Raw genomic sequence first — 1,153,433 nt, 5'->3', positions numbered from 1 at the left:
TGGAGAACAATTACCTGTGAATGTGGGCAATATGCCCAGACCAGAGAGACCACTTTCTGAAATGAGAATAACAATATTTCTATGAGTTCAAGGATTCTTCATTAAACAGTCATCCTAGTTGGATTGATTTACTAAAAAGTAGAAGCCAATGAGTTACAGAGTTACTTAAATGATAGCTGCACAAAATATTTTCGGTTACCATTTAATTACGATTACACTCAACTTAAAAGGGATCCTTCTCATAGATACATTTTTTTTCTCTAATGACTCATTTGCTAATACACATCGTTCCAGTCTAAATAGAGTGGACATATAAATTATAATCTAAACAAAAAATTTTTGCTAATAATTATGCAAGACAATAGGTATAAATTATCCTGGGAAAACCACACTATATGGTATTGTTATGGACATAACTGAAATAATGTATAGGGTTAACAAAATGGGAAAAGGTGAAGTTACTATTGATGCCTTCCCATTTTCCTTTCTTTGTACTTTTCACTGCTTCTGATGCCTTATCTTTTATTGTGCTTCAGGCTCTCTTGATACCCCACCCATGGGGTGTCTTGATGCTATCTCTAGGTACTGTTGTGCACACCAATATTATTCCCTTTTCAGGTGAAAGCTGCTGTTCTCCTCAATGCTTATATTAAGTTTAAATCATGGGCAAGGACTTCATGTCTAAAACACCAAAAGCAATGGCAACAAAAGCCAAAATTGACAAATGGGATCTAATTAAACTCAAGAGCTTCTGCACAGCAAAAGAAACTACCATCAGAGTGAACAGGCAACCTACAAAATGGGAGAAAATTTTCGCAACCTACTCATCTGACAAAGGGCTAATATCCAGAATCTACAATGAACTCCAACAAATTTACAAGAAAAAAACAAACAACCCCATCAAAAAGTGGGCGAAGGACATGAACAGACACTTCTCAAAAGAAGACATTTATGCAGCCAAAAAACACATGAAAAAATGCTCACCATCACTGGCCATCAGAGAAATGCAAATCAAAACCACAATGAGATACCATCTCACACCAGTTAGAATGGCAATCATTAAAAAGTCAGGAAACAACAGGTGCTGGAGAGGATGTGGAGAAATAGGAACACTTTTACACTGTTGATGGGACTGTAAACTAGTTCAACCCTTGTGGAAGTCAGTGTGGCGATTCCTCAGGGATCTAGAACTAGAAATTCCATTCGACCCAGCCATCCCATTACTGGGTATATACCCAAAGGACTATAAATCATGCTGCTATAAAGACACATGCACACGTATGTTTATTGCAGCATTATTCACAATAGCAAAGACTTGGAACCAACCCAAATGTCCAACAATGATAGACTGGATTAAGAAAATGTGGCACATATACACCATGGAATATTATGCAGCCATAAAAAATGATGAGTTCATGTCCTTTGTAGGGACATGGATGAAATTGGAAATCATCATTCTCAGTAAACTATCTCAAGAACAAAAAACCAAACACCGCATATTCTCACTCATAGGTGGGAATTGAACAATGAGAACACATGGACACAGGAAGGGGAACATCACACTCTGGGGACTGTTGTGGGGTGGGGGGAGGGGGGAGGGATAGCATTGGGAGATATACCTAATGCTAGATGACGAGTTGGTGGGTGCAGCGCACCAGCATGGCACATGTATACATATGTAACTTACCTGCACATTGCGCACATGTACCATAAAACCTAAAGTAGAATAATAATAATAATAATAATAAAAGAAAAAAAAAATAAAAAATAAAATAAAATAATGACAAATGTGTCTTAAAAACAAGTAAAAGACTGCCCTTTGGTAATTGTATCACCAAAAAAAAAAAAAAAAAAAAAAAGAATAATACAAAATGAAAGGCAAGAAATTAAATAATACATTTTACAAATATTTTCATGGGGAACTATTGAAAATTTATTGAAAACAACATGTTTTCCAAGAATTTAGAATGGATAAGTTGTTCCACCTGCAGCTTTCTGATTGAGTAGCTGGATGCTGTGATCTTTCACTCAGTTACCCCCCTTCATCCTGGTTGATTTCCAGCTTTCAATAAAGCTTTTCACCTGACACAGGAAAAAAAAAAAAAAAAAAAAAAAAAAAAAAAAAAGTTTAAATCATAACTTGGTGCAGAGTACAAGAACATTTTTAATGTCAAACAGTTCTGTTTGAGCTTCATTCCCCCACTCTTTAGCTGTGTAGCTTTGGACAAGTTACATAACCACTCTGTTCCTTATTTTTGTGTAAATTTCTGGCTAATGCCATCTATTGAGGAGCTTAAAGGAGTATGTTCAGTTAGAATGGGATGAGCTCTGCTAGACACCCAACTCAAAGAGCTGTGGACTTCAGAATGTATTCTCTACCCGTTATATGAGGTTAAGCCAAAGATAGGACATTTTATCTCCCAAGCCAAAGTGTTATTTTGTCACACAACAATGATCCTTCTTTTCCTTTTGCTCCTTTACTTGAAGTCACTTGTAGTCCTCCATGATTTGAGATATAGATAGAGGAAAGATTGTATGCTTGTAATTCTTTCATTTTAAGAATTAATATTTGGCTTTACTATGATCACCCTGTACCAAGATGTTGAGTTGAATGTTTCAAAATGCTGAGATGCCAGGCACAGTGCCTCATGCCTGTAATCCCAGCACTTTGGGAGGCTGAGGCAGGTGAATCGCTTGAGGTCAGGAGTTTTAAACCAGCCTGGCCACATGGTGAAACCCCATCTCTACTGAAAATGCAAACATTAACCGGGCTTGGAGGCTTGCTCCTGTAGACCCAGGCGCTTGAGAGGCTAAGGCAGGAGAATCGCTTGAACCTGGGAGATGGAGGTTGCAGTGAGCTGAGATTGCACCATTGCACTCCAGCCTGGATGACAAAGTGAGGCTCTGTCTCTAACAAAACAAAAACAAACAAACAAAAACCAAAATGCTGAAACTCACCAGAAGACAGGACAGGGTCTCCTAAGGTATTCTCTAACAAGGTAAGTAATTGGATTATGATGGAAAGATGAGGAAGGTATTATTCTCTTTCTTAAATAATTATTTAGAATGTTTACTTGGGAGCTTTCTTTTCATTTCTTTGCTCCCATTGCCCCCAAAGTCATTAACACATTAGTAAAATCTATGGTGTTGTGATTTCTGTTAAATTATAGGACCCAAGGAACTACTGTTACTAAAAATATGATCTTGACACCAAAATTATGCCTGATTTTAAAAAGTTCTCTGAAGAATTAAATGAAATAATTACCAATATCAGCTATATAAGTTGATTAATCGTAAGTTTTCTTCTAACAATATTTTTTCATATCCTGTCTGAGTTAGCATTTCAAAAGAGAGATACTGTGAAATAATCTAACAAGACTTTATAGTACTTAATGGGGCATTTCAGAGGGCCTGACAGAACTTTGGGAAGACACATTTGGGCCCTCAGAGATACTTTCGGGTCCAGGGAGGAAAAATTGCCTTTTTCCTACCAAATCATTTATTATGAAAAAATTTCAGACATGCAGAAAAGTTGAAAAGATTGTATGGTGAACACCCATAGTCCCACTACCTAAATTCTACAGTTAATATTTGCTATATTTGCTTAATCACACATCTTTTCATCTATCCTCACCTCTATCAATTTATCTTGGCTTCTGAATGCATTTCAGGAATTGCCTTTTAGGAGCCTCTTTATATCTCAAAGACATTTTCTTTCTCTGCTCAAGGGTAAAGCTAACTGTTATGGTTTGGCTGTGTCCCCACTCAAATCTCAACTTGAATTGTATCTCCCAGAATTATGTGTTGTGGGAGGGATCCAAGGGGAGGTAACTGAAGCATGGGAACTGGTTTTTCCCATGCTAGTCTCATGATAGTGAATAAGTCTCACAAGATTTGATGGGTTTATCGGGGGTTACTGTTTTTGCTTCTCTCTCATTTTCTCTTGCTGCCACCATGTAAGTACATTTTGCCTCCCACCATGATTCTGAGGTGTCCTCAGCTATGTGGAACTGTAAGTCCTATTAAACCTCTTTTTCTTCCTAGGCTTGGGTATGTCTTTAGGCAGCATGAAAACAAACTAATACAGTAAATTGGTACCAGTAGAGTGGGGGATTGCTGAAAAGATACCCCGAAATGTAAAAGTGACTTTAGAACTGGGTAACAGGCAGAAATTGGAACAGTTTGGAGGCCTCAGAAGAAGACAGGAAAATGTGGGAAAGTTTGGAACCTCCTAAGGACTTGTTGAATGGCTTTGAAAAAAATGCTGATAGTGAGATGAACAATAAGGTCCAGGCTGAGATGGTCTCAGATGGAGATAAGGAACTTATTGGGAACTGGAGCAAAGGTGACTCTTGTTATGTTTAAGCAATGAGACTGGTGGCATTTTGCCCCTGCCCTATAGATTTATGGAACTTTGAACTTGAGAGAGATGATTTAAGGTATCTGGTGGAAGACATTTCTAAGCAGCAAAACATTCAAAAGGTGACTTTGGTGCTGTTAAAAGCATTCAGTTTTAAAAGGGAAACAGAGCATAAAAGTTCAGAAAATTTGCAGCCTGATGATGAAGTAGAAAAGAAAAAGCCCATTTTTTGAGAAGAAATTCAAGCTGGCAGCAGAAATTTGCATAAGTAGCAAGGAGCCTAATGTTAAATCCCAAGACCATGGGGAAAATGTTTCCAGGCCATATCAGAGACCTTCACAGAAGCCCCTCCCATCACAGACCCGGAGGCCTAGGAGGAAAATCTGTTTTCATGGGCAGGGCCCTGGGTCCCTGTGCTGTGCACGGTCTGGGAACCTGGTGCCCTGTGTCACAGCCACTCCAGCCATGGCTGAAAGGGGCCAATGTACAGCTCAGACTGTGGCTTCAGAGGGTGGAAGCCCCAAGCCTTGGCAGCTTCCATGTGGTATTGAGCCTGCAGGTGTACAGAAGTCAAGGATTGAGGTTTGGGAACCTCTGCCTAGATTTCAGAAGACGTATGGAAATGCCTGGATTCCCAGACAAAAGTTTGCTACAGGGGCAGCGCCTTTATGGAGAACCTCTGCTAGGGCAGTGCAGAAAGGAAATGTGGGGTCAGAGCCCCCACACAGAGTCCCTACTGGGGCACTGCCTAGTGGAGCTGTGAGAAGAGGGCCACAGTCCTCCAGATCCCAGAATGGTAGATCCACTGGGAGCTTGCACCGTGTGCCTGGAAAAGCCACAGACACTCAATGCCAGCCCGTGAAAGCAGCCAGGAGGGAGGCTGTACCCTACAAAGCCACAGGGGCAGAGCTGCCCAAGACTGTGGGAACCCGTCTTTTATAGCAGCGTGACCTGGATGTGAGACCTGGAGTCAAAGGATATCATTTTGGAGCTGTAAAATTTGACTGCCTCACTGGATTTCGGACTGGCGTGGGCCCTGTAACCCCTTTGTTTTGGCCAAGTTTTCCCATTTGGAATGGCTGTATTTACCCAATACCTGTACCCCCATTGTATCTAGGAAGTAACTAGATTGCTTTCAATTTTACAGGCTCATAGGAGGAATGAACTTGCCTTGTCTCAGATAAAACTTTGGATTGTGGACTTTTGGGTTAATGCTGAAAGAGTTAAGACTTTGGGGGACTGTGGGGAATGCATGATTGGTTTTAAAATGTGAGGACATAAGATTTGGAGGGGCAGGGGTGGAATGATATGGTTTGACTGTGTCCTCACCCAAATCTTGACTTGAATTTTATCTCCCAGAATTATCACGTGTTGTGGGAAGGACCCAGGGGGAGGTAACTGAATTGTGGGAGCCCGTCTTTGCCGTACTATTCTTGTGATAGTGAGTAAGTCTCATGAGATCTGATGGGTTTATCAGGGGTTTCTGCTTTTGCTTCTCTCTTATTTCTCTTGCTGCCACCATATAGGAAGTGCCTTTTGCCTCCCACTATGTTCCTGAGGCCTCCTCAGCCATGTGGAACTGTAAGTCCAATTAAAGCTCTTTTTCTTCCCAGTCTCAGATATGTCTTTATCAGCGGTGTGAAAACAGACTAATACACTAACCTATAACAGTTTTAAACAAAATAGAAAAAAACCTATAAGCAGATTTTTAACTGAGTTTCCATATGTCAGAATCTGCTGTTTGAGGGTACTTTTCTAGTTTGTTAGAAATCTAACTTCCAGTTGTCAACACTACAACAGGAATTTGTTCCTAAGATGAATAACTTGATTATTTCATGGGACTGAAAATAGAGAGCTTTCCTCACTTGTTCTTTTTCTTTGCTCCTTGAATATTTTTGCATATCCTTATCATCCATAGACAGCTGTGGCAATGCACAGGGTGAAGAAGTAGAGAAACCTAAATATACATAACTATTTGCTTCTGTCATTAAGTTGATGTGATAGCAGAGAGAGTATAGTTTTGTGACTGCAAGAATTCTTCCATTATTTCTAACTCTAAGCCACTGAAAGCTTATGAAAAGAAAGCTTGACAAAGGCCACATTCTGCAACCAACACTCACTGAGTATGGATAAATCTATGGCGGGAATGAAAAAGAGAGATAAGCAACCAATTACTACTGTATTACCAAGGATATGAAATTGGCTCTAGTTAAGGTGTAAAACTGCTGTTAAAAATATGTGCATATGTCAAAAATTTAAAGGAAAGTTGTTGAAATAATGAACAAATGAAGTAAAGTAAAAAAAAAAAATTGCTTCGCAGAAGACCTTTGAAGCAATATATTTGACCCAATGAAATCAATGCTAGAGCAAATTACTTAAACTTGAAAGCAAAAGGGGAAGGAAAAGGAAATAAAAGGAAGAAAAGACCCTCTAAGAAATTGTCTTAACCTCTATGGCAGAATTTTTGAAAAACTTGTCCTTTACAAGTAAAAGAAAACAAACTGAACCTCCATTTCCCCATACCTCCTGTCTTTTATTTTGTTTTCTATCTTTGGTGAAGGAACATTTTTAAAAAAAAAACTTCTTTATGTTGCAGACAAATACATTTGTAAACTACAGTGAGAATAAATAACAAGAAAAATGAAATACATAAAGTTTAATAGCTCCTATTTTTTATTAAGCAGGTATTAAATTGCTCTGTTAAATAGCTCTGAAGATTTAGAAACCCATCCACTCAGTTCCTCTACTTGTGTAGACCAATAGCAAACAGTCATGGACAACAGCGTGGAGAGTGCTGACTTAGATAAGGTGTCATTGCGTTTTGAAGGTTAATACTCAAAAAAAAAAAAAGAGAAACAAATATGAACAAATCTTTTGTTTTGAATGACTTATAACCCTTCTATTTTCAACTCCTAAATAGTCAACTGGTCATTACCAGTTTCTCTATCATAAGTCAGTAAGTGTTTAATTTAACTATAAGGGTAAATTTACATTTTATAAAAAGCCAACATTTTCAATAAAGCAAACTAACCATATCTGTAAGAGAGTGTCTATTAGCAAACTCACTGATCATGATACAGAATTATAATCTAAAAAATGGTTGCCCTTCACGGAACTATAAAAAGTACCATAATCAATGAATTTGTTAATTGACATTCTCTTACAGATATGCTTGGTTTGATTTTTCTTAATATGTAGTCCATTAGAAAAAGACAAATGGAAGATTTATTACCTCTCTTCTTCTCCCCTCCCTGCTCTACTCTATTACTTGTCAAACTTTATCTAGTATCCCATCTTTCAGACTTCAACTGCCACATATACACCATGCCTTTGATAAAATACCAAAGCAGTTGAGAACACTCATAATATTTTCACTAGTACTTGACAGAAATAAATCTCTTTATTGTTCTTAAAAGACAGTTATCAAAAAGATAAAGTGCAAATACTTTCAAAGCAATGTTAACTTATCTCTAATTCTGCAAAACTTATCTTCACACCACAAATGTTAAAACAGACAGAAACTCCATCACTTCAAAAACAGCCAAATTAAAAATTTAGCTTTTGAGCTCAGAGCTTAGTCTTCACACCCACCAGATTCACAGTGCCCAATAAAATTTCATACTTTCATTTCTGATAAAGTTGTTTCAATAATGTGTGTTATCTTTTTACATCTTGAACATATGATTTATTGTATTTAACTGGCTATGTAATAAGATTTTTTATGAAGATCAATCAGTGTATCACTAGGCCAATCAGTATCATAAAAAGGTAAAGAGTGAAAATGTTAAAACCTGAATTGCCAGTTAAAACAGTTGAGCAGTGAAATGGTGGGAGAAACAGCTGCTGTATTTATTATAGTTTATGATAGTTTTTGGATGATATCATAAACATTTCATAAATATTACACATTCTCACCTTACTTCTTCTTGAAATATAAAAAACAATGTTTCTTTTCCAATCATTGTACCTCTGTGTGTTTAGTGGGCCTTGCTGGAGGGAGGACTGTTTTTAGCAGAAACTCATTAAATTGTAGACATTTCGGGAATTGTGTGTAGTAGCAAAGAAAAACCCTGGAGCAGCTATACCCAGCAAGAAGGAAAAGTAGCAGAGAAAATTCCTAGGAATAAGATATTGACCAGCCAGAAGTCAGTGGACACTGTAATCTTTGTGTGCTCAAGGAACAATGTCGTTGAAATAGTCTGACATAGATCCAGAAAGTGGCTTACCTATTTATTTTGTTTATTATTTGTTTCTCCCTACCAGGTGTAAAAATCTATGAAAACATGGGGTTTTGTCCTTTTTAATTCACCACCAAATACCCAGTGTTTGGCACATAGTATTTGTTCAATAAATATTTGTTGAATGAATGAATGGATGCCTTGTCCTTCTGAATGACTGTGTTGGGAAACATCCCTTCCACACCAGGAACTACTTATGAGGCTGCTTTGTAACACTGGGAATGAAGGCAATTTGACTATGGGAACTTAAACATTCTCAGTAAACCAAAAATATCTTTTCAGTCAGTAGAGATCACCAAAAAGGATATAGATAACCAATGGATCCATTTGAATGAAGGCAATTTGACTATGGGAACTTAAACATTCTCAGTAAACCAAAAATATCTTTTCAGTCAGTAGAGATCACCAAAAAGGATATAGATAACCAATGGATCCATTTGACTGTAACTGTATCTGAAGGGGAACTTTCTAGCTAAAAAACACTCCAGATTTTTGTTGTTGTTGTTCTTTGTTTTGTTTTTGTAAGCAAACCCACCTCTCACTTTACCAGGATGAAATGAATAATGAAAGCACATCAACATATTCTTGAGAGAACACAGGGACTGGGGCACAACGGGTTGCATGCAGTGTGGGGTTATTTAGGGTCAAGATGGCTCTAGAGCAAGCAGACAACGTGTGAGAATTTGGAGATGTAGCTAAAGCATTTTAGGACAGTAATAGTGATATCAGGCAGGATCTGAAGGTTTCATATGGTTACACGGAGATTTTGGCAGTCTGATATTCTTTAGTGACGGCAATTTCTGATTACAATTAGCAGCAAATAATTCTGGAAATGAAAAGTAAGTAAAAAATAATCTGGGCATCCACTGTATACCCTTTGTTTGCCAGCAGTTTGACAAAAGTTCCTTAATTGTTCTCAACTTTATTAACTTTTGCCTTAATTCTCTACCCTCCTCAAATCTTGATCAATTATGGCATTGTGTTATGGGTATAAGCTGATTATTAGACATGAGGTTCTTCTAGTTGAGATTTGGCCGTCTTAACCTATTTTGTCATCTGCCCAACCTCTAATAGCAGAACAAAATGGTACAAAAAAGTAAGCATAATCTAACAATCTAGATTCTGAATTAGGCAGAAATATAATGGAGTGCATCAATGAATAAGATATATTTAATAAGGACAGGTTGGAATTAGACTAAAATTAACATAATTTTTAGTGATAGTGCAGATTTAAAATATGAACACCTATTTGGGTACAAATATGGATGCCATAACTTTACTCTGAGCTTAGGTATTTTTTCTGATTAATTATTTTATGTTTAATATTAAGTATAATAAGTCTCTAAAATTCTATATATCTCTATATAGACTCTGTATAAGCTAATCTATATCTCTATAAACTGACTTCAAACCATTTTCAGAACATACACACAGACACACACAGAACCAATAAATACTACCTCTCCAAAAAATGAGTAGACTCAATCAAATTAACAAAATTTCATTCACATACTAAATTCCCAGTATTTAGTAAGGCATGTGATTACAAATATTAATCCAAATTCATCCAGGATTATAAGTGAGGTTAAAAAAAAAGAGCTACTTTAAAATAGTCTTTCCATTAAAGAATATTGAGTGTCTTAATTTATTAAATTATTTGGTTACATATCTGAATTTAATTATAGTTTTTTTATACAGGTCTATATTTAACTTTAATTTAGGTATTTTGGTATGTTTGTCCTTGTTGTTTAAATGATTAATTTCTCATATTTTCTCTTTGTTTTTGTATATGGAAGACATTCACTTTTTGCATAAAAGTCTTGTTCCCAATCATTTTGCAGATATTTTCCATAAAGTCTAATCATTTTTAATATATTCTCTTAGGATTTTTTTTGTAAACAGTCTTATTATGTACAAAACATAATAAATTTGACTTCTTTCTTTTTTTGAAGTAAATGAAAGGGTAGACTTTAATCTATCTTTACAGGACACTGAGAGATATGAAATTCCATATAGAAATAAGAAACCTATTCAAAGGCAAGCTTCATACAGTATGTACAATTTGGAACTATTCAAGTATCGTTTCAGCATAAAAAGTGGTACAATAACAAACCCCATTTAAAAAGAGTTCTTAGTAGAGAAACAGTAAAACAAACTTACACCAAACATAGTACACAACTTTTTGCCTCAGTTACATGATCTAAAAGTTAAAGGTCCCAGCAGTCCCATCCTGAACTTGAAAGGTACAGCCTTCAGAGGTAGTTTCTGGCACAGAAACTGATCTTGCTCTTCCTCTACAGAAAAATACTTCTCAATTAAGCTTAACAAAGCCTTACACACAGACTCATTTTCATGGTTTTGTAGAGCTTCAATTTTTTTCTAAGCCTCCACATTCTTTACTCATACTGGGTTTCTCAGTTTCACCTAGTTTCTCAGCAGCCTGAAAGATATTTGAGATGGCATCCAGGATAACCAGAATAATCTTGGTATCTCTTGCTGTTAAGAGGTTCATCAGTGGCTTTATTATGCCATAATGAACGGGGTATACAATCTGTTCAACTGTTCCACTGCTGAAATAGTTGGTCACAGCCCATACAGATTCCTTTTTTGTCTTAAAATCTGCCTTAGAGAGAACATTAACGAAGAATGGAACTAATCCATGATTCACAACTTGCTCTATCTGATCCTGGTGGCCAGCTGTGATATTTGACTGTTAGTTTTGGGGTTGATTTAGCAGGCTAGGAAAGACGGTGAGTGCTCCTGCGTCGATCGCAACCTGAGTCTGTTCATCTGTACCAGTGACAATATTCCCAATGGCTGTTAGTGCTGGAGTCACAAATGGCAATTCGGAAGCTCCTAGAGACTTCACAGGGTGGGGCAAAACTCCCGTTTTCACGACCATGTCAATTCGTTCATTTGGACCACCAGAAAGGTAAGGAATAACCTAGCAGATATCTGCTAATATTTCTGGATCATCATGATGCAGGAATCAAACTAACGCAGGAAAAATTTGCTCAACAGAATCTAAAGGAGGTGTGAGTATTCTTGCGGCAAAGGTTTGAAAGTGTCCACATAAGATTACTTAAGTAATCGCATGCTAAAGATGACATATCGGGAACTGCAAGAAGAGCCAACAGTGGGTCAACTGCACCGCAGTTGATAACCAAGTCTCGGAAAATGGAACCATCACCTGCAATGTTTCCTAGAGCCCATACAGCTTGTTCACTGATGTGAGCATGGGGAGATGCCAACAGAGAAATGAATGCTGTGGTGGCACCTCCCTCTACCACAGCCTTGGTCTGTTCTGATGCCCCAGAAGCAATGTTAGTGAGTGCCCAAACAGATTCAAACTGAATGGGACTACAATCAGTTCTTCCCAAGAAGGACAGAAATGTTGGAATCAAACCAGCCTGGATTATGTTGTCTATGGGGGGCTGGTTTTCTCTAGAAGGTAGTTTCCTGGTAGCTTGAGTAGCTTACAGCTGACTTTCCACATTGTTGTTATTTATACCTTTGACAATGTCATCAACAGACCAATTTACAGTATCCTGGTTGTTGCAGTTCTTCTGCAGTGGAGAAGTAGCATCATCAGGAAATGAGCTTACATTTCTCCTTCTTAGCTTTCCTCAGCTCCACATTGACTTCTATTCTGCGATGCCTCATTTCTGTACTGTCTTTTTCTTTGTTCCTGAATCTGTTAAGTCGGGTGGCTGGTGTATTAGCATTCTCATTGGTGCGCATGGATATGAGACAAAGGGAGAAAGCTGCACAGGGGGCCCAGGTTTCCATGGGAGGCAGCAGAGGCCTCAGCAGCTGAGGGGTGGCTGAACTCAAACGTCCACCTCAGTGCAGCACTAAGACCGCGTCAAATCTGACTTATAGCTGATGCTAAATCACTTTCCCTTGCCTCACGGTTTTTGAGTTGTGAGCATGTGATTTAGCCATGGCTGAGTGTGAGCCCCTGCCTGCGACTTTAAATCTTGTGGAAGTGAAACCAACAGACAGGCCAGGGAGAGAGATTGTTTGCTGGAGCTGTAGAGCAGTTGAGAGCCTGGTGGTATAATGATGAGTGCTTGATGAAGCTGTGGGCCTCTTCAACAGATCATGGTTAGAAAAGGATCTGAGCTTTCTCCTTTTTTAAATTTCCTTCCAAATACAGTTCTCCAGCTTTCTAGTTGATTCTGTAAACTCTCCAATATCCTTCTAATTAATTCTTTTTCTGTGTGAATTAACTGCATTTAGTTTCAGTTGTCTACAACAAAGAATCCTGACAGGGTAGAGAGTAGGGTGGAGAATGGTGATGCAATAAAATAAAAATTTAGAAAACAATAATTACATTTGGGGGAGCAAATAATTTTTGGATTAGCTAAGTAGAGGAAATGGATGAGAATGACTGATCAGGAAAGATAAGAGAGGGCTTTAAATTAATAATCTCAGATTTAAAAAACAGCCTATGGGCTTTATAAGCATTTGATGATTTTTTTTTAAATAAAAGTATGAGTTGACAAAGCTAGTCTTAAAAGACTGTAAAAATGAAACTTTTTTAAACTTTAATTTCAGTGCAAATTGAGAATGACTTGATAGGGATCAAACACCTGCTTTGGATCCTGCAGGGCTCCCTGAACTGAGCATGCCAGCAGACTGGAAACCTACCACTGCTAGTGTTTGTGACCTCCCACTTCCACCTTTTAAGTGTGTGGAGTGGAAGAGATGAGAGAAAGAGAAGATTTTTCTGGAAAAAGGTACCTGTGTGTTATCTGTCACCTTCCATGAGGGAATTACATGGAATGTGTCCTGGGAACTGCAGTCAAAGGTCCTAGCAGAGAAAATTTAAAAAACAAAACAAAACACAAAAGTGCTTTTCAAAGTAAAAGTGAGTTGAAACAAAACTGTACTGTGCATTCATTACATCCAGAAATAGGAACTCTTCTATCAGCCCTGTGACGTGCTTTGTTTATCTCTAATTACCTTTTCTTCCAGTACTGTGCCTCAAGTTGTCAGTCAGAATAGCCAGGACTGGGGAAGAAGGAGAATGAGGAATAGAGGAGCAAAAAAGCTCTCACCCTTATTGCAGGCACAAGCTTTATGAGTTCCCTATTTGGGACATGGGGATAAAATAAGGAAAGTGAAGGTGTGTAAATTGTGGTGGACTATATTGAGACTGTTTGTGATCAAAAGGGCCTAGACAATTGAGAGGATCTGCCTGAAACTTGTGGCAGATGTAGCCAAGGAATTAGTTCAAGAGCTTGTTTGAAGTTGAATGGAAGAAAGAATAAAGCTGTTTTCTGCTTTTATCCTACTGAGTCCAGCTGATTCAATAAAATATTTACATATTGTTGTGTGAAGGGGAAAGAGTCCAGTATGAGGAGACATGGAAAACAAGAAGGTCAGTTAGGATATAATAACAGCTAGCAAGGAATGAGTTTTAAAAACCCTAAAGCTTGTGATGAAATAGAAAGAAAAAGGACAGATGTGAGAGAGATATAAAGGACAATTTTCGGTGGGGGATGATGGCTAACTGGATTGAGTAAGAAGATAGAAGATTAAAAGATTAGTTTGAGGTTTCAAGCCTGGAATATTGGTGACACCATTTAAAAAAAATAGAGTAATCAAAGTGATCTTAATGTTGGGAAAATAAAGGGATAAATGAGGAAAAAATGAATGTGCTTTGGGAAGTAACAATAAATAAAGAGAAAAATTCAAAGGTCCTTGGGTCTCAGAAACAAAATAGGAGCAGGTAGGATTTCATGGAAGATTGTGAAATAGTGAAGACGGGAAATAGTTTACCACAGAATGTATATTATCTCCAAAATGCTCACTCCTGAATAATAACAATCATCACAATTTATATCATTGGTGCTTGGGGGAATACTAATAAAATTATTGAGGGCTTACTATGTGCCAGGCACCATGGGAGTGCACTAAATGTACCATCTCATTTAATTTAGGACAGCACTCTTTAGTCTGTAGTACTATTATACTTATTTTATAGAAAAGGAATAGGAGACAGTGAGTTTAGGGAACTTACTGAAGTCAGTTATTTATTATCAATTAAAGATTCTGGTACTGATTATGTCCCAAGGGAACCATCAGATATGGAAATGATCAATTTCCAAAAGAAATAAGCAGATAAGATTATACATGGACATAAAGATGGAACAGAGAAACTTGGGACTACTAGTGGGGTTGGGGGGGCGAGGGTAGAAAACCTACCTGACGGTTACTATGCTCTTGGGACTACTAGTGGGGTTGGGGGGGCGAAGGTAGAAAACCTACCTGACAGTTACTATGATCACTACCTAAATGAGAGAATCATTCATACACTGAACTCAGGAACATGTAATTTACTCATGAAACAAACCTGCACATGTACTCCCTGAACCTAAGATAAAAGTTGAATTTGAAACTTGCCTCTTAATTTCTTGTTTTTAATAATAATAATATATTGTGGTTTTGGCTCCCATATCCTGATTTCGCATGCAACTATTTTCTCTGAAACTTATCTTCCAATCTCCTTTTCTTAAAAAAAATACAAGCTTTTAAATTTAGAATAGTTTTAAGTTTACAGAATTATCGTGAAGATAGTACAGAGAGCTCCTGTAGACCCCACACCTGCTTTCCTCTATTATTAACGTCATACATTTGTATATTAGGCTTGTTACAATTAATGAGCCAATATTGGTATATTATTTGCATCTAAAGTTTGTACATTATTCACATTTTTCTAGATTTTTCCTCTAATGTGATTTTTCTGTTCAGGATCCCACCCAGGGTACTGTGTTACATTTAGTTGTCACAGCTTCATGGAGCTTCTATGTTATGACAATTTCTTAGACATTCTTTGTTTTTTATCATCTTGATAGTTCTGAGGAATACTGGACTGGCCAGTTATTTTGTAGAATGTTTCTCAATTTGGATTTGTTTGATATGTATCTCATTATTAGACTGGGATTATGAGTTCTTAGTGAGGAAGACCACAAAGATTAGGGGCCATTCTCATCACATCATATCAAGGGTACATTCCATCTACATGACTTATCTCTGTTTACATTGACCTTGATTACCTGGCTGAGATCGTGTTTGTTAGGAATATACACTGCAAAGTTACTTTTTAATTTATTCCTTTTCATATTATATGCTTTGGAAGAAAGCCAGTGCATGCAACCCACGCTAAAAGCAGTGGGGAGTTATGCTCCCCCTCCTTGAAAGCAGAGTATCTACAAACATTATTTGGAATTCTTCTGCATGAGAAATTTGTCTATACACCTCCGTTTATTTATTTGTTCAACTATTTGTTATATCAGCATGGACTAATGGTATTGTTTATATTTTGGATGATAATTTATTTATTTTATTGCTCAAATTGTTCCAGGTTTGGTCATTGGGAGCTTTTTCAGTTGGTTCTTGTATCTCTTTGGCTTACCACTGTCATTTTTGTCTGTGAGTACTTTCTTATTTTTCTGGCTTTGGTCTCATCTTGAATACTTTTTTTTGCCATAGTCTTAGAATCAACAATTTATCTAAGGAGCCCTGGTTCCTTTTATTGGATAAAGCAATTAGAAAGCAATATCTGGACACTAGATGTGTTCCTTGCTTTCTGTGTGTCATTGCTTCTGTACCCTCTCAATGAATAGAACAAGGAGATGTATGTGTATGTACTAACCCATGTATATGCCCATATCTATAATGTTTTCTATGTGTAATCATCTATAGCTATATTAATTAAGCATGAGTTTGTACTGATATCTCCAACTTTAATCTAGTACCACGTTGATCATTTTAGCCTCCTTTCTTGCTTATCTTATTTCTTATTTCTTTCTACTCTAACCATAAGAAATCTGATTCTCACCATTCACCATTCATAAATTTAATTTTTCAATTCCAGTATACATGAATAGTGGTTCAATAATTGTTAACCCATACCCTTGGGGAAAAAAACCTTTATCCAGTAGAGTATATACAGTGCTTATGAACATTTCATTTTGCCTTTAGTCTAAAATAACCCACTCATTTCCAAAGTTACTTAGATCAACATCTTACTCTCTCACTCCCTTCAGTGGGGTTTCACACATTTGTAATAAATTTTGCTGTCTTTGCCATATTCTGCATTTCATTCTGACATCTGCCAACTTCCTGAATGATTGTTTTTAAAATTGCTTACATTATAGTTCACTTTTTGTGCTGTAGAGCTCTATGGGTTTTGCTTATTGTCATGTATTAACCATTACAGTACTAAAAACAATGGCTTCACAGCCCTAAAACTTCCTCTATGCTCCACCTAATCAACCATCCCCAGTATCTTTTTTAATATCAGTCACTTCAGTTATTTGAAAAAAGCTCAAAAGTTACAATTTGTCTTTGTGTGTGTGTGTATTCCACATGCACACATATGTACGCTACTGAATGCCAGATATTTTAATAGGCCCTGGCATGCAGAAAGGATCAAGAAAGGTAGTTTTCTATCTTCATGAAGCTTACATACTAGTGGAGAAAATTGCTTTTGTGGCATGTATTATACATAGAACAGATATATACCATATTATGATTTTATGTTATGAGGAAAACATGATTTAACCTCTATAAGGTACATAGAATAATCCCAGGTATATAGTTGGGACATGAATGTCATCTACCTTCACCACTCAAGTTGCTTATTTATTGAACTTGGATTTATTAGCACCCTCTACATGGGAGTGGAATGTGTCTCAGCAAGAATCATGGGTTATGTTTTCCCATTTATCCCAATACTGGGTATAATACATTCATTTCACAAGGATGTGTCCAGTACCAGAATTATTCCAGGTTTTGTAACAATGTTAATCCCAGTATTATTAGAGTGAAGAATATGTAAATAATATGGAAGGAAGCAGTTGTAAAGTTAGATTGGAGGCAAATTGTGATGGCCTTTACTCCCTTACTGAGTTGTGAATTACACTCAACTACACATGACGCAGTTGGAATGCAAAGATGATCAAGATCCAATTCTTGACCTTAAAATCATGGAATCAAGCATGCACATAAATTATCACTCCTTGAAGCAAGTTGTGAAAGAGATGGAGGGATGTGTAATGGGGGTAGTACTGAACCTAGGATAAGTATGGAATCAGGCAGACTTAAGTTTCCATACCAGGACACTGGTGTTATAGTGTGAACTGCTTTTTAAAAGCCCAGTCCCTATGGTGTGTTTGATTGCAGATAGTCCTGCCAAGTTTGGGGGTAGGAAAACATGTTGTGCACAAGGGCAGCTTTAAACTGTTACTGGAATTTATACATTAGAACATTTTATCCTTTTAATTCATCTTCTTGAAATGTTTATAAAATTTATAATTTTATAGTTTTTATACAAGTAAATATAGTTTTTACTTATATAGTTCTTATATTTTTAAAATATAAAACACTATAAAATAATTATACCCACAGAAAGTTCTAGATAGTATGTTTAAAGGCACTTGTATACATCATTCAAGTTTAACAACTTGTGTTATTTACTACATTTGTCCAAGTTAAAAATAACATTAAAATCTTCAGTGTACCCATATGTTTTTATTCACTCCTCCCTCCCCAGATATAATCATATGATCATCATCCTGAGTCTGGTGCTTATCATTCTCTCACATGCTTTTATAGTCTTCTGTCATAGATATTTATATATACAGAATATATAGAATTGTACTGAAAATTATTGTTCTAAAAATAGCATACTGTAGGTCTCTTTCTACCTTATTCCTATGTTGTTTTTGAGATCTATTCATGCTGCTAATTGTTAAGTAAATGTTAATTATGTAATTCATTTCCCTATTTGCTAGATGCATAGTTGGTTTATAGATACATAAACGGTTTTCTTTTTTTCGAGAAAGAATACTGTGGCAAATCATTTTGTGCACATTTTTCTGTGCTCATGTGCAGAAATTTTTCTAGACTATATACCTAGGAGTGGAATTTTCTGAGTTTTAGGCTATGCACATCTTCAAGTTTCCTGCATATCATCAAATTGCTTTTCAAAATGGTTGTTCTGATTTACAATCCCACTGGTAGTGCATAGACATTCCTTTTGTTAGACAGTTTTGCCAAGATCTAAAGATTTTGACAACATATATGTGAAATCTTATCAATTTGTAATTTTCTGATTAGTGAGTAACGTATCTTTTCATGATTTTCTTGGCCATTTGAGTTCTAGTCTGTGAATTGCCCACTGAGATCCTTTATCCACTCCTCTGTTGGATTGATCATCTTTTAAAAATAGGCTCATAAAATGTCTTTAGGTATTCTGGATTTGAATCCTTTGCAATTTATGGTTATTGCAAATATTTCCTTGAGTTTTTTTTTACATTTGCTCTTTTTTGTAAAGAGTATTTTCATATTAATGTAATATTTAAATATAATAACCTTTTACTCTGAGTCTTATACTTTATCTTGATAAAGAAATTATTTTCTTCATTAGTGTCAAAAACAATTCACCAATTTATCTGTATTTTTTCTTCTTCATTGTTTTTGGTCCACTTTTCCCTTAAACCACTGATTTATTTTTATATAGCATGAGACAGAAATCTAGTATTTTGTCTATGTGGATAAATAATTCCTCAGATGAATTTCTTGAATGTTTCAGTCTTTCTCACAGATTTATGTAAAAACTATTATGTATATATGTTTCCATATATATGTAGGTCTACAGTCTCTATTCCGTTTTATTGCTTTTTTTTCCATTCATGAGCCAATAACATGTTGTTTTAATGACTCGGACATTATAGTGAATCTTGATATGAAGTAGAAAAGTAGCTACATTATCCTATTTTTTTCTTCAAAATTGTCTTGATTAATCTTGGTACCTTTATTTTTCATTTAAATTTCAGGATTAGACTGTCAAATTCCACGTACACTTTTGTTAGGATTTTATTGTTATTGTGTTCATTTTGGTGATTTATTTATGAATATTGACATTTTTCATAGCCAGTCTTTCCATCCACAAATATGCTACATTTACTTAAATCTTTTACATCCCCTAATTATGTTTCACAATTTCTTTATAAAACTCTTGTGCAATATTTGTAAAATTCATTCCTAAGTCCTATATAAATTTGTTGCTATTATAAATGGAATCATTCTCTCCATTATGCTTATCTATTTGTATATCTCTGATGTATAGGCATGCTATTGATTTTTATGTTATTTATGTATACATACAGTAAACTAGTTGAGCTCTGTTATTAGTTCTAATAATTTTTCCATGGGTAATCTTGAATTTTCTATGCAGACAATTATATCTCCTGTGGAAAATGGCAATTTTGCTTATTTCTTTTCAATTTTTATAATTTCATTTTTTAAAAAATTTTACTACATTGGCTAGAACTTTAAAAAATCACAGATTTTCAAATTTTATAATTATGGTTATAATAGAATAGTCCAAAAGTTTTAGTAAAATTAGTCTATAATATTATCTAGATATAATGTGTTTCAGGGGTAGAAATTATTTTTTAATGGTATTTTGTTTATTTAGTTTTAAATTTAACTGTTTTATTTCTTCTTGAATCAGGTTTTGTAATTTATTTTTTCCAGAACTTATTTCATGTTTTTCATTTCATGACAATTCATTGTTTAAACATTGATTTCTATTTCCATAATGTATCCCCATTGTCACTTCTGATATTGCTTATTGTGCCTTTTTGCTTTATTAATACTTGTGGAGATTTGTTATTTCTTAAAATTTTCTCTAAGAAACCACCTTGTTAATATTATTTCTTTATCATTAATATGATTTTTATATTGGTTCATGTTTTTCTTCTACTTTATGTATAGTTTTTTTAGTTATTGAAAATGAGTACTTAAATTTATACTTTCTGACAGTAGGTCTTTTAGCAGTTATACTAAAACTGAGAACAATGAAGTTAAATATTCCAAGTTTAGAGGGAATGTATTTGTCAATTTACAGTTTTTTGTAAGCTAAATTATATTTCCAAATGAGGGTAAAATGTAGACAATATCAGGTATGCAAAGGCTGATAGAACTTAGAGCCACAAACTCTCAACAAGGATATAATTAGTAAGGAAGTAAACCCATTGAAAAACCATGAGTATAAGAATAATGCTATAATTCAGAAATTGACTTTTTAAAAATTCAGTAAGTTTAATTATATATTGACATTAGGAAAACTTTTCATACTTACTGCTAATATGTTTAAAGTTGATTATATTTTTCTAATCTTTTAAATTTCTTTCTGTAGCTACAGTTCTTGCTTCATTTCTCGTTGATTTTGTTTTTCAATTAAAAAATGATGTTAATTTTTATCCCTCTTTGAGTGTTCTAGAATAGATATTTTAATGGCGGGACTATAATTAATCTAGAATGAATGAATATTCTGATAGTTAATTTGTTTGACTTTCTTTCTTTTCACTAACTTTATAAAATGTATTTTCCTTTGCAGATTTATTTTCGCTTAGAGGATTTTTGTTTCTCTACCTTTTTGTTTCTCTACCTTTTTGTTTCTCCCCTTTGTTTTCCCTATCTTTTGACTTTTATTTCACCTTATTTGGGCTTCAGGACCGCCAGTTCAGAATTAGGCTCTATAATGGTGGTTGGTGGTCCTGTCTTCTGATAGTATTTAAAATGGTACGGCTGTGTTTCTGCGTGGCAGGGGCCATAGCTCCCTGTAAGCCACTGTGACTTCACCATTGCTTACTACTTGGTGGGTTTTTGTTCACAGAGATGTTTTGGGTTCACAGAGATGTTTTGGGTTCACAGAGATGCTTAGCTTATCTTCAAATCAGCTATGTGCTTTTGGTTTTCTCTTTTTGTGCTTTATCTATTACCATTATATATTTCAAACACGTGGTTTAAAACTATGAATTTATTATGTCTTGTTGACTATAAGTTTTTGTATATCTTTAGTAGAATATACTAAGCATAACTTCAACTTTTCTTCACAAGTTAGGTAATTTGTGTTTGAAAATTAATTATTGTATCATGCAATAGCACAGTTGTATTCTCAAAACATTTTTTAAGTAATTCCCCTTTCTGCTAAATAACCTCTAGTCAAATCACTAAAAGCTGCTTATTTTACTTCCTATGTATTTTTCAAATTTGTACTCTCCTCTCTGTAGCTACAGTTTCTGCCTAATTCAGACTGTCATGAGATTCCTAATTTGTCTCCCTATCTTCAGGTCTGCCTCCAAAATATATATCCCATAGGCTCCTTCAGATCTGATCATTTTATGTCTCCTCTCCCCCAGGTGGAGGTCTACCTTCCTGCTGAGGCACCCAAGGCTTACACGGCCTGATCTGTGCCCATCTCTAGTCTTCCAAATCACCTCGGTTCCCCACATGCCTCATGCACTTCCTTCTGTCCATAATTCTGGTCACTCTTTCATTTTCCTGAACAATCCTACGTATCTTTCAGAATTGATCTCAGGTATTCTTCATTAAACTCCCAGACTGGGCTAGTTTTAAACTTTGCTCAGTTTTGGGCACCAATGTTTGAGTTACAAAAAAAGTTGCAAAGATAGTACAGAGAATTCCTGTAAAATCTCCACCCAATTTTAGTTTCCTTAATGTGATCATCTTACATTACTGATATATTTGTCAAAACTAAGAAACTAACATTAACATTGATACATTACTATGAACTCAACTCCATTTTTTTTCCAGTTTTCAGCAGTTTATCTGTTGATGTCTTCCTGTTCCAGAATCCAATCCAGGATACTACATTGCCGTCCTCCTGTTCCAGAATCCAATCCAGGATACCACAATGCATTTAGTTGTTATTTTTCTCAGTTTCCTCTGATCTGTGACAATTTATCAGCTTTTCATTGTTTTTCTTATTCTGTTTTGTAACCCAGCAACTAAGTGACCTAAAGTAAAATAGGTGAGAAAATAGACAATAAATTATTCTGGTTTTGGTAGCTTTTCAGCATTCTCATTTTGCTATTTGCCCTTTATTTTCTAACTGCTACTAAAAATCACTGCTTTGCACTGCACACAAATGATCTGGCTACCAGCCCCAGCAACTTTACCTCTGGGCTTTATGTTAGCTACGTATCTGGCTCATAGGCCTTTTCCATTTCTTCTGGGCCCACGGTAATTTCCTGGATGAATTTAATTAAAATTAAATTAATTAAATTAATTAAAATTAAAATAATTAAAAGGTTTATGCCTTTTAATTAAATAATTATTAATAAAGTAAATAAGTTTAGAGGTTACAGAACTGAGAATCTAAAACATTTCAGAGGCACCATTCGACATAACATCAAGTGAAAAGATGGGATTCCAAAATTTCACGGAGGTCTAGCAGTGTAAATGCTGTAGATTTCATGTCCACAAGATGAGAAGACAGCAGACCCCTTTCAGTATTTAGTACCATCAGCTCCTTGCTGGCCATAGGATGGAATAACAATGCTAGGGAGTGTCACTTTGTACAAGACAAACTTCTCTTAGGAGTTAACGCTAATATATGGGCTATGACCTTAGATCAAGCAGCAGTGAGAATGTGCCCCAGTGGGGTGCATATGACACTAGGACCAATAATTCACTACTGGATTTGAGGGAACAGCATAAAGTAGGCAAGAGAAAGAATTTTGAAAATATCTGTGTGCAGTTCTGTAGTTTTAGGCTTAGATTGTTCACTCATCTAAATACTATCTCCAAGCCCTGTAAACGATAACTTTGTCCTAATAGACACACTTTTAGACAAAGAATCTCTAGTTTGGATGTATAACTTTTATTCCCTTAAAGTCTTCAATGATACTTAAGCCTGCCCTAAAAACAATGAATAAAAAAATTACTTGGTCTAACTGGATACAAAAAGTAATTTTATAAATTTACTAACAATATTCCAACAGACTTTTCACATTATCCCCTTTATAACCCTTTGATAAAAATACAATTTAGATAAATCACAGCTTTGGAAGTACCTGCAGCTGAGAAATACAATAACAAAGATTATAGGGTTTTTCATGAATGTCATCCCCAAAGAGGTACAGCCAAATTATTTATAACCTATGGGGGGAAATAAAACTCAAGGTTGCATTTATATGTAATTTTATTGTCCTGAGGCCAGGCTTACTACAGAGAAACAAAGGTTTTTGCTCAAGATAGATGGTGGCCTTTTGGACAATACCTGTTAGCACAGTGATTGGTACAGTTACACCACCCTAATGATTATATAATTACATGCACACAAGTTAAAAGCCAAATCTGGAAACCTTGCACACCAACACCAGACACATAATTCACTACTAGCTCTGAAGGACAATCATTTGATTCCGTCTTTTTTCCTTGTAAATGTAAATGGCAGTCAAACCCCCTATACCTTAATGACTAGTATAGAGCTTTTCACAGAGGAAGTAGATTATCAAAAGATACTTCTTGGTGAAATATATGACGGTGAATCTAATTAACAAAGTGATTTTTATGCAACATTCCTATGTCTTCCCAGACTTGAAGAATTATCCAACCCTGAGACTGAACCTGACAAATCTGAGCAAAAAAATGTTTATGCTTCATGAAACTACAGTGAACTTTTAGTAGTCAAATGAGTTTTCAGCTTTTGTTTTGGGGATAGGGAAATATCCTTTTAGGTGAGCCAATGGTACCAAGTTCATTCTTTTCCATTCCAACAAAAACTATCCCAACCCAGTCTCCTGTTAACTCTCACTGGACAGCTACAAATTGCTTCTTTGTTGAGGTCCTAGCCTCAGGTCTTTCCTTTACCTTAGAGCAGGGGTGTCCAATCTTTTGGCTTCCCTGGGCCACATTGGAAGAAGAATTGTCCTGGGCCACACATAAAAATGCTAACACTAACAATAGCTAATGAGCTTAAAAAAAAAAAAAAAAAAAAAAACAAGCAAGAAATAGCAAAAAAATCTCATAATGTTTTAAGAAAGTTTAAGAATTTGTTTTGGGCCACATTTGAAGCTCTCCTGGGCCGCATGTGGCCCATGGGCCACAGGTTGGACAACCTTGCCTTAGAGAATATTATCTCCTTAGCTCTCTTTAAGCATAGCTCAGATCATTTGAGAACTGCATGAGGAAAATTTTTAACAGATTTATTGAGGTATAATTGATATACAACACAGTGCACATATTTAAAGTGTACAATTTGGTGAGTTTTGATCTGCAAATTCTTCACCACAGTTGATAGTGAACATCACCACTACCTCTTGACAGCTTCTTTCTGCCCCTTTGTAATCTAGTCCTCTAACCCTTCCCACCTCATTCCACCCTACTCATGTCCCCAGCCAGCCACTTACCTGATTTCTGTCACTATAGATTAGTTTGCATTTCATAAGTTCTATGTAAGTGGAATCAAATGTATGTACTCTCTTTTTCTGGCTTCTTTCACTCAACATAATTATTTCAAGATTCATCCAATAGCTTCTTTTGTACAGGTTAGTGGTATTCCATTCTATGAATATACCTCAGTTATTTATCCATTGGCTTGCTGATGGATAACATATAAATGTTATGGACATTTGAAATATTTTGAGTTTTGGCTTATATTAATGTAGCTACTCTAAATGAGGTACAAGTCTTTCTGTGGACGTATTCTTTCATTTCTCTTAGGTAAATACAGGGGCTGAAATAGCTAGGTCATGGGATATGTGTATATTTAACTATTTTTAGAAATTTCCCAACTGTTTTCAAAAGTGGTTATGCCATTTTATATACCCATCAGCAATGTGTGAGAGTTCTAGTGACTCCACAGCCTTATCATCACTTTGCATGGTGAGAATTTTTAATTTAAAAAATTCTGGCTGAACACAATGACTCACTCCTATAATCCTAGCACTTTGGGAGGCTGAGATGGGAGGATCACTTGAGGCCAGAAGTTCGAGACCAGCTTGGGCAAGATAGTGAGACCCTTTTACTACAAAAAATAAAAAATAAAAAATCAGCTGGATGCAGTGATGTGTGATATAGTCCTGGCTACTTGAGAGGCTAAGGCAGGAGGATTTCTTGAGCCCAGGAAGTTGAGGCTGACTAATTCCATTGAGTATACATTCATGTCCTTATTTACCATCTCAATATCTTGTCTGGTGGACTGTCTATTCAAATCTTCTCCCTGTTTTTTGTAAATTTTTATTCTTTATATATTCAGGATATACATCTTTTATTAGATGTATTTGTAAATATTTATAAATATTTCCTTCCAGTTTGTGGCTGGTTTTTTAATACCCTTGGCAGCATCTTTTGAAGAGCAGAAATACATAATTTTGATGACGTTTGAATATCAAGTTTTTATTTGATGGATCATGCTTTTGGTGGTGTATCTGTATCTGTTAATATTTTTCTATCTCTAAATCAAAAAAATTTCTAATGTGTTTTTCTGTAGAAGTTTTGCACTTTTAAGCTTTTTATTGTAATAAAAAGATACAACATGTGATCTACCCTATTAATGCATTTTTAAGTGTACAGTACATTGTTGTTAACTATATGTGTATTGTGGTACAACAGTTCTCTAGTACTATTCTGAGTGGGTAAAACTCTATACCTATTGAACATGAACTCCCCATCCGTTCTCAGCCTGGAAGCCTCAATTCTACTCCTATGAGTTTGACTACTTTAGATACCTCATATGGGTAGAATTATTCAGTATCATTTGTCCTTCTGTGACTGGCTTGTTTCACTTAGCATATCTTCAAGTTTAATCCATGTTGTTGCATTTGACAGGTTTTCCTTCCTTTATAAGGCTAAACAGTATTCCATTGTATGCATATACCACATTTTCTTTATTCTTCAATGGACATGTAGGTTGTTTTCACCTCTTGGCTATTGTGACTAATGCTGCAATGAACATGGAAGAGCAAATATCTCTCCAAGATTCTGTTTCAAATTCTTTTGGAGAAATACTCAGGAGTTGAATTGCTAGGTCACATACATAGTAGTTATATTTATATAATATAATATATTTAATTTTTTTGAGGAACGTACATACTGTTTTCCACAGTGGCTGAACCATTTTATTTTTCCATCAACTGTGTAAAATAGTTTCAGTTTCTCCACATCTACACCACTTGTTTTGTTTTTGCTTTTGATCATGGCCATCCTAATATGTTTGATTTGATATCTCATAGTAGTTTTGAATTGCATTTCCCTGATGATTAGAAGTAAGAATCTTCTCATATACCCATTGGCCATTTTGATGTCTTCTTTGGAGAAATATCTGTTGAAGTTCCTTGCTCATTTTTCAGTTGGGTTATTTGGAGTTTTTGCTATTGAGTTGTAGGAGTTGCTGGTGTACTTTGCATATTAATCACTTACCAGACATATTGATTTGGAAACATTTTCTCTAGTTTTATAGGTTGCCTTTTACTCTGTTGTTTCCTTTGCTATACATAAGCTTTTAAATTTATATAGTCCTACTTGGCTATTTTTATATTTTTTGCCTGTGCTCTTGGTGTCATATCCAGGAAATTATTGCCAAGATCAATGTTATAAAGCTTACTCCTATGATTTCTTCTAGGAATTTTAGAGTTTCACATCTTATTTAAGTCTTTAAGCCATTTTGAATTATGTGCCTGGTGTGATATAAAGGTCCAATTTAATTCTTTGCATGTGGATATCCCATTTGTCCAGCACAATTTGTTAGAGATCATCCTTCCCCCACTGTATAGTCTTGGCACCCTTGTCAAAAATTAGTAGACCCTATATGCATGAATTTATTTCTGAACTCTATTCTGTTTCATTGGTCTATGTGTCCATTTTTATGCCAGTACGATCCTATTTTGATTACTGTAGGTTTGCATTATGTTTTGAAGTCAAGAAGTATGATGCCTCCATCTTTGTATTTTTTCCTCAACATTGTTTGGTTACTTGGGGTCCTTTGTGGTTACATCTAAATTTTAAGTTTGTTTTTTCACATGATCTGGGATGCAAAAGCCTCTTACCTGATTTCTGGATTTACCATAAAGGGAATTGGTCCACGTATTGTTGAGTCAATGTCTCTGTGGGGAAAGAGAAATAGTCAGGGGCTTCCTATTCCACTGTCTTGCTGATGTTATTGTTTTAAGTTTTCGCATTTATTCCTACAACCCATGAGTTAGTTTTTAAACAATGCAATTAGATACACAGGGAAGTTGTTGTTGTTGTTATTCTTTATCTTCATATTTTTAGTCAATTGTTTAAGAGATTATCAATTGTCCACTGAAAACAGCATTTAAAAAATCACTATTTGTGTAAGAGATTATCCTTTCTCTACTGAATTGCTGTTGTATTTTTTTGCTAAACTTAAGTATGGGTCTATTTATGTACTCTTTGTTCCACTGATCGATTAGTATGTCTTACTACAGTATGACACTCTCTTGATTACTATAGTTTTATGATATTTATTGAAGTCAAGGAATATAAATTCCATAGATTTGTTATTTTTTGTCAAAGGAGTATTGGCTTTCCTAGGCCTTTTGTATTTACATATGAATTTTAATGCTGGTATGTCAGTGTCTACTTTGATTGGGATTATGATGACTCTGTAGATCAATTTTGATGAGTTGACATCTCATTACTATTGTGCCTTTGAACTGTTAACACAGTGTAGCTTTTCACTTATTCAAGTCATCTTTGATTTCTCTTAAGAATTCAGTGCCCATTTTTGGCACATATTTTGTCAGATTTATTCCTAAGTATTTCATATTTATTATATTATTGTAAATTTTAAAAATAATTAATTTCTTACTGTTCCTTGCTAATATGTAGAAACACAATTGATTTGTGTTTATGATCTTATATCTTACAATTTTTTCAGCTGACTTATTAGTTCTAGGAGCTTTATTTTTGTAGATTCAATAGAATTTTTTACACAGTTTTTAAAATAATGTCTTTGGTTTTGGTATCAGAAGAATACTGTCCTCATAGAAAGTTTGGAAATATTCTTTCCTCTTCAAATTTATGGAAGAGTTTTTGTAGAATAGATATTATTCCAATCACAAATTAGAATTCCCCATAAAGCCAAATAGATCTGAAGTCTTCTGTGTAGGAAAGTTTTAAACTACAAATTCAATCATAGATAATAAGTACTCATGTTATCTGTTTCTTCTTTTGTGATCTTTTGTAGTTTGTGTCCTTAAATGAGTTTTTCTATTTTCTATTTCATCTAACATTGGATATTTTACCTTGTACAGTGACGGATATTTTGTGTTCCCATAGATATTCTTGAGCTCTCTTCTGGAATTCAGTTAGGTTACTTGAAGTTTGATCCTTTTGAATCTGGTCTTTATGCTTCTTTTGGGGCTATAGCATTGTTTAGCACTAATTTTGCTCAATCTGTGATACAAAACTCTTCTACAACTCTCTCTGATGTTCTATGAATTATTGAGATTTCTAGTATGACTGCTATAAGCAGAAAATCTTCTTGACCTTGTTTGAGTTGTGGTTATTTTTCCATTTATTCCTTTCAAATGGCTATTTTTCCAGGCCTAAATAATTTTTTTACACAATTGTGCTCATTACTACTTAGCTTACAATGCAATAGCAACTTCTGCAGATCTCTGAAGCATGCATATATTCTGTCTCTCCCTCTTTCAATGAATCTCTTTTTTCTCCAGTGCTCAGCCCCAGGAACTCTAGCCACCTTGACCTTCCTGGGCTCCTAGCTCTATCTCTGCAACTCAGAGACATTGCTGGTACCTGGGTTCCCCTCCCTTGCACTGTAGCTGGAAATCTCTCTCCAAACAGTAAAGTTACCATTGTTGGAGTTGTCTTGTTTATTTTCTATCTCTTTGTGGCTTCTGTTCTATGTTGCCTGATGTACCAAATATTTAAAACTATTCTTTCTTGTGTTTTGTCCAATTCTTTGTTTCAGGCAAGAGGTTACATCTAGGCCCTGTTACTCCATCCTTTCCAGAAGCAGAAATCAGCACAAGAATTTCTAATAATATATTTGTTCTGTAACTACTTATATGCATTTTGTAAGTGAACTTCCATAAAGAAGTGTGGACATAAGAACCACTATTTTAATTGAGGTGGAAGTTGGGCTCTATATACTCTCTCCCTTGACACATACTCTTCTCATTTTTATAAACCTTGAGGCTTCTTTGTGTGATTTTTAAGCTTGTAATTAGGTCTGATTCAATAATCTGATGTGATAAAGCAAAATTCTCCATATTGTAGCTCTAGCATGTTTTTCCAAACTTCTTTTTCATTGTTTCCCTTTCTAAGCCTTATATTTCTGCCAATAAAACTACATTATGTTCATTGTATTATTAAGTTCTACCCTTTCGTGTGTCTGTATGCTTTTCTATTGTTCCCTGCACTTGAAATATTTTCTACCATTTCCACATGGCAAAATATTGCAACACCAAGCTCAAAGAGCGCTTCCTAACCAAATCTTCCATAAAAATGCTTGTTTAAATAATTTCTACTGTTGGAATTTCATAGTATCAGTCCATATTTTCTTATCCTACTTTGTATTTTATATGGCATCTGAGTGCAATTGTGAATCATCACTCTTTATGTCTAATATCTGTAATATTTGTCATGTAGGTAGTTAATACCAAATATATTTGAATGAATAAATATACTTTAATGTATAAGGTGGTTATATAATGTCTTTTTCTTTTTCTATGCACAATATTAGCTAACACTTATATAGCACTCACTGCATGTCAGATATAATTATAAATGTTTTATCTGTATTTACTTATCAAAATAGCCTTGTGATGCAGAAATTAATATATTGATTTTGTAAATGGCAAATGTTAAGTAACTTCACCAAGTTACTTTAAGTAATGTTGCTGGGATTGGAACCAAGGCAGTCTAATTCTAGAGGCTATTCTATTAATCTCTGTGCTAAGTGCCTCTTAGATAAAAAATTAACACTTAATTTCCTATAGTATTAATCATTTGTTATTTTATGTATGCTTATCTTTTTTTACATATAGTTATTAAGCTGTTTGTGGACAGAACCACATTGTATACTTTTAGATCCCTTCCAATCCATTCTGGACTGCAGCATAATTAATTGAACATAGAGATATTCAGTTTAAAAACTTTTTTATTTATTTATTTTATTTATTTATTTATTTATTTTTTAATTATACTTTAAGTTTTAGGGTACATGTGCACAACGTGCAGGTTTGTTACATATGTATACATGTGCCATGTTGGTGTGCTGCACCCATTAACTCGTCATTTAGCATTAGGTATATCTCCTAAAGCTATCCCTCCCCCAGCCGCCCACCCCACAACAGGCCCCAGTATGTGATGTTCCCCTTCCTGTGTCCATGTGTTCACATTGTACAATTCCCACCTATGAGTGAGAACATGCGGTGTTTGGTTTTTTGTCCTTGTGATAGTTTGCTGAGAATGATGGTTTCCAGCTTCATCCATGTCCCTACAAAGGACATGAACTCATCCTTTTTTATGGCTGCATAGTATTCCGTGGTGTATATGTGCCACATTTTCTTAATCCAGTCTATCATTGATGGACATTTGGGTTGGTTCCAAGTCTTTGCTATTGTGAATAGTGCCGCAATAAACATACATGTGCATGTGTCTTTATAGCAGCATGATTTATAATCCTTTGGGTATATATCCAGTAATGGGATGGCTGGGTCAAATGGTATTTCTAGTTCTAGATCCCTGAGGAATCGCCACACTGACTTCTACAATGGTTGAAGTAGTTTACAGTCCCACCAACAGTGTAAAAGTGTTCCTATTTCTCCACATCCTCTCCAGCACCTGTTGTTTCCTGACTTTTTAATGATTGCCATTCTAACTGGTGTGAGATGGTATCTCATTGTGGTTTTGGTCTGCATTTCTCTGATGGCCAGTGATGATGAGCATTTTTTCATGTGTCTTTTGGCTGCATAAATGTCTTCTTTTGAGAAGCGTCCGTTCATATCCTTTGCCCACTTGTTGATGGGGTTGTTTTTTCTTGTAAATTTGTTTGAGTTCATTGTAGATTCTTGATATTAACCCTTTGTCAGATGAGAAGATTGCGAAAATTTTCTCCCATTGTGTAGGTTGTCTGTTCACTCTGATGGTAATTTCTTTTCCTGTGCAGAAGCTCTTTAGTTTAATTAGATCCCATTTGTCAATTTTGGCTTTCGTTGCCATTGCTTTTGGTGTTTTAGACATGAAGTCCTTGCCCATGCCTATGTCCTGAATGGTATTGCCTAGGTTTTCTTCTGGGGTTTTTATGGTTTTAGGTCTAACATTTAAGTCTTTAATCCATCTTGAATTAATTTTTGTATAAGGTGTAAGGCAGGGATCTAGTTTCAGCTTTCTACATATGGCTAGCCAGTTTTCCCAGCACCATTTATTAAATAGGGAATCCTTTCCCCATTGCTTGTTTTTGCCAGGTTTGTCAAAGATCAGATGGTTGTAGATATGTGGCATTATTTCTGAGGGCTGTGCTCTGTTCCATTGGTCTATATCTCTGTTTTGGTACCAGTACCATGCTGTTTTGGTTACTGTAGCCTTGTAGTATAGTTTGAAGTCAGGTAGCGTGATGCCTCCAGCTTTGTTCTTTTGGCTTAGAATTCTCTTGGCAATGTGGGCTCTTTTTTGGTTCCACATGAACTTTAAAGTAGTTTTTTCCAATTGTGTGAAGAAAGTCATTGTTAGCTTGATGGGGATGGCATTGAATCTATAAATTACCTTGGCCATTATGGCCATTTTCACGATATTGATTCTTCCTACCCATGAGCATGGAATGTTCTTCCATTTGTTTGTATCCTCTTTTATTTCATTGAGCAGTAGTTTGTCAAAAACTTTTTTATTCATTAATAATCCTTCCTCTAATCATTTACTAATAACTTCTTATCCACTTATAAAAGTAATGCAGAATTACTTATAATAGCACACATATATACAACTGCTTTCCCCAACAAAAGTATAAAACAATATGTAGTAAATATTGTTGAGTTTGCCTAGACTTTATTTTCTCCTCTTAACTTCCTAATGGCATCGCTGTTTCAGTTCCTGGAATTATCTATTCCCCATTATATCCACACTAGAGAGATTAAATCAGGTTACTGTAACCACAAGTCAGTCATGGGACCCAAGCTTTTGCAACTTCATTTCCCTCTGACCAGACTGTCCTTGTTCCTAGATTATTGTTGTGATTCCTATTTTCAAGGCTGTAGAGTTGCCTTGGTTCCTGCCTCCCACCAAGCTTTGTTCTCTGAATCCTCGATATTTCTGATGATTTTGCTTTTTGTGCAAATTAGCCAATTTGCACAAAATTGGAACAATTGTGCAAACAATTATGCAGTTGTGCAAACAATTGTGCAAAAAATTGTGCAAACAATTGTTTGCACAAAATTGGAACAAACAATTATAACTGACCTACAAGGATACAAGGGCAGAAATTAGAGGAGGCAGTAATGACATACTTCTTAATCTCAGAAAACCTAGACTGGAACAAATTAGGCAAAATTACAAAACATAAAAAAACTTAGCTTTGAATTTTCTGAACACCAACATAAAAAACCCAAAGTTTCGTAACTCTTTAAATTATAGGAAAGGGGATCAGATAAAATCATTGGGAGAGACCTCCTCCTTTTTTGCTTAGAACATTGAGTAAAACATGAAATATCAGAATTTGTGTGTAGACACTGAGCAATATAATGGCAGTACCTTCAGTAGCAGGTTCATCAAACTACTGCAGAGCGTTTCTTCGTAGAACCATTTATTAGATCAGCCCTCAATAAATACTGAGGAAATAAGGCTAAATCAAGTGCTGTGAAGAAGACATTTCTACAATTGATTGATTTCCAATTACAGCATAAACCTGAGGAAAGCATGACAGACTTCCATGTGTCAGAACTGACAGGTTTATCTCTGAAGTGCACACCTCAGGGAGAGAAAAACCTGAAAAAAAAAGATTTTAAATATATTACGTTGTGAAATTATAGTGAAATATTAAAATTAGGTGCCTTTTCCCATTTTCCATAACATAATACTAAATATAATTACTTCTATATTACTTTAAAGTAACTACAAATATTTTATTGATGCATATAGATTTATGAGGATGTTTAGGGAGAAGCCATCTCAGTTAAACAGGAAAGAGTTCTTAATCTTTAAAATCTTAATTATAATCAGAAGGAAGCAAAAATCTTTAAGCTACTTACCATTTTGTAAACTCTTATAACTTAATTTGTGAAGTTCTCTATTTCTACTTTATATCATTTTAAAAAGAAGTCTAATTAGAGATTTTTATCTAAAACACCTTAGACAAGAATTCCCAAATGAGACACAAACAGAAAACTAAGCAGGAAGGTAAACTCTCATTGTAATAAGGAAACAAAATAAAAAGTATGCAAAAGTGTCAGTGAGACCACAACAGGCTTCTACAATTACAGTCAGGAGGGAGATGGTGGCTTATGTATTGTCTCCTTTTTTAAACAAATGAGAAGGGGAATAAAATGCAGAATAATCAAAATGGTTGACACACAGCTCTTTAAAAATAAGTTTCCAATTTGCACAACTGAAGAAATAACATTTTCTCTAAAGGCACATGAGGAAATACAAGTAATGAAGCCGTAGGCAAAATAAAATAGAAAATGTGAATGAAACAAAATGGCTTGTGTTTGGAGTATTGAAATCAACTAGGCTGATTTAATAACTCATTTGGGGGAAAGCCAAATGGAATTGGAAAACAACAGAACTATTTCAAAAATTTGCCCACTTTTTAAAAGAAAGCAAGGAAGAACTATGAATTCTACCTAAATATTTATTACTAACCAATTTTGAAAAGTAATAAAATGAGATGACAGAAGGAAAGTGTACTGCTGCTAATAAAGAGAAAACTAAAAAATGGTAATGACTGGAGACAATTATTTATTCCAGTTTTAAACATGTCTTATGCTCATGATCATATGTCATCATATGATCACACATGGCCTTCAAAGCCTAAAATATTTGCTATCTGGCCCTTTATAGAAAAAGTTTAGACTGGCAGTTAGCATTTGAATTATCTGCCCTTTAGTTATTTCATCCATGTGAGAAATGGAATAAAATCCATTAGAAGAAATTATTGTAAAGTACTTGACAATATTGGCATCTAATACACATTTGTCATGACAATGAGCAGCTTAGTAGTAGAAAAATGTCTTTTCAATTGGTTTGTTGCTGAAGGAATGTAGATACCTCTTGTTTTATAGTTTAAGTTCCAAAGTTTAATATAGAGTAATAGTATTTTATTCCTCTCCTTTCTCAGTGATCTCAGGAGCATTTCCAAGTATTAACTAAGCCTCATGGCAAATATCATCCCCCTTTTACAAATACAAAAATTATAGCAGTGAGAATTTAAATTGGTTATTTAGGAGGATGTGGTAAAATGATAGAGGAACTGGAAATAAAATTATCCTCATGAGTCGGTGCATTACTTCTTTGATTATTCTCCAGCTCTAGCACACAGACAAAATACTTTTATTCTCCAGCTCTAGCACACAGATAAAATAATTTTAGAATTGTTTCCATTTATTTTTCCTTCTCCCATGATAAGGGTGGAAAGAATATTTACTGGGAAAGTTGTGACTGTTTCACCCATTACAATCAATAAAACTAATCTATGAAAGAAAACGTGACCAACAATTCATTCATTCTTAATCTTCCCTAAAATGTGTGAGTCTAGTTAGGACCAATTTTTTTTAAAAAACGTAGTTTTTGAGGAAATTGAAATGACCTGAAACAGAATACAGAAAGATTTTAACAAATCTTGAAATGTGGTAAAACTTCTCTTTCATTTCTTACTGAAATGTCAGGACCCTGGTTGAACCAAAGAAAACATTTATGTATATTGGGTTGTGGGGCAAGGAGAAAGGATTTCATAATTTTTATTTCATTCTATAAGAGTAGAGTGAGGCCACCAAATCACTAGGATGAAAGAAGGAAGAGCCTGGAGGATTATGTTTCTTCTTGAGCCTGAAGCACATTATCGTTCAAAATCTGCAATTCTGCTCCTTTGTCAAAGCACAGTTCAGAGGCTGAGCCCAGCATAAAGTGTTCTGCTTTAGAAGGCTTATTATACCTTCCTCTATGCTCCCTTAAAATTCTGTTGAACCTCTATCTCAGTGGTTCACAGAGTCTGGTCCCTGGATCAACAACATCAGCATCACTTGAAAACTTGCTAGAAATGCAAATTTTCAAACAGCCACTTGTCCACCCCACAGTCCGCTGAGTCAGAAACTCAGGGGATGGAGTCAATAATCTGTTAGCAAGTCCTTCAAGTGATTCTAATGCCCACTAAAGTTTGAGAACCATGGCTACCACAATTTGTATTTCATCTTGTATTTTGTTATAGTTTGCATTTTACTCCAAGGGTTCTCCAGGACTGCAAGTGTGTCTTATTTATTTTTTAGAATGAATAAGACATTCTAAAAATGGAATGATTCGATTTTTAGAATCCTGCATTCCTCATATTGCTAAGACCATGGAGTTCATAGTATTTTGCACTCAGTAGTAACTCAGTGAATGCTGTTAAACTGATATCACACTTGAATTTGTCCTCTTTGTTAGTATATAATATTAATAGTATTTGTGAAATATATACCATTTGATAATTTTCCTAGTATTTGAGAAAATAATGTTCTATATTTTCTCTTGATCATATGAATCCTCAGAAAGTAATGCAATTTTTCACAGTCTGGTTTTCCTTGTACAATCCAGAGAAGGTTCCTCTATGATTCTGCCATGTGCTGCTTATCTTGGTGAAAGTGTAATGATTAAGAATACAAACTCTGAAACCAGACTAACAGGAATTGTATCCCAGCTCTGTCACTTTTTCTCTGGGCTTGTTCAAGTTACTTAACCTTTTTATGCCTGAGTTTCTGTCTGAAAAATAAGGTATAATGTCCACTTTGTTAAGTTACTATGAATTTTAAAAATAAACTTAAAAATAAACAATAAAAAACTTGTCAAATAATTAGTAAATATTTGCTGTTATGTATTAGTTTTATTATTATTAACTTGAAGAAAGAACACATGGAAATTTATTACTGTGAATAATCATAATGAGCTCAACTAGTTATTCTAAAAGTAGCACGTAATTTCTATACTGTGAAAGAACATAATGTTTCTATACTAGGAAAAATATATCTGGACAAGTGTTTATTTTCCAAATTGTCCAATTGAGAAAATTACTTCTTTCTAAAAAAAACTGAGTTGTTACAAATATCCTTATAAAGAGACAGCATGCAACCAGAGGAAGAACAGTAATCTTGGAATCAGAAGGATTGAGTTAGAGCCCTACTTCTATTCTGATCATGGTTAGTTTTTTATTTTAGGTGGTAAATACAAGGTACAAGTTACTTAGCAAAACTGAACTTCAATTTTCCACCTCTGTAAAAATAAAAGCAATAATACCTTATAAACCAGTTAATCTCATAGTTGTTATAAGAAACAAAAAATAATTACCATGAAAATGCATCATAAAATATAAAGTGCAGCATAAATTATAAGGTGTCTTGTGGCTTTTATTATTATTATAAAATTGAACTACTCTGCTACTCATTATTTGTTAATGTGTTCTCTTGTGTTACATGGACATTGTAACATTGTCTTGTGTTACATGGACATTGTGTAACATGGACATTGTTGGTGGTGCAAGTTGAGAGCAAGTGGAGTAGTGTTCTTCATGATGTAGTCACATCCCTTAAGAACTATGTTCAGAATTTTGAAACATTTCACATTGGCTAATAAAACACTATTGGGCACAAATAACTTCTGCTCTGACAGCTGACCCTGCTTGGATTTAAATTGGTGTCCATAAGGCATAAGACATTGCAGTATATCATGCAGGGCCATCAGATGCTTTGCCTTTGAAGACAAATGTATTTTCTAGCCTACTATCACTACAGTTCTAGTTAATCAGTTCCCTGGTGCTTCTCTTTATGACTCCAGGCTGTTCAGTAGTTCTGTGGTAAAACTACATTCTAACAGGGCCTTTGATTTTATTTGAAGTTTTCATGATTTTGCTTCAGTTTTCTATGTCTTAATATTTATGAGTGGTGCCCCAAACTTGACGGTAGTTTTAGAATCAACCTAGAAATCTCCTACTATCTCTGATCTGGCTGGTTTTCTAAATGAAATCCTTCCCTTTGATTACTTTTGAAGTTAAATTAACAGAATATAATACACACATCTCAGATTTGGAGATTCTTTTGCTCTGTAAATGTAGAACCAGCCTGAGCTTCCATGAAGCATGGGGCCCATTTCTCCCTCCCTACATGAGGCAGCAGTATTCCTGCAGTGGAGTGTGGGCCAGCCACAGAGCTGTCTGTTTTGGGTGAGAAAAAAGGGATTCTGCCCTTAAGTCATTTCAGTTGTAGCTGTAGGACAGGCATTTTCCAGGGACTTCAGTTACATTGTGGTCTGGAGATGAAGGACAATGTCTATCTGAACTGAAAGTCATGAACCCTGGAAGAGGAGTATGATGAAAAGAGGATCACTTTCTTGCCTGCCAAGGATATGGGGCTGCTGCAGCCCCCTTCCCACTCTCTGTGGAGACCTCAGCTCATCTGACTATGAGTTCCCCCCAGTAATGCCTATCAGGACAGGTGCTTCTGCTCCTCTTTTGGGTAGCTGAGGGCAAGCTGGCTTTTACTCATAAACATCACTTACTAGACTGGAGATCAAACCACACCACCAAATAAAAAAACCTGCTGACAGAGGGCGTAGTGATAAGGAAGGAGATAAGCTCCCTGAGACCTCCATACTCCCAGCCCTGAAGAAGAGAATGAATCTGCTCATATTCTGAATACATTGCTACTACAATTAACATTTGAGAAAGCCACTACACAAAAGCTATCTATAACCAAGGAACTTATACAGAGCCTTGACCCCCGAAAGAACCTGTAATCAAAGCAAAACAATCATACACAACATACATTACAGTCACACCCTCAAGGGGAGAAAAGAATCCCATCAAAATGAAAGTAAAATAAAAAATAAGAAGTAACAGCTTATTCAGATGAGAAGGAATCAGTGCAAGAATTCCAGCATCAGAAAAAAATAGTGTTTTGATACTCCCAAAGAATCACATTCGCTCTCTAGAATTGATATTAACCAAACTGAAAATTTTGAAATGACAGATAATTCAAAATATGAATTGTAAGGAATCTCAGTGAGATCCAAGAGAAAGTTGAAAACTAACACAAATAAGAAAAATAATTCAGAATATAAATGAAAGATTTACTAAGGGATACACTGAAAACAAATCTTCTGGAAATAAACTATTTATTATTTATTTATTGAAGGAATTGCAAAATATAGTTGACAGATACTAGACTGAGCAGAAGAAAAATTTCAGAGCTTGAAGATGAGTACTTTCAATTAACTCAGTCAGATGACAATAAAGAAAAAAGAAGTTAAAACTAAACAAAGGATTCAGGAAATAGGGCATTATGTAAAGCAACCAAACCTATGAATTATAGATATTCTGAGGGAGAAGAAGAAAAAGTAAAAAGCTTGGAAAACATATTTAACAGAATAATTCAGGAAAGCTTCCCTGGTCTAGCTAAAGAATTGGACATTCAGATAAATAAGCTCAGAAAATGCCTGGGAGGTACTCTGCAAGATGAACCTCATCGAAGCATATAGTCATGAGACTATCCAAAGTCAATGTGAAAGTAAAAATCATAAAAGCAGCAAGAGAGACACATTTAATTACTTATAAAGGAAATCTTGTCAGATTAACAGCAGACTTCTCAGCAGAAACCTTATAAACTGGAAGAGAGTGGGGGCCTATTTTTATCTTTCTTAAAGAAAAAAATATACGTCAGCCATGAATTTTATATTCTGCTAAACCAAGCTTCATAAATGATGGAGAAATGAACTCTTTCCCAGACAAGCAAACACTGAGGAAATTCATCACCACTAGACTTGTCCTCCAAGAAATGCTCAAAGGCGTTCTAAACATGAAAATGAAAGAATGATACTAGCAATCATAAAAGTACATGAAAGAACAAGGTTCACAGATCCCAAAAAGCAATTACAAAATTAAGAGTACAAAAGAAGTAGGTAGCAATTCATATTACGACAGGAACAAAACCTCGTATATCAATATTAACCTTCAATGTAAATGGTCTAAATGCTCCACTTAAAAGACAAAGAATTGCAAATTGGATTGAAAAAAAAGAGATCCAACCCCATACTGCGTACAGTAAACCCACCTAACAGGTAAAGACATCCACAGACTCAGAGTATAGGTGTGAAAAAAGTTATACCAGAGAAATGGAAACTAAAAATAAGCAGTAATAGCTATCCTAATATCAGATAAAACAGATTTTAAATTAAAAAACTGTTAAAAAAAGACAAGGTCATTATATGATAAAGAGTTCTAGTCATCAAGAACATACATAACAATCCTGAATATATATGCACCCAATACCAGAACACCAAGATTCATAAAACAAATACTACAATCTCACAAAAGCAGATAGAAAGCAATACAATAATAGTGGGAGACTTCAACACTCCACTGGCAATATTAGATAAATCACTGAGAGAGAAAATTGACAAAGAAACTCTGACTGAAATTGGACTCTAGACAAAATAAACCTAATAGACTATTACAGATCATTTTACCCAACAATTGCAGAATATACATTTTTCTAATCTACTCATGAAACATTATCCAAAATAGGCCATACACTTGGCCATAAAGCATCTTAATACATTAAGAAAATTCAAAGTCATATTGCATATCTTCTTAGACTACAATAGAATAAAATTAAAAATTAATATTGAGGAACTCTTAAAACTATACAAATACATAGAAACTTAACAACCTGCTCTTGAATGATCTTTAGATAAATGATGAAATTAAGGCAGAAATTAAAACAAAATGAAACAAATGAAAATAGGGCGACAACACACCAACACTTCTGGGATACAGCAAAAGCAGTGCTAAGAGGAAAGTTTATAGCATTAAATGCTTACATGAAAAAGATCTCAAACAACCTAATGCTGCACCTCAATGAACTAGAAAAACAAGAATAAACCAAACAGAAAGCTAGCACAAGCAAAGAAATAACAAAGATTAGATCAGAGCAAAATTATATTGAGAATAAAAAATGATACAAAGGATCAATGAAACAAAAGTTTGTTCTTTGAAAAGATGAGTAAAATTTGTAGACCTCTAGTTGGATTACCAAGAAAAAAAAGGAAGAAGATTTAAATAAGCACAGTAAGAAATAATAAAGGCGAGATTACCACTGATACCACAGAAATACAAAAGATTATCACAGACTACTATGAGCATCTCTATGTGCAGAAACTAGAAAAGCCAGAAAAAAACGATGAATTCCTGGAAAAATACTACCTCCCAAGATTAAACCATGAAGAAATTCTTAACAGACCAATAATGAGTAATGACATTGAATCAGTAATAAAAATCTCTCAATTAAAAAAAGCCCAGGGCCAAATGGATTCACAGCCACATTTTACCAGATGTACAAAGACTGGTGCCAATTTTGCTGGAGTTGTTCCAGAAAATTGAGGAAGAGGGATTCCTCCCTTATTCTATAAAACCAGTATTACCCTGATATTAAAATAAAGCAAGGGGACGACAAAAAAGAAAATTACAGGCCAATATATCTGATAACATAGACGCAAAAATCCTCAACCAAATACTAGCAAACCAAATCCAACAGCACATCAAATAGATAATTCACCATAATCAGGTGTGTTTTATCCTAGGGATGCAATGACAGTTCAGCATACACAAATCAATAAATGTGATTCATTACGTAAGTGGAAGTAAAACAAAAACCATGTGATCATCTCAATAGATGCAGGGAAAACATTTGAGAAAATTCAACATCTCTTCATGATAAAAACCTTCAACAAAGTGGGCATCAAAGGAACTGATGCCTTTTATTATTATCTGAAAATAATAAAAGTCATGTATGACAAACCCACAGCCAGAATCATATTAAATGGGGAAAAGCAGAAAACATTTCTCCTAAGAACTGGAACAAGACAAGGATGCCAATTTCACCATTCCTATTCAATATAGTACTAGAAGTCCTAGCCAGAGAAATCATTCAAGATAAAGAAAAAAAAAAAAAGGCATCTAAACTAAGAAAGAGGAAATCAAATTATTTCTGTGCACTAGTAAGATAATCTTATACCTAGAAAATTTTAAAGACTCTGTCAGAGGACACCCAGATTTGATAAATGATTTTAGTAAAGTTTTAGGATACAAAGTCAAGGTACAAAAATCAGTAGCATTTCTATACACCAATAAGGTGAAAGCTGTGAACTAAACTAAGAACTCAATACCATTCACAATAGCCACACAAAATAATAAAATACCTAGGAATACGTTTAACCAAGGAGGTGAAAGATCTCTACAAGTGGAACTACAAAACAATAATAAAGAAGTCATAGATGACACAAATGAAAAAAAATCTCATGCTCATGAATTGGAAGAATCAATATCGTTAAAATGACAATACTGCCCATGACAATATACAGATTCAATGCAATTCCTATTAAATTACTAACAATTTTTCACAGAGTTAGACAAAAGCAATCCCAAAATTCATGTGAAATCAAAACAGAGCCTGAATAGCCATGGAAACCCTAAGCAAAAAGAACAAAGCTGCAGGTGTCACATTACCTGACTTCAAATTATACTACAAGGCTATAATAATCAAAATAGCATGGTACTGGTACAAAAGTAGACACATAGATCAATGAAATAAAATATATACCCTAGAAATAAATCCACATACCTACAACCAAGTGATATTTAACAAAGTTGGTAAAAATATATTCTAGAGAAAGGACAACCTATTCAATAAATGGTGCTGGAAAAATTGGATAGCCATATGCAGAAGAATGAAACTGGACCTCTGTCTCTCACTATATACATAATTAACTAAGATGAATTAAAGATTTAAATGTAAGACCTGAAACTATAAAAATTCTGGAAGAAATTCTAGAAAAACCTCTTCTGAACATTGGCCTGTGCAAAGAATTTATGACTAAGACCTCAAAAGCAAATGCACCAAAAACAAAAAAAGACAAATGGTACTTAATTAAGCTAAAAAGCTTCTGCACAACAAAAGAAACTATCAACACAGTAAACAGACAACTTACAGAATGGGAGAAGATATTTGCAATGTGTGTTATCTGACAAAGGGCTAATATGCAGAATCTATAGGGAACTCAAACAACTCAACACCAACAAAAAGAACTGCAAATAACCCCATTAAAAAGTGGGCAAATAACGTGAACAAACACTTCTCAAAAGAAGACATACAAGAAGCCCAAAAACATATGGAAAAATGTTCAACATCAGTAATCATAAGAGAAATGCACATTTAAATCACAATGAAATGCCATCTCAAACCAATCAGAATGGCTTTTATTAAAAAGTCAAAAAACAACCAATGCTGGTGAGGATGTGAAGAAAAGGGAATGCTTATACACTGCTAATGGCAGTGTAAATTAGTACAACCTCTTGGAAGACAGTACAAAAATTTCTCAAAAAATTAAAACTAAAACTGCCATTTGAACCAGCAACCCCACTTCTGGGTATATAACCAAAGGAAAAGAAATCTTTATATCAAAAGTACAACTGCATTGTATGTTTATCACAGCACTATTCTCAAAAGCAAAGACACAGAATCCACCTAGGTGTACATCAATGGATGATTGGATAAAGAAATGATGGTATATATACATTATGTAATACTACTGAGTCATAAAAAAGAATGAAATCATGTATTTTGCAGCAACACAGATGGAGCTGGAAGCCATTATTTTATGTGAGATAACTCAGAAACAGAAATCAAATACTCATTTATAAGTGGGAGATAAGAAATGGGTACACGTGTACATACAGAGGGGAATGACAGACACTGGAGACTCCAAAGGGGGAGGGCAGAAGCAGAGTAAGGGTTGAAAAATTATCTGTTGGGGGCCGGGCGCGGTGGGTCACGCCTGTAATCCCAGCACTTTGGGAGGCCGAGTCGGGTGGTTCACGAGGTCAGGAGATGGAAACCATCCTGGCTAACACGGTGAAACCCCGTCTCTACTAAAAATACAAAAAAAAATTAGCCAGGCATGGTGGCGGGTGCCTGTAGTCCCAGCTACTCAGGAGGCTGAGGCTGGAGAATGGCGTGAACCTGGGAGGCGGACCTTGCAGTGGGCCGAGATCGCGCCACTGCACTCCAAGCCTGGGCGACAAAGCGAGACTCTGTCTCAAAGAAAAATTATCTATTGGGTACACTGTTTACTAATTAAGTGATGGGTACACCAAAAGCCCATACCTCACCACTACACAGTATATCTATATAACAAACCTGCCTATGTACCCCCTGAATCTTTTTTTTTTTTTTTAAGGAATGACTCTAAGTTTTTTGGTGTGAGCCATAGGAACGATGATAGTACCATTTCTTGAGAAGGAGAATAGTCATGAGGAGGATGTCTGAGGAGAGAATAAATAATTAATTTTGGTTATAATACATATGAGTTGGCTATTATATATAGAACATGTGCAACTAATGCAACTGTTATTTTATTTACAGAAATCTATAGTTCAGGAGAGAAATCATTGCTTAGTATACAAATATTGAGTTTTCATTGAACACATATACTTAAGCCATGGGACTGGGTACTACAGAGATGGAGACAAGGATAGGGAGGGAGGAAGGGGAGAGAGACAGAAAGATGTACCTGGGTGAAGGGCTTAGATGCAGCAGCAAAGTCATTGAAGGAACAAGGAAAGGAGCCAGGGTATAAAGAGAGTATTTGGATTTACACAGGATAAGGGACAGTGTGTTTTATTAGAATGGGAGAGAAAGGAGAACATTTACATATACATGCAGAGAGGCCAGCAGGCAGATTAGGCTGTGAGAAGATTATCTTTAACTGAGAGGGAGGAGGGGGCGTGGATATTGGCAGTTTGAATTGAGAGAAGTTCTGAAATAACATTTTGGTTTGTGAGAAAACCAAATTACTTGACACATGCTGAGAATTGACTTGAGATTTGTGTTAAAAATATTAGATAAACTCAGTCAGGAGGGTTGAGTGCTTTCCTTCTGCCATTCTCTGATGCTCAGATGCAGGTATGGATTAGTCAGACAGTTGGATTTAGCCTGAACTCACATTCTGTCAAGTGGTTATCATAGAGAAAGAAGAACAAGAAAGTGGGGGGGATATGAAAAAAGAGTGATTAGCAATTATAGGGAACATTCTACTTTATTGTGTAATGTAAAAATGTATGATGTCAGTCAATATTCCTACACAGCACAATTTATAATATACCCAAAGTGTCTCATCAGTGCATAATCATTTTTGATGGGTATCAAAGTCAACAGCCTCATTTTTTTCTAGTAGAACTCTTCCCACCTTCAAACATGTAGAGTATACTACAATAAGTTGAGATTGCTTTTTCTGTGCTTACTTCAATAAACATTTATGGACTATCTTACTAGGTACCAGGGGCCTTTTCTCTACAATCAGTTTAACCAGTGACTTTTAAAACTGATTGTTCTTGATCAGGACAAAGTGTTTTTTCTTCAGTGCAGAATTTGGCCCTGTGAAAAATCCAGAAGTCATGCATTGAGTGGAAGCCATTGAGGAAAATGCTGTTACTGTCTTGGAAAAGAAAACTGCCGCATTAGACCCACTAGTGTTCTTTTTGGGTTGGTAGGTGGCCCTGCCTCTGTTTTTCCTTCTCAGGTGCAATGAATACTGTTCTGTGGTTGCTGCAGGAAAGCAAATTATACTAGAAGAAATAAAATCCTTAGCAATAGACAAAGAGATTCACATTCCCAGCAATTGATGATAGGATAATGTGTGGCTGACTTCATAACATGGCTGCAGTCAGACAGAATGTGCCAACTGTTATGAAATAAAATGTAATGAGCCAACTACAAAAATAGGTTTGAACACCACAATGTAAGGAAAACAGGAGGCTGAGAAGGGAAAGTGGCAGGGCCATTGGAAAGCCACACATTCGAGCTTTCGTTAGACTTGGCTGAGGATGGGGATGTGTTTGATCGTAGTAGTATGAACTATTTAAGGATAATTTAAGTCGACTCAGGTTTATTTAGGTGCTTTTTTTCCTTTGTGTACTAGCCTGCCATTATGAATAAGGATTCTAATATTTTAGAGGGTCTTTTGCTTTCATAACCAAAATTACTAACTCTTTTAGGCCACTAAGAAAACATTTAACTAATTAGCGTTGTTGAGGTGAAGCAAAACAGCCTTGAATGTCTATTGACCAAAAAGATACAGGGCTTTAGCTCCCTCTAAAAGTGGTCAGAGATGTGGACAATCATCGTATTTGCTTCAGTATTCCATTTGGCTAATGGTACAGCATGATATTTCACGGCCTGAAGGTAGGAGGAAAAGTTTCCACATAAAGAAGGCAATAAACAGCTAAGGAACTAGGAAGCTCTCCTTAATCTCCCTCTGGTAAACCAAGTAAGGTGGATTGTAAAAGCCTGACTTGAAGCCACACCGTTTTGAATGTAGAGACAAGGCTCAAATGTTCTTAATTCACTCCCAGGGAGCACTCAATCCAGCTGACTGTAACATAAGGAATTTAATAAAATAAAAGCAAGTTATCTAGTCAAACCTCCTGCTGCTTTTTTTATAACATCAAAATGAAAATAGGTTTAATTTGTTGTTGTAATAAAATTCATTACAACATCCAAACATGTTTCATGCTGTTCCCCCCTTGGATATTGTATTGCTGCTGATAGTATGAATTGGAAGGGGGTAAAATTGTTCACTTGTTGAATGCAAATTAATTCATGGCACCGAGGTATCGTTCACCAAACCTCACAGGTGGCAATTTATAAAATAGTCATTTCAAAATGGAACCATAATGGCTAGGGTGAGTTTTTTTTTTAATTTTAATTTATTTAATAAGGAGCATTTTATTTTTGTTTAATAAAGAGCTCACTAGACAACTTTATATGAAATCTTATTATAAGTCCAACATAAGGAGCTGTTTATCCATGCTCTCACTCTAAGTGCAAAAGGTTAGATTCCTAATTATCAGATAATTACAATATATGATGCTTTTCTGCTGCTATGTGGGCTTACCTAGGATGATAAAAGTGTATCCACTGCGCATGAGGCTGATAAATGAGACAAAGTGAGCGCAAAAGCAACTGAAGCTTAAAGAACACGGTGGATAACAGAAGAGGGGCAGATAAAAAGAGTTATGAGAGTTCAGATGAGTGAATTCAAGCTGTTCCTTAGCTCTATTAGTGTTACATTATCCCTTTTAGAGAATTTAATTTTTGCTACTTCCTACATGTACTTCCTACATGGTGTATATTTCTCATCTCTCATTTGCTTTTTTGAAGATTGTAATTAGCGAGGTTTCATTAAAAATAAGTGAAGAAGTAGAATTAATTCAGGCAATTAGGCTGGCTCATTGGGGCTGTGCTAAAGATAACGAACAAGCTGATACTTGTAGAAAACATAAGGGAAACATATATGCAGAATAGGGAGTGATTTGTACATGCTGTCTTCTAAACTTCCCAAATGATGACAGAGCAGGGGTCGGCTAAAAAATGTTAAGCATGAATAAGGTACTGACATGCTGACAGAAAATTACTTTTAGTACATAATAAAAACCATCTGTCAAGAAAGAGAAGATTTAGAAGACTGAGAAAATGGGTGGGACATCTGCATAGATAGATGAATAAGTCACATTGTGTGTCTATAGAATGACATTGATGATTGTTACTTTATGTATTAGCTGATGTCCAATTGAGGAAAGAGCAACCTCAAAATAAAACAGAGATACAGACTACAGCCAGCTTAGCATTCTGTGAGGTGAGTTCTTAACTTCTCTAGTCACTTGTCTAGGCATCCTGGGGAGACATTTGTTTGAACTTGCCACATTGTAGGGTGTGTGTGTGTGTGTGTATGTGTGTGTGTGTATATGGTGGGAGATGGAATGTGGGCATCTCTCCTTCAAACCAATGAGTAAAATGAAAAGATCATCTGTCTGCCGGCTTCCTCTCCCTCCTTATATCCCTCTATTTTGTGTTGTGGTGGTGTTCTCTCGGTAAATAGAAATGTAGGACACTGATTTCAGAGGAGACTTCCTTTGTCTTTACTTCGATTCTTAAGTAGTCTTGGGATAAAATCATCAATTATTTACCCTAAACAAGGCTTTTGAAAGTCAAAGCTCACACAGAATTTTAGGATTTGGATTAACAGAGGAAGAAATGACCGCAGAGTTGATTTGATGAGGAGAGTAGAATAGTGTCTGTCAGCAAAGACAAAATGTAGCCAAGTTATCAGGAACCCGTAGAGTACAGATGGTCTCTGACTTACCGTGGTTTGACTTAGGATTTTTTAACTTTACAGTGGGTTTATTGGAATGTAACTCCATCAAAAGTCAAGGACCTCCTTAGGACTTGTAATGGGGTTATTGTTTCTACTGAATGTTATTTCATTCACATCCATAAAATTGAAAAAATAGTAAGTCAAACCATCCTAAATAGAGGATGGTTTGCTCTGTTACCAGGATAAGGTGCATTTTCAACTTACAGTATTTTTTATTTACAATGGACTTATTGGGACGAAACCCCATTGTAAATCAAGGAGCACTTATGCTTTGAATATGAAATAGAAATAATAGGTCTTTCTAACTGAACCTCTGAGTACTGCTATTCAACTGTAAGCCATCAGCACACTGTCAGAAGGAATTGCAAGCACAGTAGCCTTATCAGCTATGTGGGAACATTTACTCAGTAGCTCGTAATCTAATAATAATAATAATAATACCATATATATCTATGGAAATTTAAAATATAAACCAATCTTTCACATATATTATTTTATTATTTTGAACTATATAGTAAATTTATATGGTAGGAAAACTACAGCCACTATCCCCTGGTTACAACTCATAATCTGTATGAAACAATATCAGCCCATATTATATTGGACATCAATAACTAATTTATTGTCTTTGTGAATATATCTGTAGCACTGTATTTTGTAGGATTAGGAATGCCACATACTATTCTGAAAACCAAAGATTGAAGACAGCAATTAAATCACACAGGAAAACAAAGCAATTAGAAAGAGAGCTAAAATTAGAACTCAAAACTCTTAACTCTTATTCTGATGTTTACAAGAAAGATGGTTTCCAATAATTATACAATGTAGAATTATGAGCTTCTGTGTATACATGGTAGACTCTGACCATTTTCTTCTCAATTCAATATTTAACTACACATTAGCGTAAGACACAAGTTAAAATTATCATTAACTTCCCAGTCAGTGTGTACATTCTTGTTTATAACTTTAAACTATTTCATTCTAAAAGAATAAAAAAGACCAGAGGCAGCAGCAAGATTTAACTGGACATATTTTTAGGTAAATGATGCATTCTATTTCAACATTTTTTGTTTTGTAATCAAAACTCCGTATCAGCACTTAAAATATAAGGGTATTAGATGAATGGTATAGAACAGATAAATTATCCTCAGGTGCCCTTTCTGGCATCATAAATGAGTCATTTTAGAAAGAACTTTTTATATCAAAGCTTTTACAAAGAGCTAGTTCAGGAAAACATTTGGTATTTATAATAACTAGTATTTCTAAAACTGCAAAGCCCACGTTATATTAAAAAAAATTCTCACTTCTCAGAAATTTGAAGAACCCCTAGAATGCTAAATGCAAAGCTATTTTAAATAGTGCAACAGACCAGCAGTGAGAAAAAGCTGTAGCATGTTTCAGGAGATAGGAGTGATTACAAGCTCTGGGCCTATCACTGTCTAGTTGTATAACCTTGAGCAGGAAATGATGTCTCTAAACCTCAACTTCTTCATCTGAAATAAAAAGGAGTAGGCTAGATAACGTGTAAACACCATTTCAACTTTAATAATCTCTGGCCATAAAACCTATATTTTATGGTATTACTTGGCAGATCAGAATCCTATAAAGTAATTTGATTCCCTCAGCAGCCTGTGGATATAAATAAGTTTATTTTAGCATTTCTGCTCACATTTCACTGAGCATTGTTTCTTTTACCCTTTCACAACAGACTTCAGTCCTCTGAAAAGTTCACCTTTGTATTTCTGGATGTTGCTAAGATGTCTTACATATGCCTGTGAATAAATCTCAGCCTGCTGAAGCTCTTCAAGCTTTGCTGTTGCTCTGATAGCCAATTGCCACCCTGTCCAGTTACTGTCTCCTGCAATTCCTAACCTGGAGACCCACGAGGGGCAAAAATCATCCTGTGTTTCTTGTAGGTGGGGTGTCACTGCATTAGAACTAGTTTAGAAACATCTTTTCCTCAGGAGGCTTTGGACTCACCCCTTGGGGCCTGAGCTGTGAAGGCATCTTCATTTTCCTGTGTCTGTCTTTTACGGCCACAGAATCCATGCATAAATATTCCTCACTGGCTCCTTTTCCTCTTACACAAATCAATGTATGTAGATTCCTGAGAGGTTGCTGACCCCACAAAAGCAATCTGAATTTGGACCAAGTCAAGGCCTTCTCTGGTAGTTGTGCCTATTGGTGGGAACTAATATTTTAAAACAGTGGTTACACCCCCTGCAACAAATTCTCTTCAGTCCTCCTAATAAAAGGGAGAAGCATCTAACATGAAGAAGCCTGCACTCAGATTAGAAGTGTCTTGTTTTGGAGTCATGTGGATTTTCCTTGTTTTAGGGTCATGTTAATGAAAGAGGTTCTTTCATTTAAGATTTACTGTTAGGACACCCTAAATTTTATAATCATTATCTGTGGTATGGGGTTGCTGCCAGCAAGTAGGTGCTTATAAATTGACTTCAATTTCAAAAAAGAGAATGTAAGCTTCTATAGCAGTCAGTAAGGTGCTGTGGAAAGACTGAAATTTTCAGTCAGACATGTGGGATCAAATCTTGTCTGCACCACTACTGTAGAGAAAATTATTTATAGCTTGACCCTCCATTTTCTCGCCCATCAAATGGAGATAATAATGCATAACTTGTAGAGCTTCTTTGAAAACCAAATGAGTCAACGCATGTAAAGTGCTCAGTACAGTAAGCTTTAACAAATGTGATATATTTGAAGGGACTCTCTCAACGGTTGGTGATATGGTTTGGCTCTGTGTCCCCAGTGAAATCTCATCTCAAATTATAATCAATGCATGTCAAGGAAGGGACCTGGTGGGAAGTGATTGGATCATGGGGGTGGTTTCCCCTACAGTATTCTCGTGATAGGAGCGAGTTCTCATGAGATTTGATGGTTTTATAAGTGTTTGACAGTTCCTCCTTCACACTCACACTCTCTCTTGCATGCCACCATGTAATTTGTGCCTGCCTCCCCTTCTGCCATGATCACAAGTTTTCTGAGGCCTCCCCAGCCATGCGGAATTGTGAGTCACTTAAACCTCTTTTCTTTATAAATTACCCTGTCTTTGGCAGTGTTTTATAGGAGTGTGAAAATGGACTAATACGGTTTTTTTATTATTATTATTACTCCCTTGGTATACAGTATCTAGATGATCTAAATGTATTATGTGACTTAGACAAAGTAAATTCACCTCTGTGGTCCTTAGTTTCCTCAATGGGAAAATAGGAAGATCAGCACCAGTGATTTCTAAAGTTTCCTTGAGCTCTAAAATGAATTATTTTACAATTTAAATGTTTAATTCATTTATTTAATGATATTGCTTTTCTCTTTGATACCTGTCAAATTCACATTACAACTATTATCACACTTCATTTATTTTCTAATAAATTTCTGACAACATGAATGAAACCTACAAGGATCCTATTGAGTTTTGTATTTAAGTCTACATAATTCTAAGTGGGATCTGAAGATATAAAATATTTGATTGTGGTTGCCACACATAAATGAGTCAACATATGAAGTTTCCAGGTGCTACTCATTTTTGTTGGAAGGTGATAATTAGCTTTATTATGTCTTTCTGGCAACACACTATATGTTGTTTCCTCACATAGTTTCATCCCTCTATGTATCCAGAAATCAACTGAAGCTAGAATCAGTCATTTTCTATATGTGCCAGTTGGGTTTAGTTGTGTCTGAAGAGTTTAATTTTGAACATAAAAAGTGACAAAATAGCTTTGACAGCACTAGTTTGGCATACATTTTTGTGGAATAGAACCACAACTCAGTCCCCTTGAAAATCTGTATTTGTTGCAAAACTAACTAATGCTATTATTTTCCATTTCACTTGAAAAATGTTGAGCAAAATAAATTCCATCATGATATTTCATTGTATATGCATAAACAATGTGGGGATACTTTATCCTTTTTCTTTTCTAAACAAAATATTTAATTTCTGTCTTGGACAATTGTTATCATCTTGCTCTTCTCTTTTGAAAACCTGTCCATTATACCCTTGTGGGTTATGTTCTATCTAGAGTTAATAATTTAAAATAATTTTTCTGCTTAACATTTTCTTCTGATCTCATGGTTGAAAGGCAACAATTTGAATTTTTCTGTTCAAAAAACAAGACTCATGGACTTCCCTTAAAAATAATACTTTTCATCGTTAGTACCATCTTTACAAATCTTTAGCTACTTACACTTATGTAAAACCACAGAAACCAGAGTGTGGGGAATTGGTAATTTGCACTATTTTTAATTATTATCATGTTTGTTGTATTAACTGTTTATAGTCCGTATTAATAAAAATGAATGGAGTGGCAGTAACAAATCCAATGAATCTCTAACTGTAGAGACATGGTATTTTGGCCACAAAATTATCATCTTTATGCATTTCCAATGGACACTTCTCACTTGAATATTCTCCTTTTTTATTATTGTTGTTTTTCTACCATGAGATGGTTTCTTAGTACAAGTATCTGCCACATGGTTTCTAGTGTTTTCATGTATATAGTGACAATAGAAATCATGATCATGACCTGTGCCAATATTCTTATTGCGACTTCCAAATATCTCTATCATATTGCTTATACAAGTTATACACTGATTCTACATTTGCTTTTTACCATCTACATGCAAGAGATTATTGCTTTAAACAATATTTTTTTTCTACTTTTGTTGGTAAAAATTAGAGAAATCAGAAAGTGGAAAAAATAAATATCACCCATAGCTTTATGTCTGTAATGTAGCCACTATTAATATTCACTCTTGAGCAATGTGACTTGTTGGCTTTTGTATAATTAGTGTGGTGCTTCCTTCTCTTATTTTGAAAGTAAACTGCTTAAGGCATTATATATGCCCTTTGGCATTCCTGAAAAACAAATTTTTGATAAGCAAGAATTAACTTTAGTCTAAATTTCATGTGAGAATCTAAGACTGAATAACACTGATTGGAATTTAAAATGATTGACAATATAACAGAATTTTATCTTCTAGAAATCATGTAAAAGGAAAAGTATTATAATATATATAAAGTTTGAAACAGATGAAAATATCCTGGCATTTGAGAGCCATTCAAATCCCAGAAGTTATAACTCTTTCAAGGATGCATGTTGAATTATTCAAACGAAAAAAATATCCTGCTCCACAACCCAAATATCATATATTCCCTTCCTGTGTCCTGAAGTGCTAAAAAATGCTCTTGTTAACATAAATTTTCTTTGCTATCTCCCAAAACTTTATGACCTTTTCCATCCCTGACCTAATTATACAAGACAAATAGAAGTTATTTTGACTGAAGGTTTACTTATCTCCTAGTAGTGAATGAAGAGGGTGGATAATCATAAATGTAAGAATTGAGGATAAAAAGTATGTAAAGGAAACAAATTAGGGAGTATTTATCTGCTTTACAAAAGTGGTCATTAAAAATTATTTAAACAAGTCTTCCCTTATTTTCTTTTAAAAAGTATGGTTGAATTTAATCACAAAAATTTTAAAAGCTAATATATAAGATGAGGTATATTGGATTTGGAATTATAGTGCAATTCATTTATAATCCATCTGGTAAGTTGAGTTAGGTTTTATTCAAGAAATAAGTATTGAGTTTATCACTCACACTTTTAAGCAATTACACTTGCTCTGTTTTGGGGGGCATTATTTAATACTAATGATATCAACATTACTGACAAGGAGCTGGGGTGTTTTTGAGTAAGACTTGTTTTAACAATTATTTTCTGATGGTGTGGTATTAAACACTGAATCAACAACCACAAAGATGCCAAATTGATATTATTTTTCAGAAGATATCTCACAGCTCAAGAAATTATCTAGAAAAATAACAGTGTCTAATACATGTAGAGAAAATAATGTTATTTTATATTCTGCTTGTGATTATCTGAGTTTGGGGATTAGAAAGAAAAGTTAATGATAGTCCTTGTAAGGAATCTCTTTTGAAATTTTATCTGTCTTGGAAAAGATAGAATAAACCATATTAATATTTAAATTGCAAGCATATTTTGACTCAAAATGTGTTTAGGAACTAAAGATAATTTTATACTACTTCAAAAGACCCTGGTTGCAAGAATGTTCTCATTTATTAAATCTGTCTGTTGAAGTCATTGATAAAGTTGTTGAACCAACGGGTCTTAGGAGGAAATACATCAAAAACCAATAACCATTTCAACTGCTACTTCTGAGGTAACAATACTGGATTGAGAAACTGGTTGAGTAACCAACTATACTTTGATGTACAGTCCTGTATTGCTTAACAACAGGGATACATTCTGAAAAATGCACCGTTAGGCTATTTTGTCATTGTGTGAACATTATAGTACAGCCTACTACACATCCAGGCTAGATAGTATACCTTGTTGCTCCTAGGCTACAAACCAGTACAGAAAGTTACTCTACTGAATACTGTGGACAACTATAACACAATGGCAAGTATTTATATATGTAAACATAGCTAAACGTAGAAAAGGTACAATAAAAATACTGTTATAGGCCGAGCGCAGTGGCTCACGCCTGTAATCCCAGCACTTTGGGAGGCCGAGGCGGGTGGATCACGAAGTCAGGAGATAGAGACCATCTTGGCTAACATGATAAAACCCTGCCTCTACTAAAAATACAAAAATTAGCCGGACGTGGTGGTGGGCACCTATAGTCCCAGCTACTCGGGAGGCTAAGGCAAGAGAATGGTGTGAGCCTGGGAGGCGGAGCTTGCAGTGAGCCGAGACTGTGCCACTGCACTCCGGCCTGGGTGAGCGAGACTCCGTCTCAAAAAAAAAAAAAACAAATAAAAAAACAAAACTATTATAAAGGGTTAAAAAATGGCATACCTATGTAGGGCACTTACCAGGAGCTTACAGGACTGGAAATTGCTCTGGGTGAGTCATTGAGTGGTGACTGAATGAGGGCCTAGGGCATTGCCATGTACTACTGTAGACTTGATAAACACTGTACACTTAGGCTACACTAAATTTGCAAAAATTATTTTTCTTTCTTCAATAATAAATTAACCTTGGCTTACTGTAACTTTTTAACTTTAGAAATTTTTATTTTTTTAACTTTTTGACTCTTTTATAATAACATATTAAAACAAACATATTGTACAGCTCTACAAAAGTGTTTTCTTTCTTTGATCCTTATACTATAAGCTTTTTTCTACTTGTAAAATTTGTATCTTATCTTTTTTTTTTTTTACTTTTAAAACTTTTATGTTAAAACTAAGACATAAACACACACATTAACCCAGGCCTACCTAGGGTCAGTATCATCAATTTCACTGTCTTCCACCTTTACATCCTGTGTCACTGGATGGTCTTTGGGAGAAATAACATACATGGAGCTGTCATCTCCTATCATAACAATGCCTTCTTTTGGAATAGAAGGACCTTCCTGAGACTGTTTTACAGTTAACTATTTTTTAATAAGTAAAATGAGTACATTCTAAAATAAGATAAAAATACGGCATAATAAATGCATAAACCAGTAACATAGTAATTTATTATTGAGTATTATGTACTGTACATAATTATATGTGTGTTACTTTTCTTTGACTGGCAGTGTAGTAGGTTTGTTTATGCCAGCATCCCCACAAACACATGAGTAACGCATTGTGCTAGGACTTTATGATGTCCATGATATCACTAGGCAATAGGAACTTTTCAGCTCCGTTTTAATCTCCTGGAACCACTGTTATATATGTGGTCTGTTGTTGACTAAAACATGCTTATACAGTGCATGACTGTACAAGAGTTCTGAGGGATTGTTACAAAAGTTGTCTGCCTTTAGCATTACATTTATTCCATTATGGTGATATCTCATAAAATATCTACAATTTACCCTTTAACAACACGAATTTGTGCTGCAAGAGTCGACTTATATGTGGATTTTTTCCATCTCTGCCACCCCTGAGACAGCAAGACAAACCCCTCCTCTTCCTCTTCCTCCTCAACCTACTCAAAATGAAGATGATGAGGATGAAGATCTTTATGATGATACACTGCCAGTTAACAAACAGTAAATATATTTTCACTCTCTTATAACATTTTATCTTTTCTTTTTTCTTTTCTTACTGATTCAAAGTCACCACATGGGGATACACGCATTCACCAGTCACTATTCCTGCAATTGGTGACATTTTTCGTTGGAGGAAATGGCCACTACAGATATCTCACTTCATTTAAAAAATATAAAAATTTTCAAAGCGTCTTATAGGCCAAAGAGCTGAATAAGATCCTCACTCAAATACTCAAGAATTTCTCTGAGGAAAACTCAGGGGAGGAAACAGCTTTGAAGATTTTCCCACTAGCCACAGTAAGCAACAAACACTAAAGTCATAGAGCTTTAGCGCTGAGAATGTCAACATCTGCATGAAAAGTGGCTCCTCTGGCCAGCAGGAGGGAAGACATCGTCTGTGGGAGCCACTCCAAAGCACGTAGAACTCTGGGGTCTAGGGGCCGATGGGTCAGCATAGGGCTGCTAAGCACGGTATGATCTCCGGTTAAGGGGGAGCAGAATATGGGGTGGGGTGAAAAGTGTCAGACCAACAGCTGCAACAGACCCAGAACTGTGGCACCCAACATGCCCAGCAGGGCCAGGTCTTACATAGGTACCTGACGTACCCTGCCATGCTATGAAGGCCAAGACGCACTGCCTATAGTACCCTAAACTTCTGGCTCCAGTGCTATAAGTGGTGGGGCCAGAAGTCTGCAAAGAAGCGAGTTTTGTCCAGCTTATTTGCCACGTAGACTTCAGTCCAGAGTTTCAACATTAGCAACATGGTCAAGATCATGATTATCCTCTGCCACAGGAGAGGTGAGTCAAAATGACTTCTGAACCAGAAGAGTATCCGTAAAATATTGGCCACTAGTTTCACTAGACACAAGCAGGTGGAAAAGCCATTGTCATTTTGAGTACTCCCTGCAGTGTACTGCAGGATACATGGGAGCACTCCTCTAAAGACCATGGCTGCAGTTGACTCCAGGAAACCAGCAGGTTCAAGGGCACCAGAAGCCAACCCAGCCCACACACCTGTGCTGCCCTGCTGGATGCCTAAGGTCCACCTGGCAGAAGCCCCTCCATTCTCATGGGTTCCTGCAACTACACACCACAGCCACCTCCCCATTGTTGCAGCTATTCTGTACAATTCTCTACCAACAGGACCCAACACCATCTCCTCCCACTGGGCCAGTGCACTCTGCTCGTCTGTCAGTCCTTTCATGCCAGGGACCTTTATGATTTTCCTAACACTTTCTTTTCTCTAGCTTACTTTATTGTAAGAATACAGTATGTAATACATATAATGTACCTAATATGTTTTAAATGACTTTATATCATCAATAAGCGTTTGAGTCAATGGTAGGCTATTAGCAGTTAAGTTTACAGGGAGTCAAAAGTTATACATGGATTTTCAGCTGCACAGGGGTAGGCAGCCCTAATCCTTGCTTTGTTTAAATGTCAGCTGTATATTTTCTCTTTGGATTAGAAAGGTGAGTCCTTGCACCAAGCATACGAAATTGACATCACATCTGCTCTAAGTCACATTGTTCCCACAGAGAGTGTTCTCAGACTCATTAGCACCTTCTATCCTGGGACCAGGGAATGAGAGAAGGTGAAAGGGAGTTATGCTGAGGGAGCAAAGATTGAGAAATTGCTGTGGTACAATTTCTGTCTTTTCCTTTTTATACACATACCAAGTAAATGGACATCCACTGTGAAAACATGCCTTAATTTGAACCCCATAGATTGACTATGAAGAACTAAACCAGACAATGAATTATTGAAATTGGCCATAAGTCATTCTGCAACAGCCAAGTGCCCTATAGGGCAAAGTCAAATAAGACATATTTGCCCTTAGATAGCTTAGTTCTACAAAGAAAAATAATCAACTACTATGGCACAACACTGTATAAGTGCCATGATATATAGGTCTCTGAGAACCATAGATGAATTATATACTTGGTTGATGAGGAAAGTCTTCTGGAGGAAGGTAACACTGGTAAGGGAATGAATATGGTTTAGGTAGATTATAAAGAACGGAAGGATGGACTTTTCAAAAATGACATAAGAGCATGTGCCAGGGCCATGGTTCATGAATATGACACTTGGAATTATAAATATTACATCAAAGCAGGAACTCTAACAAGTGACTGTGGAAGAGTGGTGGAACTGACACTGAGAAAGATAGTCCCAGAACCAGACCCTGGAGGGGTCTCGTTATAGATGAAGATTCTCAATTTTATCCTGAAAGTTATATAGGGAGATACTGAAATCCTATTTAGACCACCATGATTAAAGATATAATCTATTTTCTATAGTAAAGTAATAGACATTTCTAGGAAATTACACTTTGCCTTAAATATGAAAAAGTATCCTAAGCTAGGAGACATATTTTATCTTTGTAAGTAATAAAACCTGTAAATTAAAAGAGCAGACTGCTACTTTTGAAACTCTTGTTCAGAAGCGATTAAGAGAACATTGGTTTTATAAATATTTTGTACATATTTTTATGTAATTGAGTTGCTTCGTTGCATTACTTTTTATTAGTTCATTTTGTTGAAAATAACAATATCACACTTCAAATGCAAACACACAAAACACTATATGCTATAAATATTTAAAATATCAGAATTTGCAAACATTCCATAATGTGCATACAGATTGTTGTGAATTTATACACATACACACACCACAAATACATATACATGATATTAAATCCTTTCTTTCTTAAGCATTTGTTAATTTTTCCCTAACTTGTGCTGGCCTATAGTTTAGTTGAATTCTTAGTAATTTATCCAGTTGCACTTGATAAATGATTCATGAAATTACTCACATTTTTTATCATTTCAACACAGAAGTGCAATATTGCCCTAGCTTAATTTACTGTGTCTAGTAACTTTGAGTAGAACAATAACTACTGGCTAACAAATATTTTAGGCTGCTTTCCATTTCTGTGTAACCTGTTCTGCCTTTGAATTGTCATTATATAAGAGATATATATTACACTAATCTGAGCCAAGAAAATGGGAAAAACCTGTAATAAAAATGTGATGAGACCAGGTGTGGTGGCTCACGCCTGTAATCCCAACACTTTGGGAGGCTGAGCCGAGTGGATCACTTGAGGTCAGGAGTTCAAGACCAGGCTGACCAACATAGTGAAACCCCGTCTCTACTAAAAATACAAAAATTAGCTGGGCATGGTGGTGCATACCTGTAATCCCAGCTACTTGGGAGGCTGAGTCAGGACAATCGGTTGAACCTGGGAGGTGGAGGTTGCGGTGAGCCAAGATGATGCCACTGCATTCCAGACTGGGCAACAGAACGAGACTCTGTCTCAAAAAAAAAAAAAAAAAAGAAAAGAATGTGATGAGTTTGCAAAGTTTGGCTATTTGGAAAGTTCTTTCATCCAGTGTTTTATAAAGCTATTTAGTTTATTATTCTAATGTATTTTAAGTATAAATAATAGCTTACATTATTGAGTACCTGTGTTTGAATCATTGCTGTATCACTTACTAGCTGTATTTAAACTTGGGCAAATTTCTTAACATCTCTGTATCTTAATTCCAGGATCTGTAAAAGAGATAATTAGACCAATATTTTCACAGGTTTTGTGAAGATAATATGAATTCATGCATGTAAAAATATTTTAAACAATCATTGGCAGGTAATTAGCACTTAGCATTTATTAGCTTTTGTTATTTTACATTGCAGTTAAGTAACTAGGTTCCTCTATCTTGTAGGCGTTAGCAAAGACACTTGAATCTGACTCTAAATTCATGTACATGTGTGTATTAGTCCGTTCTTACACTGCTGTTAAAAAATACCTGAGACTGGGTAATTTATAAAGAAAAGAGGTTTAATTGGCTTATGGTTCTGTGGACTGTACAGGAGGCATGACTGGTGAGGTCTCATGAAACTTAAATCATGAGGGAAGGTGAAGGGGGAGCGGCACATCTTATATGGCCAAAGCAGGAAGAAGGGGTTGGGGAGGTGCTGCACACTTAAGAAAAAAAACAACAGATCTCCTGAAAACTGTATCATGAGAGCAGCACTAGGGGGATGGTGCTAAACCATTAGAAATCACCCTATGAGCCAATCACCTCCCACCAGGCCCCACTTCCAGCATTGGGGATTACAGTTCAACATGAGATTTGGGTGAGGACACAGACCCAAACCATATCAGTGTGATAGATTTTTCTTCAAGCTGTAATATTATCATCCTTTCCCTTTGCTTCACTAGTTTTGTATAGCCTACTGAACCTACAAGGATTAGCACAATCTTTTGTCTTCTGCTAAGTTTTGTCTGAACACATCAGCCCACAAAGCAGCTTCTTTGTTAATATCTTTTTGACATATCTTCTTTACTAGATGATATTAAAATCAGAGATTTTTAGCTTACCCAGACCCTTGCAAAGTGTGTGCTTGGTTAAAAATTCTCTCTCTCTCTCTTCCTCATCATTCTATGAATGATAAATTAGATTACCTGGATCACAGAACCATTGAGTGAATTATTATGCAAGTTATCTAACTCGTTCTACGGTGTCAACTTTGTCAGCCATAACTCACCCATCCTTCACTTGGCATATTCAGTCACTGTTTTTATTCAGGTTTTTGTTGTTGTTTAGAATCTTTAGGTGCCTGTGCCTCTAAGGTTATATTGAAAGAATTACTGAAATAACATAATTTCTTAAAGTGCTACAAATGATATGCACCAGCCTTTTCCTAAATCATCTACTTGTTCTAGAAAAATTCAAATTTGATTGGCATGATTTTCTTCTCTAGGAAAAAAGCAGCTTTTAACTATGGAAAGCAAAATCTTCATTTACTGGGTATCATTACAGAACTATGGCCTAGAACAGAAGCTTCCTAAAATTCCAAGAAAGCTTAATTGGTTGTTATAACCTATAATGATTTATTTCATGATCAGATGAGATGAGAGAATTGGATCTTTTCTGATATTCAATCAAAGTTGTTTACTTTCTGTTTTTCTTTAATTTAGCCTTTTGATAAGGAAAGATTTATATATCCAGAGATCAAAATATTCAAACAAAATCCAATGTTTTAATATATTAGTGAAATTTTAGTAGAGGTTTAGTGTTTCAAAGAAACAATCTTGCTGAGTATAATCAGATGATTCTTTTATTTTCCATTTATGAGGTATAAAAAGTCAGATTACTTAGGAGAAATGAAAGAAAAGAATGAAATTCGTCTTTCAGACAAACTTGTAGAATCTAGTTACTTCTATGAATAGTTTCTGACCTTCCAGACAGTGAATTATCAAAAGAACACAGACAGTTTGGAATGCTCTTTCCTCATAGAATGTACTAGCAGTCATGTGGAGGGAGGTCATCTGTCTTTGGTAAAAGAAACTCCATTGTCAACTTCATCATGGTAGGATTCACTCAGAAGGCCAGGATTCATAAAGGAGAAAGCAATAATTCAAGAGTTTTGGTGGGTTTTATCTACTCTAATTAGAAGGGATTTTTTTTTACACAACTGTGGTGCATAAGAAAAAAAATCGATTATCTCCTGCTCCATCTTGTCTTATTTTTGTACCTCTCGTGGCAATTTCCCACTCTCTGTCTCAATTTCACACCTTTTCCTAAAAGCAGAGTGCCTTTTTATGATCGTTACTTATGTACTCATCTATCTTCCTAACTAGATTATGAGTTCCTGGAGGGCAGGACCAACATCTTACCACACTTTATATATATCACAGCTTTAGGCTCAGAGAATTGCACATAGGTTATTAATGGATGTTTGCTGAATTGAAAACAAAATAAACCCAGAATTTTTTTTCCTATACAGAAAGAGCTAAATAATTTTATTTTATAGCATATTTTTAAAAGTTCTTGCCACCACCTCTTCTTTAATAATTCTTCTAGATGTGTGTGTATAGAAGGCCCAAAAAGGTGTGTGTGGGTGGGGAAAATTTGGGGGCAAAAGTATTTCTGGTTCAACAGGCCTGTTTTGGATTTTCTCATTACCTCCATGTTAAGTATCACTGAAATATTTTCCTGAGGATCAGGATATTTATGTTCTTTATATAACCTAAATTCTGACTTGGAGTTTACAAATGAACTACCCATGGAAAAGTATTTTGATTTAATCAGGCTTCCATTTCCTAATCTGTAAATGGGGCTGCTGGATGAGTTAACACCAGGCACTTTCAAGCTCCAAGATTCTGTGAATCTATCATGTTTGATCAATTATTCAGCATTGTCTCTTTCTTTTTTCCCTTTCTCTCTTCTCTCCTTCCTTTTGATGCCAGAAACTGCTCTTGGAAGAAAACATACAACATCTCTGTCTTTGGAGAGCTTACATTATATTGATGGTACATGGAAGCAAAATAAGCCTCAGGTTACTTAATGGCAGGTGAGTAGGTCAGTGCAATATGAACAGGGTAGAGCATGGTCTGTTTCGGTCAATAATTATGTGTTTGAAGGGAATAAAATGGACTGTTATTAAGCTCCTGCTTGATTTGCAGAAAAACTGCCAACAAATTTTCAATATGACTAAGAGACCTGAGACACAGCCAGAGACTCTTATTTTTTTTTTTTTTTTACCAATTTTCTGAACTGAGCAGCTCTCCTTTTTGAAAAAGGAAGCTTAAGAAAATGCAGTTATAATAACAGCAAAAGTATGTATAGTACTGTGAAACTTGTTCCAGTCTGTCTTCAATAAGTTAATTTATTACATATCTAGGGAAACAAATAAAAAAACTTCGGGGAGACTATTGAATCCTGACTCTATACTTGCACTAATTCCTGGTATCATAGAAGATCACTGAATTCTACCAGTAAGAAGGAGAGATTTTTGTGGGCAGGAGTGACATGAAAGTGTCACTAAGGCTAAGTGTCACTTAGGCTAAGTAAGCCTAAGGACAGAATCAACAGGACAACAGGACAGAATCAACAGGACATTATTACAGGAACTGTAATAATCCGTTCGTGATTAATACAACGACATAGGTGTGCAGGAGCCAGCTTATATCTACTCATGGAGCCGATTGTGGGCATCTTTTTCCAACTCCATGGTTTAGTGACTTTACGTTGGTGGTTTGAACTTGGACATACTTGAAGTGCTTATAGAAATCAGCAAGTGCTACAAATCATGACCTTCCCTTCCCAGAACGCTGTTATTAATAATTTGCCAGCACAACACTGTGAATGAATATCATTGGCAAATAGCAAATCGCTACACTATCTCCCTTTATTTTTTTAATATGAGCTATTATATTGGGAAGGTAAAGTGGATATTATTTGAATATTTCCAAAGGACAAATAATTATGGTTAATTGGGAGATATAAACTAGAAATTGTGTGTGCTTATGGAGAGGAAGAGTATGTGCCAAAGGATAATTAGATCTTATTAAGTAGTGGCATTTTTGAAGTAGAATAAGTTAATTAAGGAAATGCCATCATAATCACACTGAAAGTATATATAGTACTGTGAAAATTGTTCCAGTCTGTCTTCAGTGAGTTGTGTGTATGTATATGTGTGTGTTTGTGCACACATATGTGTATGTAAGTGTACATGTGTTGAGAAGCCAAGTAAAAAATAATATGAAATTGGCTTTTCTAGAATGGAAGGAAAAATAATATAATAGACAAAGTAGGGTGACCCTTCATGTTCAAAGTGATGCCTCAGTGACTATGATATAGCTCTTTCTTCTTGCCATAGCTGATTAATTCTAGGCTAGACATGAGAGCCATGTATGGATAATCAGATTTGCTGTCACTGGGATTTGAATTTGAACAGAGTCATCTGAAAGATGGAGGTCATAAGATCTGTGTAATGTTTCTGGAGGGTAATAGTCAATACAATCTTAGCCACACTGAATTTACTCCACCCCTAGCAAAAAGAGGGATCACATTTTTAGCTTAGCCTTACTCATCTGAACCATCAGCCTAGAGATGCATCTTTCAAAGAAACTAGGACTTACATCATGTCTGCTCCTAACTGAAAAGTAGAGTGAAGAGTTGTCTGAACCCTGGTAATAAAAATAGGGAGGAAATGGATGGATGGAAAGTACGGAATAAATCCAGTCTAGTATTATTTTCTCCTATAGTTTTCAAATTCTTTCTTTTATATCAGATTAATGACTTTCTGATTTTTTAATATTATACGTCTTGGGTCACCTTTTGATCTAGTTTTGCTTCAACTAACCCAACAAATTGCTACACTCATCATGGTTAGCTGTCTAAAAGCTGTTGAATTCCAAACCTCCGTGTATTCACCTGTAGCAAAGAATTAAGCCTGATCTCAAATCATACTCTGCTCTTTATGACTGGGTACTCTTGAAATACCCATCTAAAATTTTCATTTTTAGAGATAAGAAAATTTAAATCCATGAAACTTCTTCAGAGTGTAGCACTTACTCTCTACTCTAATTTTGCATTTCACCAATTGGGGAAATTTTGGGGATATAAGTGGCAGGATTGGGCAAATTATTAGATTTGTACAGCAAGAAAGGCATAGTGAGAACCTTTCAGAGCAGTTTGAAGGGTTGGGATTCTCTAAATCCTATGAATGCTCCTAGATATCTTTATTTCAATTACCAGAATTTTCCCAATTTCCTATTGGTATCATATCTTTCATGTAAAATAATTTGTGGGTTGTGAATTTAACTGATATTGTAGTTAAGCCACTGATGGAATCAATATCTGCATTTGACTTTAAGCAGCTTTAGCTCTATGGCTAAAAGAGATAGGAGATTTGTTTGTTTGTTTCTAGCATGGTTAACATGCAGTACCCAAGTATCAATCTGAGCCTTGAGGTAAGATTTTTAAGACTTGCTTTTAGCATGCTCTCACTTTAAATTACTTGATGCCATTGGATGTAGCAAAGATACTACTGTGGCTGAGAAATTTTTCATCCATTGTTTTTTCTCTGGTAACCACAGTCAATAAATTGATTGGCTAATTTGCTGCATTGTACCATGGGCTAGTATTCTCCCATCCTGGAAAAATGAGAGAGTATCTCAATGTTTTTTGCTTCACCCCAACCTAAGAAAAATTCAAGAAAGTTAACTTTCTCTGAGGATCTGTGGCCCTTGCCCTGCTCCTAGTATCTACTTCTATATGTGTTTAGGTGTTACGGTTGCAAACGATAGACACACTGTGGTAGTACCTTCTGATCCTAAGTTCCTACAGATTGACCATCATTACATGGCTATGTGGCATATAATGTGGACCCAGTAATATGTATTTTCATTCCTTTACAACCTGTTGACAATGTAGCAACATGGCATTGGAGGCATAATGCAAAATTATACATAGAGCTTAGGCATTAGATCCAGGTGAGATGGCTTGATAATAATTTTAGCATCATAAAAGGTCATTTTTACGTAATTTCAGGGCCATAAATTGATGGTGTTAGAAGCCTGTAAGTCCCTTCTTGTAGCTTCCTGTGACCTTTCAGAATCTGAGGCCTAAGTAGAATATCTTCTCCACCATCCTGAGAATATTATCCTTGACAAATTGAAGAGTCTTGAAAAGAACCACTCATCCCAAATCTTCTACCTTTGTATCTCTTAGTATTCCCTCTTGATAATACATCTTCTGTATTTTTTATAATAAATTGTAACTTCTATAAGAATGCTATGCCAGAATTGTTTTTCTCCCAATCTCTATCTGGCCAACTCTTCTAAAGGACTGATACAGAAACTTTGATTCACATGATTTAAAAAATAGAGTGTTTTTTGGAAGGAAAATGGCATCGTTTACAATCAAATAGCTGGACAACCAGGTCTCAGGAAGAGGAGAAAATACAACCTAGACAATGAGAAAATTTGTTGGTTAATGTGGCTGCTATAGCAGCACATTAGCATTGATTTTATCCAGCACTTCAAAACTTTCCCCTAGAAATTTGCTTCTTTCTATATCTCCTTTGTGTATCATGTCTCATTCTAAAGTTGACTTCTTTTGTCGTATCATAGGATAACATTCATAAGCTCCTAAAACTACATTCTTCCTTATTCAGAAAGAGAAAGAGAGAGAAAGAGAGAAATTTCTGCCTTAATCATTGAATAAAAGTCCTGAGATTTACTGTAACTGAACTAATTTAGCACTTGTTCATTCATAGAATGTCAAATACTAACTAGCTGACATAGGCATTAGTATGCTGGTAAGTGTTTAAAATAATATCTCAAAAAAGTAAGCATGTATATGTACACAAGTTTACTATAAATTTTACTGATGTATATAATCAATAGTAATGTATTTTATACTTTAACATTGCTAAAAGAGTAGATTTTAAGTTTTTCACCACAAATAAATGGTAAGTATGTGAAGTAATATATATGTTAATTAAACTTGATTTAGTCATTCTAAAATGTACACATACTGCAGAACATCATGTTATATGCCATAAATATATACAATATTTGTCAATTAAAACAACTAATAAAAACAAAGTCTTCCAAAAATACAAAAATTTTTATTGATGTAAAATATATTTAGCTCTCAATTTACAAAATAATAGAATATACTATACTTTCACTGTAAATTCCATATGACCAATTAATTCCCACAGAATACATTTGCTAAACTTTTTTTTTTCTTTTTTGAGATGGAGTCCTGCTCTGTTGCCCAGGCTGGAGTGCCATGGTGTGATCTCAGCTTGCTACAATCTCCGCCTCCCACATTCAAGAGATTCTCCTGCCTCAGCCTCCCGAATAGCTGAGACTACAGGCATACACCACCACACCCAGCTAATTTTTTACATTTTTTAGTGGAGACAGGGTTTCACCATGTTGGCCAGGCTGTTCTCAAAATCCTGGCCTCAGGTGATCCGCCCACCTTGGCCTCTCAAAGATGGTTGTAATTAAACTATGATTTGAAAATATCCTAATTGTTGGGAAATCTCATTGATTCTTTCATTGGTAATGTGAGAGAATTATTTGCTCATTTGGACAATAATTTTTAAATAACAGAAAGATATATTTTGTTTGGGTACCAATACAATGTCACTGACTCCAGAGTTAGGAAAAGATGTGCAGTAGCATACCTTTATACAGTATTTTCTTCTGTTTTCACTGTCAAAGTAAATGTAAATAATTTCAAGATCATAAGTACTATGGAATTTAGTAAAATATTTTAAAGGTATGAATTAATATATTTTTGCTTTAATATATTTTAGTTATAAGTTCATATAATTATTTTAATAATGGCTGTGTTTAGTAACTGACTTGCCAATTTTCAAGAAATTTAGCAATTGGCTCTCATGAGCTGGTATGAGCTAGCTCTAGTACACTGTAGGCTGAGGTGCAGATTATGTCCTCACCCCAAACTCAGAAACTGTGGCATGGGGGTGGATTATGCTGTTGACTTTAGCAAATTAAGACAAATCTTGAACCAGTGGTCAGATAATATCATCCAAACCACATGAATGGAACACTGAGATACTGCTAAGAAGGGGAAAACTGATGCTGGGGTGGCAAGCAAAAAAGGGGAACATCACACACCGGGGTCTGTTGTTGGGGGGGGAGAGCAGGGAGGGATAGCATTAGGAGATATACCTAATGTAAATGTCGAGTTAATGGGTGCAGCACACCAACATGGCACATGTATACATATGTAACAAACCTGCATGTTGTGTACATGTACCCTAGAACTTAAAGTATAATAATATATATATATATATGAAACACACACACACACACACACACAAATGTTTACCACCAACAGGAGCCCAGGCATTCCTAGGGACTGTTGCAGCAGGAACTTGGGAGCCTTTGCTAAAGTGCTGCATTGGCATAACTCAGCTTGCGTCTGTGTGTGTGTGTGTGTGTGTGTGTGTGTGTGTGTAGAGAGAGAGAGAGAGAGAGACAGAGATAGAGAAAGAGAGAAAGGGAGAGAGAGAGAGATTTATTGTAAGGAGTTGTCTCAAAAAAAAAAAGGAGTTGTCTCACATCATTATAGAGACTGAGAAGTCCAGACTCATGAGAGTCAATGGTACTGTTCCAAATGAAGTCTGAGTCTGAAGGCAAGAGGAGACCAATGTCTCAGTTTGACGACAGTCAGGCAGCAGGAGATTATTTCTTACTCAGCCTTTTATTCTATTCTATTTAGGTCTTCAAAACATGGGATGAGGCCCACTACATTGGGGAGGGCAATCTGCTTTACTGTCCACCCATTTAAATGTTAATTCCATCCAGACATACCTAAAAATGATGTTTAAAAAATATTTGGGCATCACGTGACCCAGTCAAGTTGACACATAAAATTAACTATCACATGAAGGTTGTGTGACTCTGCTCAACTTTATAGTTCCTGGGAGAAAAATATGATTGACAACATCAGAGTTAATGGGCAAAAGCTGGAAGTATTCCCCTCAAGAACTGGAGCAAGACAGGATGCCTTCTCTCACCACTTCTATTCAACATAGTACTAGAAGTCCTTGCCAGAGCAATCGGGCAAGAGGAGGAAATATAAGGCATCCAATAGGAAAGAAGAAGGCAAACTATCTCTCTTCACTGACAATATGATTCGATACCTAGAAAACCCTAAAGACTCCACCAAAAGGCTCCTGGAACTAATAAACAAGTTCAGTAAAATTTCAGGATACAAAATTAGTGTAAAACTATCAGTAGCATTTCTATACACCAATAACGTTCAAGCTGAGAGCCAAATCAAGAATGCAATCCCATTTACAATAGCTGCAGAAAAAATAAAATACCTAGGAGTACCTCTAACCAAGGAGACGAAAGATCTCTACAAGGAGAACTACAAATTACTGTTTAAAGAAATCATAGATGACACAAACAAATGGAAAAGCATTCCATGCTCATGGGTTGAAAGAATTAATATCATTAAAATGGCCATACTGCTCAAAGCAATCTACAGACTCAATGCTATTCCTATCAAGCCCAGCAATGTTATCTTTCACAGAAATAGAAAAACTATTCTAAATTCATATGGAACCAAAAAAGAGCCTGAACAGCTAGAGCTTTCCTAACAAAAGGAACAAAGATGGGGGCATCACATTATCTGACTTCAAACTATGCTATAACACGTAATCAAAACAGCATGGTACTGGTACAAAAACAAAGTCACATAGACAAATGGAACAGAATAGAGAACCCAGAAATAAAGCCACACAGCTACAGTCATCTGATTTTCAACAAACTTGACAAAAACAAGCAATGGAGAAAGGACTCCCTATTGAATAAATGATGTTAGGATAGCTGGCTAGCCATATGCAGAAGAATTAAACTGAACCACTATCTCTCACTATATACAAAATTTAACTGAAGATGGATTAAATATTTAAATGTAAGATCTCGAATTATAAGAATCCTAGAAGAAAAGCTATGAAATACTATTCTGGACATCAGTCTTGGGAAAGAATTTATGATTAACCCCTCAAAAGCAATTGCAACAAAAACAAAAAACTTGACAAGTGGGACCTCATAAACTCAATAGGCTTTGCACAACAAAACCATCAAGAGAGGAAAGAGACAACCTATATAATGGGAGAAAATATTTGCAAACTAGGCATGTGACAAAGGTCTACTATAGAGAATCTAAAAGGAACTTAATTGAAGAAGCAAAAAGCAAATAACTGCATTAAAAATTAGGCAAAAGACATGAACAGATACTTCTCAAGAGACAGACAAGTGGCCAAGAAGCATATGAAAAAATGTTCAACATCACTAATCATTGGAGAAATGCAAATCAAAACCACAGTGAGATACAGTCTCATACAAGTCAGAATGGCTATTAATAAAAAGTCAAAAAATAACAGATGCTCGTGAGGCTGCAGAGAAAAGGGAACATGATACACTGTTGGTGGGAATGTTAATTAGTGCAGCCACTGTGGAAAACTGGAGATTTTTTCAAGAATCTACAGCAGAACTATGATTTCACCCAGCAATCACATTACTGGGCATATACCCAATGGAAAATAAATTCTTCTACCAAGAAGACACATGTACTAAAATATTCATCACAGTACTATTCACAATAGTAAAGATGTGGAATCAACCTAGCCTCCATCAGTGGCAAACTGAATAAAGAAAATGTGGTACATATATACCATGGAATACCACACAGCCATAAAAAAGAATGAAATCATATCCTTTGCAGCAACATGGAGCAATAATGGAAGCCATTATTCTAAGCAAATTAGTACAGGAACAGAAAACCAAATACCTCGTGTTCTCACTTATTATAAGTGGGAGCTAAACATTGGATACTCGTGGACATAAAAATGGCAACAGACACTGGGGACTATCAGAGGCAGTAGGAAGGAAGGAAGGCAAGAGTTGAAAAACTATAACTGTTAGGTACCATGCTCACTACCTGGGTGATGAGAGCAATCCTATCTCAAACCTTAGCAGCACTCAATATGCCCAGGTAACAAACCTGCAAATACATACCCTGAATCTAAAATAAAAGTTGAAATTACATAAACAACAAAATAATATGGTCGGTCCAGCTTAGAACACTAGGAGTCAACATTCTCTTAAAATTGCTAGATGCAACTGAAGTAGGCCAAAATAGTTCTAATCCATATTTGGTATAATATAATTATCTCATTTTAATTCAAATAATTGATAATATATTTCCAAATTTAAACAAAATCTAAAAGAATTGTATTTTTAGAAGTCAAATAATAACTGCATCATGGGTAGGAATTTAAGGGACTATTTATCACTTTTGCTCTTAGATTTACAAAGTTGTCCAAAAAAGAAAGAGGAAAAAAGTGGATAAAGCAATCTGACTTCTTGTGTATGTGTATTAATTGGCTTAGGTTTGACTACAGCTAACAAAAAAACCCATACAACAATGGTTTTAATAAGAATGATAAGTCTATTTCTTTCTTTAAATTTAAATTTTTTTATTATTATACTTTAAGTTCTGAGATACATGTGCAGATCATGCAGGTTTGTTACATAGGTATACACATGCCATGGTGGTTTGCTGCACCCATCAACCTGTCATCTACATTAGGTATTTCTTCTAATGCTATCCCCCGACAGGCCCCAGTGTGTGATGTTCCCCTCCCTGTGTCCATGTGTTCTCATCGTTCAGCTCCCACTTATGAATGAGAACATGCAGTGTTTGGTTTTCTGTTTTTGTGTTAGTGTGCTGAGAATGATAAATGGTGTTGGAAAAACTGGCTAGCCATATGCAGAAAACTGAAACTCGACCCCTTCCTTATACTTTATACAAAAATTAACTCAAGATGGATTAAAGACTTAAATGTAAGACCTAAAACCGTAAAAACCCTAGAAGAAAACCTACGCAATACCATTCAGAACATAGACATGGGCAAAGACTTCATGACAATATTTTTATCAAGAGTATGGAATAAGTTAGTTGAAGGATGTTATGATGCTACACAGTGTCAGAAAACCACATTACTTTTCTCTTTTCCCTCTATAAAGACTAGGGTTCCCAATATGAACACATGGCAGGAAATGAATGCTTCAGTTCTAACATTGTAGCCTCATTCCAGCCAGTTGAAAGGGCATGTTCTAGAAATTTTATACTTTTTTTCTGTTTACACTCCATTGCCAGGACTCATAGGTCTACTTCCATATTGCTACAAGGTAGGCTGAGAACTGTGGCTTCTGTTCTGGGACACCATGGTCCAACTACATATTAGTGGGAAATCTGTGAATTTGGAATAAGGGCAAATATTAAGAGAAAAGTATCCATTTCTGAAATGCCACAGTTTTCCACTGGCTTCTTTTTAAAGAAAACCGATTTGCCTAGTATTAAAAATAGTCTTACTGGCCGGGCACGGGGGCTCACACCTGTAATCCCAGCACTTTGAAAGGCCGAGGCGGGTGGATCACTTGAGGTCAGGAGTCATCAGCCTGGCCAACATGGTGAAACTCCATCTCTACTAAAAATACAAAAATCCAAAAATTAGCCTGGCGTGGTGGCGCACGCCTGTATTCCCAGCTACTCGGGTGGCTGAGGCATGAGAATCGCTTGAGCCTGGAAGGCAAGGTTGCGGCTAGCCGAGATTGGGCCACTGCTCTCCAGCCTGGGTGACAGAGAGAGACTCCATCACAAATATTATATATATATACACACACACACATACATACACACATACACACACATATATATGTATATATAATATATGTATAGTCTTACTGTCAAGAGTCTGTAAGAGCCTGGCCCTTGAAAATATTTGTTGATACAATGGTTCTTCACTTAAAAAAATTTTTAAGGTTCAAACTACTAGCAGTTTTAAAAAATACCTGGGGTTTAAAATTTTTAAGTAAGTATATTTATTTTAAAAGAAAATTGTATTTTACACTAATGAATGGAAAACCCATAATCACTTCCCATAATAGAGAGTAATCCCACACATGAATATAATGTAAGCAGTCCTGGGTTTCTGGCTTGTTCAGATGCCAATTTTATTCTATAGAGTTTGGAAAATTCCTTTTTTTGCTTTGTGTGGCTTTAATTCAATTCTCTTATTTTTCTTTCTCATCATCTTTCTTTTCTTCACTTTTTCAATGTTACTCAATTGTTTTCAATTTATCTATTAAATATTTAACATTTTTAGTAATAATACTCTTTATTTTTTGTGTATTAAAAATAGAAAATATTAAGCCATCTCTGAACCCATCACACAACTAACAACTCAGTGTTACCAATAACTTTATTCTTGTCCTGTGTCCCTCACATCCCATTGCTCTGCCACTCCCCCAGAGCAATCTCTATACTGAATTTTCCGTTTATCCTCCCTTGAATGTTTCCGATACATAAGTCCTCACTTAACTTTGTTGGGGTAGGTTCTTTGAAACTACAACTTCAAACAAAGTGATGTATAGTGAAACCAATTTTATCTAGGCTAATTTACCTAAACAAGTCAAGTTACATGACATATTTCTGGTCGCAAAAACATCACCAAACTTCTTTAATAAAGACCCCAAACACTTCTAATATTAAACATTGAAATAAATGAATGTGAGCTCTACATACATTTAAGAAAGATTAATAAGAAGTAAGATAATCATTTATCCAATTTTTGGTGGATAAGTGAGTGATGATGGTCATAGTGATGGTGGGTTAAATCAAGAAATAAATGTTTGCAAGGAATAATTTTAAGGAGTACCTCCTACAACCGTGTAGTTCAAACAGATACAATAATGAATATCGGAGGCTCGCTGAGCACTTTTGTACCACATCATTTATTGTCATGCATTTGTATTTTTATTGTACATCTTGCAGATTTTTATTTTACAATAACTTGTATTAATTTATTCATTCGTTTCCCAACCAGCTTATTTTAGTTCAGGGTCAAGGATGGCCAGAGCCTATTCCATAAGCTCAGGGCATAGGATGGAAACCAACCCTTAATGGGGATGCCAATCCCTTGCAGGGGGCACATGTACACACACATACCCCTACTCATTTATATTGGGACAATTTGGACGTGCCAAGTCATCTAACCGTGCACATCTTTAGGATGTGGGAGAAAACTGGTGTACACAAGAAAACCTATGCAGACGTGGAGAAAATTTGCAAACTCCTCATGGTGGCCCTGCCAGGAGTGGAATTTTTTTTCTCATCAAGTTTAAAAGTAACCAACATTGAACAAAACAAAGGTATTTGAGAAACTGCTACAATTTCATTACATACTCAAGTATCCCTAAACAATATATTATTTAATTTTTTTGTTTTTAGTTTTCTTGTTATCTAGTGTAATATATTTACACCCAACTTATTGTTTGTATTTCCTGGCCAACCGATTAAGTTTCCTCTGAAAACTTGAAAAAAAAATCCAGTAATATGCTAGCACATTTGTATCATTGAAAAAAACATATAAGGGCTACAGTCAAAAGAAGCACAATATTTTTAAGTTGAGATTCTACAGCAATTCACATTTTCTTAAAGATTCTTCAAAGATGTCTGATAATGTTATATATAAATATTTCAACATAAGCTGTCAATGTGAGCCAGATTTAGTGATTTATTTCACTATTTATTCAATCATAAAATAAAGTAAATAGGCATTATTTTCACTTGTTTCACTATTATCTATTTTTATATAATTTAACAATTTGAAACCATATTTTAATCTAACATTATCTTCATATAATTTTGTAAACAAAATGGACATTATTAAAGATACAAAATACTGGAACACACTGGGGGAAAATCCACGAGTGAAAGAATCTGTAGTATATGTTAGACAGAAAGGAAACCTCTCTTTGAGAGTGGATACATGTTCATTCATTCATTTGTTAATTATGTAATTGTTATGCTAGACATTCTAATGTCTAATGATATGCTAGACATTCTAATCTGTGTGTGTGGGATGACCAAATACACACATGAGTTTCTAGAATTTTAATAATAGAGTCTAAATAGTTTAGCCACCAAAGAAATATTTGCTTATAAACTGTAATTAGGGCTGGGAAGAAAATGAGCAGATAGCCATATCAGTTGGAAAATGACCAGTAAAATGGAAGATAGAAATAAATTTCCATAAGAGGCAAAAGGAAAAATTTATAGAGAAGATTGTAACAGGCTGATAGAATTTTCAAAGATTTTGGCTAAAGATTAGCTTAGAAAGGAAATTTAAGTGTAGGAGAAACATAAGAAAAATCACAGGCATCCAAAAATGTGGGATTTGTTCAGAGAGTATCGTGCAATTCTGTTTGTTGAACACTTAAACAGTATTGACTCTGCACCAAATACTGGCCTAAATATTTATCTTAGCTCATTTACTCTTTACAGTCACTATTTCAGGGAGATTCTATTATTTTTCCCATATTCAGATGAGGAAATTGAGGCATGGAGAAGACAAGAAACTTGCTTAAATTTACAGAACCCAAAAAGGATCACTATGAACCCTGACTGGATAGATAGTGAATAAAGCACTGAGGAAGTAATCTGAGATTCTAGTTTCCTCATCTGCAGTGTATATTTAGGGTAAAATGAAATAGAAGGCCAAGTTTGCAATTCTTTGCATAAGAGTATGAGTATTAATTATTGATCCTTTCTGCAGTGGGAGATGGGCTCCAAAGGGAGTAATAAACATTAGTGTTTGGCAATGTTTGGTGATGTTTGTTAGACATATATTTTGGGACTGGCATAGGCTTTGGTTCACATTGTTTTTAATCCTCACAATACAATGATATGAAACAGAGTTTCTCTGAATTCTATTCATTCTGAGAACAGTATGACTAATTGTGAGGCTTCCATAATAAGCAAAATAAAGAACTGAAATGTAGAGTTCATTCTTCTCTTTCCTTTAACAATCTACAGCCCTGGGGGCAGTGCCCAGCTCAGAAGGAAAGTTCACAGCCTTAAAATGGTTAATCATATACTTGTGTTGAGAAATGTTTTGAAATAAGTATTTCTCTGAAATTCAATCTTCTCTAAGATTGCCTTGATCCGAATTCTAAAGTACAACAGATTGAAGCATAATCAGACAAATCTTCATTTATTTCTAGTTTGCTCACATGATTAACTTACATGTACAAGTTTCAGTAACTTTATTGCCGAGGAAAAGGAAGCTCAGTGTTTCCAGAGATTCCCAAGCTTTTCGTTTCATTGGGCCTTAGTCATGTTTTCAAAATGTTATAAGACTGAAAGGAATACTTTAGAGTTTCATTTATTAAGCAATAAAGTCTAAACTTTATAAATGCTTATGTCCTAACAATTTGTTAGATGTTTAGGGAAAATAATACATGTAAGTTACAAAAATAATGTGACATTTAATTTTTAGATAAGCACAATTACTTACTAGTGATATGTATGTATCTAGTGAATACTGCACAACTTCTCAGATATTAGATCCAGACTAGACACAGCCGGGACCCCCATTTTATCTGTTCTACATTGTGTTTTTTTACTGCTTACTTGCTTATCATTGTAGTAATCACTGAAAACAAAACTTTGCAAAGATATGCCATTGAAAGGAATGTAGTATAAACCACTGTTAAAACTGAACTACTTCAACCTACTAGTTTGCAGCATCTGACAGATGTTAAGTATCATTGTGTTTCCCTTAAAACTTTAAAATATTCCATGGTTCTGGGTGAATTTTGTGGTTTTAACCCAGGACACAATTGCACAGGTAGTGAAACATCAGTATATATGATTCAGCACATTTTAAGAATTTGACCTGAACACATTTCACTTTGCATCCAAACATACTGGATTCAAAACACATATTCCAACCCTAATGTTTTTATTTCAGATAGATTATCCCATAGATGCATTATGTTGTTCGGGGGGACTAAAAGTATGGATTCAAATCAAGTTTCAAATTCTTGTTTCACTATTTATTAGCTAGAAGTTTGTCTCTGAGCAAGTTACCTAAGACCTTTGAGCCTAGTTCCTTCATATATAATGTGGAAATAATAATAATAAGCACATCTCATAGTAGTTGTCAGAATTATAGTAAATATTATACTTTGAGTACCCAATACAGTATTTGGCACCTTGGGGCTACAGTGAATGTTATTTTCCTTCTTATTTTCTCTACAAAGAGAGATTTTCTCATGAAGTTAACCAAGTTTCTATTTCAAATAACACATATTTAAAATGAGAAATCTTTCTGTAAATACCATGAGGGCAATGATTCATAAATTAGCAAAATGGAAACTAACACATATGAGATCAGATGTTTAATTTTGGAGGATTTATGCCATGGCAAACATTAACAATGTCTTCCCTGATGGTAGTTTGTATTTCTGTGGGATCGGTGGTGATATCCCCTTTATCATTTTTTATTGCGTCTATTTGATTCTTCCCTCTTTTCTTAATGAGTCTTGCTAGCAGTCTATCAATTTTGTTGATCTTATCAAAAAACCAGCTCCCGGATTCATTATTTTTTGAAAGGTTTTTTGTGTCTCTATTTCCTTCAGTTCTGCTCTGATCTTAGTTATTTCTTGCCTTCTGCTAGCTTTTAAATGTGTTTGCTCTTGCTTCTCTAGTTATTTTAATTGTGATGTTAGGGTGTCAATTTTAGATCTTTCCTGCTTTCTCTTGTGGGCATTTAGGGCTATAATTTTCCCTCTACACACTGCTTTAAATGTGTCCCAGATATTCTGGTATTTTGTGTCTGTGTTCTCATTGGATTCAAAGAACATCTTTAACACCTCTACGCAAATAAACTAGAAAATCTAGAATAAATGGATAAATTCCTGGACACATACACTCTCCTAAGACTAAACCAGAAAGATGTCGAATCCCTGAATAGACCAATAACAGGCTCTGAAATTGAGGCAATAATTAATAGACTACCAACCAAAAATTCCAGGACCAGACGGATTCACAGCCAAATTCTACCAGAGGTACAAGGAGGAGCTGGTACCATTCCTTCTGAAACTATTCCAATCAACAGAAAAAGAGGGAATCCTCCCTAACGCATTTTATGAGGCCAGCATCATCCTGATACCAAAGCCTGTCAGAGACACAACAAAAAAAGAATTTTAGACCAATATCTCTGATGAACATTGATGCAAAAATTCTCAATAAAATACTGGCAAACCAAATCCAGCAGCACATCAAAAAGTTTATCCACCATGATCAAGTGGGCTTCATCCCTGGGATGCAAGGCTGGTTCAACATACACAAATCAATAAACATAATCCATCATATAATCAGAACCAAAGACAAAAACCACATGATTATCTCAATAGATGCAGAAAAGGCCTTTGACAAAATTCAACAACCCTTCATGCTAAAAATTCTCAATAAATTAGGTATTGATGGGATGTATCTCAAAATAAAAAGAGCTATTTATGACAAACCAACAGCCAATATCATACTGAATGGGCAAAAACTGGAAGCATGCCCTTTGAAAACGGGCACAAGACAGGGATGCCCTCTCTCACCACTCCTATTCAACATAGTGTTGGAAGTTCTGGCCAGGGCACTCAGGCAGGAGAAAGAAATAAAGGGCATTCAATTAGGAAAAGAGGAAGTCAAATTGTCCCTGTTTGCTGTCCCTGTTTGCAGATAACATGATTGTATATCTAGAAAACCCCATCATCTCAGCCCAAAATCTCCTTAAGCTGATAAGCAACTTCAGCAAAGCCTCGGGATACAAAATCAATGTGCAAAAATCAAAAGCATTCCTATACACCAATAACAGACAAACAAAGAGCCAAATCATGAGTGACCTCCCATTCACAATTGTTTCAAAGACAATAAAATACCTAGAAATCCAACTTACAAGGGAAGTGAAGGACCTCTTCAAGAACTGCAAACCACTGCTCAACAAAATAAAAGAGGACACAAACAAATGGAAGAACATTCCATGCTCATGGATAGGAAGAATCAATATCATGAAAATGGCCATACTGCCCAAGGTAATTTATACATTCAATGCCATCCCCATCAAGCTAACAATAACTTCCTTCACAGAATTGGAAAAAACTACTTTAAAGTTCATGTGGAACCAAAAAAGAGCCCGCATTGCCAAGACAATTCTAAACCAAAAGAACAAAGCTAGAGGCATCACGCTACCTGACTTCAAACTATACCACAAGGCTACAGTAATCAAAATAGCATGGTACTGGTACCAAAACAGAGATATAGACCAATGGAACAGAACAGAGCCCTCAGAAATAATACCACACATCTACAACTATCTGATCTTTGACAAACCTGAGAAAAACAAGCAATGGGGAAAGGATTCCCTATTTAATAAATGGTGCTGGGAAAACTGGCTAGCCATATGTAGAAAGCTGAAACTGAATCCTTCCTTATACCTTATACAAAAATTAATTCAAGATGGATTAAAGACTTAAATGTTAGACCAAAAACCATAAAAACCCTAGAAGAAAATCTAGGCAATACCATTCAGGACATAGGCATGGGCAAGGACTTCATGACTAAAACACCAAAAGCAATGGCAACAAAAGCCAAAATTGACAAATGGGATCTAATTAAACTAAAGAGCTTCTGCACAGCAAAAGAAACTACCATCAGAGTGAACACGCAACCTACAGAATGGGAGAAAATTTTTGCAATCTACCCATCTGACAAAGGGCTAATATCCAGAATCTACAAAGAACTTAAACAAATTTACAAGAAAAAATCAAACAACCCCATCAAAAAGTGAGCAAAGGATATGAACAGACACTTCTCAAAAGAAGACATTTATGCAGCCAACAGACTCATGAAAAAATGCTTATCATCACTGGCCATCAGAGAAATGCAAATCAAAACCACAATGAGATACCATCTCACACCAGTCAGAATGGTGATCATTAAAAAGTCAGGAAACAACAGGTGCTGGAGAGGATGTGGAGAAATAGGAACACTTTTACACTGTTGGTGGGACTGTAAACTAGTTCAACCATTGTGGAAGACAGTGTGGCAATTCCTCAAAGATCTAGAACTAGAAATACCATTTGACCCAGCCATCCCATTACTGGGTATATACCCAAAGGATTATAAATCATGCTGCTATAAAGACACATGCACACATATGTTTATTGCAGCACTATTCACAATAGCAAAGACTTGGAACCAACCCAAATGTCCATCAATGATAGACTGGATTAAGAAAATGTGGCACATATACACCATGGAATACTATGCAGCCATAAAAAAGGATGAGTTCATGTCCTTTGTAGGGACATGGATGAAGCTGGAAACCATCCTTCTCAGCAAACTATCGCAAGGACAGAAAACCAAACACCGCATGTTCTCACTCATAGGTGGGAACTGAACAATGAGAACACATGGACACAGGAAGGGGAACATCACACACCAGGGCCTGTTGTGGGGTGGGAGGAGGGCGGATGGATAGTATTAGGAGATATACCTAATGCTAAATGACGAGTTAATGGGTGCAGCACACCAACATGGCACATGTATACATATGTAACAAACCTGCACATTGAGCACATGTACCCTAGAACTTAAAGTATAATAATTAAAAAAAAAAAATCTCTTCCCTAATAACGGGTATGTCAGTGGCAAGTAAGAAGCGAAAGGCCGAGAAGCAAGAAGTCAAGCAAAAGGCGGCTAGATTTAGACGGTAGGAACAGATGTACCCTATATCAAAAGATGTTCCATATGTTCCCCTCAAAAAATTTATAGGAAAAATTATTTTTTAGGTTTTTTTTTCCAATTTTTGAGAGTACTATTGTTCAGAATTGTCATTAAGATCAAGAATTCCTAACGCATTTTTTTTTATGTATATGTTATGTGTGATTGTGTGGCTGACGAAACCATCGAACTAGTGGATTTCACTACCCATTCTACTCATCTTTCTGCAGATCTGACATAGGTAGTTGGGAAAATTATTTCTGGAGAAGAATCTCATTCATTCAAAATTCCTTAGAGCTATATGAGATCATTAATAAAGATTTTCTCAATTAACTGCTAAATCAGTAATTAAGGCAAAGAGATCTACCACAAATAAAAGGATTAAAAATTCAGTCACATCTAGGAATGATGGATATTCATCACACACCGTCTTTAACTGTAAACTATGACTCTCCCTACCAATTAAACATAACAAAAAGAAGAAAAGTTAGATGGTTTTCAACTGGTCAAACTGCCAAGACAGTAATGAGATTGTATGGTATAGCATAACACTTTTAAAAAAAAAGTATACATGTTTTAAAACACAATTTTAAAATAGCTTGAAATATATTTGAGCTAAGTTAAAACTGATCAGGGACATTTATTTGCAGGACCACATAAAATTACAGTAATGGAAAGGCAGCATGATATACTAATAGTTACAGCTACACCCTACACTTGCATAGAGCAGCATATATGCCAGACCATGTTTTAATTATTAAATATAATGTAAAAATGCTAAAAGTAGAGTACAATAACCTAGTAAATTCCTTTATATTTAAATTTATTAAGATAAAAACAGAATTTTAAAAACCTGGATATGTTCATTTTAGTTTAACAGGATATGTAAAGTCTCACAAAAATTGAAAAAGCCTATAACCAAACACCTTTCCCTCTTTTACTAGATGGCAACCTTTTCTTTAACATTTTTAAATGTTGGCCAAAGCTCCTGTTATTAGCCCTGTGATGAGTGTGTTTGGGCAGTCTAGAAAAGACAGTACTAGTTCTACAGGGCAGTGTTACAATTTTTCTTAAATTTTTTTCCTTGCCCATGACTAATTACATTTAGACCTTTTGTAAATTAAGAATTTCAAGTTTCATGCTAATTTACATGACTGATAGCAGCCTTTACTCAAAGAGTAGCTTCTGTTTATATCTTTATCAAATGCTGCTCTATCTAGTCAGCTTTTTCATGATTGCAAATCTGAAGGAGTATTTTTTTCTGTCCTAGAAAGAATGACTACAAATCTGAAGAAGTATTTTGTGTGTGTGTCAATGCAAAAATTGCACTGGACAAAGTTAAATAAGGAAGCAAGACTTTATTCAAGGCCGTTACAATAGGGGAGCAAGACCATAATACAATCTGAACTCATCTTTGCTGAAACAAGGGGTGAGAAAGTTTTAAGCACTGTAGTAAGAGGGAAAACGTAGGCCATTTGTATTGGCTCATTGGCTTTACCCAAAGGACAAGTAAACCTTCTTTTATCATTGTGACAGGAGGTAATTTTACAATTTGGAGCAAGCCACCCACTCAGGAAGTTAAGCTCCAATGTTCTTACAGAGACCTGGAGGTAACACTTTATCTTCCTTGATAATTACATATCAAAGGGATGGCTCCTGGATACTTGAGAAAGACAATCCTGAGTTGTGAAACTGGTAAGAGGCTTTTAGAAAGATTTACATCTCAAAGGGGCAGATAAAGGATTTACAATTAAAGTTTTCTGAAGTAAATGCTCTAAGGAAAGGGAGGTCAAGGGACCTAGCTAGAGTCAAGAAAGAGTCTGTCTAAAGCTTAATCAAGCTGGAAGGAACTTGAAGACCATCTTGATCACAAGTATTAACAGAAATTCAGTTGCGAAAACTGATGAGAACCGTATAATAATGGCAAATGGTTGGGATGCAGAAGTTATCCCAGTGTTTAATCTTACCAGAGTTTATTATGATTATGATGATGTGCTCATTAGGTGCATTTAAGAAATCACCATGAACCCCATTCATAAGGTGAAAGTGTATTGTGTCCATGTACACGTGAGTCAGACCTCTCATTGATTCTCACCCCTCCCACAGAAATGTGTGAGAAAATCATGGAACATTTTTAAATTGCATGTGTTTTCATAATCTTTGTTAATCTGACACAAAATGGACCATATTTATACTTTGAATCCTTATAGCCCATCATTTTCATGGTGGACTGTTATGATGTACAGTGGGCCTCTATAACATCCGTTATCAGGCTTTTGGTTAATTCTGTAAATTATCACTGGAGTATAATAGAATTAACCTAGAATTTAAGGTGGGAAAAATAAGGTGAAATTGTGGGTAGATTTATACCTTTGTCAAGACGACTTTTGTAATTTAGAATGTTCCAAAGGTAGAATTGATTGGGTTGGGAGGTAGAGAACTCTCTGTTAATCAGAGCATTCGAACTGAAACTTCATATAAGACATAATCAAAAGAATCAATAAATTGGTTGAAAAAACAGTATTATTGACCTCTAAGGCCCTCTTTTTAACTTTACAGTATTTAGATTTGCCATCTGTCCAGCCAAAGTTATTACCACTTTCTTATTCAATTATTATTACTTGAATGCTAGTTATAATTCACTTGAATTCCCACATTTTTGTTTCATAGATTTAGTTAGAATATTAAATGAAGTATTATGCCTTGAATGTATTTGTTCTAAACATATGCAAAACAGAAACAAAAGTCTTCTAGCTCTCTATTTGCCCAAATTAAAATGCAGTTGAAAAGTCATAATTAGTAGGTAATGTAAAGCAATAGAAACTTTGAAGGCCCTTAGCTTCCTGAAGAAAATTTTCATAACTGAAATTATCACTGGTTTGTGTATACAAAGTTTTTCCCAATAATTTGGCAGTAGTTAGTATTTTAAAATCCTATCTAAGGGATTTGTGTTGAATTTTTAATATATTCTTTTTTATTGATAATTTGGCTGAATATAAATTATAGTAAAATATTCTGAAAAAGTTAAAAAATTCAGTCAATTGTCTGGTACATTGTCTTTCTAATGAAAAGGACCCTGGAGTTTCCAAACATTCATTTTCCCATACCATTTTATTGCATAAAGACTCCTTCCAAAGATTGTAAAGGAATGGGTCTTTTTTGTTCTTTTCATTATTTCAAGAGTAGAATTTCCACTTCCTTTACTAGCCATTTTTGGCAGATAATAATCATTTGGCATATTTTTATGATGCTTTGTATCACTTACTGTAGACATAAGCATTTCCCCTTGAGAAGCTTTCTAAAGAGAGCATTTGACAACTACTTAAAAAATGATTGGATGATATTCTCAACATTTATCCATTACCCATTTTACATTTTGCTTAACAAAGAAATGCGTCGAAGATGGACTTACAGTTCAAAAGAAACTCCAGGAGAAACAATTACTTTGGCACAAAAACTATATTTCACTTCTTGAATTAATTGATTTGGGAATCAGCAAACTGGAACTATAATTTTAAGTCCTAAGACATAATGCACATGCATTACACAGAGAATCTTGCCCTGAAGCTTGTAGTTAATGAAATAAACTATTGAAAAAAATGTAGCTTTGGAAAATGTTTTAAATGTAGTATTGTGTTCCAATTCTTTTTTGGTAAACTTGTTAATCTGTTAGGTTGAGGAAAATGTGATTGATTTCAAAAGTGTCACTCTGATAGAATAAAGCCACCTCAGAAAAGAAGAGATTGTTAAGGGCAAACAGGTACCAAAGCACTAGCTGATTCTACATGCAGAGTATTTGTATCATATATGAACTTGTAAGGAATTCCCACATAACCTAACTAAATATATTTTGTGATTTGTAGTACTGAACAAATATTTGTTCCTGCTACTTGTTTTTATTAAATATTGTAAACTCGTGACCCATAGGCTGCATTTAATAAGTTTTGTTCAGTCTGCATATTTTTGTTTTTCTTTGTTCTTTTTCTGAATTTTAAAATGTGTTAACATTTAAAAATTATATTTATTTAAATATCCAGATGTCTGGTATATCTTGAAAAATTGAAACTCCAATTGTGTCGGGCCCCCTGCCCCACATGGCATTCATATACCCATTTATTTATGTATCCATCTTTTCAATTAGTGAATAAATGTTTATTGAAAACTAATTATGTGCCGAGCACTGATGTAGGAATTGGAAATATAGAAGGTCCCTGCTCTCATGAAGCTCCTGTATTAGATAGAGAGGGATTGCACTTTTCCAGTTCATTACAAATAGCATCTCTCTTTAATTATGTGTTTTCTTGGCTTAAAATTTTAATTCCTAGTCTATATACTTGGAATGAAAGATGACATAAAGTTAACTCTAAAGGAATTTTTTAAATTAATGCTTTTATTTTGCCTTGAGAACTTTTTAAGATTAAAATCTGATACCTTAAATTGTATGAGTAAAATTATAATTTAAAAACTGGCAAAGAATGTAAATACTTATCATGTTTAACTAAAATGTCAGTTAACTATAGTCAGCTCTGATTTTTTTCTCATTTTCTGTTTATCAAACATTTATAGAGCATTAATTATGCACTATAAAATATTTTAGGTATGAAATTACATACATGATAAGGCATGACTCCTCTTAATATGAAATAAATTTAACACAATGTGATAGACTGTAATAGAGTTTACATACAAAGTATCATCAGAATATTTAAAAAAGAAAGCCAAATTTTTCTTGGGAATTCAAGGAAGGTCTCACAGAAAAAGGGACATTTGGGTCTTTCTTAAAGAAGATGACAAAAACAAAAAGTAGTCATTTTCTAGGAATATAAGACCCAAGAAACAGAATGTACAAACCATGAAAGCACAAGGTGTCATAATATAGAAAACTGATAGTCCTAAAATTTATTTAGTAAATGGTTCTGGTTTACTTTTCAACAAATCTTTCTCTGGATCTGTTAATACTGTGTTACTGAATGGTTGGGCTGTCAATCTCCTCTGCCGACATCAGCTTAGCGTAAGTGTACTTGTCAAAAAGAAAGGCTTTTGGTTTCATCTGAGACCTACTGAAACAGAACGCATTTGCATTTTTTGAAAGAGTTCTCTTTGATATTTACAACAATAGGCTGGTATAATATATTTTCCCGTAGAATTAACAAGGAAACAAAAAGTGTTCTACAAAAATAGTAGGGTTTCTTTTCCCCCTGTGGGTTTGCAACCAGAAAACAAGGGTTGTGAAAACAACCCCAAGAGCCGAAATGGGAAAGGAACACACTCATATCAGCATTGTGGTCATTGGACACATAGATGGGGCAAGTCCACCACTACTGGCCATCTGATCCACAAATGAGGAGGCATCGACAAAAGAACCATTGAAAAATTTGAGAAGGAGGCTGCTGAGATGGGAGTGGGCTCGTTCAAGTATGCCTGGGTCTTGGATAAACTGAAAGCTGAGTGTGAACATGGTATCACCATTGATATATCTCCCTGCCAAAATTTGAGACCAGCAAGTACTACATGACTATCATTGATTCCCGAGGACACAGACACTTTATCAAAAACATGATTATAGGGACATCTCAGGATGACCTTGCTGTCCTGATTGTTGCTGCTGGTGCTGGTGAATTTGAAGCTGGTATCTCCAAGAATGGGCAGACCCATGAGCATGCCCTTCTGGCTTACACACTGGGTGGGAAACAACTAATTGTTGATGTTAACAAAATGGATCCCACTGAGCCACCCTACAGCCAGAAGAAATACAAATAAATCATTAAAGAAGTCAGCACTTTCATTAAGAAAATTAACCACAGCCCCTGACACAGTAGCATTTGTGCCAGTTTCTGTTTGGAATGGTGACAACATGCTGGAGCCAAGTGCTAACATGCCTTGGTTCAAGGGATGGAAAGTCACTTGTAAAGATGTCAATGCCAGTGGAACCAAGCTGCTTGAGGCTCTGGACTGCATCCTACCACCGGCTTGTCCAACTGACAAGCCCTTGTCCCTGCCTCTCTAGGATGTCTACAAAATTGGTGGTGTTGCTACTCTGCCTATTGGTGGAGTGGGGACTGGTGTTCTCAAACCTGGTATGGTGATCACCTTTGCTCCAGTCAATGTTACAACTGAAGTAAAGTCTGTTGAAATGCACCATGAAGCTTTGAGTGACTCTCTTCTTCAGAACAATGTGGCCTTCAATGTCAAGAATGTGTCTGTCAAAAATGTTCATTGTGGCAATGTTGCTGGTGACAACAAAAATGATCCACCAATGGTAACAACTGGCTTCACTGCTCAGGTGATTATCCTGAAGCATCCAGTCCAAATCAGTGCTGGCTATTCCCCTCTACTGGATTGCCACACAGCTCACATTGCATGCAAATTTGCTGAGCTGAAGGAAAAGATTGATTGCCATTCAGGTAAGAAGCTGAAAGACGGCCCTAAATTCTTGAAGTCTGGTGATGTTGCCATCAGTTGATATGGTTCTTGGCAAGCCCATGTGTGTTGAGAGCTTCTCAGACTATCCTCCTTTGGGTTGCTTTGCTGTTCATGATATGAGATGGAGAATTGCCATGGATGTCATCAAAGCAGTGGACAAGAAGGCTGCTGGAGCTGGAAAGGTCACCAAGTCTGCCCAGGAAGTTCAGAAGGCTAAATGAATGTTATCCCTAATACCTGCCACCCCAGTCTTAATCAGTGGTAGAAGAATGGTCTCAGAATGGTTTGTTTCAATTGGCCATTTAAGTTTAATAGTAAAAGACTGGTTAATGATAACAATGCCTCATAAAACCTTCAGAAGGAAAGAAGAATGTTTTGTGGACCACTTTTTTTTTTTTTTTGGCAAGTGGCAGTTTTAAGTTATTAGTTTTTAAAATCTGTACTACCTTTTTTTTTTTGAGACAGAATCTCACTCTGTTGCCCAGGTTGGAGTGCAGTGGTGTGACCTCGACTCACTGCAACCTCTGCCTCCTGGGTTCCAGTGAATCTCCTGCCTCAGCCTCCCTAGTAGCTGGGACTACAGGCGCTTGCCACCGTGCCCGGCTAATTTATTTATTTTTTATTTTTTTGTGTTTTTAGTATAGACAGGGTTTTCCCATGTTGGCCAGGCTGGTCTCCAAATCCTGACCTCAGGTGATCCACCAGCCTCAGCCTCCCAAAGTACTGGGATTACAGGTGTGAGCTGCCTCGTCCAGCCTAAAATCAGTACTTTTTTTTTTTTTTTTTGAGATAGATTCTCGCTCCAGCGCCCAGACTGGAGGGCAGTGGTGCGATCTCTGCTCACTGCAAGCTCACCTCCTGGGTTCACGCCATTCTTCTGCCTCAGCCTCCCGAGTAGCTGGGACTACAGGCGCCTGCCACCATGCCCAGCTAATTTTTTTGTATTTTTAGTAGAGACGGGGTTTCACTAAAATCAGTACTTTTTAATGGAAACAACTTGACCAAAAATCGGTCACAGAATTTTTAGACCCATTAAAACAAAGTTTAGTGAGAAAAAAAATAGTAGAAACCTCAACTTATAAGTAATTGCTTATTGTAAACTATACACAATCGATTCCTAATTTATCAAAAAGTGTGTGGCCAGTTTTTAAGTCTACTGTTTGGAACTCAGAATTTCCCACAGAAATTGCTTTATACACAGTGATCAATTCATAACCCATCAGAGAAATATCCATATCCTTCAATCAGGTACCAAAAGAATCCATTTGCCACACCCCTTTAAGGGCAATGATTTAGAGTTTTGACTTGGTCTTGCAAAAGGACCCTGAAGCAAGATCTTAGCTTGCCATTCTGTTCTGCATTTCAGTTAAAACACAAGGTAAATGGGATAGGAAGGTGTCTGAAGATACATTGGAAAGAAATGAGAGAAATGCAATCAAAGGGGATAAGAAATGGCAGAAAAGGAAAATGTTTTTGGAGGAGTTACATGAACTGAATAAGGACACTTCAGGTTATAGCAGCCTCTATCTCATCCATTGTTTTTGGTTTTTGATGGTTCAGAATTTTTGGGACAGGAGAGATGGTGCTCTGAAGCTGTCCAATTTGGTAGCCACCAGACACATGTGGTTATTTAAATTTGAATTATTAAAATTAAATGCAACTAAAATTTATTTCCTCAGTTGCACTAGTCACATTTCAACTACTCAATGTTACGTTTGCTTTGTGACTACCATATTGGACAGCAGAGATACAGAACATTTTCATCACTATAGAAGATGTATTAGGTAAAGAAGCCAACGGTAAGTATTTTGGGCTTAGTGGGCCATGATCTGTGTCTCATATTCCCCTTTTTTCCACAACCTTTACAAATGTTAAAAACATTATTAGTTCATGAATTGTACAATAAAAAATTAGAGGCTGGACATCATTGGTTAAACCCTGCTCTGGAACATCTCATCCTTTTCCTCTAATGAAGAGCAGGTTAGGAGGTCAGAGGTACGTTCATGATTACAGAGGTTTTCTTGGTCCTAAAATGGGTACTTATGCCTCACGTTGAAATTTCAGCAAGAATAGGGGCATGATCCTTTCTACCTCTGATAAGAACTGTGATTGGTCTATAGATTTCCTCTACCATGCCCTGGTGAGCAGGGCTGTATTTTTAATCTCAGTGCTCATGGATGGTGTTACCTGAGAAAATGTATTACAATGTGATTACTTTGGAAGCATTAGTCTTTTTGTCCATGGCATTTTCAGATGAATAAATTACTAAAAATACATATTGATGAAAGATTCACATGCTCTGTTATAATATCATTATAATTAATCTAAAAAGACATTCTGTAATGTAACGAAGTGGAACATCTTATAGGGTATTTATGCTCATTTAAAAAATATTTTATATTTATAGTGAGAGTTTAAATTTATGTGTATATTTTGCATCATAAAAATGTGATCATTTGCTACTATTCTTCTATTACTAAAGTTCTAAATATTTTATATTTCTCCTTTAGCTATCACCACTGGTAATAGTAAATATGAAGTTTCTAATCTTAATTTTGCTTTAAAAACAGAAAAGAAAAATTTAGAAAAATTATCTAAAATATGCATTCAGTTCAACAAGATTTGTTAAATATTAGCTATGTGGCAAACACTATGCTAATAAGTAGTATAGTATTATAGTATATTAGTTTGGAACATAAAATAATTCAACTGCGATTTGACTTATCTCAATAACACATGATGTGTTTGTAAAGTGTTTAAGCACTGTTGGGTGTTTGTCATTCACTGCATAGTTTATTCCTCACAAAAATCTCATGGAGAAGACACTATTATTACACTCATTTTAGAAATGAGGCACATTTGCTTACTTCTGCCAGGATCATCTTTTCTACCACTATATGATCCAGAAAAATGCAATAATATATGTGAAAACATCAACCAGTGCCTAGTTCATGATAAAAACTCAAGTATTAAAACTCAAAGCAGTATGACAGTAGAATATAGTAGTTAGGACTATAGGCTCTGGAATCAGACTGTGGTTTCAAATGCACTCCAATGCCAAAACCAGACAGTGACATTATAAAAGAGGAAAACTACAGACCAGTATCCCATGAATACAGTGCAACTATCCTCAGCAAAATATTAGCGGATTAAATAAAAGTAATTATACACTATGACCAAGTGGGAATTATCCTAGGTATGCAAGACTGGTTCAACATTTGAAAATTAATTAATGTAATTCGTCACATTAACAGGTTAAAGAAGAAAAATCACATAATCATAACAATAGATGTAGAAAAAGTATTTGAAAAAATTGAACACTCATTTATGGTAAAAACTCTACAAACTAGAAATATTGGTGGACTTCCTCAATTTGCTAAAAACATTTACAAAAAAACCTATGGCTAGCATCACACTTAACAGTGACAAACTAGAAGCTTTCTTTCTAAGATTAGGAGTAAAGCAAGAACATATCCTCTCACTACTCATATTCCATATTGTACTGGAAGTCCCAGCTAATGCAATAAAATAACAAAAAGAAAGCAAAGAAAAAAGGAAGTAAAAAGTGCACAAATTGGGAAGGAAAAAATAAAATTATCTCTATTCACAGATATCATTATTTACATAGAAAATCCCAAAGAATCAACAAACAAGCCTTAGAACTTATAAGTGATTATAGCAGATTTGCAGGATACAAGGTGATATGGTTTAGCTGTGTCCCACCAAATCTCACCTTGAATTTTATCTCCCAGAATTCCCATGTGTTGTGGGAGGGACCCAGGGGGAGGTAACTGAATCATGGGAGCCAGTCTTTCCCATGTTATTCCTGTGATAGTGAATAAGTCTCACAAGATCTCATGGGTTTATCAGGGGTTTCTTCTTTGGCTTATCTCTCATTTTCTCTTGCTGCCACCATATAAGAAGTGCCTTTCACCTCTCGCCATGATTCTGAGGCCTCCCCAGCAAGGTGGAACTGTAAGTCCAATTAAATCTCCTTTGGTTAACATACAAAAGTCAGTTGCTTTCCTATATACAAGCAGTGAACAACTGCATTTGAAATACAAAACACAAAGTCATTTATATGAAAATTAAAAATCACACAAAATATTTTTTCCAAAAATGAAATACTTAGGTATGAATTTATCAAAAACATAGAAAACTGCCTGAGAAAAATTATAAAACTGATAAAAAATCAGACGATTTAAATAAATGAAAATATTCCCTATTAATGTGTAGAAAGATTCAATATTCTTAAGATGTCAGTTCTTCCTACCTTAGTCTACAGAGTCAATGCAATCCCAATCAAAATCTTAGAAAATTATTTTGTGGATATTGACAAACTGATTTGAAAGTTGAAACAGAAATGCAAAAGACAAGGAATAACCAAAACAATAACAAAGAGAAATATTTGGAGGATTGATTCTGCCTGACTTCAAGACTTACTATAATGGTATAGTAAGTAATAGAGACAATGTGATATTGGTGAAATAGACAAATAGGTGAATAGCACAGAATAGAGAAACTAGATATAGACCCAGTTAATACAAATGAGGTCAACTGATCCTTGACAAAGGAGCAAACACAATTTCATGCAAAAATCATAGTCTTTAAAAAAAGGTAGTCTATTCACACACAAAAACTGAACATAGACTCAAACCTTATGTTTTTAGCAAAAATTAACTAAAAACAGATAATAGATCTAAGTGTAAAACAAACAAACTCTAAAGCTGCTAGTAGATAATATGGAAGAAAATCTAGGTGATCTTGTGTTTAGTGATGACTTTTTAGATACAAACCAAAAAGATAATCAAAAAAATACAAAAATGATAAGTTGGGCTTCATTAAAATTGAAGGCTTCTGATCTGCAAAATATACTGTTAAGAAAATTAAAAGATACAAACTTGGAGAAAAACCTTTACAAAACAAATATCTGATAAAGTACTCATATCCAAAATAGACAAAGAATGCTTAAAACTCAACAATAAGAAAACAAGCTGTCCAATTAAAAAAAACAGGCAAATTATGAGAACAGACAACTCAACAAAGAAGATATACAGATGGCAAATAGGGTGACATGATGCTCAATATCATACTTAATCTGGGAATTGCGAATGAAAACAGCAATAAGATACCACTACACACCTACTAGAATAACTACAATCCAGTACCCTGACAGCAACAAATGCTAATGAGCATGTGGGGCAACAGGAACTCTCATTGTTTGTGGGAATTTAATATGGCATAGCCACTTTGGAAGACAATCTGGCAGATTTTTTCCCCCTAAAATGAAGCTAAGCGTTGTCTTACCACACGGTCTAGCTATTGCATTTGTTGCGGGTTAATTTGTGTCTCCCCAGAAAGGTATGTTGAAGTCCTAAGTACCTTAGAAATAAGATCTTTACTGAGGTTACCAAGTTAAAATGAGGTCATTTGGGTCAGCCCTAATTCAACATAACTAATGTCCTCATAAAAATGGAAAGTTTGTACACAGACACAGACATGCACAAGGGAAAGACTATGTGATGACACGGGGGAGAACTCCATGTAAAATGAAGGCAGAGATTAGCATCTGCAAGCCAAGGAACACTAAAGATTGCTGATAATTCTCTAGACACTATTAGATAAGCATGATTATGGCCATAAGAAAAAACCCATGCTGCTGACATCTTGACTTCAGACTCCTACCCTCCACAACTGTGACACAATACATTTCTATTGCTTTAAGCCTCTCAGTTTGTAATATTTTGTTATGGCAGCCATAGAAAACTAATACAGAACTCCTGGGTACATACCTTAGCAGCTTTATTCATAATTGCCACAACTTAAAAACAAGCAAAATGCCCTTCCATTGGTAAAAGAACAATGCAATGGAGTATTATTCAATGATTTTTAAAAATGGATATCCAGCCATGAAAAGACATGGAAGCACCTTAAATGCATATTACTTAGTGAGAGAAGCCAGTCTGAAAAGACTAAATATTGTATGATTCCAACTATATTATATTCTGAAAAAAGCAAAACTATAGAGACAGTAAAATGATCACTGGTTTCTAGGGATTTGGCAGGAAGGACGAACACGTGAAGCACAGGTAAATTTTAAGACAGTGAAACTATTCTGTGTAATACATTAATAGCAGATACATGATATTATGCATGTATTAAATCCCAGGCAACTGTACAACTCAAAAGTAAACCCGAATGTAAACTAAATGTTTTAGTTAATAATCATGTATCATCAACTGTAACAAATGTAACACACTATTGTAAGATCTTAATAAGAGGCAAAGCTATGTGCAGGGGAGAAAGGAGATGTAACAAGAGGGTATAATGTCACTTTCTGTACTTTCTGTTCAATTTTCTGTAAACCTTAAACTGCTCTAAAAAAAGTATTTTAGTTTTAAATTTTTATTTTGTTTTAAATTGATGCATAGTTGTACATATTTACGGGGTACTGTGTGAAGTTTCAATCATGTATGCATGGCATAGTAATCAAATCAGGGTAGTTAAAAAAAACTGAAGTCTACTAATTAAAGTAAAATGTAATCCAGCATTTACTAGCTGTGTGTCCTTGAATGATTTGTCTTTCTGGTAACTTGGTTTTCTCCTCTGTAAAAAGGGACTAATAACAGAACAACAACCTTATAGAGTTGTGAGAATCAAATGCAATAATACAGATAAAACACTTAGCACAATGCCTTGTATTTATAAGTACTCAAGCGTGTTTTAAAGAGAAGGAAGAATTTTATAGGTCACATACTAGCATCTATTTTTAAAGTGGAAGTTTTTGAAATAGCTAGACACTGGCCAATTAGTACTTTAATATATAGTATAAAGTCTAATTTCATTACATTTCACACTGGGCTTGTTTGTGACTGGTACATAGTGTTGAAACAGTCATCCAAAATTAGAGAATTTACTCTTGGTAATGTGCATTTTCTCAAACAAGGTTTAAATGATCTTATACAGCTCCTAACATTATGCAGCAGATGTGAACAATGTACCAGGTGGAGTTATTATGACAGGCAACTATGAATGCAACTTAAATGCCTTATCTTCAGTGCTCTATTAAAACAATCCTGTTTGGACAAACAGAAGTTTAGAATCATATTAGGGTACATATAAGATCTTTAGGGACATATAATAATGACTTATATATTCTTATTTTATTAGAAATCTTGTCTTTACTAGCAGGTGAGGTTGGAAATCAGCATTCTGTTGTCTAATTCAATTTTCAAAGCTGGCAACATAGAGCTCATAGGCTGGTAGTGGTATTTGTAAATTAAGGATCACTTTAATCTTCACTGACAGAGATTTATGAAACATTGTTTTAAATTTGTGCTTCATGTGGTAAAGCTAATTGAGTCTATTTATAGACAAAACCAAATTGAGGAAACCCATAGATGACTTTGGCCACAGAAGGGTATAAATGATCTTTAACTAAATTTTGTCAGTACTATATGTTGAGCTATTTAGATAAAACATGTTTTTGACATTTATTGCAAAATAATACTTTTTTCTAGACTCCTGCATTCAGTGCAGTTGAGTATAAAATGAATCATTAAGGGAATTCTCTTGACGTGAATTGCGTTATCTGAGGATGTGAACATCTGAATGTTTTTTCTAAGTAAATTATTGTGAAAAGGTATCCAAAACTATTATGATGAATTTAAGGTACGCCAAAACATTACACGACCCACATGCATAATTGCTAGGCAAATTTACTGCCATTACTTAGGATTTTTATGTATATTCATTCCCATGGGTGTAATCGCACATAGAGTCAAGGTATGTAAATCATTCTGATGGTGGTGCCTGCTTATAGAAATAGAACAGGTCTCACAGAGCATGAGGCTTTCTGGTGGACACCCTGCCACCAGCACTGGCATTGTTATTATTATTCCCCTGTAGAAAAACAAGAAGGCCATCCATTATGAACAAAGCTCTGCAGTAGGAAGAAAAATATATGTGTTGTTAGACTCCAAGGAACATAACATTTAATGAGCAAAAGAGGCTAATGTGTATATGTGTATAAACATGAAAACACAGACAATCAGCCACAGGATTAAATAGCAGGAGGTATGAAAGATGAAGCATGGGTAAAATTTTTTTTTTAAAACAAACAACACTAACTGTATCCAGAAAAATTATTTGATAATATTAGCAATACAATTAGTGTGACACTCAAATTTTTATATATATGTATATATGTGTGTGTATATACATATACATAGCAAATGCCATTTATACAATTTCAATTGAATAATTTAAATATGAATTATTTTGGCTACTGCTAACTGGGGAGGGGATAATAGACCTTTGATATCAGTTCTTTCATTTCTCAAAAATGTTACTCTAGATAAACCTAAACTAAAACACTGTAATATGTATTTATGTTATTTACATTGAACTATAGTGACCCTGACATGCATAGTAGATAGCCTTCCCTCCTAGCTAACATAATTTAAGTGACATGCCATGTCTCTATGTCAAGATACCACCAGCAGAGATGTTAGAAAAAAAAGATGTAATTAATTCAATGACTAATTATTTTTTCAGCTCTGATGAAAGTTATCCTTCCATGGCTCATCTTAGTTCACTTATATTATCTTTATTACTTGTACATGTGTACTATTTCCTCCATGTTTTTCCCTTTTTTTTTTTTTTTTTTTGTGACAGAGTCTCGCTCAGTCACCCAGGCTGCAGTGCAGTGGCTCTGTCTTCGCTCACTGCAAGCTCTGCCTCCTGGGTTCACGCCATTCTCCTGCCTCAGCCTCCCGAGTAGCTGGGACTACAGGCGCTTGCCACCACGCCCAGCTAATTTTTTTGTATTTTTTTTAGTAGAGACGGGGTTTCACCGTGTTAGCCAGGACAGTTGCGATCTCCTGACCTCGTGATCTGCCCGCCTCGGCCTCCCAAAGTGCTGGGATTACAGGCGTGAAACACCGCGCCCGGCCTTTCCTTATTTTTTGTGTTCTTTCTTAACATGCTTTGAACTTCTTTTCTAACTCGTGTTAGATTAGTGATCATTTCCTAATCTAACTTTTAATTTCCTGCACTGGTTTGATGAAATGGACTGAATTTTTTAGTAGTTACCTTTGCATTCCTTTAATCCTCAGTTTAAAAAATACATGGAGTGGACGAATGAATTAGGAAACAAAACCCAGTGATCTATTGCCTGCAAGAAACATACTTCACCTATAAAGACACACATAGACTGAAAATAAAGGCATGAGAAAAGATATTCCATGCAAACAAAACCAAAAAAACAGCAGTAGTAGTTACATTTTTATCAGAGAAAACACATTTCAAGAAAGAAACTATAAGAAGCAACAGAGAAGGTCATTATATAATGATAAAAGGGCCAACTCAGCAGCAGATACAATAATTTTAAATATATACACCTAACACTTGAGCAACTAGATATATAAAGCAAATATTATTAGAGCTAAAGAGAGAGAGAGATTCCAATACCAAAATAGCTGGTAACTTCAACTTCCCACTTTCAGCATTTGACAGCTCTTCCAGGCAGAAAATAAAAAAATGAAACATCAGACTTAATCTGCACTATAGAACAAGTGGACTTAGTAGATATCTATAGAGTGTTTCACCCAATGGCTGCAGAATACTCATTCTTTTCCTCAGTACATGGGTCATTACCAAGGATAGACCATATGTTTGGTCACAAAACAAATCTTAAAAAATTCAAAAAAGTTGAAATAATATCAAGCATCTTCTCTGACCATGATGGAATAAAACTAGATGCCAATAACAAGAGGAATTTTGGAAACTATACAAACAAATGGAAATTAAACAATATGCTGCTGAATGACTAATGGGTCAATGAAGAAATTTAGAAAGAAATTAAAAAATTTCTTCAAGCAAATGATAATGAAAACACAATATAGTAAACCCTATGGGATACAGGAAAAGCAGTACTAAGTGGGAAGTTTATAGCTGTAAGTGCCTACATCAAAAAACAAGAACAACTTTAGATAAACCGCATAATGACACATCTTAAAGAACTAAAAAAGCAAGAGGAAACCAAACCCAAAATTAGTAGGAGAAGAGAAATAATAATGATTAAAGCAGAAATATATAAATTTGAAGTGAATAAAACAGTACAAAATATCAATGAAACAGAAAGTTTTTTTTTGGAAAGGGTAATAAAATTGACGAAACCTTAGGCAGACTAAGAAAAAAAGGGAAAAAAACTCAAATAAATAAAATCAGAGATAAAAACTGAGACATTACAACCATTACCACAGAAATTTAGAGGATCCTTAGTGGCTACTGTATGCTAATAAATTGAAAAATCTAGAAAAAAATGGATAATTTCTTGACACATACAATCTACCAAGATTGAATCATGAAGAAATCCAAAATCTGAACAGACCAATAACAAGTAATGAGATTGAAACTATAATATAAAAAGTCTCCCAGAGAAAGAGCAAGAAAAACCCAGCACCTGATGGCTTCACTGCTGAGTTCTACCAAACTTTAAAAGATGAACTAGTATCAATCCTACTCAAACTCTAAAAATAAACGAGCAGGGAATACTTCCAAACTAATTCTTCAAGGCCAGCATTATCCTGATACTAAAACCAGAGAAAGGTACATTTAAAAAATGAAAAACTACAGGCCAATATCACTGATGAATATTGATGTAAAAATCCTCAACAAAGTATTAGCAAACCAAACTCAACAACACATTAAAGAGATCAGTCATTATGACCAAGTGGAATTTATTATAGGGATGCAAAGATCTTTCAACATATGCAGATCAAATCAGTGTGATGCATTATATCAACAGAATGAAGGAAAAAATCATATGATCATTTCAATTGATGCCAAAAAGCATTTCATAAAATTTAATATCCCTTCATAATAAAAAACTCTTATAAAACTGTCCATAGAAGGAACATACCTCAACGTAATAAAATCCATATACAACAGAGCCACAACTAGTATCATACTGAATGGGGAAAAACTGAAAGCCTTTCCTCTAAGATCAGGAACATGACATAGATGTACAATTTCAAACTGTTATTCAACATAGTACTGGAAGTCCTAGCTAGAGCAATCAGACAAGAGAAAAAAATAAAAGGCATCCAAATTGGAAAGAAAGAAGTCAAATTGTCCTTGTTTGCAAATGTTATGGTCTTATATTTGAAAAAACTTAAAGACTCCACCAAAGAACTATTTGAACTGATAAATAAATTCAGTAAATCAATAAATTTTCAGGATACAAAATCAACTTACAAAAATCAGTAGCATTTCTATCACCAACAGTAAACAATCTGAAAAAGAAATCAAGAAAGTAATTCCATTTACAATAGCTACACATAAAATAATATATCTAGAATTAAATTTAACCAAAGAAGTGAAAGATTTCTACAATAAAAACTATAAAACATTGATAAAAGAAATGGAAATATATTTCATGTTCATGGGTGGGAAGAATCAATATTGTTAAAGCATCCAGATTTAATACAATCCCCATCAAAATACCAATGACATTCTTCACAGAAATAGAAAAAAGAAGTCCTAAAATTTATATTGAATCACAAAAGTCCCAGAATACCCAAAGCTATCCTGATCAAAAGGAACAAAACTGGAGGAATCACATTTCTGCTTTAAATTATACCACAGAGCTATAGTAACCCAAACAGCAATGGTATTGGCATAAAAACAGATAACAGATCAGTGGAACAGAATGGAGAACACAGTGGTAAATCCATACATCTTCAGTGAACTCTTTTTTGAGAAAGGTGCCAAGAAAATACTTTGAGAGAAAGAACAGTCTCTTTAATAAACGGTGCTGTAAAACCTGGGTATTCATATGGAAAAGAATGAATCTCTATGATATATCTCTTGCAATATACAAAAATCAAATCAAAATTGATTAAAGTCTTAAAGCTAACACCTCAAACTATAAAGCTACTACAAGAAAACATTGGGGAAACTCTTCAGGACATTGGTCTGGGCAAAGATTTTTTGGTTAATACCCCATAAGCACAGGCAACCAAAGGAAAAATGGACAAATGGGGTCACATCAAGTTAAAGAGTTTCTGTGTAGCAAGGAAACAAACAACAAAGTGAAGAGACAACACAAAGAATGGGAGAAAATATTTGCAAATGACTTGTCTTACAAGGAATTAATAACCAGAATATATAAGTAGCTCGAAAAACTCTATAGGAGAAAATCTAATCATCCAATGAAAGCATGAGCAAAATATCTGAATAGATATTTCTCAAAAGATGACATACAAATGGCAAACAGTCGTAAGAAAAGATGCTCAACATCACTGATCATCAGAGAAATACAAATCAAAACTACAATGAGATGTCATCTCACCCTAGTTAAAATGGCTTTCATCCAAATGTCAGGCAACAACAAATGCTGGTGAGGATGTCAAGGAAAGGGAACTCTTGTATACTGTTGATGAGAATGTAAGTTAATACAACTATTATGGAGAACAGTTTGGAGGATCCTCCAAAAAACTAATAATAGAGCTCCTATAGGATCCAGCAATCCCACTCCTAGATATGTGCCCAAAATAAAGGAAATCAGTATATCAAAGAGATATATGCACTTTCATGTTTATTGCAGCATTATTCACAATAGCCATGCTTTGGAAGAAACCTAAGTGTTCATCAACAGATAAATAGATCAATAAAATTGTGCATATTCATAATGGAGTTAATGGAGTACTACTATTCAGCGATTAAAAAAGAATGAGATCCAGTCATTTCAACAACATGAATGGAAGTGGAGATCACTGTGTTAATTGAAATAAGCCAGGCAAAGAAAGACAAAATTTGCGTATTCTCACTTATTTGTGAGAGTGAAAAATTAAAACGATTGAACTCAGGACGTTAGAGAGTAGAATAATGGTTACCAGTAGTGGAGGAGTCAGAGGCAAGTGGGGATGGTTAATGAGTGGCAAGTGGAGATGGTTAATGGTTACTAACAAATAGAATGAATGCATAAGAACCAATATTTCTAGCACAACAGGGTGACTATAGTAAAAAATAATTTAATTGTACATTATAACCACAGTAAAAGGGTATAATTGAATTGTTTGTAACACAAAATATAAATTCTTGAGGTGATGAACACCCCATTTACCCTGATGTGATTATTACACATTCCATGCCTATATCAAAATATCTCAAGTAATCCATAAATATATATACCTATGATGTACCCACAAAAATTAAAAATGAAATTAAAAAAATAAAAATAATATTTTCTCTCCAAGTCTACATAAGATTTATCTACTATATCATTATTCATCTCCCCAGAAAGATGAGAATTTAGGTATACTTAAACTTTTCACCAAGCCTTTCCATTTTCCTTATCATTTGTTTTAAAATATTAGTTCTAACTTTCCTTAGCATAACATAATCAGATGTTAATTACATATCCCAGCAAATAATATTTTTACCTTTTTTTGCATTTCATTCTTGGCTTCTAGGACCTCTTTTCTTCTGACTTAAGTTTTTCCTTTTGTATCTCTTTGAGCAAACCTCTGTAATTCCTGAACTCTTCTTAACATTTGAGCATCCAGAAATGTCTTCGTTTCACCATTTCTCTTTAAAGTAGCTTAGTTAGATATGGAACTCTAGGTTGACATCCTTTTCTCTCAGCACTTTGAAAATAACTCATTGTGTTCTCACATCTATTTTAGCTCATGTCATTCTAGTGATTGCTCCTTTGTAGTTAATCTGGCCCATCTTTTAGGTTATTTTAAAGGTATTTTTTTTATCCCTGATACACTGAAATTTTAGCATGGCATATTTCTGTGTGTATTTATTATTGTTCATCCTTTTTAACACTCTGTTTTCACTTTCAGTCTGAGGAATCATTACTTTGTTAGTCCTGGAAATTTTCAGTCATCAACTTTTCAAATTTTGCTGCACCATCATTTTTCTTATTCTTTTCTTCTGAAACTTTTATTAGATGATCTTTCTATCCTTCAAGTTTTTAATAAACTGGTTCGTATTTTTCATCATTTTATCTCTCTGACCTGAATTCAGGCTGAATTGAACAGTATTATTATTCAATTATTTAATGGTTGATTTAATGGTTGATGACCATTAAACCAAATCCTGTTAACCAGCTATGGCCACCATCCCCCACTTTCTGAATGCTTTACTGCTAACTGCTTCCTGAGTTATTTTCAGAGCCTGGATCAGGCTGAATCTAGAATTTCATATAAAATGTTTCATTTGTTTAGCTTTCTTCCCTTGAGGATTCTGATAGACCGAACTCTTGGTTCAGGGTCTTCAGGGAGAACTCTAATTAAGACAAGCACTATTTTCTGATTAATTCTCTTTATTATTATATCCACTTTAGATTATATTTCATCTTTTGGGTTGTTATTTTATGAACTCACACACACATACAGACACATATGCACACACACATGCATTTCAGAATTTCCAATTGGTTCTTCTTTCTTTGGCAATTAGCAGAATTTATCGAATAAATAAGAAGTCCCAGACTCCAAGTGGCTCCAGGATAGACTAATTCATTCACTTACGAATACAGAAGCATCAGTGATGTAAAGCAGAAATGTGAGCCAATTTCTAAAAAAGGCATCAGTAGGGGAAAGGTATACTGGAAATTTACTTGTCCAGGAGACCACACTAGGCCAGATCATGGACTCTCTGGTTTCATTTTTAGGAATATTTTTTGTAAATTTTATTTTTTAAAATTATACTGTAAAATTTACCTTTTTGGTGTGAAGTTCTCTGAATTTTGACACATACATAGGTTTGTGTAATGAACACTGCAAACAGGATTTAAAAGCTTACCACCATATAAGTCTCTTTACCCTCCTCCCTATATGTTAGAGTTGGCATGCATTATATCTCCTTATGTTGAAAAGCCCAGTGGACAATGGTATAATTTTTGCACCCAATCATCAAATATACCATACAGGACCAATGGGAGAAGAATCTATTTATTTTCTCAGATGGAAACCAACCTGTGAAAATGCTGAGATGGTGGTAGTAGATAGGGGCTGGAAGGCAGTGATTTGCTATGTTGTAGTGCTACAACTGTAAAACGTAGATCCCAGATATTGATCACATAAGGGGAGTGGCTTTGTGTCCCTAACTATGAATGTTGAGATGGCAGAGCAGAGTTGGAGGCTCAGTTTGTAATACACAATATATTTGTGATTGTGCTGCTGATCATGTGGCAGGTGAGATTAGTGGTTCCCCTTTTACAGTTTATAAGCTACGTAACTTATGGACTTGTTCCCTGTCTCTGAGGGCTCTGCTGGGTCTCTCTTCACTATCCCAGAAGGCAGTGGGCAATACCAGCACTACGTAACTCCTATTGTCCTATCTCTGTAAGCTTTATCAGTTACATGTTTCAGGTCAGGTGTATATGCTTTTGTTTTTAAACCATCTTTTGTTTAGTATTACCTATTGATACTTACTGATATCCCTATACTCATCAAGCTGTTACAGAAATTTTTTTTGCTTCAATAATATTTCCTCCTATCATGTTGTCAAAGCTTATATTAATAGTTGTTTTGAAAGGCTCATTTGAAAATTTTCTTTACCTTTTTTCATTTGTAAATATAGTTGAGAATTACCATAGAAACTGGTAAGACAAACAATTTTCACATATGTGAGAAATTGTGACTTTAGTTATTGTACTTTTTTTTTCACTTTGTCCCCTCCATCCATTGTCTGATCTTCTCTGTGTCCTGGAAAACTGACCCCTAGAAACTCTTTGCCTTCTGCTTGATTTCAACCAGTCATAGGCACAGAAAGGACAACAGAAAGAGAGAGAGAGAAAGATTATGTTATTCATCCCCTCTGCTCTTTCCTGCCTTGTGCAGTTCTGGAAGTGGCTACACAGCATGTATTGCGAAGCTTCCCTTCAATCTCCAGCTCTCGACAGGCTCTGTAATTATCTTCACATCTCCGCCTTGTCTTGCCCCATTGATTTTAAGGGTAGGCTGAGGAAACAGGTGCAGAAAATGGGATTCCTTCATTTAATGAAGGCAACTGGATTCCTCTTCACCATGGGAGATGGGAGACAGGTAATCTTTGGCATGCCATGACACTCATTTTCATTGGTTGGAGTGTGAGATGACGGTGTGCTGATAGACTGCAGGCTGTTTCTTGTGTCCTGGGAATGCTACTTCTGATTTTCCTAGACAGCATACACAAAGAAAAACATAAGGTAAACTCTTTCAACTCCCAACTCAAGACATTATAGATAATCATAAAGTCTTTTGAGAGGCCTTAAAGGAATTCCCCAGACTCATGTAGCAATAGGGAAGATATGGTTAAGAATCAAGTGCAAAGCCTGATTGTCTGAGTTGATAAGTTGCAAAAACTGTTAAATATACAAACTCTCCAAGTCTATTATACTAATAAAAAGGCAACACTGGGCAAAAAGAGGGATGAAAATATGAAGCTGATCGTTTTGAACACCAAATCTCTGTGAACTTTCCTTGCTAGTAAAAGCAGCCTCTTTTAGATATGATGATAGTGGAAGATGCTACTGTGGATTGAGTTCCCTGATGTTAGGGAATAATGGGCTTAATACTTATAAGATACAGAGATGGTGATTTCTGAAATATGCATGTTTAGCTCTCCTGTTTGATTGGTAAAAAAGCCAGATAGGCCCTGTAGAATGCCTGTATATTATTAATCCAGTGGTGAATACAATTATAACTGTAGTCTGTTTCGGTATCTTTCTTGTATCAAATCAACTCAGCTTCTAACAGCTTTATGGAACTATTGTCTTAGGAAAAATTTCCTGTTTCATACCAGTCAGCAGAGACAATCAGAGGTACTTTGCCTTTGACTAATAGGATTAAATTTATGCTTTCATTTTCTCGACTCCAGGATAAGAAAGCTCTTGATCTTGGCCATAATATAAACATAACACTCTATGGGGACTGTGACCGTCCTATAGAACCTCACTATGGTCCATTGCATGTATAACATTATGCTAATTAGATTTGGTGACCAGTAATGTTCAAGTATCTAAATGTCTCATCAAGGAACATCTAAGCCAGAGGATGGAGGATACAATTTTAGAGACAGCTGCATGATGATATTTCCAAGGATTGAGTGGTCTCAGAAATGTCAGGGTAACTTCTCTTATGTGAGAAAGAGGTTGCTGTACTTTGTACTGCTCCACATAAAAAATTTGCAATAATTAGTGGACTTCTTTGAGTACTAAAGTCAACATATTTCAAATTTAGAAATGCTGTTTCAACCTATTTGCTGACCAAACTGCAGATTTTAAAGGAGAATCAGAAGAGAAGGATCTGTAATAGGTCAAGGTTTCAGGACAAACTTTCTTGACCCAGTAGATCCAATCATACTTAAAGGATAGAAAGAGATGCTACATAGAACCTCTCCTTCATGACAAAGAGAGAACAAGAGTACAAACTCCTAGGATTTTGGAGGAAGTTTTTTCCTGTGCATTGCATTCTGTGGCTGATGAGAAACATAACAATAGATCTCACACCAGAACTAAAACACTATATTTCCTGGTCAAAAATAATGTCTTCCTGTTTGTTTGGATGATCTCTAGATATTCCAGTGTTTGACAGAATAATATCTCCGATGCTTAAACTGTGTTGGGCTGTATCTACAGTTGGATAGGTAACTTTTCTGTGTATCAGAGGCTCTTGGCTAGAGACCCCTCAAGGGCTACACTGTTGGATAAATCAATTTATGCTCTAAATCTCACAAGGAGAAGCTACAGTTTTGACATCCTTTTTATCTCCTTTTCTGGAAAGTTCTGAGCTGGCTCCTTGTATGCTCTGTATCATATGTATTAAGCAGTCTTTTGTCAATTGCAAGAAATCCCCATTCCCACCTCCCAGTATTAAAAAAAAAATTTTAACAGAAAATAAGATGGAAACATCATCAATGTCATAATATTTGGCTTTTTGATCTAAAAGTCATAATTATACAACCTTATAAGAAGGAGATTTCTTTAAAAGTCTATCTAGGAACTTTGTCAAATTACTTTGTACCCTTAGGGGTTAAATTATTTTTAGGGGGTACAGTTGTCACACAGTCCATGAGATTTAGGTCTTTTCTCTTTTCCAAGTACAATTCTATTTACATGAGGCGTGTAGCACCCTAGCAACACTATCCTGCCTTGCACTAGCCTGCACAGTTTCAGAAGGTGGTTAAGGGTGAAGTAAAAAAGGCATAATGTCTCCCATTAGGATTATTAAAGTGTAACTCTAATCCCTCCAGTGGAATCTGTTCACTCCCAGTAAACTCCCTCCAAGACTATTAATAATAATAAAAGAATGTTATATTTGGTCTTTGGTTCATGGTAGAGTCATCACAAGAGGTATGTATCAAATTAGTAAACTGTAATTTAAATGCTTAACATTGATTGACTACACTGCCCCCAGAAGATGACTTTTTAAACTCCCCTGGATATGCTATTGCTCTAGTGCCTTGGTTCTTTTCCTGAAGCTTAGGGTGGGTTTTGAGACCATATGTCTAGCTTTCTGTACCAAATTGCAAAATAAATGAGAACAAATGAGCAAATAACGTAGGCCAGGCACAGTGGCCCGTGTCTGTAACCCCAGCATCTTGGGAGGCCTAGTTGGGAGGATTGCCTGAGGCCAGGAGTTCAGACTGGGCAACATAGTGAGACCCTGCCTCTAAAAACAAACAAACAAAAATAGCCGGGCATAGAGGCCTGTGCCTGTATTCCTAGCTATTCTGGAGGCAGAAGTGGTGGAAGGATTACTTGAGCTCAGGAATTTAAGGTTACCATGAGCTATGATTGGGTCACTGTACTCCTTTACTCCAGCCAGGGTGATAGAGTGAGACCCTGTCTCTACACAAAAGAAACAACCTCCCCTCCCCCCGAAAAAAGCAAAAACCTAGCAGCACACACAGCAAACCTGTTGTATAAACACAGCAAATGTTTATAATGAGAAACTTACTGAAATAAGAGGACTAGTATATTTGTGGCACTCTGGAAAAGCCCACAGGAATCTAACAAGGCTAGATGTCATTTTCTGAGAGAGGGTCTCTGGCTGAAAAAGCACCATGGCATGACTTGAATTGAATTGTAGACCAAATAATGTAGTCATAGCTGTATAATGTAACATAACTTAGGCCATCAGTACTGATCTGTTTATTTTTTGGCTAGGAGAGCACAAGTCCCTCTTCTGTGACGAAGAATTGGGGCCCATGCCTTTCCCTTATAGACGTGTGACAAAAAAAGCCACTGCCTTCCAGCCCTGATCCACCACTAGCACAGCATCCTCACAGAATTAAATATCTTTTGTATTTGGCTGTATCTCTTTTCTGTGGAGGAATCTGAGTTTTCAGTTCGTTCTGCCCTGTAAGCAGTCCACACCTTCTCAGAAAGACCACTTGGAGGGGATCAGCTATAGAAACAATTAACTCTTCTTACCTCTCACGCAGAATTGCTGAAGAGGCCAGGCATGGTGGCTCATGCCCATAATCCGAGCTATTTGGAAGGCTGAGGTGGGCAGATTGCTTGAGCCCAGGAGTTTGAGACCAGCCTGAGCAACATAGTGAGACCTCATCTCTTTTTAAAACATAAAATTAAAAAAAAAGAAACTATAGAATTGCTGAAGAGATATAATGAGAAATGATTCTGTGATTTGAAAGAAACAATAAAACAACTTTTGGAGATGACATGTTTACATGGTAGATGATCCCTTTGTAAAAAAAAAAAGATAGTATTGAGAATGCGTAAGTTTGTATATTGATGGTTCAGCAGCAATGATAGGAAGGTGTAAAAGCTTTACACAATAAGTTCAATTTGAAAACTCTAAAATTGAAGTAGTACATTTTTCTATTCACAGACACTCTTTTATATGTAAAGGTTTGCCTGGAGTTCTGGAATCCATGATAAAAATGTTGTCAAAATGATACATCTATTAAAATTCAAGTCTCTACACTCCAATTCTATTTTTAGTTTTATTTAAAGCAATGGGAGCAGAACACAACATTCCACTGTTTTATACTGAAGTATGCTGATTGTAAAAAGAAGGAAATTTGTCAAGAGTTTGTAAATTAAAAGTATTATGTAAGGAAGTCACTATATGCAGTCCATGCTTAAGAATTAGGGGGTTATGGTTGACCTCCATAAAGGCAGAGTATATACATAAATTATCTAAATTTATCTACATGGACTATTCTCTTTAATTATTCAATCATTTTCTTATTAGTATGGATTCAGGTTACTTACTTTACACTTTGAGTAAGTATCCATAATAGTTTATGGGTAGCTCAAATGGGTCCATCTTAGCTATGGAGAGCTCTTTTATTTGGCTCTTTTGTGTCATTGACATACTCTCATTATTGTATTTTCTCCTTTCTTCTCTTTCTCCTTACATCCCTTCCTCTTTCCTCCCCTCATTCATGCACCTTCTTACTTTCTGGCATTACAGTATCTTCTAGGCTTATGTTTTATATTTCCTGCCCCAATTCTAGAATCAGCTTTGCTCTAAGAAGCCCTGGTTCATTTTATTGGAGAATGGCATTAGAAACCTAGGTCTGAGCACTAGGTGTGCTCACTGCTACTGGAATGTCCTTGTTTCTAAGACCTGTCAATTGTCAGAGCAAGGAAATATATATGCGTATACTAACCCATGTATTTATATATAACTATTTCTATCTGTACCTATATTAAGCAAAATATGAGTTTATCCTGAGGTCTCTAGCTCTGTTATATTACTCTGTGGATGATTTTACTGTTCTCCCCTTGCTTCCATTCCAACATTAAGAAACCTGGCTTCCTACCATCAGGCAGCCATGGACTTTACTGTTCAAGTGCAGTACAGATTTATAATGGTTGCAGAATGTTAAACTGTACCCCAGTGGAGAGAAACAATGTTATCGTCTGTAGCATAGTGTTTATGTACTGTCCCTTTTGATTTTAGTCTTACAATTTCTGCTCACTTCCAAAATTACTTAGGTGAGCCTCATTTTCACCAAGCTTCTTCTGAGATTGCTTCATATACTTGTGATACAGTTATGTTATTTTGTCCCCATCTGTATTTTGGCTTAGGATCTTTCAACCTCCTAAATGATTTACTTTTATTTTTTATTTTTATTTTTTTAGAGACAAGGTTTGCTCTGTTGCCCAGGGTAGAGTGCAGTGGCACAATCATAGCCCATGTTATGTAGCCTTGAACTCCTGGGCTCCAGCAATTCTGCACCTCAGCCTCCCAAGTAGCTAGAACTACAGGCACGTGTCACCACATCCAGATAATTTAATTTAATTTAATTTTTTTTTTAAGAGAAGAGGTCTTACTATATACCCAGGCTAGTGTCAAACCCTGGCATCTAGTGATCTTCCTGCCTTGGTCTCTCAAAGTGCTGGAAGTACAGGCACAAGCCATCATGTCCAGCCCCCTAAAAGATTTTTAAAATTTGCATCTATTAGGGTCCACTCTGTATGCTGTGAAGTTCTATGATTTTGACAAATATATAATGTCATGTATCTGCTATTACAGCACCACACAGAAGAGTTTCACCACCCTATAAAATTCCTTGATTTAGCCCTCCCCCTCCCTCCAAACTCTTGCAACCACTGATCTGTTTACTATCTCTATTGTTTTGCCTGTTTTTAAGGATATCATGTAAATATAATTATAGAGTATCTAGCCTTTTCAGACTGACTTCTTTCACTAGAAGTATAAATTTAAGATTCAGCCTTGTTATTCACATGGCTTGATAGATTATTTTTAGTTATTAAATAATATTCCATTATATAGATATACTACACTTTGTTTATCCATTCACCTATTAAATAACATTTTGGCCGCTCATCATTTTTGGCAACTGTGAATGAAAGCTGCTATTAACCTGGAGTGCAGATTTTTAAGTGGAAGTGTTTTCAGATCAGTTGGGTAAATAATGAGGAACATGACTGCTGGATTGTATGGTGAATATGTTTGGTATTGTAAGAAACTGCTAAATGGTCTTCCAATGTGGTCATATCATTTGCATTTCCACCAACAATGGCTGAGAGTTCTTGTTGTTCTGTATCTCCTCCAGCAATTGCTATTGTCAATTTTTAGACAGTAGTTATTCTAGTACTTGTGTAGTGATATCTCATTGTTTTATTTTACATTTCTCTAATAACAAATAAGGTTGAATATCATCCCATTTGCATATTTGCCATTTGTAGATTTTCTTTGATGAGGTGTCTGTTTAAACTCTTGCCTGCTTTTTGTTTTTTCTTATTGTTGAGTTTTAAATATTTATATATTTTGTATAAAAGTCCTTTATCAGATATATTTTGCAAATATTTTTGTGTAAAGTCTGTGTCTAAGTTTTTTTTTCTTTTCTTTTTTCTTTTTCACATATGAATATCTAAAGGTTCTGTAGCAGGATGAGCCACAGACAAAACCCCTCAGACAACAAGATAGTGAAGGGAGTGGCTTTAATCAGTTGGGAGCATCGGCAGTCTAGCGTCTTAAAATCCAAGCTTGTCAGGTGCATAATAGATGTAGTTTATCTAATCTACAGTTCCAACACCATTTCTTGAAAAGACTATCCTTTTTCCATTGAACTGCCTTCGCACCTTTGTCAAAATCAGTTTATATATGTATATGGTTTTATTTCTAGACCTTCTCTTCTGTCCCACTGATTTATGTGTCTGCTCTTTCTCCAATAACATGCTGTCTTGATTACTGTAGCTTTGTAATAAGTATTGAAATTAGGTAGTATAAGTTTTTCAACTTTGTTCTTCAGTATTGTGTTGGCCATTTTAGATCCTTTGCTTCTTTGTATAAATTTTAAATAAGTTTGTCAATATCTACAGAATAGCCTACCAGAATTTTGATTAGGATTGAGGTCAAGTTAGGAAAAACTGATATCTTAATAATTTTGAGTCTTCTAACCCATAAGCACAGAATATCTTTATACCAAAGTACTTCAATTTTGGGATGCTATTGTAAATGATATTGCTTTTTAAATTTCAAATGCCAATTGTCCAATGCCAGTGTAAAGTAAAGCAATTGACTTCTGTATGTTGACCTTGTATCATGTGAATTTGCTATTTCTTGCTTATTACTTAAAGGAGGCTGTTGTAGATTCTTTGGGAATTGTTACATTGAAAATCATGCCATCTTTAAATAAAGATGGTTTTTGTTACTTCATTTCCAAACTGTATAACTTTTATTTCATTTTGTTGCCATATTCCACAAACTAGGATTAGTCGCCTCCAGCAATTCCTCAAAATTATCAGTATATGGCTCCAGGGGCTTTGGTTCCAGGTAAGCAGGTCTATCCTGTATGTCTTTAGGTACAATGTCTTTTCATATTTTGGGGTTTGGTTTGTCTAGTGATGTATAGTTCTATGATGAATACAAAAACAGTCACTGATTTTCAGTTCTGTTTATGTGATGAATCACATTTATTGATTTGCATATGTTGAACCAACCTTGCATCATGGGGATAAAGCCTACTTGATGGTGGTGGATTAGTTTTTTGATGTGCTGCTGGATTCAGTTTGCTAGTATTTTGCTGAGGATTTTTCATCTATGCTTATCAAGAATATTGGCCTGACATTTTCTTTTTTTGTTGTTATCTCTGCCAGCTTTTTCTTGTTAAGGTTGGGGGTGATGACTTCTAATCTCTTTACATGTCAGAGCTGAAACTGGAAGTCTCTTAAAATATTTAATCTGAAAAACCTCTAAAGGAATATAAATACATTTGAATTATCACACAATTTTGTAATATATATCAGTGAAAGACAAGGAAGAACTATTAATATTGAAGAATAATCAAACTCTAAAGTATAATGATAAGAGATGGAACTAACCAAAATCATGTTAATGGAGAAAAAGAAGTGTTCATTCACAGCTAAATAAAACAAAAAATATTCTGCAATTTTCTGTCATGTGCAGAAAAAAGTTTCTTATCATGGTAACTACCAAGAATTTGAAGATGTGTTATTAAGATATCTTGATCAGAAATTGTGTGTAGACATTACAAATTTTTAAAAATTATCATCATGAAAACAAACTCAAGTTTCTCATTAAATTTGTTTTCAAATTTCCTTTGGAAGTTTTGTAAGTTATTTATAAGTTATATAAATTATAAAAGAAGTTATTTATAAGTTATAGAAATTATAAGTTTTTTATAAGTTATATAAATTATAAAAGTTGTTTATAAGTTCTATAAATACACAAGTAAATGTGCCCATTAATTATTAATAATTTATTTTTGTTAGAACATGTAATTAATTTTTACACCAAATTCCCTCTGACTATTTCAAAACTCATCCCAATTTGTCCATTATGTAGTATAGGTATCATGATTTTCTCAGTGTGCCGTGAAGAAAAACTTTCTGTGAAAGACTGCTGTATTATGAAGTATCAGGGGAAGAAAACAGTGGTCATTATTTATTATAGAATGTTGGACAGACACAAAAGTTCATAACCTCTTGGCATTCTGAAAAATGTCTTTCTGCCAGACAGACCAACATCAAGAAATACCTTTTTTCAGGGGTCAGTGAAAGAGCTCAAAAGTGTTAAAACAGAGAAGTCAGAGTATGATGTTTTTTTTTTTTAAATTATTTATTAAATCTGGGGTAGGAAAAATATGGGTTTGTATTCCTGAGGAAACACTCATCTTTAGTCTCAGAGCTCATATGTCTCCCTTCCCACATTTTAATTTTGGTTGCTTGATATTGAGGACTAGGAAGGAAAGCAAAGCTTCTGGCTGAAGTCAGCAGTGTTGACATCGTGAGATACTGAGTAACAGTGAAGCTATTTCCTGGAGCAGGAGATCCTTTGTAATGTAAAAAGCTGGGTGTCCCCTTTTCACTCCTTAGCTAGCTCATGAACATGTCAAATGGCGTAGGACTGCATTCCCTCCACCAGCAGGTCAAGCTCTGCCGCAAAAGCACTTCTCTTCATGGAGTAGCAATGAAGGACCAGAGAATCCTTGTGTTGTGGTCTTGGATTGCTAGTCAACCTTATGAGAGCTAACCCTGTGCGTTGTTCCTAGTGTGTGGCACTGTGTATCCCGTTCCTTTTCTTAACCACAGCTGCACTGGTGAGGTTAACTGAGAAGGTTCTATTGGAAGGTCTGATTTCCTATTTCTCTCTTTCCACTTGGATTCCTGATGTAGTAAACAACTCTGTGGATGATTCTTCCCGCATTAAAAAAAAAAAGTTACTCTGATGATTAGCCTCTCATTGAAATAAGCAACCATATTTAGAATCCTAGAAAGCTTTGATGATACATTGGAGAATGTAAGAGATGACAAGGTACTCTGATGAGAGGTATTTAAATGTGGAATATTCCTTGGTCTGAGATAATTTAGTAGAAGGAGCCTTGATGACCAATTCTTTATAGGTTTGACATGATTAATAATTTAACTACATTTTTCCTGGGAAAATAAAATACTTGATTGATTTAGCCTTCGGAAATGTCTCTCTCATAAAGTCCTTATTTGAAGTTCACTCAAAGCCTTCACTATAATTCTCATCTTGTATCTTCGGTGGACTGTACCCTGAAAGAGCATAGGTTCGGGAATCTCAAAAATTACAACTTTGAATGACTTAAATCTTTTTCTCCCAGCCATTAATGGATACATCTACCTATGGTCTAGTTTTCTGTTATAGCTTACTCTGGACTGTTTGAATATAATGTATACATAAAGTCTCTGCATTTTGTAAGGAGCTTTGAGTAACTATCTCTCTTCAAGTTGACCTTTGACTGTGTATTCCTGATTTACAAGTTGTATATTAGCATGAGTTTATGCAGGATATGTTAACCTTCTAAAACAGGTTCTCCAGTTTCTTCCCTAATTAGAGTCTATTCTTGTTATCAGGTAATATTATGTTGAATTACACAAACAAACAAAGAGTAAGCAAGTTTTTAGCAAAATAAGTCCTTTATTGCTACAAAGTTCTTCGGAAAATCTACCACAGATATTTGCAGAAAAACAAGTAAAACCTGAAAAAAAGGACCAATAATATCAACTGACATGCATAAATCTACTGAAAACACAGAACCTTTCACTACAAAATGAAAGCCAGAATTTTGTGGTTTAGGATTGGCTCTTACATGCCGTGAAAACTCATGTAGGAGGTTGGCTTATCTTACTACAGCAGCTTTGAGTAGGAAGAATTAGCCAAAAGTGAATCAAAAAGGGCAATGTGCTGTGGATGAAAGGGCCCTTAACTTTTTTTGCTAAACTCACCAAGGGGTCTATGATGTTCCAAAAGCAATCTTTGCCTCAGCCCTGGCATTTCTCTTCTTGGCTGCCCAGAAGGAGGTTGTGCTTCCCCCTAGTGGAGGAACCTCTAACATACCTGCAGTCATCCAGTCCCAAAGCTCTAGGCAGCAATGGACCACTATTCCATGTAAGTATGTATGTATGTGTTTATTTATCCATCTATCTTTAATAACTGAAAGACTTGAAACAAGATTTCCGTGCTCATTTTGAGATGAATTAAAGACATGGTACTTGAAATTTATTTCGTTTAAAAATGTCAAGTTCATTAAAATATGAGGGCCAGTGGTGAGCAGCAGGTCTACATAACTATTGAAAACCTCTATCCTTTTCAGTGTTAATGAGAGTATGGGCTTTTAAAACAACAGCAGGTAAACTAGCTTAAATGGCTAGAAACAAGGATTAGAGTCTCAAAAATGCTTTGTTTGACACTGTGATATTTCTAATTGTTCTATTTATTGTGCTATACATTAGCCAGATTATTTGAGTGGGCTTGTTAGTGACAGGCTTATGCACAAGCACACAGTGTATGAAGCTGTTAGCATTGCACAGATCATCCACATGCAGCAAACACTGCAGGAGGTATTCACACATTGCTTTCCAGCTTTAATTGGAATTTTATATTAAGAGTTCCCTGTGAAGGAAATATTTAGTCTCAATTGGACAGACAACAGAAAACCACAGTAATGCAATTTTTATCCTTACTGTCAATTCAGCTCAAATGTATCTATTTATTTGTTTATTCCACAATGTTGCTATAAAATTAAAAATAATCTTTAAGATACTGAATTTAATTTTATATGATGCATGTATTCATATATAAATATGTGTGTGCATATATATACATATTATAAATTAAACTTAATATAACGGAAGTAATGTAAAAGTGGAAATGGATGAATTTTTAGATACATGGTATTGAGAATATTGGTTCCAGGAAAATTCAAAGTAAAATCTCACGTCATACCACATACTCAAATAATTTCCAGATAAAGAGCTAACTGTAAAATTTTAAATCATAAAATGCCGGAAAAAATTTAGAAGCAGAAAGTAATGGAAAAATTTTAGTCCTAAATTGATAGGTTTTACAATGTAAATTTAAGAATTTCTGTACAATACAAAAATAATAAGTAATATTAATTATGTAATAAGTTAAAGAAATAGTTTTAATAAATATGTAAAGAGTTAATCTTAATATATTAATAGTCTTCATAAATGAATAAGAAATAAGCAAAGGACTTAAGCAGACTAATTACAAAAGAAGAAATTGAAATTATCAAGAAATGGAAAATTATTTAATTTCATTTATAATAAAAGAAATAATTGAATATTATCACTTTTTTACTCATATTGGTAAATATTTGAAATGTTCTTACAAGATATTGAATTTTACTTTCTTCATGTTAACATCTAACATTTATATGTGCTCAATATATGCTAGGAACTATTCTAAGCACTTTGCATATATTCAATTTAATTCTCTTAATAAACCTATGAGAATGGTATCATTATTATTACCTTTTTACAGATAGAAAAAGTGAGGCACTAAGAGATTAAATATTTTCCAGGATCACAAAGGTAACAAGTGGTGAAGCTGGTACCAGAACTTGGACAGTTTCTCTTTTGCTTTTGAGCTCTCAACCTCTCTACTACCTGCTCCTCAACTCTTAGCAAGAGTGAGGTGAGAGAGATATCACATGTGCTCATCAGAGCATATTTTGACACACCATGTCTGAAAAACAATTTATATACAAACACAGACATGCATACATCACAGTCCAATAGAACTTTAACTACATAACACAACGAAAGCCTAAATATTAAGTATTGAAAATCAGAGCACGCAGTTTTACATACAATATGATATCTATATAAAGTTAGTCATGGATAACAGGGTAAAAATTTTTAAGTGATTTTTTAAAGCACACTTTCTATGTTTTAGAATTTTCCTAGCATGACTAACATAACCTTTTTTGCTCAAAATCTCTGTGAAATCCTATTTAAATGTTAAAATACAAAGTAGTAATACATGGGCTTCTTAAACATTTAGAGGGATTAGAGGCAAACGATCTACTGGGTATAAAGGGGAGCTATCTCTTTAATAGTTATCTTTTGCTTAAATGCCCATTTAGATAGGATGAAAATAACAAAAGCCTTAAACTCATGTCAGTTACATTTGACTCACTAATTCAACAAATAGTGAGTGTGGGCATTCCATATGGACCAAACATTCTTCTAAGAATACTGGAGAGGACAAAAATATACTGAGTTTCTCTTCTTGTGGCATTTTTATTCCAGTATGGAGACACAAACAATAAACAAATATATGATAAATAAAGAAGAATAAAACAGGTGACTCGAAATTGATGGGTAATGCTGTTTTCTATAGGTTAGTTGGAAAAAGATATTCACATTAAGTGATGTCTATGCAGACAGAAAAAAGTAAGAGAAGAAATCTAGGGAAAAGCATTCCTCACAGAGGGAAGAGTAAGAATGGATCCCTGGGGTGAGCATATGCTTGATTTGCTGGGAAACAGCAAGGTGGCCATATGGCACAAGCAAAGTTAAAGGGGAATGGAAAGGAGATTGGAGACAAATGCAGTCTGTGCGGGGCTCTATAGGTCATTATGAGTACTTTGCATTGCTCTTTAAAGGAGTGTAGGCTTTGACAAGAGAAGTGATGTGATCTGACTTAATTACAAAAATTCATTCTGGATGTTGGATGGAGAAGAGATTCTGGAAGGCAAGGATGGAAGCAAGGCAACCAGTGATTTCACATGTGAGGTAATTGGAATTTCACCTAGGTTCACAGCAAGGGAGCGTGTGATTTGGGATAGATTGTGCAGGTAGACCTAGCAGAATTTCCTGATGGATTGAATGTTGGATATGAGAGAAAAAAAGAAGTCTAAAATGACTCTAAGAGGAAAAAAGCAAAGTTAACCTCACTTAAATGATACAATACCAGTTCTTGCTCTCCCACATCACAGTCCTATTCCTCTCCATGGTGTCTGAGGCAGCACCTCTGTGATTCCCTGATGTCCTGAGTGATTCTTTTGACCAATCTGTAAGTCTCTTTTTTTTTTTGAGACAGAGTCTCTCTCTGTCACCCAGGCTGGAGAGCAGTGGTGTGGTGGGATCTCGGCTCACTGCAAGCTCTGCCTCCCAGGTTCCTGCCTTTCTCCTGCCTCAGCCTCCCGAGTAGCTGGGACTGCAGGCGCCCGCCACCACGCCTGGCTAATTTTTTGTATTTTTAGTAGAGACGGGGTTTCACCGTGTTAGCCAGGATGGTCTCGATCTCCTGACCTCGTGAACCACCCGCCTCGGCCTCCCAAAGTGCTGGGATTACAGGCATGAGCCACTGCACCCGGCCTGTAAGTCTCTTAAGGAATGATATTGTTCTACTATCATTTCCACCTCTAGCAGCTGGTACACTTCCTTACATGTAGTAGGTACTCAACATAATATTTTTTGAATGAATATGTTATTTACTTACCTGATTAATTAAATGAATAGTTTTTGGGTTTTGTATGTAATTCATTATGACAGTTTACTCTCTTTTCCAGAGTAGACTCAAATTACCTAAGTTAAATGTATTACTGTGATTAAAAAGGTTTATTTCATTCTATATTGTTTAGTTTTTCAATTTATTTTCTTAAATTACATATACTAACCAATATATATTTGTTAAATTGGTCTCTAGATCTTTTGGCAAAAGTCCCAGAATCACAAGCTCAGTCAAAATCAAAATAATAAATCAATTCAGAGAGGTATGAAACCTGTTCAATGGTGATGACTAAGTGTTATATATTCTGAGTGCTGGGGACTTCATAAATATTTCCGGTGACTTTATTTTGAAACCCGAGGTGTCTTTTTAACTTAAAAAAAAAACATCCAGGAGAACTTCCAAATCTTTCTTTTTAAATAAGTAGATCCGCCCATTCTCTATTCTTCCATTCTTATATCTAGGTCATCCGAACCTCAAACACAGATTTCTGTGACTTTCTTCTGGTTGATATCTCATCAGCTGCCAGGCTCCTTTTCCTTCTTCCTAACACCTTACTTACTGATTAGTCTTCCTAACCCTCAGGATTCATTGTCATTCCTCCTAGAAAGAATATAACATAGCTCCCTTTAGCCAAAGGACACTGCTCAGTTTCCTCATCCTGTTTGTTGGGTGCCTTCCATTCTGACCAGTATTTATGGAATGTATCCCTGGGTAAGACATTTCGCTACATCACCTTGCCTCTCTTCTGTGACTACATTGCTCATACTCCTCTGCTCTAGCTAGAGAACCTTCTTGTTGTTTCCCTTCCTCTCTGTTATTGCAATTATCTGCATGATTCTAATTTCCTGTCTACTGACATCTTCACTTGATGAGCAAATTAGAAATTCCTTTTTGCCAATCTGAGAGCTGCATAACCTTTCAGACTGTATTAGAGAATCACCTGCTGCAAACCACCAGCTATCTCAAGCTATCGCCTATGAAGCTCTTTCCTTTGAAGTAATGCTGTATTACATTCATTTCAAACCTTTTAAAAATAAATTGTAAAGTTCTTAGAATTTTCATATGTGTTTTATATTTCCAAATAAGCAGTAAGTCCTGGAGAAAAATAAGACACATATCTTGTTTTCTTTTTATCCCTAATTTTTCACAGTTACTATGCATAGTTTAGTATGCTGAGACTCGTTAATAAGCACATATTAATTTGATTAGATTTAAGAAGTATCACAGAGGATGTTAAACATTTTATATCAAATTCCATGTTATGCCTGGGAGCAGGCTTGTGACTTATAAGATTGAGTATTGTCAGCCACTACATATCCATTCACCCTTATGACCTCAGTGTCTTTTTTTATTGAGCTTCCTGACACTGATTTAATCTTAGCCTGCAACCTAAATAATTAAGAACCAAACTTTATAAACTAAATAAAAGTGAATTTATGATATACATTGTCCATTCATGACATCTACTGCAATACTTTGCAGAGTCAGTATAGCATGGTAATGAGAAAACAGACTTTGGAGTCAGTTGAACTGGAAGTAAAATACCAGATTCATATTCTAGGAACAGGCAACATCATTCCTCTACTTCTCTCTTTTTTTTCTACACAATAGTACAAATAATTATTTTGACTATTTTATAGGGTTGTAATAAGCCATGCATATAAGGCATGTAAAACAGTGCTTGACACTCAGTGGGTTCTCAATAAGTTTTAGAAATTACTATTGCTCCCATTATCATCTTTATTTTTGTTATTAAGGTACATTAATTCAAATATTATATTTTAATAATATCATTCATGTTAAAAATGGTTCTCAACCCATAAGTAAGAGAGAAAAAATTAAGGGTTATGGGCCTCCAAAGAAATAGCTATCAAAAAGCTTTCATATTTTCTTACTTTCTAAAATAGAGCCACCTTAGTCTTCAAAATTATTTGTGAAATAAAGTAGAATAGAAGCCACTAATTCATCTGTCAACAATGGGATATAGAAGTTTATTAAAAATAAACCAAAGAATTACAGAATACAAGTATTAAATTTTAGAAAAGATAGAAATTGAGGGTTATTTAAAGATAACTAGCCTCACATTTTAAAAAATAAAATCTTGAGGACAACATCTCCTGTACCAAAATACTATAATTAATAAATCAAATGACAAAAATGGTAGCTATTTTATGATAAACACTGTCTAAGAAAATAAACAGAAGAGAATAAACATTTCTGCCAAGTAACATAAGAATATTTTATTAACTTGGAAAACATACAATATATCCAGTGAAAACTCTGACATTGAGCACACAAATTTATGTCACATCCTGCTGAAATACCACTAAAATGATAGAAATGGGATTTTTAAAAAAGGTGTAAGGCACATAGACAAAGAGTTGGGAGCAGAGAAGGGGTATGTAAAAAAATCTTGTTAGTTGGAAAACAGATGGACAAGTGCTTCAGCAGACTGAAGAAAGCTGGATTTTAAAGCAGCTCTTGAGAAGACACCTGACTCGCAAAAAAAATTTTCCCAAAGACTCACCAGAGGTTTTGGTGGCACATGTTACCTCTGATAATAGAGATGAAGGAGGGGCTAAAACCAAAATGATTGGTTGAAACACTCTTTAAGAAACAATTACGTACCCAAGCTCCCTTCTCCCATTCCACCTAACTTGGTCACTACTGTTCTCTCATACTAGCAAAAAAGAGTGATTTACTTTTCTTAAATGGTAAAACTGAGGTACTGACAATTTCTGCATAATTCAGATGAGATCTCTAGTTTTCTTCCTCTACTCCAGTCTCTAGCACTGGCAGCCAGGCTTATACCTCCCAGGCAGAGATGGGTGACTATTCTATGCAGAGGTAACAGTCAGAGGGAAAGTGCCCCTACAAACTGACCAAAATGGGTTACCATACAGAAAATTCCATGGTCAATAAAAAAAAGGCCCCAATCAGCTTTCTAGTGCTTCAAAGTTAAATCAACAATAACAACAGCTCTAAGGAAGTAAATTTATGGATGTAAAAAATCTCTCCCCCAATTACTATTACGTGCGTAATCCATGAATTATATGTAATTGTACATTATCTAGAAAGTCTGTGAATAACACCCTGATGTTTAAAAGAAGAATTATTCAAAGATCAGAAATAGCTCTTGGAAATTTAAAATATGCAATAAAAAACTAAAAACCTCAATAAAAGAATTGCAAGATAAAAATGGAAGAAATCTCCCAGACAGTAAAACAGTTTCTAAAACAGAGAAGAGAAATAGAAGAGAAAATATAAAGAAATTAGAAGGCTATTCCAGGAAGTCCACCATCTAAAAAATAAGAGTTCTAGAAAGAAAGAAAAGTAAATGGAGGAAAAGAAATCATTGAAAAAATTGATTTGAGTAAATTTTCTAGAACAGGGATATGAGATTCCAGAATTTTCTATCAATTCCCTGAGTGGATGAAAATAACTGACCAAGCACATCGCTGATATATTTCAGAACATCAAAGAAAATGAGAAGATTCTGAAACAAAAATCAGTGTGATACAAAGTATCTCATATTAGAATGACATGGTATGTCTTAGAAACATTGTTAGAAGCTAGAAATACTGGAGAATGGCCTCAAAATTCTAAGGAAAATAGTGACTCAGGACACTCCTGAGGGATGTGCTCCACAAAAAAGAGAGTAAAACCAAGAAAGAGAAAGACAAGTGATTCATAAACCTGGGACTCAACCCAAGGGAAAAGGGGAGAAAATTTCCTGGATGATGGTGGAGGGAAATCTCAGATTAGTTTCCCTCAAAGCAGAGCCTGCAACAAGGACTTGGGTATGGTTTATGTGGGAGATAATCCCAGCAGACAGGAATGAAGGAAAGGGTGAGTGAGAAAAAGAAAGAGGAAAAGTAAATATAAGAATACCTTTACTGGGGGAAGACATTATTGAAAATGGCGGATAGGAGACAGCACTAACTTGTAGTTCTCACTTGGAGCGACACAGCAGTGTGTGGAGACCCAGATTGTGAACTTATTTTCAAGAACTACTGCAGGAACATATCAGGACAGCTGAGAGAATCCACAGACCCTTTGAAGGAGGTGGGTTGCTACTGCAGGCTCCATGGGACAGCCAAGGAACTGTGAGTCTGCCTGCTTTCTCACCTGGGAGGCTTCTAGCCTGGGGTTCTCAGCTCTGCTCACCGGCTGCCTGGAAATAAACTCAGTGCTGTTGCAGGGACACAGTGAGAGTGAGACTGGCCTTTTGGACTGCAGGCTGTGTGGGAGCTGGCTGAGGCTTGTGGCTTCCACTTTCCCCCACTTCCCTGGCAATCTGTGTGACACAGCAGGGATGGCCATAATCCTTCTGGGAATATAACTCCATTGGCTTGGGAACCACATGCTGGACCCCCACAGCACCCACAGCCAGCCTCACCCAAGGAGAGTCTGAGCTGAGAAACAACTAACCCTGCCTCCACCCGATGGTCTTTCTCTACCCACCCTGGTAGCTGAAGACAAAGGTCATAGTCTCTTAGGAGCACTATGGCCCTGCCCACCACCTGAGAAACCTGAATACTTATCCAAAGTCAATGTTGGGCAAGTTCGTATCCTCCCTGTACAATCACAGATGATGTGCTCTTGAAAGTGCCACCTCCTAGATGGAGGCCAACCAACACAAAACCAGGGCACTTAACAAAAACACAACCAAGGATCTTCACAGAGTCCACTTCACTCCCTTGCTGCCTCCACCAGAGCAGGTGCTGGTATCCATGGCTGAGAGACCTGAAGATGGATCACATCACAGAACTTTTGCGGACACTCCCCAGTACCAGCCTGGAGCCTGGTAATTCCGCTGGGTGGCTAGATCCAGAAGAGAAATAACAATCACTGCAGTTTGGCTCTCAGGAAGCCCCATTCCTAGGGGAAAGGGAAGAGCATCATATAAAGGGAGAACCCCTGTGGGACAAAAGTATCTGGGCAGCAGCCTTGAGTCTCAGATCTTCCCTTTGACATAGTCTACCCAAATGAGAAGAAACCAGAAAAACAATTCTGGTAATATGACAAAACGAGGCTCTTTAACGCCCCCAGAAGATCACAGTAGCTCACCAACAATGAATCCAACCAAGAAGAAATTTCTGAATTTCCAGAACAAGAATTCAGAAGGTTGATTGTTAACCAATTAAAGAGGCACCAGAGAGAGGTGAAGTCCAACTTAAAGAAATCAAAAACATGATACAGGATATGAATGGAAAAATCTCTAGTGAAATAGATAGCATCAATTAAAAAAATAACAATTTCAGGAAATCAAGGACACACTTAGAGAAATTAAAAACGCCCTGGAAAATCTCAGCAATAGAATCAAACAAGTAGAAGAAATCACTTCGGAGCTTGAAGATAAGGCTTTTGAATTAACCCAATCCATCAAAGACAAAGAGAAAAGAATTTTAAAAACATGAACAAAGACTCCAAGAAGTTTGCAATTATGTTAAATGATCAAACCTAAGAATAATTGGTGTTCCTGAGGAAGAAGAGAAATCTACAAGTTTGGAAAATATACTTGAGGGAATAATCGAGGAAACTTCCTTGGCCTTGCTAGAGATCTAGACATTCAAATACAAGAAGCTCAAAGAACACCTAGGAAATACATCTCAAAAAGATAATTGCCTCGGCACATAGTCATCAGGTTATCTAAAGTCAAGAGGAAGGAAATAATCTTAAGAGCTGTGAGGCAAAAGCATCAGGCAAGCTATAAAGGAAAACCTATCTGATTAACAGCAGATTTATCAGCAGAAACCCTACAAGCTAGAAGGGATTGGGGCCCGATCTTCAGCCTCCTTAAAACAATTATCAGCCAAGAATTTTTATCCAGTGAAACTAAGTTTCATAAATAATGGAAAGATACAGTCTTTTTATGACAAACAAATGCTGAGAGAATTTGCCACTACCAAGCCAGCACTACAAAAACTGCTAAAGGGAGCTCTAAATCTTGAAACAAATCCTCACAGTACACCAAAATAGAATCTCTTTAAAGCATATATTTTATAGGACCTATAAAATAAAAATACAATGAAAAAAGGAATTCAGGCAACAAATAGCACAATGAATAGAATAGTACCTCACATATCAATACTGACATTGAATGTAAATGGACTAAATGCTCCATTTAAAAGATACAGAATGGCAGAATGATTCAGAACTCATCAACCAAGTATCTGCTGTCTTCAAAAGAGTCACCTGACACATAAGGACTCACATAAACTTAAGGTAAAGGGGTGGAAAAATGTATCCCATGCAAATGGACAGTCAAAATGAGCAGGCATAGCTATTCTTATATCAGAACAAACAAACTTTAAAGCAACAGCAGTTAAAAAAGTCAAAGAGGGACATTATATAATGATAAAGGGACTAGTCCAACAGGAAAATGTCATCACCCTAATTATATATGCATCTAACACTGGAGCTCCCAAATTTATACAATAACTACTACTAGACCTAAGAAATAAGATAGATGGCAACACAATAATAGTGGGGGACTTCAATACTCTGTAGACAGCACTAAACAGTCATCAAGACAGAAAGTCAACAAAGAAACAAGACAGAAAGTCAACAAAGAAACAAACTATACCCTAGAATAAATGGACTTAACAGATATTTGCAAAACATTCTACTCAACAACTGCAGAATATACATTTTATTCATCAGCATATGTAACATTCTCCAAGATAGACCATATGATAGACCACAAAACAAGTCTCAACAAATTTAAGAATATCGAAATTATATCAAGTACTCTCTCAGACCAGAGTGGAATAAAGTTGGAAATCAACTCCAAAAGGAACCCTCAAAATCATATAAATACATGGAAATTAAATAATCTGCTTCTGAATGATTGTTGGGTAAACAATGAAATCAAGATGGAAATTAAAAACTTCTTTGAACTGAACAATAATAGTGACACAACCTATCAAAACCTCTGGGATACAGCAAAAGCAGTGCTAAGAGGAAAGTTCATAGTCTTAAATACATCAAAAAGTCTGAAAGAGCACAAACAGACAATCTCAAGTCACACCTGAAGGAACTAGAGGAATAAGAACAAACCAAATCCAAACCCAGCAGAAGAGAAGAAACAACCAAGATCAGAGCAGAACTAAATGAAGTTGAAACAAAAAAAATTCAAAAGATAAATGAAACGATAAACCTGTTCTTTGAAAAGATAAAATCGTTAGACCATTAGCAAGATGGACCAAAAAGACAGAAGATCCAAATAAGCTCAATTACAAATGAAATGGGAGATATTACAACCCATACCACAGAATTGCAAAAGATAATTCAAGGCTACTATGAACACCTTTATGCACATAACCTAGAAAACCAAGAGGGGGGTGGATAAATTTCTGGAAATATACAACCTTCCTAGATTGAGCCAACAGGAATCAGAAACTCCAAACAGACCAATAACAAGCAGCAAGATTGAAATGGTAATTAGAAAGTTACCAAAAAAAAAAAGTTCAGGACCAGAAGGATTCACAGCTGACATCTATTAGACATTCAAAAAGAATTGGTACCAATGTTATTGATACTATTCCAAAAGATAGAGAAAGAGGGAATTCTCCCTAAATCATTCTATGAAGCCAGTATCACCCTAATAGCAAAGCCAGGAAAGGACATAACAAAAAAAAAAAACCACCACCACCACCACCACCAACAACAAAAAACAAGTATACACCAATATCCCTGATGAACATAGATGCAAAAATCCTCAATAAAATACTAGCTGACCGAATCCAACAGCATATCAAAAAGATAATCCACCATAATCAAGTAGGTTTCATACCAGGGATGCAGGGATGGTTTAACATCAGCAAGTCAATAAATGTAATACACCATATAAACAGCATTAAAAACAAAAATCACATGATCACCTCAATAGACACAGAAAAAAGCATTTGACAAAATCCAGCATCCCTTTGTGATTAAAACCCTCAGCAAAATCAGCGTAGAAGGGACATAACTTAAGGCAATAAAGGCCATCTATGACAATCCCACAGCCAACATTATACTGAATGGAGAAAAAGTTGAAAGCATTTCCCCTGAAAACTGGAACAAGACAAGTATGCCCACTTTCACCACTTCTATTCGACATAGTATCAGAAGTCCTAGCCAGAGCAATCAGACAAGAGAAAGAAATAAAGGGCATTTGAATTGGTAATGAGGAAGTCAAAATGTTGCCATTTGCTAATGACATGACTGTATATCTAGAAAACCCTAAAGACTCATCCAAAAAGCTCCTAGAGCTGGTAAATGAATTCAGCAAAGTTTCAGGATACAAAATTAATGTACACAAATCAGTAGCTCTGCTATAAGCCAACAGCGACCAAGCTGAGACTCAAATCAAGAACTCAACCCTTTTTACAGTAGCTGCAAAAAGTGAAAATAGAAATCAAATACTTAGAAATATACTTAAACAAGGATGTGAAAGACATCTACAAGAAAAAACACAAAACACTGCTGAAAGAAATCATAGATGACACAAACAAATGGAAACACATCCTATGCTCATGGATGGGTAGCATCAATATTGTGAAAATTATCATACTGCCAAAAGCAATCTACAAATTCAATGCAATTCCCACCAAAATACCACCATCATTCTTCACAGAACTAGAAAAAACGATACTAAAATTCATATGGAACTAAAAAAGAGCCTACATTGCCAAAGCAAGACTAAGCAAAATTTAAAAAAAAAAAGCAAACAACAACAACAAATATGGAGGCATTACATCACCTGACTTCAAACTATGCTATAAAGCATAGTCACCAAAACAACATGGTACTGGTATAAAAATAGGCATATAGACCAATGGAACAGAATAGAGAATCCAGAAATAAAGCCAAATACAGTCAACTGATCTTTGACAAAGCAAATAAAAACATTAACTCGGGAAAAGACACCCTATTCAACAAATGGTTCTGGGATAATTGGCAAGTCACATGTAGAAGAATGAAACTGGATCTTCATCTCTCACCCTGTATGAAAACCGACTTAAGGTGGATCAAAGACTTAAGTCTAAGTCCTGAAAGCATAAAAATTCTAGAAGATAACATTGGAAAAACCCTTTTAGACATTAGCTTAGGCAAAGACTTTACGATCAAGAACCCGAAAGCAAATGCAACAAATACCTAAAGATAAATAGGTGGGACTTAATTAAACTGAAATGCTTCTGCACAGCAAAATAAATAATTAGCAGAGTAAACAGGCATTCCTCAGAGTGGGAGAAAATCTTCACAATCTATACATCCAACAAAGGACTAATACTCAGAATCTACAAGGAACTCAAACAAATCAGGAAGAAAAAAACAATCTCATCAAAATTGGGCCGAGGACACAACTACACCATTCTCAAAAAAAGATATACAAGTGGCCAACAAACATGAAAAAATGCTCAACATCACTAATTATCAGGGAAATGCAAATCAAAACCACAATGCAATACCACCTTATTCCTGTGAGAATGGCCATAATTTAAAAATTAAAAAAAAAAAAAGATGTTGGCATGGATGTGATGAAAAGGAAACACTTTTTTTTTCTTTGAGACAGAGTCTCGCTCTGTTGCCTGGCTGGAGTGCAGTGGCACAATCTCAGCTCACTGCAACCTCTGCCTCCCTGGTTCAAGTGATTCTCCTGCCTCAGCCTCCTGAGTAGCTGGGATTACAGGCATGGGTCACCACACTCAGCTAATTTTTGTATTATTTGTAGAGATGGGGTTTCACCATGTTGGCCAGGATGGTCTCGATGCCCTGACCTCATGATCCACCAGCCTTGGCCTCCTAAAGTGTTGGGATTACCAGTGTGAAAAGGGAACACTTTTACACTAATGGTGGGAATACAAACAACCACCATAGAAAACAGTGTGGAGATTCTTTAAAGAGCTAAAGATCATTTGATCCAGCAATCCCACTCCTGGGTATCTACCCAGAGGAAAAGTCATTATATGAAAAAAATACTGGCTTGTGCATGTTTATAGCAACACAATTTGCAATTGCAAAAATATGGAACCAGCCCAAATGCCCACCAATCAACAAGTGGATAAAGAAAATGTGGTATATATATTTACCATGGAGTACAGCTCAGCCATAAAAAGGAACAAAATAATGTCATTCACATCAACCTGGATAGAATTGGAGACCATCACTCCAAGTGAAGTAACTCAGGAATGGAAAACCAAATATTGTATGTTCTCACTCATAAGTGAGAACTATGCTATGAGGACACAAAAGCATAAGAATGATACAGTGGACTCTGGGGACTCAGGGGAAAGGGTGGGAAGGGGTTGTGGGTTAAAAGACTACACATTGGGCACAGTGTTTACTGCTCAGGTTATGGGTGCACCAAAATCTCAGAAATCACCACTAAATAACTTATTCAGGTAACCAAACACCACCTGTTCCCCAAAAACCTATTGAAATAAATAAAAAAAAATTTAAAAAGAATACCTCTATTAGTCTCACATTGTAAGCAAATGTGGTTCAATTACAGAGGACCTCTGTGAGGAGCATCTGTAATAACCCCAAGAATTGTTTCCTTGTAAGAGAGGAGGCTGAAATATTAATCCAGTGGCCACCTTCCCCATTGTTCAGTATTAACACTGAATTGTTAGCTCTTCCTTACTTCTGGGCCTCATTCTGGAGTAAGGTGAAGCAGAGAGTAGAAAGCCCTATCAAGAGAACTTGAGGTGGGATGATGGCGTTAGTCTGAGATCTCAGGGCACATTCTACCCCAGAGACAGCTGAAATCAGAGATGTGAGAGAGTATGAGGTGAGACAGCAAGGGTAGCTGCTATAGGCCCATAGGTTCAGGCCCACCAAGCTGCCATCTGTGACAGAAGCAAATCATAATTCTTCAAAACAGTACTTCAAATTGAAATGGTTGGACTGTCTTGACTTTTTAACATAATAAGTGAAGTCACACACAACTGAGGGGAAAGTGCGGGCATGAATTAGTGATAAGTAAATAGAATACTAAGTAATAAGGAAAAAAGAAAATTATTAACTGAGGAAAAAATTTATTAAGCAATAATGAGAAATTGTCATAGTTTCTTAATTAGTGAATATCACTTACGAGGCAATAATGATATACATTTTGAATACTGAGCTAAAAAATTATGATACACTGAGAATGCAATTAGGGGTGGAGGGTGAAAGAGTGAGGTGTCAATAGACAATGACTAAAAATTTTAGAGGTTAGAAGTAACAACATAAATATATCATTTAGAAATGTTGAATACATCAGGAATATTTTCATGTTTCTGCATGGTCAAGGCTTTCTGAACAATGGAAATTGACATGTGATAAAGATAACATCCTTTTTTTACCTGACCTCTCCGTTTGCTCTTTACACCCTAACCACTTGTCTGCTTCATTGTGAAGCCATCTGCTCCCATTCAAAGGGTAACAGGGTAACAAAACCTTTCTTGTCTCCCCCAGAGCCTAATGCTTATATTTGAGAGTAGAGATCTTTTCCTGCACCTGCTAAAAAGGCATGCTCTTGTGCTCTCTCTCTCTTTCTGGAGAAGAGGAGGAACAAACGTGACAGCTCCTATATAATATCCCGTTTTCATAATTTCAGGGGTCCTCTACTGTAACACAGATATCCCGGATGTGCAAGTGACATTCTCCACCTTCTTTTCACCTAGTGTGTGAATAATGGGGTGTGAAGAAAGAAAGCAAAATATTCTGTAAGTAAGTAATAGGTTTGCCTCTGATGCAGAAAACTAATGTTTACTGTTATAATAAAATAAATACATATAGATATATAAAAGGTTATCAGAATTATATATTGAAGTATCACCTAAAATGATTGAATTTGGTTGTTTCAAGATTGGGAAACAGAGATGAAGTAATTCAGAAAATGGTTTCTTATGATAAGCCTTACATATCTATTTGACTCTGGAGACTATGTACCTGTGTAACTTTGATAAAAATAAACACTAATTTAAATGTTTAAATGACTACCAATAAACTCCATTATCACAAAAGAAAAGTAGCTCTTTAGCATTATCTAGCCAACCTTGCAATTTGCAGTAGTGTAATATTTCTGTATTACAGTTTGATTTTACTTTTACTGAACTGTTTGCTATACTCTTACTAAAAAAGTATTAGCCTACATTATGCACTTGTTGCTTCACAAATGAATTCAAGAGCTATATGGTTAAAGGAGCTGGGCTCACATTGTAATTATTTAAGTTTGGCCACAAATGGCCTTCAAAGAATGCCTTGGGATTTTTTCATTTTCTCTGGGTCAATACCTTTCCTCTCCAGGACCTTTTGCTATAAATGTAATTGCAGTTTATCAAGGCAGTTAGTCATACACAAAAGATTTCTGAGATGCCAGTTTGAGAAGGTCTGCACAGTAGTTTTCCAGCTGCTATCAGCCATATAACTTGGTGACACAAAGGTTTTATCCTTGTCCCACATTTTTTCTCCTTAACCTTGAACAGTATTTCTTTGTGTATTACAGTTATCTCAATAGCTTTTGTGGAAAGATAGATGAAAATGGTCTACGAAGCTGTTAATATATTTTGATATTAACATGAAATTTGCCATTTCAAAGATGGAGAATGCTAAACAAGAATGAGTAATGTAAATTTCCAAAATTTGTTGCATTAGATCCGAACTTATTACCCATACAAAATCTATTGTTTCTTGCATAAATGCTATTTTTTTCTGTAATAAAGATATCTGATAGACTATTTTGGAGATTTTGAAGGCTAAAGTTTTGGAAAGTTCCCTTTAGTGATAGATTATTATCTTCCTAATTTAATAATATTTTATTTTATTTTTCAACAAATTTAGTTGACTTTTATTTGAAATTCATGAATTGGTGCAGGCTCCATTCTACAAAATAGAATGAGAGTTCCCACTGGGCAATGGCAGAACAGTGGGTTCTGTAAGGTGGGAACAGGGAAGAAGAACAACAGAAAGAAAAAGCTGTCCTGGTGCAGTGGCTCACGCCTGTAATCCTAGCACTTTGGGAGGCCGAAGTGGGTGGATTGCCGGAGCTCAGGAGTGAGACCAGCCCGGGCAACACGGTGAAACCCCATCTCTATGAAAATACAAAAAATTAGCCAGACGTGGCGGCATGTGCCTGTAGTCCCAGCCACTTGGGAGGCTGAGGCAGAGAATTGTTTGAATCTGGGAGGTGGAGGTTGCAGTGAGCCCAGATGGCGCCACTGCACTCCAGCCTGGGCAACAGAGCAAGATGCCTTCTCCACACACACAAAAAAAATAAATAAATAAATAAAACTGACTTGTTAACATCAGGTCAGGTTACTTCAGGTTAGTTTTTAGTAAGAACTAAAGCAGAGGAATCTTCCATATTATGCTGACTCATGTCGACCGGAATATCCTGTTTTCAAAGAAAAATTGGTATTTTGGGGGTCTATCTGCTTTTCCAGTTTGATTATGTGGCATTAAGCCTGAGTGACTCCATATCAATTTGGTTTGATCTGCTGGGGTCCAGTTCAGGAGCTCAGACTAGAACAATTGCTTCTCAGGATTTTTGTTTAACAATCATTATATGAACTTACTAATTTATCTGCTATTGTAAATGTTCTAATTTTTTTTTTCCAGCTTGTCATTTGCCTTTCTAGTTCTGTTTTTCCTATCTTCCCTACATTAACAGCAGAGTTGGCTCTTTTCTATTGTTTTTATTTTTATGTTTTTCTCTTTTTATGTATTTCTTTATTTTATTGCTCCCTGACTGGGCTGGGCACTCACAGGCCACCTTGTAGTTAAGAAACCAGGATCCGTGAGAGAAGAAAGGTTGCCCAGGTCCCTACCTCAAGAAAGTGTGGGAGACAGAATGGAAACCCAGTCCCATGTAGGGAAGAGCCTGCAAGGGTCTTTCTCAGGCCAGCTGCCTAGGCCAGAGACAGTCCAGAAGAGGCCTGAGAAGTGAAGAGGAGGAGGGTTCAAGGGGCTGTTAAAATTCACAAGGGCCATGGAAGAGCAAGCCAACGGAGGACTACTGCCCACTCCTGCTGCCGGGCAGCTCTGTTCTCATACCTTCTTCTGGCATTGGCAATGGGACATCCAGAACCTCCCCTCACTGAATAGATCCCTCACAGTGACCATGGTACCCTGGACTGTGGGACTTTGCCTTCCAGGAGCGCACAGGTTGTTGGAAAATCCTATAGCCCTCTTCAGTTTAGACTGTCATTTTAGGAAGGTAAGTGGCAATGGGTGTGCGGAAACTGCAGTTGTAGGCCCCAAAGAAGTCTACTGATGAACGCTGGAGGCTTTTGGCATCAGAGCCTGAAGCACTGATGTAGTCTGGTGTTGGACTTCAGGCTGTGGCCGGGGCATGAGAACCAGGAGCCCATCTCCACCCCCACCCCACTACCAATCCTTGCATCAGACAAATGGGGAGAACAGATAGACTACATGCTCATTTCCATGTCAGTTACATGCTCAACAGTCACATGCTCAATTTCTAAATGTGTCGGCTGTTTCCTAACTTCCCAGATTGATAAGGTGATGCAGAGGATGAAACATGTGACAAGCTATATTAGTCAGGGTTCTGTTAGAGGGACAGAACTATATATATACAGGAGTTTGGCCGGGCATGGTGGTCACACCTATAATCCCAGCATTTTGGGAGGCCAAGGCGGGCAGATCACCTGAGGTCAGAAACCCCGTCTCTACTAAAAATACAAAATTATCCAGCTGTGGTGGCTCATGCCTGTAATCCCAGCTACTCAGGAGGCTGAGACTTGCTTGAACCCAGGAGGCAGAAGTTGTGGTGAGCTGAGATCGTGCCATTGCACTCCAGCCTGGGCAACAAGAGTGAAACTCAGTCTCAAAAAAAAAAAAAAAAAAAAAGCCTGTGCGCAGTAATCCCAGCACTTTGGGAGGCTGAGGTGGGTGGATCATGAGGTCAGGAGTTCAAAACCAGCCTGGCAAACATGGTGAAACCCCGACTCTACTAAAAAAAAAAAATACAAAAATTAGCTGCGCGTGATGGAGTGCACCTGTAATCCTAGCTACTTGGGAGGCTTAGGCAGGTGAATCGCTTGAATCCGGGAGGCGCAGGTTGCAGTGAACTGACATTGCACCACTGCACTCCAGCCTGGGCGACAGAGTGAGACTCCCCCTCAAAAAAAAAAAAAAAAAAGGTGGGGAGTTTATTAAGTATTAACTTACACAATCACAAGGTCCCACAATAGGCTCTCTGCAACCTGAGGAGCAAAGAAAGCCAGTCCAAGTCCAAACTGAAAACTTGGAGTCTGATGTTCAAAGGCAGGAAGCATCCAGCACAGGAGAAACATGTAGGCTGGATAGCTAGGCCCGTCTCTCCTTTTCACATTTTCTGCCTGCTTTATATTTGCTGGCAGCTGATTAGATTGAGCCCACCAGATTAAGGGTGGATCTGCCTTCCCCAGCCCACTGACTCAAATGTTAATCTCTTTTGGCAACACCCTCACAGACACACCTAGAATCAATTCTTTGTGTCCTTCAGTCCAGTTGTTGACACTCAGTATTAACCACCAGGCAAGCACTTCTGTGGACAAGCAGCACTGCACTTGGCTTCTGGTTTTAGACTGTGCTGGGCCATTTGTCTCCCTAGTTTCATCTCTAACTTACACCACATACTCATTCAGTAACCCCAAAGGTGTAGTATCCCAAAATGAGAGGGGTGTTTATTTCTGGGACCATAAGGGATCACTGTCCGCCTTCCCTCCTTGAGTGAATCACCTCTGTGCTGGCGTGCCCCCTTCCTCCGTCCTCCTTCTTTCTTTCTTCCAGCATGGCTGGGCAAATGTTGGAGTGGGGAGAAACACTATGTGCTAGACCCTGTGAACTCTTAGACAGAAGACATGAATTTCTTTCTTTCGAAGGCAGGAAGCATCCAGCATGGGAGAAAGATGTAGGCTGGGTAGGAATTTTACTGTGGAGTTTGCTACTAGGCCCCTGCAAGGTGAGTTGCAAGGAGGGGATTGTTTCAGGAAAATGCCTAGGGACAGGTGCAGGTTCAGCTTCCATAAAGAACCCCATTTGGCTGGACACAGGGAAAAGAAGGCTGGATAAAGCTGGAGATGCAAGGTCGGATCAGGGAGCAGCACAAAAGCCAGGCTGGGGGAAGTCATCACTATGCACAGAGAAGAGAAGAATCCGTTATGGGGACCCAGAAATGGCCAGAATAGAACTGACTGTGGTTTACTGATTACAAAATAATACATTTCTACGAAACAGTCCTCATCCTGCCAAGCCCCTCTCTCTAGCAGACTTTGTACATTGTAAACGCGCCATGTTTATTTGGTTAATAAACAGAAGGACACACGAATCCTTTTTTCTCCCATCTAAGAAAAACCCCAAAGTCTGGTGCACCCTGACTTTGAAGTTGTCCATTCTGACAACTTCATTTCCCTGGAAAGTGTGTCTGGAGGCCCTTCCGCTATAAAGTATACAAATCTTGATATTCCTCTTCAATTTTCATAATGTGAACGCTACAGATGAGCGCAGGACACAGACGTAGGTGATTTCCACGGGTTTGCCTTGCAGCTCCCCCAGAGGTGCAGATCCTGCAGCTGGTGCTCCGGGGCCTCCCGAGCCCGTTGGGTTAGAGAGGAAGAGAAGGAAAATGCTCCTAGCGCTTAGCAGGGCCCTGCACAACGGCTGCGCAGCGGCCAGGAAAGCGGCCGAGAGGCGGGATGCGGCCAAAGCTGCTGGGGCGGTGGCGGAGTGGACTGCTTTCAGGTCCCCGCGCACCCCACCCGGGCGCCTTCCCTGGCTGCCAGACCCACAATGGCTGCAGCTTTGCGGTGACAGGGCGTGGCCTAGGTCCCCACAGGGGCCTGCCCTATGCTGGGAGCAGGCCAGGTGCCCTGGGAGGAACTTGAGGCCCAGCACTGACAGCTTCTAGCTGTGGGAAGAGCTGGTGGCAAGCGGGACCTGGAAGCAGCGCTGAGCCCAAGGGCGGAAAGAGACGTTTGCGTAAGGCTGGACTGGCACACTGGCTACCATCTCCAGGTCAAGGTGGTGGTGGCCGGGGCATTCGGGCCTGGGACACCAGCGTGCCCTCAGAGGAGAGCTTGGCCCCAAGCCTCCTCTGATTCCCAGGATAAGTTGCCCACATTGCTCTGAACCCCTGGGAAGCTGTGCTGGCAGGAGTAGTCAGGGGCCAGCACCCCGGGCTGGCTGGGGAGTGGGATCGGGGCCTGCGCCCAGGCCGCCTCCACACTGGGGCTTCCCTGGCTTCTCTTTGGTATCCGAGCTCTCTGGTTCTGAAACCAAACCTGGATTCATGGCTTGGGAATCTGTGTTTTCTGACCAGTTCTTCTATGACAGTAATATCAGGATAAGCGTCCCTTTCGAAGGCCGCAATTAGAATGTGTTTAGATATTTGTCAAATTCAGTCCTTCTGCTCCTCTGGCCTTGCTCAGGTGTGTCAAACCATGACCTGAGCTCACTGTCCACTGGGCGCCTCAGTGGAAATCAATATTTTAAATATTTGCCTGGCATGGTGGCTCACGTGTATAATTCCAGCACTTTGGGAGACCAAGGCAGGTGGATCACCTGAGGTCGGGAGTTCGAGACCAGCCTGGTTCAACATGGTGAAACCCCGTCTCTACTAAAAATACAAAAATTAGCCTGGCGTGGTGGTGGGCGGCTGTAATCCCAGCTACTGGGGAGGCTGAAGCAGGAGAATAGCTTGAACCTGGGAGGTAGAGGTTGCAGTGAGTCGAGATAGCACCACTGCACTCCAGCCTGAGCAACACAGTGAAACTCCTGTCAAAAAAAAAAAAAAAACTTTTATAACTTATACTTTTTTTGTTTTTTTTTTTGAGACGGAGTCTCGCTCTGTTGCCCAGGCTGGAGTGCAGTGGCGTGGTGTGATCTCCACTCACTGCAAGCTCCGCCTCCTGGGTTCACACCATTCTCTTTCCTCAGCCTTCCAAGTAGTTGGGACTACCGGCATCCGCCGCCACGCCCAGCTAATTTTCTGTATTTTTACTAGAGATGGGTTTTCACCATGTTAGTCAGGATGGTCTCGATCTCCTGAACTCATGATCCGCCCACCTCGGCCTCCCAAAGTGCTGGGATTACAGGCGTGAGCCACCGTGCCCGGCCACTTATACTGCTTTTTTAGTAGCTTAGTTGCCATTAAAATTCTGGTAGTTTATTTTAAAATACAAGGTCATTACTACTATTACCAGTTGAGGGTAGTTGTCCAGATTCTTGGCATTTTAAGCAAAGAATTGGAAAAAATGCACAAGCAAGGCAGCCAAGGCAAAGATTTCTTTTAAATGAGCCTACACTCCACAAGATGGGAGCCAGCTCCAGCAAGAGGCTCAGGAGCGCTCGCTACAGAATTTTCTGGGGTTTATATATACCCTCTAGAGGTTTCTCATTGGTTCCCTCTAGTGGTCCGTGACCAGTCTGATTGTTGAAGACTAGGCCTGCAACCAGTCGGCTTGGTTGCTGGAGGGCACCAATCAGAGGTACTTTCATTTTCCAGCTGCCAGGCAGCAACTGTCACGCACAAAAAGGAGGGGTTGAAAAGGGAGTAGCTCCTGATATCCAGTCAGCATGAGTCAGCCTTAGGTTTCCTCCAGACCCTATTTGCCTGCCTCATTACAACTATGTATTTGCCAGATGGAGAAGGGAAATAATTGTTGCGGGGGGCGGGGGCGGGGGTAGGGGGAGAGCGTGAGTAAGGTAACATAACTTCTAAAAATAAACTTTTTATTTTGGGAATAATTTAAGATTTACAGAATTGCATGGATAATATAGTGGGCTGCTACATAGCCTTCATCTAGTTTCAGTTTCCTCTGTTGTTATAAACTTAGATTACCATGTACATTTGTCAACACTGAGAAACCAGCATTGGTATATTACTATCAGTAAATACTTCACTTTATTTGGATTTTACTGGTTTTTCCATTAACGTTCTTTTTCTCTTCTGAGACCCAATCTGGGCTATCACATTCCATTTAGTCAACACATCTCCTTAGTCTCCTCTGATGTGTGACAGTTTTTCAGCCTTTCCTTGTATGTACTGACCTTTTCACTTTTGAGGGTTGCTGGTCATTTTGTAGAATGTGCTTCAATTTGGGTTTATCTGACATATTCCTCATGATTAGATAGGGTTACGGGCTTTTGGAAAGAATACTACAGAGATGATGTGCCTTTTTCATCACTTCATACTGAGGGTACATGGAATCCACATGACATCATTGGTCAGGTTAACCTTGGCCACTTGGCTAAGGTAGTGTTTTCCAGCTTTTTTCACTGTAAAGTTACTATGTTTTCCTTTCCTGATTCTTTTCTTTGAAGTCAATTACTAAATCTGCCACACTTAATGGGAGTGGCGATGGGGGACTTAAGATTCACCTTTGGAGGGAAGAGTATCCACATATATATATGTGTGTCTGTGTGTGTGTGTATGTGTGTGTGTGTGTGTGTGTGTGTGTTGGAATTCTCTTATAAGGAAACTTTGTTTCTTTTCTCTATTTATTCAATCAATACAGACTTATGCATATTTGTTTTAGACTTCAGATTATACTCTAACACTACATTATTTATTTTATTTTCCAGCTTTGGACATTAGGAGCTCTTTCAGGTTGGTGTCTGTGTCCTTCTGAGATTGCTTTATGAGTTTTTTTAGTGCTTTTTAATTTCTGATACTTCAAGATACTTCAGACTCATCTTGAATTTTCCCTGTTCATTCCTAAATCAACCAAGAAGCTCTGATTCTTTTAAATGGAGAATTGTATTAAAAACCAAGATCTGGGCACTGGATGTAAGGTGTTTTTCTAAACATGTGAAGTCTGTGCATATGTGGTTGGTTGAGTGAAAAGTTCCAGTAGAGGAGATAGAAATAAGAAAGGAGAATGATATAGCTGGAACACAAATAATTGGTGGGGATTAATAGCACAAATAATCAGGTAGTCATCACGTCCATATTTGTGTTATTTACAGGAAGAAAGAGAGAAAAAAATAGAGTCATATAGTTTAAACTTTAATTGATGTCAAAAATGAAAATGCATGTCATCTCTCTCTCTCTCTCTCTTTTTTTTTTTTTGAAACAGAGTTTCGCTCTGTCACCCAGGCTGGAGTGCCATGATGCAATCTTGGCTCACTGCAACTGCCTCCTCCTGGGTTCAAGCGATTCTCCTGCCTCAGCCTCCTGAGTAGCGGGGACTGCAAACTCCTGCCACCATGCCCAGCTAATTTTTTTTGTTGTCGTTGTTATTTTTAGTAGAGACGGGATTTCACCGTGTTAGCCAGGATGGTCTCGATCTCCTGACCTTGTGATCCTCCCGCCTCAGCCTCCCAAAGTGCTGGGATTACAGGCATGAGCCACCACACCTGGCCCTCATCCCTCTTTTTAAATAGGAGGTGAAGTTACCATCCAAAACCAGTGGTATTAAATGTGGGGTTGAAGGCTTGACTTGATTAGAAACACTTTGGAAGTTGCTGAATGAACTGAAGAGAATCATTAGAGATGAGTAAAATTAGACTGCATAGCAGGGAAGGGAAGGTCCAGTTGAAATTAGAAAAGCTAGTAGTGGTCAAGTTAGTTTCTTGTTTCTCCAGGAATGCTCCGTAGAATGAAAGAAAAAGGATGAAAAGGTGAAGTTATTTGCCCCAGTAATTGTGTGATTTTGGTAAAAATCGCTAATAAATATTTGCAAACAAAGTGAAATATTTTCCAACACAGAATTTTTAAAAATCTCCACTGTTACATCTTCAGAAATTTTGTGACCTATTTAACATCATTTGGTGGCTTGAAATTAGTCATGGTGGGAGTTTTATACCACAGACACTGGAAACACAACAAAGCAGGGCTCCCATTTCCCTGAGAGACAGTTGTTGAAAAGCTATCAAAACACCACTGCTCCTTCTCGCTCACCTTACTTTTAGAGAAGGATGTATTAAATTTTTTTTTTTATCATTTTTTCCAACACAGACTATGAAGGAACAGCAAATGGGTACTTTAATGAAACAAATGGCCAATACACATTCTTTGATTTAATGTTCCCTTCAGGTGCATGTGGACAAACTTGTAAGTCAGCTTGAAAGTAGTTGTGCTTGGAAGATCAGATGGAACAAGCTTTTGGTGGAAAAGGAAGGAAAATGCAAGATTCTGGAGAGACCACACTTCTGTAGCTCCCCAGTCAAAGGTCATAGTCCTGGGCCTCTGGCAGACATGTGGGGTAAAGATAGGTCTAAGCAGCAGTGGGAAGCAGTTGTATGTACACATGGCAAGAATCACATGTGCACTTGATAAGTCACAGCCCAAGTGTGCCAGCAACAATGTGAAGTCCCTTAAACTGCAGCTCCTCACACAAAATTCCGTGTGTGACAGGAGCACTTCCCTCGTAGAAGGGATGACATCATGTGTTCTTTGAAGGTATGTCATAAGGCTGAAGGGACAGCTGACTTGGGAATAGAGATGACTTCATAGGCACATGACGTAAGAAGCTGCAGAGAGCTCCACAGTCAGAAAGGCCCCATGCTTGGCTTGGCTTGGCTTAATTCTTTACCATTGCCATCTTGAAATTCTTAATTTGTCTTTGAACTTGTTATTTTTAAAATTTTTAACTTCTATTTTTTCTTTTTAATTTTTTTAATTTTAAATTTTGTAGGTAGATAGTAGGTATATGAATTTATGGGATATATGGGATATTTTGATACAGGCATACAATGTGTAATAATCACATCAGGGTAAATGGGGTATCCATCACCTTAAGCCTTTAGTCTTTGCATTACAAACAATCCAATTACACTCTTTTAATTATTTTAAAATGTACAATTAAATTATTATTGACTGTAGTCACGCTGCTGTACTATCAAATACTAGAATTCATTGTAACTATTTTTTGTACCCACTAACCATCCCCACTTCCCTCCCATCCTCTTCTATCCTTCCAAGCTTTTGGTAACCATAATTTCTACTCCTTATCTCCGTGAGTTCAACTGTTTTAATTTTTAGTTCCCACAAATAAGTTAGAACGTGTGATGTTTGTCTTTCTGCTCCTGGCTTATTTCACTTAACATAATGACCTCCAGTTCCATACATGTTGTTGCTAATGACAGGATCTCATTCTTTTTTATGGCTGAATAGTACTCTATTGTATATATGTGCCACATTTTCTTTGTCCATTCTTCTCTTAATGGACACTTACGTTGCTTCCAAATCTTGGGTATTGTGAATAGTGCTGCAATAAACATGGGAGTGCAGATATCTGTTTGATACCCTGACTTCCTTTTTTTGGGGTGTATACCTAGTAGTGGGATTGCTGGATCCTACAGTATCCTTATTTTTAGTTTTCTGAAGAACCTCCAAACTATTCTCCATAGTGGAATTTTAATTTTTAAAATTTTCCACAAGACACTGATGCGTAAATTTATGATTTTTACAAGAAGAACTATGGAGCAATAAAGCATATGTATAAGCAAAGGAAATACAAGATATATAGCATGTTCAGCATTCCTTGTGTCTTAATTTGCCTGTAGTATTTACTATGCCTGGTAAGTACAGAATTCCAGTGGAGAAACAATGTGTGGGGGCTCAGTGAGACTAAAAGGGAATACGAGGCAAGCATGTTACATCTACAATTGAGTAAGCAGGGTTGATACAATTGAGTAAGCAAGGTTGCTAAGAGGCCACACATTCTGTCTGCACAAGTTTGAAACTTGTTTCAAACACAGATAAAAAGCAATGGCGTTCTATTATAATGTAAATGGACAGATGGCCAAGGGACTCCATCATACCCTTTTTTACTTTTGCTATTCCCATGTATATAACCAACCACTTTTAGAGGGGAGGCACTTCATAACTAGCCCTTCCACACGTATGTAACTTTTGAGATAGGAGAATGTAAGGAGAATAATTAGCATCCTGACTTTTTACTTACATAAGAAACAGTGGCCTGGATAAATGTATGTTACAGAGTACCAAGACAGAACAGACCTTTACATGATACAACTTCACTCTTCCTTGACATGAAAATGCAATTTGGACATTTCTATGTACATTTTTCACCCATTATTTGGTGAAAACCCAGCTAATCCTATTGATTCTCAGGTCCCCTTTCCAGATACTTATAGGCAATGTAGAATATAATAAAAATTTCTCAATAATATTGATTTATAGTATGTATTATTTAACTAGTATTCATTCAAATAACAATTTATCAAAATTTAATATTAATTCAATTTAATTCCATGTACTACGCTTTATTTGATATTTATGTTAAAGTAATATTTATATTACAATTAAACATTAGTTATATGTACTTAATACTTATTTTTAATTCAGGATGCCTGGTTGGGTGTTATGTATGTCTTTGATGAGAATATATTCTAGGTAAAGCTAAACCTTAAACCTTATCTCCTTATTTCCAAAATCATGAGTGCAAATCAACATATTATTAAAAGGTTTATGAATCAAGTTGATCCCTTAATTTTAGAATTTAAATATTTTCAAACTAAAAAATAACAGAGTGTACTCCCAAGTTTAATTTCTCATTAATAAAGAACTAAAACTGCTGATGGATATAAAAACAAATTTACATCCATCAGTTAGCAATCGTCCCGCAAGTAATATATTTGGTAAAACTTCAACAAAACTGTTCTAAATGTGAAATGGAAATAGTTTTGTTATAGGTTCATATATTTCAGCTCTAATCCCAATATCTCAGAATCTAAACTTATTTGGAAATAGGGTTTTTGAAGATGTAATTAGTTAGGTTTGGATGAGGGTATACTAGTAAGATGTGCTCCTAATTCAATACGACCACTATTCTTACAAAAAACGGGACGATTTGGACACAGAAAAGCACATAGGGAAAGTGCCATGTGAAGATAGACAGAGATTGGGGATGCTAAAGATTGCCAGCCTACCACCAGAAGCCCTCAGAAGGAACCAATCCTTCTGACTTCTTGATCTCACACTTCTAGTCCTCAGAACTGTAAAATAATGCATATCTGTTGTGTAAACCACTCAGTTTGTAGTATTTTTGTTACAATAGCTCTAGCAAATACATATAGCCTTTTATAAAATTATATTTTAGAAGGTATATGGTTTTCCTCAGTTAAATGTAGAAAAACTTTATTTTCATACATAAAATTAGGTTTGAGGCTATTAGTGAAATAAATACATCTCTAATTTCCACAGTCTTTTTTAGTGATACCAAAAACCAAAACTGCCAAGCAAAATTCTTTGTAGTTCAGCTTTTCTGAGGGTCCTCCCTGTCTTCCTACTCATTACTCTTTTGTAACCTGTTCTGATCTTTATTTCGCTATCTTAATTTCAGGTGCCTAGTACTACATTGTATTCTTAATTTAAAAAGAAATCACAACGTAAACCCTCACTTTGTCAACAAATTTTACAAAAGCATATATTAGAATGGATGTTCAATTGTGTTTCCTCTCTTAAAATTTAGGACTTAAAAAATATTTTTACCTCTTTGCGGAAAGGAAAACTTTGTTCCCACTTAATGTAGATTCAGTTGTGCTAGAGAAGTTAATAAAAAAAGAAAACTAGATATCAGGATATTGTAAGACCCTGAAATCACACCTACGCTATCTGCAACTCTGAAATATGAGGTTAGAGATAATGATATAAGTATTGTTTTTCCAGCGTGTTATAAATCATTCTACAAAGAGTAGTCATATGTGGTAATAAAATGAATACTTTATAGTGAAAATTGTATATTTTTTTGTTCTCAATATATGATTTACGTCTTTTTAAATCTCTTTTGCATACATGCCCTTCTAGAATATCCAAAATCATTTCTTATTATCAGAGTGTTTTAGTATAAGGTACGATCTGTTATTAGCTTGTATCTTTGAGCAGAGACAAATTAAAAAATATCCTAAACTCTAAAGGGATACTTCATTCTTAATATTGTTAAGTAAAATGCTACCATAGCTATGAAAATCTTCATATTATTTTCAAATTAAAGTAACCAATTTTATTCTCAGAGACTTAATATAGTTACTAGAAATTAAATTATTTCAAATACTTACATGTATTTTAGGGTAAATATTATGTAGAAACTTATCTGCAAAGAGTACTTTGTAATTTTTCACAGTGCCTGATTTACAACAGCTGAAACAGCTGAGAAGCAAAGATAAAGCAGAATCACTAAAGGCAGCTAGGAAAAACAAACACTACACAGGAAGAATGAAAGATAAGAATTGTAGCAGAGCTATTGTCAAAAACTGCACAATTCAGAAAAGCAATGAAGTGACATCTTTAAAGTATCAAAAAAAGTAATCCTAAAAAATTATTCACAGTGAAAATATCTTTCAAGAGTAAAGTCTAAATGAAGATTTGTTTTTCAGAAAAAAAACCAACAGGTAAGTGCATTTATTGCCAATGGACCAATGCTGCAAGGTGTATGATCAAGGAAGTTTTTCAGGCGAAAGGATTATGAGACCAGATACAAACTTGAATTTACCACAAAAATAAAGAGCTCTAGAAATGGTAAAAATGAATATAAACATTTTCCCTAATTTTCAGTATCTCTAAACTATAAATAAATATTTAAAACAAAAATAATAGTGTATTGTGATATTTATAGGTAAAATAAAATGCATAATAATAGTACAATGAATTTGAGGTAAGAATTGGAAGGATACAGTTGTAAAGTTCTAACATTATTCATATTAAAAGATAGATTGTGATAAAACCAAGATATAAATTGTAAACCTTAATGCAACTGTTTTAACAATGAAGTATTATTAATAAGACAGTAGTAAAAATAAAATGGTATTATAACAAACATTCAATTAATACAAAAGCAGGCAGTAAAAAGAAAAAAGTGAATAAAGAATATACAAAACAAGTACAGAAGAACAAAGAATATAATAGATTTTAACCCTGCCATATTAATAATTATATTAAATGTGAATGATCTAAAAATCAATAAAAATACAGAGATTGTCATAATGTGTTAAAAAAGCAAGACCTAACTATAGTCTGTCTATAAAAACCACATTTTATTTTATTTTATTTTATTTTATTTTTTGTTTTTGAGATGAAGTCTCTCTGTGTCCCCCAGGCTGGAGTGCAGTGATATGATCTCAGTTCACTGCAACTTCTGCCTCCTGGTTCAAGTGATTCTCCTGCCTCAGCCTCTTGAGTAGCTGGGATTACAGGCACCCACCACCACGCCCAGCTAATTTTTGTATTTTTAGTAGAGATGGGGTTTCACCATGTTGGCCAGGCTGGTCTCGAACTCCTGACCTCAAGTGATCTGCTGGCCTCGGCTTCCCAGAGTGCTGAGATTACAGGTGAGTGCCACTGCATGTGGCCTAAAAGCCACGTTTTAAATATAAATATATTGCTAGGTTAAAAATCATAAGTATGCACAAAGACAATGGTAGCTTTTCCCTATATTCTTGTCTTTCAATATTTCATTCCAACATTTTCTATATATTAATAAGATAGAAAATAAGAGGAACAAATTAAGTTATGGAAAAAAACTTCTTCTAAACCTAATTAGCATACAGAGAATGCCTACATTCTTAATAGCTGTAAGATGTTTTAGTGTGTGGTCTCTTACACAGTTGTCCCACTCCAACCCCACTGCAAGACACTTCTGGAAAGAAAACACAGACCTAGAAAACCTACAGAAAAGAGATAAAGAAATAAACAATGAGGCATAAGGTCTAAAATCTCTGCCAGAAAAACTAAGTCCACTCTTTTCTAAAAATACGAAAATAATGTCCAGGTAAGACAGAGCATGAGCCACAGAAAAGATATTTAAGAGTTTCACAATTTAAAGAATCAGAATTTAAAACACATAGCTTCTTTGGAGGAGAAAGAAACCATAAAGAAGGCACCTCTGGCCAATGGGATAGTGAATTAAATGAAAGAGGACATTTGTGAATCCCACAAGACAAAAGGGGAACACAAAACTAGATAATTCACAATCCCATTGCCTATCATAAAAGCAAACAAACAAAACCATTGAAGTTTTTGAGTTTTGAAATACTGTGAGACAGGAATATCATTAAATTAAAAATCTTGTAAAACACTGTAATACCCCACATAAAAAAAATAGACAAGAGAAGATTAACAGATTCAAAATGAGCTTTTGAAAGAAATCTGAAAACAAAATTCAACACATATTAACTGAGGAAATTTTCCCTCAGACTAATAACCATGAAGCAGAAGAAAACTCCAAGTCAAAACTATAAATGGAATGTGATAGTCTCACAAGTAAGTGAAGATTTGAAAAAATAATCTAAATTAGAAATTCAAAATCTGAGGCTAGACATGGAAAAAACCAGTAAAAGTTAAAAGAAAGTTGATTGAATTCAAAAAAGAAATGGAATTAAAAGACAAAATTAACATAGAAATGAAGAATGGATTTTAAGATGCCCATGAGAGAATTGATTTAAAAAAATTAAATAAGGAGCACTGAAGAAAAACAGAAAAATAATTAAGAGAATAAAAATGACTGAAGAAGTGAATATGATACAAAGATAGAAAGAGAAGGAATAATATGTGTATTATTGCAATCCCTGAACAAAACAAAGAATGAAAAGCAAAACTTTAGGACGTTAGACATTAGAAAATAACTATTAACAAAAACATTGGAAAATAATATCTGAAATTATAATCACAGAAAACTTCCCAGACATTTAATAAAAAGTTTGAACCTAAAAATTGGAAGACCCCACTGGGTACTTGGGAAAATACAGTTTATGAGAAAATTTAGTTTAGCATTAACCCAGACTGATAAACTTTAAGACATATTCTAATAACCATTAGGTTTCAGAGTTAAAAGAAAAATTCTCATGACCTCATGGGCTAAATAAACAAACATATAACTAGCAACGACAGATATATTGGACTGACATTGGTCTTTTGATAATCCAATTTTAAAGCAGTACTTTAAAAAAATGCTCAATGAGAAAAAATAGTGTAAATTAAGTATTTGATATTCAGCCAAACTGTACCTCCAGAACCAAGCAAGACTACAGGAAAACAGATAATAACAAACAAGAACTTAGGTATATTTGTATGCAGTAACCTTCTTGGGTAATCTATTAGAAGATGAACTTTATATTTTTAATAACATCATTTAAAAGAAGCCTGGGACCATTTTCGGAAAATTCTTTTTAATTCAAACATTCCAAGCATATTGAACTAATGGAAAATTTAATTTCCTGAGAAGTGTATGCACCAATATTGGTGGATGTACTCGAGAAAAATAATTAACACAATATTCCCAATAGGGTTTTTTCTTTATTTGGGAAACATTAATAAATTAATAAATTTATTCTGGGGATTAAGGGGACTTGAAACCTCGAAAGGGAAATTCACCAAGAATCTTGAAAATTATTCAAGTATAAATGAGTATGGAGGGGAAAATTATGAGACACAAAACACCTGTCCTCAACGGGTAAAACTAATCAGATAAGAAGTTTAAAAATTTACTATTTGGAAAACAATAACTTGGCATCAAATCAGTGTGGCTAAAGGATTAACCAAGGAGATCTCTATAAAACAAACAAAAACTCTTAAACAGAAATAGTACTTCTTGAAAAACAAAACTACAATATTCAGACCAAATTTGATTTGTACCTCCTCCAAGCTTGAAGATTTGTAAAGAAAGCTGGTGCCTTATGTCATCCCAGATTTGCAACCAGGCAGCACCATGAAAACATGCTGACTTAGTAGTTAAAACTTCTTCTCCATCAAATGATGGCAGTAATTCCACACCCTGAAAATACAAAGGCACAAGGAGTATTATCTTTATTAATTTGCAGATATTAATCTGCAAATCATTTGATTGTGAATCAGACTTTTCTGAGTTTCCAGAATGCTTTCAGGTTCAATTCTGTTGTTCAACTAGGGGAATTTTTCACTTTTTAGTATCTGGTTAATTTCTAATCTTTGTTCTTTCCCCCTGGAAAAAAAATGCAGTTTATTGAAAATTAGAGCCAATTATGTTATTGCATTTTTTAAAAATATATCTAAGAGACCTTGGAATTATTATAAATTTTTTTGTCCCTTAACCTGGAAACATTTTTGATTAGCCTATGAGGTGGTGATGCTTTTCCTATAACTGAATACATTTCTGTTTGTTTACATATTTTAAAAATTCAGTTAGATCCCTGTCTATCCCCACTTGTATATTTAGCATTGGTATTACTTCATTGAGGAGGAACAATTTATGTGTTCCCTGACTTGGTAGCTTGCCATACCTTAGGGAACCCTCTCAATATTTTTTTCCTATGTCTGTGTCTGAAGTTGAAAATCCCAAGCAATTTTATGTCCTTACACACTGCTAACTATCCACCTCTGCCCAACACAATGACATCTGTATTGTCCCATATCTCTGGTTTTACTTCAAAGACACTTCTATAACCAGGATATATGGGACAAGTGGCTTGAATAGGGCAGAGAACAATATTGAGTATCTAAGAGTCAGATGTTGTGATGGACATTTTAAACCTGCCATCTAATTTCATCTTATTATTTCACGGAAGAGAACATTGTGTCTCAAAGAGGTTAGGTAAGCTTTCCAAGACAAATTCAAGCTTATCTTAATCCAAAGCCAAGTAGTGCAAGAACGTGGTATGAGAAAAAGCAAGAAAATTCTGAATGCTCTTTTAAATGATTTTTAAATCTGGTTAACCCAGCCTTTCCTATTCTTGTGATCTTTGACATTAGAGACTTTGAGAGAGTGTTGAGGGTGGTGGGTAACTAGGTATAGAATTATTAGTTCCATTTGGAAGATTGCAAAATAACAAAACTACTAATTACAAAGTGAGAAAGGAAAAGAGTCTTTGTGAACACTCATCTTTCCTTCAGAAATATAGTATCCTAACCACATTGAGTTTTTCCTTCCTAACCATCTCTAAAAACTATTATCTGAACTAAAAATCTCAGCACTAATCTAGTTAAAATGTGTATTTGTCTTGTTTTACCAGAAAAGCTCTTTGAAGGCAGCAGTCTTGATATATACAGTCATGCACCATATAGCAACGTTTTAATCAACGACAAACTGCGTATCTGACAGTGGTCCCATAAGATTATATTATGTTTTTACTATACATTTTCCATGTTTAGATATGTTTAGACACACAGATACTTACCATTGTGTTTTAATTGCCTACAGTATTCACTAGAATATGCTGTACAGGTTTGTAGCCTAGGAGCAATAGGCTATAGCATATATCCAAGGCGTGTAGTAGGCTATACCATCTAGGTTTTGGGAAGTACACTCTATGATACCTGTGTAATAATGAAATTGCCTAAGGATACATTTCCCAGAACCTATACATGTTGTTAAGTGACACATGACTGTATATTTCTTTAGTATGCTCCAATTCCCAAATGGAGGTTAATCTCACAGAATTGAGTTTTGTTGAACCAACCTGTCCCAGGTTTCAACCCTTGTTGTGATTTTCCTCACCTTCTATTTTCTCTGTTGTGAGCTGTAGCAACATTTTATAGAGTTGTTATTTTACTGAGCTGTTTCTCTGGAAGCAGTTGTAATGTCTGTGGGGATAATGTACCACTTTCCTTTTTACAGGAGCACTGAGAAATCCGGAGAAGCTTTTGGAAGGTATTGACACCGCTCAAAAGGAAACATTTTAAAATGAAAACTAGACACTTCACAATTAAAATTCTTTATGATATGACTCTGTTTTGTCATGAACCTTGAGGTTTCTGAGATGTTACCCATCTCATTCATGTATGTCTGTACCTACTTATATGTCTATCTGAATACTGCAGAAACACAAGGCATTTGGGTAGAGAAAAGCATTCTATATTGATGCTCACAACCACATCAACAGTAACATTGTTACATTGGTCCCTCACACCTAGACATATAGGCAACATGATGAGTTCTAATGAAAACTTTCCAGGTAAGTGGTTAAGTTTCACTGGTAGAGATGATAACAGAAACAACAATGGATTTATCAGCTGTCACTCTTCCCTTCTGAAAGATGGGATAGATAGGATCCTGGATTGCACGCACTCTTTTTGATATGTAAATACACCTTTCCAAGGAACAAGTAAGCCCTAGTGTCTATGGCTTTTATGACCTAAACATATCCCCAGGGTTTGGGCTTCATCATTTTGAAATGTAAATTCCTAGGAAGACAGTCTTCTTGACATCTTGATTGCTTAACCTAAGGGCCTAATCTAGGCTGTAACCAATTGTTCCTGTAGGAGAGAGAAGAGAAGTTTTATCATACTCTTGGATCAGCATGATTAACTCCACAAATGACTGCAGATCGAATCCTCATAATATGTGGATAGTTAAATGTTTCTAGGGGAAGGGAAAGCAAACATTTTTATGTTGTATACATTTATGTGTCTCAGGTGGCTCAAAATTTTTACAGGAGAAATCTAGGGAACTTTTATTTCCCCACACGCTCTCACCATCCTCACAATATTATCACTCAGGGCTGCCCTTCATATACAGCATGTTTGACCAATGGGACTATTCTCTGGACATTTTATATGTTTCAGGAATTTTCACTCCAACTTTGCTTATGATATTTCCTCTATCCAGAATATCCTTCTCAGTTCCATGGGTCCTAATCCTACCAGATACTTCAACACACAACTCAAATACTTTCTCTTCAATGGATTATGCCAGATTATTCAGCTGGATACCTTCTCTTCCTTCTTTGAAATATCATCTCATAGTCTGGTCCTCTTTTATGGTATTTAATTATATTCTATTTTGGATTATTACTATTTAGATATTAGGTACTTTCCCTGATAGATTTTATACTGACTTGAAGCCAGGTTTATGATTCTGATTTAAGGTAGTATTGAATATTATATATATATTTTCCAGATGAAGATGTCTCATTTATTTATTCATTTTTTCCCATGGCCTAGCATGTTTGTCCTTAACATCATAGGAACCTGATCTTTCTACTGGAAGGTAAGTTGTTTCATTTGGGAAGACATGTTAATTTAGGTAACAAATTCTTACTTTATCACAGGCTAGGAGCTACACTTCATAGAAGTAAGTACATAGCATCTGCATTCATAGAATGGTGGCTATGACCACCATCATGCATGTACTTCTAATAATATTTCTTATGTCAAAATCTTCTTGAAGCCATTTTAGAAACTTATTTATGTCCCATACTTAATACAATGCAAGTATATTAATTGATATGATATTAATATACTTAATATAATTACTGACATACTGAATTATATAGTTCCATGAATATTGCATGAATAAATAAAGTTTGGCTTATTGCTATTATTACCTTATGAATCACTTGTAACAACATTATCAATCATTTTTAGGGGAACTAAACATTTGGTGAATTCCAATTAAGTGTTAAGATTATAACAAGAGTAAGGATCTGAAAATAATTATTTGTATTATTTTGATTCTTAGCTGTTAATTTTGAATATTGCTAAAGTTAGTAGGCTGGTATTAATATCCAATATTCAATTTTATCATAGAATATAGGCTGAGCTTCAACTTCAAACTTTCATATCCTTAATAGAAACTTTTAATTTGGTGTGACTTTTGAGGGAGAATTAGTACTGTCTTGTTGGTATCTGCATTTGGCACTCCCCTCTAATTCTGTTCTACCTTATTGCAATTACACTCTTCAAGTGTTGGATTATAGACTATCCAGAAAATACAAGACTGGATTTCTAATCATGAGGCAATGAAAGAACAATACTTTTTAGCAAAATCATGAGGAGAATGAAAAAGTGAATGCAAGGCCTGATCATTTGGGGGTTGTGAACATCATTGCTTTATACCATCCAACTAAATGTGTGGTATTAGGCAAACTGTTTTCCTTTTAGAACTTCCATAAAGAAAATTTCAAAGTTCAACTCCATGATTGTTTTGGAGATTTTTGGAAAAGACTTTGATCCCCTTTTAATTATAGGGCTAAAAATGTGTTAATGAGATCAATAAGAGTTCAAAAATTTGAGCTAAGGTTAATTATACCATAAAACATGATTATATTTCTTTTGAAATAAGTGAATTTGAAAATTATAGAACAATGCCTACAAAATTGTTTTATGATATGCCAAAACCATCAAATGTTTTAAAAAATAAATGGCTGCAATTACTTCATGAGTTCTAAAAGATTCAATTATATTAATGATAATACTTATTTTTAATAGAAATAAAAATTATTCCTACTGCAGATTATCCATGGTTATAAAGTTTAAGGAAAAGTTACACATATTTCTGACTAATTTGAAAAATTCAACACCTCTATGTACTTATGAGAGGCATATTTCATTTATATAAATAAATCTTATGACTTTATTTCATTTCTTTTCATTCCTTTGTTGGTTTATGCATCAGCAATTGCAATGGTAGAGCAACAATACTAAGCACTACATGTCTACCTGTTGGAAGATAAGGTCTTTTGTGATTTGCTGCTTTGAATAGGCTGGATTATATTGTTATTTTGTATTATATTCAAGAGGAAAGAGTGTTTGAAAGTCTTCTGTTGTGTGTAGAGCTCAAGATACTGCAATAATCTTAGACGGAACTTTTTTATATTGAGACTTTCAAATACTTGCATACATATCCTATCTTTTAATTTTAGAAATCCTCTTGGAGACAATGTGACTATTCATTATCTAATAAATATTTACTTTAGATTATGAGTAAGCTATCTTCTTTTGTGCTTACAAAAAATAAATACAACAACAGCAGAAACTTTTCTTTTTACTCCTCCTCGTCTTCCTCCTCCTCTTTCCTCTTTTGGTGCATTACAGTCTACCCAGATTCCTTGAAATGGAAAGCCTTGATGGATTCCCCTGAAGTGTTTCCCTCCAGACTATGTTTTGTAGAAAGTCTGAGGAGACCAAACCTAGCTATTTCTATGGAGGAGTATTCATAGCTGACAGATGGCAATATTAGTTTGTGCACAGTCTTCCTATCCTATGACTTTTGTCTTGACATGCTTTTAGAATTTTCTCTCTCCTCTCCATTTCAACTTCATTTATTCTAGGTTGTTTCTCATTCCCTCTAACGGGATTACCACAAGCCATTCTTAATTTATTTCTCTGAACCTATGATTCTTTTCATTTACCCCATCCTTTATAATTTACCATTCTTAAATAGTTGATCCATTTACATATTATTTGTTCATTGTTTATTCATTTGTTTAATCATTCACTATCTTTTCATACATCAAACTTTTGTCAAATATCTTCTATATGCCATAAATTCTGGTAGAGAGCTGAAATTATAACCCAGTTGCCATTTTCACGAGGTTTAGTAATTCATTTTTCTACTCAAATCTTAAGTTGCTCCCATTTATCCTAATTTCTCAAGTCAATTTGACTGCTTATATTTCAATAAAGGCTCTCCACATTATAGCCCTTGGGTCTACCAACTCATTCAGTTATTATATTTATTAGATATGTGTTTACTAAACACTGATGACATTTAAAGTATTGCTTTCTGATATTCTCTTTCAATATCATTCAAAATGTGTTTTTTACAGTTGCCAAATAAAATACAGAATGCCCAGTTAGTTTGAATTTCAAGATAAACAACAAATAAATTTTTAGTATAAGAGTGTTTATAAAATGTTTGGGACATATTTATATTCAAAAATTGTTTGTTAATAAAATTTAACTGGGAAGTCTGTATTTTCATTTTTTAAATCTGGCAGGGAACATTTTGGAACTTTGCTTCTTTCTATGAAGTTGTGCGATTCACTCAGAATTTCTTGGTAATAATACAATATTCTTAGCACTTTATATATCTTAACTCAAGTAATCCTCAAACATATCCAATGCTGTAAGAATAGTATTATCTTACTTTAAACATGTGTGTTGAGATGCAGATATCAAGGAACTTGCCCACTCACCAAGCTAGTAAGTGTCAGTACTGGGTACAAGACAATGACTTCGTATCCAGTGTTTTAACCATTACATATGATAGCTTCTGTGGAGCAGTATACCTTTTACAGATGCCTAAGATTGCTCCAGAAAATAGTACTTGATAGTCACACTTCATATGGCACTTCCATAGATATGAACTCTTAGGAATGTAAGCACATTTTAAAAGTACTGACATATTCATTTTGCCCTGTTATTCATAGACCCTGAGTGCATGGACACCAAAAATATTATTAGGCCCCCTCTTTTCTGTTGCCTGACTGCTCTGGAAAGAAATCAGTATTCCACAAAGCTGGCCTGTAAGCTGCAGACTGGCTTGTTCCAATGACCACTCTCCAGACTTCGAGATATTGAAGCATGTACTCATTCTGTGTCCTGCAGTTACACCTTCTGAGACCTACTGAAAGAAAGTCCATCCTTCTTTCCCATGTAAAATCAAACTAAGTCTGCAGATCAGTCCACCCCTCTGTATTTTTGACATGTGCCAGGTTATTCTGCAATGATCAGAGATTGTTCCCTTACCTCTCTCATTTGGCTAAGGATCCTTTCTCTTCTTTTCCACTGGAGTCCTTGAACTAAGCATTACTAAAGCTTATTGTACTTAACCAATCTCTGCGCATCTGTGTCTCCAGAAAAGGTGTTATTGGCTGACTTATGTCCCCAACAAATGGATATTGAAGTCCTTACCCCCTAGAAATATAGAGTATAGTCATATTTGGATATAAAGTCTTTTAGGAGGTGTTTAAGGTTAAAATGAGGTCTAGGGTGGACGGTTATTTAATATGATAGAGGTGCCCTTATCAGAAGCGAAAATTTGTTCATGCAGAGAAATAGCAGACATGCACTCACAGAGAGATAAGCAAGTGAATACTTAGTGAGAAGGGAGTCATCTGCAAGCCAGTGAGAGGGGCCTGAGAAGAAATCAAACCTGCTGAACCCTTGATCTCAAATTTTTAGCCTCCAAAACTGTAAGAAAATAAATGTCTGTTGTTTGAACCACCCAGTCTGTGGTATTTTGTTTTGGCAACCCTAGCAAACTAATACATGAGGCTCATTTGTTTAGGAGAAAAAAATCTGATTCTGACTCTACCTCCGAAAACAGACATGAAACTAATGCAAACTAATATTCCCATGAACATGTCATTTTCCTTTGAACCCATAAAGTTCAAAGTATTCAAATTTTAGCTGTCCTCCACTACCACAGATATTGCTCTTGCTGGCTATTACCCATGCCACTAGTTTACTATTTTTTGAGCCCCTGTTATGCGCTAAGTGATGAGCTAGTGATTTTCATATGATATCTCAACTAATCCTCATGACAACTCAGGGACTTAGATATTATGACAGATGATGCTTGCAGTCAAGACACAAAAGCATAAGAACCATTATTCATTGTTGTTTCATGGGTAGAACATTGCCATTCAATTCCCTTTCAGGTTACGTAAAGTCAGGCTTAGTATCTTAATTCACCCACAACCTGAGAACATGATTGGTCCTTCATACATGCTGCTGAGTGATTACTTGATTGAATTGGGAGAGGAAGCTAGAAGGGGTAGAAATCCACTATCTTCTTGACAATGCATCTGCCCACATCATACTTCCTGTGGACTCTGTGCTATCTTGATAGAGAAGTTGCACCATCCATGCACTCAAATATATGATATCAGAATAATCATTTAGCTCATTTAAACTTGACTCAGGAGAGAGCTTTTTTCCTCCGTTTGTATAAATTTAAGGGGCACACGTGTGGTTTTGTTATGCTGATATATTGCATAGTGATGACGTTTAGACTTTTAGTATAACCATCACCCAATAATGTATATTGTACCTATTAAGTTATTTCTCATCCTTCACCCACCCCCCAACCCCTCACCATTCCAAGTCTTCAAAGTCTATTATTCCAAACCCTATGTCCATGTGTACACATCATTTAGCTCCTACTTATAAATTATCACTTATAAGTGAGAACATGTGGTATTTGCCTTTCTGTTTCTGAGTTTTCACTTAAGATAATGGCCTCTAATTCCATCCATGTTTCTGCAGAATATATGATTTTATTTCATTCTTTTCCATGGCTGAATGGTATTCCATTGTGTGTGTGTGTGTGTGTGTGTGTGTGTGTATACATATATATATACACACACCTGATATATATATATATATATACACCTATATATATATACCTGATATATATATACCTGATATATATACCTGATATATATATACCTGATATATATATACCTGATATATATATACCTGATATATATATGCATGATATATATATGAGATATATATATATATATACACACACACCTGATCATCTGTTGATCCAGTTAGGATACTAAGATCTGGAACAAGACAAGGATGCCCATGTGGATCTGGGTATTTACCCAAAGAAAAATAAATCATTATATTAAAAACATAACTGCACTCATAGCAAAAAGGTTTTTGAAGTTTTGATCTAAAATTCCATATCCATGTGTGAGAAGTTTGGGTAGTAGAAAGAACATTTGGCAGGAGGCCATATAATCTGGTTTATAGTACTGGTCCTATTCTGTAATAAAAGGAGCAATGTAGTGTTTTCAATCGGAATAGTCAGAGTTATAATAAGGGCAATCATTGGAAGCTTTACTTGCTTCATAGGACTGCTGAAAGAACCAGTAAAGCAATAGGGATCTGCTTTGAAACATTTGCTTCCTGAAACCTAGAACAATGTAGGCTCTCTTCCTTTGCTCCTTTCCAAATTTTACTGTTTTTCCCATTCCTTCCACAACCTTGGAGTGATTGCTGGATTAGGCGGCAGACTAGACCGATTGACAATTCTCTGTTTTATTGCATATACTAGACAATATTTTATTTTTTATTATGGTAAGAACACATGAGATAAACAATCTTAACAAATTTCTAAGTGTACAATACCTTACTGTTGACTATAGGTACAATGTTGTACAACAGTTCTATAGAGCTTATTAATCTTTTAAAAAATTTATAATGAATGAAATTGATTGGCTCCCAGTTCTGAAGGCTGGGAAGTCCCAATACAAAGGTACCAGCATCTGGCAAAGGCCTTCTTCTGCATCATTCCAGGGCAGAAAACAAGAGGACAATAGAGATAGCAAGAGGGGACTGAACTTGCCCTTTTATAATGCACATATCCCACTCATAAGGGTGGAGTTCTTATGGCCTAATCACCTCCTAAAGGTCCTACCTCTTAATACTTTTACAAACGAAATTAAATTTCAACATGAGTTTTGGAGGGGACAAATATGCAAACCATAGCAATGTATAATCAGCATGGAAATAAATTTCTAGTAAATTATAAGAAGCAGTCCATTGAGACCTGAAAATAATTCCTTCCTAGGAATAAAGGAAGACCAAGAAAAAAACATATTCTGCATCTACTACATATAGAATAAACAGAAAATTACCCAAGATATCACTTTGGGGTGGGGAGCAATCTGTCTCCTCAATTATTTATCCTTTGAATTATGAACAATGCAATTACACTCTTTAAGTCCCTTTTAAATATACAATTATCATTGACTATAGTCACCCTGCTGATAGGTGAGAGGATATCTCATTGTAGTTTTGATTTGCATTTTGCCGATGATCAATGATCTTGAGCATGTTGTCTTATCCCTGTTTGCCATTTTATGTCTTCTTTTGAGAAATGTCTATTATCCATTTAAAAATTGGATTATTAGCTTTTTCCTGTAGAGTTGTTCGAGCTCTTTATATATTCTGGTTATTAATCCCTTGTCAGATTGGTGGTTTGCAAATATTTTCTTCTATTCTGTAGGTTGTCTCTTCACTTTGTTGTTTCCTTTGCTTTTCAAATTGATGTCATTCCATTTTCCCATTTGTCCTTTTTTTTTTTTTTTTTTTGAGACAGAGCCTCACTCTGTGGGCCAGGCTGGAGTGCAATGGCACCATCGCAGCTCACTGCAACCTCTGTCTCCCAGGTTCAAGTGATTCTCCTGTTTCAGCCTCCTGAGTAGCTGGGATTACAGGCACATGCCACCATGTCCAGTCCAGCTAATTTTTTGTATTTTTAGTAGAGACTAGGTTTTGCCATGTTGGCCAGGCTGGTCTTGAACTTTTGACCTCAGGTAATACCCCCACCTCGGCCTCCCAAAGTGCTGGGATTACAGGCATGAGCCACCCCACTTGGCCACATTTGTCCATTTTTGCTTTGGTTGTCTATGCTTGTAGAATATTACTCAAGAAATTTTTACTCAGATCAATGTCCTGGAGATTTTCCCCAATGTTTTCTTTTAGTAGTTACGTAGCTTGAGTCCTTAGATTTACTTCTTTAATTCATTTTGATTTGATTTTTGTGTATGGCAAGAGATAGGGGTCTAGATTTATTCTTCTGCATATGAATATCCAATTTTCCCAGCCCCATTTATTGAAGAGATTGTCTTTTCCCCAGTGTATGTTCTTGGCACTTTTGTCAAAAATTAATTCAGTGTATGTGTGTGGATTTGTTTCTGGGTTCTCCATTCTGTTCCATTGGTTTGTGTGTCTCTTTTTATCCCTGTACCATGCTGTAGAATAATTTGAAATCAGTTAATCTGATTCCTCCAGTTTTGTTCTTTTTGCTTAGGGTAGCTTTGTTTATTCTGGGACCTTTGTGGATGCATATAAATTTTAGATTTTTTTTTTCTGTTTCTGTGATGAATGTCTTTGGTATTTTGATGGGAATTGCATTGAATCTGTAGATTTCTTTGTGTAGTATGGATGTTTTAACAATACTGATTCTTCTAATACATAAACATGGAATATCCATTTTTTGGTGTCATCTTCAATTTCCTGCATAAATATTTTATAGTTTTCATTGTAGAGATCTTTTACTTCTTCGTTTAATTTCTAATATTTAATTTTATATGTGAATATCTTAACAAGATTACTTTTTAAATTTGTTTTTCACATTGTTCACTATTGGTATATAGAAATGCCATTGATTTTTGTATGTTAATTTTGTATCCTGCAACTTTACAGAATTTATCAGTTCTAATAGTTTTTTGTTGGAGTCTTTAATTTTTTCCAAATATAAAATCATATCATCTGCAAACAAGAATAATTTGACATCTTCCTTTGCAATTTTGATGTCCTTTATCTCTTTCTCTTGTCTGGTTGCTCTAGCTAGAGCTTCCAGTACCATGTTTAATAACAGTGGTGACAGTGGGCATTCTTGTCTTGTTCCATATCATAGAGGAATGGCTTTCAGTCCACCACCACTACGATTGCACTGAGTCAGACATGAAGCCAGCATAGCACTGGGTCTCATTCAAGGCCTGCTGTAACCACTCCTGGCTACTGCCTATGTTCACTCAAGGTCCTGGGGCTCTACAATCAGCAGGTGGCAAAGCCAGCCAGGTCTGTGTCCTTCCTTTCAGGATGGTAAGGTGCCCCAGGCTCCAGCTGGGTTCGGAGGTGCTGTCCAGGAGTCAAGGACTAGAGTCAAGAATGTTAGAAGTCTACCTGGTGTTCTATTGTATTAGGCTGAGCTGGCACTTAAACCACAAGATTCAGTCCTCACTCTTGCCTTCCATTTCTAAAGGCAGAGAGCCTCATCCTGTAGCTACCGCCACCCTAGGCCATGAGGAATACTGCCAGACTACCAGTCAATGTTTCCTTAAGGCCCGTAGGCTCTTAAGTTAGCTTGTGGTGAATTCTTTCTGACCTGGGACTCACCTTTTAGGGCAGTGGGCTCCCCTCTGGCCCAGGGCAGGTACAGAAATGCCATCCAAAAATCAAGTCCTAGAGTTGAGGACCTGAAGAGCCTGCTTGGTTCTCTGCCCCACTGTGGTCATGCTCTTACCTATGGAACAAGACAAACTCTCCTTTAACTTTTCCTCTCTTTATCTCAAGCACAAGGAGTTTTGCCCCATAACCACCAGAGATGGTAATGTGCTGAGTCTCACCTGAAGCCAGCAAGTCTCAGAGGCTCACCCCAGGCCCTTGATATAGTACCTGGGTATCAATGCTGATATTCGGGGCCCAGTGGCTCTTTAGTTAGCAGGTGATGAATGTTTTCAGGACTGGGTCCTTTCCTTCAAGGCCGTGGATTCCCTTCTGGCCAGGGTGTGTCTAGAAATGTCGAGCTAGGGCCTGGAATGGGGGCCTCACGACTCTAACCCTATGCTGCTGTGACTGAGCTGGTATCCAACATACAAGGCCAAGTCCTCCCAACTCTTCCCTCTCCTCTCTTCATGCAGAAGGAAGGGATCTCTTTTGGAGCTGTGGGCTGTGCTGCCTGAGGTTAGAGGAGGGGTGATGCCAGCACTTCCTTGGCTGCCCAAGCTTTTGTCTCAGTATGTTGTCTTCCCGCTCTGTCTAATGTGAATGGGCCTAGTTCAACACCAGGACTTGCCTAAGAGTTGCAGTCCTTATAGCCTAGACTACCTTTCCAATTTACTTGGAGATTCAGAGTACTGTAGCCCATGGTGGTGAGGTTTGCAAGCTCTCAAGTTTTGACCACTGGGATCCTTGATTCCCCTCTGGCTAGGGCTGTCCTTTGCTCCCCCTGTGAGTGGACATTAGCTAATTTGGTTTGGTTTTTCTTTCTGCTTTAACAGGACAGCACTGAGTTCAATGCCTTACAATTGCTGTGCTCTCCCTCCCCAAGCACCCAGAGATGCCCTCTGCACCAAGCCGCCACTGCCAGAGTAGGGGTGGGGTGGCAATGGCTATTCAGGATTGTTTTTTCTATCTATCCCAGTGCCTCTTTCAGTGAATATAAAGTTAAAACCAGGTACTATGAATGCTCACCTGATTTTTGGTTCTTATGAAGGTGTTTTTTTCTATGTAGATATTTGTTAACTTGGTGTCCTTGCTGGGGGAATGATTGGTAGAGTCTTCTATTCTGCCATCTTGCGTCACTTCTTATTTATCTTTCTTGACTGAAACTTTATGCCCATTGATGAGTAACTCATCATTTTCCCCTCCTTCCAGCCCCTAGTAACCAACATTCCACTCTAATTCTAAAGAGTAGAATTAGTCTTTCTAATTCTAAAGAGTGGAATACTTAAATTCTAACAACTTAAATATTTTAGATACCTCATATAAGTGGGATCATGCAGTATTTGTCTTCCTGTGACTGGCTTACTAAACTTAGCATAACGTCCTTAAGGAAATAACCTAAATGTTTATTGATAGAAAAATATATAAAGAAAACATAATTTATACATACAATAGTATATTATTTAACCTTTAAAAAAGAAGGAAATTCTGCAACATGCATCAACATGGACGATATTTTATTTTAAATAGAACCTTTAAGTTTTCTATTGAAAATAGTGAATAAAAGGGCTTTTTTCATATTCTAAAGTCACTCTATTTTGGTGGCAGCTGTTATATCTTGGAATTTGTTGTCAGGATTTAACTGTTTTTCTAACAGCAAGGCATAGTGATGCTGGAATAATAGCTAATGATTATTGAACAAGTATGTACCGGGCACTAAGCTGAGGCTTTTATATACATTTTAATTGCTTAATTCTGACATCAGTAGTATGAGGTAGATACCATTCTAAATATGAGAAAATGGAAAATTCACAGGCTAAGAAACTTGCCAAAAGTTGTTTAACTACTAGCTGTCGAGCCAGGATTTGAACACTGGCAGTCTGACTCTGTGCCCTTACACATGGCTTTATTTTGGAGAAATAGAAGTTTGCCAGAAAATAAAAGTAATAAAGCATCCCAGGCAGAAAAGAGAATGTGAAAAACAATAAAATGCATTTAAAGCATGTGTTCTCCCACTTCATGTACATTATTATACCCTCAGCATCCGGCATGCTGCTTGGCACAAAGTAGGTATTTAATAAATACTTACAAATTTAATAAATGAAAAGCAGAGACTTTTCATTTATTAAATGCCCAGGAGGCCATAAGGAAACCAATATATACAGAACTTAGAACATGACTGGAAAAATATAAAGAAGTCAGTATGCAATATTAAATGAATAAAGATTTCTGGATAAAATATTATATAAAGCAAGCTCATTCATTCATTTATTTATTCATACGTTCTTTAAAAATTTATTGACCATTTGCCTTATACAAAATATTTAAGAATCAGAGATATATAAATAATGGAGCTAGACTCTGCATTAGAAGCATAGACCTTAAATATTTTAAGCAAGTCCTTTGAAGAATAAAGTCACAGAAATTATTGCATTTACTGACAGCATTTATAAAAATAAAAGCTATTAAGCTGTTACTTAGATAATAAAATAAAACAATTATCTCTGTTGACATACATCAACATTAAAAATTAAGGAAATTTTAGCATTTTTTTACACCAATAAAATTACCATTATTTATTATGATATTTGCATGCCAGAAATCATTATCTTTTTAATAACATAGGTAAATAGAATTCAGTATCATTTGGTGAGAAAGTGACATACATGCATAGAAATCAATAGAAAAGTTGTTTTTTGGTTGGTCAGTGACACTTCCTTGCCATGATATGAGCACTGATGAGATTGAAGTGTATGTACATTAGAAAGGAAACACAGCAATAAACAAGTAGCAATATTTTGTGTATATGCAAAAGCAACATAAAATTTTATGTTAAGGGCTAGATATTGAGTAGAAAGCTATCCATCCTTGGCAAAAATACAAATTTAAGAAAGCAACAAAGTGGAATAAAATAAAGAGGAACTTATATTAATAAAAAGTGAAAGTGAATTTTATTGCCACATGAATTCTTTGTTTTACTGATTATTCCTGTGTTCTGCATAACATTCAATAAATCATCACTGGCACTTTTCTAGCATTTAAACTTATATTAATCAATGTAATACTTGCAAGCAGTATTTATTGTTAGTGAGAAAATTGTGGGATTACTGAGAAATTGTGGAATTAACAATTTAATGAGTGAGAAATTGTGGGATCAACCCTTTGAAAAGGAATGGAAGAAAGCAGAAATGGAGAAGAAGAAGTCAGCTATGACACAGGTCCAATGACAGTGTCTGCTGACCCCAAGGAGTGCTCAGGAGCTAGAATGGCCCTAAGAGTCATCTGTTCCAAGTTTGGTTGAGATGGCCAAGCCCATCTTCAGCATCAGTTGTTCATTAAATGTGAGCTGCCTGGAAAGCTGCTTTACTTTGGGGGAAATGGCTTTCTGCATCTGAAACAATTCCTGAAGAGGCTGACAGCCAAAGGCAGTCTGACAACAGCACTTCCAGCAGCCAGGGCAAGAAGTTTCTCACTGAAGGGGCCACACATCCATTCCTACCATAGTCGCCTATCAAATAACAGAAAGAACACTTTAGAAAAAGGAGTAGTCTCCTTCTCCACCTTTCTGTATTACTAGTGCTGCTACCCTTTGCTAATCTTATTCTATGGTTTCTGTTTTGATATTTTCTAGTGGTTAGTCCTTAAGCACTAGATTACATACCTTTACCTATATTTCTTCAGTATTTCTTCAGTCATAATCAGGTTCCATGCTTGTAAGCATGGGTTTATGTTGGAGGAATGAAAGTTTACCAGAAAATCAAAATCATAAAACATTATAGGAAAAAGAGAGAGGATGAATGCTACGGTTTGGTTCTATGTCCCCACCCAAATCTCATCTTGTAGCTCCCATAACTCCAACGTATTGTGGGAGGGACCCAGTGGGAGATGAGTGAATCATGAGGGTCTTTCCCATGTTTGTCTTGTGATAGTGAATAGGTCTCACGAGATCTGATGGCTTTATAAGGCAGAGTTTCCCTGCACAAGCTCTCTCTTTGCCTGCCATCATCCATGTAAGATGTGACTTGCTCCTCCTTGCCTTCCACCATGATGTGAGGCTTCCCCAGCCATGTGGAACTATGAGTTCTCCATTAAACCTGTTTCCTTTGTAAATTGCCCAGTCTCCGGTATGTCTTTATCAGCAGTGTGAAAATGGGCTAATACCGTAAACAACGAGATGCATTTTAAGCATCAGTTTTCCCCTTCTTTTATGTGCATTATTGCATCCTCAGTGCTTGAATACTGCCTGGTGCAGAGATGGTATTTAATAAACATTTATTGACTTCTTCTGTGAAAGATGAGGATTTGGCTTACTTTTCTTACCCCTGCTCTCAAATATTTATAGCTTAATTATTATTTTTAAGTTGTCTATTGATCTCTTCTCTTATTCAAATGCTATGTTTATACCATTTTTTAAAAATTGTATGTGCTCTCAACTGCTAACAGCATCACTTGCCTCCTGACTCATACAATAAAGACTCTCATGACTTTCCTTTACCTTTTCCTGCTTTCTGCTTCCCAGCATCTATCTTCTATAGCTTTACTTTTATATTGTTAAATTTATTGACATTTATGTTCTGTTTCTGAAACCACAACCATGCTTTTCCTCCCTTGCATCTCAGGATCAAATGTGATAATGGCTACAAACTATTCAAATAAACGAAACTTTTGAAACCACTGGTTTAAGACTACCATCTCAGGGGTTCTAACAGCTAAATATCATCTGCTGAGTTGTCAGCTGAGGACTGTGGCCTGGACTTACCCTGCAGTTTTGTTTTATTTGGCATAGGTAATATTTTATACATTTGAGTCAGTGTTTAAAAGCTAGATGATTTTAGGTTTACTCTTAAAGAGCAAGTGAACAGTATTTATCTTGTTTCTTCATTGTCAAATAATGTGCTACAATTAGATTTCTTTTCTATAGGAACAATGTCACCATACTTGGGTTGCTCCTAGGAAGAACATTTCTAGCATCTTTGTACCCTTTGTGTCATAATGCTAGCATGTAAAGTTCCCTTTGTCCTAGAATTTTCTCCCCCTGGAGGTCTTCTATTTCCTGCTCCAGTCTGGATTAGATACTCTCCAGGTCTGCTGCATTTGAGGATGCTCCTTTTTTTTCTGGAACTCCTGCTATTCCAAGCCTGTATCTCCTGGAATGTTCTTTTATCTGCCTCTTTTCATTCACATTTTCTGTCCACACTTTCTTTCCTATACTTTAAAATATATTATTGCTTTTTCATTCTAGTAATATTATTATAAATCCCTAAGAATGCTTTGACATTCCCTAGTTGATACTTTTGTCAAGAATCCTAGCTTTATTTGACCTCTCTGATCATATCAGAGGTTTCTCTTCCGCTTCCTGAGTGATCTGTTTTTCTCTGATGTTAAATTTTCTATTTTCTTGTTTTGGTCATTATTCTCTTTCATGATTTGATGCTTCTCTTATACCCAATGATCCTTGGTTGTCTTTAAAGATGATTAGGTGACGGGGTGAGTAGGTGCTTTGGGGTGTTCTTTGCTATTATGTAAATGAGTGTGTTTTCTTTTAGGTCTCTGCCTTAATTGATATTCTGACTAGGAGCTCTCTATGGAATGATGCTTGAGAGTGCCAGTGCATGATTTTTATTCCTTAGTGGGAGAGTTTGGTGGATGTAGTCTAATTGCTGTCAGCATCAGGATTCACTTCTTTCTAGTAAGTCTTATTTATTTATTTATGTACTGGCTGAAAATCTAACAACTACGTATTCCCTAGACTCCACAGCAGACATGATTTTGGGAGTAAAGTAGGTTCTGTGCATTAGATACAATTGTATCAGATTTGTAAAGTAGGAGAGAGAAAAAACCATCTTCCTACTGTCTTATGGCTCTTTTCTGCTGGCAATAAAGGTGTTAGAGATGTATCTGCAGGAATGTTTCAATCTCCAATCTCCAGCTTTCTGTTTGTCAGAGTGTAGGCAGGCATTCTTTACTGAGTCCTGTTTTTTGACCTGTGAGTTCATGAGCTCAATAGTTTTCATAGTTCTGCTTGTTACAGAAGTAGCAATTGCTCTTGTGGATCAGTTCTGCACTGCTCTGGAAATCATTTCTGAAAGCCAATTGTAGATCCTGCTGCTCCATCACTTCCATTGATTTTACAATCACCTAATTCCCTTTATTTAATCTTGAGCTGCTTTAAAAAAAAACCAGAGTTGTTTTTGTTTCAGTACTGACATCAGACAGACAGAATGAGCAGGTAGGGAACTGGAAATCAGGCTACAGAAATTATCAGGAAAACATCTGCAGTAGTTTTCCTTATAATTTCTTTAGAGAGGAGCCATTTACAATTGGTATAAGGCTTGGATAAATGCCTGATGCCTATGTCTGAGTTGTGATGGGGGAAGAATGGAGGGACATCTGCTCCAGTTGTTCTGTACACATGTCTTTGGTTGATTTTGCTGTTTTCAAACCTATAGCTCACTCCTATCCTCCATTACACCTGCTGCTTTTAGGTTTCCATGAACAGATTGGGCAACTTTGGCCTTATAGTTCTTATACGGTGTATTCTCTCTCTCCTGTTTTTATCGAGAAATGCTCCAATTATCCTTCCGTCTTCCAGAAATTTGTTGAACTTCTTGACATACTAGTGACACTCCACAAGTATATCCTGATGGTTATGTCTATTCTTTCATTTCATTAGAATGTATGGAGACAGATGCTTTTTTCCAGTCTAGATCTTTAGCCAGGGTCTTACTTGAATTGCTTGGTCTTCAGAAGCAGAAGCTGAAGAAGAAATGCTGTCTGTCATAAAAGTGATATATCTGGCCATTTAATATGTTAAAGGCTTATCTAAATTTTAACAATTGTGAAGTTTTTAAAAGCAATCTTTTTAAAGCTTATACCTTTTTTCTCCTTAGAGGAAAAGTATTTTAAACTCTTGAATGTTTTATTCCTGGCAGACAAGCAAACATCATCATTTTCTATTTAAACCTACACATCAAAATTGGACAAATGTAAGGGTTTTTTAGTTAGAAGAAAACTTGCATGCAAATCTTGATGTTGCCACTTATAACTTTGGAAGGTGAAGCAAATTACTCCCTCTGAGCTTCAGTTTTTAAAACATTTTTAAATGTGGGTATGAATATTTACTATGCAATAGTCAAGTAAGAATTAAATATTATGAGGTAGACAAATGAAGATGACTACTATAGTGCCTACTATACAATACTTGTTCATTTTTTTTTAAATGCTCTCCTTTGGATAACTAGAAAATTTTCTAAAAGTTACTTCCTTAATGTTGCTTCATGCACATAAAGATGTCTGTGAAGCATAGGGAAATCAAGTACCAAGAAAAATCTGCTAAAAACATGGAGAGTGAAGTTTACTGTTTTGCCCCAAGAAGGCATCATGGTAATATATACAGAAGATAAAATGGTTTAATATCTTCAGATTGTGATAGATAATAGAGACAATGGATTAAAAGTTCTAAGATGCATTGTAAACCTCATCTGAAATTTTTAAAAAGAAAATTGTAATCACGCTAATAAAGTATACTGAATCTCAAAGAGATCTCTAGCTTATCTTCTAATTCATTATCCTGAGCATTGATTGAATTCTTGTAGCTTCTGAAAGCTGTATAAAATCCATAATTTTGGAGATATAATTGAGGAAAGGATGGTATAAACAAATATCTAACATAAAAGATCTATGTGGCCTTCTTTTATAATATTACTCTGAGTTTTCTTTAAAAAGTATTTTAAAAATATTTCTCTTTGGGAAAAGTGGCACTGAAAGTCATCATCAGCATATGGTGATTATAATGACTAAAAGATAAGTTTTTTTCTTCACCATGACCTAGCTATCTAAATAAAATATTAGTTTCCCATATTATTAAGCTTAATGTCTTTAGGCATAATGAAATGTTCAGCCACAAACAAATAGACCTCTACTCTCTGATTGCAACTTAAATGAGCCAATGAAAATGAAGTCCCTACTCCCAAGGTAACAACCTAGTAAGAGGTGAACCAAGAAAGAATATGACCTGGTTTTAATGGTTAGGAGAACTGGTACAAACACTTATTGGATCTCTGATCAGGAAATACTGCTTCTGAGATCACTGCTTTTCTTAAAATGTGATATTTAAGGTATGAATGAACTCCTTTGACTTCTCCCTTAAGTACACAAACAATGTGAGCAGGGCAATATGGGTAGATCATGAGCTACAGACCATTGATAAAAGATAAGGCCAAAGCAGGAATACCTGAGCCCTGAGGAGATTGTACAAGTTTCCAGAGAGACAGAGAGAAAAAATTTCCTTTAAAAGATCAAGAATTAGCACAGACTTTTTAGCAGTACTGAAAGCTAGAAGGCTGTTCTGAAAATGCACAGTGAAAATGATTTCCAATCTAGAATTCTATACTATCAATCAAATGTAAACATAAAAATAAACATTTTCAGACACACAAGATGTGGTAAAAAACTCACATGCATCCTTTTCTAGGAAACTACTGTAGCATATGCTCCCCCAAAACAGAGTAAACCAATGAAAGAGAATATATGGGATCCAGGAAATGGAAGCTCTAGTACAAGGGAAAGGTAAAGAGAATTCCTAGGATGACGGCAAAGGAGAATATGAGGAAGATAACTAGAGTGCAACTTGACCAGGCTTTGCAAGTAAGAGGTGTCTGGAAGAGATGTCTCTGTGAAGATGGAATTGTTAGGATTCCTGATGTGTTGGGATATATTGAATAAAGATTTATATAACTGAGATTTTTTTAGGGATGAAGAATAATAATTACATAAAAATTAAGCCAATAAAATAATATTTTTTGTAGGAAAGGAAAAGTATATATAGTATACTACATGGATCAGTCATAAATATCATTTACTTAATTATAATAAATAAATATCTGCCCAAAGACCAACCTGTCATATTCTGATTTCTTAGTACATCAAAATTTTTACTACTAATGGTTTGTAAATGTTGAGCATATTTCTGTCAGCTATTTATAATATAATATGTGCATAAGTAATTACTCACCAATTATTATTCTTCTTAAAGAAAGGATCTCACTCTGTTGCCCAAGTTGAAGTGCGGTGGCACAATTATAGCTCTTGAAACTCCTGGGCTCAAGGGATCTCCCCACCTCAGCTTCCTGAGTGGCTAGAACTATGGGCTTGCACTACCACACCCAGTTAATTTAAGATTTTTTTTAAGAGACTGGATCTCACTGTCTTGTCCAGGTTGGTCTAGAACTGCTGGCCTCCAGTGACTATCTCACCTTGGCCTCCTAAAATGCTGGCATTACCAGCCTGAGCCATTATAGCTGGCCGATTATTTCTTATTTTCTAAGCATTATTTTAGAGAGAGAAAGTCAATGACCAAATTTTTGAGGATCTATGTTACATATTTAAGATGGAAATAATAAATATCTATATATAATGAATAATTGATGGTAATTAAAAATACATTTTAAGTGGATACTCATAAATACAACAATGCATGTTTTTATTATATACTTTGATGAAAATGATTTTTCTTTGAAAAGAGTCAATGCACTTCCATTTTGCCTGTCAATAAGATATTGTCATTCACTATAACAGAGAGAATAAACAATTGCAAATAATTTTCATGAAGATACTAATTAAAAGAGAAAATGCCATAATGGGATGCTGTATCGAGTACTGCATTAAAGGATAGCAATCATAAATATTTGTGACTGGTGGATGGAGGTAATGGGGATATACTCCTAAAGTAATACAATGCTACTACTATAATATAATAAAGTTATTTTTCCTTTTTTTTTTTTTGAAACGTAGTCTTGCTCTGTTGCCCAAGCTGGAGTGCAGTGGTGCAGTCGGCTCACTGCAACCTCCGGCTCCTGGGTTCAAGCAATTCTCCTCTCAGCCCCCCGAGTAGCTGGGACTACAGGTGCATGCCACCATGCCCAGCTAATTTTTTTTGTATTTTTAGGAGAGATGGGGTTTCACCATGTTGGCCAGGCTGGTCTCGAACTCTTGACCTCTGCCTGCCTTAGCCTCCCAAAGTGCTGGGATTACAGGTGTGAGCCACTGCGCCCAGCCTTTTCCTTATGTTTTCTAATCAGATCTCTTTTTGTTACCTAATTTTAAAAATGTAGTGAATTAAAGCAACACTAAAAAAAAAAAAAAGGTGAACTTAGAGGGTCAGAATAGTATAATCCAGTTATAAATCTAAGTGGTTTGACCATTTTCATTATAGGCAAAAGACTATTGGTTAACTTTCTAAAAACAAAACCATTTCTTTCATTTTTGAAATATAAAATGCTATATTAAGCCTTTTCTCAAGCAACTATTAAGAGAGCACTTACTGGAGAATGTACAAAAACTCCATTTTTGAGTAATTATATACCTAATACAACTTGAACTAAAGCATGTAAGAAAAATGTGTGCGTTTTTCTTCATTTAAGGACTCATCTATGGTAAAAATGTATGACTTTTTTTCAAAACAAAAGCAGTGGGAACATGGGAGAAGCATGCCTTATTTATTGCTGAAATATGTATTTTCAGTGGTTACACTCTTAAGGAAATCCTAAAGCTGTAATGCATTTGGTGTTTTTTTTTTCCCTGTGACACAATAAGAATAAAATGGCAGCTCAGCATGAGACAACTATTATATACAACATCAGATATATTTCAGGTATTTGGAAGCTGGAAATTTTCTCTACCATGGGTTGTGGTTTTAGCTTTATAACTGCCTTGCAGTGTGAAATTGGACAAGTCATTTAACCCTTCTTAATTTTCTTCCACCAAATCGTAAATGGCAATTATAAAATTCCGTAGTGTTTTATCTATGCATATACTTTGCTATTCTATACAGAAATATCCCTGCTTATGGTACTTCCTTCAGGTCTGTCTAAAATGCTCAGTGAGTGACCTATAATCCAGCTCTCCACTTAGTGAATGTTACTCTTACCTGTGGAGTCCCTTATTAACAATGTACTGACTCTGCCCTTCAAGCTGCCTGATATTTACACTCAAACACAACTACCCTGTCTATGCTTTCCTCTTGTCAGTGTGGTCTGTAGGTGCCACATATAAGACACTTTTAGCAACTATGTCAATCAGATCAAGTGATTCTTTTGTGGACTTTTAACCTGAAGCAGAAATATAAGTTTTCTCACATTTGCCACATTTAGGACAATCCTCTTTGATTTACCACTCGGCAGGTGAGTGGCAACACATTATGGTCCTTTTGCCTTCCATTAATATTTCTAAGACTTTTTTGTATTTTTTTAAATTCCATATTTTATTTTAGATATAGGGGGTACATGTCTAGGTTTGTTACGTGGGTGTATTGTGTGATGCTGAAGTTTGATGTATGGATTCTGTCACCCAGGTAGTAAGCATGGTACTCAACAGGGAGATTTTCAATGCCTTGCTTCAACAAGCCCCCCTGCATAGTCTGCAGTGTCTGTTGTTCCCATGTTATGTCCATCAGTGCTCAATGTTTAGCTCATATGTATAAGTGAGAACATGAGATATTTGGGTTTCTGTTTCTGAATTAATTCACTTAGGACAATAGCCTCCAGCTTCATCCATTTTGCTGCAAAGAATATGATATCCTTTTTTATGGCTGTGTAATATTCTATGGTGTATATATACAATCATGATGGCCTATATGTATATTAAGAATTAAATAATAATATATATGCATAGTAAAATTATTTATGGTAGAATCATAATTTTCTAAATGAATAAGTAACTCTAATTCATGAAAAAGTTGTCATGGCTTGATTTCCTGCAAAGTCATAGGTAGATCCTGAGTTATTACTGAAGCTAATATTATTTTACACTTATATAGCAGGTTGTAATATGCTCACCATTTTGCAAAACATTGGGAATGAAATTTGACCTATCAAGAAATCAAAGTATGACAGTTTGATATGTGTGTTTCTTTCTTGAGGTCTTTCAGAGGTTGCATGTATGTCAGGTAATTATCTTTTATATAGCAAAGTAAAGATTGCTTTATAAAAGCTTTTAAGTTTCTGGAAACACGAGGAAATTTTGGTTTATGTGTAAGACTCATTGTCTTGTCCTTAATGCCAAATTTTCATAATTTTACTCAAGTAGGAAATACCAGACATGGCTCTGGAATAGGAACATACAGCCTTGTGTTAGCAATATCCTTTTTAGAAAATGCAGTTGGCGTATGTAGCACCCCCAGAAAGAAAGAAACGTTGTGAAGATGCTCTATTCTGTTCCTGACCACTCTGAGTATCAGACTGTTTTAAGGATTTAGATTTTTGCCAGAGCCAAATATCCAGATATAGCTATAGTAGGCTGGATTTTCTATCTTGGGGATTTAATAGCAGAATAAAAATAGTAATTGGGGGCCGGGTGCGATGGCTCACGCCTGTAATCCCAGGACTTTGGGAGGTTAAGGTGGGCGGATCACGAGGTCAGGAGAAATAGACCATCCTAGCTAACACAGTGGAGCCCCGTCTCTACTAAAAATACAAAAAATTAACCGGGCGTGGTGGCGGGCGCCTGTAGTCCCAGCTACTCGGGAGGCTGAGGCAGAAGAATGGCGTGAACCCAGGAGGCGGAGCTTGCAGTGAGCCAAGATTGCGCCACTGCACTCCAGCCTGGGCGACAGAGCGAGACTCCATCTCAAAAAAAAAAAAAAAAAAAAAAAAGTAATTGGGAATGAGCATGTATTTAGGAATAAAACTATAAATTTTTTAGTATTCATTGATACATATGTAAACATATATAAAATCTATGAATATAATGGAATGATTTCTGACATCAATACCTAGTTATCTTCTTATCTTTCAAATATGGTACTTCCAGGGCAGTAAACTCATTTTGTATTTAGATGGCACATCTTGCATTATTCTGTTCTCTTCATTCCACTTATATGTATCCCATGTCATTTTTTGTACTACATTTTGATACTTGGATAGTCATTATTTGTATATTAGTTGCCCCAAATTTTCAATCTTTACATCAACAAGTACTCAAAGTTGAGTCTAATACTGTAGCTTAGGTAAGTTCTGCAGTGATTTTGCTTCTTGCTAATATGCTCTACAAAATGCTGGCTCCCTGGTTTGTCTATTAATCCCAGCACTGACTTCTGTCTGTCAGGCTCTGGAACTTTCATTTGATCTTGAATGTATGCTCTTGTGTTGGCTTTTGATACATAGATGTGAACAGGAAGACCCTTTTCTTGGGAAGAATCCCTTTTGCGTTGGAATTTTAGCTGAGGAATAGATGCAAAGGGCCATATTTCTTCCTAAATAATAATATTAAAAATGACCAATATTTTCTGCTTATCATACTACTTACTGTTTATCAAGTGTTCATTTCTCACCTGGGTTTAGGCACTGGTAAGAATAGTAAAAATTCTGGTCCAAAAAATGTAATAAACATTTCTTAAATTCCATTTGGGTACTAAACACTATTCTGGGTCTTCCAACTTTTATTATCTTCCAGTCCTCAAAACAAACCTGGCTGATAGATAGTACTGTTATCTGTAAGATTAATAAACTACTTCTCAGACAGACAATGTGAACTTCCCAAGGTCATTCAGCTGGTAAATGGCTGCATTCAGGTGTCTTGACTGCCACTTCAATGATTCATAATCGATATGGTCTGGCTGTGTCCCCACCCAAATCTCGTCTTGAATTGTAGCTCCGGTAATTCTCAAATGTCGTGGGAGGGACCCAGTGGGAGGTAATTCAGTCATGGGGGTGGGTCTTTCCCATGCTGTTCTTGTGATGGTGAATAAGTCTCATGAGATCTGACGGTTTTATAAAGGGAAGTTCCCTTGTACATGGTCTCTTGCCCACTGCCATGTAAGATGTGACTCTGCTCCTCTTTTGCCTTCCATCACGATTAGGCCTCCCCAGCAATGTGAAAATGTGAGTCAGTTAAACCTCTTTCCTTTACAAATTACCCAGTCTTGGGTATGACTTTATTAGCAGTGTCAGAGCAGACAAATACAATCATTTTGCAAAATTTGAGACCTTTTAAAATGGCACAGAATAGGGCTCATCTCAATGAATATTCTATGTGCACTTAAAAAGAATGTAAAATTTGCAGGGTAAGTTGGGTGTTGTAACCTATACATAAAAATTATGTTAAAGTGGTTGATAGTGTTTTTCAGATTATGAATTTAATTTTATTATAATATCAGTTGCTGAGAGAGGGGTGGTAAAATTACTATGATTGTGGAATTATTTATTTCTCCCTTGAGTTTTATCTCTTCTTTTGATTTCATGTATTTTGAAGCTCTGTTATTAGGCACATACATATTTATGATCATTATGTCTTCCTGATGAATTGACCTGACCATTGTTATGAAATGTGCCGCTTTACTGCTGGTAATAGTCTATTTTTTCTGATATTTGTATAACCACACAAGCTTTCTTACCCTTCCTGTTTGCTTATTTACCTTCAGCCTAGTTGTATTTTTATACTAAAATGTGTCTCTTCTAGCTAATATATACTTGGGTTTTGCTCTTTTTTCAACCCATTTTTGATAATATCTTTCTTAAAATTGGCATATTTAGTTTGTTAACAATTAATTATTGCTGAAAGGATTGACTTTGGGCTTCTGTACCAGTTTTTTATTTGGTTCTGTTTGTCCCATCTGTTTTTGTTCCTTTGTTTTTTTCCTGCCATCTCTTGGATTACTCTAGTAATTTTTGCATATGATTTTAATGTAACTATTGACTTATTAGCTATATCTCTTGCACTCTTTTTTTGTGGGTTTTTTCTGCAAATTACCATAAGCACCTACTTAGAAACAGTATTTGCCACTTAATGTAATGGGCAATAAACTTGCAACTATATAGATCTGATTCTTCTTCCTGTAACCCTCTGTGCTAGGCTGTCATATTTATTACATTTACCTACATTTTACAACCTCACAGAATGATGCTATAATATTTTCTTTAAAATGTCCTGTGGATTTTAATGAAATTAAAAGGAAATATAGCTTTTTATATTTGGCTCCCCACTCTTTATAAAAACATTTTTAAGGCTTTTTATTTCTTCCTAAAGATCCAGGTTTTTATATGGTATATCTTTAGCCTATGGAACCCCCTTTATCATTTATTTTTATTTTTCCCTACTCATATACTCATATTTCTTATTTTTATTGTTTCTGGGCCGTTGGGTTTAAGTGTATAGTTTTTCTGTAAACAACAGACATCTGCATTTACTTTTTAATCTAATTTGAGACTTTAAAAAATAATTTCAGCTTTTATTTTAGATTCAGGTGGTACATGTACAGGTTTGTTACATGGGTATAGTATGTGATTCTGAAATTTGGGGTATGAATGGTCCCTTCACCCAAGTAGTGAGCATAATATCCAATAGGTAGATTTCCAGCCCTTCCCCTCCTCTGGTAGTCCTCAGTGTCTATTGTTCTCATCTTTATGTTCATGTGTACCCAATGGCTAGCTATCACTTATAAGTGAGAACATGCAATATTTGTTTTTTTTGTTTGTTTGTTTCTCCACTAGCATAATAGCCTCCAGCTGCATCCATATTGCTGCAAAGGACATGATTTTATTCCTTGTTATGGGTGTATAGTATTTCTTAGTGTTCTATGTACCACATATTTAAAATCCAATGGCCTGTTGATGGGCACCTAGGTTGCTTCCATGTCTTTGCTATTGTGAATGATGCTGCAATAAACATGAGTATCTATTGTCTTTTGGTAGAATGATTTACTTTTTATATACCCAGTAATGGGATTGCTGGGTCAATTGGTAGTTCTTTTTTAAGTTCTTTGAGAAATTTCCAAATTGCTTTCCACATCATTTGTTATAGTAGTGAATTTCTGTTGACAATGAATTCTCTTAGTTTTACTTTTAGAATAAAATATTTTTACTTTCATTCTTAAAGAATATTTTCACTGAGTATAGAATTTTTTATTGTTTTTTTTTTAGTTTCAGTACTTCAAATAATACTTTTCCACTATTTTTTGGACTTAGCCATTTCTGATGAAGAGTTATTGGCCATTCAGGTTGTTGTTCCCTTATCATTTTTCTCTGACTTCTTTCATGATTTTATCACTCAGAAATCTGACTGTGATGTGTTTAGGAATTGTTCTCTTCATATTTACTCTGCTTGGGGTTCACTGAGCTTCTTGAATATGCACATTTATTTTTAGCCAAATATGGGAAAGTTTTAGTCACTATTTGTTCAAATATTTTTGTGCTTTAAAAAATTACTTCTTCTGGAACTGCAATTATGTACGTTAGCACTTTTGCTTTTGTCCAAAAGTTCTCTGAGTTACTATTCACCTTTTATCTATCTTTTTTTGTTCTGTCTAGGTATTAGGTAACTTGTATTGATCCATTTTAAGGCTCATTTATTTTTCTGTCATCTCCATTCTGTTTTTAAGTAAATTCAATTTAAGAAATCTCAGATATTGTCCTTTTCAGTTCTAAAATTTGCATTTGGGGTTTAAAAATCACTTTTTAATTCTTCTCCAAGATTTTTTTTAAACAATTTCTTGTTGTGATACTATTTTTATTGAGAATAATTATAATAATTCTTTTAAAATCCTTTTGTGATAATTTTACTACTTGGTTTTTCTTGTGATATGTCTCAGTTGATTGTATTTTCTCTTGATCTGGGCTTGACATTTCTGATTCTTCATGTGTCAAGTAATTTAGAATTGTGTCTGGGGCATTGTGATTGTATAGAGACTGAATTTGGCTGTATTTCTCTGAAGTATGTTGATTAATTGGTTGGAGTCAAATGGTAAACTCTGCCTCTTAACTGGCAGCTCAGATCTCGGTTCAGTTTTTTCATCTTTAACCTGTACTGCTCTGAGTTTGCCTAGTGCATTTGTAGTTTCAGGGGTCAAATACATGGACAGGGTTTCTGAGGAGAATTTGGGGCTCAAATCTGTGCCTTTTCATTTCCCAGATTCCTCCCCTATTTATGAATATCTGTAATTTACCTGAACTTTTCTCTGATTTTCTAGGATAGAAAGACTATGGATTTTTCTGTTGAAATTTTAGCAAATTTTATGTTTCCAACTTCAGTTTGCCCATAGGGGAAAAGCCTTAAAAACTGAAAATGTACTCCATTCTAGTCCCTTTTGGCCCTGTAGAATCTTAGCCTTACTGGAAGCCTTATTTTGCATTATTGTCTAAACTGTCGTGGGCTTTAAAAAATATTTTAATATCATAACTTAGAGTTTCACAATATCATAATTTCATCTGATATTCAAATACAAACTATTTCATGATAATTAAATCTTTCCAAAGATTCCTTTAGACACTTTCCCAAATTGAATTTTTGTAAATTATACTCAAATACTGATAGAGTGATTTCACAAGTACCAAAATAGAATATTTTTTCATTTTGGGCATTTAAATTAACTAAATGTATTATCACACTCTATTAGAATGCTAAACATTATGAAGCAAGCTTAAAGTTTATAAAGCAGCTTTTTCAGCATTCAAAAGCTTCAATGGGAATTTTGTTTCTGTGAAGACCAAAGATTTGTGATCTATGTTGGTGGTGATCATAGAAGAAAAATCAAGGGAATAAATTATTGTGTCAAAATTACCTGTATAGGCAGTGTTTTTGATGTCATAGAGCAATCTTGGCTTCCCTTTCTTATTATAATGGTATCAGATTCTCATTGTTAAAGAATTCCTCATCCCAAGCTACTCTATTACTTTGGAATTTGTAGAAAGGTCAGTGAGTCTCAGGAGTTGTGATTACTTTTTCTAGCTGACATTTATTGATCTCATTACCTTCATGCTCATATTTCAAAAAAATTTTTTTCATTCTGTTACCATTTCAAAGATGACAGAAATGCTGCAGTGCTCACTGTATTAGAACTGTATGTAATTAAAATTTGTACTCTGTGTTTCATCACAATCTCACTGTCAGAACCATAGCATGTGTTGTTTATAAATTAGATTGTTATAATTAGAACACACAATGTGCATAAAAGAAGGCTGAATTTATATGCTAACATATATTTTATGTCTTTTCATGAAAATGAATGTTGTAGAATCTTTGGGAATAAAACATTTTACTAGTACTGAATGGCTCACTTGACTCTCGCCATTGCCAGTGCTTTGTCTTAAATGATTGCTTTTGCAAAATCATTTCTAAAAAAGATTCTAGAGACAAGGAATATTAAAGAGATGTGAATAAAGATGATTAAGTAAACTATACATAACCATGTTTTAATTTTCCTAAGACTGGGCCATAATTAGATAGGTTTATTATAAATATATAGATTTATAATATATATAATACTTTCAAATATTTAAACTCACAGTTCTAGCCCAATTTTACTTGTCTACATTTAAAAGAAAAACTTTAAAAGGATGGTGAAATAGTTTTTAAAAAGGTTTATTTGCATGAGGTAGATTTAGGAACAGTTTTTCTTTTGTCTGTTTAGCCACAATTGTACATACTGAATTCCTTCTTCCTATTTGCCAAGAGACCATCCAACCAGAAAGATTTAAAAATTCTGTCTATGAAAGTCAAGAATAGGCACAGGACATTCAGCTGTCATGATGAATCAGAAAACTAATCTATGAACCATTTTCTGGAGGTTATTTTAGATGGATTAATTTACAGAGCACCCTAATTTACAGAGGCTAATAAATTATAGTTGATAGTTATGATCAAAACCATTATTAGATAGGTATGCCATTGTTTATGTATACATCTTAGTCCTTTGGGCCGTAGATTTGGCCCCTATTAATTCACTCTGAGGATTATAAATTTCTTTATTCTCATTTCTAATTTGAGAGATAAAATTCAGAGAAGCATGGTTTGCCTCTCACTGGTGGTTCATCGGTTTTAAGGACCTACTGATACTCTGTAACCTAAAGTTTGTTCATATTTCTGATAAATTTGCAATCTCTTTCTTTACTTGTATTTATTTAAAGATTACTGACACATGACATTCATCAGTCTCAGGCAAACACTAACCTCACTGCCAAACACAAAGACATAATCATTTTTGACTTCCGCATTAGGCTCAAAAAAATTCTGGATTGAAATATTCACTAACCATAATAGAATATGCTAATTCCAAGAAATAAGTGTATTCATGTGCCATTTTATAAGGTCAGCCTAATATTCCTGAAGAAAACATCCCCATGTTCTTTCTTATAAAATGACTTCTTCTTATTTTTAATGACAAGCGTGTTTTATGATATGTGGATAATATATGTGAAGTTCAGAGATTCTCTGTGTAATTAATGAATTAATCTAGGTGGGAGATAAACTAGTTTTAAAAAGAAAATGAGTCTATTTTAATAACACTCATGTCTTCAGATATTGGTCAGAGACCAGAACTGTCTTTGTCAACCCAAGACATTTTTTTTTTCAATAGGCATTATTATGGATAAAGCGGATTATTTGAAATCAAATCAACAAATTTACTGACTAGTACCATAGATTAGGTACCATGCTGGCTGTAGTAGAAAATATGAAGATGCTGACACCAAGTACTGGGCTAGTCATTTATAGATATTATTTTATTTTTTCCCAACAATGTTGAAGGGGGCATTAGTTCCATTTTATAGCTGATGATATAGGCTGATGGTTAAGAAATAGTAGAGAAATTATTAGATGCCAGCAATGCCAAAATGCAAAGCCCTTTGGTTTATGGTAGCATCTTCATATTTCTTTGATCATATGTATACTCTGAGTGAATTATGAAAACTATGCTCCCCCTCATGCACGTTTAAGTTGAAACCCAAATTTTTTTCATCACAAATAAGTTATTATAAATAATGCACTTTTGACATATTGCAAATATTGGCATTTAAAAATTGATCTCCAGATCACTCACTTAAAAATATCCAATTGCATCTAAATATCACAATGATTTGATGCTCTTCATCATTTATTTTTTAGAAAGTACACACACATATTATTTATGTCATAGAAGTGAATGGCTGTTAAAATTTGTGTCAGCTGGGGTTCTCCAGAAAAACAGCACCAACGGGATATACAGAGAGATATGTAAGAGCAGATTTATTACCGGGGTTGGCTCATATGGTTACAGAAGTCCCACAACCTTCTGTCTGCAAGCTGGAGAACCAGGAAAGCAGAGAAAGCAGAGGGAGTAATTTGGTCTGAGGAGAATGTGGTTGAGGTTGGTGATGGTGTTAGAGCTGGTCTGAGTCCAAAACTCTGAGAACCAGGAGCACTGAAGTCCAAGGGCAAGAGAAAAATAGATGTCTCAGATCAGGCAGAGTGATCAAATTTGCACTCTTTCTGCCTTTTTGTTTGTACACAAGCCCTTAATAAATTGAACGATGCCTGCTCACATGGGCTAGTGTGATCTTCTTTACTCATCCTACTAGTTCAAATACTGATCCCCTGTGGGAACATCCTTACAGACACACCCAGAAATAATGTTTACCCAGAGCTATATGAGAATTCCTTACCCCAGTCAAGTTGGCCCATGAAATTAACCATCACATAGTTACATGGTCAATAGAAATAATCTTTGGTTATACCCTTTGGTCAATAGAAACAATCCTTGCCTCTGCAATTTTTCTGTCCACTCAGTTAATATTAATACTTCTACCATTTATGCTGGTTTTTATTTGGCAAACTTTTATATATTCTTATATTTTTAACATTCATGCAGAATTTTGTTTTACATATATCTCTTCTAGGCAGAATATATTTTTAAATTTTTTAAATTTTTAATTTTTGTTGGTATATAGTAGAGATATATATTTATGAGTGCATATATTTATAGAATACATGAGATATTTGATACAGGCATTCAATGTGCAATAATCATATCAGGGTAAATGGGGTATCCATCACCTCAGGCATTTAACCTTTATGCTACAAACAATCCAATTATACTCCTTTAGTTATTTGAAAATGTACAATAAATTATTGTTTACTGTAGCCACCCTGTTATGTTATCGAATACCAAATCTTATTCATTCTATCTAGCTATATTTTTGTGCCCATTAACCATCCCCATTTCCCTCTCCACCATTACCCTTCACAGCCTTAGGTAACTTCATTCTGTTCTCTGTTACCATGAATTCAATTGTTTTAATTTTTAGCTTCCACAAATAAGTGATAACATTCTATGTTTGTCTTTCTGTGCCTGGCTTATTACACTTAACATAATGACCTCCAATTCCATCCATGTTTTGCAAATGACAGAATCTCATTCTTTTTGATGGCTTCATTGTAAATATGTACCACATTTTCTTTATTCATTCATCTGTTGATGGACACTTAGGTTACTTTGAAATCTTCACTATTATGAATAATGTTGCAGTACACATGAGAGTGAAGATATCTCTTCGATATACTGATTTCCTTTCTTTGGGGATATACCTAGCAGTGAGATGTCTGGATTATATGGTAGCTCTATTTTAATTTTTTTGAGGATCCTCCAAACTGTTCTCCCTAGTGGTTGTATTAATTTACATTACAATGTTTGAACCAACAGTGTACAAGGGTTCACTTTTCTCCACATGCTCTCCAGCATTTTTTATTGCTTGCTTTTTGGATATAAGGCATTTTAATTGGGGTGAGATGGTATCTTATTGTAGTTTTAATTTGCATTTTTCTAGTGATCAACGATGCAGAGCACATTTTCCTATGGCTGTTTGGCATTTTTATATCGTTTTTAAAGAAATATCTGTTCAAATATTTTGTCCCTTTTTAATCAGATTTTTAGATCTTTTTCCTGTAAGGTTGTTTGAACTCATATATCCTGGTTATTAATCTGTTGTCAGATGGATAGTTTGCAAATATTTTCTCCCACTCTGTGGGTTGTTGCATCACTTTGCTGACTGTTTCCTTTGCAGTGCAGAAGTTTTTAAAATTGATGTGATCCTATTTGTCAATTTTTGCGTTGGTTGCCTGTACCCATGGGGTATTACTCAACAAATCTTTGCCCAGTCCCATATAATGGAGAGGTTCCTTAATGTTTTCTTTTAGTAGTTTCATAGCTTGAGGTCTTATATTTAGGTCTTTAATTCATTTTGATTTGATTTTTGTATATGTTGAGAGACAGGGGTCTAGTTTCATTCTTCTGCATATGGATATCCAGTTTTTCCAGCACCATTTATTGAAGAGACTGTCATTTCCCCAGTGTATGTTCTTGGCACCTTTGTCAAAAATGAGTTAACTGTAGATGATGGATTTGTTTCTGAGTTCTCTTTTCTGTTCCACTGGAACAGAAAACTACTTCTAGATGAATATTGGCGCAAAAATCCTCAACAAAGTATTTGCAAACCAAATTCAAAAATAAAATAAAAGATCATTGGAAGAGAAAAGAGAACCCAAAAACAAATCCATACATCTACAGTTAACATTAACCATTCTGTTGGATAATACCATGCTGTTTTCATGTTAATACCATGCTGTTTTGGTTACTATAGCTATATAGAATAATTTGAGGTCAGGTAATGTGATTCCTCCAGTTTTGATTTTTTGTTTTGCTTTGCTTTTGCCCAAGATAGCTTTGACTATTCTGGGTCTTTTGTGGTTCCACGTAAATTTTAGGATTGTTTTTTGTATTCTGTGAAGAATGTAATTGGTATTTTAATAGGGATTGCATTGAATTTGTAGATTGCTTTGGATAGTATGGGCATTTTAACAAGATTGATTATTTTAATCCATGAACATGGTGTCCTGTTCAATTTCTTTTATCAATGTTTTATAGTTTTCATTGTAGAGATTTTTCACTTCTTTAGTTAATTCCCAGTTATTGTATTTTATTTGTAGCTATTGTAAATGGGATTACTTTCCTGATTTCTTTTTCAGATTGTTTGTTGTTGGCTACAGACATGCTACTGATTTGTGTATGTTGATTGTGTATCCTGCAACTTTACTGAATTAGTTTATTCTCATAGATTTTTGGTGGAGACTTTAGGTTTTTCCAAATATAAGACTATATCATCTGCAAACAAGGATAATTTTATGTCTTCCTTTTCAGTTTGGATACCCTTTATTTCTTTCTTTTGTCTGATTGCTCTAGCTAGGACTTCGAGAACTATGTTGAATAACAGTGGTGAAAGTGGGCATCCTTGTCATGTTCCAGATCTTAGAGGAGAGGCTTTCAGTTTTTCCCTATTCAGTATGATACTAGCCGTGGGTCTGTTGTATATGGATTTTATTGTGTTAGGGTATGTTTCTTCTATAGCCAATTTTTTAAGAGTTTTTATCCTGAAGGGATGTTGGATTTTATCAAATGATTTTTCAGCATCAATTGAAATGATCATATGGTTTTTGTCCTTCTTTCTGTTGATATGATGTATCACATTGATTGATTTACATATGTTGAACCATCTTTGCATCCTAGTATAAATTCCACTTGGTTATGGTGAATGATTTTTCTTTTTTTTTTTTTTTTTGAGACAGAGTCTTGCTCTGTCACCCAGGTTGGAGTGCAGTGGTGCGATCTCAGCTCACTGCAAGCTCTGCCTCCCGGGTTCACGCCATCCTCCTGCCTCAGCCTCCAGAGTAGCTGGGAATACAGACGCATGCCACCACACCAGGCTAATTTTTTGTATTTTTAGTAGAGGCAGGGTTTCACCGTGTTAGCCAGGACGGTCTCTATCTCCTGACCTGGTGATCCATCCCCCTCGGCCTCCCAAAGTGCTGGGATTACAGGCGTGAGCCACCGCGCCCGGCCGCATGATCTTTTTAATGTATTTTTGAATTTGGTTTGCAAATATTTTGTTGAGGATTTTTGTGCCAATATTCATCTAGAAGTAGTTTTTTTGTTCAATGTTCTTCCTTTGGTTTTGATATCAGGGTAATACTGGACTCATTAAGTGAGTTTTGAAGTATTCCCTCCTCCTTTCTTTTATAAATGCTTGGTAAAATTTGTCAGTGAAGCCATCAGGTCCTGGGCTTTTATTTCCTGTGAGACTTTTTATTATGGGTTTGATCTTGTTATTGGTCCATTCAGTTTTTGGATTTCTTCGTGGTTCAATCTTTGTATGTGTTTATGCCTAGGAAATTATCCATTTCTTCTAGGTTTTCCAATTTATTGCAATATAGTTGCTCATAGAAGCCTCTAGTGATCCTTTGAATTTCTGCAGTATCAGTTGTATTATATCTCCTTTTTCATCTCTGATTTTATTTATTGTAATCTTCTGTCTTTTTTTAGTCTGCCTAAAAGTTTGTCCATTTTGTTTAATTTTCAAAAAAAACTTTGTTTCATCAATCTTTTGTACTGTTTTCTTCATTTCAAATTCATTTATTTCTACTCTGATTTTTATTATTTCTTCTACTAATTTTTGGTCTGGATTGCTTTTGCTTTTCTAGTTCTTTAAGGTGCATGGTTAGGTTGTTTATTTGAAGTTATTTTTCTTTTCTCATGTAGGTATTTGTAGCTATAAACTTTCCTCTTACTACTGCTTTTACTGTATCTCATAGGTTTTGGTATGTTGTGTTTCCAATATCATTGGTTTTAAGAAAATTTTCAACTTTTTTCTTAATTTCTTCATTGCCCCATGGGTCATTCAGGAACATATTGTTTAACTTCCATTTGTTTTTATAATTTCCAAAATCCTTTTGTTATTGTTTTCAGGTTTTATTCCATTGCAGTCAGAGAAGATACTGGATGTAATTTCATTTTTTTTTTGAATTTTTTAAGACTTACTTTGTGGCCTGACATATGGTCTATCCTTGAGAATGATCCATGTACTGAGGAAAGCATGTGTACTCTGCAGACATTGACGAAATGTTCTGTAAATATCTATTAGGTCCATTTGGCCTATAGTACAGACTAAGTCTGATGTTTCCTTGTTTATTCTCTGTCTGGATGATCTGTCTAATGCTGAAAATCAAGTGTTGAAGTTTCCAGCTATTATTGTATCGAGATCTATGTCCCTCTTTAGCTCTTAACAATATTTGCTTTATATATCTGGGTGTTCTAGTGTTGAGTGCATATATATATTTACAATTGCTATATCTTCTTGCTGAATTGATTCCTTTATCATTATATAATGACTTTCTTTGTCTCTTCTTATAGTGTTTTTAATCTATTTTGTCTGATATTAAGTATAGCTACTACTGCTGTTTTTTTTTTTTTGGTTTCTCTTGGCATGGAACATCTTTTTTTTTTTTTCTTTTATTATTATTATTATTATTATTATTATTATTATACTTTAGGTTTTATGGTACATGTGCGCAATGTGCAGGTAAGTTACATATGTATACAGGAACATCTTTTTCCATTCCATTATTTTCTGTCTCCGTGTGTCTTTATAGGTGAAGTGTATTTCTTTTAGTAAACGAATTGTTGGGTCTTGTGTTTGTGTCCATTCATTCATTCTATGACTTTTGATTGGAGAGTTTAGTCCATTTACATTCAATATTGTTATTGATAAGTAACGACTTACTCTTGCCATTTTGTTATTTGTTTTTTGGTTGCTTTGTGGTCTGCTTTCCCTTCTTTCATTCCTTCCTGTCTTTCTTTCAGTAAAGGTGATCTTCTCTGGTTGTGTGTTTTAATTTTTTCCTTTTTTTTTGCATCTGTTGTTTGATTTTTTATTTGAAGTTACCACGGGGTTTGCAAATAATATAAGCCATTATTTTATACTGATGACAACAAATTATTGCATGAACAAATAAACAAACTAAAAAACAAGCAAAGATACAACTAATAAAAACTCTACACTTTAACTTGGTCCCGCTGCTTTTTTAAAAAACTCTTTATTGTTTGTATTTATATTTTACTATACTGACTATGTGTTGAAGAATTGCTGTAGTTATTTTTTTGATAGGTTCATATTTTGGTATTTTTACTCAAGATATAAGTAGTTTACACACTACAATTACTGTGTTATAATATTCTGTGTTTTACTGTGTACTTACTATTACCAGTGAGTTTTATATGTTTAGATGGTTACTTATTGTTCATCAATGTCCTTTTTTTTCAGATTGAAGAACTCCCTTTTGCATTTCTTGTAGGACAGGTCTGGTGCTGATAATGGCCCTCAGCTTTTGTTTGGAAAAGACCTTATTTTTCTTTTACATTTCAAGGATATTTTTGCTGGATGTGCTATTCTAGGATAACAATTTTTATTCTTCAGTACTTTAAATATGTCGTGCCTCCCTCTCTCTCTTCTGGCCTGTGAGACTTCTACTGAAAAGCCTGGCCAGCCATATTAGAGCTCCATTGTAAGTTATTTGTTTCTTTTTTCTTGCTGCTTTTAGAATCCTTTCTTTATCCTTGGGAGTTTGATTGTTAAACGTCTTGACGTAGTCTTCTTTAGTTTAAATCTGCTTGTTGTTCTATAATCTTCTTGTACTTGAATGTTATATCTTTCTCTGGGTTTGGGAAGTTTTTTTGTTGTCCCTTTGAATAAAATTTTTTTTTTATCTCTCTCTCTTTCTCTGTCTGCTCTTTAAGACTAATAACTCGCTGGGCGCGGTGGCTCACGCCTGTAATCCCAGCACTTTGGGAGGCCAAGGTGGGCAGATCACGAGGTCAGGAGATCAAGACCATCCTCGCTAACACGGTGAAACCCCGTCTCTACTAAAAATACAAAAAAAAAAAAAAAAAAATTAGCCAGGCGTGGTGGCATGTGTCTGTATTCCCAGCTACTCGGGAGGCTGAGGCAGGAGGATGGCGTGAACCCGGAAGGCGGAGCTTGCAGTGAGCCGAGATCGCGCCACTGCACTCCAGCCTGGGTGACAGAGCGAGACTCCGTCTGAAAAAACAAACAAACAAACAAAAAAAACTAATAACTCTTGTATTTATGCTTCATTTTTTTAATCCTTTTTTCTTTTGTATTTCTTCTGGCTGTATATTTTCAAATAACCTGTGTTCAAGCTCACTGATTCTTTATTCTGCTTTATTAATTCTGCTGTTAAGAGATTCTGATGCATTCCTCAATATGTAAATTACACTTTTCAACTTCAGAATTTCTGCTTGATTCTTCTAAATTATTTCAATCTTGTTGTTCAATTTATCTAATAGCAATCTGAATTCCTTTTCTGTGTTATCTTGAATTTCTTCGAGTTTCCTTAAAACAGCTATTTCGAATTCTCTGTCTGAAAAGTCACAAATCTGTTTCTCCAGGAGGTTACTGGTGCCTTATTTAGTTCATTTGGTAAGGCCATATTTTTCTTTTGAGTATTCATTAGTGTCTGGGCATCGAAGAGTTAAGTATTTATTGTAGTCTTTGCAGTCTGGGCTTGTTTGTAACTATTCTTCATGTCAAGACTTTCCAGGTATTCCAAGAAACCGGGGTGTTGTGACCTAAGTTTTTTGTCATTGCAGCCATATTTGCATGAGGGAGCACCCTAACCGCAGTAATGCTGTGGTTCTTTTAGACTCATAGAGGTACCACCTTGGTTGTCTTGGATAAGATGTGGAAGAATTCTCTGGATTACCAGGCAGAGAGTATTGCTTTCTTTTCTTACTTTCTCCCAAACAAATGGAGTCTCTCTCTGTGCTGAGCTGCCTGGAGCTGTGGGAGGGGTGACACAAGCACACCTGTGGCCACCACCACTGGGAGTGTGCTGGATCAGATCTGAAGCCAACACAGCACTGTGTCTTATCCAAAGCCTGTGGTAATCACTGCCTGGTGACCACTTATGTTCACTCAAGGTACTGGGTCTCTACAGTCAACAGGTGGTGAAGCCCAGCCAGGCTTGTGTCCTTCCTTTCAGGGCAGAGAGTTCCCCCAGCCCTGGACAGGTCTAGAGGTGCCATCTTGGAGCTAGTGCCTGGGGTTGGAAACCTTAGGGATCTACCTGATGCTCTAATCTACTGTGGCTCAGCTGGCATAAAAACCTCAAGATAAAGTTCTTCTGACTCTTCCCTCCCATTTCCACAAGCAGAGGAGTCTCTCCCCATGGCCACCATCACCCAAGGCCTGTGGCAAGAACTGCCCAGCTATCACTGATGTTCACTCTTCAGTCAGCTTTTAGTGAATGCTTCTCTGCCTGGGACTTTCCCTTCAGGGAAGTGTGCTCCCCTCTGACCCAGGGAAGGTCCAAAAATGCCATGCAAGAGCCAAGACCTGGAAATGGGGACCCCAAGAACCTGTGTGATGCCTTACACCACTGTGGCTGCACTGGGTACCTAAGCTGCAAGGCAAAGTCCCCTTTACTCTTCCCTCTGTTTTTCTCAAGCAGAAGGAGTCTCTCCACATATCCACCACAGCTGGGATTGTCCTGGGTCATATCTGAAGCTAGCACATCTCTAAGTCTCATCCAAGGCCCATGGTGAGTATTGCCCGACTACCACTGCTGATTATTTAGAGTCGAAAGGCTCTTCAGTCATCAGGTAATTAATCCTGCCAGGACTGGATCCTTCCCTTCAAGGCAGAGGGTTCCCTTCTGACCCAGGGTGTGTCTAGAAATGTTTTCCAGGAGCAAGGGCCTGGAATGGGAGCCTTAGAACTCTGCCTGGCACCCTCTTCTACTGTGGCTGAGCTGGTGTCCAAGTTGCAAGACAAAGTCCCCTTTACTGTCCCCTCCCCTTTCCTCAAGCAGATGGAAGGAGTCTCTCTCAGAGCTGTGAGCTACTTCCCTGGAGTTAGGAGAAGGGTGATGCAAGCACTTCTTTGGCCACCCCAGTTGGTGTTTCACAGGGTCATGTACCTCCCAAGTCCACTGGCTCCAAGTCCAGCAAAGTACCAGGACTTTCCCGGGAATTGCAGTCTTTGTGGCCTAGACTGCCTCTCAAGTTTATTTGGGACTCAAGAGCACTTTCGCTGTGGTGGCAAGGCTTGCTAGAAGTGAGGTTCCTATTGCTGAGATGGGTGATTCCCCTCTGGCTAGGCTGTTCTAAATGCTCCCTCTGTGGGCATCAGCTGAGTTGTCTGGTGTTGCTTTCCACCCTGACAGGGCAGCACTAACTTCCAAGGCAAAGTCCCGTAATCACTACACTCTTCCTCCCCTAAGTGCACAGATTCTCTCTCTATACCACATGGCTGCTGCCAGGGGATGGGGGAGGGGTAGCATCGGCAATTCAAGACAGTCTTTGCTATCTTCTTCAGTGCTTCTTTCAGTGATACGAAGCTAAAACCAGGTACTGTGATTAATCACCTGATTTTCGATTCTCATAAAGGTACTTTTTTCTGTAGGTAGTTGTTCAATTTGGTGTTCCTGTGGGGAGAATGACTGGTGGAATCTTCAATCTAGACATCTTGCTCCACCTCCTCCTCCTATTCCTTTAAACTTTAAACCAAATCAGGCAAATCAATTTTTAAGTAAATTTAAATGAATCATATACATTGATATAACAGATTCCTGTTGTACTAGTTTTCAATCACTGAGTAACAAATTACTGCACACGTAATGGCTTAAAACAATACCAATTTACGATCTCACTATTATGTAGTTATAAGGTCAGGAATGGAGTGACTGAATTCTCTGTTCACTGTCGAGCTGGCTGTGTTTTCATTTGAAGATCAGGGTACTCCTCCAAACTCATTCACATTGTTGGCAGAGTTCAGTTCCTTAATGGGTATCTGCTAAGGTGTCACTCTCGTCTCTTTAAGGGTCCTCTAGGTCCCTTGCCACATGGCCCTCTTCCTCTTCAAAGACAGCAATGCGGAACTTCCTGCATATCAAATACCCATTCTCAAATTTGAAACTCTTCTTTATGAACAGAGCTCACCTACCTAGGTTAAGCCCACTGAGGATAATCTGCCCTTATTAAGGTCAGCTGTGCCAGTTATCATAACCTAATCATGGAAGAGACTATTCCATCACTTGCACAAAGCCTGCCCACCATCAATGGAGGAGTTTATACAGAGGTGCACACTGAAAGGCGGGAATAATGGGATTCCCATTATTCAGAGGTGCACACTGAAAGGTGGGAATAATCTTAGAATTATGCCTAGAACAGTTGTCTTTACTTTTGTAATCTTACTTTACAATTTATTTGGGCCTCTTAATTTTTTTCTAAAGAAGTTTTACTTTATTAAAAACCTTTATGCTATGAAGATAGTTTGAACAGTGGTCAAGAGTATGATAATCAAGGGCATAATTTTAGAGCCATTATTTAGACCTAAATCATAGCTCTTACTACTTATGTGAAATGGGGCAAGTTATTTAACCACTCTTGCCTCAGTGTCTCATCTGTAAATGAGAATAGTACTACCTGCTCCATAGGGCTGTTTTGATGATTAAGTGAATTAATATGCACAAGACACACATGATACAGTCCAAAGGAATAACAGTTATTAAGTGTTAGTATTAACAGTTATTAGTACTTATCTTTCACAGTTACTTGGAAGATATGAATTCTGTTTTGTAATCTACCAGATTTCAGTTATACATTGAAGCTATGTTTATCTAGCTACCCATACATGCATTTGCTATTATGGATGTCCTAGTCTTTATTAATATTCTATTGCATTAATATTAACATTTTTAAAATAGAATTAATATTAATGTTGATATTCTATTTTATATCATGGCTCTATGACAGAAAAATTGAAGAAAGTGGAGGTGCCTGCCAAGTTATCTATACAGAAAGGAGAGGCAAAGGGAATACAAACTCCTGAGATGAGAGATGACTAGATGTGTCCTGAGCAATAGCAAATTTGTCAGTGTGGCTGGAAGTGAACAAGGAGGGAGTGGTAAGAGATGAGATCAGAGAGAGAGATCTTATTTGTCTAGATCATGTAGGGTCTTGTCCATTGGCTTTCACTCAGAGGAAGCTAGAAAGCCATTGAAGGTTTTAAAGCAAACATGACATAATCTGTATTTTGTTTTAAAAAGAAAACTATCATTACTGTATCACACTACATTGAAACAAAGGTAACAGAAGCAGCCCAGATAGTTGAAGTGGATCATGACAGTAGCTTAGACTAGAGTAGTAGGTATGGGGGTAGTTAGAATTAGATTATCTTGAACTATTAGATTCTGGATATTTGAAGAACAAGTTGAGAGTATTTATAGTTAGTTGTATATAGTTATGAGGAAAAGCAAGAATTAAGTTATGCCTATAAATGTTTTGATCTCAGAAATTAGAAAAAAATAGAATTACCATTTACTGATATATAGGACTATGAGACAGAAAGATATGGAAGAGATCAAGAGTCAGTTTTAAACATGTTGCCTCTTAGTTGCTTAGCTGCAGATGTTAAGAAAACAATTTGAACATACTCATTTAGAGTTCACAAGTCAGGTTTGGCTTGGAGATCCAAGTTAGCAATTTTTCAGGAGATTGACAGTATTTGTAGTTATGAGTTTACATGAGATCTCTTAGGGAGTGAACATAGATAAAGAGGACATGAGTACAGGAAAAGAGTCCTAAGGCATATCAATGTTGCAGATAATGAAGGAAGAGAGAAAGAAAGGGGACAAATGCAGGAGTTATGCCTCTGAGTAGACAATAAGTGGATGGTATCCAGTGAATAGTGCATGATATCCAGTAAACTCAGGAACATCTGAGTTTAGATAGGAGAATTAACAGTTCATTCATTCCAACAGGGGAGAATACAGAATACAGTATTTGTGTATAGAAATTTTGCCCAGTGGTATAATACAGCCAGAGAAAACATTCTAGAGTAAAATGTTGTCCTTTTAGGTATAGTACTTAGGAGAATAATTACTATTAGACTCTGATTCCTTAATCTGGAATTGGAAGGAAATACAGAGAGAAATAAAGTTCTGCACTTTGAGGGGAGGGGGCTCAGTGGTGGTAAGAGACTAAGGGGGAGGGTCCATGGAAAGAAGGGAGGGTAAGTGCTGTACCCCTGTCAAAAAATAGGAAGGCTGGGTGCATATGTCTTGTTTAGATGATACTTTAAAACTTAAACACCTTAAATATTTTCCCTATAAAAATTAATATCCAAAATGGTTTCAACATTATTATATTGCCTAACATTGTCATCTCAAACACATTTTTTATGAAAAAATATCTCATGTATTTCAAATTTTTCATAGAAATCAGTAATAATATGCAATATTCTATGATGAATTCAAAATCCATTTTGATGGATTGAATAAAGGTATGTGAGGAAAATAGAAAAGTGAAATAAATAGGCTAAATTATGTAAATATGAAGTTAGATTAGAAATTGTTAATTTTATTATTAAATACAATGGGTTATTGTGGATGAATCTACCCCATTTTTACTCCTAGATAAGAGAAATATAGTTTCCTGGGGACTATGTATGTCTTCAGAATATATCATACTCAAGTTAAAATGAAATGATTGGCACTCCACATCAAACATAAATATTTATAATTATTTTTTATTGACAAAAGTACAAATAATTTACTGATGATCCTGTGAGAGATTTTTGTGTGGACAGAAATATCTGAACATATTCCACTAAAGAGACTAAATAATCTCACACAAGACTCATCCAACTTAACAAGCTGTGCAATTTTAAAAGACTCTACCTGAATATAGTAAATGTTATGTGTTTGGAATTCTGCCTTTGTGGATATTCACTCCACCTGAACCCAAATCATGCACCATTATATAATGAAGAGAATTTTCAAAGGAAAAAAATAGAAATGGTTGATAATTTATGAAAAGAGGTGTTATTTGAATAAAGTGTTATCATTCTGGGGTTAATGTTTTGGCAAAAATTAAGAATATCATTGTATTCTTTGTTGAAGAGAGTATAGAGAAAAAGACTATCATTCAGTCCCGGGTAGAGTTTAAATTGACAGAATTTTTGAAAAGCAATGTGGCAATATTTATTAAAATTTTAAGTGTGTCATTGATTCAGTTCTAGGAATTTGTACAAACAAAACACTCGCAAATGTGCAAAGATGAGTGTTCATGTATATTTAGTGAAGGACATTGGAAATAGCACAAATGTTCATTAATAGGATTCATTAAATAAATTAGCATATGTCCAACTACCTCTACATAATAGTTTTAAAAGTTATTATTATTTTTTAAAAAGTACAACATATGCAGTTATGTTTTTTGTTTAAGAAACAAAGGGACAGTGGTAAACAACAGAGGGTCAATGGCGGGAGCAGTCCCTGCCTTGGATTCAGGCAATATGGGCAAGAAAAGTGATACAGAATTTCAACACATAATTAAACCAACTAAAGGTCAGTCTGCTTTTTATTATGATGGTAAGCTGGCAATTTAAACAATGTTGGTTATGAAATACTTCTCTCCACTGGGGTAGGTTGTTCCCATAACACTTGGGAATAGAATGGGGAAGAGAGAGAAAGAGAGAGATGAGATTGGAACAGAGGGTGGGAGAGAGTTTAGGAGAGGAGGAAAAGGGAGGAGGGAGAGAGAGTATGAACAAGTAGTAAGTTAGGGATGGCCCCATGTGTTTCAAATGTGAAATTATAATAGAAAATATTGTTATATTTTGAATTTTTATGTGTTATGATACAGGATTTGGCCAACAGTAACCCATGGTCCCATTCTGGACAGCTGCTTGTTTTTGTAAATAGTTTAATTAAAATGCAGCAGCACTCATTCTTTTATGCATTGTCTAGGGCTGCTTTCACCCTGCAACAGAATTCAGTAGTTGCAATAAAGACCGTATGCAGAGGAACAAAACTGGACCCTTGCTTTCACCACATACAAACATTAACTTAAGAAGGATTAAAGATGTAAATGTAAGACCTCAAACTACAAGAATCCTAGAAGAACACCTAGTAAACATCATTCTGGACATCAGCCTGGGAAATAATTTATGACTAAGTCCTCAAAAGCAATTGTAATAAAAATTGAAACTGAAAAATGAAACCTAATTAAACTCAAGAGCTTCGGCACAGCAAAAGAAACTATTAACAGAGTAAAAATATACCCTACAGACTGAGAGAAAATATTCACAAACTGTGCATCCAACAAAGGACCAATATCCAGAGTCTGCAAAGAACTTAAGCAATTGAAGAAGCAAAAAAAAAATAATAATCCCATTAAAAATTGGGCAATAGACATGAACAAACCCTTCTCAAAAGAAGACTGGCAAGTGGTCAATAAACATAAAAAAATGCCCAACATCACTAATCATCAGAGAAGTGTATTTCAGAATCACAGTGAGATACCATCTCACACCAGTCAGAATGACTATTATCAAAAAGTCAAAAAACAACAGGTGCTGGCCAGGCTAAGGAGAAAAGGGAATGCTTATACACTGTTGGAGGGAATGTAAATTAGTTCCACTACTGTGGAAAGCAGTTTGGAGACTTCTCAAAGAACTTACAACAGAATTACTCTCTGACCCAGCAATCCCGTTACTGGGTATATATACAAAAGAAAATAAATTATTCTACTAAAATGAGACATGCACTCGTACATTCATCACGGCACTTTCACAATAGTAAAGACATGGAATCAACCTAGGTGCCCATCGTTGGTGGATTGAATGAAGAAAATCTGGTACATATACACCATGAATTACTAAGTAGCCATAAAAAAAGAACAAAATTATGTCCTTTGCAGTAACATAGATGTAGCTGGAGGTCCTTATCCTAAGCAAATTAACGCAGGAACAGAAAACCAAATACTGTGCCTTTTCACTTATAAGTGGGAGCTAAACATTGAGTACTTATATACATAAATATGGCAACAATAGACACTCAGGGCTTCTAGAATTGGAGGGAGGGAGGGGTTGAGTACTATGCTCACTACCTGAGTGATGGATCATTTTACCCCAACCCTCAGCATCACACAATATACCTACGTAACAAACCTGCACATGTATCCCTGAATCTAAAACAAAAGTTGAGAATGCAATTATCCATTCATCTGTTTATGGATATTTGGGTTGTTTCTACATCTTGGCTGTTGTGAATATTGATGGGGCTTCAGATGTCTCTTTAAAATCATGATTTCAATTCTTTTGGATGGATATTCAGAAGTGGGATTGCTAGATCATATGGCAGTGGTAATTCTACTAATTTTTTTGAGAAAACTCCATATATTGTGTTTTCTTTTAATTTCACATTGAAATGTTTGTTGACTACTGTGATAGAAAACCAAGGCTGTCAGAGTATAAGGTAATAGAAGATTGTTGTTTGGTAGCATATTCTCAGAGAAAAGCAAGTTCTCATAATTTTGCCAAATGTGCTCTGGGGTTAGGTCTGTCCAATCCTGATGTGCTTCACCCATTGAACAATTCATTTCATTATTCAATCATGTAAATGGAACATTAAAAAACTGGTCACTTTTTTTTCCTTTTAAAATTATTGTCCTCCTCTGATTCATTTATTTTACAATTAACTATTGAACACTTAGCATGCAGGAGGACCCTTTTTCTAACCACAGAGGAATAGTAAACTAGACAAAAATCTTCATCCGCAGAGGAGCTTATGTTCCACACCTGTAGTGCTCATGTCTTCAAATTTTACAACTACTAATTTAAAAGTTTTGCTAGGGGATTCTGAAGAAAATGACAGCCTGAGTGTTTATCAACTCTTCAACTCCCAATCATTTGTCTGTCTAAAGAGATAGCACATATTCTCTGCCACTCTTAGAGGTGATTAACCCTTGTGTATTTGTGATTTCCTTGCTTGAGAAAAGTCATGCTAACCTGCTTGTGCAGAGTCCTGGGAAGGTCGACTCTAGACCTTCAGGACTTGCAGGAAAGTTGAAAGCTGAAAGACTACTGCCTCATAAGCTTGGTAAGTCCTAGGCAGATCCTCATAAGCTTGGTAAGTCCTAGGCAGATCCTCAGTAGTTGATTCCTGGTCAGCAGTTTTGTTTTATAAAAATTTTGAATATTGTTTCAAAATATGTACACCAGTAAAAGACGTATGTAGAAACATGAGACAAGAATAGTAACATCAGAGGTAAATTAGATAGTTTTTCTAATGCAGCAAGTGCATATATGTAAAATATCACCTCAAAGAACACGTGTAAAGAAAGAAACTGGAAGGCCCAGGCAGGAGGATCGCTTCGGGCCACGAGTTTGAGACCAGCCTGAGAAACATAGCAAGACCTTCTCTTTACAAAAATTTTAAAAATTAGCTGAGTCTGTTGGTGCATACCCGTAGTCCCAGATACTCAGAAAGCTGGGTTGGGAGGATTGCTTGAGCCCAGGAGTTTGAGGCTGCAGTGAGCTAAGATCACGCCACTGTATGCCAGCGTGGGAGACAAAACAAGACTCTGTCCCCACCGCCCCCTCCAAAAAAAAGAAAGAAAAAGAAAAAGAAATCAACTAACAGATTCAAGGTGTCATTGAGAGGAACTATGTATGGAGTAGTCAGGCATATTTATGACTTGAGAAGGTATATTGGAAAAGTAATTAAATTTGAATGAGATTTTGGGAGAGCAATTTAATAAAGAATTGTGTTTAGCTGAACAGAACCTTAAAATGAGAACAATTTAATAGAGTTAAACTAAATTTCAAGATAAAAGTTTACATATTTTATGCAAGTACCTCAAACCTGGACAAAGTTGTAATGTCAGGAATTAGCCACAGACATTTCTACTTTGATTAAAATTTAAGGTACTTTCAACACACTTGCTTCACTCTTAATATTTGATTCAAATTATGTTTTTCATAATTTTATATAATGCCAAATCAACTAAAGCAGATTTTACTCTTATAAATCATGTACACATATGTATAATAATGAGACTGCATGGAGTCCAAATAAAAATTACATTTTGTTATGCACTCACAAAATAAGGAGGTTTGATCACTGTTTTGGAAATGTCCACCAAATAACACAATTTTCTCTGGGGACTTTAGAAATAGGCCAATCTAATGAAAAAGAAAAGACACATTGAAATGCAGAACATGTTCTTCTTGAAAAGATTGATGTATTAAATATTTATGCAAACATATTAAATTGGCAAGTGTATGAAAACATTATTACATATTCATCACCTTCACATTTCATCTTTTTGAGAACTTCTTTCATATAAAACTAAAATGGAAGACTATAAGTTTTCCAAAGCCACAGTTTTCAAATTAATAACATTAGATAGTTTTTCTTCAGAGTTTATATTAATTCACATAAATAACAAAATTAATGTTGGAACTGGAAAAGGCTAATAATTTATTCTAAATAGAAGCACTAAAGTGCTGTTTCATCATTAGCCTTTCTTCCTGAAACTTGAACTGGAGCTTCCTTTTATGAAAGATGCTCCCTTAGAGTGAATATTCACTTTGAAAAATAAATGAGCTCTTTTAGGTCACGGAGTTATTTACCAAACAACTGGCTTTGTAACAACTCCAAATGTCATAAGAGAATTAATGCATTTCCAAATTTCTAACTTCTCCCAGAGTGTAATAAATCTTTGTTGACTCTAAAATTTTATGATCTTTGGAAAGTGTCATTCAAATTAAAATTTAAATTGATTATCTCTCATTAAAGTCAGAAAGTTGAAATGATTTTATATATGCTCTAAAAGCACTCACGTTCAATATAATCTGATTTGTTATAGTGATATTGTGTTCTGCATTCAAAGCTTTTTCTACTTCCCTTTCCTGCTAAATTATTTCCCCATTTCTTTCATCTTTTTCTTACCTCATTATTTATTTGATTGAAACATACTCATCACTATTTTATTCTTTTATCTTCCTATCTTTTCACCCCTCTGACCATTTTTCACCAGCTTGTCTTCCTTTTCCGCTTGCACCAATCTCCTTTTGTTCACCCTTGTTGATATTTTTTAATTTTATAATACTTTAGTTTTAATTTTTGTGGGTACATAGTATGTGTACATATTTATGAGGTACATGAGATGTTTTGATACAGGCATGCAATGAGTAATAATCACATCAGGGTAAATGGGGTATTCATCTCCTAAAGCGTTTATCCTCTGTGTTACAAACAATGTAATTATACTCTTTTATTTATTTTTAAATGCACAATTAAATTATTATTGACTGTAGTCATCCTGTTGTGCTATCAAATACTAGGCCTTATTCATTCATTCTGGTTTTTTGTACCCATTAACCATCCCCACTTCCCCCTCAGCCCTCCACTACCCTTTCCAGCCTCTGATAACTATCCTTCAGTCATTTACAACAACATGGAGGAAACTGGAGGTCATTATGTTAAGTGAAATTAGCCAGGCACAAAAAGACAAACCTCTTTGATGTTTTAAAGATTGTTGTGTTAATTATTTTATCTCACTTTGAGTCCTCATGATCTCTGTTTTAATAGTTTGTTCACATTAACAACCCTGGGATGGGGTAGCAAGTTCTTGGTGTTTACTCTACTTAATTTAACTTGGCTATTCCTATCTTACAGCCTGGTAAGAAAAATCCATATCATGACACGGAAGAGATGAAGGAAGGAGAGAAAACAAAAGGTCAGAGATGTAGCCCTACATAGCTGATTTTAAAAGGAACTTAAAATTTTACTTTGGCTAAAATTGACCTCTCCTGTAATTTAATCCAAACCTTTATTGCTTGTGTGTGGCCAAGTTCAGCAGTCTTTGGAGTCTCACTTCTCTAATTATCCAAATGCATTTGTTGAAGCCCCATCCCCTGCCTCCTCCAAATCCCTTAATAGGTTTGATTCTGCTCACTGCTCATTGCTGTTTTCATGGTGCCGCTGAATTCCGCTCTCCTCTGTTTCTAGCCTTCTCAACATCGCTTTCTCCTCTCATCCCTGGCATGAAACACAGATGCTGGTTATTCAATCTCTAAAGCACTGTTCTTTTAAGAATAAACTTTTACTGAAGAATGGGGGATAAAAGATGGAGCGATAGCTCCGAACAGCACAGCGAGAAAATGTACAAGTAAAACTAAGTTATTTAGTTTAGGGCTTCTTGGTCAGATCCTCCTTAGTCCTGCTTGCCAATTTGTGCTAGATTATTTTTTTCCTGGTGACTGTTTCCCACACCTCTCCTCCCCATTCAGGGACCCCAAAGCATGTTCTTCAGTGACCAGGAAAATATTTTATATTCTTAATACTTCATTATGGAGAATAACTTATTTCATTTTGTATAACCATTGTGTGTTAGTTTCCCATGGCTGCCTTAACAACTTACTACAAACTGGGTGGCTTAAAGCAACAGAAATTTATTTTTCTCAGTTTTGGAGGCCAGAAATCTGAAATCAAGGTGTCAGCAAGACCATGCTTTTTTCAGAGGCTCTAGAGAAGATTCATTTTTCTGCCTCCCTCCAGCTTCTTGTGGCTCCAGGCGTTCTTTGATTCTCCTTGGCTTGTGGCTGCATCACTGATTTCCGCTTCCGTGTTCATGTGGCTCTTCCGCATGTCTTCTCCTTTCTCTTACAAGGACACTTCGTTGCATTCAGGGCCCAACTCAGGTAATTCAGGATGATCTCATGCCAAGACCCCTAATCTAATTACATCTACAAAGATCCCTTATCCAAGTAAGGTCACCTTCACGGGTTCTGGGAATTAGGATTTAGGCATATCTTTAGGGGAGCCATCATTCAATGCACGACATAGTCTAAACAGACTCCAGTTTTCTCAGCTTTAACAGAGACAATCAATCAAATAATTTTTCTCATTTAATTTAAAAATAAAAACAGTATTTCTGTCTCTCAGAATAAGTCTGCAGCCCAGTTCTTAGAGCAAATTACAGTTAGATTTAAAAGAATGCTTTTCTTCTCATTTTAAAGATTTCTCTTTAAAAATTGTTAAAATGACCTAACATTTTAAAAGACGGAAAAATAATTGTAATATCAAAAACTTAACACAACTACATATTTATACAAATGCCTTTATAATCTTTGTGTATATGTGTGTATATATACATGTGAATGTATAAATACATACTTGTAATCATGATGTACTTAACTGCAGATTGTGTTTAATCTTAGCATATTAAATAAGTTTTTTCAATGTTTTAACGTATGTTTTAATTTACCACTTTTTAATTTTTTAATCTTAATGATTTAAGAAAGTATTAGTTATGGTAGAAAATACAAATAAACTAAAAGAAAAATGAATCACCTGAAATTCTTTTAAAAAAGAAAACCAATCTGGAGACACATACATCTGTTTTTTTTGTTTCGGTTTGTTTTTTGAGACGGAGTCTCACTCTGTGGCCAGCCTGGAGTGCAGTGGAGCGATCTCAGCCCACTGCAAGCTCCACCTCCTGGGTTCAAGTGATTCTCTTGCTTCAGCCTCTTGAGTAGCTGGTATTACAGGCATGCGCCCCCACACCCAGCTAATTTTTGTATTTTTAGTAGAGATGGGGTTTCACCATGTTGGCCAGGATGGTCTCAATCTCCTGCCCTTGTGATCCACCTGCCTCGGCCTCCCAAAGTACTGGGATTACAGGTGTGAGCCACTGCACCCAGCCTCTGTATTTTTTAATTTAATTATATCTTCATGTTTGTATGAATCTATATCTGTAGCTGTATCTACATTTATTTAGTTTTGGCTATAACCCCATCTCAGGAACTAGTTGACTAAAAAATAAACTTCTATTGTTTTTGAATTATTACATATTTTGTGGTCTTTTAAAAAGTACTGCAACCTCTTCTATGAATGAATACACTTGTTTTTATAAGTTTTGAAACGTATTGTTAAATGACATTTCTCAAAGCCTAAGCATGGATGATAATCCTTACTGCTTCTTAACCAAGATTATAATGACAATCTTAGAATCAAATGTTATCAATTTCAATATTTATTAGAGAATGTCTGACAACACTTTCTAGAGATTCTCTTATTTTATCATGTTGCCAATTTTCCTAAAAAGTGTTAAGTGAGGTTGTTAAGGCTACAATGGATGCAAATAATGTTAATGCTATAATGAATGCAAAATTATTAATTTAAGCATTCTTCCATCATTAAACCTTGTATATATTTCTAATTTTTTATTGTTATGTTTATACATATTGATTTCTCTGCAGCTAAATTATTCTGTTACATAAATTTCCCAGAAATGTGGGTATTCAGAGAAATTGTGGAAATAAATCTAGTCTTCATACAGATTGCAGTTTGCCTTTTATAAGGGTTATATGAAGACAGTTTCATCAGAGTATAAGAGTAAACCGGTTTTACCCCAAGTTCATTATCATTGTTGTATTTTGATATTAACATCAGTATTTTTAATATAAAAGTAATAGAATTCTACCATAAGATTAATTTAATTGCATTGCTTCTGTCTCAAAATTGAAGTTTATGTAAGTTCCTAAATAGCTTTAAACTCATTTAATGTAATTTATTTTTGTCTACTTATTTTTTGGAGGCTTAATTTGAATAAATTGTGTTTTTATTGCAGATAGATCATCCCTCTAGTGATCTTTATCTATTTAAATTTCCTATGGTTTGTTTTTACTCAATTTAGTAGTCTATAAGGAATTTAGATTGATAGAAGGTCAATTTCCACAGATTGCTAATTAATAATCTTTATTTATTAGTAGTCCTTCTCTGTTACTTTATGTTGCCTATGTCTAAAAAATTTTCTATAGTTTTGTTCAGGCATTTTCATTATGTTCTATTTATCGTCACACTTATTTTTGTTCTAACAGCATGCTGTTTTGATTATCACTGTTTTAAAATGTGACTTGATATCTGGCAGAGTTGGCAGCCCCACCTCACAGTTATGCTATTAAACATTTAAAAAATAATATTTCTCTTTTTTGAGTTTTAAAAAGTTTTGTGAATTGGCAAGAAAATAATTAAGGACTATTTTAATGGGTAGTGTGCCAACCCCATAGAGCAACTTACGTGAGAGTACCTTTAAAATATATTAGTTAATAGTCAATATTTGTATTATAGAAGAATCAGAAAATATCCAAGGAGTATTTTCATACTAAAACAGGTGTTTTTAAATGGGAATTAAGAAATATGTGATTATTTATTGGTTAAGATAAAATGAAAATTAATATTACTGTACTATATTAGGGGTTTTTTTTGTTTTTAAATTCAAATATACAGGTATTTTGTAGGAATTTTGGCTTACTTGAAATATCACCGGCTGTCAGGCTGTCATCCCTGAAAATTGTATGGGTTTTATATTCTGCCATTCTTTTAACATGGGAGTCTAGCAACCTACAACAATAGATAAAATATCTTACAAAGCTCAGGAGTTAAAGGGAAATGTTCTATATTGCAAGAAGTCAGGAAATACAGCTTTGTTTTGGAGGAATGGAACTACATTTATATCTGGAAGTTAATTAGATATTGTGACTTATAACCAATATGATCTAATTCATAATGAAAGAATTTTGCAAAAAAAAAAGATTCAAATTTTCATTAGGATGTTTTTGTGTTGGCGATTTGCCTGTGTAGTTGATTTGCATGAAGCATGATTAATGATAACTAAGGAAATAGTTTCACCAGGTAGAAGAAGATGAAAAATTATCCTCATAAAATAACATTTCACAGGGTAAGCATTTCAACATTAAAAAATGATTCATTGTGATTTTGTGACATTAAACAACTATGTGAACTCGTAATAAGATTAACTTATTAGCCAGTGTTTATTAGTTTGATTTGTTTACCCCAGGCTTGAGTTTTCTAGGACAAAGGCTTAACGTTCCACTTCTTTCTAGAAACGGCACAAGGTCATGAGGCAAATTACCAGTTCAAGACAATTTGACAAGACAAATGCAAACATTACAAATCAGTTCATCTATGAGTAATTGAAGATGTGAAACTAAACAGAGTAAAAATTCATGTTATGTTGTTATTAAATTGCTAGATTACAATCTCAGTTTCTTTACTTTGAAAGGGTGAATCCTTTTGAGAAAATCAAATCCATTTTAAAACTCACACATGTTTTATGTGGCTGACAGCATATATGTTTTTATAAGTCTCCCATATAGTATAAAATATAAAAGCCTTGGGTCATGTGATATGAATAGTTAATATATGAGCTTATATTTAGAATACAAAAGATAGTATAATAAATGCTATTAACTCAAAATAATATTGCTAAAATTATATAACTTATATATTGAACTAATGTATTATAAAGCTCATTTATTTCAACTTTGGTTCTTGACACATGTACAGTGGTTTAATACAGCCTTTATTTTGGCTGAGTGGCTATGGATTTTTTATAATTATAAGAAGAGAACTGTGGCATATTCAGTATTTTTACTTGTAATAAGGGTGGGCTTTATGGGCATGCCACCAATGTGGTTGCCCAGGAATCCACACTCTGAAGAGACCCACACTTTAATGTTCTGCTATTGCTTTCTTGAAATTCTTAATAATATTTGAATAAAAAAACCCTCCTTTTCATTTTGCATTGGGCTCCTAAAATTGTATAGCTCATCCTGTCTGTAACCAAATACTATTTCCGAGACCCTCTTGTGTTACAATTCCCTTTAAGCAAAAGACTACAGTCCTCTGATATTTGGGGGTTTTTCTTCATGTTTTTTTTTATGTATACTTTCTTTTCCCTAAAGTTCAAAAAGAGAAATCATTTAGGGGAATACTGGCATGTGTGAATTGTTTTATTTTTCTGATCACATGACTTTTGGTTTTAGGCTACAACTCTTGCACTTTTCTTCCTCTTATAAAATGTATTAATAAGATAATGTTGTAAATGCTGTTGCAACTGCAAGCTGCATTACGTGACCTCATATTTTCTTCCAATGACAAAAAAGTATAAATAACATAGTAAGTACTTTTATCCCCTTCACCTGGATTCAGTGATTATTAACATTTACACCATTTGCTTTGTCTCTCTCTGTATATATTCTCTCCTGTTCTCTCTCTCTCACACACATAGACACATTTTTCTTCTTGTTCATTTGAAAGTAAATTACAAGTATTTTGACATTTCACTCCAAAATATTTCAGCTTGCATCTCCTAAGAAAATTCTCCTGCATGACCTCAGTGCCATCCAAAATATTTATAATTGACAAAATATACCTAATATTATTTCAATTCAAATTTCTCCAATTGTCCCCAAATATTTTTTATTGATTTAAAAAACTTCTAGGATCCAACCCAGAATTATGCATTACCTTTGGTTCACATGTCTCTAATTTAATAAAAAATATCTATACTTGTGATTTTTCCTGAAGAGGATGTTAAGCTTGATGAAGGTAGATGTATTTTCTTTTTCTCCAATGTGGTGTGTGGAATTGAGGGAAAGACAAAAAAGAAAATTTTCTGTCTGCTCGTCTTAAGAACCTATAAGCCTTGTATTATCTTCAAGGTAATAAGAACAGATTGTATAATAGCCCCAGTGTACTGAAATTTATTTTAAATGTGAGAAGTATATTCAATTAGGTTTTATTTTAAAATAAGTGTGGCATCTGGAAATCAGAAATGGTAAATTTGGAATATACACTTTGTCTTTAAATGAATGGTTCCTTCCCTTAAATATGACATGGGAAGGGTCCAGGAAAAGTAGAAGAGGGTCCAAGCCGCAGTGAATGACACCGCCATCCTTCCAGACTTCACTGGGATTCTCTGAGCCAGCAGACACGGTGGTGACCACATTGCTTGGCATTTGCTGGGAGCTGGGCCCTCTTCTTCATGGTTTTGTCAAGCTGGCACCATAACTTTGCAAACGGTGAAATGAGAACGCGTAAGTACTGTGTAAACAGCAGGGACTCCTGTTTTTCTTTCTGTCATCTGAAGTCTTTCTCTACCTCCTGCGCTTATGGAATTCTTCTTTGAGGAGAGGGAGGCGTGTGGAATGGGATTGGGTGCTCTGCTATTGGAGATTTATAGATAGGTCTTATTTGCTTGGTTGTGAATCCATGAATTATTTTGGAAAGGCAGTGTCTCTCTCTTGATGACTCAGAGAAACATCAGTCAGGATCAATGGCTTCTCGATGGTGTAGCCTTAATGAATCCAAATCATTGAACTGAAACTTCTTTTTAAATTTCAAGGCATATAAACTCATGAAATCAGTTTTGTTTCTTATCATTTGCCGTGCGTTCTCAGCTATCACTGTACAACTTTACTGTCTGACTTAACTGATATGCTTTTGCAAAAGAAGTAATTGAAACTAAGTCTGAGGAAACCTCATCCTAAATTCTTTTCTTGACTTTGATTAAATCATCATCCCTGTCTTTGTTACTTGATTTGCTAGGAGGCAGTACTAAAAACATTGCACCTTTTGCTTAGGGACCTCAGGACTCTGCAGTCACTCTCACTCCACTTTTTAACCCTGTTGGGTTCATTTCAGGAGTACACATCACTATCTTAAGGATTTTTAAATTGCTGCTAAAAAATGCCTTCTCTTTTTCTCGGTCCCTCCCTCTCTCCCTTCTTTTTTTCTCTCCTTCCTTCCTTTTTTAGTTCCATTTGGAACCTAAACTGAGTTAGACATTAGGCAATTGCAAAACATTGTTTTTTCTTATTTCAAAGTTTTAAACCTCTGTTTAGTTAAATATTAGGGTAAAACAGAACAGATCTATCAAAAATGAAAAATGGTCACTATGAAGAAAGAGTGCAATCAGTAAGCCAATAAGGCAGCCTAGAGTGAAAGAATTTAGAACTGTTAGGGAAAAACAAAAACTAGATTAAAATATGTAGTTTCTGAAGACTTTCTCAAAAAAGTATTTTGTTCAATTAAGTTATTTTAAAATTTTCGTAGCTTTTCATAGTCACACTGTCATGATTATTTTAATGAAGGACAGAAACACAATGTATTATAGTCTCTTTTATAGATACATCTGACAAAACTTTTAAAACACTGAACTGTTTTGGTTTCCAGTGCTGTGTAGTCCAGGTCAAGAATGGCAGTGGCTGGGTCCTGGATTTCTGGCTTGCTGGCTTGGTCCCAGCTACAGCTGAGGAGATCTATGTCCAGTAGTACCCCGGGGAAGAGGGCTCAGCTTACATGTGGAAGGGCCTCACCTATTTGTTGCCCTTTCCTGGGGGAAAGTGAGCATGCTTAATACTTTCCTGAAGCAGCCCTGTGAAGAACACTGAGATCCAGGAACATTACCAACCCTATCTCTGCATCAGATCTAGGCTGTTTCCCTGGTGAGACTGTAACCAAATTCTATTCCGTAAACCTTATATGAATCTGCTTCTGATTGGCTGTAAAGGGGATCTCATTGATTTGGACCACTACTTTCTATATGGGCTAGAAAAGTGTATGGGACCTTGTGCCCATTTTCTTTACTTGTATCAAGTGGTAACCAGTATACAGATGGTCCCCCACTTAGGATGATTTGACTTAAAATCTTTTTACTTTCAAATGTATAATATTATGAAAGTGATACCATTAAGTAGAAACTGTGCTTTGAACATTCATACACTTATTCTGGTCTTTGTTTTCAGAACAGTATTCAGTAAATTACATGATATAGCCAACACTTTATTATAAAATAGGCATCATATTAGATGATTTTGCCCAACTCTAGGCTAATGAAAGTGTTCCGAGCACATGTAAGGTAGGCCAGACTAGGCTATAATGTCTGGTAAGTCAGGTGTGTTACATGCATTTTTGACTTGCAATATTTTCAATTTAGGATGAGTTTCTCAGGCCATAACCCCATTGTAAGTTAAGTAGTATCTGTACTGATCTTCCATCTCTTTGCTTGTGGCAAGAGATGGCATAAATAAATACATAAACTTATATTGGTCATGAGGAAATAAAACAAAACAAACACCAGAGAAACAGGTAGTGGGACATGAACACTCTATTCTCAACTTGAATGACTCGAAGCATATTGTTAAGATTCCCTAGGCCCTAGTTATTTTATCTTTAAAATGGGGTTAATTTTTAGAATATACTTTAAAAACTGATTTGTAACATATGTTAAGTAAATGAGTAAATCATGTCATGAATAATATTTACCCCCAGACTCCACTTTTATTCCCCTTCCTTTACTTCCCACTAAAGGAAATCACTAATCTGACTTCTAACACCATATATTAGTTTTTACATTTTTGAAATTTATATTAATGGAATTGTACATCATATACTTCTTTGTGCCTGGTTTCTTTTGTTCAATTTGATTTCCATGAAATTCATTCATTTTCTTTTGTGTAGTGGTTACTTGCTTTTATTGTTATCTAACATTTTACTATATGAATATACCACAGTTTCTATCCATGCTATGTTTGAGGAACATTTGTATTGTTTTCATTTTGAGGTTTCTATGAATACTTCTTCAATAAACATTCTTATATGTGTATTTTGGTGATCACCTGCATGCACACATGGCATGGAATTGCTGGGTCATAGGGTATGCGAGTATTCAGCTCTAGGAGATGTTGTCAACAGTTTTCTGGAATACTTGCACTAGTCTCAGTACACGCTATACGAAAGTTTAAATTATTTTTCATCCTTGCCAACACTTAGTGCTGTTAGTCTCTTTAATTGTAGCCATTCTGTTGGATAGATCTTGCTATCTCATTGACTCTTCAGTGTACCTCTCAAAGAGTTTTTATACACAACACACACACACCCAAGATAAACATATAGAGCATTGACAGCATTCAAGAACACTCTCTTATATCTTCCTAGTCAGTATACCCCTATCTCTTCCTAGTCAATATACCCCACCCAAGAAATAACAGCTATCCCAACTTCCATCAACATAAATTATTTTTGTCTGTTCTTGAATTGTATGTAAATGAAATGACAGTTTGTAGCCATTTGTGTCTCAATTCTTTTGCTTATTTTTATGTCTATGATATTAATATGTGTTGAGATGAATATTGCAAGCAAGTTTTATTTTATATTGCTGTGTGATATTCCCTTGATTGATACATTACATTTTATTTTTCCCCTCTTTTGATCAAGGACACTGCATTGTTCCAAATTTTGTCTATTAGGAATAAAGCAGCTATAAATATTCCTATGTGTGCCTTTAGTGGGTATAAACACTCATTTATGTTTACTGTTTTTCTAGGAAAAGGATTGCTGTTCATGGAATAGATAATATAAGTTTAGCTTTACTAGATATTGCCAAGCAGTTTCTCAAATGAGTTTTTCCAACTTAAGTATTTTTTCTATAACAGCAATTAATTTATTGAGAAAAGAGGACTAGGAAGATTTCAGTTTATTTTTGACATTTTATTCTTAATTTTATTTTATTTAAATTGACAAAATTATATATGCTTATTGTGTACAACATAATATTTTGAAATAGAAATACATTATGGAATGCTAAAATGAGCTAATTAATATATGCATTACCTCAGTTATCATTTTTGTGGTGAGAATATTTAAAACCCATTCTCAGCATTTGTCAATATTTGAAATTATATCCTTATGTCATATTATATAAAAAAAATCAGATTAGTAAATGTAAGACCCCCAAAACTATAATATAAAACTACCAGAAGAAAACATAAGGGAAAAGCTCTATGGCACTGATCTGGGGAATGATTTTTGTGGCTATAACCCCCAAAGCACAGGCAACAAGTAAATGGGCAAATGGGATTACATTAAACTAAAATGCTTCTGAACAGCGAAGGAAATTATTAAAAAGTAAAGAGACAACCTATGAAATGAGAGAAAATATTTGCAAACCATATGTCTGATAAAAACTTAATATCCAAAATATATGAGGAATTCAACTTAATAGGAAAAACCCCGAATAACTTGATTAAAAATTGGCAAAGTATTTGAATAGACATTTCTCAAAAGAAGACATACAAATAATCAACAGGTAGATTAAAAAAAAGGCTTTACCTTACTAATCATCAGGGAAATGCAAATTAAAACCACCATGAGATATCACCTACACCTATTAGAATGACTACTAACAAAAAAGGCATAAGATAACAAGTGTTGGGGAGGATGTGAAGAAAAGGTACACTGTTGGCAGGAATGGAAATTAGTACAGCCACTATAGAAAATGGCATGGAGATTCCTCAAAGAATTAAAAATAGAGCTACCATATGGTGCAGCAATCCCAGTCCTGGGTACATACATGCAAAGGCAATAAAATCAGTATGTTAAAGAGATAACTGCACTCACATGTTTATTGCATTATTCACAATAGCCAAGAAATTGAATCAACTTAAGTGTCTGTCAGTGGATGAATGGATAAAGAAAATGTGTTATACACACACAGTGGAATATTATTCAGCCATAATAAAGAAGGAAATTCTGTCACTTGTGACAACATGGATAAATCTGGAAGACATTATATTAAGGGAAATAAGCTAGGCACAGAAGGACAAATACCACATGATGTCACTTACATGTGGAATCTAAAAATGTTGATCTCATAAAAGTAGAGAGTAGAATAGCGGTGACCAGAGGCTGGAGTGGTAGTGGTTGTGGGCAGTTGGTGAGATGTTGGTCAAAGGATACAGAGTTTTAGATAGGAGGACTAACTTCAAGAGATCTATCATATGGCATGTTTTTCCAATTTAAACTCCCACCAGCAATGTGAGATAATTCCAGATCCTGGTCATCATTTTGTACTTTGGTTTTTTTAGTTTTAATCCTTCTGAAGGGTGGGTTGAGATTTGTCATTGCTTTTTAAATTTGCATTTCTCTGATGAAAAAATATATTGAGCATCTTTTCTTATGCTTCATATTAAGAGTTTCAATATCCTCTTTTGTGAAGTGCCTTTGAAGTTCTTTTCTTTTTTAATGTTTTTCTTTATTATTGATTTGTAGGAGTTCTTTATATTTATATTCAAGATATAAGTTCTTTATATTCAAGGCATAAATTCTTTATTGTATCTCTATATTGTCTGTATGTTTTCCCAGTGCAGTTTGCTTTTTCATTTGTGATCAAAAGAAAAACCACAGTATATAAAAAAAATACTCTGTTAGTTACCAGTATTTAAATATTAGGAGGATTTATAGAAAAATCTGGATTTTTAATTTCTTTTAAAGTAGTAGGAGGATCCTGCAACATTTTGCTTCAGATCTCACATACCTTAGGCTGTATGGTGGCTGCTCCCATGAGATGCGTACTATGGTCCCTGTTGCTTCCTACACCAGCCTACTTCACAGGTTCATAATACTAGCCCAGTTCTGCTGGTGCCTAGTGTGAGAGCCTGATCTAAGGTCTCCCTTTTTTAAATTTATGAGCTGTACCTACCAGAGTTTTTTGCCTGACAGGTTCAATAGTTTAAGGGACAACGAAGGTCCCTTTTGGATGATACATACTTAAGAATGCCAAATCTCTGACTACCAAGTAATAAAAACTTTAATGTAATTGAATACATAGTTTTTACAATAATCCATTTTTCAAGTGGCAGAATATAAAGCATCATATCTGGGAGGAGAAGTTGAGACTTTAAATAGAGAAAATGAGAATTTAATAATAGTGGAATTAGCTTAAATAGAGTTTAAATAGAATCAGTGGAATTTGATTAGATGTTTCACAGGATGCAGATGTAAAAAGGCAAAAATATCATAACCTAAATTTCAGAATTTGTCCCATATATGTGTGTTCATATATATCCATATATGTATATATATACACATATATATCCCCATATTGCTTTAGGTGTTGGAACTGTAGAAGTGGACATAATAGAGAAGTTCTCTGCTTTCACAGACTTGTAATTCAAAAATAATAAATCAGTACATAAATGTACAAACAAATATTAAAATATACAGTAGTTTAAGCTGCTAAACAAGTTTTTATAGTAATCAAGACAGTATGATATTTGTGAAAGAATAGACAAATAGATTAATTGAACTGAATACAGCCCAGAAATAGCTCACACAAATGCAGTCAATTGATCTTGGACAAAAGAGGAAAGGCAATTTAATGGAGAAAGTATAGTCTTTTCAACAAATGGTACTGGATCAACATGAAAAAAATTGAAAAAGAATCTAGACACAGACTTTCCACATTATAAAATTTAACTCAAAAAGGTTAATAGACTTTGCCCTTTACTTTTAAAGGCAAACCCATAAGACCGTAGAAGAAAATATAGAGAAAGATCTAGTTGGCCTTGGGTCTGGTAATGACTTTTTAAATAGAGCACTGAAAACATGATTCAGGAAAGAAAAAATTGGTAAATTGAACTCAAATTAAAAATACCTGCTCTGCAAAAGATGCAGTTGAAAGAATGAAAAGAACAACCATGGACGTGGAGAAAATAATTGCAAAACATATCTGATAAAGGATTGGTATCTAAAATATAAGAACTCTTAAAAGTTAGCAACAGTGAAACAAACAACTTAATTAAAAATGGGCAAATGACATGAACAGATAATTAAGCAAAAAAGATATATAGATGGCAAATAAGCATATTGAGATGTTCAACATCATAAGTCATTAGGAAATTGTGAATTAAAATAACAGTGCAATGCTATTACATATCCATTTAAATTGTCAAAATCCAAAACATTGACAACAATAAATGTTGATAAGCACATGGAACAAAAGGAACTCTTATCCACTATTGGTGGGATTGAAATATGGCACAGCCACATTGGGAGACAATTTGGCAATATTTTACAAAACTAAACCTAAGATTCAGCAATTGCATTTCTTAGCATTTAGCCAAATAAGTTGAAAACTATGTCCACACAAAAACTAGCATATGAATGTTTTATAGCAGCTTTATTCATAATTGCCATAACTTCAAAGTGACCAAAATATTAATCAGTAGATAAATAGATAAACTGTGGTGCATTAGTTTCTTAGGGATGCTGTAACAAAGTATCACTAATTGGGTGCCTTAAACAACAGAAATTAGTTGTAACACAATTCTGGAGGCTAGAAGTCTGAAATCAAGGTATTGGCAGGGTTGGTTCTTCTGAAGGATAATTTGTTCCTTGTCTCTTTCCTAACATCTGATGGTTTGCTAGCAATCTTCTGGCATTCTTTGGTTCATGGCATTGGCTTATGGCGTAAGGACTACAATCTTCACATGACATTCTCCTTGTGCCTCTGTCTCTGCATTCAAATCCTTCCCAAACCTTTTTTCTTTCTTTTTTTTTTTTTTTTTTTTTTTTTTTTTTTTTGTATAATGACAACAGTCATTTTGGACTAGGGTCCACCCCAATGACATCGCTTCAACTTGATCATCTGCAAAAACCATATTTCCAAATAAGGTAGCATTCACAGGTGATAAGGACTTAGCCATTTTAGGTGGGGGGTGCAGCATTCAACCCCTAACATAGTAGAATATTATTCATTAACAAAAATTAAGTAGATAATCAAGCCACTAAAAAGATATGGAAGAAACTTAAATGTCTGTTGCTGAATGAAAGAGGCCAGTCTGACAGAGCTAACTATCGTATGATTCCACCTACACAACATTCTTGAGCAGGTAAAATTAAGGAAAGAGTAAAAAGATCAGTGGTTGTCAAGGATTCAGAGGGAGACAAGGAAGGATGAACAGATGGAGCACAGGGAATATTAGTGCTGTGAAACTATTCTGTATGATACTGTAATGGTTAATACGTGTTGTTATACATTTGTCAAAACCTGTAGACTCTACAATACGAAGAGTGAATCCTAATGTAAACCATGAACTTTTGTTCATAATATTATATCAACATTGGGTCTTCAATTGTAACAATGTACTACATAAATGCAAGATGTTAATAATAGAAAAACCTGTCTGCTGGGGCAGTAAGGAGATATATAGGATCTCTCTGTACTTTCTGTTCAATTTTTCTGCAAACCTAAAACTACTCTAAAAAATAAAGTTATTAACTTATTTAACAACAACAACAAAAAAGTTCCAGGTTCTAAGTAGCTCCATTAGCTTCATTGGTCAGAAGGAAGGGCCTCTCTGAAGAGACAACCTTTATATCTGACCTGAAGGACAAGAAGATGTTTCCCTTGTGACGTGCACATAGGAGGATTTCTAGTAAAAAGAAGAGCTGGAAAAGAGACTCTGCAGTGAAAAGCTGCATGTGCCTGAGGAACACTATGAGGAGCAGAGGGATTTCCCAGGGGAAGGCAGAAGAAGGAGGCAGGCAGGGACCTGATCAAACAGGACTTTTAAAACAGATTATAGTTTGGATTTTATTCTGAGTGTGATATGAAATCATTAGATGGCTAAATAGGGATGTACTAGGATATAATATATTAAAATAAATATCACTATGGCCTTTGGATATAAAGAATAAATTGTGTACGGGGGCAACACTGGAGGCAGGAAGACTGGTTAGGAAGATATTACAATGGCCCAAGCAGGAGATAATACTGGTTTGGACTAAGGTGGAGGCAGGGGATATAGAGTTGTGGGGTGTATTTCAGATATGTTGATAAAGGTAATAGAAGAGAGGACTTCTCACTGTGTCAATCATCTATGACACAGCTATGAATCTGGAAATACATGGAAATATCAACTTGGTTACAGGCTGAAGTCCATGCCCTTTGCCATTCAAATCCTCTTCCATGGAATGAGGACTCATCGGATAAAATATTGTTTTAAATAAATGGACCTTGTGAAATTGCACGTGATATTTGCTTTTCATAATGTTTGCTGTAATAGAATTTTACTCATATCTAAAACTCATTTAGCATAGACGTGTTTCCAATTTTCTTTCACTTTTCACTGAAAATTTTTTATTACTGGAGTTGGAAAGAAAGTATCTCTTTTAGTAGAGAGAAAAGTTAATACAACTGAGCAACTTGATATCTTTAGCAACTATGTAAATAAATATACACATCTTTCTTTTCTTTCTTTTATTTACATTTGGTGAGCCACATCTAAAATATATGCTAGCAAAAATGGGGAGATGTGAAATATGATGACACCACACTGATAGATATCAGTCACAATCTAGCAAGGAAAAGAAGGAAGTTGCTTTCATTTTCTGTTTGTTTTTAGAATTATTCTTAAAACTAGATAAATGTGATAGATGTGCCAACTTTTTGCCTCAATATTTTAAGATGAATGGCAAAAATTAGAAAGAAAAGGACAACCTAATGTTTAAAATATGGCAAATGAACAAATTCTGTATTATCCATTTCTAAAGGAAAAATTCTTTGAAATTTAAAAATTTTTAAGAAATTCAGCAAAATTACCGTAGTCTTTGAAACATTACTATAAAAAGTAGATTATTTTGTTTCCTCTGGGAAAAACTCAAATAGACACAGTGTAATGGTTTAATGAAAAGAATGTCAGGATAGCTAACAAGTACTTTGAATAAGATATAAAACAGAATAGTGTATTTGAATTTTATATTTTGATTACTCTTATCCATCCTTTCATTTTATAAAAATATGGCTGATTCATAAAGATAATTAAGCAGTATTAGGAAGTATATTTGCTCAATGAAGAAGACATAGTACCCTTGGGCTGTTATTTACAGAAATGACATCATTCATCTTTCTAATCCATTCTAAGTTGCTTATGCCTTGATCCTCAATGCTGTTTGCTACCTACATTTATTTATCCAGAGTAAAATAGTAGCTATCAACTGAGCCACACTATCTTCTTTAAAAATTCCACTTTATTCATTTTTTGGTCAATATTTCACCTATTTTTGAAGTTTTACTATTTGCAAATACATTGTTTTCTTTGTATAAAATATATCTAATGTCTATACATGAGTAATATTACTTGTTCTCAGCTTCAGGAAACACTTTACAGCTGTAAGTTGAATAAACACTGTGTTGTTAAACACACCATTGATGTGGTGTTAAATACATCAATAGAAAGGAAAAGATGGATCTGTTGCATCTACTGCCACTGCTCTATAAATTTATTTTTATTTCAAAAGTTCTTACCAACAATTTATTTAAAATAAACAATTCCTAAAAGATTTACATTGCACTATCCCAGTTTCAGTAATTTTTATTCTGAAGGTTTGCAAGGAATTGGCATTTTTACCTTATATACTCAGAAGCTTTTCAAACACTTTAAAAGACTATATAAAACCTTTAAAATGAGAAGTACATCTATGTATTTTTTAAATAAAATATTAAGGATATTAAGCCATTGTAATGATGTAAACAAAAAGTCAAGCTTTTATTGGGTAGTTACAAAAGTTATAATTAGATTCTTTTTTGCTCCTTTTTTGCTTAAGAATTTTATGAGTTGCCTGAATAGGAAAAATTAAATTAACAGTTTTTTTTTTCTTTTAACCTGTTTCTGCTTTTGTGTCAATGTCAACCGGGATGCGAATGGGGCATTGTGGGAGACAGGAGAGGACAATACTGGGGAGAATACTCAGCGCATTGGCGGTAACCTTTCAATTCCAGCGCTGAAGCAACAGACTGAGAGGAGGTGAACCTTTACCTTCTCCCAGGCACAGACAAGGCGAGGTGAGGCAGAGATGGATTTCAGAACCCCATTAAGCAACCGCGGGGTGGAGGAGAGTGCAGGGTGTCTCCAAACCCTGGGAGGGCTATCTTCTCCTTTCAGAGCACATTTCTGCATAGGTCTTTTTATTCTCAGTGCAGCTCGCTCCCTGGTGGCTTAAATTACGGTAAACGAAATAACGTCCGTTAAAAACCACTTCTGAGGGGGGTGATTGTTGGGGATTTTGAAAGCACAGAGGTCTTATGCAGACCAAAAATATGTGCCTGTGCCTCATTAAAGATACACAAAGGCTTGTAAGTGAATCTTCATAACTCTGGGTATGTGCATGTATATGCACATATACGTATGCATGTCTCGTTTCTATACCTTATATAAGTTTTCTGCCCAAAACTTTCCTCGTCCGTGCGTTCCCTACCGTGGCGCATCTAATCTGTCTGCCCTATTTGTGGCTGCACAGCTCATTCTTGCAGCCGACTGGGGAGCTGTTGCTTCTGCCAACGCCGCCGTCAGCCAGAGGGCTGAAGAAAAGCTGAAGGCCAGCAGGCAACGAAAGAGTAAAGAAAACGCTCTCCTCCTGCCCATCTCCTCCACCACGGCCTCCTCAGTCCTCCCAGGTGACTCCCAAACACAGTAGAAAGTTGGCTCAGAGATAGGGCAGAAGAACCTGGGGGCTGGGCGGCTGAGGCCGGGAGGCGGGAGAGGCGGGTCCCGCAGCCCCGAGAGCCCCCCGCGGCCGCCGCGGCAGCTGTCACCTCCTGGCCTCACCCCACAGCACACCTGAGCCTCCTGGGCAGCCCCGAGCCCACAGCTCCCAGCAGCGGCGCTAACTGCCCCCCTCAAGCACAGGTCGCCGCGTCCCCAACTCCCTGTCCTCACCCCGGCCCGCCCGTCGCCTCCTCCGCCCTCTCCCGACTGCAGCGGGGACAGCACTTTGGCGCTCCCAAGAACTCCCCGCCACTCTCCCTACAAAGGCAGCGGCGGCGGCGGCGGCTGCTGCTGGATCCCGGCACTGCAGCCCGCAGCCCAGGACGCCCCCGGCCGGACGATGGGTACCCGCGCCTGAGCATCCCCCCGGCTGGCGCCAGGCGCGAAGGCAGGGGGCGGGAGGAAAGGGGCGGGGGAATTCCTGATTCCCTGGCGGACCCTGGAAGTTGTCCTTAAATAAATATATCGCTGGCCCGCGGTTGAGCAGCCACCTCGTCAGAGCAGCATGTGGACTGGCTCGCCGGGTCCCCTCCGTGCTCTGTGCTGTCGCCGCCGCCGCCTCTGTCAGAGCAGCAGCTGTCGGCAGCAGGAGCCCCGCACGGGGCGCGGAGCAGGGACGCGCTGCCGCCGCCTTCCCCTGCGTCCTGCTGGCCGCGTCTTCTCGGGAGGTGGTAGTCGCTGTTGCCGCTGAGAAACCCGCCCGCTTTCCACGGCTGGTTGCCTGGTGAGGAGTTGAGACTCGCGCCTCAGCCCGGACCCACATGGCTTGTTACCTGGTCATCAGTTCGAGACATCTCAGCAATGGGCACTACCGGGGCATTAAAGGAGTCTTCAGGGGACCCCTCTGCAAGAACGGATCTCCCTCTCCGGTAATGTGCGCACGCACACACATACATGCACAAACGCTCCAACTCAACACAAACAAAAAGATATTGAGAGATAGTATCCTGATACAATGAGTAGGTGGTGGACATCTAAAACGTAAACCTTATCCATAGGTATGGAGATACATCGTGTCCATTTATACAATTTATTGACAGACTGTGACACAGAGAGGGGTGTGTATTTACATGTGTATTTTCAATCCAGTCAGTAGGATCTATAGTGCTACGGATGTAAATACTTACTGAATGCAGTTAACTGCAGGGCTCTGAAGGTAGCTCCTCTGTGCTATGTCAACTTGTGAATCTGCTGATTTGGGCAGTGTAGAAAGTTTGAGTGGTACGTTATAATGTGCTTTTGTGAAGTCATCAGTTGAGATTAGTTTAATAATGCTACTGTGACTTTATGAGAAAAACTCAAAGATTTTCCCTCAAATCATTGGCAAAAGGAAAGGTATAGGTAGTGAAAACCTGATTATATCTAATGCTCAACTATGCACATTCTTTAGGGGGAAGTAAAATAATTCTTTATGGAAATCTGAGTTGGATAATTTATTGTATAATATACAAATATATTAACATGCAATTAGCGTGATTACTTTTTAACTTAGTATTCAATTTAGTTACTATTCAATTTATTCACATTCTTTTTATAAAATAATTTCATCCAGATAATATGAGTTAAATACATTATTAATTCACTTCTTGGTACATTCTATTATGTTTTAAGGCTCCAAATGTGTTTCAAGAAAATGTGTGTGAATGTGTATGTGTGTGTAATTTATATATATATATATATTATATATATATATATTAGTTTTGGGCTACTAATGACTAAGTATCCAAACTTAAAGACCAACTTTTGAGGTTTCACATAAAAAACAGTATTTAAGTCTGTATGATATCAAGAGGGAAAACTGAAATTGCCCAATTTTAATTTTCTTATGTTTGATATTTTCCATCATGGTTTAATGCTTCATTAGCATGAATTATTCAAAACTGCAACATGTTATAAAAACCTTTGATTATTAATAAATGGTATATGTAATTTACATGAGACATCTAAGATCAGAAAGTACAGGTGCCCAGAGATATCACTAGGATTCCTCATGACAAACTATTCCTTCACATGCTTTTATGTACTATAAAAAGTGGGTTGTTGCAACTGCTCCCCCCAACAACTGTATACAGTACTGAGTCAGAACTGTTATATGGAAAATACTGTTTGTATAAGTACTTAACAATTAAACTCACAGGGTTAGCAGGCACTTGCAGAATTCTAGTTGAATAAAGCCCACATTCAGTCCCTCTAAGTAGCAGGTCTGAATCTTTCCCATTTCTAAAGATTCTCAGAATTGGAGTTCCTGCAGTCTCAGCAAACCACTTTAATGTTTAACAACTCACAGTGCCAGGAGAATCTTTCTTACAGTCAACTTAAATCCTTTAAATTCTTCTTTAAGTCCATTTCATCTAGAAAACAAACAATGTTCTGCCTTTCTCATAGGTGTTATTTTTCAATGCTTTGGTAATCTCCGTGCCTGTCTCGCTTGCCCTCCTTTTGGTTATGGAAAACTAAATTGGGTAGTGCATTGTACTGTTTGTGCCTTAAGACTTCTCAGTATAAAGGGAGAATTGCTTCATAATCTTACATGGTTTAGTTGTATTCAAGTTGGTTAGACTATGGTGTTCATCTTCCCAAATCTGTAGGGCTTGCAGAAGAATTTCTGTTACATGGTCAAAAAGTGTCCTTTCTATCCCACTTTGGTCAGTCATCTCCCAAGAGCCTGACTGACACTATAGAGACTGGATGTGTGAATGTGGATGGGAGAAGACAGCCCATTGACCACATGGCTGTGCTGGTTGACCAGGGTTCACCAGGTACTCCCCACTCTCAGGGCACTATTTTTATTCACTGCTGGGCTGGTTTTTACTAAAGTACAAATTAATTTACTTTGTTATCTAGGATCTATACTTTGACTCACTGGAAGGTTCGCTCCAATATTTATTTACACATTTGGATGTACTTAAATTACATATGCATCATTTAAAAATATCTAAATTAAATGGTATATGTACTTTCTCAACACTATTTGGTTTACTTGGTCTTCTTTTACATTTTATTATGGAATTTGCATGGCTTTTTCAATATTTGAATGGTTTCTCATGTGAGCTGGTCACTGTGTGAAAATTTGTGTTTATTCATTCTCTGTCATTGGCTGGTGGTTGAGATGAGTCTTCCAATGAGTTGAGGTCCTCTTCCCATTACATAACACTTAGCCTTTCTCCCTAAGGTGAAATGGATCACTACCTTCCGGACCTTAGACCCTTACACACTTGAAAACTTTCCTGATCTAGATAAATGTGTGTTTGCCTTCCTTATTAATTAATTGCAAAATATGAAACTGTAAACTGAGGTTATAGATCTTTTTTTAATTCAGCAGTACACATTCCCCAGTTATTTTCAGGTTGACATAACTTTATTGATTTTTTTCCTTTAGTATAAATGTTAAACTCAGAGATCCATAAAATATATTCATCTATTTAAAAAAAAACATAGCTACTCCGACATTTTTTTTTCAAATTTAGTGCCAGGAATGACCTAAAATTGACCTCTACATCAATGACTTTAATTATTTCCACTCACTGAAACTCAGTTTATTTAGTATAGAGATATTCTTAGTTGACTTAACTAACTTTCACTAAGATTTCCAATACTTCAACTTTGGTCTTTGCCCTTTTTATCCAAGTGTCTCTCCTATTACTTTTGCTCCACATTTTTCTGTTTTATTAGAACAGTTTGCATGTAGAACATGGTCTTAATATTCAATAAAACAATTATTGGTTAAGACTACTTTCTACCTCTGCTACAAGAAGGAGAAAGCTACAATCCCTTTTTGACATAATAAGGATTTCTTCTTTTGTAGTTCTGATATTATGGATATCTGATATCTGGATATTATGGATAAAACATTTCACTTTCCTATAGACATAATTCTTCAATTATATAGATAAAGTAGTTGTGTACATTTATGTTCAAATCACATGTCTGTAAAATCTGAACATGCAATATTAAGCTAAAAGTAAAAAAGAATGATTATATTTATTTCAAAGGATTTCATTTAGAAAACATGTTGAATCATTATATGGAATTGTTGTAATAAATTCTTAATGAGTTATTCGAGAAATAAAGCATTTTACCCCCAAACAATTTTTGCAGATCAGTAAACTGAAAATCCCAGAGTGAAATTCAGCTTCTATCTTCAAAGTGAAAACATGGTAATGTCTTTTATCTATTGCATCTCTCTTCTTTTTAGAGACTGTGTGTGAAAAAATAGCACACTGCTTTTTAAACCTAATTAAAATGTGAATAATTGAGTGGAGATAGTTTATACTACTTTAAATCCAGGTATATATTAAAGAAAGTAAAAGAAAAGAAAAATGAGAGAGGATTTTATGGTGCTTAATGATAAAGGTCTCTATTTTTAGAAATTGTGCCTTTTCTAAACTCTACCACAATTTATACCTATCCCCGACTCAATCTAAACTCTAAAATAATATGACTACATGATGACTTTAAAAATCATTATGAGATACACATATATACATTATAGATAGAAAAATAGATAGATAGATACACATTGCTATCTGTGCTCAAACCAAAGAAATTTTTTATATATTATATTATACAGTCTTCTACCATCAAATATATTAATGGTAAACTTTGTTTTAATAATTGGGAGCACTTAGGGGACCCAGCAAGCCAGTCCACATGGGCTGCTCTGAAAAGGTGGCTGCTAAATTTAATAATTAAATTTAATAACTTAATCAATAATTAAGCTATTCATTGAGAACATAGTCTATAGATGAATTCAGTGTTTATGAACTTCTAAGTTCTATCACCATGTTTGAATTCAATAAAACAAATATCTTCTATGTAACAAGAAAAATATATTTGACTTGATTTTTAGTTATGTAATCTAAAATAGCATCTCAAGTTTATATTCGAATGTAGTGTGGTTAATAGTGAGACTATCATTCGGGATACCTGTTGATTACATGCTAATAATAATGGTAGATATATATTTTATCTGTGGTACATATTTAGCTTATTATTACTCTTTTGAAGTTTAGATAAGGTTATATTTCTTAAGAAGTGCTTATTCCTGGGGGCACCATAGTTAGACATCCTGGAATATCTTTTTCTGGGAATGCCTATTGTCTTAATGCGTTGGGTATAAACGAAATTTTGGGGATTGTCATCAAAGTAAAAAATCAGGGTTGCTGGATGTTTTATGTTATCTCATCTTAAGTTATATAGCTGATTAAATTGGCTAATAGGAGGGTGTGGAATATAAATAAACAAGCATTTTAAATGGACCAAAAATCTTCTACAAAATTCCCTTGATAAATTACAAATGTATACCTATAAATGAAAGAAGTTCTAGAAGAGATGAACTACCTTGAAGGTGCATCCATCCAGAGAACTTCTTAAATGAGGAAATGAGTGCAGTTAAACCCTTGTCCTTTTTTTTCTAATGCCTATAATATCTGATTGTGTATATTTTCATTGTGCCTAATAAATACACATAAAAGACATTCAAAATTACTGTTAAAGTGATGCACTTTTCAAGTGCTATATATAATTATGAAGACATGCCCTCCTGTAGAGAAGTCACCTGCATCCTCTTCTTGAATTCATGAATACATAATACTGCCTTTCATGTTGGAACTTTCAGATGTTTTCAATAAAGATGACTTAGTTACAATTCTTGTAATACATGTTCTCTTTTTTATGTCAAGTATCATATAAAGCAACCTCCTTTCTTCTCATTGCCTTTACAACCATTTCTTCTTTCCCCTAACTGATTTCAAAAACTTTGTAGTTAGCACCTATGCTAGTTGGTACTTTCCAGAACCTAAACAAATTTGTGTTTATTTGACTTCAGAAAGTTTCCATAGTAAGAAGACTTAAATAGGTATTTGAGCGCTATAATTTTGGCTTTTATTAGATTACACTACATTTATTTTGTAATTAAAATTAGAGGGCTCATATACCTTGATTAGTTTCTTTTAGATATATGACTAAGATGAACTCTCTATTTTAGGTTTCTGCTCCATAATTTGGAACTAAAATAAAAATGAAACATTTTGGTATCATGGGTAGGCTAAATGTGCATGGCATTTAACATAGAACTTAACTATTTGTGACTTAAAAGAAAACATAATGTTAGTTGTAACTGTGAAATTTTTGCTGTATAAAGCGTATGCACTAAAATACATATTTTTATGTGTTAAGTAATAACAGAGCTTGAAATGCCAGTTGGTTTTAGGCTGTGTTGGAAGCAGAGAGCAAGAAGAATAATACATATTTCAAATAACTATCAAGTGCCTTTCAGTGTGAAGTTGATTTTTTCAAAATACACATTGTCATAATTCTTTGGTATATATGAACATATTTTGTATAAAATATTTTGAATAAAAACTGAAATAAAAATGCTACTTTGCTTGAAAATGCCTTTGGGTTATAACAAATGTAGTTTTTCATAAAAATTCAAGTAGCCCTTATAAAATGACAGCTGAAAAAGCCTTTCGTAGATTGATTTTACAAATCAGGTTTACTTAGAGAATAAGATCTGGAGAGAGAAATTAAATATTTGATATGTTTTCAAGAAAAAGTGTAGTTATAGTGATAATAGCGATATACCAATTCCCAAGTTACATAGTCTGTCTTGTTTTGGAAGTACTTACTAAACTTGGAAGGAAATTCTGGAAAAATAAATTACTTTCTACCTTAGACAGCATTTTCAGTTGTAGCTAAGACACTCTAAACTTAATTGAAGATAAAAAATACAAAAGAGTATTATGGTGTTTAAATTGGTGAAGGACCTGTAATCCCAGCACTTTGGGAGGCTGAGGTGTGAGGATCCCTTGAAGCTAGAGCTTGAAGCCAGCTATTCTAGTCCAGGTTGGGCAACAAAGCAAGACCCCATTTCTATAAAAGAAAAAAATTAGCTGGGCTCGGTGGCTCATGCCTATAGTCGTAGTCACTTGGAAGGCTGAGGAAGGAGGATAACTTGAGCCCAGGAGCTGGAGGCTGCAGTGAACCATAAAAAGGCCACTTCACTGCAGCCCCCAGGCAACAAAGGGGAACCTTGTCTCAAAAATAAATAAATAAACCAGAAAAGGGGGTTTTGATTTGCTTTTTAAAATATTCACTAATGATATTAATTTTCCTGAGATGACACTGAGATAACATGTATTCAACTAATCTCTTAGTTCATTCAAATTTGATATCTAAATTCTAAACATATACTTCTGAAGAACTGATAATACATTTTTCTCTTCACGGAAGAGGATAACCATATAGTTGAATCATTTTCTTTTCTTCTTTGGCTGGGAGGAAGAGACAAATCTGTGGCTTAGCAAGGGGATAGGAATTGATGTTGGCCTTAAAAGCAACATGATATACCCATCTCTGCTCATCTCCTATTCCTAGTCCTGCTCTTATTCTATTTCCAATGACTCTCGTTATTTTTACATTTATATTTTGCTGTTTTAACGTATAAAGTTTCTTTCAGATGACTTAGATCTGTTGTGAAAACAAGTTGGGTTGTAAATCAATAATAAAATATTGAATATCCAAATTAAGGATGCTACTCAGGATTTTGTACTGGACAGCAATGAGAATGATTCATAGAGATTATTCAGTTTGTTCATTTCTAGCAAGTATAATTAGGACTGCCAGTTTTCTTTTTTCTTTGACAATTGGCAATTTCCTTTTGGCAAATTTTATTTCACTTTTGTGTGGGTGTAAGAGGCAGAATATAGCTTATTTTGAAATGGATATTGCCAGTTTTTTCTTTTCTTAAACAATCTTCTTCCTCTCTATTCTTCTTGCCATCAATCCTTATTCATTTCATTCACATAATTATCAAGTTTTTCAATATCTTTTTTGGTTCACACATAAATGTTGGCATATACTTCTAACTCCAGAGATACTAGCCCTCGCAAATGGTAAGAACTACTCTATTCTGTACGCTCTTTCACCCAACCTTACAAGTTTCTCCCCTGTTCACCATCCACACATAACTTTCATCTTTAGTTTAGAATTTACAGCTTTCCCCATATCTCCATTCAGAACCCACCTACCAGTGTTCTTCCCCTGCCCTTCTTCCCACAGCTATTACTCAGCACTTCACTTGTCCTGTGTACTTCTCAGCACCAGACGAATACAGTCAGCTTCCCCTCTTTCCACTCACATATGTCCCTTTCAGTTCTTTATTTTGCTGTGAATAATTATGTTCTCTAACGTCTTCCTTGGCAAGCAAAGGCTATATGCATTTTCTTTTTGTGAATGAAATAAATGCCATATTCTAAACAAAAATGGCCATGGGGCCTCTTTTTTTAAATGACAGGGAGGATAGAGGCATGCCTTAAATTAGACTTGTCCTATTCATTTGCTTCATCTGATATGACAGGAAGAGGCATGGAGGTGGCCATATTAGTTGCATTCCCATTATCTAAAAATGTTCAAAATCCTTGAATAATATTTTAAGGTAGGTGCATGATCCAGCCTTCACCTACATTTTCAGCTTTCACTGTGTATTAGTCCACACGATTCTACTATTGTCCACTTACATTGAAGAGTTCTTGACTACGACATGTTCACAGACCTTTCTGCCATTGCAGACGCTGTTCTCTCTGCCCAAAAAATTTTTTACCCTTCATCTGTTGGGCCATATCTTGTATATTCTTACAGACTTAACTAAGGAGTTCAGTCCTGCATTTCCTTTCACAGGTCAAGTGCATCTCATAGCCTGCCATTACATCCATCAATTGCCATCACATCCATTGAAATCCTTGGGGTAAGTCTGCTGTCATCCTTATGTCTACAAAGCTTCTGCTTTATTTTATTCAATAAATGTCTGTATAATGAATGAATGGATGTGTGAATAAAAATGAATGATGAACAATATATTATTAGATTCTTCATCATTCAGGACAGTCCCACTGATACATTTGACAATAGTGTAGCTGGTATGAGGAATATTGGAAATTTCCATCTAGTCATTGACTTTAATGTTTATCTTATGATTTAAAAATCACTTAAACTTATTGAATTACTGTGAATACCTCTTACGCAATTTCACTGCAAGAAGCCTCCAGAAAATTCGGGCTAGCTCTACAGTTTAGCTGTATATTTATATTGAAATTAGTGAAATTTAAGGAAATCTTAAGTATATATTTAGGCATTAAGAACATTAACTCACAAATATTCGGCCAGGCGCAGTGGCTCACGCCTTTAATCCTAGCACTTTGGGAGGTCCAGGTGGGCAGATTGCCTGGGCTCAGGAGTTTGAGATCAACCTGGGCAAGATGGCGAAACCCATCTCTACTAAAAATACAAAAAGTTAGCTGGGCATGGTGGCATGAGCCTGTAATTCCAGCTACTCAGGAGGCTGAGGCCGGAGAATCGCTTGAAACTGGGAGGCAGAAGTTGCAGTGAGCTGAGATAGCACCACTGCACTCCAGCCTGGGTGACAGAGTGAGACTCTGTCTCAGAAAACAAACAAACAAAACTTACAAATATTGATTTTTATGTGTTCAGTTTCTATGATATATTATACCTAAATGTATTTCTCTCTTTGGGTATTACTTTTGGCCACTGATAGCGGGACAAAATTACATGAGGATCAAAAATGAAGGCCCTGGAGTTAAACCGCCTATTTTCGAATTCTAGTTTTGCCATTGACTAGTAATTTTATAACTTCTCTTAACTTCAGTTTTAACTTCTTCACAGTGGGAAACAATGGTTCCTAATATGGTGTTTTGAGCCTAGTGCTTGACATTCATTGAGTATTCAGTAAACATTAACAATGATTATTACTCAGATTGTGTGTGTTGAATATGTGTGCATGCATATATACACCTGATGTTGTAGTGGGAGAAAACTTCCAACAAGTTTTATCAAACTCCAATTGGGATAATTTTCCTTGTCTTAGTTAATTTAATGATTTCAATAGAAAATAAATAGATTTCAATGGAAATGTAATTAGTATAAATATGTTCCCTTTTGTCCTGGTGGTAGGTCCACAAAGATGATTTTTCTATAGAGAATTTTTTCCCCAGTTAGAATTTTTTAGAATGCAGACTATTCTACTGATGGATTAAGTGGTCACTGTTTTCATGGCAATGTTTATCACTTTAAGATCTACCAAGATCATTTGGTCAATTGCTTTAGGTATAATTTAGTGTCTCCTATCAATCCAAATTGCAGAGTGCTTTATTCTATGTAGCATTTCAGAACATCTTTTGCTGAAGGCCACAAGAAACTGAAGACTGGTGTATATAAGTTGATGTAATTCGTACATGAGTTAGTTAAGCCATATTTTTTCATTGGTGGCATATTTAACAGCTTCTGATAAATGAGTTACAAGTTAGGAATTTGATCATTTCTTTTCTATTTAGGAGTTTATAGGAGGTACATAAGAAGAAGGAAAAATAGTGTTTTAAAATCTTTTTCTTTTTTTTGAAAGAGAGACAATAATTCCCTGACCAACGACAACTGCAGCCTTTGAGATAGCAACATCCTGGAAAAGCCACAGGGTGGTTGTTGCAGAATTGTTAAGAATCTCCAATTGCCTGAATTTATCAGTCCCATACTTTTCAGCAGGGTTTTGTTAGCAATTGTCCCTTCTCGGATCAGTTAGGATGGGACCACAGTATGTAAGAGAAGCTTGGTCTTCTTCTAAATAATAAATTTTATCTAAAATATTTAGTCATCTAGGGTAGACATACAGAAAGAAAGTAATACTCTTAGGAGTGAAGAGAATCTGTTTATTTATGTGGTCAGTTTCTTAATCCAAATAGACTTTTTATCAGTTGTTAATAGATAGTTAAATTCTTTGCCTTATTTATAGAATATAAACATTGGAAAGACCCTTAGCAATCTAGGTTCATTTACCAATCTATATTTTAAATATATCACTATGGTAGGCAGATTAATGATATCCCCAAAGATGTTTATATTTGAGTCCCCAAAACCTACAAATCCAATATCTTACATGACAAAAGAGACTTTCCAGTTATGATTGAATTAAAGAGGATGAGATGATTATCCTGGATCATACAGCGGGGTCCAACTTAATCACAAGGGTCATAATCCTGGATCACACAGTGGGGTCCAACTTAATCACAAGGGTCATAAGAGGGAGGCATGAATGTCAGAGAGAAAGCTTTGAGGGTGCTATGCTTCTAGGTCTGAAGTTAGAGGAAGAAGCCACAAGCCAGGGAATGCAAGTGACTTCTTGAATCTGGAAAGGGCAAGTAAATGGATTCTCCCATAGGGGCTCAAGAAAAATCACAGCCTTACTAACATGTTGATTTGTGCCCAGTGGAGCTTCTGACCTAGAGGGCTATAAGATAATAAATTGATATTGCATTAAGCCAGTAAGTCTGTTAATTCAACCTCACTCAACCTTAACATGGATGAATATTTCCAATGGTGTGGGAGCTCTCTGCTTATCAAGGTGATTTCTTCTCCTGTGAGATGAATGAATTAATGCCAGTCTCCTGTCTCTGCCCAAATGTCCCTTCCTCCTTCTTTCTTTTACTCACTGGACTTCAGTGTGCCTTTTTGAAGCAAGAGTGTAGGGAAACAAGAAGAGCTCTCTGTTCAACATAATATCCCTTTAAATATTCAGAGACAGCTGGTAAATTTCATTGTTAAGACATAAAAAGGACTGAAACATTTGTGAGAACAAAGAACATCCTATGCAATGTATATCACTTGCATTATTTCCTTATAAATTGAAATTTATGCAATTCGAAATGCTTTACTACACATTTTAATGTAGTGCAGGTTTGAAATATAATATACTGATGGTTCTTATATTCTTGATAAGGTTGTAAACCCAGTACAACACTATCATATATTAAGAAAAATACTGTTCACATTTTTAAATATTGCCTACTTTACCCAGATGTTTCCCTGTCATACCATCTACATCCTGTATCCAGAGGGTAAACAGAAAAATCAAATCATTTTAAAGGGATATTTTAAGGCTTTCTGTTTTGGTTTTTTTACTCTTCTGCTTACAGATTTGTGAATTCCTAGGGAAAAAAGCATTAGTTTTAAATAAAATGTGATGTATGAATTGAAGTAATAGCTATAATGTCATAAAATAAAACAATTCTATTCTAGACATAGTGGCATATAAATGGAAAGTTATTTTTAACTTTTGTATTAAAGAATAAAATAATATATAAATTATCACTAATCATATGTGTACAGCTTTTTGATGCCACGAATGTAAACAGAGAACAGTACAGGCCCTGGAAGCTTTATTTTAAAAATTAATATTAAAAGGAATTTTAGTAAAGAACACACATATTTGCAGCTCAATTGACAGCAAACTATTGAAATAAAGCCCTCATTTCTGGGTGCGGATAGGTAACTGGACAACGTCTCTGTTGCTTCACTTTTCTGTTTCACTTTGACTGGGCAAAGCAAACTTACTAACCACTTGAAACAATTAAATAAGAGAATACTGATTAGGCACAAATGAATGGATTTATGCTAATAAAACATATATATTATATGAAGAGTGACATCTGTGAAGGATTTCATTATCTTTTCCTTAATATTACATGTCGATTTTCAAAGATCTGATCATCATGTAGATTTAGAACTGCTTTGCAGGTGGTTAGGAATGGCCCTCTGTTGAGTTTTCATTACTTGAGAGGAGATGTGAATTATGTATTTAATAGCAAGACAGCAATAAATGATTAAAGGAAAGAAACCTGTAGCTTGGACTTCTCACAAAAATGAAATTTATGTGCAAATAATATGTAAGCTTTATTACAAAAGTTGTTATACTTCCAGAAGCATGCATGAAGATAAAATACAAATTTTTATCACTATGGAAACAGGTCTATTGCCAAGAAGATTGTAGATAAAACCCAAACAATGCTGATTTAAATGAATTTAAATAGATTTAAAGAATTGATCATGTATTTTAAACCACATTTAATGTTCTTCTTTCAATATTCATGTGCTACATACTATACATTTAGGAAGTGTGTATGATATCCCTGGGAGAAGCCTTGGTGACCACCACTGATGATTTGCTTTCCTGTCATCATTGAAAGAAGATTTGTGAAATTGTGTTACAAAAAAACAATAAATCTTTATGTGTTTCTTCCAACAGTAGGTCACTTTACTGTGGATTTGTTGTTGTTTTTATATATCACACTCTGTTTAAATCTCTATGATCATCAGGATGCATTCCACCCCTGAAGTGACAGAGCAAATCAGTCTTCCACAGGGAATAGAGAAGGTGAGAAAGCACAGTTAAAGAGAAATGATAATTGGCCTAAAATATGCATAAGGAGTGGACTTGGGTGGATTTATGTAGTACATAAGCATCCCTAAGTCTGAAGGTCTTAGAAGTAGACCAAATACATAGTAACTGGAATACAACATGTGATCTGATTGTATGACAAATTTGGGTACATGAAGTTCTAAATTCTTCATTAAGTCATGAATATTAAGCTAGCCCTAGGATTTAATTTCTGATCTTGATGAGTGCTGTGTTTCATGAGGCAAGGAAAGAACTGCAAACTCAAAATTTCTTACTCCCCTGTTTGGAAACAACTGACAAATACTTGACTAGTGTATTTCAGGTGGTGGTTGTTTTATTTTTAAAGCTATGATATCTTTGGTTCAAAGGAAATTCTAGGAGCCAGGCAAAATAGACATAAGCAGAACTACTTTATTTAAAGGTGGGAGGAAGATCTTGAATGGTGAAAGGTTCTTCCTTTTCCTCTGTATCTGGCCAGGAAAGGTGCTTTTTGGCATAAGCCCAGAATACTTTGATCTGAATAACACTTAGATGGACCATGAAGGGGAAGCAGCTGCTCTTTCTAAAACATGGTTAAAATTCATACATCTTACCTGAAGTAATTAAATTAGCTATCTGATACACTGCCAATTAATTCCATCTCTAAGTGTTGATTATATATTAGTTTCATTCTGTTTGCAGTTTTTATGAAAAATGTTAAAGTGACTTTGGGAGCTCAGCCCTCAGGAACTCCTGAGTGGGTAAATTCAAGAAAGCACAAGAAATTTTCCCCTGAGCTAAGTGCTCAAGTAGGAAGGGAGGCCCACTTTAAAGAGTAAAGCAGGAATTAGCAGTATGTGTAGCAGAAACCAGGATACAGAACTATCATCTGGAAGAAGCCAAAGAGTTCTAGAATTAAAAACAAAAATATTTCAACTGGGGAGTCAAAGTCATTCATTCATTCGTTCTGTCAGTCAGTAAATCAATCATATATTCAACAAGTATTTTTTAAGAGTATATTGTCTGTCAGACACCTGCTGGCCACGTAGCAAAACTGAAAGATAAATCACATTGTGGGAAGAGCAGATATGTTTTCCATAAACCAAATAATCCTGGGAAGTAACACTACTTCGATAAATGACTGTATTAGGTCATTTTTGTATTGCTATAAAGAAATACCTGAGACTGGGTTATGTATAAAGAAAACAGATTTAATTGGCTCACGGTTCTGCAGGCTTTACAGGTAGCATGGTGCTGGTATCTGCTTGGCTTCTGGGGAGGTTTTAGGAAGCTTACAATCATGGTGGAAGGTAAAGTGGGAGCCTGCATGTCATATGGCCAGAGCAGGAGCAAGAAAGAGGGGTGAGGGAGATACCACTCTCTTTTAAATGACCGGATCACCTGAGAACTCATATCATGAAGACAGCACAAAGCCATGAGGGATCTGCCCCCGTGATCTGAACACCTCTCACCAGGCCCCACTTCCAGTACTGAAAATTACAATTCAACATGAGATTTGGGTGGGGACAAATATCCAAACTGTATCAGTGACCAAACTCCTTTGGATAAAACAGAAAAAAGAAAAAAGTGAGGTAAGGGGCATCTGAAATGGATGGACTGAGATAGTTATCTCTCTTGTTGTGGGTCAGTTGACTCATGCACAAAGCACTTAGGTCAGAGTTTAAAATTAATTTAGATCTATACAATTCTAAATTTTTATCTGGAGACTTTTCAATTTTGCTCTTTTGTTTTTTAAGTTTTGTTGTTTTTTTTTTAAATTTTGAAACTTCAGCTACCTCCAAGTGACCAAGGGGATTACAGCAATTGAAAGGCTCCTGTTAATCCTCTTAGTTTGGTTGTGGGATGCAGCCTGTGGGCCAGTACCAAAAGTGTGATCAGCTAGGGGCTAAGGGGATGTTCTAGATGTAAGACTGAGAGGAAAGAAAGCATTAGAGCATTAGATTGGACCTGGTCTAGTGTGAGGTCCAGAGTACCTCTTTTTCCTTGGGTATCTGTGTGTAAGAGAGGCACAGTTGGCCCCTGTCCATAGTGAAGGTTGTGTTTCTACTCTATGGAGAATTCTCTGTTCCTAGTGGTCGATGCCAGACATTTCAATTTAGATGCTGCTAAGTGAAAATATACATTAGAGGTATCTATTCATCCTACTAAGTATTTATTCTTCAATGTAAATAAAGGATCTGGAAACAATTCTCTTAATCTAATACCTCAGGTGTTGGGTCTCTGAAAGAAAATGTGGGAGACCACTGAAGAGAATAATAAGAGCTGAAGATGAGTGTTTTTGTAAGTTTCTGCTTTGATGGGGTAGGTTTAGGGCCCTCTAAATTGTAGAGACCACAAAAAGGAAGCTCCTAATAGAAAAATGAGGACTTAAAGGAAAGGGCACTGGATGGAAGAGCTCTGTGCTGTTCTGTGTGGAAGACCCTGTCACCAAAGTTCCCAGTGAAGAGCTCTCAGGGGGATTTTGGCTATGCCTTGAGGCTGGGTGGAATTCAGATAGTAAGTTTTCACAAACATTTTGGGGTCCTTACTATATACTGGGTACTGTTACAGGTACTGGTGATAGTGAAGTCAACACAACAGATGTGCTGTCTGTGTTAGTGGAGACTAAGGAAGATAGGCAACAAACAGATTTGTATTTCTTAATACCTTATATAAAAATGTATAAGAATTTAAAATTCTTGTGAAGATAAGTAACTGATGCTAAATAAGGATAAACAGGGTGACCCTACCTAGTCCTAGAATTGGGTAAGACTTCCCAGAGTAAATGATGCCTAATCTGAGACATGAAGAATGAGGAGGAGCTGTTTTGGCACAGAGCTCTGAGTCAGGACCCAAGGAACGGCTCTTTGGAGGTTGGCTCAGAGGCCGAGAGGCAACAAGAAAGCAAAGGCTGATAGGTGAGGAACAACCATGCAGGACCCTGTAGGCCCTGTAAAGAGGAAATAAGAAAATCATCTCAAGTAGATAGATATATGGCCTTTAATCCAACTACAGAACTAAACGTGATCATTCCATAGTCCCAACAGAAGCTTTTCTACTTACTTCTTCTCAGTCATGCCAAATGAGATAGGTAACCATGACTTTTTTGTTGTTGTTGTCATTATTTGGAACAAAAATCAGAAATAATTTATAAACAAGAATATAGGAGTTCCAAAGTTGAATCATCACTAATTTAATTACATGTGCAGTAAATTCAGGATCCATTCCTGTGTATAGCTCTATAAAGTTAATTTTCAGTTCTTCTCTTCTTATAAGAGTCAACAGATGAGGCAACTCTCCTCATTCCTGAAAAGCATGTATGGCCACTAAAATATGAGTCCTTTCCAGTGTTGCTTGGTGACAAGGTTGTCTCTTTCTATATTTATTTAAAATTTGGAAATAAAATTGTGATATGTGTAGGGCTTTGTGGTATAGTTTATGTATGTAAGTTGCCTTGATTCATGCATTTCTGCATGTTGTCCTTCCAATTTTAGGGTGGGAACATGGAAATTTTCCCTTCTTGTATTAAGTACAGAGAGGTGCTTACAGGTATTGATTTTAGAGTTGGACTGAGCTGGTTTGACCTTCTATTCCAGCTCTGATCAGCTGTGTGACTACTTCACTATTATGAGGCTCAGGTTGTTCACTTGTGGTGTTACTTGTCTTATAGGGCCTTTGCAGGCAGTGAATGAGCTAATTAATGTTAAGGGCTTAACACAGGGTCTTGCACAATAGTAAGTGTACAGTGAAGGCAGCTGATGATTACTTTGATCACAGTTGGCTTGTTCTGTTAAAAACAGGTTTTCATGACTCCTTAAAATGTTCTCAGTAGTGGCGGGGAACTTAACATTTTTGTATCAAATTGCTGAAATTGTTGCTCTTCTGCATGGCCCTATCAGATAGCATTATACTGTAGTTGGTTTTTCTTGGGAAGAGAAGTTCAGGCATGAGGGCCAGTTAGCATTATGTTGAGCACAACTGTTGCAAATAGCAGCCCTGTGTTTTCACAACTCTCATAATAAAAAAAAGTTCAGTGTGTGCCCTACTTTCCTGGTACAGCTTTAATTCAAGATAATGATACATTTGTAGTGGCTTTTCTGTTTCTCGTGGTGTTTTTTTTTTTTTTTTTTTTTTTTTTTTTTTTCTCAGAGCAAATTGAGTTAAGCAGACCAGTTGTTTTCATGAACTTGCTGCCACGTGGAAGGATTTTTTTTCCCTCTTTTCTATAAGGCTAGATATTTAGTCTAAAACTACTGTCTCTGTGCTGGTAAGCATCCAACCTCATTACTGTTTAAATGTCTTACCGTCTTTGGAAATTCTGATGAACCCCAATTAGTACCCATAACTCCCCACCCCTACCCTGTTCACTTCCTTATTTAAAATAAGGAAATGTTAGTGCAAAAACATTTGTATCAGTGTCTAGTCAGGATAACAGAAATCATTCTCAGCTTTTCAAACAGAGGGAATCCAATACCAAGGAATTGTTTACTGATGTGTTAAAAAGCCTGAGAGAAAGAAAAGAGTTAGTTGCTATTACCCAAAATTAGTAACTGCAGGAAGTCACTATTGCCCCTAGAGCTGGAAGGGCAAAGGGGAAAGTGGTATAAGCAGTATTACGTGGACCTTACAAGCATGTACCTGGGAGTGCTGCAGCCGCTGCTGAAACCACCTGACCTTTGCTTTGCAGGCATCCATGAGCCCACAGTCCTGTTGGTGCTACTGGACTCACTGACAAGGTGAGCGACTGGTGCCTACAACCACTGGCTGCTGCCATAATGATGCTGGTATTGCAGAGAGGCAACCACTGGCCTGGTGCTGATTCTGCCACCACCAAAACTCATGAGTGCTAAGATGCTAAGGCAGTTGGACACAGAAGCAGAAGAAAATTAATCATGGCTTCTGAAAAGAAGCCTAACTTCCTAACTTCCACTCTCCCACCAGTCCTTTCCTTTGGAAGACCCAACCAGAAACCAGCTGGCAAGGGGATCTGGGATAGGTAATTTACTGGCTTCAAGCCAGCAGTTTACAGGCATGCAGTCCCAGAGTAAAGTAGAAAGAGTGAGAATAGAGTTGAATGCTATCAGACAAATACCCAACACTGTATTTAGACCATTTAATATAAGATTGCAGAAACTGGCCGGGCGCAGTGGCTCATGCCTGTAATACCAGCACTTTGGGAGGCCAAGGTGGGTGGATCACTTAAGGTCAGGAATTTGAGATCAGCCTGGCCTGGCCAACATGGTGAAACCCCATCTCTACTAAAAATATAAAAATTAGCCAGGCGTGGTGGCATGTGTCTGTAATCCCAGCTACTCTGGACCCTGAGGGATGAGAATAATTTGAGACCCGGAGGCAGAGGTTGCAGTGAGCCGAGATCACACCACTGCACTCCAGCATGGGTGACAGAGTGACTCCATCTAAAAAAAAAAAGAAATTGCGGAAACTGAGAGGAAGTGGCATTAACTAATGAAGGAAATTATTTTCTGAATATATATGTATATATCTGTTATACAGAAATCTAAAGAATGGGTACAAATATTTATGTTCAACTCACACCTCGTGTATTAGTTTCCTACTGCTACTGTAATGAACTACCACAAATTTAGTGAAAAAAAAAATAAATTTATTATTTTGCCATTCTGTGGGTCAGTGTCACTAGGCTATAATCAAGTTATAGGTAAAGCTGCCCTGCTTTCTACAGGTATTCTCTCAAAAGAGAATTCATTTTAATGTTTTTTTCCGGCTTCTAGATAGAAGTTCCCTACATTCTTAGGCTCATTGCAACCTGTCTCCATTTTCAAGCTAGAAACTTCCTCTCATGCTGCCATCTTTATGATTCTCTGCAGTGGGAAAAACTCTTTGCTTCAAATAACTCATAATTAGATTGGGCCCACTTGGATAAGCCAGGATACTCTTCCCATTTCAAGGTCTTTAGTTTTAATCACATTTATAAAGTCCCTTTTGACATGCAAGACAGCACTCACAGGTCCTGATCGTGGACATCTATGAAGATCATTATTCTGCTTACTATATCTCAGAATTTTAGACTCATATACATCTGTAGTTATTCACTGGCTATCGTTTTCCTTAGAGATCTCAAACATGTAATCTTTAAAACAAAATTACTCTTCCAACAAATATTCTTCCCCCTTGGTTGGGGACATTGTCTTCATCTAGCAGCCTAGGCTTGAAGCTTGAGAATATTTTCCTGTAGTCCCTCATTAGATTGGGAAATCTGCTAATTTTCATTCCTATGAAAATTACCCCTACCCCTACCCTGCACTTCTCTTACCACTCCTATATCCTGCCAAGGAATGCAGGCATTACCCTGAAAGTACTTCTTGATTAATGGTGCCTAGCATTGTACTAGCTGGTGGAGCAGCTGATGTGCATGAGGTATCCATGTTGTCTGCTCCAATGGAATGTGCAGTCTAGCATGGAAAGTGCACATTAAACAAATAAATCTGTGGTAAATGTCCATCTCTGATCTTTATGCTCATGGCTCCCTAGTTCCATTTTCAAAAATTGGGGTTTTAAAATTTCTGAATATTCTAGAGAGAGGACAATTTGTGTTATTTAAAAGTAATTAAAGTAAGTACTTTTTGTGCATGTGTGTCACTTTTCCCTGATTCTGAGATATAAAGATGGCAAAAAAGACTACTAAATGACATGTCAAGTATGGCAATTTAATTTTAATAAAATCAAGCTAGGATGGCTTTCGGAGTCATCTCCATCAATTGTTGTTTAAATGGGATTAGGTTGAAGATTTTAGGCCCCTACACTAGACTTAATGAATCACAATGTCTGGAGTAGGGCCTGGGCTATGCATTTTAAACAAGTATTCCATGAATTTTTTGTGCCCATTAACATTATGAAATTATTGAACCAATGTCAACTCATGAATAATCCCTGGATTTATAACACTGAGGCCAGAGGATGAGGAAGGTTTTAAGGCTGGCTCACTGTCTGTTCTCTCCTTTTTCCGCTAGTAACTCCTGTGAATATTCTCTGTGAAGCTTCCATGGTGACTAAATATCTCCCTATTGCCCAGTTCACAATCAGAGTAACATGCAGGAAGCACTCACTATATGCCAGACATACGGTGCTAAAGTCAGCCTTTCACGTGTTGTCATATTTAATCCTTAACACAACCTTAAGCTGGAGAAACTGTTATCTTTCATTTGCAGATTATATAAAACATCGAACTTTAACTTCACATTTTACTACATTGCATGGGAAGAGTGCTGGGGCTTCATTCCAGGGCTTTCAAATTACAAAGCTCAAATGTGAAACTACTTCTCTGAGAATTGACCATTATTCCCTCTCTGTGCCACCACAAAAATTTTCACATTCTTTTATTACAGAATAATGGCATTTAAATTGTTGGTTCACATATCTGTTCTCCTTTCTTTGATTCCCCCAGCAATAGGATCAGTGTCTTCTTTATCCAAGTAAATGATAGCCTTAAGGTACTACAGGGTCTATGGGTTAGAAGATACTCAACAAACTGTCCAACTGGTCATTCATTCATTCAATCTCAGTTGATTTAGAGTGGGTCAAAATGTAAATATTAAGTAAAAGTAAAATTTGGGTATATACATAATCAACAAAATTAAAAGATAAAACTTATATGAAAAGGTGTGCAACATCATTGATCATCAGAGAAATGCAAATCAAAACTACAATGAGATGTCATCTCACTCCAGTTAAAATGGCTTATATCCAAAAGACAGGGAATACAAAATGCTGGTGAGGATGTGGAGAAAAGGGAACCCTTGTACACTGTTGGTGGGAATGTAAATTAGTACATTCACTAAAAAGAACAGTTTGGAGGTTCCTCAAAAAACTAACAATTAGAGACATACTCATATCTTCAGCAGTTAATATGTATGTATAATTAACTGATATTCAGGCTTTTTTTTAAGTAAGAAATTAATGGTAAATACTTTTTTGTCTTTTTTTTTTTTTTTGAGAGAGGATCTCACTCTGTCACTCAGGAGGGAGTGCAGTGGCATGATCATGGCTCATTGCAGCCTTGACCTCCCAGGACTCAGGTGATCCTCCCACCTGAGCCTCCTGAGTAGCTGGGACTACAGGTGCACCACTATGCCTGGCTAATTTTTGATTTTTTGTAGAGAAATGGTTCCACCATGTTGCCCAGACTGGTCTCAAACACCTGGGCTCAAATGATCCGCCCACTTCAGCCTCCCAAAATGCTAGGATTACAGGCATAAGCCACTGCATGTGGCCTAATGGTAAAGACTCTAATTGGCAATTACGAAAAACTATGAAGATGCTTTCTGAGAACCCAAAGACATCAAAAGTGTGTAACAATTCAAAAGTGAAGCAAATACTTTTCAACAATTTTATCTCACGTAAACTGCAAATAATGATATAATTTGAAAGCTCTTATCTTTCTTCACAGGAAGAAATAAAAATGTGTATTTTGCTTCCCTTATCATTATGCACTTTTACTTATTTTATAATATACTAATTCTGTTTCTTAGGTATGAATATTAAAATCTAATTTATACATCAGGCAACAAGGCACAGTAGTATTATTATCTCATTCTTTTAGGCACATGTAATTAAGCAACACATTTCTTGTTAGAAACATATAATGGAAACAAAACCCCATAAAACCGACACAAGTCTATTTTAATCTTAGAATTTGAGTTCTTTAAAATAACAATAAAAATTCCTTCATATGTATATTAAGCCATTTAATTGAAAGAGTGGGGTAATTTTCTGATATTCACATTATTATTGAAGAATATAAGTAGGGTTTCCATAATGCATACTAATAGAAGTTAATTAAATGATCAGGGTCTGGTTATCTGAATTGGCATTCAAGCGTTCATTGAAGTGTAGCTCATGTTCTTCCTGAGGATATTAAGAGCAGCAGCAGAAGCCTGCTTAAGGACTTACCCTGGGCTTTGACTTGCTAAGACATATTCTAGAGTATCTTCAGCCTACTAACTCCTTGTTGCAGAGACATTATATATCAGCAGCTTGACTAATTGGTCTAACATTCTTGAGGTCACCCAGGGCTACTGGTCAGAATTCAAACCTTTTTATGTCCTTGTCACAAAGCTGATCATCATAACTGCATCATGGAAAGTGTGAGCCGACAGACTATATGCCAAACACAGCTTAATTCAACAAACATCTATGGAGTTGCTGATAATTTTCTTATATCATTTATTTTATTTAATATTTGTGTGCTCATTCAATTTACAAAATGTTGAGACCCAGAGGCTAAAAAAACTACTCAAAGTCACAGTTAGTGAGTGGAAAATCTGAGATTTGAACACAGATCCTCAATGTGAAACCTGGGATTCTTTCTGCTATGTGTGAGTAGATTCCTTTGAAAATATCCTCAGGTTACTCAGGCTCTTATTAGCTTCAAGAGACAAAAAACCCTGCAACACTTTACCTGACTTAAGCATAAAAGAATTAATTGATTAAGAGGACTCAGGGGTAGAAAATATCTCCAGGCCTTGGCCAAGATGGGAAAGGAAATTGGGAGCTGAGGTGACTCATTGTTTATAGCCTATTTCCAAATATCTCATCTCTGCTTCTTACTTTAGTTTCATAATTTGCTGCCTTACAAAAGGGCTTTCTACACCAATTTGTAAGTAGTGACTATTCCAGCTTTTGTGTGTGTGTGTGTGTGTGTGTTGTGTAACAGGGCAAGAAAGGAGAGAAAAAGAGATTGGGTTGGGGAGGAGAGGGTGACAGGGTCACACATCTGTATCTCACTCAGAGAACTATGGAAAGATACACTCTGAGAAAAGTCCATGGGCAGCTCTATCAGAAGGAGATCAGACAAGGGACAGGGAGGACATAATTAATAGAAATAATCTGAATTATTTACGCAAAACCTTTCTTGTACAGCACTGTTAAACATTGATAGTTAACCCCCTGGTTCTTCCACTTGATTAGGAGCCATTTTATGAACCTTCATTGATTTCTTTAGTTCAATATAGTTATATATATACATATATGTATATACACGCACACGTATTTATACACACTAATATCTCCACCTCTATATAATTATATTTCAAGTATGCAAATGCATGTAATTTTATTTACATAGGCATTTTATTTCCATTAATTAACTAGGAGTCTTCTTCATGAAAGAGATATTTTGATGCTTCTTCTAGAAACACATAGTCGGAAAACATTGCCTTATTGTCATTTGTAAAGTAATTACTTACGTTTATGCAACCATCACTTGGTTAATATTAGCAGGGAGAACAAGGTAGTGTGAGAAATAAGAAACACTGCTTCTGTGAGTAGAACTTGCTTAGCTATGGTTTTCCAGCTCCTCTGATATGGTACAGTAGTCTGTGTAAATATCTTTAGCAGCAAGCATGGGTGAGTGGTCTTCCTAAGAATCATTGCACAAATAAGCATTTGTGTACAAGAGGACTCTTGGGGGAAGCATCATACTTATTTCAACTTAATATTATGTGAGATCCCTAAGCATTTCTTCAGTTACAGAATCACTGGCACTTTCGCAAAAAGGCCAAATGTGCAAATGTCAAACTGATAATTACCTTCCCTTTATGTGGTGAAAGGAATATAGAAACTGTGGAAATCATTTCATTAAAAGATAATATTGAGTACCTTCACAAAAATCAACCTGGTTAAAAATAATTCAAAACTTTGTCTCTTACAGTCTATTATTCAGCTCCCTCACCCCAATAAGTCAACCCACTAGGCACGTGGCTAAAGTGCCAGACTTATAAATACTTCAAGTTTTTGCATGTCGTTTGTGCTTTGTGAGACTGTAGAAAGTAACAGTAATATGTGGATTTTGGGAAAAATTTTACACCCAAAATAAGGCAGTAGAAGTGTAGTCCTGATTTCAAGGGGAGAATGAGAAAGATGGGGACTACATCTAGCTTCCACACTCCTATTGATTAGCGCTGTGACTTTGGGCGCATCTCTACATGCTTCATTTTCCTCACTGAGACACTGGGCTGGAATAGACAGTATTAGAAGTTCCCTTAGTGTGATGTCTTCATACATAATATCTTAGAGGTATGATAGTCATATTTCTTAAAAAATAGTACATTTTGAAAAGAGATGCTGATCATTGTCGAAGGTGAGCGATGGGTAAATAAGTTTGTTATACTACTGTCTTCACTTTTGTGAATAAAAATGTTCAGAGAAACAGGGAAAGGGAAACATAGCTGCAGAGAATCGTTACAATAATATGGGAATGGTAAAAGAGTAGATTGAACTTCCTTGCATCTTCCATCCTAAAAAACATGATATGTTAGTTTATTCTAAGAAGTTACTGCAACATAAAACGTGATATAAACAGTAGAACATAGTAGGAAATGGGAACAGAGAAGTTGGAAAAATTTCCAAGGCCCCTTGGGTCATTTTGGTTGAAATGCTTTATCATTTTGTTATGAATGTCATATAAGACGTATTCATAGTCAAGTTTAATGAATATACATTTAATGAATATACATTACAAGTTTCATGAATATAATTAATGAATATACATTACAGAGATAAATGGTTCATGAATTCACCATCATTTTGGATCATGCATTATTGCTCTTTAAAGTCATTAGTTTGGAAAAGTGAGATTTGATTATAATTTGTGATTTGCTAGCATGCCCTAACTGGGCAAAAAAAGAAGTGACCTGGATAAGGGCCAAATTTCAGAGCAAAATTTATAAATACAATGTGGCTGATCCATAAAGTATGTAGAACACAGGAGACAATCTGCAATTAACTGTAAAAGTCTGACCATGGAAAAAGCAGTGTATTAACCCAAGGCTTGAGCTGTAACATTAGAACTCGCACATATTCTAAACTCACTTTCTGCACAGCTTGGTTTCTTCTAGAGATTAGTGCAATTATTTATCTAAACAAATGTTTATTAAGAAGACAACATGCTGTTCCTGAGCTGTGCACATAGTCACTCAGGGACCTTTAAAGTCCAGGATTATTATACACTGCCATTCAAAACTGGATAGAGCCCTTTAACCCTGGGGCCACAATTGGACATTGAATCTCACATGAAAGGACAGAACCAACCTCACTGGAAACCAGAATAAAGAGGTGATCTTCCTTTTACCAAAAACTTTAGAATCCTAAAAGTGACCTTTATATTTTTAAATATACTCTGCACATTCACTGCCAATGGCCAAGCTTTTGGAAATACTGTCTATACTTGTTTCCTCACCAGACTCTCGCTCCTCAACCCACCAAATCCTGCTTCTGCCTCTACTACTTTGCATAAGTCACCCTCTCCAAGTCACCAGTGACCTTCTTGTTATTAAACTTACTTTTACATTTCCTTGTTACTTGACTTTGAGGCAGAAATTGATGCTGTTGAGTATTCTCTTTAGGGAATGTTCTTTTCTTTCTCTGCTTTTCTTTTTCTGCTTCTTGGCAATTTAAATTATGTTATCTTAGATTTCTTTGTAGATGGCTCTTTTTTTTTTTTTTCCGTGGGCATTTCTCAAGATTTAGAATGAGGCTTTCTTCCCTGCTTATTCTATATATTTGTGTGGGTAATAGACAGCACCATTCCTGAAGTCTCAGTCATTATCCAGAAATTGATTTACAAATCTTCATGTTCTTGTCAGATCTACGTATGAGCTTTGAGGAAATACATCAAACTCTGTATTGGATAGTATAACGCTGGTGATTCTCAGACACCTCAGATTTGGCATGTTCAAAACGACAAACCTCATCTCACTCTTTGAAACCCAAACTGTTGCTCCTCCAATATTCTTGATCTTAGGGAATGGCGTCTTCACCTGCCTGGTACTTCATCCTAGACTCTTTCCTCTTCTTAACATTCTATTTTCAGAAAAATACCAAGATATTGGACACATCTCTTGATTCTTTCCACCTCTTTCTATTCATTAAAGGACACTATAGGAGTCTGTTTTTGTACAGACTTCTATTATCTCTTTCCTAGATTGTTGTAATAGCCTTTTCCCTTAAGGTGTATCTATACAGTCTCATTACCTAGTTCTCATCTGATCTGTTTCCCACAATTCAGAGTGGTCCTTCTATAATGCATAACTAACCATAGTATTTCTCTCATAAAAATAAAACTGCTTTCCATTTCTATTAAGATAAGGTCATGATACTTCTTTATTCTGCTTTAAATGTTTGCATAATCTGGCCCCATACCTTGCTATCCAGCCTCATCTCTTATGACTCCTCTTTGTACTTGAGGCCCTGCCTTGTAGAAATTATTTCAGTTCTCCCAACACAGTATGCATCTTCTTGCCTTCAGATTTTAGAATATCCCTCTGCTAGAATACATACATATATAGATAAGTACATAAAATCTCCTCTGCCAGGAACATTCCCCTCCTACTCCTTGACTTTTAATTGGCTTACTTCTATTTAACTTTCAGAAATCCTTGTGTCTTTGTTCTCTTAGAGGCATTCCCGATCCTCTAAATTGAGTGAAGTTAGGAAACCATTGTAACTTGTACATCCAGGATGACAACACTTATTATAATTGTTTAATTTCCTTTTATATGTCCGGGATGAAGGGAGAAATATCCTGCATACTCTCTAAGGTAGAAATTATGCTTATTTTGCTTATGATTGTACCCCTGCTGATGCTTGGCAAAGTGCCTGACACCATTTTTCAGTTCATCCTTGCTGAATAACTAAATGCAGAGAGAAAATAAAATGTAATATTTGTCATATACTCCCAGTACCATTTGAGAGAAATAGTGGGCAAGCTATTTCAATATAGTACCAAAGGACACCTTGGCACCTAAATTTTAATTGCAAATAGAGTAGATACTATACCAGTGAATGTGGGGAGAGCTATAGAGAGCCCTTTGTGTGCTTGTGTCTTCCATAGTCCCCAGGATATGACTCTGCATATAATGGGCAATCAATAAATAATTCTTGGATTAATGTTTGAATGACTTTTATTTGACTAAAGGAAGAAATTAAACTCAATAAGCACTGCTGATTTTTTTTCTCTTTACTGAATGCAGATATAAGATTAAGGGGAGATGTAGGAGATTTCAGGCTAAGAATAATCTTTGGGCTAATTCCTCTTTTAGCTTAATTTATTTTAATTTATCAAACTGCTTTTATTCTGTTTTTCTTTCCTAGGAGTTCCTCACTTATATCAGAAAATACTGTTAGTACCTAGCTATTTCAACAAACAATAAGATTTAATATAATTTATATGACTTACACCTCATCTAAAGATAGCAATACTGGAGATATCCAACCAGGAAGGAGCAATTTTTGCTTGATAATTCCAACAAAAATTGTTTGATTTCCATTTCAATAATGAAAATATTGATAATGGCCTGTTTATGAGATTGCATGACACTTTTGATAAAAGTAAAATTAACCTTATGGAATAATGTTTACAGATATTTTAAATGATTCCTTTTTGTGATGAGGCACTAAATATACAAATGAAAAAAAGGCCATGGCAATTGTTTACAAGTTGCTGGCAGGAAGATGAGTGTGAACACAAACATGGCAGCAGAATTTCTAGAATGTGGTTGAGTACCAGGTACAGTGAGGACAGAAAAAAAGTTCCTTGAGTTTGCCAGTCTTCACAGAAGACATAATTTGATTGATAAGCAGAATTTTGCTAAGAGAAGTGAGGAAGGGTGATAGAAGCAAAGAGCATGGAAAAATTAGGGAACTGTTAGAGAACAAAGTGTGAGAAAAGACAACGAGAAAGGAGAAAGAGACAAGAGAAAACCATAAGGTGAGTCTGGGTAGCAAAGTAAGTATGGATCAGAGAATCAAGGCTTTGCAGATTATTTATTATAGAATTTTGCTTTTTATCCTGAAGGTGAAATGGAATCCATTGAATAATTTTGATCAGGGGAATAATATTTATTGAGTGCTGACTATACTCAAATTACTGTGAATTTACCTGTTAACCAAATAGTGAACTCTGTGAGTAAGTGTTTATGCACACTTCTTTAAAGACGTTCCTTCCCATTGAGTTTAAAGGCCTTATTACTAGGAGTTTACATATATATGTGAAAGATGAATCTGAGAATATTACTTAAAAGATGAGGTTTGCACAGTTTTATTGCAGTGAATTTAACTGTTTCAAACTGTGAATTCTGTAATGAAGTGTTTAAACATTCTTCAAAGATGTCACCATATGATGGGATCTTTACACCATTGTTTTATGGGTTAACACCAATAACTAATCGTAAAATACAGATCCTGTTATCACTCTCATTGTGCAGATGAGGAAACTGAGGTACAGAAAGGTAAAGAAACAAATTACACTTCTAAAAAGTTGTAGAACCCGGTTTCAGTTCAGCAATTTGACACCAGAGTGGCTCTCTTGATTAAACCTTATGCTATACTGTCTTTATGTTTGATAGAAACATGACATAACTGAGAAGAGAGAGTAGGAAGAAGAAACTGGAGTGAGGAAAATGCCTAAGCAGGGCACAGAAACAAGATCAGACAATGGGGACACTGTGGAAAACAGATGAGGATTGGATTGATTGGCTGTCAATCATCAAAAGAAAGACAGGAATCTAGGATAATTTTTGAATTTCTGACGTAGCGGCTGTTTGGAGAGTGGTTCATTTTATAGCAACAAGGAGGGTATGGGGAGGGGTAGGTTGAAGGAATAGTGGCGGCAGGGAATGATGCATTCATCTAGTGCATGTGGAGGTGCAGATGCCTGTGGGGTTCCAGTGGGACTTCTTGAGAAGGCCCTGCATGAGGACTGGAGGCCAGGTGGAATTTGGTGTAGTAGTGAAGAAAACATGTAGAATTAAATCCAGAACCCCTAATCATGGCAACAAGGCCCTACATAGTGTAACCCTGGCCACTCTCACCAACCTCACTCCCCTCTTGCTTCCAGTACTCTGGTCTCTCTGGTATTCCTTCTGTTCTTCAACACACCAAGCTTGCTCCTCCCCCAGAGCCTTTGCACTTGTTGTTCTGTCATATAGAATGTTCTGACCATTACCACCCCACTTCTTTTCATTCAGATCTCAGTTTGAGAAGGCTTCACTGACCACCGAATGTAAACCAGACCCATTAGTTACTGTCAACATTATGACTTTTTTCATAGCACATGAAACCATCTGAAATCATTTTCTCTATTTGTTTATTTGATTTTTGTTTCCTCTTCCAGAGTATATGCTCACTGGAAACACTGGCCTTGTCTTTTTTACCATTGTATCTTTAGGGTGTAGGCAGGAATGCAAACAACATAGTTGTATAACACGTATTTGTTAAATGAATTAATGAAGATATAAATATGTATTTGAAGTCATTATCTCTTAGATGAGAGTGGAGGTCGTGGCATTAATTAGAATGAATTAGAGAAGCGTGCAACTAGAGTGAGCAGGGAAAGAGAAGAATGCCTTGACAACACTATTATTCTCTTCATATCCTCTTTAAGGATAAATGGTAATCTTTTCAACTGAAATTACAGGTGAACTAATTCTATAAATATTCACGTTCAGTTAAAAATGGTTTCTTTTTCATTTGAAATTTATATCTACTTATGCTTAAATAAAATATATTTGGTCTAAATTATGTGGAAAATCTCTTTTACGTTTCTGCCTATATAGAAACATACTAGCAAAAGTATTTTAATAAATCCAAAGTCCAACCATTGTTAGAAATTAACAACTAAACAAATAACCAAAATAAAATGTATCGAACTTGGTCTTTCAAAAATATAAGAAAACACAGAAATGGTAATAAGAACTAGTTTTTTTAATATAGCAACTCAACATGAGGCCAGCTAATATAAAAATTTTTCTCAGATATTATAAACTGCCCATACCAATAAAAAGTTCTAAACTAATGAGAAAAAGTGAGTAGACAGGCATAATTTGCTTAAAGTTACTTACTTGTAGAGGAATAAAGGTCTGCATAATTAATGTGGTGAAGTTAATGACCACAAGACCCTAAATGGGAGAATACTGTTATCTTGCTTTTATTGTTACTGTTGTTACACTGTTATACCAGTGTACTGTTATATTTCCTTTTACCAGTGGCAAAACACCTTAATGTCTTTAGGTCTCAGAATCTTTATCTGTGGAATAAGAGGAGTCAAACAGATATTTGAAAGGTACTTCTTGGGTTCTCTCTGTATGCTCTTAAAATCTATGCACTGTGTTTACTACATACATCCTGTCCACAGGTAATCAGGAAATTTAAGTGACTGACCACAAGGGGGAGAACTTTAATTCTGCATTAAATTATTTAATACAATAGGAAATGATTTGAAAGTACTTGGCTATGTGAGGTTGGTGATACGCTGCTTCATTTCCACTTCATTGTGGAAGTTGGGGCATTTTACTGCTAGCGATAGGTTTAACTTAATTGAAATGTGGTTTTGTGTTTGTAGAGTTATGGTACAGTCACTGGATGTCAAATTCCATTTGTATTAAGCAATAATGGTCCATGAAGGGATCCAGATGCCTTTTTTATTAAATTTATGATAGTAGAATGTTAGAATTCACCCTGGAAGAGTTTTTCCTTTCAAGTAATATTATTTAAGTTATTCTGCAAGAAATCTATTACCTTCTTGAATGTCAACTCTGAAACAAGCATAGGATTATCAATGGGGCAGTCTGTACTCAAGTATCCATATAAAAAGAAAAGAATTAGAATGGTGCTGGCCACATCATTTGAATGTTATATGATCATTGGCTTTATATATATGTTCGTTGTTATATGGATATTAAATATTATATGTTCACACTGTTAAATATTCATTTTTCTGTGGGTTAAGTTATGTACTCTTATTTTATTTAAAATTTCATTTTAAGGCAACTATAGCTTTCTTTATTTTTAAAATATTTTATTTTAAGTTCCGGGTACATGTGCAGGATGTGCAGATTTGTTACATAGGTAAATGTATGCCATGGTGGTTTGCTGCACCTGTCTTCCCATCCGTTAGGTATCAAGCCCCACGTGCATTAGCTATTTACCCTGATGCTCTCCCTCCCCTTGCACCCCTGACAGGCCCCAGTGGGTGTTGTTTCCTTCCTTGTGTCTATGTGTTCTCAATGTTCAGCTCCCATTTATAAGTGAGAACATGAGGTATTTGGTTTTCTGTTCCTGCATTAGTCTGCTAAGGATAATGCCCTCCCTGCTCCATCCATGTCCCTGCAAAGGACATGATCTTGTTCCTTTTTGTGTATAGTATATATTCATAGTGTTCCATATCACATATCATATATACATATATCACATTTTCTTTATCCAGTCTATCATTGATGGGCATTTGAGTTGATTCATGTCTTTGCTATTGTGAATAGGGCTGCAATGAACACACGCGTGCGTGTATCTTCATTCTATTATAACTTTCATTGAGTTAAGAATTACCTTATCAGTCATACTAAGGCTTAAAAGTTCACATTTTTGGATTTCATTAAGCTAAATTTGTAAGGTATAAATGTAAGATTTCTGGATTTTATCAAATGTACCCAAACATACACAGCTAAATGAGTCCAATTTAAAGACATTATATTAGTGACCTATATAAGTATCTCAATAACTCATTTGTTACTGAAAACAATTTGTACTTCCCCTTAGAAGCATTGTCACGCTCTTTTTAATATGTTCAGTGACAGCAGATCTGTCTTTGAGAGTGAGTATAAATTAAAAAAAATTCTATCAATGGAGATCAAATCTTAAAGTTACTAATTAAGTTGGAGTATAACAATAATTTGGAGATCAAAAATGAGATATAATTAAAATATTTAAGCTCCCTTTGATTTATAAACCTCCTTTATTCAACTGCCGTAGGGTCCCAAAATGTTTTCAGCAATGGTGTTGCTACCTGGACAAATATAAATCTTCCTGAAGTGACTCCTATACGGGGTAAATTTATTTGAATACATTCATTCTGATGTGTTCACAAAAATGAACAAATAACTAAATAACTGAAATTATTTCTAGTCACACTGTGTTTATTTTCCAGTTATTTTCATAGTGAGCCTTCATGAATTCTTTAAAATTACGATATACTAAGTAAATCAGCAATTTCATCGTTGAGAGATATTCTATAACTTCTTCCAAAAATGATTAAGATTGTTAATAATTCTCTTTTTGGCTTAGTGAATTAGGTTTCTATTGGTATTCTCACACCAAAAAGTATTATAGACCCATAAAAACTCTATGCCAGGCAGTGTGTTGAATATACCTCTTATTGCTACTCGTACATCCAGTGACTAGCACAGTGATTGGCCTACTAGTACATTTTTACCAGTAGCTATCCAACAAATTTTGATACATAAATTAATGAATAATAAGTGATACAAAGAGCTTATATACATATACTTTTCCCATTATATATGTATTATTTTTCCACAGTGCTGCATAATCATTCACCCAAACCTTAGTGGTTAAATAAATAATAATCACTAATGTTCACAGAACTCCAATTTGGGCAGGACTCAGTGGAAACAGCTCATTTCTTCTCCACACAATGTCAACTGAGCTGGCTTCCCAGGTTTACTGGAAGCCTGGGATCTGGGGTCACCCGAAGTCTCACTCACTCACATGTCTAGTGGATGATAGGGGCTGTTGGCTGCGACCTTAGCTAGGGATGTTGTCTGAAATTGCTGGATTGCTCACAGCATAGTGTTTGAATTCCAGGAGCTAGCATTCAAGTGAACAGGGCAAAGTGCACATTTTTATGACCTAGCCTTCGAGATCACACAGAATCACTTCTTTTGTATTTTATCGGTTGAGGCAGTCACAGAAGAGGTCTGCCTGCATTCAAGGGGAGAGAGTTAGAAGCCACTACACAATAGGAGGAATATCAAGCTCATGTTGTAAGAAAGGCATGTGGGATTGGATATATTGCAGTAACCATTTCTGGAAAATACAATATGCCATACTTTCTTATTTATAAATATATAATTTTTATCCAAAACTCAAACTTCTATTCACTAGATAACTTTAGAAAATAATATTCCCAAACAAAATTCACCCTGCTAAAGAAATTCTATCTGATCCAATAAACATTTATTATCCATTATTCTCTTACATATGCTTGTCTTCTCTCCCAAACCACTTTCACATTCATTCTAATCCTGGACCAAAGATTGTATCTTTGTTGAACGTTTTCGCTATTCCTTTTTTGCTGGGAAAATATTTACTTACGTTTCCAGTCAGTTTATCACTAATCATTTACTATTGATGTGCCCCTGTGTCTTTTTCACAGTTCAAAGAATAGACAGCATAATGCTGTTTAATATTAGGTGTTTTTTTCTAAATTGATATAAATTTTGAAAGTTATATACTCTTTCTTAGCTAGAAGAATTCTCATTTTATCTAAAACATTTTTTTCTGTTACTAACTTGAAAGAAACTTCAGTTAAAAGTGAAAAATACCATTCTAATTAATGAAGTATTACAAAATTTGGAAAATAGAATGGTCTTTCCTAAAATTTGATTCTGTTATGTAACAATGATGCATATCATTTTTGTTTATTATATACATTTTGTTTGTTACATACAATTTGGTCAGTTTTTTCATATGCAGGACAAAATTTTCTTCAGATGAAAAATTGAGGTGCACACTGAGATTGGTTTGTCCTCAAATAAGCTAAAAATGAAAAAAATAATAAAAAATAAAACTATAATGATAAGTATTTTCTCCATTAACTCCAAAGTTGGTTTCGTAAGATATTAAGGTGATTTGGGACAAATATCATCGCAGTTTTCAAAATATTGATGTCAATTAGTTGTTTAAACAAGCTAAAAACTTTTAGACAATGCAAAAAATTTTCTTCTGGATAAAAGAAGGGATCAACTTGAAATTGGTCACATAGAAATTATATATAATTAGTTGCTTTTTAGAAAGTGAATTGAGAAAATAACCAGATTGTTTATTTAACATAAAATCATTTAGAAGTAAGTTTTAATAGTGGGCAGATAATGTTTTCTGTGTACCCTGCCATATCCCTCAGTGCCTGGCAAATGTTTGTAACATAGAGGGATGTTCAATAAATGATGTTGCATGGAGTAGCGCAATGCCATCTGATAATGTATTTTCGTGTCATTCCAAATAGCTATTGTTTTCTGTAGCTTTATAATGGTCTCAATATTCTTGATTATATAGGCCAGAACATGTGGGCTTTGGAAATATTTTCAATAATTAGATTTTGTTTTCTGAATGCAGGAATTATACAGTGATTATTCCTTTACTTGTGCTCTCAAAGCCCTTCCTATATACTGCTACTACAATGATATGTTATATTACATTATATGTCATATCATAACTACTTCTACATGTACTTGCCTCTAACCTTAGGTTGCAAGCAACTCAATGGTGGGATTTTTCTTCTCGATTTTGTACCCTCAGAACACTGTACTTCTGCTATGTAGTAGTGACTGTTCATTAACTCTTGAGGGATTGGATAATAATCTGAATTCCGTTTGTCTTTTTTCAGCCATACTTTTTTTTGAAAAGTGTCAATTCATGAAAATGATGTTAATATTTGAGAACTTATGATAAACTTATTAAACCCATCTACCTAGTAAAATAATGTATTGAACTTAATACCACAATAAATAGATCCATTTGAAAGTTTAGCTCAACATACTCTGTAAAGATTAATATATTACCTCTGTGTATATTGCGATGTTCTGTTTCTTTTAAAAGAGACAAGTAACTTTAAAAATGTTTTCTTTTTTATTTAAGTAGCACAAACTCCTTAAGAGACGTGGGCACATTATCCCTCTCAATCCTAGAAACGTGAAGGAGCAGGCCATACCACCTCAGAATCCAGAGTGATGTGTATGGGTCCATTATACATGTTTATAAATGTTGCCGGGTCCATTAATTCTTTGGATTTGCACAAGTACTTTATGATTTGTTCTGGGAGGAGTAGGTCAGGTGCAACTTGGTGTAAGTTATCACCTGGTCCTTTAGTGCCTACTTTCATAGTCTTGCAAAGGTAGAGTGACAGTTTATGAGTTTGTGTGAGAAAATCTGTGATGACCTCTTTTAGGGACTGTGACTGTGTCACATCATCGAGATACATAACTGGAACTTTTATCACTGAAACATGCCATTGCATAAAAAGCCTCATTGGAATGTTATGAGAAATGACTATAATTTTCATTTGTTGAATAAAAAATACTGTTTCGTCTTTGTCATGGCCAATATAATCTAAAAGAACTTGGTAGAGAGTGTCACTGGAGGACTCGAGGATATGCAGAATGGAAGTGGGATAGATGAGCAGCAATCCTGTCACTGCTTCTCCTAGGTTATGTTTCAAAACTGAGTTAAACATTTGTTCATAGTAGTCAGCAACATCTTTTCTTTCTACATTTGCTTGTATCTTGGCCACTAGAAACATCCTATGAAGAAGGAATTTCTTTAGGTGTAGTCGTTGTTTCTCTTCTTGAAAATGCAGGTAATTGCTACGTGGGACTTGGAGAAAAAGAAGAGGTTCCAGTGGCAAAGGCCTTTTGCTGCCCTTCTGGTTATGGACCGAAAAGGACATGAGGAGTCTTATTTATTTTTCCAGATGATTCCAGTTTTTAGCTTATCATAATATTTATGCAGCCAGGGTACCTCTTTAGTGATGAACTCGTGTTTTTATTTCTTCTGACAAAAAAAAAGAGTAAATCACAGTTTGTCAAATGTTACTAAATAGTAAAATCCCAGTTTTTTGCCAGTTTTATCAGGAAACAATGTATTTGAAATGAAAGATAATGTTAAAACAATACTCAAACTATAGAGTTTTTTTAGAAGTTTACAATGAAAGAGTTAAATCATATCCTAGGAAAAAACTTTGTAAATGTCATGTAATGGTGATTACAGATTGTCCTTTATAAGCCAAAATTTTAAAAAATGGTATTTTATGGTAATTCTTCCAGTTTCTTTTACAAATCTAACTGGTCTATAACTTTTTTTAAAAAAAACCCAAGGCTTTTTAAGTCACAATTAGCTTATGCAACCTTTAGTCAGGTCCCTAATAGTTAATAATGTTCCTTGAATAATAACAGTAAACATTTCAAGGGAAAAGTTTTGGTTCTTTGTTTTTTCTCCTATCGACAAATCTCAGAAATCATTCTTTTTTCCCCCCTTTAGTTTTTTTTTCTTCTTCTTGTTGTTGTTGTAAGGCCTACATGAAAGTATTCTGCTACTTTAACTTACTCTGCTTACAAATCTCCTCAATTTTTTTTTCCAGGTCAACTCACCATTTTTCTTTTTTTTCCTGTGCTTCTGTCACGTACTTGTCCTCGAGGCCCTACTTGTCCTCCATCAGGCTCCCAACTGCCAGTCCTCTGGTGTTCTCAGCTGTCCTGTGTTCTGCCTTCCCTCGGGCATACGTGAGTCAGAATGTCAGCACCATTAAAGGACCAGAGCGCCAAGTTTCTTAATACGGGTATCTCGACAAACACTTCAAAGTCACTGCAGAGGAAGTGTGAATGGCTTATTCCTGAATGGTTTATTTTTAGTCAGGTGCATTTGTAAGTCAGACAGATGGTGAGAATCTGGACATCTTTTTCCTTTCTTTTTTTCCTTTTGATAAATAAAAAGTGTGGTTGTAGAACTCCTCTGTTCTACTTAGACACTAACTAAAGACTTTAAGAACACATATCTGAATCTATGTAATGGTGAATATATGGTGAGAAAGTTCTATAGTAAGATTTGGCTTACTTAACTTAATGTGAATTTAAGAGATGTACCTCTTAAAATTGTGTCTTAAGAGATGCATCTCTTAAAATTGCATCCACATGAGTTCTAAACAGTAATTTTAAAACAAGTTTAGAAAACACGTTTATTCAATTTTTAACAATTAAACCTAAGAGTAATTTTTTCCCTGAGGTCTGTATTATCCAAACTAATGATCTGATTTTAATGATAATACAATGATAAATTATCCAAGTAAATGAAGACAGAGAGGTGACTTAATAATTCATTAATTGTGTAATACATAAAAATGGACTATTCTTCCTCATTGTGATTCACTTTATCACTCCCTGAAGCAATACAATCTTTCCCAAGATGTAAACCATGGTGCTAAACCACGTCATTGCCCAGTCTAGTTATTATCTCACTCTCATTCTTCTTACAGCTTTGCTGGAAGAAAGTGTCTATGTTGACCAGAGCCTTCATTATGGCCTTCTCTCCTCTCCTGGTTTCTATGATACTGCACTTTCTTGGATTTCTTTCTAAATCTCTGTATGTGGCCTTGCCTGGTAATATCTTCTCACACCCAACTGTGGAAAATACTGAGGCTCTGCACTCATGATGTGGATGGATCTCTCACTCTACTTCTTTGCCCAGTTAGCTCAGCACCATCTATATGTCTCTTTTGTGAGGGCAGGTAAGGGGTCCTTAAAGCCACTCTTGCCACTAGATTGCATGATTGAAATTGGAAATTGATCATGGGGCTTTCCTGCTGAGCTTACCTGTGGACTAAAAATATTTTTCAATCTGAGGCTCAAGGTAGACACAACTAGTTAATTAGGGTTGAGAAAGAAGAAAAAACTGAGCTCCCATTCTAGATTATTTTTGCACAGAAAATTCTCAAATTATTATCTCCAGTCACTTATTCACAACTCTACTCTCCTTGGATGTAACTCTGTATTTCAAATTTAAAATGAAAACATTTAAACAATTATTTTTCTTATTAAACATGTTTCCCTTTACAAATACCCCACTTGTGTCTAAATTAACATGTTTTTTTCCTCTCAGTTCCCAGGCCAAAATCCTTGGTATTATTTGTTCATGTTTCATCCAAGTTATATACTCCAATTCTATTCTTTTTACTCACTTTAATATGCCTTAAGGGTTCTTGATTTACACTACCTCTTTCATAGTCCTACTTCTTTATTTGGATTATAATAAGGGTCTCTACCTACAGTATTTCTAGATTTCCCCACCCCACAAATTCAGCTAAGAGTATGAAACCATAAGCCCTTTGATACATCTACTTTATAAAGTTAAAAAGAGTCTCATTTTACAAAGTCCTCCCTGCTTTCTTCCCCTCCACAGAATGCTGGGAGGCAAAGCCTCTGCTTTCACCACATCCAGAGTGACTTCTGGTATTTATTTCCAATTTCCAGTGATGGATTAAACCAGAGAGAACATGGGGACATGCAACGGTGTGATTTGTTACCTAACACAGCTACTGATCAAAGTCAGTAGGAGAACTTATGAGGTACTGCTACCCAGGAGCCCCTTTTCAGTGCACAAACTCAAACTAGTCTTTTATACACAGGTGAGATTCTTCCTCTTCATGAAACTGTTCCTTACTGACAGCCCAATTTCTTCCCTAACATGGCCGAGAACTATCCCTCAAGATAAGGCTAACCTCAGGATGTACTGTTCCACCTCAACTTTCTGTTGACTTCATTTACGTATTTTTATTATAATTATGTTCTCAAAATATAAAGAATTGCCACAGCAAATGAGAGTGACGTACTATCAAGTTTTGAACAAGATTGTTAACTCACCCGGTCAAATTCCCACTATCTTCTTGGATTCCCTGAATCTCAGAATAAAGAATAAAAACTATTTCATAGTTCTGCTTGTTTTATCTTCTGGCTTTGCACATTCTCCTCCGGGTCTAGTTATTGTGCACTGCTTTTTCCAAATCTCTTTTTTAAGATTTCTATTTCCATAGGTATCAGAACCTTGATGGCTTCCCCCTTCTTCTAAATCATAGGTTCCTACTCTGATCAATACTTCCAAAACAGTATCTCTCTGATAATCACATGTGTCTTTCTACCTTTTACTCCTATCAAAAGAAGCTTAGTGGTCATCTTTTCTCCCCATGTGTGCTTTTTGTTTTCCTTTTATTTCATAAAATTCCTCCAATATAAACCTAATAGAAGAATGATATTTCATCATGATAAACATATAAACTCTATAGAAAATCAACTAAGCTCTCCTTTTTTCAAAAGAGTGATAATATCTTAACAAAGCCTAATTGTTGTTATCTTGAAAAACATATGAACTATCATTTCTGTAAGTCAAAAAAGGCAAGTAGAGACAATGTTGTATGGTTCAAACTAATACATTCAGAAGCAATAGTTTTTAATCTCCATGGATGGTTTGACATCTTTATTCCATTTTCCCAATGTAATTTTCCATTTTCAAATTATTTTTTTGCTGTTGGGTTGCTTCCTAAAAATTTTAGCTTCATTGTCACATGGCTATCTGAAAAGCTTAAAGGCGACTTGTTTTCTTATCATTCATCAATCACACTCTGAACTGTCAAGAGTAAGTTCTGACTAGATAGAAATAGAAGCAACATGCAATTCAGACAGTTTTTGATTCATTGTCATGTGTAATTAGAATTGTACACTCTCTGCTCAATGGACATTCAGCTTTAAGTGCTCAGGTGCCACAATCCTTATGTGCCATCTATTAAGGGCAAGCTATTTACCCTCAGATGGTGACTCAAGAGAACTCTTTTATCTGTCTGTCTACGTATCTGGATAAAGAAGCATTTGTGTTATTCTACCCAGAGTGATCTGTTTGGAATAGCTATCCAAGTTCAAGTTCAAACAACTGATAAGTCACAGAACCTTAATAGAAGCTTAGGATGCCAAGTCTTCTTTCAATTATTCTACTTATCTACCTTTTTAATTCAACTTAGCTCATGTTAATACATAGCATATACTTGTAACTCATGTCAAACAGTACACCTTACTATTACTGATATACTTTATGCCCTGGTTTCCTTTTTCAGAACCAAATGCTTCTGAATAACAAACTTATCATGTCCTTTTTGTTTTTGTAAGCCAGACAGAAAGGATTAAAACAATTAAATACCATTTATTATTTACCTTGCGCCATGCACTAGATATTTTTACATACAGTAACTAAGCTACTTTTAACAGTAACCCTATATGGTAGATAGAATCTTTTCTACAATTTATACAGGAGGAAAGTAAAATGTAGAGTAGTTAAGTATTCTGCACACAATTAAAATCTTCTCTCAGCAGCCTCCACATTCTGTCTACCTGGGTAAAGAGGAGGTAAATTATCTCCTATTTCTATCCATGACCACAGTGTCATTCTTCCCCCTGTCTATGAGATGATTCCTCTGGAAGTGAAGGATAGCTTATGGTTTGGATAAAGTAAATTTAAAGAAAAACTTCTACATTATAGCTAGGTTTCAGCAACATTTATCTACTGTTATTATCTACTCATTTGTCTCAGATTTATTGATGCCTTTGGTGTGCCAGGTGATATCATTAGGCACTATAAGAAATGTAAGTCTGAAAAATACCTACTCCCTAATTTCAGGAGCTTAGAGTCAGGTACAGGTGACGAAATGTACATGAATCTGAGATGTTCTTGAGACAGAGCAGGGAAAAACAATAAATACCATGCAAATGATGTTTAGTGCTTTAGAAACACCAATTTAGAAAGGGTAACTTTGGAGTTTTCTTAGAAACCTTAGTGAAAGAGTTCTCATTTGAGCATGGCCTTCAGAGAAACAGGATTGAAGGACAGCCTCATGAATTGGTCTCACATTCATTCCTTTAAAATGTGAGGTTGTGCACTTACTAAACTTGATTTCCATCTGGAATACCAGACTTTAAACTCTCATCTGTGCTCAGGTCCTAGCAAAACAAAACACTCTAAATCATTTCCTTTCACTTTATGTCTTATATCAAAATGATCAGCCAAAGAGACCTAATCATCTAAATAAATGGCTTACAACTTGGGTACAGCCTTTCACTAAGAGCACATATAATAAGCTATTGAGTAGACAAAAAATATATCTGATTTAGCATAGCAAATCTGAGTGAGCTTAGTTATCAAATCACTAGGTATTTGAATATTTATTGAAAAAGATACTCCCCCTCCAAGAAAAAAAAAAACAAAAAAACAAACTAGATTACTTTCTCTTGCATTGACTCTCTTCACTAATAGTATTATGGAACAGTGTTTGTTAATTACTTATCAAGAAGAGCGCAGGCGAGGAACATTTAGTTATTTGATTACAACATTTCACATAGTTTTCATCTATCTACTATTTGTAGAAAAATGTGCCAGGCTCTATGGAAATATTCTTGTGAATCAGATATTCTATCTGCACATGAAAAATGTAATTTTGTTAGTGGATCTTAAGATCCCCATGACTATGTTTAGTTCAGGGCTGGATGGGCGTATACAAGAGTACAAAGATATAAACAATGAACAATGAAAGCACAAAATTTGGAAACATTTAAATCTGGCTGGAAGAATGAGCATTTAAGCTGGGAATTAAAAAATAGATATGATTTGTGTGTGTGTGTGTGTGTGTGTGTGTGTGTGTGTGTGTGTGTGTGTGTGCTTAAAGCATAAACAGCAGAGGGCATATGTTAAAGATAGGAAGTGTGGCACACCATTAAGAAAATGGAAACAATCTGTTCTGGCTAAAGCACTAGTCCTCAAACCACAGAATCTGCAAATTTGTTAAACTGAAGATTCCTGGTCTCTAGGCCAAAAATGTCTAAGTTAATAGGCTTAAAGTGAGACCCAAGAATTTGCGTTTTTGACAAGTAATCTCCCAGTCTCTCTACATACCTCACTTTAAGAAAGAAGAGGCTAACTCACAGTGATTCAAACCCTGACTGTCTATTAGAATAATCTAGTGGAGAATTTTTTATTTATTTTATTTTATTTTATTTCCATAGGTTTTTGGGGAACAGGTGGTATTTGGTTACATGAGTAAGTTCTTTAGTGGTGATTTGCAAGATTTTGGTGCACCCACCCAGCACCCAAAAAGCCAGTTCCCAGTCTTACTTAATTAGTCTGGAATGGAACCCTGGTGTGTAGTTTGTTAAAACCTCTCCAGGTGATTCTAAATGTAGCCAGGAGCGGAACTGCTAGAAGGTGAGTGGTGGGGAGGAGAGGGAAAAAAAAAGAGTAACTTGGAACCAGTTTGTGGAGGACTTCTATGCCACGCTCAGAAGTTTGAATTTTACTCTGTGGATAATAGAGAATCATGAGAATTTCCTGAGTGCCTGTAATTATAACTGTGTTTAGGAAGTTGCCCTGAAGCGCAGAGGAATTGGAGATGGGAAATACTAGAGGCACCCAGAGCCCTTTTAAGAACTCTGCAGTTGGCAAGTGATCCCTCTTATCTTCTGCCAGCTTAACAGTAAATTGTTTCAACTTTGCTGAAAACCAATTTGCAAATGTAAATCATAAGCTTTAAAATCTACTCTTTGACTAAGTAATGCCTCTTCTAGATCCCATGGTAAGTAAATAAAATTATGAGTTTCAAGTTGAGGCTAAGTGAAGAAAAAATTTTAAAAAAGAAATAAAATTACTGACAAACATTTGAAATATAAAGATGGTTTTTATAGGAAAAAAGAACTTTAAAAAATGAATATATGTATTAATGAACAACTACTATGATGCCCTTGAAATTAATTTTGAAGAATATTTCAAGGGAAGAAAAAATAGTTATTCACTGAAACGAATAGCATAGTATAAAAAATTATAGATATTTAAAAATAAAATTTGGATCTGATATGGTTTGGCTGTATGGCCCCACCCAAATCTCATTTCGAATTGTAATCTCCATGTGTTGAGGGAGGGGTCTGGTGGGAGGTGATTGAATCGTGGGGCAGTTTCCCTCATGCTGCTCTCGTGATAGCGAAGGAGTTCGCCGGAAATCTGAGGCCTTTAAAAATGGCGGTATCTCCTGTGCTCGCTCCCTCCCGCCTCAAGTGAAGAAGCTCCTTGTTCCTCTTCGCCTTCTGCCATGACTGCAAGTTTCCTGAGACCTCCTCAATCATGCGGAACTGTGAGTCAATTAAACCTCTTTTGTTTATAAATTGCCCAGTCTCAGGTAGTATAACAGTGCGAAAGTGAACTAATAATATCTTTCTTCAGGCACAACTTTTTTCTGTTTTGTTTTTAAATCAGTAAAAGAAACTGGGTCCTAGAAGCTACAGTGGTCTAAGCAGCAGCAAGTTTATGCATTCATTTTTGTTTTTGTTAAAATACGTTAAAATTGTCACACTGCTGGCACGCCTCATTTGCATGAAATTCTGTACCACACTTGCTAATTGTAGTAAAGTTGCCCCGTATATCAGGGAAAAGAAAAAAAAAATCGACTCTGGAATGTAATTTTCTCTGAGCTCTAACCAAACTTTGTTAAGTGGATTGGGACAAGATTATAAATGATATGAAAAATAACATTTTGACATGTGTCCATCAAATTGAAGAAAATAGTTTGCCTATATAATTTTTCGTAATTTTTTAAAGATACTATATTCTACTCTCATGTGGTTCTCAGATTGAAACCATAATGAGCTGGAAAAAAAAGGGAGGAATGCAACTGAGTGCTAAGGCAGAACATTGTGGCAGAAGAAATTAATGAAGGTGGAGTATATAGTGAATATCAAGTGCAGAATTTCAAAGGGCAAACAAGATAACCATCTATGTTTTTCACATATGCAGGCAAAGTGGATTTTGCAATTGCTAGTTATGTTAAATGCACTAAATAAAGCTCCTAACATTGATACTATAAGGCACCACCTTAAGTTTTCCAGGCTGCAACTGTGCATAATTTTAAAATGGTTTTCTGAAAACCATTTTAAGTTTAAATTGGATTCCCAACCTTATTTTTAAAAAGTCACAGAAACAAGAATAGAGAGAAATCTAGCCATGTTTTAATTGGTAGAATTTGGGACGGATATTTGTTTTGTATTTTCCAAATTTTTCAAGTGTGTCTATGTTATTATGTTCAGAAAAAAAATAACGTTAAAAAATAAGGCTATTGCAATGGTTTGGTGAATGATGATACATGTGTTGCTTTGTTTGTAAGTCTAGGATAGTCTAGCCTGAGAGCCTGCTATTGAGTAGAACTTGTAGAATCATGGATCATGAACCAAATTGAACAAAGAGAAGCTTCACTCTGGGAAATCTGGACCTACCGACTAAGAGTCAAGACAGGAAAATATAAGGGTATAAGATAGGGAAATTACTAAGAAACAGTCCAGGAATTTTAGTCCAGACACCTTGCATACTACTGAGTAAAAGGTGAGTCTTTAAAGAATTTGCTCCAGTTGGATACAGTCTGAACTAAAGCAGTTGCTAAGACTGAAAATGTGCGAGCCATCACCAAGGTAGACAAGACCCTGATCCACTGGATATGGGAGGTTAGGAATGCAAGGATTTAGAGGTGACACTTCAGGTTTGAGTATCAGTCACTGGGAGGACTAACATTTTTTCTTTAAATAAAGATGGAAGATACAGGAGGATGCCCAGATTTGGGAAGAAAAATCGTTTCTATAGATTATCTTGAAGTGGAGTGGCCATGGAAATATCCAGGTATAAATGTAACTATGAATCTGAAGATCTGAGGAAGTCTGGACTTATGATGAAAATTTGATAGTTGTCTGCATTGAGGGTAGAACTGAAACCATGGGAAGTCATGAGATAGTGAATGGAAAGAAGAAGGTGGAGAAGCACATTATGGAACATTCAGTTTCAGGGAGCAGGCAGATAAGAGGCAGTGAAAGAGGCAACAACAAATCAGAAATAGGTAGAGAATTAAAACACAGGCTTATGAAGATCACTGCAGAAGAAAGGTTTAAAAGTTGGTGGTTGAGGTAAAATTCTAAACAAAAATAAAAAAGCCTAAGGACTGGGGTGACCATTTAATATTGGCAATTACGTTTCCTAGGGGTTTAAAGAAAAATGGATCTGGTAAAATAGTTGAGGGAAGCCAGGTTGCAAGCATTGAGTGGATCAAAGGAGAGTAAGTGGTCAGAGGGTCGACCACTTCTCCACATTTGTCAGTAAGAATGAAAGCACTCTGATAGTAAACTATAGAGGAGGAAGATAGCAGATTAATAGTAGTATAGTAATCCTAGGTTTTTACCTATTAAAAACTAGCATGCTGGGTTTCTTTTTGTCTTTTCTATCATTGTGTCCAGCCAGAAAGGTGGAATCTGAAAATGGAATGCTGTATGGTATGCTTCGAAAATATTTTAAGATTGTCAGCTTCTATGCAGAGATTTGGAGACTACAGATAACACTAAACTCTCAGTTATGTTTCTTTTATCTTCTTTTAATCAGTTTTTTTCAGCTTCTTTGCAAGACAGAATGCTAAAGCTTTGTGACTTAACTAACACACAGTGCACATTATGATGAGGTGACATAAACACAACAAATTTGAATTTAGTTTTTATGACTTAAAATCTTTGTGTAATAGCAAAGTTGCTTTACACATACAAATTTTATTATGATTGGAGTAATATCTTCACAATTTCATTACTTAGGCCCATATAACCTATTATGCTAAAATGTGTTATTGATAAGCTAGTATCTATTTTAGTGCTTCCTTTTGGTTTAGCTTTGAACAATTGTCACATGGAATGGAGAAAATTTGACTAGTAGAAGTTTAGAGCTGGAGGGGAACTTGGTACCACTGACATAACATACTCCGTTTGCAATTAAGAAAACCATGGCAAAAAGAGATTGATATTACTGACTTCAAGTTGCTTACTTGTAAAGTTGCCAAAAAATGTGTACACATGAAATACTAAAACAGGGAGATAATATTTCACACTAGAGTATTTTTTAATATATTATAAAAGTTTCAGTGGATAAAGTGGTGCTAGAGCTATTCTGAAAGAAGTAGGAATCTGAATTTTGTGACACTTAATATTGAGAGCCATTAAATGTTTTAAGCAGTAAAGTTATTTGATGAGTTACACATTTAATGGTGACTAGTTTTAGGAAGACAGAAATTTTATAGTCAGGTATGCCCTACTAAAACATTATTGTATTCCAAATATGCAAAGAGGGTCTAGGCTAGAATTTAGAACTTTAAAATGTATTTCTTTTTAAAGTAACAGTAATGTTAATCCAAGTCTAAATAACATATTGTTTTTATTCTATGTAACTAGAGTAGCAGTACAGTAAAAACAACATAAAAATATTTTTAAATATTAGCTATGTCCTAGATGCCTAAGCAGATTGCCTTTAATTTATCCAACAAGCCTTTATTATCCTGAAACTTTCCCAGCATCCATTAAATTTAAAGCCCCTTTGCCCATTTTAACTCAAGATACCTCCACATTTCTTTGGAAACTGTACCTACTAACACTAGCAGTTGTGAACAATTGAGAGACTTATGTATCACTGTTTTAATATATGTGAACATAAGGTACAATCACTTTTTTTGTGGAGACTATTTTGTGAAAATATAAAAGGGTGATGAAGTAGAGCACAGTGTTGATGGTGCCTGCTTCATTAAGGACAGCACATTCCTAGGGGTCTAGAGTAAGAATGCAGTGGTATAGGAAGTGTAGGCACCTGTCCTCCATCATCATCATGAATGCCTCTCTGGTCCATGTCTCACCTGTCATTATAGTTCTTTTGTCTCAATGACAAGTACCTCTTAACTACATATGTGCCACTGTTGGCCTCATGGAAACCATTTCAATAGTGGTACGTGTTCCAAGAGTTCCCAGGCAAAGCTGTTCTGGGCTCTGTGTGCCTTGTGTGCTGAAATACATATAATAGCTTTGTGCTTTTTTTTTTTTCCTAACTCAGGAAGTTTTAAGTGCCACATTTTGTATAGTGGCTGATCTAACTATGAGGACCTTATTTCTAACCCATTGATTTAGCTAGTAGAAATCATTATTTCTATGTATTTTGTATTTAAATTTTTTAATTTTAAATTGGCTGTATCCCTGCCACTGTTCAGTTGTGGTATACTCAGAAAAATCTAAACATTAATCATACAAGGTGAATAAAAGCATAACTATAAAGGCAAAGTTCTCAAAATCATATAATTAGTTTCAGAGTCAAATATTAAAATTATTTGGATTAGCCAGTCCTTAAAATTGTCAACTCTTTTAGCTCTACAACTTGAGTATAGATTGCAGTTGCTGTGATTATATTTGCTCCTAATTATCATTTTTATTAAGGATAGTTTGGATTTAAGAGAGGCCACACTTTTTTGGTTTGGTTTTCTGGGGAGAGTAACTTTGTTTTAATCATTAACAGAGTTGCAAGTGTAAGTTAACTTTTATCTGGCATTTTCTTAATATAAGGTAGAGAAATAGCCTGGCCTAGTCATTGTTATATGGGTTAAATCTCTCATCTGCTTCTCAAAATAATGCATCTATCTACCATGGACCCATATTTAATACCTATCTCATTTGAAGGGTGTGTGTGTGTGTGTGTGTGTGTGTGGGTATGTGTGTGTGTGTGTATGTGTGTGTGTTGTTAGAAAAGTTCTTAAAACTTTTCAGTAATAAGCCATTATCATAGTAGAAAGAAAGCATACTTTTAAGCTTTGCCTCTTGAGCAAACTGAAGGCCCATTTTAGATCTCAGGCTCACAGGGTCCAGGGAGGTGATATTTAATAAGTTTCTAGAGGTTAAGGCCAATGGTGTGACCTGTGTTCAGTGACTCATCTTTGTTGTTAGAAATTTGCCTCTAGGGATCTATTTGAGAACCAGGCTAGTTTTACATTTTTTATAAGGTCATTCTCCAAGACCTATGCCTCTTAAAAAGAGGAAAATTTTTCATGGTCATATTATTATATTGGAATTCAAGTGCAGGTCTCTGGCCTAGTGTATATCTTCTCTGCCTTCAAAAAACTGTTTTCTTTGTGACTTAAAAAATGAAAAATCTATATTTTTTTGACTGAAGATGACTTTATACTTTTAACCTATATTTCAGAAAGCCAATCTTTAGAAAAAATGAAATATTTTAAGGTAAAACTAAAGCATAGCCATGCTCTGAAAACTTTTAAAACATTAGTTTCAGGCCGTGATTGCTGTTTTCTATTTGACTTTCAAATTAGTTTTAATTGGCATAATTTTACTATTTAATAGTTAAGCATTTTTTTCTATAATAAGATATAAAGGTGAACAATAAAAGGAACAAAAATAAGTTTATGTTATAAAAAATAAAATTAAAGAGAAAGAATTTTGTATGGGTAGGGTGATGGCAAAGTCAAATCAAATTCAACCACATCATACAGAAGAGCTACATTAAATCTTGAATGCTTTGTGTTACGTGAGTAGAAAAGAATGATCGCTCTGAATACTTTATAACCTCTAAGAGGAGAGAATGTTGCTGCAGCAATATCTGGGAAATACAATCAGTGTGTCTGAGGCCAGCATCTATTTATGTTAAATTAATCATTTTTTTTCTGAGTAAGTGGATGATAATCCTGGTACTGGGTGCCAGTGTCTTTTTATTCATGCCATAGATAAAACTAGAGCACTCCTATGTTGGTGAGAGCTATACAATACAAAAGGTCTCAAGCTGTAACTCTTCTGTAAGATTATAGACAGCTTTATAGATTTGCAACATGATTTTGGGATTAAGAATCAGTAAATAATTGTATTTAAAGTAAAATCTTGTGCATAATCAAGTCTATTTTACCTTTCTGCCCTCAGGAAAGTATAAACAAGGTATTCTAAATATAAGGCAGTAATTTTTCTTCTTCATTATTAAATTCTCTGGTAAAAGGAGTTCTTACAACTAAAGTGGAAAAGGCTTCACTAAACTGTAAACTGTCTGGTTGCTGTTAGTGTGAGCCATAGGGTGAAGAGCAGCATGGTGCCTCTGATGCAGCGAACCTCAAATGACACCACATTGAAGTCCCAGCAATCAGGCTTACATTCAAATATGTACTCGCTTTATCTCTTCTGAAAAGAAAACCAGGCTGGGCACAGTGGCTCATGCCTGTAATCCCAGCACTTTGGGAGGCTGAGGAGGGCGAATCACCTGAGGTCAGGAGTTCGAGACCCGTCCAGCCAACGTGGTGAAAACCAATCTCTACTAAAAATTAGCCAGGCATGGTGGCATGCGCCTGTAATCCCAGCTACTCGGGAGGCCGAGGCAGGAGAATCACTTGAACCCGGGAGACGGAGGTTGCAGTGAGCCAAGATTGCGCTATTGCACTCCAGCCTGGGGGACAATAGTGAGACGTCATCTCAAAAAAAAAAAATGTAAACCAGGAAAGTAGTCTGGATTTTTTTTTAAGTAGGTCTTCTTTCCTAGGCATTGTTAGTAAGTATTATATTATTATCTTGTCTAGGGTAGAGAGTAGAGTAGCAAGAAGGAAGTGAGATCTCCTCACCTCTAAATTGAACAGTGTACTGGGATTTAACTATCTTCTAACTCTCGCATTATGTCTCAAGAATATATGTGGATATACAAATATTTGTCAGTAGACATTAGACATTGTGATCAAAAGCTGTGAAAAATATGTAAAATACAATGAAATTTTGGTCCTCCTGGAAAAGCATCTAAAAAGAATTCAGAAAGGAATGGAGCAATGACTCAATATATCAGATTTAGTTAAGTGGTACTGATAGCAGGATGAAAGTTAACCTAACTTAAAAATTAGGTAAGGCTATGTGGCTTATAAGAGTTAAGAACTCAACCATTGGTAAGTTATGAAATCCCTTTTATAGACTATGTATAGGGCTCAAGGTGACCCTTAGTCACACTGATAAAATAGTCAGCAACTGGGTTGAAATCCCAGATCAATATAGATCTTCAACTGGCTAAGAAGGTAACCTCAAAACTGTTTGTGGTGATATCATTTCCTTCTTAGATAAAATTCTTTTAACCCTGGAAGATTTGTAATTTACAGTAGAAATATCTAAAATAACTAAATTTGGCAGCATATTTTTGTATTAAGAGGAGGTGTACACACTTGGTATTTTAAGGATTTCTAATGTGAAAGAATCTGCCTTACTAAGTAACAGGTTAGCTTTTTAATTCCATCTTAAAATGCATAACTGAGTAATTGATTTAGATCTGTTATTTTAAATAGAAATCTTACCAAGTTTCATATAACATTGAAACATTTGAGACTTTATGTATGTATACAGACTTTATGTATGTATTGTTTGTCATCTATCTATTTATCTATCTATCTATCTATCTATCTACCTACCTATCTACCTACCTACCTACCTACCTACTTACCAATCTACCAACCTACCTACCTATCTACCAGCCTACCTACCTATCTACCTTCCTTCTGAGCTATTTGATTTGTCAGCCAGGCAATTTTAAAGGAATTGTCTTTAAAGGAAGGATTTTTAAAAATTGGCCAATGATCAATTGAAATCCTCTTATACTATTAAAATATGCTAGACTAATAATTTGTAAATTGATTTTAAAAACTTAAGGGTAAGTCAGGTTTTGAATTTGCTAATTTGACAAATTTATATTAAGCTTTAAAACCAAAGTAAACCGATGAATTTTTTTGTGCATAAAAGCTTCTCTCAAGGACACAGAAACACTTTTTATTGACAGTATTGATTTGTCTTCTCCCTTATGAGAATGTGAGGAGATAGAAGTCAACACATATAGTTAGTTAAGAGTGAATGCCTCCTGCCCCAAGTGTTCCCAGCCTTTCAGCACAGTTGCTTCTCTTAGCAGTGGAAGGGGGCCATCTTCAATATCAGTAACCATTCTGACCATTCTGAGACCAAAGGCCAAGTAGCTATGGACCAACCTGAGAAATTGCTCTCATGTATTAATGCCGAGTTTCCACTCCTTTATTGTTTTATATGACACAGGTAATATACATTTCTTATAGAAAATTTAGAAAACAAACATAGGCAACAAGAAGATGATATTCACTTATATCTCATAATCCAGATAAATTAACCACTACCTGTGTTCCGTGATGCTCCTCTGTAATTGCAATTGTGTATAGATGTGTTTAGTTTGAAATATAATGAGTTTTAGTTAGCATGTGTCCCTGATAATGTTGTACACTCTCACTCACACAGTCATGCTTTGTTTTCTGCCTTGTATTATAATTAGGGTTTTCTACCTTGCTTTTACCACTTAGTAACATGTTATGAATTCCTGTTATTAGTAAAATAAAAATAAGGACTAAAAGTACTTTAAAATATATTTAAAGACAATGTAAAAGTATATAAAAATCATAAAAAAGAGCTGAGCCCAGGGCTTCATGCCTGTAATCCCAGCACTTAAGGAGGCCAAGGCAGGTGGATTGCCTGAGCCCAGGAGTTCGAGACCAGCCTGGGCAATATGGCAAAACCTCATCTCTACAAAAATCCAAAAAAAAAAAATTATCAAGATGTGGTGCTGCACACCTGTAGTCCCAGCTACTCGAGAGGCTGAGGTGGGAGGATCACCTGAGTCCAGGGAGATTAAAGTTTCAGTAAGCTGTGATTGCTCCACTGCACTCTAGCCTGGGCAACAGGGTGAGACCCTGTCTCACATTAAAAAAAAAAAAAGCATAAAAGAGTATTAAAGCGTAAACAATAAAGCAATAGCTTTATGTTTAATGGCTGCATAAATTCCAATGTACAAATGCACTTTATTAAATAACCTTCCAATCTTCAGCATTTTAAATTGCCTACTTTTTTGTTAAAATAAGCAACAGTCTATGAACATCTTTGAATCTTAGTTAATTCATTTTACAATTTAAGTAATTTCAGATGTAAAATATGTGGCAAAATGATTATGTATTTTATAAGGGTTTGACACATATTTTCAAGTTATCCTACAGAAAGATGAACCAGTTTATACCCAGGAGTTGCTTCTTAGTTAAACCCTTGATAGGATAAACTGAGAAACCCACCAAAATTAGATTGCCCATCTCAGAATTAAAAAAAAAAATTAAAAAACAGACTAAATAGGTACTAGTTTTGTTATCAGAAACAGTTGAGTTTAAGGTGTGAGGTGCTCTTATGTTAATTCTGACCAAACCTAGCAAAGATCCTGCCATTACATCAAAGTGCTGCACTGGGGTTGTCAGAAATATCAACTGTATGGCTGTTGGTTTGCAGCCAACAAACATATGCAAAAAAGCTCAACAACACTGATCTTTAGAGAAAATTAAAACCACAATGAGATACAATTTCACACCAGTCAGAATGGCAATTATTAAAAAGTCAAGGAACAACAGTTAGTGCGGAGAGATACGAACACTTACACTGTTGGTGGGCATGTAAATTAGTTCAACTATTGTGGAAGACAGTGTGGCGATTCCTCAAAGACCAAGAACCATAAATACCATTTGACCTAGCAATCTCATTACTGTGTATATACCCAAAGTACTATAAACCATTCTATTATAAAGGTACATGCACATATATGTTTACTGCAGCACTATTTACAATATCAAAGATATGGAATCAACCCTGATGCCCATCAGTGATAGATTGCATAAAGAAAAGGTGGTACATATAGACCTGGAGTACTATGCAGCTGTAAAAAAGAATGAAATCATGTCATTTGCAGGGGCATAGATGGAATTGGAAGCCATCATCCTCAGCAAACTAACACAGGAACAGAAAACCAAATGCTGTATGTTCTCATTCATAAGTAGGAGCTGAACAATGAGAACATATAGACACAGGAAGTGGAATAACACACACTGGGGCCTGTGGGACAGGGGAGGGAGAGCATCAGAAGAAAATAGCTAATGTATGCTGGGCTTAATACTTAGGTGATGAGTTGATATGTGCAGCAAACCACCATGGTACACATTTATCTCTGTAACAAACCTGCACACCCTGCACATGTACCCCAGAACTTTAAAAAAAATTTGAGAACTTTTTGATAATCATATACCATGTAATATCTTTTGTCGATAAATTCTCATATACACTGGAAATCTCCCCTTCTTTCCTCACTGCTGTTGTTACAGTAGCCTCTACCAGAGTAATTAAAATCATGTAGGAGTGGTACAACCTTTCTTAACACAGCCAATATAGATTTCATGGTATAATAGTTGAGTACTTAGGCACCAGCCAATAATCCATCCCTATGAATCCAAGGAAGATTGTCCTTCATCCATTCCAAAAGAAATTGACCTTTATCCAGTCCAAAAGGCATTTAATTTTGTCTTTAATATTTCTGGTAATATAGTGTCCATTACCCATGTAAAAAATTAGTGTGCACTTAACATCCATTACAATGGCTGCTATCAAAAAAACAGAAAATAACAACTGTTGACAAGAATGTGGAAACATTGGAATGCTTGTACACTGTTGATGGGATTGTAAAATGGTGCAACCACCTTGGAAAACTGTATGGAGGTTCCTCAAAGCACAAAAATAGATTTACCAGATGAGTCAACAATCACACTTCTAGATATGTAGCCAAAGAGTCAAAAGTAGGGTCTCCAAGAGATATTTGCCCACCCATGTTTATACCAGCACTATTCACAATAGCTAAGAAGTGGGAGCAACACAACTGGACATAGATGAATGAATGGATTTAAAAATGTGCGTGTATGTATATCTATGTATGTGTATGTATGTATATATACGTATACACAATGGAATATTATTCAGCCTTAAAAAGGAAGGAAATCCTGTCACATACTATAACACGAATGAACCTGGAAGACATGCCAAGTGAAGTAAGCCAGTCACACACACACACAGCCAAATACTGTTTAAGTCCACATATATGAGGTATCTAAATTAGTCAAATTCCTAAAAAAAGAAAGTAGAATGATGTTTACTAGGGACCAAGGAGAGGGGAAAATGGGGAGTTGTTTAATGGATATAACATTTCTATTTTGCAAAAAAAAAAAAAAAAGTTCTGGAGATGTGAATATACCTCACACTATTGAACTGTAAACTTAAAAATAATTAAAATGGTAAATTTTATGTTAGGTGGTTTTTACCACAATTAAAAAATGGTGAATTACATGTAATGTCAATTATATTTTAATTTTAAAATTAAAAAATAGTTTCCCATAAATCTTATGTAGAGTTTTAAAAACATGTTTAATTCTCTCACGCCTATAATCCCAGCACTTTGGGATGCTGAGGCGGGTGGATCATGAGGTCATGAGATCAAGACCATCCTGGTTAACACAGTGAAACCCCATCTCTACTAAAAATACAAAAAATTAGCTGGCTGTGGTGGCAAGCGCCTGTAGTCCCAGCTACTCCGGAGGCTGAGGCAGGAGAATGGCGAACACGGGAGGCGGAGCTTGCAGTGAGCCGAGATCACACCACTGCACTCCAGCCTGGGCCAAAGAGCGAGACTCCGTCTAAAAAAAAAAAAAAAATGTTTAATTCTCTGTGTGCGGTTTGCTAAATATTTTTAAGTGTTACTATATTTTCTTATCTAGACTAAGGTTTCTTACTGTAGTTGTTTTTACATGGCATCAATTTCTTCATGTTTTTGATATAAACTCTTTTCTCGATTCTAATATACGAGATCCATATTATTCTGTTGAAATTCAACATAACAAAATGTATCTTGGATAAAGTCTAGACATAGGAAAGAAGTTTATTGTGTTAAATACTAGAAACTTAGGACAAGTTTTCAAGTCATACCCATCCTTTTTGAAATGTAAGTTGGAAATATTCTGAAGATCCACATAAACTTATATATTTTCTTATCTACAGGGTATTTTATCTATTAAAGATGCTAAATTAGTTATATAGTTGTTATACACTTGACTGCTCTAAGACCCTTAGCAACAGTCCATGCATAATTGCTTGGATTTTTAAATGCTAAAGAAAAATGGTGAATTTGCACTCACTAGGTTTTGTAGTGAATTCTTGACATGGCATAGCCAATGCACCGTCAGGCTAAATAGTACTCATGAAGAAATAGAGATAAGGCATTTCTGGAAGTGTGAAAATTCTGATTTGAGAGAAATGTATGCAGAATTGATATTCATAGTACTTATTTTCTGGCTCTAATATGTTATATATTCTGCTCTTGGCTTTTGGCTAATTATCATGTCAGTAAATGCTGTATCTGGAAAACGTTTTGTCAAGTGAATAAGACTTTTCATATTTCTGGTAAAAGAACAGTATATATACTTTTATACATGTTTCCAAAGATCAAACAGCTTTAAAAAGGTGTACATCTGGCTATTATTTAACCAGACTGAATAATGCATGAAAGAATGTAGACTCTTTGGAATAATGTGTTATTTTAATTCTTACATGACTCTGTTATAGAGCAAGTTTATTTCCATTCTGAGGTTTGATGTATAATCTTTCTAATCATAGAACCATATGAACCAGTCACTGTCTCTTACCTCCCTTCACACACACACACACACACAGAAAGTTTAATGATAATAGCACTTTTTCTACTCAGAGATTATGATGAGACTCAGTTGAGGCAACTTAGTTCATTGAAAAGACCATGGATTTCATGTAAAGACAATTTGGGGTTCAAATTTGGCCTCTATATTTTATTATAATTGGAACATTAAGCTATGAATGAAATCTGTTAGACAATTTTCTAATTTAAAAAATGGGAATGGCGGGGAGGAGCCAAGATGGCTGAATAGGAACAGCTCTGGTCTACAGCTCCCAGCGTGAGCGACGCAGAAGATGGCTGATTTCTGCATTTCCATCTGAGGTACCGTGTTCATCTCACTAGGGTGTGCCAGACAGTGGGCGCAGGTCAGTGGGTGAGCGCACCATGCGCCAGCCGAAGCAGGGGCGAGGCATTGCCTCACTCGGGAAGCACAAGGGGTCAGGGAGTTCCCTTTCCAGGGGTGACAGACGGCACCTGGAAAATCGGGCCAATCCCACCCGAATACTGTGCTTTTCCTAGGGGCTTAGGAAACGGTGCACCAGGAGATTATAGTCCGCAACTGGCTCAGAGGGTCCTACGCCCATGGAGTCTCGCTGATTGCTAGCACAGCAGTCTGAGATCAAACTGCAAGGCGGCACCCAGGCTGGGGGAGGGGTGCCCACCATTGCCCAGGCTCGCTTAGGTAAACAAAGCAGCCAGGAAGCTTGATCTGGGTGGAGCCCACCACAGCTCAAGGAGGCCTGCCTGCCTCTGTAGGCTCCACCTCTGGGGGCAGGGCACAGACAAACAAAAAGACAGCAGTAACCTCTGCAGACTTAAATGTCCCTGTCTGACAGCTTTGAGGAGAGCAGTGGTTCTCCCAGCACACAGCTGGAGATCTGAGAACGGGCAGACTACCTCCTCAAGTGGGTCCCTGCCCCTGACCCCCGAGCACCCTAATTGGGAGGCACCACCCAGCAGGGGCAGACTGACACCTCACATGGCTGGCCGGGTACTCCAACAGACCTGCAGCTGAGGGTCCTGTCTGTTAGAAGGAAAACTAACAGAAAGGACATCCACACCAAAAACCCATCTGTACATCACCATCATCAAAGACCAAAAGTAGATAAAACCACAAAGATGGGGGAAAAACAGAGCAGAAAAACCGGAAACTCTAAAAAGCAGAGTGCCTCTCCTCCTCCAAGGGAACGCAGTTCCTCACCAGCAACGGAACAAAGCTGGATGGAGAATGACTTTGACGAGCTGAGAGAAGAAGGCTTCAGACGATCAAATTACTCCGAGCTACAGGAGGATATTCAAACCAAAGGCAAAGAAGTTGAAAACTTTGAAAAACATTTAGAAGAATGTATAACTAGAATAACCAATACAGAGAAGTGCTTAAAGGAGCTGATGGAGCTGAAAACCAAGGCTCGAGAAGTACGTGAAGAATGCAGAAGCCTCAGGAGCCGATGCGATCAAATGGAAGAAAGGGTATCAGCCATGGAAGATGAAATGAATGAAATGAAGTGAGAAGGGAAGTTTAGAGAAAAAAGAATAAAAAGAAACGAGCAAAGCCTCCAAGAAATGTGGGACTATGTGAAAAGACCAAATCTACGTCGACTGCTGTACCTGAAAGTGACAGGGAGAATAGAACCAAGTTGGAAAACACTCTGCAGGATATTATCCAGGAGAACTTCCCCAATCTAGCAAGGCAGGCCAACATTCAGATTCAGGAAATACAGAGAACGCCACAAAGATACTCCTCGAGAAGAGCAACTCCAAGACACATAATTGTCAGATTCACCAAAGTTGAAATGAAGGAAAAAATGTTAAGGGCAGCCAGAGAGAAAGGTCGGGTTACCCTCAAAGGGCAGCCCATCAGACTAACAGCAGATCTCTCGGCAGAAACCCTACAAGCCAGAAGAGAGTGGGGGCCAATATTCAACATTCTTAAAGAAAAGAATTTTCAACCCAGAATTTCATATCCAGCCAAACTAAGCTTCATAAGTGAAGGAGAAATAAAATACTTTACAGACAAACAAATGCTGAGAGATTTTGTCACCACCAGACCTGCGCTAAAAGAGCTCCTGAAGGAAGCGCTAAACATGGAAAGGCACAACCGGTACCAGCCACTGCAAAATCATGCCAAAATGTAAAGACCATGGAGACTGGGAAGAGACTGCATCAACTAACGAGCAAAATAACCAGCTAACATCATAATGACAGGATCATATTCACACATAACAATATTAACTTTAAATGTAAATGGACTAAATGCTCCAATTAAAAGACACAAACTGGCAAATTGGATAAAGACTCAAGACCCATCAGTGTGCTGTATTCAGGAAACCCATCTCACATGCAGAGACACACATAGGCTCAAAAGAAAAGGATGGAGGAAGATCTACCAAGCAAATGGAAAACAAAAAAAGGCAGGGGTTGCAATCCTAGTCTCTGATAAAACAGACTTTAAACCAACAAAGATCAAAAGAGACAAAGAAGGCCATTACATAATGGTAAAGGGATCAATTCAACAAGAAGAGCTAACTATCCTAAATATATATGCACCCAATACAGGAGCACCCAGATTCATAAAGCAAGTCCTGAGTGACCTACACAGAGACTTAGACTCCCACACATTAATAATGGGAGACTTTAACACCCCACTGTCAACATTAGACAGATCAACGAGACAGAAAGTCAACAAGGATACCCAGGAATTGAACTCAGCTCTGCACCAAGCAGACCTAATAGACATCTACAGAACTCTCCACCCCAAATCAACAGAATATACATTTTTCTCAGCACCACACCACACCTATTCCAAAATTGACCACATAGTTGGAAGTAAAGCTCTCCTCAGCAAATGTAAAAGAACAGAAATTATAACAAACTATCTCTCAGATCACAGTGCAATCAAGCTAGAACTCAGGATTAAGAATCTCACTCAAAACCGCTCAACTACATGGAAACTGAAAAACCTGCTCCTGAATGACTACTGGGTACATAACGAAATGAAGGCAGAAATAAAGATGTTCTTTGAAACCAATGAGAACCAAGACACAACATACCAGAATCTCTGGGACGCATTCAAAGCAGTGTGTAGAGGGAAATTTATAGCACTAAATGCCCACAAGAGAAAGCAGGAAAGATCCAAAATTGACACCCTAACATCACAATTAAAAGAACTAGAAAAGCAAGAGCAAACACATTCAAAAGCTAGCAGAAGGCAAGAAATAACTAAAATCAGAGCAGAAGTGAAGGAAAGAGAGACACAAAAAATTAATGAATCCAGGAGCTGGTTTTTTGAAAGGATCAACAAAATCGATAGACTGCTGGCAAGATTAATAAAGACAAAAAGAGAGAAGAATCAAATAGATGCAATAAAAAATGATAAAGGGGATATCACCACCGATCCCACAGAAATACAAACTACCATCAGAGAATACTACAAACACCTCTACGCAAATAAACTAGAAAATCTAGAAGAAATGGATAAATTCCTCAACACATACACCCCCCCAAGACTAAACCAGGAAGAAGTTAAACCTCTGAATAGACCAATAACAGGAGCTGAAATTGTGGCAATAATCAATAGCTTACCAACCAAAAAAAGTCCAGGACCAGTTGGGTTCACAGCTGAATTCTACCAGAGGTACAAGGAGGAACTGGTACCATTCCTTCTGAAACTATTCCAATCAATAGAAAAAGAGGGAATCCTCCCTAACTCATTTTATGAGGCCAGCATCATCCTGATACCAAAGCCGGGCAGAGACACAACCAAAAAAGAGAATTTTAGACCAATATCCTTGATGAACATTGATGCAAAAATCCTCAATAAAATACTGGCAAACCGAATCCAGCAGCACATCAAAAAGCTTATCCACCATGATCAAGTGGGCTTCATCCCTGGGATGCAAGGCTGGTTCAATATACGCAAATCAATAAATGTAATCCAGCATATAAACAGAACCAAAGACAAAAACCACGTGATTATCTCAATAGATGAAGAAAAGGCCTTTGACAAAATTCAACAACCCTTCATGCTAAAAACTCTCAATAAATTAGGTATTGATGGGAGGTATCTCAAAATAATAAGAGCTATCTATGACAAACCCACAGCCAATATCATACTGAATGGGCAAAAACTGGAAGCATTCCCTTTGAAAACTGGCACAAGACAGGGATGCCCTCTCTCACCACTTCTATTCAACATAGTGTTGGAAGTTCTGGCCAGGGCAATTAGGCAGGAGAAAGAAATAAAGGGTATTCAGTTAGGAAAAGAGGAAGTCAAATTGTCCCTGTTTGCAGACGACATGATTGTATATCTAGAAAACCCCATTGTCTCAGCCCAAAATCTCCTTAAGCTGATAAGCAACTTCAGCAAAGTCTCAGGATATAAAATCAATGTGCAAATATCACAAGCATTCTTATACACCAATAACAGAGAGCTAAATCATGAGTGAACTCCCATTCACAATTGCTTCAAAGAGAATAAAATACCTAGGAATCCAACTTACAAGGGATGTGAAGGACCTCTTCAAGGAGCACTACAAACCACTGCTCAAGGAAATAAAAGAGTTTACAAACAAATGGAAGAACATGCCATGCTCATGGGTAGGAAGAATCAATATCGTGAAAATGGCCATACTGCCCAAGGTAATTTATAGATTCAATGCCATCCCCATCAAGCTACCAATGACTTTCTTCACAGAATTGGAAAAAACTACTTTAAAGTTCATATGGAACCAAAAAAGAGCCTGCATTGCCAAGTCAATCCTAAGCCAAAAGAACAAAGCTGGAGGCATCACACTACCTGACTTCAAACTATGCTACAAGGCTACAGTAACCAAAACAGCATGGTACTGGTACCAAAACGGAGATATAGATCAATGGAACAGAACAGAGCTGTCAGAAATAACGCCACATATCTATAACTATCTGATCTTTGACAAACCTGAGAGAAACAGGAAATGGGGAAAGGATTCCCTATTTAATAAATGGTGCTGGGAAAACTGGCTAGCCATATGTAGAAAGCTGAAATTGGATCCCTTCCTTACACCTTATACAAAAATCAATTCAAGATGGATTAAAGACTTAAACGTTAGACCTAAAACCATAAAAACCCTAGAAGAAAACCTAGGCATTACCATTCAGGACATAGGCATGGGCAAGGACTTCATGTCTAAAACACCAAAAGCAATGGCAACAAAAGCCAAAATTGATAAATGGGATCTAATTAAACTAAAGAGCTTCTGCACAGCAAAAGAAACTACCATCAGAGTGAACAGGCAACCTACAAAATGGGAGAAAATTTTCGCAACCTACTCATCTGACAAAGGGCTAATATCCAGAATCTACAATGAACTCCAACAAATTTACAAGAAAAAAACAACCCCATCAACAAGTGGGCAAAGGACATGAACAGACACTTCTCAAAAGAAGACATTTCTGCAGCCAAAACACATGAAAAAATGCTCACCATCACTGGCCATCAGAGAAATGCAAATCAAAACCACAATGAGATACCATCTCACACCAGTTAGAATGGCAATCATTCAAAAGTCCGGAAACAACAGGTGCTGGAGAGGATGTGGAGAAATAGGAACACTTTTACACTGTTGGTGGGACTGTAAACTAGTTCAACCCTTGTGGAAGTCAGTGTGGCGATTCCTCGGGGATCTAGAACTAGAAATTCCATTTGACCCAGCCATCCCATTACTGGGTATATACCCAAAGGACTATAAATCATGCTGCTATAAAGACACATGCACACGTATGTTTATTGCGGCATTATTCACAATAGCAAAGACTTGGAACCAACCCAAATGTCCAACAATGATAGACTGGATTAAGAAAATGTGGCACATATACACCATGGAATACTATGCAGCCATAAAAAATGATGAGTTCATGTCCTTTGTAGGGACATGGATGAAATTGGAAATCATCATTCTCAGTAAACTATCGCAAGAACAAAAAACCAAACACCACATATTCTCACTCATGGGTGGGAATTGAACAATGAGAACACATGGACACAGGAAGGGGATCATCAAACTTCGGGGACTGTTGTGGGGTGGAGGGAGGGGGGAGGGATAGCATTGGGAGATATACCTAATGCTAGATGACGAGTTAGTGGGTGCAGCACACCAGCATGGCACATGTATACATGTGTAACTAACCTGCACATTGCGCACAGGTACCATAAAACCTGAAGTATAATAATAATAAAAAATAAAATTAAATTAAAAAAAAGGGAATAGATATCAATGCCTACCTAAAGTTGTTGAGTAAAATATGATAATATTAAGTGCCTAATGTAAACTCTGACATCCAATAAAAGTTCCTTCTCCTTCATTTCCTACAGAAAGACTTGAATTTTTTACTTTTGTTTCCCCTTAATTTTCTTTCATCTTGAAAAAACACAAACATGTCAAGTTTATAATTGAAGAGAGATAAGAAAAATTTTGAATGGTACCCTGTTTATAATCCTGAGCTTTTAGTGGAATTATTTCTGAAAATTAATCTTGTCCTGCAAATTTCTTGGTTTAAAAATAATATATATATTCTTATATATACATATATATGTGTGTGTGTATATATATATTCTTACATATATGTATATATGTGTTCATACATATATGTATTATGTATATTCTCACATATATGTATGTATGGCATAGATAAATTACAATAAAAGAATATTCTAAATGTTATATGTAAGAAAATATATAAAATCTCTATATATTTTTATATATTCTCTATAACATTTAAAAAGTTATTTTATTATTTAGTTGTAATCTCTTATCTATGCTATCCATATGATTCTGTAGAAACTCAGTATAACAAAACATAACTTGGACAACAGCTAGGCATAGAATACAATTTATTGTGTTTAATACCAGAAACCCAGTACAGTTTTTCAAATCAAATTCTTTCCACATTAGAATATTAGTTAAAATTAGTGTGAGGCTATGTCATTATTAGGATATGCATATAACTATATGTTAGGTATGTTATTAGAATATATTATGTATATTATCATTATAACATATAATGTCCCTTGTATGTAACCAGTCTCACATTGTTGCTGTTCCTTCCCCCTTGTGGGCACCTTTCCCCACTTGGTCATGCTCTGATATCCCATGCAAGGTAGCCCCTCCTTGCCAATCTCCTCCTTCACCTTCTCAGGCTCTGACACCTTTCTGACACTTTCACTGTGTAGTTCCACCCACTGGATAACACTTTCTCAGCCTGCTTAGGTTGCCACACACCACACTCGGCTTTCCTCTTTTGCATATGTGTACCTCCCTGCTCTTTTGGGGCTCTGTCTTCCCTTGTCAAGCTGCCTTCCTCTTCCACTGCATGGTCACCATCTTTAACCTGCTCATGCTCTGTCAGCACACTCTAGTACACCCATTCACATAGCCCTCTTTACCTTTGTCAAGCTCCAGAATCCCATTTTGGTCATTCTTTCTCAAAATGTGGACACTCTTTCCACCCTTCTTGGTTTGTGTCACCCCGTACCAGGCCTCTTGCTGGTCAATGCTCTTGCTATCCTACTCCGACTCTATATATTTCACACCAAGCAATTCCTCCCTCTTTTGGCGGGATATCCTTCTCACCCAACTTCAAATTTAACACTCCTCATTGAGCTTTCGTCTTGCATGAATGTCCTCATCATCCTGCTCAGACTCTGTTACCCCATGCCAAGCTGCACTCACATGCAGATTCCCTTCCTATTACACTGGGTTCCAAATCCCCTTTGCTGAGCCTTCTTCCTGTGTGGATGCTTCATTCACCTTGCTTAGACCAAAAGCCATAAAAACACCAGAAGAAAACCTAGGCAATACCATTCAGGACATAGGCATGGGCAAGGACTTCATGTCTAAAACACCAAAAGCAATGGCAACAAATGTCAAAATTGACAAATGGGATCTAATTAAACTAAAGAGCTTCTGCACAGCAAAAGAAACTACCATCAGAGTGAACATGCAACCTACAGAATGGGAGAAAATTTTTGCAATCTACCCATCTGACAAAGGGCTAATATCCAGAATCTACAAAGAACTTAAACAAACTTAAAAGAAAAAAATCAAACAACCCCATCAAAAAGTGGGCAAAGGATATGAACAGACACTTCTCAAAAGAAGACATTTATGCAGCCAACAGACACATGAAAAAATGCTCATCATCACTGGCCATCAGAGAAATGCAAATCCAAACCACAATGAGATACCATCTCAAACCAGTTAGAATGGCAATCATTCAAAAGTCAGGAAACAACAGGTGCTGGAGAGGATGTGGAGAAATAGGAACACTTTTACACTGTTGGTGGGACTGTAAACTAGTTCAACCACTGTGGAAGACAGTGTGGCGATTCCTCAAGGATCTAGAACTAGAAATTCCATTTGACCCAGCCATCCCATTACTGAGTATATACCCAAAGGACTATAAATCATGCTGCTGTAAAGACACATGCACACGTATGTTTGTTGCGGCACTGTTCACAATAGCAAAGACTTGGAACCAACCCAAGTGCGCATCAGTGATAGACTGGATTAAGAAAATGTGGCACATATACACCATGGAATACTATGCAGCCATAAAAAATGATGAGTTCATGTCCTTTGTAGGGACATAGATGAAGCTGGAAACCATCATTCTCAGCAAACTATCACAAGGAGAGAAAACCAAATACCACATGTTCTCACTCATAGTGAGAACTGAACAATGAGAACACATGGACACAAGAAGGGGAATATCACACAGCGGGGCCTGTTGTGGGATTGGTGGGGGGGCGGAGGGATAGCATTGGGAGATATACCTAATGTAAATGATGAGTTAATGGGTGCAGCACACCAACATGGCACATGTATACATATGTAACAAACCTGCACATTGTGCACATGTACCCTAGAACTTAAAGTATAATAAAAAAATTAAAAAAAAATTCCACCATCCCTTAAAAGGCTGCTCTCTCCATAGGCATTTAGCGCTGCCCCACCTAATGGTTCTATGGCGGAATTGTCCATGAAGGGAAAGGAAAGAAAGGGAGAGGATACAGGAAAGATTATTAGTGACTTGCTCTCTATTTTAAATATTTAATTGCATTTATGAAAATAAATATTTTATTCTAGAATAGCTTCAGGTTTACAGAAGGCTTGCAAATGTTGTTCAGAGAGTTCTGGTGTACCCTGCACCCAGTATACCTAAGATCTTCCATTGGTGTGATATATTCATCACAACTAATCAACCAGTATTATGGTACATTTTGTATCAGCATCCATAATTGACTATGATTTCCAGTAACATTTTTAAAGAGGAGAAAAGGATTTCATCTATTTTTTTCCATTTATCCTGTATCTTACAATTTTCCACCCTGAACTGAACTGTTATTCCAGTAAAGGAACACTGAAATTACTTGTGTGATAGGAATTCCCTAGGATATTGTCCTCCTCTTTATAGATTTTTGTGGGGAGTTGCTATTGTAACCTATAATCTGCAGCCCAGCATTCCTTTTTTACTGGACAGATAATTATGTGAGATGAGGTCTGTAAAGTGCTTGGCATTGTGCTCAGGCCACTTTATTTCTCAGGCACTGGAGTAGAGTGCTAGGGGATTATAGGTTTTTCAGTGACTGTAAAAGAAAAAGTTTGAGATGAGGAAAAGAAATTGTCCCTGGAACCTATTTTTAAAAAGGCAAAATCTATAATAAATGAATAAATGTTTATTAAATGTCCATGAAGCATAACATTATATCAACTTCATGAGCTATTAAACTTAGTAGTCATAAAAATGTCATTATACTTGAAAAAATATCTGTAGGTTAGATTTTCTTCACCAAAAATCTCGAGTTGGCATAAAATCATTGCTGATAAATTAGGGATTATCCTAATTAAATAACATATAGCCAAAAATTTTAGAAGCAAAGGGGTAATAATTATGTCCATTTTTTTCTTAGAAAAATATATATTAATGAAAGATAGTCAATTTTAATATACTGTTATGATACATATGAAAGTCATAAAAATGTCCCACCTGCAGTGTAGTGAGCAGCAAATTTTACTTCTCTTTCTTTCTTCTATAAACAAATATTTCGTATCATGGGGAATTATGAGATAATAATGTAGAGAATGCATGCATTGGCAAATTCCAACAGGAGATTTGATTATTTGAGTTCATTTTGAGGGTATTCCATAGCATAGGATATAGGAAAAATAAACTTAGACTTGTAGTCAGAAGCCCTGGGTGACTTTCTCCTCTGCCACTTAGTTACTCATTAATGTTAGAAGGCTGTGTGTTGCCTCAGAGCTTTGATATCATTATCTGTATAGTGGGAATGCTAATCATATCTGTGTATCAACACTAAAGTACTGCTCATGAAATCACTCAGTGAACTGTCAGGTCTATCACAAAGTTAGATGAAATTGCTGGTCATGATTCTTGTTGTTGTACTACTATGTCCTTTCTTTAGAAGTATGTCAGAACCAGTGAGGTTGATATAATTAGAACACTTTAGGCTCCTCATACAGCTTTCAATGTCAATTTTTAGATAAATACAGATTATTTAAATAAACAGCAGCAGGAGATAGTAGAGTGATTGACTGTATTTTCTTCACTGCCCATTGTGATACCCTGTGAAAGTATATCCACGTTTTCTTTGTTTTGTTTTGTTTTGTTTTTTGAGACAAAGTCTTTTCCATCACCCAGGTTGGAATGCAGTGGTGCGATCATGACTCACTGTAACCTCCACCTCCCAGGTTCAAGCAATTCTCCTGCCTCAGCCTCTCGAGTAGCTAGGACCACTGGTGCCTGCCTCCACACCCGGCTATTTTCTTTTTCTTGTATTTTTAGTAGAGACAAGGTTTCACCATGTTGGTGAGGCTGGCCTCGAACTCCGGACTTCAAGTGATCAGCCTGTCTCAGCCTCCCAAAGTGCTGGAATTACAGGTGTGAGCCACCGTGCCTGGCCAGTATGTCCACATTTTCTGTGTCTCCTTGATTTATTGATGGTTCCAATGAAGAGGGGGTTACCTGAGGCATTTTGGGGCAGACACCTCATGATAGATCCCACCAACTTCTTTCTGCTTGCTCTCTTGGAAGATACATACCCATCTTCAATGTTTCCTGCTTACTGACTTGTCCTAGGGACACAAAAGTGCTTAGTCTATACACTTTCATCATAAGTTTTAAAAATCCACAGATAAAATAAAAAAACTATTAAAAAATTTCCCCCTCAATAATTATATGAAGAACATGAATTTCTAGGTAGAAACTCATTATAAAAATACACATACATTTAACAGTTTCATTCTTTTCTAAAAAATTCAGCAAAATTATTCTGAAAATTAAAAGAAATTATGATTCCACTGCTTGAAACCCTGGCATTTATTGAAGATTCCTCAAAAGAACTGACCCATATGTTTTGGCAAGGTCATAAAACTGCTCAGAGTTTTGCTCAGGAAGCATAGTTTGTCCTGTGAAGCTTCTTAAGGGTAACTTTTGAACATATTATAAATATTTGAAATCAATTGGTTGAACTTAATGTCATTTAAGTTGTAATGAAAGCTCTACTCAAATGCTGTGCTCTGAAAGGACAAGAAAATAAATAAAGATATATATTTTTGCCACTTATTTTTTAGCAAGTCCTGCTGAAATGGGAGAATGTTTTAAATTACAAAGCAGTTTAAGAATTCTAAGTAGGGCACATAGATTCATAACTTGTTACATCTTTTGTAGGATACAGCCAGCCCGTACTTCATGATATAAAACATGCTACAAAAATATGTTTGAGAAGTCAAATGTCTAAAAAAATACAATAGACTTTTTTATGGTATGGGTATAATATTTCACTTTTGGGAAGCTATCAATGAGTACAATTTCTTAAGCATCATCTCTGCTGGCAGTGCCTTTGCCTCCTAGGGTTCAGGTGTTCCAGTGAGTGGGTTCAGACCTTCATAGGCAGCAGGAGAGGCAATTGCCTGCCCATTATCTCCTGGGAAAAAGAGAAGTCAAGCCATGAGCCTCCCTCTCTCACAGGAACGTTGTCTTTGTCTGATCCTTTCCATGGGGACTTGATCTGAATTCTGGGTGGCTTGCAGTTAAGTCACTTGAACTAGATGCCTGTAATGTTCTGGAGCATGGTGAAGGGAAAAGTGAGTGGGATATCCCAGGCTTATGTATGTGGCTGCCTGTGGGAAACTCTCTAGCTGTCTTCTAAAGCAGCACTGCAAGTTGCGTTCTCTTATTGCTGTTCTCACTGCCTGCAATTGAATGAGGATTGAGGAGGAGAGAAGGATTTGGAAAGAAAGAGATTAAGTTGGATAAGGGGATGCTGGCAGTGACGGTGACAATGTGTGAATTGATAGGTGTCTGAGAGTCCTAGGAATCTGCATGGGACCCCTCAGCATGGAATAGAGAAGGGAGGGGAGAAAAGACTGTGAATATGCTGCGGTGAGAATTGTCAGAAAGCAGTTTGTTTTTTGGCTTGGCTGGTGCTGCTACAAGTAATAGCCTAAAAGTGTCACAGCTGCCTCATGAGGACTGACTTTTCTTCCCTTGCTCAAACCTCCATGGGTATCTCTAAATCACTCTCAGTCAATTCTGGCATAAAATTTTGAATTTGGCCTACAGAAGGTGGTTTAGGGCATGACTTATAATATACAAACATATCTATTATGTAAATGTCAAGAATCACCTTTTCCATGTGAGTGTATTAAAAAAATCGTTATACACCATAATTCCCTGGTCACAATAGCTCCTGAACAAGTCGAATCTGCATCAAGTCCAAGTCTAGTGAGTATTGCTAAGTGCTCACATTAATTCCAAAGTACAGTTTATATTTACTTAAATCCTACTTTAAATAAAAGAATTAAATAAATGACCAGATAGATATGATGAGTCTATATGTGACTTTACTCGATATTTTCAGTTGTTTTTCTGTGTGTTGCCAACAATTACAAATGGCGTTCATAAAATCCCAATATTTCCAATACAGATATACTTTAAATTTTAAAATCTATTTCTTGTATATGCAGCACCATGGAAAGGAGGAGAATATAATATTGAATATAGTATATTTAAACAATATCCTTTGGCCACATGCAAGGTTATTGTAAACTTGCAGAAATTATAGAATTAAAACCTTATAACCATCTCTCACAGGTACTTCTGAAGGAGAAATACCAAAGTCAAACATTGTTTTAGAAAAATGTTGGCTTCTTTTCTTTCAAAATACCATTTCTAACTAATTATAAAAATCAAAGGAAACCACTATAGTTTTAAAAGTATCTGTTTTGGCTAGTTGAGGAAAGTCAGTTATTACTCAGCTCATGAAACATAATTCATCTTATATATGTAGCATTTTTATTACTGTTCTAGTATTGATGTTAGATTGTTGCAATTTATGCTATTTGTGCTCTATTTGAAACACTTTTTACTTCATATAGAAGCAAAAAGTATGAGGAATGCTGGAACACCATTGGCTTTTGGAAACATTCTATTTTGTTATTGTAATGCAATTATTAATTTAAGGTGGAAATCCAAAATATTCTCTATGGTATGGTGCTAGTATAAACCGTCATTGACTCCTGTACAAATTAAGCTGCAACACTGTTTAGAAAGATTGTGGGACTGTAAGACCAACTAATTATATTTAACCATTTTCTTTTTACCACAGTGATTTTCTTATCAGAGTTCTTAAGGCAACGCAACTATATGGAAAAGATCTTTTATTAGTGCTAGTTGAAACTTCTGAAATAGCCTTGGTTGTATGAAGAATTTTTTTAAGTGAGAACCAAAGCCAGCTTTATTTTTATGGGAACTAAAAACATGGATACTCAACCTTGATTGACCTCATGATAGTTTAAATACAACTAATCTTGGTTTCTTGTTTATCGAGTCATTTTCTCTACTTAAAGTTTGTTAACATTATTGTCATTACTGTTTATAGTTATCGCTAAATACAGCCCATAGGCCAGTTGGTGCTGAAAGGGAAGACCTTTTATCCTATAATGTTTAATTACTTCTTTCAGCTTGGAAAAGTATGGGCAGAAAGATAGTGAACTTTAGCATAAGAACAATTGAACAAAGTTCTATTTAGTCTGATGGTTTTCCTCAATTGTAAAATTGATTCTCTTGATCAATAGTGTAGAGAGAAAAAAAGGTAATGCTGCAGAGAAGTGAGGTGGAAAACGGTACAATTCAATAGGACTTGACAGCAGCACCACAATCTTGTAGTGGCACAGATTTCAAGAATAGCTCTGTTCATGGCCACTAGTAAATACAAATAAAATAAGCAAACACAATTTAAATTATTTTCCACTTTGATTTAGTCACATCATTTGTTTTGTCCATGATTTTGAGTAATCAAGAGTCCTCTAATGAAGCATTTACTTGGCACAAAGTATTGTGTAAGGGATGGCAAGATATATTAGAATTTTCTATGTAAGTCTAGTTATAAAAATGCAATAAATAGGCTGGGCACAGTTGCTCATGCCTGTAATGCCAGCACTTTGGGAGGCTGAGGCGGGTGTATCACAAGGTCAGGAGTTTAAGACCAGCCTGGCCAATATGGTGAAACCCTGTCTCTACAAAAAAATACAAAAATTAGCCTGGCGTGGTGGCAGATGCCTGTAATCCCAGCTACTTGAGAGGCTGAGGCAGGAGAATCGCTTAAACCTGGGAGGCAGAGGTTGCAATGAGCCAAGATCGCATCACTGCACAGCCTAGACAACAGGGTGAGACTCCGTCTAAAAAAAAAAAAAAAAAAAAAAAAAATCCAATAAATATATAAATATACAAATACATTCAATGAAGTCATAGTGCATATATACACTAGTGAGCAAAATAGTCAAAACACAAAATACTCAGTGATCTCCATGATGCCTCTTGCACAGGTATAAACAGCCTGGACAGTAATTTTTCCTGAGAATGCAAGAATATGAACTTAGATGTACTTGAGATTCAGATGTATTATGCTGACAAAGGTGTTTGACACATTATCTCCTGACTGATGCCACAATTCAAGATGGGATAAAGAATTTTCTAATAGATGAAGGTCACCAGGACAATGTTAGGGGTCTGACAGGGGGTGCAAGGCTCAGAATCAGGGCATAGATGGTGGGAAGGAATGAAGCAGGTACAAGATTTCAGTGGGGAATGGCAGTGGTTTCCAGTGCAGTGAGCTGAGTACAATTGGCTACCACCCTTCTCAGTCCCCAGGTACCATGAGCATGCGGCAAATTGTAAATCACTAGTTGGACAAGGACGGAGTCTGCTATTGGGGTCTATGGATGCACTCACTGATGGCTGGACACTAGAAAAGGAGGGTGTTTGCTTACTGGCTTGAGAGAACAATGGGAAGAAAAGGAAGAAAATGTCAGTAAAAAAGAAAAGCACTGATGGAAGCATAAGATCTGAAGAGGCCACAGAATGCAAGAGGTCCTATGGTGGCCACCCCAGAAAGAATGAGCAGCAGCCTGAATGCTCAGAGAGAAAGGAAAATGGGACAGCTGCAGATGGCAACTCACAGATTGCAGCCTAGATGCTCCCTGGCCTGCTACTCTATCCCTGACTTCACATGTACAATAGCCTGTGTCCTCTCGTCTCCACGGTGCAGAGAGGTCAAAGTACACTGGTCTGGTTTACCCTTCTCTACAATCCCAATTTTTCTGAGAGGATTAGAAAAGACAAAAGAAATGGGAGTGCTAAGCATTTGGTATATGAGGATGATATGGTTTGCCTTTGTTTCCCCACCCAAATCTCATCTTGAATTGTAATCCCATAATCCCCACATGTTGTGAGAGGGACCCAGAGGGAAGTAATTGAATCGTGGGGGCGGTTAGCCTCATGCTGTTCTTGTGATATTTGATGGTTACATAAGAGGCATTTCCCCCACTTCCTCCACATTTCTCCTTGCTGCCTCCATGTGAAGAAGGACATGCTTCCTTTTCCTTCCACCATGATTGTAAGTTTCCTGAGGCCTCCCCAGCCAGCAGAACTTTGAGTCAATTAAACCTCTTTCTTTTATAAATTACCCAGTCTCAGGTATTTCTTCGTAGCACTGTGAGAACAGACTGATACATAGGGCTACTAAATCAACATATGTACAAACTTCACCTTATCTAGCACCTTCAAATCAATGTTGTTTAAACATCACTTCTTGACCTGTTCGTGGCCCTTTCATCTATTTCTTCACAATCTCCCATAAACTTGATGGTGAATGAAGCTCATTTTGTGTTATCATTGACTTTCTGGCTCTGTCCTTGATTTCAACATTGCATCTGATGCATTCCAGATCTTGGAACACTATCCCAGAGTTAAGTTTGTCTTAGCCTTTAGAAGTGTGGAGTAGGCAGACAAAATAATACGATCAAACACTTACAATCAGTAGTAATGATCAAACAGGTCTATGAAGGAAGTTTAGAATAAATAGCTAATGGGTTATAAAAGTTCTGAATGGAGAAGGCAGTCTTAATCATGTATAGCTATATCACTGAGGGAAAATCCAAATGATCCTGGCTTTGAAAACGGCCTTAGAAACTTCTAAGCCTAAAGAAAGTCAATGACATATTAGAGATTTTCTGGTACATTTTTGTCCTCATCTGGTTCTGTATTCAAAGGCAGTACCATTTCAAAAAATTGGATGGAAGGGTGGATTGGGGAGTGCAGAAGGAGCTGAGTGGGATCCTGTGAGAAATGATAATAGTGCATAAGTGCATATCTCATTTTCCAGAATCACATTGCTCAAAATATCAGCTACTTTATCAGCAAAGCTAGAGGTCCTGGCAGTGGTGGTGGTAACTCCACAGCTTATGTACTATGGACTCTCTCTCAATAATCTCCAAAAATCGGCTAACAATGAGAATTTTACTAGAAAAAGAAATGACTTTAATTTACAGAGTCCAAAGACCATAGGTCACTAGTCTCTGAGCATCTAGTATATGGAGAACCAGACATACCAATCAGACACTCTGAGACCCCAGCAGCACTCTCAGATTGCAGCCTGCATGCTCCCTGGCCTGCTACTCTGTCCCTGACTTCACATGTACAGTTTCCCACAGATACCTGTGTCCTCTGGTCTCCACAGTGGAGAGAGGTCAAAGTAATCTAACAGAATCCAGAAGGCCTGGCCTTCGGCATCACTGTATCCCTGGCTAATACAAAGGCCAAGTCACTTTTCCCTGCTGGTCCTCATTTTTCTCAGTTTTTATAAAAGAGATTGAGTCTGGATGACTCCTCACATCTTTCCCAACACTTTGAATTTTTAAATTTATAAATCCTCTAAGATGGTGAAATATAGAACAAATAGTTCCTATTTTATTTGTACATTTCCTTTTTGTGAAGTCAGTTTTGACTGCAAAACCAGCAAATCTTCTGTGAATAACTCCTTTTGCTTTTTAATAAAATAGGAAGATTTCTGATAACACAGATGATTCAAGATTACTGAAAGGTTTAATGATATATGCACTTGAAGTAATAAACGAATTATGTTGAAAAAGAAAATACTTAGAAGTGAATGATACAGAATTGTCTGAAAAACATTGTAATCTCAGCCATCATGAATAAATTCAATAATTTTAGTACTTTTAAAAAATGTTCTACAACTGATATTATGTATTTGATTAGAGAAAATATTCCACAACATTTCAAAACCTTTTAACTCACATAATATATCCTACTCATAACAAATTTTAGTTTTCAAAACTGCTTCTAAACAAGTCACTTAACCTCCCTGCAACTCCTTTTCCTCATCTGTAAACTGCAGAGTTTGAAATAGCTAATCTCTAAAGTGCCTTCCAGTTTGAAAATGTTATGATTCGATTTTGCTTCTCATTTGTATACAGTGAGAACAACTATTTTAGTGGCTAGGCACAATTGAAAACCTAATGATAATGACTTCAGCAGGGGTCTAATTGGAGCTTTTAGATATAAATTCAATTTATGCTAAGGTCTTTCTCATGGGCCTTAGTTGGATGGCGGCTTTACAGAATATTATTGGGGTTGGGTGAATTCCAAAGCATCTTTATTTTATAGCAGTATTTTTACTTTTCAATAGAGTCATACTAATTTATAAGTTCATAGTGTAGAAAGACTTTGGCAATGGGAATTATTTTTAAATGAAAAATGATGAATATATTTTGCATAGGTTACGTAATTTCAGAGCCAGAAGCGATCCTGGAAAATTTATGCAGTATTACCAGGGTAAGAACAATGCTAAAACAAGGAAATACATGAACCTGATTCATTAATCAGAAGATTTATATGGATAATTTTCTAACAGAAAGAAATATTTTGGGATTAAATAATAAAAGTGAGTATGTTTCCAAGATAAAACAGTTGTCCCCATTATTCCTACCAGATGTCATGTGGAGAAATAAGCAACAAAACAGAAAATAATTTTGAAAATTGTATAGATAAATATTTTTTAGATTATATTTTGTTAACATTATGTCTGCAAAAACCTATTGCTCAAAAATGGGCATTGTATTCAGATAAATTTGGGAAACACTATTTTAAACAAAGTTAAATCATATTTTAATTATAGAACTTTTAGAAGCCTTAATATTTTAGTGTGATATTTACTGTTAATTTCCAAAAGAAGGATACAGTATACACAATTTTAAAAATAAACTCATTAACTAGGGAACTTTAAAAATTTTTGATACAGATTAAAATATATATAATAATTATAAAGAAAGAGTACTATAAAATTTTAAATTCTGATCTATTATGCTATCTTGGAAAACATTCAGCTTAAAATATTTGTAGTTGCAGTTACTTGTGCAACTATATATGTGTCTTTGTATTTACATATATGTGTTTTTTTTTTAACTAAAAGACAACTTGGGAATATATTCAGAAAAACTTTTATGTTAATGTTTGTTTTTATGGTGCTATTTGTCTTTATGGTGTTCCAGTCTGGGTTCTGGGGTTATGTCTTTAGTTTTTGCCACTCATTTGGGCTCTAGGTGCACTTTTAACAGTTTACTTTGTATCTGTACTTTACTATCTTACTTCACTCTCATAACCTAAAACTGAATTTGGCTCAACCTAATTTATTTATCCATTGCCCACCTTTGTTTTCCCTCCACTCTCAAAACCACATAAAGGCGTTCTCTCTGCAGCACGCCATATTTCCATTAGCAGTGCTGTGACACACCCTGCCAGAAGTGTAGGACCATTCTGAACTCCTTTCTTTCTCCACTTATTATTGCCAAATAGTTAATAAGTCTTGTTGATTTTACCTGCTAATGGATAGCTACCTGAAAAAGAATGAAACTGGAGCCTTTTCTTGTATCAGATACAAAAATCTTCTTTTTTTCTATCTCTGCTGCATGATTGTAATTGCCTCCTAATTATTCATCACATATACTTTTCCAAGGTCTTTTTTCTTTTTGTCACAATGAATATTTAAAACACAAATGTGATCATACCTTTTCTTCCCTTCATAGCCTCTCATAGCTTCTTCCTTTGTAGAAAATGCCAAAGTCCTTACTATGGCCTACAGGGTCATCAGTGACATTTGCACTCTAATGCTTTCTGATGCCATATCCCCGTTCTATTTTTTAAAAATCAACTTTATAGAGGTGTAATTAATATGCAATAAATGCAACCATTTTAAGTGTACATTTTGCCATTTTGACAAATTTATAACTTTATATATTTAGGGTATAGGACATTTCTATCTCACCAGAAAGGTCCCTTGGGCCCCTTCTCAGTCAACTTCAAACTCTACCCCAGGCCTTTCTGGTTTCTATGATTCTGTGTATTTTTTTTTTTTTCTTCAGTTTAAGTGGAAGAGTCCTTGACATGTTCATGCAATGCAGGGTCTTCCCTAGTGTTGTTTCCTCTGCCTGGGATCCTCCTCTCTGCCTCTAATGCCAAACACATACCCAATTGCCCAGCAACTCTTATCCATCCATTTTCAATTTAAACATCATTTCCTGAGTCATTTGGAAGAGTGGCTGGCCACGTATAAAGCACTCAAGAAATGTTATTATAATGAATTATAAATTGGTAGCTTGAAACCTATTGGGTTTTCCTATAATAAAATTATAGAAAAATGGTTAAGTTTAAAATAAATATACTAATTTGCATTTATTGAGATGATCGTATGATTTACAAAGTGAGACAGTTTTGATGTGGGTATATTGTTCATTCTGACATTTGCTTGAAACCAGAAGAGCTCTCTGTGTTTTTCTTTAGTCTGTTATTGGTCAGTACATTTTCTTAGATGCCATCAAAGGTAGAATTTAGAGAAAAAACCCATCAGATCACCTTACAGATAATATCTTCTGTAGTTGTAGGGTGCCTTAACTCTGTGTTCTTAATGCACAAAAAAAGCTCTATGTTTACCCAGCTACTGAACTGTTATGTGGACGAGAAAGAGAAAGAAAAGGAAGTAATTACTTTGTTGGGGCTTATCCCATCCATTATCCTTTGTCTATTATCACATATCTGTTGTTGTGATACTTTTTTCTATTTTTAAGAAAAGATCTCTCTTTGTCACCCAGGCTGGGGTGCACTGGTGCCATCATAGCTCACTGTAGCCTTGAACTCCTGTGCTCAAACTCCTGGGCTTCTCCCACCTCAGCCTCCCGAGTAGCTGGGACTACAGGTGTGTGTCCCTGCACCTGAACATTTTTAATTTTTTAAATGATCTATTATGTCACTGTGAAGGCTACATTGACCAGGCCATAGTTCTGGATTAATTCTCCCAAAGCCACATAGATGTGAGCTTGTTCTCTAATTAAATATCAATAATTATTTTAGGAAATCTTCCTTGGTGGGATATCCCTTCTGGTGATTAATAAATCATAAAGCTCAAAGAAGACAGTTGAAGGAGCAGCTATTAAATCAATGTGATCCTATTAAAGGGAAAGTGAGAAAAATCGTTTTAGTCAGAATTTGACATTAAATTTTGTAAATAAATTAAAAATTTTAAAATAATTTTTTTCTAAGGAAATTGAAGAAAGTCTCATATAATAAAGCTGAATACTCTTCCACAATTTAAGATAAAAAATTAAAGAGAAGAAGTTGGAAGTGTGTTATGTTAGTGACTGATGTGATTTGTATTTATGTGCTCTCCAAAGACCTTGTGTAGCCTGGAAACATTCATTTGTTAAAATGCTAAAAAGTAAAATACTTATTGTTTCATATAAAATCCTCTATGAGATGAAAATAAAGGAAGATTATTTGCTTTAATCATAAATTGTGCTATAATATTTTACTCTGAATATTTGTTATTGTACTAATGTTTGTAATAGTATCATCAATTATGTTGATTATAGTCCTCTTTATTTACCTTGAATCAAAAATTTTCACATCTCAAATACATTTCTAAACCATTTATTTCAGTTGTTTGAAGAAAGCTAGTTAAGCTACTATTTTATCCCTTGGTTTATGATTTTACAATTTCTTATGTTTCTACTGACATTTTGCCATGGTGTGGCCCTGGCAGGATTTGTGTAGGGAGTGTGTTCAAATGAGAATAAGAGGGAAGGAGAAAATATTGCAGATGCTGCTGAAGGCTTTCATACAAACCAAATCATACTGGATTACTAAAAAGAATTAGACTGGGGCTTGTGTTGCCAACGGGCATTTCAGAACTCAAATTATGTAATTAAAATGTTTGTGTTGATCAAATTAGCCAGAGCACAAAGCAATCCATAACAAAAATGAAAAGTTATTCAAGTTAATTCAAAAGTTATTAACATGTACAAGTTAGAAATTTAGCAAAAAAACAAATATCCACCTGCTACACATATACACACAAATACAAATCACTTTAAAACTCACCACATAAAGATAATTTTTCATTCTATTTCTTTTGAAACCCATGTTTTTCAACATATTGGGATCCTATATTCATGCATTTTTATAACTTTCTTTTTATACTCAAAATGTTAACACACCCTTACATCTTTTTTTAAACTTTTATTTTGAAATAATTTTAGACTTATATAAAATTTGTAAAAATAGTATGTTTTCAGTGTACCCAGCTTCTTCCAATGATAACATTTTACATAACCAGAATACAGTGATCAGAATAGGAAATTGACATTGGTAAAACATTATTGGTCTACACTACAGCCCTTATTTAGATTTCACCAGTTTTTATATATGCCCCTTTTGTGTGGGTGCATATGTGTGTGTATTTCTTTGAAATTTTATGTTCAATATAGCTTTAATTTGCATTTCTTTTATGATGAATGAGTTAAATATCTTTTCATAAGTTTAATTACAATTTTTATATCTTTTATGTGAATTATTTGTCCATGTATTTGCCCACTTTTGTATCTGGTTTTCATATTCTTTTTCTCAAATTTTAACAATTCTTTAAGCATTAGGAATATCAGCTCTTTATTTGTGATATATGTTGCAAATATTTTAGTTTGTCAGTTGTATTTAGATTAAAAAATTTTTTTGAAAAAAAAACAGTTGTGTTAAAATATAGTTCATATACCATATATTTCACACATCTAAAGCAGACATTTGAATGTTTTCCAGTATATTCAGAGTTGTGCAACCATCACCACAATTAGTTTTAGAATATTATTGTCACTTCTTTCCTGGAAACAAACAAACCTTATAGTCATTAGCAGTCACTATTTCCGTCCCAAATTTTCCAACTTTAGGTAAAGACCAACCTACTTTCTATTGCTAAGGATTTGCCTATTCTTGAAATTTCTCCTTATATCCTAAGACTTAATAGGTCTAACAAACATGATATTTTGAAGAGCTGCAATGTATTCTATGGTAAAATGTTGCCATATTTACTTAAGCCATCATGATTATTAAATATTTTGGTTGTTTCCAAATTTAACCTTATAAATGATGCATTTGATTAAGTTATGACTACTTTTCTGTTCATTTCCTAAAGATAAATTTTGAGAAATCCACTTGTTTGGTCAAAGACTGGGCACATTTTTAAAGCTTTTGTCACGTTTTGCCAAAAACAAAAAAAAATTGAAAGATGTTTTCAATTTGAACTCCCTTTGAAAATGGATAATTCTTGAACCTTTACCAAAAGCTATAATTAGAGATTATTTAAAAAATTATCTTATTTGAAAGATGCTTCTAACTCTCTGATTAACAGGAATTCAAATTTTTTATAATTACATTTATTAGGTATTCTTATGACAGACTGACCATTCTCTTTGACCATTTATAATTGAAATGAGTTTCTTACTGATTCCTAAGAGCTTATATATGAAATATATTTACAAGTTTTGTCAAATATATTGCCAATTTTTCTCCATTTGTTGCCTTTTAAAATTTTGTTTCTGCTCTTTTTGTTCTATAGAAGTGAAAACATTTTTATAAATATATTAATCTTTTGTGTTTTAATCTTGAAAATTACACATATTATGTATACACCTGAAGGAAAGCCTTTTTCTAATTCCTTTATTTTTATTTTATCCATTAGTATATGTGGAACTTTTTGACTTGTATAAATATTAGGTGGAGCTCTGTGTTTCCTCAATTAAGCGATTGTGGCATATACATTCTGTAGAAGCCAATGGTGATGCATTTCCACGGGAACTATTCCTGCTCAGAAAAAAATCAGTGAAATTTGTCTAATGTGCTTTTATGCCATAAATACAAACAATTATCATAATCATTTGCCTGTGCTTAAAGTTATTTCAGTCAGCACATTACTAATAATTTGCTAACTTAGAATATCAAACATTAATCATTATATTTTGTATACCTTAAAACACATACTGAATGTTTTAAAGGTGCAGACAACCAGCACACCTTCCCACCCAAGCTAATTGCAGTGTAATTTGAAATTGATTTGAATCTGTGTATGGAAGATGCGCATGGCTTGTTCTTAAGTTTTGTGGAGAAATCAGAGAATTTTAGATCTGCACAACACAGTCTCCTTCTGTACCTGAGATAAAAGCGGGAGCTATTTTTTGTTTGTTTGTTTTTCCTTTCTGCTCTGGGTTTATAATGAGAATACAAATAGTCTTGGTCCTGCAAAAAAAAAAAAAAAATCTAGGGAAGAATTATTGATATAAAATAGATTTGATTTTTTTATGGCATTTCCTGAATCAGAATCAAATTGTTTGGTCAAAGATGTGTTTGGTTGCATCTTAACTGTTACTGACTTCAGTCATTGCTGTTTGAAATTTCCCTTAGGCCGAACCTAGCCTAGCTCACTGCTTGCACTATCATCCTGTGGTTAAGCAAAACAAAACAATACTGGCACAGAAATCAACCTTCTCCCATAATAATGTCCTTAGGAACAGGCCTGATAGCCAAATTGAAAAAAGCATAGTTGCACCATATCTGTTCTAGCCATTTCTTGCACTATGAACTCTGAGGAATTTAGGCTGGACCATCAATTTGAAAATACATCAGTGTCCGTGCAGTGAGGTCAGGGCAGTTTGAATGGTCGTCTTCATGCTAAAATCTGATTGTTTTTATTGAATGCTTTTATTTTTTAACCTGTGGTAAATTTATATTTGCATAATAGAAATTTGCAATTTAATATTTTATATCCTTTTTCAGTGTTTCCTTTCTGCTTTTTTTGTTTGCTATTCTATCTTCCGCTTAAAAAAAAGTATTGTTGACATTAATCAGTTTCAAGGATTATAGAAAAAAGAGGTTTGTTTTTTTAACTAGTTATCTCCCCTTTCTAACTTTAGAATATTTGAGGATGCAATCTCACCTCTGTTATTTACGTGAGAATTTGAGGAAATTACTTAACTTTTCTGATTCTATTTTTCTAATCCATAAAATGGGTTGAAATCTGCTGTCTTGTAAGGCAGTAGTGAGGGTTAACTGAGGTTCTTCAGCTATTACAAAAAAGTCAAGTGATTACATGTATCTGGCATGTTGCTAGGGAATTAGAATATTAAGATGAATTAGGTAGAAACTCAGGGACTTGGCCCTCAATAAATTTTAGGACCAGTAAAAGATAGGAAAATTTAGAGTCTGCGAGTTTGAAAGAGACTGGCTCTAGAAGAGCAATTCATTATTTCTGCTAATAATATAATGCAAAAAATCAGTTGCCATCATATTTGAATGTTTGTTTTATTATTAACTTAATGGAGAGCCTTAATTCTATTGACCTCATGTGAGAAAGCCAAGCTTCTCAAATAATTTGATTGTGTCTCTGTGAATTTATTTCACTAGGGTGAGGAAATTGAGAACCAGAGACTTGGGGTGATTTTCTTAAGGCTTTAGTGACAAGATCAAGGCTAGATCCAAATTTCCAGTAGATTTATGTAACTTAGTGCATTTTCATACTTATGCCAAAATTGCTTATTTTCTTTTTATCAGAAACACTATTCAGAAAATGAGATCAGATGTTTTTTCAGGTAGAGTACAATTAAAAAAAGAAAAAACAATTACAGAGAAAGCTCTTATCCAGAAATGGGGCTAGTTTTCAGCATCTGTTTAGAATTTAAATGCATTCTAGTGAACTCCAAGCAGATTAGCCTGTATTTGAAATATAAGCTCAAGTGGGAGGTTATAATCAGAAAGAATTAGAACTCCAGAAATTAAAGTTACCTTGCGAGTAAATGGCTGTTATATATGGAATTATTTTTTGTTAAAACGATTTTACACAAAATGCCTTTATAGGTAACTATTATTTTAACTAAATGTAATAATATACAAATGACACGAAGGAATGTAGGCTATATTGCGAATTATTTTTGAATTGTGACTATTATAGCTATTATAACCAGGAATGTAGCTAAAAACCTAGTATTATGTATTAAGACAATAAGCTGATCACACATATTAATTCATGCTTTAGAATTCCAATATAGTCTATACAAGAAAAACTAGTCATCTCCACTTGATTAAAAGACAAGTAATTCTAATAATCTTGTGAATGCAGAATTGAAAATGCACATGATAATGGAGTTAAAGTAATAGGAAGTTCTTGAAGAAACTTATGAACCCCTTCTGAGATTTACTTTATAATGATTTATAGATTGTCTTGATTGGCGTGATGGTATTATGGGTTTTTATATTTGTCAAAATTTATTGAACTATACACTTACTTGGTATATATATTTTACTATATATATATTATATCCCAATAAAGTAGTTTGAACAAAACATCACCTTAAGTTGAATGATGCTATATTGATGTCAGATGCTCTGTTTGCCAAACTATTTTTCCTCATTCAATCTCCTTGTTCTTTATACTTTGGTTACTACAAATGTAGCTCTTGGGAAAAAATAAAAAAAATACATTCTTAATAAAAGTATGATGAAATAGTCACTTGCAAAATGTCCAGAACAACATATGACAGAATTTTGACATCTATGAAAGGCACCAGCCCTCTTTGGATTTCAGCAGCATTTTCTTTTGTACAAGGAAATAATGCTTATATAGAAAAGACACTACTGACCTTTCAGTGGTCTCCTATGAACGGAACTGTAGTACTCATTGTGTTTTAATCAATTGGAGTTTTATTATATTTTTATATTACTTTAAAATTGGAGTTTACACATTGGTAATATTAACATTTTTTAGTGGTAATAAAATAACATGCTGCAAGGAAATCAGGATACAGTAGCATACGGCTTTAATTTTTAGAAGTTAGCATGAACCCAAGATCATGAAATCACTTTTCTATCTCTGTTGCTGAAAGCTTCTGAAGCTGGTAATAGAAGTAGCTACATCTTCACATCACCAGTACTCCTGATTGCCCTCTTGAGTCGATATATTGAATTTTAATCGCAGTCAAAAAAGGGGAACCAGGCCTTCTTAGAGATCTCATTCTGTTGTTGGAGGAGAGATCATTCAGAATGAGCACAGAACTTTCTATTATTGCAAAAAGCAAAAAGTCTTTTTAAATATATCAAACCTATTCCTGAATGGACAAAGAACCCCCACTGAAGAAGGCTATCAGTGGCCAATGGATAAAAATGTAAGCTTAAATAAGCTTGAATTCAAATGAAAATAATTTGAATCTGTAAAAAGCCATGAGTTCAAAATATAATTTAAAGGAAAAGTTACAATAAAATTTGCAATGTTGTAGTTATGATGCCAAGAAAGGGTAACTTCGATAGTAGATACTTGCTTTTTATTTATTTTATCAACTATGTAGAATGTGTGTGTACAGGTATTCTATATATGCATATACATATATTTTTTTTCAGTGTTTAAGATTGTTTCATATATGTATAGTTATTAATTATAAGCAAAATGAAAGCAAATACCTAAAAGAAAAAGAAAATATAAATATTTGAGCTCATATAAGCTCTGCATATGCAGACTGTGTGCATATATATGTGTATGTGCATCTTTGTGTAGCTAGTCTATAGGAAAGAGTAAAGAGGATTAAATTTGAGTGAGCCAAACATTCTCTGTAAAGGTAAAAACTCTATCAATGACAGGATGTTGTAGCAGATATTTTCTTACTAAACAATCCTGGTATATGATAACCTCTTAGATACTATATCAAAGGGACAGCCAAGGCATATACAAGGGATCAAGGTGATCCTTTGATCACCTCTGGTGGTCATACACATTAATTGGTTAACATCACGTTTTGAGATAATACGTTAGCCAGGTTCCAAAAAGAAGAATTGTTGGGGCAGACTTGAACCTTCATTGTCTAGTAGATAAATTGCCTTGATTCTCATTCTATTGAAGTTATAGATAAATTCAACGGAAGTTTTGAATCACAGTAAGTGACTGGGTAACAACATAGGAATAATGAGGTAGTATTAATCATTTCAAAAGTAGAGATCACATATTTTCTGGAAAAGATGTGAAAGGCTTGGACTTAAAAGTCCCATGGGGCAGCAAATCAAATCACTCTGGACTACACAAAGAATCACTTGGTAGTCAAGCAAGAATAACAATGACATTTACATTCAGATAGAGTTCTATTTTTTAATTAAGTAAAATTATTATCATTCTAGGAAGTTGCCAAACGAAGTATCTACTTCAAATACCCTTTAGAGGGCATAAGACTAGAAATAATAAATTATAAATACATAAAAATGTATAAATGCACAAATGAGTACATGAATGTTGATCAACATTCTACTGAATACTTGAGGGGCTCTGTGCAGATATCCGGAGCATGCTATCTCTCTCTCTTTCTATGCAACTCGCTCTTTCCCAGTATTCTGTCCTGCAAACACTTGCCATCTGGATTCCAAGTCTCCTCACCTTTGGAAGTCCAGCAGCCTTATTCAGAGGAGTGAATAGGGGCCGATGTAGGAATCACTTCATTTAATTCCTGTCTGACAAGGAACTCTGTTCTTTGTTGGCTGATGTCCAGTGTTTTGAAAAACCTTGATTAATAGTTTTTGGTTTTTCTTTTGTTTGTTTCAGGGAGGGCAAAACTATTTTCTGTTAGTCCTTCTTTGCCACAAGCAAGAAAGGACATATATGTTTAATATTATTGTAACAAAATAGGAAGTCCTCATAAAGTTTTTCTGCTGCATATCAAAATAAGATGGTTGCCCTCAAAAAAGCACTTGTCCAATTGATTGAGTTGGGAGCTAAACAATCCCCTTTCTTCATGGTGCACAATATATTTTTTTTTTGTAAAGAGTAACTGACAGACAAATTATGGTTATTCATACTTGGCTATATGGCAAACATTTACTTTAAAATGAAAGAAGTGATCCTGTAACCTCAAGACAAAATAAGTGATCAATATTTGTTGCCAGTGATAAAATTAAAGCTTTCAAATGAAATCAAAATTTTTAGAAAACTTGTGTGACATCCACTGTGAGTTGAGAGCTTCCCAATACTTAGATTTTTCTGATAAGGATGTGGTGATATTAACAAATAAATTTTTTATTGTTTTACAAAATATGTTAATATTGGAAGAACTGCGTAACTCAGTGAAATCATATTTTTCAGTGATCAATGGTAGAAAATTATGCAAATGTGAAAGACCATTTAAAGAGTGGAATATACAATTTAATATGAGTATAATGTAACAGGGCATAATAATATTTATTAAATGGGTTTCAGATTGCATATTGTAAGGAAGCTTTAATAAATCACCAATTGTCAAGTTTTAGTGTAGTATCAAGGGAGAATGTTCACAATTATCTGGAAATTATATTAAAATATTCCTCTTTTTCCAACTGCCTATGTGAGACTGAATTTTCTTCAAGTACTTCAAAATAACATATTGCAACAGATTGTACTCACAAGTATATATGAGAATTTAGCTGACTTTCGATGGCCATCTATTAAAGAGATGTGCAAAAATGTAAAATACCGCCACTAATCTCCCCAAGTTTTTTAAGAAAATATATTTACTTTCTACTAAAATGTGTTATTTATTTAAAAATATAATACATGTATTAGTTTTAAATTAATAAGTATTTTAACTTTTCAACTTTTTCTGAGAAATATTGATAAATATAACTGACTTAAAAAAATCTTTGGAATTTTCAATTAATTTTAGGGTATTAAGGGATTCACAGACAAAAACATTTTAAAATTGCTTCTTTAATCACTGTAATATCATATACAGATAAAGCCAACATTATTCAAGTATGTATCACATGCCTGGTCCTATCAAAACTCTGTTAAAATATGCTCAATTCTTTTGTTTGTAAGGAAAGTACAATAAGATAAATACTATTATAGCCTCCTTATAGATATGGAAAAATGAGACATAATTTTCCCAACTCATAAGCTAATGTGAAAAAAGTCAAAATTTAAACACAGGCAGACTGTCTCTCAAGTTTGTATTCTTAAACACCATTTTATGTTATTCTGCTAAGTGTTTTGTTACATGTTACGGTGGTTTCAATATTTTAGAGTAGAACACATGGGATATCCTTGTTGAAGTGTTTGGAAAATTATTTGAAGTATTTATTTGGAAGGGGCCTGAAAGTAGTTTTCTATAATTAAAAAGTGTTTGCTTATTTTTAAAGCTCAAAATAGATTTGTTACCTATACTATTAAGTAGATTTTAACATACTAAATATCTTTTATTACACATTTTTTAGTTTCTCCTAATTTAGAGAGTACATTATAGTGGTAAGAGCAGGGGCTCAGACTTTCTTGATTTGACATTGTAGGGCCATGGTCAAACCCTGTAAACTCTTTGTGCCTCTGTTTCTTAATCTTGAAAACTGAGAGAAATAGAATCTATCTTGTAAAGAACTTTTGTGAGTTCCTTGAACTAATAAATATAAAAGTCTCAGAAACCTGCCCTTAGCATGGTAAGGCTTCCAATAAATACTAACTATACTTGTTATAATAACTAGATAGTGTTAGGCAGTCACGAATGTAACCTCCATAAATAAAGTCTTTTAAGTAGAATGATAACTTGCACGCTTTGATGTATAATTTCAGTTATTAATACATGTAACCAGACCTCGTACAATTACAGTTAACTGTATTTTCCGTCTTCAATGACTGATAACTACATAGTTGGCATAATTGCAACTCTCAATTTGTTAGCTTTATAAAAATAGTTGAGCCAAAATGTTAACGTATGCTTAGCTTATCCTCACTCCTTTTCCAGTAGGATTGAGACCAGTTTATTTTTACCTGCTATTTAAAGAGTTATAGAAAAACCTGGATTCCTAGCATCTTAACTCTGATCAGTTCTCGTGATGGAGTCCCTTATATTTGGCACCTTGAGAAGCTGCTAAGTTGTCCACACCTTAATATTAGGTACCAGGCTAAGTGCTTTATATACCTTTTTATATTTAGTCAGATAGCAAACCCATAAATTGGTTATGTTATCTGACTAAATATAACCTACCTTAGGTATAACGTAAGGTATACCTCCTAGTTTCCTTAGGAGGAATACTGCTGTACAGAAAGTAGAGTAATATGCTCAATGTTGCACAGCTATTAGGTGGCAAATCTGAAATTTAAGGCCAGGTTGATCATCTCATCCTTTGAAAGCTAGCAACTTTGACTTTCTTAGCTTCAAGAAATTGAAATAATTAGATTGAAATTGAAATAATTAGATCCATCTATAAGCTTATTTGCAATATTAAATCCTGTGATTCTGCAACAGTTGAGACAGGAGTATGGAGAATAACACAGTCTTTGGAATCATGTAAAGTGAAGATTGGATCCTTAACCAGCCATGTTAGCAGTTTAACCGAGAGCAGGTTCTTCACCGAGAGTAGGTTCTTCAACTCTTGTGCACATCATTTCTTCATCTAAAAGCAAAAATAGGCATAATAATTTATACCTCACAGGATAGTCAGGAGGACTAAACCAAACAATCTATATATAGCACATGGTGTATAATAACCATTCAACGTATAATATCTCACCTCCTGTTAACTGGGACTATTTTTAGTTTGGCTCCTTGGTTGCTAGCCCTTTTCCGTTAGAAGAGAGTTTGCAAAGAAGCCATTTGTTCTCCAGGTTTCTGAAAGCTCTGGTTCTTGTGATAGCCCCTTCATGGTAGATGCCAAAGAATTTTAGATACTACTATAGAAAAGTACAATACAAATTGATATCCACTGAGAAGGCACATTTTAGAGAAAAATGTTCCCACCAACCAGAACAAAGTTCTGGCACAGAGGCAGAGTTCTGCAGCCTTCCACAGACACAGGCATGTTTCTTTGTCCCTGTCCATGGCAAAGCTATGCTCTGACCTCATCATCCTTCAATCAGTTGTTCATCTAAAGCATTTCCTTTCTAATGATCATCATCATGAAGGTAATTGGCTTGATTGGCAGCTTATTATTTCCTATTACCGGGTCCTCTGCTAATGAGTATTTCCCATCTGGATAAATATGTTCTAAATGGAACTTCTTTTGGAAGAGTAACAATATCTAGCCTTGTTTATGCAACAATTGTCTGTAAAATAAGAATGCCATGAATTTTATTTACTTCAGAATAGCAATAGATAATATTAAAAGTATTATTTTGAGTAATCTCCTTAAAATTGGGGATATTAGTAGTTGTGTTGAAACCTATCAAACTCAGTAAACAAGATTCTCAAAATATTTAACTCAGCTTCATTTGTAGGACATTAACCATTAACCCATTTTCTATCAGATTAACTTCTCCGGGATACTTTTGAACTGAGATGAGATTGAATTGAATACATTAACTAATAAGCCACTAGATTGGACATACAGAAAACCAATAATTAGTATTGTAGTATTTGTGTTTGGAGAGGTAGGATAAAGTGTTATGAGGTGTGATGAACAAGCTTTCTTAATGAGTGAGAAAACAGCTCAAAGTACACATTGATCTATAAACAAAATTGACTGACTATAAAATAAAATGACTTGAGATTATAATGCTTTCATAAGTCCCAAATTTGGAAGGGTTATACATCCAAATACTTAAAATATACTCATTGACTGCTAGGGAATATAATATTTAATAGCAGATTATTATACCATCCTAGTTAAAATAATCACATGGGTAAAACTAGAGATATTCTATTACACTTAACTCTTATCTATCTTCTTTAACTTCACACTTAGATAGGAAATGATTGTTAACATTCATTGTGTAGCACAGAATTTGGCCTGTCCAAAGAAAGATCTGGCCTTTGCCTGAGGCTTTTGGGAGGTTATTTACATCATATATAATAGGAATGCCATTGTTTAGGATGAATTTGGATCTGGATTTACACTGGATCTTAGGGTGATGCCAGCCACACCCCATAGTCTTAGAGTGGGAGCTATTCAAGCCAGAAAGACCAACAATGTGACTTAGGGTGAGGACTTTTGGTCACATCGTATCAGTTGGTCTGGAGACTGAGTCCAAACAATGGGCAATCAATCTATTAAGTAAGCCCATGTAATAAAGCCACAATAAAAACTATGGACGTAGAAACTTGGGTGAGCTTTCTTAGTGGTAATCTGTGCATATTGTTACACATCAATGCTGGGAGGGTAATATGTCTTGACTCCACTGGGAGAAGACAATGGAAATTTTTATTTGGAACCTTCCTAGACTCTTTGTAGCTCTTCCTTTGGCTGATTTCCGTTTGTGTCCTTTCTCTGTAATAAACAGTAACCATAAGTACAAAAGCTTTCAGAGAGTTGTGTAAATCCTTCTAGAAAATTATTCAACCTGAGGGTGATTTGGGGATCCCTCCCTCCTGAGCTTTTGGTTGGTGTCAGAAGTAAGGACATTTGAGGACTGTGCTCTCAAACCTCACAGTTTGGTTAACTCCAGGGATTCATAATAAACATTATAAGCATCACTAAAACCTGTACTAACTTCTGAATTTTCTCAGCCTAAATTATATTCAGTAGAATTTTGCTGTTATTTTGGACATACTATATTTCTCAGAAAGAGGTAATCAAACACTCATGTAATAAAGAATTTATCAATTGCCTACTAGGCAGGTCTAGCTAACATGTAAGATTATTTTATTAGTCCAGATATTTCACTGATTGAGATATGTCATAATCTCAGCTATGCTCTGCTTTCTGATTGGACTAAACAATGTATACTTTTTCATTAAATGATTCAATAAAAATATTTAAGTAAAATATTCATATTCTAGTCTAAATCCATCTCAATTTTTATATTTTTAGCATGGGGCAAATCAAATAAAAGTTTGTATTTTTTTCTGTCTGATTTTCCCTAAGGTTGTCTTAATGACCTGTGAATAGCAAGACTAATTATTTTGTTACGTCCTCATCAATTGTACAAATAAATTGAACCAGCCAAATAAGCTGGTTTCATTTGATTAGCTCCCACTCATTCTGCTTCAGCCATTGTCATTTGTTGGGAAGTGAGATTACAGAAACCAGCTCTCCCATGAAGTGGAACACTGCCAACTCTGTTGGAAGAACATAAATCATATCACAGTTATATCTCAAATCCATTATTAATAAAACTTTGCACTGTGAGCTTCAGCCTGCAGCAGACATTTATGAACAGGTCAGAAAATGAAGAGTGTAAATGGAAACACTGTGCCTTTAATTACAGCTGCACAAGTGGCAGCACTAGAGCTACAGAATTGTTAAAAATCAATTAAGGAAGGTTGCCACCTGATCTGCCTGCACATAATCTGTTTAATTAGGTAGTCTGTTTCTGAAATCAAATGTTTCTGGAAACTAAGACTTTTCAACAGCATGCAATTTTCCTTAGAATAAATAGTTCAGAGATTTACTGGGCTCTGCTGCTTCAAAAGAACTAAGAATTTAAGAAATAATTGCACTCCTTTGCACAAATGGTATAACCTGACCCAAGCTTGTTAAAGAAACTCACCGGGTACCCTCTTAAAATGTAATATAACTTTTTTAAGATTCTTCCTCAAATCATTTGGGCATTTTATAATTTTTATTTTACTTGTTCACTAATAGAAATAATATTCATGATTCTGCAATACAGAAAATACATCTCTAATTGAAATATGTTCATAATAATTTCTATAATCCTTAAATTATAGGAAAAAATTAGAATTTTTATTCTGCTTTTTAATAAATAATTTGACACATGCAATGACGTTTGCTGTGATTCTTCAGTAGAAGGACTGTTAGAAACAAAAGCTGAGGAATGCTTTGTAGTAGAAAGTATCTTTTGGAAAATACTCTAGTAAGGGAACATTTAAAATTGTATTATTGGTGTTTGTGGTACCCCTATTTACAACAGTTCCATCATTCACTTAGTTATTGTTGAATTCTAGCACTAATAATTTACTTATTAGCTCATTTATTCGTCATGTAATTATGAGGAATTTATTAATATTCTCATTTTATACATGAAGAAATTGAAACTCAAATGATTTTGGTAACTTAAGTAGATCTATGGGCATCAAAATAAAAAATTCATTAATTTCCTGAGAATGTTTTTTTATGATGTCACTATAAATAATTTTTAAATGAGTAGAATAAATAATTAAATTAATAAAAAAGGCTGGGCGCGGTGGCTCACACCTGTAATCCCAGCACTCTGGGAGGCCGAGATGGGCAGATCACCAGGTCAGGAGATCGAGCCCATCCTGGCTAACATGGTCAAACCCGTCTCTACTAAAAATACAAAAAATTAGCTGGGCGTGGTGGCACATGCCTGTAGTCCCAGCTGTTCAGGAGGCTGAGGCAGTAGAATCACTTGAACCCGGGAGGTGGAGGTTGCAGTGAGCCAAGATTGCACTACTGTACTCCAGCCTGGGTGACAGAGCGAGACTCTGTCTCAGAAGAAAAAAAATAATAATAAAATAACAAATGTAGACAATGTCAAACTTATTGTATCTTACTTCTAAATTGCAATGGCAATTGTAATATTTTAAGCTAACTTAAAAACATTTTATGCAAAAAGATCCCTATTGATGCCATTCATCGATCTAGAAAAAAATAAACTCTTTTAACAATACCCGGTAAACTTCTAATTGTTTATAAAGATTAAAAAATTGTTTATAAAGATTAAAAAATCTTGTTTTTTTAATATGAAAATGTTCAAACACATGGAAAATATATAGATCCTAACATGACTCCCATAAACCCATTATGTAGAATTAACAAATGTTAATATTTTGCAAATGTTTCTATAACCTTTTTGCTAAATTATTTTAACATAAATTGCAGATATGATACCTCAAACCTAAATACTTTTTATCAACTTAACATTTCTCCCATTATAATGCCAAAGAGTATCATTACTATACCCAAAAAAGTTAACTAAATTTCCTTAATATTCTCTAATATCTTTTGCATTTTTCAGTTTCACTAATTAACCATGAATGTCTTTTAAAGTTAATTTGTTTAAACCAAGATCCAATTAATGAGGCATTATTTTTAGTTGGTATGTTTCTCTGGTCTCTTTAGCTTCTGCATCACCCCCAACCTTCTTTTGTGTGACATTGACTAGTTGAAGAGAAAGTTCCACCTATTTGTCTAATTGCTTCTTTGGCCTCATAGTATCATCCAATCTGTTTCTCTACTCCCTGTATTATTGATAAACAAGAAGTTAGATTTAGCAGCTTGGTTAAATTCATATTATAGTATTTTGGAAATAATTCTTCATAAGTGATTCTGTAAACTTACTGCATTGCATCTGATGCATAGAATGTCTAATTGTCCCATTATTACTTTTACTAAGAGTGATCTGGGAATTCAGGTGGCTGCAGCATGATTCCTTCATGGCAGATTTGTGCTTTTCCCTACCCCATCTGAATCTTGCTGTGAAAAATGCAATTGGAGGCTGTACATTTTTAATTTTTAGTTTCATGCCAATCTCTGTAATACCAGTACCATATTCTTATATTTCCCCTGGTATAACACATAATTTTGAGATTTATAATAGGATATATGGGGAGTGAAATAATCCTCAATTGTTGCAGACCATTTTATCTCTTGAATAAACATCTTTAAAATGTGAAACTGCTCTTAATATTTGTGGATCTGCGAGCTGGAAGTTCTCTCATTAAAGCAAAACCATCATAGAAATCCTTTTCTGTAGGTTTATTTTTAAAAGAACTTAGTTTCCTCCTTCTTTCCAATTCCATGAAGATCAGGATTTGCTTCTGGAAAACTTACAGAGAGAGACATTGATGCTTTAATAAGGCAAGGGGTGGTTCAAGGGAAAAGCATGTAGCAATAGCTCTTGCTTTAGCCAGATCAGTTCCATTTTCATCTATTATGTGTTGAACTTCTGATTCTGGTAACATTTGGTTTAGAAGGTAGAAAGGTATAAACAGAATAATAAAAGCACACACATATGCGCGTACGCACACACACACACAGACAAACAGAGTAACAACACACACTATACAAAATATGCCACCTCTTGTCCACCTGGATCTTAGTACACGGTGTAGGAGCCTGAGAATCACCTAGATGGCATTACCACTGGAGAAGAATCTGAAAATCCTGACCCTAGCTCCTCTTCAGATGAGGGACAATGGGTAACCATGTATGCTTTGCTAGTGTAACCCACAGGCATGGTGCGTAAAATGTTTCTGTTATTTTTCAGATGGAACTGGCTATTTCAAGCTGCTGACTTTTGCTCAGGATTTTTTTCTTCTCTTGCTACTGTTCCTTCTTTTTCTGCCAGGAAAAATTTTCTTTTTTCTTTATGAGACAAGATCTCACTTCCTTTGAGAAAATCTTAATTATCCTTCAAAAGCAGAATACAAGTCACCTCATTTCTAAAATCTTCCCTGAGCCTCCCTTCTGTCTTATCACAAGAACTTTACAGTTTGCAATTGATTGCTGGTATAATTGTTTTCCTCCCTAAAGTGAGAGGCCCTCAAAGTGGGGTGGCATATCCTTTTCATCCCTGTTAGTCAGTTCTTAGGTTATAATAAGCAATAAATATTTGTTTAATGGATAAAAAATATTGTAAGCCTTCTGTAAAACTGGAAAAGAGAAGAAAAGGAAAGAAAAGGGGAGAAAGAGAGAAATCATCATCATAGAAGTCTGAGATCTTATTTAAATCTCTGACTTTGGAATATCACCAGCTTCCAGTGCAGAAAGGCACTGGTGGTCAAAGATATGCTGACCCTGGCAGAACATTTTGCATTAAGTTGAAAATTTAGTTTATTTACTTATGACATTAACTTAATAATGCCATAACTCTTGATGTCCAATAAATCTCTTATTGTTTTAAATTTTCAAATAAGCATTATTTGCAATATGATTTACTGGAGCAGAGTCGAATACATTTTGCATCTGTAAAACCACCCACAGAGTCACTGGTACGTACTAGATATGCTTATTGAACTGAGTAGAAAAAAACTTATCTGCCAAAAAAGAATATTCATGAAAAAACAATTCCAATGAGAAACTGGATAATCTCTAGCTTTCTGGAAGTTTATAGAGCCGCTACAAAAAGGAGGAATGAAAAGTGGGGGATAAGAAACACCTCAGGACAAATGTTATATGTTATCTCCTCAGTGCCACCAGGGATGTGCTAGTCAGGGTGTGTAAGTAGACATTTATCCACACATTGACTTTAGACGCCTCAAGGCCTGGCACAGTCAGATATGACCTGGGGAGAAATAACCTGGGATTGGAGCTCAACTGCTCACACACAATGCTTATCTAAGGCCCAGGAAGGAACAGGAAGAATGGAGGCCCATTTCCTTTTTGGTATAACATTCTTTTCAGAGGGAAGATGAAAAACAAAAAAAGGATATATGTCTGTATGTGAGACTACCATATATATGTGTGTATATATATGCCTATATGTGAGACTATCATATATATGTATATATGTGTGTATATATGTTTACATGTGAGACTACCGTGTGTATATATATGTTGTTGTATAGGTATGTATTAGTGTATATATACACATATATTTTATATGTAATTATATACACATACATATATATAAATGTGTATATACGCACACACACACACTAACAGTTACTTAAGGATATGCAATAATTATTGTTCCAGAAACTAAGAAGAAAATAGAAAATGGCAGCAAAGAAATGGAAAACAATCCTTTGATTTTTGGCAAACTATTTTTAATTTGACATGGTATCTGGAATATTTGAAGATACTCTCAGTGTAAATTAGTTTATTAAATTTAGCAGAATTAACTATCTTTTAGAAAATATAAGAAAAAATATTAATATATATCAATGAAGTGAAAAAGCAAAGCACAGAAAACTCTTCAGCAAAATTCTCTTCACTCTGGTAGTATTCAGTCTCATTCTGTGAGCATAACATTTTTCTCAACTATGTTAATATTCCATCAAAAAAAATTTGTTCAAAAAAAAACTGTGTTTCCAATGCCTTGTTAAGAAATCAAAATATTTCTTTCCTGAATAAGAGGTTCCTTTTTTAAAAAATATATTTAGCTTTAGGAGCTTAATTTTAAACCATTTCTTTAGCTACTAATTTTTAAGCTTAATTTTAAAACCCTCTGAATTATTAAAATATAAAATAAAAGGAGATTTTTAATAAACTTGGAATAATGTCTACACAGGTTTGATCAGGAGAATCACTGGAATAGATAATATTAAATATTTTATTCAATTAAAGTTATCTAGATGTGGGGGTACAGGGATGGTTGGGGCTCATATTATCTTCACAATGTTTGCATTCCATGAGGTGAGATGGATTTTAATAAAATAAATTATGATAAAGTGTGATGAGTGCAGCAGTGGGGAAATATGCAAAATCCAAATGTACTTAGCATGGAGAAGAGAAAAAGAAATTCTAAGGACCTGGCTATGCTTCCTGAAGTAGTGACACCTAAACTATTGTGGTTGTTCTTGTTGTGGTTGTTTTTCAGTAGTTGCTTTGGTTCTTAGTTGGTTTGTTTTCTAATATGGATACAAGTTCTTTAAGCTTTCATATATAGGAATAATATAAAAGCGGGGAGGAACCATGTTGAAAAACTGTGATTCACAGACATGAATCAGCATATAGCATTTGGGGAATTATTACTAATTTGGTATGGCTAGAGCAATGGTTTCCAATCAGAAGTGATTTTGCCGCCACAGGGAAATTTGGCAATGGCTGGAAACATTTTTGGCTTTCACAAAGGGAGTGGGGAACAGTACTACATCATCCAATAGGGAGAGACCAGGGATGCTGCTATAACATCCTACGGTACAAACAGGACATCCTCCACAGCAAATAATTACCTAGGCAAAAATGTCAGTAACATCAAGGTTGAGAAATGCTGGGTTACAGCATGAAAGCTTAGGTGATAAAAAGAGATGAAGCTGAACAGGCAGAGTGTCCACATTCTGGGGGCAGAAGGAGAAGCTGGGATGGCTTTGAATACCTGCTTCAGGAACAAATGAGTAGCATGAGTATTCTCAGTGATGAAGAAATTAAAGGAAAGATGCAGGCCCAAACACAACCGCATAGGTGTGAATGGCACAGCTAAGGAGTGCACTCACAGAGGTTACAGTGCACCTACTTTTTCCTGGAGTTGTGCAGTGAGCAAACTGCACCATCAGTCTCAGGGAAGAAACCTTTTTGCAGATACAAAACCTGAAGAGACTGTGAAATCTGAAATGATTGTAAAGTATATTTAGATTGAGATGTTTCATATGAGAATGCATTTTCTTTTTTTTTGAAAATAAAAACAAGGTGTCTAATTTTAGAAATTATGGACTTGATTAGGAGAAAGGATTAAGATAGATTGGTGAAAAATGGGAAAAAGTCTCAGGGACAAGAAAGGTCAAGAATTATGTCATAAAAATGGTGACACAAATAGAGGAACTAGTATGTGAGGTGCTGAGCCATGAGGCAGGAAAGTTTAACATTGCTTGACAAAGAGATTTGGATACTAGTTGTTGGAAGTTTAGATTTCATGCAGTAGGTTAGAAAAAGTCCTTGTAAGTTCCTGAACAGGAGAGAGATGGATGAAAATGGCCTTTGAGTAATATTGTTTTTCCAGCTGTGTGTTAGATAGATCATAGCATGAAGAAAATGAGGCATGACAGGGTGATCAGCTAGGAGACTATTGAAGTTCTGCCCTCAATTTACAAACAAAATAGCTGCTCACTGCTCCCCATAAAATATTCCTTTATATACATGAAACATGCTATTAAGTTTCCTTTCAATTTTCTTGGGTATGTACACTTAGTCCTTTAGCCTTTTCTCATCAGGCACATTTCCCAATGCTGCAGTGATTTATTTTGCTCTTGCCTTTGTACTCTCCAATTTTATTTTTCCATATCTCACTTCATTTACAGTGATTCAAATTGAACAGAGTATTCTAATAAAGTTCAGATCAAAACTGAGTAGAAGGAAAGGGTCTTATCTATTCAAAATAAAATATTTGTTTATTTTTTATTTTTTAAGGAGTTAAAGATTAAGAAAAATGAGAAGAGTGGGCTTAATCCAACATTTTATATTTTTAATTATAAATATTGAGTAACAAGATATGAATAACTGATTAGTAAATATATAAGCTACTGTATTAAAAGTTATTTTTTTATTTTTATTTTTTGAGACAGAGTCTCACTCTGTTGCCTAGGCTGGAGTGCAGTGGCATGATCTTGGCTCACTGCAACCTCCACCTCCGGAGTTCAAGTAATTCTTGTGCCTCAGACTCCCAAGTAACTGGGATCACAGGTGCCCGCCACCACACCTAGCTAATTAAAAGTTACTTCTTAAAATTAAAATTAAAATTTTATTAATTTATTGTTTAAATTTACATTTTCTTAAAATTGAAGCTTGTCTTTAGTGTTTATAGATGGACATTTCCATTCAAGTCTCATTTAAATATATGAAAAATTAAAAAAATAATTGCAAGGTTATTTAAAAAAAAATTTGCCTTATTTAAAAATAAGGCAAAATTATTTTAAACTTATGGAGTTCAGTTCTCCTTGTATTCAGGCCTAGAGAAAAAAATTTGACCTCCTTCTGCCTTTCATTATAAATATAATAAAAATGTACCAGCAAAATACCTGAGTATAAATACATGCAAAGACTTTTTTCCACAAGCCCAGGACGGATTAAATGATTCAAACAATAGGAAGAAATTCTATATCAGATAATAGACTAGATTTATCTTCCTATTTGAAATAAGTTTTTTAAGTTAAAATATGGGAAACAATAATTCTCAAGACATTTTACATTAGGCAAAGAGGGCAAGGATCCCTGTGAGGTAAAAACAAACAAGAAGAGCCTTCTGCCATGTGAGTACTTCAGTTTACTTCCTGGATAAAGTTTCCAGGCACAACATGGGGAGAGGGAACCCAGGTAGAGCCTGGCTCTTTTTTGGAGTTAAGGAGATAAAACTGGTCATCCAGGGAATACAAGGTGGCTAAAGTTTGCAGAATAGAGTATCAGAGGTGAGAGAGACACAGACACAAACCTGAAAATCTATATACAGTCTCCCGTGATTATTCAGCAGAGTTCTGATCAGTGCATGTATATGTGAAAATCATCTGAGACTCGTGGGAAAAACACCCAAAAGGATTAGCGGAAATATCTGGGAGTAGTCCTATTTCCATCAACCAGAGTGAAAAATCTTGTAATTTACAGGGGACAGTTCTCAGAAATCTTTGCCCCAGTGGGGTAAAATTTACCCTAGACAAAATGCCTAAGAAACTTAATAGCAAGATCCAAAAGACTGAACTGTTTCTAAGACATTTAAACATACTATAGAGCAAAGATCAATAATATTTATAGAAAAAATATTTATTACCCAATAACTTAAAACATTTACAATGAATGGCATTCAAACAAGAAGTACCAAGCATACAAAAAAGCAAAACAAACAAAAAAAACAACAAAAATCATTCAAAACTAGTCCATAAATGACACAGATTATAGAATTAGTAAAACTGTATTAAAACATTTATTATAACTGTATTCCATATGTTTAGAAAGCTAGAGGAAAGGTTGAACATGCTAAACATAGTCATGAAAGATTTTTTAGAAGATTCAAATTAGGCTTCCAAAGATGAAAAGTTTCAGTGTCTAAGATGAAAAATACACTGGTTGAGATTAACAGAAGATTAAACATTGCAGAAGAAAATATTAGAGAAGTTGGGAACAGCAGTAGAAAATATCTGATGTGAAACATAAAGCAAAAAGCCTGGAAAAGAAAAATGAGTAGATTGTTGGTGAGTTGTGAAACAACTTCAGGTAGCCTAATATATGTATAAATGAAGTGCCTGAAGAAGGGGTAGGGCATAAAAATATCTCAAGAAATAATAGCTGAATATTTTCTAAATTTTATAAAAGCTATACATCTGCAGATATAATAACCTCAACAACAAACATAAGAAACATAAAAAAAGCACACCAAAGCACATTACAATCAAATTGCATAAAAAAAGTGATAAAATCTTAAAAGCAGCCAAAGGAAAAAAGACACATTGTGGAAGAGAGGAACAAAGACACCAATGACAGCAGATTTCTTTGGAAACAATGCAAGCTAAAAGACAGTGGAGCAACATCTTTAAAATATCAAAACAAAGACACCATAATCTAGAATTCTTCACCTACCAAAAATACCATTTAAAAACAGAGATGAAATAAAGATTTTTTTTTCAGACAAAGACTAAATGAGTGTAACACTAGCAGACCTATATTATAAGAAATGTTGAAGGAATTTTTAAGTAGAAGCAAAACGTTACCACATGGAAATATGGTTCTACAGGAAGAAATGAACAGCATGGATCAGTAACTATATGAGTAAATATAAAGAGTTATTTTCTTATTATTTAATACCCTTTATAGTCAACTGTTTAAAGCAACAGCAATAATAATGCATCATGGAATTTATAACATGCAGAATTGAAATGTGTGAAAACAGTGATGCAAAATTTGGTAAGGGAGAAATGGATGTATACTTGGTTCTTATATGTGAAGTGTTATAACATTGAGTACCATGTGATATGAAATACTTCAGAGATGCAAATGTCTGCTCTGAAAAAGGAACATCTCTTGTTTTCCATTGATAGCTTCTTCAAGTCTAATTGGCATACAGTGGTGGTGAAAAGAGGGCAGGGAGTTTTGTCATGGTAGATACCATGGAAGAAATGAAGCCCAAGATGAAAAGATAAGTTTTTAAAACTTTGCCTCAAAGAGGGAGTGCAAAAGTCAAAAACACAATTCAGCATCTGGTTGTATTTGCAGACAGGGCAAAGTTTAAGCCTGACACCCCAAGAGCATCCATCATGATGTATTATCAGAGGACCAGTCAAGTGGTATTTGATCCCTAGCTTCCAACTAGTATGTATTTCCTAGTTGCAATGTTAGATATATTTCTTACTATGAGTCATGGTCAGAATAGTTGAAAAGCCAGTGGTCTGAGATGAGCTAAAGTCCTTGACCTTAGCTATAAAAATCAATGGATGTAAGCAAATTGTAGTAATAGCACTTTCAATTTAGCAACTAAGCTATGTAAAAATAAGTATGTGATCAACTTTTAGCTATGTTTTAAAAATTTTAATTAATTTATTTTCAATTTATTTTCTGGGCAGGCAGCAAATTCTCAAAGCAGAAAATACAATAAAAATGTTACCTCCCACCTCTCTCTCTTAGACTTAGCTTCCCTTCCAAGAAGCAACCAATAGGCAGTTTCTTGTGTATTCGTTTGAGTATATTTTACTGATGTGTTTTGAGACAGCTTCAGGGATTTTTTTTACCTAGACTGATTAAGGCCCTAGAAGGCTAAATACCTTTGTGTTGCTCAGATAGCCTGATTTATGAGTACCCAACAATCACATTGTAGTTCTGCTGCCCAACCCTTTTTACCTGGCCACTCCCAATAAGACTCAGATTAAAAATGACTGACCCCATGAGGAAAAGGACCCATTGACTGACTCTCCAAGACACACACCTGACTTATGCCCTCTTCATGATGGAATCCAAGAAAACATCTGATAACAATGGCTAACATTTAATGAGTGTTTTCTCTGTTCCATTATGATTTAAGCAGTGTACAAGACATCAATCTTCATATAAACATCAAATAATCACTTTGAGGATGGTGCTAACATTTTTTTTTTTTATGGATGAGAAACCTGAAGCACTTAAGTAACTGCAAATTCACACAGCTAGTAAATGATGGAGTTTCGATTCAAGCCAGGCAGCCTGACTCCAAGGTTATGTACTTTATCCCAATACCAAACTACCTCTTCTCTAAACTGATAAAAACTGCTCTCTTTTATTGCTGAAATAGAAAAGATATAGCTTTTTGAGGACCCATGGCTAATCATCAAACAGTGGTTTTCCTTTCCTCCAACCCATTTCTGTACCAGAGGAGTGACCCTACCCTGCTTGGAGTGAAAAGAAGCTATACCCCTGCGCTCTTCTCTAGCTCAAACTGAGGAATGAAAGGCAACATTAGATAGGTATTTGCACATGTGTGTTTTTATCCATATTCTGCGAATTGGTGTCTCTGTTAAAAGATCCAATCATCTGGAGAAAAGATAACCTGCTTTACCTTCTTCTGGCATTAAAAAGTCAGTCTTCCATCATTCTCAGTAAACTATCGCAAGAACAAAAAACTAAACACCGCATATTCTCACTCATAGGTGGGAATTGAACAATGAGAACACATGGACACAGGAAGGGGAACATCACACTTCGGGGACTGTTGTGGGGTGGGGGGAGGGGGGAGGGATAGCATTGGGAGATATACTTAATGCTAGATGACGAGTTAGTGGGTGCAGCGCACCAGCATGGCACATGTATACATATGTAACTTACCTGCACATTGCGCACATGTACCATAAAACCTAAAGTATAATAATAATAATAAAAAATTGTCTTTCATCAGTCAGACAAACGTATTCTGGGACAAGCTTAAGTAGTGGCCCTCAGGCAGTGTTAGATTTTCTAACAGCTGAAGGATGAATAAGGAGGAACACAATTGGAAGCAGAGATAACAGAGTTGGAAGAAGAGATATGTAAAGGATTTATTTAGTTTTGTGTTGAGGGTTATGTGATGTCAAGGCTCCATAAAATCTTAACTAAAATTGACACTGCTCTCCAAGAGTTCTTGGTAAAGTTAGAATGTATTCTGGGAAATGTAGAGATGCCAGTTTCAAAGAAGTGGTCATTGAAAGATAGCTGGATTATGCTAACATTGATTTTTCACATTCTATTCCAAGATTTTTTTGTTCTCAGTAGTCAATATCTCTCTAAAATGCTTAACTTTAAATAAGTGACATTATATCACATTAAAATGCTATATATAACTCCCAAATATAGAAAGTTAGTCCCCAAATGTTGTATAAATGTGTATATATATTTTCACTGAACTATCTATGTACCAAGTTTCTCCAAATTTTAAATTTAAATTTTGGCTAAAAATTTCACCAATGTATAATAACCTTCATAAAGATGAGTATGCACAGAACCATAGCTATTAAGATGGTATGACCTTCTTGAAAATAGATTATGCTTATTTAATTCTAACATTCAGGGCTTTAAGCATGCATAAGGACTTAATAAATGTGTGTTTATTGGTGCTAATGATAAGATTAAAACGTTTTGAAGGCTGTTACCATTAGATTTAGCACATTGTTTAAAAACCACAAATTACATAAAGAAAATATTTCAAGTACATAGCTAATAATATTTTTAATGCTTTTTTCAACTATTTTTAATTCTTTAAATGTGAAAATTAACGTTTTAATATCTTGGTAGTGGTTTCCATATTTCATGGGTCTTTCAACATAATAGTAATAGCTAACATTTGTTTATTTTTACTATAAGCCAGGAAAATGTGTTAGACACTTGACAAGTTATCTTATTTAAACCTTAAATAACTCGATGATGAATTCATCATTTTACCTTCATTTTATATGTGCAAAACAGAAGCTTAAGTCATCATTTGGCTAATTTCACACACACAGAAAATAAGGGGGACCAAATTCAAACCACGAAGTTTTATTCCAGAGGCTGTGCTCTTAAGTACTGCATTTCTCTTTTTCTTTCTTTCTTTCTTCCTTTCTTCTTTTCTTCCTTTCTCCCTTTCTTCCCTTCTTTCTTCCTTTCTTTCCTTTCCTTTCTCTTTCTTTCTTTCCTTCCTTCCTTCCTTCCCTTTATTCCTTCCCTTTCTTCGCTTTTTTTTTTATGCTTTCAGTTTTAGGGTACACGTGCACAACGTGCAGGTTAGTTACATGTGTACACATGTGCCATGTTGGTGTGCTGCAACCATTAACTCGTCATTTAACATTAAGTATATCTCCTAATACTATCCCTGCCCCCACCCCACAGCAGGCCCCGATGTGTGATGTTCCCCTTCCTGTGTCCATGTGTTCTCATTGTTCAATTCCCACCTATGAGTGAGAACATGTGGTGTTTGGTTTTTTGTCCTTCTGGTAGTTTGCTGAGAATGATGGTTTTCAGCTTCATCCATGTCCCTACAAAGGGCATGAACTCATCCTTTTTTATGGCTGCATAGTATTCCATGGTGTATATGTGCCACATTTTCTTAATCCAGTCTATCATTGTTGGACATTTGGGTTGGTTCCAAGTCTTTGCTATTGTGAATAGTGCCGCAATAAACATACATGTGCGTGTGTCTTTATAGCAGCGTGATTTATAATCCTTTGGGTATATACCCAGTAATGGGATGGCTGGGTCAAATGGTATTTCTAGTTCTAGATCCCTGAGGAATCGCCACACTGACTTCCACAAGGGTTGGACTAGTTTACAGTCCCACCAACAGTGTAAAAGTGTTCCTATTTCTCCACATCCTCTCCAGCACCTGTTGTTTACTGACTTTTTAATGATCATCATTCTAACAGGTGTGAGATGGTATCTCATTGTGGTTTTGATTTCCATTTCTCTGATGGCCAGTGATGATGAGCATTTTTTCATGTGTCTGTTGGCTGCATAAATGTCTTCTTTTGAGAAGTGTCTGTTCATATCCATCACCCACTTGTTGATGGGGTTGTTTGTTTTTTTCTTGTAAATTTGTTTGAGTTCATTGTAGATTCTGGATATTAGCCCTTTGTCAGATGAGTAGATTGCAAAAATTTTCTCCCATTCTGTAGGTTGCCTGTTCACTCTGATGGTAGTTTCTTTTGCTGTGCAGAAGCTCTTTAGTTTAATTAGATCCCCTTTGTCAATTTTGGCTTTTGTTGCCATTGCTTTTGGTGTTTTAGACATGAAGTTCTTGCCCATGCCTATGTCCTGAATGGTATTGCCTAGGTTTTCTTCTAGGGTTTTTATGGTTTTAGGTCTAACATTTAAGTCTTTAATCCATCTTGAATTAATTTTTGTATAAGGTGTAAGGAAGGGATCCAGTTTCAGCTTTCTACATATGGCTAGGCAGTTTTCCCAGCACTATTTATGAAATAGGGAATCCTTTCCCCGTTTCTTGTTTTTGTCAGGTTTGTCAAAGATCAGATGGTTGTAGATATGTGGCATTATTTCTGAGGGCTCTATTCTGTTCCATTGGTCTATATCTGTGTTTTGGTACTAGTACCATGCTGTTTTGGTTACTGTAGCCTTGTAGTATAGTTTGAAGTCAGGTAGCGTGATGCCTCCAGCTTTGTTCTTTTGGCTTAGGATTGACTTGGCAATGCGGGCTCTTTTTTCATTCCGTATGAACTTTAAAGTAGCTTTTTCCAATTCTGTGAAGAAAGTCATTGGTAGCTTGATGGGGATGGCATTGAATCTGTAAATTACCTTGGGCAGTATGGCCATTTTCACGATATGGATTCTTCCTACCCATGAGCATGGAATGTTCTTGCATTTGTTTGTGTCCTCTTTTATTTCATTTAGCAGTGGTTTGTAGTTCTCCTTGAAGAGGTCCTTCACATCCCTTGTAAGTTGGATTCCTAAGTATTTTGTTCTCTTTGAAGCAACTGTGAATGAGAGTTCACTCATGATTTTGCTCTCTGTTTGTCTGTTATTGGTATATAAGAATGCTTGTGATTTTTTCACATTGATTTTGTATCCTGAGACTTTGCTGAAGTTGCCTGTCAGCTTAAGGAGATTTTGAGCTGAGACAATGGGGTTTTCTAGATATACAATCATGTCATCTGCAAACAGGGACAATTTGACTTCCTCTTTTCCTAATTGAATACCCTTTATTTCTTTCTCCTGCCTAATTGCCCTGGCCAGAACTTCCAACACTATGTTGAATAGGTGTGGTGACAGAGGGCATCCCTGTGTTGTGCCAGTTTTCAAAGGGAATGCTTCCAGTTTTTGCCCATTCTGTTTGATATTAGCTGTGGGTCTGTCATAGATAGCTCTTATTATTTTGAGATACGTCCCATCAATACCTAATTTATTAAGAGTTTTTAGCATGAAGTGTTGTTAAATTTTGTCAAAGGCCTTTTCTGCATCTATTGAGATAATCGTATGGTTTTTGTCGTTGGTTCTGTTTATATGTTGGATTACATTTATTGATTTGCATATGTTGAACCAGCCTTGCATCCCAGGGATGAAGCCCATTTGATCATGGTGGATAAGCTTTTTGATGTGCTGCTGGATTCAGTTTGCCAGCATTTTACTGAGGATTTTTCCATCCGTGTTCATCAGGGATTTTGAAACCAACGAGAACAAAGACACAACATACCAGAATCTCTGGGACACATTCAAAGCAGTGCATGGAGGGAAATTTACAGCACTAAATGCCCACAAGAGAAAGCAGGAAAGATCTAAAATTGACACCCTAACATCACAATTAAAAGAACTAGAGAAGCAAGAGCAAACACATTCAAAAGCTAACAGAAGGGAAGAAATAACTAAGATCAGAGCAGAACTGAAGGAAATAGAGACACAAAAAACCCTTCAAAAAAATCAATGAATCCAGGAGCTGGTTTTTTGAAAAGCTCAACAAAATTGATAGACCACTAGCAAGACTAGTAAAGAAGAAAAGAGAGAAGAATCAAATAGATGCAATAAAAAATGATAAAGGGGATATCACCACCGATCCCACAGAAATACAAACTACCATCAGAGAATACTATCAACAACTCTACACAAAAAAACTAGAAAATCTAGAAGAAATGGATAAATTCCTCGACACATATACCCTCCCAAGACTAAACCAGGAAGAAGTTGAATCTCTGAATAGACCAATAACAGGCTCTGAAATTGAGGCAATAATTAATAGCTTACCAACCAAAAAAAGTCCAGGACCAGATGGATTCACAGCCGAATTCTACCAGAGATACAAGGAGGAACTGGTACCATTCCTTCTGAAACTATTCCAATCAATAGAAAAAGAGGGAATCCTCCCTAACTCATTTTATGAGGCCAGCATCATCCTGATACCAAAGTCTTTCTTCCCTTTCTTTCTCCTTTCCTTTCCCTTCCTTTCCTTTCTTTTTTTTTTTTTTTTTTTTTTTTTGTCACTCTGTTGCCCAGACTGGAGGGCAGTGGCACAGTCTCGGCTCACTGCAACCTCCACCTCCCAGGATCAAGCGATTTCATGCCTCAGCCTCCTGAGTAGTTGGGATTACAGGCTTGTGCCATCATGCCCAGCTAATTTTTGTAGTTTTAGTAGAGACAGTGCTTCGCCATGTTGGCCATGCTGGTCTCCAACTCCTGACCTCAGGTGATCCGCCCACCTCAGCCTCCCAAAGTGCTGGGATTAGAGGCGAGAGCCACGGCACCTGGCCTGCATTTCTTTACCTATAATTATCTATCTCTCTTGACCTCTAATGTCACTAATTCATAAATAGCAAAAAAGTCTAAATACTTCTTCTCCTCAAATTAGGCTGAGCTCTGACTTTTTCTTGCTGGATATCACTTTCTTAGTTTCCTTTCTTCAAGGTACTTTCACCAACATAAAGCCTCTTGTAGCAATGAGTTAAATTTGATAAATTTTATCACTTATTGGAAGGATAGAAAGTAACTTTAGCAACAAAAATATGAAAATAAGCACGAATATTACTTGAAGTCAAAGGGTAGTTAGAGATGGGGTGATGATTCTTTGTTTAAAATTAAGGCCATTACTTTTTATACAGTTGGTGATTATCGGAGAGGGACAGAGAGAATGGGACATGCAATAGAATTTGATGAATATTTTATAGTTGATGAAAATAGAAAAACAGTTACTAAACACTGCCAGATGATGTGCTGCTGTAGGATCCCTGAAGTCGTAGAGCACAATGAACATACTGGGGTACTTTCAGGCCAAGTACAGACATGATTAAAAAAACTCATTAACAGAAAGGTCATAATGAATTATATTTATACTAATATTGAGATTAATAATATATCATTTGAAAGACTTTTGGAGACATTTTAGCATGGAGAAACATAGTTATTTTCCAGAATAATGATGTTGAAAATAACTGTTAGCATTATGTATTTGAGAAAACACAGCGGCAACAACTGTGAACTTAATGATGCCAAAATTTTCGGACTTTTTGTTTTTCTGGTTCTATAGCTATAAGATAGACATATTTTCAACAGTAATTTTTGGAAATAAAACAGCTTGAGATGGAAGATTATTAATGAGGAGGCTTATAAACATTCCCTGAATGTTTAGGAATGGATATATAAATGAACACCATTATGAATGCATTAAATATTAATATTGACATTTAAGTATATATTTTGCTTATCATTGGACCTCTGTCTAATGAGCAGATAGGTTTTATTGGGTTTATTTTCAGGCAACGCTCCTCACAAATCAAATGAATAAGAATGAGAAATTTTTGCTTACTTTAGGAGCTGTGGGTGTGCGTGCATGTGTGTATTTGTGTGTGTGTGCTGTTTCTGTATGGGTAATATTTAGGTGTAGTGTTTTGTCTATATTTCTCTAAAAACTTATGACTTAATGACAACTCATCAGATACAACTAATGAGTTTAGCAGGAAAATTGGATTAGGCCATTTTTTCATCTGTTTTACAAAAACTGATATAAGCCAGTTTAATAAAAGGGCACGAGCTTTTCTCTAAATGGTAATTTTATAAGACATTTAAAAATAATAATTCAATCTACTTTTATATGGGTCATGATTTATGTGAGTTATGTGAATCATGATTTAGCAAAATTTTATTTGGGGAATAAGAATATACTATTCTCTTTAATTCTTTCATTAGTTTGAATAACAACTTAGCACCATAATTTACAGACATAACGTTTTCTAGTTTTGATCTGACACTTAAATCTAACAATTAATAAGATAATTTATAAATAATCAGGCCCATTAGGACAGAAATGCTTTCCATAGCAGTTATGTGCAGCTAAATGTCTCCTCAAGGAAACATTTGGCACTGTGTCCATGTGCATCCATATAGTGGAAATATAGTGTTATTTAGATATAAACTAATATCTATTGTTTAAGCTAACATTATATAATAGATATCTGAGTATTCAGAAACAACTTAAAAATGTGCTTTTAGTCAAAGGGATAATTCCTGAAATTTATTACATTCATTTAAAAAATATAAATTTCCTAATGTACTTCAAAAAGAATAAAGTTATGGAGCTGTGTAAATTTCTATATTGAGAAAAATCAATATTTTATAAATATTTTTAAATTATAGAAAAAGTAAGGTTAATATTTGATGTTTTATACCTAAACTTTCAAAAATATAATGTTCTCTTGCATCTGTTTTCTTTTAAAATCTGGTTACACTGACTTCAGATATAATTAAGAACTCTGCTTTGTTATATTTGGAAAATCAAAACGTACCAGATTTGAGCTGATAGAAAAAGAAAATGCTCTTGCTCAGAGTATTACAATATAAAATATTGTAGAGGGCAATAGTATATTTGAAACCTTTTTCTTTGAAGAAATAAAAAATGGGTAAAGACTTATGTTTGCAGTTTATACGTGTATCATTTAGCAGATTTAATATTTTAATTTTTCAGTTGTTTGCTTGACATTGGAGTATATTTTATCCTTCCTTTAAATTGTTACAGGTGACATATTTATTTTTGATACAATAAGTGAATTAAAATGGGATTTATTTGAATATTTTTATGTATACCCTGGTGGGTAGCAAAATTATGCTTGGAAATTTCTGGCTTCAGTAAGTTTTTTACTCTTCATATTCACAAATAAATAATCTCTTTAATTGGATCAAAGCAAGTTACCCAAGGTTCATGTGAATTCTTTATCAACAGGATTATTGTATTATGAGAATCTGAGTTTCATATTTACAGTCCTGTGTCTGAGATAATTGGATTGTTTTGGTAAAGAATTGTGCTAACAAAAGGAAAATGAGGCAGAGGAAGAAAAGAAGGAACTTGATACATACAAATAGACATGAATAAAATAAAAAAGTTAGGCAATACATTAACCAGTGTGAGATATAAAGGAATATGAATAATTAATTTGTTTAAAACAGTGCACCTCCAGAAAAAATTTTGGTCTGTATTTGGCATCTTCAAATGCCATTTAATAAAATAGCACCAGAACATTGATTAAGTAATGTTGCTTTGAATGGTACAGTTTTATGCTTTTTATTCCATGGGCAAAGTAAGTTATTATCCTGGAAGAAATAAAGTTGGGCAAAGTCTATTACAGAATCACACTAGTCAATTATGCTAAATTTCTGCCCAGGATGCTGACTGCCTTGGTTTAAACTGTTAGTCTTTACCTCATTTACAGTTTCTTTTCCTTCAATAGATATATATTAATCTACTAGAGTGTTCCAGATATATTTTTAAGTGCTAGAGAACATAAAGATGAATGAGACACGGTCCTTGTCGTTATGAGGATCCCAGTCTACTAAATGAGAAGTATTGTACTTTTTTTAAATGGGCTTATAACATTAATGGCTACCATTTTAAGCACTAGTCGTGTACTAGACATTATTAAATGTTTTCACCAACTCCCTTAACATTTCCATGGAATTAAAGAAAAAGATGAAGCCAGGAGGCTTCTGAAACTAGCCAGCAACACACAGGAAGTAAACAACCTTGCCAGCAGAGCTTCTGAGGAAAGACCTTAAGACATGTTCTGGAAGGATCCAGTGGCTGGAACTGGAAAAGTACAAATACCAGTTAATATCTAACTGATAAAGTAAGGCATTTAATATAGGGTGCTTAGGATTTCATACTTTATCCTCAGCAGAAATGGGAAACTACTACATATTTTTGTATGGATTTTATTGATCTCTCAGTGATATCTGTCACATTTTCTACTGTGGTTCCTAAAACCTTTGATACCCACTGTCTCCAGTACAGTGTCACTGTAATAACATATCTTCTATCGTAGGTCTGCACTTACTCTTTACAGTTTCAGTGTACTTTCAAATAAAAGATATCTTATTCTTACAAGAATCTGAGTTATGTAGAACATACTTTAACCATTTTGGAGAAGGGAGAAATGCTGAGTGTTCCAGCAGCTATCATAGTAACCCTTGCATATTTTTCAGTAGCATAAGATTAGAATTATGGGAACAAGAAGGAGATGCAGCCACATGGGATGGAGGAGAAGCAAGAGATGTGAATGCTGTGTTGGGGCTGGGGGGGACCCAATGCTAAGGACAACTGACAATCACTTCAGCATCTCCCATCTGCCAGCCTCACTAGCAACATCACTTCTATAGTAAACTACCATCTGGCATGGCTAAGAAATGGGATGTTTTACTAAATAACTTATTCAGTTTAATAGAACTTTTGGGTTGAATTATGTGCTTTCAAATAAGTAGACTAAAGGACATGTAGTATAAAATTATGCAGCCCATATTTTAAGCTTTCTTTGATCATCTAAAATCTACTTCAGGCCTACTCAGTCCCCTTGGATCTTCATAAATTTTGGGGAAAAAACCCTCATACTTTCAAGGCAAGATGTCTGACACTGGGAATGCAAAGATGAAATCCTATAGCCCCTACCCTTAAGGAGCTCACCATTTAGCCAATAATGCAATAATTACATTGATTATAGAGCATCTGAGTATTTATGTCAAGGTACATGACCAGCCTAGGAATAATGATGGAGGTATACAAGAAGACAAAATGGAAAATTAAACCCAAGGAACATGGAAAACAATGTTATGAGCTGTGGCTAATACTTATAGATACAACAAAATGGAAAGTAATAGAATGTTCTAGTTGAAAATTTGTTCCACGGGTCCTAAAGTCACCCCTTTGTAGATTACTTGTAACATTACTTGTATTTTTATGAAATACATGATCACTATGTAATTTTTGCATGGCATTGACTAAGACGAGAGTAATTTCCCAGTCAGAAAATGCTATTGTTGCATACTGGCCTAACCCACCCTCTTGTAGTCTGTAGGTGACAACTATGAACCCAGGTTTTGTTGTTTTGATTCATGGATGTTTACACTGTCATTTTTTTTTTCAGCTTTTTCTGCTTCACACTAATTATACTATTCACTATCCTGCACTCTCCTTTTCACTTTGCTTCCACTCCTGTCTCACGCTGAGAAACCACCATTTCACACCTGTATCAATGCAGTGCTCTCTATTCATCACCCCACATCTCACTGCAGTTAAAGTAAAATTTTTGAATGATAAGCCTAATCATGTCACTTCCCCTCATAATATCTATTAGTGGCCATGATGATAAAAGCCTATAACATGTCTACAAGGCCCTGCAGTGGTCTTATCCATGTCTCTCCTTCTAGCTTCATCTTGTACTACTGTCTCCGTGCTCACTATGCTACAGCAAAACTTGCCTGTTTTCAAATCCTGGAATACATCCTATGGCATCTTGTCTCATAGCTTTTCACATGCTGTTCTCTCTCCCTACAATGCTCTGATGCGCCTGCCCCCTGAACCCTTAATACTTATTTATCCTGATGTCAGTCCAAATGACCCTTCCTCTACAAACATTTTCCTTGTCCTCCAGAAAAAGCTGATTGTCTTTGTTGGTGTGCCATGCCCATTCATAGCTTGAATATCAATCTGTTTTTGCCATTTTAATATAATTACATTCACTCATTGAACAGGTATTTATTGAACATTTACTATGTTCCAGACACTGGAGTTACATGGTCTTATGTCCATGTCCATGTTACATGTGACTGGAGTTACAAAAGACAAAGAAGCCCTATTTTTTTTTTATGGAGTTTATAGTTTAATGGTTGAAAAAATGAAATGAATAATACTTTAAAAACTGACTTTCACACATAGTCTCTGTAGATGAAATAAAACGAGGTGATTTGGTAAAAAGCACAAAGTAGAGAGGGACAAGTGGGTTATTTAGAGTGGATGTCAAGTAAGGCTTTCTGAGGAAGTGACATTTGGACTGTGATTTTATTGCTAAGAGAATGCCAATCACAGGAGGGCCAGGTGGCAGAACTTTCAAGGAAAGGGAAAGGCCAGTGAAAATGTCTGTCTGGAGGCAGAAACAAGCATGGAGGTTGGAAGAGGAAGACCAGTGTGGCAGATTTAATTAAAATTGGCCATCACGTGCCTGTCTCCTCCACTAGACTGCAAGTGTCTGTGGGGTGGGGCTCTGTCTCCTTTATCTCTGAAGTTTATTGTACAAAATCACACTTTAAAACTCTGCTCAGCAGTTAATTCTTTTGGGAAGAATTTGATGTCTTCTCTCCTGCTCCCTGCCCATCCCCACCACAGAAACACACACCTGCATTCATCCCGGGTAGAAATGACTGCTTTCTTTTTATAATTCAATGCTACTGCCTTCATATTTTTTTTTCTTAACATGGGGAACATTTTCTCATATTTGTTTGTTTTTATACCTCTCACTTCTAACAATGTCTTGAGAGTAGGGACTATTTCTGATTCAGTTACATGTTTCAAATGCCTAGTGTAATAAGCTCTTAAGCATGCGATCAAATTTTGTTACAATGAATGAGACAATGAATATATACTGCCTTATCTCTGCTATGGCTTCTATTTTTGTCTTGGTCAAGGTTTCTTGGAAAACAGAACCTGAGGTTAGGTACCTTAAATGGTAATGTGGTTATTGAAATGTACAATCTCAGGGCCAGGCAAATGGAAGTGATGCCAGGCAGGATGAGAATGAGATGATGTTACACAACTGGCTCTCAACTAGTTGCTTGGCCGTATGAGATGTCTCCAGATAGGCTGTTTGGAAAATCCACCCCTAGAGGAGTATTCATCAGAGGCATGATGGAGAGGGAATTTATCTGCTGACTTCCTCTTGCCTCTAGTTTTCTATTATTTATGAATGTATTGATGTTAACTCCCCTGGGTCAACTGGCCCCACGGGTGCCCTATGGAGAAGTAAGATCTCTTGCCTGTACTTCATCTGAGACCAAAAGCAATGGGAAGAACTGGAGATGTTGGTCTCAGGCAGTTGGTCAACAGGGGCCCACAGGGTCAGTGGTGGCAGTGGCAGCTGTGATGGAACAAATGGCCAAGGACATGAGATTGCAGGCAAATTTGAGCTGCTCTGAGAAAGTGCATAAGAAGTGACTAATAAAATCTGCAAACTTGATTTTCTTTTAGGCTCTTTCTTCTCCACCCATAAAAATATTTAACTTGGCCGGACGCAGTGGCTCATGCCTGTAATCCCAGCACTTTGGGAGGCCAAGGCAGGTGGATCACCTGAGGTCAGGAGTTCGAGGCCACCCAGACCAACATAGAGAAACCCCGTCTCTACTAAAAATACAAAATTAGACAGGCGTGGTGACCCATGCCTGTAATCCCAGCTACTTGGGAGGCTGAGGCAGAAGAATCACTTGAACTCAGGAGGCAAAGGTTGTGGTGAGTCAAGATGGCACCATTGCACTCCAGCCTGAGCAACAAGAGCAAGACTTCGTATCAAAAAAAAAAAAAAAAAAAAAAAGGCCAGTTACGGTGGCTTACACCCATTATCTCAGCACTTTGAGAGGCTGAGACAGGAGGATCACTTGGGCCTAGGAGTTCTAGATCAGCCTGGGCAACATAGGGAAACCTTGCCTCTACAGAAAGTAAAAAAATTAGCTGGGCATGGTGGTATGCACCTGTGGTCCCAGCTACTCCTGAGGCTGAGGTGGGAGAAATGCTTGAGCCCAAGAGCTCAAAGCTGTAGTGAGCTATGATTGCACCACTGTACTCCATCCTGGGTGACAGAGCAAGACCCTGTTTCTTCAAAATGTTAAATAAATACATTCATAAATGCATATATAAAATGAAAACAAGAAACAAACTTCTGTGACCCCAAATTCCCTTTTAATTTCCTCTTAGTTCTCTCTCTCCTTTCTACCAAAACTTCTGTTCCATCTCTCTATGCCTCACCCTTGACACACCATGGAGGGCCAGCCCCCTTTAGGGTTTTACATCTGCTGTGCTCTTATATGGCTCCCATCTCTTTGATCTTGCTGTCATCTGCGCCTAGAGTGACCTTTTCTACTTCTTTATGTCTTTGTAACTCGGACCAAATGGCATCTATGCCATTTGCTGACCCTTTTCCCAGCTTAGTCTGAATGTCGTGTCCCTCCTTACTTAAAATGGCATCCTGCGCTTCCCTGAATCATAATCCTTATAACATTGGTTTAATATGGTATGTTTTATACATCCTTCCAAAAATATTGTGATACCGAATTCTCTCACTGTTTTAAATTCATCTTTGTGTATCAATTTTTGGTTCAATGTCTTGTCCACAGTAAGTAGTAAATACATGTTAGCTAAGCAAAACTATACTAGTTAAGACTAATAGAATAGGCGACTGACCAGAAGATCGTTTTATCTTATTTAATTTTAACCTGGAAAAAAAGGCCAGAAAATAATACATAAAATTTCACCTTATAATTAATAAACTCTTGATTTAATTGTAATTTAAAATGATATTATGAAAATATATTAAAGTGATGATTGTCTGTGATAGAGTCTTTCAAGATGGCCATGATCAATTATTTCCTTTCCTTTTGACTTTGTTTCTTTTCCATCAAGAGGTTGTGTTTATTCCCTTCCCCTTAATTTCAGAATTCAGGCTGGGTTTATAACTTGTTTTGGTTAACAGAATGTAAAATAAATGCCTGAAAGGAGGTGAAAAGCTTACACTTTCTGTTTTGGGGCACTCAGCTGCAATATAAGTAGTGTATCTTCCCAATATCACTATGTGGTATTGTGAGAATGACTAACCTAGTTGTGTGAAGAGAAAGAGGTCACATTAAATAAACAAACAAAACAAAACACAAACAAACAAAAACCCTGACTTGTGGCCTGACATGAAGCTTTTTGAACTTTTCCTTCCAGGTCTGCAGCCAAATAAAATGCACCCAAATGAGTAATCCCAGCCAGTGCCACCTAGAACAGAACAACCTCTCAGCTCAGCTCATCTAACCTACAGAACCATGAAAAAATAATAGATCATTGTTCTAATCTACAAGGTTTAGGGTGATTTGTTGAATATTGATAGATAATGGAAATACCCATATTTAGCTTGGCATTTCCTTTAAAAATGAGTCTTAACTTTATGACTTAGTACCAAAATGGTTGGCTTCTGATAATGACCGTAGAATTGATTACAGTCAAGCCTGGTTATTTCGTTTACGAGAGTCCACCAAGTGTTTCTGTGAAAGTAGAACATTATAGAATGCGTTATAAGAATTGTGCACATTGCTTTGTGGCCATATGCACACACTAGACTCTTATTAGTGGAATGATGAGTACATAAGAAACATGAGAAAAATAATAGCTGGTGGAAAAGACTCTAAGTAAAGGAAAACCCTTGACATCATTAGGAGTAAACTTGCTGTGTTAGGGTTCTCCAGAGAGACAGACCGATAGGAGATATATATATATGAGAGATGCGATTTTTTTAGGGAAATTGGCTTACAGTATTATGGAGACTGAGAAGTCTTATAATAGACAATAGGCTGCCTGCAAGCTGGAGAACCAGGGAAGCCAGTTGCCTTACTGTCCAAGACTGAAAGCCTTAGAAACAGGGAAGCCTGTGGTATAACTCCGTTTGTGGCTGAAAGCCACAGAGTCCAAAGACCAGAGAACCTGGTGTTTTAATATCCAGGGGCAGGAGAAAAAGGGTGTCCCAGATCCAAGAAAGAGTAAACAAATTTGCCTTTTCTCTGCTTCTTTGTTCATCTACACGCTTCACTAATTGAATGGTGCACACCCACATTAAGGGGGGATTTTCCTCACTAAGTCTACAGACTCACACGCCAGTCTCCTAGGGAAACACTCTCAAAGACACATCTAGAAATCATGTTGTACCAGTTTTCTTGGTATCCCCTAATCCAGTCAAGTCGACACCTTGCTTACTTGCAATCATGCAACTTTCTAACAATATGTTGAAAATAATGTTAGTAATAACAATAACAATAAAAAAGCACATTTTATTGAGTTCTTATATATGCCTAGAAAACAGTATCTCATTTAATACTCAGAATAACCATATGAGACAGTTGCTATAATTATAGCTACTTCACAGTTAATTAAACTGAAATATAGAGAAATTGAGTAACTTGTACCAAGCCACATGACAAGTGGTAGAGTCTGGCTGAAAGTAGATTGTCTGATACTAGACCCCTCAATTGTTAACTGCTGGTTATACTAATATATGATGTCTGTTAGCATAATCACCTATTATATATATGTATATAAATGTGCAATATTTGTAATTCTACTGTGTGTATGTGTGTATGTCTGATTGTGAGTGTGTGTGTGTGTGTGTATTATGCTTTTCTTTCAGCAACAAATACTGCCATGACAAGATGTTTTGTAATACCAAGGTCCTCTATATTTCAATGTCGAAGGTAGTACATAGCTTTGGTAAATGACTTCCCTTTACTAATAGCCTGACTGTACCTACCTTCCCCTTCCTTCTGTCCCTTATTTGGATGTTGTAATTAGAATTACCTTCTCCAGTCCTCCTCGCTGCTCATTGAACAGCTCATGAACCAACTGGGCTATGTATATCCATTACTAAAGAACAAGAACCTGATGTTAGGACAGAATAAAGGTATTTGAGTATAATATGTAATCCATTATTTTCTCATTACTTCTACCTCAACTATTATTCCTTAGTTCTCCAAATAGGAGAAAATAATTTTTACCTCTTTTGAAATCACAAGAGGGGTTGTAGAAGTGATTTTAAACATTCAGGCACATACTCCCATACACACATAACAAACCCTATTCCACCCATCAGCTTAATGTTCTTGGCAATTTATTTAACTCACACTGTGGGCAACCACTGCCAGCTTCAATTGGCTTGCTGCCTTTATTGATGTTTTCAGGACCCAAGACCTTTTTATTCATGTTTCCCATTAATCTCAGATGCTTTACAACATTTCTAAAGACAGGAAAACATATTGGGTCAAATTTACAGCTATCTTTGAACTCAGTAGTTGAATCTGCTAAGTCAAACCCAGGTTTCAGCCAGCAAAGTAGCTTTGAAATGCTAGTTTGAAAAAGACTCAAAAGCTTTCTTAGGTGTCAGTTCCTCCTGGGAGAAAAGAGACAGGAATCGCATTTTAATGATTCAAGTCTAGGTATATCACAAGTGCAGCCTGTTTATTTTTAGTGGAGTGAGAAGAATCACCTATTGAAGATGCTTTCTTGTATCCACATATTTATTTTATTTTTAGTGGAGTGAGAAGAATCACCTATTGAAGATGCTTTCTTGTATCCACATATTTATTTTATTTTTAGTGGAGTGAGAAGAATCACCTATTGAAGATGCTTTCTTAAATTCACATATTTAGTCTGTTTTTTTAAAAAAGTTTAAACTTATCACACCCTACAGAGGCAAGATATTTTTATAAATCACATGCTTTCATCTTACATGATATCTTAGTAATACAGTAATTCTTTAATATAAGGCTTACAAATATTTTTAAAAACTTTTCAGCATAATTCTTTTGAGAATAGGGCTAGTATTGGTCACAACTATAAAACATGGCATTTATTTTTGGTTCCCTGTCATCTTTCTTCCAGTCCTTCGTATTACCCACCAGGTATACCTACCTTGGGGCCCATCTATCAGTGCTTCAGCTCTCAGCAATAACCTATTACTTTTAAAATAAATGGTGTTTTCTCTGGGCAAAATTAAGAAGTTAGCCCTCCTTTGATCTTTATGACACTTTTCAACATTTCCCACCCCTGCTTACTTCCTTCAGGTGTTAGAAAATCTTTTTAAAATATCCCCTCTCACTCCATCAGATAGGGGAAGTAATAGCAATATTTATTATTTTATTACCTAATCATAAGCTAAAACAAATATCTTTTAACCAAATATATATCAAAATTTGTACTTTAAGTTCAATTTCTGAGTTTTAATGGTGGCAATGTTAGGTTTTAGCCTCCTTTAAATATACCTTTGAGTATGAGAATATGTGTGGGGGTATGTTTCAAAGATAAAGAACCCCTGGAGTTGCATGTTTAATCCAAAGTAGACTTGCAAGTATTACTGACTTCAGAATGAAGCAGTGTAGTGGGGAAGGGAAAATCTCCTCATGCCTTCCCAAGGAGGACTAGCAAGTGCAGGGCCAGCCAAGGCTTCTTACGTAGGTTTCCCTTGCATTTGGAAGATGTATCAGCCAGAGGTCAGCTGCAGATAAATACTAAAACCAGCCTAGCAATTTTAAGAAGAAATGTCTAAAACATAGGGAAATATACAATTATAAAATAGTAGGAAGTACTGAAGGACAGGCTCTGGGATGGCCTCTGTAATTCTACCACAGACCAGGCCCTCCAGGGATGCTGCCAACTATCACCATTAGAAAGGTGGGTGATTGGAAAACAACCACTTCCTGGTTGTCTTAGATGAAATTCCAAGATCAGGAGACTGCTGCACTATTTCATTAGAACTACATCAGCTGACGTTGAATTCCTAGAAGCCATGGCTTCCCTCTCAATCTCAATTCACATTCAAATAAATGATTTTTCTTTAATGACAAATGATTGTCAGAACCTAAGTCACTTTCAGAGGTGTAGCTGCAAGGGAGTCTTGAAAATGCAGATTTTTAGCCATCTGGGCCTTATAGTACAGAAAAAGGTGAGAAAAGATGCCAAAGGGAGTCAATCCTGACATATTTTTTAAAAATGCAAGTGCTTGAGTCATTTTTATGACCCCTGATCGAAACAGTTACACATTGCAAAAAAAGGCATTGCCTAGATAAACAAAATATTCTTGAATCATTTGCTCTAAACTAGGATATTATTTCTAGGCCTTTAGTCTATTTACTTGGAACACTTTTTCTGTCTGTATTATTGATGATGGCAATTAGATATGAATATCTAATATGTTTGTCATAAGGAAAGATATTATGTTACTAAGATTCAGTAATGATATAATTTAATGTCATTTGTTTCTCATATTAAGTTCTATATTTCAAAAAATTTTTCTATTAAAGGATTGATAATTCTGAATTCTGCAAGCAAGGGAGAACAACATAAACTGATGTTTTTATGAAACTCGAGAACCATTTAGGAATAAATGATTGATATGTTGAATTGTCTCCTGCAAATAAGTGAAGATACCTGAAAAATAAAACATGCTATCTTTCATTCTTACTGAGGTGATTAAATGAGATCAAGTATGGCTATCTGAATTATCCCTGTAAACTTTAATAAGCTACTCTATCTATTAGGGAATCTGAACTGAAGACTATGCAGGCATACAAAGGCTCCTAAGTTCAGTACAATTAAGGGGGAAGAGGAGGGAACACATTATTTTTATAATAAAAAAGTAAAAGTGCAATTTACCCTAGTAAAAAAAGGCACTACAAAAACCTGAAAACAGTAGAGGAAAAGTGCTTTTAAATTTTTCAATTATTAATAACAATTGAAAGATAATATAAAATGTATTAATTATATAGCTGAAAATATATACTAATAAGAGAATAATTACACTGTACTTTAGTGGAACTGAGCAAAATGTAAATATTGTAAAGAAACACAAACATAAAATATATATTTAAACTTCAGTACACAATATGATGCTATTGTAGCATTTTTCCAATTGTTGAAGACGATGACAAAAGTGAAAACTGGGCTGGGTGCTGTGGCTCACACCTGTAATCCCAGCACTTTGGAAGGCCAAGGCTGGCAGATCACCTGAGGTTGGGAGTTTGAGACCAGCCTGACCAACATGGAGAAACTCCATCTCTACTATAAAAAAATACAAAAGTTAGCCGGGCGTGGTGGTGCATGCCTGTAATCCCAGCTACTATGGAGGCTGAGGCAGGAGAATTGCTTGAACCCGGGAAGTGGAGGTTATGGTAAGCCAAGATTGCGCCATTGCACTCCAGCCTGGACAACAAGGGTGAAACTCTGTCTCAAAAAAAAAGTGAAAACTGAAGTGAAAGTAGTAATATGTAGGAAATTTTATGATTTTCCAAATGTGTATAATGGATTTTCATGGTGAACTGTGTTTTGTATTCAAACACAAGAATTTTTAAAACTTAGACAAAAATGGATTAATTCTTAAGTGTCTCGGGGGAACTTAACTGGAAATTTTGTGTATCTTATTTATTGAAATGCTATAAAATAGGCAAACACATTTAATTGGGATTCAGGTGGTTTAAGCACAGTTCAGTATTACACAGATAAATAATGGACCTGTACAAAATTGAACTGGTGCTTTAAAATCCATGATCATGCCTGTAATCTGAACACTTTGGGAGGCCAAGGCAGGAAAATGGCTTTAACCTAGCGGTTTGAGGCTGCAGTGAGCTATTAGTGTGCCACTTCACTTCAGCCTGAGTGACAGAGCAAGACCCTCTCCTTAAAAGAAAAAAATAAAATCCATGATATTTCTATCATGCTTCTTGTACTCCCTTCTCGGAGGAATTGCTTTGCATTTTGGCTAATAAAATCATATCCCCTCTTTACTTTCTCTCAAGTCTATCTCTTTTACTTCTTTCCCAGACAGATCAGTTTTAGCTCACCATAGCAACCTCTGGGACCTGACCCAGTCTTTGCAGACCTGTCAGATCAGTGTTCTCTCTTGAGCAAATTCCTTAAGTGACTCTTTCCTATCACATTAGATCTAACTTGCTCTTTCTGAATTCTCTAATAGGGATATGTTTAAATTAGTTGAATTAATTTTTGCTGCTCTTTCTGAATGCACTTCTGTGAGTCTAATGAATCTAGGCTTCTTTAATTTAAATAAAACTATAATGCTTATTCCAGCATCTATACCTTTATTTACAATTATCCCTTTGATCAAAATATCTGTCTGTCATTTATTCAGTGACCAAATCCTCAACACTTCTGGAGATCCTAGGCCAAACTTTTCTTATCTATCAATGAGTTCTCTGACCGCTAGGTCTATTTTAATCCACCCACTCCGTCACTTCTCTACTCTCTTGTTGCATTTAGAATAATTCTGTCTTATATTGTTTGCTGTTAAGTTCATGTGTTTTAATCAGTTGTCCTGCAAAAAGCTGTAAACTCCTTGAAAACATGGGCTGTGCTTTCATCTTCTTAATTAAAAGCAATATCTAGCTCATAGGTCAGTTTCCAGGAGTTTTCAATATTATTCTTTAGCACTAATAAAATCTTTATAAGAGAATATAAATGACCTAGAAATGTTAATAAAATATACACCACTTAAAAAGTATATTGATTAAAGTGAAATTTTAGAAATATGAATTAAAAATAAGTAATAAAGACAAACATATCACAATGAGCTTTACCTTAAAAACATCATCTTAGGTAGTACAGGAAATTATACAGAGAATATTTGAATAAATATTTTATATATATATATTTATATATATATTTATATGTATATATTTATATATATATTTATATGTATATATTTATATATATATATATATATATATATATTTTTTTTTTTTTTGGACAGAGTCTCCCTCTGTCGCCCAGGCTGGAGTGCAGTGGCGCGATCTCAGCTCACTGGAACCTCCACCTCCCAGGTTCAAGCAATTCTCATGCCTCAGCCTCCTGAGTAGCTGGGATTACAGGTGTGTGCTACTAGGGAAAACAGAATTTTAAAAAGCAAAATGACTAATCAAGTCTGTGTAAATACTGACTGATAAGTAGAAAGTAGAACATTTCTCACTCTCTCTCAGCATTAGAACCCTGAGATCAACATTAGCCAAGTCATGAATTTGTAGGTATATGTAGAATTAGAAAGAAGCAATTTGGAAACAACTGTTAAGTAATTGATTGATTTATATTAAAAGAGATGAAATCTGTAATACATATCTATCTGAAGGTATTATAATTTGAATTCCAGTCCTTCTTATTTTAGAGGTTAAATGGATATTAAGGGAGTGTGAACCAGTGGTTAAAATCTCTTTGGGACTTAGAAGTATCTGAGATAAAATCCTGTCTCTTCTATTAATTAAGGTGTGATTGTGGCCTAGTTACTTAGCTTCCCCACCCAGTTTCAGTCTTTATAAAATAAGCATAATAATAGTGTCTACCTCATAGAGTGAGTAGAAGATTAAATGCGATACAGAATTTATAGCGGGGAAAAATTCTTGGCATATGAAAATATTAAATAAATGTTTGCTGTTATTGCTATTATTATTTTCATAAAATATATTATCTTTTACATTCACTCAGAACCAGAGCCAATATTTCTATAAACTGTATTGTTTTGGAATTAAATGAAAAGTTGTGTGATAATATATTACTTGTTTCAATACATAAGGAATTTATACTTCTTCCTTACAAAAATAGAGGTTTTGAGAATATTCCTCATTATTTCAGAGGTGAAACAACAGAATATGACAGAAAATATTGAAAAATACTATTGTAAAAAAGATGCGGTTAAATCATCATTGGCCATTGCAAGTAAAATTTTGGGATTAAGTATACTGTTAAATTAGTCAACATGTACATTTTAACTGAAATAAATAATTAGTTTAGATAATACTTCTAACTTAAGATAACTCATTATTCTCATTTGAACTTAAAATTCTTCCACTGGTGGTAATTTGAAATGGGCTATAATCCCGTTGGTACCTTTTGTATGACTTGAGAGTTTCGGTTCCTCCTGTCAGAATTCAACTCAGATTTAAAACCAGACTGTGGTCTCACTTTCTCCATTAGATAACACCAAAGATTGCCCTATTTCCCTTTAGAATTTATTATTTATATCACATTTTAAAAAATTTGGTAATTTGAGGCCTTGTCTTGCAGCTTACTACCTCATGGATATATGTCTTAACAACTCAATTTTAATTTTGTAGAAGATAGATTACTCAGTATTCTCATCTGTAAAATGGATATAATAAGGGTGTCTGCCTGATGAGAATGGTATAGGAATCAAGAGTCAATATAAGTAAAATGCTTAGAAGAGTGTCTGGCATATATTCAAACCTATTTGTTAAATAAAAACTAGATTTCTTTTGCATTTCTTTAATCACCTATACTATGCTATTTTTGACAATGAAAACAAAATATTACTTGAAATAATCATGAAGAAATTGGCCATTTGGGATAATAATGTACTTTTATGCTGAAAGCTGCTTTTAACTAATACAAATGCATCCAATATAGATAAATTAGTAAAATCTTAATAAGATAAATAAATCAGTTTGCCTTTGTAAAACTTTAAATGTATCTAAGTTTAGTGACTTAATTTAGTGACTTTTCCAATTAATTTGTTGTCTACACCATCTTCTAAATATACTACTTAAATTCCTGTTCCCATGTCTTAACTTTTGCAGTTATGCCCAAATACCTTATCCTTCCACTCCTCTAGTCCTCGTTCTACTCATGCTTCAGTATATCAGGGTCACAGACCACTCTGCCAGGCAATATTAGGTTCACGATGAAAAGGGAGAAGAAGAAGTGTTGGCAGATTCCTGCGATACTCAGAAAACAGTATAAAAAGGACCAAGTGGTTTGAAACAGGCTTTAAGATGCAAGAGATTACAAAGAAGTCTTCCTTGTAGATTGAATGTTAGTGCCAATTACTGATATAAACATCTTTGGAGGAGACCTCGTTTGAGCAAAGTTAATGACTTCTGTTCTGGATGTGTACAATTTAAAGGGCCTATAATATGTTTTACCCATGCATCCTCAACAAGGATGATATTGCCACCAAAGGGGGTAAAAATTGGTTGCTGGGAAGTAAAAAAAATCTTACTTTTTATGCACAAAGTATAGAAAGGCATATACTACATAAACATTTATGCTACTGCATATTTATCAAAATTTCGTGGAGGGCAATTAGGAAAATATTGTCTATAACACTTATGGGAAGCACAGATAATGTAAAGAAGTATGAAGTTATTCAAGAAGTATGGAATTTATGTGAGAATATGTATGGGAGATCATATGTGTGTATGTATGCACATACACATATACATCTAAAGGAAGTCAGTGTACACACAGGAATTGAAGCCACATGCATAGAAGAGTTTACCAGGGTCAGTAAATTCCAGCTCACATTAAGAATATTAGGAGAGGTTTTAAAATCTTTCTGGACCCCACCCTGTGGAAATTCAATTTTTAAAGCTTCCCGAGTTAAGTCTAAAGTGTAGGTAGAGTTAAAAGCCACTTGAAGGCGGGCATGGTGGCTCATGCCTGTAATGCCAGCACTTTGAGAGGCTGAGGCAGGCAGATTGCTTGAGCTCAGGAGTTAGAGACCAGCCTGGGCAACATGGTGAAACCCCGTTTCTCCAAAAAATACAAAAATTAGTTGGGTGTAGTGCCAGACACGTATAATCCGAGCTATGCAGGAGACTGAGGCAGGAGAATTGCTTGAGCCCAGGAGGTGGAGATTGCAGTGAGCCAAGATCGTGCCACTACACTCTAGCCTCTACCCTGGGCTACACAGCGAGGCTGTCTTAAAAAAGAAGAAAAAAAAAAGTCCACTTATCTGGGGAGAGGAGTAATTAACGAATAAAAGTTGTTCCGTGACAGTCTTATGGAATTAGTTCCCAGAGCAACTGGTATGAAAGATAATTTGGAACTTCAGAAAATATGGTGTTTTGCTAGCAGAGTCAAGGGAAAATTTGCTATAAAGAGGCTGAGTTGTGCAGTTTGTAATCTGAATTGTACAGAATCTGCAGTTCATAATCAGTTTCAGCTTTTGCTGAGAATTTGAAGAATGCCATAAAAATATTTACTGGATTTAACAAAATGGAGATCATTGGTATTGGCAAAGCAGATGACAAATTGAAAACAGATTACAGTAGAAATAGTTTATTCTATATAGATTATCTAATTTCTATTTTTTCCCAGAAACACCATGGTTATAATCTTTTGTCTAACATCTGTTGGATTGTCATTTTCTTATTGATACATAACAATCTCTTGTAATTTAAACATTACTGAATTTATTACACATTTTAAACTCTTTATAAAAATTGCTTTGTTGTTTTAATTTTATTTTTAGTTTAGTGTTCTTTTGGCTTTGTCCTTTCAAAGTTTAAAATATTATGCAGTAGAATTTACCAATATGATACAGTAAACTAAGGGAAGACACTGGGCAGGAGCAATTTATACACAATGAGACAAACCAAGGAAGAAAATTTTAATTAAATTTTTCTTAAATGTAATTGAGGTGGTTGATTAAAAATTGATGACTTTCCATTTTCAATATGGTGATTATTAATTTTGCTTTTATTGTCTTCCTTTCATGTATGAATATTTGTACTGTTCTAACATCTATTACCTTAATTTAATGGCTAGTGAACATTATTTTAATGGAAAATTCTTTAAACATTAAGGCATTTAGTGAGGTAGATTAATAGAAGCAAATAAACACTATTTAAGATTTATATTATCTAAGCATTGCACAAAAGGCATCTCATAACTCTAACTCATAGTAAAATGAGTATATTGATCTCTCCATTTCCCAAATAGTGTTTTAAAGATAAAATAAATAATATATCATCATTATTAAATTATTGTGGAGATATTTAAAATTATGATAGGTTTAGGATGCTTAATGGACTGTAGGTTATTTATAAAAATGAATGGATTGCATTTAGAAAGAATATTTATGAAGCTAATTTTCATACAACTTTCTTTTGCCATCCAAATAATATTTTTTGGACAATTGAAACCTAGATCTCTGAAAAAGAATTTCAGTCTGTACTCATAAAAATACTATGAGATTATATTGCTGAGTTAGCACCATAAGAACAATGTTTCTGCAAATTTTTTCTTCTGGGTGCCCACCCCACAGCAGATTCTTCACCAATATTTGTTAGAATTTAAATTTAGCCCAATTCTTTAAATAAGAATGCAGAGATTTCATGGTATAATAATAGAATAATCAACACTCTTTGTGTTCTAACTATTTTACTGCTTCATAAATAAAGTTCTTGAGTCCAAGACATCTGAACATGTATCAGAATATTCACTAATTATTGTGAACATATTTTAAAATGGCTTAGGCTACAGATTCTTTCCTTACAAATCCATCCCATTGTTTGGGGAATCCAATTGTAGGGTGCTTCATATTAGGACAAAAAAATAAATTAGTAAACTTGTTTCTTTTTCTCAAAACATCATAATAGATTTGCAATTTTCCATTATATATTTATTCAGCTTATTTTTGGAAGATGTTGGTCTTGTTAAGATATCACTGAGAATACTAGATTACTATGTACAACTTATATTCTGGGAACTGTAAGTAACATTTAGCTGCTTACCCCAAATGGCCAAGTAAATGAACAACTGTTGTGTCTTATCTTAGAAATAAAGGTTCATATAATCATCCTTCAGCGCAGAGTATTAACATTTGTTTGAGAAGAGCTCTTCAGTAGAAAAAATAGCTAATATAGACACTATTATTCTCAATAAAACCAAAACAAAGCTGTAACTCTGAGTCTGTTCTCTTTCACCCCATTGCCTCTGTAGGAGAAAACATAACCAAAGCTCCAGTGCTCAGCACCAGCTCATGAGCACATTTGCTTCACTTAGTGTTTAAGATTGTATGCAGAAGGGCTTCATTTTGAGAATTAACAATGGTGCAATTCTTCATTAAAACATGTATGCCTAAAGAACATGAGCAGACACTTTTCAAAAGAAGACATACAAATGGCCAATAATATATTAAAAAATGCTCAACATCAGTAATCATCAGAGAAATGCAAATTAAAACCACAATGAAATACCATTTCACACCAGTTAGAATGACTATTATTAAAAAGTAAAAACTTACAGTTATTGATGAGGCTGCAGAGAAAAGGGGACGCTTATACACTGATGGTGGGAATGTAAATTATACACTGATGGTGGGAATGTAAATTAGTTTAGCCACTGTGGAAAGCAGTTTGGAGATTTCTCAAAGAACTTAAAAAGGAGCTTCCATTTGACCCAGCAATCTCATTACTGGGTGTATACCCAAAAGAAAATAAATTGTTCTACCAAGAAACAACATGCACTTGTATGTTCGTTGCGGTACTATTCACAATAACAAAGACAAGGAATCAACCCAGGTGCCCATCAGTAGTTGACTGGATAAAGAAAATGTGGCACATATGCACCATGGAAAAGAATGAGATCATGTCATTTGTGGCAACACCAGTGCAGCTAGACCATAAATCTAAGTGAATTAATGCAGGAATGGAAAAACAAATACCGAATTTTCTCGCTTACGAGTGGGAGCTAAACATTTAGCATTACACACAGACATAAAAGTGGGCACAATAGATACTGGGGACTATTACAGTGGGGAGGGAGGAAGGGGACAAGGGTTGAAAAATTACCTATTGAGTACCTGGGTCACAGGATCATTCATATCTCAAACCTCAGTGTCATGTAATACCCCCATGTAACCAACCTGCACATGTACCCCCTGAATCTAAAATGAAAATTGAAATTAAAAAATGTCTTCCAAATAATTTTTTAAATGACTATGCTTTCTGCAAAAATAGAAGAAAAAAATTTTAAAAAAATTCCCTCTGGGTTAAACATGGTAGAGAATTGTCACACAAAAGAAGCATTTGCCAGCCATCATTTGCAAATTTCAAGATGTCTAGGAATCTCATAAGGAAATTGTTTAAAATGATTATTTACAGCTTCCACTGCCAGAGATTTTGATCTCATCAGGTTAGGATCCAGGGAACTCCAGAGACTGCATGCATCACATTTTGACAAACAGTGAAAAAGAATCTTTTTTTCTTTGTCTTCCATGTGTTTAAAATTAGGCAGAGAGTTGCTGTTTCCTCTTTGTGCATACAACTAGACTAGATTTACCAGACATTGTTACATAAAGCATGGCCATATAACTGAGCTGTAGACAATGGAAAGTAAGTGGAAGACAATTATCGGTCCTGACTCATAAAACCTTACTCAACACACTTGTCCAAGCTCTTTTCCCCTTTCAGGCTAGCTTGAGTGGAGGTGACCAGTACGGTGGCATTGAAAGTCAACAAAATGTATAGGAGCAAACATCTTCTAAGTCAGCAGTTCTCCTCAACTTCAGGACATATACAAATCAAATCATATGCTTGTTAAACCCACAGATTATAAAATTCTACCACCAAAGATTTTGATTTGATAGGTCTACAAGAAATGCACAGGAATCCGTATTTTAAAAATCATGAGGCAATTCTGATTTGTGTGATTCTGGTTCTATAAGTTGAGAAGCACTGAATGAGTGTATGTGTGTGTTTAAGTAATAGTCAGTGTAGTTAATGCTAGTGTTGGTTACCAATTATATGTCACTTATCAAACTACATCTATTTCTGCATCTTTTTATATATTTATTTTAGAAGACAATAGCATTATAGGTTACAGAAAAAACTGGATCTCCAGAAATCACATTATAGATTACAGAAAAAGAAAATTGGATCTCAAGAAATCATCTAATTTAATGGAGAGCCTAATGAAGGCAGATGTCTAATCTCACTTTTTCTCAAACTAAATAATACCAGCTACTTTAACTCTTCCTTTAGGGTATTATTTTATATCTCTATAATGATTTTATCTTTTTTTTTTTCTGAGCACTCTCCATATTCTTTACCTCATTTAAAAAATAAGGAGAGCAAAGTAAATATATTGATAAATGTTATTAATGCAGAGTGTTACACAAAAATAATTTATAGGCTTTACATAAGTAGTCATTATTTATATTATATGTATTTTAAATACAGAGGATATTATTTAATTTCCTTAATGTATTGGAGACTTTAAAATGAAAAGTACATGTATCTTGTTCATTTTTACATGCCTGACTTACATTGGTTATCTTTTGCTTCTCATATATTTATTTATTTTGCTTTATATCTATATATCTATTTATCATCTGTATCTATTTATCATCTATATCTATCTATCTTCTATCTATCTAATTTTGGCGTTTTATCTTAAAGTTTAAAAAAATCTATGGCACTATATACACCTATATGACCTTGATTCTCCTCCAGTGGTTTCCTATTTGTATGTTGAGGAACTGTTATATTTTAGACAAGAAGCTTGGCATTTTATATAAATTTCATATTTGAAATAGCAATTTATATTGCCTACTGTATGACAGATGGAGAAACGAGATTGATATGTAATAACTTACTTGCCCAATATCATTTACCTAGTAAATTGCATTGTAATTTAACATTTTTTCATACTCTTTTGTCTTAAAAAAATTAAAGCTTGTGAGAAAAACTTTTATAATGAACATCCTTATATAGATAATTTTTATTTCATTATGAAATGAATTTTAACCAGAATTATGTTGTCTTTGAGTGGAAGTCACCATAATGGCAGTCTACAATTATGTTTATTAGTTTCGTCCATTGAATCAGGGTGCAAATATTTCCCTTCTAGAAGGCTACTAATAATAATTTTCTCTCAATGCTTTTCCACTTTGAGCTTAAAGTGCTCCTGAATAAATTACTACACTAAATCCTGCCATCAACCAATGCAAAAGAGGAAGCATTTCAATGCATATATAATTTGTATCCCTACTTGAATTGCAGCATTAGATTTCTAGTCACCTCATATTGGATTATTCTTGTTTTTGAGTAAAATTCAGTTTATGTACTAAAGATTCCATCACCAAAGTGAAAATAGTTGGGCATTATATTACATTATCTGCTACCTTCCTCAGAGCAGGAATTTTTATTTTGGATAAAAATGTCTTTTGTTTTTCCCTGAGTATTGAAATGTTCATGGTTTAGAGTCCAAATCTCTAAATGAGATCACTGGCTTGTATTTACTATGCTAATTTATCTTTTCTCATAAAACGATACCGGGTTTTCTCTGTGACTGCTGCTTTTCAGTGATGTATTGATCTGATTTTGGCTAAACAATACAATATTGCTAAAATCTGGCTAAGAAGAGGACCATATCAGATAATTCAGTACAACTGTATATCATTTTCTATTAGAAAATTTATGTTTTCCCCTTGAATAGTCTATTTTTCCTAAGTTTGGACCATATTAAATATGCAGATGTACAAAGAACAACTATAAGCAATTACAATATACTAGATAAGAAAAATGTTTTGATAAAAACTCTATTAGGAATTATATCTCCTTTCTGCATCTTTCAGAAATTAGTTCTTTACTTTTCATAAGTTTTCTTAAGATTACTTAAAGAGAATATCTTCTTTTCATTGTGAAATCGATAACATATAAAAGCCATCTTATATGCGTCTTTTTATACCTGATGAAACATTATAATGAAATTGAAAATCACCATACATTGTGTGCAATAAAATAATGCATTATTAATTATATTAGCACTCAGATCATTAAGAAAATAAAATGTTCTTTATCAAATTTTCAAGTCAACCTTTTTCTCTGAAATTTATCACTGCAGAAAATATTTAAATGGGAAGTCTGAATTTAATGCTTTTGTATCTATCTGTTCTTTTCAGGAATTTGAGGCATTTTGTTAGTTTTCCATTAACCACAAATACATATCTTACATTTCACCATAAGATACGAAAAGAATTTGGGAGATGAATTAGTCCAAAACAATGGACCATATTTATAGGATCATTAATGCAAATAAAGGAGCAGTTATACATTTATTCCAAAATTTTATCTGAAATTTGGGAGGTTTTGTGATGATGGTAGATGGATTAGGGATGATACTCTTCCTATACAGATTTCCTGCTCTGCATGGATGTATATTTGTAGGTGCGGGTAGGTGTTGATGTTACTCAGAGGCCCTGCCTGCTAACAGACACTTGGCACTCTAAGCCATTTGGCGTTACCATGGGTATTAGCTATTATCTTCCCTGTGAAAACTCAGGAGTTAACAGGAATTGTTTTTCTTTGATAGTTGAACAAGTTTTGGCTTGAACTACTGATATGGTTTGACTGTGTGTCCCCACCGAAATCTCTCATCTTGTAGTTCCCATAATTCCCACATGTTGTGGGAGGGACCCAGTGGAAGATGATTGAATTATGGGAATGGGTTTTTCTCATGCTGTTCTTGTGATGGTGAATGCATCTCCTGAGATCTGATGCTTTTAAAAACTGGACTTGCCCTGTACAAGCTCTCTTTTTGCCTGCTGCCATCCACGTAAGGTGTGACTTGCTCCTCCTTGCTTTCTGCCATGATTGTGAGGCCTCCCCAGCCATGTGGAACTATAAGTCCAATAAACCTCTTTCTTTAGTAAAATGCCCAGTCTTGGTTATGTCTTTATCAGCAGCATGAAAACAGACTAATACAGCTGTATTCAATGGGATCCCTACATTATCCTTCTAGTGTTTCAGAAAGGTGTCAAGAATCCCAAGTTCCTCCTGGTGTCTTCTGACTGGAACTTTCTCCTTGTTCTTAACTAACATATGAGATGGTTAATTTTTTGTGTCAACTTGACCAAGCTAAAAGATGCCCAGATAGCCAGTGAAACATTATCTCTGGGTATATCTGTGAGGATGTTTTTGGAACAGATTAGCATTTGAATTAGTAGACTGAGTTAAGAAGATTTGTCCTCACTAATGTTGGCAGGCATCATCTAATCCATTTATTGAGCATCTGAATAGAACTATTTAGACAAGAACAATAGGGCCAATTTTCTTTCTCTCCTCTTGAGCTGGACATCCATCTTCTCCTGCCCTTGGACATCAGAGTGCTAGGTTCTTAGGCTTTCAGATTTAGAGATGCACACTGGTGCCATCCTCTGGTTCTCAGGACTTTGGACTCGGAACTGCATTACACCATTAGCTTTCCTGGTTCTCCAGCTTGCGGATGGTGTACGATGAGACTTCTAGGTCTCCACGATCTTGTGAGAGAAATCTCATAATAAATCATCTAATATATATCTTATATCTTATTTGTTCTGTTTCTCTAAAGAATTCTGACTAATACACTCACCTTGCCTCTTTGGTGACTCTTTTCTTGTCTCTGCTCCATGTAAATTCAAATAGTACAACTCCTTCGTTTGAATTACATCTAAACTAGTCACATGACATGTTGTTTGTATGTCAGCCTTATTAAATATTTTTAGAGTTTTTAGAGTGTGGTTTTCTCATTGACATTTTCCTTTACTGTCACTTGCTCGTACTTTCTCTCCTTATTCCATGTCCCTGCTTGAAGTCACATTCTTCCTCTGTCTTAACTTGCTGCACTTTCCTCACTTTTAAATTCTCTCTGATTCTAATCTGAGAAGTTTAGCTCTCTCTTTACTATTTTCTTTGAAAGCATGTACTAGGAGTTATAACTTTTTAACTTGGTGAAAGATCATTTGCCAAACAAGAGTTAATATGCTGCTCTGGAAAGAAATATTGCCTATCCCTTAGTGGAAGAAGTAGCTTTGATCAGTTGTGTCAAGTATCTAGTAGTTAAATTACTTGAATGTGAACCTCACTTCTATTTATCTGAAATTTAATCTGTAACATGGGAATTATATTTGCACTTGTGGGTGTGTAGTGCAGGTTTGAGACTATATTCAACCAACACCTAGCACAGTCCCTGGTATGTGACCATTGGTCAATAAATGTTAGTCTCCTCCTCTTTTCCTTGTGTAGGTAACTCCTTTTCCACTTTCCTCTTCTCAGTCTTCCATCTTCATGGCTCCCCACTTTGCTGCTAAGTAAAGAGCTCTTATGTGGTTCTCTGTGTGTGAGAGCTGAGATGTTATACATGACCATGTTTTACCTCCTTGCCTATGATAACCTGTGAATACGGAGTCTACATTTCTTAGCAGGAGATTGAAAATCTCTCATACCAAGATTCCATTTTATTTACCTCTTTATCTCTCCTCTTCATACAACTTATTGTGTAACCCCGCTATACTACCAATTGTTCCCAGAATGTGTCACTCACTTTTATGTCTTTGGGCTGTTGTATATGCTATGCCTTTTCTCTCAATCACCTATTCACCACCTACTAATATCACCTCCCCGCTTTAGCTTTTCCTGACACAGAAGTGTGTTAAATGTTGCTGTATCTGAATTTCAAGAAAAACTCATAGCACTTACTATATTGGGTTATCATTTACTAAGTTGTCTGTCTCTTTCTATGCCATGCTCTTTCTATGCTATCTACGTTAAAGCATGGCATATAATTTAGTCACTTTTGTAGCTTACCATTGAATCTCATAGAATTATATTTTATGATCACTATTAATTATTACTGATATTACAACCTGGGGACAAATAAGCAATGAATTAATAATATTTTGACAGGTGTTCCCATGTGGGACCCATGATTCCCTTTACACCACAGGTTGGAGGGGAATTATGATCCTATTTCTGGTGACTCCGCTTCCTTCAAATACTGCTTTCCCATCTCAAGCAGTATTGGAAGCTCCTACTTCTCTGAGCCCACTAGGGGAAGAAAGCATCTTTTAATTGTGTGTTACAAAGTGAGAAGAACTCTCAAGTATGACGTAAGCGCATGCCTTGTAATTTAGTAGCCAAACTATCCACAAAACCCATTCTGTGACTGTAGTTGCCTTTTAAACTCATCTCTTTATATCAAATTCATTTGACTGATTTATTATTATGCTAACAATATCCAAATATTATACCGCCACACAAAATATTAAACTCTGCCTACTATTTCCATTCCACTTCCCACCTAGACATTAAAGTGAAGAAACCCCAGAAGGTCAGCATGTATACCAATATAATGAGTCCATCTCACCCCATTTTCTGTTTGTCCACAAGTGAATATGGTCACCACCAGCTCTAGCCCCCATGTTGAGCTGCTCATTCATTGGAATTCCTAGTGGCTGTTTCTTCCCTGTAATAGGCAGCACCATCAATAAACCACTTCTTTAGAAAACAAAAATATGTTTTTAAACAACAGGTGAAGGTTTGTTACATAGGTAAACTCATGTCACAGGGGTTTGTTGTAAAGATTACTTCATCACCCAGGTATTAAGCCCAATACACAATAGTTATCTTTTCTGCTCCCACCCTCCACTGTCAAGTAGACCCCAGTGTCTGTTGTTTCTTTCTCTGTGTCCATAAGATCTCATCATTTAGCTCCCATGTGTAAGTGAGAACATGTGGTATTTGGTTTTCTGTTTTTGCATTAGTATGCTAAGGATAATAGCCTTCAGCTACATCCATGTTCCTGCAAAAGACACAATCTCATTCTTTTTGTATGGCTGCGTAGTATTCCATGGTGTATATATACCACATTTTCTTTATCCGGTTCATCATTGATGGGCATTTATAGGTTAATTCTATTTATAGGGGTTAATTCCATGTCTTTGCTATTGTGAATAGTGCTGCAATGAACATTCGTGTGCATGTATCTTTCTGGTAGAATGATTTTTATTACTTTGGGTTTATACCCAGTAATGGGATTATTGGGTCGAATGGTAGTTCGGCTTTTAGCTCTTGAAGACTCACCATGTTGCTTTCCACAATGTTTGAACTGAATTACACTCCCACCAACAGTGTGTAAGTGTTCCCATGTCTCCGCAATCTTGTCAGCATCTGCTATTTTTTGACTTTTTATAATAGCCATTCTGACAGGTATGAAACAGTATCATTGTGGTTTTGATTTGCATTTCCTTAATGATCAGTGATATTGAACTTTTTTCATATGCTTCTTAGCTGCATGTATGTCTTCTTTTGAAAAGTGTCTGTTCAAGTCCTCTGCCCACATTTTTTTTTATTATTATTATTATACTTTAAGTTTTAGGGTACATGTGCACAATGTGCAGGTTAGTTACATATGTATACATGTGCCATGCTGGTGTGCTGCACCCATTAACTCGCCATTTAGCATTAGGCATATCTCCTAATGCTATCCCTCCCTCCTCCCCCCACCCCACAACAGTCCCCAGAGTGTGGTGTTCCCCTTCCTGTGTCCATGTGTTCTCATTGTTCAATTCCCATCTACGAGTGAGAACATGCGGTGTTTGGTTTTTTGTCCTTGCGATAGTTTACTGAGAATGATGATTTCCAATTTCATCCATGTCCCTACAAAGGACATGAACTCATCATTTTTATGGCTGCATAGCATTCCATGGTGTATATGTGCCACATTTTCTTAATCCAGCCTATCATTGTTGGACATTTGGCTTGGTTCCAAGTCTTTGCTATTGTGAATAGTGCCGCAATAAACATACGTGTGCATGTGTCTTTATAGCAGCATGGTTTATAGTCCTTTGGGTATATACCCAGTAATGGGATGGCTGGGTCAAATGGTATTTCTAGTTCTAGATCCCTGAGGAATCACCACACTGACTTCCACAGTGGTTGAACTAGTTTACAGTCCCACCAACAGTATAAAAGTGTGTTCCTATTTCTCCACATCCTCTCCAGCACCTGTTGTTTCCTGACTTTTTAATGATTGCCATTCTAACTGGTGTGAGATGGTATTTCATTGTGGTTTTGATTTGCATTTCTCTGATGGCCAGTGATGATGAGCATTTTTTCATGTTTTTTTTTGGTTGCATAAATGTCTTCTTTTGAGAAGTGTCTGTTCATATCCTTTGCCCACTTTTTGATGGGGTTGTTTGTTTTTTTCTTGTAAATTTGTTGGAGTTCATTGTAGATTCTGGATATTAGCCCTTTGTCAGATGAGTAGGTTGCGAAAATTTTCTCCCATTCTGTAGGTTGCCTGTTCACTCTGATGGTAGTTTCTTTTGCTGTGCAGAAACTCTTTAGTTTAATTAGATCCCATTTGTGAATTTTGGCTTTTGTTGCCATTGATTTTGGTGTTTTAGACATGAAGTTCTTGCCCATGCCTATGTCCTGAATGGTATTGCCTAGGTTTTCTTCTAGGGTTTTTATGGTTTTAGGTCTAACGTTTAAGTCTTTAATCCATCTTGAATTAATTTTTGTATAAGGTGTAAGGCAGGGATGCAGTTTCAGCTTTCTGCATATGGCTAGCCAGTTTTCCCAGCACCATTTATTAAACAGGGAATCCTTTCCCCATTGCTTGTTTTTCTCAGGTTTGTCGAAGATCAGATAGTTGTAGATATGTGGCGTTATTTCTGAGGGCTCTGTTCTGTTCCATTGATCTATATCTCTGTTTTGGTACCAGTACCATGCTGTTTTGGTTACTGTAGGCTTGTAGTATAGTTTGAAGTCAGATAGCGTGATGCCTCCAGCTTTGTTCTTTTGGCTTAGGATTGACTTGGCGGTGCGGGCTCTTTTTTCATTCCATATGAACTTTAAAGTAGTTTTTTCCAATTCTGTGAAGAAAGTCATTGGTAGCTTGATGGGGATGGCATTGAATCTATAAATTACCTTGGGCAGTATGGCCATTTTCAGGATATTGATTCTTCCTACCCATGAGCATGGGATGTTCTTCCATTTGTTTGTATCCTCTTTTATTTTGTTGAGCAGTGGTTTATAGTTCTCCTTAAAGAGGTCCTTCACATCCCTTGTAAGTTGGATTCCTAAGTATTTTATTCTCTTTGAAGCAATTGTGAATGGGAGTTCACTCATGATTTGGCTCTCTGTTTGTCTGTTATTGGTGTATAAGAATGCTTGTGATTTTTGTACATTGATTGTGTATCCTGAGACTTTGCTGAAGTTGCTTATCAGCTTAAGGAGATTTTGGGCTGAGACAATGGGGTTTTCTAGATATACAATCATGTTGTCTGCAAACAGGGACAATTTGACTTCCTCTTTTCCTAATTGAATACCCTTTATTTCCTTCTTCTGCCTAATTGCCCTGGCCAGAACTTCCAACACTATGTTGAATAGAAGTGGTGAGAGAGGGCATCCCTGTCTTGTGCCAGTTTTCAAAGGGAATGCTTCCAGTTTTTGCCCATTCAGTATGATATTGGCTGTGGGTTTGTCATAGATAGCTCTTATTATTTTGAGATACGTCCCATCAATACCTAATTTATTGAGAGTTTTTAGCATGAAGTGTTGTTGAATTTTGTCAAAGGCCTTTTCTGCATCTGTTGAGATAATCATGTGGTTTTTGTCTTTGGTTCTGTTTATATGCTGGATTACATTTATTGATTTGCTTATATTGAACCAGCCTTGCATCCCAGGGATGAAGCCCACTTGATCATGGTGGATAAACTTTTTGATGTGCTGCTGGATTTGTTTTGCCAGTATTTTATTGAGGATTTTTGCATCAATGTTCGGTCTAAAATTCTCTTTGTTGGTTGTGTTTCTGCCCGGCTTTGGTATCAGGATGATGCTGGCCTCATAAAATGAGTTAGGGAGGATTCCCTCTTTTTCTATTGATTGGAATAGTTTCAGAAGGAATGGTACCAGTTCCTCCTTGTACCTCTGGTAGAATTCAGCTGTGAATCCATCTGGTCCTGGACTCTTTTTGGTTGGTAAGCTATTGATTATTGCCACAATTTCAGATCCTGTTATTGGTCTATTCAGAGAATCAACTTCTTCGTGGTTTAGTCTTGGGAGAGTGTATGTGTTGAGGAATTTATCCATTTCTTCTAGATTTTCTAGTTTATTTGCATAGAGGTGTTTGTAATATTCTCTGGTGGTAGTTTGTATTTCTGTGGGATTGGTGGTGATATCCCCTTTATCATTTTTTATTGCATCTATTTGATTCTTCTCTCTTTTTGTCTTTATTAATCTTGCCAGCAGTCTATCAATTTTGTTGATCCTTTCAAAAAACCATCTCCTGGATTCATTAATTTTTTGAAGGGTTTTTTGTGTCTCTATTTCCTTCAGTTCTGCTCTGATTTTAGTTATTTCTTGCCTTCTGCTAGCTTTTGAATGTGTTTGCTCTTGCTTTTCTAGTTCTTTTAATTGTGATGTTAGCTTGTCAATTTTGGATCTTTCCTGCTTTCTGTTGTGGGCATTTAGTGCTATAAATTTCCCTCTACACACTGCTTTGAATGCATCACAGAGATTCTGGTATGTTGTGCCTTGGTTCTCATTGGTTTCAAAGAACATCTTTATTTCTGCCTTCATTTCGTTATGTACCCAGTAGTCATTCAGGAGCAGGTTTTTCCGTTTCCATGTAGTTGAGTGGTTTTGAGTGAGATTCTTAATCCTGAGTTCTAGCTTGATTGCACTGTGATCTGAGAGATAGTTTGTTATAATTTCTGTTCTTTTACATTTGGTGAGGAGAGCTTTACTTCCAACTATGTGGTCAATTTTGGAACAGGTGTGGTGTGGTGCTGAGAAAAATGTATATTCTGTTGATTTGGGATGGAGAGTTCTGTAGATGTCTATTAGGTCCGCTTGGTGCAGAGCTGAGTTCAATTCCTGGGTATCCTTGTTGACTTTCTGTCTCGTTGATCTGTCTAATGTTGACAGTGGGGTGTTAAAGTCTCCCATTATTAATGTGTGGGAGTCTAAGTCTCTGTGTAGGTCACTCAGGACTTGCTTTATGAATCTGGGTGCTCCTGTATTGGGTGCATATATATTTAGGATAGTTAGCTCTTCTTGTTGAATTGATCCCTTTACCATTATGTAATGGCCTTCTTTGTCTCTTTTGTTCTTTGTTGGTTTAAAGTGTGTTTTATCAGAGACTAGGATTGCAACCCCTGCCTTTTTTTTGCTTTCCATTTGCTTGGTAGATCTTCCTCCATCCTTTTATTTTGAGCCTATGTGTGTCTTTGCACGTGAGATGGGTTTCCTGAATACAGCACACTGATGGCTCATGACTCTTTATCCAATTTGCCAATCTGTGTCTTTTAATTGGAGCATTTAGTCCATTTACATTTAAAGTTAATATTGTTATGTGTGAATTTGATCCTGTCATTATGATGTTAGCTGGTTATTTTGCTCGTTAGTTGATGCAGTTTCTTCCTAGTCTCGATGGTCTTTACATTTTGGCATGATTTTGCAGTGGCTGGTACCGGTTGTGCCTTTCCATGTTTAGTGCTTCCTTCAGGAGCTCTTTTAGGGCAGGCCTGGTGGTGACAAAATGTCTCAGCATTTGCTTGTCTGTAAAGTATTTTATTTCTCCTTCACTTATGAAGCTTAGTTTGGCTGGATATGAAATTCTGGGTTGAAAATTGTTTTCTTTAAGAATGTTGAATATTGGCCCCCACTCTCTTCTGGCTTGTAGGGTTTCTGCCGAGAGATCTGCTGTTAGTCTGATGGGCTGCCCTTTGAGGGTAACCCGACCTTTCTCTCTGGCTGCCCTTAACATTTTTTCCTTCATTTCAACTTTGGTGAATCTGACAATTATGTGTCTTGGAGTTGCTCTTCTCGAGGAGTATCTTTGTGGCGTTCTCTGTATTTCCTGAATCTGAATGTTGGCCTGCCTTGCTAGATTGGGGAAGTTCTCCTGGATAATATCCTGCAGAGTGTTTTCCAACTTGGTTCTATTCTCCCTGTCACTTTCAGGTACAGCAGTCGACGTAGATTTGGTCTTTTTACATAGTTCCATATTTCTTGGAGGCTTTGCTCGTTTCTTTTTATTCTTTTTTCTCTAAACTTCCCTTCTCACTTCATTTCATTCATTTCATCTTCCATGGCTGATACCCTTTCTTCCAGTTGATCGAATCGGCTCCTGAGGCTTCTGCATTCTTCACGTCCTTCTCGAGCCTTGGTTTTCAGCTCCATCAGCTCCTTTAAGCACTTCTCTGTATTGGTTATTCTAGTTATACATTCTTCTAAATTTTTTTTCAAAGTTTTCAACTTCTTTGCCTTTGGTTTGAATATCCTCCCATAGCTCGGAGTAATTTGATCGTCTGAAGCCTTCTTCTCTCAGCTCGTCAAAGTCATTCTCCGTCCAGCTTTGCTCCGTTGCTGGTGAGGAACTGCATTCCTTTGGAGGAGGAGAGGCGCTCTGCTTTTTAGAGTTTCCAGTTTTTCTGCTCTGTTTTTTCCCCATCTTTGTGGTTTTATCTACTTTTGGTCTTTGATGATGGTGATGTACAGATGGGTTTTTGGTGTGGATGTCCTTTCTGTTTGTTAGTTTTCCTTCTAACAGACAGGACCCTCAGCTGCAGGTCTGTTGGAGTACCTGGCCGGCCGTGTGAGGTGTCAGTCTGCCCCTGCTGGGGGGTGCCTCCCAGTTAGGCTGCTCGGGGGTCAGGGGTCAGGGACCCACTTGAGGAGGCAGTCAGCCCATTCTCAGATCTTCAGCTGCGTGCTGGGAGAACCACTGCTCTCTTCAAAGCTGTCAGACAGGGACATTTAAGTCTGCAGAGGTTACTGCTGTCTTTTTGTTTGTCTGTGCGCCGCCCCCAGAGGTGGAGCCTACAGAGACAGGCAGGCCTCCTTGAGCTGTGGTGGGCTCCACTCAGTTCGAGCTTCCCAGCTGCTTTGTTTACCTAAGCAAGCCTGGGAAATGGCGGGCACACCTCGCCCAGCCTGGGTGACGCCTTGCAGTTTGATCTCAGACTGCTATGCTAGCAATCAGCGAGACTCCATGGGCATAGGGCCCTCTCAGCCGGGTGTGGGATATAATCTCCTGGTGCGCCGTTTTTTAAGCCCGTCGGAAAAGCGCAGTATTCGGGTGGTAGTGACCTGATTTTCCAGGTGCCGTCTGTCACCCCTTTCTTTGACCAGGAAAGGGAACTCCCTGACCCCTTGCACTTCCCGAGTGAGGCAATGCCTCTCTCTTCTTCAGCTCGCGCACAGTGCGCTCACCCACTGACCTGCACCCACTGTCTGGCACTCCCTAGTGAGATGAACCCGGTACCTCAGATGGAAATGCAGAAATCACCGGTCTTCTGCATTGCTCACGCTGGGAGCTGTAGACCGGAGCTGTTCCTATTCGGCCATCTTGGCTCCTCCAAATCTTACCCCAAATATTTTCATGTGCAAATTTAACATATAAAAGCCTAAACTTATACAATATTTTTACCATCTTTCTTGTAAACCAAAGATCCTTAGCATGTGTTACCTCCAGCTACCCTACTGTTAAAATAAATGCCTTTACTGTCCAGAAGTATATTTAAATATATTAATTTTGATGCTACAAATTAGGTATTGTTGTTTAATACAGTAAGTGTTTATTTAGATCTACATATATTTTCTAATTTGTATGATCTCTATTATTTCCAGCATCATAGGCCTTCCTTCTCAGATATTTTTCTTTATTCTTGAATTATAGAAGATATGTGGTGCTTTAGGGAGTATTTGTTTTTTAGGTTTATTTATGAAGGGTTTGTGTCTATCTGTAGATATCTTAATTTCCACTGTAACTTGTAGAAAATAGTTTTTTGGGGAGTATCTTTCTAGCTTTATAAACAAGTTTTTTCCTTCTCTCCTATGTCTTTGGCTTCCATTATTCTTGAAAAGTCATTGTCATTTTAAGTGTCAGTTTTTTGTATAGAATATCTTTTCTCTTTGACTCGTTCTGTAAGTTCTACAGTTTCACTACCATTTGCCTCATTGCAAACTTTTAAAAAAATGTATCCTTGGTGTTCTTTGAGATTCCTAAAAAGGCAAATTCACATCATTAATCAATTCTGGAAAAGTCCTAGCCATTATTATCTTTCAATATTAACTTCTCCCTCTCATCTCCCTCCAAGATGTTTTCTCGTTTTCCTGTTTTTGTTAAACTTTGTGCCTTTCATATCCTGGTCACATCGTTCCTGGAAACACAGATTAGTGGGAACACTAATTTGGGATCAATTAAAAGACAATTTCAGATTTCAGTTCAGGTATTTTGAACTATATTGGTATTGTTACTTATAAGTCTAAACTTGTTTAAATGTTGAATTATGGTCAGAAGTTCTTAGAGGAAACTTTTTAATTCTTCTCCCATTGTCTTCCTATCAGAGTAATTTTTTAAACTTAGTTTATTTGCAGAGGATGTTGCCTTTTGTGGGGGCTTATATGGAGTTTTAATGTTGGTTTTAAATTTAATCTATTTGGTGAGGTTCCAGATTTTGCTTCGTATCCCTCAAGCACTTTGGTCATTATATCCCAAATGTAGGTCAACAGCTATCAAAAGATGCCTCTAGGGTAAATGCCACTTTCAGCATTTGATATGGTAAGCACATATGGATTACTATTTTATTATAGTTTCTGACCTCCAAGGAATATAGTTGCTTTCTCACCACCTGAGCAAGAATTTAAAAAGGCATTTCAAAAATATGTCATCTACCATTTTGGGACCTACTTATCTGAACGTCTATCATCCATATTGCTTTATTATACACATTTAAAATTTTATTTTTGAAATATGAACCCATTATTTATATAAGCCCTTTAAAATTATTTTTAAAATATTGATGTATGCATTAAATAAATACATACCCTGCCTATCTCCTTTAAGTTTTCAAAAAATACAGTATATAAACTATAGCATTATCAAAGTATGGATAAAATATCAAAAACTATACAGTAGAAAGTAAATTATACTAAAGCTTACGCAAATAATACTTATTAAAATAGAGTGTTGAACTTAATAGATTTGACTTAAAAGTGTGGCTGCCAAAGGTAATAGGCATAAGGAAACTTAATAAGGAAAAACACTCAGATACCAACACTTCCCAGCATTTAGCTCGAAAAGCTGTGTGTCACAATGTTTAGCGACATTTCGAAAGATATTAGACAGTAGCTTCCAATAACTTTATAAAACAGAGGAAACAGTAATTACATGGCTATTTTTAACTTTTATTCTCAATGTCCATCAGATAATTTGAAATTAACATTCATTGGGGACATTATTACAAGTTAACCTAATGTGGAGAAAGGATGAAGCATTCTGATGATTTTCTTTAAAATAAGGAAACATCATGGAAAATTAGATAAATTTATTATTAGCATGTCTCTGAAATAAATAATACCACCCAATCTATTCTCCAAAATATTAAGATGTATGTGTTTAATAAATACATATCCTGCCTGTCTCCTTTAAGTTTTCAAAAATACTGTATATAAATATAGCATTATCAAAGTATGGATAAAACTCTCTTTATAAGTGTTGGAAAATAGTTAATTTTAGATTAAGCATTACAGTGAATTTCTCAGTTGTGGGCTTCAATGAATTAAATTTAAAAACTATGCAATCCCTTTTTTTTTTTGAGATGGAGTTTCACTCTTGTTGCCCAGGCTGAAGTGCAATGGTACAATCTCAGCTCATTGCAACCTCCACCTCCCGGGCTGAAGTGATTCTCCTGCTTCAGCCTCCCAAGTAGCTGGGATACAGGCATGCACCACCATTCCCAATTAATTTTTAGTAGAGATGGGGTTTCACCATGTTGGTCAGGCTGGTCTTAAACTCCTGACCTTAAGTGATCCACCCACCTCAGCCTCCCAAAGTGCTGGGATTACAGATGTGAGCCACCGCACCTGGCCCAATCATTTGCTATTAATAGCATATTTTAGATTGAAAATCCTAAGAAAAAACATCAGATAACAATTTTATTTATCAAAGAATGGAGGCAACCAAGATATCCTTCATGAGGTAAATGGATAAACAAACTTTGGTAAATCCATGTAACAAAATACTATTCAATGATAAAAAGAAATGAACTATGAAGCCTCAAAAAGACATGGAGGAAACTTAAATGCATATTGCTACAGGAAGGAAGCCAGTCTAAATAGGCTATATACTGCATTATTTTGATGATATAACATTCTAGAAAAGATGCAATTATGAAGATAAAAATAGATCAGAGGTTTGGGGAGGGGGATGGTTAAATATATGAAACACTGGGGATTTTTTAGGGTAGTTAAACTATCCTGTATAATATTGAACTGGTGGATACTTGACCCGATGCATTTTTAAAAACTTCTAGAACTCTTCAGCACAAATGGTGAACATTAATGTATCCACTTAAAATTAAATTAAGAAGTCAGGGTATGCCTAATAAAGTGCAAAATGACCAAAAACTTTTAAAATGTATAAAACAATCTCACTGAAGGGGGTATAGATTTTTTAATTTTGTTTTGCTTTTCTTTTTAAACTGACATAAGTAATTTTGGAAATGAAGGGAGATTGTCAAGAGTAAAGCCAAAGGAAACTGTATATAACTACTAGGTTCTAGTTGACAACGTTGGTTCTCACATTAGAAATTTAACAATTATGAAATCACTATACTTGTACATGGAAATGGAACAAATAAGTAAATGGGTGGCAGATGGTAGAAGCCAAGCTTCTCACTGTTGAAGTGGGAAGTTACATATAAGCAAGGAGGAAGGCTAGAATAAACCTTGCCATACTGGATTAGAGTTGGATGGATCAATATGACTTCATGTTTAGCTTAATTAGATACTGATAGATATACCTAGCAATATTTATAGGTATGTGCTAGTATGCATGTGAGTTAGTGTTCATGCATGTATTTCCTAACACTGTCCCTTCAGAGGGCCTAGAAGCAATGATACCCCATTAGCAATGAGCACATCCAGCACCAAGATCTTAGTTTCTAATACCATTCTCCAACAAAAGAAACCAGCACTCCTTAGAGAAATGCATGGTTATGGGACTAGGGCAGGGTATATACAAGATGAGGCTATCCTGTCTTGTCTTGTGATACCAGAAAGTAAGGATGTGCTCAGTAAAGAAAACTGTGAAGGTTTGTCAAAAGGACACAAAAGACAACTGAAAGAGCTCCCAATATTCAAAGCTGGAACAAGTTGTGCAACAGTATAAACCATATTGGATTATAACCAAAAGTGTAAAATAAATATCTATGAGTTTGTACTTATATAAATACATTATTGAATAATTAAACAGATGGGGGAAATAGACAAGTTTTCATGCAGAAGAACACCAAATAAATTATGTAGACACTGTTACATCAAGACGTTGGATTATAACTCCTTACTGCTTATGTGCAGACTACACACTGTGATTTAATTTCAAAGAGTAGAATAATGGACTGGGGGAGAGATAGTAATTGTACGTTGGAGAAATCTGACAAGCACTACCTTAGGCAGGTGATTAGTGATAAGTCATGTTGATAACATGTACCTTTAATATGATGTGCTGAGAATGATTCTCTCTCTGGTTTTTGTCTCCAAAATCCACTACCCTAGAGTAACCATGTGAAAAACTTCTGAAGAAATCCAAATGAAGTGTAGAGTTTAGTACATAGTAATTTATCAAGATGGATTCATTAGCTGTGTCAAATATATCATACTAACATAAGATGCCGGTAATACGGAAAAATGAGTGAGAAGTACAAAGGAACTCGCTGTACTGCCTCTGGAACTGTTTTGCGAATGTAAACTATTCTAAAATGGAAAGCTCATTTGCATAGAAAATAAAAGGAATAATGAAACTAAAATTCAGGATATTGATTACTTCTGGCAGGGGAGGGAAAGAAATAAGGCACATGGAGGCTTCAAAAAGATTAGCAATAGTTCATAAAGTGGGTGATGTTTACATTTTTATTTTTTATTTTTACATTCATGTATACTTCATGTATGATTTTGTATGTTGATATCCCAATTATTTATAAAGTAACAATTACCTAAAGAATACGTGATACAGAAATGGAAGAAATTCTAAGAGATAAGTTTATCAGAGAGGTTTCTTTGGGAGGTAATACTTAATCATTTGGCCAAAGAAATAATTGGAATGATAAAGCTATAATTGATTTGGAATTGAAGATGGAGTATGACATTGCAATTATATGTTGTGCCCAGTGCCTTTGTAAGAGGAAAGATAGAAAGATTGTCTTTTAGAAGTGAGAAATTTATTTGGCAGGGCATTTGAAAGGGTATGCTTTGAGAATTATGCATGTTAATTTTTCTCATAAAAGTGAATAATAATGCTCATAGTGATAATAATAGCTATAATTCATGCCTATTATGAGTTAATCACAAGTTGACTGCTTTCCAATTCTTCTCAAAGGCTATGCATGGATAATTGATAATCAAGAGAGATGTTCAATAAACTTATTGCCTGTTGTTGATATTATTACTCTTACTGTACATAAACTGCGATAGACTGACTAATGTCACCACTAAAGATATCCATGCATTAACCCCCAGAACCTGTGCATGTGTTACCTTACGTAGCATAAGGAACTTTGCAGAGAGGCTTAAGTTAAGGATCTTAAAATGGGGAGATCATCCTGGATTATCTAAATAGGCCCAAATAATCAAATGGGTTCTTATAAGAGGGATGCAGAGGGAATGGGAAAAGATGTCAGAGATGTCTTCGGCAAAAGATGTCACAGTGGAACCAGAGGTTGAAGTAATACGCCTTAAAGACCATGGAAAGGCCTCAAATGCAGGCATGTGGGTGGCTTCTACAGGCTGGAAAAGACAAGGTAACAAATTCTCTCCTAAAGTCTCCAGAAGGAACACAGTCTTGCTGACACCTTAATTTTGGACTTCTGAATTCCAGAAATGTAGGGGATTAAATATGTGCTGTTTCATACCACTAACTGTGGTAATTTGTTACACTACAGTAGGAAACTAATACATTATGTCATGAAACCTCACCAGAATTCTATAGATTGGAACTCGGATTCCTCAATTTACAGATAAAGAATCAGAGTCTCAGCTAAATTAAGGAATGTATTTGTATTCAGCTTCTCTTCTCTGTTGAGTGGCAAAGCTGAGATTTAAATCAAAGTCTCTCTTCCTCTGAAGCCTATACCCTTTCAGCTCTAATACTGCCAGATTAGTGCAGTGGTCCTGCAGTTAAGCTGTCTCTATTGGAATCCTACTTTACTACTTGCTGGGTGAAGTTAGTTAACAGCTTGGGGGAAGAATAGTACTTTTTTTTTTTTTTTTTCGCTTCAGATTCATGATAAAATGAATAACAGTACTTAACCTGCATTATTATTAAAACAAGCTAAGTATTCTAAGTATTTAGCAGCATACCTTCATATCTACTGAAATAGCCTGAATGTCTTTTAAACCAGAAATGTCCAAAATTGAATTTATTATCCAAACTCTCAAGCTACTCCACCTCCTTCCTATATTACTTCTCCATTTTTTTTTTTTTTTTTTTTTTTTGAGACAGAGTCTCGCTCTGTAGCCCAGGCTCTAGTGCAATGGCGGGATCTCGGCTCACTGCAAGCTCCGCCTCCTGGTTCATGCCATTCTCCTGCCTCAGCCTCCCGAGTAGCTGGAACTACAGGCACCCGCCACCATGCCCGGCTAATTTTTTGTGTTTTTAGTAGAGATGGGGTTTCACCATGTTCGTCAGGATGGTCTCGATCTCCTGACCTTGTGATCCGCCTGCCTTGGCCTCCCAACATGCTGGGATTACAGGCGTGAGCCACCGCGCCCGGCCAGTTCTCCATTCTTATGGCTTCATCATCTTACATTATCTGCATCTCATCTTCTCTTCTAACCTCCTACTAGATACTTTGTTATCCATGACTCCCCCTTCTGCTGCACACACATGCTAGAAATCTAATTGTTCACATGTAAAATTCTTCACTTGGAATCCAAATATAGTTATCATGTCTCATTTATATGGTTACACCTGTCCCCCGCTTCTCTCTCCCACAGTGTAGAGGACCCTCCCGCTGTTATTAACAGTATTTCCAACATCTCAGTCTTCAGGTCTTACCTTCCCCTTATATTGTCGAAGATAATTTTCTTCAAGAGGATTCAATTTACTTTTGCTTTCAAATGCTAGATGCCTCACTGCCCTTAATGTTGGTGCTGAAGAGAGGCCTGGGTGCTTGTTTGTTCTGCAGTGATGCTATTGCTGGTTTAGTCCCAACACAGGTCACACGTGCCTCTGGGCTCCTGCTCCAGGGTGATAGCTTCACTGGTTCACATCATCATGCTCAGCCATTGTTTCCTATAACTGCACACAAAGGACAGAGCGGTGGGTCCTGAATGGTCACAGTCTTAACCCTTGTCTCTTCTAGAGCCATCCAGAGCCAACTCTTAGGTTCCAGTTCTGAGTCTAAGTAAACAATGCAGGTACACATCCCCATCCCCAATTTTTGGTGAGTTCCATTTTAGAGCCCTTTCCTTTCTTTAGATTCCATTCTGGTCCACAGTGCCAGAGCTTCTGATATTTAATCAGTGTGAAATAGATCAACACTTCATTCCTAAGATGTTCAAGGTTGTATTCAGAGAAATTCCACGTTCTTTATATATGATATCTTCAACAATTTTTTTTCTTACACTTCTTATGCACACCAAGAGATATTCAAGAAGAGCAGCTAAAATAAGCCAAATAAATGATCCTATCAAAACTTTCTGGGGACAGTGGTTACCTAGTCACCTTATACAAAATCCCATAAGAAAAATCTGCTCTAAGGTTACATACATTTCCAAATATGGACAATAAATAGGTGACAAGGTTTCTAAAACTGAGCCTTATTAGGCATTCTGTTTCACTTTGTCACTATATCACCCAGCTCTGATCTCTTTCTTCACTGTCATATTCTTCATTCAAGCTTGCATCACCTCTCACTTGAGAATTGCCTCAGCTCCTAGCCAATCATCTTGCTTCCAGACTCTCCCTTTTTTTGTCTACCCGCTACTTTAACAGTTCTCAAAACAAACATAATGGATTATTTGCTTTTTTGTTTAAAAGCCCTTTTTTACTTCTCATTGCTTCTGGAATCAATTCCAACTTATTTCAATCTATTCAAGACAAGGTCCTCTAGAAAGGGGCTACTATCTAACTTTCTACTGTTAGCTCCCAGTACCATCATCCTCAGATACCCATATCTCCTTCTATGTACTAAAATCCATTTTGTCCAAAGTATGTATATAGTAATAAAAATCTACTTTTAAGACGGAAAAGAAGGCAAGTCCTTTCTTTCTACATTGGTAGTTTACATATTTTATGAGATAATTAACATAAGATTTCATATGTACGTTAAAATGCGTTCAGGATGAAACACTGAGTTTTACTTGACAAAAGGTATTGTGAATTGGTGTTTCTCAAAATTCAAATTTTATGAATAGTACAATGAAACAGTAAATGTGTTCTAAGGCTGTGTTTAACATTGCAGGTTGAGAGTTCCAATTTCTTTTGAGATTACAAAAAAGATATATATTTAAAATACTTATTTTAGAACAAGATTGGTTGGCATACTTTATGTATAGAGATTTAGAATTTTGTAAATTCATATGATACAGCAATAAGATTGTGAATGAACAAAGATGTTAGTTCAGTGCATGTTTTTCTTTAGATTGTTTTATTTGATTCTAGGATTTTTAAAAATTGGCAATTGTTACACATGATGAACTATTCAGACACCTTAAAAACATATTTAAATGGAAATGAATAAAACTATGGATATTGCATTCCTATTAGATTTTACTTGCTTTAAAAAAGCATGTAGAACAAAATATATTCAAAGATTTACATAAGCCAGAAACTTAAGAAATAGTTTGAGATTAAAGACTATTTCAAATAGACAGTATTTTTCCATTTGATCTATTAAATTTTCAACAATAAATTTCAATTAAATTTGGTCATTCCAAAAGCATTGGTCAAGCATCTAGTATGTGTCAGGCACTGTGATCAATATTGGGGAAAAGAGAAAAAAATCTCTTTATTATTGAGGAGTATGCAGTATACTCCCATGTGGGTTTAGACAGATATTTGAACAAATATTCATAATATAAACTAATAATTCCTATAATAGAATGACATAAAAAGTATTTATGCAATCTCTTTTGTACTTTAGATGGCCATCATATTTTTGTTTCTTTCCTATTAAGTTAATGGAAATAAATTACAATGCAAAGAAGATTAGTTGTGTTATTGAATTGACCCATGGAAAAAAACATTATATAGAATTGCTCTGCTTGTTGCTTATGTTCAAGGCAAACAAATGTAAAATATTATATTTAAAATAGCCATAGTACATACAGAATGCTCAAAAAGTAATTTAATGATAAATACTTCTAGAAGTTGTGACCTATTTTCAATATGGCATTTATATACTCTATTTTAATTTGCTTTTTCAAGTTATTAGTAGCTTTTTCAGCCATTATCCAAACTAATTTTGGTACATAAAAGGTATAATCACAGTGAAAATTGACTTTTTTCTTCAACAGAAAAAAAGTGTTGTGAGCTATTTTCCGTATAATTCATTAGAATTATAACTTAACAGTTTTCCCTTTTCAATATTCTTTCAAAGTTAGCATTTCAATCTAAAATAAAATTGAGCGTGTAGGACGTTAATTGTACTTGTCTGAAATGTAGTTATCTAAACTAAAGGCTTTAAAAGAATTATTTTCCATTCCGTATATTAAAAATTCATCTTCTCAACTCATTTAGTTACTGAGAATTTTCAAGGACTTTTAAATTATGTTTCTATAAAATTCATCACATCTTAGGATGAGTGTTTGTTTCTTATTCCATGAAATGTCCATTATCAGCATAAACCAAGCTTGCAAATTAGAAATAGTAAAAACAGCTTTACTATTTGCATTCCATTATCTTTGCACATGGTTTTAGGCTTAACTAGAGAAGGTATCTGCAATTCTCTTCATAATTTTTTTTCTCTGCCATCACCCATCTAGATATTTATGTGATTTTAAAGTGGTTATATTAGAGAGAGAAAGAGAGAGAGAGAGAAAAAAAAAAGAGTACTAGTTTTGGTTAGATTTGATCCAAAGACAAACTTTTAGAAAATGAAGCTAGAAGCTAGGGGTCTTGAATAAATTGGCCTCACAATACATAGTTAAGCTGAAAAGAATTTGAATTCACATATAATATTTACTATTGTTGGAATAATTATAATGAGCACTTAGAGATATGTTTTCTTTTGATAAGCTTTGTCCATGTATCCCAATTAATGCTGGCTTGGTATGATACTAAAACCTAAAATAACTTATTTTGAGCCTATGTCCTTATTGCAATTCTAGAGGAAGCCTCTTATAAAATGTGATTAGAACACAGTCATCAAAGCAGGGGATCATTTAAAAAATGACACATGCAAAACTTAGATATTCTAACTTTAGTCATAATTGCATAGATATTACAACATTCATCATTCTTTTGATTTAGCCCTAAACCCGATACACTTTCTCTTGAGTTTGGGGGACTCACAAAGACTTTCTTGACTAAGCCACATACCTCATACATTGTATATAAATTTTCATTTTGATTTTTTAGAGTGGGATACAAGACTATTAGAATCAATTTTAAGATGTAATCCTAAGTTGTTATTATTTCCCAAAACATTTCTTAGTTGTCTTATGCACATCTGTTTTTTCAGCAGCTCACCTCTATAGAGACTTCCCAAAGCATTCAAATTAATACCCTAGAGCTATTACTTCCATTTCTCGTTCTAGTACATTTGCTCACTTTACAATTAAATTATTTAAGTACAATAAAAGAAAAATTGGTAATTTATTTGGGGAAACAGAGGCTACTGATTCTGGATGCCGAAAACTCACTGTGGAGTAAGTGAGCATCAGTGAGTATGTAACATTTTTTCTTTCCTGAATAAATACATTAAAAAGAGGCATTTTTATGTTAAGCAAAAGTTAATGTGTTGAGTCCATTAAAGAGAGAATGATTAATTTTTTTCAGGAGCTTAGATTTTAAAATCTATGTTTATAAGAGAAAATGTAATTTCCCAACTGTTTCTACTTTAAATATAATCAATTCTGAAAGTAAATATATTTAAATACACTGTTATAAATGAAAGTTTATTTAAATGCATAAAACTGTGCCTACATTATTTTAAAATATGGATATGTATCTATTTTTGAGATTCAGTAAAAATAAGAAACAAATGCAGTAAATTCCAAGATGGCATTTGCTATTTTTCGGCACAAATAAAACTATGCAAATTTTCTGTTTCAAATGTAAAATGCCAGTTTTTGATTTTATTTGTGTTATTATTTTTTAAAATTTCAACTTTTATTTTACATATGGGAGTACGTGTGCAGGTTTGTTACAAGGATATATTGCATGATGCTGAGGTTTAAGGTATGGATCCTGTCAAACAAGTAATAAGCATAGTACCCAATAGATAGCTTTTCAACCCATCACCCTTCCCCGTTTCTCCCCCCTCTAATAGTCTCCAGTGTTTATTGATTCCATCTTTATGTCCACATGTGCTCAATGTTGCTCCCACTTACAACTGAGAAAATGTGGTAGTTGCTTTTCTGTTCCTGCATTAATTGTCTTAGGGGATTATGGCCTCCAGTTCCAACCATGTTGCTGCAAAGGACATGGTTTCATTCTTTTTAATGGCTGTATAGTATTCTTCCATAGTGTATCTGTACCACGTTTTCTTTATCCAGTCCACCATTGATGGTCACCTAGCTTGATTCCATATCTTTGTGATTGTGAATAGAACTGTGATGAATATGCACATGCATGTGTCTTTTTGGTGTAACAATTTATTTTCTTTTGGGTATATACCCAGTACTGGGATTGCTGTGTTGAATGGTAGTTCTGTTGTAAGTTATTTGAGAAATCTCCAAAACTGCTTTTCACAGTGGCCGAACTTCTTTACATTCCCATCAACAGTGTAAAATCATTCCCTTTTCTCCATAGCCTCACCAGCATCTGTTATTTTTTGACTTTTTATTAATAGCCATTCTGAGTAGTGTGAGATGGTATCTCATTGTTGTTTTGATTTGCATTTCCCTGATGATTAGTGATGTTGACAATTTTTTCATGTCTGGTGGCCACTTGGATATCTTCTTTTGAGAAGTATCTGTCCATGCCCTTCGCCCTTTTTTAATGAGTTATTTGGTTTTTTGTTTGTTGATTTAAGCTCCTTATAGACTCTGGATATTAGACCTTGTTGATGCATAGTTTGTGAGTATTTTCTGCCATTCTATAGGTTTTCTGTTTACTCTGCTGATAGTTTCTATTGTTGTGCAGAACCTCAGAAAAAGAGCTTAACTAGGTCCCACTTGTCAATATTTGGTTTTGTTGCAATTGCTTTTGGGTCTTAGCCAAAAATTCTTTGCCATGGCTGATGTCAAGAAGGGTATTTCTTAGCTTTTCTTCTAGGATTCTTATAGTTTGAGGTCTTATATTTAAATCTTTAATCCATCTTGTCTTAATTTTTGTATGTGGTAAAAGATGGGGCTCCAGTTTCATTCTTCTGCATTTGGCTAGTCAGGTATCCCAACAACATTTATTCAACAGGGAGTCCTTTCCCCATTGCTAATTTTTGTCAGCCTTATCAAAGATCAGATAGTTTTAAGTGTGTGGACTTATTTCTGAGTTTTATATTCGGTTCCACTGGTCTATGTGTTCATTTTTGTAACAGTGCCATGCTGTTTTGGTTCCTGTAGCCTTATAGCATAGTTTGAAGTTGGAGAGTGTGATGCTTCCAGCTTTTAATACTTTTGCTTAGGATTGCTTTGGCTATTCAGGCCTTTTTTGGTTCCACATGAATTTAAAAATTTTTTTTCTAATTCTGTGAAAAATTACATTGATAGCTTGATAGAAATGGCATTGAATCTGTAAATTGCTTTTGGTAGTATGGCAATTTTAATTACATTGATTCTTCCAATTCATGAGCATAGAATATTTTTTATTTATTTGTGTCATCTCTGATTTCTTTCAGCAGTCTTTTATAGTCCCTTTGTAGAGAATTTTCATCTCTTTGGTTAGCTGTATTTCAAGGTATTTTATTTTACTTTTTGCTATTGTAAATGGGATTGTGTTCTTAATTTAATTCTCAGCCTGGATATTATTGGTATGCAGAAATGCTACTGATTTTTATACATTGATTTTGTATCCTGGAACATTACAAAAGATGTGTATCAGTTCTAGGAGTCTTTTGGGAGTTTTTAGGGTTTTCCATGTATAGAATTATTTTATCAGTGAAAAGAGATACTTTGATGTCTTCTTTTCCTATTTGGATGCCTTTTATTTCTTTCTCTTAACTTACTGCTCTGGCAAGGACTTGCAGTCCTATGTTGAATAGGAGTGGTGAGAGTGGGCATCCTTGTCTTGTTCCAGTTCTCAAGGGAAATGTTTCCAACTTTTGCCTATTTAGTATGATGTTAGCTGTTGGTTTGTTATAGATGGCTCTTGTTATTTTGAGTCATGTTCCTTTGACACCTAGCCTGTTAAGGGTTTTTATCATGAAGGGATGTTGGATTTTATCAAATGCTTTTTCTGTGTCTGTTGAGATAATCATAACGTTTTTGCTTTTAATTCTGTGTACGTGCCGAATCACAGTTATTTATTTGCATGTGTAGAACCAACCTTGCATCCCAGAGATAAAGCCTACTTGATTGTGGTGAATTAACTTTTTGATGTGCTGTTGAATACAGTATGCTAGTTTTTTGTTTTTTTTTTTTAGATGGAGTCTCACTCTGTCACCCAGGCTGGAGTGCAGTAACACGATCTCAGCTCACTGCAACCTCGGCCTCCCTGGTTCAGGCGATTCTCCTGCCTCAACCTCCCAAATGTCTGGGATTACAGGCATCTGCCACCATCCCTGGCTAATTTTTTGTATTTTTAGTAGAGACGGGGTTTCACCATGTTGGCCAGGCTAGCCTTGAACTGCTGACCTCAGGTGATCTCTCTGCCTTGACCTCCCAAGTGCTGGGATTATAGGCAGGAGCCACCACACCTGGCCATAGTTTGCTAGTTTTTTGGTAAGTATTTTTGCATCTATGTTCATCAGGGATGTTGATGAAAAAACAGTTTTCAGTTTTTGGTGTGTCTCTCTGCCAGATTTTGGTATTGGCTGATGCTGGCTTCATAGAATGAATTAGGGATAATCTCCTTCTCCCTGACAATTTGAAATAGTTTCAGTAGGACTGATACCAGTTCCTCTGTGTAAATCTGGTAGAATTCAGCTGTTAATCCATTGGGGTTGAGGCTTTTTTTTTTTTTTTTTTTTTTTTTGGTTGATAGGTTTTTTTAAATTACTGATTCAATTTCAGAATTCAATATTGGTCTATTCAGGGTTTCAATTTCTTCCTGATTAAATCTGGAAGATAGTGTGTTTCCAGGAATTTATCCATTTTCTCTAGATTTTCTGATTTGTTGCACATAGAATTGTTTGTAGTAGTCTGAAGATCTTTTGTATTTCTGTAGAATGGGTTGTAATGTAATATTTGTCATTTCTGACTGTACTTATTTGGATCTTTTTTTTCCTTTGTTTCTCTAGCTCACAGTCTATCAACCGTTTTTGTTCTTTTGAAGAACTAACTCTTGATTTCACTGATATTTTGTATGAATTTTTGCATCTCAATTTTGTTCAGTTATTCTCCACTTTTATTAGTTATTTCTTATCCCTGGGATTGGTTTGTTCTTTTTTTGTAGTTCCTTTAGGTGCAAAATTCAATTGTTAACTTGAGATCTTTCTAACTTCTTGATGAAGGCAGTTAGCACTAAAAATTCCCTGTTAGCACTGCCCAGAGATTTTGGTAAGTTGTATCCCTATTTTCAATAATTTCAAAGAATTTTTAAATTTCTGCCTTAATTGTAATGTTCACCCAGGAGTTATTCAGGAGCAAGTTGTTTAATTTCCATGTGTTTATGTAGCTTTGGGAGATCTTCTTGATTTTGCTTTCTATTTTTGTACTATGGTCTGAGGGTATGCTCTGTATGAATTATATTCTGTTGAATTTATTGAGATTTGGTTTATTACCAAGCATGTGGTCAATCTTAGAATATGTTCCATGTGCAGATGAAAATAATGTATATTCTGGTTGTTGGGTGGACTGTTCTATAGGTGTCTAGTAGTTCTAATTGGTCAGGTGTCGAGTTTAAGTCTAGAGTTTCTTTGCTAGTTTTCTGCCTCAACAATGTATATAATGCTGTTAATGGTGTGTTGAAGTTTCCCACTATTATTGTATGGCTGTTTAAGTCTTTTCATAGGTCAAGAAGAATTCATTTTATAAATCTGAGCTCTCTGATGTTGGGTTCATTTGTATTTAGGATAATTAATTCTTCTTGTTGAATTGTACCCTTTGTCATTATGTAATGGCTTTGTCCTTCTTAATTGTTACAGGCGTACAGTCTGTTTTATCTGATATAAGAATAGTGACTCTTGCTCTTTTTTGTTTTCCATTTGCATGATAGATATTTGGTTTTACCCATATATTTCATATTTTTACTATTAGCTGTCTTTTAATAAATAATTGCCTCCTTAATGCAGTTTTAAACATAATAATTGTTTAGAGAAGCCTGTGGGTGTTGTTATATGTGAGATAGGTCCCTCGAAGATAGCACAAGGTTGAGTCTTGTCTTTTTATCCAGTTCTTCACTCTATGTTTTTTAACTGGTGTGTGTAGCCCATTTAAATTCAGAGTTAATTTTAATATGTGACTTTGATTATGTCACATCTTGTTAGCTGATTGTTATGTAGACTTGATTTTGTAGATGTGTGATTTTAAAAGTCATTTAGTTTTTGTATAATTAAATACATGACTGCTACTACTGCTACTAAGAAGAACAGCAGCAGTTAACATTGCTATAGCATTGCTGTGTGCCATGAACTAATTTAATCCCTTGTGATAATTTTATGAGTGAGGTACTATTACTATGACCATTTTGTAGATGATGCAACTGAAGCACAGACTAAGTAGCCCAAAGTTTGGGGCCTTTAGCTTTGTAAGTGGTAGAGGCAACATTTAAAATGAGGGAGCATGGCTTCATCATGTTCTAAACCATTACCTATAGCACATTTTTACAAAATATGGGACCAAATTCCATGTGTTTGAATTTTAACTTCCAATTGTCTTCTACCAAACTCTTATATTTACTAAAAAGATTAATTTTAATCACCTACTAAATAAATCCATGCTAACCGATTTAATTCATTCAGTCAGAAAAATCAGATTGTTTAGTAAAAGAGCTGGTTTAACTTTAATTTTTTAAAACTGTATTGACTATTTGACTAAATCGGCTGGGACTACATGGAAAAACAACTTCGTTATGAATTAGAAGCTTGGGAACAAGCATTCTTGCTGAGATTCCTTAGTTAGTCAGTTAATCAATAGCATTTACCAAATGCACTCTGAGGGATTGGGAAGGTAAAAAAGATATATTAGACGTGTAGTCTCAGATGATAAAGTAATTACAATCTAGTAGGAAACTTATATTCTTGATCTCTAAACATTTGAATATGATGCTTGATTGGTGATATTATTCTGAGATCTTTAAGATACATTACGCAGATCATATTTTTAAATAATTTTTTTATTATACTTTAAGTTTTAGAGTACATGTGCACACTGAAACATAATGTATATATGTGTTATACTCTGGTTGTTTTTCTACTTGTTTGGTCCTGTTTTTTTTAATGAATGATAGTTATTCCCAGAAAAATAATGAACACCTGTACATATAATTTGAAAAAGTAACACATATTGTACCTTTTCTTTTACAGATGACTAAAACAATAAAATTAAACTTAGGCAAGCACATCTTTTATTATGAATAAATGTTGTTGAGAATGGGTTTCAAACTGACCAAATGTACTTCTACCTTCGTTTACATATTCATGCATCATTTTCAAAGAATATTTGCAAGAACTTGAGAGAATCTTCCCAGTGTTTTTCAAAAAAAATTGAACCACTTTTTCTTTTAATGCTGACTTAGTAATACTTTCAAACACCCCCACCCCCACTAGACTTTAGAGAAGACGTTTTAGAAGAAGGGGAACATTTTTTGCTCACTGCAAGTGTCACCTGACTATTTTTAAAGATTTATTCATCATTCATTCAAGGTAGCATAATGTCATGAGAATGCCAGCTTTGAAATTAGTAATCTGTCATGTCTTCTACTGGCCACTCTTGCAGTTTGATTAGATGCAAGTTTGCTTCTCTTTGAACATTTCAGTTTATTTTTTCTAAGAAATGATTATATTGTTCAAGATAAAGTATAAAATTATGTAGCTATCTGGAGTATTTATTGAGATATATACCACTGCAGATGTGAGAAATTCAAACATTTTTATGGCAAGTATCTTGACCTAAAAAAGCTTACTACTTACTGAAGATAGATGGAAAAAATCAATCTTTATTTTTAAGAAATTACTATTCAACCTAATTGACGAGGAAGCCTATGGCAGATATTGGTGCATATTAAATACAGGTATTCTCAGAAGAGTTGCAGAACCCCAAACCGAATTGGTCCCTCCCTGTATGTTCTTCAGTTGTAGTTTTTGCTTTCTGTTAGGAAGATGATTATAATTTAAAACATGTTCATCTTATGAAAAACTATTTTTCCTCATCTACATGAGAAGATTAACAAAGGTGAAGAATACTGTTTCTTTGACACTTGTAGGTGCCTATACTCCAATTGCTAATTATTTTCCAATCTGATGGAAATGCATAAGGATGAAAGAGCTGTGTTACTACAGTGTGTTTCATTTTGTTTCAGTAAGCACTGAAAAGGCAGAAGATGGCAGGGTAGGTCTTTAAATAGGTGGTTTTTAAAAAATCTTCCTCTTTGTTTTTCTTCCCCTAAAATTACAGAGCAGACTTCATTTTATTTCCTAGTAAATATTCCACTGCCAGAGTTAGCTCATGTTTTGTTATTAACTCAAGTTGTTCTCCAGTTTGCTTGTTCAACTTTCTCTAATTCAGGAGATTTTATGTCGCACAGGCTTGGAGTTTTCTTGATTGCCTTGTTAATGCTCTTATTCCCTAGCAATCAGTTTAGTTTGATTGATATTTGTTATACAGCCTAGTTAGTTCCTTCACTTGAATTTCATTTACAGGTTTTTTTTTTTAAATTTACTTCCTTAGCAATCAATTTGTCTTGATTGCTATTTACTTCCTGACTTGTTGATATTGCAAGACTGCATAAACGTCCTAATTACCTTTATGTCCACTGCAAATTTAGTTTTACCCACATATTTCATATTTCTGTTATTAGCTGTCTTTTGGTAAATAATAGCCTCTTTAATGCAGTTTTAATGTATTTGTTGTCAATATAGACAATAGTTCGAATGTATATTTGCTTATTTCTAACTTAGAACATAAAACGTATATATTATCATGAGATACATTATAACTATTATAAAAACAATCACATTAGATTTAAAAACATAACCAGGGCAAAGAGTGAATAGGTACATACAGATAAACAGTGGAGACAGACTTAGGCTCCCTTAGAACACAGCAAGCTTAACCTGAACATCAGGTTTATCTCTCACCATTGTGAATTAAAAAACAAAAAATACCAAACAAAAACTAGGTCACTAATAATGTTCTCTGTTTCTGAGAGTAATTTCAGACAGCACTGATAAACTGAATAATGTCTTCAGTATTTCAGAGAGCCTGAAGCAAAGGTCTCCCAATTGAAATTGCTTCAAGGTGAAGCAGAAACTTCTTTGGCATGCCATATTTCTAATAGTTCTCTGTGAAAGGTAATTAAATGTCTATTAGATTAGAAAAAACTGCTTTGCTTAATTCTATGAACTGTTGTATTTATTTTAATAAATATTTTAACAATCAAATAATCCTACAATATCTTAAAAACATGAAAAATTAATTCTCTAGAGGGCCCCATTCAGTGGCTGGTAAATAGTAGATGCTCATTCAATGTATAAACTGTTCTTGGATCTATTTTACAATTTAAGACACTCAAGCTGTGAATCTTTGCATGTTCCTTCTCCACATTTAGGTGAGAGAATGTTTCATCTGCTCTCTACCTTAAGCAGACTGTTGTATAATCCTCCCGTCTGCTCAATATTTATGGAGACTAGATCCAATGCAAGTGTGATTGAAGAATCGTAAGGGAAGATGTTCTGCAAAATGAGAGCCATGTCTCTACATCTAGTAATGTTATTAGTAGTTGTAAAACTCACAATATTCTTCCAGCAAGCCTTTCTGCATGCCAGAGTATGCAGGTCCCATAAGAGCTAAAAAGTTTCAAATTTAAGAGTAATAAATAATTGTATCATTGAAGTAACTTTAGAATAGAGGCAATAGGTTAACTGGCATTTGTATTAGGAAATAAGAGGGTGGTCAAATAATCAGAGAAAACTTAGCGAATGTGATCTGTTGTTTTCATTCAGGTCTTGAAGAAGCTTATGAATGATTTGGTATTACAGAAAGGAACAGTGAAACAATGTTAGGATAACACTTTATCTGAAGGCAGAGAGGTTAAAGTGGGCACAAGAGCCTAAAATACAGGAATTTATGTAAGTGTGAAAGGACATTTGCAGAAAGGTTCAGAATCATACCCTAAGTAGGATTTTACCTTAATCAACAGTAAAATGATGCTTTTTTTAATGACATGTAAAGCTTTGTAGTGTATGAATGTTTCTTACTTCTCTTGCCTCTTGAAAGAAATATTTTTGCCTGCACTCTACCATTCAAATTCTAGTCCTTCTCTAAGGCCCAGTACAAATGTATATATCATTATATAGGTAGTTAAAATATTATATCTTATTTATATTTATATTATTCTTATGTATTTATATTTATACCAACATTATTTTTATATAATTTACATGTTTTTAAAACTTTTTTTCACCTACTATATTGTAAGACTACAGCACCAGCACAGAGCGATATCTCTTTCTGGATCACTCAGCAATTAATCATTTGTTCTATTGAGGCAAGCTTTTTGTTTTGTTGTTATTTTTAATTAAGGAATACTTTACATACAAAATAAAATGAAGATCTTAAGTGTTCAGTTCTATGGGTTTTATAAATTATACACAGCCATATAACTACATCCAGATCAAGATTAGAACATTTTCATCACTCAGAAAGTTGTTGTGCCCTTTTCTAGTTGATGTCCCTTTTCTGAATTTTATTGTTATAAGATTAGTTTTTCTGGTTATTTATATTTATGGAATTGCATTATGTATGTTATATGTGTATATCTAGTATCTTTTAAGTGACATGTTTTTAAAGTTCATGCTTATATTTTTACTTTTTTCCTGTGTATTTCCAAGTAGTATCTCATCCTATAAATATACAATAATTTGCTTATCCATTTTCCTGTCACACATTTGTAATGCTTTGTAATGTTTCCAATGAGAAAATGGTTGGTGTGTGTTAATTGTATAAGCAACCACAAAAACAATGCTCCAAAGTAATTGTACTATTTCGCACTCTCATCAGAAATATATGAGAGTTCCTTTTGCTCCATATAGTCATCAACACTTCTTGTTGCTAGTCTTTCTTACTCATTGTAGTCTTTTGTAAAGTTTCTCTACAAGGCTTTAGGCTGTTTTTAATTGGCTTGCTTGTCTTTTCATTATTGACTGTTAGGAGTTTATTATATAATCTGGATATAATCTTTCGTCAGAGAGGTATAGGAAATATATTTTTTCTAATCTATGGCATGTCTATTCATTTTCTTAAATTCTTAAGTTTCTTAACATTGTTTGTTGGTGAGCAACATTTTTTAATTTAGGTGAAGTATAAGTTACTAATTTCTTTCTTCTATAGTTGGTGTCATTGCTCACGCTAAGTTCACAAATATGCATTCTTCTGAAAGCTATATGGTTTTGAATTTCACATTTTGTCTATGTTCGTCTTAGGTAAACTTTTGTGTATAGAGTGAGATAAACGCCAAAGCTTATTTATCTCCAAAGTTTATGTTTTCCATGAAGCTTTGTGAGTTTTTAAAACAAATATACTAATCCGGCTCTTCATTTTTGTTAGTCAAATTTTCACATAATAGCCTATCTTCTCAATATGTTTGTAAGTATATTGAGAACCAAAATTATTTTTTAATATTTTTCCATATCTTTACAGTGTGGATTTTTTTACTTTGTTTTTAAAAAGCAAATTGTATTTGAAACAATGATTCCAAATGTTGTGTGCATTAATATTGACTTGTGATTGATTAAATAAATCAAAAATTCTAATAGGAGTGTTAGATGGAACAACTAAAGAAAACTAGAAAAGAGTAGTATTTACAAGATACTTTCTTTTAGAAGTAACCTTTTGCATTTAGATTGTTTTTGATGTTATCAAAACATTAGATAAGGTTTTTCAAAATGTCAACATAGGTAGCTTCCTGGTCAACAAAGCCAGCATTACTCCTTTATTTACACAAAAGAAGTGGGTTCACAGACTGGCAAAGAGTGATATCTAGTGGGATTACCCTAATGTCTTGATGGCATATATTCTCATTTATTTAACTTTCACTTTGCTGTATGATTCCTACCAGTTAAGACTGGAATGTAATGTGCTAAGTAAATTATTGAAATAGTTAAGCATATTATGTATCTTTTTATGGAGAAATCAGATGTAGTGTATTTAGGAAACTTTATTACTTAAATTCAAATTCATTACTTCTGCAAGTTTCTCTGGAGATGGCACAACAAGCAGTATCTTTTATATTCTCAAGGAGGTTAGAGTCTGATGCTTTTTTTTCAAGACAGAGTTTTGCTTTTGTTGCCCAAGCTGGAGTGCAGTGGTGCAATCTTGGCTCACTGCAACCTCTGCCTCCTGGGTTCAAGCAATTCTTTTGCCTCAACCTCTGGAGGAGCTGGGATTACAGGTGCCTGCCACCAGGCCCGGTTAATTTTTTTTGTTTTTTAGTAGAGACAGGGTTTCACCATCTTGGCCAGGCTGGTCTTGAACTCCTGACCTCAGGTGATCCACCCGCCTCAGCCTCCCAAAGTGCTGGGATTACAGGCATGAGCCACCATGTCTGGCCAGAATCTGGTGTATTTTTAAGCATCATATGTACTCTTAAACAGTGTGTTGTCCTCTACATGACACAAGTGTATTTGCGGATGAAATAATTTAGCTACCTGTCAAAATGGTAATTATTTCTAGCAAAAAATAACAAAAGATAACCTGTTTTCCAAGAAGCCCAACTTTACTTTTGTGAATGCCTGAGGATTGTTAAGAGGCAATGACATTATAAGTATTGCTAAAGTGGCAGGCTGTAAATAGAGCTGACTGTGCAAAGTTGCCATGGGAAACTTGTAGACTTTTCCAAAAACGGAAACTGAACCAAAAGCATTGATTGTAGTTGAATTCTGGGGTCTGAGAGAAAGTCCTTCTGCTTCCTATTGAATGTGCCTACCAGGCTGCTAGAGAATAGGTGGGTTTGTGGACATATGCTCTGCTTATCTATCTCTTTGCAAATTCCCTTATATCAGTTCACCTTCAAACTCAGCACGTCAGGTAATGAACACTGAGAAATGAAAAAAGAGTTTGGAAATGGAAATGAATCTTCTCATGGAAAATTTGTCTTGAATTTAGCCCAGTAAAGGGTAATCTAAAATGGCTTACAGAGAGGATTTTATAGGACTTTTTTAAGTTGCCAATAGGGTCCATGTTTGGCATGCTCTCTCCTGCTCCTTCATTTGTTTTTTCTTTCATGATTGCCCCTGCTAATACTCTCCCTCTAGTTACAAAATGAAAAACATGTGACTTGAAGAGGGTTTCTTTCCTGAGGACAAATGAGCAACACTTGAAGTGGAATACCAATTTTTTGACCCTAGCCAGCTGTGCCTGATCATTCCCTCACATATTTTAGCAACTCCCCTGCCTGCTGAACCGCTAACATAGTAAATAGTAGAATCCTGCTCTCAAATAATGGCCAGAAAATGTTTAATTTTGGTTTCCTTGCACAATTCACTAATATAGTATATATTTCAATAATTATGTTTTACAATTAAGTTATATCAAAACTCCTGACAATAATTGATAAACAAAAAAATGGAAACAGTACATTTTGAAAATTAAATGTAGGAGCTAATTATTTCAAAGGACATTGTTGACAGATTTCATTTTAATGTAGAAAGGATATTTATTATTTTGGTTTATAAGTCTTTGTTGAGTTTATTAAGCAATTTAAGTTGAGAAAGAAAATGTGAATCTAAAGGTGTAGTAGAACAAAGTATTACCTTGTTATAATAAAAATCCTTTAAGTTAAAATTTAAGGCGTTTCTAATTTGGAACCTCATTTCTGAGCTGTTCAGATTTAACCAAATCTATTTTTAAAAAACTTAAGTAGAATATAGCACATTATCTCTTCCCACCCTTTTTTAATGAGTAGTTTTTATTGATTGATGTAACAGGAGTTGTGTTAGAAATATTATGTGTATACTTTTAAGTAACTGAGCACCATTTTGATATCAATCAAATTTTAATAGAAAATAATTGCTTATCTTTAATGAGAGTTTCTTCTATTACTGATTTTTATTTTAAAAGTACAATTTTCTGACAACACAAACATTTTTCAGAGAACATGTACTACACTATACACTGCCTGCCAATAGATTTTGCCTTTCCTGATTAATAATGTTGGCTTGTGAATTCTAAATTCCAAAGGTACATATTTTCACAAACAGAATCAGTGACATATTAAAACTATACGGGGTTAACTCATAAAAAGCTCTCACAAAATATTCCCGATAGATTCTATTCCAACTTAAATAGAAACTTAAAAATAAGTTCACATTATGAACAAATTAAATAGATGAACTTAATGATTGAAATGGCCTTATACTTTTATAAATAGATGAAAATTAATGGAAAAAATTATGTTAGGTATGTATTAATGAATTACTTAATTTTCAAAAACAGATTTTTTGCTTCATGACTATATATGTAAAAGATTTTGTAGAAGTTGTACTCTAAGTGTAGGTTAATAGACACTAAATTATTTTCAATAGACAGAACTTAGCCATATGATCCTGAAAACATATTCTAGGAAAAATTTAAATATTGTGTTATATTGGAAACAGGGAAGAATTGGAAGAATGGGAATAAAGTTATTTATTTAATGTTAAGATTCATTACTAAAAATTAAATAGATATTTGCTGACATTATAGTTTTATCATAAAAATAAGGATAGTGTAACAATATCTATGATATAATATATTTAAAATCATGTATTTAAACATGTTGTGAAAGAATTTGTTCCCTATACTACAGAACATTTAGTTAATTCATATTAATGAAAATAATTCAAATGGCTCCTATAATATATATTTTGAGTGAATACATTTATGATTATAAATCACCTTAAATTTTTCCTGTAAAGAAAGCAAAATGTATCTGTGGGCTTAAAAAAAATATTGATCACTTAAAATGAAAACTCTTGTGAGAAATTCTTGAGCAATGTTGGTTTCAAAGGCTCTTTGACTTCAGGAGAAAGAATATGGAAGGCTATTGAATTTACATTTTCCATTATTTATTTTCAAAATTAATTAATAGAACTAGATCCCACTTCTTTGTATTTGGGTTGTATTGAATATTGGATGAACATATGGAGAGCTCAGATTTATGTAAACTCACCTAGGAAATATGAATGAATGATGACCATTAACTCTCACCAACACAAAATTATTTTTTAAATAAAATTATGATTATAAGGTATTTTCTGAGATTCTTGTATATTAAAATCTGGCATAATGGTATTGGTAATGAAAGCAATGTCTGAGGTTCTAACTGACCATAATTGCACACTCTATTGTATTGCTAGTGAACCATTTAGCAGATTCCATTCATCTTAGAAGCCTTAGATTGATTAAAAAATTAATGATTGATGACAATTAAGACTTAGACTCTATAAAATAAGATGTAAACATCATGGGTTGCTGATTATTTCTTTTTTGCTATTTAGAAATGTAGAAGAATGCTTATTTAATATATACAAGTTAGATTATATCAAACTTTTCTGTGCCTTTTATTTCTGTCATATGGTATTGATATATTATAGAGTCCTATAGTAACACTTCAGGATGTTATATTATGAAATGGAATACTCTATATTTTCAAAGACATATTGTAATATAAATCCCCAATATCCATCTGAAATTTAAGAAAATTGTTTTGAGAGGAATATCATTTGTTTTAAGGTTATATATGTACTCAAGAGTGTTAATAGTACTTCGTTTAGTGTTTTTAATGAAAGATGGTGTGTTGAAATATCCAGGTCTAGAAGCTTTAAAATTAGCTGTAATATAATGTGTTTCAAAAAAATTAATATTGGGCTGGGTGCGGTGGCTCACGCCTGTAATCCCAGCACTTTGGGAGGCCGAGGCAGGTGGATAACCTGAAGTCAGGAGTTTGAGACCAGCCTGACCAACATGGTGAAACCCTGTCTCTACTAAAAATACAAAAATTAGCCAGATGTGGTGGCAGGTGCCTGTAATCCCAGCTACTTGGAAGGCTGAGGCAGGAGAATTGCTAGAACCCGGGAGGCGGAGGTTGCAGTGAGCCGAGATCGCACCATTGCACTCCAGCCTGGGGGACAGGGTGAGACTCTGTCTCAAAAAAAATAAATAAATAAAAATAAAAATAATATTCAAATAGTCTGAACCATGTTGAATGCAATAGTGTCATTGTTTGGTTGGAGCATGTTAAAATGTTAAGATTTTTGTCAAGGCTACAGTTGTACATGTTGAAACTAATGAAGAATATGGTGATTCTACAGAAAATACAGTTAAACATTTCTGTCATGAACCTTCTATAGTCATGTACAGTATTTTGGTCTGGTACACTATTGACTCAAGTGGAAATAGTGATTCGACAGCTTACTCTTTTAAGTATGTCTTTGGAATCAGGGGACTGAGATGCTATTCTCAGAATAGAGAGGCATTCATTATATGGCCCTCATAGCAGTCAACTATTTTCTGAGTAAAATAGTGATTATAAGACATTTTTTCTGGGAATTTTGCAAATTACATCAAGATTGCCAGGCTAAATGTAAGAGCTAAGGACTAAATTTTGATGTTACAATACACAAAAGAGGGATGGGTTGTTCATTGCCACAATATTCTAGTGACAGTAAACCCTGACGCCTCTGTTTCCATTCTATTTTAGTAGAAGGAGAAAAACGTCAGCAAATTGAAGGAAATCCAGAAAAGATTTAAAGATGAGAATTACTCAGAATACATAGATAGATCAGGAAATGAATAAGATAGTTCAAAATTAGTCAATATCTGAAAGAGAGGAAAGCACTAGTTAAGGAAAGAAATTAATGATTTGAAATTTATCCAGAAATAATAAAAATAATATGAGAAATATGTGGGCATTATTGTCAGCAAAAACTACCTTGGTAATGAAGCTTGAGTAATAAAAGAGAATAATCTCTCATGGAAAGATAATGGAATTTCTCTTCATTTACAGAATCTGAAACTCAGCAAGCTAAACCTTCAGCAGCAATGCCAATGTGGTACCAAAAGGACTAGATAAACAGTTAGTGAGCCTTAGATCTAGTATTTATGGTTCAATAAATACTTTCAAATAAATATAATCTGTTGGCATGTGCTATTTAAGATGTGCAATGTATTAGAATTATTGGCACTATTTGAATTATATACGCTATTGTGTTTGTGATTTTTTGGTTCAGTTAAGTTATAATTAGGGAACTTTAGATCTCTTACTGTCAAGTCAAAATTCAGGAGCATTGTCGGCTGGTTCAAGGGACATCTGTTACATTAAATTTTATGATTTTTGCATGAGTTATTGCTCTATCTGTTGAGAGTGTCTTGTTTCCCTTGAATTTAACTTTAATTTTAAACATTTGTAGAAAATGTTTACATCACAATAAAATTGTACATAAGGTTTAAACTCTCATAATGGAAAATGAATTGTATGTTGTCACTCATGTCTCCACATAGCCAAAAGTAATGTAAATAATGGTACAATTTTTGACTGTTATATAGCAGTTTTCAGAATGCAACTTAGACTTGTTTTACACATATTGGAAAACCAAGATGAATTTTTATTTCAGTTAAATACTCCCTGGCATCGATGTCCAAGGCCTAAGAGTGGGATTGGGGGATGAGGGGGATGATAGATTCTTTCTGATTCTATAATAAAATGCCTTAGCAGTTCCCTGTGAGCTTGGATGTATACACATATGTTTGTGATAAATCCTCTGACTATATTTCTTACATACAGAGTGAGGAGCAATTGAAACACATCAAAGGAATATGTGTCCTTCATCAGCAAAAGACAAGAAAAAGGGATGATGGACAATTTTCATTTTACTTGGGTTGCAAAAATCAAGTTACTTAATTTTTTTTTTATGGAAGGAGTGTTTATACTGCTCAGTTTTCAAATCTCAATCATGTATTTTATTATGTCTGGATATGTTACATTTCACATTAAAGCTATATGTTTAAATATAACCAAGGAGACATAATTATAAACCATAGTTCTAGGTGCCTTTCTTCTCTACTTGGGGTGCCTTGGATAGAGCTGAAGCTTATTCATGTAAAACATTGATGATGCCTTAAGCCATACTTACTCACAAAGAACTGTAGTGAAAATAAAACATCTTAAAATATTTGTGATTAAATTGATGGGTAATATGAAACTGATTCATTCATTGGAATAAATAGGAAAAGAAGTTTTAATGATTCATGAGAAAATGGAAGTTAGGTTCAATTGTTAACCAGAAAAGGATGTTGTATTCTCAAATAAAGGCATGATGATAAAGGAGCCTATACATTGAGAGGGACAGTCTTTTTAAAGCAAGACATTTTAACATCCATTTGGTCTCTTCTAGAGGAAGCACTCTCTATTAAAACAAAGATTAGAATGATTTTAAGCCTATATGTGTCAGGAGAATGAGATATTTTTTGGCTTGTTATTTTGGCTAACAAGTATATTTTCATTTCTGTGATTCCTCATTTGCAAATTGATTAAAGTGGTTTTAGTACAGTGTTTCCTGTGGTCACGTAGGACTGTCTTAGGCTGACTCAGAATCTATGATCCAGGCACATTGCTATCGTAGCATTTCTTAAACTGCAAAAGTAACAGATTTCCCTACTGTAATAATTCTGATTAACAGTATAAGTTTTGAGACAGGCCTGATTCTAAATGTCAGTCATGACCTCTTATATCCTAATCATTACACAGTTCAGTAGAGAAGAAAAGTAGTTGAATTTGTACTCAGACATGTGTTAAGTACAGAAGCCACCAGAGGTGAAGGTCTATCCTTCAGAGCAGTTCAAAAGAGAAAACATCCAAGAGCTCTGAGCCTGCATATTATGAGGGAGGCTTGACAGATGTACAAAGAGGAACTCTGGCTAAATACAATTCAGATACAGTAAAGGATAACATTACTTCTCATCACTAAAATACAACCACCCCACGTCCTGGAATTTGATTCACAAGGTTAAAAAAGCAAAACAAAACAAAACTGTAAAATATAGAACTATTTTAAAGAATTATCATAAATCAGAACTCTCCTTCATAAAGGCCTGATAATTTAGAGATTATCATCTATGCAATTGTATTGTTATTCAAAGTAAATTAACTCCTGGCTTATAGTACAGTATTAATTTTGCATAACTGGAATCACATTAGAAATCATGTTACTCCTAGCAACATTACTACTAACATTTACTTGGTGATTTTATACTAATTTACCTGGATATCCTTATGAGTAAAATGCATTGTACAAATACATGTAAAGTAGAATAAACTCTTATATTTGTGAATAATTTCTTCCATAATGTATTAGACAAATTTCAAATTTAGATTTAGAAAGCAGCTTATTGAACAATCTAATTCGTTTTCTCTTAAACTTAGTTTATCATCACCATATCCTGGTTCATCATCCCATATTATATTAAAAAAAGAGTTCCAGGCTTCATTACCAATCTACTGAATCTGAATCTACTTAGCGGAAGGGGTGTGGCATGGAGTGGAAGAGGTTGGAATGGAAAATACTAGAAAATTGAAATTTGAAATAAATCACTAGGAGATTTTGATGATTTAAATATATAGAACATTATCTAGTAAAAAAAAACTCATAGATACGGATATTAATTAATTCATCCATGTATATATTTACTCAGCATTTCAATACAAATATGTAATTAAAAATACTTAAAATAAAAATTAGATATTATCCCTATCTGCAGAGACTTTATAACCTAAAGTCATGAGTTATGTAAGTAGCATGACAACCCATGTCAACAGAGAATAAATTATCAATTGTCAGTGGTGTGGACAGCAAGAGTTGTGATATCATGGAAAAGATCTGAACTAGATATCATGATTGTAGCTCATGTGATTTTTCTAAAAATCAATATCCTTGCTGATAAAATGAATGCACTAATTTAGATTATTTCCAAGATTCTTTTTAGCTCAATAATCTTAAAATTATGTTATTTCAGACAAGGGTGAGTGTGAGGTGGAAGGATGGTGGAATTGTGAAAAAATAGGACTTGAGACTGGTAGATGGATAAAGTAGGAGAGCGAGTTGGGAGAATGCAAAGTTGGTGGAAGGAGAGGAGTGAGTTAAGACAAAAAACTGGATGGTGAAGTATCAAGTTTTACTAATAATTTCAAAGATACAAGCACTTGAGAGACACAGGTGAATAGGAGGGACCTGGGACTCCAAAAGGAGCTCCCACGGTCTGTCCTTCATCAAATTCACATTTTTGGCCCAGATTAGTAGAAGAGGTTACTCTGAGAAGTGAGTTACCTCACCCAAAGGGAGTATTTTAAATTATAAAACATTTCTATTGTATGCACAAATAATTACATAGCTTATATGACATTTCTAGGGAACCATATTCCACAAATTTATAGACCCTAGATTTGTTTCCTAGAAGAAATCCAGAAATCCTAAACCATGGACCACCTAATAAAACATTTATATGCATTAGGATTCTTGTTTTTTTTTATTATACTTTAAGTTTTAGGGTACATGTGCACAATATGCAGGTTAGTTACATATGTATACATGTGCCATGCTGGTGTGCTGCACCCATTAACTCATCATTTAGCATTAGATATATCTCCTAATGCTGTCCCTCCATTAGGATTCTTAATTCATTTGCTTCCCGTGAGAATGATTACTAGCATGTTACTAGAGGGTGAGACTAGGTTAACCTGCTTTCTTTCATTCTCATTAGTGTCCCCAATAATAGGTAGAAAAATAGATCATAGACTAGCTTCCAAAGTCTTTCTTTCCCAGGGAAAAATGTGTATGTTTAGGAATAAACATGGTATAGCAAGATGACAGGATGTAATTTGAAGATAAATCTCTATTTTAATTGTATCAACATTTAAAAAATTGATTGGGATTAATTTCTACTGATATATAACTAGCTGTCCCTCACTAAGTAAAGAAGAATTTAAAGTTTGAAAATGTAAAATATTGTAAAAGAAAAGAGATTTTATGTAAAATTGATTCTTCTAACTTTATTTCAGAATACATGCTTAGATGGCACTTTCTGGGAACAGTTGGTAGGGAGAAAGAAATGACTCAAGATTATGGCACAACTTCAGGATCAACAGAATTTGATTCTGTTCAGAATTTTCAAATTCAGAATTTTCTCAACCTATTAGTCCCATTCTGTTACTGTCTATATTTTGTTAAAGTTAATATCCAAAGTAAAGCATGAGATGTGCATTTGTTACTCATTTTATAGGTATTAGCTTTTACTACTGGAAAAAGTTATCAGCAGTTTTGCTGGGAACTGTCATATTTCTGAATTTGATGTAATAATTTAAAAATACGCCTTTTTATGAGATTTCAACTAAAAGACATCCTCTGTCCCTTTAAATTTATTTTGTGGTCACCAGAACTCACATATTGAACTAAAGTTTACATTTGAATTTTTACTTTTTACGAATTAGAATAATTTTTACTAAACTGTTGCATTCTTAAAATTATTTTAATGAAAGTTGTCTCTATAATTCATATGTATAGACATTTATGTATTAAAGGATATTTATGTACTAAAGCTAATTCTTGTCAACTTTTATACAAAATGGCACTTATTTTAATTGTAACTAAAAGCTAATTACATATACATATACATATATATATATATATACTTTTTCTAATTAGCCTCCCAGAAAAATTTATCACGTCGTCTGTAGGGAATGTATAATGTGCTATTTACCAAAGTGACAGCAATCAATCTATTATGTAATTTTGATTTTCATAATAGTAATGATTAATTAAAAAGGCCAACATCAGATGCTGCATTTAGGCATTTTTTTCAATTATGACTTCATTTTTTGAGTATAACGATTTCAATATATAGCCTTTCAATAAATCAGACAGATGCAAGTTATTCCTCTTACATCTCTAAAATTGGAAAAATATATTTGAGTATCAATCAAGGAAATAAAACTGTGTAATTTTAAACTACATCCAATTCTGCTCATTAAGTAATTATTGAAGACAGAATAACTCATAGAGAAGCCCTATACATTCCATATTTTTCTGGTCTCTCTTCATTTTGTATTCTTATTTAATTGTGAGGTATAGAATATTAGAATTTCATTACTGGCATCTGGAAGCAAAGATAAGATGGTTGCAGGCTTTCTGGTATGGCATTGTGTGTGACATGAGCTGACTCACAGCATAAAGGGAAATGAGAGAGAGTGAGTATTCCTTACTGAACTTAATTGTACATAAGAGCTCCTCTGTAGCGTTGCTTTGGGGGTATCTGCTGTAGAACTCTCTGATAATGATTTCTCATCAGTGGACCAAGATACCATTAAGTCATTCTCCATGTTAAAATCTGCTTATTGATGAGTTTCACTTAAAAATTAAATTCAAGTCACTTCTGGACAATTGTCTTCTAATTGTTTTGTTCTCTACATAAATGGAAAATAAGTATAATGTTTGTCATCCAATTAAAATTTTATATAATTAAGGCTGTGTTTATCAAAGACAAAGTAACGGATTCAACTTGTTCAAAATGGACCATTCATTGAAATGTTCACCCTAGTTATATGATGCTGTAGAGACAAAAATATGGTTGACAATGTTTGCCTTCTGAAATCTCTGAAATGATATGATTTAGTGCAAATGTCTCTCAAATGTGTTTTTCTTTTAGTTAAAAGTAATAATGATTAATTCTGTCATCTTTCTCATTTTTCCTGAGGTAATAGATATTATCAACTTCATATACATTTTATTACACCTTATTCTATGCTAATAAACATAGAAATATGTATAGACATATATAAAATAGAAGTGACTTTAAGTTTATTTTACAAAAATAAGGTCATAGTAGATAAGTTTGCTTTCTGTTTTTAAGATACCATGATATCCCTACAGGTCAATAGAAATAATTAAAATATTATTTTAAGCAGCCACAAAGCATTTCATAAATTGAATGTAATATAATTTGTGTGATCATTCTAGTGATACAAATTTGTGTTGTTTTTAGATTTGTTTTGGCTTTGCTGCTATAAATGTGCTTCAATAAACACATTTCCAACTGGTACACCTTTTTCTCCAGGGTAGAGTTCCAAGAATGGAGTTTCTGGGTCAGAGGATGTATGTGTTTTTTAAAAATATTACTGTATTAGCTTCATAAATGGCTGTAGTAATTTACATCCCCACCAGTCATATGTGAGATTTACAATTTGTGTATGTTCTTGCCATTCTAAATGCTGTTAATGATTTTATTTTATTTTCATTTTTCTTTCTGACTAATCTGATTGGTTAAAAAATCTATCATATCTAATTATTATTTATTTTTGCAATTCTTTGTCTGCATACCTTGAGCATGTGTTTTTGCTTTCTTTGACATATTAGGTTTCCCTGTGTCTGATTTTCCTGTTCTTATACTTTAGTTTGTACTTTTCTTATCAATGTATAGATGTTCTTTTATGAGACATTAATCATGTATCTCAAATGTGTGACAAATATTTCTCCCCATAAGCCTTTGTGATAGGGGACTAGCTGCCTCTCCTACATCATACCTTTACCTCTATACCACCTGCATTTACTTCCAGCTACTCTGATTTCCTGACTTACCTGTCAAACAAGACAAGCCTTTGTATTAAGTCCTCAACCTGGGAAAGCTCTTCCACAAGAAATTTACATGGCTCACTCATTTCATTCAAGACTAAAATAACACTGTTGTAACTCTCTCCTCATTTGGTGTTATTTTTACTCATAGAAGTAGTATTTCTCATTACTGTGTATTATGTGTCTCCTGTGTACTATCACTTATGTTATACAATCTCCATGACAACAGGAGTGTCTATTTTGTTCACTTTGTGCCCCCCCACACCCAACATTTAAAACTCTGCCTAGTACACAGTAAATACATATTTAGATTTGATGAATAAATAATTTGTTTTTTGTTTTTATTGATGATATCCCAATTTTTAAAAAATCTAAAAATCACTGAAATCTCTCAAATAACTTGTATTAAAACTTCTGGCCTAAGACTGCATTATTCCTGTACTTTTAGTTAGGGCATTTCCCTTTCCAAATCTTTGTTTGTAGTAATGTAGGCACTATTCAGTATTCTCAAATACCTATCAGTGGACTCTCCATTATTTACTAGTCCTTAGTCTCACATTGCAAAGTTTTTAGCAATAACTAGATCTTAGAGCTGAGCATAATTACCCCAGTCACTGTCCTCTGAGGCCATCACCATTTACACATCACTTATTCTTAACACTTACACATCCCAATCTCAGGCCCTGTGCCACTGCCGAGGTGACTGCTGCTTCCTACCTGTTGTAGGCAGAGTCTTGTTCCCCCAAATTCATATGTCAAAGACCTAACCCCAGTACCTCAAAAAGTAACCATTTTGAAGATAATATCTCTAAATAGGCAACTACATTAACATGAAGCCATTAGGGTGGGTTCTAATTTAACCTGATTAGTGTACTTATAAAAATAGAAAATTTGGGTTTACAGAAAGGGACACTAAAGATGCACGTGTGCGGTGGAAAGACCACGTGAGGACACAGAGAAAGTGGTCATCTGCAAGCCATGGAGAGAGGCCTTGGGAGAAGATAAACCTGTTGACAGCTTGAATATGAAGAATGCTAGGATCTTAAAGGTCGATGATAATAGAAAAGAGAAAAAAGTCATTGCTGATGCCCTTCTCCAAGAAGCTGAGGAATTCTATGTAGCTGCAGCAGCCAGCTTTGTAGGAGCAGGTGTGCCATTAAACACGGAGAGTAGAAAGGATGGTGCAGGTTAGCTAAAAACAGTCCAGTGTCAATGGCAAAGATTCTGATCTAGCAGGCAAAGGAGAGCATGACGGAAGGAGGAAGCTCTGAAAGTAGGAAAGTATAAAATTAGAGACAGTGACAAAGTTATGATGCTAGGTGATCTTCAGAATTGTGACATGAATCCTACACAGGAGAATAAAGTAGAAGGCTTGGGGAAGAAAATCTAGGCAGGATGTTGGGAGACCTGCCCATAGACTGGAGTCAGGTACCAGAAAGAAATGGATTTTCTAGGTCAAAAATGTAAAACAGAAATCTCGTTCTAGACCAAGTCATCAAGGAAGGCAGCAGATTGGAAATACTGTGACTATGGAAATATGTGACAATTTAGAATTCATTACTGCATTCTGGATGTTAAGCTAAAGCATCTGATAAACCTTTTAATGCAGGTACAGCTTACGGAAAAAGGTAGAATTCATCTGCAATTTTAGTCATGAAGATCTGGGAAATCCTAGGCAGACATGTTTAATTCTGTTCTGTTCTTTTATTTAAAATCAAAGGAGGCCGGGTGTGGTGGCTCATGCCTGTAATCCCGGCACTTTGGGAGGCTGAGGCAGGCGGATAACTTGAGGTCAGGAGTTCGAGAGCAGCCTGGTCAACATGGCGAAACCCCATGTCTATTAAAAATACATAAAAAAAAAAAATAGCCGGGCGTAGTGGTGCATGCCTGTAGTCCCAGCTACTCAGGAGGCTGAGGTGGGAGAATTACTTGAACCTAGGAGGCGGAGGAGGTTACAGTGAGCCGAGATCACGCCATAGCACTCTAGCCTAGGTGACAGAGTGAGACTCCATCTCAAAATAAGTAAGTAAATACATAAATTAATTAATTAAAAGGAACTGTCTACATGATATGCAAAGACCCATATGGAAGTGGGAGGGGAGTAAAATCATATCCCAATTTTCTTAGCTAGTGTTTCCTAATCCGTCTTTCCCCATACCCAACATTGAAACATACATGATGCCAGCTGCTAGATGATTTTCCTAAGTCCAGCTTCAGAATTACCCTTACAGCCAATGTAAGATAACAGCAACTAGCAATTGTGTAGACTTTATTTTTTGCTAATTTTTTTTCTCATTTTAAAATAAATTATAGACCACACTTAGATGTCTGCCGGGTAGTGGGGAGTGGGGGAAGCTATTCTGTAGTTTGTTGCACAAGTGCAGGGCTCCTCAAAAGAAAAAGTGAGTGGCAGCGCATACATTTTGGGGGCTTAGTGAAAAGAAGTGCCCTTCATGATATTGTTGGAAATGTTCCTGTATTCCCAAGTGTGCCTTGATTATGAAAGCAGTGCCAAAATTAACAGACATGTTTTTTAGCATCTGTAAGCTGTATATGGTAAGTCACAGAGGAGACTTTCAAAGTGGTCCTATTGAAAGCAATCATTGGAAGAGTGGCATTTTAGAATAAAATACTGTTAACTACTCTGATTTAATTAGACATATAAATAAAGATGTTTTTCAAAAGTGCTTCAGATAATCAGATACATTTCTGAGAAAAACAGTCTCATTCTAGTAAAAGCACAAATTACTAACACTTGAAATAACAAACAATATTGTGGTTTGATCTGAGAGGCATTTTTATCTAATACGTTCAAACACATGAAGAGAAACATCACTTATTGAAGGCGTAAGATACTATGCTTAGTCTGAGTTGTAATTTGAGCATGTATAGAGAACTTCTTGGATCCTAGACCCTATATGTTACTCATCTTATAAGCAGCCTGAAAATTGACTTATCCCTGTCCTTAAGACAAGTATTGTCATAGGACTCAAGTTTATTGACATTGATTCTGCAGAATATTTCTTTCTCTCTTGCTCTCTCTCTCTCTGTGTCTTGTTCTCTCTTTGATCAAGGTGTTACAGCTTCCAATAATTGGTTTCTAGCCCCTTCCCCAAGTGATCAACACTTCTCTTTCAGCCACCCTTATTTCTCTAACTTTTGTACCCTTAATGATTTCACAATTATATCCTCATTATCTTCTCAACTACCATGACACAAACTGTATTCCTACCTTGTCCTTAAATTAACATGCATTTATGGTTTTTTTGGCCATGCATGCTTAATTCTTCTTATAACTGAATTAATATGTGGACCAGCCTTCTAGGAGCCTGCATTTTCTGTCCCTGAATGCCAGTTTATCCATGACGCTATCCCCAATATCTCCTACCAAACCTCATCAGCATAAGTCATTGCCCATTTGTATATCTCCAAGTTTCTTTATTTTTATTTTTTATTTTTTATTTAATTTAATTTATTATTATTATACTTTAAGTTTTAGGGTACATGTGCACAATGTGCAGGTTAGTTACATATGTATACATGTGCCATGCTGGTGTGCTGCACCCATTAACTCATCATTTAGCATTAGGTATATCTCCTAATGTTATCCCTCCCCCCTCCCCCCACCCCACAACAGTCCCCAGAGTGTGGTGTTCCCCTTCCTGTGTCCATGTGTTCTCATTGTTCAATTCCCATCTATGAGTGAGAACATGCGGTGTTTGGTTTTTTGTCCTTGCGATAGTTTACTGAGAATGATGATTTCCAATTTCATCCATGTCCCTGCAAAGGACATGAACTCATCATTTTTATGGCTACATAGTATTCCATGGTGTAGATGTGCCACATTTTCTTAATCCAGCCTATCATTGTTGGACATTTGGCTTGGTTCCAAGTCTTTGCTATTGTGAATAGTGCCGCAATAAACATACGTGTGCATGTGTCTTTATAGCAGCATGATTTATAATCCTTTGGGTATATACCCAGTAATGGGATGGCTGGGTCAAATGGTATTTCTAGTTCTAGATCCCTGAGGAATCGCCACACTGACTTCCACAATGGTTGAACTAGTTTACAGTCCCACCAACAGTATAAAAGTGTTCCTATTTCTCCACATCCTCTCCAGCACCTGTTGTTTCCTGACTTTTTAATGATCGCCATTCTAACTGGTGTGAGATGGTATCTCATTGTGGTTTTGATTTGCATTTCTCTGATGGCCAGTGATGGTGAGCATTTTTTCATGTGTTTTTTGGCTGCATAAATGTCTTCTTTTGAGAAGTGTCTGTTCATGTCCTTCACCCACTTTTTGATGGGGTTGTTTGTTTTTTTCTTGTAAATTTGTTGGAGTTCATTGTAGATCTGGATATTAGCCCTTTGTCAGATGAGTAGGTTGCGAAAATTTTCTCCCATTTTGTAGGTTGCCTGTTCACTCTGATGGTAGTTTCTTTTGCTGTGCAGAAGCTCTTTAGTTTAATTAGATCCCATTTGTGAATTTTGGCTTTTGTTGCCATTGCTTTTGGTGTTTTAGACATGAAGTCCTTGCCCATGCCTATGTCCTGAATGGTAATGCGTAGGTTTTCTTCTAGGGTTTTTATGGTTTTAGGTCTAACGTTTAAGTCTTTAATCCATCTTGAATTAATTTTTGTATAAGGTGTAAGGAAGGGATCCAGTTTCAGCTTTCTACATATGGCTAGCCAGTTTTCCCAGCACCATTTATTAAATAGGGAATCCTTTCCCCATTGCTTGTTTTTCTCAGGTTTGTCAAAGATCAGATAGTTGTAGATATGTGGCGTTATTTCTGAGGGCTCTGTTCTGTTCCATTGATCTATATCTCTGTTTTGGTACCAGTACCATGCTGTTTTGGTTACTGTAGCCTTGTAGTATAGTTTGAAGTCAGGTAGCGTGATGCCTCCAGCTTTGTTCTTTTGGCTTGGGATTGACTTGGTGATGCGGGCTCTTTTTTGGTTCCATATGAACTTTAAAGTAGTTTTTTCCAATTCTGTGAAGAAAGTCATTGGTAGCTTGATGGGGATGGCATTGAATCTATAAATTACCTTGGGCAGTATGGCCATTTTCAGGATATTGATTCTTCCTACCCATGAGCATGGGATGTTCTTCCATTTGTTTGTATCCTCTTTTATTTCCTTGAGCAGTGGTTTGTAGTTCTCCTTGAAGAGGTCCTTCACGTCCCTTGTAAGTTGGATTCCTAAGTATTTTATTCTCTTTGAAGCAATTGTGAATGGGAGTTCACTCATGATTTGGCTCTCTGTTTGTCTGTTATTGGTGTATAAGAATGCTTGTGATTTTTGTACATTGATTGTGTATCCTGAGACTTTGCTGAAGTTGCTTATCAGCTTAAGGAGATTTTGGGCTGAGACAATGGGGTTTTCTAGATAAACAATCATGTCATCTGCAAACAGGGACAATTTGACTTCCTCTTTTCCTAATCGAATACCCTTTATTTCCTTCTTCTGCCTAATTGCCCTGGCCAGAACTTCCAAACTATGTTGAATAGGAGTGGTGAGAGAGGGCATCCCTGTCTTGTGCCAGTTTTCAAAGGGAGTGCTTCCAGTTTTTGCCCATTTAGTATGATTTTGGCTGTGGGTTTGTCATAGATAGCTCTTATTATTTTGAGATATGTCCCATCAATACCTAATTTATTGAGAGTTTTTAGCATGAAGGGTTGTTGAGTTTTGTCAAAGGCCTTTTCTGCATCTATTGAGATAATCATGTGGTTTTTGTCTTTGGTTCTGTTTATATGCTGGTTTATATTTTTTGATTTGTGTATATTGAACCAGCCTTGCATCCCAGGGATGAAGCCCAGTTGATCATGGTGGATAAGCTTTTTGATGTGCTGCTGGATTCGGTTTGCCAGTATTTTATTGAGGATTTTTGCGTCAATGTTCATCAAGGATATTGGTCTAAAATTCTCTTTTTTGGTTGTGTCTCTGCCCGGCTTTGATATCAGGATGATGCTGTCCTCATAAAATGAGTTTGGAAGGGTTCCTTCTTTTTCTATTGTTTGGAATAGTTTCAGAAGGAATGGTACCACTTCCTCCTTGTACCTCTGGTAGAATTCGGCTGCGAATCCATCTGGCCCTGGACTCTTTTTGGTTGGTAAGCTATTGATTATTGCCACAATTTCAGCTCCTGTTATTGGTCTATTCAGAGATTCAACTTCTTCCTGGTTTAGTCTGGGAGGGTGTGTGTGTCGAGGAATTTATCCGTTTCTTCTAGATTTTCTAGTTTATTTGCGTAGAGGTGTTTGTAATATTCTCTGATGGTAGTTTGTATTTCTGTGGGATCGGTGGTGATATCCCCTTTATCGTTTTTGATTGCATCTATTTGATTCTTCTCTCTTTTTTTCTTTGTTAGTCTTGCTAGTGGTCTATCAATTTTGTTGATCCTTTCAAAAAACCAGCTCCTGGATTCATTAATTTTTGAAGGGTTTTTTGTGTCTCTATTTCCTTCAGTTCTGCTCTAATTTTAGTTATTTCTTGCCTTCTGCTAGCTTTTGAATATGTTTGCTCTCGCTTTTCTAGTTGTTTTAATTGTGATGTTGGGGTGTCAATTTTGGATCTTTCCTGCTTTCTCTTATGGGCATTTAGTGCTATAAATTTCCCTCTACACACTGCTTTGAATGTGTCCCAGAGATTCTGGTATGTTGTGTCTTTGTTCTCGTTGGTTTCAAAGAACATCTTTATTTCTGCCTCGGTAGAATGACTACCCAGTAGTCATTCAGGAACAGGTTTTTCAGTTTCCATGTAGTCAAGCGGTTTTGAGTGAGTTTCTTAATCCTGAGTTCTAGTTTGATTGCACTGTGATCTGAGAGACAGTTTGTTATAATTTCTGATCTTTTACATTTGCTGAGGAGAGCTTTACTTCCAACTATGTGGTCAATTTTGGAATAGGTGTGGTGTGGTGCTGAAAAAAGTGTATATTCTGTTGATTTGGGGTGGGTATATCTCCAAGTTTCTTGGTCTACTCTGGCTGCTACAGACAGCCTACTTAATATTTTGTTGACCAGTCTTCCAGTAGCTGGTCAAATCAAGCTCTTCTTTCTTGTAGAATACTGTTAACTTTTGGTACGGTCCTTTAGATTTACAGAGTCAGTTGTCTGTCCTAAAATAGTCCACTCCTGACTTTATTTCTCTTTAGAGCAGGACCTGTTATCCTCCCCTTTTCCACTCTGAGCCATGTATGGAGAACTGCTTGTATCCTTGACCCTATGTGTTTCTCTTGCTTCCACCTGAGCTCTAATTAGGAAAACTTATTCTGAATAAATGACACTTGGAACAACAAACTCTGACTTACAAAGTAGCATTATACAGTTTAAGTATTTTTAGCTACCAGCTGTGCAAGCAATAAGTAAGAGACTTTGAAGTGCTAAAAATATTTGGGAAGTGTCAAGTGGGAGTTGGCAAATACCCTGGGGTGAGAAAAGCCCTAGATATGATACATCTGGCACACATTTTTAGAATGTTCTATTTTTAGTCTGTGTTTTGATTTCTGAAGAGATCCAAGGGTGTTTCCCTTAAAAAGAAGCAAAGATGACAGAAATGCTTTTAGAGAACAAGTTAATCTCTGAAGTATTCTTTCTCTCTTCCCTCTGCCCTTCAAATTAAAATTGGCATGATGCCTTGCATTATTCTTAAATCATAAATCACTCTGAAATCTTTAGAAGAAAAATGTTCTGTAATGTCCAATTATGAATAAGAAAACACTGCTTGTAACAGTAAAGTATCTTGCTTTTTGGTTACAGCTCTGAGGTTATCACTGCAGTTATTGTTTTCCTAGTTATTATTGTTGACTAATCATTACAAAATCTTCTAGCTAATTCTTTTTAGTTGGCTCATATATGACACTTATTTTGGACAGTGTATTCAATTGAGCCCTTGTCATTGTGACTCAATAAATAAAGAATATAACGAAAGGAAAAATAAAATTTAGTGATGCAAGTTTGTCTTTTGGTTCAAGTTCTAACATTACCAATCCTCAGAATATTTCCTGACTTCTAGTCTCAGGAAATACAGTAACTTGAATACAGTATTGAGCTCCTAGATAAGCTGTCTTTATCATATACAGATCTCTTGCTGGAAGATCTCCTGTGGCCATCAATAGAAATTTAACTCCCAAGCCTCCTAATTAGTATGAAAAATGGGGAGAGAGACTGGGGATGGGTGTGAGTGTGCTCATGTATTGAATTGGGGTAAGAGGCAACAGAGAGTCCAGTCAAAAAATCTTAGTGAATCTTAACTTTTCTACTATATCCTTAAGGTTCTGAAAAAAAAAATTAGCTCATGAGTTAAGAAATGCCTAAAACTTATTAACTTACCAGAACAATTTGTTAATTAATGGCGTTTTGAGATAAAGGGTAAATATTGATTATCAGCAAGTCTTTATACAGTTAATCACCTCTGATTTCCGATAATGCCATGGATTATTAAACCTTTTATTTCTTGTCAGCCCCATGTCACATCTTGTACAGTTTGTATAAGGACACCTGATATCCCAGACTTTCTCAAGGGATCTGTCACTTTCTCTGTATGTTCTTAAAATTTTCAGTCTCCTCTAGTGATAGTATTGGTTTGCTGTAAACATTTCCTGATTCTATCTGACAAGAGACTGTTAGTTTTTGAACAACAACGAAAAAAACTCTGAAAAATAATCTGAGAAATCCTATTGCAATACTATCATTAGTGTAATGGTGAATTAAAAATACTTTTAAGGTATTGCAATTTTGTGATGTCTTTTCATAGAGATTTAGTTTATAAAAATATCCAACTCATTTGTAAATATCATAAACTATTTGTTAATATATTTATGTCTTTACAACCATTTCAAGTTTTTAATGACTAAGCATTTTTTCTCGAACTTTCAAAAAAAATGTATCTTAAAAATTTAGATTGTTTTTAAAGAAAGGTGGCTCCAAAATGTATGTTTTAGTTATATTCAGTGTAATTGTGGAGTGTCCACATAGTCTTAAATTTATATATTAAATTATATTTTAGATAATTTGTTGAGATCATTAAACAGGTGTTTAGTTTTCAGAATTCACTAGGAGGTGAATTACAGGTATGGGCACCTATAATATTACCTATATACTTTTTAGTTTCTATTTTGATATTGTGTTACAAATGTCTTGGGTTTTAAATCTCCTTTAAAAACTCAGCAGAAAGAGAAGTTTATTTGATTATCTGTTGGGATATAGTTGCAAAAATTAAAGATAACAGCAATGTTGACATTTGGCCAGTGATCTGCATTAACTGAGGAGAAATGAAAAGTGTTTCTGTGTCATCAAAAACAGCCAGCTAAACCTCCAACAATTTAAAAGGCAACCTACTTCATCATCTTTAAAGCAGAGAGAAGGTTGGCCAGAAATATGCATCAGCAGTGTTTTCTAGTTGAACAAATATCTGAATATAATTCTAGGCTTATGTTTCCAAAAAATGTCCCAGACCACACTTAAAAAGTGCTTCAAATTATGTCTCTTAAATTATGTTTATGATTCATATATTGAACTTTCATTACCATTAAAGAGACTTATTGGATGTGTATGCATGAGTGAATTAAGACATTGTGTTTTGTGGTGGTTGATAAGAAAGAGAAGGAGAGTTAATGGCCTAGAATGCTGACTTTTCATGGGTTCTTCAAGACAGCGTTCACCAGGGAAAGGAAAACTTTTGATGGCATTCATCAAATTTGTCAGAGAAATTAAGAATTATAAAATCTTCCTCTTACCAACATGCAGAATCATGCAGGCATTCCTTTATTTTATAGATACACCTATGATAATACTGCAAGTGCTAAAATAATGAAGAGGGCTATCAAATGATTTTTTTCTCCTGCAAGGAAATGTCCTTCCTGTAATCAGTAGATATTATAGCCCAGCCGTCATTAGGCATTATGTTAGCTTTCTCTTTTTGGTCAGTAGCTTAAGAATTGAACCATAACATTTTATAATTCAGTAGTTTCTGCACACCTGTCTACTTTACCACCGGCTCAGGGGATTTTGATGTGCATGTTTTGCCTCAGTGAGTCAGTTTTATTGATGTTCTTGCAAAAGTTGCATACACAGTATAAACTTTCCTGAGAAAGATACTTCTTTGCCATAAGGCTTAAAACTATTCATAAAATAATTCTAATTTTAATCTAAGTGATCTAAATTTAAGAACAAATACCAAAGAATCAAATCCATAGTTAATTCATGTATGATAACTCAGATAAGTAAATAATTGGTATTTATATTTGAAGCAAGCTCAGTGTTTCAATGCAAAGGTTTTATGCATCTGTCTGTAAAATTGGGATTGCTGTTATTGTACTCTGAATTCATGAAGGTCAGTTTAACTAAAATGCAAAAGTTGCTTATAGCATTATTTACATAAGGATACAGGTGGAATGCAAAGGAAAGCTGCATCTGCCATCATGGAAATAAGTTTTATGAATCTTTAAATACTACATTAGTTGTCTATGTATATTTATTTTCCTCATTAAGAAAAACTGATAAGGGATAATGGACATATCTCCCCAGTGTAATCTGGCATATACATCTTAATGGCTCTGACTTCAGTTTTATATTTACTTGTGTTATTATCTGATTATCTGTCTTCTCCATTTGATCGTATGCTCCATAAAATGAGTCCAGTCAGATCTTGCTTATCATTGTATTCCCTGAATCTATCACCTTACCTGGAATCTAGTAAATGATCAATAAATGTCTGTTGAATTAACGAGCAAATTATAAGAAAAGTGATTCAATGTTTTTTTAAAAAAACTTCAAAACACCTGTTCACACTTGATCAATTGAAACTTGTTAATAAAAAAACAAAATTAGACTGTGTAACTTAATGCTAGTACTATTGGTGTTTCCCAGAAGCAAAAGTCTATATAGGAGAGGAAAAATATGTTTTCTGTTTGCCCTTCTAAGTTCTTGGCAGAGGCCTCTGTAAAAAAAAGACATATTAGCAAGAGAAAAGCATATAAATGCATCTAATATAGGTTAATATGACACAGGAGTCTTCATAAGGAAATGAAGAAATGATTAAATTTGAGGGCTTTTATGCTAGACTTGTTGAAGAGTGGAAAGTCACAGATAAAATGGGTATGAGCTAAGAGTATTAAGCTGAGGGAAACTTGGCAAGATCTGTGCATTCAGATCCCTCTCAGCATCCCTCTGTCATTGCACATAAGAATACTCATTTCCTAGTTCATAGCATTAAATGAGTACATCGAAAAGTCTGAAAGACTACAACTAGACAACCTAATGTCACACCTTAAGGAACCAGAGAAACAGAACAAACTAAATCCAAACCCAGCATAAGAAAAGAAATCACAAAGATCAGAGCAAAAATAAATGAAATTGAAACAAAAAAATACAAAAGATAAATGAAACAAAAAGCTGATTCTTTGAAAAGATAAACAAAATTGATTGACCATTAGTGAGATTAACCAAGAAAAGAAGACAGATGATCCAAATGAGCTCAATTAAAAATGAAACCGGAGATTTTAAAACCAACACCATAGAAATTCCAAAGATCATTCAAGGCTACTGTGAACACCTTTATGCACACAAACTAAAAAATCTAGAGGAGATGGGTAAATTCCTGAAAATATACAGGCTCTTAGATTAAATCGGGAAGAACTAGAGACACTAAGCAGACCAATAACAAGCAGCGAGATTGAATCAGTAATAATAATAAAAAATGCCCACAAAAAGTCCAGAACTAGATGGATTCACAGATGAATTATATCAGACATTCAAAGAAGAATTGGTAACATTCCTACTGAAATGATTCCAAAAGATAAATGATTCCAGAAGATAAAGAGGGAATCCTCCCTAAATTTTTATATGAATCTAGTATCACCCTAATACCAAAACCATGAAAGGACATAACAACAACAACAAAAATTACAGACCAATATCCCTGATGGACATAGATGCAAAAATTCCCAACAAAATATTAGCTAACCAAATCCAACAGCATATCAAAAATATAATACACCATGATCAAGTGGGTTTTATAGCAGGGATGCAGGGATGGCTTAATCTACACATGACAATAAATGTGATATGTCACATAAAGAGAATTAAAAACAAAAACCATACGATTATCTCAATATATGCAGAAAAAGCATTTGATAAAATCTAATATCCCTTTATAATAAAAAACCTCAACCAAATAGACATAGTAGAAACTTACCTCAAAGTAATAAAAGCCATATATGACAAACCAACATCATATTGAATCAGGAAAAGTTGAAAGCATTTCCCCTGAGAACTGGAACAAGGCAAGGATGCACACTTTCACCACTTCTATTGAACCTAGTACTGGAAGTCATAGGCAGAGCAATCAAACAGGAGAAAGAAACAAAGGGCATCCAAATTTGAAAAGAGGAAATGAAACTGTCGCTAATCACCAATGATATCATTGTATACCTAGAAAACTCTAAAGATTCGTCCAAAAAGCTCCTATATCTGATACATTCAGTAAAGTCTCAAGATATTAAATCAGTGTACACGAATCAGTAGCACTGCTTTACACCAACAGTGACCAAACTGAGTATCAAATCATGAACTCAATCCATTTTACAACAGCTGCAAAAAACAAACAAGGAGGCGAAAGATCTTTACGATGAAAACTACAAACCACTGCTGAAAGAAATCATAGATGACACAAACAAACAAAAACACATCCCATGATCATGGATGAGTAGAATCAATATTGTGAAAATGACCATACTGCCAAAATCAACCTACAAATTAAATGCAATTCTCATCAAAATACCATCATCATTCTTCACAGAACTGGAAAAACAATCATAAAATTTGTATTAAGCCAAAAAAGAGCCCACATAGCCAAAGCAATACTAAGGAAAAAGAACAAATTTGGAGGCATCACATTACCCAACTTCAAGCTATACTACATGGCTATAGTTACCAAAACGACATGGTACTGGTATAAAAATAGACATGTAGACCAATAGAACAGAATAGAGAACCCAAAAATAAAGCCAGATACAGCCAACTGATCTTCAACAAAGCATACAAAAACATAAATTGGGGAAAGGACAATCTATTCAATAAATGGGGCTGGAAAACTGGCAAGCCACATGTAGAAAAATAAAAATGGTTCATCATCTCTCACTTTTTACAAAAATCAGCTCAGTATGGATCAAAGACCTGAAGTCAAAAATTCTACAAGATAATTTCAGAGAAACTCTTCTAGACATGGGCTTAGGCAAAGGTTTCATGACTAAGACTCCAAAAGCAAATGCAACAAAAACAAAAATGAATAAATGGGATTTAATAAAATGAAAAACGTTCTTCACAGCAAAAGAAATAATCAGCAGGGTAAACAGACAACCCACAGAATGGGAGAAAACATTCACAAACTGTGCCCACAAAGGAATAATATCCAGAATCTACAAGGAACTCAAATCGGCAAGAAAAAAATAATCCCATCAAACAGAATGCAAATGATATGAATAGACAATTCTCAAGAGAGGATAAACAACCAACAAACATATGAAAAAACATGCTAAACATTACCAAATATTAGGGAGGTGCAAATTAAAACCACAATGAGATATATCACCTTACTCCTGCAAAAGTGGTAATAATTAAAAAGTAAAAAAACAGTAGATGTTGGTGTGGATGTGGTGAAAAGCGAACACCTTTACATTCCTGGTGGGAACGTAAACTGTGAAAAACACTATGACAATTCCTTAAAGACCAAACGTAGAACTACCATTCAATCCAGCGATCCCACTACTGGTTATCTACCCAGAGGAAAAGACATTGTTATACGAAAAGACACATGCACATGCATGTTTATAGCAGCACAATTCATAATTGCAAAGATATGGAACCAAGCTAAGTACCCATCAAACAGAGTGGGTAAAGAAAAGGTTATATATATAGATATATGTGTGTGTATATATATACACACATACATACACACATACACATACCATGGAATACTATTCAGACATAAAAAGGAACAAATAATGTATTTTGCAGCAACTTGGATGGATTGGAGGCCATTATTCTAGGTGGAGTAACCCAGAAATGGAAAACCAAATATCATATGTTCTCACTTACAAGTGGGAGCTAAGCTATGAGGATGTGAAGGCATAAGAATGATATAATGGACTCTGGGGACTTGGGGGGAAAGGTGGGAGTGAGGTAGGGATATTGGATACAATGTATACAGCTCAGGTGACAGGTGCACCAAAATCTCAGAAATCGCCACTAAAGAATTTATTCATGTAATCAAAACTACCTCTACTCAAAAAACTATTGAAGTAAAAGTAATTAAAAAAAGAAAAAAGAATACCCCTTTTCTGGCCAGCCATAGTGGCTCACAGCTGTAATCTTAGCACTTTGGGAGGCTGAGGTGAGAGGATCACTTGAGAGTAGGAGTTTGAGACCAGCATGGGCAACATGGTGAGACCTCATCTCTATTTATTTTTTAATTTATTTTTTTTAATAAAAAGAATGCTCCTTACTTTCAAGTGTAGGGTGGGCACCTTCCACATTAGGGTCAGAAAGTCTTTCCTGCACATGCTGTTTCTCAAATTCCTTCAGCTAAAAATATTCAGTGTCCAAGATGCCATATTTTGAGTAGTCTCTCTAAAATGCTATCAAGGAGAAAATTAAATATATGTATTTATTTTAATTCCTCATTTGCTTAGTAGGTGCCATAAGTTTTCAGGAAAATTACTAAAAAAATTTTTTTATCCTATTTGGAAGTCCATTCAGCTACTAATGACAGTTATAGGACTGAACCTCCTTAGAATCTCTTCTCTTCTTTTCTCTGTTTCTTTTCTTGTTTCCTTTTTTCTTTTCTCTTCCTTTCCTTCTTTCTCTTCTTTTCATTCTTTCATCTTTCTGTTTTCCTATTTTTCTTTTTCTCTCTCTCTCCCTCCCTTCCTCCATTTCTTTTTTTCTTCCTCCTGCCCACCCTCCCTCTTCCCTCTCTTTCTTCCTCCCTTCCCTTTCCCCTTCTCTCTCCTTCCTTCCTTTGTCTTTCTTCTTTTTTTAAAAAAAATAACATATGCCTGTGGTCCTAAAATACTATTGCTGAAATGTCCTTGGAAAGCACTTTAAGAATAAAAAAGTTAAAAGCAATGATGTTCCCAGCATTACACTATCATTTTAATGTCAGAATAAAAACTTGGAAAATAGCTAATGATTCCTAATTTAAAGATATCTTTATTATGTAGGGAAGTTTATGTAGAGGAACTTTCCCTTTGAGGTTTCAATAACAGAGTCATCCTGCCAAATTAAACTGACAATAGACAGATGATCAGGGCAAAAGGCATAGCAATTTATTAAGATGCATATAAACATGGGAGTCCTGCAGATCTAAGACTTGAAGGGCCAGATAGCTGAAGCTTAAATAACCTCTTCATAGGGAAGAGGGAAATGGGGGATGTAGGCAATTGAGAGGGGTAGTAAATGACCTTTAGGAGAAATCAGTGGGCCCAGGAGACAGAAATTAGCTTGTAAATGATTTTCTTTGGAACATGAGTGACACTGAAAGAGACAGTGTCTTGTGACAAAGTGTGTCTAGGTGTTGGTTACATTCTTCAATATTCCTTCTTGTGTTAGATAATGAAATTTCAGGGCAGGAATGGAAGGAAATTGCATTCCTTCAGGAAGAGCTTCAGATAAGGGAACTTCATAAATAGAGTTCTACCTTGTGCTTGGTGGGAAGAAACAGGAGAAGGTCAAAAAGTCCTTGGTGCTGAGGCTGCTTCTAAGGTCTTTTAATTTCCTTGAGTTCAAAAGTGCTCAGCATGCCGAAGCACCATACTATGGAGCATTGCTCTCTGAGTTTCAACAATTACATTTAAGTTAGGCTGAAAAATATAGCCACAAAGTATTAATAAATAAAATAGATGTAATGAGAACAATGTATTTAAAGACATTGATATAAAGATATATTGGATAATTCTAGCAAAATAGCAGATTAGGCTGTTGGAAATAGGCCTGCTTCCTGCCCCAAACACATAAATACTTTGAAAAAACTATGAGAATAGCAAAAAAAAAGTATTATTGCTATCCATATAACTGAATTTGACAGAAAGAAAGATTCCCCAAGGGTGGAAAACAAATAATTAAAAAGAAAATGACAGAGGAAGGCCAAATCTCTGATGGTCCACTGGCATTCTGGTATTAGATACCAGCAACAGGACTGTAGGCTGCAGTCCCTAATGCCAATTTATAGATAAAGAAATACTTCATTTCAAACAATGGACTAGAATTTAGGCCTCTACATCAAATAAAGAGCCTAAGTTTATTCGTTGCTCTGAAAAGGAAAAATCTATCCATCGACCTGCAAAATATCAGGGAAGCTATTTAATCTAGGGGTTTGAGTTAGTGTGAGGGAGAATCACTGACAAGCATCAAAACCCCAGCTTCGCTATAAATGAATGAAAGTTTTGAAGTTATGTTAACCGTAGAACACAGTAAGTAATCTACAGGATGAGAAATGATATAAAAATAGAGTTGGGGTAACTGATGCTATTTGAGCTCTAGGCAAAAGCAAGTTTCATAAATAAATAATCTAATTTCTTGTAAGATATCCAAAAGAAAAATGAATAAGAAGCAAAAGTCAATGACATAGTGGCAAACAATGTTTTCAGAAAAGAAAAATCAATATGTGTGCACCTTTCATATTGAAGGGTCACAGTGAGTCCCAAATAGGATAGTCCAAAGCCCTACCCAAGTTTAATTGCAGCATGTTAAAAACAAAGAAAAAACTTTACATCTTTGAGAGAGAGAGATTGAGAGAGGTATGTCGACAAAAAGAATAGAACTTTGTAAAATAGTGGAAGAGATTTATTCCGAGCCAAATATGAGTGACCGTGGGCTGTGACAGCCCTCAGGAGGTCCTGAGAACTTGTGCCCAAGGTAGTAGGGGCGCAGATTGGTTTTATACATTTTAGGGAGGCATGAGACATCAGTCAAATACACTTAAGGAATATATTCGTTTGGTCCAGAAAGGTGGGCCAACTCAAAGCAGGGTTGGCAGCAGGGAGGGGAAGCTTTCCAGGCTATACGTGAATTTAAACATTTTCTGGTTGACAATTGGATGAGTTTGTCTAAAGATCTAGGATTGATAGAAAGGGAATGTTCAGGTTAAAATAAAAGATTGTGGAGACCAAAGTTCTTTTGAAGTCTTATAACGGCTGCCCTTAGAGAAAATAGATGACAAGTGTTTCCTATTCAGATCTTAATCTCTTTAGGATTGGGAGGGTCTGGAAGAAAAAGATCTAGCTATGTTATTAGAGATTCTTTATAGATGCATGTTCTTCCCCACAAAGAACAACTTTGCAGGGCTATTTCAAAATACGGCAAAGAAACATGTTTTGGGGTAAAATATTTTTATTTTCTTCCTTGTCTCGTAAGGTTATACCAGAGTCAGGTTGGAAAATCACGATATATAGGGTTAAATAAAACCCATCTGATAAGAATGTATGATTTGTAGGGCATGACTCCCAAGCCTCTTTAGATAGAAATTTGGGCAAGATTAAAAAATCAGTTTAGTCCTCAGGTATATACTGGCTTTCTAAAAAATGAATAATGGTTAGAGCAAAAGTGGAAGTCTCATCAGCAAAACAGGAGGAAAAGTAGAAAGTACTGAGATAAAATAACCAACTCAGAACAATACCCAGCAAATTAACAAGAATAAAACTGAAGTGAATATATAGCAAGCCCAAGAAAGGAAAAAACAAGACTTAAGAATCTATCATTCAAAAATCCTCACTGACAGAAAAACCAAGGGAATTATTTCAGAAAGAAGTAAATTAAACCTTAAGGAACAAGTTTGTTTCTAGAAAAAAATAGACAGAAATTTTGATTAACCTAAGGAATTCTTGTCACTAAGTTCAATATTACTGTTAAGTATACTGACTAGTTTTGAGTGTCTAAAACAAGAGGAATTAAATAGTAGACAATAGTAAAGTAGAAAGAATGAGAAAGATTGAAAATAAAACTGTTTTATTTTCTGTTGTCTAAGAAATGTACAGTTGTTCCTTGGTATCCATTGGAGATTGTTTTCAGGAACTCCCCTGGGATACCAAAATTTATAGATGTTCAAATTCTGTATATCAAATGCACTGTATTTGCATATGACCTATGTACATCCTCCTTTACATTTTAAATCAACTCTAGATTACATATAATACCCAATCAAATAAAAAGTTATGTAAATAGTTGTTGTGCTCTATGGTTTTTACACTGTATTTTTGTTGTTGTAGTGTTAATATTTATTTTTAATATTTTTAATCTGTGTTTGGTTGAATCCACAGACAGAATCCACAAATATGGAGGGCCAACTGTATGAAAATATTGTTTTTATTTTTAGTTTAGTTTGTTAAATCAAGCTTACTTGTCAAAAGAGGAATAAAGAAACCAATTAAAAAGTAATAATAAATAAAAGCCACCAACCACTGTGTTGGAAATGAATCTATCATGTCATTCCAATGAATTACAATGAATATAAACAAATTCTCCCATTAAAAGCCATAGTCATGCACTAGATTAGAAATAATAAATCCACATATACACTATTTAAAACATGATGCAGAAAAGATAAAAATAAAAAGATTGAAAAAGATATAATAGGAAAATGATAATCCAAATAAAGTTGTAAAAGCTGTAGTGATCTAACCAAAAAAAAAAAGCTTGAAAGCAAAAGACATTGCTAAAGTGGGTCAGTATGAAATAATAGACAGCACATTTCATCAGGAACATACACCACTCCTGAATGTATTTTGCATTATAATCTCAAAATACATGATAAAGATGTACAAGAATTATAAGTTTAGATTGATAAGTCTACAGTCAGAGGGGAAGATATTATTGTACTTCTTTCAGAAACTATCTTATCAAACAGACAAAAGTAATAATATGGAAAATTAAAAACACAATTAAAAAATCTTAAATTAATTCATGTATTTGAAAGAACTCTTCTCTCTATTCTTTTTAAGTGTTCTCACAAATTGATTATGCACTTGTTCATAAATACCAAAGGATGAACTAAATATACTCAGATCTAAATGTAATAAAATTAGAAAAAAATTATGAAGAGAACAATCAGATACATTCAAACACTGAAAAACATACTTCGAAGTAATCCAAGAATCAAATAAAAAAGTATAATGGCAATTATTAAATGTTTAAATCTTCAAAATAATAAAACCAAAACTTAAGGAAGACAAGCTAATTTTATGGAAAAAAATTATATGGTCTTAAATGAGATTTTTATAAAAGAGTAAGAATAAAAATTAGATAAGTATTCAACTAAAGAAATTCAAAAGGCCAAAGTTAACCTTAATAAATAATAGATAAATAAGCTAAAAGCAGAAATTAATAGAAACAAATGATTAAAAATAGAATGGCCAGGTGCGATGGCTCATGCCTATAACCCTAACAGTTTGAGGATGAGGCAGGAGGATTGCTTGAGTCCAGGAGCTTGAGATCAGCCTGGACAACATAGCAAGACAGTGTCTCTACAAAACTTAAATGATTAGCTGGGCATGGTGGTGTGCACTTGTAGTCCCAGCTACACTGGAGGGTAAGGTGAGAGGATTACTTGAGCCAGGGAGGTAGAGCTGCAGTGAGCCATGATCATGCAACTGCATGCCAGCCTGGGCAACAGAGTGGGACCCTATTTAAAATAATAATAATAATTAATAATAATAATAATAATAATAAAAATGTATCTCAAGACAATGAGAAGAAAAGCTACATACTGGGAGAAAATATTTATAAAAGACAACCTGATAAAGAATTGTTATCTAAAATAATGTAATGAAGTCTTAAAATTCAACAATAAGAAAATAAACAACCTGATTAAAAATTGGGTTTAAAAAAATGAACAGACATCTCACCAAATAAGATATTCAGAGGGCAAATAAGCATATGAAAATATGCTTAACATCATGTTATTGGGGAATTGCAAATTAAAATAACTAACAGCTATTTAATATTATTATAGCAAAAATGTAAAATACTGACAACATAAAAAGTGGCCAAAAATGTGGAGCAATAGAAACTCTCATTCTTTGCCAGTGGGACTCCAAAATGGTACAATGACTTTAGGGAACAATTTGGCAGTTTCTTATAAAACTAAGTGTGCTCTTACCATACAGTCCATCAGTTGGACTCCTTGGTATTTACCCAAAGGAGTTGAAAACATATGTCTGCACAAAATCCTGCCCACAGATGTTTATAGCAGCTTTATTCATAATTGCTAAAACTTGGAAGCAACCAAGATGTCCTTTGTTGAGTGGATAAATAAACGGTAATGTATTTAGATAAGGGAATATTATTCAGTGCTAAAAGAAAATGAACTATCAAGCAATAAAAAGACATGGTTGAAATTTAACTGTATATTGCTAAATAAAAGAAGCCAATTTGAAAAGACAACATGTTGTATAATTCCAACTATATGACCTTCTGGAAAAGGAAAAATTATGGAGACAGTAAAAAAGATCAGTGGTTGTTAGGGATTAGGAGGAGAAAGAGATGAACAGACAGAGCACAGATGATTTTTAAGACAGTGGATCTATTTTGTATAATATATAATGGTAGGTACGTGTCATTATACATTCGTCAAAATCCACAAAATATACAATACTAGGAATGAACCCTAATATAAATTGTGGACTTTAGAAGATAATGTTGTGTGGATGAAGGTTGTTCTTGGTCCTTTGGCTAGAGAGGACCAAGATCTTTGATGTGGCTTTTTGTGGTTGTGCCCATTGACATTTCTGGGTTGTCAACTTAAATTTAAGTATATACAAGGCAAAAGGAAATCCAAGGTAACTTATCCTCATGTCATTCCTTGGGCCCTGAAGTCCCTTAGAGTTTCCTTATGTTTATTTTATAGATAATATCTATGGTTTTTAGTTGTGCCTAGATGAAGGAAGCTCTTCCATTTTCTCTGAAATAAAAGATCGATTTCCCACTTTACCAAGAAAATTAAAATAATCCTAAGAAAATCTACAAACTCCCATGAAATACGTATCTACTCATAGTTATCTGTATTAATATAGTCTTATCTCATATCCTAGACTCTCTATGGTCTTGTATAAAAAAATCCCCAAATTCATCAAGATTTTGAAAGGATCTATGTGCTTCTACCTCCTCATTAGACTACATTCATCTTTTTCATTGTGCCATCACAGGCAACATTCTGTCATACAATTGGTGCTTAGTAAATTGTGACAAAAATTAACAAACAGTGCTATGATAGTTTTCATAATATGTATAAGAACATTTAAAAGTTTCCTTTAAATTTTATGAGTTGACTTTATATGTATAAATGAGGAGAGTGAATGAAATAGAGATTGAAGTAGAGTGGAATAGAGTGAAGGGAGATTATGTTTTGGCATAAAAGATGTTTGAGTGAGTGTGTGTGTGTGTGTGTGTGTGTGTGTGTGTTTTGCATTGAATTATTGTAAGGTCTTTGTTCTGTTCACTGATATATCTTTTAAGCTTGAAAAAAAAAAGCCTGGCATATTCTAGGTGCTTGATTGATCATTTTGAATGAATGTATGAATAAACAGTGATGTATTACACTTAAAAAAACCAATGGTATTTAGGTTAGACCAAGTGTTACCATCAAATGAAAATACAAAGTCTTTTCTAGTCTTGGGACCTTATATATTATGTGTATTGGTTCTTCTTGGCATTTATTTCTTAAACATTTCCATTCTCCTTTAAGTGATTTTATCACTGCCTCTTTTATATTCACCACGGAGTATCTTATGGCACTGAATAGAGCAGACCTCATTTATAGGAGCAATATTAACCTGTATTGATTTGCAGTCGTGTAACATTTAAATGCAATAAGGTTTATTAATGGCATTCTTTCCCAAAGAACAGAAAAACAGTTGCATACTTAAATGTATGGATGTGACTTGTCATGCATGCTGATGTATTCTACCGTTGTTATGCTTGCCAGCTGCAAATCAGAAAACCCCTAGTAATTATAATAGAACAAATTAAAAAGAGGAAAAGCTTCTTTCTCTCTGCTTAGCTTTCGTAAATACAGAAAGTCAAAAATAAAAATCAGGACTTAGTAAATTTTTGTTGTCACAGAAAAGGTATTTCTCTATTTTATGTATTAATAATTGAAGTTGGAAACAGTTTCCACTGGAGCTTATTACACAGCAGCAGCCCTTTCACCCATCTCCAGGCCTTGAAAGTGGTGGTGTATAAACTACAGGAGTATGATTACCAGCATAGGTATTGGGGGAAACACACCACAATATCCTTTCCATATGATAGATTCTATTTGGACTTCTCTGTTAGCAAGCGCTTTCTTACATTGTAGTATTTTTCTTTGTAATTTCCAATTATGTAAAATCTCAAGCCATACAGCAGTAAATTAAATTTGTAACAAAAAGTTTTGAGTTTAACTTCCTCTGCCCTGGAGTCTTCACTTTTGTAGAGAAGCAAAAGTATAGCCTTTTGTTTGCGTGCTTAGTTTACTTTATTGAGATAATACAAAGTAAAACTCATCCTTTATAGAGTACATTTCAATGAGTTCTGATAAATATAAACAATGTGACTACCACTACAATGAAGATAATGGAATATTCTCATTATCCCAAAGAGTTGCTTTGTGGCTCTGTGTTTTCAATCTCCTCCCCACAGTTAGCCCCTGGAAAACACAGATCTGATTTCTGCACCTATAACTTTGAATTTTCTAGAATGTTATATAAATGGGAGCCACATTTTCTTTTAAAAGAAAATTTAAAGGGCTATGTACCTTTCTGTATTTGTCTTCTGTCACTTAGCGTATGCTTTTCATATTCATTCATTTCATCGTATGTATCAGTTCCTTTTTATAACTGAATAGTATTGCAATGTGTGGCTGTATAAAAATTTATCCATTTACAGTTTCTTAGACATTTAGGTTATTTTCAGTTTGTGATCATTATGCATAAAAGTGCTATAAATATTTACAAATAAATTTGTGTGTAGAAATATGTTTTCCTTTATGTTGAATAAAAATCCAGGAGATATTTGTGGGATTTTGGTGAGTAAATGTTTAACATTGTACTGGTATCTCAGAGTGTTTTCCAAGGTGGCTATATCATGTTGTATTCCCACCAGTAGTCTGTGAGAGTTCAGGTTATTCCATATCATTGTTAGGACTTGGAATTGCCATTAAAAAATTAATTTTTGCCATCGTAAAAAGTATATAAAGGTATCACAGTGCAAATTTTGTTTGCATTTTCTAATAACTAATGATATTGAATATATTTGTTTCACTTTTGTATTTTTGTTTAAAAGTGTTCAAATATTTTACCTATTTTTATTGTATTTTAAAATTTTATAATTATTGAGCTGCAAGGTTAATATTTACATTCTGGATGCAAGTTTTATCATATACGCATACATAAGTAGCCATGGGTTCTGCATCTGGAGATTCGACCAACTGCAGAAGGAGAATATTCAGAAAAAAAAACTAAAAAATAATAATACAACAATAAAAAAGATAAAAATACAAAAATATTATAACAACTATTTACATAGTATTTACATAGTATTAGGTAATAAAAGTAACCTAGAGTGGTTTAAAATATACAAAAGGATGTGTATTAGTTATATGCAAATATAGGTTGAGCATCCCTAATTTTAATTCAAAAATTGGAAATCTGAAATACTCCAAAATCTGAAACTTTTTCAGTGCTGCCAGACACAAGTAGAAAATTCTATAATTAGTACTTAACACAAACTTTGTTTCATGTACGAAAGTATTAAATATATTGTATAAAATTACCTTTGGGCTATGCGTGTAATGTATATATAAAACATAAAAAATGGGGTTGTTGGTTTTTTTCTTGTAAATTTGTTTAAGTTCCTTGTAGGTTCTGGATATTAGCCCTTTGTTAGATGGATAGATTGCAAAAATCTTCTCCCATTCGGTAGGTTACATGTTCACTCTGATGATAGTTTCTTTTGCTTTGCAGAAGCTCTTTAGTTTAATTAGATCCCATTTCTCAATTTTGACTTCTGTTGCCATTGCTTTGGTGTTTTAGTCATGAAGTCTTTGCACATGCCTATGTCCTGAATGGTATTGCCTAGGTTTCCTTCTAGGGTTTTTATGGCTTTAGGTATTACGTTTAAGTCTTTAATCTATCTTGAGTTAATTTTTGTATAAGGTGTAAGGAAGGGGTCCAGTTTCAGTTTTCTGTAGATGGCTAGCCAGTTTTCCCAACACCATTTTTTAAATAGGGAATCCTTTCCCTATTGCTTGTTTTTGTCTTTTTGTCAGGTTTGTCAAAGATCAGTTGGTTGTAGATGTGTGGCGTTATTTCTCAGGACTCTGTTCTTGTTCCATTGGTCTATATATCTGTTTTGGTACCAGTACCATGTTTTTTTGTTTACTGTAGGCTTGCAGTATACTTTGAAGTCAGGTAGCGTGATTCCTCCAGCTTTGTTCTTTTTGCTGAGGATTGCCTTGGATATACAGGCTCTTTTTTGGTTCCATGTGAAATTTAAAGTGGTTTTTTCTAATTTTGTGAAGAAAGTCAATGGTAGCTTGATGGGGGTAGCATTAAATCTATAAATTACTTTGGGCAGTATGGCCATTTTCACGATATTGATTCTTCCTGTACAGCATCATGGAATATTTTTCCATTTGTTTGTGTCCTCTCTTATTTCCTTGAGCAGTGGTTTGTAGTTCTCCTTGAAGAGATCCTTCACATCCTTTGTAAGTTGTATTCCTAGGTTATTTTATTCTCTTTGTAGCAATTGTGAATGGGAGTTCACTCATGATTTGGCTCTCTGTTTGTCTATTATTGGTGTATAGGAATGCTTGTGATTTTTGCACACTGATTTTGTATCCTGAGACTTTGCTGAAGTTGCTTATCCACTTAAGGAGATTTTGGGCTGAGATGACGGGGTTTTCTAAGTATGCAATCATGACATCTGCAAACAGAGACTATTTGACTTCCTCTCTTCCTATTTGAATACACTTTATTTCTTTCTCTTGCCTTATTTCCCTAGCCAGAACTTCCAATGCTATCTTGAATAGGAGTGGTGAAAGAGGACATCCATGTCTTGTGCCAGTTTTCAAAGGGAATGTCCATCTTTTGCCCATTCAGTATGATATTGGCTATGGGTTTGTCATAAATAGCTCTTATTATTTTGGGATACATTCCATCGATACTTAGTTTATTGAGAGATTTTAGCATGAAAGGGTGTTGAATTTTATTGAAGGCCTTTTCTGCATCTATTTAGATAATTATGTAGTTTTTGTCATTGGTTTTGTTTATGTGATGGATTACGTTTATTGATTTGTGTATGTTGAACCAGCCTTGCATCCCAGGGATGAAGCCGACTTGATTGTGGTGGATAAGCTTTTTGATGTGCTGATGTATTCTGTTTGCCAGTATTTTATTGAGGTTTATTGCATAGATGTTCATCAGGGATATTGGGCTGAAGTTTTCTTTTTTTTGTTTTGTCTTTGCTAGGTTTTGGTATCAGGATGATGCTGGCCTCATAAAATGAGTTAGGGAGGAGTCCCTCTTTTTCTATTCTTTGGAATAGTTTCAGAAGGAATGGTACCATTTCCTCTTTGTATCTCTGGTAGAATTAGGCTGTGAATCCATCTGTTCCTGCACTTTTTTTGATTGGTAGGCTATTAATTACTGCCTCAATTTCAGAACTTGTTATTGGTCTCTTCAGGGATTTGATTCTTCCTGGTTTAGTCTTGGGATGGTGTCAAAAAGTGGGCAAAGGATATGAACAGACACTTCTCAAAAGAAAACATTTATGTGGCCAACAAACGTATGAAAAAAAGCTTATCATCACTTGTCATTAGAGAAATGCAAATCAAAACCATAATGAGATGCCATCTCACGCTAGTTAGAAGGGTGGTCATTAAAAAGTCAGGAAGCAACAGATGCTGGAGAGGATATAGAGAATTAGGAATGCTTTTACATTTTTGTTGGGAGTGTAAATTAGTTAAACCATTGTGGAAGACAGTGTGGCAATTCCTCAAGGATCTAGAACCAGAAATACCATTTGACCCAGCAATCCCATTACTGGGTATATACTGAAAGCATTATAAATCATTCTACTATAAAGACACATACACACATTTGTTTATTGCAGCACTGTTCACAATAGCAAAGACTTTGAACCAACCCAGATGCTCATCAATGATAGACCGGATGGAGAAAATGTGGCATATATACAACATGGAATACCCTGCAGCCATTAAAAAGGATGAATTCATGTCTTTTGCAGGGACATGGATGAAGCTGGAAACCATGATTCTCAGCAGACTAACACAGGAACAGAAAACGAAACTGCGTGTTCTCACTCATAAGTGGGAGTTGAACAATGAGAACACGTGGACACAGGGAGGGGAACATCAAACACCAGGGCCTGTCAGGTGGTGGGGGGCTAGGGGAAGGGAGGGATAGCATTAGGAAACATACCTAATGTAGTTGACAGGTTGATGGGGGTGCAGCAAACCACCACGGCACGTGTATACCTACGTAACAAACCTGCACGTTCTGCATATGTATCACAGAACTTAAAGTATATATAAAAAAGAAAAAAAAAACTTAAAAGAATTTTGTGTTTAGACTTGGGTTGCATCCGCAATAAATCTCACTATATATATGAAAATATTCAAAAATCCAAAAGAAATCTAAAATCCCAAACAATTCTGGTCCCAAGCATTTCAGATAAGGAGTACCCAATCTATACTGTGCCATTTCACATAAGCAACTTAAGCATCTGTGGATTTTGGTATCCACAGGGGTCGTGGAACCAATTCTCAAGGATACTGAGGAACAACCGTATATGTTTTCACACATTTTATCTCTTTGTAAATTGTTTTTTAATTTTCTTAAGAATATCTGTAGTGCGCTACAAGTGATATTTCATGGTTATAAAATTAGTGATTGACAGAATATCTGATTAAGTGTCTTACAAGGACAATACTATCTGCTACTTAATGGTAGATGGTAAAAGGGCCCAGGAGACTTTCCAGATCTCCATAATAACCGGAGATGGGGACTTCCCAGAGACCCCACCAGAATGGGACTTTAAGACCCTCACAGCAAACATGCCTGCGTATTACTGGGTCTCTATGATAATGAGTCCTAAAAAACCCTAGTTGTTCTAGAGACAAGGCCGGCTCAGCACAGAAACAACCTTTGTGTACTAGCCACCCATCACCCATCCTTTTTTTTTTTTTTTTTTTGAGATGGGGGTCTCTGTTGTCAAGGCTGGAGTGCAGTGGCACGATCATGGGTCACCGCAGCCTCAACCTTCAAGGCCATGAACCTTAAAACAAAGCTTACCCTTCCAAGAATAGCTTAAAGTCCCTTTATGAAAGAAATACCCAGTAACTGACCTAGACTGAATGCCAGCATAAGAAGAGGAGAAGAATCCCCCAAACTCTGAGAATAGCCTCCAAACAGAGATCCTCCCTGACTGACCCCCTGCCTGTACCTGACCCATGCCACCAGCCTGCTCCTGCTATCCATCTGATAAGAGCCCTGCCTAAATAGACCTCTTGAGCATTAGATGGTGTCTAAGACTCATCTTTCATGTTTAATGGATGGAAGAGGAGAAGTCACCCCAGGGAAGCTGGTCAACTAGGACCACTAGGGACCACCGAAGTGACATTATCTTTACAAAAAGGAGAGGTGTTTTTTGTTGTTATTGTTATTTCTAATGTTGATGAAGTCCTATTTACCAATTTATATTTTAGGTTTGTTCTTTTTGAGTCCTGTTTAGGAAATATTTTTCTAGTCCGCAATCACAGAAGTTTTATCTTAACTTCTCTAGAGTTTTAGATTTAGATTTTACATTTTGATCTCTGACCATTTTGAATTATTTTTTAAAATTAATTTTGTATATGATTACTTTTGTATATTATATGAAGTATGAGTTGAGAAAGCACTGGTGTTTTTTTTTTGAAAATTAATGTCATACATATTTTGATTTATTTTTGGATTGTTCTATTCTGTTCTGTTAATCTTTACAACTGCTTTTCCACTAATACCAGAGATCAGGTAATATGATCATGGAATGTAAGTCATCCAATCTTGTTCTTTTTCAAAATTGTTTTGATGGTTCTAGTCCAAGATTTCTCAACCCTCGGGACAATTGACCATTTGCACGTGATAATTCTTTGCTATGGGAGGGCCGCCTGGGACACCTTAGAATGTTTAGTAGCATCCCTGGCCTCTACTCACTGGATACTAATAGCATCTTTCCCAATTGTGATCACCAAAAATCTCTCCAGACAATGCCAAAAATCCCCTGGGAGACAAAGCTGTCCTCTGGTTGAGAACCATTATTCCAGTTTTTTGCTATTTCATTTACATTCTAGAATTGGCTTGAAAATGTGGCAAAGAACTGACATAACATTAGTAACTTTTCTAATCCTTGAGCGTGGCATATCTTCCATTTACTTAGGTTTTTAATTTCCTTTAGCAGGGTTTTATAGTTTTTATTATATAGAAATTGCAGCTCTATTGACCAATTTATCTAAAAATACCTTATATATTTGATACTATTATAAATGGTGCTTTAAAATTTACTTTCTGATTGTTGTTTCTAATAGAGTCATGTGCTGCATAAAGATGTTTTCATCAACCACATATATGAAAATGGTCCTGTAAGATTATAATATGGTATTTTTACTGTTCCTTATGTTTGGATACATAAATATTTACCATTATGCTACAATTGCCTGCAGTATTCAGTACAGTAACATGCTGTACACGTTTGTAGCCTAGGAGCAGTAGGCTATATCATGTAAAATGTAGTAGGTTATATCCTCTAGATTTGTGTCAGTACACACTATCATGTTCACACAATGGCAAGTTTGCCTAACAATGCATTTCTCAGAATGTATCCCTGTTATTAAGCAATGCATGACTTATACAGACATGCAATTTATTTTTGTATATTAACCATATATCCTGCAACCTTGCTAAACTCTCCTGTTAGACCTGGTAAATCTCTGATAGATACCTTAGGATTTTCTACTTTGACAATCATGTCATAAGTGAATAAAGATATTTTTTCTCCAATGAAAAGATTTGCGTTGTATCTGTGGCAGTAGAAATATTTCCATGTTGTTTGTTTGATTTTTATCTATCTCTCTAAATTGTTTATCAGTTTAACTGCATTGTAATTAATTAGATTGTCTATTTATGTAACTAAACTGTCTCTGCCATTAAGTAGTTTTCAATAAGGCATTTCGAAAAATAGATGATTCAATAAGATAGCTAACTAGAGTCTGTTTTGAATTAGAGGTTTAGTATATTTTCTAATTATTTACTATGTCATTCTTGCATTGAGAGATAACAGTCACATAAATTTTGAATTCATGAAAACAGACAGATTATTTATTTCCTCCCAGTGGCTGATACAGACTGTACCTCTGTAGAACATGTAAGACTTAATGCCCATTTTCTTCTGTTTTTAAGCCTCTGTGCTGTTTTGTAAGTCTTCGTACACAAACAGAAGTTCAGTCAAAGAAGTAAGAGAATCATATTATATACGTATAGAAAATATGTTTTTTTACTCCTTATGCCTTTGCAGGTTTTAAGAAATTGCTAGCCATATTTGAATTCTTACATTTGGTATAAGGATCAAATTAGACTATGTATATAAAATCGTATTTTAAGCTGTAAAATGAGAGGCAAATGCTAGATATGGCTTACGCATGCAGTAAATACTCCATATATAGTTTTTGAATTGCTAGTGCTTCTCAGATATACAGAAAATTTCCATTGAACCTTAAAAGCCTCAAGAAGAAAGAGAAGTGAGCTAATTTTTGTTTTTCGGCTCTGCGTTTACTCTAGTTACTGTTACATAACATACCTCTGAAAATATTACTAAGCAATTAGGACAGAGTTGTTTTATGAGATTAACAGTGTTCTTTTAAATGCCACCCATCCAATGCACATGGTTGAATTTTTCTGCTTTGCAGGAATTTGTGCAATTTCTCCAAATAAGAAATATTTGGAGGACTCTAGCATGGCAGAAAACCTCAGTGGGTCTGAATTGTCTAGGACCATACATCGGAAGGATGATGCTTCTTTTCTATGTTAGTGCTTAGTCTCTGCTATTCCACATTTAATGCTTTCTCTATCTCCTTAAAAACATTTCCAAATAAAAAATTAAAGAAAATCTGATAGGTATGCACTTGTGGACATTGCTTCAACATTTTGTATTAATATAGAACCATTGGTCAGTAATTATGCTAAATATGATTTGGAATAGAAACTGAATTTGAATCTTACCTGTTACCTTTACATTCCTTCTTCAGAGAAAAATATATTTTGTGTACACACACACACACACACTCTCACACGTATATAATGTCTATTATTTCTGTCATTGATTCTGCAATGATAGCAATAATATATTTTATTTGGTAATATCTCCAAAAGTTCTTGAAAGTTTTAAGATGTACTTACTTTCTCTTGCAAAAATTACTTTTACATTCAAGAAGTTCAACATCTTTATTACAAAAGGTTTCTGGGAAAAATACAGATTTCTGTAAACTATATATACATGGACACAGGAGATTGGTTTATGGAGATGAGCAAAATGACCATCAGACACTCACCAACTGCACTGAACTCAAACTTTAAAACAAAACAAAACCCATTAATGTAAATGTAGGCAACTCCTGCATTCTTTAACATATTTCTGAATAACTTCTAAAAGGATACTTTTTTTTCAATAAATGAAACTTCAAGTTTAAAATATATAAACACTAAAAAAATTGATTTCATATCCAAGGGTGAGTTTCTCTTTATTTATATCTGTACCCAGCTGGTAGTGGGTGGTATCTCATTCCTGGAAATTCATATATTGGAAAGGAAATGCTTAAGAGAATATTCATTTAGCTACAAAGCAATGGCATTTCAACCTCTGAAATGTCATTTGGAGGAGTCCCTGATTCCATGGGAGAGAAATGTGGCTGTTCTTTGGCAGACTTGGTAAAGCTCACTTCTCAGATTGATGGGTCTCGTAAAGTCCTATTGGCTTTGTTGACTGAGCTATACATATTAGTATGATTTGACTGGGCTTGTGCCATATTCACATTGTGAGAATTATTGTCATTAGTATCATTAATATGCATGCATTCTCCTTGTTGTTCTTTGGATCTATCTGAAATTTTTAGAGAAATAGAATACTGTCGAGGCCTCAAAATGATGACTTGTGTGCATTTTTATTTTTAAAATAAAAGCAGTTTATTAATAACCATGCATGGGACCAAGGTGGATAAGTAGGAAATGCATATTACAATTATGTGGTTCATAACAGTCACATAAAAATGATTGCACATAAAATCATTTTTATGTGCAAATTTGATTTGTGATTTTTTTGTCTTATCTGTTAAAATATCTGTTATGTTTTAGTACTTTGATATAGCTGATTATAATGACGTATTCAGGCTTTTATAAATCTAATATTAATGCAGGTTACAGAAGGGGAAAGACCTTCCTTTTATTGATTGATTTTTAACAGCTTTTATTCTTAATGATCAAAATAAAACAGTTCATGCCAGAAAACTTGGAAAGTACTAGAGCAAGAAACTCCAAACAAAAGACACTGTAATCTATAATTCCCATAGATGCCTTTGATATTTTTATCTGTCTTTCCCAGCTTAGGGAACACTGTGGCAAAAAAGTTGGGTTTCTAAAGAATAAAAACACACTTTTCCTCGATTTTTGTTGGACTGAGTCCACCTCACACATTGAATGGATACAAAGGAGAGTGGCAACTACAGTAAGAATACTGACCACATGGTACCTGATTGATTTGCAAGTGTTACTTCCGGGTACAGGCAATGGGAGGAATCCTGTTAACCTATTATATAAAAAGACTAGCATTGGTATAGGAAGTCCAAGCGCTTCCTACTGCCATAGACCAACTCTTACCTGGTGTCAGGATTGAATCATTTGTCTGGTCCACTAGACTCAGAGCTTCTCCTAATTTTTTCTCTCCTTTATGTTTGTTCATCTCTTGAACCTTATGGAGACCTAAAGGCCCTATGTGATTCGATTCCAGTATTCCACTCGAAATTTATGTACTTTTCCTTCTCCAATTTGCTCAATCAGATACAGTCATATATTCCTTCTTTCTGATTTGCTCTGAAACATGTCAAACTCATTCCTTGTTCAGAGATCTTAGGCTATATTAACATAATCTGGAATGTCCCTTTCCCTGACTTTTACAAGTCCCCAGCTCTAATGTCACTTTCTTAGATAGATCTTCCTTCACTACTCTCTCTAAATAACCCTCCAATTAACACCTATCTTTTTGTTTGACCCCATTTAAAAAATAGAACACATTATTTAAAATTGCTTTGAGGTTTTATTTATGTATTTATTGTCTGTCTTGATTTTCTGTCATGTTCCCCCAACCTCCGAGCACTGTGATATTAGAATTGAGGTTGTTTATTTTGTACATCTTTGTATCTTCATTGTTTAGATAATTTTAGCAAAGAGGCAATGCTTAATAAGAAAATACTGAATGAATGTTGGATAATAGAGCTTGGTTATCTGTTTGCATGAATGTGATTATTAGATAAGTTCCAGATCATAGAATCTTAAGATTCTTGTTTATACTCACTCAAGACAAAGAGGACCTAGTCTCCCAAAACAAAAAGGTTGTCTACCTTCCCCATAGAAAATAAGAAGGATTTTCATTCCTTCATAATATATGTTTAATACTACACATAATTTTTAATGATTGCATTCTATTTTACAGATATGAAATGTTTTTAATCACTAACATTTTACAGTTGATCATTTTATTTTCTTCCAATTGTTCTGTATTATGAATGTCACCTCTGAGGATATTTTTGTCCACATATTTGAGTAAAACTCTGATTATTTCCATAGACTACATTTGTTGAAATGAAATTGCTATATTAAAATGTATGCCCCTCTTTCAATATTTTCCACACTACCATTTGAAAGTTTGACTGATAAAATACTTATGGTTTAAACACTCATAAGGAAAAATAGATATTTTCAGAAAAGTTTGAAATTCTTGGATACAATTGTTTAAGTTTTCAGTTTTTTTTTTAATTTAACTGCATTGTTAAAGTGAATAAAGATTGATTTTTTTTCCAAAGTGAGAATCAGAGAAAACTAATTTGTCTGTCTCACTCTATAGCCATTTTAGCCAAAACAGGAGTGTGAATTGTTTCAAGTTGTTATTCTTTCTTACTTCTGTTTGCTGTTACTCTTAAAATAATTGAGGGTCAGCGAAAAATAAGGCTTGAAACACGTCAGCAAGAGATTGTATTCATATTGCTCATTGTTTTAATGAATAGAATCCTTTAAGCTAACTTTGAGGGATGTGTGTCTCTTTTCTTAAAAGTTAAATGTTACCTTTTATCTCACAAAGATGTCAATTAGCATGCTATAAGAGAAACTCTTTCTAAAACATGTTTGTTTTTTTTTTTCCACCTGTTGGCATGAGCAGATATTTAATGCACCTACTGCCTTGCAAAAATATCAATCACATTGTACTCCAAAAATGTCCAAGTAAAAAAGGAGCAGTGTTTAAAATGTGTGATTTTGGGTTCACCTGTTAAGGTATCTTTAGTTTTCTTTCCTAAGAAAATTATTTTCTTCACTGATAATATTTCAGCTTTGCTCTTAAAAAAAGTTAATGGGCGAAAAGATGGAGTTTAAATTCTTAACAGTGGGTAATTCACTTATTTTCACTATTTGGTTTTATAATTTGAAAAATGAGCATATTTTAGACGACACTTCCCCAAGATAAGAATTACGTGAGTCTGACAGGAATTATTAAGTATAGTGAGAGAAGACTGGAGAACAAAGTCATTTTGAATACGTCTTAGAAAAGGAGATTTTTGGACAGTGGTGGCTCACGCTTATAATCCTAGCTCTTATGATGGCTGAGGTGGGAGGATGTCTTGAGCTCAGGAGTTTGAAACCAACATGGGCAACATAGTGAGATCTTGTCTCTATTAAAAAAAAAAAAAAAGGAAAGAAAAGGTTTTTTTATTTTTGAAATAACTATGTGGTAAATACTTTTTGAATGAGTTTATATAGCTACCTGATGCAATATATTTTCCATGAGAAACCTCATATTTCTGAGTCCTCAACAGAAAAAAATGAGTTTTTAAAGGATATTCCATGTAAACAAGAATGTAGTTTTTTACTATAAAGAGTAGCTAAAATTTCTCCTTAAGAAAAGTATTCATGAGTGAACTCCCATTCACAATTGCTTCAAAGAGAATAAAATACTTAGGAATCCAACTTACAAGGGACGTGAAGGACCTCTTCAAGGAGAACTACAAACCACTGCTCAATGAAATAAAAGAGGATACAAACAAGTGGAAGAACATTCCATGCTCATGGGTAGGAAGAATCAATATCGTGAAAATGGCCATACTGCCCAAGGTAATTTATAGATTCAATGCCATCCCCATCAAGCTACCAATGACTTTCTTCACAGAATTGGAAAAAACTACTTTAAAGTTCATATGGAACCAAAAAAGAGCCCGCATCGCCAAGTCAATCCTAAGCCGAAAGAACAAAGCTGGAGGCATCACGCTACCTGACTTCAAACTATACTACAAGGCTACAGTAACCAAAACAGCATGGTACTGGTACCAAAACAGAGATATAGATCAATGGAACAGAACAGAGCCCTCAGAAATAACGCCGCATATCTACAACTATCTGATCTTTGACAAACCTGAGAAAAACAAGCAATGGGGAAAGGATTCCCTATTTAATAAATGATGCGGGAAAACTGGCTAGCCATATGTAGAAAGCTGAAACTGGATCCCTTCCTTACACCTTATACAAAAATCAATTCAAGATGGATTAAAGACTTAAACGTTAGACCTAAAACCATACAAACCCTAGAAGAAAACCTACGCATTACCATTCAGGACATAGGCATGGGCAAGGACTTCATGTCTAAAACACCAAAGCAATGGCAACAAAAGCCAAAATTGACAAATGGGATCTAATTAAACTAAAGAGCTTCTGCACAGCAAAGGAAACTACCATCAGAGTGAACAGGCAACCTACAAAATGGGAGAAAATTTTCGCAACCTACTCATCTGACAAAGGGCTAATATCCAGAATCTACAATGAACTCCAACAAATTTACAAGAAAAAAACAAACAACCCCATCAAAAAGTGGGCGAAGGACATGAACAGACACTTCTCAAAAGAAGACATTTATGCAGCCAAAAGACACATGAAAAAATGCTCATCATCACTGGCCATCAGAGAAATGCAAATCAAAACCACAATGAGATACCATCTCACACCAGTTAGAATGGCAATCATTCAAAAGTCAGGAAACAACAGGTGCTGGAGAGGATGTGGAGAAATAGGAACACTTTTATACTGTTGGTGGGACTGTAAACTAGTTCAACCCTTGTGGAAGACAGTGTGGCGATTCCTCAGGGATCTAGAACTAGAAATACCATTTGACCCAGCCATCCCATTACTGGGTATATACCCAAAGGATTATAAATCATGCTGCTATAAAGACACATGCACACGTATGTTTATTGCGGCACTATTCACAATAGCGAAGACTTGGACCAAGCCAAATGTCCAACAATGATACACTGGATTACGAAAATGTGGCACATATACACCATGGAATACTATGCAGCCATAAAAAATGATGAGTTCATGTCCTTTGTAGGGACATGGATGAAATTGGAAATCATCATTCTCAGTAAACTATCGCAAGAACAAAAAACCAAACACCGCATGTTCTCACTCGTAGATGGGAATTGAACAATGAGAACACATGGACACAGGAAGGGGAACATCACACTCTGGGGACTGTTGTGGGTTGGGGGGAGAGGGGAGGGATAGCTTTCGGAGATATACTTAATGCTAAATGACGAGTTAATGGGTGCAGCACACCAGCATGGCACATGTGTACCTATGTAACTAACCTGCACATTGTGCACATGTACCCTAAAACTTAAAGTATAATAATAATAATAAAAAAAGAAAAGTATTATTTTATCTACATGAGAGGCTTTAACGTCTTTTTGGAGCTGAATATTATCCAGAAGCCCCCAAATTTATAGAACAAATGTGAAGAATATTAAAAATTCTGTCTAGCTGGAAAAGCATGCTTTTGCTTTTGTATATTTGAAAGCAAATATTTCAAAGAATTCTATTTAGCTGGAAAAGCAAGCCTTTGCTTGATGTATATTTCAGTCTCATATTCTTAACTTTTCTGTAATCCAAATCCCAACTGATTATGATTTATATACTAGCTTTTAAATTTTTTCCTTTTCATCATTTTACATTCTACCCAAATCTTTAGTAAAAAGCCTATTTTTGGATATTAAACTATTAACACTTATAATTGAATTCAGACTCATCTAGTTAAAATACTAGGGAAATAGTCCAGGACATTGGTCTAGGCCAAGATTTTGTGGCTAAGACCTGTGAAACACAGACAGCATAAACAAGAATAGACAAATGAGACTCTATTAAACTAAAAGGCCTTCTGCACAGCAAAGGAAAGAATCAACAGAGTGAAAAGACAACCTGCTGAATGGGAGAAAATATTCACGAACTATTCATCCAACAAGGGATTAATATCCAGAATATACGAGAAACTCAACTCAAAGGAAAAAAAAATTAATTTAAAAGTGGGCAAAGGACCTAAATAGACATTTCTCAAAAGAAGATATACACATGGCAAACAGGTGGATTAAAACATGAGCAACATCATACATCATCAGGAAAATGCAAATAAACCACAACGAGCTATAATCTTACTCCAGTAAGAATGGCTTTTATCAAAAAGACAAAAATTAACAAATGCTGGTGAGGATGTGGAGAAGAGAGAACTCCTGTTACCTGTTGGTGAGAATGCAAATTAGTATAGTCATTATGGAAAACAGTATGGAGGTTTCTCAAAAAACTAAAAATGGAACTACCATATGATCCAGCAATCCCACTATTAGGTATTTATTCCAAAGGAAAGAAAATCAGTGTATTGAAGGGATTCATGAACCCTTATGTTTATTGCACCACTATTAACAATTGCCAAGATATGGAATCAATCTAAGTGTCCTAAGTGTCTTTTACATCAACCAAATTATGTCATTGTTAATTGCACACATACATAAATAAAAGAAAATTTCAAAAACATGGTTTATGTCATTGGCTTTGCTATTAGCACCTTGCTCATATCACTAAAGTTAATAACATAGCAATAATAATATTCATGGCACTCTTTATTTCCATATTTCAAAATTTTAATTTTACATTTAAAAAGAAAGAAAATTATAATATCTTAAGTGTTAGAGAAATGTCTGCCATCTAAACTTTTAATTTTCTAAGCTAAATTAGTCTGAAAGCAGAGAAAATTGCCCTCAACTGGACTACTTCTAACTGGGATATAGTTTTTTAATATGATGGACCAAGGAACACACAAAAAAATATTAAATGTAGTATATTTTCTTCTGGAATTAATTATGAACATATTAATAGAAAATGTTATCTCATACTGTGAAAATCGTATTGGTAAGACTCCATGCCATTCTGGGTTTCTCTAAAATTCTGTATAAATGCTAACAAGTCTATTTTACTTTTGTTGCATACACTTTTCTTGTGGCATAAAGCTTCAATTTCAGATAGAGCAAACTGTGCCTTGACTTATTCATGCTGCATTAATTAGAGCAACTTATTTTCTTCCTTATAGATGAATACTGCCTAAAAATAGGAGTTCTGACAATCTGTCTCTTATTGATGAAAAATAAATCTTTTGATACACTTTGAATTGCAAATGAATGAAAGCTCAATGATTAGACTTTGAACACGTCACTCTACCATTCCTCATTTTGTGACTCAGCATTAATATTTTTTGTTTACGAAAGGAAGCCCATTTAAAGTAGAAACTTCTGGCCCCTTTGGCGCTTTATGTTCCCCACATCTTAGAGTTTATCCAGAACACATTTTGTGGTATAATAAGAGAACATACTCACAGCTTGTGTTTATTGAGATGTCTAAAACCTTGCTTTCTTTCTAATTTGATACTTAAGAAACCTTGGATTGACAACCATTGCATTATGATTTTCTATTTGAACAATACTTCTAGCATCAATGCATACTTACTTCAAGGCAGAATAAAAAGGCTAAAGTGAATTCATATTGGTAACACAATTATACACTGATACAGTATCAGTGTATAAATATTACCTGAAAAGTAATCTGTATATGTGTGTTTCTTTCATGCAGAGGTTATCTAACACATGAATTAATCAAATATTCAAGGTCTATAATAAGTAGATAAAAATATTTTCTGGTATTCTTGCATTAATTATGATAGAAAATTATGACTAAAGTTTTCAAAAATTTTATATTATTCTCACAATTGAGGAATTTGACTTTTAGGTGGATGAGATTTTAGAAAAAAAGTATTATTTTGAACTGAAATTTTCCTTGATATGTATGATTAAATTCAACTCTAAACTGTTATTTTATTGATTTATTTAATTGTTCTTCCTTCTCTGGGTTCCTAAACTTTCTTCTTAGTCTTAAAAAAATTATTTAATAACAAAAATAAATGTAAAAGAAGATGATAATTGATCATTTACTTCTAAAATACTTAGTCTCTTCATTTATATAAATACATAAGTGAATGTGTGTGCGTATGTGTGTGTGTGTATATATATATATATATACGGAGTACTATTATATCTGTAGTTATAGATTTGCTCAATATGAAATAGAAAAACAGAAGAACACATTTTGTTAATGGCAGATTGTATCTCACAGCAGTGAATCTGACATCAGGCGATTGCTTTCTAGATTTCTGAGCAGCAAAAGTAAGTGTTCAATACAAAGTATTCATTTCTGTGAATACTTATCATGGAAAACATGAACTAAACAATTGGAGCCCACTTGGATCTAGAATTTTCCTTAGAAATTCAAATGATAATGACAGTAATTTCTTTGTATGTTTTTATTTCTCTCATATGAAAATTTTATTTTATAAATTCAATGGATATAAACACATAAAATATGTCCAAAAAGTTCATTACCTTGAAAATTATTCATAAAAATGGAGGCTTCTCATGCATATAACAAATACACAATTCAACAATAATTCCAATGTTCATGTTACATGTTTTACTAAAAGACCAAAATCTTTTCATGTATCTTATTTTATTTATGTAACTAATGTTGACTTGTGGCAAGTAATAATAGCTAGGGCTGAGTCACACAGAGCCATCCATAGATATCACCATGAAATATGGCTGTTGTCTTGGCATTTGCCTTATGCTGTTGTCTCTAGTCACTATGAACTATGTATAGTACTCTTAAAATGGCTTGCCACCTTGTGGCTCACCATATATGTGATTATAATATTTCTGACTTTGAATTGAAGGAAGTGTCACACAGTTTGGCCTTTAATCTACCTCTGGAGACTTTCAGATTTAATGTCACATCAAAGAGTAACTTTTTGCATTTTAGATACTGATTCTCATGATGTAGGATGCTTACATTATTCATTACCCTTCACTTGCTCAAGACAAATACAGACTAATGATAATGTTGGGAGGAATTCTATGGCACTCATTTCAATCTGCATTAATCTAAAAACTGGAGAGGTGGACATATTATTTCTTTCATGTTGTCTTCCCACTAAGGAATTATAATTCCAGCTAAATCTCTGAAAGTGGAATCTTTGTTCCTGTATAGAGATGTAGTATTCTTTTAAGGTTTCACCTGTGATTGAAAAGAGTTCATTATCTTTGGTAGTGAGTATCATTCACCTGCCCGATGCATTCAGCTTTTTTGACTGCTTTGTGAGCTCTCTTACTCTAGAGGTTGTCTGACTTTTGACTTTTCATTTGTATACCAAGATCATCCTCTCTGAAGTGTCCCCTTCAACTCGGTAAGATTCATGTTTCTTTCTTATTATGTAGTACACATTTCTTATGTATTGTCATTGTCAGTGTTTATGGCAAGTTTACCCTTACAGGTAAACTTTGTGAAGAGGACTATTCAAGTGTGTTATGTTACCTTGTTACTACATTTTACACATAAGCTTAACTATTAGTTAAATAAATATGTGGGTCCAGATTGTTTGAGGGAATGTTTTGCTGGTTATTAACTAGCTCCAAGACATTAAAACTTTCTTAGACTAGAAATGTTTATGTGTTTTTAATACACATAACTGCAGTCTTACTGTCCTGAAAACTTTTAGCCTCCTGGAAACTCTTATTTTTATTTTAATATTCAAATAATATGGCTGGAACCTTTATTCTACTTTCTTGAGAATATCTGAGAGCTGTCATTTCTCCTTCTAAGCTCTTCCTCTGATACCTGGTTTCTGCCGATTTGTCCATCTCCACACTGAATCTCATGTGCAAGTGCTTCCCTCATAGATTTATAATGTGTTTGCATATTGATAGCTGCTCTCATCTCCTCCCACCTCTATGGACACAAATTCATGATAGTTGTGTATAGTCAAAGTATTAATTATTTGAAGCGATGGAAGTGGTTTATAGCACTGTACACTGTGGGCAGCAGCTTAAAATGTCATATTAGCTACCACTCAAAAATTCATCCATCCCATGCCAGGGGAAACCTTTTACAGGTCATGCTCCTTCTATGGCCCCAGTTTATTGTTATATTCTGAGCCTCTGTGAAATTTTCCTTTTTTTCTAAGTTTTGGCACAAATATTCTTGATAACTCCTTGTACACAAAAATTAGCTTGCGCTGTCCTCTGCAATGAAAATTTTGACCTTTAATAATTTTGCCCTGACGAAGACAAAGAAGTCATTAAAATGTTTTTTTAAACAAAGACTGTTTCCCCTTTTTTAAATCAAATGTGTCTGTTATACAAATTATTACATAAATTTTGTTATACATTCATTGTTACAGTTGTTTTATTATTTTCAAAATATATTTCAAAATATATTTTGAAAATAACTAGGTGAAGATTATGGGCTATGATCTGTGCTAGGTTCTGAAAGATAGCACCAGATATAAGACCCCACCCCTACCATCAAAATGCTCACGGTCTACTGGTTGGCAGATGGAGAAGCGGTAAACACAGAACTATGATGTAGTTTGACTTGAGCTATACCAAAAATAATGTGGCAGCACCAGTGGTGTTATCTGGCTTGGAAAGGAAAATGTGTATGTGCGGGAGTGGGGGCTGGTGATCACAGAAGGCTTCTAGGAGAAAAAGTTATCTGAGATATTCGGGCATGAGAGGGAGGAATAAGAGAAGGCACAAAGGAGAAATGTAGAAATAAGGAGGGATACGAAATGAGGCAAAGTACTCTCTTAGGTGACTCTTAGGTGAGGGCTAAGTTAAAAATATACATAGAGTATTGTTAGCTCTCTTAGAGATCTATTTATTTAACATAGTATCTTTGTGATTTTTTTAAGTTAATAGTTTCTTCTATTTATTTCCATGACGTCAAGATACTTTTCTCCTTTCTGAAATATAGTACTGAATTCCACGAGCTTTGTGAAAATATGTTTTGTTGAAAAATTACTTACATGATATAATTAGTGTGCCTGAGTAGACTTTCCATCTCCATCAGACATGGTGTAGCTGTTTTTGGAACAAATATTTATTGAAAAAAAGAAAATATTCAATTGGCTGTCAATTTTCTGTTTAAACAGAAACAAACAAAAAGTTTGATACTTTTTCCTTCTGAATCCACCAATGATTTTGTCATTGACAAATAACCTTGGATAATTAAGATTTATTCAGGATAAAACCTCTGCAAGGTAGGAACTTCAGAGAGTTTTAGTGTATGAAATATATTTTAGACATTAAAGAACTGAATATGAATCAAAATCTCTGATTCTATCACATGTGCTCTTAGGCACAATAAAATAATGAAAAAACACCCAATTCTATTCCAAAAAGCTTTTAACTTGAAATTGAACACATCTATTGCAGTTTAAAGGAAAGTTTTCTAAATAAACAATAATTATGTTGTGTGTTGTATAAATAACTTATCCATGTATTTTTAAATTACCGTTAGAATTTTTAGTGTCTTATTATTTTAAAGACAGCATACGTTTTCTTTGGGTGGAACCATCATTCGCTAATCTTTAACGTGGTTGTTTGCTGGTGTTCTCCAATTAAGCCTCATAGGTTGTGTGATTTATGAATGTTTAGATGCTAAATGAAGATTGATTGCTGTCCTGCACTTGAGTTTGAGGTATCCACAAAGCAAACATCTTTAGTATTTTTTCTGCATGACTACTTTTGAAGTTTTTATATCCCTAAAAGCAGCAGTGACCTCTTTATAGCTTTTAAAATGAAAAGAAAAAATTCAAGCACTGGTTTGTAAAGTACCTAGCTGAAATGAAATTCCTCAAGAAGAGCTCATGAGATTGAGTTTTTCCGTATCTCTTCACAGAATGTGCCCTCGTGGGCATGAGGTAAAAAAGAAGAACTCAGTGGTTCATGACTAATGTCAGGAAACTATGATCCTGGCATGACACAAACTATATCACCAAAAGCAAAAGGTAAAGAAAAATGATGATTGCTCAGCAATTTACACCAGAGGATGAAAGGGAAAGGCATTTTAAATTAATGGTCCCAAAGCCTTGATGCTGCCCTGCCACATTTCATCAATCTTGTCTGAGACATATCTCCTATGAAAAGGGGACTTCGTAGTCACTTAACGAATACCAAACAGTAAAGTTTTTAAAGAGAGGCCCCTTTTACATTTTACGTAATAATTTTCTCTGTAATACATGAGGTTTTAATGTAGAATTTGATTAAAATGTACTCTGCTGCCTGGGAAAGCTTTTCCTTGTAAAGCTGCCTAGTTTTATTGTCAAAATGGTATTCGACTGCAATATCTTTAATTGCATTGAAGAAACTTGTAATGACAATTCATTGTCCTTAGGTTTTTATAGACCTAAAATGGATTATCTCTGTGCTCACTGCCTTAAGGACCAGAAGTTGTCTTGTAGAATTTGTATAGAACGCTGTTTGTACTGGTAAATTATGGTTTCTCTTCACACAGCATCATAAGGCTCTTCTCTCCACTCAGGATACCATCTAATTCTACAGTTTTTGTAGCAAGCAGCCAGCCAGATGATGATATGTAGTTGTATCAGTGTAGCAGTCATGCATTGCTATTCAGGTTTCTGAAAAAGAGTAGTATTATGGGCAGTGTTCTGATTTAAACTTGCTCCTCATTGAACTCAGTATTGCTCCATTTTAGGTCATTTTTGAAAAAGCACAGAAAGAAGAGTTCCTAACAGGGTGGCTGCGAATCGATAATTAGAAGGAATATTCTCCATGAATGTCTTGCTTAGGAAGTATACCTAAGAATTTGGGTCTAAGAATATATAAACCATGTTTTTGAAAATTTATTTCATTTATGGATATGTGCAGTTAACGAAGTGACCTTGTGGGATGGATTGTCTGCTTTTCACAGAAAAGTTATAAATGTTGTTAAACTCACACATATATATATATGAATATGTATTTATATAATTACATAATTATAAATTTATAGTCTTAAAAAGAGAGAAAGCATTTCATCCAAACATTAGCTTAGTAGATTTTTTCTGTAACAGAAATGTGTACAGTGCTATTATGAAGGTATGCACTCAGTAGGTACAGCCACTTTTATTTTTATAATGTATTTTCATAACATCACACAGAAAAAACCCCTAGACAACATGTTTAGCTTCTGAGTTACATGAATGCAGCCTAATTAGAAAGGTGCCATCTAAGACAGTCTCAAAAGCAAGGAGGAGGGAAGGACGTTCCCTTTTCATGGACTAGAAGATTTACTATTATGAAGATGTTAGCACTACCCAAAGTAATCTACACTTTCAGTATAATTCCTCCCAAAATTCCAATGATGTATTTTCAGGAGTACAAAAATAATGCTAAAATTCATATGGACTCTGAAAGGGGAACTGAATAGCCAAAACAATCTATAAAAAAACAAAGTTGAGAGACTCATACTTCCTGATTTAAAAACATATTACAAAGGTACAGTAATCCAAATAGTGTGGTACTGGCACAAAGCCAGATATATACACCCATGGAATAGAACAGAGAGCATGAAAGTAAGTCCTCATGTATATGGTCAAATGATTTTCAATAAAAGTGCCAAAACTTTTCAATGAGGAAAAGGCAGTGCTTTCAACAGATGGTGCTAGGAAACATGGCTATCCAAATGCAAAAAAATGAAGTTGAATCCTTTACCTTATACCTTATACACATATCATATACACAAATTGACTCAAAATGAATGAAAAATCTAAACATATGAGTAAAAACTATGAAAGCCACAGAAGAAAACATGGGGCAAAATGTTTATAACTGGATTTGCTGGTTATTTCTTGGCTATGACTCCAAAGACAAAGGCAACAACAGAAAAAGAATGATAAGTTGTATTTCATCAAAATTAAAAACTTTTTTTTACATCAAAGAATCCTGTTAGGAGATTTAAAGGGCAACCTATGGAATGAGAAAAGGTGTTTGTAAATCATATACCTGACAAGAGAGTAACAATGTATCAAGGACTTCTACAAATTATGAACAAACAAATAAAAAAGTAAAATAATAAAATGACAAAGGATTGAATACACTTTTCTCCAAAAAAGATAAGTGGCCAACAAATGCATGAAAAGATGATGAACGTCATTAATCAGTAGGGAAATGCAAATCAAAACCACCTTACAACTATTAATATGGCTATTACTAAAAGAAAGCTAAACAATCCCCAAGAAAACTGAATATAACAAGTGCTGACAAGGATGTGGAGAAATTGAAACACTTGTGTACTGTTGCTGGGAATGTAAAATGGTGCAGCTGCTGTGGATAAAAAGTGTGGCAGTTCCTCAGAAAACAGAATTGTCATATGATCCAACAATTCCATTTTATTAGATATACACCCAAAATAACTGAAAGCAAGAACTTGAACAGGTATTTTTACACCAATGTTCATAGCTGTATTATTCACAATTGTCAAAAAGGTGGAAATTATCCAAATATCTATCAACAGATGAGTGAATAAACAAAATATACATACAATGAAATATTTTTGATCTTACAAAGAAATTCTGAACTATAATACAACATGGATGAACCTGGAAAACATTATGCTAAGTGAAGTAAGCTGCACACAAAATGGGAAATATTATATAATTCCATTAAGTGAGATACCTAGAATAGTCAAATTCATAAAGACAGAAAGTAGAATAGTGGTTTACCGGGAGTCAGGAGGAAAGATGGTAAGGAGTTATTGTTTTATGTGTACAGAGTTTCAATTGGGAATGCTGAAAATTTCTGGAGATAAACAGTGGTGATGATTGTGCAACAATGTGAATATACTCAGTGCCACTGAATTGTAAACTTAACGACAGTTAAATGGTGAAGTTGATGTTGTGTATATTTTACAACAAAACAAAAAGAAGAAAATGCATGTGAAACAACATGCCTGGTATTCATATAACCAGTGTTGTGAGCACTCACCTTTGCTTTCTGTACTACTGTGGGAGCAAAACAGACTCAGAAGCTCACCTGAAATTTGAAGAGAGCAGAGCTCCACAGCTGCAAGGAAATCGTGCATATAGCAGAAACAATTATATAAAGCTTCTTAAAGAATCTACCCCTATGATTTCCCTAAGTATATATTGTAGTTCAGAGAGAAATGTTGGACAAAATTTTACTGTTGAAGAAAATTTATTTTGTAAGGTGTGAGGATTTATAACATGTAAGGTGCCAATATTTGAATAGAATATTGTTTTAATAACCCAGGAAATAAGTTAAACATTTGAACTCTAACAATAAAACTAATAAAGATAATTTTCTTGGTAAAACAAAACCTTCATTCTACCTCTACCCCATCATGGTGTCTTCACAAATTTCACCTTGACTTAGTACCTTCTTTCCTTACAAAATAACTTTTTTCCTGCATTATAATGGAGTGAAATCATGTGTTCAGAGGACTTGGAGAGAGAATAGGTTAAAGAAATTCTCTCGTTTCTCTATTTGCTTTGGAAGCTGGAATCAATGGAATTTCTCAACCCTGTTATTTTAAAATAGCCCTGCATGAATCTTTGTAAGTCCATACGTAGAGTGGATATAGGGCTAGGAGCTATTTTTTTGCTCTTAGAAAGTTGAATCTTCACCCATAAGAAAGTTTAACCTTGAAAGGGTGACAATCAGTGATGAGGAGCCTTATGTGAGGATTGCCATTTTTCCATTTACGTTTGGCTATCACAAATATGTCTGAGCTATAAAGAGATGAGAAACTTGAAAACAGATGGCCCATCTGTTTCTGTCTGTATGAATTGTGGAGCATTTGAAAGAAATGCCAATCATGTAAATTGAATTCTAAGAGCACTCTACAATTCCCTAAGTTTGTCTTACAAGCCATTGCGAATCACTGCCCTATCTTTTTCTTATTGCAGTGAATTGAGAGTATTTGCTATTTGTTAAGATTATTTTCTATCTAATAGCATATCATTTATCTTTAAGCAACACTAAGTAAACAAGGATTAAGATGACAATCAATCAGAATCATTTCACCTTTCTCAAATGTCTTTAAAAAGTGCGTAATCCTGAATGACAAACAACTATGAAGTAGTAAATACGGGTGATTAAGAGGAAAAATTTTTGCAGGCAAAAAGTCCTAAGTTTAAATCACCTCAATTAAGTAAAATTCTTTTAATATCTGTGTTATCTTAAGTGGGAATTGTCAAATTCTATTATATATCTAATTCATAAGTCAGTTCCAGAGAAAAGATAAAAGCTTTCATAATTTTTTTGCATTGACTAAACCATGCAATAGCCCACATCTTTCCAGCATGTTTTGAAGGAATTCTTTATTAATATTATCATATAATAACTGAATTATATGTGTGTACAGATATTATAATACTTTCCTAAACAATATAGTGTTATGTATAATTTTGTTGCATATACTTCTTAAGTAATATTAATGTATGTGCAATAAAACCAGCTTTTTGGGGAGGTGTGGAAAGAGCAGATGTAATAATGGACAAAATGATTGTAACATTAATCTATAACTATTGCAACTAATCATAACTGTACATCAAAACCACAAGAGTAGCCTGGGCCTCACTTCTTGAAATTGGTTTGGTACGTTTGAACTGATGCCAAGTATGACCTGTAGTTTTAAAAGAACTCCTGAAAATTCTCAATACTCTGCCTCCAGTTAATGTTTATTGATATAGAAGAGTGACTGCTTAGCCTTTATGTATTAGATAATTGCACTCTAACATATATGTTATTGTTGTAACCTATTTGTAGAATAAATAAGAGAAGATGAGTTATTTATTTCCCTTGCTGTCCTTCTAAACTCATACTGAGGTGCTAGTCTTTTCCTGTCTGTATGTGAAGTTGAGGTTAATCTCCATGACTTTTAGAGTCATTTTCAAATAATAAAAGTCCTCTAGACACACAAATACATACACACACACAGAAACACACAATACATACACACAGAGAGATTAAAAACACATTCTCAGTTCAATTATTAATATTTCAAGACAAGTGTAATGTTGCAAGTAAGTCTGGGCCTCCCTTTGCTCCACCATGGTTGTACTGAGTCCATTGCAGCTTGTTGCACTTCGGAGAAGCCTGACACTTACAGGATCTAGAATTCTGGACTTTTTTTTTTTTCATGTGTAGTACACCAGTCCACTGTGACCCCCAAACTCTGGGAAACACCAGGCTTTTAAATGGTCACTTTGGAGTCCCTTTAATTTTACTTACATATGCCTTACAGAGTTAAATAGAAACCTTTCAGTTTTTGATAGTATAAAAGGAAAGATGAAGGAGATAATGCACATTGCTATGAAGCACTATTTAAGACTGGGTAATTCATGGAGAAAAGAGGTTTAATTGACTCACAGTTCCACAGGCTGTACAGCTGTCATGGCTGGGGGACCCTCAGGAGACTTTCATTGCAGAAAGGTGAAGGGGAAGCAAGAACATCTTCACATGCTGGCAGGAGTGAGAGAGCAAAGGGGGAAGTGCTATACACTTTTAAACAACCAGATCTGGTGAGAACTCACTCACTATTACAAGGGGGAAATCCACCCCCATGATCCAATCATGTCCTACCAGGTCCTTCCCCCAACACTGGGAATTACACTTCGACGTGAGATTTGGGTGGGGACACAGAGCCAAACCACACCAATGGACAAGGGAAAGACCACTTCATGTTAATGTCTAAGGTTGATGAAATAAGCAGAAATTTAAGAAAATGATTTAAATTGCAAAGGTAACCAATAGTATTACTAATAAAACAATAGTAAAACACCGTGGGGAGGCAGCTGAGAGCAGCTGATGGATAACAAAGGAATACATTCTTATCTTTCAGGGTAGGAAGCCATGAATGATGACTAGAATTGAAAAAGCAAAAAAAAAGAAAAAATCATGTGTAAAGATGAGATTATAATTAGGAACTTTACGAGAAAATTTACTGTTTTTCAACTATCCTCATCCAAAATTGTTCCTGGAGCCAGAGAAGGGTGTGAAAGAGTACTGTAGGCCTTTGCTACCAGTAACTTCATTAGAGTTAATGGAAATATTTAGTCTACAGCCATACCACCCCAAATACACCTTCATCTGATCTTGGAAGCTAAGCAGGGTCTTTGGCTTGGTTGGTAATTTAACTGGACACTGCCTGGGAATACAGGACACTTTTTTATAAAAGGAAACATTTAAAATATAATAGTGTGACTATATTCTAACCTTTCAAAAAAATTCATCAAGAGAGTCTTCTAGATATTCTTAAAATTTAATAACAAAAATTAAGTCAAAGTTAACCAAATTTTTCAAGAACTAATTACAAAAATGGTGTTAGAAATTTATCATGTTAATGATATTTAATAAGGCAATATAAAGTTGTTAGGGACCTTATGTTGAAATTTACTAATACTATTGTCCTTTTTTAAGCAATAACTTTTGTCAAAGTGGCAAGGAGGTTTTGGATGGGCAGAAATTAGTGCACATGTTGTACCTTCCCTGATACAGAAAACCCTGATTCATCATCTTTTTCTGATTGTATCATTTTTGCTCTTGTCACTAATTTGTATTCTTTTTTCCTTCCTGTGAATGCTTTCCAAATAGCATTCTCAACACTTTGCTCTCTTACTATCCTGATGGATCCATCCACGTTCCTAGGCTTAAACATTTTAATTTGTTGTTGTTTCATGTCTTTCTTTGCCTACAAGATTGTGTTGATTTATAGTACCCAAAGGACTATAAATCATGCTGCTATAAAGACACTTGCACACGTATGTTTATTGCGGCATTATTCACAATAGCAAAGACTTGGAACCAACCCAAATGTCCAACAATGATAGACTGGATTAAGAAAATGTGGCACATATACACCATGGAATACTATGCAGCCATAAAAAATGATGAGTTCACGTCCTTTGTAGGGACATGGATGAAATTGGAAATCATCATTCTCAGTAAACTATCGCAAGAACAAAAAACCAAACACCGCATGTTCTCACTCGTAGATGGGAATTGAACAATGAGAACACATGGACACAGGAAGGGGAACATCACACTCTGGGGACTGTTGTGGGTTGGGGGGAGGGGGGAGGGATAGCATTGGGAGATATACCTAATGCTAGATGACGAGTTGGTGGGTGCAGCGCACCAGCATGGCACATGTATACATATGTAACTTACCTGCACATTGCGCACATGTACCATAAAACCTAAAGTATAATAATCATAATAATAATAATAATAAAAGAAAAAAAATAGTTTTTAGCATATTCAAAAAATAAATAAATAAATAAATAAATAAATAAATAAATAAATAAATAAAAAAAAGATTGTGTTGAGACCGATATGGTGAGTGCCTTGAACACAGTGCCTGGAACTGGTTGTCTAGAATGAATAAAATGAGCTAGATTATGAATGAATGAATAAATCAATGCAGTTATGGAAGAATAAGGTGCATACATTGCTTTCAAATTGTAAGGAGATTTTTCAAATAGGAAATGTTACACCAAAATATTTAATTACAGCATTAAGACTGGACTAATGAGAACTAAACTGCCTCCTTATCAAGGGTTATAAAAAGAAGTACTGTGCTACCTCAGGTAGTTCACAATATATTGTGTACATCCTTAATCCATATTACATACGTTAGATTTATTTTTGAATGTATATAATTTTTATTGGACACATATCTTTTCTACATATATGTTTATTAAATGCATATTTTATATGTTTACAATTACAGTCTTACATACACTGTGTTTATATTAACCCTTTATCAGATCAAGTAATTACTTTCTCTCTGTCAACTGAAAATTGGGTTTTTGTTAAAGCAGCTAATGTTTCTCTAATTTCCTTTATCCAGGTTAGAAAGTGCCTATCTCTTGGTTTTACAGATCAAAGAACCTATAACCTCATCAAAATAAAGCATATTTGCTACTAATTACATTTAGTATATAGTGATGTTAAATTCATTTCCATGAAGACTCTATTACTGAGGCTTCATTTAGTTAATAGTAATAAAGATTCTGGGAGTCTTAGTCACTCTCTTGTTGTTATAGCAGTGCATAGCTTTTAGAAGTGAATGACTTGATGTTCAATTCCGTTTCATAAAACATCAAGGTGCATTTACTTTGCCTTATATAAGAAACTGATGAGTATGCGAGATGAGGTTAATGCAATGAGTAAAATAAATCAATTCCGTGTTACAACTAATAGCCTTAATAGTTTAGCAAACCACATAAAAGTTTGCTTTTAAATGGACACTTAGGCTAATTTGACAGCATGCTTGCCATTAGGCAACAATTACTGTCATTAGAGTGATGACATTTTTTCTCCCATCCCCACTCAATTCTAGAAAAACAAGAGGGAGGAAGAAAGGAGGAAAAACTGTTTACTTCTGACATTAAGTTGTGGTGCCTGTGAGTCAAACTAATTATGCTTTTGTAGCTGAAACAACCAATAAATTTTCACAGCTGGTACTTTGCACCTGAAATACTTTGCATTTATTGGCTAAAATTATTTGCTATATACATGATTGCTTAGAGGAGATTTTTTTCTAAAGCTGTGTTTTATATCACACTGGTAGTCATTTTCTTCCAATTTTTGAAACAAGATACAAACCTTCTATATAAATTGCATAAATATTAGGGGTTTAAAAATTGTTAGCTTAGTATTGTAATAGAACATATAATAGAATTATTTCCAAAAATGAGAATCTTGACTGGCAAATACATCTGAATACAGTTATAAAACCTGAAGAGGTAACACTCAACTGGTCTCTTCCTCCTTTGCTCCTTTTCTCTTTCCCTTCATTTCCCTTTTCTCCTTCCCTTCATTTCCCTTTTCTCCTTCCTTTCCTTCCTTTTTTACTTCTCCATCCACCTTTCTCCCCCAAAGCAGTAATGATGCAAAGTCTATGCTGTTTTCAATGACAGTAGACATTTAAGTGACATTACTGTATAATAATTGTATTTTATTTTATTTTGTTTTGTTTTAAGTTCTGGGATACATGTGCAGGATGTGCAGGCTTGTTACATAGGTAAACATGTGCCATGGTGGTTTGCTGCACCCATCAACCCATCACCTAGGTATTAAAGCCTCACATGCATTAGCTATTTATTCTGATGCCCCCCACCCCCACAACCCTCTACACTGTTGTATAATAATTTTATCTATGCCTCTGGATCAAATGACACAGAAAAATAAAAACTTTATATTCCAAACATTTTATAATAAGTAAACCAGATATTCTAAGATTTCCTTTTGTAATTTTGCAGGTCTAATATTAATTTTTCTTTTGCAAAATCAAAGCAGATTTTACTGATATAAATTAAATATTTTATTTCTTACCTATATCGTTAAGAAAATTGTACAGAATATACAGGCTTGGGAAACTGTAGCCCATGGAAGAAATCTTGCCCACTGCCTGTTTCTGTAAATAAAGTTCTATTGGAACACAGCTGGAAACCATCATTCTCAGCAAACTATCGCAAGGACAAAAAACCAAACACCGCACGTTCTCACTCATAGGTGGGAATTGAACAATGAGAACACATGGACACAGGAAGGGGAACATCACACACCAGGGACTGTTGTGGGGTGGGAGGAGGGGGGAGGGATAGCATTAGGAGATATACCTAATGCTAAATGACGAGTTAATGGGTGCAGCACACCAACATGGCAGATGTATACGTATGTAACAAACCTGCATGTTGTGCACATGTACCCTAAAACTCAAAGTATAATAATAATAAAATTTAAAAAAGAACTAAAAAAATAAATAAAGAATAAAAATAATAATAATAGAAAAAAAACAGCCTTGCCTATTATTTCTTTACTTATTGCTAGGCTGCTTTCACACTTCAAGCAATGGCAGAATTGAGTAGTTGCAACAGCTAGCAGATGGCCTTAAAAGCCTAAACTATTTACTCTATAGCTCTTTCAGCAAAGATTTGCCAAATGCTGCACTAGAATGTTTACTTAGCTTGATATTTTGACCTTTTGGTCAATGACTGAAGTTTCATATAGCATTGGTTTGAAGGTCATTGCTGCATACTATATAAGTCATCATATGGGCATTTATTCCTTCATCCAGCCATATCAAATGTTTCTTTTGCCAGGCGATAAGAAGACAAAACTCAACAAGACAATTTTTGACAGTAAAGAAATGTATAAATATATATTATCATGTACAAAACTCTGATTGAGATATATTCTGTCATTCTTCTACAGTTTGTATATATATTCTGTCACTCTTCTACAGTTTGTAAGGAGTACTATGGAAGTCATACTTGTTCCATTCACCCTTCCAATTCTCCAAAATAATTATCTTCAGAATAAAGCAGTGGCCTTTAACTTCTGAAATTACAGTTCTGCAAAATGTTAAGATATGGAGATAAATTTCATAGCTAATGGGCCACATAACTGTAACCTAAGATAAAAATTGTATTCTTTTTAGTGGCATAATTTTTCTGATTTGTGCCTGCCTTATCCACCTATATTCTACTCACACATGAAGATATATAATTTTTACAATATTACCCTTTTATTATTATTTAAACAGAAAATGCATTGCACCAGAATTTCCTTCTAGCAGAATGTGCATTCACTCTGTGAGGACATTCTCAGTGTTCAATGGAGGAAATAGATACTCTAGGGACCTGGAGTTGAAGAGATTAAGTAGGACTCCATTTACTGTCTCATTTGGTTTATCTTTTACCCCTTTTCCAGTTTACCAGAGCTGTAGATCTAGAGCTGCAGGTTTTTCTAAAGGAGATCAAATTTGACATAGTGCGATATTGAGAAATAAAAACAAGATAAGGAAACAGTATTTCCTTATCCCAGTTCCTGCAGAAGTATTTAGTTGTAAAGTCTTTATTGAGAAGCCATTACATGTCCAGCTCTTTGCTAAGAGAAGATATTGAGCTCAAAGCTTCACTAAAAATGGAATTTGAATTGTGTATTTTATCTCCATCTTTCAATGATTTGTACATCACAAATGTGCTCCAATCTACTTATACTGTTCATTTCTCACCAGCTTAAAATGTCTACTCTTTTAAACTGTTTCCAATTTCTCCAGGCAGTTTTTATTGTTCTAACCTGTCTTAAAGTAGCCAATTATTTATCTCTTGGTAGTAATACCCAATTTATTTTATTATAAATCATGTATTTATATGTCAGACTGTCTTCCTAAATGGCCAGCTTTACAAGGTTAGGAAGCTATATTTTATTCAGTCTTTTTCCCTGCCAGGTTCCAACATAATGTGTCCTAGGTGTACCTAGCATAGCCTATGTACTTAATGAAGATTAGTGTAGGATTGTGATAGAAAAAAAGTCCCCTGTTAATTATCAGTTTTTCATAAACACACATTTAATCACAAAATACAACATTCTTTTGAGAAATGGAAGAAAGTGTTGGTATAAGAGGTACTTTCAGATTGAAATTTTTATCATCTTTGAAACTGTCATTTAAAAAAATATAGTTAGGAGTGATAATCTCTACACTATTTGAAGATTGCTGAGTCTGACAAAGAAAAATCAGAACTCCAAGCGTTCTATAATTCTTCTCACTAGTAGTATACCTGCCTTTAAGTCAAAAATAGAAGATGTGTTTGGAAAAAGAAGGAAAGGAGAAATACAGGAGTACATATAGCGTTATGAGTGACAGTTAGACTTGTAGATTGAATTTCTACAAACTTCTTTGTTAACAAGGCCTTAGTATGGGATTCTGCCCTCTGATACTATTCTTATTTCATAATTTCTAAGAAGTAAATATCCATATTTTCCAAAGACAGTGAATGACACATAGATATCCTGCAGTAAGAGATTGTTAATACAAGTTATTGACTGAATATTGAAATAACTATTGGTATTTTAATGTTTTTCTCTTTAAGAAAATTCTGCCACTCTCTACTCCCACTCAAGGGTTTTTTGTTTTTTTTTTGCATGATGCCAAGTTTTACATATTCATTAAAATAATGTGCAATCTTTTTTCTTACATGTTGTAATCCATTATGTACCTTAAGTGATATAAAGCTATTGTCTCTGGGGAGAAAACTTGTATCCCTGAGAATAAGGTTTAGTTTATTATAGAAAACACAAAGTTGCTTACTTCAGAGCTTGTAAGATCTACAATAATAGAGATATAGAATAATGGGTACCAAAAGTCACAAGAAGAATGTTCAGGGAAAACAGGCCAATCCTGGTATGTTTTCTGTAAGTCTCTCTCTCTCTTTTTAAATCTGAAGTGTGATGTGTTTTGATCAAGGATGAACATGTATCAGTAAAACCTGGGAACATATTTAATTGTGCTTTTTAATTTTCTAGCTAGCAGTGTTCTCCTCTAGAACACTTCCAAGTATAATCTTTTTTTTTAAGGCTGTTGCCTCAAAGTTGCAAGACATAGATATGCCATTAGCAGGAGATTGAAAAGTGAATTATTTTTACACACACTTTTATGCTACAGTGACCTACTCTTTTGATCTTGGGAGAAAATGTGTATTTTATTGAGTATGTATGAGACCATGGTAAAGCTCAGTATTAAACTTAATAGTCAGTGGTTTCTTTTTCTGTCTAGCATTGTGCTTATTAGAGGAAAAGAAACAGGGATATAATGTGTATAGCTGTTTATGTATTAAATGATCTTCTTGTTGAACAAGAATTTATAAGATGCCATCATCCCATTGACACAACTTTTTTTTTTAATTCCCTATGGCTCTTTTTCCTGTTCTTATGAGAAAATAGTGAGATGTTCATTACTTTTCTGGACTACCATAGAAAGTACAAAGCCCTGAGTTTATTTGAAGTCTCACACTTAGTACAATTCTGAAGTTTCAATGTCTAATTTCTGACAATAATCCGAAGTCGTATGATAAATGTTGCATAGTCATTCCTCCTATAGGGGATATATAGGGATTCCTGAAGTGGCAGAAGTCACCTTCTCCCTGACTGCCAACTGCAGATAGTGAAGAAAAGTGTTCAAGACAGTTTCTTAGTGAAACTCTCTGGGCCTCATGAAAATATGAAAAATAGTAAACACAAATATATAAATATATATGAAAATATATCAGATATAAATATAAAATCTTTAAAGATATTTAAAATACTCAAGTTGGACAACATGTTGACTACAGTTGACAATATATTGTAGTATTGAAAGATGTTAAGAAAGTGGATGTAAAGTGTTCTTACAACATAAATGATAATTATATGAGGTAAAGCATGTATCAGTTAGATTTAGTCATTCCACTAATGTACATATACTTTAAAACATCATGTGGTACATGATAAATATATATAATTTTATCTGGCCATTAGAAAAATAATTTTAAAAAATCAATATTGATAGTTTATCTCATGTTATAGCCTGTTTGAAATCTGAGGTTAAATCATATTTACTATGAACAAAAGGTTTAAAAATTAAAATTCAAGCTGATTCTTTAAATTTTAAAATTATTTTTAATTTTTATGGGTACATACTAGGTGTACATATTTATAGGGTACATGAGATATTTTCATACAGGCATACAGTATGTAATAATCACAGCAGGGTAAATTGGGTATCCATCACCTCAAATATTTACCATTTCTTTGTTATAAACATTCCACTTATACTTTGTTATTACAAAATGTATAATAAATTATTGTTGACTGCAGTCACCCTGTTGTGTAAGCAAGTACTAGATCTTTTTCTTTCTTTCTAACAATATTTCTGTACCCATTAACCATTTCCACCCCCTGACTTTTCCCAGCTTCTTGTAACCATCACTCTACTCTCAACCTCCAGCAGTTCTATTGTTTTAATTTTTAGCTCCCCAAAATAAGTGAGAATATGTGAAATTTGTCTTTCCATGCCTGACTTATTTCACTTAAAATAATGTCTTCCAGTTCTATCCATTTTGTTGCAGATGACAGAATGACATTTTTTTTTATAGCTGAATAGTACTCCATTGGGCATATGTACCACATTTTCCTTATCCATTCAGTCTGTGGATGGGTACTTAGATTGCCTGTAAACTCTGGCTGTTGTGAATAGTGCTGCAATAAATGTGGGAGGGCAGATGTCTCTTCAATATACTGATTTCCTTTCTTTTGGGTATATTCCTAGCTGTGGGATTGCTAGACCATATGACCATTCTTATTTTTAGTTTTTTGAGGAACTTTCATTCCATTCTTCATAGTGATTATACTAAGATACATTTTCACCAACAGTGTACTAGGGTTCCCTTTTTCCCACATCCTCACCAATATTTGATATTGTCTTTTAGGAAAAAAAAAAAGTCATTTTAACAAGGATGAGAAAGTATCTCATTGTTGTTTTGATTTGCATATCTCTCATGATCCTTGACACTGAGATATACCTGTTTGCCATTTGTATGTCTGCTTTTGAGAAATCTGTATTCAGATCATTTGCCCATTCTTAATCAGATTATGAAATTTTTTCTCATTGAGTTGTTTGAACGCCTTATATATTCTGGTTATTAAGCCTTTGTTGGATGGATCGTTTGCAAGTTATTCTCCCATTCTGTGTGTTGTATCTTCATTTTGTTGATTGTTTCCTTTGCTGTGCAGAAGCTTTTTAATTTGATGTGATTGCACTTGTCCATTTTTGCTTTGTTTGCATACAAAGTTGAGTAATACCCCTAAAGTGCATGCAACCAAATCCAATGTCCTGCAGAATTTTGCCCAATGTTTCCTTTTAGTAGTTAAATAGTTGTGGATCTCAGATTTAGGTTTTTAACCCATTTTGATTTGATTTTTGTATATGGTGAGAGATAGGGGTTCATTCTTCTGCATATGCATGTCCAGTTTTCCCAGTGCCATTTGTTGAAGAGACTGTCCTTTCTCCAGTGTATGTTCTTGGTACCTTTGTTGAAAATGAGTTCACTGTGGATGTATGGGTTTATTTCTGGGTTCTCTATTCTGTTCCATTGGTCTGTAGCATAATTTGAAGTTAAGTATTAGTTCTGTAGTGTATTTTGAAGTCAGGTAATGTAATTCCTTCATTTTTGTTTTTATTGCTCAGAATGGCTTTGGATATTCTGTTTTTTATGGTCCTATAACAATTTTAGGATTATTTTTTCTATTTCTGTGAAGAATGTCCATTGGTATTTTGATAGGGATTGAATTGAATTTGTAGATTTCTTTGGTTAGTATTGATATTTTTAACAATGTTGTTTCTTCCCATTTATAAACATGGAATATTTTTCCATTTTTTGTGTCCTCTTCAATTTCTTGCATCAATGTTTTAAATTTTCAATGTAGAGATCGTTTTTTTTGGTTAATTCTCAGATACTTGACTTTATTTGTACTTATTGTCAATGAGATTATTTTTACATTTCTTTTTCAGACTGTTTGTCGCTGGCATATGGAAATGCTACTGGTTTTTGTATGTTGATTTTATATCCTGCAACTCTACTGAATTTATTAGTTTCAATATTTTTTTGGTGAACTCTTTCAGTTTTTCCAAATATAAGATTATGTCATCCACAAACAGGGATACATAATTTGAATTCTTCCTTTCCAGTATGGATGCTCTTGATTTCTTTCTCTTGTCTGATTGCTCTAGCTAGGGCTTCCAGTACTATATTAAATAACAGTGATAAAAATGGGCATCTGTGTCAGGTTTCACATATTAGAGGAAAGACTTTCAGGTTTTCCCCATTCACTATGATACTACCTGTGGGTCTGTGATACATGGCTTTCATTGTGTGTGGTATGTTCCTTCTATATGCAGGCTTTGATGGTTTTTATCATGAAGAGATGTTGAAGTTTATCATATGGTTTTTCAGCATCAATTGAAATGATCATATGGTTTTTGTGCTTCATTCTGTTGATATGATGTATCACATTGATTGATTTGTGTATGTTGAACCATGCTTACATTACTGAGATAGATCTCACTTGGTCCTGATGAAGGACCTTTTTAATGTGTTATTGAATTTGGTTTGCTAGTATTTTGTAGAGGATTTTTGCATCAATGTTGATCAGGGATATTGGCCCATAGATTTTTTTTTTTGATGAGTCTCTGTCTCTGCCTTGTTTTGGTATCAGGGTAATACTGGCCTTGTAGAATGAGTTTGGAAGTATTCCCTCATCCTCTATTTTTTAAAAATAGTTTGGGTAGCATTGGTATTAGTTCTTTTTTAAATGTTTGATAAAATTTTACAATGAAGCCATCAGATCCTGAGTTTTTCTTTGCTGGTAGACTTTTTATTATAGCCTCTATTTCATTACTTGTTATTGGTCTGCTCAAGTTTTGAATTTATTCATGGTTCACTCTTAGTAGGTTGTGATGTCTAGGAATTTATCCATTTCTTCTAGCTATTCAATTTATTAGCATAGAGTTGCTCATGGTAGTCTCTAACGATTCTCTGAATTTTTGCAATATCCATAGTAATGTCTCTATTTTGTCTCTGATTTTCTTCGTTTGGGTCTCCTCTCCTTTTTTATTAGTCTTGCTAGAGTTTTGGAAATTGTGTTTTTCTTTTCAAAAAACTAACTTTTTATTCTGTTGTTTTCTTTTTTCATTTCAATTTCATTTATTTCTGATTTGATCTTTATTTTCTTTTCCTTCTACTAACTTTGGGTTTGGTTTGCTCCTGCTTTTCTAGTTCTTTAAGATGCATCATTAGGTTGTTTATTTAAAGTTTTTTCTTTTTTTTTAATATTTGCCCTTATTACTGCAAACTTTCCTCCTAATGCTGCTTTCTCTGTACTCCATAGTTTTCTGTGTGTTGTGTTTTGATTTTCATTTGTTTCAAGACATTTTAAAACTTTCTTCTTAATTTCTTTGTTGACCCAGTTGTCATTCAGGAACATATTGTTTAATTTTCATGTGTTTGTGTAATTTTCAAAGTTTCTCTTGTCATTGATTTCTAGTTTTATTCCATTGTGGCCAGAGAAGACACTTGATATAATCTTAATATTTTTAAATGTTAAAGCCTTTTTTTGTTGCTTAAAGTATGGCATATCTTTGAGAATGATTCTTGTGCTGAAGAGACTAATGTGGATTCTGTAGCCATTGAGTTAAGTGTTCTGTAAATTAGGTCTATTTTTATATAGTGAACATTAAGTTTGAGTTTTCTTTGTTGATTTTCTGCCTGGAAAATCTACCCAATGCTGAAAGAGAGGTGTTGGTCTTCATCTATTATTGTACTGGGGTTTATCTCTCTCTTTAGCTCTAATAATATTTGCTTTATATATCTGAGTGCTCCAGTTTTGGGTGAATATACATTTGCAATTGTTATATCCCCTTGATGAATTGACACCTTTATTATTTCTTTATCTCTTCTTACAGTTTTTGACTTGAAATCTATTTTTTTCTAATATGTCTACTACTGATCTCTTTTTGGTTTCCATTGACGTAGAATATCTTTTTCCCTCCCTTTATTTTCAGTCTATGTGTGTCTTTCTAGGTGAAGGGTGTTTCTTCTAGGCAACAGATCATTTGCTCTTATTTTTTTTAAATTTATTTATCTACTCTGTGTCATTTAATTGGAAAACTTTGTCTATTTATATTCAATATTAAGTAAAGACTTACTACTGCCATTTTGTTATCTGTTTTCTGGTTGTTTTGTGATTCATTCCCTCCCTCTCTCCCTCCCTCCCTCCCTCCCTCCTTCCTTCCTTCCTCCTTCCTTCCTTCCTTGCTTCCTTCCTTCCTTTCTTCCTTCCTTCCTATCTTTCTTTTTGTGAAGGTTATTTTCTATGGTGGTATTTTTAATTTCTTGATATATATGTTTGTGTATCCATTGTGGGTTTTAAATTTGAAGTTACCATGAGACTTGCAAGTAACATCTTATATTCCATTATTTTATACTATTGACAACACTGATTGCAAAAACAAACAAAAAACCAAACATGCAAGAGAAAACTAGTAAAACTTTATACTTTAATTTCATCCTCTGCTTTTAAACATTTATTGGTTCTATTTATATTATGTGTATTTCTTGAAAAGTTATTGTAGTTATTATTTTTGATCAGTTCATTTTTTAGTGTTTCTACTCAATATGTGAGTAATTTATACGCCACAAATACAATGTTGTACAAAACACCCATGTTTTTCTTTGTATTTAATATCATCAGTAAGTTTTGTAACTTCAGATGATTTATTTTAGCTCACTAATTCCCTTTTCCTTCTGATTGAAGTACTCTCTTTAGCATTTCTTGTAGGACATGTCTGTGGTGATGAAATCCCTCAGCTTTTTTTTTTCTGGGAAAGTCTTTATTTCTCTTTCCTGTTTGAAGGACAATTCACTGGATATACTATAGACAAAGGTTTTTTTTCCCCCTTTGGCACTTTAAACATGTTATGCTACTCTCTCCTGGCCTGTAAGGTTTCCACAGAAAAGCCTGCTGACAGATGTATTGGAGCTCCTTTTTATGTTATTTGCTTTTTTCCTTTCTTTCCTTTTTTTTTTTTTTTTTTTTTGCTGTTTTTAGAATTCTTTCTTTATTCTTGAACTTTGAGAGTTTGATTATTAAGTATCTTGAGATAGTCTTCTTTAGTTGTATCTGCTTGGTGTTCTATAACCTTCTTGTTCTTGAATATTGATATATTTCTCTATGTTTGGAAAGTTCTCTGTTAATATCCTTTTGAATAAAAACTTTCTATCCCAGTCTCTCTCTCTACATGCTCTTTAAGGCCAATAACTCTTAAATTTGCCCTTTTGAGGGTATTTTATAGATTTTGTAGGTGTGCTTCATTCTTTTCTATTCTTTTTTTTCTTCTTTTTCCTTACTCTGTATTTTAAATACCCTGTCTTTAAGCTCACTAATTTTTTCATCTGCTTGATCACTTGTGTTGTTGAGAAACTCCTATGCATTCTTTAGTATTTAAGTTGGATTTTTCAGCTTCAGAATTTCTGCTTGATTCTTTTAGGTTATTTTAATCTCTTTATTACATTTATCTGGTAGCATTTGAATTCCTTCTCTGCATTATGTTGAATTTTGTTGAGCTTCTTCAGAAAAGCTACTTTGAATTCTCTGTCTGAAAGGTCACATATCTCTGTCGGTCATGGTTTGGTCACTGGTGCCTTATTTAGTTTGTTTTTTGAGTTCATGTGTTCCTGGATGGTCTTGATACTTGTGGATTGTTGGTGTTTGGGCATTGAGGAGTTAGATATTCATCGTAGTCTTCACAGTCTTGGCTGGTTTGTATCTGTCCTTCTTAGGAAGGTTTTCCAAATATTCAAAGGGAATTAATTGTTGTGATCTAAGTCTTTGTTCACTGCAGCCGTATCTGCAATAGGAGGCACTCCAAGACCAGTCATGTTGTGACTCTTGCAGACTCTTAGAATTAACCATCTTTGTTTTCTTGGATAAGATCAGGAAGAATTCCCTGGATTTCCAGGCAGAGACTTTTGTTTCTTTCCCCTACTTTCCTTCAAACAGAGTCTCTCTCTTCATACTGACCTCCATGAAGCTGGGGAAGGGGTGACACAAGCACCGCCATGACCATCACCATTGGGACTGTGCTAGGTCATACCTGAAGACAGTTCAGCACTGGGTTTCACCTAAAGCCCCCAGTGACCACAGCCTGGCTACTGCTGATGTTCATTCAAGGCCCAAGTGCTCTACAATTTACAGGTGCTTATTCCAGCCAGCCTATTGGCCTTCCTTCGGAGCAGTGAGCTTCCCCCAAGCCCAAGGCAGGTCTGTAAATGCCATCTGGAATCCAAGGCCTGGAGTGTGGAAACTTAGGAATCTACTTGGCGCTCTGTACTGCAACTGATCTGACACCCAAACTCTAAGAAAAAGTCCTTGTCACTCTTCCCTCTCCTTTCCTCAAACAGGAGTCTCTTCTCATAGCCATCACAGTAGGAATGTGCTGTGTCACACCTGAAGCCAGCATGGTGCTGGGTCTTACCCAAGGTTCACAGCACATACTGCCTGCCTACCACTGACGTTTATTCAAGGCCTGGGGGCTCTTGGTCAGCAGATGATAAATCCTGCCAGGAGTGAGTACTTCCCTTCAAGGCAGTGTGTTCCATTCTGGCCCATGGTGTGTCCAGAAATGTCTGGGAGCTAGGCTCCAAAATGGGAGCCTTAGGACTCTACCTGATGCCCTATTCTACTGTGGTTGAGCTATTATCTAAGTTCCAAGACAAAGTCTTCTTGCTCTCCCCTCTCTTCTCCTCAGGTGGAAGGAAGGAATCTCTCCCTGAGCTGTGAGCTATACTGCCTGGGGTTGAGGAAAGGGTAACACAGCACTCCCTTGACTGCCCTAGCTGGTCTCTCACTGGGTTGCATGCACCCCAAGTCCACTGGCTCTGAAACCAGCATAGCACCAGGACTGCAGTCCTGGTGGCCTAGACTATCTTCAAGTTTATTTAGAATGCCGGAGAACTTTAGCCCACAGTGGTGGGACTAGCCAAAATTTAGATTCTGACTGCTAGGGTGGATGATTCCCCTCTGGCTAGGCTGGTCTAAATGCTTCCTCCATGGACGCCACCTGAATTCTGCCCTCTGTTGCTTTCCTTGTGATAAGGTAGCACTGAATTCTAATGCAAAGTCCCAAGATCACTGTGCTCTCCTCCCGCAAGCATATACAGATTATCTCTCTGGGCCAAGAGGCTCCTGCTGGGGGATCAGGGAGTGGTGGTGTAGATAATGCAAGACTGTCTTTCATACCCTCTTTAGTGCCTCTTTCCTTGATATGATGTTAAAACTGGGTATTCTGCTCACCTCATTTTTGATTCTTATAAAGGAGCTTCTTATGTGGATAGTTATTCAATTTGTTTTTTATTCTGGGGAGGATGATCACTGGAGGGTTCTATTTGGCTGTCTTGCTCTGCCTTCTTTCAAGCTGATTCTTTTTCTCATGTGTGCTATCTGCGACTTGGGGGCTCCTTTGTGAGGCCTCCAGCTGCAACTCCCATGCCAGGCTAGGTGTTTTCCCTGGCTGCCCACCCATACCAGCCAGCAGTCTTCTATGCTCTATTGAATGAAGGCTCTGGCTGTAAAGTTGCCTTGCATCTTTAATAATATTCTCTTGGTCAGCACTTTAATAGTCTGTGGTTGAGTTTCTTTCTTGTAGAGTTCACCTTTGGACCACAAGAGACCCACAGGCATCCTTAGTTGTAATATTTTTCGCTGTATTTGTTTTCTCAGGCTGCCATAACGAACTACCATAAACTGAATGGCTTAACCAACAGAAATTTATTTTCTCAATGCTTCTTGAAACTAGAAATCCATGATTAGGGCATTGGAAGTTTTATTTTTAATGGGGCCTCTCTCTTTGGCATGCAGATGGCTGCCTTCTTACTGTGTCCTCACATAGTTGTCCCCAGGTCTGTATTGTCTGTGTCCTAATCTTTCCTTTTTATAAGGATACCGGTCATATTAGATTAGAGCCCACCCATGAGACCTTATTTTACCTTAGTTACACCCCTCTAAAGGCTCTATGTTCAAATACAATTCTCATTCTGAGGTACTGAGGATTAAGACTTCAATTTATGAATTTAGCGGAACAGTATTCAACCTTTATCACCCACATTATGACAGAATGTATTCCCAGAAACAGCACAACCCACCTTGGCTCCTCTGCCAGAGTGACTCACCTTCATCACTCTTACTACCTAGATGTCATGGGAAAGAATCTGACTCCAGATCACCAAGTCCTCCAAACTCCAAGAGAAACAGCTCAGGTGCTTCCAGTGATACCCATAAAGTCCTTCTTACTAAGCTTTAGGTGGAAGAAATAACGTTCTATCTTGCTATGGGAGAGGAAATGGGACTAGCAGCTCTCATTCCAAAAATCCTCCTTATAAAATTCTCTCACCCCACTCTCATATTCTAAGCCTGTGATTTTCAACCTTATGGATGCCACTGGGATTGAGCACCATTGCTCAGACCCTCAGCAGTACAACTGTGGTCTGGACCAAAAGCCTTATATTCCTGGAAGCTTGCTAGCAATGAAGACTCTCAGGTCCAGCATGAGACCTGTTGAATCAGGTTCTACATTTAACAAGATCCTCAAGTGATATGTGTGCCCATTAAAATTTGAGAAGTTTGCTGTTATAGACTAGTGGTTCCCAAATTTTAGTGGACATCATAATCATCCAGACAGCTTTTTAAAACACAGAATGTTAGGCCCTATCTTCAGAGTTTTCAATTCAGTACACCTAGGATGGAGCCTGATAATTTGCACTTCTAGTCAAATTTCATGGTGATGCTGATGCTACTAGTTTGGGAATCACTCTTTGAAACCACCATGTGTAGATACTACACTGTCCAACACTGCAGCCGCTATGCACATGTTATAATTATTTGAAATGTGCTTTGCATTGAGATGTGCTATAAGTATAAAATATACATCAGATTTCAAAAAGACAGTATGACAAGGCAGCATGTCACATTTATGATTTTTTATTGATTATATGCTGAAAGGCCAGTATCTTAATATTGTTGAGTTAAATAAAACATATTAAAATTAGTTTTACTTGTTAATTTTTATAATGTGAATACTAGAAAATATAAAATTATATATATGGTTCACATTATATTTCTATTGATTGGCACTCTTCATCTTGATCTCCATTTGTCTCAGGGGTCCCTGAAGTATGTCTAAAGCTGATTCTTGATCATTTACCTTGAAAATTTATTATTTGCTCTTGTATCTTACTTTAATATGCTATATCTGACAAATCTTGGCACTTCAGTGAAAATTCCAGTTTTAACATTCCAGGTTACATGTATAATATTTTGGGTAATCTTCATCAAATCCCATAAATAAGACATTATTATCTGCATTTTTCCAAATGAGAAACCTAAATGAAAATAACTTACCTAACTTTCTCTATCTAGCAAGTAAGATGCAAATATAGATTTGTCTGACTTCCCAGTCCGTGCTTTTCCAGTTAACCATGCAGCCTTCACTCTAGGACAGAGATATGTGGTTGCTCGATCTTGTGAATTTTTTGAAAACTGTCTGCTTAAGTATGTATAACTGCACCTTTGTAGGAGGTTCATATAAAAGTAAATACATCTAGCAGCAGCTTTATGTTTAACAAGACAATCATTTCTTCTTAATGGAGGAATTTAACTAGATTGCAAATGTTATCATCTTTAAGGATGGTGTAATCAAGTAATTGTGTTTTTGCAGGTTTTTGTTTCTTTGTTTGTTGTTTACTTAGACTCTTGCCAACTCAGACTGTTCTCAGACCTGGGGCAGCACTAGCTGTGTTATATTATTATTATATTTATAATAATTATTTAATATAAGTATATTTATTCTGTGTAACTGGATACTAACTTTGACTCTTTCCTCTTTGTTTGTGCCAGACTTCTGAATAGCCCTTTTTTCTCTGACTTTATGAGTGGTCCAGACACAAGTAATAGTGCAGTGCAATAGGGAGTATCAATGCAAAAATTCTTGAATTCTACATTCCAAGTTAGCTCTCCAGAGCAAATTGACTCAAGCCAAATATATTTTCTCTATGACACTTTCTGTAACAAGGTAGGCGGTATCTTTCCTAAGATATTAGATTGTTTCTTTTTAAACTTCTAATTAAATCACTTAGAAAACCATATTGCAGTTGTCCATTGTATGTCAATATCCCTGATTCGATGGTGATCTTGAGGACACAGATTGTATATTTTTTTAATCTCCAGAGACATGTAGGCATGCAATAAATGGTCTGCCTTGGACTTACCTTACACTAAAACCCTTGACACTAGAAGTGGGTGATTTAAAAAGAAACAAATAAAAAATAAATAAATAACTCAGAGAAACTCCTTAGCTTCATTCATAGGTTTCGTTTGACTGTTCAAGAGGAATATCTAAAGTCTTATGATAGTAAAATTTTCTTATTCTTTAGAAAGTCTGAGTGAATCTATTTTAGAAGCTCTATAGTCTATAGTAGTTTTTGATAACTATATGAGTTAATGGATGAATGAATTTCCAAAACATTATTGAAAACTGGATTTTTAAATTAACATGAGAGACCAGTAAACATTTGTGTTTGTTTAACCAAAAAAAAAAAAAATTCCATTATCTTTATCATTTTATGAAGAAGGACATTCTAAAAACTAAAGTATAGAAAATATATAATCTCAGAATAAAAATCAAATTTTGAAAACATAAATTTATTTTTATTTTAAAATTCAAGGCACTACCCTATCACATTCCATGGACTCTACTTGTTAGTTTTCTGTGGACTATTAGGAGAGAACCGCTTGTTTGAGATGCAAGGTCAGAGTGTAAAGGGTGTGAAGGGCGATGGGGGAGTCTCATGATTCCCTCTCCTTTGTGCGGCCTCTGTTCACTACACACAGCAGGAGTGCTTTCATAGTCAGCTCACCTATTTGAGCTAGTTACCCTTTTATCTTTGGCTTAGTAAAACTGCCATTATAGAAAGAGGAAAAAGCCACAAACATTTAAGCTGTAAAACGTTAGCTCTTCCTTTAATGGAAAGATGTGAACCAACATACTTTGTATATAGGGCAAGGATCAGAGATACTGGAAGATTTTAACAGACAGAGTAACCACAGACTCTTTGAAAGGAGAAAAGTGTTCTATAACCACCGTGGGTCACCTGTTGATCATTCCTCATTGGCAAAGTCATTATGTACTTGCCAAGATTAACTGAATGGAAGCAGAAGTAAATTCAGATGTAGATAATATCATTACGGGAGGATATACTTTCTTCTAATAGGAACCAATAACTTTCATAGTCTTTCAAAATGATTCATCACATGTCTCAAATATTTGCACAAAACTGGAAACATAATTTGCAACTAATTATTTCTCTGAATGGACCCTCCATTTATAAAATGCTAGCAGGAGATCTGCAAATTCTGGGAAACATAAAGGCTTTGATGGCCACAAACTACATTAATACAATATTCAAAGCAACAAAGCCAAGACAGAATGCCTAATTACCTAAATTTCTTCTGCTTTCCTCAAGTTCTATCCCAATAATTGTTTTCCAACATGATTTACTTCCTCTCATACCTCACTGTATTTATTCTCATACTTCCAACCTCTTCAAAGCAAGATGGAGCTAGTGATGACTGATGATTTGTGACTCATCTTACTTTTAACAATTATGAAATTTATTTCGTATCCCACAGCACAAAAAATACCTTGTCTATTTCCCTGCTTTTGCTGTTTAGTTTTTTATCCATAGAAGCAAAACTGAATGTCCTCCCAAAGTGCTTCATGCTCCTGCCAACACAGAAGTTAATAACAGTTTTTAGGTCTAAAAACTAAAAATTAAGAATTAAAAACAGTCTGCTCTAGCTAACACACTTGGATCTGGTGAAAATAAACTGCAGGAATCCTAGTGCCCTGAGAAATTTCAGCACTCTTTCACTTCGCCTTCTCTTGTAGTGGGCTTTGTTCTCTGTTCCTGACCTCATGCAATGCTGTCCTTTGTTTGGCGTGGCGCCTAGTTTACCTTTTACTTGATATAGCTTCTCTAGCAATCACCTTTGATTCACCAGAGATATAAATCTGCATTTGTCCTCATCATGGTCTATTTCTAGATCTTTGTGTATCTTCTTTCCTATCCCCAAACCTAGTCCTGGACCTCGGGACCTCATCCCAGGCCTTTTCCATCCTACAAAAGAAGAGTAGGCTCAGAGCTGAACAAAGCTAAACTATTCGCCAAATAAAGTTGTTTTGTTTTGTTTTAACAGTACCTCATTTCCAAGTAAATCAGTGTTTGAAGTAACAGTGATAATTTGAGATAACTTGAGTCATTTCTTTCATTGGAGCCTATTATTCAAAATTCTCTATCAAATAGCTCTATGTAATATAGTCTGATTTTTTTCTGCCTTTCCCATAAGGATGGCTACTTACTTGTCCCTCAACTACTTGATTATTACAATTGCATGAAATTTTCTTCCTTACTAAGCTCTCTTCATCAAACCACCAAGCATACCCTCATCACAACATCCACATGACCTCAGCTATTTCTGAGTGAATACTGTAGAGCTTGATTTGTACAGTATTTATATTATTACACCATTGTGAGGAAAATTGTTAAAACCAAGATTTCTCTCCTGAACTGGACTCCAAGTACCAGAAAGAAAATAACTATGCCCATTTGTCTCAGCATGGGTTAAAGACCCAGCACGTTTCTGGGTCCTCCCTGATAGGAACATAATAAACATTGAAGTCTGGCTTTGTAAAGAATCATTAGTCTTTCTTTGTAAAGAATCATTAGTCTCTCTTTTCATATTTAAATTTTATTATGAGAACATATTTCTTTTTCCCCAGGAACTTAAAGTACTTTAATTTCTTTTGTAATTTCTTTGAAGTATAGGTAGGGCAAGATAAAAACACTTTTCTTTTTAAACAACACTAGTTAAATAGGCATTCCTTTTTTCAGTTTTTAATTTTTAGGAATAGATAACTATACACATATGTGAAGTACATTTCATATTTTGATACAAGCATACAATATGTAACAAATAAGCCTGGGTAATTGGGATATCAATCACCTGAAACATTTATCATTTATTTGGGTTGGGAACATTCCAAATCTTCTCTTCTAGCTACTTTGAAAGAGATGATAAATTATTCTTAACAATAGTTGCCTTATTGTGCTACTGAATGCTGGATCTTATTCTTTGTAACTGTATTTTTGGACCCATTAACCAAACCTTCTTAATCCCCTCCTCCTCCCTTTTCTTCCCAGCCTCTAGTAACCATTATTCTACTCTCTACATCCATAAAATCATTTTCTTTAGCTCCCATTTAAGAATGAGAACATGCAATATTTGTCCTTGTATGCCTGGCTTATGTCATTTAATATAATGTCCTCCAGTTCCATCCATGTTCTTATTAGTTTATTAAACAAAATTTGTTTGTAGCCTAATGAGTAAGAAAACACTAAAACACATTTTACCACCAAGAAAAATAAAAACGAAAAGGAGCTCTCTATATCATGAAAGTGTGGATTCAGATACAAATAAATGAAGTATGTAGTAAAAAAACTCACTAAGGGAAGATCAGAATTTTATTTTCTCTATTGAAAATGTGGAGACTTGGTTTCTCAGCATTATCATCTGACTTGTTTGTCAGCAAGAGAGAGATGTGCTGCTCTCATTTGCATATAATGACACTTGATCAGTTGATATGATACATCACTGTGAAAAAGGCAAAGGGCATCATGCATTCACTGACGTATATACAGCATCAACAGGTGTTAATAACAACTATTGCAAATGCTTCATAGAATAACAAAAGGAGCATAGATCAGACAAGGAGCGTAGATGGTCCTCAACTGCTCTTTTGAGAAGGATTATGTCTAACACAAAGAATTATTTCATTACCACTTCCAGTACTCTTGAAAAACAATAACAAAAGAATGTGAGATTTAGAGACTGATTGATTAAACCACTCTGAAAATGTGATTTTTATAACTGCAGAAGAGGCGAATGACATAAGATGAAGAAGAGTATCTCTATAGGGAGAAGGAAGGTTAATTATATGAGTAAGACTAAAGGAAACTTGGAGACGTGAGAGAAGAACCTTTTAAAACGAATTCATGCAAGAAGAATTTATATAACTTGCTGTCTATGTAAACATGACTAGACCTCCCATTAAATCAGTGGGTTCCAACCTTAAATGTATCTTAAAATATCCAGGGGAAGATTTGCAAAATACTGATGCCCAGATCACACCCTCAGATATTCTGATTCAATTAAAATTTCCCAGGGTTTTATTTATTATTATTATTATTATTATTATTATTATTATTATTATTATTTGAGACAGTGTCTCACTCTGTCACCATGCTGGAGTGCAGTGGAATGATCTCGGCTCACTGCAACCTCTGCCTCCCGGGCTCAAGGGATTCTCCTGCCTCAGTCTCCCAAGTAGCTGGGACTTAATTTTTTGTATTTTAGTGGAGACGGGGTTTCATCATGTTGGCCAGAATGGTCTTGATCTCCTGACCTCGTGATCTGCCCACCTTGGCTTCCCAAAGTGCTGGGATTATTACCAGAGTTTTAAATTATCTCCAGGGTTGGCAACCATTTCAATATGCAATTTCAAAAGAGATTTTGTTTTGTTCATGTTAGGAGAGAGACTAGTCCTCAGTCTTTATTCCTATAAGATAACAAAACACTGAGCCATGTTGGCATCTTTGTATCATAGTGCTTGTCCAACAGAGACACAAAACAACTATACCATTCTTCTAAAGCTTTACTCCTATTTCTCTCAAGGAATAGCCTGAGGTGTACTTCTGGTTGCTCTAACCAAAGGCCCCAGAATGCTCAGGCTTAGAGTTTCTACAGAAGAGTGATAAGTAATGCAACTCCTCTTCTCCCCAGAAGTAATGCAACTCCTCTTCTCCCCTTTTCCAAATTTAGTTTTAGAAACACTTGTACAGATACACACACTTTCTCTCTCTCTGGATATACAGATAAATAGATATCCATCACTGTTAAACTCTTTTTGCAGATTATCTCATTTAATCCTCCACCAATCCTTTGAGTTAAGCATTATTATTTTTACAGAGAAAAAAATAAAGGTTCAGATCAAATAAATTTCTGAAGATCAGGTTCCTCTGACGTTAATGTTCAAAACATTTTCACCACTATACCGTATTGTATCCCAGATATTACAGCTAAGGATATTTATCTTAATTTTTTCCAACAGTTTCATATAAATATTTTGGAGCACAGAGTAAAGGTGAAGAATTTTCTAGTGAGAGTGAGCACTCCTATCCTTAATATCTATATTTTGTCATTAACACTTTTATTGTATGAGTTTTATCACATATCTGTGTTTCTACTCATCTCGATATCCATCCATTTATCCATATTATTTTTTATGTGTATCAGTCCTTAATTTTTGAGCCCTATTATACCACTGCCTAAACTAAGCAATGGCTATGATAAATATATTTTGGCTGTTTTAGTTTTGTTTCTTTTTTAGCCTATTGTTCTTTGGTCATAGGTAGGAATGATCAAACCCAAATAATATTAAAAATCTAGAAAATCACAAAGTTATTTTGCATCAGTATCACCAGTCATTGATCTTCTAGGAATAGAAAAATTAAGAAATACTATACTGAGTGAAGTCAGAAATCTGCTTAAAAACACTAGGGTTGAATATGTAGTCATTCTACTACTTTTAGGTACAGAGGAAACAGTTTTTTAAAGCTATTTAATACTGATTTGATTTTCCTCATGATTTTAGTCAGAGCCCAGAAGGCAGTACCACTGCTAGTCCTCATGAGGCTTTTATGTATGTTTGAAAAAGTATCCCTGCCTCAAGATCTTGATTTCCCTCGTCGGAAAACTGTCATTATGAAGGTACAAGCCTACAATGTGAACATAGCCCATCAGGATGTGGTTCCTGAGTAGTACACAACCACTACTGCTGACTTCAGAGATCCTCCAGGAGGTTCCTGGAGTGGATTCAGTGGATGATGTATATGCCCTGCTGGGCTTGACTCTGTGACGCTCTGGAGGGTATCCTTCCCAGGAGCCTGCTGCTTAGGTACCTGGCTCTGCCCCAGCAGCTCCTCTGGTGAGCTTCTGAGCTGTGTTCTTCAACCAGTTTCTCAGAAAATCCAGGAATCCAACCTACAACATGAGAATGAACAATGGCTCAAAGGGCTACTCTCTGCCTATGGGGTAGCCCTCCTCTGCCGGAGCAGTCGTAGAGCAGTAACACTGCCACTTCGATAAAGCTGTTTTCTTCTACCCTACCACTAACTTGTCCTTCAGTTCTTTCCTGTGCAAAGCCAAGGAAAAAACAAAGTGGGTCAATGAAGCTACATGCCAGAGCCTTGTACCTCAACATTTCACATTATGAGGCTTACATATGATATAACCACTACCATGAGGTCTTTCATTCAATGGCCTGAAACACAGAGCTGAACACACAGAATCCCTTGAGATAATTTTCTAAAATGATACAAAAAATTACAATATTGGCATTTCTCTTTCTCTACGTTTATTTCCCTCCTTTGCTGTACTCTTCCTCAATTCTCAGGTATCATAAAGCCTTGGCTATTCTTTTACTTCTTCTGTATCAGCTCCTTCTTCTTTCTGAGTCCGGTTGCAGATTAAACCTGAGGATGACAGTGATGAGGAAAAGTTTAATGTGAGAATTAGCCATTGATGGCTTAAATGGTGCTAAAGAATCTTAGAAAATCTTCAATCTCTCTCTCTTCCAAAAGTGTGATTTAAGGCAGATTATGTTGCTTTAAAGTCCTATTTTGCATACCAATATTAACTCTCCTTTTTCTCTTTACATTGCTTGTCAATTTCTCCTACCTTTGTTTATACCTTGGACTAAAGAGAGAGTCGTGTGCTTGTTTAAATTTCCATGTAGGTTTAAACAAGCTACCCGTCTAGATTACATTATTATGGTCGCTTAACAAATCATTGTGCCACAAATTTAGTGGCATACAAGAACACCCAGTTATTATCTCATAGTTCTATAGACCAAAAATCAGGGTGGGTTCAACTGGGTTTTCTACTCAGGATGTCATAAGATATCATCTGGGCTGGCCTTACATGGAGGCTCTGGTTAAAAAATCTACTTTCAAGCTCATTTTAGAGAAAATAACTTTTAAATGGCTGATGTGATTAGATTACACTCAATGGGATAATCTGCCTTTTCATTAACTCAAAGTCAACTGATTAGTAACTTTAAGTACATCTACAAAATCTTTTTGTCACATAAAGTAATATAATCAAGGTGTGGTATCTCATTATATTCACAGTCCCAGATATTACGATACAGAATCTTGGTGGACCACTTTTAGAATTCTGCCTAAAATAATTTCTTATTTTAAATCAGAAAGCTAACTCTTGGAATTTCTATAACTCTTTGTTTATAATAATCAAAATAGTCCTTCTCAGAGTTCACAGTTACCTGTGAGGAGATTATTCTAGTGATAAAATCATATTTATGCTTTTTTACCTTTTATTTTAAAAATAAGAATTTTTTATTTGTTGTATTTAATTATGAGTGATATTATAAAGATCACATATTTTATTAAAAAAAAAGCAGCACAACATAAGAAAATGCCCAAACTACTTATAAAATACTAGCTTTTAAATATTTACTTTTTTGGCATTCTTTATATGTATGCTTTATCCATTATGAAATCTGGCATATAATTCTAATGCATTTAAAATATAGAAAACATACTGATTTTCTTTCTTTGAAATATTGTTATATCCATTAGGAAGAAGGTATGAAAGAAATAACACTATGTTTTGTGTAATTTGTTTATTCATTATTCCAAAGATCACTCGGATCACCTTCTTCTGAGAATGTTGAAGTCTAGAAAATTAGAGCCAGATTATGTTGATGTTTTACCAAATCCTTGAGGAGCAGAATAATGTTTTGCAAAGTGAGGATAAGACTACATTGACATTTGATGACAAAAAAGTTATGAGAAATAAAAAAGTAAATTTAGAACTAGTGAAATAAATACCTTGTTTATTCACTACTTGGCTTGCATAATTTAATGAACAGAAAAAAGGTCAATGACCCAAAAAGAATAGTTCCTATCTGCACTAAACAAATGCTAGAATTATCCTCTTCCAATTACTTTCTACAAAGCTTAGTATCCAAATTCCCAAGCAGTGCTAATGAACAAAGCAACCAGAATTAAGCATTTGTTTATTTAAAATATGTGAAAATTCATATACATGCCAAAACATCTATGTATTGTATAGACATAACTACAGGATCTCACTAGAGGATTTTGAGAAAAGCAATGATATTATTAGATTAAGGCTCTGCTATATTTATTTAAAATATTTATTTGATTTGTTTTTATTATAAAACTGGTCAGTGTGTATTCTGAACAATAGGAAAAAAGATAGAAATTTGAAAGAAACAAGTGATTATACAGGCTCCTCCCAAAATATTTTACTGTCACTATAATATTAGATGTGTTTATTCTCGACTTTCTAAGAAGGTTTTTCAGTTTTGATCATATATGTATAGGCTGATGTATTCACTTAATATTGTAACAAGTATTTTTCTGTTATTACAATCTCTTCATAAAATCAGTTTTGCCTCATTGATTCTTCATCTTACATAAATTTTATAATAAATATTATCTTACACGTAATTTTCTCTGTGCTTGAGTGAATGTCTTTATATCTGAGTGATTTAATTCTTTCATCATATGCTAACTCTTCTTCATTAATTTTTTTTATTCAACTGCCTCTTGCCTAATGCTTTCAGTTCTAGAAATCATTGAAATATGCTATGGTACAGGTTGTTTATGTAAAATTCAGTGACAATGTTTTTATAAAATAGTTTTCCCATTTATTTTTGCAAAAGCTCTTTTGTACTCATTAAACATGCAAAGATGATGGATATGCATTTACTTATGTACCTTTGACACATTGAAACATGCAAGTGACAGTGTTTTTCAACTATTTCATGACACAATCAATTTGATTCCAGAAAACAAATGCCAAAAACTGATGAATTCTTAGCGAAAATTTAGGTTAGTGATTTTTAATTTTTTCATTGTAGCCTTTGGCTACTTAAGTCACTAATTGCTTCAACAAAGATAATACTATTATTTGTATTCAGGTTATATCCAACTCAAATTTACACTTCAGTAGTCTTTCATAAAAGCTATCCTATCTTTAATATCATCTTTTCGGAATAATGATTCTGTCTAGAGATTTTCCCTACTTTGTTGGTTCATCATAGATTTGATGCTACAGTTTCTCAACAACATACATTAAATTGGAGTTTGCCTTCTTTTAATCACATTTATTTATTTTTTATCTTATTCATTAATCTAATTTGGTCATGTATGAGAAGTTTATAAAAATAACTTATCCTCTTCATCAATTTCCTCTGGATTCATTTTGCATAGAGAGGAAATCAACCATAAAAATTAATTCCAGAGTATATACCAGCTTCCGGAATTGGAGTTGCATCAACACACACATAAGAAACATCAGATGGTCTGGGCTAGATTGTTTGATTTTGTTGTTATGTCATTGGCTTTGTTTTATTTCCTGGAAAAAAATGGATAAGGGATGACTACTCCTTTAAGAGCATCAGGTTTTCAGAGGTCCTTGCATATCGCCTGCCTATCTATTGCCACGGTTCTGTTCTCCCTGTGCACATCACTGATAAGCAGGAGCAGACTGGATGAGAGAGGGATAGAGGTGTTGTAGAAGGAAGGCTCTTTGATTTGCAAGTAGAAAAATAGATAGGTCACGGATGAGAGTAAGTGGGTAGAAAGCTGGACCTATATCAGAAAACCAAAAACGTATAAGTAGCTATGAAACTTAAGTCGTAAACAATATATATGATATTTGCAGAGCATATAATAGATATACTTATTAATTGACAAGATTTTAATTTTATCAAATTATATTTCAAGGACATCTCTAGGAAACCCTTAGGTATAGAAATTCCAACAAAAATGATGCCTGGTATTATTTCACTATCATAAAAATATGCATCTGACTCAAGATTGGTTTTGTACAAATCAGGCACATTGTACATTTCTTCCCCTAGACCATCCTTTCCCTAAATCCCAAGCATTCTCACCTCCAGTTGGACTGAAGGTGTCAATTCCTGGCTAGAGTCTGGTTTTATGACTTATGTTATAGAACATAACTCCTCACTCTTTAAGGGGGAGATGTGCTTCGTGACCTCCTTCCAAAGAGTGCTGTATGGAAATGTGAGAAAGAGTAACTTCACAGTAGAGAAACCTGAAAAACACCACCCAATCAAAGTGAGAAAGTTGAGCATTAGTAGTGAGAAATTATGTCTATAATATATGCCTTTGTTATGTTGTTATGAGAATTTTTACCTCTGTTGTCCTCCTCCCCAAACTTTATAACCCTAGCTTAATCATGAGAAAAACATGAGACAATTCTCAGTTGAAAGACATTCTGCAAAATACCTGACCAATACTCAAAGCTGTGAAGGTCATCAAAAACAAGGCAAGTCTGAGAAATTGTCAGACCTTAGAGGATCTAAGAAGCCATGGCAGCTAAACATAGTGTGGCATTGTAGATGAGATCCTGGAACAAAAACAGAAATTAAATAAAATCTAAGGAAAGCTGCATGAAGTATGGACTTTAGTAGATAATTTGTATGTCAATATTGATTCATTAATTTCATTGCAAATGTACTCTACTAATATTAAAAATAGGAGATAAAGGAAAATTTCTCTAACTGTAGATTGTAGGCATTTTAAAAGACAATGCCTTGCATTTCCTTTCTCTATTTTCTGCATAGAAATAGTGACCCTACGTTATATATTTCTGCCTAAAATAACTTGTACCATACAAAGTTAAATGTTTCATCCTTTCAGAAGAACGTTGCATTAATTTCTACCCAACTACTCCATTGTTCTTCTCTTATGTTCTTGTTTACCGGCTCTTGATTGCAATTCTTCCTTATATTTAGTGCTGTTGGAGTATCCCTCTGACACATCTTAATGAACAGATTTATGGTAGTCTGTCTTTCTCAAGAGGTTATCAGCTGTTAACTTTGTCTTTACCATGTGTACTTGAATCTTGAATCATTGTGGTTTTGGAAGATAATTCTGAATGCAAGATTCTGAAATAATACAGTTTAAACAGAACAATTTAAATTGGCAAGTGTTTAAACTCTGTACTAAAGAGTGATTATCACATGCTATTTACTTTAAAGCTATATAGAGCTTTGTCTTATACATGAATTAAACATTTATACAACAGAATAACTTAGATAACAGTGAATCAGAAGTACTTGACTAAAAGCAGCAAAGTAGCCTCAGAAGGAATCTGAACAAACTTGACCTAGTGAGATATAAAGTACAAAGATGGTTGAAATTGAGCCAGGAGTGAAGCCCTACCTACCAGGACATTTAGGTTGGAAGATGTCCATATCTGGAGTTTCCTTCCATCAGACTCAACAGATGGACACGGTAAAAGTTATGTGCGCATGGTGTGTATGAGAGTATGTGTATGTATGTGTGTATAAACTGGACATGCTGTAGCATGTAAAAATTGAATTACTTCTTAGAAATATTTGCATAATGCTTCTAAGGCAATATGTTTAACTGATACACACTTGGAATGGTGAAAGTGTGAATTAGGGACACTGTTCCAAACTATTAATAAAGCAGTGGTTTCACCCAGCACTAGATCCAGATTTGGGAGACACCTTGAGAATTATCTAATCAGTAATTAAGTTAACATCTTTTTTTTTAGAGTTTGTTGTCATTTATTTAAAGTGGTCACCTCATTTTGTAGTTATCATTACATCCAGACAATAAGGGATGTGGTTGAATTTCAAAAGTATTCTAACTTAACAAGTCTTATTTTGTTAGCTTATCCTCACTTAGGTCTTCATATAAATTTGTAACTATTTCTTCTGAAGACATGGAGTTTTATTTAAACTACTATATTTTTTGTTTTAACATAGAACAACAGAATTGTTATTACAGAAGTTGAAAATTTTTAATCACTATTGGATATTAATTGAAGTTCTCTTTCTAATCATAATGATACATTTAAGTGCCTACATGTGGCATATATTTCTAGATTCTTTGAGTAAAACATTTGTATGACATCAACATCTGTATTGCCATCAGGAGTGTCATTTCTACTGGCAGGGGCAGCCACCTAGAAACCTGAAGGAATAATCTACGCAGAAAAAGTGATAGGGCATATCTGTGGTACTAATTTTTGTTTTGATTTATTTCTATTGTTCACAGATTGGCTTATGCAGCCATTTATTCATTTAGAAGTTTTCTCTGCTAAGGCACCTTCCTCTCCTATCTCACCACTCAAAATTTGGCCCATCTTTCGGAACTCAGTTGAAATGCCATTTTGCCATTAAGTTGATTGAAATCCTCTCAAATATTTATGATTTATCCCTTTCCAGAATGCTAGTAACTTTTTTACTCTTTTGAGATTCTCTTATATTGTGCCTTGAATGACAGTTGTTCCTGTACAGATCTTAGCACTCTTATTAGCCTACCACGCCTGGAAAGGGCTGTCTGCCCCTTTGTCATCCTTGGCCTCATCTGACACATGACACTATGCCTTCCATGTTAGGTCACTGCCTGTCATCTTATGTTTCTATCCTGCCTTGTATACTCATGTTCTTCCGTCTCACTTCCCTGCTGTCTCCTGTCTTTCTATAGAACTACATTTTCCTCTGGTCCTCCTTCTTTGAGCATGTATGATTTTTAATATGCTCCCCATCCATAGAATCCTGGCTAGCCTCTACTCACTTCCTAACCACAACCCTCATCACTTTAAGGGAAGATATCTTAAACTGAGAGGGTTTGGAATAAAGTGGGGAAGTGGGATTTGTCAAACAGAATGAAAGCATGCATGCAGGTGACAGTCCTGAATGTGCATAAATGACATTGGAAGAAAGCAGAAAGACACTGGATGGAAATGTGCAAATGAAAGAAGATTCCATGGATTGGGAGAGCAGGGAAGTGAGAAATCATCCTTAAGTGATGTTCAAGAAGAACAGAGGAGATGATATTATCTCCAAATTTACCTGATCATAAGAAGTATCTTAACAACATGTTAAGATGTAGATTCCTGAGACCCGCCACAATCTAGCAAATTATAATCCCTTGAGACAGCCTGCAAATCTGATTTTAAGAAGCTTCTCAGTGATCCTTATGATGTGAATTTTGAGAAAACCTGGAGAAATTGATGGTAATGTCACAGAAACATAAAATGTTAAGAGAACTGGGGATGGAGTAGGGATAGGAGGTGGGATAATTTCTTCCTCTTACAATACGGGGTAATTGGGCCAAAAGCAGGGGTGCAGGGCAGAGTCCTAATGCACAAAGTGCTTTGGCCTCCTTAATGAGCCTGCATTAACTCTGCCAGCTGCAAATATTTCTCAGTAAAATAGGGCAAAAGGCTTTTACAATAAGATTACTAAGATTTTGTTAAGTGTGTTTGGCCATTAAAGGAAAAATGTGAAAATTTGTGAGATATTTTCTACTCCTGAAACAATCATTTCCTATTAGCATTTTAGTCATAAGTTTACTTCACTGGCTCTTATGTTCTTAGTTTCTTCAACCTACTGCAGAAGAACTGAAAACATTATTAGAGTAAAATGACATGATGAAATCATGAGATTTTGATCAGTTTTACAACAGAGCTGAAAGGTGATGTTTTAGAGACTGTCAGATTATTTTCAGAGACTCATGCTAGACTACTTCTTACTGAAAATATTTAAATACAGCAGAATTTAACTCAAAGTTCTAAAAAAAGTACATTTTATAATATTGGTATTAAAATGTCTTAGTACTATATAAAATTGCTGTTTTTGTTTCAGTCTAAAGACTAGTATAGTTAGTGAGGATGTTAAAACTTGACAAGAATAACATAATTCTTACAGATTTAAATTGATTTCTTTCAACTGAACTTATGCACTGGACTTTTCAAAGAGAAAAGTATGAACAAAGGCAAATTCATATTTAAAGGGAACTTTTCATTAAACACTTTGTAGTCTACTCTGTTATTTTTCCTCCAATGAGGAATTCTATCTTTTGTTCAGTGCACACAAAAATTAATTGTAATCAGCAGTTTTTGTTGCCTAATGTCTCATATAGTTAAATTTTTTCTTAAATAAAAAATAAATAGTAATTTGAAATTTAAAATAGCATTTTATAGAGAACAGAGTGTTAATGAGCCAGTATGTAAAAATATTTTTTCATTTTACAAGAAGCTCATTTAATTTTTAATATTCAATTCCAAAAAATACAAAGGGATAAGCAGAAGTGACGTTTGGCTGTATGTATTTTATAAGTCATTTACTAAATAAAACATTTATTTCCAGATATTTTCTTTAGCCACATATTAATATTCAACCTAGCCCAGTCCCTTTGAAAATTGTTAACAACTAGATTCCTTATTTCATGTCCTAGTGATATGTAACAGTAAAATATGATTTTTACTCAATGCATAAGTGAGAGATCCTTTGTTTATTTAATATTCTCATCATTTCCTTGAGTAAAAATGATAAATATATTATTTACCAAGAAAAGATAAAAAGTTCTAGCTGACTCTTGGCATGACATAGACTATGTGATACAATCCAGTTGTCTCATGAGGATTCAAAGAAGCATAGGGATCTGTTACAGTTGTTATTAAATATCCTTTAACTGGTTCTGTCCTAATTCAAAGTATTTTCATGTACTGCATGACACAAACAAACAAGGTAGAGAATTTTTCTGAATGTAATACAAAAGTCAGGGTGTCTCATTTGAGGAAAGATACACTGTTAGCATTTATTTTATCTTTAAGCAAGATAATAATTTATAATTATGACTGATTCACATATAATCTACAGCAATAACAAATCATTAAGCATTGAATTGTGAAAGATAATGTCCTAGTAATTTGGTTATTTCAGTACGTCAAGTGTTTACTTATTCATTTTAACTGTTTTCCAAATTTTGATATAGTTGTCAAATAAAACCAAATGATTGTAAGGTGTGCAAGGTGATGATTTGATATACATATATTTTGTGAATTAATCAAATTAGTTTACATGTTTTGCCTCACTGTGCTGTATATTAGATCCCCTGAACATATTTATCTTCTAACGGAAAGTTTGTACTCTTTGACCATCTCCCTTTTTTCCTACCCACTGCCTCTAATAGCCACCATTCTACTGTCTGTTTCAATCAGTATAACGTGTTTAGATTCCACATTTAAGTGAGATCATGCAGTATTTGTCTTTCTCTGTATGACTTATTTCACTTAGGACAGTGCCTTCACATTTCACTCATGTTGTTGCAAATGGCAGGATTTCTTTCTTTTTTATGGTATCATATATATGACATTTATATATATATAGATATCATATATGATATATAATATGCCACAATATACATTCATATATAGAATAATATATCTAATATAATATTATATATATATAGTGATCCAAAAGATAGGTCCAAATTTTATATAATCATGTAATAAATATACAATCTATAGTTATATATAATATAATGTATAGTATAATATAATATATAATATTATATATATTATTCAGGGGTGGGGATGGGGTTGGAATGATGTTGGTCAAAGATACACAATTTCAGATAGCAGGAGTAAGTTTAAGAACTCTATTGTACAACATGGTGACTATATTATATTATATTATACAATATATATATTCTAGAAAATGCCAAGAAAGTGGATGTAAAGTGTTCTCACCACAAAAGAAACCATGGGAGATAATGCACATGCTAGTTAGCTATGTTTATTCCTACCGAAAAAATAACTGTGAAGTAACACATATGTTAGTTAGCTATATTTAGTCATTTCACAATGAATATATTCTTTTTTTTCCTTTCCTTTCCTTTTCTTTCTTTTTTTTTTTTTTTTAAAGCGAAACGAAATATTTTATTAGTCTTGGGAAAAAATACAGAAACACACAATAAAAACTTCTCTAGCATGAACATGTGCAAGTTTCACAATCATACTATTACATTTTGCATTGGCAGATAGTTCAAGGTGTAGTATCTGTCAGCCTGTGTCAGATAGCTTGGTAGCCAGCAGCAGTCTTTTGAAAACACAACCAATAAAAATACGGGATCTAAGCCCAAGGCTAAACTGACACAGAGGTCTTCTGAAGCTAAATTATGGTAGAAAATATGAAGATGAGGTTTTGATAATTCAAAGCAAGACTCACCATTATAAAACTGCATGATGATTAGGGCTAAATAGTTACTTTCATTTTAAATAAAAATATTCATACACTGTTATGTCAGATAATCTTATAGTATTGAGAATTGAAATGCCTATCATGTACATGATGAAGATATATGTAATGGAATAAATTTGTGGGGTTGTTTGGGCATTTTGAAAGTGTATTTTGTATTATTATTGTCCTTTTCTTATCACAATAAATATATTCTTAAAAGCATCATGTTATACAGAATACATACAATTTTGTCAATTAAAAATTTTAAAATTAAATTAAATATTTTAAAACATAAAAATCAAATGACCCTTAGATGTTGAAACAAGAAATCATAAATGCCCAACTCATTTAATCAAAACCACTTTTTTGTAATGTATTATGTATTTAGATATATAAAATGTGTGAGTAATATTATAACACATATATTTTTAACATTGAGATCAAAAACTAAAACACTGTTAAACTAATAAAAAAAAGTACAAATACAATAATATATTTAAACTTAAAGAACTTTTAAGCAACTATTGGATGAAAGATTTCTGAGTACAATTTATAGATAGGCACTAATGTTTGTGTTTAGTGCTTAATTTAAGCTAGAAATAAAATGTAGATTTATTGATATTCACATCGCAAAATAGTTAAAAATTTTTGAGAAATTCACATACAAAATCTAATCCTTTAAACCTCATATATTTTCCCACAATAACATGTTTGCATTTTTCTTGCTTTTCTTATTATTGAATATTGAATATATTTAGGTCCTGTTTTAAGCAGTTTACATGCAGTGTGTGATGTCTCATTTATTTATAACAAGCCAATTAAATAGATAGCAATTTTCATGGAAATACTTTCTAAATGACAAAAGTTATGTTATGAAAGGTGGCATTCTTTTTTATAACTACTAGAGAAGGGGGTGGAATGTAATCATTTTATCTACTATCATGTTATTTACCTCTAATTGACAATTTTCACAGATTTAAAAGCCCTTATATGGTATTTAGGGACTTAAATCAGCTATAGTCATCTTATCTCATATTAAATAGTGTCTTCAAGCTGGCTCTATAAATAATAAGTGAATGGACGAGAAAACAAGGAAATGAACCAAATATGTTAATGGAAAAAATATTACAAAAAGGTAGAGGATTAATGAATTCAACAACTCTTAAAAATCAACTGTTCAAACTACTTTCTATGTAAGTACAATTTTAGTCTATTCTGATACAGAAGTAAACTCAATTCTTGAATGTGATTTCAGTATAATTCTAAAAGAGCCTGCAATGGTGATTAAAGGCACAGTTATTGCACAAGGTTACCAATTACATTTGTTTTCACACAGCTATATACTTTTTTTTTTTTCCAAAATCCTTACCAATTTTCAGAGGCAAGGGTTACAGTAAGCTAATGTACCACTAGATCCCTTTCAGTTTCATTTTCAGAGTGATAGTAATTGTTTCATATCTGGGAAGGTTTTCTGAGACTATAATAGTACATGTGTGATTTTGTGTGATTTATTCAGAGGCTCATCAGCTTCTTTAGGAGGCAGCAATGTAACATAGTTCTCCAGAGGAGACAGTGCCATAGTGAAATATGGGACTAAGGCACTGCCGATTTAGCCCAGACCCTTGACTGTGAAAAGTCAGAATAATACATTTAGTTGTTTTGCTGGACATTGTGTAAATATTTTGGAAGAGTATGCTTTATTTTTCTAAGTTCAGAATGCACAGTGGGATAATGTGTGATCTGGAACTTGCCCAATGTATGTAAGAGCTGAGGCACATCAACAGAGAGGAGATATCGGCAAACCTTTTACTTGCAGTTCCTAGAAACTGAAGAGCTACATAACTAGAATATAGAATTACTTTCAATCATAATATTTTAGTATGAGAATGAGTCGTTTAGCATCAACTCTTTCAATTTATTGATGAAGAAACTAAGGCTCAAAGAAATTAAGTGACTTGCTGGAAATTATTACTAAATGGATGCCAGAATCAGAATGAAATCAAAATGTTCAGATTCAAAGCCAAGTGCTCTTCTGAGTGCCTCATGCTGCCTCTTACATTAGACTACCTCTGACCCACAGATTAAATTCAATTATTCGACTTATAAATAGTGTTCTCTTTTCATAGCCACAACATCAGTCATACAGGTGAAAACCCATGCCTTTATGGTACCACTTCCTTTATGTCAATTATGTTTAAAAGTGGTAAAATCTAGCCTGTTTGTGAGTGCCATAGTTTCAGGAAGAGTAGTTTTGTATAGGCATTCTTAAAACAAACTTTCATGCATAATTTTTTATTTAAATTAAAAAGTATATAACAAAAAGAGACGAGTTTTGCAGTATAATGTGAAAATGTGATCCTGAATAAGCGCAAAAAAAAAAAAAAAAAGGGAAATTAGAGCAGGTCAGATTTTATTTTTATGGTGGGTAAGGACTGGTGGACTTGGCATTGGTAATATCTGGTTAGAGATTTTAAAATGTATTCAAAAAAGCAAATCAATGAAAATTAAACAATCTATAAATAATACTTAGCCATCATAATTTAAACAGCTACTATTATAAGACAGACCTATTTAAGAAAGGGTGATTTTTTTTTTGTTTCCTTTCTGACTTTGGCTATATCTTTTAAAAAAATACTTTATAAACTTTGGAATCTCATGAATAATTTAGTTATTATTCATATAAAGTATGATCATAAAATTAAGAGGATGCATATAGAACAGTTGAATTACTTACACAGGGAATGTGACTTTATTTTATGAAGCTGTGGGTCTTGTTGATTTAAATAGTTTCTGGGGTTTTTTTTTGTATCCTCGTTGAAAGATTATGTTGTATTATGTTAGGCTATAATTGTGTTATTCATAGGAATGAATTGTATAATCATAGTGTGGTGACGGCATGCAGGTAACCATGACTACTACTGTTGTTCCATCAATTTTTGCTTCTTTATGCAGTGGTGAATATTTTTAGTGGTTCTATTATTTGCTCTTTTAAAACTTGGAACCAAAATTATAAGTCATCTCTATTAAAAAAATTCTTGCATAATTTTACAGGGTCCTCCTTTTAGATACTTAGGTATGGAATATCGAAAAGGAAGCTCATGGAAAGAGATTTCTAATTTAAACAAAAATGTGTATCAGTGGGGCCAACATCTTCATTTTTCTGACTGTAATATTTGCGTTTCTGGACATTTTTTTCTAGCCTTCTTCTCTGTGTAATCATTAATTCCTGGCTATATTTTGTGTATCAGATTTCTGAAAACTTCCTCTTCTGTTTCATTCACACAAACACTATTATTGTTTAGGCCTTCACCACTCATACTTGGATTATTAAAGTAGCATTCTGAGTGGCCTTCATTTTATTCTTAACAGTATCTATCCTGGGCTTTATCTTTTCTTACTAATCCTTTTGGCTTGACTGCATTCTAAAGTAGTATAAAACTCACAAAAACTCATCACAAAACTGTTCCAAAGCTAAACATTTCTTTCTATCGGAGATTGTAGATCTCAAAGTGAATATAAAAATATTTATTCTGTAAGGAGCATTATTTTCTTTACAGACACTCCCACTGATGGGTTACAAAGCGCTGAGTGTCAGAAGCCTTGGAGGCTTTTTAGGCTCCATAGCAGTCTATATCACAGAGAACATCACAGATTTTATTGTTGTTGTTGTTCCTTTTATAGTTGTGAAGTCTACTGCAAGCAGAATCACAAGATCAAGGTCAAAGGTTATAGAACATTTTTAATACTACTGTGTATGTAGATAGAAATACAAATAAGTTATAGCTGCTAATTTTGATGCACCAATTTTTTATTCTCCAGTAACATAAATTACTTAAGATAATAAAATTCTTCATTATTGAAACTTCATACTGAGGTAAAATTATTCAGTTATTGCAGTTGTAGAATGTTCCCTTCATTACATGAAAACTACTCGTACAAATCCTAGATCCACTTATTGACTCTGATAGCAGAGTTATGACAAAAATCTGATAATCAACAGTTATAGCAAATAGCTCAGTCTTTACTTGCATATCTCAAAAAGTGGAAGTGTTTCCAAACACAACACTAATAAAATTCTCCTTCCTTCTCACCTCTTTCATTACATTGCAGACCTTCCATACTCTTCAGAAACTTATTCTTTCATCAGCTTTGAGTGATTTTTCTCCTTTTCTACCCCAGATTCTTTATTATGTAAACATAAGTGGCAGTTCTCTACAAGACATAATTAGTCTTTAATTTACAGAGGAAAGGAGAAAATGGGACTAGATACTCTGGCTGGATGGAAAAGGTGGACATCTATGAACAATCTCCAGTTAATTATTTTCAATCACAAAAATAATGGTTTTTGTAATTAGATTTTTGAAAACAGACAATTTTTATAGGAATATATATATCATGCAACAGTATAGCTGACTGTGCTGGAATTTGGCAACAAAACCTTTACATTTAAACAGGTCTCAAAACAAGGGCGTTTTTTTCCTAGGTAAAATAATGGCTTTTATTTTCACTACAAAATCCTTTTCTAATCTCTCAGATTATAATCCAGAGACATCGCAATTGTCTTCCTCCATTAACAAAATCTTTTAGACCAATATTTTCCCTCTGCTTAATTCCCTGTATTTGGAAGGTAATAACAATATCATGCCTCTTATCATAGATGGGAGAATTTATCAATCCATTTTTAAAACACCTCATATTTTATCTGTTCACAATTGTAAAGACATTCAGAAGAATGTGCAGCGACATTATACAAACCAGTCTTGAAACCTCATTTATATCATGCATTGTGAAGAATAATTATGTTTTGTTTGTCTGAATTTTCAATCTTGTATGGAGTGGAACTTTGAAAAATACAACAAAAATTAGATAAAATAATAGTTATTCTATTTATCATATTAATAATTTAAAGTATAGCACAATTGATGTGGTTAGATGCCATGGCCATATTAAAGTTTTTAAAGCTACTTTCAATGTCAGCACATATTCACTGAAGAGGTAAGAAATAGTTGTAATAAATAGTTCTCTCACCAGGAAACACTGTTAACAGAGACTTCACAAGGAGGCATATTTTCAGGAGAGGCTTCTCCAAACTATTCAACTCACCTGAGCTCCTCCGCAAATGTAGATTAATTTTTTTTCTTAACTGATCACATTATTATTTTCTTAGAGTGCTAACAATGTCACCACAGGCCATTGAGCACTTCTTTGTGGACTGACAGAAGGTGTTCCTTCTTCATGACAGGGTCAATACTGCACTGGGCAGGTGGCTTGACCAGCAGATGAAGTGCGTGTCGGCCTCCATCATCTTCCAACTATGTGCTTCTGGGTTGGGGCACGACCTTTAGCACTATATGCAGCAGCTGTCTTATCTGGTCCCTCTTTCTGATTTCAATGCCTAAGGTTCCTTTAATTCATTCTCAGCCTCCACTGCAGAGGAAAGCTTGGCAGTCTTTGGGCACAAGAAGTTGCATATAATGGATAAGGAATGATGTTTTAAAATTAGATTTCATAAAGAATCTAGAGGAGGTATCTCTTACTACCTACGCTAAATGAGATTCCATCTCTTAATTACATTTTACAAAACATAAGAGGCGTTTTACAAAATGTTTACAAAGTGTATCTTCTTGTTAAGCTAGTTTATATTTAATACAGCTCACAAGGTTAGGATGAGTATAGGATTGGGTTTTCCAGGTTCAGGAAACACTTCAAAGGAAGTCATACTTTGAACATATTATCTAAAGTTATCCATGATTTTATATATATATATAAAATGTCAACCTAATATAATGTATATTATAGTTGTATATATAATATAATTGTACATATAATATATATTTACATATTATAATTATATGATTATATATTTAGAAATATATATATTTTTGTAAAAAGCTTTGAAGTATTTATAAAAAGCAACTGTATAGAAGCAAATAATTATTCACTGTCTTATGTTGACAGCATGGAACAAAAGGCAAAATCATGACTCATGAAACTATAAGATGAATATATGTCAAATCTTTTATTTAACTCATTAATTAATAAGAGATTTAGTAAAATCTTAGGACCAGCTCAAAGGAAAAATTTAAAGAACATAGGCTGCCAGTAAGTGGAAATAAGTTTGGTAATATATGCAAAATTAGTTAATAACCTATAAAGTAATAAAATGTCAGTTTTGTAGAAAAGGAAAACCAATTATATCTCAGTTTGTCAGATGTAATTTATTTGCTTTCTATGAACAATAATTATTTGCATGACTATCAGTCTTGTGCAAGTTAACTTCTACTTTTACATTAGTCGTTAATAGAAAATCAGTTAAAGTTATTCCTCCCTACTGAATCAGATAATCCCCAGATAGTCTATCAGACAGCTTCTACCACTTTGTTAAAATGATGCCCAGTAATTTCATTTGCTGATTTCCAAATCTTAGACATTTTTCTTGACACATCCAAATATATTGCATCAGACAACCAGTCTCTAAAGTTAAAAAAAAAATCACAGTTTCTGTATATTTTTTCATTACACACAAAAAAAACAGATTCTTGAAGTCCTACTCTGAATCATATAATCTATGAGCACCCATAAAAAACAGACTATCCCCAGTATGCTCGCCATTCACTGAGAATTTCACAGTTGAGCCTTGTTTTCTCCACAGATACTACATCTGCCCATGCTACTAAGTCTCAGATCAATTCTGAGAAAGACAAAGAGCTGTACTGATCTAACAAACACATATTATTGCCACACATTTCTTACCAGGTATTTCCTGATGCTCATAACATTCCCCCAACACTGTCCCTCAATCACTCACTGATTCCAGCACAGTTCATGCAGCTGGTGGCAGACTTGATTCTCTCTCATTAGCTTCCAATATCTCCCACTCTCCACATTCTCACCATTATGAGAATACCTTACCCCTACTTAAGAAGAAATATTGAGACCATCTGGCATGATATCCCGCCTTTATTCCCATCTTTCATTCAGAGCACTGCTCATAGAATCCTACCAAAAAGGAAAAGCTTTCCTTTCACTTTCAAGTAGACCCTTACACTCTATCCACTCCCATCTCCTTGAATGTAGCCCATGTTTAGCCTCTCTGTCTTAAGTAACTTTCATTTTTCTTTTCCAGTGACATTTTCCTTGTTACCCTTGAACATGTTCAGGTTTCTCTCATGCTGGACATTTTTGCCTAGATCAGCTACCCTTCTCACTGTAATACAGGATCATATACCTGCCAGACTCCTGGATCATGAGTCTCCTAATTTGCTGCTTCCACAAGGTACTTGCCCATTTTATCATTAAATTTCTGGATTTGAGGTCCACATTTGCTTGCCATGTGACTAAAATTCTGTTTTCAAAGGTTATCCTTTGGTCTCAGATTTCTTCTGCAATTTTTGACATTTTGATTTTCACTTTTCTTCTTTTATCTATAACACAGTACTTTCTTGGTTCTCTGACTTCTTTATCACTTTCTTAATCTATTTACTAAAACATTTATCTGTTATCCTTTACTCTTGATTTCTAATCATTTTCAATATGTGATCCATAGTCATAATTTCATTGTTTCAATTATTGAATCAAATATATGTATCCACTTTCAATATCTCAATTTCAATCACATAATTCCATTTGCTCACAAGATAAATATTTTCTTAGGGAAATTTAATACATATCAAATTGAAAACACTATATATCTTGACAATGGAGCTTCTTTCATGTCAACCTAATTTTAATTGATGTGCAATGGACTGAATGTTTATGTGTCCCCTCAAGTTCAAATTTGAAATCCTAACCCCCAGAGTGATGGTATTAGGAGAAGGTGGGGCCTTTGAAAAGTGATTAGGCCATGAAGGCAGAGCTTTTATGAGTTAGATCAGTGCCCTTATAAAAGAGGCCTCAAAGAGATCCCTAATCTCTTCCACCATGTGAGGACACAGGGAGAAGATGCTGTTTATGAACCAGAAAGTGGGACCTCATCAAACACCAAATCTACTGGCAACTTCCTCTTGGACTTCCCAGCCTCCAGAACTGTGAACTGTGAGAAATAAATGTCTGTTGTTAATAAGCCACAGTGTTATACTATTCTATGGTGTTTTGTTATAGCAGCTGAAATGGACTAAGGCAGTGTTAACACACCTTTCCGAATCCCATGGGAGAGAAGAATGTCTTTTAATTCCCTATACACATTTTTACTGAATCTCATTTTCCATTATTTCCTCAGCTCTAAATCTATCACCAAATTCTTTTATTAAGTTTATATTTACTATTTTTTATATCTATTATGTGTATATACATATGTTATTTCTCATCTAGATTATAAGCCACCTAAACAAAAGGACAGTTTCTCTTATCTTTTCTTGGACCTTTGGAGCAATTACTGAATAATAAAAGGTAATAATACTAATAATACATTGCGAAGCCTTACATTTTTCAAGTGACATTAACATTTATTTTTAAATTTAATTTCATAACTGACAGAGAAGTCAAGTGGCATTGCTATAGGATTCACAGCCTATAAGGGACAGAAACGGAACTAGGAATTGTTTCTAGGATACTTCTTCATTACAGTATTGATTAAGTGGCTGGTCAACAAAATGATATAAAGTGGGGAAAAAAGGTAACCCATATTTACCCATTAAAGTTGATTGTTACTCATTCTTAGTAGAGAGGTTCTGTCTTTCTCTCTGCCTCTTTTACTTCTCGTATTTAGGTAACATGAAATTTCCCTGGAGGGTTCCTAGAGCAAGTAAAAATTTAGAAACTTGAGAAGCTTCCATACTAACTGGGTAACAACAATTTGCTCACTGAAAATAGTTTCAGTAAAAGCACTTAATGGGTTTTTTTGCACTACTCTGAAAGGCAAATTCTTTTTATATTATTTACTTTGTTTTCCCACCCAAAACAATAAAAGTAGATATTTTTGATGTAAAGAGTTACACATTGTAAAGCTCTCTCTTTTAAAGGCTGCATTTCTTTTCTACCATTATAAAGCAAACATTATTTTGTGTTTCAAACCAGAATCTAAGCCTGTGGAAAAGTCAGATAAAATTTAGTCTTTCAAGTGTTATGTTGGAACATGTTTCTCCTATAAAATCCTAGAGTTTGATTGCTATGTTCCTACACAGGAAAAGTCCACAATGTTCTGTTGTAAAGAGATAATTTATTATTGGGCAAAAGTTTTTGATTGACTCCAAATAAAATTATGTATTAGTCCATTCTCATGCTGCTATGAAGAAATACCAGAGACTGGGTAATTTGTAAACAAAAGAGATTCAATTGACTCAGAGTTCCCCATGGCTGGGGAGGCCTCAGGAAACTTACAATCATGGCAGAAGGCACCTCTTCACATGGTGGCAGGAGGGAGAATGACTGCAAGCAGGGGAAATGTCAGACACTTATAGAACTGTCAGATCTTGTGAGACTCACCCATTATCATGATAACAGCATGGGAAAAACCCTTCCCGTGATCCAATTACCTCCACCTGATCCTGCCCTTGACACATGGGAATTATTACAATTCGAGATGAGGTTTGGGTGGGGACACAGAGCCAAACCATATCATTCTGCCCCTGGCACCTTCCATATCTCGTGTCCTCACATTTCAAAACACAATGGTGCCCTATAAACAGTCCTCCTAAGTCTTAACTTATTCCAGCATTAACCCAAAAGTCCAGGTTAAATGTCTCATCTGAGACAAGGCAAGTCTTTTCCACCTATGAACCTGTAAAATCAAAAGCAAGTTAGTTGCTTCCTAGATACAATAGAGATACAGGCATTGGGTAAATACAGCTGTTCCAAATGGGAGAAATTGGCTAAAATAAAGGGGCTACAGGTTCCATGCAACTCCACAACCCAATAGGGCAGTCATTAAACCTTAAAGTTCCAAAATGATCTCCTTTGACTTCATGTCTCTCATCCAGGTCACACTGATGCAATAGGTGGGCTCCTATGGCCTTGGGGAGCTCTGCCCCTATGTTTTTGAGAGTACAGCCCCCCTTGCAGCTTTTATGGGCTGGCTTTGAGTGTCTGTAGCTTTACCAGGTGCACAGTGCAAGCTGTTGGTGGATCTATTGTTTTGGGATCTGGATTATGGTGGCCCTCTTTGCACAGCTCCACTAAGTAGTGCTCCAGTGGGGACACTGTGGGGGATCAAACCCCACATTTTCCCTCTGCACTGCCCTAGAAGAGGTTCTCCATGAGGGCTCTACCCCTGCAGCAAACTTCTGACTGAATATCCAAGCGTTTCCATACATCCTCTGAAAGCTAGGCAGTGAATCCCAAACCTCAATTCTTGACTTCTGTGTACTCACACTTTCAATACCGTGTTTAAGCCACCAATGTTTGGGGCTTGCACTCTCTGAAGCAATGGCCTGAGCTGTACCTTTACCTTCTAGCCATGGCTGGGACACAGGACACCAAGTCCTAAGACTGCATAAAGCTGCAAGGCCCTGGGCCCTGGCCACAAAACCATTTTTTCCTCCTAATCCTCAGGGCCTGTGATAGGAGGGGCTGCTATGAAGACTTCTGCCGTGCCACAGAGACATTTTCCCCATTGTCTTGGTGATCATGGTGTCTTGTCATGGCTCCTTATCACTCATGCAAATTTCTGCAGACTGCTTGAATTTCTCCTCAGAAAATGGATTTTTCTTTTCTATTGCATCATTAGGCTACAAATTTTCCAAACTTTTATGCTCTGCTTTCCTTTTAAACATTCCAAGCCATCTCACTCAAGTTCAAAGTTCCATAGATCTCTAGTACAGGGGCAAGATGCCATCAGTCTTTTTGCTAAAGCATAACAAGGGTGACCTTTGCTCCACTTCCCAAGAAGTTCCTCATTGTCTTCTTGAGACCACCTCATCCTGGACTTCATTGCCATATCACTATCAGCATTTTGGTCAAAGCCATTCAACAAGTCTTTAGGAAGTTCCAAACTTTCCCATATTTTCTTGTCTTATTCTGAGCCCTCTAAACTGTTCAAACCTCTGCCTGTTACCCAGTTCTGAAGTCACTTCCACATTTGTGGGTATTTTTACAGCCAACGCCCCACTACTCCCAGTACCAATTTTCTGTATTAATCTGTTCTCATGCTGCTATGAATAAATACGCAAGACTGGGTAATTTATAAAGAAAAGAGGTTTAATTGATTCACAGTTCCTTATGGCTGGGTAGCCCTCAGGAAACTTAACAATCATGGCAGAAGGCACGTCTTCACAGGATGGCAGGAGAGAGAATGAATGCAAGCAGGGGAAATGCCACACACTTATAAAACCATCAGATCTCATGAGACTCACTCATCATCACAATGACCCATGGGGGAACCGCCCCCAAGATCCAATTACCTCCACCTGGTCCTGCCCTTGACACATGGAAATTATTACAATTCAAGGTGAGATTTGGGTAGGGACACAGAGCCAAACCATATCAAGTTATTTCAATATTTTGTCCTGAAAGTGGTAAGATTTTATCAGAGAAAGGTAATTTTAAATAAGTCATGCTCCTCAGAGCAATTAAGAGAGAAGAAACATATGAGAATTAGAAAGCTAGTACTCACTATAAAAAAAATCTGGTTAATGAATATACTTTACTTAAAAATGAGATATTGAATCTACCAGCATGATCTCTAATTTTGGCATGATGGTGGAAAGGTAACTTCTATATACAATGAGAATCCATTTATGTAGAACATACCTTCCTTTCTGCAATTAAGCTAGGATAACTGAGATTCTTTATTTTTATTTTTTAATTGACACATAATAATTGTGCATATTTATGGGGCACATAGTGATGTTTTGATACATGCAATGTATAGTGATTAAAACAGGTTAATATTCACAGCATCTCAAACATTTATCATTTCTTTGTAGGGGGAACATTCAATATTCTCTCTTTAGCTATTTGAAATTATATATAATTGATAACTCTAGTCTAGACCATTAGAACATATTTCTCCTATCTAGCTGTAATTTTGTGTCCTTTGACAAATTTCTCCCTTTCTCCTCTTTTCTCCTACCCTTTCCAGCCTTTAGTAATCTCTGTTCTACTCTTTACTTCTATACAATCAACTCTTTTAAGTTCCACATATGAATGAGAACATACACCATTTAACTTTCTGTTACCAGCTTATTTTATTTAACAACCGCAGGGTCATTTATGTCACTGCGAATGACAGGTTTCATTCCTTTTTAAGAGTTAAGCACTTGAGTTGACTAAGTATCTTGGCATTATGAATACTGCTGCAATAAATATGGGGGTGCAGATATGTCTTTGATATTTTCATTGCCTTCCTTTGGATAAATACTTACTAGTGGAATTGTTGAATCATATGGTAGTTCTATTTGTAGTTTTTTAGGAGCCTCTATACTGTTCTTTATAGTGGCTATAATAGTTTACATTCCCACCCACAGTTATAAGAGTTTCCTACTCTCAGCACCCTCACCAACATTATTGTCTTTTCTTTTTGATAATAGCCATTCTAACTGTGGTCAGATGATATCTCACTGTGATTTTGATTTACATTTCCCTGATGATTAGTGATTGAACTTTGTTGTTGTTGTTTTTTGAGATGGAGTCTCGCTCTGTTGCCCAGGCTGGAGTGCAGTGGCTTGATGTTGGCTCACTGCAAGCTCCGCCTCCTGGGTTCACGCCATTCTCCTGCCTCAGCCTCCCGAGTTGCTGGGACTACAGGCGCCCACTGTGACGCCTGGCTAATTTTTTGTATTTTTAGTAGAGACTGGGTTTCACCGTGTTAGCCAGGATGGTCTCGATCTCCTGACCTTGTGATCCACCTGCCTTGGCCTCCCAAAGTGCTGGGATTACAGGTGTGAGCCACTGTGCCCAGCGATTGAACTTTTTAAAAATATATTTCTTGGTCATTTGTATGTCTTTGAGAAATGTCTGTTCAGATCATTTGCCCATTTTAAAATCAAATTGTTTATTTGCTGTTGAGATGTTTGTTATCCTTGTATATTCTAGATGTTAATGTTCATCAGAGGAATAGTTTGCAAACATTTTCTCCCATTTCATAGGTTGGCTTTCCCCTTTGTTAATTGTTTCCTTTGTTGTGCAGAAGCTTTGTTGCTTGATATAATCACACTTGTTTTTGTTTTTATCACCTGTTCTTCTGAGACCTTATTCACAAAACCTTTTCCCAGACTGATGTTCTGAAGCATTTCCCCTAGTAGTCTTACAGTATGGGGATTTACATTTAGATCTATAACCCGTTTTGAGTTGATTTTTGCATAAAGTAAGAAATGGAGGTCTGCTTTCATTCTTCTGCATATAGATATCAAGTTTTCCCAGAACCACTTAAGAGGGTGTACTTTCCTTAGTGGATATACTTGACACCTTTATCAAAAGTTAGTTGGCTGTAGCTATATGAATTAATTCCTGGATTCTTTATTCTGTTCCATTAATCTTTGTTTCTGTTTTTATGCCAGTATCATTCTGTTTTGGTTAACATAACTTGGTAGTATATTTTGAAATCTGGTAGTGTGATGATTCCAGCTTTGTTTCTTTTTTTCAGAATTGCTTTGGCTATTTGGGATTTTTATGATTCCACATGGATTTGAGGATTATTATTTTTTTCTTTTTCTGTGAAGAATGTCATTGGTATTTTAATAGAGATTAGATTGAATCTGTAGATAGTTTTGGATAGTATGGCCATTTTATCATTAATAATTTTTCTAGTCCATAAACATGGGATGTCTTTCTGTTATTTTTGTGTGTTCATCAATTTCTTTCATCAGTGTTTTATTATTTTTCTTATAGAGATTGATCACCTTCTTGGTTAAATTTGTTCCTAGGTAATTTTTTGTAGCCATTTTAAATGGGATTTCTTTTTTCAGTTTTTATTTCAGCTAGTTCCTTGTTTGTGTATAGAAATTATGTTGATTTTTGTTGGTTGATTTTTTCTTCTGCAATTTTGCTGACTCTGTTCATCAGTTCTAAAAGTTTTTGGGAAGAGCCTTTATGTTTTTCTATGCATAAGATTGTGTCATCAGCCAAGAGGAACAAGTTGACTTCTTCCTTTTTAGTTGGGATGCCCTTTATTTTATTATCTTGCCTAATTGTTTTAGCTAGGATTTTCAGAATTGTGTTTAATAACAGGGATGAAAGTGGGCATTCTTCTCATGTTCCATATATTAGAGGACAGACTTTCCATTTTTCCCTATACAGTATGATGCTAGCTGTGGATTCATCATACATGACCTTTATTGTTTTGAGGTATGTTCCTTCTATATCCAGTTTGTTGAGAATTTTTGTTATAAACAGATTTTGAATGTTATCAAATGTTTCTGCATCTATTGAGAAGATCACATGGTTTTACTCTTTTATTCTGTTGATGTGATGTATCATATTTATTGATTTGCATATCTTGTACCATTTTTGTGTTCCTTGAGTAAATCTCACTAGATCATGGTTTACGATCTCTTTGACATGTTTTTGAATTCAGTTTGCTAATATTTTGTTGAGGATTGCATCCATGTTCTTCAGGAATATTGGTCTGTAGTTTTTATGGAGTTTTTTTGTAGTTATTATGTCCTTATTGGATTTTGGTATCAGAGTTTTGCTGTCATTACACAATTAGTTTGGAAGAATTCTTTCCCCTTCAATTTTTGGAATCGTTTGAGAAGAATTGGTATTAGTTCTTCAAAATTTTGGTAGAATTCAGCAGTGAAGCTGGACTTTGCTGGAATATTTTTTGTTATTGATTCGATCTTCTTAGTATTGGTCTGTTCATATTTTCTGTTTCTCCTTGGTTCAATCTTGGTAGGTTGCGTATGTCCAGAAATTTACTTTTTCTCAGGTTATTCAATTTGTTGGATACAGTTGTTCATTAGAATCTCTGATAACCTCTTGCACTTCTGTTCTATCAGTTGTAGTGTCTCCTGTTTTATTCCTGGCCTTATTTATTTGTGTCTTCTCTCTTTTTAGTCTAGCTAGTGGTTTGTTGAATTTGTTTATCTTTCAAAAAAGCTAACTTTTTGTTTCATTGATCTTTTCTATTTTGTTAGTCTCAGTTTTGTTTAGTTCTTTTCTGAGCCTTCTCATTTCATTCTACCAATTTTGGGTTTGCTTTATTCTTGCTTTTCTAGTTCTTTGAGGAGCATTGTTTGTTTATTTGAAGCTTTTCTACTTTATTGATGCAGGCATTTATTGCTATAAACTTGCCTCCTTACTACTGCTTTTGCTGCATCTCATAAGTTTTGGTGTGCTGTGTTTTTATTTTAATTTGTTTCAAGAATTTTTTAAATTTCCTTCTCAATTTCTTCCTTAATGCATTGGATGTTCAAGAACATGTTGCTTAATTTTTATGTATGCATATTTTCAGATATTCCTCTTGGTATAGATTTTTAGTTTTATTCTACTGTGGTCAAAAACATACTTGATGTTATTTCAGTTTATGAAAACTTTTTGAGATGTGTTTTGTGTTCTAACATATGGTCAAATGTGAAGAATGTTCCATACACTGATGAAAATAATGTTTTCTGCAGCTGTTGGTTGAAATGTTTTGTAAGTATCTATTAAGTCCATCTGGTCTATGGTGCACTGTAACTTTGATGTTTCTTTGTGGATTTTCTGTATAGATGAGCTATCCAATTCTGAGAGTTGTGGGTGGGTTGAAGTTCCTATTACTGTATTGTGGCACAACTATCTCTTTAGATCCAGTAGTATTTGCCTTATAAATCTGGACCCTCCAATGTTAGATACATATATGATTATTATATCTTCTTACTGAATTGATCCCTTATTTATTATACAATGTCCTTTTTGTTTCTTTTTACAATTTTTGACTTAGTCTGTTTTATCTGATATTAGTATAGCTACTTTTGCTCTTGTTTGGTTTCTATTTGTGTGAAATATATTTTTCCATAACTTCACTTTATATGTTTCTATACAGGTGAGCTGAGTTTCCTGTAGACAGCATATAATTGGGTCTTATTTATTCAGCCAGTGGATATTTTTAATTGTGGAAATATAATCAATTTATATCCAAGGATATTATCGATATGTGAACACTTACTACTGTTTTTTATTCTTTTCTCGTTATTTCACTTCATATTTTCTCTCTTATTGTTTATTTTTGAAGTTTGATGGTTTTTAGTAGTTATAAGTTGTGACAATGCAGCCACCCATGTGGGCTTGCTGTAATAAAGATAGAACCTTTCTATTTCTTTTTTGTGCATAAGCAATATTAGTGAATTTCATAATTTAGTGCGTTTTCATGATGATATTTATTGTCTTTTTGCTTCCAGATGTAGGACTCTCTTAAGCATTTCTTGTAAGGCCAATCTAGTGATAATAAATTCTTTTAGTTTTTCTTTGTCAGGAAAATAATTTATTTCTTATTCATTTCTAAAGTGTAGCTTTGCTGGGTGTAGTATTCTTCACTTTCAATTTTTTGTTTGTCTGTTTGTTTTAGTATTTTGAATGTATTATTCCATTCTCTCTTGACCTGTAAGATTTCTGCTGAGAAATCTGTTAGTATAATGGGGATTTTCTTATATGTGATTTGATGCTTTTCTCTTCCTGTTTTTAGAATTATTTCTTTATCTTTGACTTCTGTCAATTAGACTATAATCTGTCTCAGAGAGGGTCTATTTGGGTTAAATCTATTTTGTAATCCCTGAGCTTTCTGGATGTGGATATACATCTTTCCCAAGACTTGGAAGTTCAGCTATTATTTCATTTAATAGGTTTCCTATACCTTTTCACTTATTTTCTTGTTTTGGAATTCCCATAATGTGAATATTTGTTTGCTTAATGGTGTCCCATAAATGCTGTAGGCTTTTTTTGTTTTTTATTCTTTTATGTTGTATATTTTAATTTTACTCATTGAATTCTTTAGCTGTAAGTGTTTTGGGTTATTTTTATGAAATCTATTTATTGGTTTAATTTCTCTTTCAAAACATGAATTGTTTCCCTGACTTCATTTAATTATCTATATTATATCACAGTGAATTTCCCTAAGATTATTATTTTGACATTTTTTTCCTGGCATTTCATCTGTATCATGATGATTATTATCTGTTACTAGAAAATTATTGTGTTCTTTTGGATACGTAATATTTCCCTGCTTTTTAATATCTGATGCATCCCTACATTGATATCTATACATGTGGTAAAATAGTCATCTTTTCCAGTTTTATGGAGTTGGGTTCATAGAGAAAGACTTATTTCTATAGATGGCCTTAGTATATCAGTTGAATGAGGTGCATGGGCTTTGATTCTAGGTTTATGCAGTAGTGCAGTCTTTGTACATTTTCTTCAGCAGTAATCCATTTTAGTGATGTTTTCAAATGTCTCAGTGGCCTGGGCTGAGTATGTGGTGGCAATGCTCTGGCTTTGCTGGAGGTGAGCTCACAGGACTATGTCTCAGGCCAAGGGTGCAAACATGAACATGATGGATCAGCCAATTGAGGGTGTGATTCACTATGGTTGGGGGTGCAGGGTTGTTACTCTGGCTAGGGCCACTGTTGCTTTGTTGTCTCAAGGGTGTGTCCACTGGGCTCTTTCTCAAGCCCTAGATATGGGCACAAGGCCACTCTGCCAACCTGATTGTATGTCTGCTGATGGTGGGCATGCCAGACTGTCACACTCTGGGCACAGGTACATCACTGCTAGGCCAGTCTGGTGGCATGTTTGCTGGAGGTAGCCTGTCAGGTTGTTTCTCAGGCCCTGGGTGCAGTTGCAGGGGGTGATGGTTTCTCTGCTGTGTAGGACAGGAGTCAGCCAATCCTGAACCTAGGTTTTGAGTAGCCAGAGTTGCGACAACACAGCCACCCATGTAGGCTTGCTGGAATGAAGATACAGCCCCAGTGCTGGGGAGGTAAAGTGGCTACTGGTTCCCAAAGCATAGTGCTCTCTAGAAGTAGGTCCAGTCTTAAGATTGTACCATGTTGCAGTGGCTTGGGACACAAAGGGTCAGTAGGGAATGGGGAGTTCACACCTTGTTCTCCTAATCACTAGTAATGCTGCTGTGTGAATTCCTGGCAGCTCTCTAAACTGGGCTCAGGGCTTTCAAGGACTGTGGGATTCTCCTGTAGTAAGGACTACAAGTGTTTGTGGTGACAGTGGGGGTTGGTGGAGTTTCTCCACTTACTTTTTTTCCACGAGGAGAAGTCTCTCTTGACTTCAGGTTGATCTAATCATAGGAGACAGGATAGTAGAGGCAGGGTGGCTCATTAGTCTCTCTACAGTGCCCTCCTGGACTTCTGAGCACCACAGGGACCTCTCATCACCCCTGCTGCCTTCTAGTGCTCTCTCTTCAATACTCCAGTTAAATTCTATCTGTTTATTCTTTGCCTTGTTTCTTTTTTTGTGGGGAGAATGAGTGCCGTGTGCCTCTAGTCAGCCATCTTGCTGACTTTACATTATGAACTTTTAAATAGGTATGTTTTAAATAGTTTATATGAAATCCCAGCAAAATCTGTAAACAAACAATCGGACCTTGATGAAGGTGGAGATGATCCTGATTTTCTTTATTATCTGGTTATGTCTTAGTTTTTATTGTTGTTTTGTTTTGCCTTCAATTACTATATATTTTTCCTAAAATTTCAAATTGTTTATGAAAATATGATTTAAGTATGTCAGTGTGGTTTTGCTCTGAAGGATTACTAAAGGGCACATAGGCCTATAGGAGAGTGTTTTCTGTAACTCCCTAGAAAGAAGGTTTCTTCATCAGGAGTGTCATTCTATGAAAGGAAGCTTATGTGTTGCTTTCCTAATTCTTAAATAAGAGCAAGATATCACAGAAATACTTGACTGTTGTTAACATCTGCCTTTTGCTCATCGATGAAAGAGAACATGAGCTATCACATGTGAGTGAAGCAAGGCAGAAAGATAAGTAGAAGAAAGGAATGGTTAGATAAGAAATGAAACTAGAAGGGAAAACTAAATGGGAACTCAAATATTTTAAGTACTCCATCTTAACCCATGTTAATTCATAAGAAAAATCTTACACATTAGGAGAAAAAATAACTAGATGGATAAATACACATGCACATAAAAAATTAACTTTCACAGAGTTTTGTCATTAAATACATTTAGAGAAGTTAGCCTGACCCATACTTCTTAGTTCAAAATCTGTAAATACCAACATATATAACAAAACGAGGTAGTATAGGAATTTGATAGGAATATTTGTTTCTTCATATATTAATAATATTCTACCAGTTCTGCCATCCCATTTCTAATATTTGAATAGATGGATGGTGGCCACCTTAGATATTCATTTTATAAATGCAGTTTCCAACAGTTAGCTGAATCATGTGAGTTTTCCTCTATAGTGCTGACTTTTTCACCAGTGAACTCAATTGGCTGTTTGTTCAAATACCCCACTGAAGAAACTAAAGACATGTATTTAAGTTCCCAGTGTAAAAATGTGTTGAGACAATAGATAACTTCATTTACTGAATCTGATGGCCAGTATGACTTGACACAGATTAATATTCTCCTACTTCTGTGGAAAATACCACAAATACTTTGCTCTGTTGGCAGTATAGAAATAAAATAAGATGATTCATGAAGTTTGTCTAAACTATAGATGGCATTTTGATCCTTAAATTGGTTAATTCCTCTCTAATAACCATTTCAGAATATTTGAGCATTTTACTAGAGTTTATTTATTTTTTTACTGGGTATGTAGACTTGCGAAAGTCTTAAAGTCTCTCCATATCACTAGATAAGGAAAAAATTCATTTGTTCCTAACCACAAGGTTCAGCATTTATATAGATTTGCATGAGAAACACAGAAAATCCATGCAGAGGCAATGTTCTGTACAATGTTTTTTCATTAAATATCTTTCGTCTCTGTTCTTGATTCCTATTTTAGCTGCTCTTTCCTTTCAGACCTGAGCTCATATGCCTAGGAGTTTTTGACTGAAGCACAACATCACTCTTACCTCATTTTTCATGTCACAATTTTCCTGTAGAATAGGAAGTTTTAAACTGATAATAAATTACAGTGAAACCAAGCTGACATAGAATTCCTAGTTTGCTAAATTGTGGGCAGCACCCTGCCAAGTGGAAGGTGTCTAAAGCTGCACTGTGACCATCACATATGTTCTTCTACACTCGTGACTATATTTCTTAATGCTTCACATTTTACATTAAAACAGTGAGGACTTCACTGCCAAACAGCTGTGATTTTGCAGAGCTCTCATGTCTAATAATACCCCACTGGCTAGATGAGATATAACGTAGACTATGAATAACCACTTATTTGTGGCTAAGAAAAAGCATACATGGCTTCTACTTCTGATAGAGTCCACTCTATACTTTCCTTTGCAATATTAGATAGCTATTAATTTTTCAGGATAATACTTAGGATACAAAGAAGTATATTTCATTGCTTAACTCATGTCAACTTATTATGGGGCTTTAGCTTCTCCCTACTCACTTGATAATTTTAGCTCACAAACTTAGTGTTTCCCTTTCTTTTATATGTCATGACACATGCAGATGATAATATTTGTTTGGCATATTGGCGTTGGAGTAAAATGAGGCTGTCTCTAAGGTTCTGTTCGCTACAAAGTCTGGACAGTCATTATATTAGTATACATTTGGCTGAATATTAGTGGAATATTCATTAGGAGGCTTTGTGACTACCTCTACTGACAGTTGCTAAGAAAGCTATTACTTTTTTTTTTTTTTTTTTTTTTACAAAAAGTTTCCAAAGTCCTCTCAGAGAAGAGTATCATTCTTAAAAAAAAAGGTGTGAAATTAAGAGAGTATCCAATCCTTTAGGCTGTCTAGAAGTCCTGGCTGATACCACATTCCATGGACCTGCATAGTCTATGGAGCCATCAACTCCCGTTCTTCTGGTTATACAAAATGGTATTGAAGATTCTCGCATGTTAAAATTTATGGAGAGTAATCTCTGAGATTACTGTTCTACCTCAATCACAATTATCCCAGAATATAAGAAATGAAAAAAACAAACAAAAATGGTCCACATTTTTGTCCAGTAGGGAATGAGGACAGATGAAAGCTTTGAGCGACTAGTTACACCCATACCTATGGATGCAGCCGTACAACCCACATGACCAGTGTGTGATTTGCTCACTTATACCACTCCACTCCTCTTCTAAAGTCTTTCCAATTTTCTTTTCTAAGCTTACTATACATTTAAATTTGTGACACAATGATTAGTCTTAAGCATTTTATTGATTCTCAAGTACTCATAAACTGAGTTTGAGTTAGCAGAACTCAGAGTCAGAGATGTTTTAAATTCACTCAGTTATGACAATAGTCATAGACTTTTTGCTGTTACGTGGAATTTAAGTGGGTGAATACTATAATTATTGAATGACATATGTTTTGTTATTTGTAATTAAAGTCTAAATACAAACTTAAACATATTACAGTTTGAGTCATTAGCTTATTAATTTTTTATGAAGCTATTATCTATCTTAAGAGCTTGGAGTCTACCAAGTAATTAAGGCAATGTCTCCAAAAATTATATTATTATAAAAAATGAAATTTCCGTATTTTTTAATCCTTCAAAAGCAATTATCCATGTTTGCCCAGTGTTATTTAGAACAAACTTCCTGATACTATAAACTTCCCAGAAAAACTTGTTTTAAAAAAAACAAACTTATTATATGTTATCTGACATTGCCCATTCATCTATATACTCACTCTTAGGTATTGGCATATTGTCAATACAAAGTGCTAACAGTCCATAAATAATTTGACTTCTCTTCCTCTCCCATCTTCAGATCAAAATATTCCCTAAGTTCAGTTATTATGTCTCATGTATTATTTGAATCCATCTCACTATTTAAATCCTTTTATTTCCACATTGATTCAGTTTCTTGCCCTCTTGCTCTTGGATCATGGTAGTAATTAACTAGTGTCCAAACTACTTCTTACTCTATTGAAATTATGATTTTTAAAAGGTAAAGCTAATTATGTTATTCACTGACTTAATTATAAATTCACTGCCAAAGTTTCCTATAATCTGCAAGTTATGTTTCAAACTCCTTAGCAAATTTACTAATTAACTGGCCCCTATCTACTCCTTGGCCCTGAAACCACAACTTCCTTCTCCTTATTACATGGTTTACTTTTAATTACATCAGCTGTATGCATGATGCATTCATTCAACAAATGTGCATTAAATTCCCGTAATGTGCCAAGTGCTGTGCTAAGCATTGGTAATTTAATAGCAGGCAAGTGAAATATGTACTCAGGAAGCTACAATGTTCTAGGCATGAATATAACAAAATTGGCAATAGTAATATACCATAACAAGTGATATGATGTGCTTAGGAGTAATGTTCAATAATTAGATAGGTCAAGAGAATGGAACAGGGTTGCCCATGTAGGGGACAATAGCTTACACATTTGTAATTATGTTTGTATCAGAGACAGCATGGAATATACAAGGAGCTGGGACACTTGGTTTTGCTAAAGCACGGGGGTACACACAGGGGGAAGAGCACGGTGAAGTGGCATAATATGATTACATTTGTATTTTTATAAGGTTCATTCGATTTCTTTGTAGAGAATAAATTGAAGAAAAGCCACATTAGATGCAGGAAGACAAACTGGAAACTATTCCAAAAATTTGGTTATGAAATAATGGTGACTTAACCTGGGTATATAACCCTGGGTGTGGTGAGAAAAGGATAAATTTGGTGAACATTTCAGAGGCACAAATGGTAGAACCTAACGACTGAAATGATCTTGGGAGAAAGGAGAATGAGATAGAGAGGATATTGTCCTGGTTTGTGGCTTAGCAAATGAGTTTCCTGATGGTATCACATACTAGTAGAGCAAACCCAGGAGAAGTGAGAAGCCTGTAATGAAAGCTAGAAGTTCTGATTTAGACACGATGATTTTAAGATTTGGTTGGACACCCAAATGGAGCTTTTGGTGAAGAGATGAATATGGTGGTCTGGCTCTTGGGAAAAAAGTCTAAACCACTGATTCATATTCGGAAATCTTTAGCATAAAGATATTCTAAGAAAGTGGATAACAATATCCAAGGATAATTTAGAGTGAGAAGAAAAGTTGGCCTTAGAATAAAATTACTGAGAAATATCAATATTTGGAACATCAATAAGAAATAAAGAGTTGACAAATGAAATCAATGTAAGGCAAGAAGAAAGTGATTATAAAAAACCCATGAGAGAGAGTTTAGAATAATAGATCAAAGAAAGTAAAACACTGACTGAAAAGTATCCATTGGATTGTATAAAAAGAAAATCATTTTTTACATGCAAGATAATGATAACGTTGAACATGTTTAAATGCTGCAGAAAAAAAGCCAGAGAGAGAGAGAGAGAGAGAGAGAATCTTCTCTGGAAGATACAGGGAATAAAAATAAGAGTCCTTAAAGCTACCTCTCTGAGGATGTTGGATAGGAAAAGGATTCTGCACAATGGTAGATGGACTAACCTTAAAATAAGAGAATTTCTTCCATTGTAATAAAACAAAACAAAACAAAAAGATGCAGTTGAGGTTGTGAGTTTAGCATTTATAAAAAATCTAAGGAAAACAATAACCTTAGATTTCTCAGCCCTTCTTTCCACCCTACATGAAGCGAATTACATTTTATACTTTCAACATCTATTCAGTAAAACTACAGACCCTTCTATGAGAGTTCAGTGGCCAAAATGGAGAATATTCACATTCATATTCTCTCTCTCTCTCTCTCTCTCTCTCTCTCTCTCTCTCATTATCTATAGGAAGAGAGAACCTCTCCCAGGTGGGTCTGCGCTGTTATATGTGAGCCTTCAGTGTGAAAACGAAGAAGGTCATGAAAGCTCTCCTCAGACAATACAATACTTTTTGAACGGCAAGGCCCTAAAATCTAGAGATCAGTTCAGGGAAGATGCAAATTTTGGTCTCACCCCTGAACTGGTCGGATGACTGTACAGCCCAAGAGCCCTTATATTACTTCGTGCAAGTGCTAATGCCCTCAATGTTCTGCTTTTTCTGGTGGGTAAAATTAGGCAGTTGGTCATCTCCTTGTTTACCTTTTTTGCAGACAAAGAAGGCTGTACTGGAATGTCAGTTTGTGAATCCTTCGACCTTTTACCACTGGAATTTGTTTGTTCTTGCTTGTCTAATAAAGTGCTTTCTTTACATATTTACTCAACACGATTCCTGACCTCGTCATGTTTATCCAGCATGTGACCTTTGAAACATTTGAGTGGTACATAATTATAGAGTGGTTTGTTATGATAGTGATATATTTTTAAAATGTCAATATATAACATAAATAATATAAGTAGTAAGGAATACCCTGAAGTGAGCATTTTATACAATAATCTTAACCCAATATTGGCAGGAACTTGAGGTAATTACAAACAGCAACTTGATTAGCTTGTGAAATAGAAAGCAGTCATATGAAAAGAGTGAGCAAGAAAGTTGTGCATTTGGAGTTTTCAGGATGATAGAAAACATTAAAATGGCATTAAGGAGAAAGCTCTAGGAAGGTAAACAAGATTGCTGAGCAGCTTCAAAAGCCAGTTGAGGTTGGAAACTATGAAGATATAGTTAACTTACTTACTGTGCGCAATTATAAAATATACTGTGTGGGTGGTGCATTTGTGGGGCCATTTTGTGGTTTTTGAATGCTGTTTTCTACTTCATCTGTTCATTCATGTAGAGAAACTTAATCCTTTAAGAATCAACTCATGGCCTCATTCTCTGATTTCTTCTCTAATCATCAAGCAGGGCATGCCATACAGTAGGCGTGCCATAAATGTTTCTTGAAATGATTAAAATTATGCTTTGTTTGTGCTGACCCTTTTACAGTGATTTTAGTCAACTACTTTTGTTCTTTGTTCTTCAGCTTCCTTACTTGTCAAACATGAATAATAATAATGCCTATTTCATAGGGTTGTTTTGAGGATTAAATGAGTTCACACATATAAAGAACCTGAAGTAGTACCTGGAACAATTTAAGTACTCAATTAAAATTAATCATGATAATTATTATTATCAAGCAATTGTTATTATTATGTTTAATTCTATGTCCATCACTTATTTACAGGAATTGATTTCCTACCTGCAAATTACTTAGCAAAGTGGTCCTTTTATTTTCAAGAACTTACTGTGAGCTTGGCATAGAACCAGCACACATAAGTGCTTATTGAACCAATGAATGACAATGAATAATAGCTGAATGTTTTTTGGAAAAGCTAATATTTGTTTGTTTGTTTGTTTGTTTTGAGACAGAGTCTCACTCTGTTGCCGAAGCTGGAGTACAATGATGTGATCTCTGCTCACTGTAACCTCTGCCTCCTGGGCTCAAGCAATTCTCCTGCCTCAGCCTCCCGAGTAGCTGGGATTACAGGCGTGCGCCACCACACCCAGCTAATTTTTATACTTTTACTAGAAACGGGGTTTCACCATGTTGGCCAGGCTGGTTTCAAACTCCTGACCTCAAATGATCCACCCACCTTGGCCTCCCAAAATGCTGGGATTACAGGTGTGAGCCACCGTGCCTGGCCTGGAAAAGCTAATATTAACAGAAGAAGAATATCCTCAGATGTAATATGGGATTAAGGGAAAACATACACACAGGCTTTGGAATCAGACTAAGTTTCTAGCTGGGAAATCCTAAGCAAGCTACTTAATTTCCTTGAGCCTCAAGTTGTTCAATATACAAAATCATTATAATTGTACTCAACTCATACAGTAATGATGATTGCATATATTTTACACTAAAGATGTAGATGTTTGGTTATTACTGTCATCACCAACTTCATCAGCGGGGTCATTATTGTCATTCTCATAGTCAACAGATTGACCTTTTGATTACCAGACTTAACATAATGATACAAAACACCTCAGTAACAGTGAAGTTTCTGCTTCCTAAAATGTAACTTTCATTTTAATTTGATTATCCTTTCAGTAATGTAATTGAGTGTTAGAAGCTGGAATGGGGGCTGCTGCTTAGGAATTTCAGGTGGTACTATATTAGTAATATTCTGATATTTGTCTGCTTAATGAGAACAGCAATTCAGTACAAAAAGAAAAGGCTCTATTTTGACGTAAAAATCTGATATATAAAGAGTCTTATTTTGGGAACAAAACATCTAAATGTATCAGGGTTGTGCTTAAGTTAACAGCTGCAAGCATTAGTCATGACTGTGTTATAAAAGAGTTAATTAAATTCTTTGGGTGAAGGAGGTGCAGAAGGAAGTCAACACAGTCTTCTGATGCAGATGAGTCACTGTGATCATATCAGAAAAAGCGTAGGAGCTGAAGAAAGTCCTGGGTCCCAGACTGATGCCATATTGCAGGATCAGCCTGTCTGAAAAGCCACTGACCAATAGGAAGCTCAGACAAAATAGTTTAGTGTCATCTGAAGCCTCATCAATACATAAGCAGTTTGAATTTGTGTATTCAATTTTATTTAGCATATTTTCAAGGACCATAGGAGAATAAACGTCCTTGGATTCAGGACTATTGGTATTGAAGAGTGGGTTTGGGTATAGTGAGTAATTTCTTCCCATACTAAATAATATTGCTAGATCAGAGAGTATACTGATTTATTAATTAATATGTATGCTTGATCATGACAAAGAAAACAAGATGAAAACATGTATATTTATCAATACTTCTGTTAGCCTCATGACTTTCCATTCAGCTGTTATGTGTTGCCTGCTTCTCCCTCACTCATCAGTCTTGAGTTTTGTGATTCTAATCTGTCAAATATCTTAACTTTTTTTGGTCCAGCCTCATCTCTCAAGTAGATTTTAGAAAACGGTGTTTTCCATTTCCCTTGTCTTTTTCCTAAGTTATTTTCCACAATATGTGAGAAATGCTCTGAAACCCAAATCAGTCACATAATTTCTATTCAATTGCTCCCTTTTGTCTTAAAGTTTCACTTAGCACATAATAAAGGGCCATTTGTGATCTGACCTTGACCCTCCAGTTTTATTGAAGTGTGGTTTCTCTCTCCAATATTATGCTCCAGCTGTAGTGGTAGCTGCTAAAAGTATTATTCAGTTTCTTGGTGATGTTCCTTTGTAAATGTTGTGAACTTTTCTTGGAATGCCTTTCCTTTGGCCTTCACCGCTTAGCAAATGCTGGTTTTCCCTTAAAAACCCTGCATCATACACCGGGCCTTTTGGGGGCTGGGGGGTTGGGGGAGGGATAGTGTAAGGAGAAATACCTAATGTAAATGATGAGTTGATGGGTGGAGCAAACCAACATGGCACATGTATACTTATGTAGCAAACCTGCACGTTGTGCACATGTACCCTACAACTTAAAGTATAATAATAAAAATATATATGTGTATATGTGTGTGTGTGTATATATATATATATATATATATATATATATATATATATATCAGAAATAGGAAAAAACCCTGCTCAGACATTTCCTCCCCTGTAAAACTTTCCCTGACTATACCCACCTAGACTCAGTTACCCTTTGTGCACGGCCCCTGTGTCACCATGCACAATATTTCATTATGGCAGTCTTCACACACTCTTATAATCATTTCTTTGTACAACTGCCTTCTTCAATAAACGCTGAGCTATTTAAGAACAGGGAACATTTTTCTCTCAGTCTCCAAAAAGCCTGTCAGAAGGTAGAAGACAAATAAAATTTTGTTGAACTTAATTTCTAAGTGATATAATATGGATAATGAAAAACTTTTTCAACGGAGTAGTGTAAATGGCAGCAAAAACATACATCCTAATTTTTTTCCCCTGTTCTGCCATTAAAATTTACAGGACGTGGAAAAGGCAAATATTTTCTTTAGGCTTCTGGGTTTTTCTTCCCCCAAATGTACAGTGAAAGATTTGAATAACTGATACCCAAGTCCCTTTTTTACAAACATGTATTATGACTTTGTCTATACTGAGTCAGTCTCTTAAAATAGTAGTATGACCTTATTTTATAATTTAATTTATATCATTTTATGCAAGAGTACAATTCCAGACACTAGTGAGTTACTCCATAAGAAAGGCTGTTGAAGGTAAATTTACATCTTTAGGTAATAGGCAACCTTTTCAAAAATCGATGTCGTTCTGAGGCTGAGATTCATAAAGCAAATGGAATTGTTTAGCCTAGCTACATTTTATTTCATATTGGCAAATGCTTATATTTGTGCAATAGGTTTGTTTTTTTCCTTGATACAACCTGTTCAATGGCTTAGAGGCAAATACTGTGTGATCTCATTTATTTGCAAGCTTTCATTTTTGGAGAATAAATGATATATCAGCTCAAGATCACACAGCTATTTTATTTTGAGTTGAAATAAATCCTAAGATACTAAATATGATAGGATTAGTTAATCTTTTGTAACATTTTCAGAAAGTTGATTATTTTCCCCCTCAAGTTTTATGTCATAGTGATGGGAGCATTTCAAAGAAGACCAGAAATGGTTTCAAATTTTTGTGGCTTTAGGTGTGGGAAATGTATGCCCCGAAAATTCTTTATAATACATTCTTGTGTTGGGGGGACAGGATGTGGAATGGGGGACAGAATGAGTTAAGGGGGATAAACTCAGACTCAATAAATATTTAAATGTTTCTGGAAAAGACTCAACTAGATTTTAAAGTAAATGTTACATGTCAGAAACGAATAAATGAGATATAAGATTAATGAGTCTTTAATTTTATATGAGATAGACAGTACAGGTTTACTTTTCTTCATTTCATTCTATTTTCAAAATTACAAGATTATCTTTATTTCAATAAGGGTGTTTACATTTAAAAGTCTGTCACATTGAGAAACATGAAAATATACATAAAGCTGGATTTTAAGAGCAATGTAAATACCTGCATCATTGGTGAAGGCACAGGGGCTTCACAAGTTGATAAGCCTTGAGGATGAAAGTCAGTTTGAAAATAAGAAAGACATCAGGGATTAGGAGGTAGGCACATAGGGAAATTGTTAGGTTTCCAGACATAACCTACCTGGGAATGCAGAAACTTTTACTTTATTTTTAAAAATTTTAATTATAAATACACAAATATGGTTGCATATATTTATGGCATACAAGGTGATGTTATAATTTATGAATATAATGTGGAATAAGTAAATGATTCTAATTAGCATATTCATTACCTCAAATATTTATCATGTTTTGTGATAAAAACATTTGAAATTTATTCTCCTGGTTATATTTAAATATACAATAAATTATTTATGACTATGGTCACTTCTTGTGCAATATATCTAAAAGGAAAAAAAAAACCGTATCCCTCCTGTCTAAATGAGGCTTTGTATCCTTTGACCTTCATCTTTCCATCACCCCCTACCACTTCCACTCCTAATCCCCAGCCTCTGGTAACCACCATTCTAACCTCTGCTACTTTGAGTTCTATTGTTTTAGATTCCATGTGTAAGTGAGATCATGTGGTATTTGTCTTTCTGTACCTGGCTTATTTCACTTAGCATAATGTTCTCCAATTCACGTTGTCACAAATGAAGGAATTTCTTTATAAAGGCTGAACAGTATTCAGTCATGTGTACATATTTCATGTTGTTTAGCCATTCATCGGTTGATGTACACTTAGGTTGATTTCATAACTTGGTTATTATAAATGGTGCTGCAACAAACATAGGGGTGCAGTCATCTCTTGACCAACTGGTTTCAAATCTTTTGGATAAATACTCAAAAATGGGAGTGCTGGATCATATAGTAATTCTATTTTTAGTATTTTGTGGAATCTACACACAGTTTTCCATAATTAATGTACTGACTTAAATTCCCCCCAACAGTGTACAAGCAAAATCCTCTATGCTAATAAAAAATATATAGTTCCTTTCCCATTTAATGTGAAACTTAAAACATGAATTTGTAAAAAAAAAATTTATGTAAATGTATTTTCAACAAAGGAAAAGAATGCCTTTCCTGATGAATGACATAATTAAATAAATATGAAAGGAAATGTTGTTCCAAAAACTAATTAGGGTTAAATTTAAGAATTTAAAGAAGAAAATATTGAAAATTTATTAATAAATAGGTGAAAGGTCTTTCTGCTTTGTATCTTCATTTTTTTCAGTTATGTTATTTAGAAGATTAATTATCTGATTAAAGAACTATGATCATTTATTGCATCATTTTTCATACCTTTTACTATTAGTGTAGCATCAACATTTACAATACAAGTTTCATTGTTCCTTTTTAAATACAAAGAAAACATAATAATGTGTTAAATAATTTTTTAGGTCTAATTGATCTCTTCGTACATATTCATTTGCTGTAGTTGTATCTATTGTATTTATTTGTTATTGAATCCCAGCTGAAGAATTTCAAAGTTGTTTTATGTTTAATTCACTTAATAAGCATTTATTGAGTACTGCGTATATTAGGTCCTGGAGGGTGGAGATTATAAGTTAATAAAGCAAAGTCTCTGTCATATAATTAGAAAGAAAACTTTTTGAAGTTTTACATTTATTTATTTATTTATTTATTTTTATTATACTTTAAGTTCTGGGATACATGTACAGAATGTGCAGGTTTGTTACATAGGTATACATGTGCCATGGTGGTTTGCTGCACCCATCAACCCACAATTTCTCCTAATGCTATCCCTCCCCTAGCCCCCTATCCCCCACCAGGCCCTGGTGTGTGATGTTCCCCTCCCTGTGTCCATGTGTTCTCATTGTTAAACTCCCACTTAGGAGTGAGAACATGCGGTGTTTGGTTTTCTGTATCTGTGATAGTTTGGTGAGAATGATGGCTTCCAGTTTCATCCATGTCCCTGCAAAAGGCATGAACTCATCCTTTTTTATGTTTGCATAGTATTTCATGGTGTATATGTGCCACATTTTCTTTATCCAGTCTATCATTGATGGGCATTTGGGTTGGTTCCAAGTCTTTGCTATTGTGAACAGTGCTGCAATAAACATACATGTGCATATATCTTTATAGTGGAATGATTTATAATCCTTTGGGTATATACCAAGTAATGGGATTGCTGGGTCAAATGGTATTTCTGGTTGTAGATCCTTGAGGAGTTGCCAGACTGTCTTCCACAATGGTTGAACTAATTTACACTCCCACCAAAAGTGTAAAAGCATTCCTGTTTCTCCACATCCTCTCCAACATCTGTTGTTTCCTGACTTTTTAATGATCACCACTGAGATGTTAGTTTATTATACTCTAAGTGTTCTGTTGAGGAAACTGCAGTATGAATTTCTACAACTGCACATTGCACATTCACATATCACCATAGACAATTACATTTTGGGGGAAGAAATTACATGTGGTTGAGCATTTTGGAGAAATATGATGGTGAAAGGAGTATTTTAGAAGACGAGATTTTACCTAAATTTTCAATAAGTGTTCTAAACTACATATCACATTTTTTATTAAACAATATTTTGAAAAGACCCACCTGCCGAAACGAAAGAACAAACATGGTTACTGTTATAATTATTGATTCAGAGGGGATGTTACGTATGTAGGAAAATCACAGGCAATTCATTAAAAAACTCTTTTGGTAGCTTCTATCACCAGCAAAGAAAATAGTTTAATTTCATTTTGTTATAGTTCAAAAGCCTCCCCAGGGTATAATTCTGACTTTTTGTCACAGGAGCCAATTGTGTTATTAGAATAAGAAAATGGTGTATTTTTTAAAAAATCACCTACATTGGCTTTTTATTCTGACGATAGTGAGGAAATTATGTGTGTATGTTTCACACATGGTGGAAAAAAATGAGTAAGACATAAATCTTCAGAATTAAAGCCTGGAACCAAAGTGTGTGTTCCAGTGAAGACTTTAAGTGACTGCGTGACAAACTTTTGATCAGTGTTTCTTATCATGGAGTAATTTCTTGATCAATTAACAATCAATTAGAATTTCAAACATGGCTTAGATGGTATGATCCTGTTTCAAAAATGTAATGAGCCAAAAAAATGGGTTGGCAGATTCCAAAATGTATGAATATACTGATTTAAGAACAGGAAAAACATTCGAATGTCATATTTTTGTTATTACATTGAACCCCTAGGGTATGGGAAAAATAGTATACTGGGATATTTGCAGTCATTCCAAATATATATATATTCTATAATATATTTATATATTATATATTATATTATATATAATATATATTATATAATATATCTAATATATATTAGATATATTATATATTATATTGTATATATTATATATTATATATTAATATATTATATTATATATTAATATATTATATATTCTATTAATATATTATTATATATTAATATATATTATATTAATATATTAGAATATATTAATATATATTATATTAATATATTAGAATATATTAATATAATATATATAAATATACATTAATGTATATTTATATATTATATTAATGTATATTAATATATATTTATATATTATATGATATATTTCTATATTATATATTTATTAATATATATTTACATATTATATTATATATTAATATATTATATTACATATTAATTTATATTATATATTAATACATTATATATTTATATATTATATTACATATTAATATATATCATAATATATATCGATATATTATATATTTATATATTATATTATATATCGATATATTATATATTTATAGATTATATTATGTATCGATATATTATAAATTTACATATTATATTATATATTTATATATTATATATTATATATATTATATGATATATATTTATATATTATGTATTTATATTATATATTTATATATCTACATAGTATATATTTATATATTCTATATATTCTATATTTATATATTATATTATATATTAATATATATTGATATATTATATATCAATATATATTATATATTTATGTTATATTATATATTAATATATATTATATATTTATATATTATATTATATATTATATATTTTTATATTGTATATTAATACATATTATATATTTATATATTATATATTTATATATTCTATATAGTATATATATTCTATATATTATTACATATTTATATGTTCTATATAATATATATTATATATTCATATGTTCTATATAATATAGATTGTATATTTATATGTTCTATATTATATGTTGTATATTTATATGTTCTACATAATGTATATTGTATATGTATATGTTCTATATAATGTATATTATTATATATTTATATGTTCCATATATTTATTAAATATTCATGTTCTGTACAATATTTATATATTTATATGTTCTGTATAATATGTATTATTATATATTTATGTGTTCTGTATAATATGTTAGTATATATTTATGTGTTCTATATAATATATATGATATATTATAGTATATATTGTATGATATATTATATATTTATATGTTCTGTACAATATATATTATATATTATATTATAGTATATATTATATGATATATTAATATATGTCATATATTAACATATTATATATATAATCCAAGTGAAAGCAGTAGAACAAAACACAGTATGTGGTACATGCAATGCTTACTGCAATTGAACATTCAGTGTTAACTCTCAATTCCCTTGAAATAAAACCAAAATGGGTCATGTATAGAGATATATAGTTCTTAAGCTGCCTGAGATAAAATTCCGAGTTATCCACTTATTAGTTATTTGCAAATTATTGACTTTATTCTTGGCTAAACTTTATCCATGAAAAGAGAAAAGAATATTACCTTAATCATGAGGCTGTTGTAAGAATTGCAGGTATTACTACATATAAGACCCTTAACACTGATGTGCACAGATGAAATGCTTAATATTAATGAATATTAGCAGTTAATACTGTTATTAATATTAGTATTATGATAAATAAAAGTATGGTAATTTATATGAGGAGATTCCTTCTTCCTGCTTCTCCTACCCCAGTAACTAAATTTAAATAAAGCATTTATGATAAGGGTAAAACAGAAATTAGTTAATATGATTTTTATTTAAGTTTGGTTTTTAAAAAAGACGAATGTATTTTACAAAACTATGTTTCTTTTATCAACTCTATACAGAAACTGAGACTTTGGTCTTAATGTATAACTTAGAAAAGAGTTTTTCATGACAAAGTGCTGAAACAATATGGTGTGGACACCTGATTTCCTGGTAATCTAATTTAATACAGTGGTAAAACTTTGAGAACTTGGATGTTGGCCACATTATGCTGTCTCTTTCAGTCACTAGGAGTGTGAAGTAGCTGGTGTTGGGTTGGACTCACTTCCAAGCCGAATTCTTTTTAATAAAGGGCCAATATTGTTTGACGACTATGGTAAGGTCTGTATGCTTAAATTGTCAGACAATAAACAGAGTTGGCATTCTGTTGTGAAGATGTAGAAATCAAAATTGGTTTTTGCTATGATGTTTAATCTACTTTTTCACATCAGTGAGTCTCCAAAATGCCTCTGGGTATAGCTGACAGTTTCCTGCAAAATGAACTTTAAATCTTTTTAATTACTTGCCACATTACATGAATGAGACAATTTTAACCTAAAGAAAATGTAAGGGCAGATGTTATCAGTTAATTATTCTAACCAAAAAGAAAAAATAATTCCTCTGAGTCCTATGGGCAATGCTCACATTTCAGTAGAAATGTATTCAGGTTGACCTGCCAGAATGAGTTGGTTCCTTACGATACCAATAGAAAATCAAGTATAGTAATCATTTAGAATGTACAGACCACCAACATGCTTAAGAATGTCCACTAAATAGCATAATTACTGCTTTTAGTTGTGTTTTACCAGTGTATATATCATCACACTAGAAAAAGCTGTTGATTGTGGTATTTGTTGTAATCAAACCAAATCAACTTAACACATGTGCCAATTATTTAAATATAAACTTAAAATTTGAGGATGCACATCTAGATTATAGTATTAGTTATATATGTATATATTTATTTTTACCTAGCCTTATTGACCTATAATTGACAAATAAAAATTGTATATGTTTATAGTGCACAATGTAATGCATGGATATATATACACATTTTGAAATGATTACTACGATCAAGCTAATTATTGTATCCATTGCCTCACACAGTTATCAATTTTTGTGTGTGATAAGAACATTTAAGTTCTACTCTCTGTAAATTTCAAGTATACAATACATTGTTAAGTATAGTCACCATGCTATATATTAGATCTCCAGAATTTGTTCATCCTGCCTAACTGGAACTTTCCACCTTTTGACCAACTCTTCCCACTTCCCCTATACACCAGCCCCTGGCATCTGCCGTTCTAAGTGGCAAATGAACTTTTATAAGTTCAACTTGTTTAGATACCTCACATGAATAAGATTATGCAGCATTGTCTTACTATGCCTGGCTTATTTCACTTAGCATAATGTCTTACAGGTTCATTCATGTTGTCTCAAATGGCTGAATTTTCTTCTTTTGTAAGGCTGAATAATACTAAATTCTGTACACACGCACATACACACACACATGCATATCATATTTATCCATTCATCCATTGATGTGCACTTACGTTGATTCCATATTTTGTCTAGTGTCAGTAATGGTGCAATAAACACTGGGGTGCAGGTATCCCCTTGATATACTGATTTTACTTACTTACTTTAGATGTATCCTCAGAAGTGGGATTGCTGGATTGTTTTTAATTTGTGAGAAACCTCCATACTCTTTTCCGTAATGTGTATACTAATTTACATTTCTATCAACAGTGTACGAGAGTTCCCTTTTCTCCACATCCTTGCCAACACTTACTTTTTGTCCTTTTGATAAAAAACATCAAAACAGGTGTGAGGTGATATCTCATTGTAGTTTTAATGCATATTTCCCTAATGATTAGTGATGTTAAGCATCTTTTAACATATCTATTGGCCATCTGTATGTATTCTTTTGAGAAACGTTTATTCAGTTCCTTTGCTCAGTTTTTAGTTGGGTTATTTGTTTTCTTGCTATTGGATTGTTTGAGTTCCGTATGTATTTTGGTTATTAACTCTTTATCAGATATATGGTTTGCAAATATTTTTGCTCATTCTCTAGGGTGTTTCTTTACTCATTGATTTGTTACCTTTGCTGTGCAGAAGCTATTTAGTTTGATATAATCCCATTCGCCTAGTTTTGCTTTTATTGCCTTTGTTTTGGGGTTATATTCAAATAATCAGACCAATGTCAAGAAGCATTTCTCCTATGTTGTCTTCTAGAATATTTAAAGTTTTAAGTCTTCCTGTTAAATTTTTAATCCTTTTTCAGTTGATTTTTATATATGATGTGATACAAAGGTACAGTTTAATTCTTCTGCAAGTGGGTATCCAGTTTTCCCAGCACCATTTATTAATGAGACTCTCCTATCTCCACCATGTATTTGTGGCATTTTTACTGAAGACCAATTGACCACAAAAGTGATGACTTATTTTTAAGCTCTTTATTCTGTTTTATTGGCCAGTATGGTGATTTTCTATTTTTTTTTTTATTGCCAATATCATGACATTTTGATTACGGTACCTTTGTAGTGTATTTCAAAATAAGGTACTATGACGCCTATGGCTGTGTTCTTTTTTCTTAAGATTTGTTTGGCTGTTTGCTGCCGTTTGTGGTTTTATACTACCTTTAGGAATTTTCTTCCTGTTTCTGTGAAAAATGCCATTACAATTTTAATAGGGATTTTATTGTATCTGTAGATTGCTTTGGGTAGTATAAACATTTAACAATATTAATTCTTCTAATCAATTAACATGGGTTATCTTTCTATTATTTTGTGTTCTTTAAATTTCTTTTATTATTGTGTTTTAGTTTTTAGTGTACAGATCTTTCACCTCCTTGATTAGATATATTTCTAAGCATTTTGTTTTATGCTATTATAAATGAAATTGTTTTCATAATTTTTTTAGATAGTTTACTGTTACATGCTACTAATTCATATATGTTGATTTTGTCTTCTGCAAATTGAATTTATTTATTCTCACAGTTTTTTTTTTGGTGGAAATTTTAAGGTGTTCTCTATAATCATCTAAAAACAGAAAAATTTTATTTTTTTCTCAAGTGTTTTTTTTTTCTTGTAGGCTTTATCTAGAACTTTCAGTATAGCATTGCAATAGAAGGAAAGAACATTCTTATCCTATGTCCTTCATCTTTTCTAGGTATAGTTTTTTTGGTTGCCAGTTTATTTATTGTAGCACACTGAATTTATTATCTCATACTCTCCTGGAGTGCATGGTTACTGTTGAGAAATTCACTGATGGTTCTAATAGAGTTTCTTTCATATGTGATAAGTTGCTTTTCTCATGCTGCTTTCAAAATTCTCTTTGTCTTTGAGAATTTTGTTACCATGTATCTTGATGATGATCTGTTTATGTTTAATCTATTTAGGGTTTTTTGATCATCATGGATTTGGATATTCATTTTCCTCTCCAGATTTGGAGATTTTTCTGTTATTATTTATTTAAATATACTTTTATACTTTTTCTCTTTCTCTGCTCATTCTAGGAGTTCTATAGTGCATGTATTGATGCATTTAATGATATCTCATAAATCCCGTAGGCTTTCTTTACTCTTTTTTATCCTTTATTTCTTTTTTATCTCATAAATCTCTTATTTATATCTCATAAATCCCATTGACTTTCTTTACTCTTTTTTATCCTTTACTCTTTTTATCTTTTATTTCTTTACTGTTTTTTATCCTTTATTTCTTTTTATTCTTTCAGATAATTTCAAATGACCTGTCTTTGAACTCACTAGTTCTTGCTTCTACTTGATTGAATCTTGCTTCTACTTGATTGAATCTTGCTTCTACTTGACTGAGCTATCTGTTGGATTTTTCAGTTTAATTATTGTGTTAATCAGCTCCAGAATTTTTGGTTCTTTTCTATGGATTCTATCCCTTTCTTAAAACTCTCATTTCGTTGATACATTGTTTTCTTATTTTTGGTTAGTCATATGTCTATGTTCTCTTGTAGCTCACTGAGCTTCTTTAAGACAATTTTTTTCTTTTATTATTATTATTATTATTATTATACTTTAGGTTTTATGTTACATGTGCCCAATGTGCAGGTAAGTTACATATGTATACATGTGCCATGCTGGTGTGCTGCACCCACCAACTCGTCATCTAGCATTAGGTATATCTCCCAATGCTATCCCTCCCCCCTCCCCCCAACCCACAACAGTCCCCGAAGTGTGATGTTCCCCTTCCTGTGTCCATGTGTTCTCATTGTTCAATTCCCACCTATGAGTGAGAATATGCGGTGTTTGGTTTTTTGTTCTTGCGATAGTTTACTGAGAATGATGATTTCCAATTTCATCCATGTCCCTACAAAGGACATGAACTCATCATTTTTTATGGCTGCATAGTATTCCATGGTGTATATGTGCCACATTTTCTTAATCCAGTCTATCATTGTTGGACATTTGGGTTGGTTCCAAGTCTTTGCTATTGTGAATAATGCGGCAATAAACATACGTGTGCATGTGTCTTTATAGCAGCATGATTTATAGTCCTTTGGGTATATACCCAGTAATGGGATGGCTGGGTCGAATGGAATTTCTAGTTCTAGATCCCTGAGGAATCGCCACACTGACTTCCACAATGGTTGAACTAGTTTACAGTCCCACCAACAGTGTAAAAGTGTTCCTATTTCTCCACATCCTCTCCAGCACCTGTTGTTTCCTGACTTTTTAATGATCGCCATTCTAACTGGTGTGAGATGGTATCTCATTGTGTCAGAAATAATGCCACATATCTACAACCATCTGATCTTTGACAAACCTGAGAAAAACAAGAAATGGGGAAAGGATTCCCTATTTAATAAATGGTGCTGGGAAAACTGGCTAGCCATATGTAGAAAGCTGAAACTGGATCCCTTCCTTACACCTTACACAAAAATCAATTCAAGATGGATTAAAGACTTAAATGTTAGACCTAAAACCATAAAAACCCTAGAAGAAAACCTAGGCAATACCATTCAGGACATAGGCATGGGCAAGGACTTCATGTCTAAAACACCAAAAGCAATGGCAACAAAAGCCAAAATTGACAAATGGGATCTAATTAAACTAAAGAGCTTCTGCACAGCAAAGGAAACTACCATCAGAGTGAACAGGCAACCTACAAAATGGGAGAAAATTTTCGCAACCTACTCATCTGACAAAGGGCTAATATCCAGAATCTACAATGAACTCCAACAAATTTACAAGAAAAAAACAAACAACCCCATCAAAAAGTGGGCGAAGGACATGAACAGACACTTCTCAAAAGAAGACATTTATGCAGCCAAAAAACACATGAAAAAATGCTCACCATCACTTTAAGACAATTTTGAATTATTTGCCAGACAGTTTGTAGATCTTCATTTCTTTAGGGCCAGTTAATGGTGATTTCTTTTATTCCTATTATGGTATACTGTTTCTTTGATTATTTGTAATCCTGTGGACTTGCATTGGTGTCTGTGGTTTTAAAGAAGTGGACACTTCTTCTAGTCTTTATAAACTGGCTTCACCAGGGAATGTCTTTCATCAGTCAGCCTTTCCAGTTATTATGTGCAGCTTATCTGATGGGGTCTGTGTGTGCCATCCTGGTGTTGGGATAGGGCCTAGAGCCTGAGACTGTGGAAGCTGGCTTGGTGCTAAAGTGGAACTGTTATCTGGGTCTATGGAGTTGTCCTGAGTTTGTGGGAACCATCTTGTGCTGAGGTCACCTGGGGTAGGTCTGGTTATTGGGACCATAAAAGTGGGGTCTGGAGTCTGGGTCTGTGGGGCCAGTCTTGTGAAGATCTCCTGGGGTAGGCCTGAACCCTGGGTCCATGAAGCCTTGGTCCTTGGTGGCTGGCTTGGAACTTTGGTCTATAGGGACTGGCCTGAAGCATGGGTCCATGAGGACTAACCTCACACTGGGTCAGGCTTTAAGCCTGATTCGAAGGGGCTTGGCCTGACTCTGAGATGTACCTGGAAACTGGATCCAAGGAAACAGATCTGGTCCTGAGTCTGTGGGAGTCAGCCTGAAACTGCAGTTTACTAGAGTGGGCCTGGAGTCTGGGTCTGCCCTGGTAGGCCTGCTACCTATATCTTTGTGGGCAGGCCTGGTGCCAGGGAACGACAAGGGCAATTCTAGATCCTGGGTCCACAGTGGCCAGCCTGATGCTGGGACAGGTCTTAAGCTTGAGTGTGTAGGAGTTGGCCTGGGGCTTCAGTCTGCAAGTGCCAGCCTGGAGCCTGGGGCCATGAGGGCTGACCTGGCACTGGAGTGTCCTTGGAACCTGGGTTCATGTGATTGAGTCTGGAGACTTGGTCTTTAAGGACTTGCCTGGCACCAAGCTAAGCCTAGATTCTGAGACCATGGGGCCTTGCCTAACACTGGGACACTGGGATTCGGTGGGATGGGGCTGGTGTCGAAGTTTGTGGTAACATCAGGTATTCACTTCCCTTTCCTTTCCTCGAGCAGAAGATAACTCTTTTCACATTGTGCTGTCCAGGCTTGTGGGAAGGGTTTCATGAGTAATGTGAACTGTCCTTGCTGCTTTTTACAATGTGTCTTTTCTTATATCTGTGCCCCACCACTTGCTATAATTTGTCAGCTAAATTTCTTAGCTTTTGTGAAGGTATTTTTATCCATAGATAGTTGTTCAAATTAATGTTTCTGTAAGGGAATCAGCACTGTAAAGTCTTATTCTACCATCTTGCAGACATCACCAGTATCATCATGTATGACTTAAAATAAGGTTCAAAGTCATTTTTAAAATAAACTATTCCTACCAGAGGAGTCAAAGTGTTATAACAGATCAGTGAAGGCTGAGAAATGTGTTATACTTTTTCTAGTTCAGCTCAACTATAAATAGTAGCAAGTACTGGTAAAGAATAGATTGTAGCTCTGGAACCAGACAGAGAAGGAGATGGACCTGAGTCTCAGCTTTAATATTTACTTGCTGTGCACTTCAAACAAGTTATTCAATGTAGATAAACTTCAGTTTCATCTAATAATAATATGAGGGATAATAATGTAACAGTGTTTCAAAATGCATTCAGAAATGTTATAGTATTTCTGAAAGTTCTGTTTGAAGTCTTCTAACTTTGGGAGATGAAAGAAACCAGTTTGAGGTGTTTCATGAGGGTTTTTCATAGAGAATATGAAAAGTGGTTAAAGTTGTCTTACTTGAATAATATGTGGAACACACACTTAGTATTAGTTCAGACACTGAAAGTGATTTGCCCTAAAATATTTACCAAATCTGAGATTTTTTTTCACTACTGATACTGAGCCAAATTTAAAGGTTTGAATTTCTAATGATATGTAAACTTTGTTTTCCTATATAGTTAAGTTATAACCTCTCTGAATAGATCTTAGGGTAAAAAGCTTTCACTGTAAAATAAGCCCTAATTTCAGCTATCATAATTTGGGACTAATGCAGAGCTAGCCCTGCGCTGAAGGATTGGATACGAATGTGTTTTACACATTGAATTCTTCATCTTATCCGAGATTCTACCAGTGAATCAGTGACAACTTTGAAATCTAGAGTTGCTGAATGAGTTTAATCTTCTCCTGTTTCCTAGGCAAAAATAGTTCAAAACATTTTTTTTCATAGATCTGAGTATCCTGTATTTATATTATGGATATGAGATAGGAGCAGGTTTTTAAAATCTGGACTATAGGTAATGAAATAATGCATATATTATGTATGCAGGCCAATTTAAATAAGCTATTCTGTTTTAAAATACAATCTCATATTCATTTCTATATGCCATTTCATAAAATATGCCTTTTTTATTGACTTCTTTGGGCAGGAATTGTATGTGTAAAACAAATATGGAAATCAAGGACAGCTGTACAGTAAATCAAAGTCACAATGCTGAAAGCAGAAACTTGAGATGCTCCTTTAAAAAAATGACTTGTAAATCAACTCATGGTTGCCTGACATTTCCACTGATTAATGCCAGGGTCCTTTGAGGCATACTAATAGGATAAACAAGGAAAAATGGAAAATTTCTTGCCATAAGATGAGGGTCAGTTTGAAGATATTCAAGACTCAGTCACATCACTTAATCACAAATAGTTGTAACCTGAAGCAGAAATTAATTCAATGTGAATTTTTTACAATTAAACACAATAGTCTTTATATTGCTGCACATAATTAACCTTCATTGTCTCAAATTTTGCAAAATAAAACTAATTTCTACTTTTAATTACAAACATCTAATTTTTGTGAGTTATAACAAAATGGAATATTTTCTGAGTAGGCTATAGAGTAAATTTAGTTCTGAAAGTTCCTGGAATAATGTCATGGAGAAACATAATATAGCATCAGCCATAAAATGTCATGGTTGATAAGATGCTCACTGAAAGCTATTCCGAGGACTTCTCTATTAACTTTTGCAAATGCACACTTTGAATCCGTAAATCTTTATGGGAACACATTTTAACAAATGTACTGTGGTTTATATTTAAAAGCACTATGTGGTTTATAGTTAAAAGCAATTATGATTCACTCTGTCTGCTGAACTGACTAAAGGGAAGGTCTTCACTGAACACAAGACACTTAAGAACAGTAAAGATTGTTGTTAAAATTCAGAGTATCAGCCTCCTTCCAAACTGGGCCAGGGACCTCCTTTAATAAGACCAGCTTCAGTGAATATATATTCAGAGATATAAGGAGCTAAAGTAAGTTAATAGAAAAGAAAACATCAAAAGAGTACATTCTAAACAATTTATGGTATATATACACAATAGAATACTGTTCAGCCATAGAAAATGAAATCCTGCTATTTGTAACAACATAGATTATGATATTATGACAAGTGAAATAAGCCAGACACAGAAAGACAGACACTGCATAATCCCCACATGTCCTGGGAGGGACTCAGTGGAAGGTAATTGAACCATAGAGATGGTTACCCCCATGCTGCTGTTTTCCTGGTAGTGAGTTCTCATGAGATCTGATGGTTTTATAAAGGGCTTTTCCCTCTTTGCTCGACACTTCTTCGTGCCATCATGTGAAGAAGGATGTGTTTGCTTCCCCTTTTGCCATGATTGTAAGTTTCCTGAGGCCTTCCCAGCCCAGTGGAATAGTGAGTCAATTAATCATCTTTCCTTTATAAATTACCCAGTCTTGGACAGTTCTTTATAGCAGCATGAGAATGGACTAATACAGTACATTGGTCACAGAAAGTGGGGTGCGGCTGTAAAGATACTAAAAAATGTGGAAGAACTTTGGAACTGGGTAATAGGCAGAGGTTGGAACTGTTTGGGGGGGGGCGGGGCTCGGAAGAAGATATGAAAATGTGGGAAAGTTTGGGACTTCCTAGAGACTTCTGAATCACTTTGACCAAAATGCTGATAGTGATATGGACAATGAAGTCCAGGCTTAGGTGGTCTCAGATGGAGATGAGGAACTTTTTGGGAACTGGAGTAAAAATGACTCTAGCTATGCAAAGAGACTGGCGGCATTTTGCCCCTTCCCTAGAGATCTGAGGAACTTTGAACTTCAGTTAGATGACTTAGGGTACCTGGCGGAAGAAATTTCTAAGTGGCAAAATGTTCAAGAAGAAGCAGAGAATAAAAGTTTGGAAAATTTACAGCCTGACAATGTGATAGAAAAGAAAACCCCATTTTCTGGAGAGAAATTCAAGCAGGCTGCAGAAATTTGCATAAGTAACAAGGAGCCAAATGTTAATCAGCAAGACAATGGGGAAAATATTTCCAGGGCATGTCAGAGAACTTTGCAGTAGCCCTGTCCATCACAGGCCGGGTGGTCTATGACGGAAAAATGGTTTCCTGTGCTGGACCTAGGGGCCCCTGCTCTCTGCAGTTGGGACATGGTGTCCTGTGTCCCAGCTGATTCAGCTCCAGCCAGGGCTAAAAGGGACAAAGGTACATCTCAGGCCTTTGCTTTCAGAGGGTGCAAGGCCCAAGCCTTGGCAGCTTCTAAGAAGTGTTGAGCATCCGTAGGTGCACAGAAGACAATAATTGATGTTTGGGAACCTCCACGTGGATTTCAGATGATGTATGGAAACGCCTGGATGTCCAGGCAGAAGTCTGCTGCAGGGGCGGAACCCTCATAGAGAACCTTTACTAGGGCAGTGTGGAGGGGAAATGTGGGGTTAGATCCCACACAGGGTCCCCACTGGGCACTGCTTAGTGGAGCTATGAGAAGAGGACCACCATTCTGCAGAACCCAGAATGTTAGATCCACTGACAGCTTGCACCATGTACTTGGAAAATCCACAGACACTCAATGTCGGTTGTGAAGGCAGCCTGGAGGGGGGCCACGTCCTGCAAAGCCACAGGGGTGGAGCTGCTCAAGGCAGTGGGAGCCCAACTCTTGCATCAGCATGACTTGGATGTGAGACATGGAGTCCAAGGAGATCATTTTGGAACTTTAAGTTTTAATGATTGCCCTATTGGATTTCAGACTTGCATTGAGCCTGTAGCTCCTTTATTTTGGCCAATTTGTCTCATTTGGAACTGGTGTATTTACCCAATCCCTATACCCCCACTGTATCTAGGAAGTAACTCCTTTACTTTTGATTTTATAGGCTCTTAGATGGAAGGGACTTGCCTTGTCTCAGATGAGACTTTGGACTTGGACTTTTGGGTTAATGCTGGAATTAGCTAAGACATTGTGGAAATGTTGGAAAGGGCACAATTATGTTTTGAAATGTGAGGACATGAGATTTCAGAGGGACCGGAGGTGGAATGATATGGTTTGGCTCTGTGTCCCCACCCAAATCTCATCTTGAATTGTAGTTCCCATAATCCCCAGGTTTCATGGGACAGACCCCATGGGAGGTAATTGAATCATGGAGACTGTTACCCCCATGCTATTCCCGTGATAAGTGAGTGAGTTCTTACGAGATCTGATTTTACAAGGGGCTTTTTCCTCTTTGCTTGGCACTTCTCCTTCCTGCCATCACATGAAGAAGGATGTTTTGTTTCCTCTTCCACCATGATTGTAAGTTTCCTGAGGCCTCCCCAGCCAAGCAGAACTGTGGGTAAGTTAATCCTCTTTCCTTTATAAATTACCCAGTCTCAAGCAGTTCTTTATAGCAGCATGAGAATGGACTACTACACCTCTGAAAAAAGTTGTGTAAAATAGAATGCTGCTGTATTTATTGCAGGAAAAACAGAAGGCCAAAGACATGGGACCATTTGTGTCTCTTGATAAGTTTATACTTTCTGTATTTCAAAATGTCACAAATAAAAGAAATTATAAGCAAAAAAGTTTGTAAATTAAAGTCTGAACAAAAGGGTTTTGATGGACTAAATAAAGGCCTCTCTTCTCTCATTGTCTGAAATGCTGTCTAGATAGTTGGACATTATTATGGTTAGTTATCTAACCGAATATACCTCCTTAAAACATTCAGGCTTGTTAAAAACATAAATGTTATCGTTATTGCCAGTGATTTAGAAGATATGTTTCTGATCTTGAAAATTTTGATTTTGATTTTCCTTTTTTTCCAATTCAAAGAAAGGAACTGGAAAGTTTGAGATAGTTACTCATATAGTTTCTGGTCCCCTAAACATTGTTGGAGATAACCTATTGTCATTTTTTTTTTTAGAATCCATAGAGAGTGATTCTGATGCAAGTATACCCATAAATAGAATATAATTAATTATATCACTGGTGCAGTCCAGTTATTATGATCAATTATTATTTATTTCTTGTAATCATTCCTCATTTATTTTAATAGCTTTCTATAACTTTACCTGCATAACTTAAATAACTTAAATTTTGACGTTTGCTTGCAATCATATATTTTCTGGCTATTTCTTAGGGCAGATAATTTTCATAAATAGCTGAATTTATCCTTTGTTTGAGGATTTTAAAATTATGTTAAATTTCCATGTTTATCTCCAAGTTACGGATTATGTCACTTTACCATGTGACTCCTTTCTGCAAACAAGCATTAACATCTATGGGTGATTTTGTAACAACAGCAAACATCGTCATTGTAGTATTCTCTGCCTTGGACTTTGTAAAGTTAAGGAAGTGATGTAGTAATATTTACTAGTTGTGTGATTTTGAATATTAGTTAATTTATCCAAACTCAAATTTCTTTCACCAGATTATAGGGAAACTTACAATTGCCTAGTTGATTTTCCATATAAATTAGGGATAATGTTTATTAAATTACCAAAAATAATGGTTGGCGTCTGTTACATATTATCAACTGAAGAGTGAAATTTGGAAAGGAGTGCTTTATTACTCATAAAATATTGCAGCCTTCAGGGTTGCCATTCTGACCGGCTGGGAAGCATAGCCTCCAGCCAGAAGTCAGAAACAGATACTTGAAAGGTGGGAAGAATAAGATAGTAATTTATGCTGAATGAGGTAGCCAAATATAAATATTCAATAAGCTATGGGAGGAGTCGTAAATGTTCACAAATGGAGAAACATGCACATGTGCAATTGAGCTTCATGCTTCTCCACAGGACCCATGTTGAAAAAATGGTGACAACAGCATGAACTCAGGGCACTCTCTGTTGTTAAAAAGTGAAGCAGAAGGCATGAAAACCCTCGCTGTGCATTCTCTCTAGACTGTCTAGAACCACTCTGTGATCAGTGGTCTCTTAGGCAAAAAAGGAGGGGCAGCATCAGGTGATTGGTTGATCTCAGTGGCGAAGTCCTTTTTTTTTCTCCCCCCTTTGGTTGTAGAGCCTTTTGGTTTGTTTTCTTTTTCTTTTCTTTTCTTTTTATTAATTTCCATAGGTTATTTGGGAACAGGTGGTGTTTGCTTACATGAGTAAGTTCTTTAGTGGTGATTTTGGTGCACACATCACCTGAGAAGTATACACTGCACACTATTTGTAGTCTTTTATCCCTTACCCCTTCCCATCCTTTCCCCTTGAGTTCCCAAAGTCCATTGTGTCATTCTTATGCCTTTGCATCCTCATAGCTTAGCCCCCACTTATTAGTGAGAACATACGATGTGTGTGTGTGTACACACACACACACACAATGGAATACTACTCAGCCACAAAAAGGAATGAATTAATGGCATTTGCAGCAACCTGAATAAGATAAGAGATTATTATTCTAAGTGAAGTAACTAGGGAATGAAGTCTTTTTAAAAGGACTGGTTTATGTTTAACCTTCAGGGAAGAAAGCCTAATAGCTGTTAGCCACCTGGGAAGGGATATAATGAGGGGTCTCTAACCTTCTATCTAGTCATGACAGGCAACTCAGCTTTCATGGTCTCTTTGTAGCCCTGTTGCCCAAGGGATGGTCTGTTCAGTTGGTTGGGATGCTTACAATTTTATTTTTATTTATCAATATGATGATTGTTGCAATGAATGATAATATATTATCATTAAAAATAATAAAAATAAGCCCTTTATTCAGTTACCTTAATTAGGTAATTTAATTAGAAATACCCCTGCTACTATTTTGAAAGATGGTCTTGAAACACAAGAAATTATGTAAAGATTATGGAGACTGTTTATATAATTTTTTAATTTAAAAAACTCATTTCAATTAATTGGTTTTAGTACAGGTCTTGTCATTCCTTAAGTACTGCTCTTCATTATTTCCTTACTTGGATTGGCTAGTGGTTTTTCTCTTATGAATTTTATGAAATAAATCAAGGTCAAGTTTAAGATAGAAAAAGGATGCTTTTAGAGAAGGCAAAGTAGGGTCTTAAATATGGAATTTGTATGACAAATTATCTTGCCCTTTGCTTCTGTTTCAGGGGCATACTTCTTATAAAATATTTGCTGACAAGGAAGAAACACAATTTCAGTTTCTTGTAAATAGCCAAGAGTATTTGTAGTCGGTTTTCCCAAATGCATTTGCTTTGTATTGTACAAAGTCGCTATTGTCTGTCATTAACATATCATTAACAATCATGTTATGTGAACACTTAATTATCTACCTTCATGCTGAGATTCCTTGACTTACCATATGTACAATGAAAATGTTGAATCAGCTTTTTAGTACAAGGTCATTGACAGGCCATGTGGGAGACACTGACTGATAAGAATGGAATCTTCTCACTCAGCCCGATGCTCCACCAAAGGGAGATTTTCAGTTTGCTTCTTATTAGCACAATTCACAATTGAGAAGTGTGGATGATCTTATGGTTATGTTGGAGTTGGCCTGCATGGGTTTGCAAGAGCTGGCTCTTAAAATTTTAGAAAACTTGCCAGCTGGTTTTTGAATACTGGTAGCTTGAAATTGGTCATAGTGTGAATACTTATAACACAGAAATTGGAAAATGCCTCTGCCTCTCTATTCCCCAAAGATCTTATTGTTAAACATTTATTAGCACATCTGGTTTACTTCCACAACTTTAGTACTCAGCTATTACCGGAAAAGTCCGTGATGAATATATTTGTTCTTTACTATAAAGTTTCAAGTGACAGAAATTAAAAAAAAAAATACTGCAGAAACTACACTGCTCTGGGTATAACTTCCTTTGAACAGTTAAAAATTTCCCACAGTCTGGCCGGGCACGGTGGCTCAGGCCTGTAATCCCAGCACTTTGGGAGGCCAAGGTGGGCATATAATGTGAAGTCAGAAGTTCAAGACCAGCCCGGCCAACATGGTGAAACTTCATCTCTACTAAAAATACAAAAATTAGCTATGCATGGTGGCATGTGCCTGTAGTCCCAGCTACTCGGGAGGTTGAGGCAGGAGAATCACTTGAACCCATGAGGTGGAGGTTGCAGTGAACTGAGATCATGCCACTGCACTCCAGACTGGACGGCAGAGTAAAACTCTGTCTCAAAACAAAAACAAAAACAAAAAATTTCTCACTAGTCTAAGTAGATGGAAAAAGAAATAGTTTTTTTCCAATTATTAGTTTACCATAATTTGGCTCTTCTAGGTCCAAAGTACTAATGCTTTCTATTTAAAATCGTATTTCAGAAGATAAAGTTTTAAAAAAATTTTAAAGGCAATGACAAAAAAAAAAAAGATTTTAGTATTATTACCAAGTGACCTAGATATAAAATTTTATCCATTAATGCAGCATCATGAACTTCCTATAATTTCCTTTCTGGTCTCAGATGAAGGGATTTTAGGTTATTGCCACCTAAGAAAGCATGGGATCAGAGTCTTAAAATAAATCAATATTCATGTGGTCTAAAATAATTCCTCCTGTAATAAAGTCGTACCATTTTCAATCAAAAATATAATTCAAATGGGGAATTGGCAAAATTCCAATGCTTGCTGTATGGTTAGTGGTTTTACAACTAATTCCTTGTATCATAGTGCATGATGCTTGGATTAATGTCCCTGATGATTAGTCACTTTGTTGATTCACCTGTCCATCAGGACTCATTTGTGATACCTTATTCTTCCTTCAGATGGTTTAAATTTTAAAAGAGAGTACAATTCTCATCTTCTAAAGGTGCATTAGATATCGTCATCTACCAGGGTCTTATTTATTGAAAGACCTTCCAAGAAAATAGGAAATTTTCTTCCTCTTTCTGCTTTTTCAAAACAGTTCATTTTCATATATCAAAACCTGCTCATTATAACAAGTGAAATGATAGAGATGAACAGAGAAAAAGCTAATAATTCCCACCTAAGTCCCTCTTAATGATTACCTTTCTGTCATAACAACTTTTTATATACATGTATTATTTCATATCATTTTCCAAGTTATATCCAAACAAATGGATATAACTCATTATCATTTTGTTGAGGTTTTATTAAGGTAGAAGCACAAAATAAACCTCATTTTATGACTTTGTTACTTTTTTTTTTTACATAAAATGTATTATGGGTATCACTCCTGGGCAATAGATACTGATCCTACTCATTCTTAATGGCTACCCAATGTTCCATAATATAGATGTATCAATGTTTTCAACTATTCATTTATTTATAAACCTTCCATTTACTTTTGCATTTTATCTCTTCTACAGGAAATGCTGTGTTAAAGATCCTTGCCTGTGTGTAGGTGTGTGTGCATGTATACAGTTATTTCAGTAAAAAAAAAATTCCAGAAGAGTTACTACTATAAATTTTTAAATAGGTATTACCAAATTGTTTTTCAAATAATTGTGTCAGTTGATAGTCTCACAAGTAAACTTTTAGGAACTATTTACTTTCAATGACCAAAAGAAATTGATACTATTACCAAGTGATTTAAATGTAGAATTTCAACCATTAATACAGAATTATTAAAAGGATATGAGAATGAATTTCTCCACATATTATCAAGTGCTGGATTTTATTGTTCCTGTTCATTTTTACTGGATTCAGAAGCCCGAAGTTTGCTATTTTACCATTCAAGCTTCTGAGTCCAGCAGATACCAATTTTAATATATGCCAATCTGATAAGAAGAAAAACATGGTCTTAATGTCCACTAGTGAGATTTAACATCTTTTCATATACTAAGAGTCTATTTTGAATTTTATTTTGTTAATTATATTTCAATTAATTGCTCGCTTTCCCTTTAATCTTTTAATCTTTGAGTTTTATTTCATCTCATAAATTTATGAGTTTCCTTTGTTTATCAAATATATTAACAATTTGCAGTATAGTGTCATGGTTACAAGCACAGACTGGTGTCAAACTACCTGCCTTCAAATCGTGTCTTCCACATCTCTTACCAGTGTGTCTTTGGGGAAGTGTCTTGTCTTCCCTGTTGTTCAGTTTCTTCATTTATGAAATGGAAAGAATACCAAGACCTCCCTCACTGGGCTGTTTTGAGGAAGAAGTGTTAGCTATTAATATATATACATTTTCCCCTTGTGATTTTGTTTGTCTTTGAACTTTGGGATATCTTTCATTTTACCAACTTAAAGATTTTTTATGTTGTTAAATATGTCTAATTTGTTTTATGGATTATGCATTTTCTTTCACTTAAAGATCTCTCCCACTCCTAACTCTTTTTATTCTTCAGGTATTAACTTTGTTTTTTATTTTTTTGAGACAAGGTCTCAGTCTGTCACCAAGGCTGGAATGCAGTAGTGTGATTATGACTCACTGCAGCCTCCAGCTCCTGGGCTCAAGTGATCCTGCCACATCAGCCTCCTGAGTAGCTGGGACTACAGGTGTGTGCCACCATGCCCAGCTAATATTTTTTAATTGTTTACATTCAGTTTTATAATTTTTCTGTATATTTCCTAAGTTTCTAAATAACTAGTAAATTACAAGATAACCAAAGCTATGCTCAGTGATTGCTGGTGCTAGATTGCATATATGAAATAACTGTAAAACAAGAAATAATTATAATAGTAAATAATTTTCATAATTATAGATTTTGAAACTAAGTTAAAATTGCTACATTGAACATTACAATTTAAAAGTACACTTCAAAGAAGCATTTATTATTTATTTGGGGTCATTTTCACCAAACTAGCAACTTCATGGGTACAAAAACATTGAATGGCATATAGTCTCTGATTTTGTGTCCTTGGTTAATGACAGGAAGCACAGAACTCAAATCTTGTACACAAGGAACCCATCTTACTATGGCTTTCCTATCCAAGCATTGCCTCAACAAAACGTACTCACATTTAGCCCAATTCATTCTTTTTCATGCATGTGGAATAATGATATTCAGGTTTTCTAAGAAAACTGATATTTCCCACACTCACTTCTTTGCACTGCAGTTTAAGAGTGTATGAAAGCTACTTACCCTTTGGTCATCCATGTTTGAAAGAGATATTTGGGCTTTCACATTTTTGTGTTACCTAGTTAGTGTAAAACTTGTCTGTATTCCTCCAGCTTAATTAAGATCAACTGTGCCTAACAAAGTCATTGATTTCTTCTTTAACATTAAATCATATTCCAAAAGAATTGCCAACTTCTCTTGCTACATACAATTTAATTTAGGTATAATTATAACAGTTTTATGGTATATTGTTTTTATAAAATTAAATAGAATGTTTCTTACAGAATTTTGTAAAAGACGTTCTGGGTGTGATTTCTGTAATCAGGCTGTCAGAAAGCTAGTCTGTCAAATGAATGAATACGTGACATTACTTTAGTCAAAACTATACTTTTATTGCTTTTACCTCCTCGTTGTATTTGTAGCACCTAGTCATAATTTCTAATTTGACAGACACTTGAGTCTTGTTGCCGTACTCAGTGGTGTTTCTTGTCACTTTCTCTTTACCTCAGGTGCTTTCATTTCTGCATTTGACTCCAGTATCTAGAAAATCATACATAATGGCAATTTACACTGAATAATAAAGTAGATTTGTGTGAATTTTTTCTTGAGCTATTCATTTTGAACTTCAAGTCAATATTAAGAATAATATCAACATTAAAAGTAAACTAATTTGCAACTGAACTTTGCAGCAGGGATCAAGGAAGAGTTTTGCATAAATGTTACCATATTATTTTTCAGTATCATAACTTTTTGATTGTTTTTGGCTATAGTCACAATTTTTCCTCTTTCAGATTATCATTTTTCATTTCCTTCCTCTTCTCTTTTCTTCCTTCCTTCATTTTTTCCTTCAATCGCTTTTCTTCCTTGCATTTCTTGCTCTCTCGTTCTCTCTCTCTGGTTGAATATAATTGATTGTATACTCTTTTGCACTCAGAAAAAAGTCTTAAAACCTCTTATCTGAACTGATATTTTGTATTGAAGAGAGTAATATGAAAATTGAAGGCAGAAATTGAAGATCTGACCTAATTGGATGTTGAATGTTGGTCCTCCCTTGTCTTAGATGGGGAGAATATAGGTAATAGGTTCTGTCTATGTTGAAGTGTTATTTGTCACTCACTATTCAATTTCAGTACTCATATATGGCTTTAACCTCTGTTAACCTGCACAATTACATTTTCACAACTATAGCTATGCTGCCACTTAAAATGTGGTTATTTGTCTTAAAATTGTTCACCAAATTTCATGCAGAATTCTAAGCCTGATCTCCTTGGAGATATGACTCATTTGATAGGTAGAGGCTTTCATAAGTAGTTAGCCTGGTTCTCTCCTGCTGTGTTCTTCTCTTCCCTGGCATTTGCCCTGTGTTTTAGGAAATTAATTGTTGTCTTATATGTGCCTATTATACAAGAATAAAATAATTTATTCTCATATATTCATATATACTTATATATAATATAAATATATATTATTACTAATATATATTTATATATTATTTGAAACCTTATATATTCTTACTATATATGAATAAAACACTTTCTGGAGAGAAAAAAAAACAGACATCAGAATAGTGCCTGGGATAGCCTATTTGATAAATATTTGTTGCATTATTTCATACATGAATGATGGCACAGTAAATTTTCTTTTATAGATTAGCATTTCAGAGAGATGCTCAGACCATACCACTTCTAAGGAAATGATTGTGGCTTAGAAAGGAAGGAAAGACGAACAAGAAGTAGTAAAGGATGGTCAAGCACTGAGTAAGCTTTTTTTCATTTTTTTAATCTGGCATAAAGCATTAGGAAAAAACAACTCATTTTTTCCAGATGTTCCAGTCTTTCAACTGACGTATTTACGGCTAGAGCAGTCTTATTCATTTATTTATTTATTTTTGGAGTGGAGGAAGAGGAGGTAGTCAGGTGGTTTACAAAAGGTGGATTTCTAAGTCTCTGTCAACATAGACCAACCCTGCTGGACCTCATACTTTTTCCCCTTCCTCCCTCTCATCCTTATTTTCTTCCTTTTCTTCTTCCTTTCTTTAAAACTACATTTTGAATGTCTACTTGAATACCTGTTCAAGGCATTGATACTTATCAGTAAATACAATGGCCAAGAACTTTGCTACCATGTAGTCATACCTTCTACAACAGGGAGAAAACTAAAATAAAGCAAACACTCAAATACCAAAATTTAAGATAGTAATAATTACTATTATAAACAGAGTAATGAGTTAAAGAGTGATGGGGTGAAAGTGATGTTAAGTGTTGACTTAGATTGACTGGCTATGGAAGACCTAGTTGAAAAGGTTAATTTTGAGGGATGACTTGACCAAGAAAGTTTGGTTATGGGGAAATCTGTGGCAGAGGGAAGAATCCTTCTGAGGAAAGGCTGAGTACACAGAGGAGGCTTATGTGACTGGAACTTGGAAAGTGAAGACAAGAATGGTAGAAAGTGAAGGTCCAGGTTTTCTAAACCTTGAAGACTCCTGTAAGTTCAATGAGAAGCCAAAGGGTTGTTATAATAGCAAAACGCTAAGATCTGATTTGTAGTTTGGATGCTATGTGGAGAAGGGGTTAGGTATAGGTTAAAAGAATGAGCACTGGGATTGGGGTGATTAGGTCCATCAGTAATATATGTGGGCCTAGCGCAAGAGGAAAAATGGAGGGAAATAAATGGGATGGAAGGTTAATAACATGTCACAACAAGGTTGGATCCAGTTTTATCTAATTCCTGATATCAACTTCACCTCCAAGCAGATAGAAGTGGGGTAAAGACTGGCCACCCCCTTCCTTTGTCCAGTAAAAAGTCTCACACATGTGAGTGAACACTGTAGCTGTTTAGGCAGGAAATTCCATGGTCCTTTGCATTTGGAAAGTATAGCAGCCAGGGAAACCTTCTCCTTATTGCTCTGGAGGTTTGCTGCAAAAAAATCAATCAGAAAAAGGTGAGGGGTAGAGCTGCACAGGAACAAAAGTATAATTATGCAGATTCATTTCCTCAAGTAATTTCTTGGTGCTGCTCTTAGAAGAATAGATGAAAGCTCTGTCTGGGTGTGGTGATAACTCCAAGTCTCTTCTCAGGTGATTGATTTTTCCTGGTTATTTGATGAGATCACTTAGGGTGAGGATTTAAGACAATTGTATTTCTTTTGGAAAGAAGCTTTCTTGGTCAGATAAGGAAATTCCAAAGATACTCTCTCCCTGTAATTGGAAGTGGAGATGCAAGACAAGGTTAGAGGAGCATTGATTCTGAGGCATCTTCAAAAGTCTCTCAGTATATCAGAGTGCCAGTCTTTGGGATATTGCTTTTTGAGTCTCAACAAAAGGGATGGATAAATGGGGTTGTGAACTTTCGAGGATGTAAACACTCAGTCTCAAAGATTCCTTGTCCTGTAGCGTAGGATAAATGTAGAGGTGGGCAAAATTGGGCCCGGTAAAGCTGGAAGCCCAGGGGCACATACCCTGTTTGCTCAGTTCTAAGGGAAGTGTCATTACTGATAACATTAAACATGGAGAAAAGTAGAGAGGTGCTATGTATGTTTAGAAGTAAAATCAACCAAGTTGAAAACTGGGTTTGAGGAAAATAGACAGTACGTGTCTTCTTAGAGCTTATGATGTAGCAAGGAAAGGAGACGTAAGATCATGGGGAGACCTGTTAAAATTGAATACAGCAAAGAAAATCCCTCCTGCCTCCAGTCCCAGATGTCTTTTTCATGCAGTATTTTTGATATGACACTGAAATGGGACTAAACTTCTGTAGGAAAGGCATAATACCAACCAAATTTCAAATAGTCAACATAATACTTTTCCAGAAAATAAATGGGATCGAAGGTTAATAACCTGTCACAAGGTTGGATCTTACCAGTTTTGCCTACTTCCTGAAATCACCACACGTCTAAGCAGATAGGAATGGGGGAAAGACTATAACAGGAATAGGTTCATTGCCTGATGCACACAGCAAGTCAATACACTAAGACTCTGGGTTGCAACAGAGGAAGAGGTTTAGTCATAGTGTCACTGAATGAAGAAATGGGAAGAAACCTCAAATCTATCTTCCGGGGGAATTTGGGGTTAGGGTTTTAAAGGTTTTGGAGTGGGCCGAAGTGTGAAGATTGTTGATTGGTCAAAGAGTGCAGGGAGAAGTCATGGGACAGGGAGAGGAAGAAGTTGTATTTTCATGCTGGTCCCATTTCTCTGAGGGGGTCCTCCAACTTGTTGCTGGAATTTGGAGTCCAAAAAACATCTTAAGTGATAGATTCTTAAACAAAAGCCTTATGATTGTAAAGTCAGAGATCCTGTCTATAGGAACAATGGGGATGAAAGTCAATTCTTAAACAGTCTTATGACCCTAGTGTCGGAAATCCCTTTCGTAGGAACAATGGGGATGCAAATGGTCAGTAACCAATGCTAACGTGACTTTGAGCGGCAAGAAAATAGGTCAAAATGCAGCCGGATTAATGCTTAATTATAACTATATTTCTGTCCAGAAAGTGGCATGCAATTCTTATCAACCCTGGGGAGGGGGCAGTTTCAAGACTAAAGAGATAGGGAGGCCAAAAACAGTTTGCTCAGACCATCCAATGACTGGAGCTCAGAGTAAGGGCTACAGTTCCTTGAAGGACTAGGAAAGCAAGGAAAAACCCTCTTCATTTATTTAAAAAAACTAATCAATTAATTAATCAATTAAAACTATATCATTCCAAGTCACTGCTGGGCACAGAGAAGTGTTAGTGGAATTTACATTGTTTCTGACTTTATCGATGTCCAGTGTAATAAAGGCATTCAGAGGGGGTGTGAGGGATGAAGAGAGATGAGGCTGGGTAGAGGCGGAAAGAAGCCCAGTGGCAAATGGCCAATGAAGGAAGCAGGCCACTGTGGAGTGGGGTTAGAGTAGAAGCAAGTGATGTGATGTGTTTTATTATTCCGTACTATTAAATTTTTGGTCTAAACCTCCTTGATTTCCTCCCCAGATCAAGAAGTTGATTACCTGTCTTTGAGGAGCTTGGTCAAGGGATCCTAATTTCAAACCTTATGAAATGCAGGGGTGGACAAAGAAGTACATCATTATTACAAAAACTAATCTATAAAATGACACAGATTAAGTGTGCAAGTAAAGAGAACAACTGAGGCATTTATCAATATTGTATCCCAGAAAAAGAGAAATGTTCCAGAGTCTCTCGGGGGAGGTCAATTCTCAGGCCAGTGGTTCAATAATACAAAACAACATTAACATAGCAGCCCATTTCATCAACTTTGATTACACTCCTCTGGATGCTTACTTGCCCTTAATGACTGTTAGTAAGATGTTTTCCCTATATTTATTAGAAAAGCAACCTTTATGTTAAAGGTCTGCAAATAAAATAATGTGTTGAAATATGGGGATATTTTGAAACTGCTTAGGTATAGTGAAAGTTAATGATTTCAGTTACATCTTTATAATTACTGTCATCAGGTTTCTACCTTTATGGCTTCTTAATTGTTTAAAGATCATAAAACAGAAAATTTAGCACAAGCTTGAGAAAGATATTTTATGGTATAACATAATTTTATATTGATATTATCACTATAAAAAGATTAACAATGGATTTTACTTTCTACATCTTTGATTATTATTTTAACTATAATATACTATGTAGTCTGTAGCATAACATTCCTACTAAATAAACACTCTGTTTTTATTTAGAAACAAGCATTTTTTAAGATTTTAACTTTTACCAGGCTTACCCTATTGATGCAAAATAAGGAATGGGGGGTCTGGTAGTACACGAAGGAAAAAAGACAGGATGACACTTCCCACTGGGGAAAGTCAAATTTACCCCTCAGAAATGTGGCAGTGAAGGGTTTTGTTTGTTTGTTTGTTTTTAGATAGGGTTTCACTCTTGTCCATCTGGAGTGCAATGGTACAATTTCAGCTCACTGCAACCTTGACCTCCCAGGCTCAGGTGATCCTCCCACCTCAGCCTCCAGAGTAGCTAGGACTACAGGCCTGTGCCACCACATCCAGCTATTCTTTGCATTTTTTGTGGAGACAGGCTTTCACCATGTTGCCCAGGATGGTCTCTAACTCCTGAGTTCAAGTGATCTTCCAAGTTTGGCCTCCTAAAGTGCTAGGATTACAGGTGTGAGCCATCATGCCCAGTTGGAATGGTTCCTTTCAGGCTAAATAATTCTCTTTTGGTCAAATTCATTTGCTTCATTCTAGTGTATTGAGACTGTACTCATGAAACCTCATGCCTATCATAATCCCAAAAAACAAAATCCTAAATATAAATATTGAAATCCTGAAACCCAAATTCTGGGGAAGGGATTATTGCATTTTCAGTTGTATGCAGGATAGTTGCTTCATGTTAGTTTCATCACATTAGGTGAAATTATTACTTTGTGCATTAGTCTGTTCTTTCATTGCATTAAACAAATGCCTGAGGCTGGGTAATATATAAAGAAAAGAGATTTAATTGGTTCACATTCTGCAGGCTGTACAGGAAGTGTGGCGTGGGCCTGTACTTCTGGTGAAGGCCTCAGGAAGCTTACAATCATGGTGGAAGGCAAAAGGACAGTAGGCATGTCACATGGCAAGGGTAGAAGCCAGAGAGAGAAAAGGAGGAGATCTTAGACTCTTAAACAACCAGATTCCAAGTGAACTGAGCAAGAACTCACTCATCACCAAGGGGACTGCACTAAGCCATTCATGAGGGATTCACCATGATCCAGTACTTCCCACTAGGCCCCATCTCCAGGACCACGGATCACATTTCAACATGAGATTTAGAAGGGGCACACATCCAGACCATATCACTTTGTTATTGTTTTTATTTGGAAATAAAATATAGTTTAAAGATATATGTATGCATACCAAGTTGACAAAGGCTATTCTAACTTGTGGGACTTAATTTTGGATGTCAACTTGAGTGGATTAAGGAATACCTAAAAACCTGGTAAAGCATTATTTTGGGTGTGTCTGTGAGGGTGTTTCCAGAGGAGATTGGTGTGTGAGGTTGAGCGGTCTAGATGGGACATGCTCTCAATGTTGGAGAGCACCATCTAATTGGCTGGGGCCTGGAGAGAATGAATACAGAAGGTGAATTGCTCTCTCTTTGAGACATTCTTCTGCTGCCTTGGAAATTAGAGCTCTGGACTAACTCACTAGGCTTTGGACTCTAGGACTTACACCAGTGGTAACCTGGGTCCTCAGGCTTTCAGAGCCCTCTGACTGAGAGTTACACCATTGGCTTCCCTGGTTCTGAGGCCTTGGGACTTGGACTGAGCCATACTATCAGCATCCCAGGGTCTCCAGCTTGCAGATAGCCTGTCATGAGACTTCTCAGCCACCATAATTGCATAAGTCAATTCTGCTAATAAGTGCACTATGTCTATATACATGTCATATTGGTTCTGTCTCTCTGAAGAGCCCTAATTCAGATTTGGTATTGGGAAAGCTGAATATCATTTCTTCTTACTGTATTCCTTACAACATAATGGAAGAGATCTGTGAAATTGTTCTCTTGCAAAAAGGCTGTGATAAGTGAAGGAGTCTACTTAATGGTAAGGAGAAAAGCTTAAAAGTGAATTATGAAAGCTATGAAAGCAGAAAATCACTTAATTGCAATGGCAGAGCAATAATCAGACTTACAAGTGGGCAGCATCTACTTGCAAAATTTGTCGATCACAACCACTCTCCCAATCTATATGCAGTGGTTTAAAGATCACAGAAGAGGAGAAAATGCAGGTGAAAAATACAAGAAATCTCCCCTGCCAAGTTATTTAATCATATATTAATTCTACTCCTCCACACATAGTGCCAATTTGATGTGCTATGTGTTTCATCTTTGCATCATTTCTAGTACTGAGAAATACATTGTGCAAAGATTTTTAGAGTTTTAATTTATCTTATACATTTTTGCAAAATTGACTCCACAAAAGTGAGTTAACACAATGCTGACTTTGTGTGTAAGCACTGTGCATGTACATAAAAAACACTGAAACTTAATAAATGAAAAGATGTCTTTTTTGTACGTCGGCATTTGTGAAAGACAACATTTCTTAATATCCTGGCTTTATTGGCAACTGCATATGGAGTGGTGACACAATGAAGTTTTTGGTCAATGTCATCAAGATTTTGGTTGTCTGTCCTGGTATTTCAGATGACCACAGTTATAAAGCTGGGTGCACACAACTAATTACCAACCATAGTAATACGTATTTATACATTTCACTTTTGAACTTTTTTATCACTATGGTTTGTCTGCTCATAACTGTTACACCCTTATGACTGTTGTTAGTATACCTGAATGTTTATGCTTGCAAAATATGTATGTTATTATTGCCTATTTTATGGTTAATGTAGCCTATAAACTGTTCTGTTGTGTTTGCATATTATTCTCAAATATCTCCCTTTAAAAATGTAAATATGTGTCTTTCAAATAATTTTTTAAAAATATCCAGAATTATATTTTTGAAATTTTGATCTTTTGGGATTTCAGCATTTGGGATTATGGTGTTTGGAATTATATCTTTTGTGACTCTGGCCCAAACCCCATGAAAATGTGTGTGTGTGTGTCTGCGTGTGTGTGATGTATTCATATCAGGGAAACGACACACTAGAAAGTGTGAATTTAAGCTTATGTTCAAAATTTCAACTACCACCTACGCATTTTATAACTCTGAAATGTATATATTCAAAACACTCCATGCCCTCTCCTGGGACCCACACATATTTCCTAGAGGCAGCACTATTATGGATAAGAGCAGGGATTTTGAAGTAAGATAGTTCTAACCATGTCATATCCCAGCTGTGTAACCTTGTGTGAGTTACTCACCTCTTTGTGTTTCACTCAGTTTCATTTCATAAGTTTTATAAAAATTAAGAGAGTTAATATATATAAAACGCTCACATCAGTGTCTGGTAATAGCGCTATATAAATGATCGCATTTATCATTATTAATATCATATCTTACTGTCTATTGCACATCTCCATCATCAGGATGTCTCACAAACAACGAAACTCAGTGTGTTCTCAAATTAACTTTATCTTCTTCCTCTCTACCTCTCTCCCAATCGCCTCCTCTTCTGTATACTATATGTATACTCTTGGCCAAGTCAGTTATCTTGGTTTCCTTCAAACATTCATCACTCCCAATTCCTAGGGGGTCAGTTATTCTTCATATACTCATCAAAAGCACTGCCCTTGTCTTCCCAGCTGCCAATGCTCGAGGCAGACTCGATACCGTATCCAGGAGGCATCACCATGATATCTTCCTGATGACCACTACTTCCAGAAAGAAGGCCCTTCTCATCTACCCTTTACTCTGTCAATAGGAAGTCTTTCTTAAATAGTAAACAGAAATATACAACCCTGCCACTCACATACTTAGAAATCATTCTGTGGATCTCCATTCTTTACAGAACATTTGAACTTCTTGACATGGAGTACAAGGCACTCATAGTCACTCCTGTAATTACTTCATCAGCAGCCTCTTGCTTTTGCTCCCATCTCCAGCTGGACCTTGTTACCTCCCTTCACACCCCATTTTTACCACTCCCAAAACCCTTGCCCTAAGCAATATTGACATGACTTCTACCCAGCCTACACCTCAAAAAGAGTTAGCACTCCTCTCTGTGTTTTCTTGGCAATCAGTCTCTGCAAAATGACTTTTGTCATATTATTTTGTTATTTTTATTTATATATTGTAATTTTTTTCTCATTTTGACTATTAGCTCTTTGAAGGCAAGACTATACGGTATTATTTTTGTTTCCTGATACTTAAAGTAGAGCCTGCTATACAGTAGGTGTTCAGTTAATATCTTTTCAATTAGTGAAGAAAGTAGTCTGAGGTAAGTCAGGGAATTGACTGCTGATGACTAACACATCATCACCTGCCCATTATTTCCTATTGAGTGGACCCAGTCAACTCATGCTTTTATTTTCCAGATTCATTGAGGTGAGTATAATCAATTCAAAATGACAGGTAATTCCTACATACTTATTTATATTTTTATTCTTTTTTCCTACCTTCTGGTATTTTAAGGATTCACTTATGAAATGATAAATTTACATTATCAGAAGAAATTTGCTATGAATAGAAGCTTAATAGTGGATTAAAGGCAGGGTTGTTCTGAAATTTTACTTTGCCCTTACTATCTTTTGACCTTAGGATAGGTACTTTAACCTTCTAAGATACACCTGAAAATTTGACATAATAGCAATACTTTATTTCATGATTGTTGTAAGAAGTAAGATAATGTGTTTGCAGTACTTAGTACAATGTTAGACATGAAAGTAAGTATATTGTAAGTATTAGCAATCGTTATTATTTGTTCAACTATAGTAGAAGTATACCTCCCAATTAGAAAGAAATGATACAAAATTGCTGGTCAAACTAAGCTATTTTTTTTTCTTTATCATCGTGAAAATGGTTAAATTTGGGGCATTTTGAGGACCTACTGCATGTCTGATGCTGTGCAAGACTTGGAAAACGTATAGCTATTTACTTATGAGAATAAATTCTTTAGTCAATTAGCTCATAGTCTATGGTTTCATAAATGTTCATCTTTAGAATACATATTAGAAGCAGAAGAAAATAGGAACCTAGCTCAAATGTAAATCAAACTGAGGTGTCAGTAGAACATATCACCAATCAACAGATACCTGTTAGGTATCATGCTATGCAGAACTCATAGGAAGAAGTTTCATGCCATTCAGTTAATTATTAGAGAGAAAAACTGGTAGTAATCAAGGTGGGAAACTGGGGGAAGCAAATATAGACCACCTTGTGCTTTATGATGTATAGGAGATGAGAATGCAGAATAGCTTCATGTGAAGAAAGAGGAAGACCATCACAATGTTTAAAATATTTTCTTTGCTTTCAAATTATTTAACTAAAATTGTCTGCATCAGTGGAGGAAGACCCCAATATTTAATTCAGTCACCCATTCATTTGTTCATTCATTCAGTAAACACGTACTAAGTGTCTAGGCAAGTAGAATACACTGAATCACAATTGGGTGAATGAATATGTCAATAGCTAGGACCGTCCTTGGTGTTGGTTACAGCCAGTAGAGAAATCAGACAAAGTGCCCTCAGAAAAAAATATATTTTCAAATTAGTAGTATTGTGTGTTACTCTCAATAAACTATTAACTAAGATTTATTGGGTAGTTTAGAGTTGGTGGTTGTGTCAGTGAAGCAGGTTGGGTTCTCGAGGAAGCAGACTCTGAGACAGAGTTTAGCATTCAGAATATTTATTAGAGAAGGAGCTGAAGCAGGATTGGGCAGAGGGAGAGGTCAAGATGCACTGCAGCATTGGCAGACCCTCCGTGGAGATCTGGACCTTTAATGGTTACCCAGAGTTGTCCTACCTTGGGTCCAAATGACTGGGCTTTTATAAGAGTGCCTCATTCAGCCACTGGATATTGTCTGCTCCAGAAGAACATAACTTTGAGTGAGGCTGTTCTCTCTCCTGGAAACAATCCCTTAAGGGCAGATAGCTGACTATCCACTCACAGCCCTCCCTGAAGCTGGGGCAGCAAGTCCTTCCTTGACAAGGAAGCTGCTCGGTATAACCCGTGTCTACCATAGTCATTTAAGGTTTCAGGACAATAACCTAAGAACAACTCAAATTGGCTTATATAATAATTAGCTCACATAACTGAAAAGTTGAGAACTAAGTAAACTTTAAATGTGGTTTAGATTAGAGCTCACATCTTGAGGTTTATTTCTTGGTTGATGGATTGATTGTTCCTTTATAAAAGTCTGGTCATACAACCATGGAACAAAAATCCTGATCCTTTCTCCCTTTTTAAGATTTCTAACCCCTAAGGTTCCTTTCTGGTGGGGCATGTCATGTGCACAGTAAGACATTTGACAGAATTCCTGTTCTCCACCCAGTAGGTGCCTATAGCAAACTGGAGGCTTCCTTGTAATTATCTCTCATCCTCCCTGAATGTTGGTGGTAAATATTATTAACTTCAGTGGAAGGTGGTCACATCATGAGTGCCAGAAGCAGAATTCAATTGTCTGGTGGCCACCCATGCTGATTACCTGTTCTCTGCATCACACTAGCTTCACTTAGGGGTCATCCAGAAAGGCAAGAATCAGGCTGGGCACAGATTTTCATGATTGTCTCCAGAACAGAATTAAGGAGAAGGCTAGAAGGGAAATTGCCTGGGGTGCCAGGCCACAAAAACCACTAAAATATCACTGGAAACAGTTTGGAGAAAAAAAATCACTAGAATTTCTCTCAGGGAAGGGTACTGTTTGTGGTCAGAAGAAATACTTCCATGAGCCACCTGTCAGGAGAAAGAACCCTCTGGTAGGAGCTTGCCAGAGCAGCTGCCCTCTAGGTCATGTGAGCAAGTAAACTACAGAGCATGTGTTTGGATGAATGAGGCCTGCACTGTGAGCTAGAACTAAATCATTCAGTGGCATTGCCACTGGCTGCCTTTCTTCTCAGCCCTGAAGGCAGCCTGCTGGTGCCAGCATTGAGCTTTCTTTTTAAACATATGTCGAATAAATGTATTGATTGGAGTCCCATGTTACCAGCTGGGCCAAAGTAATTCTCACCCTATCTCTCAGCCCATAGGTCTTCTGCATGGATGCATCATATGTATTTGTTTTTCTTTCTGTATTCGATGATGCAATAAAGCTTGGGCTTCAGAACCCCTCACCAGTATGGGACCCCTTTAAAACCCTGAGGGGCCCAGCAATTTATACACATGTGTATTAATTAGTCTTTTCTTATTGCTGTAACAAATTCCTACAACACACAGTGGGTTTAAACACTAGTTTATTCTCTTATAGATCTGGAGGTCAGAAGTCTAAAACCAAAGTGTTGGCAGGCCTGTGTTTCTTCTAAAGGCTTCTGGTAGGGTTGGGGAGGGGTTTTTGTTTCCTTGCTTTTTCCAGCTTCTAGAGGCTGGCTGCCTGCATTCCCTGGGTTGTAACTCCTTCTTCACATCATCTCAACCTTTTACTTCCATCTTCAGATCCTCTGTTGTCCCTCTGATCTCCTGCTTCCTTTTATAAAGATGCTCACAACTTCATTATGCCCATCTCCTGATAACCCAGGATAATCTTCCCATTTCAAAGTGCTTAATTTAATCACATCTGCAGTCTTCTGTTGTAGATAGTGCCTTGTAAATTTTGAGGATTAGAAAGTAGACATCTTGGGGAGCCATTATTCTGCCCACCACAACACAATCATATGTTTAAGTACAATTTGTAGAAGACATTGCATACACACTCAGTTAAAATGGCCATCCCTAATAACTTCTGATGTCACACTTTACCTAAGGTTTGGTAGTCTTGGTTAGTTTCAAGCATTCAAGGTTCTAAGGGGAGTTTGGTTTGAGAACACATTTGGTTTGTTTTCATGGGACATATTGATCACAGTCACAGCGTGTATTTTTAAGGTGTTGCTGGCTAGCTGGTGTGGGAATGGCTTCCCAGGAGTAGTCCTACTGCCTGTTATGCTAACTCACTCAACATTGTGCCCTGAAGCCACAGGGCACAATGAAGCCTTGATCCTGGACCAAGGATCAAATTGCAATAAAATTATGTCCTATGGTGCCTGGAACTCTTAAGTATATAGGTAGTGGAGGGGAATCAGTGCTCAAAATACCTGGAGCCTGAAAACAACTCTGTAGAAAATAATAGGAACCATTAGCAGGTTAAAAATGTAAGTGAAGAATTTGTTTTTCATTGATGCCTGGCCAAAATTATCCTTAATTAAAAACCAGTTTTAATCAAACATGCTAGAGGACAGACTGGACTTTCTTTTAAAAAATTGTCTTTATATAAAATGATAATTACCAAATATTTGTCATCTGGGGTAACAATTAATGAGTATGCAGCCAAAAGTTGTATAGAAAACTTATTTTTAAGCTATGCCAGGCAGTTCATAATAAAAACATTACATTCTTTTGCTTGTTTGTTTGTTTTGTTTTGTTTTGTTTTGATTTTTTGAGATGCAGTTTCGCTCTTGTTACCCAGGCTGGAGTGCAATGGCATGATCTCAGCTCACTGCAATCTCTGCCTCCTGGCTTCAAACAATTCTCCTGCCTCAGCCTCCCGAGTGTTCTTATTCTGGTTTATGTGATGTTTGTGGTATTTGTCAATTTCTATATATATATATGTATGTATATATATATGTGTGTGTGTATATATATGTATGTGTGTGTGTGTGTATATATATATATATATATGTATTTCTTGTGGTTGTTTTATCATCCTAAATATTTAATACCTAAATATCTAACTCTTTTTTCTGTACCAAACTGTATAAGCTTCACATCTCACAAAATTGGGATTCAACACTGGTTACACTTGTATCAGTCAGGGTTCAATCAGAGAAGCTGATAAACTACTGATCAATCTATCTACCAACCTACCTACCTATAAAGAAACATGTATTATAAGAAATTGGCTTGTGTAATTGTGTGTAGCTGCTGACTAAGCAAGTCTGAAATCAACAGGGCAGGTAGTTAGGAAGAGAAGATCCAGGAGAGGGGAAGCAATTGTAGACCAAGTTATTGATTGGAATCTCTATCACCAGGAGGAGCCCAGGCCTTCGTAGGGCTTACGTGGTTCAGTTAGGCCCATCCAGGATAATCTCCTTCATTTCGTGGCAGATACTCAGAGACTTTCATTATATATGTACAAATTCCTTAACAGCAGCATCTCAATTTGTGTCTGATTGAGTAACTGGCAGAAGGTGTATGCATGCTACCAAATGGTTGCTGTCTTCCCTTTCATAAGCCTAGCCTAGCCCAGTGGACACAACAAACGCCCGTGGCAACACTCCTAGTGTTATTGGCCAAAGTTGTCTCTTCCTGGAACAGTGAGAGTTGGAAGACTTCCATTCTCTTGGGATTCATACTTATTACCTTATTAGCTGCATGTGTATTTTAGCTGGTAAAATTTTACAAAGGGAAGCAGGTCAATACCAGTAGTTAGCCACAGGGGCTATGAAGTCAAACAGCCTGAGTTCAAAGCCAGGTTTCATCATATTCTATCTGTGTGACTTTAGGCACATTTCCAAACTGTGCATTTTTTTTTTTTTTTTTTTTTTGAGACAGAGTCTCACTCTGTCACCCAGGTTAATCTCGGCTTACTGCAAGCTCCGCCTCCCATGTTCACACCATTCTCCTGCCTCAGCCTCCTGAGTAGCTGGGACTACATGTGCCCGCCACCATGCCCAAACTATGCTATCTTTTTTTTACAGAGTGTTTATGTTAACATATTTTTTAAAAGTTTAAATAAGATAATCCATGCAAAATGCGTAAACCAGTGTGGATGACAAATGCTTAAACCAGTGTGGATGACAGTGCACTCAAATGTTAGTAGTTAAGAGTTAAATATCAACTATTTTCAACCAGAGAGAATACTAGATGATTTTATTTATACTAGTTCATTTGGTCTTTATAATTAGTGTTGGGAAGTTATTAAGGCAGAATTGAGTAAATAAGAAAAATACTGTGAGCTTTTTCCTCTTAAAGTTGTAGCAATATATTCCCGTTTTGTTACTTTCCATACTAAGAGTCCATGTCTAGAATATTTTATATATTACTGAAGCCTGATGTCATTTTTAGTATATTCTTAATTAAGATGTCTTATTATATGAATGTTTTATGAAATAGAAACAATGTCTCTTAAAACCAAATATCTGCATGAAGTTATTACCTATTTATAAATATTTTTATTCACTGATTTTTCTGTAAGGAGAGTAAATGTGATCACAATGTTTAATATATTACTAAAAAGAAACACATGATGTTTAAAAAAGTTACCCTGACATTTTTCAAAATGCTCTTTTATGCAAGGCATTGGCTGCATTCTATATTGGGAATAGAGAGCAAACTACTGGAAGAGCAAGAAATAACATTATAAACGGGAGATGCTATAGTACTGGCACATAATAGGTCTACCTGGAATGTTTTAACATTTTTAATTTGGCCTTTATAAATCTACATTGTGAACGAGATTATGTTAAGCACTGTATGAATAGATTAATTCGAAAGTTATCAGAATGTGTAATTGAGAAAAGAGCCAATGTTTTGTTAGACTAGTCTAGGAAATTTGGACTGTGAGGGACAAGACACTAGAGGCGCTTAGAAGACTACATATGGGTCTCCCTAAGCCTGTTTTAGAAACAGTCTTCAAGGCTAGAACTGAGATGAGTTTGTGCCCCAGGGGAAGGGGCCAGTGCCTCTGAAATATCTGACTTCAGTACTGTGCTCAAGAATGGTGACTGGGAATCATTCAGCATGGCTTGTGATTGGACAACAAAAAGCATGAGCAGGTACTCTTTTATGTCAATAAAATCAGTTGTGACCTTACCAGTACCCTGTAGGCAAAAGACACAAGAGGGTAATTCTCCAGGACTGGCTTACTTATTCTTAATGTGACTGTGCTTTATGAAAGAAGAAAACTTGTAAGGCCTACCTGTCATAATTACTGTGGCCAGGATGGCAAGAGAAATCTGTTACGTCTCTTTACCTAGAGAGCTTCAGTTAAATGGAGTTTCATGGGGCACAAAGTGTTAAAGGGCAAGGCCCTCCCCACAGAAGGAAAACTCATGTACCATTAAAGTCTAAATGTCTCAAATGAGACTATGTATGTGAAATTAAAATCACACCATTACAGAACTAATATGAGCTTATTAAGGATAATTAGGGAATTTTTAAAACCAGAAAAAAGAAATATCATGCATAGTTCAGTCATCCAAATACAATCACTATTTGATTCATTCCTTTAAATGTTTTTTAATGTAGAATTTGTTTATTTCAATTTTGTAATTATATCACATATAAAATTTTGTACTTTTGAAAGTATGATATACAATAAGCATTTTGAGTGTTATTCTATGATATTTTATGAACATTATCTTAATGGCTGCACAATATTCCATTTTGTGATTGCATTATGTTTGGAACTGTATACACTATGGTCTATATTTACACTTTTGGAAATAGTCTGCTATATATCTTTTTAGTAGAATTTTTCCCCAGTATTTAGCACTGTACTTAAAAGCCTAGATGCTAGAATTGAATAAACTCAATTTTAAGCCACTTAATATTTGAATGACCTTGGAAGATTATTTCTTTTTAAAATGTTTCAGTATCATCATCTGAAAATTAAGATAATAATACCTGCTGGCAGGATTAGAGTGAGGTTAAATGAGATATGCATGAAAGCAAGATGCCTGCTACAAACTTAGTGCTTGATAAATGGTGCCTTATTATTAAGTTTATTTCCCTTGGGAAAAACAAAATTATTGTGTCTAAAGGGTGTAAAGGTTTTATTTAATATGTTTCTTGTTACCTGCTGCCAAAGTGTGTTTTCAAACACCCAGACAATTAATAGCAAACAAATCAGTAGACAAGATTTTTTAGACTCTGTTCTGTGTTACGAAGTAAAGTGGCAAGGCACATTAGAAGGTAACCTTACTTGCAGGAGTAGATGGCAGATAGAAATTATTTCAAGTACTATGGTCCCAAATGTCAAGATTATTATGTTTTGTTTTTGAGAGAACAGCAAATGCAAAAAGCGCTGGCTTGAGAATAAGCTTAGCAAGTCTGAGAAACAGAAAATTGATCTAGGTGGCAGGGACACACTCAGAATGATCTGGGGTGTGACAGGGGGATCCAGGCTAGATCTGGAGGTGCCCCCAGGTCATGATAACAGCTTCAGATCTGGCTCCCAGAATGATGTAATAACACTGGAGGGTTTATGCAGAGATGAGGTGAATGTTAAAATCAGGCTGCTGTCTGCTAATACCATCTCAATTACTTCTTAGCTGTGTGAGCTGAGAGCAAGTTAACTAAGTTCTCTGAGGGATGGTTTCTTCATCTGTAAATTGATAGTAATAATAGGATCTGTGTCCTTGTTTTGTTGTGAAGACAGAATGAGATGCAGCATGTAACAATTCTAACCACTGTGCCTGGCCTACAGTAAGAATTTAGTAAGATTTAACCTCAGGCTCAGTGGCAAATTTTATAAGGTCAATAGACCATTGACTTTTTTTCTCGAACTCAAGGAGCTCGCTGCCCCTTAATGGGCATTCAAGTCTTCATTTGTAGAGAAAGAGAAAAACTGTATACTATCTTGTAATGGCATTTCTCCATTCCTAGTTATCAAGATTTCAAAATATAGTCATCCTCCAGTATCCATGGAGGAGTGGGGGATTGGTTCCAGGACCCCTGTGGATACCAAAATTCATAGATGCTCAAGTCTCTCATATAAAATGGTGTAATATTTGCATATAACCCATGCACATCCTCTTATATAACTTAAATCATCCCTAAATTACTTATCATACTAATACTATGTACATAATACTATGTACCTATTTGTTATACTGTGTTGTTTCAGGAGTATTGACAAGAAAAAACTATGTACATGTTCAATACAGACACAACTGTCTTTTTTCTGAATGTTTTTGATCGGAGGTTGGTTCAACCCATGCATGTGGAACCCATTCAATTCAAGGGTTGTCTGTATTAAATTGTAAAGACCGACTCAATCAGGAAATTTCAGTACCTAAATAATGCTTTGACAAAAATGTTAATTTTAAAATGTATGCGTCTGACTTAAATATGTTTTTATTTATTTTTATTTTTAAAAATTTCACTCAAGAAGTATAGAAAGTTTTTTTTTAATTAATTAAGAAAGTCTTTGCAGGGTCATTTCACATGATTGAGAGGTAAGGACATTCACCCAAAGGCATAGTTATAAAGAATGTAAATGAAACTATGATATCAGGAAGCAGTAGTGCCCACGGAACAAACAATCACGGGAATAATCAGTAAATGTCCAATTCCATCACTAACTTATAGCCTGTTTTCTGACTCATTCAATTACAATGTTCTCGTTCTCAAATTCAGGTCAATTTTGCTATCATTCCAATTTAAAATGCTGATTTTAACAAAAGGAAATATGCTTCTCTATGAGCAGAAATATTTGAAATTTTTTAAATAGAGATTTTTCAAGTATGTAGTAGATATTTGTGCACACACAAATGTACACACACACACACACACACATTTAATTTGTCTTCAAAAAACATAACATGGCATCCTACTAAGAAATACTTACTTTTCCTACCTAATTGTGAGATCCTTATTGTTGCTTCTATAGGTTTTCTTACAAATCCTACTTGTTCTGGCCAATTTTTCAGGGTGGTGACCTATCTCAAGCTGGGTCAAAGACCATAATCGTTGCTGCAGGTGGTAAAAATGGGAAAGAGAAGCTGACTTAAGCTAGTCTGATAGAGGCCATTCTTCAGAGTTTTGACCTTGAAAGAGGGGGTCTGACTTTTAGCTCTTCTCTGTAGGTACAGATGTGAGGCTTTCGATAAATGGTTTCCATGATCTTGCCTTTGGAAGAATTCAATCTCCAATAGGGAGAATGAGATCACTTGGCAAAGGAGAAAAGCCCACACAAATGATAGAAAGAGAACACATGTCTTTCACAGTCTCAATTCCAGTTTTCTCTGAGGCCTAGGTAACATTTCTTTCTCATGGTTAGAATGGTTTGGCTCACTGCCACTTGAAACTTTAGGAATCAAGACTAGTTGAAATTACTATGCCTTATTTTCCTCTTTTGGTTTCTACTTGCCAGAAGATTGCATAACTACTCAGCAAATGCCTTTTAAATTAAAGAATGAGCTCTGGACTGCATTTCAACTATTCTTTGAATAACTCTTAAACATTTGGATATCTGATATAGTATGAACTTGCACTATCTCATCCAATCTGAGCTTTACCTGAAAGTTGGGGCTACTGCCTCAGAGGGACCAGATCATGTACTCTCTTTTGGAGTATATGAATAAGTTATATAAAAATAACAGTATGAAGAAATATTCTATGCAAAATGCATAAAGGGCCTCCAAATAAAGGAAGAAATTCAGGAGAGTGACATGAGACTATGTAAATATAACCAGGAAGACAACAGAGAATAATATGTTGTTTAAGAAGAATTATAAAGGTTATTTTTGCCTTTTTCTTATTTCAACTCTATTTAGAGAATAAAAAAAACACAATGAAGAAATAAGGCTACTGCTTGGGAATTGCAAATGTGAGCTCTTTTTATTTTATCTTCTCTTAAACTATATATCATAAAGATATATGAGAGCTCAGAAATGCACCTGGGCAGTAAACTATTAGGTTTCTGAAATGAGTTCAAGCCAGGGTATCAAAGAGCTTATTCAATTAGGACATAGTTACTAGCCCTCAATCAGAGATTATGGATAATCAAGTTTGAAATAAAGACTGTTGACCCATTATTAACAACTGATAAAATAATACATTTCAGAAATATTTCTAGTAATTTCTGTCAAAACATGTCATGAGAATTTTTAAAAGATTAGTTATCGCTACCTGAAATAAATTAGTGAGCACTGGAAGTCAGCATAGGCAACCCAAGAACCCATTCAATTGAGTTTCTAATCAGTTGGTAGAAATTGTTTCTTATATTCTCCACAATAGCCTTTTATCAATACAGATTGGAAAATAAATTTTCACCTTGTATTTTGGGGAGGCAGGAATTTAGAAAGTGAGTCATGTCCTACCATGGGGAAGGGCTTTCAAATGCATTGAGTGAACAAAAATATGCTCACTCTGATAGATTTTCAGTAGAAAGAAATTATCCTATTTTTATTCTACACAAAGTTTTTATTAGAAAAGGCTGCTTATTTTTATCTAATAGGTTTTCTGAATATATTGCCATAATTATCTGATCATCCCATTTATTTTGCTAGATTTCCTATATGAGATCATTCTTGAAATTTTGCATTTGTTATGTTGATAGATTCTTATTTTTTAAGAACTTTTTCTATATTCATAAGTAAAATTAGTCTATTATTTTGTTTTATACCACCTTCAATTTTGTGGTATTGGTGTCACTAGATTCATAATCAAATGCGATATTTGTAGCATCAGAATTACTTTTTCTTATAAGTTATGTAGAACTCATCTGTGAAGTAACCTGTGTACATCTTCAAATACTTTTGATCTGTGTTTAACTTCCGGTCATTTAATTGTAATTTTAAAATCCTCTTTTTATTCTAAATTTTTAACTTTGTTAATAGGGATTCAGGTAATATTCAAAATGATCTCAATCTCAGAAGTTCCTCTGATTTTGAGATGATCACATAATACAAGTCAGGCATTTAGCATCAGCCCAGAGCTTGTCATAGTACTAAAAGGATTTTTCAATTTGTAGGACTGCCAAAGCCCACCACAAGGGAAGTACCAGTTTATAGAGGATGGGGTGGGAGGAATATTGAGGGAAGTAAAGATGAGAAATGGGGAAGGTAGAGTACTGATGATATTTAAGTGTGTGGATACAGCCATTCCTGAAGCAAAAACTACCTCCTGGAGTGTTCACTTATGTGAGCCAATAAATTCTAATTGTTTTATGCCAACTTGAGTTGAATTTCTTGTAAAGTCAAAGGAGTTGGATTAAAATATTCTTCCCTCTCTTTTTAGGAGAAAATAAATACATATTCCAGGCAAATGAAAAAATCAATAATATTTTGATTGAAAATATTGAAAAAATCAATAATATTGGGAGGACTGTGCCTCCACCCAAATCTAATCTTGAATTATAAGTCCCACAATTCCCATGTGTCATGAGAGGAACCCAGTGGGAGGTGACTGAATTAAGGGGCAGGTCTTTCCTGTGCTGTTCTTGTGATAGTGAATGAGTCTCATGAGATCTGATGGTCTTAAAAAGGGGAGTTGCCTTACACAAGCTCTCTCTTTGCCTGCCTTCATCCATGTAATATGTGAATTGCTCCTCCTTGTCTTCCACCATAATTGTGAGACCTCCCATGCCATGTGGAACTATGAGTCCATTAAACCTCTTTTTCTTCCCAGTCTCTGGTATGTCTTTATCAGCAGCATGAAAATGAACTAATACCGTAAATTGGTACCAGTAGAGTGGGGTGCTGCTGAAAAGATACCTCAAAATATGGAAGTGACTTTGGAACTGGGTAACAGGCAGAGGTTGGAACAGTTCGGAGGGCACAGAAGAAGACAGGAAAATGTGGAAAAGTTTGGAATTTCCTAGAGACTTGTTGAATGGCTTTGACAAAAATGATGATAGTGATATGAACAATAACTTCCAGGCTGACGTGTTCTCAGATGGAGATGAGGAACTTGTTGGGAACTGGAGCAAAGGTGACTCTTCTTACGTTTTCGCAAAGAGACTAGCAGCATTTTGCCCATGCCCTAGAGATTTGTGAACTTTGAACTTGAGGGTTCTTTAGGGTATCTGGCAGAAAAAATTTCTAAGCAGCAAAGCATTCAATAGGTGACTTGGGTACTGTTAAAGGCATTCAGTTTTATAAAGGAAGCAGGGCCTAAAAGTTCAGAAAATTTGCAGCCTGACAATGCAATAGAGAAGAAAATCCCATTTTCTAAGGACAAATTCGAGCCGGCTTCAGAAATTTGCATAAGTAATGAAGAGCCAAATGTTAATTCCCAAGACAATGAGGAAAATGTCTCTAAGGGATGTCAGATGTCTTTATAGCAGCCCCTCCCATCACAGACCCAGAGGCCTAGGAGGAAAAAATGGTTTCATAGGCCAGGCCCTGGGTCCCTATGCTGTGTGCCATCTAGGGACTTGGTGCCCTGCATCCAAGCCACTCCAGCCATGACTAAAAGGGGCCCAGGTACAGCTCCAGCTGTGGCTTCAGAGGGTGCAAGCCTCAAGCTTTGGCAGCTTCCATGTGGTGTTAAGCCTGCAGGTGCACAGAAGTGAAGAATTGAGCTTCGGGAACCTCCACCTTCAGGATTTCAGAGGATGTGTGGAAATGCCTGGATGTCCAGACAGAAGTTTGCTGCAGGGGTGGAGCTCTCATAGAGAACATCTGCTAGGGCAGTGTAGAAGGGAAATGTGTAATCAAAGCCCTCACACAGAGTCCCTACTGGCGCACCACCTAGTGGAGTGAGAAGAAGGCCACAATCCTCCAGACCCCAGAATGGTAGATAACACTAACAGTTTGCACTGTGTGCCTGGAAAAGCCACAGATACTCAACACCAGCCCATGAAGGCAGCCAGGAGGGAGGCTGTACCCTTAAGAGCCACAGGGGCAAAGGTGCCAGAGACCATGGGAACCCATCTCTTGGATCAGCATGACCTGATGTCAAAGGAGATCATTTTGAAGCTTTAAGATTTGATTGCCCTGCTAGACTTAAGATTTGCATGGGGCCTGTAGCCCCTTTGTTTTGGCCAATTTCATCCATTTGGAACAGCTGTATTTACCCAGTGCCTGTATCACCATTGTATCTAGGAAGAAACTAACTTGCTTTTGATTTTACAGGCTCCTAGGTGGAAGGGCCTTGCCTTGTCTCTGATGAGATGTTGGACTGTGGACTTTTGAGTTAATGCTGAAATGAGTTAAGACTTTGAGAAACTGTTGGGAAGGCATGATTGGTTTTGAAATGTGAAGACATGAGATTTGGGAGGGGCCAGGGTGGAATTATATGGTTTGACTGTGTCCCCACCCAAATATCATCTTGAATTGTAAATTCCACAATCTCCCTGTGTCATGGGAGGAACCCAGTGGGCAGGTCTTTCCTGTGCTGTTCTCGTGAGAGTGAATGAGTCTCATAAGATCTGATGTTTTTAAAAAGGGTAGTTTCCCTACACAAGCTCTCTCTTTGCCTACTTCCATCCATGTAAGACGTGACTTGCTTCTCCTTGCCTTCTGCCATGATTCTGAGTCCTCCCCAGCCATGTGGAATTGTAAATCCATTAAACCTCTTTTTCTTCCCAGTCTCAGGTATGTCTTTATCAGCAGCATGGAAACAGACTAATACAATCAGTTATAAAGAACCTCTCTTATGTACGTAAGAAAAATATTGTCAAATAATACAACCAGTTAGATCCAAATAATTTCTGATAATATGACTGTGACATTTATAGACATTTTTATTCAAAGATGCTTAAGAGAAATTTTTGTATAAATTAAAATATTGTAGCTAGTAGAGTGATGTTATACCAGAACTATTGTTAAAAAAATAATAGAGGCTTCATTAAGCATACACGCAAACTGAAAGGGTGGATAAAATTCAGTATTAGTGGGTGGACATACAGGAGAGAGAAGGACGCTGAGAGGGTCCCTGAGAATAGGAGGGATTTACAATTAAAGCACTACTGGGGGAATCAGCCTTAGGGCATTGGGGAGAAGAACACAGGGGTGGCCCACATAGGCAAGTATATAGTGTCATATGCCAATGAGAATGGCCCTGTCTAATGGCTTCAATATTAGGTGACATAATCTGCAGTGTCAGAGCATATATGTGGAGACTGAAGTTGAGGGAGAATGGAGGATATCTGAAACGGTGATGATGAAGAGCTATCTACACAGCCAATGTAGAATGTTCCTTGATGTTGCTTTCCCTGTCATAGTGGTCAGTAAGCAATCCTATTGTGTAATGTTCTTCAATAAACTTAACTGCTGTAGGGCAGGTACAGGAAAAGCAGGTTCTTGGGATCATCCAGAGCTGGAGAAGTTCAGAAGTGGAGGGAAAGTATAAAAGCCTAGAGGTAAGGAATTCTAGATTTTTGGCAGAGGGGTAATTCGTTGAATAATGGGTCATGGTATGTCAGTAAATGAGGAAAGTGAAGAAAGAAGGTCGACATTTTTTTTTTCAAATGTAGATGTTTCTGATAGCTGTAAGATATAAAATCACTTACAAAAATTACACATTTTTTAACAGCCTTAATTGCAATCTTATTTAGAGCAACCTGTGTTTTGATTAGGTATTGTTTAGAGAAAGATAATTTAACGAGATGGTTTATTCTTGAGTAAGATTTCTGAAATAATTGAAAGAAAGAGGAAGATAAAACCTTGTGGTGCCTGGTGATATAGCATTTTATGTTTTGCTCAAGTTCAAAAGATAACTTTTTTAAAGTTCTGAATTTGAAAATATGATTTCAAAATACTTACAAAAATTTCTGTCTTTACAATTACATTTAAAATGTTGCTTCTTCCTAACTGTATATTTTTGAATAAAAAATGTTATATTAGCTTCCCCAAGGTTCTCTCTTTCTTAAGCTAATCAGTGGGATTCAAGTGAAATTAGGTGAATAAACAATTAAAACTACTTAACTATATTAATATAAATAAAAATGCCTAACGTGCTATTCACCTTAAAAATATTTCCAGAAAAACCACAAGAGTTTTTATCATATGACCTCTAACTGAATTATTGTGCTCACTCTTATTCAGGTTAACCAGTTGAAAATTTTCTTAGAACCACTTTGTATTAAAATATTTCTGTAATATATAAATAAGGCTAATAAGAGCAATAGTCTAAAGGCATTACTCTAATTAAAAAATTCTATGGCTACTGAGAGTTAAGAAGACATAATTTTATCAATTAACGTTAAATGTTTACGAACTTAGTAATGGGATAGTGAGCTCCATTTGGAATTCCTTCGTGTCTAAATATTTCCCATTATTAAGGTGAATCTCAGTGTGAAGACTAACTTTTTCAGACTTGCTCAGTAATTTACAATATATTATTGCATCAATGACTTGAGCACTGAGGGAAATCAAGTTTAATCAGTATATCCTGTGCTAGGAAAAACAAATGCTAAGCTTTATCTCCCTTTAGCGTAGCATGTGCTTACTAGAAATGCTCAATTAAGAACTTTGAAAATTGTTGGTCATGTTTCTAATTTGATGCAGCCTCTAAAGACCAGTATGCAAGAGTCTTTGAAATTAATATATTGCTGAGAAAATAAAATTCTTCTTCATTTGGGCTAGGAAAATGTGTTGTATTTGTTTTCCTACCATTCTTTACCAGAGGAAGGTTTTCCTTTCCCTTCAATATTACCTAAATATTTTGCAATCAGATAAATAAAATGATAAAATGAGGTATTAGGGCAATAAAAAAAAACACAATATTGCAATTTGTCTAACAATTTTTTTTTGCAGTTTGTTACCTCTCTTACATATTTTCTAACTAAAATTTTTCAATTGCCTCCAAAAGTATGTCCAGTATTATTTTCTCCTTTGTAAGGGATTAAAATAACAATGTAAGAAGAAGGAATTAGGGAGTCTGAGAAATATAATTGGTCTTTCTAACCTCCCTTCTTCTTTCTTCCACCATTTACTCAAAATATTTTAAACTTTCAAAAATTTTCATTGGATTCAAACCATGATATTACAAGATATATCAAGGCCCACTTTATTCATTCAGGTGATTAAAGGAGATGGAGTATAGGGCCAATTGTTTATTATAGCAATTCTGACGTAGTAGTTGTAGTTCTTGTTACTCTTTTTCCATGCTTTTATACTTCTAATTTTTAAAATCCATAACTCTTTCAGCTTTGAATGGCTCAAAATGTACCTGCCACTTTTACTTTTAAGTATATCAAATTCCTAATGATTTGTCAAGATATGTGTATCCATTTAGCAAAAAAAAAATTTCATAGAGGCCACAAAATATAGAGGTACCATTTGTGAATGAGGGATAAGATAAAATGAAGTTCTTGCAGTAGTTCTAGAACATGGCTATTAGATGTTCTAACCACAGCTGAAGCATTAAATATTACATGGTCATTTTTTTTTCTACCCGGGGGCAGCCTCTAGGCTAAATGTTTTTTATTTTGACATTCCCTTTGCAGTTCTATGTTTAGCAAGTAAAAAGTAAAACATAAGACAGTTTGGCAAAAGTCACAAATTAATAAGTAAAATACCATTAAATAAAGACCTGATTTGAATACAGAGTCCTTCACTCTTAGGCATGTAGCCCTTTGGTAAATTTTTCAATATCTGGGAACTTATTTACTCAACACCTGTTAAACACTTACTCTCTGCAAAATTCTCTTATGGGTGATATAGATACTGAAGTGAACCTGCCTTTATGAAGCTCACATTCCAGTTGGGGCAGACAGGCATTAAAAAGGGTGAAAAATACATGAAGTTTAGATAATAAATATAGGATATAAATATAATAAATAAGTATTTAGAAAATATTTAGATAATAAACATAGGAGACAAGAACTAATATAGGAGGACTAATATTTTAGATAGTGTGTGCAAGAAAGGCCCTTCTCTGATGTGACTTTTGCGTAAATGTGACTTGCCGATATCCAGGGGAAAAGCTTTCCAAATAAAGGAAATAGATGTCCAACAACTCTGAGATGAGATCAATACTGGCATATTCAGGGAGCAGCAAGAGGCCCATGTGGCCAGTACACTATGAAGAGTATTAGGAGATAAAAAGATGAAAATATCGAGTCATCAGGGAACTAGATTATGGAGCACTTTGGTGGTTATGAGAAACCATGAAGGCTTTGAGCATTGGCATGACAGGATAACTTACATTTTTTATTTTTTTTTTTAGAATCACGTGACCTACTAGAATGAAAATAGAGTGAAGGTAGGCTAGTCCTGAAGTAAGGAAACTGATTAGAAGGCATTGCAATAATCAAGGATAAAGATGGTGGCTTGGACCAGGGCAGTGGTAGTGGTGACAGGTAATCAGAGATTGGGTCTATTTTGAAGAAACCTCAATCAAATCCTATTGAAGTTAATTAGATTTGCAAGACTATTGTGTTTTTGAGAGAATGAGAAAAATCACACAGCTTCAGTCTCTTCACCTGAAAAATAAATGAGTGTGTCATGTGCTCATTTGCCTTGTGGGTTGTTGTAGAAACATATTATAAAAATTAAATAAATGGTAGTTATTATTTGAGCTATTTGCACTAGTTATATTTAGACTATGCCAAAGACTGAACATGCTGTTTTATAACATAGCTTTTAGGAAGTAATACTTCCTTTCTGAGAGCAGGAGAACCTCTAATTAGCTCTTTATGCTCAAGAAACATTTCTTCTTCTATATTTATATGATTTTGATTAGTAAAGGTTACGATCAGTAGAGATCCAAGTGACTCTTCATAATTGAGCCTTTTATCCATGGAAGGTGTCTCATCCAGTCACTTTCCATTTGGTTGAACATCTTGAGGAAGAGTCCCTTTCACTGGTGAACATAGTGAACTATTCAGTTCTGCCTCAGCATGCTCAGTCTAGAAATCCCAAGGAATAGGAGGTGACATCGCCCATGAAGAGCTGCCTTATTCTTATAAATTTTAAGTGCATTTTGTAGCAAGTTAAAGCAGGGCGTTTTGATGCTTTTTGTCATAATAAGGAATTCCCCACACATCCCCTACATTTATAGGAAAAAAAAGTCTAAATCCTAAATATATGCTAAAATCCATCTACAGAAATCTATCAACAACTTAATGAATAGATAATTTTCTCCACACTGATATGTGAAAAGTTTGATGCATTCCAAATATTTTTGCTTGATATATACAATTTGATAAGGAGAATCTACAGTTGCTATTACAAAGCTAGGCTTTCAGAGATAAAGAAGAGTTAACCGAGGGATGTTGGAGCAATAGAGATGAATTGGGCTTTGCTATCCTGTATCTAATAGACCCAAGATTACTCCTTATGATTGAGAAAAAAAAATAAGCCTTCTTCAGGGACACTAGTCAGCTCAGGGCTAGAAATTTTAAACTTATTCAGTGCCAGGAATATAGAAAATAGTAATTAGAAGTGAAGGCAGAACTGAGTCTAATTAGATATTTGGCAGGGTAAGAACTGAACAGGGTCAGGTGTTCTTCAGAAATGCCTCTGGACCTCTCCAGTTAGATATACTACCCTGCCCCCAACCGGGTGTTCTCATAACTTGATGTGCTTGTCCTTTTTAGAGTAACAAATTGACATTTATTTTGTTATTTGATCAATATTGCGTACTTCCAATCCATTCCAGGTCTGTAAGTTCTCCTAAGGCTGGTTTAGATCCCCATTATGAACTAAGAATAAGCACAATACATGGCATATATAACTCAATCACTTATGGAAGAAAGTGAGGAAGAGATAAAAAAAAAGGTCATCAACATTTAAGCAAATTAAATGAAAACCATTCTGAGATAATAGCTGGGGATTCACATAATCTCTAACATAGACATCTTTGGAAAATGGACTTTTCTTATACCCCTTCACTATTTTAAAAATCTAACTGTTCTCATTCTTTACTCTTTCCCATGTCTATTGACCAAATTGTTCATCTTGTTGTATTTGGGTGCTATAGATCATGTTGTCAATGACCTATGAAAAGCAGATGACCTTATTTTCAACTTTCTATACTTTAGTTTCTTCTCTGAAATATGCCTTTTGTCTGAAACTCTTCCTTTCTTCAAATCCAAGGGAACATCTTGACTTCCTTTCAATTTCATAAATTTACCTGAATTATTTCCAGGTTTCCTGGAAACTCTAATATTCACTCATTCTAATAATTATTTTTGATAGGATATGAAGTAAATGTCAGTTTATTTTTCTGCTTATAAGTTTTGCAACTTAAGTTATATCAATAGTTTAAGAATTATACAACACTTATCTACCAAAATATTACCCAACTTTGTGTGAAGAACATTGGTAAAAGCTTCCTACAGATTATTAATAAATGCCAACTAATAATATTAAGTTGATGAAAGGGAACAAATGCCAAATGACAACTCAACAGTCATCCTAAATTATATTAAAATTTGAATATAAATAGTTGTTCAAATGCAAAATAGATAATTTTTATCCACATATATTTCCTGGTTAGGCTTTTTTGAAATTACAATTATAAATTAGGCAAACTTGGTTTCAAGCATTTCTTATCTGATATATTAGTGCTTTTTATTATTTTTCTTACAGGCACCTATTATAGTAATGTTCTCTATTTTCCATTTAAATTTAAATTGGATTTAAATTTTCCATTTAAATCCAAAATTCAAAGCAAAACAAAATACTTTTAATATAAATTACACTAAGCAGTAGAAAATTATATTACACAGTTTGTTGCGTCACCCACATATAGTAAAAATAATAAAACTAGTAACTCTTTTTCTTTGAAATGCCATCTATCGCTAGGTTGCAGATGAGGTAGAGGTGGACTTATTCCTGATTTCAAAATCTTACCATTATTCTCCTTCTTATTAAACTAACTTTTATGACTGATCTAAGTGGTTAAACACAAAATAAATCACCAACTCATTTGTAGCTCTCATTTCATGGTACCCAGGGAATCCCACACTATTCAATAGGAGACATGTGTAGCAATCTAAATAAGTGTAAAAATGGTAATTCTTCTGGGGTGCAAAGGAAATGAGCGACCTAAAGATAATTTTTGTTTTTCTACCATATTACTTGTAGTTGACAATTCTTTTAATATTTGATATGTAGATAATTACATATTATTGGTACTTTGAAGATTGATTTTTACTATTAACAGAAAAAGTATTTTAATAATAATCTTTGTTTTGTTCATGTAATATTATTTTGAGTAAAGGATTTCCAAGGGCATTTTATTTTTGTAAATGCCCTTTGAAGTTTTGTAAATGCCTTTTGTAAATGCCTCTTGAAATAAAGATCCCCTTTACAGCAAAGACTTTAAAGAGGAAACTGTATTTTGACTGCCATAAAATTTGAAATTCTGCTAATTAACCTAGAAACAGAAAATATAGTTTACTGTTATGGAATCTATTTTTACACACACACAAACACATGCAGTATAATACTACAAGGATTTTTGGAATGACTATGTGCAATTATTTGGACTTTCTGAAATATGAGCTCTACAAGAAACAATACATGTTTATAATCATATCTGTTAATAATTTCTGTTCCTTGACTGCTTTTTTTTTTCCTCCAAATGCACTCTCTTGGTTCTGGGTTTCTAATCATTTGGGGGAATGTCTATAATGTTAGTGGCTCAGCAGGATCATAAATAAATAAAAGACTAAGGCAAGAGTAAATGGCATTGATTATTATTATACATTCCTAATAATCTTATAATATATATTCAGAAACACATGTGTTTGAGGATGTACCTAACTTTATATGTCTGAATAATACTTACTCATAAGCAATATTCCAAGTGTAGCGAAACCATTACACTTTGGAAAGAACTGAAACCAGTATAAAAACAAAATTTCATATAACTTAAGTACAATAATAAAAGTGAAACATATTGAGACAGTTAAACTTTGAAGATTTTTTTTCTGGAAATTAAAAGCTATAACCTATGGATTAAGTTTATGCCTGAAAAAGAGTGTATTTCTTCTATTTGTCTTTGTGTTGCATCCTAAAGGATTGGACAATGTGACCAAATGGCTCCAAATGTACTTCAGATATGTGTAGGACCCATTTAATGATGCCTGAGGCCTGGAGTCAATATAACACTGTGATTTTAGCCACATGATTGTTTCTTCATTGGGTTCATTTACAAAGCCTCATCAGAAGAGTTGAAGAAATGGCAGAAGCCGGGGATAGATGGAATAGGACAAAGATATCTAGACAGGATGTAGGTCTGGCAAGTCTTTGTGAGCTGTCAAGCTGTCTAAATCACTCTGATCAAAATCTGGGTGGACACACAAAGAAGCTTGATCTATAGGCAGAGCACAGCAGATGGATTTTCTCAACTGTAGCAATGCCCCGAGTTATGTGAGGAGTATGATTCTAGGAGATTTGCACAGCCAGTGAGAATCTGTTGCCAGTCTCAGGGAGTGGGAGTGGGAAGCAGAATCTTAGAATCCTTAGAATCTTAGAGTCAGCAAGCTGATTGAATTTCAAGAGAAAGCTCAAATCCTAGGAGGACCAACCACAGTGAAGTCAAGATACTGAAAGAGAGGTTAAATGATACAGTGTAAACCATACTATAGGTTTAAGCAGAAGTCTACAGATCATAGCTCTCACCCCAGGCACATTGGATACCAGATTGTATCAGATTTTTCAGGTATTGGCTGCTAATAATATTTCCCACTGTGGCAAGTGTTTATAGTGGTAAGCATGGAAAATTGGTTTTAGTGACACCAGCAAATCAGCTTATTCCATTAGTATTAGAATTCTAAACAATTATATTTATACTTCCGGATCTGACTTAGATTTTTGTATCAACAAGGTCAGGTATGCAGGATACATTGCTGACGCTGATTTCTTAATATCTATAAATGTCTTCAAATGTTTAGATAACAATAGTTATACATACACACATATATTTAACTACCTACATAGATATAAAACAAACCATCTTCTTTAAAACAAATGAGTTCTCTAAAATAATTACTATTTATATGATTTCTATTTTTCACATTTTTGTTCTATTCGGACTGGATTTTTACTTCTTCAATAAAATGTTATTTATTACTGGTTTCTAATAAGTAAAAATACTGCAACATGACAATTTCTATAAATAATCATTTATAAAATAATATTACCGAAAGAAAAAGACAAATATGGACTTTGAAAAATTGCCCTGTAGCTCTTTTTATTTCAAGGGGACAGACTGTTTCTGTACACAATTTCATTTTCCTTGAACTTTCTTTAGGTTAATCTTTCCAAATCAAGTAACCCTGTTCAGCATTCATTCTGTAAGTTTAGAATATGCTCGTCAAAATCAAAGCTCTTTTGAAAAAATCGAAGCTGCCTTTGTTGGGGAACATTCATAAATTGACATGTTTTCTATGTTGGAGAATTTCTACTTTCTTCCCTTTCATCTGCACACTTCAAGATTTATTATAGATTGTCAGAAGAAATGATTGCCTTCCTAGTTTTATAGAACTCCAAATAAGAAATCTAATTTGTTGTTTCTCTTGGATCCCTGGTTAAAGTTTCTGAATAGTTTGGGGCAGAACTCTTTTTCCTCCATAAGTAAGCCTGTTTTAGTAGTTGAAAAATGTTCTTGGAGTTGATGAATTGAAGTACAATTTTTTTTCTGATTTTAATTGCTCCCCAAGTCTGCTATGTTCACTCTGCAAGAGTGAGTATTAACCCATGGAACCATGGTTAATTGTGAGGTGAGTTAATTCAATGATGTTTGGATATTTCACTTGGATGCATGAACACTCTATATGCCACTCAAATGACCTCATTCCATATGCCTTATAAGTGTCTCTGTGACACTGCAGGATTTTTTGTCTCTGTGCAAAGGAGGCACACAGCTGTTAATTGACAAGGTAAGTAATTGTCTTCTGATTACAGTAGTTAAAGGCTGTTCTCTAATGGATTTTACTTGTCACTTTTAATTCTTTTTAATCTTTGTCTGCATTTCATTAGAATGGCTTTATCATTTGGATTGCCCTCCTGTTGGTTATTCTGATAAGATTTAATGGGTTATCTTCCAACTATGACAATCCCTCAAAAATATAATAGAGTGATATTTAGATTCTTCCGGGATTTTTAAAACACGATTGTTTTTCCAACCCATTTTTTCTCTTTTACACTTCACATTTTTGCAAATCAAGTATTTTGCATTTTCTACATGCCCTGAGCAAGTCTCTGCTTTAATCTTCCATGACTTAATCTATTGACTAAATAGGAGATAGTTGGTGAGGCAGTTAGGAAAGAGTCTGTTATCATTTTCTATTCTGCTTACCTGCTGTGATTTTATTTATTTCTTTCTTTAATTTATAAACAATAGGCTTTAACTGCAGTTTTCTAAGAGATGATTCAGGTACTGACAAAAATATTTGTAAACCTTTTAGAATCTAGGGATAACAGAAAAGTAAACTTGTAAAAATGGTTTATTATGCATTTCGTGATGCAGAAATGTAATGTTAAGTCATCATTTATTCTATAATAGAGCATTTTTAGGTTTTGCATATGTTCCCCTACCTATGAAAATGACAATTTACATACAAATGCATATCTTTAATCATATCTCACTCCTCTATAGCTATAGTGCATTTACCAAACAGCTCTTTATAAGGTGTACTGTAATTACTGAATTATACAGTCAAGGTGTCTGCTTAGTGGAAATAATTTATTGATGTGATAACTATTAAAAATAAAAAATGCAAACATTTGTGGGAAAGAGATAAGATAGAATATCTGGACTTTTTAATGTTTAATAAATTGAGATAAATTGTCCTACCTTGGTTTCAAATACAATTGAGTCATTTAACAATCATACCTGGCAAAGGTTATATGATGCTGAACCATGCAGCAGATGGTGGAATTATAGGATGCAAAATTTTATGGGATGCTTTTTCAAAGTTTGCTAAAGTGAGATCTAGTACATGGTTTTTATAGCAAGTTAATTCTTCCTAGAAGCTTGTATGTAAGTAACTTGACAAAACAGTTATAATAAAAATTTGTCTTTGTATAAAATTGAATCTCTACCTGATGCTAAATGACAAGTTAATGGGTGCAGCACACCAACATGGCACGTGTATACATATGTAACAAACTTGCACGTTATGCACATGTACCCTAAAACTTAAAGTATAATAATAATTAAAAAAATTATAGTGCCAAAAGGCAAAAATAAATAAATAAATAATAACATTTTTTTAAACTCAAAAAAAAAAAAATGAAAGGAAGCACAATTTTCGAAGGACTCAGTGCACTCATTGGTTTTTAAGATGTACCAGTGAAGTGGTAAGTCAAAATTGGTGTATATTTGGAAGCTTAAATGGATTTCATTTTTGGTAATGTAACTAAGAGTTTTAAAGCATAAGTATGAAAATAAGTAAGACAAACAGTGATCATTTTCAATTCTTGATTTGCCCTTGTTTAAATTGTAGCTGCCCAAAATGGTCGTGTGACTCTAACCTCAATTATCATATATTTTCTGATTATAAAAAAAAAGGTCCAAATGTTAAGTGCTAAATGTGCTTATGAGATATTATAATACTTCAAAGTCCCAGAAGTGACCTCATATCATTTGAGTAATTATGTAGAAAAGGAATACATAAATATTAACATTAATAACACATAAATACAACATCAATATACACTAAGTAAATATTACAGTTATTTAAATATGCAAGTGCTTTGCAAATTTAACTAGTTTTGATATCTATTTAAATGATTTTTATTCATAGATTCACCAGAAAATCATATATTTGATTCTATATGTTAGTGTGTGTTGAACTTTACATATTAAACTAAAATTTTGTTAAAATGTGGAACCCATTGGTAGAAGACATTGACTCTCAAGTATTTCATTTATGTTTATCTTCTAAGTGACACATAAAACTAGTAATTCTACTTCCTACTTTCTTTCTTTTCCCAAATCTTTCATTGCTTTCTTCTACTTTCCTACCGTAAGAAGTGTATGTACTATGTACTGGGCAGGGTCCTCTCTTCTTGGTCAAAGCTAAATTACAAGAGGTTATAGAGGAAATGTCCATGTTCAATTAGAAAATCTCTGGAAATAAAGATCTCTCAACAAAATCATAGTAGTGATTATGTGCTTATATATATAAGCTTACACATATATGTATATAAATATATATATTAATTTATTTCATTTCCACCATAACTCTTCAAGAGAGCATATTTGATTTTACAGACAAGAAAATTAATTTGCCCAGGATCACACAGTTTCTGAGAGGAAGAACCACAAATCCAATCCAGTCTGGCTGACTCAAGAATTGTTCCTCTCAGCGTTCTGTTCTGATTCTTTATTAAGTTTATAGTTTCATGATTATTACTGTTAAACCATGAGAAATAAGGCCAATCTGAAAGGTGGAAATATCTAGAAGCAAGAACAGACCCTCGGATAAACACTAAAAGGGAAATGACATGTAAACAAATTCCCATTTATGAAAACCTAGAAAACAAAGGCAAGGTGGATATAGGAGCTGAGAATGAGATCTGGAACCCTTAAAAAGTCTAGAATATGGTAGCAACTTGAAATGTATAACAAGCTATTGCTTATTTGTGACATGCTTTTGCTCACTTTTGAAAATGATTTGTAATTAATTTTCAAAAAGAGCAAAGCAATGTATTGTGAGTCAGATCTATGAGTAAAGGCCCCATGTAATAAGGACTGGATTCAGTTTATTCATCACCCTAGGTCCTTGCACTTGCCTTGCCTTGCTCTCTAGCCAGAATATCCCTGGTACTAACTTCTATCACTCCTGCATCCTAGATAAGAGTCACAGCTGCTGTCTCTGATGTTGCTCTTGTTTGGGAGCAAACCCCCTGTCATGCTCCATGTCCTGTACCTCTGTGCTTCCTTGTTGTCTCAGACCACCTCTGCACAGTATGGACATACTGGGAGTTAACACCTTGTGGAGGCAAACAGTGAACAATGTGAAATAGGAGGCAGTTGATGTTTTCTTCCTTCTTCTTCCCCTAGCTAGATTTTCAAAGGTGTAGTAGCTACATAAAGCCTCTCTAAAGACTGAACAGTCGTCCTGCTACAGAACCATGGCCAGCCCAGCAAGGCTCTCCTTCTTTATATTTGCTATTCCACCTCCCTTGCCACATTCCCCTTTGCTCTCATTTCTCTCCATGTGCTCCTGGGTAATGTTATCATATAAGGTTTTTTATTCCTTTTTTTTCTTTTTTTTTTTTCTAGGGAGTCTAAGGAAAGCTAAAGTATAGCATACTATCTTAAAAGTAGTTTAATTTCTATGAAGATTACATACAGTTGCCTTCAAAAATTTTTCTTAATAACTACTTTTTATTGATTTTGATATGATTAACTCTGTTTCTCAGCTCATTGCTAATTCTTGAACAAGGAATTCTTCAGTGTTAAAATTACCATTCTCTTCATGTAACAAGACATAATACTTCATTATGTTGTATTTGTTACCTAAAAATGTGCTGTGCTCAGATACAGATAGCTATGTTTTGGGAAAAAACTTTTTTCCCATTTCTCTGAATAGGTATATATAGAATCACATGTGTAAGTATATAATGTTTATATATATATATTAACCTTTGGCAGCAAATAATGTTTTAACAATTTCTTAATAGCCTTCTCTGTAAAATGGAAATGAGTGGTCATTTAACTCAACCACTTTAAAATACTTCATAAGAGGTAGAGAAAAAAAATTTTTTTTTGCACCCACACATACCAATACAAATGCACACACATACACAAACACACTCACCAATCACAAAAGCAGAAACAACATCAAACAAAACATCTAAATATATTAAAATTTAAATATTCAAATATAATTAAAATGAAATTAAATTTATTTTTAAGTCAAAGTTATTTTAATTTAATACTTGCCTGAAATGTGCAGGTGGCAAGTACATATTTAAAATGCAGGTGTTGTATTTTCTGCTAACTTTACTTTTGAAAGACTTTCAACATATCGTTTCTTATGGAAAATTATACTCAATAATTCTCAGCTACACAGCATTGACTTAGAATGGATTGTAGGCTATGCTAACTGAAATATAAGGTGAAGAACCCAAAGATCTATGTGTTTGAATTGTTTAAAGAGAAAAAAAAATAGCCTAAGATTTTTTCTCAAATTTTAAAAGTAGTTGTTACATTTAGAGACAGTAAAATAAATAGATCTGGCCATTACAACTGTGAAACACGATAGGAAAATAAGCACAAAGGATATTCTTAGTTTCCAACATCTAATTGCAATTGGGCTTTCTCTTCCCATCATCATTAATTAATAATAGATAACATTTGTGTTGCATGTACTGAACATTTCTCATCACATCCTCAATATTTAAATACAAAGAATAAAAACTTTACTGGGATATCATTTTTGTCTGTTTTGTTTGTTGCTATATCTTTACCTCATAGAAGGTTCCTGGAATGCAGTAGATGTTCATTGAATTTTTGTGGCCTAAGTAAATATGAAAATTTTTTTAAATGCTAGAAAAAAGTATAAGAAGAAATGAAAAGTATCAGGGTAGAATAAGAGAGACTTGGGATGTATTTTCAGGATGTGATTAGTTAGTTCCTCTTTATCTTCTAAATAAATAGTACAATGTTTGGCACAAAGGAAAACAATCAACATGTATTTGATAAAATAAATGTAACCCAAAATATTTTATATAGGTATAGTTTTAGTTTGTTGACTACTTCTAGGTATTCAATAGCCTCATGATTATTATTAGATTATAAAGATGAAAAAATAGGAAATTCAGCCTTACTAATCGTCTACTTTATTGAAAAAACAACTACCTAGCTGGTAATTTGAGGACTTTGGACTGCCTAGCCGCCAGTAATACAAATACACAGTTTTTCAATGGCTTTCTTCCTTTTCCCCTTCAAAAAATACAAAAATACTATTCTGGTCTTTAAAGATTTTTAATTTGTTTTGGTAGGCTGCATACAGGCACATGTATGCAAGTAAAAATATACATACACCCACAGAGAGTATAAAGGAACTGAAAATATTTAAAAAGCTATTAATAAAGACTGATACAGACTATACCAAATGCAAAAATGCTGAGAATTGCACACGTAATTAAAAATAAAGGGGTGATCAGAATCAGGCAATAAGTAACACATTTTGAGGAAAGTTTGGACATAAGTATTGAGTATGTGGACGAGCTGTCCTTACATAATGCTTCGTCTAAATTTATCTTTCCTGTTTTCTTCTTGCAAAATTTACTTCATTTTTTATCAGTAAATTAATGATAGCTTTTGTCATTGAATAATATGAAAGATTGGCTTTAGCAAACCACAGCATATCTAAAAATTCATGAGTTTAGGGATGCTAATTATCTCAGGATAATAATGCCAGTTAGAAAAAAAAAAAAGTAAAGTCTTTCAAATTAAGTGACTTAGATGTAAATTAGATGTAAATCACACATCATTTTAAAGAGAGAAAAACAATTTCCTTTCAAACATGGTGAGACCTAGCCAAGTCAGCAACAGAAACAAATATGTAGTAACAGGTGGCAAAAAGTTTATTATTTTACAATATTTCTCTATTAGATTTGCCTCAATTTCTTGGGTTGAGTATTTTCAGAGGTTTGAATGAATACTGGAATTTAAACAAGCTTTCTTGGTAAAAGTCGAAAGTAGATAACTAGCCTCAGTAAAGCTAAAAGTATGTGCAAAAGGGCATGAAAGCATGATATGGTGGTCTTGGTCATAATCAAAGGCAAATAAACAAGCATTTGATTCCTGAGGATTTTAAATTTTTCAGGGATAGACAATACATCCCACAAAGAGCACAAATAAAACATACTTTTATCTTTCCACTTTCCCTTGTGTGGCTCATTCTCCCTCTCACTGTAATCACATACAAGGATTCAGTGCCTTTCTATGGCACTTCATGCTGAGGGCTTCCCTCCTGGGGTTTCGGTGAATGAGTGATACTCATTCGGTGAATGAGTTTCAGAGGTTTTCTTCTCTCCTTGTCTCCATCAACATGTGCCTATTCAGAGTCTTGTTTTACCTCCTTGAGAAGGCAGTAGCTGTGTAAGTTAAGGGGAATTCTTATGCACAGGAGTTTTTTCTATTCTTTACATTTATTTATATATTCAATCATTTACTTACATCTGTTAATAAATATATGTCGTGTGTCTTAGTTTGTGTAGGCTATTATAACAAGAGACTGTAGATTAAGTGCCATATAAACAAACATTTATTTCCCATTGTTCTAGAGGTGGAGAAATCCAAAATCAAGGGGCCAAGACATGTGGTGTCTGGTGAGGGCCCTTTTCCTGGTTATTAGATGGTGCCTTTTAGCTGTATCCTCACATGGTGGAATAAACAAAGGATTTCTCTGGGGTCTCTCTACGGGCAGTAATCCCATATATGGGCTCTACCTTCATTACTAATCACCTCACAAAGTCCCTACCTTCTAATACCATCGCTTTAGGCTTAACATTTCAACATATGAATTTTGGGGGAACACACATTCAGACGATAGCATCATGAACACTTACGTTATACTTTGGATTTTACTCTAACATTGATTTATTTTCTTTTATGTTTTTTTTTTTTTTTTGAGATGGAGTCTCACTCTCTTGCCCAGGCTGAAGTGCAGCGGTGCAATCTTGGCTCACTGCAAGCTCCGCCTCCTGAGTTCAAGTGATTCTCCCACCTCAGCCTCCCGAGCAACTGGGACTACAGGCATGTGCCACCATGCCCAGCTAATTTTTGCATTTTTAGCAGAGACAGTCTTTCACCATATTGGCCAGGATGGTCTTGAAATCCTGACCTTGTGATCCACCCGCCTCGGCCTCCCAAAGTGCGTTGATTTATTTTCTTGCTCAAACTGTACTAGCTTTGGCTATTGGAAGCTTTTGCAATTGTCTCCTCAGCTCCTTTAACATATTCCCATTATTGTGATTATGATTATTTTTGAACACTTCTTTACTTGCTCACACCAAAAGATGGTACAGTTCATCTTATACATTTCTAAAGAGTCCTGGTTCCTTTTACTGGAGGGTGGTATTAGAAACCAAGATCTGGGTGCTAGATGTATTCATTGTTACTGAGGTATTGTTGCTTCTAGGCCCTTTTTCCTGAAAGAGCAAGGGAATATTTATGTATATACTAAATCATACATATACATATATTCATAAATCTTTATATATGTAACCATTTGTATTTGTATGAAAATAAAAATGAGTTCATATTGCTATTTCCATTGCTATTATATTACTACATGGATTGTTCCAGCTATCTCCCTTCACTTATTTGTATCATCCCACTCTAACTCTGAGAAAACTGGCTCTAACCATCTTCCACTTATTTATCTAACTGTTAAATTCTATTATACATAAATGATGCTTTTAAAACTGCTACCTGTACCTCTGTGGGAAACACCTTATCAATTAGAGTATAGTGCTGTGTATACTACCTTGTGCCTTTTGCCTTGATGAAACTTCCATTTCCAAAGTTACTTAGGTAACTTTTCCCTTTTCCTCTACCCTTTTCAGTGAGGTTGTTTCATAATTCCTAATACAGTGAGATTCTTTTGTCAAATTCAGCATTCCATGCTGGGATCCCCCCAAAACTTCTAAAGGAGCTTTAAAAAATTTGTATACATCAAGGTTCACTCTTTGTGTTTTAAAGTTCTAGGTATATCAACAAATGTAAAGTTTCATGAATTGACCACTATGGTGTCAGACAGAATAGTTCTGTTACCCTAAAAATGTTCTATGTGTATATGTGTGCACACACACATTGCCCTGTTTGTACAGGGCAATTATCTTAAAGACTAACATTGGTAAACTAGACTCTGTCTTCGGCCAAGAAAATGTTCCTTCTTGGGAATAGGAGAGGGAATTCAATCTGCAAACTTCTATGCACTGAAGTCCATGTGTCTGAAGGAACTGCCAAGTTATTTTGCGGGTCTCCCGGGGAGGACCCCCTTCAGCAGGTATAGAAAGGTCCAATTATCCAAGGTTGGTCATTTACTAGTTCAGATATTGAAACATATTTTAGCTCAGGCATTCAAGCAAATGGCCTCAATTTACCTGGAAGTGAGTTAGAACTTTGAGAAACCATTCAAATTGTTGTGGGATAGCTACCTTCACTACTGATTGGCAGCTTACCCTGAGTTCACAGGGTTCAGAAGCCCACCAGGATAGGTGACCTACTGTTAGCTAGTTAAATGTCTTTAGGCAATAATTCCATATACAAATAGACAGACTTTAGTCAAAGACCTTACAAACACTTTTTACTATTGTCAAACATTTGGGAAGACAGAAAATGAAGATAGGGCTAATATTTATTGCAAGCTATTGAATTGCAGCTATCATTCTAGGCCATTTAGGTCACATGTTCATTCTAAAAGTTCTAAAAATCTCGAGTAACAAAGATTTTACTTTGTTGAACCAATGTCATGATGCCTGTATAAATCATTATCGCTCGTCTTCTGAATCAGTACTGTGACTTTGTTTTCAAATGTTTATTTAACCTCTGTGTGTATGTGTATATATATACATTTACTTTCTTTAAAATATGCCATATCAGGAACTCTTTCCAGTTGTCTTTTTGAAGTTTCCTAAATGCTGAGAAAGTCTACCTTTCTTATGCCTACTAAACATTGAATTGTCTGCTCTTTCCTGTTCGAGTCATATGAAATTGCCTCCACTGCTGTCCATAAAACAAATATTGGAGAAGATATGGGTACACTCACTTATTTAAAAAAAAGTCCTGGAATTTTAATACATTAGTCAGTGAGATGCAGTAGTTTTCCTACCCTGATTGGTGGAAACTCTTCTCCTTTGCTACAGTGTATTTCTGATGAAAACCAAAGAGTTGTTTATACATTTTTTTTCAGTTTGTAGACTTTTTCAAAACAAAAATGATGATTAATTTTCAGTTAAATTCTTTATTTTGCTTATGCAAGTATTGATAAACCTATTCACATTAAAAAGTCATTACATATGGAAATAGACCTAAAAAGAATAGTTGCCTTACCGTGTTAGGATTTGATTCAATTAAAACTGATTGAGTAACTTTGAAGGGCAACAGCAGAAAATAATATTTGTTTTAAAGTTGAGTCCCTAGCAATATCTATCACGGTCTTCATTTATTTTCAACAAATACAAAAGTTAAACTGTAAGCATTACCCCCAAGAATATGAGTATGAAAACTCTTATAATGTGCTCTTCTTGTGATACAGTGTTTTTGCTATGGTTTGCATGTTTTTGTTGCCTCTAAAATTCATGTTGAAACTTCATCCCCAATGAAATAGTACTAGGAAGTGTGGCTTTTGGGAGGTGATAGAATAATGAGCCCTCCACCCTCATTAATGAGATTAAATGGCCTTATAAAGGGGTTTGATGGAGAGGCTTGCCCTTTTTTGCCCATTCCACCATGTGAGGACACAGCATTTCTTCCCTCTGGAGGATGCAGTCACAAAATGCCATCTTGGAAGCAGAGAGCAGCCCTTGCCAGACACACAACCTGCCAGTGACTTGACATTAGACTTCCCAGCCTCTAGAACTGTGAGAAATAAACATTTATTTTTTATAAATTACCTAGTCTGTGATAATCAGTTGTAGTACACAAACTAACTAAGACAGTGTTGTATTTTATGTAACTGTGCAAGAGACAATTATAACAAAATGAGAGCGTGCATTGATAAGATACATCTGAACCTTGTCTGGCATTTAGCTTAGTGATTATGTAGTCATGCACAAGTCTAAAACATAACACAGGTCAATGTAAATCATCAGTATGTTTAATAATAAATTTGTGAAGGTATACATATATGCAATGGGAACACAGGAAAAACTGTTACTAGTTTAGCATAAAACTAAATTATCAGATAATTGCAAAAATTAACAAATGAGAATCCCAACTAGTCAAAATTTGGTATAAAACATTTGCATTTACATTTGTTTCCTGTTAAGTTTTTAAACTCTTTAAAAATAAATACAAAAATATTTTTAGTTAAACCTTTGCCACTCCCCTAGAACTTCTCTATAGAACTCATCAACAGTGCATCTCTATAGAATTGAGTTTGAAAATCAGCTCACACCTGTAATCCCAGCCCTTTGGCAGGCCGAGGCAGGCGATCACGAGGTCAGGAGATCGAGACCATCTTGGCTAACATGGTGAAACCCCGCCTCTACTAAAAATATAAAAAAAATTAGCCAGGCGTGGTGGCGGGTGCCTGTAGTCCCAGCTACTTGGGAAGCTGAGGCAGGAGAATGGCGTGAACCCAGGAGGCAGAGCTTGTAGTGAGCGGAGATTGCGCCACTGCACTCCAGCCTGGGTGACAGAGCGAGACTCTGTCTAAAAAAAAAAAAAAAGAAAGAAAGAAAATCAGTACCTCAGCAAATGAGAAATGGATCAATCTATGGTGTGACTAGACAAGTAACTGTTAAAACTGAACACTGGGATGATGCATGGCAGCTCTGACAATACAAGTAGGATCAGAATGTAAGTGTGGAAATTCAGTGTCACTAGGGAAGAATGGGCTGAGAGAAAGTTTAATAGGTAGAGAATAATCATAAAGGAAAGAGTTGCCCAAGGACTAGAGGGGAACCAGGTGGAAGAGTTGATCCTGAGACTGATGTGACTGATGATTCTTATCAAATGCTCCTCTTTGCTGGCCTTGCTTAGAGCCTTCTTTGGCTGTTTTTAGTGGTTGCTTTAGACTCAAAAGTGATCTGTTTATTGTAGTGTGAGAGATCATATATTTGCAGTCATTGCTGTCCACGTTATTACTTGGATAGATGTTTTTCCCAGTTCCTGATTTTACGATAATCCAGTTCAACGTGATACGCATGATATTTCAAAAACAGATGTCATAATATTTTCTTTGTTTTTTAAATCATTAGATTGTCTAGCTCATTGATGTTTTTGAACATAGGCTTTCTATTGCACTCCTCATCAAAGTAATTTTCATTATGTGTTGTTTTTTCTAAGTTTATTTATTTTTATTGCAAGTGGCCAAATGATAGGCCCTTTCTAGGGAACTACGTCTACACAAAATAAAATAAGGTTAAAATTATGCACTGAAACTGGTACTTCGGTGAGCTATAAACCTTCTCTGTAGACATTGTCCTTAGATCATCCTCACACCTGTAATGTTGAATTATTTCCTCCCTAGGTTTCATTCCTAGCATTTCTGATCGTTAATCTCTGCTTATCCAGAAAGTCATTTTCAGTTGCAGGGCTAACTTCCTGAAATCCTCGCAGATTGATTCAGGCTAAATCCTGTATTCAGGTTCATGTTGAATCCTCAACTAAAATTAATGGGATATGTGCAGCTGCATCTCTGGACAGACCACATCTCCTCTCGCTTTCTGCAATCCCCGTCCCTCACTTGCCTTTTAAGTGCTTTGAGAACTGTTGTAACTACTTCAGAATGAACTGTTTCTGTGCTTCTTTCTTGCTGGCTCATTTCACAGGAAGCCCAAATTTACTTGTACATGGCTCACAGATCAATTTCTGCAGTGTGGATGTTTGTAATATACATAAATGTGTTGGATGAAGGCATTGAAATAAAATTTTTGAGTCTGCAAATTAAGCTGGAATTGAAATCAGAAAAAATAATGAAAGGCAATGAAAACTGATTCAAGGAGAAGTTTTGAGTAAGAGTGCCAACAGGCACAAAATCATTTTAAATGAAGGCAAATATTAAATAATTTAAGAGCGAAGAACCAAGCTGGAGACTATCTGTTAAATAGAATAATGAATCAGCAGTTCAATCATTATATGGTTTGAAAGTTATTATGGAAAAATCACAAAAGCTATCAACTCAAATAAAACCTAACAAGAAATTACTAGAAATATAATAATAGTGTGTATTTTGAAAGTGATGAAATACCTATCAAAACATTAAAAAATTATAATACAGGACTCTGATTATGTTACTGTAGAAATATTCTCATTTGCTTAAATTTGTGAGAGGGTTTCTTGAGTTGGAAGCCCACAAAGATGCAAACTCTGATTTATTTTATAATGAATCTTCTTTCTGGAAATTCATTTCATTTTCCTACAAATGCATCACCCACTTTTTTCTGTAAGCTGCTTGTCTTAGTACAATTATCTACTTTGATAAGGTTGTGCTTACTATGTCATATCGCTTAGCTTACTATGTCATTTACCTAGCAGGTAAAATACATATTCAGAAGCTATATAATAACGTAATAATTTTTAGCAAATTCTTACCGTGCACTAGCTTGGATACAGACCTAAGCACTTTACATATAATTTATAAAATTTCTTTAAGGTAGGAACAATTAAAATTTTCTTTTATAGATGGGGAGAGTAAGAAGTTAAGTAAGTTGTGTAAGGCTCTACACAATTAGAAAAAGAGCCTGGATTCAAACCCTGGCAGTTTCTGCTTCAGAATCCATGTTTCTTAATCACCACGTTATCCTTACAAATTCAGTGCAAGGCAAAAAGCATCATAATATTTTTTTTTTTTTTTGAGATAGAGTCTTGCTCTGTTGCCCAGGCTGGAGTGCAGTGGTATGATCTTGACTCACTGCAACCTCTGCCTCCCGGGTTCAAGCAATTCTCCTGCCTCAATTTCCTGAGTATCTGGGATTGCAGGTGCGTGCCACCACACCCAGCTAATTTTTGTATTTTTAGTAGGGACGGGGTTTCACCATGTTGGTCAGGCTGGTCTCAAACTCCTGATCTCGTGATCCTCCCACTTCAGCCTCCCAAAGTGCTGGGATTACAGGTGTGAGCCATTGCGTCCGGCCCATAACAACTTTTATTAATGAAGAAACTGAGATGAGGAGTAGCTAAAAACAAAGAAACAAACAAAGAACAATGCTAAGGTTATAAAGTTCTTAAATAATTTTGGATTCAAATTTCATTCTAACTTTAAACTCCGTGCTGTTCCTAGATGACATTTGCCTCATCTTATCTAAAACTTGTCATTCCATATTTCTTTTTAAATGGGGATGAAGGAGATGAATTAATGACTCTGAACTGTAAACTGCCAAAATAAATAAGTTAATATGCATTTATTTGTTTATAAGCTCAAGTACCTGCCTAAACTTCACTAAATTTTGTATTTTTATACCTGGTCATAAGATGAAAATTTCTTACTGAAATGTAAGTTGTGTTGTTTTAACAAGCAAACTGAAGTGAAATCTTGAATGAAAAGTAAAATTCAACAGTGCAGTACAATTATACACGTTTGAATATTTACATTATATATGTACCTATTTCAATAACATATTCAAATATATGTTATATATATATACACACACACATATGTGTGTATATATATACACACACACATATATATGTGTATATATATATATATACACACACACATATATGTATATATATATACACACACACACACACATACACACACATACACCTTAAAGGTGGCATGGGAATGGAATGTTTAAGAAAAATAAAAAGGCTAATTTTGGCTGTGATGATTTCATCCTTGAGGACACCTCCAGAAGGTGAAATTACAGAGCTAAAACCTGTGGAACTTCCAACTCACTACTATATCATAACTTGAAATCTAGAGCTCTTTCTTTGAAAGAATGATCTAAGGACAGCTATATACAAATATATAATAAAAGGGGAAGAAAAAATAATGTAAAGCAAAAATTATTTTCCCAAAAATGTTAAAATAGAAGTCCACATGTTTCACAGTTTGGGTACGTGGTTTAAAATCCACCTGCTCACTGGGAAGCAGCAGCCACTAAGAAATAGATGCACCTCTAGGGGCTGGGAAAAGGTCCAGTTCAGTGAAAGGAATATGATGTTCTAATGTGACAAACAAGAGGAGTTCGCAGTTTAGGTAGATGGTGGGCTTCATGGATATCAAACCACCGTAATGGAAATGTTGCAATTGATAGGCATGGTGATCAAGAGTTCAAAAGTCATGTCCACAATTTGGGGGTTTTTAGAGCTCTACATAGGGAAATTTCTCAGTAAGGGTTGTGTTGGGGTTATGAGGTAAGCCATCATCTCATCTAGGTGAACTTGTAAGAATAAGGCAAACTTCAGTTTTAGAAGTATTAGGCAACTCATAAAGACAAAGGTCAGGCTTAGAGATGAGATGTAATACAGAAGCAGCTCAGGACAATACTGGGTGACAGTGAGGACTGGACTGAACTAACTGCAGGAGTGACCTCATGTTGATACCCAGACTGATACCATCCTTGATCTTGGAGAGGCTTCAATCTTTTAGGTATTGGGTCATATGGCTCATCTGAAAGAAGAGGTAAATCTCTAAGGCTAGAACCTAGGTAGAGGTTAACAATGTGTATTTTAGAAACCTCAGATTAATTAAATGAGTGTTTCAAACACATGTATTTTATTGACAGTTTTTCCCTTGGGAAAAATGACAGGAAACCATATTTTTTAGACTAATGGAACAGAATAGAGAACCCAGAAGTAAATCCATACATCTACAGTGAACTCATTTTCTACAAAAGTGCCAAGAACAGACATTGGGGAAAAGGCAGTCTCTTCAATAAATGGTGCTGGGAAAACTGGATACCCATATGCAGAAGAATGAAACTAGACCCATATCACTTACCATTTATAAAAATCAAATCAAAATGTATTGACTTAAATCGAAGCCATCCAACTATGAAACTACTACAATAAATCATTGGGGAACCTCTCCAGGACACTGATCTGGGCAAAGATTTCTTGAGTACTACCCCAAAAACACAGGCAGCCAAAGCAAAAATGAACAAATTGGATTACATCAAGTTAAAAGCCTTCTGTGCAGCAAAGAAAACAATCAACAAAGTGAAGAGACAACCTATAGAATGGGAGAAAATATTTGCAAACTATCCCTCTGACAAAAGATTGATTACGATAATATATAAGGTGTTCAAACTACTCAATAGGAAACAATCTAATAATCTGGGTAAAAGACCTAAATAGACATTAAAAATGTCTATTACCATTAAAATGTCTTTTACCATTAAAAATGGGTAAAAGACCTAAATGGACATTTTTTAAAAGAAGACACACAAATGGCAAACACATTCACAATATAAATGTGGTTCATATTTTCACCCATAAAGAGATATGAATACGTTCTATTTTAATCATTTTTCTTCAAACTTAAATTCATTAATGGAATATTCCATTGTATGCCTGTAACAACATATCTCACATACTACATAAATACATATACCCACTATGTACTCAAAAATATTAAATATTTAAAAGAAACCATAATATAAAAATGAAGTTTCAAGGTTATGTGTGTGTGTGTGTCTGTGTGTATGTATATATACACAGGTATGTATATATTTAACCTCTGTTCCATTGGAAAACCAAATGTGATTCATATCAAACCACCCACAAAAAGAAATGATACATTCTATTGTCATCATTTTTCTTTGAACTGAAATTCATTAATGTAATTCAAAAAGCAATGCAATTTCGAAAGAAATCATTTAATGTAGCAGTTTTAGTGCACACAGTCTGATTCAAGAGCATTTCATTTACTCACGGGCACTATGGCAAAACTCCATAATCTGTATTCATTATATAAAACAGTTCCTCCAGCAGCCATGTTTAGCTTTGAGCTATTTTCATGGTGTGCCTATCACCAATTTGGCGAGGTTGGCATTCGAACAGAAGTATCAGAAGTGAATATTTTGTATATTTATCAGATATATTCATTTATGACAATATTGCTATTTTTATAAAACTCTCAAAGTGATATTCTCTATTTGATATACAGTGTAGTTTTAATGATGAACATAAACAGCTACTCATGTTTAAAATATAAAATTGGATCTACTTATGGTAATAAAATATCTTAATTATTTTTCACTTTTAAGACTATAAAGAAGTCTAACTCACATTTATAAAAGGTGTGAAAAATTCAATTTCGCACAACCTAAAAAGCATACAAAATTTTACTAATTTTATTATGTAAAATCAGAAATAATTGATTATAAGTGACTGATGTAAAGGTAATGTAAAAACTACCTTTCTTTTCACACTTAATTTATATATGATATTACAAAGTTATTTATGTATTTATTCATTTATTTGTTTTAGATTCGGGGATACAAGTGCTTGTTTATACATGGATATTACATGCTTAATTGTAGGGATTGGGCTTTTAGTGTACACATTATTTAAGTGTTGGATATTATACCCAATAGGTAATTTTTTAATCCTCATCCCCCTTCCTTTTTCCCTCCTTTTAGAGTCTCCAGAGTCTATTCCTTCCATCTTTATCTACATGTGTGCCCTTTGTTTAGCTCCCACTTATAAGTGAGAACATGCAATATTTGATTTTCTGCTCCTGTGTTAGTTCACTTAGGATAATGGCCTCCAGCTCCATTCATTTATAGCTGCATAGTATTCCATGGTATACATACACCACATTTTTTTTTATCCAATCAACCATTGGGGACACAGGTTGATTCCATGACTTTGCTATTGTAAATGGTGCTGTGATAAACATGTGAATGCAGGTGTCGGTTTTACATGATTTCCTTTCCTTTGGGTAGATATTCAGTAGAAGGATGGCTGGATAGAATAGTAGTTCTATTGTTAGTTCTTTGAGATATTTCCAAACTGTTTTTTCCATAGAGGTTGAATTAATTTGCATTCCCACCAACAGTATGTGAGCATTCCTTTTTCTTCACATCTGTGCCAATGTTTGCTTTTCTGTTTTGTGTTGTTTCGTTTACTTTTTAATAAAAACCATTATGAGTGGTATAAAATGATATCTCAGTATAGTTGTTGCATTTCTCTGATTAGTAATGTTGAGCATTTTTTCATGTGTTTGTTGGTCGCTTGTATTTCTTCTTTTGAGAAATGTCTGTTCATGTCCTTTGCTCAGTTTTGAATGGGGTTGTTTTTTTGCATCTTGAGTTGTTTTGGGTTCCTTGTAGACTGTGCATATTAGTCCTTTGTCAGAGGCATAATTTGTAAACAGGTTCTCCCATTCTGTAGGTTGTCTGTTTATTCTTCTGGTTACTTCATTTGCTGTGCAGAAGCTTTTTAGTTTAATTAAGCTTCATTTGTCTATTTTTGGTTTAGTTGGATTTGCTTTTGGAGTCTTTGTCATAAATTATTTGCTTAGGCCAATGTCTAGACAATATTTTCCTAGGTTTTCTTCTAATATTTTTATAGTTTCAGGTCCTACATTTAGGCATTTAATCCATCTTGAGTTAATTTTTGTATATGGTGGGTGAGAGATAGGTGTCCAGCTTCATTCTTCTGCATATGGCTAGCCAGTTTTCACAGAACCATTTATTGAATAGGATGTCCTTTCCCAGTTGTTTTATTTTTGTTGACATTATCAAAGATCAGTTGGTTATAGATAGTGGCTTTATTTCTGGGTTCTCTATTCTATTCCATTGACCTATGTGTCTATTTTTTTTTTACCAATACTTTGGTGTTTGGTTATAATAAACTTGTAGTATAATTTGAAATCAGGCAATGCAATGTCTCCAGATTTGTTCTTTTAACTTAGGAATGCTTTGGTTTTTCAGGCTTTTTTTTTCCTTGTTCTTTTTTTTTCTGCTATGAACTTGAAAATGGTTTTTTCAAATTCTGAGAAAAATGATGTTGGTAATTTGTCAGAAATTATATTGAATCTAGAGGTTGCTTTGGGTAATGTGGTTATTTTAATGATATTGATTCTTCCAATCAATGAACAATGGGTATTTTTCCATTTATTTGTGTCATTCATAATTTATTTCATCAGTGATTTGTAGTTCTTCTTGTAGAGATATTACATTTCCTTGGTTAAATGTATTTCTAGGTATTTTGTGTGTGTGCATGTGTGTGTGTGTCTACTGTAAAAGGGATCAAGTTCTTGATTTGGTTTTCACCTTGAATGCTATTGGTGTACAGAAGTGCCACTGATTTTTGTATGCTGATTTTGTATCTTGAGACTTTTTGTATCTTGAGGTCTGTGAGTCTTCTAAAGAAGTCTTTAGGGTTTTCTAGGTATACGATTATGTTATTAGTGAATAGAGAACTTTGACTTCCTCTTTACAATTTGGATTCCTTTTATTTCTTTCTCCTGCCTGATTGCTCTGGCTAGGACTTCCGTTATTATGTTAAATAGGAGTGGTGAGAGCAAACATAATTGTCTTGTTCTAATTCTTAGAGGAAATGCTTTCAACTGTTCCTCATTCAGTATAACATTGATTATGGGTTTGAAATATATGGATGTTATTATTTTGAGGTGTTTTATGTACAGCTAGTTTGTTGAGGGTTTTTAATCATGAAGCCATGTTTAATCTTATTAAATGCTTTTTCTGCATCTAATTGAGATAATCATATGGTTTTTGTTCTCAGCATTGTTTATATAGTGGACAATGTTAATTGATTTGCATATGCTGAACCATCCTTGCATCCCTGGAATACAGACCTCTTTATCATGCTGAATTGTCTTTTTGATGTACTGTTGGATTCAGTTTGCTAGTATTTTGTGGAAGATTTTTGCATCTATGTTCATCAGGGTTATTGGCCTGTAGTTGTCTTTTTGTTGTTGTTGTGTCCTTGCCTGATTTCACTATTAGGATTATACTGGATTCATAGAATGAATTAGGAAGGGATCTCTCCTCTTCAATTTCTTGGAAATAGTTTGAGTAAGACTGGCAGCAGCTCTTCATACACCTGGTAAAATTCAGCTGTGAATCTGTCTGGTCCTGGGCTTTTTTTGTTGGGAGATTTTTTTACTACTGATTCAATTTGCTTCTTCATTATTGGTTTGTTCAGGGTTTCTATTAATATTTCCACCTGGTTCAATTTTGGGAGTTTGTATGTTTCCAGAAATTTATCCATTTCCCCTAGGTTTTCTAGTTTGTGTGAATAGAGGTGTTCATAGTAGTCTCTGATGATGTTTCATATTTCTTTGGTATCAGTTGTCATGTCACCTTATTTTTCTGTTGGGACAAGTCTCATGACTCTCTCCTTTTTTTCCCTCTTATTTTCACCTCTATCAATGTTTTCTTTATTTACCTTATTTTTAAATAACCTTTAAATTTTTTCCACCTTCTTGGGATGAGTCCTTTGATTTTCCGCTCTATCCTTCACTCTTCTCTGTTTAATTAGCCTAATGTTTTTATTAATATTTGTAAGGTCTATGAGGGGAATCTGAGGCCACAAATTTGACAATGCCTCTGGAACTGTTATTTGATTCTGCAGGAATCAAATACTCATCTGTGATTGTTCAGTAGTGAGCTGTTTGTCCTGAGTCAACGCAAACATGTTCTTCTACTGTGCAGCATTAAAAACCAAAGACACTGCTGCCAAATTAGTTACTCACAACCCATTTTAGTAAAGGTTTCTCAGGAAGCTGATGATACCAATCTAAAGAATGGAACAATTCCCTTAAACTATACCTTCTGATTTCAATTGTTACTTGGTTTTGCCCTTCTCCTACATTTACTACCTTCTTAGTAACCACAGGTCTCAGAGGTAGTTTCTGTTGTCTCTGTATAATTCTGCCCTTGGGGGGTTGTCTCTGAGTCTAGCTCAGAAAGACTCATATCTGAGCATGTCCAGTCTTAAGGCTTGACCCAGCACTCTCTTTTAATTTCATTTTAACTATTATAGATAACAATAACCAAGGAATTAAACATTTCACTTTTTTATTAGTTTGCATTTCCTTATGCATCCAATGAACGGACTCCTTGGGAGTCAGATTTATCTCTCAATTCCATGGGTAGCTTTTAACTTTAGTAACAGAACTAAAGCACAGTTGCTGTTTCATACCATGGGTGACCACGTGGCCACCCAGGAATTTGAGGTTTTTTATTCCCTACCCTTATATGCATTCTTTCCCCAGCCCATATGTTTCCTTGAGCCTGGGCCAGTCCAGCAAATCCAACTTCACTGACACCAACTGGGTAGGGGAAAACTATCTCAACCCATGTTTTCCTCCACTCTCACACAACTATAACCATCATCAACACAGAAGACTTATGTAACCAAAGGTACGGGGATTTTGTCTCACACAGCAAGCAGCACACACGTGTTGGGTGTTCCCGAATTCAGTTTTGTCAGTATTTACCTGGAAATAGTTTCTGATCTCACAGATCCCCAAGGATACCTCCGACATTCCCAGATACCAGTAGCAAGCCCAGCCAGGCCTCTGAAACTTCTAACCAACCAGCTTCATGTTGGGGTTCCCATGACCCCTTCATTAGGTTCAATTAATTTGATGTAGTGGTTCACAGAACTCAGGGAAACACTTATATTTGCTGTTTCATTACAAAGGATATACAAAAGATACAGATGAAGAGATGCATAGGGTGTGGTCTGCGAGAAGAGTCGTGGAGCTTCCATGCTTCCCCAGGTACAACACCTTCTAGGGACACCCATGTGTTCAGCTCTCTGGAAGATCCATACATTTATTTAAAAGCATTTACAAATAAAATATAAGTTCCAAATGGCAGAAATGGTGTCAGTACTGTTCCCTGTTTTACACCTAGTGTGTAGCATGGAGCCCAGCATCTATGAGTACTCAAGAAAAACTTGTAAGATGTATGAATTCAAACAAAATGTCAAAGATTTGTGATATATCACTTACTGTTGTATGTTTTTGTTTTCTCAGTCAACATGTGCTAAAAGCATAGCCGTTATCCTGAGCTGGTCTGTGAAACTTTACATATTTAAAGGAGTTTTTTATACTTTAAAAGACTGGGCACTAATTCTGTAGTGTTTATACTACAGAATTAGTAATGACTTCTAGTATTAGGTGCTAGATCCTCTGTGTTTTAAACTGGGTGATATAGTAATGAATGCTTTTGGAAATGAATTCTTTTGGAAACTAGCCTGAGATTGATGGCTTGTGTGGAGAGAAATTGGAGAGTTAGATGAGAAAAATGGATCCATATTGATCTATTACACTTCTGAATGAAGAACTGATAATACTATTAAAATCTAATGAAGAGAAATACAATTAGAAAAAGCCATTCTTTAAGAAAGTCCCTTACTTCCACCAAAGGAACTAGAAGGTAGGAAGACAATGTAGAAAAATCCTGTGGCAATGTAGGCCTAAGGTTTAAAACAGACTGGATTGGGAGGATGGCTAGAGAAATCTGTGAATAAAGAGATAGGTAAGTGATATGTTTTAGAATATGAAAACAAGACCAAACTAATATGGAGGAAGAACTGGAGTGGGAGAACAGAGAATATCCCATGTTTTCAAATAGGAGATAGATTATATCTTTGCATAAACTGAGGACAGCATGTTGTTGGAGGGAGTAAGATGATGAATTTGGTTTGGGAGCTGTAATGATTGACAGCTATGTGACTCACAGAAATACTTAACAGGAGTTGTAAATACAGTACTGGAACTCAGATAAAGAACATCTATGGAGATGTAATTACAGTTGTTAAAGGCACAGTTATTAAAGGGAAAATGAAGTGAAGACAATGAATGAATTCTTCAAGAACATATTCCAATTGGAAATTACCCTGGTAGTTTTACATATTGGTTAATAAGTAAACCGCTTTTTATTTATAATATATTCATAAAGTTTTAGATTATAATAGTGGAGTAGTTTATAATTCTTTTGATATTTAGACTTTTTGATGTCATGCATGATGATAGTTAATGTGTGTGGTTTGAGAATATAGTGATGAATTATAAATTTAATGATCCTTTTACATGAATTTATGTAATCACTGCTGCTAAATACATTAGTAATAGTTTCCATATGTTTGAGATATCTATAATGGAGTGGATTGTAAAATATTAATTGATGAGTATTTTCCAGCTTTCCTATTTCAGCCACCAACAGTCCTTTCTTAGCAAATCTATGGAGGTACTCTTAGCTTAGGAATTATCCATAGCTGAGAATAATAACTTCACATCTTTTTAGGATTCTAAGTCTAAAAGACAGAAATTATAAACTCATTAGGGGATACATGCGAACAGGAAAAACCCGCATTTCTCTTCTTGTCAAACAAGATATTTGACCCTTGAACTGGAGAGAATCAGTGTAAGTATGTGCATTCTGTTCCTTTACCCGAGGAATCTGGGTGGCTTGAAAAGAATTATAACTTCCTTGAAAGTGTTTCTAGAACAATGGAGTTGTATCCTATGTCTCAGACATAATCCGTACAAAAAGAACAAGCTTAGAGAGCCAGAGACAATTTCCAAAACTTCTCCACTATTACTAAGCGGCATGGGAGGTATTCTCTGAATTTCCTTTGGGCTCTATGTGGGCTGGGGAATTGAGAGAAATGGCGGGTCCTTCCCAGAAGGTTGCCTGACTACAAAGAAGAGGTAAGCATTAAAAAGTTGTACTGTGGGTGACAAGCCTGAAGCTAAAGAGGGAAATGTCTAAATCTCCTAAGACTGTCACAGCCAGGAAGTCAAAGGGGGCTGAACCACAGAGGGAAGAGAAAGCAATCATGAAACATCTAAACCGATTGGTAATAGAATGCAGTTTTACTGTATGAAAAACAGGAAATGTAGGCAAAAACAACTTAAGATTAGAACAGTTTGATGATTTTCCTCCTTTTACCTATTTGTGGGCATTAGTTATGAAGTTATACAATTAGCTGCTTTTTTTTCCCCTTTTCTTCCACCTGCTAGGGAGTGATGACAGGTGGCTTCTATCTCAGACAGAAAGTACACAGAGGGAAGAACACAGGCTTAGAGGCTGATTCTTCTGGGTAGTCTCTGCTACAGGGAGAGGAAGAAGTTGTGGAGTCAGTGGCTTCTAATGAAAGACAGATCATGACTGGCCATCTACATACATGAGGAGGGAAGGAAAAGTATCTTACTTTTAATATTACAGAGTAGTTTTCAGAACTTAGCTCAAAAGAGCCTCACTTTTAGAAACTTTTTATTATTCTAGAATGACTTCACTCTCTTTAAACAATCTCACAGGTCATCTCTGGAAAAGTGATCTTATTTGGAAATACAGTAGCAATGCAACGGACACTTTTAATGGTCTCTCTGACACGACAAAAGGCAAAGGAAACTGATCCTATTGGATGTGGCAAGATCTAGGTCAATGGTGACCTTTTAGAGAAACATTTCTGTAGAAGGCCTGGCAGGAGACAAATTGCAAGGGAATAAAGAAGAAATAAGTGTGAAAAGTAGAGAAGAAATGACTGAAGACCAAGAAGAGTGCCCACACACAAAAAAAGTGGTAAGCAATAGGGCAAGAGTTAGAAAGGTTAACCTATATAAAATTCAGGCAAAAAAGGAGAAATACATTGCTTGAAAACACCAGAGGAAGAAAAGAAAATTAGTTCCTGAATTTCTGTTACATTTAAGCTGCAGATATATTTAATAAGTTCAGGCTTTCATGCAGAGCTGTGTCATTAGTATTGGAGGGGAAAAAAGTCCAACTAATAGTTACAATCTATTAATAGGCATGAAGTAAATCATGTTTGGGTATAATTAGTAAGAGAACATCAATAAAGGAGAAAATTTTTTTAAATCTAATAGACCTAGAATAAATCACGCATTAGGTGTAATTACCGGAAAATTACTTGGATCATGGCAAGTGATTTGACAACGTGGTTCTGTTTAATTTACCAACTTATTTTAAATGGAAACATAATGCTTGCAATGTATTTTACTGTCTATTTCCTACACCAGCACATTGAGATAATAATGAGAATACCATGAGATAGTAAAGAACTACTTGTTCTCTTGAAGAGTTATGAGAATAGCCAAAATGTTCAAACTTTACATTAAATTTTGTATCATGATGTTAAATTTATTTTAAATTTATTCTGTCATTCCAATGAGAATGGCTTTCTCTGCAAAGGTTTCTGCAAGCTGTCAATTGTCCCAATGCTGGCTGTTGATCTCCTAGGCAGATTTGGGCCATAACACAGTCCTTTGCACCCAGTTACTAGGAATAATTGAAATTCATCAGTTTTCCACATTTTGATTTCATTTTCATGGTAACTTCTCTTTCACAGACTCTCATTCCAACATTTTTGCATTACTGCTGAAGTCTGGAAATTAGTCTTCATCACGTTGTTCTTTCATTCCCTCTTTACTCAAATGCCTGATTAATCTTCTTTAAGCATAGCTTAAATCATTGTACTCTCTTTTTCAAAAATTTGTAGCATATCTGAGCTTTTATTTTGTTAGCCTTTAGTTGAATTTTTGTTTTGCTTTTTTCTGGGAAATGAAATATTTTATTTTGTCACTCTACTCCTACAGTGAATTTATATGTCTTACTAGTGCATAATTCATCTCACCTGATACACTTTTAACTTATTTGTATGTTGAAAGTAAATGCATTATATAACTATTTGGGCCAAACTCTGTTTTAGGTCCCAGTAATATGAAGGTGGATATGCAGTTGAGGGAAAAAAAAGACAAAAATACACAGCATTTGCTTTTGAAGAGGCCACCAGTTTGTTATGGCAGCAGATGAAAAAACCAGTGATTCCAAAATAGAATTTAGAAAAAAACGAGAATACAGACAGGAGAGGATAATGTTTCAGAAAATTTTCAATGGTAGGTGGGGTGCTAGGTAAAGGTGAGTCACCAGGGGGTGTACCAGGTGTGTTGTATAGCACAACAAAACTGCCATACAATATAGTATATTCAGAAAACTAATTACAGTAGTTCAATAATACTAATTCGTGAAAAACCAGATAGGTTATCTAGTGAGCTGATGGGAGGTCCTCACAGAGTTTAAACAGGGAAGTACCATGGTAAAATTTGCAATTTAAAAACATCATTTTGGAAGCAATGTGGTGGATGGGTTTGAGTTGAATGAACCAAAGGCAAGTTGACTAGGTAGAGGGCTATCACAGCAATGTGGAAAAGGAATAATGTGGTTCTGGACAAAGGGAGTATCAGCATGAACAGAGTTAAGGAAACAGATATAAGTGACAGCTCAAAGACTTTAAAAATAAATATACTTTATATTTCATAGTAATTTTAGGTTTACAGAAAAGTTGAACAGAAAGTATAGAGGGTTCTGTATGCTTTCTTAAATGCTGCCCGAGTTTCTCCTATTATTAACATCTTGAATTAATGTGGTACATTTGTTACAATTAATGAACCAAAATAGATACATTATTAACTACAGTCAATAGTTTACATCGGGTTTCACTCTGTGTTATTCAATTTTATGGAATGTAGAGTAACAAAAATGCACAATATAATATGTGAACCATTACAGTATTGTACAGAACAGTTTTCCTGCCCTAAATATCTACTATTTTTTTTATTCATCTCTCCTCTCCTCCCACCACCACCCCAAATCTCAGGCAACCACTGATCTTTTTACTGTTTCTATAGTTTTTCTTTTTCAAGGTTGTCATATAGTGGGAATCATATAATATACAGCTTTTACAGATGGCCTTCTTTCACTTAGTAACATGATTCTAAGTTTCCTCCTTGTCTTTTTATGGCTCGGTAGCTCATTTCTTGTCATTTTTAAATAATATTCTGTTGGCTGGATACACCACAATTTGTCTCCAACCATTGAAGGATATCTTGGTTGCTTCCAAGTTTTGACAATTATGAATAAAGCTGCTATAAACATTTGTGTGAAGGTTTTTGTGTGGACATAAAAGTATTTTTAAACTCACCTGGACAAAGATCAAAGAATGAATGCTGAATCATTTGCTAAGGGTTTTATTTCACTTTGTAAGAAACTGTCAAACTGTCTTCCAAAGTGGCTGTTATGAATTTGCATTCCCTTCAGCAATGACTGAGAGTTCTTGTAGCTCCACAAACTCTCCAGCATTTCGTGTCCGTGTTCTGAATTCTAGCCATTCTAGTAGGTGTGTAGTATTGCCTTGTTGTTTTAATTTGTAGCTCTGTAATGACAGATAACGTTGAGTATCTTTTCATATGCTTATTTGCCACATGAATGTCTTTAGTGAGTTGTCTGTTGAGAGTTTTTCACACTTTTTAGTTGTATTTTTATTGTTGCATTTTAAGAATAGTTTGTATAGCTTAGATAAAAGTCTTATCACATATGTGTTTTGCAAATATTTTCTCTCAGTCTTTAGCTTATCTTTCCTTAATTTTAAGTTTCTTTGTCAGAGTAGAAGTTTTTCATTTTAATAAAAACCAACTTACTAATTTTTTCTTTCATGGATTGTCCTTTTAGTGTTGCATCTAAAAACTGATTGCCAACACAAAAATGTGAATATATTTAATGCTACAAAATTGTATTCTTAAAATAGTTAAAATAGGGCTAGGTGCACTTTTTTAGGGAGATCAAAGTGGGCAGATCACTTGAAGTCAGGAGTTTGAGACCAGTCTGGCCAATATGGTGAGACTCCATCTCTACAAAAAAATAGAGAAATTAGGCAGAGTGGTGGGGCGTGCCTGTAGTCCCAGCTGTTTGGGAGGCTGAAGCAGGAGAATCGCTTGAACCTGGGGGGCCTAGGTTGCAGCGAGCTGAGATCATGCCACTGCGCTCCAGCCTAGGTGACAGAGTGAGACTCTATCTCAAAAAAAAAAAAAAAAAAAAAAAAAGTTAAAATGGCAACTTTTATGTCATATACATTTTACAATGCACAGACTACACAAAAACTCATTGCCAAACTGAAGATCACATAGATTTTCTCCTAAGCTATCTTATAAAACTTTAATAGTCTTAGATATTACGTCTAGGTCTATGATTTATTTTGAGATAATTTTTGTGAAAGGTGTAAAGGTCAGTGGCTAGGTTCATTTTCTTGCATGTAGATGCCCAATTATTCCTCTACCGTTTGTTGAAAAGGCTGTCTTTTCCCCATTGAATATCCTTTGCTCCTTTGTCAAAAATAAGTTGACCCTATTTATTTGAGTCTATTTCTGGGCTCTGTATTTTGTTCAGTTGATCTATTTGTCTGTTCTTTTGCCATTACCACATTGTCTTGATTACTGTACCTTTATAGTAAGTCTTGAAATTGGTTTTTGTCAGTCTTCCAACTTTCTTCTTTTTATGTAATTTTGTGTTTGCTATTTTGGGATTTTTGACTTTTCATACAAGCTCTAGAATCAGTTTGTCGATAAACACAAAGTAATTTGCTGGGATTTTGATTGGAATTGTGTTAAATCTATAGGTCAAGTTGGGAAGAATTGACATCTTAATAATATTGAGGCTGCATAGTGCTTATTTTAAGTAAAGAGTGAAGAGAGAGGAATTAGGGATTACTTCTATACCTCAAATTAGGACAACTAGGTGCGTCTTGACCCTCAGTTGGGTATAGAGGGAGGTACAGATTTTGAAGTGATGACGATAAATTAGATGTTAGATATGTAGAATTTGAATTGCCAAAGGGCAACCAGATAGATATAATCACCATGCAATTGAATAATCAGATATGGAATACAGGGGCCTGGCCTGGATATGAAGATTTAAAAATCTTCAACATACATATAATTTATTGCTTATGGAGAAAACAGATGTGGGAGAGAATATGTGAGAAGATGTTAGGAAATATAAAAATGTTCAGTGTGAATATAGAAAAAGTTGCCCTGGAAGGAACTATAGTGAAAATGTCAGAGGTGAAATAAAATAAAACAATCCACAGCAGATGAGGTTGTTTTGGAAGCCACATGAGAAAATGATTCCAAAAGGAACTTGTCAGTATGCCAAATTAAAATAGCATGAAGATAGTTTGTTCACTGTATCTGTGGGATGGGATCATCGTACAACGGGCCTCAATGACATGCAATTTACCCATATAATAAACCTGCACATGTAATAAACCTGAACCTAAAATAAAAGTCATAAAAGAAGAAAAAGATAGCATAAAGAGTGAAAATGCAAGGGCAAACCAAATTTCATGGACATGAAATAATGGAGACACAAGTATGAATAACTCTTATAAAACAAATGCTTAACTTGAGAGAAGGAGCAATATAATTAAAGGAGGATGATAAAAGGACTACGGAGGGTGTTTTGTAATCATCTCACCCTCATTTTCATCATTACCATCATTGCCGTCAGTCTCATTATTTAGCTGGGACAAATTGTTGTATATTTTTATATTGATGGCAAATAACTAGTTCAAAATTGAAAGGTAAAAAACAGGCCAGGCGCTGTGGCTCACACCTGTAATCCCAGCACTTTGGGAGGCCAAGGCGGGCAGATCATGAGGTCAGGAGATTGAGACCATCCTGGCCAACATAGTGAAACCTCGTCTCTACTAAAAATACAAAAATTAGCTGGACATGGTGGCGTCCTGTAATCCTAGCTACTCAGGAGGCTGAGGCACGAGAATCGCTTGAACCAAGGAGGCGGAGGTTATAGTTAGTCAGCCGAGATCGTGCCACTGCACTCCAGCCAAAAAAAAAAAAAAAAAAGGGAACACATTTTCCCAAAGTAATTAAAAGGAATTTCCTTTCAGGGATAGGTGCAAAAATTAAGCTTAAACTGGACAAGACACTTTTCTCTCAAGCAATTAATAAGTAAACAGAAGTGGTTGAAGAATGAGAACAAGCTTGATGTTTAAACCCTAGCCAAAAAAACGAAAAAAGAATATAAATTATTAGTATCTAATAATCACTTGGATACTAATCATTTGATTATTGGACACTAGTAAAAGTTAATTAAAAGTAAATTAATGAATAAATGTTAATCAAAATATTTCTCCTCTCAACCTGAATAAATGTTCAAGAAAATATTTAACTTACTTCCAATATGTTTTACTTCAAAATTTAGCTTTGGCATATTGGATATAAAGTGTGGAAATTTTCAACTCCTTCTCCCTAAAATCATGCAAAATATGCAAATGAAATTGAGCCATGGTTCAATGAAGCAATTCACCAGGCTCTTTGTCATTACTGAGAATAATGACAATGCAGAGATGTCAGACATTGCAGCACATTTGAATCTCCCAGTATTACTTTGTACAAATCTCACATAGATGGATGAATAAGACATGAAGTTTAGATATGGGTTTGCTCTTTGAATGATATCTGGTGCCACTAGTTTCAATCTTTCTTATTGATGCTCTTTTTGCATTGCTCTTTGTCAGTCAGGATTCACTCATAGAGAATTAATGCAGGTAATTGATTACACAGATGTGAAAAGGCCTGAAAAAACCAGAATAGAGGAAAAAGAAACATTCCAGATTTTAACTGCATAATCATTCTTAAGGCTGAGGGAAGAATAGTAGGCTATGGGGTCACCAGTGCTTAGAATCATGGAGGGTTGAGCCAGTGCTGAAACCAGGAAAGGTAAATTCATGAAGGTGTTGGGAACTTTGAGAGGGTCTGAGCTCTGGTGGTAGGCTAAGATAAATGTTCTGTGTTGTAGCTACTAGAACTGCAAAAAACAAAAACAAAAACTATTAAACATTTAGCTTTACACATTTATAGAGACCATAACCAAGTATTTTTTTTCTGTCTTCCTGCTTTCCTTTTTCCTGTGAGTTCCTCTAATGGAAGAAACTTAACTAGAAGTCAGCTGGCCAAGGAATGTGGAAAACATAGTTAACAGGGCCCTAACTCCCTTAAAATGCATAATAGAGCATAGAGGGATAGAAGAGGGAACCAACGACAAGCACATTTATGATTGGCAAAATGAACTCTCCACCAGGAGCATTCTTTTGACAAGATTCCCGAATGAAAGAGGGTTTTAAATGAAAATAACCATTACCTCTGTCGTCCACTCAACAGTATATTTGAATTCAAGACATTCCAAACATGGGCCAGAAGACCTAATTTTTAATGAGAGCTTTACCCTTAACAGGAAAATAAGGAAAACATCTACAACAAGCGTATACTCAGGAGGATTCACAGAGACTGTATTTTGAACTGGCTCATTGTTTGGTGTCCTGAAGGTTTTCCCACCCCAGGGAGATGCATCCTATTAAGATAACACATAGATGAGATTACACCAGTATTGTGTACAGTAGGAGACAGGGTCATACAGTAGAGAAGAGTAAGACATCTTGAGCCCAGATGTATTTTTAGGCACATACATTTAGGAAAGATATGGATGGAAGTTGAGGATCTAAAAATTTATTTCTATAAAAATACCACAATCCTGTACCTCTTGGAAAGTCTTATGAACTTCTGTATGTATACTTCACCTTGAAAACTGCTTTTATAGATGATTAAGAAATTGTGTATATTTAAATAATAATAAAGCTCTAAAAGGTTGTGCAATGAACTTTAGTATGAAATGGTAATTCTTTGCAGTGTTAGCCTATTGCAAACATATTCAATTTCTGAAGGGAGAATCAAGATTTTGCCTCTTTAAAGTCAAGTCAACATTATTACTGAGCATTAATTAATCATGTATTTAAAGGTCAACAGGTTTTTTTTTTGTTTTTTTTTTCTTTTTTTTGACAAGAGTCTCACTCCAGTTGCCCAGACTGGAGCAGTGGCGTGATCTTGGTTTACTGCAGCTTCGACCTCCCGGGCTCAGGTGATTCTCCCACCTCAGCCTCCTGAGTAGCTGGGACTACAGGCACATGCCACCATGCCCAGTTAATATTTTTTTTTGTATTTTTAGTAAAAACAGTGTTTCGCCATGTTCCCCAAGCTGGTCTTGAACTCCTGGACTCAGGCGATCTGCCCACCTAGGCCTCCCAGAGTCCTGGGATTACAGGCATGAGCCACTGTGCCAAGCCACGGTTTTTGTTTTTTTAAATGAGACAGAAAGTAAAGACTATGATTCTTGAATAAGGTATTTGAGATGTCTATGGTTAAAAATGTTTATGATTTATGACAGGTATGGCTATTAAAACACATATTACTCCTTAAAAACTTAGAAAATACAAGGTTGTTCAATTATAATAGTATTCTGCATTTCCTGCTCCAAATAAAAAGACTTTGAAAGAGTGGGTCTCCATTTCTATATTTGTCCCTTAGAACCTCAGACAGGATGTTTTGAGTCTTCATGAACCCTGTGAGAAAGTAAATAACCTACAGCTATTTCTTGCATAGCTTTGAAATATAATGAAATCAATTGCACCTAAAATCCATTTTAAAGGTTCAAATATTAAGCTTTAGTTATAAAATTATAAAGCCTTTCTCACCAATTAGTCTGGTTTGTAGTGTAGAGACTCCATTTTCATAAAGGTTAGTGATATATACCCATAGTCTTTATTTCTAATTTATTTACCAGCGTATTTCCTTATCTGTCCTTCCTCTAGCAACTACATTTCGGCATAATTATTGGGAGATATTTTTTACAAGAATTTTAAGTTACCTAGATTCCACTAGAGTGCTATATAGTAAGTTGAATAATGGCACCAGAGATGTAAAGCCTATTGTCCAGAACATGTAAATATTACTTTATATGGCAAATATATTGCTGATATGATTAAGAATTTTGAGACTGAAATGTTATCCTGATTATCCGAGTGGCCTTAAATGCAATCACATGTATATTTATAAGAGGGCGGAAGAGGCAGCTTTGACCACACAGAGAAGGCAACAGGAGAAAATGGAACTGAGAGAGGTTTGAAGATACTAACCTTGAAAATTGGATGATGTGCCAGATGATAAACCAAAGAATTCTGGCAGCCATCACAAGCTGGAAGAGGCAAGGGACAAATTCTCCACTAGAGCTTCTAAAAGGAGTGTGGTCCCTCTGATAAGTCGATTTTTGACCAGTGATAGTTTTAGACTTCTGGCCTCCAGAAATATGACAGAATAAATTTTTGTCGTTTTAAGCCACCAAGTTTTGGTATTCTGTTACAGCAGTCATAGGAATCTAATATAGGTACCATGCATCATTTATGGAGAAAACTATAGTAGCAACTGGGTTAAGTTAGGCCAATATAATTCTCATACGTCTCTTCCAAATTCAGTATTACCCAATAAGAAAATGTTCCTTCTAAGTTTCTATTATTCTTTTAAAAACCTGCATTCTGTGTTGCTATGCTTACTTACCATAATTGATTAACTCTCTGGTTGTATTTTTGAAAGACGATATCCAATTACTAATCAAAAAACAGCCATTACTCAGTATGATACCCAGTTGGATGAGTTCAAGTAATTTGCTCAATGGGGAGAAATCTCAAATGTTTAAATTGTGATGGCTTTTTAGCCACAATGTTGATGCTATATTGACTGAATTGTAATTATATTATACTTGTGCTATTTTTGGCAGTGAGAAAATTTTTTATTCAAATTATCATGCTCATTATCTATGTAACTATTGAAAAATAAGTTTTGAAGGCTTGTAATCATGTTGCTTTATTTCATAGCTGGCATATAAATGTAAAATCACACTTTGAAACTTTAAAACTATTCTAGAAAAGTTTTTACAGTTTGAGTTTGGTAACATTTTCTTAAGATTGATTATGAATACTTTGTCTTTTTTTCAACTACTGTTAAAAAATGATGGAAAATGTATCATTTGTTAGCAGACTTTTGAAAGTCCTGTAGGCTTGACATACAATAGCATGAATTATTTTGTGTCTGTAAGAAGGTTTCTACATTTGAGAGCAGCAAAGCACAATCAAGGAATAGCTAATCTTAGACCAGAAAGAAACTGGATGAACCTTCTTTCACATACTGAAAACTGACTTTTTTTGAAGATCAAACTTTTTGAATACCAACTTATGCTAAACTCATAATCTTACAATTGTTTTATGACATAATTATTCATATTCCCATTTTAAAGTTAAAATAACTAAGTCTCAGTGTAGTTAAATATCTCCTCCTTGGAGTACTAAGTCAGAATTAGGTACCAGGTCTGCCTATGTCTTTTCTGTCTCCATGCAGCACTATCTTAAGTAATATAGCCACTTTTTCAATTAGTGAGATATCTCCATAGTTCCTAGGCACTTTAACTTTATTTACACATAAGAAATTAAATTTTGAATACCAACACCTCTTTCAAAATCCATCTTCTTTCAGAAATGACAGGGAAAGTGTCATTCAACAGACAGTAAAACAGTGCCCAGTGTAGATTAAATAAAAACAAAATGTTCTGTTCTGAGTTTTGCAATGTGGTATAATGAGTTTTTCACAAGAAAAAAATGGCCATAATATGAAGTGCCCCCAGCTCTCATACTTTTAATGTTATTAAATTAAGTTACTTTGACCTTACCTTGAAAATTCCATTCCAAAGCACACTAACAAGCTATTTGTTACTTTTTAATTATTTCAGTTGTTATCTGAAATGTGAGCAAGGTTAAAATTTTTCCTGGGAAAGTATTAAAACTTCGAGTTCTCATTAAGAACTGCAAAATTTGTCCCTTCAGTCTTCTGACCAACATTCTCCATTCATTACTTTAGAGTTTCCCTCTGAAAGAGGACTACAGAGATAAGATGAGGTCACTGATAATGGCAATGATGATGGTGATGATGATGACAAATCTGACATTAAAGAAAGTTCAACTGTGGAGAATTCTATTGTGCATTTCCAGTCACCTCTAGGTCAAAGTCAGATTTTTTTCATCATATATACTTTTTTGATCTTATGAGCCATTTGTATCAGTTAATTCATCATCATTAGACTGAGTTTAATGAAAGAGTAAGGGTATAACATTTTGAGTGCTTATTATGTTTTAAGCACTGGGCTAGCCCCTTGACATACCTGATCTCAAATGGCCACTGTCATCTTTAGTATCATTAATGGTGGTTTTCTGCCCTTGCTGCATGTCAGGCTTATCAAGGGACATTAAAAATTATTGATGGCTTAAGCTCTATGACAGAAAAATTACAACAGAACATTTCAAAAGGTCAGTTATAGCCATCAGTATTTTTTAAAAATTAAATTAAAATTTGAAGCCAAGGGAAAGGAAGTATCATCACCTTCAAGATAAAAATGTTATTCCCTCTTATCTCTATTTGGCCAGTTTAGAAAATTCAGGAAGACTTTCTTCACTAAACTACCTTTCCAGCAAAAAATAACCCTATGAAGTATGAGATATTGAAATATTAATTTGCTTTGCTTTTCTCTGTTCTTCCTCATAGTCAAAATAAATCAATAATTATAAAATTATTCACCCAAGGACTCTTGCCTCTGAGTCTGATATGCTTTTGTATGTCTTTTCTGTACTAAATTTACTGTTTCCTTTTATAAGTCAAAAGCATGTGTCTGGTCTGGGGAATTCAAGTGAAGAGAATGCAAAATTAGAATGAGGAACATAAAACATAGCACCTGGCTGTGCCCAGTTACTTAAATCAAGCAAGCTAATAACTCAGGTAGAACCAACTAGCCTTGTTTGCTAATCCTGGCATGGAAAGTTACTAAGACATAAAAATCAATAAAAATACATAATTTAAAAAATACATGTTTTAAATGAGTTTCTATATTGTTTGTTTGTTTATCTAACATGCTCATATGGATAGCAGGTTTATTCCCAAGTGGGTTGAGTTCCTTTGACTTGTGTAGCACCTTTTTTTAATCTAAACATTTTTTTTTATTGGAGCAGACATAGAGTTACTAGAAAAATTCAGCTAATTCTCTTCACAGAAGAAGCACAGAAGAGATCTCACAAATAGAAAATCAGCCATGGTAAAATGATACTGTCACGTGCACCTTTATCACCTTTATCTATCCATTTAAAAATGAAGACTTAAAAATGAAGTTTATACACTTACCTGTAATCCCAGCTACTTGATAGGCCAAGGCAGGAGAATTGCTTGCTTGAACCTAGGAGGCAGAGGTTGCAGTGAGCCGAGATTGCGCCACTGCACTCCAGCCTGGGCAACCGAGCAAGAACTCCGTCTAAAAAACAAAGAAAACCAAACCAAACCAAAACAAAGCAGAAAACACACTTACCAAAGATTTCTAAAAAATTAAAAATCTGGCCGGGCGCGGTGGCTCACGCCTACCCAACACTCTGAGAGGCCGAGGCAGGCGGATCACAAAGTCAGGACATCGAGACCATCCTGGCTAACATGGTGAAACCCCGTCTCTACTAAAAATACAAAAAATTAGCCGGGCGTGGTGGCGGGTGCCTGTAGTCCCAGCTCCTCAGGAGGCTGGGGCAGGAGAATGGCGTGAACCCGGGAGGCGGAGCTTGCAGTGAGCCAAGATCGCGCCACCTCACTCCAGCCTGGGCGACAGAGCGAGACTCCGCCTCAAAAAAAAAAAAAAAAAAAAATTAAAAATCCAAAAATCTACTTTTAGTCGTCAGCACCTTATGTCCAATGAATTAGTTTTTAGTTTTATTGTTTTTAATTTCCATTTTGTTTGTGTGGCAGAAGATACTACTTTTTAATTACACTTCAAATAGTTTGCAAAAGAAAATAATAATAGCAGTAATGATTATTATTTAAAAGTGGGCTTTTCAATAGAGATAGACGTTCAAATATGTTAATGACCAACATGCTGAGACAGATACTTGAGAAGCTACATTGCTTTATCCAACAAAAATATAGCCACTATTTCTGTGACACCTACTGTCCAAGACATTTTGCATATATTAAATGACTTAGTCATCATAAAATGTGCTCCTTACTTCCATTTTGTAAGGATGATAAACGAAATCCAGAGAGGTTAAGGAACTGCCTGAGAGGTAGACCAAGTGATTCCCCACCTGTGTCACACCCCACAGCAGCAGGCTTTTTGCTCCTCGAGGCTTTATGGCACATTGGTAGAGAGCTCATTGGTGTCTGGCTAGATCGACTATTTGATTCTTTGTTTAGGAGTCATGAAATCCTCTTTGACTTTCTATTGTGTTGGAACTATATATAAGACTAATGTATTTCCTACAATTTTACCTGGGAATAAATATATTCTATAAAGACTGTATGTGAGTTGTTAAGATGTCTCTAGTATGGTGAAATACCTAGCATATTTGACAGCTCATTTTTAACATTTTTTTCTATAATACAAAATTATTTTCATTAATAGCCATGGAACAAAATAAATGATAATAATGGCCATAAAAGTAATACAAACAGTTAAAAAATTATTGAACTTTTATGTATAATCTGCCAGAAAAATACCTAAAATAAATGATGTAGTATGAAAAAGAAAGTAACATGTTAATACTTTTAAATTACATTAATGTATTGGACTAAACTAAGTATTAGTTATCATAGTAATGGATTAAAATAGTGACATTTCTGTTTCTTGTTTTAGCTTCTGCAAATTTCTATACTTTTAATTAATAAAGGATCTAAAGATTTACACAGAGGTATAGAATTAAAGTAAATCAAGCCCTTCCTTTATTTTGATAATTGTTGTGTTATTAGTGTTTATTTCTAATTTATCATTTAAATGCAGAACCAGGTGGTACCACAGAGACACAAAATGCACAGAAAAAATCTGGACAAAATATTATGAACTTACTCTAAAGACAATTTTTGTGTAGCTGGGTCTGTGAGTGTTGGATATCAGCAGTGTAGGTAATAGTTATTTGAATTAACTTCCATGTACTATACAGTGTTTATTAGAAGATTAGTAAAAATGTGCTAATTTAAAATTTATGTGCCTATATATTTATACATGTATATGTATATATTAATTATGCTATATGTTAAATTATGTGTAAATTAATATATATTAAACTATTTATTTATATAGTTAAAATACAATAGTAACCACAGCAGTTTTTTAGAACTGTCCTGTCTGATATGACAGCCATTGGCCACATGTAGCTACTTATACCAAACTTAAATTTGTCAATATTTAAAGAAAATCAAGAATATTAAAACTTACTTAAAGAAAATAAAATTTCAGTTCTTCAGTCACATTAGCCATGTTTCACATGCTACATAGCTCATGTGGCTAGTAACTACTGTATAGGACCTCATAGGTACAGAACATTTCCATTACTGCAGAAAGTTTGTTGGGCTGCGTTGATTTAGAATTTATATCGTCCAAAGATTTTCTTGATTAGAAATACTTTATTACTAACATTGTTTAGACCAGTGGGAGAAGATGAAAAATCAAACTGACTTTTAGTAGGTATTATTATTACATAACATTTCTCTACAGACAGTGCAACCCTTATTCCCTTCATTGGGGGCCATCCATTCCCACCACCTTGTCCTGAGGTTGCCACTGCTCCAGTGACCCATTAATGCTTCTATGGCTTTCACATTCTTGTAGACAACTGGTGCCTTGCCACTTAATCAGAACTTATGCAGAGTATTATTGGTGTGGTTTTGATGCCAAGTTGTTCTACTTCCTCAGAGGACATACCCCATCAATCATTCTCCATCTTTTCTCTCTTTACTGTCAATTCACCATGAATCGAAGCAAGCTGTGTCTTACCTTTGTACAAATTTACATTATTGTGCCTTGGTTTATTTTCTCTCTCTAGTCAACTTTGAACCATTTTCATATGCTAGTTTTCTGAAATTGAATTTTATGATTCTGTTTGCCCCCTAGTCATTCCTGGTTCCATTATAATCTGCCTTCTGCCAAATCTGTCCTGGCTATTGCCATCCCAATCTCTACAAGAACTCATCCCTGACCGAACCCTGTGGACTGAGCCCTGACACCATGATCCCATGTTGTCTATAAAACTTGTCACAGTATACTTGAAAGGTGGATTTGTTTGTCTCTTATGGGCAGGACAATGTAAACTCCTAGAATACATAAGTAATTCTGAGCCCCAGGACCAAGTTCAGCTTTTTTTTTTTTTTTAAATGTAGAGATCACTAAGCAAATATTTGTAGAAGGAAGGGAAGAAGAGAGGGAATTTTGATATTATTTTGAATAACCTAGTTGTGAACTCAAGTAGGAGGCAAGAGGACAAGCAATTAAAATAAAGAGCATGCATGTCTGCTATCCTCAAGACTATGGAGTCCTCAAGAAGATATACTATGATGGCAAGCAAATTACGCTGCATTTGTGAAGATGCACCTCCTCCAATGATCAGATGTATTACAGATGCATCAATGATACACTGTAAATGGATACCTTGAAATTGTCCATGGCTCTATTCATTTAATGTAAAAAGTGTAATAAAGGGTTTTCATTATGTTAAGCATTGTGCTAGAAACTGAGGATAGCAAGATGACTAAGACATTTCACCTGCCCTTAAGAGGTAAATTTATTTGTTAGGAACAAGACACAAATATTTAAAATAATTATGATAATGATAGTTAATGTTCATTTAGTACTCCTAATTTTCCAGCACTAAATGCTTCTCATATATTTTACCATATAATTTACTTAACAGTGTATGAGATAAGTATTAATGTTATTACGTTTTATAGGTGAGGAAACTGAGACAGAGAGGATGAGTAAATTGCCAAAGATGATACAGGTAGTAATTCGTTTAGTTGGAATTGTATCCAGGTAGCCTGGAAACTTGGAATATTTGTAAGGATTTATAAGACTCCATGGAATATATTTATATAAGACTTTCATTTTAACCCAAATATACGATGTGGCAAGAGAAGGAGTGTACAGGCAAGCATGGGAAGTCTGAAACACAACCAAATGCAAACTCCTCCCAGGTTCTTAGTCACACATGGATGGACTTTGCCTCCAGAAGGAACCACCGTGAACTGCGCCATAACTCTTGGCTCCAAGTGAGCTCAAGGTAGAAGTTACCGGGAGGATATGTCATGTCCCTCTGGCTTCTGGTCAAGCCGGACTGTCTAACTGGTTATGCTGGGTGCAAAGCATCAGTAAACAAACTTGTACTGCAGTTAGCTAGGGAGTTCTGGACTTTAAACAGCACATCATAAATCCCACTATTCTTATCTTGAAAAAGATTCAAAGCCAGTCATCCAGGCATCTCCAGAAATAAGAAACAATAATTCCCAGTCTAGCTTTGTATTTACTCTATCCTACACATACAGTAAATATGTGTATCCTACACACACCAAGAGCTAATCATGGTGATGGGGATACAAGGGAGAAAAGTTTAGGAAAAAGCATAGTGATGATCCATGAGTGAAAGCATATGCAAAACTGCAGAAACAAAGGCTGTTTTCCTAGTGCTCTGCTGGGACAAGGGGTGGAGTTGAAATGACATTAATTACTCTAAGCCAGTAAATGTGTTCAGCACTTCAGGTATGTAATATTTATCCACAAAACAACCCCATGAAATCAGTTTCCCTTCATTTATAACTGAGAACATTGAGGCTTAGTGAGAAGAAGCAATTTGTCAAAACTTAGATGAAGAGAAAATAGAGAAGCACTATCACTCTGTCTCAAAAATAGGTGATTATGATTTTTACAATGTTGTCTGCAGGTAAATGTGGAAAGAATTGAAGGGTTGTAGGTAAAGGTCAATAGAGACTTGTGGTTTTATTTATGACCAAATGCAGTAAAGGATCTTGTTGGTGACTAATAGAATTTTTTTTTCAGTTCTTGATAACTTTAAAGACCTTGATGAAAATATTGGGAGTAGTCTCAGCTCAGAAAGACTCGTTCTCATTCAAGAGTCTGTCCTCTTTTTGTCTATCAGGAAATGCCAGGACTGGCTGGATAGTGTTATGTTTTTTATTGCTCCCATACCAATGTTTAGCATGTGATTGACTGTTACTCTCCTGAAGAAAAGGACTTTGGAGACAATCTTTTTTTTTTTTTTTTTTTTTCAGTTTTATCAAGCTGTATTTAATTTTGGTGTGTCAAAGTGACAGATGTCAAGGAAACTTCTTGGATTTTTTTCTTAATCTCTTCAGCTTAAGGGGGTGTCTGACAGCCTGATTTTGGTGATGAGCTGGCTGTCACAGCTGTAAGTAGCACCAAGGAGAATAGATAAAAAGATTTTTGAAACTTAAGAGTATATTGGTAGAATTATTGTGAACAGAAGCAGTCCATTTTCTGAAGTGGTTTCATGAATATACTCTATCATGTAGATATAGATATTGATATGAATATATGTATATTATATATCTATGTGTGTATGTGAATATATGTAAAATGATCAAAATAATTTATGCCTGGACTAACTTTCAAACTTCTTATTTTTATTATTTTTCTTAATCTCGTATCTCAAAGAAGCCAATTTCTACCAATTCTTGCTTTCATTAAAAAAAATTCTAACAGTCTTAGCCATAATTGATTACTATTGTCCATTCATAAGCATTCCATTAAAAAAGGAAGAAACCAGGCCATGGGTTTTAATTTAAATTTTCTTAGCTTAACAAAATTTAAAAATTGAGTAAATTGTTCTTCGAATGCTTAAAAAGTAAGTTTTTATTATTTCCAACGTAATGGGTGCTACTTCTTCCTTCAGTATCTTAGCGTGTTTGGTACAGAACAGAATGAGTTAACAACAACAGTAGCCTGTCTGTGCCTCCTTTGTTCAAGTGACTGCAACTAACTGCAAATTTTAGAGGGCCATGTTGAAACTCCAATAATCTAAAATAATTTAAAATGAATAATACATAGTATTTATGATAAAATAAAATGCATTTTATGCCAGATATATATTTTAATGCATGTCAGCTACATGCTCAAGACTGTGGAGCACTCAAGAAGATACACTATGATGGCAAGCACATTACTCTGCCTGTGCCAAGGTTCCCCCTAATGATCAGATATATTACAGATGCATCAGTGATGTATTATAAATCAATATCTTCAGATTGTCTATGGCAATTCAATTGATTTGAGTTTCTGGCAAAAAATGACTTGACTAACATATTGGTATTCTGGTTTCATGAAATGTTAATGGATTTTTTTTTAAGAAAATGAATTTCTTGGAGGGAATTGAGTGACTTGACATTTCAGGTTTTTTAACATATTAGTCTATAATATGACAATTTTCCTGATGAATATCAAAGAGAACAGTGCTGTATACTGGGTTTTCCCAATATATTTTTGGAAGAAAGGTATTTCTCAAATCTCTGTTTAGGAGGAAATTCTTGATGGCTGAGTAAACCATGGCCATGGGATATACTTTGAGAAATACTGAATTACACCGTCTTGAGACTACTGGGAAGTAAAGCTAACAATATTTTGGGTTAAAATCAATCTCCAATCAATACACGAAGAAGTCCCCACACACATTGTGGAGTTTCTGCTTTATTAGTAATCTCTGCTGCCTTATAAATAATATACTTCGGAACTTCTTCATGACAAAAACTTAGAATATCCATCAAGAGAATATCATTAATTATTGAAAAAGAAGTACCAGAATTTTACATCTCATTATTAGAAATTTTCTTCTGCTTTCTGCAGATTTTTAATTATGGTATTTGTGTGTGTGTGTGTGTGTGGTGGCCCTATTATTTTTGGAACATATAAGACTAATTCACATCCTTTTACAGATTCGGAGTACAGAGATTCTTTATTTATCAACCTTTTCTGAAACTAAGCTATTTCTCTTCTTTAAACTATACACTGTGTGATCCACATGAAGATTTGTAGGCCATAAAAGCATCATTAGTATACTGAGATAGCAACATGATAAATAGATCTCACACAGATAGATTTAACTTTTGCAACTCAGATCTCTCCCAGAAAAATGGTACCTGCTCTACCTACCTCACAGGGATGCCAGAAAACAAACATGAAAATAATGCAATATGTGTGAAAATCTTTTGTAAATTGCAAAGCAGCCTACAAAGACAAAGAACTTTAATAATGATAATGATCATGACTCCCAACTGTACCTGATCATTTCTGGAAAATAGAACAGCTTATAAGTTAGCCAAAGACAAAACATCCTCTGGCTCAAATAGAGATTGTGCCAAAGAATATGTTTCCTTTAAAACATAATTCATTTTAGGAAAACACTAGAGGAGAAAAATAAATATTGATATTGATGTTCAAGGTATTTCTAAAAATTCAGAAATCAGCTCTTTAAGAATCTATGAATACAAAAAGAATTGAGATGAGTAATTTTTGTTTGTTTGTTTTGGGTCTGTTTTTCAACTATTTTTCTTCTTATAACATTGGAAGAGCACAAATCCCAAAACAGTATTTTTTTGGACGTTATTGTGTTTTCCAAGGTAGAGTTATCTTAAGTGAAAAATCTCTGAAGCAGTAAAGAAAATATACTGAAAGTGCCTCAATGGTCAGAATGTTTTCTTCTTGAGAAAGTTATATAGTACTTTTAAAAGTACAGGTCAGAGTATGTCTTTGCACTCAATTTTGATTTTTATATAAAATCCTAGATGTTTCTACCACAGCTGGATCTCTAAGGAAGTAGTTAAGAAAATAAAAATGTAAGCGCAGATAACATATAGTTCCTTTTAGTCCCATAGGGAGCCATAGTGTCATGTTACTGAATAATATATTTTGAGATTCACACAATTCACATATAAATCTGTCTTAAATATAATTAATATATTTAATATTTTTCAAAATAAACATGACGGTATTAGGTTTGCCATTAAGTAATGGCAAAACAGCAATTACTTTTGCACCAACCTAATACTTTCTGATGATAAATTCAGACAATAAAAAAGGTAAAAGATTATTTAAAATCCATTTTTATCTGCAATTATATATAATTATTATTTTCATATAAAAACTTCAGGATTTTTTTCTACCATTTTTGATCAGTTTTACCTTAGAAAAATGAAATAATACTGTGCATAATCGTTTATAACTTGTTTGGCACTGAAGTACTTTTGTAGGTATTTTTGTGAACATCATAATTATGCAGCATAGTATTTAGTATGTATATCCAATTCTATTCTAATTAATAGTATAATTTTTAATAAATTCCTTTTGGGCGTTTGAATGTTTTGATTTTTTTTACTGTAAAACCTAATTGGTGGACATTGTTAAACTAACAATATTTGTACTTTGTACTTTAACATCTTTGTACTTTAGACAATTATTTATTTGGGTTAAAGTCCTAGACATGTAGTTGTTAAGCAATATTAAAATTGAACACATATAAAATTGTATACTTATTGCTAGATCTTCATTAATAAATTGTAGCAATTTCTCCCCAATGAAAGCTAGATTTAACCATTTCACAATGTATATATATTTTAAAACATAATATTGTACACAATAAGTTATATAGAATTTTATGTGCCAATTTAAAATAAATACATAAATTTGAAAAGTATATGAGAATGGCCTTTAGCCCATCCTTTTATCATTATGAAAGTATTAACAAGAATGTTTTTTTCTTTCCCAGTCAGATGCAGAAAATGTGAAACCTCATTAGCTCAGTCTGCATTTATTTTATTAATAATAAGGTTGAACATCTTTTTATGTTTATCAGCCATTCTTTTGCTATGTGTGAAATATGTTAATTTCTATTTGTTCTCTTTTTCATGTTAATTTGCTCATATTTTTCTAATGGATATTAACACATAACTAGTTTAACGTATTTTCTCATCTCTTTTTTTTCTACTTCTCTGTGTAACTAAATCACTATCTTTGCATTTGATTAAAAATCAAATACTCTTTTTATTCTGTAAATGACAAGAATCCCTAAGGGAGTGAGAACCAGCTCTGTAAAAGAGACCCTGATACACGTAAAATGAGACCCTAGTTGTATCATGTCTGTGGCTAAGTGCCTCATGCCAAGGTGAAAGCATTCACGTTCATGTTTGGTTGAGTGTTATGAGAGTGTGGTCTTAGCCCTCCTTGCAGCAGAATTCATTGTGCTGACTGCTCCACAATAGATTCCTGTTCCCTCTGTATCCTTGTTATTTCCAGGGACAGGCCTAGAACCTGCATTTAATAATTAGGTATTTCTTACACCTGCTAAAGTTTGATAACCCCTAAGTTGAATAATTCTTGGGTATTAATCCCTAGATAAATTCAGCACATCATTTGAAGACTATTTTTTACCTTCAGTGCCCCCTCCTCTATGAATGGATCATTATGGAAAGAGATCCACCTTATATATTCAATACATTAAAACATTTAAGTAATTCAATAAAGTGATATTATTGTTTTGTTAGATGAGAATAATGTATCATCATATTTCCCTTGTCAGTATGGCTTCCATTAAGTCCAAAATTAAAATTAATGCTCAGTTTAAGAAATCTCATTGATTTACATTTCCTTAAACCACAAAGTACAACAAAACATTTGGGAAGCCAGGAATAAATGAAAATAAATGTTCACTTCCCAAGCAACCTAACATAACAGGATATTAAAATGGGCTCCTCTCTTTCTAGCTGGACTAAGGCTTTCAAGATTGAGAACAATACAGTAGTTGTCAGAGTCTTAGATGAGTAATAGCTAACATTTTCAGTGCTCACTATGTGCCAGGCGCTCTGCTAAGACCTCTAAATTTATTAACCCCTCAAATGATTTGATGAGGTAGAATACTATTATTTACTATTATTTCCATTCACAAATTAGAATATTAGGCATAGAGAGTTTCAGTAACTTCCTTATGGTTATTAAGCAGTCTGCTAGGAAAGTTGGGATTTAAACACAGGCCACTGGGCTCCAGAGCACGTGCTCTTGGCTACCAATCCATGCTGGATACTTTATATCCTGGGAGATTATAAAATTAGTGTCAGTGGCATTAGCCCATGAAGACAAAAATATATATTTGGGTGAGTAAGAAAATTCTTAAGGCTAATAATGAGGAATTCATTATTCAGAGAAGAATTATATTCCCTTTAATTTCTCATGGTAAAATTGTGTGTAGACTTCTCCTTCACCTTAAATAAAGAAGAAGTTTAAAGTGAACCTCTTGGAAACTGTAATATATATTTCCAACTGTTGGAGGGTTATACAGAGATTAGTGTCCATTTTCACCAAGAGAAATTGAAACACAGAAGACTACTGGAGTGGTTTTCCTGGCCATAGAGTGAAGAAGGAGGATCTGCATCCCAATTGAAAGGTGGCTGCGGGTCCCTTTATCCTGGAGGCTGTATGAGAGAGTTATGTTTGGAAGCTGACTGTGGCCCATTTGCCATCCTAAAAGGGACTTGCTCCTGGAGAATGACTGAAACAGAAGTTACCCAGGAAAGGAGTAGAAAGCCAACTTGGAAGAAAGCAGCTTTCTGAAGGAGACATTGACCATAGTAAGGGAATAGTTATATGGAAGATGACCTAGAGGATGTGTTCCTTAGAAACCCCAGATGAACCCCAAGAAAGAACTAGAGAGGAGGCATCTGTCACATCTGCCTATGATGCAACTGACAACCACTCCAGCTCCATGAAATTTTGCTCATCTTCGTGAATCTTCTATTTCTCCTTGTTCGGACCCCTGAAGGTTAGAAATAGCATCATGAAGAATAAAAGGGGTGAAATGAATACGAGAGAAGACACATCTCCAAATACAGCATTACGAGACTGGGACTGGCCCATGCTGAGGAGAGGGGAAGCCTTTAAAGAACACATTGAACATTTTTAGTAAGAATGAATTTGATTCCTTTCATTTTAACTAGAAAACAAAACGACTATTTACTTTTTCAGAATGACAGGAATAACTAAGAAACATGAGGTGATTTTTATACCAAGGTAGAGAAGATCATCCCTACAAAGCATCTAGGGAGTGTCTTATTACTAAAGAAACAGTCATCTAAGCAGTCTTATCCCAATCTTCCGGTATTTTAGGAACTGAACGACCAAAGTTTATGAAATTCTTTTATTAGCTTTTGTGTAAAACTGGGATGTAGCTTATACTTTTGAAAAAGTGTTACATCAACTACTTTTAAACTCACTCATTTCTATTTTCTGTATAGAAGCAGGGGAGCTTCTATACAGAAGAAGTTGCCCCTTCTTCAGAATCTTGTCTGCCCTCCTTATAAAGGGAAGTTCATGTATCTGAGATCTTTGATTTGTGGGAACATAAAAATCAAATTGACTTTATGTAGCATTTTTATAGAGAATAAGGTTTTTTGAAAGCCCAATATCAAAGTCCGCTTTGTTCTAATTTAAAAGATAATCAAAATATCTTCAACACTGTGGGAAGTCTCCCAGTAAACATAGATTTATATTTAGCACAATTTATTTGAAAACCAGAAAGTCTGTCAAAGTGATATAAACATTAACTTATTTTGATTTTAGAAGACAGATATTAGTGAGAAGTAATAAAATATTGCCAGCCTTCATAGGCAACTCATCATCACTGTTAAAACTAAATAAGAAGAAAAGACCCAGTTAATGCCTTACATGGACCAATGTTGGTTGAAAGGTAGATAGACCCCATAACTGGCTAGCCACATTTGAAGGCTATAATCATAGAAGATGGTTGAAGGAAATGCACACCACCAAAAGTTGCAACGTAGACTCATTTGATGAAGGGGAAAATATGGGACATTTTAAGGAAAATGTCAGAGGAAATTGCTTGATAGTAAGAACTACTTATGTGTGATTCTTAAGAAAATTGTCTCCTTAGGAAATTGTGTTCTCAAAATGTCTTAAATAAAAATAGACATCACTAAATATTCCATATTATGGTCAGACATTAGAAAAATTGTTTTTACCTGTCATAACTCCTCATTCTCCTGAGGAAGACTTAGGATTTGTCTGAGTTTGAGGGTTCTGGAGACGTACTCAACCTGTTTCCCATTCAAGCCTGATAACATGAATCTTAGGCTAAGACCCCATTAAAACCTAATTGGATAATTTTGTACATGAATAAATGCAAATTCAAATGCAAATAGCATATATAAACTGCATAAAGGTAAGGTGATATTACCTATATGATTATTACGTGCATATAACTATCTCCACTTATTCACTGAGAGTTTATTGAAATAAACTCAATACTGTTCATGGGAAGGATAAGGAAGTCCTAGCTTTCAATGTGCTGAAAGGCCTATAGGGAAAATAAAATAACAGGAATGAGAACACACGCACACACACACACAGTTTGATGCAATGAGTAATTAAGTGCTACATTATGGAACACAAGACTATAGGTGTTCAGAAAAAAATAAATCAATGAGAACTGGAATACTGCAGAGGAATTTTCTGAAAAAAAAAAAAAAAAAAAAAAAAAACACACTATCTTGAAGTGTGCCTTGAAAAGTGAGTAAGTTGTAGAAAACCAGATTGGAAGTGAGGAAATTTCAAGAAAGAGAAATAAAAGCCCACAGTTCCAATGGAGAAAATGACAAGGAAATTGGACTAGGGAAGCAGCATAGCACAGTGGCTACAAACAGAGTCAGGAGCCAGATTTACCTGAGAGTCCCAGCTCCACTACCTACTGCTGTGACCTTAGGTATTGTGTCATCATTCTGTACACACTTCCATTGTCAGTAAAATGGAGATAAACTATCATATCAATTTTTTATGTGAGCAGTTTTGAGAATTAATGAGTGGATATATGTATAAACTTATGCTAGGACTCAGTACCTAGAAAGCATCCAACAATATTGTTATTATTGTTGTGCAACGGTAAAAGATGTAATTGTCATGGCTAGAATGAAGCCAAATTATGTAACAATAGCAAATGCCACTTGTTATAGACTAACTGAGCAATAGACCCTAGGCTCAATACTTTTTGTACATTTTCTTCCTTATTCCCAACCACAGTGCCGAGAGGGAAACATCATTTCTCTCACTTTAGAGAGGAAGGGGCTGAGACTTCAAGAAGCAATTTTCTTAAGAATTCCACTGCTGGTAAAATACAGCCAAAGATTTGCAGTCAGATCTTTTGGCCTATGCACCAGTGTTTTTATCTGCCGCATTATAATGCCTTAACCTAAATCTAAGAGGGCCCCGAGATTTAGGCAGGGGGCATGTATCTCAGACCGAAATTTACTGGATGGGTTTGAAGCAGAAAAGAGTTCATGTTCTGGAAAACCAGCCAGGTGGCAGCTGGAGGCTGTTGGAATACTCTAGGAAGGGAGGTAAATGGGCTTCTTGTCTATTGGCAGTGCTGAGACCTGCAAAGGCAGAACCAGGATGCTAGATTTGTTCACCACAAATTTTTCACACTATTTTTCACACTAATTTTCAAATAAAATTTACACTATTTTAATCTGGGCCCTGAAGATGAGACTTCAGTTAAGTATGACTCTTGTTTGTAGAACCACCTGACTAAGGATATGGTTGCTTCTGGAAGGCCAACACTGAGAAAGCCTACAAGAGGGACCTAGGTTCCTTTCACATAAGGCCAGGGCTAAGAGAGTCTGGTGTTAGCCCATATACTTTTCACAATGCTGGCTGAGTGCATCTACCATTGCCTTCATGAGACTGGTAATTAGCTTTCCTGTTACCTTGTATTGCATTTCACTTGCCCCATGGGAGCTCATGTTCATGTTCTCTGAGCTGCGTTCCATACAAAAGTGACTTAAGAAATAACGAAGTTGTCCTGGAAGATAATGATTGCTCCTAATACAGTTGAGAATTCTATGCTTTGTAGCCTTAGACCCTTTACAAGCAAATAGTAGAAATAAACGTCATGGCTAATGCACTTTGGTAATATAAAAGGTTTCTACAAGGAAAATACTGCTAACAGTAAACTGTTTATATATAGAAAAGATAAATCATAATGGAGTGGTAATTTCAGTTTATTTTGTATCTCATTGTGTCTCTCCTTGGGGAACTCCAAGTGCTCTAAAGACACTATCTCATTACTATTTTGAGTACCTCTGAAAAATATGCAGAAAGCATTTTCTCAAATTTTTGTTTAAGGATCTAAGTCACGGAATTTATGCAGCTTTTCAGTGGATGAAAGTGGATTATTCCTTTTCACAGAGAGGATTGTTTCAGTGAATGGCTGATTGGTAAGATTAGTCACTCAATTTAAGAAAAACAAAAAAAGAACACTGTCCCCAACAAAAACAAATAAGCAAACAAAAAATACCCTGTTAATCTATTTCAATACATGTTTCGGCAACATTTTGTAGACTTGTTTGAACTTAATAAATACAGCCAGTAACAGAATGTGTTTTTCTGACTTTATCTGCTAAGTAACCAACCACATTGTTAGGTGGAAGTTGTTGATAAGTAAGATGAAATTTTTAAGAAAAAAATTAGGAGACTTGAGGTTTCCAGATAAATGTGTAAAACAGTGGGAATGGAGCTGCTTTTTTCTGTTTTCTCCTATCTCAGTGAGGCCAACCCTAATCAATGACATATCAGCATCCCTACCAGAGCATAATCTCTGCATCCAGAAACAATGAATGAAGAATGGTAGATCACTTCCTTATAGTTTCTAAGGAAATTGTAATGGAGCCTACTAACTCTTTTAGGCATGTGACTCCCTAAAGCACCTACCTCTTCATGCATAGCTGGAGGGATTGATGTTGCTGCTTCTCTGCCCACCTTTCCCACAGCGATCCTGCTTCCCCAATTTCCTGCCTTGACTCAGTTGAATAGATTCAGGAATTACTTAAGTTGCAGCATAGTTCTGAAAGATTCTAGTACTTGTCTTCTTGGTTGATCCGTTTGGGTAAATTCTTTGTAGAACAACTTAACTCATCTTTATTCCCAGATTTAATAACCCATATTTTATTGCTGTTAATTTTATGTACAACCAAACATCCTGTTTTTTTCTTAACCGTCTTTCAAAGAGAAAATGTTTTTGAGCTACTATGTACTATGAATGCTGATCTCTGGCTAATAATTAGGAAAGGTGATGTGCCTGTTATTTTTAGTCAGTTTTATTGCATTGACCTTATTTCTTTCAATAAATATTTCAGTGGTGGAAAAAGAGATATTTGAACTGTAAATTCTACATTAGTGTTTTATTAAATCGTTCTACATAGGCACTAGTTTTCAGCTACAAAGTGATTAGAAAATATTGGTTGTATTTGGTAGTTAATGAACTGTTTCAAAGCGAATCAAGACCAAGCTCAAGCATCCATCACCATTTCTTTTCCATGACTGACTTACAATAGAAATTTACAGATGTTAGTCACCAAGATACTTTTCCTGATTTGTAAAACCTGAGAAAGTTGGGCATTCTCTTATGGCTGCTTTAATTTGCATATTTCCATACAGTGTAAAGCCTAATAGAAGCCAAGAAATTGCTTAATTATTTGCTGATCTTGAATACAGCCCAAATGTTGCTTGAAATGTCTGCGCAATTGTCTTCTCTGCATGATCACCCACTTAGTCTGCTCCATGACTCCTCCTTCACATCTACTGATAGTCAGATTTTCTCCTGTTTGTATTAAGGTTTAATGTGATTTATCACATTTTTTTACTTTAAAACATTATAATTGAGTAATATTTGTTTTAGCTTATGTAGCTATTTCCTATCATTTTACAAAGGTCTTTGTTAGGTTCTAAATTTTTTTAACTACACAAGCCATTAGATGTGTAGATACACTTACATCTTTCTTGTTCTTTCCATAAAACGTGTCCTATCTGATGCACAAGGATGATATTAAGGTGAAAGCTTTTTATTATCTAATTTTCATTTTACTTTCACAGTCAGACTGGATTTTCAATATATTTTTGTTATAAAAAAGTATTACATATCTCTTGTCTACTTTTGGCATCATTCCACCTATTCCTATATAACAGGAAATGCGAATAGGCCTCTCACTAGCTTAGATGAATGTTCTATAAGAGAAAAGACAAGATCAGTTATTTTTATATTTCTAAACACATTTGAGACTGATTAAAAGAATATAAAGCTATCTTTTGGCTTAATATTCTTTATTGATAGATCAGATAAAGTAGAAAACTGAGAAATAGCAAAAATTGATGTTTTTGAATTTTTTAACCTTTAAAAATATTTCAGAATTCATAAACTTTGAATTAATTTGTAGCTTGCTAACATCATGTCCTGAAAAATAACAATATAGCTGTAGATATAATGTTGATTATTAGAATTTATAAGATTTTTAGTATAACTTCAAATATTTTAAATATTCTTCTTTGCTTCCTATTGAAGAGAAAACAAGCTCAGGCATTAGTATCTCCTTTAGTTGAGGATCTCTTGCCTGTTTGTGTTGTGTGCAGCCTAATTAATTCCATTGAAAAGAATACTTACCATATTCATTGTATTCAGGTAAGAATGCTATTTCTTTGTGTGTGTATTTTTTGGGGGGTCTCAATTTCTTTACCGTGATAAAATATGAATAATATAACATTTGTTACTTTAATAATTGTTGAATGTACAATTCAATGGCATTAAGTTCATTCACATTTTTGTGCATTCATCACTACTCTCTATCTCACGAAATTTTTCATCTTTCTAAACTGAAACTCTGGATTCATAATACAATAATTCCCCTGCCACCTTTCCCCCAGCTTTTAATAAGCACTATTCTACTTTATCTGTATAACTTGATGATTCTAGGTGCTTCACATCAGTGGAATTCTACGTGCTTCACATCAGTGGAATTCTACAAATCATACGATCATTTTGTATCAGGCTTATTTCACTTAGCATAATGTTTTTAAGGGTCATTTTTGTTGTAGGATGTATCAGAATTTTTTCTTTTTAAGGCTGAATTATATTTGTGTGTGTGTATGTGTGTGTGTGTGTGTGTGTGTGCACGTGTGTGATGATTTGGCTGTGTCCCCACCGATATCTCATCTTGAATTCCCACAAGTTGTAGGAGGCACTGGGTGGGAGGTAATTGAATAATTGGGGGAGGTCTTTCCTGTGCTCTTCTCATGATAGTGGGTAAGTCTCATGAGACACGATGACTTTGTAAGGCAGAGTTTCCCTGCAAAAGCTCTCTTTTTTTTGCCTGGTACCATCCATGTAAGAAATGACTTGCCCTTCCTTGCCTTCTACCATGATTGTGAGGATTCCCCAGGCACATGGAACTATAAGTCCAATTAAACCTCTTTCTTTTGTAGATTACCCAGTCTCAGGTATGTCTTTATCAGCAGCATGAAAACAGACTAATACAATAAATTGGTACCAGTAGAGTGGGGTGTTGTTGAAAAGATACACAAAACTGTGGAAGATACTATGGAACTGGGTAACACACAGGGGCTGGAACAGTTTGGAGGGCTCAGATGATGTTAGGGTGAAAGCTTTTTATTATCTAATTTTCATTTTACTTTCACAGTCAGACTTGATTTTCAATATATTTTTGTTATAAAAAAGTATTACATATCTCTGAAATTTGGAACTTCCTAGAGACTTGTGGAATGGCTTTGGCAAAAATTCTAATAGTTATATGAACAATAAGGTCCAGGCTGAGGTGGTCTCAGATGGAGATGAGGAATTTGTTGAGAACTGGAGTTAAAGGTGACTCTTGTTATGTTTTAGCAAAGAGACTGACAGCATTTTGTCCCTGCCCCAGAGATCTGTGGAACTTTGAAATTTAGAGAGATGATTTAGGGTATCTGGTGGAAGAAATTTTTAAGCAGCAAAGCGTTTAAGAGGTGACTTGGGTGCTGTTAAAGGCATTCAGTTTTAAAAGTTTTAAAAGGGTAACAGAGCATAACAGTTTGGAAAATTTGCAGCCTGACAATGTGATAGAAAAGAAAATCCCATTTTCTGGGGAGAAATTTAAGCTGGCTGCAGAAATGAGCATAAATAATGAGGAGCCTAATGTTAATCACCAAGGCAATGGGGAAAATGTCTCCAGGGCATGTCAGAGGTCTTCAGACAGGGCAGCACCCCTCATCACACACTCAGAGGCCTAGTAGAAAAGCATAGTTTTATGGGTCAGACCATGAGTCCCCATGCTGTATGCATTCTAGGGACTTGGTGCCCTGTGTCCAGGCTACTCTAGCCATGACTAAAAGGGGCCAAGGTACAGCTCAGGCCATGGCTTCAGAGGGTGCAAGCCCCAGCCTTGGCAGCTTCTATGTGGTGTTGAGCCTTCAGGTGCACAGAAGTCAAAAATTGAGGTTTGGGAACCTCTGCCTAGATTTCAGAGGATGTATGGAAACACCTGGACATCCAGGCAGAAGTTTGCTGTAGGGGCAGGGCTTTCATGGAGAATCTCTGCTAGGGCAGTGCAGAAGGGAAATGTGGGATCAGAGCCCCCACACAGAGTCTTTACTGGGGCACTGCCTAGTGGAGCTGTGAGAAGAGGGCCATTGTCCTCCAGACCTCAGAATGGTAGATTCACCAACAGCTTGCACCGTGTGACCTCTTGCCTCAGCATGACCTGGATGTGAGATACGGAGTCAAAGGAGATCATTTTGCAGCTTTATGATGTGACTATTGTATCTAGGAAGTAACTTACTTGCTTTTTATTTACAGGCTCATAAGCAGAAGGGACTTGCCATGTCTCAGATGAGACTTTGTACTGTAGACTTTTGAGTTAATGCTGAAATGAGTTAAGACTTTGGGGGATTTTGGAGTTAATGGTGAAATGAGTTAAGACTTTGGGGGACTGTTGGGAAGGCATGATTGGTTTTAAAATGTGAGGACATGAGATTTGGGAGGGACTAGAGATGGAATGATATTGTTTGGCTCTGCCCCCACCCAAATCTCATCTCCAGTTCCCACATGTTGTAGGAGGTACTGATGGGAGGTAATTGAATCATAGGGGGAGGTCTTTCCCGTGCTGTTCTTGTGATAGTGAATAAGTCTCATGAGATCCAATGGCTTTATAAGGCAGAGTTTCTCTGCACAAGCTCTCTTTTTTTGCCTGCTGCCATTCATGTGAGACATGACTTACTCTTCTTTATCTTCCACCATGATTGTGAGGCTTCCCCAGCCATATGCAACTATAAGTTTAATTAAACATCTTTCTTTTGTAAATTACCCAGTCTCTGGTATGTCTTAATTAGCAGCGTGAAAGTGGACTAATACTGTGTGTGTGTGTGTGTGTCTGTATGTGTGCACGTGCACGCATGTGTGTGTATACAGGCATACCTCAGAGATATTGCAGGTTTTGCTCCAGACCACTACAATAAAGCAAATTTTGCAATACAGTGAGACAAGGAAATTTTTTTTTGTTCTCTCATGCATATAAAAGTTATGTTTACACTATGCTGTAGTCTATTCAATGTGCAATAGCATCATATCTGAAAACAATGTAAATACCTTTTGAATACTTTATTGCTTAAAATTGCTAACAATTATATCAGCATTCAGTAAGTCATAATCTTTTTGCTGGTTGCAGCTCTTGCCTTGATATTGATAGCTGCTCATTCATCAGGGTGGTGGGTGTTAAAGGTTGTGGTGGCTGTGGAAATTTCTTAAAATAAAACAATGATGATCTTTGTCACATCAGCTGACTCCTCCTTTCACAAAAGATTTCTCTGTAACTTGCAATGCTGTTTGATAGCATTTCATCCACAGCAGAACACCTTTAAAAATGGAATCAACCCTTTCAAAACCTGCCACTGCCTTATTAACTACGTTGAGGTAATGTTCCAAATCCTCTGCTGTCATTTCATCAATGTTCACAGCATCTTCACCAGGAATAGATTACATCTTAAAAAAAAAATTTTTCTTTGCTCATCCATAAAAAAACACTCCTCATCCATTCAAGTTTTGTCATGTGATTGCAGCAATTCAGTCATCTCTTCAGGCTCCACTTCTAGTTCTAATTCTCTTGCTATGTCCACCACATCTGCAGTTACTTCCTCTACTGAAATCTTCAACTTCTCAAAGTCATCTATGATGGTTAGAATCAACTTATTCTAAACTCCTATTAATGTAGATATTTTGATCTTCTCTTATGAATCACACACGTTCTTGATAGCATCTAGAATGGTGAATCTTTTCTGGAAGGTATTCAATTTACCTTGCTCAAATCCATCAGAGGAATGACTATCTGTAGCAACTATAGCCTTACAAAATGTATTACTTCAATAATAAGACTTGAAAGTGCAAATTACTTTTTGATCCATGAGCTGCAGAATGAATGTTTGTGTTAGTGGGCATCAAATGGCATTAATCTTGTAGAGATCCACCAGAGAACCAGGATGACCAAATATGCTGTCAATGAGCAGAAATATTATGAAATAAATCTTTTTTCTGAGTAGAAAAAAAATCCTGGACTTAAAATATATAAAACCATGCTGTAAAAAGTTGTGCTGCATTCCAGGATTTGTTCTTCCATATATAGAGCACAAGCAATGCAGATTTACCATAATTCTTAGTGGCTCTAGGATTTTCAGAATGGTAAATATGCATTGGCTTCAACTTAAGGTCACCAGATGCTTTAGCCTCTAACAAGAGAGGCGGCCTGTCATTGAAAGCTTTAGAGCCAGATTTTGACTTTTACTCTCTAACTATGAAAGTCCTAGTATTTTTTATCTTTATCCAATAAAAGGCAATAGAAGGTTCCTTATGCTACATTGAAAATGTGTTGTTTAATGTAGTCTATCAATGATCTTAACTAGATCTCCTGGATTACTTGCTGTGCTTCTACATTATCACTTGCTGCTTCACCTTGCAATTTTATGTTATGTAGATGGCTTCTAATGAACCAACCTCTGCTTGCTGCTGACTTTTCTTCTGCAGTTTCCTTAACTCCCTCAGCCTTCATAGAATTGAAGCGAGTTATGGCCTTGCTCTAGATTGGGCTTTTGTTTAAGGGAATGTTGTGGCTGGTTGATCTTCAATGTAAAACTTTCTTGTTATCAGCAATATGCTTTTTTGCTTTTTTGTCATTCATGTGTTCATTGTAGGAGAACTTTTAATTTTCCTCAATAATTTTTTTTTACACTAACAGCTTGGCTAAGTGTTTGATAAAGAGATCTGGCATTCAATCTATGTCAGCTTTCAATATGCCTTCTTCAATAAGCTTAATCATTTCTAGCTTTTGATTAAAAATGAGAGAAATGCAACTCTTCATTTGAACCCTTAGAGGACATTGTAGGATTATTAATTGGCCTAATTTCAATATTGTTATATCCCCAGGAATAGGAGGGCCAAAGGAGAGGAGGGGAGATGGGGAACAGCCTGTCAGTGGAGCAGTGAGAACACACAGCACTTATGGATTAAGTTTGCCATCTTAGATGAGTATGGTTCATGTCATCCCAAAACAATTACAATAGTAACATCAAAGATCACTGATTAAAGATCACCATAACAAATATAATAATAATTAAAACATTTAAATATTGCAAGAGTTACCAAACTGTGACATAGAGAGAAGTGAGCGCATCCTTTTGGAGTAATTGGGCTAATACCCTTGGTCAACACAGGATTGCCACAGATCTTCCATTCGTTAAAAAAGACACCTTCTGTGAAATATAATAAAGTGAAGCACAATAAAATGTGGCATGCTTGTTCGTATATGTGTGTGTATTCCATTTTTTATTGATTTATTCATCAATGGACATTTGGGTAATGCTCACCTTTTGGTTATTGTATATAATGCTGTTATGAACATTAGTGCTCAAGCATCTGTTCAAGTCCTTACTTTCAGTTCTTTTGGGAATATGCCTAGACGTGGTATTGCTGGATTACATGGTAATTCTATGTTTAATTTTTTTGAGGAATCACCATATTGTCTTTTGCAATAGCCTTACCACTTTATATTCCTACCAGCAATGCCCAAGAGTTCCAATTTTTCCACATCTTGCCAACACTCATCTTCTGTTTTTCTCCTTTTAAGTAAAGAATTTTAAGTGCCAAAACAATATATGGGAGATTTGTAAGTATATATTTTTTTTCTAGAAATTTTGACCACAGCAATATCTAGGAGGGGACTTCCAAAAGCTCCTGAAATAATAGAATTGAAAGATAAAAACTAATAATAATAATAATAACTGTATTTCTCAACATAAACTTCATCAAGTTCAAGATACTTTTGTAAACAATGATACCAGACATTTATTCCATCCCTAAAGAATTGAGGGTCCTGAGAATGTAACCATGTCAATGCTATCTTTTTTACATTATTAATGGAAGAAAAACAAGTGCCCTTTAAAGATTTTTTTAACATTAAGAAACAAAGCAGTAGCCAGAGGAGCCAAATCAGGACTGTTAAGTGTATGCCTAATGATTTCCCATTAAAACTCTTGCAAAATTGCCCTTATTGGATGAAAGGACTGAGACGGAGCATTGTCCTAAAAAAAGAAGGATTCTCTGGTGAAGGTTTCTTCAGGGTTTCTTGTTTGTTTTTTTGTTGTTGTTGTTTGTTTTCTTTTTGTTTTGTTGTTGTTGTTTGTTTTTGTTAAAGATTTGGCTAAATTTCTCCAAGCACTCTTACAATAGGAAGATGTTATTGTTCTTTGACCATCCAGAAAGTCAACAAACAAAATGCCTTGAACATTCCAAATACCATTGCCATGACCTTTGCTCTTGGCAGATGTGGTTTTGCTTCAACTGACTTCCTCCTCTTGGTATCCATTGCTTTGACTGTGCTTTGTCTTCAGGATTGTACCAGTAAAGCTATGTTTCATCTCTTGTTATAATTCTTGGAGTAAATTCTCAGGATCTTGATCCCACTTGTTTAAAATTTCCGTTAAAAGCTCTACTGTTGCCTGTGGCTTGCCTGGGCACAATGGTTCTGGCACCCATTCAGTGGAAAGTTAGTTCAACTTTAATTTTTCAGTCAGAATTGGGTTGAAATGTTTATGATGTTGGCTATTTTTTCTGCTATTAATTATTAGTTCTCTTCAGTTAGAATACTGATGTTACCAGGAATTCTAGGTTGAGATGTATTATTTAACTGAGGACATCAACAGAACTGGAGCATTGGACCAGCAATCTCAGTTCTTGTGATAGTGAACAAAGAATTGCAAACTAACACCAAAAAGCAAGTTCAAAGCAGAGTTTACTGAAGCACTGTAATACACTCCCAGAGGGAGAGCAGACCTATTTCTGTGAAGTGAAATCAGCCCCTTTTTACAAAACTCAGAGGACTTTCATGGAGGTTTTGTGGGGAGGAGTTGAGGTTTGGGCTATGTGTGAGTGACAACATGAAGCCATTTGATTGGCAGTTTACGGATACATAGCTAAAATTAAACTGTACATGTTTTTACCCATAATTTGTTAAGAAAAGCCAACTTGGAGGGTGGGGGGGGGGTTGGTAAAGCCACATGTAAATTTTATTATAATGATGGTATAATGAGCTTGGGGTGAACTTGAGGACACAGTTCTGTGTTAGGGGATTTCCACCTGTGCCCTAGTTTTTCCTTCTCCAGGATATGTTGGCCACAGATTTTATTACAAACTCCATCCTTTAGGATGGATGGAGTTAGGGAAGTTCTGGGGCTGAATTTAGGTGAGCTATGGGCTGTCTTAGTGATAACCTTTTTGTTCTCTTTTCTTATCCGCTACCAGCTTCTAATACCTATCTAACTACCTAACACTAACAAAATTATATTTTTAAAGAAATAGATGTGGATGATCTGCCACTGTGGGATTCCTCTTCAACATCAGCTTATCCTTTTTAAAATGAGTTATCTATTTGTAAAGTGCTTATTTCTTTAGAGCATTTTCCCCAAAAACTTTTCTAAGACATAAATGATTTCACATTCTTCCACTAATCTTCACCATAAATACGATGTTTGTTCTTGCTTTAATTTTAGCAGAATTCAATTTGTTCTGATAGGAACTCTCTTCAAATTGATGTCTCATTCTTTTTAGTGTCTCAAACTAGATTCTGTTCAGAAATGCTATAACAAGTAAGTATGAGTTTATTTAGGTACAAAAATGTTTAAAATGTATGCATAGTTTTTTCATAATATGCATTTTCCATGAACTTTTTGAAAACCCCTTGTATCACATTCTCTTCCCATTATTCTAACATGGGCTGGTGGCAATAGCCTTAAATTAATGCTGGTATAAAAGTTAAACCAAGTAGCTATATTCTCTCCAATAATATTAGCTACATCTTATTACACCCGTCTCCTTTTCTAAAAAGTGTCTAGTCATAATTACTCCTACTGAATGAAAAAAAGTAGATATTTATTTGTGTAAATTCTTATAATGCAGTATTTATGAAACCTCCACAATTCTCCAAAAGCAGAGAATATACATTTGAATTCATTTAAAGAAACAAAACAATTTCAATTTGATTCAGATAGATCACATAAACTTAATCCCCTCTTTATATTTTTCTTTATTTTCAATGGATCCTATAACATATATATGTCATTTCTATTTTGAGAAAAAAAGTCATACAAATAGTCGTAAGCTTTAAGATCTGGACTAATATGCATTATTTTATTTTAAAGTAATGAGTAGGTGAAAGTCAGTGTTATCTAGCATGGAATTTGATCTTATTCTGCTCTTTCAAAAAAGAAATTACAACTGTAAGTAACATTTTTTAAGAAGACTATTAGCCAGGCATAGAAAGACAAATATTGAGTGATCTTAGCTATATAGAGAATTAGAAAAAGTGGAACTAATAGGAATGCAGACTAGAAAATGGTTATCAGAGGCGGGGAAGGGTGATGGACAGGGAAAAGGGAGATGTTGATCAAAAGGTATAAGGTTTCAGTTAGACAGGAGAAATAAGATTTAGTGATCTATTATGCAACATGGTGACTAGAAGAAATAATAAGGTAGATTTCAAAATTGCTAACATAATAGATTTTAAATGTTTTCACTAAAAATTAAGTATATGAGTTAATGAATTTGTTAATTAGCTTGATTTAATCATCCAACATTATAAACATATATCAAAATGTCACATTGTATCCTATGAATATATACAATTATTATTTGCCAATTAAAAATAAAATTTAGGCTGGGTGCAGTGGCTCATGCCTGTAATACCCGCATGTTAGGAGGCCAGAAGTTGGAGCTCAGGAGTTATAGTCCAGCTTGGGCCAAATGGAGAAACCCCATCTCTATAGAAAATATAAAAATTAGCTGGGTGTGATGGTGCATTCCTGTAGTCTCAGCTACTTGAGAGGTTGAGATGGGAGGATTGCTTAAGGTTGGGAAGTGGAGGTTGCAGTGAGCTGTGTTTTTGTCATTGCACTCCAGCCTGGGTGACAGAGTGAGACTCTGTCTCAAATAAAATTTAACTTAATTTTAAAAAACTAAAATAAATGATAAAAACTACAAAAAATAAGACTGACATCTAAAATGACAATATAATTTTAACAAATCAAATTACACATAATTATATATTTAATAGTTTAAAAAATATTGCCAATTAACTGACAAGTGAAAGGCAGAGAAGGAGCCATTATTCATAGATAACAGATGGGCACATTTAAAGATTCAGGAGTAGAACCATAGCTATTTCTTGATAAGACAATAATATAAACAGTAAGGGGCTTTTCCACAAATGAAGGCACTATCTTAAAATGGAGATATTTTAGACATGAGGTTTTGATTGCTTTAATGACCTAATGCCTTCATACATTTAAAATTTACTTAATATCTACTATGTGTCCAGTACTGTGCTAGGCAAGAGCAGACTCAAACAATTCTTTGGTTTTCTAATTCAGGTATTATTCAATTCTTTACAACCATCATATTTTATTTAAGAAATGGCTTGTACTACCTAAACTAATTGTAACCTTAAATGAAGTAACAACTTATAATCAATTTAATACATTCATTGATTAATTCCACAAACATATACTTATTTACCACTCTGGACCAGATCTTATGCTCCATGTTAGTGAGCAGGGATGATGCTTTTCTCTCACTAAATAGTTCGGAGACATTTCATTATAATTGATTCTGGATCAGTGCACTAATCCAGAGGATAAATCCTCTTTTTTCATTTTTTGGTTAGTTATGTAAAGCTTAGGATAAGGAATTTAAAAAAAAAAAGCTGTTTCTTAACCTTTAAAGACACAAGAGTTGGAGAGATTTTCTATTTATTTTCTCAATTCTGTGCTGCATTAGCTAATCTCAAAAACTTTCTGGCATGATACCAAAATGAACTGAGATCTTCAGCATGCTTTGAATCAGTCTCCAAATAAAGAGATCATTGAGCTTCCAAATGATCTTGAAACTCATTATCCTCCAACAGGGAAGCATTAAGCCATTATCCCCTAGAAACATTATTACTATGAAACATCTGCAAACATCAGTACGTGGTCAGAGATTGATGGGATCCACTTTTTTGTAGATTTAAATATATTCAAAAGATGAAGAAAATCAATGAACATTTATAAGTAATGAGAGAAAAAAGATCTTATAGCTTAAGCCCATTTTGTAGGATGTAGTAATGTACCCATAAAACTACAGAATTACTTATAAGCCTATTAGGATGTGACATTAATCTAAATGTGGGGATAATGAGCATAGCTATAGAAATTGACAAACAGGAATTTGTAAGAGTGAGTGCATTGAAATTATGAGCCATCTAAATGAAATAAATTGGAAATCAACAATGGATATAATTGACAAGCTGGGAGTGGCTTCCCTGTTAGAGGTCTCATAGACTTATGGAAATAAAATAAAGTCATTCAAATATTAATAGTCAATTTTTCTTCCTAAAATCTTTCAGATAAATAGAAAACTCTCAAAATGATCAACCTTGAAATATTTCAGAAGTTCTTTCAGCTTTCCTAAAACTAAGGAAATCAAAATATTCAGAATAACTAAATAAGAACTGTATTCTGTGGCTCAGTTGCATTAGGATAAAAAGAACTTTATGTAAATTAAATTAAGATATTAAAAATAAATAAGATAATTGGCCAGGTGTGTTGATTCATGCCTGTAATCCGAGTACTTTGGGAGGCTGAGACGGGGTAGATTGCTTGAGCTCAGAAGTTCAAGACCAGCCTGGGCAACATGGCAAAACCCTGTCTCTACAAAAATAACAGAATTAGCTGGGCATGGTTGTTTGCACCTGTTAATCCCAACTACTCGGGAGGTCAAAATGGGAATGATCACTTAAGCCTGGGAAGTGGGGGTTGCATGAGCCAAGACTGCACCACTGCACCACAGTCTGTTGCAGTGAGACCTTGTCTCAAAAAACAAACAAAAAACCCCAGAGTGAGACCCTGTATCAAAAAATAGGATAATCTAGTATATATATGTATTTAATGTTTAATATATTAACATTAATATACATTTAATGTAATAATAGACATTAATATACATTTAATGTTTAAAAAGTACAGGACCACAAAGTGATTCTGTGAGCAGTCCTTAAAAATATCTGTCATATTACAGCTACGTTGTGAGTATGTTTCAAAATGTTGAACAATTATCACCTGAATCTCTAACCCACATATTGGAGAGCAATGACCAGGTCCCTATTGGCTTTGTTGGCAATTAAAAGGATGGTAAAGATTTCTTTTCTCATCTTAAAATTGTGTTTGCTTTCCTATTAGCAAGTATTAACATAATATAAAAAGTGATCTAATATTACAGATCAAAGTGTCAAAATTGTTTTCATGTTGAATTAAATCATTGTTTTAGATTATTGAATGTAGAAACTAGCAATTATTACATTATTTCACATACACAGAACAAGAAAAAATGTATAGAGCAGTTGTCCTCAAGCCCTGGGCTGCTATCAGTCTGTTGCCTGTTAGGAACCAGGCTATACAGCAGGAGGTGAGCCATGAGCGAGAAATCTTCATCTTTATTTACAGCTACTCTGCATGGCTCACATTAACCACCTGAGCTCCGCCACCTGTCAGATCAGCAGCAGAATTAGATTCTTATAGGAGAACGAACCCTATTGTGAACTGTGCATGCGAGGAACCTAGGTTGTGCGTTCCTTATGAGAATCTAATGTCTGATGATCTGTCACTGTCTCCCATCACCCCCAGATGGGACCATCTAGTTTCAGGAAAACAAACTCAGGGCTCCCACCGATTCTACAATATGCTGAGTTGTATAATTATTTCATTATATATTACAATGAAATATCTAATAGAAATAAAGTGCACAACAAATATAATGCATTTGATTCATCCCGAAAGCATCCCTTGCCCCATCTGTGGAAAAATTGTTGTTCATGAAACCAATCCCTGGTGCCAAAAAGGTTAGGGACCACCTACATACAGGCTGTGCTTAGGAGTCATTTTGATATAGATCAATATGCCAGCTCTGCTATTTTTTATACCTGTAATCTGAGACAAATCTATTAAACTTTCTAAATTTAAATGTTCTCATCTGCACAAGGTATATAATATCTATATCTTAGGATTGTTATATATGGTTACTTCTTATAAAATACTTAGTAGACCAACTCACACATAGTACTCTTCCGAAAGTATTAGCTATTATTAGTGATTATTATTTAATCATATTAGTTACTAGTGAAAGTGCAGTGTGTATGGTATAACTGTGGCTTCCAAATACTTGTAGCATACAGATAGCAAATAAGAGTATTTGAGCAGGAAAGGAAAGAGAAATAGGCAAGGCATTCATTCTCTTAGAAAATTCCATGTCATTCTATTTGCATTTTACATTTAACTGTCTCTGCTTGAAACACAGAAAAATGTCACTTATACTATTTGAAGTTATTCTAAAATAATGTTATGTATTTAAAAATATTAATATAAGTAGTTGAACAAAATAAAGCTAATTTGAAAATTAAATCAATATTATCTCTAAAGACATAAAAATCCCCGATTTACCCAGGAAAACTTCTGCTATTGAAATGTAGTCACTTAAGAGGTTTGTGAATAGAATTTTTAAAAATCACAGTCCACAAACCATCATGTCAGAGAGACAATACCTAGAAAATCTAATAAATTATGTTGTATTGACTACATCTGCTGAATAGTCCCTTATGTGAATTCATTCAATCTTTTCCATTCTTTGATGAATATCCTTGTTCTAAGAAAAGTCTCAATTTTTATTTCTTTTCTTTCTATTATTGGCTGAAAGAAGCTAGCCATAAACAATCAGGTCCACAGCTGCCTATGAGAATTATTAGGCTCTTTCAGAGTTATTGGGAAACTCCCTGAGTTGCTGCCCTGCAGACTTAGGCTGATTTTTTGCTTTTGGCTCCTTATCTTGTCACTCAATAGAAGAAGGCATCAGAAGGTTACCACCAAGCTGAAATTGAAATCGTCTCCACTGACCCCATGGCATGAACCTTTCATTTTGTTCTCTGGGATGGGTCATATCTTATTTGTCCATTGTAAATTTTTAGTGTCTATTCACTGAATTCCCATTCAGTATTTTAAATCAATTTCTCAGGGGCTTCCTAGGAAAACAAGCACAAAAGAACAGAATTTGAGATGCCACTCATGAACTTATTTGTCCTGTCTTTGCAAGTAGGATCCAATCCAAATAAAGGTACAAAGCCGTGGTCAAGAATTTCAGTTTTTTAAACCTTATATAAAGAAACTCACAAATCTGTCATTCCCTTTAGTTAATTATAGTTACCCTATGTCTGCCAGCCTTATAGTGTATATAAAATTGGTTATAAATTAATATTACTAATAAAGTGATTATTTTACTTCTTTGAAAGTAATTAATTGATACATAGTGAATTAATATGCACAAGCAGTTTTATTTCATCAACTATTCTATTGCAAAAATACCAAGTCACTTTTCAAATCTTGATGTTAGAATAGTCGTTATCTAAAACTTGAGATAAGAGTTTCATTACTTAACATATAGTGAAAAAGAATTCTTAATTCTATTTTCATTGTAAGTACTTAATCTCTGAGATTTCACCCTTCCAAAATTTCCCACATTCCTGACCCAGTGAAGCAAATGGTGATCCCCATTTTGGCATACCAGATTGGCAGGAGCAAGAGGCTTTTGCAGGGATTCCTAAAATTACATGAAGTTGTTACTGATATTTTCCCAGTAGGTACTTCTTTCACATATTCACTGTTGACAGTTGAACTCAACTACTGGTCTCCTTTAGGACGAGACTTGATTCCACTCTTATTGGTCCATATCTGTGCCATGATAATTGTTAATTTTGAATACAGTAGTCTACCCCCATTATCCATGGTTTCAGTTCCTTGTAGTCAACCTTGATCCAAAAATATTAAGCAGAAAATATCAGAAATAAACAATTCATGTTTTAAATTCCACACCATTTTCAGGAGTGTGATGAAATCTTGCATTGTCCCACTCCATCCCATTCAGTCATGAATCATTCTGTTACCTGGCCTATTCAGCTGTATTTACTATTTGCCCAGGAGTCAGTTAGGAGCCATCTAGGTTACTAGATTGAAAAAGCCTGGTAGATACAGAGTTCGGTACCATCTGAGATTTTAGGTATTCACTAGGAGTCTTGGAATATATGCCCCTAGGATAAGGGGAAGCTACCGTAATATGTATTGTTGCCTTACTAGAAAACCTGATGCTATGTTGAGACCCAGGAAGCTACAAATGTATATGCACACACATTATTTCTCTTTCAGATTCTAGTGAGTGCACTTAGAGAGAAAGGCATTGTCTTGTTAGAAAAAGAATGGGGCTGGGAATTTGTCATCCTGGCCTCCAGACGCATTTTTGCATTAATTAAATTTCTGCCCTTAGGTAGATCATTTAACCCTCTCTGCATTCCATTTTATCTGGAAAGTGTGAAAGTTTTAAGTGTATATAAAAGATTTAAGATTTATAGAGAGGATATATGTCCCTCTAATATGCTTTTCATTTAAAAATTATATTTCCATTTTGGGTCGTTGCTAAGTAGAAGAGATGCAGTTGAGAAATGAAATGCTTACCCACCAGTGGACAAAATGAGAAATGTTGAAAAAAGTCCAAATGAAAAGTGAGAGGCGCTAGAGGGGAAGGAAGGACAGAGAGCTTGGCTGAGACTTTCTAAAAAGGCAGTCCTTCCCAGAGAGCATGGTAGGCTCTTTGGATGGTATACAAATAGTGTGAGGCCTTTAGTTATCATTTGACGAGTTTCTACTTCAGTAATTAGTGCACAGTTTAAGCACTTAAATAACTGAACTCTTAAGGTGTAATTAGTCTAAAGAGCAAAGGAAATATTATTAAAAATAAGGTTGACTTTGTACATCAGAACTATTAATAGTACAGCTCCTATTGCATATGATGTAGTAGGTGCTTTAGAAAGGAAAGAAAGTTTAGATGTAAGAAATCTGGAAATCAAACAGTTAGATTATAAAATATAATGATTTTGCTGTATTTTTCAAAGTAATTTAATTTAAAGGCAGCATAATCAATTAAATATATCCAACCATCACTAAATATGAAATTTTGAATACTACAATTGACACTTTTCTAGCAATTTAGGGAAACAAAATGTGGTATTTAATGACCATTGAACATTTATCATTATTAGTAAAGTCTGAACAGGAATTGTATTGCTTTTATTTTGTTAGAAACTTCTTGATGCCATTTATTGTTTATTCACTTAACAATAATCTGATCTAGCATTAACGTCATCATCCTCCCATCCCCATATGATTTTGAGACATATTGTACAATCTAGAAATAACACTGGTAAACATTGAAAACACCTGTAATCACTTCATGACTTAATCATCAACGTAGAATTGAACTCATAGAAAATAATTTGTTTCACTGAGAAGAGAGACCATGGATGTTGTCCATGATTATTGCCATTAAATTTCATCATTCATTATGTGTTTCTGGCTACAGAATGATAAACGAATTTACTATGAAATGTAAAACTGCTACATATTCAGGAATATAAAACAAAATGTGGTTGAGAATAAGCATCTAAGTAAACTTCTTCAGATCTCCTGAAAAAAAAAATAATTTTCCTGAAAGTGAGTGACACAGCCCCATAAGCCAAATTTAAAGGACATTTTGTTAGGCTCTTTAACATGGCAATGGTATGATGTTGGGGGAAGAGGGGATACATGAAAATTCACACTCATAGGCTATGATCTACCTCCTAGGCAGGAACTACTGTCTGAGGGTCAGATGATAAGATGCCTAAGTGTGTTTGTTTATTGGTTTCCCTGTTTTAGTCTTGTATGGGTGTGGAATATTATTGAATGTTGGGCTTTTTTGGCATCAGTTTTTATAATCTTTTGTTCTTGTTTTCTCTGTCTCTCTATTTTTTATGTGTTAACATATGAATAGAACTAGCAGAACTATCAGTGTTAAACTACTCTGGTGTTCCTGTGATTAACCCAACTGGGACATTATGCAGTACTATTTATATGGATTTGGCTTACCATATTTTGCTTAGAATTTTTCCATCTATTTTAAGTGAGATAAGAGAGCTAAGTTTTAAAAATATTTCATAGCAAATAGTCAAGTAATGTTTCAATGTTTCAGACTACGGCATAGTTTTTTCTTTTTTTTGTATTTGTATACATTTATGGGGTACAGGTATGATTTAGTTTCCCTGAAACTACCTATTTGCTTTGCAAAAATTTTCTTCTTACTGTGGAGAGATATTTTAGGAACTAATAGGTCTTTTTAAGAAAACAGTTGTCTGAAGTTTAGAAAATTTTTCAGCTTCAGATTTTTTCTATTAAATTCAATTAAAATTAAACCATTTTTATTAAAGTGTATGAATGTATCCCATTTTTCAATTCATTATGGATTCTATCTGAACATATGCAGAAAGAGGTGTCTAAATAATGTTTACACATTATTATGATCTTTATGTTTCAGTTTTAGGTGATTCAAAATTTTATTTAGTCATTTCTAGTGCATAAATTTATATCATAATCATACATAGTTTTATCAGCAAAGAAAGCTGTAATTCTTTTTAAAATAAAATATATAGTTACCTGTTTTCTTGCCTTTAACATCAATATTGAGTCAATTTGCCTCAATATTTTCTTTTTCTACAATTAAGTCTAAATTATTATCACTGCAAATTGACATCTTTGTGCATAACCTGTGCATATGCTGGGCTGATGTTCCAACGACAAGCACCCTTAGGGTCTGAAGGTTAGGGTCTGCTTGAGATCCATGACCATCTGTTCTGATTGGCCTTTGCCCCTGCCACCTTTGTCTTTAAACATTTGGGCTATCATCCACAGGTGTATGAAAAAAATGTTAACTAAACTTAAATGTCATAAATCTTTGTAAATAAAGATTATAAACTATTTTAATATTATTATAAACAAAGACTCAAAAGCAAATACTATATTTTATTTTTCACCATCAGCATGAAAATAATGTGTGAACTAAGAGTTCATTTATTATTTGCTTGTTTGTAACCTGAGGAAAACTCTGACCAGATGACCTGGCTCATAGTTCTAGCAGAATGAGGCAATGAGGAGGGGTAAAAAAAGAATCATGAGGAAAAATGACTTGAGTTCCAGATTTGAAACCAACAGAGGTCACCAAAAGGAAAGAGGGAGAAGTTATCAATTACCATAGCAAGATGTTGATTCTGAGTTGGCTCTCAGATCTTCCTGTCTCCCTGCTCCTTTCTTGTGGCAGTGAGGAACTGGTGAATCTGCTTCTTTTTCTGATGCTGGTAGTTTATTTTAACACTACTACTAATGATGATGATAATAATAATAATAATTTTTGCTCTATTTTCTTTTTCTGAATAGAGGTTTACTTTTGTACCCTACCCAAGAGCAAAAAAGAATTTCCGAAGCCTGGTTATCAGTCTCTAGGGACGTAATAAGGTTTTTCACTACTAGCAATAATAGCAAAGAAAAGTTTAACATTTCTAGGTATCATAAGTCAAGAGGTCACGATGAAAACTGGAATCAGACCTAGGACCAGTTCCATGGAAGAGTAGAATCACTTTCTCACATCAGATTTTACTTTTTAGTTCTTTGCTTGCTTCTACTTGTATCTCTCCTCTGAGACTATTCTATTTTAGGTCTTCAGTTATATCAATGCAAGAATTAAGTATATACACCTTTCAGCTTTTGACTGAAATTATTTCATTTCTCTAGGCACTTGAGACAGTAGCCTATTCCGTTTATCTGTGAAAGGTTCTTCATAGATGCTGAGACAACTTCTCTCATTTTCTTCCATTTTGACCATTTACTCAGATGCTTCTTTGCTTATATGCTGTAGCCTTCCCCATTACCTTTTAAAAATTATTCTGTTCAGAATATATAAGGAACACAAACAAATCCGTAGGAAAAAATCTAATAATCCAATCAAAAAATGGGCAGAAGTTTTAAATGGATATTTCTCAAAAGAAGACATACAAATGGCAAACAGGCATATGAAAATGTGCTCAATATCATTGATCATAATAAAAATACAAGTTAAAACTACAGTGAGATATCATCTCACCAGTTGAAATGGCTTATATCCAAAACACAGGCAATAACAAATGCTAGTAAAGATGTATAGAAAAGGAAACACTTACACATCACTGGTGAGAATGTCAATTAGTACAACCACTATAGAGGACAGTTTGGAGTTTCCTCAAAAACTAAAATTAGAGCTACCACATGATCCAGCAATCCCTCTGCTGGGTATCAGTATATCAGAGAGATATCTGTATTTCCATGTTTGTTGCAGCACTGTTTACAATAGCCAACATTTGGAAGCAACCTGTCTCCATAAACAGATGAATGGATAAAGAAAATGTGGTACTTACACACAATGGAGTACTATTCAGTCATAAAAAACATGAGATCCTGTCATTTGCAACAACATGGACGGAACTGGAGATCATTATGTTAAGTGAAATAAGCTACCCACAGAAAGACAAACATCACATGTTCTCACTTATTTGTAGGATCGAAAAATCAAAGCAGTTGACCTCATGGGCATAATGAGTAAAAGGATGGTTACCAGAGGCTAGGAAGAGTAATGGGGGGCTGGGAGGGAAGTCGGGATGGTTAATGTGTACCAAACAAATACTAAGAGAGAATGAATAAGACCTACTATTTGATAGCACATCAGAGTAAATATAGTCAATAATAAATATACATTTAAAAATAACTACAATAGTATAACAGGATTTTTTGTAACACAAAGGATAAATGCTTGAGAGGATGGATACCCATTTCCCATGATGTGATTATTACATATTACATGCCTATATGAAAAATATGATATGCTCCATAAATGTATATACCAACTATATACACAAAAAATTAAAAATTAAAAAATATTCTATTTAAAAAATCCATATATCTTATTATTGTATGTTTCTTCTAGAGTCACCTGCTCTACCCTTATGCTTTCAAAAACTACCTATTTGTTGATAAATTGTTTCAGATTTCTCTCTTGGAGTTTATAACTGTTAATAGCTACTCAGTTTTTGGTTTGATATCGCTGACTGGCTGCTGCATATTACTTCACACTGGATAAATCCAACAGACCTATTTGATCATCCAGCAAGAAAAAAGGAGTTAGCTCAGATTTTTCCCTTTGCTGAATGTTCCACTTTCGAACAGCCTCTAATTTTGTAAATGATATGATTTCTCATCCATAATATCTCATCTTTCACCTAAAAACCCATGCTGTTCTCTTCGCTCAATATCTTACCATCTCTCTCACCTGGATAATTGCAATGGACTCCTACCTGGTCTCTCAGCTTCAAGCCTTATATCCTCAGATCTGTCCTGTACTCTGCTGTCAGTAAGGCTTCTAAAATACAAAACTGATAATTTTGTTCTCTTTCACTGTTTTGGTCCATTTTCTCCTGAATCAGGTATGTATCATGGCAAATGGGGGCCCTTCATTATCTGGCTCTGTGCCTTCCTTTCACTCTGTCCCACCTTGCAGTTTGAAATTCAAGCACCCTGAATTCTTACCAGTTTTCGGAAGATAACAAATTCTGTTGTGGTGTTGTGTCTTTACATCATTGCCCATTCTATTATCTTTCTCTAGAATGCCTTCCTCTCAATAGGAACATTTGCTTTTTTTCTTCCCAGCACTTTGTTTAAATATTGCTTTTTCTAAAAAATTCCTTGACCACCCCTTTCTTCCTTCCTTCTCTTTCTTCTTTCTTTCTTTTCTTTCTTTCCTTCCTTCCTTCCTTCTTTCTTTCTTTCCTTTCTTCCTTTCTTCCTTCCTTTCTTCCTTTCTTTCTCTCTCTCTCTTTCTTTCTTTCTTTCTTTTTTTCTTTTCTTTTCTTTTCTTTTCTTTTCTTTTCTTTTCTTTTCTGTTTCACGGAGTTTCACTCTTGTTGCCCAGGCTGGAGTGCAATGGCACAATCTCGGCTCACCACAACCTCCACCTCCTGGGTTCAAGCTATTCTCCTGCCTCAGCCTTCCAAGTAGCTGGGATTACAGCCATGAGCCATCACACCTGGCAAATTTTTTGTATTTTTAATAGAGACGGGGTTTCTCCATGTTGGTCTGGCTGATCTCAAACTCCCGACCTCAGGTGATCTGCCCACCTTGGCCTCCCAAAGTGCTGGGATTACAGGCCTGAGCCACTGCGCCTGGCTGACCACCTCTTTCTCAGAAGGAATTTACTCAGCTTTATTTCAGTGTTACTTCCATTGTAACATTTGTGTACATCAATATTGCAGTCCTAATAATTCACTTTACAACTACAACATGGGAATAACATAGAACTCTGAAAATTGCTGGGAGTATAAAATGAGATAAGTATGTGAAAATGCCGGGAACATAGCAGGTGCTCAGAAAAGCATGAACTTTTTTTTTTCTATCTATATATTTGCAGAAACTGACTATCTATGGAGCAATTTTTGTTATTTTTATTAGTTTCCCTAATTAAATGGTTGATTTTGCACCATTTCTCTAATATAAAAATTTAAAAATATATGTTATTTTGAAGTGTCTGTATGTTTGGAAGATAATGACAGAATTGTGAATGCTGGTACCTGGATATACAAAGACCAACACCTATGAAGGTGTTTCTTACATTTCTTTTCCAAAGATGGCAATTACTGAATATTTAATTGCTGCATTAAGAAAGATTCGGAACTTGATAACCAGTGAGGGAGGAGGGAGGAGGGAGAAGGAGTTGTGGGGTCTACCCTTTTCACTTATCTCTTCCTTTCCAACACACCTGCCACTTGAAATCACCCTCATTTACCCGAGACTGCCACAGATGCAGGAGAAATAGTAAGAAAATCTTTTTTGGTACAGGCTGTCTATTGGTGATACTGTTTATAAAATATAAAGACAGCAGTAAAATAAGATTTGCTTAAAACAAATGCCTAGGGTAGCTTCCTCTGAATATGGGATACATTTAGGTTGGACATAGTTAGGTTCAATATTTCTTTTATTCTGTAAAGTCACTTTAAACCAAAATCATGTTATCTGAAATACAAATTAATTAACACATCCTATTTAACAAAAGAAAATGTCAAGGTCTCCTAAGCTAATTAGTGATTCATCTTTCTCAACTATCACTTTTCATCCACAATTAAGAGAAAGCTTTTGATTGTTGTAGCTATCATTTTTCTTTTTGTAAGTTGTAAAACATGTACTAGGACACATCTTTGGTGAACATACTGTCATCTACCAATATAATGGCACATTAATTTTTTTCATCAAAATGATAAAGTCTTTTGATGAACATATTCTTTGATTTTATAAAAGTGATCAGGTTTCCAGTCCAGTGACTGCAATTTTAAAGGGATTCATTAAAGACAGTGGACTAATTATCTTGAGCAGTCATCTTTCTCTGAGTTTTGAAAAGCCAGTCCAAAAGTGAATTTTAATATAGAGTTATTACAGAGAAAGATCTTTAAGTACAAAAGCAGTATTTGAAAGGCAGTGTGTAGTGAAATAAGCATAGCCCTATAATCATGTTAGGATCACAAAAGTTTATCCTAAATCCACCATTAAATTGACATTGTCTCTTCAACATGAACGCGTTACAAGGTGATGCACAATAGATGATGTGTAGATGAACATCAAGGGTTTTTAGACTGAACTATGATGTACTTCAGTCAGCTCTCCAGGTATGCCTCACTTTAAAAACAAACTCATAAATTAACTCCATGGGAGGCACACACATCCAAATCTTTTCTAGTGTCTGGTTCAAATGTTTTTCCATCTTTTTTTTTGGTTTGTGCACTTATTTAGAGAAGGTAAAGACAGGTCAGGTGTGTGACTGTGACCTGTACTAGAATTCTCTGCCAGGAAAGCAGTTTTGATTTGAAAAATTGCTTTCAAAAAAGTCTGAAAATAAGTAATTGAAACTAAAGTGGAAAATATACTGAAAGTTAATACCGTAAGTTGAGCGAATAATTTCTTGCTCAAATATACTTGGTTTAATGACTCACAGCATAAAATACAATTATTGTAAATTAATAGCCTATTCTAATGTTTTGGAATATGTATGTTAATTTCAAGAAGCCTCATAAGCGCTGTTTTTCTCATGGCAATGAAACCAACTTAACCCTAACCTTAAATTGGGGCTTAACAAAAGGATGCATCTCAACAATCTCATAACATGATTCTGTTTTGAATCACTTTCTTGGCTCTGGCCTCAAACTCTCTTCAGCTCCAGACTCTGGTTCAAACATCTACTAAATGTTCTAAAGTTCTTCAATGAAAAAGATTTGTCACTGACTTTCTTATCTTCTTAATGCAAATCATCAGACTGCATTCTCTTTAAATTAATGGCACTGCCCTCCATATAATCTTCCCAGCTAAAATTCTTAGAGTGCTCTTTAGTCCTCTTCCTCCCTTAGCCCTCCACACCCATTCCCTGACCACATCCTGTTAGCTTCATCTCTGAAATACTTCTCAGATCATTTTCTCTTTTCTGGTCTCAGGACCATTGTGTCAATTCCTGCTCTCACTTTTTCTGACCTTGATTATTGCTCTTGTTTTCTAACTGGTGTATTTGCTTCACCCTTACCTAATTTATTTTTATTTTAACTACCACTAACTTAATGGAATAGAATACAAATCTTCTTCATCTTGCTTAAATACCTAGTTTTTCTCGATGAATTATAATTTATACTCATTAAAGTATGTAAGTTAGTGTATGGCTCCAAACTATTTTCCTAAGGGCATCTCCTGCATTCTTACTTCTCTTTCCAGCTCAACTTTTCATCCTCCATGTCTTTGCACAACCTTTCTTTCTATTAAAAATTCCATTTTGTGACTTTACTTATACCTTTCTTTACCTATCACATTAATAGTCATTTTAAGACAGTTAAAATGTTCCATCTGTGTGACACATTTATTAAGATCCCCCAAAAAATTGAACCTCTCTCTATTGTGAACCTCATCAATAGTTTGAGAAAATATTTCTCATATCATATAATACAGAGATTGTCCCCAAACTTGGTAATTCCCAGAATAACTTGAGGAATTTTAAACAACTGAATTTCACATGCCTAGATTCCACTATAAATTTCTGAGTTATTATTCTGAAGATGAGGCCCTAAAAGCTCCCCAATACCTTTAGAGGAATGAATTTACTAAGCCATCTCTCTATTCTCAATCTCCTGGATGATTCTTTGCACAAAAAAGTATCTTAATGAGTAGTTGCAAAATAAAAGATGAACTAATTAGTTATTTAGTTTTTCATTCAAATCTACAAGCTCATTCTGCCCTACTCTCCAACCTAAATCTGGGGTAGGTTGGGCTAGTGTCTACTGAAACTTGACGAGGGTATTTGGAGATCCTTTGGCTTATAGACCTCTGTAGTGTCAAAGAGACCCTGTTAAAGTGAATTGAGCAAGGGCTTTAGAAATAGAACTGGATTCATGCTTGGCTTTACTTTTTTTAGTACTATGATCTTGGACACATTACCTAATCAGGCTGAGCCCCAGTTACTTCACGTGTAGAATGGTGATTAGATTAAATGCTACAGAGAAAAGAGTAGGGAGAATTAAGTTAAAGGAGATGGTGAAGGTAAAGCATGGAACAGAGTGGGCATGTATCATATGGAGGTTCCTATTACAACAAATCTTTAGTCATTTTCACTAACTTCATGAGTTAACATCTGATAATAGTTCATCAATGAACACTTTCTTCCAATATTTAACACATTAAATCTGTAACTATAGGCACAGAATTTTGCTCACCAACTTGAAATAAGATACACAGCTCTCACACAATTATCATTCAAGAGGAAAACATCAAGGGTAAAATAACTCTGCATCTATGGTCTACAGTCCTGCTTTAGTCTAGGGAAGGTTAAAGAATGAAGACCAATTTAGGGAATATAAAATATTTTGGAAAGTCTTTGGACATCTATCCTTTGTACAAGGCCACTGGAACACTTTCTGAGCCCCCAAAAGAAAGAAGAGTCCACTCACACTAATATGTGGTGTAAAGATACCTCTAGCTGAGGGATGATATAAGAACATTTGTGTATGATGGAATGATGTTGCAGCTTTTATATCTACTCATCACTCTCTCTTAATCTTGATACATTTGAACAATAGTAATTCCAAGGTAAGCCATATCATTTAGAATATTCCATTGTTAAACATACTTCAGAGGAAGTTATTAATTGATAATTAATTATTCTATTTTAATTTGGCTATGAAAACCTATCATTTTGGCAACTGTACTTTGAGACCATGCTTCACATGATATTTTTGTTTACACTCTACATCTGTGCCTGTGTGCAATAAATCAGGCTTAATAGTGTCTTTCCTGTCACATTGCTTCATATCACACCAATAAAATTTGACATGCTCAGGGATGTGGCGATGAATAACCGTATGTGATGACACCTTGGGAAATGCTTAAAAATGATGCTCTGTGATGGTTTCAAAACCTTATGTATACTTTCAAGTTGTCTAAGTAACCTTAACTAAATACATTGTTCCAGCCATGAAAAGATCAATGTAGTTCTTTAGCACCAATGTCACTAAAAGAAATTAACATTTAAGCTGATTAGTAATCACTAAATAACACAGGATCATAAAATAGAGTACACCTAATATTTCAAAAAAGCTCTACCATATTTCATGTGAATGAGCAGACCAAAGCTGTAAGACACTGATAAGGAAAAACAAAGACATTTATCATAGGTTTAAAATAATAACCATTTGGGACTTTTGTGGTTGTTGTTAGCTTCTTTATTATTATGTCTCCTAAAATAGTCATTATTTCTATAACTACTAATCTGGCTTCTGAACTAAATCCCCTCTTCGTGCTAAGAATGATATGATTATCATCTAGTCTTTGTCAACATTCTGCGTCATTATTCCCATTTACTAGTTAACTAAACAGAGGCTGAAGAGGTGGAATTCACAAGCTGAAATTCACATAGCTAATAAGTAGCAGAATTAAAACTAGAATTCAGATATTTTGTGCTGTGTCCAAACACTGCAATTTCCAGATCCTACCAGTCTCTTGTGCCCCTTGGAGCTGAACATTTTCCCAGGACACCATATCTTTGTGGGACTCCAACCACCTTTCCTGGAGAGATTGCCTTGTGGTTAGGATTCTCTTCACCGAGAGCAGAAGGGCTAGAGACCTCTATCTGAGAACTGAGAGCTGACTCCTACAACTGTGCAGAGAAACCTCCGCAGCCTGTGAAAGCACATTGGGCAAGCCTACTCTGATTAGTAGCACATTATAATTTCTGAAGTAAAGCAGTCTCTAAAACCCAGCAGGATGCATCTAGAGGAAGTCCTCTTTACACTCTTCTTGAACCTATATATACTAGATTTGGTGCTAAGCTTTGAAAATGAAACCAACAGAACATTACCTAGGTGACATGATCTCAATAGTCTACAGTTTTATATTAAAAACCACTTCCCCATTGGAATAAACTAATCCACATGAAATAATGGCTTATGTAATATAAACTATTCCTGATTTTACTACTATTTAACTTGGAAGTGGTGAAAGTGGAATATATACTGTAGACTATTGAGATCATGTCACCCAGGTAATGTTCTGTTGGCTTCATTTTATATGTATCTTTTACAGAGACAGGGTTTCATTATGTTGCCCAGACTGGTCTCAAAGTCCTGGGCTCAAGCGATCCTCCCACCTTAGCCTTCCAAAGTGCTGGAATTACAAGGCATGAACCACCACACTTGGCCTTAATAGGAAAGTTTTTGTAAAGAATTTCTTGCTTTTTATGGAGAGTTGGTAAAATATCCTAATATCTGGTTAAAGTTGACATTATATATTCCAGTTTGGATAAATATTATCAAAACATTCACTCATATGTTTGTTATTTGTAATACTTTTTCTGATCTAGAAAATGCAATATAATAGTGATTTTTAGGGGTAGTTTCTGTAGCAATATGAGATAGTAAATTTTATCCACATTTATTATATATAATTTATCATAAACAGCATGTTGATAATGATCTACACAGATAATGAATGAATAATGTGATGAATAAGAGGAACATATTTAGGATTTGTCGTATGTCATCTTTGAACAGCTAATAATATTCTTCTTTCTCTAGTTTAAGATTAGTATCTGTATATTTCAGTTTGTAGCATGTGGACAACATCCCTTTTCAGGGGCAGGGGGGAAGTCTTATTGAATGCGAATATAATTTGCTACAGCTGGTCACCATTTTGTAACAAGTATAGATACACATCTCCCTAGCCCACTTTCTTTTACTTTTTTTAAAAACATTCAATTCCCCAATGAGTTTTGAAGATTTATCATGATTTCATCTCATAAATAACAAAACTTTAAATATTGGGATTGAAAATGACTATGAAGATACCATCTAACCCTGTAATTTTTCCAAATGCATTTTATCTGTCTAACCAAAGTCAAATTCCTAAATAGCTTTTGACCCAAAAATAGAATCTAGAAAAATATAGTTCATTTGTTTATTCAATGCAATGTAAGGTAGATCTGAAATAAAATTCCCAATTGTTTGGAAAAATAGTCCTAATACTTTTCATTTACTAATACCTTTAATTTTGTTCCTAAAGTGAAACCACAGCTACCAGCAAAAGCATTTGTTGGGTTGAACTTTTGTAGTTAAAGCCACAGATGGGAGCTCAGTATTTTTTAACTTACAAGCTTTGTTTGTTGAATGTCACTTTTTGAATTGTGAAACCTTGTTTCTGTTATTCCTTTCTTCTTTTGATTTTTTGGTGGGGTGAGAAGTAAAGGGCTTAATTTATCAATTTTTTGCCTTCAGAACAGATAAATTATTAAAGAATCAGCCAAATGCAATGGCTTATTACGTGTTTTATGAAAAATAGGAAAGAGAGTTAACTCTAATGTTTCCATTTCATTTAGTGTTATCTTTTTTCCTTTGCTTATCTGTTTGATTTCTATCACTTCTGGGTTATCAATAATAAGTCTAGTCAAAAGCAGTTATAACAAACAGCATTGGTCACTTTTAGCAAAAAATATATTTTTAATAATTTATGAATTTTCAATGACTAAAGTTGAAGTGGATAGTAGAGCAGTGTGTTGAACCTATACCTGCTTCATAAACATTTTCTGCATAGATCTTCAGTTGAAAAGAGACAATAATTCTAAATGCAGGTATCGTCCTTTAAATCAATTAGATCTATTTTCCTCTTCTCTTCCTTTCTTCTTATTTCCTTCCCCTTTTCATTTTTCTTCCTTTCTTTCTTCTTCCTCTCCTCCCTCCATTCCTTCCCGATAGATAGGTTGGCAAATATAAGCTGATATTTTTACTCAAGGGAATGACCATTTTTACATTTTGTTAGTTTGAAAGGATTTTTTTTTCTGCACCTAAATTACTATCTCTCAAATAATGCTTCTTAAAGCATTCTTCAAGGGCTTTAAAATGTACCACCGAAAATACTCATTTTGTTATAAAATGAGCTTTGATAACACTACATATTCTACTATAGAATAACCTTATTAGCATGTAAATGACTTCTAGAATACTATAGTAAGAAAACCTGATCAAAAATACGCCTTTCTTGACGATTACCATCTTGTGAAGTGTGACAAGATGTCCTGTGTTTTCAGGACAGTAATTTGATAAACACTAAACTCAGCCAATTGTAGTTATACATCAGGACCCATCTGTTCTCACAAGTGTCCTGTTTCTTTTTATTTTGAAAGAAACTATCATGGAAAACTGGGGGGAAAGTTAGTAAATAAACTTAGGTGGATTGGTATTTTGTAAAGCAATCAAAATGCTAGACAATTCTGTGTCTGTTGCCATAGAATGAATGGTCAGCTCACAGGGAGAAGAACTCAGGAGTTCACATGAAGCTCTTATTTTGGTGGTTGGCATAGGGACACAATAGGTACACAATCTGTGGTTTTTGTTATTCTTGATGATGATGTTACTTACTGGTAACACTCTCCACCATGTCTTTAAACAATACTGAAAATATGTTCCCATGTGTTTACTCAATACCAAACTTAGCTTTATCTTTGCCATTTTGATTAAGAACTTTCTAAAATTTCTTCTCTTTCATGTTGTAATCATATAATTTTGATGTATTAGATACACAGCATAACATTATGTTGCTGTCTGAAGCATTAAAATAATATCTGTAAACTTTTATATATCAGTACCATTGTCTAGGCTAAATAATGAGATTAAGAATAATAATAGCACAAATGTATTTGGTGTTTTTTATTTGTCTTGCTCTATACCATATATTTTACATATGTTGTGTTATTTAATCCTCAGAACAGCCATATGAGGCATATGTCATTTCAAGGTAAAAATTTCTGTGTTACTTCAAAATATGAAGAAAATGTGACTCATTAAGAGTTAATAACTTACCCATTATCACAAGGCTGTTGGGTAGAACTTTCGGGATTCAAATCTTGGTCTATCATATTCAGAGCTGGTGTTCTAAACTGGTTATTCTGCTTCATGCTATGACTAGATGGCTAAAAAAAGAAATCAATTTGACTTTTGTAGTGCTTTTCTGCCATTCTTACAGTCTGAAATTTTAAGCGTAATTGGGGTATTACATTTACCACTCAGCTATCTCTGAATTTCAAGTGTTCTGCTGATGAGACATGGACTATACAGATGGTGATATGTCTGGGGTTTATACAAAAGATAGAGGATACACAAAGAATGACTTCAGAAGGTGATATATGCAAGCAGGTTAAATTGAATTGATGAATAAAATGATAAAATTGTATTTCACAAAAAAGAAAAACATAAGAAAATTGCAAAGCAGAATGGGAGAAACCAAGAACAAATGAGAAAGCTTTTTTGGCACATTTGTCAAAAACTGTATATATGAATAAATTTTTGGAAGGCAGAATCCCTTAAGATAGGAGTTTTATCATGTAACCTAAGGGAAGACATATGTGCGAACCCATGTCATGCTAAAATTAATAAACACACTGTACATAAAATTAAATGTCTTTATATACACAGTCTGTAAAGAACTCTTGCACTTCAAACGGAAGATTTGGTTTAAAGAGTGTGATTATGAAGTACTATATCTAGTTTAGACTCCAGGAACCAGAATTAAAAGGAACTCAACTTGGTTCAACTTTTCTTGGGAACCAGGAAGTAAAACAAGTCAAACACACAATTATGCTGTTAGATACTTTCAGAAAAGAAATGAGAGAGTTTCTAAACAGAATCACTGCATCTCAGTGTTGACCTATTGTATATCATACCATGTGTTTGTTATCAGAATGTGTTTTGGGAAAGTTTTACAAAACATTTTAATTTATACCTTGAAAATGACATTTTATTTGTATATAAGTTTTATATTACTGGTAGCTATTTTCTGTTAAAGAAATAATTTCAGAATGTCACTGCATTTTTCACAATTGTAAAAAAGACTTTCTAGATTGGTGTCCTGTCCCCTGGTGTCCACAAATGCAATGTCTTCAAGTTAGACTGCTTAGTGTGCAATTATTTTATTGAATATTCATTTTTGTGCATTGGGATTCCAACATAAAGTGAATTCCTGTGCTTCAAGAAAATATGGAACTTAATCACCAAGTTGTACATTTAACCTTTGAACAATGTGGGAGTTAGGGGCACCAAACCAACCCCTGCACAGTCGAAAATCCAGGTATAATTTTAAAACGTAACTACTAATAACCTGCTGTTGACAGGAAGTTTTACCAATAACAATATATTAACACATATTTGGTATGTTATGTGTATCACATACTGTATTCCTACAATAAAGTTAGCTAGGAAAAAATGTTAGTAAGAAAATCATAAGGAAATACTCTAGTATATTTATCAACACCTTAAGTTTGTGTTGTCTGTTTGCAAGACGAATTGTCTGTCTGTAATAGTAGGCAACCACAGCTGCAGACTTTAATCCATGGTACATATCAAGCAATTCAACTTTTTCTTGTAATATCATGACTTTTCTCTGATTTTTGAGAGTACTTTCAGCATCACTATTGGTGCTTTATGTAAGTCCCATAGCGTTAAGGTTTATGGTATTGCACTAAACATGACGAAAAGTATGTGAAAAGTGGAAAGATCACTTTTTACTTCCATAAACAATTTATTGGAGGGATGAACTTCCCAAGTGGAGATGATTAACAGATTCTTGTAATATTTGAGCTCACCACAATAGCAGTAGGAGAGGGCTATGAAATTATTACAGCAGTATATATGTACCACAGTTATGTTTTATCCAGTTATGATTTAATACTGCATCTTTACATTTGGTTATATTTCTCTGGACTGTGAATGGTACCAGGTAGGGTCGGTATTTGTGTGAATGAGTTTTCATAAATTTTAACTTTTTATAATAGATTTGTGTATATTTTAAATGATAAAATAGACTAATTTTTTGCATTATTTTATACAGTTATGACATACCTTTTTCCTTTTTATATATATTCTTAGACTATGTGGTTTGTCTGCTAGTTTTTTTGAATTGCCACAAATTTCCAAAAAACTTTCCAGTATATTTCTAGAAAATAATTCATGTATGGGAGGCCAAGGTGGGTGGATCACCTGAGGTCAGGAGTTCGAGACCAGCCTGGCCAACATGGTGAAACTCTGTCTCTGCTAAAAATTAAAAAAAAAAAATTAGCCGGGCATGGTGGCAGGTGTCTGTAATCTCAGCTACTTGGGAGGCTGAGGCAGGAGAATTGCTGGAACCCAGGAGGTGGAGGTTGCAGTGAGCCACGATAGTGCCATTGCATTCCACCCCGGGCCGAAAACAGCAAGACAATGTCTTATAAATAAATAAATAAATAATAATCCCTGTATAAGTGAACTCTCGCAGTTCAAACTAGTATTGTTCAAGAGTCAACTGTATTTTGAACAAAGCAACCAATTCTTGAAAAATGAAGTTGGAATATAAGCAGGGTGTACTTTCTATAATGCTTTTAAAGGATTGTGAACAATTGGGAAAAGAGTTTCTAGAATTAATGACTTTCATAAGGGGAATAAAAGAAAAATACTGCAGTAAAAATGTCTTAGAGTTTGAACTCTGCGTATTCCAGCTCAGGTGAAACTGCAAATTATGGTAGCTATTATTAAACTAAGCTAAAATCTCAAACAGAAAAATGAGAGGTCCAAATGGTGATTGTTAAGTTATATAACTTGTCATAAAGTTCCTTATTATATAAGTAACCTCATCTTTTATTATATCTTAAATGCAAACTAAAGAAACTACAAATAAGACCTTCTGTAGCAATAGCAGTAAAGCAAAATAATCATTAAAGCATAGATATGAAGATTTAACAATATCATACAGTATCTATTTAAACAGAAATAGTACATTGTACTTGACTTTGAGTACCAATAATGTATATTTAAGCTTGTTTCTATTCAGTGAAATGATTAGGGACACTAACTGTCTTGTTAGCAAAGAAAGCCTTATCCACAGAGAAAAGAAAATAACTATCCCAGTACTCTTTCTCAGAACGGGCGTTTTTCTTCTATATTTCTCTTTGTAGCCTTTATAGTATTTATAAACCGATTATCATAAGCTTTTTCAGTAGTAACTCCTGTTAAGAAAACACAAATCAATGGTACTAAAATAACTTCAAGCTACATGAAGTCTTTTTAGTGTGTTTGTGCATATGTGTGTGTACTGTGTCTGTGTGTGTATCTCTATATCTATATATGTAGGTATATATACAAACTGTTCCACTGCATTATTTTAGCATATCTGTGAGCCAAACTGAAGGAGGGAAAAAGTAAAAGGATTCAGCTGTAGTTGTACTAAGATACTTAATTTTTATTTATTTTAGGTGTTTAAGAGCAAATTTTCTATTCCTTGCTGTGTGCCTCAAAAGTCCTAATGGGCAATGAAAACCTTTCTAGCTAATGCTATTAGGACTTGTGGTCAGTTGGTTAGTAAAAAGTAACCCCTTAAAGCTGGAAATTGTGAGATGATACACACAGAGCTAACCATTTTAACTTAGACTATCCCTGAATCCCTTGTAGTAGAGCTGAATACTTTTGTTTTTTTGTGTGTTTTTTTTGTTTTTTGTTTTTTTTTTTTGCACGGGCCTGCTCATGCTCAAAGTGGAGTTGCACATTGTCTTTTCTTGCATAAAACATATCCTTATTCATCAACAATAACTACTAATTTGGGTTCTTCAAAGTACAGTGAGAACTTACTTGATACTTGTAAAGCTATGTTGTTACAGGTGGGTCTTTGTTCTTGGAGCTCCCAAGATGGGGACGGGCCACTCCCAAGATGGCAGCAAGCCTTTTGTTCTCTGACCTGCGGTTCTTGGCCTCACAGATTCCAAGGAATGGAACCTTGGGCCATGTGGTGAGTGTTATATCTCTATTAGAAGCCGTGGGTCAAAGAAGAGAACCATGGAACCCAGTGACTAGTGTTCAGCTCAATTAGGACGAACCCGGGAACTTAGCCTTGCAGGAACAATGGCAAGCCTTTCGCTGGATTGGGAGCAGCAATGAGAGCCTTGCTGGATCAGAAGCACAGCGGACATCCTGCCCCATCCGAAGGGGTGAAAGTCAATGGCGGGTCTGCGATGGTGGGGAACAGCAGTGGTGGACAGTGAACGAAACCTCAGCTCGAGCCGGAACAAACACGGACCTGAAGAGTGTACACTTGCAAGATTTAATAGAGTGAAAACAGAGCTCCCATAGGGGACCCAAGGGGGTTGCCCCCCAAAGGGGGTTGCCACTCCCGACTCGAATGCCTGAGATTTATATCCCAATCCTTGTCCCTCCACCTGTGCTCTCAGGCAATATATGATTTGACTATTTCTTTACCTCCTGCTTTTAGCCTAATTTGTATTTTAGTGAGCCCTCTTTACTACCTGATTGGTCGGGTGTGAGCTGAGTTACAAGCCCTGTGTTTAAAGGTAGATGTGGTCACCTTCCCCAGCTAGGCTTAGGAATTCTTAGTCTGCCTAGGAAATCCAGGTAGTCCTGTCTCTCAATATGAATGTGAAATCTTTCTAGATTTATACTATTTCCTTAATAGTCTAAGGTCATTGTTCTCATGCATAATTCAATAATATCTATTCCTGAGCCTTTCCAAAGCATTGAACCTAGTTTTCATAGAAGTAGCTCTTTCATTTCAAAAATATTTTATCAGTAAAAAAATATTCAATTAACTTATATAATTAGAAGTAACAAGTATAACTGCCACAAACAGGTTGGGGAAGAAATATATTTTCTTATAAGCATACAGGTTTGGATGGTGGGAAGTCAAGTGCTCAAGTGCCCACCAAGGATGGTATACCCTTCACCTCATCCAAGCTCTAGATACTATGGTTTACAGAGAAATAAGAAGCTATTGGTAAGCCTGCAAGTCAGTTATTTAGTGATAAGTTAAGAGAGCTTTTACTGAAAAATTTCGAAGGCCTTGGATAAAATAAGAAACCAACTTTTAATACACTTCAAATATACTTCAACATTCTGTTTGGACACTTAGAACCCAGACTGTGCAGATCTATGGAATAGTTATTTAGAAGGCATGCATTTACCGATTTTAAAATGAAGTCACTAAACACTTTATTTTCTTTGATAAATTTTGTATGAAAACACATTTCAAGTTGAAATTGGGTATGACCAGAAATCCAAAATTTTACTCTTCATTTCAAAATAGGGAAAAATGGATATTTTATCTCATTTAGGCCACAGTGATACTTTCAGTTTTATGTCATGGCCCAAATTGATTTACCTAACCAATGAAAGTGTCAATCCATTGCCTTTGTAGATGCAGAAACTATGGCCTTGTTCTTTGTGATAGTAAACACAAATGGCAAACTACTTCTAGACCTCCCTGAGCATGGGTAAATCTTTGTTAATAAACCTATGAAATGTGAAAAAGTAAAGGTTTCTTTCCTTTAGTTTATATCTGGAGTGAGCTGGGAATATTGAAGTTGAGGGAGTTGTAGGGAGAAGTATTGGACAATCTACCTCCTTCAGTAGAATGACTTGTGAGTCTCCACTAGAATCAAGCTTTCTAACACAATCTCTTACTGAGGCTGAATTTTTTCTTGTTTTCTTGTTGCTTTTTATGTGCCTGTTTATTTGGTTTTCCCTGAGGTCCTTGCCGTGGTGGTAGGTTTGTAAAGAAAAAGTCACATAATCTGCATTATATTGTTTGAAGCAAACGAGAACACCCAGCTCTGCTTCAACACTTTCTCCCCTGCAGGTGCCACCACCAGCAGCACACTGCCAGTGGGCTTTCCCAAGTTATCTCTGTTCTGCCTTCACACTTCGCAGATGGGTTTCCTCTGCTTCAACAATACTTTGCTCATTCAAAAACCCAACCATTTTTTTACTCATCTTTCACCTCTCAGCCCCAAAACAAACATCTCTTGGCCTTGCATTATTTACCCAGAAAAATCTGGCATGATCAAATCCTGGGCTTATTCTTGGTAGGATTAACACTGTGGAACAAAATGCACCAGGAAAAGAAGTGTTTATATGAATTGACCAATAGGGCTGATCTGCCTCTAGCCTTAACTGAACTGTGGTTTCTGGTCAATTTATAACATGTGGTTATGGTGTGAATTTCTATTTAAAAATGCAACAACAGCAGTAATAAATTATTTGGGGTTCAAAGTATTCATTAGGGCATTTACGTCTATTACCTTATTTGTTCCTTATAGTAACTCAATGAAGTAGGCACAAATAATGCTCCTTCTTCTTCTTATTATTATTATTATTTTGAGACAGAGTCTTCCTCTGTCAACCAGGCTGGAGTGCAGTGGCGCTATCTTAGCTCACTGCAAACTCTGCCTCCCGGGTTCAAGCATTTCTTCTGCCTTAGCCTCCGGAGTAGCTGGGACTACAAGCTCATGCCACCACACCTGGCTAATTTTTGTAGTTTTAGTAGAAAATGAGTTTCACCATGTTGGCCAGGCTGGTCTCGAACTCCTGACCTCAAGTGATCCGCCTGCCTTGGCCTCCCAAAGTGCTGGGATTACAGGTGTGAGCCCCATATGTGGGCAGCTCCATATTATTATAGATTAAGAGACTAGGGCTTTGGGGGATTAATTTGTTCAAATTCCAATAGCTAGTGTCGGCAAATGTGATCTGAGCCTGGATCATCTTATTTTGAAGTCTGAGATCTTAATCCTGAAAAACGTTGCTGTCTCTAATTAATAATTGAGTTATTTTAGACTTGGGGGCACTCTGAGATGCCAAACAATAGGATTTTGAAATCACAGAAGGATCTATTTGAAAGATAGTCCCTGACACTTACAGAAATTGACTTGTTGTATAATTGACCTAAAGTAAGGGGTGACTGGCAAAAGATGTCATGGTCTCATCAAACCCTGTAGCTGAAAGGGCACTTTGAGTTCATGGCACTATATAATAAAATCAGACAAAGGAAGGAAGCATGATAAGTTGTGAACTAGTAACTATGACACTCAGAGACCAATTGAAGAAACAGAGAACATTCTAGAATATCTGGATGAGGATTTAGAATATGTCATTTGATTTGTAGAATACGACTTTTTGACAACATTCAAGAGAATAGTTCCAGCAAAAGATGGAAGAGGGCACCAGTTTGCAGTAGTAAAAGAGTAAATGGGAAGTGAGAAAATGACAGCAGTTAGTATAATCTACCTTTCAAAATGTTTAGCAAGATATCCCAGTTAAGCAATTCAGTTAAGCACAAATCATGTTGAGAGTGACTGTGGCTATGTCAGTCAAGTTAATCTATACACAGGAGGTCACTTACCATACTCCTTGTTGATTCTTCCCTCCTATGAAATTCTTTTCTTTTGCTTTGTCAAGTGTTTTACTAATTGTACAGCCACTTTTTCTTCTTCCTGAATACAGTAAACTAAAAATTTCTTTCTGACATGTTTTATAGCAATGTAACAAATTTAATGTTCTTAATATACCCGTGTAGAACTTGAAAAATGAAATATAGGTATTTATAAATAACCAGTTTATTATGGTTAAGCAAAACTCAGGGAATTGTATCTCACTTATAATTTGAAATTTAAATCATTTGAATCTTCCTTTTCTCCATCTCATTTTGAAGTAATAAAACATGATCTTATCTTTGAAATTGGTCTTTGACTAGAATAAAAATTTAAGTAAACATTTTGATGCACTAGTAGTGTATATTTCATTCTCACCTGCCCTCAAAAGGAATAAACTTTAATAAGTAGAGCTAATTATATCACAGTACTTGGTGAAAATGCATTCAACAGAAGGTAAGGAGTATGTCTAGCGGTACCATAGAAAACCAGTGCTTTGAGCGACGATAATTCAAGGCAATGATTACAATTTGAGGCTGCTGCATGAGCCCTCCTGGGGTATGAATTAATCCTTTGAACCTTTCTGTTTCACATTATTTAACAAAGGACCTAAAATTAATGGTAATACCTCTTTGACTCAAAAAGTTAATCCCTGACTATGTGAAACAGTGTCTGGCTCTCCTTATAAAGTTAGATTCAACATTATGAGCTTTTATTTTATAATCCAGCCTACACCATTCCACAGTAAGTTCCTCTCTTCTCTGTATTTATTAATTGTTATAGAGGTATCTTTTTTTTATATTTACCTGAATTTTAATATTTGACTAATTTAAATAAGTTAAATTATTTTAGATTTTAGAATATCACATAAGTATGAAAAAATTATGTTAAATCTATACATCAAATATTTAATAAAGCTGATCCTATGTGTACCCTATTACTTAGCAATCCCACTTTAGAAAACAAATTAAAGAATATTTATTGCAGCTTTGTTCAATTTAGTTTCAAACTAGAATTAACCTGAATGTGCTTCAAGAATGAAATGGATAAATAAATAGTGCTATATTTCTAAAGTAGAACACTGTATCAGAGTGAAATGAACAAAATATTGTCACAGGCAGTAATATGAATGGCTCTGAAAACCATAAATGTGAGCAAAAGAAACCAGACACATATGCTGATGAGTCCGTCTGTTATCTGTCTATCTATCCATCCATCTATCATCCATCCATTTATCCATCCATCCATCCATCCATCCATCCATCATCTAGCTATATATCTAATCAACACAAGCAAAACTGGCCTATAGTGGGATGAAAAGTTAGAGTAGTGATTCTTATGATGAAAAGGGACTGTGACACAGCATGATGGATATTATAGAACTCTAACAATATTCTATTTCTCTTTTTTTAATGTTCAAATGATATTTTTATTTATATTTTTAATTTTTACAGGTACTTGGTATATATATTTATACGGTATGTGAGATATTTTGTTACAGGCATTCAATGTGTAGTAATTACATCAGGGTAAGTGAGGATCCATCGCCTCAAGCATTTATCATTTCTTTGTGTTACAGACATTCCGATTATACTGTTTTAGTTCTTTTAAAATGTATAAGAGATCAGTGTTGACTGTACACAACTTTTTATGCTATCAAGTACTAGGTCTTATTTATTCCGTCTAACTATATACTTTTCTGCCCATTAACAATCTCCACTTCCTCTCATCCCACCACTCACTACCCTTCCCAGCCTCTGGTAACCATCCTACTCTCCATCTCCCTGAGTTTAATTGTTTTAATTTTTGGATCCCACAAATGAGTGAGAGCATGCAAAATTTGTTTTTGTGTGCCTTATTTATTTCACTTAATATATTCTACAGTTCCATCTATGTTGTTGCAAATGACAGGATCTCATCCCTTTCCTTTTTTATGGCTGAATAGTACTCCATTGTGCATATGTACTACATTTTCTTTATCCCTCTGTTGATGGACACACAAGTTAATTCCAAATTTTGCCTACTGTGAAGAGTGCTACAATAAACATGGGAGTGTAAATATCTCTTCAATATACTCATTTACTTTCTTCTGGGTATATACTTAAAAGTTAGATTGCTGGATCTTATGGTAGTTCTATTTTTGCTTTTTGGAGGAACCTCCATAGTACTCTCCATAGTAGCTGTACTAATTTACATACCCACCAACAGGTTATGAGGGTTCCCTTTACCATATCCTTGCCAACATTTGTTATTGCCTGTCTTTTGTATAAAAACCACATAACTAGGGTGACATTATAACTCATTTTAGTTTTGATTTGCATTTCTATGATGTTCAAGGATGTAGAGTGCCTTTTTATATACCTGTATGCCATGTTTATGTCTACTTTTGAAAAATGTCTATTCAGACATTTTGCCAATTTTTAAATTGAAACATTATTTTTCTATTGAGCTCCTTTTATATTCTAGTTATTAAGTTCTTGTCAGATGGATAGTTTTCAAATATTTTCCCTCATTTTGTGCATTGTTTCTTCACTTTGTTGATTGTTTCCTTGGCCATACAGAAGCTTTTTAAGTTGATGTGATCTTATTTATCCATGTTTGCTTTGGTTGCCTGTGCTTGTGGGGTATTACTCAATAAATCTTTGCCCAGACTAATGACCTGGAGAGTTTTCTTTTCATATTTTTATTGTTGGAGGTCTTAATTTAAGTCTTTAATTCATTTTGTTTTGATTTTTGCATATGATGAGCAACAGGGGCCTAGTTTTATTTTTCTGCATATGGATATCCAATTTTCTCAGCACCATTTATGGAAGACTGTCCTTTCCCTAATGTATGTTCTTGGCAACTTTGTCGAAAATGAGTTCATTGTAGATGTACGGGTATTTTTTTCTGGGTGCTCCATTCTATTTCATTGGTCTATGTGTCTGTTTTTATGTCAGTACCATGCTCTTTTGGTTGCTATATCTCAGTAAGATAATTTGAAGCTAGGTAATGTGATTCTTCCAGTTTTGTTCTTTTTGCTCAGGATAGCTTTGGCTATTCTAGCTCTGTGATTCCATGTACATATTAGGATTAGTGTTTCTATTTCTGTGAAGAAGTTCATTGGTATTTTGGTAGGGATGCATTCAATGTGTAGATTGCTTTTGGTAGTATGCACATTTTAACAATATTAACTCTTCCAATCCATGAGCATAAAATATCTTTTCACTTTCTGTGTCCTTTTCAATATCTTTCATCAATATTTTATAATTTTTATTGTAGCAATCTTTCACTTATTTGGTTAAATGTATTCCTAGGTGTTTTATTTTGTTTATAGCTTTTGTAAATTGGGTTACTTTCTTTATTTCTTTTTCATATTGTTCACATTTAAATGCTACCAATTTTTCTATAATGACTTTGTATCCAGCATCTTTAATAAATTTGTTGATCAGTTCTAATAGTTTCTGGTAGAGTATTTAGATTTTTCCCAAATATAAGATCATATTATCTGAAAACAAGGATAATTTGACTTCCCATCAAGTTTGGAGGCTCTCAATTTCTTTCTCATGTCTAATTGCTCTAATTAGGACTTCCAGTATGATGTCGAATAACAGTGCTGAAAGTGAGCCTTCTTGTTGTGCTCTAGATCTTAGAGGAAAGGCTTTCAGTTTTTCCCCATTCATGATACCAGCTGTGGGTCGGTCATATACAACTTTCATTGTGTGGAGGTATGTTCATTCCATACCCAGTTTTTTGAGGGATTTGTTTTTAATCATGAAGGGAGGTTGAATTTTATGTAATGTCTTGTCAGTATCAATTGAAATGATCATATGATTGTTTTTCATTCTGTTGATATGATGTAGCACATTGACTGACTTGCATATGTTAAACCATCTTTGCGTCATTGGGATAAATCTCACTTGGTCATGATGAATGATCTTTTTAATGTGTTGTTGAATTTGTTTTTAAAAAATACTTTATTGAGAATTTTTGCATCAGTGTTTGTCAGAAATATTGGCCTGTGGTTTTCTTTCTTTGCCTTTTTTTCTTTCTTTCTTTCTTTTTTCATGTTTGCTTGCCTGGTTTTGGTATTAGGGTAATACTGGCCTCACCGAATGAGTTTGGAAGTATTTCATTTTTCTCTATTTTTTGGAATAGTTTGAGTAGGATTGGTATTAGTTCTTTAAAAGTTTGGCGTAATTCAGCTGTGAAGTTATATGATCCCAAGTTTTTCCATGGTGGGAGACTTTTTATTATAACCTTGATCTCATTATTTGTTATTCATCTTCTCAGGTTTTGAATATCTTCATGGTTCAATCTTGGTAGGTTGCATGTATGTAGAATTTGGCCATTTCTTCTAGGTTTTCAAATTAACTGGCATATAGTTGCTCATAGTAGTCTGTAATGATTCTTTGAATTTCTGTGGCATTAGTTGTAATATCTCCTTTTTCCTCTCTGATTTTATTTATGTGAGTCTTCTTTTTTTGTTAGTCTGGCTAAGCTTTTGTTTATTTTGCTTATCTTTTCAAAAAGAAATTTCATTTCATTGATATTTTGTATTTTTTGTTCGAATTTATTTCTGCTCTGATTTATATTTTATCTACTAATTTTGGGAATAGTTTGCTTTTGCTTTTTTAGTTATTTAAGATGCATCATTAGGTTGTTTATTTGAAGTTTATCTTCTTTTTTGACATAAGCACTTATAGCTAAAACATAAACTTTCCTCTTAGTACTACTTTAGCTGTATCTCATAGGTATTGGTGTGTTGTGTTTTCATTTTCATTTAAGACATTTAAAAAATTTTTCTTCTTAATTTCTTCATTGGCTCACTGGTCTTTTAGAAGCATATTGTTCAATTACCATGCATTTGTATAGTTTCTGAAGTTCCTCTTGTTACTAATTTGTAGTTTTATTCCCTTGTGGTTAGATACTTGATGTGATTTCAATTTTTTCGAATGTTTTAATGCTCGTTTTGTGGCCAAACATGTTATATCCTTAAGAATTTTACATGTGCTGAGGACAATGTGTATTCTGCAGCCATTGAATGACATGTTATGTAGACATCTATTAGGTCCATTTGGTCAATACCGCAGAATAAGTCTTAGGTTTCTTTGTTGATTAGCTGTCTAGGTGATCTGTTCAGTGATGAAAATGGGGTGTTGAATTCTCCAGCTATTATTGTGTTGAGGTCTCTCTCTTTGGCTCTAATAATATTTGCTTTATATTGGCCAGGCGCGGTGCTCACACCTGTAATCTCAGCACTTTTGGAGGCCGAGATGGGCAGATCACGAGGTCAGGAGATCAAGACCATCCTGGCTAGCACGGTGAAACCCCGTCTCTACTAAAAATACAAAAAACTAGCCGGGTGTGGTGGCGGGCGCCTGTAGTCCCAGCTACTCCAGAGGCTGAGGCAGGAGAGTGGCGTGAACCCGGGAGGCAGAGCTTACAGTGAGCCAACATAGCGCCATTGCACTCCAGCCTGGGTGACAGAGCGAGACTGTCTCAAAACAAAAAAGAACAAAAAACAAATATTTGCTTTATATTTATAATTACTGTATCCTCTTGATGAATTGACCCCTTTATCAATATTTGATGACATTTTTGTCTCCTTTTTTGTTTGTTGTCTTGAAATTTATTTTATTTGCTATAAGTATAGCTGCTCCTGCTTTGTGGCTTCTATTTGCATGAAATATCTTTTTCTATTCTTTCATTTTTAGTCTTTGTGTGTCTTTATAGGTGAAGTATATTTCTTGTAGGCAGCAGGTTGTTGGGATTGCATTTCATCCATTTACATCCTCTATGTCTTTTGATTGGGTAGTTTCATCCATTTACATTTGAGGTTATTATCGATAAGCAAGGACTTACTCCTGCCATTTTTTTTTTTTTTTCTGGTGGTTTTGTGGTTTCTTTTCCTTCCTTTCTTCCTTCCTTCTTTAAAAGTTATTTTTTATGGTGTTATATTTTAATTTCTTGATTTTTATTTTTTGTGTATCTGTTGTAGTTTTTAAAATTTGAGAGGACTATGAAGCTTGCAAATTACTTCTTATAACCCATCATTTTAAACTGATGGCAACACTGACTGCAAAAACAAACAATAAAATATGCAAAGTGAAAACTAATAAAAACTCTACACTTTAACTTCATCTTTCCACTTTTTGACTTTTGTTTCTTTTTGTGTCTTATTATACTGTTTATATCTTAAAAAGTTGTCATAGTTATTATTTTTGATCATTTCATCTTTAAGTCTTTCTACTCAAGATATGAGAAGTTTAGATACCACAATTACAGTGTTATAATATTCGTATTTTTCTGTGTGCTTACTATTCCCAGTGAGGTTTTTACATTTAAAAGATTTCTTATTGCTTATTAACATCTGTTTCTTTCATATTGAATAGCTCTCTTTAGCATTTCCTGCAGAACAGGTCTCCTGTTTATAAAATCCTTCACCTTTTGTTTGTCTGGGAAAGTCTTTATCTCTCCTTCATGTTTGAAGGATATTTTTCTGGAACAATTGATTCTAAGAGAAAATATTTTTTCCTTCAGCATTTAAAATATGTCATGCCACTCTCGTAACCTGTAAGGTTTCTATTGATAAGTCTGCTGTCAGATACTTTGGAGCTTCTTTGTATGTATTTGTTTCTTTTCTTTTGTCACTTTTAGGATTCTTTCTTTATCCTTGGCCTTTGGGAGCTTGATTACTAAATGTTTTGAGGTAGTTTTATTTGGGTTAAATCTGCATGGTGTTTAATAACCTTCTTGTACTTGGATATTGATATCTTTCTCTAGGTTTGAGAAGTTCTCTGTTATTATCTCTTTGAATAAACTTTCTACTCCAATCTCTCTACTTCCACTGTAAGGCCAATAACTTAGATTTGCCCTTTTGAGGCTACTTCCTACATTCATAGGCATGTTGAATTCTTTTATATTCTTTTTTTGTCTCCTCTGACTGTGTATTTTCAGACTGTCTTTAAGCTCACTATTTCTCTCTTCTGTTAAAAAAAAAATCTGCTATTAAGAGACTGATGCATTCTTCAGTATAGCAATTAAATTTTTCAGCTCCAGAATTTGGTTGATTTTTTTAAAGTATTTAAATCTTTCTGTTAAATTTATCTCATATAATTAATTCCTAATCTGTGGTTTCTTGAATTTTGTTTAACTTTCTTAAAACAGTGATTTTAACTTCTCTGTCTGAAAGGTCACATATTTCTGACACTCCAGGATTAGTCACTGGTGCCTTACTTGGTTTGTTTTGTGAGGTCATGATTTTCTGCATGATCTTGATGCTTGTGGGTGTTCATCAATGTGTGGGCATTGACGATTTATGTATTTGTTGTCATCATCACAGTCTGGGCTTATTTGTACACATCTTTCTTTAGAAGACTTTCCAAATATTCAAAGGAAATTGTGTGTTGTGATCTAAGTTTGCTCTCTGCAGCCACATCTGCCTTAGAGGGTGCCCCAAGCCCAGTAACACCGTGACTCTTATTGACCTGTAGAGATACTTCCCTGGTCATCTTGGCTACTATCGTGGATAATTACCCAGATTATCATTCAGAGTCTCTTGTTCTCTTCCCTTACCTTCCCCTAAACTAACTGAGTCTCTTTCTCCATGCTATCCTGCCTGGAGTTTGGGGAGGAGTGAAACAGGAGTCCCTGTGTCCACCACACTGGGACCATGCTGGGCCAGACTTGACGTCAGCACAGTACTGAGTCTCACCCAAAGCCTGTGTTGACTACTGCTTAGCTACCATTGAGATTTATTCAAGGTCCAAGGGCTCTTTAGACAGCAGATGGTAAAGCCAGCCAGGGTTGTGTCTTTCTCTACAGGGCAACAGGTTCCTTTCTGGCCCAGGGTTGGTCTAGAAATGCTGTCTGATAGCTAGGGCGTGAAGTCAGGAACATTAGGAATTTACTTGGTGCTTTAGTTTACTGCGGCTGAGTTGATACCGAAGTTGCAAGACTAAGTCCTTTTTACTCTTCTGTTTTCTTTCATCAAGGAGAGTAAGTCTTGCCCCATGTTCACGCCCACCCCAGTCCAATGGTGGGTACTGCCTGAATCCTGATAATGCATATTCAAGACCCAAGAAAGAACTGGGTCCTTTCTTTTAAGGCAATGGGCTCCCTCCTGGCTCAAGGTGTGTCTAGAAATGTTGTCCAAGAGCTAAGGCCTACAATGGGAGCTTCAGGACTCTGCTTGGTGCTTTATTTTGCTGTGGCTAAGATGTTATCCAAGTTGTATGACAAAGACTTCTTTACTCTCCTCCTTCCTCTGCTCAAGTGGAAGAAAATAGTCTCTCCTGGAAATGTTAGCTGCACTGCCTGGGGTTGGGGAAAGGGTGATGCAAGCACTCTCCTGGCTGCCCTGGCTGGTGTTTCACTAGGTCATGTGCCCTGTGAACACAGGACAGCACCAAGACTTGCCCAGGAATTGCATTCCTTGTGATCTAGAATGCCTTTTGTGTTTATTTAGGACACCAGAGTGCTTTAGCCTGTGGTAATGAGACTTACTGGAACTCAGGTTCTGACAACTGAGATGTGGAGTCACCCTCTGGCTAGTGCTGGCCTGAATGCTCCCTCTGTGGGTATTGGTCTGAAATGGGGGCCGTAAACTCTGCCTGGTACCCTACTCTACTGTGGCTGAGCTGGTATCCAAGTTGAAAGGTAATGTCCTCCTTATTCTCCCCTATCCTTTCCTCAAGTGGAAGGAAAGAGTCTCTTCCTAAACTGTGAGCTGCACTATCTAGGGTTGGGGAAGGGGTAACATAAGCACTCCCTTGGCTGCCCCAGCTGGTGTCTCACTGGGTTGTGTGCACCCCAAGTCCACTGACTGCAAGCCCAGCATGGCACCAGGACTTGCGTAGGAATTGCATTCCTTGTGGCTTAGACTTTCTTTCAAATTTATGTAGGACCCCAGCGCACTTTAGCCCATGTTGATGGGGCTAGCTATAACTTATGTTCTGACTTCTGGGATGGACAATTCCTCTCTGGCTAGGGCTGGTCTAAATGCTCCCACCATGAGTGCAGGCCAAATTATGCCTTGTGTTGCTTTGTGCTGTAATAGAGCAGCACTGAGTTCCAGTGCAATGTCCCACGATCCCTGCAGTCTCCCTTCCCCAAGCACACAGATTATTTCTTCGTGCCATGCAGACACTTCTGCGGAATGGGGGAGGGGTGGTCTCCACAATTCAGGACTTTCTTCAGTGGCTCTTTCCTTGATATCATGTTAAAACCAGGTACTGTGATTGCTCACCTGGTTTTCAATTCTTATGAAGGTATTTTTTGTGAGGATAGTTGCTCAATTTGCTATTCCTGTAGGGGTTAAAAATCACTAAAGGATTCTATTTAGCTATCTTGTTTTGCCTACTCCCCTAAAGTTCTATTTATTGATCAGGTTGCTGGCTATAAGGATGTGTTTACTTCATGAAAACTCATTGATCCTATGATTTGTTCCCTTATTGTGTGTAACTTATGTTTTAACAAAATATGCACTTTAAAAAATTTATGTGCTAAGAGCAACATACTGAGAGACCTTTTATATACCAGTTTATTCTCTATTATGAACCAGACCAATAAAATGCTTTAATATTTCAACCTGTAATCTTTCTGAATTGACTATTAATTGAAATGGAAACTGCAACAAATTAACATTGAGCAGATGACATTTAATTCAAACAGTATCAAATAGGAAATTACCCTTTCTTTAAGGTGCTATTACAAAGAGATGTGCTACCTAATCATAGATACTAAATCACTAACTTTTATTCATTCTGTTTTCAAGAAGCATAGTATTATGGATAGAATTTATGCATCTAAAATTGAGATACCATATAAAAGACACTTACAGATATGTTAAAGCACTTATTCCAAAGACTAAGGTAATTTGAATTTGACATTTTCAGCAATCAAAATTCTGCTAATATAGCATATTTTCCTGTTCATAAAATGATATGTGACAGTAGAAAAATTTAGTTCAATATATATCAAAACATGGAAAGGGAAGACTGACACAGTTGTAGCTACTGTCCTTGATAAACCCATGATAATAAAAACCCCATTAATATTTCCCTCTTTCTGTTGACCAACACTCTTGAGGGAATGTGTTTTGTAATTAATTATCAGAAGCACAATTTTGAAATTACATAAAAGAAGAACAATTAAGTTCACTTTTTCTTGATGACTTTGTACAAAATAAACTTGCCCATTACTCCAGAGAACCCAAAAAGAGAGCCGAGTTTCTTCTCCCCATTACTGTAACGGTAGTATAGAGTTGTGCAATGGTTATGGAAAATTATTATTCTCTGGAAATTATTAGAATCAAATGGAATGTTTTTATTGCTGATTCATGTACTCTGATTTGAGCACCAATCATCTGCTTCTGCACAGGATTGTACTTTGGTTACATCTAGAGTTACTTTGCCCATTTCTTAGGGGAAGATATTTTTTCAAAAACATATACGAGTGCATTGCATGTCTACTCTGCACCAGAAAATTTGTTAAATTCTAGCAAGATACTGGAATGAATGCATTATCTGTGTTTTCAATAAATTTATACTAAAGATAAGGCATAAATGCAAGGAAGAAATTAAGAAATTGATACAGGTTATACGTAAAGAATAAAATACAATGGGGGCTCATGTCTGGTAAAAATTAGTTTTGGCAAAAGTGACCAGAGAAGGCTAATAAGTTGAGCCTTTCATTTGGCTAAAATATAAACATGTGGCAATAGGAGAATAGCATTCCTGGAAGAAGAGTTAGAACAAGGTGCAGAGGAGAAAAAAAATGGGTATTAATAGTAATAATGAGTCATAAACCTTGACAGGAACATAAGCTATGTATAGGAGCACCCTGAGGAACAGACCAAAAAGTGTACCGAAGCCAGATCCTGGAGAAATTAAACATCTGTATGTTGTTCATTAGATAAGTGACCTAAATGGTATTCATTTTATGGTAATTACATATAAATTAAACTAGAGAGTTTAAAAAAAAGATCCTAAAAACCCCAAAGGAGTAATCCAATTTGGTCTGTTCATCTATGCAGGGGGAAAGTAAGGATAAATACTGGTATTAAAAAGTCTGCAAAAATCATTTTCTTTTAAAAATTATTTGTTCTTTCTCTCAGGGAGAAATGCTGTAGATTTCTTTCCAATGTGCCTAAACATTTTTCCCCTTAGCTTCAAATACTGCATTCCTAAGTACATCCACAAGTTCAGGTAAAGCAAATCTTAGATGTGTATAAAAAGTTGAATGATTTTAATTTTCAAATAATACCTTCTTTTATGGCACAACGGCTGTGACAAGATTAGCCAGAATCACAGCACTCATTTTATGAAGAAAAATATGAAGTCAGTGACAGTCATTTTACTTATGCATCTGTCTGCATATTCACGTCTAAATCCTTCTGGCATTTGAATATACAGCTTCCAAATTCAGGATCTTGTTGGGAGGCATGAGTCATTCAGAATCCAGCAGAAATGACAAGCGCTGGAAAATCTTTTTGTGGGTCCTTAATTTCAGTCTTTTATAGAGTTAGCCTTTTTATAAGCTGATGTCACTGTGGAACCAAGCAAACACCAGTAAACAGGCAAACAGCTTCTTGGCTCTCTAACATGCAAAGGCTGGTCTGGTCTAAGATTAGACATATGGAGGCAGGCTCCAAATTAAATCAGAAAAGAATGATGGAATCATTTAGTTTGTGACGTAAGGAGCCCTTAGAGATGGCCTACTTGAGCATTGACACTGTGCAGACATGTTGTGGAGTACTATGGACAAACTTATGGAGTGGTAGGACTGCAATCTTACACACAAGTATTTTAATCAAAACAATATCCTCTGATCTGATCTAATTTAAATATATTTCTAGATTTTCATCTGATGAATAATTCTGAAATCTGCAAACCAAGTCCAGCAGCTTATGGAATCCAGGTTTTAGATTAATCTTATAGATTATGCAACAGTTAGAAAAAGAATAAATGGCATGTGTAGGATCACAGCTTATTTCCCCTCAGCCTTCTCTTAGAAAAGAAAAAATGGTTAACAATGTAGTCTATAGTATTTATGATAGTGTAAGTTAACTTTAAATGTCAGTTCTTTCTCTTGCTAAGTTCTTTATCAATTTGGTATTCATGTAATTTCATGCTTTCTATTTATTAATAATAATTTAGTGCATATGTTTCTCTTTTATTTAAGGAATACTCATAATTCTCTCCCTTTACTACAGAAATGGATTTGATCATTGATTTCTGTTGTTTCTATGACTCCATGTTATCTTTATGCAAGTTATTCTATCCACCCTTTATCATTTTTAGAGAGTGACTCAAGTTACTCTAGAGAACCATATTTGGAACAACCCACAAGTTATATATGAACTTAGATACCAATTTAATATCCATATTATAATTAACATATTTGCCAAAACTAATTGAAATGTACATTTTGACAAAAACATGTATATTCCTATGGGCAACTAGACAGAATATTTGACTGTTCCAGAAAATCTGGGAGAAAATGTTAATATATTTATGTGGATTCAACAGTGACTTGGCTTAGACAGATCTTAAGTCAACAGTGACTTAGCTAACGACTTAGGCTGACAAGTATTGATCAATGATAAGTATCCATTATTGAATTATGTACTCTAAGGGATACAAAATAAGTAGCAGAAAGAGTCTTCTCAGTTTTACAAAATAATGAGCAAAATAAAGCGTATTTAAAGAAAGCAATTAGAGAATGATACACAAATGTAATTATGGCTTACCATATATGTGAACAGATCAATTTCAGAAAGTGAAAGAGAGTTTGGGACAAAGAGTCCATTAAACATATGGCTGAAGCTATAAACTTGATTTGGACTTTGAAGGAAAAGTGTAGTTTGGATATAGTACCTAACACGGAAGTCTTACACATAGAAGATACAAAATATTTCTTGAAGTAAACATTCTTCCAGAGAAGCAGGAAAAGCATGGAGTGACCATGAAGTTTCACTGTTCCTATAAAACAGTGGGAACAGAGAGAACATCCATGTGCCATAGTAACTCTGAACCTTTTCTGTGTACCTTAGACTTACCCATTTATAAAACAGTTAGTCCAATAAATAGTAAAAGTGACAGAAAGTTCATCTTCAAGTCTCAAAATAAGCTACTAAAAGGACGTATTGAAAAGACAGGATCTGGTCGGGCATGGTGGCTCATGCCTGTAATCCCTGCACTTTGAGAGGCCGAGGCAGGTGGATCACCTGAGGTTGGGAGTTAGAGACCAGCCTGGCCAACATGGTGAAAACCTGTCTTACTAAAAATACACAAATTAGCCAGATGTGGTGGTTTATGCCTGTAATCCCAGCTACTTGGGAAGCTGAAGCACGAAAATCGCTTGAATCCTGGAGACGGAGGTTGTAGTGAGCCGAAATCACACCACTGCACTCCAGCCTGAGACTACTGACTGCATTCCAGCAACAGACTGAGACCCTGTCTCAAAAGAAAAAAAAAAAGAAAAAGACACAATTTTAAAAAGTTAGTCCTTATATAAGACTTAGTGCATCCAAAACTGTGGAAGTCATGTAGAATAATACGGTCTTATATTAAAATCTATTATGGCTGCACACAGATATTGACAAGAAAATCTGACCATTTGAAGTTGATACTTATATAGTGAAAAGTTAACTCTTGGAAAGAAAAATATGAAAAATTAACAGTCAGAAAGAATATGCACATATTATCAATTTTATTGGTGATAAAATAATTTTGTAAATAGAAATTATAAGAACACCATTTATGCACAAATAAAAAAAGTATTTATAAAACAAATTATCCCTACCACAAATGAGACTATCTTAGAAATATTATACACAGGATAGCTAAAGGACTAATTCCTATTCTATCTTAAAAAAATAAATAAATTGGATGCATTTTTAAAAGCAAGTTTGCTCTGACCTACCTAAAAGTTAGTCTTTGGGTGAATAAGAAGATATAATACCTTTTTTATTTTGTATAGAAAAAGTCTTTGCTTGTTTGATGTAGTAAGATTTATATGATAGTATTTTATAAGAACTAGCCCCATATTAGCAGAAAAAAAAGTGAAAACAGAAAGAAATAAAGCAATTTCTGTCATGTGGCCAAATGCCTGTAGCCAAAACTAAACACTTAAGTATGAATACTTTCAGATTTTATTATTCCCTGTATTTGCGTTGCTTTTAAGTGTTATTTTTTTCCCCCAATCTTCTTTTTTATATAAAAGGGCAAACAACTTTGTTCGTGTCTGAGGAATAGTTCCTGGTAAACCCTCTTTCAGCCACCTGGTTTTGAAATAAATGACTTTCACTCCTTCTGCAATAGTAATCGGTTCTTGATTTAAAAAAGATGTTTAGAAAAAGAAAACAAAATACTTGTTCACCTACATGAGCCTGGAGTAATATGATATAACAGTTGTGTTGTACTTATAAATGCATTTTTGGGGAACTGAGAAAATCATTTTTCTTCTGCTCACTTTGAAAATAATAAGAGCCCTTTGCAATGTAATCTCCCTGAGGAAACAACACAGGGAACTCCACAGGCAAACCACTTTTCTAGCCCCTGCCTTTCTAATCTAAATCTTTCCATCAATATCTGATACATTCTGTCAACCTTGTTGACTGTCTTGGAATGTAATTCCAAAGTTACTCTCAGCATTTTATTTGCAAGAGCACAAATATCAGAGTCCTTTGATTTTTTTAGAGATTGGCTTAATCTTTAACACTAGACTTGGAATGTTGCTATGTGGGGTTCTACATTTGAAAGCAAAACACTTGGCAGGGAATTAACTTTAGCCCTTAGTGGTTGGAATTGACCCTCTCAGTTTCCAAATCTTTTTCTTTTGTTTCTAACATAGAAACTCATTTAAATGAAAGAGAATATATTTTCTTTTGTACCAATTATGATGGATCATATTCTTCCTCACCAGTCGATTGCAAATGGGAAAGTACATCAGTAAAATCATGATATTTTTAGTTACTTATCTTGAATGAGTAGAAACTAAGGGAGCTCCAAACAAACAAACCATGCAGAAAACCAAAATAAAGTAAAAACAGTCTAAACAAGTGGTTTTCACACATTCAAACTATAATTGTAAATCAGATGTCTTTTGGCACAAATTATTAGATTGAAGATATTTGGGCGATATTAATGTGAGACATAAAATTTACTGTAATCTCTTTTTGTGTCTTGGGCTTTGTCTGCAGTGGCAAAAGTTTGGAAAAGCAAGTGAGTATTCATTTTTTCTGCTGAGTAAATCATTGTGGAAACTAGTGAGCCTGAATATTCCGATTGCTTTCCCTCGAATTCTTGTCTTACTTTCATGTTTTGTTGTCAAAAATATTGTATTAACTGACTTCTTTTTCTCCTCAAACATAACTTTGACATGTAAGGATCCTGTTCCAAAGTAACAAAAATTAATGACACTGTGTTAGAATTCAAAAGAAACTTGTCAATTAACCAAACCCCTCTTTTAGAGGTAGGAAAATTGGGAATGAAGGAAGTCATCACTTCTAGCTGGTAGTAAGGCCAGATATAGACCAGAAGTCTCCTTGATCTCCTACCTGAAAACAGGACTTATACCACATTTGCTTGTGTGGGTTGGGAAAGTCATTTGATTGTGTTTCATTTTACTGTATTTCTCAGATACTGCTTTTCTTTCTTTTTACAAATTGACAAATTGAAGGTTTGTGGCAATGCTGCATCAAACAAGTCTTCATGTGCCATTCTCCCAAGAGCCTGTGCTCACTTCTTGTCTCTGTGTTACACTTTGGTAATTCTCACAATATTTCAAACCCTTTCATTATTATTCTGTTTGTTATGGTGATCCATGATCAGTGATCTTTGATGTTTGTATTGTAATTGTTTGGAGGCACCAAGAACCATGTTCATATAGAACTGTGAACTTAACGAATAAATGTTGTAAGTGTTCTGACTGCTTCACTGAGCAGCAGTTTCCCCATCTCTCTCCTTCTCCTTGGCCCTCCCTATTCCCTGAGACACAATAGTATTGAAATTAGGTCAATTTTTAATCCTGCAATGACCTCTAAGTGTTTAAGTAATAGGAAAGTCATAGTTCTCTTACTTTAAAGCAAAAGCTAGAAATTATTACGCTTAGTGAAGAAGGCGTGTCGAAAGCTGAGATATGCTGAAAGTGTGGCCACTTGAATCAAACAGTTAGCAAAGTTCTGAATGCAAAGGAAAAGTTGTTAAAGAAAATTAACAGTGCTACTCCAGTGAACACATGAATGATGAAAAAGCAAAACAGCCTTATTGCTAATATGGAGAAAGTTTGAGTGGACTAAAGAGAAGATCAAACCAGTCACAACATTCCCTTGAACAAAAGCCTAATCCAGAGCAAGGCCTTAACTCTCTTTAATTCTGTGAAGGCTGGGGGAGGTGAGGAAGCTGTAGAAGAAAAGATTGAAGCTAGGAGAGGGTAGTTCATGAGGTTTAAGGAAAGAAGCCATCTCTATGACATTAAAGTTACAAGGTGATGATGCAGAAACTGCAGCAAGTGATCCAGAATATCTAGCTAAGATCACTGATGAAGGTGGCTATACCAGGCAACCGGTTTTCAATGGCAGATAAAAGAGGCTTCTATTGGAAGAAGATACCATATACAACTTTCATAGCTAAAGAGAAGAATTCCTAACAGGGGATAATGTAGCTGGTGACTTTAAGTTGAAGCCAGCATCCATTTACCATTCAGAAAACCCTAGACTCTTGATAATTATGCTAAATCTATTCTGTCTGTGCTCTATAAATGAAACAACAAAGCATGGAAGACAGCACAACATTTTACATCAAGGCTCACTGAATACTTTAAGCCCACTGTTGAGCCCTATTACTCAGAAAAAAAAAAGATTAATTTTAAAGAGTTTCTGCCCATTGACAATGCACCTATTCACCCAAGAGCTCTGATGAAGATGTATAAGGAGACTGTTGACCTAAAGGAAGAAGCCAAGGCACAAAATATAATTTTAGGTAGTTGACTTGAACCAAGATGAGGCAGCTGCTCGGAAGCCACGACCCAAGTAACCTTGTGGTATGAGCCCCATTTGGCCTTTGTTACAAGCAGGTTTTTAGAGGCAAAAAAGACAAGGAGCGGACTGATAGAAAGTTATTTTTTAGGAATCCTCATCGGTTTACAGAAATGACAATGATTAGTGATTATCTGTACATTGTGAACTAGAATGTATGGACCACAGTGTCCAGCATGTGGCATTCTTAGGTTAATTTACAGCTATTTATGGTGACAGTCTAGAGTGCATACAGCAAGCAGCTTCAAGCGGGGAAGCAGATTGTGACTGCTGCCTCATTCTCATTTCTCTCTGGGACTGATAATTAAGAAGTGGTTGGAATTCCTCAGATAAATTTTTTTCTTTCTTAGAATTAATGTTTTTATGCCTGCTAACACAACATCCACTCTGTAGCCTATGAATCAAGGAGTAATTTCAACTATCAAGCCCTACTATTTAATGAAATACATTTCATAAATTTATAATGCCATAGATAGTGATTTCTTTGATGGATCTGGGAAAGGTAAATTGAACACCTTCTCCAAAGAATTAATTATTCTAGATGCCATTAAGAACATTCATGTTTCATCGAAAGAAGTTGAAATATCAATATTAACAGAAGTTTAAATAAGTTGTTTCCAGCCCTCATAAGCAACTTTGAGGGGTTCAAGACTTCAGGGGAGGAAATCATTGCAGCTATAGTTTTAATAGCAAGAAAACAGCCAGGCGCGGTGTCTCATGCCTGTAATCCCAGCACTTTGGAAGGAGGTGGGAGGATCACCTGAGGTCAGGAGTTCCAGATCATCCTGGCCAATATGATGAAACCCTGTCTCTACTAAAAATACAAAAATTAGCCGGGCATAGTGGCGCACACCTGTAGTCCCAGCTACTCAGTAGGCTGAGGCAGGAGAATCACTTGAACCTGGGAAGCAGAGGCTGCAGTGAGCCAAGATCGTGCCATTTCACTCCAGCCTGGGCAACAAGAGCAAAACTCCATCTAAAAAAAAAAAAAAGCAAGAAAACTAGAATTAAAATAGGGGCCTGAAGATATGACTGAATTATTGTGATTTCTTAATAAAATTTTAGCAGATGAGGAGTTCTTATGGATGAGCAAAGAAAGTGGTTTTTTGAGATGCCTGAGATGACTCTACTTCTGGTGAAGATGGTATGAAGATTGTTCAAATGACAACAAATAATTTAGAATATTACATAAACTTAGTTGATAAAGCAGCTGCAGGTTTTGAGAGGATTCACTCCAAATTTGAAAGAAGTTCTACTGTGGGCAAACTGCTATCAAACAGCACTGCATGCTCCAGAAGAACTTTTCATGAAAGGAAGAGTAAATCAAAATGGTCATCTGTATTATTATCTAATTTTAAGAAATTGCCACAGATACCCCAGCCTTTGGCAACCACCACGCTGATCAGTCAGCAGAAATCAACATCAAGGCAAGAAGACCCTCCCTCAGCAAAAAGATTTTTACTCGCTGAAGGCTCAGATGATTGTTAGCATTTTTTAGCAATAAAGTATTTTTAAATTATGCCAGGGACCTTGCTTTATGGAAGTAATGCTGTTGCACACATAATAGACTACAGGATACCATAAATATAACTTTTATATGCACAGGAAACCAACAAAGACATGTGACTTGCTTCATTGCAATGTTTGCTTTATTTTCAGTGTGATCTGCAACAGAACCTATGATATCTCCGAGTTATGCCTGTGTTGCATTTTCTTCATACGAATGAATTTTTAAAGTTATACATTTGATTTAGGAAATAAAAATGTTTGCTAAACACAGAATCTAAAAAAAATACGCAAACTAAGTAGAAACAAGTCTTCAAGAACAACATAAATTAAAAACTAGCTATGTAAAGTATTCATATAAAAGACAAAATTATCACATATATTTAAGAAAAGTAAATTTTGAAATTATAAAATAAATATTTGTCAATATGTTTAATTTCCAGTATTCATTATGAATCTATGAAATATGCAAACAAGTGATTAATTTCAATATGATTGTTGATTAGCTCAGCAGCCACTGACAAGTGGCCATAGGGTACAAGAAATTATCTGTAATAACACAAAATTGCCATCTGAATGCTTTTAAGGCCTCATAAACCCTGATAGAGTGTAAGAAATAGCCCACAAATTATTGAGTTTGCTATCAACTAAATTCTGAATAACTCATCAACTTTTAAGGTTATGACTAGAGGGTATCGATTCACTGTCTTACCCACTGAAGCAGTTGTTATAACTTTAGCAATATTTTAATCTCTCTGTAATGAATCATGAAATCTATATTTTAAAAAAGTATTTGAATGACATTCAGTGGTATTTGCATCATGAAATTAAACATTCATTACCACTACCATAAAGTAAAAATAAAATATACCACCAGGACAAACAGCCTGTATGAAAAAGGAGAAAATTAATTGCCTGAGGACATTATGTAGAAAGCAGAAATGTCAAAGTGTGATAGGTGGCAGAGAGAGAAATCTATACTGGATGTTTTAGCAGTTCATCCTGTAAGAATAGCTTACATGTTAAATTATACTTTGCTTACAGAAAGGTATAATTTACAAAAACTATGAATATAATTTTCATTTTTTGAATGAAATAAATAATTATAAACTCTAAGAAAATATTGATCCTGTTATGTATGAGATAATATCTGTCTAGAACTTTTCTAAAAATGGGAGCTTAAGGATTCTTATTAGGAGGATGAAAAATAAATTAGACTCATCATTAACTGTTAACAGTTTGTTGAGATATAAATACACTACACATATTTAAAGTGTACAGTTTAACCAGTTGTGACATATGTATGCATCCATGCATCACTAAAATCAAGATAGTTTAATGTATGTATCACCCTTGAGAGTTATCTAATGCCTTTTTAAAATTCCTTCCTTCTCTCTTTTCACCCCCTTTACCCCTGTACTGCTTCTTTCCCTTCCACCCCTCCCTGAGTTCAAAGTACCACTGAAAACAAGCTAATTACCCATCCACAGGGGAATGGATAAAAAATGGTGGTATATCCATACAATAGAATGCCATCCAACAATGGAAATGAAGAACTGATATGCACAAAATGGATTAAACTAAAAAAAAAAGCTAAGTGAAGTCAGACAAATATAGTGCATGTTCTATGATTCCGTTTATATAAAATCTTATGAAATGCAAAGTAACCTATAACGACTTATTGTTTTTGAAACTACCAGATGTATGTTACCATTACCATTTATACTGAAACTATTCCAGAAAATTGGGAAGGAAGGACTCCTGCCCAATTCATTCTATGAGGCCATCATCATTCTGACACCATACCTAGCAGGGACAGAACAAAAAAAGAAAACTTCAAGCCAGTGTCCATGATGAACATCAATGCAAACATCCTCAACAAAATACCTGCAAACCAAATCCAGCAGCACATCAAAAAGCCTATCCACCATGATCAAATAGGATTTATCCCAGGATGCAAGGTTAGTTCAACATTCATAAATCAATAAACATGATTAATCACATAAACGGAACTACAAACTAACCACATGATTATCTCAATAGATGCAGAAATAGCCTTCAAAAAAATTCAACATCCTTTCATGTTAAAAACTCAATAAACTAGGTATTGAAGGAACATGCCTTAAAATAATAAGAGCCATACATGACAAACCCACAGCCAATATCATACTGAATGGGCAAAAGCTGGGAACATTCACCTTGAAAACTGGCACAAGACAGGGGTGCCCTCTTTCACCACTCCTATTCAGCATAGTATTGGAAGTCCTGGACAGGGAAATCAGGCAAGAGAAAGAAATAAAGGGCATCTAAACAGGAAGAGAGGAAGTCAAACCATCTTTGTTTGCAAATGACATGATCCTATATCTAGAAAACCCTATCATCTCAGCCCAAAAGCTTCTTAAGCTGATAAGAAACTTCAGCAAATCTTAGGATGCAAAATCAATGTGCAAAAATTTCTAGCATTTCTATACACCTACAGTAGGCAAGCAGAGAGCCAAATCATGAAAGAACTCCCATTCACAATTGCTTAAAAAAAATAAGAAATACCTAGAAATATAGTTTACAAGAGAAGTGAAGGACCTCTTGAAAGAGAACTATAAACCACTGCTCAAAGAAATCAGAGAGGACACAGGCAAATGGAAAAATACTCCATGCTCATGAATAAGAAGAATCAACATCATGAAAATGGTCATACTGCCCGAAGTAATTAATAGAATTAAACTACCATGGACATTCTTCACAGAATTAGAAAAAGCTATCTTAGAAATCATATGGAACCAAAAAAAGAGCCTGAATAGCCAATACAATCCTAAGTGTAAAGAACAAAGCTGGAGGCACTACACTACCTGACTTCAAACTATACTTCAAGACTACAATAACCAAAAGAGCATGATACCGGTACTAAAACAGACCCATAGGCCAATGAAATAGAATAGAAATTTTGGAAATAATGCCACACACTTACAACCATCTGATCTTTGACAACACGTAGACCAATGGAACAGAATAGAGAATTCGGAAATAAGACTACACACCTACAACCATCAGATCTTTGACAAACCTGACAGAGACAAGCAATAGGGAAAGAACTCCTATTTAATAAATGATGCTGGGAGAGCTGGCTAGCCATATGCAGAAAATTGTATCTGGACCCCCTCCTTACACCTTATACAAAAATTAACTCGAGATGGATTAAAGACTTAAATGTAAAACCCAAAACTATAAAAACCCTAGGAGAAAATCTAGGCAATACCATCTGACATAGGCAGAGGCAAAGATTTCATGAGAGAGATGCCAAAAGCAATTGCAACAAAAGCAAAAATTGACAAATGGGATCTAATTAAACTAAAGAGCTTCTGTATAGCAAAAGAAACTATCATCAGAGTGAACAGACAACTTACAGAATGGGGGAACATTTTTGCAATCTATGCATCCAAAAAAGGGTAATATCCAGCATCTACAAGGAACTTAAACAAAATAACAGGAAAAAAAACCTATTAAAAAATGGGCAAAGGACATGAACAGACAGTTCTCAAAATAAGACATACATACGATCAACAAACATATGAAAAAAAGCTCAACATCGCTGATCATTATAAAAATGCAGATCAAATCCACAATGAGAGAGCATCTCACGCCAATCAGAATGGCTATTAGTAAACAGTCAAAAAACAACAGATGCTGGCAAGTTTGCAGAGAAATAGGAATGCTTTTACACTGTTGGTGGGAGTGTAAATTAGTTCAGCCATTATGGGAGACAGTGTGGTGATTCCTCAAAGACCTAGTGGCAGAAATACTATTTGACCCAGCAGTCTTAATACCTAGGTGATGGGATGATTTGTGCAGCAAACCACTATGTCACACATTTACCTATGTAACAATCCTGCACATCCTGCAGAGGTATCCCTGAACTTAAAATAAAAGCTGAAGAAAAAAAAATATCTTTATGTCTTTCAACTACTAACACCTAAAACAAAACAAAACAGAACAGAACAAAAAAGCCTCAGTGCCTGACTGTAGCAGTTTTTCCAGGGAAAATATGGGTTGCCACAAAAATCTGACAGGAACAAAATAAAAAGCAGATGCAAAATATGTGAAAATAAAAGTCACACTACCAGCTCTCCCTTTGTTTGTGGTTTCCTTTTGCAAATTGTCTTCCACTAAGTAACGTAGTCTGCATAAAAATCCTTTCATTTTTCTTCCTCTTTTCTTCCATTGGCTATTTGATTATACTATTTTGTGTACACTATAAGAGTTTTCATATTATCTACTTTTTTGTAACTGCTACATGAAAATAAAAAGAGAAGCGCTTTTGAAATTTTAATTATGAGAAAAATTTTAATTATGAGAAAACCAGGAATCTTAGATCTTGATTCAATCTATGTCACTCGGTTACTCATTAGAATTTATATTTTTCTCTTAACAGCACGCTTAGATTCTTGATTTTTCCTTTTCTTGTTACAATAGTATATGCACAGGTTAGTGGATTTAGATTTAGTTTCGTTATATAGAGTTAAAGATATCTTTAGTTAAAGATAGTTGACATTTTTGTACACTTTAGTTTTGAATACTGAAGAAATATCTCATTTCTATGTGAATAAATTATTCTTCAATTGATTAGCAAATTGGATGCTTAGACATTACTAAAAGTTATTTAAATAATGACACCTTATTAGTATGTTTCCACACACAGATCTGGCCATTAAAGATTGCTGAGTAGAACACTGACCTTAGAATGTCCAAGTTTTCATGAAAATATTCACTAAATGAACAATAGGATTAACAAACAAACGGATTATTAAACCTTTGCAAATAGATTATTAAATCTTTGCAAATACATGTTTTTATTGCAATACTAGCTTGATGAACTAATGATATGATTTAAGGCATATAGGTTAAAATGGGGATAGTTTATGGAAATGCTACTCACACACACATATAGAGTCATATGTAATTTTTAAAGCTTTTAATTGTTAAACAGACAAAATAATTGGTGTGAATCTAGACATTCTTTTAGTTAGAAATGTTATAAATTGATACCTTTCATTTTACTATTTGTAGTAAATGCATAAAACCCAAGGTAATTTCTAATCACCTTGCATGTTCATGCTCATGCTGAGTATTTATGTTTACAATAATATTAATAGCATTTGTAAGACTACATGTTTTCTTCCAATGAAAGCATTGTAGAATCAATTAGATCACATTGCAATTAGTGAAAAACACTATAAGCTAGTGTGTTTTATACTAAATAAAAAATAATGTGACCTTGAGGTTACCTGTCATTACTCAAGGAATATTTTCACTGTAAATGCAATAAAAGTTAATACATGTAATTACAGACTGATTAAACATTATTTATTGTTAATCTTTGAGTAGATTTATCTGTTATAAATTGATAAAATTTTAAATAACTGCATTTTTATAAAGTAGTAAGAATACAACAGAAAATATATAAAGCTTTCTATCAATAACAAAAACAAGTACAAAAAAAAAAAAACACAAAACCTAGTCCATCTGTACTCCAGCCAAAGGCAGAAATCCAAAAGACATAGTAGCAAAAGGTCATGTCAGGAAGCTAGCTCACCATCTGTAGCAGAAAGCAGAGCCTGTTTTCAGTAAGGAAAATGTATGTTTAATGCAAAGAATATTATTTCTAACAAGTAACTTATCTGGAATATGGAGCCTTAGGGAGTTTAGAAATAAAAAAGTCAGCAATAAAGGGCACTGGTGTCCCCAGAAGGCCATGATTAAGTGTCTGGCTGAGGCTTCTGCTTGCACAGGATTTTTTCTTCCCCCTCTTAGTTTGCAACACAAAGACTGGCCCCATTGGAAGAAAAACTTGTTATCCACATAGTATATCACTCAGTTGGGTACAGATAACTACATCTCTTCCCTGTGGGAAGAAATCCCTTTTATTAGGCTTTGTGGGCCCATTCTTTACTTACATTGTTTGGGTGCCAGTTATGGGAGGCCAGGCTTTCCCTTTCCCTCTGGAGTCAGCATTCTTCAGGGCAATCCTCAAAACTCCTGCAAGACTCCATTCCCAAACCAGACTCTTCTACTCTAACCTGCCAATTTTTTTAAAACTATCACAGTACAGCACATTCAAATCTAATGTCATGTTTTTATATTGCTGTTAAAATCTGAAAAAGACAAAATAACCCAAAACAAAACTTAGAAAATATAAACAAATTAACAGCACAATAGAAATATAAGGCTTTTACTATACTAAGTATTTATTTGAATTGTTTCTATAATCAATATATTGGCCTGATGGGTTAGTTACATTTACACATTTGTTTAACAGATGACAAAACAGATCAAATTGCTGAGTGTCCCACACCCATGAGAAACCGAAGCTCTGATTTAAACTCAGGCTGACTCCAGAACGATACTCCTAACCACAAGGATGTACTGCCTTTTCATTTTTAATAACTAGTTTCAAAGCTCAGATCTTCCTAGATATTATTCTTACTGGCATCTTCCTATTTTGGTCACTTCCTCAGAATTTATGACATTTTATATACATATACACACATACATATACATATAAACATCCATATGTGTGTGTGTATATATATATTATATATGTACACATTACATAATATATGTATATTAAATAATATATGTATAATATATAGGTATATGTGTATATTATAAAATATGTGTGTATATGTTATAGATACACATATATAGATATAAATACATCTATAATATACATATATATATTTAAAAATGTATTTGTTCACCTTTGTGTGGTGCTCAGAACTGTGCCTTGTGCTTTTCATGTTTGAACTTATTTAATCATTAGAACCATTCTGTGAGAGTGATATTGTTATTCCTCATTTTATAGAGGTTAAGTGATGCACTGAAGATCATTGAGTTTGCATGTGGTTGAGCTTGGATTAAAAGACTTTTGTCCCAATCTCTGTACAACCCAAATGCTCTTTACTCTTAATTAGATGTAACGTGCTTCCTTCTTTTCTCAAGTTTTATCTCTATTAGTTAACTATATATTCTTTTAGTATAGGCACAATACCTTCCAAGTCATATACAATTCCTGTAGCCCCTAACACAGTAAGAGTTTAATACATAGTTGGTGAATTTATTTCCAACCTTAGGATTCCTGTCCTGGTTTGTAAAATCTCCAATGAAATCATAAATCTCCTCTTAAATTTACTACAAATACTTAGACTCCTGAAAAATGTCTCATGACAACGAGCTTCTTACCAAGGAGCACTGATGATTTTGATCAGATCCCGAGAATGTCAAGGTCAAGATTGATACAACAAAATATTGATTCCCATAGATGTAAATATTGTTGACCTTCCTATACTTTCAAGTTTCTACCAATACATTTCAAATCATGAACAATCTTAGAAGAAATATGTCCCCCACTCCCACACAAATAGCCTTTGGCTAAAAAATTATCTAGGACTGAGGAAATCATTTATGGTTTCTTTCTTCTGTCCCCCCAAACATATTATTTTTAAATTCTACTTTACAGCACCACAACCCTGATTCTTTCCTCCATTCATTTTCTTTTCTACCCTTTGGTCACCAGGGAAATCTGGATTCTTTTGCCCACCTGAGGCTTCTATTTTCTCTTTCTATCTCCATGTTTTCATCATATTTCTCATATGATGAAACTTCCCCTTTTTTCTGTCACTTGGCATTCCTCCCTACATGGGCATTCCAGTGTGAAACCATGGTTATATTCAGGCATGCAACTAATGAAGAGGCAGACTCTTATCTGAGCTTTTGCTGACACTCAGGGAAAACTTCATCGTATTTATTTAGATTTTTTAAGATATAGTTGTTTCTTATCAATGGAAGTTATTTTTTTCATTTTATATTACAGAAGAGACATTTTCTACTAAAAAGAGTATAAATGTTCCCTGCCTTCGCTGCAGTTTCACAGAATAGGGATTTGCTGATAAATGTAACCACTAATGAGGACACAGATTCCAACCCAGAGTAGTAACAGACCATGTAAGCTGACAAATTCCAGAACTAGGATTTTTTATAGCATAATGGACAGAAGCAAAAGATTCTATAGAAATCAATTTTTAAAATCACTTACTTGTGCTTTGACCAATTCAAAGTGAACTCAGGACATACAAAATGGAATAACAGACACTGGAGACTCCAAAAGTGTCTCCACTGGGAGGAGAGTGAGGGATGAAATATTACCTATTAGATATATTGTACACTACTTGTGTGATTGGTCCACCAAAAGCCTGGACTTCACCACTACACAATAAATCCAAGTAACACAACTGTGTACCCCTAAATCTATACAAACAATTTTTTAAAAAAGCGTACAATGTAAGTTCAGACTTTGTGTAAAGGCTCTGAAACAAGAAGCAGAAAGTCCAAGAAAGAAGTGCTGGGAAAATAATCAAAAGGAGCACATAGTGGAATAATATGAAAAGGATCATAACTACTACCTAAGCTACTGGTCAGAAATAGTGACCAGCTGTAATAGAAGAGAAAATGGGAGATAGTAATAATATACTCTCTAAAGTTTGTATGACTTCCTCTTTATTAATACATGGAGTAAAATTTGTATCATTCTCATTACCAAATGTAGGTTTATTATTTCTCAGGAATACTTTGGTCACCTTCTTAAGCCCCAGAATTAAAAAGCTCATCAAGTGTCATTCATTTCTTATATATCTAAGAGTCAAATTCAAGCCTATTAATTTAGACCCATTATAAAATTGTAACTTAATGAGGCTTATTCTGCTTAGGTATGTACCTGTGTTCCAGAGCAGCATGACTATTTCCTTTCTCTAAATACACACAGTACTTTAAATCCCTAACATACGATTTTGTACCCTTTATGTTGTCCTTTGTATCTTATGAATTAATCCTATCGTTGCAGGTGGTCTGTGAATTTCTTGAAAACAGGGATTGTGTATTATTATCATGCATAGTAAAATGGCACAGTAACTCATCCAAGCATTCATAACATAACTAAATCCCTACCCTAAACCAAGCTCTTTCAAGAGCACCATAGAAATGTGAAGACAATTTTAAAAATAATTTTAGGTGTGAATTCTTTTATCTTTTGATTTGATGTTTTCCTTTCATGTTAGACATCCCTCCTATATCAGAGAAGGAGGTAGCTTCCTCCTTTCTAAAACCAGTTTTTAGAACTAGCTAAGTTCAGTGCTGAATTTATTATAGCTACAAATAGTGATTTATGGACTAGCAAAACTCTAAATGCATTTTTTAAAGCTTAGGGGGATAAAGGAAAGAGGAGGTATCTTTTGGGGATGATTCTGTCTTCTTCTCTAGGAGATGGCTTGAAACAGAAAACTTTTATCTATGGCATCCCAAGAATATGAATGTTATTTCTAAATATGTTGTTAAATAGACTTTGATTTTGATTACATGGTTTGAAGAAAGAAAAAAATTCTACATCTACATTTTAAAGATTCCAGAGATCCATGTATATGTCTTGAGTTTTAGAGACACAAAAATTCTATTCCTTAGACCAAACTCATTTTCCAGATGAGGAAATAGACCCTCCTGAATTAATTGCTCTGCCACTGGTCTCAAAGACAGGAGTCAGGACTTGAATTCTCATTCCAGATCTGCTATTTATCATCCTGCATAAACGTTTGACAAGCCAAAGAACTTTTCCTGGATTAATTTTCTTAAAAGATTGTTGAGATTGCTTCCAGTTACCTACCTGTATGATTATTGTAACTTTCTATTTTACTTTTTTACAATGGGCCCACAACTTCTCTTCTATTGTAGCTACAATACATCTCTTTTTAGACTAGTTCTCTACACAGCACACACACACACATACACACACGTACATACTCACACAAATGCACATACAGAACAGATTGGAGCCCAACTCAGTATGGCTTGCTGAGTTGACACCAGTGGTAACAATAAGCATGGATTCTCCAACAGCTGAAGCAGCTGTGACAATCTTGGACAAATGTAGGCTGTTTGCCACAGCATGGGTGGGCTACACCATCAGCGCTGCCATTATGATACACATAAACATTGGCCCCAGTTTCCAGCTAATTAGGCTTTCTGACTCCAGCTCACAAGCATTTTTGGTTAGTTCTCATAAAAGCAGGTATATGTGCATAAACTGATGTACAGACCTTCTTTTTGAGGTTTTCTGACATCACTTATCCAAGTTTTGCAGTTATATGTGAAGATTATTTAATAAACAAGCATAAGTAGTTTATAGCAGCTCTTTTGGCCCTTGTGAATATCTTTCTCTCAAAGTAATAAACTAGCATTTTTAAATTTTTTTCTCACTTTGACACATTTTCTCAGCTTAAAGTTAGTATTTTAGATTTAAGACACAGGGCTTCTGTAAAGCATAATTTTTTTCACAATTTCTAGTATTCTCTAAGTTTGAAATTAAATTACCCACTAGAATTTCAACAGACAGAAGCCTGGAGCAGCCAGTTTGAAATAATGGTGTGCCTTTGTGAGCACAATCACTTTTTAAACATCTCTGGTACAGAACAAGTAAACCAAGCAGCAGACTTATTATTAGACATGATAGCAGACATTCAGGAGAATAGAGAGATGTCCTTGGTGTTTTGTAATTCATCTGACTTGCTTTTTCTTAAAAGCAAAACCATTGGCTTTATACTATTTTAATATGTCATCTTAAGAGTTTGCAGGCCTGTGTTTAGCACATGTAGAACACAAACACAGCAGAAATTAATACCAGAGCAATTTAAGAAGTTCAGAGAAGGAAAACTTACTTGAAATTCACTGAATCTATTTGAAGGGAACATATTTGCAATCAATTGCCAAGGAAAGGTGAAGCAGTGGCTAGATCAGCATTGTTTAATGGTCATTTCTCTCATAGACGGCTCTCACAAATTTTAAATTAAAAGAAAAATGGTTTGTAACTGAGCAGGTATCACTAGCAACTTTCCAGAAAACTTAGTTGTCCAACATTTTTCATTGACTTTTCTTATATTAGAAAATGAAATGTCAGATGCTATTAATTGCATTTTTACAATAAGTAGCTACATCAAGAGTAATGGCTAAACGAAAGTATTTCCTGTCTAATGCACAATATTCATTTAAATGTATTCAATTTAGATGAATGAAATATGTCTATATTCATTACAGTTATACCTACCTGTGGGCTGAATTGATGAGGTGGTAATTACTACCTTTATAAATGGAACAGCATTGTCAGTCTGGAGGAGGAAAACCCATTTTCTTATCATGTTTCACACACCCATACAATAGACACATTCCAAAATCTTTCTTCCAATCATAAAAATTTTACCCTTGAATTTCCAGTGGACCTAATGATTGTAAACATGATCACTCAGTAGGTCCTGCTTTTCTGGAGGGTTGCAAAGGGTTGGTCTCATGGGATATGATGGAGGGGAACTGAGAGTCTCAAAATCTCTTCATGCAAAGTAACTCTCATGTTTGTTATTCTGCATGCCTGCAGTGCAGCTGTAGGCATCATGTGGCATGGATTCGATTATTCTTATACCATACATTGTTTTCTGAGTTCAATGAAGGTAGGACTATTAAAATGTGACTTTGTTGAATACTTTTATTTTTAGAACACTGTTCTAAAAATATAGTCTGCTAATTAGAAAAAGCAAGTACACATAGTTCCTATACACTCTGCCCAATCCTAAATAGTTTCTTTTATTATTATTTTGCATTGTGTGGTGAGTTAGTGTATTAGACTGTTCTTATGCTGCTAACAAAGACATACCCAAGACTGGATAATTTATAAAGGAAAGAGGCTTAATTGACTTACAGGTCCACATGGCTGGGGAGACCTCACAATCATGACGAAAGGCGAATGAGGAGCAAGGTCATGTCTTACATGGCAGCAGGCAAGAGGGCATGTGCAGGAGAACTCCCATTTATAAAACCATCTGATCTCATAATTTATATTCACTATCACGAGAACAGCACAGGAAAAACCCACCCTCCATGATTCAATCACCTCCCACCAGGTCCCTCCAATGACACATGGGGATTATTATAATTCAAGGTGAGATTTGGGTGGGGACACAGAGCCAAACTATATCATTCTGCCCCTGGTTCCTCCCAAATCTCATGTCCTCCCATTTCAAAACCAATTATGCCTTCCACTGCCCCTCAAAGTCTTAACTCATTCCAGCATTAACCCAAAAGTTCAGATCCAAAGTCTCATCTGAGAAAAGGCAAGTCCCTTTCACCTATGATCCGGTAAAATCAAAAGCAACTTCCTAGATACAAAAAAAAAAAAGCAACTTCCTAGATACAAAGAGGGTACAGGCAATGGTTAAATACATTCATTCCAAATGGGAGAAATTGGAGAAAACAAAGGGGGTTTAGGCCCCATGCAAGTCCAAAATCCAGTGGGGTAGTCAAATCTTAAAGCTCCAAAATGATCTCCTTTGACCTCATGTCTCACATCCAGGTCACAGTGATGCCAAAGGTGGGTTCCCATTATCTTGGGCAGCTCCTCCCCTGTGACTTTGCAGGGTACAGCCCCTGTCCTGGCTGTTTTCATGGGCAGACATTGAGTGTCTGCAGCTTTTCCAGGCACACAGTGCAAGCTGTTGGTGGATCTACTATTCTGGGGTCTGGAGGATGGTGACCCTCTTCTCACAGCTCCACTAGGCAGTTTCCCAGTGGGGATTCTGTGTGAGGCGCTCAAATCCCACATTTCCCTTCTTCATTGCCCTAGCAGAGGTTCTCCACAAGGGCCCCACCCCTGCAGCAAACTTATACCTGGACATACAGGCATTTCCATACATCCTCTGAAATCTAGGCGGAGGTTCCCAAATCTCAATTCTTGACTTCTGTGCATCTGCAGGCTTAATACCGCGTGGAAGCTGCCAAGGCTTGGGGCTTACACCCTCTAAAGCCATGACCTGAGCTGTACTTTGGCCACTTTTAGCCATGGCTGGAGCAGCTGGGACACAAGACACCAAGTCCCAAGACTGCACACTGGAAGAGAGGTTTGGGCCCGGCCCATAAAACCATTTTTCCCTCCTAGGTCTTTGGGCCTGTGATGAGAGGGGCTGCCATGAAGGTATCTGACATGCCCTGGAGAGGTTTTTCCCATTGGCTTGGTGATTAACATTTTGCATCTCATTACTTATGCAAATTTCTGCAGCCAGCTTGAATTTCTCCCCAGAAAATGGGGTTTTCTTTTCTATTCCATCATCAGGCTGCAAATTTTCTGAACTTTTATGCTTTGCTTCCCTTGTAAACATAAGTTCCAATTCCAAACTATGTATTTGTGAATACATAAAACTGAATGCTGGCCAGGCGCGGTGGCTCATGCCTGTAATCCCAACGCTTTGGGAGGCCAAGGAGAGTGGATCACCTGAGGTCAGGAGTTTGAGACCAGCCTGGCCAATGTGGTGAAACCCTGTCTCTACTAAAAATACAAAAATTAGTCAGGCATGGTGGCTGGTGCCTGTGATCCTAGCTACTCAGGAGGCTGAGGCAGGAGAATCTCTTGAACCCGGGAGGTGGAAGTTGCAGTGAGCTGAGATCACTCCATTGCACTCCAGCCTGGGTCACAAGAACAAAACTCCATCTCAAAAAACAAAACAAAAAACAAACAAACCCACAAAAATGAATACTTTTAACAGCACCCAAGTCAGCTTTTGAATGGGTTGCTGCTTAGAAATTTCTTCTGCCAGATGCCCTAAATCATCTCTCTCAAGTTCAAAGTTTCACAAATCCCTATGGCAGGGGCAAAATGCTGCCAGTCTCTTTGCTAAAACATAACAAGAGTCACCGTTGCTCTAGTTCCCAACTAGTTCCTCATCTCCATCTGAGACCCTCAGCCTGGGCTTTATTGTCCATGTTGCTATCAGCATTTTGGTCAAAGCCATTCAACAAGTCTCTAGAAAGTTCCAAACTTTCCCACATTTTCCTGTTTTCTTCTGAGCCCTCCAAATTATTTGAACTTCTGCCTGTTACCCAGTTCCAAAGTGGCCTCCACATTTTTGGGTATCTTTACAGCAGCACCCCACTCTACTAGTACCAATTTACTGTATTAGTCTGCTATCATGCTGCTAATAAAGACATACCTAAGACTGGGTAATTTACAAAGGAAAGAGGTTTAATTGACTCACAGTTCCACATGGCTGGGGAGGCCTCACAATCATGACGGAAGGTTAATGAGGAGCAAGGTCACATCTTACATGCCTGCAGGCAAGAGGGTATGTTCAGGGGAACTCCCTTTTATAAAACCATCAGATCTCATGAGACTTATTCACTATCATGAGAACAGCACAGGAAAAACCCATCCCCCATGATTTGATTACTTCCCACTGAGTCCCTCCCATGATACATGGGGATTATTACAATTCAAGGTGAGATTTGGGTGGGGACATAGAGCCAAACCATATCAGTTAGTATATTGTAGTTGATGAACCCATATTTGTACATTATTATTAGCAAAATCTACAGTTTACATTAAGACTCAGTCTTTGTGTTTTATAGTTATATGAGTTTTTATACCACCATATATATTTCAGGAATTCCAATTCTCTTCCCTTTAGCACATTAAATAACTGGATAAAAATAAATCAATCAATCAGTCAAATGTATTCATTCTTTCAGTCACTACATTTATTAACTCATGTATTCTTTAATAGACATTTGGTAAACATAAACTCTAGGTCAAGAATTCACTGTAATTTAATTGCTTCAAGCATTTTCCTGACTCAGGCTTAATATGGATATTTTTTAATCACTCTCTTTTCTTCCTCACTCAAGGATATTGTCTGATTTTACTGGTGAGCGCTGAAATGTTCTGTATTAGAGAGACTGATAGTCTTTGCATTTTGGTGGGCTAATACTGCATTGTGTCAGCAAAAGTTCATTGGTTTATGTGTGTTTTATTTACTATTTTATTGTTTTTTTTTTTTTTTTTTTTTTTTTTTGAGACGGAGACTCTCTCTGTCGCCCAGGTTGGAGTGCAGTGGTGTGATCTCGGCTCACTGCAAGCTCCACCTCCCGGGTTCATGCCATTCTCCTGCCTCAGCCACCGGAGTAGCTGGGACTACAGGCGCCAGCCACCACGCATGGCTAATTTTTTTGTATTTTTAGTAGAGACGGTGTTTCACCATGTTAGCCAGGATGGTCTCAATCTCCTGACCTCGTGATCCGCCTGCCTTGGCCTCCCAGAGTGCTGAGATTACAGGCGTGAGCCACCGCGCCTAGCCCTGTTTTATTGGTCGTTAAGCAACTCTGCAAAACAATCTACAGGCTTTATAAGCTTGTGCAATGTAGCATCTGTATCTGATCATTAAGAAATCTGGAAATTATATCTTCCCCCTTTTTCCTTCCATTAGACAGATAAGCATGATTAAGCAATAAAGCAATAGCTGCTATTATGATTATCTTTGGATTCACCTGGACTTCCTTATTTCCTTTCTAACATGTTTTTCTGGTGGAAGAACTGTATGTTAATTCATGCTGAGGAAGATGAAATTGGTGGTGGCCAACGTTGATAACTGTGGTCCTAACGGAAATGCATGTGTTCCTACAAAATAATCCCTGTTCAGGCTGGGCGCGGTGGCTCACGCCTGTAATCCCAGCACTTTGAGAGGCTGAGGCGGGCGGATCACAAGATCAGGAGATCAAGACCATCCTAGCTAACAAGGTGAAACCCCACTTCTACTGAAAATACAAAAAATTAGCCGGGCATGCTGGCAGGCCTGTGTAGTACCAGCTATTCAGGAGGCTGAGGCAGGAGAATCGCTTGAACCTGGGAGGCAGAGCTTGCAGTGAGCTGAGATCGTGCCACTGCACTCCAGCCTGGGCGACAGAGTGAGACTCTTTCTCAAAAAAATAAAATAATAATAATAATAATAATCCCTGTTCAATTGCAGTCAATTAAGAAACATCTCCAAAATAGGCAATTATTTAAGCAAACTTTAAATATTTAATTGTTTCTTCGTGTACAGAAATGTAGTCAACAGTCTGGCATCCTGGCTGTAAGTCAGAAATTTGTCATTCTTTCCAAATTAGAAACAATGCTGAGTTATCCCCAGGGAACGCCACTGAGAGACAATTTCACATGTTTAATGTGCTTGTATTTATCTTTTAATGTGGGCATCTTTGATGAATCATTAATAAGAGGAGAAAAAATCCCTTCCAAAACTAGTTAGTGGCTGACATCACACCTTACCTGGGCATTGATGGAAAAGTCAAATTTTGTTTATGTCTCATTCCAAGTCTGGCTAATGGATCCTTGGTTCACACTGAACTATAAGAAAAACAATCGATTATGGTAAAATGGGAAGAGCAATGGAAAACAAGAATCTGCAGTTCTGATTATGGATTTGTGTGCAATTGCCACTCTCCATTACTTTAGGAAAACTCTTCAATAAGCAACATAGATCTCAGAATCTACATAAAAAAGATTGTTCTAAAAGTCTAAAACTACCATGTGTTTGGAATCAATCTTACCTACCTACTCTAACGTTATTCCAACAGTCTAATTCTCCATGATATGACTTGTGTTGCCAGGGTAGGCCATACTGTCTATGTGTGTAAGAGAAAAGCATTCTCTGCCTTTTTATTATTATTATTAACTTTACTTTTCAATAAATAGTTACTGAGTTTTTCTAAGTAACAAGTACCATGTTAGATGTTGTGGAATGCAAAGACTATCCTTTTTACAAAAGAAGTCAATTGGCCCAGCACGGTGGCTCATACCTGTAATCTCAACACTTTGGGAGGCTGAGGCAGGTGGATCACCTGAGGTCAGGAGTTCTAGAACAGCCTGGTCAACATGGTGAAACCCCATCTCTACTAAAAATACAAAAATTAGTTGAGCGTGGTGGCATGCACCTGTAGTCCCAGCTACTCAGGAGGCTGAGGCAGGAGAATCGCTTGAACCGGGAAGCAGAGGTTGCAATGAGCTGAGATCGTGCCACTGCACCCCAGCCTGGGTGACAGTGAGACTTCATATCAAAAAAAAAAAAAAAAAGAAGTCAATCATAACTTTGGAGAAATCAACCTTAGTAATATTAATGTTAATTAAGTACATATGCTCTCTTGACTATGTTTGGAATTCTTAAATAGGTAAAAGTAAAAAAAACAGATTAAAAACTCCTGAAAACCCTAATTATGCAAAGAAAATTCAATTTGCTAGCTTTATTTTTATTTTTATTTTATGTTCTTGGGTACATGTGCAGGATGTGCAGGTTTGTTACATAGGTAAACATGTGCCATGGTGGTTTGCTGCACCTATTAACCCATCACCTAGGTATTAAGCCCAGCATACATCAGCTGTTTGTCCTAATGCACTCCTTCCCCCCACCCCACCCCTGGAGAAGCCCCAGTATGTGTTGTTCTCCTCCCTGTGTCCATGTGTTCTCATCATTCAGCTCCCACTTATAAGTAAGAACATGTGACATTTGTTTTTCTGTTCCTGAATTAGTTTGCTGAGGATAATGGCTTCCACTCCATCCATGTCCCTGCAAAGGACATGATCTCATTCATTCTTATGGCTGCATAGTATTCCATGGTGTATATGTACCACATTTTCTTTATCCAGTCTATCACTGATGGGCATTTGAGTTGATTCCATGTCTTTGTGATTGTGAATAGTGCTGCAATGAACATAGTATGCATGTATTTCTGTAATAGAATGACTTATATTCCTTTGGGTATATACCCAGTAATGGGATTGCTGGATCAAATGGTATTTCTAGTTCTAGATCTTTGATGAATTACTACACTGTTTTCCACAATGGTTGCTAATTTACATTCCCACCAACAGTGTAAAAGCATTCCTATTTCTTTGCAACCTTGCCAGCAACTGTTGTTTCTTGACTTTTTAAGCATCTCCATTCTGACTGGTGAGAGATGGTATTTCATTGTGGTTTTGACTTGCATTTCTCTAATGATCAGTGATGTTGAGCTTTCATTCATATGTTTATTGGCCACATGAATGTCTTCTTTTGAGAAGTGTCTGTTCATGCCCTTTGCCCACTTTTTAATAGGGTTGTTTGTTTTTTTCTTGTAAATTTGTTTAAGTTATTTGTAGATTCTGGATATTAGACTTTTGTCAAATGGATAGATTGCAAAAATTTTCTCCCACTCTTTAGGCTGCCTGTTTGCTCTGATGATAGTGGTTTTTTTTGTTGTTGTTGTTGTTTGTTTGTTTGCTGTGCAGAAGCTCTCTGATTAGATCCCATTTGTCAATTTTTGCTTTTGTTGCAATTGTTTTTGGAAATTTCATCATGAAATCTTTGCCTGTGCCTGTGTCTTGAATGCTATTGCCTAGATTTTCTTCTAGGGTTTTTGTTGTTTTAGGTTTTATATTTAAGGCTTTAATCCATATTGAGTTAATTTTTGTATAAGGTGAAAGGAAGGGGTCCAGTTTCAATTTTCTGCATATGACTGGCCAGTTCTCCCAATCCTTTCCCGATTACTTGTTTTTGTCAGGTTCATTGAAGATCAGATGGTTGTAGATTTGTGGTCTTATTTCTGAGTTCTGTATTCTGTTCCATGGGTCTATGTGCCTGTTTTTATACCAGTACCATACTGTTTTGGTTACTGTAGCCTTGTAGTATACTTTGAAGTCCAGTAGCATGATGACTCCAGCTTTGTTCTTTTAGCTTAGGATTGTCATTGCTACAGAAGCTCCTTTTTGAATCTATATGAATTTTACAATAGTTTCTTCTAATTCTGTGAAGAACGTCCATGGTAGTTTAATGGGAACAGCACTGAATTTGTAAATTACTTGGAGCAGTATGGCCATTTTCATGATATTGATTTTTCCTATCCATGAGCATGGAATGTTTTTCCATTTGTTTGTGTCCTCTCTGATTTACTTGACCAGTGGTTTGTAGTCCTCCTTGAAGAGGTCCTTCACTTCCCTTGTTAGCTGTATTCGTAGGTATTTTATTCTCTTTGTAAATTTGCTAGCTTTTGTATGAGATAGTGGGCTAAAGATGATAAAAATTCCTCTCATCTGCCCAAATTTCCATCAGGAATTTGCTTTGTAGACTCAGGGGAAAATCGTATTTTGTTAAAAATAGTTTTATAGTGTCACATGCATTCAGTGATACACACACACACACACTGCAGAACATCCAAACATTGAGTACCTATATAGGGGAAGAAAAATAATTTTCTTCTTCTCAAGCGTTTTGCTGTGACTTCCTGTAACCAAAGACAAATTAACAAGATAAGAAACAGAAGTTTGATAACATGTATACCTCTTGTGCACATGGGAGATAACCTGGAGAAATAAATAAACTTCTAGACTAAATTTTAAAGAATTGTCTTAGACTTCAGGCTTAAATGTCATCATTCTCCAAAACAAAGAAGTATGCAGTGAAAGGTAAGGTAAGTACGCAGTGAAAGGTAAGGTTAAGACCCGTGAAAAGTGCTACTACAAAACAGGAAAATGTTTGTTATGCAGATTTAAGTCTATGCCTTTTCCATTGATTAAGAGTCTCTAGTAATTTAGAGCTAGCCTTCTCTTAGGTTGTCTTATGTGTCTTAGGAGACACCTTTACAAGTAAAGATTTCCTTTGTAGGTGTAAATTTATCTTAGAAAAGGGTAGGTAACTTTTCAAAGCTTCTCCTGTGTCTATAATTTCTTAACATAACTAGTTAAAATTATCTTTATGCTAAGGAGGCGTACTGGAGTGGCATAGTTAGGTTTCCTACAGTCATATTTTGGGGTGGCATATTCTGAGCCCCATCACCTGTATTTGCCATGTGGTATACTTAGTACTTCCCTAAAAATTATCCAATTTTTTTCTTCACAACAATCTTGTAAGCTACTTATTATTATCCGCCTTAATCTGTTCTGAGATAACTGAAACCTTTAGAGTTTGAACTTCTGTAAGATAGAGGCTGACATTCAAGCTAGTCAGGTCTCAAAGACAAAGATTTTTTTTTTCCTATTATAAAAACAGAATAAATTAGTGAATGAAACCTCGAAAGCAAGTTTTCTGTTATCCAAGCTGTTACAGAGATGCAGGAAGATGATGGGTGCCAAAAGAGTGTTCTGACTCAGCAGCAGCCACTTGATTGGAAGAGGGGAAAATTCACTCTCTTTGAAGTAGGATTTCATTTGGGGCTAATATAATAGAACGAGTTAGAGAATATTAGAATTCTTAAAGCAATCTCTTACACATAACAGTGAAAGGTCAAATGTGGACTTTCATGCAAAGAATATGAATTCAATTCTCACAGCTTTGTGCTGGTATTACCCATAAGGAGCTATGAAGAACAGCAATTGATTTCTCCCCTTTCTTTTTCATAATCAGAGCACATATTCACAACCAATGCAACAAGACTACTACCTTGCATTTTCCTAGTACCCATCTCTCAGCTTCAAGAGCATTATACATTTTTAAAATTATAATTAGTTCTCTCACTCTTCCTGGGAGTTAACTGCTCCATATCATCCCGAACCCACAAATGAGTTAGCAGAGACAGCTTGGACTTATGTGGCATCTGGATAAGTGCCAAGTAATTGGAACAGCCTTGAGTATGGTGAATCACGCCTCTGAAGTCAGGCAGATCTGAGCTTTAATCCAGTGAATGAATTTCTAAACATGTTTGTGCCTTATTTTCCATATCTTTAAATGAGATAATAATAGAACATACTTCATAGGGTTATTGTGAAGATTAAGTGAGTGAACAAGTGTGAAGTGCTTGGCACATTTCTAGTTTACAATGTAGTTCATGAGGAGTTAATGTGTAATAATAATTACAATAATAATAATTTGATAGCAAACATTCATATTTCTAAGTGCATTACTCTAGTCAGAATACCAGCCACTTTAAAAAACATACCTGTTTTACACATTAATGTAAAATTTTTGGTGTGAAAAAGTACATATTCTCTCCTTGCACCCAAAACATTAATTATAAAAAGTAATTAATTACTACAGAATTCATGCTGAATGACAACAAAAAATGCCCATTGGCATTACCGAATTTTTTAAAAATGACTCTTGTTAAGATAACTGTCATATTCAATATTCAATTTGTAATTTATTTTCAACCTTTAATGAATCATTGAGAGTGATTAACAAGAAGCTTTCTTTTATGTCATACATTTTTTTTCTGTCAGATAAGCTTTCAAAACCTCTTCCTCTAGGCAAACTGTAAGAAGGGAAATTTAAATAACTGGCAAATGAATGAATTAATTATATATCAAATCTTGTATCTATAATTCTTTCTTTATTTTAAAACTTTACTGATACTGAGAATAGGTCATCATTTTTTACTCCTTTCATACATAACACTTCATCTCTAAATATATTTAAAGATTGTGTAATTATTTCAGAGAGTAAATCATCTTATTTACCTTCAGGCCTATTTTTTCAGTAAAAGTATCCTGTCATTCAACAAAAAGCCAAGAAATCATGAGTGCTAATAATGTGTATATAATGCTATGTGAGAGAGACATTAACTTCTAATTATTCTTAAGTAGTCTGATCTAGGTAACCCTTAATAGCAATTTGTGATTATCACTCTATCACAACTTATAGTTTTTACCTCTTTACTTGTAATTCTTTCCCATTAAACTGTAAATTAATGAGTGTAAGACCCAGTAAGAAATTGACATTTAGAAGTTGCTAAATAAGAGATTCTTGAATGTATGAATACTTAATAAACAATCGAATGAATGGATGGTTATATGTGTGGATAGATCATTGGATGGATGAGGTGGCATGGAGACAGTGAAAAGCATGCCCCCCTTTACCATTACCTAGCCATTAGATTTTATACAAAACATGAAATTACTAAATATCAGTTGCCTCTTTTGAAAAATAATAGAGATTTCTACCCTTATAATTCAGTCTATGTTTGTATGTTTTGTGGTAGAATTTATACTCCACCTGTTCACTCTTTCTCTCTTAATAAAGAGGCCAGAATATGCCCTGGAGATTGTCATTAGCACCTTAGAGTAAGAAGGATAAGAATATCTGCATAATTTCCTGGCAAGAATAATGAAGCAAGAAATGTGATATGTAGTTTAGTCTAACGACCTTGTAAAATACAAGTGTTCAGAAAAAGATGGTATTAAACTTAAATTTTGGTGAAGCTGTCTTAAAATTGTAAAATTTTGAATTAAAAATCATCAATATGATACTTAAAGAACGTTTTAGAAATATAGAATGTTTAGATGAAGGTAAACATTCAGTCTTGACCATTCAACTACTGTCATAAAATCTCCTACATAATCTGAAAGAATATAAAAATACATTTTTAGCCTCAAATCTATCCTGAATTTTCAGTTGTTCCCCTACCCCAGTTCATGAGGCTAAGGTATTTTTGAGCACTAAGGCAGTGTTGACCAATGTCTAAGAACATGGTCAGTTTTCTAAGGCTGTTGTCATAAAGAAGAAAGAAGAACTATGATTAGGTCGGGCACGGTGGCTCACGCCTGTAATCCCAGCACTTTGGGAAGCGGAGGCGGGCGCATCACGAGGTCGGGAGATCAAGACCATCCTGGCTAACACGGTGAAACCTCGCCTCTACTAAAAATACAAAAAATTAGCTGGACGTGGGGGCGGGCTCCTGTAGTGCCAGCTACGTGGGAGGCTGAGGCAGGAGAATGGCGTGAAAACAGGAGGTGGAGCTTGCAGTGAGCCAAGATCGCGTCACTGCACTCCAGCCTGGGAAACAGAGAGAGACTCCGTCTCAAAATAAATAAATAAATAAGAACTATGATTAAAACAAAATAATCCCTAGTTTCAATCCAGTCCCTGTGATTATATTAAGAAAGGACATGAAAAATAAATAAATAAATAACGGCCGGGCGCAGTGGCTCACGCCTATAATCCCAGTGCTTTGGGAGGCCGCGGCAGGTGGATCACCTGAGGTGAGGAGTTTGAGACCAGCCTAGCTAACATGGTGAAACCCCGTCTCTACTAAAAATACAAAAAAAAAGTAGCTGGGCGCGGTGGCACGCGCCCGTAATCCCAGCTGCTGGAGAGGCTGAGACAGGAGAATCGCTTGAACTCCGGGTAGGGGAGGTCGCGGTGAGCCGAGATCTCGCCATTGCACTCCAGCCTGCGCGACAGATTGAAACTCCATCTCAAAAAAAGAAAAATAACTTAGTGAGAAAGAGTTGAGAAATAATGGTTTCCCTTGATTCTAAGTCTACTAAATCAAGGGATTTAGCACCATCTCAATGCTGTACTCTTGTCTTACTTCTCAATAGTGATTGTAGCAGCTGGCAATTATCCTAGTTCTTTCAACAACTGGGTTTTGACCTTGAAATCAGAGTCTCCATTCTCATTACTGGCTACAGCCTGTCCACTAATTTTTTATATCCGCCATTATTCTAGAATGTAACCAAATTCTTACTTTAACTCTCTTAAATAGGCAATCCATATACTTGGTCTAGTTGTGCTGTTAGTTAATGGTATCATGCCCTTCTTTCTTTTTGCCATGTGTTTTACCCTCTTATATTTGGACTTAAACCCTTATGTTACACACATATCTAAATTAATTGTCCCATTACTTCACACCATTCTGAAAATATGCCTAAATTATTTCTGCTTACTTTCTTTTCTGGTCAGCTATTTGCCTATGATGTACACTTATGACCCGATTTCTTTCTATTGAGGGTAGTAGTTTTGGAGAAACAAAGATAAAATCCATTCTTTAGTTTGTTCATTCATTCTTTATACATATTTACTTGGTATTCTCAAAGTGCCAGTCACTCTTTTATTTGGTATTGGGATAATAGAGCAGAAGTTGTAGAATGGTATGAGGCGTAAATATATAAACCATGATTATCCATTAATTTACATAATGCATATTAAGTAGCACATATTCTGGGCTAGACAACATGTTGTTTAGTATTGTGTAACAAAAATGAATAAAATAGCTTCTTCCCTCAAAAAATTGTTGGAATAAATAGACATGAAAACAGATAATTTAATGCTATGTGACATATCTGGTAATAGAATTAAAGAGGAAAATATAGAAGCAGAGTTTGATAAAATATGATACAGGCAAGGTAAGAAGTTTTTCTGGTATATTGAGAAGGTTGGCTTTAAAGGAATATAGCAAATCAAAGCTGTTTACTAACAAAGGAGCCAGGCATAGGTTGTTTGAATTCAAATTCCTTCTCCACTCGTTAACTTGCAGACCATGAGTGTGTAATCTCTCTAAGTGCTGGTTGATGCATCTATAATGCGAGGAAAATAGAACCTAAGTCATAGGGTTGTTGTGAGGAATGATGAGATAATTCATATACCTTGTGCATAGTTTATACTCAGTAAACATTTGCCACTATTATTCTGTAATCAAAGAGATTCTATAATCAAAAGAGGATTTTAAGCAGGAGAATTATGTAGCCAAAACTGTTTTAAGTGGAGCATACTACAAATTTTCAGGAGAATATTTTGAAGAACATGGACATAAACCCATTGGTAATGTGTATCAGGAACTGATGCTTGTGGAGGAGGCTTTGGCAAAGTTGAACATCATGGATACATCAGGCTTTATCTATAGTGTGAATGGGGACACCCATGGGAGAGCATATGAAATGGATAAATCATTTGGCTGAAGATGGAATTGCATAGAACACTAAAATTTAAGGGATAATATCAGAAAAACAAAGGGCTATGAAGGATATAAAGAAGAATGGCCAGTGATGTGCTTGGTAATAGACACAATCACAACCTAGAAATGGGTGGCAAGAAGAAGGTTGAGTAAAAACCAAGCTCCAGGCCAGGGCTACTTTAGAACTCATGATATGTCAGTTGATAAGTTAGGGATGATGCTAAACTAAAAGTTATTTTCACGGTGTCATGAATTCCCAGAAAATAATGTGCTCCGTCATATTTCTTTAAGTTAAATACCACCTTGATTAATACGAGATCTGGTTATGCTATTAGAGAGAAGTCTAACCAACATTTTTGTATTTTTTCTTAAAGGATTTTGCAGAAAAGAAGTCCACAGCAAAGGCCCTGGAAGATGTAAAGGCAAACTTCTACTGTGAATTATGTGACAAGCAGTATCACAAACACCAGGAGTTTGACAATCATATTAATTCTTATGACCATGCTCATAAGCAGGTAAGCCAAAGTGGGAAAAGTCCTTCATATTCCTGTATTTATACCTTCAGAACAGAACTGTATGAATTTGACCTTATTTACTGCCATATAAGACTGTGAGGTGAGAACATTTTATGTCTTTTTTTCCCCCCTGGAAAGGTTATGTTTTGTGTTCAAATGTTATCCAAAGTCATTTTTTCCTAGAAATACTATAAAGCTGGAGGTAAACTTATAGATAATCTAAGAGTAGACTGACATATTTATTTTAGAATTATATTCAGTTAACCCTTAAACAACACAGTGGTTAGGAATGTCAGTCAAAAATCTGCATATAACTTTTGCAGTTAAAAATCTGCATATAATTTTTGATTCCCTCAGAAATTTACTAGTAGCCTACTGTTGACCAGGAAGAAGTTTACTGTAACATAAACAATCCATTAATGCATGTTTTATATATATGTATTATATACTGTATTATTACAATAAAGTAAGCCAGAGAAAAGAAAATGTTATTAAGAAAATAAGGAAGAGAAAATATTGTTACTATTCATTAAGTGGAAGTGGATCATCATAAAGGTCTTCACTTCATTGTCTTCATGAGGAGTAGGCTGGGGAGGAAGAGAAAGAGGAGGAGTTGGTCTTGCTGTCTCAGGGGTGGCAGAAGTCAAAGAAAATCCACATGTAAGTGGACCAATTCAGTTCAAACCTATGTTGTTCAAGGGTCAACTGTATGTAGGGAAACCAGGACCCAGGAAAAATAATGTCTTATTCAAAGTTACTTAACTAGTTAGTGAAAGATTTAGAATCCTGGACTAGTACTAGGACAGAATCTATTGCAGAATCTATTATAGTCTACATCTTTCAAGGATTCTAAGTTATAGGAAATATTAGGTCTTTGGGAAAGCAATTCTCAATAAAAGATTACATTTTCCTAAGCATACTCTCTTAAGAAAGTCAAAATTGTTATTTAATAAATGAAACATTGAAAACAGGCAAACAAAAAATCCAAAAGGGAAAAGTCTGGGGTAATCACAGGTGAAAACATTTCAGTTTATTTACTTGAAAGATCATATGGGCATCTATATTATTAGTGTGGATATACTCCATATGGCTGCTTATATTACCTACTCTCCAAATGTGAAAGAAGAGGCTATTGTTCTCATCTGGTTAGATGTTATCCTTGCTAATTGAGGTATGGCGATACTGGCAATTTAGGAATGTTAAATACCACCAACTGAGAAAAAAAATTTCATGTGGCCAAAGATTATTGCTAACAGCTGTAACAAGGTACACATTCCTGATACCAAATGGACCTGGCATGTTGGAATGTGTGGGTGAGTCTCGTATACTCTATCTCAAATATTTATTCAGATTAAACAAAAATAAATATTTCATCAGACATCACTAGCATTGTATTGAGTGTATGCTAAATATATATGTGTATATATATATGTGTGTGTGTATATATAGTATATGTGTGTATATATGTACATACATATGTATATACATATATATGTATATACATATATATGTATATACATATACATATGTATATACATATATATGTATATACATATATATGTATATACATATATATGTGTGTATATATATACTTGGGATATATCCTTGGGAAATGCAAGCCTGACAAAGACACAGCTTTTATCCTTAAAAGTAAGATATATGTATATAGTTGGCTTCATTTCTCTGACAAGGGCAAGATAATGAGGTAAATTGTTTTAGGATTGTAATTCCCAAATCCTAGTGTGCATAACAGTGACCTCAGAATATGTTAATTGTTCAGATTCCCAGAATCTTCCTCAGATATTCTAGTTCAATAATTCTGAGATAGAGTCTAGCAATCTATATTTTAAAATGAATTGAAAATGAAAAATTTCAAATGTATATAAATGTGAACTAATGGCTATCACCCAACTTCAATGATAATCAATCTTGCTTGATTTATACCACCACCGCTCACCACACCTCCACCACTGTTATATTATTTTGAAGCAAGTGCCAGATGGTATATCATTTTATCTAAAAGTATTTCAAGATATATGGTGATGCTTTAAAATTGATGCTTTGATTATTATCTAACCTAAAAATCAACAGTAAATTTTTAAATACCAGTTAGTGCTCTTGTTACCTTAGTGGTCGCATAAATGATTTGTGAATTTGAATTCATTGAAATTAGGATCCCTAAATATCCACACTTTTGGTTGGCATGTCTTGAAGTTTATTTTGGTATATTTTAATCTATAAGTTTTTCCATCTCTTTTAAAATTGTACATTTTGCAGTTCCTTTCCCACATTTGGGATTATGCAAAATTCTACTCACTGTTATCTTTCAACATTTTCCTTGGTTTCCTTTTGACTGGTTTTTATGGATAGAGATTTGGCCAAATTCAGACATATTTTTTTCATGGCAAGAATATATTAGAGGGTATTTTGTGTCCTTCCATAAGGAGGCATATAATGTCTGGTTGTCTCTCTTTTTATAATCTTAAGTTTGATGAGTGAGTTGAGGTACTATCAGATTATTGATCCATTTATCATTAAGTTTCCACTGGCTTTTTTCTCACTAATGATTTCGTAGACATCAATGATCATTTGCTCAAATATCTTTATTTGTATTTGTAAAATGATGATTCAAATTCTTTTACCCCTGCTACATATATTAGATAGACTATGTCTGTAAAGAGAAACTTCTTATAAGCACCACCCCCTGTGGGATTTTATGCAGGTGGCCTTCAGGCTGAATATTAAGAAAAATTTATTCAGGGATTCAGAGAAATAAAGACCAGGAAAGGTCTCATGCAACAGTGGGATTTGATTTGTGCCTTACACATGTATAAATAGATGTTAAAATAGAGGATCAAGGTGAGATGGCATTCTTGTCAGTGGAAATAGAAGCTAAGGTGAGAAAATTGAAGAGCATGAGGCATCTTTTGAGAACTGTAGGAAGTATTGAACTACCTGGGGTGAATCTTCCAGACCAGGTCTGCATGCCACAGCATCCCGTGTACTCTGGAATCCTGCCTAATCAATTTGTTTTTTATCATTTTCTTCAATCTTATTTCTATTAGCTATCTAACATATTGATAAACAACCTTCCTCAATCTTTCTATTCTATTCTATTCTGTCTATGTACACACTTCCGTCTTTCATTTATTTGCTTGTTTCATTTGTTTGTTTATTGACTTTCTGTCATTCTAACTTTCCTGGGAATTCTCCTTCATTAAACAATGATTCGGTTTCTACTGTGTGCTACTGTGTTCATTGTGAAAAAGCGACACATTTGGCCTCCACCTTCAGGGAGCTGGTAATCTAATTGAAGAGAAGACAAGTCAGTAGATCTTGTGATACATTAATTTAAGTGTTGTAAAAATTTTATACGTAGGACACTTAAAAGAGAGCACACAAAACTGATTCCAGAAAGAAGAGAAGATAAATGAGCTGAATTTCTTAAAGACTGAATAGAAGCTAACTGTGTACTCAAGAATAATAGGTCCTATATGGTAGAAAACCTATTATCAAGGCATGGGGGCAGTTAAAAAGCATAATATATGAAGGAGCAAATGATTCACTGTGGCTGCTTAAGGCCATCATCACTCTCTTGGGGATCACTTTAGAAATCTTTGAAACTGCATCCTATTTACCTCCTCTTTTTGCAGTGCATCTTGTCCTCATTTTTCATTTTGCATTCTCATTTCCACCATCATAATTAATCTCACTTCTAAATTATTGCTCAGGTCTTCAAACTGGACTACCCACCTCCAGTATTTTTCCTGCTCCACACCATCCACTTATGACCAGATAAGTCTCTTCAAACTACCCAATTTATATGATCACTTTTTTCCTAGGAAATCTTTAGTGCTTGATGACTGATTTTTGAAAGGGTCTGAACTACTTATCATGCTATTCAAATCCACAATCTGGCTCTTGACTCCATTTCCAGATTTATCTTCTGCAAATCCAGAATTTCCTTACAGTTTCTTCAAACATGTCTTATGCTTTCCCACATGCTCATCTTGGATCATTATCTTCCCTCTCCCTGAAGTGCCCTCTTGTCTTGTGTCTCTTTTTCAACACATACTTCTGCATATTTAATGCAGAGATTGACAACTTATATGGGATATTAAAATAGCTGAGATTTCATGGTAAACTAATTTAACACAGAATTTAAAAAATACCTTTTGCTTGAAATCTATTAATATTATTGAGAATTTTTGTATACACTTCCCACTTTAAAAAACATTGGAATAATTAAATTTGCTATAAACTTTGTTAGACTGCTTTCTTGGATAATATTGAAATACTTCCATTTAAAGATTTATTTTAGCCCAAAATATTTTGAAAATTACCTCAGTTTTGGATGAAGCTGAGTTGCACTGAAGTAAATCATGCAAAAGTATATATTTTTTCAAATTTCAAAGCTAAATTTGTCCATTTGGTTCTTTCTTCTTTAAGAGCTCTTCTTGATTGTGATGATGATTATAATGGTGGTGGTGGAAATTTGGCTATTTTTTGGCCTGAGTAATGTGAAGAGTTGCCATAATTTTATTTTCCATGTATTCAGATGAACTAGCCAGCTTCTTCTGTTGACCTTCCAAAAATATTCCCTTTTTGGTACACTTAGAAGTAAATCCAAATGCTCATGAAATCCATTTTATTACTCATCAATAGAACATCTTAGATCTGATAACGAAATAATCTTTGAATACTCTTCTCTGCTTTTCCTTCATTCATGTATAATTACTCAGGATCCCACTGCTTAATAAGTAATTTCTGAAGCATTTGTTAATATCTTCTGTCAGCATCATGTGTTTATTTTATCACAAAGATTATATTTTTCATGGTTATATTGTAATTCTAGATGAGTAAGTCAACACACAACTTCAAGAAATAAAGTAAAAGAGTATGTGATACATATATTTAAATGAATTCCATTGGAGCTTTAAAAATATTTTTCTATAATTTGAATAAAAATTAAGATTTATTATTTATTTATTTATTTATTTTTGCCCATGGCACTCCAGTATGGGCAACACAGTGAGACCTGTCTCCAAAAAAAAATTAAGACATTTTCTTACATATTATTTGTAGAGAAAGGCAGCTCATCAATAACAAACCTGATTTTTTAAATTTCTTCAGTGAGGAAAAATAATGAATTTCTAGCTTTGACAAGCCACTCTATATATAGCTCACGTTTTTGGAAACAACTCAATATCTTAGCTATTGCCTTGAACTTCTTAAAATTCTATGTAAATGTTGAGTATTATTCCTCATGCAGTTTGAATGTGTATACAAATTATAATCATTTAGATAAAGACAGAACTGTAACTATTAATATAGGTAACATGTCAATAACAGCTAATTCCTTGTGAGACTACCTAGAAGTCATAATCCCTTTCTCAAGATTGTTAGCTGCAAAGGTATTACTGGAATGAATAATACACATCCTCACATGCAGCAGAAGTCTCTCCTGCCCCAGGGACATTCTGATTCATCTCAATTTTGAAAAAACAAATGAGCCAGATCCCTGTACAATTAACCCATAAAAAATATTTTTAATAATAAAAAACAAATCCACTTTGAAACCCTCCACATGTGACGCTTAATCCTTCTAATCTCCATTTGCTTCACAATAGGATTTATTTTTACGCAGAAGGAGCTGTTCACTTGTCAAGCCCTGGATTTGAACTCCAACGGATTCTTTGTTTAAAATACTGTTTTGGATTCACCCCATCTCTACTTGCTCTGGATAACATATCAAAACAGAACTACCATTGTCATCTTGACCTTAAGAGGAAAAGACCCCAAAATTGCTAAAAGAATTTAACCTAATTACCTTTTTTTGTTTCTGCAATTTGATTTATATTTTCCCCAAGTACTGCCCAAATGATATATAGTATGTTTAAGTTATTAATCCTCTAAAAGTGGTAACAAAATGTCAAAGTGTAGATGATTGGTAGGGTCAGCAACATTGAAGAAATAAAGACTGGAGTGCCTGGAATGAATACCTTCAGTACGATAAAATAATACTATCTCCTGTTCCGTTTTGCATTCTATAAACCAAGATTCTGGCAAAGAGTGTGTGTGTGTGTGTGTGTGTGTGTGTGTGTGAGTGTGTGTGTGTGTGTGTGTATCCTGGAATCACCCAGCAGTAGTTGCAACCTTTATTAGCAGAGAAGTATAAGACAAAAGAACCAAAGGTGATCTTAGCTTCCTGCTCATATTTAACTCTCCCAAATTACTGTCTGTATCTTAGCCAAGAGGCTTTTTGCTCTCAAGGTTCTCCTTACTGAAAAATATATTAAAAATTCTGCATTCTGGCTCCTTCTGACTTCCAAATATATCAAGTAGTTTCCTTCTACCTTATGACACTGGCTATAGCGGACTGTTCCCTCTGTCTGGAAAATTCTTCTATCTGACCTTCAATGTTCTCGTTCTCTTCATTTGTGTCTCAGCTTAGATGTCATCTCTTCAGTAGGACATTTCTCTTTTACCTTAAGTAGTCAGTTACCAGTTTTCCAGTTCTAATGTCCTATTGCCACTATCAGTGGGGGTGTACCTTGTAATGGCCAGAGCCAGCTGTTCAATATTCGAGAAATTTGTGAGCTGGTTGTTTAACCATTGGTAGGTTGAAATCAGCCATAATAGGATATCTACAAACACTACAAGTCAGGGCTTTCTATGTTTTGTTTGGTTTTTCGAAAGAGTTGATAGACCAGCAGAAAACTGTTTATTACTCTTTAAAAAGAAAAAAAATTACTTTTTAAATTTTGTCCTCATACTCCACTCTCAGCTATTAACCTCATGAAGGGAAGGGCATGGTTCTACTAGCCACTGTGTCTCTAGAACTTAGAGCAATTTGTGGCACATAGTAACATTCAGTAGATTTTTTTTTAAGTGAATAAGTAGCTGAATAACTTAGTTTTTAGAGTAGACCATTTCACTCTGTCCTATGTCAGTATATTGACCTATCATTGACTAATCATTTCTTAAGTGAACAGAGTAAATACTGTGGTAAACATATGGGGTGCCTAATCTCAAGTTATTTATGATTATTGAACAAAAGGTATCATGAAATAACGCTTTTATAATTTAAGAAAATATTTGATCCCATATTATTGTTGACAAGGTGTGCTACCCTAATATGTTCAGACTTGACTTTGTGGAAAATTGCTAATCTTCAAGGACTTTTAAGCAAGCAAATGATATGACTAGATTTGTGATTTAGAAAAATAATCCTAAAAGCAGTTTATGTTGGTACACAAGAAGGAGAGCTTGGGTCTGTGATGAGATAGGCATTCAAGAGTTCAAGAGAGACAATAGGAGTCTTTATAACAATGACAATGAAGGGAAGAGAAAGGGATAGATTCTAAAAATTGTCAATGGATTACAAAATGTGAACACATGTTTTGCATAACTAGTAATCAACTAATACAAATTTGAGGAGATTTTAAAAGGTAAATTTGTCAAGCATGAAAAAAAGAATCATACCACCCGGTGTTGACAAGGTGTGAGAAAACATTGCTTATGAGGGTATAAATTGTCTTAATTCTTCAGCTTTCCACTTTTGATTATTATGAAAAGGCTTAAATTTAAATTTTTCTTACTAACAGTTCCATTTGGTAAGTATCCTAGGAAAATAATTAGATGAATTTCAAATATTTATGTATAAGGATATCTAAACTAGAAAAATACTGGAAACAATCTAAACATACAATGAAAAGAGAGAGGCTAAATTATGGTGGACTTAAACTGGAGTAATATGCTAGAATTAAACTTATGTTCTGGGTCTACTAAAAATAGATGATGTAAAATGTAATTCTTAAAAGTTATTATTGGATAATTTATGTTAAAAATCAAGAAATACAGAAGTGTAGAAAAATATTTAAAATTATTTAATAATAATTTGGTTCACATCTTTTCAGATAAGTCTCTAAATGTTTACTATCCAATCACAAACTATGATGTAACAACATAAAATGTGGTTATGCTATACATAATATTCTGTCTTCATATGTTTTCACTTAATGTTATATCTCATAAGTCCATAGAGATCTATATTTTATTGTGTTGTTAAATAAATACTCAGAATTTACATTATTGTGACTTGTAAATATTTTTCCAGCTGAGCTTCATAACGTACTATGATGACTTTATGAGTATGTCTTCTTCCTGGAGTTAGAAATTGCTTAACTCTTATATTTCATCAATTTTGCATCACTGCCTATTACTCATTCTTTCCTGAATTATATACCATATATGAGAACAAAGTTTCATTAAAAACATCACATAAGTCAGATAATCAATTAGTCCTTTCTCCCTCTTCCCCTTACGCATATATAGTAAAGGCCTCCGTCTTTCTGCTCCAATCCTGACAATTTGTCCATCAGGTCAGCTGCATAGCTATTGTTCTAGGACTTATTTTCACCATCATTTTGTAAATGCTTTTGCTTCTATCCTGGATTATACTTCTTGTTTCCTTGATCCCATGGCTTTCCATGTTTTCTTTATTTCCTTATTTTGGTGGAACCTATGCTCTAGGGCTTCCTAACAAAGGATACATATGAGATAAAATTTGGGGATCCTTGTCTATCAGTAAAAGTAAGTGTGTTTATTCTACCCTCGCAGTTGATTTATTTTCAGAGTGAGTTGTAACTTTCAGTTTTATTGTTGAGAAGCTATATGCCATCTTGTATCCTAATTGTTTCTTTCAGGAAACTTTTAAACTTTTCATCATTTCTTCCCACAACAAAAATTGGTCTAGTGCCTTCTGTATGCCCAGCACCATTCCAAATGCTGGAGATTCAGTACGGAGTGAACCAGACAATCATCTCCATCCTCATGGAGCTAACATTATAGAGAGTGTATAAAAAAGAAAGTGAACATATAAAATAAGAAAAATATATAGGATATCAGATGATCTGTATGCTATGGAGAAAAATAAAGGAGTGAAGTGTACAGAGAATACGGTGGGATAAATAGCATTTTAATTAGGGGTTGTAGTAAAGACCTTAATTAAACAGCAATTATGAACAAGGGCTTAAAGGACATGAAGGAGCCATCTCTCTGAGAGAGAGAGTGTTCCACACAGAGGGAATGCCAAATGTAAAGTTTGGGAAATAGGGCCATTTTATATTCCAAATACTCCTAACACATTAACGTTCTAGAACAACTTGCCTTTAGATGGCTTTCCAGTTATTGTGCAGGGCATTCCATGAGATCTCTCACTAGGGAAAAAAATATGTCATTTGTTTTAGAAAAGTGGTATTTTAATATTATTTCTTTGATAATACCTTCCTCTACAATCTATTTCTCTGTTTTCTTTCAAAATCTGAATACACAATTAAAAGACAAAGACTGTCATAGTGTGTCCGGAATTGGTGGGTTCTTGGTCTCACTGACTTCAAGAGTGAAGCCGCAGACCCTCGCGGTGAGTGTTTCAGCTCTTAAGGTGGCGCGTCTGGAGTTTGTCCCTTCTGATGTTCGGATGTGTTTGGAGTTTCTTCCTTCTGGTGGGTTCGTGGTCTTGCTGGCTCAGGAGTGAAGCTGCAGACCTTCACGGTGAGTGTTACAACTGATAAAGGCAGTGTGGACCCAAAGAGTGAGCAGCAGCAGGATTTATTGCAAAGAGCGAAAGAACAAAGCTTCCACAGTGTGGAAGGAGACCCCAGCGGGTTGCCACTGCTGGCTCCAGCAGCCTGCTTTTATTCTCTTATCTGGCCCCACCTACATCCTGCTGATTGGTAGAGCCAAGTGGTCTGTTTTGACAGGGTGCTGATTGGTGCGTTTACAATCCCTGAGCTAGACACATAGGTTCTCCAAGTCCCCACCAGAGTAGCTAGATAGAGTGTCCTTTGGTGCATTCACAAACCCTGAGCTAGACACAGGGTGCTGATTGGTGTGTTTACAAACCTTGAGCTAGATACAGAGTGCTGATTGGTGTATTTACAATCCCTGAGCTAGACATAAAGGTTCTCCATGTCCCCACCAGACTCAGGAGCCCAGCTGACTTCACTCAGTGGATCCCGCACCGGGGCTGCAGGTGGAGTTGCCTGCCAGTCCCGCGCTGTGCGCCCTCACTCCTCAGCCCTTGGGTGGTCCATGGGACTGGGCGCCCTGGAGCAGGGGGCAGCGCTCGTTGGGGAGGCTTGGGCGCACAGGAGCCCATGGAGCTGGGGGAGGCTCAGGCATGGTGGGCTGCAGGTCCCAAGCCCTGCCCCGCGGGAAGGCAGCTAAGGCCCGGTGAGAAATTGAGCACGGCAGCTGCTGGCCCAGGTGCTAAGCCCTTCACTGCCCGTGTCGGCAGGGCAGCCAGCGGCTCCGAGTGCGGGGCCGCAGAGCCCAAGACCACCAGGAACTCGCGCTGGCCCGGTTCCCACCTGCCCCTCTCCCTCCACACCTCCCCGCAAGCTGAGGGAGCTGGCTCCAGCCTTGGCCAGCCCAGAAAGGGGCTCCCACAGTGCAGCGGCGGGCTGAAGGGCTCCTCAAGTGCCGCCAAAGTGGGAGCCCAGGCAGAGGAGGCGCCGAGAGCGAGCGAGGGCTGTGAGGACTGCCAGCACCCTGTCACCCCTCAATAGTTCGCTAAAAAGACTCAACTCTGAGATGTCTGCAAGAAACCCACTTCAAATATAAAGACTGATTAAAAGAAAAGTAATAGAGAAACATAAACCATGAATACTAGCTGGAAGAGCAGCATTAATTTCAGGCAAAGCTGAGTTGAGAAGAAGCAAAATTTTCAGAGGTAAAGAGGAACATTACATGATGATAAAGGAATTATGTCTCCAAGAAGACATAACAATCTTTCATGTGTATGTATTCAACTAACAACAGAACATCAAAATATGTGATGCAAAATCTGATAGAAACGCAAAGAGAAACAGATGAATCCACTATTTTACTTGGAGATACCAATACCTGTTTGTCAGCAACTGACAAATCTAGCAGGCATAAAATCAGTAAGAACATAATTGAACTGTTCAGTTCCATCAGTCAATTGGATCTAACTGATATCTATAGAATACTTCATCCAACAGCATAAGAGTACACATTCGTCACCAACTCACATAAAACATTCACCAAGAAAGACTAAATTATGATTAAAAAATACACATTAAAAATTTTTAAATAAAAAAATCGTACATAATATGCTCTCAAATCACAATGTAATTAAACTAGACACCTGTAATAAATATTTGGAAACTCACAAAACCCTTGGAGATTAAAAACACATGAAATAAATAAATATCAAAAAAGTAAAAATATTTCAAGCCAAATGAAAATGAAAATATATCTTAGTAAAATTTGTGGAACGTGGCAGAGTGCTTAGAAAAAATTATAGTGTTGAATGTTATATTGAAAAAAGAAGAAATATCAAAACTTGATAATCTAAGCTCTTACCAAAAAAACTGCAAAAAGAACAGCAAATTAAATTAAAAGTAAACAGAAGAGATAAAAATTAGAGCAGAAATCAATAACACTAAAAATAAGAACCAAAGGAGAAAATCAATGAAACTAAAAGCTGGCTCTCTTAAAAAGATACAGTTAATATATCTTTAATCAGGTTAACTAAGGAGAGAGATAGACTACATGGCGGGGGTGGGGAGAGAGAAAGAGTGAGCGAGTGAGCGAGTTAGGATAATAAAGAAATAGTGACTCTGTGCCCCCAAATTTGATAACTTTGATGAAATGTCAATTTCTTAAAAGACACAATCTGTCCAAACTCATACAAGAAGAAACAGATAATCTGAATATTAAAGGAGAAAACTAAAGGTGGTGAGGTAACACGATCCAGTTTCAGAAAGTGCTATAAAACTAAGTATGTAAATAAGTAAATAAGACAGTATGGTATTGTCAAGAGAATAGATAAATAGATTAACAGAGCAGAGTAGAAATCCCAGAAATAGACGTGCACTAATATAGTCAACTCCGGCTCTTTGACAAAGAAGTAAAGGTAATTCAATGGAGAAGATATTCTGTTGAATAAATGGTGCTGAAACACCTGGACATCCACATACATCTGATTTTCTAAAAGAAGCTACAGGCCTTTTCCTAACTGTACATTATTCAAGCATTATGGTATGTGTGTAGTGGTATCTCACTGTGATTTATTCTGATTCCTCCAAAAACTAATAATATGAAACATATTTTCATTTGCTTATTTAATATTTACATATCTTTTTTGGTGAAGTTTCTATTCACAAATTGTGCTAATTTTTCTAACTTGGTTGCTTGCCTTTATTGTTTAAGAATTTTTAAAGTTCTTCATATATTTTGAATGCAAATCCTTTATGAGATACAAGATGTATAAATACTTTCTCCCAAAATTGTGAAATATTTTTATATTTCTCTGAATATTTTATAATTTTAGTTTTCTAATATAGGTCTGTGATCTAATTTTGAGTATTAATTTTTGTGCATAGTGTGAGGCAAGGGCCCAAGTTCAATTTTTTTCTTATAGATATCCAGTTGTTCCAACATAATTTGAGGAAAATGCTATTTGTGTCTCATGGATTTACTTTGGAAGCACTGTTTGAAGATTATTATTCATAAATGTATAAGTTTATTTCTACATTCTCTATTTCATTACTTTGACTTATATGTTTATGCGTATGTCAATACCACGCTATCTTATTTGCTGTAACTTTATAGCAAGTTTTGAAATTAGATAGTATGAGTTCTCCAAATTTGCTCTTGTTTTTAACAATTGTCTTAGCGATTCTAAGTCATTTGAGTTTTGATATAACTTTTGGATTCTGTTTGCAATTTCTAAAGCCAACCTATTTGGATTTTGATAGGAATTGCACTAAATTTAGATTAATTTGATGGAATTTTAATCCTTAACCATATCGAGTCTCCCAATTTATACATATATGTCTCTGTTTACTTAAATTGCCTTTAATTTATTGCAGAAATCTTGTGTAGTTTTTATTTTACACATTTGTTAAATATGACACGTATTTTAGTGATTTTTATGCTATTTGAAAGGGAATTTTAAGTTGACTTTCTGATTGTTTGTTGCCACTACATGAATAGCCAATAGATTTTTTATATTAATATTACTATTTTATATTGATCCTGTAATTTTGTTCAACTTGGTTGTTAGTTCTAGCATCTTTTTTGTTAGACTTTTAGGATTTTATGTATATAAGAACATGTCATCTACAAATAAAGCCAGTCTTACTTCTTTCTTTTTGAGCTATATGCCTGCACTTATGTTGTTTCTTGCACAGAATTCCAATGTGGTGTTGAATAAAATTTGCAGAAATGGCCACTTTTGTGTTCTGAATCTTAGGTAGAGATAATTCTTTTGACATTGAGTATGATATTAGTTATAGGTTTTTAATATATACCCTTTATGAGAATGAAAGCGTTTTTTTTACTCCTAGTTTATTGAGAGGGTGTTATATTTATTTTGAAATTATAATCGGGATTCTGTTTTGCCAGATGCTTTTTTTTGCGTCTACTGAGATGAATGTGTGGTGCTTGCTCTTTATTCTGTTCATGAGGTATAAGATATTAATTGATTTTTTGGATATTAATTCAACCTTGCATTTCTGGAGTAAATCTCACTCATGGTGTATAATATCTTTTTTATAATTTATAGGATTTAAAATTGACGATGATTTGTTAAGGATTTTTGTGTTTCTGTTCTTGAGAGAAATATAGTTCACTTTCTTGAGATGTGTGTGTGGCTCTGGTGTCGAATACTAGAATTAGAAATGAGTCGGAAATGTTTCTTGCTCTTCCAATTCCTGAGTTTCTGTGGAGTTATTATTCATTCTTTAAATGTTTAATAGAATTTCCCAGTGAAGCCACTTTTAGGTACTCTTTTCTTTACTTAATGAAAATTTGTGGAGATCTTTCTATTTCTTCTTGGCTCGATTTTGGCAATTTCTGTCTTTGTAGGTATTGTCCAGTTCATGTATGTCGTCAAAAAGTTGTTGGCATAAAATTATATACAATATTTTATCATAATACTTTTAATATACCCTATCTAACATTCCCTACATTATTTGCTTTGGTGACACGCGTCTTCTCTGTTTTTCTCAGTAAGTCTAGCTAAAGGTTTATGAACATTAGTAATCTTTACAAACAAAATCTTTGTTTTCATTTATTTTCTACTTTTTAAAAATCCACTTGCCATTGATTTCTTATTTCTCTTTTGATATGTATCATATGCTTTCTCCTTATTTTGTGTGTAATTTATTTATTTTTATTTATTTATTTTTGAGATGGAGTCTTGCTCTGTCGCCCAGGCTGGAGTGCAGTGGCGCGATCTCCGCTCACTGCAAGCTCCGCCTCCCGGGTTCACGCCATTTTCCTGCCTCAGCCTCCCGAGTAGCTGGGACTACAGGGCCCCACCACCACGCCCAGCTAATTTTTTTTTTTTGTATTTTTAGTAGAGACGGGGTTTTGCCGTGTTAGCCAGGATGGTCTCCATCTCCTGACCTCGTGATCCACCCGCCTCAGCCTCCCAAAGTGCTGGGATTACAGGCGTGAGCCCCCGCACCTGGCCAATTTATTCTTTTTTAAAGGTTTATTTGCTTTTAACCAATCCTGAACCCTTAGAGTAACTGTTAATATAATAATGGGTTTCTTAAAGTAATTCTATGGGGAACCAGTAAAATTGTGCCAGAGCACACAGACATGTGGTTGTCTGACTTACTCAGAAAGTAACTCTGAACAGAAAAATAAATATATAGTATATTTTTTATGAAATCTTCTTTTGATAAATATTTTACAATCATGAATTTGATATTTTCTTGAGAAGTATTGATTATAGCCATTTTGTTTGCATTTTAAAGGTGTACTTACATGGTTTGGCCATATTATGAAATAAATGAAGGCCAAATAAGCCTACCTCAATGTGGGGGTGGGCTTCAGTTTGAGGAGTAGGCTGGAGGAACACTGAAAAACAGAGCTAAGTTTTTTTCTTTTCTTTTTTTTTTTTTTTTTTTGCGATGGAGTTTCACTCTTGTTGCCCAGGCCGGAGTGCAATGGTGTGATCTTGGCTCACTGTACCCTCTGCCTCCTGGGTTCAAGTGATTCTCCTGCCTCAGCCTCCTGAGTAGCTGGGATTACAGGCACATGCCACCATGCCCAGCTAATTTTGTATTTTTAGTAGAGACAGGGTTTCTCCATGTTGGTCAGGCTGGCTTCAGGTGATCCGCCTGCCTCAGCCTCCCAAAGTGCTGGGATTACACGTGTGGCCACTGCTCCCTGTCAGTTTGCCAGTTTTTTCTTAAGAAGTAGTTTTGTGTCTACTCCAGTGCGTAGAGTAAAAGCCTCAGCATTTTCCACAATGGAGTGTGAGTCTGTTAATTTTAGACATAATGTCATAACTGTTTGCAAAAGGGAGCTAATTCTTCAACTTAGCCAAAAAGCCATGTTAGTAAGTAATCATTAGGAGTTTCAACTCAATATAATTTTTGACTTATAGTCCAAGATAAGCCTAGCTAATAAAATGAGCTTGTTTTTAAATAGAGGTATTAAATATATGGCAGTTAATTGTTGAGGTGTATGTATGTTAACGATCTGTTTCCTTTGAATTATACGTCTGTGATATTCCCTTTTCTTTTTTTTTTTTATTGTGGTCAACCCCCTTTTCTTTCATTATAGCTAGCCAAATGTGAGGAAGTGTATTAAATTGACTACTACTCCATACCCAGAGTCTTTACCCACTCTTAATATCAAACTAGATTCTAACTTTAGGTGTAATCTACTTAACCTCTTTGAGTAGTAAATGATACCTACTATATAAGATTTCTATGAAATTAAATACCACCTGTGATGGTTAATATTAAGTGTCAGTATGACTGGCTAGAGGGATGCCAAGATGGCTAGTGAAGCATTGTTTTTGGGTATGTTCGTGAGGGCATTTCCAGAGAAAATTGGTGTGTCATACAGGACCAATAGAAACAAGCAGATGAAAGTGAGGGGTTTCTGTCTCTTTCTCTTTCTGTTTCCTCCTTTCTTCCCATTCCCATTTCTCTCTCCCCATTCCATAAGGAAACACCTTTCTCCTCCTTTCCTTGGACATCAGACTCCAGGTTCTTTGGCTCTTGCATTATACGACTTGAATTAGCAGCCTCCTAGGGTCTCTCGGGTGCTCAGCCTCAGACTGGGAGATGCACTGTTGTCTTTCCTGATTCTAAAACTTTCAGACTTGGACTGATCCATGCCACTGGCTTCCCTGGTTCTCCACATTACAGATGGCCTCTCATGAAATTTCCCTGACTCTATGAGTTCATTTCCCTAATAAACCCTCTCTCTTATATCTTATTGGTTCTGTCTCTCTGGAGAATTTGGACTATTACACCATCATAAACTCTGTCAATGCAGTGCTTAATCCAATAAATACTTCTATAGTAAAAATATATTTTTTATTTTTATTTTTTAATCTGCATGTAATTGTATCCTTATCTTTTTATTCTCTATGATAGCATCAGTTTTCCAGTTTATCCAATATCATAAAATGACAAAACAAAAAGTAAAAATATAATCAAAACTTTCCTCACTCAGCTAGAAATTTCTGTTTATTTTTTCCAGAGAAATATAGAAATATCTGAATCTTAAAGAACCTTATAAAACCTTTAGGTATTAGCAGTTGCAGGAGTATATTGCACTTTCACATATTAGATTATTGTCAAGTCTTCTCCATAAAGTCAAGAGCTAAATGGAAGTAAACGAGAAGAGACCTTCCCATGAAGTAATGGTGGTACACATGGACTAAATCCATATAAAAAATCTGAGTTACCCGCCACTTAAAATAATTCCATATGTTTCAAACATAATTAAGGAAACTGGAATACATTTGAGATTCAATTTTGAATAACTAATATGTGTTAAATTTCAGCAGTATAAAAGCTGCCCTTTGCAAACACATCCTGGATCCAGATATATATTTGAAAAAAGGAACTTCATTGGTTATAATAATAGCAGTGATGATCACCTATTCTTTAGGATAGCTTTTTAAAAAACTGTTTGAGGATGAAATATATTTGCCTTCTGTAGGCAAAACCTGATGACCATATTAATTTGGGCCCAAATTGTTTTTTTTCTGAGGAATGTAACAATTGACTAAACTGAAATGAAATTCTCTTGTTTGAATGCTTCCCACAATGTCTTTGTACCCAGAACAAATATTTAGAAATAGGCAGTAAATAAATGTGTATCAAAAGAATAAAGTCTATTAACATTAAAATAAGAAGATAAAAAGAAAATTTTAAACAAATTTTGTATCAAAACCACCCATCAAAACCACATTCTTTACGTATTTTCTGTGGGGGGAACCATATATCTATTTTCAAAGTTGACTCCCAAATTTTTGTAGCTTCTCAAATACACATCAAGTTATAATGCTTAGTAGGTGTAATAATATTTGTCAATGACCTCAGCAGGTAAATTTTTATCATTACTTGGCCTCCATATTTGATTACATTCAATCAACATTTATTTAGCTCCTACCATTTGCAAAGATCTGCCTAATGTGATTTGAGGGAAAAATTGAAGTAAGACATGTCTCTAGTCTTCAGGAAGCTTCCATATGCACAGTGACCAGATATCCAGATTTCATTTGGAAACCAGTAGACTCTTGAGCATGTGTAATGATTCCTAGAGCGGTGAGGTGAGAAGAGGAGAGCATGTAAGACAAGTATACATGTAAATCTAATAAATTGAGCCAACTGTTATGAAAATTACAAAATTCCCCATGGTGATTAAAATAAGAGAAAATAAGATCAATATGAAAATCATTAATGGACAGCAAAGTTCCATTCATACATATATAGAGTAAAGAATTAATTCTCAAGGTAATTAAAATTAGAACTTTCCAATTTATCTGATGCACATGTGACATTCACCTGGTCATTTAGTGTAATTACAAATTCACATTAGTCATATTAAATTCATGGTAAAATACAAAGATTTCAGAATCCCAAACCATAGTGAGATTTAAAATTATATTTATGTTTGAAAGGGTAAATTGAGATTAGCATACATAATTTAAGTTTTATGAAATCATTTTCTTAGATTTCATAGATGGTGCTTTTATATAAGGAAATGAACATGGCTCATCTCACTGTATTCTTTTTGCAATTCCATAAAAATATTCTGACCAGTAATTTTAGAATCTGGAAGTCTTGTTTTTAGGGTTAGACTATTGTTTTCTAATTAATATAATTTTAAAATCTAAATTTATTTTTCAGATTTTACATGTGAAACTTTAGGAAAGATTAATACATTGCTAATGACATGAACGTAGTATGGAAAAGTAGGCAGAATAGCAACCCAAAGTCTAAAGCTATGACTCCACCATTAATAAACACTTAGAATTTAGTAATGTCACATTGTGATTCTTAGTTTTAATATTCATGTGAAAATTACAATAATAACACATATCTCACCCAGAAGAAAAAAAAATTGTGAAGAAACTTAGAAGTTCTAAAAATATAAGGTATAATGTAAACATGAATAACAATAACATTTTATAGCTTGATTTTTTTTAGGCCTTGTAATTTTCAAAATATGTGTATATAGTTAGCTGATTAGAAGAAAATATGGTTGACTCATTACTGTGGAAATAGCCTGATACAGTGAAAAGGCCATGTTTTCAGTTAGAAGACTTAGATTTGAGCCCTAGTCCAATCACTTTTTAGTTTTCTGGTTTCTGTCACATCATTCATCCATACTAAATCCCTTCAGTTTCCTTAGGTGTGATCTATCTGAGGCTCATAGATCTGTCCCATCCACTTGAAAATGTTGATGTGATGATGATGATTTCAGATGAGGCATGTTAAAGTACTTCATAAGTTCCTAAACAAATATAACTTTATTTTTCTCATCTTGATTTTCTAAACAAATTCATTTGTGTAGTATGTTAGCTCTAGGCAGAAGGTGCAGGAATAAGTACAGTTCAGAGAAGCTGTAGTGGGGTTGTCAATGGCTTCCAAGCCTGAGTCAGAACTGTGAATCTTAGGTTCACAGCTGAGTGTGCTCCAGAGAAACTGGACCATAGGAACTGCCTGTCATGAAGTTTTGTAACTATTCCAACTATTCGGTGCAAGATGATTGCTGCCAGCACTTCTGTGTATGCTATGGGAAAATTACACACCAAAGATCTGTCATATACAATTGCTTTATTCAAGATACTCACAATCCAGACAGAGAGATAATAAACACAAAAGTACTCTAATAAGAATAAAGAGTTTAAAACCATTTACCAAGTTTCACAAAGAAGAAACTGTTAATCGACAAATGACCAGTTAAGAAAATAATTGCCCCTCTCACAAATACTAGAGATCTGAGCATATCTGTTTGCAGATGGGAAGAATCAAGTAGGGGAAAAAAGATTCAAAATGCACAAATGAATGCAGGTGAGGAGAGGGAGGATAATAGAGCAAGAGGTTTTCAGTAGGCTAAGTGGAATTAGATCAAAGCACAAGTAAAGCAGACATGGAAAGGAGGAGGGGCAGAACTCTGAGAACAAGGGCATTAATGAGGGAATGTTTATAGAAATGTATGTTTTGAAATGGAGAGGGGAAGATGAGAAAACTGATGTCTGATGTTGATTTTATGAATCATCTGATGAACATCATCCCTAAATTTATGAAACTACATCTGATGAACATCATCCCTAAATTCATGAAACTACTAGTTTTCTAAACTAAGGGTTGTGATCTCTGAGTGGGTCATGACTCATTATAGGGTCATTGAATCATTTTAGTGGGTTGCAACTAGTAACGTTCAAAAATAAAATAGGCTGAAACAGACAATATTACATCCCACTGCATTTTGTAAGAGCAAGTTTGTTTTGTGAAATTTTGTTGCAGTTAAATTTATATGTATGTGTATCCTGGGTCATGAAATAAAAAGGATATTTTCTGTGGGGTGCAGTTAAAAAATCCCAAAAACCACTCAACTGGAGAATCTCTATAAACTGAACAGAAATATTGCCAAGGGGCAAATAAAGCTTGTACGTATCATGCTGGTTTAGATTTGTGTTGAGTAGTTAATACAATCTCTGCCTTTTTCCAGTGGTTCTCTGAAGGCCAGAAGCACACATTAAGGAACTAGTGATGTTGATCAAAGATTAGAAATTGGACCCAGTGGAGTTAGGGCTGTTAGGGAAATGAAGATGCCCTGGTTGTTGTTGAGGCTAGATCAAGGTGGCAGACCTGACTTTCCAGACTATTGCAGGGGGATCCTCAATTATTAAAGCTTCAGTTGTTGGAAAATATCTTTTCCATTGAGCTTCAAGTCTACCTTCTTGTAATATCTACTTTTAGTATCTATGATTTTGTCTTCTGGTGCCACACACCATAAATCTAATCACTTCTCTACGACGCGGAGTTTTATGTTTTTAAAAATAGCTATTGTCATTTGGGTTCACTTGGGTCTAAATGTAATGCTAGTTCAGGGAGCCTTAGAGGCCTGGAAGCTGATAAGGGTGGGTACAAAAATTTAGTTGAAGCTGTAGACATGATAAGGGACTGATTTGTGCAGGACAGAGTCTATCAAATCTGAGGATGCCCAAATTGAATGGGACACATGTGTGGGTCAGCAGAGGGCAGACACTTGTGCATAACTGTGAATCAGGAAATGAGATGGCAATCACAAGATCATTTCTGAACTCTTCTCCCTCTCTTTGAACTGGCAATATGCCTTGAGAGAGGGCCTGATACCCCAGAGTTCAAGACGCTCTTAAATCTTTATTCCTGCTTTTTCTTCAGCTTTTTCTCATGGGTTTTCAGCCCTTCATATGTCCTCAGAACAGCACAGCCCTTCAACTTTTCTAAATCCAGCTGTTTAGAATACCTTAAATGTATATCCCTGGCCAGTTTACTGTGCTTCTGAACATGTAAGGAACTTATCAATTGAATATATAATTAAGCTACTTAAAAATATTTGGATAAATCAACTGTTTTTGAATGACTGATTCTGTGTTTGGTCACATCGATAGACCCATTTATCTATGAGGGTTCCTACACGTAGATTAGTTTATTTATATCTACAAATACATTCAGTGGGGAATAGAAGTTTTGCCTATAATTTTACTCAAATTTAACAATATGGACTTTCTGTCTATATTATGTCATTTTTCTTTATATATATATATGTAAAATTTAATAGATTGACATTTTTATTACATTAGTTTTGAAACTTTCATTGAAAAATCCAGTGTTTCCTTCAAATAACTGTATTATATATGGTCTCTTATAATTCAACTGAGTGTTTAATATTGGGAAAATACATTCTTATGTCATTAATGGTATCTAACTTCTCAATTAAAATAAATTCTCTATTCTTGTGAGTTATGTATTGCACATTAAATTATGATAAAATAATAATTAATTAATTGTAAATATTTTGAATAAAATGTCTTGATTTCTAGTTACTACTAGTATTTTTTTAAAGAGAAGCATGATTTATTTTTCAGACAATAACTTACAAATCATCATATTCAAATTGTCATTTTATAAGTAGGAAACTGAGTTCTACAGATGTTTAATAATTTTCGAAGTCATTTTGCTAGTCAGTAGTAACAGAACCTAGCCTGTATTTCTAGCTTGAATACGTACTTTAGCTTCCTCAAACTGTTGTGAGTTAGGTCTGAAATTGCAATAGAAAGGCTATGTCTATCAAATTCCCTTTTGGTTATGTGAGCTTTGTGTGGGTTTGTTCATGTAAATCCCATGCTGAGGTGAAAGATTTTTCCTTCTCTCTTTCTCTTTTTTTTCTGTAAAATGAGCGTTTTGTACTGCTAACATAATTCTTATATATTTTAAGTGAAAAATCATTACATAGTTATCAATGTATCTCACCTCTCCCTAAATAACCTCTACTATTTATGATTCAGAACTGAATTCCGTCCTTACTTGACCTCTTGCTTGAGTTATAATTGACATAGTTCCTATATTTTCTGCATATATTCTTCATTTTATATTTAGTGCATCTCAATTGATTTTTCTTCTTTACCTTGCATTTTTTTCCACTTTTATAGTCATCTTCCTTGGCTCTCTACACTGAGTATAAATACTAGACCATAGTCTCAACCCGTGGGAGCAGAGCATAATTTCTTGCTGAGTACTTAAAATTTTCCTATTTCATTCTATTTTATAATTGCTTTACCCACTGGTTTTCAGAAGATAGGCCTTCATTATTCCAAAGTATGCTTGGTTTATTGTTTAAAAGACACAATGGGCTCACTCCACTTTAGTCCATTTCTAGCCATGCTTTATTCTTTGTTTAACTTTTAATTGCTATTCCAAACTCTACAGTGTCTGTAGCAGATGCTGGCACTGCCCTGTCTATATTACTCAAGCCTTTCAAGTGTCCTCTAACTTTCTCCCAACTGTCAGTACCTACATCTCTGTCTCTGCGTCTGAGGCATTCGTTTTTGTTTTTACTGTTGTTTTACTTCCTAAAACCACTGAAGGCCATTCTGCTCTTACGTAGAAGAGATATGAGGCTGGACTTAACACAACTTTACTTCCCCAAATCCCTAACAAATAACCCTACTGAATATAAACATTCCATTCCATTTATAAACAGGAGAATTCTGAAGCATAGGTTTTATCCCAAGTTCCAGTACTTTTCCACGAGATGAAGCTTCAATTATTCACTCCAGGTAGCTGATTTCATAACAACCTTTGTTGGCGCTTTTTTCCTTGTCTGAACCACTACTCCTACTCCCTGCCAGTGTTTCCTGGCCCCCTGAAATACGCTATTTACCCTCAAATCTTTGTTTCAGAGTCTGTCTCACTAATTTCCTTGAAGCTATAGTTCTCTGATTTATGAAGTAGTGACAACACTTGAGTTTTGGCAGAATTAAATAAATGTGCAGAACCTGATTCATAATAGGTACTCTAATACTATTGTACCTAGTTAAAATAAATGCTGTCCGTAACCTCTGAGTACTTTCTCCCAAATATAATTTTGCTCCCTCTGTATCTCAATAGAATAAGCTATTTTTTACTGCATGGACAGAGCCATTCCAGTGGTCACCAATGTGATAAATCTGAGGGTTGCTTATGAAGAGTTCACACATTTTTCTGTCTTTTATGCCTGCAACTCCATCACTAGTCACACATTTTCATGCAGTGAGAATAGTCTTTTTTTTCTGCAGTCCTATTTTAATCACTACAAACACTACAGGGTAATGTTCAATGAATGGTTATTGGAAGAGTCTATCTTTTTCTTTTTCTTTTTTTCTCTAAAGGAACAATATGCTATGATCTTTCACACTTTCCACCAACTTCTCTTCTCCAGGCTTTTCCTACTTACCCTGTAAAACTTAATTTACAGGTCTTCTACAAAGCTTGACCTCATCCTCCAAAGCTTTTAGTTACCTTTACTCTAAGTTGCCATAGATTTCATATTTATTTCAATCAAAGTGCATAATCTACTGAGCTGTTAATTTATTTATCTCATTAGCAAGACCCTTAATTGATGAGACTGGGTTACTTATTATTGCAACTCAACACCGAGAACAATGTTTAGGCATACTGACACTCAACTGTTAGATGAATGGATTAAGTTTATAAATATTGTTGGAGAGAAGTAAGCTATTGTTAGGCCTTAAAGTGGATTTAATTGAATCTAAATTTTAATTGAATAAATTGGTGCATCTCAATTGATTTTGCTTTTTTACCTTGCTTTTTCCCCTATATATTAAAATTACTTTTAATTACAAAAATTGTAATTACTTTTGCACCAACCTAATATATAGTTATGGAATATGTATTATTCCACTGCCTCAAATAGACACAGCTGACTATTTCTCATTTACCACCCCTACTTTTATGTTATCATGTAATTAACCATATTCTCCTGTTTCCAATGTGTGGACAACATTTAACTTGCTAATGGTTGATCTGTGAATATTTTTTACTTTAGACACAAAGGAGCCTTTAGGTCATATTATACACTGAAAAAAATAAAGATAGCTTAAAATAATACAGTATTAGGATTTGACTCAATTTCTGCTTAAGTAAAAGCAAAGAAACTAGATATCAAAATGCGTACTCTTTCCAAAGCATATATTATATAAAATTACACTTATTTCATTTTGTTATATTTGTCATAATTTATCACCTAATTTATAATGTATTGATCTTCTAAATGTCAGAATACAAAGTATATTAGTTTAATAAAAGGTTGAATAATGTGTTTTACTTACCAATTAAATCACTATATAGTATAGCAGTGCTGCAGGAGAAAAACTTAAATTATCAAATGCCACTGAACACAAGCCAGTGATTGCTTTTGTCTTACGGCAACAAATTCTAGTCTTAAATGTCAGCTTACATAATTCTTTATTTTAAACACACACATTTATGAAGACCCTTGGGCTTTATTAAGAAATGCTATACCTGCCACACTAGGAAAAGTGTTTTCTTATTAATGACAAGGAAAGTGAATAAATTAGTAGTTTTAGTATTGTAAAACATTATGTTTAGAATGACTTTACTTGAGGTACTAGTCTCTAAAAAATATCTTAACAAAGCAATGATCCCTTTACATTTAATGGTTAGATCAAATAAGTTTGTCATTAAATGTTGGATTTCAGAGAAATTACATTTACCACTTTTTAAAGTGAATGCCAGTCAACATGTAAATGAGCAATTCAACCCCCTTTAAATTGGAAAAAAAATCCTTGGGATAGTTAATTAATAGTTGTTAGTGATGGTCAGATTATTGTAAAATGATTCTTTGTATTTCATTATAAAAGAAATTATAGAAACACATAATCAGACATTCATAGTCTGATTGATGAATGATAATCCTGCCTGGCAGAGAATATTGTTCCATTTTGTTTGTGTACTGATGTTTTAATTCTCCTCAAAGAGTAGAAACAAAAACGTTAATAGCTGAAATCTGTGTATGTATTAGATGGGGAGTGGTACTAGAAGAAATGTTGTTATAATACTGTTTTGCATTACAGTGAACCACAAGATTGGGGTTAATTAAGGTATCAGAGTTATCCCAAGCACTGAGGTTTTCACTCAGACATAAAAACAGGCCCACCCTGCTCCTTGGCCTTTCAGGTTCTTGCATATATAGCTCTCTCTGACAAAGCCCCATAAGATTCAGATGCCAGCATCATATCTTTCAGACTAAAAGGAGCTAGAATATCTGATATGCCTGTGAGATCCACTATGTCAATCTCTCTCTCAGGTCTTGATCTCTACTTTTATGCTGGTTTGAGAACTGTGACCTAGTCAGTTGTTCATTTGATAAATATTTCTTTCAACATATACTCAGTATGCACTTAACAGTATTGCAGATATTTTGGTCCCTGTAAGTCCCAGATGAGAAAAGCTAACTTAAATTGATAACTAATGGAATTAACCTAAATGCCCATCATGGGTAGACTGGATAATGAAAGTGTGGTACAAATACACCATGGAATGCTATGCAGCTATAAAAAAGAATGAGATTATCTCCTTTGCAGGGACGGACATGGATGGAGCTGGAGGCCATTATTCTTAGCAAACTAACACAGGAACAGAAAACCAAATACCGTGTTCTCACTTATAAGCGAGAGCTAAATAATGAGAACACATAGACACATAGAGGGAAACAACACCCACTGTGGCCTTTCAGTGGATGGAGGGTGGGAAGAGGGAGAGGATAAGGAAAAATAACTAATGGATACTCAGCTTAATACCTGGATGTATTAGTCATGGTTCTCTTAGAGGGACAGAACTAATAGGAGATATATATATATATATATATATATATATATATACAATTCTTCTCAGCATCCATTAAAAAGAAAACAAGAATCTTCTCCCATATAATGCTGTGACAGACAACTCTTCTAATATATATGAAAATTTTGAATTTTGGAAGAACTAATGAGAACTAATAGGAGATATATATATTAGTTCTGTCCCTAAGAGAACCCTGACTAATACATCCAGTGAGTTTATTAAGTATTAACTTATAGGAGCACAAGGTCCCACAACAGGCTGTCTGCAAGCTGAGGAGAAAGGAGAGCCAGTCTGAGTCCCAAAACTGAAGAATTTGGAGTCCGATGTTTGAGGGCAGGAAGCATCCAGCACAAGAGAAAGATGTAGGCTGGGAGGCTAGGCATGTCTCATCTTTTCACATTTTTCTGCCTGCTTTATATTCGATGGAAGCTGATTAGATTTTGCCCACCAGATTAAGGGTGGATCTGCTTTCCCCAGCCCACTGACTCAAATGTTAATCTCTTTTGGGCAACACCCACACAGACACATCCAGGATTAATACTTCGTATCCCTCCATCCAGTCAAGTTGACACTCAGTATTAACCATCACACTGGGTGATGAAATAATCTGTACAACAAACCCTCATGAAAGGAATTCACCTATATAACAACCCTGCACATGTACCCCTGAACTTAAAATTTAAAAAACAAAAGTATGCTGCAGCTTTGAATCAGGCACTCAGGGATGCCATATGATTGGCTAACATATGTCTAAGGCTTTCTAGGCAGCCTCTGAAATGTTATACTACGTTTTTAGCAGCCCAGGAGGCTGAGGCAGGAGAATTGCTTGAACCCGGAATGCTGTGGTTGCAGTGAACCAAGATCACACTACTGCACTCCAGCGTGGGTGACAGAGCCAGGCTCCATCTCAGAACAAAAACAAAAACAAAAACCCCTATTTTGTTCTCAAGTGAAAGCAACAGACAAAAAGTGGAAACCAAAAGACAAACTATTTTTATACAAATGAAATAATTTGAAAGATATGTTATCTTTCTTTACAAACCTTTCTGTGTTTAAATAAATTGTTTGGAAGATGTTGAGAAGAAAGCTTTATAAGAGGAAGAAAATCCTTAAATGACACTCGGTAGACCAGACTCTGCTGTGGAAAAGCTCTGAGCCCACAGAGACATTATGAACATCACAGGACTTCGGATCCTCATCAGGAAAGTGAGGTGATTGCACTAGACTTCTAAATCTCCATCTAATTCCAACTATTATTTTTCATAACCGGCACTTAGATTTTGTTTCCATAAATATATGTATAATTGTGAACTCAGGCCAAATTAGACTGTGTTTTCCTAATCCTTGAAAAACTGGTTGATTTTGCAAAAACAAAAAGTAACAGGCTTGTCATTGTGCACATACACATATATATCCATAAAATGTTTCTGGACTTTTCAACAGTTCTATTGATGTGATTTTGATATTTAGGTATGACCTGAATGTTGAGAAAAGATAAAGATTATAAAATTCATATTATTCATGTTTGTAAAGGGTATTTCTGCTCTACTTCCTTGTATTTCTTAGATGATATGGAAAGTTTCCATTATCTTTGATCTTTATGGCACTTATGTAGCAATAATAAAGATCATAGGTAAAATCTGTCTCATATATATGCATATATATATACATAGTTACATACATATTTGCTATTAAGAATATGACAATAGTCTTCCAAAAATCAAAATTTTCATATATATTGGAAGAGTTGGCTATCACAGTGTTACATAGGAGTAGATTCTTGTTTTCTTTTTAGTGAATGCTGACAAGAATGCCTGAGAATCCGATCTGCTGGCATTGGAAGATTTTACAAAATACAATCTGATAGTATTTTCCCTACTTAACATTAATCTTCTTATATAAGCACCTGGTCTTCTATAAAATTATTTGTTAGTTAAAAGAAGTCCTATCATTACTCTTGATACTGCAAAAAAATGGCCTTTATGAGTAAACATAAATATGTAACTAAAACATAAAAGAAATCAGGCAGTTACAAATAAGAAAATTAGTCATTTGGGGCAAGCTAAAGAGTTAAGAAAACACGGGGATATAATTTACTGACACTTTAGAGAAAATAGAAAGAAATAATGGGGCTTCTCTCTAGGTGTACATATTATAAAATTATAGTATGTTGGCATATTTGTAGGGTTGCTATTTTTATCAAACCAGAACGCACCATTCTCAGCTGTATTTGAGTTGAGGAGAAGAACCAAATAGTTTTTAATATTGAATGTTCAAAATATTGCAGGGGATATACTTATACTCAAAAATAATCATTATTCATCTGAAATTCATATGTGACTGGGCCTCCTTTATCTGGCAACCCTACCTAGTAGAAAAGAATGTTGTATAAATTTTTTAAATACTGATTAACCTAGTAATATGATTATTTGTCATTTAAGGAAACATAAACAAAGGTCTATTTCTGAGATATTTTCCAGCAAAGTTTGCAAAGCAATCTTATCCATTGTATTAAGATAAAGAAGGGGGAAAGTCATATTTTGTCTTGTTTTATTAACTTCAATTTCTTATCACTTTTGAACATAAACTATGTATTTACTTAGGAGTCAAAAGTTCATGTGGTAAATAAACACTATAAATGTAAACCAAGGATCAATGCTTCAAAAGCAAATTTATTCAGTATAAAATGTCAGAGCAGCTTTTAAATTTCCAAATACATAAGATGTAAATTAGAAAGTGTTTGTATTTTAACTAGCTTTAACACATCCATTATATAATAACATGAGAGGAAAAAAGATTACAGTTTCTATTTTACTACCCCTTTAAAATTCCTTCGTTTTCATTTTTGTATAATGTGGTTTAAAGGAGAAAAATCAGAACTGACAACATTATTTAATGAAACTGTTTTAATTATGTAGATAATATAAATGCAACACCAAGTCTGCACGTTTATAATGCTGTTTTCAACATTGTAAAATTGTGGTATTCAACAGTTGGGAAATCTGGAGTAATGTTTGTTATCTCTCAAAATTTGCTATGCAGCTTATGACAAAGAATTCCACGTGAACCACTTCTGAATTATGATGATTATATATGGATGAAATGTTTCAAAACTTACTACATGTGAAGCACTTTGCCTCATGCTTTGCAAACATTGTATACTTTAATATTACACTATGAGTTTTAAAATATTAGTATATTTGAAAAATCACATAAACACTTCCTTTTCAGATATGTTTTGCTAGATAACCCTCTAAAGATAATGCTGAATAAAGTAAAAATCCATTGCTGAAATTGCACAAAAATAAAAGGTATGCAAAATCTAAAATAAGAAAAAAAGCTATATCTCTGAGTGAAAAGTGAGGATCGAAGATGGTTATCACTTAAAGAATTTTGTATTATCCTAGAAGACTTCACCTTTTTAAAAATAGCTTCGTAGCACCTGGAGACAAAAGATAAATACTGGGGAATGCCCAAGCTATAGAGTCTAAGAAGATAAACCCCAGACAGAAGGTTTATATCCTCAACTTCAAAGGAGATGGTGCAAAACTAAGGCGTGACAAAGTATAGATCAAAACATTACAAAGAACCTTGTCCATCAGCCATGGTGCTAAAGGAAGGTGAAAAAACAATCAATCTGAGAATTAAGTTCTCAGCAGAGTTTTAGTATAATTCACAATCTTTATGATATGAACAATCTCAAATTTACTTATTTTAAAATTGTGTCAGGCAACTTACACTGGCAAGAGGCAAATGTTTCCTAGAGGAATGACAAATTAAACTATGGCATCACATAATACTCAAGTTAAAGTTCTAAGAAAAATAAAAATCTCATGGACAAAATTCACAAAGTGCAACAGGAATAAGGTGTGATTAATAAGAGAGATTAATACAAACATCAAAATCATACTCACAAAGATGTTAACATACTGAAAATATTACACCCAAAATTACAAACATAACTATGACTAGGAGATTTTAATAAATGAGAAGCTTGAAACTACAAGCAAGTAAATAGAATCTCAGAAATATTTAGAAAATAACAAATAAACTTCTAGGATTGAAAAATATAAATTAAAATTAGAGAGAAACGTCAATGAATAATTAGCTGTGGCCTAAAAAATAGACTTGAAGAAATTTCACAGAATTTCTCACAGAGACTTTTGTTGGAAAACTGTGAAAAAGGAATAATAGACATACAAATAGCTAAGGGAAAATAATAAAATGTAAAAATTATAGCTGTTTAAATAGCAGAAGAGTTTCAAGTGGCCAGTATTTGAACACAATGAAATTGAAACAGAAACCAATAAGTTTTAAGTAGGAAATCTTACATACTTGGAAATTGTAAAAATTACATCTAAAATTTCATGAATCAAAGAAAATATCAAAAATAATGATGGAAATTAAGATATTTTATTTTTCCAAGATGGTGGATTAGAGGCTTTTAGCATTCTTCAGCTGCTTCGAAATAGCAACAGTGCATAAATATTAACTCTGTGAGGTTTGATTCAAGAAAGACAATGGGAATCCACCAGAATAATGAAGGACACCCTAAATCCTGGGAAGGAGAACATGAGCAAAAAGCCCCTGTGACAGCATCCAGCTGATAAAAGTGAGTGAAACCCTAGCACACGAGAAAGGCAGACAGCCTCCTTCTGTGACTCAACTTTCCACTGAGGATCTAAGCAACCCAGGGAGAAGGAGAGCCCTTTGTTTCACTCAAGCCGTGGAGCTAACTTGGGGAGAGGCTTAGAGGTGCTGTGAGGGATAAACACTGGGAAAAGCTGCAGACATTTTCCCAGACCTGAGACTGAGAGCAGGATGTCATTATAACCTGGGTGCACACAAAGTCAGCCATTCTATGGTGACTCGGCAATGTGGCCGCATGGGCATTTCAGTCTTGGGGCGGAGATAGAAGTACCTGCTGTGGACCAGGGTAGAGACCTCCACAACCAGAACGATAGAAAGTGTCTCAGCAGCAGGTGCTGGAATTGTGCTCCCCACTGTGGGACAAGAGGAGATATATGACACCTACAGTTTCTCCTGGACAATAAGACTTGCAGCCAGGGGCAGTTTGTCAACCTGGAACTGTCATTATTCAGTGCCCCAGCCGCTACCCTGAGATCATGGTACAGCAGGCCTCTTTCTGCTCCATCACAAGGCAGAAGTCTAGGCATTTGGAACACCTACTTGCCTGGACCAGCAGCTTAAGCCTCCCCACACTTCATGGACATAGACTGTGGTGCAGCAGGGCCCTCTCAGATTTCCAGGCATTTGAAGCAGCTACTCATCTGGATTAGCAGCCTGACCTGCCCCACCTTTCCTGTGCAGAGATCCTGGTGTAGGGAGCTCCTCTGTGTTTTTTGCCCAGTGAGAACTCCAGGCATTCGAGCACCTGCTCACTTGGTTCAGCAGCCTGAGCCATTTCATTCTTCCTGGGAATAGATCATGATGCAGTAGGGTCCTCCCTGCTGCCCACCCAGGCAGATCTCCAGACATTCTGAGCAACCACTCACCTGGATAAGCAGCCTGAACTGTCCCACCCTTTCTGGGCATAGATTCTGGTGCAATAGGACCCTCTCTACTCCATACTTAGGCATATCTCCAGATATTAAAAGCATATACTTGACCAGATTGGCAACCTGAGCTGCCCCACCCTTCCTGTGCAGAGATCTGTATGCATGGGTGCCATCTATGCCTCATGTCCAGGCAAATCTCCAGGAATTCAGACCACCTGCTTGCCTGGTTCAGCAGTTTGAGTTGCCCCACCACTCCTGTGAGGAGATCTTGGTGCAGGGGGCTCTTCTCCACTACATGCCCACACAGATCTCCAGACATCTGGAACACCCACTCTCCTGGATTAGGAGTTTAGGCTTCCCTCCTACCTGTGCAGAGAACTCAGGGCTGAGGAGATTTCCTAGTTCCACACACCTAGGCACACCTCTGGGCACTTGGTGGCTGCCCAGTGGATTCTCCTTTGACACTGGTGTTTGTGCCTGACATCAGGAGAACAGTAAGTGGACCTGCCCGGTCTAGCCTTGTTCATCAGGGCCCCCACCCCTCCAGGGATGAGTAGGGTGTTCAGGCCACTGTGCACTCCACAAGTCAGGCCATTGCCTGAGGCAACAGAGAGCTTCTGCCATTAAACAAGGATCAGGTGTATACCGAGCTGTGTTAGTCACAGCTAGCTCTTAACTATAAGCACCATCTACTGGCTGGTAGGTCCAACCACAGAGCCCAATATTCAACTGCTGACAGAAGCACATAAGGCTATAGAAGTAAAACCAAAACACCCTACCCAACATTCTCTACAATCACATAACCAGGGATGGGTAAAGGGAAAGGGAAATAAAAAAATAATAATAATATTACAGTGAAATAAAGAAAAAGAAAAAAAAATCTACCCACAGAAATATAATTAACAAAAATTAGAAGTGCTAGTCTCCAGATGACAAGGAACCAGTGCAAAAATTAAGGCACCATGAAATATCTGAATGTAGCAACACCAAAGGATCACAGTAGCTCTTCAGCCACATCCCTAACCAAAATGAAAACTCAGAAATGACACAAGGAATTCAAAGCATGGATTACAAGGAAGCTCAACAAGATCCGAGACAGGTTGAAAAGCAACACAAAGGAATTTCGAATGCAATTCAGGAAAGGAAAGAAGAGATAAGCATATTAAAGAGAAATTAATCAGATCTTCTGGAATTGAAAAGCTCACTTAAAGGAATTTCAAAATAGAATGGAAAGCTTTATCAATAGACTTAACCAAGCCGAAGTAAGAATTTCAGAGCTTGCACACTGGTCTTTTGGAGTAAGCCAGTTAAACAAAAATAAAGAAAAACGAGTTTTAACAACAATGAACAAAGTCTTCAAGAAATATGGGATGATGTAAAGCAACCAAATCTATGAATTCCTGGCATTCCTGAAAGAGACAGAGAAAAGATGAACAACCTAGAAAACATATGTAAGAGAATACTTCAAGAGAATTTTTCCTAATCTTGCTACACAGTACACAGCAAAATACAAGAAATCCAGAGAACATCTGTGAGATACTATACAAAATGAACAACACCAAGGCATAGTCACCAGTCTGTCCACAGTGAATGCTAAAGAAAAAATCTTAAAGGTAGTTAGAGAAAAAGGTCAAATTATGTACAAAGGGAACACTATCAGGCTAACAGTGGGAGTTCTCAGCAGAAACCTTATAAACCAGGAGAGTTTGGAGGCCTATTTTCAGCATTCTTAAAAAAAAAAGAAAAAGAAAGAAAAAAGAAAGAAAGAAGGAATGAATGAAATTCCAGCCAAGAATTTCATATCCTCCCAAACTAAGCTTCTTAAGCAAAGGAGAAATAAAATCTTTTTCAGAAAAGCAAGAAGTAAGGCAATTTATAATCACTAGATTATTCTTACAAGTAATACATAACGGAGTTCTAAATAGAGAAACAAAAGTGCAATACCTGCTACCACAAAAATACACTTAAGTACCTAGCCCACAGCCCCTATAAAGCAAACACACAATTGAAACTACAAAGCAACCAACTAAAGCAACCAAACTAAAAACCAACTAAAAACTCATGACAGGATCAACCTCACGTATCAATGTTAATCTTGAATGTAGGCTAAATGCCCCACTTGAAAGTCGTAGAGTGGTAAGTTGAATTAAAAAAAAAAAGCACACAGAAGATCCATGTATCTGCTGTCTTCAAGACACCCACCTCACAGTAGCAGCACCCATACTGTCAAAGTAAAGGATTGGAAAAAGAAGTATCATAAAAACAGAACACACAAAAAAAGGCAGGGTAGCTATTCTTATATGAAACAAATCAGATTTTAAACCAATAACAGTAAAAAAGAAAAAAAGGACAAAGAAGGACATTACATAATAATAGAGTGTTTGATACAACAAGAAGATTTAACTATCCTAAATATATACAAACCTAACATTGGAACACCCAGATTCATAAAACAAGTACTTCTAGACCTATGAAAAGATGTAGACAGCCACACAATAACAGTGGGGGACTTGGACACTCCACTGACAGCATTAGGCAGGGAACTAACAAAGAAATTCTCAGTTTAAATTTAACAATTGGCCAGTTGGACCTAATGTATATGTACAGAACACTCTACACATCAACCACAGAATATACATTATTCTCACCTGCACATAGATCATACACCAAGGTCGACCACATGTTCAGCCATATAGCAGTTTCAACAAATTGTTCAAAAAATCAAAATCATACCAAACATACTCTTGAACCAAAGGGGAATAAAAACAGAAATTAATAACAGGAAGATCTCTCAAAACTACAAAATTACATGGAAATTAAACACCTTGCTACTGAATGACTTTTGGGTAAGTAACAAAACTAAGGCAGAAATAAAAAAAATTATTTGAAATAAATGAAAACACAGATACAATATACTAAAATCTCTGGGATGCAGCAAAAGCAGTATTAAGAGGAAAGTTTACAGTGCTAAATGCCTACCACAAAAAAGTTAGAAATACTTCAAATTAACAATCAAACATCTCACCTAGAGGAAATAAAAAACAAGAATAAACTAACTCCTAAGGTAGCTGAAGAAAAAAAAATAACTAAAATCACACCAGAAATGAATGAAATTGAGACCCCAAAATCTACCCAAATAATTTATGAAACCAAAAGTTGGGTCTCTGAAGATTAAGTAGGATTGATAGACTGCTAGCTAGACTAACAAAGGTAGGCCAGGTGTGGTGGTTCACACCAGTAATCCCAGCACTTTGGGAGGCCGAGTCTGGTGAATCACAAGGTTAGGAGTTCAAGACCAGCCTGGCCAAGATGGTGAAACCCTATCTCTACTGAAAATACAAAAAAATTAGCCAGGTGTGGTGGCGGGCACCTGTAATCCCAGCTACTCAGAAGGCTGAGGGAGAGAACTGCTTGAACCCAGGAGGCAGAGGTTTCAGTGAGCCGAGATCGCGCCACTGCACTCCAGCCTGGGCGACAGAGCAAGATTTTGTTTCATTAAAAAAAAAAAAAAATAGGTAAAAAAGAGAAGATCCAAATAAGCAAAATCAGAAATGACAAAGGTGATGTTGCAACTGATTTCACAGATACCAAAGACCCTCAGATATGGTTATGAACACCCCCATACACACAAATTAGGAAATCTAGAGAAAATGAATAAATTCCTGGAATCACACAATCTCCCTAGATTGAATCAGGAAGAAATTGAAACCCTTAACAGACCGATATCATGTTCTGAAATGGAATCAGAAATAAAAAGAAAAAATCTACCAACTAAAAAAAGCCCTGGACCAGATGGATTCACAGCAGAATTCTACCAGACATACAAATAAGAGCTGGTACTAATTTTCCTGAAACTATTCCAGAAAATCAAGGAGGAGGGACTCCTCCCTAATTCATTATACAAAACCAGCATCCCCCAATACCAAAACTTGGCAAAGACACAGCAAGAAAACAAAACTACACACCAATATCCCTGATGAACACAGACACAAAAATTTCTCAACAAAGTACTAGCAAAGTGAATCCAGCAGCACATCAAAATGTTAATTCAGCATGATCAAATAGGCTTCATTCCTAAGATTCACAGCTGGTTCAACGTGTGCAAATCAATAAATGTGATTCACCACATAAACAGAATGAAAAACAAAAAAAAAAGATCATCTCAATAGACGTGAGAAAAAGCTTTTGATAAAATCTAACATCTCTTCATGTTAAAAACATTCAAGGAACTAGGCATTGAAAGAGTGTACCTCAAAATAATAAGAGCCATCTATGACAAACCCATAGCCAACATCATAGTGAATGGGCAAAAACTAGAGGCATTCCCCCTTGAGAACTGGAACAAGGCAAGAATGCCCACTCTCACCACTCTTATTCAACATAGTATTGGAAGTCCTTGCCAGAATAATCAGGCAAGATAAAGAAATAAAAGGCATCCAAAGAGGTAAAGAAGAAGTCAAACCATCTCTTTTTGCTGATAATATGATTCCATAGCTACAAAACTCTAAAGACTCTACAAAAAGGTTCTTGGAACACATAAATGACATCAGCAAAGTTTCAGGATACAAAATGAATGTACATAAATTAATAGCACTTCTATACACCAATAATATTCACGGTGAGACCCAAATCAAAAACACAATTTCATTTACAATAGCCACAAAACAAAAACACAAATTAAAAAACAACTAGGAATACATCTAACCAAGGAAGTGAAAGACACAAGACATCTACAAAATATTGCTGAAAGAAATCATAGGTAATACAAACAAATAGAAAATCATTCCATGCTCATGGATTGGAAGTACCAATATCATTAAAAATCCATACTGCCCAAAGCAATGTACAGTTTCAATGCTATTTCCATCAAGCTACCAATGTTATTTTTCACAGAGCTAGAAAAAAACTATTCTAAAATTCATATGGAACCATAAAAAGCCCAAATAGCTCTTCAAACCATACCATAAGGCTACAGTAACCAAAACGGTATGGTATTGGTACAAAAATAGAAAGACCAACGGAACACAATGGAGAACCTAGAAAGGAAGCTGCACATCTATAACCATCTGATCTTTGACAAAGTCAACAAAAACAAGCAATGGGGAAAAGACTCTCTAGTCAATAAATGGTGGTGGGATACGTGGCCAGCCATATGTAGAGGAATGAAACTGGACCCCTACCTTTTACCATACAAAAATTAAGTCAAGATGTATTAAAGATTTAAATGTAAGACCTCAAACTATAAAAATCCTAGAAGAGAACCTAAGAAATTGCATTCTGGATGCCAGCCTTCAGAAATAATCTATGACTAAGTCCTAAAATCAATTGCAACAAAAACAACATTTGACAAATGGGATCTGTTTAACTCAAGAGCTTCTGCACAGCAAAAGAATCTATCAATAGAGTACACAGACAACATACAGAATGAGAGAAAGTACTCACAAACTGTGCATCCAACAAAGGTCTAATATCGAGAATCTATAAGAAACTGAAATAACTGAAACAGCATAAACAAATAACCCCCTTAAAAAGTGTGCAAAAGATATGAACAGACAATTCCCAAAAGAAGATTTATAAGCAGCCAGCAAACATATGAAAAATGTTCCTCACAAATTATCGCAGAAGTGAAAATCAAAACCACAATGAGATACCATCTTACATCAGTCAGAATGGCTATTATTAAAAGTAAAAAACAAACAAACAAACAAAAAACAGTAGATGCTTGAGAGGCTGTGGAAAAAAGGGAATGCATATACAGTGTTGGAAAGAACATAAATTAGTTCAACTACAGTGGAAAGAAGTTTGGAGATTTCCCTAGAACTTAAAACAGGACTACTGTTTGATCCAGCAATCCCATTAGTGGGTGGATGTCCCAAAGAAAAGAAATCATTCTACCAAATAGACACATGCATCCATTTGTTCATCACAGCACTATTCATGATAGAGAAGACATGGAATCAATCTAGATGTCCATCAATGGTGGATTGGGTAAAGATAATGTAGTACATATACACCATAGAATACTATGCAGCCATAAAAAAGAATGAAATCTTGTTCTTTGCAGCAACATGAATGCAGCTGGAGACCATTATCCTAAACGAATTAGCACAGAAGCAGAAAATCAGATGCCTTGTGTTCTCACTTACAATTGGGAGCTAAATACTAGTTACACATGGACATAAAGATGGCAACCATAGACACTGGAAACACTGGGGAAGGAGGGGGATAAGGTTTCAAAAACTACTGGATACTATGCTCAGTAACTGGTGACGGGATCTAGCAATCCCAAACCTCAGGTGTCAGATATATCCAGGTAACAAACCTGCACATGTACCCACTATATCTAAGATGAAAGTTGAAATTATTAAAAAGTTAAATAAGGACAGAAAAAATATCTATAATTAAATAAATATGAAAATGCTGCTTTTCAAAACTTCTGGAATATAGCTAAGGTAATACTTATAGGTATTCTAGTTTTAAGAGCTTGCTTTAGAACAGAAATAATGCTAAAAGTTAAAGCTAAGTATCCAACTTAAAATTTGAGTATTTTTATAAACAAGAGAGTAATTTAAGCCTAAAAAAGTAAAATGTAAAAACTAATAAAAATTGAAACAGAGAGGATCAATAGAGTCAAAAGAAGGCAATTTGTATAAACTAAAAACATGCCTTGTTAAATTAATAAAAGAGGCATCAGCCAAAAGTACATTAATATGAAAGACAATATAGGTATAAGTAGAGATGCTATTGATGTTATGCAGCTAATAAAAGAGTATTAGGAAAAACTTTATTCATGTAAACATATATATGAAATGAATACATTCTCATAAAAATTGATTTCACCAAAACTAATTCCAGAAGAAATAGTAAACCTTAATGGTTCAATCAGAATCAAAATAACTGAAATTTCTTTTAAAATCCTCTCATTGTGTAAACACCAGGTCCAGGTGGTTTCAAGGTAAGATTTTCAGGTAATTCTAATATTACACAAAATTCTCCAGACCATTTAAAAAAGAAAGACAACAAAAACAGAAGATTATAAAAAATAAAAAATGTATATTACAGGCCCACCTAGTCATTAACAAATACAAAAATAGTAAGTACATTATTTGCATCTAAATCCATCAATTTAAAAAATAAAAATATATAGGTATAATCTAAGCTGGATTTCTCCAAAGAATGTAAACCCCATTTATACTAGAAAATGGATGAATGTAGTGCACCTCATTATTCCTACTTTAGATGGAGGGAAAAAATTAACATTCAATATCCATTCAGAATGAAAACCTTAGGAAACTAAAAAAGAAGGTAACTCCCCTAGCATAGTAAATGATTTTTACTAAAATACAATGAATATGTTATTAATGGCACATGTTGAAACCTTCTTTTAAAATTGTGAACAAGAAACAAGTCAGTGGAAAGTTTCTGTTATCACAATTTCTATTTAACATTGCATTGACGGTTCTAACTAATGCAGTGAGATAGGATTAAAATGTTTAATAATCAGAAAGGAAGAAACAACGCTGTCACTATATCTACAAAACATAAATAAATTTACTGATTATTAGAATTAATAATTTAGTCATGTTACTGGATAAATATTAATATTCAGAAGAAAACTGCATTTCTAGATAACAGTAAAAATCACTTGCAGAATATAATTGTATTAAAAGAAAATTACAATAACATCAAAAATATGAAATACCTAATAATTAAACTACTGTAAGATGAGTAAATCCTTTAGGAAGAAGACTATATACAATTTTATGGAAGGATATCAAGGAATACCTAAATTAAAAAAAAAATACCCACAACACATTCTTAGAAAATTTCTGTAATATAAATGCGTGGATAGTCCCTTAACTTAAAATACTCCTTCAAATAAAAATCCCACCGGGATTTCCTGTGGAATGTGGAAAATTTACTCCATATGAAGGATGAAAACAGCCAGGACACTATTTTTTTTATTTTTATTTTTATTTATTTATTTTTTTGAGTCAGAATCTCACTCTGTGGCCCAGGCTAGAGTGTGATGGCACAATCTCGGCTCATTGCAGCCTCCGCCTCCCAGGTTCAAGCAATTCTCCTGCCTCAGCCTCCCCAGTAGCTGGGATTACAGGTGCCCGCCACCACACCCAACTAATTTTTGTATTTTTAGTAGAGACGGGGTTTCACCATGTGGGCCAAGCTGGTCTCGAACTCCTGACCTCAGGCAGTCCACCCACCTTGGCCTCCCAAAATGCTGGGATTACAGGCATGAGCCACCACGCTCAGCCAGGACTGTTAAAGAAGAAAAATAAAGAGGGGAATTTTCGTTTGAAGTATTATAATGTATTAATCTGTTCTCACACTGTTATGAAGAAATAACTGAGACTGGCTACTTTGTAAAGAAGACAGATTTAATTGACTCACAGTTCCACATTGCTGGGAGGCCTCAGGAAGCTTACAATCATGGAGGAAGGAAGAGGAGAAGCAGGCACCTTCTTCACAGGGATGGCAGAACAGAGTGAGTGCAAGCAGGGGAAATGCTAGACACTTACAAAACCCTCAGATTTCATAAGACCCACTCGCTATCATGAGAACAGCATGGGAGAAACTGCCCCCATGATCCAGTCACCTCCCCCGGTCCTGCCCTTGACACATGGGGATTATGGGGATTACAATTTGAGGTGAGATTTGGTTGGGCACACACAGCAAAACCATATTATAGTGATTAAAACAGAATAGTGGTGAGGAAGAGATAGACAAGTAAAAAAATGGGACAAAATAGCAAGCCTTGAAACTATTCCATTCATGGATGCAAATTGGATTTACAGCCCAGTGGGCATTGCTGGTTAGTGTGGAAAAAGAGAGCCCATTTCATTAATAATACTGGAAAACATGGTCATCTATTTGAACAATAAAATAAAATTGGACTCCTACATCATACTCTACACAAATAAATATCATGTAGATTAAAGACTTATCTCTAAGGGTATAGGAAAATATCTTTATAATTGTAGTGGAGAAAATAATTTTTTAATAAACTCATAAAAAGCAGATAGCCTAAAGTAAAAGATAATTTAAATGATACAAAAAAACTAAAAACTTTACAGAGAGGGAAATATAAGTAATAATCTGTAAAAAAGTGTTTCTAGTATTTACAACTGTCAGAGAATTAGTATTCAGACTATAAATCAGTAAAAAAAGATTCATAAAAATGAGTAAAAGATAAAAATAGGCATTTTGCAGAGGGGGTAATATAAATTGCTCATAATTTTTTTAATGCTTAAGCTTAATAGTGATTAACAAACTTCAAATTAAAACCACAACCCAATTCCAAAACATAACGACCTGATTGCAAAAAGTATTAAAAGCACATTAGTATTTGTTCAATACTAGTGTGCTGGGATGATTTTAATGATAAAAAACACTTTATTTTTCCGAAAATAATTTAGCATGGGTCTGCTTTGTGACCAAGCAAATTCATAATCATGTATATAGACTATAGTAACACTTTCACATTTGTACCAAGAGGCATTTACAATATTCTATTCTTATCAAAACTATTTATAATAGTAAAAAATTAGAAACAACTCAAATAAGCCATTAAAAGGGTCTGGCTACTGACACAGTGGCTCAAGTCTGTAATCCCAGCACTTTGGAAGACTGAGGCAAAAGGATTGCTTGAGCCCAGGAATTGAAGACCAGCCTGGGAAAAACAGCAAGGTGCTAAATATATATATGCAAGCTGGGCATGCTGGTATGTGCCTGTGGTCCTGGCTACATGGGAGGCTGAGGTAGAAGGATTGCTTCAGCCCAGAAGACTGAGGCTGCAGTGAGCTGTGTTTGGGCCGCTGTATGCCAGCCTAGGCAACAGAGCAAGACTTTGTCAAAAAAAAAAAAAAAAAAAAAAGTGGACTAGCTATACATTCAAATATTATAAAGCACTTAAAATAAACATTCTATCACTACCACATCCAAATAGATGAAGCTTAAAAACATGATACTCAGCAAACAAGCCAACTCAAGGATGCATAGGATATTATTTCATTTGCATAAATATCCAAAACATATGAAACAACACATCTAGGCTTGCTCGTAGGTGGAAAAATTATAATGAAAGTTAAGTGAGTGATTTCCATACTCTTCAGAATTGTAATTTCCTCTGGAGGAGGAGGATGGTGCAGCTAGCTACAACAACAGAGGCCTTTATGGCACTAGTAGCTGGTGACATTCACTTTCATAACATCTGGTGGCGATTATTCAGGTGTGTTTACAATTATTTTCTAAACTACATATGTTTAATACTTTTCATTTATGATAGATATAAGAATTAAAACTTTTTTAAAAAAGAGAACGTGTATATGAAACTTAAAATGCCATTGTGAGCCAGGTGATTGAGTTAGACAAGTTGCTGCTGCTCCTAGTGTGTTACTACCCTGTAAAATGGCTCATTAAGGAACAAATTTTGGGATTTTTTTTCTCATCATCTGTGCTGAGTTTAATTAAAAGCACACTTATTATACTGAACTATAGGATGGAGTATCTCCTGTAGCTGGAGAAATGTCCCTCAGTTTTGTAGTGACTAAATACTGGAGTCAATTTCTGAAGGAAATTAGAGATTATCCTTCCATGAATTTTTAAAAATATGCTTGGAATATAGCGTATTATATGTAAAGTTCTGCATGGTTGTTCCTTCATAAAATACTATATTTTATAATGCACTAGAAAGAATATTGTGATAGAAATCACAAAATTTCAGTTCTTGTTTTGCTTTTATTTCTTATAAGCTTAATCTCTGAGTCCTAATTTAATGCATTATCTATCCAATGCCCAGATCATGTTGTATTATGTAAATGTTCACATGAAATTATGCTAATAGTAATGTCCTTTACATATAAAAGGAGTCACTGCTCTTTGTATTTAATCACTCTTTTAAATGAATAATTGGCATATATTTATAATTGTATATAAATTTTTAACTTTTATTTTAGGTTAAGGGACGCATGTGCAGGTTTGTTATAGAGGTAAATTGCAGTTGTAGGGCTTTGGTGTGCAGATTATTTCATTACTCAGGTAATGAGCATAGTACCTAATAGGTAGTTGTTTTATTCTCATCTTCCTCCAACTCTCCACCATCAAGTTGGCTCTGGTTTCTGTTATTCCCTTCTTGTGTTCCTATGTATTCTATGTTTAGCTTCCACTTGTATGTGAGAACATGTGACATTTGGTTTTCTGTTCTGTAATCACTCATTTTTTTTCCAGTGAGAAGTTTTACATGTTTTCAGGTGCATTATACAGATGTTGATATCTCATAAGGTCACCCCATCCAAATTTGCCAACCTTGTATAATATGTCATCACAATATGATTGGCCCTTCATATTCATGGGTTCCACATCTGTGGATTCAAAAAACTGAAGACTGAACATACTTGGAAAAAAATACAATAAAAATAATACAACAGTAAAAATAATATAAATAAAATATAGTATAACAACTATTTATATAAACTTTACATTTTATTAGGTATTATAAATATCTGGAGATGATTGAAAATATACTAGAGGATGTGTATAGGCTATCTGAAAATTCTACACCAATTTACGTAAGGAACTTGAGCATCTGCAGATTTTGGTAACCATAGGGATCCTGGAACTAATCCTCTGAAGATACCAGGAGCAACTGTATATATTTTTCACCCCCTTAATTGCTCAGAATCCTGCTCTGCTAGTCTAATGAATAATGAAAATTTAACTGTGTCAGTGTGGCTATGTGTAATAATAGCATGGTAGCTTAATTTTGGTTACATAGTTGAATTATAACAAAATAATTTAGGAAAAGCCATATAAGTTGAATAAATGGTTATTCCATAAGCTGCAATGCTCTGTAACTGTAGAATCAAAAACAGGTGAAGATGGTAGCAATAGATATACAATTGGCCCTTGAACAAATGGGGGTTAGGGAAACCAACTCCTCTCCCAGTCAGACATCCGTGTATAACTTTTAACTCCCCAAAAACTTAGCCATTAAAAGTCTACTGTTGACCGCAAGCCTTACCAATAACATAAACAGTTAACACATATTTTGTAAATGTATTATGTACTGTATTCTTACAATAAAGTAAGCTAGAGAGATAATATTGTATTAAAATCATAGGAAAGAAAATATATATTGACTATTGATTAAGTCAAATTGGATCATTATAAAGGTTTTCATCTTCCTCGTCTTCACATTGAGTAGGCTGAGAAGGAAACAGGAGGAAATAGTGAAGGAGGTGGAAGAGGAGGCAGGAGAGGCAAACATACTCACTGTAATTTTACAAAAATACATCATAATTTCTGTCTGATTTTTTTTTTTTTTGCTTTTTCATTTCTAAAAAAATGTTTTTACAGTTACCAATCCTTTCTCCACAATTTGCCCATATCATAGAAGGGTTCATGTCATAAGATAAGTCAAAAGTAGTCTTGAATAATCAGAACCCTTCTACCAGATTGTCTAATGTCAGTTTTGTTTTCTGGCACTGCTTATTTGATGTCTTCTTCCTCATCATCTAGCTGTGGTACAGAAGCCTTAATTTCCATCATTATCTTTTGTTAATTCTTTTAGTGTGGTGTCTATTAGTTCTACTTTTTCTAAGATCCATATCTTGTAACCTTGCACCCCAACTGTTTTATTGTTGTGGTTGATTTTGTTTTGTTTTTGGTTTTTGCCACATCCACAGTCTCTTTCATGATTTCCTTGATTGACTCTGTTGTAAATCCTGTGATGTCACGCACAATACCTGGGTACAGTTTTCTCCAGCAATAATTTATTGTTTCAGACTTGATGACTTTCACAGCTTTTTCTATAACAATGATGGCATCTTCAATGGTATAATCCTTCCAGACTTTCATGATGTATTCTCTATCAGGATTCTCTTCTATTGCATTGACAATCCTTTCTATAGAATGCCATGTGTAATGAGCCTTAAGCGTCCTAATGACCCCCTGATTTAGCAAGTAGACTAAGTCATTGCCTTCAATGTTGAGCTCATGAAGTTCTGAGTGCTAGGGGCATTGTCCAATATCAAAAGAATGTTAGAAAGGCAGTCCTGTATTGGATCCCAGCACTTTTGGGAGGTCGAGGCAGGCAGATCACCTGAAGTCAGGAATTCAAGACCAGCCTGGTCAACATGGTGAAACCCTGTCTCTAATAAAAATACAAAAATTAGCCAGGCATGGTGGCAGATGCCTGTAATCCCAGCTACTCTGGAGCCTGAGGCAGGAGAATTGCTTGAATGCAACCCAGGAGGTGGAGATTGTAGTGACCTGAGATCACACCACTGCCCTCCAACCTGGGCGATAAAGCGAAACTCTGTCAATAAAATAAAAAGAGAGAGAGAGAGAGGGAGAGAGGGAGAGAGGGAGAGAAAAAAGGAAAGGAAGGAAAGGAAGAAAAGCAAGAAAGGCAGCCCCTTACTGAGGCTTGTGTCTTCATGGACAAAGCATCAGTGAAATCAATCCAGAATTCTCATTGTCCAGGCTTTCTTGTGGTACAACAAAGACTGGCAGCTGGTGCTTATTTTTTTCCTTTCATAGTTCTGGGGTTAGCAGCTTTATAGATAAGGGCAGTCCTAATAATAAACCCAAGTGCATTTACAGTAAACAGTAAAGTTTGCCTATTCCTTCTTGTCTCAAATACTAATGCTCACTTCTCTTCCTTACTAATAAATGTCCTTTGTGGCACTTTTTTTTTTTTGAATAAGGTACTTTTTTCCTTATTAAAAACCTATTTAGGTAGATATACTTTCCCCTCAATGATTTTCTTAATGGGGTCTGGGAATTTTGCTGCTGCTTGGTCTGCAGAAGTTGTTTCCCCTGCTGTTTTGACATTTTGTAAAGCCTAAACCTATTTCTATAATCATCAAGCCATCCTTTGCTTTATATCCTTCACCATCTTTTTGATTTAAGTTTTCACATAATGACTTCATTTTTTCTCAAATCACATTAGAATTTATAGGCATGCTTTTCTTATACCAATCCTGAAGCCACATAAAAGCTATATTTTCAGTAAAGGTGGTAAAACAAGTATTTCACAAAAAGAGTAAGATTTTGTGTCTGTTGGTATAACTGCAATGACAACTTCATGAATTTCTTCTTCTGTCTTTACCATGGTTCTTATGCTGGATTCATTTATCTTGTAAAAGTGGGCAGCTACAACTGTATCGTATCAAGCAATTCAACTTTTTCTTGCAATGTCATGAGTTTTCTCTGCTTCTTGGGAACACTTCCAGCATCACTAGTGGCACTTCATATGGGTTCAATGTTGTTATTCAAGGTTTATGGCATTTGCACTAAGCACAATAAAAATATGAGAAAACCATGATAGTTTACCTTTTACTGCTATGTGCAATTTACGGTAGACAGGAACTGCTCAATTGAAATGATTACTGTTACAAGGGCATTTTAAGCAGATAAAACACTTCAGCTCAAGGCAATAGCAACAGGAGGTGACTATAAAATTATTACAGCAATAAAGTAAGTACTATAGTTAATTTTATGCAGTTATGATTTACTTTTGCATCTGTACCTTCGTTTGCATTTCTCTGAACTGCAATAGAGCCATGAATAATCCATTTGTATGTATAAGTTTTGATAAATTTTAACTTTTTATAATAGATTTGTGATATTTTTAGTGGTAAATGATAAAGCAGACTAGTATATACATATATTTTATGCAACATGACATGCCTTTTTCTTAATTTTTGATATTTTTTGACCTATATTTTATATAGGTCAAATTGTCCAACGTCTCCCCCAATTTTTCTTATATAGTTATTGAAAAAATGCTGTATATAAGTTACCTGTGTATTCCAAATCTGTGTTGTTCAAGGGTCAATTGTACATATACAGTCATGCATCTTTTTAAAGATATGCATATGTTCTCAGAAATGTGTTATTAGGCAATTTCATCATTGTGGGAACACCAAAAACTGCACTTAAAAAACCTAGATGGTATAGCCTACCACACACCTAATCTATATGGTATAGTCTATTATACCTAGGCTAAAAACCTGTACCACATGTCATTGCACTGAATATTGCAGGCAATTGTAACACAATGGTAAGTATTTGTGTATCTAAACATATCTAAATGTTGATTATCTAAACATAGAGAAGGTATAGTAAAATACAGTATTATGGGACCATTGTTGTACATGCAGTGTGCATTAACTGAAACATTCTTATGCAGTGCCTGACTTTATTTTCCATGAGGTGTGTTATTATATAGCTTAGTCATTTGAATTCCCTTTTCATCAGAATCCCTCTCACTTTCTGGGTTTATTATAATGCTTGCATTTGTTTTTATGTTGATTAATTAGAAATATTTTTGGAAAGTTCAACTCTAGAACTTACATACTCTACCTTAATGAACTCTAATTTTAAAGAGGGAGCTTTAGAAAATCTTTTAAGGAAATGAAAATGCCTTGTGAACTTCCAAAACACTCATATTTCCCCCTTTCTCAACTTTGTTGATTGGCCCGTAACCCTTAAAGGAGAAAAAAATCTATCAAGTAGAGCTGGATCAAGTGTAATTTTGGTTTGTTTTATTTTTTAATAGTTTTTTCTCTCAGGGAAGTTTCATGTCTTTCTTCAGTCATGGGAGTTTCTCTGCTATCATTTATTCAATTATGCCTCTGGCCCATGCTCATTATTTTCATGCTCTGGCAGTTTAGCATAATGGTTAAGAGCATGCCCTCTTGGGCCTGATTGCTCAGGTCCAATTCCTGGCTTCTCTATTTATTAGCTATGTGACCATGGGTAAGTTAATTACTTTCTCTTCCTCAAAGGCTTGCTGCGATGAGTAAGTAAATGAATATATGTAAAGTGCTTAGACAGTGCTCAGTATATTTTAAGCATTACGTAAGTGCTTGCTCTTATTATAATGATTACCTTTATATAGAGGTGTAAATCTTTTTATCTTTTTTTCCATTCCTCTTTCATACTTTCTGTCTGTATAACATTTGGAATTGCCTTATGAGCTACTAGGCTTGGTGCTCCAGAATATTTGTGTGCCCAATAGCTGTGTCCACCTTTCTTTTTCAGTCTATATAATTAGAGTTTGCTTAGTTTTTTGTTACAATTTCAATCATTATATTTTTATATTTCAAAAATCTCTAATAATTTCTTATTGTACAATTGCTTAGTCTTATATAGGTATAATATCTTCCTAATCTCTCTCCAGATATTTGGACATATTTTGGACATTTTACGAAACACACTTTTTGCTAACTCTTTCATCACCTGTAAGTGTCTCTGTCATGGTTCTGGTATTTGCTGCTTTCTTGTGCACTTTGTAGCTTAGTTGTCCTGTATGACTATCTCCTCTTTTCATTCAGGGAGATGGGTATGAGCTGAAATGTGGCTAGGATACTTCGTTAGTGACTGTGAGAAAGTGGCATCCCTTGGCAGCTGTTTTTCTGAGTATGGGCACTTGCAACCAAATGTTGTGAGCCATTCAGGACACATTATGCCTCCGTCTTCCTGACCTCCTTCAGTTAATATTCCTACCTCGGGACTTTTCCATTGTTGTTTGCCAAGGTTAACTTACCCGACTACTCCAGCTGTGAGACCATGCTAATAATTCTGGTCATTGCTCCTTAGCCTCTTATTCACTGGTTCCATGCCCTACCAGCACAGACCAGTTAATGTTTTATTTTAAAGTTGTGCTTTGATATGGCTTTTTTCCCCTGCTTTTTGTTTCTTGGGATTCTCTAGAGTCTGTAGCACATCTAGAGTGACTTTTTGTTTTTAGTGGAGCTATGATTTATTTTTATATATGACAAAATAATGTCTATGAATTTGATGCAGAAGGAGAAAATTGCATAATGTATTCAAGTCTGCTATGTTGAAGTAGAATTCAATAGTGACCTTCAAAAAGATATGTTCTAACCACACGAACCTGTGAATGTGACCTTTTTTTTTTTTTAAGGTGACTTATGCAGGTGTCATTAAGTTAAGAATCTGGAAATCAGGTCATCCTCGATTATCTGGGTGGACCCTAAAGTTAGTGATAAATGTCCTCACGTGAAACACACAGGGAGAAGGAACAGAAGATCATGTAAAGATAGAGGCAAAGATGGGAGTTATGTGGTCACAAGCCAAGGAACTCCATTAACCACTGGAGCTGGAAGAGGCAGGGAGGGATTCAACTTTAAGCTTTTAGAGGAAGTGTAGACCTGCTGACATTTTGATTTTGGACTTCTGGCTGCCGGGCTGTGAAATAATAAATTTCTCTTGTTTCAATTAACCAAGTTTGTGGTAATTTTTAATGGAAGTCCTAGGAAATTAATAAAGGTATCTTCTTCTATTAATACCCAATTTTAGCAGAAAATATTGTCTCTCATTTTACAGAAAATATTAAGACAGTACATGAAATCTTCCTTAATTTCCTCCTTGTCACTTACAAACATGTTTATATCCACATCTATACCTACCTTCCACATCCCACCTACTGTTCAAAGTTACATTTGTGTTAGGGACCCTCTGCCATTTCTGCCTCTGCTTTACCAACAAACGTCTTTGTAATCTGGTAGACATTTTCCTTTTACATATGAAAATAGCCAAGCCTCTTTGAAATAAAAAATTCCTGCAGGTTTAACAAATCACCCTTCAACTTCTGCTCTGGATTCTGTCTTCATTTTACAGCCAATCATTGAGGGAGAGTAGCCAGCACACACCGTCCTGTCTGTATCACATATCTCAAACTAATGCAGTCTTTCTCTTGAGGCTAATATGCCACTGAAAGCTAACGGTACCAAGGTCCTTCACATTACCAAAGCCTGTACACATTTCCTATGCTTATATCAATTGCCCTCACTTTGATATTTGACTCCCACCATTGCATACCACCCTTCAATCTCTGTTTACCGTCTTCTTCTGTTTCTTCTGATAGGCTGTTTCTTCCCAATCTCACACATAGGTTTCTTTCTCTCCCCAATGCCTTTTAAATGTCAGGAGTATAAGCCAAGGTTCTGCCTTTGTCCCTTACTTCTTGCTACATTGCATGATCTCAAGGTGACCACATTCATACTCATGATTTTATCTTTATTTGATATACTGGAGACTCTCAAATATATTCTCATAATTTAGAACTCACTTTGGGCTTCAGTATTGAACATCCAACTGTCACTGGTACATCTCCATTAGGATGTCCCAAGGACACTTTATTTTTGACATCTTCTCATCCTGACTTCAGACTTGTTACTCTGTATTACCTTTTTTAGTCAACAGATTCTTCATTCAAACAACTGAAACAGAACATTGTTATTATCTAGAAGTCCTTTTTGTGTTCTCTTATATCATATCTTTGTACGTGATTTAAGCAATCATTTTATTCTGCTGTATGTCATGTAAAATTGGATCTAGAATGATAAATAGTTTTTATCTCAATCACCATGTGCCATTGATTTGTAGGGGCTGCCAAGAGCACAAAGTTGAGAAAGATAGAGTGATCACCTCTAGAGTGAGAGGAGAGACTTACACAATTGATGATAGATAGATGAAATGGCAAGGGTGAAGAAAAGTGAAGCGTCTAGCTCTGAATGTATTATCCATGATCTTAGATTATAAAGTTCACAGGTTAAGTGAGTGTGTGTGTGTGTGCGCGCGCGTGCATGCACGCATGCACGTGCACAGGCACACACTTGATTTGGGATATTTTAGTAAATAAACAGATAAGCACAAAAAAGATGGTTTAGGCAGGAAGAACAAAGTCAGAGAGGAGTCAAGTGGAACTTAGGGGATACTAATGAGAACTCCATAATTTAATTTGCATAGAGGGAAGTTTGTAGTTGATGAGAGAAATTTAGATTGGACTCAAATTAGTTAAAGCCATTTGTGCCAAGTTAAATAATTTTTACTTAAGATAATACGAAAGGATAGTAAAATCTCATTCTTTCTGGCATTGTGGAATTTTAAAAATTCCATTTAAATTTATTTTTAAACACTTCCCTTACAGGATAATCTCAAAATAAAATGATGCAGTTTAAAACAATAATAATTATTCAAAAAAATAGAAACATGTTGTGAAAATACAGATTATTCTTCTATTTTAATTAAGAATGGTAGTAACAGCAGTAATATATCTTCTTCCTGCAGTGTCACCCACCATCTGTGTGTTTCTTGACCCCTGGCAATAGTCCCAGGCAGGGATAGAAATCATCCCTGCAGTGGGTGCAGCCACATTAATTTTCACTAGGGCTTCATAGTAAGTTTCCATATTGCAGTTCTTTTAGGGAGAGACCTCTGGTCACTTGACTTCATGGCAGACAGCTCAGCTAATTGAAGAAGTGATAGTATTCTCTACAACCATGAGTACAATTAATGAAAGTATTCTGCTATTGCCTAGGCTTAGATTTTTTGTCTTCACATAATTTATCAGAGAATTTGAGGTTGGCAAGTAGATTTTTAAGATGTCATTCGGGACTTTCACTGACCTCCAGAACAGGGCCATTTCCATTCTTCTTCTGAGCAGCTTGCCTATTTGACTTTAACAAGCCACCAGAATAGCTGCCCTAACACCCCTGCTGTTGCTATTTCTGGTATTACCAGTCTAGCACTAAGGTTTAGTTATTTTTTCTCTTTTCTCATCATCAGCCAGCTATGAAAAAAGAACTGTTCTTCATGATAAAGGTCATATTTGCATTTCAAAATTTTGAGTGACTGTACTGCCTGATATTAATATATATTATAAATAAAATGGACTTAAATTTCCAAGTAGCAGCATTGACTATAAATAAATATATCTAGGTAGGAACTACAGGAGGCTCACCTATCAGTTGTTTCCAGTTTTAAAGATATACTTTTAATAAACTATAATATGATTTCCTCTAAGATACAGTTTTTCATATAAAAACCAAAGTGGCAAGTACAGTTCAAGTAATTCCAAAGTTCCTCTTGCATGAATCGCCTTCTCACATATGTTATCCTAACATTGATCTTTCATTTAACTTCAAGGTGTGCTCTATTTCCCTCTGTGAAATCGGACTTCGTACTTCATTGGTCATTTTATCCACATATGCTTTCTCTTTATGTTTCTTTATTTGGTTCCAAAAATATTGGCATTGTAATAAGTAGAGTTTTTATCAGGTATATCATAAAAATAATTATCCTTTTCAGGAAATCAAAAAAGTGAGGAAATGGCTCCAAAAACTTAGTACTAATGTGTATGTGTCTCTGTGTGTGTGTGTGTGTGTGTGTCTTTGGGAGTGTTGGCAATGGAAAGAAGTTAAACTAAAATTGCATACACTAAGTTGTACCAATATTTTGTGAATCAATTTAAATAATTCTGTGCTACTAAATTGGGAACATTATTTATTAGAAAAAGGACTTCCCCGAGAATTGAGGAGTTGACTGTTTGGAGTGATTTGACCAACTGGTTATTTTATCATTCTGCAGACCTTGATTTAAACCACATTTTATGTCCTTGTATTCCCTCCTTTTCATTTGTTAATATTGATCCTTTGTTTCACCTTTTTATCCTGTTCCCTCAAAATATGAAATGCTTCTTTCTTCTTTCCAAGGCTATATTTCCCACCTGCTAGTGACTGGATTCCCTTTCTCCTTTGTGAACTTGCTCTATCCAGTGTAATTTCTCTGTTTTGTATATTCTACACCTTTTACAGTAGCTATTTGATATCAGCCTGTTATCAGGATTCTGGTGGTTGCAAGTGACAAATCAAATTTGTAAGTGTGGAAATTTATTGGTTCACAAATTTGAAAAGACCAAAGAAACAAGTAGTTTTAAACATGACTGCATCCATGGGCTCAGATGATAACATTTTTTTCTTTCATCTCTTCACTCTACTTCCCTCTATGTGTTGATCAAACTTACTTCCACCAAATATAGTCTAGTTATACATGAGACCTGGAGTGACCATAGATATCTTCAGACCTTATCCTACAAGCCAGGCATTGTAGAAGACAGGACTTCTCGTTGTCCACAATCAGTTAATGGTTCTTAAGTTATTGAACTACTGCTGAAATCGGTAGCGAGGAAGGAGTCATTTTCCAATAGAAGGATGTTTTTGCTTTTTCATTTGAATAAGAGAAGAAATGCTGAACACTCAAGCAATAGGTGTCCTCTAAATATATTTGTTTCTTAACATAGAAAGTACGTTGGGTAGGATAGAAACATAAAAGAGGAAGAGATTTTGGAGTGATTATTAAAAATCTGATTTGTGACATATTGTGGGGTTTCTGTATGTCTGGTGATAGGTAGCTGAAAATACAGATTGCACTTTAGGATAATGAAGTTCACTGTCTTCAATATATTACTCTCTATTTAATTATATCTTTTCTGGAAATAATCTCCCTTTGGTAATCTAAAGGCTGCCCACATTTCACTTTGCTCTTCCTACACATGTTGCTGTGATGAACCTTTTGGACCAAAAGTCTAATGAGTATCTTTCTCCTATGTTTATTAAAAACAGCATTCTTACTAAAAGTAATGACTACTTTTCTTTCTTCACAGTACTTGATTACATTGTCTTTGGCATTATTCAATGCTGTATTTCCAACTCCCTATCAACAGACACACGCAAATCACAATATATCACAAATCCAATTTTTAATAATCACTTCCAGATTCCTCCTCTTTCTATGTTTTTATCATATTCAATGATTTTAACAATTCTTTATTAAAGCATCTAAGGAAGTCAGTCAGTATTGGCTTTCCTCTTTCTCATGTGTACGTTCAGCATCCCAACAAATCCCACCTATGTTAGACTTCTTTAGAGTCTATTCTCTGCCTTCCAACAACATTGCAAACATTTCATGATGAGATCTTTCTTAAACTATTCCAACAGCTTTTTAACGTGTCTGCAGTCTTCATTCTTTTCTATTCCAGGCAGCAAGGCACAATGCTATTTGATTTATTTTTCTTTTTTTTTTTCAAGTAGACATTTTCTTTTTAATAAAACAAAGCGCAAATTTAACAGTCTTATAATGGGATTCAACATTTTTCCTTCACACAGCTCGGGTTTCAGTACCTGGCTTTAAAGCAAATCCAGTATGTGAAAATGGGGATGTGTACCCATCAGATCTGGGGCAAGAGATTCACTTCACAGAATGAATGCTTCTTTTCTTTACCAGAGGAATTTTCATAGTATTCTCTGGAAGGGATAAGCTTTCCTCATACATATAAACACTTAGTAAATTTTTAATTTAAGTACACTCTTTAGACAAGTGCTGTATAAAGAGAAGACTCAGATCAGGCAGATGGTGCATGTTATTTTTCAAGCAATTACCTTATTTCAAATGAAATCCAAATGTTTTGTCAACATCTGGTTGACATTCAGTGCCTTGCCTAGATTGTTCTTTTTTATTTTTTTTTTTTGGTAATAGAAAAATTTATTTTTCCAAATTAACATGTTTTCTTCTTTTTTTTTATTATACTTTAAGTTCTATGGTACATGTGCACAACATGCAGGTTTGTTACATATGTATACATGTGCCATGTTGGTGTGCTACACCCATTAACTCGTCTTTTACATTAGGTATATCTCCTAATACTATCCCTCCCCCTTCCCCCTACCCCACAACAGGCCCTGGTGTGTGATGTTCCCCTTCCTGTGTCCAAGTGTTCTCATTGTTCAATTCCCACCTGTGAGTGAGAACATGCGGTGTTTGGTTTTTTGTCCTTGCGATAATTTGCTGAGAATGATGGTTTCCAGCTTCATCTATGTCCCTACAAAGGATATGAACTCATCCTTTCTTATGGCTGCATAGTATTCCATGGTGTATATGTGCCACATTTTCTTAATCCAGTCTATCATTGGTGGACATTTGGGTTGGTTCCAAGTCTTTGCTGTTGTGAATAGTGCCGCAGTAAACATACGTGTGCATGTGTCTTTATAGCAGCATGATTTATAGTCCTTTGGGTATATACCCAGTAATGGGATAGCTGGGTCAAATGGTATTTCTAGTTCTAGATCCTTGAGGAATCACCACACTGACTTCCACAATGGTTGAACTAGTTTACAGTCCCACCAACAGTGTAAAAGTGTTCCTATTTCTCCACATCCTCTCCAGCACCTGTTGTTTCCTGACTTTTTAATGATCATCATTCTAACTGGTGTGAGATGGTATCTCATTGTGGTTTTGATTTGCAATTTCTCTGAGGGCCAGTGATGATGAGTAATTTTTCATGTGTCTTTTGGCTGCATAAATGTCTTCTTTTGAGAAGTGTCTGTTCATATCCTTCGCCCACTTTTTGATGGGGTTGTTTGTTTTTTTCTTGTAAATTTGTTTGGGTTCTTTGTAGATTCTGGATATTAGCCCTTTGACAGATGGGTAGATTGCAAAAATTTTCTCCCATTTTGTGGGTTGCCTGTTCACCCTGATGGTAGTTTCTTTTGCTGTGCAGAAACTCTTTAGATTAATTAGATCCCCTTTGTCAATTTTGGCTTTTGTTGCCATTGCTTTTGGTGTTTTAGACATGAAGTCCTTGCCCATGCCTATGTCCTGAATGGTATTGCCTAGGTTTTCTTCTAGGGTTTTTATGGTTTTAGGTCTAACATTTAAGTCTTTAATCCATCTTGAATTGATTTTTGTATAAGGTGTAAGGAAGGGATCCACTTTCAGCTTCCTACATATGGCTAGCCAGTTTTCCCAGCACCATTTATTAAATAGGGAATCCATTCCCCATTGCTTGTTTTTGTCAGGTTTGTCAAAGAGCAGATTGTAGATGTGCTGTCAAAGAGCAGGTTGTAGATGTGTGTTATTATTTCTGAGGGCTCTGTTCTGTTCCATTGGTCTACATCTCTGTTTTGGTACCAGTACCATGCTGTTTTGGTTACTGTAGCCTTGTAGTATAGTTTGAAGTCAGGTAGCATGATGCCTCCAGCTTTGCTCTTTTGGCTTAGGATTGACTTGGTGATGCGGGCTCATTTTTTGTTCCATATGAACTTGAAAGTAGTTTTTTCCAATTCTGTGAAGACAGTCATTGGTAGCTTGATGGGGATGGCATTGAATCTATACACTACCTTGGGCAATATGGCCATTTTCATGATATTGATTCTTCCTACCCATGAGCATGGACTATTTTTCCATTTGTTTGTGTCCTCTTTTATTTCATTGAGCAGTGGTTTGTAGTTCTCCTTGAAGAGGTCCTTCACATCCCTTGTAAGTTGGATTCCTAGGTATTTTATTCTCTTTGAAGCAATTGTGAATGGGAGTTCACTCATGATTTGGCTCTGTTTGTCTGTTATTGGTAAATAAGAATGCTTGTGAATTTTGCACATTGATTTTGTATCCTGAGACTTTGCTGAAGTTGCTTATCAGCTTAAGGAGATTTTGGGCTGAGACAATGGGGTTTTGTAGATATACAATCATGTCATCTGCAAACAGGGACAATTTGACTTCCTCTTTTCCTAATGAATACCCTTTATTTCTTTCTCCTGCCTGATTGCCCTGGCCAGAACTTCCAATACTATGTTGAATAGGAGTGGTGAGAGAGGGCATCCCTGTCTTGTGCCAGTTTTCAAAGGGAATGCTTCCAGTTTTTGCCCATTCAGTATGATATTGGCTGTGGGTTTGTCATAAATAACTCTTATTATTTTGAGACACGTCCCACCAATACCTAATTTATTGAGAGTTTTCAGCATGAAGGGCTGTTGAATTTTGTCAAAGGCCTTTTCTGCATCTTTTGAGAAATCATGTGGTTTTTGTCTTTGGTTCTGTTTATATGCTGGATTACGTTTATTGATTTGCATATGTTGAACCAGCCTTGCATCCCAGGGATGAAGCCCACTTGATCATGGTGGATAAGCTTTTTGATGTGTTGGCTGGATTCAGTTTGCCAGTATTTTATTGAGGATTTTTGCATCAATGTTCATCAGGGATATTGGTCTAAAATTCTCTTTTTTTTGTTGTTGTATCTCTGCCAGGCTTTGGTTATCAGGATGATGCTGGCCTCATAAAATGAGTTAGGGAGGATTCCCTCTGTTCCTATTGATTGGAATAGTTTCAGAAGGAATGGTACCAGCTCCTCTTTGTACCTCTGGTAGAATTTGGCTGTGAATCCATCTGGTCCTGGACTTTTTTTGGTGGGTAAGCTATTAATTATTTCCTCAATTTCAGAGCCTGTTATTGGTCTATTCAGGGATTCAACTTCTTCCTGATTTAGTCTTGGGAGGCTGTATGTGTCCAGAAGTTTGTCTATTTCTTCTTGATTTTCTAGTTTATTTGTGTAGAGGTGTTTTTAGTATTCTCTGATGGCAGTTTGTGTTTCTGTGGGATCAGTGGTGATATCCCCTGTATCATATTTGATTTATTTTTCTACATGAAAAAATTTGTCTTTTAGGAAGTTAAGGATTTTTTAAAAACCTTCATTGTGTCTTTTTAGCTTACAACATAAGGTTCAAAATTTTTATCATGAAATTTTTAAATTATTCCCATTTTTTCTCAATAGTCTTGCAATTCCACATTCCATATTTCAACCACATTGAGAAATTTGCCATTCTCCCAAAATATCATTCTCCTTAATGCTTCTGTATCTGCGCTCATACTGTTCTTTCTACTAGCAGCACCCTTTTTTATTGAATTTGATCTCAGTCTTCTAAGCCATAGGACCAGGAAAGCACCTAGCACATAGCAAATGGTCAATAAATATGTGTTGCATGTATGAATAAATTTGATCATACTTAATTTATTTTAGTTTTACATTTTCTAAATTGGAATCATAATTTATGCCTTGAGTACTTCACAGGCAAAATCAAGAAGGTTTTGTTAAAATTGATTAATTAAAATTTATGTCTTAATTAGCCTAACATAGTGAACTTGTTCCATAAAACACAGATAGAACAGGAGCCAAAAATACTATGGGAAAATCATTAGAAAGTTGTTCTTAATAAATCAAAACAAAGGTAATTGAAGTGAAATGCAGGGTTCTAAACAACAGATACATTCTCAAAATATGACTTTGAGTACATTTCACAAAATAACTAAGTTTTGCAGCTACCCCTTTATGTTCCTGTCACTTTTAAAAATGATCTTTTGAGCTTTATTTGTAGCACAGCAAGGCTCAGAGAGTTGGAGAAGGGAAAAAAATGCTTTAATCTTCATCTTTTTCCCTCTTATAGATTTATAGGTGGAAAGTTTTCTTAAAAGAAACAATGTATACACCACCTACCATCAGATCAAGAAAACAAAACAAGCATTTAATTAACTGTCTTTGACAGAACATTGGAAAGGCCAACTCCAATTCTGTTTACCTATTCCCCAGCTTTGGGACAAATGTTGCCTTTATACTGCCCTCTTGTTTTCTCACAGTGTTTGTAATGCACGGAAAAACAAATACTATTACGTTGATTTTCAAATGCTATGTAGCTGCAGTTTTAAAAATAAACAGTTGTTTTTTGTAATCTTAAAAAAGTGCTTTAACTGATTAAAAGACTACTTCTCACATATAGATAATTATAAAAACATGTAATCAATTTTTATAACAAACCTAAGCACTATGTCATCATAAAAATGCACAATGCTTCAAAAGTAGTTTTGAGGATATTTTACTAAAACCAGATTCTAAAAGAAAAAATTAACTTCAAAAGACAGACTAAAGCAGTGACCTCATGCTACTCACTACAAAGAAGCAACAGTAGACAATAGGGTCGTCAAAATGAAAACCATGCCAAGCTAAATGAAAAGAAGACAATAAACTTGCTTTCTTTCAAAAAATGGTTTCATCAGGATTTCTAATGACATCTCAAGGGTTATAGATGAAAGGTAGACCAAATGGCTAGGTGGAGTTGTTGGTTAAATGTTTTATTTTGCTACAATTAATTTTCAAGTTAAAATTATTTAAAGTGGTCAAGTTCTAATTAAATACTAGAATTTTATTCAGTTTTAGCCAACTTATAAATATTTAGTGCTAGAAGCTTACAAACAACATGCTCAGTTTAATATTTTCCATTTGCAAAGTATGACACAATTGAAGAAACAAATGGGACCCAATTCATTATTTCTGGAGTATTATTTTATATTTATGAAGCTTGTTTTATAAATATCACCTTGATGTCTAGCACATATTAAGACCTCAAATACTTAATGTTTTATTGATGTGCCATTGCATGGCAGATGTCCTGAGTGGTAGATTTAAATTTGCTCCCAAACTTCAATTTAATTCTCATTTCCTAGGCCATCAGCATTTCCAATACACAAAACAAGGCTTTGGCATTTCTCTAAATAATAATAAAATGACTTTACATGTTTGGAAAAGTTATTTTTCTGCATCAATAATGTTACACATTAATCTCAATAAGAGATTTTTTCTTTTTCTCAAGTCAGTAGCTACATTCTGCTTTTTCTGTTTCAGATAACGGTCTTTCAAATTCACGTCTTGGCCATGAAGAGTAGACATACTAAAAATCCATTCTTAATGCACTCTTCCCCTGTGACTGATGACTATTCCACAACCTCTCATCTCTACCAAAATCTCCAACACTATCTCCCCGCTTCATTCTTAACTGGTGACATTTTTCCTATTTAAGTGAGAAAATACACATAATGATCCTTAGAAGGCATGTTCCCCAAACTCCCAACACCATGTAACTGACCTGCTTACTTTTGTACTTATCTCTTTTAACTGCACTCTAGTATTATGAAAAAGTTTGTGTATCCATCTAGAGTCTTATATCAACTCTTCCACTTGCAGTTCTTCCCTTGTCATTTCCTTATTCAGGTTTCCCTTACAGGACGTCACTCTACCCTGACTTTCCTCCATTGTTGCTAACCACTCTTTTTCAAACTCACTGTGGATTCCTTCACATCTCCCATCCTCCAAATATTGGAAGTGTTCTTGGGCTCAAGCCATGGTGTCCTCTCACTTCTATCCTTATTTATCCTTAGTAATCTCTTCTGGTCTCAGGGAGACAGAGAATAGAAAACTCTCAAATGTGTAGCTCTGAAATGGATTTGTCTCCTGATTCCAGATTTTATGTAAGTCAACAGACTTGCATCTGTATTTGGACGTCTAATAGGCATCTGAAAATTATCTAGACCTTACTCTTGATCTTTCTTCTTAAAAACCTGTTTTTCTTCAAGTCTTACCATTCCAAGGAAATGGAAACTTCAGCCTTCCAGCTTGTCTGGCCAAAAACTCCACCTTCTCTTTTTCTTTCTCATTACACATCAAATCAGGAAAACATGTTTCTCTACTTTAAAAATTTAGCAATTTCCAATCACCTTGTTAACACCCAGAAATACTGTAATAGCTTTATAACCAATCTACCTGCTTCTGCCCTTGTACATCCCGCTTTTAGTCTATTCCCAAAAGAGTAGTCAACTTATTTTTATGATTGGGTCAAAACCCTCCAGCTCTTTTCCATCTCACTCAAAGTAGAAGTCAAAATGGATAATGATCTGGTGCTTCCTGCTGCTTTCTTTGAATCCAGTGCTGTCTAGACACATCAACCTTCTAGCTACTCTGTCCTCCAGGCTCTTGCACTTGTAGTTCTCTTTGGCTTGAACATTCTGGCCACAGATATCTACACAGTTTATTCCCCTCTCTATTTCAGATCTCTGATCCAATTCCATCTTTCTTAATATAGTCTTTTGTACCTATTAAATTTGCAATCTCTCTCTTTGCCATTTCACATTTCTGATTTCCAACCATTTTAAGTAGATTTTATTGTGTTATCCTAGATATTTTACTTATGAACTTTTTATTTTCTCCCTACAAGAAAGTGAGCTATATGAGGATAAAGATTATTCTTTATACCATTTATGAATGTATCCCCATCGCCTAGAAATGTTACCTGCACCTACTAGGCATTCTAAAGTGCAAAACCTCTTGAATTTGCAAAGACATGGAATCAACCCAAATGCCCATCAGTGATAGACTAGATAAAAAAAATGTGGTACATATACACCATGGAATACTATGCAGCCATAAAAAGGAATGAGAGCGTGTTCTTTGCAGGGACATGAATGGATCTGGAAGCCATTATCCTTAGCAAACTAACACAGGAACAGAAAAACAAACACCATATATTTTCATGCATAAGTGGGAGATGAACAATGAGAACACATGGACACAGGGAGAGAATAGCACACATTGTGGCCTGTGGCAAGGGTGTGAGGGTAGGGAGAGCGTCAGGAAAAATAGGTAATGCATGCTGGGCTTAGTACTTAGGTGATGGGTTGATAGGTGCAGCAAACCACCATGGCACATGGTTACCTATGGAACAAACCTGCACATCCTGCACATGTACCCTGGAACTTAAAATAAAATAAAATAAAAGTTACTCCATGTGCAATTATATAGGTAAAAGACCCCTTGGATATACATAAGTATAGTATATGTAAGTATGTAGTATATACTGTAGTATATATAAGTTTAGTATAGTATATATAAGTTTAGTGTTATATATATAGTATATATAAGTTTATGTAGTATATATATACTATATATATGTTATATATATATAGTATATATATACTACATAACTATATATGTTATATGGTATATATATACTACATAACTATATATGTTATATGGTATATATATACTACATAACTATATATGTTATATGGTATATATATACTACATAACTATATATGTTATATGGTATATATATACTACATAACTATATATGTTATATGGTATATATATACTACATAACTATATATGTAGTATATATATACTACATAACTATATATGTTATGTAGTATATATATACTACCTAACTATATGTTATATATATAGTATATATATATATAGTATATATAAGTATACATATATGTAGTATATATAAGTTTAGTGTTACACTGGTTCAGAATACAAAGTCTCAGAGACTATAGTTTGTTTTATAAGGGGTTCACTAAAATATAAACACAAATAATTTCAAATTTACAATATAATATGTGTTTATTTGGGAGAATACAGTGGACTTCTGAGATAAATTATGAGATAAATTGAAAATATATTTTAAAATGCTATTTTATGCGTGTTTCAAAGGGAACATTTAACTATGTCTGTGACAATAAAAATAAAATCATAAAAAATTCAGTAAGTATAATTGAGTTTCACTTTCTTTGAAAGTACCTTTGATAATAATCACAATACCTCTTTAACTGGATATTTGACTACATTTTAAATAACATTAAAATTAACTTCCTAGCATTAAAATGTTTGTCAACTATATCATTTTAAACTTAATAATATATTTGTACTTAGTATGACTCTAGGGGTATTCTGGAGTCTTTTTATCACTTTAATCTACTAAACAATGTAGACAGTATACTGTATATCACCAAGAAGTGTTCATAAGTTGTTTTTTCCCTCCTTCTGAAAAATATTATGTCTGTGTTTTAGTGTATATGTTTGTGTCTTTTGGGCTATAGGTGTACATCTGGAATTTGCTAGCATTAGCACACAGAAATGTACACTTGAATGATTTGAAGCAACTTTGGTCTGTTGTCAAATTTAATAGACTTTTTCAGTTTATTATGTGTACAAATATTTATTATATATAAATATGTAATATATAAAAATATAAAATATATAAACACATAAATATAAAATGTTATATATAGATATAAAATTTTACATACACACAGAAGAGAAATTCCTCAAATGCACAGCTAATGCCCCAATAAACAAACATTTGTGAGTATATTTAGCTTATTAGTCATATCTGATGCTAAGATCTGCCATCAAAAACATCTAAAGGAGTTTTTTTCAAGATGTTTATATTTTAATGTCTGTAACATGATGTCTAATCTTTGTTCTACCATCAGTGTTTTGTAGTAAATTTCAAAAATATCATGACCATCTGCACCATTCTTTCACTTCATGATTGATGTTGAAAATTTAACAGCATAATTGTATTCTGAAAAGCTAGTCATATCATATATCCTATTGTTCATGGATTTATATTGTAGAATGCATTTCTTTAAAGGCTACTTCTTTAAGACCTGTATATAATTATGATCGCTATAGATGATAAGTTGGCATGGTTATAAATTTATTATCAAAGTTGGGTTTAAAATATTAATTAATAATCTTTTATTTGGCTCCCAGGGGAGAAAAAACCAATAGCTCTCTATTAATTATTTTATGAGAGAGTCTTACAAATTTTGAAGAACTGCATTTTCATCAGCATTTTCTCAAATGATGTGAAAACATTTAAAGGTTACTAACTAGTGCTACATTACAGTGGAACATGTAACAAATTATATGTCTGATATTAACATGAATTTATTTCAACCAGAATAATTTAGGATGATTTGTAAAAATTCATAATATGAGTTTTTTAGATAATACAATTAAAAATGCAAAATAATAAAAACAACTATAATTTCTGCTCTATGTGATGTTTATAAGCCTAGATTACTACACAACTCTCTGCTTGAAGCATATGGCAAAGTCAAGTATAATATGAATATGGATAACAACAAAATATGCTATAGCAAGGATCAAAATGAAATAAATATCTGTAGACTTTATAGACAAGGTCTTTCTCTGTTGCTCAGACTGAAGTGTAGTGGTTGGATCATAGTCTATAGACTATAAACAGGTAAGAAACCCAAAGTAAGGTATAGTATTAATGGGCTCTGGATCTAAAAGCAAGCAAAAGTACTTCCAGAATTGTAAAGTAAAGGATAATAAATATAATCCACTCAGACAGAGTCCAAAAGTCTCTGCTTAACGTGTGGCCCTGGGGTAGGCTTTCCCACAGTAGAAAGAAGAGAGCCTAAAACAATGTAACTTAAACAGTGCCAAAGCGCAAATCTGGTTACTGCTTTTAACCAGATCCCAGCCTATGGAGGCTACCAAATTCATGACTATGAAATGGCACATGTGCCTGTGGTATTGGAAATATCATCAACACAGAGAGGCTAATTACTACCTAAGACATGATTTGGATGGAGGCCCCAAGGACAGGTAATTTAAAAACTTATTTAAAAAAAAAGTTGACAAAAATAACAAAACAACAACAGCAAAAAAAGAATTTCCACTCAACGTGAACCTCAAAATAAAATGCCAAAAAAAGGAAGAAATCAAATAATAAATGTGAGGGGCTGAATAACACCCCCTCTTCTCTCAAACAGGAGGTCCTAATCTCTGCAACCTGTATACGCTATCTTATTTGGAAAAATGGTCTTTGCTGCTGTGATCACAATGTGTGTCTTGATGGGGTACAATTAACCTGGATTTAAGGGGGTTGTAAATAAAGTGAAATATGTCCTTATAATAAGAGGCAGAGGGATATTTGATGATACACAGAAGAGCCTCTTTTCTGGTGTGATCATGGAGGCAGACACTGGAGTGATGCAGTCACAAGCCAGGGAATGCCAGCAGCCACCAGAACCTCTAAGAGGCAAGATCCAGAGTTTCCCCTAGACCCTCTGAAGGAAGCATGGCCCTGCCAATATCTTGATTTGAGCCCAGTGAAACTAATTTTATACTCCTGGCTGCCAGAATTGTGAAAGAATAAATTTCTGTTGTTTTAAGCTACCAAGTTTGTAGTGATATGTTATATCAGCCATAGGAAATTAATACAATAAGAGATACAGCTAAGAAAACCAATCAGAACATGAAATTAAGTAGAATTAATTGTCTCCATAATGAATTCATACTCTGAAAAGACAAAAATTGGAAATATGTTCAGGATACTTTAAAAATGTGATAAATTAACAACAGAAGGTCCTGAAAGTAATCCAAATGTTGTCATAAAAAATTAATTAATTTTATAAAAAAAGAAAATTAAAATATCCAAGAAGAATCTCTAAAACTGACACTACTGAAGGAAATATTAATAAATTAAAATGTGGTATTGAGAAGCATTTAAAAAAGAGATGAAAGTTTTGTAAAAAACAGTTCAGCATCAAGTGGTTCCAATGATCACATAATACTTGGTATCACACGTATGCTTGCGGTTAAAAACCATAAAATATTTGTGTATGTGTATTAACACTATACCTTGCTTTGTGTTTCTGATGTATTTATAGCCTATGGACTATAAATGAGCCACTGCACTCCAGCCTGGGTGACACAGCAAGAACCTGTTTATATAATCTGCAGGGCTATTTATTTCATTTGATCCCTGCTATGTCACTTTTTGTTGTTGTTATTTATATTCATATTGTACTCGGCTTTGCCATGTGTTTAAATCAGAGTGTTGTGTCATGATTTCAGCTTATAATATATCATCTAGACCAGAAATTATAATTGTTTTTATTATTTTATATTTTTAATTTTATTAACTAAAAGTTCCCTAATATTATGAATTTATACAAATTATCCTATATACACATACATATACAGTTGACCTTAAGTAGCATAGATTAGCATTGCATGGGGCCACTTATATGTAGATTTTTTTCAGTAAATATATTGAAACATTTTTGGAGACTTTTGACAGTTTAAAAAACTTTAAGTCTCAGACATACTGTGTAACTTAGAAATATCAAAAAGGTTAAGAAAAAGTTAGATATGTCATAAATGCATAAAATACAAGGAGATACTAGTCTATTTTATCATTTACTGCTATAAAATATACACAAATCTGTTATAAAATGTAAAAATTTATCAAAATGTACACACACAGACCATACATAGCCCCATTCACAGTTGAGATAAATGTAAACAAACACAAAGATGCAGTATTAAATCAAAGCCACAAAGGACAATTATTAGTAAGAGAGAGAAATGAGAACCAGAATTTAAGATAAGAAGGAATAAGTTTACTTTTCTGTGCAAATGCAGTTGGGTTTGTAATCAGGACTTCCCTTATCTACAATGCTTTTAACCCTCAAGTCTTGAAAGAAAAGATAGACACCAGCTGCCAGTTTTTGTTTGTACAACAAGAAAGCCTGGACAAAGCCTCCACCTCTTTTGCCTCTGTCACCCTGAGACAGCAATACCAATCCCTCTTCTTCCTCCTTCTCCTCAGCCTACTCAATATGGACACAACGAGGATGAAGATTTTTATGATGATCCAGTTCCACTTAATGAACACTTTTTCTGGATTGGTTCAATCAGTGTTTTCTCCCTGAAGTCAGGAAGGTGTTTCCAGTAAGAGACTACATTTCTAAAGTTCTTTTGATGTTGAAAAATGCCCCTGGCTTCCCAGAATCCCATGAATTCAGCAACTAAGGTGTTGAGGTGGTCTGCTTGTCCAGTGTCTCTTCTGTAGCCTCTAAATCAGGACTTTAGGACTTTATCATTAGGACTTTAAGTCTCATTACACATAATCCTCTATGGAAAGGACAAAGTGTGACTCTGTCTCAAAAGAAAAGAAGTAGAAAAGAAAAAAAACTGCCAGTAGTATGAAAGATAAACCTGAAAGTGAGAACAACATGAAAGTCTGAAAGAATTATGTCATTGAAGATGCCATCATTATAGAAAAAGCCGTGAAAGCCACCAAGCCTGAAACAATTAATTACTACTGGAGAAAACTGCTGAAATATTGTGCATGACTTCATAGGATTTACAACAGAGCCAGTCAAGAAATGACAAAATAGACTGTGGATATGGCAAAATAAGGAGTCGGTGAGGTTTTCAAGATATCGATCCTGGGGAAATTCAATAGCTAACAGATACCAAAGAGAGAGGTTAACAGAAGACAACTTGCTGAAGATGAATGCTTCCAAGCCAATGCTGGACAATGAGGAAGAAGACGTAGAAGAAGCAGTGCCAGAAAAAAAATGACCTTAGACAATCTGTCTGAAGGGTTCTGATTATTCAAGACCACTTTTTTGACTTGGGCCCTTCTATCATATGAGCATTGAAACTAAAGAAAATGGAAGAAATATTGATACTAAATAAAAATATTTTTTAGAGCAAATGAGAAAGCAAAATATAGACAGAAATACAATGTATTTCCATAAATTTACACTGGGTGTTCCGGTCTCTCCTGCCTCCCCTTCCACCTTCTCTACTTCTTTTGCCTCTGCCACATTGAGATAGCAATGCCAACCCCTCCTTTTTCTCCTTCTCAGCCTACTCAATATGGACACAATGAGGATGAAGATTTTTATGGTGATCCACTTCCACTTAATGAATAGTAAATATATTTTATTTTTCTTATAATTTTCTTAATGACAATTTATTTTTCCAGCTTTAAGAATATAATACATACTATATATGACATACAAAATATGTGTTAATGAATGTTTATATTATTTGTAAGGCTTCTGGTAAAGAGTAGGCTATTAGTAGTTATGTTTTTGGGGAATCAGAAGTTATACTCAGCATGGGGTTGGTACCCCTAACCCCTGCATTGTTCCATGGCCAACTATATATATACATATGTATACATACACGTGCACACACACATGTATGTGTGTATTCAGACGTTAGATATCTCAAGGCTATTGTCTTTGTGAGAAAGGAGGTAAGTAACATGAATCTCAAATCTTCTCAGATTTTCTCCCTGAAGTCATTTTCTGAAGGTTGTGGTGCCAAAAAATAAAGCTAAATCTAGCAGCAACAATCTTGCCGGGTGTCAGAGACTAATAGTAAATTTCTGGACTATTAAATAAACTAATGGTTAGAGGATAAACTATTTGTTGGGGGCACCTAAAGAAAACTCTAGAAGACTGGATAGGATAGATATTTCCCTCAGGCCTTGGCTAACTTTTGAGTTGCTCACAAATGTAGTGAGATTCCGCAGTACTAGATAAAACAGTCAGACTAGGAGGCTGAGAAATGAGTAAAAGTTACACAATGCTGAGGAGACACTAAAATTTGGATCCAGCCAAAGGGAGAAACCTCAGTGAACACTGGGTATTTATGTGCAAACTCAGAAAAAAATTATTGAAATAAGATCAAGGATCTAGGAGTAAGAACAATGCTAAAATAAGCTTTCCCTAACAAAGCCTAAAACTAAGTCTCAACAGCATCAAAGTATTTCAGATGATTTAACAGATTTTCAGGAAAAAAAAAAACACATACCACTTTGTAGCAGAAGATAAATATCCAGAGCCTGTACAGTATATCATTACAATGTTCAGCATACCATCAAAATTACTAGATATACAAAGAATACAACCAAAGATGATCTAGATATTACAGTTAACAGATAAGGGCTTCAAAATAATTATGCTTAATGAGTTGAAAAAAGAAAAATATGAATAAAATCTACGTATGGAAGTGTAGTAATTTACACAGCAGAAGGTAAGAATACTGTATTTAAATAGAAAATGTTTATTGTGACGCATAAAAAGAAAAAAATGGAAAGAACTGATGAGAACATGAAAATGTGGGTAGGACACAGTCAGAAGATCTAACAGATATGTAAGGATTTCCAGAAAGAAAGAAGAGAGAGAAAGGGACAGAATTAATATCTGAAGAAATAGTAGCTGAGAATTTTTCAAATCTGATGAAATATATTATCTCATGGATTCAAGCAACTAAGCAAACCATCAAAACAATAAATACAGCAAAAACTACAACTAAGCACAAAAGAACATAGCTGACAAGATCTAAGAAAAAGAGAAAACCTTATAAGGCAGGTTACTTTTAAAGATGCAATAATCAACAATAAAGCTTTTGGCTTACTTTCTAGCAGTAAACATAAAACAATGGAAACACATCTTTAAAATGTTGAAAGAACAAATAATTGTCAACCATAATTTGACACTCAGATGAATCCTTCAAAAATATTATAGAAATAATTACATTTCAAGAAAACAAAAAAATAAAACTGAAGGGATTTTCGCCAGCCCACATGTGCATAAAAATACTAAAGGGAATGATTCAGGATAAAGGTTAATTATGGCATGTAGATGCATGAACATGTAGGAAAAAGTGAAGAACATCAGAAAGGGTAAATATGTTGGTAAATATAAAAGATTATTGACTTTTGAAGAAGGAAAAATAAAATATATTTTTGCATCTGTAAAGTATGATAATAATAGGTCAATGAGAAGAAATAGAGTTTCATTATGGAAAAGCAAAATATTATTAAAAGGTTCTTGCATTGTTTTTAGAAGTGATAAAAATGCTAACATATGGTAGACCATAATAAGTTAAGAGTGCATACTTTAATCTCTAGTGTGATTACTAAAAGAATAATGAAAGAAGACACAAATTAAAATAGAGGAGGTAAAATGTAATGATAAAATGATTTGGTTAATCTATTACACTGTAAGAAATGAAGAACGAAGAAACAAAACAGGTAGTAGAAATTTTAAATATTAGCAAAGTAGTAGCCATAAACTCAACTGCAATTGTCATTACATTAAATATAAATGGAGGAGGAGTGGAGCAAGATGGCCAAATAGAAGGCTCTGTTGATTGTCTGCCCCATAGGAACACCAAATTTAACAACTGTCTACACAAAAAAAACCCAACAAACAACAACAAAAAACCTTCATAAGAATAAAAATCAGGTGAGCACTCACAGTATCTGATTTTAAATTAATATCCCTGAAAGAGGTACTGAAGAGGATAGAAAAGGTATTCTTAAATTGCTAATGCCACCCCTTTCCTACCCCTAGCAGCAGCCATGTGGTACAAAGAGAATCTGTGTACTTGAGAGAGGGAGAGTGCAGTCATTGAGAGACATTGCATTAAGCTCAGTGCTGCCCTGTCATGGCAGAAAGCAAAACCCGGCTGAACTCAGCTGGTGCCCATTCATGGAGGGAGCATTTAGACCAGCCCTACACGAAGGGGAATCACTCATCTCAGTGGTGGGAACTTGAGTTGCTGCAAGCCTTGTCACCATGGGCTAAAGTACTCTGTGGCACTAAATAAACTTAAAAAGTAGTCTAGGCCACAAGGACTCCAACTCTTAGGCAAAGCCTAGTGCTGAGCTGAGCTCAGAGCCAGTGGACTTGGGGGACATATGACCTACTAAGATACCAAACACGTGGCTAAGAAAGTACTTGCACCATCCCTTTCCCAATCCCAGACAGCACAGCTTGCGGATCCAAGAGAGATTTCTTTCTTCCACTTGAGGAAGGGAGAGAGAAGAGTAAAGAGGACTTCGTCTTGCATCTTGGATACCAGCTCAGCCACAGTAGGATTGGACACTGGTCAGGATTGTGAGGCCCCCCTTCCAGTCCCTAAATGGATGATGACATTTCTAGATATACCCTAGGCCAGAAGGAAATCTGCTGCCTTGAAAGGAAGGAACCAGTTTCAGGAGGATCCATCAGTTTCTAACTAAAGAGCACATGGGCATGGAATAACAGGCAGCAATACCCAGTTAGTATCATAGATCTTTGGTGAGACTCTGAGATGTGCTGGCTTCAGGTGAGACCCAGCACATTCCAAGATCTGATGGCTACAATGAGAGAGAACTTCTGCTTGAGAAAAGCAGAGGGAAAAGCAAAGGGAACACTGTCTTGCACCTTAGGCACCATCCCAGCCACAAAGGAGTAGAGCAAAATTGGGCTCTTAGGGTCCCTGATTTCAAGCTTTGACTCTTTGATGGCATTTTCTGGGCCTTCCTGGAGCCAGAGAGGAGCCCACTTCACTGAAAGGTGGGTCCCAGGCCTGGCAGTATTCACCACAAGCTGACTAAAGAGCCCTTTGGTCTTAACTGAACATCATTAGTAGCCTGGCAGTACTCCCTGTGGGTCTGTAGTGGTGGTAGCTATTACACCTTTGGTAGTAGAGACTCCTTTGCCTGTAGAAAGGAGAGGTAAAAGGGGGAAGGACTGTGTCTTGTGGTTTGAGTGCCAGCTCAGCCACGGTACAACGGAACACTAGATAATTTTCTAAAGTTTCTGACCAGTCCCTGGCTCCTGGATGGCATCACTTCAGAGAGCCTTGAATGAACATAGGCAATAGTTGGGTAGTAGTTACAGTGAGCCTTGGGTAAGACCCAGTGCTGTGCTGGCTTCCAGTATGACCTAGTAGAGTCCCAGTGGCCACAGGGGTACTACAGTCACTCCAACCCAGCTACAAGTGACTCACCACAGAGAGACTCTGTTTTTTTGAAAGAACATAATGCAAGAAATCAAGAGTCTCTAACTGGTAATCCAGAGAATGTTTCTAGATTTTATCCAAGACTACTGTGGTAGTACCTCTATAGGTCTGCAAGAACCACTGTGTTACTGGGCTTGGAGTCCCACCTAATACAGATACAGCTTAGATCATAACACCCAAGTCCTGTCAAATACCTGAAAAATCTTCCCAAGAAGGGCAGGTATGAAGAAGTCCAGACTGTGAAGAATACAATGAGTACCCAACTCTTCAATGCCCAGACACTGACAAATATCCACAAGCATTGACACCATCTAGGAAAATGTGACCTCACCAAACAAACTAAATAAGACACCAGAAACCAATCATAATGAAACAGTGATATGTGACTTTTCAGACAGAGAATTTAAAATAGTTGTTTTTAGTAAACTCGAAATTCATAACACAGAGAAGGAATTCAGAATTCTATAAGGAAAATTTAACAAAGAGATTGAAATAATTAAAAAGAATTAAGCAGAAATTCTTTAGTTGAAAAATGCAACTAATGTACTGAAGAATGGATCAGTCTTTTAATATCAGAACTGATCAAACAGAAGAAAGAATTAGTGAACTTGAAGACAGGTTATTTAAAAATACACAGAGGACACAAAAGAAAAAAGAATAAAAAAGGATGAAGCACACTTTCAAAATCTAGAAAATAGCCTCAGAGGGGCAAGTCTAAAAGTGATTGGACTTAAGAAAGAGAGAGAGAGATGGATTAGGGTAGAAAGTTTATTCAAATGGGTAATAATAGAGAACTTCCTAAACCTAGAGAAAGATATTAATATCAAAGTACAAGAAAGTTATACAATACCAAACAGGTTTTACCCAAAGAAGACTATCTCGAGGCATTTAATATCAAACTCCCAAAGTTCAAGGATAAGGAAAGGACCCTAAAAGCAGCAAGAGAAAAGAAACAAGTAACATACAATGGAGTTCTAATATGACTGGCAGAAGACTTTTTAGGGAAACCTTACATGACGAGAAAGACAGGCATAAGATATTTAAAGTGCTGAAAGAAAAACAAAACACTTTCATCCTAAAAGAGTAAAAAATTCCTAGTAAAAAAAATTCTTCAAAAATGACAGAGAAATAAGGACTTTCCCAGACAAACAAAAGCTGAGGGATATTACCAACACCATACCTGTCTGTCCTACAAGAAATGATAAAGGAATTTTTTCAAACTGAAAGAAATGGATGTTAATGAGCAATAAGAAATCATGTGAAGGTATAAAACTCACCGGTAATAGTAAGTACACAGAGAAACACAGACTATTTTAACACTGCAACTGTGGTGTGTAAACTACTCTCATCTTAAGTAGAAAGACAAAAAGTTGAATGAATCAAAAATAATAGCTACAACAACTTTTCAAGACATAGTACAATAAGATATAAATAGAAACAAAGTTACAAAGCAGGGGACAAAGTTAAGGTGTATAATTTTTATTAGTTTTCTTTTTGCTTGTTCATTTGTTTATGCAGTGTTAAATTGTTCTCAGCTTAAAATAATATTTTATAATACAGTATTTGCAAGCCTCATGGTAACTTCAAATCTACAAACATACAACAAATACACAAAAAATAGAAAGCAATAAATTAAATCATACCATGAGAAAAAATCACCTTCACTGAAAATAGACAAAAAAAGAAGTAAAGAATGAAGAATCACAAAACAACCAGAAAACAAATTAAAAAATAGCAACAGTGAATCCTTACTTACCAATAATAACATCGAATGTAAATGTTATTTACATTCTACAAATTGTTAAAATTATCTTAATGTAATTAAATAATTGGATGAAAGGTCAACATAATACAAATTGATTGTATTTTTGTATGTTAGTAATAAACAACTGGACTTGTTTTTGTAACATCTGAAATAGCATCAAAAAACCTAAAAACTCAGGAACAAATTTAACCAAAGGTATGTAGGACCCCGCACTGAAAACTATAAAACAGTGGTGAGAAAAATCTAGAGACTTAAATAAATGGAAGAATATTTCATAGTTATAATTAAAAGCATGAGTCCTGTGATTATATATATTTGTAGTTATTTCTACTCTATTGTTTCATGCTTTACATTTGTTACATTTTTCTGGAGGTCATTTTTTATCTTCTGAAGTTTTTTGAATTTTTAATCTTTTTTTTAATGATTTGGAAGTTATATATCATTTTTTCTATTCATTCTACAGTTACCCATAGTATTTAGCCAACATGTTTAATTATACCCTTTTCTTTTAGCTTTTTTGAAATGTATAATACATTATTAATAAGTATGGTCAAATGTTCTCACCACAAAAAAGATGAGTATTTGAGGTGATGGATACGTTAATTAGATTGATTTGATAATTCCACCATATATACATGTATGAAAATATGACATTATACTCCAAAAGTTATACAATTGTTATTTGTCCCAATTAAAAATAAAATAAAAGTAAATTTTTAAATAAATAAACTGTTTTCTTTCAATGTCTGGAATTACTAGATATTTATATCCTCCATCAGTAATAATGTAGAAATGAGCCAGGCGTGGTGGCTCACACCTGTAATCCCAGCACTTTGGGAGGCGTAGGCAGGCAGATCACAAGGTCAGGAGATCGAGACCATCCTGGCTAATACAGAAACCCCGTCTCTACTAAAACTACAAAAAAATTAGCCAGGCATGGTGGCGGGCGCCTGTAGTCCCAGCTACTCGGGAGGCTGAGGCAGGATAATGACGTGAACCCAGGAGGCAGAGCTTGTAGTGAGCCAAGATCACACCACTGCACTCCAGCCTGGGCGACAGAGCGAGACTCCGTCTCAAAAAAAAAAAAAGAAAAAAGAATGCAGAAATGAGAAACATGAGAAACTCAATTGCATTTTGCAATCTCCCCCTCTTATTTTGAGATCACATGCAATCTTTTTCCATTTGTTTTAATTTACACACTATTAGTTAGTTTTAATTAAAATTGTTTTCCGGTTTTGTTAAAAGTTTGTACCAACATTCTTTTAGCTGAAATTGTCCTACCCATTTCTATGTCAACTCTGTCATCATTTGGTAGTATGCCTTAAGTGAGTCAAGGCTCACATTCTTTCTCTTCTTGGAGGTTCTTCTCTTTCCTTAGATTTTGGGTTAATTGGTTTTCCTGACACTGCAACTCATTGATGCATTCAAGAAAAGTAGTTACGATTCAGTAGATTTTCTAGCCTTTTCTTATGGTTGGTGAGCAGAGTGACCTTATCAGATTTCTGCATTTTAAGTAAAAACCATAAGTTCACTTTAAACTTTGTAATGCCAAATGTCTTTGTAAATAGTTATATTTTACCCTTACATGTAAATGCTAATTTAGCCAAGTACAAAATTTGAGATTCAAAATTATTTTCCCTCAGAATGATACTGCTTCATTGTAGCCCAGTAACCAGTGTCGATAATGAGAAATATAATGACACTAATTCTTGCTCTGTAAGAGATCAGTTGGATTTGTTTGTTCAGTGTTTTTTTCAGAGAGTTTAGAATTTTTCTCACCTATGTTCTGAAATCTCACTTGAAATATGTCTAATTGCTTTTATCTCTTGTTACTTTTTTTTAAAAAAAATACTTCTCTATACCTGCTGGGTCTCCTCAATGCTTCCCTTCTGTTCTGATCAATTTTCTCTTGTTAATTCTTTGATAATTATTTTCCTGTCTCTATTATTTCCTTTTATCACTCTTAATTCACTGATATTAAAATTTTAGGGCCTTAGTTTCGTGTCTTAATTCTTTATACTGTTTTTCATATATATTAATGTATATGCTAATTTTTTAAGTTCTGGGAGAATTCCTAGTTTTACTCTTTAGCTCCATTCATTCTGACATTCGGTTCTATCTACATTTTTTCCTTTCACACAATTTTCATTACTTATTTTGGTTTTTCCAATTAATGGGAATTCACTTTCATATATCTAAGGACATTAATTATAATATTTATGTGTTCACTTACTCTGTTTCCTCATGTTCTTTGGGTGAGGACTTTCATGATACTAGTTTTCCTCAACTGCTTGCCAATTCTTGGCAGTATATAATTTTTGTATTTGAGAATTCCTGCTGCCTATTCTTTGGATGGTAGTTCAATATACCTTTCCTGCCTTTGCAATTATATGAGCACCCTGAATGTATTATTATCTGGGGATTCTGATAGTTTTTATTTTGACAGTGAGGGTTTCTTGCTTCTTCTGAGAGTAACTATCTGGGCTCATTTTTACATTTTTCTGGTCTCAGTGCGTGCACCGTATATTTGTTGTAGGAGAAAGTATCACTGCTGCCCACTGCTCAATACAAGATGCTGTGTAGCACAGTTGCTCAAAATGCAATTCGGCAGTGACTCACCTTTCAGATTGCCTCAAAGCTTTCTCGTTGACTCTGACTTTGCATATTCCCTGGGAATTTTCCTCACCATGAAGACCATCTTTTCTTGCAAATGCTTTATACTCCTATTTTATGCTGAATGGTTTTTCTCCAAATCTCTTTTTGTTTCCATCAATTTCTCTTATCCTGAAATCATCAAACCAATCAATCTGCTAATGGTACTCTTTTTTGTTTGTTTTTCACAGTTATCAATAATTTATATTTTATAAATTATACTTTGTTCTCATTTTATTTGATTTGCGGCATATTGAAAAATACAGATTATGTACACAGTCTGCAAATTTGAATCGATCTCAAGGTCCTAAAAATATATTTGACTTATTTAGATTAAAATAGGCCCTTTTAATGTGAAGTCAATCTAAGTACCCACCAACTAATGAGTAGATAAAGAAAATGTGGTATATATACACTTTGGAATACTGCTGAGCCATTAAAAGGAACAAAACAATGTATTTTGTAGCAACTTGGATGGAGCTGGAGGACATTATTCTAAGCGAAGTAACACAGGAGTGGAAAACCGCAAACTATGTTCTCAATTATAAGTGGGAGCTAAGCTTTGAATACGCAAAGGCATACAGAGTGGTATAATGGACTTTAGAGACTCAGAAGGAGTAGGGTGGAAGAGGTAAGGGATAAAAAAACTACACATTAGATACAATGTACACTACTTGGGTGATAGGTACACTAAAATGTCAGAATTCATCACTATATAATTCATCCATGTAACCAAAACCACTTGTACCTAAAAGCTATTGAAACAAAAATAAATACATACATACATATATAAATACATAAATAAAATAGGCTCTTTTAAAACACTAAACTTCCTTGTTAAATAAATCAGTTAATATTGCAAAACTCGATTATACAGGAAAAAAATCTCTATCTATTAATGATTCTTAAGTTATCTAGATTTATAGATATGTAATTTTAAAATAAAATGTTTGACCTCTTTATTTTCATATAATTTTTGGTGTTATGAAGCTTTCTGCTTGGCTATTAGTTCTAAAACTGGGATATATGATGGATATCCTTATTTAAATTATGTCTTGTTAGAAAGTCTTTGGGAGGACAGAACTCCTTCTACTTTTGAGAGCCACATTTTCTCTGGCTCTAAAGAATAAGATGACTATCTTTTTCTCATAAATTGTAGGTTTTTCTACAAGGCTCATTAATGATTCCTTTCAGAGCTCATTTTCCTACAAAATACATAGGCGATCTCAGTGTCCTAAACCAGAATAAACTTTTGAATTGTTGTGTGTGGTGGACCCCAGTACTTGCAAATTATCCACTCCAATTAACTATTAACGTAAGTTCTTTAATGTAGAGTCTTAGCATGTAGGCTCCTAAATTTTTAAAAAGAACCAGCCACCTCTCCTCTCCCTAAACTGTAAAACAGAGAACTTAATAGGTAATTCTGTAACACTTTCTGATAGCTTTCTCCTTAATGAGCTGCTGGCCTGAGTCTCAGAGTCCACTTCCTTAAATGAGAAGAGCATGGTTTTCATCTCAACTATTTTAATAGTGACTTCTTTTATACTCATTTTGTTAAGAAATCAATTGAGTCAAATATGACTACTTGTAGTTTTTATTGCTTTGCATTAACCAATAATTATGTATACAAAATTTAGCGGTCAAGAAATATAAGCTTAACATAGCCCCTCAGCTGTAAATGCTTTCATGAATACTAAATCATATAATACTATCTTAATTAGTATAGGTAGATGTGTTCTGCCTGGCCAGGTCACAATTTCAAGTAGCATGTACTAAAACTATGTTTTAATTCTCCTTCTCTAGCTACTTTTTAATGGCTTCCTACTAAGTTCAATTAATTGGACACATGCTGTCCCGGAGTAGCAAACTTAAAAATATGTGTGTTTTTATGTTGACGAAATGTTTTCTCTTTAGGGTCTAAAAGTTATTACCAGAGGCAACTGGTCTTGCTGTCTAAATAGATAAGAATTGCTTAGTATTAACTATGCTAAGTAATAACCATCATTCTTAAAAGCTATTCTCCAAAAATGAAGTATTCATTTTATCATACATCAGTTCTGGAGACAAATGTACTGGAGACAAATGTACATAGTCCACAGAAGCCTGTGTTGCTGTATCTATGATAGGTAAATCGTAATATATTTTTTGAAAGAGTTTAGGTCCAAATTAAATATGCTGCAGAACTTTGACATTTCCGAGCATTTATCACTTTATTTGGGGGTAGAGTACTTTTCCTTTTGATGTAGTTTCAGATTTACAGAAATAGTACAAAGAACTCTCATATATGCCTAGATTCACCAGTTATTTATATTTTCTCGATATTCTGTATTATTCTCTACGTAGATATGGATGTAATATTTTTTCTAACCATTTGAGAGGATATTGGAGACCTCATTCCCCTTTAAGGCTAAATATTCACGTGCACTTTTAAAGAGTAAGGACATTATTTTACATAAACACAGAGCAATTCCAAAGTTGGGAAATTTAGATAGCACTATTTTTAATTGCCATATTCAAATTGCATAAATTGTATCAATAATATTCTTTAGAGATATTGTTTCCTGGGTCTAGGATCTAATCTAGGATCAGACATTACATTTACTTATTTTTTTTTTTAGTTCCTCTAATCTAGAACACTGTTAACCTATGCCCATATGTGTGCCGTTTCTTTTTCTTCAGGTAAAATTTGCATACAGTGAACTACACATATTTAGAGAGTTGACAAAGGCCTCTATTTCATATATATATATATATATGTGTATATATATATACACACACACATATATATATACTTTAAGTTCTAGGGTACATGTGCAGAACGTGAAGGTTTATTACATAGGTATACACGTGCCATGGTGGTTTGCTGCACCCATCATCTACATTAGGTATTTCTCCTAATGCTCTCCCTCCCCTAGCCCCCACCCCAAGACAGGCCCTGGTGTGTGATGTTCCTCTATTTCTATAATCAGCACTACTATTAATATACAGGACATCTCTGTTCTCCTCAAAAGTGGGATTACATAGTATATGCTATTTTATGTTTGGCTTTTTTAGTTCAGCATGATGACTATGCAATAATACATCTATGTTTTTGCATGTATCTGTTGTTCATACCTTGTATTACAAAGCAATAATTAATTATCCGTATATGGCAAAAATGACTTATTCTTGTGTTGACAGCTGTTTAGACTGTTACGAAAAAGCTTCTTTGAAACCTTTTGTACAAATTTTATTATATTTGGTGCATATGTATTTTCATATATATATTTTTAGTAAATAGAAACAGAATCACTATATCATAAGGTAAGTATATGTTCAATTTTTACTAAAACCTGGCAAAACTTTTCTCAAAGTGGTTGGTCCATATTACATCCCTACCAGCTATGTGTGAGAATTGCCAGTTCTAAAGAACAGGCAAAATGAATCAATGTGAAAAAAAAATTAGAAAATGGATTTGTCTCAGGGTTGGGATAATCTCAGAGTGACTAATAAAGTGAATTTTGGACTTGACTTGGAGACCTTTATGGCCCATTTTTCTCAGATACCACACCTACTTCTTATTAAGAATTCCAGTCAGACTTCTCAACTTTCATAATAGATATTCCATCCTTCTTTTTACCTCTTTGTTTTCCAAAGCTTAAGAACTACCAGATATATAGATTGCTAGCATTTTAAACTCTTGTCCAAGATTTTATGAGCAAATTGTCTGCTTTTCAGGTTTTTTTTTTTTACGTTATTATTATTATACTTTAAGTTTTAGAGTACATGTGCATAATGTGCAAGTTAGTTACATATGTATACATGTGCTATGCTGGTGTGCTGCACCCATTAACTCACCATTTAGCATTAGGTATATCTCCTAATGCTATCCCTCCCCCCTCCCCCCACCCCACAACAGTCCCCAGAGTGTGATGTTCCCCTTCCTGTGTCCATGTGTTCTCATTGTTCAATTCCCACCTATGAGTGAGAACATGCAGTGTTTGGTTTTTTGTCCTTGCGATAGTTTACTGAGAATGATGATTTCCAATTTCATCCATGTCCCTACAAAGGACATGAACTCATCATTTTTTATGGCTGCATAGTATTCCATGGTGTATATGTGCCACATTTTCTTAATCCAGTCTATCATTGTTGGACATTTGGGTTGGTTCCAAGTCTTTGCTATTGTGAGTAGTGCCGCAATAAACATACATGTGCATGTGTCTTTATAGCAGCATGATTTATAGTCCTTTGGGTATATACCCAGTAATGGGATGGCTGGGTCAAATGGAATTTCTAGTTCTAGATCCCCGAGGAATCGCCACACTGACTTCCACAATGGTTGAACTAGTTTACAGTCCCACCAGCAGTGTAAAAGTGTTCCTATTTCTCCACATCCTCTCCAGCACCTGTTGTTTCCTGACTTTTTAATGATCGCCATTCTAACTGGTGTGAGATGGTATCTCATTGTGGTTTTGATTTGCATTTCTCTGATGGCCAGTGATGATGAGCATTTTTTCATGTGTCTTTTGGCTGCATAAATGTCTTCTTTTGAGAAGTGTCTGTTCATATCCTTTGCCCACTTTTTGATGGGGTCGTTTGTTTTTTTCTTGTAAATTTGTTGGAGTTCATTGTAGATTCTGGATATTAGCCCTTTGTCAGATGAGTAGGTTGCGAAAATTTTCTCCCATTTTGTAGGTTGCCTGTCCACTCTGATGGTAGTTTCTTTTGCTGTGCAGAAACTCTTTAGTTTAATTAGATCCCATTTGTCAATTTTGGCTTTTGTTGCCTTTGCTTTTGGTGTTTTAGACATGAAGTCCTTGCCCATGCCTATGTCCTGAATGGTAATGCATAGGTTTTCTTCTAGGGTTTTTATGGTTTTAGGTCTAACGTTTAAGTCTTTAATCCATCTTGAATTGATTTTTGTATAAGGTGTAAGGAAGGGATCCAATTTCAGCTTTCTACATATGGCTAGCCAGTTTTCCCAGCACCATTTATTAAATAGGGAATCCTTTCCCCATTGCTTGTTTTTCTCAGGTTTGTCAAAGATCAGATGAATCACAAACTTAACTAAAAGAATTGATATTCAAGGAAGATGGTCTATTTGACCAACTATTCATGTATTACTCTAGGAATTCTATGTTATGTCCTATTATCAGGTCACACAGCCCAAATGTCCATTATCTGTAACATGTTATTTTGCATATAAAAAATCTATGTTGCTAGATTGCAATTTAAAATAAAAGTTCTTGTTTTTTATTTGCTTGTTTAACAGTTGAAATTCTATTGATGTTTATAACGAAAATACTTGCTTTTTTCTCCTCTCTAGGATTCTGATTACTATTTAAGTTTTATTCATATATGCCAACTAAAGGCATTTCTAAAGTGAAATATCACAGTTTTAAACCTTCAAATACGAGTTAAAAGAAAAATATCCACAACAACAACAACAAAACTCAGCTGGCTTATTCAGAGTGCTTTTCAGAAATTTACTCACTTTGGGAATATCTAGTTTTCTTTGTTGATTAAACACGTCTGACTTGACTCACTGCTCTAAAATTGCCAGTTTTGAAAATAATATTTTGTTTTATTTGTCCTAAGAGACTGAGGGTTAATTGCTTTCTCCCATTTAACTCTTAAAATGTATCAGTTTATTTACAGTATTTAACATACATATATTAGGACCTTCTTATTCTATAAAAATAGAACTACTTGTTTAATTAAACCACTAATTGCCTTAACCAAAGGAAAACATCTTACTGAAATAAATGATTTGTCTTGGTAATAGAAGTGTCAAAAGTGCAAATAGATCCCTAATTGATAGATAATTTCCCAACAATTAATTCTGCTGCCTAAGTATTCCCCAGCTAGATCCATGTTGCCTCTCATTTTAGATCAGCACATCACCATCTGCTGCTTGATTATTTCTTTGCCTCCAGTCTTGCCCATTTTATCTACGCTACTACCTTTCATCTTTGTAAAGTACAGTTATGGCCATGTCACTCTGCTGTATGAGACATTCCATTGTCTTCCTTCTCACACCACCATATAGTTCAAAATAAAGCCTAACCTCTTTTTGTTGGCTTAAAAGCCCTTCAGAATTCAACTTACTTCTTCTGTCTCATCTCTTACTTTCCCCTATTTTGCACCCCTACTCTATTTATAACTATTTTCTAGCCTTATAAGTGTCCTTTTCTTCCATGTGAATCTTTGTATATGCTGTCTTTTTTTTTTTAACCTGGAACACTCTACAGCAGCTTTTATACTTCATACACTTAATGACTGCTCTTCCTGTGATGTACTACTGAGTAGAGGAAAAAGTTAGAGCTATTTTTAATTAGTGGTGAAGGTAAGCCTCTGACAGCATGATATTGGATTCTGAAGATGAGAAAACAGCCTTCTAAGGAGAAATGAGAGTAGTCTAGAAAGGGCAAAAGTCCTCAACTGGGAAAGATTATGGCATACTTGAGTCATAGAAAAAAGTCAGCATAGCTGGAGAGCATTGGAATGGAGAGGGAGGCAGAGAAGAGAGAATGATGGAAGATGAAACTGAAGAGGTATATACTGAGTGTCTAAATCATGTGTGATATCACAGACCATTCCAAAGACCTTGGATTTTAGTCTAAGATCATTTCTAAGCCACTAATAAGCTTTCATCAGGCAAAAGATTTAATCTGAAAAAAGTTTTGAAGTGATTGCTCTGTTTGTATTGTAAACAGTGGATAGAAATGGAGGAGCATGAAATTGGCAGCAGAGAGATCTGCTAGATCTCTCTAGCAGTAGGTGGCATCTAGGAAGAAAATGATGGCTTGGGTAGGTATAAGCATTGGACAGGGATAAAAGCTACTAATATATAACTTAGGGGATGAGCTAAACAGAACTTGCTAAGGAATAGGGAGTTGATAAAAATTCTCTTATATTTATGTAGAGAATTTCAGAGATTGGAATTTTTCAAGTGTGTGTTTTTTTTTTTGGTGGTTCTCTTTTTTTTTCTGCAACAGTAACAATGCATCAACAAAAAATTCTGATAGATACCTTAAACTTACCACACACTTATTTTGACAGCTTTTCATCTTATTTTTTAGAGTTTAGCTGATCTCCTTGATACACAAGTTTATTCATGGACGGCTGAAACATGCTTATTATTTATATCAACTAAATAAAGTGGCCTGCAGTAGTTGATCTTGACAGGACAATGCAATAGCTTTCTTGCTGATGTGACTCATTATTTTCTCTTCCAAACTCACCCTGTGAACCCTATGCACCACCATCACAATTTCCTCAAGAACCATTTCAATTAATTTTCTTTTCTGCTTAATATAGTTTTTATAGCCCACTATACCCAGGACTAGGTTTATCTTTCAGGCTTCATTTCTCTTTTCTTTTCCTCATGAATGCAATGTTTCAGCTAAAAATAGCTAGTTAGTGTTCCTTGAATCCTCCAGAATTTTATCATTATTTTGTCCTTACTCTTGCAGTCTTTCACAGGACATATTAATATCCTATCTGTAAAACAAAATTCTACCACCCTTAGAGCTTGGAATGAGAGTAATGCATACTAGTTAAGAGAATTAGCTTTGCAGTTAAAGAAACATAGGTGAGAATTCTGCCTCTGTCACTTAATAGATGTGTGACCCTAGCAAGTTCTTAGCCTAAGGACCAGTTTCCCTTTCTTTGAGATGGGGAAGATGAGACTATCTACTTTATGATGTTGCACTAAAAATTAAATAAGATCTTACCTGCAACACATTTTATAACATTGTTTGACATAAATTAAGCACTGAACAAATGATAGGTATCAATATCTTTATTAAGGTTCACTTTAAATGCTATGACTTTATATGAAAAACTCATGGCATCAGCTTGAACTATCAACTTGAATGTGATGTTATATATTCCCATTGCTGTTATATATATTATGAGACATATATACATAAGCACAAACAATGTCTTACATGTTCATTATCATAACCAATTGTCTACATCTGTTGCATCATTCTTACCACATTCTGTTGTGCAGTAAGACTGTGTGTATACCAAATATATAATAATTTTTTTTGTCCCATATCCAATTCTTAGATAACTGATTTATGCCCTCCTTTCACATTGCTTGTACCTGTATTAGAGTTAAGCCTCAGCTCTCTGAACTCTACATGAGAGTTAAGCCTCAGCTCTCTCCAACCCTGTCACAGCTATCGGGGACATGGATGGACCCTTGGTGTTAGTTGTTTCAGGTACATTCTTTTCTTCCATTACTTAGAAATCAGAGCCTGAGAATATGTCATCTTGGGCAATGTTAAGCTAGAACTTGGAATGGCCATGTTCAGATCTAATGCATTATAAAATAGAGGAAGCTATGCTAGAGACAGAGAGAGACAGAAGAGTGATATAGTTGATCACAGAGAAGGAGAGATGGGAGACCATGCAGTCCTCTATTGACAGATAAAATAATTTCAATTCATAGCTTCCTTGTTCCTGGTGTCAGTCCATTTTGCAATCTAGCTACACTTCCTGCCAGGTCTTTTGGTGAAATAGCCTATAGTCTTCCATGAAATTATCTTCAGTTTTAGTAGATTTTGTTACTAACACATAAACCATCTTTGTGAGAGGCCACATGCCTATCTCCATTCCCTTCAAGCACTATAGCTGCATGAATATCTTTTCCATCTTCATCTAGGTCAGTGCCTAACACAGAGCAGCAGTAACAACCTGATGGCAATAAATTGGTTTTACCATTGCTCACAGTCTAGAATTTAACACAATACTATTCAGGCACAAAATCAAGCTGATTTAAAAGTAAATTTAAATTAATTTTCTTTGAAAACATTGGTAGTGTTTTACAAAAATCCTTGAGATTTTCTCTGAGATCCTGGGAATTACTATATTAAACCAAAGTGTAGTAAGTATCAAAATTGGCTTTACTTATGAGTGTGTTTCATGCATTTGGAAAAAGCAAAGATATTTCTGGATTGAGATCTTATTCTACTAAATAATAGCTTCTTTGAAGCTGTGTTGTATTCCAGACATTTCACTTATTAACCAAGGAGAAGGCAGATATTTGTATATTGCTGGCATGAAGACATTCTAAATTTCACATTCTAAATCTCAAATGGATATTTCAAAGCTTTCAAAGTTGTATTTTTTGAAACTTCAATTTATGTAGAATAGAAAATGTAACTATTTTGAAATATAATTTAAAGTTCTTTGTCCTGTGAAGATGGCAATGTCATGATTCCAAGGGGGAGTAATGATGTGTTAAAAGGTACACAAAAAATTAATCAAAGAAAATAGATTGCAGAGGTTACCAGCTAGAGCTCAGGAGTCAAGCAGCCTGGACCTCAAATAAATTCTGTAAAATTAATTGCTACTTGTATAATTCTGAGCAAGTTATCCAACATCTCAGCCTCAATTTTCTTATCTTAAACATCAGGATGTAGATGCAAATAGCACTCACAGAGTTTGGGAAAAATTAAATCAAGCTATTTAAGCAAAAGGTTTGGCATTATATCTGACATGTAAAAATCTTACAATTCATGTGGGCTATTGGTATTTCATTGTAGTAGTCATAGACAGATTTTCATCTGATTTTACTTTTTTCCTGGCTTCAATAAGTATTAGATGAAAAAGACTATAAAACTGCATCTATGACAAAAATTATATTTATAAATTAATTATGCATAAACATTGAAAGGGCAAACTCCAATATTTTAACAGGGATCTTTGCTAATAAAGATAAGAAACATTTTCAATAATTCCTGCTGGTACACATGTATTTTCCAAGGCTCTACTAACCAAGACAGACTTAATTTGCCCTCAGCTTAAGTGAACTTTAGACAGGTTTATTCCGGACTATAGGACCTTGACTTGACCTCCCTTTTTAGAGCACTTTTTAATGAAAACTTTTAATTATAAATTATTTATCTGCCTCTTTGAAATGTAAACATTCTATAATCCATAAATGTCTTTCCCAAAGTCCTGGGAGTCATCCCTTTGAAATATAAGCATGGAAGGACATAGGCTCATTGTCTCCCAGTGCCTGTGGGACCATAGGAACCTAACTTTAATAAGCAACAATTGACAAGCACAGGTGGCCTCATCTCATTGATGGACTTCTCCCAAAACATCCTCCAGTATTTTTCCATTAGTTCACTCCTGCCTTTAAAAATTACCTGCCTTAGTTCAATGGGGTTGAGTTCAATTTCTCTCCCCTATTTCAATCGTCTCTGTCCTTTATTGTAATAGTCTTGAATGAAGCCTTCCTTGCTTGTTTAACTTATCTGGTGCAATTTTGTCTTTTACATTACAAGGATTGTATCTATGGTAAAATAGAAGTGCAGAGGATGTGTGGGTATGTGTGTGTGTGTGTGTCTATCTGTCTAGACATAAGAAAATTTTTGTTAGCTAAAACAGCTAAAGAGGAACTGAAGTTCAATGTCATTAAAGTGTTTGTCTTCAAACTTATCTCTTAATAGATTACAATGATTGTATTTTAGGAGAACCTGCCAAATTCAAACACTCAGCTATGTCATGGCAGTATAGTGTCAGTCCCAGAGACTTAGCAGCTAATAGATTTCTTTCTAAAGCACAGACCTCCCATCTAAGTCCAAGTCCCCACTGGCTACTAATTTATAGAGTAGCATTTGGCAAAAGACATAGTCTTAATCTTACCTGGGTCTCATTTTCCTGTTTATAAAAGAGAAAAAAGAAGTTCTAAGAAGAAGTACAAAATTCGAAATTGAAAAAAGAATAAAATATTTTCACCTAGAAAGATTTTCTCTCCTTTGGTATGCAAGACAGACTTGCATTAGAGACAGCATAGCATGGCTGGTTACAGCCACTCTCTAAAGTGGGCTGGCTGCCTGGTTATGCCTCTAAGTGTCTGTGCCTCCACTGTGTAATGAGAATGATTATAACAGCATTTATGTCATAGTTTTCTTGTGAAGATTAAAGGGATTAATACTAATAAAGAACTTGCACTTTCAATGTGCCTTGTACATAGTACTTCGAAGTCATCCTAGCTTTATATGTTTGCTCTTATATCATTATTATTATTAAATATTTTGATACACGTTAAGGAGGAACACAGTGGCCACCAGTCAATTTGATTTTGAACATGAAAACAGTCTGTTATGATTTTCTTTTGGCAAAATTGTAGGATTTTATTATAACCATGACAAGATCAGGGTCACATGCACTTCTGAGATCAATAAATTACTACATCATATAGTTTGAAAGAAAAATTCTGTTAAAAAAGTAGAAAAGAGGCTGGTGTAATTTTAAGTAAGTAGTGTCTCTGTCATAGTGTCCATTTCCAAGGTAATTAGGTGTTCTTCCTCAACATAGTTTGTTGTTGTTGTTGTTGTTTGTAGCATGTCTTTTATTAAATGACTGCATTATAATTTGAATAACAAATTTCCTATAGTTGAAATATTCTGGATAGTTTCCAATTTTTTATCATTATAATAAATGTCATAAACATAAATGTTATACATCCACAAGGGAAATAAAAACGTATGATGATAAAATCTCAATCTTCAGCAGATTATTTTATAAGTTCTTTTTTTCCTTATATTTCTGGTATTAATTTTTGAAAGAGGATATTTTTTGATACACACATTTATTTGAAGATCCAATGACATTTATTCATCCATAGATGAATCTATCTACATTGAATACTTTTTATGTGTACATAAAAAGTACACATCTATCTACATTGAATAAAGATGTGTACTTTTTATGGTAGCCATTTTTATTCTGATACTTTATAAAGATACTAAAGGTTAGATTGCTTTGTTTAGGAAAATTAAAATGTATGGCTTTCTGAAATTATCATTTTTAATAGATATAATAATTGTCCCAATTTTGAATTAGTGTAGTTAATACAATTCAGGAATTTTGTTTTAAAATAGACTAAACAAAATAAGGGATATATAAAGAGCACCATTAAGTAGCACCAGACAGCTGACTTACCCAAACAGATTTCATCTCCAAGCACAATTTGTATCCAATCAGCAAACAATTCAGAGGTCAAAGAAGATGATTTTTACCTGAATTACAAATTACAGTTAATTGCATAATCATATTAACAAAATATCTTATCCCATTATTGTTGTGTATTCATAATAGTTTTCTGAGATTTGAATGTGAAAGCAGGTCAAATACTTTATAAGGAAGGAAATAGAAAGAGGCCCATGATATTTTCACAAAGCCAAGGATTCCATGCATGACCGTGCCTGTGTCTCACTCTGCTCTTATTAAAACTCAACACCGGCAATCATTATTTTTGCTTTGACACATAATATTGAATTTTAAATTTTAGTTGCTTAAAACATTGTCATCTCCACTGATCGTGTCTTTTATTTTATTTTTTCTAGAAGTATTGAAAGCTGTGAAATTATGTAAGTCTGGCCTTGAGAAGGAAAATTTTGGGGGCCACTGATACTTTAGCACTGAGTTTGATGAATTCTGCTCTATACTCAAATATTTCTGAAGGCAACAAAAACTGCAAAAGTTATGTAGTTGACTTTCTTTTTTAACTTAAGCTAATTTTAGGACTGGGTGTAGGGAAGAGACATAAAAATGAATGAAGAAAATACATTTTATTGAAATGGTTATAACTTGTATATCATTCCCCAAAAGAAGCAATCACAGGCAACTTCAATAGCGGTTTAGAACACAGATTTAGGAATTATACAGACATTTTGCCCCCAAACTTAGTTCTATCACTATTACAAGGAACAGCCATTGTTCAGATGTGTAATGATATGTGAGAGATGCATTTTTAGACGTGGAATTGCAGAATCAGGATGATGATACATATAGAAATGTAATTGCTATTGCCAAATTACCCTCTAAAAGGACTGCACGCATCCGTTTACACTCCCAAGAGTAAATGAATCTGCTTGTTTCTTCATACACTCAATGATACTAGGTTGTATAAAAACATTATGACTTAGTTTAATGAGAGAAAAACATGAAGCCTCTAATGTTTACATTAAATTTCTTTATGAGTAACATTATTTTATTTTTAAAAGTCAAAATGAATCTAAGGAAACTTTCTTAGTGCTTCTGCATTTCAAACTAAAAGTTTTACATAATAAATATTTGAAGATATAAAGCACACAATGAACCATGCATAGAGTATTAGAAAAAGTATAGACATAATCCAAAATATCCTTTTAAAATAATATTTTAAAGTGGTTAATTGCATTCATAAAATTATTAAGTCAGTTAAACACTATCCAAGTTTTAAATAAACATTCTAAATTTGCATAAATGCACACATTTTTATATTCGCCTTGAATGTCATACTTTACTGGAAAATCTGAGAATGGCCAATATTGGAACAATGCAGCTGTTCCCATGTATTTATGAAATATATTGCCACTTAAATTATAAATTTGATTCTAGTGGCAATTCATTCATTTAGAGTATCTTTTCAAGAGGTTTTGCATTAACTAAAAGAAACAGTATATAAAATATTACTTTTGAGCAGTAATAGCTATATATGTAGATAAAGTTTTATTCAAATAATTTTAATTTTAAAAACAATACATTTCCAGTCAAGTTATTTGCCTTTACATGAGGCACTAATTATTGAGAAAATAACTAATATAAACTTATAGAAATGTTTGTTTTTATAGTTCAGAAAATGAGAAATTTAAAAAGAAATTCCACTCTAAAAATACAACCCAGTTTATTTAGGAACACAGATAACTCAAGAGTTGATTTAAAGGAAAAGATGCTTGCACAGCCTTGCCTAATAACGTTTTTTCCTCAAGTATATACTCAGCTAAAACCTTAGATTCCCAGGTTCTTGCAGTTAGTAGTGAGGCATATGACAATAGTTTCCCAAATGTGCTTAATAAATAGAGTTGTACTTTTGAAAAACAAACACAGAATAAAAGTATTTTTAAAAGACTTCTGATCAATTTCACTTGCAAGAAAAAAAGTGAGTCTTTTGAGTATTTTTCAAATACAATGCTCCTTACTCTTGGAATATTTGAACGCTCTTGACAGAACTATATTTTCCTTATTTCTTTGTTCTGCAGTACCTTCGTGCAAAAATAGGTAAGGCATTAGAAAAGACCATGAATCTCTCAACTGCCTCATGCTGTTTTCTGTGAGCAATACTAGTGAAATGCATGAAATAAGAGATGATTCATTATTTTGAGTTCTGAAAATTAGTTGTGCATTTAATAGTTCTGTGAGATCCTATTCAGTGAGAATATTCAGGGCTTGTTTTGATAACAAAGTCAAATTTGATTCAGTTAGACTCCTGAAGGAAGTTGGGAATATGAAGGCTAAGTCAACATCCTAATAGGAATTCCAAGTTATTCCCTGTATGCACTGGTATTTTTGCATTCTGGAGACTCAAATATATTACTAACAGTTAAATAATACTGATATTTTTCTGCAAATATAATTATCTCTTTCTTTTACCACCATCTGCTTTTCTACTTTTCCATTCACATGGATGTCACTCTCAGGAAAATTCTCCCATAAGTATACAAATGTGGAACTAACCACCTCCCTCATCCTGAACTAACAAGAACAGGGGTGTTTCTCTACCCAGTGTTGGCAAACATCTTGGAAAGGCTCAGATAGTAAATATTTTCGGTTTTGCAGCTCATACAGTTCCTGTGGCAAGGATTCAACTCTGCCAATACAGTCTGAAAGTAGCCTTATGTAGAAAAGTAGAAGTGGCTGTTTTTATATTTATTTACAAAAGGAGGCTGAAGGCCAGATTTGGCCCATGGGTCTTAGTTTGCTGACTCCTACCTGTAACACAACATGCCTAAGAAGAAACTAATCCCAAAACTTCTTTTGAGAGAATTAGTAATTTTATTTATTTATTTAACTTTTATTTTAGAATCAGGGGATACCTGTGCAGGTTTGCTACATAAGTATATTGCCTGATACTGAGGTTTAGGCTTCTAACGATCCAAGTAGTAAACATAGTACCTGATAGGTAGTTATTTAACCCTTGCCCCTCTCCCTTCCTTCCCCCCTTTGAAATCCCCGGTGTCTATTGTTCCCATCTCTGTGTCCAAGTGTACCCAATGTTTAGCTCCTGCTTATAAGTGAGAACAGAACATGTGGTATTTGGCTTTCTGTTTCTGCATTAATTCACTTAGGATGAGGGCCTCCAGCTGCATCCATGTTGCTGCAAAGGATGTGATTTCATTCATTTTTATGGCTGTGTAGTGAGAATTAGTAATTTTTAATTAAAGATGTAGAGTAAAATGATCTAGAAACTTCTCTATATTTTATTTGGCAGTTCAATGACTTAAACTATGTGGAGAAGAGTTTTAGATTTGAAAGAAGCAATATGCAGAGGCCAGGCATGGTGGCTCATGCCTGTAATCCCAGTACTTTGGGAGGCTGTGGCAGGCAGATCACAATGTCAGGAGTTGGAGACTAGCCTGGCCAATATGGCGAAACCCCGTCTCTACTAAAAATACAAAAATTAGTTGGGTGTGGTGGCGCACACCTGTAGTCCCAGCTACTTGGGAGGCTGAGGCAGAAGAATCGCTTGAACCGTGCAGGCAGAGGTTGCAATGAGCCAAGATTGTGCCACTGCACTCCAGCCTGGGCGATAGAGTGAGACCCTGTCTCAAAAAAAAAAAAAAAAAAAAAAAAAAATAAGCAGTATGCTTGGTTGAACACTAACTGTAACCCTTCCTTTTGGCAACATTTAATAATTTTAGTAGGGCAGACAATGCTGGTCACTTAATCAATGTCCATTCCACTCTCTCTCCTCACGGACGAAACACGGATTTATTTTGAGGGATGGCCATATAGCTAGCTAAAAACCTGGATGTCTCACATTTCTTACTTAAATGTCAATAGCATGTGAAGTTCTTCTAACAAGTTGTGTGAGGGTGGAAGTCTACTCAGGTTGACTTCCAAAGCTGTTGTTTTTAAGGCAAAGAAAAAAAGAGTCACCTTTTGCTCTGAGCCCTTCTTCCTGCTTTCATGGAATGCAGTTCTGTTGCTTGACATTTCTCAGGCATATTGTGACTTTGAGGATAAAGCCACATGTTTAAGTTGGAGGAAACTGAAAACTTGGAGAAGACTGAGCTGTGGACTCCCTTGAGGAGGTGTAAGTATCATGGTGTGATTGAATATAGATTCTTGGTTAGGAGTAAAACAAACCTTATTTGATTAAGCCACTGAAACCAAGATTCTGATATGTATAGCTCAACTGAATACTATCTTTAGATTTAAAATAGTGTCTCTATTTTATATAAGAGGAACATGATCCAAAACTCAATTTTACACCAGAGTCTAATTTCATTAATTTCATGTTTCTCTTCCTGCTTCTATTTTAATAGTTATTTTTTCAAAGAGAGTTCTATTTCAGAAGATTTAGGTAGGAAATTAAGGAAATTTCAAAAACCCTTTCACTGTGCTAAGGTGCTCTTACTTTGTAGGTATGTTCAAACTAAATACTTCTGTCTGCAATATTCTCAGCAGCAGGCATCGCTGACCCTAAACTAGAGTATAAAAGAGTGGGAAGATGAAGCAGAAATTGAAAAAGCTCTTAAAAAATCAATAAAATGTTAGGTTGTACAAGATATTGAAATACAAGACATTGCTCTTAAGAAAACAGCTAGATAGCTAGGTCAGAGTGCAATAGGTCAAGTCCTTTTTATGAACTGAGCAGGGAGGATGTGACCATGAAGGAGTTGCACAGCAGGGAAAGATTGCTGCAGAGCAGATAACAGCCTGCCAGATAAAGATGGCTTCATGTCAGGAACCACAGAATCTTCTGGGAGAGCAGAGGTTTGCTAAAGGATTCTCTTAAGATTTTTTTTTTTTTTTAATTTTTGGGGCCTAGTGCAAATGCGTTTCTTTCCCACAAGAAACATAATTAATTCTCCTGATCTTTACAAATAAATAAATAAAGATTCCCTTAAGACCTTGGTCTTGTCCACATGTGACTTGAAGCAATAGAGGTAGAAATGAACCTCACACAAAAAAAATATCCTTTCTGATTCTCTTAACTCTACATTATAATACTTGGAAATATTTCTGACGTCAGAGATTTGAGAAATTTATGTGAGTACTTTGTTTTACAATAATGAATATGTTTCAAATATTAACTGTAAGGAATTTATAAGGTAGATTATATACTAGACTATAGAGAATATACGTAACATTCAAACACTCTCCACTTCGTCTCAAACAAATGGTGATAATTTTGAAATGCTACTGCATGAGAAAGTGTCTGAATTTTTCTGTTCTGGAATCTTTCCTTTTTTTTTTTTCTCACATTGAATTTATTCTCCATGGTATAGACTGTGATGGAATGCCAAATTATTTCTTCTGAAGCCTTATTATTAAGTATTAGTCTAATCAAATATTTACTCAAGACATAATCTTTCATTACTGAATTTTTATTTGTTCATTACAGAAGTGCTGGATATTTCCAAACCTGAACACACTCTCTGTAGATACTTCATGGGAATTAATATTATTGCACTATCACATGCATGTTCTTATCATGCTATGAACATGGCAATTAAAAGCCCTGTGACTACTACTACTAACTCAGTTGGAAAAGCAATTATCCACTTACTCATCACCAAGGCACTTCTTAGGAAGGCATTTCAGAACAATAATCAATAGAGATATTTATGTTGATATAGTATTGGTTATATTCATGTCTGATATAATGTGGGTTACAATGGCACTACAAAGTTTAACTTTGGATATGCCATGGGTAGAAATTAAATAAACCTTGTAATTAAAACCAGATAAAAGTTCATGCTTTGTACCACAGCTGACTTGGATCTTGGCCATAATAGCTAAAAGATGAAAGGATCTGGGTAATGCCTCAGAGGTAGTGGGACACTAGAGCTACCCATTTGCCATTTGAGAATTTCTCAGATGATCCTGGGCCTTGAAAAGGAATGGTGTGGCTTGCCTGGGGCGCATACCTTCAACACCTTACCATATGCCACTCCCTCAGCCAGGGAGGTGACTCTAGTCCACTCTGAGTTATAAAGAATTTTTTCTCTTTCATGCACCACATTATCAGTTTGTCCTAAAATCTAGAAATATCCTCAAACTAACATGTAAATCAACAGCAGTGTCTCTAGGCCTGGCTGTATCGCTCCAGAACATTGGGCTCAGCCAGTTAAACTCTGACAAGCAATCTTTATGTCCTGATTGTCCAAGCACAAATGGCTGACCATCAGCAATTAAACATAGCATCCAGCAATTCATATTCTAGCACATGTCGAATGAATCCTCCAGGAATTATCATAACCAATTTAACTCAACACTTCCAAGGAAGAGGATTAAGGTGTGCACACCCAGAGTAATTTCTTCTCACTCATTCTTTTAGCTTGCTTGTGGCACAATTGGTCCTTAGAGCAAGAGTCACATCAGGGAAAGTATGCCTGGATGCATTTATTTCAGCAATGTCAGGAAACTCATCCTGGTTAGTAGCCCAAACTGTAGCTTCTAACATGGGAGATCTTTAAAAAATACTTTAGCCCATTTCACTATATGTTTGTATTGCAACCAGAACACATAAAAAATAATGGCATGCAGCTGGGTGCTGTGATGCATGCCTGTAGTCCCAGCTACTAGTAAGGCTGAAGAAGTAGGATTGCCTGAGGCCAGCCTGGGTAACATAGCAACACCTTATCAAGAAAAGAAGAAAAAAGATAATGATATGCAAAGAGGCAGAAAATAAAGAAGTCCCATTTTAATCATGAGAGTTCATCTGGGAAGTAGTAGACTTTTTAATAGAATTTAATTCTTTTGATTGTAGTGTTATTCAAATTACAACTTATCCTGTTCTAGATTATTGTTAGTGATCTGTAAATGTCTTCCAAATCATTTGATAAAAACACTTTCAAACAATGAGCAGTATTTCAGAACAGGCTAGACTTTTGAATCCACAAAATGACACTGTTATAAATGTCCAGGATTCTGCATAAACTGTGCTTATTTTTTCTTACTGTTAGGAAGATTAGATATTCTGTTTTCAAGTCACAGTCCTTTTTCTTGTCTCTCATTTGGTGTGGATCAAGTCACTTAACCTTCTATGTGTTTGTTTCTTCATCTTTAAAATTAGGTTAATAATTTTGACCTTTTGCCTTGGCGTTTTACTCTGAAGTAAAGAAAAACATTAACACTTGGAAATTATCCTGGGATCTATAGATGAAAAGTGCAGAGATGGAAGGAGTTATTCTATTTAAAAGAAAAAAAGTAGACACACTTGAGTGAATTCACTTCACATGTGTGTTCTGCTTCAGTGAAGTTGAAAGAAAGTGGTTACTGGAATAGACAGATGTTTACATGCATGTTTGGACTGGTAAGCAATGATATTGAAAATATTACTATTCCTAACACAGAGACGTACTGGCCTGATCAATTTGATTCTTCACTTATTTATTCACAGCTGAATTCTGCTTGCAATACACATGCAAAGCATTCTTGCTGGCAGGTAGGGGAATAAAGATTTTTTAGTTTGTGTTTTTAAAATGAACTCAAGAAGAAAGTTAAATTCCAAATGCTTCGTAAATATATTTTTACAAATATGTTTCTATAAATTTTAGTTTACCTCTTGCTGAGAGAAAATCAAATGCATTGTGAAAAGTGGAGAGGATATGTGAAGACCACCTTCCCTTTCTTTTCCTTGATCTCTGCAACTGTCCTTTATTGCATTGTTTTTGATCTGGGTAGAGGTTATGGAAGGTAACTACTCTCCAGAACTATGAAGCCTATCTGCTTTGTCATTTCTCTTTAAGTCCCTTTAAAAAAATCCAAGGACAATACTACTCTTGGGAGGAGCCAAGATGGCTGAATAGGAACAGCTCCTGTCTACAGCTCCCAGCGTGAGCGACGCAGAAGACGGGTGATTTCTGCATTTCCATCTGAGGTACCGTGTTCATCTCACTAGGGAGTGCCAGACAGTGGGCGCAGGTCAGTGGGTGAGTGCACCGTGCGCCAGCCAAAGCAGGGGCGAGGCATTGCCTCACTTGGGAAGCGCAAGGGGTTGGGGGTTCCCTTTCCAGGGGTGATAGAGGGCACATGGAAAATCGGGCCACTCCCACCCGAATACTGTGCTTTTCCAACGGGCTTAGGAAACAGTGCTCCAGGAGATTATAGCCCGCACCTGGCTCAGAGGGTCCTACGCCCATGGCGTCTCGCTAATTGCTAGCACAGCAGTCTGAGATCAAACAGCAAGTCGGCAGTGAGGCTGGGGGAGGGGCGCCCGCCATTGCCCAGGCTCGCTTAGGTAAACAAAGCAGCCGGGAAGCTTGAACTGGGTGGAGCCCACCACAGCTCAAGGAGGCCTGCCTGCCGCTGTAGGCTCCACCTCTGGGGGCAGGGCACAGACAAACAAAAAGACAGCAGTAACCTCTGCAGACTTAAATGTCCCTGTCTGACAGCTTTGAGGAGAGCAGTGGTTCTCCCAGCACGCAGCTGGAGATCTGAGAACGGGCTGACTGCCTCCTCAAGTGGGTCCCTGACCCCTGACCCCTGAGCAGCCTAACTGGGAGGCACCCCCCAGCAGGGGCAGACTGACACCTCACACAGCCGGCCAGGTACTCCAACAGACCTGCAGCTGAAGTTCCTGTCTGTTAGAAGGAAAACCAACAGAAAGGACATCCACACCAAAAACCCATCTGTACATCACCATCATCAAAGACCAAAAGTAGATAAAACCACAAAGATGGGGAAAAAACAGAGCAGAAAAACTGGAAACTCTAAAAAGCAGAGTACCTCTCCTCCTCCAACAACGCTCCAACGCAGTTCCTCACCAGCAACGGAACAAAGCTGGACAGAGAATGACTTTGACGAGCTGAGAGAAGAAGGCTTTAGACTATCAAATTACTCTGAGCTACGGGAGGATATTCAAACCAAAGGCAAAGAAGTTGAAAACTTTGAAAAAAATTTAGAAGAATGTATAACTAGAATAATCAATACAGAGAAGTGCTTAAAGGAGCTGATGGACCTGAAAACCAAGGCTCGAGAACTACGTGAAGAATACAGAAGCCTCAGGAGCCGATGTGATCAAATGGAAGAAAGGGTATCAGCCCTGGAAGATGAAATGAATGAAATGAAGCAAGAAGGGAAGTTTAGAGAAAAAAGAATAAAAAGAAACGAGCAAAGCCTCCAAGAAATGTGGGACTATGTGAAAAGACCAAATCTACATCTGATTGGTGTACCTGAAAGTGACGGGGAGGAGGGAAACAAGTTGGAAAACACTCTGCAGGATATTATCCAGGAGAACTTCCCCAATCTAGCAAGGCAGGCCAACATTCAGATTCAGGAAATACAGAGAATGCCACAAAGATACTCCTCGAGAAGAGCACCTCCAAGACACATAATTGTCAGATTCACCAAAGTTGAAATGAAGGAAAAAATGTTAAGGGCAGCCAGAGAGAAAGATCGGGTTACCCTCAAAGGGAAGCCCATCAGACTAACAGCAGATCTCTCGGCAGAAACCCTACAAGCCAGAAGAGAGTGGGGGCCAATATTCAACATTCTTAAAGAAAAGAATTTTCAACCCAGAGTTTCATATCCAGCCAAACTAAGCTTCATAAGTGAAGGAGAAATAAAATACTTTACAGACAAGCAAATGCTGAGAGATTTTGTCACCACCAGGCCTGCCCTAAAAGAGCTCCTGAAGGAAGCGCTAAACATGGAAAGGCACAACCGGTACAGTCGCTGCAAAATCATGCCAAAATGTAAAGACCATCGAGACTAGGAAGAGACTGCATCAACTAACGAGCAAAATAACCAGCTAACATCATAATGACAGGATCAAATTCACACATAACAATATTAACTTTAAATGTAAATGGACTAAATGCTCCAATTAAAAGACACAGACTGGCAAATTGGATAAAGACTCAAGACCCATCAGTGTGCTGTATTCGGGAAACCCATCTCACGTGCAGAGACACACATAGGCTCAAAATAAAAGGATGGAGGAAGATCTACCAAGCAAATGGAAAACAAAAAAAGGCAGGGGTTGCAATCCTAGTCTCTGATAAAACAGACTTTAAACCAACAAAGATCAAAAGAGACAAAGAAGGCCATTACATAATGGTAAAGGGATTAATTCAACAAGAAGAGCTAACTATCCTAAATATATATGCACCCAATACAGGAGCACCCAGATTCATAAAGCAAGTCCTGAGTGACCTACAAAGAGACTTAGACTCCCACACATTAATAATGGGAGACTTTAACACCCCACTGTCAACATTAGACAGATCAACGAGACAGAAAGTCAACAAGGATACCCAGGAATTGAACTCAGCTCTGCACCAAGCGGACCTAATAGACATCTACAGAACTCTCCACCCCAAATCAACAGAATATACATTTTTTTCAGCACCACACCACACCTATTCCAAAATTGACCACATACTTGGAAGTAAAGCTCTCCTCAATAAATGTAAAAGAACAGAAATTATAACAAACTATCTCTCAGATCACAGTGCACTGAAGCTAGAACTCAGGATTAAGAATCTCACTCAAAACCGCTCAACTACATGGAAACTGAAAAACCTGCTCCTGAATGACTACTGGGTACATAATGAAATGAAGGCAGAAATAAAGATGTTCTTTGAAACCAATGAGAACCAAGACACAACATACCAGAATCTCTGGAATGCATTCAAAGCAGTGTGTAAAGGGAAATTTATAGCACTAAATGCCCACAAGAGAAAGCAGGAAAGATCCAAAATTGACACCCTAATATCACAATTAAAAGAACTAGAAAAGCAAGAGCAAACACATTCAAAAGCTAGCAGAAGGCAAGAAATAACTAAAATCAGAGCAGAACTGAAGGAAATAGAGACACAAAAACCCTTCAAAAAATTAATAAATCCAGGAGCTGGTTTTTTGAAAGGATCAACAAAATTGATAGACCGCTAGCAAGATTAATAAAGACAAAAAGAGAGAAGAATCAAATAGATGCAATAAAAAATGATAAAGGGGATATCACCACCGATCCCACAGAAATACAAACTACCATCAGAGAATATTACAAACACCTCTACGCAAATAAACTAGAAAATCTAGAAGAAATGGATAAATTCCTCGACACATACACCCTCCCAAGACTAAACCAGGAAGAAGTTGAATCTCTGAATAGACCAATAATAGGAGCTGAAATTGTGGCAATAATCAATAGCTTACCAACCAAAAAACGTCCAGGACCAGATGGGTTCACAGCCGAATTCTACCAGAGGTACAAGGAGGAGCTGGTACCATTCCTTCTGAAACTATTCCAATCAATAGAAAAAGAGGGAATCCTCCCTAACTCATTTTATGAGGCCAGCATCATCCTGATACCAAAGCCTGGCAGAGACACAACAAAAAAAGAGAATTTTAGACCAATATCCTTGATGAACATTGATGCAAAAATCCTCAATACAATTCTGGCAAACAGAATCCAGCAGCACATCAAAAAGTTTATCCACCATGATCAAGTGGGCTTCATCCCTGGGATGCAAGGCTGGTTCAATATACGCAAATCAATAAATGTAATCCAGCATATAAACAGAACCAAAGACAAAAACCACATGATTATCTCAATAGATGCAGAAAAGGCCTTTGACAAAATTCAACAACCCTTCATGCTAAAAACTCTCAATAAATTAGGTATTGATGGGACGTATCTCAAAATAATAAGAACTATCTATGACAAACCCACAGCCAATATCATACTGAATGGGCAAAAACTGGAAGCATTCCCTCTGAAAACTGGCACAAGACAGGGATGCCCTCTCTCACCACTTCTATTCAACATAGTGTTGGAAGTTCTGGCCAGGGAAATTAGGCAGGAGAAGGAAACAAAGGGTATTCAATTAGGAAAAGAGGAAGTCAAATTGTCCCTGTTTGCAGATGACATGATAGTATATCTAGAAAACCCCATTGTCTCAGCCCAAAATCTCCTTAAGCTGATAAGCAACTTCAGCAAAGTCTCAGGATACAAAATCAATGTACAAAAATCACAAGCATTCTTATACACCAATAACAGACAAACAGAGAGCCAAATCATGAGTGAACTCCCATTCACAGTTGCTTCAAAGAGAATAAAATACCTAGGAATCCAACTTACAAGGGATGGGAAGGACCTCTTCAAGGAGAACTACAAACCACTGCTCAAGGAAATAAAAGAGGATACAAACAAATGGAAGAACATTCCATGCTCATGGGTAGGAAGAATCAATATTGTGAAAATGGCCATCCTTCCCAAGGTAATTTACAGATTCAATGCCATCCCCATCAAGCTACCAATGACTTTCTTCACAGAATTGGAAAAAACTACTTTAAAGTTCATATGGAACCAAAAAAGAGCCCGCATCACCAAGTCAATCCTAAGCCAAAAGATCAAAGATGGAGGCATCACACTACCTGACTTCAAACTATACTACAAGGCTACAGTAACCAAAACAGCATGGTACTGGTACCAAAACAGAGATATAGATCAATGGAACAGAACAGAGTCGTCAGAAATAAGGCCACATATCTACAACTATGTGATCTTTGACAAACCTGAGAAAAACAAGAAATGGGGAAAGGATTCCCTATTTAATAAATGGTGCTGAGAAAACTGGCTAGCCATATGTAGAAAGCTGAAACTGGATCCCTTCCTTACACCTTATACAAAAATCAATTCAAGATGGATTAAAGACTTAAATGTTAGACCTAAAACCATAAAAACCCTAGAAGAAAACCTACGCATTACCATTCAGGACATAGGCACGGGCAAGGACTTCATGTCTAAAACACCAAAAGCAATGGCAACAAAAGCCAAAATTGACAAATGGGATCTAATTAAACTAAAGAGCTTCTGCACAGCAAAGGAAACTACCATCAGAGTGAACAGGCAACCTACAAAATGGGAGAAAATTTTCGCAACCTACTTATCTGACAAAGGGCTAATATCCAGAATCTACAATGAACTCCAACAAATTTACAAGAAAAAAACAAACAACCCCATCAACAAGTGGGCAAAGGACATGAACAGACACTTCTCAAAAGAAGACATTTATGCAGCCAAAAAACACATGAAAAAATGCTCACCATCACTGGCCATCAGAGAAATGCAAATCAAAACCACAATGAGATACCATCTCACACCAGTTAGAATGGCAATCATTCAAAAGTCAGGAAACAACAGGTGCTGGAGAGGATGTGGAGAAATAGGAACACTTTTACACTGTTGGTGGGAATGTAAACTAGTTCAACCCTTGTGGAAGTCAGTGTGGCAATTCCTCAGGGATCTAGAACTAGAAATACCATTTGACCCAGCCATCCCATTACTGGGTATATACCCAAAGGACTGTAAATCATGCTGCTATAAAGACACATGCACACGTATGTTTATTGCAGCATTATTCACAATAGCAAAGACTTGGAACCAACCCAAATGTCCAACAATGATAGACTGGATTAAGAAAATGTGGCACATATACACCATGGAATACTATGCAGCCATAAAAAATGATGAGTTCATGTCCTTTGTAGGGACATGGATGAAATTGGAAATCATCATTCTCAGTAAACTATCGCAAGAACAAAAAACCAAACACCGCATATTCTCACTCATAGGTGGGAATTGAACAATGAGAACACATGGACACAGAAAGGGGAACATCACACTCTGGGGACTGTTGTGGGGTGGGGGGAGAGGGGAGGGATAGCATTGGGAGATATACCTAATGCTAGATGACGAGTTAGTGGGTGCAGCGCACCAGCATGGCACATGTATACATATGTAACTTACCTGCACATTGCGCACATGTACCATAAAACCTAAAGTATAATAATAATAATAAAAAAAAATCCAAGCACATGAATTAGATGCTTAGACATATCTTTTACTTTACATACCTCTATTTCCCTATTTCCCTCTAGTAAATATAAGAAATCCAGTTTTTTCCCCCTTCTCTGATTAATATCAATTTTGTGTAGTATTAATACCCAACAGCACAAATCAAACAAAAAATTTATCAAAGAAAACCCTGATAACAAATCACATTTTAATTCACATTTTATAATTTTACTCTACAGTGATATGAAATCTTGGATTTATGGAAATTATAGATGTTTGGATTAAACACATAAATTATTTAAGACCAGAAAGACCATTTCTTATATAAAATTGACCATAGACAACTGACAACCTTAAATTCTTAGGCTCAAATCTAAAGTGTGGCAAGGTAGAAGTATGCCCAACATACTTCCTTTTTTTTGACTTCTTTGCAAAAAAACTACACTTACCAGTCATACTGTCCAGATGAAAGCCACTCAAACAGTCTGCTTTCAATAAGAACATGAATTAAATACTCTCAGTGGAATCCCACTGCTGGTTGAGTCGAGCATTCTTTGAACATCCTGCTTCACAAAGTTCCACAAAATCTGACCATTCCTTATATTTTAACATGATTACAATTCATACATACTATTTGCTATGTATCAGGTGCTATGCTAAATGATTTACTTTTCCAAACTTAAATAATAATCCCAAGAATTCCACAAGGTAGATACTGATAGTTTACTAAGTTACAAATGTGTAACTAAATCTGGAGAAAATTGAGTAACTTTGCAAGAGTCTCAAGGTTAGTAACTTTGCAAGAGTCTCAAGGTTAGTAAGTGACAGAAACAAAATATAAACTAAAATCTGCCTGATTTGGGATGGTTTTCTTAATACCTACACTGTCTTGTCTCCTGTCCAAATAACTCTGGAAATACTTTGTTTTATTCTCCCTGTTGTTAGTTGCTACTCTCTGTCTTCCTCACTTCCACTTCCAGAAAACTTCAAGCTCTATCCTGTTCACCAAGTTCCTACTGGTGAACATGTGTGTATTAGTCCATCTTGCATTGCTATAAAGAAATACCTGAGATTGGATAATTTATAAAGAAAAGAGGTTTAATTGGCTCACAGTTCTGCAGACTGCACAGGAAGTATGATGCTGGCATCTGCTTGGCTTCTGGGGCAGCCTCAGGAAACTTACAATCATTGTGGAAGACAAACGGGGAGCAGGCATGTCACATGGTGAGAGGGAGAGCAAGGTGGGGCGGAGGTACTACACACTTTTATACAATCATGTCTCATGAGAACTCACTCACTATGATGAGGACAGCACCACGTTGATGGTTCTAAGCCATTCATGAGGAACTGCCCCCATGATGCAATCACTTCACACCAGGCCGCAGCTCCACCACTGGGGATTATAATTCAACATAAGATTTGGGTTGGCACAGATCCAAACCATATCAAGGTAAGCAAGTGATTATTGTTCTAGTAGTTTTTGAAAAAGTTTATAAATGATTATCTATAAATTATACCTCTGCAGTTGATAATTATTTACGTCTGCATTTGATAATAATTGTACCTCTGCATTTGATAATATTATAATTATACCTCTGCATTTGATAATATAATTTGATAATATAATTTTGATAATATAATTTGATAATTATACCTCTGCATTTGATAATAATTTACCTCTATAAATTATACCTCTGCAGATGCTAAGCAGTTTAGGAATCTGAAGTTAGTAAGCTTTTCTTTTAAAAATATTGATATATCCAAGAAGATCAGATAATAATTATATATACATTGTTTTAGTTTTGTGCTTATTATATATTGTTGATTTTTATATTATATACATTGGTTTTATTGATTTTAGCAGAAAATTTAGCTCTGATGGAGTTTTGTCATCTTGATAGTGAAAACAGTCTCATCATCCTTTTAAATGAGTCACTGTTAAAAAAGTATCTGAATAGACACATGGCTCTAAATACACACACACACAAACATACACACAAGCTGATCATGTCAAGTCATTTAAAGTCAGAAGACTTACCAATTGATCCTGCACTGGCAGAAGTTTATCAGTTTGGAGAATCAACTGGGGCCTGATCATCACTGGTAAAAATATGTGCTATATAATGATAATTTCTTTGTCTTGTGAAAACACTAAAATTCCTAGGAGAACTGGCTAACTTGTATTTATTATCTGCATTGTAGGAATTATGTAGAACCATAAAATAAGAAATACCTGTGTACAATTTTGTGTGTGTGTATGTATGCATGTGGGTATCACCAAAAAATATTAAAATATTTTCCAAACAAAACTAAGCATGTGACTTAATATTAATTCTGTTGGTCTTCATGCCCATTAAGATGTTCTTAATCAGTGGATCTCTGTGTTACAAAGGTGGTTCTGGATAGGGGTTAGCAAGATTAATATGTTGAAGGGAAATATAAAAATGAAGCTGTGTTCTTCCTAATATTATGAGGGAGCATACTTGAACCCTAATAAAATTCTAATAGAATTTTCCTCTTTTCGGTTTCCCTAAATGTATTGCTATCTCTGACCCTCATCATCCTGGCATTTAAGTCACAATGTTGACAGAACCTAATCAGGAAATGGCAACCTATAAATTTTGTGGACCAATGTAAAAGGGTTCCCTTTATCATAATATATACCCGGGGTCCCCAACCCTTGGGCCACAGGCAAGTACACACTTTTTTGGGGAGATTGCAAAAATAAAGGGAAAAGCCACAAATGCAGAAAAAGGAAGGGAAATTAAGATATGTAAGCTGAGTCTTCCACTTAGGTTATGGAAAATCACAACAAAAGATCATCTCCCATCACAACAAGAACACGCTGGATGTTCTACAAAACCTAAATTTTATAAAGACCATCAGAAAGCTGAGGTTGCAATGTAAACTAATGAAATGAAAGCTAATCATGGACTAGTTGAGAAGAAATCGTTCCACAGGCAAGTCTGCACTCATCCATACAACCCACTCTTATGTGGTCTTTACTTAAAAGAGAGTTCATGAAGATTCTGAGCAGCACGGAGGCATGAAAAAGACTCTTTGTACTGCAAACAGGAGAAGTTTGCCTAAGTTTGAGGGTGAAACAGGAAAAACAAGGAAAACCCTCACATATTCTGGATTCTGCATGAGTTTAAAGGCAAAGATCTTTTGTCACTTAAAGAGGGGCCAGCAAACACTCCCTTTACTTTCAGCCTAGCAGCAAGTACAGAGAAATGTTATCTACAATGGAGGGAGGTCAGGACTATTGAGAAAGCCCAACCCCAGGGCATAGGTACACAGAGACTAAGACTAAGGCTGAAACAAGAGAGCCAAAAGAAGTCTTCTTGTGATTTAGATTCTGCCTGAGAGTGAGGTAGGAGGTCATTAGCCACTATGGGAGGGTCAAGAATTCTATTTGCATTCCAGAACTTGTACAGAGAAGAAGACAAAGGTTATCTCCTGCCTATACTCTTGATTATAGGTTGAACCATGAGGCAGAAGTCATCTGTTACTAGGTGGAGGGGTGGAAAACATGCGCATGGTGTAAAGTCTGCAATGACTAGGAAGAAGTGTATGCTTCTGGGAAAAGAGCAGAAAAGTTGAGAGTGATTTCCTCTGGGGTGTAAATGTATATGAGCCTGCACCCAATATGACTAAATGTGAAGCAAAGAACTGGACTGAGGGCTACTGCCAATGAGCAGTTAACTAGAGCTTTTCTACGAGAGAGAATATCAAGTAAGGAGGAACATTCTAAGACAAAACACCTGGCTAAGAAGCTGGAAAAGACAGATGGAGTGATAAAGAAACAGGATGCATTTTGCAAAGAGCAGCTGGCTAGACTAGAGGAAAGGAACTCAGAGTTCTGCAAGGTCACCACTCAACGTAATTAGAAAGCTGCTGAAGTGGTGGCAGGAAAGTTCAAGTGCATAAGTCTCATCCAGTCTGTACTGATCCATATGCCACAATTCTCCAGTATTATCACCAGAACACCCCAAAACTCTCAGCTGCTCTGCTCTGGCCAACCAGTATAGCCAGAGCATGCTTGTGAAGGGAAGATAAAATGAACTTTTAGAGCATGCAAAATTTCTTCAACATTAATTCAAGGGATGCAACATATTTTTTTTCCTAGTACAAAAATAACCTATTTGAAGAGAAGAGCATCAAAAAGTATTATGTAGCAGATTCAACAGAATTATATCACATCTTAATCAGCAACAGTTTAAAAAGCCAAGGCCTAGATCAGGGATCAGTCATCAAAGAACACTCTTCAATATTAGTAAACCTCATTTATGGTGATTAAAAGAGAAGAACAGCTCTCTTCACATTTTTGTATTTTTAACTTAACTTCTACTGATTATAAATTATTTCTCTTGTAACTCAGCTCCAGCATTTGGTGAATCTACATTCTAACAAATTTGGAGTTTGGGTGGCAGGGGCTAATAGGAATGGAAAGAGGAGGAGGCAAACAATCTTGGGGCAACAGTGCTATGTGGAATTGTCTAGACTGTGGCATGTTGATTTTCTCTCTGGCTTTTTTCCTTTGATTATGTAAGAGCTATCCCATTTTAACTTCTGATAGTGATCATGCAAGCAAAAAGACAAAAAGGAGAAAAGATGTACCTTTTTAATGGAATAGTATTTATGATTAGAAGTCAAACAAGGCATTTTTGTCAGTATAAAGGCAATTTTAGCCAGGCGCAATGGCTCACACCTATAATCCCAGCATTTTGAGAGGTCAAGGTGGGCAGATCACCTGAGGTCAGGAGTTTGAAACCAGACTGGCCAACATGGCGAAACCCTGTGTCTACTGAAAATACAAAAATTAACCGCGTGTGGTGGCCAGCACCTGTAATCCCAGCTACCTGGGAGACTGAGGCAGGAGAATTGCTTGAACCCAGAGGCAGAGGTTGCAGTGACCTGAGATGGTGCCACTGCATTCCAGCCTGGGTGACAGAGCAAGACTCCATTGCCAAGACCAGCTCATTCGGAGAGACCCTAACCCAGCGACGCTAGAGGAATTAAAGACACACACACAGAAATATAGAGGTGTGAAGTGGGAAATCAGGGGTCTCACAGCCTTCAGAGCTGAGAGCCCCCAACAGAGATTTACCCACATATTTATTAACAGCAAACCAGTCAGTAGCATTGCTTCTGTAGATATTAAATTAACTAAAAGTATCCCTTAAGGGAAACAAAGGGATGGCCTGACTTAATTGCAGCAGGAACATGCCCTTAAGACACAGATCGCTCATGCTAATTGTTTGTGGCTTAAGAATGCCTTTAAGTGGCTTTCCGCCCTGGGCAGGCCAAGTGTTCCTTGCCCTCATTCCTGTAAACTCACAACCTTCCAGCTTGGGCATTAGGGCCATTATGGACACGCTATAGTGCTGCAGAGATTTTATTTATGGCCAGTCTTGGGGCCAGTTTATGGCCAGATTTTGGGGGGCTTGCTCCAAACACTCCATCTCAAAAATAAATAATTAATTAATTAATTTTTAAAAATTAAGGGAATTTTAGCTTACATAACTTCTCCTTTACCATAAATACTGTTATATTCACACCATTCACTATCAATAATAAATGTTTTATGATGAATATTGGCATTGTAAAACCAAAAACTCAAAAACCCTCATCCAAAAACTTTATGGGCAACTGAAAACCCCTCCCACACAGGGAACTGCACAGAGTACCAAGAGGCAGCTGTCTGCCACTGGTAGACAAGAGCACTGAGAAAGATATAGCTCTACTCCTGTGTCCAAGTCACAGGTGCACAGAGCCTGTTTACGCGTGAAAACATACACATTGAAACAAAACTTCTCACAAACACATACTCTAGGACTTTTAGCAAGTACTACACAATAGCAAGGTACTTCTGAGATAGAAGAAGAATACTGATAGAAAGTACTTCTGTGATGCAGGCACACAGGGCCAGCTGAAGTATTAGTGTAGAGAACTAATGATAAGGTACTGTCTATATGCAAATCAGATACTTGAAGACTGTGGACACTGAACTTAAATAAAGCAACAAAGACCAAATGCAGCTCAACTAGAGATTGAGTTTGCCCAACACTCGTACTTGAGGGCTCACAGAGAAAGAAGCATGTCTGTTTCTGGGTATAAGTATTATACTCATTAATCTATACTGTTCATCTACAAACAATGTTCAGTATTTAATTTAAAAATTATTTGACACATATAAGTCAAGAACATATTGCTCATCATCAAGAGGTATAATAGTCAATACAACTAGATTCAGAAATGGGGTGGGGGGCTAGGGGAGGGATAGCATTAGGGGAAATACCTAATGTAGGTGACGGGTTGATGGGTGCAGCAAACTACCATGGCTTGTGTATATCTATGTAACAAAACTACACATTCTGCACATGTACCCCAGAATTTAAAGTATAAATAAATGAATAAATAAATCAAAACAAATAGCCTACATGTTAGAATTACCAGAAACTTAAATAATAGTATGTTAAAGGATTTAGTGGAAAAAGTAATGACATACAATAAAAATGAAAATTTTTAAAGTAGTACTATAAAAAAGAATAAATAAAAATGCTAGAAACTAAAAACATGGTATCAAAGATAAAGAATTTTTCTGATAGTCTTATCTTCTGATTAGATATAGGATAGGAAATAATCAATGAACTTGAATCCATGCTTATAACCTAACTAAATAAAAACACACAAAAAAAAAAACTGTCAAAAAACTGTAATGGAGCACTTGTGATATTTAGCGTATACACTATTGGAGTGCAAGAAGGATAAGAGAGTATGAGGTAGAAAAAAATTGAAAAGATACTATTTGAGGATTTACCAAAATTAATAAAAGCTACTAAACTCAAGATTCCAGAAACTCAGAGTATCCCTAAAAGGACAGACATAATGAAAAACATGCCAAGGTACACCATAGTCAAACTTATAAAAAATAAAGAGAAAATCTTTAATCCAACCAAGGGGATAAAAAAGAAACTTTACATACAAGAGAGCAATAATAAGAAGATAGCAGACATTTTAGAAAAAGCATGCAACTAAAGGATGTTTTTAAAGTGCTTCAATTAAAAAAGAAACTAGAAATACATATCCAAAAACTGTTTCCTAAAAAGTAGGTAAGATGAAGAAGTCATACAAAAATGTATAAATAAAACAAGACAGAGTAAATATGTTAGGAAATACAAAAGTTCCTTTAAAAGTATTCTTAACATATGATTTTTGAATTCCTCAAGTAATAAGAAATAAAGAGTTTACCATGGATACCGAAATGAAGTATATGACACCAAAACATGACATATTGAAGAGTATTAGTTGAAAATATACATTAATATTATTTTAAATGGATCATATTATAGAATTTTAACATAAACTATAATAATTTTATGATGCGGCCAGGCACGGTGGCTCACGCCTGTAATCCCAGCACTTTGGGAGGCCAAGGTGGGCGGATCACGAGGTCAGGAGATCGAGACCATCCTGGCTAACAAGGTGAAACCCTGTCTCTACTAGAAATACAAAAATTAGCCAGGCGTGGTGGCAGGTGCCTGTAGTCCCAGCTACTTGGGAGGCTGAGACAGGAGAATGGCATGAACCCGGGAGGCGGAGCTTGCAGTGAGCCAAGATTGCGCCACTGTACTCCAGCTTGAGCAACAGAGCGATACCCCGTCTCAAAAAATAATAATAATTTTATGTTGCATATTTTAATGTCTAGTGCAACTATGAAAGTGACATAGGTAGATGTAACTAAATAATCAATAGAAAAGATAAAATAGAATTCTACAAATGTTTGATCTACTAAAAAGCATATAGAAAAAAGAGAAAAGAGAGAAAAGAGCAGATTCACCAAGTATACAGATGGTATTTTAAGTATACGGATGGTATACACAAACACAAACATTGAAATAATTACATTAAATGTAAATAAATACCTCAATTAAAAGGAAAAAAATCCTGAGTGAATAAAAACACAAGATCCAATAAATGACTTTTAAAATAAATACACTTTAAAGACACAATCTGTTTTAAATTAAATGAATAAAAAATGATATACCATGCCAACACTAAGTAATAGAAAAGAGATATGACAGTACTAATATTAGACAAAGTAGACTTCAAAGGAAAGAGTATTTTGAGATGAAAAGTGGGATATTTCATAGTTATAAAAAGTTAACTAAATAACAAGATATAGTAATTCTAAATCCCTGAATATGTATGCATCTGATAAGAAAGTTCTCAAAAATACATAGTCAAGATTGACGGAAACAAAGGGAACTATGGACCAATCACAAAATGTTAAGTGCAGAATTTTATATCTTTTCATTAGTAATTGATGAAACAAGTAGGCAAAAATTTCCATAAGGTAATACATGATTTAAGCAAAACTGTTAACCACTTGACATAATGATATTTATAGAACTTGAAATACAGCAAATAGAATAAATATTTTCTGCTTTCAAGTGCACATGGCATATTTGCCAAGATAGACCATAGGCTGAGTAATTATAAACATTTCTACAACTATCTTAAAAACATTTATGAAACTGTCTAAGACCTGACATCATGCAGAATGTGTTCTCTGACCAAAATAGTATTAAAATAGAAATTAGTAACAGTAAGATATCTAGAAAATGTGTGAATATTTTGATGTTATTGAAAGCATACTACTAAATGATATCTGATCCCTTTAAAATATTAATAAAATTAATAATCACTAGGAAGACTGGTGAATAATATAGAATACACAAATTGCCAATATCAGGTTTAAATGAGGTAACATTGCATTAGATGCTTCAAATATCAAAAGAATAAAAAGAAAATTTTTGGAACAATGTTTCAGCAATTAAAAAGCTAATTTAAATAAAATGTAAAACAACCTTGAAAGAAACAAATTACCAAAACTCACTCAGAAAAGAATAGAAAATCTCTTTTGTCTTATGTATCTTACATAAACTGAATTCATGATTTAACAAGTTCCAACAACAACCAGAAAAAATACTCCAGGAAAACATGGCTTCAGTGGTGACTCTAGTATTTTAGGAATATGTAATATTAATTGTATGCAGAGTCTTTTAGAAAATAGAGGATAAAACATTCTCTAACTCATTTTATGAGGCCATTATTACCATGGTATTTGTTATAGACTGTAAGTTTATGTCCCCTCAACCCCCAATATAACAGTATTAGGAAGTAAGTAGACTCTTTGGGAGGTGATTGGACATGAGGGCATAGGCTTCATGAGTGGGATTAGTGCCCTTACAGATAAGACAAGAGAGCTTGCCTCTTCTCTCTGGCCTACACCATGTGAGGATATAACAAAAAGATGTCCATCTGCAAACCAGGAAGAATTTCATAACTAGACACTGGATCTGTCTGCAGGCACCTTGATCTTGAACTTCCCAGCTTTCAGAACTGTTAGAAATAAATGTTTGTTAGCTAAGCCACCCAGTCTATGGTATTCTATTATAGCAATCTAAATTGACTAAAACCACACTAGAATGACACAAGAACTTTGAAAGATAATACAGACCAATATCACACATGAACATATATGCAAAGTTCATAATGAATATTAGCAAATCAAATTCATCAATATTTCAAAATGTTAATATAAAAACCAAGCAATATTTATCCTATGAATGCGAAGTTTAACACAATAAAATAAATAGAAGTTATTCACTACATAAAGGGAAATTAATAATATGATCCTTTTAATAGATGCAAAAATGTATTTAATAATATAACACACTTGTATCATAATTATGTTGCTTAGTTTTCTTTACTCTATGGCCATCTGCCTTTATCATTAAAGGATAAGAATGCAAAGTATTGTTCTAATCTTACCTATGCTACCTCTTTGTTTATTACCTAGACTGTAAGGTAATAAAGCAGATTCACTCTTTACCACCCGCTTTGCACAATACCGTATTTCTTTTCCCATTATTGTATGTAAATGTGTAAAGTAGCATTTTTTTCTGAAATATGTATGCCATGTGCTGTCTGTTCTCAATAAGAGCTGATTCATTACATACCCTCAAAGAACATTTTTCTTCCAAATGGATTATGTTCTCTTTAAATGGAGGAAGGTTACTGACAATCATTGTATGTGCCATGGCTGAAGTACATGAGTTCTTGTCAGAACAAGGGGAGAAAAATAGAAATTTGGGCTAAGCCAAAACATGAGGCTGGCAAAATTTGGCCTCTGGATTCTTAGAAGTCCTCCCCATCTGTCCAGTGATTGATAGTCCTCTTTTCATCAGACAAAGACACTTTTGGAAGGGTCTTTTATAAGAGATACAATCACTTTGGTGTAACGTTTTCCGTAAGTATTGGATTTGCAATTAGCATTTTGTTGACGTTTAATAGCAAGACATTGAAATATTCTATAATAATTGTCCATTTATTTCCTCCATGCAGTGGGTATCCATTTTCACTTTGTGTGTTTTAATGCTCCGTTATCATTATGAAGAAACCTTCCTTATTCCTGGTAAAATATCTTTGCTCTGAGATCTAATCTGTCTTACAGTGATATGGCCCCCCTAGCTTTCTTTTGACAAGTGTTGACATAATATATGTTCTTACATTCTTTTCTTTTAACTCATTTTGTCCTCATTTTTAAAAAAGCTTGTTTGTGTAGTCAACAGAGTTGACCTCACACTTTTATCCAAATGAATACTCTCTGTCTTTTAATTTTGGTGTTTAGACCATTTACATTTAATATATTATTATTATTATGTTTAGATTTTATTTATTATCTTGTTATTGATTTTATAATTGTCCAGTCTACCTTACCTTCTTACTCTTTTTTTTTTTTTTTTTTGCATTTTCTTGCACTGAGTACATTTGATGATTTTCTTTTATCTCTTTTGTTGTCCTCCTGGCTAGAACACTTTATTATTTTAATGGCTGCTGTAGAGTTTATAGTAGATTTTTCTTTAACTTACAGAACAGTTTCAACTGCTATTACATCCTGATAATATTTGATTGGATACAAGATATTAATTTTTCTCATTTCCGTTGGCTATTTTTTTTTGTATTGCAATACATATCCCAGTGTTTGGTACTATGATTCAGCTAAGTTACCTGGAGTCAGTTTTATACTTTTATTTCCTGCTTTTATGATTTTTTAAAGCAACTCCAAAGTAGTGCTGAATCTATGACTAATTATCCTCTACTGAAGCATGACTTTTCTGGATTATCTATTCAATATCCTGTCATTTTTTCCAGTTTTGTTAGTGAAAACAGCCGCTATTCTTGGCCTTACGTGAATGTTAGACACAGTTTTTCTTAAATTTTTTCAGATGATTTTTTTTTCCTAAACTGGAACAGTTTCCTCACAGAGATGCATTGTTCAGTACACTGAAAACTTGCAGCAGATCTCTGAGGTTTTTTTCTCTACTTAAACTTGAGCACTCAGCACTGACTAAATCAAATTTGTGGCTAGATGTCTTTAAACAAAATCTCTTCTTCCAGTTTTCTGCGTTCCTTAAAAACATTTTAACTTTGCAAACTTCCTAAACACAATTAATCTTTTAGCTATTCCTGTATATTTCCAAAGCACCTTGCGTGCACCCTTATTAAGAAACTCAACACTGTCTTATAGAAGTGTAAGCACTTGTGTGTCTTCCTTGAAGGGAAAAAAAAATTGATTTGTTGATTTGTACATTTTTACACTTCATAGTAAGAATAATAAGGATTAACATAGTAGCAATTAACAATATTTGTTGTTAGATAAACAATACAGAATTCTCAGTCATTTCAATAACTCAAAAATAAAAGTATAGCCTGGAATCTAGAAGGCTAATAAAAGAAACAGAGGTACCCCAAATTTTCAAACAGGATTCCAAAAATGAGTCAAGTGTCAATTGTTGTAAGTAAATGAATCAATTTCCTTCTCTGCATTATACAAGTTTTGTGTGCTGGTAATACCTAATATTAAATAAATATAATATGGAGTATTTATATTCAGTACTAACAGAGTGTAAAAAACCCTCTCCTTTTTTTCCAAAATAGCAATTTTCTCTCTCTGACACAGTTGAACTATAGTTTATGTGTGTTCTTAAATCATGCAGGACAATTTCCAAAAGGTCTTTGCTTGTAAGACAAGGCTTCACTCTAGGAAATAGGCTTTCAAGTACATAGGGTCTGAGGAAGTGAGTAGCAGGGTATGTGGCAATAAGGATTTTTTATAAGCCTTTCTTCCTGTCTTCTGACCAAGGCTATCCACTCTTTAATGCTCAGATCATCTGTTGTTTGTAATTTCCAGAGAACTATTGATCTTTTTTTCTGATAACATATAGAGCATAATTATATTTCTTGAAATTTTCTATTTTTAGAAGGATTTGAAGTATTTGTCAAAAATTGAATTCAGGTTGAGTCCACTGTTCTCCCTGTAGCTGTTTCTAATTCTGTGAGGTTCTTGTTCTTTGTGCTCAGAATATTCTCTCTTTGAAAGACCGATCTGCCTTCTTCTTCAAATCCTTAGCTTAGATGTAGTTATCTCACCACTGTCTACCACGAGCATGTTTCATTTAAAGAATGAAGCTAATGAAAGGTTTTGGCCCTTGCTCTGTGAGTGAGTAACAGTTGGCTACAGTATTATTACCTCACATGATAACTATGTAGTTTTCTCCTTACCTGGGAAACATCTCTTATACTTGATATGGGAAGTAAAAATACTTTCAACAGATACAGATTTTAGACTGTTTAAAATCACTTTGTATGAGTTAAAAGGATAATCTTTAAATACACTTCCAATTCAGGATTAAGCCCCAAACTTCAAGAGGTTCATTTGATTTTGTCTGTTTCTCAGTTCATTCAATATCATTAGCTGTGTTTAGTGGCGGATTCTTACGAAGAGGTCTTGCTTACAATGTAAGTCAATTGTTTTAGAGAAAATATTAATTAAAATAAGTGGTGAGTGAATTTAAATCAAGCAGGGCCATGCCTCTATTCTGAGTTTAAATCCCTGACTCATTTTTTTCTGTCTTCCTGGATACAATATAGAAATATGTATTTGATAAATATCTCCATCCAGAAAAATGAATTCAAAATCACATTTAGAGCTTTGAACTAAATCTTTCACAGTAACAGATGCTCTTTCCTGAAACAAGCTTATTCCACCCAGTGTATTTAATAGCATCACTTTTACAAGTGAGGGGCAGGTGGGTGGAAGAACATGCATCTCATAACCTGCCTCCCTTCATACTCATTCGCATATTGCATATTTTTCCCATTTGTGTTTTTATAAGCACACAGATTATTATAGTTGCATAGCCAGGGTGATACCAGCAAGGCCTGGGGCCCAGCTTTGCAGTGACTGTGACAAGCTTGGAAAAATAACCTCGTTGACAACACATTTATCTGCTAAATGTGTTTTGGAGCAGAGAATAGCAACAATGGAGAAGATACTTTTACTCTTTCTGTCCAGAAAGTCACCTCTGCACTTAGGATAAAGAATAATAAGGAACCTTGTGGATGGAAAAGAATATATTATTTATTTATAGTACCTTTTTGGTTTTTCTTCTTTTTCAACAGAGACTGAAAGAATTAAAGCAACGGGAATTTGCTCGAAATGTAGCTTCTAAGTCATGGAAAGATGAGAAAAAACAAGAAAAAGCACTTAAACGACTTCATCAGCTGGCTGAGTTAAGGCAGCAATCTGAATGGTAAGAATTAAAGGTGTCCGGGATGCTTCAAAACTCTCATCAACCTATGGGGAAATTTTAAAGGCAAATCTACTGTAACAATGTAAACAAATAATAACTAACTAACGGATATGTCTGAAGGGCAAATATAGTTAAACATACATAAATTAATTACTTTTGGCCTTTGATATTTTTCTTTCCTAATATTGTTAATTTAATGTACTCTATAATGAAATGATCCCAGAATGATTCAAATACATTAGCATTTATTGTATCCAGTTGACTAAATGGATTAATATCACTTCTTAATATATTTTTTAAATTTTGTAATAATAATTTTAAAAACCATAATTAACAATACATCTTAGGGGGTGAGGAATAAGTCTTCTGAACATTTCTGTGTACACACCTGAGTCTAGTATAAATAACACGATCATTGTCTGGCTGACAAACAAGATGTAATTAATGCAGTTAAATTTACCACACAGTGCCATTTAAATTGATAATTATAATATAACAAGTTTTATACTAATACATTCTTGTAGCTGAAAAATAGCAGTTTTACCAAAGCTTGGAACCACTGGATGTTTCAAAGTTGTTACCTGGAATGCAATTAAATTTGCAGATTGTGATTTATGTTCATATGAATCATAATGTAAAACACTAATGTAGCTAATTAATGTGTTTGACAGCAACCTAGTGAATTGTGAAACTTATGCCTCTGTGCCAGAATTTAAACCCCTATTGCTTAAATGGAAAGTAATATATAATAAACAGGAGTGAGTGGCTCAATTAGTTACCACAAAATATTAGACTTAAAAGGTAATTTTAAGGAAACATTTATTTTTGTAGGACCAATTATGAGTAAAAATACAATTAATATTCAGCTTGCATGTATTTATTTATTTATAACTTTTAGAATAATCTAATTTATGAAAATACATAAACGATAATCATATTAAAAAGAAATGAGAAATTTCGTATGAAGACAAAGATACAACATGTAGCTAGAAGTAAGGTTAATACAAAAATACATGCTCTGGGGTCTTATATGACTCTAGAAGCAACACATACATTTGGTACTGAGCTTTCTACAGCCAACACAATGAGGGACTTACAATATGTTGTTCAAACATACTGTTAATAAGAACTCAGACAGTCCTTGCCAAAATAGGGCTTAGAAGGAAAAGTTCTATTGTTGTTAGGGTAGCATGCAGGAAAAAATCTAGGGAAGGTGTCAATTCCTGTGATTAATAATGAGATGCAGTAAGTCAGATCATAACAAATGGTACAAGTTCTAACATAGGTATACATCTTTAGATAGGTCCCTTAAGACCACAACAGTAAATCTAAATAGTCTTAACAAATATAATTTTGGTTGTTTGTTATTATGAAAGTTGTCACACTTCTACATTTCTACTTACCCATTCTATATTTTCCTCTGGGGTAAATAACAAAGAATCAGAGGTGCCTTGCTGATGGCAGTGGTCATGGTGATGGTGATGATGATAATGATGGTGATGATGGTAATGATGTTGATGATGATAATGATGGTGATGATGATGGTTTGTTTAGAAGTTCTAAGTTTGCTAGAGCTACCCATTAAGTTTCTTCCAAATAAAAAGGTCCACTCTATTAAGTTTCAGCTGTCCCTCTGGAAGCCTTATTCACTAAACAAACACAAACCTAACCACTCCTTTTGGTGATTTGATAAAATAGGCAAACTCTCTAGGTCACAATGTGCCCATATTGTTACGGAAAAGACAAGTGTTCAGCTTTCTAGATATAGAGCCTGAAACTAGGAAAATAATTTATTTTATCTTCTACTGCCCATCACCTGCCTCTTAGCCAATTGCTGTCTCTGCTTAAACAGCCTCATGACTGAAGGAAAGTCACTTAACAGAATTATTAAATACTTTATTTTGGTAGATGAATTGACAAGTGAAAGTTAAAAATAAAATAAAAAGAAAAAATCACTGGCATTACCCTTCTCCTGGATAATATTTTCTTTGTCCTTTTTCCTCATAATGAGGGCTTCTGAATAGGATGATCCAGGTAACACAATTCTTCTGTGACTCTTTGGGAGAAGAGAGGTGAATTTACTGGTAGTGCATAAAATGATGGCAAAAAAATGGTAACAGATCTTATAAAGGGTCATCAAATTTGACCGTCTCTTAACTAGTTCCAGCCAACCTGTTTCCTCAGCAATAGCAGTTATTATATGGGGCTGAGGGTTTAGTCACTCTCTGTATGTGAACTTCTTATGTATATAAGTTTTAGTACATCTTAATATGAAAATTTTTCCAAAATTTAAAAATTTTAGGGCCACTGATTCTGAGACTATGAATTCTTTAAATGGTGTCATTTCTTAATGTTCAACGTTATCTAGCTCTTATATGAAGTTTTTCATATAAGAAGTTTTTCATATAAGAGCTGGAAAATGGAACATGAAAAAAATGATACCATTTTAAAAAATCATGTTGTTTTGATATGTTTTTCTTTCTGTTTGGTAAGGATGCTTTTTGAACAGGAGAGAATCAAATTGTGCATTTGTTAAGCTGCAGAGTATTAGAATTTTTGGAGAACAATTTGAATGGAAAATCCATCAATAAGAATTAAAAACCAAACTCTACAGACACTTTATTAACCATTATTTTAATATAAGTAAGAATATATTTTAAAAACTAAAGAAAGTTCCAAAGAAGTGAGGGAAATATTAAATGTGGAGAAAACTATAAAAATTGAAGTTTCATTGAGAATGCAACTGTGGTTTCCAGGGGCGGGCTGATGGGAGAAATGTGAAGGTATTGTTCAAAGTTTATAAACTTTCAGATGTAAGATGAATAAGTTTTGAGGATCTAATGTAGAGCATGATTACCTTAGCTAATAATACTGTATTGTTTACTTGAAATTTGCCAAGAGAGTGAATCTAGTGTCCTTATCTCACACAAAATGGTAACTACATGTATGATAGATGTACAAATTAATTTGTTTGCATACATCAAATGATCACATTGTGTACCTTGAATATATACAATTTTTATTTTCCAGTTATATCTCAATAAACCTAGAAAAAGTTAAAGCTTTAATAATGTTATAATACGTAAACTTGTATTAAAATAGTAGAATTTAAAATCCACAAAGATAAAAACAGGATTTTCCAAAATAATAAGAATAACTTTAAGTAAAACCAAATTAAAGTTTATAAAGCACAAGATAAAAAGTTTAAAGAATAAAAGTAAGAAGTATCAAAGATTAACAATAAGGACAAAATGTTAAAACTTGTGAAAAATCTGTAATTACAAATGCAATTTAAATTGCAAAATGAGAGCTAGAATTAAGGACAAGAAGCTAGAGAACAGTATATTACAAAAACAATAAGAGCAAAGAAATTTTAAAATATTTAAAAGAATGTAAAAGGAAGAAGCTTGCATATTAGAGAGCTACATGGTAAAGTAAAACAGCAGTACAGAAAAGAACATTTAGATTAGCATAAAGCAAGAAAATGAATAAAACAGTGTCAGGATAATCAGCAAAATTATTATTAAGAAAAGTATATATATATTATATATAACATGATATAATAAATACTAAAATAACTGCATAATAATGGAATTGGGAAAGGAAGAACAATAGTATCCATACACTAGACTTGTGGAATAATGTCAACTGAGTTTCATACAGGTGATAATGTCAGATTGATTGAAGCTTCTGGAGAAGGTTAACTTAATCCAGAAGTATAGTTCCTACTTAATCCAAATTGTGGCTACAAATATGGAAAACAATCTCTTCGGTACCAAGGCAAAGTTGAATGCTGCAGCTGTTTCTGGGTCACTTCCTTCTATCTGCAGACTGGAGGCACTTTCAAAGGCCAATAATGTTGTAATAAAGTCTCTATGCTCCTTATTTACTTTTATGCTTGAAAGAAACATTCAGTAACTCATATACTATCTTAGAATGCTCCTCACTATTCATTTTATTAAATATGCCTAATGAACATAAAAAGTTGAATCAATAAAAGGAGATTAATGTGATGAATAAGAACTTTCCATTATGAAAGAGTTACTGTAAGGAAGAGAATACAGCTTTAAAAAACTTCTAAATTTAGTTTTTTACAAGATTTAAAGGAACTCTATAATTCTAAAATTACAGCCATTCATGAAGAGGAGACATTCTAAACTCATTAAGAACTAAATGGTGGCTAAAATTAGTGTTTGCAAGTTAAAATCCATATGGTCATAATTTATAAACAGATTGAATATTGTAAAAAAATTGAGTCAGTAAAATAGAAATTAAAGAAATTCTCCCTGAACTATAGAAAAAGACTGAAGACAGAATAAAGTACTAAGATAAATATCAATACCTAAAGGATATATTCAGGAGAGCCAATGATTTTAAAACATAAATTCCAAAGGAAGCAATAATCAGATAAATCAAGGAAAAAAAATGTATCTGAACTGAAGAAAGTTAAATTGAAAGTGTCCAAGAACTACTAGTAAAAATTCACCCAAATTAATCAACCTGTAACTATGTTCTGTTAAAATGTTATACATACATATACGTATATATTAATATACATGTATATATACTCTTTATGTAACAAATCTAATGAATTATATATATTTATATTTTTACACTTTATAAGAAGGGAAAAGCATATAAGCACACAAGCAGATTCATCTCAAAGATAAATAAAGGGAAGCTAATTCAATATGTCTGTAATATTATTCATCTAGAGACAATGAAGCAAAGTACATGAAATTTGGTGGACAAAAGGAATGTGATGACTCTGGAGTTCTATGCTGATTTGCCAAAGAATGGTAAAAGAAACCAACAGAATTTGTTAGACAAGGACTCAGAAAGCACTACTCTACATTAGAATTTGAGCAACATATGGAAGAGATACCAGTTGGCTTAGTATTTTATATTCAAGCAACAAATGACTAGATGAAAATAAGATAAAAATCAAAATTAGAAATAAGCAAACAAACACATCCAAGTATATATGGAACAAGAAAAAGGAAAAGAATGCCAGTTCAAGGCAAACAATAAGAAAAATGATGTGATTTGTATTGTCTTCTTTCCAGTGAAGCCTTCTTTTGTAGTAGAGGGTATATAGATAGACTGTTAAAGGGCGTATAATTTTAATCTAAAGAATTTTATCTCTTGTATATGTTGATATTTTCAATCTTCTGTATGAATTGCTAATGAAGCTCAGTAGAACAAATAACCTTTTGAGACCTTTAAAAGATAAAACATATAATACAGAAATGGTAGAAAAAATATTTTGGTGAGTAAGAAGCAGAAGAAAAGATTTCAAAATCATTGAAGATATTTAGATAGATTGTACATATGTCTTATTTTATTATGCATTTATTATAACTAGTCAAATTACTGACAAGTCATAAAGAAAGAACTTACCACTGTGTTTCAAAAGTAAGTGAATATGAGGGAATTTTAAACCCGAGGAACTAAACATTATAAAATGTTAGAACTAATACATAAAAGCAAATTTAAATAATTTTTATATTTTTAAAGTGACTTTTAATTCTATTTAATTTCTTATTTAATGTGAATGCACTCATTGGAAAACTATTAGTGAAATAATGTTAAATCTGTATTCCAAAGATTGATAGATTCTGTAGGACACCTATTGTGATGTAAATGCTTCAGAAGCAGTAGCATAAGATAATTCACTTGCTATTGCTTTTTGGTAATTGCAAAATACTACATGTAAACAATTCATTTTAGAAATAGCCACTATACAATTTATGCTAAGCTATATAAGGACAACAAAAGGTTATATTTTAGAAGATGTAGCTCATAAAATGTAAAATAACTCATCTTAGAAACACTATGAAATGTTCATATGTAGATATGATTCCAAAGCTAATCTCTTAATCATTTAAATGTTTATTGTATTTACAGTGTTTCTGGAAATGGACCAGCATACAAAGCCCCCAGGGTAGCCATAGAAAAGCAACTCCAGCAAGGAATTTTCCCTGTTAAGAATGGCAGAAAGGTACCATGCATGAAGAGTGCTCTTCTCCTTAAAGGAAAAAATCTCCCCAGAATCATATCCGATAAACAGCGGTCCACCATGCCAAATCGACACCAATTACAATCAGACAGGCGTTGTTTGTTTGGAAATCGGATGCTGCAAACATCTTCAGATCTCAGCAATGCAAATCACAGAACAGGAGTATCATTTTCTTTTTCCAAAAAAGTTCACCTAAAATTAGAATCTTCAGCATCAGTTTTCAGTGAGAACACAGAAGAAACCCACGATTGTAACAAGTCACCCATTTATAAAACAAAACAAACTGCAGATAAGTGCAAGTGCTGCAGGTTTGCAAATAAAGATACACACCTTACCAAGGAAAAAGAGGTAAACATCTCACCAAGCCATCTGGAAAGTGTTTTACACAATACCATCTCCATAAACTCTAAAATTTTGCAAGACAAAAACGACTCTATTGATGAGACACTAGAAGATTCAGTTGGCATTCATGCTTCATTCTCTAAATCTAACATTCATCTTTCAGATGTAGATTTTACTCCTACCAGCAGAGAAAAAGAAACTAGAAATACATTGAAGAACACTTTAGAAAATTGTGTTAATCACCCATGCCAAGCAAATGCTTCCTTCAGCCCACCAAACATTTACAACCGTAGTGATGCCAGGATATCTGAATGCCTGGATGAGTTTTCATCACCAGAGCCAAGTGAACAAAAGAGTACAGTGCATCTGAATCCAAATTCCAGAATAGAGAACAGAGAAAAATCTTTAGATAAAACAGAAAGAGTTAGCAAAAATGTTCAAAGACTAGTAAAAGAAGCATGTACCCATAATGTGGCATCTAAACCACTACCTTTTCTCCACGTTCAAAGCAAGGATGGCCACACCACTCTTCAATGGCCTACGGAACTTCTGCTCTTTACAAAAACAGAACCCTGTATCTCTTATGGCTGCAACCCACTATATTTTGATTTTAAGCTTTCTCGGAACACAAAGGAAGACCACAATCCAGAGGATTTAAAAACAGAATTGGGTAAGAAGCCCTTGGAATTGAAGACTAAAAGAGAGAGCCAAGTCTCAGGTTTAACTGAAGACCAACAAAAATTGATCCAAGAAGATTATCAATATCCGAAACCAAAGACGATGATAGCTAATCCGGATTGGGAAGAATTCCAGAGGAAATATAATTTGGACTACAGTGATTCTGAGCCAGATAAGAGTGAATATACTTTTAGTGCAAATGATTTGGAAATGAAAAATCCTAAAGTGCCTCTTTACCTCAACACAGCTCTAAGGGATTGTGCTGGAAAGAATAATAGTAGTGAGAATGAACTTAAGGAAGCTTCAAGGGCCCATTGGCAAGGCTGCAGAAAGGCAGTTCTAAATGATATAGATGAGGACCTATCTTTTCCTTCCTACATCTCTAGAACTAAAAAGCATAAATTGATTCCCCACAATTCTCATTTGGAATTTGAAGGTGAAAGACAATTCAACTGCAAGTCCAGTCCTTGTACAGTAGGGGGTCACAGTGACCACGGGAAAGACTTCAGTGTAATTTTGAAGAGTAACCACATCAGCGTGACCAGCAAGGTTTCCGGATGTGGAAACCAAAGATACAAGAGATGCTCTCCACAGTCATGTTTGAGTAGATATTCTTGCTCTTTGGACACATGCCCTAGCAGCATGTCTAGCTTGAGAAGTACTTGTTCAAGTCATAGATTCAATGGTAATAGCAGAGGTAATTTGCTCTGCTTCCATAAAAGAGAACACCACTCAGTTGAAAGGCACAAACGGAAATGTCTAAAGCACAACTGCCTCTACTTGTCTGATGATATAACAAAGAGCAGCCAAATGCAGTCTGAACCACAGAAAGAGAGGAACTGCAAATTGTGGGAATCATTTAAAAATGAAAAATACTCAAAACGTAGATATTGTCACTGCAGAGAAAGACAAAAACTGGGCAAAAATCAACGACAATTTTCAGGGCTAAAATCTACGAGAATCATCTATTGTGATTCTAACTCACAGATTTCCTGTACTGGAAGCAGTAAAAAACCACCTAATTGCCAGGGAACTCAGCACGACAGATTGGACTCTTACGCAAGAGAGAAAATTTATTACTTGAATAAAAGCAAGAGAAATCAAGAGTCTTCGGGCAGCCCTCACATTTGTGATCTGGGAAAAGTCAGGCCCATGAAGTGTAACTCCGGGAATATCAGCTGCCTTCTAAAGAACTGTTCCAGTGGCCCTTCAGAAACCACAGAATCAAACATTACAGAAGGAGAGAGGACCCCTCTAACAGCAAAAAGCCTTTTAGAAAGAGTACAAGCCAAGAAATGTCAGGAACAATCAAGTAATGTTGAGATCTCTTCAAACAGTTGTAAAAATGAATTAGAGGCTCCTTCGCAAGTCCCATGCACAATTCAACGTGTACCATCAGGCTGTAACAGACAAGCATTGCCTTTGTCTGAAAAAATACAGTATGCAAGTGAGAGCAGAAATGATCAAGACAGTGCAATTCCAAGGACTACGGAGAAAGACAAAAGCAAAAGTTCACACACAAATAATTTTACAATTTTAGCAGACACTGATTGTGATAACCATCTTTCTAAAGGTATAATTCACTTAGTAACAGAGACTCAGTCACTAAACATAAAAAGGAATGCAACAACAAAAGAACAATCAAAACCTTTAATTAGTGAAATCCAACCTTTTATTCAAAGCTGTGACCCAGTACCAAATGAATTCCCTGGTGCTTTTCCATCTAATAAATATACTGGTGTTACTGATTCAACGGAGACCAAAGAAGACCAAATAAATCTAGACTTACAGGATGTAAGCATGCATATAAATAATGTAGAGGGAAATATAAACTCTTACTATGACAGAACTATGCAGAAACCTGACAAAGTCGAAGACGGATTAGAAGTGTGTCATAAATCTATCTCTCCCCCTTTAATTCAACAGCCCATAACATTTTCTCCTGACGAAATAGATAAATACAAGATCCTACAGCTACAAGCCCAGCAGCATATGCAGAAGCAGCTCCTATCAAAGCATCTTCGAGTTTTGCCTGCTGCAGGGCCTACTGCCTTCTCTCCGGCCTCAACAGTACAGACAGTGCCAGTTCACCAGCACACTTCTATCACCACCATCCACCACACGTTCCTGCAGCATTTTGCTGTTTCTGCTTCCTTAAGTTCTCATAGCAGTCACCTCCCTATTGCTCATCTACATCCTCTTTCACAGGCACATTTCACTCCTATTTCATTTTCAACTCTGACTCCAACCATTATCCCTGCACACCCCACTTTCTTAGCAGGTCATCCCCTGCATTTAGTAGCTGCTACCCCCTTCCACCCATCTCACATAACACTTCAGCCTCTGCCCCCTACAGCATTTATTCCTACATTGTTTGGTCCTCACTTAAATCCAGCCACAACTTCTATCATCCACTTGAATCCTTTAATCCAACCAGTATTCCAAGGTCAAGATTTTTGCCATCATTCTTGCTCTAGCCAGATGCAACAGTTAAATGAAGTGAAAGAGGCCTTAAATGTGTCCACACACTTGAACTAATAAGTGTTAAAGCCCCTCTTGTGGATAATTTTTTTAATTGTCACTACCTGTAAAATAATACATTTAAAGAAGTCTATCAATTATAAGATTTAAAATATTGCTGCCAATTCAAAATGTGACAAATATATAATTATGAACTGAATTGCTAATATTAAAACAAGAGCATTTTAATAATTTTTTAGCTTGCCCAAATAATAGGCAAATTTGAATAATTTTATGAAAGTGTAGAGGGAAGAGGGAAAGAGTTAAAGATTTGTTTTGGATGGGTTCTTGCATAATGTTATAAAATAGCAACAGAAAACATTCAAGCAGAGCATTAAAATTAAAAAGAAAAATCAAATGAAATATGGCACCCTGCGTTCTAAGTATTTGTTGTGTGAATGAATGAGTGTTGATTTGGCTTATTTGTTAGATAATGAAAGGTCAGTGAAATGAAGCAATTATTTAAAGTAATTTCTATTGTTAACTATTGACTAAGTTTTCAATTAATGTAGTCTGTTACTGTATTTTCATAGGAAATAAGAACAAGACATTTTCTGATTAATTTAGGTTGAAAATTACACTTTAATGAAAAACAATCTTTATAGATTATACTTTTGAGTTTCTGTGAAAAATAAATTATCTTCATTTCACACAAATCTATGTCAAGATAATTTTGTAATTGTAAGAATCAGCAAAATCTAAAACTAAGAATGTTTAACTTTTGTATAAAAACATACAAACTTCATTAGTATTTGATAATGCAAACTCAAAAATAAAATGTGCTCAGAATAACCTTTTAAATATATTGGTCAATCTGTCAAATATTACAGGAACTAAAATATTGTTTATTATTCCTCTACTCAAAAATTTTACTACGTTCAGCCAATACATGTATAAGGATAGAGGTAAAGGTTTGAAAATGTCAGTGTTTTTACATGTTTATTGAGGATATCTTATTAAATATCTGGTGTGTTTTATTCAGTTGTACTAGATATTTATGAAACAATGAATAATGATGAATAAAATCACCATCCATGTAATTTTGCAAATAATTTCAAACATTCATTCAAAATGGTTTTTGGCCCCCCAAAATTTGCATTTCATACATCTATATTGGTGCATAATCCTACAGTTAGGTTTATTATTTTATGTTCTTAAGCATGAGTTTCAGAGAAAATCAAACTTAACAGAAATGGAGGTAATCATTTGTCTAATGCTGTCTATACGAAGATGCAAACTCCTCTACCACTAGAAGATTAGAGGATGTCTTCTTCAGCCTTGGCTGCAAAAGGAAGATAGCTATATTTAAGGCTTGTTGTGATTCAGGTACAGTTACCCTATCCACTTGTTTGCATTATCTTCTTTAATTTTCACAACTGTATTTTGAAATCAGTATTATCATTCCTCATTACAGATAAGGAAAATGAAGTAGAAAGGTTAAACACTAAATACTTGGTAAACAGTAGGAAAGGACATCGTTGATTCAGGAGAGAGGTGAGAGAGAAAGAGAAAAAACGGGTGGAGGGAAGAAAAAGGATAAAAGGAGATAAGGTAAATTTGAAGTTTTAACGGAAAGAAAAACTGCAGTTCCCAAGATATTACTAGAAACTTGTGAGGTGAAAGTTCTGACTGGTACATAACAGTGACAAAATCTAAATTTAAAATGAATGGAGAAATGAAGAAAAACCATCAGGTAGCAAGGAGCTATACTTGCATGGAATTCCATAAAAATGATTATAAAAGATCATTGATGAACATTGAGTAAATCCAAAAAGAAGCAAGACAAATGAAATATTTCTTATAAAATGGATGACAAATGGTCTAGCAGATTTTTTAAGTCCTGTGGATAATTATTTCCTAAAGCAAATTACAAAGCTGATGCAGAGCCAAGATAGAGTAATCATGAGAACTCACTAGATGTCCTATTATAAAAAACACTGACCACTTGATTGATTTTTATAATTGCCTTGGTGACAATTTAAACTCTCAGAAGGTTAGACCCAAGCACCTCTACTGAGCACTTAATTTTGACTAACAAAGACAGATTGATATGAACGGATGACATGGAAGTGACTATTCCATCTTGTATTAACAGTGATGAGGTATTCACTGGACAAACTAATTTGGACTATGTGGAAAGCAAACATCTCCCTTTAAATAAAAGATAATTTGTACTCCAGGGTGAGAAATTGGAAAACTTGTGGCATCATGTGAGGAAAGATGCAATTATGCAACTTACTTCCTCCCAAATCAGTAACTGTAGGCTGAAACACTGTTTTATTTTCCATTTTACCTTGAGATAAACACACTCTGGGAAAAAAAAAAATTTAAATGTATATTGAACCCTAAAATAGTTCGATTTTAAAAAAATTGTCACTGTGATGGATTGTATTTTTAGCAGTGTTTCCTTCCATTTACATAATTATTTGACAGGTGACTTTTGGCATTAAATTTATTTTATGACTATTGCCTGATATTTACAGGTTAATTCTCTTTATGGGATTACTGTTTCACAAGTGGCTCATGGAAGCAGTTTTTTAAAAATCTGTCTTAAGCTCTAAATGCTTAAGAAAGGCTGTGAAATCTTTCCACACAAGTACACACGCATGCACAAACACACATTTATCTATCTATATGTCTTTCTTACAGATTATGAACCAGTCTAGCATCAGATAGCATCATTGTATTCGAGGTAAACAAAATAAATGCTTTGTATGAAGAACTGAAAATTTGGGAAAGTTCATCTTCTTAATAATTCCCTGCCAAATTCAGCAAGAAAAAAATACAATGGGCCTATAAAAATGCAAAGGTAAACTTAAGGTTTATCTTTAAGACATTATAAAGAAAATATTGGAAGTGATTAGAATATAGAGAATGATTTAGAAAGTCTCCAATTCCCAGAGTTTTTGTTTAGGTAGACATTTTACAAAATGATCCCTTGAAATTTGTTTCACTTCCCGAAAATGGATTTAACAGTGACTCCTTTTCTTTAGTTTCTGCCAGGACTTAATGGAATCTCTCTGTTATCTCTAAATGGAAATATACTTAAAGAAACTAATTCTGTAAAACGTTTCTGTTAAATGAAACACTTAACCAGTACAATTACTCAGGATTATATTGCTAAATCTGACTATCTCCTTAGTGCGTGAAGTTATTACTTACACAGCTCAAAATGCTGGCAGCAACACAGCTTTCTGAATTTTACCACCATACTTTTAAGCTGATCCTAAAACATTATACATTTCAAATCATTTGATACAATAATTGGAGATACGGAGATGGCTCTACCCATTAGGATACCGATTGGTATTCAAGTGTTCTACATGTATATGAATGAAACGTCCAGATCCCCTCCCCAGGATGTGTGGATATTTAACTCTTTAGTGGTGAAATAGTACTGCTGATCATCTCAAATCAGTAGCACATTTCTTAATCATTCCTAAAAAGTTCTCCATGTTTTCAGAGTTTCTGAGTTTTCAGAAACATAGTTAACATTCTGAAAAAACATGTAAATGTCAGATCCAGTTTTGTAAAAACACAATTTAAAGGATCTAAATCTTACATATCAATGTATGCAGATAAGATACTCAGGGGCAAAATGGACCTAATGCTCATCTCTGGCCCAGCAAAGCTCATGAAAAGGTTTAGTTTTGATTCTTTAAATTAGATGAAATTCTGAAGGAAAATGTGCTCTCATTGCCAAATAGAAACATTATTAAAAAGCATGTGAGTGGCTAGTTCCACACAATAGTCAGGAAAACAGATAGTTGCCCTTTGTGTTTCAGACTGAAACCACTTCAATAAGATGAGAATTTCCTAGAGTTCTCGTGCCAATAAGCCTGGGTCTAGAGGATTTTCAAAGGTTATCATTTCATTCCAGCAAAAATATTATCCACTTCTTCTATTAGGTAGACATTGAAAGTGATTGTTGTATCTTTGGATTAAGCTATATTAAAATGGAAGCAGTAGCTGAATGGGTTAGGTTTAGAATAAGCCGCTATTAGAAAGATAAGCCAAAGGGTCATTTTCATTCTATGGAGCTATATATAGGAGGGAGAGCTCCCAATCCACTTTTTAAATTCTTTTCTCAAAGTCACTTCCTTTTTTTGCAACCCCCCATTTTTCTTAAATAGCAAGAGTAAGAATATCTTGTGAGAAGCATTAAAATAAAATCAGGCAAATTGGAAAACTTAAAATATGTATGAGTGCACATGTGAGTGTGAATCTGTGTGTGTTTTTAATATACTCTTTAGTCTTTAATTGTGCATCTTGATCTTTGTTGAAAATAGTGTTTTTTAAAACATATTCACATATTGAAACAACAACTTCAAGAAGAGTTTTCTTATCCCCAAACAAAATTGTTAGTTCCTTCCATATGTGAGATAAAATAGTTGACAATGTAAATTAGTCATATAGCTGTTTAAAGCAAATTCCCGTCTTACTCAATTCTATTTAAAGTACTCAATTTGTAATTAAACTTGGTGATCCTCTGGCAATATGACACATAAACCAATAATTTTATGTTGCATTTTCTGTATAAATTGTCTTTTTAAACTATACTGTGGCTAAGTAAATTGCACTATTGTACATGCAAAGCAGCTTTTTTAGGTTATTCAATAAATTACTTGGACTGTAGTTCAATGCAATAATATTTTTTCGATAAAAAGCTTAATGATATAGGAGTATTAGTCATGTATTTCTAACAAAAAGCATACCAAAATATAAGAACAAACTCAAATGCAAAATGATGTGGAAATATTCTGTGTTTTACACTGCTGAATTAAAATGCATTTATCATTTTATTTATTTCTGTATGTATTTATATTATATATTTAAAGGCTGGGATTTCTTAGACTATTTCTTAAAATTTTAGTGTTATTAAAATAAGCTGTTTCCTCAAACTGAGAATAAATATAACTTTAAAAATTCTGTAGATGTATTCTTTGTTGAAACCTATCATATATATACATATACTGTAAAATCTGTTTCTTTTTATTTGCTTTTAAAAATGTGAAGTAATGCTTTGCAATGTTCTAACAAAGCTTCATAAATAGTCTCAGGAATGTATTCTCTAGCTGGTAATATCATATAATATGGTAGCATTCTACACATTTATTATAACTTTCATATGAACTCTAGAGATAATTTAATTAAAAGAAACCCCAGTAAGTTGTTAGTCTCAATAGGACTCAACTCACTAGGAAATCTCTTTAATCAAGCATGACCAGTGTTGTGGGAAAATGACATTTCATACAACTCCCATTCATCTTTACTTTCTTAATCTTTGCACCCCGGAGTAGCTGGATGCTACTCTGATATTTGTGCAAAATATCAGAACAGGTGTTGTTAGAAATAACCACTAGATACTCCCTTGTTCTTGAATTACATCTATCCTTATCCTTCCCTTTACCCTTCAATAAGCTTTAACCAAATCCTAAATCTCCTTACTTTAGTGTTTTAATTGAATGAGCTGTCACTACCTGTGCATTTCAATGGAGCAGAACTTTGCAATGCATTCTAAACTAGTGGTAGAGTTTGAGTTGTCAGTAGATAAATGTTTCAGAGGCCAGTCACCTGCTGCCCTAAACTTCCAGCCTAGATTCCCTACTTTTATGCTAGATCATTTATTAGAATTCTACTATGTAATAAAAAAGTATCTTTTCACACAATACATACACATCCACACACAACTACATGCACACATGTGCACACCTACATTGTTGGTGGAGTCATGATGGAAACTCTCCTTTCTTAATCAAATTGTCACCATTTATTGAGTACCCAATATGAGCCAAATACTGTTTATGTCCTCCCCACTAGCTATATTCCTGGATTCCCCCTGAGGAGAAAAATAAGTTTCTCCTGAAAATGAAAGTAGATTATATTAATAATTACAGTGAGACAAAGGAGCAAATGGTAATCTGTGGTCTCTATACTAAGAGCCTGCTCTTCATAATGTGTGAGCCTTCTGCCTTTGTTCACTCTCTGTGTCATTTTTTGGTTCATCATAAAAATTTTTGCACCAATAGAAAATGACTGTCACATACTCTTTTTTTTAATTTTTTTTAAGAGACAGGACCTCACTCTGTCACCCAGGCTGGAGTGCAGTGGCACCATCATAGCTCACTGCAGCCTCAAATTCCTGGGCTCAAGCAATATTCCTGCCTCATCCTCCAGAGTAGCTGGGACTACAGGCACATGCCACCACACTCTGGCTAATTTATTACATTTTTTTGTTGAGACAGGGGTCTCACTAGGTTCCTCAGCCTGGCTGCAAACTCCAGCCTAAATTATCCTCTGAGCTCTTCATCCCAAAGTGCTGGAATTACAGGTGTGAGCCACTGTGCCCAACCCAACACATACTCCTGAGGTTGTTTTCTTTTACTACATTGACTGGTAGATTTGAGTCATTTCCCAAATGTCAGTTTATTAATACTTTGAATTCTAGAGAGAAAACCTAGCAGAACTTTCTGAAGGTGCTTAGCAATAAATAAATAAATGAAACCACTCAGCAGACTGGCACACTCAAGAGAATACTATACTTTATAAAGAATCATCAGTCAAATACCTTACAAGTTAAACATTTTCTTTATATTCTGTTTATCAGAAAGAGATTTCAAAGACACAGGATTTCAATTATTTGTCTGGGATATAGCATGACATCTTCAGAAGAGGAAGCAAACTCATATCTATTCATGGAATTGCTTCATTCATTATCAGGACATTTTAACAGATGCTTTTGTCTTTTGTTATATTTTATTCATAGTTTGTGAGCAAAAATATTTCTTCCATATTTCCAAGACTTAAAGAGAGTAAAGAAAATATATTCTAAAAATAGACAATTAGGAAATAACTGGGATGTAACTCTCTGTTCTTTAAACCCCTAACTCCCCAAACAGTTGCTTGGGAAATTGTATTATTCTGTTTCATACTGCTATAATAAGAACTACCTGAGACTGGGTCATTTACAAAGAAAAGATGTTTACAGATATACACAGTTCCACAGGCTGTACAGGAAGCATGGCGTGGGAAGCCTCAGGAAACTTAAAATCATGGTGGAAGGGTGAAGGGGAAGCAAGCATGTCTGCCACATGTTGGAAGGAGAGAGAGCAAAACTAATATACATTACGTAGCTACTACATGCAAGGCACAAATATAGCAATAAATAAACTATCTAAAAGTTCTGCTCTTACTGAGCTTCCATTTTAGTGGAGGGGGAAGAAAAAGAACAAAATAAATAAGCAAAATATGTGATCAAAATTAGTAAGTGCTGAAGAAACTAATGGCCATCTACACATAATGGAAGAGCCTATATTTGTACCAAAATCTGTTTTATTGTGAAATCTATGCTTATTCTTCTACATGAAATGGTATAAGATAGAGATGATTACTTGGGCAATGATGCATGTTTATTTGGTTGCTCCACTAAAGAAGAATGGTGAGTTTAAAGAAATTCATCTATTTTGAATGGCCTGTAGAGAATAGTTATAAAATTTACCCTAATGTTGGCCATGTTAAGCCTATTTTGACTTTGAGCCTGGAATTCTGTAATTGCACTGCTTCAAAATGTGTTGCTATTGAATAATTTAAAATGCAATATATGCTTATAGGAGAGACGATGGCATATTTACAAAGATATGAATGCAACATTGTAGTCATCAGTAATTAATGCATGTTCAAAAAGGAAAAAAATTGATTTCAGAGAATGACAGGTGTAGTAGTCATCTGAGTTCTCTGTTTTAGGAAAGCAGTTAGGTGTGAGGAAAACCTCTAGCTTTTGGCAAAATCTACAGGGAAATTCCATTTCATCAAAAGGATAGGCTCCTCAGGGTTTGCTGCCATTGTCTAACTAGTTGCTGTATTTATTAAAGTGTGACTGTTTCATGTCTCTTTGATGTGAAGCCATTTTCCTAAATCCCACAATCAATAATAATTTACTGGGCTTTTTGTTTTCTGTTACCCTAGTTATTTCTTTTTTTTCCCCCACTGACTTAAACAATAGCACAATTCCTTTTTTCTCTGTCTAGGAGCAGAATGAAAACCATAAAATCATCCCATATGAAAATCTAAACTATATGAGAAATGTTACTTCTTGATTTCTAATTGATTATCTTTGCAAATGATAAATAAATTAATTATCAATAAATGAGGCTGTCTAATAAATGAAGCTTTTTGGATTGTTGTTACACAGAAAAACGTATCTTTGGGGATGATATCAAGTGTTTCTCCTTGGAAAGCCAGACTCTGAATTGCAGCACTGCCTGGCCTTGGTTTCTTATTTCAAATTGAGCTGTCCCATTCTTGATGGCAGCATGGCGTTGGTTGTCACCACTTATATAGATGTTTCAGTGCTTCAGGCTGATTTCTGGCATGTCCTTGAAGGATTACACTGCCCCTCTTGGGCATACCTGTTCTCCTTCTGCTCCTTAGATATTCTGCCCTCATCAATTTTTCTCACATGCCAATCCTGTTGGAATTGAGTTTTCACAATCATTGTGACAAATATGAAGAAGCAAATGCATCCTGAACCCTTACCAGTGTGAATTTTATTCTGCCTACTGAGGTTGCATGGGTGGTAGTTGCACTAGAATTTAGTAACCAGCTGTGACAAGGAGACAAATTCTTATAAATTGAGTGTTTGTGACCACACAGTTACTTTGTCAACTTGAGATTTGATGTATGATAGTGTTCTATTAAGAGAAAATGAGTTCATGTGCCAATTTGAGAGGGATGTCATTAATGAAGATTTCAGAGGGATAAGAGCTTAAATATTTTCATAGAGGAGTGAGCTTATCCAAAAGTTTTCAGTGTTATTCATGTTTCCTCAGTCAAGATGTACAGACATATCATAGGAAAAACATAGCAATCATAGTTTACTAGCAGGTTAAAGAGAAATGGTCACAGTCTATTTTCCCCCACATCTACTTTCCCCCACAAGATTGATAAACATTTAATTGGCTATGCCATGATTGTCAAGCTCTAGAACAATGGTGTACTTGTGATTTTGCATCCTACTTTTTTTTTTAACTTACCATTATAATGTTTTCCTTCTTGCTACATTGTTTCTTAATTAGCATTTTGAATTAGGAAGAAAGGTGCATGGAGTGAATATACTATAATTTAAATAACCATTCCCCATGTTATTGTTATTTAGACTTTCCCCCAGCTTTTTGCAAATATAAAGAATGGTTCAATGAACATTTTTATAGATGTAGTATTTTTTCTTTTTATCATTACTGATATATGATTGGTTCTTGGAAATGGAGATCAAAGCACACATATTAATGTTTTGTAGATATTACCAAATTGCTTTCCAATGAGTTTTATCAAGGTCATAAATATAAATATATCAAAAACCATGACAGTACTGTGCTATAATTCATTCAACTCTTCCTTCTCCTATCATTATAATCATCATCATCACTATTATTATTCTATCTATACTATAATTATACCATAATTATATAATGATTGAAGATTTAAAAAGACTTTGGTATGATCTTTTTTCCATTGTAAATTAAAAAATAGTTATAGTTTCTGCTTTTTGAATTATCTGTCAATATCTTTGGGAATCTACTTTATGTAAAATAAGAATGTGTGTGGGAGTTTATAGCTCTTGTTCTTTAATGGACTACAAATAAGCCTTAATCATTATGCTTCACAATTTTATTCCTAAACTTGCATACCTACACTTTATACCCCATCTAAATGTCTAATTGCCTGTCTAGGAATCAAATATCTTCCTGTTGGATCTTGTCTCTTATCATTGTATTACACATATTTCCTTTAGAAAGAAAAAATTATACTAACAATAAATGCTAACTAGTTCTTTCAAAGATATCAATAATGGTAAAAATGCTGTTCCCATATAGTAGAAAGTCATAGAATCTTATAATTAGGAGAGACTTTAGAGATCATTTGGGGCTGAGAACAGCAACTACAATCTTGTAGACACCCTGTTTGATTTACTGAATGAATGACTGAATCTAATATTGTGCTTTCATTTTTGTAAACAATGAATTTTCTAACGTGTGTCCCAGGAATACAAATGAATTTGCCAGTGTAAGCTGGTATTGAATAAAGAAATTTAGCTCTTAACTGTAATACTGTGCCATCCAGATTTAGATTGATGGCAAAAGTTAAGAGCATTAGTAATAACTTAGATGATGGACCTTAGAACTGAACTACTCAGTTTCAAACCCCCTTTCATTTTCTAGATGTGTGACCTGCTGCAAATCACTTAACCTCTCACAGCCTCAGTTTCTTTATTTAAAGATGTATATAATGATAGTACAATCTGTATAATAAGGAATTCGACTGGAATGTAGCCTCTAAACGCTTGGAATAAGAAATTTGGCTGGCCTATGTCCTGGGTTTCTAGAAGGTAGTCTCTAAATTCTAGGACTTCCCTGAGTGATATGTGTGTCTTTGATATTTGTGGTTAGCCTTGATGGTTTATCCTTATGAGGTGACCCATGGTCTGCTCCTAGACAGTTTAAAGTAATGAGATTATTGAGGATGGAAGCTGGCCGTGCCAAAAAGACAAATCATGTGGTTAGCGGGTTGTGGCTTTGAGCCAGATGATATCAGCCCAACCTCCAGAGAGGGGAGAGGAGAAATGGAGGTTGAGTGACATGGGCAAGGATTTAATCAATTGTGCCTATGTAATGAAGCCCTGATATAACCTATGCATACAATGTTCTGGCGTGCTTCCTTGGTTGTTAACACTCTGTGTCATGACTCCAGGAAGAGAACAATGGAAGCTTTGCATTTCGAATCCTCTTAGAGGTTGTTCTATGCAACTCTTCTTTTAGCTGGTTCCGATTTGTATCCTTTTTGCTGTACTAACATTGTCATCAAATGTATAGTACTTTCATGAGTTCTGTGAGTTGTTTGTCGTGAATTGAGCCTGAAGGGGTAGTAGGAATCTCCAGATTCGTTGCCAGTTGGTCAGAAATGAAGATGGCCTTTGGACCCTTGAACTTTCAGCTGGTGTCTGAAGTGAAGGTAGTCTTGTGAAGGATTGTGTCTTTAACCTGTGAAGCTTATCACAACCTCTGGGTAATTGGTGTAAAAAATTGCAATATCTCATAGAGTTATGAGAATTAAATAATGCTTAGAATAGTAACCATATGTAATAAACACTGTGTAAGTGTTAGATAGTGTAATTATCATTAAAAGTTCAGGTTTTCTCATGACTGATAAATATAATGTCCATATAATAAGCATTGGTCATTTTTTACTTAGTATTTTTTATTTAACCATTAAAACAGTTCTATAAAATGTTTCCATATGGCCATTTTCCCAATTGTCTGTTTTAAGGAAACATCTAGTGAGTGGTAGTTCTGACATTAAAAAAAAAATAAAAGGTCTGTGTTCCTCATTACAATGTAATATATAGCCTTTCCCACTTATTCCAACGAAAGGCTAAAATCTCATTTTCTAGAAAGAACTATTACCTTTATAATCACTTAAAAATTTTTGGCTGATCTTTTGCTGACAAAAGAATGGAAAGTTTACTTCTAGATTTCTGTACAATCTAAGCTAACTGACTCACTGTACTGAATGTTCAGCTATCTGTCATAGCCAATAGATTTCAGAAATTATAATAGTGCAAACTCAATAAGTGACTATTTTAAAATAAAATTTATTAAAATGTATTTGTAATAGAAGCACTGAATGAGTAAATAAATCCACAAGGCTCTTGAAGCCAGCAGGCTGATAGGTGTTCTTCCTCTTCAAATTCTGGCTCCCAATGCTTTCTTGAGTGTCATCTTTAATTCAACGAACAGAGGTGGGGAAGGAAGTGGGGAGCAAGAGGACATGCAGGAGAGGAATGGGAAAAAATATAAAACATTTAATATGGTTTAAGCCTAGAAGTAATTTCAGCTCACATTCCATTAACTAGATCTCAGTCAGGTGGATACATCTAAGCGAAAGGGAGGCTGGGAAATATAGCATGTCTGTGGAAGAAAAGGAGAAAATGCAATACTAATAGTTTAATATTTCATTCTTAATTTTTCATATGCTTTGCTGCCCTATCAAGTCCTTGCAGGAAGTAGTCCATAACAATTCAATGCTGATTATTTTATTAAAATCCTTTCCTTCAGTGAAATACCCTACTTGCCTATCATGACTAAAAGTCTCTGTTTTTCACAGGTGAAATTGTAGTTCTGATTCTGGCAAATTTAAATATTTGTTTCTTCTTCTGAGTGAATGAAAACCAAAATGTTTAAGATTGTGCTTGCTCTTTTTCTTATCGTCTCTGCTTCTTATCCCAAGCCTTAACACTTGCTTTTCTTTCTCCTTCTTTTGACCCATATCATGTGATTAAAAAAGGGGGGTGGGGAAATGATGTTTGCTGGTCCGGAGAAAATGGAAATGTGTAATTTCAGAATCCCAGGGTTTTCTTTATTATTATTATTATTATTATTATTATTATTATTATTATTATACTTTAGGCTCTATGGTACATGGGCACAACGTGCAGGTAAGTTACATATGTATACATGTGCCATGCTGGTGTGCTGCACCCACCAACTCGTCATCTAGCATTAGGTATATCTCCCAATGCTATCCCTCCCCCCTCCCCACACCCCACAACAGTCCCCGAAGTGTGATGTTCCCCTTCCTGTGTCCATGTGTTCGCATTGTTCAATTCCCACCTATGAGTGAGAATATGCGGTGTTTGGTCTTTTGTTCTTGCGATAGTTTACTGAGAATGATGATTTCCAATTTCATCCATGTCCCTACAAAGGACATGAACTCATCATTTTTTATGGCTGCATAGTATTCCATGGTGTATATGTGCCACATTTTCTTAATCCAGTCTATCATTGTTGGACATTTGGGTTGGTTCCAAGTCTTTGCTATTGTGAATAATGCTGCAATAAACATACGTGTGCATGTGTCTTTATAGCAGCATGATTTATAGTCCTTTGGGTATATACCCAGTAATGGGATGGCTAGGTCAAATGGAATTTCTAGTTCTAGATCCCTGAGGAATCGCCACACTGACTTCCACAAGGGTTGAACTAGTTTACAGTCCCACCAACAGTGTAAAAGTGTTCCTATTTCTCCACATCCTCTCCAGCACCTGTTGTTTCCTGACTTTTGAATGATTGCCATTCTAACTGGTGTGAGATGGTATCTCATTGTGGTTTTGATTTGCATTTCTCTGATGGCCAGTGATGGTGAGCATTTTTTCATGTGTTTTTTGGCTGCATAAATGTCTTCTTTTGAGAAGTGTCTGTTCATGTCCTTCGCCCACTTGTTGATGGGGTTGTTTGTTTTTTTCTTGTAAATTTGTTTGAGTTCATTGTAGATTCTGGATATTAGCCCTTTGTCAGATGAGTAGGTTGTGAAAATTTTCTCCCATTTTGTAGGTTGCCTGTTCACTCTGATGGTAGTTTCCTTTGCTGTGCAGAAGCTCTTGAGTTTAATTAGATCCCATTTGTCAATTTTGGCTTTTGTTGCCATTGCTTTTGGTGTTTTAGACATGAAGTCCTTGCCCATGCCTATGTCCTGAATGGTAATGCCTAGGTTTTCTTCTAGTTCATATGGAACCAAAAAAGAGCCCGCATCACCAAGTCAATCCTAAGCCAAAAGAACAAAGCTGGAGACATCACACTACCTGACTTCAAACTATACTACAAGGCTACAGTAACCAAAACAGCATGGTACTGGTACCAAAACAGAGATATAGATCAATGGAACAGAACAGAGCCATCAGAAATAATGCCACTTATCTACAACTATCTGATCTTTGACAAACCTGAGAAAAACAAGAAATGGGGAAAGGATTCCCTATTTAATAAATGGTGCTGGGAAAACTGGCTAGCCATAAGTAGAAAGCTGAAACTGGATCCCTTCCTTACACCTTATACAAAAATCAATTCAAGATGGATTAAAGACTTAAATGTTAGACCTAAAATCCCAGGGTTTTCTAAAGGGAATGTTGTTCTAAGAGCATGATCCAGGCCTCTATTTTATAGCAGGTCAGTTATTCATCCTCTGACCCTCACCCCTCTTTCTTCTGATACTTCTTGTCCTTTGGTTTCAAAATATTACCTTAGAAAACTATAAAATAATAAATACCTAGCACTGTCCTGTTGCAGAGCAGTTTCTTAAACATTGCACTCATTACTGAATTTTCCATACTGCCCCTGCCAGTTCAATGAGAGATAGTCTATTTCATTGTATAATTCCTCATCTTGCAGATTTGCTTCAAAAGTCTACAAAATAGACAAGCACAGGCTTTATAAAAGTCCTTACCTTTAGGTGCTTGGTGATGTTCAATTGACCTATGAAATTACATATTTATAATTGATCAACTGCTTATGGTTATAATGCTTTCTTTTACTTTACATTCCTAACAAATTAGCATATATAATCAGCTGAATTCCCTTTCAACAGAAGGTTTATCATTCTTGAAATAAGAAAAGAAAAAAAATCACCAAAATGATCACTTAGAATGTCACAACTACATTGTACCCTTTGCAGTATGTGACCTATCCTGGAAAAAGGCATATTCTCGGTAGAATGTTGCCCTGAATCATCATTTCAGAACTGTTATGCCTGGGAACCAATACTATAAGTGTGGAATAAAACTGAAGACCAGGAGAGGATGGAGAAGCATTAAGAATTAGGTTTCACCTCTGATTTCTAGGAAAGTGGTGCATTCTTATAATGAAATGTAGATATTCCCACAGTTTGATCAATAAAACAAAAATTGGTAGGAGTATGAAATACATTAAAAATCAAGGCAAAAATGTATAAATTATCCAAGACACTCATTATTATTTAAAGCTTGTGGATACTTGGAAAACTGTTTGACCTTTGTTAACTTCCATTAAAAAATTAAGGCAATGAACTTTCATACTAAAATTTTTCCCCAAAGAAAGTGTGCACATTTTAAGTGTCTGAATACATTTTGGCTAATGCCAAAATGTTTCTATCATTTCTTTTGCATATATTTTACTTTTTATTTAGAATTCTGTAAACACACACACACACACACACACACACACACAGTGTAGTTTTTATTTCATTTTGTTTCTTTTTGTTTTTCATACAGGCTTGTTTTCAACCAGGCATAAAGGTAGGAGAAAAATAGAGATTCTTTTTTAAAAAAATAGTGCGAACCAAAGTTTTAGATTAGTTAAGAGACTTCTGGCTTTTTAGTCCAGTATTTTTACAAACATGTAGTTTTGCTTTCTCTTCATTCTGGTTCATTTGGGTATTATTTTTAAAAGAATGACTTTGGACAAAATAAAAACCTGCTGAAGGTCACATAAGTTAGCATAATATGCTAATAGCTTATATTCAAGTTAAAAGATATATATTCAGGTCAAGTCCTTACTGATTTTAAGACTGAGCGACCTATGCCAAGTGGACATTTGCTGTCAGAAAAGTGTCCCTTCAGTATCTCTAGGGACCAACGAGACTACAGGTGCTATAAGAAGCTATAAATAATAATGAGTGTCTTGGATGATTTATACACAATGTGACTAAAATAAACTAAGAGGTGATAGTTGAAAATTCTAATTTGTTTTGACCTCCAAATTTGCATCTTAGAAAGTATGCCTCCTAACAGTCAGTGCTATCAAGTAAAGAACAAAACCTTTGGACTGATAATATCTAATTTCAGATTCCAGCTCCATCCTTTACCAGCTATGGATACTTGGGAAACTACTTGACCTTTGTTAACTTCCATTTCCTCATCTAAATGAGAGTAATAAATGTAGTTTCCACCTTAGGAGGTTATAGTTAGCATTTTGTAAAAGTGTTTGGTACATATAGAGGTGTAGTCGTATTGGCTAATGGTTTGATTAAGCAGCATACCAATTTAAAAGCATATTTTAAAGCATATCTTTCATTTGAAAGCAATATACTATGCCAAGATAATAAAAATGGGAAGGGAAAACCCACAGTTTGGATTTTTCAAAAAGGAAAAAGCCATGCCCCTCACTGCCACCTTAGATGGATTCACTCACTCATTTTTTTCCTGTCTTTGGGCTTAGTCTATGGACTTTAGTGTAAGATAAGAACAGAACTCCTGCTTTCCTGAACTGTCCTGAGTAACCAGGACCTAAACACACCTGCTTCTTCATACTGCACACTGCTATGAATATATAAAATAGCATCCTGATATGTCCTGGAGATTCAGCCTTTATTATTTTGCAGAAAATCTCTAATTGGGCAACTTACTATCCAAATTATTAATATCTGCAAGGATCATACAATCTTATTAAAAATTATTTTATTGATTTCTATCTTTCCACCTGTGCTTGTCACCTGAGAAGCAGATGCCAGATTGGTAATTACATGTATAAAGGATTTCTTGGAGAAAACATCTGTGAGGAAAAATCACCAGGAGGGAGTTAGAAGGGATCAGGAGAATTGTCAGACAAAGATGTAGGTATAATTCCTGTAAAAGAAAGAAAAAAGCAAGGAAAGTTGAGTAGGAGAAGTTGTGCAACTCTAAGACTGTTTCCGCAAAGCTAATGAGGAGCACTTGAGCCAAAGCCATTCATTATTAGAATCTTATATTTCCTAAAATAAGGCCTCGCCTAGACTCCCTGTCGTATTTAATCATTGGCTATGAGCACCTGGTGGGAGGCATGGCCTCTAATCAAACATATCCCTGGATTTCCTAGTATATCAGCTGGGCCCATTTTTCAATTATGCTCCCTTCAATGGGAGATAGAGAATACTTAATGGTCACCAAACCACCTGATGCTTGAGTCTCTTCTACACTATCTCCTCTCTGCAATGCTAGAGTTCCATCACCTCCTCTGCTGAGGTACCAGTTTAGCATTTACCCTTTGTTCCCTCCCTCTGCCTTTTAATCTATCTCAAATAATACCCAGATCATCCCTTATGCTATTGAATGTATCACAATAAATTCCAAAGACAACAGCAATGTTTAAATTATTTTTTTGTTTAGAATTAACTATTAATCAAGAGATATAGAACATAAATAATAATTCCCAGAGCAAGCACAGTCTCCAGTTGTTATTAATCTTTGCCAAGACTGATAAATGATTGACTAATTACATGAAATATTATAGACTCAGGAAAGCAGAGCAGAATGTTAAAACAGGGTGTAAGCAACGGTCTGCATTAATATTGTGTTTTGTTCACTGATGCTGCTTGTGATCTGATTGTAAAAACAAATCAGCATTTAGATATTCCAAAGTTTCTCCAAACCTATAAAAAATACCGTTTAGTTGTATTTTTTAATTCATTAGTGTTTACAATGTAAACAATTATTTAAAATGATAATCAATGATGATAATAAAGTCATTTTCAAAACAGATTTACAGCAAAGGGCATTAGACATTATAAATCAATGGCAATAATCAATTTACCATGCTTCCAAAAGTACACAGGCTAAACTTTTCTCATGAACATTTCAAAACATTCAAATTTGGTATAATTTTGTAACAAGTTATAATTTATGAAAAGGACAATTGGTAGTCAGCCACTTTCTAGGGAAACAAAGAGAGAAACTCAGAGCTAAGTTTAGAGTGCTTTGCAGTTAGTTTTATTAATTCCATTTGCCTAAATAAGGTAAAGATTTGCCTTTTTTTTCTAGAGTGTTTTAATCAGTTCAAGCTGCTATAACAAAATACTATACATTGGGTGGCTTAAACAACATAAATTTATTTCTTACAGTGCTAGAGGCCGAGAAGTCCAAGATCAAAGTTCCCAAAAAGTAGGTTTATTCTGAGATCTCTTCTCTTGGCTTGTAGGCAGGCACTGGCATCTCACTGCTCAAATGACCTCTTTGTACACACCCACAGAAAGACAGAGCGAGAACAAACTCTCTGGTGTCTCTCCTTTACAGATGCTACATGAGGGCCCCACCCTCATGACATCATTTAACTCTAATCATCTCCCAAAGGCCCCTCTCCAAATACTATCACATGTGTGATTAGGGCTTCAACATGTGAATGTGGGGGTGGGGGCACACAAACATTCAGTCTATACAATACAGGAACTTCCATAGCCTCAGATCTCAATCTGTAACACAGTACAAATTCACAACATGATCAAATGACAATATTTCCCAGGTCAATGGGAGGTACACTCTTTTCCCTCTGCAGTTGCTGTTTGCAAATTCTCCCATGTTTCCCCAGGGTTCTTTACAAAGATCAGTGTTTCATTCCTCCTTTGTACTGAAAACTATCTGCTAAGAGATTGGGATTTAAAGCCAGTTGATGCGATAGTGACCTCCTGTCTGTTGGTCTTGATTACTTCCAAGGGCCACCATGACCAAATTGGAATCCTGGGTTACTGATTAAACCATTATAGCAAGAAGCAATGCCCCATATTTAGTACAGCATCACTGCAATCCCGGCGCCATCTTGCTGTCGCCACTGTGCTTATGTGAAGCTCTGTTGATTCTCCCAGGACTCTGTGAGTAACTCTAGTGTCAAACTCAGTCGATAACATTCTACAGCAAAAATTACCTGAACCCCAGCTATCACAGCTTTCATCCACACATGTGCAGGTGTACACATGCCTGTGCACGCACGCGCACACACACACATACACACACACACACACAGCCGTTTTCTCAACAAGATGCCTAGGATGACATCACTGGGTACTTGCAAGGCAGAGCCCAAACTACTACTGCTCTAATACATGGCTCGTATAGAGTGTCAAGTACAAGTCCAGACTCTTCCTCCCTTATAGTGAAGCTTACCTCTGAGGTTTTATTTTGCTTCTGTATGTCTTAGGCTCCTCATGTTTAATCCTATAGATTTCAGTACACTTAAAATTTCAGACAGAGGCTGGGCACAGTGGGATTAACTCACTGGGCACAGTGAGACTGTAATCCCAGCACTTTGGGAGGACGAGGGAACAGATCACCCGAAGTCAGGAGTTCAAGACAAGCCTGGCCAAAATGGCGAAACCCCATCTCTACTAAAAATACAAAAATTAGCCTGGTGTGGTGGCTTGCACTGTAATCCCAGCTACTTGGGAGGCTGAGGGAGGAGATTTGCTTGCACCCAGGAGGTGAAGTTTGCAGTGAGCTGAGATTTGTGCCACTGCATTCCAGCCTGGATGACAGAGCGAGACTTTGTTTCAAAAAAAAAAAAAAATTCAGAATCTTTTGACAAAGTTTGTCTGATTCCACATTCAGCCAGAAGTTTCTATTATATTCTTCATAACGAAATGAATACATTACTTATATCAACTTGATGTAAGACATATCAACATAGAGATAGATATATAGATGACAGATATAGATAGATTGATAGATAAATAGATGAGAGATAGATAGATATAGATATAGCTAGATGATAGATGTGGGTTCTTAATTTGAAAATTTAATATGATAAAAAACACTGCATTATATGAACCAAAAAGTAATAATGACACAGCCCTACTATAGTCCTTGATGCCCTAGAGAAGTAGCTTTGATACCCTGGACCTCTTTGCCTCTGACTCCCACATTATTGCTACATTACAAAGTTGAAATACAAATAAATAGAAATCACGACACTTCTATTTTAAGATGTGTTTCCCACCAATTTGCTTTGAATTCTTCATTCGCAGGGGAAAATTCTAAACTCACTGAGTGTTAGAATCAATAGGTCTGACTTTTTGAGAAAGCTTTCTAAGTTAAAGACACCCACAGGCAAGTATCTGAACTCCAAAGGAATGTACTCTTCTGGCTCAAATATTGCCTTGCAATGCTTCTGCCTAGTATCTAAGGGAATACTTCCCCTACTCAATACCCAGGCACTGAAATTCCTTCATAGCCCAAAGCCCAAAAAGAAGCTGAGAGGTATGGGGTCAAAAGCAAGTGGAGATCTGGAGATGAGGCTGATGAAGCAATGCTCTGCAGGAGACCTGTGCGTCTTTGCCTTTGCCCTATGGAGCATGGTCGTCAGGAAGAAGGTTCTAGGTGAAAAACTGTCCTTCAGTACTTGTCACTTAAAATTAAATGTGGCAAGTCCCACCAGGCTCTTGTTAAAAAACCTAATGATGCATTTCCATTTTCAGTTTTATTTCTTCCTCCTGAACCATTGGCATTTCTTTAACATCAAGCAGGTGGAGGTTGCTGTGAACTTTCCCTGTTTGAACTCAGTCAATTCTGAATTTGTTTTCTAGGTAGTCTAATTTTATCATTAAAAAAACCTCAGCTCTGAAATTAAAGCTAGGTTATATCAGGTTTCTTGGGAATCTGAAATGTATGCCATATTGGCCTCCTTAAGTTTTATTTCTTAATATGAAAATAAAATCTCACATTTTAAACTTTAAGAAGAGAGAGTACACAGGCTTTGGGAATTCAACAGCATCTAGCCACAGCAGCAATACTTGTAGCAGCAAATTTGTAGATACAATGGCATGAAAGTTCAACTGCTTATTACTCTCATTAATCTTTACTCTTACTTTTGCTGTCTTTGTGCCTCTGACTGTCTTGTTGTCCTCACTGGAGTAATGCCAAGCTAGTATCCAGTTTCAAAGTTCACGTGTTGGCCTCATTTCCCAAACTGTAGGCCCTTGCAGGATAGAGAACACATCCTCTTGTCTACAGGTCTGTAGCACCTAGCATAATTCCTGGGACATTGTAGGTGATCCATAAGTATTTAATTTTTAAAAATGAATTTTAAAAGACTTGCCAAACCTGCATTTAAACTGCTTCCTGGAGGCAACAATGCAGAATTCCTGGTCCAGGTGTCAGCATTTACCTGTGACTAATCGGATAACAGTGTGCTGACCATGCCTCGGCCTTCTGCCTGGGTCAGGTACAGTGGGAGTAGGGGGACCCATGAAATCTTAGACTCCTCATGACATGCTGCAACTGGGTATTTGAGGCGTGTAGGCATAGATGTCCCCCTTTTGATCTCCCAATGGAGGAGTATACAACTTGTTATATTGTCATTAGGGATCTAACGTGGTCTGCCCACATTAGGGTGAAGGTATAGCACATGTAAATGGTGAGAATTCGGTGTCATTTTGAGTAATTTTAAGTAATTATGTTACTGTGAACACTTAACATTTCTGAACCTTAGCTTCTTATCCGCAAAATGAGTAAAATAATATCTTCTTTTCTCTGGATTTTTATGTATCTGATGTAAAATAATGCAGAAAAGCTTTGCAGATCATAAAATCATATTCAAACATAAGATATCAGTATTACTATCTTATCTATAGTAAGTCTATGAGTGGTAAGGCATCTGAAATTTTCCATCAGAGACTTCAGCAAAGCAGGTAACTAGGTATAAATTATGCAAGAATTTGGATAATTTTGTAGTAAATTTGGAAATAAATGCAAACTCCACCAGTTGCAGAATAGGAGCACATGTTAGCATTTGGGTTACATGTTGAAGTGCAAGTGAAGTAAGTACTCCCAGAAAATGAGGCAATTATGGAGACCAATATCTGAACTACTTGACTCCAGTTAAAATACCAATAACTTTTTTCAGAGAAAAACTTCTACCTTCAAAACCACAACTGCTTACCACAGGATGATATGACTTAGAAGACCACAAAATAAGAGCTGATGTTTTGTCTTTACATGCAATGAAAAATGACAGAATTGCAATGGGGGCAGCCCTAGGAATCACACCCCTTAGAAATATTCAGGAGCCCCAAATAATCATGGATACCACTAAAAACAGGAAACGTCCTCATATAAAAGATACAACAGCCCCTGTGGCATCCTCAGACTCACTGATGCCCAGACGAATCCTTCCCTCATCCAGGGTCAGGCTTGCAGCAACTGCAATCAAGCCTACTCACAACTATCCCCCACTTCCCTCTACTTCTTGCCTTCAACAAGTGTTCAACCTGTCCCCCTACCATATGAATTGTTTTCCATGAGGATTTCTTATACTTAGATCTCTATACATAAAGATCAAGAAATTATAATTTGTAACAAAGCATACTCTGCATTCTCAAGCTGAGGTAGTTAATAGAAAACAGTATTGAAATATACATGCCATATGAAGTACTTCAGTTGTGTTGACAAAGGGTAATATCGTAAACTGTTTAATCATAAAGAGACTTCCCTTTTCAGGTCAAGTGCTGTGTAGTATTTTTTGTTGTTGTTGTTGTTGTTGTTGATATTTCTCTACTTAAAATGACAGTGGAATTACACTAACTCATCAAGACTAGAAACCTAGAAATAAAGCACAAAGCTCCATAACTTTGTTGGAAGTTATCTTTCTGCACACTAAACAAATTACCCAAATGTTTCATTCACTGATTACAAAATCATTTTCCTAAGTAAATTTTCTCTGAGTGTTAAGATGTACATCCAGCAGGAGTATCAATAAAGTGCCTAAGAATCTAGGGTTCTAGGGTTTTTATGTGTGATTAGATTTCTTTTCTTCTATGGCCTTCCTGAGCTAAAATATAGTTCAGGAGACCTGTCCTCGTTTCTGACCCAAAATTTTCTTGCATTGTGAAAGAATAGCTCAGCTTTCCTGTTAGCCAACAATCTGCAGCTCTTCAAGACTGCAACTCTCCCTAGGATTTTTTTCACAGGATCTGAATGCAGGTATACATTCACTCTTGCTCTTCCTTTTTCATTATTCAGACATTCTCAAACTATATATATATATATATTTTTTTTTTTTGCCAAATGAATGAATGAACAGGTAATATACAGAATTATAATAAGACATGAGATCACATTCTTAAATATCTTTGTCATCTAAAATAAAGACAGCAGTCTACCACTTGTTTTGCTCACCATTGTATCTCTGGAAAATATTATGGACTTTGGCACATAGGTAGCCCTCATTATTTATCAAATGAATGAATGAATGAATGGTAAAAGAAAATGGCACATGCTTAGGAAAAGAAAACACTCCATCTCTTGTGATCATTTACTGCCCTTATCAAGGAACCATGAGCCACACTTTGGGTGAACTTTCTTCAGTTAAGACCCCCAAGCACATCTGGGAAAAATTAAAATCTAACATTACTGTATTTTATTTATTCGAAAATGCAGTGACAGAAATAGTTTACATGTATGGAAATACACAAGAAGCAACACATTATATACAACATGTAAATACAAAGAATCTTGATATACCACCTTTCCTTACATGCAATCCTTACCATTCATAGGCTCTGGAAAATCGTAGCAATGAGAAGATTTTTTACTTTGAGCATACTCACTGATTAGCTCTGCTGCATCCCCTACTTCCGGAATGCAGGCTTGACATGCCTTCACCTGCATGCTCTGCTTAGTGGACTCCCGCAAGTGAGCCATGGGCGCAATCTTAACATTGGAAGACAATGGAAGTGTCCACATTTCTATTACTTCTTCAGTGCTACACTATTTTCTTTGGAGGGGGAGGGACTTTCTTTCAAGCTCACTAACATGAGGATCCTGACACAGAATTCAGTCCAAACACTTGCTAGAGGCACTGTATGGTTTTTTCTGATTGATGTCAGGTTCCATTGAATCGTAAAAACAGAGAGAGATTCCCAGTGCAGGGACAGGCATCATTGTGCGATGATGGAAGATGCTTATGAGTAAACTCCTGAGAGGAAAAAACACACAACACATTTAGAAAAGGTGAGAAACATCTTTCAGTTGGAGGTTGGGGTATTCTGTGAAAGAAGAATTGATGTGTGAACAGATAGGTTTGGGTGAGACCAATCTGCTTTTTTTTTTTTTTTTTTCCTTGATGTAGTGAAGTCATTGCATATCAGTGTCTTTGCTGTTTCTTCTTTTCAGAATGATATTTACATTATTGCATGACTGATTTTTTTTTTTTACAATTTCAGATACAACTGAAATGTTCTCTCCTCAGAGATCCTTCCTTGACTATCTATTTAAATTACCTCTATGTCATTATGAAACATTAGCCTATTCTATAGTCTTCATAGAACTAACAGTATTTTTTTCTTTTTTTAAATTATACTTTAAGTTTTAGGGTACATGTGCACAACTTGCAGGTTTCTTACATATGTATACATGTGCCATGTTGGTGTGCTGCACCCATTAACTCGTCATTTAACATTAGGTATATCTCCGAATACTATCCCTCCCCCCTCACCGCTCCCTCCACCCCACAACAGGCCCCGGTGTGTGATGTTCCCCTTCCTGTGTCCAAGTGTTCTCATTGTTCAATTCCCATCTATGAGTGAGAATATATGGCATTTGGTTTTTTATCCTCGTGATAGTTTGCTGAGAATGATGGTTTCTAGCTTCATCCATGTCCCTACAAAGGACATGAACTCATCATTTTTTATGGCTGCATAGTATTCCATGGTGTATATGTGCCACATTTTCTTAATCCAGCCTATCATTGTTGGACATTTGGGTTGGTTCCAAGTCTTTGCTATTGTGAATAGTGCTGCAATAAAGATACATGTGCACGTATCTTTACAGCAGCATGATTTATAATCCTTTGGGTATATATCCAGTAATGGGATGGCTGGATCAAATGGTATTTCCAGTTCTAGATCCCTGAGGAATTGCCACACTGACTTCCACAATGGTTGAACTAGTTTACAGTCCCACCAACAGTGTAAAAGTGTTCCTATTTCTCCACATCCTCTCCAGCACCTGTTGTTTCCTGACTTTTGAATGATTGCCATTCTAACTGGTGTGAGATGGTATCTCATTGTGGTTTTGATTTGCATTTCTCTGATGGCCAGTGATGATGAGCATTTTTTCATGTGTCTTTTGGCTGCATAAATGTCTTCTTTTGAGAAGTGTCTGTTCATATCCTTCATCCACTTGTTGATGGGGTTGTTTCTTTTATTCTTGTAAATTTGTTTGAGTTCATTATAGATTCTTGATATTAGCCTTTTGTCAGATGAGTAGATTGCAAAAATGTTCTCCCATTCTGTAGGTTGCCTGTTCACTCTGATGGTAGTTTCTTTTGCTGTGCAGAAGCTCTTCAGTTAAATTAGATCCCATTTGTCAATTTTGGCTTTTGTTGCCATTGCTTTTGGTGTTTTAGACATGAAGTCCTTGCCCATGCCTATGTCCTGAATGGTATTGCCTAGGTTTTCTTCTAGGGTTTGTATGGTTTTAGGTCTAACATTTAAGTCTTTAATCCATCTTGAATGAATTTTTGTATAAGGTGTAAGGAAGGGATCCAATTTCAGCTTTCTACATATGGCTAGCCAGTTTTCCCAGCACCATTTATTAAATAGGGAATCCTTTCCCCATTTCTTCTTTTTGTCAGGTTTGTCAAAGATCAGATAGTTGTAGATGTGTGGTATTATTTCTGAGGGCTCTGTTCTGTTCCGTTGGTCTATATCTCTGTTTTGGTACCAGTACCATGCTATTTTGGTTACCGTAGCCTTGTAGTATACTTTGAAGTCAGGTAGCATGATGCCTCCAGCTTTGTTCTTTTGGCTTAGGATTGACTTGGCAATGCGGGCTCTTTTTTGGTTCCATATGAACTTTAAAGTAGTTTTTTCCAATTCTGTGAAGAAAGTCATTGGTAGCTTGATGGGGATGGCATTGAATCTATAAATTACCTTGGGCAGTATGGCCATTTTCACAATATCATACTGAATGGGCAAAAACTGGAAGCATTCCCTGTGATAACTGCCACAAGACAGGGATGCCCTCTCTCACCACTCCTATTCAACATAGTGTTGGAAGTTCTGGCCAGGGCAATCAGGCGGGAGAAGGAAATAAAGGGTATTCAATTAGGAAAAGAGGAAATCAAATTGTCCCTGTTTGCAGATGACATGATTGTATATCTGGAAAACCCCATCTTCTCAGCCCAAAATCTCCTTAAGCTGATAATCAACTTCAGCAAAGTCTCAGGATACAAAATCAATGTGCAAAAATCACAGGCATTCTTATACACCGATAACAGACAAACAGAGAGCCAAATCATGAGTGAACTCCCATTCACAATTGCTTCAAAGAGAATAAAATACCTAGGAATCCAACTTACAAGGGATGTGAAGGACCTCTTCAAGGGAACTACAAACCACTGCTCAATGAAATAAAAGAGGATACACACAAATAGAAAAACATTCCATGCTCATGGGTAGGAAGAATCAATATCAGTATTTTTTTCTTAATGGTTGCCATCTCTCTACGCTGTAAGGTATACACTCTTTCCATTCACCTCCTTTTTTTTCACTGCTAGATCTGCAGCACCTAGAATAGTTCTTGGTCAAGAGTAACTGTGTGGCCACCTTACTGATACAAGTAAAGGGCTTGTAATACCAAGGCATTTCTGGTGGGCAAAATATATCTACTGGAATTTTTTCAGCTGTGGGAGAACAGAGGTCCAGAATTGGGCCTCAGAGAAATTATGTTTGTGGCAACCTACAGTCTGGAACTGCAAAGAGAGATCCTGGGTCAGAAAGACTAAAAATAAGATATTTTAAATGTATGCGTGGGGGTGTGTGTGTATATATATATATACACACATACGTGTAATTTCTATATGGTTTTGCTGACATTGTTTAATTTTCATTTATTTGTGCAATATATTCGCTTTTTAAACTATAAACATGTTTTAAGCTGAAGTAAATCTATTCTTTAAGACCTGTTAAACATGATACATTATACATATTTCCGAACTCGGCTATTAGTATTGTTCGTTGTTGCTTTTTGGTGGCTTAAGGTTATTAGCACATCTCCGTATAAATGAAGACAACTACTAACCAAAGCACCTAAGCATTTTAACCCAGACAATATAAAAAGCCTCATAATTCAGAATTTACTGTAATTATTGCAGTTAATAAATAGTAAAAGCTATTTAAAAACTTCCTGTCTTGAGATGGTATGCCCTTGTATTCCAAAAACTTAATAAGGGATAATAATAATGATTAGGATAATGATAATCACATCAAGATCATGAAAGTATGTTTAAAAAGCTTAAAATGAGATTCCTGCAGAGATGATAAAAAGGGTTCTCTAAGACCAAGTTGAGAATTGAATTTCCACATAGTCCAATTAATTTCACACAGAGGAAAGGCAAAAAAATAACGATTACATGGATCCATGCCATACTCTCAATCCTGTGTAGCAACCACAATAAATCAACAATATAATTATTCAGTACCTGATGTGTTAGATGCTGATGGTCACATACAATTTGCAAATACATGCCACTGGACAAATAGAAAACTAGATATATCAGTGCCAACTGCAACCTCTGGCAAATGTCAGAAAAAAAAGTCACTCTGAACAAGATCATCTTTTTTTTTAATTCAAGAGTTGGGTGCTGTTTTTATCTCTTATGACTTCTCTGTATTACCTGCAGTAAAACTTAAGGGAAAAAATGTAATAATGTGTCCCCACATCTTATTTTTATCAGATGGCCCTCATCTGACCTCCCCTTCAATTCTGCAGAGTATATTTAAAAGGCAGATCTGATGGTGACTCTCAACTACTAATAAACGGTTAGTAGCTCTCAAGAATCAACTGAAAAAGACCAACCTTCTAAACCTTGCTTTTAACATTCTCTGTTGCTAGTACCTTACTTAATTCTCACTTAATAATGTATCAATACTAACTGTTTGTAGTAAAGACAATTGCTTGCCTCTACTCATGCTACCCGAAATGCCCACCTTGCTTATTCTAGCTTCTCACTTCCTCTGTTTGCTAAATCTTACTTTATCTTCAAGATAAAGTTACATATCATCTCCTTAAGGATACCTTCCCCATATCTTGAGCCTTAGTTAACTGTCTTTAGTCCATGCACTCTGTGGATGCTTCTATTCTATTTACGATTGACTTCATTCATATCCAGTTACATCACTTTACCTATTTTCAGAATCACATCTGTCCTCACTTTATTCTAAAAGTGTATCCATTCTCACTACTTCTTTCAAATGGCTGAATGATATCAAAAATTGATGCTAAATTTAAATCACCATTTAAATGTTGCTATGTTGCTTGACTAGTTGCAATATATAGTTGAAACTTCTGTAATTTTTATTAAAATACTTAATAAATTATAAAATATAAACCTGCAGAAAACTCCATGTTGTAAATATATACATATCAACATAAATTTTTACAAATTGAACATACCCATGTAATTATCACATAGATCAAGATATTGAGGTATAAAATATTTTCAGCACCACAGAAACCTAATCCTGGACCTCCCTCTCGTAATCACTAATTCCCGCTGAAATTTTGTGTGATGTTTAACTTTATATAAATGAAATAACACAACTCTGTTGTATTTGGATTAATTCCCTCAAGTTTGGGTTTATGAGATTTGCCCATGGCCCCCATAGAGAAAGTTTATTATTTTACAGAGCTGTTTAGTATTCCCTTATATGAATATAATACAATTTGCATATTCTTTGGTTGATGATTATTTGGTTTCTTTACAGTTTGTGGCTAGTGAGAAGAATAATTCTCTGCACATTTTCGTACTTGTCTTTTGGTACAAATATGTATGCATTTCTACTGGGTATATGCCTGGGAGTAGAACGTCAGGTCACATGATATGCATATGTTGATCTTTATTAGATACTGCCAAACAGTTTTTCAGACCGGTTATGTCAATTTACAGTTTTCTTTTCTTTTTTTTTTTTTTTTTTGAGACGGAGTTTCACTCTTGTTGCCCAGGCTGGAGTGCAATGGTGCGATCTTGGCTCACTGCAACCTCTACCTCCCAGGTTCAAGCAATTCTCCTGCCTCAGCCTCCTGAGTAGCTGGGATTACAGGCATGCACCACTATGCCCGGCTAATTTTGTATTTTTAGTAGAGACAGGGTTTCTCCATGTTGAGGCTGGTCTCGAACTCCTGACCTCAGGTGATCTGCCTGCCTCGGCCTCCCAAAGCACTGGGATTACAGGCATGAGTCACCGTGCCTGGCCTGTCAATTTACAATTTTCACAGGTAGTGTGTGTATGAGACTTCCACTTGATCTACATCTTCACCACCAGTTGCTGTTTTCAGTCACTGATTGATTTATGCATTTTATTGTAGTTTAAATTTGCAATTCCCTGATGACAAATTATGTTTTGTAATTTTTTAAAACTATTAATGTTCACTTAAGTGTCCTCTGTTTTAAAGTCCCTGACAGGTGTTTTGTCCACTTTTAATCATGTGACTAGGTTTTTCTTATAGACTCCAGGAATTATATATTCTGCATATGAATCCTTTATGAAATAAGTGAATTGCAATTATTTTCTCTTACTCAGTGGTTCCCATTTTCATTCCCTTAATGCTGTCTTTTAATGAATACTTTTGTTTTAATGTAAACCAACTTATCAATCTTTTCCTTTGTGGTTAGTGGGGGATGTGTGGTGTGTTTGTGTATGTGTGTGTGTTTGTGTGTGTGTGTTTCTTCTGAATACTTCTAAGATCTTCTCTGTTTTCTGCTTTAGTGGTTTTCCTAAAAGTGTGCCTAGATCTTTTACTTTGAATTTATTCCACTTGGGTTTCATAAGACTTCTTGAATATGTGCCTCAATGCCTTTTAATTATTTTTGAAAATGATTGGTGAATACTACATAAAATCTTGCTTCTGCTGATTCTGCTCTTCTCTTTTGGAATATATATATGTGTGTGTGTGTGTGTGTGTGTGTGTGTGTGTGTGTGTGTATGTATGAATTTCTATTCTTATCTGTATTTTCCATACTTTTATTCTTTAAGCTACAGCCTGAATGTTTTCTGCTGGCCCGTCTTCTAGTTCATTAATTCTAACACTCTTGTCTTGCCATGGTAAACACCTAAGTTGTTGATATCTTACTATCCATTGTTGGATTTTTCTCTTCCAGAATTGGAATTGGAATTTTAAAATAGATTCTATCTCTGTGGTAAAATTATTCATATGTCATATATTTTCTTGAATATCTTATATTAACTTTAAAACCCAAGATAGATTATCACCAAAAACTGGGTTATTTGTATGTTTGTTACTATTGTCTGCTTTTCTTTCAGATTTATTTCTTAGACTTAGTAATTTTTTTCAATTTCTTAAAATTATTAAAAAGTGTAGACACTTTGCATGATTTATCTTTCCAGAGTAATTTTTAATAAAGTAAAATTTATCTTTACCCTATCTTCTCTTTGGATGCCTAAGTTAGGGACAAACATTTTTAACATCCAACCACACTGAATTGTCTTGAATGTGAGTTGGCATTTGTGTAAGCCTGGATATTCTCTTGTTTACTCACTAAGAATCCCAACTGAAAACTGGAATGTATATGGGATCCTCTTCCTTGTCAGGGCCTCAACAAAATTTATACATCTTCAACACCATGACCTAATTTAAAGAAACAAAAAGGATTACAAGAGGATACTGTAAGTCAACAAATTTGATAACTTAGATAAAATGGTTAAATTCCTAGGAGGACACAAACTACCAAAACTGATACAAGAAGAAATACAAAATCTGAAAAGACCTATAACTAGTAATTAGAGTAAATTAGTAATTTATTTTAAAATTTATTTTTTAAATTGACAAATAACATTGTTTTTTAACTATTTACAACATTTTTGAAAGTATATATAAATTGTGGAGTGGTTAAACCTAGCTAATTAACAAGTACATTACCTCACATAGTAATCATTTTTATGATAATAGCACACAACATTCTTTTTAGATTTTTCAAGAATACAATGCACTACCATGAAGTATAGTATTCTTGCTGTACAATAGTTCTCTTGGGATTTAAAAACTTCACACACACACACATCAAAATTCAGGCTTTATTATAATCTACAAATACTTTAAAAAGTAATACCTATACTTCACAAACGCTTCCAAAAAACAAGAGAGAAGGAAAACTTTCTCTTTATTCTAAAAGGCTAGTGTTAGCCTGATTATCAAGTCAGGCAAAGGTACCACTAGAAAGGAAAACTATAGACCAATATGACTTATGAACATAGATGCAAAAATTTTCAGTAAAATATAGCAACTTGACTCCAGAAATATACAAAAAGAGATTATACACCATGACCAAGTGAGATATAGCCCAGGAATGTAATACTGGTTTAATATCTGAAAATCAGTGAAAGTGATGTACCATGTTAATAAAATAAAGGACAAAAAATCACATTATCGTCATAGTAGATATAGGAGAAGCATTCACAAAATCTAATATACTTCCATGATAATAATGCTCAACAACTTAAGAATAGAAAGAAACTTCCTGAAGCTGATAAAGGGCATATGAAAAAAAAAAAAAAACCCCGCAGATAACATCATACTTAATGGGGAAAAATTGAATATATTCTTCTAAAATCAAGAACAAAACAAGGATGTCCATACTGACTGCTTCTATTCAACACTGCACTAAGTTATTCTAGCCAGAGATATTAAGCAAGAAAATAAATAAAAAGCATACACATTGGAAAAGAAGAAGTAAAACTATCTGTCTTCATTTGTTTTGTGTTTCTACAACATCTGAGACTGAGAAATTTATAAAGAAAAGAAATGTATCTGGCTTACAATTTTGGAGGCTGGAAAGTCCAGAGGCATGGAACCAGCATCTGCTTGTCATCTAGTGAGGGCCATATTGCTATGTCCTTCCCATGACAGAAGATGGAAGAGCTACTGCATGCATGAGACAGAAAGAGAAAGAGGGCCAAAGTCATCCTTTTTCTTATGAACTCACTTTTGTGATAACTAACCCCCTCCCTGATAACAGTAATGACATTAATTCATTCATAAGGGCTGCCCTCATGATCTAATCCCCTTCTTAAAGGACTCACCTCTTTATATCACAATGGCAATGAAATTTCAACATTAATCTTGGAGGGGACATTCAAACCACAGCACTATTTTTATTGACAGATGGCATCATTTGGTATAAAGAAACTTCTAAGAAATCATGCAGACACACACACACACACACACACACACACACGCACACACTACTACCCCAATAGAGGAGGATAGTAAGATTACATGATACAAGATGAACAAAATCAATTGTATTTCTACATGCTAGCAGTGAAAAATCTGAGAATAAAATTAAAGACACACCCTCATTTATAATAATATTAAAATAAAAACATAAATAAAATTAACATAAGAAGTGAAAGAATTGTATGCCAAAATTATACATTATGTAAAGAAACTTAAGATCAAAAAAGGAAATCATCCCATGCTCATAGATAAGAAAGATAAGATTTTTTTTTTTTTTTTTTTTTTTTTTTTTTTTTGGGAAGAAGTTCTGCTGTTGTTGCCCAGGCTGGAGTGCAATGGCATGATCTCAGCAGCTCACTGCAACCTTCACCTCCCAGGTTCATGCAGTTGTTCTGCCTCAGCTTCCCGAGTAGCTGGGATTACAGGTGCCCACGACCACGCACAGCTAATTTTTGTATTTTTAGTAGAAACAAGGTTTCACCAAGTTGACCAAGCTGTTCTCGAACTCCTGACCTCAGGTGATCCACCCCTGCTCAGCCTCCCAAAGTTTTTGGATTACAGGCATGAGCCACTGCGCCCGGCCAAGAAATCTTAATAGAAGATGGTAATACTCCTCAAATTGATCTGCAGATTCAATGCAATGCCTATCAAAATCTCAACTTGCTTTTTTTGCAAAAATTGACAAGATTATTTTAAATTTTAATACTATGAGCTTGCCAAAATCTTTATTATGTTTTTCAATATCTTTCTGCTTTTAGCATGTTAGTCACCTCTTCTGCAACGTTTCAGAATGTTTTAAATGTCCTGATGGGGGATATACAAGAATAATGTTCAATTTGTTGTTCATCTCTACTCACCAATATATTCACCCTCAAACTTCTAGCAAACTGGGAATTCCAAACTCCATTTTTTTACCTCACCAGTTTCAAGAGATTTTCACATGCTCTACTGGCTTTTTTCCCTCTTAGCTATGTCCCTCTGACTCATGACCCATTCCAAAATCAACAAATTCCCTGAAGGGTAAGGTAACACAGAATGCTAGCTTACCTCTCTGCAGCATTTTCTCTCCATTACTTTAACTCATGAGATCTCGTGTCTCAAGAGCTCTCCAATGCCTTATTTGTTTTTGGTTTTGTATGCCTTTCCTAGTTTCCTCAGCAAAAGTGATGGTTCAGGACTAACTTCTCTGTTCTGAAGTGAAATAGAGTTCTCAATTTTCTTTCTTAAAAATGTGTTTCTTTTCAGTTATAATTCTCCTACTTATCATCACTGGCTATATTTCAGTTTCCTTTCCTAGTCCCTCTTATTAACCTGCACAATTTTACTGTTTCAAGAATCTTCCCTGAATTTTTTTTCTTTTTTATGTGCATTTCTAAGCAGCTTTACCCAATCTCATGGCTTGAAATTCTATTTATGAGCAAATGTCTCCCAAATTCTTATTTCCCATCCTGATCACCCTCTCAAAGCCTAGACAACTATATCAACCTTCTACTTGTTATGTTCACTGAGAGAGTTTACTTGGCATCTTAGTCTTATTAAGATGGAAATGAGAAATCTCAAATTCATAAATCTCAAAGCTGTTACTTCTACCATTTTACTCATCTCAGTAAAAGGCACCAAAATCCACTCAATTGTGTTTGCCAAAATTACAAGTTTTCTTGACTGACTTTTCTCACCTTCTACATTGATGGCATCAAGTTCAGTAAGCTCTCCCATTAAAATGTGACCCAGTCTATTCAATGTATCCATCTCCACTATTACTACCTAGTCCAATCCACTCATATGTTGCCTGCATTATTGGAGTCACCAGTCAGTGGTCTCATTGCTTCTGTTCTTGAATAAACCCGTCACCACCATTATCATTTTCTCATGGCAAGCAGCGTATATTAGGTGGTTATATCACTCTTGTATTTGAAACCCTCCAAATGCTTGAAAACAGGTAAAATCATAACCCTAGTTAATAAATCTTTAAAAGGTTTTGCCTATGACTTCCTTTTTTCAGTTTTTACCAGCCTTGTACTTGTCCTGCCCTCCAGCCAAACTCACCTTCTTTTTTTTTTGAAAGATAACTCAATAATTACTGCCTGGTACTTTTAAACAATTTGTTCTTTTTGATAAACTCAACACTCCTCCTTCATTAACAAACACGTGAAATATAAACAGTGTATACTTCCTTTACTAGTATGTATGTGTTTTTACATTTATTCCTAAAGCCAGCATTATTTTTTTAATAGTCAAACACTGGAATATTTCCATCAATTTAGCAATAAGAAAAAAATATCTATTTTCTTTATGATATTTAACATTGTTATAGAAGTACTGGCCAAATAAATTTCAACATAGATTTAAATAAAAGGCACAAATATTGGAAAATAAGATTTCAACAGTTTTATTTGCCAGAAATATGATTTTATACACATTGAATCCAAGAGCATCAAATAGCCATCAGAACTAAATGAAAATTAGTTATTTAACTGGTTAAAGATTAATATGTTTAAATCCATAGGTTTCCTTTCTGAAAATTATAATAATTTAGAAAATATTATGAATAGTTATGACATTTGCATTGCTAAACATATACCTCAGGATAAAGTGAACAAAAATTTCAATACCCATATCAGGAAAAATTTAAAACTCTACGGAAGTGTACCAAAGACATCTTGAGGAAATTGAGAGGCATGCTTTTCTTAGGCAGAAAGAGCAATATGATTACGTCAATTATTTATAAAGCAGTCACAGCTGGGCACGGTGACGCATGCCTGTAATCCCAGCACTTTTGGGAGGCCCAGGCGGGTGGATGATCTGAGGTTGAGACCAGCCTGGCCAACATGTCAAAACCCCGTCTCTACTGAAAATCCAAAAATTTAGCCGGCCTTGGTGGCAGGCGCCTGTAATCCCAGCTACTTGGGAAGCTGAGGCAGGAGAATCGCTTGAACCTGAGAGGCGGAGGCTGTAGTGAGCTGAGATCTACCACTGCACTCCAGCCTGGGCGACAAAAGCGAAACTCCAGATCAAAAAAATAAATAAATAAATAAATAAATAAAATTAAAAAAAATAAAGCAGTCACACACACACACACAAATGTAAAATGTACTTTGAAAGAAATCTGGTAATGAATGTGGGAATGAAGAGGATATTGTAGCCCTATCTGTTATTAAAATATATGAAATGAAACTTCACAATATAAATGTTTGGTACTAGAAAGAAAGTCAGGTTTATGGTATAACCCAAAATTATAAGACTGTTTAGCACATAAGTGTGATAGAGTTTCATAGCAGTGGAAAAAGTAGACACTATTTAACAAACTTTTGTTAGGAACTACTTTGCTGCTTAGTATAAGGATGTATTCCTAATACCCTTCTTGTAGATATTTTAAACAAAACATATGGGTGAACCTAACATTAAAATAGAGTTTTCTTATCATAATTTAATAGCCAGAAGCCAAAAAGTAAAAAAACAACAAAAAAAACAGGCTGATGATAAATAGATACTATTACAAATATTGCTAGTAGGATTGTAAATAATCTTCTGTAAAGAAAATGTAACACTCTCTGTCATAACTTAAATGTGCATATACTTTGACCCAGAAGTTCCGCTTCAGGGAATTTTTCTCATTCATATCCTAATGTGAATGAAAAGGTTGTGAACAAGGTTTTTCACTGAAATAACATAACTGAACATAATTAATGAAATTATTTATTATAAAGTTGTATAATGAGATTAAATATTACACTGTCATCAAAAAGAATGAAATAGAACTCTGGGTACAGAAAAACAGAGAGTATTTTTTAATAAGTGAAACAAGGCAAGCTGTCAGAGTATATGACAGAGATGCTATGTATGTTAATATGAATACAGATTACAAATATGCCTATGAGTGATTGTTTATGAATATTCATGAAATATACACTCCATATTGATAGCAAATGCCATCTTGGCAGCATTTTATTCATTTAGTTATTCTCTAACACTCTATGGCTTTAAAGCTTCATGTCTTCATTTTTATACTTCATTTTTATATGATGTATGATTTTATGTCAACCCAAACTCATGCTTTAAAATAATTGCCTTGATTTTATGTACATAATTATTCTTCCAATTAACTTTATAATTAGCTTGTGAAGTATCACAGAAATTATGTTGGGATAGCCGGGAGTGTTGGCTCATGCCTGTAATCTCAGTACTTTCAGAGGCTGAGGCTGGCGGATCACCTGAGGTCAGGAGTTCAAGACTAGGTTGGCCAACATGGTGAAACCCTGTCTCTACTAAAAATACAAAAAATTAGCCAGGCGTATTGGCACGGGCCTGTCATCCCAGCTACTTGGGAAGCTGAGGCCGGAGAATCGCTTGAACCTGGGAGGCGGAGGTTGCAGTGAGCCGAGATCCAGCCACTGCACTCCAGCCTGGGTGACAGAGGGAGACTCTGTCTCAAAAAAAAAAAAAAAAAGAGAAATTATGTTAGGAATTTGAAAGGTATTATTTTGGAGATCTAGCGTGACTTAAAAGAAATTGATATCTGTTATACAGATAAAAGAAAACAGATAACAATTGATATCTGTTATACAGATAAATGAAATTGATATCTGTTTAACAGCTGAATCTTTCATCCTCACAACAGCGTAGCTGTAGAGTTCAAAGTTTTTCTGTGTTTTTATAAATCTTTGTAGATTGTCTTCAGAAAATTCTTGCACCACTTTTTGTCATGATATTCCTAAACACATTAGTTTCTGTTGTTATTATGACATGTAACAATTTTCTACTGCAAGTTTTAATTGGTTGTTGCTCTTCTATATAAACATAATGGAATTTTATTGTTGATCATGTATCTAGTAATCTTGTTGAATTTTATTACTTTATTTATTGAATTTGTTTATTTTCTTTACTTGGAGTTGAAGAAACAAATCATACATTTTCTTTTCTTCAATTTTTGTCTCTTTTGGTCTTAGGGCTTTGGTTAAAAAAAATACCCTTTAAAATCAATTGGTTAGTCATCTATCTAATTTTTTGCTCTAACGTTCATATAGGACAATAATTACCTTTATCTTGAAAATGTTTATAAAGATATTTGAACTTTTGATCATTTGTATGTGTGTGTGTGAATGTTGAGTAATATATAACTTTGAATGATATTTTAAATGTTTTTGATGATTTTTAGTATTAAGTCCCTAGAAGTTTGTCCACTTTATCTAGGTTTTCAATTTAACTGGCACAAATATACTGGTATTGCACTCCTATAATTTTTGTTCTTTAATCTACCAATGTTTAATTACTTTTTTCTTTTTAATCAGTCCTGGTGTCTTTTTATTTCTCTCTTTGATTAAATTACAAATTTTCTAAGTTGTTATTCTTTTCAAATAACTACTTATAATTTTCTCCATAATTTTCTGCTCTTTCAAAAAATTATTTCTAACTTTGTTTCCCTTGATTCAGGAAACATTTCTTAGTTTGAGCTTTTAGTTCTCTAATTTATTTTTTCAACTCTATATAATCTGCTCTTCATCTAGTTGTTTTGTTTTCAATTCAACAATTAAATTCTTAATTTATTATATCTCTAATTTGTTTTATTGTCCTCAGTTTTTGTTTCATAGCATCTTGTTTTTACTTAACAGTGCTGATTCCTTTCATTGCTTCATGTAATCAATTTAAAGTGCTTTTCTGTTTTACTAGTAACTACTTTTTTTCTGTGTAAGATCTCCTTATTGTTGTGGTTCTGTCATATTGGTCTTTCTCAGATGCTCTTTCTCTCAATTTCTATGAACCCTATCTGGCCTGTCTTTGGGAAGCTGCATCTGTTTCTTCTGTGGCTATAGTGGAGTGACCTGCAGTGGTTGGACTATTCAGTGTTCCCCTATGGGACTGTGCAGCCTTTTGAAATAGCCTTGTCTATGGAAAGCATTTGGCTTACCCATGCAATATCACTTGTCAGGCATGCCTTACAGCTTCAGTCCACTGTGAATTTCTCTTCCTCTTCAGGAGCTTGCCTGTATATCACTTAGCTTAATGTTTATCTGGGCTTTTTCAGGTTACATGCAGGTGAGGGAGACTTCAGCATGAGTTCACTATCTGGTAAGATCAATTTACTATATCACTTTTGTAACAAAAATATTTTAAGCTTAAAATATCTACACAGTGCCTGGAATATATTAATTTCCTTGTAAATGTCTGTTGAACTGAAATAAATATTATAGTTTCAAATAATTAAATTTGATAAGCATAGAATTTGATGCTTGATCCAATTTATCTTTTTCAAAATCAAACAATCCTTTTCCTACTGTCAATTTCCAGACAATACACACTCTTGTATAATGCCATTTAGTTTACTGAATGACAGAGTATGCCAGAGTACAGCTTCCTAGCCATAAAATCTGGATCTATCACATGCTCTTTTCATAGAAATTCTAATATTTATTTATTATCAGTTTCACAATTCATCTATTTTTTACATGAAAAAACATATGATATTTTAGTGTGTCTTTTTTCATTGACTATCCTCAATTCATAATCATATATTGCAAATTAAAAATTGGCCTTTACTTGACAGAGGGGAGAATTATTTTCTTTGCTCATACTTTTTATGGTATGACCTAAAAAGTTATAGATGTCCATGCGCAGAAACTCACTCTTACTTGGCAACTTTTTCTAATGATTACACTTTACTTCCCTCTTGCTCCATAAGTTCCACAATAACCTTTGCTCAAAAGTAATAGAATTTAACCCGAAGATATAAAGAAGTTTGTTTTTGAGGTTAATTCTGAAGTTAGCTTTCTACAAAAGTAAGCACACCTTAAAGTATCTGAACAATTCAGTATTGTCATATATTGGGCTATCTCAAAGAAAGGGAGATTTTGATATTCTTCTCGTATGTAGAATGTTATCTCCCAAAGTTTGAACCATGGACAGACCATATGCTAAGAAAAATGTCAATCCCTTTTGAGAACCTTGTAGAAACACTTTATAGAACTGGCAAAGTACTTTGAACTCTCAAGCTAGTTGTATTATTTTTCTTTTATTTATACATACATATATATATATATTTATTTATTGAGATGGAGTTTTGCTCTGTTGCCTAGACTGGAGTGCAATGGTGCGATCTTGGCCCACTGCAACCTCTGCCTTCCGGGTTCAAGCTATTCTCCTGCCTCAGTCTCCCCAATAGCTGGGATTACAAACATGTGCCACCACGCCTGGCTAATTTTTGTATTTTTAGTAGAGACAGGGTTTCACTATGTTAGCCAGGCTGGTTTCGAACTCCTGACCTCAGATGATCCACCCACCTCGGACTCCCAAAGTGGTGAGATTACAGGCCCGAGCCACCACGCCCGGCCATTGTATTCTTCATACTTCAGGGCTCGGGCTTCCTCTAGATGCTCTGTGTTCCCTAAAATACTTGCAACAACCTCATGGCCAATGTGTCCACAGAATGATTTTGTATGATACAATACCTTCCTAAAAGTGCACGTTACTTAAAAACAACACAGAGCAGCTCAGGGCAATAGAGTAATAATGCAGTTAAATGTTAACATTATCTGTTATTTTGATTCATTTTTATGCCAGATAAACCACATCAGAGAGATACTGCTTCAATTTTAGATTTGCATCTATTTTCCTTTCCTCTGTTCCCATAGTTTATGTGGAAAATTTATTGATTTCAGATTACTTTCCCTACCACTGACAAGCTTAATTCTTTAAGTTTAATTTAATTTTTCATTTCCATAGTTTTTAGGGTACAGGTGGTTTTTGGTTACATAGATAAGTTCTTTAGTGGCGATTTCTGGGATTTTGGTGCAACCTATCACCTGAGCATTGTACACTGTACCCAATGTGTAGTCTTTTATTCCTCATCCGCCTCCCACCCTTCCCCTCCAAGTCTCCAAAGTCCATTATATCATTCTTATGGCTTTGTATCCTCACAGATTAGCTTCCTCTTATAAGTGAGAACATATATGATATTTGGTTTTCCATTCCTCAGTTACTTCGCTTAGAATAATGTCCTCCAGCTGCATCCAGGTTGCTGTAAAAAACATTATTTTGTTCCTTTCTATGGCTAAGTAGTACTCCATGGGGTATATATATACACACACACACACACACACACACACACACATATATATACATACACACACACACACACACACATATATATATGTATCTCACATTTTATTCCACTCGTTAGTTAATGGGCACTTAGGTCGGTTCCATATTTTTCCAACTGTGAATCATGCTGCTATAAACATGTGTGTGTGTGTATCTTTTTCATATAATGATTTTTTTTATCCTTAGGCAGATACCCAGCAGTGGGATTGCTGGATTGAATGGTAGTACTACTGTTAGTTATAGAAGGTACCTCCATACTGTTTTCCATAGTGGTTGTAGTAGTTTACATTCTCACCAGCAGTGTAAAAATGTTCCCTTTTCACCACATCCACACCAACATATTATTTTTTGACTTTTTAATTATGGCTATTCTTGCAGGAGTAAGGTAGTATCTCATTGTGGTTTTAATTTGCATTTCTCTGATGATTAGTGATACTGAGCATTTTTTCATGTGTTTCTTGGCTATTGTATATCCTCTTTTGAGAATTGTCTATTCATGTCCTTTGCCCACTCTTTCATGGGATTACTTGTCTTTTTCTTGCTGATCTGTTTGAGTTCCTGTGGATTCTGGATATTAGTCCTTTGTTAGATGCAGTTTGCGAATATTTTCTCCCACTCTGTAGGTTTTCTGTTTACCCTGCTGATTATTTCTTTTGCTGCACTGAAGCTTTCCAGTTTAATTAGTTCCCATTTATTTATTTTTGTTTTTATTGCATTTGCTTTTGGGTTATTGTTCATGAATTCTTTGCCTAAGCCAATGTCTGGAAGAGTTTTCTGATGTTATCGTCTAGAATATTTATGGTTTCGGGTCTTAGATTTGAGTCTTTGATCCAGCTTTCGCTGACTTTTGTATTAGTTAAGAGATGAGAATCCAGTTTCATTCTTCTACATGTGGCTTGCCTGTTTCCCCAGCCCCATTTGTTGAATAGGATATCCTTTCCCCGACTTATGTTTTTGTAGGCTTTGTCAAAGATCAGTGGGCTGTAAGTATTTGGATTTTTTTTTTTATTGATTCTCTGTTCTGTTCCATTGGCCTTCATGCATATTTCTATACCAGTACCATGCTGTTTTGGTAACTATAGCCTTGTAGTGTGAAGTCAGGTAAGATGCCTCCAAATTTGTTCTTTTTGCTTAGAATTGCTTTAGTTATGCAGGCTGTCAATATCCCTGATGAACATAGATGCAAAAATCCACAACAAAATACTAGCTAACTGAATCCAACAGCGTATCAAAAGGATAATATATCATTATTAAGTGGGTTTCATACCAGGAATGCAGGGATGGTTTAGCATATACAAGTCAATAATTGTGTTTATGTGACATACCACATAAACAAAATTATAAACAAAAATCATTATCATCTCAATAGAAGCAGAAAAATAACTTGATAAAATCCAGCATCCTTTTATGATAAAGACCCTCAACAAAATAGGAATAGAAGGGACATTCCTGAAAGTAATAAAAGCCATCTGTGACAAACCCACAGCAAAGATAATACTGAATGGGGGAAAGTTGAAAGCATTTCCCTTAGAACTGGAATAAGACAAGGATGCCCACTTTCACCACTTCTATTCAACATAGTACTGGAAGTCCTGGCCAGAGCAATCAGACAAGAGAGAGAAATAAAGGGCATCCACATTGGAAAAGAGGAAATGAAACTGTAACTGTTCACCAATGATATGATTGTATACCTAGAAAACTCTAAAGATTCATCCGAAAAGCTCCTAGATCTGATAAACAAATTCAGTAAAGTCTCAGGGTACAAAACCAATGTACACGAACAAGTAGCACTGCTTTATACCAACAGTGACAAAGCTGAGTATCAAATCAAGAAATCTATCCATTTTACAAAGGCTGCAAAAACAAACAAACAAATGAACTTAGTACCATACTTAGCTGAGGAGGTAAAAAATCTGTACGAGCAAACTTATGAAACATTGCTGAAAGAAATCACAGATGCCACAAATATAGAGGGGTAGAATCAATTTTGTGAAAATGACCAGAAAATAACTTCCTTTAGCATTTCTTACGGGACAAGTCTAGTACTGATGAACATCCTTAGCTTTTGTTTTGTGGTAAATTTTTTATATCTCCTATTTTTTTTTTTAAGAAAAATTTTGTTACGTATAACATTCTTGGTTGGAGGTTTTTTCTTTAGCACTTTGAATATACCATCACACTCCTTTCTGGCCTGCAAGGTTTCTGCTTAGAAATCCACTGACTTTACACCCTGCTTTTCCAGGAAACATTAGTATAAATCTGTCTAGTTAATCATATTACATTTTCTAAAAATATAAAATGATATTTTTTCTCAACATTTATAATTTTAGCATTAACTAACATTCATCACTAAGTACTGTATTTGGCCTTGAGAGTTGAGTTAAATATTTTGTTGGGCAAGAATCAGAGGTGAGGTATAAAACACATTGTTGTGCTAAAAGGACCATGCAGATTATCCAACAAAGTTTTTCATTGCTAAAATATTACATCATATCCTGTATAAATGATCCATGATAATAATACTAATATTTTACATTTATCACACATTTGCCAGGTTCTATGCCAAATGTTTATGTTATTATTTTACTAAAACTTGGGGCAATCCTATAAAGTAAGTATTATTGTTATCCCATTTTATAGATGATAAAACTATGGCTTATAGAGGCTATCAGGATCTGTCTGAAAACAAGAAGTTGCTGAAGAGAGGTGCAGGGTGTTAAAGGAACCAACAAGGTACAAGACTAGGAACAGTAAAAAGTTATCATACCTCTAGGCTTGAGTGACAAGGAGAAACAAGATTATCTGAAATCAGTTAAGAGCCAAAATGGTGTAAAAAGCATTATGTTTCTCAAAGTACAGTTACCATCAAACAAGAACTCTAGGTTTCAGATTCCCAGGCAACGTATCTTTTCACTACAGCCCAGGGGCAGAGCTTCAAAAAGCAGGTGAAAAGAAGTATCCAGTTTAGTTATGGTCATTTTCTCTGGGTTTAGCACCTTGCTTTTCCTGCAGAAAAGTAGGGTCTGAAGCACTAACTGCAATAGGAGTATAGCAGTTAAGCACTGGGTTCCAGTGAGCGTCACTTGCTCATGAAAATCAGATACACCATCTCAATGGCTGTTCATTCTTAGAGGCCCTTGGAGAGGAGCACAAATGCAAATCAAAGAAAAGCATGATAGCTTGAAATGAGAAGCAGAAATAGCCTGGTAAACATTCCACAGTAATCTTATAAGAAGCATCAATACGTGTCTTCTAACAAATTGACTTGATACACTTTATTGCGCTCTACACAATGCTGAACACTTCTGAAACATTTTCTAGAGCCTGTATTTCTAGAGGCTATGTTTTCTAGAGTTGTGGGCCAACATGCCTATGCCCAGAGGAATGCAAGTAAAAAATGTGAGGTTCTGAAAAGCCTGTTTATTAGTTAAAGAAATGGTGATCTTTATCCAAGAAGAGAAAAAAAAATCAGTGGAGTCAAGTAGTATAAAAAAATCCATAATTGCCTTGGGAAAAACTAGGGCTTAAATGAGAAAAAATAAATAAATTAAAAAACAACTTAGTTTTATGTTAAAAATCATGCTTCTAATTATAATTCAAAATGCTAAATTCTGTCTAAAAACAAAATGGATTGTCTTGAAAGGTGATGAATTCCTCATCCCAGGAAGTATTTCGGCAGGATGTCATGAAAGGGCTTCCTATATTCAAATATCTTACAAGATTATCTCAAAAATACTTTTGAAGTACATGTAAGATTCCGGGCAATGTCACAAAAGTATAATCTTTAGAACATTGCAGGCCTCTATACGATCTCTTATCTTGCAAGGAAACATTTGCCTAGACAGTTCAGCTGGCTGAAAATGAGTTTCTGAAAGTTTCCAGAAAAGAAATTTTAAAAATATGCTTTCTTCTAAATTACATTGTTATTAATTCTAAGTAAATACCAAAAAACTTCAATAGGACTTTGCCAAAATTTATATTGCTTTTATTGTTCTATTTTCATTTGATTAGCTCTCTGCAGTGTACATCAACCCTTTAGCCAGAATGCAAAGACAATGAGAAACTTAACATTTTTCTCCCATTAACATTCTATCATTAGGGCTGAGCAAGTTAAATTTCCACTGGCGCAGTGTGCTCTGCATAAGATAGCAGAAATCTTCCGCATTGAGGGAGTTCTTCAGGGTACAGGATATCGTATCACTAATGTATTATCTGCTGAATGTAGTCTTCATTTTGGAGTATAATGAGAGAATAAACAATTATCTGGGCTCGGAGTAGATGACACATATGGGATTTTGCTTGAACAAAAGGAATTACAATCACCTAATGGTTGGAAGGAGTTCTAAATATCTACAGATCAGATATTTCTTCTAAGATGAAATTGCTACTTACAGATAACCAGAGCATTTCTCAGTTTGAATTGTGGGTCATTGAGGGTCAAGCGCAGCAGCCCTACAGCCACAGACAATAGCTAAGTCTTGCTAAATATCAGCACCCTCTGAAATCCTACTAAAATGTGTCCAATGGGAAAAAAGTTATTTTCTGCCTTTCTGATTAGCAGTCATCTCTTTTTCCCATGTGTTCTTTAAGTGTCCAGAAACTCTAGGGTCTCTTTCCCCTTCTCCTATTAAAATCTTTCTAAAAAAGAAAGCTGAGAGACTCATACAACTCAGTGATCTCAGGTACATTTGTATTTTAAAAGCACTTAATTTTATTTTGTTGCTCTTAAAACTTGTATTTACCTTATCTTAGCTACTGTATCACCATAGGAATAGTTCAATAAGACAAATTATGCTATTTATTTTAGTGATGTATACACTACAATAAGATAAATACAAACTTGAGTTGTACATGCTATAACCTAGCACATCTGGAAACATATATACACGCATATACACATTCAGTCAGAAAGAGAATCCAGAAAGCACTCATTTTACTTTATTTTAACCCACAGAATACAAACCTAAATTACTAAGAATACAAAAGGCCATTTAAGGCACTGGTCAGAAGGCCCCACAGGACAATAGCTATGTAACTAGAATATTCCTAACCTCACTTGTGCCTTTGCTTCAGCTGAAGTATTTCCCAGGTTAACAAAATACAGAATATTAGTGTTTGAGGCAATCATAGCAAATTTGTTCAAGTCTCTCAACCTGGAGATAAAAATGCAAAACAAAATAAAACAGAGCAACAGCAACAAAATCCTGAGACTCAAAAGGATGTAGGAATTGATTGTCACAAAACAACTGTCCAGTGTCAAAATCAAAATGAAAACTCAGATTTTTCCTACTTGTAGTCTTCAAAATATTTATATACCCCTTCGCTCATTCTTTGATATTCTACGTTTTTATGTAATATCTTGAAGTTATGTGGATATTCTTTTTATGTGAGAAATTTAATTGAAGATATGATTTTTAAAGTAGAATTATGGTAATGTTCTATATAAAAATGTATTTTTTAAGGAAAATATTTTGATGAGTGCATACGTGTGTGTGTGTGTTGGCAGGAGCAAGAAATTAATGTTTCAGAGTAAAGATGTGTTTTTATGCTATTAAGTACAACTCAAGTGTGTATCATATCATAATGTATAAATCACTAAAATAAGTGACTACCTTTGTTTTATTGTCTTTTGTCTTATTGAGCTATGCCTATGGTAATACAATAACTAAGATAAGGTAAACACAAGTTTTAATAGGACTTGCTATAATCTAGCATACTTGCATATGTATATCCACACATATATATATATTTTCAATCAAAGAGAGAATCCAAAAAGCAACTATGTAAACATAAGTTAACCAGAATATAAAATCATTCTCAAAAATTAGATATTTTTCCAATATTTCAACCACATTTAACAACTTTGTAAAATATTGAAAACACTGACTTAGTAGAAAAACTTTCTTCCATCAATTCTATATATTCATCAAAATACAACACTGTCATTCTCCAAAATTTTATCAGTACTTCTATAATTCATAAGTCAGTGACCACTTGTCATTAAAAGCTATTTTTAATAAACTATCAAAAGCAGTACATGGGGAGAGGGGGTTGTAAAAAAATAAAAATAAAAAAGCTTAAAATTGAGTTGATGCAAAATTAGATTATCCCCCTAAAAAATATAATGCAAATCATCATTGATAACTTGATTATAGGCAGGAAGTACATTATAGTCTTTGCATCTCAAAATCGGAAGCTGTCAAATGATGCTTGTGCGTTGATATTATTTTGAAGTTATATTGTGATTATTAGAAAAATTCTCAAATATTTGTTTGTAATTTATCTTTATTTGCAAAATAATAACCAGGCATGAAAGTTGAAATTTAAAAAGTGTCCAGAAAATGAAAATAGAGGAAAGCATTAAAGCTGCTGCCTATGATTAATTTCTTTCTCATTTCTCTGGGAAAGAAAAAAAAAAAAGCAGATGACTCAGTCTAATTTCCTTATAAATTTGATGGTAATTGGACTTCCTGACATATAGATTATTTGTGTTTGCTAAGAGAAGAGTCTTTATCTATAAAAAGGTTTTATTAAGAGAATCCTGGATTAAGATTGCTTACAGTAAACAAATATAGAACCTGTGGATTCAGCAGGCATGACTCCATGGAAAATGTCTGATATGGTTTGGCTCTGTTTCCCACCCAAATCTCATCTTGTAGCTCATCTTGTAATCCCCATGTGTTATGGAGGGACCCAGTGGCAGATGATTGAATCATGAGGGCAGGTCTTTCCTGTGCTGTTCTGGTGATAGTGAATGGGTCTCACAAGATCTGATGGTTTTAAAAACAGGAGCTTCTCTGTACAAGCTCTCTGTTTGCCTGCTGCCATCCATGTACAATGTAACTTGCTCCTCCTTGCCTTCTGCTATAATTGTGAGGCCTCCCAAGCCATGTGAAACTGTAAATCCAATAAACCTCATTCTTTTGTAAATTGGCCAGTCTCAGGTTTGTCTTTATCAGCGGTGAGAAAACGAACTAATACAGTCAATTGGTACTAGAAGTGGAGTGCCTTTGATAAGATGCCTGAAAATATAGAAACGACTTTGGAACTGAGTAACAAGCAGAGGTTGGAAGAGTTTGGAGGTCTCAGAAGAAGACAAGAAAATGTGGGACTGTTTGGAACTTCCTAGAGACTTTGTTGAATGGCTTTGCCCAAAATGCGGATTAGCGAAATGGACAATAAAGTCCAGGCTGAGTTGGTCTCAGATGGAAATGAGAAACTTGATGGGAACTGGAGCAAAGGTGACTCTTGTTATGTTTTAGCAAAGAGACTGGCGACATTTTGCCCCTGCCCTAGAGATTTGTGGAACTTTGAACTTGAGAGAGATGATTTAGGGTATCTGGTGGAAGAAATTTCTAAACAGCAAAGCATTCAAGAGATGACTTGGGTGCTATTAAAGGCATTCAGTTTCAAAAGAAAAACAGAACATAAAAGTTTGCAAAATTTGCAGCCTGACAATGCAATAGAAAAGCAAATCCCATTTTCTGAGGCAAAAATCCAAGCCTGCTTCAGAAATATGCATAAGTAACAAGAAGTGGAATGTTAATCCCCAAGACAATGGGAAAAATGTCTCCAGGGCATGTCAGGGACCTTTGAGGCAGCTCCTCCTATCACAGGCCCAGAGGCCTAGGAGGAAAAAGTGGTTTTGTGGGCCATGCCCAGGGTCCCTATGATGTGTGCAGCCTAGGGACTTGGTGCTCTGTGTCCCAGCCTCTCCAGCCAGTAGCTGAAAGGGGCCAATGTAGAGCTCAGGTCATAGCTTCAAAGGGTGCAAGCCTCAAGCCTTGGAGGCTTCCACATGGTCTTGAGCCTGCAAGTGCACAGAAGTCAAGAATTAAGGTTTGGGAACCTCTGCCAAGATTTCAGAGGATGCATGAAAACACCTGGATGCCTAGGCAGCAGTTTGCTGTAGGAGCAGGCTCCTCATGGAGACCCTCTGCTAGGTCAGTGCAGAAGGGAAATGTGAAGTGGAAGCCACCACAGAGTCCCTACTGGGGCACCGCCTAGTGAAGCTGTGAGAAGAGGGCCACTGTTCTCCAGACCCCAGAATGGTAGATCTACTGACAGCTTACACCGTGCACCTGGAAAAACCACAGACACTCAATGCCAGCCCATGAAAGTAGCTGGGTCTACAAAGCCACAGGGGTAGAGCTGCCCAAGACTATGGGAACCCACTTCGTGCATGAGTGTGACCTGGATATGAGACCTGGAGTCAAAGGAGATCATTTTGGACCTTTAAGATTTGATGGCCCCACTGGATTATGGACTTGCATAGGGCTTGTAGCCCCTTTGTTTTGCCCAATTTCTCCCACTTGGAATGGCTGTATTTACCCAATGCCTGTACCCTCATTGTATCTAGGAAGTAACTAACTTGCTTTTTATTTTATAGACTCATAGGTGGAAGGGAATTGCTTTGTCTCTAATGAGACTTTGGACTGTGGACTTTTGAGTTAATGCTGAAATGAGTTGATAGTTTGGGGGACTGTTGGGAAGACATGATTGGTTTTGAAATGTGAGGATATGAGATTTGGGAGAGGCTGGGCAGAATTATTTGGTTTGACTCTATGTCCTCACCCAAATCTCATCCTGTAGCTCCCATAATCCCCATGTGTTGTGGGATGGACCCATTGGGAGATGATTGAATCATGAGTGCAGGTGTTTCTCATGCTGTTCTTGTGACAGTGAATGGGTCTCACAAGATCTGATGGTTTTTAAATTGGGAGTTTCTCTGTACAAGCTCTCTCTTTGCCTGCTACCATCCATGTAAGATGTGACTTGCTCCTCCTTGCCTTCCACCATGATTGTGAGGCCTTCCAAGCCATGTGGAACTATAAGTCCAATAAACCTCTTTCTTTTGTAAATTGGCCAGTCTCGGGTATGTTTTTATCAGCAGCATGAAAATGGACTAACACAATGTCATATAAGCTGTGTAGCTGTCTAAGTATAAAATGAATATGTCTTATAACTAAAACACTCCTTACTCCATGAGTTAGCACACATAGTTCAATAGAGACTAAATGTAATATTCTGGCCCAGAGTATAGGCCTGATATGACAAAGATTTGGGAGGCTATCCTTGATGTCTCAAACCTCCCTTTGCTTTGCTTGTGTGTCTTGATAGACTGTATCCTTGAATTATGTAGCAAATCAGAATTCTGACTAGTACCTTAGCTTATTCATGTGAATCTGATTTGATAACATGATCTTTGTGGTTGCTTGATCATCTATTTATATCCTGCCTCTTAGAACATTGTCAGTATCAAATGTTCTCCCAAACTCAGTCTTATCACCACAATTTTCTTGACAAATATCATGGCACCACAAGACGTCCCAAATTCCCATACCATTCCCTTCCAGATTCTCATCCCAATAGGGCTCCAGTATTACCTTATCTGCTTTTATTCCATACCCCTCCTGAAATTTCTAATGTTTCTACTGTGCCCTTAGTACCCGGAGGATATAATCAGCATAATGCTATGTTTCTCTAACATTTTTTTTTTTTTCTGAATGATTTTCACAGTAACTTTTTTTAACTGTAACCTGATTTTCTTCTGAGGCATTACCCACAGAAAAAAATTTTTTCACATGGAAGCTGTTTTATCTTTCACATATTCTGTTTCACTGAGCCCAAAGATAGATGTCTATCTTGCTTCTCATTTCTTTTCATCTCATTTTGTCTCTATCATCCCGTAACTCTCACACTGACTACCCACTTTGGCACAATTTCCTACAAAACTTTGACAATTCATTCCTTGGTGACTTTAGCTGTCACTCATTATAATGTGATGATTTGTCACATTTAACTGTTCCTAGCAGATATACATTGCTATGAATAGTTTTATTTATTCATCTGGGAAAATTGTAAGTGTCATGAGATCCAAAGAATAACCACTTCTTTAGAATCCAAACCCTCTAACATCAAAGATACTTGTATCCTTTTCTCCAAATCTTTTCCACATTTTTAGAAAATATTTCCAATAACTTGGTCTTCCAGTTCCTTGTCCTCCTGTTCTCCAGTGGCCTTGACTTCTGGTCTATCTCAGCCACTCATTCCTATCTTTATACCATAACATTTAATGCCTAATTTTTTTAAAACACTGAAGTGTCTATTATTATTTATAAATCTTTTATATAGCTATAGACACAGAAAAAAAAACCCACAAATCTATAGATACAGACATAAATAGAATTTGAGGAAACTTCTTGAGGACCTCCTCTCTCATTGGCCACCAACAAAATTAGGCATTTCTAACAGAGATTGGCAATGTTTATATAGGCTTTTGTAGATAACAAAGTGATTCTTCAGACATTCCCATACAATTGATACAAAACGATTTCTCCTCTGCTGATTTTTATTTCCATATGCAATGGCATTCATTTTAAGAAATGTTTTTTGAAGATTCAATACTAACCCTTGAATTTTAGCATAACTTTGGTACCTGATAATAACTTTTAAATTATCCACTTATTATTTTTTGTACCTGCCACTTATTAAGTGTGTATCTGAAGGAGACAGAGACCAGTGATGTGTTTAAAATAGCAGAGACACTGAAGAAGTGATTATGTGATCTAAATAGACAGGGATTGAGAAGCAGAAGGATGATCGGGGAAATAACTAATATTTATTGTTTATTAAAGTAGAATTTACCTTCATCAGAACGTACAGGTATTAACTGTTTATCTCAAGGAGTTTTAGAATCATATACACTCACGTGGCCACTACCCAAAACAAGATATAGAACATTTTCATGATTTAAGAGAGGGTTCTCATTCTTGTTTTTAGTTCATTCTTCACAGAAAATTCCCTTCCTGACTTGTATCATCACTGCTTCTTTTGCCTTTGTTTGGACTACATAGGGATGGAGTTCATGTCTTTTCACGCAAAAGATATTGAGAGAAATTCTAATCTTATAAGGGGAAATATGGATACTTATTATTTAAAAAATAAGCAGGAAGATAAATTCTCAACCAGTAAGAATTACGTTTTAAATAGGAAGAAGCTGTGTGTTTACAAGTAAAGCATGTATATAGATGACAATTTCTCTTTCTCACACACACAGACACACACACACATACTTACATAAATACACAATATTATAAAGACAATGGAAATGAATAGAGCCTTAAACTATAGTAGAAGTTGGATGGGCTATGGCTGAAGAAAGGAAGCTCAGATAGCAATCAGGGAATTTCAGGGAAACATAATCATCACTGATTTGTAAAGATTAGGCTGTAGGGAAAGCCTGAGAAGCTATTTTTAAAATAAGCCTTATAACATCACTAATCAGCAGTAGTGACTGGCCAAAATATCAACATCACATTGTAGTTTCTCACCTAAATGTTGATTTCACATTTATTCAGAAAATTTTGTTTTTAAAGAGAAAATGTTACTGCACTCCATTCTGATGTGGTTTGCTAGTATATGGATCAGGAAACAAATGCATACATTAAGAACAGTAAAATACCCTCTATTGAATCACATTATTACATTTATCCTTGATTGTAACTATTTTATCCCCTGCAGTATACCCATTAGAAACAAAATGGGTGTCCTAAACACATACTGTCCTCTTCACTGTGGGTTCATGCCCTATATTGGTCTTAAGGTTTTTGCATAATATGATAGCACAACAACCAATCGAATGTATACTTTTCTAGAGTATGTGCAGTTTATTTCCTAATTATATCCATTGCTATTCCCGGTCTCACCTGCAGTCTCTGGACCTTTTTGAAACAAGTGAAGGACATTATTGTTGGTTATAGCACCTGAAATAAGTGATTCCCGCAGACTGGTCTTCCTCTTTCAATAAGAGAGATCTCTTTTAAAAGGAGATCTCAAAGCAAAGCCTACTGGGACATTTTTCGTTGTCCTAACTCTGCTTGGCATATCCAGTGTTAGACATTTCCCAAGAAATTGAACTGATGCCACTCTGACTCTCCTGGAATCAGTGCTCAAAAAAGCAACCAGCCAGCATGTTCTTGTAAAGCACGCTTCAGTCCGCATCACTCCTCAGTTCATAACCCTTTAGTGGGTAAAAACAAGGTCCTTTTCTTATTAAACTGCTTCTTATTAATGTTGATTTCTTATTAATTTGTATGTTATTTTTATGTATTTTGAATACTAACTCTCCTTCAATAAAAAACATTTTAAAATATATTCTCCAAATTTGTGGCTTATAGTATTTTCAAATCATTTTAATGTAGTCAAATTGGTGAATGATCTGTTTTAGAGTTTGATATTTTGTAGGTCTAATTTTTTAGATCTTTCTCTATTCTAACATTCAAGTATATATTCTATATTTGTTTCCTTACACTTTGGAGTTTTGTCATTCATATTTAAGTCTTTGATTCAATTGGATTTTTAAGTGTTATATAAAATCAAAAACGAATGCCACCTTTTATGTTGTTAACTAATTGTCTCAGAACCGTTTATTAAATATTCAGTCATATCCCCACTGATGCCCATTGTTAATACATCAGAGTCTCTTGTCATTTATCATTTCTATTAGCTTTTGACTCCACTGCCACCTTTCCAATGAGGACTTTACTTATTTTCCTATAATCATACTCTACCCTTCACACAATCACAGATAAGCTTTCTATGTACCTTTCTTGGATAATTTTTCTCTGTAGCAATTATCACTACTGATGTACTATATGTTTTAGTTATTCATCTCACTGATTTATTTTCCCTCAGCTATACAATATCTCCATAAGAATAGAGTTTTATTTGCTCTATTGTTGCTGTATCACTAAACTTTCCAACAAAATTAGAATACAATAAGTGCTAAAAACATATTAACTCATGAAATTTATAGTCTGTATGTTTTTTGCCATTCCTATACAAAATGTCTTGATTATTATTTTACAGTGTGTCAATATTTTGTATCTCAATCTATTCACCTGGTCTTCTTCACTGAGAGTATCTTGGAACTGGGTTAAATTTATTTTCACAGCTGTAAAAAATACCCTATTTAGGGGGATGGTAAATCAGCATACCAGTTTGGGAGAAACTGAAAATTTTTTACATTGAGACTTCTTTTCTACAAATATTGTTTATCTCTTTAGTTGTGTAGGTCTTATTTAATTGCCTTTAAGAATATTTGTAATTTTGTATATACAATTCTTGCATACATTTTGCTAGTGTGTTTCTTAAGTTCATTTTGTATTTGTTGCTGTTGTAAATGATAATTTTTATTTATTTATTTATTTTTGAGATGGAGTTTCACTCTTGTTGCCCAGGCTGGGGTGAAATGGCGCGATCTCTGCTCACAGCAACCTCTGCCTCCCTGGTTCAAGCGATTCTCCTGCCTCAGCCTCCCAAGTAGCTGGGATTACAGGCATGTGCCACCACATCCAGATAATTTTGTGTTTTTAGTAGAGATGGGGTTTCTCCACGGTCAGGCTGGTCTCAAACTCCCAACCTCAGGTGATCCGCCTGCCTCTGCCCCCAAAAATGCTGGGGCCTAAATTTTTTTATAGAGGTTAAATTAGCTTTTTAAAATACAGACTGAAAAATGACAGTTTTATTTTCTATTTCAAACATAGATGTACTTTGTCTCTTCTTGTGTATTCTCTTGTCTTAATATGATGGTGAATACCTCTAATAAGTTGTTGAATGAAAACCATAAGTCAGTTTTATCTTTCTCCTTATTTTAACAATAGCATTTACAAATTCACCACTGAAGTTATATTTGTTGTAGGAGTTTTCCTGGGGGTATTCTTTTTCAGATTAAAATTTTTTATTGAATTATTTATTTCATATTTTTATTAAAATGGAATTTTTAAAACTCTATTAATGTGTTATTTAGACTGTTATTGTGGCTTCCATTTTTATGTTCTGTAGACAGCATTATAATGCTAGAATAAGACTTAAGTCTTAAGATTGTAGTATACTTTTGTATATTGCTTGTTAATTTTTAAATAATTTTTATGTATATTCTTACATATATATTATGTATGTATAATAAAAACAGTCTTTATTAGTCTTTTCTCATTTGGCTTTGAGTTTAGTGTTAAAGATAAAAATATCCCATAAAATAAATTAGGAGGGGTTTTTGTTTATTTTTTCCTGGAATAGCTTATGTATATTTTGACATATGTATTACATTATGTTAGTATATATTCAACTCACTCTAAAAACCTTCTCAGTCTGAAATTTTCCCCTACAGAAGAATTACCAATTGCTGTTTCAATTTTGTTAATAATTTTAGGACTATTTAGTTTTTTTGTTTCTCCTGATTCAATTTTGGTTAATGTGGTTTCAGGAATTGTTCATTATTTCTAATTTTTAAAAGGATATACATTTTTTTTAATAATCTGTTGGAACATTGTATATATTGCATTTTACTTTTAGCTTTTTATTATGTAAAAATAAGATATCCACAAATGTAGATAAAATACTATCACAAACTCCCATGTATACACATTTATCAGTTTATGTACATTGCATCAATGAATAAATAATTCTACAGAAGTTAAAGTTAATTAACTAGAACAACTTATATGAATAGCTATGATTCTCGAAAGAGTTGTATAACAGATGCAAATTCCCAGATGTGTATGATAGAACATCATTTAAGTTTAGATATAATAATTTATAGCTAGTATTTAAGAAAATATATCACAAAAATATTGCTATAGGCTAGTTTTAATACTATTGCTCAATTCTGCAATAATTTCACTGTTATCCCTTCCAAAACTGTTCTTGCCATGCACAATACTTTTAGAAACAATAATCTGCCTTCAACAGGCAGAGAAAAATCAGCTGAGATAAGGCTATCCATCATGTCCTCACGGCCTGCAGCAACTTGTATGGCATTTTAGTTCTGAGGTCTTCCTTTTCAAATTGCTGGCAGAAGGCGCCTGGTTTCTGGTTTTAGGGTTCACACAGGGCATTATCTCCCAAAAAGTTCAATCCAATGTATTTTCAGTACTAGGAGGGATTTAAGCCTTAGAGTTCAAATCCCCTCTAGAAATAAAAAGAAGGGATTTAACATTCAGAGTTTGATATGAGATGGAATGACAAGGCATGGCATTGCAAATAATTTGGGCAGAGCTATAATTCTACCTCACTGTTTATGAATAGAAAACACTATTTTAGATGACTGACCAATTTTTTTAAAAACCATACCTATAATTTTCTTCTCCTCGCAACATCATGTTAGGGTAAGCATGGCGCTGTTTTTTTTTTTTCTGTCTCTCCTTTCTAAGATTTGTTCTTTGTTAAAAGAGACAGAAATGCCATGCTTCAATATTATTCAGAGGCAATATATATTATATATTCTATAGTTTGGAATTTATCAATATTTAGTTGCATCTAATATTTCCTTGAAGAAAGTTGGAATTTTCCACTTAGCAATTTTTATGTAAGATTCAAATCATAAGTACACATACTGAAACATGAACTAAAGATGGGATGAGGAAGGATGAGATTGTTATTATCCTGGAAACTAGTTGATAGCGTTTGCCTGTGTCCACAGCCAAATCTCATCTTGAATTGTAACCCCTACAATTTCCATGTGTTGTCAGAGGGCCAGGTGGGAGGTGATTGAATTATGGGGGCAGGTCTTTCCTGCCCTGTTCTCTGGATAGTGAATGAGTCTCACGAGATCTGACGACTTTAAAGTGGGAGTTTCCCTACGCAAGCTCTCATTTATTGCCTGCCGCCATCGACGTAAGATGTGACTTGCTCCTCCTTGCCTTCTGCCACGATTGTGAGGCTTCCCCAGCCATGTGGATCCGTAAGTTTAATTAAACATCTCTCTTTTGTAATTGCCTAGTCTTGGGTATGTCTTTATCAGCAGCATGAAAATGGAATATTACACTAATAATAGTTAAGTAAAGAATTTAGAATTTGAAAGTTAAGTAAATAATTTAGACGTTACCACATTGGGAAGTAAAATGGAAACATTAACCTCACTTTACAATAGTTTTTCTCAACTATATGGCATGTTAGATACAAAACAAACAAACAAAAAAAAAATCGAGAAAAACACTAGGACCCAGAATCGCTGAGGGTTGGGCTCAGGTGTTGGTAATTTTAAAATTATCTCCTAAGTTATAAGGAGTGAGTGTTGAAATACTCACCAGAAAAGTATTTAAAATCACATGTTAATAAGCAACACTATTAGATGGTAATTAACATATTAAATGTGCAGGCTTTAATTATATATGTGTGTGTGTATATATATAATATATATTTGGATTTAGACCCTGTATATTTCATAGCTAATTAAAATAATTATTGTATTCCAATATTTACTTCCTATAATGGGTCTTTAAATGTATTCAGAAATAACCAAACTATCATTTTAGTTTTTAATCGTTTAAAATTGGGGGAAAAATATCTTTGAGACTACAGGATATGCAATTAAACTCACTAGCCAGTGTACAATTTCCATGGAAAATAAAACTAAATGTCCTGAACATCACAATATTCATCAAGGAGAAAAAAAAAGCCCTTTGCTATGGGCTTTTGTATGGTTAAATTTGTAGAATATTTATAAAAGTAATCCATATAAAAAAGACATTTATATTATTTAAAATATAGCAAGAAAGGAAGATGCTCTGGAAAATAGGATCTGTATCATTTCAGTTAATAAAAATATGATGACTCAAGAGACATAAAGGAAAACAATATGAAGACTACTTTTGAGCATCAGATTTAGAGAATATCTTTATTTAAGAACTCCATTTCAAAAGACAACTCTTTTTCTTTAGGAAAATTTATAGAGGGTCTTTTTGAATGTCAAATGTGACAGATGCCCATCCTCATAGCCAGAATGAAGGATAAAGAGATAGTTGAGTTACAATGATTAAAGTTGGGGAATTTTTAGCTTCTTGGGACAACCCGGTAGAATCATGGAGGGGAAAAAAAAAAGCCTCAACAAGATTGCCAGCAACAGTCTGAGAAGGGAAGAAGGACTCTTATAGGATTTGATTTGCCTTTGAAGAGAGGCAAGGGAATAACTACGTAGGAGTGGAAAGAGGATATCAGGCCAAGAAGGAGCCAGGGTTTTATAAACCCACAATTTGGAGTCTTGTTCCATTTCATTTTATTTTAAATTTTAAAAAGAATGTGACCCCATGTGTATGAATTACACACACCTAACAAGCCCTTCTAGATAGTGCAAAAATAAACTTCATGAATACCAAAACTATAAATCCAGGATTCTCAAATTAGGGCACTTAAGAGTAGACTCCAGTGTGGTGTGAGAAGAGATGGAGTTAGAAGAAGGATAGATAGTCTTAAAATAGGGTACACAGACTATGGGTTACACTAAAACTTTTCAAAGGACAACATAGCCATAAATATTAAGATAATAATTGGATTCTAATTTTCATTTTTACTCCTTCCTAAAAGATACAGCTACAGTCCAGGTTCTTGTTCATTTTGTATTTCCCTTTCTCTTTTCAAAATTACTCTTCTCTCACTTTACAAAAAGGCGCATTTGTCCAGCCTACCAGAACTTTTTAGCACTCTTCAAGTTTTCAGTGTTGCTCAGCAGTGGAGTGCACAAACTTCTTGGGAACAAAGGGATAATTCTAATTATTAGTGTTGAGGGGCCTCCTTTAATCAAGACAACAAAAACCTTTGGTGTGTTTTGTATCTTTTATGCTTTTTACATATTTTTGTTCAGGACAATGGATGGTATTAGAGATAGGATATTTCGGCCTGTGTAAGTGCGATACCATGGAGTTTGTCCCTGCAAACTTCATGTTAAACTTTGGTCCTCAATGTTGAAGGTGGGACCTAATGGGAGGTGTTTTGGGTCATGGGGACAGCCATTCCCTCATGAACGTCTTGGTGCCATCCTTGCAGTAATGAGTTCTCTTTTTATTAGTTCCCAAGAAAGTTGATTTTTAAAAAGAATCTGCCACCTCCCCCGGCTCCTTACATCCTCTCTCATCATGTGAACTCTGCACATCCCAGCTCTCCCTTGCCTGCTACCACGAGTGGAAGCAGCCTGCAACCTTCACCAGAAGCAGATGCTGGTGCCATGCTTCTTGTACAGCCCACAAAGCTGTAGGCCTAGTAAGTCCCTTCTCTTTATAAATTACTCAACCTCAGTTATTCCTTTATAGAAATGCTAAATAGACTAAGACAGTTGGATAATCTGAATTCATGAATATTGTAGAGCATGGTGATAGAATTGAGGAAAAATTCCCTTTAATGTCTTTCCCTCTACTCTTCAATAACTGTTGTCAAATAGTACATTATTCCTGAAGAATAGTTATTTGAGAATTTTGGCAAAAGTTTTTTTTTTAATGCTATGAATCCATCTCCTTCTAAAAATATTACTTACAAAATTTCTGAAATCTATGAAAAAGCTATTAATTTTTAATTATAAAACATTAATATTAGTAAAAGTGTAAGTAAAGCTAGAAATCTCATTTAGCCACCAACATTATCTTGGGAGCCTAATTTAAATTAGCTTTTCCCAGTGTGAAAGCTAGGACTTAGTGTAGGAAAAATTATAATATCTGTTGCACTATTGATAGTTTAAAAATATTAGACGCAAAGTCTATCATGGAAATTAAATTAGTGTCCTGTGAATACAGAACTATACTTCACAGAGATCAGAAAACAGGAGAGAACATTGTTCAATACATTTTGTCAAAACTTGCTGTAAATAAAAAGTACAATTTGAGTAATGAGGTCCAGGGATGTTTCCAATCTCTATCTATTAAAATTGGATATTCATATCTATTTTAAAGAAAATCTTCATTAATGACTATGTGTGATGTGCAATTCTTGTCAAATAATATTATCCTAGTAAACATATGTCCAGAACACTATCACTGTTGTTTGAGTAGATTCTGGCTGGATGCGCAGTGATCAGGTACAAGAATGGTTTACTGCTCATCCTTCCACTTTAAAAATTACTTTATTTGAGGAATGCTATTTTTAAAATAATCACTTTAAATTATGTGTCAACTGTATACATTGGTCAGTATTGATAAAACGGAAATTCAAATATCTTAAAATAATAGATTATAGCAATGTAAGAATCTGAGTAGATATGAAGAAATGTAAGTGCTGATGTTTTAAATTAGGCATTCATAAGGAGCTAGTAAAGTAAAACAAATAGTCAATCTGGAAATTGTGGAATGTAGTTGGAAGCTTTAGTAAGACATGAGTTTTACATTTATGAAGAGTAAAGTAAGTATAGGCTGGGTGTGGTGGCTCATGCCTTTAATCCCAGCACTTTGGGAGGCCGAGGTGGGTGGATCGCTTGAGATCAGGAGTTTGAGACCAGCCTCGCCAACATGGTGAAATGCTTTCTCTGCTAATAACACAAAAATATGCTGGGCATGGTGGTGCACAACTGTAATCCCAGCTACTCAGGAGGCTGAGGCAGGAGAATCACTTGAACCTGGGAGGTGGAGGTTGCAGTGAACTGAGATCACACCACTGCACTCCAGCCCAGGACAGAGCAAGACTCTCTAAAAAAATAAATAAATAAATAAAAAGTAAGTAAGTATAGAAAATACATACAAATTTATTGACTTATTTTTCTGGGCTGAACATTCCCAATCAAAAGGCAAAACAAAGTGAATATGTGTAATGTCCATGTCAAAATTAGAGCCTTAAAAATAAATTGAAAGTTGAATGAGGAAATTTGATCACAGCAACAATGAACAAGTGTTTTCAGTCACTGATATTTGGTAAGATTATAGGTCTATAATCTCATTATTAATTCAAGAGTCCAAAAACTTCTGAAAACCAAAACAGTTTTATAACTTATTTGGAAACAAGACCTGATATAAACAGATGTGTGGCTATTTATAATTTTTATCTTCCTTTATCAAACTTAGTATGATATATTGTTATATGTTTCCTTACAGAGATAGTTATTCGTTTGAGTACAGGGCACTTCCCTAGACCCTGCTGAGAATTTATATGATTTATGGTGTATGTACTCTCTTAACAATGTAATGTCTGAAAATTATGAATATCAAAACATATGTGTCAGCAAAGAATTTATAAAAGAAACATTGACCTGCTCAGAATATTGATGTAAAATAAACTACAGGAATCAGTAGTCATTTTTCTACACTGAAAAGACATTTGACTCAGGTTTCCCTGAGTTGGTGAAAGAACCCAACTGGCAGATGAAGGAACACTTCAGCCATCATAGGGAGTAGTTCATCTGAACTCACCGAAAGAGTGCACCTAAATAAGCATTTAACAACAGAAATATGGAAAATATTGCTTTTCCATTCTTGATGGTACTTTGGAGCTCCAAAATACTGGAAAATACTATTGCTGTATGAAACCAGAAATATATGTAAATTCAGCCCTCAAAATATTGTGACAACAAAGAGAAGAAAATACATTACCTGAAACATGAATATGATATATTCATTCGTTCAATTAGCGACTGTTACAAAATGCTTAAAGTGTGTCTGGTACTGCTTCAGGTGCTGAAAATGCAGTGGTGACATGGACATTTGCCTTAATTTTTTGACTATGCGGCATGTGCTGAAGAGCTTCCTTGTATTTAGGAGATGGATTTCCTAGGTCAGAGCTGCTCTTCTCAAATTAGAAGTCTGCAACTTGCTCTTCTAAATGCTCTTCATCTAGGGCTCATGTATGTCACTCACAATTTGCTAAACAGATGCACTCACCCAAGACTTTTGTCCAGAAGGAACAACTAGAGGAAGAAAACACTGAAAGGGACATTTTTCTAAATGTTTTAGCTGTGGAGTCATTGCCAGTAGCTGAGAAGCTGGAGTTCCCGAAGCAGCAAGTGATCAGTATATAAACTGGTTATCTGACTCCCCCGGCAACAGTGGTGGGATCTTTATTAGAGCGTCCCTACTGTGAGGTTCCTGGTGGCTTAGCCTCCAAGTCTAATGATCTTGCCCTTTGGAGAGTCCATAAGCAAAGTTTCAGCTTTTAATAAATTTATTACTTTCTGTGATAGCTATGTATTTCTGCAGTTAACAACCCTGAATCATATAAAAAGTGAAAAAAAGTTTCTGACCTCAGTGGCTGGCATTCTAGGAGGGCAAACTGATGAATTCTTAAACTGATCAGTACCAGACATTTTTTCAAAAAGGGGATGGATAGTGAATGAGGGGATACCATTTTAAAAGGCAAGGGCAGACCTCCCAGAGAAGATAGCATTTAAAACTAAGTGAGATGTGACAGAGAAGAGGGAGTTAGCCATGGAGATAAGGAGTTAGCTATCTAGCAGAGAACATGGTAAATGCAAAGTTGCTGAGGTGGGACTTTGCTTAGAATATTTGAAGAACAGCGAGAAAGTTAATGTGGCTGGACTAAGTCCAGATAAATTTAGATAAAATTAGGTCTGAGGGATAGCTAGGGGTCAGAATTATGTAGATCATTGTAGACCATAGCATAGATAGGTGATTGGTTGATAGATAGATAGATAGATAGATAGATATGGTGAGTATTCAGCCTGTTTTACAAAATCCTTAGAATCAACCTAATAATATAATGCTCATTAATCAAAGTGACAAGTTAGAACATTTAGTTTTGTGGCTTTATTAACATAATTTAAAAATAGTTTTATATTAAAATAAAGAGATACATAGTAGAATGCTGATTTTGCAGGAATTTGAAAGTTATTATAGGAGTCCCTAAGGATAGTTTAAGTTTGTGGACAATTTAGATTAAGTTTCCCAACCTGTTATTTGTACGGTATCTTTTGCAATTAGGTAAACTAAGTTAAAAAGTTTAAGAACTATATTGTTAAGCAACATACATTCAGAAAAATTAGTCAGTTTTTTTTAGATAAACATTTCCTCTTTTTTAGTTTTATATATTTAGTGAATAGAAGTGCAGATTTATTACATGTGTACATTGTGTAGCAGTGAAGTCTGGGCTTTTCGTGTACTCATCACCTGAATAGTGAACATTGTACCCAACAGGTGATTTTTCAACCCTCCCCCACATCCTCCCTTCCCACCTTTTGTAGTCTTCAATGTCTCTTATTCCACTGTGTGTGTCCATGTGTACCCATTGTTAACTCCCATTTATAAGTAACAGCATGAAGTATTTGACTTTCCATTTCTGAGTTATTTTACTTAAGAAACTGGCCTCCAGTTCCATCCATCTTACTGCACAAGACATGATTTCATTCTTTTCTTTGGCTGACTAGAATAAAAATTTAAATTAATTAGACATTTACAAAGATGCACTTGCCTGTTTAAAATAAGTGTGGTCTAGTGAAAGAGTACAGACCTTCAAGTCACTCAGCCCTGGATTCAAATTTTGTTCTGCCACTTATTGCTCATGTGATCATGGAGAAAGTTACTTAAATATTACTCACTCTAGTTTCCTATTTGTAAAATTAGAGAAAATAAAACTTACCACACAAAATTGTTATGTATATTAAATAAGGCAACTTTTTTCTTTTTTTTTTTTTGAGATGGAGTCTCTCTCTATCTCCCAGGCTGGAGTGCAATGGCACGATCTCAGCTCACTGCAACCTCTGCCTCCCAAGTTCAAGCAATTCTCCTGCCTCAGCCTCCCAAGTAGCTAGGATTACAGGCACCCGCCATCATGCCCGGCTAATTTTTGTATTTTTGTAGAGACAGAGTTTCACCATGTTGGCCAGGCTGGTCTCGAACTCCTGACCTCAGGTGATCCACCTGATAATGCAGCATTTCTAAGGCACAAACTAAGATGCTTTCCATAAGTCATGCAACTAATATATGTTAATTTTCTTTCTTTATTACATTTAATTTTTTATCTTTTGATATCCAGTTTGTTTCCCAGTATAGCTCAAGAGCCAGAAGAGAAAGGAGAAAAAGGTGCTTGGAATAACATTTATACTAACTAACTACAATGACAAAAATAAAAGACTGGTTTACCAAGAAACCTCTCTGAGAGTTTCTATATCATATCTTGAAAGCATCATGTCTCTTGATAAATTCACAGGTTTTGAGTTTGTTGAATTTAGCATGTCACCTTCTTTAGTGCTTCCTATCTCTCCAAAGCACCTGGAGATGTAAAAGCCAACAAGAATAAAACAACCTGCCTCCTTTACCTGACAGTAGGATGGAAATCAAGGTCACACCACTCCAGAACAAACCAGGAAATACATATTTGGAGATGTGTTGGCCATCTAGAACTACAGCCAGCTAGAAACTGATGAATAAAGGTACCAAAAATAGGGATCAGAAGGGTTACACAATAATGTGTGTAGAAAAGAGGTCACAATCAGAAATGTAAGAAATTAAAATTTAATGCCAAAGAACAAATTTGTTGAATATTTCAGTGCAGTAGGAAATAAGTGAGAAAGGACAAATGAAAAGAATCTTCAGTGAAACAGTGTGATTAGTAGATTTTTTCACAGTTAATAGGCAGCAAATGGAGAACACTACTAGTGCAAGGAGGACTTAGTGAAGGTTATGTACTACTTTAACAGACAAAAAAAAAAGCTCAGAATACAAACACAATTCCTCAGCAAAAGAACAGTAGGGAAGTATTGGTGTTGAACCTGGGGACCTGTGTATATGAGTATCCACCAGGAATGGCTGATTTGTGTTTCATTTTGCTAACAAAGCATAAATCAGTGAGCTTATTTTGCAATGCAGGATTTTCAATGTACTGGAATCATTACATATACTGGTTCAAATTCTGCCTCCTCTACTTAACCACCAGTATGGCCTTGGGCCACAGATTCATTTTCTTCAACTTTGTTTGTAGAATGGAAATAATAATCCCTATCTTATAGCACATAAGAGGCAACTGATATATTATTTACTTCAGTATTTATATTATTTTAGCATTGATATTATTAAAAGTCAATATGTTCATTGTAGATTCTGGATATCAGCCCTTTGTCAGATGAGTAGGTTGCGAAAATTTTCTCCCATTTTGTAGGTTGCCTGTTCACTCTGATGGTAGTTTCTTTTGCTGTGCAGAAGCTCTTTAGTTTAATTAGATCCCATTTGTCAATTTTGGCTTTTGTTGCCATTGCTTTTGGTGTTTTAGACATGAAGTCCTTGCCCATGCCTATGTCCTGAATGTTAATGCCTAGGTTTCCTTCTAGGGTTTTTATGGTTTTAGGTCTAATGTTTAAGTCTTGAATCCATCTTGAATTAATTTTTGTATAAGGTGTAAGGAAGGGATCCAGTTTCAGCTTTCTACATATGGCTAGCCAGTTTTCCCAGCACCATTTATTAAATAGGGAATCCTTTCCCCATTTCTTGTTTTTCTCAGGTTTGTCAAAGATCACATAGTTGTAGATATGTGGCGTTATTTCCAACGGCTCTGTTCTGTTCCATTGATCTATATCTCTGTTTTGGTACCAGTACCATGCTGTTTTGGTTACTGTAGCCTTGTAGTATAGTTTGAAGTCAGGTAGTGTGATGCCTCCAGCTTTGTTCTTCTGGCTTAGGATTGACTTGGCGATGCGGGCTCCTTTTTGGTTCCATATGAACTTTAAAGTAGTTTTTTCCAATTCTGTGAAGAAAGTCATTGGTAGCTTGATGGGGATGGCATTGAATCTATAAATTACCTCAAACAAATTTACCAGAAAAAAACAAACAACACCATCAAAAAGTGGGCGAAGGACATGAACAGACACTTCTCAAAAGAAGACATTTATGCAGCCAAAAAACACATGAAAAAATACTCACCATCACTGGCCATCAGAGAAATGCAAATCAAAACCACAATGAGATACCATCTCACACAAGTTAGAATGGCAATCATTAAAAAGTCAGGAAATAACAGGTGCTGGAGAGGATGTGGAGAAATAGGAACACTTTTACACTGTTGGTGGGACTGTAAACTGGTTCAACCATTGTGGAAGTCGGTGTAGCAATTCCTCAGGGATCTAGAACTAGAAATACCATTTGACATAGCCATCCCATTACTGGGTATATACCCAAAGGACTATAAATCATGCTGCTATAAAGACACATGCACACGTATGTTTATTGCAGCACTATTCACAATAGCAAAGACTTGGAACCACCCAAATGTCCAACAATGATGGACTGGATTAAGAAAATGTGGCACATATACACCATAGAATACTATGCAGCCATAAAAAATGATGAGTTAATGTCCTTTGTAGGGTCATGGATGAAATTGGAAATCATCATTCTCAGTAAACTATCGCAAGGATGAAAAACCAAACACCGCATATTCTCACTCATAGGTGGGAATTGAACAATGAGAGCACATGGACCCAGGAAGGGGAACATCACACTCTGGTGACTGTTGTGGGGTGGGGAGAGTGGGGAGCGATAGCTTTAGGAGATATACCTAATGCTAAATGACGAGTTAATGGGTGCAGCACACCAGCATGGCACATGTATACATATGTAACTAACCTGCACATTGTGCACATGTACTCTAAAACTTAAAGTATAATAATAATAAAATAAAAAAATAAAAAAAAAAAGTCAATATGAACATCTTTTTTTCTCACAAACCTACATATTAACCACATTTAGATATCCCTGCATATTATTAGCTCTTTTATATCTAACTAAAACACGAACAGCAAGAACATCAAACTAGAAGGCCTAAGGAAAAGATATGGTCTTTAGTCAAGACATTTATTGCTAGTGCTTCTGCATGAAATGATTAAGACCTTGCTTTATGTATAGGTCTAAATGTATTATAAGTTCAAATAAATTCCACTTAAATTTAAAATGTTATTCATTTTTTTCTATAAGAAATATATAAGTTATTTGATCCCCCAATTCCCTACCAGTACCAGACATTTCAGTAGCTATTCTGGGCATTAAAAATCCTCCTGAGTTTAACTGCTCTCAGTTAAAGGAATTATTTCAAAGGTGTTGAGTTCAGAAAAGAGGCTCCCTCTGAAGTATTCAAAGGATAGTGGTGCTAAAATATGCAGTGTTTATAAGGTTTCAGGCCAGCAAATTTTTCATCGGCCGTCTCAGAACACAGTAGGATTTTATCATTTCATATCTCTATTTCGAGATCTCTCAGCAATCAGTATTGTGGGTCCTATTTTTGATCAATCAACCTCCCTATTGTTTTGTGCCAGGAATTGAGGATAGTTGCTAGGCTGACAAATGTTCTTAGGGTTTAAATTTGGTGAATATTTACTCTCTAACAAAAAGAACACAGATACTACATCCAGTTCCCACTTTCTGCTCTTGATCAGGAAATAAGTATAGCTTCTGAATTTATACAGTGACTTAAACATTTTCCCACCCAGGGTGCTGGCATTCTGGGAAAAAAGAACATATAATGTTTGATTTCAGGCTATCCTGTGAGTCTGGATTTTAAAAGTAGAGTCACCCTCTGCACCAGTTTATTGAGTATGCAATAACTAACAACAGCAGCTCTGTGTGAAAACTGGAGGACAAGCATGCAGTTGGTCAGCTTGATACCACCACCCATGGTCGTTTAAATAAATGAGAGGGACAAAATTAGTTTTGCCACGACTTAGGCAACAATGGATACTGTCTAATGCTCTATGTGAAAATAGAGTCAGTAATCTATTTGAAATTTTACTGACATTTAGACATTTATTGAAGACAATTTTACTTTATCATCAACAGAAAAGTTTTTGTAGAGCTGCAAATGGCCTGACTAGACAAAGTCTTTTCTAAAGGGTTAGTGCCAAAAAGTGAATAAATAACTGTCATTTCAAGGATTGGTACCATATTAGAGTTCTCTTGCTGGGGAGGAAATTGAGAACAGTCTCAGGTGAAAAGAGAGGGACAACCATGGCAATATTATATGGCTTTGTTGACCCAGCTAGCACAAAGCAATGGTTTTAAATGTGTTTTCTAAACAAATTCAACTAATCACGTCGATTCATCCATTTTGTAGGATGGATAGATTTCAAAACAAATTGCCACTTGGATAGCTTAGCTCACAGGAAGAGTATGCTCTGGACCCTGAGGAATGAGTGAGGAGCCAATTGTTAAGATTATTCCTTTGCCTACATTTTTCAGGATGTGTGTCACTATACACTCTGCATTTAGATAGCTCTCAAACTGGGCAATAGTCACAGTGTATACTGCATGGGTTTTAAATTAGGATAAAATGTTAGAAGCTTCCTCAGCTTCATGGCCAGGAGAAAATAAATTTGCCCATGCCAGACAGAGATGGCCACAGTTTGATTAAGGGAATTTCAAAAGTTAAGAGAAGTATCCGAAATTTGCAAAGCACCCACTCAAGGTAATTACATGGCAGTGCTCATGAAAATAATATGAAACACCTTGCAAAGCTTTTCACTAAGCTTTGACCTTACCACTTGCTCTTTAACTTACTTCTGGAAACTAATGCTGTGGAAAAAAATAGGAGAAGGTACTTGAACAAACAGCTTAAATTATATTGTCCAAAAGTTCCTTACACAGTCCAAACACCTTGAAAATCTAGAGTTTCTTGGCTTTAGCATTGAGCAATAATCTTGCCTGATAAACAGATACATACTGATATTACCTAATAGCTGAAAATGTTTTTACTCAGTTACCAAATAATCATTAGTGCAGAATAGATGTGAGGCCTGTTTTCAGTGTCAGCCAGAAGCACTGTTTACTCCTCCACACTTCCAAAAATTCCTCTGTTCTATCTTCCCACTTGAACTTGCCTTTTATTTAAATGTTTGTAATACATGCTGACACACAAAATGTTGTTTACTTCAACTTCCTCTAATCGTGGCTGTCCACCAAGAACAAATCAAATTTCTCAATTTCTGTGAAATAAGCCTCTTGCTCTTTCTCATTTTATTTTTAACTTTTGACAATAAAAATGCATGGATATGAGCTTGACCAAAGCAATAACTAGGAAAAATGAACTAGCAACCCTGGATCTAAACCTGACTCCTACTCACATTTCTAGCCCTCAATATCTTTTATATAAAATAAAATGATCTATATTAGAATGGTATCTAAAGTCCTTTTCAGCTACGAAATTTCACGAGTCTTTCATTAGACTTTCATCATCTGTGTATACACAGAAAACAATAATATCTTGCCTTTTGCAAGTTCTATAGTTTTTTTTTATTTTAATAATCCTCCAATTCATCTTTCTTAAAAACCAGCCTCCTTGAAATTTAACTGACATGGATTAATATCTCACTTTACTCTAATGACAGAAAAAACTTTAAAATTTTTGGAAAGAAATCATTAAGAAAAATGTACATGTAAGAGAACATATATATTCTATATCAGTACATATATAGGTGTGATACACATCTGTGTCTATAATTATATAGACAACTATATCAGGATATATACCTTATCAGAAAACAGAATGAAAATACATCAATATCATAAAATTTAAAATGTGCTAACTAGATAAAGCCAAGAACTGATGGCTACTGAGAAATAAATAAAATGGTATTATGAGTGAATTTGCGTTGTTCCAACTACATCACATATTTCCAATGGCAGCTTCACATTGATTTAATATTGGCCAGGCCAAGACTGGAAGAAGAATGTGTTGTCCTGGACCCTAGAAAACCGCATCTGATTGTTATTGTGAATCGTATTTCATATGGCTGTAATTATTCTGAATTGTGTTCACTAATTTCTTGTCACAAAAAAATGCTTAAAATACAGTAAGAAATGAGCTTAAGCAGATTTTAAATGGATTAGTAAAAGCACTAGAGTATTACTTCTATTTTTAAAGAAATACCATGTATTTTGGAATTGTGAAGAACTGTGTCAGCACATTTTTAAACCACTAGGCTTTTGTTGCTGTTGTTGCTTTTCTTTCCAATTCCAGCTTTTTTTTAATTATTTTTTTAAACGTTATTTTAAGTTCACGGTTACAAGTGTGGGTTTGTTACATAGGTAAATTTGTGTCATAGGGCTTTGTGGTACAAATTATTTCATCACCCAGGTATTAAGCCTAGTATCCATTAGTTATGTTTCCTTATCCTCTCCCTCCTCCCACCCTCCATCCTCTGAAAGGCCCCAGTGTGTGTTGTTCCCCTCTGTGTGTCCATGTGTTCTCATCATTTAGTTCTCACTTATAAGTGAGAATATGCAGTATTTTGTTTTCTATTCTTGTGTTAGTTTGCACTTGTAAGTGAGAACATGCAGTATTTGGTTTTCTGTTCCTGTGTTAATTTGCTAAGGATAATGCCCTGCAAAGGACGTGATCCCGCTCTTTTTTATGGCTGCATATTATTCCATGATGTGTATGGACCACATTTTCTTTATCCAGTCTTTATTTTCTTTATCCAATCTATCATTTAGTTTGATTCCATGTCTTTGCTATCGTGAATAGTGATGCAGTAAACGTACACGTGCATGTGACTTTATGATAGTATGATTTATATTCCTTTGGGTATATACCCAGTAATAGGATTGCTAGGTCAAAGGATATTTCTATCTTTAGGTCTTCGAGGAATCACCACACTGTCTTCCACAATGACTGAACTAATTTACATTCCCACCAACAGTGAATAAGTGGTCTTTTTTTTCTCCACAACCTTGCCAGCATCTGTTATTTTTTGACTTTCATATAATAGTCTTTCTGACTGGTGTTAGATGGTACCTCACTGGGGTTTGGATTTGTATTTCTCTACAGATCAGTGATGTTGAGCGTTTTTTCATATGTTTTTGTTTAAAAATAAAATTAGAAATCGAAGAAAAAAATTAATGTGGTGAATGGTGTAAGTCAGTTTATTCTGTAATTATAGGGGGATGTTTCAGTATGCTGTAATTCCTATCCTATAGAACAGCAGTCCATGGTCCCCAAACTTTTTGGCTCATAAGGAGCGCACAACCTAGATCCCAGGCATGCGCAGTTCATAATAGGGTTCGTGCTTCTATGAGAATCTAATGCCACAGCTGATCTGACAGGAGGTGGAGCTCAGGCAGTAATGCTCCCTTGGCCACCCGTCATCTCTTGCTGTGTGACCCGGTTTCTGACAAGCCACCGACCGTTGCCAGTCTGCAGCCTAAGGGTTGGGGACCCCTGCTATAGAAGGCAATTAGTATGGGGTTAATACCAGATGAACAAGAAAGATAACATCAGGCAAATAAAACACACAGTAAAACAATGTATATAACAGCACAATGGTTTTATTGACGGCAGAAGAAAAAAAAATTCCTTTGACTTGTAAAAAGAATTTGTTTTATTTAACTCAGTATTTTTCCCATTCTTTGTGTGAGTTGAATCTTCTTTTTTCACTCTAAAATACGTTTTTTCTTTCTACAAGTAATACTATCCACCATAGCTGCTACTTATTCTGAAGAGAAAGTAGAGAGGTCTATCAACAGGTTTTGACCAGAATGTTTCAGTCAATGGCTCCTTTCTTCACATAAACTCTATTTTAAATAGAAAGGAGGAAAATGAAGTTGAACCCTCAAATTAACTTTTTCATACTTTGTCAAGATACATTTCTGCTGAAACTTATCTGTAAATGTGAAGTGTTTGCATGTTTGCATAAATATAAATAAATTTCTGATAGAATAAATTTTGGACACTGCTGTCAAAAGCAAGCAAGAAGGAAGGAAGGGAGGGAGGGAGGGAAGGGAGGGTGGGGGAAAGGGGAGAGAGGGAGGGAGGGGGAAGGGGAGAGAGGGAAGGGGGAGGGAAGGAAAGAAGGAAAAGCTTCTGAGGCAAAAACTTATAACCTGAAAGTTTAATGGGGTAGTTGAGAAAACAATCCCTGGAAGTAAAAGTCAATGATAAAAGAAAGAGAGACTATAATGGAAGGAGAGAGAATACCCATTGGTTTGCTACCATTCAGGCTACAGCTTCAAGAGGCAGTACAGTTGATAGCTGTAAGTTGTGAGTTGTTTCCAGAGAAACTGAAAGTCCAGGTGCTTGCATTGATCTATTGGATGCTGAAGTAAGTAAGGAAGGAAGGCTAGTGAATTACTGGTTCTTTTTTGTCCATTTTTCCTACTGGTAAAAGGCAAGCTCATTGGTTAACTGTCCTGTAGGTGCAGGCTGTGTTTCCTGGGTTCCCTAGGCAGTTGTGGAAGAAATGAGGGTTCCTGTGGTCCAGTGAAGTCAGTGTTTGGTTCTGTGGACTCCTCCAAGTATGTGTGTAAATGTGTGTGTATGCTGGTGGGGGGATACTTGGTCTGTTTTGATGGTAGTGGTGATGACAGCAGTGGCAATTACCTAAACTTTATGGTTCAAGTAATTTCATCAGTCATTCCTAATGCCATTCTGGCCAGGAAGAAAAGCAATCTGCCAAGTCCTGAGGGTCAGGTGAAGTTACGTAGAATCAGAGGGCAGAAACTCATTTTCACTCTCACTCTATAGTTATCTTCAGATCTCACATAAGAACACTTTGCATTCAATTCTTGCCTAGGAGGGGAGGTGCAAATCTAATTCTTCAAGGTGATAATAGCTGCAATCTCCTAAAAAAAATTAAAAAGGACTAGAAACCAAGCCGTGTTCAAACTATTGCAGGTGGTACAGAATAGATGTTTCTCATCATTCTTCTTCACTCAAACTCCCTAGATTCCCCTCACTCCCTCTCAGCCCTTCGGCAGGTCAGGAGATGGCATATCTTTCTTTCTTTTTTTTCTTTTTATTATACTTTAAGTTCTAGGGTTCATGTGCACAACGTGCAGGTTTGTTACATATGTATACATGTGCCATGTTGGTGTGCTGCACCCATTAACTCGTCATTTACATTAGGTATATCTCCTAATGCTATCCCTCCCCCTGCCCCCCACTCCCTGACAGGCCCCACTGTGTGATGCTCCCCTTCCTGTGTCCAAGTGTTCTCATTGTTCAATTCCCACCTATGAGTGAGAACATGTGGTGTTTGGTTTTTTTGTCCTTGCGATAGTTTGCTGAGAATGATGGTTTCCAGCTTCATCCATGTCCCTACAAAGGACATGAACTCATCATTTTTTATGGCTGCACAGTATTCCATGGTGTATATGTGCCACATTTTCTTAATCCAGTCTATCGTTGTTGGACATTTGGGTTGGTTCCAAGTCTTTGCTATTGTGAATAGTGCCACAATAAACACATGTGTGCATATGTCTTTACAGCAGCATGATTTATAATTCTTTGGGTATATACCCAGTAATGGGATGGCTGGGTCAAATGGTATTTCTAGTTCTAGATCCCTGAGGAATGGCCACACTGTCTTCCACAATGGTTAAACTAGTTTACACTCCTACCAACAGTGTAAAAGTGTTCCTATTTCTCCACATCCTCTCCAGCACCTGTTGTTTCCTGACTTTTGAATGATTGCCATTCTAACTTGTGTGAGATGGTATCTCATTGTGGTTTTGATTTGCATTTCTCTGATGGCCAGTGATGATGAGCATTTTTTCTTGTGTCTTTTGGCTGCATAAATGTCTTCTTCTGAGAAGTGTCTGTTCATATCCTTTGCCCATTTGTTGACGGGTTGTTTGTTTTTTTCTTATAAATTTGTTTGAGCTCTTTGTAGATTCTGGATATTAGCCCTTTGTCAGATGAATAGATTGCAAAAATTTTCTCCCATTCTGTAGGTTGCCTGTTCACTCTGATGGTAGTTTCTTTTGCTGTGCAGAAGCTCTTTAGTTTAATTAGATCCCATTTGTCAATTTTGGCTTTTGTTGCCATTGCTTTTGGTGTTTTAGACATGAAATCCTTGCCCATGCCTATGTCTTCAATGGTATTGCCTAGGTTTCCTTCTAGGGTTTGTATGGTTTTTGGTCTAACGTTTAAGTCTTTAATCCATCTTGAATTAATTTTTGTATAAGGTGTAAGGAAGGGATCCAGTTTCAGCTTTCTACAGCTAGCCAGTTTTCCCAGCACCATTTGTTAGGTAGGGAATCCTTTCCCCATTTCTTGTTTCAGTCAGGTTTGTCAAAGATCAGATAGTTGTAGATGTGTGGTATTATTTCTGAGGGCTACGTTCTGTTCCATTGGTCTATATCTCTGTTTTGGTACCAGTACCATGCTGTTTTGGTTACTGTAGCCTTGTAGTATAGTTTGAAGTCAGGTAGCATGATGCTTCCAGCTTCGTTCTTTTGACTTAGGATTGACTTGGCAATGCGGGCTCTTTTTTCGTTCCATATGAACTTTAAAGCTTTTTCCAATTCTCTGAAGAAAGTCATTGGTAACTTGATGGGGATGGCATTGAATCTATAAATTACCTTGGGCAGTATGGCCATTTTCACAATATTGATTCTTCTTACCCATGAGCATGGAATGTTCTTCCATTTGTTTGTATCCTCTTTTATTTCATTGAGCAGTGGTTTGTAGTTCTCCTTGAAGAGTCCTTCACATCCCTTGTAAATTGGATTCCTAGACATTTTATTCTCTTTGAAGCAATTGTGAATGGGAGTTCACTCATGATTTGGCTCTCTGTTTGTCTGTTATTGGTGTATAAGAATGCCTGTGATTTTTGCACATTGATTTTATATCCTGAGACTTTGCTAAAGTTGCTTATCAGCTTAAGGAGATTTTGGGCTGAGACAATGGGGTTTTGTAGATATACAATCATGTCATCTGCAAACAGGGACAATTTGACTTCCTCTTTTCCTAATGAATACCCTTTATTTCTTTCTCCTGCCTGATTGCCCTGGCCAGAACTTCCAATACTATGTTGAATAGGAGTGGTGAGAGAGGGCATCCCTGTCTTGTGCCAGTTTTCAAAGGGAATGCTTCCAGTTTTTGCCCATTCAGTATGATATTGGCTGTGGGTTTGTCATAAATAACTCTTATTATTTTGAGACACGTCCCATCAATACCTAATTTATTGAGAGTTTTCAGCATGAAGGGCTGTTGAATTTTGTCAAAGGCCTTTTCTGCATCTTTTGAGAAATCATGTGGTTTTTGTCTTTGGTTCTGTTTATATGCTGGATTACGTTTATTGATTTGCATATGTTGAACCAGCCTTGCATCCCAGGGATGAAGCCCACTTGATCATGTGGATAAGCTTTTTGATGTGTTGCTGGATTCGATTTGCCAGTATTTTATTGAGGATTTTTGCATCAGTGTTCATCAGGGATATTGTTCTAAAATTCTCTTTTTTTGTTGTGTCTCTGCCAGGCTTTGGTATCAGGATGATGCTGGCCTTACAAAATGAGTTAGGGAGGATTCCCTCTTTTTCTATCGATTGGAATAGTTTCAGAAGGAATGGTACCAGCTCCTCCTTTTACCTCTGGTAGAATTCAGCTGTGAATTTGTCTGGTCCTGGACTTCTTTTGGTTGGTAAGCTATTAATTATTGCCTGAATTTCAGAGCCTGTTATTGGTCTATTCAGAGATTCAACTTCTTTTTTCTTAATGTGTTTGAGGCCTTCCTTGCCTTGCCTTTGTTGGGCTGTGGCTGCTGAAATATTTCACTCACAATTATCAATGGTCATAGAAGAACCAAAAGACACATCAGTGATACCCTAGGATAAGAACATACTCTACTATCCCTCCATTGTGTAATAACAAACTTATCCAGCCTTACATTCCTGCTTTATAACCTTCAGTTAGATCCATTTCCTCATGTGTTTCCCTGGTTACTACTGCCATATACTAATCAGGACTTTCATTTCTTTGCTGTTTAAGTTTTTTCTTCCCAAAGCAAAGTCTATTCTTCTGTTTTTGGATTGTGAGGAGATTTGATCATTGGCCCCTCATTTGATCCTGGGGACAATGAGGGATATTGGGGACTGATTATTTTGAGAACAAACATTATCTTTTTATACTCCCACTTAGGTCGAGTCGGTAGCCAGTCCCTAGGAGACGGCAAGCTGTTCTCCTATGTTTTAGAGCTGTCTCTACTGACCAAGAAGATTAAAGAAAATTTAGTAAGTTGATATTCCCAGGTTCATTTATCTAAACATAACTACTCCAGGTTTTAGCGTCTCACTCTTTCTCTATCAAGGCCCTAGTTTGATGTATGAAACTTACTAAGAGGACACATTTCATCTCCTCTACAACTTTCCCATTCTGTGTTCAGATCTGAGACTTGATCTTCAGCACAATCTACCAGAGGAACAGTATATAAACAAACAACTCCTTGAAAGCTCCCATAAAGACTCTTTGGTTTTCATAGAAAACAGCTGTCGTTAGACTGTCATTTTTATCTTTCTCAAAGTTTCCAATGGTACTAAAAGCTCAGTTATTATTGTCCCCATAATGATCAGTGCAGCAGCTGCTTGTATTCCAGCACTTTACTTACCTGTACTCCATTCCAATTAAGCCCAGCTCAAGGTGTGAGTAATTATGACATCTCTGAATACCAAAAATTATTATCCTCCCCCACTTACCATGAGCTTTGTGATTGCTTTTGCCTTCAAACAGGCAGGGAATCCAAGTCCAAAATACCCTCCTGAAGGATGTGTGCTGTCTAGAACTAGTCTAGGATTTCCTCAAACACAGAGCCTGAGGAAAAGAATAAGAGCAAAGAGGGAAGTAAAACAGAGAAAGAGGAAGAGTAAATACAAAAGGTGTCTAATGGAGCTGACAGCATCACCAGAAAAACAGCTGTTTGGTTCAAATGTGAACAGCTGATATGTTCACAGGGAACATATCCAGAGACACAGCATGAAACCCCCATTTAGTAGTCTGCTTAGGCTACCAAAAGAACATACCACTGACTAGATGGCTTCAACAACAGAAGTTTATTTTGTCACAGCTCTGAAGGCTGGAAGTCCAAGATCAAGATGTCAGCAGGTCTGATTTCTCCCGAGGCTCTCTCCTTGGCTTGCAGATGGCCACCTTCTCACTGTGTTCCCACATGGTCTTTTCTCTGAGTGTGTGCATCCCTAGTGTCTTTTTCTTTCTATGAGGACACCAATCATATGGGATTAAAGCCCCACCTTTGTGACCTCATTTAGCCTTCATTGCCTCCTTAAAGTCCCTGTCTCCAAATACAGTCACATTGGAGGTTAGAGCTTCATAATATGAATTTGTGGGGGAGGGATTCAATTCAGTCTAGAACCTCCACTTCTCAAAACGGTCTGTTTTGTATATGTGAGGAGTAGTGGCGAGGTTGAGAGGACACATCAAGGGAAAGTTCAAGCAGTTCAACTATTGTATATTCCTTATTTCCTGTGTCTCATTGAGCAATGTCGGCCACATAAGCATTAACTCCCCACACGTTGAGGCCTATCTGGGCAGAATTTGAAGAGGACAGAAACTTGATGGGTCTATTCATCAAGTCCTCATTTGTAACAATAATTGTTTTCAATTAATGCTGTTTATCGGGCTCTATGGTCTCTAGCAGTGCTAAGGCTATAATTAGGAAGAAAGCTAAGAAGGCCTGGAGGAGGAAACTGGTAGAAGGGACCTGGAAGGGTGAAAATATATAGTATTGGAGATCTAATAGTATATTTTTTCTGGATTGGTAAGTTTTATCATCACATCAGATAATATGTTTGACTTTTAATGATTTGAGATATTAGACATTTCATTCTAAATGAAGCCAAACTAGCAATTTGTAATGGAGAACTCATATGACATAGTCTATGCTGATGATACAAATCTCTGAAATAATGTTTCTGTGGGATATGGAAAAATTAGCTGTTAGATTGCCAATTTGTGCAACTTGGGAATATTTGGCTACAGTAGAGCTTGTAAAGCGGTAGTCCTTGGTATTGTCCTTCAAAGCTAGGGGTGAAGGGTTATGAGGAAAGCTCTTATTTTTACAAAGTATTATGTACTTTTCTTGTCCTTTTTCGAAAGTTGTCTGAACTTACAATTTTAGAGATAGAACAAATGATTACTGGGTTAAAGACTGGATATCCTTAGAAGCATGAATAATGACATATAATAAAGTGAATATATATCTTTTTTGTTTTCATTGCAGGTTTTTGGCCCTGGACTGTTGTACTTTCAAGGATAGCCATAAGGGTTTTAGTCATTTTTAACCAGGATCAGCTGAGACAGTGATAGCAGGGCATTACACCAAGTGCGAGGCCTTCTGAGCTCAGGGACTTGTGCAATTGCAAAGGACATGCAGTCATGAAGCTGGCCGTGTTTACAACATCATTTATTGCAAAATAAAGAACAAGAAACAAGTATTTTTACTATTTCACACAGAAAATATGTATTAGTACAAAGAAAGTGGAAAATATATTATTTTGAATAAAGTAAAAATTATATTAATATAAACAATCTTTCCCCACATATCAAAATTTAAACAGTCAATATTTAAACTTTAATTCAGAAAGTGACAATGTAATTTATTAATATTTTAATACTATATCATATTTAGTTGTTTTCTTCATACACGATTGCAGTTTAGGAACATTTATACAGTGTATCATAAAGCAAAACTGGAATATCTAATGTATTCTGATATAATTTTTATGATAGATGTAATATAGTATTTCTCATATATCCCACACCCAGCTTTCCCTATTATGAATATCTTACAATATTATGTTACATTGGTTAAAATTAGTTAACTGAAAGATGGAATGAAGGAAAATTAGCTTACATTGATACATAAGCATTAACTAAAGCCCATAATCTATTCAGATAGCCTTAGTTTTTACCCAATGTCCTTTTTCTGTTCCAGGATTCTATCTAGGATTCCCTATGACACATAGTTGCCAAGTCTCTTTATGTTCATCTTAACTGTGACAGTTGTTCAGACTTTTTATTTTTATTTTTTTTGGTTTTGATAACCTTGACGATTTTGAGGAGTACTCATCAGATATTTTGAAGGATGCCCCTCTATTGCAATTTTTCTGATGTTTTTACTCATGATTAGACTGGAGTTAGGGTTTGGGGAAGAATATCACAGACATAAAGTGCCATTGTCATCATATCATATCTAAGATAGATGCTAAAGAGATGATTTACAACTGTTAATGTTGACCTTAATCACTGATGTGCTGTAATGTTTTTTAGGTTTCTCCACTGTAAGGTCATTCATTTTTCCTCCCCTTTCCATGTAGTACTCTTTGAAAGGAAGTCACTATGCACAACCCACACTTGAGAGGAGAGGAGTCACATTCCACCTCCTTAAGGCAGAATAATACCTACGTACATTTATTCTGTCCCTTTCCCCTATTTATCTATTTACGTATTAATAATCTATTCTTCTATTAATCAGTTTTTTATTTCTGTTAGTATGGCTTCATTCCAGCAGAGAGAAATCTGACTCCCAGTATCCACCATCCATTTACTCTCCTCAATTCCAGTGTGCACAGGAGCAATATAAAAATCATTAACCCATACCCCCATAGGAACAACTTTATCAACAAAATTATAATGTCTATGTACAGTTACTTCTGCCTTTAGTTTCACAGCCTCTACTGATTTACAAAATTACTTAGATTGCCACGTTTTTTCCAATTCCCTTAAGTAAGGCTGCATTTTGTACTAGGCATATTATTTTATCACATTTTACATCTCATCCTAGGATTTCCCCATACCTCCTGAAAATAGTGTTTTCTATAAATTGTCATATATTAAAGCTCACTCTTTGCATTTTAAATTCTATGAGTATTTATAAATTCATAGTTTCATGTATTTGCCATTAGAATATAACACAGAATAAATTCATTTTCCATAAAATCTAGTTTTTTACCTTTTCAACCATCTTAACTCCCATCTGAACCTCTGGCAACAACTGATTGGATATAATTTATTTAGTTTTGCCTTCTCTACAATGCCATATAATTGGTCCCATCTAGTATGCAGCTTTTTCAGACTAGCTTTTTCACTTAGCAACATGTACTTAACATGCACCCATGTCTTTTCATAACTTGAGAACTCATTTACTTTTGTCTCTAAATAATATTTCATTTTATGGCTAACCATATTTTATTAGTTGATGATTATTTGGATTATATCCACTTTTTGCCTGTTATAAATAATGTTGCTATGGACATTCGTGTAAAAGTATTTGTGAGGACATGCATTTATATTTCTTACAGATATATAACTAGGAGTAGAATATATAACTGGATCATATGGTAACTCTATGTTGAACCATTTGAGGAACTGCCAGATTGTTTCCCAAGGTGGCCACGTCATTTTATATTCTACCTATCTACAAATATGAAATATATCTCAAATATTTAGGTCTTCTTGGATTTATTTTGTCAGTGTTTTATAGCTTTCTGCATATAGATCCTAGATATATTTTAATTTTATACAACAAGATTTCAAAATTTTGGCGCTATTTAAATTTTCTTCCTTTTAGTTTCAAATTCTAATATTTTGCTGCTGGTGTATAGGCAAGCAATTGAATTTTATATGTTGATGTTTCACTAGGTCAATTTACCACATGCACTCATTAGTTCCAGAAGTTTTTGTAGATGCATAGACAATTATGTCATATGCCAACAAAGATAATTTTATATTTTCCTCTAAATTTTATGTCTTTTATTTCTTTTTTCTTGTCTTCAGTAGATAGGACTTCCACTATGACATTGTGTAGGAGTCATAAGGGAATGCATCCTTGCCTTATTACTGATCTTAGGTGAAAAGAGAATATTTTCTCACCATTAAGCCTGTTGATATGGAAAATTACATTGAGTTTTTTTCAGTATTGAACCTGGAATAAACTCCATTTAGTTGTGGAGTAAAATTATTTTTGTATCTTTTTGGATGTGATTTGCTGATAATATTTTGTATCTATGTTCATAAGACATACTGTTCTGTAATTTTCCTTTCTTGTAATGTCTTTATTAGCTTTTATTAGGATAATGTTGCCCTTATAACAAGGAGTTAGAAAGTGTCCCCTTTGCTTCTATTTACCGCCAAAAATTGTGAAGAATTTGTAGCATTTCTTATTCAAGTATTTGGTAGAATTAACCACCAAAGCCATATGAGTATGGTGATTTTGTTTTTAACTGTTATTTTAAGTTCAGGGGTACAAGTGCAGGTTTGTTACATAGGTAAAGTTGTGTCATGACAGTTTGTTGTACAGATTATTTCATCACCCAGGTATTAAGCCTAGTACCATTAGTTATTTTTCCTGATCCTCCCCCTCCTCCCACCTTCCACCTCCCCATCAAAAGGCCCCAGTGTGTGTTGTTCTCTCTACTCTATGTGTCCATGTGTTCTCACCATTTAGCTCCCACTTATAGGTGAGAAACTGTGGTATTTGGTTTTCTGTTCCTATGTTAGTTTGCTAAGGATAATGGCCTCCAGCTCCATCCATGTTCCTGCAAAGGACGTGATCCTGTTCTTTTTTAATGGCTGCATAGTATTCCATTGTGTAAACATACCATACTTTAAAAACTGAATAAGTAATTGACAACTTCCCAAAAGAAAAATCACCATAAAGCCCACAAAGATGAGACAGTATGGTGATTTTTCTTTTAGAAAGTTATTAATTATTGATTCAGTTTTCTAAGTAGATACAAGCCCATTTATATTTTCTCATTCTCTTTCTATAAACCTTGGTGGTTTGTATCTTCCAAAAAATAAGTCCATTTCATCTAATATAAAAATTGTGAGTATTCAAGATGTGAAATCAACCTAAGTGTCCATCAGTGGATGAATGGAGAAAGAAAAAGTGGTACATTTAGACAATGTAATACTACTCAGACATAAAAAATAATGAAACCCTGTAATTTGCTGGCACATGGATGAACTGGAGGAAATTGTGTTAAATGAAATAAACCAAGCACAGAAAGACAAATATTACATGTTCTCACTCATATGTGAGAACCAAAAAAAACTGAACTGATGGAGATAGAGAGTAGAATGATGGTTACCAGCAGCTGGGAAGGGTAGTAGGGCATGGGGAATATAGAGGGGAAGGTTGATGAGCACAAAGATACAGTTAGGTAGAAGGAACTAAATCTAATGCTTGATAGCACAATAGGACAACTACAGTTAACAATAGCATATTGTATATTTCAAAATAACTAAAAAAGTAGAATTGGAAAGTTTCTAACACAAAGAAGTGATAAACACTTGAGGTGATAGATATTCCAATTACCCTGGTTACCTTAGCTAGACATTTATTGATTTTTAAAAATATTTTCATAGAGGCAACTTTTGGTTAACTTGATTGTCCCTAGTGTTTTACTGTTAAAAATGTTATGGATTTCTGCTCTAACTTTTATTTCTTCTCTTTGTTTTGGGCTTAAATTGACCTTCTTTCTATAGTTTTCTATGTGAAATATGGATTAAAATATTACTGATTTAGATATTTCTTACTTTCTTATATATGCATTTAGTATTAAAAATTTCTGTCATGCCCCTGCTTTAACTATATCCCATACATTTTGGTAAGTTGTATTTGTATTTTACTCTGTTCAAAATATTTCTAAATATTTGTTGAATCTACTTTTTTGACTTATAGGTTACTTGGATATATGATGTTAAACTTGTAAATATTTGCAGTGTTACTATTTTTTTATTTCTAATTCAACTCTACTGTAGTTTGAGATACTTTCTATTATTTCTATTCTTTTTCAGTTTTAATATGTGTTTTATGGCCCAGAACATGGTATATCCTGGTAAATTATTCATATAAGCTTTCAAACTTTGTGTATTTTGCTATTGTTACATGGAATATTCTAAAATTGTCGATTAGATTAAATTAATTGATGGGGCTGTTCAATTCATCTATATTCTCAATGATTTTCTATCTGCTGGATCTATCATCTACTGAAAGAAGAGTATTGAATCTCCACCTCTAATAGGAGACATGCCTAATTCTCTTTGCAGTTTTTGCTTTATATATTTTGCTGCTCTGTTATTAGGTGCCTACACATTTGGGACTATTATATTGTCCTAGAGAATTCACCCCTTTAACATATATCATATCTATGTTTTTGCGGATGATTTTCTTGTTCTGAAAGCTGCTTCATTTGAAATTAATATAGCTACTTCAGATACTTTTGATTAGTGTTATGATATAAACTTCTTCCTCAGTTTACCTTTAAGCTATTGGAATCCTTATATTAAACTGTGTTTCTTGTAGAGAACATATTTTTGTGTCTGTTTTTCTTTAAATCCATACTGAAAATCTTTATTTAAAACTGGCATATTTAGATCATTGACATTTAAAGTGACTCTTGATATAGTTGGCTCAATATTCTCCATATATGTAGCTGTTTTCTCTTTTTTGGCAGTTGTTTTTCCCTCCCCCATTTTTCTGCTTTCTCTAGCTTTAATTCAGCATTTTATATAATTCCACTTTATCTCCTCTATTAGCATGTCAATGATACTTCCTTTTAAATTTTACATTGATTGTTCTAGAGTTTCAATATACATTTTTTAACCAGTAAAGTGTATTTTCATATGACACTATACTACTTAATGTGTAATGCCTATATGTTTATTTATATATGTATGTTTGTGTATATATGTGTATATCTATATAAAATTCTTTCTACATATACATATACAAATATGTATACATATACAAATTATCTACATATACACATATATGTATGTGTAGAATATTATTTTGTCATATATGCATATGCCACATATACATCATAAAAACATATATGTATGCATATATGTATTTATGCATATGTCTTATATGTATGCTTATATATACATAGGTATGTATACATATGTCTTACATAGGTCTGTATACATATGTCTTACATAGGTATGTTTATACATATGTATAAATATATGACATATAAATGACATATATGTATATGACAGAAAATTCTAATTCCTCCCATTGCTGATGATGTTTCTGTTATTCACTGATTTGTATACTGTAATCACCCAACACATTATTACTGTTACTTTAAAAAAGGTTATCTTTTAGATTAAGAATAAGAAAAATAAATGATTTTATTTAATCATTATTTATTCCTTTTCTGATATTCTTTTCTTTTTAATGGAGATCCAAGTTCCTGATGGATATAATTTTCCTTTTCCCTGAAGAACCTCTTTTAAAATTTTTTTGCCGACAGGTCTTTTGATGGTGTATTTTCTCAGTTTTTGTTTGTCTGAAAGTCTTTATTTCTTCTTCACTGTTGAAGGAGAAGGTTAATTTTGCTGGATACAGAATTTCTGTTTGGGAGGGGTTTTTTTATTTTAAATATTCACTATTCTTTCTTACTGCTTGAATGGAATCACCATGCTGTGTTTCTCACTGTAACTCCTTGTTTCTCACTCCTTGTTCTTTGCTAAGTACAGTGATTATTTTCCCTGTCTAATTTCTTTCAAGATTTTCTTATCTCAGTTTTCTGAAGTTAGAATATGTTATCCTTAGGTGTAATATTTTTGGAATTTATCCTGCTTGGTTTTCCTTGAGCTTCCTGGATCTATGGTTTTGTGTATGTCATTAATTTTGAATGCTCTTGACCATTATTACTTCAACTATTTTGTCTGCTTTTGCCTCTCTTTCTTCTCCCCCCCGGCATTCCAATTACATTTACTTTACCTTTTGTAATTATTCCCACAGTTCTTGGGTGTTCAGTTTTATTCTCCTCTTTGCATTCAGAAGTTTCTATTGATACATCTTCAAGTTCACTGTTTCTTCCCTTGGTTGTATCCAGTGGACTGATTCACTGTGATGGAGTTTCACCCTTGTTGCCCAGGTTGGAGTGCAATGGTGTGATCTCGGCTCACTGCAACCTCCACCTCCTGGGTTCAAGTGATTCTCCTGTCTCAGCCTCCCAAGTAGCTGGGATTACCAGTGCGTGCCACCACGCCTGGCTAATTTTGTATTTTTTGTTTTAATAGAGACAGGGTTTCACCATGTTGATCAGGCTGGTCTCGAACTTCTGACCTCAAGTGATCTACCTGCCTCGGCCTCCCAAAGTGCTGGGATTATAGGCATGAGCCACCACACCCAGCCCAAAGTCATTCTTAAATCACTGTAATGTTTTTGATTTTTTTTTTTTTTTTGGTTTCAACATTTTTAATGCTAGCTGTCAGCATGCTCATGCAAGATTTTGTTGATATTATTCACACCATCTTTATAGTTCAAGCTTCTTTCAAGCATTCATTCTTTCAATAAACATTCCCTCAAGGACTACCATGTACCAAGCCTTGAACCAGGTCTTGGGAATACAAGATAAATTAAGCTTGCCCTCTGGTCTCCAGTAGCTTACAGTCCTATTTATCTCAAATAATAAATGTTTCATAACAATTGCTTTCTCTTTTTGGCTTTGTGAATATAAGAAAGCCTTAGGAGAGTACATATAAAATTTATTTTGAACCCTTTGTATTAAGAATTCTGACTCCATTTTTTTTCTTTTTAATGTTTGACTTCTGATAGCTTCTAAGTCTTCCTCCTCTGTATGTCTTTTGTTCCACATCTGAGCAAGCTAATAAGAAAGCCTGGGTGCTTTCTGCTTTGGTGCTTACAGGAGATCCAAACCATACAACCCTCTGCTTGCACACAGGAACTCTCACCTCAATCTCACTTTCTAACCACAAGCAAAACCCAAAGGCAGTCTCCTTTCCTTTCTCCTATAAACCATTGTGGACCTGCTTGGGAGGCCTGTACCCCATTGTCCACAAAAACTTGAATTCTGTAAGTAATAACTTTTTAAGCTCTTTTGGAGTGGGTTTCACATCCTCAGTCTCAACATCTGGATTATATATTGACTGAGAGTAAATCCTGCACCTTCAGAATGGCTACAAAATGCTCTCTTAGTTAATGTAAGCAGAGACACACACAAACTCTATCTGTTATTGAATGTTGACTACTTTTTTCCATGAGTTCTTAACATCTTAATTATTTTTAAAAAATCCTCTGATGATTCCAACATCTGTCTCATTCCTCAGACTGTTTCTGCTGCTTACTTTGGCTTTAAATACTTTTTTTTGGCCTTTTAAAATGTCTTATAATTTTTGGTTTAAAGTCCAACTTGTATCAGTTAACAGAACTGAGGTATATCAGCCTTTAATGTCAGGAGTTATATTAATCTGGGTAGGAGTTGGGCTGTGTTTAATGTTTGTTATAGTTTTAGATGCCATAGTCCTTTATATTCCTGCAGTACTCTTATTTGTGTTTATTTTTTTGACTTTGGGATTCCCTAAGTCTTCTTCAGACAGATTCTGCATGTTGTAGTAATTTCAGATATAATCCCCTGATATTAACTGAAGCCCTGACCTAATAATGGTCACGTTTGGGGTAGAAAAAGCACATTATAATCTCACATGAAATCTCATTCTTTCAGTGGGCTTGTGTCTCTGACCTGTGACCTTCACAAGTATTTTTCTCATGATAGCTTTCCCTCCTCTGTGCCATTTATGTAAGACAAGAAGACTGCTAGAAGGTGCTAGCGTGAAAAGAATGTCGTTTCCAAGCTTAGACAAGGCTCTGGTATCTTTCTCCCGGAGGATAGACCTTTGTTACAGATAATGCACTGGGCATATTTTACAATGATTGCTATTCCTCTGTTCTTGCCAGAGATAGGAGGAAACCTTTTTTTTTTTTTCTTCATCATGGGAACAAGGTGAGGTTCTTTGAGGTAACATTCCCTAAGACAGGAACCCCAGGACTTTCCACTCTAAGGATTTCCCACATTCAGGATCCAGAAGTTTTCAAACCTACCTCTTAAGTTTTCCTATTAGTTTATGGCCCCAGAGGCTTCTGCTCCAGGTAAGCAGTTCTCTGCAACTCTGAATTTGCCTGTATTTCTAGATTTTAAGGTGACAGTTTGCCCTGTAATATCAGTTCTCTGACGAGTCCAAGAAAAGTCATCAATTTTAAGTTTCTTTAACTATTTCTTATTGTAAGGATGGGAATTGCAAATGCTAAGCTCTTTAAAGATTTGGGCTAAAACTGGAGGTAATGCTCATATTCTGTTTTTATCAAATTCACTGTTGTATATATATCATCTATCCTTCACACTCAGACAAAATCAAAACAATATTCAGTGATCAGTCACTCATTTTTAGATATTTGGGTTAACTGACAAAGGCTTTCATTTCCTTCTCCTATATAATCCTTGTACAATGGAACAAGGAGATAAGCAGTGAAAGGCCAAGGGAATGTCTGGAGTTAGGACTTCAGGTGATTCACAACTTGGCTGCCACTCGAGACTGCCCAAGTCCAGATTTCTTCCTTCTATAAGAATATTGATTCTTACTAATAAGATGAACCTAAATGTGGTCCAGGAGTCAGCATCTTCTACATGGTATACTCAGATCTTCAAAAAGAAAAAAAAGGAAAAAAATACAACCCCATTAAATAAGACAGTTATAGCTGCTGCTTTTTCTTTTTCATCATCCTTGTCTCTGTTTTCCTTTTCTTACCCCTCTTTTCTTCATGTAAGGCTTTCCTTATAACGCAATATAATTAGACAGAAACATAATAGTAACATATTACCAAGAGTGCAATTATTTCTACTTTAAAGTATAAAACTGATTAAACAAAATTGATAATATTAATCTCAGTTAAGTTAGTTATTTTAATACAGACAGGTGAAAAAGTACTCATTATTCATCACTTTAGTAAGTTTCACATACCACCTCTTCTAACCAGAAAGGAATATTCTCTCAAGTAAAGTAGTTCCTCATTCTTTCAAAAACTTAAAGTGCTATATCTATAATGCTTTGGTATCCTAATTTCCCTTTATCTGGATTACATAGCCCATTGACATTCAAGCACAGTAAAAGAAAATGCTAAAATTTTATCTTGAATGTTAAAGCACAAGGACTTCTGTGAATGATGAGAGATTTCTCGAGTGTCACTGGTCAACACTCATTCCAACATATTGACAGAACGAAAATACTAACACCTAACTCCCTAGTAAAATACATACTTTCAGTACAGAAAATAAAATAACCCTGTCTTCTACTTGTTGAGAAAAAGTAGGTAAAATATTAAAGTGGAAAAATATGGCATTAGAGAGAGAAGTACCTGAATTTGAATCCTGAACTTGCTATGCAGCTTCAATGAGTTATACAACCTCTCTAATCCTTGGTTTCCTTAACCTTAAAATGGATACACTAATCTTTAACTGGAAGAATTGTTGAAATGTTTAATTTGGTTCATCAAAATAAGTAATGCAGAATGATAGATATTCAATAAGTGATAACTATAATTATTGTTAATGTGTAAAAGTTTTCTTGCAAAGATATATTTCATTAAAAACCGTCACAACTTGCATTTGAAATGAATAGAGAAAGATCTGCTACTCTATTTCTACTCATACCTCCAGATAGCATGATGCTTCTTCCTGAAATAGGAGGAGGAGGGGCTGGGCACCGTGGCTCACACCTGTAATCCCAGCACTTTGGGAGGCTGAGGCAGGCGGATCACGAGGTCAGGAGATAGAGACCATCCTGGCTAACATGGTGAAACCCCGTCTCTACTAAAAATACAAAAAAATTAGCCGGGCTTGGTGGCGGGCGCCTGTAGTCCCAGCTACTCGGGAGGCTGGGGCAGGAGGATGGCATGAAGTCGGGAGGCAGAGCTTGCAGTGAGCCAAGATGGTGCCACTGCACCCCAGCCTGGGCGACAGAGCAAGACTCTCTCTCAAAAAAATAAAATAGAGGAGGACGAAGGCGAAGAGGAGGAGGAGAAAGAAAGGAGGAGGCAGAGATGGCTCCACTCCTGAATACGTTTTAGGTAGTGTGGTATTTAAGCACTTCATCTTGACCAAATTTGATAACAATTAAAGTTTGTTTCCAGGTTCCTTGGGACTCTATTTTAGTGTTCGTTTCCACTCCAGATTAGACCTTTCCAAATAATCTCAGAAACTTTAGACGTCTTCCAATCAAACTCTGCTCTCTTCAAAAGACTGCCAGCAGTCTTTTATACCTCTCTATATTGCCATTCCAGAAATACTGGTACTTGGGGTCATGTTTCTAACTAGGGAATTGAGAGTTATAGATAGCATAAGGAGTAGTATAAGGATATTGCAACAAGAATTTTGTAAAGGATCCCTGAGTAAGAGATCTCAAGCCTTAGATGGAAGAAATATATCATGTTTGCATGTGTGTTAGTGTGTTAGTGTGTGTGTGTATGTGTGTCTCATCCAGCTTGTGGCCCTATGAGCCCTGTACAGAAAATGGTAGAGGCTGAGAACATAGACATTGCCACATTTAATAATGCAAAACGGTATTCCTTTAGTTGAATACTTCTTTTCAGAAATCCACACAAAATCAGATATAAAGAAATTCAACAGAAAAGAAAAATCAGGCTAGGCATGATGGCTCACTCCTGTAATCTAAGCATTTTGGGAGACTGAGGCAGGAGGATGGCTTGAGCTCAGGAGTTCAAGACCAGCCTGGCCAACATGGCAAAACTCTGTATCTACAAAATATACAAAAATTAGGTGGGCGTGGTGGTGCACGCATCTATAGTTAAGCTGCTTGGAGACTGACACAGAAGGATCACTTGAACCCAGGAAGCTGAGGTTACAGTGAGCTGCCATCACACTACTGCACTCCAGCCTGGGTGACAAAGTGAGACTCTGTCTCAAAAAAAAAAAAAAAAAAAAACCTAAGCATGGTGGTGCATGCCTGTGGTCCCAGCTACCTGGGAGGCTGAGGTGGGAGGATGGCTTCAGCCTGAGAGGTGAAGGTTGCAGTGAGCTGAGATGGTGCCAATTGCACTCCAGCCTGGTTGACAGAGCAAGACTTTGTCTCCAAGAAAAAAAGAAAAAAGATCACTTTTTCTAGTTTGTTTATTTCATAAATTGGCAACAATTTGTTAATTTTTTCAAAAGAGTTTTAAAATGTGTTATTTATTCCAAAGAAACTCATAAAACATTGAGAAAGGAAGAAAAACAATGGCAATATATATGTAAGTGTGTATATTTTAAATTATAAAGGATTTTGAAATCCTTGTACCTTAATTATTGAACCTGCAGTCATTTAATATGGAGTTTCACCAGTCTATGTGTGAAAGACTGATGAAAGGGTTAAAAGAATTCACAATTTCCCAAAAGAGAAAAGAAATCATGAAATACATCCACTATTAGAGTCCAAATGGTAATGCAGCCTCATTTAAATAACAAGGAAATTATAACTTTCCAAATAATTAAAAGCTTAAAGCAGCTTAAAAATAGCTCTGAGTGAACACAGGACCACTAAAAACAAAATGGAAGAATGGAAGCTCAGTTCCTACCTTACCACTGAGGAATTTTAAGTCATCATTCCTGTAAACATTTCTCCAGTGGCTCCACGGAATTTAAAAATGCCTTCCAAATTGCCTTCAGTTTTCACAGGCCACCTAAAAGAAACATCATTTTCCTTTTTAGCAAACATGATAAAGACCTTGAGGAGATATAAGCAATCTATTGATGAGGACAAGAATGGCTTTTAATTTGCCATGGGTGATTTGAGCCAGAAGTTACTGGAGCACCAAATCTGTGAAGCTGACATCTATAGGTCAAAACTAAAAACAAAAGAGCAAATAAAACACAATCCATGAACAAACACATTTTTAAAAAATTAGATTAAATTGTGTAGTTCCAGTTGAAAGAAATTTTCAAAGGAAATAGTATCATCTTTTGGTCCATCGTAAGATGCAAAAAAAAAAAAGCATTTGAAAAGATTATTCTACATCAGAGAAGCAGAGAAAATGCATAACATCTAGTTTATGGTAAAATTTTTTCTCTCTGCTATGAATGTTAGGAAGAGTTGGGTATACATCTTTGTGTGGACATATGTTTTCATTTATCTGGGATTGTTTCTCTGGTGACTTATTTTGTGACCTTGCCAAACATTCGGGTATTTTCCAGTTTTCCTTCTCTTTTTTGATGTATAGTTCAATTCCATTACATTCATGTAACATACTTTGTATTATTTCCATTTGTAACATTTGGGGGGCTTCTTTTGTGGTACAGGAGATGGCCTATCCCTTTGCTCCATGTACACTTGGAAAGACTATCTTTTCTGCTCATTTGATAGAGTTCTTTATAAATAGCAATTTGAATAATTTGGTTGATACTGATGTTCAATGCTTCTATATCGTTAGAGATTTTCTATTTACTTTTTCTATCTTATCAATTACTGCAAAAGGAGTACAATATATATTTGTAGGTTTGTCCGTTTTTTCCTTTTAGTTCTATCAGTCTTTAAAGTTCTATAAGTACTTTAATGTTTTGTTATTTGTTCCATGCATATTTGATATTTTTATGTCTTCTCCAGATAGACCCTTTATCACTATAAAATTAAAATTTTTTTATCCCTTTTTTTTTTTTTTTTTTTTGACAGAGTCTTGCTCTTTCTCTGTCACCCAGGCTGAAGTCCAATGGCAAGATCTTGCCTCATTGCAACCTCTACCTCTGGGACTCAAGTGATTCCGTGCCTCACCCTCCCAAGTGGCTGGGACTACAGACATGGGCCACTATACCCAGCTAATTTTTGTATTTTTAGTAGAGATAGAGTTTCACTGTGTTGGTCAGGCTCGTCTTGAACTCCTGAGCTCAGGCGATCCGCCCGCCTCAGCCTCCGAAAGTGCTGGGATTACAGGCATGAGCCACTGTGCCTGGCCATCTCTTTATCCCTTATAAAAGCCATTTCGAAATATGCTTTGTGTGATATTAATATAGTCTTCCAGCTCTCTTTTCATTAGTATTTGTATATGTTATTTTTAATTTTTAAACTTTCTATATTTTTATGCTTAAAGCGGATTGTTCTATAGACAAAATACTTTTGGTCTTGCTTTTTTTTTTTAAAGCCAATATGACAATCTCTGCATTTTAATTGGAATATTTAGACCATATAAATTTAAGGTAAAGTGATAATGTGTGTGGTTGGCCAAATAATGCCATACCCAAAGATATCCACAGCCTAATCCACAGGATCTGAGAATGTACATGATAAAGGGGATTACATTATGTTGCAGATGAAATTGAGGTTAATAATGAGTTGACCTGAAAATAGAGAGATTATCTTATTTAATTAATTACAGGGTCCTTAATACTGGAATAGGGAAGTGGAAGGGAGAGATGTAGCATAAAAAGGGTTTGGCCCAATTTTGATATACAAAAGTGATCAATAGGCAAGGAATACGGGCAACCTCTATAAACTGAAAAAGAAAAAGTTATTTGGATTCTTTCACAGAAGAAAAGCAGTCCTACTGATAACTTCATTTTAGTTAATTGAGACCCATTTCAGAAATCTAATGCTGGGAAGTAATATAGAATAGTGAAGGTAAAGTTACAAAGATGAAATTTTTCATCTCATCAATTGGCATTCGTGTGTATGTATATATACAAAAACTCATAGTATATATCTACATATACACACAAACACAAAACCCACATATATTCACTTAATTAAATCAATTAAAATTCAATCAAATTTTTAGTACCTTCAATATGTAATTTAGCAGTTACAGTGGCATCTATCCCTAAATAGTTTTTATTTATGGGGTATGATATGTAATAACTGAAGTGGTGATAATACAAAGTACTATGATATTTGACAAAAGTAAAGTGCAAATTGAATCCAAATGCTAAATAAGGAATAAAATTAGTAATCGAGTGTAACAAATCATGACTGCAGAAGTGTTTAATGAAAAGTTTACATATGAAATGGATATTGCAAAGAGCTCTTAAATGCCTTTACTAAGATGTTTAGACTTTAGTCAAGAGTTAGTGGGGAAGATGAAAATGTTTTTTCTTTTCTTTCCTTTTTTTCTTTTAAGTAGTGAAATCATCTAAACCAGAATCCTCTTTTATAAAGATCATATTGATGATAGTAAAGAAATGGGAATGGCAAGAACATACGAGAAGGGTGTCTAGGTTAAAAACTAATGCAATAATTCATCCATGAGAAATAAAAGAATAAACTCTGTACTGGAAGGATATAAAAAGGAAACATATATGAATACTACAGAAGTAGAATGAACAGAATTTGAAGACAGAAAAACCATAAAATGGTTTTTATATAAATTATTTGAATTATATATAATTTATAAGTTGGATCTCCTGGGTTTTGTACTCAGTGGTTAAACTCCTTGTAATTCCACATATGAACTATTATTTACTTTGCTGGTATTTATCCCTTATGGCCAGCCTCTTAATAATTTGAATAATATTATTATGTCCATCAGATAGAAAGAGAAAGGGTAGTAAAATGGAATCCAATTAGTTGTCCTTCCTACTTGCCAGTAATATTCTGGGAAAAAAAAACCGTTAATATGGTATAAGCTTATACATTTTTACTTTATATACTGCCTTAATATATAATTAGAAGATGAATATAAGTAAAAGGTCTACTGTATTTGATCTTTGGATGACTTCACAACAAATAATTGTTTTTTCACCTGAACTTCACATTTAAAACTTTCAAGCATGAGAACTTAGAGAACGCGCAATTGCTTACTCCAAGTACTTGTAACAGTAGAATATTTATATATGTAAAAATGTGAAATTATTATTTATAATCTATCCCTTTTGTATATATAAGTCTCATCAGGTAATTATGCCCCAAACTGAGAAGAAAGTATAATCACAGGCATATAAATATATAATATATATATTTTTTATGTCATATTCATTATCACAATGTAATTTTATTTGATAAATCAATTAAGCCTAGTTAATAAATACTATAGAAAAGGACTATAACTTTATTTCTCTTAATGGATTATTTGTAGCAAAAATAATATAATTTTGTTTGAAAAACAGTTATTTACAGGTATAATATATAGAGGAAATTGGTTGGAAATAAAGCAATTATTTGCTATGAAACTTTTTAGATGTCACCCCTACCTAACTTGTAGAATTCTTGGTCTTTCAGAATGTATGGCATAGAGACCTTTATGAAAGATAATTCCATTACCTCTCTGTTTCAGATGTATTGTTTCAGGACAGGCAAACCCCAAAATTGGGGTTTAGCCCGAAAGAGTTCTTGGCTTCACCCAGGAAGGAATTCAAGGGCAAGCTGCTGGCGGAGTTAGACAGCAATCTTTTATTGAATGGTACTGCTCTTTGCAGAGCAGGGCTAACTCATAGGCAATGCACCCAGATTTGCTAATGTATGGGCTCTTGGCAACTGTACTTAACTCCTCTAAATCCACTTTCAATTATGTGCAAATTAATGGGGGGGTCAATGCAAATTGGGGAGCAGGTTACCTAAAACTTTCTAAGAAAGGGGCAGTCATTTCTGGGTTGTTGCCTTGGAAAATGGTAGTAACTTTTGGGCCATTGCCATGGCATTTGTAAACTGTCATGGCACTGGTGGGTGTGTCTTATGCCATTGAGCAATGAGGGCAGCTAGAGATCATTTTCATTGCCATCTGCTTGTTACTGTCAGTTTCTTCATTTTATCCTGGCTGGACAAGATTTTGTTTTGGTCATCGGGGTTGTGAACAGAATCAAAAGTTCTGCCGGTCTCTCACCTCGTACAGCTGAGTTCATAAGTTGTTCCTTCATGGAATTTTTTTTTTTTTTTTGAGGCAGAGTTTCTCTTTTGTTGCCCAGGCTAAAGTGCAATGGCACGATCTCAGCTCACCGCAACCTCCGCCTCCTGGGTTCAAGGGATTCTCCTGCCTCAGCCTCCCAAGTAGCTGGGATTACAGGCATGTGCCACCACGCCCAGCTAATTTTGTATTTTTAGTAGAGACAGGGTTTCTCCATGTTGGCCAGGGTGGTCTTGAACTCCTGTCTTCAGGTGATCTACCCACCTCGGCCTCCCAAAGTGCTGGGATTACAGGTATGAGCCACCATGCCCGGCCCCTTCATGGATTTTAATCATTGCCTCACGAACCACCACTCATTAAATTAAAGGTCTTTACTACTTTAGTAAGTACATATTTGCACTTAGTAAAGGGAGATATAAAATAGTCCAGTGAAAACAAGAAATGCAGCTGAGGATCTAAATGTATTTCTTATTACACATAGCAAGGTCTTATTCTTAAAATCTTTAAAATTTTTTAAATCATATATATCTGGGGCAGGGAGGAAGGAGCTCTCTCTGTTCAAAAGCTTGGCTTCAAATATCAATAGATGTAGGCAAGTAGGTAATTCTTAGATGACAAAATAAGAATGTGTATTGTTATGAAAGCTGGCTTTTCTGCTCCAAGAACAATAAAGTTGGCTGGCTGGCAAGACAAGAGACATCTGGAAGCTGAAGATTAAGTGTGTAAGAGTATTATATTTTAAAATTTGAGAAATGACCTCAGCACTACTTGCTCCTACCACTTCTATCTGCAGCAAAACTGTTTATAACATTATGTTCCAGGAAAGTATAGGAAACAGATCTACCAACATTGCACATGATGAAAACTCATAAATTAAAAAAAAATGCTTTCTAATAACATACAGAAAGAAGGCTAAAAGTTAGAACTACAGTTCAGGCATCTATGCTGGTAAAGTCCCTAAGCCTTATTAATCAAATTATTAGTAAATTTGCAAAATAAAGAAATGACTTACAATTGACAACTTCATAGGCAAAAGAACTGAAATTGTGGGAGAAAACTGAAAATCACTTCCCAACTATTTCTGTAATGTATGTCAATAGCAAAACCCAGAATTTTCAAACCTTATTTTCCAAAGGGAAAATTAGAAAAAGAGCTGCATGCCGCACATTTGTTATTAAGGGGACTGATTCGAAATCAGTCGAAATGTAAAGATGAAGTTTTTCATCATTGAAAATTATTTCCAGATAAGTGGATTTTTTGGCTACAGCAAGATAATAAACAGTTTAGGAACAAAAACAGAGCTGTAATATCACCACCACTCACGATCCAGGACTTCAAGTAATGGTGAAAACTAGAACAATAATTATTGCCCCCTGACGCTCCTAAAAACACGCAGTCTTCTGCTTGGGGAATAAAGGAGAGAGAAGAGAAAGAAATCACAGAAATAGCCAAAGGGAAAAACCAAAGAGGAAAAGGTGCAAAACAAGAAAGCAGGAGAGTGAAGCTGAGTTTTATGGCTCCTTCTGCTCCCTGGTTGCATGCACCCATATCTTCCCTGGTCTAAAGAGTTCTAAAGATGATGTATAAGGGAGCAATGCAAAAATAGCAGAGAATAATTTGGGTAATTTATTAGGTCTGTAACGACTCTCATTTTCATTATCATCACATTACCTTTTATATTTACTCTTCCCAACTTGAAGTGCAAAATGCAGATGGCAAGTTCCTTTGAGAAAGCACATTGTTTTGTTGCTTAACGTTTCAAAAGGATGATGTATAATGAATTGAGCATAACACATAATTACAGCTTGTTCACTGTATTTAGCATTGAAAAGTTCATAGCCAGATGGAAACATCTGATGAAAACTAGGAGTGTCTCTTACTAAGCATGTGCCATAATATGTCTAGGACCTAAATTTATGAATCCTGGGCATAAGCACTTTTAAATAGAAATGCTAATAGATATTTGACTATAGTGTCAAGAAAATCCCTGCTCTAATGAAAATGTTCAGATGTTTCAATAGGCTAAGGCTTGACAAGAATAAGGGATACAGAATTTTGCAGCCCCTGCTGGGTTTTTTTTTTTTTGCATTAGAAAAAGAAGGAGAAACCGTGGTATCCAGGCACAGGGAATACATTTCTGGAAGCTATTTAAGAAGAACACACCAGCAAAAGAACCAGTACATTCTAGCTACATTGTAAAACATTAGAGGCTTTTATTTTATTCAACTATTACTCAATATAAAATATTGTTCACAGTCAAAAGAAAAGTCATCCTTAAGCCTTTTATTAGAATTTTTCATAATGTTATTTAGATAGACTCCCAGCATGCCTGTTTAAGATTGCCTTACAAAGCAGAGGCAAAAGTCTAGGCTGTCTTGGAAACAGGGTTAAAAGTAATTTAGGTTTTATTCCAATAACATATACTTCGTAGAAATGGACTTCCGAGTCTCAACTATATGTTTATAAAACCTGAACATAAGAAAAATTCCATCCCTTTCATCCACCTCACATTTATAAGAAAAATAGCAAATATTTCCAATTACTTGGTGTTTGGGATGAGTGTACAATGGACCCTTTCATTTTATGAATATGACATTTGAGTAAGTTTGTAGATATGGCATTTCAGCAAGTTTGTTGTATTTAAAGACATTCTTTAAATGAGGTTCAGAACATTTGCATTGCAATGTATCTACTTAAAAATACCTTTGTATCCTCATTAAAATCTTAGACTCCATCCCTCCAAAACATATGCACACACACAGACACACAGACACACACACAACTAACTTTTGATAGTGTTAGCAATGGGGAAAAAAAAAAAGGACAGATAATACCTCATCATTTATATCATTTTATGGTAGGAACAATACAGAGATACAAAACTATTCGTGAAAACTTCCTTGTTGTCAGGTGTCAACTGAACAAGTTAAATTGCATTGACTGTGGGCTTTAATCACATTCTCCTGAGTTCCAACTATGTGTAATTCCTGCTCAGGACGCCTACTGGGATGTGTAATGGGCATATCAAACTTGAACATGCCTCAGACAGAATTTTTGATACATTCTACCTGTCCGGAGCTACTTTTCTTTGATTCCCTACCAAATTTTCAGTTCACGAGACCTTTATCAACACTTTTGCAGACCAAAAATGTAGTGGATAGCTTTGACTCTTTTCTTCTCTACCACCTTCATGCTGCCAGCACCCCCTCTCCCATATAGTTAGTTTATTGGATTGTATTATTCTACCTCCCTTATCATTGTTTGTATGAATTACTACATTTGTCTCCTAAAGGAACTCCTTGTTTTTATTCTTGACCTGTTAAAGCATCTTCCCCAAAGGCCAGCCAAAGGGATCTGTTTGGAATATACATGTTTATGTTCTAGGCCACTGCCACTTTCTTGATCTAATTTGTCTCACATTTTGCTTTGTTCACTGACTTTCAAACAAACTAGTATTCTTTCTAGTCCATCAGAAGCCAAGCTCCTTCTTCCCTCAGAGTATTTGTACATTTCTTCTTTGCATAAATGCCCTAAATTTACATTTTTCATTCAGGTATTGTATTAGTCTGTTCCCACACTGCTAATAAGGACATATCCAAGGCTGGGTAATTTATAAGGGAAAGAAGTTTAATTGACTCAAAGTTCCACATGGCTGGGGAGGCCCCACAATTATGGCTGAAGGGGAATGAGGAGCAAAATCACCTCTTAGCAGCAGGCAAGAGAGCTTGTGCAGGGAAACTCCCAATTATAAAACCATGAGATCTCATGAGATTTATTCACTACCACGAGAACAGTGTGGAGAAGCCACCCCCATGATTCAATTATCTCCACCTGGCCTCACCCTTGACATGTGGGGATTATTACAATTCAAGGTGAAATTTGGGTGGGGACACAGTCAAACCATATCAGGTATCAAGTCAAACTTTGTTTTCTCTTGAAGGATCCCCCTACTGACTCTCAGCTTTGTCAGTATCCAGTATATCACTATTTCTTCTCAGTAATTGAATATAACTGTCTGATACTAGAATGCCATATTTATCTGTTCTAATATAAATAGAATGTTATATTTGATTTACCTATGGCCCATCTTTCTCTCCATTTGAATGTTAGTTCTCTGAGAGCAAGGAACTCATTTGTTCTGTTCACTGTATATCCAACATCAGGCACTGAGTAAATATTTAAAATCTATTCTTCCAAAAAGTCAGCAAATTTCTGAGATCACCCCAGTCATGACCTGTGATAAACTTTAATGGCAGATATCCATAAGATTAAATGGCAGGTTCATTGTTTCCAGTCAAATACATGCAGCATTTACTTTTGTCTAAAATATTCTATTGTTTTTTGCTGTGCTTGTCCAAAATTTTGTTTTTTGGGAAATAAGCAACTCTTTGTTGAAGCATGACCAGGACAAACTTAATGTCTTCAGCTGGACCATGCTTTAGACAGGCTTCTTCCTTCTCTAGCTAGGCCCACCCAGCCTCTCTTTCCTTATAGCATTTACTTTAGAAAACTTTCAATGGAAAATCCTTTCTCTGCCCTTTGAGATGTAAATTTAAGAGGCTTTTTAGCCTCTTATCCAGGACTGTCTTTTTCGAAGAACTGGGAGCCATCCCTTTGAAATGTGATTATCAAGAATGATAGTGCCCCTATCTTCCAGTGTCTATGAAAACTAACTAGAGGGAGCCTTGTTCCAATTTGTAAAACTACTTCCTGTCTGAAGATACAAGTTTACAAAAATGGCCTGAAATATCCTCCTTCACCTCGGCTACTAATAAGCCTGCTGTTGGTTTCAGCTGAATTGAGTTCAGACTCAGTTCTGGTTTCACTCCTCTTCGACAATAGTGTAATAAACTCTTCGTTGCCTCTTTACCTTTCTCCAGAGCCATTTTTGCTTCAGCAGGTTGAATTAACTAACAGTAAAATGCAGGGATCTTAAGTGGCATTTCAAGAAGTTTCAACAAATGTGTGAGTCCATGCAATCCCTATCCCTCTCTAGTTGTAGAATATTCTCATCATCCTAGGAAGTTCCTTCTCATGTGCTTTCTCCCAAACTCCAACTTCACAGAAACAACTGCTGATTTATTTTCACCATTATGACTAATTCCATTTATTCCAGAAATGCATATGCATAGATTTATACAGGATGTGTATACTCTTTTTCTTTCTGGGTTATTTTACACAGCTTGATGTTTTTGAGATTTATTCGTGATGCTATTTATACCAGTAGTTTATGCCTTTGTATTAGTGAATAGTATGCCACAGTGTGACTATATCTGTTGGTTGATAGATAGCTGTGGTTTCTCCAGTTGGGGGTTATTATGCATGAGGCTGCTAGGAACATTCCTGTATAACGCTTTTGTTTTCTAAACTTACATTTTTATTTTTGGGAGATGAATCCTTAGGAACAGAATTGGGTCATAAGAGAAAATGTAAGTTTAAACTGTTAAGAAACTGCCTAACAGTTTCCCAAATTGCATTGCTTTACATTTTCATCAACAAAGTATGAGTTCTGGCTGTTTCACATCCTCTCCAACATCTAATGTCAGGCTTTTTAACTGGAATCATTTTAGTAAGTGTGCTTAGTGGCTCAGTATAGTTTTAATTTGCCTTTCTCTGATAACTAATGATGTTAAGCACTCTTCTGTGTGGTTATTGACCATTTAGATAACTTCTTTTGTAAAATATCTACTTAATTTTTTCCCATTTATTTAGTGGCTTCTTGGTCTATATATTACCTCTTTTATAGTAGTTTTTACTATTCTGAATAAAAATTATTTGTCACATATAAGCATAAAATATGCTTCTAGAACCTTCCTCCAATACATCGATAACCCCCTTCTCTGTAGCCCCTCCCTTAACCTATCTATCCAACACCCATTCAACTTCTAAACTTTCAACATACTCATGGATATGAGGTCTCACCTACAAAAGCTCAGGTGGCCTAAACCCAGGTCACCTACATTGGACTCATCCTAAACCCTGTAGATCCAGAAAATCTGAGACAGGTCTCAGTTAATTTAGGAAGTTTATTTTGCCAAGATTGAGGACACATGCCAATGACACAGTCTCAGGAAGTCCTGATGACATGTGCCCAAGGTGGTTGGGGTGCAGCTTGGTTTTATGCATTTTAGGGAGACATGAGACATCAATCAAGTACATTTAAGAAATACATTGATTTGGTCCAGAAAGGCGGGACAACTCGAAGCAGGGGCTTCCAGGCCATAGGTAAATTTAAACATTTTCTGGTTGACAATTGGTTGAGTTTGTCTGAAGACCTGGGATCAGTAGAAAGGAATGTTTGGATTGCAGTAAGAGGTTGTGGAGACCAAAGTCTTATCTTGCAGATGAAGCTTTTAGCTAGCAGGCTTCAGAGAGAACAGGCTGTAAAATGTTTCTTATCAGAGTTAAAGTCTGTGTTGATGTTAATGCCGGAGAGGTATAATGAGGCACGTCTGAACCCCACTTCCCTTCATGGCCTGAACCAGTCTTTCCAGTTAAATTTTAAGAGCCCTGAGTGAGGAGGAAGTCTGTTTAGATGGTTGGGGAACCTTAGAATTATAGTTTTGGTTTACATTCTCCCCCTTCTGGCCAAGATTTGCCAGAGGCAACTTCAAAGGCCAGTAATTTTTGTTTCATAGCATTGCCAGGGTGGCATGGCTGCCTGCCCCAGGTCCATCTTGTCCCTCAGTGGGACTCCCTATAGCTAAGGGCCTTAAGAATCAGAAGATTTACAGCCAAGTAATTGTTCTAGGCCAGATAGGAATGAATGTGGACAGGCATTCATTATCTTTTAAAATTGTTATTTTAAGTAAAAAGCCAGTGAACGAAACCAAAAGGCAAAATTAAAACACTGACTTATTTTTAACTTCTATGTTTTGAGCCACTGTAAGCTTGGTTTTTGTTACAGACATAGCAATTAGCTATACACAGACATAATCATTGTTCTGAAAAAAAGTAAAATATCTAAATATTATATATATTTATTTATTTTCATAATTTATAACTGGAGTATTATACCCAGGAGGCTTTGTTACAAGGTATTTTTACCCTGTAAGCAAATATTTTACTTTAATTCTATAGTAAGCAGAAAATTATTTATGGTTGGGGTGGAAGCAAAGGTGACACATAATAGTTTAGAAGGCAACTAAATTTGTCTTACCAGCGGTTTAGGCATTTTTCTACCCCTTCTTGATTTGGAAGGTTTGACTTTGACTTAATTTTATCCCTCAAAGCTGGCCCTTACAATCCTATGCGCCCACCTCTCCTGTGATAGTCTCTGGGCCTGGAGAAAGGATGTTTGTATGGTTTTAACAGCAGAGCATTCTCACTGAAACAGATCCACGCCCAGTGGGAGGTCAAATGAGGGAGATTCATATCTACAGTTCCATGATTTTGGTTTCCTTGAACGTAAAACAAGGAGACATAAATAAAATTTATAATTTGACAATGATAAGAGTAATTTGTTTGTAAGAATGGAAAAAGGAACCTATTTCACTAGGTCACCCATTAAAAATATGAAGAAAAATTATAATCTGGTACTCTCTAGAGGATTATTGTAGCCAATAAATAATGATTTAATCTCCACTCAGAGAAGTCAGGGCTGAAATTTAGTATTAAGTGTTATGCTTCTCCCTTGAAATAATTTCTCTAGTGGCTTTTTTTATAATTAAGGGAGAAATTATAGCAAGACTAATTTGTGTGCAAAATAAGTTTCAGGCTTATTATATTTGGCCTGATTATTTTGCATCGAATGCAGCAAGAATTGATTGGCCACATAGGTTTTGTTTAAGTTGGCCTTGCCTGAATTTTACCTAAAAATATGCTATTTTTTAGTTAAAGTCTTGGTAAAATAACCAGTGTCTCCAATTGTTCCAAAAGACTCTTATTGAACTTATGCAGATAACTATATTGTTACAAAAATTACAATCTGAATTTTAGAACTCACAGAGAAAGGTAAATTTGCTTACAAAAACATACTTTCCCCAAATAACTTTTCTAAAAAAGTTTTTTTGACTCTTCTTTAACCAGAGCAGCAGCTTTTAAAACAAGATGTTTGTCTACCTTGGAGATGCCATTTACAAACCAAACAGCTCATAAGACCTGTCTATTAGGCATTGTAGAATTTAGTAGCTCCTCATAATTAGTCCTAGGAAAGAGGCTTTCTGTTTATTAAGTAGCAAGATTTTATGTAAACCATTTTTATTTTATCATGGAACTCTTTTGGGAAACATTATTTCCATTAGCATAGAGGTAGCTTCAGTTAATATTCCATAGCAAGGCAGTAAATGCCCAAGTAGAAATTCTCTAGTTCAGGCTTTGTCATTGAAAAGTACTCCCAGATTTTGCCATGAGCTCCAATAAAAGTGCCACATAAAGGGCTATGCAATGGAGGACTGGTCTCGACTAGCACTCCAGCTTTACCCTATATTTTGTGGGCTTAGGCAATTTACTAGTTCCTATTTAGCATGTTCAATTAACATTTCTTAAAAGAACAGATTTGTATGCCTTCATTTTATAGAACTAGACAGGGGAAACACCCCTCAGTTAGACATAGTACCTATTGCCGTAAGACTTTTAAGTAAAGGGATTATAATTACCTTACATAAAGATTGTTTAAGCACCTTAAATTTCGTAATTCTATTAACCTGTATGTTTTTATGTTCTGGTCCCAGGATTGGTTTTTAAATCTCCAGACTATTTTATCTTTTCTGGTGAAAAACAAAGGATTTAGGTTCTTACCAGGGAGTTGCATTTATAAGAATCATGAGGGACAGTAAATTTGATAAGGCTTCTTAAACAGTCCTATGATTCCTGTGGGAGGGCACCTATGTAAAAAGGGCCTGCTTAACCCTGAAATTTACCATGATCTGGGTAATAGGCATATTTGGTGGGAGGATATCCCAGTTACAATAAAGCTAGTCCAACATGGCTTGCATATGAAGCATATTAACTACTTCATCTGGGGTGCTTTACTTGGTGTTTATAGGGAGCATTGGGTAGTCCTCTTTTCAGAGAAAACAGATCTTACAGTGACATTTATCTGGCCCACTAGGGTGACTGAATTTTCAAGAATAACCCCCTGTGCATTTGGATCACATATACTCATCAGTGATTTTTCAATAATGAGCTGTGGATTCTGTATTCATCCAAAGAAGGTCTTAAATTCTGTAGCACTTAAAATTAAATGGTTATTTACATAACCTTAAAGTGGTTTATCTCCTTAAAGTGGTTATTTTACAATTCACTATAGTAAAGTTTTTTAGAGAAGCTGAATGATATGAATCTATAAAATGGAACAATTCCTTTACATTATATCCTTTGGTTTTAAATGGTTACTTGGTTTTATCCTTCCCACATATTGACTATTTTCTTGCTAACTACAAAGCTCAGAGTTAACTTTTGTTGCCCTGGCCTTTAAAAAAAAAAGTCATGTAGTTTTATTTGTATAATTTACTTTATTATAAAGCAACTCTTAAAATTGTTGCTTGCCCCCCAAAACTTACATTTTTTGAAAATAGACATGCTTGTGTTTTATAGAATTTTACCAAAAGCATATTTTATGCTTCTACTATTTTAGTGGTAGTAGTTACAACTACTAAACAGTAACTCAAATTTACAGTGGAAAAAATACTGCAAGTGTTTAAATTTATGATTTTAAATTACTGGAGAGTTTGACATTAGATTTACCAAATTAATTTTACCAAAGATTGCCAAGGTCATTGAATTAAAAGGCACCTGGGCTAGCTTCTACCTGTCTGATAAGCACTTATATTTTTTAAAGTTAATTGATTAGAGCTCTTTCATGTAGTTTGGCAGTGAAATATCACTTCCACATGACACATATAAAGACAGAAATATAACAGGCATGCAGAGTGAAAGGAATGTCCAAAAGATATTTTATTTGCCTGTTTTCAAAAGATTTTTCTCCCTTACTTTAGATAATTAGTAAAAGTTACAGGAGCCAACAAGGTCAAGACTTTTGGAAAAGGGAAAGGGTGGCACTTTTAAGGTATCAATCTGAAGAATGTTAAAGAGGCAGATTTTAGAATTTAAAAAGTTTTTAATTTTTAACATTAAAAACTGCATTAAAATAAGTTGATACTTGTAATAAAATTTTGTTTTAACCAATTTAGTTTTACATTAGTGCATTTTTTAATATCAAAAACCCATCTCTAGAAAGACTATTATAATTTCATTTTTAATCATAGCCAAATGAATTATACAATCCCTTTAAAACATCCTTTTTTATTAACCTTACTATGACTTACATAGACCATTTGCAACATGGTTAGACTTTCTGTTTTGGCCTAAATATACCTTTTTCTTGAACAAACTAGTCATTTAATTTTAGGGCAAAAATTCACCACATAACATTCTTTCTTACATAAAATTACTTTCTTATTACCTTCTTTACCAAAAATACCTCTCTATATTTTAAACTTTCTTTATATTTTATTTCCTGATTCCTTTACCTTATTTTACATATAACCCTTGAATAAGATTTGAGTTAAACAAAGGTATTTACCTTTTAATAAGAACATTTTCAAGTTTTAAAAACGTTTTAAATTGGAAATTACCCAAATACCTACAATCAATTAATAACCTTAGATCCTAAATCATGAAAAGTTTGTTTACAGGAATTTATTCCATTACATTTACCTGATTCAATTATTTAATGGTCTACCTAGATTATTTACAAAAACTGTGATAACCAATATTTAAAGTCATTGTCCTATTAAACATTTTTATAGCTGTGAATTTCAGGTATTTTACTTATTTAAGTAAAAAAACTTACGGTTAAATTTAAGGGTATTTATCCCAACATCTCAGGATTTGGCTGTTTTCATTAAGCCAACAATATAAGCATACACAAGCAAAAATCATTCTGCCTTGGGCTGGGTTTTATATTTTTATAACCCTTATGGCAAATCTTATAGTGTTCTGCAGGAATAAACAAGTAATCATTTGATCAAAAAAATGCTGACTAAATGTTAATTATTAACACATTGCTTATATTATTTTATCAATAATTTTTGAGCCATCTTATTTATTAAAGAGTTAAGTCATGTGAACTTGAAAAAGCATTTGACTAGTCTTTTGTTAAGCACTTTTATTTTTTAAGACAATTAGAGATCTTTTATATATTTTTAGTAGTGAAACTGTGTACACAACACATAAATACATAGATGTGTTTAAGCATGCTGATAGAAGTACATTTTATAGATTCATAAAGACCACATTTTTTTCCTTAGACTTTCAGATTCTTGATAACCAGTTTCACAACCCTAGGCAGTTGTCAGCTAAATAACCTTAAATTTGCATATTAAAGGAAACGACTCAGGTGAAAATCAAATAGCAAAATTTATATCAAAAGTTACAGAGGGAAAAGTCTGGTGTTGTTTGAGATGATTTTTATTTTTTTAGCCAAATTAAACATAAAATTATAGAAATCAATCACAGGATTATATAAGAAGACTAATTTTATTTAGATAGGGACTACCTATCTTTTAAATGGATCTCTGAGCTCTAGCCAGAGCCCACATTGAATCCTGGGTTTCCAGAAATGGGGAGAATTACTTTGAGGTTAGACCACATGATACTTTTACAGTGGACTTAATTTTTTTTTTTTAACGAAGACATTTCTAAGTGTCTAAACTGCACTCTTTCTTAAAAATCCCCAGAGTAGCCTCTGTTGCAATAGATATTAATTAAGAAAACAGAATTGAGTTAACTGAGAAGAAAAACAAAAGTTGCTCAAAAAAAGACAAGGTCCTAGGAAAATAAAAACAAAAACCCGAAAGCCTTTTAAATACAAACATGGACACATACAAAAATACACACACATATCTTGGATGTTAGTTTCAATTAAGCTGAATTATAACCATTGGGCTTCTTTAAAAGAAGTCTTGAATAGAGTTGTCAAGCCCAATGGGAAAAAGACCAAAACAACAACAAAAACAGAAACAAACAACAACACCCCCCAAAAAACTGTTAAGCAAAACAAATAATCACAAAACTTTGATGATTACTGAACACTCTAATGGTAAGGGGAAATTAAGACCAGCTTGTGGTTAGCCAACGTTAGCCAAGACAAACCCCAATTCACCTACTTACCTAGGGATGGGTGTCAGGCTGTAGACTGCTCTTTACCATCCTAGAAGCATGAAAACAAAACTCATCTTTGGAAGTGAGCACAAACTCCATAAAGAGGTTATTTGCCTTAAAACATCATGGAGGCAGGAAAACTTGGCTTCATTGTTGGAAGCAAGTAAAACTCAAAAAAAAAAGAGGAGCTATACAGTTAAATAATCTTTAGATAGCTACCAAATTTCTGGTGATCAAGGATTCTCTGGAGGGGGTTCTCTCAGACCTCAGCAAATTGTCCTGTTTGTTTGAGCCATAAAGTTAGCTCATGCTGGTACCAGTACCAGTAGGAGATTTGTTAAAAGGTCAGGGGCATCTTCACTCAGGATCCCTCTGTGGTTACCAAATGTAACCCCAGAAAATCTGAGACAGGTCTCAGTTAATTTAGGAAGTTCATTTTGCCAAGGTTGAGGACACATGTCCATGACACAGTCTCAGGAAGTCCTGATGACATATGTCCAAGGTGGTTGAGGTGCAGCTTGCTTTTATACATTTTAGGGAGACATGAGACATCAATTAAGTACATTTAAGAAATATATTGGTTTGGTACAGAAAGATGGGACAACTCAAAGAGCGGGCTTCCAGGATATAAGTACATTTAAAAATATCCTGGTTGACAATTGGTTGAGTTTGTCTAAAGACCTGGGATCAGTAGAAAGAAATGTTTGTGTTGCAATAAGAGGTTGTGGAGACCAGTTTTATTATGCTGGTGAAGCTTTTAGCTAGCTGGCTTCAGAGAGAACAGGCTGTAAAATGTTTCTTATCAGACTTCAAGTCTGTGTTGATGTTAATGCCGGAGAGGTATAATGAGGCATGTCTGAACCCCACTTCCCTTCATGGCCTGAACCAGTCTTTCAGGTTCAAGTTTAAGAGTCTTGGCTGAAGAGGAAGTCCATTTAGATGGTTGGGGGGCCTTAGAATTTTATTTTTGGTTTACACCCCTCAATCTCAGGCCATACCAACCTGACAAAAAGCTGATTTGGGACATGTCCGTTCCTCATACAAAGAAAAACCTCTTCTCCTTCTTAGGCCTCGTGGGATACTTCCAGCTGTGAATTCCCATCTTCAGCTTACTGACCAAGCCACTCTACATGGCATCATGTGGGTCCATCCTAGAAACCCTGGACCCAGCTTGCCCCATTAACTCCCATTTCAAGAAAACTGAAAAAATGCTCTTTTAATGGCCCCAGCACTGGGACTACTCAACCCCACCAAGCCCTTTACTCTGTATGCTTATTCCAACCAAGGCCTTGCTCTTGGGCTACTCTGTCAGACATATGGCAGTGCCCCACAAGCCACTACATACCTCTCAACATAACCGCACTCTGTCATCCAAGGTTGGCCACCCTGTTTAAGGATTTTGGATGTGGCCATGCTGCTGGCCTCAGAAGCACAAAAACTAAACATCTACTAACACATTACTGTTGCATCCTCTCATAACCTACAGGAACTCATGAGCCATCACTCCCTCCTTTCCCTACTGCCATCCTGCCTACAGCAAATACATGCCTTACTCATAAGCCTTACTCATAATCAATCTTTAGTCGCCTTCCAAAGATGCAAATCTCTCAACCTGGCCACCCTCCTTCCTATGAGTACCTCCAACTCTGAAGTCTCTCACTCCTGTTTGGACCTTTTAGATTCCCTTTCTTTCCCTTTCCAACACATAGCAGAAACCCCTAACCTGGGACACCTACATGGTTTATTAATGGAAGCGCTTTTAAGGAACCACATCCTGCAGTAGACTACACCATCACTGACAAAAAAAAATGGACTCTTGGAGTCCAACCTCCTCCCATGCCATACCACCTCCCAACAAGTAGAACTAGTTGCCCTAACCAGGGTCCTCACCCTAGCAAAAGGAAAGAGGGTTAATATGTACACCGACTCTAAGTATGCATACTACATGCTACATTCCCATGTCCTAATCTGGCAGGAAAGAGGTTTTCTGACCACCAAAGGAACCCCAATAGTAAATGGCAGGCTAATAGGTAAGCTGCTGGAGGCAGCTAAACTACCACTAGATATTGCCATTATCCATTACAAAGAACATCAACAGGCTACAAACACCACTGCTAAGAGGAACACCTTGGTGGATTCGGTAGCCTAGCAGGCAGCTCTTAAAATCCCTTGACTACTATCTATTTTTCTCCCAGCATACACCCTGTATATACCCAGGAGGAACAAACCTCACTCTCCCAGGCTGGCGCCATTCAGGAAGGAGAATGGTTCTATCTCAATAACAAAATTCTCCTGCCCAAGTCCCAGGAACCCTCTGTTCTTTCATACGTACACAACCATTCCATGCCACTTACTGCTCCCTACTCCAGCTCTTAAAAACTTATATACATTCTCCCACCATGGCTGCCAATCTCAAAGGTATTACTAAGGCCTGTTCCATTTGCACTCAAACTTCCCCCTCAGGGAACCATGAGGCCCCTCCTTTCCCCACACACCAGGCCCAAGTACACCTGCCAGAACAGGACTGGCAAATCAACTTCACCCACATGCCCCCTGTAAAACTGGTCCAGTATCTTCTGACAATAGTAGATACATCCTCTGGATAAACAAAATCTTTTCCTACTACCACTAAAAAGGCACATACTCTCAGTTCTATTCTCTTCACTCATATTATTCCCCAGTTTGAACTCCCCTCTTCCACCCAGCCAGACGACAGGCCAGCATTTGTTTCATAGGTTAACCAACAGCTGGTAGAGGCTCTAAACATCAAATGGGTCTTCCATGTCCCCTACCACCTCCAATCTTCAGGTAAAGTTGCACTGGCCAATGCCCTTTTAAAGCAACTACTGACCAAACTCTCACTAGAGGTTAAGATGGCCTGGACTTCACTTCTCCCATTGGTCCTCATGTATTTACAAGCCATTCCCTGTTAGCCCGTCAGCCTAAGCCCATTTGAACTCATGTACAGACACCACTTTATCCTCCAGAATCTCTCTATTCCCCTTCTGTCTATATGGGATACTTGGCCAGCATTACACTTCATTAAACATCTAATAAAACAGTACGCTAACACTTACTTGCCCAAGCCTGAAGGCTGATCCTCTGAATACTCCTCCCCCTCCCTGCAACCAGGGGACTGAGTCTGGATGCAGACTCCTCCTCCCTTCTCCAACCTAAGTAAATGGGTCCTCACCAAGTTATCCTAGATATTTCCATGGTGGCAAATCTAGCATCTTTTCCACAATGGATATGCCATTCCAAACTAAAAAGAGCACCAGACCCACATCCAAAAATTTCCTTACCCCAAAGATACTCTTCCTCCCTCAAATCACTGCACTTAACAAGAATTCCAGAGGTTGTCAGCCCTAAAGGCCCTGGCCCATAACACTTTCCATCTCCAATTTTAAATCTTTCATTTGATAACTTGTTTCAGATCTTTCCTGGTACCCCTTTCCCATGTCCTGAAACAGTCCACTTCAATTTCTCACACTAATCCAGGAGCTATGGTTGCAAATCACCTTCCAAAATTTCACTCAGACTCAAATCTCCCTTTTCTCCTTTTGTCTTCTTTGTTTGTGAGATGCTGTAAGTCCCCACCCACAACCTTTGACAGTTGGGCACCCTTTGCCAACCTAATGCACTACCTCCTCAGCCAAGCCCAGTCTCCTCTCTCCTCTAGTTGCTGAATATGCTTATCCACACAAACCCAACAGTTTCCTGCCATCCCCACAGACTTACACACCTTGACACAGTCTAGCATGACCCTGCACCTCATATATAAGGCTGTTCCATTTTCTGAAACTTTTTATACCCTTGGCCATCTAAACACCTTACCCCCACAGACATTTTGTTCTTTTCAAAACTCTAAACTCAGGGCTGTTACCCTCCTATTACTCCTTACTCCTGGTCTATCCCTAATACAGGCAAATTCCCCCAGACCACCCACTGGAAGTTTCATTTCCACCCAGACATCACTCACAGTTCAGGTCCCCCTCTGCTTTTGCAGATCTTTCTCCAACCCCCACCATGGGACTCTGGTGGGCAGTCTACCTCCATCCCTGTGCAACTTTGCCTCACTTTTAACCCATGTCAGGATCATCAAAATCACCAAATAAATCACTGAACAGGATCTTCCTCAGCCTTCAAAAATCCACTGTGATTTTCTGCAACCCTCCCTCCCACTTCTTTATCTCCTCCCCACCTTTCTCTGTAAGCAAGACTCACATGTACTCAGGTTGAGGAAATCCACTGGAGGGAATGCAATAACTCCTCTCTCTCATGCTTCCTCCTGCCTAGCCCTTCTTCCAACTCACAATGGCTGTTAATGGACAAAACCCATTATTTCCTTTTTACAAAATCACACTTCCTTCACTCCTTCCCCCACTAACATACCTTATAAGTCACTCACCAGAGCTGTTCTTGAAGGTAACTTTTCAATATGGGAGAATAAGAAAAATGTCCAAGAGGGTATAAGGAAAATGGTTGTGCTTCAGTCAGGAGTAGGCTGAGGCAGATATCTGGTACAGCATGACACAGCAGGTTTGGAGTGCAGGTGCATAAACCCCTGCACTATGTAATCAGATTTATGTAGCCATTTAATATACCTGTTTGTGTGAGCTCATATCTGGCTTTGAGCCTCTTTTGTCTGTGAGAAATATAACTGCACTGCTGACTCTGTAGGAGAGAGACAGAATAAAGCCATGTCCCAACTGCCTACAGTCCCTCGAATGTACTTTCAGCTACCTGCCACCTGTCCACCAGCTCCTCTCAGGCCCCAGCTCGGATTGGAACCTGACAATTGGTATAGTCATCAGGATACAGAGCTGTGCTGCTAGGATGGGCTCTGGTGAAAACATGGGTGGTGGTGGATGGGTCCCCTGTGAGTATGGAGAAGGCACTGAAGCACCTGGAAGCATAGAGCACTGAGAAGGAGCATGCCTTTGCCAGCAGAGTTGGATGGGCATTTTTGACTGTGATACAGGAAGTGCATGCTCAGTCCCTGTGGGATGCAGCACAGGTAAGGATTTCCAGACACAAGCAGAACACCTGGAGGCCCAGATACATAGCTTGGAATGTGAATTAGGGGCTGCTGTCCTCACTCCATATGTGGGGCGTCACATACATGAGGTGACTACTGCCATGGCAGCCCTCAGGGAAGCAGAGGGCCATTGGCGGGACTGGGGGTATGTGCCATAAAAAAGGGGAAAGCACCACTTCTGCAGGGGACCACCTCATGAAACAAGAAGGGGCCCCAGCAGGTTACCCACATGCAGATGTGGGTTGATCTAATTTTGGCTGGGGTTGCTGGAGAGAAAATTGATAGGCAACCCAATGAAGTGCTGTTAACTTTGCGGAGGCAATTGTCCCCAAAGCAGCAATTCCAGAAAATGCCCAAAAGGGGGCAGGATGATGCTGCTTGACCCAGTCTCACCCAGGTGCTCCAGCTCAAGGACTACTTGCAGACAGGTGGTGGTATAGAGCTTTTTGGTTTGATTAGGGAGCTGGCCAAGGTGCCTGCCTTGGGGGGGACACCGGATGACTGAAGGCCACATGTGGAATTGGCAATCCACTGGTGAGCCCTAGACCTACTAGCCGCTGAGAAAGGGGGCACATGTATATATCTCCAAGAAGAATGCTGTTTTTATGTTAATGAATCTGCCATTGTTCATGACGCAGCCCGCAGGCTCCTTGATAGGGACACAGAAATCCAACGTCAAGTCAGAGACTTCTAGTGGCAAGGGTAATCCCTTCTAAAATGGATGATGTGGGTTGCCCTTTTCTTTGGGCCCCTAATCTTTTTCCTTCTGTGACTAACAATTGGCCAATGCATACTTAATGTTATATCTCACTTCATCTCCCAAAGACTGAACTCTCTTATCCAGGCAATCACCCAGAAACGTATTAATACTGTCCTCTTCCTCCACCAAGTCCATTGTCAGAGCCTCCAGGAAAGCGACTCTGAAATCAAACACCTACCACTTCAAAACCTGAACTCTGATTACAATGCCCCTATTCAGCAGGAAGCAGCCATGTCCCCTTGCTTTTATACTAAAGTAAAGGACAGGAATGTTAGCCCAACCTGTGCCATCTTGTAGACCCCACCATTTTACACACCCTGGACAGAGGGAAAAATTCCACTGCGTCTGGGCAGTGTAAGAAACATCCTGTTGGGCAGGTCCCAGGACTAATTGCCTGACCACGGGAAATTTCTCCCTTAGCAGCAGCTACCCACACCACCCCGTCCCATTTTGCAACACTCCCCTACCCATCCAGACCTATAACTGCCCTCGTCTATAACTGGGGCTTGGGCTCTGGCACTCGCTGGTGTCCCCCTCTGCAAGTATCTTCCTCCAATAAACCTGTGTTGCTGTGGAGCCATGCCTCCCGCCCCCTTGTCTCTGTCTTTTTTTCATACCAACAATTATGAGCCTATATCCTGTCTTAATTCCTGTGGCTTTATTGTAATAATAAAATTCAGATATAGTAAGTACTCGAACTCAGTTCCTCCATTTCAAGATTGTTTTGGCTATTCTAGTCTTTTTACATTTCTGTATGTTTTACAGACCATCTTGTCCATTTTTACAAAAAACAAGCAAGCTAGGATTTTGATATGGATTGTACTGAATCTATACCCCAACTTGAGGAGAGTTAGATTTAATAATATTGTGTCTTCCAATACATAAGTGTGATATGTATCTGTATTTATTTAGGTTTTCTGTAATTTCTCTCAACAATGTTTCCCACTTTTCAGTATAAAAGTAGAGAGACATTTGGTAGACAAGTAGACATTTGGTAACTGTCTAATTACATTATGGTTTTAGAAAGTATTTTAATACTGTAGTTTTATTACATTTCCCAATTATTCATTGTTACTATATAGAAAAACAATAGATTTTTATATTTATTTGGTATTTTAAGACTGCTAAATTCACCTAGTAATTATGATTATTTTTTGGTAAATTATTTAGGATATTCTATACAGACAATTATATCATCTACATTTTCTTGTTATCTATTGCAACTTAATTCTCTTTCAGGTAACCAGCCAAGCATGAAAGCCATCCTGTGTCTATTCTTTTATAGAGTAGAGATAGTCATTTTTGGTATTTAGTTCATTTTTTTTTTGCAAACTCTGGTCTCTGACGACCTTAGAAGAAAAAACAAGTTTTTTTTTTTTTTTTTTGGTTGGCTTATTCTCATTAGTAGGGTAGGAGAAATTCTCATTTGAAAATTTCTCCAGCCTGAGAGGAAGCAGAAATCCTCTTTTTATTGTGGTTCTTTGTAATTATAAAATCAATTTTATGTTTATTATTTTAAAAGTTTTTACAAATACAAAGAATAATTAATGTTATACTAACAGTCCCACCACCAAAAATAAAAAAAAGTCCTCATAATGCCATTAGTTAATTTTTGTTAAGACTAAAGCATTTTAAATAAAATCAAAGAACCACAAACCTGTCCTCATTCCACCCTCCCCTTGTCCTCTTATTCCCAGAGATTTCACTGCTATAAATTTACTGTGTATTCACCTCAGACTTTAACCACAGGCATACAGCAATAAAGCTAATATTACTTCTAAAAAATTATGCTACACAGTATCATAGTATGCAAATAACTCTGTTTTCAAAAATGATACTTTTCAAGATTTATTTGTTCCTATATAGATCTAATTAATTGATTTTAACATATACTCTATCATAAATACATCTCAATTTATCTATTATATATGATAAACATTTAGATAATTTCCTTTCTTTCCTGTCTTGTTTTTAGTTTTGTGTTATTTATTTGTTTGTTTGTTTTGGTCATCACAACCAGAGCCACAATATGCAACATTGTATTAATTTTCTGAAACACATGTATTAGAGTTTCTTCAGGGTCCATAGCAGTCTAATAGGAATTTTCTGTGATAATGGGACTGTTCTATGATCTGTGCTGTTCAATATGGTTTCCATTAGACACAGATGGCTTGTGAGCACTTGAAAAATGGCTAGTGAGACTGAAGAACTACATTTTTAATTTTATTATTATTATTATTTTTTATACTATAAGTTCTAGGTTACATGTGCACAACGTGCAGGTTTGTTACATATGTATACATGTGCCACATTGGTGTGCTGCACCCATTAACTCGTCATTTAACATTAGGTATATCTCCTAATGCTATCCCTCCCCACTCCCCCCACCCCAGGACAGGCCCCGGTGTGTGATGTTCCCCTTCCTGTGTCCAGGTGTTCTCATTGTTCAATTCCCGCCTATGAGTGAGAACATGTGGTGTTTGGTTTTTTGCCCTTGCGATAGTTTGCTGAGAATGATGGTTTCCAGCTTCATCTATGTCCCTACAAAGGACATGAACTCATCCTTTTTTATGGCTGCATAGTATTCCATAGTGTATATGTGCCACATTTTCTTAATCCAGTCTATCATTGTTGGACATTCGGGCTGGTTCCAAGTCTTTGCTATTGTGACTACTGCTGCAATAAACATATGTATTCAAGTGTCTTTATAGCAGCATGATTTATAATCCTTTGGGTATATACCCAGTAATGGGATGGCTGGGTCAAATGGTATTTCTAGTTCTAGATCCTTGAGGAATGGCCACACTGTCTTCCACAATGGTTGAACCAGTTTACAGTCCCACCAACAGTGTAAAAGTGTTCCTATTTCTCCACATCCTCTCCAGGACCTGTTGTTTCCTGACTTTTTAATGATTGCCATTCTAACTGGTGTGAGATGGTATCTCATTGTGGTTTTGATTTGCATTTCTCTGATGGCCAGTGATGATGAGCATTTTTTCATGTGTCTATTGGCTGCATAAATGTCTTCTTTTGAGAAGTGTCTGTTCATATCCTTCGTCCACTTTTTGATGAGGTTGTTTGTTTTTTTCTTGTAAATTTTTTTGAGTTCTTTATAATTTTTGGATATTAGCCCTTTGTCAGATGAGTAGATTGCAAAAATTTTCTCCCATTCTGTAGGTTGTCTGTTCACTCTGATGGTAGTTTCTTTTGCTGTGCAGAAGCTCTTTAGTTTAATTAGATCCCATTTGTCAACTTTGGCTTTTATTCAATTAGGAAAAGAGGAAGTCAAATTGTCCCTGTTTGCAGATGACATGATTGTATATCTAGAAAACCCCATCATCTCAGCCCAAAATCTCCTTAAGCTGATAAGCAACTTCAGCAAAGTCTCAGGATACAAAATCAATGTGCAAAAATCACAAGCATTCTTATACACTAATAACAGACAGCCAAATCATGAGTGAACTCCCATTCACAATTGCTTCAAAGAGAATAAAATACCTATGAATACAACTTACAAAGGATGTGAAGGACCTCTTCAAGGAGAACTACAAACCACTGCTCAATGAAATAAAAGAGGACACAAACAAATGGAAGAACATTCCATGCTCATGGATAGGAAGAATCAATATCATGAAAATGGCCATACTGCCCAAGGTAATTTATAGATTCAATGCCATCCCCATCAAGCTACCAATGACTTTCTTCACAGAATTGGAAAAAACTACTTTAAAGTTCATATGGAACCAAAAAAGAGGCCGCATCGCCAAGTCAATCCTAAGCCAAAAGAACAAAGCTGGAGGCATCATGCTACCCGACTTCAGACTATACAACAAGGCTACAGTAACAGCATGGTACTGGTACCAACACAGAGATATAGACCAATGGAACAGAACAGAGCCCTCAGAAATAATACCACACATCTACAACCATCTGATCTTTGACAAACCTGACAAAAACAAGAATGGGGAAAGGATTCCCTATTTAATAAATGGTGCTGGGAAAACTGGCTAGCCATATGTGGAAAGCTGAAACTGGATCCCTTCCTTATACCTTATACAAAAATTAATTCAAGATGGATTAAAGACTTAAATGTTAGACCTAAAACCATAAAAACCCTAGAAGAAAACCTAGGCATTACCATTCAGGACATAGGCATGGGCAAGGACTTCATGTCTAAAACACCAAATTTTATAAATTTTAAATAAACATTATTTAAATAGCTACCTGTGGCTAGTTTCTACAGTATTTAGAGAGTACAGGTCTATTCCAGGGAACAGAATTATTAGATAATCAGGTATGCATATTTAAGCATTACTAGCTAATGTGGAATTGCTCTCCAGAATAGACTCCAATGTTTGTTTTCAACTGCTTATAATATGCAATGATCTATTTCCCCATCTCCTTGGCTATATACTTAGTTTTATTAGTTTATACATTTTTTAGATAATTTGATGCATATAAAATTGTATCTCATTAACGGTTGATTTGTAATTCCCTGTGTGGTGCTGTAATACTCATACATCTATCAAGGACTCTTTTTTCCTCCCTTTAAAATTATCTACTTATTTTTTCTTTGTAAGAGTCACCTTTTTTACATTGTGGGAATTCTTCATGAACTTGTCATTTTACTTGATAAAAAGGTCATACTTAAAAGTCTGAGGCTTCTCATTCACTTGAATCTGTAGTCTCTTGTTACATAGTTTAAATTTTTGATACATATCTATATTTTTCCTCGTTTCAAGTATTAGTGCCTTTCCTACAGAACCATTTCTTATTATGATGTCACAAATGTATTCTGCTATGTTTACTGGGAGGATACACTAGTGGGGATAGTTCTGTGTCTACAGTGATTAAGCACACACGTTCTGGAGCCAGTCTGCTTCTTTCAAAATCACCTCATTGCTTTTGAAGAATCAGGTAAGTTAGTCAACTCAGTATTTCAGTGCCTTTGTCTGTAATGACAAAAAAGATAGAAATGACAATATTAATAATAATACTTACCTCACAGAATTGTTCTGAGGTTTACACGTGTTAACAAAATGAAAGAGTTAGTACGACATTCAGCATGCTATGTTAGCTATTATCATTCTAAATGTTTAGCCGTGTTTTCTTTTTTTGGTTGGTTACTGTACATATATTATATGATGAATTCTGTTCTATCATCTTTCACATGCATATCCAAATAACTAAACATTCTTCATTGAATAATGTACATTATTTTCATCTTGAAGTTTTTGTCTATATAATTTTAGATATTCTTTTCTGTTCCATTTCTTTCTCTATTTTTGTCCCAATACTATGTTATTTTATTTAGCATAAACTTTAAGCAAGCCTTGAAGTTCTGTTCAGCAAATTTTTCTATGCTCTTATTTTTTTTGTCTTAAAATTTTTTTTGGCTACTTAATCCTTATAATTCTGCCTATTAGCATTGCATCAGTTTGAGTTTTGTAATGACAATTTGTAAAAAGATATTTATGATATCAGTATTCCTCACCATAGGATATTTATTCATCTTTAGTTCATTTTTATGACCTTCAAAAAGTTGTTTAATTTTTCCCATAAAAGCTTTGTATATATATAGTTAAAAATACTCTCTTAGGTGGTTTTTTGCTATTTAAAGTAGGTTTATACTGAAAGTATAATTTTAATTGTCTGCAATATATGTAGAAAATTATTACTTATAGTTGTATGTTAACCTTTTCTACAGGCATTAATGGTTACAGCTAGGATGAACATCCCATTGGGTTGCAGCAGCATCTGGTTGTACTTAAGCTTTATTACGGGCACCTGAAAATTTTCATTTTTTTTCTTTCTAGCTCAGCAATGTATTTAATTTTTTAAAGATATGGTTTATATTATGTTCTTCCCAGAAAAGAAGAGAAGTCTGTTGGTTTGGGTCCATTCTTTCATAATGTTTGAACTTAAATTCTCTATATAAATTTTAAAATTATTGATTCATGTTCCATAAATAACTGAAGATTTCCTTCTTCTTTCATAAATATGTAAATAATTTGTAGCTAATTATCTTTTCAATATTGAATGTTCTTCTCATTAAAAATAATATGTCCCAAATCATACAGATATTCATGTTCATAAATAACATTTTGTTCTAGTTATTTCCCAGTTAATATTTTTTAATTATTGTATATTTTCCATCTACTATAGTATAACTTGGTTATTTCTGATGGATAAGAAGAATGACTTTTTTTAGATGTAAATCTTCAATCCAATGTATTTGGTCATAGAACTGTGAGTTAAATACTGTTTTAAGCTATTAAGTTTGTAATAATTTGTTATGCAGCAATAGAAAACTAATACAATTGACTTGCCTCTAACTTTAATGAGAATAAGTCAAAAGCTCTACAATTATGTCAGATGTTTTCTTTAGGATCCTAGTAAATATATTTTATCAAATTAAGAAACTTTGTTTCTGTTTCTAATTTATGATTGTTTAAATTAAAAATCAATGTAAGATTATGTTTAATGCTTTCCTGCATCTGTAATATAATCATATCATATTTCTCTTTCGATATGTTACTCTGGATATTAGTAGTGTTTCATTTTCTAATACTGAATCTGCCCTGCATTTCTGGATCATGATTACATTTCTATTCTATATTAAGCTAATAATATGTACTTGTAACTTATCTCTAGAATCTACCTATGATGAGTGTTTTCTCTTAGTTTTATATCTTACTGGACACTATTTGAATTATCTTAAGGCACTGGGTAGAAGTACTTAGACAGGTATGCTCAGGTTGATATCCCATCCAGAAGTTGTAATAATTTTCTTGTCAAAGTTCGTCTTTGCCCAAAGGCCTTGAAGTGAATAAAAACTATGGCAAGATACTGCCATAGGTTGGGTTTTTATTGAGCAAGCAGATTTGAAGACAGTTGAGCACACAGTTGAGCATCCACTAACACTTGTGGAAAGGAAGAGAGCAGGATTGGGCAGAGTAGGAAGTGAAGCTACCTGCAGTCCCAATATCAGTGTCAGCCTGGGCAGTTCTGGAGTTAGAATGGCCGTCCAGAGTTGTCTAGACTGCACGTGAGCCATCCCAGGAAGGACATAACCTTGAAGAAAGTGGCTTTCTGAGGCTGAGACAATTCCCTGAAGTGCTGACATCTGAAAGCTGTCTCCTGTCAGCACTCCCAGCAGCTGGGACACCAAGTCTTTCCTTGAAATGAGAGTTGGGTTATACCCAGAGTATCCACTACAGATATGTATGAAGAGACAATAAAACAAAACTTCTGCAGACGTGAATGACCCATTCAGGCAAGGACAATGCTGATGTTGGCTGTCCTAAATGGGATGGCCTGGTACTCTTGAAAAATCTCAAATACATTAAAAGGAACCTGGTGTATTACCATAGATATAAACATATTATGCATTGCTTTGTATAATGCACCTCTTGCAGAATGACTATCAGATATTTTCAGTGTTTAGTTTCTTCCTTCTCTGAAATGTGGAAGGCTTATCGTGGCCTAAGTAACCTTCCAGCCAATGAGAGGTAGGAAATTATTACATATCCTGAGCCATAATTATTCCAACTGAAAATTTTATAAAACAAAAGTAAATATATTCTCGTATGTGAGGTTTTAGCTGCAACATTGCTCTCCTCCAATGCCATGCCACCTGGATGGTATAGCTTAGGATCTGTGCAGACAAGAGAATGTCAACTTTCGCCCCTCACTTCCCTTCTAATCTTTTCTCTCCAGCCCAGCTCAAATGGACAAAGAGGTCATTTTATATTTTATCACCTAAGAATTTGATTTGAAAAGAGGATCAGAAACCACAGGAAATTTGATTTATGCCAGCCCTGCATCCAAGGTACCCAGAGAAGAATAATATACTTGTTTTTATGAGACAGTACTGATCCGAATGGGGGCACAATATAAAAATGGCTTATGGTTTGGCCACAGGGTCAGTCCAAAGGTCAAAGCCTCAAGTACTGTTCATTTGTTAGCAGATTTCAGAACAACAAATTTCACCTGTATTGGATTTATTTTTCCAGCCTCTTTAAAACCATTTTGTTTAGATTTATATCATAACTTCCCTCTATTTTTTCCATTTATTAAATTTGAGAAGCTTTCCAAACACCAACTTGTACTTCTATACAAGTGACAAAACTTCTATTAAAACTATTTTTTTTTTTGATGAGTAAATCTGGAAAATAAGGAAGTAAAATAATTACTTTGGGTCTGAGTTTTGATGGATAATATAGTCTAGTTTGAAAACCTAACTACACACATTTGCCACACAAATATTTTTGTGTATTTTGGCAAATGGTTAATATCCTTAATAACTGGTTAAATTCCAAGAAAAATTTTGGCTCACAAGCTTTATTTCGTCTCTTATGTTGGACCTTTATAGTTATCAGTCCAAAATGTTTATGATTCAGTGTCTGATACATTCTTCCTTCCAGAAAACTTTAATCCTTCTTGTTTACCTCAAAGTTCAATATAAACACATTCAGTGCAAAGTCTTATCTAAAATTCACGTTGTTGAAAAAGACATTTTCCTTATTCATGTAAAGTTACTCATGTAAAAATATGAAACCTCAAGAGTAGTGTCTCATAAATTTTATGTTTCAAATGGAAAGACTTTACATGACTTAGACTTAATATGGCTTAGATTGCGTGGCTAAAAACGTAAATAGATAATAAATCAAAACAGGCTAAGTGGTTATTGATATCCATTGCTTAATTTAGAATATGACAACAATGATTTCTCTTATATTTCTTTTTGAGGAGAAATAGGATATAGAAGAGATTCAGTATTTTTAGAGGTAACCAGAATGCCCTTGGAAAAGTTTTCTTTTCTTTTTTTTTTTAGACGGGGTTTTGACATATTGCCCAGGCTGGTCTGAAACTTATGAGCTCAAGTGATTTGCCCACCTCGGCCTCCCCAGTTGCTGGGTTTACAGGCATGAGCCACCATGCCCGGCCCCTTGGATAAGATTTTTTTTTTTATTATTATACTTTAAGTTTTAGGGTACATGTGCACAACGTGCAGGTTTGTTACATATGTATACATGTGCCATGTTGGTGTGCTGCACGCATTAACTTGTCATTTAGTATTAGGTAGATCTCCTAATGCTATCCCTCCACCCTCCCCCCACCCCACAACAGTCCCCAGAGTGTGATGTTCCCCTTCCTGTGTCCATGTGTTCTCATTGTTCAATTCCCACCTATGAGTGAGAACATGTGGTGTTTGGTTTTTTGTCCTTGCAATAGTTTGCTGAGAATGATGGTTTCCAGCTTCATCCATGTCCCTACAAAGGACATGAACTCATCATTTTTTTATGGCTGCATAGTATTCCATGGTGTATATGTGCCACATTTTCTTAATCCAGTCTATCATTGTTGCACATTTGGGTGGTTCCAAGTCTTTGCTATTGTGAATAGTGCTGCAATAAACATACGTGTGCATGTGTCTTTACAGCAGCATGATTTATAATCCTTTGGGTATATACCCAGTAATAGGATGGCTGGGTCAAATGGTATTTCTAGTTCTAGATCCCTGAGGAATTGCCACACTGACTTCCACAATGGTTGAACCAGTTTACAGTCCCACCAACAGTGTAAAAGTGTTCCTATTTCTCCACATCTTCTCCAGCACCTGTTGTTTCCTGACTTCTTAATGATCGCCATTCTAACTGGTATGAGATGGTTTCTCACTGTGGTTTTGATTTGCATTTCTCTGATGGCCAGTGATGATGAGCATTTTTTCATGTTTTTTTTGGTTGCATAAATGTCTTCTTTTGAGAAGTGTCTGTTCATATCCTTTGCCCACTTCTTGATGGGGTTGTTTTTTTCTTGTAAATTTGTTGGAGTTCATTGTAGATTCTGGATATTAGCCCTTTGTCAGATGAGTAGGTTGCAAAAGTTTTCTCCCATTCTGTATGTTGCCTGTTCACTCTGATGGTGGTTTATTTTGCTGTGCAGAAGCTCTTTAGTTTAATTAGATCCCATTTGTCAATTTTGGCTTTTGTTGCCATTGCTTTTGGTGTTTTAGACATGAAGTCCTTGCCCATGCCTATGTCCTGAATGGTATTGCCTAGGTTTTCTTCTAGGGTTTTTATGGTTTTAGGTCTAACATGTAAGTCTTTAATCCATCTTGAATTAATTTTTGTATAAGGTGTAAGGAAGGGATCCAGTTTCAGCTTTCCACATATGGCTAGCCAGTTTTCCCAGCACCATTTATTAAATAGGGAATCCTTTCCCCATTGCTTGTTTTTCTCAGGTTTGTCAAAGATCAGATAGTTGTAGGTATGTGGCATTATTTCTGAGGGCTCTGTTCTGTTCCATTGATCTATATCTCTGTTTCGGTATCAGTACCATGCTGTTTTGGTCACTGTAGCCTTGTAATATAGTTTGAAGTCAGGTAGCATGATGCCTCCAGCTTTGTTCTTTTGGCTTAGGATTGACTTGGCGATGCGGCCTCTTTTTTGGTTCCATATGAACTTTAAAGTAGTTTTTTCCAATTCTGTGAAGAAAGTCATTGGTAGCTTGATGGGGATGGCATTGAATCTATAAATTACCTTGGGCAGTATGGCCATTTTCACGATATTGATTCTTCCTACCCATGAGCATGGAATGTTCTTCCATTTGTTTGTATCCTCTTTTATTTCATTGAGCAGTGGTTTGTAGTTCTCCTTGAAGAGGTCCTTCACATCCCTTGTAAGCTGGATTCCTAGGTGTTTTATTCTCTTTGAAGCAATTGTGAATGGGAGTTCACTCATGATTTGGCTCTCTGTTGGTCTGTTATTAATGTATAAGAATGCTTGTGATTTTTGCACATTGATTTTGTATCCTGAGACTTTGCTGAGGTTGCTTATCAGTTTAAGTAGATTTTGGGCTGAGATGATGGGGTTTTCTAGATATACAATCATGTCATCTGCAAACAGGGACAATTTGACTTCCTCTTTTCCTAAGTGAATGCCCTTTATTTAAGATTTTTTTAAAGATAAAAATAAGACTGCAGTGGGAGATGAACGATGAAAACACATGGATATATGGGGCAGAACAACACGCACTGGGGCCTGTTGGGGGAAGCAGGGGAGGGAGAGTACCAGGAAGAACAGCTAATGGGTGTGGGGCTTAATACCTGGGTGATGGGTTGGTCTGTGCAGTAAATAACTGTGGCACACGTTTACCTATGTAACAAACGTGCACATCCTGCACATGTACCCTGGAACTTAAAAGTTGATGTGAAAAAAGAAAACACACACACACAGCCATACACACACACACATTTATATATATATATACACACACACACATACTAAGGAGTTCCAGAATTAATTCAATGGATAATTAGCTGGTTATGAAGCCAAAAACATGGGCCTGCCCCCAGTTTATAGTGATATAGATAATATAGATATAGATACAGATATAGATATAGATATCCATAATGTGAATAAAAATAGGGCTGTAAGACCACTGATCTAGAAAACTCTCAGAATAAGCAGGAATTAAGTCATGATATTGCCCTTCAGGTTAGTGCACTGACAGTATATTGAGATAGGCTGTGACATAATGTGTATTGGAGTTGAAATATTCTCAGTTGCTGGGTGCGGTGGCTCACACCTGTAATCCCAGAACTTTGGGAGACCGAGGCAGGTGGATCACGAGGTCAGGAGATCAAGACCATCCTGGCTAACATGGTGAAACCCCGTCTCTACTAAAAATACAAAAAATTAGCCGGGCGTAGTGGCAGGCGCCTGTAGTCCCAGCTACTCAGGAGGTTGAGGCAGGAGAATGGTGTGAACCTGGGAGGCGGGGCTTGCAGTGAGCAGAGATCATGCCACTGCACTCCAGCCTGGGCGACAAAGGGAGACTCTGTCTCAAAAAAAAAAAAAAGAAAGAAAGAGAAAAGAAATACTCCCAGTCCCCATTATTTAGAAGAGATTAGATTCTTAGATTTTCTTAAACTAAAATTAAAGAACCATATCTGAACTCCACAGAGTGGAAAACATGTCTTAATGAGTACTCAGTGGGTGTTAAAGTAAGGGCAATGACCAGAACAAAAACTAAGAGGAAAACATGCCAATCCATCTTGCTAGAATTTTAAGACAGTATGCCACCTTCATTCTCTCATTTTCTCTCTCTCTCTCTTCCTCTCTCCCCTAAACTGTATGCTGCTCATTACCTGTCTTGCCTCCCTCCCTTCATCTCCCCAGCTTGACACACTTTCCCCTATTTTATTATATGATTTATTCCCATTTGTGGAATTTTCCAAGTGATATGGAGAAAAGGTTTTCCTGGGGCTTCATCAAAATTCTTCTCTAAGACTATAAGAATAAATTAAAGCAGGCATGTGGCATCTCTGCTGGTGGGGATTGGCTACCCATGTTTAACAGTGTAATCTAATATTAACAAAATTAATTGCTAGGCTTGAGTACTCTCCAGCTCACATCAAAAGTCTTCAGCCCATGTACCTAAAACTTAAAGTATAATAATAATAATAATAAAAAAGTCTTCAGCCTACTGTTCCAAGTATATATTTTCAGCATGGTTTTCTAGTCTATATTATGTAGATACTAATTAAGTCCTGTGGTCATTTTTTTTCCAATAGTAGCTTATTTCCAATAGTAGGAATTGTTTTTAATTGGTTTAATTTATATTTTTCTATGTTTATCATCACATCTCTTACCTCTGATTCTAATTTACCAATTATTACAGTTTAACAGCCAAGTTTTAAATATTAATTATATTTACATTTTAAATATATTTGTTTTATATATATTTGATGTATATATGATATATATTTGATATATATATATTTGATATATATATTTGGTGTATATATATATATTTGATATATATATATCCCAAAAATTTGACAACATTTTTTATTCCAAAAATAAAAGCATCCAGCAAAGAAGCCAAAAACATGGCCCTGCTCTGGTTTAAACCATCTGACTTCAGGGACATAATTACAGGCAGAAACTGACTTAGGTCCAATTCTGTGCACAGCTCTAGCTGGGCGCCTCCTGTTTCTTCAAAGATGAGTAGCCAGAATTAGAATTAGAATTTAAATTGTCAGCTCAAAGAAACACGGGATGTATTTAGTTTCTGCTAGTTAAAGAGTCATCTGAGAACCCAGAGGGGAAGACTCATGTCATTCATGTATTTCTCTGAGCTTGATCCCAGTTTTTTAGGTTAGAAAGGGGTCCTAGGTTCCTGAGAAACTGAAAACTTAACGCTCTTTTCAATTACTTTGTACTTTATGAAATACCTTATGGCCAGAGCCTGCTATTCAATGCAAATGAATAACTCTATTCTCCCACATTGCATATAAGGGATGGAGGGTGCAGAGGGGGAGGAAATGGAGGGGAAAATGAAAATCTCTTGAAATAATAATAGTAATTAGTTTCTCTATTTGAAAACTCTAAGTTTCATTAAACAGCAATAATAACCAGCGGTAAGTAAACTGCCACCCCCAGGAGAGGGAAAAATGTCAAATTTCATCCTAAAAAGACTTTTGTGAAAACACAGGCACAGTCAATTCCATTTTATTCTGAAGATTTATTTCATACTAGTCAAAATTAATTCAAACCTGTCTCCCAGATGCAATGAGTGTGAAGAACTAAACTTACTGTTATTGGATTTTGCTACGTCTCACCATCTCTAAATATTGAATATGGATGGCAGAAAAAAGCTATTTGAAATTTGTGTTAAGGAAGCTTTAGTTCAAAAAAACACATGCTGATACAATAGTGTGTGAGCATGTGTGTGTTCATGTGAGAGAGAAAGAGAGAGAGAGAACCAGGGAAAGAGAGAAAAAGAGAGAGATTTTCCTTTGGGGGGATCTATTTCTGTATATACACCTCTCCTTTGTATCATATAAATGTAATAAAACCAGGGAAGGGGAGAGGGGCTCATTTTAGCCTTCCTGAAAGAAAGGCCTTAGTGCTAAATATTATGTAAAATGATTTCACTCACCACTAAAGAAATGACATATTTGAAAAATGATATGGCAGTTCTTTGAAATTCACTAAGGAGTTCCAGAATTAATTCAATGGATAATTAGCTGGTTAGGGAGCCAAATCACAACTTGCATGTTGCAGTTAAAATAGTAAATAATCATTTCACGCACTGTATGACTATTTTCCTGTGAACTGAAAAAATTTATTAAAAAATATGAAATCAGGGAACCTAGAATGTACGTATTTACAGGTATTTATGGAACCTCAAATTCTATTCCAGGAGAATTTGAATAAAAATAGTTTAAACAAAAGTCAATATTCTTTCTTTCACAAGGCAGGTACCCTAATTCTGCTACCTGAATTTGGCATAATATCTATTAACAGCTAATGCCAAAATCAAAAAAATACTGCAATTCACATAATAGACAATAATGTTAATGATAGGTAAAATGTATGCCTAATTCATTTAAACAGATTCCCTTCTCTTGTCACCCATCAATCCAATTACAGCAAAATCCAAATTAGTAAGCTTTTACCAGTATCATGCATTGCATACATTGTACTAAATGAGTATGTAGTATATACACATAAAGAAATGCTTTCAAGTGAGTTTGAACTACCCTTCTTTTGGGGCTCCAGAACAAATCAGCACCTATTTGGCCTTTTAAAATCCATTAAAAGGTTGGTCAGTATCTTCTTAGTGACTACTAAGGCAGCCAACACTATCTCCCATGCTTTCTCAAAGGTCAGACACATTGCATGTCTTGTCTCTCCTTAGAGGGGTTTGTCCATCTTTGGAATCTTTAAACATGATTCAGATTTACTAGCCTCAGCTCTCTGATGGGCTCAAAAAAGGTTATGATTCCACTGATTATCTAGACTTTTCTTGTTGCAAGTGAAGAAGACACTATTTTAATAGTTTCTTACATACTATGCAGAACTAGAGGTGAGCTAATAAACATTTGTCTATATATATGTATATATACACGTGTATATACATATATACGTATATATGTATATATACACACATATACGTATATATGTATACATATATACACACATATACGTATATACATATACACGTGTATATATGTATAAATGTACATATATATAATTTTTTTTTTTTGAGACGGAGTCTCGCTCTGTAGCCCAGGCTGGAGTGCAGTGGCGCTATCTTGGCTCACTGTAAGCTCCGCCTCCCGGGTCCACGCCATTCTCCTGCCTCACCCTCACGAGAAGCTGGAACTACAGGCACTGGCCACCATATCTGGCTTCTTTTTGTATTTTTAGTAGAGACAGGGTTTCACTGTGTTAGTCACGATGGTTTCAATCTCCTGACCCCGTGATCCACCCGCCTCAGCCTCCCAAAGTTCTGGGATTACAGGCGTGAGCCATTGTGCTCGGCCACATTTGTCTATATTTTTAATTGTTGTAAACATTGTTCACAATAGGTACATAATAATATTCCACGGCAATAATCTACCATAATTTACTTGACTATTGCACTGTTGTTAAATTTTTTTTTCCAGTTTTTTACCATTAAGAAAGAAACTGCAATAAGCATATTTATGTACATAGCTTATTTTTTATTCAGTATTATTTCCTTAGGACAGGTCCATAAATACAAAATACTTGGTTAAAAAAGAATAGGGTCAGACTCCAACTGATGGGTTTGAATCAAGTTCTACCATTGATTGTCTGTATTCTTCAGGTAGTTGAGTAACCCTCCAAGCATTTTTTGTAAAATATTTTCATTTTGCAAAATAATAATAGTAGCATCTGTCTCTTAAAGTTGCTGTGACAAGTAAGTGAAATAGCACAAATGTAGGGCCTGGGAGTGGATCATCATAAGGTAAGCATGCAATCATTGTTATTATAAGATAATCTTTTTATAGATTTTTACAAATGACTTTCCATAATTACTGAGCATTTCACACCATCCTAAAATGTTTAACAAAGGCCTGCCTTTAGAAATCATTTATATTTATTTTCATCCAGAAAACATAAGTTCTCTTATGTATATTGTTTTATTATCACATATGTTGTATGATATAGTCAAAACGCCAGGGCTATGTATGAAGGCAAATATACTTGGGATCAAATCCTGGTTTCGTATTTAACCATTTACAAACCAGGAATTTATTTTTAACTTCTCAATTTTCAAGTCCCTCATGATATTAATAATTACTCCTAGTCATTAAAAGGATTAGAAATAATATAGGTAAATTACTCAGGATGAGAAACCTATTTTGAGTATGTAATATGTCTAAGTGCACATTAGAATTACCTAGAGATCTGATGTCTAGCTGCATCCCAGGCCATTCCCATCTAAATGTGGAGGCTGGCCCCAAGTCAGTATGTTGTTACATGTCCCTAGGTGAGACAAATAGTCAGGTGGTCAAACCACTGCCCCCTTATCATATTATAGGCTTAATAACAACCAAAATGCATAAATGACTTTATAATTTACAAATCATTTCCATAAACATAATTGGATTTGATTACTACAAAATATTTGAAGCATTATTTGTATTGAAAATTCAGGTACTGGGTTCATCTCACTAGGGAGTGCCAGACAGTGGGCACAGGACAGTGGGTGCAGCGCACCGTGTGCCAGCCGAAGCAGGGCGAGGCATTTCCTCACTCGAGAAGCACAAGGGGTCAGGGAGTTCCCTTTCCTGGTCAAGGAAAGGGGTGACAGACGGCACCTGGAAAATCGGGCCACTCCCACCCCAAATACTGTGCTTTTCTGAGGGGCTTAGGAAACGGCCCACCAGGAGATTACATCCTGCACCTGGCTCAGAGGGTCCTATGCCCATGGAGTCTCGCTGATTTTTAGCACAGCAGTCTGAGATCAAACTGCAAGGCGGCAGCGAGGCTGGGGGAGGGGTTCCCGCCATTGCCCAAGCTCGCTTAGGTAAACAAAGCAGCTGGGAAGCTCGAACTGGGTGGAGCCCACCACAGGTCAAGGAGGCCTGCCTGCCTCTGTAGGCTCCACCTCTGGGGGCAAGGCACAGACAAACAAAAAGACAGCAGTAACCTCTGCAGACTTAAATGTCCCTGTCTGACAGCTTTGAGGAGAGCAGTGGTTCCCCCAGCACGCAGCTGGAGATCTGAGAACAGGCAGACTGCCTCCTCAGGTGGGTCCCTAGCCCCTGACCCCTGAGCAGCCTAACTGGGAGGCAACCCCCAGTAGGGGCAGACTGACACCTCACACGGCCGGGTACTCCTCTGAGACAAAACTTCCAGAGGAACGATCAGATAGCAGCATTCGCGGATCACGAAAATCTGCGGTTCTGCAGACACCGCTGCTGATACCCAGGCAAACAGGGTCTGGAGGGTTCTGCAGACACCGCTGCTGATACCCAGGCAAACAGGGTCTGGAGTGGACCTCTAGCAAACTCCAACAGACCTGCAACTGAGGGTCCTGTCTGTTAGAAGGAAAACTAACAAACAGAAAGGACGTCCACACCAAAACCCATCTGTACATCACCATTATCAAAGACCAAAAGTACATAAAACCACAAAGATGGGGAAAAAACAGAGCAGAAAAACTGGAAACTCTAAAAAGCAGAGCGCCTCTCCTCCTCCAAAGGAACGCAGTTCCTCACCAGCAATGGAACAAAGCTGGATGGAGAATGACTTTGACCAGTTGAGAGAAGAAGGCTTCAGATGATCAAACTACTCCGAGCTACAGGAGGAAATTCAAACCAAAGGCAAAGAAGTTGAAAACTTTGAAAAAAATTTAGAAGAATGTATAACTAGAATAACCAATACAGAGAAGTGCTTAAAGGAGCTGATGGAGCTGAAAGCCAAGGCTCGAGAACTACATGAGGAATGCAGAAGCCTCAGGAGCTGATGCGCTCAACTGGAAGAAAGGGTATCAGTGATGGAAGATGAAATGAAGTGAGAAGGGAAGTTTAGAGAAAAAAGAATAAAAAGAAACGAGCAAAGCCTCCAAGAAATATGGGACTATGTGAAAAGACCAAATCTACGTCTGATTGGTGTGCCTGAAAGTGATGGGGAGAATGGAACCAAGTTGGAAAACACTCTGCAGGATACTATCCAGGAGAACTTCCTCAATCTAGCAAGGCAGGCCAACATTCAGATTCAGGAAATACAAAGAACGCCACAAAGATACTCCTCGAGAAGAGCAACTCCAAGACACATAATTGTGAGATTCACCAAAGTTGAAATGAAGGAAAAAATGTTAAGGGCAGCCAGAGAGAAAGGTTGGGTTACCCACAAAGGGAGGCCCATCAGACTAACAGCAGATCGCCTGGCAGAAACTCTACAAGCCAGAGGAGTGGGGGCCAATATTCAACATTCTTAAAGAAAAGAATTTTCAACCCAGAATTTCATATCCAGCCAAACTAAGCTTCAGCAGTGAAGGACAAATAAAATACTTTACAGAAAAGCAAATGCTGAGAGATTTTGTCACCACCAGGCCTGCCCTAAAAGAGCTCCTGAAGGAAGCACTAAACATGGAAAGGCACAACTGGTACCAGCCACTGCAAAATCATGCCAAAATGTAAAGACCATCAAGACTAGGAAGAAACTGCATCAACTAACGAGCAAAATAACCCGCTAACATCATAATGACAGGATCAAATTCACACATAACAATATTAACTTTAAATGTAAATGGACTAAATGCTCCAATTAAAAGACACAGACTGGCAAATTGGATAAAGAGTCAAGACCCATCAGTGTGCTGTATTTAGGAAACCCATCTCACGTGCAGAGACACACATAGGCTCAAAATAAAAGGATGGAGGAAGATCTACCAAGCAAATGGAAAACAAAAAAGGCAGGGGTTGCAATCCTAGTCTCTGATAAAACAGACTTTAAACCAACAAAGATCAAAAGAGACAAAGAAGGCCATTACATAATGGTAAAGGGATCAATTCAACAAGAAGAGCTAACTATCTTAAATATATATGCACCCAATACAGGAGCACCCAGATTCATAAAGCAAGTCCTGAGTGACCTACACAGAGACTTAGACTCCCACACAATAATAATGGGAGACTTTAACACCCCACTATCAACATTAGACAGATCAACGAGACAGAAAGTTAACAAGGATACCCAGGAATTGAACTCAGCTCTGCACCAAGTGGACCTAATAGACATCTACAGAACTCTCCACCCCAAATCAACAGAATATACATTTTTTTCAGCACCACACCACACCTATTCCAAAATTGACCACATAGTTGGAAGTAAAGCTCTCCTCAGCAAATGTAAAAGATCAGAAATTATAACAAACTGTCTCTCAGGCCACAGTGCCATCAAACTAGAACTCAGGATTAAGAAACTCACTGAAAACTGCTCAACTACATGGAAACTGAACAACCTGCTCCTGAATGACTACTGGGTACATAATGAAATGAAGGCAGAAATAAAGATGTTCTTTGAAACCAACAAAAACGAAGACACAACATACCAGAATCTCTGGGACACATTCAAAGCAGTATGTAGAGGGAAATTTACAGCACTAAATGCCCACAAGAGAAAGCAGGAAAGATCCAAAATTGACACCGTAACATCACAATTAAAAGAACTAGAAAAGCAAGAGCAAACACATTCAAAAGCTAGCAGAAGGCAAGAAATAACTAAAATCAGAGCAGAACTGAAGGAAATAGAGACACAAAAAACCCTTCAAAAAATTAATGAATCCAGGAGCTGGTTTTTTGAAAGGATCAACAAAATTGATAGACCGCTAGCAAGACCAATAAAGAAAAAAAAAGAGAAAAGAATCAAATAGACCCAATAAAAAATGATAAAGGGGATATCACCACCAATCCCTCAGAAATACAAACTACCATCATAGAATACTACAAACACCTCTATGCAAATAGACTAGAAAATCTAGAAGAAATGGATAAATTCCTTGACACATACACTCTCTCAAGACTAAACCAGGAAGAAGTTGAATCTCTGAATAGACCAATAACAGGATCTGAAATTGTGGCAATAATCAATAGCTTACCAACCAAAAAGAGTCCAGGACCAGATGGATTCACAGCCGAATTCTACCAGAGGTACAAGGAGGAAGTGGTACCATTCCTTCTGATAGTATTCCAATCAATAGAAAAAGAGGGAATCCTCCCTAACTCATTTTATGAGGCCAGCATCATCCTGATACCAAAGCCTGGCAGAGACACAACCAAAAAAGAGACTTTTAGACCAATATACTTGATGAACATTGATGCAAAAATCCTCAGTAAAATACTGGCAAACAAAATCCAGCAGCACATCAAAAAGTTTATCCACCATGATCAAGTGGGCTTCATCCCTGGGATGCAAGGCTGGTTCAATATATGCAAGTCAATAAATGTAATCCAGCATGTAAACAGAACCAAAGACAAAAACCACATGATTATCTCAATAGATGCAGAAAAGGCCTTTGACAAAATTCAACAGCCCTTCATGCTAAAAACTCTCAATAAATTAGGTATTGATGGGATGTATCTCAAAATAATAAGAGCTGTCTATGACAAACCCACAGCCAATATCATACTGAATGGGCAAAAACTGGAAGCATTCCCTTTGAAAAATGGCACAAGACAGGGATGCCCTCTCTCACCACTCCTATTCAACATAGTGTTGGAAGTTCTGGCCAGGGCAATCAGGGAGGAGAAGGAAACAAAGGGTATTCACTTAGGAAAAGAGGAAGTCAAATTGTCTCGGTTTGCAGATGACATGATTGTATATCTAGAAAACCCCATTGTCTCAGCCCAAAATCTCCTTAAGCTGATAAGCAACTTCAGCAAAGTCTCAGGATACAAAATCAATGTACAAAAATCACAAGCACTCTTATACACCAATAACAGACAGAGAGCCAAATCATGAGTGACTCTCATTCACAGTTGCTTCAAAGAGAATAAAATACTTAGGAATCCAACTTACAAGGGATGTGAAGGACCTCTTCAAGGAGAACTACAAACCACTGCTCAATGAAATAAAAGAGGATACAAACAAATGGAAGAACATTCCATGCTCATGGGTAGGAAGAATCAATATCGTGAAAATGGCCATACTGCCCAAGGTAATTTATAGATTCAATGCCATCCCCATCAAGCTACCAATGACTTTCTTCACAGAATTGGAAAAAACTACTTTAAAGTTCATATGGAACCAAAAAAGAGGTCGCATCGCCAAGTCAATCCTAAGCCAAAAGAACAAAGCTGGAGGCATCACGCCACCTGACTTCAAACTATACTACAAGGCTACAGTAACCAAAACAGCATAGTACTGGTACCAAAATAGAGATATAGATCAATGGAACAGAACAGAGCCCTCAGAAATAACACTGCGTATCTACAACTATCTGGTCTTTGACAAACCTGAGAAAAACAAGCAATGGGGAAAGGATTCCCTATTTAATAAATGGTGCTGGGAAAACTGGCTAGCTGTAGAAAGCTGAAACTGGATCCCTTCCTTACACCTTATACAAAAATTAATTCAAGATGGATTAAAGACTTAAACGTTGGACCAAAAACCATACAAACCCTAGAAGGAAACCTAGGCAATACCATTGAAGACATAGGCATGGGAAAGGATTTCATGTCTAAAACACCAAAAGCAATGGCAACAAAAGCCAAAATTGACAAATGAGATCTAATTAAACTAAAGAGCTTCTGCACAGCAAAAGAAACTACCATCAGAGTGAACAGGCAACCTACAAAATGGGAGAAAATTTTTGCAACCTACTCATCTGACAAAGGGCTAATATCCAGAATCTACAATGAACTCAAACAAATGTACAAGAAAAAAACAAACAACCCCATCAACAAGTGGGCAAAGGATATGAACAGACACTTCTCAAAAGAAGATATTTATTCAGCCAAAAGACACATGAAAAAATGCTCGTCATCATTGACCATCAGAGAAATGCAAATCAAAACCACAATGACATACCATCTCACACCAGTTAGAATGACAATCATTCAAAAGTCAGGAAACAACAGGTGCTGGAGAGGGTGTGGAGAAATAGGAACAATTTTACACTATTGGTGGGACTGTAAACTAATTCAATCATTGTGGAAGTCAGTGTGGCGATTCCTCAGGGATCTAGAACTAGAAATACCATTTGACCCAGCCATCCCATTACTGGGTATATATACCCAAAGGACTATAAATCATGCTGCTATAAAGACACATGCACACATTTGTTTATTGCGACACTATTCACAATAGCAAAGACTTGGAACCAACCCAAATGTCCAACAATGATAGACTGGATTAAGAAAATGTGGCATATATACACCATAGAATACTATGCAGCCATAAAAAATGATGAGTTCATGTCCTTTGTAGGGACAAGGATGAAATTGGAAATCATCATTCTCAGTAAACTACTGCAAGGACAAAAAACCAAACACCACATGTTGTCACTCATAGATGGGAATTGAACAATGAGAACACATGGACACAGGAAGGGGAACATCACACTCTGGGGACTTTTGTGGGATGGTGGGAGGGATAGCATTAGCAGATATACCTCATGCTAAATGACGAGTTAAGGCATGCAGCACACCAGCATGGCACATGTACACATATGTAACTAACCTGCACATTGTGCACATGTACCCCAAAACTTAAAGTATAATAATAATAAAAAGAAAATTCTTATATTTTTACAAATGTAAGTGGATTATAAGCTATGATAATGAGTAATGTTGGCACAATTCCCTTTGCTCTATCTCACATTCATGGTATTTCACATTAGCTCATACAATTGTCACCAGATCTGTTTACAAATCTCTTGTCACATTTATATCATATAACACCTCAAGCACAAAGTTTTTATGAAAAAAGCTAGTCAAATCCTTCACAAAGTCTCTGATTTTCTTCTGCCTCTTACTCAGTGACCTGATCATAGATATATAGACAGATGGATAAATAGATAGAATACCAAAAGTTGCAAATAACTTCATCTTATCTGTAACCTGCCACACCCCGCCCTTTCTTTGCTATGAACACCAAGAACCTAGGTCTATAGGCGTCAAAAACACTGTAGAAACTTGCAAAGAATAAAATAATTGGTTGGGATTTCAGAAACACTGAATCTTCATACAGAATCCAAGAGAAAGGCCCTACTGATGAATGAAGAAGTGGCTTTCTAGATTATTGTAAAACAATGATTTTGTAAAACAGCATCATGTGTTACTCCCTTCCACTACTAAAAAAGCTATAATATGCTTTTTCTGGCCCCTCTGTTTTAGATTACTCATATTGTCCTGTAAGTTTTTACAGCTCAGTTCTTAATGGATTTTGTATTAGAATGTTATAATTTAAGAAATTAAAAAAGGTATTTTCTTGGACTATTGAAAAAGTACCTGTTTGGGGCTATTTCAAAGATATATGTAGTCCCAAGATATTAATACTTGTTAAAATAAGAGTATTGGTGACATAATGGTATAGCTTGAAAAGCAAACGATATATCTTTAAAATAAATTATACAGGTTTAATAGAAAATTATACCTCAATATCACTGGCCAATGTGATGTAAAAAGTCTAGCTGCATTTAGCCAATAGATGTGACTATTTTGATTGGCCTCTAAAATTTCTACTCCTGCTTCTAAGTGTCCTTGTTGCCTATTTTTAGATATCACAATATTATGAAACATTCCAAAAGATGCATACAAAATAAAACTCTTCTGCTGACTCAGCTTCTGTTGTATCGTAACCCAATAATGGTATGTTGAGAATTAAGATTCTGTCTACTATAGTATATATTTTAATTATACTTTGATAAACCTGAATAAAATATAATTAAAACGTACTTAGTATAGAGCTATGATATGAGAAGTCTATTGTTTTAATGCACACATTATAGAAAATGTAATTGACTTCTTAACAAAACCAGAAACTCTTCCTCATAGCCAGGAAAATTAATCTCTACACTGGGTAGATTTATTAGGAGTTATTATTATCCTAAGATAAAAAGTTAAAACAAGTAAATATTTTATAAGGTGTCGTTATTAACAAATGTACATTGATTCCCTCCTCTTCCCAGATTTTTTCCACCCTATTGTTCACTTAAGGAAAAAGCAGGTTGATTTACTTATTTCAATATTTTCTTCTCAATTTGTGTCTGGAAAGTACTTTGTGAGTATGATCTCTAATGTTTCTTGCTGACATGTAGCAGGATTATTGCTGTAGACTTATGAAAACAGAATCCCAACACAGTGTACAAGATGGTGCTCCATGACATGCCACTTCCAAAGACATAAATTTTTCCTTAGCAGGAGCACAATACTTCTTGTTATTGTAACCAAATTCTCATTGATTAAAACAAAAACTCAGCCTGCATAAGACACCAGCTGCAATTAGTTATTTAAGCTGTATGTATACAAGGCAATTTTTATGAAGTAGTGCAAGCAAAAAAAGATCACTTTTTATCTTTCTTTCTCTATCTATCATTATAAATCCAGAGAAAGATTAATAGTTCTTCAGAAAAAGTATTTTTTAATAAGTCAGACATTCTTGGTTAAAACAAAAATGTTGATGAAATGTTTACTATGACTTAATAAAAATAAAAGCTAAAGTATATATGGAGTTGGGGGGTTTTACTCAAAAAATTTGTGACAATCATTTGATGAAGAAAATCTTATTAACTATTTTCAATTTGGGAATAAAGAAGTAGCTAATTACCTCCTCAAAATAGGTTAAAACATGGGATTAGGTTGCTCAAGAGAGATAATAGTTGTTTACAAGAAATGTAATTTCTATGTCTGTAAATATTTTAGCTGCGTAAGTGTAGTAATCCAATAGACAAGCTGTCTGTATTTTTAAAATATAAACAGGATAATTTACATTTGACACTGTCTAGTCAGTATAAAGCCAAAATGTTGCTAGTCAGAAGTTTTCAGGGGTAATTGACTTCAAATTTTTATTTTTATTTTATTTTTAATACCTGACAATTTACAATATGAGCTTTCCCTTGGAAACCTCCTCATTTTCTCTGGACTGTCTGCCCGGAGAAACATGGAGTGGCTAACTCACAGTTTGCCTTCAGTAAATTCCGTGATCTGCTTGTTACTAGAAAAGCAATGTAATGCGCGTGTGATTTAGTCAGGTAAAATAACAATGTGTGCTAATCGGTCACTTTGTGTTTGGAATACTAGCACAGACTTCCACATGGATATCATAATCCCAGTGACTACTTGCCATATTAGGAGAGTCTGGTCATCTGTGAAAGCTAACAGCCAGCAAGGGAATGGCTAAGATCTCAGCGGTGAGTGTATAATTCCCAAGGACTCCACAGGACACTTTCTCTTCTCTCCAGAGTTTTATAGATGAAGGCAGAGTATTGTTTGTAAAAATTCTCTGCTTGTCCTCAGTCAAGGTCATGAGAATTTCAGAAATAAATTCACAAATGGATGCACTGTACTCAATATCTTCATGTGTTAAAGATACAAATAAAATTTACCTGGAAAAAATAGCAACTGATCATAGATAGAGCAGAAGTACTTTCAAGAAGATTGAGTCCATGCTTTGCACAAGTAAGCAGTGCTACCCACCCAGTGAGGATGCTTTACAGTATCTCATAACAAACTGACTGGTAAATTTAAATGAAAAGTTTACTGGGTACAACAGTGAGTGACCCGCTAATGAGTTGTTAAAGAAATAAGGAAAGTAAGATAAAACGGATAGCTTATTTAAGCAAACATCACAAGTCAAGTCTAATAAGACACAGTGGCTACATAGCAGTTTATTCTAATCCAAAGCTATGCTTCGATTTTTAAAAAGGGGGAAAACCTACCTAATATCCCCAATAAATGTCTTCCATGTCTGTTGGGATAGAATGTTGCAGTAGTTTTGCTATAGCTTCAAATTCAAAATGCACAATATTAAGTTTTTAACTTATTGCTTTAATAGAATTTTAGCAAAAAACAAATTGAAAATATTCAGTTGCGATGACTGGAATTGCCATCATGAACCCAAATTTGAACAACTTAGGCCAATATTAGCATAGCCTCACATTATAATATTATGATTATAGTACGTTCATTTTACAAAAAAAGAGGGGGCTTTCTGTTGTGAATGTATTTTTCAAATCAAACGGTAGAAGAGTATCCACTGTGTGCATTTGTCCTATAAACTTGTTTTTCCTAAATTTACTGAATTACTATGAATGGTACTGCTATCTTGCTGATCACCAAACATAAATCAAACATAAATATATGGGTTCATGAAAAGTGCTTAATGCAACACCTACAAAAAGTTAGCTTTCTATAATTTTTCATGATGATAATCATCATCATATTAGGATTCTCTTTTGCATCCAAGTAGTGTTACACTTCCCTCCATAATTTCTACCTGCTATTTCTCTTAGCAGTTCCTTTCTGCAGCTCTTGTTATGCTTTAACTCAAGCTTCTGTTGCCTCCTGACTTGATTGTCATAACAAAGTACAGTGATTTCTCACTTCTAGTTTTGCCTGTGTTTTTCAAAACCAATTATATCCTTAATATTAGTGACACCATGATTTTTCTAAAATGAAATATATGTTACATTACTGTTTCAGGTCCCTCAATGATTCCTAACAAACAGGAAAGTACATACCCTTTCATGGTATAAATGGTCCTATGCAATGTGCCCTCCCTTTTTCTATTAAATATCTTAACCCTCCCATTTCTCAACAGGAGAGCTAAAACTTTTACATGCTATGAATGATTCTGTGCAATCTATCAATCTGCCTTATGTTTACCTACTAAAAATCATCACTCACATTCAGTCATATTCTAGACCCCAAAGGTCCAACTTTGAGTTGTACAAATCTTCCATAAGTTTTCATGGTTGCACACCTCACATGATAGTTACACTTATTTTAAGTTTCCATATGCACTACACTTAAATGGTTTTTTTTCCCCTGCTGTTCTCTTGTAGAAGTAACTAATTTATTCTCTGTGAACCCTCTAAATTCCCAGTTTACCTGTGTTAGAAACTGTGCGATTCTATCTTATACACACACAACCCAACACACACACAAACACACGTTTGTTTAGTTTATAGGTGTTTTTGATGGCAAGCTTTGTTTCATGTCAGAACCTAGCATGTACTACAGCACCTGGCATACTATCTAGATTATTTTCCAATCTCCATGACAATAATTGGAAACATTTCAGGATTACTTAGTAGTACTAGGACCTCATAAATATAAACACACTGATTAAGACAAGGTATTTTCTGTCATTTAAGAAGTCCAGAATTGTGCAAAGTGGTGTCAGTTCGCAGAGTAATTTAATTCTGATCATTCTCTTTGTTACTAGACTTGTGAATTATTCAAGAATTGTGTTTCATTCTTTATGCTGGCTTCCAGAATGTATACCTCCAAAATTTATATGGAAAATAAATAAGATAGGTATTTTGTTTCATAAATTCACTATCCTTATTTTACATTTCCTGTTTTACTTCATACGCATTTTGTTACCATATTTTACTTTTTGCCCAGTGTTAGCTTGGAAAATAGAACATGAGGAAAAGCTTATATGCAAAGGGTTTATTGAGAGGTAAAATTCCAGGCCAGAAGAGTTAGGAAGGAAAAGGAAGTGAGGTGAGAAGAAGGGAAAGTAAGTAAGTATTTGGGAGTGTGATACAAACCTGGTCATAGAGTTAGAAGAAAACACAGCTGGCCGTTTGCCAAAAGAAATGTCTTCCAGAAAAGACATGTAGAATCACATTGCTTCAGTATAGTCCATCAGGAGCAGGATGGAAAAGACATTCACTTTCCAGATTCTTGAAGTCTCCGGTCCCTCGTTTTTATTCTCCCCATGGGTGTTAAATTTCTTGCTTTCCTGGATTGTCTTCCTTTCCCTGTCCAGGCAATTACTGGAAAAGCTGTATGTCACTCCCTGAGGCTGGATGTCTTCCTCTAGGTCAGAAAGCTTTGGACAGGAACAGAACTTGTGTGTGTCCCTCTGGGTGAGACTTTGGTGCTAGAGTTGCAGTGGCCCACTATGGTGATACCAAGAGGGACTCTAGTACATTCCACTTCTTACCTCCAAAAAGTTTTAGCAGTAAATAGTGTCAGAAGGGAAAACAAAGGCAGTGGCATGCCATATTCTCCAATAAGCAAAAGGCAGAGGCTTAAAGAGGCAGATAAACTGAGGCTGGTACAGTTCATCCCTTGTGTCTTTCTGCTTGCATCCTCTTGTATCTGGATCTTATATAAGAACAAGATGGTATCATATCTTCCATAAAAGGTAACATGCAGGTTCAACCTCTTTAAAAATCTTAACAAACTTTAGCAAACTGAAACTATAGTCTGCAATGCAGCAGCTAGCCATGGAGTCAAGATTTCCTTCATCCTTAGCCATCATCTTCTCTCATCTGGTTTGCTTGCTTTCTGGAGTGACCTAGATATTAAATTTCAGACTCACAGAAGTGTGATCTGTTGTTGTGCCAATATCTATTCACAATTTTCATTGGTCATGGAAATACCAAAAGACAGTCTAGTGAATCACTTAGGTTCCAGGTCTACTCTTATCTTCCCCCATGGTGCAGTTGTAACTGTAGGTATCCCTGGTCAAAGTCAATTTCCCCACTCAGTAAAATAAGTTTGCTCTTGGGCTGCTAGTCTCCTGGCCTACTTTCCTTTTATATATCAGATTTTTTTTCAGATGCCTGATTAAATATCCAAGATATTATTTCCTAGGAATAAGTGCATATCTTTATCTATGACTGTTTCTCTTTTCATATAAAGTGGATGTTGAAGTGCACCACTCATAGATCTAGTCACTGGAAGGATTTTTTTTAACCTTATTTTTAAAAATCACCCTTTAGTGGAACTATCATGAGTAACAGATTAACTCCAGTTAGTATCATCATATCATGCTTACATTTCTGTAAACCAGGCCTGAGCATTTTTCTTCACTTTAATTAGGTTGTAGGGAAACCCCCATGAGACTACAGGTGTGAAGCAAGATAGAATCATCAGTGCAAAAGAGGTAAGTGTCAAAGGAGTGTAGAACACCTGTTCATAACTTACAAGTTAGCAAGTCTGTTACCCACAGGATGACAACTTTAGTTGTGTAATTACTTGATGTTCCATAGTCAGGTACATAGTTTCATCTAAGGCATAGTAGCTGCAGATTAATATATTCATTTAATGAAAATTTTAGCTAAACAACACACTGCTAAGTAACTCATAAAGACTATGTTTCAGGTCAGATATAAAAATGCATTGTACTGAATATAAAAGAAAATATATCAATATTTGTGGAACACATCTCAAGTAGTGTTGAGTGAAAAACTTACAGCATTAAATGCATGAATTAGAAAAAGGAAATATTCTAAGTTCCTACCTCAAGTATCTAGAAAAAGAAAAGCAAAATAAATCCAAACCAAGTAGAACTGGAGAAATAATAAAGATACGAGCAGAAATAAATGAAATAGAAAACAGAAAAACAATAGAGAAAACCAATACAAGAAAGATCTGGTTCTTTGCAAAACATCAATAAAACTGACAAATATGTAGCACAACAGAGAGAGAAAAAGAGAAACAGAGAAAACAAAGTACCAATATCATGACTGAAACAGGAATATCACTATAATCCCTGCAAACATCAAGAAGAGACGAAAAACTCTATGCACATAAATTGAACAAAATAGATGAAATGGGCCCTTTTTTGAAATACACAAATTACTGAAACTATTAGCACATACAATTTAACAATATAAAAATGTTATACACCATAGCCAAGTGAAGTTCATTCCAGGTATGCAAAACAAGGTCAATATTTGATAATCAATATAGTCCATCACATTAATTAGCTAATTTTAAAAAATCATATCAATTGATATAGAAAAATCCTCAGTTTGATAAGCAGCATCTACAGAAATCCTACATCTAACATTCTTCTTCAATGGTGAAAGTTTGAAACATTTCCTCCTAAGATCTGTAACAAGGCAAGTATATATGCTCTCACAATTTTTATTCAATAAGCACTAGAAATTGTAGCTAGTGGATTAAGGCAAGAAAATAAAAATTAAGGGCATGCAGATCAGAAAGGAAAACTGAAACTGTTTTATTTGCAGATGACATGATTGTCAATGTAAAAATTTAAATTCAATCTAAATTCTAGAACTAATCAGTTTAGCAAGGTCACATGACACAAGATAAAATTCAAAAATCAATTATATTCCTGTCTACTAGCAACAAACATGTGGATACCAAAATTAAAAATACAATATCTTTTATAACTTCTAAAAAACAAAATGACTTACAAGTATATTGAATAGTCATTTATAGTAACTGCATCCTGAAAACTAAAAATTCTTTATTAAAAAAATCAAAAAAGATCTAAGTAAATGGAGAGACATACTGTATTTATGGGCTAGAAGGCTCAACATAGCAAGCATGAATTTTTGCCGAGTTAATATACAGGTATAAAAAACTTCTCACCAAAATTCTGTATTTTTTGTAGATATAGACAAGATATATAGAATAGCTAAAACAATTTTGAAAAAGAATAATAAAATGGAAGGAATATGTTTCTCTGGTTTCAAGATTTAACATATAGGTATAGTAATCAGTACTATGTGACTGTGGTAGAAGAATAATTATATAGATCAACGGAACAGAATAGAGAACCAAGAAATAGACACACGCAAATATACCCAACTGATTTTTGACAAAGGTGCAAAAGCAATTCAATGAGGAAGGGTAACTCTTTCAACAAATAATAGTGAAGCAATTGGACGCACAACTCCATAGGCCAAAATAATCAAATCTTACACTGTACACAAAAATTAACACATAATAGATCACAAACTTAAATGTAAAAATCGAAATTAAGACTCTTAGAAGAAATGGATGAAGAAAATCTTCAGAATGTAGAGTTAGGCAAAGAACTCTTAGATTTTAAACCAAAAGCATGATAGTAACAGGAAAAACTGATATGTTGGAATTCATTGAAATGAAAAATTTTGGTCTGCAAAAAGCTGCCAAGAGGATGAAAAGACAAGCTACAGACTGGGACAAAGTATTTGAAAACAATATATCTAACAAAGAACAAGCATCTAGAATTTATAAAAACTCTCAAAACTGAACAATAAAGAAATAAACAATCTGATTAGAAAATGAGCAATCACAGGCAGAGGCATTTCACCAAAAGGCATTTACAAATGGAAAATAAGCACATGAAAAGCTATTCAACATCGTTAGCCTTCAGGGAAATGCAAATTTAAATCACAATAGATATCACTACACATCTATCAGAATGGCTAAAAGAAAAAAGTGACAACACCAAATGCTGGTGAGGACACAGAGAAACTAGGTCACTCCTAAATTACTTGTAAGAATATAAATGGTTCAATTACTCTAAGAAGCATTTTGAAATTTTTTTTAAAAACCTCACATAGAACTACCATATAACCCAGCAATTGTACTCTTGAGCAATTTTCCATAGGAAAAAAAAAACTTACATTCATACAAAAACATGTACATGAATGTTTATTAGTTTTATTCAAAATAGTTAAAAACTAGAAAGTACCCAGATGATCTTCAAAGAGTAAATTGTTAAGGAAACTTGGATATCTTTATCGTGGAATACTGCTTAGCACCAAAAAGAGCAAACTATTGATACACACAACGAGCTCAATGAACCTCCAGAGAATTATGGTGAGTGAAAAACAGTTAATCCCCAAAGGTTTCATGCTAAATGATTCCATTTAAAAACTATTATGGACTGAATATGTGTCTGCAAATTTTGTATGCTTAAGTCTTAATTCTGGTACCTCAGAATGTGATTATATTTGGACACAAAGTCTTTAAAGAGATAACTAAGGTAATAAGATGTCATTAAGGTGGGTCCTAATCTAATATGCCTGGTGTCTTTAAAATAAGAGGTGATTAGGACACACACACACACACACACACACACACACACACACACGCAGTGGCAAGACTATGTGAAGACACCAGGAGAAGATAGGCATCTAACAGTCGAAAAGAAGGCTTCAGGAAAAAAAAATCCTGCCAGTACCTTGATCTTGGACTTCCAGGCTCTAGAACTATAAGGGCATAAATTTCTCTTGTTTAAGCCACCAAGTCTGTGGCACTTTGTTATGGCAGCCCTAGCCAATGAATACAATAACCATCCTGCAATGAAAAAATTATAGAAATATGGAACATATTAGTGGTTGTCAGGGGTTAAGAAACAGTGAAAGGGGATTGGGTGTTAATTACAAAAAAGCAAAATGAGGGATCTTTGTGATGATGGAAATGTCCTGTATCTTGACTGTTTCAATATTAATATCTCAGTTGAGATATTGTACTATAATTTGCAAAATATTACCATAGTTAGGGGGACTGTTTAAAGGGTACAAAGGCTTGCTTTGTATTATTTCTTACCATTCCATGTGTCTACAATTATCCCAACATAGGAAGAAGTTAAACTAAATATGAGATATTATGTCAATATTCAGGCAGAAGGGATTTAATAGAGACTGTACAGAATAATTGGAAAAGCAAAATTGTAGAATCTTAAAGAACTGATTTAACTATTGATTTCTAGGCTATGTCCAATAGAGCTACAAATCTGAGGTCAGAAAATTGCCACCCCCAATTACTCATCAGGCCCTGGATCAAACCAGTCACTATAGTTATCCGCAAATTTCCAGATCCCAACATTTGTGTTAGCCAGCAACCATATCAACAAGAGAATGGGCTCCATCACATTTGTGACCTTTTAATCTCACACCAGTATAACTAATTTGTGAAAGTTAATTTATATACAACGGTCTAGATTAAGGAAATCTTGAAAGTTAGTTTTTAAATTTCCAACTTCTCCACCTAGAAGGCAGTTGGAATGGAAATTTTTAGAGGAAATACATATTACCAACTACACTAATACTTCTCTTTTAGGGCCGTAGTAAGAATTAAATAAAATAATATTTGTGGAAGTGTTTCCTTAACTGCTAGTCAAATGTTAGTTTCACTTCTAATCTTCAGGTCTACGTAGCTTGAAAAATTGCTTCTTCTCCTTTGCTGTTAGGTTTCATTAATGGGAAAACTGATGAAAGTTGGATGAGAAGCCCTTTGTCAAATCCATACATCTGTATTCAGTAAAATATAGACTTTCAGCCCTTGGCAGTTTCCCCTTCTCTTTCTATGCTATCAGTTGCATACCCACATTACAACTTGTAACTCTTAAATTCATACTTTTCACTCCGACCTTAAGCTTTGAAATTTCATCTTATATATCAGGTATCTTCAACTAAGATGTTCTAAATTTACTTCATAATTAATTTTCTCCAAATTCAAGACATCTTGGGGAGGGGAATTAGGGAGATATTTGTCAAAGGACACAAAATTTAAGTTAGGAGGAATAAATTAATGAAATCTATTGTATAATATGGTGACTATGGTTAATATCAATGTATTGTAGTCTTGAAAATTGCTAAGAGAGTAGGTTTTAAGTGTTCTCACCATAAAAAAAAAAAAGTTGTGAATAGTTCATATGTTAATTAGCTCAAAAAACTCCCACAAATGCAAGATACCATGAATTTGGGTTATATGTCCGGTTTCATTAAAAATGCTTCAATGATTTGCAGAAATACAGACAGTAAAAGAGGTTAAAAATGAAAGTAAGGAGATTTCAAAAATAGAAAATGAACTGAAGCAAGTTTATATGCCTCTCAAGATATCTCAGTTTTGCCTGTCTCCAAAATCTCGGACCAACCAAGTGACCTTGTTACTGCTTTCTTTACTTTTTCTGCTAACATCTCTTTCTCAGTCTCTTCCAGGGTGAAGGATGGACTTTGGTGTGTTCTCTTTTGTACATGCCTCAGTGAGATGCACAAAGCACAACTTGGTCAGATTCACAGAGGCTCTCGTCTCCTCTAACTCTTCCTGACTCAGGTGAAAATCACCTCATGCAATCTGGTTTACCCAAGTAAAGGCCTGGGTAACAGAACCTAGAAGCCTGGGAAAGATAATACACTGTAGTGAACCAGAGATAGACAAAAGAATGAACAATTAATCCCTTTCATTTTCACTGCCTGTGAAACTGTTCAAGATGGGGAGGGCTTATACATCCTGTCTGAAAAATGAGCCTTATGACCTTGAAACTGGCTGTGTTGTATTTTTGAAGCTGTGGCCGGTTGGATAACGTATCAATTTGTATTTTCTCTTCTGCTCTGTCTTGCCTCACTTTTTCCTTTCCTTTTTCCCAGTACTGCATTTCCAAATAAAGCCACTCACAATCTTTAATCAGGCTGTAAATTTTAAGAAATCTGGACCAAGACAGTTTGCTCCAAGAGTATCCCACAAATGCAGATCTTCAGAGTGAGATTTTAATATTGGATTGCTCACCTGTCTGTTGGTAAGTGAGATGACAATAACAAAGTGAAGATGATAATAACTTGACATGCAGTGGTACCACAATTATTAAACACTGGCCTATGGTTAATTGTGAACAAGGCTTGGGGAAATCAAATGGGTACATCATTTGATCACTGTGGAGACAATGATACTTATAAAGATTGTAATTTCAGATGCCTATTTTAATGACATCAGAGATCTTGCAAAATAATAGGATCGATGCAGCTGCATAAAAGATGCTGTGAAAGCCAGAGATCTTCTGCAGTTTAAAGGAGATTCTAATATGCTACAGCTGCATAGCAGAAAATGCTTAAACTTAACTCCAGATTATGATCATAAGGGTGTCAGATCCTCAGTAAATATGAAATCAGAAGCATCTCTGATGTCAATGCCAGGATCATAATAGGAAAATTGATTAGAATGGAAATATGTGAGTAGAAGAGCCAAAGACTATGGAATCTCCAAGTTCCTCTTACCCCTCCTGGCTGGCAGAGGCAGTTCCTTACCACTTATCAGAGCCTCCTTTTTGCCAGTAGACCACACAAAGACCTCATTTGAGGTAGGTATCAAATAAAATGTTGCTCTTCTTCTCACTCCACCAACACTTACTGTCTCCAGGCTAACCAGAATCAGGTTTCAGCACATCCCATGTAGGCTGAAAAACAATTCTCTAAATGTCAAAGAAAGAGGAAGCCTGGAAAATATAAACTAGCACACACAGATTGAAATGAATGGTCATGGATCCTGAAGGTGTTATAACAAGAGAAGAAAATGTGGAAATTAAATAGAAAAAAGTTCATTGACATGAAGGTATTCACCTATGACTTAGGATTGAAATGTTGGCAAAAATATCTGTAACTGGACATAATTTTCTGGAATTGCTTCTTGAAGCCTGGGCATAACAATCTAGAGCAAATGACATAGAGATGATATAAATTCTTTGACATTGTATTGAAGAAAGTCTCAGATTTTAGTAGTTGAGTAAATTCAGAATGAATCTACTCTGTAATATCTAAGAACAATCAATCTTTCTATCTGTAGGTCCAGTAGGTCCAGAAGATACTTAAAAAAAAAAAAATTAAGGTGGTAGGGAGTGCCTTGACGAGGGAAGCATCTGAACTTTGAGAATTTCGGTGATGACTGACCTCTGCAGTCCAGAGGCAGTAGGAGGGACAGCCACGGAATTAGGGTATTTAATATCAATAGGGATGATGGGATTCCAGGAAGGCATAGCCCGAAGAGCAGAACATAGCTGTGAGAAGCAAGGAAGGCATAATTACTTCAGGCAATAATGTTTTTTCCTACAGGAGATAAGGTGATGGTTAATCAATCATGTTGTTCCTAGGAGTTTGACAGATAGACGTCTGGTAAGGATATCCTTCCATTTGTGTAACAAAATGGTCAAGGTCTGGCAAGAAGAAAGTTGACAGTCCTGCAGTGAAAAATTATAGGCTCCCACTCTTTTGAATACTTAAGTCAGTTTAGAGACCAAGGCCCACTGATTGAAAGGAAACCTATAACACTTGAGGGAGGGCCCCACTGTGCCACCACAAGTATTTATGAAAGAAATAGTCCTCCAGTTGTCCCCAAAGTGAGTACAGGCATTTCCCAGGGTAACCACCAAGTGGGAAGAATGGATTACTGAAGTTTTTAAGGAGTGCTAGAGACCATCATGAGCCAAGAAAGATAGAATGGAACCAAACAAATCTTCAAACAAAAGCCAATCAATCCAGCAGCAAACAAAAATCCCTCTCAGTTCTCTTGCTAGAATGCAGTTTATGAATAACAGGTGACAAATGGAGTTTTCCAAGTCATTCTGACAGTTGGTCCAGCAGGTCCATGGAAAACCATGGTGTTACTCCTCTTGTCCTTGAATGCATAATTGGAATATATATACCACCATCTGGAAGGACTCTCATATCTTGTATTGGTTAGCTGACTTGAATGTGGTAGCAATAGTCAAATAAAAGATCCTAAAATTACTTCCTATATATTCACTGGTCACAGAGAGTAAATTAGGAGCAATATTGCATACTTTGAGTAGTTGCAGAAATTAGCATCACTACTAAAAGAATTGAAGGCAGCTTTGCACGATGTCTCATACTTGTAATCCCAGTAATTTGAGAGGCCAAGAGGGAAGGATTGCTTGAGGGTAGGAGTTCGAGACCAGCCTGGGCAACACAGTGAGACCCCCATCTCTACAAAAATTTTTTAAAAATACCTGGCATGGTGTCATGTGCCTCTAGTCCCAGCTACCTGGGAGGCTGAGGTGGAAGGATCACTTGAACCTGAAAGTTGAGGCTGCAGTGAGCCATGATCTTGTCACTTCACTCCAGCCTGGGTGATAGAATGAGACCCTGTCTCAAAATGTAAAAAGCATTAAAAGATGCAAGCTAGTTGGTCTCTACCATGTCTCTATTCAAATTACCTATTTAATATTTGCAAAATTCAGATGGCAGTAATCTACTATATATTACCAAGTCGTGCCCCAATTGTAGCTACTGTACTAGATGTGATAACTTTACTACAGCAAATCAACACATATCCTAGTACTTGACATTGTGTTGGCAATTTTTTCCTTCTCTGTCCCTATCAATAGGGAGGATCAAACTATTTATTTTTATATGACATGGGCATTATGTATCTAATTAGCCTCATAATTATATTAACTCCCTAGGTCTCCTAACTGTCAGATCAGGATAGAAGTCCAGGTTCCCTGCTTGGGAAATATTTTTAGCACTTATTTTAATATCGAAATAAATATTTGTCTTATCTGACTATTACCATTGACTTTGGGTCTTGGTGTTGAATTATCAGTTAATTAATTCTCCAAATCACATTAAACTATAAAAGTATGTTGCGAACAATTGGTTATTATCTAATTGGTTATTACAAATATACAGAATAAAGATTAACTTCATAATTGATATTTCATAAATTTGGATGACCTTAGTAATGTCCACGAATATATCCCAAAACAAATAAGAAAATACTTGTACATTTCTCACTTGTTCTGTGTTTGTATGTTGCCTATGTTGTTCTTTTTCTGAAAGCTGGATTGTCAGTTGTAAATGTGGCACCTCCATAAACCCCTTCTAAGGCTAGGAACTACATTTCCCAGAATCACCTCCCCTGCATGGTTTTGGGTTGGTTTGCCAATCAGAGAAATTCACAACATTTAGAAGATGATAGCAGTGAAAAAAAAAAGGCCCTTGTTCCTGTGGCTGTCAAATGCATGGCTTAACAGACTTCTCTATGAGCTCTCACCCTATGATCATGGCAGGCAGGCATAATGCCTTCTTGGGCTTCATCACCAAATCTGGCTTCCGGTTGACATCAGTGATTGCTTCTCCAATTCTGCGGTACTGGCTTACAGAACTTTGTTTTCCCACCTTTTCCCATTTCATAAGTTCTGGTTCCTACATTAAATAACCTATTAATTATCGTAATTCTGGTAGTGGCTACATTTTCCTTAGTAAATGATGACTGATAATAGGGAAGAAAAATAAACATTAAAATTTTGGGATCCATAGAGAAACTTTAAAGAGTAGAAAAATTACTAAAATAAAAGAAAAATAATTTAAAAATTTACAAAATGGAGTGGTTTAATGAAAAATAATATTTTACCTGGACTGCGAAACCCAGAATAAAGACTGTCTCAAACTTAAGTAATAATGTAGATACAAATGTTATTAATAAATACCACCAGGTGGATGTATACCAATGATGATTTCAATAAAAGAAATCATTAAACCAGAGAGAAAGTAAATTGTGAAAACGAATACAGTTTAGAACATACTCTGAGAATATAACATGATAATCATGAAAAAAGAAAGAATAACCCTAAAAGAAGACTGAGAGTCTAAAGGTAACTAGAAGAACTCAAGTGTATAACCCCTTGTATTTTTGTATATAAATTACATGGGAGAGAAATTCCACTATTTACCATAGTCCTAGATACATTTTTGCCCTGGCCCTTATCTAAATTCTAAGACCTTTTCAATTCTTTTTAAAGTTATTTTCTCAAAGAGGAAAAGTTGAAGGCAGCCCTTAAAGAGGGAATCAGGAAAATAACAATTGATTCTGAAATCAAGGAACTGAAGGCGTATAGGTTCACAAATTGGTTGGTCACATATCAATTAATTATACTTTTTATTTAAAATAAGTTTTATACCAAATGTAGGACTAAAGACAAACTATATATGCAGATTATAAAACTCTGAGAGTACATGAAATGTTAAAAGTGCTGTAAATTTGCTAAGCGTTACTAGTAACAGCTTTGGAACAACTCTTTAGAAGAAAAATGTGGCATTATTATAAGCAAAAAGTGGATGTTTTATGGCTCTTATATATATTAAAATTTTTCTCAAATTGTTTTTTATAATGGTCTATGTTAAGGCCTCATAATTTATTGAAAAGTTCAACTGAGATAACCTCAAAAGTGCTTTAAAATGAATTAAGAAAAATGAAATTAATGCAAATTATTTGCATGTAATGGATTTAGAAAAGCCACACTCATATAGTTTTTTATCCATTATAAGTAAATACAGGCCATCAATATTTTGACCAGTGAGCTACACTATACAGCAGCTCCAGGCTCATTTACCCTGGCACCCAACATAGTTCAAATTCCACTTTCCATGGAAACATATTTCAAGTTTCACTCTCCAAGGGAAAACCAACACATTTGAATGTTAACTTCAACCAAGCCAAAACAGAAAATAAATTTGCTTTAGAAAATGCAGTGTTCTTCAAGTCAAACCTGTATGACACAGAATATCCCTGATGTTATAGATTAGCTCTGTCATCACTCTACTTAACTAGGAACAGGAAGAGAGGGTTGACTGAAATCACATTTTTACCCACAGAACAGTACAGCATTTTAAATCATATTTCTCAAGGGCCTTTGCAAAGTTATCTTTAGAAGTTGGCAGTCAAGTTAACTTGAACTCAAATGTGAAATGTATTGAATAATTAAGTATCTATTCATTGCTGACAAGAACATTGAGTTGGTATGTACAAAATAAGTGAAAAAATAGACCAGTAGTAGAAAAATAGCCAACTGTAGCAGAGTTCACTTAATGTGTCTCTACTCTTGCTGCACTAGTTATATTTGTATGTTAACCTCTTGGGGATTACATCTTAATAGAGATGTTAACCTCTACTAAAGAATGTTAATGTATTGACTCTTTTATTCATTATTTTCTTTGTCTCCCCTCAGATACAATTTATAAATAGTTGACCATTTCAAGATGGTGAAGTTGGTATTGAAATAGGAAATAGAAATCCAGTATTCACTGGATGCATGAAATCACCATAAAAATATGCTCAGAATACTATAAAATATTCTAGTCAGAAAGACTGTAGCCAAAGAGACGTCAAAAGCAACAGCATCTAGTGCAATTAGTATTAAATGGTACTGAAAATCTATCAACAAAAATTAATGTATCAGCTGTGTAATAAGCAAAGAGGTAGACATTATCCACATACTGTTCTTATAAGTTAATTTTGCAAATTGAAGCAAAACCAGCAATTTGTACTGGGAAATTTATTTGTTACTAACAACATGCCACTAGTTCAAAAGTTGCTATATCATACAAAAAATCCCTATAACTAATCCATCCCTTGCTCAGCTCTAGCCTGAAAATGGATGAATGTGTCATGAGCTTCAAAACCCTTCTCTGTGAACTAGGAGCATCCCAAGAAATTATACAGTCTCATTTGGAACAAAATGAAAACTCAATCCACCTAAGAGTTTCTCAGACATTTGACCTTTGTGTCTGCAGGAAACAAAAAAATTGAAACAGCATTTGTACTCTGTAATTGGTCCAACCTTAATGGAAGGTATTCACTAACTGAGCAGAACACTAAGACAAGCTTTTGGTAAATGGCACATTACTTTATAAAGAGCTCTGCTCAAGGCAATTTATTTGAAACAGGAAGGCTTATTTAAAGCTACCACTTGGAATTGTATAAAATCAAATCAATTTCATAGTTTCTTTAATTTTATTGACGTTTCTTCAGCTTTTATATTTTGTACATTTGAAATAACGAAAACATTTGTGAGACATATCAATTTTAACTCCACTTTAAACTTAACTTTATCCTTTGAGTTTCTTTGTAAATGACGAGTTAATGGGTGCAGCACACCAACATGGCACATGTATACAGATGTAAGAAAACTGCACGTTGTGCACATGTACCCTAGAACTTAAATAAATAAATAAATATAAATATAAATAAATATATATATATATGTAAAGAAAAGGTTTGTTTTCACTCTGAATATAGCGATAGAAATCATTGTACCAAAGAGTACTCTGACAAATTTTCAGCATTTAACGAGAATGTGGGCAGGAAGCCAAATAAATTGTTCTTCCTGTAGGAAGGTAAAGATTATTATATTATTGGGCACTTGTGTTTACAATGGAAAGTCCAGAATAAAGGAGGCCCCAGTATGGTCTGTGGAACAAACTGTGCTAGAGAGAATGGCAGCAAATTTTATGGAAGATTTTGCCACCAGACCTCAATGTGTATTATGCCTTGGAACTAGGTCAGCTTTGGAATTCAAACACTTCCTCATTTCCATCTCTAAACATTGGATTATCATTGCCCTGCAACGAATATTCCATTTGCCTTCATTTGTAGTTGCAGGGTATTTCCTGGTAATCATTACATTTCTTGTAACCATAAAATAAGTACCAAATAATATCTGATAAGAACTTTGCTTCATTTTTTTCCTGCTAGAATCAAAATTTAGAGAAGCAAAGCATCAGAGTCCATTTCCAAAATTTGATTGGTACCACTCAGTACAAAGACCCATATTCCATTGTAATGTTGATATTTTCATCTGTTTTTGAATCGTATGTATCTACTTTATAATTTCCCTACATTCTCAAGTATTAATTTTCAAATGATTTTTAACTTATTACTTCTGAATTAAAACACAACAGTTTTCATTTTGTCTACATGGATTTATAGCTTCATATAGTTGCAATCACAAAATTTTATACTTTTAGTAAGATTATATTCATCCAACAAGGGACTATATCCAGAATATACAAGGAACTCAAACAACGGAACACCAAAAAAAGTAAATAATCCCATTAAAAAGTGGGCAAAGGGTTTCAATAAGCATTGTTCAAAAGAAGACATACAAAAGGCCAACAAGTACATGAAAAAATGATCAGCATCACTAATCATCAGCGAAATGCAAATCAAAACCACAGTGAGATAGAATTCCACCACAGTTAGTTAGAATGACTATTATCGGAAAAACAAAAAATAACAGATTCTGGCAAGAATACAGAGAAAAGGGAACTCTTATGCACTGTTGATGGGAATGTAAATTAACACAGCTATTATGGAAAACAGTACATAGATTTCTCAAAAAACTACAAATAAAACTACCTTATGATTCAACAATCCCACTACTGGGTGTTTATCCAAAGGAAATGAAGTCAGTGCATCAAAGAGCTACAGGCACTCCCATGTTTCTTGCAGCACTATTCATAACAGCAAAGATATGGAATCTACTTAAGTGTCCATCATCGGATGAATGAATAAAGAAAATGTGGCATATATTTACAATGGAATACTATTTGGCCATAAAAAGAATGAAATCCAGTGATTTGCAGTAATAGGAGTAGAACTGGAGGTCATTGTGTTTAGTGAAACATGCCAGGCACAGAAGACAAATAAATATTGCTTGTTCTCACTCATATGTGAGAACTAAAAAAGTTTGTTCTCATGGAGGTAGAGTGTAGAATGACATTTACCTGTGGATAGAAAGGGGGTGGTGATGGGGGGATGAAAAAAGGTAGGAAAATGGATGCAGACATACAGTTAAATGGAAGGAATAAGTTCTATTGTTCAATAGTACAACAGGGTAACTATAATTACAACATATTACACATTTCAAAATAGCTAGAAGAGATTTTAAATGTTCCCAACACATAGAAGTGATAAGTGCTCAGGGTGACTGATATCCTAAATATCTTGACTTGATCATTATACATTATATGCATGTAACAAAATATCACATGTACCCCATAAACATGTACAAGTATCAGGTATCCATAGAAAAAAGTAAAATTCAAGCTAAAAGGATTATGTGTTAAATATTTTCTATTTTCACATTGCTTTAACAAAAAAGAGTGCACAATGATCCACTGTATTTATATACCTGTATCATAATTTAGTTAACTGTTTCTCTTCTGTGGAACAAATAGGTGGCTTAAAATTTATGCTGCTACATTTAGACTTTCAAGAAATACATATATATTCTCTTCATGCTTTGCTTCTTTTTTCTGATAAATATTTTTAGAATATAAGTCACCAAGAATGAGACTGAATAGTATGAAAATTTTGAAAATTTTTGATACGTATTTTATCATTAATTCTGATTTATCATAATTAAACTAATATTTAATATTTTAAATTATAAAATATATACAATATGAAAATAGTAAAACTAACATCTAATAAATACCACTGAGAGTTAATTGAATAAATTATAACACTGCCATATTTGATTCATATCTCTGTTTTTCTTTTAAAATAAAATCTTAGAAACGCTAGGGTCAGCTTTCCAACACTTCATATGATTGCCTTCAACTTAAGTTCCACTCTGAAAATGGTACTATCATTCCCAGGCATGCTTTTGTGTTTTACCAAATTTTTGATGTATCCATAAATAACATAAAGTACTGTTTAAAGAGTTTAAATATGCATATATTTTAACATATTAGTATCACGTTTTTTCTTCTTTATTTTTACATAAATTTTTTTGAGTTCTATTCATGTTTTTTCCAGTAGTTATAATTCATCTATTTTAACTATTATGTAGTAGTTTATTGTATGTTTATTTGTCCATTTTCATAGAGTATTTCATTGCATATTTACCCATTTTCATGCATATGTCTTTTTGATTTTTATTCTATTACAAACTAATTTGGTAATGATCTTGTTTCTATTTGTAAGCTTGTGCATTTGTACAAGAGGTTCTTCATGATTCATACTTAATGTAATTGCTTGGTTCCTCTTTACCCATAATCTCCCTTGGTGTTATTGGATCTAGCACACCTTGCCAATTGAGATAATATGAAATTGTATTCCATTTTAATTTTTAATTACATTTCCATGATTACTGCTGAGGTTTAGCATCTTTTTGAGTATTACGGAATTTAGTTTACTCCTACGTGCATTACATTTTCATAATTTTGCCCAGTTTTTCCTTGGGTGATTTTTGTTTTTCTTACTGATTCCAAAGGTATCTGTAAATTATTGAAATGAATTCTTTTAGTATTGTGCTTTTCAGCTTTTCTTTTCACTTTAATTGTGCATTACATCCTGAGACTTTGCTGAACTTGCTTATCAGCTTAAGGAGATTTTGGGCTGAGACAATGGGGTTTTCTAGATATACAATCATGTCATCTGCAAACAGGGACAATTTGACTTCCTCTTTTCCTAATTGAATACCGTTTATTTCCTTCTCCTGCCTAATTCCCCTGGCCAGAACTTCCAACACTATGTTGAATAGGATTGGTGAGAGAGGGCATCCCAGTCTTGTGCCAGTTTTCAAAGGCAATGCTTCCAGTTTTTGCCCATTCAGTATGATATTGGCTGTGGGTTTATCATAGATAGCTCTTATTATTTTGAGATACGTCCCATTAATACCTAATTTATTGAGAGTTTTTAGCATGAAGAGTTGTTGAATTTTGTCAAAGGCCTTTTCTGCATCTATTGAGATAATCATGTGGTTTTTGTCTTTGGTTCTGTTTATATGCTGGATTACAAAATCAATGTACAAAAATCACAAGTATTCTTATACACCAATAATAGACAAACAGATAGCCAAATCATGAGTGAACTCCCATTCACAATTGCTTCAAAGAGAATAAAATACTTAGGAATCCAACTTACAAGGGATGTGAAGGACCTCTTCAAGGAGAACTACAAACCACTGCTCAATGAAATAAAAGAGGATACAAACAAATGGAAGAACATTCCATGCTCATGGGTAGGAAGAATTAATATCGTGAAAATGGCCATACTACCCAAGGTAATTTATAGATTCAATGCCATCCCCATCAAGCTTCTCAGAATTGGAAAAAAACTACCTTAAAGTTCATATGGAACCAAAAAAGAGCCCGCATGGCCAAGTCAATCCTAAGCCAAAAGAACAAAGCTGGAGGCATCATGCTACCTGACTTCAAACTATACTACAAGGCTACAGTAACCAAAACAGCATGGTACTGGTACCAAAACAGAGATATAGATCAATGGAACAGAACAGAGCCCTCAGAAATAACCCCACATATCTACAACTATCTGATCTTTGACAAACCTGAGAAAAACAAGCAATGGGGAAAGGATTCCCTATTTAATAAATGGTGCTGGGAAAACTGGCTAGCCATATGTAGAAAGCTGAAACTGGATCCCTTCCTTACACCTTATACAAAAATTAATTCAAGATGGATTAAAGACTTAAAAGTTAGACCTAAAACCATACAAACCCTAGAAGGAAACCTAGGCATTACCCTTCAGGACATAGGCATGGGCAAGAACTTCATGTCTAAAACACCAAAAGCAATGGCAGCAAAAGCCAACATTGACAAATGGGATCTAATTAAACCAAAGAGCTTCTGCACAGCAAAGGAAACTACCATCAGAGTGAACAGGCAACCTACAAAATGGGAGAAAATTTTCGCAACCTACTTATCTGACAAAGGGCTAATATCCAGAATCTACAATGAACTCAAACAAATCTACAAGAAAAAAACAAACAACCCCATCAACAAGTGGGCAAAGGATATGAACAGACACTTCTCAAAAGAAGATATTTATTCAGCCAAAAGACACATGAAAAAATGCTCATCATCACTGGCCATCAGAGAAATGCAAATCAAAACTACAATGAGATACCATCTCACACCAGTTAGAATGGCAATCATTCAAAAGTCAGGAAACAACAGGTGCTGGAGAGGATGTGGAGAAATAGGAACACTTTTACACTGTTGGTGGGACTGTAAACTAGTTCAACCGTTGTGGAAGTCAGTGTGGCGATTCCTCAGGGATCTAGAACTAGAAATACCATTTGACCCAGCCATCCCATTGCTGGGTATATACCCAAAGGACTATAAATCATGCTGCTATAAAGACACATGCACGCGTATGTTTATTGCGGCACTATTCACAATAGCAAAGACTTGGAACCAACCCAAATGTCTGACAGTGATAGACTGGATTAAGAAAATGTGGCACATATATACCATGGAATACTATGCAGCCATAAAACATGATGAGTTCATGTCCTTTGTAGGGACATGGATGAAATTGGAAATCATCATTCTCAGTAAACTACTGCAAGGATGAAAAACCAAACACCACATGTTCTCACTCATAGATGGGAATTGAACAATGAGAGCACATGGACACAGGAAGGGGAACATCACACTCTGGGGACTGTTGTGGGGTGGGGGGAGGGGGGAGGGATAGCATTAGTAGATATACTTAATGCTAAATGGTGAGTTAATGGGTGCAGCACACCAGCATGGCACATGTATACATATGTAACTAACCTGCACATTGTGCACATGTACCCTAAAGCTTGAAAGTATAATAATAATAATAAAACATTGTGCATGACATCATATGAAAGTTTTCACTTTAATGTAATCTTAGTTGTAAATCTTTTTAAATTTGGTTTGTTCTTCCTGTTATTTGTTTAAAAAGTATTTCTCTCCCCTAACATCTAACAAATATTCTTCACTTCTGTTTTTTCTATAAATTTTCAGTTTTGCTTTTCACACTTATGAAATTACTTAGTAATTATTCAGTTACTAATTAACCTTGTTACTTGGTCAATTTTGCCAACATTTTGAGTTATTTTTAAATAAAATATTTTGGTGTTTTAAATCTCTATTTTAAAGTTTCTATTTAATTACCTCTTGCTCTTTAACTTTGTTTTATTTGCTCACCTTCTTTCTTTACCTTCTCTATTTTCTTCTAATTTCTTGAGTTGAAAAACTTCAAGAAATTTTCAATATTTATTTTTTTCTGATATAAGCATTTCATGCCAGTTTTGTGAAACTATTGCTTTATACACATTTAACAAGTTTGGACACATTGTATTTTCATTGTTATTAGTTCAAAATGTATTTTAATCTCTATTATCAATATAAATCCTTATTTGGACTGTGAATTTTTTGGAAGATTGTACCTGATTATATTTTAACCCAAATACATTGGGAAGTGTGTGTTAACTTTCTATTAATTTCTAACTTTCAAATTTAACTAAACTTTGATTACTTGCATGTGACCCAAGAGAGTGATGTCACCAAAATGGCGGAGTTGGGTCTGGTGTGGTGGCTCATACCTGTAATGCCAGCGCTTTGGGAGGCTGAGGCCGGCAGATCACTTGAGGCCAGGAGTTTGAGACCACCCTGGCCAACATGGCAAAACCCTGTCTCTACTAAAAATACAAAAAAAAAAAAAAAATTAGCTGGCCCATGGTGGTGCACGCCTGTAATCCCATCTACTTGGGAAGCTGAGGCACGAGAATCACTTGATCACGGGAGGCAGAGGTTAAAGTGAGCTAAGATCGCACCACCGCACTCCAGCCAGAGTGACAGAGCGAGACTGTGTCTCAAACCAACAATGACAACAACAACAACAACAAAATGGTGGAGTAGAAGCAATCTGGCTTCACCCTCCCCACAGAAAACAAAACAAAACAAAATCCTGTCCAGTGCCAAAATTATCACCACCACTACTCCAGAACTCAAAACTGAGGCTGTGATAATCCTAGAGCCACAGAGAAGTAAACTGCATGGGGAGGGTAGAAGAAATGGACTTTTCCCTGTGTTACACGCTTCCTCCAAACTATCAGGCACTTCACAGAAAAGTTCTCCTGGAGTCACTGTCTCTGGAAAATGTGATATTGCAGCAGACAGCTGGTTTCCCCATCATCTTGGGTTCCTACACAGAAAAGCTGTTTTTTCTTCAACCCACTTAAAGCAACTTGGGTGCCTTTAGGGAGAGGAACCCCTAAAAGTCTGCTGGAAATAAACAGTGGATATGGGGTTAGCAGTCCCAGTGCACAAAACATGGGCACTGCTCTCCAGCTCAGACAAAGGAGATGCCAAATCAAAGAGGTAGTGCAACACTTGGCATGAACCTCTAACCAGCCTCTCTGTGCAGCCAGGGAATCCTCTTTGGGTTCCTCCCCCCGACCCCAATTCAGGACAAATGGCACATCAAACTTTTGTAAAAGCTGAGGCAAACTTGAAATTAGGGCACCATGTAGTGCCAACAAGGAGGCAGCAAATTAGGAATAAGGGAAATCAACAGTCAAACTGCATAGATACTCTAAACATACATACACTAGACAGGCCAAACTAACCCAGACAGGAAAGCTGGGAATAAATAACTAATCCTTCAGTGAAAAGACATGAACAACAGGTGTCCATTAGAAACAGGTGTCCATTAGAAACAACAGCAAACAAGGAATTATGACCTTCCCAAATGGACAAAGCCAGGAGCCAGTGACCAACCCAATGAGACAGCAATATAAGAACTCTTAGATCAATAATTCAAAATAACAGTTTTGAGGAAACTCAGCAAACTCCAAGATAAAGCACAAAAGCAATTTATCAGAAAAATTTAACAAAGAGGTTGAAATAATTAAAACAAACAGAATCTTGGAAATGAGGAAAACATTGGCTGAAATGAAAAACTCATCAAAAGGTCTCAACAGCAGAATTGATCAAAAATAATCAGTGAGATTGAAGATAGGCTATTTGACAACATACAGAGGAGAAAAAAAAAAGAATGAAAAGGAACGAAGAATGCCTATGAGATATAGAAAATAATCCCAGAAGAGCAAATCTGAGTCATTGTCTTTCAAGAAGGAGGTGAGAAAGAACAAGGAGTAGAAAGCTTATTCAAAGAAATAGTAACAAAAATCTTTCTAAACCTAGAGAATGATATACATATCTAGGTACAGGCAGGTCAGAGATCACCAAACAGATGCAATCCAAACAAAACTACCCCTAGGCATATAATTCTATGTGATCCAGTTTCTTGAATATTTCTTATGATATGTCATGTAACCTATTACTTGGGAAAGTTTCCCAAGTGTTACACGTATATAGTAGTCAGCAATGCTATTTACCAAGTGTTTCTAGATCTTCTCAGTTGTGATGAAGCTTATATTGCCTGTATGTCCTGTCTCTATAATGACTGTGACACAATGCTTAATTGCATTGGCATGTAGCAGTAGCATGAAATATATTTTCACTAACCCAGTGAGAGTTTGGGTGTTTTTGTAACTGCAGGATTATCAGCCAATGCTAATGTGGTGGATGTGGGGTGATATTAGAGTCCTAGCAGTGAGAAAGGTGACAATCCATGTTACACATAAGCAAAACACTTATGAAGCTGTTATGTGCTATAACTTGCTTAAACATGTATCTAATAAACTTGTAGCACTACAAGAAGTATTTGAAAATACAAACAATATTGGCACATATTGATTGGTATTCGCTGTGCTTACCTAGCGATTATGAAAGAGAACCAAAGAATATCTGCTCTTAAAAAGTATGTTTTATCTCATCATTTGGTATAGGGTTCTACACTACTGAGTCAGATGAACTTATTACTTGTTTTTGAAATCTTCTGTATCCTTACTAATTTCTATCTAGTTGATCATTTAAAATTCCATCACTATGGAGTAAATATTTCTTGAAAAGAATGTAAAAAGTATCCAGCATAAACATGGAACAAATGAAATGTAATTAAAATGACAAACTTCTTTCAATCAAAAGACACCACTAAAAGAGTGAAAAGGCAAGTCAGAGAGTGAGAGAAGATATTTGCAGTACAAAGAAAAAACACACAAATATTCTCGCAAATCAATCAGAAACAAAACTCAAACCAAAGAAAAAAATGTAAACGATCTTTTATATCCCCAATGATGTCTAAATAATCAATGCACATTTAAAAAGGTCCTTAAAGATATTAGTCATTAGGGAAATGCAAATCAAAACCATGGTGGCATACCTACTATACCCTAAAAATGTTAAAATGAAAAAGATGAAAAATAGTCTCACATACTGCTGCTTGCAGTGTGAATTTGTACTTCTTTGCAAGACTGTTTTTGCTGGATCAACTAAAGCTCAAAATACGTGTAATCCTATGACCTGTGTGCTTAACTAGGGAATTATTAAACAGCCATGGAAATTTATAGTGACTCACATAGAAACTCGTTTAAAAATTCACTTTTTTTTTTTCAAATTTTACCCCTTTATTTTTTGCTGTGATTGGCAAAATGATTTAGTAGTTCAAGTTAATTTTTGGTCCACTCTTATTGATTTCAACTCTTCCTCCTCACTTTTACCTTTGAGATGTCTAGTGCTTCATGTGCCCCTCTTTAATGTATTCCATTAAAGCTTTATGTACAAAAATAGGCAATGGGTTATGTTTGGCTTGTGGGCCATAATTTTCTGAACATTAGTTTAAAAGGTTATCCTTCCCAAAGCTGTATGCTGGGATTTTAACATATGGTTCAGGGAAACACTATAACTCAATGTCAAAAGTGCACTTTAATGGCAACAATTTCAGGTTCATTGGCAGAACTGTTGTTAGTAATATATTTTTAAGCCATTCAGCATCCAGCAAATTGGATTATTAAACAGATACAGACGCCAATGAAAATACCTCATGAAAAAACAGTTTATATTTACTATAAGCACTATATAAAAGTCTAACACTGACTGAAGTTCAAAGAAAGCAACACAAAAAGAATAATAATTTATATTAATCTTTCCAAGCATTGTCAGCTAATGATTGTGGTAGTTGGGAAACTCTAAAAATAACAGAAAGTATGTAGTGATCAGATATTAGAGTTTGCTAAATTATTTGTATTCCCATTTTTAAAAAGTCGCATTAGTTTTGCAAAATGATTGTCCAAGTTGTATGAGTGGAGAAATTATCTTCCCTAAAATATCCACATGGAAATCAATATATAAGCCATAAGTCTCAGTTAGATAGAGGAACACAAAAATAAGTATCTGTTAACTAACTTTAATGAATAATTGCAATTTTCTTCTAACAAAGGAGCAATTCTTTCTTGGTTAATGTTTTTGTATCTGTGGCTATATGTAGACTGTAAAATTACATATATTTTTGCAATTCTAGCTTGAATAGATGTTTTATCTTTGGAACTTGTCAGAAAACCATGGGTTTTCAAATAAGACTAAAGCTATTTTATTAAAAAGTTGTATGATAAATTTGAAGACTCTTCTGCAAGGGACAGATCCATGGTTTCAGATCATTTTTGGAAAAAAAAAACAGTTAACCAGTATTTTCTGCTATACTGTCATTCGTAATTCTTTAAGTTTCTTTGTGCATGTAGCATTGTAGCTGAGATATATTTGGCCATTGTAGCAATATTCTTCTCTTCACTAAACCCAGGTAACTTAATAAGTTTCTTGAAACTACATAGAAGAATTGAAAGTATTATTACAACATTTGTAACATCTAAAAAAAAGGCATATTCAAAGATTTCAGTGGTCACTCAGCAGGAAAATTTCATTTATTTTGCCAGCATGATTCTATGAGCTTTTATAATACCAGGCAGGTCAGGATATCAGGTAATGTTTCAAGTCATTTCACAATACTTTTAAAGCTGTACGTTTAGTCTTGAAATTACTATAATCCTGACTTTTATTTTTCCTTAATAATTCATACATTCATTTATTCAACAAACACATTCTCAACCTACTACATGTTAATATTTGGGAAATCAGGGATGAACAAGTTAGATGAATTTTCTGCTCTTATAAAATGAGCATTCTAGTTGTTGCAAACAAACATTAAACAAGCATAGAAATAAACCTGATAAGTTCAGAGTATGATAAATACCATAAGAAAAATGGGCACATGACATTAAAGAATGTGACAGTTACTGAACCCAGTAGTACCTAACAAATGAGGGAGCCAAAGATTCCTTTGCAAAGGAAAAGTGCAAACATGAAGTAGTATGTCAAAATTTCCTAAAAAATAAGAATTTTCTAAGGAATTATGGCTATTTTGTGACAACAATAATCTGACAGAGAATATAAAATATTTCAAGATTTTAAACTCACAATAAAATAATTTACACTTTCCTTTATTTTTTAAGGTTCCTCTAATCTGATGGGACACTCCCGTAATGATGCTTCAGCTGTATTTTAACCTCAAGAAACCCTAAGATCCCTCACTCCTATGCTGCTGTCAACGGGAGGCTAAGAAGCACAGAGAAATAGGCCATACAAAGTCTACCTCTCTGAACACTCTGGTTTGTTGAGATGACAGATGGTTAAGTCTCTCTCTGACATCAAGAGATAGAGCCAAAGTTATCATGGAATTGTTTCTTTTGGAATGTCAAGTTTATGTGCACCGTATCGCTCTTCTGAAATGGACTCAAGATTCAGGGTCTCATCTCACTTTTGATTTAACTACACTCATATTCATCCATGTGTGAAAAATGGTGTCATACTAGAAAGCTTGTTCTTACTGTTTCCTTGCATATCTGAATACCTGCATCACATTCAAATCTAACTCACTGCCTTAATTTAATAGCTGAAAGAAACACTGAACAAGTCACACTCCTGCAAGGGCATGGAACACAGAATGGCAAGTATATCCACTAGGATTGTATTTTTCTACAAGAAATAGACAGCCTGGCAAATGGTGGCCTAAATTACTAATCAGTTTATTTTATTCTTGTACATAAGTTAGCAAACCATGATTGGTCTCAAGGAGCCATCAAAATCCAATTTCCTTCAAGCTTTTTGCCTAGCCTTCCTTCACATATAGCTCCATTCTCCAGTTTTCCCCCATGAACTTGGTAAAAACAGATTTCAAAGTTCAAACCCGAAATATAAATAATTATTCAGGAATATCTTAACCAATTTATTTCATGTATAGTTTGTAGTTTTATAAATGCACAGCTTTGGGAGGCCAAGGCGGGTGGATCACGAGGTCAGGAGATTGAGACCATGCTGGCTAACATGGTGAAACCCAGTCTCTACTAAAAATACAAAAAATTAGCCAGATGTGGTGGCCGGCGTCTGTAGTCCCAGCTAATCGGGAGGCTGAGGCAGGACAATGGCGTGAACCCGGGTGGCGGAGCTTGCAGCGAGCCGAGATCACGCCACTGCACTCCAGCCTGGGCGACAGAGAGAGACTCTGTCTCAAAAATAAAATAGAAGCACAGAAGTATTATGCGATAAAATTCCATGAAAATGTATCTTTCAGTAAGTATAAAGTAAAATACCTGTGATAAGAAAGCGTGTACCATGGTTGAACTGGCAGTGTATCTATCTTTTATTCATACTTCTTAATAATGGGCATTTTCTTTGGTGTGTGTATGTGTATGTATATATCCCCTATCTTGTGCTTATGTAGTCTTGATTAATTATTCAAGGCATCACAGAAAGCAGTAGATACTGTTTGAAGTATCTTCAAACAGTATTTTTGAATTGAAGAATTGCTTTGCAATTCATATAAAGCACGTAGGTACCAGGAGTTTAAGTAACAAATATAAAAAGATTATCTGGAGCAATTCTCAAAGCCTTTACTATGTGAATGCACATGCAGAATTTACAAGATGACATTACAGTATTCAGCATTTTCCATGATCCATATTTCACCATGAACATTTTTTCTTGCAGATTCTCTTACTGAGATACCTTGGAACATGGTTTGAATAATACTGCTCTAACTTCTTTCATGTCAGGAAGCTCTGATGTATGTTTTAATATTTTATACACTGTACTATTTAACAAAGGAAAAGATATTATATTATTTAATTGTTTTACGAATGTATGTCATTTTCCTCTACAACTGCTACAAATTGGAACTTAAGTTAGAAAGCTACTTTATAATATATTTGTATTAATCTAGAAGGCTTAACTACACCTAGATTATACAGTAGTTGCTCAATAAATGCCCATTGAATAGAATCATAAACTAACTTCATTTCCAAACTGCACAAAACAGTCAATCTAGTAATGATTGGTGGAGTTGGGGCAGGATAGGGTCATTGCTAGGGCTCTTACACACACATCATACTATGTATCACTTTTCTATATTTATCACTCCATTAAGTCTGTTCAAAATCAAACTTCCTATCTAAAATGACCAAAAATTCAACTTGAATTCTTTAGATGCACAGTGATCCAATTGCTTGTTCTATTTGATTCACACACAGGCAACAATCTGTTTTCTTTCCAAATTGTATTTGTTGTCATTATTTTAATCTAGCATTTTGTTTCATGTTATTGGAATACTCTGAATTATATATGAGGTTTATACAATAACAAAACAGTTAAAGAAACAAGCCGAAGTATCATTCTCCCCACGTGAACATCCGTTTTAGCCATGTGTCTATTTCTTTTGAACCCAAATTTTAGACAGTGAAATCTGTGGTTTATTCTTTTAACAGTTGCCATAGACTCGTGGAAATGCCTGCTACATACACGCGTGTTGAACAATGAACTTCATAACTGACATATTTATCAGAGAATCAGGAGGAGAGAAGGTGATCACTTAAAAAGAAAAGCCTAGTTTGTATAAGATGGATGTTGATCAGGTGCTCTCCAGCATCATAATTACATTTGTTCTGTTCAATTAGGGTTGGGGACCAGAGAGAAAATATTTTGTAAAAGGAATCTTTGAAGCACTATTAAACATAAATTCTTGGCAAAAGTATTTTTAAAAATTACAGAGAAAATACAAAATTATAAGTGATTCATTTTTTATTATTATAAAAAGACACACTTAGGCCAGTAGTAAAATTGTTGAGTTTCTTTCTCCTAATAGTTAATTCACCATATAAAATATTTAATTTATTCACACCAGTTTGTTATGGGATTCTAATTGCCTGTTTTTCCGGAAATAGTGAACAATCTTTCATTTAAAACAGAGAGCAGACTAGATTAAACATGAAGGGAAAATATACAGGCAGTGAGGCCCTCAACTTTTTCAGCACTGTTTTGTTCTGTCCTCTTTTTCTCTCCCTCTCCCTCCTTCTGTGTATTTCTATTCCTTCTATCCCACACTTTTCGTTCAGAACTGCTCATTTTTCTTTTTTTAAATGACAAGAGCCATTCCAGCCTTATTAAGTGGAAACTTGACTGATAGCATTGAAAAGGTCACATGTAATTCAGGCTACAAGTGATAAAAATTTAGGGGTTAAGATCAACATAGACTGGGAGGAAAATTGAAAAAATAGAGATAAAGATTTATAGACATGAGGCTATTCAAAGAAGGCCTAGTGCTGCCAGTTGCTGAGAAATCAAATTGATGACCAGAAAATAAGATCAGGTTAAGAAATATGAGGTTGGTAGGGCCTCCTGAGGCACAGTCAGGGGACACTGAAATGTATTTTTAGTGGATTATGAAGGGTCTGGGAATGGATAACTCTGAAATCCTTTTACAGTACATCACAATGTGTCACATATTCCTTGAGAAACTCAATTACCAAACATCCCAGACAACATGAGTGGCTCCAGTTGAAGTGAGAAAAACTCTAAAAGTGACATGAAATGTTAAATTGGCTTTAGGGTTCAGAAAAGTATTTTATGTAGGTATACACCCTGATTTTCTTCAGCACAGAAAGCTTATATTTATAGAAAAGTACATATTACCTGTGGAAAAAAATTAGGTAGACTTTAAAGAAATATATAAGGATTATTCTGAGCCTTTAACATGAGCAGACATATATTTTTATTTATAATTATTTAAAGTCTTACTATTTTATTCTTCCTCAGCTTTAATTCACCTGGGAGAGGTGCTTAGGAACTAATTGAAAGTAAACAATTACAAAAAGTGTATGTTTTGAAGAATTGTTTTATGAAGTGCGGGGCAGGGAGAGTTTTTCTTAAGGGAAAGAACCAGATAGAATTATTGAAATAAATATTAGAAGAAAGAAATGAATTCATTGTATGAGCAATAATGTACTGGAATAAATGCACCAAACACTTTTTCTTCAAGCATAATTGCCTGGGAATAATAGTAGATAACATTTAAATTCAAATTTTATTTTGTGAAGGATAACATTTAAATTAAAATTTTTTTTGTGAAAGCAACTATCTTAACTATCTGTGCTAACGACAGCTCTGTGATAGAATGAACTTTGTTTATTATGCTTACTATGCAGATGCAGAGACACAGAAAGGAAGAGGATTAGCAACTTTCCCAGATCTGAGTTGAGCTGAGGTTTGAGTCAAGGCAATGTTGCTTCTGGGGCTGTAACAACTACATTTTATTGTCTCCTAAACAGATACTTCCTTTTCTTACTTAATAAGAATAGACCTTGGAGGTCTGGACCTGGACATGAACATACACTTTTCTAAAGAAGATATACACATGGCCAACAAGCATGTGAAAAAACGCTCAATATCACTGATCATTAGAGAAATGCAAATGAAAACCACAATGAGAGACCATCTCACACCAGTCAGAATGGCTACTATTAAATACTCAAAAAATAACAGATGCTGGTGAGGTTGCAGAGAAAAGGGAACACTTCTTTTACACTGTTGGTGGGAGTGTAAATTAGTTCAACCATTGTATAAAGCAATATGTCAATTCCTCAAAGAGCTAAAAAAGAACTACCATTGGACCCAGCAATCCCATTACTGGGTATATACTCAGAGGAATATAAATCACTCTACTATAAACACACACGCATGCAAATTTTCATTGTAGCACTACTTACAGTAGCAAAGACATGGAATCAACCTAAATGCTCATCAATGACAGATTGGATAAATAAAATATGGTACGTATACACCATGCAATACTGTGCAGCCATAAAAAAGAATGAGATCATATATTTTGTGGGATCATGGATGGAGCTGGAGACCATTATCCTTTGCAAACTAACAAAGGAACAGAAAACCAAATAGTGCATGTTTTCACTTATAAGTGGGAACTACATGATGAGAATTTATGAACACAAAGTAACAACAGACACTGGGGCCTACTTGAGGGTGGAAGGTAGGAGGAGGGAGAGGATCAGAAAAAATAACTGTTGGGTACTTGGCTTATGTATTAGTCCCTTCTCATACTGCTATAAAGACATGCCTGAGACTGCGTAATTTACGGAGAAAAGAGGTTTAATTGACTCACACTTCTGCAGGCTGTACATGTACAGGAGGCATGGCTGGGGAGGCCTCAGGAATCTTACAATCATGGCAGAAGGGCTAGGGGAAGCAAGCAAGTCTTCACGTGGCAGCAGAAGAAAGAGAGAGAGAGAGAAACAAAGGGGAAAGTGCTACACACTTTCAAACAACCAGATGTCATGAGAACTCACTATCACAAGAACAACAAGGGGAAACTGTCCCCATGATCCAATCACCTCCCACCAGGTCCCTCCCCCGACACTGAGGATTACAATTCAACATGAAATTTAGGGGGGGACAAAGAGTCAAACCGTATCAGCTTAGTACCTGGGTGAGGAAATAATCTGTACAACAAAACCTCATGACAAACATTTATCTATATAACAAACCTGCACATGTACCTAAAACCTAAAGTAAGAGTTAAAAAAAATTATACAGGAGTATACTTAGAAGGCATAGTTTCTGAATTCTAAATCATTATTCATAAAAATTTTACCCAATATTTTTCGTTGCATATTTCCTATAAAAAATAATAGATCGAAGACTACTAATTGTAAAAAGAAAAAAAAAAGCAAGCTGCTAATATTTATTGTGCCTTTACTCTTTGCCAGGCCTTATTAAAGGCTTAACCTGTGTTACACTGTTTAACTCCCCAAACAACTCTAAAATGTAGTTACAGTTATTGTTTCTGAGAGAGGATGGAACTGAGACTCTATAAGGTCAAGTCACTATAGACTACTGGTCTAGGCCAGTCGTTCTATTTTTAACACGCTTATGAAACACCTTGAAAAGTTATTAAAAGAGTTCCCTGGTTTCAACACCAGAAGATCTAATTCGGCCCAAGAATTTGCTGATGCTTCTGGTCAGAAGACCACACTTTGAAAACTACTGCTCTCCTAATGATGTTAGCAATTGTCTGAGTCCTGAGACTTTAACCAACATATGAACACACAAAACATAAGTTTTGTGACGTTCATTCAGTAGATATTGATTGATGCTGAATTCAAACCTCATCAAACTAAATTATTCATGTACCATGACAGATAGGAACCCTAAAGGCATTTTTATAAAAGACATTTGCCTCTGATCCTTAAGGACAGACACTTAAGTAGCATATTTTGGTACATAGAAATTAGATTTCAGTACTAAACTCCACTCACTTTTCTCAAAGCTATTAAATCAGCAAATAGTTGGTATCAAGCATCATCGTAAATGAATTAAAGTTGTTGTGTTTTAAATAATAAACTTTAAAAGTGAGAGATTTAATAGATTCCCAAACTGATAAAGCCAATTAATGCCAGATTCTACCACACTCTATTTTCAGTTTCCTTGAATGAGTAGTATGTCAACAACTCCCCTTGGTCCTCCAATATAATTTCTCCTAATAATTATGTTTTATTAATTTTATAATTAATAATTGATTTTATTAATATAAAAATTTAATAAAATAAAAATAATTTTATTTCGGTACATGACCACTGATAATTAGCAATGGAATTTAAATTCCTCAGGAGCTCTTGCATCTAGGCATGGGACCAAGGCTAAGTTCTAGTCAATGGGATGTAAGCAAAAATGATGTGCATAACATCAAGAATCAGTTTTTCAGAGAGATAATTTGCGTTTCTTTTCTCCTTGTTGTCTTTGATAGCATCTTCAACCTTTCTGGACTACAGCACCTGCCAACTGACCCCCACATCATGGCTCCAACGCTGGCTTCATCACATATCTTCTCTCTAAGTCCCGTTGGCTCTCAGGGTGAAATAGCTTAACAAAATTGCTGATTAGGTGCCTCAGCATTGTTTCTTTGTCATAGTCTCTGTATTATCTTATTTTGAGCCATTCTTTTCCTGCAAAGATCCTAACTGAATGAGATAATACCTACCTCATAAGCTATTTGTAAGGTTTAAATGAATTAATGCATATTTAATACATGAAGCTGTGCCTAGTTTATAGTAATTACTCAAAAATATTACTTATTTCTCCATCCAAAACATACAAACAATAGTATATCCTTCATGAGGACTTCTTGTGGACTAAAAAGGCAGAATCTTTAAAGTGCTTTGCAGTCTCTGACAAAACTATGCTATTACTCTTACTCAAGGTTTTAATTGATTGTATGTACACAAGGTTAGTTTGTATGAGCTTTGGAAAGATGAGAAATTCAAAGTAGAACAATGAAGGAAGGAAAGTGTATGTTCCATTAATAAAATATATATTGGTTCCTGTAATCAGATTGTGAGTGACAATGAAATCCAGTGGACCTATTTTGCCTTCAGACAGATGGCTGAGAAATTGCTGGTGTGGCAAGCAAGCAACTCTGACTGCAAAACGGCAGACTCATTCGCTTGGGGGGCAGGAATGAGGGATGGTTCACAAGGGAAGCACAAAGTCACCCTTGATGAAAGTTCAGAGAAGAAAGAGATCATCAAACTTACTCTAATTACCAAAAGGCGATGACGTTAGTGGAAGAATTAGAGTTTGAAATAGTACTTTTGGTAGAGAGGACTGATTTCTAAGAAAGCCCATACTCATGTGATACAAAGGCAGTTGGTGGGCCCCAAAGCAGAATAGCTGCCTCAGGTGGGGAAGTGGCTAAAGTTCACCAAGCAATGTGGCCCAAAACTCACATACACGCTATACCTACCTGCATCCCATGATGCCAGGAGAGCCACATTTCTGTGGCAAGGGAGAGTGAACAGAGAGGAGCCAACATGGAAATGAGAAACAGAGTTGTAAACAAAAAACAAGAGAGGAACCCTCAGGGTAGCAGAATCAGTCACGCTTGAATATGTGACAGAGTAGAAGGTAATTACCTCTTGTATCTGGATATTGAAATTCCAATTCTAGGCTCTGGACCATACTTCTTTGAAGGTTAGAAATATCAGTAGCTCAGTTGGATCTCAGATTGGAGCTGTTATGTGTTGAATTGCACCCCTCCAAAATTCACATGTTGAAGTCCTAACTCCCAGTATCTCAAAATGTGACCTTATTCAGAGGCAGGGTATTTACAGAGATGAGCAAGTTAAAATGAGACCATTGGGGTGGGCTTTAAACCAATAAAAAGGGGAAATTTGGAGACAGATTAACACAAAGAAACAATGCATGTGAAGAGAGAGGCAGAGATTGAAGTGATGCTTCTACTAGCCCAGGAACACAAAGATTGCCGGGAAACCTCCAGAAGCTAGATGAGAGGCAGGGAACAGATTCTTCCTCATGATGCTCCAAAGGACCCAATCCTGCTGACACCTAGATTGTTTAATTCTAGCCTCCAGAACTGTGAGACAATAAATTTATGTTGTATGCCACCCAGTTTGTGGCATACTGTTTCAGCAACCCTAGAAAACTAATACAGAAGTTGACAAGATCCCTGTATTAGTTAAGATTTTTTTAAAAATAAAATGATGAAAACAAAATCCCTTTTATGAACTTAACTCTAAATGTGAAATGTGTAGGATCAGTAAATGAAACTGTCAGGAGTGTACATGTTCTGAGCATATGTTGATTCAGGTGGTTAAATGATACTATCAGGAGTTTAACTCTAACTCTGGCTCTCATTGCTACTTCTTGCTTCTGGGTTGGTTTTTTACCCTGGCGAGCTCTCTTCAAATGAAAATAAAATGGGACTTAACAATTCCAGCTTTAAGAAAGCCGCAACCAGCAATTAAAGAAAGTTAAACAACCTCTTCTTTCTCAGGTTCATAGCAACATAGGTTTTACCTCCCGTATTACCAGCATTACTTAATTATTGCCAGTTATTTCACATGGCTGGAAACAACTTGGAAAGCTGCTTAACCAGAGAGGTAAGTGGGTAAGAATAGTTGAAGAATTGATAATTTATTCAGTGCGATTTCTCTCTTTTCTATATTATTCTCTGTTATGGTGGAGACAAATATGGATATTTTTATTTGAGCATGAAGATCAAGAAGAAAAAGAAATAAAGAAATAACAGGTAATATATAAATTATGAATTTTTTTCTTAACCTTATTTAAGGTGTAGTGGTATTTCCAAAAGTATCTCTTCCTGAAAAGAGGAAGATTTTATTGTTTAAAACATTTTGTAGAGAGGTTAGAAATCCTAGATTTCACCACTAAAACAACAGAAAAATAATTTAACATTTTGGGAACCCATCTATTTGTGTGTTAAAAAAAAATAGTTGCATTGTCTGAGGAGGGACATGGATGGAGCTAGAGGGCATTATCCCTTAGCAAACTCACAAAGGAACAGAAAACCAAATACCACATGTTCTGTCTTATAAATAGGAGCTAAATGATGAGAACTCATGGACACACAGAGGGGAACAACACACACTAGGGGCCTATCTGAGCATGGAGGGTGCAGAAGGGAGGGGATGAGGAAAAATAATTGATGGGTACTAGGCTTAATCCCTGGGTGATGAAACAATCCGTATAACAAACCACCATGACAGAAGTTTATCTATGTAACAAACCTGCACTTGTACCTCTGAACTTAAAATGAAAGTAAAAAAAATTAAAAAATAGATACGCTATGATTTCTGTGATTTATGTAGTTGGAGACACCAGGGATTTCACGCAGCCATGTTTTTTTTGGTTGCAATTATGTAAACTTTTGTTTTCAAATAATTTTTTATTGAAAATTTCAATTTAAGAAAGCATTAATTTTTAAAAATATTATCTTGATCATAAAAGTCTTCAGTACTTGTTGCTGAGTATTTTTAATGTAGAATTTATGGAGAAGAAAATTAGAATTATCAACATAACTATGGTGCAGAAATAACTATTGTTAATGTTATCATGTATTCTCTCTAAGCTATTTTTCTATAATATACCTATGCACCTTAGGAAAAGGACATGATATTGGCTTATTATTTAACCCTTGTTTTAATGTCTCTTTGATTTTGTGTCCTTTGTTTTAACTTGCAACAGATATATTTGTGAGGAAGTAGGGAATTAATAATAGAGAAAGAAATTAATTTGGCAAATGTATTTTGCAACTTCTTTATCAGATTCAATGAAATGTACAAGTCACTTTCCCTTAGAGTTGCTTATCTAATGTATTCCAATAAGAAATTCATTGGTGTGAATTACATCATTTATTTCTAATGGTATTAGGGATAAAAATGTAACAGACCTTATCAGTCACACAAAGATAATAGGAAACAGGTAAGGAGAGTAGACTTACAAAGGAAATGTATAACCTTCAAACAAAATTGACCACCAGAGAGGCACAACTATATGCGTGAGCTCTGCACGCAGACAAGCAAATGGAACTGATAGGCATTTTAAAGACATCTGATAAAATAAATGGCTGACAATGCTGCACAATAACTTCCCCTTGTGACCACTGCTTCCTTTCTTGGATGTATAATAACTGAGCCTTTTGAGTGTGACACATTTATCCATTTGTGAAAATAACATAACTCTAATATAAATTATTTTAGCTGAAAATAATATCACATTCCTGTTCCTGTATTTGACGGCAGAGACTAAACAATAATATTTCAAAGGGCGCCTACATACACATACACACACCCATACCCCACCTTAGTAATGCTGAAACATAAGAAACAATTGAAAAATAATGTAAGTTAATTGGGAAAATTATACAGTGCAATTATAGAGTCTTATCGAAAATCATTTATATGCAAATATATTTATAGATGTGGACAACCTATAACAGGAAAACCTTATTCTGATTAGTCTTAAATATATGAGTTTATTTATATATTCTATTCAGTCTTCTACTGAATTCTGCATTACATTTGTATAGTAGATATCCAAGGAAAAATGTTCAGTTGCCCCTCATTACTACTATAATGAAATTAAGTTCTGATGACAGAGTAATATATTGAATAAAAAAGAATCTATCTGAAACTTTCATCAACTCATAATCAAAAAGCCATAGGAATGTATGTTGAAACACACATAGTGTTTGTTCCCTCAAGTGAATAAAAATAGAAAATGTGGAGAAAAGAGCAGTTTATAGGATAATACTTAGAGGAACTGGGTTAACATTTTCAATGAAAGGAATACAAGCATCATTGGGTCCTTAGAGACTAGAAACTATAAAAAGAGAAATTGGCCATCAGGCTTGAATAAAGAAGGCTGCTTAGGAACTAGGATATTTCAAGCTTTTAAAACAAGGAAAAGCATTTCACCATTCACTAAACAACTTAACCTGGATCACTTTCTGAATCCAGTATGTGCTCTAAATTGCCCCTGGAATAATTTAGAAAGATGCTTCATAGAAAAAGAGAGCACTTAAGTTATCTTAGGGCCTGGAATTATTCCAGTACTCAAGAATTAGATCTCTATTCACTGAATTTACCAAATCCATTGCAAACAGACTGGGGACTACAGATGTAAAAGTAAGCTGGTAACAGTGGAAGTTAACCATTTTCACTTAAATTGTTATACAAAAATCAAACTTTTTTACTAGTACAGAATATAGATAATTAACACCATTTCAAAACACTTTGCTTTCCCTCCTAAGTACTATAGCTCCCAGTCTATCTTAGTGGCATCAGAAGACTTAACATCTAAAAATCAAAATTTCAAAAGAAATGTTACACCCCAATATACTGACAAAATATTGAAACTTATTTTTATATAGTGCTTAGCATTATAAAAAGCATTTGCGGCCGGGCGCGGTGGCTCACGCCTGTAATCCCAGCACTTTGGGAGGCCGAGGTGGGCGGATCACGAGGTCAGGAGATCGAGACCATCCTGGCTAACACAGTGAAACACCGTCTCTACTAAAAATACAAACAATTAGCCAGGTGCGGTGGCGGGCGCCTATAGTCCCAGCTACTCGGGAGGCTGAGGCAGGAGAATGGCGTGAACCCGGGAAGCGGAGCTTGCAGTGAGCCGAGATAGCGCCACTGCACTCCAGCCTGGGCGAAAGAGCGAGACTCCATCTCAAAAAAAAAAAAAAAAAAAAAAAAAGCATTTGCAAACAAATTAAGTCACCCTCATAACTACATTTTGAGCTGGTAGAACAGGCATTATCACCATTTTAAAGACAAGGGGATTAAGACCATGAAGTTAAATAAAATAATCAAGACTAAATTTTATTTTATTTTATTTATTTATTTTTTATCAAGCACCAACGTGAACCAGATAATTTTTTTAAAATGATAATACTGTTACAACCAAGACTCAGTACTCTCTTTAGTGTTTATATTGTGTATTTTATATAAAATTACAGAAAATAGCCATAAAATAATCAAATCCAGATATACTGTTTTGACTTCTGCTACAACTACACGTGTCTCCATAAAACAGAAAAGGCAGTTAAGAAAAATGGGATGCTCCTTCCTCAGACTGGGTTTCGGGAGTAAACAAAAAAAAAAACACATAAAATATAAGCACCCCACCCATGCTTCTGATCCTGTCTTCCCTTTCTGGTATGGTAGTACTGGAAGAAAGGAAATCAGGAACTGGCTTGTTTCTGCAGCACTGGAGAGGACTGTGGTTTGTTGGGGAATTAGGCACTTTAGCGCACTCTAAGGAAAGGAAGTAGGAAGCTTGGCTCTGAAGGCACAGCTTGCCACATTAAGTTGGTTCATGGAGACCCATCCCTATCCCTTACAACTTCTCACTCAAGAAGAAGCTACTCAGTCAAAACAGTGGCCAGAATCTGACTAACCATAGTCCAGGAGGAATGACTATTAATTTTATTTCCCAACACATTCATACTGAGATAAAAATCCTCAAGAAAAGCTCTTACCTTGAGAGTAAGGATGAAGATTTAATGTGACATTTGGGGCATTTTATTTTTATCTTTATGTTCAAAATACCCAAATAAATAAGACTTGTTTCAATTTTAAATCATTTGTGCAAAGATGGCTTAACTTGGTTTTTTGAAAAAGCAGAAGAGGTAGGAAAGGATTAAGATAAACTGTCGTTGATTTCTCAAGCCAATCCAGAAACCAATAATCTATTTCCTTTGAAGGCTGTGTACATACCAACAATATGTCAAATTATATTCTCCTTCATTCAAATACCACGACTGTTTTTTTGTCCCCTGTATGATCGAATTATCTTTTTTCTATGAAAGAAGAAGCATTTATCTTCTAATCACATCGCCAAAATTTTTCGGGTTGAATACATTTTATCTCAATCTTGTTAAAGGCTTTCTTTTTTTTCAGAACCACTGACTGCCTACAGACACAGAAACCAAATTGTCTGGGCTTGAATTCAGTGCCACGACTTGGGAAAATCATTGAATTATGCATGTGTTTTGATTTCCCCATTGTACAATGGTAATAATAGTAATCCTACTGTTGGGACTGATGAGAGGGATTCAGTTTATATGAGTATACTTAGAACAGTGACTTCTAATGTACTTAGATCAGTGACTTCCACAAAATATGCTGTAATTAGTGTTATATATTATTTTTATTTGTCGTTGTTATTCGTGTCTCTTTCATTCTAGGCCCATTCCAGAGCCATCATTCTTGAATAATTTTCTTGGCATTCCTAGAACAACTGCACTATTGCACATGTTCCTCTTAGTATCTCCCATCATGTTTGCTGGAGTACAGCCACAAATAAATTTCTTAGAAACAATGACTCAGATAACATTTCTATTTTCTTGCCTAAAAATGACTTTATTGTGCTGTGAACCTTTAATGCTGAGTGGCTGGAAATACCGGTATACAATTATTTTCTATTAAAACTTAGAAGACATCGCTTCTTTGTCCTCACTCATACTACATTAGTGATCAAAGTCTAGTGCTACTTGAATAGTTGTACATTTATTAGTGACATGTCATTTTTCTCTGGAAACATTTTTACACTCTCTTGGAATTTTTTAAAACTTTTTCCACTGAAAGTTTAGAAGGTTTATCAATATATGGGCCTTTCTTCATTTTTTTTCTATAGGCCCTTGGAGGGCTATACAATCTAATGATTTTTTACTTTCTTCAACAATGAGAAATTAATTCAAATATTTCTTATGAAATATTTTTATCCATCTTTCTGATATTTTTATTAATGTATTTTCTTCTTTTTAAAATTTATTTATAAAGGAAAGAGGTTTAATTGGTTCATAGTTCCACATGGCTGGGGAGTCCTCACAATCATGGCAGAAGGCAAAGAAGGAGCAAAGTCATGTCTTACATGGTGTATAGAAGAAGTGCAGGGGAACTCCCCTTTATAAAACCATCAGATATTGTGAGACTTATTCACTATCAGGAGAACAGCATGGGAAAAACCAACCCCCATGATTCAGTTACCTTTCACCAGGTCTCTCCCACACACCTGGGAATTATTGGAGCTACAACTCAGGATGAGATTTGGGTAGCGACACAGCCAAACCATATCATTCTGCCCTTGGCCCCTCTCAAATCTCACGTCCTCACAATTCAAAAGATGGCTTCCTAACAGTCCCCTAAAGTCATAACTCATTTCAGCATTAACGCAAAAACCCACAGTCCAAAGTCTCATCTAAGACAAGGCAAGTCCCTTCCACCTATGAGCCTGTAAAATCAAAAACAACCTCCTAGATTAATTTTCTATAAGTTTTTATCTCTTTTCTTTCAGTTTTTGAATTTTGCATTCTGCCAGACTTATATTTGGGTATATGTGTTATGTGTGTGTATTTCTTTTATTTGAAAGGGCTTTTTCCTGGTCTCTAAATGTTGCCTGTTTATAGCATTTGATTCTTACTTATAAATTTGTCTTTATATATCAACTATAATTTTTAAATTCTCTTCTAATTCCTGAGTTACTGTAGTAATTTTTGGTCTTTTGAATTAGCTATTCTGTTAGTCTTTCACCTTATTGCTGTTAATTTTCTTCATTTGCTGAATTATCCTTAACCATTTATTTCTATTTTAACAATTAGAAATTGGGTTAATCTAAATATTAGGTATGAATTTCCTCCACTGTTGTACATTTAAGTCCTTTTCCCTAATCAGTTGCCTCTTTTTTTTTAATTTTATTATTATTATACTTTAAGTTTTAGGGTACATGTGCACAATGTGCAGGTTTGTTACATATGTATACATGTGCCATGTTGGTATGCTGCACCCATTAACACATCGTTTAGCATTAGTTATATCTCCTAATGCTATCCCTCCCCGCTCCCCCCACCCCACAACAGTCCCCGGTGTGTGATGTTCCCCTTCCTGTGTCCATGTGTTCTCATTGTTCAATTCCCAACTATGAGTGAGAACATGCAGTGTCTGGTTTTTTGTCCTTGCGATAGTTTGCTGAGAATGATGGTTTCCGGTTTCATCCATGTCCCTACAAAGGACATGAACTCATCATTTTTTATGGCTGCATAGTATTCCATGGTGTATATGTGCCACATTTTCTTAATCCAGTCTATCGTTGTTGGACATTTGGGTTGGTTCCAAGTCTATGCTATTGTACATTGATGCAAAAATCCTCAATAAAATACTGGCAAACCGAATCCAGCAGCACATCAAAAAGCTTATCCACCATGATCAAGTGGGCTTCATCCCTGGGATGCAAGGCTGGTTCAACATATGCAAATCAATAAATGTAATCCAGCATATAAACAGAACCAAAGACAAAAACCACATGATTATCTCAACAGATGCAGAAAAGTCCTTTGACAAAATTCAACAACCCTTCATGCTAAAAACTCTCAATAAATTGGGTATTGATGCAACATACCTCAAAATAATAAGAGCTATCTATGACAAACCCACAGCCAATATCATACTGAATGGGCAAAAACTGGAAGCATTCCCTTTGAAAACTGGCACAAGACAGGGATGCCCTCTCTCACCACTCCTATTCAACATAGTGTTGGAAGTTCTGGCCAGGGCAATTAGGCAGGAGAAGGAAATAAAGGGTATTTGCTTAGGAAAAGAGGAAGTCAAATTGTCCCTGTTTGCAGATGGCATGATTGTATATCTAGAAAACCCCAATGTCTCAGCCCAAAGTCTCCTTAAGCTGATAAGCAACTTCAGCAAAATCTCAGGATACAAAATCAATGTACAAAAATCACAAGCATTCTTATACACCAATAACAGACAAACAGAGAGCCACATCATGAGTGAACTACCATTCACAATTGCTTCAAAGAGAATAAAATACCTATGAATACAACTTACAAGGGATGTGAAGGACCTCTTCAAGAAGAACTACAAACCACTGCTCAATGAAATAAAAGGATACAAACAAATGGAAGAACATTCCATGCTCATGGGTAGGAAGAATCAATATCATGAAAATGGCCATACTGCCCAAGGTAATTTATAGATTCAATGCCATCCCCATCAAGCTACCAATGACTTTCTTCACAGAATTGGAAAAAACTACTTTAAAGTTCATATGGAACCAAAAAAGAGCCCACATCACCAAGTCAATCCTAAGCCAAAAGAACAAAGCTGGAGTCATCATGCAACCTGACTTCAAACTATACTACAAGGCTATAGTAACCAAACAGCATGGTACTGGTACCAAAACAGAGATATAGATCAATGGAACAGAACAGAGCCCTCAGAAATAATGCCGCTTATCTACAGCCATCTGATCTTTGACAAACCTGACAAAACAAGCAATGGGGAAAGGATTCCCTATTTAATAAATGGTGCTGGGAAAACTGGCTAGCCATATGTAGAAAGCCATATGTAGAAAACTGGACCCCTTCCTTACCCCTTATATAAAAATTAATTCAAGATGGATTAAAGACTTAAAAGTTAGACCTAAAACCATAAAAACCCTAGAAGAAAACCTAGGCAATAACATTCAGGACATAGGCATGGGCAAGGACTTCATGTCTAAAACAACAAAAGCAATGGCAACAGAAGCCAAAATTGACAAATGGGATCTAATTAAACTAAAGAGCTTCTGCACAGCAAAAGAAACTACCATCAGAGTGAACAGGCAACCTACAAAATGGGAGAAAATTTTTGCAACCTACTCATCTGACAAAGGGCTAATATCCAGAATCTACAATGAACTCCAACAAATTTACAAGAAAAAAACAAACGACCCCATCAAAAAGTGGGCAAAGGATATGAACAGACACTTCTCAAAAGAAGACATTTATGCAGCCAAAAGACATGAAAAAATGCTCATCATCACTGGCCGTCAGAGAAATGCAAATCAAAACCACAATGAGATACCATCTCGCACCAGTTAGAATGGTGATCATTAAAAAGTCAGGCAACAACAGGTGCTGGAGAGGATGTGGAGAAATAGGAACATTTTTACACTGTTGGTGGGACTGTAAACTAGTTCAACCATTGTGGAAGTCAGTGTGGCGATTCCTCAGGGATCTAGAACTAGAAATACCATTTGACCCAGCCATCCCATTACTGGATATATACCCAAAGGATTATAAATCATGCTGCTATAAAGACACATGCAGACGTATGTTTATTGCGGCACTATTCACAATAGCAAAGACTCAGTTGCCTCTTAAAATTGAAAGTTTAGCTAGATGCTTTATGAAAAAGGATGGCACTTGTCAACTAGTAGGCTTTGCTTCAGGTCTTGTGGGCTATTAGTTGTCAACTCACAGAGGTCAGAATATGCAGGGTATTAATTAAGGGTGGCAGCATCCACATCCCCAGTCCTATTTATCTTTTAAATATGAGTCAAAACTTCAGTTATCATTTCAAACAATTTTTAAAAGATAAATAAGTGGCTACAACTATAATATTTAGACTTCCCATGGCTATAACTTTATATTCAGATAGTAATTTGTAAAATACCTTAACAATCAGTAATCCCTTCAAAATATCTTCTCTACTCCTCTATAGCTCTGTGTGCAATAATTATATTCTCAATCACAAAATGAAAAAACTTCAGAAAAGTGTCAGTGTTCAGGTTGCATTTTCTCTATTTCACATATGGTTTCATATTGAATTTTGCGTACTTGCATGAAGATTATTATGGAAGCCTCAAGTTACTGAGAATAACCAGAGTGGCTAATATCATGACCATAATTGCTTAACCACAATGGATTAATACAGCACAGTGATATTTAGGAGAGAAGACTGTTCTATAGCCAATGAAAAACTGAGAGCTAGGAGCAGGCAGACTGTGTAACGATTGAGTAGTTAATGGCACATGCACTTGAAGGAGGACCAAAGTACCTGTTGTGAAGCGATTCCAAGGGTATGCACTTATCTGACTATGTAAAATTGAGAAGGATTCTGTATAATGGGAATCATTAGAGAAGAGGTGAAGGAAGGTGAAGGCGGTAGTGAATCATGCAGAATGGAGTAGATTGAGCTGCCCACAAGGTGCCTCCACTGGTGACTGAATGAGCATTGACTGGGGAAGTGCAGTATGGGTAACTTCCTTAGTCAAACCTGCAATAGATTGGAAGAAACATTTTTCTAAAAAGCAGCATCAGTATTTTCAATACTGACATAAACCTCTTCATGAGAGACCACATTAACCATGGAACATGGTTGGGAGTGTTGTAGTGGTGCTAGGGAGGTGGATGGGGTAGATAGGAGAGGCAATAGTCTTTTTCATGACTTTAAATATAAATATGTCTAGTAACTACATGATACTAGTTGCTTTATGAAGGTAAACTAAATAAATTTTTAAATGAAACAAATGTGAGGATCTATTGTTGATAAAAAAAAGAGCTTTCTCAAAATCGTATTGTAATAAGAGAGGATGTGAAGTTCATTATACATGAAATTTCCTAGTCATAAGTGTGTAAAAAGCTACATTTTTAGTTTTAGCTCTCATTTTGTGGAAAAGAGAGAGCTTAGTCCATTCATAGCATAGAGAAAACACATGCTGAAGTCAAAGCAGAATTGTAAATAAATAAAAAGCACAGCTTAAAAGAATCTTATTTAGAAGTGAAATCACAAGATAGGCTTTCATCATCAATCAAGACAACCGTCATCACAGTCCAAATAGCCTGGTAATGGTCTGCGCACATGATCGCCAGAGATAAAGCACGAAATCCCGGCAGCCCTTTCTGAATGGCAATCACAGCACCCAGATGCCAGCCTTTGAAAGACCTTTTGTTAGCAGCAGGATCTGACTCACTGGCAGGCTTTTCAGTTTCCCTGGCAGCTTTGAAAGTTGCCTCTAAGTCAGTTATGTGATTAGGCTCTTCAGGGAGCCTGGGTTTGCTTATCTTTGTCTATGTTTTATCTTTGAAGAATGCAGCTTCTCACAAAGGCAGGTAACTGTGCAGATCCCATAAGTTTGGATTGCTATTTTTCCAGGAGTGAACTTCTATTTTGTTAAACTAAAACATAATCAGTGTTCCCGAATATGCTTATCTAAGCAAAAATTCTGGATGCCAGAGAAAACAGGTTTCTTACGTTTTTGATTCTGGATACCTGGTCTTTCTTCCTTCCTGGATTATACTCCAATTTTAGAATTTCCAAAGATTCTTCTTTATCTTGTCATACCAATCACTTTCTCTAGAATCCATCTAAAACTATGTTTTATGGAAAAAATGGGAAAGAAACAGAAGTTCAAAAGTGAGGAAGATAAAGGAATATTAAGAATGGTCACAGGAAATGTCTTTCTAGTTTATATCATCATAGGTGTTTTGCAACTGCATGAATCCTAAAGATAGATGTGGTAAAAAAAAATGTTTAAATCACATAGAATTGAGGAAACTAACAAATAACCTTTCTCATTAAGCCTGACACCCATCAAAATAAGGCCCCCACAGCCTGTATTTCTTTGTACTCATACCTGTACACGCAGGGAATAAAAGCAGTAATGTTTAGAAAGGCAGTATTGTATGCATCAGACCGAAATTTGATCTCTTTTCTATTTTGTTATAATAAGTGACAAATTGTGCTCTGGTAACATGGAAGAAAGATGTCAAAGTAACTTGCAAAAGAAGATCCAAGAGTTTGACAAAGTAATGAGATCCTAACAGTGCCTGACTCTGAATATTTAACACCACATGTGTGTTATATTTTGTCTTTACAGTGTCCCCTAGTCAATTTTATATAATCCATAGATAGTTTTCTTCCTTGCTAATATATAATTTTGGAGTAGATTTAATAGAATTAATTTTATCATTTACTCAGGGCCCTGAGAGAACCAAACTTATGCATGTATTATTATAATTGCCTTCAGTTGAATTATGTTGTATCTTATTTAAAGAACTTAAAAGCAATGGAAAATAATATATTATTTTGCATAATTTATTTTTTATTGCTACAAATTCAAAATAATATACCAAGGATACATATGATAAAATAGCAGCTTAAATTAAAATTTCACATATATAACAAATTATTATTGCTTTTATTAGTAAAAATGTTCTCCCTTATCTCCAAAGAGCCATCAACATTTGAACAATAGTGCATTTTGATTTATTAAAGTATGGGTTGTCACGAAGTTAAAAATGAAATAATAATACCATGCCATATCTCTTCACCTTCAATACTGTGGCATTGCGATATATATATATTTCTCCTTTATCATTCGGCAAATAGGGTCTGCCTAGTTAGAGCAGAGGTTGTTCTCACTGGCTCCAAGGGTGGAAGCAGATGTGTTCAGCCTTAGGACCCTTCATCCTTAGCCAAGGGTACTGAGAAAATTACAAATGAGACAGACTTGATCTTCAACTAGGGGAGTCAGTGCTCATCAATCTTAACCATCAGACCATCCCCTGCTAGATTTTTCAGCCAGACTGGCTTGGGAGAAGTTTAAATAGAATTTTTATCCCATTTTTTTTCTCTTATGTTATTTTTGCTGGTATTGTAAGAAAAGGTAGAGAGAAAATTGAAATAGTAAGTTTTCATTCAGAAAATCTACTTTATGATTCCCAAAGTAAAGCCTTCAGCAGTACAATTGACTGGGAATATTAACAGAGGACTATGTAAATGTGTGAGCTATAAAATCACTTTAATGTGGTTTCTTTAGAAAGCCTTAATTTAACATTTGGCTGAAGAAGATAGTAGGCAAATGTCCCCTCAGAAGGGCACAGGGTACAGGTACTAACGCAGCATTTCAATATAGTATATTCTGGATTGACTTTCAGAGACCTAGACATTTAAAGATAATATGGCTAAGAAAGAGCAGAAATTTTATGTTTCCATATGTGGGAAAACATTTTTCTTTTGTTTTGAAAGGCAAAATTTCATCTCACTTGAATGATGGCAATTGCAACAACAAACATATTAATAAAATTATGCTCATTTTCTTTTATTTTCATCCTGTCCAATATATGATTTTTCCACTTTCCATTATACAACTTGTTTATTTTTAAGTACAGTTACTACTCCAAGTTGCTCAATTGCATCTAAACTTTAAAAAATAAACAAAACCCCATATTATTTTGGTATTAATATCAAATATTTATATAATGTTTTACTTTATTATAATCTTTCACAGGTACCATGTTATTTGAACTTCATATAGATGACATAGGGTACCTAAAGGAAAAGATTATTATCCTAGTCTTACACACATGGGAATAAATGTTCAGAGAGATTCAGTCACTTTCCCAAGCTAGTAAGTGAAATTGCAGGATCTGATGGTTTCCAGACCTAAAGCTAGAGATCTCTGAGCAGTGTGTTCCAATAATTTTATCTCCTCAGGTTTTAGGCTGCCAGGCAGAGTTTATGTGCCATTAATCATCTAGCCAGTTGTCTTTATCTGTGAGAAACCTCATTCCTTAGACCTGTGGGCCATACACATATTGTCATTTTTACATGTATCCCTTAATAGAAACAGAGTTGGAAAGTATTGCTACAGGCTACCAGTGTCTCCTAGAGGCATTTACCTAAATAAGTGTTCTCTATTCTAAATACATCCTGATATTAAGTTATTAAATCTTATCATGTGGCCTTACCTAAAGTGCATTTCTCTCTTTAGATCATATACCAATTCTTGACCACATATCTCTTACTATATTTCAACAAGAAACAGCTAAAGAAATATCTCTGTATATACTTCAGGAAGATAGAGAAATAAATGGATTAATGGATGAATAGATATATGATAGATGATAGATAGATAGATAGACAGATGATAGATAGATGTAGATACAGACTATGCTTGATGCTCTAAATCCAAATAAGTGTCCAATTAATTAGCTATTTTCTTCTCAAGTTGAAGTTCAACATGCCTTTGGATGCTATGGCAATAATTAAGGTTCTAATACACTCAATAAAAGTAATAAAAACGTAACTTTTGAATGTTGCTTTACCATTCACAATTTGCTGGGTACTTTCATATGTGTTTTCTCTTTTAAGTTTTCACAAGAATTTTGTGAATTATCCATTTTCCATGATTATCCCTAAGTTTCAAATGAGAAAGTTTTTATTTGTTAGATATAGTTCCTTTTACAATTACTTTAAGTTCATTATCAGCCTAGAACTTCCTAAATGTTCTGAGGAATGATCCTGACTAGCCATCTCATTTCTGCCAAACAAATCGTTCCACTAATATTTATTATTTGGTCTCCTTGTAATAACTCACAAAATTCTTAGAATATAATGTTTTCTCTTTCTTGACTAACATATCCTGAGACTAAATGAGTTATTCAGCTATCTCGAGCTAGGGTTATTAGTTCCACCTACATCCTCAAACTTTCAGAATCCTCATCTCTACCTAAAGTAAAGGATTTAAAAATAGACCACAGTTTTCAATATAAAATTTGCTTAATAACACAGAACTATTAAAAGACATAATTCCTACCAAGGAGAAAAGATGGTCATTTCATCACACAAATCCTTTATAATTGGTATCTCTCCATTGGCAGTGCATTTGCTAGTAATCCCCTTAAGATTCAAGGGTGACAAGCTCACAGCAGTGCAGAAGGAGCACACAGTATAAAATGGGAATCGTGAGGACAGAAAATCACATGACTAGAACAGATTCAGAATCCTGGGCTGCTTTATCTACCACCCAACATTCTGCCTTTCAGCAAAAATAGTGCCACAATGTGCTCCACAGGCCCAAAGTCACACTCAAAATCCCCATTCTCACATAAATATTTCATATTAAAGAAACAGCTTCAGAGCCTCAGAGCTCACACAAGCTTCTTTCAAAATGACAGATGACCCTCTGCCCTACGGAGACCAATTTCACTGACTGCCTTGGTGTAAGTTTTGGAAAGAGTATCCCGTGATGAATTTCAGTAACAACAGTTATTCTGCTGTTCACAAGCCTAATAGCCAGGCAGCAATGAAGAGCTTTGACACCAAATTCCTAGCCTTAGGTTCAGCAGTCAGGACAGCAATCTACTTGAATGTCTGGTAGACACTTCCCCGCCTTAGTGCTTGATATGTGGCAGATTATTAACTTCAGAATTGTCAGAATGACAAACAAGGGGAAAGCACACTCTGAAGAGTGCTTGATATTAGGAATGCCTTGTTTTTAATGTTAGTCAGGGACTTTAAAAAGCTTATATTCTAACTGACCATTATATTAAAGTTAACAATGCTGACCTAAAAACACCAATAGTCTCAAGTCAGTTCTTTACCAAAATGTCTGTATTCTCAGACAGACACCAAAAGCCTTTCATCTTTATAAACTTTCAGCACTCCTAGATCCAACAGCAGACACATTTCCACTCTTTATTCTACCAGATCCAAAATAACAGAAAAGTGGTGGAAAGAGAGATGGCAATGGGTTGATATTTACAAAGCATTTTCCTGTTTTATCCATCCATTCATTTATTCAGTTAATCATCAGTATTTATTGAGCATCCATTATATGCTAGTCAGTGGTATGGCTATGGAGTGGTAAGATAAAATCAAGTTCTATGAGCAGAACCAAGTCTAGTGGGGTTATATATTGAGAGAGAGAGAGAGAGAGTGTAAAATAGTATTAATAGGTAACCATGAGCCAGATATAATGTAGGACTTCATGGCCATAAAATAAAAATATATATATACTCATATACTTTTCTAAGTTTGATTAGAAGCTAAAGAAGACATCTGAGCAGGAAAATAACATGATCAGATTTACTTTGTAGACATATCCCTTTGGCTTCACTGTGAAGAATGTGAGAAAGTACAGAAGTAGAGCAACCAGTTGGGAGTTCAGGACAAGTGTTGGAACGAACCGAAGGTATTTAAGACTGGGGTAAGATTGTCAAGGGGGTTAAAAATTTACCAATTTTGAACAATTTTGAAGTTAGATCTAAGAGAAGTGAACGTGGGGCTTGAGAAAACAATCCAGAAAAGCTCTTAAATTTCTCTAAACAGCTAGATGGCTGGTGCTACATGCTGAAGTCAGGAGAACTTAAGTGATGGCAGCAACTAAGAGTTCTATATTAGGTCTAGAATTATGAATGCCTTGTAGACATGCAGTGGAATTATTACATTGGCAGTTGGATATACAGATCCGAGAGAGGTTCAGGATGAAGTTGCAAATTGAAGATTCATCCATCTACCATATAGGTGATATTTAAATCTATGAGATTAAGTATAATCAGTTATGGGGTGAGAGTAGACAGAGAAGTGAAGTCTAAGGGTTTAACTTTGGAGCAGTTAGTCAGAAATGCTAAGTGAAGAGGCTGATTCATGAAAGGAGACTAAGTCAGGAGTAAAATAAGGAAAATCAGGATAGTGTTTTTTTTGTTCATATTCATTTTGGCTGCAGGAATCATTTTGGGGAGGGTGCGGCAGTGTTACCTCCAATAAGTTACCACAGTTCATCTAGTCTAAGATGGCCCTTGTTTTCCACATTTACATCACTGACATCAGTATGCATCTTGTAATACTGGCATCTTCAGATTGTGTCACAATTTAATTGGCAGAGTTTTTAGTGCTGGTACATAAAATAACAGTGCATTGTGTAATTTGTATACAAATTTTATTGGATCTAATTCTTTTAGATCTAATTCTTTTAGATCCAATGAAATTTAAAGATGACTATACAACACAGCACAAACACAGGTTAGAGATATTTCTCTCTTTCTCTGTTTCTCACTGTCTCTTGTTGTCTCTTTCTCCATTACCATTACCATATTTAATTATTGGAATACTTAAGGATTCTTGAGAATTTCTTAAGAGAAAATTTATTTTCCTAATCGAAAATAATAAGTAGGCAACAAATTAATGAGTTCCTACATATGATATTTGAGAAGAAGGATAAATTCCCATGGTATATTATCTGTATGTTTATCATCACATATAATACTTTATAAAGGGAGGATAAATATACAGATGTTCCTTGAATTACAGTGGATTTACATCCCAATAAACCCAGTATAAGTTGAAATATTGTAAATAAAAATGTATTTAATACACCTAAACCACCAAACACAATAGCTTAGCCTCACCTACTGTAAATGTGCCCAGAAAACTTAGTAGCCTACAGTTGGGCAAGATCATCTCATGACACAGTACATTGTACAGTGTCAGTTGTTTACGCTCATGACTGTAGCTGACTGGGAGCTGAGGCTCACAACTGCTGCCTGGCATCTTAAGAATATCATACCACATATATCTAGCCTGGGGAAAGATCAAAATTCAAAATTCGAAATACAGTTTCTACTGAATAAATACCACTTTTGCACCATCATAAAGTAGAATAATTCAAAGTCAATCCATTATAAACTGGGGATTATCTGTGTTATGCTCCGATTATAAATCCATCAAATGAAAACTTACTGTTATTTATCAAGCAATACATTTAAACTATTCTTATAAATTTCACAACTCAAACATATCTTGATAAAGTGTTAATGATTACTTTCAATTTACTAGAAATAAAGAAAATTATGGCACACGCGAGAAAAAAACTTGTTCATGGTAATTTTGCAACAAAACTGTATCTTCAAATATTTAATAATGGCTCTTATAATGAAAATTGGCCTTGGAAATGAATGTAAACTATACAGCTATCCAAAATTGTTATGTAACTGGAAGTAGTAAACAACTCATTATTTTGTCAAAAAGTAGTTACCAGTATATAGTCATTGTACATTTGTCATATACGGGAGTTGTTTTTGCATTGTAACAAGCTGATATTCCTGCCTAAATTAAATATTGAAAAATTTGCAGCAAAATATGTGAAGTATATGGATATGGAGAATACCAATATTTGCAACTCATTCCTGCTACCAATAATTTTTAAATGGAGATAAATAAATAGGATACTGCTGGATTGGGGACTGTTTTATAATTTTCCTGCAGCTTGTTTTCATTAGGTTATTAAGTTGTTACTATGTTTCAAAGTTGAGGATGAACAATTACCCTGGTTTACCATTTTGTAAACAAGTATTCCTGTCAGTGACACTAAATTGTTCAGCTGCAGTAATGAGTCAAAGATCAATTAAGCACAAGACCCATAATGGATCAAGGCACAAAGATTTTTTTTTTCCCCAATCCATTTGAATTTAGAAAGAGACAGCCTGGTTTAATCTGTTTTCTGAAACGCAAGGTCAGCAGACTGGAGGATATCAGCTGCCACTTTTTTTGACATCTCCAATCAATCAACCTTGATTAGCCATGGAATTGGACTTCAGAGTTAAGAAAATGATGTTTCTCGCCTCCTCTACTAATGCTTGAGATGAAAGCAAAATGCATCTTGATTTTAAATTTTAAACAAATTGTGAAGTCCAATTTTTATGTATTACTCAAGCCTCGTCTGTAAGACCCATAAATTCACAAAGTTAAAATGTATTTCAATAAAGAGCTAGACAGCTTTATTTTTATTTAAAAATGGAATTACATTTCTAAATTATAACATAAATATAACTTTAAATTATATATCTCACAGAATTATTTTTATCCAAACATCACATTTATAGCTACAGAGAAAGTGATTTCTAATTAGATGAAATAAAAAACAGAGTCTGCAGGGTATGTTTCCCCAATGACCATGAAAACAATTTGCATTTCAGGGATTAGAGTATATATTTTTATTAGAAGATGACAAGGCCAAATGAAACCCAGACAATCTGACTACAAAGCCAAAGCCAAGCAGACCAGTGGAAGCAAAACCATCTGGAATATTTCGCGTCATGCTCATAGAATACCCAAAATTGGAAATGGGTCACTTTGTTGAAGTTGGTGTGTGTGTGTGTGTGTGTGTGTGTGTGTGTGTGTGTGTTTGTCTAACAGGGACTCTTTGTTTTCTTTTCTTTGGTGATGTTTTCCTGGTATGCCCAGATTTGTTCTATGCAAAGGCTATGTAATTTATCTCTGAGTATGACTGCATCATCTCCTTCTTCTCTCTGCCCTCTCATCCCATTTCAGAGTTTTTTTCTACGACCTTGGCCTTGTTCTTTGTTTTGCCTAGGCCATGTTAACATAATCCACTAACATATTTTATTTGAGTAAATCCATTTTGTTTTGCTTAAAATATTGGGTTATATGCTTCAACTCTCCATTTAACACTTGTGAACAACTTGTTTTTACCATATTCTCCAGCAATAAAATGTGTGGTCTTTTGGAGTCAGTATCTGTATTGAAAAATTTAATATGCTTCATATTACTAAAAAAAGGCACACTTTCTTTCATATTTCTGCCAAGAGGTGAGATCTATTACCTGTCCACACATGTTTCCCATTTGCTACTTAATACTATTAGAGGAGTTCCTGCTTCAAGTTTTGGGAACCTTGCTTGCCATTTCCTATGACCTCTCAACAGGTGATTTATGAAACACAACCATAGTTTGCATGTTTACAAAATGTTTATGCAGGCGTTTCTTCATGGCTTCTACATGGCAAATGAAGATTCAAATTTTCCTTGTGAATTTGTTTCTAGATTTATTGCCCATGAAGACCTGGGGAAACTCTAGTCAATCTTACAGTTCCTGCTCCCTAGGATGTCTATTGAAAAGTGTACTCCTCATCTCCAATGTTGCAGAGACAATAAATAAAATAAAGTGGCAAAATGATGACAAAGACACAAGTAACCTAGTATAAGTCTTGTTGTGGCTGGGAAAAGAAAAGATAAATCTTTCATATCCATATTTTTACAGGGTCATTTTCATTAAAAAATTACTTCTGGCTATAATGCTCAGATGAATTGACTAGTCAGGCTAGTGTATTATAAGTACTAAAAAAGATGAATGGAAAACAATATGGCATTGGTTATCAACAAGGGTCAAAATACAATAATTTCACCCTGGAGTGAAAAAGTAATCCAAAGATCCAAATGAGGATGACAAGTCATAGTGAGAAGCACAGGGAAGTAGAGTCAAATCTACTAAGCAAAAGTCAGCAAGGGTAGCTACAGAGGTTGAATAAGTTCAAGAGAAAGGTAAAAGTGTTACAAGTTAAGACAAAGGTGTCTGGGAACACTAACTTCGGTGACTTGATGGGTGCTTCTAACTCCACCTGACTGTAGCTTATAAGTTACCTTTTGGGGATTTAATAACCTAAGGCCTCATAAACTACATGTATGACTATCTCATAGAGAAGATAGAGCATAATAAGAGCTCTCCAATCATTGCTTGAAGATATGTTATCAAATGTCCATTTTTCAGATTACAGTCACTAATGTTAATTATTAAATCATTAAACATATGAAACTTTCTTTGGCAGAATAAACCATAGGCTTGGACAAATAAGCGATCTTCAAAATGTTTGTGGAAAATATGTATTATGAAAAAAGTATGTATGGATTTCCATTTTTTTGCAACAAAATAAACTCCTGCTAACTTATTATGACATGTCTGAATAGAATATAGTTTGAGATACTAAGAAGAATAACACATCAATTTGAAAAGAGCCCCTATAAGAGCAACCTTAATATGCTAAAATTGAAGCAAGAACAAACATCAAATGTATGGTGAAGCTTGAGCGGATGAATGGTGAATTCATGGATTCTTTACAAAAAGTTTATGGGAACAATGCCCCATATAAATCAGCAGTTTATAGAAACTTATTTTAAAATGGGTTGAGATGATGTTGAAGATGAAGCCTACAGTGGCAAACCATCCACATCTATCTGCAAGAAAAAAATATTTGTCTGTTCTCAAATTGAATAGGACTGGCAATTCACAGAAGAAACAATAGCCAATATCATAGACATCTCCATTGTTTTAGCTTACACAATTGTGACTGAAAAATTAAAGCTGAGCAAAATTTCCACTGAATGTGTACCAAAACCATTGCACCCAGATCAACTGTAGACAAGAGGAGAGTTTTCAATGGAAATTTTAAACAAGTAGGATAAAGATCCTAAAGTGTTTCTTTCAAGAATTGTAACAGGAGATGAAATATGGCTTTACCAGTATGATCCTGAAGACAAAACACAATCAAAGCGATGGCTACCAAGAGGTGGACATGGTCCAGTCACAGCAAAAGTAGGCTGGTCAGGAACAAAGGTCATAGCACTGTTTATTTTGTGTGATACTCAAGGCATTTTCTTGCTGACTTTCTGAAGGACCAAAGAATGGTAACATCTGCTTATTATGAGGGTGTTTTGAGAAAGTTACCCAAGCTTTAGCAGAAAAATGTCCGGGACAGTCTCGCCAGAGAGTCTTTGTCCACCACAACAATGCTTCTGCTAATTCCTCTCATTAAACAAGGGTAATTTTGCAAGAGTTCCTATGGGAAATCATTAGGCAACCACGTCACCATTCTGATTTGGCTCCTTCTGACTTCTTTTTGGTTCCTAATGTTAAGCAATCTTTAAAGGGCATCTGTCTTTCTTTAGTTAATAATGTCAAAAAGACAGCGTTGACATGGTTAACTTCCCAGGATCCTCAGTTCTTTAGAGATGGACTAAATGGCTGGTATCATCACTTATAAAAGTGTATTACTCTGATGGAGTTTATATTGAAAAATAAAGTTTATTTTTTATGCTTATCTTTTATTTTGGAGTTGTTTATATTGAAAAATAAAGTTTATTTTTTACACTTATCTTTTACTTCTATTTTGTCATGAGCTTTTTGAAGCCTTCTTGTATATGCCTGTAAAATAGAAAATTCTATATATTGTTGTAAAAATTTATTGCATAACTCTTATATACTAACAGCAATATACCATTGAAGTGGGGCTCAGAAACAGAAGGATAAAATGCATAGTACTTTTCAAGAGCTTATAACATATAGTGGGAGGCAGAAAAATCAATAACCACTCAAATAGTTACTATGTTATTTATTGTGATAAATTTGGGGATGCATATGATAAGCACCTACTGTAGGCAGAATAAAACATCACACTAGACAATAGCAAAGAAATAATGTGTGTACAAGAATAATGCATGGCAAAACACAGGCAATGTCACGAGAGTTGTGTCTTTGGACAGACATAGGAGGAAGAAATCTCACTTCATTAGAGAATAAGGAAATCTGGTTTATAAAGGCTGGACGAAACAGAGAGAAAACCAAATAAGATGAACAGTAGGAGGTATAAAGAAGCAGATAAGCTGAATAATACCAGATGTGTTTACAGGTGGTAGTATCTTAGTTTAACTGGAGCACAGAATATGTGTTCAGAAAGAGAAGGAGGTGGGTATAGAATTAAAAGCGGAGAAAATCAATATTTTTGTGAGCCTTCAATATTTTGGCCATGCTATATACCAATTTACATAAATTACTTCATTTATCTTCCCAACCATACTATCAAGATAGGCATAATCATCACCAACTTAAAGATGAGGATTTTAAGAGACCCAGAGCTACTATAACTTAATTTAGATCAAACAGATGTTTAGTGGGAAAACTAGAATTTGAAATCATGTGTATTTCGTTCTTTTCATGACAACATATTGCCTCACGCAAAAGTCAGATGAGACTAAAACACAAAATTATCTGTTTTTAATCAGGTTCCTGGGTTTGTGACAATTTATGTAATAAATTTTCTTTAATAGTGATTTAAGAAGCTCTAATCAAATTTTTTTCACACTATTCGTCTCATTCATCATATGTTCTCATTTCTAATAAGAAAGTGCAAATAAAAAATACTTGTCTTTTTTCCTACCAGAATCAGAATTAAAATGTGGTAAGTTCTGTTTCAAAGCTTGGAATAGTGTGAGGTAGAGATAGACCTATAATCTGCAGTGTTTTGTCAAAATCAGTGGCAGGCATGACGTTAATCATTTTTCAATAATATGTTAATTCATGGAAATCGCCTAACAATATTATATTATTGAGAGGAAAATAGCAATTCTACATGAATTTGAGGGATTTACCAAGTTTCTTTACCCTAGTTTTAAAAATGTGCAGAATTTCTTTTGTTTTCAGGAAACTCGTTTGGAGCCCTTCCTCATGAAGATTAAATAATTAAAGTATGAGAAAGTGGATAGCCCAATGTGCGACATATGTATATTATTAAACGTATACTAATTTATTTATTCATTCATGCATATAATTTAATTGCATTTTATTAATTGAAACAAATCAGCTATGGGAGCTAATTTAGATGCCAAAATATTGCCCGTGATACCCATTGAATGAATTTGTCACCTCCTCACAAAATGTAAATTTGTTTTAAGATAACACGTTATAATCTAAAGTGGTGAAAGGCAGAATAATTTCTTTTTAACTTGCCTTATAAGAACACCAACAGTGAATAGACACTAAATATTCTTGACAAAGAAAACTAATTAAGCTCCCTTTTCTCATTCAACTCTCCAAATATATAGCCCATTGCCTTAATTTTTTATTATATATATATATTTTTGCTATACATAATTTTCATTTGGTGTAGTCTCAAAACCATTGCTGTGTCTGAGAATCAATAGGAATATTGAGACTAAACAAAACTCTAAAATAGTAAAATAATTCTTGGATGTAGTTTCAGTAATAAAAACATAATTTTGGTAAAAATATGTTACGTAGCCTGAGTTTTCTAAGATCAGAAACAGAAGGATGTATGTTGCACAGGTGATTTACTAAGGAGAAACCCAATAGGTAGTAGGGAAGCAGTCCTGGATAGGGGAAGCAACTTGGTGAAGTTGGAAGCAGTACTGGATAGAGGAAGCAACTTGATGAGGAGTCAGTGGCAGTCTAGCCACAGCCTGGTCCCAGGGGATCTCTGGAGAATGAATAGCCCCACAGAGTGCCCTGATTTAAGGCAAGGTGGCAAGACTTGTATAGTCATTGACCCAGGAGGGTGTAACCCCTCAAGAATCTCCGGGGAAGGTGATTTCTGTCAATCTAGACCAGTTGTTATCAATGTGTGGTCCCAAGACCAGCAGGGTCAGCATCACCTGAGAATTTGTAAGACATGACACATACTACATCAGAAACTCTGGAAGTGGGGCCAACAGATTTGTGATTGCATAGGCTCTCCAGGTGACTCTGATGCATCTTGAAGTTTGAGAACCACTGGCCTAGGGTAATCCTCCAGAGAATGACAAAGCTGTGAGCTCCTGGCATCCAGTCCTCACAGTATTAAATGCTGGCTCAACAACTCTGTGAAGGAAGTCCAGGTCGGCCACCAATAGTGCCCACTACATGTTAAATGTTTTAGTTGTATTATAGTAAATCATCCCTCTCTTGTATTAACTATTCGTAGCTTCTGTAAACTTGATAATTTAACATCTGCCTTATGCTAGACACTCTTTGTCCTGGACAATCCAATAGTATGTCTAAATCACCTTGCTCTGGCTTCCTACCTCACTCACCTCCTTCTGGGAGGGCACTTTTCAAATACAAACCAGCTACTCCAGAGTTCACTCTCAATCACCTCATTTATTGTACTCTCACATCTGCTCTAATCACCCCCACAGCAAAGGAACTGGGCAACTAGAAATACCTCCTTTGTTCTAGAGCCCACTGAAATTATTTTAACCAGCCAATCCTAAACCTATTTATGCTGCCTCACCTATTCTTTCCCACCAAAGCAATAATAAAGTCCTCTGCCTTAAAGCTCGTTCCCATCCCTCTGCTGCATGACCAACCTCTGATGTATTCCCCCCATGACGTAACACACCTCCTGCTTTAAGAAACTCTGAGTAATACAATTTCTTATAATGTGAATCCCCCTTTTATTTTAAACAAGCATAATCAAAGTTCACACAAAGATAGGGAAAGTATTTGTGTTTACCACATAAGAGTTGGCCTAGAGAAGAAATTCAACTTGTCCTCTGTGCCAGAATTTACATAGATTTTCCTTTGAAGCATCACACTTCAGCTGCAAATCCCCTTTGTGCTCACATGCAGAACACAGTTATAATTTTATTATAAAGACTACAATAAATATACTTTTTGTCAAAACAAACAATTATGTGCTCTTTGTTTTCACAGTGTGAATGTGTATGCCAAGGCTGACACTTCGGGTGACAAATAATAATAAATATTAAACAAAAGTACCAATGTAAAAGGAGTGTAATTATGTAATGAAGCTATTTTCCCACAATGACTAATGTAACATGCATCCTTTGGCATTGATTTGCATTGGATATTTCTACAAATTGCCCAGAGTCAGCAACATTGCTTTATTATGTGCTAATACTTGTTCATGAATATATGTTTCAATTTTGAGTAAAGATATTTTATTTATCAAGGACTTTAAATTCAAAAGTGTGAACACAATCCCAGCTCTAGTGACCTTGTCTTTCAGGTATTCTCTGGTGTGCCAACTGAGAGAACTGCAGGAGATACATTCATCTTCATCATGTGTGTTTGATAGCAGTTATTGAATTTTTAAAATTAAATAGTTTGCAACCTATTTTAGAGTCCAAAATTCTGTTAAATTTTCTATCTTACGAGTGATTTATCTGTAGGTCCAAAACAGTAGAGGCTATAAAGCTCTGGCCCAAAAGATTCTTCCTCTATAAATAGATTAAAAGGTTTTTATCTCACTAGAAGAGAAGCTAACACTTTACACCGAGGCCAAAATCCAATGGTGTGCAACGTGCACAACTTATATCATCTTCAGTGGTCAAAGCTGGGCTAGAGACTGGTGTCAGCCTCCTTTGTGAAATATTCCTTGAAAAACAGAGGTTTTAGCTACTTGAGGATTACAAGTCACTACTAGCATAATTCAAAATTTAATTCTACTCCTGATTTTATCAGGACAAGGAAGAATCAGGTTTAAAGTTCACAGGGCCAATATCTTAGCTTTTAACATAGAGGAATATTTGATGAGCTTATCATCACCTAGCAAACCTATCCCATGCTGTGATGATATAAAGGAAGTTGATATTCCATGTCACGTAGTTTCATTTATAAGACTTAGTTTATACTAGGAGAAAAAATATTAAGAAATACAGTTCAAAACCCACAGCATTTTAAATGTATTATTTTCCCCCAATTGTAAACTTTTTAGCATAGAAAATTGCTTTTTATACTAGGAGCTCATGATTTGTTGTGTCATAACCTCCCTAACCTATTTAATCAGACATAATGACAATTGTGGTAAAAACAAGGATAATGGTAATTACAATATTCATAATATAGCTGCAATTTCATGAGTGTTTATAGGTGTCAAAATTGTTCTAAATGCTTTAGATATATGCATTATCATTAGAACAGTCTCATTAGGTTCATTTTCCAGATGAATCTGAGATGAGCGCCTAAACCTATATATGGGACTCTGGAATAGGCAGATTGGGTTCAAATCCAGGCTCTGCCACTGACAAGGTGGGTAACCATGGGAACATTACTTGATCTCTGACACACATTAACTGAACTGTAAATAGCTGACCATTTAAAAGACCCTTAAAGTGATGCCTCTTTATAATATGAATAGTATTTCTAACATGAACTGTCAGCTTTACTTCCGAAATATGTTTTGATTTGGTTTCCTCCTACCCACATTCACAGTTGTTTTATGAGTCTGTAACTTCATCTATCTCACCTAGACAAACCTTATTCTCTTCCTCTACTACCAGTGGTGTTTTAGAACAAGGTGTACCAGCTCATAAAATTACAATTATTAAAATTCAGGAATTCTGAAATCTGGTTATTAAACAATTGGCAATTTGAAATCAGCTACAGTGGGAGTATTTACACCAGAGAAATCTGTAAATTCTACAAATCTGTGCTCTTCCTTCTCCCCATCGCCTGCTGGAGATCCAGTTTACCAGCAAATTAATCCTACTCTGCTAGCCTAGTAATATTCAAAAACACACATCTGGTCACTTTTTTACATACTGTATTTCTATTGACTTCCCAGTTCCTGGAACCCAAAGTACTTAAAATTATTTGTAATCATTTTCATAACTTAATAATAGGCAATCTTCCCAGCTACTCCAACTCTCATTTCTTTCATCAAACAACAAATGTATACTATGTTACAATAACTCTTGACTTCTTAATATTCCCCAAATGTATTATGAACTCTCCACATATTGTCATTCATAGTTTCATTTGCCTAGAATTGTCTTCATATGATGTATACTAGGATATTTTTTCCTTGTTCTTCATGATTCAATTTTGTTTTCCAATCTGTATAACTTCCCTAAAGCCTTTCTCACTTCAGGAAAAAAGAAATTCCTCCCTCTGCTCTTTTTAATAGCACATTTGTAAATGTGAACCTTAAACTTATCATCTTAATTTATATTTGCCTAGGTGTCTAGCTAAACAGATCCAGGATGTGAGACTGTGGCTTATTAGCTAGAGTACAGTAGGTGCTTATCAGAGAAAAAGTTCTCTTCAGGTAGTTAGCAGGTAAGGAAAACTCTACTCAAGACTATTGCAATAGGAGTCAAGACTACTGCAATAGGGGAGACAGACTGAACTGAACCCTTCTGAAACAACAGGTAGGAGAGCCTTTAAGCACTGAAGTGATCTAGGGGAAAACTGCTGGAGGACCTTGTGGAGGAAGTGTTGGTCAATGTGATTAGGCCACCTGTGTTTGCTAATTGTATTATAAAGTTAGGCTTCTATCCTTTCACAGAAACACGTATGGAGGCTCTATCTTTCTTAATGATTATATTTGAAAGAAATGGCTCCCAGATCCTTGAGAAAGAAATTCCTGATTTGTAAAACACACAAGAGCCCTGCAGAGATTTGCTTCTCAAAGCAGCAGAGAGAGAATTTACAATTTCAGATTTTCTAAAGTAAATACTCTAAAAAAGGGAGATCAGGGACCGAAAGTCAGAAAGAAATCAGTTTATGGCAGGCTTTGGTATCAGGATGATGCTGGCCTCATAAAATGAGTTAGGGAAGATTCCCTCTTTTCTATTGATTGGAATAATTTCAGAAGGAATGGTACCAGCTCCTCCTTGTACCTCTGGTAGAATTCGGCTATGAATCCATCTGGTCCTGGACTTTTTTTGGTTGGTAAGCTATTAATTATTGCCTCAATTTCAGCCCCTGTTATTGGTCTATTCAGAGATTCAACTTCTTCCTCATTTAGTCTTGGGAGGGTGTATGTGTCGAGGAATTTTTCCATTTCTTCTAGATTTTCTAGTTTATTTGCATAGAGGTGTTTATAGTATTCTCTGATGGTAGTTTGTATTTCTGTGGGATCGGTGGTGAGATCCCCTTTATCATTTTTTATTGCATCTATTTGATTCTTCTCTCTTTTCTTCTTTATTAGTCTTGCTAGCGGTCTATCAATTTTGTTGATCTTTTCAAAAAACCAGCTCCTGGATTCATTGACTTTTTGATGGGTTTTTTGTGTCTCTATCTCCTTCAGTGCTGCTCAGATCTTAGTTATTTCTTGCCTTCTGCTAGCTTTTGAATGTGTTTGCTCTTCCTTCTCTAGTTCTTACAATTGTGATGTTAGGGTGTCAATTTTAGATCTTTCCTGCTTTCTCTTGTGGGCATTTAGTGCTATACATTTCCCTCTACACACTGCTTTAAATGTGTCCCAGAGATTCTGGTATGTTGTATCTTTGTTCTCATTGGTTTCAAAGAACATCTTTATTTCTGCCTTCATTTCGTTATGTACCCAGTAGTCATTCAGGAGCAGGTTGTTCAGTTTCCATTGTAGTTGAGCAGTTTTCAGTGCGTTTCTTAATCCTGAGTTCTAGTTTGATTGCACTGTGGTCTGAGAGACAGTTTGTTATAATTTCTGTTCTTTTACATTTGCTGAGGAGTGCTTTACTTCCAACTATGTGGTCACTTTTGGAATAGGTATGGTGTGGTGTGGAAAAGAATGTATATTCTGTTGACTTGGGGTGGAGAGTTCTGTAGATGTCTATTAGGTCCGCTTGGCGCAGAGCTGAGTTCAATTCCTGGATATCCTTGTTAATTTTCTGTCTCGTGGATCTCTCTAATGTTGACAGTGGGGTGTTAAAGTCTCCCATTATTATTGTGTGGGAGTCCAAGTCTCTTTGTAGGTCTCTAAGGACTTGATTTATGAATCTGGGTGCTCCTGTATTGGGTGCATATATATTTAGGATAGTTAGTTCTTCTTGTTGAATTGATCCCTTTACCATTATGAAATGGCCTTCTTTGTCTCTTTTGATCTTTGTTGGTTTAAAGTCTGTTTTATCAGAGACTAGGATTGCAACCCCTACCTTTTTTTATTTTCCATTTGCTTGGTAGATCTTCCTCCATCCCTTTATTTTGAGCCTAAGTGTGTCACTGCATATGAGATGGGTTTCCCGAATGCAGCACACTGGTGGGTCTTGACTTTTATCCAATTTGCCAGTCTGTGTCTTTTAATTGGAGCATTTAGCCCATTTACATTTAAGGTTAATATTGTTATGTGTGAATTTGATCCTGTCATTATGATGTTAGCTGGTTATTTTGCTTGTTACTTGATGCAGTTTCTTCCTAGCCTCAATGGTCTTTACAATTTGGCATTTTTTTGCAGTGGCTGGTACTGGTTGTTCCTTTCCATATTTAGTGCTTCCTTCAGGAGCTCTTGTACAGCAGGCCTGATGGTGACAAAATCTCTCAGCATTTGCTTGTCTGTAAAGGATTTTATTTCTCCTTCACTTATCAAGCTTAGTGTGGCTGGATCCACAACAAAAAAAGAGAATTTTAGATCAATATCCTTGATGAACATCATGCAAAAATCCTCAATAAAATACTGGCATACCGAATCCAGCAACACATCAAAAAGCTTATCCACCATGATCAAGTGGGCTTCATCCCTGGGATGCAAGGCTGGTTCAACATACGCAAATCAATAAATGTAATCCAGCATATAAACAGTACCAATGACAAAAACCACATGATTATCTCAGTAGATACAGAGAAGGCCTTTGACAAAATTCAACAGCCCTTCATGCTAAAAACTCTCAATAAATTAGGTATTGATGGGATGTATCTCAAAATAATAAGAACTGTTTATGACAAACCCACAGCCAATATCATACTGAATGGGCAAAAACTGGAAGCATTCCCTTTGAAAACTGGCACAAGACAGGGATGCCCTCTCTCACCACTCCTATTCAACATAGTGTTGGAAGTTCTGACCAGGGCAATCAGGCAGGAGAAGGAAATAAAGGGTATTCATTAGGAAAAGAGGAAGTCAAATTGTCCCTGTTTGCAGATGGCATGATTGTATATCTAGCAAACTTCATAGTCTCAGCCCAAAATCTCCTTAAGCTGATAGGCAACTTCAGCAAAGTCTCAGGATACAAAATCAATGTGCAAAAATCACAAGCATTCTTATACACCAATAATAGACAAACAGCCAAATCATGAGTGAACTACCATTCACAATGGCTTCAAAGAGAATAAAATACCTAGGAATCCAACTTACAAGGGATGTGAAGGACCTCTTCAAGGAGAACTACAAACCACTGCTCAATGAAATAAAAGAGAATACAAACAAATGGAAGAACATTTCATGCTCATGGATAGGAAGAATCAATATTGTGAAAATGGCCATACTGCACAAGGTTATTTATAGATTTAATGCCATCCCCATCAAGCTACCAATGACTTTCTTCACAGAATTGGCAAAAACTACTTTAAAGTTCATATGGAACCAAAAAACAGCCCGCATTGCCAAGTCAATCCTAAGCCAAAAGAACAAAGCTGGAAGCATCATGCTACCTGACTTCAAACTATACTACAAGGCTACAGTAACCAAAACAGCATGGTACTGGTACCAAAACAGACATATAGATCAATGGAACAGAACAGACCCCTCAGAAATAATGCCACACATCTACAACTATCTGATCTTTGACAAACCGGCCAAAAACAAGCAATGGGGAAAGGATTCCCTATTTAATAAATGGTGCTGGGAAAACTGGCTAGCCATATGTAGAAAGCTAAAACTGGACCCCTTCCTTACACCTTATATAAAAATTAATTCAAGATGGATTACAGACTTAAAAATTAGACCTAAAACCATACAAACCCTAGAAGAAAACCTAGGCAATACCATTCAGGACATAGGCATGGGCAAGGACCTCATGTCTAAAACACCAAAAGCAATGGCAACAAAAGCCAAAATTGACAAAGGGGATCTAATTAAACTAAAGAGCTTCTGCACAGCAAAAGAAACTACCATCAGAGTGAACAGACAACCTACAAAATGGGAGAAAATTTTTGCAATCTACTCATCTGACAAAGGGCTAATATTCAGAATCTACAATGAACTCAAACAAATTTACAAGAAAAAAACAAACAACCCCATCAACAAGTGGGCAAAGGATATGAACAGACACTTCTCAAAAGCAGACATTTATGCAGCCAAAAGACACATGAAAAAATTCTCATCATCACTGGCCATCAGAGAAATGCAAATAAAAACTACAATGAGATACCATCTCACACCAGTTAGAATGGCAATCATTAAAAAGTCAGGCAACAACAGGTGCTGGAGAGGATGCAGAGAAATAGGAACACTTTTACACTGTTAGTGGGACTGTAAACTAGTTCAACCATTGTGGAAGTCAGTGTGGTGATTCCTCAGGGATCCAGAACTAGAAATACCATTTGACCCAGCCATCCCATTACTGGGTATATACCCAAAGGATTATAAATCATGCTGCTATAAAGACACATGCACACGTATGTTTACTGCGGCACTATTCACAATAGCAAAGACTTGGAACCAACCCAAATGTCCAACAATGATAGATTGGGTTAAGAAAATGTGGCACATATACACCGTGGAATACTATGCAGCCATAAAAAAGGATGAGTTCATGTCCTTTGTAGGGACATGGATGTAGCTGGAAACCATCATTATCAGCAATCTATCGCAAGGACAAAAAACCAAACACCACGTGTTCTCACTCATAGGTGGGAATTGAACAATGAGAGCACTTGGACACAGGAAGGGGAACATCACTCCCCGGGGCCTGTTGCTGGGTGAGGGGAGTGGGGAGTGATAGCATTAGGAGATATACCTAATGTAAATGACGAGCTAATGGGTGCAGCACACCAACATGGCACATGTATACATATGTAACAAACCTGCACATTGTACACCTGTACCCTAAAACTTAAAGTATAATTAAAAAAAAAAAAAAGAAACCAGTTTACAGTTAAGCTAAGGGGAACTTTAAGGCCATCTTGGTCATGTTTGACAAATGTCTTAAGAATTATTTGTGATTGTGACCAGTGATGTGAATCCCATTATTTATATGCATTCTAAAATTATTTATGGCTAAAAGCAATTAATACTTTGACCTTTCTATATAGACATACTAAGCATATAAATGGTGACTACCAATTGTTGTTATCTTGGGAATATTTTTATATTAGTCTACCTAAATCTATGTTCCTACAAAGCTGTGTGCATATAAACATTGTATAAACAAAACCATATTTTAAATGTTGTAAAATAGTTGACTATTTAAAGAACCCTTAAAGAGAAGACTGTATATATTTTATATAATACCACAAAATTAAACGTTTTATAAAAATTTGTTTTCTAATCTGGTTCCCCTTTTAAAAGTAAGTTATTTTTGGTGTTTTGGGGATAATCTCTCCTTGATCGCAGTTCTAGTTACACAGGTGTTTAATAATTCACTGAGATGCACCTTTATATGTCACTTTTCTCAAATATATTTCAATATGATCATTTTTCTGTATATCTATTATCCTTTGGTAAAAGAAGCTATACAACAAGTGATACGAGATTTGAAATTACAGTTTCTGCATTAGACACCTAAGGCAAGTTGCTTAATTGCTCTGTGTCTTAGTTCCTGCATCTATAATGTAATGTCATTTACCTAAATTACTAGTTAACATAAATCAAAAGAGATCATATATAGAAAGTATACTACATAAAACTCTAAGTTAAATAAATGTGAGTTTTATGAATACATTAATATTTATAACATTATTGTTATTGTTATAATGTATTGATGTGTTTGTATTTATAATATAATATTTTATTTAGAGCCCATTAATTGCTCACATGACCCTGAGTGGAAAATGACTAATACACTGTGCAATTTGTTTATGGTAAATTTATTTATTTTTGCCTTTGTTAATAAGTTTTTATACCTGGTATTAACATAGAGATTTTTGTTTTTGAAAAATAAATTGTTTTTTCCAAATTTTCAATGTTTTAGATAAAAACTTTCAAATATAGAACAAAGTGGAAAAAATTTGCAGTAATCCTCTGTATCTACCACCTACATTCTCCCATTTTCTGTTGCTTTTTTCATATATGTAATTTATTTACATGGAGTACAATTCACTTATATAAGTGTACAGCCTTAAGAGTTTTGACACACAAATACATTTGCATAACTACCACCATAATGAAGATATGTATTTTCATTTTCCCAAAAGGTTATCAAATGCCAGTTGGTAATCATTTCCTTCCCCTACTTCCAGCTCCTGGCAACCTCAGATATGATTTCTGATCCCTTGAAAGTTTTTGTTTCTTTGAAAGAATTTGTTTTCCTAAATTGATAAATGAAAATAGCATATATTTATGGTGATGTAATACTGTGTGTGTGTCTATATATATATAGACACACACACACATCGTGGAATGGCTAAATCAAGGAAATTAACATATCCAGTACCCCACATGGTTTTTTGGTTTGTTTGTTGTTTTTGTGGTGAGATGCTATAGTTTTACCTTTTCCAGAATGTTATATAAATGGAATCTGTATTAGTCCATTTTCATGCTGCTAATAAAGACATACCCAAGACTGAGCAATTTACAAAAGAAAGTGGTTTACTGGACTTACAGTTTCACATGCTGGGGAGGCCTCACAATCATGACGGAAGGCAAGGAGTATCAAATTACATCTTACATGGATGGCAGCAGGCAGAAGGACAGCTTTTTTATGGAGACTCTCATTTTTAAAATCATCGGATCTCCTGAGACTTATTCACTATCACGAGAACAGCATGGGAAAGACCCGACCTCATGATTCAATTATCTCCCACAGGGTCCCTCCCATAACACATGGGAATTATGGGATCTACAAGATGAGATTTGAGTGGGGACACAGAGCCAAACCATATCAGAATCTTACAGTATATGGCCGTCTGGATTTGACTTTTTAAAAAAATTTAATGCCATTCAGATTCATCAATGTCATGTCATACATGTCATACATGTCATAACTATTTAACTAACATGTCATACATGTTTTTGTAGTTATTTCTTATTTGCTGAATATTATTCCATTATTCAACTGTACCCCAATTTGATTATCCATTCCACAGTTGATGGACATTTGGTTTCTCTCCAGATTCTGGCAATTATGAATAAAGCTGATATAAATGTTTACAAACAATTTTTGAATGGAAATCGATTTCATTTCTCTTAGAGAAATTTTCTCTTGGAGGAACATTATATTCCTAGATGTAAGATTGCTAAATCATATGATAGGAGTGTGTTTAACTTCTTATAATATTGCAAAAACTGTTTTCCAAAGTGGTTATGTTGTTTCGCATTTCCGCCAAACCATGAGGACGCTCACTGCACCTCATCATTCCCAGAAGTTGGAATTGTTGAATTTATTTTCATTTTATAGCCATTCTGTTAGATATGAAGTGATATCTCAGTGTAGTTTCAATTTTAATTTCCATAAGGAGTAATGATATTGAGTAATTTTACATGTTTATTAGCTGTCTATGTCTTCGCTAGTGTGTCTGTTCAAATCTTTTTCCATTTTTTCTTATTGTGTGTTTATGTTTTCCTTGGTAAATTGTAATAGTTCTTTATATTTTCTGTACACCTTTTATTAATATTTCTTTATAAATTTTTTAAATATTTATATTCATGTTTGCTCTAATTTTTATTTTCTTCCTCCTGCTTCCGTTGAGCTTACTCTTCTGTTCAATTACTAATTCCTTGAGATGCAGGGTTAGATTCACTTTGAGATTTTCCCTATTATCCTAATATAAGGATATAATGTATAAATTCTCTTTTGAACCCTATACCTCTATTTTACATATTTTTATATATTTTTAAAATTTTATTCAATCCAATATATTTACCAATTTCCCTTGTGACTTTCTCTTTGACCCAATGTTATTGAGAAGTGCATTTTTATTTTCTAAGTGTTTGGGAAATATTTCCAACATCTTTTCATTATGTACTCTAGCTTACTCATTTGGTTTTCAATTCTTTATATCTGTTAGTTTATGTTAAGGTAGAAAATATAGTCTCCTGGTGAATGTTTCATGTGTGGCTGTAGAGAATGTGTCTTCTGCTGTTTGGTGGACTGTTCAAGTAGGTCAAGTTGATTGATTATATTGTTCAAGTCTCATATATTCTTAATGTTTTTCTGTCTTTAGGAGAGAGTTCATGAAGTCTCTACATGTAATTGAAAGCTTGTCTGATTTTTCTCTCTGTTCTGTCAGTTTCTTCATATAGTTTTAAAGGAAATGTACATGTATGCATAAAATTATTATATCTTTTTAATGAATTGCTTTCATTATCATTGTCAGTTTTCATTTATCTCTGCTAATATTGTTTGTTCAGAGTTTGTTTTGATAGTAATCTAGCCTATCTTTCTTCTGATAGCTGTGTATTATATAGCATTTTTAATCATTATAATTTTAACATATCTACGTTTATATATTAAAAGCAGGTTTCTTTTAAAAGTATCAAATTTCTGGTTTTTGAATCTAATCTTCCAAATTTTTTCTATTGGCAATTCAGAATATTTCACAAAGTTTCACATAACATAAACCTATATAGTTTTTTAATAGTTATTAATATGATTGAATTTAAATCTGTCATCTTTCTAGATGTTCTTGCTTTTCCCATCTTTTTTCTTTTATTTTATTCCTTGTTTTGAAACACACAAAAATTATTATTTTTATGATTACACATTTTTCCCTACTAGCTTATTAGGTTTATTTGTTTAGAATGTTTTAGTTTCATTAACACTTAAAAGATACAACTTTAATATAACAGTCTACTTTCAAACAATATGATATTATTTCACACATATTATTAAAACCTTGCAACAATATACTCTAACTCCTCCAAGTTATCCTTTATACTATGTTTGTAATACATTTGAATTTTATATGTCATAAGCATCACAAGATAGTACTTTTTGATTGATGATTGTCTTTTAAAATAAGTAATGAAGCTCTCGGTGGAGCCAAGATGGCCGAATAGGAACAGCTCCAGTCTACAGCTCCCATCGTGAGCGACGCAGAAGACGGGTGACTTCTGCATTTCCAACTGAGGTACCGGGTTCATCTCACTAGGGAGTGCCAGACAGTGGGTGCAGGACAGTGCGTGCAGCGCACCATGTGCAAGCCAAAGCAGGGCGAGGCATTGCCTCACTCGGGAAGTGCAAGGGGTCAGGGAGTTTCCTTTCCTAGTCAAAGAAAGGAGTGACAGACGGCACCTGGAAAATCAGGTCACTCCCACCCTAATACTGCACTTTTCCAACGAGCTTAAAAAACGGCACACCAGGAGATTATATGCTTCACCTGCCTTGGAGGGTCTGACAGCCACAGAGTCTCAATGATTGCTAGCACAGCAGTCTGAGATCAAACTGCAAGGCGGCAGCGAGGCTGGCAGAGGGGCGTCCAGGAAGCTCGAACTGGGTGGAGCCCACCACAGCTCAAGGAAGCCTGCCTGCTTCTGTAGGCTCCACCTCTTGGGGCAGGGCACAGACAAACAAAAAGACAGCAGTAATCTCTGTAAACTTAACTATCCCGGTCTGACAGCTTTGAAGAGAGCAGTGGTTCTCCCAGCACGCAGCTGGAGATCTGAGAACGGGCAGACTGCCTCCTCAAGTGGGTCCCTGACCCCTGAGCAGCCTAACTGGGAGGCACCCCCCAGTAGGAGCAGAATGACACCTCACACGGCCGGGTACTCCTCTGAGACAAAACTTCCAGAGGAAGGATCAGGCAGCAGCATTTGCAGTTCACCGAGATCCACTGTTCTACAGCCACCGCTGTTCTGCAGCCACCGCTGCTGATACCCAGGCAAAAAGGATCTGGAGTGGACCTCTAGCAAACTCCAACAGACCTGCAGCTGAGGGTCCTGTCTGTTAGATGGAAAACTAACAAAAAGAAAGGACATCCACACCAAAAACCCTTCTGCACGTCACCATCATCAAAGACCAAAAGTAGATAAAACCACAAAGATGGGAAAAAAACAGAGCAGAAGAACTGGAAACTCTAAAAAGCAGAGAGCCTCTCCTCCTCCAAAGGAACGTAGCTCCTCACCAGCAACAGAACAAAGCTGGACGGAGAACGACTTTGATGAGTTGAGAGGAGAAGGCCTCAGAAGATCAAACTACTCCAAGCTAAAGGAGGAAGTTCGAACCAAAGGCAAAGGAGTTGAAAACTTTGAAAAAAATTAGATGAATGGATAACTAGAATAACCAATGCAGAGAAGCCCTTAAAGGACGTGATGGAGCTGAAAACCATGGCACGAGAACTATGTGATGAATGCACAAGCCTCAGTAACCAATGTGAACAACTGGAAGAAAGGGTATCAGTGATGGAAGACGAAATGAATGAAACGAAGCGAGAAGGGAAGTTTAGAGAAAAAAGAATAAAAAGAAACAAATAAAGCCTCCAAGAAATATGGGACTATGTGAAAAGACCAAATCTGCCTCTGATTGGTGTACCTGAAAGTGACAGGGAGAATGGAACAAAGTTGGAAAACACTCTGCAGGATATTATCCAGGAGAACTTCCCCAATCTAGCAAGGCAGGCCAACATTCAGATTCAGGAAACACAGAGAACACCACAAAGATACTCCTTGAGAAGAGCAACTCCAAGACACATAATTGTCAGATTCACCAAAGTTGAAATGAAGGAAAAAATGTTAAGGGCAGCCAGAGAGAAATGTTGGGTTACCCACAAAGGGAAGCCCATTATACTAACAGCGGATCTCTCGGCAGAAACTCTCCAAACCAGAAGAGAGTGGGGGCCAATATTCAACATTCTTAAAGAAAAGAATTTTTCAAACCAGAATTTCATATCCAGCCAAACTAAGCTTCATAAGTGAAGGAGAAATAAAATACTTTACAGACAAGCAAATGCTAAGAGATTTTGTCACCACCAGGCCTGCCCTACAAGAGCTCCTGAAGGAAGCACTAAACATGGAAAGGAAAAACTGGTAGCAGCCACTGCAAAAATATGCCAAAATGTAAAGACCATCAAGGCTAGGAAGAAACTGCATCAACTAATGAGCAAAATAACCAGCTAAAATCATAATGAAAGGATCAAATTCACACATAACAATATTAACCTTAAATGTAAATGGGCTAAATGCTCCAATTAAAAGACACAGATTGGCAAATTGGATAAAGAGTCAAGACCCATCAGTGTGCTGTATTCAGGAAACCCATCTCACGTGCAGAGACACACATAGGCTCAAAATAAAGGGATGGAGGAAGATCTACCAAGCAAATGGAAAACAAAAAAAGGCAGGGGTTGCAATCCTAGTCTCTATAAAACAGACTTTAAACCAACAAAAATCAAAAGAGACAAAGAAGGCCATTACATAATAGTAAAAGGATCAATGAAACAAGAAGAGCTAGCAATCCTAAATATATATGCACCCAATACAGGAGCATCCAGGTTCATAAAGCAAGTCCTTAGTGACCTACAAAGAGACTTAGACTCCCACACAATAATAATGGGAGACTTTAACACCCCACTGTCAACATTAGAGAGATCCACGAGACAGAAAGTTAACAAGGATACCCAGGAATTGAACTCAGCTCTGCACCAAGCGGACCTAATAGACATCTACAGAACTCTCCACCCCAAATCAACAGAATATACATTCTTTTCCACACCACACCATACCTATTCCAAAAGTGACCACATAGTTGGAAGTAAAGCACTCCTCAGCAAATGTAAAAGAACAGAAATTACAACAAACCATCTCTCAGACCACAGTGCAATCAAACTAGAACTCAGGATTAAGAAACTCACTGAAAACTGCTCAACTACATGGAAACTGAACAACCTGCTCCTGAATGACTACTGGGTACATAACAAAATGAAAGCAGAAATAAAGATGTTTTTTGAAACCACTGAGATAAAAGACACAACATACCAGAATCTCTGGGACACATTTAAAGCAGTATGTAGCGGGAAATGTATAGCACTAAATGCCCACAAGAGAAAGCAGAAAAGATCCAAAATTGACACCCTAACATCACAATTAAAAGAACTAGAGAAACAAGAGCAAACACATTCAAAAGCTAGCAGAAGGCAAGAAATAACTAAAATCAGAGCAGAACCGAAGGAAACAGAGACACAAAAAACCCTTCAAAAAATGGATGAATCCAGGAGCTGGTTTTTTGAAAAGATCAACAAAATCGATAGACCACTAGAAAGACTTATAAAGAAGAAAAGAGAGAAGAATCAAATAGACGCAATAAAAACTGATAAAGCGGATATCACCACCGATCCCACAGAAGTACAAACTACCATCAGAGATAACTATAAACACCTCTACGCAAATAAACTAGAAAATCTAGAAGAAATGGATAAATTCCTCGACACATACACCCTCCACAGACTAAACCAGGAAGAAGTTGAATCTCTGAATAGACCAATAACAGGCTCTGAAATTGTGGCAATAATCAATAGCTTACCAACCAAAAAGAGTCCAGGACCAGATGGATTCACAGCCGAATTCTACCAGAGGTATAAGGGGGAGCTGGTACCATTCCTTCTGAAATTATTCCAATCAATAGAAAAAGAGGGAATCCTCCCTAACTCATTTTATGAGGCCAGCATCATCCTGATACCAAAGCCTGGAAGAGACACAACCAAAAAAGAGACTTTTAGACCAATATCCTTGATGAACAGTGATGCAAAAATCCTCAATAAAATACTGGCAAACCGAATCCAGCAACACATCAAAAAGCTTATCTACCATGATCAAGTGGGCTTCATCCCTGGGATGCAAGGCTGGTTCAACATATGCAAATCAATAAATGTAATCCAGCATACAAGCAGAACCAAAGACAAAAACCACACAATTATCTCAATAGATGCAGAAGAGGCCTTTGACAAAATTCAACAACTCTTCATGCTAAAAACTCTCAATAAATTGGGTATTGATGGGACGTATCTCAAAATAATAAGAGCTATCTATGACAAACCCACAGCCAATATCATACTGAATGGGCAAAAACTGGAAGCATTCCCTTCGAAAATGGGCACAAGACAGGGATGCCCTCTCTCACCACTCTTATTCAACATATTGTTGGAAGTTCTGGCCAGGGCAATCAAGGAGGAGAAGGAAATAAAGGGTATTCAATTAGGAAAAGTGGAAGTCAAATTGTCCCTGTTTGCAGATGACATGATTGTATATTTAGAACACCCCGTTGTCTCAGCCCAAAATCTCCTTAAGCTGATAAGCAACTTCAGCAAAGTCTCAGGATACAAAATCAATGTACAAAAGTCACAAGCATTCTTATACACCAATAATAGACAAACAGAGAGCCACATCATGAGTGAACTCCCATTCACATTTGCTTCAAAGAGAATAAAATACCTAGGAATCCAACTTACAAGGGATGGGAAGGACCTCTTCAAGGAGAACTACAAACCACTGCTCAATGAAATAAAAGAGGATACAAACAAATGGAAGAACATTCCATGCTCATGGGTAGGAAGAATCAATACTGTGAAAATGGCCATAGTGTCCAAGGTAATTTATAGATTCAGTGCCATCCCCATCAAGCTACCAATGACTTTATTCACAGAATTGGAAAAACACTACTTTAAGGTTCATATGGAACCAAAAAAGAGCCCGCATCACCAAGTCAATCCTAAGCAAAAAGAACAAAGCTGGAGGTATCATGCTACCTGACTTCAAACTATACTACAAGGCTACAGTAACCAAAACAGCATGGTACTGGTACCAAAACAGACATATAGATCAATGGAACAGAACAGGGCCCTCAGAAATAATGCTGCGTATCTACAACCATCTGATCTTTGATGAACCTGACAAAAAGAAGCAATGGGGAAAGGATTCCCTATTTAATAAATGGTGCTGGGAAAACTGGCTAGCCATATGTAGAAAGCTAAAACTGGACCCCTTCCTTACACCTTATATAAAAATTAATTCAAGATGGATTAAAGACTTAAAGGTTAGACCTAAAACCATAAAAACCCTAGAAGAAAACCTAGGCAATACCATTCAGGACATAGGCATGGGCAAGGACTTCATGTCTAAAACACCAAAAGCAATGGCAACAAAAGCCAAAATTGACAAATGGGATCTAATTAAATTAAAGAGCTTCTGCACAGCAAAAGAAACTACCATCAGAGTGAACAGGCAACCTACAAAAGGGGAGAAAATTTTCACAACCTACTCATCTGACAAAGGGCTAATATCCAGAATCTACAATGAACTCAAACAAATTTACAAGAAAAAAACAAACAACCCCATCAACAAGTGGGCAAAGGATATGAACAGACACTTCTCAAAAGAAGAGACTTAAAAAACATGAAAAAATGCTCATCATCACTGGTCATCAGAGAAATGCAAATCGAAACCACAATGAGATACCATCTCACACCAGTTAGAATGGCAATCATTCAAAAGTCAGGAAACAACAGGTGCTGGAGAGGATGTGGAGAAATAGGAACACTTTTACACTGTTGGTGGGACTGTAAACTAGTTCAACCATTGTGGAAGTGAGTGTGGCAATTCCTCAGGGATCTAGAACTAGAAATACCATTTGACCCAGCCATCCCATTGCTGGGTATATACCCAAAGGATTATAAATCATGCTGCTATAAAGACACATGCACACGTGTGTTTATCGCGGCACTATTCACAATAGCAAAGACTTGGAACCAACACAAATGTCCAACAATGATAGACTGGATTCAGAAAATGTGGCACATATACACCATGGAATACTATGCAGCCATAAAAAAGGATGAGTTCATGTCCTTTTTAGGGACATGGATGAAACTGCAACCCATCATTCTCATCAAACTATCACAAGGACAAAAAATCAAACACCGCATGTTCTCACTCATAGGTGGGAATTGAACAATGCGAACACATGGACACAGGAATGGGAACATCACATTCCAGGGAGTGTTGTGGGGTGTGCGGAGCAGGGAGAGATAGCATTCGGAGATATACCTAATGCTAAATGACGTGCTAACGGGTGCAGCACACCAACCAACATGGCACATGTATATATATGTAACAAACCTGCACATTGGGCGCAAGTACCCTAAAACTTAAAGTATAATAATAATAAAATTAAAAAAAAAATAAATATATAAAATAAGTAATGGAAGAAAAAATGTATTTTATATTTACTCTCATTTTACTATTACTAAGCACACTTCTTCTATTTGTTCAGATCCAAATTTTTATCTTTTGCCTGGAGAATAATATTTCTTGTAGCTCAATGTTGCTGGTAATTTTTTTTTTAACTTTTTTCTAACAGCCTTTATTTTGCCTTCATTTTATTTTGCCTTCATTTTATTTTTCATGATTTTTTGATGGAAAAATAGAATTTGAAGTTCAATGGTTGTTTCTTCTTTCAGCACTTTAGGCCTGGTTTGCATAATTTCTGATAAAAAGTCTGATGTCATGACTCTTGGATGCTCTGGTCTTTTCATTATTTTTTCTCTTTTGTTTTATTTTGGGGATTTTTATTGATAAAAATTAAAGTTTCCTGATTCTTTAGCTTTGTTCATTCTTCTAACAATCCCACTGCATGAATTCTCTATCAATGATGTTGATATTTTATTTCTAGCATTTTCTAAAAGCATTTCTAGCTTTTATTTCTAGCATTTTCATTTGACTTTATTCTACAGTTTTAGTCTCTCTGCCAAAACTCCTTGTTTATCTGTTAACAAATGCTGTCCTCTTTTTCCAATAAATTCTTTAACATGTTAATCATAGTTATTCTAAAGTCTTTGACTGCTCACCCTTTTTTTGGTCTTGGTGATTACTTATTTGTTGAAAATAAATCACATTTTATTTGCTTGCTTTACATGTTTCATAATTTTTGATGCAATGCTGGATATTATGTAGTGAAGAATAGAAGGTGGTAAAGATGGAGTTTCTGCTCACCGATAGACACAACTCTTGTATCATCAGGCATCTAGTATAAGGTTTGGATTAACATAGCCAGTTGAGTTTGGTTTGAGTTTTATTTTTTATATCATGATTCAAATTGCTCCAGTGGTGGTCTGCCTGTTACCTTGTTCTTAGTGTGTGTTTCGCATGCTAGAGAATCCTCTCAACTTTTATGCTTACTCTGAGCTTTCAGCAGTTTCTTCAGTCCTGTGCTACAGCTAAGAGTCTCCACATCCTCCCTCAGTGTTAGACTGATGCTGTTTCTTTCTCAATGCTAGGCTTTTGTTTTATGCAAGATAGATGTTCTCTGTTGTCTTTATCCAGCTTCTGTCTTAGGCAGGTCCTAAGAACCTATACCTCAAAAGTTAGGCATTTTTAGCATTTCTGGCCTTTCTCCTACTAGCATCCAAACTGAGTTTGTATCTGTGGTTGATCTTGAACAGGAGCTTTATATCTCGATTTCAGTGGATTATAAATGTAGCTTCCAGGGGAAAAAAACTGGTCCCACACCTCTCCTGTAGATGCATTTTGCTTATATGTCTCTCTTGGACAAATGGATTTTTTGCCTGTGCCCTGATAGTAAAAAGTTTTGTTCCTCCTCTTCCAGCTGCGTAAGAATTTTCTTTGTATAAATGGTAAATCCAGGAAAGAGTACAAGTTTTTGATCTATCACTTTCAAAACTGTCAAGCACCTCAGCATTTCTATGAGCTTTTTAGATCTTCTGCCTTGTCCCAATCTGAGGACGCTGAGCAAGAGCTTGCAAGTGAGTGAAAACTCTTTTTTTCCCCCCTAGGTTCCCCAGCTGTTCTAAACATGGCCTTTAAGAATGTGTTAAAATTTTAGCTGATTTCTTCTTAACTGGTGAATGGCAGCTAAATCTTTCTCCAATTTCCCGTCATAGTTAGAAGAGTGGGTTTCCCTTGTATCTCCTTGGAGGACATTGACCTTTTTCAATATTTAGTTGGCTTGAATAAACTCAAAGTGAGTCCATGACTGGCTAAAAAATATGACAAATAACTTAGCCTCCAAAAATATAGTTGATATGTGCTCTGTTGATATTTATATTTTTTATTATATAGACTGACATGACCAGACTTCATTTCTGATTACAAAAATCAACACATTGACATAATTTCATTAAGTATTTAAATTTTAAAATAAACATTTTCAGCCGGGCGCAGTGGCTCACACCTGTAATCCCAGCACTTTGGGAGGCCAAGGTGGGTGGATCACCTGAGGTCAGGAGTTCGAGACCAACCTGGCCAACATAGTAAAACCCCATCTCTACTAAAAATACAAAAATTAGCCAGGCGTGATGGTGGTACCTGTAATCCCAGCTACTCAGCAGGCTGAGGCAGGAGAATCAACTTGAACTCAGGAGGCGGAGTTTGCAGTGAGCCGAGATCAGGCCACTGCACTCCAGCCTGGGCGACAGAGTGAAACTCTGTCTCAAAAAAATAAAATAAAATAAAAATAAAAATAAAAAATAAAAACATTTTAAAGGCATCCAGGTATAACAAACAAATCACTCACAAGGAAGAGAAATCAAATTGGCCTCGAGATTCTCTATACAAGCATAAAATGTCCTAAGACAATTGAAAAATGTCCAATAAAATTATACCCATCCAAGGGCTCATAAGCTTCAACATGATAATTAGGCACTTACAAACAAGAAGTTAAAATGTGATAAAATTTGGTATGTATATTAGAGGTAGACCTGGCATGATATAGCACTGGATTAAGTGTGTGTGTGTGTGTGTGTGTGTGTGTGTGTGTGTGTGTGTGGAGTGGTAGTAAGGGAAAGAAAGGTATTAAGAATGATGACAGGGTCCTCGTTCTTTTGTCTTGAGAACCTGAGTGAATAATAGTACTTTTTACTGAAATAGGAAAGATTGATGGAAAATCATGTTATGAGGTGAGAGGCACAAATCAAAAAGTTCTATTTTAGACATGTTTAACTTGAGATGCCTATTAATCATTCAAGTGACAGCTGGGTTTATGAATTTGGAAGTCAGGAGAAAAGTTAGACAAGAGGACATATGTTTGGAACTCATCACCCAATTTATAGTATTTTAAGCAATACAACTAAGATTAAATAGAAAGACATTTTAGAGAAATAATAAAATAGAGCTTACAACCAAGAAATAAAAGGTTCAAAAAGTTAAGAAAAAAAAACAAGAAATGTATTATCACAGAAAAAGCAAGAAAAAGTCAGGAATCAGGTAGTTGTCAACTGTGTGAAATTCAACAAAGAAGCAGGGAGAACACTAGGGAATTTAATGCAACATCAGCAAAGCATAGAGGACAAAAGCCTGATCAAAGAGAATTTGAAAGAAAATGGGAGATGAGGACAAAGAGATGGCAAGATAGATTACTTTTAAATTATTCTGTGAAAAGGTGAGAAAAAAAAAGGCAAATGCTGGAATAAAATGTAGCATAAACAGTGGAGATTTTTAGATTAAAATGCATTGTTTTTTTCTTGCAAGATTTGAGATACCAAAGCACATTGGTTTAATTATTCAGTATAGCAGAAAAATTGTTGGTGTGAGAGAGAAAGGACGGGTCAAGAAAGACTGAAATATTTAGGAAGGAAAGAGGGTGAAAATCTGGGTCACAAGTATAGGATTGGCCTTTAGTAGGACCACAGACACTTCTTTGTAGTGTCAGGAAGAGAAACAGAGCATGTGCGTTACAAATTCGGTAGGTTATAGGTTTGTTTACAGGAAGATTAAATCGTTCCTGTCTATATCTTGATAAGCAAATATGAGATGAAGATCTCATCTGAAAGTAGCTAGGGGATTGGAGAAGTTGGAAGAGAGAAGAAAAATACAATTGTTGTCCCTGGGAATGGGAATTCTCACTTATTGGGGAAATGTAAAAAATTGTCTGAATATGTTGATTACCCATTTCAGCTGTGTGGGTATAAATGGAAAGATAATTCATGTAACCTGATTGAATAATTTTCTACAGCAAAATTCTACTTTTCAGATATAAATGTAGTATAGAAAAAGTGTTGGATTAAATAGATTTGCAGTTCAGCCAGGTGAATAAGAAGGGAAAATGTCAAGAAATAAGGACTTTTCTAATAATTTTGATGAAACACCAGATCTGGAACTGGAATTTTAATTGGAAGATGAAACTAATGATTGATAATAGAAAAGAAAATAGTAAATTTGTCCAGCTGAATTAATAGAAAAAGGAGGAGGAGGCAGGAGTACGGGGAAATGCTTAAAAGAGGAATTTTGAAGTATTCCGTTACAAATTAGCGTGGCTGTGTTCGAATAACGTTTTACTTAAAAATAAAACAGGTGGCAGACCAGATTTAGGACATGGGCCATAGTTTGCAGATTCCTACATTAATGGGTGACATGGAACTCTACTAGTCTAAAGTAGTGTTCAGAAGATACTGCTTTATAGTTCCAAGTTCAGGCCACAGGTCTAGACTGGGGTAACAGTTTCTCTGTCACTAAGGCAATATGACCAAGTGGATGTCATGATACTAGCCTTAGCCATCATGCATAAGATGCTGGAGGGAGCTTCTGGAGAACCCCTCAAAAAGATGTATTTTACAAAGTGATAAGCAGATCCTTGCCTGAGAACACAATGGGCACCTCTTGATTTCTGCTATGAAACTTCTCTGACACTTCTGTAAATGAAACCCTGTAGCATCCTGATCAGCACTCATATATAAACATGCAGAAAGTCCAGAGTAATTAACACTTACAGTGCCAGCTTTGATCCACATGGTACAAGAAATAATGGTCAGATGTTTTTGTCTTTTATCACCTGAGTAGATAGTTTTAATAGATATTTTATAAGACTTCTCAGAATTTTCTGCTTGACAGTACTAGTTGCTCATAGTCATGGCCAACTCAGTTACATAGGCTTATATTTGTTTCCCCTTCTGCATTTTGCTTTCTTCATCTCTCAACTCATCATTCTGAGATTACCTTCCCCAAAACACCACCTGTATCAAATGCTCATCTCAGAAACTTATTTCAAGGGAACTCAATGCAAGATATCCTATTAAAACTGTTTTAAAATGCAAAAGGCAAAATTGCATTATATTCCAATTTTCCAAGATAAGAACAAAGAAGTTTTTATTTCTGCATGCATTTATTTATGAGGAAACATAATATCCCCCCCAAAACCTAATTTTAGATACAACAAAGAATGTGGAACAATGAATCTCTTTTTCTTTCTCATAGAAATGAAAACGATGTATTTGCATACAGATTTAGGAGTCAAATATAATCAAACAAGTCTGTAAGCTGAACTGGTCTAGCAGTATTTGATATAATTTCAAGTAACTTAAATGATGCCTCTGAACCTCTGTATAAAGAAATTAAACTAAAGGGCAATTTGTTTTTCACAGATGAAAACACAAATCAGATTTTTAAATGAGACTATTTCTATTTTCTCTGCTATTTTGTGTGGCTTCTTCATTTCTCTTTGTTTTTCATAGAGGGTGTTTAGAAGAGCAGTTTAGTAAATTGAGGTAGAGTATTCAGGAAAAGAAAACTAACCCTGTTAATTTATTTATCTTGAATCATATTTGGAGTCATAGCATGTAGCTTTACCTTTATTTTAACTTGGTTATGGGGGAAAATGAAGATAAATGATAGTCTTCTCTCCTCTGTTTGCATATTTTGTTCTTTATTTCTCTAAACTAGAGATGTGCTGAGTGTAACACAATATGTCACTCTTAAATGGGTTACTACTTCTATCTGTCACATTTGATCAGAAGACACACCGGTTTGCAGCATGAAACATGCAAATAAAAATCAGGGAAATAAAAACAATTTCCATTTTCCCTTAAAAATTCACAAACGGTGGTGCTCTGAGCAGCATATGGTAGTTAAGAAAATATGTCTTTCATTTGTCTTGCTTTCACAGAAAACACAATTTGGAGAAAGAGTGAATGCTGAAGATGTTATCGTTTAGCTGCCTGAGCATTTGGGGGTGCTATGAAGACATCACTTAATTAAAACAGAGGCTATGAAGTCTTGTTCCCCTCTTGTATTGAGCCTAATGTGACCAAAGAGGTTAGATGTGATATTTTAACTCATCAGTTGGTGGAAACATTTTGTATAACGTACCCAAATAATCAAAATTTCCAAAACAAAACATGGCGCTACGGTTGCCCTTTGGTTCTTCATTAAACTGAGTGCTGTAACAGTGTTTGACACAACAGAAGCCTAAGCAACACTAGAATAAATGATTAATTATCAACATCTAAATTTCACCATTAGTCAAATCTCAGCCTGCCCTCTCTGCCTGTAGAATCTTGTCTGCCATGATGACTGCTGTTAGAAATCATCTTACTTTTAGTTTTTAGTTTTCTCTCTCTGATTTGTAGATTTCACCTCTCTTTTGCTAGTAAAAAGTTCCACAAAGCACAATTTTTCACTTTTTATGATTAGCAAGCCCCATGAAATACAACATAATTTATTGTGTATGAGACAATTCTGTGCCTATTGATTCTACCTGTTTTGAGAAAAAAAGAAAAAAACTTTAATTACCAAAAAAAAAGCCATTAATGCAATCTTCTTAATATTATAAGGTTACTTTGTTCAGTTTCAGATGATTCACGTGTCACATCTGGTAAACTAAACCCAGGGATTTTTTAAAAAGTAGTTGTGAGCCGTCAAAGGAAAAAGTAGAAGAAAGGGTGTGAAGAGGTAAGAAAAAGAGAAGTGAGAACTTGGAATTACAAGTTGCTGCTCTGCCAATTAGTACCTTAGACTAATCTCTTTAACTCTCTGAGATTCCTTTACACTGATATGAGACTAATAATACTTATATCACCAGGTTGTTGTTCAAGGAGAATATGAAATGATATATATGAATACCTTCTTTAGCTACAAAACACTTAACATGTTATCTACCATTTCTCAGTAAAACTGTAGAATTTTAAGGTAGAGTATATCTAGTTGGAGGATAGTTTATAAAATAATAATAATATCTTAAAGATTTATTATGCATTAATATCAGCTGAGATAACAACCAAGACTTTTTTTGGTATTTCATAACTCTTCTATTTCTAGAAAGCCAATCGATGACTATTTTCTGTATTCATATTTCCGGTTGAAATATACTTTCTTGATCTGATAATTTTTACCCAATAACATTTATTGATTTTATAGCAAGTCACAGTAAAAAACAATAAACACTACTTTTCAACCTGGGCAATTCTGCCTTGAGGTCATATTTAAAATTATCAACAGAAAGAAAAGTTATTTTGTTTGGATCTAAGACTAAGACAGTGACTAAATCTGCATATCCTTCATCCTCTCACTCTTGGGAATCTTTACTTTTGTTGGGTATTTGTCTACAGTTGTTAGCTCAACAGTGTCACCCAAGGACTTGAGATCTGGAACGGCTGCAACTACAGATCAAAAGTCCTCAGAAAGCAAAATTTCTTGGTGATGGCAAAAGAGAAGAAAAATACTTTTCCAAAAAAATATTTGAGAAGCACTTTGGAATATATCTAAACTGCATTGCAAACAATCTTGTTTAGACTTGTCTTTGATAGACTATACCTTACTTAGATCATCATTTTAATTTTGACTTCCATCCAGAAGTTGATGCCTGAATTTTTACAGGAAAAAATCTCATGTTTCTCAACTCTAAGGAATGAATGCATCTAGTGCTACTTCTCTGAGACAGAAACAGGGATAAGGCAGGAAAAAAATGGTAAACCCAGAATATTTTGGACTATAAAGTTAGAAAATTGTCAAAGAAAGAGGGAGCACGTTAAAAGGATAAAGGAGCCAACCAAATGGACAATTTAAACTTCAAAATAAATAATAATATTAATAGGGGATAACCCATCAACTAAAATAAGAATCATGAGTCTATGCTGTTATACAGAAATAAATGGAAAATTTGAAAGCTTAATGAGAAATGGGATATGTATATAGTTTCAAAGCACATCCTCATAAAATACTGATTAATTACAATGAGAAAATGAGCAACTTTGCAGTGAAGAAGCCTGGCAGACACCACCTTAATGAAGTGATCAAAGTCAACAGTATAAATAATTAAATAAACTAAAATACTTTGCCACTTGATAGAATGCAACGAGGAAAACACAGCATCCCATGCACTTAATGAGGAACATGAGCCAACTCCAAGTAGAAGGCCGTACCACAAGATAAATGTACAGGAATCTTTAAAAACTTCAAGCTCATGAAAGCTAAGGAAAAACTGAGGAACTGCTACAGATTGAAAGAAACTAAAGAGGAATATTTAAGTGCAATGCATGATTCTGAACTCCATCATTCTGCTCTAAAAGTCACTATTGGTGTGATTGATGAAACCTGAATGATGTCTGAGGTTTAGATGGCAGTAACGTCCCAATGTTTATTTCTTGGTATTGATGGTTATTGTGGTTATGTAGAAGAATATATTGTCTGTAGAAAATACACACTAAAATATTCAAGGGTTATAGAACATCAAGTGAGCAACATATCCTCAAACATCATCATGGAAAATAAGGTTTTACAATGCACTTGCAACTTTTCTGTAGATTTCAGATTGTAATATATTCATAAGTATCAAAAACAAATTATTACAGTGAATAGGAATTGATCCACAGGAAAAAACCTTGATTATTTTAATAGTATTTCTTAATTTCATTTAATTAAAGAAAAAAATCAATGAAAATAGAATTATATTTAGTGAAAGGTAAAATCCCAGTCACACCTTTCCTACTTCTCAATCCACTTTCCAAGTGTAAACACTAGTATTGGCCTTTTCCTGTGAATTTATATGTATGAGAATGGCAATGTAATGAAGGGTTAATACTATACCACTAGGCAGCTAGTCTGCCTGAGTTCAAATCCCTCTGAGTTCAAATCTAGTCTTAGCAGTTCTGCAAATCTGAGAAAGTTACTTAACTTCTCCTCACAGTAATGCCTTCATTTTGGCAACTGGGTTGGTAATCGCATCTAATGAATAAGGTAGTTATAAACATTAAATGGTATAATACATATAGAGGTCCTAGAATTATGTTTGCCCATAATAATCATGCTCTTATAGACAGGTGTGTCTAGTTTTCCACTAAAAACGAGACCAAAATATAAATATAGTTGTGCAATTTTACTTTTCTATATGTATAATATACATATAGTTGGAGAATTTTACAATCAATATTCCACATTGCTTTTTTGTCTTGTTTTAGTAAAAATTATTATTGTAATTTTTCTTAATACAACTATACCATAAACATGTCTTTTCATCTACGATTACAGAGGAGAGCTGATTAGATCATCATGCTCAGTTCAAAAATTCTACAACTCTGCTGGTTATCCGTTTTTTCCCAAAGACCCAAAGTGCTTTTCTCTATATGGTAGCTCCATTCAGAATTACCTTTGAGGCAATCGCAATAGCACCAGGATGTCTGACTGACAACCTGAGATCCCAAGTTGCCCTCTAAGTGCCAGGAGATGGACAGCAGCTGATGTGTTCAGCATTCAGGAGAACAAGGAAAGCCAGCACAGGTGGAAAAGACCAGAAAGATGAGATAAGACCAGTCCCAATGAGACGAGCTGGGTACCTCAGTTGGAAATGCAGAAATCACCCACATTCTGCATTGATCTCACTGGGAACTGCAGACCGGAGCTGTTCCTATTCTGCCATCCTGCCAGCCAGAATGGGTGCAGGCCACAGAGGATGAGCCAAAGCAGAGTGAGTTGTCGCCTCACCCGGGAAGCACAAGGGGTTGAGGAACTCCCTCCCCTAGCCAAGGGAAGGCATGAGGGACTATGCCGTGAAGAAGGGTACATTCTGGCCCAGATTTTATGCTTTTTCCACCATCTTCACAACATGCAGACTAGGAGATTTCCTCGGGTGCCTACACCACCAGGGCCCTAGGTTTCAAGCACAAAACTGGGCAGCCATTTGGGCAGACACCAGGCTAGCTGCAGGAGTTTGTTTTCATACCCTAGTGGCACCTGGAATGCCAGTGAGACAGAAGCATTCACTCTCCTGGAAAGGGGGCTGAAGCCAGGGAGCCAAGTGGTCTAGCTCAGCTGATCCCATGCCCACAGAGCCCAGCAAGCTAAGATCCACTGGCTTGAAATTCTTGCTGCCAGCACAACAGTCTAAAGTGGACCTGGGATGCTTGAGCTTGGTCAGGGGAGGGGCGTCCACCATTACTGAGGCTTGGGTAGGTGGTTTCCCATCACAGTGTAAACAAAGCCACCTGGAAGTTTGAACTGGGTGGAGACCACCACAGCTTTGCCAAGCCGCTGTAGCCAGACTGCCTCTCTGGATTCCTCCCCTCTGGGCAGGGAATCTCTGAAAAAAAGGCAGCAGACCCAGTAAGGGGCTTATTGATAAAACTCCCATCTCCTTGGGACAGAGCACTTAGGTGAAGGGGCAGCTGTGGGCACAGCTTCAGCAGACTTAAATATTCTTGCCTGCTGGCTCTGAAGAGAGCAGCGGATCTCCCAGCACAGCACTGGAGCTCTGCTAAGGGAAAGAATGCCTCCTCCAATGGGTCTCTGACCCCTATGCCTCCTGACTGGATGACACCTCCCAGCAGGGGTCAACATGCACCTCATATAGGAGAGCTCTGGCTGGCATCAGGTGGATGCCCCTCTGAGATGAAGTTTTCAGAGGAAAGAACAGGCAGCAATTTTTGCTGTTCTGCAGCTTCTGCTGCTGATACCCAGGAATAGACGGTCTGGAGTGGACCTCCAAGCAAACTCCAGCAGACCTGCAGCAGAGGGGCTTAACTGTTAGAAGAAAAACTAACAAACAGAAAGGAATAGCATCAACATCAACGAAAAGGATGTCTATACAAAAACATCATCCAAACGTCCCTAACATCAAAGACCAAAGGTAGATAAATCCACAAAGATGAGGAAAAAACAGTGCAAATGCTGGAAAATTCCAAAAACCAGAATGCCTCTTCTCTTCCAAAGGATCACAACTCCCTGCCAGCAAGGGAACAAAACTAAATGGAGAATGAGTTTGATGAATTGACAAAAGTATGCTTCACAAGGTGGGTAATAACAAACTCTTCTAAGCTAAAGGAGCATGTTCTAACCCAATACAATGAAGCTAAGAACCTTGAAAAAAGGTTAGAGGAATTGCTAACTAGAATCACCAGTTCAGAGAAGAACATAAATGACCTCATGGAGCTGAAAAACACAGCATGAGAACTTTGTGAAGCATACACAAGTATCAATAGCCAAATCAATCAAGTGAAAGAAAGGATACCAGAGATTGAAGATCAACTTAATGAAATAAAGCATGAAGACAAAATTAGAGAAAAAAGAATGAAAAGGAATGAACAAAGCCTCCAAGAAATATGGGACTATGTGAAAAGGCCAAACCTACATTTGATTGGTGTACCTGAAAGTGACAGGGAGAATGGAACCAAGTTGGAAAACACTCTTCAGAATAGTATCCAGGAGAATTTCCCCAACCTAGCAAGACAGGCCAACATTCAAATTCAGGAAATACACAGAATACCACAAAGATACTCCTCAAGTAGAGCAACCCCAAGACACATAATCATCAGATTCACCAAGATTGAAATGGAGGAAAAAAAGTTAAGGGAAGCCAGAGAGAAAGGCTGGGTTACCCACAAAGGGAAGCCCATCAGTGTAACAGCAGATCTGTCTGCAGAAATCATACAAGCCAGAAGACAGTGGGGACCAATATTCAACATTCATAAAGAAATAATTTTCAACCCAGAATTTCATATCCAGCCAAACTAAGCTTCATAAGTGAAGGAGAAATAAAATCCTTTACAGACAAGCAAATGCTGAGAGATTTTGTTACCATTAGGCCTGCCTTTCAAGAGCTCCTGAAGGAAGCACTAAATATGGAAAACAAACCAGTACCAGCCACTGCAAAAACATACCAAATTTTAAACACCATCAACACTATGAAGAAACTGCATCAAATAAAGGGCAAAATAACCAGCTAGCATCATAATAACAGGATCAAATTTACACATAACAATATTAACCTCAAGTGTAAATGGGCTAAATGCCACAATTAAAGGTCAAAGACTGGCAAATTGGGTAGAGTCAAGACTCATTGGTGTGCTGTATTCAGGAGACTCATCTCACATGCAAAGACACACATGGTTTAAAATAAAGAAATGGAAAAAGATTTACCAAGCAAATGGAAGGCAAAAAAAAAAAAAAAATCAGGGGTTGCAATCTTAGTCTCAGATAAAACAGACTTTAAACCAACAAAGATCAAGAAAGACCAAGAAGGGCATTACATAATGATAAAGGGATCAATGCAACAAGAAGAGCTAACTATCCTAAATATATATGCACCCAAAACAGGAGCACCCAGATTCATAAAGAAACTTCTTGGAGACCTACAAAGAGACTTAGACTCCCACACAATAATAGTCAGAGACTTTAACACCCCACTGTCAATAATAGAGGGATCAACAAGACAAAAAATTAACAAGGACATTCAGGACTTGAACTCAGCTCTAGTCCAAACAGACCTAATAGGCATCTATAGAACTCTCCACCCCATATCAACAGAATATACATTCTTCTCAGCACCACATAGCACTTATTCTAAAATTGACCACATATTTGGAAGTTAAATACTCCTCAGCAAATGCAAAAGAACGGAAATCATGACAGTCTCTCAGACCACAGTGCAATCAAATTAGAACTCAGGATTAAGAAACTCACTCAAAACTGCACAACTACATGGAAACTGAACAACCTGCTCCTGAATGACTACTGGGTAAATAATAAAATTGAGGCAGAAATAAATAAGTTATTTGAAACCAATGGGAATAAAGACACAATGTACCAGAATCTCTGAGACACAGGTAAAACAGTGTTTAGAGGGAAATGTATAGCACTAAATGCCCACAGGAGAAAGTGGGAAAGATCTAAAATTGACACCCTAACATCACAATTAAAAGAACTAGAGAAGCAAAAGCAAACAAATTCAAAGGCTAGCAGAAGACAAGAAATAACTAAGATCAGAGCAGAACAAAAGGAGAAAGAGACACGACAAACCCTTCAAAATATCAATGAATCAAAGAGCTGCTTTTTGAAGATTAACAAAATAGACTGCTAGCCAAACTAATAAAGAAGAAAAGAGATAAGAATCAAATAGACAGCATAAAAAATATAAAAGGGGATATCATCAGTGAGCCTACAGAAGGGCAAACTACCATCATAGAATACCATAAACACCTCTATGCAAATAAACTAGAAAATCTAGAAGAAATGGATAAATTCCTGGACACATACACCCTCCCAAGACTAAATCAGGAAGAAGTCAAATCCCTGAATAGACCAATAAGAAGTTCTGAAATTGAGGCAGTAATTAATAGCCTACCATCCAAAAGAAGCCCAGGATTCACAGAAGAATTCTAATCTTCTGTACAAGGAGAAACTGGTACCTTTCCTTCTGAAACCATTCCAAATAATAGAAACAGACAGACTCCTCCCTAACTCATTTTGTGAGGCTAGAATCATTCTGATACCAAAACCTGGCCAGAGACACAACACAAAAAGAAAATTCAGGCCAATATCCCTGATGCAATCTAATTTGAAAATCCTGAAGAAAATACTGGCAAACTGAATCCAGCAGCACATCAAAAATCTTATCCACCACAATCAAGTCGGCTTCATCTCTGGGATGCAAGGCTGGTTCAACATACACAAATACATCAACATAATCCATCACATAAATAGAAACAATGACCAAAAAAAGTGATTATCTCAATAGATGCAGAAAACGCCTTCTATAAAATTAAACACTCCTTCATGCTAAAAATTCTCAATACACTACGCATTGATGGAACATATCTCAAAATAATAAGAACTATTTATGACAAATCCACAGCCAATATCATACTGACTGGGCAAAAACTAGAAGCATTCCCTTTGAAAACCAGCACAAGACAAGAGGATGCCCTCTCTTACCACTGTATTCAACACAGTATTGGAGGTTCTGGCCAGGGATATCAGGAAAGAGGAAGAAATAAAGGGTATTCAAAAAGGAAAACAGGAATTCAAATTGTCTCTGTTTGCAGATGACATGATTGTATATTTAGAAAACCCCATTGTCTCAGCCCAAAATCTCCTTAAGCTGATAAGCAACTTCAGCAAAGTCTCAGGATACAAAATCAATGTACAAAAATCACAAGCATTCTTATACACCATTAACAGAGAGCCAAATCACGAATGAACTCCCATTCACAATTGCTACAAAGAGAGTAAAATACCTAGGAATTCAACTTACGAGGGATGTGAAGGACCTCTTCAAGGAGAACTACAAACCACTGCTCAATGAAATAAAAGAGGATACAAACAAATGGAAGAACATTCCATGCTCATGGATCGAACGAATCAATATAGCGAAAATGGCCATAGTGACCAAAGTAATTTATAGATTCAATGCTATCCCCATCAAGCTACCATTGACTTTATTCACAGAATTAGGAAAAACTACTTCAAATTTCATATGGAACCGAAAAAAAGCCCATATAGCCAAGACAATCCTAAGCAAAAAGAACAAAGCTGGAGGCATCATGCTACCTGACTTCCAACTATACTACAAGGCTACAGTAACCAAAACAGCATTGTACTGATACCAAACCAGATACATAGACCAATGGAACAGAACAAAGTCCTCAGAAATAACACCACACATCTACAACCATCTGATCTTTGACAAACCTGACAAAAACAAGCAATGGGGAAAGGACTCCCTATTTAATAAATGCTGTTGGGAAAACTGGCTAGCCATATGCAGAAAACTGAAACTGGACCCCTCCTTTACACCTTACACAAAAATTAACTCAAGATGGAATAAAGACTTAAACCTAATACCTAAAACCATAAAAACCCTAGAAGAAAACCTATGCAATACCATTCAGGACATAGGCATGGGCAAGGACTTCATGACTAAAACAGCAAAAGCAATGGCAACAAAAGCCAAAATTGACAAATGGGTTAAAATTAAACTGAAGATCTTCTGCACAGCAAAAGAAACTATCGAGGGATCTGGCCAGCAGCCTGCAATGCAACAGGGCTCTCTCTTTGTTCTCAGGTGGATCCACAGGTCGAGAAATAATAGACACACACAAGATAGTGAAAGCTGGGTCCAGGGGGGTCACCGCTTCTGGTCACACAGTGCTGCCAATGCACTGGATATACCAGCATTTATTACCAAGTTTAGTGAGGGCGGGGGTAGGTTAGTGAGGGATTTAGGGTCATTTGGTTATGAGGTGAGATGGTCACATGGGGATGAAGTAATTCTTTAACATAACATCTGTATGCAGAAGTACAGTATACAGAGATAAGAATTTACAATATAGTGTGTGCATCAGTAATTTCTAACAGAGCCTTAAAACAGAAACACAGTCTTTCCATAACCTATGATTAGCAAGATATTAATCAGTAGTAACAGTTGCAACAAAAGCTGGTTACAAGCAATCCATAGAAACAGGACATGAAGTTAGACAACCGATTAGGCCAGAAATTCTCAGAAGGGAGTACGGCCTAACCCTAAAGAGGCCTAGCAGAGCCGTGGCAAGATGAGGGTGTTTATAGCCCTATCTTATCCATATGGACAGGTGCCCCCCATGCATCCATTTATAGGCTCTCCACAAGGGTCGCATTCCATTCCCAGAGCTATGAACATCTGCTTTTCTGGGATAGGAATCTTGGTAATGTGAAACCTCCCTGACTGCACGTCCATTCATAGGCTTTCTACAGGGGGAAGCATATCACGCGCTGTTGGCTCATTCTGGCAGTCCAACCTGGCATTGTCTTTACACAACCCTACATGCAATTTTGTATTTACAATAATCAGGAGCATTTCATCTTTTATTCCATAGCAATAGTTTCAGGGGGTCTCCCTACAGAATCTATCATCAGAGTGAACAGGCAATTTAGAGAATGGAAGAAAATTTTTGCAATCTATCCATCTGACAAGGGGCTAATATCCAGAAACTACAAAGAACTTAAACAAATTTACAAAAAACAAACAAACAAACAAACAACCCCCTCAAAAAGTGGGCAAAGGATATAAACTGACACTTCTTAAAAGAAGACATTTACGTGGCCAACAAGCATATGAAAAAAAGCTCATCATCATTGGTCATTAGAGAAATGCAAATCAAAACCCCAATGAGATACCATCTCATGCCAGTTAGAATGGCGATCATTAAAAACTCAGGAAACAACAGATGCTGGAGAGGATGTGGAGAAATAGGAACACTTTGACACTGTTGGTGGGAGTGTAAATTAGTTCAACCACTGTGGAAGACAGTGTGGTGATTCCTCATAGATCTAGAACCAGAATTACCATTTGACCCAGCAATCCCATTACTGGGTATACACCCAAAGGATTATAAATCATTCTACTATAAAGACACATACACATGTATGTTTACTGCAGCACTGTTCACAATAGCAAAGACTTGGAACCAGTCCAAATGTCTATCACTGATAGACTGGATAAAGAAAATGTTGCAGATATACACCATGGAATACTATGCAGTCATAAAGAAGGAAGGGTTCATGTCCTTTTCAGGGACATGGATGAAGCTGGAAACCATCATTCTCAGCAAACTAACAGGAACAGAAAACCAAACACTGCATGTTCTCACTCATAAGTGGGAGTTGAACAATGAGAACACATGGACACAGGGAGGGGAATATCACACACCAGGGCCTTTTGGGGGTTGGGGGGCTGGGGGAGAGATAGCATTAGGAGAAATACCTAATGTAGATGGCGGGTTGATGGGTGCAACAAACCACCATGGCACGTGTATACCTATGTATCAAACCTGCATGTTCTGCACATGTATCCCAGAACTTAAAGTATATAGAAAAAAAAAAGATGAGGTAAGACTGTCCTTACTTCTGGAGGTTGATGGTAGCAGTTGAGTTGAGAATCAAGTACCCAAGGTGAACCAGAATTGAAGTTTAAGAGTGCATGCTTAAGACACCAGAAGTCACTGCTGCCCATGGTAGCTTGGCAGAGCTTGTAGGAACATGTGAATCTCAAAGGTCTAGGAAGAAAGCCAGCAGAAATCAGGACCCAGCAATGAAAGGAACAGAAATAGACTGAGAGAGTGGGCCACAGAAACAAGTAAACATGAACAACAGGAAAATTTACCCTGCTGGCACCATTCCAAAACTATGCTTCATTTTAGGACATTTTCTATGAAGGCAAGAATCAATTTCCAGCTTGTCTGACTTGAGTGTGGTAAAAGGGCCATGTTTGGTTGAACCTGAGATAAGAGGCACAAGCAGGTCCTGATAATGGCAAGCCTGGAGTGTATCATCAAAGATGGCACACAAGCTGATTTTAGGGGCCACAAGCCACCTGCAACTGTTATGAAACCCAGTGATTTCCAAATATTCTTGAATGCCTATAATATGCAGCAGGAAAGACAGAAAGAAACTTTGTTGAAATGGGATTCTGTCAGGAATTTATTTTTAACTTTGTTTTAACTACTCTGGCACCAAAATCTTTTGCATAGTGAGGAATTGTTTTTTCTCTTCAAGAAGCAATTGATTATATTATAGGGAATCTTTAATGTAAGGTTTAGTAAAAATGTAAAAAGTGTGGATATTTCTATTAAGCACACTGAGGAAAGAGAGAATTTTGTACTTTAAGATGTATCTATTTGAATGAAGAATAACATTCTAACACCAGTTACAAATTGTACTGAAAAATGAAACAGAGGAAATATTTAGCCTGGGTGACAAAGGAACCAGTCACTTTCTACTCTGGATTCTAAGGCTTTGGGTTTTGTTGGAGAAAGGGAATTAGTAGCTTAGTAGCCGTCACCTTGCACACCTCCAGAATGCAACATTTGCATAGTGATGCATGTAATGATGTCCCCTGGTGTTGTGCAGCGAGCACAGCCTGCATTGTTAAAAGTAGCAGCCTTGCTACAAGTCTTTCTCTTTAAAGCTTATTCTACAGTGATCTGCATTGGATTTGGCCCTTTCTGTAACCACATTCATATTCTTGGTCTTCACTTTTGCAGTTGTTTAAAGCTGACTTTAAGAACAGCATTTTCAATTTATTTCCATAGCAGCTTTGATAGCCTCAGCATGCTCTTCAGAATGCTTCCTGCACACTAGGCCTTAAGAGTTAACTGTCTTATACATGATCTCTGCCATGCCAGAATTACATTTCTTCAGCGTAGTATTGCTTCTTTGCTACAAAGAGAGAATGTTATCTTATTTCCTTAAGCAGGAAAAACCGCTTTTCAATTAGAGTCATAGCTAAAATTATATCCTGATGTGCAACTCCTTGACACTACTAAATGAATGTTGGCATTACTCTTTAGTAATATTACACACAATATTTATAGGCTATATGCCATTTTGCAACACATAGGACATGCTACACTTATGTAGTAATATCAACATGAATAAGACCTAGTCTCTCTCCTCAGGTTACTTTTAGTCTAATAAAGGAGTGATAAGGAGCACAGAAAATTAAAATTCAGGGTGTTTCTTGAGGGAAGTGTATGTAATTTCACTGGCTTCTGGAAGGCCAGTACTCCTATTTGTGTCCTCAACCACAAGCACATACTTTAATAATTATTTGGCAATCAAACAAGTGCTATTCTAGCATATGAACACAAGGTTCTATTAGCCTGCAATGTGACAAAAAATCTTATTGATTGTTTGAAATGGAAATGGTCCAAAGAGGAAAGAATATTCAATCTTGACTTTCAAAGATAAATAAGATACTAGTAGGCAGAGAAAATAGACAAACCCTCCTGGCACAGACAATAGTGTGAGCAAAAGTATCCACACAAGTTCATTCTCTCTCCCTGGAGCTCTCTTCCCCAGATGTCAGTGCCTCTTACCCCTCACTTCACTTGGGCGTCTCCTCAGATGTCATCCCACCAGAGACTCCTGCCTCATGACCTTTGTTAAAGTAACACTTTATCCATCACTCTTTCCCTTTGCCTGTTATTAAATGTTACTTCTTATTACTAACTTAAATATGTACCTAATTTTTCTCCTAATTTTTAGTATCTGTCTCCCTGACTTAAATATAAGCTCCATAAGACAAAGAAAATACTATTTTGTCCACTGTCGAAGCCTCAGATCCAAAAACAATATTTCACACAAAGAAGATATTTACTAGGAACATTTTTTTTTTTTAATTTGGAGGCAATGAAGTGAGTAGAAACAGGAAAGTATAATTAATTGGGAGCCTTGATTATTAAGGATAGCTTTAACTAAGGAGCATTCCCTTCTCTGGTTCAGCTCAGTGAAAAAGTGAATACTTGATCACCACACACTCCACTTGGGTGAAACCCAGGGTTACCACCATCACTCTACCATAGAAGCTCTCTCTGCCCTACCCAAAAAGAGGCACTTCACTTCTTGTAAGTTGCCGATCTCTTCACACTGGCAAATTCAGTCATCTCCAAGCATACTTTTTTACTTGCAAATAGATAGGCCTTATGTTACCAGAAGAAGGTACCCTGGTATCTCAGGCAATGAACAGGGCCAGGGAGCCACCAAAAGTCCCTGTCCTTTGTGTTAAGCTACCAGGGCAGGTGGAAGAGCAAAGCCAGGTGGGGGCTTAGGCAAATCTGCACTCTTGCTCCTTACATGCAGGCACAAGCATCAGACCCAATGGAGACTGGAGAGCAGTTCTCTGGGCACTGGGGAGACTTTCCAGAAAGGAGCACAGCTGTCTTTGCTGCACGGAAGAATCCACATGGGAAGTGGTGGGTAGCAGGTGGTAGTAAGCCCTACCCAGCTCCCGTGCATCTGTCAAGGTAGGTCTCACATTTGTAGAGTTCCACTAGCAGCAGCTCGCTGGGTTTTAAGCAGCCTGCACTGAGAACTCAAAACCGCCCCAGGCCACAAGCCTCCCCTGCTGAGATTGAAACCATCATTTTGAAAGCACACCCCTCCCCTCTGCCCATGATGCAGGAGGCATCCAGCTCCTGCACCCATGGCTACAGCACACTTCCCACTCACCTCTCAGTTCTGGCCAAGGGAGTTTGTCTCCACTCAATATTATATCACAAATCCTAATTGGAAGCTTCCCTCAACCTGTGACCACCACCCGAGTTAACTGGTGGACTTCTGCAAGGTCCCCTGTGAGACAGGACCAGTAATGGCTTTCCTCCATCCCCACTGGAGTCTGGGAGTGTACACAAAGCACATTCCCATGCCACTCCTTCTCATCTGCTCCCGACCACTCACTAAATCAGCTCCAGTGCTGGGAAGGATTAAGACATTCCCCTGTGGTCTGGATTACCAGGTCTCCCAGAGGGAGCGTGTGTCACAGAGGCAGTCTCTCTCCCCTCACACTCTGGAGACTTGCAGTTTTCTGCCTGGCTCATAGTGTAGGCTGCAGCCCACCTCTTCTTTCAAAGGGTCTGTGGTTTATTTCAGTGTGTTTCTGTTAAGTTCCTATGTTGCCTCTTGGAAAATAGTTCGCAGCATGAATTTCTACACACTATTTTGTCTTTCCAGGTGGGTGAGGCATGCTAGCGATGCCTCCAATCCAGCATTGAAATCATCATTCCTGATGCAAGTCAGTGTCTAGGTGTTTCAAAATGCTGAGAAGTTGGCTGGAATTCTACCAAAACTATATGTCAATGAGGTTAAAATTTGTATATACAATATATAACATATGTTATATATTTATAATTATATTTCATTCCTTCTTTCTAAGAATGTGGCAAACCGCTCTATTTTAGCTGTTTTAAAATATCTTTCAATATGTTTTTTGAATTAAAAAACAATACCAACAATCAGATATTGTCTAAAAATATGGCAAGATTTAGGAGCTGATAAGCAGAAATCTAGGGATCAAAGCTCTTCGTAGAATTCTTGTGATGAATCAAGTACTTTTGCCTATATATCTGATTGGACTGCAATGGAAACACGGCCTTGTCTTACTCTTGAACGCTCAATGGACATGAGCCATACATAGGCTCATAAGTTTTCAGACTATACTAACTGAAGACAGCACTGATAGGTTAAAAGATTTGTCTAAGTTTAGACATCTAATTAGACATAATGTTAGAAACCAGAACTCTTGTGGCTTCAGTAAAGCAATTCCAGCACTCAATTCACTCATATCTAATAAATATGTATATATGTGTCAGTGAGTGAATGGATTAATGAGTCTAAATTTTTCCAACAAGTCAGTTAATTCCTAACATGAGTTTTTGCAGATTTCTCACCCATACATATGCAAAAACTTCTTTTGACACAAGAAATGTAATCTCAAAAATATGACATAGATTTAGTGGCTTATACATAAGCCTAGACCATACTAGTAACATTTTGACATATTTTTCCTTGGGTACAAGGCCCTTAATCCTGTCAACTAGTCCCAGTTTCTTAGTCAATAAATAAAAAGAAAGCTTTTCTATCTGATTATTTACAGGAAAGCCCATTTTAATCATTTTAACCAAATATAACCCATTATTGCTTATTATCCAAGTAGAATTCTCCCAACTACTCTTTAAAACTCTAAGCAGGGAAATAGAGTAAGGATTAGGACTACCAAAAAACAGTACTTCACCTTTGAATACACTTTTACACTTCTTTTAAGATGTAAGAAAATATAAAGAATATAAACTTGACTAACCAGCATTGTAAAGAGAAGCATCATAGCATCATATATATGTATATATATATGTGTGTGTGTGTATGTACACATATATGTGTATATATGTACATATATATACACATATATATGTGTATATATATGTACATATATGTGTTTATACACACACACACACACACACACACACATATATGTATATGTAGCTGGGCAGTCGCACGTGTAGTCCCAGCTACTCTAGAAGCTGAGGTGGGAGGTTGAAGCCAGAAGTTCCATGCTGCAGTGCGCTATGACCATGCCTGTGAATAGCCTCCGCACTCCAGCCTAGGCAACATACTGAGATCCTATCTCTTACAAAGGGAGAGAGAGAGAGAGAGAGAGAGACAAAATTACATTCCTGTCCTTAGCCTTTATTCACATCAGTAAGAGCACTTTGCTTCAACTTTCAAACCCAGTGATGCTTGAGCACATCATTTTTGATTATATGACTTAAAATGATGATTAGGAGAAGTCAGGAGTTAATAGGAGACAGGAATCAAGAAAACTAGATACTATACATATAGCAAGAGTCATGAAAATTACGCAGAATACACGTTTGGTTCCCATCACCTCTCTTTTACTTATTTGCTGAAACATCATGGATCAGTTACTTAAATCTTTCTGACATGAAGTTTATCCAGTGTAATAAAGACACATTCCTGAGAGGACTAAATTGGCAATTTTTGTGTATTTCAAGAATACTGTGAGGTTTAATACAGTTGCATCAGCCATATGTGAGTACTGAGTACTTGAAAAGTGACCAGTCTGAATTAAGATATGCTATAATTGTCAAATGAATCCTGGATATTTGAAGACTTAGTACCCAAGCAGCAAAATACATCATTTATAATTTTACATTGACTGCATGTTGAAATGATATTTTAGATATATATATAGTTAAATCAAATATATTAAAATTCATTTTACATTTTTTACTTAACATTGCTACTAGAATATTTGAAAATACAAATATTTATATTGCACAGCATTATATGAATATTTTGCCATTTCCCCTCCTAGACCAAAATCACCTTGACAGTAAGGGTTCTCTGTCTTATTTATCTTGTGGTCCCAGGATCTAGTAAAAATCCTGACACAAAGAAGACCTCCAATAAATATGTGTAAAATTTACACTGAGTAAAAGTAGTAATTTTAATCAGGAGTTCTTAATGCAGTTTCCTAAAGAAGGATTACTGCCCTTATAAATATACAAACTCAAACCACATTTCCTTGGTTTCCTATCCCATTACTCAGGTTTTCAAATAATACTTATTCTGGTCTCACTGTTTCCCATAACTTATGAGTCAAAGGAGAAATTACAAGTAAAATTAGAAAACATATTGAACTAAATGAAAATTAAAATGCAACATATCCAATTTTAAGCAGTGTCTAGAAGAATATTTATGGCTTTACAAGGGGAAGAAATCCTAAAATTAATTATTTAAACTTCCATCTTAAAATACGGTTTGAAAAAAGCAGAGCAAATTAAGCTCAAAATAAGCAGAAGGAATGGAATAATAATTTTAGAAAGAACAGATTCTACTGAAATAAAAATAGGAAAATGAATGTGCCCCAAAGCTTATTTTGAAAGAGCAGAAAAATTGATAAACTCCTAGACAGACAGTTCAGAAAAAAAAGATTCTACAATGAATATTAACACCAAAACAAGAGCCCGTTACAAACAATTTACTGTGAATAAATTCAACATAAATACAACAAACAAATCCAAAACTAATAAAACACATTAAAATAAAAGATACCTTGAATAATTCATGTTATTTAAGTTAACCGAGTCTGTAATTTAATACTTTCCACAAAGAAAAGTCTAGACCAATGTGGCTCTAATGGTTAATTGTATAAAAAAAAAAAGAAGATGAAATAATATAAATTCTATGCATATTGTTGCAACAACTAGAAGGGGAGGGAATATTTTCCAATCAATTTTATGAAGCTAGCATTACTATGATAAAACATTGAGACAAAGACATTAAAATTAAGGTACAGATCAATATCTTTCATGAATATAGAAACAAATATCCTTAAGAAAATTTTAACAAATGGAATCCCAAGACAAAAAAAAATTAATACCACCTGACCAAGTGTGCAGTTCAAAGATATTTGACAAATGAACAATTCTAGTAGTGCAAGTGTAGTTTAACATTATAAACAATTAGTGTAATTCACAGTACTAATAGATGAAAAAAACAAAACCATACAGTTATTTCAACAGATGCAGAATATGCTTGGTCAAAATGTAACACTTATTGATGATAAACAACAAGCACAAAACAGTAACTCATGGCAAACAACTTAACATTAAACTTAATGATGACAGACTAAATGCTTTCACCCAGGATCAAAGGAAAACTAAATATAAGCACTTTCAACACACCTATTCAACATTTTCAACACACCTACTCAACATATAGAAGGACGTAGTTAGTGGAATAATACTAGAGAATCAATATATAGCCTGTGGATAGAAAATGAAGCAAAAAAAGCTATTTTTACTTATAGATGAAATGATTCTTACAAATCCATAAAAAGAAACTGAAATTTAAAATGGGAAAACAAATGACCCTGAAAAAAATGCACAAATGATTCGTACAGAGACAATACATCAATTGATTAAAAAAAATCCTGAAATACGGCTCAGCACTATTAGTCATCAGGAAAATACATATAAAATCCACAGTGATATGCCATTATGCATCCATTACAACAGTTAAATCAGAAAGACGTACAATATCATGTGCTGGCAAATATGTGTAGCAATCTTATATATTTCTGGTGGGATTTTAAGTGGTACAACCTCTTGGGGAAACAGCTTATTTCAGTTTCCCAAAAAACTAAACATATACTTATCATATGACTCATCAATCCTATATCTGTGCATTTACTAAAGAGAAATAAAAGGCACATATTCACACAACTTCAGCATGCATGCTCATAGAAGCTATATTCATATAATCAAAAATTGGAAACAAATATCTCACAATATGTGGGCAGATAAATACATTTTTGGTAATATCAATATAATGGTTTATTACTTACCAATAAATATGAATGAAGTACTGATAAATGCAGCTACATGATAAATCTCAAAAAACCATTATAGTGAGAAACAGAAACCACATATAGAAGAGTAAATCTGTTTTTTTTTTTTTGGCTCAAACAATGGAAGTTTATTTGCTCGTGAATCTGTTTATGTGGAATTCTAGAAAGGGCAAAACTAATCTATAATGTCAGGAAGCAGATTGGTTTTTGCCTTGTGTTCAGGGTGTTTGTAAATGTGCATGGGAATGAAGGTAGATTTCATTGTGAGGATCATGAATAAATTTTTGTGTATATATTTTATATTTCAAATATAATGATAATTTGTCAAAATTCATTGAAACTTTCACTTGAGTATATTTTCTAATTTATAAATCATGCCTCAATAAACTCAACTGAAAAAAATAGGAATTGGTTGCTAGGGAGAGGGAATAGATATGAAAAAGTTATACTCATGAGAAAAGGCACCTAGGGAGGAATGCATAGGACATCTGTGGGAGTAGTGGCAAGTTCCATTCAATTGGAACAGAAGACAAATGAACAGAAATTGTTGCAACACAAATTAGAACATTAAATAGAGTTAGAACAGTGAAGGTCATAAACATCAGAGTAAACATCTCAAACATTATTTGTAAACCGATAAGAATGCATCAATTTTTATTTGCCTTTCTCTGATTTTCCTCACCTTTCCTCTCTTCTCTCTTCTCCTTTCTTATCTTTTTTTTTTTTTTTTTTTTTTTAACATTTGGAGTAACAGCCTCAGACAAGTAGATAGACAAGCCTCCAGCAAATGATGGGAGGAAGAATGCCATGATTCCTACTTAAATTGTAGAAGCTCTTTGGCCTCTGCTGTGCATAATCTGCCTACCCATCAAATCACAAAATTTGTTTATTTATATAATGTCATCTTTCTCACAGCTTTTATCAGCAGAGTTCTTAAGTTCTCAAGGGAACTGTCTATTTGAGGAACCATAAGGATTGGTCAAATATACTGGAATACTGCAAAGGCTAAAAAATTGAGATTCTTTATAAGACTATGAATCCAGTGAACTAAATATTAGGCAAGACAACGTTGTTTTATCCAGATGGCTAATTTGCATGGCTCTGTTTAACACTTGATTTTTTTCCACACACATCTCCTTATTATAAAGACTGTTATAAGAAATACATTACCTCGTTTGGAGAGAAAGATACCTTGCAGAAATCTGGCTGCCAGATTTGAGTCTTGCTATTCATGTTTCTAAAATGAAGGCGAAAAGAGGTTTAAAGGATTTGGGACTTTGAAAAGGCAGTAGCTACTTTGGTAGCCTCCCGTGAACTGGTCTTTTCTTAGATTAACAAGCTAGTGAAGTTTTAAATACGAGCTTTTTAAATAAAGTCTTGCTTGAAAAGTTCAAGATCAAAATTCAGATAGTGTTCTCAATATCACTATTATTTCAAAGTTCAATTACTGTGTGTAATTAAGCACGTTTCAATGGTTATATAGAAAACAAAACACTTAGGTGATATGAAATTATAAAAATGTGTTAATATATGATATAAAAATATGATATCAATATAGCAATATAACTGTTGTTACTTTTAATTTCCCATCAAGCAGGGATCCCCAATCTTTGCCTTCAGTCTAAACACTACCAAAATTGTTTTCTACTTGTACATGGCACTCCTGATAATTATTATCTCTACTTAATAACTGTTTTAGCACATTCTTGTAATCTCATTGTATCGCACTTGTAAGTGTAGAATAAGATGTCTAAAAAGTAGCACAGAAGCATTATCTGGAGTAGAGGTGAAGCAGCATCAACATTTGGTCATATCTTACACCCTCTCTGAAATACTCGCTTCTGTGAACTTGAGCATTCCATGCCCATCATGGTTGCTTTCTCCTAGACAACTAAAGAAAAAAGAAAGTTAGTAAGGAACAGAATAGAAAATTTAATATTTGGAAATTATAGAGATCCACAAACCAAAGGAATTTGTTATTTATATTCTGTCAATATTCAGGCTGAAGCCAAAGAAATTGAGACAGATTTGAATTCTGCTTTGCTGAGCGGAGCAGAAAAGTCACAAACTCTCTTAACCTCAGTAGTATCACCTATGTAAATGATGTGTCAGATAAATCTATGAGAGAACTTTGTAGTATTAAACCATATTACAGACAGCTACATGGTAATATCAACATTAACGAAAGGCATGAATATGTGGAGACTTCAATTTGAGTCCTGACAGCAGAATGTGTTAATTTTATGAGTTTGGTCAGTTTTCTAAATTTCTCTAAGTCTCAGTTTTCTAATCACTAAATTAATGATAATAATATTTACTTCATAGAACGATTGTGAAGATTAAGTGATGATCAATTTAAAGTAGCATGCAAAGTAGCTGTTTTTTCCTCTGAAGCAATTCTAAGTGTTGGACACCAGCACAAATAAAGTGACTCCCTCTTCTATAGATTCAAAACAAATGTAAACTCTACAAACATAAGGCAGAACAAAACAAAACAAAATTTAAAATACATAGTTGCAGGTAGTTTAGCTTCTCTAGTAACCCTAATAACTCTAATAATTACTTCTTCCACATGTTTTTGTTGTTGTTGTTTTAGGTCAGAATGAATACTCTCTCAGTAATCAACCTGATGTTTTTCTTAATAGTATTCCATAATAAATGCTACCCAAGTATGCAAAGGGACCAGTATGCAAATATAATTCTGTATTCTCTGCAACTACTGTTTTTTTAAGAAATAGTTTTCAGTAATTTATCTATGTCCCCGAGTTAATCATTTCTTTACCCGTTCCCTTCTGTTTCATATGCTCAGGAACCTAATGCTCTTTTCAATAGTTTAAAAATAATTATTTCCTACACAAAATAAACAACTATTACATGACCACCAAAACAAGCTTTTACAAATTCTCTTTTAATTAACAAATTGAGATCTGAAAAGTTTATAAATGATTGAAAAGTAAAAATAAGATATTATCTTGCTTAAAAAAATGAAGCAGCAGGTTGGGTACAGTGGCTCACGCCTGTAATCCTAGAACTTTGGGAGGCTGAGGCGGGTGGATCACCTGAGATCAGGTGTTCAAGACTAGCCTGGAAAAGATGGTGAAACCCCATCTCTACTAAAAATACAAAAATTAGCCGGGCATGGTGGCGGGCACCTGGAATCCCAGCTACTTGAGAGGCTGATGCAGGAGAATCACTGGAACCTGGGAGGCGGAGGTTGCAGTGAGCCGAGATCACAGCACTGCACTCCAACCTGGGCGAAGGAGCGAGACTCTGTCTCAAAAAAAAAAAAAAAAAAAAGAAAAAAAACAGAGAAACAAAAACAAACAAACAAAAAATGAAGCAGCCTAGAAGAAAAAATGACTTAATAAAAGAAATAAATGAAATAGAGAAATATGAGCCAAATAGGTATTATAACCCTAATATTTTCGATTCTATTTATATAATCCAAATATCAACAATATGCTCTTGTGATAAATCAGATTGAATTATCAGTGACAAGTGGAAGCTTTCTCTGCTGCTAAGTCAAGAGAGAACTGAAGCAATTTGTTAACTACACATTTTGATGAATTTTTAAAAACCCTTCTATTAATGTATTAACCATTTATAAAAGAGATTTTAAGGAAATATAGAATTTGGGTAAAGTGATCATAAACTTTTGAAAAAGAAACTCTTTTATTATATTAATATGCTTAAGAATGCAGTAAAATAACTGGGTCATAGGAGATCATCCTGGGAATATTATTATTATTATTTGACACGGATTCTCACCCTGTTGCCCAGGCTGGGGTGCAATAGTACGATCTCAGCTCACCGCAACCTCTGCCTCCCGGGTTCAAGAGATTCTCCTGCATCAGCCTCCTGCATAGCTGAGATTAGAGGCATGCCACCATGCCCAGCTAATTTTTCATATCTTTAGTAGAGATGGGGTTTCACCACATTGGCCAGGCTGGTCTCGAACTCCTGACCTCATGATCCACCTGCCTTGGCGTCCCAAAGTGCTGGGATTACAGGCATGCCACCACACCCAGCTAATTTTTTTTATCTTTAGTAGAGATGCGGTTTCACCATGTTGGCCAGGCTGGTCTCGAACTCCTGACCTCGTGATCCACCCGCCTTGGCCTCCCAAAGTGCTGGGATTACAGGCGTGAGCCCCGCGCCTGGCCAGGAATAATATTTTATCCAAGAGAAGTTTTAATCTGTCCTAATATCCACAGATTAACAGAATATGGGTATCAATTACTTAAATAAAGAACTTGATAAGAATTTCCAAAAGGCATGATAGAAAGATAATTGTAAAGGGGGAAACAAAGAAAGATTGGGCTTAAGAATGATTAGTGGAGATCCAAGAGGAGAGCACCTTGTTTGGGGAATGTTTCTCATGTCTACAGTAAAAATTAGGGAATTCCATTTGTAAACAGGATGGAATCTACCAGTGTTAATGGTAGTTGTCATGGATACAGTTAAGTTTTTCAAATCATCTGAAAATAATCAGCCTGTACCTGTCAATGGAACATTAAGTATAGAGGACCAGAGAAGTGAAGAAAAAAAATAAACCATTGGATATTTAGACACTATTCATTCCTAGATCATCAATGAAAGATTATCTTAATTGTATGATAATTCAAAATCCTTAGTCTTTTAATGTAAATGTGTTTCAGCATTTGTCACAAAAATGTAAGCAAAATATAAATTAATATATCTCTTTTATCATCTATTGACCCTATTCTTAAAATAGCAAAATATACCCAAGTTATGTTTCTTCTTTCAAAAACCATGTTTTTGTTGTTTTAACTGGATTTTATATTAAAAGATTCTACACTATTTTTAAATCCGTTAGTTATCCAGTTGGGGAAATGAGGCACATCAACTCTTTACTGCTCCCTACTTTCTACTCTTTACTGCTCCCTACTTTCTACTCTTTACCGCTCCCTACTTTCTGCTCTTTACCACACAGAGCATGGCTAAGCTGCCATAATGAAAAAGACATAAAAGAACAAAAAAAGAGAAGTATATGAAAAAAGAAAGAGAAGGAAGGAAGGAAGGGGAGGGGAAGGAGGGGACAGGAGGGAAGGGGAGGGGAAGGGGAGGGGAAGGGGAGGGGAAGGGAGGGGAAGATTAGGCAGAAGAAATAAATTTATTTCTCCCTTGAAAGCAACCTATAATCCAGAGTAGGTAGGCGGCCCTGCTTAGTGAGATCATCCAGGAACTCAAATTCCTTCTGTCTTCAGGTTTCATTGCTCCCCAAAGTTCTTTTGCGCATTTTTAACAAACTCCCAGATGACATCGATGCTGTTGGTTGGTGCATGGATATACTTTCTGCACAGGAATGTGACTCTGGACTAATAGAGTCGCAACTAGCTAATTAAAATCTAAAATTAAAATATCTTTATTGCTGCTGGCCACAATTCAAATACTCAATTCTCACAGATGACTAGTGGCTATCATTCCAAACCTTGGACACCAAGAACATTTCATTAGCACAGAAAGTCATAGTAAGAAGGCTGGTCTTGAGTATAGTGTACTTGTATAATTTATTATCTTTAGTGACCAATTATTACTATATTTTACACTACTGAGACTTTCTAGATTTGGCTAGAATTTCTTATGTTTTGCTAACAGAAACAAACAATGTTATTCTCATAACTACTTTCTAACTCTCAAGTATCATTATATCAAAAGATCTTCCTGAATTTTATGTGGACAGATAGTCTTAACTCTTTGTTTGTATTCCTGAGACCAAGATTTCCCTTGAATTGTTTTTCTACTGTAATGATTTCTTATTTTGTTTCAGTTATTTATTTAACAAACATTTTAAATGCTTACCATAATCATAGTTAATGTCTAAAAAGACTTTAATATATGCCAAGTATTATAAGCCTTTCACTTTGTTTCTGTCTTAAAATTCTTACAACAAAATTAAATATATTATTTTCCTCATTTGACAGATAAGAAATCTAACAGAGATCTAAAGAGGGTAGATATGATTTGCCCCCCACCTCACCAAAAAATAAAAAACCGTTAGTGTTTGAAATGTGATTCAATGACAAAACTTCATAATCCACCTACTTAACTACTGTGATATTTCCTTTATGCCAGCTATCTTGGTACCTTTACCCTGACTATGAGAAGAAGGGAAGAGGAAGAGAAAACAAAGCATCTACAAGCTTAATAAGACATGATACATATCAGGGGATAACAAACAAGCTCATCAATGCTACAGAAATAGGAGTGAAAGCTAGTAAATATCTCTACATGTATTGTATAGAAACTCAGAAAAGGTAGTTTAATGATGCACAAACTAAAGCACTTGGGTCACTGACCCAGAGGAATCAAGGGACTAATTATCAACTTGCACACAGGACAGTGATTGCTGCAAACAGAAACCATATTGTCCTGTAGTAACTAATGCCAAAAAGCAATCAGACACACCAATATCCTCTCAACTGGAGAAGAGGCAGGCAAGTAATATAAAAGAGAAAGCTGGGGAAACAGATCTATTTGTAGAATTAGCCCTTTAGAAAAGTAGATTAGAAGAATCAAGCCATGCAAAGCTCACAAAGTCTTCTCTGATTTGGTCAAGTCAGAATTTGAGATCTGAACTACAATCTGGTCCAAAAGCATGGAGTGTAGGAAGCCAATGACGCGTAAAATTGGGCTTAAGGTAACAAACTTATCACTGTAAAATCCTAACCAGTATTGAGAAAGTATAGAAAGGGATTCAGCACCCAAGCGACAGAGCTTCAGACATTGTTAGAGTATCACATCTGCAAACAATAAAGCCAAAGTTCTAGGTAAGACTTCAACTACGATGACGAGCAACTGTAGTGCCAGGCAGAGCTGCTGAGGCAGAGCCTCAATCCTCTGCTCCAAGGTATGGGGCAGAGGGCCATGCAAGTTTGGGACTCTCAAGTTCAAGCGAATGTTCAAGGGTCATATCATAGATACTGGACAACTCAGATATTTGGCAATAAAATGTATCCTATACCTAGCTGGTAAGGTTGGAACTCCTTATATATACTCCTTGACTAAGGCAGGGACTAATTAGTCTGACTCTGTGTAGAGCCCAAGGCGGTCTGGGGAAAAGCAACAGTTGGCATTCTACATTACACAAAAGTTGTCCTGACCTCTAATTCTGTCATCTACAAAATTCCTCTGACTTATGGATTACTTGTCAGTCACTGATAAACTGCCTTAACTGTCTTTCTTGCATAAGCCCTTTAAAGGAAAACTTGTATTCATCCATATATTTTCTGGTAGTTTTTTTTTCTCTTTCATACCCATAGAAAATATATTCCTTATATATAGATCACTCATACCCTGAAGTATATCTACACAGAATTTTAAAATACTTATTGTGTCTTCTTAGTAAAAGTCTTTGTGACTTAGGTCATATGACTTTGTTTCAAAATATAAACAATCTCCATTTACAACAGTTAATGTTATTCAAAAGATTTACCTAGGTAGTTACATTTAACATATATTACATTTTGTTTTCTGATTCCTGGATTTGTTATATTTCTTTACAGGATATTCTCTTAATTTTTGAAAACTATTTCCAAGCTCTTCTTCTCTAAAAATCAAGAATGCACACACAATGGTTTTATTTCTATGGGCTTTTTTTTTTTAAAAAAATAAATGTTGTTGTATATATGCGACACTTACAACATGATGTTATGGGATTCATATAGGTAGTAAAATGGTTGCTATAATAAAGTAGATTAGTGTATCTATCAGCTCACACAGTTACTTTTTTTGTGACAAGAACAGCTACAATCTACTCATTTAACCACAATCCCTTATAAATATAATTTTATTAACATTAGTCATTTTGTTGTACATTATATCTCTAAATTCATTCACCCTACATGTTATTTTGTATCCATTGCCCTGTATCTCCCCATTTCCTTACCTCCTTACCCCAAGACCATGGTAACAACTGTTTCATTCTCTATATCTGTATGTTTGAACTCTCTTATACACACTCTCTCACACACACACACACACACACACACTTCACATATAATGATTATGCAATATTTTTTGTTCTGAATTGTTTTTGTCTTCATATCAAACATTTATAAACAGGTCTCAGGACTATTAAAATTCAGTCCCACTAATATGTAATTTGTATACACCCACTGGAGAAACAGAGAAGGTAAGAGACTATAACTACTATAAAGAATCTCAGTTTATCCTGGATGAAGGGAAAAAGACACATGCACAAATAACTGCAAATCAAGTACACAATGATAAATGCTGTAGGAAAACTATAAACATTTCTTGTGGCAGCAAAAAGGAAAAAGTGATTGATTAATTAGGATTATGGTATTAAGAAAGAGAAGCTTTGCAAAGGATATGACATTTGAGTTATGCCTTAAAAAACAGTTACTTCAAAAAGGCAGAGAAGGAAAATGAGAGAAGGGTGAGGGAGAGAAGGATATTTTTGGCAGAGGGAGGAAAGAATCCAAGACCTAAAATTGCATGTTTTATTCAAGGGACAGGAAATAGCATTCTGTATCTGAAGTCTGGTGGGGTAAAGAGAAGAGGAAAAGCTGTTGGAAGATAGTAGATTCATACAAAAAAAGGCATTGAACACCCAATTGAAATTCCCTTTTAATCCCTAGGAAATGGGGAGCCATATAAACCGGACTCATAATGGGGATTCAGTCAAGAGTATGTTAATATCATATTTGTAGATTTTGATCTCTCCTTTCTAAGACTGCAAAGAGTGTTTTCAATAAAGCAGTACTGTATGGCAGTAAAATGAGTTATTTGACTTTCAAAATAGATTATGTAAGAGATAGGTATGATCTAGTCCAAAGCAGTGGTTTAAAACAAAAACAACAAAAACAATAAAAAGCAAAACAAACCAGTTAGTGGGGAGAGGGGACATTTGCAGATTGTAGAGAGAGTACTAACAAAGAGCTAAGTCATCTTCCTTAGACTCCATTTGCCTATGGAAGACTACATTTTATAGTTTTAGAGAATGAATCAAGGAGGACATAATAAAAGAAATTAGTACTGCAGGTAAAGGAAGAGGTGTCAGAAAACACAATTAAATTTGTTTGAACATATGGTAGAGGCTTTGATTTCAGCCACACAGCTAGCCTACAATTCCCAACCTCCTTTGTAGTTAATTGGGACATGCGACTGAGTTCTATCTAAGCAAATATAGCCTGAGTGATGTGTGCCACCTCCAGGCCTGGCCAAAAAACCCTCCCATGCATATTCCTTGTTCTTTCTCCTTCTGCCACAGAATGCAAGTGACAATGCAGCCCTAAGGGAGTAGGAGATGCCTTAGTTCAAGGATAAGATGCATGAGAATGAGATGTACTTACCTTGTAATATTCCTTGAGTGATCAATAAACCTCTATTATTTTTGAGAAATTGTATTGTTTTTGAGACAATGAGGTCTATTTGTTCCTGCAGTTTAGCCAAACAGATGAATTGAGTTTAAAATTCCTGTAATACAGAGATTACAATATAATGTGCCAAGAAGATAAATAAATAGGATCCTAAAGTTCACAGATGAGAAAAACTCAATTCAGAATGAGAAGGCTGAGAGAGCTTCCCAGCAATTCATCTTAAATTGAGGTTGGAAGTTTAATGAAATAGGAAATAACGGGATAGGCATTCCTGAGAATAGGAAAAAGCCACTCAGATATAAATAAAAGATCAAAGACCAGGATTTTTGTGGGTTTTATATATTGCCAGTTGGATTCTTAGAAATAGAGACAACTTAGTAGGTTTTACTGAGAGATAAGAGTTTAAGTTCAATTAATAATTATTTTGTTCAAAGGTAGAACTATGACAGGTTCTTTTGTTCATAGGATCAGGTAGGTCTTTGCTTAAAGAATAGACACTAAAATCATAGGTAATCCTCATAGAAGCTTCAATGCAGCTACCCACCCTCCCTAGACCAAATGGTGAAGCAAATAAAGAGTCTCCAGAAAAAAAAGTAGTTTCTCATCACACAAATCAGGATGGGGACTGTCAACAGACAAACAAAAGTAAACGTGTTTTGACAAACTGTGGGTGCCAATGGAAATTGGCTCTTTCCTCATTTTGTCAGAGGAGTAAGATAACAGACCAAATTCTTCGTCTGTTTTCTGAATTACTTTCCTTTGCAAATCATATAAATTTTAAAACCAACCTATTAACTTCCACAAAGGAAGACAGGTGGAAATTTTATTGAGATTACGTTAAAGTTATAAATAATTTGTGGAGAACTGGCAACTTTATAGTGTTAAACCTTTCAACCAATATATATCATAAATCTCTATGTTTATTTAGTCCTATTTTAATTGTTCTTGTTGATGTGCTATGTCATTTTTTATGGAGTGGTGTTTCTCACCTAGGGACAGTTTTGTAGTGATGTTATTGAAAAATCCTGTTGTAGAAGTGGGGCAAATATTTTATTAGTTTTATTTCCTAATATTTTGCTTAGTTTTATGCAATTGTAAATAGTAACATTCTCTCTATAACCTTTCAGTTTATCACATTTAAAAATATCATTTTCTAGCTGTTAGTGAATCATAGACATACAATTGATTCCTATGTACTGATCTTGTATCCAGTGACATTCCAAAATTCACACAGCAGTTATAACTTCTTAATATTTTCTCTATTGACAGTTGTGGAAGATTTGTATCCTTCTCTCCAAGTATTAAATATTTTCTTTTTTCATTTCTTATAATACTGGTTAAGAACTCCAATGTGTAATCTAGGAAAGTCAATCTCATAGGAACAGAGTAGAGAGGTGGTTGCCAGAGGCTGAAGGGGAGCGAAAGGGATAAAGAAAAGGGAAATGCTAATTAATAGGTACAAACTTTTAGTTAGGCTTGAGGAATAAGCTTTAGTGATCTAGATCTATTGCACTGATATTTAATCAAGCTAATAACATATTCATCACCTCACCAACTTTTTTGTGGTGAGAATGTTGAAAATATATACTTTTAGCAATTTTGAAATACACTATACATTATTAACTGTGGTCAAATTCAAAAAACTCAGATAAATCCTGGGAGATACTATGGGAGATGACCATCCCCAAGACACATAGTCATCAGATTCTCCAAGGTCAATTCAAAAGAAAAAATCTTAAAGGTAGCTACAGAGGAGCAGGTCCCTAACTAAGGAAACCCCATCAGGCTAATAGCAGATCTTTCAGAAAGATCTTACAAGCTGGAAGAGATTGGGGGACTATTTTCAATATCCTTTAAAAAAGCTAATTTCAACCAAAAGTTGCATATCCCATCAAACTGAATTTCATAAGTGAAGGAGAAATGAAATCCTTTTCAGACAAGCAAATGCTAAAGGAATTCATTACCGTTAGACCTGCCTTACAAGAGTTCCTCAAGGCAGTGCTAAACTTGGAAATGAAAGAACAATAACTGCACCAAAAAGCACACTTAAGCACATACCCCATTGACACTATAGAGCAACTATACAATCAAGTCCACATAACAACCAGCTAACAGCATGATGACAGGATCACATCCTCACATATCAGTATTGACCCTGAATGTGAGGAGGCTAAATACCCCACTTAAAAGGCATGAAGTGGCAAGTTGAATAAAAAAGCAAGAACCAACTGTCTACTGTCTTCAAAAGACCCATCTCACAATTAATGATACCCATAGACTCAAAGTAAAGCAATGAATAAATATCTATCAGGCAAATGGAAAACAACAAAGAGCAGGGAGTAGCTATTCTTGTATATGACAATCAAACAGATTTTAAGCAATGATGAAAAAGGACAAAGAAGGGCATTACATAATAATAAAGTGCTCAATCCAACAAGAAGACTTAACTCCCCTAAATATATACCTACCCAACATTGGAGCACCGAGATTCATAAAACTGTTTCTTAGAGACCCATTAAGAGACTTAGGCAACCACACAGTAATACTGGAGAACTTCAACACTGCACTGACAGCATCAGACAGATCACTGCAGCAGCAAATGAATTAAGATGTTCTGGGCTTAAACTTGACACTTGACCAATTAGACATAATAAATATCTACACAACACTCCATCTACAAACAACAGAATATACATTTTTATCACCTATGCAAGGCATATAAGATGCCTTATAAGGCATATAAGATGAACCACATGCTTGGCCATAAAGCAAGTCTCAACAAATTCAAAAAAATCAAAATTATAACAACCATACTCTTGGACTACATTGTGATATAAATAGAAATCAATACCAATAAGACATATTAAAACTGAACAATTACATGGAAGTTAGACAATCTGCTTCTGAATGACTTTTGAGTAAAAAAAAAAATTAAGGCAGAAGTAAAAAAATTATTTAAAGCTAATGAAAATGAAGACAACACACCAGAATCTTTGGGACACAGGTAAAGTAGTTTTAAGAGAAAAGTTTTTTGTGCCGGGCATGGTGGCTCACACCTGTAATTCTAGCACTTTGGGAGGCCAAGGTGGGTACAGATTGCCTGAGCTCAGGAGTTTGAGACCAGCCTGGGCAACACAGTGAAACCCCGTCTCCACTGAAATACAAAAAATTAGCAGAGTGTGGTGGCATGTGCCTGTAGTCCCAGCTACTCAGGAGACTGAGGCAGGAGAAGTGCTTAAACCAGAGAGGTGGAGGTTGCAGTGAGCTGAGATTGTGCCACTACACTCCAATCTGGGTGACAGAGTAAGACTCCATCTCTGAAAAAAAAAAAAAGAAAAGTTTTTAGTACTAAATGCCTACATCAAGAATGTATACAGATCTCAAATTAACAATCTAATGGCATACCTACAGGAACTAGAAACACAAGAGCAAACCAACCCAAAGTTAGCAGAAGAATGGAAATAACCAAAATCAGAGTTGAATGGAATAAAATTCAGATGCAAAAATCCATACAAAACATCAAAAAAAGTTGGTTATTCTAAAGATTAAACAAGATTGACAGATCACTAGCTAGATTAATAAAGGATAAAAGAGAAGATCCAAATAAACACAATCAGAAACAACAAAGGTGACATTACAACCAACCCCACAGAAATACAGAAATTCCTGAGAAACTGTTATGAAAACCTCTATGCATACAAACTAGACAACCTAGAAGAAATGGACAAATTCATGGAAACACACAGCCTCCTAATAGTGAACCAGGAAGAAATTAACATCTTGTGCAGACTAACAATGAGTTCTTAAATTGAATCAGTAATAAAAACTTATCAACTAAAAAAAAAGCTGTGGACCAAATGGATTCAAAGCCAAATTCTACCAGATGTAAAATGAAGAGCTAATACCAATCCTACTGAAATTATTCAAAAATATCAAGGACAAGGGATTCCCTCCTAACTCCTTCTACAAAGCCAGCCTCATTCTGATTCCAAAACTTGGCAGAGACACAACAAAAAAAGAAAAATTCAGTCCAATATCTCTGATGAACATAGACATAAAAATCCTCAACAAAATACAAGAATACAAACCAAATACAAACCAAATCCCACAGCACATCAAAAAGTTAATTCATCATGATCAGAAAACCCAATTTCTTTCAACAGTATTTTTAAATTCTCATGGTGGAGATCTTTCACCTCTGTGGTAAGCTGTATTCCTAGGTATTTTATTCTTTTGTGACTTTATTCCTGGGATGCAAGGTTGGTTTAACATATGCAAATCAAGAAATGTAATTTACCACATAAAGAGAATTAACAACAAAAGCCACATGATCATCTCAATACACACAGAAAGGGCTTTGATAAAATTCAGTATCCCCTTCATATTAAAAACCCTCAGCGTATTACACATTGATATATTGACATATTGAAGGAAGATAACTCAAAATAATAAGAGCCATCTATGACAAACCCACAGCCAGCATCTTAATGAAGGAGCAAAAGCTGGAAACATTCCCCTTGAGAACTGAAGCAAGATAAGGATGCCCACTCTTATCACTCCTATTCATCACAGTATTGGAAGTCCTAGCCAGAGCAATCAGGCAAGAGAAATAAACAAAGGTCATCAAAACAGGAAGAGAAGAAGTCAAACTGTCTCTCTTCACAGAAAAATATGATTCTATACATAAAAAAACCAAAGATTCCACCAGAAGCCTTCTAGAACTGACAAACACCTTCTGCCAAATTTCAGAAAACAAAATCATTGTTCAAAAATCAGCATTATTTATCTACACCAATAACATCTAAGCTCAGAGCCAAGTAAAAAACATAATCCCATTTACAATAGCCACAAAATAATAAAATACCTAAGAATACACCTTATCAAGGAAGTGAAAGATCTCTACAATGATAATTTTAAAATACTGCTCAAAGAAATCAGAGACAACACAAACAAGTAGAAAACAATCCAAGCTCATGAATAGGAAGAATCCACATTGTTGAAATGGCCATACTTCCCAAAGCAATTTACAGATTTGTTGCTATTCCTATCAAACTGGCAAAGTCATTTTTCACAGAATTAGAGAAAACTATTCTGAAATTCATATAGATCCAAAAAAATTCAAACACCAAAAAGCAATAATACTTAAGCAAAAAGGACAAAGCTGGGGCATCACATTTCTCAACTTCAAACTATACTACAAGGCTACAGTAACCAAAACAGCATGGTACTGGTACAAAAACAGACACTTAGATCAATGGAACAGGATACAGAACCTAGAAATAAAGCCACACACCTACAGCCCTCTGATGTTTGACAAAGTTGACATTAACACACAATGGGGGAAGTAATTTCCTATTCAATATTTAGTGCTGGGATAATTGGCTAGCTATATGCAGAAGACTGAAACTGGACCCCTTTCTTATACCATATACAAAAAGTAACTCAATGTGAATTAAAGACTTAAATGTAAAACCCAAAACTATAAAAACCGTGGAAGATAACCTAGGCAATACCATTCAGGACATAGGCATGAACAAGGATTTCATTATGAAGACATCAAAAGAAATGGCAACAAAAGCAAAAACTGACCAGTGAGACCTAATTAAACTCAAGAGCTTCTGCACAGAAAAAGAAACTAACAGAGTAAACAGACAACCCACAGAATGGAAGAAAATATTCAGAAACTAGGCATCCAACAAAACTCTAATAACCAGAATCTATAAGGAACTTAAATCAGCAAGCAAAATCCAAATAACCCTAATTTTTTAAATGGGCAAAGGACATAAACAGACACCTCTCAAAAGAACACATACATGTGGCCAACAAATATATGAAAAATGCTCATCCTCATTAATCATTAGAAAAATGCAAATGAAAACCACAACGAGATATCACCTCACACCAATCAGAACAATGGTTATTAAAAAGTCAAAAAACAAGAGATGCTGGCCAGGTTGTGGAGAAAAGGGAATGCTTATACACTGTTGGTGAAAATTTAAGTTAGCTCAGCAATTGTGGAAAGCAGTTTGGAGATTCTCAAAGAACTTTAAACAGAGCTACCACTCAACCCAGAAATCCTGCCACTGGGTATATGCAAATGAAAGCAAATTGTTCTACCAAAAAGACAGATGCACTTGCATGTCCATTACAGAGCTATTCACAATGACAAAGACATGCAATCAACCATGATACCCATCAACAATGGACTAAATAAAGAAAATGTGGCACTTATACACTATGGAATACTACACAGACATAAAAAAGAACGAAATCATAGCAACATGGAGGAAGCTGGATGCCATTATCCTAAGCAAATGAAGGCAGGAACAGAAAACCAAATACCATGCATTCTAACTTTTAAGCGGAAACCAAACACTGAATACACATGGACTCAAAGATGGGAACAACAGACACTGGGGAATGCTTGACGGAGTAGGGTGGGCCTATCAGGTACTATGCTCACTACATTGGTGACGGGATCATTCATACACCAAGCCTCAGTGACATGCAATTTACCCATGTCAGAAACTTGCACATGTACCCCCAAACATAAATGAAAGTGGAAAAAATAAATTAAAAAATTAAATAGTAAATAATAAGGTCTCAGTGTTTAAGAAAAATATCATTAGCTGACGTCTTCATCTTATTCACAGTCTCAAGTGGAAAGTTGTCAATAGTTTACCATTAAGCATGTCTATAAATTGCCTGTGTGTGTGTAATTTATTAAATTAAGCAAGTTACCTTATATTCCTGGTTTACTAAGATTTTTCCCATCAGTAAATGCTGAACTTTATTAAATACTATTTATGTATCTAGTAATATGATTACATAATGTTTTGCCTTTTATACTTTAATTTTATTAATAAATGAGTACCTTTCCTGACATAAATTAGCAGTTTTGCCAAACAATTAAAATGTTACACTTTCATTTTTAAAAATTTGATTCAAAACCTATTGAAATGCTTTACATGGAAAATTGTAAACTATATTAGAAAAAGTGTGTTTCTAAATGTCTACATTGTATAATTCTATCAAGCTAAGAAAGTTTTTGAGGATCCATATGTGTATTGGCTTCAAAATCACATAAAAATAAAAACATTTGAAAACATGTTTTCAGAATGCTTTCTCCATAGGATAAGCTTCTCTTACAAACATTTATATTTTTTGCTCATTTTCAGATTGTTAGCTTTAACTCCAAGATATTCATTTTCGAGACTGACCATCCAAAATGTTGATAATATACTTCTTGAGAAATCTGTGGGCAATAAATATCTCATAAACTTCTAGTGAAAAATATAAATTGATATTGATATCAATGTTATGGAGGGAAGCTTAGCCATATCTATCAAAATTACCTTGTTTATGTCCTTTGACTCATAAATTCCACTTCTCTGAGAATTTAAACTTAAATTCACTTAAACATTTTCAAATGGCACGTGTAAGTCATTGCAGCTTTATTCGTTATAGCAAAACTTTGGAGATAGCTATATATCAGTCAGGATAGTCCAGGTTATGGTGAAGTAACAAACACCACCAAAATCTTAGTGCTTTAAAACAGCAAAGTTTTATTTATTACTCATGCTGCATGTTTAGCAATGGGCTTTACAAGGGTAGTGCTCACAGAATTTAAATGGCCACTAGAACCAAAAAGAAACTGCCTGGAGTAGTGCAGACTTCAGTGACAGAAGAGAAAAGAGAATATAAAATCATTATATAAAGATTAAATAAAGATTCTGACTACATCAACTATATTTACACATCTTTAGCAAAGTAAAATATATGGCTAATTTGGGCCCTAATGAGAGTTCAAATTATAGCATAACTCTCTTTCAAGGTAGAGATTTAAATATCGGTAAACCGTGAGATCTACTGTAGTCTTCCATTCAGACAACCAAATATTTGCTTCCATCCTTCTCTCACGTATGTATTCACTTCCTCCAAAGGGAAAACATCCAAACATCTCACCCATTTACTGCTTTAAGCTCAAAGTTCTAGGTCTCAGTCATTTCAGAAGTTCAATAAGTCCAACACCATCTGCCAGATGTACCAAATATAAAGTAGAACAGCCCACCTTCTATGAACACTCCATTCAGATGGACAAATTTACAGCAATTACTTGTATTTAGCAATGCTGATTCACACTGGCCATATACAGAAATGGGCTTCTATACTGGGAGTGGAGTATGTTCCTTGACTGGCTTCTGATTTGTCTTCCTAAGACTAATTCCCAGTCCATCATTCTCCACAGTCCTTGAGTCCACACCCTGAGTGGTAATTCTTTTTTCATTTTTCTCCTAGGGTACAACTGAATAGGTCATGTAACAATACAACTCTTTTTTTTCTTTTTCTTTTTTTTTTTTTTTTTTAAGATAGAGTCTCGCTCTGTCACCCAGGCTGGAGTGCAGTGGCGATATCTTGGCTCACTGCAAGCTCCGCCTCCCGGGTTCACGCCATTCTCCTGCCCCAGCCTCCCTAGTAGCTGGGACTACAGGCGCCTGCCACCACGCCCGGCTAATTTTTTGTATTTTTAGTAGAGACGGGGTTTCACCATGTTAGCCAGATGGTCTCGATATTCTGACCTCGTGATCCACCTGCCTCAGCCTCCCAGATTGCTGGGATTACAGGCGTGAGCCGCCACGCCCAGCAGACAACACGACTTTTTAATCAATGAGACGCTTTCTCAGCTCATTTTCTGCCCACAGAGCACTGAAGCAAAATAGTGATTTTAAGTATCAAACAGTGACTGTCCTTTTTAGTTCAGGAAGGTGTTTCTCTTTGTAGTATAACTCAAATAATTTATTGAACTCTTTTCTATTTGATTTCAATCAGCATTATGTACAAATAACGACACTTAGAAATTCTTCTCCAGACATGCTTCTCTGCATATTCTTAATTGCAGATACCTTGAACTGCCAAGATTTTTGAAGGAAGCCTTATCCTTAGCCTTTTCTTTCACTAAGTCTTCTTTCCAACTAAACAAATGTATTGCCTGCCACTTAACCTGTTCAGATGTGATAGAAATTGTTATTTGGGCCATAAGTTTTATATGGTCTTTGCCGAACACTGACATCATACAAGTTTTCTCTTAATTTTACCTTTTACTGTCATAAATCAAGACAATTTCCTCTTGCAAACCTCATATCCTAACTTTTATGACTGTTTTGCTTCTTTTCCTTATCTCCATAAAACTAGCAATTCTGCCCTGGGCTTATCTCTCCTTGTAATTCATTTTCAAGTACAGTCAACAGTAAACAACCTATACTACTAGTATTCTTTTACCACAGTTTTCACCAACCAAAAAGGACATTATTGACTTCCTAAGTTGTTTCAGGTGATGGTTTTAATACCGGTTCTTCAAAGCATAATATAAACCTCTGTCTTTACAGATTTAACAACACTTTTCTTGCCACCCATTGTCCAAACAAGATGCTAATAACATATTGTTAGGTTCTGTGTTTTGGTAGCACAAAAATTCTGGTACCATTTTTTATATCAGTCATGATTGCCTAGATAATGCTATAGTAACAAACAAAAACAAACTCTTCGTAGATATTAGTAGTAAAAGTTAATTTCTCATTCACACAATGACATGGGTCATTTAAGACCCATGTCTAGCATGGGTCTTAAATATTGTGTTCTATATAGATTCCAGGTCAAAAAAGAATAAAACATCTGGAATTGTACTAGTTTTATTGTCTGGTGAATTAAAAAAGGAGGAGGAGGAGAGTACAAATAAGAAAAATGAAAGAGGAGGAGGAGGGGAACAGAAGTAAGGAAGAATATGGCAAAACATTTACTCTCTCTTAAAATTTCTACCATAAGTGAATTTTAGCACTGTCATTCATAGTTCATTGGTCAAAATTAGATAGGTGGCCAGGTCTTTTTCACAAGGACAGAGTAGAATAATGCTCAGGAATTGGAAATGGATATAGTGAACATAACAAAGTCTACCTACCACAAATAAATGTTCATCCATAGGCAACTTTAATTAATTATGCTAAATCTGTATAAAGCAGTATCAAAAAGCTATTTAAGAAAAAGAATGAAGATAGACTGTGTATATTAATAAAGATCTACAAGTCTAATGTCATTTGAAATAAATTAAGAGCAGTATGTATAATATGGTTCATTTTGTGAAATAAAAGGATGGCGGAAAAATACACATTCTTATACTCTTATACAGTCATAAAAAGTGTGTAAGAATAAATCAGAAACTAAAAAGACTAGTAATATATGTGCACAGGGAATTGATTAAATGAAGGATAAGAAGAGAATGTAGACTGTTCATGATATGATAGTTTTGATTTTTGCATTTTGAGCCACATAAACGTATTTGCTACTCAAAAGTTCTATTTAAAATAGTAAACTATATTTTGAAGAAAAAGAATGTTTGCTTTGCATTTATAAGTATAACTATCTACTAGTGAGTGTATTCCTGACAGCCACATCACAGAGAATGTCAATTCATTTAGAACACCAGGTGCTGGTGAAAAGAAATTGTTGAATTTATTTCTCACTCTACCTTTTTGTTTGTTTGTTTGTTTCTTCATTATGATATTCAGGTAACTCTTTAAGGTAACAAGAGTTTCAGAGCATTCTCTGTATCATTGCATAGTATTTTAAGTATTTTAATATTCAAGGTCTTGTTCCTATAACATTAATCACAATTAATGATATTAATGTAGTATTTTGTGTACTTCGTTTTTGTTTTAAAAATGTTCCTCTGAATTATGTAGGGAATAAACTTCAGATATATAGCTATAACTAAAAACTTACACTAGAATTCTTTTAAAATTCCAGACAAAATAGCTCCAATGTTGATTATAACATTTGCAAATTTTTACCTTAAAATATTTTATATAAAGGAAACATTTATGGTCATTAATATATCTTCTCTAGTACAACTTTAACATCCCATGAAAAACATAATTTATTATAAAATTCACTAATAATACAAAGTATATGTCACACAATAATATGAGACTGAATTTGAAAATCTAGCTGTATTTTTCAGCCATGGTCTAGCAACACTCCCAAACTGAGTATATTGCTTTACTATATTGTTTTAAATTAATTTAATGTGTTTGTTTCTTTAAATTTCAGAATTTTTTGTTTGTTTGTTTTCCAGCACTGATCTTTTGTTTATACCCATATTCTGAATTCTATTTCTGTCATTTCAGCCATCTCAGGCCAGTAACAACCCTTGTTGGAGAAGAGTGGTCATTTGAAGAAAAGAAGACTCTGTTTTTTTGAGTTGTCAGAGTTCTTGTGCTGGTTCTTTCTCATCTTTTTGGGCTGATGTTTCTTCAATCTTTGAAGTTGTCCTTTGGATGGTTTTCCAAGAGAACATTGAAACCAAATCTAAGGAAGCTAAGAATCACAATAAAAAGTACAGCAGTTGAAAGACAAAATAGCCAGTATAGAAAAAGTGTAACTGACCTGAAAGAGTTGAAAAACACACTATAAGAATTTCATAATGCAATCACAAGCATTAACTGCATAATAGACCAAGTAGAAGAATCTCAGAGCTTGAAGGCTGGCTTTCTGAAATAAGACACTGTTGGTGGGACTGTAAAATAGTTCAACCATTGTGGAAGTCAGTGTGGCTATTCCTCAGGGATCTAGAACTAGAAATACCATTTGACCCAGCCATCCCATTACTGGTATATACCCAAAGGATTATAAATCATGCTGCTATAAAGACACATGCACATGTATGTTTACTGTGGCACTATTCACAATAGCAAAGACTTGGAACCAAGCCAAATGTCCAACAATGATAGACTGGATTAAGAAAATGTGGCACATATACACTATGGAATACTATGCAGCCATAAAAAAGGATGAGTTCATGTCCTTTGTAGGGACATGGATGAAGCTGGAAACCATCATTCTCAGCAAACTATCGCAAGGACAAAAAACCAAACACCGCATGTTCTTACTCATAGGTGGGAATTGAACAATGAGAACACTTGGACACAGGAAGTGGAACATCACACACCGGGGCCTGTCATGGGATGGGGGGAGTGGGGAGGGACAGCATTAGGAGATATACCTAATGTAAATGACGAGTTAATGGGTGCAGCACACCAACATGGCACATGTATACATATGTAACAAACCTGCACGTTGTGCACATGTAGCCTAAAACTTAAAGTATAATAAAAAAATTTTAAATAAAGAATAAAAAATGAAAAGAAAAGAAACAAAACTCTCGTGAAATATGGGGCTATGTAAAGAGACCGAATGCGTAACTCATTGTTGTCCCTAAAGGAGTTGGGGAGAGTGTAAACAACTTGGAAAATATATTTCAGGATATTATCCATGAGACTTCCCCCAACCTAGCTAGAGAGGAAAACAGTCAAATTCAGGAAATGCTGATAACCCCAGCAAAATACTTCACAAGAAGATCAACCACGAGACATAATCATCGATTCTCCAAGGTCAAAATGAAAGAAAAAATATTAAAGGCAGCCAGAGAGAAAGAACAGGTCAACTACAAAGGGAAGCCCATCAGACAAACAGAAGATTTCTCAACAGAAATTCTATAATCCAGAAGAGATTTGGGGCCCATATTCAACATTCTTAAAGAAATGAAATTCCAACCAAGAATTTCATGTCAAGTTGGACTAAGCTTCATAAGAGGAGAAATAAGATCCTTTTCAGTTACCAAAATCCAGAGGGAATTCATGACCACCAGACCTGCTTTACAAGAGCTCCTGAAAGAGACACTAAATATAGAAAGGAAAGACCATTACCAGACACTACAAAAACATTCTTAAGTACATAAACCAGTGACACTATAAAGCAACCACACAAACAAGCCTGCAAAATAACCAACTAACAACTTGATGACAGGATCAAATACACACATATCAAAACCAACCTTAAATGTAAATGGGCTAAATGCCTCCAAATAAAAGGCACAGAATGGCCAGCTGGATAAAGAAGCAAAATCCAGTAGTATGCCGTTTTCAAGAGACCCATCTCACATGCAGTGACAACGATAGGCTCAAAATAAAGGATGGAGAAAATCTGCCAAGAAAATGAAAAACAGAAAAAAGCAGGAATTGTAAAACTAATTTCAGACAAAACTGACTTTAAACAAAGTTCAAAATATACAAAGAAGGGCATTACATAATGATAAATGGTTCAGTTCAACAAGAAGAGCTAACTATCCTAAACATATATGCACCCAACACAGGAGCACCTAGATAAATAAAGCAAGTTTTTAGAAACCTTCAAAGAGACTTAGACTTCCACACAATAATGGGAGGCCTGAACATGACTTAAATCCAAGAGCTGTGTTGTTGAAAAAATTAATAACAGAGACTGCTAGCTAGCCTTAATAAAGAAGAGGAAGAGAGCAGATCCAAATAAACACAATTAGAAACAACAAAGAACGTATTACCACTGACCCCACAGAAATGCAAACAACCATCACAGACTACTATGAACACCTCTATACACACAAACTAGAAAACCTAGAAGAAAAGCGTAAGTTCCTGGACACATACACCCTCCCAAGACTGAACCAGGAAGAAATTGAATCCCTGAATATATCATTAATGAGCTCCAAAATTGAATCAATAATAAATAGCTTGTCAGCCAATAAAAGCCCAGGACAAGATACATTCACAGCAAATTTCTACCAGATGTTCAAAGAAGAGCTGTTACCATTCCTACTGAAACTATTCCCAAAAATTCAGGAGGAGGGACTCTTTCCCAACACATTCCATGAGGCCAGCATTATCCTTATAGCCAAACCTTATTCTTATAGCCAACAAAAAAAGGACACATAAAGCCAATATCCTTGATGAACATTTATGCAAAAATCCTCAACTGAATACTAGCAAACTGAATGCATCGGCACATCAAAGAGCTAATCCACCATGATCAAATAGGCTTCATCCCTGGGATGCAAGGTTGGTTCAACATACACAAATCAATAAATGTGATTCATCACAAAAACAGAACTAAAGACAAAACCCACATGATTATCTTAATAGATGCAAAAGTCTTTTGATAAAATATCCCTTCATGTTAAAAAATTTCAACAAACTAGGTACTGAAGGAACATACTTCAAAATAATAAGAGCCATCTATGACAAACCTACAGCCAAGATCATACTGAATGGGCAAAAGCTGGAAGCATTCCCTTTGAAAACTGGCACAAGACAAGGATGCTCTCTCTCACCAATCCTATTCAACAGAGTATTAGAAGCCCTGGCCAGAGAAATAAGGCAAGAAAAGAAATAAAGGACATTCAAATAGTAAAAGAGGAAGTCAAACTATCCCTGTTTGCAGATGATATGATTCTATCTCTAGAAAATCTCACAGTCTCTGCTAAAAAGCTCCTTCTGCTTATAAACAACTTCAGCAAAGATTCAAGATACAATACCAATGTACAAAAATCAACAGGAAGACTGAGAGCCAATTCAGGAATGCAATCCCATTCACAACTGCCACAAAAAGCATAAAATACCTAGGAATACACCTAACCAGGGAGGCAAAGGATCTCTACAGTAAGAATTACAAAATACTTCTCAAAAAACCAGATATGACACAAACAAATGGAAAAACATTTCATGCTCTTGGATAGAAAAAATAGAAATTGTAAAAATGGCCATGCTGACCAAAGTAATTTACAGATTCAATGCTGTTACTATCAAACTACCAATACCATTCTTCACAGAACTAGAAAAAGTGCTTTCAAATTTATATAGAACCAAAAAAGAACCTGAATATCCCAGGCAATCCTAAGTAAAAAGAACAAAGCAGGAGGCATCATGCTACCCAACTTCAAACTATACCACAGGGCTACCAAAACAGCATAGTACTGTTACAAAAACAGACACATAGATCAATGGAACAGAATACAGAGCGTAGAAATAAGGCCATACATCTACAACTATCTGATCTTTGACAAACTTGACAAAAACAAGCAATAGGGAAAGGACTCCCTATTCATTAAATAGTGCTGGAATAACAGGCTAGCCCCATGTGGAAGATTGAAAGTGCACCCCTTCATTACACCATATACAAAAATTAACTCAAGATGGATTTAAGACTTAAGTGTAAAACCTAAAACTATAAAAACCCTGGAAGAAAATCTAAGCAATACCATTCAGGACATAGGAACAGGCAAAGATTTCATGACGAAGATGCCAAAAGCAATTGCAACAAATGCAAAAATTGACAAATTGGATCAAATTAAACCAAAGAAGATCTTCTGCATGGCAAAATAAACTATCAACAGATTGAGCAGAAAACTTACAGAATGGGAAAAACTTTTTGCAAACTATGCATCTAACAAAGGTCAAATATCCAGCATCTATAAGGAACTTAAACAAATTTACAAGAAAAAAAACAAACAACTCCATTAAAAAGTGGGCAAAGTGATGAACAGACACTCTTCAAAAGAAGACATACATGTGGCCATCAGGCATATAAAAAAGCTCAACATCACTGATCATTAGAGAAATGCAAATCAAAACCACAATGAGATACCATGTCATATCAGCCAGAATGGTATTATTAAAAAGTTAAAAAATAACAGATGATGGTGAGGTTGTGGGGAAAAGGAAACACTTATACACTGTTGGTGGGAGTGTAAATTGGCTCAACCATCATGGAAAGCAGTATGGCTGTTTCTCAAAGAGCTGAAGACAGAATTACCATTCAACCCAGTAATTCCATTACTGGGTATATACCCTAAGGCAGCAGTCCCCAATATTTTTGGCACCAGGGACCTGTTTCATGGAAGACAATTACTCCACAGGCAGGGTGGGGGGTGGCAGGAGTGGATGGTTTTAGGATGACACTTTTCCACCTCAAATCATTAAGCATTAGATTCTCATAAGAAGGAGCTCACAACCTAGATACTTTGCATGCTCACAATAGGGTTCACCGTCATGAGAATCTAATGCTGCTGCTGATCTGACAGGAGGCAGAGCTCAGATAGTAATGCTCCTTGTCTGCCACTTACCTCCTGCTGTGCAGCTTGGTTTCTACCAGGCCATGGACTGGTACCAGTTCGTGGCCTAGGGTTTGGGGACTCCTGGCCTAATGACTATAAATCTTTCTATCATAAAGACACATGCACATACACTTCTCCTTATGAGTACTATTTATAATAGGCAAGATATGGAATCAACCTAAATACCTATCAATGGTAGATTAGATAAAGAAAATGTGGCATATATACACCATGGACTACTATGTAGCCATAAAAAAAGAATGAGATCATGTCCTTTGCAGGAACATGAAGTCAGAGACCATTATTCTTAGCAAACTAACACAGGAATATAAAACCAAATACCACATGTTCTCATTTCTAAGTGGGAGCTAAATGATAAAAGCACATGGACACAAAGAAGGGTACAACAGACTTTGGGCCTAAAAATTGAGAATGGAGGATGGGAGGAGGGAGAGGAGCAGAAAAAAATAACTACTGAGTACTAGGCTTAGTACCTGGGTTATGAAATAATAAATAATCTGTACCACAAACCCCTGTGATATGAGGTTACTTATATAATAAACTTGCTTTGTACCTCTGAACCTAAAATAAAAGTTTAAAAAGAAAAAAAAAATAATAGCCAACATTTTAATGTAAACATTTTCAGTCTCACATTGAAAATGTTTGAGTGAAACAAAACATTTTCCTTTAAAACAAAAACATTTAAAACATTTCATTTCATTTAAAATATTTTTGTATAAAAACAAAAAATAATCAGATTTAATTTTGAGTTATTTATTTATTTATTTATTTTTTGAGATGGAACTGTGTTGGCTAGGCTGGTCTTGAATGGCCTCAAGAAATTCTCAGCCTCCTGATGAGTTGGGGCTTCAGGCATGTGCTACCACACCCAGGCTCATGAGTAAACTTTCTAAATAATGAAATTAGGCCACTTCTCAGAGTATATGTATCAACTATTTATATTGCCACAAACTCAGAATTAGAGTTAAATTAAAAGGGCAGAATTTAGTGCTAGAAAAATCTGTAGGTGTTATCACAGTAATGTATTTTAAAAGTTAATTTTCTAAATAAATAGTGTTTGCATCTTTCTTGATAGAAAATGTTTAAACAGATTAACCTGTTAAAAGTTTTACTATTATGATGCAATTCAGTGATGGTCTTAAAGGTACTTAGGGCTTATTAGATTATTTATCCTTATGCTACATGTTCTCAGGTTATCTTAAACATTTTTTAGCTCCTCTGCTGATAGCATTTGGTCAAGTTTCTCACTCTCTTTGTATCATTACATTGGCTCCTGGTGGCCTTAGCCCGCTCTTAGTTATGGTTTCCAATTCCCAGAGACCTGGGAAACAAAGTAACCAATCTTGTTACTCTAAATACATATATCTGTGAGTGGATATGTGGCTCTGAGTTATTAGGCCTCCTCCTTTCTAATAAAATTTTTGACTTTTTGTTCATGGCTTGTGTCACTTATTTCATGCTGGTTTTATCAGACAAGGCTTGTAATGGGTATTTTAACCACTAGAGAATATTTTCTCATCTCTTTTCAGCATCTAAAGCTGTTTCCTAGGGGTTTGAAATTGTTACTGACTCAACTCGGTCACTGCTAAAAAAATTAATGCATTTAAAAACATTTTCATATTGTCTGATAAAATGAATTATATTTGTTTTTTCTACAAAAAGCAATAAATGTTATGTATTTTCAAGGCCTTGCTAAGACTTTGAGTGATTTTTGAATGATTTTGCTTTTTGCGTTTATAATATGACTATTCTTATTATTCCAAATAGCAAGGCAAGTACTTACACAGAAAATAATTATGTTTTACCTATCCCACCTATGAACAGAAATATTTAAAAGTAAAACAATGAAGTCTTAGTAATAGGACAGCAAAGCATTGACTGAGGCTCTAGATAGGAACTTTCATTCTCATCTCACAGATCCTTGCAACACAAGCAAAGTTCTATTGACTGTAGTAACAAAAGAAGTGAATATTTACTTAGCCATTTCTCTCATAGCCAGGTATGTTAGTACTTGATTCTCCCCTGCCTAAATTCATCATTAAATGTGTATATACGAACATACTTTGGAATCTTCAGGTAACTTGAATCATGGAATAGATTATGTATAAAATAAGTTGATTTATTCAATAATATATCAACTTCCAAATATCCAAAAGCAGTTACCTATCTTATGGTGAGTTTTCTCTAAGAAATTTTTAGCTTTACACAGATTTAGAAAATTTTAATTTCCAGCTTTCCTCTTATAAATATTTGAAGCAACAAGTTTTAGTTTTACACTAAGAAACATGGATCACTTTCATTTGCAAACGTATGCTTTGTAAAGCAATATGTTAAACAAATTCCTCACCTGGATATAGTAATCCCCATTTTTGTTGATCAATATCTAAATGTTTTGATTTCCCTCATGAATGTGAATGAAAACTTTATAGGGAATATAAACATGGAAACTAAATAAGATTTTCTTGTTCAGTTGTTTTTCATATGCATGATAATCAATAAAGATGACTATCATATAATGCATTTGAAATTAAAGAAATGTTAATACATATAAAAGCAATAATTTCCCCCAATATCATATAAACATATTTTTGGGAAATGAAAATTCATTGTAATGTTTAAGAAGTGGTAAATGATGAGAGGATTTTCAATATGGATGAGTCTAATATTTCTAGAAAATTATTATTTTATATAAGCATCTCTTTCTCTGCTTCCAGAATAATGTAACATTTCCTGAAGTATATGGCATTTAGAATTTGAAAATAAGCTCTTAAGAACAAAGTGATTATTTTATTTATATTTTGGGTTTAAAGGGTAAAAGCTCTGTTTCAGCCCAGAAAAATTATTTTTTTCTATATGCTTCTCGTGTAGATTATCGTAATTCAAAAAAATACAGAAAATAGAGGTGTAAAATAGTTTCTGCTTACATGCTGTGAAATTCTCACCACAAGATTTTAAATTGAACTTGCTCAACAGGCAGAGAGAACCGTCTTCTTTCTTCAAAGACATAAGGACTTGTTCAGTAAGAGGAAAAGGTCTAGCAGCATTTTCAGAAAGGGGCACGTTGAGTGCCTCTGTGATTCTTGCTCATATTGGCTCGACTCCTATCATCAGAACATGCCAAAGAAGAAGAACATGTGCATGTGACAAGCAAGAGTAAGTTAAAGAACAAGCTAACCTAACGGCCTGGAACAAGTATCTTAAAATGATAACATCATTTGACTTGCACATTTTGTGGTCTGAAAGTCCAAGACAACCAGTGCTTACAACATTAAGTAGATTTCTTAGTCTGCTATATGTAAAACTAGATATAAACTTGCCTTCACCTTGAAACAAGGTTTGGGACTTGTTTAAAATTTCTGAGTAGCAAAGTACTACTCCAGTAGCAAAGTGCTTTCATCTAAAGCCTCTATTATTTAAGTTTTCTATAATAAAAATGTATTCTATTTAGCCCTTGAATACAGCAAAAGTGTTTTAATAAGAAACATGCATTTTAATTCTAATCAGACATTCAAATCATAATAAGCCTTTTCTATATTTGGTAGCTACTCTGGCTAAAGTACTGTTTCAAATTTGTGCACTTTCAGATGTGGTAACTACAATACAAAGATCAGTTAGCTCAAACTGATAATGCTTCCATGTATCAATTTGACACTTTAGGAACTACTTACTTGGATTCTACAATGTGAAGGGATAGTTGTTAATTCATGCCAGGAGAAAAGTATGTTGAAGAATTTAGACAAATAGAATGATTAGACAGGACAATCTGAATGTGAGGTACTATCAGGGGAACCAGCCCCCAATATTTCAACGCAGGTTCTATTTTCCCTAAGTGTTGGTTGGTCTGAGAAATAAAGAGAAAGAGTACAAAGAGAGAAATTTTACAGCTGGGCCTCCGGGGGTGACATCACATATTGGCAGGTTCCATGATGCCCACCTAAGCCGCGAAACCAGCAAGTTTTTATTAGGGATTTCAAAAGGGAAGGGGTGTACAAATAGGGAATAGGTCACAGGGATCACATGCTTCAGAGGGCAATAAAAGATCACAAAGCAGAGGGCAAAATTAGAATTACTGATGAGGTTCCATGTCCCGCTGGGCATGCATTGTCTTGATAAACATCTTAACAGGAAACAGGGTTCAAGAGCAGACAACCGGTCTGACGAGAATTCACCAGGCTGGAATTTCCAAATCCTGGTAAGCCTGAGGGCACTGCAGGGGACCAGGGCGTATTTCATCCCTTATCTTCAACTGCATAAGACAGACACTCCCAGAGCAGTCGTCAATAGGCCTACCCCTGGGAATGCATTCCTTCCCCAGGGTTATTCCTTGCTAGGAAAAGAATTCAGTGATATTCCTCCTATTTGCTTTCTGCCAGAAGAAAAATATGACTCTATTCTGCCCAACTCTGCAGGCAGTCAGACCTTAAGGTTATCTTCCCTTGTTCCCTGAAGATCGCTGTTGTTCTGTTCTTTTTCAGGGTGCCCTGATTTCATATTGTTCAAACACACATGTTTTACAAACAATTCGTATGGTTAATGCAATCATCACAGAGTCCTGAAGTGACATACATCCTCAGCTTACAAAGATGACAGGATTAAGAGATTAAAGACAGGCATAGGAAATTATAAGAGTATTGATTGGGAAACTGATAAATGTTTATGTTCAGAGATTTATGTTCAGAGATTGCAGTAAATTTATGTTCAGAGATTGCAGTAAAGACAGGCATAAGAAATTATAAAAGTATTAATTTTGGTAACTGATAAATGTCCATGAAAACTTCACAATTTATGTTTTTCTGCCATGGCTTCAGCCAGTCCCTCCGTTTGGGGTCCCTGACTTCCTGCAACAAGCTACCTCTAGAAAGAGATGAAAAGTGCCATCATAATGGAATGCTTTGAGCTACTCCAAGATACAAAACATAAAATTAACCCATAGAAAAGTATTTCAAGTAGATTAAATCATCATAAAAACAGAAGACCATCTTGGACCTTACATAGAAGAAAGTTGGTTTATTATTCATTGGAGAAAGCTCATAGAACTCTGACTCAGCCTTCACAAGTGATGATGTAAGACCATTCTGCCAATGCAGCCTACTTCTCCCTGCCCCCCAATGCCTCTCAGATCTTAAGATGAGAGTGCTTTGCCTCACTGCTTACAAGGTACACTGCTCACTTCCCACACTGGAGCTTTGCTGTTGCCTCTAGATGAATGAAACTTACAGGACTCCTTTGACACCCAGCCTACAGGCAGACAGAAAGCTGCTAGCTAATATTTGCTTGCTAGCTGGCTGTGGGTGCTATAATGTTATGGGTCTGGTTGCCCCAGAGTCTATAACAAAATCGCAGTTTAGAGGAGCCAGATAATATCACAAGAAAATGTTAATGCCTTTTGGAGGTAACTTTAACCAATAATAGATGGGAGACAGGAAGAAGCCAGAACAAATTCTTTTCTTCTCCCACAGAAGTTACAATATTTTCATTGTAACCAGCTGTGATTTCTTGCAAAGCTGCGGCAGCTCTGCAATGCAGCACTTTCCTTCTCTGCCTTGCTCTCCTTTTGTCCTCACTTTTGTTTCCATAAGATTGCACTCACCCACTCACATACATATTTAATAAAATTAGCATCTATGTCTTACCTCAGGTTCTCCTTCTAGGAAACCTAAATAATCAAGAAAGGGATTTTCAGGAAAAATACCAAAGAGCCGTTTCCTTTTGCAAATATTTCTCTCAACTATGTATAAATGAGAGGGATAAAAGTGTAAAATAGAACAAGTAAGAATTATGCAAACAGTAAAATACAACAAAACATAAGAACACTACATCAGCCATGAAACTCAACAGTTGTTGCAAGAATTAAAATATTAGCTAAGTTGCTTTACTTTGGATCAGAGCTTGACAGCGTAAGTTGACTTATAATCTGTGGTTCATTTACAGCCTAGGATAGTTTGACAGAGGAAGCTAAAAGTCACTACTGGTAGAATAAAGGAATAGAGAAAATTAGACATATACAACATTTTGAAGGATCTATTTATTCTTCTTCAGTTTCAGTGTTTCTAGATAGCTTCCAGTTTTCTAACATTTCTCCAGTGTGGTTTTCTACATTGGCATACTCTTTTCCTCTCCTTAGATATATCTAAATTTCCTGTATCTTTAACGTAAATTCAGTTGGCAATAGGGAAAGCATTCAGTCAAAACATTTACATGAATTTTTAATGATTATCATACATTTAATCCTTTGGGGGCAGTTGAATTGTAGAGACAGAATTGCTTAATCAAGAGTAACAAATATTAAATAGTGCATGATAGTCGGATAATGTTAATGTTTCTAATCATCATAAGTAATCTCACTGACACATTCTTCTAGAAAAAGAAGATACAATATTTATTCCCCTTGCACTCTTATAAAAAGTGTTCTCAAAATATTTTTTAAAATCATTCTTAGTTTTTATTTTCTTATATTCACAATGCTTAATAGGGTTTTGTAGACTGTCATGCTGAATGCATGTAATGTGTAGATTCAACTGTGCCTAGTTTAAAACACAAGCTATGGTCATCTCTTTGGTAAGCTTAAATATGTGTCTCTCTTTTATTCCAATTGAGTCCCTGGTAACTCACTTGTGTAACAATTATCACAGTTTTCACACCATTAACTACATTTAACTAAATTAACTACATTTTCTATTAATAGATTTTAAATTATTTGAGGAGTTTTTATGAAATTCCTAGAACTCTACATGCTGTTGGTAAATCCTAACCAGGATTTACTTGGGACACAGCCTTCCAGAGGGACCATCATCACCCAGATGCAAAACATAACATCCTTCTGTTCATCTACTCATCAACACCATTTCTCACCTGCCATGATTTCCCAATAACTCATCCCTCTTGTAACTTATTATCTGAAATTAGTAAGATCAAGTTATCTCCCACTTCTTCTATAAAGCTCCATTTGCACATTTTGTGCTGATTGAATTCTTGCTAAAAGCCAGAAACAATGTTTCTCTTGAAATTCTCTCAAAGGTATTCTTCTTCATTCTTGACAGAACTCAGAGACTGAGTGAGTTATTCCACATTTCCTTAAAAAATATGATTTTGCTGAAATTCTTTTTTTAGACTATGCTATCATTTGCCTTTATTTGTTAAAGATTTTAGCCTTCCTCACAATTGGACCCAAAATTCTTGAAAATATCAACCTCCACCTATATTATTCATCCAGAATTTATTTCTGCCTTTCATTTCCTTGACCTCCTCACTTTCTACAACAGGTTATTCTACCTCAACTCAGTCATGTCCTCTCATGAGCAAATTTAGACTTTGTCATCAGAATTATCATGCAACCTCCATAATTTCAGAATACCACTTTCTATATCTCCAGTTAATGTGCACTAGAAATAATACCTTGCTCTATCAGGTCTAAGGAAGGAAACATGGCTCTCATTTCTGCCAGCCAATGATTAGGCAGGACTTACTATCTCTGCGTTGTCAGTGAGTACCACTCAGAGAGCCAAAACTCTCATTTCCACCAAGCAGTAATGAGAACAACCCCCTTAAGCTTTAATAAAGGTAAAGTGGAGAAAACACACTCTATATATACCTAAGAGTAATAAGAAAACTACCCTTTTCCCTAGCTGAGACAGTGGCCATAGACAGCCAACTAAATGGAAGGACTGACTAAGATCCAGAGTCTCATAAGAAAGTACCCCAAAATGTCCATATTTAAAAGAAATATCAATCATCATCTCAAGGACAAGAAAAATATCAAACAGAATTTAGAAAAATAATCAGTAGATACTGGCTGAGCGCAGTGGTTCGTGTCTGTAATCCCAGGAATTTGGGAGGCCAAGGCACGCAGATGACTTGTGGCAAGGAGTTCAAGATGAGGTTGAGCAGCATAGCAAGACCACACCTGTTTAAAATCAATAAAAAAATAGCTAGATGGATAAATTAAAAAACAGATTCCAGTACTAAGTTTACAGAGATGTTAGAGTTATCAGACAAAGGTTTTAAAGCAGCCGTTATACAAATACAAATGCTTCAACATGCTTGAATGGTAAAATAAAAAGTCTCAGGTAAAAAAAAAGGTCTAGGCACAAAATAGAAAGCATAAAGGAAAAACAAAGATTCTGGAAATGAAATGAACTTAGAAATTTAGGTGAGGAGATTTTCAAGCAAAGTGTTGAAGTTATAGACTGGTTTATTCTTGCTGCTTTTAGTGAAATTCAAGAAGAAATAAACAAATTAAAGAAATATTTATAAACATAAAGGAAATGGCCTACACACATTACAAAAGATACCAAAATTAAGACATTTACTGTATCAAGTTTTTTCTAGAGAAAAATATGAGTGTGTGGCATTATAACCTTTCGATTATACCTTAGATCAGAAATTCACAGTGTTCAGTCACACAAAAACTCTTAAGTAAATTAAAGGCTCATGCATTGACCGCCTTTGCCATATTAGCAGAACCAAAAAGTAAAAGAGATTATTTCAGCAAGATCTGTTGACAAATTTCCTGTTTAGTGGAGTGAATTCCCATGCCGTTTATGGAGAGACCCACAAGGTACGTAAGAATGTTATATGAGTAGAAACACTGCCACTTTTGTCCAGAAGGCACAGAAAGTACAAGTAAAAGAAAGCTGTTGAACTGCAATATTCCATAGTCAAGATATAAGATGGTAAGACTACTCAACTACAAATACGTTCTACTTTTTATGAAAAGGAATGAGTAACTTAGAGTCAAAAGCCCATAGGACTGAGCTATGAACCCAAAGGATGAATTCATGTGCTTCAGAAGATTATTCCCGGGCACTGACAAGTGAAGTTTGCCCATCTAGATTTTGAAATTGCTTGGACCAGTTGATTCTGGTTTTCCTTCAATTGTTTCAATCTTGGAATGGAAATATCTGTAGCTACTAAATATATCTGTCTCACCATTATATTTTTGATAACTTAATTCCTGTGTTTTAAAAACTTTACAGATGAAGAGAAATTGTGCTTCAGGATTGATTATAACCAGAGCCTCACCCATGCCTAATTTGTGTTACTTAGATGATGATACACAAAACTTTTGAGCATCTAAGCTTTAGACGAGATTTTGGGTTTTAGTTGATGCTGCAATGGGTTAAGATTTGGGGGTGGTTTGAATAGGGTGACTGTACTTTGTAGGTTGTATTCAGGTAAATCTGAGGTCCAGATTTTGGACTGTAATAGGAAGAATATGTCCCCTCCCAAGATGTCCACATTCAGAACCTATTAATGTTATGTTATTTAAAAATAAAATATTGCAGAAAGAATTTTGCTAATCAACTTTTTTTTTTTTTTTTTTTTTTTTTTGAGATGGAGTCTTGCTCTGTCCCCCAGGCTGGAGTGCAATGGAGTGATCTCAGCTTACTGCAACCTCCATCTCCCAGGTTCAAGCAATTCTCCTGCCTCAGCCTCTCAAGTAGCTAGAATTACAGGCACCTACCACCACAAACAGCTAATTTTTGTATTTTTAGTAGAGACGTGGTTTCACCATGTTGGTCAGGCTGGTCTCAAACTCCTGACCTCAGGTGATCCACCTGCCTCGGCCTCTCAAAGTGCTGGGATTACAGGCGTGAGCCACCACACCCAGCCTCAGCTGACTTTTTAAGATATGGAAGATAGAAGGTCACTATGCAAAAATCAATTCTTTTCACACCTACAAGCAATGAACAACTGGAATTTCACATTTAAAAACCAATATTATAATGGCACCAATAGAATAGAATATTTAGCATGGATCTAACAAAATATGCCCAATATCTGTTGCAGAAGACTACAAAACACTGAGGAAAGAAATTACAGATCTAAATAAATGATGACATGCCCCATGTTTATGTATTGAAATATTCAACATTGTTAGAATTTTAGTACTTCTCTATTTGATCTGTAGATTCTTCAGCACAACCCCAGTCGAAATTCTAGCAAGCTATTTTGCAGCTATCAACATAATGAATCTAAAGTTTGTATGGGAAGATAGAAGACCTAGAGTAGAAAACAAAGTTCATAAGAAGGATTGAATTTAGAGGCCTTACACCATCCAATATTTGGAGACTTACTATAACAGCTATAGTAATCAAAACATTCATTATTTGGGTGATGGGTACACTAGTAACCCAAACTCCAACATTATGCAATATACCCATGTAACAAACATTCGCATGTATCCCCTGAATCTTAAAACATAAAAAACAAAACAGCAAAAGCTATAAGATCAAACTGCTGTGGAACTGACTTAAGAAAAACATATATAGGCCAATGGAACAGAATAGAGATACCAGTAGCAGACCAACACAAATATTGACAACTTATTTTGATGGAGGAGCAAAGGCAATTAAAGGACAGGCTATCCAAAAAACTGAGCACCTGTATACAAAATGTGAACTTAGACATAGATCTTATACATTACACAAAATTAACTCAAAATAAATCAAAATTTCAATATCTTTTTTTAATTTTATTATTATTATACTTTAAGTTTTAGGGTACATGTGCACAATGTGCAGGTTTGTTACATACATATACATGTGCCATGTTAGTGTGCTGCACCCATTAACTCGTCATTTAGCATTAGGTATATCTCCTAATGCTATCCCTCCCCCCTCCCCCCACCCCACAACAGTCCCCGAAGTGTGATGTTCCCCTTCCTGTGTCCATGTGTTCTCATTGTTCAATTCCCACCTATGAGTGAGAATATGCGGTGTTTGGTTTTTTGTTCTTGCGATAGTCTGCTGAGAATGATGGTTTCCAGTTTCATCCATGTCCCTACAAAGGACATGAACTCATCATTTTTATGGCTGCATAGTATTCCATGGTGTATATGTGCCACATTTTCTTAATCCAGTCTAATTGTTGTTGGACATTTGGCTTGGTTCCAAGTCTTTGCTCTTGTGAATAGTGCCGCAATAAACATACGTGTGCATGTGTCTTTATAGCAGCATGATTTATATGCCATCTCAATCAAGCTACCAATGACTTTCTTCACAGAATTGGAAAAAACTACTTTAAAGTTCATATGGAACCAAAAAAGAGCCCGCATCGCCAAGCCCTAAGCCAAAAGAACAAAGCCGGAGGCATCACACTACCTGACTTCAAACTATACTACAAGGCTACAGTAACCAAAACAGCATGGTACTGGTACCAAAACAGAGATATTGATCAATGGAACAGAACAGAGCCCTCAGAAATAATGCCGCATATCTACAACCATCTGATCTTTGACAAACCTGAGAAAAACAAGCAATGGGGAAAGGATTTCCTATTTAATAAATGGTGTTGGGAAAACTGGCTAGCCATATGTAGAAAGCTGAAACTGGATCCCTCTCTTCCTTACACCTTATACAGAAGTTAATTCAAGATGGATTAAAGACTAACATGTTAGACCTAAAACCATAAAAACACTAGAAGAAAACCTAGGCATTACCATTCAGGACATAGGCATGGTCAAGGACTTCATGCCTAAAACATCAATATCTTTATATAAAAATGAACATTAAAAATATATATTATATAAATGTATATAAATATAAAATGCAAATATAGATATAAAATTCAAAACTATCAAACTTTTGGGAGAAAATCTATGTGACCTTGGTGAAGAGTTTTTAGAAAATTACGTAAAGCATGATCTGTCAAAGAAAGCATTGGTAAGTTGAATTTGTATAATTTTAAAATCCTATCTGTAAAAATCACTTTAAGAGACAAGCCAGGGCCAGACGCAGTGGCTCATGCCTGTAATCCCAGCACTTTGGGAGGCCAAAGCGGGTGGATCAAGAGGCCAGCAGTTGAACAATCCTGGCCAACATGATGAAACCCCGTCTCCACTAAAAAAAATATATATATAAATTAGCTGGGCATGGTGGTGGATGCCAGTAATCCCAGCTACTCGGGAGGGTGAGGCAGGAGAATTGCTTGAACCAGGACCCGGGAGGCGGAGGTTGCAGTGAGCCGAGATCGCGCCACTGCACTCCAGCCTGGATTATGGAGCGAGATAGCGTCTCAAAAAACAAAAAAACAAAAAAACAAAAAACAAACCAAAACAAAAAACAGAGACAAGTCACAGGCTAGGAGAAAATATTTGCAAAATACATAGTTAATAATGAATTTATATCCAAAATATACATTTAAAAAAACACAAAAAGCTCAAAATTAATAAAACATTCCAATTAAAAAAATAGGCAAAAGACATATGACCAAAGAGGACTCAGAAAAGGGAAATAAGCATGTGAAAATGTATTCATCATTATTTGTCATTAGAAGAATGTTAATTAAAAATACTGAGATGGCATTTCTGACCTATTAGAATAACCAAAATCCAAAAACCTAACAATAACAATTGCTGGTGAGGATTCAGAGCAACAGCAACTTTCATTCATTGCTGGTAGAAATGCAAAATATTTCAGCCACATTGGATGACAATTTGGCTATGTCTTAGAAAACTAAACCTACTTACCATATGATCCAGCAATCACACTCCATGGTATTTCACAAATGACTGGAAAACTTACATCCACACAAAAACATGCACGTGAATGTTTACAGCAGCTTATTCATCACCACCAAATCAAGAAACAAGAAAGATGAACTTCAACAGGTAAATGAGTAAATAAAATGTAGTATATTTATACAATAGAATACTATCCAATGATAAAAATACATGTGCTATCAAGCCATGTAAAGACATGGATAAATCTTAATTGCATATTGCAAAGTGAAATAAGGAAGTCTAACTAAGCTACATAGTATGATTTCATTTATATGGTATTTTGGAAAAGCAAAATTATAAAGACAGTAAACAGATAAGTAGTTGATAAAGATCCAGGAGTCGGGTGAACTGGGGGGTTAAATTAGTAAAACAGGGAATTATTTAGGGTGATTAAACCATTTTATATGATAATTTAATGGCAGACACACTATATATTTGTCAAAACTATTAAAACTTTGCAGGACAAAGAATGAACATTAAATATGAAAATGTTTTAACAATCATTTAGGAAGCAGAGGACCCTAGGATGAAATACAGACTGTAACCCCCAAATAATATAACTATGGTAAAAATATATAAAGCAATCTAACTGAATGGGGGATGCTGATCTAAGTAACCTTGCAAATGATTGCCTTCTATACGACTAAAGGCAAAAAGCACTGTACATAAACACCGTACTTTAATTGATAAAGTTGTTACCCATGAAGGTATGAGTTAACAATTCTGAAACAACTACATACTTGTACTGGGATTAAACAACAAAACAAATGGACAATGCATAATGGGAGCCAGATTTCTCATTTTTGAAGCTCAAGTTTACAGAAAAGCAAGAGGAGAAAACTGGAATGATCCATGTGGTGATGCATTAGAATAGGAGACAACAGTATGGAATCATGTTCAGCTTAATATAGATACAGATGCTTATGTGTAGACATGTGTATATGCATTGGTTAGTACACACAAATACCCTTTTTGCTCTATCAGTTGAGAGGGGATAGAAACAATGGCATCCCAAGAGGAAGAAACTCACCTATCACTCAGACTTTTTTTTCCCCTAATACCATACTCCAATAAAAGGAACTGGGTCTTGGAAAGATGACTGATTCTCAGCCTTCAGCAGGGAACACATAAATTGAATGAGGAACATTTTGTAATATCAGAAAGTTAAAAAATGCTTTCAAAAAACTCCTACAATAATGCGGGTATATAAGAAATACCCAGGAACCAATATAAAGCCAATTGCCAAAGCTGCAACAATTCAAGAACCCAAATAAAGCAACATTGGATTATAAGTCAAAGTATTAAATATACATTTATGAGTCCATATTGATATAAAAAATTGAATAAACTCATAAGTGGAGATAGTTAAATATCCCTTGCAGAAGATTCCCACACAATTTATGTAGATATTCTACTCTCAAGGAGGTGGAGCATAGCTTTTCAGACCTTAAGTTTCTGCTGCTCATAGTGAATTCCTTCCAAAGAGAACAACGGGAAAAAGAGTAAGTTTACAGTGGAGAAACCGGACAAATACTACCTCAGCCTGATGAGAAAGGTCAACATCAACAGTCATAAATCATGGTGATAATATCTATCTTTGATGTGATATGATGGGAATGAGACCTAACCTCCATTATCTTTCTCCCTAAAACCCATAACCAAGGCTAATCATGAGAAAAACATCAGACAAATCCCAATTGAGAGACAGTCTAGAAAATACCTGACCAGTACTCATCAAAACTGTTAAGGTGACCCAAACAGAAAAACTCCGATAAACTGTTCGAAGCCAGTACAGCCTAGGAGACATGACAATTAAATGTAACATGATCTTCTGGATGACATCATATGGTAACATAACAAGGACATTAGGTAAAGACTAAGGAATTCTGAAGAAAGTATGGACTTTGGTTTACGATAACATAGAAATATCGATTGGGACAAATGTACCATACTGATGTCAGATACTAATAATAGGGATAATTGAGTATGGAACTCCGTTATTCTCTTTTTTATTATAAATCCAAACTATTCAGAAATTAAGTTCATTTTTAAAAAGTTATGGGCCATGCAAGCACATATTTCTCAAATCTGTGCAATGGTTCACATTTAACAAAAAATGTTACTCCTCAGAGCCAGACAATCTAACATAATGCCCACAATTGTATTCAATTCCAAACCCAGGATTTTGGAGCACACGTCTTTGTGTGGGGCAACCTGTAGATGAGTGAGGGCTTTCCAACCTGGATTGCATGGCACAATATGCAGAGTAGTTAAAAACACAATCTCTGAAAACAAATCACCCAGTGTAAATCCTAGCTCTATTGCTTACGAATCTTTTGACTTTGATGTTGGTTAAGGAAGGGAGATTGCTTTGCAGGGATTGCCATAACAGATAAAAAATCACAGTTGGTTTTTTATGTATTATTTTCCTGTCAATAAAATTTACACAAGGTTTAGTAGCTTTGAGGCAATTTACATTTAGTCTGCTCCAGGGGACTTGTTGACTCAATTCTTATTTCTATAGCTCAGTCTGAAGATTGTTTTTGTTAACAACAGGCTTTGGTGTTCTTGCAAATCCACAACTGTACCCAACTCCCCAGTCAAGAAATAAGCTTAACATCCTCAGTCTTGGCTTCTAGGGAAGTGCAAATTGGAGTAACCTGGGGTGAATAGTTAGAGTCCCACCCTTGCCTCAGAGCTACATTACTTTAGATTACTCTTCCAACTGGAAATTTTTAGGGATGTTAAGTGGGGAATATGCCACACATAATTGAGAGGGATATAGTACACAGAAAAGTAAATAGAGTGATTACTTGTAAATTGTTGAATCAATAACTGCTTCCAACAGGAAGGTTCTGAAGGTCCAGGAGTACATCAAGGCATCTCTGAAACTGGGGATTCAGATACCCACATCTGACATTTTTATTATTAAAAACAACAATAAAAATGCATGTACTCTGACCCGAAGATATCAGAACTAAAGCTAAGCAGGCAAAGGGAGAGATGCCCACTATCATTCCTTTGTGTTATTATCTCGAATTTAATTCAATAAAACATTGTGAAATCCAAGCCTTAGATACTTCATTCCCATTCTTTTGGGAAGTAGGAACTGAAAAGCCACCTGCTTCTATTTACTCTGCTCAAGTTTATACTACTACCATATATCTGAAAATAATCAGCTTTTCACACCACTCCACTGACTCTCAGGAACAATATGAGAACTCATTAGGTTACAGCTGTGAATTGCATAAAGTATTTATGAGCATAGTGTCATTTAAATGTAATTTACAGTGTTATTCTCATTCAATAATTTTTGGTGTGACCTGTGTTCTGAAAATTTCCACTTGTTCCACTTTATAGTTAATGATAAAATGTCATTCAAGCTGCAATTAAAAAAAGATTTAAAGCAAATGTTAAACTAAATAAACTATAGGACTTATTTTCTGAAGTGACGGAGAAAAAAAGAGCAATGAAAATAATTCTAGCATGGAACAGAAAAGATATAAATTTGTAAAAGAAATAATTTTTCAAAAAAATTGTAAAGCAGAAATATGTGTATTTTCACACATAGTTCAGAGATCACATAAATGCAAAGAGAAGTGACAGTTGCTGAAATAAATGTGTTTTTTTATGAAAAGCAAAGTAGTAAAACAAGCAAAATAGATGCATAAAATGGGTAAATTTTCAGTGTATTAGTTATTGCTGCCTCAGGGCAGCTATAAATTACAAACTTGTTTTTAAACTTTTTTTAGTATTCATGAATATATTCTGAGTCTGTTCTTCCTTCTACCACTCTTGTGATTTGACCCTTTGCTTATTTATAATCTTCTTTGAAGTACATAAATTAAAGGATACCAGATATTTGGATGGAGAAGATTCATATAAAAAATAAAATGTAATTGTGGATAAGATACTAACTTTGGAAGTATCATCATTATAAGAAAATCCTAAGGAAGGGATCCAGTTTCAGCTTTCTCCATATGGCTAGCCAGTTTTCCCAGCACCATTTATTAAATAGGGAATCCTTTCCCCGTTGCTTGTTTTTCTCAGGTTTGTCAAAGATCAGATAGTTGTAGATATGTGGCATTATTTCTGAGGGCTCTGTTCTGTTCCACTGATCTATATCTCTGTTTTGGTACCAGTACCATGCTGTTTTGGTAACTGTAGCCTTGTAGTATAGTTTGAAGTCAGGTAGTGTGATGCCTCCATCTTTGTTCTTTTGGCTTAGGATTGACTTGGCCATGCGGGCTCTTTTGTGGTTCCATATGAACTTTAAAGTAGTTTTTTCCAATTCTGTGAAGAAAGTCATTGGTAGCTTGATGGGGATAGCATTGAATCTGTAAATTACCATGGGAAGGATGGCCATTTTCACAATATTGATTCTTCCTACCCATGAGCATGGAATGTTCTTCCATTTGTTTGTATCCTCTTTTATTTCCTTGAGCAGTGGTTTGTAGTTCTCCTTGAAGAGGTCCTTCCCATCCCTTGTAAGTTGGATTCCTAGGTATTTTATTCTCTTTGAAGCAATTGTGAATGGGACTTCACTCATGATTTGGCTCTCTGTTTGTCTGTTATTGATGTATAAGAATGCTTGTGATTTTTGTACATTGATTTTGTATCCTGAGACTTTGCTGAAGTTGCTTATCAGCTTAAGGAGATTTTGGGCTGAGACAATGGGGTTTTCTAGATATACTATCATGTCATCTGCAAACAGGGACAATTTGACTTCCTCTTTTCCTAATTGAATACCCTTGATTTCCTTCTGCCTAATTGCCCTGGCCAGAACTTCCAACACTATGTTGAATAGAAGTGGTGAGAGAGGGCATCCCTGTCTTGTGCCAGTTTTCAAAGGGAATGCTTCCAGTTTTTGCCCATTCAGTATGATATTGGCTGTGGGTTTGTCATAGATAGCTCTTATTATTTTGAGATACGTCCCATCAATACCTAATTTATTGAGAGTTTTTAGCATGAACGTTGTTGAATTTTGTCAAAGGCCTTTTCTGCATCTATTGAGATAATCATGTGGTTTTTGTCTTTGGTTCTGTTTATATGCTGGATTACATTTATTGATTTGCGTATATTGAACCAGCCTTGCATCCCAGGGATGAAGCCCACTTGATCATGGTGGATAAGCTTTTTGATGTGCTGCTGGATTCGGTTTGCCAGTATTTTATTGAGGATTTTTGCATCAATGTTCATCAAGGATATTGGTCTAAAATTTTCTTTTTTGGTTGTGTCTCTGCCCGGCTTTGGTATCAGGATGATGCTGGCCTCATAAAATGAGTTAGGGAGGATTCCCTCTTTTTCTATTGATTGGAATAGTTTCAGAAGGAATGGTACCAGCTCCTCCTTGTACCTCTGGTAGAATTCGGCTGTGATTAAAGACTTAAATGTTAGACCTAAAACCATAAAAACCCTAGAAGAAAACCTAGGCATTACCATTCAGGACATAGGCATGGGCAAGGACTTCATGTCTAAAACACCAAAAGCAATGGCACCAAAAGCCAAAATTGACAAATGGGATCTAATTAAACTAAAGAGCTTCTGCACAGCAAAGGAAACTACCATCAGAGTGAACAGGCAACCTACAAAATGGGAGAAAATTTTTGCAACCTACTCATCTGACAAAGGGCTAATATCCAGAATCTACAATGAACTCCAACAAATTTACCAGAAAAAAACAAACAACCCCATCAAAAAGTGGGCGAAGGACATGAACAGACACTTCTCAAAAGAAGACATTTATGCAGCCAAAAAACACATGAAAAAATGCTCACCATCACTGGCCATCAGAGAAATGCAAATCAAAACCACAATGAGATACCATCTCACACAAGTTAGAATGGTGATCATTAAAAAGTCAGGAAACAACAGGTGCTGGAGAGGATGTGGAGAAATAGGAACACTTTTACACTGTTGGTGGGACTGTAAACTAGTTCAACCCTTGTGGAAGTCAGTGTGGCGATTCCTCAGGGATCTAGAACTAGAAATTCCATTCGACCCAGCCATCCCATTACTGGGTATATACCCAAAGGACTATAAATCATGCTGCTATAAAGACACATGCCCACGTATGTTTATTGCGGCATTATTCACAATAGCAAAGACTTGGGACCAACCCAAATGTCCAACAATGATAGACTGGATTAAGAAAATGTGGCACATATACACCATGGAATACTATGCAGCCATAAAAAATGATGAGTTCATGTCCTTTGTAGGGACATGGATGAAATTGGAAATCATCATTCTCAGTAAACTATCGCAAGAACAAAAAACCAAACACCGCATATTCTAACTCATAGGTGGGAATTGAACAATGAGAACACATGGACACAGGAAGGGGAACATCACACTTCGGGGACTGTTGTGGGGTGGGGGGAGGGGGGAGGGATAGCATTGGGAGATATACCTAATGCTAGATGACGAGTTAGTGGGTGCAGCGCACCAGCATGGCACATGTATACATATGTAACTTACCTGCACATTGCGCACATGTACCATAAAACCTAAAGTATAATAATAATAATAATAATTAATAAATAAATAAATAAAATAAATAAAATCCTAGTAACACATACGATTTTACTTCATCTTCTCTTATCCAAACATTTATTTTAACAAATATAAAACTTATTCTTTTGCTTTTCTCTTTCAAAAATGGACAATGCCACACACCATGAGTATGAAAGTTTTAAATGACAGTCTTAGTTCATCTGACCATACCTTCTTCATAGGTTTATAATGCTGCAGTGAAAATGGTAATGAGATACAGAAAATAGAAAACAGCTGTAGATTAAAATGTTTTTTAGTATGGCAACGAATCTTTCAGTAGAAAAGTCATTTTGTTGTACAAATCTGGAGACCTAAACAGCATATTCTCTAGTGCTACAGAGAACAGAGCAAAGTACCTCTTAATGGAGTTACCCCAAAGTTGATGCACCCTAAAGTTCCTATCTGGCGTCCATTCCTGCAATTGCAATTAGGAATTAAAGCAAATATCTCAAGAACCGTAAGAAATGTTTAATTTTGATTTTAAGCAGAAAATCAATACCTAAAAATGAACTTTAAATAACTGCCCAAAGTGCAGATTGTAAGAAAGTAGTAAGTTAAAGTTAAGTCCACAGTTAATGCATTTTTCATAAGACCTACAGGAATCCCCCTTCTTAAGGATGCTGAAACTTAAGATGAACTCAAAACCTGGCAAATAACAGAACAAAAGATCAAGAACAAAATTAGGAATAATAAACATAGCCACTTTAACAATATCAAATAAGAAGGTTTAAAGTTATAAAAATATACTCAGACCACAGTGTGGTTATAAACCTATGTTACCTATAATTTGCTATGCAATATGCTTAAGAAAAGTGATAGTAAATTTATAGAGCTTATTTCATATATGGAATTTGTCCCAACAAAATCTTTTGTTGTCTTCATTAAATTAAAAATAAGGAAGATCTATTTGGTTGTAATGACAGAGAAGTCCTTTGCTTACAGAATGTATAATCTGTATTTCATAACTGATAACAGAAAGTCTGTAGGCTTGATAGAGGGAATGGTGACTTACTCTAAAGTCAAAGACTCTGGATTAATGAAAAGATAATCACAGGAGGATACAGCAGAAATGATCTATGAATTAACTTTAGCATCAAATAAGGGCAAACCACCAAATCATAGCCAGAGCCTGTCGAGAAGCTTACTTTTCTACCTTGTTTAAGAACACCCCCTACTGTCCACTGCAGGCTGCCCTAATTGTGCAGAAAGACTCCAAGTTACACTGTATTTTTTCGACCACTTTTTACGAATAACAGATTATGGTAGACTAATGGTGCCAAAATGGAAAGTACTTAAGAAAAGTATTGTCTAATAATGAGATCCTTTTGAAAATACCTATTCCTGTGAGTGGACCCATTCTTGTGAGTGCACACAGGTCAGTATACTGTCCTGAAATTCACAAAGGTAAAGTAAAGACTTTAGCTTTACTACAGTCTCCTATGACTTTATGTTTCAACTTTCTTATAGTTTATTCTATATGGTTTCTATACAGTTTATTATGTTCAAGAGGAAAAATGCAAGACTAAGATAAAAGCTACTTAATCTTTTTTAAATAGCTAAACTTTTTGTGTATCAGTAATTTTATCTTCACTTTTGAGTTCAAAAATAATCATGGTCATGCACAGTTAATTTTTCTGCATATATTACCTATTACATATAGGTATCGCTATAATGGATCTATTATACTCATTACATCAATCAAAAATTGGCATAAAATATAGAAATGTATGAGTTAATATCTGATAGAAACTGTAAAAGAAAATCGATTTTTAAAATCCAGTAGCCTTACCACTTCTTCCTCTCACTCACAAATATGCATGACCAATAGCTATGTTGGAAAAGCAACTTTTAAAATTAGATTTTTAAATACGTGGAAATAGAAATTTTTACAACAGTTCTCTCTCATCGCTAACAACTATATTAAATCAATGACCATTCTTCTATGTTGATTTTCCCCTACTCCACTATAAGTTCTGGAAGGAACCAAGTCTTATCTGACTGACTCAAAATCATTTAGTACAGCACCCTAGTTTGTTACCTAGGTATAAAATAACTGTTTATTGAGATGACAAATACAAAGAGCATATACATATGGTTAAGAGATCAACCTCACAATTATTTTTCACCTAAAAGCTGCATTTTACAATAATTATTAAAACAGTTCTATTGTGAAATATGACACATTCAGGAATGCAAATAAAACAATTGCAACGCTTAACAAATTATTATAAAGCTAACACTATTGTAATCAAACCCAGGCTGAAAAACAACCTGTATATCAATAATCGCCTCTCCTCAAAGTGTAACTTTACTGATAGCTATTTTTTTATTTATACTTTTATCACCTGAGTGCAACTGTAAACACTAGTGTGTAGTTTTATCTCTTTATTCGCTTGATACAAACACCATTGTACTGTATTCACTCATCTGTAACAGACTTTATTTATTTAGTGTCAACTATTGTAAGGTTATCCACGTTATTCGGTTAAAGTAGGCTATTATTTTGTTTCTGAGTGTTCCAATTCCTGAATGTTGAATAGTATTTATTTCATCTACTTATCTATTTTATTGTTGATGGGCATTCATGCTATCTCCAGTGTTTGGCTTTTATGCATTATGCTGCCATGAACGTTCTTGTGTACACCTACATATCTATATCCAGAAACAAAACACTGGGGCATGTAGAATACATAGGTTTACTTTATTAAATACTGCTAAAGTTATCCAAAGTATCTTGTGGTAATTTTGAAAAAAATATTTACTTCCACCAGCAGTCCCTTTTGCTCTATGTTCTCACCAATTCTTTATATTGTATAGAATTTTTTGTTTCATTGATTGACGGATTAGTGATAGCTATTTTTGTAGATGCCAGTTGAGGTTTTCATTTGTAATTTCCTCATTAGGAGGGTGAACACTTTTCCAAATGATTATTGGCCATTTGGATATCCCGTTTTGTGAAATACCAGTTCGAGTATTTTTTCCATGATTTTCCTGAATCATCTGACTTTTTCTTATTGATTTCTAGGAGCTCTTTATAAATTCAGCATATGAGCCCTTACTCTGTTCTGCATGTTACCTTTTCACTCTCTTAATGATATATTCTGATGAACAAAATTTTTGTTTTTAATACAGACCATTTTGGCAATCTTTATTTTACGATTAGTGCTTTTTTCTATATTGTTAAAAATCTTTTCTACCCCTGAGGTCATATTATCTTCAAAAGATTTATGCTTTGTTTGGTCTTACCTTCGGTTGTTCTTTTGAAGAGTGAAAGGTAGAAGTCATGCTTTTTAAATTATTATTGTTTCTTATATTGATGTATCATCATATACTGGGAAGACCATCTGTTCCTTCCTGCTCTGCTGAACAATCTTTATCATGAATTAAGTGTTCATAGATGTGTAGAGTCTATTTATGGACTCTCTTCTTTGCTCCAGTAGCCTGTTTATCTCTATCTTTGTGTCATACCATTATACACCAAAAGCTGGATATTTATAATAAATCTTCATATTTTCTATAGTAACTTCTCTCATCTTATGCTTCTGTATTATTGCTTTGCCTATTCTTATTCGTTTACACTTGCATACAATATTAGATTGATTCTGCCAATTTCCACAAAAATATTTGTTGGAATTTTGATTTTTTCATTGCACCTATAGATCAGTTTGAAAATCAGAGACATATGTAAGTTATTGTATCTTTCAATCCATGAACTCGGTATATTTCTCTATTTACTTAGGTCTTCTATAACTTTAGCAATAATGTTTTATAATATTCTTTGTAGAAATTAAATTTTTTATTAGCATTATTCCTATGTATTTGATGTTTTAAAACCATCAAAATGCTATATTTTTGTTTTATTTTAAATTATTTGCTTATTATACAGAGATAATTGAGTTTTGCATATGGGCCGTATAAACAACTATTATAATAACTTTACATTAATTTTAACAATTTATCTTATATTATTCTTGATTTTTCTATACATACAATAAATATAAGAAAGCTTATGTTATCTTTTAAATAATATTTTTTCTCTTCATGTAGTTGTTACAACTTCTGATAGATTGTTGCATGGAAATGGTGAGAATAGACGTATTTGTCTTGTTCCAAATCTCAGAGAGAAAGGTATCAACAATTCATTATTAAGTATGATAGTTACTGTAGAGCTTATGTATACATCTTTTATCACATTTGGTTATCCTTTATTCCGTTTTTGCTATTTCTTTTCTTTTTGCTTAGAGCTTCTGTTATGAATACATGTTAAATTTTTATCAAATGCTTTTTCTGAATTTATTTAATTCATATTTTTAAAATTTACTTGATTTTTGTAGTGATTAACATCAATTAATTTTTAAACGTGAAATTGTAATTGTTTCCTGGAATAAATAGTTGTGTATTAGTGTGGGGGGGGCACAGAGTTAATGAACTTTGTTTTTGAATTTGAGCCTTTCATTTATTTATAGTTAACGTAGTCTTAATGATTAAGGGTTTAAATCTCCTATTTTACTATGTGCTTTTTATTTATTAGTGTTTTATAATTTGTTTAAAGATTTTTTATCATTTTTTCCCTTTAGTTAGTTTGGAAGTTATTCACTCTTAATATTCCTTTGTAGGTTTTTTTGTTGGCAATTACAACAAGGATTCTTAATAAAATCCAATTATACCTGGAACTTTTGCATTACCTGGATAACCAAAGGACTTTAAGTAATTGTATTTCCATTTACTTCCCTCAAAATATATATGCTATATTTCTCTATATATACTGTTTCGTGATGAACTATGAAATCAAGACAATAGATGTACATAACCAGAATTTGTTTAGATTTACCACATAGTAACCTTTATGTTGATTTTCATTTTTTTTTCTGCCTTCCCATTTTTCATCTGGTAACATTTCCTTCTACATGAAGAATATTCTCTAGTATTTTCATTAGGGCAGCACTTCTGTTGACAGATATTGTTACTGTGTCTTCTGAAAATTCTCGTGTGTTATTTTTTAAAGATATTTTGCTAGCTTTAAGTAGCTGGAATACTAGGTTAGTAGTTAATTTTATTTATTGCACCATCTTCCAGATTCCTTTGTGTCTAATAAGAAGTCAGATGTTTGTTAATCTTTCAAAACTAACCAATCTTTAATATGTATTTACGTTAAAATTCTCTCTCAATTTGATTTCCTGTAGTTTTACTATGAGGTAGAAATTTATTTAATTATATTGCTTGATATTTATTACATCTGTGAAACTATTAATATTTATTATGGTCTAAATATGTTCTCCAAAATTCATACACCAATGTTATACTATTTACAGGTAGGATTTTTAGGAGGTAAGTAAGAAGGGCTCCACTCTGATGAATGGGAATAATGATATTAAAGAGGCTTCACATTGAATTCACCCTTTCTTCCCCTTCCATCCTCCTGCCATGTGAGGACACAGCTTTCAAAGTGCCATCTTGGTGGCCAAAAGCAGCCCTCATAAGACACAAAACATGCCAACGCCTTGATCTTTGCCAATCTAGTCCACAGAACAGTGAGAAATCAATTTACGTTATTACCCAGTTGTGGGTTATTTTATAGTAGCAAGTTTTCAGCTAGTATGTAAATTTTTATTGTGACCCATTTGCCTTCATTTGTCCTTCCATGACTCTGATAAAAATACATTCTAGATCATTCTACTGTATCATCTAGATCTCTAATCCACTAATTTTCCCCTCCAGGATTATTTCATGTCTATGTGTTTCCTTCTGTTTTTTTCTGATTTATTTCTAGTTTGTCAAATATCTCTTTACATATTTTGATCTCGTGTTAAACCCATTCACTGAGTTGAGTTATTAATCTTAGATATTGTTGTTTTTCAGTACTAAAATTTACACTTGGTTCTTTTATAAATCAGCCTTGTAAATTTGTGTTGTTGCTAGTTCTCTTTTTTAATCTCATCTTAATTTCCTTGAGTATAGAAGGCATATTTATTTTCATTTTTTTCCAATAATTTCAATATCTGAAGATCTTGTGGGCATTTTTTCTATTTAACATGGTATTTCTGCTGGCTCACCTTCAGATTGCCTTGTATACTTATGTGTCTAGCTATTGGGGGAACCAGCCCCCAATATTTCAACGTAATTTCTTTCTATTTTCCATAAGTGTCGGCCAGCTGAGAAATAAAGAGAAAGAGCACAAAGAGAGGACTTTTACAGCTAGGCCTCTGGGGGTGACATCACATATCAGTAAGACTATGATGCCCACCTGAGCTGCAAAACCAGCAGGTTTTTATTGAGGATTTCAAAAGGGGAGGGGGTGCAATAACAGGGAGTAGGTCACAAGATCACATGCTTCAAAGAGCAAAAAGGAGAACAAAGATCACATGCTTCTGAGGCCAATAAAGATCACAAGGCAAAGGGCAAAGCAAACATCACAAGGCAAAATCAAAAACTCCTGATAAGGGTCTATGGTCAGCTGTGCATATATTGTCTTGATAAACATCTTAAACAACAGAAAACAGGGTTCAAGCGCAGAGAACCGGTCTGACCTCAAATTTACCAGAGTGGGGTTTCTTCCCCACCCTAATAAGCCTGAGGGTACTGCAGGAGACCAGGGCGTATTTCAGTCCTTATCTCAACTGCATAAGACAGACACTCCCAGAGTGGCCGTTTATAGACCTGCCCCCAGGAATGCATTCCTTTCCTAGGGTCTTAATTATTAATATTCCTTGCTAGGAAAAGAATTCAGTGATATCTTCCCTACTTGAATGTCCATTTATAGGCTCTCTGCAAGAAGAAAAATACGGCTCTATTCTGCCCAACCCTGAAGGCAGTCAGACCTTATGGTTGTCTTCCCTTGTTCCCTGAAAACTGCTGTTATTCTGTTCTTTTTCAGGGTGCACTGATTTCATATTGTTCAAACACACATGTTTTACAATCAATTTGTACAGTTAACACAATAGTGGTCCTGAGGTGACATACATTCTCAGCTTACGAAGATAACAGGATTAAGAGATGAAAGATTTTTATAAGAAATTATAAAATTATTAATTTTGGGAACTGATAAATGTCCATATTAAAATGAAATCTTCACAATTTATGTTCCTCTGCCATGGCTCCAGCCAATCTCTCCATTCAAGGTCCCTGATTTCCTGCAACATCTAGCTATCTTTGCTTATGGGACAGAAATTTTGTTGTATTCTTCCAGATAATATTTTTCTTTTGTTTCTGCCAGATGCCTGGGGACACAAGTTATCTAAGACCCTTTTAATACAATTTCTGAGATAGCTTTTTTCTGAGCTTCAAATATAACTCTAAACTGGGCTATAAGCTGTATAAATGCTGGTAGACTTCTAGTTCATTTGTTCAATCTTTTTTTCCCCATTTTAAAATGCCAGTGGTTTTATAGCACCACTTTAACAGGCTCTGACTATAACCTTTCCACCATACCCTAAGGTGCTAAAAAATACTGATCGGCTTTTCAGCCATCTCTTCCAATTTAACACATGACCTCAGAACATAAGCAGCTCTGAAAATCGAAGACCTACTTTTCTAATCTTTCCATACTTCTGACATTCTTTAGAACTTTAAAATTGAATAGTTCTGCTGTTCAATTCATAATTACATCTCCGATGCCTTCAACCTGATTTTGTCTACTTTTGCCAGTTTTCTTAGAGGGTTGTTATAAATTCACACATCTATTACTATAGAAGGTCACACTTTAACATCTATTTCTTATTATGTAATAACTGTTGGTTCTTGAACATTCAGAAAGTGTTAAAAAGCACAAAGAAACAAAAACTTTTTTCATAAAATCCAGAATTATCTACTGCTAGCATTTCACATACAAATTTCCTTTTTTTCCTATGTATGTGTATTTGAGTATCCATATACTCTTTTGTAACACTGGTTCATATAATACATACTAATTTATAGTCTGTTTGTTGGTTTACTCAATATTTTACAAATATTTTTTCATGTTGCTAAGTCATCTTCTAAAATGTTTGTGAGAGTCATTAATGCTTTATTAAAAACATATGTGATTATAAGAATTAAAGTTATAGAAAAATTATAAGGAAAAGAAAAATCAACTGAGCACTATTAACACCAGATAAGTATGACTGTAAATATTTTTCAAGAGATAGATAAATATAGAAATGGACATGTAGGTCGATAGGCAGAAATAAAGTTTTTAAGGATGAGATCTTATTTCACATATTATTTTCAGAGGAATTTTTAAATTTTATTTGCATTTCAAGTCAAATAAACTCTGAAGAAGTACATTCAAAATTGACAAACTTTATGTATTTCTTAACAAGAATATATACATATATACATTATACAATTATATACACAGAGAAAGATATAAATAAATTTTGATATGTTATTGAAGGATTAATTTGACACTTATGATTGCTCCTCTCCCCTTAGGTATATGCTAGATTTCCAGTTAAGTGGAAATAATTCTGGCACAGAGGTACTTAAGAAGGAAGACCAGATCATAGGTCTTCAAACAAAAAATTCAATGTCAGCAATAAATGTCAAATTGTCTCCCCAACTTATTTTCTGGCCCTAAAAATAGCAAGCCCAGGTGAGATTCTTCAGGAATAGGTAGGCTCTCAAATATATTTTATGTCTATTTTCCATGCTGGATCAAGAAAGTAAGACTTTACTGGATGTACTGAATCACTGTCTTTCACAGAAGCACGTCTGGGCTCTGAGCATGGAGTTCAGCACCTTCCGATGCTGCATAGAATCACGATGAAATGTTTTGTCTCTCCTTGGCCTTTACTTGTCAGGGCTTATGTCATAAAGTATTCATTTTCTGTTTCCTTGTTGCTAATGAATTTTTCCACTGGATTTTACTGCTATTTGTTTATTTTCCTAGTTATGAGATAATGCTGATCCCAGCCACAGTCCCCAAAGCCTGCTTTTGTTGGTCCTCTTCTAGTTGGTGTCCCTGCCTCTACTCTAATAATACATCTGTTCTATCTTCCTTAGAACAGTCAGAATGAGCATCACAAAACATTAATCAGATCATCTCTCTTCTACTTAAACTCCTCCATTGACTCCCCTGGACTTGGCCCTGCCACTTCCTTCACGCTTTTCACTCCTGTATTTCCCTCATTCCTACCGTTTCTCTCCAGTATCTCCCTCACTCCTACTACAACACAGTGGCCTCTGTCTGTCTTTCAAACAGCACAAGCCTGAAGCCATCTCAGGGGCTTTGCATTTTTCCTTCCTGTTACATAATTCTTTTCTTTGAAATTTCACTAGGACATTTTTCTTCTCATTATTCATATTTTAAGTTGGTACTGCAAAGCAGTCTTCCTTACCCACCTCACTAAATGAGGTCCTGGACATTTTGTGTTATTTTTCCATTTATCTTTTCCATAACACTTCTCAATTCAGGAAAATATTTATTTGTTTATTTCCTTACTTATTTACTCACTTATTTTATGTGAGTCCAGAACAAAGGAGGAAGAGTCTGAAATTTTACCTTACTTGAAACTTAACAGGTGAGCCTGCCACATCTTTCTCTTTGCTCTAAGGGGATGAGATGATCCTGGGCCAAAGACAGTGTACATTATTATTCACAGCAATAGTGTCTGTCTCAGTTTCTGGAGCCCCAATTCCCACAGGATGAGTCAAAGAGGATCAGGAAACACCTGAACACAAGTGAGTTATATTACAGGAGAGAAATTCTGAGCTTAGGAAAGTCAAAACTTATAGACTAGACTTTAAGAAAACCTCCCCTTTGCTCCAGAGAAATACTCTAAATACACACTACATATTCTAAGGATGTGTGTGTCGGGGCTCAGAAACAGATATCTTAAAATATGGTGCTTTGTACGTGCTGAGTTGAAAAAGGAGCCTCGGGTTTCTCTGACCTACCCCTTATCCTGTGCTGTCTCTCCCCAGGCATAGGATTTTCTAAAGTTCCTTGTCTGCCTAAAGCCCAGACCTGCCAAAGAAGAAAACTACCTTCAGTGCTTCCCCTGAATTTTCCTTAACTGAACCTATATTGTAGGAAGGAAGACTAAAGTCTGTCAACAAACCAGGACAGACTTTTGTCACAAATCATTGTCCATTCTGTGGGCCCAACAGGCTTTGCCCTAGACCATTATATGTTCTTCAAGCCCACTGAATTCTCCCTAGTAATTATTTCTTGTCCCTCAACAGAATTCCTCTTCTCCCTCCTTCCTACAACCTGTTTTGCCAGGATTCAAGCCTCCACTTCTTCTGTAATCTTAAGATGGTATATAAGCTCCTGCACCTCACTGGGGAGTTGGATCTTCATTTTGAAGGCTTTCAGACATAAAAGTTAAATAAAATTTTATGTCTTTTCTCCAATTAATATGCCTCTTGCAAGTTACCTTTAGCCTTTACATGTATTTTACATAATGTCATCTTATATTCTACTATCATGTGTGTGTTAGTAATTAATATATTGCCTTTCACCTCCAAATTTACCTTTCAATGTATGTTCTGTAATAATAGATGGAATTCCTTTGAGTATTTCTCTTTTAAAGAGAGTACAATATTAAGCTGTCTCAGCTGAGAGTGCTGGGCTGGCAGGAAGTTCCCAAAGGAAGGAGCTCTCCTTGGTTTTCCAGCTGCAGCACAGAGTGGGGTGTCAGCAACCATGGGTGTGAGGACGTCTGGTAGAGCTCTGATTTAGCTGTGGGCCCAGAATGTAAGAAATTTCAGCAACTTTACAACCTTAGCCTGGAGATAAACTTTCCATAGCTCTCTTGACCAAGAAAACTGTTGCCCTGAAGGCCTTTCATCCAAATCAGCATTCCCCCTTTGCCATCCTCTCTGAAGGTCTCTGGGCAGCGTGCCGGCAGCCTGGAGGGATCCCACAGAGCAGCTATTCTCACTGCAGTCCCTTATGCAGCCTGCCTATGCCCAGGGAATTCTCACTAAGCCTCTGTTGGGCACGGTACAGCTGCCTGCAACCCAAAGCGTTCCCACCTCTCTGGACACTTGTGCCCCTAACTGCTGATTGCCTGCTCCCAGCCTGCATTCTGGAGAGTTGCCTCCTGCTTGCTGAGTGCAGCAAACCAAACCAGCTCCAGCCTAACCAAACCTATGAACTTCTCTGCTATACAATGAGCTGAACTATTAGGTTGGTGCAAAAATAATTGTCGTTTTTGCCATTAAAAGCAATGGCAAAAAAAAAAAAAAACACAATTATTTTGCACCTTCCTAATACTAAACAACAAGTTACTCAAGAAGGTCAAAAATCCTTCAAAATTTGTCTTTCTTTCAGTACTTTCCCTCTGATCAATCAATCTATCTATCATCTGTCATCTATCTATCTCTATTTCTATCAATCATTTATCCATCTATATAATGTAGTTACTTTTTATCAGAGTTTAATTATTTTTATATTAAATTTGCCCATTTAACATACAGTATGATTTTCCCCTTGTTTAACCTACTGTATGATTTTTATGTCCTAATTGGATCTACAAAGGTTCAATGCATTTAATCAATTAATGTTGTAAATATATATGTTGTTTCTAATCTTTCATCACTATTAAGAATACAAAAAAGAACATCTCTGATCATGAATATTTGCCTGTGTCTGTGATTATTTCCTCAGAGAAAATACCTAAAAGAGAAAATACTACTTCAAAAATTATGTACATTTTTGGTTTTTTATATACTTTGCAGAAATGCCCTCCAGAAAGGATGTGATAAAACATACTTTTTATAGTGAAGTATGGAATGACAAATTCCCATCACATTATAATAAGCATGGTTTATTTAAAAAAAAAAAAAGGAAAAGAAAAAGATGCACTAAGATTACCCAACAGCATTTACCCTAGCCTACAAAATATTTACCAAAGACGAGGCAAACCCATATTACAGTACATGTTGGATTCTTAGAGGTTATTACTTAGAGAAATAAAAGTAGTATTGGATGAAAAATTATTTCTAAGTCCCTCTTGACTTGTAAACACTCCACACCCCAGAACCCTCTCCACTTTTGCTTCCACCAGAACCTCTTCACACCTCATTTCTTCATTCATCGAAAACCTCAAAGGAACTCAGAAGGCTTACAGCTGAGCCAAACTATGAGTTTTAAAAGCTTATCAGTCAACTTCATCACTACTTACTGTGTTCTTGGGGGGAAAAAAGTATTCTGAATTTCAAACATATTGCAGAAAGCTAAAACTAAAAAGAATATTTGTTCTAATGAAGCATTAGACTTTTTTATTTCCATGAAGAGGAACATGCTTAAATTCTGAGAATGAGGTACATTTGGTTTGCCACAAGAACTGAAAATCTGAAATTCTAGGATTCTTAATCTGAAAGACATGGGTTTTGGCAGGTAGCAGGTTTAAATCAACAAATGTGTCTTTAAAGTCATAGTAATAGCCCACTGAATTGCATTTGTAGAGACAATGAATCAAATTATTACAAGCTGGTAGTAAAATATAAAATGAAACTAACTAGAAAAAGGCAATGAGTCAAGATGACTATAGACCTGGAAATCAATTTACAAACCTCCCAATAAACCCTAGAGATAATTAAAGCTTCTTCTCAATCATTAACTAGTAAGGCCAGAGCCACCTTTATTAAACAGGGAATTGAAAAGAGGCAAATGTCTATGTTCCAGGACACTTCACAGTTCCTACATATTTGCTACTTATTCAAACACTTGCATTCTGGACCTTAACTTTCCTTCCACACTCAGCATCATCTCTCAATTTTGGCAAACTCTATTTATTCCAATATATTGATTTCTTTGCATAGGTAAATGGCTCCCACAAGTCGTGCCACAATTACATGTCAATTAGGCTTAAATCTGCTCAGTGACTCCTTGGCTGCAAATGTTTACAGACATGATACTAAACGATCACTTATATGAACATTAAAAAACAATAAATCTTCAGGCTGGTTGATTTGGCCATTTGTACAGCTGTTGCCTTCATTTTTTGAAATGAGATAATAGTTTTCCCACATTCTTGCCAATTAAAGTATAAAGATTATGGGCTTAATGATTTTAAAAGATTTCTGGGGTCTTCAAGAGTAAGAGCCTCCTAAAGTGCACGGGGGTCATTATGCCTCCATTGTGTTACTTCAAAATTGCACAAATGAGATAGAAAATTTGGTAACCTAATTCCATTCTCATTACTCTCATGAATCTACTGTAAACTCCTGGTCAAAGCCTTGGCACCGACCTATTAATAGATGTTTGAAATACCAAGGAAACAGAACATTCTTTTGAACTTGAACTCCTCGTTGACAGGAAATGGAAAGAGTAGTGGGTTTTTTGTTTGAGGGGTGTGTGTGTGTGTGGTTTTGAGAGGTTCCTGCACTCAGCAGCCCCAAAGCTGCAGCTGCTTCAGAGAGACTTCCTGCAGAGTGACAGGCTCCCTTCTGAGGAAAACAGGAGCGAAAGCTGTTTTGGATCTCAGCACCACAGGGTGCTGCACATGGCACCAGCTTTCAAAGTCCCTCTTATGCTCTTCAATGGGAAAATGTCACTTTAGTGAAATGTGACTAGGTAGAAAAGCACAGAAATATCATTTGCTTTTTGTCTACTACTCAGCACTTCAAGGGTTCTGTCATACTGCCCCTTTTTTTGAGAAAATAAAATTGTTTAACCATATATTGTGAGCCCAAAGTGTTCAGAATTCACAAGTAGACAAAGATATCTGCAGAACTGGGTGAACGATGCCCCCAAAGATCTCCACAACCTAATCCCTGGAATTTATTAATATGCTTCCTTGCATGACAAAAGGGGTGTTGCAGGCTTGATGAAATTATGGGCTTTGAGATGGGGAGATTATCCTGTATTATCCAGGTAGGCCAAAGTAATAAAAAGTGATCAAAATCAGAAAGAGAAGATGTGACTATAGAACCAGAGGTTGGAGTGATGAACTTTGAAGATGAAGGAAGAAGCTATAAGCAAACATATGCAGGTGGCCTCTCAAAGCTGATAAAAGCTTTTATGCAGCCTCCAGATGAAAATGCAGGCCTGCCAACTCCCTGATATCAGCCTCTGAACATCAGAACTAAAGGAATATAATTTTTGTTGTTTAATGCTACTGTTTCTGGTAACTTGTTAGAGTAGCAATAGGAAACTGACACAAGAACTAATCAGCATATATGGAGCTCCTAGGATGAATTTGGTTTCGTGACTGTTTAGTGATATCATGATGGTAAAACTCAGGATAAAGTCAAAGTACTTCTAAAATCTCCAAAGACTCAAGAAGTCCCACAACATTCTGACTGCCATGAGCGAAATGATACCTGGAATAGAGGCCAAAGCAGTCATCCTTAAAAATTAAAAAGTCTTCTGTATACGGCTAGCCAGTTTTCCCAACATTATTTATTAAACAGGGAATCTTTTCCCCATTGCTTGTTTTTGTCTGGTTTGTCGAAGATCAGATGGTTTTAGATGTGTGGTGTTATTTCTGAGGCCTCTGTTCTGTTCCATTGTTCTATGTATCTGTTTTTGTACCAGTACTATGCTGTTTTTGTTACTGTAGCCTTGTAGTACAGTTTGAAGTCAGGTAGTGTGATGCCTCCAGCTTTGTTATTTTTGCTTAGGATTTTCTTTGCTATACGGACTCTTTTTTAGTTCCATATGAAATTTAAAGTAGTTTTTTCCAATTCTGTGAAGAAAGCCAATGGTAGCTTGATGGGGATACATTGAATCTGTAAATTACTTTGGGCACTATGGCCATTTTCACGATACTGACTCTTCCTATCCATGAGCATGGGTTTGTTTTTCTATTTGTTTCTGTCCTCTTTTAGTTCCTTGAGTAGTGGTTTGTAGTTCTTCTTGAAAAGGTCCTTCACATCCCTTGTAAGTTGGATTCCTAGGTATTTCATTCTCTCTGTAGCAATTGTGAATGGGAGTTCACTCATGATTTGGCTCTCTGTTTGTCTGTTATTGGTGTATAGGAATGCTTGTGATTTTTGTACATGGATTTTGTATCCTGAGACTTTGCTGAAGTTGCTTATCAGCTTAAGGAGATTTTGGGCTGAGATGATGGGGTTTTCTAAATATACAATCACGTCATCTGCAAACTGAGACAATCGGACTTCCTGTATTCCTAACTGAATACCTGTTTTCTTTCTCTTGCCTGACTGCCGTGGCCAGAACTTCTAATACTATGTTGAACAGGAGTGGTGAGAGAGGGCATCCTTGTCTTGTGCTGGTTTTCAAAGGGAATGCTTTCAGCTTTTGCCCATTCAGTATGATATTGGCAGTGGCTTTATCATAAATAGCTCTTATTATTTTGAGATACGTTCCATCAGTGCCTAGTTTATTGAGAGGTTTTAGCATGAAGGACTGTTGAATTTTGTTGAAGGCCTTTTCTACATCTATTGAGATAATCATGTGTTTTTTGTCATTGGTTCTCTTTATGTGATGGATTACGTTTATTGATTTGTGTATGCTAAACCAGGCTTGTATCCCAGGGATGAAGCCGCGACTTGATCATGGTGAATAAGCTTTCTGATGTGCTGCTGGATTTGGTTTGCCAGTATATTATTGAGGATTTTCACATTGACGTTCATTAGGGATATTGGCCTGAAATTTTCTTTTTTTGTTGTGTCTCTGCCAGGTTTTGGTGTCAGGATGATGCTGGCCTCGTAAAATGAGTTAGAGAGGATTCCCTCTTTTTCTATTGTTTGGTATAGTTTCAGAAGGAATGACACCAGCTTCTCTTTGTACCTGTGGTAGAATTCAGCTGTGAACCCGTCTTGGTCCTGGACTTTTTTTGGTTGGTAGGCTATTAATTACTGCCTCAATTTCACAACCTGTTATTGGTCTATTCCGGGATTAGACTTCTGCCTGGTTTAGTCTTGGGAGGATGTATGTGTCCAGGAATTTATCCATTTCTTCTAGATTTTCTAGTTTGTTTGCATAGAAGTCTTTATAGTATTCTCTGATGGTAGTTTGTATTTCTGTGGGATTGGTGGTGATATCCACTTTTATTATTTTTATTGCATCTATCGTATCCCTTCCTTACACCTTATACAAAATTAACTCAAGATGAATTGAAGACTTAAATGTAAGACCTAAAACCATAAAAACCCTAGAAGAAAACCTAGGCAATACCATTCAGGACATAGGCATGGGCAAAGACTTCATGACTAAAACACCAAAAGCAATGGCAACAAAAGCCAAAATTGATAAATGGGATCTAATTAAACTAAGGAGCTTCTGCACAGCAAACGAAACTATCATCAGAGTGAAGAGGCAACCTACAGAATGGGAGAAAATGTTTGCAGTCTATCCATCTGACAAAGGCTAATATCCAGAATCCACAAAGAACTTTAATTTATAAGAAAAAACAAACAACCCCATCAAAAAGTGGGCAAATGATATGAACAGCTACTTCTCAAAAGAAGACATTTATGTGGCCAAAAAACATTTGAAAAAAAGCTCATCATCACTGGTCATTAGAGAAATGCAAATCAAAACCACAATGAGATACCATCTTGCGCCAGTTAGAATGGTGATCATTAAAAAGTCAAGAAGCAACAGATGCTGGAGAGGATGTGGAGAAATAAGAGTGCTTTTACACTGTTGGTGGGAGTGTAAATTAGTTCAACCATTGTGGAAGACAGTGTGGCGATTCCTCAAGGATCTAGAACTAGAAACACCATTTGACCCAGCAATCCCATTACTGGGTATATACCCAAAGGATTGTAAATAATTCTACTATAAACACACAGGCACACATATGTTTATTGCATCACTGTTCACAATAGCAAAGACTTGGAACCAACCCAAATGTCCATCAATGATAGACTGGATTAAGAAAATGTGGCACATATACACCATGGAATACTATGCAGCCATAAAAAAGATGAGTTCATGTCCTTTGCAGGGACATGGATGAAGCTGGAAACCATCATTCTCAGCAAGCTAACATAAGAACAGAAAACCAAACACCGCATGGTCTCACTCATAAGTGGGAGTGGAACAATGAGAACACATGGACATGGTGGTGGGGGACATCACACACCATGGCCTCTCACTGGGGGTGGGGCTAGGGGAGGGATAGCATTAGGAGAAATACCTAATGCAGATGACGGGTTGATGGGTGCAGCAAACCACAATGGCACGTGTATACCTATGTAACAAACCTGCATGTTCTGCACATGTGCCCTAGAACTTAAAGTTAAAAAAAATATATTTTTTAAGTCATTCTAGAATCCATCCCTTCTTTGGGTCATGTTACTACTTGAAAAGTCTTTGGCCCAGTAGATTAGTCTTTAAAACATTGATATCAAAATATGTTAATAATTTGTTGCCAACCTATTTCTTCAGCCCCATCTCCGCCTCTAGCATCCTGCGTGACAGATGCATCCCTGGAACAAACATACCAGTGCTGAAGCCACTGATTAGAATGCCTGACTTACCTGGCAAATGTCTGCTCTTCCTTCCAGAAGTCCAGAGTAAGCATTACCTTTGTAAAAAGCCTTTCCTAACTTTCCACATCCCTTCCTTAACGGCCTAAATACTTTGCTGAATAAAATATTATTACACTATCAATGTTGTAATGTAATTTCTATTATGACATAATCTATCTTTTTAAAAATCTTCCTATCCCTGCTTGATTATGGTTTTATAAAGAATGAAAAGAGAAATCTTATTAACTGCCTGATCCTTAATACTTAAGTTTTGGCACTTAAAAAAATGAATGAATGAATGAACAAATGAGAGTATAGGTTTTAATGAGTTCAATTTGTGTGCATGCCAACAGGTTTTCTATGGCAAAAATACCCGACCCCTGACATGGCTCTCAGAGCTCTGTGTAACCTGTCTCCAGCTTCTTCTGCCTTTCCTCTACTCAATTGCCTTGCTTCCCAGCTCTGCTAACCATCTTTCAATTACTCAAAATAAAAATTCTTTTTTGTTGTTTTAGGAATTCTGCAAATACCTCTGTTCATTATTCAAACCACATCAACTAAATCCACTTCTACTTCTCATCACACACTTTGCTTTGATAGCTTCTTTCTATCCAATAAGTCTCACATTAAATTACAATTTTCTTAAAGGCCTATTGTGACCAACCAATCTAAAGTAGATAGCTATTATTACACTTTCTCACAGCTGTTAAATTTAGGTCTCTCCCTCAGAAATGAAGTTCAATGAAGACAGAGGCCATGTCAGTTTTCTTCCCCATTATTGTACTATCTACATGGCAAAATTTGCACACAATGTCAGGGCTCAAAAATATTTGTTCAATTATTGACTAGATGAAGGATACATGCATGAAAGAAAATATAAATGACTTAATAGCAAAAGTTTCCCAAGCAGAGATGGATACTTTGCCATACTTTGTTAACATGAAGAGAATCAGCTACATGTAGACAAATTGATGAATACAAATCTATCAATTTGTTTGTAAAAAAAAAGTGTATAAATAAGTCCATTTTAATCCCAGGTTACAGTAATACTTGCTAGATATTATGGTATATAGGTACCAATTTAAGTAGTAATTATAGGTCAGCAGATTAGGTTAGTGTGTACACATTCCAGACAAACACATTCCAGTCTTTGTTGAAGAAAATAAAATGAAGTACATTTGACATTAGATTGCCCTCATGTCTCAACAGTAAATATTGTTTCTGATCTTAAAAGTTGTTTTATGGCCACAGATTCAGAATGAGTTACTGTTGTTTCCTACTTTGCACTTAAATGCATTTTCAAGTGATAACAGAATTTGTACAAATTTCTTCATTCACAATTTGCTTTTTTGCTTCATTCACAATTGTGTTATTTCTTTCATATTATAAACAACTATATAGTACCATATCAACATGTTAAGTTTCAACTTTCTGAAAGCTGTGAATTCCATAGTCTAGAGAACAATGGCTCTGTCTATTGCAATCACCAGGAAAAGCAGCATAATTTTATCAGGCACAACTAATTATTTTAGAGTGTTTTTAGACAGTGATGTTAATTGTGGCTCGCACTAAGATGATCTCCAAGTTCTTAGAATAATTGATTAATCTCTTGTTTTCAAGACTCCTTAAATTTCTATTGTTTTCTGGGGCTAAGAGACTAAGAAGCATATATATATATGAGAAGCATATATATATATGCTTCTCTTACACAGTGTTTAATAGTAGTAGTGATAAGACATATATATATGTCAAGAGAGAGAAAATCATAACATTTTACTTGTTTTTTATAGTTTTGTTCTCAATGCACATTAGTATTCATTCTTACTTAAGGTTCAGAAAAACATTAAGGTTTTTGTCTCTTCTTATCCTTGTTCCATTAGTTATCAATATAAACATCCTTATCATGTTGTATTATAATAAAACTTTATCAATATTGTTCATAGTTATCTGTATCCATATGTTTTTTCCCACACCACCAAGGATTCTAATTTATTCATCTTGGTATAAAAAAATCTCTACAATGCATGTTATACAAAAAGCCTTAATAATATTTGCTAAATTGAGCAGACTGGAGTAGGAATTGTAGTTATTAACAAACTTTAGAAATTAGAATACTAGGCTAAGTTTATAATCCATTTACAAGATTCAAAATGATGGCTAACAAAATCAGGACTAGAAGTTACCTAGCTGATACTTTGAGCAAAGCTTTTTCCACTAAATAGTACATCTGAATGTCTTGTGACATAAATTCATATATTTATATATCTCTAGGAATTAGAATTATCCCTAAAAGTTAGAAAACGAAGGAAGCAAATGACTTCAATTCAAAATAATATAATATGTAGGTGCATAAAATATTAATTATCGCTTTAAATAGTAGTTAGCTTTGAGTTACTACAGTTGTTAAACCATGGACTAGACAGCTTTTCCATAATGATATGAGAGGGAGGACTCAAACATGAGACGGTTGGGCTAGACAATATTTGAATTTCATTCCAATAGGTAAAGTCCATGACTCTATTTTTTCAGACTTGTACTTCTAATGAAAAAAAGTAGCCCTTTATATTTTATCTACATATCTTTTATGATCAATTAAAAATTAATTAATAGAAATATATATATTCTAATCAAGTAGATTGGGTTCTAATTCTGGTATTGTTTGACTTGGGGAATTTAATGACAGCACGGCAAAATGGTTAAGAGTGTGAGATCTGGAGTTATCCCTGCTGAATTTGAGTCCTGATCTTCATTTTTGTATCCTAGGCACATAACCTCTATGAGAATCAATTGCCTTATCTGTAAATTTGATATGATGCCACATGAGGATGCTCTCAGGAGTAAATAAAAGAATAGCTATAACATGCTTAGCAGAGTGTTTGGCCTGGCATATAATAAAGTCTCAATATATGCCATTTATCCTTCCCATCCTGGTTCCTCAGAAGTAAAACTGAAATTGTACTAGATCAGAAATATCACATAAGAGTAAGGGTACCACCCCTCTCACATTTATACAAAACATTTCCAAGCAACTACAGCACAGAATCCTGAAGAGTCAGCCTTGTTTTCAGGATCCTTCTTAACACACCCTTCTAAACAATCACCATCAGTTAATCAAAATTGGCAGAGAAATTAAAGCCTCTTGTGCTGTCTGGACTTGATGGCACTAAGATTACTTGTGATGTTCTAGAACATGGTAGAAACTATAATAATAAAACAGGGTGATAGTATTGTAGATACGATAGAAAGATTGGATGGTTTTTATTTAAGGTGCAATTGCTAACAACTCATACACAGTTAACATTTCAAATTAAAGGGCAAACAGTGTTCATGACTAAAATTAATGGAAACAGATGAGAATAATCTGTTCTCTTAATTTCTCTTATTGAAGCTGGGCTACACCTTATGTCCTCCTTATGGTTGGCTATCAGTCATTTGAGTCATGCATCTCTTTCATACAGATGACAGTCAAGCACCAGATACACTGGATGTGGGAATGTAGAAAATCTGATATTTCAAGTTGACCATCCAGATAGATTATCAAAGTTCATTTTGTAATAGTCTTCTGTGGGTTTAATCTGCTATTTTGAATAGAGAAAATTATGAGAGATTAAATTTTCCATCTTCCTACTCTAGCACTTTTAATGCTACAAAAACATTTTAGAGACTGTAATGATTGTTCAATTTTCTGTCTTTAAGTACAACTTGTTAAGTACTTGAATCATCTGTCCAAAATTTATAAACAACATATAAGAAGCACTTTAACAAAGACGTTTGATGAACAAGTTGTTTTGGATTGGTTTGCTTTTAATCACTTCATAGGGAATCCTAATGTTTCCCAGGTGAGTATTAGCAGGATTCTAAGAAATCGTAAAAAGTTTTTCACAAAATAATAATTCATTTGGATTTATATTTGCAAACGGATAGGTTTGCCTACCTATACAAGCACTAATGATGTAAGGGAAGGTATATAACAAAAGCCTGAAATGAACATACATTTCACAAGTTTTAATTATATGATCTTGAAGCGTTTAAATTGCTGAATGTGTCAAAAATTATATTAAGAAATAGGGGCCGGGCATGGTGGCTCACACCTGCAATCCTGTAACTTTGGGAGGCTGAGGCAGGTGGATCATTTGAGGTAGGGAGTTTGAGACCAGCCTGGCCAATATGGTGAAACCCCATCTCTACTAAAAAAAAAAAAAAAAAAAAAAAAAAATTAGCCAGGCATAGTAGTGGGCACCTGTAATCCCAGCTACTTGGGAGGCAGAAGAATCACTTGAACCCTGGAGGCAGAGGTTGCAGTGAGCCTAGATTGCACCACTACACTCCAGCCTAGGCAACTGAGTGACACAACATCTTAAAAAAATAAAAAGAAAGAAAATAAATAGGAACAGTGGGAAGGAAAAATATCAAGAATCAAACACTTATTCTGAAATACAAAACAAAATTTATTTGCCTTTCTCCAAATTTTAAATGCTATCCTTTCAAAATGTTCCAAAATCAATCAGTTCTCAACCGTACAGTAGTTGTTAATATATCATTAGTTAAATGGGATATAAAATAAACAACAAATATACAAATATTGTTCTGCAAAAATATGTTGTAATTTGTTATAGTTGTATTTATTTAGGAATAAATATTTTCTTCTAGAATAGCTGAATGTAGCCTAAAATATAATTTTATAGACATTCAAACTGTATTAAATTGCCAATTTTGAACCTTCTGTTCTTTAGAAATGGCAAGTTCGTATAATTACATATAATATTTTTTAACAAAATACTTTTAAATAAAAACCTTTAAATTATACTAAATAGTTGCCATATTGGACTTAAACTACCTAAAAATACTAGTTTTATCTAGTTTTCATAGGGATATTTATATCAGAAAGGATATTTAAAGGAAAAGAATGCCTTTAAAGTTTCAGAAAACAGTTGACAGGTGGAGTAAATTAGGCTGGAAGGGTGCTTGGTCTAGAGGCAACACTGCAATATAACTATGAAATCTATTAAATACAAACAAGGCATTTTCTAAAAATATAATTTTTAATTAAGAAAAATTTAGACAGTATGTATGTGAACTATAAACATTTCATACTTGCCCACAAATGTTACAGTCCCTCTAAATATTGATTCATTTATTTCTAATTATAACTTAATATGCAGTATTTACATAAGAAAGAGTAGAGAGCATTTCACAAGCTTAAAACATAATATAATACCTGCTTTTTCATAGGCATAACTTTCTTACTCAGATGTATTTCCCAAAAAAGTGGTTTTAAATAAGACATATAATCAAATCTATAAAAGAGAAAATATTTTTATTACACTTGAAACATACTGGATAATAGAACATTGAAGCTTTCTCTATCACAATCCATATTGTTCCTTTTATACGTGAATCCTTTTATGATGCAAAAGAGAAGAAAAAAACTAAATTTCAGCAAATGAAAAAGAAACATGCAAAATAAGAGTAGGTACAGAAGTTTCTAGTCTGGAGGTCAGATCCAGGCATCATTATGTTGAAATTGATGTGGTCACACCCCCAGTGGTGATAGAAAAACATTTCATCTCAGGAACTATTTGAGATAAAGAGCAAATGAAGTCTTACACAGTGTTTAATAGGAGTAGTGATAAGAGGTAGGAAGTAATGACACCCTGAAGTCGCAGCCTCAGGGAAATGGTTGACAAGAGTAATTTACCTAACACTTTGGAACCTCTAAAGTCTCTATCTAATAATTATCTCCCTGCCTCCCTAACCTTCACTCTCTTTTCATTCATTCTCTTCAATTCTTGAAGTGCGCTTCCACAGTTTTGTTCCTTGAATTCTTAATTTGTCTGAGTCCATCTCATAGAGTTTGCCCCCACTCCATACACACACACACGAATGCCAAATTTATATTTTCTTTCCTTTTCTTTCTTTTTGTGTCTATAGACTTCTTCTTAAGAAACTATATTATGAAACTCAAGTAAAATATTTAATATTTATTGGGCTTTTAGAATAAGACTTTATATTATAAAATCCAGATGAATAAAATATCACCTCTGTTTTTTAAAAATCTCTAACTAAATTAACTTACCTTTGACTTTTATTCAGCTACCATTATAAATGTAGTGACAAGAAATAGAAAAAAATTCTCTATTTTAATTTATACTTAGCAAAATATATGTTGGCACAATTAAACCTCATGGCAAGAGTGAGGACCTGGAACCTTTGTCAGTTTTAAATCTCTTTCTGTGTAATTTACTCATGAAATTTTGATTTAATCTTTGGACTCACAGAAATAAATTAGGTACAAAAAATAGGTGTAGCTGGTGTTGTGTTACATCAGTCAAATTCATTTTTTTCTTTTTTCACTAATGATACTTCCCATTGTTCTTAGTATAAACATATGACTTCAAACAGCATGCATCAAAAGTCATTCAAGCATTTTACACATTTATATCACCAGCAAATCATTAAGAACACCCAGCATCTAAAATTAGAAAAGTATTCTGGAGCACGGCATTTCCTCCCTTGGCACTATCAAAAGCTCTTCTCAGAGGTAAATATTTTGTTCACACAACAGACATCAGCTGATTGTATAACCCCGGTAGGCCATAAAATGACCTTATTAATTGAAATGCATTGTAAATAACAGCAGGGATTTCACACAGCAAAGGCTGGACTTGAAATAAATTTAAAAAAACACACCAAATCTGGAGAAACTGGTTATGTGTGATGGCCAATAATACATTTATTTATTAATATATATTATAGTCTATTAATATACATAATGCAATATAATTACAGTATATATTGTAACAATATATCTCATTGTTCTGATATGCATGCACATTTGGTGGGTGAATGTGATCAATTATTGAACTCAGAAATTAATTAAGACTGCAAGTAAAAACACTTCTATTTTTTTTACTTGTAGTAAAAAAACAGTAAGTATTTTTTTACTTACTGGAATTTTCCTCCAGTCTCAGAACACTTGGGAAAAGTCACTTTGTCATCATGACATGAACAAAATATGTCAAAATAAAAAGCTCTATTTTGTTTCTCTATCTAAAAAAAAATCACCCTCTCATGTACAGCTGTTTACACATATATGCATGTCTGCATGTTCTTTGGGGAGGAGGGCCTGTACCTTGTTTTTGTCCCTTAATCATTTATATCTGGATGTCTGGGAACTCCTCCTAATTCGTTCACATAAATCTATTTTGTTCTTTGTAAGGGCTCTATATTAGTCCATGCCTACTGTGGATGTAACATAATTATTTAGCCTGCCAAATATTGTAGTCATTATGTTATTTCCATAATTATGTGATTACAAACAACACTGCAAGAAATGTTCTTGTATATAAGTCATCTCAGACAAATGCTAGTTTATTAGTAACAGTCCTACATGAAAAGAAAGATATAGCTCTTTTCATAGATTTTATCAAAATGTCCCTCAACAAAAAATATATAAAAAGGCATGTTCTGAAACCTCACTGACAGTTTTTGTCAAACATTTTTGATGTCTACTAAGTATTTAGGTAAATATATTATGCCTCATTATTTTAATTTAAATTTTTCCAAGTAAATTGAATATCTTTTCACATGTTGTCTTTTTATATCTATTCTTTGCCTATTTTTCTATGGGTTATTAAATTTTTTTGAATTTTCTAATTAGTCCTCTTCATATTTTAAACAATTGAGCATTTGGTCTTGCACACATATTGAAAATACTTTTCTATAATGTGATTTGTCTTTTAACTCTGCTAAGTATTTTTTCAACTGTATTGAAGCATAATTTAAATACAATAAAATGAACCAGTTTTAAGTGCAAAATTTGAGGTTTTATAACACGTGACATAAAATTATTTCTGTCACTCAGAATGTCCTCATTCCCACTTCAAATCATTTCTTCCCTATTCACCTTCCCAAGCAATTATAGATCAAATTTTCATAACTATAAATTAGGTTTTTCTTTAATTGTATTTATTTATATTATTTTTATTTTATTTTTATATACTTATTTCTGTAACAATAGATTAGTTTTGTGTTCTAAAATGTTATACAGATCTGTCCCTAACCTTTACCTCAGGACTCTTATGGTGGGAAAAATGGAGGCTATGAGACTTCACTGCCTAACAACAGTGTTCTGGAACTCCATTCTGTCAATAAGGTAGTAGACAAATTATTCTGTGAGGGACTGGCTTCTTCACCTTATACTTTAGCATAAAAATTGATAAAGCAAGTTTTTAAAAATTTTCTCCAAGATGGCAGATAAGAGGATTTTAGTGTGCCTCAGCCACTTGAAAATAGCAAAATGGTACACAAAGATCAACTCTGGGAGCTTTAATTCAAAAAGGAAAACAGGAATCCACTGGAATCTTGAAGGACAACCCAGATTCTGGGGAGGAAAACATTGGCAAACAGCCTCTGTGATGGAATCCAGTTGATAAAAGTGAGTACAGTACACGAGGGAGGCAGAGAGCCTTCCTCTGTGACTTACCTTTCCACTAGGGATAGGAGCAACCCAGGCCAAGAGAGAGCACTTTGTTTCTCCCAAGCCTTGGAGCTAACATAGGGAGAGGCTTAGAGGACTGAGAGGAAAAGACATGGGGAAAAGCTACAGATATTTCCCCAGACCTTGGACCAAGAGCAGGGTGTCATTTTTAATCTGGGTGCACACAAAGTCAACCATTCTTTGGCAAAAAGGCAGTGTGGTCATGCAGGTATTTTTGTCTCAGGCCAGAGATTGGGGCACTTGCTCTGGATTGTGGTAGCGGCCCCCACAGCAAGAATTGTAAAAAGCACCTCTGCACTAGGCGTTAGAATTGTGCTTTCCCCTATCACAGGCTTAGGGTGGAAGGAGTGCTGCTACAGCTACAGTTTCTACTGGGAAACAGAATTGAAGCCAGGGCCAGTGTGGCAATCTGCAACCAGTCTGTGTGTGTCATTGCTGGGTGCCCCAGCTTGCTCCCCTGAGATCACAGTGCAGTGGGGCTTTCTCCACTCCACCCCCAGGTAGAATTTCACCCATTCAGAACACACGCTTATCTGGACCACTAGCCTGAGCCACCCCACTCTTCCTGGGCATAGATCCTGGTGCAATGAGGTCTTCTTTGCTCCATGCCCAGGCAGATCTCCAAGAATTTGGAGCATACACTCACATGGACTAGTAACCTGAGGCACCACACCCCTCCTGTGCAGAGATCCTGGTGAAGGGGGCCCTCTTCACTTCACAACCAGTCAGATCTTCAGGCATTCAGGGCAACCACTGGCCTGGTTCAGCAGCCTGAGCTATGCCACCTTTCCTGAGCATAAACCATGGTACAATGCAATGCTCTCTTCTCCACACTCAGGCATATCTCTAGACATTCAGAGCACCTACTCACCTGGACCAGCAACCTGACCCACCCTGCCTTTCCTGTGCAAAGATTGTGGTATGTGGGGGATGGGGCACTCTCTGCTTCATATCCAGGCATATCTCAAGGCATTTTGAGTAACTGCTTGCTTGGTTAGGCAGCCTGAGCCACCCTACCCTTCCTCAACATAGATCACGGCGCAGCAAGGCCCTGTCTGCTCCACACCCAGGCACATCTCCAGGCATTTGGAGCACCTGCTCACCCAGACTGGTAGCCTGAGCCACTTCTCCCTTCCTGTGCAGAGATCCTAGAGCAGCACGGCTCTCTGCTTCATACCCAGGTTGCTCTCCAGTGATTCAGAGCTCCTGCTTGCCTTGTTCAGCAGCCTAAGTCACACCACCTGTCCTGTAAAAAGATCCTTGTGTAGGGTCCCTTTCCACTCCACACCCAGTCAAATTTTCAGGCATTCAGAGCATCTGCTCACCTGAATCAGCAGCCTACGCTGCCAAACCATTTCTATGCAGAGACTGTGAGGAAGCAGGGCCCTATCCAACCCAAGCCCAGGCAGATCTCCAGGCAGCTGGAGCACCAGTTCATCTGTATTACCAGCCTGAGCTGCCCTACCCTTCCAATACAGAGGCTGTGGTGCAGCAGGGTTCTATCAACTCCATGCCCAGGCAGATCTCCAAGTACCTGTAGCATCCACTCTCCTTGATTAGGAGTTAGGCCACCCCCATCCCCAGCTTGTTCAGAGAACTTTGGTTTAAGGAGGTTTCCCAGCTCCATTCCTATGCACACATCTGGGCACTTGCTGGTTACCCACTAGATTCTTCCTCAGCACTGGTGCTTATGCCTGCCATCAGGAGACTGGTGGTCAGTGCTTCCCAATCTAGCCTCGTCCATCTCTCACCCGTCTAGGGCTTGGCATTGAGCTCAGAAAACGGTGCACTCCATGTAGAGAGCTTCTTTTGGTCAGCAAGGATCAAGTATATATCCAGCCATGTTAACTGCAGCCAGCTCTTACACATAAGTGCCATCTACTGGCTGTAGGTCAAACTACAATTCACTATAAAACCTGTCAAAAGAAGCATGTAGGGATGTAGAAGCAAAGCCAAAACACTCTACTCAATATTCTCTAAAGTCACACACCCTAAGGAAAGGGGGAAAGGAAAGAAAAAAATCAGTAATATTATAGAACAAGAAAGAAAAATTAAAAATCCTACTTGCATGAAAATAATTACAAAACTAGAAGTGCTAGCATTTCCAGATGAGAAGGAACCAGCATAAGAATTCTGACAAACATGAAAAATCTGAACACACTGACGCCACCAAACCATCACACTATCTCTACAGAAATGGTCCCTAAACAAAATGGAAACTGAGAAATGATAGACAAAGAATTCAAATCATAGATTGCAAGGAAGCTCAATGAGATCCAAGACAAGGTGGAAATCAACAACAATAAAAAAACCTTCTAAACAATACAAGAAATGAATGAATAAATAAATACATTAAATTGAAAATTTCACTTAAGGAATTTAAAAATATAACTGAAACCTTTATCAATTAATTGGACCAAACAGAAGAAAGAATTTCAGAACTTGACCAGTCATTGATGCTTACCTAGTCAGACAAAAATAAAGAAAAAAGAATTTAGAAAATGAACCAGCTTCAAGAAATATGGAATTATGTAAGATGACAAAACTTGTGAATTATTGGCATTCCTGAGAGAGAAGGAGAAAAAGCAAAACTGGAAAATATATTTGAGGTAATAATTCAATTTTTTTAAAATTTTGCTAGAGGTAGACATTTAGATACAAGACATCCAGAGAACATTCTTGGGATAATATAAAAAATGGACACTACCAAGGCATATAGTCACCAGAGTGCTGAAGGGCAATGTTAAACAAAAAATCTAAAAGGCAACTATAGGAAAAGATCATATTACATACAAAGTTTTAGATATGACTTCTAAATTTCTTTTCAAATAATCAATATGTCAGTATGTTCAACTCTTTACCTTCTACTTTTAAACTTAACTTCCTCATAAAGCAACCTTTTTCAATTACCTGCTCCACCCTGACTCATTTCAATCACCTGCTCCACCCTGACTCATTCCGATTACCTGCTCTGTCATAACCATTTTTCCCCACCAAACCACTCACCAAGTCACTCTCTTTAGCCAGTCAGAATTAGTTTAGCCTGTGCGGTCTAGCCCTAGCCAACAGGGGAATGACACAGCAGCAGGGGCCACATATTTCAGGGATAAGAACCCCTTCACCTTCCTTGTCCAAGTGTGCGTTCACCATTGCTCCATCTGTAAGGGCGCACCCTTCTATAGAAGTACCTTGCCTTGCTGAGAATTAAAAAGAAAAATTTATATTCAAGTGCTACTTCTTTTGTGGCACCAAAACTTTATATGTAACAATTTGGGGGCTCGCCCACAATTACATTTCCCTCTGGGGACGGTCTCTGGTTCTCTCTCATGAGGCAGTGCACCCCCCGCTCCTTGTGGCAGCTTCAGGGGTGATAAATCAGAACCCACCCAGTGCGAGGAATAACCTGAGCACTGAACGACGCAGAAAAAAGAAAAAAAATTGGCCAGCAACCTAGCTTAAAGGATCCTCAGATACTGCTGCAATGGCTCTGTGCACAGACCAAGGAAGAAGAAGCCGCAGGAGCCAGTAAAGTATTTCCTTGGTGGTCAGGACCAAGGTAAGAAAGCCTCAGAGGAGGGTGTGGTGGTGAAGTACTCCTTGGTTGGGGTGGCTTAGAGGTTAAAAAGCGGCGGGACGTCTCCACTGGGGAGGTTTCAACCTCACATGAACCTCCAGTAGTAGAAAAGGCAAGAAATTTCCAGTGGGGAAATTGAGCCTCACACCAAAAGGCAAGAAATTTCCAGCGGGGAAATTGAGCCTCACCCCAAAAGGTGAGAAATTTCTGGTAAGGGAAATTGAACCTTGAACCTTATCCCAAAACCATCAAGATGGGAAATACCCAAGCAAGACAGGGAGCAAGGGGGATAAAGATGGTAACAAAGATATCCCCCCAGATAGCCCCCTAGTCTCATGCTAAAACACTGGAAGGATAATGAAAGGACTAAACATAGGAAAAAGCAACAAATGATAAAATATTACTGTTTTATTTGGACTCGGACCCATCCTCAAACCCTCAATATTCTGGCCAAAGTTTGGGTCGAATGAGGATGTGATGTGTAAGCTTCTAATCTGATATGTTAATGATAAAAGTCCAGTGTCTCAAGAAGAACTAGGCTATGCCCTTTGTTGGTGGCAAGGACCTGCTCTCCTTTTTCCCCTTAAAAACAAATAGGGAAGAACCCAATCTGGCACCTCAAAATGAAAAGTCAGAGGAGCCAGCTCTCATGCCTAAAGACTCCAGTGCATGGGATCCCCTAGACTATCTTCCCCCACTCAGTGTCCCCAATCTTTCCCCTCAGACAGCCACTGCCGCCTCAGATCCCATTCCAAATTCCGCCTCTACTCACGTTATCCCTCCTCATTATAACCCTGACTCTTAGGAATTACTGTCCCACCACCTGTTCCCTACCAACCTAAAGACCCTTCTCTAAAAGGATCCCTGCCTCCATCTGGAGAACCAAGGTCCTTGTCTACCTGGCCCCCTAAAGAGTATGGGGGAGCCGTGTTAAAGAATCCCAGAACTAAGAGGGAGGAAGGACAAGATAGGTGCTATAGATGTGGAAGAACAGGCCACTTCAAGAGAGGATGTCCTGAACTAAGAAAGGAGAAAGAAGCCCTTCCACTCATGACTTTCGAGGAAGAATGGGGGGTAAGGGGCTCTGTCTCTTTTATCCTGAGTCCCACCAGGAGCCCTTGATAAATTTGGAGGTGGGACCTAAACACGAGCTTATCACCTTTTTATTCGATTCAGAGTTTGCTCACTCCTCTGTTTGTTTCCCCCCGTCTAATGTTGTCTCCTCCTCAGAGGAACTTAGTCTCTGGGGTAAAATGGGAAGGAGAGGGGAGAACAGCAGCATAAGCAGCTGGCAGAGGCAGGGAAAGACCAGCAGAGAGGAAAGAGAGAGAGAGAGAGAGGAAAAACAGAAAGAGAGGAAGAGACAGAGAGACAAAGAGGGAGTCAGAGAGAAAGAGAGAGACAGAGTCAAAGAGAGAAAGAAAGAGATAGTAAAGAGAAAACAATGTACCCTATTCCTTTAAAAGCCAGGGTAAATTTAAAACCTATGTTGATAATTAAAGGTCTTCTCCGTGACACTATAACACTCCAATACCACCTTGTTGTCAGTGTAAACGAGGGCATAGCCCAAAAGCACTGAGGCCACTGACAACCCGTAGCCTTCCTAATCAAAAATCCTTAACCCGGTAACCCACGGATGGCCCAAATGCATTTAATCTGTAGCGGCAACTGCTTTGCTAGCAGAAGAAAGTAGAAAAATAGCTTTTAGAGGAAACCTCATTGTGAGCACACCTCACCAGTTCAGAACTATCCTAAGTCAAAAAAAAAGGAAAAAAGGTAGCTTACCAACTCAAAAATCTTAAAAATCTTAAAGTATGGGGCTATTCTGTTAGAAAAAGATGATTTAACATTAACCACTGAAAATTCCTTTAACCCAGCAGGTTTCCTAACAGGGGATCTAAATCTTAATTACCATACAAAGTTCCGACCAGACCTAGGAAGAACTCGCTTCAGTACAGTACGATAGAAGGTTCCTCCCAAGTGATTGAGGGAAAAAGACACAATGGGTATTCAGTAATTGATCGGGAAACTCTTGTAAAAGCAGAGTTAGGAAAATTGCCTAATAATTGGTCTGCTCAAATGTTTGAGCTGTTTGCACCCAGTCAAGCCTTAAAGTATTTACAGAACCAGGAAGGAACCATCTATACCAATTCTAAGCTAATTTGGACTAAACAAGGTCTTATTAATAGCGAAAGATAATTGAAATCCCAAACTTACAAGGTTTTCAACAAAAGTAAAATTTGCTACAAGTTAACAGTGTAACATGTATTATCCTAACTTCTAATCTTGTGTCCTTAGGCAGTCTAGTCCACAGACATGAAGGAAGTTCGCCTTGGAAAAGAATGGTTATCATCTTTGGGGGGGAAAAAAAAAAAGAGGGAGAATTTATGTAAAAAGAATGTTATATGGTAAATTCTTGTCCTAAAAAAATTAACTGGTTGTTTAAAGAAAGGGATGTTTGCAACAAGTCAGAAAGTTGAGGCATATTGAAGAATTGTCTGTGAAAGTCGTGGAAAAAAAAACTGTTACAAAAGGGAATTTATGCAAGAAATGTATAGTTTAAAAGTAATTACGCCTCCTGAATGTAAAACTATTGAAGAAACAGTTTATATGCAAGGTGTATAAGGAAAGTAAAATATACTTTTGGTAAAAGGATTGTATGGAGGCATAATAATGTGGATTTTTACCTACATTAAAAGGTTAACAAATTTTTCTGTTTTGAAGGTTTAAGCAAGTTTTAAAATGTTAATTGTAAAGGAAATTCTGTGTGTAAACATATTGGCTAAAGTTAAAAAGGTATCATCCAGTTTTTCTGTGAACTGGACATTAAAATAAAAGCACAACGGATTTTTCTTAAAGCACTAACCTGCTCTTTAACAAAAATTATAAAAGTTTAAAAACAGTCTATAAGAAATCTTACCTTATGGTCAGATGTTAAAATTAAATAAATATGTCTACAAGGTTTTTTTAAAATTGAGTTTAACATTAAAAACACGCTAATATAAAGGTGAAATTTAGCTTATCTGGTATAAAAATCATACAGGAAGCATTGTCAAATATAAAATGGTGTTTGGCTTTCTTTGGTCTAAAAACTAATAAAAATAGGTGCTAAAGGAAATTTCTCAGTAAGAAGGCACCAAAGACTATAAAGTCCACTGCTGATGTCCTCACATTTAAAACAAAAGATCAGTTTCTTAGAAATTATATACTTGGTTTATCTTCCCCTTTCCTTTCCCTCAAAACTAAAAGCCTTTTAGCACAGGTACCACCCCTGCAATTTCCAGTAAGCCAGCACCAGCTTGAAGATCATTTTCATCAGAAGGTGGAAAGAAGGAAAACTTAAGCCAGCCTGGGAAGGACCCTACCTTGTGCTGCTAACCACCGAGACTGCTGTTCATACAGCAAAAAGGGGATGGACTCATCACACCCAGGTCAAGAAAGCGCCGCCCCCTCCAGAGTCATAGGCCATGGTCCCAGGGGAAAAACTCTACCAAACTAAAGCTAAAAAAAAATTTAACTCTCTTTCTTCTATGCTATTACTCTTTCTTCTTTCCTCACTCCACTGCTGACCATCTAGTTATTAACATAACCAAATCAATTTTGCCTCAAACTATTGCATTTAATGCTTGCCTTGTTATACCCTATGGGGAACTGCCAAGTCAAAGACAGCTCTCTACTTCAGAAAAGCACTTCTGTCCCTCCTGACTCTCCTCAGACTGGGCATTTGGGAATTGGGACCATTTAATCCAGGGAGATTTCAATAAAGACCCCAGTGTCAACCACGAGTCTTGCTCCCCAATCTAGAGCTTTTACGCCATAGTTAGTCCAACATTCTATGGACCACTAAAGAACAACAATGGACTGCCCCAACCGGTTTTTGTAGTTTCCTAAAACCATACATTCATTTTACTAGAGGGACAGCCCTCCCTACTAACTGTCGGCTAAACCAGTGTAATTCTATATGAGTTATTATCTCAAACCGTCAAAGATCTTCCCCTTTTCTAAGCCAGTTCCCTTCTTTAAGCCAGTTTTACGGTATGGGGGCTGAGGTTTCAGGGACAAACCCTATTAGATTCTTTGAAGTGCATTTCTTTGATTCCCCACTGCCTGCACCTTCCTCTAAGCCTTCTTCCAAAATCTCTCACAATGGAACAATTGCTCCTCCTCCATCTAACAGCAAGACCAAGATAGCTATTGTAAAAGTTAAAGACTTAAAACAAACTTTGGCAATTAAGACAGGATACCAAGATGCAAATGCCTAGTTGGAATGGATCAAATATTCCGTCTGCACGTTAAACAAAAGCAATTGTTACGCTTGTACGCATGGCAGGCCAGAGGCCCAGATTGTCCCCTTTCCACCAAGGTGGTCCTCCAGTTGACCGGGTATGGGCTGCATGGTAGCTCTTTTCCAGAATTCTACAGCCTGGAGTAATAAGTCATGCCAAGATCTCTCTCTGCTATATCCTGAAGTCCCGCACCCTGAGGGCCATCCAGCTTCAATCTCCCAACACTATGTTCACTTCGTGTCTCTCACGACAGGGAGGAAAGTTAGTGTTCCTTGGAGACCTGAAGGGATGCAGTGAACTTAAGAATTTTCAAGAGCTTATCAATCAGCCCTTGTTCATCCCCGAGCAGATGTGTGTGGTATTGTGGTGGACCTTTACTGGACACTCTGCTGAATAACTGGAGTGGTACTTGTGCTTTAGTCCAGTTGGCTATCCCATTCACCCTGGCATTTTATCAACCAGGGGAAGGAAAAAAAGACATGGTAAAGTGAGAGAAGCCCCTTATGGGTCTTTCGACTCTCACGTCTATTTAGACACAATTGGAGTCCCACAGGGAATACCAGATCAATTTAAAACCCGAAATCAAATAGCTGCAGAATTTAAGTCAATATTTTGGTAGGTGACAATAAAAATGTAGATTGGATAAGCTACATCTACTAAGCCAAGACATGTTAAAAAATTTGATTAGAAAACTGTAAAGAAATACAAGGGGAGGGGTTGTTAGATATGAGTCCTCCTGCAACATACCATCTCACACCATTCAGAATGGCCATTATTAGTACATGTGCTGTTGAAGAAAGCAATAACAGATGCTGGTGAGGCTGTGGAGAAAAGTGAACGCTTATACACTGTTGATGGGAATTAGTTCAGTCACTGTTGAAAGCAGTTTGGAGATTTCTCAAATAACTTAAAACAGAATTATCATTTGACTGAGCAATCTTATTGCTAAGTATGCATCCAAAATAAAGTAAATTGTTCTACCAAAAAGACACATGTGCTTGTATGTTCACTACTGCAATAATAGCAAAGACATGGAATCAGTCTAGGTGCCCATCAATGGTGGATTGGATAAAGAAAATATGGCACATATACACCATGGAACACTATGCAGCCACAAAAAGGAAATTACGTCATTTAGAACAATATGGAGGCAGCTATAAGACATTATCCTAAGTGAGTTAATGCAGAAAGAGAAAGCCAAATACTGCAGGTTGTCACTTATAAGTGGGAGCTAAACATGGTGTACTGATGGACATAAAGATGGCAACAATAGACAGTGGGGAATACTGGAGTGGGGAGGGAGGCAAGGTTTGAAAAACTAACTGTTGGATACTATGCTCACTATATAGGGAATCATTCACATCCCAAACCTCAGCATCACATAATATACCCAGGTATGAAGTCTGCACGCATACTGCCTGAATCTAAAATAAAATTTGAAATTAAAAAAAAAAAAAAGAAAAAGAAAACTTTAAATAAATGCATAGTATGTACTCTTCTATTTCTGGCTTATTTCACTTGGCCCCATGTTTTAGTACATATCTATCTTGTATCTATAGTGTATTCTTTTTTACTCCTGTGGAGTGTTATGTATGAGTATACAAATGTTTTAATCCATTCATCAGTTAATAGACATTAAGGTTGTTTCCTATTTTGATAATATAAATAAATGTATGTGCAAGACTTTGTGTGAGTATATTTTCAATCCTTTTGCATAAATACCTAAGAATAGGATTGCTAGCTCTATTTTAAGTGTGTATTTAACCTTATCAGAAATTGTCTGATATGGTTTGGATGTGTGTCCCTTCATATTGACATGTAATACCCAATGTTGCAGGTGGAGCCTAGTGGGAGGTATTTGGGTCATGGGGGCTGATCCCTTTTGAATGGCTTCATGCCATCCTTGCAGTAATGAGTGAGTTCTCACTGTATGAGCTCACATGATACCTGGTGCCTTAATAGAGCCTGGAATCTCCTCCTGTCTCTTCCCCCTGCTCTTGCCATGGGACACACTTGCTTCCCCTTTGCCTTGTGCCATGAGTGGAATTTTCCTGAGGCCCACACCAGAAGGCGAGCAGATGCTAGTGCCATTCTTCTTGTAAAGCCTCTATAACTGTGAGCCAAAATAAACCTCTTTTCTTTATAAATTACCCAGCCTCACGTATTTATTTATAGCAATGTGAATGGACTAACACAGCATCAAACTGATTTTCAGAGTAGCTGGAAACTTTACTTTTCTGTCAGCAATATATGAGAGTTCCATTTGTCTGACATTCAGACAGTCTTTTAAATGTTCAAGTTGATGTGTTGTGGTATTTTATAATGGTTTTATTTAAAATGCCTGATGAATAGTGATGTTGAGTATGATTTAAATGCTTCTTTGCCAGTAATATACTATGTTTTATGAAGAATTTGTTAGAAACTCTTACTATTTGTTTTTATTGGGTTATCTTTACTTTATTGAACTTTAAGAACTATTTATACATTATGAATGCTAGTTTTTCATCTGATATACATGCAAGCACATATGGACACACACACTTTTCACCCAGTTGGGTTTGCCTTGTTATTTTTCCTAACATTTTTTTTAATGACCCAAAGTTAAGTTCTCAATGTTAATAACATCTGATTAATCAATATTTTTCTTTTATAATCTGTGCTTTTTCTATCAAATCTAAAAATTCTTTGCATCTCCAAATTCTCAAAATTATTTTCATATGTTTTATTTTATATTTCTATAGTTTTAGATTTTATATTTAGGTTCATAATCTCTTTTTAAATGATGTTCATGTCATGGTGAGTTATTGCAAGACATTTACTTTTGTCCATAAGGTATCTAATTATTTCAGAGTCATTTTTTGAAAACACTATTTTGCTTCTTTGGATTACCTTCACATTTTTATTAAAATGAAACTTACCATATAAATATGGGTCTACTTCTGGACCCTATTCAGTTTCATTGATCTATATGTCTATCCTTCAAAAATAATAAGCTATCTAGATTATTGTAACTTTATAACAAGCCTTGAAGTCAGATAGTTTTTAAATTGATACATAATAATTTACATATCTACAAGGTACGTGTAATATTTTGTTACATGTGTAGAATGTGTAATGATCAAATCAGGGCATTTGGTATATCCATCACCTTGAGTATATATCATTTCTGTGAGTTGGGAGCAATTCAAGTCTGCGCTTCTAGCTACTCTGAAACGTGTAATACATTGTTGTTAACATAGGGAAAACACTCCAGGACATTGGTCTAGGCAACAATTTTATGGCTAAGAGCTAATCTGCTGTTGAACATTGGAACTTAAGTCTTCCATCAGACTATATATTTGTACTCATTAACCAGCCTGTCTTCATCCCTTACATCCACCCACACACTTCCCAGCCGCTAGCATCTTTCTACTATCTATGTCATAAGATCAACTATTTTAGCCCCCACATTTGAGTGAGAACACATGATATTTGTCTCTGTGCCTGGCTTATTTTACTTAATATAATAACTTCCAGTTCCATTTATGTTACTGCAAATGACATAATTTTATTCTTTTATCTGGCTGAATTGAATTTCACTGTGTATATATACCACATTTCCTTTATTATCTATCCATTGATGGACACTTAGGTTGATTACATGGCTTTGCTATTGTGAATAGTGCTGCAATAAACATGTGAGTTCAGGTATCCTTTTGACATGCTGATTTCTTTTCCTTTGGATAAACACCAAATAGTGTGATTGCTGCATCGTATAGTAGTTATATTTTTAGTTTCTTGAGAAATTGCCACAATATTTTCCACAGCATCTGTTCTAACTTACCTTTCCACCAAGTGTACAAAACATTCCTTTTCTTCACATTCTCACCAGCATCTGTTATTTTCTGTCTTTTTGATAACAGCCATTTTAACTGAGTTAAGAAGAAATTTCATTGTGGTTTTGATTTCCCTTTCCCTAACGATTAGGGATGTTGAGCATTTTTTATATACCTGTTGGCCATTTGTATACTTTCTTTTGAAAAATGTCTTTTCAAGTCCTTTGCTCACTTTTTAATGGGACTATTTGTTTTTTTGTTGTTGAGTTCCTTATATATTCTAGATATTAGTCCCTTGTCTGCTGAATAGTATACAAATATTTCATCTCATTCAACAGATTGTCTTTTCACTCTGTTGATTATTTCCTTTGCTGCACAGAAGACTTTTGTTTAACATACTCCCATGTGTCTAATTTTGTTGTTGATGATGGCTGTGCTTTTGAGGTCTTAGCCATAAAATTATTGCCTAGACCAATGTCCTGGAGTGTTTTCCCCATGTTTTCTTCTAGTAGTTTTATTTTGGGGTCTTGCATTTAAGTCTTTCCTCCAACTTGTGTTGATTTTTGTATATAGTGAGAGATTGGGTCCAGTTTCATTCTTCTGTATATAGATATCCAGTCCTTCCAGCACCATTTATTGAAGAGTTTGTTCTTTCCCTAATTATGTTCTTGGTAACTTTGTCAAAAATCACTTGGCTGTAAGTACATGGATTTATTTCTGGTTTTTCTATGCAGTTCCATTAGTCTATGTGTCTGCTTTTATGCCAATATCATTCTGTTTTAGCCCATATAACCTTGTAATATATTTTGATGTCTGATAGTGTGATGTCTCCAGCTTTGTGCTTTTTGCCCAGAATTGCTTTGGCTATTCAGGCTTCCATTTTGTTCTATATAAAATTTTGCATTATTTTTTCTATTTCTGTAATAAACCATGATCATATATTCATAAAGATTGCATGAAATCCATATCAAACAAAATATTATATGATATTTCATAGTCGATTTCTTTGGGCAGTGTGGTCACTTAAACAATATTAATTTTTCTGATCCATGAGAATGAGATATTGTTCCATTTGTCTGTATACTCTTCAATTTCTTTCAACAGTGTCTTGTAGTTTTCCTTCTAGGAGTCTCTCACCACCCTGATTACATTTATTACTAGATATTTTATTTTTTATTGCTATTATAAATGGAATTGCCTTCTTCATTTGTGTTCTCATCAAGATTATTATGTGTATAGAAATGCTACTCATACTGTATGTTGATTTTGTATCCCGCAATTTTACTGAATTTTAAAATCAGATCTAAGGGGTTTTTAAGTGGCATCTTTACATTTTTCTAGATACAAAATAAATGTCAAAAGGACTATTTTTCTATTTCTGTAATAAATGGTGCTCATATTTTCATAGAGATTGCATGAAATCCATATCAAACAAAATATTATATAATATTTTAATACATGATAATATTTCAAATAGTCAAATGGACTATTTGACTTCTTTTCCACTTGGCTATCTTTTACTTCTTTCTTTTGACTGATTGCTCTAGATAGAACTTCCAGTACTATGCTAAATAGGAGTGGTGAAAGTGGGCATCCTTGCCTTATTCCAGTTCTTGGAGAAAAAGAGTTCAGCTTTTCCCAATTCAGTACGATGTTAACTGCTGGTTTGACATATATGGTGTTTATTATGTTGAGGAATGTTCTATGATTAGTTTGTTGAGAGTTTTTATTATGAAGGGATGTTGAATTTTACCAAATGCTTCTTCTGTATATTTTGAGATGATCGTATGGGTTTTGTCCTTTGTTCTTTTGATGTGATGTATCAAATTTATCGATTTGCATAGGTTGAATCACTGTTGCATTTTTGGAATAAATTCCACTTTATCATGGTGTATTATCTTTTTGATGTGATGTTGGACTTGATTTGCTAGTATCTTGTTGAGAATTTTTGCATCTATTTTTGTTAGGGATACTGGCCTGTAGATTTCTGGGTTCTGTTGTTGTTGTTGCACCTTTGGTTTTAGGATCAGGGTAATGCTGGCCTCATAGAATTAGGGAGAATTCCCTCCTCTTCAATTTTTTGGAATAGTTTGAGAATAATTGATATTAGTTCGTTGAAAATTTGCTAGAAATTGGCAGTGAAGCCAAATGGACCTGAAATTTTCTCTATTGGGAGAGTTTTTATTACTGATTCAACCTCAATATTCATTATTGGTCTGTACATATTTTCTGTTTTCTCCTTTCAATCTTGGTAGTTTGTATTTGTCCAGGAATGTGTCCATTTCCTCTAGGTTTTCATTGTTACTGTATAGTTTTTTCATAATAGTCTTGGAAGATCTTTTGTATTTTTGTAGTGTCAGTTGTACTGTTTCCTTTTTCCTTTCTGATTTTACTTATTTGGGTCTTCTCTCTTTTTGCCTGATTAGTCTAGCAAGCATTTTTGTTTATCTTTAAAAAAAAACCCCACTTTTCATTTTGTTGATCCTTTGTATCTTGTTTTTAGTTTCTATTTCATTTTGTTCTGCTCTGATGTTTATTTCTTTCCTTCTACTAATTTTGAATTTAGTTTGTTCTTGCTTTTCTAGTTCATTGAGGTACATAATTAAATTATTTAAAAATTTCTACTTTCTAAATGTAGGCATTCATTTTTGTAAGCTTTTTTGCAATGCTTTTGCTGTATCACGTAAGTTTTGACATGTTGTGTTTGATTCTTATTTGTTTCAAAAAATTATTTCAATTCCTCATGAGTTTCTTGTATGCAGGATGTAATTAGGTTATTTTAAAAATCTATTCAGCCAGTCTCTATCTTGTAAGAGGAAACTTTAATCCATTTACATTGAAGGTTATTATTGATATGTGAAGGCTTATTCCTGTCATTTTATTTATTGATTTCTGGTTCTGTTGAATATCCTTTGTTCCTTTCTTTCTTTCTTTTTGTTTTTCATTGTGTTAGGGTGGAGCTTAATTGGGCAGACCTGCCCTCAGGGACCCTGGTGGTGCATGTCAAGCAAGGCTATCTGTGGTAGTCAATGGGCCAGGTGATAACCAGGTCTCTGGTGGCATGTCAGGTGGGGGGCCACAGTGGCTGTACTGTGACCATGTTACTGGAGAAGGTGAAGTTGCTTTCAGTGGAAGCCTCCATAGGCAGGCATCTAGGGACACAAACTTTGATAATGCTTTAGCCCCAGAGGCTGCAACCCAGCACAGTAGCAGCTATGAACAGTGAAATTTACCCTTGAGGTACACAAAAAAATACCCCATTATCCCTTTGCTGTGGGAGCAGTGCTGATGCCAGTGGCTTGCTCTTTGGTCCTGGCTCTGACTCCACCAGCAGTAACAACCAGCAGTGGTGAAGGCTGTGGGTGCAATAGACTTTTATCATGGCCACTCTTCTGGAAGGATGTCACTGCCAGCAACTCCTGACTCAGCTTTGGCAGCAGCGGCCTGCATCGAAGACTGTTGTGAGTGGGGAAAGGTAATGGGGCTCCAGGAATGTGAGGATGTAGGGACTTTGGGACCTCCAAGGCAGGATGCAGTCTAGTGGGGGCTTGGCTTTCAAAATGGCACCTTGTTGTAGCTGCTTAGGACTCCAGGGGTGTGTAGAATCCAGAATAAGCTCACTCTCTAAAGCAATACCTTCTCACAGTCTCTGGGCAGCTTCCAGTGATGGTCTTAGGTCCCGTAAGGGTCAAAGGACCCTCCCATGGCTAGGACTGAAGGAGTCCCTAATGGGAATGTGTACTACTGGGGATCTCTCACTTATTCTTTTTCCAAACTGGATAGTCTCTCCAGGCTCCCAGGTGACCCTAGCTGAGCAGGCTGCCTCACTTCCCTCCCCTTCCTTGATTTAGGTGTTTCTTGTCACTTCTCCGTTGAATTCCAGTATTCTGACTTAGAAGATCTATTCAAAGTGTGGTTATCTACCTGCTATTTTGGTTCTTCTTTGTGGAAGAGGCAAGTACCTGATGTGTCCAGTCAGCTATCTGGAAGTCAGATAGTTTAAGTCCTCCTATTATTTTTCTTTTTCAAAATTGTTCTGGTAATCTATTATATTTCAAAATATACATTTCAGAGTTAGTCAGTTTCCACAAAAAAAAGACCTTATACAGATTCAGTGAAATTACATTGAATCCATAAATCAATTTGAGAATAGTAGACATCTTAACAATATTGAGATCATGAATCTATAAGCATGATGTGTTTATTGATTTATTTAGATATTCTTCAATTTATCTCATCTGTATTTTGTAGTTTTCCTCAAACAGATCTTGTATTTACTTTCTTATATTTATCTTTAAGAGTTTCATGTATTTTGAGGCTATTACATTTGGTATTTTAAATTTTGTGTTTTCTAGTTGTATATTGATAGCATATAGAAACAGTTGGTAAACAAACTTAGTTCTTACACATATCTGTGGATTCTCTCAGGTTAACTGTGTACATGCTTATGTAGTCTATAAATAAATATTGTTTACTTTCTACTTTATTATATATATATTATTTCCTTTCATGTCATGTTGCATTGGCCATGACCACAAATACAAAGTTGAATAAAGAAGTAACAACCATGTATTTTTCCTGATTTTGAGAGAAATGTATTTAGTCTTCGAATGTTAATTGTGATTTAACTCTAGGTTTTTTGTTTTGTTTTGTTTTCTTTTCTTTTTTTGAGACAGAGTCTCCCTCTGTTGCTCAGGCTGGAGTGCAGTGGTGTAATCTCAGGTCCCCACAGCTTTGGCCTACCAAGTTCAAGTGATCCTCCTGCCTCAGCCCCACGAGTAGCTGGGACTACAAGCATGCACCACCACTCTGGCTAGTATTTTTGTACTTTTTGTAGAGATGAGTTTTGCCATGTTGCCCAGGATGATCTCTAACTCCTGGTCTCAATTGATCCACCCACCTCAACCACCCCAAGTGCTAGGATTACAGATGTGAGTCACTGTGCCTGGTCAATGATTTAACTCTAGGTTTTTGGTAAATTTATTTAATTTGAATAGACCTATATCACTAAACTAAAATCCAACATCTCCATCATTTACTAAATTTCTATAAGTATATGAACTTATTTCTGTGTCATTACAAATTTTTGTTAATTATTACTTTCTATTTGTGTACTATTAACATGTTTTCATTACTCTGCCCTTACTTTATGTATTTATTTATTTATTTATTTATTTTTACACAGAGTCTTGCTCTGTTGCCCATGCTGGAGTGCAATGGTGCAGTCTCAGCTCACTGCCTGCCAGGTTCATGCCATTCTCCTGCCTCAGCCTCCCAAGTAGCTGGGACTACAGGCACATGCTATCACGCCCAGCTAATTTTTCATATTTTTAGTAGAGACGGCATTTCACTGTGTTAGCCAGGAAGGTCTTGATCTCCTCACCTCGTGATCTCCCCACCTCGGCCTCCTAAAGTGCTGGGATTGCAGGCATGAGCCACCGCGCCCGGCCTGCTTTACATTTTAATGACTGCTTTGAATAGATATTAATTGTATCCCCTACCACTCCCCTCAATATTCTCGCTATTCTTATTATAAGCTTTGTAATTAGCTTCTCTGGTTCTTCAGAGATTGTATAGTTATTTTTATTGACATGTTGGGATTTTGAAAATTTATATATTATCTACAGACTATTCGTTATTATAATAATGAGTTTAAAAGTATTTATTTGTTCTAGTCATCTTTTGTGTTTTTTAAGAATATTTCAAAGAGTTTTTCATAGGAAGCTTGTCAATTTGCTGTTAGACTTATTCTTAATGTCTTTTATCTTTTTAAATAATTTTCACTATTAATAGGAGTCCTTCTGTGACATCTTCCTGAAGTTTCTGCTTCTTAATTGCCCTGCCTTTGCTCAATTGTTGATGTTCATCATCAAACCATTCAGCATGTAAGCACTGAGAGGAACTCCACTGAATTTCTTGAGGTCCAAAACATAGTTCAGATGGCATTTTCAATGTCCAAATTCAATGAAACCACTGATATGTTCCTTACTGTAAGCATTCTCCTTTGAAAATCAAGATTCTTAAAGCAGCAATGAGCAGAGTTATCAGGACAAAAGAGGAAAATTATCCAGATAATTAAGTAACTCTAAAGTAGATTATTTCTACTTCCACTCCTATATTCCTGTATATGTGAATTGTGGACAGGGTAGTGGCTTTATATTGGTCAATATCTCAAAGTTTATATAATTCTTGTAGGGCACCACCCAGCTCCACAGGATGTTGTCCTAGCCCACACTGTAACTCTGGTTTCTGTAAGATAGTCTGAATTTTGATAAGACACATACTTCTAGATGTGATTTCTGTAATAACACCAATGATTTACATAACAGGAGGATATGGGATACTGACAGCTTCTAATGCATTCTGTAAGTCCAGTAGAGTAGTGATGACAGCATTGCAGGATGGAAAGACCTGTAAAATACCTGCACAGAATAGATGTATATTCAACCCATGAGGGAAAATCCCCCATCTCAAAACAGAAAGAAGTACAAAGTAACCAATCTTCCACAAGGTAGCTGATTGCCTTTCCCCTCTCTTTGAACAAAGACATATTGTGGGCTCAGTTTTGGAATCTGGTATTGGCAAGTTGAGCTCTTGGTAATGGAAGTAGCCAGAGGATATATTGCCAAAGATAAAGAGGAAAACAATGTTTGAAGGGGCCAATTTCTGTGATAGAGAGGAGGGCAGGACAGGCATAAAAAGCAGATATAAAAGCAACCGGGCAAATCACTGGCATAGGAGCTTTCTTGTGATTACTTTCATATGCACTTCAACTTTCTCCCCTCCAATCTTACCGTGTTATTTTAGTACTTCTAGTATCTCCCCTTATACATTTAAATACACATATCCTGTTCTGATTTCATCAAGTTTATATTAATATGATGTAATCCATAATTTTAAAGGGTAAAGCAATCTGCGTACTAACATCATCTCTAAATAGGAAATCTAGAGATTTTTTTTTGCCAGTTCTCCTCACAAAGGGTGATGGTGTTATTGTTTTTACTTTTTAAAATAATTTTTTTCATTTTCTGTTCCAAAACCATAATTGCTTGGCCCTTCAGTTGAATAGGTTGAATGTTCATCTATACCATGTCCTTTTTCCACTGTTTCTCCATTAATCTCTCACTTGTCTTTAATTGGCACAGGAGTTTTCTCCTGAAAATCCTTTGAACTCTTATTCTAACGATGAGTTTTTTTTTGCTAATCCATAGAAAAATGGTTACTATTTCTATTTGATTTATGAAAACTGTTTTTTTAATGAATGTTCTTCATTTGTTGTTTCTATTATCCCTTTTCTCCTTCGTAGGTACCTTTTTTCGTAATTCATCTTGTTAGTAAAGTTCTTCCTTACCTAGTTAATTTCAGAAAATTCATGTCAAGTAGGATAAGGCATTAATTCAGGCTAGCAAGGGTTCTTTCTGGTTAACATAAATTCCTTATGAGATGGTTTATGCAATGACTATATTTAATTCAAATTTTAGATTCCTTTTTCATAATAAAACAAGCTACTCACTATTTACAAGGTTATTTCTGAGGTGCAAAATTATCTTCTTCTCTCCGTCTATGTTTTTATACATCCTGAATTCCCCCATGCAACCTTGGCTGACACACTCAGACAGAAAAAAAGTGCAAGGGCACTTTTTTCTTGCATCTGTACTGGAAACCTAAATGGGTTTAGTTTTTTGTTGTTGCTGTTGTTTTGCTTTGTTTTTTCAATGTTTATTTCTTCTTCAGTGTCAAAATTCAGCAAATATATTCTGGCTCCTTTAGAATCTTCTCTTCCTCATCAAAACGGTGTCACTGTGTGTTTCCTTTTCAGTCTCAGAAACTTGATTTTCAATGGGCCAAAGATGGTTCTAGCCAAGAGCCCATGCAACCATTTCTACTTCATAAAACAAAAATCAGTTTTGGGTTTGGACCTATATAGTACCACTCTATCAACTTTGGGCAGCTCCGTGCTGCTACCTTTTTCTAAGATTTATAGTAATTATGTTTTCTGTGGACACCTTCTCTTTCCCTCTTTGATATTCACTGCATTAAGAGGCCCTTTCTCCTAGCTACAATAAAGTACAAAAGGACAAGTATCAATTTTACTTTGAAATTCTAATACTGTAACAATACAATAATTAATATGCAATAAAATCCAATTCCATTTAGCTTACAAAACTTTCATAGATTAATGTTTCTGTAGACTATACCAACTTTTTTTTTTACTATTTCATCTGGCATGAGAAAATAATCATATACCTTTAATGAAACATTCTCTATTAACATGAGTTTCTATGACACAAAAAGACAGAGAAAAGAAAGAAAAATTATGTTGATCCTACTATTGTTTCTTCACTAGTATAATTACATCTATTCATTTATTATTTTTCCATTTATTTTAAAATGATTAAAAACCTAGTAAATTATGTAACTACATGAAGCTTATGGCTCAATAACCTGATCATTTCCCAGAGCGGAGAAAAAAAACATGAAAATAAATGCAGTTTAATATGTGTTAAATAGGTATTTATATAAAGATGCAATGGGCATACCAAGAAGGGGAGAACTAAATAAGAGCTTTTATTCCTTTCTCAACTAGTAGATAAATTATTTTTAAAATAGCATTAAAAATCAAAATTAAAATGTATTTGCTGACAGTCTAAAGCTCAGTGTCAAAGAAGAAAAAATGGTAGAGACTAAGCTAATGCTACTGTAAGAAGATTTAAACTCTCTATCACTCTAAGAATCTGATGAATGGAAGATTGTAGGTAACATGGTATAAACTAGGGTATCAGAGATTCAGAAAAAAAAAAAGAGGCTGTTTAGATGCTCCTGAAGAATGCTGAGTGGGAGTGCGAGAGATTTAAAAATTCAGTAATTTTTTGGAAATGCCATCACATGCTCTTTCCAGCGTAAGGAATGGTCCCAAATGCCTTGACATTTAAGCATGTGCACATACAATTATTTTCAAACCTCATCCTTTTAAATCTTATTTGAGATAGAAAATTTTTCCCTCTCTCTCCTTTTTCATGCATTTTCCTGCTTATCTTGATGGTTTTCCTTCCCACCACATACAGCAGCAATTTTTGTAAATGATTCTACCTTTTAAAGTCACTAACATCACATGTATAATTCAAAGGAATGAAAATCCTCAAAATTCATAGGAATGAAAGTCCTCAAAATTGGCCCAATCAAATTTTCATTCCTTGAAATAAATATGAAAAACTAGTATTTGGATTAAATCACATGATATATGTAAATATATTTGAAGAATTTCTCAGCTGAATTGACAGACAAACACAAGTTTTGCGAGCATAACTCTAAATACATGAGTTTTTCATCTGGGACTTTCCTTGAATTTGGAAACTAGATTAAATAATTAGTTGCACATCTACATCCCCAAAATGCTTTGCATACAGGAACAGTAATTTTGTTGACTAAATTTTACAATAATAGCAATAAATTAGTCTGATTATAACTATTTTAAATGCACTTCAAGGTATAGTCATAAGAGTACAGGGTTTTATTATAATTTTCAAGTAAGAAATTATTTTTAAGCTGGTCTGACTTCATAAGAGTTTTTTTTAGAAATATCACTTTGTCAAACATAGGTAGTCTACCAACTTCAGACTTCCATATGTCTTTTCCTTCACTGACAAGTTTTTCAAAGGGGTAGTTTATAACATTCATCCACTTCTCAACTTATTACAGTTTGTCTTTGCCTCCCACGTTATTCAGAAGCTGGACTTAATGACTTTAAAATTGGCAAGCAAAAGACACATTGAATCATGATTTGAGTTCTGTATATGATAAGATACTGTTTTCCTCATCCCACTCATTATAGCTTCCCTACTTTGACTTCAGGGACTCTCTCCTTTCCTGATTTAATTCCATTCTTTCTTTACTTCCATCCCTGGGGTTAATATTTTAACAGTAGTGTTTCTGAGGGTGCCATCATCACCTTCTTTTACTTTACCCACTCTCACTAAGAGATGCCATCCAACCCTATTATTCCAAACACTACATACAGGAGATTGCATTGTTTTAGTCAGAATCCTCCTTTTTCTCCATATTTATTCCATAGCTGCTTCTGGGAAAAGTACATTTTGCAGTCCCTTTGATGGTAAGTTTGGCCATATCATTTGTTTTGCTCAATGGAATATGAGCATAAAGCCAATTTGCTAAGTGCACACTGAAGCTTCAAGAGACATCCTGTACTTTTGCTCACCCCTCTTGCATCTTAGGCATCCACCATGAGAAGAACATCTCTTGGGAAGCATCTAGTCACAGGATAAGATGGCACATGAAATGTCACTGAGATCAACTACAGCCTGATGACAAGCTCAACCTAGTCCAGTAGAGCCACATCAAATCCACAGACCTGGGAGCAAGAAATCAGTGTCTGTTGTTGCGAACTACTGAGCTTTGGGATAGTTTTTATGTAGCAGTTTTTGAGGAAAATACTTGATACTATACCATTGTTAATGTCTTTCCAAATATTCTTCAGAATTTTAAACAAAAATATCTAACTGTCATTTGAATTTCCCCAACTAGATGATTCATAGGTACCTCAAATTCAACGTGTACAAAAATTAACTTACTTTATCTCCAGGTAAGGTAATTTTTCCATGTTATTTCCTATTTCAGTGAAGAAGAATTGCATCTGTCTATTTTCCAAGCAAAAAAATATCAAGGTGCTATCTTTTTTTTTCTCCCTCTTCCTTGGACTAATTGCTGATTGATTAATCATTAATTCCTTTGACAGTAACATAATTTTATGAATGAATGAATATATTTTCATGGCATTTTATATATCCCTGTAAGCTGCCTTACTTTTTCATAAAACAGGGCAGAATATAAACAAATAATCAAAAAGAATTCTGTTGATTTTTTCTCTTCAGTAGCTCTAAATTTTTTACCCACTTCTCCAACCACACTGTTACTACATTTGTTTAGACATTTATCTTTTCTTGCAAAGAATGACACATGCCTTCTAACTTCCTGCAGGTTGCTTACTCTCCAATGTATTCTCCACTCTTCTTCCAGTGTTCCTTTTTAACATAAATATTTGATCTATTAAAGTCCTCATTGTTTAGCTACTTTCAGAATAAATGCAATCAAAGAAGAAAATATAAACAACTTGCTATTCAAATACATTAACACATTACAGCTCTATGAAAACAGAAAACTCTGGTTTTTCTCATGTTTTTTAAAAAGTAGTTTCCTTCTCATGAAAATGTCTTGTGCCCCCTACCTCTAATCCAGCTACATAGTCCAGCTGATCCCTGCTCATCCTTCTCAACCCAATTCAGGTGTTATCTCATCTGAGGACCCTTTTGAAATTATTTTATGCCACTTCATTCGCAGTTAATCTAAGTTAACTGCCCCTTGGGAATTTGTGCATAAGTCTATAGTGACATATATCACAGTTTCTTACAATATTAACTTATGCATCTGCCTTCTGCTTTAGATGTTTCATAGAAAATAAGGAAAGTATATTTCTTTATATAGATTCTCCTCGGCTTACAATGAGGTTACATCCCAATAAACTCATTATAGGTTGAAAATACTGTAAGATAATAACACATTTAATACACCCAACCTACCAAATATCATAGCTTAGCTTAGCCTACCTTAAACATGCTGAGAACACTTACATTAGCTTACAGTTGGGCAAAATCATCTAACACAAAGCTATTTTATGATGCAGTGTTGATTATCTCATGTAATTTATTGAATACTGTCCTGAAAATGAAAAACAGAATGGTTGTATGAGTACTTGGAGTACAGTTTCTAATGAATGCATATCAGTGTCACACCATTGTAAATTCTAAACATTTTTAGGTGGAACTATGGTAAAGTGGGAACTGCCTGTATCTAGCTTCCAGGGCAATAGTCTTATTTGTCATTATATCTCAAGCACCTATGCATATATAGTCAAAAATATTTGAAACATGAATAAATGAATGAAATTTTGGATAAATAGGTAATGATTAGGCTTAATTTAGTACTCTAAGTTCTCAGATAAAACAAAAATTCATCATAAACTGAAACTCTTTTTCATTTGAAATACATAAATTCAAAAATAGCCACCCTAGGAACTCTTCTTCAACCTACCAAGACAAAAGTTGGGCATTCCATACAGGCTTAGAACTTTGTACAAACTTTAATCATCACACCATATTTCTATGATTTTGTTTTCATGTCTGACTTTTCCAGTACACTGTGAAATCCCTGAAACCTGAGTGCCAGTTTTATAAAGCTGTGACATTCTAAAATTGAATGCAGTTAAATCTCAAAGCCAAATGCTATTACTGTAAACAATAATGATCAATGCTTGTTGAATCAGCTAATTCATTCTTTGAATAGTGATAGAGCTTTATTATGTGTCATACACAAATCCCCATAGCTGAGAATAAGGCAGAGGTACGATAGAACAATCACCTATACATATTTACTATACAAACTTAGAGTATGAAATTCAAAATAAGAAAGGATGGTTTACTGTACTCTATAGTTAGAGGATGTTTGAAAATTATCTATAGAACTGCAACTTTAACAACGGCTTCAAGAAACCGAGAATAAATTGTCCTAAAATAAACCAACAGCCCTTGATCTTCTATTATCATTTGAAGTTGTGTATAATTGCACTGAAGTTTTATATTGGTCTCAATTCAATATGGTCCATAACATTAGGATATCAGCAATTTTCATTTTAAAAGAACATTACTAATCCAACTGAGTTTGATTATTATATTTTATCAGGTTAGCAGGTCTTTTCCTGAGCTCTGCAGCATTGCTGTTTTTAATATGTGTCTATATTTTGTGTATTGGTCTTCAAACCCCTCCTATGAAAACTATTTCCGGTGTGGCAGCCAAGATGGCCGAATAGGAAAAGCTCTGGTCTACAGCTCCCAGCGTGAGCAATGCAGAAGATGGGTGATTTCTGCATTTCCATCTGAGGTACAGGGTTCATCTCACTAGGGAGTGCCAGACGGTGGGCGCAGGACAGTGGGTGCACCGCACCATGCGTGAGCCGAAGCAGGGTGAGGCATTGCCTCACTCGGGGAGCCCAAGGGGTCAGGGAGTTCCCTTTCCTAGTCAAAGAAAGGGGTGACAGACGGCACCTGGAAAATCGGGTCACTCCCACCCAAATACCGCGCTTTTCCGAAGGGCTTAAAAAACGGCGCACCAGGAGACTATATCCCGCACCTGGCTCGGAGTGTCCTACACCCACGGAGTCTCGCTGATTGCTAGCACAGTTTGCAGTCTGAGATCAAACTGCAAGGCGGCAGCGAGGCTGGGGGAGGGGCGCCCGTCATTGCCCAGGCTCGCTTAGGTAAACAAAGCAGCCGGGAAGCTGGAACTGGGTGGAGCCCACCACAGCTCAAGGAGGCCTGCCTGCCTCTGTTGGCTCCACCTCTGCGGGCAGGGCACAGACAAACAAAAAGACAGCAGTAACCTCTGCAGACTTAAATGTCCCTGTCTGACAGCTTTGAAGAGAGCAGTGGTTCTCCCAGCATGCAGCTGGAGATCTGAGAATGGGCAGACTGCCTCCTCAAGTGGGTCCCTGACCCCTGACCCCGGAGCAGCCTAACTGGGAGGCACCCCCCAGTAGGGGCAGACTGACAACTTGCACAGCTGGGTACTCCTCTGAGACAAAACTTCCAGAGGAACGATCAGACAGCAGCATTCACAGTTCATGAAAATCTGCTATTCTGAAGCCACCGCTGCTGATACCCAGGCAAACAGGGTCTGGAGTGGACCTCTAGCAAACTCCAACAGACCTGCAGCTGACGGTCCTGTCTGTTAGAAGGAAAACTAACAAACAGAAAGGACATCCACACCAAAAACCCATCTGTACATCACTATCATCAAAGACCAAAAGTAGATAAAACCACAAAGATGGGGAAAAAACAGAGCAGAAAAACTGGAAACTCTAAAAAGCAGAGTGCCTCTCCTCCTCCAAAGGAATGCAGTTCCTCACCAGGAACGGAAGAAAGCTGGACGGAAAATGACTTTGACGAGTTGAGAGAAGAAGGCTTCAGACGGTCAAACTACTCCAAGCTACAGCAGGAAATTCAAACCAAAGGCAAAGAAGTTAAAAACTTTGAAAAAAAATTTAGACAAATGTATAACTAGAATAACCAATACAGAGAAATGCTTAAAGGAGCTGATGGAGCTGAAAGCCAAGGCTCGAGAACTACATGAAGAATGCAGAAGCCTCAGCAGCTAATGCGCTCAACTGGAAGAAACGGTATCAGTGATGAAAGATGAAATGCATAAAATGAAGCAAGAAGGGAAGTTTAGAGAAAAAAGAATACAAAGAAATGAACAAAGCCTCCAAGAAATATGGGACTATGTGAAAAGACCAAATCTGCATCTGATTGGTGTACCCGAAAGTGATGGGGAGAATGGAACCAAGTTGGAAAACACTCTGCAGGATATTATCCAGGAGAACTGCCCCAATCTAGCAAGGCAAGCCAACATTCAGATTCAGGAAATACACAGAATGCCACAAAGATACTCCTCGAGAAGAGCAACTCCAAGACACATAATTGTCAGATTCACCAAAGTTGAAATGAAGGAAAAAATGTTAAGGGCAGCCAGAGAGAAAGGTCGGGTTACCCACAAAGGGCAGCACATCAGACTAACAGGAGATCTCTCGGCAGAAACTCTACAAGCCAGAAGAGAGTGGGGGCCAATATTCAACATTCTTAAAGAAAAGAATTTTCAAGCCAGAATTTCATATCCAGCCAAACTAAGATTCATAAGTGAAGGATAAATAAAATACTTTACAGACAAGCAAATGCTGAGAGATTTTGTCACCACCAGGCCTGCCCTACAAGAGCTCCTGGAGGAAGCACTAAACATGGAAAGGAAAAACTGGTACCAGCCACTGCAAAAACATGCCAAATTGTAAAGACCATAGAGACTAGGAAGACACTGCATCAACTAACGAGCAAAGTAACCAGCTAACGTCATAATGACAGGATCAAATTCACACATAACAATATTAACTTTAAATGTAAATGGACTAAATTCTCCAATTAAAAGACACAGACTGGCAAATTGGATAAAGACTCAAGACCCATCAGCGTGCTGTATTCAGGAAACCCATCTCACATGCAGAGACACACATAGGCTCAAAAGAAAAGGATGGAGGAAGATCTACCAAGCAAATGGAAAACAAAAAAAGGCAGGGGTTGCAATCCTAGTCTCTGATAAAACAGACTTTAAACCAACAAAGATCAAAAGAGACAAAGAAGGCCATTACATAATGGGAAAGGGATCAATTCAACAAGAAGAGCTAACTATCCTAAATATATATGCACCCAATGCAGGAGCACCCAGATTCATAAAGCAAGTCCTGAGTGACCTACAAAGAGACTTAGACTTCCACACAATAATAATGGGAGACTTTAACAACCCCCTGTCAACATTAGACAGATCAACAAGACAGAAAGTCAACAAGGATACCCAGGAATTGAACTCAGCTCTGCACCAAGTGAACCTAATAGACATCTACAGAACTCTCCACCCCAAATCAACAGAATATACATTTTTTTCAGCACCACACCACACCTTTTCCAAAATTGACCACATAGTTGGAAGTAAAGCTCTCCTCAGCAAATGTAAAAGAACAGAAATTATAACAAACTATCTCTCAGATCACAGTGCAACCAAACTAGAACTCAGGATTAAGAAACTCACTCAAAACCGCTCAACTACATGGAAACTGAACAACCTGCTCCTGAATGACTACTGGGTACATAACGAAATGAAGGCAGGAATAAAGATGTTCTTTGAAACCAAGGAGAACAAAGACACAACATACCAGAATCTCTGGGACACATTCAAAGCAGTGTGTACAGGGAAATTTATAGCACTAAATGCCCACAAGAGAAAGCAGGAAAGATCCAAAATTGACACCCTAACATCACAATTAAAAGAACTAGAAGAGCAAGAGCAAACACATTCAAAAGCTAGCAGAAGGCAAGAAATAACTAAAATCAGAACAGAACTGCAGGAAATAGAGACACAAAAAACCCTTCAAAAAATTAATGAATCCAGGAGCTGGTTTTTTGAAAGGATCAACAAAATTGATAGACCGCTAGCAAGACTAATAAAGAAGAAAAGAGAGAAGAATCAAATATATGCAATAAAAAATGATAAAGGGGATATCACCACCGATCCCACAGAAATACAAACTACCATCAGAGAATACTACAAACACCTCTACGCGAATAAACTAGAAAATCTAGAAGAAATGGATAAATTCCTCGACACATGCACCCTCCCAAGACGAAACCAGGAAGAAGTTGAATCTCTGAATAGATCAATAACATGCTCTGAAATTGTGGCAATAATCAATAGCTTACCAACCAAAAAGAATCCAGGACCAGATGGATTCACAACCGAATTCTACCAGAGGTACAAGGAGGAACTGGTACCATTCCTTCTGAAACTATTCCAATCAATAGAAAAAGAGGGAATCCTCCCTAACTCATTTTATGAGGCCAGCATCATCCTGATACCAAAGCCGGGCAGAGACACAACCAAAAAAGAAAATTTTAGACCAATATCCTTGATGAACATTGATGCAAAAATCCTCAATAAAATACTGGCAAACTGAATCCAGCAGCACATCAAAAAGCTTATCCACCATGATCAAGTGGGCTTCATCCCTGGGATGCAAGGCTGGTTCAATATACGCAAATCAATAAATGTAATCCAGCATATAAACAGAACCAAAGACAAAAACCACACGATTACCTCAATAGATGCAGAAAAGGCCTTTGACAAAATTCAACAACTCTTCATGCTAAAAACTCTCAATAAATTGGGTATTGATGGGACGTATCTCAAAATAATAAGAGCTATCTATGACAAACCCACAGCCAATATCATACTGAATGGGCAAAAACTGGAAGCATTCCCTTTGAAAACTGGCACAAGACAGGGATGCTCTCTCTCACCACTCCTATTCAACATAGTGTTGGAAGTTCTGGCCAGGGCAATTAGGCAGGAGAAGGAAATAAAGAGTATTCAATTTGGAAAAGCAGAAGTCAAACTGTCCCTGTTTGCAGATGACATGATTGTATATCTAGAAAACCCCATTGTCTCAGCCCAAAATCTCCTTAAGCTGATAAGCAACTTCAGCAAAGTCTCAGGATACAAAATCAATGTACAAAAATTACAAGCATTCTTATACACCAATAACAGACAAACAGAGAGCCAAATCATGAGTGAACTCCCATTCACAATTGCTTCAAAGAGAATAAAATACCTAGGAATCCAACTTACAAGGGATGTGAAGGACCTCTTCAAGGAGAACTACAAACCACTGCTCAATGAAATAAAAGAGGATACCAACAAATGGAAGAACATTCCATGCTCATGGGTAGGAAGAATCAATATCGTGAAAATGGCCATACTGCCCAAGGTAATTTATAAATTCAACGCCATCCCCATCATGCTACCAATGACCTTCTTCATAGAATTGGAAAAAACTACTTTAAAGTTCATATGGAATCAAAAAAGAGCCCACATCGCCAAGTCAATCCTAAACCAAAAGAACAAAGCTGGAGGCATCACGCTACCTGACTTCAAACTATACTACAAGGCTACAGTAACCAAAACAGCATGGTACTGGTACCAAAACAGAGATATAGATCAATGGAACAGAACAGAGCCCTCAGAAATAACGCCACGTATCTACAACTATCTGATCTTTGATGAACCTGACAAAAACAAGCAATGGGGAAAGGATTCCCTATTTAATAAATGGTGCTGGGAAAACTGGCTAGCCATATGTAGAAAGCTGAAACTGGATCCCTTCCTTACACCTTATACAAAAATTAATTCAAGATGGATTAAAGACTTAAACATTAGACCTAAAACCATAAAAACCCTAGAAGGAAACCTAGGCATTAACATTCATTACACAGGCATGGGCAAGGACTTCATGTCTAAAACACCAAAAGCAATGGCAACAAAAGCCAAAATTGACAAATGGGATCTAATTAAACTAAAGAGCTCCTGCACAGCAAAAGAAACTACCATCAGAGTGAACAGGCAACCTACAAAATAGGAGAAAATTTTCGCAACCTACTCATCTGACAAAGGGCTAATATCTAGAATCTACAGTGAACTCAAACAAATCTACAAGAAAAAAACAAACAACCCCATCAAAAAGTGGGCAAAGGATATGAACAGACACTTCTCAAAAGAAGACATTTATGCAGCCAAAAAACACATGAAAAAATGCTCATCATCACTGGCCATCAGAGAAATGCAAATCAAAACCACAATGAGATACCATCTCACAGCAGTTAGAATGGCGATCATTAAAAAGTCAGGCAACAACAGGTGCTGGAGAGGATGTGGAGAAATAGGAACACTTTTACACTGTTGGTGGGACTGTAAACTAGTTCAACCATTGTGGAAGTCAGTGTTGCAATTCCTCGGGGATCTAGAACTAGAAATACCATTTGACCCAGCCATCCCATTACTGGGTATATACCCAAAGGATTATAAATCATGCTGCTATAAAGACCCATGCACACGTATGTTTATTGTGGCACTATTCACAATAGCAAAGACTTGGAACCAACCCAAATGTCCAACAATGATAGACTGGATTAAGAAAATGTGGCACATATACACCATGGAATACTATGCAGCCATAAAAAATGATGAGTTCATGTCCTTTGTAGGGACATGGATGAAGCTGGAAACCATCATTCTCAGCAAACTATCACAAGGACAAAAAACCAAACACCGCATGTTCTCACTCATAGGTGGGAATTGAACAATGAGAACACATGGACACAGGAAGGGAACATCACACTCTGGGGACCGTTGTGGGGTAGGGGGAGTGGGGAGGGATAGCATTAGGAGATATACTTAATGCTAAATGATGAGTTAATGGGTGCAGCACACCATCATGGCACATGTATACATATGTAACTAACCTGCACATTGTGCACATTACCCTAAAACTTAAAGTATAATAAAATAAAATAAAATAAAATAAAGTAAAAGAAATAAGCCAGCACAGAAAGATAACAAAAAAAAAGAGAGAACTATTTCCCTTGGTGGAGGACCTGATTTTATGAATTTTGCTTTCATTTTTTCACATTGCATAACATTGTAATCATAAGTAAACTTAATGACTGCTTAAAATGTATAAAGTGCTCCTGGATTATATTCTCATTATATACTTTATATTATAAATTGTAAGTATTTTATTATTTTTTGAAGAGCACTGAAAATCAGTAAACAATTTATATTAGTGTCTTTATTTATGGGTTTCTCATTAAAATTTCATTTCATATGCATAAATATTATTACAAACATTTAATATGAAAACTCTTTTTTGGATATATAGGGGTATAAATAAATAACATTCTTCTACAACCTGATAAAACTTTATTATATCTAACACATATATAATATCATACATTTCACTTTTTTCTATAATTAAAATGGTGAAAGTATCGTGAAAGCCATTCAGAATGAAAATTATGACTTTCTTGCTAACAATTTGATGCATAAAGAATTCTCTGAGTACCAGTTGTGGCTTTTGTTACAATTAGGTTACCTATTATGTATTCTTGTTTTTACATTTGTGAATCCAAAACCACTTGAGGGAAAATTCACATTCTCGGTGTGTTTTAGAAATGAAATTATTCTTACCTTGTGTCTTCCTTGAAATTGTAGTCAAAAGTGCTTAAGGAATTGGAAAAAATGAACTCTTAGGTCATTTTAAGGACCCAAAAACAATCCTTCTAAAAGAATCCTTCTCCACACCATCTTTCATACTATCAGAGTGAGGCACAGTGCAATGACTGAATTGCCTTTTATATTATTGTCTCCTAATCCAAGTGGCATATATGTCATGTACACTGCACAAGCTGAAATATTATTATCATACTTAACCACAAGTTTTTCAATTGCATATGTCTGGAGTGCACTAAACTTTAATGAGCTTCATTCTGCTTGGCCCCGACCATCTCTTCAATTAATCATCACTATGTAATTGGGTCCTACTTTCTAAAGTATTTACCCTACCTACTTTGAAATAATCTGTTAATTTAATGATCATAGCCTTTAATCTACCATTTTTTCACTGAGGAAAGATTGTTACATTCCAAACTTGATTGTTATATGTCACTAGGGTTGACACTGATACATTGTTAAATATACTTGTCTTGAAGAAAGGCATCATACTCTGTAATATATCAAGATAGATTAGAACTATTTTTAAAGGCTATTATTTTTCAAGAGAGATGAAAGTTATTGAAAGGACCTTGTTCTTTTTAAAGACACTGGTTGATATGAAACTCCTTATTTCCTAAGTGGTACTGAATCCTGTACCAAAACTTGATGATAGGCAGACTTCAAATATCTTCTTGTAATACATAAAAATATCTTTGCTTAAAATATTATTTATTGCTCAGCTTTCCTTTTAAAGTATTCTTTATTCTTCTGTTGACTGACTTAGAACATTGCTAATCAGAAAATTGCTATTAATTGGTCTAGCAGTCATGAGTCTTAAAATTGGAGGTGGTAATTACTTCAAAAAATGCTATTCAAGTTAAAATTATGCCAATAATACAAAAATTCTGGGTAAGCATGGTAAGCGCTTCCATTCCTTCTAGCCAGTCTGGAATGAATTAGAAAGTTACAGGGATGGACTTTCATATAAAACTGCCACTAACATTAAAAATTCAAAAAAAAAAAAAAAACCACATATCTATGGCATTCTGGTCCCTGCTTCCAAAATACAAAATTACTTCTGAAACTCTGTAAGGATTGTAAAACATATTTTGGACCAACGCATTATCAAAGACTACTACAGCTAGAAACCATCATTAGGTATCAATTAATTTAAATCAGTTAACATATAAAAGCCTTATGTCCCAAATGATGGAATTCCCTGCTTGAAATTGGGGAAGTATGGTTGGTACAGAGCAGGAACCAGAATCCAAATCTAACTCCTAGAATTTCTTGGCAAAAATGGTGGGGCTGAAGAATAATTGGTTGAAACAAAGCAAGGATCAGAACAAAATCTTCCAATTCTCATTCCAGTCATTCCAGTGTTCTTTTCAGTCATATGATGAGACATCATGTAGGGAAAGGGAGAGAATGAAGTTTAGCGTGAGTGAAAAAGATCCTATGGGAAGATTTTGGCAAGGTTCAATTACAAAGTCATACTCTGTACTGTCTTCCAGCATTGGCAAATGGAAAGGAGAGGAGATAAAATCTCTGATGAAAATCTGATTCCTGCCTTTTTTTGTGTACGTTTCATTTTCTCTTTGGACACTTGTGTGATTTCTCTTAATCACTGAAATTTTTTAAATTTGCCAAAACATATCCAAATGTGGGTATTTTTGTCTTTTATATTTTCTACTTGAAAGAGTCTGAGAGTTTGAAATGTCTGGCTTTTTTTCAAATAGAAAAATTTTAATACTTTTTGTATCATTGCTTCTCCTCACTCTCCTGTTTTGAATATTGCTGACACTTCCAAAACTCCTTTCTCATTTTCAGAAAAATCTATGATGTCATCAACTGTGAGATTCAACTCAATTTAAGAGATATTCAAATGTAAAACTAATAAAGCAGTAGGAATTGTCATATGGTATAGATTGTTAGGCACATCTCACTTTCAGCGTTGTTAATACGTAAAAATATTGCTTCTGGAAATCAATAAATAAGTAAATTCTGGGTTTACGTAAATCAATTTTATAGTCTTCTTTTATAATCCCAAACCCTTTATAATCTAAATTCCATGAACATATTTCAAGGTCATCTTTTAAAATTTATTTTTAAATTGACAAGTAAAAATCAAACATATTTATAGTATACAACATCATGTCATGATATATGTATATGCTGTGGAATGGCTAAATCAAGCTATTTAACATATTCATTAACTCACATATATATCATTTTTTTGGTCAGGGAAACCCTCTAAATCTATTCTCTTAGCAATTTTTAACTTATTGTTATTAACTATAGGCACTGTGAGGTACAATAGATCTCTTGATTTTATTCCTTCCATCTAACTGAAATTTTGTGTTCTTTGACTGACATCTTCCCAATCCTCCCATTCCCCAGCATCTAGTAACCACCATTTTGCTCTCTGTTTCTATTAATTAGATTGTTTTAGATTCCACACACAAGAAAGATGATGCTGTGTTTCTGTGTTGGGGTTATTTCACGTAATATAATATTCTGCAGATTCATCAATGTTCTTGTAACTGGCAGGATTTTCTTTCCTTTTTTTAAAGGCTGAATAGTATTTGTTGTGGATATACACCACATTTCCTTTTTCCATTTGTCAATGGACACCCAGGTTAATTCCACAGCACGGCTATTGTGAAAAATACTGCAACAAACAAGGGAGTGCAGTTACCTCTTTAACATACTGTTGTCATATCCTTTAGATATATACTCAGTAGTTGGATTACTGGACCATACAGTCCTTTATTTTTAATTTTTTGAGGAACCTCCAAATTGTTTTTCATAAGAGCTGTACCGATTTACATTTCCACCAATAGTATAAGAGTTTCCTTTTCTTCATATCCTTTCCAACATTTACATTTTCTCTTTTTGGGAATAGCTATCCTAACTGGTATGAGGTAATATCTCATTGTGATTTTAATTTGCATTTCTCTGATGATTAATGATTGTAAGCATTTTTTCATATACCTGTTGTCCATTTGTATATCTTCTTTACAGAAATGTCCACTCAAGTCCTTTGCCCATTTTTAATTGAGTTGTTTTCTTACGATTGAGTTGTTTGAGTTCCTTGTATATTTTAGACTTAACCCCTTATTAGATGTGTGGTTTGCAAATTTATTCTCCTATACATAGGTTGTCTCTTTGTTCTGTTGTTTCCTTTGCTGTGCAGAAGCTTTTTATATTGATGTAATCCCATTTGTCTATCTTTGCTTTTGTTGCCTGTGATTTTGAGTTTAAATCCAAAAAATTATTGCCCAAACCAATGTCATGAAGCTTTTCCTCTATGTTTTCTACAGTAGTCTCAGTTTCAGGTCTTAATATTTAAGCCTTACATTTTGAGTTTATTTTTGTATACAGTTATGAGCCAAAAGTCTAATTTTATTCTTTTCATGTAGATACACAGTTTTCCCAGCATCATTTATTGAAGAGACTGTCCTTTCCCTATTGTGTGTTTGCAGCATCTTTATCAGAAATCAACTGACTATGAATGAATGAATTACTTTTCGGGCCCTCTATTCTAGTCCATTGGTCTCTACTTCTGTTTTTATGCCAACACCATGCTGTTTTGATTTCAAAGATATCTTCTAAATAATCAAATTTAATACAATAGTTAATCTACTATCACTATAGACTAGATTTTATATGATATGTATTTTTAAATTTAGTAGTCATTGTTTTAATTTCCCAAAAATCTGGTTTTCTTAATATTTGGAATATTCTGATCTTATTTTACATTATTTAAATACTACTCTCATTATTTAATAGAATATTTGTAAGCCTTCTTGTTTAAAGTTATTTGATTTGAGTCCTCTAATGACCACACTATTGAATTTCAGGGTAAATTCCAATCCATTGTAACTCATTTAATAGTGGTAATCTCTGGGTCTGTCAGTAGTTGTTTTCACATGTCAATTTTGTCAGTCTCAAAAAAAATAGAGAATAAAATATGAAAGCAACATAAAAAGTAAAAACAAAATATAAATATGAAAAGATTCAAACTTATTTTCTTATGATGTTTTGAGATTTCAAGATCTAGTGTGAATGCCATAGTAGATAGATAGGGGTTCAGGCAAAGAAATACAGGTGCAATTTCAGAGAAATTTATTTTTGTGAGTCAAAAGCCAATGTTGCAATGTGTCTTAGTTATTTTCAGCAATTTTCACAGTCTCCTGGATGTGCAAAGTCTATATGACCTCTATGGGATTCTTTACTTTGAAAGAATCTGGGATTCTTTACTTAGCTAAAACCCTGCCATTCATCTCCACAAACCCCTGCCACTGCTCCGAAGTCCATCCTTTTATTCACAGTTCACTCTGAATTAGGAGATGTTATAGGAATTCTAGAGAAGTTGAGATGGGAAAAATTGAGGAATTTCTTTACCCGTTCTGCTGGGGCTCCCTTTCATAGTACGTATTCTCTCATCTGTAACATTTATTGACAATAAGCTTGGAAGCGTCACGTAAATGAATGGAATACCTCTTTATTTATTGGTGTTATAGAATGGCTTCACCCTTATAAATGCATTAATACTTTTAGTGGGAAATAAAGAGACCTTTAAAATATTTATGGCTTCAGGGTATCATCTCATTCTGTGTATTCAAATTCCAGGCTATATTTTCTAAACTGAAAACGTACCATACAATTTTTGGTATAAAATTATTCCATGCCACCCAACATAAAGAGAAAACTTGATAACATGGTTTCTGTCTTTTCAAAGTCATCTCTCAGAATACAACAAATGCTCACTAAACTCTATTTTTGTATTTATTGATTTTTATTTTTTATTTTATATTTTCAAGACCAAGTCTCACTCTGTCACCCAGGCTGGAGTGCAGTGGCACAATCTTGGCTCACTGCAACTTCCATCTCCTGGGCTCAAGCAATTCTCCTGCCTCAGCCTCCCAAGTAGCTGGGACTACAGTCGTGTACCACCACACCTGGCTAATTTTTTTATTTTTAGTAGAGAGGAGGTTTCACGATGTTGGCCAGACTGGTCTCGAACTCCTGACCTCAAGTGATCCAGCTTCTTCAGACTCCCAAAGTGCTGAGATTAAAGGCATGAGCCACTGCTCCAGGCCTAAACTCTACTTTTAACAGTTCATCATAGTTGAACCTACTGTGATGAAACTAGATCTACTATGATCTTTCATACTCCTGTATTTGACTTATTCAGCCTGAAATATATTTCTCCATTTTTTTGCCTAAGAAGTATATTTCTGTTCATCTTTCTAGACTCAGCTCAAATATCATTTACTCTGACGTCTCTTCTGGCCCTTCTACCAGATTTGGATTCCCATACGCCTTTTTTAATAAAACTCCTTTAATAGTCCTCTAATATTTTTGTATGTATATTTGTTCCATATGTTTCAATTTTCACCCTGCATAAAACGTCATATGGTGGTCAAACAGGGGGGTCAGAAATCCTAATATTTCTTCCATCCTAATGTTTCCAGCCTATTTTATGAACTACATAGAACCCTAGAAGTATTCTATGAGTTCTGCTTATGGCACTCCTCAGAGCTCTATTTTTATCATTATACAATTAACTAATACAAATACTGGATGCTAAAAACAAAAGGTACACATTTTAAATAACAATAAATGAATAAATAAAACATTTTGAATGCAGGTCTTATCCAAAACAGTGTTTTCCAACTTGAGAGTTATCATCAAAATATTTATTTGACAACCTCATTTCACCTCTTCTAAAGTCTTCTTCCCATTTCTGTGTACATCCTTTTCTCAAATTCCAAATCAATTACTTAGAGCTCTTAGTTCATTATTTAGTTACTTTATTACTGTTATTCCTAACTCTACTATGTGCCTCACACCTTCTAATTATTTTATATACATTAATCTATTTAATTGGATCTGAAAACAATCTTTAAATGTTGGTGCTACTATTATTCACACTATAAAAATAAGGAAACAGAGGACAAAAGGAGAGATATTTTGCCCTTATAAGCCTTTCCAGATTCCCTCCAATCATATTATTATAATAGTACTCTAGTATTTACCATTATTATTAATTACAGTAAAATATTGTCAATGTTTTATTATTATATAATTCTAGAATTTGTTCTAATGTTGCCTTATATTACATAGTGCTTTATCACTTAGAAAACACTTTTACACACTTGCTTATCTAATTCTCACAATGACATGGTAATACAAGGAACATCATATCCACGTGAAGGATGAAGGATGAATAAACTGAGGCCTGGAGAGGTTAAGACAGAGCAAATTTGCAAATTTATATCAAAGCATTTTATTTATTTTTTTTTTTTGAGGTGGAGTCTCGCTCTGTCACTCAAGCTGGAGTGCAGTGGCCTGATCTCGGCTCACTGCAATCTCCGCCTCCTGGGTTCAAGTGATTCTTCTCAGCCTCCCCAGTAGCTGGGACTACAGATGCCTGCCACAATACCTGGCTAATTTTTGTATTTTTAGTAGAGATGGAGTTTCACTATGTTGGCCAGGCTGGTCCCAAACTCCTGATCTCAGGTGATCCACCCGCCTCGGCCTCCCAAAGTGCTGGAATTACAGGCGTGAGCCACCTTGCCTGACCCAAAGTCTTTATTTTATGCCAGGACATCATCTTATGTTTAAATTTGGCACTATAGTAAGCTAGATAATGGCTCCCAATTATTACTACTCTCTTGTACCTGGAAAAGTAAATGTTACCTTATTTGGAAAAAGGGACTTTGCAGGTATGATTAAATTAAAGATCCTGAGATAAGGAGATTATCCTTGATTTACCTGGTATGTTCTAACTACTATTGCGTATATCCTTATAAGAGGGAGACAGATATTTTTATATACACAAATGAAAAGGTGATGTGACGATAAAGAGGCAGACATTTAAATATTGTGGCTTTGAGGATTGGAGTTATACACAGCCACGAGCCAAAAACTGCTGGCAGCCCCAGAAGCTGAAAGAAGCAAGGAACAAATTCTCCTATAGAGCCTTCAGAGGAGTGTGGTCCAACCAACACTTTGATTAACCAATGAAATAGATTCAAACATCAGACCTCCAGAAGTATAAGAAAATAAATTTATGTTATTTACAGCCTCTAAATGTGTGATAATTTTTTACAGTGACATAAGAAACTAATACAGGCATTTACTGAAATTATCTTAGAGGTAAACTGATTTAGCCTCACGGTGCTAATTTAATCAGCAGAGTTTTTCTCTTAGTTTGGACTAAAGTCAAAAGAGTTAAAATAAATATAACACACTAAAATTTCTATGAATTCAAAATAAATCTCTTATTTTTCCCTTGATTTCACAAGAAACAACATTAACAACAGGCAACTTGTTGCTATTATTCTGACCCAATTTCCTGCTGCACCAATATTCACCCAGTCATAATGTATATGACATGCATATATAGTTGGCACCTCTCTTTTACAGTGTCTTGCTGGCCTTTTTTTTTTTTTTTTTTTTTTTTAGCTTTCTCCTTCTCTATATGATTTCTATGTCATTCCACCATTCACCTCTCTTGTAATTTAGTCCTCAAGCTTCCTAAGACATTTACCTTTACTTCCAAACTTGCATACTATGTGATTCCCATCTTTTCCATACTTTTATATCACATGATACTTTAAATACTTCCATTCCCATTGCCTTGTTTGCTGGAATTTGTATGGGGTCTTAGATTTTACAGTTTACTTTCTTTGCTGAGTTTTACTTATCAAGGTTTCATAGCTATTGCTATGAACTCTTTCAAATAGCTTATCATTATAAAAAATTCCTACATCATATTTCCAACAGAGTTGTACAGCATAATTTTTCTAATACAGTTTACATTTCTGAAAATGTGAGAGAGACGCAGTGCTTTTATTTGTAACAATCATCATTCTGCTGATGTACCACATTCTGTGAGTTTGTACCAGCATACTTTTATCTAAATTGAGCTGACACAGCTTCTGAAGTAATTTTTGAAGGTCATTAATTTCTCACAACTCTCTTTTTACATCCTTTGCATTCAATTACTTCCTAAGTTAAAGAAAGGAGACATCAGAGTGGAATCTGTATTAGTAGGACAAAATCATACTCTTTATAACGCAATGTCTGGGCCTGGCCATTGGGATCTGTTGGCAGTAGTATAACAGTCAAGCTAATGATTTAGTGTTCCAGTTCACTTTGGTTTAGGGGATTGATAGCTAAGCAGCAGGAAATCATATTTCAGAGCTCCCTGCATATCTGCAAATTCAGGAGTGGTTCCTGTAAAGCACCTGCCTACATTTTAGTCATATATTTGTTTATTTATATCCTGACTAGTTTTAAAAAGAATTTAAGACAGCTTGTAGATATAAAATACATCAAAAGAGGATGAAACCTAAAAAAAACAAAAGAAAAAACAGATTGATCATTAAGTCAGGCACATTATGGGTGCACCACAAGTTTGGCACTAAGATGTCTAAGCAGGTCAAATGGAAGATAATCGTAGCTCAGTTCAGTGAGCTCAGCTGTTTTTCATCTGAAAACTAGAACGAAATCTCTCCTAAAGGTCTTCAAGAAAAAAGATTCTGTATAAGAAATGGACAAGTGCCTTACATGAGACACCAAAAACTCCTAGAGGGCCATTTACTGAGTTTGTAAGTATGTCCTTGATATCAAAATAAAGTATCAACCAATAAAATGCTATTCCAAGAGAAGTTGAAAATTTGGTTGGTATAATTCAGCTATACCACCAAGAATATTACAATTCAAACAACATATCTGACTCTTCACCAACCCTTTGCCTATGTTTTTCCTGCTGTTTTTGTTAGTTGCAGGTAATTTTTTATTATATAACTACCTATAGATATTATACATGAAGGGTGTGTGTTGATATCTACACACCCTTCAAAGCCTAGTCCAAGTATTACCTTTAGGCATGTAACATTGTGTATAAGAGCATAGAATATGTAGTCAGAAAGAGCTTGGTTGGCTCTTTCATGTGAAAGCTCTGTAAGCAAGTTACTTTACCTCTCCAAGCCTTGGCTTCCATATCTGTAAAATAAGACTAAAACTCTATATCATAAAATTGTCAATAGCTTTAAATTTGATAATGCAACATAATAAATACTCAGTAACGATACCTTTAACTTTTGTTAGAGCCTTTTGTTAGAGAAATTCTGCCACCAGCTATGAAGAAGTAAACTATCACGCTTGTTGTAAGAGAGTCACTTGACTAGGACTTGGGGTTGATCTTTAGGAACTGAGAGCAACCAGTAGCCAGCAAGAAAATCGAAACCTCAGTGCTACAACTACAAAGAATTCCGCCAACAAACAGGAAGATTAGAAGAGGAACTCAAGTCTCAGATAAGATTTTAGTCATGCACAACACCTTATTTTCAGTCTGGTGAGCAGAGAACCCTCCTAATCAGTGCCCAGGTTTCTGACACATGGAAACTATGACATAATAAATTTGTTTTAAGCTGCTAAATTTGTAGTAATTTATTGTTACACAGAAGTAGAAAACTAATACAGATATATTAGTTAACCTTTATGACCTTAAGTTATCTCATTGTATAATAGAGATAATGGCATTTATCATACAGAAGTGTTGTGAGTGTCGATTATAATTATTAATTCATACTATTTGTAAATAGTACATACTATAAAATCTGAGATGGCATTATCACTTTTACAACTCTATGATGCTTAGGAATTTCCTTTGTACTCTGGTAATTTCTTCATGGCTCTTATCTCCCCTACAATATATTGTCAGCTAGTGAAAGGGAGAGCTTCTATCTTGGGTCTCTTTGGAGCTGAATAAAGAATTCTTATAAAATTAGTGATAATGGTAGAAATCAGAATATTGGTTACCTCTATAGGTGAAGGAAGATACAGACTGGGAAGGGTACCAAAAAAACTTACAAAGTTTGGAAACACTCTGAGTAATATAAAAATTTTCAAGCTGTGTACTTAGTATATTTTATAGATTTTCTGTATTTAACTTACACTTTAATTTTTGTAAATGCTGTTGAGGTAACAGATTGATGTAATCACAGCAT

General features: G+C 35.4%; 2 protein-coding genes, 1 long non-coding RNA gene and 2 pseudogenes across 5 annotated transcripts; 3 read left to right on the top strand and 2 right to left on the bottom strand.

Annotated features, from left to right (window-relative positions):
- Window positions 1–10,798: 10,798 nt before the first annotated feature.
- On the bottom strand, window positions 10,799–12,339 carry LOC129039998 (importin subunit alpha-1-like; annotated as a pseudogene).
- Window positions 12,340–85,108: 72,769 nt separating this feature from the next.
- On the top strand, window positions 85,109–86,500 carry LOC129039999 (elongation factor 1-alpha 1-like; annotated as a pseudogene).
- Window positions 86,501–212,760: 126,260 nt separating this feature from the next.
- Window positions 212,761–807,144, top strand: ZNF804B (zinc finger protein 804B). Of its 2 annotated transcripts, none has more exons than XM_054493722.2 (4): window positions 212,761–213,144; window positions 680,820–680,960; window positions 794,842–794,972; window positions 800,880–807,144. In XM_054493722.2, exons 1-4 carry the CDS (start codon window positions 213,037–213,039, stop codon window positions 804,547–804,549), a joined length of 4,050 nt encoding a protein of 1,349 aa, XP_054349697.1. In that variant the 5' UTR covers window positions 212,761–213,036; the 3' UTR covers window positions 804,550–807,144. The 2 variants fall into 2 exon arrangements, with proteins under 2 accessions (XP_054349697.1, XP_054349698.1); XM_054493723.1 differs by lacking the exon at window positions 212,761–213,144 and adding an exon at window positions 255,117–255,252 and having other exon boundaries at window positions 800,880–804,867.
- On the bottom strand, window positions 247,150–248,827 carry TEX47 (testis expressed 47). 2 transcript variants are annotated; one of them, XM_054493725.1, is made up of 2 exons: window positions 248,690–248,827; window positions 247,150–248,090 (listed from the first exon to the last, which is right to left on the bottom strand). In XM_054493725.1, exon 2 carries the CDS (start codon window positions 247,987–247,989, stop codon window positions 247,228–247,230), a length of 762 nt encoding a protein of 253 aa, XP_054349700.1. In that variant the 5' UTR covers window positions 247,990–248,090; window positions 248,690–248,827; the 3' UTR covers window positions 247,150–247,227. The 2 variants fall into 2 exon arrangements, with proteins under 2 accessions (XP_054349700.1, XP_054349699.1); XM_054493724.1 differs by having other exon boundaries at window positions 247,150–248,093; window positions 248,690–248,821.
- Window positions 807,145–944,276: 137,132 nt separating the features above from the next.
- Window positions 944,277–974,112, top strand: LOC134739832 (uncharacterized). The gene is made up of 7 exons (XR_010126861.1): window positions 944,277–944,333; window positions 949,125–949,249; window positions 949,564–949,712; window positions 966,897–968,506; window positions 969,204–969,299; window positions 970,920–971,543; window positions 973,535–974,112. It is a non-coding gene; the product is annotated as an uncharacterized LOC134739832 (long non-coding RNA).
- Window positions 974,113–1,153,433: the final 179,321 nt, after the last annotated feature.

The sequence above is a fragment of the Pongo pygmaeus genome, chromosome 6 (genome assembly GCF_028885625.2).
Source record: "Pongo pygmaeus isolate AG05252 chromosome 6, NHGRI_mPonPyg2-v2.0_pri, whole genome shotgun sequence".
In the NCBI taxonomy this organism is placed as follows: Eukaryota; Metazoa; Chordata; class Mammalia; order Primates; family Hominidae; genus Pongo; species Pongo pygmaeus.
This window is presented reverse-complemented; position numbering and strand designations above follow the sequence as displayed.

Bases quoted from the DNA above. Each gene is read 5' to 3' on its own strand.
- ZNF804B (XM_054493722.2), top strand. From the start codon at position 213,037: ATGGCTTGTTACCTGGTCATCAGTTCGAGACATCTCAGCAATGGGCAC. The intron at 213,145-680,819 runs GTAATGTGCGCA...TTTTTCTTAAAG, and splicing joins AGAACGGATCTCCCTCTCCG to GATTTTGCAGAAAAGAAGTC. The intron at 794,973-800,879 runs GTAAGAATTAAA...TTGTATTTACAG, and splicing joins TTAAGGCAGCAATCTGAATG to TGTTTCTGGAAATGGACCAG.
- TEX47 (XM_054493725.1), bottom strand. From the start codon at position 247,989: ATGTCCTTTTCGGTCCATAACCAGAAGGGCAGCAAAAGGCCTTTGCCA.